Here is a 1,153,433-nt window from a genome sequence, read left to right on the forward strand (position 1 = left end):
GGGTGCACATTGGGGGTACCTATGGTACCCCCCTGCCTTTTTGCGTGCACGAAGCAGCAGGCACCGCGCGGTGCCTGCCGCTTTGTGCATGCAAATGCACTGCTTTCATTTTTAACTTTGCGGCGGGTGCTGCTTCAAGCAGCACCTGCCGCAATGTTAAAAATACAGGATGTGACCGCCAAGGTGGCGGTCATATCCTAATTTGCACGGAGGGACCGCCGCTGCCCCTGCGGACGGTCCCTCCTACTCTGGGGTGTACAGGTGCATTCAAAATTAATGGTTTGACTTCCATGCAGCGCTTCTTGTCCCCGCTTAATTAGGTTATTGAGTTCTGATAGTTTTTTGTCGATCCCCAACGTGAAATCGGCAAATGTCTGGAGGACCGTAAGCTGTAGGTCCATTTTGTGTGCTTGATATTGTAAATCTATAGTAGTTGCATTGAGTTTAGAATTGCCGCCCAAATCGATTCAATGGGCGTAGTATTACTGTGGTTGCTTCTTTCCTGCATTGGTGTATTAATTGGTACAGAAGATATGTTATTTTGAGCAAGTTTTAGATTGTATGAAGTGACAAACTCCTCTCATTCCTGTGAGGTCAGGAAGGACAAGTCCGGGCTTGATATATGTGAGTCTTCATAGGGAGGTATCGGGTGGCAATATGGTGTTTTACCGGCCAAGAAGATATGGGAGACCGTCAGATAGTCTGGTGCACCCGATACCCCTGACTTTAATTCTTGCAGCTGGTTTGAGGAACTGTTTTTTGGAGGTTCTGATGGTTTACTGGCCAAGAAGTCGTGGGAGACCGCCAGATAATCTGGTGCACCCGATTTGCCTGACTTTAATTCTTGTTGCTGGGGTGGGGAACTGTTTTTTGGAGGCATTCCTAGACTATCTGTAGGCTGGTTCTGGACTGGTTGATGAAAAGTTAATTCTCCCATTCTTGGCTTTGCACTGATGTCATCGCCAGTAGCGGGAGAGTTTGTGCCAGGGCTGGAGCAGGTAGACCCCGTGACTGGGTTACTTTCTGTGCTTTCCATGCTTTTTATTTGTGAATACTGACCCCAGTCGTGGGCCACTTGACTCTTTTATACTCGCTTTTGCTTTACCTTGTTTTTTTTGGGACTTGGGCATGGATCTCATGACTGGCTCTATAGACTGTATCTGGTATAACTCATAATATGTAATAATTGGACTCTACTGAACAGGAGGGAGTTCTGGGTGGATGCTGCACCAAAGGAAGAGAGAGTGGCTGCCGATGTCCCAGTTACTGGAGGTTCCAGACCTAGATATGGCAGATGCGCTCCTCATACACTTCCATGCACCTGGGGGTGCCTGCCGCAGGGGTGGGGGACCGGCTGCTGCTTGCACTCCTCTCTTCCCTTCTCACTGCTCTCTAGGCGACCCCAAGTGCCCCAAATAGTGGTCCAGCAGACCAGCAAGGGGGACCTTAGCCTTGACTTCGCCTCAGCGCACTCCCCCCTAATGTCGCACAGTTGGCTGTACTCCACTGCACTCCAGACCGGGGGAGCCGAGAGGTTGATTTGGGGGCTGCTGAAATGACCGGTGGCTAAACTGCAACAGCCGCCACCGCTGCCACCTCCGCCGCTCCAACTCCCTACAACATGGGTGGTAGGTGGTGAGAGTAGAGGATAGAGGCAGTTGTCAAAGGTGGCAAGACGGCAGATGGCAATGTGATATTTGTCAGTTTCAGTCAGTTTCAGGCGGTGATGACAGGGGGACACAACAGGCAGCGATGGCTCGAGGGAACCGGTGACAAACAGCACAGCAGGCAAGCAGAAGCAAACTGGAGCAAGTCGGCCCATACAGAGGCGGCTGATAGCTGCACCGGCCTCACTGGCCTGCACAGGGGCAGAGGGGCAAAGGACAGGATAGAGAGCCAGGTGCGCTGGAAGCTGGACTGGCTGCTGCTGGTGATCCCGCTTATCCTCTGCCTCCTGCCACGGTGGCAGCCGTAGTCCACAATCCTCAGTCCCCGAGAGGGGCAGGAAACAAGGTAGCATGCCGGCCGGCTGGCCAGGCGCTATGACTGGCTTGAGGGTTTGTCGATCTGCTGTCTGTGCGGCACTCAGGACTCGGCACTAGGAGCGATGGGCAAGTAGCGGGGGTGGCCGGGTGAGGCAAACAGATTCTGATGTCCTCTCCTCTGCTCATGTCCTCCTGCTCACGCTTGCGCTCGCACCCTCCTTGTTCCTTTTTCCGCCTTTGCTGCGGTAATAGTAAAACTGTAGCGTGGATCAGGAAGACAAGTTTGAGCAAAGGATTCCAAACATGTGATGAGGCATCGAGTACGCCGATCACCAAGTCCAGGATTTTTGTGTTTGCAAGAGGAGATCTGCAGCTACTCAGGACCCCACGCAACCTACTGTTGAGGATCGGCCACATGGTGAGGTTTGATCAGATCAATTGAGACAAATCTCTTTTCTTTTTTGCCGGCAAGAGGCGGAAGAAGCACTGTTCTTGTTCCTACAACCGTCAAGACAGGTACAGGTGCTCTGTAAGATGGCCCAAACTCTCTTCTGTCCATGATCTTTTCTCTGACAAGGTCCCCAATCTGCGGGACCCAGGCAGGTGATCCGGAACTGGTTTCAGTTCCCCAGTGGGTGTAACGCCAGGAATTCATTGAGTTCCTGTAAAACAGCTAAACAGTCATTCAATTCAAATGGTTTTGCATCTGCCACTGTGCTGGCACAATCGAGATCAGGTACCCACATTCTTGCCCCAAACAGGATTTCATAAGGGGTACGGCCTCCCAAGGATTTTCTTGGCATGTTGTTCAGTGCCCTCTGGACCTCATATAGGCGATTGACCCAACTACCACCCGCATCTAATACCCTCACTGTCAAGGATTGCTTTAAGTCTCGGTTTTTCCTATCCGCCACTGAATTTCCCTCGGGATGGTAGGGGGAGGAGTACCACAAGGCCACACCCATACTTCCCATGGCTTCCTTGTAAGCCCAAGAGCTAAACACAGGTCCACAGTTGGAATGTAATGTGTCAATTGCGCATATCCTGATGAAGACTCACAAATCCTTTATAACAGTTCAGGCATCAGCCGAGCGCTGGGGCCAAACGCATAGGAATCTAGAACATAAATCCACTGCCACCAAGATGTACTTATAAGCCCCGTCAGAATTTAAGGGGCCGCAGTGGTCCAAGTAGACACATGCGAGTGGTCTGTCTGAAATCAGTAGTGGTGTTTGTGGTGGCCTTTGACTGGTGGAACCTTTCATCTGTTGGCACTGCACTACATAGTCCTTTGTTTGTTTTGTCAACCCTGACCACCAGTAACGGTGCTTCAATAATGAAATTGTTGCAGTTACTCCTACATGTGTTAAGCCCAGACCCTCATGTGCAGCTAGAATTTAACCTAATCTGCGATCTTTGTTAGGTATTGCTCTATCCCACACTCCTGGAATTTTAGTATACGGAAGATTTTGTGCAGCTAACTTGTAGGAGTATTTGAGTGGAAAGCCTCTTGGCAACACAGCAGAGCCATTCTTTGAGGTATTGATAGCTACCAGATTATCTCCGTCTATTCTATCAGCCCTCCTTCAAATGATCAAGTGGATAATATTGACCTGGCAGCAACTTCTTTTGAGGAAGAAATAACACATGCCTTAAATAAAGTTGCCCCTTTATCTAGGGTCAAAATTAAACCTAGAATAGCCCCCTGTTCACTGAGAAATTGAAAATAGCAAAGCTCTATTGTAGAGCATCGGAACGGAAATGGAGAAAGAGCAAAAGCCTGACAGATCGTGAAAAATATTAATATAACCATCGCAGTTATATGGAGAATATCAGACAATCCAAAAAACTGGTCCTATTAAACCAAGGTGAAAATGCGGCAAACTCCAATAAGGAGCTCTATAAAATCTTAAAATAATTTACGGCGCCTCCAACTCAGACAGAGGCCCCAATCACACAGGATTGGACAGACTCTCTCTCTAAATTCTTTAAGGATAACATTATTGCAATTCACAGCTCTTTCCCATCCCAAGAAGTTCCAAATAACCTAGGAATTGACTCCACCATTCAAACGGGCCCTCCCCCATCTTGGAAGAATTTTCTCAGTGTAATACTGAGGAAGTGGCCAGTGCCATGCTAAAAAACAATTCTGGTTCACCTGTGGATCCTGTGCTACCGCGCTTCCTGCCAATTGCCCCAGTGTTTCTTGACCGCCTCACAGATTTATTCAATAATTCATTGTCACAAGCAGCGGTTCAAAAATATATGGAAGGCTGCCAGAGTCAGGCCCATCCTCAACAAAAACACAGCTGACCCTAAACTTCCAATCAACTATCGCCCTATCTCGTTACTCCCCTACTTCGGGAAGTTACTTGAATCATTGGTCAACCAACAGCTCGTTTTCCATCTTGAGAGCAACTGCTTACTGAACCCTTCAAAGTCTGGTTTTAGGGCTGCCCATAGCACCGAAACAGCACTGGTAGAGGTAACAGACAACACCAGGCTAGCACTAGATAGAGGACAATCATCTATTCTCATCCTGCTAGACCTGTCGGCAGCTTTTGACACCATCTCCCACAGCATTTTGGAACAACTGCTCTGGGAGATTGGTGTCAGAGGGAAGGCCCTAGAATGGCTCAGGAGCTATTTGACAGATCGAGTTACTACCAGACAGATTGGCGATACTGTTTCTTGCAGTAGGCCAGTTAGGATGGGAGTGCCGCAGGGCTCTATTTTGAGCCCAACACGCTTTAATCTTTACGTGACCCCACTGGCCAGGGTAATCAGATCTTATGGCTTTGACGTAATGTCATATGCTGATGACACTCAAATTTTGATCACCCTTGGCCCAGATCCAACAGATACCAAGTCACGTTTCAAAGACTGTATGATCCACATCAACAGGTGGATGAATGTAAATCATCTACAATTAAACAGAGGTAAAACTGAGATAGTTCTTTTCGGCAGGGCTCATGAGCACTGGTCCAATGACTGATGGCCTTCACATCTTGGCCCTTGACCAATGCCCTGACAGTCAGTCCGAAACTTAGGAATACAAATTGACGATCAGTTATCCATGAAAATTCAAGTGAATTGCATAATAGGTTCCTGTTTTGGCGTCCGATGGAAGCCAGGAAACCACTGGTCCAGGGACTGATTATAAGCCATATGGACTATGGAAATACCTTACGGTCCTCAATAAATGAAGACCTTTTAACTAGACTACAGGTCCTACAGAACACCGCAGCCAGGCCAGTCCTGAAGCTCCTGTCTGGTTCTTCTTATGCTTGCAACTTGAGACTTCTTCATTGGCTTCCTGTCAGGAAGCGAACTCATTTTAAGATCCTCTGCCTGATGCATAAAAATATGTACTGCAGAGGCCCGAACTATTGGGCAAACAAACTCAGCTTGTACCAGCCTTTTAGGACCTTGAGATCCAGCAATAGGTTTCTCCTTTCTTCCATCAGAACCTGTGCCATTAGAAATGCAGGAAGATCCTTTTCTTTTCTGGCACCCACTCTCTGGAATAAACTGCCTTTGCATTTACGTGCCACCACTGACCACAACCATTTTCGTAGGGAGCTGGAAACATGGCTGTTTGACAACTGACCGAGTCTCTCTTCCTAATCGACCTGTCTGCTCGCGTCAAAGAGGCTTACGAGTAACCCTGGGCGAAGCACTACGCTACGCTTGTGGAGTTTGCGAAGTTTGCGCAACTTCGCACTACGTGAGCTGCACGTAGCACAGTGTGAACACGCATAGTGCAGCGCTCATTTTTTGCTTGTTCGCGGTCCTGAAACGTCATGTTCGCGACCGCGAGCAAGCAAAATGACATCCCGGCGAGATTCTCAACGCGGGGAGGTACGGTTTCTCATTGTGAGTGGTTGCGCATGCTCGCGGCCGCTCTCAATGAGAAACTACCAGTTCGCGTTGAGAAAGCTGCCGCTCGAGTAATAATCTACTCGAGCAGCAGAAAACTACAGCTCGCACTGTGCAAGATGCCGTTTTCAATGATTGCACAGTGCCGGATGCTTGTCCTCACTGTGCAATCATTGAAAACGCATCTTGCACAGTGCAAACATGCTACTACGCAGCTCGCGTAGTGCTACGTGAAGTTCGCGTAGTGCGAAGTGCACTTCGCGTAGCTTCGCGAAGCGCTACTTCGCGAACTACGCCCACCCTTACTTACGAGTGATTTGTGTGCTTAATAAATGTTCCTGATTTGATTTGATTTGATTCTTGTGGGTGAACGAGTGATTGCAGCAATGGCAGCAGTTCGAAATTGGTGCCTTGGCGGCTTCATCAGCTAGTGAATTCCCTTCAACGTGTATGCCAACACGCTGATGACTCAGGGTGTGAATAAGTTGAGCCTGTGGCAGGTGTGCTTTCAGCTTTGCCACTTGTTCCCATAACATTTTGTGTTTTATCGTGAAACCTTTGGAATCTTTAAATCAATTCTGGCCCCAGTAATGAAGATGTTCATTGTAAGATTGCACACAGTAAAACGAATCGCACACAATAAGTGTGGGGAATTCCCGATGCGTATACTGTAGTGCAAGTATCAGGACTTTTAGCTCTGCCAGCTGCGCTGTGCAACCTCCTAGAGATTGTGTGGTTGTAATGCTGGGACAGGACAGCCATCCGGCATAAGGCCATTCACTATAGCAAATGCAATGCTATGCTGCTGTTTACTTCCAATGGCCGACTGAGCAGAGCCGTCAGTGTAAATGATGTAAGTGTGAGTAGATTACCCAGGCAAATTTTGGAACCAACTAGCACATGAAAAATAACACAATACACATTAAAAAATGATAATACACTATTACATGTACATATAAAGATACAGATTTAATAACATGCTAGTCAATAAAATTGGTACATAATTATACACAAAGGATAAAAAGATTTATAGCATTTAAACATATGCATATTTTCAATCATATAAGTAGTTCATTGGTATAAAAGATTAGATGGTTTCCTGTTTTATGTCTACGCGTTTCGACACTTATGTGCCTTCCTCAGGACTGTACCATCACACTATTATAAGCAAAGAACCGGATTGATGTAAGGGATCAATCAATCAATCAATCAAAGACATTTATAGAGCGCACTACCTACCCATAGGGTCTCAAGGCGCTTAAAGATCAATGTGCCATCTAGGTCAGTATAAGTATTGGTCAAAGCCATGTCTGATTCTAGGATGATGCTCAGATTGACAAAGTTTTCAGTTAAATGGTTCGGATGTTCTCCTATATACAGTGTGCTACTTCATATCACAGCACAGGATTAATTTAGTAACGTAGAATAAAAATGCCACATATGTTTCTATAAATTCCTAGTTATCGTCGGTTTGTAAGCCGTGTTCAGAATATTTCTTCTAACGATATGACTGGCTACAGTCGCCCATTTCAGATAATAACTTCAGATGTTTTCGGCGGTTAAGCGGTTCTTGCAATCAGGTTAGTCTTTCGTACTTCAAAACCTGCTTCAATAATGACTGCGAGCAGTTGCAGCGGTTGGGCGGTTCCTGCAGTCTGTGTTTGTATTAGACCTTTAATTTTTCTTGAGATGTCCCCTCTATTTGGAGTGTAATTTTTTGTAAATGATGTGGGACACTGTTGAACCCGGCCTCGTGGCGTGGTCCGACCCCTCCCGCATGGCGGGTCCCGGACTACCGCTACCCCTGTTCCCCGGACAAGAGCCACACCTTCCGTCCCTCCGAGCCACCCCTCGGCTCTTCCCCGACGGAACTCAGACTCATATCCGCAACCTTCTCGGCTGGCCCGGGCCCTTTTCCGAACCACCGTCTCCGGCCCAGCCGCCATCGTGGACCCTCCACGACCAGGCCTCGTGGCCTCGGGTCGACCTCAGCCCCCGGCCCAGTCAAGCCCCGACATCGAGGCACTACCATCCACCCAGGGGATAAAGAGACCACTTGGCGAGTCAATGGGAGAAAGAGTTTCGATGGGCCCCCATCCGCCTGGTTTCGATCGCCCCCGGCCTCCCTGGGCGCTGGCTCCACCCCCCCGCTGGGTGTCTGGACTCCCTCATCCCGGACCCCCGACCTCCAAGTGCGAGGGTCCGGACATCAAAGGGTGCCAGACCTATAACTGGGGCAGCTCCTGAGCAGGAAGTCAGTTGTATCCTGGAGTCGAGAGACACCGAGACAAACTCATCCTTGGAGGCCTGCTGGCGCTGCCGCGGCCCCTCTTTGCGAACTATCCTTGAAGGCCTGCTGGCGCTGCCGCAGCTCATCTTCGTGAACCATCCTTAAAGGCCTGCTGGCGCTGCCCCGGCCCATCTCCGTGAAGCATCCTTTGGAGTCCTGCTGGCGCTGCCGCGGCTCATCGTCGTGAACTATCCTTGAAGGCCTGCTGGCGCTGCCGCGGCTCATCTTCGTGAACCATCCTTGAAGGCCTGCTGGCGCTGCCGCGGCCCATCTCCGTGAAACATCCTTTGGAGTCCTGCTGGCGCTGCCGCGGCTCATCTTCGTGAACCATCCTTGAAGGCCTGCTGGCGCTGCCGCGGCCCCTACCAGAGAACCATCCAGCTCGAGGATTGAGAGCTGTACGCCAGATATCCCCGTACCAGACCGGTACCGAGACTGTCCCGCTACCCCCTTCCCACAGAGACTAGAATTGAAGGGATCCCAATATCCTGTTCCCTTCTGTATCGTTAAGAGTAACCTGCCTAAGAATACCTATAAAAGTGTTAAGAACCTATCTTTGTGTGGCGTCCATCTGTGGGGGGGTAGTTGCTCGTCCGTACGATCTGAGGAGAGGACCCTCGCCAGGAGGCCTCTCCCCCTTGCTCGGCCGACCCTCAGGTTCCCCGTCTAACAGACACTAACTCTTGCATCCAAAGTGGTATACAGTCATAATATCGAATAAAAAATATCGAATGGGCAAAATATTGAGTCAAAAATATAGAATGTACACAATATCGAATGGACACAATATAGACTACAAAAATATCGAATAGAATAGCAAACTATCGTTTAGAATAGCATTAATATCGAATCCAAAATGTAGAATGGACAAAATATCGAATGGATAGAATATAGACAACAAAAATATCGAATCTGAGGTAAGTAAGTTAATATCGATTTTTTGAAGTGTTTTTTATGTTACTATATGTGTGAAAAGTGTATATTTATTTTATAATTCATTTTAATTAATTAATGTAATTGTATTTAACTTTTGTGTAATATAATTCTGTAGCGGGTTGTGGGTTTATAGGGGAATAGGGTGGAAAGTAATTTAAATATAATTAATTAAATATGTTAATTTATTTATTGGTATTTATGATGAATTAATTGGTAATTAATTATTAATCGGTAATTAATTAAAATATAATTGGTAATTCATTTTAATTGATAGATGAATTGATAATGATGTTAATTAAATTAATGTATTTTCTGTAGCGGGTTGTGGGTTTATAGGGGAATAGGGAGGGAAGTAATTTAAATATAATTAATTAAATATGTTAATTTATTTATTGGTATTTATTTTGTATTAATTGGTAAATAATTAAAATATAAGTGGTCATTATTTTTAATTAATTGATTAATTGATAATTATGTTAATTTTATTAATTTCTTTTCAGTAGTGGGTTGTGCGTTTATAGGGGAATAGTGTGGGAAGTAATTGAATTATAAATAATTACATTTTAAAATTTATTTATTGCTTATTTTTGTTGTAATATTTAATTATTTATTAATTGTTAATGAATTTAGTGTTAATTGGTAAATATTTTGTATTAGTAGGTAATTTTTTAAATAATTACATTTAATTTGTAATTTTAATTGATTAATTAATATATTATATAACATTGTAATTATTTTATATTATTTGTAATTGGTATTAATATTTTTTTTTATTTTATTCATTTATGAAGTATTTACTTTCCCTACTGTTGCACTCACTGGAGTGGGAATAGTAATTTTTACCCCTACACTATCCAACGCTTTCCCTACTGTTGCACTCTCTGGAGTGGGAATATTAATTTTTACCCCTACGTTATCCAACGCTTTCCCTACTGTTGCACTCACTGGAGTGGGAATAGTAATTTGTACCTCTACGCTATGCAACGCTTTCCCTACTGTTGCACTCTCTGGAGTGGGAATAGAAACTTTTTACCCTCCCGCTATCCAACGCTTTCCCTACTGTTGCACTCACCGGAGTGGTAATAGTAATTTTTACCCCTACGCTATCCAACGCTTTCCCTACTGTTGCACTCTCTGGAGTGGGAATAGTAATTTTTACCTCTACGCTATCCAATGCTTTCCCTACTGTTGCACTCTCTGGAGTGGGAATAGTAATTTTTACCCTCCCGCTATCCAATGCTTTCCCTACTGTTGCACTCACTGGAGTGGGAATAGTACATTTTATGCCTACGCTATCCAACGCTTTCCCTACTGTTGCACTCTCTGGAGTGGGAATAGTAATTTTTACCTCTACGCTTTCCAATGCTTTCCCTACTGTTGCACTCACTGGAGTGGGAATAGTACATTTTAATCTCCCGTTCTATCCAACGCTGTCCCTACTGTTGCACTCACTGGAGTGGGAATAGTAATTTTTACCCCTACGCTATCCAATGCTTTCCCTACTGTTGCATTCTCTGGAGTGGGAATAGTAATTTTTACCTCTACGCTATCCAATGCTTTCCCTACTGTTGCACTCTCTGGAGTGGGAATAGTAATTTTTACCCCTACGCTATCCAACGCTTTCCCTACTGTTGCACTCTCTGGAGTGGGAATAGTAATTTTTACCCCTACGCTATCCAACGCTTTCCCTACTGTTGCACTCTCTGGAGTGGGAATAGTAATTTTTACTCCTACGCTATCCAATGTTTTCTCTACTGTTGCACTCACTGGAGTGGTAATAGGAAATGTATCCCTCTTGCTATCCTACGGTAAAAATATTGTATATGTTTTGTTAATATTATGTATTTATATATATATACATGTATTACAATTATTATTATTATTTTTTTTTAAGTTACATTAATTATTTATTAATTTTAAGTTTATTCAAGTATTTTAAGTATGTTTAAATTAATTATATTTATTATTATATTAATTTTAAATTACTTTTAAGACATTTAATAAATTCGATATTTTGACTGTCTATATGTTTTACAACGATATTTTGGATTCAATATTTTTGTACTTACCTGTTTGTAGATAGGAATTCGATATTCTGGCATTCTATATTTTCTCCACGATATTTTGGCAGGTCGATATTTTGCTCCTCGATATTCTGTCAGTGATCCATCTATAGTTTCTACTGTGATGTGTTCATTCAATACTGCTGTCACCAGAAATTCCTTTAGGTTCTGGCAAGCTATTGTTACTTCTGCCACGCTGTCTAGCATCGTCAGAGCCCATTGCCTGTTCGGAAACTGAGTTCTTAGTAGTCTGGGCATGTCTTATTTTTAATCCAGATAATTTCTTCTTTTTAAATTAAGGCTTTGCTTTAGGTTGTTCTTCCTGTTTGATAATATAATCTGCATTGCAATGTGTTTCCCTTTTTCCCTTTGGTCGATCTTCTGTCTTTTTTTCTGACCGTCCTTCCCTCCCTGAGTTATTTTATGAACCCTGAAAGGAACGAGAAGAACGTGTATCAGCATCCTGATACCTGTCAGGTTGTCTAATGTTATCACAAATTCTAAGGTTATACCTCTTTTCAGAGGACACTAATTGGGGAGACCCATCCCTTGATTGTGAATTTTTCCCTTTATTCTTATTGTTAGATTGATTGTTATCCCACTTCTTTTTAGAAGAAGCATGTGAGAAGTTGGCCTGAAGTATGATGTTCACTATTCTAGTAAGCACCTTGTATCAGTCCAAACAACCCTTATGGTGGTGGTTGTAAGTCAACCTTATAGACAAGCTATCCTAGGGGTAGCATAGGCCTAAGCAGTCTTAGGCTAAACTCAAGAGGGCATGTGAAGCCAGCTGTTTTACCATATGCAATCCTGTAATATCAAATGAAAGGACACCACACAAGTTATATATTATAAAAATATATGTATTTATTACTAGAATAATCCTCTGTACTCTTTATGAGGACAGAGGCACAAGCGTTTAAACAAAAGCACAGTTAAACATACAAAAGTTGCACAGTTATGGATAGGCCCGGTGGCCACTTAAACCATATACTAAATAAGTGGTATAAGAATCACTTTACGAACAATGGTAAGGCCTAGGGCCTTGGGAATCGCTGGGACTACACTGGAGTAAATGTGGTTAGGACAGGAGTAGCCCACGGGATTCATGTGCAGCGCTAAAAGCACACGCATGCACCAATGAAAAGTCAATGGTGCGTGAAAGTTACTGTTTTAGAAGTCTTCCGACTGGACTAGAACTTAGCAACTTAAAACTAGGACACTAGAGGTGTAAACCACTACAGGAGCACCGGTGTTTGATTGTTACCTCACCCACAGGAAGCGGGTGCATAGGTGTCAAAGTGTGTCGGGTTTCGTCATGGAGTTCTATGGAGCCTGGAGATGAAGATTCTGCAGGCGACCAGGAGAGAAGAGTCCGGTTAGATCCAGGGTGAATCGAAGATGTAGAGTACCTGAAAGCAGAGGGGACAGAGTCTGGGTCACTAGCCAGTGACCAGGATGGAACCAGGAAGGAACCAGGCGATGTTGGGCGCAATCAGGTGGTTGTCGAGAAGCTTGTCTCCGCTGCCACGTGGACTCGGGGGCATCGACGATGACCAGGAGTGGAACACGGACTGTCCCACAAAGGCTCTTGCTGTCGGCGGTGTTGGCTTCCGGATCGGAGTTAACAGGCATTGGAAAATGCAACCCATGCAGGATTTGAAGATCACTTCTTACTCGGACCAGCAAGGTCAGAGGGACTGCTCCTTTTAAGGGGAGCGAGGGCCAGTCTTGAGCAACCAGACCAGCAGAGTAGTTTTAAAGATTCGTTGTCGTAGTGACCACTAGCCAATGGGCAAGTGACCGGACAGACGCATTGAGTGGGAAAATGCAAAAGGGCCCCACACAGCACTCGATGAGTGTGGAGGGGTGATCTTCGGTGCACGAGTTGCTCGGGGCTGCGGCTTCTCAAACCCTAATGCACAGCTTCGAGGGTGCCTCGAGAGCTGCACTGTCAGCACTTTGCAGTCTTTTCAAGATAGCCGGTCCCCCGTCTCACGTCGCCTCCACGGGTCTCAGCATTGCTGTGGCTGTGGATCGGGCTGTTGGATGCCTGGGAATCTGGTTTTGGTTGATCTCTGTTGCTAGAGCTCTGGCAGGAGCTGCAACAAAGAAAACTGTTGGGCGCTGGATGGTGCCTGTTTGCACAGGGTGGTCACTCCTTGACCACAAGGGAGATTCTGCAGTCTTCGCCGTCGAGTGGGAGGTCGAAGGGTCCAGAGTTTTATTTCCAAGTTTCAGTCAGGATTATCTAAAGTCTATGGGCACAGCTCCTACCTTTATTCCAAATCAAGGGGCTGGATTACCTGCTAGGTCCTTCCTATGGGTGGAACCCAGGAAGGGGGTGGTTACACCCCTTTCCCTTTGTCCAGTTTCGCGCCAGAGCTGGGGCTGGCGTGCCCCAGCACTGGTTTGAACTGGGCTATGAATGGGGAGACTTGTGCGCCCCATGCAGTGTCTAGTTTCACTCGCCCTGCCTGCCTCAATCCACTATCTCCTGTCTGGGGTGGTGTAACACCTCCCTGTGACAGAATACCATTTGTCCAGGCCTCCCCTGCCAGAGTTTCGGTCATCAGCAGGAGGCCAGACTTGTGTCTGTGGCAGCAGCATCCATTTTGTGATGCTGAGGTTCTGGTTACATTTAACAGCGTTTAAGTAAAGTAACATGTTTTCTCCTTCTAGAAGGGTGGAATGCTACCCCCGTCGCCAGAACTGGTCATGGGGTAGTATTCCAAAGTGTATGACACCTTACACGACATGTTTTGATAAAGCCAAACCAAAGTTAGCAATAACTGCGAGGATTATAATGCACTTAAGAGTATATGGTATGGCAATACCCTGGAACAGCTATAAGGAAAGCTGCAGACAGGCTCAGCTCATGCTAGAGCACCATCTCACATAAAACCAATCACTCTGCCTTCAGGATTGTTAAGGCCTGCTATAGGAGTGACTTATAGGTGTATATGTGTCCAGATAAAGGTTTAGACATAGATATACTATATGTAAGCAAGGGGTGATTACACGACCTTGCCCCAGCTGAGTGATCAGCCAGTTGTGTCTGTTTGGATGGCCAGCCAGGGGTGGCAAAAGATGTGCTGCATGGATGTACCATGTTACAACGCATACCGTTACAACTACCTACCATTACAACGCGACCATTACAACGCATACCATTACAACGCATAGCGCTTTGGGGCGCTGGATAGTGGTAAGTATAATTTTCTATTCCAACACCAGTCCCCGTGGACACTAGGGAAGGTGTTGGATAGAAAATTAAACTTATTCCCTATCCTAGAGCGCCCCCCAGCGCAATGCGTTGTAATGGTATGCGGTGTAAAAGTTGTGTTGTAATGGTAGTGCGTTGTAACAAATGCGTTGTAACAGGTGTATACCTGCTGCAGCCCCTGGTAGGCCTGTGATGCACCTATGCCCTGGGTACTTCTAGTACACTGCACAGGGGCTCATAAGGTGATCCAATACCCAATTGGTGATGTACCTAAAGTACATGTATGTGAATTTAGAGAGAGAACAGGGGGCTGTGGGTCTGATTAGCAGGCTCACAGCCACATTAAGTCAAAAACCAGTGAAGCAAAAAGCAAAAATTGGGGTGACCATAGGAAAGCAGACCCTACTCTCCTACAAGGCGGGTTCTTGCTTTGAGTTATCCTTATCAGAATTACTCTCTATTTGAGGTTTCCCGGGTTTGACTCCCAAACTATCTCTACCCCATGATGCATAGGTTTCTTCAATAATTTTTGGTAATTCACACTCCTGATTCCCAGCAGCTGTTTCCCTTGAGCGTTGGCGTATAGCCACAGCTGCTGCTTCCCCTTTTATGTTACTCAGCATAATGGCTAAATCTTGGTCAAAGTTACCCATCAGTTTCAATCCCAAGTCCAGGGTAGGTCCTGGCCAGTACTCATTCTGTATGTGTTTCAATACATCTAGAATCACTGCTATGGAAGGGGTACCATGTATTCTAAGGGAAACTGCAGCAAAGATTGTTCCCCAAGTGGTACAATCCTCAATTGATGGAACCATTCCCATTTGCAAGTAAATTGTTAACATTCTGTGTTTCTCCTGCGGGCCCGCATGGGGGAACACTGCTTCCATTTGTGCACTTTTCTGTGCAATCTAGAATGGCACTTGTTCTCTTTTTGATAGGAACACACCCATTATTGCTTTTAATGTTTGTGGGCTGAGTGTAGGTGTGGTCTGGTGTGGACCAGCTGGAGCAGCTGGAGCAGGTTGTATTGTGAGTGTTCGCATGACAAACTGGACAATGTGTCTGTATAGCCTGACTACTTCTTTGTATAGTTTTCGCACTTCCCCTATTGAAAGTAAGTAAGTAAGTAATTTTTATTGTTTTAGGTTAATTAAAACCATTACAAAAATACATTGATAGCTCATACCTTCGGATAAAAGATTGTAAGAAAAATATATTATTTTTAAAACAAGAGAACTTTGATAAACACAGTTTGGTGCAGGTGTGAGGTCCAAGTGTGGTGTCTTGGCCAATATTCAACTAATCTGGTCTGGTGCCATCTTCCAGATTTTTTAGTTTCAGTTCCAGACATTTCAGGAATTTGACCAACTTCCCATTTAATGGGGGAAGGCCTGGGTTGAAACAAGCAAGAACCGCTTTTCTGCGTGTGCGGATTTTTAGTTCATTGAAGGCAGTTTTTAACAGGGCTACTCTTTCCTCTTCCAGCCTTGGGTAGGTGCATAGTAGATGTTCGAAATCTTCATACTCTGCCCCGCACAGCCTGCATTTTGTCCCCCAGTCCCTTCTCAGCCATGGTTGCAGATGCGGAATACAGGGTAGAATTCCTAGCCTGTGTTTTAAGAAGGCTTCTTTTGATTTCCTGCCGTACCCCAGTCCAAAGTATCCTTGTAACCCAGGCGATTTGTATGTGGACAAAGTCATCCATGCGTGTCGCCTTTGTGAAAAGGTCGCTTTATCTTCCAAGTGCGATTGACTTTTTATGCTCTTGTTTACGACACGCTTAAATTGCACATGCGGAAGCGGAGTTTCCCATAGTTCTTTTAGACCTGTGACAGTCAGGGATTCCTCTAGAAAAGTTTTTGCCGGCAGTTCAAGAGAGCTGCTTAGGTCTAGCCATAGCAGATGGTTCAGTGAATTTTCTGGCGAGTTCTTTATTTTCTGTCAGCACTTTATGTATGAACCTCTTCTTGCAAGCTTTTGGGAGGTCAGTCCAAACTCTAACCGGATCTGGGCTTGTGAGGTGTAGGTTGGCAGATTAAAGAGAAGTCGGTAGGCCTTTGCAATGGTTGTGTCCAGCAGTTTCTGATCTATGCCTTTTAGGGCCTCACTGCCGTATGTAATTGATGACTCTAGCTTAACTTGTGCCACACGAAGTAGTGGGAGAAGAGTGGGACCATTCAGATTGGACTTTAGTTGTTTAAGCGTAGTAGCTATCAGCATCACTTTCCTCTTGATTGCCTCTAGTTGGTTCGAGAAGCGACCTCCTTTATCGAACAATATTCCAAGGTATTTGTACTCTGAACAATTTGCGACAACCTTTGTTCCAAGGAACCAAGTGTGCAGCTTTTTGTTCCCATTTATAGACAGAACTTTGGTCTTGTCAATATTTATTTCTAACAGGTTCGCTTCGGCATATCCATGCAGTGCATTAATGAGATTTTGGAGACCTACTTTAGAGTGGCTGACCAGAGCCACGTCGTCTGCGTAGGATAAGCTAGGCAGCGCTTTGCCCCCCAAGCGTGGAGCATGCACGTTACAGGTTTCTAGGGCAGGTGGTAAGTCGGCTGTAAATAGGTTGAAAAGGGTCGGTGCTAAGATGCACCGTTGCTTTAGGCCGTTGGTGGTCGGAATGCGCCTGGAAAGGTGTGTGCCGCTGCCGAGCTTTACCTGGACCCACGTGCAGTTCGATCAAAAGGTTTAATAGGGGATCGGGGATCCCCCAGGAGGCCAATTTTCTCCAGAGGTAGCCCCGGTTGACGTTATAAAACGCCGCCTTGAAGTCGACAAAGCAAAGGTGGAGAGCCTGTTTAGTCACCCTTGCTTTGTCGATAAGTTGCGAAATTGCCTGCAAGTTTGTCGTTGTTCCCGTTTCTCTGCTGAAACCAGTTTGGCTCGGCGGAATTATATATTGCCCATTCGCACAGGTGGGTCAGTAGGAGCCCCGCAAAGTATTTAGCCTCGATGTCCAGGAGTGCTATCAGCCGATAATTTTTTGGCAGCGTTCTATCCCCCGCCTTGTAAATTGGTGAAATAATTGAGCCCCTCCATGAGGCAGGAAGAATCCTGGATCGGCTCACAGACGTGAAAAGAGGGGTCAGCGTTTCTGCCCAGTATTCTGGCTCAAGTTTGAACAGGGCCGGAGGAATCCCGTTTGGTCCTGCTGCACCATCCTTCCTTCCCTTCGCAATGAGTTTAAGCAGAACCGCGGAGATTTCAGATTTGGATTCTAGCCAAGTTGTTGTTGTTTGTTGCGGTTGGCCCTCTGGGGCTTCCTGGGACTTACTTATAGTGGCGACCTGCTGGTTAAAGTGCGAGTCTTATTTATTTATTTATTTATTTATTTAAAACATTTATAGAGCGCAACTGTCGCCTGGCAGGCATCCTGGCGCTAGAGTAGCTTACTCCTAAGATAGAAAAACAGTGGGAGAAAGATAACTGGTGAGGGGGGAAGCTAGGGGAAAAGCCAAGTTTTTATTAGTTTTCGAAACGGAAGGAGCTGTGAAGTGTGGCGAATGTCAGCAGGCAGACTATTCCAGAGCTTTGCAGCCGCCACTCGGAATGATCTTCCTCCAATCCTGGCTCTCTTGAATCTGGGCACTATTACAAGTCGAGCGGTAGCGGATCGAAGGGCTCTGGTAGGGGTGTACCAGCTGAACAGCCGTTGTAAGGGGATAGGTCCTAGCCCGTGGAGTGCCTTAAAGACCAGACACAGAGACTTGAAGGCAATTCGTTGCTTCAGGGGAAGCCAGTGCAGCTCGGCTAGGGCAGCAGTGGTTGAGGATCTCCTAGACCATCCAAGTGCCAGTTTCGCTGCTGCTGATTGGACCCGTTGGAGACGGTCCAGCAGTACCAAGGGGGAGTCCAGCAAGAGAGCATTGCAATAGTCGATACGACTCAGGATGGTGCACCTGACTATCTGTGCTCTGGCGGAAAGTGGAAGTAGTGGCAGAATTTTACGCAGTGATCTCAAAAGAGCAGAGCAGGTGGCAACTGTTCTCGAGACCTGTGTTTCCATGCTCAGCTTATTATTCAGCATGACGCCCAAATTCCGCACACTGGCCACAGGTGACGGGTTGTCCGAATTTTCCGGAAGCCAGAAATCCGCAGGCAGGGGACGAGGTATGCGGCTGGCTGGGCAGAACAGAACCTCGGTCTTAGAGGAGTTAAATTGGAGGGAGTTGTGGTGTAACCAGCCGGCAGTGTCTCTCAGACAGTTGTGGAATGCCTCTAAAGTTATAGAGTCTTCACCCTCCCAGGAAACAATAAGCTGGGTGTCGTCTGCGTAATTCACTGTGGTCATGTTATGTGATTTAATGAGAGAAACCAGTGGTAGTAAATATACATTAAAGAGAATCGGACTAATAGAGGAACCCTGGGGTACACCGTGAGGGACTAGGGAAAAGGCAGATTGATAAGGGGGAAGGGATATAGCCTGTTTCCTGTCGCTGAGAAAAGAGTGGAACCAGAGCAGGGCAGAACCATCAACACCCGCCGCTCTCAACCTTTCCAGCAGGATCACGTGGTTGACAGTATCGAATGCGGCAGACAGGTCCAGCAGGATCAAGGCCGCTGCCTGGCCCCTGTCTGCCCGCACTCGAAGTTCTTCCATGGCCGTAAGTACAGCTGTTTCCGTGCCGTGGGCTGGACGAAAACCAAATTGGAAAGCGTCCAGAACATGATTCTGCTCGAGGTAAGATGATAGGCAGGTGCTGACCCATCGCTCCACCACTTTCGCCGGAAAAGGCAGAAGCGATATGGGACGAAAATTAGAAAGGCATTCTGGATTCAGGGATGGTTTTTTCAGCAGCGGGGTGATTAATGCTTGCTTCCAGGGGTTAGGAACCACTCCACTGCGAAGAGATTGGTTACAGATCCTTCGCAGAGTGTGGAATAGCTCGTGCCCATAAGCTTTCCAGATTTTTGGGGGGAGTGGGTCAAGCGGGGACCCAGAGGTGATGCTCAGTGCCAGTCGTTCAAAGTCTGCTTCGGGAATCTGGGGGAGAGCCAGAAGACTTTCCCTGGCCAAGCCGACTGGACTGGGGGTGTAATATGCAGGGCTGGTAGCATGAGAGGTAGGCGGGTGTTGGGATAGAGAGGATCCCAGGTTATTGATGATTTTCCTAATTTTATCCAGAAAAAACTCTGCGAGGTTATCACAGAGCGTCTGGGATGGAGGAATAGTTTTTTTCGTACAGTCCGGATGTAGGAGATTCTCAAAAATTTGAAATATGTTTTTTGAACTGTTAGCTGCATTGACAATAGTAGAGCAGTAATATTCCGATTTACTCACTCTAATGGCCGCTTTGTATTCGAAAAGTTTGTTTTTCCACAGGGTTTTGTTGGTGTCACAGTAGCCGTGTCTCCACTTCCTCTCGGCCTGTTTACAGGCTGACTTGAGGGTTTTAAGGGAGTCGGTAAACCAGGGAGCGGATCTTCGTCCTTTAGAAGTGCCTTGTTTCAAAGGAACGATAGAGTCCGTAATAGCTGTTATCCTGCTACTGAAGGTGCTATAGTTGTTTTCCACCGAGCTAGTGGGGGAGATACTGTCATCTACATTAAAGACTGGGGTGGCAGAGCCGGGCTTTCCAAGAGCTTTCCAGTTCCGGTAAGTAAGTTCAGCTGAACGACAGTTTTTGGGCTTGTAGGCGGTAGTGCTAGTGATATATATTTTGATGAGTGCATGGTCAGTCCAACTCATAGGCAGAATGTTGCCCACTTGTGTTAGACCTGCGCTCGAGAAAACAAGGTCTAGCCGATTACCAGCAGAGTGGGTTGGTTGCCGGATTAGTTGGTGAAGCCCCACACTGTCACAGGAAACCAAAAGGTTATGAAGTGCAGTGTCAAGGTTACCGTTAGGCCAAAGATTAAAATCTCCCACAATGGTTAGTTTATTATGGGAGGTTGCCATATTGGTAAAAATTGTAAGTAGTGCTTGTTGTTGCGAAGTGGAAAAGGCTCCAGGGGGCCGGTAGCAGATTATGACCGTAAAAATATCTCCCAAGTGGCAGTTAATGGCCAGACCAAGGAGCTCGACCCCAGGCACAGGGTCAATGTTTATAGTGTCGACCATCCAGGAGGCACGGAATATAATCCCGACTCCGCCCCCACGGCCCTTAGGTCTAGGGAGGTGCAAGATGTTAAAGTTGGGTGGGCAGGCGGATGCAAGATCAATATTACAATCGGCCTGCGTCCAAGTCTCGGTTAGAAACAGGACATCAAGATGGTGTGTTTCTATAAGGAGACTGATCTCCGTCGCGTGTTTAGGTAAAGATCGGACGTTCAGTAAGCCTCCAGTGATCAGGCCCGTATGGGCGAAGTCAGTCAGGGGAAACGCAGTGTCCTCAAAAGAGAGCGTACCTTCAGATGCGGAACCATGTAATTCAAGCAGTGTGTCTCGGGAATAGCGTGGGGGCAGCGAGTCAATGTGGCTAGAGGTGGAGGCGCAGGTCGCGGTCTCGTCGCGGACGAGCGCAGACGAGCTTGCCTTTAGCGCGCCTTCGGCGCGCAACCGGCGCGCCCGCTGCGCTCGTCCGCTGCGCTTCCGATATTGACACATGACTTATAGTGACAACTGATGACGTTAGAGGGGGCGTGGCCAGCAGATGTGGGCGTGGCTACACTCTCCCTCGGCGTCCCAATGGCGCCCAGAAAGCAGCGTTGTGGGGGCCAAGCAGTACCAGCTATTTGTCAGCTGTACTGCGGAATCAAGGTCAGTGCAAAATTACGGCAGTGCAAGTTTTCCAATTTTAAAAAACACAGCAATACAACAAAAAGATTAAAATGGGCTCAGCAAAGCTCCCGGCTTTCCGCCTCAGGAGTAACACGTTAGTAGCGAGACGCTCGTTTTCAGCGCGCTATAAGTGATGCGAAGGCGGGGGGCGTGGCCAGCAGATGTGGGCGTGGCTACACTCTCCCTCGGCGTCCCAATGGCGCCCAGAAAGCAGCGTTGTGGGGGCCAAGCAGTACCAGCTATTTGTCAGCTGTACTGCGGAATCAAGGTCAGTGCAAAATTACGGCAGTGCAAGTTTTCCAATTTTAAAAAACACAGCAATACAACAAAAAGATTAAAATGGGCTCAGCAAAGCTCCCGGCTTTCCGCCTCAGGAGTAACACGTTAGTAGCGAGACGCTCGTTTTCAGCGCGCTATAAGTGATGCGAAGGCGGGGGGCGTGGCCAGCAGATGTGGGCGTGGCTACACTCTCCCTCGGCGTCCCAATGGCGCCCAGAAAGCAGCGTTGTGGGGGCCAAGCAGTACCAGCTATTCTAAGTCTAAGAAGTCTAAGAAGGATTCCCAAGAAGATTTGGTAATGTTGGACGTTATTCCGCAGTTTTTTGGATTTATGATTTTGTTTATTGTAGACCAAAACTGGGCGCTGTTATTACCCTTTAAGTCGTAATGTAGTTTTGCCCAGAGGTCGTCATCATTGGATCTTTTGACTGACCATTTCAGTTTTTTTAGGTCCGACCGATCCTTCTGAAGTTTGGCAAGAAGGACCCTGTCCCCCGGGCTTTTTCTCAGCATTCTTAACAGTCGGTTGATCTCTTTTTTGTGGGTATTTAGGTCTGATTTCTGGGATCTTGATATCTTCCTTAGGGCACCAGAGCCAGCAGATGAACTGTGCCGTACGATAGATGAATATTGATTTAAAAAATCAGCCGTAAATTGTTCCCAACCTGCTACTGGATTGCTTGAGGGGTAGTTTAAGTTGTTTAGTTGATATTTAGCAGCTTGTAATACCTCCGGCGTGGGAGTGTGTCTTTCTCAGTATGTGGATTGTATGTCGCTAAGACTGGCTATGTCACTCCTCCTGTGCTGAGCAGACCCAGTCTTACGAATGAAGTTGTATGCTTGGAGGCACCTTTAAACCAGTTTCTGTGTTGCAGGTAAGTTAACAGGACTTCAATGTCTTCGTATGGAATGTATTCTACCGGTGGATCCACTTCGATGTATTTGTGGAATAACAGTGTCTCTGGATCTGCAGGTGGGAATTTTACCCAGGAATAGAATACCTCTAATCCGAACACCTCATGAGCCTCAATCACGAAAGTAACATAGCTACCTGTTGCAGGTATGCCATGTTCTAACATTTTCAGAGTTACTGCTTGTTAAGAGCGTTAGCAAATTCATCTCCTTCCGAACTTCCCCAGGTACTTGTAGCTTCAGTCATTTTCTTAAATTTGTAGAAAGAAAGAGTGTAAGAAAACGTTTAAGAGATAGGGATTTGCACAATGTGGGAACTTTTTATCCTTACAAACTTCTCTAAACCTGCTGCCAATACACAGGGTATGACTGCTCAGCTGAGGTGGATATCCCTTCCCACTTCAGATGTCTCTGAACAGAGTAGGGCATTCTGAGAAAGCACGACTGCACTACTCATATTTTAGCTGTTAATATAGGAACCAAACAAACGTTGGTGGTGCGCGTGTTGTGTAGTTCCTAGGACCTCCCAGGACCTGTGCATTTTGGATGACCTAAACTGGGGGCTTGGTGTATAGACAGACTCTAAACACACCCACAGGATGAGTCAGCTGTTAGACCAGCTAGCTCTACAGGGCCACTAACACCACCCTGTATTCTACAGCGGTGTAGGTAGCTTCGGGCAACCACTGAACATGACAACCCTGATTCCTCAGGTATCATGGAAAACAGTACAGTACTTTTCGCTCATTCACTTGTGCTTACTTTTCTCAGAATACACATAGAATGACAATTGATACGGTTTCAATAATTATTTATTGGTCAAGCATCAATCTAGTGTAAAACATATTTACTGCGACAATCAGAAGACAGGAGCAGACAAAAGTGATCTCAAGCACCACTATCGTAAACAGTAGATACATTTCTACCATAGTGCTAAAAAGATGAACATAAGCCGATTATATAAAACAATTGCATTGGCGTACTCCTATAATATGCTGCCTATCTATTTTGCCTACATGTACCTAGCCTGGATATATAGATGAAACATGCATATGTGCATTTATGTGTGTGCTAAATGTAACCCAATGTAGCCAATAATCCTCCAGGGAATTTCCAACCCCTCCCCTGATGGTAAAGATCAAAGGACCCCGCCTCTGCTCCGAGGATGACACCCCGCAAGGGATGTCGGGTCTCTGCCTGTCAAAGGATCAGCCTGCAGAACCTCGGTCCAGCCTGGAAGGAATTCTGCACTATGATTTCTAAGGGGGAGAGGGGTCTTTTAAACTAAAGTGGTCACTCCGGGGGTTCTTCTAGAATCCATATGTTTTCAAAACAACCATGGATGCTTTGAAAACATTCACTAATCCTTTTCTAAAAACAGTGATCATGCACAGCTGGCTGTTGGTCAAAGATGAAAAAGTGGTGAGCCTTATACGGAATAAATGTACCGTGCCTTGGGGCATGTGTATGTACGTACTTCAGGTAGAGGGATTATGATAGGGTGCCAAGAACCTGGTGTCAAAAAGACAGGAGTGAGCTACTAGGTAAAAGGTCACCTGTTTAGAATCGTTATAGTAGTGTGGATGGGACAAATGTATGTGTCAGGGACTGTCCGGGACTATGTCAGGAACACAGTCAGGGATTTGAGCAAGGACTGGGGACTGGGTAGAAAACGTACTGTGCACAGAACGAGTAGTACAGCATTGCCCAGGATCACACAAGGAGTCAGAGGAGAAAAAGGGATCCAAAGGGTAAGCCTGTACAAGATGGCTAAGACTAAGGAAGGATGGGCACTCACAAGGCAATATAGCATTCAGACTAACTATACCCAGGACAGACGTGCAAGGCATATATATAATACAACATTAACAATAAAGGGAATGTGGGATAAAGCACACAGGAGCTCCACACAGTCAGACTGAAGCTCAGTAAGTTCCTCAACCACAATTGCTGTTACAGATAATGACTGCAAATTCCCACATATAGGATACACCTGCAAAGGCAGGGTCTATGGAGATTATACCTATGGTGATGTTATAACTGTAACTCAAAGACAATACTCACAGTGACCAAGAAACACCACCTAGGTAGTCAGCTTTGCCCATGGATCCTGGCGATCAAACAGGAACACGCAATGCAGTAACAGCAAAGGGGTAGAACTAAACACAAGCCCAATAGACAAGGAACTAGCAAGGAGGAGTGCTTAACAGGAAAGGAAGGAAGTCACAAGGCACACTAGGCAGAAAGCAGGTAACAAACATGCAACGTAACAGAAGCAAGACAGCAGAATAGAAAGAACGCAAACTAGAAATGGAACCAAGGAAATGGGAAGCAAGATAGGGACTGGAAAAGGATATACAGAAGGAGAGGCTACATGGGTATACTGGAATAGTGCAGGTTCAGGAATCAAAAAAACAAAGTAGCATAGAAGGCAGTGCTGGGGCAAGAACAAGAATTGAGCTAAGGCTCAGGAGTCAAGGTAGCACTGCAGGCAGTGCTAGTTCAGGAACAGGGAATACTAAAGCTTCAGGAGTCAAGGTAGCGGTGCAGGCATTGCTAGTTCTGGATCAGGGAATTACTAAAGCTTCAGGAGTCAAGGTAGTGCTGCAGGCAGTACTGGTTCAAGGAAACAGGAATTAGCTACAACTCAGGAAACAGGGAGTCAAGAGAGCACTGCAAGCAGTGCAAATCAGGAACAAGAAATAGCTGAAGCCCAGGACCAGGAACAAAGAATAAATAAAGCTCAGGAACTCAGGAAACAAGGTAGCACTGCAGGCAGTGCTAATTCAGGTACAAGGAATAGCTATAGCTCAGGAATCAAGGAATATCAAAAGCTCAGAAAACATGGATCGGTCTCACCGGAAAACAGCTACAATGACCAACACTGGGCTGAAGGGAATGTAGTAGTGAGCCTCAGCAAGGCATACCAGTGCTAGGGGTTCTCCCTTCTCTGCACAGAGTCCTCAGACCAACAGAAAAAAGTTAGCACAGAAACTGGAATAGAATAGACAAAGTTTATTAAACCTCATGAGGTGGAACTACATTCACACAACACCCTTCGGTAGTGTATGAGGTAGCACACTGACTGTTAGGAGCTTGGTCCTTTTATACCCACACAGGGGCTCAAATGAAGGCGGTACACGGTACAGAATGCTGGTTTCAAATACATACAAGGTCATACAGAGAGTGTGCTAGCAACAAGTGGGAGGGACTGAAAGTTGGCTAATTCTGGTGGACACATCTTGACTGTTACAAGTTGGAGACAGCTGTAAGCTGAACTGGGCATGTGTAAAGCAGAAGAGGATAAATATATCTTGTCTCTAGGCAGATTTCAAGAGCAGTTAACAGGAAGGTAGGACAGAGCACATGGCAAACAAAATGCCCGACAGAAATACAAAATGGATTCCGTAAAACGGACAAGATAGTCTCTAAATACAAGATGTCTGCTGCTAATGCTTAACCTAATTATTGCTGATGCTTAAAAGAGCTCACAGTACTCATGCGCATCAGGTATGAGCAGGCTAGCAGCAGCCAGCCACAGGTGAGCTGAATTCCTCCACCCATCCATAGCCTACAGGGGTTGAGACAAAGCAGTGAGCAGGGAATTCTGGGTAATGGAGTTTCAGGCATGAGCAGGATGACTTCCACAAAACCTGGCATGGATTGGGAATGGATGTCAATTCCCAAATAGTGTCCAAATGGCTGGAATCAGTATGTACATGAAGTGGAGGGTCTGGAAGCTTGTTATGACACTGGAGAGTCCCACAGTTCAGCCCCCTGGCGGTGGATACGAAAACGCAGGGAGCAAGTCGTGACAGTATGTAAACGGCATGTACATGATGGGACTATCCTAAAGGACATAACAGAACCTCTGCATCTCCTTTGATGCTGACGCAGTTGCTGCTCAATGACATCGCTTTGATGGACTGCACAGTTCAACAGCGAAAGACTGCACAGCCTGACGCCGCATCGCCGTCATTGCAAAGTGGTTCGTCGCTGACAGCGGGTATTGGAATGGACCCATTGTCTCCATCTTTGGGTTTGACGACGAGGCACCGCCTGCTCTGCTCTTTGTATTGCATCTTTGACATTGACGCTTCCTCCATCCAAGGTACTTTTTCAGCTGGGCCTGCATGAGTCTTGTAGCTGGCCTGCGCTTCATCACAGTTGGCCTGCACTTGGATTTGCCCTGGTGTATTGTGACCAGATGTCCCCGGTTGGCGCTTGATGATGCTAAACGGTGTATTTTGATTGAATCTTTAAAAATTCATTACTTCAGTTCTACCAATAGGATATTTGTCGCTTTGGTCTTGTTTTACTCATACAAATATAATCTATTTTTCTGTCTATATGTGGAGTATTTTTCTGGTATTTTCATTATGTTACTCTGTGTGTGTTGCACAAATACTTTACACATTGCCTCTTTAGATAAGCCTGACTGCTCTGTGCCAAGCTGCCAGAGGGTGAGCACAGGTTATCTTTTAGTATGGATCTGACTTATCCTGACTAGAGGGGTGGGCCCTACTTTGACAGGGTACATACCTCTGCCAACTAGAGACCCCAATTTCTAACACAAACAAATTGATGCTTTCAGACATTCCTGTTTGGTGTTATGATGTATAAATGCAATTTTCCTAGTGGACCACGATACCCATAACCTTTGGAATATGGCCTTCAAGATTATACTCTCAGTCTCTGAGTATCTTAGAGCCTCTCTTGCTCAGACTATACATGATAGACTGAATGCGACAAAATATGTTACCTGCACAAGTTAAGACACTACTAACTATCTTGCCAGGGCCGTTGGCACAAGCGTTGGTTTTCTGAGGCGTGCTGCTTGTGATCCAGACGTTTTTCGCTGATGTACAAGCATCACAAATTCTCCTCTTTGGAGAGAAGACAGACTACACTTTGGAACACTTCAAAGACTCCAGCTTGTTCATTGGAGCTGTTGAGTCCTGTTTGGCAGTTCCCACATCAATACAGGAAGTTCAGTGGCTATTCCATGGGGCTGTCTTATAACCAGTTCACATGATGAATGTTATTTGTAAACCAACAACTGTCACACAAAAGAGACCATCCTGGCGCTGTGCTTGGAGTACTATGGATCCCTGAGAGTCATCCAGATAGAGTTTGATTAGTGAGATGCAGAGGAGTCAGGACCCAAAATAGCCAAGTTTTAAGTTCTTTTTTAAACGCTGCATCATATCCGATGGTTTGCATATTACTAGGAAGGAGGTTCCAAACTTTAGAGCAAAAAAACGCATAAGACTTTCCGCCTTGTGATTTTAAACAAAACACTGGAGGTTTCAAAGATTCTTAGAGGACGATCTTTGAGTTAATTGAGGCAAATAGTGGCAGAACTGGTCATTGGGGTATTTTGGGCCGGAACGATTGAAGGGTCTATAAACAAACAAAAGTAATTTAAAAGGGACCCTCTTATGGATTGGGAGCCGGTGCAATTTCTTGAGTGCGGCTGATGCAGACCGTCTCCTTGGCAGTTGTAGAACCAGTCCAGGGGCTGATTTATGTACTATCTGAAGTTTTTTCGATGATACGTTGTGTGCAGCCGGCATAGAGACTGTTGCAATAGTCCAATCTTGGCGAGGTGAGTGCAAAGGCAACATTTTTCCTGGCAGCCAGAGGCAGGAGATTGAAGGATTTTAATGATTTCATGAGATTAAAGCACAGGCCGGCAACGGCTGATGCTTGCAGAAGAAAGGATAGATCAAAGTCCAATTTTACCCGAAGATTTTTCACGGCCTTTGCCAAGGCAGGGAGGGAGGGGGTGCAGAAACTGGCACCATTTCATAGGGGAAAAACTGTTGGATTTTCCAAAGAGGAGTATTTCCGTCTTAACAGAATTGCATTTGAGGTGGATATCTTGCATCCACTGAATGTTGTCAGTCAAACAGTTTCGAAAATTGGTTTCTGACTTGAATTAGCTTTTGTCCAACGACAGGATCAGTTGGGTTGTAGAAATGAAGGAGACCAGGGAGTCATATAGATATTAAGCAGTAAGTGAACCGCCGGATACATATCGTGGACACGTCCTCCAGTGAAAGAGTGGAAGTAATATTTGATTACATTAGTGTAAGCGGTTAGGGCGGCAGCGCCTTGTGCTTTGTGGACTCTCTTGCATTTATAGAGCCTTATGTTTTGTATGTAACGCAGGATCTGACCATAGTTCTATAGCACATCCGTGCTGTAACCGGTGGGAGTATCTAATACCACTCAGTATGAGTAAGCGGAAGGTGAATCCTGGGGTAAGGGGCGGGGTTAAGGTGACCCTTGATGCATTTCTTCAAAGAGCAGAATCACTGCTAGTCCACGAAATTCAGCTCAGAGAAAAATTATTGTCGCTAGATACACTGCTAGAACATAAGCGATCATCAATGGACCCATAGCAAGGTCTAAAACACCAAGTAAAAGTATCCTCCAAGGTCCATCAAAGCAGGATAGAGGCAGCATCACTAGTGCTATGGTTCATGTTCCCCATATGACACAGGAGGGTGGCTCCATAGCAAGGTCTAAAACACCAAGTAAAAGTATCCCCCAAGGTCCATCAAAGCAGGATAGAGGCAGCATCACTAGTGCTATGGCTCATGTTCCCCATATGACACAGGAGGGTGGCTCCATAGCAAGGTCTAAAACACCAAGTAAAAGTATCCCCCAAGGTCAATCAAAGCAGGATAGAGGCAGCATCACTAGTGCTATGGTTCATGTTCCCCATATGACACAGGAGGGTGGCTCCATAGCAAGGTCTAAAACACCAAGTAAAAGTATCCCCCAAGGTCCATCAAAGCAGGATAGAGGCAGCATCACTAGTGCTATGGCTCATGTTCACCATATGACACAGGAGGGTGGCTCCATAACAAGGTCTAAAACACCAAGTAAAAGTATCCCCCAAGGTCCATCAAAGCAGGATAGAGGCAGCATCACTAGTGCTATGGCTCATGTTCCCCATATGACACAGGAGGGTGGCTCCATAGCAAGGTCTAAAACACCAAGTAAAAGTATCCTCCAAGGTCCATCAAAGCATGATAGAGGCAGCATCACTAGTGCTATGGTTCATGTTCCCATATGACACAGGAGGGTGGCTCCATAGCAAGGTCTAAAACACCAAGTAAATGTATCCTCCAAGGTCAATCAAAGCAGGATAGGGGCAGCATCACTAGTGCTATGGTTCATGTCCCCCATATGACACAGGAGGGCGGCTCCATAGCAAGGTCTAAAACACCAAGTAAAAGTATCCCCAAGGTCAATCAAAGCAGGAGAGTGGCAGCATCACTAGTGCTATGGCTCATGTTCCCCATATGACACAGGAGGGTGGCTCCATAGCAAGGTCTAAAACACCAAGTAAAAGTATCCCCCAAGGTCAATCAAAGCAGGATAGAGGCAGCATCACTAGTGCTATGGCTCATGTTCCCCATATGACAAAGGAGGGTGGCTCCATAACAAGGTCTAAAACACCAAGTAAAAGTATCCCCCAAGGTCCATCAAAGCAGGATAGAGGCAGCATCACTAGTGCTATGGCTCATGTTCACCATATGACACAGGAGGGTGGCTCCATAACAAGGTCTAAAACACCAAGTAAAAGTATCCCCCAAGGTCCATCAAAGCAGGATAGAGGCAGCATCACTAGTGCTATGGCTCATGTTCCCCATATGACACAGGAGGGTGGCTCCATAGCAAGGTCTAAAACACCAAGTAAAAGTATCCCCCAAGGTCCATCAAAGCAGGATAGGGGCAGCATCACTAGTGCTATGGTTCATGTTCCCCATATGACACAGGAGGGTGGCTCCATAGCAAGGTCTAAAACACCAAGTAAAAGTATCCTCCAAGGTCAATCAAAGCACGATAGAGGCAGCATCACTAGTGCTATGGTTCATGTTCCCCATATGACACTGGAGGGTGGCTCCATAGCAAGGTCTAAAACACCAAGTAAAAATATCCTCCAAGGTCAATCAAAGCAGGATAGGGGCAGCATCACTAGTGCTATGGCTCATGGTCCCCATATGACACAGGAGGGTGGCTCCATAGCAAGGTCTAAAACACCAAGTAAAAGTATCCCCCAAGGTCCATCAAAGCAGGATAGGGGCAGCATCACTAGTGCTATGGCTCATGGTCCCCATATGACACAGGAGGGTGGCTCCATAGCAAGGTCTAAAACACCAAGTAAAAGTATCCCCCAAGGTCAATCAAAGCAGGATAGAGGCAGCATCACTAGTGCTATGGTTCATGGTCCCCATATGACACTGGAGGGTGGCTCCATAGCAAGGTCTAAAACACCAAGTAAAAGTATCCTCCAAGGTCAATCAAAGCAGGATAGAGGCAGCATCACTAGTGCTATGGTTCATGTTCCCCATATGACACAGGAGGGTGGCTCCATAGCAAGGTCTAAAACACCAAGTAAAAGTATCCCCCAAGGTCCATCAAAGCAGGATAGAGGCAGCATCACTAGTGCTATGGTTCATGTTCCCCATATGACACAGGAGGGTGGCTCCATAGCAAGGTCTAAAACACCAAGTAAAAGTATCCTCCAAGGTCCATCAAAGCAGGATAGAGGCAGCATCACTAGTGCTATGGCTCATGTTCCCCATATGACACAGGAGGGTGGCTCCATAGCAAGGTCTAAAACACCAAGTAAAAGTATCCTCCAAGGTCAATAAAAGCAGGATAGAGGCAGCATCACTAGTGCTATGGCTCATGTTCCCCATATGACACTGGAGGGTGGCTCCATAGCAAGGTCTAAAACACCAAGTAAAAGTATCCCCCAAGGTCCATCAAAGCAGGATAGGGGCAGCATCACTAGTGCTATGGTTCATGTTCCCCATATGACACTGGAGGGTGGCTCCATAGCAAGGTCTAAAACACCAAGTAAAAGTATCCTCCAAGGTCAATCAAAGCAGGATAGAGGCAGCATCACTAGTGCTATGGCTCATGTTCCCCATATGACACAGGAGGGTGGCTCCATAGCAAGGTCTAAAACACCAAGTAAAAGTATCCCCCAAGGTCCATCAAAGCAGGATAGTGGCAGCATCACTAGTGCTATGGTTCATGTTCCCCATATGACACTGGAGGGTGGCTCCATAGCAAGGTCTAAAACACCAAGTAAAAGTATCCCCCAAGGTCCATCAAAGCAGGATAGGGGCAGCATCACTAGTGCTATGGCTCATGGTCCCCATATGACACAGGAGGGTGGCTCCATAGCAAGGTCTAAAACACCAAGTAAAAGTATCCTCCAAGGTCCATCAAAGCAGGATAGAGGCAGCATCAAGAGTGCTATGGTTCATGTTCCCCATATGACACAGGAGGGTGGCTCCATAGCAAGGTCTAAAACACCAAGTAAAAGTATCCGCCAAGGTCCATCAAAGCAGGATAGAGGCAGCATCACTAGTGCTATGGCTCATGGTCCCCATATGACACAGGAGGGTGGCTCCATAGCAAGGTCTAAAACACCAAGTAAAAGTATCCCCCAAGGTCAATCAAAGCAGGATAGAGGTAGCATCACTAGTGCTATGGCTCATGTTCCCCATATGACACTGGAGGGTGGCTCCATAGCAAGGTCTAAAACACCAAGTAAAAGTATCCCCCAAGGTCCATCAAAGCAGGATAGAGGCAGCATCAAGAGTGCTATGGTTCATGTTCCCCATATGACACAGGAGGGTGGCTACATAGCAAGGTCTAAAACACCAAGTAAAAGTATCCCCCAAGGTCCATCAAAGCAGGATAGAGGCAGCATCACTAGCGCTATGGCTCATGTTCCCCATATGACACAGGAGGGTGGCTCCATAGCAAGGTCTAAAACACCAAGTAAAAGTATCCTCCAAGGTCCATCAAAGCATGATAGAGGCAGCATCACTAGTGCTATGGTTCATGTTCCCATATGACACAGGAGGGTGGCTCCATAGCAAGGTCTAAAACACCAAGTAAAAGTATCCCCCAAGGTCAATCAAAGCAGGATAGAGGCAGCATCACTAGTGCTATGGTTCATGTTCCCCATATGACACAGGAGGGTGGCTCCATAGCAAGGTCTAAAACACCAAGTAAAAGTATCCCCCAAGGTCCATCAAAGCAGGATAGAGGCAGCATCACTAGTGCTATGGCTCATGGTCCCCATATGACACTGGAGGGTGGCTCCATAGCAAGGTCTAAAACACCAAGTAAAAGTATCCTCCAAGGTCAATCAAAGCAGGATAGTGGCAGCATCACTAGTGCTATGGCTCATGTTCCCCATATGACACAGGAGGGTGGCTCCATAGCAAGGTCTAAAACACCAAGTAAAAGTATCCCCCAAGGTCAATCAAAGCAGGATAGAGGCAGCATCACTAGTGCTATGGTTCATGTTCCCATATGACACAGGAGGGTGGCTCCATAGCAAGGTCTAAAACACCAAGTAAAAGTATCCTCCAAGGTCCATCAAAGCAGGATAGAGGCAGCATCACTAGTGCTATGGCTCATGTTCCCCATATGACACTGGAGGGTGGCTCCATAGCAAGGTCTAAAACACCAAGTAAAAGTATCCCCCAAGGTCCATCAAAGCAGGATAGGGGCAGCATCACTAGTGCTATGGTTCATGTTCCCCATATGACACTGGAGGGTGGCTCCATAGCAAGGTCTAAAACACCAAGTAAAAGTATCCCCCAAGGTCCATCAAAGCAGGATAGGGGCAGCATCACTAGTGCTATGGTTCATGTTCCCCATATGACACTGGAGGGTGGCTCCATAGCAAGGTCTAAAACACCAAGTAAAAGTATCCTCCAAGGTCAATCAAAGCAGGATAGAGGCAGCATCACTAGTGCTATGGCTCATGTTCCCCATATGACACAGGAGGGTGGCTCCATAGCAAGGTCTAAAACACCAAGTAAAAGTATCCCCCAAGGTCCATCAAAGCAGGATAGGGGCAGCATCACTAGTGCTATGGTTCATGTTCCCCATATGACACTGGAGGGTGGCTCCATAGCAAGGTCTAAAACACCAAGTAAAAGTATCCCCCAAGGTCCATCAAAGCAGGATAGGGGCAGCATCACTAGTGCTATGGCTCATGGTCCCCATATGACACAGGAGGGTGGCTCCATAGCAAGGTCTAAAACACCAAGTAAAAGTATCCTCCAAGGTCCATCAAAGCAGGATAGAGGCAGCATCACTAGTGCTATGGCTCATGGTCCCCATATGACACAGGAGGGTGGCTCCATAGCAAGGTCTAAAACACCAAGTAAAAGTATCCTCCAAGGTCCATCAAAGCAGGATAGTGGCAGCATCACTAGTGCTATGGTTCATGTTCCCCATATGACACAGGAGGGTGGCTCCATAGCAAGGTCTAAAACACCAAGTAAAAGTATCCTCCAAGGTCAATCAAAGCAGGATAGAGGCAGCATCACTAGTGCTATGGCTCATGTTCCCCATATGACACTGGAGGGTGGCTCCATAGCAAGGTCTAAAACACCAAGTAAAAGTATCCCCCAAGGTCCATCAAAGCAGGATAGAGGCAGCATCAAGAGTGCTATGGTTCATGTTCCCCATATGACACAGGAGGGTGGCTACATAGCAAGGTCTAAAACACCAAGTAAAAGTATCCCCCAAGGTCCATCAAAGCAGGATAGAGGCAGCATCACTAGCGCTATGGTTCATGTTCCCCATATGACACTGGAGGGTGGCTCCATAGCAAGGTCTAAAACACCAAGTAAAAGTATCCCCCAAGGTCCATCAAAGCAGGATAGGGGCAGCATCACTAGTGCTATGGCTCATGTTCCCCATATGACACTGGAGGGTGGCTCCATAGCAAGGTCTAAAACACCAAGTAAAAGTATCCCCCAAGGTCCATCAAAGCAGGATAGTGGCAGCATCACTAGTGCTATGGCTCATGTTCCCCATATGACACTGGAGGGTGGCTCCATAGCAAGGTCTAAAACACCAAGTAAAAGTATCCCCCAAGGTCCATCAAAGCAGGATAGTGGCAGCATCACTAGTGCTATGGCTCATGTTCCCCATATGACACTGGAGGGTGGCTCCATAGCAAGGTCTAAAACACCAAGTAAAAGTATCCTCCAAGGTCCATCAAAGCAAGATAGAGGCAGCATCACTAGTGCTATGGCTCATGTTCCCCATATGACACTGGAGGGTGGCTCCATAGCAAGGTCTAAAACACCAAGTAAAAGTATCCCCCAAGGTCAATCAAAGCAGGATAGAGGCAGCATCACTAGTGCTATGGTTCATGTTCCCCATATGACACAGGAGGGTGGCTCCATAGCAAGGTCTAAAACACCAAGTAAAAGTATCCCCCAAGGTCCATCAAAGCAGGATAGGGGCAGCATCACTAGTGCTATGGTTCATGTTCCCCATATGACACTGGAGGGTGGCTCCATAGCAAGGTCTAAAACACCAAGTAAAAGTATCCTCCAAGGTCAATCAAAGCAGGATAGTGGCAGCATCACTAGTGCTATGGCTCATGTTCCCCATATGACACAGGAGGGTGGCCCCATAGCAAGGTCTAAAACACCAAGTAAAAGTATCCCCCAAGGTCCATCAAAGCAGGATAGGGGCAGCATCACTAGTGCTATGGTTCATGTTCCCCATATGACACTGGAGGGTGGCTCCATAGCAAGGTCTAAAACACCAAGTAAAAGTATCCTCCAAGGTCAATCAAAGCAGGATAGTGGCAGCATCACTAGTGCTATGGCTCATGTTCCCCATATGACACAGGAGGGTGGCTCCATAGCAAGGTCTAAAACACCAAGTAAAAGTATCCTCCAAGGTCCATCAAAGCAGGATAGAGGCAGCATCACTAGTGCTATGGCTCATGTTCCCCATATGACACTGGAGGGTGGCTCCATAGCAAGGTCTAAAACACCAAGTAAAAGTATCCTCCAAGGTCAATCAAAGCAGGATAGAGGCAGCATCACTAGTGCTATGGTTCATGTTCCCCATATGACACTGGAGGGTGGCTCCATAGCAAGGTCTAAAACACCAAGTAAAAGTATCCTCCAAGGTCAATCAAAGCAGGATAGAGGCAGCATCACTAGTGCTATGGCTCATGTTCCCCATATGACACAGGAGGGTGGCTCCATAGCAAGGTCTAAAACACCAAGTAAAAGTATCCCCCAAGGTCAATCAAAGCAGGATAGAGGCAGCATCACTAGTGCTATGGCTCATGTTCCCCATATGACACAGGAGGGTGGCTCCATAGCAAGGTCTAAAACACCAAGTAAAAGTATCCTCCAAGGTCAATCAAAGCAGGATCGAGGCAGCATCACTAGTGCTATGGCTCATGTTCCCCATATGACACTGGAGGGTGGCTCCATAGCAAGGTCTAAAACACCAAGTAAAAGTATCCCCCAAGGTCAATCAAAGCAGGATAGAGGCAGCATCACTAGTGCTATGGTTCATGTCCCCATATGACACAGGAGGGTGGCTCCATAGCAAGGTCTAAAACACCAAGTAAAAGTATCCTCCAAGGTCCATCAAAGCAGGATAGAGGCAGCATCACTAGTGCTATGGTTCATGTTCCTCATATGACACAGGAGGGTGGCTCACCTATGTACCCTGATGACCCACTTATAACAGATTCTGACCCTGACCGGTCTCACATTAGTATTGAAGAGGTGGAGAAGAATTCCAGCGCGTCCACTCCAGTGATTGACAGGCCAGAACCAGGGTCATCAGAGTTGGTAGCCGCTAGGGCCAATTTAGGTATAGGAACCATAGTAAGGGGGGGCGGAGAAGTGATCACAAGATCAAAAGATGCAATAAAAGACACATGCACTATGCAGTTGGTATCACCTATAGCTGACACAAGGACCAGGGGCACACGATCGGGGGTGAGGGGGCCGATTGTGTCAAAGCAAAAATTAAAACAGAAGGCTGCCGTTAAGATCAGCAGAGTGAACACTGCCGTGGGACCCATTTGTAGCACGCAATGCTCAAACTGTGGGAAGATGGGGAGTGGACAAGGAATGGAAGATTTATTAACACCTTCCATGCTGATGACGAGCTCAGCTCGTCATCAGTGTTACCTGCCGTACGCGGATGACGAGCTGAGCTCGTCATGTATCGCGGTAATTTAAAAAATGCCGCACACAGCGGGAAAAGCCGCTGCACGCATGCGGATAAGGTCAAACTTAGAGCTCCTTTTTTCCACATATCTGGGTCCGGTGTTGGAGAGAATTAAGGTTATTGAGGAAAAACTATCTCGGCTATGCGATCACAAGAATAGTGTGCCCGGTAGAATTAGGGGACCTGAGGAGGGGGGAGCAGAAGCCTCATCACATTCAATGCCCACAACCAGTTATGAGGGTCAAGGAGGGGGGCACCGCGAAGGCGGGCAGTTGGGCAAAGACAGTGAGGGCACCAACAAGGGTGCCTTGGCGGTTAAAACGAACGGGACTAACCGAAGCATAAATAGAATGGGGCCACTTAACACGGTTGGTCCTGACACAGCCCAGAGGGCCTCAGAGGGAAGAAGGGCAATAGTTAGTGATGAGGAGTTAACAATAGCGGACGCTGTGAAGAGCCCTAAGGGTTTACCGACATTGGATCTCCCCCCAGACTCAAGACCCTACACAGTGGTTCTTGTAGGGGTTTCTACTAATGGGGACGATAGGGAGGAATCCCCGTGCACTTTAATCAACAAGACAGCACATTGGATAGTCAAAAACACGGGTTTCAATATCACACAACACCGACATATTCTGAGGGCAAGGAGGGTGGCCTGGATCGGAAGTAGCAGAAGGAGCTTTGCTGGTGATTGCGTGATTTTGAATTTCAGATATCCAGAGTTAGTCAATGAGCTCCACCACAGTCAATCCAGGAGTCAATACCAAGGGGATGGAGGGTCCAGTATTGGACTGCTCCCCTTGGCTTTTTTTCTATAGGGATACGGCCAATAGGAATATACAGGGTGACCATAGGAGGAATAGGATTGCAGCAGATGGGGGGGGGGGCAGCTAGTTCCACTCAGCAACTGATTTGCACCTCTCGGCTTCAGCCCTAAATGAAAATGATTGACTGGTGGGGGGGGTTGAAAGAGGAGAATAAAGCGAGGTGGGGGTCACCCAAAATAGGAGACAATGAAGGTCTAGGGCGCACACAGTCAGATGATTCTAATGCCAATGTGAGAGCTATAGAGCCCGGTGGGAGAAGTGTGGAGAAAGACGCAGGGAATTTGGGTGAAGTTCCTGTAACGCACACGAACCCTACAACTGTCACTGCAGGCAGTCAAATAGTGGGAGCGACTAAGATCATATCCTGGAATGTAGCGGGTTTAGCCTCAAAAATTAAAAATCACAACTGGCTAACTTATATTAAGAAACATCAAATAATCCTCCTACAAGAAACATGGGAGGTACATAGTAACACCCAGGCAGTAGAAGGCTACAAAATGTTTTCGTCCCAGCACGCAAATCAGCGCCGGGGAGGGCAAAGGGGGGTCTGACTATTTACGTCGATCTCAGACTCCCAGGAAGATGGAGTGAACTAAGATGGGCCTCGGACTGCACACTGGGACTCACATATCCTAAAAAGGGTTTTAATTTAACTGTTGTAAATATCTATAATACATTACTCCAGGACAAACTCTCCAAAGTTTAAATGAACTTGGGGCTCGGCTGGCAGGCATGGAGGAGCGAGGGGCACTGTGCTCCCAGCTAGTATTAGCGGTTGATTTCAATTGTCACCCATGCCCCTTCTTAAGAATGAATGAGGGGAACTGGTCGGCTTGCCCGGTTGTAGAGGGGTGGCACCTGAATCACACAAGGGAAGGAGGAGCGCTGAATACGATCATGGGCAGGCATGCCCTAACATATACCATGGATTTGATTGGTGGGGAGGGAAATAGCACGGTGCCCCTACTTTCAAAGGCAGGGCGAAGGGCGCTATAATAGATTTTATTTTTGTTACACCCATGTTAAAGTGTCAGGTTATAAGGTTTAAGATAGAGGTTAATTGTATAGGGCCTGGCCCCTAATGGCTGCCAGAACTCAAAAGCGCACTACTTGCAATAAACAATTACTCCTTTTTAACGTTTCAGTTATATTTAAACCATTGATATTCAGTTCATTTCACAATCAACATTTATCTTTGCATATTTTTCATAACATGATTACAATAAAATCAATGTCAACAAAATAGTAACATAATCAAATCATATTCAGTACATAAACCCAATGCATTTCGGGGCTAGAAAGCCCCTTCGTCGGGGTCTGTTGAGGAAAAAAGGAAATCGTATTACTCTTGGATCTTATCAGGTTCACAGTTGCTACTTTTGTTTGGCATAATTCATTTAATTAAACTGTTTTAATCTTACCTCAAACTTTGAGGGGAAACTTAATGTTTTTCACGAGTATGATTCCTGATATTATATTTTAATCTGTATAAAAAAGGTGATTTATTCTATGACGCATCCTTTAGTTGGAAGAATTTCGTTGTTTAAATAGAAAGTTGTTATGTTTACCTGTTTCTTGATTTAAGTTAATCTGAAATAAATGTGAATTATTTTATTTTAGTACCTTATGCGTTGTTTTTGTTGCATAAAACACACTCATGTCACATAAAAGGCTTTATTAACGCTCAACTGTTGGAATCATTGATGACGTTTCTATCGGTGGTGTCCTCCCTATTTAATTTCCAAGCTTGCATATCTATTAATTATAAATTGAATGAGTTACCTGCGAGCCTAAGCTGTGTAGCGTTGGTCTCGCTTGCTGGGACAGTGTTATCTGGTGCTAGAAAACATAATGAAAGCTAAGTTTTAAACGGGGTTTATTGCTTTACCATCAAATGAAAGCATTAAATAGTGGCTGTTATTTACCTTCAGAGACAAAGCTCGAAGACTTCACTCTCGTCAGCTTCGTGCTTTTAACAGTGACCTATAAAGGGTTTAAAAAAGTGGATTTTCAATGCCTGTCGTTTATTCACAATAGTGTATGATGCCCGCATCTTTAACGCACACAAGTTAATTACCTGCGGGCCTACGTTGTGAGGCTTCGGTTCCGCGGTATCTGTATTATTGCAGCCGACTGTAGAGTTCAGTCAAGAAGAGAAAAAGGAGAAGGAAATGTTTTTAATTTAGCGTTTAGACGCTACTACAAAGCTAGTGTTGCTTAAGCGCAGTAACGCGCTGCGCTTGTTCTATCTTACCGAATTATCTTAGCTTGTTCGTCGTAACGACCAGTCCTCCTTGTTGCCAATGCTTCTGATGAGAATTGTAAGTCCCTTCTCTATTGTCGCTAGTTATTCTTCCCTATCAGTGATATAGTAAAAGGACTGAGGCTTTTTAAGACGGCGGCCATTATTAAGTAGTATATTTGGGCAATGTTATGAAAGGGTTTTACTAGAAAATTAGGTGAACATTGTGAAATAATATTAAGAAGCACCATTATATATTGAGATTACCACAGAAAACTATACATTACGTGATCAACAGGACATGATGCGTGTTGTGTATAATCAGATGAAGATCTTCTTCAACCTGCATTATCATTTGTATGTATTTCCACTAGACATACATTAGTTTCTCTTTACAAAGTATTTGTTTCTTCCTGCCTATTTACAATCTGAATTTTCAGTACGTTTTATAAATTGATAATATATTTACTTTTTTGTTTTTGTTAACTATGTGAGTGTGTTGGCTATGTTGCTGTTAATGAATGCATTTTGTGTATCGCGGGTCTGAAATTCGAGCGCTTAGATCAGGCTATCTTTCTTTCTGCTTATAAAAAGCAGTTCATCTCCATTTTGTCATTTAATCCACAAGGGACTAACGTCTGCAATCTCCGTATCCAGCAGGCTTCCCTCTGGAGAAGGGTCTTGGCGTTGTCAAAACCTAACTTCTGCGAAACTTGTTCTACTATTTGAAACCTTAACTGTGCTATGGAATGTCGCAATTCTATCCAGTGCTGTGCCAGTGGCGATGTTGCACTTTTGTTTCTTATTCGACTCTTATGTTCGGACAGTCGTACTTTTAATTTCCTGTCCGTTTTTCCTACGTATAGGAGCCCACATGGGCACTTGATGGTATATACAACATGCTCTGAATTACAATTCACATTGTGCTTAAGCGGAATTTTTTCACCTGTTCTTGGGTGTAGTATTACATTCCCGGGTATTATGTTATTACAGTTCTTGCAATTGTAACATTTTGTTGTCCCTTTGTAGGTTCCTGATTCGTCTGTATTACCTGTAAATTTATTAGGTTTGTTCAATAACTCTTTCAAATTTTGGGCCCTTTTATAGGTAAACAAAGGTTGATCATGAAATAATGAACCAAAGTCCTTTTCAATTTGAAGAATTTCCCATCTTTTTTTGATTATCCTCTTTATATCCCAGGATGCTGTGGAATATTTGGACACAAACACCATTCTTTTATTCATTTTCTTAGGCTTTTTTTGTAAGAGTTCACTCCTAGGGATAGTCTTGATTTTCTCAATGTGTGCCTCAAGTAATTTTTTGGGGTATCCTCTGTCCAAGTATTTTTGTTTTTGTTCTTCCAAAGTTCTTTCACAACTGACTGGATCCGATGAGATTCTCTTCATTTGCATGAATTGGGACACTGGAAGGTTATTGATCAGGTTTGTGGGATGGAAGCTTCCATACAGCAATGCGGCATTCTTGTCTGTTGGTTTTTTGTATACACTGGTGTGAATGAACTTGTCTTTGATTTCTACCATTACATCTAGGAATGGTAAAGCTTCAGTGTGTATATTGTACATGAATTGAATTCGAGGATTGGCCATATTAAGACTTTTGATATTTTGGACTAGTGCTGTCGGTGATTTTTTCCAGATTAGGAAGATGTCGTCTATGTACCGTTTGTAGTACAAGATACCTTCTTGCCATGTTGGATCTTGCAAGATGTAATCTAATTCGAACTTGGCCATGAAAATATTAGCATAGATGCAAGCTCCGGGAAATCCCATCGCTGTTCCGTTTAGTTGAATATAGAATTCATTTTGCCATGTAAAATAACTGTTTTCTAAGCAAAATTCTAATAGTTGGATTATCATGCATTTGACTTCTTCTGGTTTATCTCCACTCATCAATGCCCATTCCATTGCTTCAAGCCCTTGTCTGTACGGTATGGATGTGTACAAAGATGTAACATCAATTGTACAGATTGTCCAATCGGAAATTGACTCCATATTGATGGTTGTCAAGCTTCTTAGAAAGTCGGACGTGTCTTCCAAATATGTGGGCCATTGGTGTATGAATGACAGCATGTGGCTGTCTATGAATATACCAAGGTTTTCAAAAATTGAAGAACACCCAGACACTATCGGTCTGAACGATGGATTTCTAAGGTCTTTATGGATCTTTGGTAAGAAATATATTCTTGGCCTTCTAGGATATATTTGCCTCAGGTAGCGTTTAGTTGTGGAATTAATCAAGTTTAGTTCTTCCGCTTTGTCCAAAATTTTATCCAAAGTCTGGGTGATTTCTAATGTTGGGTCTCTGTCCAATTTTGCATATGTATTTTCATCATTGACATGCCCTGTACCTTTTCGTAAATAAAAAGTAGAATCCATTATCGTTAGGCCCCCTCCTTTATCCGCCTTTTGGATTACAATTGATGAATTTTTTGCTAACGATTGTAATGCACTGTATTCAGCTCTTGTTAAGTTACTCAATTTTCTTTTGAATTCGATTTTACTCAGGTCCGCCTTGACCAAAGTTTCAAATGTATCTAAAGTTTTATGTGAGACTGGAGCTAAGAACGTACTCTTTGGTTTGAATTTAATATCCACACTTTCCTCTGTCTGGACTGGGTTCACGATTGTGAAGAAGTGCTTGAGCCTTAGCAACCGCATGAATTTGAAGAATGCCACTTCTGTCTCAAGTTCATTAGTTTGATAAGTATTCACAAACGTTGTTCCTTTGTGCAGTAGGCGCTCCTCATATTTTGTTAGAGGGTTCTCCGAGATATTGATCATGAGGTTTTTGTCTGGCTCCGAAGGCCTGTTTTCCTTTCCCTTTCCTTTTCCTTTTCCTCTTCGTGTTTTTTGTCTATTTGCTGTGTTGTAGATTGATCCGGTGGTTTGTTGGGCAGTTGGCCCTTCTCTAAAAAAGGATTAGGAGTTGATGCCAATGTTGTTTCTGCTTCAGTTGAGGTTGATTGGCCTGAAGGAAGAGTCTGTTTTTTACCCATAGGTTGCCTCGAGATGTTAGTATCACTGTTGGATACTCCACTTTCCTCTGATGATGTAGGTTGTTGCTTTTTGCTCGTATACCTCCTTTTGGCGTTGACTTCTGCCCAAGTATAGGCTTCGTTGAGCTTGTAATCGATCGTATCGCATTTAAATTTACGTAATTTCGTTTCTTGTAGCTCTTTGCCATATTTGTCAAGCTTCATTTCTAGGTCCTCTAAAAATTGATTCCATGGTTCTTCTTCCAGTCTAGTTGATAAATCCTTTTTAACATTAAATATTTCCTCCTCCAATTCTTTAATGGTTTTTGAAAGTTCTTCAATTAATAGCAATATCAAATCGAGTGAGCACTTATTCAAACTGCAGAACCATTTCTCCATAAATTGTGGATTATTGTTCAGTCTATATAGCATGGGTCGGATAGCTAGTCTGAGACCTCTCGGAATTCGTCTGACGCGATGATATTGTATTAACGTTGAAGCGTGTAATCGTTGGTTTAGTTCTCTTTTCGTTAAATATTCAAGTTGCTTCAGTTGTTGTGCAACTGATCCGCCTTTTGCATCAAAATTTTTAGTTTCCTTTATAAGATTGTATATTTGATCAGCCTCCTCATTAGTGTAAATTTTGATGTTAGCTCTGTTGTCCGTGATTCCCGATATTGAGTCGAAAAACATTTTGCTCTTTGGTGCTAGTTCCCACTGTTTGCAGTGTGTATAAATCAATGAATGTATGTGGGTGCTGCACACTTTTATCTAGCTGATTCGTTTGTACGATTTGTGTGCTGCCTTTGATTGGTGCCTGCTGTCACCATTAAATAATTGTATAGGGCCTGGCCCCTAATGGCTGCCAGAACTCAAAAGCGCACTACTTGCAATAAACAATTACTCCTTTTTAACGTTTCAGTTATATTTAAACCATTGATATTCAGTTCATTTCACAATCAACATTTATCTTTGCATATTTTTCATAACATGATTACAATAAAATCAATGTCAACAAAATAGTAACATAATCAAATCATATTCAATACATAAACCCAATGCATTTCGGGGCTAGAAAGCCCCTTCGTCGGGGGTCTGTTGAGGAAAAAAGGAAATCGTATTACTCTTGGTGCTTATCAGGTTCACAGTTGCTACTTCTGTTTGGCATAATTCATTTAATTAAACTGTTTTAATCTTACCTCAAACTTTGAGGGGAAACTTAATGTTTTTCACGAGTCTGATTCCTGATATTATATTGTAATCTGTATAAAAAAAGGTAATTTATTCTATGACGCATCCTTTAGTTGGAAGAATTTCGTTGTTTAAATAGAAAGTTGTTATGTTTACCTGTTTCTTGATTTAAGTTAATCTGAAATAAATGTGAATTCTTTTATTTTAGTATCTTATGCGTTGTTTTTTTTGCATAAAACACACTCATGTCACATAAAAGACTTTATTAACGCTCACCTGTTGGTATCATTGATGTCGTTTCTATCGGTGGTGTCCTCCCTATTTATGACAATAAAGTTTTATTGAAAAAACTTTCAAATTTCCAAGATTGCATATCTATTTAATTATAAATTAAATGAGTTACCTGCGAGCCTAAGCTGTGTAGCGTTGGTCTCGCTTGCTGGGACAGTGTTATCTGGTGCTAGAAAACATAATGAAAGCTAAGTTTTAAACAGGGTTTATTGCTTTACCATCAAATGAAAGCATTGAATAGTGGTTGTTATTTACCTTCCGAGACAAAGCTCGAAGACTTCACTCTCGTCAGCTTCGTGCTTTTAACAGTGACCTATAAAGGGGTTAGAAAAGTGGATTTTCAATGCCTGCCGTTTATTTACAATAGTGTATGATGCCCGCATCTTTAACGCAAACGAGTTAATTACCTGCGGTCCTACGCTGTGAGGCTTCGGTTCCGCGGTATCTGTATTATTGCAGCCGACTGTAGAATTCAGTCAAGAAGAGAAAAGGGAGAAGGAAATGTTTTTAATTTAGCGTTTAGACGCTACTACAAAGCTAGTGTTGCTTAAGCGCAGTAACGCGCTGCGCTTGTTCTATCTTACCGAATTATCTTAGCTTGTTTGTCGTAATGACGAGTCCTCCTTGTTGCCAGTGCTTCTGATGAGAATTGTAAGTCCCTTCTCTATTGTCGCTAGTTATTCTTCCCTATCAGTGATATAGTAAAAGGACTGAGGCTTTTTAAGTTGGCGGCCATTATTAAGGAGTATATTTGGACAATATTATGAATGGGTTTTACTTGAAAATTAGGTGAACATTGTGAAATAATATTAAGAAGCACCATTATATATTGAGATTACCACAGAAAACTATACATTACTTGATCAACAGGACATGATGCGTGTTGTGTATAATCAGATGAACATCTTCTTCAACCTGCATTATCATTTGTATGTATTTCCACTAGACATACATTAGTTTCTCTTTACAAAGTATTTGTTTCTTCCTGCCTATTTACAATCTGAATTTTCAGTACGTTTTATAAATTGATAATATATATACTTTTTTGTTTTTGTTAACTATGTGAGTGTGTTGGCTATGTTGCTGTTAATGAATGCATTTTGTGTATCGCGGGTCTGAAATTCGAGTGCTTAGATCAGGCTATCTTTCTTTCTGCTTATAAAAAGCAGATCTGAAATTCGAGGGCTAATGACAAAATGGAGATTATCTGCTTTTTATAAGCAGAAAGAAAGATAGCCTGATCTAAGCACTCAAATTTCAGACCCGCAATACACAAAATGCATTCATTAACAGCAACATAGCCAACACACTCACATAGTTAACAAAAACAAAAAAGTATATATATTATCAATTTATAAAACGTACTGAAAATTCAGATTGTAAATAGGCAGGAAGAAACAAATACTTTGTAAAGAGAAACTAATGTATGTCTAGTGGAAATACATACAAATGATAATGCAGGTTGAAGAAGATGTTCATCTGATTATATACAACACGCATCATGTCCTGTTGATCAAGTAATGTATAGTTTTCTGTGGTAATCTCAACATATAATGGTGCTTCCTAATATTATTTCACAATGTTCACCTAATTTTCTAGTAAAACCCATTCATAACATTGCCCAAATACACTCCTTAATAATGGCCGCCGTCTTAAAAAGCCTCAGTCCTTTTACTATATCACTGATAGGGAAGAATAACTAGCGACAATAGAGAAGGGACTTACAATTCTCATCAGAAGCATTGGCAACAAGGAGGACTCGTCGTTACGACGAACAAGCTAAGATAATTCGGTAAGATAGAACAAGCGCAGCGCGTTACTGCGCTTAAGCAACACTAGCTTTGTAGTAGCGTCTAAACGCTAAATTAAAAACATTTCCTTCTCCTTTTTCTCTTCTTGACTGAACTCTACAGTCGGCTGCAATAATACAGATACCGCGGAACCGAAGCCTCACAGCGTAGGACCGCAGGTAATTAACTCGTGTGCGTTAAAGATGCGGGCATCATACACTATTGTAAATAAACGACAGGCATTGAAAATCCACTTTTCTAACCCCTTTATAGGTAACTGTGAAAAGCACGAAGCTGACGAGAGTGAAGTCTTCGAGCTTTGTCTCGGAAGGCAAATAACAGCCACTATTCAATGCTTTCATTTGATGGTAAAGCAATAAACCCCGTTTAAAACTTAGCTTTCATTATGTTTTCTAGCACCAGATAACACTGTCCCAGCAAGCGAGACCAACGCTACACAGCATAGGCTCGCAGGTAACTCATTCAATTTATAATTAAATAGATATGCAAGCTTGGAAATTTGAAAGTTTTCTCAATAAAACTTTATTGTCATAAATAGGGAGGACACCACCGATAGAAACGACATCAATGATACCAACAGGTGAGCGTTAATAAAGCCTTTTATGTGACATGAGTGTGTTTTATGCAACAAAAACAACGCATAAGATACTAAAATAAAAGAATTCACATTTATTTCAGATTAACTCAAATCAAGAAACAGGTAAACATAACAACTTTCTATTTAAACAACGAAATTCTTCCAACTAAAGGATGCGTCATAGAATAAATTACCTTTTTTTATACAGTTTACAATATAATATCAGGAATCAGACTCGTGAAAAACATTAAGTTTCCCCTCAAAGTTTGAGGTAAGATTAAAACAGTTTAATTAAATGAATTATGCCAAACAGAAGTAGCAACTGTGATTCTGATAAGCACCAAGAGTAATACGATTTCCTTTTTTCCTCAACAGACCCCCGGGGCTTTCTAGCCCCGAAATGCATTGGGTTTATGTATTGAATATGATTTGATTATGTTACTATTTTGTTGACATTGATTTTATTGTAATCATGTTATGAAAAATATGCAAAGATAAATGTTGATTGTGAAATGAACTGAATATCAATGGTTTAAATATAACTGAAACGTTAAAAAGGAGTAATTGTTTATTGCAAGTAGTGCGCTTTTGAGTTCTGGCAGCCATTAGGGGCCAGGCCCTATACAATTCTTTAATGGTGACAGCAGGCACCAATCAAAGGCAGCACACAAATCGTACAAACGAATCAGCTAGATAAAAGTTTGCAGCACCCACATACATTCATTGATTTAAGATAGAGGTTGGCATTTTCAGCGACCATAACCCGCTTCTTCTGTGCATCAGAGATCCAAATGCGGTACTTCTATCTCATCATAGGGGGGCTGGAGGTTTGATTAAAGCCACTGACCAAGGTAGGACACAAAGGTGGGCCAACATGGACAGTGAAGCACTTTACAGAATCTTACTGACACAGGCCGAGTCCAACGTTTGGAAGTGTCTGAACTTGGAGGTTGAGGGGGCAGACCTGATCAAGGCATTTGAGGGAGCGGCCAAACAAATTTATGGCTTACTTAGGGGCAGGAAGACCAATAAGGAACACCTTGAGGGATCTGAAATCGGCTCTGAAATGTGTACCTAGGGACAGAGGGAAGGTATCAAACTGTAGGGCTAGGTACAATAAAACACTAAGATCCCGCAGAACCGTATCACAGAACCAGGTATGGGAAAACTTGAGAGAAGCGGTCGAGACAAAGGACTCAACTGCTTTTTGGAGAGTTATTAATGAACTAGGCTTCCAGGATTCAAATAAACCTAAGCTGGCCTGTCACATCCTCCGAGAAACCTGATTGGAGCATTACAAGGGCCTGTACAACCATTGTAGCATTGATGATTCGGCTACAGCAGAAATGGAAAGTGTGAACCTACCCCAGATTACCTTTTCCGTAGGAGAAATAAAGGCGGGGATTGAGGGGCTAACACGTAATAAGGCGCCAGGACCTGATGGGATCCCACCAGATCTCTTCCTCAGCCAGAAAGAACTCTGGGTGCCCATACTCACCAGAGTAATAAATACTGCAGTGCAAACAACAATGCCAATATCCTGGTCTACGGCCACAATAGTCCCCATATTTAATGAAGGGGACAGAAATAACCCTCAATGCTACAGGCCCATTTCATTAATTGATGTTACCGTGGAAGTTCTAGGTAGGGCCATTCTTAACCGATTGCTTGATTGGGCGGAGGAACATGAGATCATTACGGATACCCAGTATGGGTTTAGGTTCGGTCGCTCCACCACAGATCAATGCCTTAATTTATATCTCCTGGCAGCCAAGTACACCGTAGCCAGTGAGGGGACGGTGTACTTGGCTTTTATGGACCTCACCGCGGCATTTGATTGAGTAAATCAGAAGAAATTGTGGGGACTATTGGGGGCCTTGGGAGTTGACCCTGGTCTGGTAAATATATTACGGATAATGCATCAGAATACTTCTGCCCAGGTCACATATGACGAGGAGGGAAATGTCACAGACCACTTCCAATGCTCAAGGGGAGTGAGGCAGGGATGTAAATGTAAATGTACATGAATTTATATAGCACAAATCACCACTGGTTTCTAAGCGCTTGCTTAGGGAACCCGTCCTGGTATTCCCCTGTGAGATAACCCCGGCAGGGTATCCGCAAGGTGAAAGCCAGGCATCCCGCCGCGAGGGGCCGTTGTGGAGATTAAGCAAGCTATTGCCCAGAGTCGCAGAGTGTGAACCCATTAATCGAGTAGGCACCGGAGCGAGAATTGTCGAGTCCATGGACATATTAGGACTCAAGACCCCGCCGAGCCGGGAATTGAACCCTGGTCCTGGGCTGACCTCTGCTTCCAGGTCTGCCTCCTCTATCCAGTGAGCCACACTTCTCCACATGCATTTTGGCCCCCTTCCTTTTCACTTTATATATAAAAGGTTTGACCGAGGCACTGGTAGCTCTAGGGGTTGACTGCCCACAGATAGGTAGGAGAGGGATACCGATGTTACTGTACGCATATGACGCAGTACTCTTGGCCCGCACTGCGCGCCGACTGCAGCGCCTCATAGATGGCTTTGTCCATTTCATTGATAGCTTAGATTTGTCACCGAACCTCACAAAATCATATGTTATGGAGGTAGAGAAAGGACCATCCAGCAAAACTAAGTATACAATAGGCACACAGGGACTGGAAAAGGTCAAGTCATTTTCATATCTGGGGATCATGTTTAACAGTCGCCTTAGCTTCAAAGCCCTTGTGGAGGAGAAAAGCAATAAACTAATTAACTCAACAGGGGCAACTATGAAGTTTGCAAAGAGGCTAGGCCGATGGGCTCCGGAACAAATCCTGAACCTCTACAGTCCTGGAAGTTGTGCCAAAGTTTTATATGGTAGTGAGGTCTGGGGCTTTATAGACCCGCTTAAGTTACAAACAGAAGACAACAAATATTTGAGGAGGGTACTGAAAGTCCCACAAAGCATTTCCTCCTACGTGTTTCATGAGGGACTCGGTACAATCCATGTGTGCGACAGGCTCCAATGGAAGCCCCTCGCATGCTGGATCAAAGTATGGACAAATCCAGAGGCGGCGCTAAGTCAACAAATAATATCAGACTGCATTGCACGGGCACAGGGTCATAACATTCCTTGGCTTAGATAATTCAAGGAAAACCTGTTAGCCATGGGTTGTGTTGAATATTTTACTCACCCGACAAAATTGCTATCTAAGGATAAGGGCCGTATTAAGTTAGATTTTTTAAACAGAGCCAAGTCAAATAGGGAAGCAAGAGAGCTGACTAGGCCCTCAGTAAGAAGTCATCAGTTAACAAAGTCGTGCCTGGGCGTGGAACCTTATTTGTGTCTTATTTACAATCCTCAAGACTGATTTCTCATGATTCGTTTCAGGATAAATTTGTTACACAACACTTTGGCAGTTCCAGCAGGGTACACAATGGCATTTGGAGAGTAAGGGCCCCTGTGGCTGCGACCAACGGTCTCCCCAGGATACGCTCCATTTGGTCCTACTAGGCCCATTTTACGATTACCCTAGGCGACTATTTTTAAAAGGTATTTTAAGGAAGGCCAAGTTCAAACAAGCTAAGGTGGTCCTACTGTTTCTGAAATTGTCAGTAGAACCTTTAACACTTTTCTGCGTAGTAAATTATTTAAGATTAGCGATGAAACTCAGAACCAGTAGAGGGGAGGAACTTGAGCTGAGATCAACAAAGAGCCTTGCGGAACTCCCATAGTGGCTTGAGCTGGACTCAGCAAAGAGCCCTGTGGTACTCCCATAGTGACTTGAGCTGGACTCAGCAAAGAGCCCTGTGGTACTCCCATAGTGGCTTGAGCTGAACTCAGCAAAGAGCCCTGTGGTACTCCCATAGTGACTTGAGCTGGGCTCAACAAAGAGCCCTGTGGTACTCCCATAGTGGCTTGAGCTGGACTCAGCAAAGAGCCCTGTGGTACTCCCATAGTGACTTGAGCTGGGCTCAACAAAGAGCCCTGTGGTACTCCCATAGTGACTTGAGCTGGACTCAGCAAAGAGCCCTGTGGTACTCCCATAGTGGCTTGAGCTGAACTCAGCAAAGAGCCCTGTGGTACTCCCATAGTGACTTGAGCTGGGCTCAACAAAGAGCCCTGTGGTACTCCCATAGTGGCTTGAGCTGGACTCAGCAAAGAGCCCTGTGGTACTCCCATAGTGACTTGAGCTGGGCTCAACAAAGAGCCCTGTGGTACTCCCATAGTGACTTGAGCTGGGCTCAACAAAGAGCCCTGTGGTACTCCCATAGTGACTTGAGCTGGACTCAGCAAAGAGCCCTGTGGTACTCCCATAGTGACTTGAGCTGGGCTCAACAAAGAGCCCTGTGGTACTCCCATAGTGACTTGAGCTGGACTTAGCAAAGAGCCCTGTGGTACTCCCATAGTGACTTGAGCTGGGCTCAACAAAGAGCCCTGTGGTACTCCCATAGTGACTTGAGCTGGACTCAGCAAAGAGCCCTGTGGTACTCCCATAGTGGCTTGAGCTGAACTCAGCAAAGAGCCCTGTGGTACTCCCATAGTGAATTGAGCTGGGCTCAACAAAGAGCCCTGTGGTACTCCCATAGTGGCTTGAGCTGGACTCAGCAAAGAGCCCTGTGGTACTCCCATAGTGACTTGAGCTGGGCTCAACAAAGAGCCCTGTGGTACTCCCATAGTGACTTGAGCTGAGATCAACAAAGAGCCTTGCGGAACTCCCATAGTGGCTTGAGCTGGACTCAGCAAAGAGCCCTGTGGTACTCCCATAGTGACTTGAGCTGGGCTCAACAAAGAGCCCTGTGGTACTCCCATAGTGACTTGAGCTGGACTCAGCAAAGAGCCCTGTGGTACTCCCATAGTGACTTGAGCTGGACTCAGCAAAGAGCCCTGTGGTACTCCCATAGTGACTTGAGCTGGACTTAGCAAAGAGCCCTGTGGTACTCCCATAGTGACTTGAGCTGGGCTCAACAAAGAGCCCTGTGGTACCCACATAGTACTCCCATAGTGACTTGAGCTGGGCTCAAAAAAGAGTCCTGTGGTACTCCCATAGTGACTTGAGCTGGGCTCAACAAAGAGCCCTGTGGTACTCCCATAGTGACTTGAGCTGGGCTCAACAAAGAGCCCTGTGGTACTCCCATAGTGACTTGAGCTGGGCTCAACAAAGAGCCCTGTGGTATTCCCATAGTGACTTGAGCTGGGCTCAACAAAGAGCCCTCTGGTACTCCCATAGTGACTTGAGCTGGGCTCAACAAAGAGCCCTCTGGTACTCCCATAGTGACTTGATCTGGGCTCAACAAAGAGCCCTGTGGTACTCCCATAGTGACTTGAGCTGGGCTCAACAAAGAGCCTTGTGGTACTCCCATAGTGACTTGAGCTGGGCTCAACAAAGAGCCCTGTGGTACTCCCATAGTGACTTGAGCTGGGCTCAACAAAGAGCCCTGTGGTACTCCCATAGTGACTTGAGCTGGACTCAGCAAAGAGCCCTGTGGTACTCCCATAGTGACTTGAGCTGGACTCAGCAAAGAGCCCTGTGGTACTCCCATAGTGACTTGAGCTGGACTTAGCAAAGAGCCCTGTGGTACTCCCATAGTGACTTGAGCTGGGCTCAACAAAGAGCCCTGTGGTACCCACATAGTACTCCCATAGTGACTTGAGCTGGGCTCAAAAAAGAGTCCTGTGGTACTCCCATAGTGACTTGAGCTGGGCTCAACAAAGAGCCCTGTGGTACTCCCATAGTGACTTGAGCTGGGCTCAACAAAGAGCCCTGTGGTACTTCCATAGTGACTTGAGCTGGGCTCAACAAAGAGCCCTGTGGTATTCCCATAGTGACTTGAGCTGGGCTCAACAAAGAGCCCTCTGGTACTCCCATAGTGACTTGAGCTGGGCTCAACAAAGAGCCCTCTGGTACTCCCATAGTGACTTGATCTGGGCTCAACAAAGAGCCCTGTGGTACTCCCATAGTGACTTGAGCTGGGCTCAACAAAGAGCCTTGTGGTACTCCCATAGTGACTTGAGCTGGGCTCAACAAAGAGCCCTGTGGTACTCCCATAGTGACTTGAGCTGGGCTCAACAAAGAGCCCTGTGGTACTCCCATAGTGACTTGAGCTGGGCTCAACAAAGAGCCCTGTGGTACTCCCATAGTGACTTGAGCTGGGCAAAACAAAGAGCCCTGTGGTACTCCCATAGTGACTTGATCTGGGCTCAACAAAGAGCCCTGTGGTACTCCCATAGTGACTTGAGCTGGGCTCAACAAAGAGCCCTGTGGTACTCCCATAGTGACTTGATCTGGGCTCAACAAAGAGCCCTGTGGTTCTCCCATAGTGACTTGAGCTGTGCTCAGCACAGAGCCCTGTTGTACTTCCATCGTGACTTTTCTTTCTGGTGATACAAATTGTCCAAGGGCGACCATTTCCCTTATGTTGGTCAGAATAGTGTTTAGCCAAGCAAGGGCATTGGGCGAGATTCTGATGTTCTGATTCCACTCCATTAGAATTGCGCCGGAGATGGTATCAAATGTAACCGATATGTCCAATAGAGTCTGCACCGCACTATTCACTGAGTCTAGGGTCATTTTAATTGTTTCTCAGTCTTCAAGGCGTGCTGATTCTGTGGAATGTTTAGGCGTAAAACCAAATTGCCGGGAGTAGAGTAGATCTGAATTCTCAAGAACGGTCATCAGTTGTTGGATGACAATTTTTTCCAAGATCTTGCTAAGCATTGGCAGGAGGAAAATAGGTCGTAAGTTGGACCGGATGGCAGGAGCTGCTACAGGTTTCTTCTGTAATGGCTTTAAAATTGTCAGTTTCCACTCGGCGGGGACTGTCGCTCTTCCAGTGAGGTGTTTATGATGTGGTTGGTGATAGGATTTACCACATCAATGGCGGCGTGAAGTATCGATGGAGGACAGGGGTCGAATGGAGATCCTGATGCAGGTCAAGATAGCTTGACGAGTGAGTGCTAAGGAGACCTTCTGAAACTGAGACAGCACCGCCTTCGGGATAGTGTTACCGACGGGTACAGCAGGTCATTTGCTAAAGTGTTGCTTAGAATTAGACAGAAACCCTCCTGGATGATGGAAATGTTATCTTTAAACAAAACTGAGATTTGATTGCAAAGAGCCTGAGAGGGAGGAATTTCCTGAATGAGAGCTTTTGCTGGAAGAAATAGTTCATCCGCGTTGAAAATCACTTTTGCATCAGACCGAGCTTTGTGGTATGCCTTTTGGGCAGTCCTGTGTTTGTCAAAATCATGTTGTTTGTAGGGTCTACGCCATTGACGTCCTAGTTTTTTGCCTGTCCTTGATACCTGCCAGTCTGAGCCGTGGGTATCGCTTCATACATTCACAAGGTACTACTGGCTGGATGGCCGGCCCCGGCAGGTGGACACTTAGGCCCCAGCTTTGTTCTACAAGACGTTTTGTCTTGAGTCCACTACACAGACCCTCCACCTTTCGGAGTTACTGCTTTGATGTCTATTCCAAGCTGAAGAAACTGCTGTTAAAAGTATACATTAGAAGAACAAGCAACTTAGGGCCCGATTACGATTTGGCGGTGCTGTGCCGGCTCTCTGCCGACACAGCACCGCCAAAGCCGTGCAAGGACCGCCTGCCTTATTACAAATTGAACTCGTGTAAGGCAGACGGTCCTTTGCCTTTTCTATGGCGGTGCAATTGGAACAGCAAAAAAAGTTCCATCAAGGTATGGACGGTGACGTCCATGCTATGTTGGGAACTTTGGGGTATGCAGACATACCCCAAATGTCTGCATACCCCCTGAATGTATCCCCATGGGGGGAGGGCGGGCATAGGGGCCCTGTAGGGCCCCCTTGGCTCCTGCTCCTGCCATGAAATCCCTAGCAGTGCAGGAACTCTTAATATGTAAGTAAAGTATGTACATTTTATTGCACAGTTAATTAAAACTCACAATTTAAAATGCATACAAATTGGTAATCAAACATTTAAATCTTAATATGTTCAGCAGGACTGCGCATTTTACATTGTTGCGCAGTTCCTCCACCGCTAGGGAACGGCAGTTCTCCACCACCACGACTTTTAAAGTTTTGCCGCTGCTCCATCACTTCTGGGGCGGTATGAATCCCGCCATGAGCGGTACGATGCAAACTAGCTATGACAAGTCTCCAGGTCTGATCTGGCGCCGGGGAGGGTTCAGAGATGAGGAGTCTGCGGTTAGATAGAGTGTCCACCAGAAAGAGCGTTACCGAAGGTGAGTAAACTGTGCAGATGTTTGTCATCTGTCTCTTGCAGCTGTTGTTAATTGTAAAGGGTTTGTTTTTGGATGGGCCGCACGTTAACTGGGATTCTGATGCTGACTCGGATGTGTGTGATCTTGCAGTCTGTGTTTGTTCATTCCATTCATGTGTTTGTGAAGAGCAAGGATTGTGTCTGTCATCTTATCTAGCAGTGGGTATGAAAATGTGGGGGTGATCACTAGACAATGGCTTTAATTATGAGTTTAAGGTTCAAATCCGATCCCTCACAAACAGGAGTTTTATGCATGGCCTGGAGTATCGGAATGTAATCCCTTGATGCTGACCCTGTGCTTTCTGTCCGGCCTTCTCAATACAGTGAAACTGGAGGGGGTGAAAGTCGACCAGGCCTGGATCATGGAAATACTAAAGCAAGAAAGAACTGACCTCACCAGTCGCACCATGGACGTATTCCACTGTGTGTACGAGACCCAAGATGACAAGTTTGGGAAAAAGGGCCCGGACTTTGTGAAACACTTGAGTATAACACGCAGTGCGATGGCGCGAGAGATGAGTGCCGTGGATTTCAGAGCCCTCGCGTTCTGTTTAAAGCGCTCAGAAGTCGAGAGCGTTGAGCTGCGGGATGTTACAGTGAGTCGTGAGGACGTCCGAGCGCTGCAGCCGCTTTTAATGAAATGTTCCACACTTACGTAAGTCTCTCCATTTCACATATTTCAACATCTCTGTGTCTTAGAGTAAAGATTTTAAAAAATGGTAGCATGGGACTTCCTGTCAGGGATGCGCTGCATAAAACACAGGAAATCACATTGTACCTTTGGCGGAGCATTGGGTTTGAGGCTGTGCTTGGCGTTATCTTGTATTGCACTTCGCTGCGCCACGCTCGGCACTTTGTTTCGTGGCACTTCCGTGGCTGCAGTGACTGTCCCCCCCTATGCTGCTGTGAGGGGGGCGCGGCTCACCTTCTGTGGAGCGAATTCATATTTCGCAAACTGCCTCGTCGAGGCCCCGTAGTCCCGATAGAAGTTTAGAGGAACCCCATAAAGAAAGTTGTAGTGTCCAGATTCAGGACTAGGGGGGCCATTTCCCCATGGAATTCCTGTTATCATGAGTTAATCCCCATGGAGTAGGGATTACAGTGCGGACTGGAATTACATGGGGCATTCCCAGTTTTGTCTGACATAATGCGTACATTTACCATTTGCTCTAAGCGTGCGTTAAACGTGAGAGGTAGGAGGACGCAGCAGGGGGGGGGGCAGCAGGGGGGAGACAGCTGAAAGCGTAGTGGAAAGAAATACAACTCAAGTTATGATAGGATTTTGTGAATTGTCAAAAAGTAGTAAACTTACTCAGAAGTGTAAATTACTCAAAAGTGTAAATTACTCAAAAGTGTGAATCACCTTTGTGAATCAGGACCTTACTTTTTTATTCCTCGCATCAGGACAGCCACGTTTGGTGGCCGGACGTTTGTCTACTTCACATCGTCTGTCTGGAATGCCGTACCCAGGTGCCCATGTGACTGTCTGTAGGAGGCTGGCTCACTATATAGTGCACTAAAATGAAGTACACTGTGCAGAGAGTCCAGTGGTTCTCTTATTGGCTGATAAAGGCAAAAATGATAACACTAAAGGCTCTCTGTTGTGGAAGCGTGGGTGAACAGTTTAGGCTTATCAGAGGGTTGTGCTAAGCATTTGTTGTACTCACAGAGGCATTCAATTAGACACACACTCAAAAATAAATTTGAGACCAATTTAGAAAAATAAGTCATATTTTAATTTTTTATAAAAATGTTGATACAAAGTAAGTACGTTTTGAGATATAGATTTTCAGAGGTAAGTAGAATGTTCTCTTAAATGCGTCTTTACACGTAATGCTTTCTGATGAGAGAAAAAGACATATACGGTATACAGGTACTTGCAGTAGGTTTCGGGGGTCCCCTTCAGGTCTTAAGGTGGTGGGCAGTAAGGTCAAAAGTACTGCCAGCAGTTAGAGTGCACCTGCCCTGGGGAGTCGGGGTGCAGAGGTGCTGGTCGGGTTGGTAACCTTACGCGCTACACTGAAGGAGAGAGGTGGAGCACCTAAAACTAGCTGCATAGAGGGTCTTGGGGACAAGTCCAGGAACTCCCAATGGGGGCTCAGTTCACAAGGGTCCGGGGAGCAAGGCAGCACAGTCAGTTCTCGAGTACCCGTAATGGGCCGCTCGGGTGCAGAGGGGTTAGATCGGCTGGGCTGGTGCATTGTAGGTCCTTGCTGTTGTCAGTCGCACCAGTTGAGGGTGCAAAAATCAGGACAGCTGGGCCACTCTGGAAGACGGTCTCTGTGGTGCTGATGTCCCTCAATGGGTGCTTTGTCTCCGTGTTGTTGGTGTCCTGATTGGACTCAAACAGGCTTTGATTGCTGCAAGGGGTCCGGTACTCTGGGTATTTTGGAGCTGCGCGACTCTGAATTGTCCTGGCATTCTCTCACTTGGTAGGGAAATGGGTCTGACCTCCAGGAGCCTTGTGACCTCTTCATTGGGGTCTGCTGTGTCAGTGCGACTGGGGAGCAGCCGCACGGTAAACCGGACTCTGCTCTTTCGGTGCCTGTGGACTTCCATGGTGTAGCTGCTCTACTCCAAGGGAGGTTGTTGGCAATTTGCGAAGGGCTGGCAGTCTATTGGGGTTCTTGGTAGATGCTCAGCTGCAGGACGAGTCGGTTTCTTCATGATTGATGAGACTGGTGCAGTCAGGCAAGGTTTGGCACGAAAAAGTCCACAGCAAGTTTTCAGTTCTTGTTTATGCAGTTCTTCTTCATCCTCTTCTTCTGGGTCTGTCTAATCTGATTTCCTGGCATGAAGGGTGCCCCCTAAATACTCAATTATGGGGTGTAAAGGGGAGTGACAGGTAGTAGCAATGGGCTGGTCACCTTTGGGGTGACTCTACCCCCTATATGACTACTTAGTGTGGGAAGGTATGCACCTGTTACAACGCAATTTTTACAACGCACTACCACTACAACGCAGGCATTACTCCGCATACCATTACAACGCATTGCGCTGGGGGGCGCTCTAGGATAAGAGGTAAGTTTAATTTACTATCCAACACCTTCCCTAGGGTCCACGGGGACTGGAGTTAGAATAGTAAATTATACTTACCACTATCCAGCACCCCAAAGCGCTATGCGTTGTAACGGTATGCGTTGTAAATACCGCGTTGTAATGGTATGCGGAGTAAAAGTATGCGTTGTAACGTCATACATCCGTGTGGGAAGTGGGCATAACCCGACCCAGAGAACCTAATTCCACCAAAAACCAAGGTAGTCCAACTAACTAGCTAATTTTTCCACCTGTACTTGTGCCAAATGGGCCCTTGGCAGGGGATGGCATTTTCCCTGTTTTAGGGAAGCCAGGGGTCGCATATCAAAGGCAGCAGAGGCAGGCTTTGTTTCTCCTCTGAGAGAGTGCGGGCTCTCACCTGCACAGGGTCAGAAACCTGTCTGTGGTAGCAGGCTGGTCTTCACCAGTCAGCCAGCATACTAGAGGTTGGTAGGTTTTCAGGGAGCAATTCTAAGGTGCCCTCTGTGTGCATGTATTAACACCTTGTCTGCTGGAGCTATTCCCCTGCTGTGCTGGGCCATAATAAAAACGGGTGTGGTCATGACGAGCTCAGCTCGTCATGAGCACCTGAGAGATATATGCCATGACGAGCTGAGCTCGTCATGAGCACCGAAGGGGTTAACAGATCCACCACTGGAATCAGTGTGGGTTTAATAATACGAGATGTTTGATACTAGACATCTCTGGTTTCAGTGAAGCCATCATGTAGCTGGTGAACTCGTAATCCCCAGTGCCTAGTACATTTGCTCAAGATGGCTTCCCTGTTCACTGGAAGTGTCCAGGAATTGACTTGTACACCCAAGGGCACATCTGCTCATGCAAATATGTCTTCCCATGTAATATAATGCAACCTGACTTAGGGCTGTAAGGTCTGATGTAGGTGTGACTTACATCTATTGTAGTGTAGTTCCTATGGGCCCGATTCACAGAACTAACTTAAGACAAAATCCTAAACTTACTACTTTTGGTATTCACAGAAGTTAGGATTTTGTCTTAAGTTTGTCTTAAGACAGACTTAAGACAGACTTAAGACAAAATCCTAACTTCTGTGAAAATCAAAAGTAGTAAGTTTAAGATTTTGTCTTAAGTTAGTTCTGTGAATCGGCCCCTATATTCCCAATAGGCTCTGCGTATTGGAATAATATAAACAGCAGTGTAGACGTAGGACTGAGGTCGACTAGGTCTCTACTGACTATATTAGACTTAGTTAGTTTTGCCAGCTAGCTCAGAGGTCACTAGAAACTTTCTCGAATGTTCAGGAAAGAGTTAATTCTCCTGATTTAGACAAGAAGGGATTAGTTTCTGACAACCGCATAAACATGACAACTTTGCTCCCTCAGAATAAAGAGTGTATCTCTAGAGTTGTGTGAAAACAATAGACGGTTATTTCACTCAGTCAATCGTGCATACTTAGTTTCACCAGAGTGCAGAGAAATAGAGAGACGGACGTTTTAAAAAAAAGGTGTTATTTATTGAGCAGTCTTCTTTCTCATGCAAGAGAAATGAATTGCCACAATTGCAATACTTATCATGAAGTAAAGTGCGTACAGTAAAAGGAGTATTATAAAATAATACTGTAAAAGCATTGATATGGTTTCTTAGCCATATGATACTTTAAAAATGGATAAAATATATACATACATAAAAACATTGACTGACGTACTCAACTGGTGCTTCTAAGATACGCCTACCCCGTTGTACCTGACCTAAGCTTAATACGTGGGAAGGAGTAAGTAAGTTGCAGTTTTAAGTTAAGTTGGTTTTTTGCCAAGGAATCTGAATCAAGAATTCTCTTAAGGATTTAGTCGGCTCCGTACCTTGGTAATAGAATGTAGGAGGCCTTGTATCTCTCTCTCAGGACTCGATCTCCCAGCAACCCGCGAGGGTGACTGGAAACACCGGAGCTGGATTTTCTCGGCTGGAGAAAAAGACAGCGTCTTTCTCAGTGCGTCAAAAGGGAGGGGCGGCTTCCTTCGGCTCTCGCATCAGCTGGGCTTCGGGCAAGTAGATAGCCGCTCTGCTCCAAATCACGGTGTCTTTGCTTAAGGCAACGTTGGTATATTTATACCTGAAAGGTGCCGGGTTTGATGTAAGGTTGGACATAAGACGTCACTAAGAACTAACAGTTCTTTCTGGACTCTAGGAGTTCTATTGCAAATCAAAACAAGAGCAGGGGGATTTCCCGGGCTGCTGGAGGCTTGGTTTGTTTAAAGAACGCGTTGTACTTTCTAGGTGTCTAGGGGAGTAGCCTTGCCGTATTTGGACTGCATGGGCTATTACTAAATATGGATATAATTCTTATGCCTTTATAAGGATATTATTTATTATAACCACATAAGGGCATAAATTGGGAATATATCGAATTAGGGTCCTAGATAGAAACACAACACCCACTCCAGGTACTAATGTCCATCATTACTAAAAAACTAAGCAATATTAAACATATAACGATGCATGTGTGTTTTTCAACCCACCCAAAAATACATAATTAGCATTTAAAATGGTATATGGTAAATACACAAAAATGAGTATTGGTGCTGTACGCTTTTCAAGCAGTGCTATCATTCAGTTAAATGCATATATATATATATCAGCTGAATGAATTGCGAAAATTACACATGAAATGGCTCTAAATGCAGAAAAGAAGGTCGAGACCATTTCATCACATATTTATACAAATGCTGTACATGTGCTAGAGGCTGAGGTAAAATATTGTCTCTAGAGTTCCTAAAATAGAAGCTCTGTTCTCTAAGAATAGTTCTACTTTAAGCAGAGTACTATGTGCCAGAAAAAAGGGTAAATATTTTGGAAGTGAAAAAAAATTAATTTCGCTTTCAGGGTAAAAAATAGTTCCAAATGTTTTCAGTAGCTTTTGTTTATCAAAACTGAAGGCCGAATTCAGAGTTCAGGGAACGCTGTATGCTTGTTGTTTTTAAAAGTTATTCTCGTTGTTCAGGGGAGAACGTCATATCAGACAGACTTGCAAAAAATTGGTCTACAACATCAGGTGAGTTCGACCAAGTTCAAAAATGCTGAAATTGTGCATATGTGAGAATGATTGCTATCATCGATGTCAGGATCAGCTATGCTCACAGAAGGTTGTACCTGTGTGGTGCTGCTTTCATCTCGTACTCCACCGCCACCTACTCGTAGTGGTGAAGTCTCAACGAATGCCGTCATCAGAATAGGTAGCCGCTGGGGACAACACGATGTATGAGTCGTTACTGGACCTAGCAGGGTATCTATATCCATTGGTACTGCTGATGGTATGTAAGGCAAACGTCCAACACACATTCTTCTCCGCATAGCATACATCGAAGCACAGGTAAGATGCAATCTTGCCAGATTGGTCTGAATGAAAGAAACCAAGTTGTACTTAGATGTCTTAGCCGGGCAAATCCGAGGACTTTAGTGATGCGGTCCCGGTAGCGTATAGCTAGGATTGTTTCTACCATCGTTGCTGGAGTCTTGTCTGTGGCTTGGCTTGCCATTTCGAAGCACAAGGATCAAAAATAAAATTCCTGCTACGAGTCCCAAAAAAAGAGGCAGGCTGCCGAAAAATGAATGAACAAAATTCGGGAAAATGCCCAGAACTGTTTCAAAGGGTGCTAACAGTCCCGGAAAAATCATCTTAAATACATGTGTGATGCCACTGGTATCAGACATGTTTAAGATTTGGAAAAACTGAATAAATGATGGACCCTACCTGAAGTAAGCACCTGACTACCTTTCCCTCGTGAGGTATCTTAACCCTTAAGTTTAAATAAGGGGGTTGTGTGCACACTGAATGGCACCCATCAACACCGTGCCTATTCCCTAGGGAATTCTAATTCAGAACAAACAGCAGCAAAGGTACACCACAAAACATAAAACAGTGAGTATAAACGACGTTTAAGCAACAATAAGAAGATATTCCTCGGAGATGTTTAGAGTTCTTCTTTGAATCTTTATTTTCAATCGGTAAAAAAGCACATACAGCCGACGCGTTTCGTCACAAACTGGGACTTCTTCAGGGCTGTCGGTAAAAAGACATATATACATACAATCAATCTTTATGTACAAAAACCTCGACTTACAATTAAAAGTACATTAACAATGACGAAACATATTAAAAAACATTACTAACAAAAACGTGGAGCTTATACATGCATTTAATATTGGGGCTTTGGCCCTTCATCAATCATTTGCAGGGAAATGCGGGATGGCCTAAGACTATCTACATTATTTACAATTCAAGTATATCAAGTTACAATACAAGTCTGCATCGTCGGAGATTCGGGATGGCCTGTGAATATCTACAATATTTACAAGTCAAAATATGTAAAGTTACATTACAAATCTACATCGTCGGAGATTCCTTATACATCTTGCAGGGTTTCAAAGGAAGGAGGCGGAAGTGTATGCAAGCATACGACCCATGTAAATGGCCATAATACCAAGTGGATGGTAGAATGGAAAAAGGGGAAACCGGAGTGAGTTTAATATGTATATAATCTGAATCTGAGGGGAAACAAGGGAATACAGAGCAGGCAGCCCAAATTAAGGAAAAGGTGAATCCATAGGGGCAGAATGGTGTTATGGAAAAGGCTAGCCCAAAGTATGTCTTATGTTATAAGATGAGGGACCAAGCAAAGTCTAATCACCTAATTTTAACTGAGAAAACATCCCCATGGTCCAATGCCCTTTTACCTTTTAAAGTCAGTTGGACGTCGCATGTGTGAAAGAACATGTGAGGCAGCGGGGTCCAGGGGTCACCTTCCCGGCTAGTGTGATCCTGTTCTATAGTAGATCTCTCAGAGGCTGATTATATAAAATGAGTTCGTGGCTGGGGTACGAAAAGAGATGGAATATTTATTTATTTAACAACACCATACAATGTTAGTGTGTTAGTTAGACAACAAGTTGACAAAGTATAATGATCCTAATAATATCAGCCCGGCTAGGGAAATTGTGCTCCCTATCACCAGTCCAGTTCAAATAAGAGAAATAACTACTTACTATAGGTTTATTAGTGGTTAACAGTGGAAGAAGTGTCTTTGGAGTACTTGGGTGGTGTGGAAATTCATGTCACCTCGCTCAAAATGAGTGCTCAGTCCATTTGCTAAAAAGGATATAAAAGCGTGAAGAGCCAATTTGTAGCCTGTCCTAGGAATGGTGACATTACTGTACACACAAACTGTAGATCAAGTATTCAAAGATCACCTGCAAGAAAGTAAGTAACTTCCCCAATAATAGTTACCTGAGTCAAAGAAAGAACTGGTGTAGGACTGGAGGTCCTGTTAGTCCATTGGAAGAGGGAGTGGGCACTGTGTCCCAGTAGGCCTGTTAGATGAAAAGTGAATAAAATTCTGCTTAGAAAAAGAGTGTCTGACTCCAAGATTGAGAGTGTACAAAGTTCTGTAATGATTTCTATTAGTTGGTTCTATAAGTAGATAGAACCAGTCAGAGCATGGTCCCAAATATCCACTGCCCCGGGTTTGTGTAGATAACTATTAATAGGTTCTATGAGTTGGTAAGCCTAGTAAAAGCATGGTCCCAAATTTCTACTGCCCCAGGTTTGGAGTCTAGGATACATGTGCCCCCAACTAGACTTGACATGCTTTATTGCGCTATTGAAAGACAAAAGTATCTAAGCTGAAAAGACATCCTGAGTGGAAATTGCCAATAGTTTAAAAAAACGCTATCACTCAAAAAAAGGCAAAAAGGCCCTATCCCTAACCTAATCTGTGGGACATTAGCAATTCTGGCATGCCAGAAGTGGTCCACTGGCTACTTGCAGGCTAAAGTACTCACCGTTCTTGATAAAACGGCCGGCACCCATCCACCGCCCTCGACCCGATGACACACCCGTGGCGACGTCGTGTTCAAGTATTATGAGCCATTGCTGCTCATTATATAGCTAGAGTTAAAGGGTCTACACCTGTCAAAATTCCCGCCGGCGCGAACGAGCGCTGTACCTAGGGACAGAGGTTAAACGCGATACCATCTTGTGTAAGACGGGCGGCCATCTTGGAACGTCTAAGAAACGCATTGGTCTCCCTGATCGTCTTAGCCCGCCGTCTGTGGTGCTATCGTATTCCTATCCTATATATCAATCACTGTGATTTATTTAAGTAATATAAACTTCCTAAGATTTATGACCGCATTGGTTAAAGGACCCAGTGGTGTCGGAGATAAGTGTTAATATTCGTCAAGCGTGCACTCCGGTCCTTCGTATGGTGTAGAAACGGATCAGAAACCCGTTTTTTTGTATTTTTATATATTATTAAACAAAACAAATCCATCGTCAAGTGTGGAACCGAAGGCTTCCAATTCTGGTGCTGGGTCTGTCTATGCAAAGAGATGGCAGCCATATTGTAGTGTGCAAGACGGGTGCGTTATTCGAGCCATTGAACCCGATTTTAGAACAGATAAGTGACATACCCAGTATCCCCAATGTCATACTGGATAATCCGGTAAGCCATAATTAATATGTTCATCAAAAACGTTAGCAAACAACATCGGAGGCGGTGCTTGGAAAGAATTACAATTAAACGCACAATAAGTCGGACAATTGTCCTATTGGTTTCTAAAATGTCCGGCGGTTTGAGCCAAGAAAGAAACCCGAAAGGGGAACTATCAGTAGTCTATATGGTGCGTATGGTCTAGCTCATGTAAGATGTACCACAAAAACGTGAAGAACGGATTGTAAAAGCGGCGGCCATTTCTGTCAGGGGAAAATATGTTCCAGAAAAAGGGTGAAGGTGAATGGTCAAGCGGAACCAGGGTTTATAGTCCCTCATGGGCATCAGTAACATGCGTTTACGGACTCTCAATGTAATTTTAGGGGTAAAGTTATTTCCAAAATCTCATCATTATTTTGATCGGGGGGACGGGCTTGTGTGCTGAAACTTGGTTTACATATAAGCAAACTACAGTCTAGCAGACAAGCGGGTGTAGAGACGTGTATTATTCAATATAGTTCTAGTGTTAGGTAGGGCAGGGGAAGGGGTCAGTGAGGTACCATCGTGTTCAATACCTATAGGGCATCTGCAAGTTGCGTTCAAATTCTCCAGATGAAGATACAATGTATTGTGTAATTACCATAAACAATCATACAGATAATTCAAGGGAGGACATACATAAATGCAACATTACAGTTTAAACATATGCAAACCATAATTTTCTTGTGAAAGACACATCAAGATAGGTCAAGCTGAGCAAGAGATTAATCTCAGACCTGTCTATAATCTGGAATGGTCTGTGAGTTGAAACCAGAGCAGCATAAGGCTTAGGGTGAACGATTACAGCAGGTTACTCTAGGAAATAGTGTAACTCAACTTCGGTGTTATGGCCGAGTTCTATACAGCGTAGCCTGCATATCCAGCCCGCCTCCCGTTGCCTTAACGCCAGTTCTCTATTTCCTCCCCTTGGGTGTATAGGTTGGTGATCAATGCCCAAGAACCATAAGTTGTCTGTCTCTTTATGGTGTTCCTGCATATGGAAAGTCAGAGGATGTCTCATATCTCCATTCCGTCTTGCACGGACATGTTCCTGAATGCGGGTTTTCAAGGCTCTCTTGGTACTCCCAACATAGATCTTGTTGCAATCGCAACCCAAAATGTACACAACATATTTTGTGTTGCAGTTGATCAAGTGATCTATTGTGTAGGTTTTATTGGTATTGTATCGGAATTCTTTGGTTCTGTTTTTGCCCAGTGCGCACATGTTGCAATCGCTGCATGTGAAGAAGCCTTTAGTGGGGGCGGTTAGCCAATTGGTCCGTTTTTTGGACTCCACATAGCTAGGGCAGAGAATATTCCGAAGGTTTCTTCCTCTTCTATAGCATACTTTGGGTGTCCTAGTAACCGAATCCTGGAGGCTCGGTATCTCCGCAATCAGATGCCAATGCTTTCTTATGATGTTAAAAATAGTGCTGCTTTGGTCGGAGTATTGTGTGGTGAATGATAAGGGTCTGCTAGTATTTGAGGGCCTGACTTTAGGGATCAAGGTGCTTGTTCTAGACACATTTTGGACCTTTTTGTTGGCTTTCTCAAGGGTTTTTCTTGGATAGCCCCTTTCAAGAAAGCGTTTTTCCGTTTCCTGTATGTTATGTTGAAAGGAGGCATCCGTGCTGCAATTCCTGCGCATGCGGATCATTTCTCCATATGGAATATTCTCGACAACGTGTCGGGGATGGGCGCTCTCATAATGTAGGATGCTATTGCAGGCTGTCGCCTTGCGATGGGTACAACTCTGAATTTTATTGTTTTCTACAAAGAGATTAACATCCAGAAAGTCAATTGCTTTCTGGTCGTGTGTCATGGTAAAGCGAACATTAAACGGGTTTTCATTTAGGTAACCAAAGTAATCCAAAAGGTCCAGGGTAGGTCCATCCCAGATCATGATCACATCATCGATGTACCTACCCCAGAAGATGATGTTATTCATCCAAGCGGCCGCATGGCGACCCCATGCATGCTCCCGCTCGAACCAGCCCATGAAAAGGCCGGCGTAAGCGGGAGCAAACTTGGAGCCCATGGCTGTCCCCTGTATTTGGTGATACCACACAGAATCATGTAGGAAGTAATTTTTAGACAGTATAATTTCTGTAATCTCAAGGAGGACACCATTGTGCGACAAGTGGTCTGCTGTACGTTTGTCTAGAAAGGTTTCCAGGGCTCTTAATCCAAACTCTTTTTTAATGCAGGTGTAAAGCCCTACTACATCCAGGGTGACCAGGTGTAGGGTGTCTGTCCAGGAGAAGCCCTCCAGTTTGCCCAAAATACACTTAGTGTCTCTTATATAGGCAGGGAGGTTCTGCACCATAGGCTGGATGAAAGTATCTACATATTCAGAAAGCCTTTCCGTGGGTGAGTTAACTCCTGAAATAATGGGGCGGCCAGGTGGAAAGGGGCCTCCCTTGTGGATCTTGGGGAGTATATATATGCAGGGGTAGGAGGGGGTTGTTACTGTTAAGTATTGGCACTCCTCAGCACTTAGTAAGCCTATTTCACGCCATTCTGTGAGCTTCATATTTATATGGGATGTAAGAGTTTCAATGGGGTTGTGGCCAAGTTTGGTGTAGCAAGTGGTATCAGAGAGCTGGCGGGAAATTTCATTCATGTAGTCAACCTTATTCATAATAACTACATTCCCCCCCTTATCTGCCTCTCGGATGACAATTTTTTCCTCTGACTGGAGTCTTTTCAGGGCTTCCGATTCTAACCGGGTGAGATTGTATTTAGGCGGGGGAGCACGTTTAGGATTATCAAGCATTTGATGGAAAGCGAGGCTGACCTTTTCTCGGAAGATATCTATGTTTGGATGGGTGCCAGTGGGGGTGAATTTGGATCTTGGTTTCAAACCACTTTCGATGTGTACATCCTCAAAAACATCCAATTCATTCCTTACACTTTCAATGTCAACAGACGTGTCAAGTTCAACAGAGATCATTGCTTGTAAAGTATTTATTTCATTAACAGTATAATCAATAACAGTGTTAACATTGTTCTGATTGACATGATTCGAGGGGTTGCGTGCAAAATGATCTTTGAGTTTTACAAGTCGAACAAATTTCATCAAATCAACAAATAAATTGACATCTCCACCCATTTGGTTGGGGCAAAATCCTAAACCCTTAAGTACAGAAATTTCATCCTGATCTAGAGCTCTTTCTGATAGATTAACCACAATGGATTTCACTGTGTTGTCACTCTCCAAGCTAGCTATTGTGGAGGATTCCCCTTCTTTTTGGACCTTGTTACTCTCTCCACTGATTCTGGGTTTGGTTTCTTTGCATTTCTGTTTACGTTTCTGCCAGTTCCTCCCTCCCCGTCTTGTCTTTGGGGTTCTTTGTGAACCAGTCGTGCCCCTAACCTCCACCTTTCCATCTCCAATAAAAAATTATTGGGCCTTATATCGGTCATGTTGGAACTTATTGGTTCAGTCATGGAGGCTGAGCTTGCCGCAGATGAGAGTGATGTGATACTGCTCGCCGAACTTAATTCGGGGGTCTCAGATCTCAGCCTTTTGCCTTCTCCTGGGACTTTCACCTTATCATATTTTTTGGAAAAGGTGTAAACCCTCCCATCACTATAATCTTTATCGTCCCTCCTGATTTTCCTCAGTTTCTTGTCTCTAAGATAGATCTGGTGTTTTTCTAGCACCCCGTCTAAAATGGCGTAGTTTTTCTTTATCACATCTTTTAGTTCGGATTGTGCTATCTCTTTTTCAAGTTCTTCTATCTCTTGCTGGGCCTTGGCTCCCTTTTTTTCAGCATTCTTGATCAGGATCCGCATCATTGTGAATGATGCGTTCCGTAAATTGTTTTCCCAATCCTCTAGTTGGTCTGTGTCTAGGTCTTCAAACGTGGGGAAAATAAGTATTCTCAACCCACGTGGAATTTTCTCATTCTCTAGATATTTGCCCAATGTTGTACCATCCCACCAACGGGACATCTCATTCATTTTCACTTTCTGGATGTTAATCTCTTTGTAGAAAACAATAAAATTCAGAGTTGTACCCATCGCAAGGCGACAGCCTGCAATAGCATCCTACATTATGAGAGCGCCCATCCCCGACACGTTGTCGAGAATATTCCATATGGAGAAATGATCCGCATGCGCAGGAATTGCAGCACGGATGCCTCCTTTCAACATAACATACAGGAAACGGAAAAACGCTTTCTTGAAAGGGGCTATCCAAGAAAAACCCTTGAGAAAGCCAACAAAAAGGTCCAAAATGTGTCTAGAACAAGCACCTTGATCCCTAAAGTCAGGCCCTCAAATACTAGCAGACCCTTATCATTCACCACACAATACTCCGACCAAAGCAGCACTATTTTTAACATCATAAGAAAGCATTGGCATCTGATTGCGGAGATACCGAGCCTCCAGGATTCGGTTACTAGGACACCCAAAGTATGCTATAGAAGAGGAAGAAACCTTCGGAATATTCTCTGCCCTAGCTATGTGGAGTCCAAAAAACCGACCAATTGGCTAACCGCCCCCACTAAAGGCTTCTTCACATGCAGCGATTGCAACATGTGCGCACTGGGCAAAAACAGAACCAAAGAATTCCGATACAATACCAATAAAACCTACACAATAGATCACTTGATCAACTGCAACACAAAATATGTTGTGTACATTTTGGGTTGCGATTGCAACAAGATCTATGTTGGGAGTACCAAGAGAGCCTTGAAAACCCGCATTCAGGAACATGTCCGTGCAAGACGGAATGGAGATATGAGACATCCTCTGACTTTCCATATGCAGGAACACCATAAAGAGACAGACAACTTATGGTTCTTGGGCATTGATCACCAACCTATACACCCAAGGGGAGGAAATAGAGAACTGGCGTTAAGGCAACGGGAGGCGGGCTGGATATGCAGGCTATGCTGTATAGAACTCGGCCATAACACCGAAGATGAGTTACACTATTTCCTAGAGTAACCTGCTGTAATCGTTCACCCTAAGCCTTATGCTGCTCTGGTTTCAACTCACAGACCATTCCAGATTATAGACAGGTCTGAGATTAATCTCTTGCTCAGCTTGACCTATCTTGATGTGTCTTTCACAAGAAAATTATGGTTTGCATATGTTTAAACTGTAATGTTGCATTTATGTATGTCCTCCCTTGAATTATCTGTATGATTGTTTATGGTAATTACACAATACATTGTATCTTCATCTGGAGAATTTGAACGCAACTTGCAGATGCCCTATAGGTATTGAACACGATGGTACCTCACTGACCCCTTCCCCTGCCCTACCTAACACTAGAACTATATTGAATAATACACGTCTCTACACCCGCTTGTCTGCTAGACTGTAGTTTGCTTATATGTAAACCAAGTTTCAGCACACAAGCCAGTCCCCCCGATCAAAATAATGATGAGATTTTGGAAATAACTTTACCCCTAAAATTACATTGAGAGTCCGTAAACGCATGTTACTGATGCCCATGAGGGACTATAAACCCTGGTTCCGCTTGACCATTCACCTTCACCCTTTTTCTGGAACATATTTTCCCCTGACAGAAATGGCCGCCGCTTTTACAATCCGTTCTTCACGTTTTTGTGGTACATCTTACATGAGCTAGACCATACGCACCATATAGACTACTGATAGTTCCCCTTTCGGGTTTCTTTCTTGGCTCAAACCGCCGGACATTTTAGAAACCAATAGGACAATTGTCCGACTTATTGTGCGTTTAATTGTAATTCTTTCCAAGCACCGCCTCCGATGTTGTTTGCTAACGTTTTTGATGAACATATTAATTATGGTTTACCGGATTATCCAGTATGACATTGGGGATACTGGGTATGTCACTTATCTGTTCTAAAATCGGGTTCAATGGCTCGAATAACGCACCCGTCTTGCACACTACAATATGGCTGCCATCTCTTTGCATAGACAGACCCAGCACCAGAATTGGAAGCCTTCGGTTCCACACTTGACGATGGATTTGTTTTGTTTAATAATATATAAAAATACAAAAAACCGGGTTTCTGATCCGTTTCTACACCATACGAAGGACCGGAGTGCACGCTCGACGAATATTAACACTTATCTCCGACACCACTGGGTCCTTTAACCAATGCGGTCATAAATCTTAGGAAGTTTATATTACTTAAATAAATCACAGTGATCGATATATAGGATAGGAATACGATAGCACCACAGACGGCGGGCTAAGACGATCAGGGAGACCAATGCGTTTCTTAGACGTTCCAAGATGGCCGCCCGTCTTACACAAGATGGTATCGCGTTTAACCTCTGTCCCTAGGTACAGCGCTCGTTCGCGCCGGCGGGAATTTTGACAGGTGTAGACCCTTTAACTCTAGCTATATAATGAGCAGCAATGGCTCATAATACTTGAACACGACGTCGCCACGGATGTGTCATCGGGTCGAGGGCGGTGGATGGGTGCCGGCCGTTTTATCAAGAACGGTGAGTACTTTAGCCTGCAAGTAGCCAGTGGACCACTTCTGGCATGCCAGAATTGCTAATGTCCCACAGATTAGGTTAGGGATAGGGCCTTTTTGCCTTTTTTTGAGTGATAGCGTTTTTTTAAACTATTGGCAATTTCCACTCAGGATGTCTTTTCAGCTTAGATACTTTTGTCTTTCAATAGCGCAATAAAGCATGTCAAGTCTAGTTGGGGGCACATGTATCCTAGACTCCAAACCTGGGGCAGTAGAAATTTGGGACCATGCTTTTACTAGGCTTACCAACTCATAGAACCTATTAATAGTTATCTACACAAACCCGGGGCAGTGGATATTTGGGACCATGCTCTGACTGGTTCTATCTACTTATAGAACCAACTAATAGAAATCATTACAGAACTTTGTACACTCTCAATCTTGGAGTCAGACACTCTTTTTCTAAGCAGAATTTTATTCACTTTTCATCTAACAGGCCTACTGGGACACAGTGCCCACTCCCTCTTCCAATGGACTAACAGGACCTCCAGTCCTACACCAGTTCTTTCTTTGACTCAGGTAACTATTATTGGGGAAGTTACTTACTTTCTTGCAGGTGATCTTTGAATACTTGATCTACAGTTTGTGTGTACAGTAATGTCACCATTCCTAGGACAGGCTACAAATTGGCTCTTCGCGCTTTTATATCCTTTTTAGCAAATGGACTGAGCACTCATTTTGAGCGAGGTGACATGAATTTCCACACCACCCAAGTACTCCAAAGACACTTCTTCCACTGTTAACCACTAATAAACCTATAGTAAGTAGTTATTTCTCTTATTTGAACTGGACTGGTGATAGGGAGCACAATTTCCCTAGCCGGGCTGATATTATTAGGATCATTATACTTTGTCAACTTGTTGTCTAACTAACACACTAACATTGTATGGTGTTGTTAAATAAATAAATATTCCATCTCTTTTCGTACCCCAGCCACGAACTCATTTTATATAATCAGCCTCTGAGAGATCTACTATAGAACAGGATCACACTAGCCGGGAAGGTGACCCCTGGACCCCGCTGCCTCACATGTTCTTTCACACATGCGACGTCCAACTGACTTTAAAAGGTAAAAGGGCATTGGACCATGGGGATGTTTTCTCAGTTAAAATTAGGTGATTAGACTTTGCTTGGTCCCTCATCTTATAACATAAGACATACTTTGGGCTAGCCTTTTCCATAACACCATTCTGCCCCTATGGATTCACCTTTTCCTTAATTTGGGCTGCCTGCTCTGTATTCCCTTGTTTCCCCTCAGATTCAGATTATATACATATTAAACTCACTCCGGTTTCCCCTTTTTCCATTCTACCATCCACTTGGTATTATGGCCATTTACATGGGTCGTATGCTTGCATACACTTCCGCCTCCTTCCTTTGAAACCCTGCAAGATGTATAAGGAATCTCCGACGATGTAGATTTGTAATGTAACTTTACATATTTTGACTTGTAAATATTGTAGATATTCACAGGCCATCCCGAATCTCCGACGATGCAGACTTGTATTGTAACTTGATATACTTGAATTGTAAATAATGTAGATAGTCTTAGGCCATCCCGCATTTCCCTGCAAATGATTGATGAAGGGCCAAAGCCCCAATATTAAATGCATGTATAAGCTCCACGTTTTTGTTAGTAATGTTTTTTAATATGTTTCGTCATTGTTAATGTACTTTTAATTGTAAGTCGAGGTTTTTGTACATAAAGATTGATTGTATGTATATATGTCTTTTTACCGACAGCCCTGAAGAAGTCCCAGTTTGGGACGAAACGCGTCGGCTGTATGTGCTTTTTTACCGATTGAAAATAAAGATTCAAAGAAGAACTCTAAACATCTCCGAGGAATATCTTCTTATTGTTGCTTAAACGTCGTTTATACTCACTGTTTTATGTTTTGTGGTGCACCTTTGCTGCTGTTTGTTCTGAATTAGAATTCCCTAGGGAATAGGCACGGTGTTGATGGGTGCCATTCAGTGTGCACACAACCCCCTTATTTAAACTTAAGGGTTAAGATACCTCACGGGGGAAAGGTAGTCAGGTGCTTACTTCAGGTAGGGTCCATCATTTATTCAGTTTTTCCTTTAAAATTCACCCTCTATAGCACTGACACACCCCATATTAAGATCGTAATTTTAGATTGTTTCATTAGGGAGACTTTCTTAAAAAGATTGTCTCAAACATGACTAGCTTCAAAGATAGACGCCAGGAGCTGGCTCAGGACCTATTCACATCTGGGGCTAAAACAACAGGTACTTCAATCCCCAAGGAAGATGGCCTAAAAGTAAAATTCAAAAAACTGGAAAAATTAAAAATGAATGAGATGTCCCGTTGGTGGGATGGTACAACATTGGGCAAATATCTAGAGAATGAGAAAATTCCACGTGGGTTGAGAATACTTATTTTCCCCACGTTTGAAGACCTAGACACAGACCAACTAGAGGATTGGGAAAACAATTTACGGAACGCATCATTCACAATGATGCGGATCCTGATCAAGAATGCTGAAAAAAAGGGAGCCAAGGCCCAGCAAGAGATAGAAGAACTTGAAAAAGAGATAGCACAATCCGAACTAAAAGATGTGATAAAGAAAAACTACGCCATTTTAGACGGGGTGCTAGAAAAACACCAGATCTATCTTAGAGACAAGAAACTGAGGAAAATCAGGAGGGACGATAAAGATTATAGTGATGGGAGGGTTTACACCTTTTCCAAAAAATATGATAAGGTGAAAGTCCCAGGAGAAGGCAAAAGGCTGAGATCTGAGACCCCCGAATTAAGTACGGCGAGCAGTATCACATCACTCTCATCTGCGGCAAGCTCAGCCTCCACGACTGAACCAATAAGTTCCAACATGACCGATATAAGGCCCAATAATTTTTTATTGGAGATGGAAAGGTGGAGGTTAGGGGCACGACCGGTTCACAAAGAACCCCAAAGACAAGACGGGGAGGGAGGAACTGGCAGAAACGTAAACAGAAATGCAAAGAAACCAAACCCAGAATCAGTGGAGAGAGTAACAAGGTCCAAAAAGAAGGGGAATCCTCCACAATAGCTAGCTTGGAGAGTGACAACACAGTGAAATCCATTGTGGTTAATCTATCAGAAAGAGCTCTAGATCAGGATGAAATTTCTGTACTTAACAAGGGTTTAGGATTTTGCCCCAACCAAATGGGTGGAGATGTCAATTTATTTGTTGATTTGATGAAATTTGTTCGACTTGTAAAACTCAAAGATCATTTTGCACGCAACCCCTCGAATCATGTCAATCAGAACAATGTTAACACTGTTATTGATTATACTGTTAATGAAATAAATACTTTACAAGCAATGATCTCTGTTGAACTTGACACGTCTGTTGACATTGAAAGTGTAAGGAATGAATTGGATGTTTTTGAGGATGTACACATCGAAAGTGGTTTGAAACCAAGATCCAAATTCACCCCCACTGGCACCCATCCAAACATAGATATCTTCCGAGAAAAGGTCAGCCTCGCTTTCCATCAAATGCTTGATAATCCTAAACGTGCTCCCCCGCCTAAATACAATCTCACCCGGTTAGAATCGGAAGCCCTGAAAAGACTCCAGTCAGAGGAAAAAATTGTCATCCGAGAGGCAGATAAGGGGGGGAATGTAGTTATTATGAATAAGGTTGACTACATGAATGAAATTTCCCGCCAGCTCTCTGATACCACTTGCTACACCAAACTTGGCCACAACCCCATTGAAACTCTTACATCCCATATAAATATGAAGCTCACAGAATGGCGTGAAATAGGCTTACTAAGTGCTGAGGAGTGCCAATACTTAACAGTAACAACCCCCTCCTACCCCTGCATATATATACTCCCCAAGATCCACAAGGGAGGCCCCTTTCCACCTGGCCGCCCCATTATTTCAGGAGTTAACTCACCCACGGAAAGGCTTTCTGAATATGTAGATACTTTCATCCAGCCTATGGTGCAGAACCTCCCTGCCTATATAAGAGACACTAAGGATATATTTGGCAAACTGGAGGGCTTCTCCTGGACAGACACCCTACACCTGGTCACCCTGGATGTAGTAGGGCTTTACACCTGCATTAAAAAAGAGTTTGGATTAAGAGCCCTGGAAACCTTTCTAGACAAACGTACAGCAGACCACTTGTCGCACAATGGTGTCCTCCTTGAGATGACAGAAATTATACTGTCTAAAAATTACTTCCTACATGATTCTGTGTGGTATCACCAAATACAGGGGACAGCCATGGGCTCCAAGTTTGCTCCCGCTTACGCCGGCCTTTTCATGGGCTGGTTCGAGCGGGAGCATGCATGGGGTCGCCATGCGGCCGCTTGGATGAATAACATCATCTTCTGGGGTAGGTACATCGATGATGTGATCATGATCTGGGATGGACCTACCCTGGACCTTTTGGATTACTTTGGTTACCTAAATGAAAACCCGTTTAATGTTCGCTTTACCATGACACACGACCAGAAAGCAATTGACTTTCTGGATGTTAATCTCTTTGTAGAAAACAATAAAATTCAGAGTTGTACCCATCGCAAGGCGACAGCCTGCAATAGCATCCTACATTATGAGAGCGCCCATCCCCGACACGTTGTCGAGAATATTCCATATGGAGAAATGATCCGCATGCGCAGGAATTGCAGCACGGATGCCTCCTTTCAACATAACATACAGGAAACGGAAAAACGCTTTCTTGAAAGGGGCTATCCAAGAAAAACCCTTGAGAAAGCCAACAAAAAGGTCCAAAATGTGTCTAGAACAAGCACCTTGATCCCTAAAGTCAGGCCCTCAAATACTAGCAGACCCTTATCATTCACCACACAATACTCCGACCAAAGCAGCACTATTTTTAACATCATAAGAAAGCATTGGCATCTGATTGCGGAGATACCGAGCCTCCAGGATTCGGTTACTAGGACACCCAAAGTATGCTATAGAAGAGGAAGAAACCTTCAGAATATTCTCTGCCCTAGCTATGTGGAGTCCAAAAAACGGACCAATTGGCTAACTGCCCCCACTAAAGGCTTCTTCACATGCAGCGATTGCAACATGTGCGCACTGGGCAAAAACAGAACCAAAGAATTCCGATACAATACCAATAAAACCTACACAATAGATCACTTGATCAACTGCAACACAAAATATGTTGTGTACATTTTGGGTTGCGATTGCAACAAGATCTATGTTGGGAGTACCAAGAGAGCCTTGAAAACCCGCATTCAGGAACATGTCCGTGCAAGACGGAATGGAGATATGAGACATCCTCTGACTTTCCATATGCAGGAACACCATAAAGAGACAGACAACTTATGGTTCTTGGGCATTGATCACCAACCTATACACCCAAGGGGAGGAAATAGAGAACTGGCGTTAAGGCAACGGGAGGCGGGCTGGATATGCAGGCTACGCTGTATAGAACTCGGCCATAACACCGAAGATGAGTTACACTATTTCCTAGAGTAACCTGCTGTAATCGTTCACCCTAAGCCTTATGCTGCTCTGGTTTCAACTCACAGACCATTCCAGATTATAGACAGGTCTGAGATTAATCTCTTGCTCAGCTTGACCTATCTTGATGTGTCTTTCACAAGAAAATTATGGTTTGCATATGTTTAAACTGTAATGTTGCATTTATGTATGTCCTCCCTTGAATTATCTGTATGATTGTTTATGGTAATTACACAATACATTGTATCTTCATCTGGAGAATTTGAACGCAACTTGCAGATGCCCTATAGGTATTGAACACGATGGTACCTCACTGACCCCTTCCCCTGCCCTACCTAACACTAGAACTATATTGAATAATACACGTCTCTACACCCGCTTGTCTGCTAGACTGTAGTTTGCTTATATGTAAACCAAGTTTCAGCACACAAGCCCGTCCCCCCGATCAAAATAATGATGAGATTTTGGAAATAACTTTACCCCTAAAATTACATTGAGAGTCCGTAAACGCATGTTACTGATGCCCATGAGGGACTATAAACCCTGGTTCCGCTTGACCATTCACCTTCACCCTTTTTCTGGAACATATTTTCCCCTGACAGAAATGGCCGCCGCTTTTACAATCCGTTCTTCACGTTTTTGTGGTACATCTTACATGAGCTAGACCATACGCACCATATAGACTACTGATAGTTCCCCTTTCGGGTTTCTTTCTTGGCTCAAACCGCCGGACATTTTAGAAACCAATAGGACAATTGTCCGACTTATTGTGCGTTTAATTGTAATTCTTTCCAAGCACCGCCTCCGATGTTGTTTGCTAACGTTTTTGATGAACATATTAATTATGGTTTACCGGATTATCCAGTATGACATTGGGGATACTGGGTATGTCACTTATCTGTTCTAAAATCGGGTTCAATGGCTCGAATAACGCACCCGTCTTGCACACTACAATATGGCTGCCATCTCTTTGCATAGACAGACCCAGCACCAGAATTGGAAGCCTTCGGTTCCACACTTGACGATGGATTTGTTTTGTTTAATAATATATAAAAATACAAAAAACCGGGTTTCTGATCCGTTTCTACACCATACGAAGGACCGGAGTGCACGCTCGACGAATATTAACACTTATCTCCGACACCACTGGGTCCTTTAACCAATGCGGTCATAAATCTTAGGAAGTTTATATTACTTAAATAAATCACAGTGATCGATATATAGGATAGGAATACGATAGCACCACAGACGGCGGGCTAAGACGATCAGGGAGACCAATGCGTTTCTTAGACGTTCCAAGATGGCCGCCCGTCTTACACAAGATGGTATCGCGTTTAACCTCTGTCCCTAGGTACAGCGCTCGTTCGCGCCGGCGGGAATTTTGACAGGTGTAGACCCTTTAACTCTAGCTATATAATGAGCAGCAATGGCTCATAATACTTGAACACGACGTCGCCACGGGTGTGTCATCGGGTCGAGGGCGGTGGATGGGTGCCGGCCGTTTTATCAAGAACGGTGAGTACTTTAGCCTGCAAGTAGCCAGTGGACCACTTCTGGCATGCCAGAATTGCTAATGTCCCACAGATTAGGTTAGGGATAGGGCCTTTTTGCCTTTTTTTGAGTGATAGCGTTTTTTTAAACTATTGGCAATTTCCACTCAGGATGTCTTTTCAGCTTAGATACTTTTGTCTTTCAATAGCGCAATAAAGCATGTCAAGTCTAGTTGGGGGCACATGTATCCTAGACTCCAAACCTGGGGCAGTGGAAATTTGGGACCATGCTTTTACTAGGCTTACCAACTCATAGAACCTATTAATAGTTATCTACACAAACCCGGGGCAGTGGATATTTGGGACCATGCTCTGACTGGTTCTATCTACTTATAGAACCAACTAATAGAAATCATTACAGAACTTTGTACACTCTCAATCTTGGAGTCAGACACTCTTTTTCTAAGCAGAATTTTATTCACTTTTCATCTAACAGGCCTACTGGGACACAGTGCCCACTCCCTCTTCCAATGGACTAACAGGACCTCCAGTCCTACACCAGTTCTTTCTTTGACTCAGGTAACTATTATTGGGGAAGTTACTTACTTTCTTGCAGGTGATCTTTGAATACTTGATCTACAGTTTGTGTGTACAGTAATGTCACCATTCCTAGGACAGGCTACAAATTGGCTCTTCGCGCTTTTATATCCTTTTTAGCAAATGGACTGAGCACTCATTTTGAGCGAGGTGACATGAATTTCCACACCACCCAAGTACTCCAAAGACACTTCTTCCACTGTTAACCACTAATAAACCTATAGTAAGTAGTTATTTCTCTTATTTGAACTGGACTGGTGATAGGGAGCACAATTTCCCTAGCCGGGCTGATATTATTAGGATCATTATACTTTGTCAACTTGTTGTCTAACTAACACACTAACATTGTATGGTGTTGTTAAATAAATAAATATTCCATCTCTTTTCGTACCCCAGCCACGAACTCATTTTATATAATCAGCCTCTGAGAGATCTACTATAGAACAGGATCACACTAGCCGGGAAGGTGACCCCTGGACCCCGCTGCCTCACATGTTCTTTCACACATGCGACGTCCAACTGACTTTAAAAGGTAAAAGGGCATTGGACCATGGGGATGTTTTCTCAGTTAAAATTAGGTGATTAGACTTTGCTTGGTCCCTCATCTTATAACATAAGACATACTTTGGGCTAGCCTTTTCCATAACACCATTCTGCCCCTATGGATTCACCTTTTCCTTAATTTGGGCTGCCTGCTCTGTATTCCCTTGTTTCCCCTCAGATTCAGATTATATACATATTAAACTCACTCCGGTTTCCCCTTTTTCCATTCTACCATCCACTTGGTATTATGGCCATTTACATGGGTCGTATGCTTGCATACACTTCCGCCTCCTTCCTTTGAAACCCTGCAAGATGTATAAGGAATCTCCGACGATGTAGATTTGTAATGTAACTTTACATATTTTGACTTGTAAATATTGTAGATATTCACAGGCCATCCCGAATCTCCGACGATGCAGACTTGTATTGTAACTTGATATACTTGAATTGTAAATAATGTAGATAGTCTTAGGCCATCCCGCATTTCCCTGCAAATGATTGATGAAGGGCCAAAGCCCCAATATTAAATGCATGTATAAGCTCCACGTTTTTGTTAGTAATGTTTTTTAATATGTTTCGTCATTGTTAATGTACTTTTAATTGTAAGTCGAGGTTTTTGTACATAAAGATTGATTGTATGTATATATGTCTTTTTACCGACAGCCCTGAAGAAGTCCCAGTTTGGGACGAAACGCGTCGGCTGTATGTGCTTTTTTACCGATTGAAAATAAAGATTCAAAGAAGAACTCTAAACATCTCCGAGGAATATCTTCTTATTGTTGCTTAAACGTCGTTTATACTCACTGTTTTATGTTTTGTGGTGCACCTTTGCTGCTGTTTGTTCATGTTTAAGATTTGGCTTAACATTTCTACGAAATGCATGGGCAATTTGTTGATAATAGGGAATGTATCTGTGCAGCTGTCTTTGTAACTTGCAGATCATACGTCTCTTTGGACGAGGTTAAAGGCACAGTTGTCTGTAAAAGAATTGACTTCATTCTGCTTAAAGTATCAATTCGAATAGAAGAGATATACAAAGAAGGCCATATTGCCGCCTCCATGTCTGGAATGCTGTTTGGATACAATACTTGCATACAGAAAATGCCCTGGAAGTGACGGTTACGAGATAGGCTTTTCCTGGCACCATGCCACAACAGCTGTGGTCACTTATTAGAACATATCTGCCGTTGGAAAGCTGTCTGAAAAATGGCTCTATCTGTTTTGCAGGAGTGCCATGCAGGTGACATGAAAGGTTGTTTGAAGACGCTTCGCAGGCTCCATGCAAGTTAATACCTTGACACAGAAGTGTACCACTTAGTGATTTTTTACAATTGTTACCACTAAGGAATACTTCCTTTTTTCCTTCACTATAACATTTGTGTGTGTAAGGTAAATCCCAGGTTGATTTTATGTATCCTTTACCCAGCCTTTCATACTGGCCTGCTGGTATATACTCTTGGCAATATTTAAACTGGAAAGTTGTTATCAGAATTGTAATTTTTCTGTGTATTATCCATTCAATGACAGGTCTCTCTGACATTGTCAAGGGTAATCTCTCAAGTTTTTCAATGCTCAGAATCGTATAGTCTGCTCCTTTTTGTGCCAAACTGATTTGTTTATCAGTAAGGTTAAAGATAGAGAATAATGACGTTGTGTTGATTAAACGCGATGGCACGTAGCCTGAACGCAGATTTTGCAATGTCCAGCCAAGTTGTACAATAGAACGCAATTGGGACTGACTATGTTGTAACATTAGCAAGTCCTGCTCTATTATATCAATAGCAGATGATACAATGCTGTCCAGTGAATATATTCTGGAGGACAGAGTCATTAACCCATTGTCCACTACAGAAAGTGATTTTTCCAAATTAATACGATCAATTTCTCGAATTTGTTCATCAGTTTCAATTTGTGTTACTTTCCAAGCTTCGTTGTATGCACCGTATATACCGGCCGCTATAAAACGTTTTTAATGCTGTTTGCGTGGTCCCAGTATGAAATCACGCAAGTCAGCACCATCTTTAAGTAAAATCAAGTGTTGCTTAATTTCAGCCAGTGTGGATTTCTGTAGCCACTCACGGCATAGTTTCCCTACACTGTATGTTGTAACTATCCATGGATGTTGTCTCTGGGAATATCTTGGGTCTGGCCTGTTCTGTTTTAACCCCTGTATTTTGTTTAGGAATCTATCTTGACAGTTATTAGTGTCTGTGGGCCAGATCAACCATTTTTCAAATCAGGATTTGTTCTGTTTTGGTGTAAAATATGGGATATGTCTATCTCCACATCTGTAGTGCTATTACTATCAGGTATGGGCTTCGGAATAGACGGTTTGTTTAAGTCCTTTATCTTGGCTAAACCAAGACAGGTTGTTTGCTGAATTGTGTCATTCAGGAATATTATCTGTTCTGGGATCATGCAGGCTCTAAATAATGCTTCTAGACCTTGTACCTGCCAGTCATTTGAACCCCAGATGGTTTTTGTTTCAATGTTGTTTTTCCAAAATTCAAAACCACATGTAGAAATCTTGTCATAAAACTTTTCAGAATAAATCAATTTAGTATTTGTCAACATTGTTTTCATTCCTGTCTTATTTAACATTTTAAAATAAAACGTTTCCCGCTCACTATTGTTAAACCCTGAGAAGTATTAGAATTTCTCATAAAATGTTTTCGAACTGCCTTTTGGTGGAGTTGGACAATGTTCCCATTGATTATAAGTAAAAACATTTCTAGGTTGAGCAGATTTATGCAAATAGTGATGACCAAAATGATTATAACAATATAACTCTTCATAATTTGATGAACCCTGTAAATAATCATGTTCTGTGAATTTAGCTGACATTCCTAAATCTGACATCATATTATTAATGTTCTCAAAGTCCCAATCATCAGAGAAAGTACTTGGTGTCATAAAGTCACTTAAGGAAACCTTAAACTGGTGTGGATATTTCAAGAGCTCAATCGGGCCATAGATTTCATAATCCGCTTTGTCCCATGCTACCCCACCGGGTATTGGATTGGCTGTGATGTTCACTGATGACAGTTCTCTTTTCTCGATGTGAGAGGATGTGTGAGGCTTTAGGACCAAGTTGATGTTCTGACTTGCTGTGTCCATTGTACTATATTTTCCATCAATGAATCTACCCAAACATAAAACCATGATGAGCCAAAGCAGGAGGAAAAGTACACCTAACACAATCCAAAATTCAATCCATGGTGAAATCAGATATGTTTCTTTTAGTTGGTGAAAAAGTTCAGTTACTTTGTCTTTGAAAGTTTTTGTTGCTGGCGTTTCTTCATGTTCGCTTGGATCTTCAGAAAAGTCATCCAAATTGATGAAGTAGCCAGATGCAGTTCTATCAATTGTTGGAATTGCTTCATGATTTTCAATTGTCTTTGGATCTTTCTTTGTTTCATTAGCATAGTCTGAGGCTACATCGTTGTAGACAGGTGTTTCTTGATGAACTGTTGCAATTTGGGTTTCAAGAGGCACAAGTTCCATGGCTTTATTGCATAGTCCTTTTTTATTCACTGCAGGTTTATCAAATGTGATTAGTCTTTCAGTTTGAACCTCTTGGATTGTAGCAAAATTTGGTCTTCTGCTATTTCTTGGGAGTCCACTGGGCCTACTACTTATGATTGGCCACATGATTGTGGTTTTACCAGGTCGATGGATAAAACTCGGTTCTCCTTTTTACCAGCAAGGGGCGGTAGTACTACCGATCTTGTTCCGCTGACAGCTAAGACAGGTACTGCTTTTCTGTAAGAAGGCCCAAATTCCTTCTTCACCGCGATCTTCTCTCTGACTAGATCCCCAATCTTTGGAATCCAGACAGGCCTTGCTGGGACAGGTGGTTTTTCTTCAGTGGCTGTGGCTTTAACTTTATATTACTCAGACTTCTTCTTGTTTCATTTAAGTCCTGTAAAACAGCCAAACGGTCTTTGATATCAAAGGCTTTTTCTTCTACCACTGAAGTGTGACTATCTAAGTCCTGAATATGCATTCTAGTACCGAACAATAGTTTGTAGGGAGTGAAACCTTTTATAGAATTTCTTGGCAGATTGTTAAGACTATGTTGGGCACTTGTTAAATGTTGGACCCACCCATCACCCGAACCTAATACCCTCACCGTTATAGATTGCTTTATGTCCCGGTTTTTTCTTTCCACTACCGCATTTCCCTCAGGATGGAAGGGAGAAGAGTACCGCAATGCAATGCCCATGCTGGCCATGGCCTCCTTGTAAGCCCGAGAGCTAAACGCAGGACCCTGGTCAGAATGTGGCATGCCAATTGCGTATGTGCCGATAAAGACTCGCAAATCTTTGTATAACAGTTCTGGCGTCAGCCGAGCGCTGGTGTCTACATTTTTAAGTGAATCTAGTCTTAATAATTATGGAAACGCATTTCTCCGGCTGGATTTTTGCGTGTAGATATCCTGATGCTTTCTAATAACGGTGTCCTGGCAGTGGTCTGGTCCGGTTCACGGCTGCGATCTCTGTTGCAGTCTGGACAATCCTTTGCAAATTTGTAATTTTGCAGGCTCATCCCCGGCCACCAGTATTCTGATTGTAATTCTTTTAGAGATTTCACGATTTCTTGGTGCCTTAGACCTTCTCCCATGTGTGAGTCTGCTATCAATAAGACTCTCCGGTTCGTGTTTGGAATTACTCTATCCCCCACTCCAGGGATTTGAGCAAAAGTAACGGAGTTTGCATCTATTATGTATGTATTATTGAGTGGATAGCCGAGAGGTAATGCTGCATAGTCGCCTTTAATGAGGCTTTTACCGCCAGCATAGTTTCTCCATCTCTGTGTTTTTTAGAACGCTTTTTTGTGGCTACGGAATCCGGTTGAACCACTTCCGCTGTGGCTCTGTTAGCCAATGAATTCCCTGCAACGTGAACGCCATCACATTGATGACTCAGTGTATGTATCACGTGAGTCTTTCGTAGTTCTTTCTGCAAAAGAACTACTTGTTCCCAGAGCTTTTTATGCTTCATTGTGGCTCCTGTGTCATCTTTGTAACCGTTTTTGATCCATGTCTGCATGTCATTATTGTAAGACTTGACGCAGTAATGCGAATCGCACACTATTAGTGTGGGGAATTCGCGATCGGCATTTTCAAGCGCCATCTTTAAAGATCTTATTTCAGCTCGCTGAGCAGTTTCTGAGTGATTCAGTTTTGGTGATTATTGGTCTGAATTTAACAAAGCACCAGCGACCTTTAACAATCACGCACGCTGCGTTGTAGGATTTTTTATCCACATCGTAGTGTTGTGCAAATCTGTCCCTGTAGATTACACATGTGTACTGTTCGAGAGGCAGAATTTCGATTGGCAGAGGATATTCTTGTGCATATTCTAGATCTTCTAGTTTTTTCATTTTCGGGTCAAAATAGTACTTCACGTCTTCTGCAGCAAGAGAATTTTCCCATTGTATCCATTTTGGATCTAATGCCTCAGCATTCAAATTGCGTGGGCTTGTTAATGCCTCAAGGGCAGATTCTGCTGTTAAAACAGTTATCTTCCTGCCTTGGGCTTGGGCTCTTTCTTTTGCTACAGCAGTTTGAACCGCTATTAGAATTTTTTTAGTAGAACTGAATTTCATTTCAGCTTGTGAATACAAGTGTGATTTGTAAGCTATTGGTACCGTTTCTCCCTCATAAGAGGTCAGGTACGTGAATCCGCATCTTCCTGGGATAACTCGGATTACAAGGTTGCGTACGTTTTCGCGAGTTTGTAATTTTGTTTTAGCTAACATGTCTGTTTGCAAAGATCTTACAATTTCTGTGTGTTTCTGAGTCCAATTTATTGGTTTGAAATCAGGTTTTATTAATTCATAGAGAGGTTTAACCCTTTCTGCATAATTTAGAATGTATGTTCTTCCGAAATTCAGGAAACCTAGTATTGATTGTAAATTCTTCAGCGTTTTTGGTGCTTGGAGTACAGCACACTTCTCTAAGAAGTTGTCTGCTAGGCTCTTGCCTTCACTTGATAATTCATATCCTAAAAACAGGACAGTTAGGTGAGCAATTCGTGACTTTTTAAAGTTGAATTTATACCCTTCAGCTGCGAACCCAAGTATTATGGTGTTCACTCTTTTCAAGTGTGTCTCCAGGTCATAATCTGTGAGATAGATGTCATCGACATAAGATAATGCCTCATCATCATATATTTGTAGTAACTCTGTTACCCTTGCTGAGAATAATCCTGGGATGTTCTTGAATCCCTGTTGGAGTCGACAGAATTGTTTTTGCGACCCCATTATTGAGAAAGCGGTCAAATACCTGCTTTCAGGTGCAATGTTTTGACAAAAGAATCCATTAGAGATATCTAATGTTGTTTTATTTTTTTGCGCACAATGTTATTCATTAGTGCTGCACTGTGTGAGTTTTGTACTGCAAATGTATTGCAACAGGAGTGTAGGTGCCTGTAGTCCAAAACTAGATGATATGAATCGTCTGGCTTGGAGACAGGAAACAAAGGATAGTTCATTTGGTAGGTGCATGTTTCAATCACCCCTTGATATTCAAGTTGATCTAAGATCTCCCTGACTTGCTTTTTAACTTCTTGTTGTTTGTGCAGTCGGTTGATTTCTTAACTGGATTTTGTGAGGAGGAGAATCCTCATCCCATCCTACATGATTTTTATATAATGCAGGAGCTTGGGCTACTGCCCATTTTCTTGCAAATGTGTATTTTTTATGAATTGGAATATGATTCGAGAAGGCAGGCATACTCATTTCTTCGCCATGAGGGCACACCCTGACAAACTCTGGTGGCCAGTCTTTCTCAGCTAACAGGATGTCATAGCCTTTAGATAAGTTATCCCAAAAGAGACCCCTTACTTTCCTAGTTTTGTCCCCCTCTATACGCAATGTTATATCGTATAATTTATGGGGTTTGCTAACTCTGGTGTCTGCAGTTTCCACCTGAATGTATTCATTCATGTCCACTGTCTCCAGAAGATTCATCAGGATCTTGCGATCTATGGTCACTTCTGCTGCGCTGTCTAGCATTGTCTGGGCCCACTCTCCATTTTTCAGTTGTTTCCTCAGTAACCTCTGCATGTTTTATTTTAATACTGGCTACCTTCTTTCTTGGAAATTGTAATTTTTTACTTTGATGAGCAGGTTCCTTGTCTTTGGCCTTGACGTGCTCTTCCTTGTGTTCTGACCGTCCTCTTCTTTCGGATTTCTGTGAGGTAGTCTGAAAAGATCTAGAGGGACGTGTATCAATATCTTGATATCTATCAGGTTTTCTCAATTTATCCCTATCTCTAAGGTTTTATCTTTTCGCAGAGGGTTCCCTTTGGGGAGACTTGCCTCCTCGGTCTGGAGATCTATCTTTCCGCTGAGGAGACCTTCCTCTGGACTGAAAACGTTTTTTCTCTGGGAGTGGATTGTTTGTTACCATCCCAACTATTTTTTTGGAGTGTTTAAATTATTTTTAATAAATGTTTTTTCAGGATTTTCAGTTAGTTGGGGTTTTATTGGTTTCTCACCCAAACTATCTTTACCTAGTTCTTCATAGGATTTTTCTATGATTCTGGCAAGTTCAATTGGTTGTTCTGCTATATCTGTTTCTTTCAATTTCTGGCGATATGTTATATCGTTCATTGCCAATTGAACTAATTCTCTATATGCCTTTGTTAATTCTTTTAGTTTAACTAAGAGTTCTTCGCTTAACATTTTTTCAATGTCGGATTCTTGTGTGTAGCTGGCTAGAACCGGCCACGTGGCTCCTGGTCTACCTAATGGACCTAGCCTGGTGATGTGATTTTGATGTTTTAGGGCGCCTTTAAACCAGAGCATGTGCTCTTGGTAAGTTAGCGGGATTTCAACATCCTCGAAAGGAGCGTATTCATCCGGAGGTTCCTCTATTTTGTAATAGTGGAATTCGTGTGTCACAGCGTGTGCCGCTGGAAAATGTATCCATGAATAGAATACCTCTGTCTGCCGATATTCATGGGCCTCTACCACGAATATGACTGTACCACCTCGTGATGATACTCCATTTATTATAAGTTTTTAGTTATAGTTCTTCTTACATTTACTTGAATGATTATAGCATTCGGGTCATTCTGTTGGAGAGTCGTGTCATCTAACAACAGTGGAGACGCTAAAGCATCTCTTTCTTCATCACCTTCCGCCATCTTACTGACTGAAAGGTTTTTGTTGCAGATCAAGTTTCAAGGAAACAAAGATTAGGTGCACAATATTTTGGAACACTGTATCCTTCAACGTTGACTAAACCAAAAACTAATACATAGGAATCTCTTCCTACTAAGTTCCGGCGGATTTTAACCTTTTACCCACTCCAGACGTCTATTGGAGTTTTTACGGGAAAAGGGTCTGTGTGAAAAAGCACGACTGAGTTACTCTAATGTCTTGCGTTAGATTATCGCCTTACCAAACGTTGGGTGCCATGTACTGTAGTTCCTATATTCCCAAAAGGCTTTGCGCATTGGAATAATATAAACAGCAGTGTAGACGTAGGACTGAGGTCGACTAGGTCTCTACTGACTATATTAGACTTAATTAGTTTTGCCAGCAAGCTCAGAGGTCACTAGAAACGTTCTTGAATGTCCAGGAAAGAGTTAACTCTCCTGATTTAGACAAGAAGGGATTAGTTTCTGACAACCGCATAAACATGACAACTTTGCTCCCTCAGAATAAAGAGTGTATCTCTAGAGTCGTGTGAAAACAATAGACGGTTATGTCACTCAGTCAATCGTGCATACTTAGTTTCACCAGAGTGCAGAGAAATAGAGAGACAGGCGTTTTCAATAAAAGGTGTTATTTATTGAGCATTCTTCTTTCTCATACAAGAGAAATGAATTGCCACAATTGCAATACTTATCATGAAGTAAAGTGCGTACAGTAAAAGGAGTATTATAAAATAATACTGTAAAAGCATTGATATGGTTTCTTAGCCATATGATACTTTAAAAATGGATAAAATATATACATACATAAAAACATTGACTAACGTACTCAACTGGTGCTTCTAAGATACGCCTACCCCGGTGTACCTGACCTAAGCCTAATACGTGGGAAGGAGTAAGTAAGTTGCAGTTTTAAGTTAAGTTGTTTTTTTGCCAAGGAATCTGAATCAAGAATTCTCTTAAGGATTTAGTCAGCTCCGTACATTGGAAATAGAATGTAGGATGTCTTGTATCTCTCTCTCAGGACTCGATCTCCCAACAACTCGCTAGGGTGACTGGAAACACCGGAGCTGGATTTTCTCAGTGCGTCAAAAGGGAGGGGCGGCTTCCTTCGGCTCTCGCATCAGCTGGGCTTCGGGCAAGTAGATAGCCGCTCTGCTCCAAACCACTGTGTCTTTGCTTAAGGCAACGTTGGTATATTTATACCTGAAAGGTGCCGGGTTTGACGTAAGGTTGGACATAAGACGTCACTAAGAACTAACAGTTCTTTCTGGACTCTAGGAGTTCTTGTGCAAATCAAAACAAGAGCAGGGGGATTTCCCGGGCTGCTGGAGGCTTGGTTTGTTTAAAGAACGCGTTGTACTTTCTAGGAGTCTAGGGGAGTAGCCTTGCCATATTTGGACTACATGGGCTATTACTAAATATAGATATGATTCTCATGCCTTTATAAGGATATTATTTATTATAACCACATAAGGGCATAAATCGGGAATATCGAATTAGGGTCCTCGATAGAAACACAACACTATTACATGCAGTGTCTGCAGACATGTCAAACAGGGGGTATGCCATTTTGTGTCTCCACTTTTGTCTGCACCATGTCACGCAGCTTGCAATGGCATTCTGCATGAGTTTGGGGGAGGGGTTCCTTAGGGTGGCAAAATACATGCTGCACCCCTTAGTAGCCATGCCCTAGGCACCAGGGGACTTACAGGGGTGCTAAAGTTATTGCCAATTGTGGGAACACTTGTGCAGTTTTAAGGAACAAGACCTGGCACTGGGGACCTGGATAGCAGGAATCCAGTGCACTTCTTTCAAAATTGCATCATAGACCAGGCAAAAATGATAGGGGTGACCATGCCCAAAATGGGCACTTTCCTACACTGCCCATCTCTTAGGGGCCTATTAATGAAGGTGAACTTACACATGAGTAAATCTACATGTGGAACTTTACTCTTGTTCTTTGTAGTAAATATACTATTTTAGGCTTCTCACCATTTCCGAGTGCAAAAGATTTCTAAATAAAAAATCCATTCCAAAAACAGCACCCTGGTTCTCCGCTGAACTAAGGGAGCTCAAACAATCTTGTAGGAAATTAGAAAGGAGCTGGAGAGCAAACCCAATAGAAGAGAGGAAAACAGCCTATAGAAAGGCAATTAGGACCTGCAAGTCAGAAATTAAAATGGCCCAGTCCTCCTTCTACGAGGAGATGATCAGTGCAGCCGCAGACTCTCCAAAAGAGATTTTCCTTATTGCCAAATCCTTGGTCACCATACATCGAAAATTCCCAACCCAGAGGATGCGCCCGCTCGATGCAACCACCTAGCAGAATATTTCCACCAAAAAATCCACCTGATTGGACAGTCCTTTTCTCCCTCTGAGACCGATGCTATTGAATTTCACACCACAAGCTCTTCCCCTTCCCCTCTATGCTCTGTAGTAGAGTTCCCTTTGCTAGATGAGGTTTCCCTAAAAACACTTATTCCAAAAATGATCTCGGACTCTCCTTTAGACCCGCCCCCCGCGACACCTCTCCTTAGTTGCTGATGCTATATGCCCAGTAATCTTGGATATTTTAAATGCCTCCATCACCTCGAGCACGGTTCCCCTTGCTTGGAAATGTGCACAGGTAAGGGCCTTCCTGAAACAACCTAGTCTGGACCCTTCTAACCTGGCCAATTATCGTCCCATCTCTCTCCTCCCCTGATTAAGCAAGCTGATCGAGAGACACATAATTTCCATACTAGGACAATATCTGGAATCTAACAACCTGCTACATGTCTCACAAACAGGCTTTTGCCCTCGATTAGGGACAGAGACGGCCCTTCTGGCAGTAACCGAAGAGGAACGGAGGCTTTTAGATCAGGGCAGTTTAGCGGCTATTATTCTTTTAGATCACAGTGCCGCTTTTGACACTGTTGATCATAACATCCTACTGAAGCGACTAAAAAATCTGGGAGTGACCTATTCGGCACTCTCCTGGCTACAGTCCTTCCTCAAAGACCGTTTTTTCAGGTCTTTGAGGGCACCGCCTCGTCCAACTGTTGGCCGCTCAGCTGTGGGGTTCCTCAAGGATCTTCCCTGATCCCCACACTTTTTAACACCTATATGGCGCCTTTAGCAGAGGTGTTCCTTCCATTTGGTATACAGATTATAACCTATGCAGATGACACCCAATTGGTGGTGTCTCTGAACCATCCACAGGGTTCATCCAGCTCTCTTGGCAGTTGTCTTGAAGAAGTAGCCGAGTGGATAAATCTATCTCATATTAAACTGAACGGCGACAAGACTGAGCTGATGTTTCTGGGAAAACCGCCATCTCCCCTACCGGCTCATCCATGGCCAACCTGCCTCAGCCCTATGCCTGCTCCAAAGCAGCAGATTAAGAGCCTCGGCATGTGGCTGGACAGTTCTCTCTGTTTTGGCTTTCAAACCGTCAAGTTCGCCGCCGCCTGCTTTGGTTTGCTGAGGATGTTAAAAAAGGTTCTCCCCCTGCTTCCCTTCAAGGCGAGAAGGATTATGGTGCAAGCTCTAATACTCTCCCGCCTTGATCACGGGAATGCGCTGAACCTGGGTGCCCCGCAGGCAACCATGCAAAAACTTCAAGTAATCCAGAACTGCGCGGCCTGTCTACTGCTCCGCATACCCCGGAGACAATCTTCAAAATCCGCACTGAGAACTCTGCACTGGCTCCCTATCCGAGCCAGGATCCAGTTCAAGGCCATGTGTATGGCTCATAGAGCCATGTGGAAGTCGGATCCGGCCATCTTACATTCCCTGGTTACCCCTTACCATCCCTCCAGAAATCTTCGTTCCAGCTCAGCCTTCCTCGCCATGACCAGGAAAGTCCGTCGCTCCAAGTGGGGGGGACGCTCTTTCTCCCTGAATGCCTCAAACCTCTGGAACTCTCTCCCCTCCACTCTGCATGGCGAACCTAACATACTGGCCTTTCGCAAGCTTCTGAAAACTCACCTGTTCAGCAATGTGTTCTAAACTGATGTGCTTTCTCTGTGCGGTCCATAAGCGCTACGAGGCCTCAGGGTAGCTACGCGCGATATAAATATAATTTCCTTCATTCATTTACTAGAATGTGTAGACGTACACATCGCCATTTAGGTGGTGAATTCTGAATAAACATAATTTAAAGGCATAAAGGCGCAAACAGCAACTTTACAAGCATATTTTATGTTCCCTGCTCTTGGACGATATGTCTGCAACTGTGGTGAAGATGTCTGCAAGGAATTACATATGCCTAAACTAAATCACACACCTGACTCACATTCCCTTCCCATAACATTCATCGTGCCTCCACCATAGGATATGCTGTTTTCCTTTTGTATTTTAGGTCCTGCAACCACCATACTCTACATGAAGGATGCAGACTCCACTTCTGAAAAGGAAGATACATTTCCCTGAAGAGGATATAGACCTTGTAGTTAAATGTGTGATACACCATTACTAAAAACTACACTGGCTGCCTCCATTCACCCTCAGTAGACCACAGAAGGCAGCCCATTGGCAGGAGGTGACACACTAGCTGCACTCTGAGCAGAGATCTATGCACAGGAGATGACACACTCGCTGCACTCTGGGCAGAGATCTACACACAGGAGGTGACACACTCACTGCACTCTTGGCAGAGATCTATGCACAGGAGGTGACACACTCGCTGCACTCTGGGCAGAGTTCTACACACAGGAGGTGACACACTCGCTGCTCTGGCAGTGATCTACACACAGGAGGTGACACATTCGATGCACTTTGAGCAGAGGTCTACGCACAGGAGGTGACACACTCGATGCACTATGGGCAGAGATCTACGCACAGGAGGTGACACACACGCTGCACTCTGGGCAGAGATCTACGCACAGGAGGTGACACACTCACTGCACTCTGGGCAGAGATCTATGCAGAGGAGGTGACACACTCACTGCACTCTGGGCAGAGATCTACACACAGGAGGTTACACAAGCTGCACTCTGGGCAGAGATCTATGCACAGGAGGTGAAACACTTGCTGCACTCTGGGCAGAGATCTACACAAAGGAGGTGACACACTCGATGCTCTTGGCAGTGATCTACACACAGGAGGTGACACACTCGCTGCACTCTGGGCAGAGTTCTACACACAGGAGGTGACACACTCACTGCTTTGGCAGTGATCTACACACAGGAGGTGACACATTCGATGAACTTTGAGCAGAGGTCTAGGCACAGGAGGTGACACACTCGATGCTCTATGGGCAGAGATCTATGCACAGGAGGTGACATACTAGCTGCGCCCTGGGCTGAGATCTACACACAGGAGGTGACACACTCACTGCACTCTGGGCAGAGATCTACACACAGGAGGTGACACACGCTGCACTCTGGGCAGAGATCTACGCACAGGAGGTGACACACTCACTGCGCTCTGGGCAGAGATCTATGCACAGGAGGTGACATACTTGCTGCGCTCTGGTCAGAGATCTACACACAGGAGGAGACACACTCAAATAACTCTGGGCAGAGATCTACACACAGGAAGTGACACACTCGCTGCACTCTGGGCAGAGATCGGCACACAGGAGGTGATACACTTGCTGCACTCTGGACAGAGATCTACGCACAGGATGTGACACATTCGCTGCACTCTGGACAGAGATCTACGCACAGGATGTGATACACTCGCTGCACTCTGGGCAGAGATCTATACACAGGAAGTGACACACACGCTGCCCTCTGGGCAGAGATCTATGCACAGGAGGTGACACACTTGCTGCGCTTTGAGCAGATGTTGGACAGGCCACATGAAGGGCCGCTCTCCCCCGGCCCGACCCGGCCCGAGCCCGGTCACGCAGGTACCCCACACCACCATTGCACGTCCTCCGTCCCCTCAGGGACCCCTGCCTTCGAACATAGCGACCTCGTGGACCCGATCCACTGCTGGCCCGCGCGCCCCTCCTGGGCGCCATCTTGGACACCCCACCACGAGGCCGCCTGGCCCCCGATCGACCTCAACCCTGGGCCTGGCCAGGCCTCAGACATCCCGGCACCACCATCCACCCAGGAGGTGAGCGGGCTACTTGGCAAGTCAATGGGAGAAAGAGGTGTCGATGGCTCTCCCCGCCAAGTGCCGCTCGCCCATCGCCTCCCCGGGCGCTGGCCCCACCCCCCTGCTGGGTGTCTGGACTCCCCCATCCCGGACCTCCCGACCTCCAAGTGCGAGGGTCCGGACATCAAAGAACACCAGCCCTATAACTGGGGCAGCTCCAGAGCAGGAAGGCAGTTGTATCTTGGAGTCGAGAGACGCAAAGAAGAACTCATCCTTGACGGACTACTGGCGCTGCCGTAGCTCTGCCTTGTGCACCTTCGCCCTGCCTGCTGGCGCTGCCGCAACTTCGTAACCTTCGTAATCCTTCATCGTCGTCGGGACCTGCTGGCGTGGCCGCGGACCGTTTGCAACCACCATCTTCATCGGGACCTGCTGGCTCCGCCGCGGACCGTCGCTTCCTTCGTCCATCTCGGGACCTGCTGGCTCCGCCGCGGCCCGATCATCTAGAACGCCGAGCTCGAGGATTGAGAGCTATTTCCATCTTTTGGTAACCAAGACTGTCCCGCTACCCTTTCCCCAAACCAGAGACCAGAATCGAGGGGACCCCTGAGTCCAGACCTCCTTGTACCATTTTATCGTACCTTAAGAATCACCTATAAAATCTCGTTGAACCTTACCCTTGTGTGGTGTCCGTCTGTGGGGGGGAAGTTACTTGTCTGTACAGTCACTGGAGTCGGCTCTCCCTGGAGACCGCTCCCCTTATTCTCGGCCGACCCTCCCGGTCCGTCTAACATTGGTGGCCAGCGGCGCGATCCGAATCACCGCATAATCGTACAGACAGTAGCTCACCCCACGACGAAATCAAGATGACAACTAAAGAAAGCGGATCCACCGAGAAACTCCAGATGGAGAAATTGGACGAGTACAACCATCGTGAACTAAAACAATTCTGCATCGAACTAGGTATCGCTACCACCGGACTAAGTACCAAAGACGATTTCAAGCATGCCCTAGAGTCTTGGGCAGAGACCGGGGTTGCCGGAAACCCCGATCGAAGCATCGCAGCAAAAACCACCATGGCTCCTGAAGAGCAAAGAACGGGTCTCTCGCAAGACGAGATCCAGGAACGAGAAAAAACCCGACTACACGAGCTAGAAATGGCTCGGCTCAAAATGGACGTTGAACTTAAGTTGGCCGAACAGAAAATAAACTTAGAGCACCTGCGTCTCCGAGAAGAAAGAGAGGAGAAACAGAGACAAAGGGAGCTCGAGGAAAAGAAACTGGCATATGAACACGAGCGACGACTAGCTGAGATTGATTTACGCAAGCAGAATAAAGAAATAGGGGTGTCCGAGCAACCCCACACCCCAGGGACAACGGAGAAAAAGGTACACATCCCCAAGGATGTCGTTCGAGAATACTTCCGAGAGGACGACATCCAGCAATGGTTTAAGGCCTACGAAATCGCTATGACTGCACACCGGATCGATAGAAACGACTGGGGAGCCGGCCTATGGGAGAGATTCCTCAATGAGGGCCGCGACACCCTGCTACAGCTCCCGGACCACCAGATGTCCTCCTATGACCATATGAAAGCTGCCCTCCTCACCCGCTATGGCCTCACACCCGAAATGTACCGTCAGAGGTTCCGAGACTGCACCCGCATCCCGGGTACCACTTGGGTGGACTATGTAACCTACTTTAGCCGAGCCTTCGAGGGCTGGATCAAAGGAAGCAAGGTTACAACCTACGAACAACTGTTCAATCTCATGGTATGGGAGCACCTATCGAACAATTGCTTTATTGAACTCCGCCAGCACCTCCTCGACAGCAAGTTAACCGATCCCCGGCAGCTCGCAGCCGAAGCTGACCGATGGGAAATCACCAGAGTGGGCCGGAATGGGTCCTACGAACAGAACCGGAACAACAATGGTCAGCACCGTCCCCGAGGAGGAGGAGGAGGCCAAGGACGCGGAAGAGACAACGCTCCGGTCGCCCCCACGACCAGCACCACCCCCCCGGCCAACCGGGGCAGCGCCCCAGCGCGACCGGGATACCGAGCCAATGTTACGTGCCATCGATGCCAACGAGTCGGCCACTATGCCAACGACCCAAATTGCCCACAGTACCAGAGCCCAAGACCCCGCCAGGTGGCTGCTGCTGCCCTGGGGGAAGAACAGATCTCCGAGGAGCAAGAAGAATATGAGCAAGAGCACCAGGAATGGGAGCCAGCCGCCATGGCTCTAGCCTGCTTAGGGGGGAAAGACATGGTCCCGCGGGTCCCCCTACCCGCTAACACCCAGAAGTACAGCCAATGGGTGAGCGTCAATGGACGCCGGGCCGAAGCCCTTCGTGACACTGGGGCCAGTGTAACAGCCGTCCGCTGTCACCTGGTGACCCCGGAACAGTATCTACCAAACATTCTCTGCCCTGTACGTTCAGCCGATAACTCGGAAAGTCTGTGTCGGATGGCCTGCGTCCCTTTCGAATGGGGGGGGGTCTCCGGCATGCTGAAAGTCACGGTCCGAGACGATGCCCCCGTAGACTGCCTCCTGGGGAATGACCTTGAAAGCTCCCCGTGGGCAGCCGTAGAACGAAGAGAACACCTGGGGATGTTAGGCGTCCCGGACTGGGCGTGCGTCACCACCCGGTCCATGGCCGCCCGTGCCAACCCCCGCCCAGAGGAACCCGAATGGCCGGCGCCACCGCCTCCGGTCGCCCCAGCCGAAACCACCGACCGTGACGTCCCCCCAGACCTCGCTAACCTCGACCAGTGGCCTCAAGAGGGGGGGCCCACGCAAGAACAATTTCGCCAAGAACAGAAGACCTGTCCCTCCCTCGAGGGACTCCGCCAGCAAGCGCTCGCCCAGAGCGCAGGGGATACCTCCGGCACTCACTGGGTCTACTGGGACAACGACCTGCTGTACAGTGAGCAAAGAATCGCGGAGCTGGGGGCCAGCCGAGTACTGGTGGTGCCCCTCCGTTTTAGAGACTTTCTGCTAAATCTGGCCCACGATGTCCCCCTGGCGGGACACCTGGGTCAAGATAAAACCTACAGTCGTCTGGTGACCCACTTCTTCTGGCCCAAAATGAGGAACGATGTACACCAGCATTGCCGATCTTGCCCCACGTGCCAAGCCAGTGGAAAGAGCGGCCGCAAACTAAAAGCCCCCCTGCAACCTTTTCCTGTGGTCACCACCCCGTTCGAGAGGGTCGGGATAGACATCGTGGGGCCCCTGGACCCGCGCACAAAACAAGGTCATCGATTCATCCTGGTGCTAGTGGACCACGCCACCCGCTACCCCGAGGCTGTTCCCCTGCGAACTGTGACAGCCCCGGTAGTCGGCCGGGCTCTAATGGGGATCTTCTCCCGTGTGGGCTTCCCCCGAGAAGTCGTCAGCGACAGAGGCACGAACTTTATTTCTAAATATATGAAGTCCCTCTGGCAACAGTGCGGGGTTACCTACCGATTCACGACCCCCTATCACCCTCAAGGAAACGGACTCGTTGAGCGGTTCAACCGCACACTCAAAGGGATGATCGGGGGGTTGGAAGAGCCCCTCCGTCGCCAGTGGGTTGTGCTGCTACCGTGCCTCCTCTTCGCATATCGAGAGGTCCCCCAGAAGTCCCTGGGCTTCAGCCCGTTTGAACTGCTGTATGGACACCCAGTACGGGGGCCGCTCAGCCTAGTCAAGGAAGGCTGGGAGATGCCCCCTCTCAAGAACCCACCAGATGTCTTTCGGTACCTCCTAACCCTCCGCAACCAGACCCGGCGGTTCAGAGAGCTGGCAAAAGCCAACCTAGAGGCCAGTCAAGAGGACATGAAAAAGTGGTATGACCGGAATGCCTCCTCCATCGAATTTGAACCTGGGCAACAGGTATGGGTGATGTCTCCCACCGAACCCTGCGCCCTGCAAGACAAGTGGGCGGGGCCCTTCAAAGTAGTCGAGCGTAAGGGTCCTGCCACCTATCTCATCGACATGGAATCTTCCCGGAACCCCCTCCTGGTCCTCCACGCTAACAGACTGAAGCCCCACTTTGTGCGTTCAAAACTCAGCCTCCTGATGGCCACAGACAACGGGGCTGAAGAGGACTCCGAGCCCCTCCCTGACCTCCTACGGACTCGGGAGAAAGACGGCTCCATAGATGGGGTCCGACTCTCAGAGGCCCTCTCCCGAGAGCAACGCCAGGAGTGTCGAGTCCTCCTGTCACAGTTCGCCAGCCTGTTCTCCCTCACCCCAGGTGTCACTTCCTGGTGTGTGCACGATGTGGACACAGGGGACAGCCCCCCTATCCGCCACCGGGCCTACCGCGTGCCAGATCGGGTACGGGCCTGCATCCAGGAAGAGGTAGCAAAAATGCTCACACTCGGAGTCATCGAGCCCTCGGACAGCCCCTGGGCCAGCCCTGTAGTACTGGTTCCCAAAGCGGCCGCCCCCGGCACCACACCGGAACTCCGGTTCTGCGTCGACTACCGGGGCTTGAATGCGGTCACCAGAACAGACGCACATCCCATTCCCCGGGCAGATGAACTAATTGACCGCATGGGGGCTGCCCGCTACCTCAGTATTTTCGACCTGACGGCGGGCTACTGGCAAATCGGCCTCACCCCCCGGGCCCAAGAACGTTCTGCCTTTTCCACTCCCGATGGGCATTACCATTTCAAGGTCATGCCCTTCGGCATGAAAAATGCCCCAGCAACATTTCAGCGGCTCGTCAATCAGGTCCTGGCAGGGCTCGAAGGGTTCAGTGCCGCCTACCTAGACGACATCGCTGTATACAGCCACCATTGGTCCGAGCACCTCCACCACCTCCGAGCAGTGCTACAAGCCCTTCAACATGCTGGCCTCACGATCAAGGCCAGCAAATGTCAAATTGGGCAAGGATCTGTGACCTACCTCGGGCACCAGGTGGGAAGCGGCCTGGTGGCCCCTCTGCAGCTCAAAATTGCCGCCATCCAGTCCTGGCAGCCACCCATCACCCAGACCGAGGTACGAGCCTTCCTGGGCCTCACGGGCTATTACAGAAGGTTCGTGAAAGACTATGGTACTATCGTGGGGCCCCTCACAGAACTCACGTCAAAAAATCAACCCAAGAAAGTCAACTGGACCCCAGAGTGTCAAACAGCATTCGAACAATTGAAAGCCGCCATGTGTTCCGCCCCTGTGCTCCAGGCCCCCGACTACAGCCGGGAGTTCGTCGTCCAGACGGATGCCTCCGACCATGGCGTTGGGGCAGTCCTGTCTCAGGTGAACACCGAAGGCCTTGATCAGCCAGTGGCCTTCATCAGCAGGCGCCTCCTACCACGGGAACAACGCTGGAGCACCATAGAGAGGGAGGCCTTCGCTGTGGTATGGGCCCTCAAGAAGCTCCGGCCCTACCTCTTTGGCACACACTTTCGGGTGCAGACCGATCACCGACCCCTGCAGTGGCTGATGCAGATGCGGGGGGAAAACCCGAAGTTACTACGTTGGTCCATCTCCCTACAAGGGATGGACTTCACAGTTGAACACCGGCCTGGGCCGGATCACGCCAACGCAGATGGCCTGTCCCGGTTCTTCCGCCTCGACGAGGAGAGTCCCCAAGAGGATGGGTAACTCTCCCCGCCTTCAGCTGGGGGGGACGCATGTTGGACAGGCCACATGAAGGGCCGCTCTCCCCCGGCCCGACCCGGCCCGAGCCCGGTCACGCAGGTACCCCACACCACCATTGCACGTCCTCCGTCCCCTCAGGGACCCCTGCCTTCGAACATAGCGACCTCGTGGACCCGATCCACTGCTGGCCCGCGCGCCCCTCCTGGGCGCCATCTTGGACACCCCACCACGAGGCCGCCTGGCCCCCGATCGACCTCAACCCTGGGCCTGGCCAGGCCTCAGACATCCCGGCACCACCATCCACCCAGGAGGTGAGCGGGCTACTTGGCAAGTCAATGGGAGAAAGAGGTGTCGATGGCTCTCCCCGCCAAGTGCCGCTCGCCCATCGCCTCCCCGGGCGCTGGCCCCACCCCCCTGCTGGGTGTCTGGACTCCCCCATCCCGGACCTCCCGACCTCCAAGTGCGAGGGTCCGGACATCAAAGAACACCAGCCCTATAACTGGGGCAGCTCCAGAGCAGGAAGGCAGTTGTATCTTGGAGTCGAGAGACGCAAAGAAGAACTCATCCTTGACGGACTACTGGCGCTGCCGTAGCTCTGCCTTGTGCACCTTCGCCCTGCCTGCTGGCGCTGCCGCAACTTCGTAACCTTCGTAATCCTTCATCGTCGTCGGGACCTGCTGGCGTGGTCGCGGACCGTTTGCAACCACCATCTTCATCGGGACCTGCTGGCTCCGCCGCGGACCGTCGCTTCCTTCGTCCATCTCGGGACCTGCTGGCTCCGCCGCGGCCCGATCATCTAGAACGCCGAGCTCGAGGATTGAGAGCTATTTCCATCTTTTGGTAACCAAGACTGTCCCGCTACCCTTTCCCCAAACCAGAGACCAGAATCGAGGGGACCCCTGAGTCCAGACCTCCTTGTACCATTTTATCGTACCTTAAGAATCACCTATAAAATCTCGTTGAACCTTACCCTTGTGTGGTGTCCGTCTGTGGGGGGGAAGTTACTTGTCTGTACAGTCACTGGAGTCGGCTCTCCCTGGAGACCGCTCCCCTTATTCTCGGCCGACCCTCCCGGTCCGTCTAACAGCAGAGATCTACACACAGGAGGTGACACACACGCTGCACTCTGGGCAGAGATCTACGCACAGGAGGTGATACACTCGCTGCACTCCGAGCGAGATCCACACACAGGAGGTGACACACTCGATGCACTCTGGGCAGAGATCTACGCACAGGAGGTGACACACTCACTGCACTCTGGGCAGAGATCTACGCACAGGAGGTGACACACTCACTGCACTCTGGGCAGAGATCTACGCACAGGAGGTGACACACACGCTGTACTCTGGGCAGAGATCTACGCACAGGAGGTGACACACTCACTGCACTCTGGGCAGAGATCTATGCAGAGGAGGTGACACACTCGCTGCACTCTGGGCAGAGATCTATGCAGAGGAGATAACACACTTGCTGCGCTGTGGTCAGAGATATAGGCACAGGAGGTGAAACAATAACTGCACTCTGGGCAGAGATCTACGCACAGGAGGTGACACACTCACTGCACTCTAGGCAGAGATATATGTTTAGAAGTTGATACACTCAGTGCACTCTAGGCAGAAATCTATGCACAGGATTTGACATACTTGCTGCACTCTGGGCAGAGATCTACGCACAGGATGTGACACACTCGCTGCACTCTGGGCAGAGATCTACACACAGGAGGTGACACACACGCTGCACTCTGGGCAGAGATCTACGCACAGGAGGTGACACACTCGCTGCACTCTGGGAAGAGATCTGTGCAGAGGAGGTGACACACTCCCTGCACTCTAGGCAGGAATCTACGCACAGGAGGTAAGACACTCGCTGCACTCTGGGCAAAGATCTAGGCACAAGAGGTGACACACTTGATGCACTCTGGACAGACATCTACGCACAGGAGGTGACACACTCACTGCACTCTGGGCAGAGATCTATGCAGAGGAGGTGACACACTTGCTGCACTCTGGGCAGAGATCTATGCAGAGGAGGTGACACACTTGCTGTACTCCGGGCAGAGATCTATGCACAGGAGGTGACACACTTGCTGCGCTGGGGGCAAGATATACGCACGGGAGCTGACACACTCACTGTACTCTGCGCAGAGATCTATGCACAGGAGGTGACATTCTCACTGCACTCTAGGCAGAGATCTACGTACAGAAGGTGACAAACTTGCTGCACTCTTGGCGGAGATCTACGTGCAGAGGGGACACACTCGCTGCACTCTTGGCAGAGATCTACATACAGGAAGTGACACACTCGCTGCACTCTGAGCAGAGATCTATGCACAGGAGATGACACACTCACTGCACTGTGGGTAGAGATCTATGCACAGGAGGTGATACACTCACTGCACTCTTTGCAGAGATCCACGCACAGGAGGTGACACACTTGCTGCACTCTGGGCAGAGATCTACCTGCAGGAGGTGACACACTCGCTGCGCTCTGGGCAGAGATCTATGCACAGGAGGTGACACACTCGCTGCACTCTGGGTAGAGATCTGTGCACAGGAGGTGACACACTCTCTGCACTCTGGGCAGAGATCTACCTGCAGGATGTGACACACTCGCTGCACTCTGGTCAGAGATCTACACGTAGGAGGTGACACACTCAGTGAACTCTGGACAGAGATCTACGCACATGAGGTTAAACAATCGCTGCACTCTTGGCAGAGATCTACGTACAAGAGGTGACACACCCGCTGAGCTCTGAGCAGAGATCTGTGCACAGGAGGTGAAACACTCGCTGCACTCTGGGCATAGATCTACGTACAGGAGGTGACACACTCGCTGAGCTCTGTGCAGAGATCTGTGCACAGGACGTGACACAGTCGCTGCACTGTGGGCAGAGATCTATGCACAGGAGGTGACACACTCACTGCGCTCTTGGCAGAAATCTATGCACAGGAGGTGACAAACTCGCTGAACTCTGAGCAGAGATCTACGCACAGGAGGTGAAACACTCACTGCACTCTGGGCATTGATCTACACACAGGAGGTGTGTTGGACAGGCCTCGTGAAGGGGCCGCGTCCTCCCCGCATAATGAGATCCGAGCACCGGCTCTCCCGGTGCCACCAGAAGAAACCACCCCGGCAACCCACAGAAGCACCACGCCACCCGTCACCAACGGGGCGCCTGTCCCCGAACACCACAACATCGGCCGGCCCGGGCCACCATCAGCCGCGTTGCCCCGGCCTAGCCGCCATCTTGGACACTGCACCACGAGGCCGCGTGGCCTCAGCTCGACCCCAACCCTGGGCCCGGCCAGGCCCCGACATCGAGGCACCACCCTCCACCCAGGAGGTGAACGGACCACTTGGCAGGTCAATGGGAGAGAGGAGCGTCGATGGCTCTCCCCCGCCAAGGGCCGATCGCCCCCAGCCTCCCTGGGCGCTGGCTCCACCCCCCTGCTGGGTGTCTGGACTCCCTCATCCCGGACCTCCCGACCTCCAAGAGCGAGGGTCCGGACATCAAATAGAGGCCAGACCTATAACTGGGGCAGCTCCAGAGCAGGAAGGCAGTTGTATCCTGGAGTCGAGAGACACCTAGAAGAACTCACCCTTGACGGACTGCTGGCGCTGCCGCAGCCCTGCCTTGTGAATCATCGTCCTGCCTGCTGGCGCTGCCGCGGCTTCTGCAACCTACATCTTCGTCGGGACCTGCTGGCACTGCCGCGGCCCTCTGCAACCTACATCTTCGTCGGGACCTGCTGGCGCTGCTGCGGCCCTCTGCAACCTACATCTTCGTCTGGACCTGCTGGCGCTGCCGCGGCCCTCTGCAACCTACATCCTCGTCGGGACCTGCTGGCGCTGCCGCGGCCCTCTGCAACCTACATCTTCGTCGGGACCTGCTGCCGCTGCCACGGCCCATCCTTGTGTGAACCATCGTCCTTGCCGGCTGGCGCTGCCACGGCCCTTCTCAAGTGAGACTTATCATCCGAGCCGGCTGGCGCTGCCGCGGCCCGACCTTCCAGAACTCCGAGCTCGAGGATTGTGAGCTATCCATCGTACCATCTCAGTACCAGACCGGTACCAAGACTGTCCCGCTACCCCCTTCCCTTCCAGAGACTAGAATCGAGTGGACCCCCGTGTCCCGATCTCACTGTATCGCTGATATCCTTGCTTCAAGAATCATATATAAAGAGTGTTGACCTTATCCTTTTGTGGTGTCCATCTGTGGGGGGGAAGTTACTTGTCTGTACGATCGCTGGAGACGGCCCTCTCCGGAGGCCTCTCCCCTTGTCCTCGGCCGATTCTCCAGGTCCCCGTCTAACATTGGTGGCCAGCGGCGCGATCCGAACCAATGCGTAATCGTACAGAGAGTAACTCACCTCACGACTCAACCACAATGACAACAAAAGAGAGCGGATCCACAGAGAAATTCCAGATGGAGAAACAACCACCGAGAGTTAAAGCAATTTTGCATAGAACTAGGCATTGCTACCACTGGACTGAGCACGAAAGAGGACTTCAAGCACGCCCTAGAATCTTGGGCAGAAACGGGTACAGCCATACCCCAAAACCAAAACACCGAGGCGCCAGAAACAAACACCCCTCCGACAGAAGGAAGGAGAGCGGGTCTCTCCATGGAGGAGATCCAAGAACGAGAGAAAAGCAGACTCCATGAATTAGAGTTGGCACGGCTTCGGTTAGACGGAGAGCTGAAATTGGCGGAACAAAAGATCACGTTAGAACACTTGCGGCTCCGAGAGGAGCGGGAAGAGAAACAAAGGCAGAGGGAGTTCGAAGAGAAAAAACTGGCCTACGAACATGAGCGCAAGCTAGCAGAAATAGAGATTCGGAAACAGAATAAAGATCTCGGGGTGCCCGAGCGCCCGAACACTCCGGGCACTGCAGAACCAAAAGTCCACATCCCCAAGGATGTCGTCAGAGAATACTATCGGAACGACGATATCCAGCAGTGGTTCAAGGCCTACGAAATAGCCATGACCTCCCACCGGATTGATCGAAGTGACTGGGGAGCCGGGTTATGGGGAAGGTTCGTTAATGAGGGGCGCGACGCCCTGCTGCAGCTCCCGGACCATCAGATGACATCCTATGACCACATGAAGGCCGCCCTCCTCACTCGATACGGACTCACGCCCGAGATGTACTGCCAGCGGTTCCGTGACTGCAAACGGATCCCGGGTACAACTTGGGTGGAGTACGTGAACTATTTCAGCCGAGCCTTCGAGGGGTGGATCAAGGGCAACCACGTAACCACCTACGAGCAACTCTTTAACCTCATTGTGTGGGAACACCTCTCCAACAATTGCTTCGTCGAGCTCAGGCAACACCTCCTCGACAGTAAACTGACTGAACCTCGGCAGCTCGCCGCCGAAGCTGACCGATGGGAAAGCACTCGAGTTGCCCGAGTCGGGACCAGTGAGCCAAACAGAACCAACCAAGGTCCCCATCGCCCCCGAGGAGGAGGAGGCCAGGGTCGGGGCAGAGACGCCGTCCCGGCAGCTCCCGCCAGCAACACCCCGCCCCCGGCCGGTAGGGGAAACCCCCCGATGCATCCAGGGTTCCGAGCTAACGTTACTTGCCACCGGTGCCAGCGGACCGGCCACTATGCCAACGATCCTAACTGCCCGAAGAACCAGAGTCCTATACCACGCCAGGTCGCTACCGCCGCCCTGGGAGAAGAGCAAGCACCCGAAGAGTACGAAGAGTACGACCAGGAACAGCCCGAGTGGGAACCCGCCGCCATGTCCCTGGTCTGCCTAGGGGAAAGAGACATGATTCCGCGGGCTCCCCTACCCGCCAACACGAGGAAATACAGCCAGTGGGTGAACATCAATGGGCGCAAGGCCGAAGCCCTGCGTGACACCGGGGCCAGTGTGACGGCAGTACGCTGTCATCTGGTAACCCCGGAACAGATCTTGCCAAACGTTCTTTGCCCCGTCCGATCAGCTGACAATTCAGAGAGCCTGTGTCGGATGGCCTGCGTCCCCTTCGAATGGGGAGGAGTGTCCGGTATGCTGAAGGTGACTGTCCGCGATGACGCCCCGGTGGACTGCCTCCTGGGAAACGACCTCGAAAGTTCCCCCTGGGCAGCCGTTGAGAGAAGAGAGCACCTGGGGATGTTGGGCCTCCCTGACTGGGCCTGCGTAACGACCCGGTCCATGGCCGCCCGAGCCATTCCCCGTCCCGAAGAACCCGAATGGCCAGCACCTCCTCCCCCGGTCATCTCGGAGAGAGACGCCCTCAGTACTGATCCCCCAGAGCCAAACCACGAAGGGCCCGCTCAGCTCCAGGACCTCCCAGAACTGGCCCAGTGGTGTCAAGAGGGGGGACCCGCCCAGGAACAATTCCGGCAAGAACAGAAGACTTGTCCCTCCCTCGAGGGACTCCGGCAGCAAGCCCTCGCCCAGAGCGCGGGAGACACCGCAGGGGCACACTGGATCTATTGGGACAATGACCTACTCTACAGCGAGCAAAGAATTGCGGAATTGGGGGCCAGCCGGGTGCTGCTGGTGCCCCTCCGTTTTAGAGACTTCCTTTTGAACTTAGCACACGATGTCCCCCTTGCTGGACACTTGGGACAAGACAAAACATACAACCGCCTGGTAACACACTTTTACTGGCCCAAAATGCGAAATGATGTCTCCAACCACTGCCGGGCCTGCCCCACCTGCCAGGCCAGCGGGAAGAGCGGCCGAAAAATCAAAGCACTCTTGCAACCGTTCCCCGTCGTCACCACCCCGTTCGAATGGGTAGGAATAGACATTGTGGGGCCCCTGGACCCCCGAACAGCACAGGGGCACCGGTTCATCCTGGTCCTGGTGGACCACGCCACCCGCTATCCCGAGGCCATCCCTCTCCGGACCGTCACAGCCCCAGTGGTAGGCCGAGCCTTGATGGGGATCTTCTCTCGAGTGGGCTTCCCCCGGGAAGTCGTCAGCGACAGGGGCACGAACTTTATTTCCAAATACATGAAATCTCTCTGGCAGCAGTGCGGGGTTACCTACCGGTTCATGACCCCCTATCACCCGCAAGGAAACGGACTGGTCGAGCGGTTTAACCGCACTCTCAAGGGAATGATCATGGGCCTGGAGGAGCCCCTGCGTCGCCAATGGGACGTGCTACTCCCGTGCCTCCTCTTCGCCTACCGAGAGGTTCCCCAGAAATCCCTCGGTTTCAGCCCCTTCGAGCTCCTGTACGGACACCCTGTCCGGGGGCCCCTCAGCCTGGTCAAAGAAGAATGGGAGATGGCCCCCCAGAAGACCCCTCCGGACGTGTATAAGTACCTCCTGACCCTCCGCAACCAGACCCGGCGATTCAGGGAACTCGCCAAAGCCAATCTTGAGGCCAGTCAGGAGGACATGAAGAAATGGTACGATCAACATGCCTCTTCCATTGAGTTTGAGCCCGGTCAGCAAGTATGGGTGATGTCTCCAGTCTAACCTTGTGCTCTGCAGGACAAATGGACAGGGCCCTTCAAGGTGATTGAGCGCAAGGGTCCTGTCACCTACCTAATAGACATGGAGTCCCCCCGGAACCCCCTCCGGGTCCTCCACGCCAACAGACTCAAACCACACTTCGTACGCTCGGAGCTCAGCCTACTGATGGCCACAGATAGTGGGACGGAAGAAGACTCCGAGCCCCTCCCTGACCTACTGAGGACTCGTGAAAAAGATGGCTCGGTGGAAGGGGTCCGACTCTCCGATGCCTTGTCCCCAGAACAACGCCAAGACTGTCGGGCTCTCCTACTGCAATTGGTAAACCTGTTCTCACTCACCCCGGGGGTCACCCCCTGGTGCCTCCACGACGTGGACACGGGGGATAGTCCCCCTATTCGACACAGGGCGTACCGAGTGCCGGATCGGGTGCGCACCTGCATCCAGGATGAAGTCTCTAAAATGCTTGCACTAGGAGTGATCGAGCCATCCGACAGCCCCTGGGCCAGCCCAGTCGTACTGGTCCCCAAAGCGGCCGCCCCAGGCGCCATCCCCGAACTCCGATTCTGTGTAGACTATCGGGGCCTGAACGCTGTCACCCGAACCGACGCTCACCCCATTCCACGGGCAGATGAACTGGTTGACCGTATGGGGGCTGCCCGCTACCTGAGCATCTTCGATCTGACAGCGGGCTACTGGCAGATCGGCCTCACCCCCAGAGCCCAGGAACGATCCGCCTTCTCTACCCCAGATGGCCACTACCATTTCAAAGTGATGCCATTCGGCATGAAAAACGCTCCAGCTACGTTCCAACGACTCGTGAACCAGGTATTGGCGGGCCTCGAAGAATTCAGTGCGGCTTACCTGGACGATATCGCTGTGTACAGTCGCCACTGGGCCGACCACCTTCACCACCTCCGAGAGGTCCTGCACGCCCTCCTGCAGGCCGGCCTTACCATCAAGGCCAGCAAATGCCAGATCGGCCAGGGGTCCGTGACCTACCTCGGACACCAAGTGGGGAGGGGTCTGGTGGCCCCCCTTCAGCTCAAGATCGCTGCCATCCAGTCCTGGCAGCCACCCGTCCCCCAAACCGAGGTCCGAGCCTTCCTGGGGCTCACCGGATACTACCGACGGTTTGTGAAGGACTATGGCAGCATCGTGGGGCCCCTCACAGAACTCACCTCCAAGAAAAACCCCACAACCGTCAACTGGACTCCAGACTGTCAAGCGGCCTTCGAGAAGTTGAAGGCCGCCATGTGCACCGCCCCCGTGCTCCAGGCCCCCGACTACAGCCGGGAATTCATCGTCCAGACGGACGCCTCAGATCACGGCATTGGGGCAGTACTCTCTCAACTCAACACCGAGGGAGTCGATCAACCAGTGGCCTTCATCAGCCGACGCCTGCTGGCCCGAGAGCAGCGCTGGAGCACCATCGAGTGGGAGGCCTTCGCAGTAGTATGGGCCCTCAAGAAACTCCGGCCCTACCTCTTCGGCACCCATTTCAGGGTACAAACAGATCATAGACCCCTGCGATGGTTGATGCAGATGCGGGGGGAAAATCCAAAACTGTTGCGTTGGTCAATCTCCCTGCAGGGGATGGACTTCACTGTGGAGCATCGCCCTGGCCAAGACCACGCCAACGCGGACGGCCTGTCACGCTTTTTCCGCCTCGACAAGGAGAATACCCAAGAAGATGGGTGACTCTCCCCGCCTTCAGCTGGGGGGGACGCATGTTGGACAGGCCTCGTGAAGGGGCCGCGTCCTCCCCGCATAATGAGATCCGAGCACCGGCTCTCCCGGTGCCACCAGAAGAAACCACCCCGGCAACCCACAGAAGCACCACGCCACCCGTCACCAACGGGGCGCCTGTCCCCGAACACCACAACATCGGCCGGCCCGGGCCACCATCAGCCGCGTTGCCCCAGCCTAGCCGCCATCTTGGACACTGCACCACGAGGCCGCGTGGCCTCAGCTCGACCCCAACCCTGGGCCCGGCCAGGCCCCGACATCGAGGCACCACCCTCCACCCAGGAGGTGAACGGACCACTTGGCAGGTCAATGGGAGAGAGGAGCGTCGATGGCTCTCCCCCGCCAAGGGCCGATCGCCCCCAGCCTCCCCGGGCGCTGGCTCCACCCCCCTGCTGGGTGTCTGGACTCCCTCATCCCGGACCTCCCGACCTCCAAGAGCGAGGGTCCGGACATCAAAGGAGGCCAGACCTATAACTGGGGCAGCTCCAAAGCAGGAAGGCAGTTGTATCCAGGAGTCGAGAGACACCTAGAAGAACTCACCCTTGACGGACTGCTGGCGCTGCCGCAGCCCTGCCTTGTGAATCATCGTCCTGCCTGCTGGCGCTGCAGCGGCTTCTGCAACCTACATCTTCGTCGGGACCTGCTGGCGCTGCCGCGGCCCTCTGCAACCTACATCTTCGTCGGGACCTGCTGGCGCTGCCTCGGCCCTCTGCAACCTACATCCTCGTCGGGACCTGCTGGCGCTGCCGCGGCCCTCTGCAACCTACATCTTCGTCGGGACCTGCTGGCGCTGCCGCGGCCCATCCTTGTGTGAACCATCATCCTTGCCGGCTGGCGCTGCCACGGCCCTTCTCAAGTGAGACTTATCATCCGAGCCGGCTGGCGCTGCCGCGGCCCGACCTTCCAGAACTCCGAGCTCGAGGATTGTGAGCTATCCATCGTACCACCTCAGTACCAGACCGGTACCAAGACTGTCCCGCTACCCCCTTCCCTTCCAGAGACTAGAATCGAGTGGACCCTTGTGTCCCGATCTCACTGTATCGCTGATATCCTTGCTTCAAGAATCATATATAAAGAGTGTTGACCTTATCCTTGTGTGGTGTCCATCTGTGGGGGGGAAGTTACTTGTCTGTACGATCGCTGGAGACGGCCCTCTCCGGAGGCCTCTCCCCTTGTCCTCGGCCGACCCTCCAGGTCCCCGTCTAACAAGGTGACACACTCGCTGCTCTCTGGGCAGAAATCTACGCAGAGGAGGTGACACATTCACTGCGCTCTGGGCAGAGATCTACGCACAGGAGGTGACACACTCACTGCACTCCGGGCAGAGATCTACGTGCAGGAGTTGACACACTCAGTGCACTCTGGGCAGAGATCTACGCACCGGAGGTGACACACTCACTGCACTCTGGGCAGAGATCTACACACAGGAGGTGACACACTCACTGCACTCTGGGCAGAGATCTACGTGCAGGAGTTGACACACTCAGTGCACTCTGGTCAGAGATCTACACACAGGAGGTGACATACTCGCAGAGCTCTGGGCAGAGATCTACGCACCGAACGTGACACACTCGCTGCACTCTGGGCAGAGATGTACAGACAGAAGGTGACACAGTCAGTGCACTCTGGGCAGAGATGTACAGACAGAAGGTGACACAGTCAGTGCACTCTGGGCAGAGATCTATGCACAGGAGTTGACACACTCGCTGCGCTCTGGGCAGAGATCTACGTACAGGAGGTGACACACTTGCTGATTTCTGAGCAGAGATCTATGCACAGGAGGTGACGCACTCACTGCACTCTGGGCAGAGATCAATGCACAGGAGGTGACACACTCACTGCACTCTGGGCAGAGATCTACGTGCAGGAGTTGACACACTCAGTGCACTCTGGTCAGAGATCTACACACAGGAGGTGACATACTCGCAGAGCTCTGGGCAGAGATCTACGCACCGAACGTGACACACTCGCTGCACTCTGGGCAGAGATGTACAGACAGAAGGTGACACAGTCAGTGCACTCTGGGCAGAGATGTACAGACAGAAGGTGACACAGTCAGTGCACTCTGGGCAGAGATCTATGCACAGGAGTTGACACACTCGCTGCGCTCTGGGCAGAGATCTACGTACAGGAGGTGACACACTTGCTGATTTCTGAGCAGAGATCTATGCACAGGAGGTGACGCACTCGCTGCACTCTTGGCGGAGATCTACGCATAGGAGGTGACACACTCAGTTCACTCGGGAAAGAGATCTATGCACAGGAGGTGACACTTGATGTACTCTGGGCTGAGATCTACGCACAGGAGGTGACACACTCGTTGTACTCTGGCATAGATCTATGCACAGGAGGTGACACACTCGCTGAGCTCTGAGCAGAGATCTACGCACAGGAGGTGACACACTAGCTGCGCCCCGGGCAGATATCTACGCACCCGAGGTGACACGCTCGCTGCACTCTTGGCAGAGATCTACGTACAGGAGGTGACACACTCGCTGAACTCTAAGCAGAGATCTACGCACAGCAGGTGACACAATCACTGCACTCTGGGCAGGGATCTATGCACAGGAGGTGAGACACTCGCTCCACTCAGGGCAGAGATCAACACACAGGAGGTGACACACTCACTGTACTCTGGGCATTGATCTACACACAGGAGGTGACACACTCGCTCCTCTCTGGGCAGAGATTTACGCAGAGGAGGGGACACATTCACTGCGCTCTGGGCAGAGATCTACGCACAGGAGGTGACACACTCACTGCACTCCGGGCAGAGATCTACGTGCAGGAGTTGACACACTCAGTGCAATCTGGGCAGAGATCTACGCACCGGAGGTGGCACACTCACTGCACTCTGGGCAGAGATCTAAACACAGGAGGTGACACACTCACTGCACTCTGGGCAGAGATCTATGCACAGGAGGTGACACACTCACTGCACTCTGGGCAGAGATCTACGTGCAGGAGTTGACACACTCAGTGCACTCTGGTCAGAGATCTACGCACAGGAGGTGACATACTCTTTGAGCTCTGGGCAGAGATCTACGCACCGAATGTGACACACTCGCTGCACTCTGGGCAGAGATGTACATAGAGAAGGTGACACAGTCAGTGCACTCTGGGCAGAGATCTACGCACAGGAGGTGACACACTTACTGCACTCTGGGCAGAGATCTATGCACAGGAGGTGACAAACTCGCTGCACTCTGGGCAGAGATCTACACACAGGAGGTGACACACTCGCTGCTCTCTGGGCAGAGATCTACGCACAGGAGGTGACACATTCACTGCGCTCTGGGCAGAGATCTACGCACAGGAGGTGACACACTCACTACACTCTGGGCAGAGATCTACATGCAGGAGTTGACACACTCAGTGCACTCTGGGCAGAGATCTACGCACAGGAGGTTACACAATCGCTGCACTGGGCAGAGATCTACGTACAAGAGGAGACACACCCGCTGAGCTCTGAGCAGAGATCTGTGCACAGGAGGTGAAACACTCGCTGCACTCTGAGAATAGATCTACGTACAGGAGGTGACACACTCGCTGAGCTCTGAGCAGAGATCTGTGCACAGGAGGTGAAACACTCACTGCGCTCTGGGCAGAAATCTATGCACAGGAGGTGACACACTCGCTGCGCTCTGAGCAGAGATCTATGCACAGGAGTTGACACACTCGCTGCGCTCTGGGCAGAGATCTATGTACAGGAGGTGACACACTTGCTGATTTCTGAGCAGAGATCTATGCACAGGAGGTGACGCACTCGCTGCACTCTTGGCGGAGATCTACGCATAGGAGGTGACACACTCAGTTCACTCGGGAAAGAGGTCTATGCACAGGAGGTGACACTTGATGTACTCTGGGCTGAGATCTTCGCACAGAAGGTGACACACTCGCTGTACTCTGGCATAGATCTATGCACAGGAGGTGACACACTCGCTGAGCTCTGAGCAGAGATCTACCCACAGGAGGTGACACACTAGCTGCGCCCCGGGCAGATATCTACGCACCCGAGGTGACACGCTCGCTGCACTCTTGGCAGAGATCTATGTACAGGAGGCGACACACTCGCTGAACTCAGAGCAGAGATCTACGCACAGGAGGTGACACACTCACTGCACTCTGGGCAGAGATCTACGCACAGGAGGTGAGACACTCGCTCCACTCAGGGCAGAGATCAACACACAGGAGGTGACACACTCACTGCACTCTGGGCATTGATCTACACACAGGAGGTGACACACTCGCTGCTCTCTGGGCAGAGATCTACGCAGAGGAGGTGACACATTCACTGCGCTCTGGGCAGAGATCTACGCACAGGAGGTGACACACTCACTGCACTCCGGGCAGAGATCTACGTGCAGGAGTTGACACACTGAGTGCACTCTGGGCAGAGATCTACACACAGGAGGTGACACACTCACTGCACTCTGGGCAGAGATCTATGCACAGGAGGTGACACACTCACTGCACTCTGGGCAGAGATCTACGTGCAGGAGTTGACACACTCAGTGCACTCTGGTCAGAGATCTATGCCCAGGAGGTGACATACTCGCTGAGCTCTGGTCAGAGATCTACGCACCGAACGTGACACACTCGCTGCACTCTGGGCAGAGATGTACAGACAGAAGGTGACACAGTCAGTGCACTCTGGGCAGAGATCTACGCACAGAAGGTGACACACTTAATGCCCTCTGGGCAGAGATCTACGCACAGGAGGTGACACACTCGCTGCACTCTGGGCAGAGATATACACACAGGAGGTGACACACTCGCTGCTCTCTGGGCAGAGATCTACGCACAGGAGGTGACACATTCACTGCGCTCTGGGTAGAGATCTACGCACAGAAGGTGACACACTCACTACACTCTGGGCAGAGATCTACATGCAGGAGTTGACACACTCAGTGCACTCTGGGCAGAGATCTACGCACAGGAGGTGACACACTCACTGCACTCTGGGCAGAGATCTACACACAGGCGGTGACGCACTCACTGCACTCTGGGCAGAGATCTACGTGCAGGAGTTGACACACTCAGTGCACTCTGGGCAGAGATCTAAACACAGAATGTGACACATTCCCAGCACTCTGGTCAGAGATCTACGCACAGGAGGTGATATACTCGCTGAGTTCTGGGCAGAGATCTACGCACAGAACGTGACACACTCGCTGCACTCTGGGCAGAGATGTACAGACAGCAGGTGACACAGTCAGTGGGATGTATGACATTACAACGCATACTTTTACCACGCATACCTTTACAACGCGGTATTTACAACGAATACCGTTACAATGCATAGCGCTTAGAGGTGCTGGATAGTGGTAAGTATAATTTTCTATTCCAACTTCAGTCTCCGTGGACACTAGGGAAGGTGTTGGATAGAAAATTAAACTTATTCCCTATCCTAGAGCGCCCCCCAGCGCAATGCGTTGTAATGGTATGCGTGGTAATGCCTGCGTTGTAATGGTAGTGCGTTGTAAAAACTTTGTTGTAAACGTTGCATACCCAGTCAGTGCACTCTGGGCAGAGATCTATGCACAGGAGGTGACACACTCGCTACACTCTGGGCAGATATCTATGCAAAGGAGGTGACACACTCGCTGCACTCTGGGTAGAGATCTGTGCACAGGAGGTGATACACTCTCTGCACTCTGGGCAGAGATCTACCTGCAGGATGTGACACACTCGTTGCACTCTGGGCAGAGATCTACACGTAGGAGGTGACACACTCAGTGCACTCTGGACAGAGTTCTACGTACATGAGGTAACACACTCGCTGCACTCTTGGCAGAGATCTACGTACAAGAGGTGACACACCCGCTGAGCTCTGAGCAGAGATCTGTGCACAGGAGGTGAAACACTCGCTGCACTCTAGGCATAGATCTACGTACAGGAGGTGACACACTCGCTGAGCTCTGAGCAGGGATCTGTGCACAGGACGTGACACAGTCGCTGCACTCTGGGCAGAGATCTATGCACAGGAGGTGACACACTCACTGCGCTCTGGGCAGAAATCTATGCACAGGAGGTGACACACTCGCTGCGCTCTGAGCAGAGATCTATGCACAGGAGTTGACACACTCGCTGAGCTCTGGGCAGAGATCTACGTACAGGAGGTGACACACTTGCTGATTTCTGAGCAGAGATCTATGCACAGGAGGTGACGCACTCACTGCACTCTTGGCGGAGATCTACGCATAGGAGGTGACACACTCAGTTCACTCTGGAAAGAGATCTATGCACAGGAGGTGACACTTGATGTACTCTGGGCTGAGATCTACGCACAGGAGGTGACACACTCGCTGTACTCTGGCATAGATCTATGCACAGGAGGTGACACACTCGCTGAGCTCTGAGCAGAGATCTACGCACAGGAGGTGACACACTTGCTGCGCCCCGGGCAGATATCTACGCACAGGAGGTGACACGCTCGCTGCACTCTTGGCAGAGATCTACGTACAGGAGGTGACACACTCGCTGAACTCTGAGCAGAGATCTACGCACAGGAGGTGACACACTCACTGCACTCTGGGCAGAGATCTACGCACAAGAGGTGACACACTCGCTCCACTCAGGGCAGAGATCAACTTACAGGAGATGACACACTCACTGCACTCTGGGCCAAGATCTACACACAGGAGGTGACACACTCGCTGCTCTCTGGGCAGAGATCTACGCAAAGGAGGTGACACATTCACTGTGCTCTGGGCAGAGATCCACGCACAGGAGGTGACACACTCACTGCACTCTGGGCAGAGATCTACGTGCAGGAGTTGACACACTCAGTGCACTCTGGGCAGAGATCTACGCACAGGAGGTGACACACTCACTGCACTCTGGGCAGAGATCTATGCACAGGAGGTGACACACTCACTGCACTCTGGGCAGAGATCTACGTGCAGGAGTTGACACACTCAGTGCACTCTGGTCAGAGATCTACGCACAGGAGGTGACATACTCGCTGAGCTCTGGGCAGAGATCTACGCACAGAACGTGACACACTCGCTGCACTCTGGGCAGAGATGTACAGACAGCAGGTGACACAGTCAGTGCACTCTGGGCAGAGATCTACCCACAGGAGGTGACATACTCGCTGAGCTCTGGGCAGAGATCTACGCACAGAACGTGACACACTCGCTGCACTCTGGGCAGAGATGTACAGACAGCAGGTGACACAGTCACTGCACTCTGGGCGGAGATCTACCCACAGGAGGTGACACACTTACTGCACTCTGGGCAGGGATCTACGCACAGGAGGTGACACACTCGCTGCACTCAGGGCAGAGATCAACACACAGGAGGTGACACACTCACTGCACTCTGGGCAGAGATCTACACACAGGAGGTGACACACTCGCTGCTCTCTGGGCAGAGATCTACGCACAGGAGGTGACACATTCACTGCGCTCTGGGCAGAGATCTACGCACAGGAGGTGACCCACTCACTGCACTCTGGGCAGAGATCTACGTGCAGGAGTTGACACACTCAGTGCACTCTGGGCAGAGATCTAAACACAGAACGTGACACACTCCCAGCACTCTGGGCAGAGATCTACGCACAGAAGGTAAAACACTCGCTGCACTCTGGGCAGAGATCTACGTGCAGGAGTTGACACACTCAGTGCACTCTGGTCAGAGATCTACGGACAGGAGGTGACACACTCGCTGCACTCTGGGCATAGATGTACAAACAGCAGATGACACAGTCAGTGCACTCTGGGCAGAGATCTACGCACAGGAGGTGACACACTCGCTGCACTCAGGGCAGAGATCAACACACAGGAGGTGACACAGTCAGTGCACTCTGGGCAGAGATCTACGCACAGGAGGTGACACACTCACTGCACTCTGGGCAGAGATCTACGCACAGGAGGTGACGCACTTGCTGCACTCAGGGCAGAGATCTACACACAGGAGGTGACACACTTGCTGCACTCAGGGCAGAGATCAACACACAGGAGGTGACACACTCACTGCACTCTGGGCAGAGATCTACACACAGGAGGTGACACACTCGCTGCTCTCTGGGCAGAGATGTACGCACAGTAGGTGACACATTCACTGCGCTCTGGGCAGAGATCTACGCACAGGAGGTGACACACTAACTGCACTCTGGGAAGAGATCTACGTGCAGGAGTTGACACACTCAGTGCACTCTGGTCAGAGATCTACGCACAGGAGGTGACACACTCAGTGCACTCTGGGCAGAGATCTACGCACAGGAGGTGACACACTCACTGTACCCTGGGCAGAGATCTACACACAGGAGGTGACAAACTCACTGCACTCTGGGCAGAGATCTACGTGCAGGAGTTGACACACTTGCTGCACTCAGGGCAGATATCTATGCAAAGGAGGTGACACACTCGCTGCACTCTGGGTAGAGATCTGTGCACAGGAGGTGATACACTCTCTGCACTCTGGGCAGAGATCTACCTGCAGGATGTGACACACTCGTTGCACTCTGGGCAGAGATCTACTCGTAGGAGGTGACACACTCAGTGCACTCTGGACAGAGTTCTACGTACATGAGGTAACACACTCGCTGCACTCTTGGCAGAGATCTACGTACAAGAGGTGACACACCCGCTGAGCTCTGAGCAGAGATCTGTGCACAGGAGGTGAAACACTCACTGCACTCTAGGCATAGATCTACGTACAGGAGGTGACACACTCGCTGAGCTCTGAGCAGGGATCTGTGCACAGGACGTGACACAGTCGCTGCACTCTGGGCAGAGATCTATGCACAGGAGGTGACACACTCACTGCGCTCTGGGCAGAAATCTATGCACAGGAGGCGACACACTCGCTGCGCTCTGAGCAGAGATCTATGCACAGGAGTTGACACACTCGCTGAGCTCTGGGCAGAGATCTACGTACAGGAGGTGACACACTTGCTGATTTCTGAGCAGAGATCTATGCACAGGAGGTGACGCACTCACTGCACTCTTGGCGGAGATCTACGCATAGGAGTTGACACACTCAGTTCACTCTGGAAAGAGATCTATGCACAGGAGGTGACACTTGATGTACTCTGGGCTGAGATCTACGCACAGGAGGTGACACACTCGCTGTACTCTGGCATAGATCTATGCACAGGAGGTGACACACTCGCTGAGCTCTGAGCAGAGATCTACTCACAGGAGGTGACACACTTGCTGCGCCCCAGGCAGATATCTACGCACAGGAGGTGACACGCTCGCTGCACTCTTGGCAGAGATCTACGTACAGGAGGTGACACACTCACTGAACTCTGAGCAGGGATCTACGCACAGGAGGTGACACACTCACTGCACTCTGGGCAGAGATCTACGCACAGGAGGTGACACACTCGCTCCACTCAGGGCAGAGATCAACTCACAGGAGATGACACACTCACTGCACTCTGGGCCGAGATCTACACACAGGAGGTGACACACTTGCTGCTCTCTGGGCAGAGATCTACGCAAAGGAGGTGACACATTCACTGCGCTCTGGGCAGAGATCTACGCACAGGAGGTGACACACTCACTGCACTCTGGGCAGAGATCTACGTGCAGGAGTTGACACACTCAGTGCACTCTGGGCAGAGATCTACGCACAGGAGGTGACACACTCACTGCACTCTGGGCAGAGATCTATGCACAGGAGGTGACACACTCACTGCACTCTGGGCAGAGATCTACGTGCAGGAGTTGACACACTCAGTGCACTCTGGTCAGAGATCTACGCACAGGAGGTGACATACTCGCTGAGCTCTGGGCAGAGATCTACGCACAGAACGTGACACACTCGCTGCACTCTGGGCAGAGATGTACAGACAGCAGGTGACACAGTCAGTGCACTCTGGGCAGAGATCTACCCACAGGAGGCGACATACTCGCTGAGCTCTGGGCAGAGATCTACGCACAGAACGTGACACACTTGCTGCACTCTGGGCAGAGATGTACAGACAGCAGGTGACACAGTCAGTGCACTCTGGGCGGAGATCTACCCACAGGAGGTGACACACTTACTGCACTCTGGGCAGGGATCTACGCACAGGAGGTGACACACTCGCTGCACTCAGGGCAGAGATCAACACACAGGAGGTGACACACTCACTGCACTCTGGGCAGAGATCTACACACAGGAGGTGACACACTCGCTGCTCTCTGGGCAGAGATCTACGCACAGGAGGTGACACATTCACTGCGCTCTGGGCAGAGATCTACGCACAGGAGGTGACACACTCACTGCACTCTGGGCAGAGATCTACATGCAGGAGTTGACACACTCAGTGCACTCTGGGCAGAGATCTAAACACAGAACGTGACACACTCCCAGCACTCTGGGAAGAGATCTACGCACAGAAGGTAAAACACTCGCTGCACTCTGGGCAGAGATCTACGTGCAGGAGTTGACACACTCAGTGCACTCTGGTCAGAGATCTACGCACAGGAGGTGACACACTCGCTGCACTCTGGGCATAGATGTACAAACAGCAGATGACACAGTCAGTGAACTCTGGGCAGAGATCTACGCACAGGAGGTGACACACTCGCTGCACTCAGGGCAGAGATCAACACACAGGAGGTGACACAGTCAGTGCACTCTGGGCAGAGATCTACGCACAGGAGGTGACACACTCACTGCACTCTGGGCAGAGATCTACACACAGGAGGTGACACACTCGCTGCTCTCTGGGCAGAGATGTACGCACAGTAGGTGACACATTCACTACGCTCTGGGCAGAGATCTACGCACAGGAGGTGACACACTAACTGCACTCTAGGAAGAGATCTACGTGCAGGAGTTGACACACTCAGTGCACTCTGGTCAGAGATCTACGCACAGGAGGTGACACACTCAGTGCACTCTGGGCAGAGATCTACGCACAGGAGGTGACACACTCACTGTACCCTGGGCAGAGATCTACACACAGGAGGTGACAAACTCACTGCACTCTGGGCAGAGATCTACGTGCAGGAGTTGACACACTTGCTGCACTCAGGGCAGAGATCAACACACAGGAGGTGACACACTCACTGCACTCTGGGCCGAGATCTACACACAGGAGGTGACACACTCGCTGCTCTCTGGGCAGAGATCTACGCAAAGGAGGTGACACATTCACTGCGCTCTGGGCAGAGATCTACGCACAGGAGGTGACACACTAACTGCACTCTGGGAAGAGATCTACGTGCAGGAGTTGACACACTCAGTGCACTCTGGGCAGAGATCTACGCACAGGAGGTGACACACTCAGTGCACTCTGGGCAGAGATCTACGCACAGGAGGTGACACACTCACTGTACCCTGGGCAGAGATCTACACACAGGAGGTGACAAACTCACTGCACTCTGGGCAGAGATCTATGTGCAGGAGTTGACACACTCAGTGAACTCTTGGCAGAGATCTAAACACAGAACGTGACACACTTGCAGCACTCTGGGCAGAGATCTACGCACAGAAGGTGAAACACTCGCTGCACTCTGGGCAGAGATCTACGCGCAGGAGTTGACACACTCAGTGCACTCTGGTCAGAGATCTACGCACAAGAGGTGACATACTCCTGTGCTCTGGGCAGAGATCTATGCACAGAACGTGACACACTCGCTGCACTCTGGGCAGAGATGTACAGACAGCAGGTGACACAGTCAGTGCACTCTGGGCAGAAATCTACGCACAGGAGGTGACACACTCACTGCACTCTGGGAAGAGATCTACGAACAAGAGGTGACACACTCACTGCGCTCTGGGCAGAGATCTACGCACAGGAGGTGACACATTTGCTGCATTCTGGGTAGAGATCTATGCACAGGAGGTGACACACTGGCTTCACACTGGGCAGAGATCTACGCACAGGAGGTGATACATTCGCTGCACTCTGGGCAGAGATCTACACACAGGAGGTGACGCACTCGCTGTGCTCAGGGCAGAGATCTATGCACAGGAGGTGACACACTCGCTGCACTCTGGGCAGTGATCTACGCACAGGAGGTGATACATTTGCTGCACTCTGGGTAGAGATCTACTCACAGGAGGTGACACACTTGCTGCACTCTGGGCAGAGATCTACAAACAGGAGGTGACGCACTCGCTGCGCTCTGGGCAGAAATCTACACATAGGAGGTGACACACTCGCTGCGCTCAGGGTAGAGATCTATGCACAGGAGGTGACACACTCACTTCACTCTAGGCAGAGATCTACGCACAGGAGGTCATACATTCGCTGCACTCTGGGCAGAGATCTACACACAGGAGGTGACGCACTTGCTGCGCTCTGGGCAGAAATCTACGCACAGGAGGTGACGCACTCGCTGCGCTCTGGGCAGAAATCTACACACAGGAGGTGACATACTCCTGTGCTCTGGGCAGAGATCTGTGCACAGAACGGGACACACTCGCTGCACTCTGGGCAGAGATGTACAGACAGCAGGTGACACAGTCAGTGCACTCTGGGCAGAGATCTACGCACAGGAGGTGACACACTCACTGCACTCTGGGAAGAGATCTACGAACAAGAGGTGACACACTCACTGCGCTCTGGGCAGAGATCTACGCACAGGAGGTGACACATTTGCTGCATTCTGGGTAGAGATCTATGCACAGGAGGTGGCACACTGGCTTCACACTGGGCAGAGATCTACGCACAGGAGGTGATACATTCGCTGCACTCTGGGCAGAGATCTACACACAGGAGGTGACGCACTCGCTGCGCTCAGGGCAGAGATCTATGCACAGGAGGTGACACACTCGCTGCACTCTTGGCAGTGATCTACGCACAGGAGGTGATACATTTGCTGCACTCTGGGTAGAGATCTACTAACAGGAGGTGACACACTTGCTGCACTCTGGGCAGAGATCTACACACAGGAGGTGACGCACTCGCTGCGCTCTGGGCAGAAATTTACACATAGGAGGTGACACACTCGCTGCGCTCAGGGTAGAGATCTATGCACAGGAGGTGACACACTCACTTCACTCTAGGCAGAGATCTACGCACAGGAGGTCATACATTCGCTGCACTCTGGGCAGAGATCTACACACAGGAGGTGACGCACTCGCTGCGCTCTGGGCAGAAATCTACGCACAGGAGGTGACGCACTCGCTGCGCTCTGGGCAGAAATCTACGCACAGGAGGTGACATACTCCTGTGCTCTGGGCAGAGATCTGTGCACAGAACGTGACACACTCGCTGCACTCTGGGCAGAGATGTACAGACAGCAGGTGACACAGTCAGTGCACTCTGGGCAGAGATCTACGCACAGGAGGTGACACACTCACTGCACTCTGGGAAGAGATTACGAACAAGAGGTGACACACTCACTGCGCTCTGGGCAGAGATCTACGCACAGGAGGTGACACATTTGCTGCATTCTGGGTAGAGATCTATGCACAGGAGGTGGCACACTGGCTTCACACTGGGCAGAGATCTACGCACAGGAGGTGATACATTCGCTGCACTCTGGGCAGAGATCTACACACAGGAGGTGACGCACTCGCTGCGCTCAGGGCAGAGATCTATGCACAGGAGGTGACACACTCGCTGCACTTCTGGCAGTGATCTACGCACAGGAGGTGATACATTTGCTGCACTCTGGGTAGAGATCTACTCACAGGAGGTGACACACTTGCTGCACTCTGGGCAGAGATCTACACACAGGAGGTGACGCACTCGCTGCGCTCTGGGCAGAAATCTACACATAGGAGGTGACACACTCGCTGCGCTCAGGGTAGAGATCTATGCACAGGAGGTGACACACTCACTTCACTCTAGGCAGAGATCTACGCACAGGAGGTTATACATTCGCTGCACTCTGGGCAGAAATCTACGCACAGGAGGTGACGCACTCGCTGCGCTCTGGGCAGAAATCTACGCACAGGAGGTGACGCACTCGCTGCGCTCTGGGCAGAAATCTACACACAGGAGGTGACATACTCCTGTGCTCTGGGCAGAGATCTGTGCACAGAACGTGACACACTCGCTGCACTCTGGGCAGAGATGTACAGACAGCAGGTGACACAGTCAGTGCACTCTGGGCAGAGATCTACGCACAGGAGGTGACACACTCACTGCACTCTGGGAAGAGATCTACGAACAAGAGGTGACACACTCACTGCGCTCTGGGCAGAGATCTACGCACAGGAGGTGACACATTTGCTGCATTCTGGGTAGAGATCTATGCACAGGAGGTGGCACACTGGCTTCACACTGGGCAGAGATCTACGCACAGGAGGTGATACATTCGCTGCACTCTGGGCAGAGATCTACACACAGGAGGTGACGCACTCGCTGCGCTCAGGGCAGAGATCTATGCACAGGAGGTGACACACTCGCTGCACTCTTGGCAGTGATCTACGCACAGGAGGTGATACATTTGCTGCACTCTGGGTAGAGATCTACTCACAGGAGGTGACACACTTGCTGCACTCTGGGCAGAGATCTACACACAGGAGATCACGCACTCGCTGCGCTCTGGGCAGAAATCTACACATAGGAGGTGACACACTCGCTGCACTCAGGGTAGAGATCTATGCACAGGAGGTGACACACTCACTTCACTCTAGGCAGAGATCTTCGCACAGGAGGTCATACATTTGCTGCGCTCGGTACACAGACAAAATATCGAGTTTTAAATTTTGATATACAATTATATCGAAGTTTAAATATCGATGGGACAAAATATCGAAGGTAAGTAATATCGACAGTCTTAATATCGATATTAGTATGATATCAGTAATATCGAAGTTTTAAATATCGATGTCAATAATATCGAAATAAATAACTTCGATGTTACTAATATCAATTTTTAAATAAATTTAGTGTATATTATATTGTATTTATTATGTTTTATTATTTATTTTTAATGTAATTTAATTAAATATTGTCTTTTACTACTGTAGCGGGTTGTGGGTTTATAGGGGAAAAGGGTGGGAAGTAATTTAATTATGTTAAATTAATTATTAATTAGTAGGAATTATTAATTTATTAATTGAGAATTAATTTTAAATTAATTTTAATTAATTGATTGATTGATAAATATGTTCTGTAGCGGGTTATGGGTTTATAGGGGAATAGGGTGGGAAGTAATTTAATAATAATAATTAATTAATTAATATATGTTCGTACATATTTTAATTAATAATTAATTGGTAATTAATTTATATTAATTAGTTAATTAATTAATATAATTTTGTACATATTTTTAATTATTAATTAGTTGGTAATTAATTAATATTAATTAGTTAATTACATTAATTAGAGTAATTTTTTTATATATAATTTTTTGTTATTCTTAATTAATTAATTGGGAAAAATAATATTAAATATTAAATTAAATTAATTACAGCTAATGGGCTAATGTATTTACTTTATTGTTATTTTTAATTAATAAATAATTGGTAATTAAATAATATTAATTAATTTTGGGTAAAGGAGTATTTTTAGGGTTCAGGGTCAGTTTTCAGTTTTTGGGTAAAGGGGTATTTTTAGGGTTCAGGGTCAGTTTTCAGTTCTTGGGTAAAGGGGTATTTTTAGGGTTCAGGGTCAGTTTTCAGTTTTTGGGTAAAGGGGTATTTTTAGGGTTCAGGGTCAGTTTTCAGTTTTTGGGTAAAGGGGTATTTTTTGGGTTCAGGGTCAGTTTTCAGTTCTTGGGTAAAGGGGTATTTTTAGGGTTCAGGGTCAGTTTTCAGTTTTTGGGTAATGGGGTATTTTTAGGGTTCAGGGTCAGTTTTCAGTTTTTGGGTAAAGGGGTATTTTTAGGGTTCAGGGTCAGTTTTGGGTTTTTAGGGGTACAGGGATATTTTTAGGGTTCAGGGTCAGTTTTGGGTTTTTGGGGTACAGGGATATTTTTAGGGTTCAGGGTCAGTTTTGGGTTTTTGGGGTACAGGCGTACAGGGTAAAAATAAAAAAAAAGTACATTAAATCAATTAAATGAAATTTAAAAAAAAAAAATTACATTAAATTATTAAGGGCCCGATGTAGGTAAATCTACATTTACCACTTCATAAATACCGAATCATACCGAATCGGTATTTATGAAGTGGTAAATTAGAGGGGGGGAGATGTAGGTATTTCAGATTCGGTAAATACCGAATCTGTAAGATTCGGTATTTACCGATTCTGTAAATACCGATTCAGTATCCCCCATTGCTTCCTATGGGCCTTGAAGCCCATAGGAATCAATGGGCATTACCGAATCAGTAATTACCGATTCGGTAATTACCGATTTGTGCAAGGGTGCAGGGGGTGTCACTTTGACACCCTCCAGCACCCCAAAAAAAGGCATGTGAGCCATGTGGCACACAGACATGCCCTAAGGGCATGTCTGTCTGTCACATGGCATAGGTGTGCATGCACACATGTGCATGCACACCTGGATTCGGTATTTTAACACCCAATTGGATTGGGTGTTAAAATACCGAATCTGAAGGGCCTGTGGGACTGAAAGTAGTCCCACCTACATCCCAAATTTAAAAAATTGGTAAAATTACCGATTCGGTATTTTTGCGATTCGGTAATTTTACCGAATCGGTAAAATACCGAATCGGACAAAAAAAGGTCCCCTACATCTCAGTAGGCCAAATACCGGTCGGAAACGGCCGAAATCGGCCGTTTCCGACCGGTATTTGGTACCTACATCGGGCCCTAAGTGTTTTATTTATTTTAAATGTATATGTCTTAGTTTTAATTTTGTTTTAATATTTTTATTTAATATTTGTAAAATTATATGTATTTTAAAATTATTTTTACATTATTATTAATACATTTAAAAAACGATATTTTTAATTTCGATATTCTTGTACTATGATATTATTTTTTCGATATGTTTGTACTTACCTTTATGAAGATATGACTCCGATATTTTTGATGTCGATATTTTTGTGCCGATATTTTTGTATTTCGATATTCGGTCTGTCGATATTATGTCAGACATTCGCTGCGCTCAGGGCAGAGATCTATGCACAGGAGGTGACACACTCGCTGCACTCTGGGCAGTGATCTACGCACAGGAGGTGATACATTTGCTGCACTCTGGGCAGTGATCTACGCACAGGAGGTGATACATTTGCTGCACTCTGGGTAGAGATCTACTCACAGGAGGTGACACACTTGCTGCACTCTGGGCAGAGATCTACTCACAGGAGGTGACACACTTGCTGCACTCTGGGCAGAGATCTACACACAGGAGGTGACGCACTGGCTGCGCTCTGTGCAGAAATCTATACATAGGAGGTGACACACTCGCTGCGCTCAGGGTAGAGATCTATGCACAGGAGGTGACACACTCACTTCACTCTAGGCAGAGATCTACGCACAGGAGGTCATACATTCGCTGCGCTCAGGGCAGAGATCTATGCACAGGAGGTGACACAATCGCTGCGCTCTGGGCAGAGATCCACCCACAGAAAAGAGAGAGATAGCGGTTTAGGCGAGGCCTTTGCACGTAGGTTTGTGAATAGCATTTTGGAGTATGTGAGTATTACTAATAAACCTACAATGAAATACTACAAGCTACCCTTCAACAATGTCCCGATACTTTATAATTCCAGCTTCATTTTTGGAATTAGAGGCTCAGGCTTCATAACATGGTTGGGGAACGCCAGTATCCTTCGGAACGCTTTATCAGAAGAGTTACCCTATACCAGCATCTTTATGTACATAAAAATGGAGGAGAGATCACCCAGATCCATATAGGCATAATCCAACAAATCAATGGGCGACTCAGATAGACAAGAATCCAACATCTACTAGAGAAGTAACAACTATTGAAACTTTATTAACAAACTGGCTACAAAGGAAGGAATAAGTAGGTGTTGTAGACACTTACATACTCTACAAGAAAGACCTAAACATACATACTCAGTAAAAAGGGAAACAGAACTGGGAATGGAAACAAACAATAACAGATGTTTAAATGTTTGGCTGAGAGAAGCCACTGCATCCATGATGATATTTAATGCCAATAGGTTTACAAGCCATGTTCGGACCCTCTGACACGTGGGAGAGGTTGTGGCAAGATAGGGACATTGGCGCATCTGTGGAGGGACAATGGTGCATCTGTGGAGGGACAATGGTGCATCTGTGGAGGGACAATGGTGCATCTGTGGAGGGACATCGGCGCATCTGTGGAGGGACATTGGCGTATCTGTGGAGGGACAATGGTGCATCTGTGGAAGGACAATGGTGCATCTGTGGAGGGACAACATCGCATCTGTGGAGGGACACTGGTGCATCTGTGGAGGGACAATGGTGCATCTGTGGAGGGACAATGGTGCATCTGTGGAGGGACATCGGCGCATCTGTGGAGGGACATTGGCGTATCTGTGGAGGGACAATGGTGCATCTGTGGAAGGACAATGGTGCATCTGTGGAGGGACAACATCGCATCTGTGGAGGGACACTGGTGCATCTGTGGAGGGACAATGGTGCATCTGTGGAGGGACAATGGTGCATCTGTGGAGGGACATCGGCGCATCTGTGGAGGGACATTGGCGTATCTGTGGAGGGACAATGGTGCATCTGTGGAAGGACAATGGTGCATCTGTGGAGGGACAATGGTGCATCTGTGGAGGGACATCGGCGCATCTGTGGAGGGACATTGGCGTATCTGTGGAGGGACAATGGTGCATCTGTGGAAGGACAATGGTGCATCTGTGGAGGGACAACATCGCATCTGTGGAGGGACACTGGTGCATCTGTGGAGGGACAATGGTGCATCTGTGGAGGGACAATGGTGCATCTGTGGAGGGACAATGGTGCATCTGTGGAGGGACAATGGTGCATCTGTGGAGGGACAACGGCGCATCTGTGGAGGGACAATGGTGCATCTGTGGAGGGACATCGGCGCATCTGTGGAGGGACATTGGCGTATCTGTGGAGGGACAATGGTGCATCTGTGGAAGGACAATGGTGCATCTGTGGAGGGACAACATCGCATCTGTGGAGGGACACTGGTGCATCTGTGGAGGGACAATGGTGCATCTGTGGAGGGACAATGGTGCATCTGTGGAGGGACAATGGTGCATCTGTGGAGGGACATCGGCGCATCTGTGGAGGGACATTGGCGTATCTGTGGAGGGACAATGGTGCATCTGTGGAAGGACAATGGTGCATCTGTGGAGGGACAACATCGCATCTGTGGAGGGACACTGGTGCATCTGTGGAGGGACAATGGTGCATCTGTGGAGGGACAATGGTGCATCTGTGGAGGGACAATGGTGCATCTGTGGAGGGACAATGGTGCATCTGTGGAGGGACAACGGCGCATCTGTGGAGGGACAATGGTGCATCTGTGGAGGGACATCGGCGCATCTGTGGAGGGACATTGGCGTATCTGTGGAGGGACAATGGTGCATCTGTGGAAGGACAATGGTGCATCTGTGGAGGGACAACATCGCATCTGTGGAGGGACACTGGTGCATCTGTGGAGGGACAATGGTGCATCTGTGGAGGGACAATGGTGCATCTGTGGAGGGACAATGGTGCATCTGTGGAGGGACATCGGCGCATCTGTGGAGGGACATTGGCGTATCTGTGGAGGGACAATGGTGCATCTGTGGAAGGACAATGGTGCATCTGTGGAGGGACAACATCGCATCTGTGGAGGGACACTGGTGCATCTGTGGAGGGACAATGGTGCATCTGTGGAGGGACAATGGTGCATCTGTGGAGGGACAATGGTGCATCTGTGGAGGGACAATGGTGCATCTGTGGAGGGACAACGGCGCATCTGTGGAGGGACATTGGCGCATCTGTGGAGGGACAATGGTGCATCTGTGGAGGGACAATGGTGCATCTGTGGAGGGACAATGGTGCATCTGTGGAGGGACAATGGTGCATCTGTGGAGGGACATCGGCGCATCTGTGGAGGGACATTGGCGCATCTGTGGAGGGACAATGGTGCATCTGTGGAGGGACAATGGTGCATCTGTGGAGGGACAATGGTGCATCTGTGGAGGGACATCGGCGCATCTGTGGAGGGACATTGGCGTATCTGTGGAGGGACAATGGTGCATCTGTGGAAGGACAATGGTGCATCTGTGGAGGGACAACATCGCATCTGTGGAGGGACACTGGTGCATCTGTGGAGGGACAATGGTGCATCTGTGGAGGGACAATGGTGCATCTGTGGAGGGACATCGGCGCATCTGTGGAGGGACATTGGCGTATCTGTGGAGGGACAATGGTGCATCTGTGGAAGGACAATGGTGCATCTGTGGAGGGACAACATCGCATCTGTGGAGGGACACTGGTGCATCTGTGGAGGGACAATGGTGCATCTGTGGAGGGACAATGGTGCATCTGTGGAGGGACATCGGCGCATCTGTGGAGGGACATTGGCGTATCTGTGGAGGGACAATGGTGCATCTGTGGAAGGACAATGGTGCATCTGTGGAGGGACAATGGTGCATCTGTGGAGGGACATCGGCGCATCTGTGGAGGGACATTGGCGTATCTGTGGAGGGACAATGGTGCATCTGTGGAAGGACAATGGTGCATCTGTGGAGGGACAACATCGCATCTGTGGAGGGACACTGGTGCATCTGTGGAGGGACAATGGTGCATCTGTGGAGGGACAATGGTGCATCTGTGGAGGGACAATGGTGCATCTGTGGAGGGACAATGGTGCATCTGTGGAGGGACAACGGCGCATCTGTGGAGGGACAATGGTGCATCTGTGGAGGGACATCGGCGCATCTGTGGAGGGACATTGGCGTATCTGTGGAGGGACAATGGTGCATCTGTGGAAGGACAATGGTGCATCTGTGGAGGGACAACATCGCATCTGTGGAGGGACACTGGTGCATCTGTGGAGGGACAATGGTGCATCTGTGGAGGGACAATGGTGCATCTGTGGAGGGACAATGGTGCATCTGTGGAGGGACATCGGCGCATCTGTGGAGGGACATTGGCGTATCTGTGGAGGGACAATGGTGCATCTGTGGAAGGACAATGGTGCATCTGTGGAGGGACAACATCGCATCTGTGGAGGGACACTGGTGCATCTGTGGAGGGACAATGGTGCATCTGTGGAGGGACAATGGTGCATCTGTGGAGGGACAATGGTGCATCTGTGGAGGGACAATGGTGCATCTGTGGAGGGACAACGGCGCATCTGTGGAGGGACAATGGTGCATCTGTGGAGGGACATCGGCGCATCTGTGGAGGGACATTGGCGTATCTGTGGAGGGACAATGGTGCATCTGTGGAAGGACAATGGTGCATCTGTGGAGGGACAACATCGCATCTGTGGAGGGACACTGGTGCATCTGTGGAGGGACAATGGTGCATCTGTGGAGGGACAATGGTGCATCTGTGGAGGGACAATGGTGCATCTGTGGAGGGACATCGGCGCATCTGTGGAGGGACATTGGCGTATCTGTGGAGGGACAATGGTGCATCTGTGGAAGGACAATGGTGCATCTGTGGAGGGACAACATCGCATCTGTGGAGGGACACTGGTGCATCTGTGGAGGGACAATGGTGCATCTGTGGAGGGACAATGGTGCATCTGTGGAGGGACAATGGTGCATCTGTGGAGGGACAATGGTGCATCTGTGGAGGGACAACGGCGCATCTGTGGAGGGACATCGGCGCATCTGTGGAGGGACAATGGTGCATCTGTGTTGGACCTGAAAAGAAATAGAAACATTTTGGAAGGAGATCATAATCCAACAGACATTGAAATGAAACGTAATCTACTTACCTTATTCCTGGAAGACACGGGCGATGACTCAGAAACTATCTCACTGCCATATCAGGCAAACGATTAACACACTTGGTACTAGCGACAAGAACCCCCACTGCTCACTGTCGGGAATGACCTGCCACTCTTGGTTGACCATATGCTCGTCTCGGTATTGGTCATCATTGCAATGGAGATTGCGAGCAGTTGTCCATGACAGAATGAGTACATTTCTGGATCCCCCTTTCAAATAATATAAGCAAGAGTGCCACATAATAGGTCCATGACACATGTCAGCCGTACAGCAGAGACCTGTGTTATCCAACCCATGTGCAGTTTAGGAACGTTTGATATCAGAAAGAAACTAATAGTTAATATTAGGTTAAGAAGAGACTGGTAAACATAACATTGCATGTTAAAGCAATCTTTTAGAATAATGTGGAGAAGAAGTGTAATGGTATTGTGTCCTATGATAAATACTGATTAATTTAATGAAAGAAATAATGTATTCATTGTTAGAAACAAACTCAATGTCTCATTTATATTGATCTGAAAAAAGGTTAAAGAAAGGTTGTTTTTTTAGAGCATCACAGGGAAGGAGAATCCATTACAAACCACAATAGGGCATATGTACAAGGAAATGCTGCACCACAGCACGCAATATAGCAGCACTACGGCATTTAAAAAAATGCAGGGATGTGCCGTAATTACAGCAATACAGTGCACCCCTGTGTTTTCCCTTGCACTGGCGCTTAAACAGCTGCCTAGCACAGTGCAGGCCCCCTTGGGCCAAGGTGCAAGAGTGCCTGCATTGCAGGGAATGATTATTTATGAGCAGGAAGGGACACCTTCCTGCTCATAAACAATCAGTGATGTTTCGCCGTTGTCTAGTTGGCGTCTGGTGTGGTCTCTGGCGGCGATGAGGGCTGTCTCGGTGCTGTGGTTCCGTCTGAAACCGGACTGGGATGGGTCTAAGATGTTGTTGTCCTTCAAGATGGCGGGTTAGTTGCATGTTGGTGATTTTCTCGATAACCTTTGCCGGGAAAGGGAGCTGGGAGATGGGCCGGAAGTTCTTGAGGTCCTTGGGGTCCGCCTTGGGCTTCTTGAGAAGGGCGTTGATTTTGGCGTTGTTAGAATTGGAGGTCTCTGGTTGGCGCAGTGCAGCACTGGCGACAAGCAGGGACCCTCTCCTCTAAGTCAGGGCAAAGGATTACTCCCAGAAATAACCCCTGCTCACCCTCTAGTTAGTGTGGCGCAAGCAGTCTAGGCTAAACTTTGGCGTACATAGGGTTAACCATTTGCAGTATCACACACAACAACCATCAACCCCCCTACACAATGACACAAGACTGTAACTCTTGCAAAAATATTCTCTCTATATATATTTTTAAAGCAGGCTTGTTAATACGGTCTTTGTACAAAAAAAGGGTTCCAGTTACTTGTAATTAGGTTCCCACAGTTCTTTGTTCAGTGTTTCAAAATAGTCTTAAAAGGTATTCTTGGGGTCTTCTGCCCAGTTTCCCCAAAGTACAATGTCCCCTAGCGCTTCTGTGCTCTTCCCAGCGCCTCTGTGCACTTCTAGCGAGAAGATCGGGCCCGGCCTGCCAAAGCTCACGCTTCTCGCGTGAGCGGCGAAAGGCACGACCGGGTCTGGCTCCTAATACGAGTCGCGCTGCTGTGTGCGACTTGATGCGGAGGGGGCGCCGGCCACAGAGAGTGTTAGGGGGGGCCAGGAGCGGTGCGAGCCTCTCTGGATAGGGGAGGCTCGTGCCGAGGTGCAGACTGCAACTGCGGGGCTCCGGGGCACGGAAGGTCACAGAGGGCGGTGCGAGCTTGGAATGCAGGATGCTCGCACCGCGGGGGCACAGTACCTTATCGTTAACTTGGTGATTCTTGAAGCGGCCGGCTGGAAGGCTGTCCTACGTCACGTTGCTTCCCTCAAGGGTGCGGCGAGCTGCGGCTCGAGGCGGGGCAGGTCACGGGTCACCCAGGGCGACGGTGCTTAGTGGGGGCAAGGTCCTTCCTTCGGTATCCGCTTCAACCCTGAAGGAGGCGGCTGTGTGGGGCGACAATGGCAGTACGTTCCCCAAGTGCGGGACGTACCCAGCCAAAGTGCCGATCGCAGTTGTGCACTTACAGCGGGGCTGTCTGGCAGGACGCCGATCAGAGGGGGATGGCACAGGGCGGTAGTCCGTCTTTGCTGGCGAATCTACGGCGCGAGGCTCAGTAGATTTCGGGGCTTGGACCGGACGGGTCTTCCTTCGCTTTGTTCCCTTGGGCTCAAGTGCAGGTGCAGTCACGGTGCTCGGGCCAGCGGCGGGCTGGTCCTCACGTTGTTAATGCGATCCGCTTAGTCCACGGTCACGGTGCTCGGGGAATGCAGATGTCCTGGGTCACGAGGAGCGCGGCAGGGATGCACGACGCTCTCGGTCTCCTCGATCAGCGCTGCAGCGATAAGCAGCACACACAGCAATTCCTTGATCAGGGGGGTTAGCGCCCATTGTTCCTGGGGCGCAGTTCAGGGGGCAAGTTCCACAGCAAGCCCTTGGAGATCTTTTGTAGAAGTTTGGAACAAAGTTCAATTAAAGTAAAAATCTCTTTCAGTCTTTCCTTTCTCTCCTTCTGCAGCAAGGCACCCAACACAGGCCAGAGACAGCACTCCTCCTTGTCTTTCCAGGTCCTTCTCTTCGGGCAGAGTTTCTTCTGTAGCGCAAACAGGATCTGATTTACAAGGAGCAGGGCTCCTTCTTTTATACCACATTTTCTTTGTTCTTGCAGGCCAGGGGGGCCTCTGCATAACTCCTTTCAGTCTCTGAGCACTATGTTGGTGTGTTCTGGCTTCTTCTTTCAGTGTGAGGGGCAGGCACATCAGACGCTCAGCTGGAGGTTGAGCCAGCATTGTGTGGACAGGAGCAGCCAGGAGTACCTTGTTGACAGTGCTTCACCCTTCCTGGGCCAGGTGCAGGCTGAGTCATCAGTCGCTCCCCAGGGGGGCGGAGCCAGCATTGTGGTGGCAGAGCACAGACCCATCAAGAGTCCAGGGGCACTCCTACCTCCCACTAAGGTGTAATCCTTGCATTCACCACCTGTCATCCCCCCAGCCCTGTCACTCACATATCCCAGACAGCCAGATACACATCCTAGCAGAGGCAGGCTGAAATGGTTCGGCAAGCAAATGCTAACTTTCTAAAAGTAGCATTTGCAAACACAGGATATTAAAATAAACTTTACTAAAAGAAGTATTTTATTATTCTGAGTTCAGGCATACTAAACATTATTTTCTACCATGTTCCCTGAGCCTGCTGGGATTATAGAGTGTAATAATTCTAGAAGCCCATCTGGCCTAAAGAGAACTGGTAGCCTTACAATAGTGAAAAACGAATTTGGCTGTAATTCACTATTAGGACATGCCAAACACATCAGAGCATGTCCTACCTTACACTTACAATGCACCCTGCCCTTGGGCCTACCATAGGGGTAACTAATATGAAGCTAAGGGAAGGTTTAGGGGCTGGCAAGTTTGTGCACTTGCCCAGCCAGCATGACAGTACCAGACTGCACGCAGGTTCTGTAATGGCAGACCCTAGACACATTTTGCTACGCCGCTTCTGTTGGTGGCACAACCAGTGCTGCAAGCCCACTTGCGGCATTTGTATTTACAAGCCCTGGCACCCCTGGTGCACTCGACTAGGGACTGACAGTAAACCAAATAAGCCAAACATGGACACCAATCAATGTAACAATTTACAACAGGGAGAGTATATGCACTTTAGCACGAGTCAGCAGTGTTAAAGTGCCCAGAGTCCTAAACCAACAAAAATGGTTCAGAGGAAATATAGGAGGAAAAAGGCAAAAAGTTTAGGGATGACTCAGCAGGAAGGGCCAAGTCCAACAGGCGTGCTTCCAGCTTTCCGGGAACGTCGCTGTCTCGAAGGAGATGATGACCTTCCATAGTTGGGGTACGATGGTTGTGTCTGCTTTGTTGAATACGTGGTGTGGGCAGGGGTCTGATGGTGATCCTGAGTGGATGGAGTTCATTACCTTGCGTGTCTCGTCATTGTTGACGTGGGACCAGGTGGTCAGCTGGTTGGTGCAGGTGGTGTTCGGGGTGGGGCTGCCGTAGTCGGGGGCGGTCGAGGTGTTGAAGCTGTCATGGATGTCAGTGATCTTGCGATGGAAGAAGTGAAGGACTGGGTTATTTAAGACCTAGCGGTGCCAGGGATAACACCTGAAACCTTCGTGGGTTACCTGTTCCGGCGTACAAATGACAGAGACACGGGACACTTCCTTCGGCGTCAAAGATTCGAAGTTTATTTACTGCAGGGAACACAGAAGTCACGAGAAGTACATAACGTAGGTTCACGGAGCCTGATTCGAATTGCTACTGTGGGTCGCTCTTTTTATACACATTTCTCTCATAGATTAACATGATACACAAAGGTTTACAACTTGGTTCCCATCGTAATCACCAAGAGGGGTTGCTTTCATGTATTCAAGGCCCGGAACATAAGTACAGAAACATTTGGTGGTTCCCAACTGTAAAAACCCATCTTCCCACCATTAGTACATTCCAATCAGTAATAAACAGATTGAAGGAGGAACAGGAACAGGTGTAGAGGAAGGCAGAAACAGTGGGGAGATCGGAAAGGGTGTAAAAGGGGTGGTATCGGGAAACACGAGCTGCAGGCATCAAAGGGACGTGCCTAATGAGATGCACGGCTAAGACAATAGACCGGCACGGCAAGATGAGCCTCGAGCGGAGCCAGCTGCCTCGCAGTGTCATCCCCCTCATCATAAAGACACTTTCAAAGGAAACGTGTCTTCCGCAACAGTTTGGGAATCCCAGGGTCGCGAAGCGGACAGCGTCCGTTCGCTGGCTACTTGAGGGCAAGAGAAAAAATGGATGCCGCATCTAAGATGGAACCCGTGGGCACAGACGTAGAAACCCACGAAACAGACGAACGGTTTAGGTTAGCACAACGAAAATGCGTATACCCACTAAACTCGTCATTTGCGGTTCATAGATACCAGACTCGACCATATTCGTGCGAGTCGAAAACACCACTTACAATCGTCACGGAACCTCAGATGCTTCTTTTGCCCTCATGTAGGCAAGCACTAGTCAGAATCATACTCGATATTCATCAGACCATCTAAGTACTGCTGCAACATTATTCTATCCATCAGAGTTCCTTTGGTAACAGGTGGCTGTCTCATACACGTCGTAGCACAAAGGCCACATAAGGCAGGACCACACTGCACACAAAGGCAACACGTGAACAGGAATGCTACAACAACTCCGATGATCATCAGAATCTTCCAACCCCACGTCGACATCAGGCCCCAAAACCATCCAAGTAGCGTCCAATCCCCTACGTCCACGTGTATGGACTCAGAGATTTTATGCAACTTTGAGATGGCTTGATAGACAGTCGGAGCGTTATCTGGAATGAAAATACAGCAGCTCGAATGGATCGCCTTACATACTCCACCTCGATCTGCTAAAACAACGTCTAAAACCATACGGTTTTGTAACGTCATGAGCCTATCCGCCTGAAGTTCTGCTGTGATGTTACCAAGGGCACTGGCAGTGATATTAGCTGTCGATTCCACCACTCGAGTCAACGGTCTCAGGTTCCTACTATTGACCATAGGTCCCCAAAACGGAAAGAAACCCTTGAAAAAGTCTCCTGCCTCTTGACCGGCAGTGTCCTCTTCGCTAATCACGCCCCTCACAATTCTAGTCTTGTGGTAGTCTGCATCAACGGTAAACGTCGGAGGCAACAGATTTGCAATGTAACATGAGCCCACAAAGTCAGAGGGCAACCACGTGTACGCACGATCATGACAGACGAAGTACGTACCCTTGGCAGTCAGAAACACAGGGGAAGAGAGCATCGGTAGGACATAAGTCTCGGAGCAAGCACTCTCTCCAAGATGAGCTCTCGGGCTTCGGCCACGACCTTTTAGACAGAAATTACCAAGGTGGGGTACGATCCATATCGGAGACGAGCTTCTAAGCTGTCTTTCACCCACGAGCGCACTATACTCAACCTCACTCAGATCCCTATAGGCTCGCACCTCTTCGTCTGGGATAAGCGATGGTTCATAGATATCCCTATCTAGATCGGCAATCGCTATGGCCAAAGACTTATGGTACGGACCAGGACCAAAGTGGGGAGGACGTGGCTGTCGATTAGGGTAGGAATCTAGTGCACTTCGAAACATTGTTTGCAATGCTCGAGCTGAACCCTGGGAACTATAAGGAAGAACCAAATATGGAATTCCCTTATCCGTGGTATGTGGCATTAACCCACACACCCAACAATTGGTAGTGTTTACGACCAACTGATGCTGATGAAGGAGCTGAATGAAGGAATTGTTTCTGAACTCCGCACGTCTAGCCTGCTCGTGTTGTGGTAAGATGTGAAAGGAGTGAGGGGAAACAGTGGAGATAGTTTTAGGTTCAGGAGAAGAGGTGGGTGAGGCAGTAGGCAAAAACGTCAGTATCAAGTAATACACCCCACCCGCCAATAACGAAGAAACAGTTAAGAATAAAAGGAATACTTGAAACATGAAGCATTTTGTACGAGTAATTCGCTGCAGCTCGAATCTTTGCGCCTGAGCTTTTTCCAAGTCCACCAGCTTTGAAAAGGCCATCCTCTAAAACCGTCCGCAACGTTTCTTGACGCACTTCGTTCTGTGTAGCAGTAGTCAATCCCCAGGAGTTCCCAGGAATCGACGGCCTTCGACCTAGTGTCAAGACCTACTAACCAGAAGGAAGTACACGCGCGGCCCTACGGTACACCTGGATGCAAGGTATCTTAATTCACAAGTATGTACAAAGTCTCTCAGCTGTGGAAGCAAGAACACAGATGTGGAAAAAACTCAATATTTACAAAATCACAGTTGTACGAGTGTTTAGACTGATCGTGGCAATGGGATAACGTAGATGTCGAGGGACAAAACAAAACTTTTATTTGTCCTTGGTATTAGATCGCAAAAAGTATCGGCTTTTCCCAGGACGTGTCTGTTCGTCAAACAATGGATCCGATGAAGGAACAGAGTTCTGTTGATCAGTCAATTGTTCAGATCTTGAATCTTGTGGTGACAAGTGTTCGACAATGTCGTTCTGCTGCACTGAGGATTCTCCGACAGGCTGGGCGTCGCTAAAGGGTACGAAGGTCTGCAATCTTTCGGTTTCAGATGAAGCAATGCCCTTCCTCACCCACGAGTCCGCTGGTAAAGGTATGGGTACCTTCTTGGTATGGGTGGCATGCACCCAATTCTTCCGGCCTTCCAAACGGACAGCAGTTCTTGTGGCAAGGAGGACTTGGTAGGGTCCAGTAAAGCGGGGCTCAAGATTTCTTTTGCGTCCGAAGTTCCGCGTCACCACCCAGTCTCCAGGCTGGAGCTGGTGGCCTGGACCCTCCGTCTGCGTCGGCAGTGCTTCAAAGACCTGTTGGTGAATTAACCTCAGTTTAGCAGTCAGATCATGAAGATAATCAATCAACATTGGGTACTCAAGATCAGAAAACACACTCGGTCTAGGAACCCCCCAAACATTCGCAGGACGGCCGAACACTATTTCATAGGGACTGAGCCCTACTCGGGAGTGTACAGTCGCCCTTGTTGACAACAGAGCTAGAGGCAAAGCGTCAGGCCACGAGAGACCAGTTGTAGCCTGAATCTTCGCTAGTTTTAGTTTAAGGGTGCCATTATACCCTTCAACCAAACCTGCAGACTGGGGATGATTGGCGCTATGGAATTTCTGAGTAATTCCAAGGCCCCTACACACACTCTTCATCACACTCCCCACAAACTCACTTCCGTTATCAGACCATACAATTTGTGGCATTCCATACCGAGGAAAGTATTCCTTCAGTAGGATTTTCGCAGTGGACAAAGCAGTGTTATCCTTAAGAGGGTAGGCTTCGATCCATCGGGAGAATGCGCAAACCACAACTAAAACGTATTTCAGGTTATTGCATCTCTCCATATGGATGAAGTCTAGCTGGATCACTTCAAAGGGACATGAAGGTGGAGCAAAATGGCCAGGAGGTGTAGGGGTTCCTTTTCCAGGGTTGTACATCATGCATATCATACAATTCTTCACCAACCTCTCAGCACACTTCGTGATACCATCATTCTTCCACACAGGGGACAACAACTTGCAGATACCTTTCGCACTGATATGTGCTAACCCGTGTGCCATCGTCACAACAGCTAGCACATACGCATCTGGCAACATCCATCTCTTATGCTCCGACAAATCAATCCAGCAACCATTCGCATCCAGCTTTCCCGTACTCTCTTTTCACTTCGTCTTTTCAGTCTCGGTGGCCTCATTCTGTATCGCTTTCACACTCTCAATAGTATCCTCACACATACTAGTCTCTGTAGGCCACCTAACTGAACTCGTCACATACATTCTAGTGCTAAGGTTCCGGGCAGTCTCCTTAGCAGTCTCATCAGCGAACGCATTCCCACGACCAACATCATCTGTTACCTTACGGTGTGCACTACATTTAACAATCGCCACCTGCTTAGGTAATGTAAGTGTATCCAAAAGATCATTCACAAGCTGTCCATGCTGAATCTTAGTGCCATGCGACGTCATAAAACCTCTCTCTCTCCACAAACGTCCAAAGCTATGCGCTAGGCCAAATGCGTACTGACTATCGGTAAACACATTCACCCGTTTCCCTTTCGACAGCAAACACGCTCTAGTCAAAGCGATCAGTTCTGCAGCCTGGGCAGAATTCTGATTCAATCGCGCAGCTTCCACAACGGTATTTAATGTCATCACAGCGTAAGCAGTTGTTACATCACCATTTGGCAATTTAAAACATGAACCATCCACATACAAGGTCCCATCGGGATCTTCCAAAGGAGTGTTTTTAAGGTCCACACGACCTTTTGTTTCCTCTTCTGTCCGTAAGTAGCAATCATGCGGTGCCACTTCATCTGATTCCATACTAATTGGCAATAAAGTCGCCGGGTTCAGGACATTTTTTTTTTTTTTAATTATATTTTTATTGCAGAGTTATAAACCACAGGATACAATTATTCAGCCAGTACACATGTGGGATCCCCCCGTCCAACAAGAATTCCCAGTCGTACACAGCCATTCAGCCCGCATCCCGGAGGCCGGGCGGCATATTATATCGCTCAAGAGGAACACAGCACAGTGCACGTCCCATAGGGACCCTGGTTGAACGATCGTTTTGCGTATCTGCTTTTACCCCCCCCACCTACAACAACATTCCCGTCAGCCATCCCAATGATAGTCAGTGATGTCGCCCTTGTCGGGACCTGCCCTAGGCGCTATGGGTCGTCACACCTGGCCGCCCTACCCAGCCATTCCACCCTCCACATAGTACCCACCGTCCCAGTAGATCCAAGGCCCTAATAAACGATCAACTAATGGCTTCCGGCCCTCCCCAAACACCCTACAACCAACCCCCCAAAACCCCCCCTCCCCTGGCAACTGCTGAGGTGTGTGCATCGTTCTGTCGAATTGGATGGGTCCACTACAGTGCGTGGTACTATACTTCTGTGTTTGCCCCGCGGTGTCCAGCGGCTTAGTCCTCTCCGTCCTCATCCTCTACCAAAGATTCACGCAAAGCCTGTACCACTAACTCCCATGCACGCGCCGCATCCAATGCCTTCTCATTCCCCAACTTCACCGCTTGCTTCATCCGGAGCACACTCTCGCAGTCAGACCACCGCAGCAACTCATTCTTCCATCTACGCAATGAGGGTCCCCCCCTGGACTTCCAATGCCACGATATTTCCCTCTGTGCCAATATCAGGCCCAGATCTATGAATTTGCTTGTCACCCTGGTGTGCTTAGTATGCGGGAACCAGAGCAATAGGCACGCCGCCATGTCGAATTCCACCTCCCTGTCAGTCACTTCATTCAGAAGTTCCCCTATCTCCGCCCAATAGGTCCCCAGTTGTGGGCACCCCCAGAACAAGTGGTCCATGTCCGCTCCCGGGGACGAGCACCGCGGGCAACAGGCATCCGGCACCCGAAAGTTCCGCTGTAATTTCTCAGGAGTTAAATAGGCCCTATGGAGCACATAGAAATGCACCTGCTGAAAACGCGCGTTTCTAGTGCCCTTCCACGTGCGTCGCAGGATGTGACCCCATGCCGGATCCGGTATGGGCCGGCCGATGCTCACCTCCCATTTAGCCTTGAGCCCTTGGAGTGGTTCCAGCCCCTCGTTCAGCATCCTATTATGGAGGCACGTCACAGCTTGGAACGTACCAGCCGCCATCACCACATATTGGCACGCCATAGTCGTCGTGGGTTCCAGGAGCCCCTCTTTCCAATGCTTTTGTATGGCAGCCACTACTGCTGCGTGTAGGAGGAAGCCCCCCGCAGGCAGCCCGAACTGGTCCCGGAGCACTTCGAACGGCGCCAAAGCCCCATCTATGTACAAATCGCCCACCACCTGCAGTCCCGCCTCCTCCCAATCCAGCAACGGGGACCGATCTCCTCCGTGCGGCAATGCCGTCAACATCCCGATCGGGATCTCCGGGGCATAAGGCCTCGATACCCTCGCTCTCCGAAGGCTCCTTTGCCAGCACAGCCGGAGCGTCCGCTCTTCCATGGTGAGGGCCCGTAACTCGAGCCGCTGCTGCATGATGATGTAGGACAGCACGTGGCGTTGTATTCCCCGATCCCGGTCCTCCTCCGGGCCCCGGAACACCCTGGCCACATTCTGTGTAAGGACCTGCAACTGCGCTGCAAGATAGTACAGCTCGAGGTCGGGCACAGCCATTCCCCCTTCCAGCTTGGGGCGAAGTAGCGTGTTCAGGGCTACTCTGCGGCGGCCGTGCCCCCATAGAAAGCCAATTATCATTGACCGCAGTTCTCTAAACACCCCCTGGGGAATCCAGACAGGCAGCATTCGGAAATAATAGAGGAAGCGGGGGAGCGCCACCATTTTCAACAGTGCTATCCTGCCCAGGACTGTCAGCGGGAGGGTTGACCAGAAAGACAAGCTGCCCCGCAGCGCTCGGACACAGCGGCCAATGTTGCCCTCCAATAGGTCCGCAGCCGCATGGTAAATGCGGACCCCCAAATAGGTGAAACAAGAGGGTTCCCATACCACACCCAAATCGCTGCTAGGGGCTGGCGATCCCGCTCGCAGCGGGAACACACAAGTCTTCGCCCAGTTGACCTTAAGGCCCGACAGCCGGCCGAACTCAGATAACAGATCCATCGCTCCAACCAATGCCCCCGAGGTGTCAGCTAGGTACAGGAGCAAGTCATCCGCGTAAAGCGATATATAATGCCACTGCCCGCCACTAACTATCCCCGCGTATCGGTCACCTGACCTCGCGTGGACCGCCAAGGGTTCCATCGCCAAGGCAACCAATAGGGGGGAGAGAGAACATCCCTGTCGTGTTCCCCTGCCCACCGGGTACGCCGCAGACACCAGGCCGCCCAATCGTACTCTCGCCGTCGCCGAGGTATATAAGACCCTCGTCCACCTCCGAAACCCCTCGCCCATGCCAAACCTCTCTAGCACTCCATCCAGGAAAGGCCATTCTCGATGTCCACAGACAAAACCGCCGGTGCTCCCACCCCGTCCAAGATGGCGTCCATTAGTCCCACCAGGCGGCGGATATTCAGCGCCGTGCTCCTCGTGGGTATAAACCCGGCCTGGTCCCTGTGTACCAGGCCCGTCATATGCGGGGCCAGCCTGGTGGCCAGTATTCGGCTCAGGATCTTATAATCCACCGTCAGCATGGACAGCGGGCGATAAGACCTCACATCCGCGGCATCCCGGCCAGGTTTGAGGAGCGGTACAATCAAGGCCTCCCGCATGGACCCAGGCAATGCCCCCGTTTCGAAGGCTTCCGTATACACCACCAGCAGCCTGGGCGCCAAGCTGTCCACATATTGTTGATAGAATTCAATTGGCAGCCCGTCCACCCCGGGCGTCTTGTTGCGGGCCATATGTTTGATGGCCACCCGTATTTCCGTGAGCGTGATCGGGCTACCCAACTCCCTCACGTCGTCCTCGTCCAGGACCGGAAGCTGCCTCTCCCCCAGGTATTCCGCGATGTCCTGACCCCCCACTCCCAGCTGACTCCGGTATAGTTCTTCATAATACCCCCTAAATCGTTCCAATACCGCTGCCTGGGAGTACACCATCTCTCCCTGCGCGTTACTAATGCCGAGAATCGGGCAGCCCCTTAGTTCCGGGTTAGCTAGTCTGGCCAAGAGGGTACCCACCTTGTCCCTGTCTGCGTGTGCCCTGATGATGTACTGCCTATAGTCATAGCACCTCAAACGTTCCGTCTCGGTGGCAACCACTTCCTTCGCCTCCAACAACTGGGCCTGTAGACCTGGCCTAGCCGGCCTGCGGCGCTCCAAGTCCCTCAAAGTTTCTTCCGCTTTCATTAGGTCATTCAGCACAGTCGTACGAGCATTTGAGAGCCTACCCAAACACACCCCTCTCACCACCACTTTCATTGCATCCCATTCAGTAGACCTACTCGCAGCCGTGCCCTCATTCACTCCGAAATAACTATCAATGCCTTGCCGAACCGCATCGCTGAACACAGAATCCTCTAGTGTCTCCGGCCGAAGCCGCCATGTTGGTATCACTGAGCGCTCCCTCTGCCACTGAATGTGCACCAACAGGGGGTTATGATCGGATATAGTCCTAGCCAGGTACTCCGCATGGGTAATCAATGGGGCTAGGGATCCTCCGCAAAGCACCGAATCGATCCTGACATGTAGATCATGGAGAGCGGAATAAAAGGAATAATCCCTGGCTCCCCTGTGCCGCTCCCTCCAGACATCCAGCAACCCCCATCGTTCCTGCCAGTCCTTCCTGTGCGCGGCCAGCCTGCGCACCGGAGAGTCTACAAGGGGGGGATGGGACCTATCCAGAGTAACATCCGTAATCGAGTTAAAGTCCCCCCCTAACACTATCGGACCCGCCAGGAGAGAGGCCAAGGACCCCGAGAGACCATCAAAGTATCGGCCTTGGTCAGTGTTCGGTGCATAGAGACAGCAGAAAACCACATCCCGTCCATATAACCTCCCCTCCACCGCCACAAACCTGCCATCCGGATCTACCACTTGGTTCAGCACTTGAAAGGGTATCCCCGCCCTCACCCAGATCAACACCCCCCTGGCATACGCTGAATAAGTGGTGCCAAACACCTGGCCCCGCCATCTTTTCTGCAGGGCAGCGCACTCTTTTTTGGTGAGATGAGTCTCCTGGAGCATAGCAATCTGAACCCCCCTGCGTACCAGATATGCATGGACTTTGTGACGTTTCACCATGGTCCGCAGCCCCCGGACATTCCACGTTAGGCATTTCAAGTTAGGTAATGTCCCCATTCCAACCTCGTACAGTCCAAATCAAATAACAAAGGTCCATGGCCCCCCCATTGCAGTTGCCCCCCCCCGAACATTCCCAAAACTGAAACACTTCCCAAACCCCACTCCCCAGGACAGAGCACACAAACCCAATGGCCGCCCCCATCCAAACCTTGAACCAACTTCCCACACTCTTACCCTGTGGTCTCCACCACAGTCGACCTTAAGGGCCCAAGGGGGGTGAGTCGCCGCCGACCCCAGCTAGCGGAGCCCGCACCCCGCACCTTCATCCCCTCCAAAGCACACAGCTCCCCCTCCCGGCAACCCGCCCTCCATCAACAGGATATCACCCTACCATGAAGTCCCGATCTAGTCCCATTCAATCTCAGCCGCAGAAAATACCATCCGATGTCTGTGGGGTTACTATCGGCCCCTTCGAGCTTTCCGCCTCTGAAAGTTCCTCTCCTGTTCTGCTGTCTTCCCCTCCCGAGTCCGTTCCTGCTCGTTCACTGTCCTGTTGCGACCCTGTAATGGCCGCCGTCGCTGCGAGCGCATCCCTCTTCTCCGCCGCCATTTGAGCCTCCCGTTTCTCCCGTTGACGCCTGTTGCGGGATCTGATGCGTTGTGACTGCCGCACCCGGGGCTGCTTGGGTTGGTCTCGCCTACTCTGGTGTGATCTGTCCGTCCCCGCTCTATATAACTCGAGCCATTGCCAAACTTCGTCCGGAGTCTGGAAAAAGTGCGTAGTACCGTCCATAATGATCCGCAGCTTGGCTGGGTAGAGCAAGGAGTACTGTATGCCTTCCTCCCTGAGCTCCTTCTTCACAGCGAGGAACGATGCCCTGTTCTTCTGGACCGCTTGAGTATAGTCCGGAAAGATCGTTACCTTACTGTTCTCCACCTCATACGGGCCCGACATCCTGGCCCGCTGGATGAGAAGATCCCGGTCCTTGTAGTGGAGGAGCCGCACCACCATCGGTCGGGGGGGGCGGCCAAGCCCCGGCGGGCGAGCAGGCACCCGGTGGGCTCGCTCCAGAGTGAAAAAAGGAGTAAGCCCCTCCGGTGCCACCACAGTGCGGAACCAGTTCTCCATGTAGGCCACCGCATCCTCCCCCTCAATCCGTTCCGGCAGGCCTACGACCCGCACGTTGTTCCGCCTATTGCGGCCTTCGGCATCCTCCGCCCTCCGCTCCAGTGAGTCCAGTCGGGCCAAAATGTCCGTGATCCTGTGCTCCGCGGTCACCACCGATGGCTTCAGGTCCAGCAACAGCTGGTCATGGTCCTTGACCCTGTCTGCCAGCTTCGCGTGATCCGTGCGTAGCAGCCCCAGGCCCGTGGCCACTTGGGCAATGTCATTGTGCAATGCTTCCTTAGTGGAGGTGATCGCATCAAGGATGGCATCCAAACGCCGGTTCAGCCGCTGTTCCTGGTCAGGCTCCGGGGAGGGACTCTCACTCAGCCGAGTCGATGTCGCTGAATCCCCCTCGCGACTCCCGGGCATCGGCCCTCCGATCGCCGCCATGCCAGGGTGCTGCGTCACAAGTCCAGTCGCCCGTTTAGCGATCACGCCCGTGGACCCGTGCCGGTCTCCGGGCACCGGGCAGCGCGATGTCCCCGCCGACGCTCTCAGGAACAATGGCCAGGTGGACGGGCTCCGTTCTGTCACCCCCCTCAGGCCTGAGGGGGGAAGGATGAGTCTCAGGGCGGTGGCCAACGAGGGTCCCCGAGCTCCTGGGTAAATCAAGTCAGCGTCCCCTGGTCTCAGGACACAGCACCGCCAATCCTAGTGCCTCGGGAAGCCGAGTGCAGGATCTCTTGCCACTCGGCGAAAACTTGGCTCAGGGCTGAAGTTCGGGACCGTCCGACCTCCTCGCCGCCATTTTCTTCTCACCCTCGGCAACACCTCGGCCGCCTCCTCTCTCGATCTTCTCGGGGCCAGCAGTCCCCCAGCGACTCTCCGATTGCGCCCAGCTGTCCCCTTACACTTCAGAGGGCAGGAACGTCGTCTTCGGGTCGCCTAGGGTCCCGAAAACAGGAGAATTAGCGGGATTCCGCGCGGAGCTACGAGCTCACGCCGCCATCCCGATCGGCGTCCAAGCCACGCCCCGCCGGGTTCAGGACATTACAACGTTTTATCTGAATGTGACTTGCCAACAGCGTCAACTCGTACCCAGACAACCTTGCACTCGTCAAGTGTTGCGTTTTCGTACGATTTAAAAGAGTGTCAACTGCGTGCGGGACCATCACCGTAAGCATATTATCCATGACCAATCCTGACGATTGTCGGATGGACACCGCAGCTGCCGCTGTTGCTCTCAGACAACTCGGCAATGCTCTAGCTACTGGGTCTAAGGTCGAGGAAAAATATGCACATGGACGCTGCTTACCACCAAAAGGTTGCGTCAGGACACTCAACGCACAACCTTCTCTCTCGTGAACGTACAGTGTAAACGGCTTACTGTAGTCAGGGGTCCCTAACACAGGAGCCGAACACAATGCGTCACGCAGTTCAGAAAAACTTTTCTGACATTCTTCCGTCCATGATAAAGGAGTTGGAACATCCTTGCACGTAAGAGCCACCAATGGTTTCGCTAACAATGAAAAATTTGGAATCCACTGTCTGCAGTATGACGTGATACCTAAAAAGGCACGCACATCTCTTTGAGTCGTTGGCACAGTCATTTGCGCAATCGCTGCAATTCTCTCTGGGGTCAACCTTCTTCCCTCCTTTGACAATAAGTGACTTAGATAGGTTACTTCTTGACAACAATATTGAAGTTTAGAAGGCGACACCTTGTGATGTAAGTCACAGAGATGCTGCAACAACGATACTGTTGCGAGTTTACAAACGTCCTGAGTATCTGCAGCCACCAATAAGTCGTCAACATATTGGATCAATGCTGCACCGGCCGGCAACACAAACGCATCTAGCTGGCCCTTCAAGGCTTGACTGTATATGGATGGACTTTCACAGTAGCCCTGAGGAGCGCGTTTGAACCTAAAACTGCGACCTCCGAGACAGAAACCGAAAAGGTCCCTGCTTTCCTCGGCAATCGGAATGCTGAAGAACGCATTCTTCAGATCGATCACCGAAAACCAAGACGCAGAGGCTGGAATCAGAGTTAGTAGCGCCGTGATGTTAGGCACAACAGGGAACTGAGGAATCACAATTTTATTTACCTCCCGTAAATCGATAACAAAACGATAAACAGGTGGTTTTGATGGATCTGTGCGTTTCAGGATGGGCAGTACAGGGCTGTTGCACACGTTTCCCCGAGTCTCCTCGATAACATCTTTTTCGATCAAATCGTAAATGATCGCTAACAGCGCTCGCTCACCATCAAGGGAAATATGATACTGGGGAATACGTGGTAATCGCACATTAGATTTCAAGTGAACAACATAAGGGGAGATGTCAAGCAGACCCACGTCATTGGGACCTGTTGCCCACAAAGATGCAGGAAGAGAACTCAATTCCGGTGGAAGCTTATCGAGAGACAAATACATTGGAGAGATAACTCTCTCACCCAAAGTAAGCTTTACTCCCGCAGGAGAACAATACAAAGTCGCATACAGACGTTTTAGCAAATCCAGACCCAAAAGATTTTCACCACAACCAGTGGTCAAAATCAGCGGAGCTTTCAGCTCACGTGGCCCAATCGTAAGAGGCAAAGGGCACGAAACCGGATTGCTAACAGGGGCGCCAGAGAATCCCACGGAAACATTTGTTAAGCCAGACAAAGGTGCGCCAGGGAGTTTCGAATGCATTATGGAACTTTTCGCTGCACCAGTGTCCAACAGAAAAGGCTCAACGACGCCCGAGGTGGCAACTGCGACGTAAGGCCCTCTCTGATCAACCGGAACTGATACTACTCCCTCTCCTTGTCTGTGGCTGTCCTAGTAATTACCGTCGTCAGCATCCTGATCGACGTAATAATCATCCACATTGTACTGAGCAGATCGCCCTTGCGATGATCCGCGCTGGTCAAAACAATTATTAGAGTCAGAAGTATTAGTGGAACGATCGTTTTGAGCACTGCGACCTCTACAACGTGATGTCTGTTGAGAACCACCACGACCTCCTCTAGACGAATTACCACTATTACGCTCATTGAGAACTGGACAATCGAATTTTAAATGACCCTCATTCCTACAATAGGCACACTGATTGTACCCTAACGAAGATCTCTGCGAAGAAGAATCATTCCGTGATTGTGACCTATTTGACTGAGGTTGTGATCTGTTCCGCTGTTGCGAGTCATTCTGATTCGAACGCGGAGGATACGCCTGCTGCAACAACACTTTAGTTTTGAGTTCTTTCGTTTTTTTATCGGCACGATCATTTTCTTCTTTCTCTCTATTCTCATAATACTGTGCTGTAGCCAATATTTGAGCAGAGGTAGAGACAGCCCACGCACTCTCAGAATTTCTCAATTTGTTGCTCAAGTCAGGCAACAAGTTAGAGACAAATTTGTCCACGAACAACCTCTGACCACCCTCGGTACCCATATCCTGACCACTATGATCGATGAATGCCTCCTCGAATCTCGTAAAGAAATCAGAGACACTCTCGTCCTTCTTCTGTTTGCAAGCGGACAACTTATCCCAATTCACCTTCATGGCTGGCATAAGTGTTTTCATTAACGCAATTATTCTCTGAGGGAGATTAGCAATTAACTGTTCAGGTTTAGCACCACCTACTTGCAAACCGTCAGCCGTTATAATAGCAGCGCAATCACCACCTAATTCGTTTGCATGATTTTCTTGACGAATCTTTGCCCATACCGGTTGCGGTACGACATTGCCAAACAGCATATCGATATCGGCAAGATTCATTATCGTAGCATCTACGAGCTGCGATAATTCCTTATAATACACTGCAGGATTTTTGCGAGGGTCAGGCAAAGATTGCTTTACCTGCAAAACTTCTGATCGTTTCCATGGAAGATGGATCCACACCCTCCGGAAGTGTGGCAGGATTGCAGGATTTTGAGTAGCATCACCTGGCATCCACACTGGTGGAACTTCACGCATGGGATACTGACCAGGTGCTTCTAACGGCCCCTCAATGTCTTCTACAAACAACGCTCGAGGCATTATAGAGGGACGAAAAGATAACAACTGCTCAACAGCGCGTCGAACATTAGAATCTACTATCATTCCACTCGAAAACTGGAGCTGTAGATTAGTCAAAGCAGTCATTACGTCGTCAGATGCATCAGCCGATATTTGATCACGTAAAACCTTGCACATTTCTTCAAAAACGTATCTTTGCGTCGGTATATTGAATTGACAAAACGTATTCAATACCGAACGTGGAGGATTCCTAATGGGGTATTTCATCCAAGCCATCGCCATATTATATAGTGCGGCACGTTCCCTATTACCGGGAAGCTGACTACGTCTTTGAGGACCGTCCGAACCAGCGGACTCAAGAATAGGTCCAAGAGAATTAAAGAAGTTAGCAGCAACAGAGGGAGTACGACGTCGGGTAGATGGAGAAGTATAACTTAGGGGACTAACAAGAGAAGAATCAGGAACAGAAGAAACAGCAGAAGTAAGTAGAACAGGAGCAGCAGCGGGAGCAGGAGTATGAGGAAGTACAAGTGGAGGAGCAGTAGGAACAGAAGTAGGCAAGGGTGCAGGAACGGTCGGAAGAATGGGAACAGGTTGAGGAACAGGTACAGGAGCAGGTACAGGAGGAAGTACAGGAGGAACCACAGGAGCTGTGGTACCCTGCGCGTACGGAGGTGGTGACTTCAAAAGATAAGATAGTACTGGGTCCTCAACTAATTCCTCTTTCTTATCCGCACCCGTTGGTAAAACGGGATAACATTTATCTACAGACATGCGCTGAAGTCTATCGAAAACTTCCTTTTCCTTATCCTCCTTATCTCGCTGGAACTGCTCTGCTTTTCTTACCGTGGTAGCAACTCCATCTCTCTGATTTCGTTTGAACAGTCTGATTTCTTTTTGTTTGGATTCTTTACGCCACAACCGAAAGGCATCGAACATGGCCGGCCTTGATTTTTTCTTAAACAATTTAGCCTCAAGGTTATCTAAAATCGGGGTCTCGAAACTACCATGAGGTGGCCAACTAAGGACACCATCCTTTTTAGTATAGCGAATCCAATATTCATTAAAGGTAATCGGACCTAACCCGTGCTTACTATAGAGCTCATAAGTTGGAGTCCCAACCGGAGGTATCGGACACGAGTCCTCCAGTCGGGAATCCGCACCACAACGTCTAAAACAACTGAACAAAGTACTATGGCCAGGCATCTTGCACACTAGCTGAGTTTCACAAACTTCAAGGGTTATAGGATTAAAAAAATCCCTGCAAAGAGCAAAAACCCTTGGTTTTTGGCGACTGCAGACGTCAAATATCACAACAAAGAACGAAGTACTAAGAACCACAAATGCAATGGAACCATGCAACTAGGCATGGGCAGAAAATCCGTTCCGCTCGCGGATTTTGCGGATTTTCGGGAAATCCGCAATCCGCGAGATTCGCGAATCTCCCGCAAAATCCGCAAATCCGCGAGCAGCGGATTTTGCTCGCACTGCTCGCACTGTTCGCGTGAGTTCGCGCCCCGCGAATAAGTGCAAAATTGCAGAAATACGATCTTAGCAAAACTGAAAGTAACTACTTACCAGGTTCAAAAGTTCAGGCTCATCATTAGTAGCCATTTCCTGTAGTGCTTCCTGAGGGGCCCCTCCAGAGTTCAGTTGCCAGTTGAAACTATTATGTGACCCTGCTCTGAACCTCAGAATAGTTACACATATGCCACAAAGGTCCTGAATTACAGCTAAGGGAGACAAGCAGGAGCCAGGCTGGAAGTTAAAATCCATTAATCAGCCCCTAATTCATTATTGTCAGTTGGGGCAGGGCAGGTGTTGTAACTAATTTTGCAACAATGAAAGCACTTAGCAAGTGCAAAAGATCACTAATCAGGGCGCACTAAGGAAGCAGGTGCCAGCTAAAAAAATATTCTGTGACACATTAATCAGCCCCAAATTAATTCAGGTCACTTGAGGCAGGGAAGGTGTGCTTTGCTTTGCCGAAAATAATGTACACTGGACAACCAGAGGGTGTGGTGATGAAACAGAGGGTGGCATGGGTGGGCCAGAGGGTGGCATGAGTAGTCAGAGAGTGGCAGTGGTGACAGAGAGTGGCAGTGATGAAGAAGAGTGTCCCAAACAGGCTGGACACGTAGAAACAACAAGTTCGCAAAACTTGCGACCCGACAGGTAAGTTCGCAAATTGCGAAATTGTAAAAACCCTCGCGAACTGGCAGAAACACGGGCGAACACAAAAAAAAAAAAAATCCGCAAATTCGCGGGAATTCGCGGATTTTGCGGATTGTGAATCCGCAAATCCGCAAAATTCGCGAACGCGAGATCCGCAAAATTCGCTCATGCTTACATCCAACAACTAAGCACCCACAACTAAGGACTCTGGGAGCGACCCACAAATACTTAACTCAAAGATCGATGGCGTCACCAGGAAGGCCCGTCAATCGTCTCGCTGTACCAAGGTCTACGCCAGGCGCCAAAACAGGTCTACAGTCAGGGCAGCAGTCCGTCGCAGCCGTCAGGAGGCGGGAATCTTCACGGGAAAAGTCGTCGGGCCACTTGTTTCGACAACAGGATCGATGAAGCGGGGTGCACCTTCCCTCGGAGATTTCACATGAAGTTCCTCACGATCGTCGGGCTTGGACCAGTACCACTGATGCAGCCCCACATTGGGCGCCAACTGAAGGACTGGGTTATTTAAGACCCAGCGGTGCCAGTGATAACACCTGAAACCTTCGTGGGTTACCTGTTCCGGCGTACAAATGACAGAGACACGGGACACTTCCTTCGGCGTCAAAGATTCGAAGTTTATTTACTGCAGGGAACACAGAAGTCACGAGAAGTACATAACGTAGGTTCACGGAGCCTGATTCGAATTGCTACTGTGGGTCGCTCTTTTTATACACATTTCTCTCATAGATTAACATGATACACAAAGGTTTACAACTTGGTTCCCATCGTAATCACCAAGAGGGGTTGCTTTCATGTATTCAAGGCCAGGAACATAAGCCTGGCTTCTGGTGTTACTCTTAAGCTGCCGGGGTCATCTTGTGCAGCCTCTTCGCCACAAGCCAGCAGAACACCCTCCTGCCTACCCTCCCCAAGCCCCATGGCCTTCTGGCCATCTTTCAGAGCTGTGGGGTGGGGGGCAGTGAAGTTCAGGTCTTCCACCAATTGATCCTCAGGGAGCATAAAGGGGCCAGCACCCCTGGCCCTTGAGAGTCCTAGTCCTTAAGGCCAGTTAATAACTACGCCTTTAGTCCAGCTTGGCGTTACAACAGGTTGCTTTATTTTCAGATGACCATTCCTGTGCTGTTGTCATCTGCCAGTTCCAGTGCCTTGTCCATTTTCTCTCCATTTTGCAGGTACTTTTAAGTGGGAACTGAAAGTACTAGACGCAAGGCACCCATGGCCATCCTAGGATGCCATATCATCCCACCACCCCTGTCCCAACCCTCTTCCAAAGCATTTTGGGACAGTCCGAAATAGTACTCTCAAGTTTTTTCTTTAATTTTGCCTCAACTCCGCCCCTAGCTGCCATCGCTGTCAGAACCCTTCCCAACAAAACCTCCAAAGGTGAGCCCCTACTGCGTTGGCTCTAGAGGCCTAGCCTTCCTCTTTTGTTCTAGTGGGTCCGGCCTCTCCCAACCCAGGTGCAGTATGGCAAGCTAATTATCAGATGCAGATTTCCCTCAAGTGCTTTCCTCTCCCAGGTCAATCACTTTTGTCTGAGGAAACCTTTGTTCCCTCTTCTGAGGAGCAGAATAATTAACTTTTCCCAGTAGGCGGAACTAAGACCTGGAATCTGATTATGACTGAAATCAAGAAATATGGCAATTCTTGACGTCCCATAAGATGTGGATTTAGTGTTAGGAGCTGCAAAATTGTATTGTATTTTGAATTTGTATAGCGCTCTGTCACCCAACAGGTATCCTGGCGCTGAGACTACCCTACATCGACGCCTGCTTCCGGCGCCCCAGCCGCCGCAGGGCCGCCAGAGAAGCCCGCACCCGGTTTTCCCGCCACCGCTGCCTGCCTGCAGACCCGCCCCCCGCCAGCCGATTGGCTAAGACGCTCCCGCCCCCAGCTGACCCTCCCTCACGGCTCCCTTCTTAAGGGGACCCTCTACTCCCGCTCAGGAGCTACCACTGCGCCCTTACCGGCCTGGTCGCCCCACAATCCCCGCTCCTGCTCCTGTGCCCTCCTGCTGCCTGTGACGCCCGATCTCCTTCAACGCCTGCTCCCGGCGCACCAGCCGCCGCGGGCCGCCAGAGAAGCCTGCACCCGGTTTTCCCGCCGCCGCTGCCTGCCTGCAGACCCGCCCCCCTGCCAGCTGATTGGCTAAGACGCTCCCGCCCCCAGCTGACCCTCCCTCACGGCTCCCTTCTTAAGGGGACCCTCTACTCCCGCTCAGGAGCTACCACTGCGCCCTTACCGGCCTGGTCGCCCCACGATCCCCGTTCCTGCTCCTGTGCCCTCCTGCTGCCTGTGAAGCCCGATCTCCATCGACGCCTGCTCCCGGCGCCCCAGCCGCCGCAGGGCCGCCAGAGAAGCCCGCACCCGGTTTTCCCGCCGCCGCTGCCTGCCTGCAGACCCGCCCCCGCCAGCCGATTGGCTAAGACGCTCCCGCCACCAGCTGACCCTCCCTCACGGCTCCCTTCGTATGATGCCCCCAGAGCGACCGAGCAGCGGATGCGCGCAGCGGGAGCACCGATTGAGCGCCGAAGGTGCGCCAAAGGTAAGCCCGTCTGCGCCCGTCCGCGCCTGGACTGCGCCCAGGGCCAGGACCCCTGGCCCCCGCAGACACCAGCCCACCCGCCGGACCTACGACGCTGCCACCCTCAACGCACTCAACACCGGCCGAATCCCGGGATGCTACCGAGCCACCCCGAGACGAACCCACGGACCCTTCAGCTGCCACGCCTGCAAGTTCACCTGCATCCGGACCTGTCCCGCACCAACACCCGCCAAGCCGAACACCAGCAGCAACCACCTGAAGTGCATCCTCCTCAACACCCGCTCCGTCCACAGACACGCCATCGAACTCTGGAACCTCCTCGACACCACAGCCCCTGACGTCGCCTTCCTCACGGAAACCTGGATGAACGACTCCTCAGCGCCCGACATCGCCATCGCCATCCCAGAGGGCTACAAGATCACCCGAAGAGACCGCATCAACAACACAGGAGGAGGCATCGCCATCATCTACAGGGACACCATCCGCATCACGACCAACACCGACGACACCCTGACAACCGCCGAACACCTGCACTTCCAGATCCACATGAACCCCAAAACCACCCTCAGAGGCACCCTGATCTACTGACCCCCGGGACCACACACTCAATTCGGCGAGGACATCGCCGACTTCATCAGCCCGCATGCCCTCCCCTCCGCTCACTACATCCTCCTGGGAGACATCAACTTCCAGCTGGAGAACAACAACGACCGCAACACCATCACCCTGCTCGACAACCTCGCCAACCTTGGTCTCAAGCAGCTGGTGTCCACCCCCACCCACCTCGCCGGACACACACTCGATGCCGTCTTCTCATCCAGCAAAGACATCGCCTTCTGCCACGCCACCGGACTCCACTGGACGGACCACAGCTGCGTCCACTTCACCTTCAAAAGAACGACGATCCACCACCACCAGCAACAGGTTGCTCGAAGAAGCTGAAACAAGATCACAGCCGACCAGCTCGCCGCTTCCCTGAGCCAGCACCCTCCCGCCAGCTCAGCGAACCCCAGCCAGGCCGCTGACAACCTCACAAAGTGGATCAGCAACTGCGCGGACGAACTCGCCCCACTGAGGACCCCGCCCAGCAGACCCGGTAGCAAGAAGGCCCCATGGTTCACCGACGAACTCAAGAGCTCCAAGAAGAACTGCCGAGCCCTCGAGAAAGCCTGGAGAAGGGAACCAACACCGGACAACATGACCACCCTCAAGCTTGCCACCCGGAAGCACCACCAACTGATCCGTGCCACCAAGAAAACTGCATTCAAGGACCGGCTGGACAACAACGCACACAACTGCAAGGAACTCTTCAACATCGTGAAAGAGCTCTCCAACCCCAACGCCAGAAACAACGACATCACCCCATCGCAAGACCTCTGCAACTCCCTCGCCTCCTACTTCCACAACAAGATCGCGGACATACACAAGAGCTTCAGCACTCAACCGACGCACGCCACGACCGAACCACCGCCCCCCACCACCACCCTCCGCGCCTGGACTCCGATCAGCACCGAAGACACCGTCCGGGGGATGAACTCCATCCACTCCGGATCTCCAACCGACCCCTGCCCTCACCACGTCTTCAACAAAGCCGACGCTGTCATCGCACCCTACCTGCGGGACATCACCAACACATCCTTCGACACCGCCACCTTCCCGGAGAGCTGGAAACACGCCGAACTCAGCGCCCTACTCAAGAAACCTACAGCGGACCCCACCAAACTCAAGAATTACCGCCCCATCTCGCTCCTCCCATTTCCAGCCAAAGTCATCGAGAAGACCGTCAACAAACAGCTGGCCGCCTTCCTCGAGACGAATGGATCCCTCAACCCCTCACAGTCTGGCTTCCGAGCCAACCACAGCACCGAGACCGCCCTCATCGCTGCCACCGATGACATCCGAGCCCTGATGGACAACGGAGAAACAGCGGCCCTCATCCTCCTAAACCTCTCCGCGGCATTCGACACTGTCTGCCACCACACCGTAGTGCAGCGCCTCAGCAACGTCGGAATCCAAGAGAAGGCACTGGAATGGATCATCTCCTTCCTCGACGGAAGAACACAGAGAGTCCGTCTACCACCGTACAAGTCAGAGGCCACCGAAGTCATCTGCGGCGTCCCTCAAGGATCCTCGCTGAGCCCCACCCTCTTCAACGTCTACATGAGCCCCCTCGCGGCCATCGCACGCCAACACAACCTCAACATCATCTCCTACGCTGACGACACCCAGCTGATCCTCTCCCTGACCAACGACCCCGCCGCCGCCAACCTTCACGAAGGGATGAAAGACGTAGCCGAGTGGATGGCGACCAGTCTCCTGAAACTGAACTCAGACAAGACTGAAGTCCTCATCCTGGGCTCCTCGCCCTCCGCCTGGGACGACTCCTGGTGGCCCCCCGCCCTGGGCACCGCACCCAAACCGACAGACCATGCACGCAACCTGGGCTTCATCCTGGACTCCTCCCTCTCCATGACCAGACAAGTCAACGCCGTCTCCGTGTCCTGTTTTAACATCCTGCGCATGCTACGGAAGATCTTCCGGTGGATCCCCACCGAGACCAGGAAGACGGTCACCCAGGCCCTCGTCACCAGCCGTCTGGACTACGGCAACGCCCTCTACGCCGGAACCACCGCCAAGCTCCAGAAGAGACTCCAGCGGATCCAGAACACCTCAGCCAGACTCATCCTCGACATCCCCCGACGCAGCCACATCTCCGGACATCTGAGAGACCTGCACTGGCTCCCCGTCAACAAGAGAATCAGCTTCCGTCTCCTCACCCACGCACACAAAGCCCTACACGACCAAGGCCCGAGCTACCTCAACAACCGCCTCAACTTCTACGCTCCCAAACGCCACCTCCGATCGACCAACCACGCCCTCGCCGCCGTCCCCCGTATCCGAAGAGCGACAACAGGAGGAAGGTCCTTCTCCTACCTGGCCACCAAGACCTGGAACTCCCTCCCTCCCGACCTGCACCTGACCCAAGACCACCTCTCCTTCAGGAAGAAGCTCAAGACCTGGCTGTTCGAGCAGTAGCAGCACCCCCCCCCCATCCCCCCTCCAAGCGCCTTGAGACCCTCCGGGTAAGTAGTGCGCTCTACAAATGTCTTTGATTGATTGATTGATTGATACATGCTGTACATGCCTGCAGAAAAAAACGGAATATAAATAACTGGGCAACATTAGTCCCTCATAAAGAGCAATGTGTTTAGCTTCTTTCTGAAGGTCAGCAGATTCTCAGTTTGTCTGAGATCAAATGGTAATTTGTTCCACAGACGCGAGGCTGCAGAGCTAAAAGATCTGCCTCTCATTCAGGTTTTCTTACATTTGGCTCTGCGCACCAGTTTTGCAAATGATGAGCGGAGATTTCTGGCTGGGGTTTACCAGAAGAATTTGCTCTGCAGCTGCAGTGGTCTGGGTCCCATTGTGTGTACTGCTTTGTGAACAATGAAGAGCGATTTAATTTGTACTCTCTGCAAAATCGGCAGCCAGTGGAGATCCTTCAATGGGGAGGACGCAGAGGACCTACATTGTCTCTTTAAAGTTAGCTTAGCTGCTAATGTTTGGATTCTCTGCAATGTTTTGATCAGAAACAGTGGTGCTTCCAGTAGTATGGCATTGCAGTAGTCCAGCCTACTCATAACGACACTCCTCACCACCTGTGCCCTGGTGGAGGGTGGCAGCAGCGGAATCATTTTCCATAGGGCTCTAATCAAGGACATGCAGGTGCCGATTGTTCTATTAACTTGCGAGTCTAATTGTCGACAACTCAAATAAAACCCCGAAGTTGCGTACTGTCTTAGATGGGATCAGTGGGTTGCCTGTTGAGAGAGGCCAGAAATCAGCAGGGAGGGGGCGAGGTATCTTGTTCACTGTACAGTATACAATTTCTGTTATTCCTCCATTAAATTGTAGAGAATTATCCTTTAGCCATTTTGAGGTTTTTGGCATACAATCATGGAATCGTTCCATAGATATTGCTTTAGAGCCTTCTAGTGAGAAGATAAGCTGTGTATCATCAGCATAATTCACTACTTCAATTCCAAAAGATTTAATAATTGAGATAAGAGGGTGCAGGTAGATGTTAAATAGGGTCAGGCTTATTGCTGACCCCTGAGGGACTTGGTACTTTATAGAGTCATTTCTGGAGACGAACGGTGCAATAGCCACTGCCTGCTGTCTGTATGACAAGTACGACTGAAACCAATTGAGCGCCATCTCTCTGATTCCAAAATCCCTACGCCTTTCGAGTAAAATCTTATGATTTATCGTATCGAATGTGGCTGACATGTCCTCCAGTAGTACTAGTATAACCACTTGGCCGGTGTCAACACGCATTCTCTTGCTGAAACCCGAATTGGACTTCATATAATAGATGGTTTTCTTCTAAACATTGTGAGAGAGCCTTGCTAACTAGTCGTTCCAGGATCTTTAGTGGATAAGGCAGCAGAGAGATTGCTCTGTAGTTGGCTGGGCAGAGGGAGTCACCACCATCTTCTTCCAACATCCATGGACCATATCACTGCTCAGTGAGTGACAGCAGATTTGATAAAGCTGAGGAAATAGTTCAAGATTAAACTCTTTCCACAGCCTATGTGGAAGGGGGTCCAGTGGCGATCCAGAGGAGACACTTAGAGCTGTTTTATTACATTCTTCCTGTGTAGGGACCTGAACGGATCCAGAATTGCCTGCATATCTTTGTCTATTCCCTCATTCTGCTTCTCTATTGTCACTGATTCCGATAAACCACGTGTATTGTTTATCCCAACATCCTTGCTATGTTCTAGGCCATCAATAATTTTGTTAACTTTCTCCTCAAAAAACACAGCCAGGCCATCACATAGCTCTTGTGTGGCTACAATTATATTTTTCGAGCTGTCGGGTTTGGATAGATCCTTCACTATGTTAAAAATGGTTCTAACCCTATCAGGTGCCTGTAAGACGATCTTCCCGTAATACTCGGCTTTAGCCTTAGCAATTGTTGCTTTATAAGTGTTCAATTCTTTTCTTAAGGCTATTTTGTCCTTTTCCTGGTAAAGTTTCCGCCATTTTCTCTCTGCCTGTTTACAAATGTTCCTTTGCACTTTTAGTGCTTCATTGTACCATGAGGCTGATTGTTTACCCTTAATTTTTTGATTTTTCATTAGTACCAACTGGTCAAGCGTGTGATTAATCTGACCGCGGAAAATCAAACTCGGCATGCATGCTCTATCTCAGTTTGAGACCTTTCTGGACTGTATAGGTCTAAGTGGAGCGAAACTGCATTTTAAGGCAGATTTTGCCTAGATGAATAACACAATGAGAGCACGCCATACTGACTGACCTACCTATGAATGCCCACTAATAATATAGGGGCATATTACCTAGAAGTGCGTTAGAAAACGCACATCGCACATCTTCATATCGCCGGCTTTCGCCGGATTTTTTCACCGTGATAGAGCGCAATTATCAATGCGCTTCACGTAGGCGAAATGAAATCCGGCGATAGTCGGCGATATGGCACATTAGCACATGAAAACAAACGTTGTTTTCATGCGCTAATGTGTGCATTGATAATATGGGGGGGTGGATTCAGCTTTATGATCCACACCCCCATGTTATCAATGCCCTAACACCTGGTCAGAGCAGGCGTTGGTAGACCTGCGATAAACGAGTTTATCTCAGGTCTGCCTCTCCCAACGCCTGCCTTGGTAATAGGGTGTTCCCACCTCCAACCACATTTTACATGTGGTTGGACGTGGGAACGCCCACTTTGCATGTCATTAGCGATGTTTGTCGCCGACATGCAAAGTGGGCTTGAGGCAGGCGTTCAAATGCCCTTGTGGATAGGGCTCTAGAAGTATCGCCTCTTTCTCGGCACAATTCGCCGAAAAAGCGGCGATACTTTCCCTTGCTAATATGCCCCATAAAGTCTAACCCAGGTCATCACCAATTCCTGCTGAGTCCCTTCTGGGTCAGGCTAGCTATGTGTAGTTACTGAGCTGCACATAAGAACAGTCTCACCTGCACAGCCCACACATATGTGCACACGCATATGCTCACATGTTGATGTGTAACCAGCCTAGTGTCCCGTACCCTAGCTGTGCAGCAGCTGCCTTATCGTAAAAGGAGGACAGTGAGGGTAGAGATGCTCAGTCCAATTACCATGAGTTTACTGTGAGAGGCTCAGCTAGTGCGGCTTACCCACAGCAAAGGCACAGAAACTAGGCAGTCATTAGCAAAAAATCATGGTGGACTAAATGGGCAGAACCTAGCTGCTACAGGGTTTCAAGATTTCTTAAAAGTGAAAACTAATATTTGGAAGGCCTGATTTATGTTTTTACAGAAAAGATTTTTCTTCTGGACGACTGAGTTTGTTTGTCCAAAATGGAAAGTGTGTTTGGTGTTTGCATTTATTTGTTTGATATTGTGCCAACAAGGCAACACAAACATTACACAGGAATACACCAAACAATGAAAAGCCTTCGAAATTCATTACATACATTTCAATACATAAAACACATTCTATAAAAAGCGGTAATTCACTCCACCAATATAGAAAAACCAAATTATCACATAAAACAATTCACTAATAATCGAGAAATAACAAAACAGTTATCAAATATTATGTTTCTTAAATGTAGCCCATTCAAGGTCATAAAAAACAATTAAAACAGTTGGATATTCTTTTTTATAAAAATATATCAGTCAATTTATTTAATAGTTCTGGTACAATAGATACAAATTTCCCTATACTATAACATAATCTTATATTATGGCAAGATTATGTTCGAGGCATATGAGCTGCAGATCGTACACTTAGCATTAAATCGCCACCTGGTGTTGGGCTCGGATGATTGCAGGTTATTGTCTTCTTTGAGAAGTCTTTGTAGTCACGATATAGGTGACTCCTCCCTTGGACAATACTGCGCATGGGCATCGGCTTCATCCATAGATTGTTTTTTTCCGCCACTCGGTTCGGATGAAAGTTTCTCTGCTCCGGCTAGAAAAACTTTTCCAGCAACTTCGAAGCGAAAAACTTCCACAAACTTCAAGAAACTACCTTCGACATCGAAGACAAGGCTTTTTGACGACATAACTTCCCTTCCGGTCATTGAAGTGGGCCATTAGGCCTATCAACGCCATGTGGCCTACACCACATGGAAAGAACTCCGTTCAAGAAATGCCCGAAATGCCAGGCAAAATTCCCACATAGCGATCATCACGAGGTTTGCAAACTCTGTCTATCGCCGGATCACAACGAGTCGACCTGCAGAGCTTGTGCGTCCTTCCGATCGAAGAAGACCATCCGGGATCGGAGGGCCCGTCGACACGAAATGAGAAGGTCAGTGCCGGACAATATCTTCTACGACGAGGTTTCGCTCATTCCAGAAGAAGATGATTCGCCGGATCTCCAGATCATATCGGAGGCTGAGGACTCAGACGACTCGATTCCATCACATCAACCCGTGAGTACCTCTGCCCCTGCACCTCATACACTGCCCAAGCCTAAGGTGAAGGTCAGCACTCCGCCCAAGGGGCCCAGTCAAGACCAAGCTCTCCCTCTTAAAGCCCAGACTTCGAGCTCGGCTCCGAGGGCGACAACTACGCCTTCAGGTGCTTCGGCATCGAGGAAACCACAAGTGCCGATCCCACCACTTCCAACGGCACCGAGGCCAAAAGACTCTTCGGCACCAAAACTAAAAGACTCTTCGGCATCAAAACCGAAAGACTCTTCGGCACCGAAACCGAAAGACTCTTCGGCACCGAAACGGAAAGACTCTTCGACACCGAAACCGAAAGATTCTTCGACGCCGAAAGAGAAAGACCCTTCGGTACCAAAATCAAAAGAAGCTTCGGCTCCAAAGCCGTTGACTTCCAAAGATAAATATGGAAAGTCAGCTTCCACTCCGAAGACAGCCATTCCGGTGACAACACCTGCAAGGCCGGATCCCGAGGTTCCGAAGCCCTCGGACACGCCTGTCAAACCGAAAGTAACACCTTCAGCACCAAGAACTTTGCCACAGGACACTGTAACACCTCCCAAGGCAAAACGACAAAAACAACCTCTGTCGGAACCGAAAAAATCGACGCCGTAGAAGGTTGTAGAGAATGAAGAGGAAGAATTGTTTAGACCAGACCCTAAACAAAAGAAAATCTACATAAACCCAAAGACTGGACATGTGGGTGCTATACCTCATAAGAAGAGACCAGCAGAAACGCCACCTACACCTGTGTTTCCTGCCAAAAAGAAGGACTGTGCAACTTCCCCTATGCACCCTCCCTCTCCTGTATATCCTTCCTCTCCTATCCCTCCTTACATTTTACCTCAAATCTCTCCTGTAGCCTCTCCTGCATCCTCACGTTCACCACAAACTGATGAGGAGTATGACCTAGGTGGTGGGGAGGATCCGAATACAGACCCAAATACATGTCCTTTAGATGAGGATGTCTATACTTTTCCACCTCATAATGTGCCTGATATTCCGGATCCACAGTTATACCCATAAAATCGGTCTCCTCCAGAGGACAGCATTGGCTTAAATCACCTCTTACACAGAGCTCATATCTACCACAATGTTACAATGCACTCTGATGACAATGAGGAGGATTTTCTGTTAGATACCTTTGAGCCATCACACAGATCCACTCACATTCTTCCCATGATCAAAGGAGTCATTAAGCACGCTCCAGAAATATTTAAAGATCCTGTGCGTGCTAGGGTACTCAATCCAAGGATAGACAAGTAATATAGGCCTGCACCCTCTGACCCAACCTATATTAAGGGACATCCTCCTCTAGACTCATTGGTGGTGTCAAATGCAAGAAAAAGAGCGAATTCACAGACTTCTGGTGAAACGCCCCCACCTGAAAAGGAATCCAAAGTCATTGATGGGTCAGGTAAAAGGATTGCTGCACAAGCTACAAATATATGGCGCATTGCCAATACACAAGCCCTTCTCTCACGTTATGACAGGGCTCATTACGACCAATTAGAAACACTAATACAGCACCTTCCAGATCAGTATAAGGATCAGGCAACTGAGATTATTCAAGAAGGCAAATTAATATCAAATGCCTCAATAGAATGTGCCCTAGATGTCGCAGACACAGCTGCTGGAGCTGTAAATACGATTCAGAAAAGGGGGTGATGATGAACAGAGTGTCTGAATTAAGCAGACCACTCTTACCCAGTCCAAAGATCAGGGCTTGATCCATCACCGTTATTTATCTCACTGCACCATCCCAGCTCAGAACCTGGCTATATGCAAATCAGTCTGTCCCTGGCCCAGTACATCATGGGAACAGGGCAGACTAAACTACCAAGCCAATTCTTCACCAGAAAGGAGACAAGCTACCGGGGACCGGTTTCTGGCATTTCAGCCTTCTTCGGCCCGGCTTGCTTGAATCCTGATGGTGCAGTGAGAAAGGGACTCATGTCTGAGTATACCCTGCCACACCTATAGTGGCCAAAAACGAATCAGAAAAGGGGGTGGTGATGAACAGAGGGTCTGAATTAAGCAGACCACTCTTACCCAGTCCAAAGATCAGGGCTTGATCCATCATCGTTATGTATCTCACTGCACCATCCCAGCTCAGAACCTGGCTATATGCAAATCAGTCTGTCCCTGGCCCAGTGCATCATGGGAACAGGGCAGACTAAACTACCAAGCCAATTCTTCACCAGAAAGGAGACAAGCTACTGGGGACCGGTTTCTGGCATTTCAGCCTTCTTCGGCCTGGCTTGCTTGAATCCTGATGGTGCAGTGAGAAAGGGACTCATGTGTGAGTATACCCTGCCACACCTATAGTGGCCAAAAACGATTCAGAAAAGGGGGTGGTGATGAACAGAGTGTCTGAATTAAGCAGACCACTCTTACCCAGTCCAAAGATCAGGGCTTGATCCATCACTGTTATTTATCTCACTGCACCATCCCAGCTCAGAACCTGGCTATATGCAAATCAGCCTGTCCCTGGCCCAGTGCATCATGGGAACAGGGCAGACTAAACTACCAAGCCAATTCTTCACCAGAAAGGAGACAAGCTACCGGGGACCGGTTTCAGGCATTTCAGCCTTCTTCGGCCCGGCTTGCTTGCATCCTGATGGTGCAGTGAGAAAGGGACTCATGTCTGAGTATACCCTGCCACACCTATAGTGGCCAAAAACGATTCAGAAAAGGGGGTGGTGATGAACAGAGTGTCTGAATTAAGCAGACCACTCTTACCCAGTCCAAATATCAGGGCTTGATCCATCACCGTTATTTATCTCACTGCACCATCCCAGCTCAGAACCTGGCTATATGCAAATCAGTCTGTCCCTGGCCCAGTGCATCATGGGAACAGGGCAGACTAAACTACCAAGCCAATTCTTCACCAGAAAGGAGACAAGCTACCGGGGACCGGTTTCTGGCATTTCAGCCTTCTTCGGCCCGGCTGGCTTGAATCCTGATGGTGCAGTGAGAAAGGGACTCATGTCTGAGTATACCCTGCCACACCTATAGTGGCAAAAAACGATTCAGAAAAGAGTGATCTGCTTTATTCAGACACTCTGTTCATCACCACCCCCCTTTCTGAATCATTTTTGTCCACCATAAGCGTGGAAGGGTATACTCAGATGTGAGTCCCTAGCTCATTGCACCATCAGGATTCAAGCAAGCCGGGCCGAAGACGGCTGAAATGCCAGAAACCGGTCCCTGGTAGCTTGTTTCCTTCCCAGTATAAGAATTGGCTTGGTAGTTTGGTATGCCCTGTTCCGATGATGCACTGGGCCAGGGTCAGACTAATTTGCATATAGCCAAGTTCTGAGCTGGGATGGTGCAGTGAGCTCAAAAACGGTGATGGATCAAGCCCTGATCTTTGGACTGGGTAAGAGTGGTCTGCTTAATTCAGACACTCTGTTCCTCACCACCCCCTTTGCTGTAAATACTAACGTGATACTCAGGAGACATGCATGGCTGCGCATTTCTGGGTTCAAACAAGAGGTGCAAACCACAATTTTGAACCAGCCCTTTAACCAAAACCAGTTATTCGGTCCAGAATTAGACACTACAATGGAGAAAATGAAAAAAGACACGGATACGGCAAAGTCAATGGGAGCTCTACAATCCACACAGACTAGAGGTTCTTTTCGTCGCTCCTTTTATAGAGGAGGCTCCAAGCAGACTAGAGCAGACACTGCGACATCTTTCAAAACACATACACAAATATCCTCTAACAAAGGATATTTTAGAGGAGGTTACAGGGGCAATAATAACAAAGGAAGAGGACGCGGTAACAACAGCAATCGCTCCTTCTCCACAACTAAACAGTGACTTCCCTCTGCTCCCCCAACAGCATTCCACTCCTGTGGGGGGCAGATTAACACAGTTACGGCCTGTCTGGAACTCCATCACAACTGACAGGTGGGTGAGACAGATTATCCAACATGGCTACTGCCTAGAACTTACAGCAACACCCCCAAACATACCACCCAGGCAGCGTCCTATGTCTTCAGATCACCTGACTCTGCGTCAACAAGAAGTCCTAGCACTTCTACAAAAAGATGCTATTCAACTAGTCCCATTAGAGGAACAGGGGATGGGGGTTTACTCGCTGTATTTTATAATTCCCAAAAAGGACGGGACACTGAGACCAATTCTCGACCTCAGGCCCCTCAACCATTACATACAATCAGATCATTTTCATATGAACACTCTGCAACAAGTGCTCCCACTGTTGCAACAAGGCGATTTCCTTTCAACACTAGACTTAAAGGACGCCTACTTTCACATTCCAATACATCCTGTTCACAGGAAGTACCTACGGTTTGTAATTCAAGGACAGCACTATCAGTTCAAAGTCCTTCCATTTGGTGTCACAACAGCTCCACGAGTGTTCACGAAGTGCTTAGCAGTAGTGGCAGCACATCTCAGAAGACAACAAATAGACATCTTCCCTTACCTGGACGATTGACTCATAAAATCCAAATCATTCCACCAATGTGTACAACACACTCAGCTGACAATTCAACTGTTGCACGACTTAGGGTTTACGATCAACTACACAAAGTTGCACCTAGAACCTTCGCACGTGCATCAGTATCTAGGAGCTACCATAAACACATCTACAGCTCTAGGGTATCCCAGTCCAGCCAGGATACAAGGCATTCAAGCCTTAGTCTCAACTTTTCAACACCAACAGTCTCTCCAAGCAAGAGTGTTCATGAGACTAATGGGCATGATGGCTTCTTGCATCTTCATATTGCCACATGCAAGACTGCAAATGCGTCCATTACAAGAGTGTCTAGCACGACAGTGGAATCAGGCTCAAGGTCAACTAACAGACCTGGTATTGGTAGACAGCCGTCGCATCACTCTCAGCAATGGTGGAACACCAAAAACTTGACAAGAGGACGGCCGTTCCTCGATCCTGTGCCACAAATAGTGCTCACAACAGACGTATCCCTCACAGGATGGGGAGCCCATCTCTTACACCACACGACTCAAGGTCGATGGAACAACCAACAAAAGCTGTTGCATATCAACCATCTAGAGTTGCTAGCAATATTCTTAGCACTCAAAACCTTTCAACTCCAAGTACAGAACAAAGCTGCCTTAATCCGGACGGACAATATGACATCAATGTACAAAAACAGGGGGGATACACTCTCTGCAACTGTCCCAGCTCGCACAGAACATTTGGAGATGGGCCGTTCCTCAAAACATATATCTGTTAGCGGAACACCTTGTAGGAGAGTAGGGTCTGCAATCCTATGATCACCCCGATTTTTTGCTTTTGTTTCACTGGTTTACGACTTTCTCTGGCTGTGGGCCTGCCAATCAGACCCACAGCCTGGCTGTTCTCGCTCTAAATTACAACATGTACCCTAGGTGCATTTACCAATTGGAACTGGGCCACCTTATCAGACCCTGTAACTCAGGGCATAGGTGTACCCAGGGCCTACCAGGGGCTGAAGCATGTATTATGCCACCCCTGGCTGCCTCCTAAATCTGACACAACTGTCTGCATGACAGCTGGGGCAAAGTCGTGTAATCACCCTTTGCTGTAGATATAGTATCCCTATATCTAACCCTAAAAATGGACACACAGATTCCTATCAGTCACTCCTATGGCAGGCCTTGACAATCCTGAAGGCAGAGTGCTTGGAATCGTGTGAAATGGTGCTCTGGCATGAGCTGAGCCCGTTTGCAGCTTGCGGAACCAAGTCCTAATAGCTGTTCCATGATATCGCATACCATATACTCTTAAGTGCATTATAATCCTCGCGGTTAAATGCTATCTTTGGTATTGCTTTATCAAAACATGTCGAGTAAGGTGTCAAACGAATTGGAATACTAACCCCTCGCCAATTCTGGTGACGGGGTTAGCATTCCACCCTTCTAGAGGGACACGACATGTATGTAACTGTGAACCCCGGTTAAAGTTCAACGAAGCCTTGTGAGAAGTTGGCCCGATATGCAGCGTTCGCTATTCTAGCGACCGCTATGTATCGTTCCAAACGACCCTTATGGTGATTGGTTGTAAGTCAACCTATAGACCAGCTATCCTAGTAGCGTGGATACGAGCAGTCTAAGGCTAAAGACTCGAGAGGGCGCGTTAAGCCAGCTGTTTACCACACCTGTACCCCTTGAACACCAAGTGAAAGGACACCACACAAGTGTTATGAAAATAAACAGTATATTTATTAAGAATCACAACAGCCCTGTACTCTTTATGAGGACAGGGTACTAAGCACAAACCAAATCTCTTAGGAAAATACTTCAAGTGCACAATTAAAACAAGTGTCCGAGGACACGGAAAGTTTAAGGTCTCGGGCGGACCCGATAAGGCAAGTCGGAAGCGAGGGACTCGGGACCCTAGAGTAAAGAGGCTATGCAGGCACCGAAATGCCGAGTTACCTAGCCGCGAGGGCTGCGGCTGCACAAGTCTTACAGGCGTCGGGGTCTTCGCTGACGAGCCAGGAGCCGGAAGAAAAGGAGTTGCTGGCCGGCGACCAGTGATGAATAGTTCGTAGAGATCCAAGCCTGGATCAGAGATTGATGATACCTGAAAGCAGAGGGGACCAAGTTCGTACTACTAGCCAGTAGTCAGAGGGTACCAGGAAGGCACCGGTTGGCCGTCACCTCGGCCAGGTGAGTGGGCGACGCTAGGCTCTGCAGTCTCACGGACCAGGAGGCGTTGTCGGCGACCAGGATAGAGGTGCGAGCTGTCCCACGAAGGATGATGCTGTCGGCGTCGCTGGGCCCAGGATGGGGCAACAAGCCTTGGCAGGTCTCAGGGCCACGTGGTGGGCCTAAGATGGCGTCGTGAGTGGACCAGGAGGGTCCGGGGTGCTTCTCGCAAAGATGGAAGCAAGGGCCAGTCTGGAGCAACCAGACCAGCGGTGTTGATTGTCGGATGTCGTCACAGAAGGGCACAAGCCAGCGGCTAGTGACCAGACAACGTGCTGAGCAGCGAGCAGAAGGGCCCCACGCAGATCGTGGAGATGCTGGGAGACTGCACTTCGGTGCTGGAGCGGCTCAGGGTCGGGGCTTCTTGGACCCCAGAGCACTCACCAGAGAATTGCTTCGATGGTCGTGCTGGTTAAGAGCGTGCAGGTTCTGATGATGGCTGGTCCCTCGAGGTCTCGTCGCACCCACAGATCACAGCTGAGCTGATGACGTGGGTAGAGGTCAGAGGTGCCAGGGAAGCCGGTTCTCGTCGAGCTGGGCCGTCGGATTCCTTGAGGAAGGACTTACAGCAAACCGCAGAGTTCTTAGATGGTGCCTGCTGATGCAGGGTGACTACTCCTTAGTCACAAGGGAGAAATCTTGAGAAGAGTCTCGAAGTCCTTTCGTAGAAAGTATTCTTGATTCAAAGATGATCTAATTTGGAAGGGTCCCCGCTCCGGCCTTTATCCTAAAGAAAGGGGTGGGTACATGACTAGGTCCTGCCCTAAGGGTGGGACCAGGAAGGGGGGTAGTTACACCCCTCTCCCCTGCCGGACTTTCCCCAGGCCAGGGCTGGTGCCCCTGGAACTGGTTCTAACCGGCAGATGCGTAGTGAGCACCGGGGTGCCACTCCGCAGTCACCTTCTCGCAAAAGCCCTACCTACCCAGAATACACAAACCCTGTCTGGGACGGTGCGAACACCGCCCTCGACAGGAAACCCTTTGTCCAAGCTCTCCTCGCTGGAAGGACTCCCAGCAGCAGGAGGTCAGACTCGTGTCTGTGGTGGCAGCATCCATTTTGTGGAGCTGAGGCTTTAGTTAACTTTAACCGGGGTTCACAGTTACGTACATGTCGTGTCCCTCTAGAAGGGCGGAATGCTAACCTCGTCGCCAGAGTTGGTGAGAGGGCAGCATCCCGATTCGTATGACACCTTACTCGACATGTCTTGATAACGCGACACCGAAGTTACCGATGTGGTACGCGTTATCATGGAACAGCCATTGGGTCTTGATTCCGCAAGCTGCAACCGGGCTCGGCTCGGGCCAGAACCTAGTTCACACGAGCCCACGCACTCTGCCTTCAGGATTGTCTAGGCCTGCCATAGGAGTGACTGATAGGAACTCGGGTGTCCATTGTATGGTTAGATATAGAGCTACTATACCTAAAGCAAAGGGTGATTACACGACTTTGCCCCAGCTGTCATGCAGCCAGTTGTGTCAAATTTAGGAGGCCAGCCAGGGGTGGCATAATACATGCTGCAGCCCCTGGCAGCCCTGGGTACACCTATGCCCTGAGTTACAGGGTCTGATAAGGGTGGCCCAGTACCAATTGGAAATGTACCTAGGGTACATGGAATCCATTTTAAAGAGAGAGCAGTAGGCCTGGGGTCCTGATTGGCAGGGTCCCAGGTCGACTATGTCCAAAACAAGCTAAAACACAGGGCAAAAAGTTGGGGGCAACCATAGTCAGGATGTACCTTCCTACACAACCCCCCCCCCAAATGAAAGGAGATAAGGCTATCCTTGTCCAGGTAAGCCTCTATTACCTAAGTGGCCATATAAGGAAGGACCAGCTCTGGCTTGGTTTCCCCCTGTGTCATGGTCCACTAGGCAACCCCTCACCCTAAGGGTATCTGAGGGTCTCCACCATAGGGAATCTCTGTCTCTGGTGTGTCTTGGGAAAGAAGAAGGCTGATGCTGGGATGGAGTACTGAAGTGAGGCTCTTCTACCTTTGGGCTCAACTTCCTCCAATCACCATCCATCATGTGTGCCTTTCTTTCTTTAGCTGAGATGCACTGAGCTCTCAGGGTCAGCCTCTGGCTACCTAAAGCTGGAGGCTGAGTCCCTCTGTTTGGCTTACTGGAGGGACAGGTCAGGTCTGGGGTTTTTAGGCCCCATGTTTGGCTGTGCCCAACAGTGTCCAGCTGTGGGAGTTCCCTAACTACTTTTAAGGGGGATCCCTCAGGAGTCTGTTCTATTTTCACTTGGCTAGGTTTACCAGCTTCAGTGATCCTAATCTGCTGATTAAGGGGTTCTTTTGGACAGGGGGCCCTTTTGGGTCCACCACTGGCCTCCCTGATCTCTTCAGCCCTGGGCTGACTGAGGCAGGGTAGAGAGGTGCAGGTTACCTGCTCCAGACTGGGTCCCACCTGGGAAGGGTCCACGGCCATCAGGGGCTCTGCCAGGCTAGGCCTGACTACCTCTGGGGCAGTTCCTTCAACAGGGGTAGAGTCAGTTCCCTGAGGAGGCTGGCTCTCACCTAGTGTCTGGGAGGGGGAAGACTCTTCTTCCTCCTCAATGCTCTCTGTTTGAGTGGAGTGATCCATTGTTTCAGGCTTCACAACCTCACTATCTGTTTGAGTAGAGGCTGAGACCATTTCAACCTTGCCAACCTTTTCAGGAGGGCACTCAGTCTGTGTTTGGGCTGTGACTGTCACAGCCCTCCTATCCTGTTCTGGAAAGTCTGTCTGAGCCTGGGCAGTGGCTACCACTGCCCTTCCAACCTTTTCAGGGAGGAATGGTGCTTGGACTGGGGCTGTAGCTATTACTGCCCCACTAACCTGTCTGGATAGGCCTATCATTCTGGAGTGAGTTTCTTGCTCCACCTCAGCCCATGCTGAGAGTTCCAGGTCGTTCCCCAGTAAGCAATCTACAGGTAGGTTATCTGTCACTGCCACTCTCATGGGCCCTGTGACATTACCCCAACTGAGCTTGACTACTGCCATGGGATGCCTTCTCTTCACTCCATGAATGTCTGTCACCTGATAAGTAAAACCAGGGGTCAGTTGAGCAGAGGGGACCAGATGGTCCATCACCATGGTGATGCTGGCCCCTGTGTCTCTGAATGCCTCAACTTTCTGACCATTCACTATGACCTCTTGTCTATACTTTCCCAAAATGTGGGGTCCAGTAGTGAAGTTGGCAAACCCCATGCCAGTCTCACAGACAAGAGTGTGGTCAGGGGACCTGGCTAGGCCATAGTCCTCCTGATGGCCCAAAGTAATGCCCACCACATTCTTGGGGGCACTCCCACCACCTGGGGGATTACCACTAGTGGTAACAGGAGGTCTGGGAGTGTTACTTGGGGGTATGTTTTCCTTATTGCTATTTTTAGGGCACTTGGCATCACTTTTGTAATGGCCCACCTGTTTACAGGTATGGCAATAAGGTTTCTTCTGTTCTGAAGGAGTGTTCTGGGACCCACCACCCTTGTTGGAGTTTTGGGGCCCTTGGGAAGTCTTCTCTGTGGATTTATCCCCACCCTTCTCTTGAGGCTTGGTTGATTCCTTTTTCTGGTCACCACCCTGGTTTTTAGGCCTAACCCTGGTTCTGACCCATTTGTCTGCCCTCTTACCCAATTCCTGTGGAGAGGTCAGATCAGAGTCTACCAGGTGCTGGTGTAATAACTGGTTCTGACAATTATTTAAGATTTGCTCCCTTATAATTAGATTATACAATCCTTTAAAATCAGTAACCTTACTACCCAGTAGCCATCCTTCAAAAGCCTTAGTGGCACAATCAACAAAGTCAGACCAATCTTGAGACTGCGTTTTCTGGGTATCCCTGAACAGCACCCTGTACTGCTCAGTGGTTAGGCCAAACCCTTCAACCAGTGTATTCTTCAAGACTTGGTAATTGTTAGCCTCCTCTACCCTTGTGGTGAGGAGCTTGTCTCTACCTTTACCTTCAAAGGAGAGCCACAAGATAGCTGCCCACTGACTCTGGGGAACACCTTGCACAGTGCAGGCCCTCTCCAAAGCAGTAATCCATTTGTGGATGTCGTCCCCTTGTTTAAAGGGGGGCACTATCTTACCAAGGTGTTTTGTATCAAAACTCCTTTCCCTATTGCTAGGTATAATGCTGCCACCAGTGGGGACTGCCCCACTTAACTGTTGCTCTCTAGCAAAGGCAAGCTTCTCTTTGGCCAGGGCAAGTTCTTCCCTTTCAATCCTCAGATTAGCTGCCCTTTCCTTAGCTTCGTACACTCTCCTCTGAGGGGACGTCATCCCTCTTTGAGAAGAGCTGTGAGAGCCATTGGTTTGAAGGGATCTGCCAGAGTCTCTTGACAGAGATCGGGCTCGTCCATTCCCAATGTTAAGCTGACCTGATAGTGGCCCGGGGGTCCCCCAGTACCACTGTCATGCTTGCTTAAGTTGGACCTGCTTAGTCTAACGACTTCTACCTGTCCCTTATCTGCCTCATCCCCAGAGGGATCCTCATCCTCATCATCCTCCACATCTTCGTTCTCAGTTGCGAGGTGGATGAGGTCAGGATCGTCTCTGGTTCCCTCGAGGGGAGGCATGTCTCCTTCTGGATTAGAAGAGCTGGGAAGGGTCTCAGCTTTTCTGGCATCATAAGTCTCCAAGAGACCAATCAGAAAGGACGTTGTGGGGTTAGACCCCTGCTTGATCTTCCTGGAGTGACACACTTGTCTTAACTCCTTGAAGCTCAGCACAGTATATCTTGAAGGGATGACCTGTGGAGGGTCAACTGACACAAGGGGAGACTCAGAGTTTCCTCCTTTGTCCGACATACTGTTTCTAGTGTGGTGTAAGTGATGCACCTACCTACACTATGTGTTTACCTACTGTTCCCTTGCTAAGAGTTGCAGCCAAGGTGTGCTAAGCCTTGAGGAGCTGCAACAGCTGGTTCAGTAGAACTCAGAGTATTCTAAGCTTTAGTTATATGTACTAACAGTACTTATGTGATCTTTCAACAAGATATTCTTAGGATACGTGTGGTAAAACAACAGCAAGCTCAAATCCCAACCGCTGCTCACCAATGTGAGAAGTTGGCCCGATATGCAGCGTTCGCTATTCTAGCGACCGCTATGTATCGTTCCAAACGACCCTTATGGTGATTGGTTGTAAGTCAACCTATAGACCAGCTATCCTAGTAGCGTGGATACGAGCAGTCTAAGGCTAAAGACTCGAGAGGGCGCGTTAAGCCAGCTGTTTACCACACCTGTACCCCTTGAACACCAAGTGAAAGGACACCACACAAGTGTTATGAAAATAAACAGTATATTTATTAAGAATCACAACAGCCCTGTACTCTTTATGAGGACAGGGTACTAAGCACAAACCAAATCTCTTAGGAAAATACTTCAAGTGCACAATTAAAACAAGTGTCCGAGGACACGGAAAGTTTAAGGTCTCGGGCGGACCCGATAAGGCAAGTCGGAAGCGAGGGACTCGGGACCCTAGAGTAAAGAGGCTATGCAGGCACCGAAATGCCGAGTTACCTAGCCGCGAGGGCTGCGGCTGCACAAGTCTTACAGGCGTCGGGGTCTTCGCTGACGAGCCAGGAGCCGGAAGAAAAGGAGTTGCTGGCCGGCGACCAGTGATGAATAGTTCGTAGAGATCCAAGCCTGGATCAGAGATTGATGATACCTGAAAGCAGAGGGGACCAAGTTCGTACTACTAGCCAGTAGTCAGAGGGTACCAGGAAGGCACCGGTTGGCCGTCACCTCGGCCAGGTGAGTGGGCGACGCTAGGCTCTGCAGTCTCACGGACCAGGAGGCGTTGTCGGTGACCAGGATGGAGGTGCGAGCTGTCCCACGAAGGATGATGCTGTCGGCGTCGCTGGGCCCACGAGGTTAGCATTCCGCCCTTCTAGAGGGACACGACATGTACGTAACTGTGAACCCCGGTTAAAGTTAACTAAAGCCTCAGCTCCACAAAATGGATGCTGCCACCACAGACACGAGTCTGACCTCCTGCTGCTGGGAGTCCTTCCAGCGAGGAGAGCTTGGACAAAGGGTTTCCTGTCCGGGGCGGTGCTAGCACCATCCCAGACAGGGTTTTGTGTATCCTGGGTAGGCAGGGCTTTACAGGAAGGTGACTGCTGAGTGGCACCCCGGTGCTCACTACGCATAGGCCGGTCAGAACCAGTTCCAGGGGCACACCAGCCCCTGGCCTGGGGAAAGTCCGGCATGGGAGAGGGGTGTAACCACCCCCCTTCCTAGTCCCACCCATAGGCAGGACCTAGTCACCGGGTCAGCCCCTTTTCTTAGTATAAAGATAGGAGCGGGCCCCCTGTTCAAATTAGATCATCTTTGGAATCAAGACACGACTTTCTGCGAAAGGACTTCAAGATTTCTTCTTCAAGATTCTCCCTTGTGACTAAGGAGTAGTCACCCTGCATCAGTGGGCACCTTCTTAAGAAACACTGCGGTCTGCTGTAAGTCCTTCCTCCGGAATCCGACTGCCCAGCTCGACGAGAACCGGCTTCCCTGGCACCTCTGACCTCTACTCATCTCTACAGCCAAGCTGAGAATCGTGAGTGCGACGAGACCACGAGGGACCGGCCATCTTCAAGACTGCATGACATCTTTCCAGCACGACCGCCGAGGGATCCTCTGGTGAGTGCTTTGGGGTCCGAGAAGCCCCGACCCTGAGCAGCTCCAGCACCGAAGTTCAGCCTCCCAGCATAACCACGATCTGCGTGGGGCCCTTCTGCTTTTTGCTGCTCACCGCGTTGTTTGGCTACTAGCCCGCTGGCTTGTGGCCTTCTTAACGACGCCAGACGACATCACTGCTGCTGGTCTGGTTGCTCCAGACTGGCCTTTGCTCCCTTCCAAAAGAGGAGCACCCCGGACCCTCCTGGTCCACTCAAGAGACCCTCCTGGTCCACTCAAGACGCCATTTTAGGTCCACCACGTGAGCTTGAATTTGCCAAGGCTTTGTTGCCCAATCCTGGGTCCAGCGACGCCGACAGCTTCATCCATCGTGGGACAGCTCGCTCCTCCATCCTGGTCGCCGACAACGCCTCCTGGTCCGTGAGATCTGCAGAGCCCAGCGTCGCCCACTCACCTAGTCGAGGTGACTACCATCCGGTGCCCTCCTGGTGCCACCTGACTACTGGCTAGTAGTCACGAACTTGGTCCCCTCTGCTTTCAGGTATCGTCCATCTTCAAGATCCAGGCTTGGATCACTCCGAACTCTCTTCACTGGTCGCCTGCCAGCATCTTTCTTCCAGGCTCCTGGTCCGTCTACGAGGATTCCCGACGTCTTTTGAGACCTATGCAGCTGCAGCCCCTGGGCTAGGTAACTTTGGCATTTCGGTGCCCCAGCATAGCCTCACTATCCAAGGGTCAGAATCAACTTTCGTTTTCCTCCTACCAGGTCGGGTTCGCCCGAGAACACTAACTCTGTGAAATCTAGCTACCATAGACTTTGTCCCGCATCACGCGTGAGAGTGCACACTCTGCACCCGAGTCCCCTGGGCCGCCTAGAAGTAATTTAAAGATTCTATAGTCAAGTCCTAGCGATTCCAAAGCCTATTAGTACTGTACTTACCTGCTAGTAATTTCGCATTCCACTTTCAGAGTATATGGTTTTCAGTGCCCCTCGGGCATTTGTATATACTGTGCTAACTTAAGTATTTTCGTAAGAGTTTTGTTTTGTGCTTAGTACCCTGTCCTCATAAAGAGTACAGGGCTGTTGTGATTCTAATAAATACACTGTTTATTTTCATAACACTTGTGTGGTGTCCTTTCACTTGATGTTCAAGGGGTATATGTGATGGTATAACAGCTGGCTTAACACGCCCTCTCGAGTCTTTAGCCTTAGACTGCTCGTATCCATGCTACTAGGATAGCTGGTCTATAAGGTTGACTTACAACCAATCATCAATAAGGGTTGTTGGACTGATACATAGTGTTCACTAGAATAGTGAGCACTGCATATCAGGCCACCTTCTCACACACCTTCCAGGAGTTCACAATCAGATAGCAGATCTGTTAAGTCGGCAGTCACAACAGATTCACGAATGGGAACTACATCCACAAGTTCTTCAACCATTCTTCCAATAGTGGGGGCACCCACATATAGACCTGTTTGCCACCCAAGAAAATGCAAAATGCCCAGCCTTTGCTGCCAGGTTCCCACACCCAAGGTCAATGCAATATGGATGAACTGGTCAGGCAGATTTGCGTACGCTTTTCCACCTCTCCCCCTCATTCCACTAGTGGTGCGCAAGCTCAAACAACAGTCTCTCAAGCTCATTCTAGTAGCTCCCACAGAGGCACGCCAACCGTGGTTCACCACGCTACTAGATCTCTCTCTGGTTCCACATCAAAAGTTACATCTCACACCCTCGATGTTAACACAGAACCATAGAAAAATCAGACACCCAGACCCGAACCAACTGAATTTGGCGATCTGGCTCCTGAAGTCTTATAGTTTGGTTATCTTAACCTACCACCAGACTGCATGAATATCATTAAAGAGGCGAGAAAACCCTCTACTAGAGCGTGTTATGCCGCCAAATGGAAAAGATTTGCAATATATTGCAAACATAATCACATTGATCCACTGGATCCTTCCATCCAAAATGTCATTTGTTACCTGTTACATCTACAAAGGTCTAATTTGGCATACTCTTCCATACGTCTACATCTTGTGGCAATTGCAGCCTATTTACAAAACAGACAACACGTGTTTCTTTTTAGGGTACCTGCAATCAAAGCATTTATGGAAGGATTAAAAAGAATAATCCCTCCCAGGCTGCCACGTTCTCCAGTATGGAACCTAAATTTGGTCTTTATGAGGCTCATGGGACCCCCTTTTGAGCCTCTGCATAAATGTGAACTGCAATTTCTCACATGGAAAACTGCTTTCCTGGTTGCCATCCCCTCTATCAGAAGAGTAAGTGAAATACAATTGTTCGCTATACATGAACCATTTTTTCAAATACATACAAATAAAGTGGTTCTCAGATCTAATCCAAAATTTCTTCCAAAGGTTATCACACCTTTTCATTTAAACCAATCTGTAGAGTTACCTGTGTTTTTCCAAAACCCAGACTCGGTAGCAGAAAGGGCCATACACACGTTAGATGTTAAAAGAGCTCTGCTATACTACCTATATAGAACCAAATCCTTTAGAAAGACAAAACAATTGTTTGTATCTTTCTCTCCTCCACACAAAGGCAACCCTATCTCTAAGGGTGGGATTGCCAGGTGGATTGTTAAGTGCATACAGATATGCTATCAGAAAGCTAAACGCACGCTAACAGTTCCTCCTAGACCACACTCCACTCGCAAGTTGGAACCTCTACGGCCTTCTTAGGAAATATACCATTAGAGGACATATACAAGGCAGCAACATGGTCTACACCACACACCTTCACTAAACACTATTGTGTTGATGTGCAAGCCAAGCAGCAAGCTGCAGTAGGCCAGACTGTCCTTAGAACATTATTTCAGACTACTGCAATGGATACAGGTGACCACTGCTAGGGGAGACACTGCTGTACAATCGATACTAAGTGTACAATCTGCAGCTCATATGCCTAGAACGGAAAATGCTACTTACCAATATGCATCTGTTCTTGGCATGTAGAGCTACAGATTCGTACACGCCCTCCCGCCTCCCCCGACCTGTATCCATTCCAGTTCTCATCTTACTTAGATGCACACGCATGGACATCCTCTTTTTCTTACTGTATCTTTACTAACTCCATCATTTCCCATCATGGCAAAAAACAATCTAAGGATGGAGCCGATGCCCATGCGCAGTATTGGCCAAGGGAGGAGTGACCTATATCGTGACTACAAAGACTTCTCCAAGAAGACAACAACCTGCAATTATCCGAGCCCAACACCAGGTGGCCATCTAATGCTAAGTGTACGAATCAGCAGCTCTACATGCCAAGAACAGATGCATACTGGTAAGTAGCATTTTCCTTTTAAAACATCATCAACGGCCTGTTCCATTAAAGCTCCAAAAATTGGGAGTAAGAAACGTTTACTGTCTCTGACGACAAAGGTTACACAAAAAACTAATGAGTGAGCGAGTGTCAATGGGACTGTTTGCTAAGACTTCAATGGTGGTGTGATTTATGCTGCGGTGAACACTGTTTGTTCGTGTCGCCGTGCCACCCGAAGGATTGAGAAAGAACGTGTGATTTAAGCCACGCCTGTTCCACATTATCCTTATCTGAGTGGACTCATTGCATATATACGGTATAATTTCCTGTACTGGGCTTAGAAAGCGATTCCCGCCCCACCCCCCTGTGGGTGGTTACATGTACTAGCCGTCGACATCGGCCCGAGAATTTGCCAGGGCCTGAAGAATTGAGTACCCATGTCCTGATGAAGCCTATATCATCTGGCTGAAACGCGACCGCGACTGCGTCGACACCTTTTGTTTCGAATGGAGTCCCCTGTTACAATTTAAGAAAGATTTGATTTTTTTCTGATGTGCACCAATACAAATATAGACTGGGTTGATGTTCTAACCCCCTGGTGCTTTGCTTTTGGGACTACCACTTTGTAGTGCACTCCATTGTAAATTAAGAGGAGGCATTTACTTGAATTGGTGTATATATATTCTTATATATTTCTTGTGTTTAGGGTACAGATAAGCGTTTGTTGATATTGTAAATGTTGTGTATATTTGTATATGATATATATGTGATGTTTTGTATATAGACTGTTGGTTGTCGTGCCTCCCTTGATGTACGCTCATATGTGTGTAGATGAATTAACATATATATTTTCTCAGTGTTTAATTCGTTATTCACAAGGTAATTAATTGTCTCTTGTTTGAAAATAAAAATTGGATTGATCCCTTCGGTACCCTTTGTTGCTACTTTCTAATCCTTGGATGTCTCCTGCTCAGGTACGGGAGGGTTAAGTGGGCAGAACCCCTAACCATATTTTGCTAGTGTTTGCTAAGAGGGCAGTGTGAGGTTCCGTGACAATTGTAAGTGGTGTTTTCGACTCGCCCGAATATGGTCGAGTCTGGTATCTATGAACCGCAAATGACGAGTTTAGTGGGTGTACGCGTTTTCACTGTGCTAGCCTAAACCGTTCGTTTGTTTCGTGGGTTTCTTCGTCTGAACCCACGGGTTCCATTTTAGATATGGCATCCATTTTGTTTCTTGCCCTCAAGTAGCCAGCGAACGGACGCTGTCCGCTTCGTGACCCTGGGATTCCCAAACTATTGCGGAAGACACGTGTTCCTTTGAGGGTGTCTTCATGATGAGGGGGATGACACTGTAAAGCAGATGGCCCCGCTCAAGGCTCATCTTGCCGTGCCGGTCTATTGTCTCAGTTGTGCATTCATTAGGCACGTTCTCCTTTGATCCCTGCAATCGTGTTTCCTGATACCACCCCTTTTACACTCTTTTCGATCTGTTCGCTATCCTCGCATTCCTCTGCACCTGTTTCTGACTCTTCCTTGATTCGTTTACAGCCGAACGGAATGCACTAATGGTGGGAAGATGTACTTTTACAGTTGGGAACTGCCAAATGCTACTGTAATTATGTTCCGGGCCCTGAATACATGAAAGCGACCCCCTATGATATTTACTGTGGGAACCGGGTTGTAACCTTTTGTCTGTCATGTTATCCTATGACGAAAAACTGTATAAAAAGAGCGATCCACAGATACAATTCGAATCAGACTCCGTGAACCTACATGTTATGTACTTCTCGTGACTTCTGTGTTCCCTGCAGTAAATAAACCTCGAATCTTTGATGCCGAAGGAAGTGTCCCGAGTCTCTGTCATTTGTATGCCGGAACAGGTAACCCACGAAGGTTTCAGGTGTTATCCCTGGCACCGCTGGGTCTTAGAAAAACCCAGTCCTTCAGTTGGCGCCCAACGTAGGGCTGCATCAGTGGTACCGGTCCAAAGCCCGACGATCGCGATGAACTTCGTGTGAAATCTCCGAGGGAAGGTGCACCCCGCTTCATCGATCCTGTTGTCGAAACAAGTGGCCCGACGACTTTTCCCGCGAAGATCCCCGCCCCCTGATGGCTGCGACGGACTGATGCCCTGACTGTAGACCTGTTTTGGCGCCTGGCGTAGACCTTGGTACAGCGAGACGATTGACGGGCCTTCCTGGTGACGCCATTGATCTTTGAGTTAAGTATTTGTGGGTCGCTCCCTAAGTCCTTTGTTGTTGTGGGTGCTTAGTTGTTGCATGGTTCCATTGCATTTGTGGTTCTTGGTATTTTGTTCTTCGTTGTTCTATTTGACGTCTGCAGTCGCCAAAAACCGAGGGTTTTTGCACTTTTGCAGGGACATTGTAATCCTAACACCCTTGACGTTTGTGAAACTCGGTTAGTGTGCACGATGCCTGGCTGTAGTACTTTGCACAGTTGCTTTAGAGGTTGTGGTGTGGATTCCCGGTTGGAGGACTCGTGTCCGATACCTCCGGTCGGAACTCCAACTTACGAATTATATAGTCGACATGGTTTGGGTCCTATCACATTTAATGATTGCTGGGTTCGCTACACCAAAGATGACGGTGTCCTTAGTTGGCCACCTCATGGTAGTTTTGAGACCCCGATTTTAGATAATCTTGAAGCTAAATTGTTCCAAAGAAAAGCAAGGCCGGCCATGTTTGATTCCTTTCGGTTATGGCGTAAGGAAGCCAAGCAGAAAGAAATCAAGCAGCTTAAACGTAATAAGAGAGAAGGTATCGTTACAACGATGAGAAATACAGAGCAGTTTCAGCGAGACAAAGAAGAGAAGGAAAAGTAAATTTTTGATAGATTGCAACGCAAGACAGTGGATAAATGTTACCCCGCTTTACCAACGGGTACGGATAAGAAGGGAGAGGAAGCAGTAGAGGACCCTTTGTTGTCTTATCTACTGAAGTCGCCACCTCCCTATGCACAGGATACCGCAGTTCCCGTGGTTCCTCCGGTTCCTCAACCTGCTGTTCCGGCAGCTGTTCCTCTTGTTCCTGTTCCTCTACCTGCTCCTGTTCCTACTGCTCCACCGGCTATACCTTCTCAAACTACTGTTCCCGCTACTTCCACCCTAGTGGCTACTCCTGCTGCTCCTCCTGTTTTTGCCTCTTCTATTGTTTCCCCTTTGCTTCTTTCTTCTTCTCCGTCTGTTCGACGTTGTGTTCCTACTGTTGCTGCCAACTTCTACACTCCTTTTGGACCGATTCTTGGGTCTACTGATTCTGATGCTCCCCAACGACGAAGTCAGCTTCCTGATGGTAGGGAGCGTGACACGTTAATTAGGATGGCGCGTAATTGGATTAGGTACCCCATTAAAAATCCCCCGCGCATAATTTTAGAGACGTTCTCTCAATTCAATGAGCCAACACAGAGATTTGTGTTTAATGAAATGTGCAAATTTCTACGTGAAGCGATATCCAATGATGAAGTAAACGAAGTACCGATCGATGTAACTGAACTTCAGCTTCAGTTTTCAAGTGGTATACTTGTTGGTAGCAATGCTCGACGTGCTGTCGAGCATCTACTGTCTTTTCGTCCCACTATCATACCTCGAGCATTGCTTAAAGATGATACTGAGGAATGGATGGCAACACCTGGTCAGTTTCCCATGCGAGAAGTTCCACCAGTGTGGATGCCAGGTAATCCTGCTGCTAATCCTGCTATTTTGCCGCACTTCCAGAGAGTATGGATACACCTTCCATGGAAACGATCGGAAGTTTTGCAGGTTAAGCAGACCTTGCCCGACCCTCGCACAAATCCTGCAGGGTACTATAAAGAATTGTCTCAGTTAGTGGATGCTGCGATAATGAATCTTGCCGACATTGATATGCTGTTCGGAAATGTCGTACCGCAACCGGTATGGGCGAAAATTCGTCAGGAAAACCATATAGCCGAGTTTGGCGGTGACTGGCCTGCTCTTGTGGTGACTGATGCAAGACAAGTTGGTGGGGCTAAGCCTGAGCAGCTCATCTCCGATCTTCCTCAGAGAATAATTACCCTTATGAAAACGCTTATGCCAGCTATGAAAGTTAACTGGGACAAACTGTCCGCTTGTAAGCAAAAGAAGGACGAGAGTGTCTCAGATTTCTTCACGAGATTTGAGGAGGCATTCATCGATCACAGTGGTCAAGATATGGGCACTGAGGGAGGTCAGAGACTGTTTGTAGACAAATTTGTGTCGAATTTGTTGCCGGACCTAAGCAACAAATTGAGAAATTCGGAGAGTGCGTGGGCTGTTTCCACCTCTGCTCAGATATTGGCTACGGCCCAATATTATGAAAATAGAGAGAGAGAGGAAAATGATCGTGCGGACAAAAAGACGAAAGAGCTAAAAACGAAAGTGTTGTTGCAACAAGCGTATCCTCCGCGCTCGAATCAGAATGATTCCCAGCAGCGGAATAGATCGTAATCTCAGTCATCTAGGTCACAATCGCGAAATGACTCTTCTTCGCAGAGATCTATGCTTGGGTACAATCAGTGTGCCTATTGTAGGGGTGAGGGTCATTTGAAATTTGATTGCCCGGTTCTGCGTGATCGAAATAGTGGAAATTCATCTAGAGGAGGCCGTAGTGGTCCTCAACAGGCTTCACGAGGTAGAGGTCGTGGTGTTACGCAAAATCAAAATGATCGTTCTAATAATTCCTCTGATTCTAATAATTGTTTTGATCAGCGTGGATCATCATCAGGTAGATCCGCACAATACAATGTGGATGATTATTACGTTGATCAGGGTGCTGACGACGGTAATTACTAGGACAGCCATAGACAAGGAGAGGGAGTAGTATCAGTTCCGGTTGATCAGAGAGGGCCTTACTTCGCAGTTGCCACCTCGGGCGTAGTTGAGCCTTTTCTGTTGGACACTGGTGAAGCGAAAAGTTCCATCATGCATTCGAAACTCCCTGGCGCACCTTTGTCTGGCTTAACAAATGTTTCCGTTGGATTCTCTGGCGCCCCTGTTAGCAATCTGGTTTCTCGTCCTTTGCCCCTCACAATTGGGCCACGTGAGCTGAAAGCTCCTTTGATTTTGACTACTGGTTGTGGTGAAAATCTTTTGGGCTTGGATTTGCTGAAACGACTGTATGGGACTTTGTATTGTTCTCCTGCGAGAGTAAAGCTTACATTGGGCGAGAGAGTTATCTCTCCTATGTACTTGTCCATCGATAAGCTCCCACCGGAATTGAGTTCTCTTCCTGCATCTTTGTGGGCAACAGGTCCCAATGACGTGGGCCTGCTTGACATCTCCCCTTATGTTGTTCAATTGAAATCAAATGTGCGATTACCACGTATTCCCCAGTATCGTATCTCTCTTGATGGTGAGCGAGCGTTGTTAGCGATCATCTACGATTTGATCGAAAAAGATGTTATCGAGGAGACTCGGGGAAACGTGTGTAATAGCCCTGTGTTACCCATCTTGAAACGCACTGATCCATCTAAGCCTCCTGTGTATCGTTTTGTCATTGATTTACGGGAGGTGAACAAAATTGTGGTTCCTCAGTTCCCTGTGGTGCTTGACATTACGGCTTTACTGACTCTGATTCCAGCATCTGCGTCCTGGTTCTCAGTGATCGATCTGAAGAATGCTTTCTTTAGCATCCCGATTGCTGAGGAGAGCAGGGACCTTTTCGGTTTCTCTTTAGGTGGCCGCAGCTTTAGGTTTAAACGCGCTCCTCAGGGCTACTGTGAGAGTCCATCGATATACAGCCAAGCCCTGAAAAGCCAACTTGATGCGTTTGTATTGCCGGCTGGTGCGGCCTTGATCCAATATGTCAATGACTTATTGGTGGCTGTGGTCACACAGGACATTTGCAAAATTGCTACGGTGTCGTTGTTGCAGCATCTCTGTGACTTACATCACAAGGTGTCACCTTCTAAACTACAATATTGTTGCCAAGAAGTAACCTATTTAGATCACTTATTGTCAAAGGAGGGAAGAAGGTTGACCCCAGAGAGAATTGCAGCGATCGCTCGAATGACTGTGCCAACAACTCAGAGAGATGTGCGTGCCTTTTTAGGTATCACGTCATACTGCAGGCAATGGATTCCGAATTTTTCATTGCTAGCGAAACCATTGGTGGCTCTTACGTGCAAGGATGTTCCAACTCCTTTGCCATGGACGGAAGAGTGTCAGACAAGTTTTTCTGAACTACGGGATGCGTTGTGTTCGGCCCCTGTGTTAGGTACTCCTGACTACAGTAAGCCGTTTACACTATACGTTCATGAGAGGGAAGGTTGTGCGTTGAGTGTTTTGACGCAACAATTTGGTGGTAAGCAGCGTCCATGTGCATATTTTTCCTCGACCTTGGACCCGGTAGCTAGAGCATTGCCGAGTTGCTTGAGAGCAACAGCGGCAGCTGCGGTGTCCATCCGGCAATCTGCAGGATTGGTCATGGATAATATGCTTACGGTGATGGTTCCGCATGCAGTTGACACTCTCTTGAATCGTACGAAAACTCAACATTTGACGAGCGCAAGGTTGTCTGGTTATGAGTTGACGCTCTTGGCAAGTCACATTCAAATAAAGCGCTGCAATGTCCTAAACCCGGCGACTTTGTTGCCAACCAATATGGAATCAGATGAGGTAGCCCCACACGATTGCTACTTACGAACTGAGGAGGAAACAAAGGGTCGTGTTGACCTAAAAAACACTCCATTGGAAGACCCCGATGGTACTTTGTATGTGGATGGTTCGTGTTTTAAGTTGCTGAATGGTGATGTGATGACTGCGTATGCTGTGGTGACGTTGAGTACTGTTGTGGAGACTGCGAGATTGAATCAGAACTCTGCACAGGCGGCGGAGCTAATTGCCTTAACCAGAGCGTGTGTTTTGTCGAAAGGGAAACGGGTGAATGTGTTTACGGATAGTCAGTATGCGTTCGGTGTTGCGCATAGCTTTGGACGATTGTGGAGAGAGAGAGGTTTTATGACATCGCATGGTACGAAGATCCAGCATGGACAGCTTGTGAATGATCTTTTGGATGCACTTACATTGCCCAAGCAGGTGGCGATTATTAAATGTAGTGCACACCGTAAGGTGACGGATGATGTTGGTCGTGGCAATGCGTTCGCTGATGAGATTGGTAAGGAGACTGCAAGAAACCTTACAACTAGGATGTATGTGACGAGTTCGGTAAGGTGGCCTGTAGAAGCTGGTATGTGTGAAGACACTATTGAGAGTGTGAAAGCGATTCAGAATGAGGCCACCGAGACTGAAAAGACCAAGTGGAAAGAGAGTACGGGAAAGCTGGATGCGAATGGCTGTTGGATTGATTTGTCGGAGAATAAAAGGTGGATGTTGCCGGATGCGTATGTGCTAGCTGTTGTGACTATGGCACACGGCTTGTCACATATTAGTGCGAAAGGTATTTGCAAGTTGTTGTCTCCCGTATGGAAGAATGATGGTATCGCTCAGTGTGCTGAGAGATTGGTCAAGAATTGCATGATATGTATGATGTACAACCCTGGCAAGGGAACTCCTACACCCCCTGGCCACTTTGCACCTCCTTCATGTCCCTTTGAGGGGATTCAGTTGGACTTCATCCATATGGAGCGATGCAATAACCTAAAATATGTTTTGGTTGTGGTTTGCGCATTCTCCCGATGGATCGAAGCCTACCCTCTTAAAGACAATACTGCCCTGTCCACAGCGAAAGTCCTACTGAAGGAATACTTTCCTCGGTATGGAATGCCACGGATTGTATGGTCTGATAACGGAAGTGAGTTTGTGGGGAGTGTGATAAAGAGTGAGTGTAAGGGCTGGAGTTCTGGACTTTTTGGTTCCGTCCAGAGGTGTCAGGGATAACACCCGAAGACCCCGGAGTTCTACCTGTCTCGGTGCACAAATAAACAGAAACACGGGCTTCTCGATGGTGGCGTCAAAGACCAAAGGTTTATTACTGCAGGGACACAGAAGTCACAGAAACTACACACGGGCATTATCTAGGAGCCTGTTCGATTTGTACAAAGAGGGTTGCTCCTTATATACTAAATATTAGGCTTCGGGCAAATTCTTTACATGTTAGTACATTCCCAAACCTTTGTGTCCTAAACAATAAATATTTGGCGTTGCACAGGAATCGTCAACAATATCTGATGTCAAAACATTACGAACGAGGGGTTCCCACTTTTCCATCATAATCCCATGTCAACTTTTCATTCAAGAGCCGGACCGCCTCATCGTAAATTTCGTTACCTCCCCCTAATAAAAGCCCAGAAGGAAAGGAGCAGAGCCAGGTGCAGAAGATAGAAAAGCAGGATAAGAGATGTTTGTGGGTCGTAAATGGGCACGGCTACCAGCTTCGGCCGCCTAATCATGATCAGGCCAACGAACACGAGAACCATTATAGCAAGACTGGCCTCAGGCAGAGGAGGCAGTTTCTGTCGAGTCATGCAACCATGGCGTTTTCTGTCTTAAGGTGCACGTGTCACTAGAGAGGTGAATCGCCGGCCAAAGCCTACGTGTCCTTAATCGAAATGAAGTAATCAGAGGTCATTGCGTGTCCATTGACTATGTGAGGGCAAGAAATACAAAATGGCTGCTGCAATCTAAGATGGATGCCATGGGTAGATCAGAAATGTGTTTGTAACAGGAGTGCTCTTGCTCGTAGCATAGCGAAAACACCAGGATATGCTAAATGGATCATTTGCGGTTCACTGATACCAAAATTATGTATTTACGACAATGTTGAAAACACGGGTTCAAATCGTCACGGAACCTCAGACCCTCCTTTTGCCCTTACATAGGCAATTACTCAGTCTATGTCAGAGTCTAACTCTATGCTCATCAGGTCAGTGACATGTTGCTGTATCATCATCCTTTCTCGCGCCTTTTCTCCAAACGCAGGTGGTTTTCTGAAACAGGTTGCAGCACAGAGACTACACAAAGCGGGACCACACTGGATAATCAGGCAGCACGAGAACAGGAATACTAGGGTGACACCAATGACCATCAGAACCTTCCATCCCCACGCTGATAGCAGAGTCCAAAACCACTCCATTAAGGACCAGTTTCCCTTGTCTACGTGTATAGAGTCGGAAATCTTGTGTAGTTTAGAGATCGCTTCATAGACAGTCGGAGCATTATTGGGAATAAAAACACAGCAGCTCGATTGGATCATTCTGCATACCCCACGTCGATCTGCAAGTATTACGTCTAGAACCATACGGTTCTGCAACGTCATGAGACGATCCGCCTGAAGCTCAGCTGTTAGGTTACTAAGGGCACCAGCAGTTTCCGTAATAGTAGATTCAACTACCCGTGTTAGCTGACGTAGATTTCTACTATTGGCCATAGGCCCCCAGAACGGAAGGAAACCTTTGAAGAAGTCTCCAGCTTCCTGACCAGCGGTATCTTCCTTGCTGAAGACACCTCTTGCTACTCTGATCTTGTGATAATCTGAAGAAGCAGTGTACGTTGGAGGCAACAGTCGAGCAATATAACATGAACCTGAAAAGTTAGAAGGGAACCATGTATACGCTCTGTCTTGACAGATGAAGTAGGTACCCCTAGCAGTAAGAAAGGCAGGGGAAGAGTTGGACGGAAACACGTAAGTCTCAACGCACTCACTCTTCCCTAGCTGAGCTCTCGGATTCCTCCCATTTCCCTGCAAACAGACTTGACCTCGGTGAGGTACGACCCAGACTGGAGTGGAGCTTTTACGCTTGCTTTCTCCCAAACTAAGGCGATACTCTGTAGAATTCCAACTCAAATATACCCGTAATTCATCTTTAGGGTAAGATGGAGTATTATTGATGTCTTTAATCATGTCAATAATTCCCTGGACTAAAGCTTTGTTGACAGAGTTGTATTTATTGGAACGTGGTGGACGCGGAGGATAGGTCTCAAGGGCATAGGCAAAAATGGTCTGAAAGGCCTGAAATGATCCATTATAGCTAAAAGGCAAAACTAGATAGGGAATGCCTTTATCCATAGTGTGGGGTATCAAGCCACACACCCAGAAGTCTGTAGTGTTAACTACCAGTTGGTGTTGGTGCAAGAGCTGTACAAATGTGTTGTTAATGAATTCTGAGCGTCGAGCTTGTTCGTGTTCAGGAAACGAGTGAAAAGAATGCATAGAGGCAGCAGTAGAAGAAACAGGATCAAGGGGAGGTACTGTAGTTGTTACCGGTGTAAAAATTAAATGCACACCAAAGACGATTCCACCCACCAACGTTATCAAAACAATCAAAAATGTAATGGCACATTGCATCAGAAAGCATTTGCTGTGAAGAATTTTGTAAAGTCTATTCCTGGGAACATAAATTACATTCTCTCGTTGCAGCTCAGGAAGCTCCATCTTCTACAATCCGCTCGCGACCACTGATGATGTGTACGTAGATGAAAATGCCTCTATCAGCCCTGGGAGTTCCCAGAACTAACAGAAAGATCGACCTAGTGTCTGACCCCCGCAGATTCAACTAGGCACACAGCCACGACCCTACGGCTACCCAGACGGCAAGGCAATTTTAAAACAACAAAACAATACAAAGTGTTAGCAAACTTCCTGGCTGGAGGCAATGTATCAAAATTCAAATGTATAAAATAGGCAGTTTCCTGCTTTATTTGTCCATATTGCGAGACCGTTAATTGTATCTCAGTTTTGCAGGAGCTGTTTGATCTGGAAACAGTGTATTTTCAGCAGGTGTTGCAATGTTCAAGTTCGCAGATGGCAAATGTTCTTTTGTCGCAGGTGTCAAATGTTCAGAGTTCAAAAGAGCAGTTTCAGGAGGAGAGCCAGAGTTCAATGTGTCAGTGATTAGTTCTGCATCGCTGAAAGGGATAAACCTGGGAATTTGTTCAGATTCAGAGGCACCGATTCCCGTCTTCACCCAGTTGTCGTAAGGAAGTGGCAGGGGCACACGTTTGACGTGCATCGTATGGATCCAGTTCTTCCGTCCGGCCACACGAATAGCAGTTCTCGTCGCCAATAACACCTGGAAGGGGCCAATGAATCTGGGCTGAAGATTTTTCGTCCGGGCAAAATTACGAATGACTACGTGGTCCCCTGGTTTCAGCTGATGACCTGGACTCTCCGGTGGTTTTGGCAATGCATCGAAAACCTGTTGATGAATAAGACTCAATTTAGCAGTCAAGTCGAAAAGGTAATCAATTAACATTGGATATTCCAGCTGTCTAAATTCCTTTGGCCTAGGTACCCCCCAAACATTGGCGGGACGACCGAACACTATTTCATATGGACTGAGCCCTACTCTAGAATGTACAGTCGCTCTCGTGGATAACAGAGCCAAAGGTAGTGCATCTGGCCAGGACAAACCCGTGGATGCTTGTATCTTAGCAAGTTTCAGTTTGAGGGTGCCATTGTAACCCTCAACTAAACCAGCAGACTGGGGATGGTTCGCACTGTGGAACTTTTGTTTGATCCCTAAACCGGCACACACACTCTGCATAACTTTCCCTACGAACTCACTTCTATTATCTGACCATACAATCCGTGGCATGCCATACCTGGGGAAGTATTCTTTGAGAAGAATTTTGGCAGTGGACAAAGCAGTGTTGTCCTTTAGTGGATATGCTTCGATCCATCTGGAAAAAGCACAAACTACCACTAGGACGTACTTTAGATTGTTGCAACGATCCATGTGAATGAAGTCTAACTGAATCACTTCAAAGGGGCAAGAAGGAGGAGCGAAGTGACCAGCCGGTGTGGGGATTCCCTTGCCAGGATTATGCATCAGGCATACCATACAATTTTTCACCACTCTCTCTGCACACTTACTAATTCCATCATTTTTCCAGACTGGAGCCAACATCTTACAAATCCCTTTAGAACTGATGTGCGCTGCTCCATGCGCCATCGTTACTACTGCAAGCACGTACGCATCTGGCAACATCCAACGCTGTTGTTCCGACAAATCAATCCAACACCCACTCGAGTCCAATTTACCCGTATTCTCTTTCCATGCAAGCTTTTCCTCCTCAGTCGCCTCTTTCTGAATTTCTTTCACACTTTCCACTGTGTCCTCACATATTCCAGACTCAGAAATCCATCTTGCAGACGTTGCAACATACATTCTACTCATCATATTCCTAGCTGTCTGTTTAGCGGTCTCATCAGCAAAAGCATTCCCACGACCAACATCATCCGTGATTGCTTTATGAGCACTGCATTTCACAATCGCAACTTCAGTCGGCAAGGTTAGAGATTCCAACAAGTCGTTAACTAGCTGACCATGTTGAATCTTAGTCCCATGGGACGTAATGAAACCTCTCTCTTTCCACAAACGGCCAAAACTATGGGCCACGCCGAACGCGTACTGACTATCTGTGAACACATTCACTCTCTTTCCCTTAGCTAAAACACACGCTCTCGTTAGTGCAATCAATTCCGCAGCTTGGGCAGAATTCTGACTCACTCTTGCAGTCTCCACAATCGTACTCAAAGTCGTTACTGCGTAAGCGGCAGTCACGTCACCATTCTCCAATTTAAAGCACGACCCATCAACATACAACGTGCCATCTGGATCTGACAACGGAGTGTCTTTTAAATCAATTCGTCCTTTTGTCTCTTCCTCGGTTCTGAAACAGCAATCATGGGGTTCAGAATCACTCGACTCCTGATTAGTCGGCAACAATGTTGCTGGATTCAATACATTGCATCTTTTGATCTGAATATGACTCGCTAACAGTGTCAGCTCATAGCCTGATAATCTAGCACTGGTAAGGTGTTGTGTCTTGGTTCGGTTCATGAGTGTATCCACAGCATGAGGAACCATAACCACTAGCATGTTGTTCATCACCAAACCAGCAGATTGTCGAATGGAAGCTGCAGCTGCCGCTGTAGCTCTCAAACAACTAGGCAACGCTCTAGCCACCGGATCTAATGTTGATGAAAAATACTCACAAGGGCGTTGTTTATCACCAAATCTCTGTGTCAGAACACTCAACGCGCAACCTTCTCTCTCGTGAACATAGAGCGTGAATGGCTTACTGTAATCGGGTGTACCCAATACAGGAGCTGAACATAATGCATTTCGTAACTCAGAAAAACTCTCCTGACATTCAGCAGACCATGGCACCGGACTCGGAACGCCTTTCCCAGTCAAAGCTACTAATGGTTTTGCCAAAAGAGAAAAATTTGGGATCCACTGCCTACAGTACGAGGTAATACCTAAAAAGGCACATACTTCTCTCTGTGTGCGGGGAACATTCATCTGCGTAATTGCTTTTATTCTCTCTGGGGTCAACTTCCTTCCTTCCTTTGACAAGAGATGACCTAGGTAGGTCACTTCTTGGCAACAGTATTGCATTTTCGAAGGTGACACCTTGTGATTCAAACTAGACAAATGATGCAATAAGGAAATTGTAGCTGCTTTGCAAGTTTCCTTGTCATCGGCAGCCACCAGAAGATCATCTACATATTGCACTAGGGCAGAACCAGGAGGAAGTACAAAGGAATCTAACTGACTTTTTAATGCCTGACTGTAGATGGACGGACTCTCACAATAGCCTTGTGGAGCACGTTTAAACCTGAAGCTTCGACCTCCTAGAGAAAAACCGAAAATATCTCTGCTTTCTTCGGCTATCGGAATGCTGAAAAAGGCATTCTTCAAGTCGATAACTGAAAACCATGTGGCTGTAGCAGGAATCAACGTTAACAATGCAGTAATGTCTGGAACCACAGGAAACTGCGGAACCACAATTTTATTAACCTCCCTAAGATCGATTACAAACCTATACACTGGAGGCTTTGAAGGATCAGGAACGTTTCAAAATTGGTAATACAGGACTGTTACAGACATTTCCTCTAGTTTCTTCAACCACGCCTTTCTTTATCAAATCTTGCACAATCAATAAAAGTGCACGTTCACCTTCACTAGAAATCTTGTATTGAGGAATTCGTGGAAATTTGACATTTGCTTTCAAAGTGACTACATATGGTGGAATTTCTAAAATGCCTACATCGTTAGGACCAGTCGCCCAAAGAGTATCAGGGAGTGAACGCAGCTCTGGCGGGAGTGCATCCATTGACAAGTACATCGGAGAGGTGATTCTTTTACCCAATGTAAGCTGTACTCCTGACAGAGAACAGTACAATGTCGCATATAGGCGTTTTAACAAGTCTAAACCAAGCAGATTTTCATTACAACCGGTTGTCAAAATCAAGGGTGCTTTCAATTGACGCGGTCCAACAGAAATAGACAAAGGACCGGATACGGGGTTGTAAACAGGGGCGCCTGAAAAACCTACTGAAATATTTGTTAAGCCAGACAAAGGTGCGCCAGGGAGTTTCGCATGAATGATAGAACTTTTTGCTGCACCAGTATCCAACAGAAACGGTTCGACTACACCTGATGTAGCTACTGCGACATAAGGCCCACTCTGATCCACTGGAACTGATACTACTCCCTCTCTTTGTCCATGGCTGTCCTAGTATTCAGTTTGTTGAAATCCCTCATCAACTTCACAATAGTCTTCAACATGATACTGTTGAGATCTATTTTGTTGGGCAGACTGTCCATTTCGCTGATCAAAATGATTAGAAGGGCGATCACTCGTTTGTGGAGGCATAGCACCTCGTCCTCGACCTCTAGAATTCTGCATGGAACCACCACGACCTCTCTGAGCTGCTGCAGCATTATTCTGCGCTAAGATTGGACAGTCATTCTTATAATGACCTTCTTTTTTACAGTACGCACATTGGTTCCACTGATAGTGAGGCCTCGGCGAACTATAATCTGTCCTTGGATATGACCCTTGCTGTGTATTAGTCTGATTCGTGCGAGGCGAATATGCTTGCTGTAAAAGAACTTTGGTTTTTAAATCTTTCGTCTTCTTTTCTGACTTTTCCTTCTCCTCTTTATCCCTATTTTCATAATACTGTGCAGTTGCAAGTATTTGCGCAGTTGTAGAGACAGCCCACGCACTCTTGGAATCTTTCAATTTATTACTGAGCTCTGGCAGCAGATTGTGTACAAATTTATCAACAAACAGTCTCTGTCCTCCTTCTGTGCTCATATCCTGACCACTGTGATCTACAAAAGTCTCTTCGAACCTTGTGAAAAATTTGGAGGCACTTTCGTCTTTCTTCTGCCTGCATGCGGACAACTTGTCCCAGTTAACACGCAATGCTGGCATTAGAGTCTTCATTAAGTCAATTATTCTCCCAGGAAGATTAGCAATTAGAGGTTCAGGTTTGGAACCACCTATTTGCTGACCATCTGCCGCAATTATAGCTGCCCAATCACCACCTAGGGCAACGGGATGATTCTCTTTACGAATTTTAGCCCAAATTGGCTGCGGAACTACATTCCCAAATAACATGTCAATGTCCGCTAAATTCATCACGCAAGCCTCAACTGTCTGCGCTAACTCCTTATAATATCCGGCTGGATTTTTACGCAGATCTGGCAAGGCCTGTTTCACTGCTAACACTTCAGCTCGCTTCCACGGAATGTGTATCCACACTCTCTGGAATTGCGCCGGAGCGGCTGCAATACCACGGACCGCATCAGCTTGCACAGCTTCGCGCCAAATTGGAGGAACCTCCCTCATTGGATATTGGCGATTCTGTTTCGTACTATGTTTCTCTAACTCTCTCGGTGAACGAAGGGATGGGTCATTCCTATAGCTGAAAATCAGTTCCATTGCTTCCTTTATATCCTGACCAACTATCATACCTGCAGCAAACTCTTTCTGAACATTAATTAATTCTTCTAGATTTGATTCAGAGTCATCTTCTTCTAATTCCTCACGTAAAAGGGAGCACATCTCGTCGAACACATATCGTTGTGTCGGTTCTTTCCATTGCATAAATGTATCTAATACATCGCTAGTACTGTATCTCCTACTTTTTGAAATCCATCTTAGAGCTGTGGAATCTAATATTCCCCGTTCTTCAGTACTTGGAAGCTGACTACGTCTCTGTACAGAGTCAGAGGTAGGCGTCTTAATTAAAGTTTTATAGAAGGGAGACAGAATATTAGAGACAGAATCAGTGATTCTCCAAGGAACAGAAAGTGGAGTCATAATACTAGCAGAAGTAGAAAACACAGTAGCAGTTGGAACAGATAGAACAGGAACAGTAGGAGTAGCAGGCAAAGTAGCTTGTGAAACAGCAGGTATAAGTGATACAGGTATAGGTAAAGAAGCCGGTAACCCTGGAAGAGGGGGTGCCGAAGGAACATTAACATTGACCACAGGAGGTACAGGAGCTTGATTCAAGGGGACAGGAGCAGGAATACCAGGTTGTCCAGCAACCGGTAATTGAACATTCGGTAAAGGTGGAGCCGTAGCACCCTGTGCATACGGTGGGGGTGACCTTAACAGGTAAGACAACAGAGGATCATTTTCGGGGTCCTCTACTATCTTAGCTGTACTCGATGGCAAGGCAGGGTAGCACTTGTCTATCGCTAAATTACGCTCTCTGGTAGCCAAGCCACCTCCATTGCTTTCTCAGACTCGTTGAGTTGCAGCTGCTTAGCAGCCTGTTCTAAAGTCAACTCTTGCTCTTTCTGTTCTTTCTTCAACCTTTTAATTTCTCTCTGTTTAGATTCTTTTCGCCAGTAACGGAAAGAATCAAACATTGCCGGCCGGGCTTTCTTCTTAAACAATTTCACTTCTAAATTATCAAGGATTTCGGGTTCAAAACTACCATGCAGTGGCCAACTAAGGACACCGTCTTTCTCCGTATATCGGACCCGTACCTCATTATAAGATATAGGACCCACACCGTGCTTACAATAAAGATCATATAGAGGAGTTCCGATCGGAGGAACCAGACATGAGTCCTCCAACCGGGAATCACTGTTGCAACCAAAACACGACAACATACAATTTTTCCGACTTACCATTTTATAATCCGGAACACAGAACGAACAAAAACACAAACAAAAATGTGCACTCGAACCAAGAACTTAGGCCTACCAAAAGCGAACAAATGTATCGATACCCAAACTAAACCAAAAGATTATTGTAACCAGAACAACCAGTGATAATCTTACGAAACCAAACCAAACCAAAAACTAAAAAGGATTATCCAAACAGGAGCAACCCTTACGAAGTAACCAACTAGCAACCACTTAATACTTAACTGAGGTACTGATGACGTCACCAAGGAGAAACCCGTCACGTCTCGCCGTACTAAGGACTGCACCTCGGGTCCAAGACAGGGCGACGGTCAAGGCAACGGACCACTGCAGCCGTCCTGAACGGGAACCCTCGTGGAAGAGAACGTCGGGCCACTTTTGCGATATGCCGGGATCGATGAAGTGGGGCGTCTCCCTCAGGAATCTTCACACGAAGCTTCTCGAACTCTTCAGGCTTTTGGACCGGTACCGAATGAAGTCGCCCCACGTTGGGCGCCAATTGGAGTTCTGGACTTTTTGGTTCCGTCCAGAGGTGTCAGGGATAACACCCGAAGACCCCGGAGTTCTACCTGTCTCGGTGCACAAATAAACAGAAACACGGGCTTCTCGATGGTGGCGTCAAAGACCAAAGGTTTATTACTGCAGGGACACAGAAGTCACAGAAACTACACACGGGCAGTATCTAGGAGCCTGTTCGATTTGTACAAAGAGGGTTGCTCCTTATATACTAAATATTAGGCTTCGGGCAAATTCTTTACATGTTAGTACATTCCCAAACCTTTGTGTCCTAAACAATAAATATTTGGCGTTGCACAGGAATCGTCAACAATATCTGATGTCAAAACATTACGAACGAGGGGTTCCCACTTTTCCATCATAATCCCATGTCAACTTTTCATTCAAGAGCCGGACCGCCTCATCGTAAATTTCGTTACCTCCCCCTAATAAAAGCCCAGAAGGAAAGGAGCAGAGCCAGGTGCAGAAGATAGAAAAGCAGGATAAGAGATGTTTGTGGGTCGTAAATGGGCAAGGCTACCAGCTTCAGCCGCCTAATCATGATCAGGCCAACGAACACGAGAACCAGTATAGCAAGACTGGCCTCAGGCAGAGGAGGCAGTTTCTGTCGAGTCATGCAACCATGGCGTTTTCTGTCTTAAGGTGCACGTGTCACTAGAGAGGTGAATCGCCGGCCAAAGCCTACGTGTCCTTAATCGAAATGAAGTAATCAGAGGTCATTGCGTGTCCATTGACTATGTGAGGGCAAGAAATACAAAATGGCTGCTGCAATCTAAGATGGATGCCATGGGTAGATCAGAAATGTGTTTGTAACAGGAGTGCTCTTGCTCGTAGCATAGCAAAAACACCAGAATATGCTAAATGGATCATTTGCGGTTCACTGATACCAAAATTATGTATTTACGACAATGTTGAAAACACGGGTTCAAATCGTCACAGAGCCTCAGGGCCTTGGAATTACACAAAAATTCCACAGCGCCAACCATCCCCAGTCAGCGGGTTTGGTTGAGGGGTACAATGGAACTCTCAAACTAAAACTCGCAAAGATTCAGGCTACGACTGGTCTCTCGTGGCCTGACGCTTTGCCCGTAGCTCTTCTGTCAACTAGGGCGACTGTACACTCTCGAGTAGGGCTCAGCCCATATGAGATTGTGTTCGGCCGTCCTGCCAATGTTTGGGGGGTCCCTAGACCCAGTGTGTTCGCTGATCTTGAGTACCCAATGTTGATCGATTATCTTCATGATCTGACTGCTAAACTGAGGTTACTTCACCAACAGGTTTTTGAAGCACTGCCGACGCAGACGGAGGGTCCAGGCCACCAGCTCCAGCCCGGAGACTGGGTGGTTACGAGGAACTTTGGCCGAAAACGAAATCTTGAGCCGAGGTTCATCGGGCCCTACCAGGTGCTCCTTGCCACGAGAACTGCTGTTCGTTTGGAGGGCCGCAAGCATTGGGTGCACGCCACCCACACCAAGAAGGTACCGATCCCTTTGCCAGCGGACTCGTGGGTGAGGAAGGGCATCGCCTCGTCTGAAGCTGAGGTTTTGCCGAACTTTGTTCCATTCAGTGACGCTCAGCCTGTGGGAGATACCTCAGTGCAGCCGGACGATACTGTTGAACATTTGTCATCGGAGAACTCAAGATCTGAACTATTGTCTGGTCGACAGGATTCTGTTTCACCATCTGACCAACTGTTTGAAGATCAGACTCGTCCTGGGAGAAGCAGATATTTTCTCCGTTCCAACACTAGAGACTAATAAAAAATATTTTTGCTTTCTCCCCTGACATTCACGTTACCCCATTATCACTCTGAACATTTTTTTTGAATAATTGCAATCTTCGTAAATTCTGAGTCCTTTTCTACATATGTGTGTTTGTTTCCACAGCTAGGAGATTTTGTATATATTGTTAAATTAAAAAGTACCTTGCATCCGGGTGGACCGTAGGGCCGTGCGGGTACTTCCTTCTGTTTAGTAGGTCCTGACACTAGGTTGGAGACCGTCGATTCCTAGGAACTCCTGGGGATTGACTATTGCTACACAGAACGAAGTGTGTCAAGAAAGTTGCGGACGGTTTTAGAGGATGGCTTTCTCGAAGCTGTCGGAATTGGATAAGACTCAATCTCAAAGATTCGAACTGCATAGGATTGTACGTACTAAATGCTTCATGTTTCAGGTGTTCCTTCTATTCCTAACTGTTTCTTCGTTATTGGTGGGTGGAGTTTATTACATGATACAGTCATTATTGCCTTCTGTTTCACCTACCCCTTCTTCTGAACCTAAACCTACTTCCACTGTTTCCCCTCATTCCTTCCACATCTTACCACAACACGAGCAGGTTAGAATTGCGGAATTCATGAACAATTCCTTCATTCAGCTCCTTCATCAGCATCAGTTGGTAATGAACACTACCAATTGTTGGGTGTGTGGGTTAATGCCACATACCACCGATAGGGGAATTCTGTACTTGGTCCTTCCTTACAGTTCCCAGGGTTCAGCTCGAGCATTCCAAACAATGTTTCGTAGCGCACTAGGTTCTTACCCCCATCGAGAGCCACGCACTGCAGATCATGGTCCTGGCCCGTACCACAAGCCTTTGGCAAGAGCGATTGCTGATTTAGATAGTGATATCTTCGACGCATCGCTTATCCCAGAGGAAGAGGTGCGAGCATACCGAGATCTGAGTGAGGCTGAGTATAGCATGTCAGTGGGTGATCGGCAGCTTAAAAGCTTGTCTCCGATTTGGATCGTACCCCATCTCGGAAATTTCTGTCTGAAAGGCCTAGGCCGAAGCCCGCGAGCTCAGCTCGGGAGGAGTGCCTGTACCGAAACTTATGTTTTGCCGACAACCTCTTCCCCTGTTTTTCTGACTGCCAAGGGTACTTACTTTGTTTGTTACGACCGCGCATATACATGGTTGCCTCGTGACTTTTCCGGCACATGTTATATTGCGAATTTGTTGCCGCCGACCTTTACTGTTGGGTCGGATTATCACAAGACCAGAGTTGTGAGAGGCGTAATTAGCGAAGAGGACACTGCCGGTCAAGAAGCAGGAGACTTCTTTAAGGGTTTCTTGCCGTTTTGGGGACCTATGATCAATAGTAGGAACCTGAGACAGTTGACTCGAGTGGTGGAATCGACCGCTAATATCACTGCGAGCGCCCTTGGCAACATCACAGCAGAGCTTCAGGCGGACAGGCTTATGACGTTACAAAATCGCATGGTTTTAGACGTTGTCCTAGCAGATAGAGGTGGAGTATGTAAGGTGATCCATTCGAGTTGCTGCATTTTCATTCCTGACAACGCTCCAACTGTCTATCAAGCCATCTCGAAGTTGCATAAGATCTCTGAGTCCATACACGTGGACGTAGGGGATTGGACGCTACTCGGGTGGTTTTGGGGCCTGATGTCGACGTGGGGTTGGAAAATTCTGATGATCATTGGGGTCGTTGTAGCATTTCTGTTCACGTGTTGTCTTTGTGTGCAGTGTGGTCCTGACTTATGTAGCCTCTGTGCTACGACGTGTATAAGGCGGCCGCCTGTTACCAAGGAAGCGCTGATGGATAGAATAATGTTGCAGCAACATCTGGATGGTCTGATGAATATCGAAATCGATTCTGATTCCGACTAGTGCTTGCCTACATGAGGGCAAAAGGAGCGTCTGAGGTTCCGTGACAATTGTAAGTGGTGTTTTCGACTGGCCCGAATATGGTCGAGTCTGGTATCTATAAACCGCAAATGACGAGTTTAGTGGGTGTACGCGTTTTCGCTGTGCTAGCCTAAACCGTTCGTTTGTTTTGTGGGTTTCTTCGTCTGAACCCACGGGTTCCATTTTAGATATGGCATCCATTTTGTTTCTTGCCCTCAAGTAGCCAGCGAACGGACGCTGTCCGCTTCGTGACCCTGGGATTCCCAAACTATTGCGGAAGACACGTGTTCCTTTGAGGGTGTCTTCATGATGAGGGGGATGACACTGTAAGGCAGATGGCCCCGCTCGAGGCTCATCTTGCCGTGCCGGTCTATTGTCTCAGTTGTGCATTCATTAGGCACGTTCTCCTTTGATCCCTGCAATCGTGTTTCCTGATACCACCCCTTTTACACTCTTTTCGATCTGTTCGCTATCCTCGCATTCCTCTGCACCTGTTTCTGACTCTTCCTTGATTCGTTTACAGCCGAACGGAATGCACTAATGGTGGGAAGATGTGCTTTTACAGTTGGGAACTGCCAAATGCTACTGTAATTATGTTCCGGGCCCTGAATACATGAAAGCGACCCCCTATGATATTTACTGTGGGAACCGGGTTGTAACCTTTTGTCTGTCATGTTATCCTATGACGAAAAACTGTATAAAAAGAGCGATCCACAGATACAATTCGAATCAGACTCCGTGAACCTACATGTTATGTACTTCTCGTGACTTCTGTGTTCCCTGCAGTAAATAAACCTTGAATCTTTGACGCCGAAGGAAGTGTCCCGTGTCTCTGTCATTTGTACGCCGGAACAGGTAACCCACGAAGGTTTCAGGTGTTATCCCTGGCACCGCTGGGTCTTAGAAAAACCCAGTCCTTCAAGTGAGGGATGCTTTCTCTTTCATGTTGAGTCCTCCTCCTCTGTGTAAAGGCCGCACCGGTCTCAGCCCAACCTGCAGTGACCCTCTCTAGCACAGGCGCTCTTTACATCACACAGACAAGTTGGGGAGCGCCCCTATAATCGCGCTCAACTAAGTGGAGCAACTTATATCTTTTGCCCACTTCTTCTAGATCACAATTCCTAGATTTGTGTCTAACCACACATTTTATCACCCTCTTTCACTGGACCGCAGATATGCAGTGGATATCAAATGATAGCAGGATATTTCGTCTATCCTTGGTATTGTGCAAATGCGTGCTCCATGGAGCTGCGATATGTAATCTTTACTTCACTGCCTCAGCGATCCATCAGCTGCTTTAGTAAGACAGGCCCAGTAATTAAGGATTCTTTGCTGATACTTAAATAACATATTAGTCAAGCCATGCTCAAGCCTCAGTGCACTTTTAACAGCACCATTGGAAGGCGATATTTTAGAGCACAGTATGTGTATTTTCAGAAACTGATATCCTGATGAAGGCCAAAGGTTGTAATGCCGAAACACATTTAAAGCTGAGAGTTGAAAGATAATTCAAGCAGAGTTGGGGAGACTTAGTGCTGTGGTTCTGTCATTTATGCCAGAGGGAGTGTGAAGCTTTGGCTTTTAGTTTATCAGTTAGGTGGAGGCTTTAAATATCCATTCGTTTTATCCTGTTTCTGCTGGTGACCTCCCGTGAAGTGCGTTGATGGTCATTACTGATAATAGTGCTTAGGGTGTTCATTGTGGAATGCTGAGATGTGTGGGTACAGCAGTGGTAGAAGTGGGCGGGAACGGAAGGGCACGGCGTGCCCCTACTTCTAAAAAATATTCCAGTCCGTTCACCTACTCCTTACTTTAAAAAAAGCAACCTGGGACTGCAAGAATAGTCCCACTTAAACACAAAAACTGTTTTTCATTCAGATTCCAGGGGCGGCTCGCTCATCTCTGCTGAACTCAAGGCTGCATCAGCCCCTCCCTGAGCTCTCACAGACTAAGGGTAGAACCTGCAGCAGCCCCTCCCTAGCTCTCACAGACTGTGGGCAGCCCTGCAGCAGCCCCCCCTGAGCTCTCACAGACTGAGGGTAGACCCTGCAGTAGCCCCCCCTGAGCTCGCACAGACAGAGGGCAGACCCTGCAGCAGCCCCTCCCTGTGTCTTAATTTAGCAGCGATTAGATTAAGCATTAGCAGAAGACATCCTGTATTTAGAGACTATCTTGTCTTTTTATGGAATCCATTTGGTATTTGGCAGCCATTTTAGATGGCCATGTGCTCACCATGTACTCAGTCCTATCTTGCTGTTCCCTGCTCGGTATATTTAGCCTTTTCCTCCTACTTTGCACATGCTCAGTTGTGCTTGCAGCTGCTAATATTCTGTAACTGTCAGGATGTGCTTGCTAGCATTGGCAAAACTGTTAGCTCCTCCTACTTGTCGACTGTGCATTTTCTGTATGACCATCTATGTGTGTAACTCTTCTGCCCGTTTTTAGACCCTGTGAGGGTATATAAGAGATACTGTGGCCTTCAGTCCTCAGACCACCTCATACAGAGTGCTGCAGCTTCTGTGTGACATGGCGTCACTTGTTGTAATTGAATAAATATGTTTCTCTTACTACAGATTTTGTGCGAACTTTTTCATGCTGCTTTAAAGGATCAGGTGTTAGTGCAAACCCCTGAGATGGGATTTTTGATTTCCCTCACCTGCGCTCTCACAGACTAAGGGTAGAGCCTGCAGCAGCCCCTCCCTAGCTCTCACAGACTGTGGGCAGCCCTGCAGCAGCCCCCCCTGAGCTCTCACAGACTGAGGGTAGACCCTGCAGCAGCCCCTCCCTGCGCTCTCACAGACTAAGGGTAGAACCTGCAGCAGCCCCTCCCTAGCTCTCACAGACTGTGGGCAGCCCTGCAGCAGCCCCCCCTGAGCTATCACAGACTGAGGGTAGACCCTGCAGTAGCCCCCCCTGAGCTCACACAGACAGAGGGGAGACCCATTGACATTCCGATTGAGGCCGATTATCCCCTTTCGAATGACAATGCGCCACCCTCTGCCTTTAGCATATCAAGTGCCAGTGAGATCGGAGTTGGTGATTAAAAAGGAGCTTTCCCCAGACAGAGTACTGTGGTGAACTTGACACCTTCTGTAATTTGTCAATGTTGTTGAGGGAGTGAACTGGCAGGAGCAGTGACCGGACAGAAGAGGTGACAGGAAAGGAGTGGTACTGGGGCATGAGAGGTGACCGGGCAGGAGAAGTAGCGGGCAGGAGAAGTGACAGGGCAGGAGAAGTGACAGGCAGGAGAAATGACAGGCAGGAGAGTTGACGTGTAAGGAGCAGTGACGGGACAGGAGAGGTGACAGGAAAGGAGAGGAGACGGGGCAGGAGAAGTGATGGGGTAGGAGAAGTGAAGGGGCAGGAGCGGTAACCGGCAGGAGGAGTGAACAGATAGGGGAAGTGAACTGATAAGATCAGTGAACGGGGTAGGAGAAGTGATGGGACAGGAGAAGTGATGGGGCTGGAGAGGTGATCGGACAGGAGTGCTGACCGGACAGGAGCAGTGAACGGGCAGGAGCAGTGAATGGGCATGAGCGGTGACGGGGTAGGAAAAGTGACGGGATAGGAAATGTGACGAGGCAGGAAAAGTGACGGGCCAGGAGCAGTGTTACACCTGGCACCTTGGCGTGAGTCTCCCTTCCACTTTTTGCTGATGTGCCTCATGTGTTTTGCTGGTGTTAGCTGCTCAGGGCACTGTGCCACTGCCAATCAGTGCCACAGTGCAAGTGCTCCCTATGAAAAATATATATGTGATTGGTTTCCATGATTGACTTATTTGGTTTACTCTTAGTCCCCAGTAAAATGCACCAGGAGTGCCAGGGCTTGTAAATCCAAATGCTGCTAGCGGGCTTGCAGCACTGGTTGTGCCACCCACAGAAGCAGCCTTGTAAAATGTGTCTAGGGTCTGCCATTGCAGAACCTGCGTGCATTCTGGTACTGTCATGCTGGCTGGGCAAGTGCATCCACTTGCCAGACCCTAAAACTCCCCTTTACTTCATGTGAGTCACCCCTATGGTAGGCCCCAGGGCAGGGTGCATTGTAAGCATAAGGTAGGACAAGCCCTAATGTGTGTGGCATGTCCTAATAGTGAATTACAGCCATTTTCGTTTTTCACTATTGGAAAGCTACCTGTTCTCATAGGCCAGAATGGCCTGCTGGAATTGTTACACTCTATAATCCCAGCAGGATCAGGAAACATGGTAGAAAGTCAAGTTTAGTATGCCTGAACTCAGAATAATAAAATACATCTTTTAGTGAAGGTTATTTTACTATCCTGTGTTTGCAAACACCACTTTTAGAAAGTTGGTGTTTGCTTGCCTAACCATTTCAGCACGCCTCTGCTTTGATGTGTATCTGCTGTCTGGTTTCTGTGTGTGACAGGGCTGGGGAATTCCAGGAGACAGTCTGGGCTGCCAGGTGGTGAATAGAGAGATTACACCAGGATGGGTGGGAGGAGTGCCCCTTGACTCTGAATAGGGCTGTGCTCTGCCACCTCAATGCTGGCTCCACCTCCTGTGGAGCGTCTGATGTCTCTGCCCTGCACACAGAAAGAAGAAGCCAGAGTCTCCAAAACAAAGTGCTCCAAAACCGTGTTGAACTAGGCACAGGCCCCCTGGCCTGCAAGAACAAAATAATTGCTGTATAAATGAAGGAGCCCGGCTCCCAAGAAATCAGATCCTGTTTAAGCCAAGAAATACCTCTGCCCGACGAGAAGGACCTGGAAAAGCTGCATGGAGGACTACTGTATCTGACCTGGGAGACTAGCCTGTCGTGGGTGCCTTGCTGCAAGAAGGAGAGGAGAAAGACTGAAGTGACTTTTGATTCAACTTGTGCATTCTGTTACACAATCTTAAAGGGCTTGCGTGTGAGCCTGCCCCCTGAACTGAGCCCCCGGATCATTGGGCTCTAACCCCCTGAAGAAGAAGCTGCTGAGTGTGGTGCCTTTCCCCGCAGCGCTGACAGAGGAAAGCTGAATGCCCCACGAAAATACGTTCCACACTCTAAAGAGCCATGCACCCTTGTCCTGCCGAGCACCGCGACTTCTGCCGGGCCGAGCCGTAGCTCGCATCGTAAGGACCAGCCCCGCTGGCCCAAACACCGTGACTGCTGCCAACCCGAGCTGTAGCTCGCAACGCAAGAGAGGACCCGTCCGGTCCAAGCACCGCGATTATATGGCCCGAGCCATAGCTCGCACCGCAAAGACGGACTTCGCCTTGTGTTCACTTTCCCCAGTGCCACGTCCTGCTGAAAGCGCCCCGCTGCTGTTTGTGAACAGCTGCGGCGCGTAGTGCGGCTGGGTACGTCTCGTACCTTTGGATCGTACCGCCGCTTCGCACCGCACTCAGGCGCTTCCCCTCTCCAGGGTCAATGCGTACGCTGTAAAGAAGAGCCTGTCCTCACAACAAATCGCCCCCTCCACGTACGGGACTATCGAGCCTTCGAGCCGTAGCTCACACCACCCGAGGAGAGCACCGCGACGTGGGACGTCTGGATGGACACCGCATCGTCCGCCTCAAACTCTTTAAAAACTAAGGTACTGTGTATGCTTCGTACTGTGCGCTGCGTCTCGGACTGAAGTATCTGTGAGGCGCCTGAGACTCTGACAAGCATATCTTTTCGACCCGCACGAGTCGCACAAGAGCCCTACGACTCGCACAGCCTTTTAAACAAGCATTGCTGAAGAACTGATTACTACTAGCTATGATTGTGGAACTATTTTAAATGTTATTGAGACTTTTGGTAAACCTGATATAAAGAAGAGTATATTTTTACATAAAGCAAGACTTGTGTTCATTTGTAGTGTATCAGCTGATTACTGTATATTGTTACAAATGCTTAAGCCATAACGCTCTGGGGATTAGCCTTGTCTGCTCGTGCCACGCCGCCTAGAGGGTGAACTGGGGTTATTTTCAAGAGTAAGTCCCTTGCCCTGACTAGAGGAGAGGGTCCCTGCTTTTCACAAGTCCACACCTGTGCCAACCAGAGACCCCCAAGTCTAACAAGCAGTGACAGGGCAGGAGAGGCAACAGGAAAGGAGAGGTTACTGGGCAGGAGAGGTAACTGTGCAGAAGAGGTGACTTGGCAGGAGAGGTGACTGGGCAGTAGAGGTGACTGGGCAGGAGAAGTGACGGGGCAGGAGAAGTGACGGGCAGGAGAGGTGACGGGGCAGGAGAGATGACGGGGCAGGGGAGGTGACGGGCAGGAGAGGTGACGGGGCAGGAGAGGTGACGGGGCATGAGCTAGAGCTGTAACCGGTCGGGAGCGGTGAAAGGACAGGAGCGGTGAAAGGACAGGAGCGGTGAACGGGACAAGAGCAGTGAGCAGGGCAGGAGCAGTGAACGGGGCAGGAGCAGTGAATGGGGCAAGAGCATTGACGGGGCAGGAGAAGTGATAGGGCAGGAGAGGCGCCAGGGCAGGAAAGGTGATGTGGAAGGAGAGGCAACAGGGCAGGAGAGGTGACAGGGCACAAGAAGTGACGGGCAGGTGACATGACAAGCAGGTGATGTGATGGGCAGGAGAGGTGATGGGCAGGAGAGGTGACGGGGCAGGAGAGGTGACGGAGCAGGAGAAGTGATGAATCAGTAGAAGTAATGGGGCAGGAGTGGTGATTAGGCATGAGCAGGAGTGGTAACCGGGCAGGAGCAGTGAACAGGGCAGGAGCAGTGAACGGGGCAGGAGCAGTGAATGGGGCAGGAGTAGTGAATGGAGCAGGAGCAGCAACGGTGCAGAAGTGACAGTGCAGGAAAAGTGACAGGACAGGAGAAGTGACGGGACAGGAGAAGTGACAGGACAGGAGAAGTGACGGGACAGGAGAAGTGACTGGGAAGGAGAAGTGACGGGGAAGGAGAAGTGACAGGGAAGGAGAGGCAACAGGGCAGGAGAGGTGATGGGGCAGGAGAAGCGACCAGGCAGGAGAAGTGACAGGCAGGAGAAAAGACCGGGCAGAAGAAGTGGACGGGCAGGTGACGTGACGGGCAGGTGACATGACGGGCAGGTGACATGATGGGCAGGTGACGTGACAGGGCAGGAGAGGAAATGTGACCGGGCAGGAGAAGTGATGGACAGGTGACGTGATGGGGCCGGAGAGGTGACGGGCAGGAGAGGGGATGGGGCAGGAGAGGTGACGGGGCAGGAGAGGTGACGGGGCATGAGCTAGAGCTGTAACCGGTCGGGAGCGGTGAAAGGACAGGAGCGGTGAAAGGACAGGAGCGGTGAACGGGACAAGAGCAGTGAGCAGGGCAGGAGCAGTGAACGGGGCAGGAGCAGTGAATGGGGCAAGAGCATTGACGGGGCAGGAGAAGTGATAGGGCAGGAGAGGCGCCAGGGCAGGAAAGGTGATGTGGAAGGAGAGGCAACAGGGCAGGAGAGGTGACAGGGCACAAGAAGTGACGGGCAGGTGACATGACAAGCAGGTGATGTGATGGGCAGGAGAGGTGATGGGCAGGAGAGGTGACGGGGCAGGAGAGGTGACGGAGCAGGAGAAGTGATGAATCAGTAGAAGTAATGGGGCAGGAGTGGTGATTAGGCATGAGCAGGAGTGGTAACCGGGCAGGAGCAGTGAACAGGGCAGGAGCAGTGAACGGGGCAGGAGCAGTGAAGGGGGCAGGAGTAGTGAATGGAGCAGGAGCAGCAACGGTGCAGAAGTGACAGTGCAGGAAAAGTGACAGGACAGGAGAAGTGACGGGACAGGAGAAGTGACAGGACAGGAGAAGTGACGGGACAGGAGAAGTGACTGGGAAGGAGAAGTGACGGGGAAGGAGAAGTGACAGGGAAGGAGAGGCAACAGGGTAGGAGAGGTGATGGGGCAGGAGAAGCGACCAGGCAGGAGAAGTGACAGGCAGGAGAAAAGACCGGGCAGAAGAAGTGGACGGGCAGGTGACGTGACGGGCAGGTGACATGACGGGCAGGTGACATGATGGGCAGGTGACGTGACAGGGCAGGAGAGGAAATGTGACCGGGCAGGAGAAGTGATGGACAGGTGACGTGATGGGGCCGGAGAGGTGACAGGGCAGGAGAGGGGATGGGGCAGGAGAGGTGATGGGGCAGGAGAGGTGATGGGCAGGAGAGGTGATGTGGCAGGAGAGGTGAGGGGGTAGGAGAAATGACGTAGCAGGAGAAGTGATGGGGCAGGAGCTGTGATTAGGCATAAGCAAGAGCGGTAACCGGGCAGGAGCGGTGAACTGACAGGAGCAGTGAACGGGGCAGGAGTAGTGAATGAGGCAGGAGTAGTGAATGGGGCAGGAGTAGTGAATGGGGCATGAGAAGTGAATGGGGCAGAAGGGGTGGGGCAGGAGCAGTGAACGGGGCAGAAGTGACGGGGCAGGAGAAGCGACAGGGTGGGAGAGGCGACAGGGCAGGGGAGGTGCCAGGGCAGGAGAGTTGACCAGGAAGGTGAGGTAACCAGGAAGGAGAGGTGACTGGGCAGGAGAAGTGATGGGCAGGAGAAGTGATGGGGCCAAATAGGTTATGGGGTAGGAGAGGTGACAGGGCAGGAGAGGTGACGGTGCAGAAGCAGTGATTTGGCATGAGCAGGAGCAGTGACCGGGCAGGAGCGGGGAATGGACAGGAGTGGTGAATGGACAGGAGCGGTGAACAGGGCAGGAGCGGTGGGCAGGGTAGGAGCGGTGAACAGGGCAGGAGCAGTGAACAGGGCAGGAGCAGTGAACAGGGCAGGAGCAGTGAACAGGGCAGGAGAAGTGACGGGCCAGGAGAAGTGACAGGCCAGAAGAAGGGAGGGGGCAGGGGAATTGACGAAGCAGGAGTGTTGATCGAGCATGAGCAGGAGTACTGACTGGACAGGAGCAGTGAAAGGGCAGGAGCAGGCGTTTCCCAGGACAACTTGAAGGGTAGGGGGCCAGTTTAGTTCGGGGGGACCAGTTTTGTACAAGTGCAGGAGTTTTAAAAACACTGCAAAGTTCTTTGCATATTCAGCAGGTTTCGGTCAACAATACAAGTGCCAAGTTAACTTTGGTGATCAGTGTACGGCACACAGGACATGAGGCATCTTTGTAAGTGGGGTCATTAGCAGACCTGTGATCACTCACGGTTCTGCTACCTAACAGGAGTAAAACAGGGCAGGCACATGTATGTCCATGTACCAACGAGAGTGCAGGGGGGGCCGCAGGTGCCCTCTGCAGGGGTCCCTCACAGTCTCTGCCAGACCCTTCTTTCCCAACTCCACAACACACTCCTTTACAGTGTCGACCCCCGATAGGACTAGGAAAGGAAGGATCTCTAGGTGGGCGGAACCAAAATGTGAATGACATTTTAAGAGACCAATGGATGAAGACCCCTTCCCAAACCTGCTCTATGTATGGATAACAACCTGTGTATTAATAGACAGGCCGCTGAAGGAACTGCTACAGTTATCTGTGGACTATTCACACCACAGCAGAGGGTCTCCAGCATTAAACATGCATTATTATATTTATAAATATGTCCATTTAGCTCCGCCTCTGCTAGTCTGAGAAATCCTCTCATGAGATTCCTATTTAAACAGGGCGTTGTTGGATTTTTGACCTGGGTATGTGTCACTAGAGGGAATAAGTCAAGGACAGAAGAGAAATAAAGATAAAACTAACTTTTACATCCCTTCTGTTCTCTGCCTTATTCCTCTCCATATCTCTTCTGTCCTGCAGGTTGATTGGCTGCTCCCTCACCCCTTCATGCTGTGAAGACCTCGCCTCTGTCCTGGAAATGAACACATCTCTCACAGAGCTCGACATGTGTGAAAATAATCTGGGAGACACTGGAGCGAAGAAGTTGTGTGAAGGCCTAAAACATCCTGGCTGCAAACTACAGACACTCAGGTACAGAGCTGTCTGTTTCTTAAGACATTATAAATTACTGTATTTTTTCTGTTTGTTTTGAGAAGGGTACAGCCTTTCTCGTGCACGAGTGATGCTTATGAAGTGCGAGTGCCAGAGTCCAAGGGCCATATGTATCAAAAACGATCTTTGCGATTCTCAAATTGCGATTATTAGCAAATCACAATTAGAGAATTGCAAAATGCAATGTAGATAGGATTTGCTAAATATTTTGCAAATCCTACATATTCCTTATTGTGAATCTCAAATTGAGATTCCCAATTAAGGACTACCTTCTTATTCATTCCTATGGGCTAGGAGGCCCATAGGAATGAATGGGAAGACAATCTCAATTTGCGATTCTTAATTAGAGAATCGCAAATTGAGAATGCAATTTCAAGGTTGCAAGGGTGCCAAAAGAACACCCTGTTTCACCCCTGAAATGTGCATGTGTGAAAATGTGGCGCACATGCATGTCCTGAGGGCATGTGTGTGCCACCTTGCACTTTGAAAAAAGAAAAAAAGTGCTTTTGTAAAGGAAATCGCAAATTACCACAACTTAAAGTTGGTGGTAATTTGCGATTCCTTAAGACAATATCACATTTTGCGATGCCTACTAGCACAGCATTTAGGGAATCGCAAATTGCGATTCTCTAAATGCTTGCGCACAATAAGGAATCATACGTTTTGCGATTCCTTATTTTGCGAGTAGGTATTTGCCTACCTACATAGCACAAAGCTAAATTGCGATCGCAAACGCAAAAATTCTGCGTGTTTCTGAGGTTGCGATCGCATTTCAGCTTCATACATATGGCCCAAATCCGGAGTCATGATCCACGTCCCTCTGATGGAGTTGAATGGAGCGTTCTAAACACTGTTTCTCAAGTACTTGGGGTAAAATGTGATAGGCCTTAACAAGAGATCGGATCCGCACCTAACTCAATCACATCTATAGATTAATGTATCTTAATGCCCCGTGATTGAAACAAATGCCTTTGAGTAAGAGGTCTTTACCAAGAGAGTCCTGAAGTGACTGCTCCAGTTATTGTGTTGAGATATCAAATTCGAAGTGAGATCGAGATTCAGAATCAAAGACCTGAGCAAGATGGAAAGTGAAAACTCAACATAAAGGCAGAAGATAGTGACACGGTAGGAGGGGGGTGTTGGTGCTGCAGTACTTTGGCGAGCCCTACATGTAAATTCACTGCCTCCCTGACTCCCAGGTGTGCTTGTGGCCCGGGGAGGTGTACCCGCAGGCCCCCTGTACTTTACCTGTCTTTTCTCTGTACCTCACAGCCAAACACCAAACTTCAGAATAAAAACCCAAACACACCAGGCTGCCTATTGAGGGGTTACACGAGGGCCTTTGAGGCTCTGAGGAGACGGTAGCAGTCCATGAGGCACAGTTAAAAACCTACAGACAAGGAATCCAACACCAGCCCTGCTCCAACCCCCCAAGAGGCAGCGCCTGCACCTGCAGATGATAAAGCCCCTCAGTAAGACCAAGGGAAGGGAGTCTGCAAACACCTTTACATCTCGCTATAGCTTCACAGACCCCTTCTCTGACACTATTTGAAGGAGGGTTCAGCAGAGAGAGCTGAGAGGCAGAGCGTTAAGGTAGGACTCATCTCTCACCGTTGGTACCTATGGGCCCACAGTGCAGTATTATCTCTTACCATTGCTGCACAGCACCCACAGTGTGGTGCTACCTCTTACCGATGCTGCTCAGAATCCACAGTACGGTGCTACCTCTTACCGATGCTGCGCAGAATCCACAGCACGGTGATACCTCTTACCAATGCTGCACAGCACCCACAGTGCAGTGCTACCTCTTACCGATGCTGCACAGCATCCACCGTGCGGTGCTACCTCTTACCGATGCTATGCAGCACCCACAGTGCGGTGCTGCCTCTTACCGATGCTGCACATTATCCACAGTGCGGTGCTACCTCTTATCGATGCTGCACAGCACCCACAGTGTGGTGCTACCTCTTACCGATGCTGCTCAGAATCCACAGTACGGTGCTACCTCTTACCGATGCTGCGCAGAATCCACAGTACGGTGATACCTCTTACCAATGCTGCACAGCACCCACAGTGCAGTGCTACCTCTTACCGATGCTGCACAGCATCCACCGTGCGGTGCTACCTCTTACCAATGCTGCACAGCATCCACCGTGCGGTGCTACCTCTTACCGATGCTGAAGAAGGCTGAAATGCCAGAAACCGGTCCCCGGTAGCTTGTCTCCTTTCTGGTGAAGAATTGGCTTGGTAGTTTAGTCTGCCCTGTTCCCATGATGCACTGGGCCAGGGACAGACTGATTTGCATATAGCCAGGTTCTAAGCTGGGATGGGGCAGTGAGCTAAATAACGGTGATGGATCAAGCCCTGATCTTTGGACTGGGTAAGAGTGGTCTGTTTAACTCAGACACTCTGTTCATCACCACCCCCTTTTCTGAATCGTTTTTGGCCACTATAGGTGTGGCAGGGTATACTCAGACATGAGTCCCTTTCTCACTGCTCCATCAGGATTCAAGCAAGCCGGGCCGAAGAAGGCTGAAATGCCAGAAACCGGTCCCTGGTAGCTTGTCTCCTTTCTGGTGAAGAATTGGCTTGGTAGTTTAGTCTGCCCTGTTCCCATGATGCACTGGGCCAGGGACAGACTGATTTGCATATAGCCAGGTTCTGAGCTGGGATGGTGCAGTGAGATAAATAACGGTGATGGATCAAGCCCTGATCTTTGGACTGGGTAAGAGTGGTCTGCTTAATTTGGACACTCTGTTCATCACCACCCCCTTTTCTGAATCGTTTTTGGCCACTATAGGTGTGGCAGGGTATACTCAGACATGAGTCCCTTTCTCACTGCACCATCAGGATTCAAGCAAGCCGGGCCGAAGAAGGCTGAAATGCCAGAAACCGGTCCCCGGTAGCTTGTCTCCTTTCTGGTGAAGAATTGGCTTGGTAGTTTAGTCTGCCCTGTTCCCATGATGCACTGGGCCAGGGACAGACTGATTTGCATATAGCCAGGTTCTGAGCTGGGATGGGGCAGTGAGATAAATAACGGTGATGGATCAAGCCCTGATCTTTGGACTGGGTAAGAGTGGTCTGTTTAACTCAGACACTCTGTTCATCACCACCCCCTTTTCTGAATCGTTTTTGGCCACTATAGGTGTGGCAGGGTATACTCAGACATGAGTCCCTTTCTCACTGCACCATCAGGATTCAAGCAAGCCGGGCCGAAGAAGGCTGAAATGCCAGAAACCGGTCCCCGGTAGCTTGTCTCCTTTCTGGTGAAGAATTGGCTTGGTAGTTTAGTCTGTCCTGTTCCCATGATGCACTGGGCCAGGGACAGACTGATTTGCATATAGCCAGGTTCTGAGCTGGGATGGGGCAGTGAGATAAATAACGGTGATGGATCAAGCCCTGATCTTTGGACTGGGTAAGAGTGGTCTGTTTAACTCAGACACTCTGTTCATCACCACCCCCTTTTTGTAAATCGTTTTTGGCCACTATAGGTGTGGCAGGGTATACTCAGACATGAGTCCCTTTCTCACTGCTCCATCAGGATTCAAGCAAGCCGGGCCGAAGAAGGCTGAAATGCCAGAAACCGGTCCCCGGTAGCTTGTCTCCTTTCTGGTGAAGAATTGGCTTGGTAGTTTAGTCTGCCCTGTTCCCATGATGCACTGGGCCAGGGACAGACTGATTTGCATATAGCCAGGTTCTGAGCTGGGATGGGGCAGTGAGATAAATAACGGTGATGGATCAAACCCTGATCTTTGGACTGGGTAAGAGTGGTCTGTTTAACTCAGACACTCTGTTCATCACCACCCCCTTTTCTGAATCGTTTTTGGCCACTATAGGTGTGGCAGGGTATACTCAGACATGAGTCCCTTTCTCACTGCTCCATCAGGATTCAAGCAAGCCGGGCCGAAGAAGGCTGAAATGCCAGAAACCGGTCCCCGGTAGCTTGTCTCCTTTCTGGTGAAGAATTGGCTTGGTAGTTTAGTCTGCCCTGTTCCCATGATGCACTGGGCCAGGGACAGACTGATTTGCATATAGCCAGGTTCTGAGCTGGGATGGGGCAGTGAGATAAATAACGGTGATGGATCTAGCCCTGATCTTTGGACTGGGTAAGAGTGGTCTGCTTAATTCAGACACTCTGTTCATCACCACCCCCTTTTCTGAACCTCTTACCGATGCTGCGCAGAATCCACAGTGTGGTGCTACCTCTTATGAATGCTGCACAGCACCCACAGTGTGGTGCTACCTCTTATGGATGCTGCACAGCTCCCACAGTGCGGTGTCACCTCTTACCAATGCTGCACAGCTCCCACAGTGCGGTGCTACCTCTTACCAATGCTGCACAGCTCCCACAGTGCGGTGCTACCTCTTACCAATGCTGCACAGCACCCACAGTGTGGTGCTACCTCTTATGGATGCTGCACAGCTCCCACAGTGCGGTGCTACCTCTTACCAATGCTGCACAGCTCCCACAGTGCGGTGCTACCTCTTACCAATGCTGCACAGCTCCCACAGTGCGGTGCTACCTCTTACCAATGCTGCACAGCTCCCACAGTGCGGTGCTACCTCTTACCAATGCTGCACAGCTCCCACAGTGAGGTGCTACCTCTTACCAATGCTGCACAGCTCCCACAGTGCGGTGCTACCTCTTACCAATGCTGCACAGCTCCCACAGTGCGGTGCTACCTCTTACCAATGCTGCACAGCTCCCACAGTGCAGTATTATCTCTTACCGATGCTGCACAGCTCCCATAGTGTGGTGCTACCTCTTACTGATGCTGCACAGCTCCCACCGTGCAGTGCTACCTTTTACAGATGGTGCACAGCTCCCACCGTGCAGTGCTACCTTTTACAGATGCTGCAGAGCACCCACAGTGCTGTGCTACCTCTTATGGAAGCTGCACAGCATCCACCGTGCGGTGCTACCTCTTACCAATGCTGCACAGCACCCACAGTGTGGTGCTACCTCTTACTGATGCTGCACAGCTCCCACCGTGCAGTGCTACCTTTTACAGATGGTGCACAGCTCCCACCGTGCAGTGCTACCTTTTACAGATGCTGCACAGCACCCACAGTGCTGTGCTACCTCTTATGGAAGCTGCACAGCATCCACCGTGCGGTGCTACCTCTTACCAATGCTGCACAGCACCCACAGTGTGGTGCTACCTCTTATGGATGCTGCACAGCTCCCACAGTGCGGTGCTACCTCTTACCAATGCTGCACAGCTCCCACAGTGCGGTGCTACCTCTTACCAATGCTGCACAGCTCCCACAGTGCGGTGCTACCTCTTACCAATGCTGCACAGCTCCCACAGTGCGGTGCTACCTCTTACCAATGCTGCACAGCTCCCACAGTGCAGTATTATCTCTTACCGATGCTGCACAGCTCCCATAGTGTGGTGCTACCTCTTACTGATGCTGCACAGCTCCCACCGTGCAGTGCTACCTTTTACAGATGGTGCACAGCTCCCACCGTGCAGTGCTACCTTTTACAGATGCTGCAGAGCACCCACAGTGCTGTGCTACCTCTTATGGAAGCTGCACAGCATCCACCGTGCGGTGCTACCTCTTACAGATGCTGCACAGCTCCCACAGTGCGGTGCTACCTCTTACCAATTTTTTTTGTAAATATCTTTTTATTGCAGCAAAATCAGAGAGGCATACAGTATATTCAATCCATTCCCCTTGGCACTCAATTGAAGCGCCGCTCCCTCACCCCTGTATCACACAGCCATTCAGCTCACACCCCGGAGGTTGAGCGGCAATATCACGGGGGAAAAAGAAACTGCGCTGGAGCATTCTGTATAGGTCTATAGCCACCAGGTGGGTGGGGAATGGCAGAGCTGCTTTTCGGTCCTAGCGCTCCCTCTTCCATGCCCCAAGTCCAGTTGAACCAAGAGTCACTTTTCGCCCTCCTTGAACAAACCCCCTCCCCTCCCCCGCAACACCCTCATCCCCACCTACCCCTCCACCCTCGTCCAGAACCACCCCTAACCGCCCTCCCGCCCCCGCTCAGTCCCCCACCCCCCCAGGCGTGCCAGAGTATCACCTAACCGAGTTCTCAACCCTTCCAACAAGACCAGATCCGAAGCATAGCACCAGGATTTATCAGCAACCATCCGTAAGTCCTCACATTGGAACGCAAAGGTAGGGAAGCAGCAAAGTGGGCCTAAGCCGTCCCCCCATCAGGCGGGCGCTCCGCCGGAGCCGGACTATGCACCGGGGAGTCCTCCTCTTCCATGTCCAGGAGCGTGAGATCTAGGACCAGCCCCTCCCACGCCCTGGCTCTCTCCAGTGCCATGTCATTGTCTATCCTGAGCGCGGCCTGCAGGCGAAGCTCACCCTCACATCTAGCCCATTTATGCAGCTCAGCCTTCCAGCGCTCTACCAGGGGGCCCCTGGACGCCTTCCATTGGGACGTAATGGCCCGCTTCGCCAGGAGGAGCCCCAAGTCCAGAAACTTGCTAGTGACTTTGTTTTTTGATGTGTGTGGGAACCAGTGTAGTATGCAATGCGCCATGGTGAGTTGCAGATCCCTCTCCGTCACCTCCCTCAGAACCTCCACTACTTCCTTCCAAAAGGGCCCCAGCTCAGGACAGGACCAGAACATGAGCTGGAAATCGGCGGGGTCTGCCGGGCAACGCTAGCAGGACGCCGGGTGGGCCGGGAAGTACTTATGCAATTTGTCAGGGGTCAGGTAGGCCCTATGTAGGACATAAAACTGCACCAGCTGGAACCTCGCGTTGCGCGTGCCATTCCGGGCCCCCTCCAGTATGCCATTCCATGCCTCCTCGGGGATCTCAGTCGCCAAATCAGCTTCCCATTTCGCCTTCAAGGCCAGTAGTGGAGCGACGGATTCCGAGACCATGCGTCGAGATAGGCACGTGACAGCCTTGACCGTCCCCGCCATCATCACGACGTACTGGCAGCCCAGGGACAAGGGCGGCTCCGACATGCCCGCCCCCCAGTGTTTGCGGATTGCCGCCGTTAAAGCCGCGTGAAGGAGGAAGTCCCCACCCGCCAGCTCAAAGCGGTCCTGCAGGATGTCGAATGGCAACATCGCCCCGTTTTCGTACAGATCACCCATGGATGACAGCCCCTGCTGATCCCAACCAACCAGTCCGCGCCACGAGCCCCCGTGCGGAAGTGCCTTGCAGAGTCTAAGCGGGATCTCAGGTGCGTACGGAATCGTAATACCGCATCTCCGGCGATACCTGTTCCAGCATTTTCGGGCCGTCGCAAACTCCTGAGTGAGGTGGAAATCCCCCATCGGAAGTCCCAGGACAATTCGGGACAACACCTGGACCGGACCCGCCGGCTCTCCCGATCCGTCCGCCCCTCTCCTGGCCCGCGCTACCCACTGTGTCAGCCATTGCAGCTGCGCCGCCAAGTAGTAGAGCTCGTAGTCCGGCACTGCTAGTCCTCCATCCGCCCGAGGGCGGAGAAGTGTGGCATGGGCCACCCTGCGCCTGCCCGCCCCCCACAGAAAGCCGATGACCATCGATCGCAGCCGTCAAAAGTAGCTCGCCGGGATCCAGATCGGGAGGGTCCCGAAGAAGTAAAGCAGCCGCGGCAGGGTCACCATCTTGAGTAGCGCCACCCTCCCCATGAGTGATAATGGGAGCGTGCCCCAAAAGTCGAAGTTCCCTTTAGTGTGCCTGATTGCCGACCCGATATTCCCCTCAAGGATATCGGCCCTGTCATGGAAGATCGAGGTGCCAAGGTATCGTAGGCTTCTCTCCTCCCAAGTCACGCCCTCCGTAGTTTGCGGGCATGCTCTCCGTGGGCGGGCCGGGAATAGGTGGGACTTCGCCCAGTTCACTCAGAGGCCCGAGATTCTACTCAGCGATTGCAGGAGAGTCTTAGCTCCACGCAGGGAGTCCGCCGAGTCCGCCAGGAACATCAGCAGATCATCTGCGTATAATGCGATGTGGTGTACTTGGCCATAGACGTCCAGGCCCTGATACGCCTGGCCCATCCGGGCTCGCGCTGCAAGGGGTTCGACGGCCAAGGCAAACAGCAAGGGGGAAAGAGGGCATCCCTGACGGGTGCCCCTGCCCACCCTGCACATCTCAGAGATAACCCTCCCTGTTCTGACTCTCGCCGTCGCGTTCTGGTAGAGCAGCCTCGTCCAATCTACGAAGCCTTCGCCAAGGCCCAGCGTTCGTAGAACATGAAAGAGATAAGGCCATTCCAGGCTGTCAAAGGCCTTCTCCATATCGACAGCAAACACCACTGCCTCGTCGCCGTCATAGGTGTCAGCCTCTAGAATATGCAGGAGTCGCCGTAAATTAAGCGCCGTATTGCGGGCCGGGATGAAACCCGACTGGTCCGCATGTACCAGCATGGGCATGTGAGGGAGCAATCGCGTCGCCAAGATCTTGCTCAGAATCTTGTAGTCCAGGTTAAGCATGGACAGTGGGCGGTACGCCGTTCTGTCCCATGGTTGCTTACCCGGCTTTAGTAGGGGGACAATCAGCGCCTCCCTCGTAGTCGCAGGGAGACAGCCCAGCCGCTTCGACACGTTGTACAGCCACGTCAGCCGGGGCGCAAGGAGATCCGCGTAGGTGAGATAGAATTCCGTGGGGAATCCGTCGGTGCCCGGCGTCTTATTCCTCGCCATGCTCTTGATGGCGACCCGCACCTCTCTCTCCTCGATCTTGTCCCCGAGTCGTTTCGCGTCCTCCTCTCCCAGTTCCGGCAGATCAAGACCCTCCATAAAGGTCTGGAATTCCTCCAACGAAGGGAGGACCCTGCTGCGGTAGAGTTCCGTGTAGTAGTCGTAGAACAACGCGTTGATCCCCTGCTGATCAAATCTCGCCGCCCCCGCGTGGTCTCTGAGCTCAAGGATGACCGAGCTCCGACGGGCCGGGTTGGCCAGCCAGGCCAGGAGAGCCCCCGATTTGTCGCGTTCCGAGTGCGCTCGAGTGAGGTAGGCCTTGTAGTCAAAGCACCGGAGGCGCTCCACCGTCGCCGCCACCGTCTCTCGCGCCCCCAGCAGGGCCTCGTGAGTGTCCGGCCGTTCAGGCCTCGCCCTCTCCAGCCTCCGCAGGGTCTCATCCTCTTTCTCAATTTCCTCCAGTAACGTTCTCCGCACCCCCGATGACGTCGCAATGCACTGGCCCCGTAGCACAGATTTGAAGGCGTCCCATTCCGTTGCGGCCGAACCCGCCGTGCCCGCGTTCACCTGGAAATACGCTTCGATGCCCGAGGCAATTGTGGTACGGAAGAGCTGATCGTCTAGTGTCTCAGGGCGGAGTGTCCTAGCCGGAATCCTCGGGCGGATTTGCGACCAGCGCAGCCGCACGAGAAGCGGGTTGTGGTCAGAGATCGAGCGCGTGAGATACTCACTGTGGCACACTTCTGCGTGCACGTCCTGTGACCACAGGAAGGCATCAATGCGGACGTGTAGTTCGTGGAGAGCGGAGAAGAATGAGTAGTCCCTGTCCGATGGGTGGTTAGCCCTCCAGGAGTCGACCAGCCCCCACTGGCGTTGCCAGGCGGAGCGCGCGAGTGCAAGCCTACCAGCTGGTGCATTCGGTAGGGGGGGGTGTGATCTGTCCAGGGCAACGTCGGCCACACTGTTAAAGTCGCCGCCCAGGAGCAAGGGCTCCACTAAGAACTGGGCTAGTTTATTGGACAGTAGTGAGAGGAATGCAGGTTGGTCCACATTCGGGGCGTACAAGCAACCCAGGTTAAGGTCCCTCCCATCCAGCTTGCCTCGCACCATTATGTATCTCCCCTCTGGGTCAATTACCTGTTGTGTACACTGGAAGGGTACCCCCGCCCGTATCCAGATGGCCACCCCCCTAGCATAAGCAGAGTAGCCAGTGTGAAAGATCTGCCCCCTCCAGCGCCGCTGCAGTGCCTTCCCTTCCTTATCCAGCAGATGTGTTTCCTGAAGGAAGGCGATGTGTATGCCCCGCCTGACCAGATAGGAGTGGATCTTATGACGCCTATGCATCGAGTGCATCCCCCTTACGTTCCATGTGAGACATTTGTAGCCTAAGTCGGATCCCATGGTAGAGTCCACGATGTCCTATCCACCCTCTCAGCAACCCCCCCAGCACGCCCAGGCCCCACCCTCGTCCCCCCCCCAACTTGCATAATCAAACTACCCCAACTCCCACACCCCCGGACAGACAACCAACGTGGAAACCCCATCCAAACTCAAGTATCAAAAAGCGTATCACTACAAAATAGGGCTGGAGTGGCAGCGATGCCAGCCCTAGACAGGCTCGAAGCCCCCCGCCCCACCTCCCCCAACAACAAACAGGAGAGGTCCCCCGACTCACCCCATCCCCAAGATCTCAGTAAGAAGTCCCGGGGGGCATCCGCACCTCACTGCATAGCGTCCGGAAGCGGCCCCCCTCCGCCCGCGTACCCCAGTACCTTACTTATGTGGCCAGTGTCCCACGAACCGTCTCAGCCAAGGATATCATCCGCTGTCTGGAGAGTCACCACCGGCAGGTCTGTCTCTGATAGCTCGTGCCCACTGCTGAAGCTAGGGCTGGGAGCACTGGCCTTCGACTGCTCCGACGCGCTACTGGAGGGGCTGGCATCTCCCTGGCTGATGGCCACCACTGCCTGCACCGCCTTGGCTTGTTCCTGCTGCCAGCCCGATGGGGAGCCAGATCGTCGTGTCGGCGTCGTTTCCGTGGAGTGTCTCCTGGGAGGGGTCTGTGGCGTGGGGTCCGTGCCCGGCTCCCCCCTTGCATCCAACCAGCTCCAAGCCTCCTGTGGTGTTAGAAAAAAGTGGGTGCGCTCCTCAGCGACCACCCGGAGCCGCGCCGGGAACAGCATAGCGAAGGGCAGTTGCAGCGATCTCAATTTCCGCTTGACCGCCAGGAAATAGGCCCGTTGCTTCTGCACATCCCTGGTGAAGTCCGGAAAGACCATGACCCTGCTGTTGTCGATTCTCAGGTCCGGGATGTCTCTCACCCTCCGTAGTATATGGTCTCTGTCTCTGAAGTGCAGGAGACGCAGTACAATCAGGCGCGGAGGCGTCCCCGGCTTGGGGGGACGCGCAGGGACCCTGTGTGCACGTTCAATGGCAAAGAACGTCACAGCTCCAAGCCTCCTGTGGTGTTAGGAAAAAGTGGGTGCGCTCCTCAGCGACCACCCGGAGCCGCGCCGGGAACAGCATAGCGTAGGGCAGTTGCAGCGATCTCAATTTCCGCTTGACCGCCAGGAAGGAGGCCCGTTGCTTCTGCACATCCCTGGTGAAGTCCGGAAAGACCATGACCCTGCTGTTGTCGATTCTCAGATCCAGGATGTCTCTCACCCTCCACAGTATATGGTCTCTGTCTCTGAAGTGCAGGAGACGCAGTACAATCGGGCGCGGAGGCGCCCCCGGCTTGGGGGGACGCGCAGGGACCCTGTGTGCACGTTCAATGGCAAAGAACGTCGAAAGTCCTTCCGGGGCCACCTCAGATCGCAGCCAGCCCTCCAGGTAGGTGACCACGTCCCGCCCCTCCGTGTTTTCGGGGACCCCCACGAGGCGGAGGTTATTGCGCCGAGAGCGCCCTTCACTGTCCTCAGCTCGGAGCTCTAGCACCCATACCTTCTGCGCCATTTCCGCCAGTGTTGTCCTTAGCTCCGCCACGTCCCCTGGCAGACTTTTCAGGGTAACCTCGGAGGTCGCCACCCGCTCCTTCAGCTTCCTGTGGTCATCCTTCAGTAGGGTCAGGTCCGACCCAATGGTGTCTATGCGCTTCTCAAGAGCCTCCGCGACGCTACAATCGCCTGCATTATGTCCCCCAGGGAGGGGTCCCGCGGGTGGGTCGAGCTCCCGGCCCCCGCCCCTGGTGGGACGTCGTCGACGAGGTGCCCCGGGTCGTCCAGCCTCAGGGCCTCGAAGCCCTTCTTCCTGCTGCCACGTACCATTATGGCGGGCAGCTAGCGTTGCGTGCCCCTGCGGCGGTCGCCGATGTTCCCGCTCTCTGCCCCTGGTCCGCCTCAGGCTCGTCGTCCACTCTTGTCTCTGGGCCCGCGCCTCGTGGGGTCCAGTTTGTGAAGCTGTCCAAGGGCCAGGGCTCGCTCCACCAGGGTCGCGGGGCACCAGTGCCCCGGGTCTGGGCACCTAGCGAGGCTCCCGCGTCTAGACGGCTCAGGCAGGGTGCGCGCCTATGAGCACCAGTCCCAATGTGGCACGCTGTTCTCGGGCGTCCCCGGCCAGGTAGGCGCCTCTTCCCGCCTGCAAATTCAGTGCCTCGTGGGGGTGGGTAGCCAGCACCTCATCCCCTGCTCACCTCGTTGTCTTCGCTCGTGCGCCACCAACCCACCTGTGGCGCAGGCTCCCTGGCAATTCCACCACCAGGAGGGCGGGTCGGGTGCTTCACGCAGACCCAGTGCTCCACGCAGTCCCAGCGGCTCCGCAAACGGCCGCCAAGGTGGTCACAGGGTCTCAAATGGCACCATTTTAGGGTCAGGCAGGCTGGCCGTCCCCCGTCCTCTGGTTCCGCTTGCGAGGGTGCCAGCCAGTACCCCTCACCTTTGCCTGCTCTCCGGGAGTCTCCGCCGGCAAGCGGTCAGCCGCCACAGCGTCAGGGGGCTCCTCTGCACCTACCGAGCTCCGTCGCCAGGCGCGTCAGAGCAGGACGGCCGCCGCCATTTTGGGCGCTCTCTTCCCCGGGTGCCGCGCTCGCCGCTCAAAGTACAGCGGGGGCAGTTACAGGGGCCCCCAGTCCTCCAAATTCTCCCTGCGTGTCCCCGATGCCCTCCTGGGCACTTTTGTGGGGTCAGAATATGAGTCGGGGCGCAGGATATGTGGTGGTGCGAGGTGGGCACGGAGGAGCTCCTTAGTCCCGCTTCCACCTACATCGGCGCCTTAGCCACGCCCCCGTGCTACCTCTTACCAATGCTGCACAGCTCCCACAGTGCGGTGCTACCTCTTACCAATGCTGCACAGCTCCCACAGTGAGGTGCTACCTCTTACCAATGCTGCACAGCTCCCACCGTGCAGTGCTACCTCTTACCGATGCTGCACAGCTCCCACAGTGCGGTGCTACCTCTTACCGATGCTGCACAGCTCCCACCGTGTGGTGCTACCTCTTACGGACGCTGTGCAGAATCCACAGTGCGGTGCTTCCTCTTACAGATGCTGCACAGCACCCACAGTGTGGTGCTACCTCTTACAGACACTGCATCGCACCCACAGTGTAGTGCTACCTCTTACGGAAGCTGCACAGCATCCACCGTGCGGTGCTACCTCTTACAGATGCTGCACAGCTCCCACAGTGCGGTGCTACCTCTTACCAATGCTGCACAGCATCCACCGTGCGGTGCTACCTCTTACGGATGCTGCACAGCTCCCACAGTGCGGTGCTACCTCTTACCAATGCTGCACAGCTCCCACAGTGCGGTGCTACCTCTTACCAATGCTGCACAGCTCCCACAGTGCGGTGCTACCTCTTACAGATGCTGCACAGCTCCCACAGTGCGGTGCTACCTCTTACCAATGCTGCACAGCATCCACTGTGCGGTGCTACCTCTTACGGACGCTGTGCAGAATCCACAGTGCGGTGCTACCTCTTACCGATGATGCATATCATCCACTGTACTGTGCTACCTCTTACAGACACTGCATCGCACCCACAGTGTAGTGCTACCTCTTACGGAAGCTGCACAGCATCCACCGTGCGGTGCTACCTCTTACAGATGCTGCACAGCTCCCACCGTGCGGTGCTACCTCTTACGGATGCTGCACAGCATCCACCGTGCGGTGCTACCTCTTACAGATGCTGCACAGCTCCCACCGTGCGGTGCTACCTCTTACAGATGCTGCACAGCTCCCACCGTGCGGTGCTACCTCTTACAGATGCTTCACAGCACCCACAGTGTGTAAGTATAAATGTATTGTTTTTGATTAATTAAAACCATTACAAAAATACATTCAAGTATAACATTAAAAAAAAATTACTTTTCGGTCAATGCTCTCTTCAAAGGTTTTTAAGTGACGATGCACACGTGCGTAAGTTAAAAGTACAGAGTGTCCAGAGTAATTTTGCTAGGAGCTTGTGAACACTTATACGCTAGTTGTGGTACCAAGCATCTTTTGCTTGGATGCTGCTAAAAATAAGAACTTGACAAGCTTCCCATTCAGTTGTGGATCCAGTGGGTTGAAACATGCGAGTACGGCTTGTCTCCAGGTGCATATGCCTCGTTGGTTAAAATGAGTTTCTAGCAGGCCAACCCTTTCCTTATTAAGCTTTACGCAGGAGCATATTATGTGTTCAATGTCCTCCTTTCCACCTCCACATAGCAGGCATGTGTTCCAGTAGTTCTTTCTCAGCCATGTTGGAAGATGAGGTATGGCTGGCAGGATTCCAAGCCAGTACTTTAGAAAAACTTCTTTAGACTTCCTTGAATACCCTAGTTCAAAGTATGCCTGTGATCCAAATGATTTATAATTGAATAGAGTCATCCATGTGTGGCTCCTGTGTGCAAATGCAGCTTTGTCTTCTATAAAGGAAAGTTTCTTACCAACCTTATTAGTGATGCGTTTATAGTTCAAATGCGTTGTTGGGATTTCCCATAGGTCAGCTAGTCCCGTTATGGCGAGCGATTCCTCCAAGTAGGCTTTGGCTGGCGAGGCAGGTTTGCTGCACAGTTCCTGCCAGAGCTGGTGATTCATTGTGCTTGTGGCAGAGTTCTTAATTTTATCTCAGCACTTGATGTACGAGCCTCGCCTTGTGAGGAGTTGCTTTGTTAGACCAAGCTTGAGCCGAATCTGTGCTGGCGACGTATCAGGCAGTAAGTTTAACATTACTCTGTATGCTTTTGCCTTAGTGGTGTCCAGCAGTAGAGCATCCCTGACTCACAAAACCTCACTGCCATATGTAACTGATGATGTATTTTTTGCTTCTGCGACGGGGAGAAGTGGGGCGAATGTTGGCCCTGCCAGTTTTGTTTTAAGTTGTCTTAGCGTGGTTGCAATTGCCATTCCTTTCATCTTAAGGGCTTTGAGATGATTCGTGGAGTTACACACCTTGTCGATCATAACACCTAGCTACTTATACACATCATCGCAGTTGGTATTTGCAGCTTTACCTAGTAACCAAGAGTGGGACCGTTTTTTCCCCATTTATTGTCAGTGTTTTGGTTTTGTCGATGTTGACTTCCAGATAATTCTCGCCGACGTACCTATGCGGTGTGTTGAGTAACCGTTATAGACCAACTTGAGTATGGCTAGTTAAAATGACATAGTCCGCATAAGACATGCTTGAAATGGTTAATCTTCCTATTCGGGGGGCGTGCCCATTGCAGGCAGTGAATGCTGTTGTCAGGTCTGCTGTTTAAAGGTTAAAGAGAGAGGGTACGAGAACGCACCCCTGTTTATGGCATTTAGTTGTTTGTATAAGCCTTGACAGATGAGCACCGTTGCCGAGCTTGACCTGTATCCACGTATTGGATTTAAGCCATATGAGAGATTCAGGGGAGGCTAAACCGTCAGGTTGAGCAGGCCACTATTGCACACGCGCAAGGCTTCGTGCCATGGAACGCTTACTAACTTTAAAAATGAGCCCAAAAATACATCAGTATATAGCGTGGCACCCAAAGTGTTGGCAAAAAAAATGCTGTTTAAAGTGAACATAAAAATAATTAAAATAAAAAAACCTTAAATCAATGTTGCCACTGAGAAGAAAGGATCGATTTTTAGGAGGAAGTAAAAAATGTGCAGAAGCTCTGTCCAGTCACTCATAATGAAGGGAGCCAATGCGTAAAGGAGGCTGGTACGTGCCCCCAGGCTATAGGCTGTGGTGAGTAGAAGCACAATGTGAATGACAATTTAACAGACCAATGGATGAAGACCTAGGCGTGGGCGGAGTTCATGGAGTTTCACTCCACGGAATTCCGGAGTCACTGAAAAGCTCCGCCAAGTTCTGCGTGCCACCTGAGCTAAAATACTCTGAAGATGTGAGCTGTCATTCAGACACCCAAGCGCTTTGTGGCAAATTACAATCCTGCCAGCGCTAGAGGTCTGAAGCATGTGATGAGAGACGACCTGAAACTGGCCCCGCCAGGGCTACCAAGCCAGACACAGCAAAACCATGCGGCTTCTGGGCCTTGTCAGAGCAACAGCGGCCCGAGCAGGAAGGAAAGGACCCCCCTTACGGGACTAAGCGCAAACTAATAATAGTGCACCTCGTGCTGAAGTCTGCACTATGCCTTGTGCCTGTGAGGGGGAGCATGCACGGAATGATAACACATGTGCTCTTGTCACTCCAGATCTCTGGGACAGTCTTGTGTCACACACGGGGTGACGATATTATCTATACGTGCGTGACACCAGGTCTGGTAACCGTGAAGCCCCCCTGCAGCTCTGACAGAGTGACAGCCGCACTCCCTAGCAGCGGGAATATCCTGCAACACTGCGTCGGCTTTAACGACCCGTGGGCGGAAACACTCAAAAGTAAAAACCTTAAAAGGGTGAATATGTTTTTAATCTGGGATTGCGATGAAACAACACCTATGGCAGCAAGGGATCCGGGAACCCAAATGAAAAAAAGCATTGGAAATGCAATAGGTCTTGCAGCAGTTTAAGTTAGAGCCTTTGGCTTTGCTAATGGTATTGTATTTTAGCCATCTGTTATTTAGTGTTTCTATGTGAGAAAACATAATACTAAGCGCACATTCGCAACTAAAAAGAACAACCTCTATCTAAATATATTTTTAAAGAGTGGCTTTTTTCTATTTAAGGCTTTTGTTTATGCTGGGAAATGTTGAATTATTGTGTGAGAGAGTGAGAGTGGTTTGAGAGAGTATGAGAGGGAGAGAGAGAGAAGTGGGAGGGGTATGGGGGAGAGAATTCTCTACATAAAGAAGAACTTGTGTTTTTTAGAAGATTGGGCAGCTTTCAGTCCACTGGGCAAGGTATAGACACAAGATGCCAACATTTACTGCGTTAAAGTGCTGGATGAGAAGAAAAAAAAGAGGTTCATTGATAGAGAATGCACAGCACAATAATACAGCATATGCACTCCATTAATGGGAGTGAGACAGATATTAGAGTGATACGATCATACGATTCCATTCTTGCCACGCGCTCTTTATTAATATCAAAAACAGGGAGAGGGGGTGACGGGCGGGGGAGTGAGATGGGTAACTGCATTTGTATTCTGCTAAATAGTTCATTCAGCTCCTCTGTTGTGTCGAAGCGCTGTGACTAACAGATGTCACTGTTAAGTAATATAAGATGATTAATTAACCGGCCATGGAACTAAATTTAAACCAGTGTACTTTGCTGAAATTTGAACTTATGTTCTTCAAGTTATCGCATATTTAAGCAATAAGTGATTTCCTCACTGAGCCAGCCGCAATATTTTCGAGTCTAGCCATCAGCTCAACATCCTCTCATTCTGGGCAAATCACTTAGGAGCATATTTACAAGGGCTTTATCTCCACTTTTTTTGTTTAAAAAGCCAAAAAAGCGGATATAAAATGATCACCCTATTTACAAGAGGGTGCTAACATGCATAATCGCATTCTAGCACCCTTTTTCCCAACGCCTCCCATTGCATCTCTAATGAGATGCAAGGTGGGTGTCACTGGGCGTACCCCGGATGGACTACCATGCAAATATTGCTGATGTTCACATCGCGATATTTACAAGGCTGCAAAAACGAATGTCTGCTAAAATGCAGACTTACCTATGCTTTACATAGGGGGTAGAGTATGCTGATACGACCCTGTGGTCGTATCAGCAAGTTTATCGTCATTTTGCAGGGAACATCGCTAGAAAACCAGGGATGGTCACTGAAAAAACGGCAATAACCTCGCTATCGCTGGAATTTCTATCACCCTGGAGTAACGCGTTGTTAATTACGCACTACCGGGGCGAAAATTCCAGAGATAGCTTGCAATAATATAATTATAGCTAAGCACGTATTGCTGGCCATTGATAATATGCCCCGTGATCTTCCCGTGCCTACACCTAACTGTGAGGGTAGGGGGGCAGTTCTCTTGCTTGCATTAAGGCCCCTGGAAGCCTTCATATTTGCTGCACTTCCTTCCTGTCTTCTTGAGTTCTGCAAGAAGCAAATAGCAAGCTTTTCAAATTCACCCCGAGCCACCCGGCCAGTCTCGTTATGCACGCCTGCCCGGCCAAGACAACCTTTACACATATATGGTCCTGGTCATCGGTTTCCAGCGCCTTAACATTGGGGCGGAGTACACTTAGGGAGGTAAATAATACAATGTTCCAATCTCTGGACCAGAAAAATGGACAAACGCGACGCGTTAATAATTCAGCAAATTCCACGTCTTTGTGTGCTTGTGGCTGGGAGCCTGTTTGTAATCCACCTCTACCTGCTTTGCCCCTGACCCGTGGGCCTCGGTAAACAGCCATGTTTACTGGTTGCTTTATAGCCGCCTCTGAAATGTTCATCCGCCTTTTATTCTGCAGGTGAATACAGTGCATGTGGCAGAAGCAGGCCCAGGCCATTGATGGCTAGGCGCAGAGCTGGACACGGGTATTGATTGGCAGGTGAATAGTTAATCTAGAGAGGCTCATGGTCCACCGCTTCCCAGGGAAGATTGAAAACATAGATCAGAGTGTTTACATAGAGACATGGGGCCATAGACATATGGGGCCAACACAGCATGCCCTCCAGTCTAGGGTGACCAGATTCTCAAAACAACAAGCATTTGCAATGCAATAGGTCTCGCATTTACACAAGTTTGAGCTATTGACATTGCAAATAAAAATGCTGTTGTTTTAAAAACATAAATAAAAGGCATTGTCATTTACAATGCCAATAGCTAAAACCCGCGTAAATACGAGACCTATTGCATTGCAAATGCTTGTTATATTTACTATATCATTACATGAGACCCGAGACGGTGGGGTCAACTTTGAAGAAACCCAGAGCACTTTTATGAGCCGTGTCCCAATAAGGTGCTCCTTCAAGCCATCTCTATGCACAGGACCAAAGCCACGCCAGTCTGGCGGCACAACCTTGTCTACACGGGCCACCGTACATGTCGGTCGCTGGTGCAAAATTAGCGACCGGCACTTTTTGGACCAACGTAACGGATGGATCTTGTTGACCCAATTGTTTTATTTCAGTCCTTGAAACTTACGGTTATACTTCTGTTAATTTGTGAATAATGTAGGAATGGCATTTACAGAGTGCTCCATCAGAGGCTTCTAGGCATTTTGGGCGGGTACGGGTGGTGGATGCACTTAGAGCATGGAGGGATAGGCAAAGGCACGGGGCACCAAATGTATAAGGTTGCCCTTATGCCGTCACCGGGCCGCCGTCTCCCCGCAGACACAGTTTCATACATCGTCCCCGTCTTAAAGTTAGCAGGAGTTGCGCCTCGTTTTGCGGCGCTGCCTGCAGGCGCTTGAGAGAGTGCACACACATTTATGCTAATCCGACGATGCCGCCACGGACTCTTAAATCAATATGAAATGTTTTGTACCGGCTGTTTTTGTGCATCTTGTATTGTTATGTGCAATATACAAAATAATGTGTCTAACTATGCCATTAATGCCTCTGAAAGAAAAAGCTAATTACCAACAGGATGGCATTTGCATGCAAGTGTGTCAGCTTTCAAGCCTTTTTCAAATGCACCCATCTGTCATTTACAACTCACTGAAAGCACTTTATGAATCTGCAAAGAAAATGTACTTATCTTCCCCTGCCAGTGTCCCAGCTGTTTCGAAATTGCTTTTGTCCTAATACTTACAAGGCAATTTTAGCATCAGTTAATAATGTTATGGGATAGATAACTCCTAAAGCATTTTAAAATTTCAGACATTAAACAATGGCAACTTAGCATTTTTTGTAACAGTTCATGACAGCTTAAAAACTAAAGTGACGTTAATCTAGAGCCCAGGCAGGCTCGGCTTCTCCTTGACAATTTCTTTAGAAGGAATAAAATACAGGGAAAAACTTTTTTAAACCTTGGGAGAAAGAATAAAACAGATTTACCTCAGCGCGAGATCCCGTATACATCTCAATTAGAAATAATGTCTTGGATCTTCCCGCACAAATCACGGGTGACAAGAAAGTGAATTTATTTAGGCACCAAAAAAATGATGCTATCGTTTAATAGCAGGGTGGCACAAAATAAACAAGCATCGATCTCTTGTCTTTATGGGGCGATGTGTTTCTTATTAGAAACACATGGCCCCATACAGATAAGAAAGTGCTTCTCGACAGAAGGAAAGCAGGCGAGCCAGTCCGGGTGGGCGGGAATAAAAAGTTAAAGGGAGGCAACCCAAAAGCTCATTTCCAATGGCAGGCCACCGTCTAGCATAAGCGGTGAGGCCAGCCAATGGAAATGAGGGGCGGGGCTTCAAGCCCTCTTCTGAAAGTACTCATTAACAATAGATCTCGCAGTGCGAACAGCGCATGAGCTGCAACGCTAGGCAAGACCTAAAAACGGGGCAGGTCATAGACATAGAAGTAGGACTATGGTTTGCAGTAAAAATCAACATAAAAGTAGGACTATTTGACAGCTGTCATAGACATAGATAAAGTACTACATTGACAGCTAATTGTGCCTGCAACCGCATTCTGTGCCCTTGACTGTGCCAGCAGTTGTTTGTCTTGTGCCCACGACCTCCCAGCATTGTTGTTGTGCCTTTAGCCCGTCCATGCCGCTGCTGCTCCCCCGCGGCCCCACCCCGCTCCCTCCAGCTCTTACTGACCATCCTACCCCACCCCCCGCCTCCCAGCTGCCCCTCCCTCCCACAAACATACCTTAAACTGATAGCGCAAGACTAGGAGCTGTGTCCAGCCTGACTCCGGTCAGAACTGGTCGCTCCTCTCGCAGCTCGCCCCAGCCATTTGTGCCAGCGACCTGCATCCTGCCCTGCCATCTGTGCCAGCGACCCGCTTTGTACCCTGCCATAGTGTCTGGTATCGTTGCCTGTATTGACATCTATTGCGCCAGCTGATTGTGTCTGCGACCGCATTTTATTTTGTGCCAGCTAATTGTGCCTGCGACCGCATTCTGTGCCCTTGACTGTGCCAGCGATTGTTTGTCTTGTGCCCACGACCTCCCAGCATTGTTGTTGTGCCTTTAGCCCGTCCACGCCGCCGCTGCTCCCCCGCGGCCCCACCGCCGCTCCCTCCAGCTCCTACTGACCATCCTACCCCGCCCCCCGCCTCCCAGCTGCCCCTCCCTCGCTCCGCCCCCCTCCACTATCCATTTATGACAGATGGACCTTCGCGCAGCGTCCACGCGCAGCGGATGCGCCCCATGCGTGCCGAAGGTGCGCCAAAGGTAAGCCCGTCTACGCCCGTCCGCGCCTGGACCGCGCCCAGCGCCAGACCTCCTGGTCCTCGCAAACCCATCACCTCCCGCATCACGTACGACGCTGCAACCCTCTCAGCCCTCAACCCCGGCCGTCCACCAAATTGCCACCAAGCCACCCCAGGACACACCCATGGACCATTCACCTACCACTCCTGCAAGTTCGACTGCCTCAATACCCTCAGATTCCAAACAGAGCTCTGACACTAACCACCTGAAGTGCATCCTGCTCAACACCCGCACGGTCCACAGTCACGCCACTGAACTATGGTGTAGGAAGGTACATCCTGACTATGGTTGCCCCCAACTTTTTGCCCTGTGTTTTAGCTGGTTTTTGGACATAGTCGACCTGGGACCCTGCCAATCAGGACCCCAGGCCTACTGCTCTCTCTTTAAAATGGATTCCATGTACCCTAGGTACATTTCCAATTGGTACTGGGCCACCCTATCAGACCCTGTAACTCAGGGCATGGGTGTACCCAGGGCTGCCAGGGGCTGAAGCATGTATTATGCCACCCCTGGCTGGCCTCCTAAATTTGACACAACTGGCTGCATGACAGCTGGGGCAAAGTCGTGTAATCACCCTTTGCTGTAGGTGTAGTATACCTATACCTAACCCTAAAATGGACACACAGATTCCTATCAGTCACTCCTATGGCAGGCCTTGACAATCCTGAAGGCAGAGTGCTTGGAATCGTGTGAGATGGTGCTCTGGCATGAGCTGAGCCTGTCTGCAGCTTGCGGAACCAAGTCCTAATAGCTGTTCCATGATATCGCATACCATATACTCTTAAGTGCATTGTAATCCTCGCGGTTAAATGCTAACTTTGGTATTGCTGTATCAAAACATGTCGAGTAAGGTGTCATACGAATTGGAATACTAACCCCTCGCCAATTCTGGCGACGGGGTTAGCATTCCACCCTTCTAGAGGGACACAACATGTACGTAACTGTGAACCCCGGTTAAAGTTAACTGAAGCCTCAGCTCCACAAAATGGATGCTGCCACCACAGACACGAGTCTGACCCCCTACAGCTGGGAGTCCTTCCAGCGAGGGGAGCCTGGACAAAGGGTTTCCTGTCAGGGGCGGTGCTAGCACCGTCCCAGACATGGTTTTGTGTATCCTGGGTAGGCAGGGCTTTACAGGAAGGTGACTGCTGAGTGGCACCCCGGTGCTCACTACGCATAGGCCGGTCAGAACCAGTTCCAGGGGCACACCAGCCCCTGGCCTGGGGAAAGTCCGGCATGGCTGAGGGGTGTAACCACCCCCCACCTAGTCCCACCCATAGGCAGGACCTAGTCACCGGGTCAGCCCCTTTTTTTAGTATAAAGTTAGGAGCGGGCCCCCTGTTCAAATTAGATCATCTTTGGAATCAAGACACAACTTTCTGCGAAAGGACTTCAAGATTTCTTCCTCAAGATTCTCCCTTGTGGCTAAGGAGTAGTCACCCTGCATCCGCAGGCACCATCCTAAGAACACTGCGGTCTGCTGCAAGTCCTTCATCACGAATCCGTCGACCCAGCTCGACGAGACCCGGCTTCCCTGGCACCTCTGACCTCTACTCACCTCTACAGCAAAGCTGAGAACCGTGAGTGCGACGAGACCTCGAGGGACCGACGATCGCCAAGACTGCACGACATCTTTACTGCAAGCCCACCGTGTCCTCCACGAGTGAGTGCTTTGGGGTCCGAGAAGCCCCGACCCTGCGCAGCTCCAGCACCCAAGGTCAGCCTCCCTGCATCTCCACGATCTGCGTGGGGCCCTTCTGCTGTTTGCTGTGCACCGCGTTGTTTGGCTACTAGCCGGCTGGCTTGTGGCCTTCTGAACGACGCCCGACGACATCTCTTCTGCTGGTCTGGTTGCTCCAGGCTGGCCCTTGCTTCCTTTTTCAAGAGAGGCACCCCGGACCCTCCTGGTCCACTCCAGACGCCATTTTAGGTCCACCGCGTGGGCTTGAATTTGCCAAGGCTTTGTTGCCCAATCCTGGGTCCAGCGACGCTGACAGCTTCCATCTTCGTGGGACAGCTCGATCCTCCATCCTGGTCGCCGACAACGCCTCCTGGTCCGTGAGATCTCCGAGCACAGCGTCACCCACTCACCTAGTCGAGGTGGCTACCATCCGGTGCCCTCCTGGTGCCCACTGACTACTGGCTAGTAGTCTCGAACTTGGTCCCCTCTGCTTTCAGGTGTCATCCCTCTTCAAGATCCAGGCTTGGATCCGACTGAACTTTCTTCACTGGTCACCGGCCAGCATCTTTTCTTCCGGCTCCTGGTCCGTCTACGAGGATTCCCGACGTCTTTTCAGACCTATGCAGCTGCAGCCCCTGGGCTAGGTAACTTCGGCATTTCGGTGCCCCAGCATAGCCTCACTATCTAAGGGTCAGGATCCACTTTCGTTTTCCTCCTACCAGGTCGGGTTCGCCCGAGAACACTAACTTTGCAATTCCTAGCTACCATAGACTTTGTCCCGCATCTCGCGTGAGAGTGCACACACTGCACCCGAGTCCCCTGGGTCTCCTAGACGTAATCTAACGATTCCCTAGTCAAGTCCTAGCGATTCCAAAGGCTATTAGTACTGTACTTACCTGCTAGTAATTTCGCATTCCACTTTTCAAGTATATGGTTTTCCGTGCCCCTCGGGCATTTGTATATACTGTGCTAACTTAAGTATTTTTGTAAGAGTTTTGATTTGTGCTTAGTACCCTGTCCTCATAAAGAGTACAGGGCTGTTGTGATCTTTAATAAATAACTGTTTATTTTCATAACACTTGTGTGGTGTCCTTTCACTGGGTATTCAAGGGGTATATGTGTGGTAAACAGCTGGCTTAACACGCCCTCTCGAGTCTTTAGCCTTAGACTGCTCGTATCCACGCTACTAGGATAGCTGGTCTATAAGGTTGACTTACAACCAATCATCAATAAGGGTTGCTGGACTGATACATAGTGTTCACTAGAATAGTGAGCACTGCATATCAGGCCACCATCTCACATTGGTGGCAGCGGTGGGGATTTGAGCTTGCTGTTGTTTTACCACACGTATCCTAAGAATATCTTGTTGAAAGATCACATAAGTACTGTTAGTACATATAATCAAGCTTAGAATACTCTGAGTTCTACTGAACCAGCTGTTGCAGCTCCTCAAGGCTTAGCACACCTTGGCTGCAACTCTTAGCAAGGGATCAGTAGGCAAACACATAGTGTAGGTAGGTGCATCACTTACACCACACTAGAAACAGTATGTCGGACAAAGGAGGAAACTCTGGGTCTCCCCTTGTGTCAGTTGACCCTCCACAGGTCATCCCTTCAGGATATACTGTGCTGAGCTTCAAGGAGTTAAGACAGCTGTGTCACTCCAGGAAGATCAAGCAGGGGTCTAACCCCACAACGTCCTTTCTGATTGGTCTCTTGGAGACTTATGATGCCAGGAAAGCTGAGAAACTTCTTAGCTCTTCTCATCCAGATGGGAGTCTGCCCTCCTTACAGGGACCCTTTGATAGCAATGACCATCCCCTCCAAGAAGCAGATGATGCTGAGGATGAGGATGAGGATCTGTTGTCAGGGGATGAGGCAGATAAGGGACAGGTAGAAGTCAATAGACTAACCAGGTCCAACTTAAGCAGACATGAGATTGGTACTGGGGGACCCCTGGGCCCACTCTCAGGTCAGCTTAACATTGGGAATGGACGAGTTAGGTCTCTATCAAGAGGCTCTAACAGATCCTTTCGAACCAATGGCTCTCTCAACTCTTCTCACAGAGGGATGTCTTCCCCTAAGAGGAGAGTGTATGAAGCTGAAGAAAGGGCAATCAAACTGAGGATTGAAAGGGAAGAACTTGCCCTGGCCAAAGAGAGACTTGCCCTTGCTAGAGAGCAAGAATTATGTGGGCTACAGCCCACTGGTGGCAGCAATAAACCTAGCAATAGGGAAAGGAGTTTTGATACAAAGCACCTGAATAAGATAGTGCCCCCCTTTAAAGAAGGGGATGACATCCACAAATGGATTACTGCTTTGGAGAGAGCCTGCACTGTGCAGGGTGTTCCCCAAAGTAAGTGGGCAGCTATCTTGTGGCTCTCCTTTGATGGTAAAGGTAGAGATAAGCTCCTCACCACAAGGGTGGAGGATGCTAACAATTACAAAATCTTGAAGAATACACTGGTTGATGGGTTTGGTTTAACCACTGAACAATACAGGATGCTGTTCAGAGACACCCAGAAAACTCAGTCTCAAGATTGGACTGACTTTGTTGATTGTGCCACTAAGGCTTTTGAAGGCTGGCTACTGGGTAGTAAGGTTACTGATTTTAAAGGATTGTATAATCTGATTATGAGGGAGCAAATCTTAAATAATTGTCAGAACCAGCTATTACATCAGCACCTGGTAGACTCTGAGTTGACCTCTCCACAGGAATTGGGTAAGAGGGCAGACAAATGGGTCAGAACAAGGGTTAGGCCTAAAAACCAGGGTGGTGACCAGAAAAAGGAATCAACCAAGCCTCAAGAGAAGGGTGGGGATAAATCCACAGAGAAGACTTCCCAAGGGCCCCAAAACTCCAACAAGGGTGGTGGGTCCCAGAACACTCCTTCAGAACAGAAGAAACCTTATTGCCATACCTGTAAACAGGTGGGCCATTACAAAAGTGATGCCAGGTGCCCTAAAAATAGCAATAAGGAAAACATACCCCCAAGTAACACTCCCAGACCTCCTGTTACCACTAGTGGTAATCCCCCAGGTGGTGGGAGTGCCCCCAAGAATGTGGTGGGCATTACTTTGGGCAATCAGGAGGACTATGGCCTAGCCAGGTTCCCTGACCACACTCTTGTCTGTGAGACTGGCATGGGGTTTGCCAACTTCACTACTGGACCCCACATTTTGGGAAAGTATAGACAAGAAGTTTTAGTGAATGGTCAGAAAGTTGAGGCATTCAGAGACACAGGGGCCAGCCTCACCATGGTGAGTGACCATCTGGTCCCCTCTGCTCAACTGACCCCTGGTTTTACTTATCAGGTGACAGACATTCATGGAGTGAAGAGAAGGCATCCCATGGCAGTAGTCAAGCTCAGTTGGGGTAATGTCACAGGGCCCCTGAGGGTGGCAGTGACAGATAACCTACCTGTAGATTGTTTACTGGGGAATGAGCTGGAACTCTCAGCATGGGCTGAGGTGGAGCAAGAAACTCACTCCAGAATGATAGGCCTATCCAGACAGGTTAGTGGGGCAGTAATAGCTACAGCCCCAGTCCAAGCACCATTCCTCCCTAAAAAGGTTGGAAGGGCAGTGGTAGCCACTGCCCAGGCTCAGACAGACTTTCCAGAACAGGATAGGAGGGCTGTGACAGTCACAGCCCAAACACAAACTGAGTGCCCGCCTGAAAAGGTTGGCAAGGTTGAAATGGTCTCAGCCTCTACTCAGACAGATAGTGAGGTTGTGAAGCCTGAAACAATGGATCACTCCACTCAAACAGAGAGCATTGAGGAGGAAGAAGAGTATTCCCCCTCCCAGACACTAGGTGAGAGCCAGCCTCCTCAGGGAACTGACTCTACCCCTGTTGAAGAAACTGCCCCAGAGGTAGTCAGGCCTAGCCTGGCAGAGCCCCTGATGGCAGTGGACCCTTCCCAGGTGGGACCCAGTCTGGAGCAGGTAACTTGCACCTCTCTACCCTGCCTCAGTCAGCCCAGGGCTGAAGAGATCAGGGAGGCCAGTGGTGGACCCCAAAGGGCCCCCTGTCCAAAAGAACCACTTAATCAACAGATTAGGGTCACTGAAGCTGGTAAACCTAGCCAAGTGAAAATAAGTCAGACTCCTGAGGGATCCCCCTTAAAAGTAGTTCGGGAACTCCCACAGCTGGACACTGTTGGGCACAGCCAAACATGGGGCCTAAAAACCCCAGACCTGACCTGTCCCTCCAGTAAGCCAAACAGAGGGACTCAGCCTCCAGCTTTAGGTAGCCAGAGGCTGACCCTGAGAGCTCAGTGCATCTCAGCTAAAGAAAGAAAGGCACACATGATGAATGGTGATTGGAGGAAGTTGAGCCCAAAGGTAGAGGAGCCTCACTTCAGTACTCCATCCCAGCATCAGCCTTCTTGTTTCCTAAGACACACCAGAGACAGAGATTCCCTATGGTGGAGACCCTCAGATACCCTTAGGGTGAGGGGTTGCCTAGTGGACCATGGCACAGGGGGAAACCAAGCCAGAGCTGGTCCTTCCTTATATGGCCACTTAGGTAATAGAGGCTTACCTGGACAAGGATAGCCTTATCTCCTTTCGTTTGGGGGGGGGTTGTGTAGGAAGGTACATCCTGACTATGGTTGCCCCCAACTTTTTGCCCTGTGTTTTAGCTGGTTTTTGGACATAGTCGACCTGGGACCCTGCCAATCAGGACCCCAGGCCTACTGCTCTCTCTTTAAAATGGATTCCATGTACCCTAGGTACATTTCCAATTGGTACTGGGCCACCCTATCAGACCCTGTAACTCAGGGCATGGGTGTACCCAGGGCTGCCAGGGGCTGAAGCATGTATTATGCCACCCCTGGCTGGCCTCCTAAATTTGACACAACTGGCTGCATGACAGCTGGGGCAAAGTCGTGTAATCACCCTTTGCTGTAGGTGTAGTATACCTATACCTAACCCTAAAATGGACACACAGATTCCTATCAGTCACTCCTATGGCAGGCCTTGACAATCCTGAAGGCAGAGTGCTTGGAATCGTGTGAGATGGTGCTCTGGCATGAGCTGAGCCTGTCTGCAGCTTGCGGAACCAAGTCCTAATAGCTGTTCCATGATATCGCATACCATATACTCTTAAGTGCATTATAATCCTCGCGGTTAAATGCTAACTTTGGTATTGCTTTATCAAAACATGTCGAGTAAGGTGTCATACGAATTGGAATACTAACCCCTCGCCAATTCTGGCGACGGGGTTAGCATTCCACCCTTCTAGAGGGACACGACATGTACGTAACTGTGAACCCCGGTTAAAGTTAACTGAAGCCTCAGCTCCACAAAATGGATGCTGCCACCACAGACACGAGTCTGACCCCCTACAGCTGGGAGTCCTTCCAGCGAGGGGAGCCTGGACAAAGGGTTTCCTGTCAGGGGCGGTGCTAGCACCGTCCCAGACATGGTTTTGTGTATCCTGGGTAGGCAGGGCTTTACAGGAAGGTGACTGCTGAGTGGCACCCCGGTGCTCACTACGCATAGGCCGGTCAGAACCAGTTCCAGGGGCACACCAGCCCCTGGCCTGGGGAAAGTCCGGCATGGCTGAGGGGTGTAACCACCCCCCACCTAGTCCCACCCATAGGCAGGACCTAGTCACCGGGTCAGCCCCTTTTTTTAGTATAAAGTTAGGAGCGGGCCCCCTGATCAAATTAGATCATCTTTGGAATCAAGACACAACTTTCTGCGAAAGGACTTCAAGATTTCTTCCTCAAGATTCTCCCTTGTGGCTAAGGAGTAGTCACCCTGCATCCGCAGGCACCATCCTAAGAACACTGCGGTCTGCTGCAAGTCCTTCATCACGAATCCGACGACCCAGCTCGACGAGACCCGGCTTCCCTGGCACCTCTGACCTCTACAGCAAAGCTGAGAACCGTGAGTGCGACGAAACCTCGAGGGACCGACGATCGCCAAGACTGCACGACATCTTTACTGCAAGCCCACCGTGTCCTCCACGAGTGAGTGCTTTGGGGTCCGAGAAGCCCCGACCCTGCGCAGCTCCAGCACCCAAGGTCAGCCTCCCTGCATCTCCACGATCTGCGTGGGGCCCTTCTGCTGTTTGCTGTGCACCGCGTTGTTTGGCTACTAGCCGGCTGGCTTGTGGCCTTCTGAACGACGCCCGACGACATCTCTTCTGCTGGTCTGGTTGCTCCAGGCTGGCCCTTGCTTCCTTTTTCAAGAGAGGCACCCCGGACCCTCCTGGTCCACTCCAGACGCCATTTTAGGTCCACTGCGTGGGCTTGAATTTGCCAAGGCTTTGTTGCCCAATCCTGGGTCCAGCGACGCCGACAGCTTCCATCTTCGTGGGACAGCTCGATCCTCCATCCTGGTCGCCGACAACGCCTCCTGGTCCGTGAGATCTCCGAGCACAGCGTCACCCACTCACCTAGTCGAGGTGGCTACCATCCGGTGCCCTCCTGGTGCCCACTGACTACTGGCTAGTAGTCTCGAACTTGGTCCCCTCTGCTTTCAGGTGTCATCCCTCTTCAAGATCCAGGCTTGGATCCGACTGAACTTTCTTCACTGGTCACCGGCCAGCATCTTTTCTTCCGGCTCCTGGTCCGTCTACGAGGATTCCCGACGTCTTTTCAGACCTATGCAGCTGCAGCCCCTGGGCTAGGTAACTTCGGCATTTCGGTGCCCCAGCATAGCCTCACTATCTAAGGGTCAGGATCCACTTTCGTTTTCCTCCTACCAGGTCGGGTTCGCCCGAGAACACTAACTTTGCAATTCCTAGCTACCATAGACTTTGTCCCGCATCTCGCGTGAGAGTGCACACACTGCACCCGAGTCCCCTGGGTCTCCTAGACGTAATCTAACGATTCCCTAGTCAAGTCCTAGCGATTCCAAAGGCTATTAGTACTGTACTTACCTGCTAGTAATTTCGCATTCCACTTTTCAAGTATATGGTTTTCCGTGCCCCTCGGGCATTTGTATATACTGTGCTAACTTAAGTATTTTTGTAAGAGTTTTGATTTGTGCTTAGTACCCTGTCCTCATAAAGAGTACAGGGCTGTTGTGATCTTTAATAAATAACTGTTTATTTTCATAACACTTGTGTGGTGTCCTTTCACTGGGTATTCAAGGGGTATATGTGTGGTAAACAGCTGGCTTAACACGCCCTCTCGAGTCTTTAGCCTTAGACTGCTCGTATCCACGCTACTAGGATAGCTGGTCTATAAGGTTGACTTACAACCAATCATCAATAAGGGTTGCTGGACTGATACATAGTGTTCACTAGAATAGTGAGCACTGCATATCAGGCCACCTTCTCACATATGGAACCTACTCGACACCACATCGCCGGACGTCGCCTTTCTCACAGAAACCTGGATGAACATATCTTCAGCACCCGACATCGCCATAGCCATTTCGGACAGATACAAGATCATCCGAAAAGACTGCACCAAGCAAACAGGAGGAGGCATCGCCATCGCCCATAAGAACACCATCCGCATCACGACCAGTTCCGACGATCACCTCGCTGCCGCCGAACACCTTCACTTCCAGATCCACACCGACCCCAAGACCCCACTCAGAGGCACGCTCATCTAAAGACCACCAGGACCTCGCGCACAATTCAGCGAAGACTTCGCTGACTTCATCAGCCCTCACGCCCTCCCCTCCGAAGACTACATTCTACTGGGAGACCTCAACTTCCACCTGGAAAAGAACAACGACAGCAACACCACCACCCTTCTCGACAACCTCGCCAATCTCGGACTCAAACAACTTGTTAACACCCCCACCCACTATGCCGGACACACGCTCGATCCAATCTTCACCTCCAGCAAGCACATCACCTTCAATCACACCACAGCTCTCCAGTGGACAGACCACAGCTGCATTCACTTCAGCTACAGAAATACTACAACCCACAACCTCCCACAACCAATTCCCCGCAGAAACTGGAACAACATTACAACCGACCAACTCTTCACATCACTGCACCAAAACCCCCCTGCAAAATCTTCGGACCCAAACCTTGCAGCCAACAACCTCCCACAATGGATCACCCACAGCGCTGACGAATTAGCACCCTTGAAAAAACGTAAAATCAAACAAGATAACAAAAGAGCCCCCTGGTTCAATGAGGACTTCAAGAAATCCAAGAAGATCTGTCGCACTCACGAGAAAGCCTGGCGAAAAAAACGAACCACTGACAACCTGGCCACCTTTAAGAACGCCATCCGCAAACACCACCAACTGATTCGATCCACCAGGAAATCAGCATTCAAGGACCGACTCGACAACAACGCCCACAACAGCTAGGAACTATTCAACATTGTCAAAGAATTCACCAACCCCATCGCCGGCACGAACGACATCACTCTCTCCCAAGACCTTTGCGACTCCCTAGCCTCATTCTTCCACAACAAAATCGCAGACATACATAACAGCTTCGTAAACCATGCCGGTGTCCAGTCCACCCCACCCACATCCGAACCAAAACACCCCTCTAACAACCTTTGCGCCTGGAACCCAATCTCCACTGAAGAGACCATCCGCCTGATGAACTCCATCCACTCAGGATCACCTACCGATCCATGCCCCCACCACATTTTCAACAAAGCAGGCTCCATTATCGCACCCCATCTCCGAGATGTCATCAACTGCTTCCTCAACTCCGCTACCTTCCCGGAAAGCTGGAAACATGCCGAACTCAGCGCCCTCCTGAAGAAACCCACAGCAGACCCCACTGAACTTAAGAACTACCGCCCCATATCGCTCCTCCCATTCCCGGCTAAAGTCATTGAAAAAGCCGTCAACAGTCAACTCGCCACCTTCCTCGAATCCAACAAATCCCTGGACCCTTCACAGTCCAGCTTCCGGGCCAAACACAGCACTTAGACCGCCCTCATCGCAGCAACAGACGACATTCAATCAATCAATCAATGGCATTTATAAAGCGCACTACATACCCGTAGGGTCTCAAGGCGCTGGGGGTGGGGGGGGGAGGGGTGCCGCTACTGCTCGAACAGCCAGGTCTTCAGCTTCTTCCTGAAGGAGAGGTGGTCTTGGGTCAGGCGCAGGTCGGTCGGGAGGGAGTTCCAGGTCTTGGCGGCCAGGTAGGAGAAGGACCTTCCTCCTGTAGTCGCTCTTCGGATGCGGGGGACGGCGGCGAGGGCGTGGTTGGCTGATCGGAGGTGGCGTTTGGGAGCGTAGAAGTTGATTCGGCTGTTGAGGTAGCTCGGGCCTTGGTCGTGTAGGGCTTTGTGTGCGTGGGTGAGGAGGCGGAAGGTGATTCTTTTGTTGACGGGGAGCCAGTGAAGGTCTTTCAGATGTCCGGAGATGTGGCTGGTTCGTGGGATGTCGAGGATGAGTCTGGCTGAGGCGTTCTGGATCCGCTGGAGTCTCTTCTGGAGCTTGGCGGTGGTACCGGCGTAGAGGGCATTGCCGTAGTCCAGTCGGCTAGTGACGAGGGCCTGGGTGACGGTCTTCCTGGTCTCGGTGGGGATCCACCAGAAGATCTTCCGTAGCATGCGTAGGATGTTGAAGCACGCCGAGGAAACGTTGATGACTTGCCTGGTCATGGAGAGGGAGGAGTCCAGGATGAAGCCCAGGTTGCGTGCATGGTCTGTCGGTTTGGGTGCGGTGCCCAGGGCGGGAGGCCACCAGGAGTCGTCCCAGGCGGAGGGTGAGGAGCCCAGGATGAGGACCTCCGTCTTGTCCGAGTTCAGTTTCAGGCGGCTGGTCGTCATCCACTCGGCTACCTCTTTCATCCCTTCGTGCAGGTTGGCTCTGGCGGCGGCGGGGTCGTTGGTCAGGGAGAGGATCAGCTGGGTGTCGTCGGCGTAGGAGATTATGTTGAGGTTGTGTAGGCGTGCGATGGCCGCGAGGGGGCTCATGTAGACGTTGAAGAGGGTGGGGCTCAGAGAGGATCCTTGAGGGACGCCGCAGATGACTTTGGTGGCTTCTGACTTGTACGGTGGTAGGCGGACTCTCTGTGTTCTTCCGTTGAGGAAGGAGATGACCCATTCCAGCGCCTTGTCCTGGATTCCGACGTTGCTGAGGCGCTGTACTAGGGTGCGGTGGCAGACAGTGTCGAATGCCGCGGAGAGGTCTAGGAGGATGAGGGCCGCTGTTTCTCCGTTGTCCATCAGGGCTCGGATGTCATCGGTGGCGGCGATGAGGGCGGTCTCGGTGCTGTGATTGGCTCGGAAGCCGGACTGTGAGGGGTCGAGGGATCCATTCGACTCGAGGAAGGCGGCCATCTGCTTGTTGACGGTCTTCTCGATGACTTTGGCTGGAAACGGGAGGAGCGAGATGGGGCGGTAGTTCTTGAGTTCGGTGGGGTCTGCTGTGGGTTTCTTGAGTAGAGCGCTGAGTTCGGCGTGCTTCCAGCTCTCAGGGAAGGTGGCGGTGTCGAAGGATGTGTTGATGATGTCTCGCAGGTGGGGTGCGATGACAGCGTCAGCCTTGTTGAAGACGTGGTGAGGGCAGGGGTCGGTCGGTGATCCGGAGTGGATGGAGTTCATCGTGCGGATGGTGTCTTCGGTGCTGATCGGGGTCCAGGCGTGGAGGGTGGTGGTGGGGGGTGGTTGTTCGGTCTTGGTGTGAGTTGGTTGGTTGTTGAAGCTGTTGTGTATGTCCGCGATCTTGTTGTGGAAGTATGAAGCGAGGGAGTTGCAGAGGTCTTGCGATGGGGTGATGTCGTTGTTTCCTGCGCTGGGGTTGGATAGCTCTTTCACGATGTTGAAGAGTTCCTTGCAGTTGTGTGCGTTGTTGTCCAGCCGGTCCTTGAATGCAGTTTTCTTGGCGGCGCGGATCAGCTGGTGGTGCTTCCGGGTGGCCATCTTGAAGGTGGTCCTGTTGTCTGGTGTAGGTTCCCTTCTCCAGACTTTCTCGAGGGCTCGGCAGTTCTTCTTGGAGCTCTTGAGTTCGTCGGTGAACCACGGGGCTTTCTTGCTGCCGGGTCTGCTGGGCGGGGTCCTCAGCGGGGCGAGTTCGTCCGCGCAGTTGCTGATCCACTTCGTGAGGTTGTCGGCGGCCTGGCTGGGGTTCGCTGAGCTGGTAGGAGGGTGCTGGCTCAGGGAGGTGGCGAGCTGGTCTGCTGTGATCTTGTTCCAGCTTCTGCGGGCGGCCTGTTGCTGGTGGTGGTGGGTCGTCGTTCTCTTGAAGGTGAAGTGGACGCAGCTGTGGTCCGTCCATTGAAGCTCTGTGGCGTGGCTGTAGTCGATGTCTGTGCTGGAAGAGAAGACTGCGTCGAGTGTGTGTCTGGCGAGGTGGGTGGGGGTGGACACCAGCTGCTTGAGTCCAAGATTGGCGAGGTTGTCGAGCAGGGTGCTGGTGTTGCGGTCGTTGTTGTTCTCCAGGTGGAAGTTGAGGAGGAGGATGTAGTCGGAAGTCGGCGATGTCCTCGCTGAATTGTGTGCGTGGTCCCGGGGGTCGGTAGATCAGGGTGCCTCTGAGGGTGGTGTTCGGGTTGGTGTGGATCTGGAAATGCAGGTGTTCGGCGGTGGTCAGGGTGTTGTCGGTGCTGGTCGTGAGACGGATGGTGTCGCCCTGGACAACGGAGAAACTGTCGCCCTCATCCTACTTGACCTCTCCGCAGCCTTCGACACAGTCTGTCACAGCACCCTTATACAACGCCTAAGCAACATCAGAATACAAGGAAAAGCACTGGAATGGATCATCTCGTACCTCTCCGGAAGAACCCAGAGAGTCCGCCTCCCCCAATTTAGATCAGAGGCCTCGGAAGTCATCTGCGGCGTACCACAAGGATCCTCACTCAGTCCCACCCTCTTCAACGTATACATGAGTCCCCTTGCATCCATCGCGCGCCAACACAACCTCAACATCATCTCCTATGCAGACGACACACAGCTTATCCTCTCCCTCACCAAAGACCCAAACACCGCCAAAACTAACCTACACGAGAGGATGAAAGAAGTAGCCGAATGGATGAAGAACAGCCGTCTAAAACTGAACTCGGACAAAACGGAAGTCCTCATCTTAGGCTCATTCCCCTCTGCCTGGGATGACTCATGGTGGCCACCGGCCCTGGGAAGCGCACCCATACCTACGTACCACGCACGTAACCTGGGCTTCATTCTCGACTCCTCCCACTCGATGACCAGACAAGACAACGCCGTCTCATCATCATGCTTCAACATCCTACGCATGCTGAAAAAAATCTTCCGTTGGATCCCCACCGAAACAAGAAAGACCGTCACCCACGCACTGGTCACAAGCCGACTGGACTACAGAAATACCCTCTACGCCGGAACCACAGCCAAACTACAGAAAAAACTCCAACGAATCCAAAACGCCTCAGCCAGACTCATACTAGACATCCCCCGTCAAGCGCACATCTCCGGTCACCTGAGAGACCTCCACTGGCTCCCCGTCAACAAGAGAATAACATTCCGTCTCCTCACCCACGCACATAAAGCCCTCTACGACCTAGGACCCAAATGCCTCAACACGCGCCTGTCCTTTTACACCCCCACCCGCCAACTGCGTTCATCCACTCAAGCCCTCGCCGCAATTCCACGCATCCACAAATCCACCATGGGGGGAAGATCCTTCCCCTACTTAGCGGCCATAACCTGGAATTCTCTCCCTACCCACCTCCGCCTTACACAGAACCACCCCTCCTTCAGAAAACAACTGAAAACTTGGATATTCGATAAGTAAAGTACCCCCCTCCCTCAAGCGCCTTGAGACCCTCTGGGTATATAAGGCGCTATACAAAACTTAAACTTAAATTTAAACTTAAACAGCTCCCTCCACAGAGGTCTTTTATTGGTTCTAAAGCCAGGAGGAGGGAGAGTAGTGGAAACCTCTGTCTAGTAACATGGAGCAAGCCGCAAAGTCTGCTGCAGTGAATTTGTTATGCTGATTTTAGAAGAGGCCATCACACTTGGGGGATAAAAGACCGACCAAGGCCAAACCTGTCCACTACCTCCAAAAGCTAACGCCACGCCTCACAATCAAATATGTTTACAGCAGCGAGGGATATGGGTGTGCCTCCTTCCTCCAAGTCTGAAGTATCCCACAATAGATGGCCTATTGTCCTCAGGTGACTCCTAGACGAGTCCCTTAGGACAAAGCCTAACTGACAGGTGTGGATGAGAGATGGTGTCACCTTGTGCAGTCTGGTAGATACCATTTTAGCTAGGATCTTGATATCCACATTAAGTGATTCTGTTGTATTATTTTCACAATTTGGTTGATTCTTTCCTCCTGTGGGTAAAAGCATTATAATTGGATTATTGGAAATTAGACTTGGGGCCCTTTAATTTCTGCTTCCGCAATTCTCCTCAGGCGACTTACACGTGGAAAGACTGCTGTGACTTAAGGAATTTTGTTATGGAAATCTGTCCCTCTAGAAACTGTGGACCTTCATTTATAAGGGAGGAGTGCTAATAGAGTCTAAGGGGCATATTATCAAGGGTGTAATCACTGCTTTTTCGGCACAAAGCACCAAAAAGGCACGATTTTTGTATCACTCTATCAACCAGGACATGCTAACTTGCGTTAGCCCGTGATTCCTTGCTACTTTGCATGTCAGCAATCAATATCGCTAATGACCTGCAAAGTAGGCGTTCCCGCCCATAACTCCATGTCAATTCACGCTGGCAAGGCTTCGCGCTATTTATAACCCTGCACGGGACCCCCGAAGCGATAAAAAAAAACACGCTAACTGCGGTTATCGCTGAATTTTAACGTCCGCTTTTTATTTGACTTAGCTATACTAATAATGGGAGGTGGATTGATTGCTTAGGACCAAACTCCCCTATCAGCAAGCATCTCCATAGCGCTGTGAAATCATCGCTGGATTTCACACGCTATTTCTCATTTTTGTCCTCTGTTGCTCTAATTACATCACCACTTACCACAGAGTTGTTAATACGTCGCTAATACGGCGTTGTAATCAGATGATAGACAGCGGTAAACAAAAGCGCGTTAAGTGCGCTTAGCGGTGTTTATCAGTATTCGTTGATGATATGCCCCTAAGAACTCATACTCTGCATCTGAGAATTCACCAGATGAAGCCCTGTATAATGCCTTCAATTAAGAGAGAAATGTCTCTGATGTCCTATTGGTGAGTTGAATTTGCCCTCATTGTTCCGGATAGCAGGGATGGCCAGTTTTGCCCAGTCATTGCAGCTGGAGTACCAGCATACTCCCTGCCTTTTCATGTCTCCACTTGAGCTTCAACAGAGCCTTTTCAGCCACCTTTGGTATAGTGTGAATTAGGTGTCCATTTCCCTGTCTCTAGTTGTTGTTGTAGTTAGGGTGTTGGGCAGGTTCTGCCATTATGGTGGCTATATGGCCAACCAGCCTCGTTTGTTCCATCGAGGCCTTTTTCTTGGCCTGGGCAGAGTCCTTCATGAGGAGGCCTCCCCGCGCCACCTTATTTGCTGCCCATAATGTTTGTGGTGAGGTGACTGATTGTTCATTTTCAGCCCTGTCTAAACAAACATGCAAGCTCAATATGCATTTCTCCTCTGGGAGGCTGTACAAAGAAGCCTGCATTCTCCACATCAAGGGTGAAGGAAGGGGTTGGTGGCCCAGGTAAATGCCTAAAACAACACTAGCCTATTCAGAGAGGCCCTTTGGTAGAAGGTTCAGTTGGGGACAGGAGCTGTAGTAACACTCTATGCTCCATGAAAACATTTTTTTCATGATGAAGTGTAATAAACCTGTGAAGAAAGTGCATTTCTTGTCAGCAGAGTGTTCTGTGCACCAGACATCTACCAGTGAGGGATCATTCATGATGTCTCTTAGCAATGCCCTTTCATTTGAAATATATTTTTCTATGGGCCCAATACTGTCCACAATAAGGTCAATGCAAGGTTCAAATATCCTTCCACAATAACCTTTGTCTAGCAAAAGCAGTCAGTAGTCTGGATCACTCTGACAGAAAGGAAGACTTGCCATTATCGGGGGTCTCTAGAGAGCCCACTTACATTGTCTGATCAGCCAGTTTCAGGAAAAGGTCATTGCCATCTATATCTAGATATACAGTTTCCATCACCAAGTGTGGTCCTAACCCGTCGGTGGCGCTGCGCTGTACATCCGAAACACCAATAAAAAACACGGGACATTTCTATGTTTAACCCGGACACTGTTTAAAAACCCAGACATTTCATTAACTTGGAGAAAAGTGTTGGGACACCGGGACACTTCTCCAAAAAAGGGGACCGTCCGGGGAAACCAGGGATGTCTGGTCACCCTACTCCAGTCCCTCCTTCCCCTCCATGGATGGGAGAGATTGGGAAATGAGCAGCGCCCAAGAAGGGTGAATCCGCAGCGTGCGAGGAAGCCCCTCCGGCCTCCTTTCAATGCAGAATTTAAACAAGCATTGGCATAGCCAATAGGTCTCGCCTTTGGGACCTTATAAGTATTAAATTATGCAGCACAATAGCCTTACTGCAACAACATCAACCGTTGCACGGCTAAACACTTATAATGTCCCAAAGGCGAGACCTATTGGCTATGCCAATGCTTGCGATCTGTCTTACTGAAGTGACGGCCTGGATGCAGGCCCACTGTCAAAAACTTAATGGGGAGAAACAAGATCTTACTATTCGGGAAGGCTTATAGTGCCTGGAACGACTTGTGTTGGCCTACTCTGGACCCAGCTCCAAAGTCTAAAAGAGCAGCTAAGAAGTTAGACCTTCTGATGGACGACTCACTCTCTAGGAAGGACCAAGTCAACACTGTGTGCAGGAGCTGCTTGGGTTTGTCTATGATATCTTTGGAGGACTTTCCAGTGCATCCCCACAGTGTGGATTTATTGAAGTGGTTCTTAGATCAGGACTGTTGTATAGCTCCGAGATTACCTTTTGGGGGTGAATATGCACTGTTTAAATGCCATAAAATATAAATGTGGAAGGAAGAAACTTAATTTTTTTTATTTTTATTTATAAAACAAAAAACCACAGCCAATCATAGTTGAAAAGGGCCAGAAGAATGAGCACCTGCACTGGATCACACGAGAGCAGAGAAGCTCTGGAACTTGAGGAACGGGGACAGATAATACTCTTCAGAAATCAGAAAGGATTATGGTCCACTCACCAAGGTAGACAAACCACCTAAACACAAATCTACTGGAAACGATCAAACCACTCTACTAATGGTGAGACCCCCAAGCAACAGAATACACCTCCAGAAAAAGCCCTGGTGTGTCAGAAGATCCACACTTCAATACACCCGCAGGGAACACCCCAACACTTCATCTTTTCACAGACTTAGGTTGTAGGCCGCAAAGTCAACCCCACGACCCCCCGGACATTTATCTAGCGCCTACCACCCCTGAAGAGGCATTGACCCCACATGCATGGGGGAGGGTCTACTCTACACATAAACCAGAGCATGCCTATGAGCACCCGTCAAGGAGCTCGTAGCACTTTGGGACACGCTCTCCCCCAAAGTGCTATGGGTCAAATTAACTGCAAAGTATGCACGCTACCAAAACGTGTTATGTTATAATCACAAAGCAGGAAAGCACTCTGCATAATGGGATCTGAAGGCCACACGTAATTTAAATCGACAAACAACAAGTTCCAGTATGCACAGTGCTACCCAAATAAAATGCTAGAATTGAAGAGAACTGGACCTGTTAACATCGGTTACTAGGCATATTATCGAAAAAAATATAGAATGAACAGAATATCGAATTCAAAATATAGAATGGACATAATATAGTGGTTAATAATATAAAAATGCAGGTAAGTAACATCGACTGTCAAAATATCAAAGTACATAACATAGGCTTTAAAATATATCGAATTTTTTATAATATCGATTATTTTAAAGTATTTTGTATGTTACTATATGTGTTAAAAGTGTATATTATTTTTGCAATGTATGTCTAATTTTTTTTAAATTTACAAAATGTATGTAAAATCATTTTTGTATATTTTACTTCTGTAGCGGGTTGTGGGTTTATAGGGGAATAGGGTGGGAAGTAATTTAATTATAGTAAATTAATTTTTTTTTAGGAATTATTAATTATTTTTTATTTAAATTTACGTTTTAGGTCTGTAGCGGGTTGTGAGTTTATAGGGGAATAGGGTGGGAAGTAATTTAATTGTAATTAAGTAATATTTAAATTTATTTATTGGAATAAAAATTACTTTATTGTTAATTAATTATTAATTGGTAATACATTTTTATTAATTGATAATTACATTAATTGTATTAATTTATTATACGGAGCGGGTTGTGGGTTTATAGGGGAATTGGGTGGGAAGTATTTTAATTGTAATTTATTAATTACTGAAATTATTTGTATTGAGAAATAATTTACTGTTAAATAATTATTAATTGGCATTTTTTTTATTTCTTATTAATATTTAGTAGTGAAAATTAATTTGTTGTTAATTAATTATTAATAGGTAATTCATTTTTAATACATATATTTTATAGGTATTCATAATTAATTGATTATTAAATATTTTGTAATTGGTAATTAATTTTTATTTATTTTCTATTGGTATTGATAATTAATTTATTTTTATTTAAATATTAAATTATTACTTTCCCTACTGTTGCACTCTCTGGAGTTGGAATAGTCATTTTTACCCCTACGCTATCCAACACTTTCCCTACTGCTGCACTCTTTGGAGTGGGAATAGTAATTTGTACCCCTACGCTAGCCAACACTTTTCCTACTGCTGCACTCTTTGGAGTGGGAATAGTAATTTGTACCCCTACGCTAGCCAACACTTTTCCTACTGTTGCACTCACTGGAGTGGGAATAGTAATTTTTACCCTCCCGCTATCCAAGGCTTTCCCTACTGTTGCACTCACTGGAGTGGGAATAGTAATTTTTACCCTCCTGCTATCCAACGCATTCCCTACTGTTCCACTCGCTGGAGTGGGAATAAAAATGTTTATCTCTCGCTATCCAACGCTTTCCCTACTGTTCCACTCACTGGAGTGGGAATAGTAGATTTTACCCTCTCTTTATCCATCGCTGATGTAAAAAAAAAATGTATACTACAAATATTATTTAATAATTTTTACATTTTTTAATTCCTTATAAGTATGTTATAATTAATTATATTGATTATTTAATTAAGTTAATATTACTTTTAACATATTTAAAATATTCGATATTTTTTACAAACGATATTTTAAACAACCATATTTTGTTTTCTATATTATTGTATTTACCTGTTTGAAGATAGGCAGACGATATTTTGTCCATCGATATTTTGGCAACAATATTCTGTCCAGACAAAATTCTGGTTATCGATATTATTATTCATTAACATTATCACACAGGTGCACAAGCCAGAACTTTTTTTAAATAGCTTCGCCTCTTAAAAGGAAAAAAGCTTTTAACAAAACTAACACGGAGGTTAACAAACCCATTCGTTTAAATCGGGCGTGGTAATGTGATAAGCCAGCCCAACAAAAAACAATCTTAGTTTGTTCAGCAGGAATGATACCTTTATTACCTGACAATATGGAGATCATCAAAGAGCTTCCCTTGAATATTAGGGGGAACCCTCAGGGGTAGAGAAAGTCTTGGAGTACAACATGCTGCTTTCATTGAAAGAGAGACAATGCCCTCGTTACATTCTAAACAATAAGGGCTGTCTGAGATGGCCCCGTTTCTGCAAGTCACGCGTCACTTGGACACCCACAGCTTCCTTACGCAACATTCCTATATTTAAGAAGACAGTACATGAAGAACTTACATAAGCGCTACTTCCCCAGGTCACTCAGTGTACCCGCTTCTTCAACAATTCACTCTTTACAGTAAAGCATTGCACCCCCTTGGCCCCTGGCACGGATACAGTGGCGTGACTGAAGAAAGAGCATAAAGCCAAAGAGAAAACAAAAATAATCATTCGGCACAGACAGAGGGGGTCATTAGGATGACGGGCAGACTTAGTCTGCCCGCCATCCCATCGGGGGAAGGAACAGCCCGCCATGAGGGCAGGGGTCCCATGGAGGGTATTAGGATGCGCCCGTCACAGTGGCGGGTGCATCATGCATGCTTAACATTGTGGCGGGTGGTGCTCTCAGCGGTGCTCTCAGCTAAAAATGATTGTGATGCATTTGCATACACAAAGTGGCAGGCACCGCGCGGTGCCTGCCACATTGTGTATGCAAATGCAGGGGGGTACCACAAGTACCCCCCATGTGCACCCCCCACCTCGCCTTCACCATGGGGGCCCACAGGGGGCCCCCATAGCATAGACCGCATGCTTTTCTGTGGCAGTGTTGCCGCCATGGAAAAGCATCTTCAAAGGCCCATCGTAATATGGCTGGCAGTGTCTGATAGACACCGCCACCATATAAACCCTTTTCCACCCCAGCAGCAAGGCGACCGGGGCGGAAAAGCGGCGGACGGTCTTTCCATCTGCCGCGGACCCCCCAGTCATACTAATATGGCGGGGGTCATTCCGGAGCAGATGGTGGGAGGATTGCCCCCGCAAGGCCGGCGGTGACCATCGCTGGCTTGGCGGGGGCAATCCGCCCACCATCCTAAAGGGCCCCAGAATGTCACAAACAGTCCAGAAAAATCGCGGCCGCAGCGCGCAGGGCGCCATCTGTTTCGAATTAGCGTGGTGAAAGCGACCACGCTAATTGGAAACAGATGGCACCCTGCGCGCTCTCGCAAGCTGTAGTCCGTGCGAGGAAACCTTTGCCAAAATGTGGGACATCCACACACCTTTGGCCAATTGCGTGCTTTCAAAATTAAAAGCCAGACACAAAGGCCAATAGCGTGTGAGCACCACGCACAAGAGCTTGCACAGAATTTCTAAGGGGTCATTTTCCTAGGGTAGAGCATGCACGCTGCGCTAGGTTTGACCTAAAAACTTGGGAAATGAGCTGCGCACATGAAGGGTGAATCAGCAGCGTTCAAGGAAGCCCCCCCGGACTCCTTTAAATGCAAAGTTTTCAAAAATCAGGAAAATAGCATCGCCCAAGAAGGGTGAATCAGCAGCATGCGAGGAAGCTCCCCGGCCTCTTTTGATTGCAAAGCTAAAAAAACGCTGGAAATGAGCAGCACCCAAGAAGGGTAATTCCGCAGCGTACGAGGAAGCCCCCCGGCCTCCTTTGAATGCAAGTTAAAAAACTCGGGAAATGAGCAGCGCCCAAGAAGGATGGATCCGCAGCGTGCAAGGAAGCCCCCCTGCCTCAGTAAAAAACAAACAGAGTGCGGTGTCCCTGAAGTGGACGCCGCAAAAATATAAATAAATAAAGTGAGCGCGGTGTCCCTAGCGGGCACCGCGTTCATTACAGTAAGAAGAAACAAACATACAATTTAGAGCATTAAAAATGCAATAGGTCTCACAATTGTTCCAGTTAGAGCTATTGCCATTGTAAATGACAATGTCTTTTACCCATGTGTTAACAGTAACATTTTGAGAAACTGAGGGGATACTTAGAGGAAAATTTGGCAGAGAAATTTACAAGATGCTTCCTTAGAAACTAAAGTAAGAAAAGAAGCTTTGGTACAATCATCAAAATGATGTATTCTGAGCTATAAATCAGAACTCCGGGGGACGTGGTCTGGCCACGGACAATGATGGCCGCCTAACTTACGAGCTCCGCTGTGAGGGGGGCTTCAAATGGAGTAGGCATCTAATTTATGCATGACCTGTGGCATAATTTCGGTGTCGCAGGTTTTGCGGTGAATCCGGGGAGAGAATGAGCCATTTCTTTGAAGAACGGGCGGTGCGGTTCTCTGTGCATTATGAAAGACTCTGGGCCTGGGAGTCTGCTTACAGCCTTGAGTATGGAGTTCTACAGCCTTCCGCCCTCAACGTTCCATTGCTCGTAATTGAGCTCCCGGCTTCTATGTGATGCATCTGGGTCTGTGTGCTGCATAACGTTACTGGTCGACGATAGTGCTGTTGCTCGATGGTCCCATGCAGCATGAATATTGCAGAGGCATTCATATTGATGGAGCAGGGGAGAAACAAAAACATTTTGTACCCCCTATGATGTTGTTCCCTGATAACTTTAATTGTATTAATGTGTGATGCATGTAAACTAATCAACGGAAATAAGCAATAAATAAAAAGACACTACTAGTGGGAAAACTAACTGCTATTTGAATGTTTTTTATTTACTAATGGAATATGAGTCTGACTAACATAGAGCAATAAATGACGTAAATATAAGAAAATAAACGCATGTATTTATGCTTTGTAGTAAAAAGTTGTTGTGGCAGATTAAATACAAATGGTAAGTAAAACCGCTTATATGTGGCTTAGCTAGTTAACAACTAACCGGGGAAACATTTTGAAAGGTGGGAGTTAAACAGAAGGGTTTATTTTGTTTTGTCTAATTTCTGTTATGTTTGTTTTCATAATAGTTCCCATTTGGCCGAGAGCCGAGAGGCCGAGAGGCCAAGTCTGAAAAGTGGCTGCCGAAACGCAAATGGTGGACAGGAGACATGAAAGATGGCCCCCATGCATGCGTAATGAGAATGAAAGAGTAGTCACAAGTGAAAATGGCTTATGCCCAGAGCGAGAGATGTCAAGGCCAGCATGGCCTACAGATGGAAGGTGTGCCAAATTGAGCTGGACTTAATCGCCATCAACTAATTCTTACTAGTTGGTCTATCGACCGAATAGCGGAGTGCCTTGATGTTGTTCTCTATAACTATCAAGTGTCTTACCACTGACGAGTAAAATAAGTTGTTCCTGTTTTAGTGATATAGATAGAGGGATATATGTTAGACTGCGCTGCAACAGTTTTCCTGGTAGCAGTGTTATGGTTTCTATAGGTCAGTTTGGAGATTATTAATTATTGATGTTGTACGTTTAACACTACATCTTGATTTGCATTGCGTTATATGTAGTTGGAATTGTGAAGCTTCCGGGAAGTAGGAAGTGGATATATGTGACAAGAGAAGTAACATGGAATTGTGCATTGTCTGATTTCAATTTGGTGATAAAACAGGACTGTGTGTTATGTTAGGGAAATTCCTGTGTGTCTGTGCTGAGTGAAATAGTGATAGGTATTCTTGTGAAACTCTGGCCTTAATTCTCAGTAGCAGTATAGTTTCCACATGTGTTTTATCCCCAGAGAAACAGATTTGACTCTTGCTTGTTAGAAGTATAAAGTAGAGGGAAGTGCTACTTTATCGGCGAAACGTAATTCTGTGGTAAGGTGGAGGAAAGCGCTGCCTACTGGAAATATAGAATTCTTGTATGTCTGGGTAAACTATCTCTTTTGGTTTAGAGAAACAGGCAATATAAGGGGCCCATTAGGATGGCAGGCAGATTGCCCCCGCAAGGCCGGCGGTAGCCACCGCCGGCCTGGCGGGTGCAATCTGCCCGCCATCCGTCCCGGAACGACCCCCCACCATATTAGTATGGCCGGGGGGTTCCGCCCATTTACAAGGCGACCGCGACGGAAAAGGTTTAATATGGTGGCGGTGTCTATCAGACACCACCAGCCATATTAGCATGGGCATTTTTCAATGCTTTTCCGTGGCGGCAATGCTGCCACGGAAAGGCATGCGGAGACACCCTGCGGGGGCCCGTTGCAGGCGCCAAGGGACTCCGGGGGGTGCACATGGGGGGTACCTATGGTACCCCCCAGCATTACAAAGTACAACATGGCAGGCACCGCGCGGTGCCTGTCACGTTGCGCTTTGTAATGCACAACATGTATCTTTAGCATTGTGGCGGGTGGTACTTTCTGTACCGCCCGCCGCAATGCTAAAGATACAGGATGCGCCCGCCACTGTGCCGGGCGCATCCTAATACCCCCAACGGGACCCCGGCCCTTATGACGGGGGTCCCTACACACGACAGGACTTTGTCTGCCCGCCATCCTAATGGGCCTCTAAGTGTTTATGTGTTGTAACTAATCGATTTTGCAAATAAAAAGATCAGAAATACAGTGCCAATACATTTTGTAAAGGAGGGGTTACAAGAAGAAGGAGTAGAATTGACATAAGCAGGAACCGCTCTGAGATTGGTTAGATGCGGAAGGCATGAACAATCCTGATTGGTGCATTAATGTATTTCGTGCTGGGATAGGTCTGTGAGAGTGTGACGTGAGTTATCCTGATTGGTGTGTTAGTGTGTTTTGCGCTGGAATAGGACGAAAATATCAGTGAAGATTGAAAGGAGGTGTACAACGTGGTAGTGGAGTGATAATTTTGAGGGAATTGGTTTAATAGTACAAGCAAGAAAAAGAGAAAGCTTCATGGTTTAAGAAAATCAAGAATTTTTTCAAGAAGGACAAAGAGATAATGATTAGAGCGGGAAAAGTGCGTATTCGGCCGAAAACGCCTGCATCACATATGATGACGAAATATGGCTATCATACTTGCATATGGTTAGAAAATAAGATGAAATATACAAAGGATGATGGAGTTTAGGCAATTTCAGAAGTAGGTTCATTTAGCACAGCAGTAATACGGTATTTGAGAGAGAAAATGATGAAACTTGAACCGAGACCTAGAACAACACAGTTTTAGGCTTTAATGGAATGGGAAGATGAGATGTATGAGAGAGACAGAGAAAGATTTCAAGTTTCCAGAGAAGACAAATATGATACAAGAGGATTATGGGGATGGACTCATGAGAGTAGAATGAAAAATTGGAGGTGTGCTAATATGTGGGATGGTATGTATCCTGTCAGGATAGTAGATGAGATGGTCGGAAGAAAGTGTACAGAGAAGAAAAAGCATGGAATATCAGGAAAGAGTGGATATGGAATCAGTGATACAGAAGATGAAGTGTTGGAGGATATTTTAAATAGGAGACCCCCTCCTTATCAACAGACTTCTGCAGTGGTGACATCAACTGCACCGCCAATGGAGACTGAAATGAATAAAACCCCAAGCAGATATATTGAATTAAAAAGGCAATTTGAACCACAGGAGATAACGCAAACTATAAAACCTAGTACTTCTGAGTTAGAAAAATCTACAAATGAATTAGCTGAGAAAATAAAAGAATTAACGAGAAATGTAGAAGCTGTAACTGTACCCTTAACTATAGGTCCCATAATACCAGTATTTGAGAATCAGAAAATAGATGAGCACTCGTTAACAATTCCTTTGAATTCAAACATGAAAAAAGTATGAGAAAAAATGTATTCTGACCCGATTGAGACAAAGAGCACAATTAGGAACAACTCCACCTGTTCATTTAACAATAAATCAAAGCCCAAAGGGATCTCAATCGGCAACTGAAATCCCAAAAAGAAGTGTGAATAAAATAGATGTATCTAAAACTCCAGTAGGAACAACAGCAGAAGAATTAAATGATTGGGTAAAAACTTTACAAAAGAAAGATCCTGAACCACAGCTTTTGGATGTGGTTAGATTAAAAATAGATATGGAAGAGCTAATCATTGGAACGATAGGTACTGATAGATTAAAATCATTTCAAGATGACAAGGTTATGTTTAAGTGTAAAAGTATAACTTGTAGAGAAAAAAATGTGCACAACAAATTAGAAGAGACAGCAAATGAATTAGGAGTAGAATTAGCAAAAATGTAAATGTTGCAGAAACCCTACAGGATAGATTTTACTGAAAAAGATATAGAAAATTTGAATACATCAGGACGATTGATCCAGAAGAAAGAATTAATTGTATTGCTGAGATAATGGGGAGATGTAGATCGATGGAGAAGTAGGTGGGCAAAGAAAAAGGAAGAAACCATTGAAAAGGCGTAGTTAGCTTTCCCTGTCAAAGAAAAGGAACCAGTAGTAGCAGGATATCCAATGAGAGAAATACCAGGAGGAGGTTATGTGCATGTGCCATGGAATAGACAGGACATATTGTCATTTACTAATGATTTCCCCAGATTACGAGAGAAACCTGTTGAATGGTATAGACAAGTAGACAGGTTTGTGAAAGTTTCAAAGGTGCTATGGTAAGATTTAAAGGGATTGTTTGACATAGTCGTACGTGTAGATTTGTGGACAGAATGTAAAATGACTGTTGACTGGCCGAAAGGAGGAATACCCAAGAGATGCAAAAACGGGGGTTCCAGGTCCGGAAGTAATGAGAAAATATGAAGAGGTCATAACATTTATGAAAAATAATATTCCTCCAAAGGAGACAGATTGGGTAGAAATAGATAGCACTATTCAAGAAGCTAAATAATCTGTACATGCTGATTATGAGAGACTACTGCTAGTTTTCAAACAGTATAGTTGATATGAAACCTTGAGTAAAAAGGATATGAGTCACTTTGTTTATAGGTTTGTATTTGGATTAAGACCTGAAATAGGTGATATGATAAAACAGCATATGATGTGTTGGCAGTCTAGTACAGTTGATGATGTATTGAGGTATGCAAAATATTGTAGTGATGACATTGAAGCAAGATAGCGTAAATTAAAAGAAAAAGCTATGTGGCACAAGTGAAAGGTCAAATGAACATAGATGAGGCTAAAAAGAAGTGGCCTTGTCAAGGAAAGGTAGGGCATTGGAAGAACGAGTGTAAGTTACCTCCAAAAATTAATACAGAAAATAAATCATTGAATCCACAGGTGCAAAATTAGATGAATCAGCAATCACCGCTACAACAACAGAAAGTTACTCAGCAGAGTCAGGTGCCACAACCACCTCTTCCACAGAGTGTAAATCCTCAAACACACAGTGCAAAGACAGGATTCTACGGAGGAGAGCAGGTAAAAAGATTGCCGTGTGCAAATGTTTCCCAGTTTTGGTTGGGACCGGATGGAAATGAATCAGATGAGAGTTTTTGAGGGTGCCTAGGAGAGGAAGTGCAGTGCGTGCTTTGCGCAACTCTAGAGGTAGATCAATCTGGTCCCTTTGTGGATGGAAAAGTGAATGGTGCAAATGTTACCTTCCTAGTGGACACTGGTGCTACCCGTTCTACAGTTAGATCAGTAGAAATTCCAAACCTTCCTCTCTCTGGATAACCACATCCAAGTAGTAGGAGTAATGAATAGGCAGATTCAAACTCCTCTCACACAACCAGTGGAGGTGGAAATAGCTTATTTTAAAGAAATGCATCGCTTTGCGGTGTGCAATAGTAATCCTGTAAATTTGCTTGGACGCGATATACTTTGTAAGATGAATTGTGCCATTTACTGTACCCCAGATGGCTTTGCTTTTCAGACAGCAGATAATGACCTTTTGTATAAAATGACCTTGTCCATAATTGACTCGGAAAGAGTGAAACTTTTCCTGTGTTTGACAAAGAGAAGATTCCCGATGAATTGAAAGGAACAGTTAAAAGTGAGGTGTGGGATTTTACAGGAGAAGAGATAGGTCTAATGAAAGGGGTTAATCCTGTTAAAATTACTATAAAGAAGAAGCAGTTTATCCAAATACTCCACAGTAAAAATTAACACCAGAAATAATTGTGGTAGTTACTCCGGTAATTAACTAAATGATCGAACAAGGAATTTTAAAAGAAATTATGAGCGGCCCATGTAATTCACCTATAATGGGACTGAAAAAGCCAAATGGAAGCGTCACGTTTGAAGGGAATACGTTCAGCCCAAGTTGCTGAGTTGATTGCTTTGATTCGGGCTTGTAAATTGGGAAAGGGTGTTCGAATTACCGTAGTGACTGATAGTCAGTACAGGTTTGGGGTTGTGCATGATTTCGGACAGATCTGGTCCCAGAGAGGATATTTAACCTCTTCAGGATCTCCAATAAGGAATGGCGAGTTTGTGAAAATGTTGCTTGAGGCAATACAGCTGCCTAAGATGATTGCGGTTGTGAAGTGTGCTGCTCATCAGAATGGAGATGATTACCTCACTGAAGGAAACAAGTTTGCAGACGCCATAGCTCAATATTGTGCTAGGCACGTGACTTTGATGAACAGGGAAACAGAAAAAGAACATGTTTCTTGTCCTTCAATGCTTACTAACATAGTAGAAACCTGGCAGGAAGTGAGACAATTGCAGGAAGAAGCTAGCGATGAGGAAAAAGACCGATGGATAAAAGCAGGTTGTAGACAAAGAGAGGAAGATGAAGTTTGGGTTTGCAGGGATGACAGACCAGTCATGCCAGATAGCATGATCTCTAACATGGCACGGATGTACCATGGACAAGCACACACTGGAAGAGATGCAACGATTAGACTTTTCAAACAGACCTCGTATAATCCTAAGTTTCGCACTATTGCTGAAAGACTCTGTCAGAGATGTCTTGTATGCCAACAATTGAACCCAGGAAGAAAAACAATTGTAAGTCTGGGATCCATAGGACAGGAGGGAGGTCCTTTTACCAGAATGCAATTAGATTTTATTGAAATGCCACAATGTAAAACTGCGTTGCTTTCTAGTGTTTGTTTGTTTGTTTTCTCATTGAGTGGAAGCTTACCCCACCAGGAGAAATGATGGAGTTACAGCAGCAAAACTGGTCCTAAGATAATTCATTCCTAGGTATGACTTTCCAGTGACAATTGAAACAGACAGAGGAAGTCACTTCCAAAATGCAATAATTCAATTGATATGTGAGGCATTGGACATTCAGCAAAAAGAGCCTTCAGACCAGAGGCTTCTGGAGTGGTTGAACAAGTGAATGGAACAATAAAAAAACAGAGTTGCAAAAAATGTGTTTAGCCACAGGACTGAAATGGCCAGAGGCTTTACCTCTTGTCTTAATGACCCTGAGAAGCATACCTGACAGAAAAACAGGTTTAAGTCTTCATGACTTAAAGTCCCCCTCCCCTGGATAGGGCCCTGGGCTGCTCATGGCCCGCATCTTTTCTGTAGGAGCAGGGCCGGACTGACTACCGGGCAGTTTGGAATCCTGCTGAGCTGGGGGCTGATTTCACTGCTGTGGGGGCTGATTTCGTTCATGGAAACCTGCGTGTGCTGCAAAATAATTAAAGCAAAACGAATTTCGTTTAGCACATGCAGGTCTCCATGAAGGAAATCAGCCCCAGCTCAGCAGCATTCCAAACTGCCCGGTAGCCAGTCTGGCCCTGTGTAAGAGAGCATGGCATAGCCCCGCAGTAGGGATGGACGGATGTGCGCAAGAGCATGCAGCCGTCAGGGGAAGCACTGGGAATAATTCTGCGTTCATTCTCCTCTGCCTTTCGGGCCCCTCCCACGGCTGCAGGGCCACTGAAAACACACAGCATTCAAATGAATGGCTGTAGGTTACCCAAAGAACTCGGACACGTGCATTAATCAACTGAGATACCTCACATTGGGCCCGATTCACTGAACTAACTTAAGACAAAATCCTAAACGTACTACTTTTGGTAATCACAGAGTAAGCCACAAGCTCTGCCTCCGGGCCGCAAGCTCCGCCCCCAAGCCGGAAGCTACGCCTCCGGGCCAGAATTTCCGTCCCGAGTGCAGACGTAAAGTTAGTAGTCATAAATCCATTTGGTGAATAAAATAGTACTAAGTGTATTCTGTGAATACCAAAAGTAGTAAGTGCATTCTGTGAATACCAAAAGTAGTAAGTTTAGGATTTTGTCTTAAGTTAATTCTGTGAATCGGGCCCAGAGTTTCTGTCCTGAATGTTGCACTTGGAACTCAGCAGCAGGTGGGAACAGTTTGCACCCGCACTTCCTGGAAATGTCACAGGTGACCATGAGCCAGGGTCACACTGAATGGTTGTGTGCATGTCTGCATCACCCCAGAGGGGGATCTGTGTGTGATCAAGGATTGTAACTTCATAAACTCATGACAACATAGGCCTCTTTCACCACACCCCCTGTTTAACACGATCACGGCTTGTAGGAGGGAAGTAAATGACAACTTCCGGGACACAGGGTTCACTGCTGGGCACAACTTGTGACTTCAAGCTCAATTAGCTATATCTTGGCCGTGAAAAGATAATGTGTAAATCAGGAAGTTAATGGCTGTAAAATGAAAAGCTGTGGAAGGCTCGAGGCTGCCATCTTATGTTCAGAGAAGAACTGCAGGACAAATGCCAACATCCTTGGAGGGCACAGTGCTCTTCTCTATGAACACTGCAGAGTAAACACCTCGTCCCACAGGGACCTCTGACGTAAATATCTCTCTGTGCAGGCACGCAATGCCTATTGGGCTTGAGCCCCCCCCCCCGTCCTGTGTGTCAGCCCGGGCTAAGACAGCTTCCCGGGTGTACACAATGACGCACTTCTCAGGTCTTTACCAGACCATTCATTTGCTAACAAGGCTTTGTTGTGTTTTCACCCCTTCTTAGAGCCCCTGCGTCTCCACTCTGCATTTTGCTGGAAGAATCAGCCCCACCCCAAAAAAGTTTAGTAGTCCCCCCGAAATGTGGCTCTAGTTGTGCCTCTGTCTCTGTGTGCATCACAACCCATGTAAATATACAACTAGCTGCAACAACCGCTAAAGTTGTGACTTCGCCATTCACACTGCAACAGAGGGTGTCCAGTATTAAAGTATAAAACATGTATTATTATATTTATAAATATGTACATTTAGCTCCGCCTCTGCTAGTCTGAGAGCCACCCTCATGAGGTTCCTTTATAAGCAGGGCGTGGTTGTATGTGTAAGGTGCGCATACGTCACTAGAGGGGAGTAAATCAAGGAGGGGAAGGAAATGAAGATTAAACTGAAGTTGTGATGCCCCTGTCTGTGCTCTGCTTTATTCCTCTCCATATCTCTTCTGTCCTGCAGGTTGAATCGCTGCTCCCTCACTGGTTCATGCTGCAAAGACCTCGCCTCGGTCCTTAAAACAAAGACATCTCTCACAGTGCTCCACATCAGCGGCAATAAACTGGAAGACACTGGGGTGAAGAAGTTGTGTGAAGGCCTAAAACATCCTGGTTGCAAACTACAGAAACTTGGGTATGGAGCTGTGTGTTTCTTATCATGTCATTGATTTAAAAAAAATATACATTGTAGATGCGGCTTACACATATATTTTATAATATGGGAAAGGCACATCTATTCCACGACAATAAAATGTGTGCAATCAGCGAGGTTTGTGAAGTGGGGGTACCCAAGTCTGAAAAGTGAGTTTGGAACAAGCCCCCCTACTGGCGCAGAAGGATGTACTTTAAAGCTTGTTTTTCATGTATTTGGACTAAAATGTCAACAACAGGGCAGATCTGCCCATAACTGCCCTGGGGACCTTCTCCAACTAGACGCTGCGCCCATTAACAGATCTGCTGCTGGCCTTAAACTTCCATAGTAAAGATGGACATGGACAGAACAATTAGGAAAGTACATCTGGCCGTATATATAGTCAGGGGCGTAACGTCAAGGGGTGTGCAGGGGGTAGAACCCCCTTAATAAAAGTCGGGTCTCAGCCTTTTAACAGCCCAATAACAGGTGGTTGTCACTGTCATATGACATCACTGCTGGAAGTGTGAAAAATCCCCTAGTGTGTGTGTGTCTGTGTGTGTATGTGTGTGTGGCTGTGTGTGTTACTGCGTGTGTGTTGTCTGTGGCATGTAGGCAGCAAACACAGCAGTCGCAGGCCCCTGACAGTCATACACAATGCTTGCCTGGATGACCCCAGTGAACCGACAAGCAAATGAAGAAATTGCAATGTTCCAAGCGGTGTTGTGGACCCAAATTACAACCTCGCCCAAACATCCACCCTCTACATGCGTAAGCAGATGTTGGTGTTGAATGCTTTTAGTTTCAATCAGACCAGGGGTCTTCAACGTTCTCTGGCGTGAGAGCTACTTCTAATCTGGGAAAATCATTGTGAGCTACTAAAGGCGAAGCAACTCGTGCATTGTTACCAGACACCCCCACGCCCGGCCTCACTGGCTCTGAGCCTAATGTCCAGAGAAGCAGATACTACTGTTTGAACAAAATACTTATCTCAGGGCTGCCACATGTGTCAATGAGAGCGTGGTCTGTGGAGATGTATGAACATGTGTGTGTATGAATGAGATATGTGTGTGGGTGACTGAGAGGCTGCGTCATATGTACTTGTGGAACAGGACTTACTTTTCACCATATGGGGCACTTTTACATGTATAACTCAAACGTGCAACTATTTTAATTCATTTGCAAACATTTTGAGGCAGAAAAGACTTTCACAATATGGAACATTTTTGTGCATTTTACATTTCTCCCAAATTGCTATATATTTCAGATATAAATATGTCATGTCCACCAGCCACTGAGAGCAAGAGGGCTGCTGTGTATAAATGCAACACTTTGAAATGGGAGAACATTAAAATGAAGATTTAACTCAATCATTAAGTTAACAGCTCTATTTAATTTTCTCCCATCAAAAGCATTCAGAAACATTTTCTTCTTGCGCTCCACTCTGTTACTGAGCTGACATCAACTTTTATTTGAGTTCAATCCATCAGTCCTTCATCTCTTCCCCTCTGTGCCCCAGCCGGGGTCATACATCAGAGTTGGGCACTGGCCATCACCAGGCCTTGCTGTCTGCAGCTGAAGAGGCCTGTCTGAAATAGGAACAGGCTCCATTCAGTGTAAATGGAAGATGCAACACTTCATTGACCCAGCCTTATTTACACATGAACTCAAGGCTTGAGCTACTCTCAAGGTGCATAAACCAGAGTTTGAGCCCCTAACCATGAAGGGACCTGGGAGCCTGGTCAGGCCTGCTGCACGCAACAGGATTATAGTGATGTTATCAAATCTGCATGGGGCACTATCACCCCGGAGGGTATCCTGGCGCTACCTGTGGCGCACTATCACCCCGGAGGGTATCCTGGCGCTACCTGTGGCGCACTATCCCCCCGGAGGGTATCCTGGCGCTACCTGTGGCGCACTATCACCCCGGAGGGTATCCTGGCGCTACCTGTGGCGCACTATCCCCCCGGAGGGTATCCTGGCGCTACCTGTGGCGCACTATCACCCCGGAGGGTATCCTGGCGCTACCTGTGGCGCACTATGAAGAACAGCAGGTACTAGTGGTGGGTAACCTGGGGGGTTAATGCTGGTATTACTCACCGGTAATGTTCATTACTCTGATTCTTTCTGACTCTGCCTACTACTTCACTGAGTAATGTGACATCATCACTGCCCTCACCCCACCCATTCCAAAGCTTTCTTCACTTTTCATGACCACCTAGAGATATCCCCTAAAGCCCGTCTCACCCCAACTCATTTCCTGTTTGTAGCAAGCCCTCAAATAGGCTGACGAGGAACAAGGGAAGAGGGGAGGGTCATAGGTACTGGGCAAGTGAGGAACAATTGGAGTAATGAAGATTACTAGGAATGGGGGCGTGGCTAGGCGCCGAACATGGCGGCCGCATTGTAGTGGAGCTCCTGGCCGGGACTTTGTTCACCCTGCCTTTCTGCCAACCCTGGGCACTATCCTACAGAGAAAGCTGACCGCCTGACTGGGGAATCCACCGGGATTACACGCCTGTGACAACGGGGCTGTGGGCCCCCTGAACGGCTGGAATCCTCGACCTTGAGCGTCCTCGGCGCTCTGCGGCTCTCAGTCATCGGTAGGGAGGGCAGCTGGAGGCCCGTGCCCAGGGACCAGCTGCTGACGTATGGCTGGAGATGGCTGAGTCGGTGCGTGACTGGCGCCGCATTACCGAGGTGAGGGAGGCGAACCACTGCTAGACCAGGAGCTCGGGGAAGGAGAGCCCTGGCTCCTACATCGGCTTTTGTGCGGAGGCCTACCACCTTGCGGAGTGCTGCCTGCCCCACTGCGAATCTTCTGAGAGGGAGTGGGCGGCGCGGAGTGCCTTGCTACGCGGCCCCGTGCCTGTCCTCCTTGGGGTGCAGTGTCCTGTGTTCCCGGCTGTCGGCCGGCCGCTCGTGCGGCTGCAGCGCTGAAATTAGCTGTGCTGTTGGGGTTGTTGCAGCGCCCGCCCTGGAGTTGCTGATGATGCCCTGCTGATGCCCCCGTGACTGAGTGACTGGAGCCACTTCAGAGTGAGTCAGGAGCACCCCTGTGACCCTGAGTGACGAGGAGGCCCACCGACTCGAGGCGGACCGAGGGTGCAGTGGACGGGCCTTGTGGTCCTGTGGCCCTGACTGAGATTTGAGCCCCCTGCTTGTCCCCTGGAGTGGCTATGGACCCATAGCTTGAAACTGATCACAGTACTGCCCGCACTCTCCCAGACATCTTCTCCTGCCCCTGGCGGGAATATCCTCCTCCCCTGCCTGCGGCCTACAGACTGTTTCCATGTGAACGGCTTCTGCCCGGTGGTGTGTGGCCCTGAAGGTGTGCTGGGGGCAACTGCTGCTGCGGGCAACTAGTGGCCCTTCCATTTCCACCATGGGGCACGGCGGGGGAAGCAACCGGAGGGACATGGCATCGAGGATCCATCTCGGGGGATGGCGGTGTCGGCCTCCCAGGCCTTTTGATGAGCTGCGTCCTGCCAACTGCTCTGTCGCCCCTTGATAAATTGGACCTGATTCTACAGAAGATACAGGACTCGCGCCAAGCTATCGAACACCAGATGGCCATGCTTACTACTGGCCTTAACCTCCTGTGAGCAGATCATGGCAACTTTGCAGCTACTGTCAAGGACCACACCCACACACTGTCTGACCTGGTGCCGCAACAAAAACATCATGCCGCCCAACTGGTGCACTTGAATGAACAAATGACGTCTTGCTGGACAGGGCCGATGATGCGGAACCGATGGCGCCACGAAATAAGATCCACATTATTGGGCTGCTGTAGCGCTCCGAAGGTGCTGACTCAATGCAGTTTGCTGAGCTGTGGTTTAGAGAGAAGGTGGCCCGGAGGGTCTTTCTGCCTTCTTCCGCGTGGAATGAGCGCACCGTATCCCTATGGGTAGGCCGACTGCCGGCCGGCCGCCCAGACCACTTATTGCTCGCATTCTCAATTACAGAGACCGTGATCTCCTCTTGCAGAAAGCATGGGAAAATGCCCAGATATTGTTCGAAAATGCCTGAATTTCACTGTATCCGGATCATACTGTGTAGGTACAGCACCAGAGGGCCTTCTACCAGCCGCTCAAGAAGAAGCACCAAGGGATCTGTGCATAAGCGACATCGCATTTATGCTCAATTGAACAGGCGCAAGGCCCACATAGCCTTTCTCCAGGAAATGCACATGACTGACTCGGAGGTTGCTAAACGCAGCGGAAATGGAAAGAGCAAATATATATATAATACATCCTAAGCTGCCTTTGCACGTGGGTCGCTTATTTGGGTGAGGAATGGGGTGCCATTTGAGTTGCTGGAACAGAGGGTGGACACTGCAGGGCTCTATGTTCTCCTGCGGGGCAGGCTGGACGGAACCCCAATTGTTTTGAGCAGCCTGTACACCCTGAACTATGAACAGACTGCTTATCTGACTGGCCTCAATGCGGTTTTAATGGACTGGGTACAGTGCCCCAAGGTTCTTGGGGGGATTTTAATTCTGTTCTAGACGTGCAATTAGACTGCTCTCATCCCCCAGTGCAGGGCGCAGTTCCTACTAAGATAGTGGAGTTCCTACATGCCTGGGCGGTGGGTTGGGAGATCACTGACATATGGCGCACACAACACCTGTCCGACTACAAATATTAATTTTACTCCCCCTCGCACCAATTGCACACACGAATAGACAGGATTTTCTGCTTCCTGTCCCTATCATCTCAGGTGCTTGAATCCACGTACCTCAGGAAAACGTTATCCGACCACAATCCACTGGAGGTGCTGCTGGAATGGGGGAGGGCCCTCCCCCCAGTCCCGACTTGGAGAATATGGTCGCTCACACTAGAAGATGGGGTGTTCAGGGACACTCTGGGTCCCGCTATCGCCAATTACTTCACAGAAAATACAGGTTTGGCATCCTCCTGTCAAGTTGAATGGGATGCGTTTAAGTCAGTCATTAGGGGGGTGGCCATAGGGACCAGTGTTGGGGCTCTGCACGAGCTACATCAGTGGCTCATCTCCGTGGAGGACTCCCTGAACACACTGGAAACGGAGGCTCTTGCTGACCCTACCCGATAGGCGCCACTGCAAGACGCCAGGATTCAATGTGCAGAGCTCCTTGAACGACTCTGTAAAGTAAAGCTTTATTCAAACAGTATTGTTAGATTTCGAGTTAGTGAAGCCTTTACCTGCTGAAGTCGAGAGTTGTGGATTGAGCCTGTCTGTCTCCTAGCAGATTCTGAACAGGAGCAAGCAGCTGCCCAGACCCCACCCCCAGGCCAGCAGACTATTGGCTATTCAGCTACCAGGCAAGTCTGAGCCCTCCTCTCACACCTGCCCAGGCCCCTGAAGGCCTTGCTGGGTGCACCCCAAATCATTCTCCTCCATCTTGTGAGTTGCAGCCCACATGTGCCCCAGATTGCTTTGAGCAGAGTCCAGGAAGTGGTAAGGAGACAGACTGGTGCTGTCTTTTCCCAAGACAAAAAGTTGTTTAAAAAACGATTTTCACTTTCTGTGTTTACTGTCTATGCCTGTGGTTGTTACAGTTAAAAATTGTAGTTTTAGCCTGAATGTAATTGCATATTTTATCACCTGTGTTGCGTTTTAAATGTGTGGTTTTCCCTGCCCATGATTGCCTTCATTTAGTGTGTTGAATTGTGGGATTTGCAGTCCAACTTCTGTAGTTTGTCCCTCTCATTCCTTGGTGACAAATCTGTTTTCCCTCCAAATTTCTCCTTTGCTCTGTGCTTAGGCCTGTGTGCTGAAACAGTGCACCCCCAGCCACCATTTTGTGTTCACAAGCCAGTGAGGCCAGCCCCCCTGCCCCCCCCACCCACCCCCAGCAACAGGGATTTTCTACATCAGAGAGTGCTGCTGTGAGCTGTTGAAACTGTATTTACTGGGGCCTGTGCACTTCGTTTTTTGGCCAGCAGGGGGAGTAAAGCTTTATTCAAACAGTATTGTTAGATTTCGAGTTAGTGAAGCCTTTACCTGCTGAAGTCCAATGTTGTGGATTGAGCCTGTATGTCTCCTAGGAGATTCTGAACAGGAGCAAGCAGCTGCCCAGACCCCACCCCCAGGCCAGCAGACCATTGGCTATTCAGCTACGAGGCAAGTCTGGGCCCTCCTCTCACACCTGCCCAGGCCCCTGAAGGCCTTGCTGGGTGCACCCCAAATCATTCTCCTCCATCTTGTGAGTTGCAGCCCACATGTGCCCCAGATTGCTTTGAGCAGAGTCCAGGAAGTGGTAAGGAGACAGACTAGTGCTGTCTTTTCCCAAGACAAAAAGTTGTTTAAAAAACGATTTTCACTTTCTGTGTTTACTGTCTATGCCTGTGGTTGTTACAGTTAAAAATTGTAGTTTTAGCCTGCCTGTAATTGCATATTTTATCACCTGTGTTGTGTTTTAAATGTGTGGTTTTCCCTGCCCATGATTGCCTTCATTTAGTGTGTTGAATTGTGGGATTTGCAGTCCAACTTCTGTAGTTTGTCCCTCTCATTCCTTGGTGACAAATCTGTTTTCCCTCCAAATTTCTCCTTTGCTCTGTGCTTAGGCCTGTGTGCTGAAACAGTGCACCCCCAGCCACCATTTTGTGTTCACAAGCCAGTGAGGCCAGCCCCCCTGCCCCCCCCCACCCCCAGCAACAGGGATTTTCTACATCAGAGGGTGCTTCTGTGAGCTGTTGAAACTGTATTTACTGGGGCCTGTGCACTTCGTTTTTTGGCCAGCAGGGGGAGTAAAGCTTTATTCAAACAGTATTGTTAGATTTCGAGTTAGTGAAGCCTTTACCTGCTGAAGTCCAAAGTTGTGGATTGAGCCTGTCTGTCTCCTAGGAGATTCTGAACAGGAGCAAGCAGCTTCCAACTCCCTGGCCAGCAAACCTTGTCTGAGGTTGCTGGGACCTTATATGATGTGCTGATGGTTGGCACATGTGTACACTGATTGGTGGTTGTATCTGGTGTTTCTACTGGGTTAGGGTTAATGTCCTCATTGGTTGGATATTTGAGGGTTCTGATTGGTTTCTCGGTCTGTGATTCAATCATTGCAGGGTTGGGACTAGGGCTAGGGTTCGGATTTCTATAGGAAGTAGGGACTAGGGCTTCCTATGTTATTGGTTGTTGGGAGTAGGGTGGGACTAGGGCTAGGGTTAGACCTTTAATTGGAAGTAGCTATTTAGTGCTTCTGGTGTGATTGGTTGTTGGACCAGTTGTGGGACTAAGAGTAGGGTTAGGCTTTCTATTGGAAGGAGGGACTAGGGCTACCTGTACCATTGGCTGCTTGGACTTGGGTTGGGACTAGTGGTAGGACTAAGACCTTTATTGGATGTCGAGATTAGGGTCTTTGAACTGATTGGGTGCTTGGACTAGGGTTAAGATTGGCTGCAAGGTCCTGGTCTCCTATTGGTTCTAGATGTTAGGGCTAGTTTTGTGATTGGATAGTGTTAGGGCTAGGGTTCCCATTGGCTGAAGGGGTCACCTGATTACTAGGGCTACAAAAAGGGCCAGGCTTAGGGCGTCTCAGCCCGGGCGTCGAGGCTAAGTGTGGAGAGGACAAGGGTAGTTGCCTGTTTGGGCCTGTTCGAGACTGGTCGGGAATAGGGCCAGAAATGCTGCCCTTTTTCGAAATCCTTCACTCTTTTATCCCTCCACTATCCTTTTTCTATCAAAATTAACAGACTAACATGTTCACTTCTCAAATTCCATGTTCCATATTCAACTATACTAATATACTGCCCAAATAACTGAATAACATATCTACTACTCAAATTACTTCATATTTATACTATACTAATTTTCAACACTAATCCTTTATGGGTTCCGGAGTGGCATGCTACTCGCCAAAAAAGCGCTTCAACACCCATCAGGGGTAACAAGTGCTATATGAATGCAAACCTTTCTTCCCCTTTTATCCATCCGCTATCCTTCTCACTCCAAGTAACAGACTAATATCTACCACTGAAATTACCTCATATTTCACCATATTAATTCACCACTAATCCTTTATAGGCTCCCTGAATAGCATGCGTCAACAAGCGAGCGATAAACAAATACAAACCTTTGTCCTACTCTATCCTTCTGCTATCATTCCAAATCCAAATAACTGACTAACCTATCCACCACTTAAAATGTACTTGCATGTTTCACTATACTAATTCAAAACTAATCCTCTGTGGGTCCCGGGGTAGCGTGCTACCCGCCGAAAAAGCGCTTTGACGCCTCGTCAGGGGTAGTAAGCGCTATATAAATGCAATTACAATACAATACAATACAATAGATTACAGTACGTACACCCAATATAGTCATAAAGAGTCTGACAAATCAGGGACTCTTCTGGACCATCTCATCCACAATACCCCCGCCCGCACCCTATATTGGAGGTATTCCTCCCGGATGGCACTGTGGCTAATACCCAGGCTGATATTAACATGGCATTTTGCAGCTATTATAAGTCCCTCTACGCTGCCCCACCCGCTATGTCCCAGGATCTCCTGACTAATTTCCTGGATGATCTCACCTTCCCCAAACTGACGGCAGATTCTTGATCAGACTTGGAGGCCCCTATCACTAGAGCAGAAATATTAGGAGCCCTTAAGAGCCTCCCTAAGAATAATACACCAGGGCAGGACGGACTCCCAGTGGAGTTTTATTTGACTTATGCTGAACAAATCAATCCACACCTGTTGACTCTTACAAGATGGCACTAGAAAAATGCACACTTCTTGTAACAACTATGCAAGCACTGGTTGTTTCCCTCCCCAAGCCCAACAGAGACCCTCGAGACATATCGGGAACTGCCCTCTCTCTGCCGAGTATAAAATACTCAGTAAAATACTAGCGCAGGGTCAGCTTCCTTATCTCCCCAGACTTATTCACATGAACCAGTGCGGTTTCGTCCCAGGCCGTAGCACTTCTCTCAATATCAGGCGCCTCCACTATCTGATGGAACCCACTGCCACTCACTCCGACACTGCCGGGTGCATCTCTCTAGATATGCGACAAGCATTTGACACCCTGGACTGGACATATATGTTGTCCTTACTTAAGAGATTTGGCATCCCACGGGGGTACCGGTGATGGGTCAAACTACTGAACTCCTCTCCCATGGCCCGGGCTCAGACAGGCACATCCATCTTGGCTGCTTACCCAGTGGCCGGGGGGATGCGGGAAGGCTGCCTCCTGTCACCAATATTATTTGTCCTGGCGCTGGAACGCCTTCTTCTCAAGATCCGAAAGGAGGCTTGGGGACTGCGGATACCCGTGTCTAACATGACACATATTGCGTCTGCATACGCCAACGGCATTATCCTCTATTTTAAAGACCTCACGGCCAGTCTGGAACCTGTCCCGACTCTACTTAAGAATTTTGGACTGATATCGGGTTTGACGACTAATGTCCAGAAATCCCATGCTCTCTTTATGCGACATAGGGAGTCCCCTGACCCGATACCCTTGGGCGATCTCCTGTTGACGACCGCCCCAGACACTTTCAAATACCTAGGTATTCAAATTTATCAAACTCCCCAGGATCTGATTGAGGGTAATCTACAGAAGACAATACGGTCTCTCCAGAGCCAGATCTCCTTCTGAACTTCATTGTCACTGTCTGTGATGGACAGGATAGCAATCTCCAAAATGGTGATGCTCCCCCGCCTTTTATATTTTTTTACCAACATACCAGTTGTATCCCGCCCAGCATATTCAAGATGTTGGACTCCCTATTGTTAGACCTTATTTGGGGAAAGGGACGCAGAAGAGTGGGACTGGCAAAGTTGCAGCTTAGACCTGCTGAGGGAGGCCTGGGGGAGCCAGACTTTCGGGCACACTGTATGGCCGGTCAACTAAAGTGGTTGTCCTATTGGCTGGCAGGAAAGCACACTCATGAGATTGGGTAAACCAATCGCCTCCTTGCTCAGGGTACATTACATGCTTCACTTCTGCAGCGGGCTAAAATCCCGCCAACGCCCCCCCCTTGCTTAGAACTGCGCTGGCATACTGGAAGAAGTCCCTTAACTACACACAATGAACCCTCCCTTACTCTCCGAACATTCCCTTCCTTGGGAACCCTGGTGCATATGGCTTAATAACAAAGCGGATTGTGTCTTCTTGGGAGCAGGAAGGTGTATCTACTGTTGGAGCGCTGTTTGTAGACGGCACTCTGACCGACCATGACAACTTCACCCGTGCACAGGGGTCCCTTTGACACTGTTCCTCCTCCATGCCACCATTACTCACTACATCAAGCGCCACCGGTCCCCTGATGGGATAGAACACCAAAAACATGAACTTGTGTACGCTACATACTTGATGTGTGCTGATCGACATCTAACCCGATGGCTTTATAGGGGGATCCGCGCTCTCTCAGGGACGTCTCTGGCTCTGCTCCGGGCGAAATGGGAGGCGGGACTGGGATAAGAACTCACGGACAGGGACTGGGCAACTATATTGGAGTTCTCCAAGAAAGTCTCCCGGAACGCAAAATTTAAATATATACAACACATGATCTTACACAGGGCCTATCTGACCACACACCGACTGAACTGTATCTACCCAGACGCCCACATTTCCTGCCCTAGATGTCAAGAAGTGGATGCTGATCTCATCCACATGCTGTGGTCTTGTCCATGCTTGCAAACTTATTGGCAAACAATGGCTTACAGGGTCCAAGAGGTCATGGGCACGGCCGACTGGACGGCTGTAGATAGCCGGCTACTAGGTCTGCATAAACGCCCCAAGACATTTAAAGTGCAATATAAATTTGCAGACCTGCCCGTGCTCCTTGCGAAACGGGCCATCACCATGAGGTGGAAATCTGCCCACCCCTCTACAGCAGTGGCCAGGGAGGCGGATTTGATCATGTGGGGCGCCTCAGAAAGATCTATCATTAGACAGGAAGAATATCGAGGCCACTGCAAAACCCCCATTGCTATGAATTGGGATCAAATGCTAGAGGCGCTTAAGGCCCCTGTCTCACTCACCCCCCCACCCGGTGTTGCCGCCTGAGCCCATATCATCATCTGTACCCCCCTCCCCTGTGACTGAATCGCTTGACACTGCGTAGTAATTTATTATAATTTATTGCTGATGCCCAGGAATGCATGTTATTGCCTGTTCCACCTGTTCGAGTTTGATTGCCATTTTAAACTCCTTTTATATTTGCGACAGTGTACACAACCCCCCCATTTTTTCCTTTTCCTAAACCATATTGTATTGTGAGGACTAATGGACCAGGGTGGGGAGGGGAGTGTTTTTGTGTGGGGTTTCCCTTTTGTTGCTTTTTTTCTATGTTATGTGGTTCACTTATAAAGAAAACCTGAGTTTCGCTTCTTGCCTTGATGGCCCTGTGTGGGCAGGGACAGATATACCTGTTTGTCAAGGTGTACCGAGATGTTACAATGCCATGTACTCGATAACTTACTGAATGTGTACGCATATAAGATTACTAGGAAGTAATCCAGCCATTGCCTACTCTTCGCCTCACTCATGCCTTTCCTGACTTCATTGGGGTGGATTCAAGCTATCGTTCCTCATCAGTAAGAAATCAAATGAACGTACACCCAGATATACGAGAAAGATACCAACATTGTAAGCATTTACCAACCTTTCCATATCTCTCTGCAAGAATACAGAAAACTTAAACAAGAAACAACCAAAAAAGAACAGAAAGGGTAACTATTCCCTGCTACTGCCCCCTTATGACTAATGTACCTAAAGCTTAACTCAGACTGCTACCCCACTCCTAGTCTGTAATGAGAAATGAACTCAAGAAGGCTCAGCCATTAACTACACTGAATGGTTAGAGTCAAATGTTGCTATGCTTACTCCCACCATAGTAATAAATAAAATCAGGAAAGTTCCGTCTGCCCCTTAGTTCTCTGAGGCTCTTCGACTAGATAAGCAAGCTTGCAGAAGACAAGAAAGAAGATGGAGGAAATGTTATGATGAAGCAGAGATGGAAATATATAAAGTCACATTGGCTGACTATAAGAAAAAATTAATTAGGGAAAAAAGTCAGTATTATACGACACAAATTGAAGGGGCGGGCTCTTCTTGCAAGGAACTCTTTAAAATTATAAAGAACCTTACCTCAGCACCTAAAGATGACGCTGATAGTTCCACCCAAGATTTTTGCAATACTCTTGCCCGCGACTTCAAGTCCAAGGTAGATCAAATATATGATCTTTTCTCCAAATATAGATCTGTTTCTAATAACATAGCACAAGTACAACCGGGCATAGCGACTCTCACAGATTCTCTGGTCTGTTCTGAACAAGTAGCGTGTTTGCTTCTTTCTACTAAATCTGGTTCACCGGACGATCCATGTCCCCCTAGGATTCTCAAAAATATCAGCCATAATATTAGCCCAGTATTAACCAACCCGTTTAACCAAATGCTATTACAAGGACACTTTCCTACAATTTTGGAAACAGGCCTGCATCCTGCCACTTCTAAAAAAAGACAACCATGATAATACGGACCCAGCCAACTATCGTCCTATTGCCAGACTTCCTATTCCCGCCAAAATCTTTGAGAAACAGTTAAATACTGAACTTTCCAACTTTATTGCAGGGAATGAAATCCTGGATCAGAGTCAGTTTGGATTCAGAGCTGGTTATAGTACAGAGACAGCTCTTATAAAAACCACGGAGGAGATCCGAAAAACACTAGATGGTGGAGGGTCGGCCGCCCTTGTTCTCCTTGACTTGTCCTCGGCGTTTGATACCGTGGACCATATGAGCCTAATTAATCGCCTACAATCCATCGGGATAGGAGGAAGGGCCCTCTCCCTCCAAACATCTTTCCTTTCGGATCGAACACAGACAGTGCAATTGGGCAAATTTAAATCTGCACCTTTTATCCTCCCATTTGGGGTGCCACATGGGTCTTCTCTGAGCCCCACATTGGTTAATATTTGCGTCTCGAAATTAGCCCCTCTGTTTACCAGTTTTAACCTATGTCCAATGTCTTATGCTGATGATACCCAGTTGGTTATTGCAGCTGTGGATAAGGATATTAACTATTCAACCAAACTCCACGATTGCATGGTCTCCTTGAGCGACTGGATGGGGAGACATTGCCTCAAGCTGAACTCAGGAAAAACTGAAGTGGTGCTGTTTGGCAGTCTCTCCGCTCAGTGGTCTCCAGTCTGGTGGCCAGATATACTGGGCACTATTCCTACACCAGTGGATAAGGCTAAAAATCTGGGGGTCATTATAGATGAGAAACTTAACATGAAGGGCCAAGTTTCTAAGGTGATCTCTTCCTCTTTTCTTACTATTAAAATGGTACGGAAAATTCTGCTGTTTATTCCTACAAGCTCTAGAAAGACTGTTATGACCTCCCTGGTGTTATCTAAATTGGATTGCTGTAATGGACTCTATATCAATCTACAGTCCAATTTACTTAGAAGGCTGCAGGCTGTACAGAACGCGGCAGCCAGACTGGTCCTGGATGTCCCTAAGTATCAGTTCATCAGTGCAGGTATTAGGGATTTACACTGGCTACCAGTCGGACAGCGGATTAAGTTCAAGGCTCTCTGCATAGCCTTTAAGGCTTTACATGGATATGGACCTCGTTTCCTGAAAGATTTGTTTGGCTGGTACTCTCCCAACAGAGCGCTGCGCTCAGCCAATGCATTCCTGATGCTCATCCCCAGAATTCAAAGATCTAATTGGGGAGGAAGGAGTTTCAGTTATAATACGATCAAGGAGTGGAACGCTCTCCCACTCCCTCTTAGGAAATCCCCCTCCCTGCTTGAGTTCAGGAAGCCGCTTAAAACCTGGCTTTTCAGATACTAGTTCTTCTTTTCAGTTCTCTTGGAGACTGCGAGCGCCTAGACTCCTTCGGGTAGTAGTGCGCACAATAAATTGTTATAACATAACATAACATAACATAAAAAGTCGTAGCCCAAGTAGCTGCCTTACATATGCCAGCTATGGAGACCCCTATACTCTATGCGCAAGATGTGCCAGTCGTCTAGTGGAATGTGCCTTAATAGAACCAGGAACCTCCCTAGCACTGCCCTAGTAAGCTGTGCCTATAGCTGCCCTAAAACATCTGGACGAGGTGTAAGAGAATGGTTCTTCTCCTCCTCCAGAAGGACCAACATTAAAAATAATATTGTCTGATTTTCTGTATTGAGTGGATCTCTTTATGGACACTGTTACTGTCATGCCGATGTCTAAGGGTGATACAGCGAGGGGAGCATCTTTTACAATGCAGTAATGACACCGCAGTGCCATTACAACGCGGGTTTCACAACGCAAGTCGTTACCACGACTTGCGCTGGAGGACTCTCTAGGCTAAGGAATAGTAGATTTACTATTCCAGCACCTTCCCTACTGTACGTAGGCTGGTGTTGGAATAGTAAATCTTATATTCCTAAGTCCAGCGCCCTACAGCGCAAGTCATGGTAACGACTTGCATTGTAAAACCTGTGTTGTGATGGTCTGCAGTGTTTTTTACCGCGTTGTACTGTCATACAACCATACGGCGAAGCCTAATCATCTGTATTCAGTGGATCTCTTCATGAACACTGCTATTGTCCTGACGAGGTCTAAGGGTGATACAGCGAAGCCTGATCATCTGCATTCGCCTTTAAGGCTGGAAGGGTTATCTCTTGCTTTCTGTTGAATTTAGTGTTCACCTTTGCAGGAATTTAGGATCTGAGAATAAATCTATTCTGCCCTCAAATACCTTCAGGTAAGGGTGGCGAAAAACTAGAGCCCTGCACTTCCAATTCTCCTAGCGGTAGTGACTGCTACAAGGTAAAGTACTTTGAGGTAGTCTCACAAATTGAGTCCAGGGCCTCAAAAGGTGAAGCCTGAAGGTTTGAGAACACCAAGGATAGATCCAAAGATGGAAAACCATCCCATATCCCAGGCTGTCAGACAGAAAATCCTTCAAAGAACTTTGACACTAAGTGGCAGATAAATCAAAATGTCATGCAACGCAGGGCCCCAAAAAACCTTGCTGCACTGCGTTGTGTGACAGGGGAGGGCAAGAATGCAGTGTATTTACCATTATATCCTAGGCTCTCCCTGCGCTGGCGCACTATGTGCTACCTGGCGCCAACGCAGGCACCCTTGCTCCATGGTGCAACATTGCAGTCAGGATTATTTTTGTGCAGGAAGGGACACTGTCCTGCACAAAAACAATAATCTGAGGCTTTTTCCTCTTTGTATGTGTGCAGCAGACTAAGAAAGAGGAAAAGACGAGGAGAAATAAACACATTTCCCCTCATTACACCTCCGCTGGGAAGGCGTGTAATTCTGAAGCATTCGCAGGTCTACCAGTGTTGGTAAATCTAGGGACGCTCATGGATACATTGGTGGATGCGGGGAGCGGTCCCAGGTCTACCAGTGTTGATAAATCTAGGGACGCTCATGGATACATTGGTGGATGCGAGGGAGCGGTCCCAGGTCTACCAGTGTTGGTAAATCTAGGGACGCTCATGGATACATGGGTGGATGCAGGGGAGCGGTCCCAGGTCTACCAGTGTTGGCAAATCTAGGGACGCTCATGGATACATGGGTGGATGCGGGGGAGCGGTCCCGGGTCTACCAGTGTTGGTAAATCTAGGGACGCTCATGGATACATGGGTGGATGCGGGGGAGCGGTCCCAGGTCTACCAGTGTTGGTAAATCTAGGGACGCTCATGGATACATGGGTGGATGCGGGGTAGCGGTCCCAGGTCTACCAGTGTTGGTAAATCTAGGGACGCTCGTGGATACATGGGTGGATGCGGGGGAGCGGACCCAGGTCTACCAGTGTTGGTAAATCTAGGGACGCTCATGGATACATGGCTGGATGCGGGGGAGCGTCCCAGGTCTACCAGTGTTGGTAAATCTAGGGACGCTTATGGATACATTGGTGGATGCGGGGGAGTGGTCCCAGGTCTACCAGTGTTGGTAAATCTAGGGACGCTCATGGATACATGGGTGGATGCGGGGGAGCGGTCCCAGGTCTACCAGTGTTGGTAAATCTAGGGACGCTCATGGATACATTGGTGGATGCGGGGGAGCGGTCCCAGGTCTACCAGTGTTGGTTAATCTAGGGACGCTCATGGATACATGGGTGGATGCGGGGGAGCGGTCCCAGGTCTACCAGTGTTGGTAAATCTAGGGACGCTCATGGATACATGGGTGGATGCGAGGGAGCGGTCCCAGGTCTACCAGTGTTGGTAAATCTAGGGACGCTCATGGATAAATGGGTGGATGCGGGGGAGCGTCCCAGGTCTCCCAGTGTTGGTAAATCTAGGGACGCTTATGGATACATTGGTGGATGCATGGGAGCGGTCCCAGGTCTACCAGTGTTGGCAAATCTAGGGACGCTCATGGATACATGGGTGGATGCGGGGGAGCGGTACCAGGTCTACCAGTGTTGGTAAATCTAGGGATGCTCATGGATACATGGGTGGATGCGGGGGAGCGGTCCCAGGTCTACCGTTGTTGGTAAATCTAGGGACGCTCATGGATACATGGGTGGATGCGGGGGAGCGTCCCAGGTCTACCAGTATTGGTAAATCTACGGATGCTTATGGATACATTGGTGGATGCGAGGGAGCGGTCCCAGGTCTACCAGTGTTGGTAAATCTAGGGACGCTCGTGGATACATAGGTGGATGCGGGGGAGCGTCCCAGGTCTACCAGTAAATCTAGGGACGCTCATGGATACATGGGTGGATGCGGGGGAGCGGTCACAGGTCTACTAGTGTTGGTAAATCTAGGGACGCTCATGGATACATGGGTGGATGCGGGGGAGCGGTCCCAGGTCTACCAGTGTTGGTAAATCTAGGGACGCTCATGGATAAATGGGTGGATGGGGGGGAGCGTCCCAGGTCTCCCAGTGTTGGTAAATCTAGGGACGCTTATGGATACATTGGTGGATGCATGGGAGCGGTCCCAGGTCTACCAGTGTTGGCAAATCTAGGGACGCTCATGGATACATGGGTGGATGCGGGGGAGCAGTACCAGGTCTACCAGTGTTGGTAAATCTAGGGACGCTCATGGATACATGGGTGGATGCAGGGGAGCGGTCCCAGGTCTACCAGAGTTGGTAAATCTAGGGACGCTCATGGATACATGGGTGGATGCGGGGGAGCGTCCCAGGTCTACCAGTGTTGGTAAATCTAGGGACGCTTATGGATACATTGGTGGATGCGGGGGAGTGGTCCCAGGTCTACCAGTGTTGGTAAATCTAGGGACGCTCATAGATACATGGGTGGATGCGGGGGAGCGGTCCCAGGTCTACCAGTGTTGGTAAATCTAGGGACGCTCATGGATACATTGGTGGAAGCGGGGGAGCGGTCCCAGGTCTACCAGTGTTGGTAAATCTAGGGACGCTCATGGATACATGGGTGGATGCGGGGGAGCGGTCCCAGGTCTACCAGTGTTGGTAAATCTAGGGACGCTCATGGATACATGGATGGATGCGGGGGAGCGGTCCCAGGTCTACCAGTGTTGGTAAATCTAGGGACGCTCATGGATACATTGGTGGATGCGAGGGAGCGGTCCCAGGTCTACCAGTGTTGATAAATCTAGGGACGCTCATGGATACATTGGTGGATGCATGGGAGCGGTCCCAGGTCTACCAGTGTTGGCAAATCTAGGGACGCTCATGGATACATGGGTGGATGCGGGGGAGCGGTCCCAGGTCTACCAGTGTTGGTAAATCTAGGGACGCTCATGGATACATTGGTGAATGCGGGGGAGCGTCCCAGGTCTACCAGTGTTGGCAAATCTAGGGACGCTCATGGATACATGGGTGGATGCGGGGGAGCGGTCCCAGGTCTACCAGTGTTGGTAAATCTAGGGATGCTCATGGATACATTGGTGGATGAGGGGGAGTGGTCCCAGGTCTACCAGTGTTGGTAAATCAAGGGACGCTCATGGATACATGGGTGGATGCGGGGGAGCGGGGGAGCGGTCCCAGGTCTACCAGTGTTGGTAAATCTAGGGACGCTCATGGATACATGGGTGGATGCGGGGAGCTGTCCCAGGTCTACCAGTGTTGGTAAATCTAGGGACGCTCATCGATACATGGGTGGATGCGGAGGAGCGTCCCAGGTCTACCAGTGTTGGTAAATCTAGGGACGCTTATGGATACATTGGTGGATGCATGGGAGCTGTCCCAGGTCTACCAGTGTTGGCAAATCTAGGGACGCTCATGGATACATGGGTGGATGCTGGGGAGCGGTCCCAGGTCTACCAGTGTTGGTAAATCTAGGGACGCTCATGGATACATGGGTGGATGCGGGGGAGCGGTCCCAGGTCTACCAGTGTTGGTAAATCTAAAGACGCTCATTGATACATGGCTGGATGCGGGGGAGCGTCCCAGGTCTACCAGTGTTGGTAAATCTAGGGACGCTTATGGATACATTGGTGGATGCGGGGGAGTGGTCCCAGGTCTACCAGTGTTGGTAAATCTAGGGACACTCATGGATACATGGGTGGATGCGGGGGAGCAGTCCCAGGTCTACCAGTGTTGGTAAATCTAGGGATGCTCATGGATACATTGGTGGACGCATGGGAGCGGTCCCAGGTCTACCAGTGTTGGCAAATCTAGGGACGCTCATGGATACATGGGTGGATGCGGGGGAGCGGTCCCAGGTCTACCAGTGTTGATAAATCTAGGGACGCTCATGGATACATGGGTGGATGCGGGGGAGCGTCCCAGGTCTACCAGTAAATCTAGGGACACTCATGGATACATGGGTGGATGCGGGGGAGCGGTCCCAGGTCTACCAGTGTTGGTAAATCTAGGGACGCTCATGGATACATGGGTGGATGCGAGGGAGCGGTCCCAGGTCTACCAGTGTTGGTAAATCTAGGGACGCTCATGGATAAATGGGTGGATGCGGGGGAGCGTCCCAGGTCTCCCAGTGTTGGTAAATCTAGGGACGCTTATGGATACATTGGTGGATGCATGGGAGCGGTCCCAGGTCTACCAGTGTTGGCAAATCTAGGGACGCTCATGGATACATGGGTGGATGCGGGGGAGCGGTACCAGGTCTACCAGTGTTGGTAAATCTAGGGATGCTCATGGATACATGGGTGGATGCGGGGGAGCGGTCCCAGGTCTACCAGTGTTGGTAAATCTAGGGACGCTCATGGATACATGGGTGGATGCGGGGGAGCGTCCCAGGTCTACCAGTGTTGGTAAATCTAGGGACGCTTATGGATACATTGGTGGATGCGGGGGAGTGGTCCCAGGTCTACCAGTGTTGGTAAATCTAGGGACGCTCATGGATACATGGGTGGATGCGGGGGAGCGGTCCCAGGTCTACCAGTGTTGGTAAATCTAGGGACGGTCATGGATACATTGGTGGATGCGGGGGAGCGGTCCCAGGTCTACCGTTGTTGGTAAATCTAGGGACGCTCATGGATACATGGGTGGATGCGGGGGAGCGGTCCCAGGTCTACCAGTGTTGGTAAATCTAGGGACGCTCATGGATACATGGGTGGATGCGGGGGAGCGGTCCCAGGTCTACCAGTGTTGGTAAATCTAGGGACGCTCATGGATACATTGGTGGATGCGAGGGAGCGGTCCCAGGTCTACCAGTGTTGATAAATCTAGGGACGCTCATGGATACATTGGTGGATGCATGGGAGCGGTCCCAGGTCTACCAGTGTTGGCAAATCTAGGGACGCTCATGGATACATGGGTGGATGCGGGGGAGCGGTCCCAGGTCTACCAGTGTTGGTAAATCTAGGGACGCTCATGGATACATTGGTGAATGCATGGAAGCTGTCCCAGGTCTACCAGAGTTGGCAAATCTAGGGACGCTCATGGATACATGGGTGGATGCGGGGGAGCGGTCCCAGGTGTACCAGTGTTGGTAAATCTAGGGACGCTCATGGATACATGGGTGGATGCGGGGGAGCGGTCCCAGGTCTACCAGTGTTGGTAAATCTAAAGACGCTCATGGATACATGGCTGGATGCGGGGGAGCGTCCCAGGTCTACCAGTGTTGGTAAATCTAGGGATGTTTATAGATACATTGGTGGATGCGGGGGAGTGGTCCCAGGTCTACCAGTGTTGGTAAATCTAGGGACGCTCATGGATACATGGGTGGATGCGGGGGAGCGGTCTCAGGTCTACCAGTGTTGGTAAATCTAGGGACGCTCATGGATACATTGGTGGATGCGGGGGAGCAGTCCCAGGTCTACCAGTGTTGGTAAATCTAGGGACGCTCATGGATACATGGGTGGATGTGGGGGAGCGGTCCCAGGTCTACCAGTGTTGGTAAATATAAGGACGCTCATGGATACATTGGTGGATGCGAGGGAGCGGTCCCAGGTCTACCAGTGTTGGTAAATCTAGGGACGCTTATGGATACATTGGTGGATGCATGGGAGCGGTCCCAGGTCTACCAGTGTTGGTAAATCTAGGGACGCTTATGGATACATTGGTGGATGCGGGGGAGTGGTCCCAGGTCTACCAGTGTTGGTAAATCTAGGGACGCTCATGGATACATGGGTGGATGCGGGGGAGCGGTCCCAGGTCTACCAGTGTTGGTAAATCTAGGGACGCTCATGGATACATGGGTGGATGCGGGGGAGCGCTCCCAGGTCTACCAGTGTTGGTAAATCTAGGGACGCTCATTGATACATGGGTGGATGCGGGGGAGCGGTCCCAGGTCTACCAGTGTTGGTAAATCTAGGGACGCTCATGGATACATTGGTGGATGCGAGCGAGTGGTCCCAGGTCTACCAGTGTTGATAAATCTAGGGACGCTCATGGATACATTGGTGGATGCATGGGAGCGGTCCCAGGTCTACCAGTGTTGGTAAATCTAGGGACGCTCATGGATACATTGGTGGATGCGAGGGAGCGGTCCCAGGTCTACCAGTGTTGGTAAATCTAGGGACGCTTATGGATACATTGGTGGATGCATGGGAGCGGTCCCAGGTCTACCAGTGTTGGCAAATCTAGGGACGCTCATGGATACATGGGTGGATGCGGGGGAGCAGTCCCAGGTCTACCAGTGTTGGTAAATCTAGGGACGCTCATGGATACATTGGTGGATGCGGGGGAGCGTCCCAGGTCTCCCAGTGTTGGCAAATCTAGGGATGCTCATGGATACATGGGTGGATGCGGGGGAGCGGTCCCAGGTCTACCAGTGTGGTAAATCTAGGGACGCTCATGGATACATGGGTGGATGCGGGGGAGCGGTCCCAGGTCTACCAGTGTTGGTAAATCTAGGGACGCTCATGGATACATTGGTGGATTCAAGGGAATACTAATGCTCTACCCTTGAAATGCCCCCTCCATGCAGGGTGATGCAAGGCAGTGACTCGCGCTTCACTGCGTTACTCCAGATTCACCAAGTTATACAGCGCCGGCCGGCCTTGCGTGACTTGGTGAATTTCGTTCTCGGTTTTGCTTCACCTTGCATCTTCTTGCGTGGCGCCAGGGCGATTGAAAACCTTAATACATTTGGGCCTAAGGGTTGAATGCTACAAAGGTCACCCCAGGGCTCTCTGAAAGATCTTTGCTGTCCACTGAAATCGAATCGTAGGTTTTGCAAGCATCTTTTCACAGCCATCCTGTATAAGTTGCAATATGGCTGGAGCCGAAGCTGTTGCTGCAGAAATGGATCGTGAGGGACAACAAGAACTAAAGTACGACCGGTGGCGATTGTACGCCTTGTTTCTTCATGTTCTTCTGGAAGCCTGTAAGGACTCTGAGAGAACTCCCTCCCGCTCAACCTCCAGAGCGAGAGCTTAGGCCACAAGAGGGACTCATTTGTAAGAGGGGGATGAGACAGGGAGGGGGGACACAGGAAGTATCCAAGTGTTATATTCCATAGGTTACGCCTAACGTGTATGCTAACCTTTGAATTGTATGATGGCATTTCTGATTTTGACACCATGTTTTGTCACCAGCATTATGGTCACCATTATTGGCACAAAGCAATTATAGAAGTTTGCTTATTTTTCTGGGTTTAACACTTCAGACCCGGTCTCATATTACTATAGGCTTGCACCTACACCTGCAAAGAAAAATATGTTAATAGACACTAAGCTGATATATTCTGCATCCTTTATCTCCCAATGGTCTGTACAGGGTTTCGCCTTTTTGAAGGATAATATTGACACAAAATCTGTCGGGGGGACTAAAGATTGGCAAGTTCAGGGAACTGAGGAAATATTTATAGCATGCCTCATACCACACCAGATGATTTTCCAGAACAGAATTGTGCAACAGACTACCTGTCTTGGGTTAGCCAAGATAAAGGACCTAAAAACACCACATATTCCCTAACCTACACACCTTGAGAGTGGGCAAGATGACACACTGACCAGTGAGCCCATACTACAAAATAGTACATACAGTTCATCAGACGCCAATTAGAAGGGATGGTTGGTTTGGCCTATCGACACAAATAAGTGTCAGCCAAGGTTCAGAGGTACCTTCAATGGGTTTAGTATCTATAGCCCCAATTACACTTAGTCCTAACAGAAATGACAATCCAAGGGTTTTCAATAACCTTCTCAAATCCCTTGAGTGTGATTATTTACACTACTCTGATTTCTCATAGTGTATCCTAAACTACTTTCTTTAAAACAACACAAATAACCATCCAGGCTGAATTCCACCTACTATCAAAAATGTGAGGGGAGAGAGAGAGTGCCTCACGGTAGCACCACCAGAGGGGTTGCTGACTAATACTCGCCAGTTTACCCACTTCTCATCATCGGCAACTCTCTCTCTTAGTGTGAAAGAAAAAGAAAAAGAAACAGAGTGTGTTCTCCTTTTAAAGAGCCCTAACATAAATATTGTGAAGAGGTGCTAGTAAGACAAACTGACCGTGCTTACTATTAAGTGTACATGCCCGTTGAACCCCTATGAGAATCAGTGAACATAATTCTCACCGTTAAAAAACGGTAAGGCTTGCTGGCCAACCAACTTTTTTAATCCAAGCTGCAAGCCTTCCCAATTAAAAAGGGGTCCAATCAAACCATATTCAATCTGCTAATGCCAACATGTTTCGTTGCTACGTCTTCACGCAACTTCATCAGGGCTAATAGGGGTTCACGTTTTCAATCTTCACTTAGGATTCACTTCAAACCTGTGATGGTATAAAAAAACACACAATATCGAGCCAGTTGTAAATATCCATCTGCCTTCTGCAGGGACATATTGAATTCCAATGTTGTAACGGCACACAGTTCACTAGAAACATTAAAAACAGTGTGCAAATTCTTTACCTGACCGTTGCGCCGTCACAGCATACCTGCAACCGTCCTCAAGTGGACCCCGGTGTCTATAGATCACGTGTCCTCAGGAGGACTATCCAAAGTCTAGCCTCCTGTAAAGATATATAAAAAACTGCAACGAAAAGCATCACAAGTCAGTGAAAGTAGTTTAGGATACACGGTGACAAATCAGAGTAGTGTAAATAATCACACTCAAGGGAATTGAGAAGGCTATTGAAAACCCTTGGATTGTCACTCCTGTTAGGACTAAGTGTAATTGGAGAGAGGCTTCTGTTGTTTATAATGTTGTGAGTGGGGGGGGGGGGCGGCCTCTCCTCGGTGTTTCCCCCTCTGACTCCCAGTGGATTGATTTAGTATCCATAGGCCTGACTCACGCTATATACACTCAGAAGACCCGGGGGTGGTGACATCCTACAGTGTTGGGAAGTTATGCCTAGAGTGGCTAAGAACCTCAACGCTGTCCCAAGTGAAACAAACGTGCCCCTTCTCTCTGACGATATGGATCTAGGGATATTTTGCTAGGTCCCAAGAAGCCATAAAAGAATCGCTATCTGTACACTATTTACAACGAGCTATGGAAAATCTCCCAACAGTAAGCTGCGGAGAGACTTCGTAAGATAGATGAGTTTAACATTGAAAAGGCTTTGGCTGGGGTCGACAATAGCATGACCACACTTACATCCAGAATTTTTTCACTGGGAAACATGGTATCCTCGGCAATAGATATAATGGAGCAGGATTTGTCTATTTTACAACACAGACAATCTCAGTTACGCTCCATTATGCCACTAAGCTGGATGCTACAATCCTTGCGTTCTGGCCACGTGCCCTGGCGTTATATCAACAGCGCAGCTCTGTTCTCTATATACAATCTAATGGAAAGACAGATGGTTATGGCATGCAGAGATGCAAAATATACCATGTTGCCCATTGAAAAATTGGACCAATTACATTTCACAGTGACTGAGTCACCTTACACAGAATGGCTAATTCATGGCTATATTACACTGCCAATCACGACATGCCAATTTCAATACTGTTTCTGTATATGGGCTTATACACCTGCACCCTCACCACTGGTATAGTGCACCCATCTAGAAGGGTAACAGATCGATGCCAGGGCAGTGGATTGTAGGCATAGCACACAGGGATGCATGCCATGTTGACTCTTCACTTTTCTCTGCACCAAAACACTCAGCCTGCAATGGCAGTGAGTGGGTGTTAAGGTACAGGACCTCTAAGGGTAGCACAATTAGTGCTGCAGCCCTAGAGGGGGAAACATCCTTTACAACGCAACTTTTACCACGCAGTGCCTTTACGACGCAACTTTTACAACACAAACCATTACAACGCATTGCGCTGGGGGGCGCTCTAGGCAAGGGAATAGATTTAATTTACTATCCAACACCTTCCCTACTATCCACGGGGACTGGAGTTGGAATAGTAAATTAAACTATTCACTATCCAGCGCCCCAAAGCACTATGCGTTGTAAAGGTATTCGTTGTAAATACCGCTTGTAAAAGCATGCGTTGTAATGTCATACATCCCCTAGAGGCCTTCTCTGGTCACAGATCCCCTAGTACCTAGGCTACCTTTTACAAGAGACTTACATGTGGCCAGAGAGGTGCCAATTTGGGGGTACACAGTACAGTTTTAGGGAAAGCACATAGACCCTAGGTACCTGGTTGGCAGGAACCTTCCTCGAACGGAGAGCCCTGCACCTAATGAGATCTTGCCCCCGGACTTGGACCCCCAGCTTAACGCCTTTCACCCAATCTCCGAGGAGACCCTCCTAAAAACCTTATCCACCATCAAAAGCGGCTCCCCCAGCGACCCAGTCCCGATGCGATTCCTGAAACAGATAGCTACCTTTATTGTCACCCCGGCTACTGAACTCATTAACCTTTCTCTCTCCCAGGGCATTGTACCACCTAGCTGGAAAGGAGCCATTGTCAAAGCTCTTCTCAAAAAAACCCATCTCGACCCGCTGGAGCTTGCCAACATTAGACCCATCTCCCTGCTCCCTGGACTTAGCAAGATCGCAGAAAAAGTGGTGAACCACCAACTTTCCCACTTTCTGGAGTCCAATAACAGGTTGCGGAAATCTCAAACCGGATTCCGCCCAGGCTAGGGCACCGACACCGCCCTCCTCTCCGTCATCGAGGAGGCAAGACGCATTCAGGACTCGGGAGGATCAGTGGCAGTGATCCTCCTGGACCTGAGTGCGGCCTTTGACACGGTAAATCACCGTGTCCTGATCCAGCGCCTGGCTGAAGCAGGAATACGAGGGTCCGCGCTAACCTGGCTAACATCCTTTCTTTCCAACCGCACCTTTCAGGTTTGGGAAGGCAACTCTCGATCCGCCCTAATACCCCTCCAGTGAGCCCCACATTGTTTAATGTGTATATGGCCCCCCTGGAGGACGTGGCCGCCCCTTTCAGGATCAAAATAGTAAGCTACGCCGATGACACCCAACTGGTGGCTTCACTGTCCCAGCTCGACCAATGTCCTGACAACTTCCATCAGTGTCTGACAAAGATCCATGCTTGGATGTGCGACTCTTCACTCAAGCTAAATGGGTCGAAAACTGAGATCATGATGTTGGGCCACAAGTCGGCCCCTATGCCTTTCTCCATCTGGCCGGCCTGTCTAGGGGACCCACCCACCCCAAAAAAGGAAATCAAAAGCCTAGGGGTCTGGCTTGAGCAGGACCTTCCGCTCAAGACACATGCGAAAAAACAGCGGGCACCTGCTTCGGTCTACTCCGGTTCGCCCGTAAAGTCCTTCCCCTCCTTCCTCTTCAATCCAGGAGGCTACTGATTCAAGGGCTAGTCCTTTCCAGACTAGACTTCAGTAATGAAGCCACAATCAGCAAGCTTCAACAAACCCAAAACGCTGCTGCCAGGCTTTTAACGGGTACCCCCCTCAGATAGTCAGCTAAACCAGCTCTCAAAGCCCTCCACTGGCTCCCCGTGCGAGAAAGAATCCTTTTTAAATCCCTATGTATCACCCACAAAATCCTACAAGGCAAAGGACCCCCAATCCTGAGAAGCCTGGTCACTCCCTACAAACCCAATAGACCCCTGCGCTCAGAAAATGGATTTCTGGCCACCGTGCCCAGAGTCAAGAAGACACGCACCGGAGGTCGCTGCTTTTCGGTTAATGCGGCTTCACATTGGAACTCTCTCCCACTGAAACTCCGTGCGGAATCCGGCCATCTTCCCTTCCGAAAAGCTTTAAAAATGTACCTCTTTCCTAAATGATTCTGTTCCTCCTCCCGCTCCCTCTCCCAAAGTGTGAATCTATTCTAGCGCTGGGATGCCTTCTGGTAACCATGCGCTTTACAAAAACGCCATACAATACAATACAATACAACCCAGGCCACACTCAGCAAAGAGCATCAACATCAGGCAAAAAGTTGGGGGCAACCATGCAAACAGGGGCACTTTCCTACACAACCGCCCCCCAAAACGAAAGAGGACGAGACTAACCTTTCCCAAGAGAGTCTTTATTGTCTAAGTGGAAGAACCTGGAAAGTCCATCTGCATTGGCATGGGCAGTCCCAGCTCTATGTTCCACTGTAAAGTCCATTCCCTGTAGGGAGAAGGACCACCTCAAAAGTTTGGGATTTTCACCTTACATTTGCAGAATCCATTTGAGAGGTCTGTGGTCAGTTTGAACTGCGAAGTGAGTACCAAACAAGTATGGTCTCAATTTTTTCAGGGATGAAACCACAGAAAAGGCCTCCCTCTCAATGGCACTCCAACGCTTCTACCTGGGGAGTGACCTCCTGCTTATAAAAACAACATGCTGTTCTTGGCCATCATCATTGGTCTGGGATAAGAACACTCCTATCCCTAGCTCAGAGGCATCCGTCTGCATAATGAACTGCTTGGTGTAATCTGTAGCTTTGAGAATTGGTGCTGAGCACATTGCCTCTTTCAGGGTGTCAACAGCTAACTGTCCAGTTTACCTTTTTATGCATCTTCTTGGGGGTGGGTTCTGTGAGGGGAGTCACAATGGACCCATAACCCTTCACAAACCTCCTGTGGTACCCAGTAAAGCCAAGGAATGCCTTGACTTGAGTCTGGGTGGTTGGAGCTGCCCAGTCCATAATGGACTGGATCTTGGGTTGTAAGGGCTGTACCTGGCCTCCACCAACAAGGTGGCCCAAGTACACCACAGTGCCCTGCCCTTTCTGGCATTTGGATGCCTTGATAGTTAGACCTGCAGTTTGCAGGGCATTTAAAACCTTCCCAAGATGGATCAGGTGATCCTGCCAGGTGGAGCTAAAGACAGCAACATCATCAAGATAAGCTGCACTAAAGGATTCCAACCCGGCAAGGACTTGATTCACCAACCCTTGGAAGGTGGCAGGGGCATTCTATAAACCAAAGGGGATAACAGTAGACTGATAATGCCCATCAGGTGTGGAGAATGCTGTTTTCTCTTTGACTCCTGAGGCCATGCCAATCTGCCAGTGCCCTGCAGTTAAGTCAAAGGTACTGATGTATTTGGCGGCACCCAATTTATTTATCAACTCATCAGCCCTTGGTATGGGGTGAGCCTCCATCTTGGTGACAGAGTTGAGACCTCTGTAGTCCACACAGAACCTAATTTCTCTCTCTCCGCCCTGTGGATGAGGTTTGGGGACTAGAAGCACTGGGCTGCCCAGGGGCTCTCAAAGGGTTCACCAGTGTCCACATCATGGATACACCAGTGTGTCTGACCAGGAGTCAAGGAGAAAAGCTTAGCATATTGCTGCACGACCTGCTTGCTGTCAGCCTACTGTTGGGCAGAGAGGGTGTCTGAAAAGACAACTCCTTCCACTCACCCATATTTGAGGTTATAAGAGAGGAGGTCAGGGAGAGGCTCACTCTCTGTCTCCAGATCCTCATCAGTAACCATCAGCATGGCTATGTCAGCCCTGTCATGGAAAATCTTTAGGCGATTCACATGGATCACCCTGCTTGTGCCCAGGTCCACCAAATAGATGACCTCACTTTTATTTTCTAAGATGGGGTAAGGGCCACTCCATTTGTCCTGGAGGGCCCTTGGTGCCACAGGCTCCAAAACCCACATCTTTTGCCCTGGTTGGAATTCCACCAGTGCCATTTTTTGGTCATACCAGTGCTTCTGGAGCTCCTGGCTGGCCTCAATATTTTTGGAAGCTTTTTCCATGTACCCTGCCATTATGGAACTCAGGCATAGTACATAATCCACAATATCCTGTTTGGGTTCTTGGAGAGGCTTCTCCCAACCCTCTTTAACAAGGCAGAGTGGTCCCCTATCAGGATGGCCAAACAGAAGTTCAAAGGGGGAAAACCCTACTACCTTCTGAGGCACCTCCCTGTAGGCTAAACGCAAGCATGGTAACAGGACATCCCACCTCCTTTTGAGTTTTTCAGGGAGCCCCATGACAATGCCTTTCAATGTCTTGTTAAACCTTTCCACAAGACCATTGGTTTGTGGATGGTAGGGTGTAGTAACCTTGTACTGCACCCCACGCTCCTTCCACATGTGTTTGAGGTTTGCAGACATGAAGTTTGAACCTCTGTCTGATACCACCTCCTTAGGAAAGCCAACCCTGGTGAAGACACCAATGACGGCCTTGGCTACTGCAGGAGCAGTAGTAGTCCTAAGGGGAATTGCTGCAGGATACCCAGTAGCTTTATCCACTACCACCAGTATAAACTTGTTTCCTGAGGCTGTAAGATGTTCAAGTTGACCCACTATGTCCCCACCTACCCTTTCAAAGGGAACCCCAACCACTGGTAGTGAAATTAAGGAGGCCTTTGGGTGTCCTCATGTTTTGTCACTGACTTGCCAAGTCGAACAGGAGCTGACAAACTCCTTTACTTTCTGGGACATCTGGGGCCAGTAGAAATGGCTGACAAGCCGTTTCCAAGGTTTGGTCTGGCCCAGGTGCCCAGCTAGTGGAATAACATGAGCCAATGTGAGTAAACACTCCCTGTATATCTGAGGCACTATCACCCTCCCAGTAGCTCCAGGGTTGGGGTCTCTGCCCTCAGTATACAGGAGTCCCTCTTCCCAATAAACTCTGTGGATTCCACTGACATCCCCCTTTTCCTGTGCTGCAGCTTGCTGCCTCAGCCCTTCAAGAGTTGGACAGGTCTGCTGGCCAAGGCACAGCTGTTCCCTTGTTGGTCCCCCTGGGCCTAAGAGCTCAACCAGGTAAGGGTCAAGTTCCATGGGTTCCGGTTCCTCTGAGGCTGACAAGTTCTCTCCCTGAGGAGAGGAGTCCTGAATCTATTGCTATCCGGAAGCTGATTCCCCAGTCTTCTTGTCTTTCCTCTTGGAAGGTTGGGTCATTCTTTCAGGTTCCAACACTTCTTTTTCACCCTATGCTCGGCCCTGTGATCTAGTCTTGACACACTATCTCAGGGATATCCAGCATTGCTGCATGGGTTTTCAATTCTACCTCAGCTCATTCTGAGGTTTCCAGGTTGTTTTCAAGCAGACAGGCAGCTGGAAGCTTTTGAGAGACCACTACCCTTCTGAGGCCAGTATCACCCCCAACCTAATGTTACCATAGCCATGGCATGGTTAGTTGTAACACTGTCAGCATTTGTGACTGGATATGATTATCCAATCAGGTATTGCTCTGGGGAAACCAGTGTGTCTCTCACCATGGTGACACTGGCAACTGTATCCCTCAGGGCTCCTATCCTAGTCCCATTTATCCAGGAGTCTTGCAAAAACGTCTTTAAGATAGGAGGCCGGACAGCTAAAGTGACAAACTCAACTTCACCCTCAGTGACTAGAACTGCTTCAGTGTGAACCCTGATTTGCTCTGGACACCCTGTCGATCCCATCTGGAGATTGGCTACACCAGTACTAACTGGAGGAGGACTAGGGGGCTTCTTGTTAGGACAAGTAGCATCTCCAGTTAAGTGTCCCAAATTCTTACAGTTGAAACACCAGGCCTTCTGGGGATCAAAGTTCTTCCCTTTGTACCTACCATTGGACTGGGAAGAGTTTTGGGACCCACCACCCTGAGCAGGTTTTTTGGGGCCCTTTGAAGACTCTTTGTTTTTGTCTTTGGGGTACTCACCCCCTTTCCCCCTGGGGAGGTTTTGTAACCCCTTTCTTTTGGGCACCCCCAGTGGCTATTTGTGTTACCCTGGTCTTGACCCAGTGGTCTGCCTTCTTTCCCAATTCTTTGGGAGAAATTAGACCTAGGTCTACCAGATGTTGATGCAACTTTTCATTAAGTCTGGCCGGTGAACTCCACTCTGCTCGCTGAGTTTGTGGAGTTTTTGCACTCTGCATTACACGGAGCTCCGGAAAACTCCGCTCCGTGTGGCGGTGCAGAGATTTTTCCGCGCTCGCGCTCATCAACATCAAGTTGGCGAGTGCGCACGAGGAAAATCCACCTCCCGGTGAGATTGTTCCTCGTTCACGATTGTCAATGTCAAGTTGGCGAGCACGAGCATAGAAAATCAACCTCCTGGCGATATTTCTCAATGCGGGTGGTCGGATTTCTCATTGCGAGTGGTTGCGAATGCTTGCGACCGCTCGCTTTGAGAAACCGTTCGTTCACGTTGAGAAAGCTGCAGCTCGTGTAAAAATCTATTTGAGCAGCAGTAAGGAAAGCAGCGCGAACAGCATTTATCTAATGCACTCCACCTCTTGCAGAGCTCCAAGTAGTGCGGCAGAGTTTTTTTGCAATTTGCGACGGAACTCCGTGAAATCATGCACATAATTGCCTCTTTCCGCACCCTCAGACAAGTTTGAGGCACTGTATTTTTCTATTAATTTTCTCCCTTCTGCTTCTTTTTCGGGTATTCTTTGCTACAGACCGCCAGGCCCCAGAACGACCTTTGCTCATGATATTTTTAAACTGGTAGAGCCCTATGTTGATAAGCCTCAATTTAGCATTCTGGGCGATTTTAATTTCCATTTAGAGGCCATAGAAACCAAGGATACGCTAGCACTTGTAGATGGCTTAGCAACATGTGGATTGGGTCAACTGGTCAATGGCCCTACACATCTGGCCGGCCATACGTTGGATGGCATCTTTTCAAATGATGCTAGACTTCTGACTGGCACTCCCATTCCTCTTTCTTGGTCCGACCATCTGGCAGTCCCCTTCCACTTTAAAGTCAACTCCTCTCTATTTAATAAACCCAAGAGTAGTGCATGGGAAACCAGAAGGAATTATAATGCAATCAATGATGACACAGTGTCACCTTTCCTGAATGCCCTCAGCTGCCCTCCCCTGGGTGATCCCAATAGGGCTGCCTATGACCTCTCAAATGCCCTAGCCAGTGCTATAGACTCTCTGGCTCCGGCAAAACGTTACTACTCAGCCCGCAAGAGCCATTCTCAACCCTGGTTCTCTGACCGTTCAAGATCTATGCGTCAGCAATGCAGTCAATGCAGGCAACAAGAGAGGTCCTGGACTGCTCATCCTGATCTACGGGGGAAAGCCCTGCATAAATCTCTGCTCAGAGATTATAAGAAGGCAATTATGGAGGAAAACAGGTGCTACTTCACTAACCTTACAACTTCTCTTAAATCCCCTAGAGTTCTTTTCAACATACTCGACTCTCTGTCAACACCTAGATCAGCCAATCCTACCATTGAAACTCAGGAACTGTGTAACAACATAGCAAGTTTCTTTCATTCTAAGATTGCGGATATTTACAGCGCTCTTAAAATCAGCAATCAAGAACTTGATGCCAATGCAGCAGGATCTTCCTTTTCAACCCCCTGTATTGTTGAGAAGGTCGATGCCCTGCCTAAACCGCAGCTTATAGGCTTTCCCCTCCTGTCCTTGGAAGATCTCAATCTCCTTCTCGATGCCACTAAGTCTTGTTCGCCCCTTGACCCATGTCCTTTAAGAACTCTGAAGACCTGCAGAAGGTCTGTTCGTCCTCCTCTATTAGAGGTTATGAACTTGACGATTCGTGAGGGATCTTTCCCTGCCCCTGTAAGACTGCCATTGTTAGACCTTCGCTGAAAAAGCCCTCCTTGGACCCAGGAATATTAAAAAATTATTGCCCTATCTCCCTGCTTCCGGCCCCAGCCCCAGCCAAGATCCTGGAGTCCCACATAAATCGTAACCTGTCTGTATTCATTGAGAGTTCCAACTTGTTAGACATCTCCCAGCATGGGTTTCGATCAGCTCACTGTACTGAGTCTGCTCTCACGGTCGTGATTAATAGAATCCGATCTGAGGTTGACAGGGGACACTCCTCGCTGCTAGTTTTATTAGATCTCACAGCAGCGTTTGACACCTTGTCCCCGTCAATACTGATCTCTAGGCTCAAGGATATTGGAGTAGGGGGCTCTGCCCTTAGTCTACTCTCCTCCTTTCTCCATCATAGGGAGCAGAGAGTTAAAATGGGTAACTTCCTCTCCAATTCTCAAGAAGTGCAATGTGGGGCTCCTCAGGGCTCTTCATTGAGTCCTTTATTATTCAACATCTATGTTACCCCACTTGCCAAGGTGATAAGATCCTTTGGTCTAGATGTGCTATCGTACGCCGATGACACTCAGATCCTGGTATCTATCACTCAGCCGGCCAGTGAGATTGCCCCTAAGTTTAGAGCCTGTATGGAAGCAGTCTCCAAATGGATGGTGCGTAATTGTTTTAAACTAAACTGCGAAAAGACCGAAATTATGGTCTTTGGAGGGAGCCAGGATCTTTGGTCTAAGGACTGTTGGCCTCCGTCCCTGGGAGAATGTCCTCGTCCTACTCTTGCTGCCAGGAACCTTGGTGTCTTAATCAACCCTGCCTTATCTTTTGACTCTCAGGTAAACAGGACGGTGTCAACCTGTTGCGGCATTATTAGAATTCTTAGGAAGATTGCCCCCTACCTGTCCCCGGCAGCTCGGAAACAAGCAACAGTTGCCTTGGTATTATCGAGGCTAGACTATTGCAATGCCCTTTATGGTGGCATTAGCAAAGCCTCCATCTACCGTCTCCAAATGGTACAGAATGCCGTGGCCAGAATGGTCTTAATTCTCCCTAGGCGAGCTTCTGTAACAATGGCCAGAAAGGACCTCCACTGGCTTCCGATTCCCTCTAGGATTTCTTTTAAACTTCTCTGCCTAGCTCACGGTGCTATTCACGGTTCAGGATCAGAAGGTATTAGGGCTCTTCTGTGTGTGTATACTCCCAGCAGAACCCTCCGGTCATCATCAAAGAACATGCTTGTGGTTCCCAGGTTTGCGAAGGTAAGGTGGGGAGGCAGAGCCTTTTCTGTCTTGGCTCCTAAACTTTGGAACTCCCTCCCTTTGGAGCTCACTAGTCAATCTTCCCTGGTGGTCTTCAGGAAACACCTGAAGACCTGGCTTTTCTCTCAGGCATATTAGGGGCTGCGCTCCTAGTGGCTTCAGTTATCTGGTATTTTGGACTTCTATGTTTGTTTGTTCTGCGCCTTGATGCCCATTGGGGCTAAGTTTGCACAGTATAAAAATGCTATTCATTCATAATTTCCAGTCAACCATCCATCTAGTGTCTTAACTGAGTAGTCTATGAAGTCGACCCAGGATTGGTGTTGGGTTTTGTGTGACCCCTCTGAATCTAATCCTATATTCCTCAGTTGTGAGCCCAAAGCCCTCAATCAGAGTGTTCTTCATGAGGTCATAAGACTCAGCTTCTGCCGCAGTAAGGGTCAGGAGTCTGTCCCTGCAGTTACCAATGAACAGTTCCAAAAGGAGAGCCCCCAGTGCGACTTCTTCACTTTTCTCATTTCACAGGCCCTCTCAAAGGCTGTGAACCATTTGGTGATATAATCACCTTCCTCAAATTTAGGGACAATCCCTTTGGGGATTTTGGGATGATAAGATTGCTCTCTGTCCCAAGTTATTAAGATGCTGCCACCAGTGATGGGAGCTAGACCCTTCTCAGCTCTTTCCCGCTCTAGAGCCAGGAGTCTGGTCATCCTGGCTAGCAGGATGTCCTTTTCATTGAGGTTGTCCTCAATGATTCCCTCCAGACCTGTCCCACCTGTGTGGGATCTAGGCGCTGTGGTTACTATCCTTGGAGTCAGTGGCACAGGGACCCTGGTCTCCCTATTTAGTGCGAGACGTGGGGGGTTATCCTCTCCACATCACTAACATCTTCTTCTAAGTGGAGATCTTCCCCCTCAGAAGAGTGGTCCTTGCCACATCCTGCCAAGAGCTCCTTTAATTTAGTCTTGGTAGGATGGGACCCCATAGAAATCTTTTTGAGTTTACATAGAGACCGTAACTCACCTATCCCTAGATGGAGGTAAGGGGTGAGGTCGAGCTCCTCAACCGTGTTCTCTATGTCATTGTTTATATTTTCATTAGTAGCTGGGTTCTTGTTAAGAGACATTCTTCAAAAAAGAATCTAAACCCTCTTACCCCTAACTATAATGAGTTTTCATTTTTCTAAAAAATACTAAAGATACTTAACCAAGGCCCTAACAGACTTTTAGAAATTTGGAAAGAAAATTGTCAATTCAAAAACTCAGAATTCTAAAGACAATTTAGGAGTTCTGTTGTGTGATCAGGTGTTGACCAAGTCAGTCCAAAAAATGCAAAGTTGTATATCCCACCTCTAATCCACCAATGTAGGAAGCTGGCTCTGTATATACTATACCAAAGTAAGGTATAGTGTGTACAGAGTCCAGTGGATCCCCAAAGGTAGGCAGAGGTAAAAGTAGATTATACCTTACTCTGTATGTGTTAGTGTGGGCGAGCAGTAAGGCTTTATCAGATGGTAATGCTAAGTATTTATTGTGCACACTTAGGCAAGAAATGATTACACACACTCAAAGACTGAATCAGGTCAATTTTATTTGTTTAAGAATATTTATTTTTGTGGTATTTATTGCTAGAACCAAATCATAAGCAGAATGGTACTTTCAAAGGCAAGGCATCACAATTATGCATTCGACATTAAGTTGGTTTTGGTACAGATTTGTAAACGGTGGCAAAACGGTCAAAATTACTTTACAGTTACTTTTCTTACTCAGTTAGGTACCCCTAGATATCACGCTGGTGCATTTCCTAAGAGATAGGAAAGAGGTCATGCGTTTTGAAATACATTTACAGTTTTGCAGTATTACTCTCGAAACACTCTTACGGACTGATTGCGGGCAGATCGCCCCCGCTGGCTGGCAGTGGTCACCGCATGCCGGCAGGGGTGATCTGCCCTCCATTGTGACTGCAAAAGCCCCCGCCACATTATGATGACTTGGGTGTCCGCGGCGGACGGAAAGACCGTCTCGTCGACCGGCAGAAAACGTGTTTCATATGGTGGTGGAGTCTGGAAGACACCGCCATCCATATTATGATGGCTGGGGTGTCCGTGGCGGACGGAAAGACCGTCTCGTCGACCGGCGGAAAACGTGTTTCATATGGTGGTAGAGTCTGGAAAACACCGCCATCCATATTATGATGCAGGCCGTGAGCAGCCTTTCCATGGCTGCATTGCCGCCGTGGAAAGGCTGGCAGTTCCTGCTGTTGGGGGCCCGTTGCGGGCCCCCATGGTGTTGGGCGGCTGGGGGGTGCACATGGGGGGTACCTATGGTACCCCCCTGTGTTTGCATTTACAATATGGCAGGCACCGAGCGGTGCCTGTCACATTGTGCTTGTAACAGCACAGCATGTATATTTTACATTGCGGTGGGTGCCGCTTGCAGCACTGCCCACCGCAATGTAAAATATACAGGATGCACCCGCCAGTGTTGCGGGCGCATCATAATTTGTATAGTGGGACCACTGCAACTATGGCGGGCGGTCCCTTCCGTAGCTGCGATGGAGGGCAGACTTTGTCCGCCCGCCATCGTAATTGGCCCCTTAGTTCTGTGAGAACAGAAATGAGGTTACGGGTCCGTGAGTAGTGCTCGGTCAGATGGGCATTCGGGTCACACCGCCAGAGGCACAGAGGGGGCCGGGTGCAGAGTGCAGGGATCGTATGTTAGCCAACGGACTAAGTGAAGTTGTTGGTTTGGGACTGCGGACCAGCAGGCCACCTGGTTGGTTAGACAAAAAGCTCCTGGGGTTGAGGTCAGCACTGAAGGGCCCAATGGCCAGCACAAGAACTACACCGCCAGTGGCACAGAGACGGCTAGGTGCAGGATGTGGTCATCGGCGATCCCAGTGTTTCTCAGTGGAGACCTTTGGTCTTGGTCCGAGCTGTAAATTCGGTTGGGGATTCCTGGGAGGTGGTCAACGACTGAAGAGGCGAAAGGAGTCTTTGGGAGTTGAAGACGTGTGACTGCAAGCGGTCGCAGACAGAGTCGGTCGACCAGTCCGGGTCAGACTTCTTGGACCGCTTCGGTCAGAGAGATGGTCAGGGTACCGCCTTCGGTCTTGGTCTGGGGGGGCTTTCAAGATAATAGCTGCAGGCGCAGGTTAGAAGCTTGTGGGTGTTGAGGGATCACAGGATTCCAAGTTAGGATTGCCGGGGGCACCTCTTTAGGGTATTGGGACACTAGGGCTCGGGCACCGGGTGCTGAGTGGTGCTGACTCGCGGAGTCAGCACCAGTTGCTTTTGAGCCAGTGCTTACAGGAGGCAGTCTTTTGCTTGCGAAGGCAGGGCAGGTTCTTGAGGGCTGCTGGCTGCAGGACACACCAGGGTTTTGCTGCTGGGGACAAAGGTCGGGACAGGCTGGTAGGGCAGGGGCCAAGTCAGTTGGTGGCCTCCTCTTCTTCTCACAGCGTGGCTGTTCGGTCCTTCTTCTTTTTGTTTCTTCTTGTCTGCTCTGGTCTGAGGAGGCAAGGTTCGGGGGTGCCCTTAAATACAAAATGTAGGGGCATTTCAGGTAGGTACAGGTCGGGACCAATGGGTCTTTTCCTTGGGGTGGGTACACCCCCTAGTATGCCACACTCTGGTGGTAAGGGGGCATAAGTCTCACTCTGGTTGGTTGGGTGCCCCCATCTTCAGGATGTGGTAAGTAATAACGGGGTAACCCCTTGATACTAACCGACCTGGGTCATAGTGTTAATGCAGAGAAGTGGTCGGCGTTTCAACATATCATATAAATTACTTTACAATGTATAATTGATGTGGTACACAAATAAAGGAAAATAAAGAACTGAATCTTAATTCAGCTGTATGCAATATTGTTAATTTCATTCACATATGATATATCTCTCATTTCATCACATACAGTGTAATTTCTACCATGATTCATATAGTAATCACATATTATAGTGCTCAGTAGGTGCAAAAGAAAGGGGTTCAAAAAGGTAGGGTAGGGTGTGATTGGAATAGGTTAATGGACAAAGAAAAGGAATTGTGTCCTGTAAACAATTCAAAATCAATCTAAGAACTTTTCATTCTCAAATAGATCACAAGGTTCCCTATAAAACATTACACGTGGACCATCTATGGCTATTTGTAATTTTGGCGTGTATGTTGGAGAAAGAACTGTCGACGTTTCGACCCCCGTGGTAAGGGCAAGTTATTCCTCAATCTGGGGTCTTCATCAGGACTGTGAGGGTTGTGAGCACCTTTGGGAATAGATACGGATATCACTTAGTTGTTTGTTAAACGAAGGGTGCCAGTGAATGTCCCACATCCATGTGTACCTACTTTGGTTATGGCGCTGCTATCGTCCCAGTTAGGTTGGAGACTTGCGCCGCTATCTTGATTCTGTGGGTAAAAATGCCCATTAGGAAGGATAATGTAGGACATCCTATTATTAGCGAGTGTCTGGTGTGGCAAGGACACTTACTTCGTGTCCTCCTCCGTGAGGAACTAGAGGTCCGGGTCGTGCTTGGTAGCGACGCCTTGGATCAATGGTTGTCGGTGTAGATCAGTCACACCATCTGAAAACAATAGGAGAGGTGAATGGGACCTACTAAATAGTGCCCTAGTGTTACTCCCTAATTAAGCGGAGCCCTTGGGATTGGAGGGGGTTGGTGAAAGACAAATCTAGCAGCAAACCTGCTATCCATGGAATCGATTGTGCACGGTGGAGATTGGCAGGGACTGAGAGTTGTGCTTCACCTCACCTCCCCCACCTGAGGGGTGGGGTTGGTCAAGGTGGGCACACCTCTCTTCCTATCTTGGTTTTCGCTCTGATTCTCCTGCTAAAAGTGGGGTCAGAACTGGTGAGGACCAGTTGCTGGGAGCAGAAAATGGTTGAGTCAGCTCACAAGGGCGGCAAGACTTTGAAGATTCTCCTTTGAGGACCCTTCCCATCCTGGGGGAGGAGGCTTGGCACCTCTCCCCTGGTTGTGCTTTGTTTCAGGACCCCGAGAGTGGGAGGCTCTCCACCCGGGGTCCAGAAACATGTCTGGGGTGGCGACAGGCAAGCAGCCAGTCAGCCAAGAAACTTGTGTTACGTCATTTTTTAGGGGGCATCTCTAACATGCCCTCTGAGTGCATTTTCCTTTAAATCCCATCCTGGCATCAATGTGGGTTTAATGTCCTGGGAAGTTTGATATTTCAGCAAAAGCATTATGGAGCTGTGGAGTTCATAATGACAAACTCCCAGACCATATACTCTTTATGTCTTTACTGCACTTACAATGTCCAAGAATGGACTGTAGGGGTACAGGGCTCATGCACCTTTACCCGCACCACTTGTATAGTGCACACAACTAGTGGGGTGACTTACCTATGCTAGGGCAGTGGATTGTAGGCATGGCACACAGGGATGTGTGTCATTACGACTCTTCACTTTTCCCTGCACTAAAACACTCAGCCTGCAATGGCAGTGTGTGGGTGTTAAGGTACAGGAACTCTAAGGGTGGCACAATAAGTGTTGCAGCCCTTAGAGGCCTTCTCTGGTCACAAGGCCCTTGGTACCTAGGGTACCTTTTACAGGGGGCTTACATGTGGACATATAGGTGCCAATTTGGGGGTAGACAGTACAGTTTTAAGGAAAGAATATAGGCCCTGGGTACCTGGTTGGCAGGAACCCAGGGAACACTCAGTCAAAGAGCATCAACATCAGGCAAATGGTGGGGGGCAACCTGTAGGAAAGTAGGATCTGCTTCCTATGGTTACCCCACTTTTTTTCTGATGTCTCACTGTTTTTGACTAGTCTGACTGGGATCCTGTAATTCAGGACCCCAGTCTATCTGCTTTCTCCCTTAAATTGATATGCCTGTACATTAGGTACCCTCCAGATTAGATTCTGGGGTACCCTTATCAGTCCCTAGTATATGGTACACAGGTACCAAGGGCATAGGTACCCCAGAGGCCTCCCATGGACTGCAGCATGTATTATGCCACCCATGAGAGGCCATTCAAACTAACACAACAGGTCTGCTACCGCAACCTGTGTAAGATGGTGCTTGCACCTCCTACTTAGATATAGGTTCCCTATATCTAGACATATACAACTACACTTAAAACCTATCAGTCACCCCTATGGCAGGTCTTATCAATCATGAAGGCAGGGTGCTGGGTTTTACGTTAGAGGGTGCTCCTGCATTAGTAGGGCCCCTCTGCAGCCTTCAGAGACCAATCTCCCGGGCTGTATGTGGTGCAGCTGGACATATAGATCAAGGTGCATTATAACCTTGCGGTAAATGCTATCTTTAAAATGGCTGACCGGAAATATGTCGGGTTTGGTGTCAAACACCTTGGAATCATACCTCCACCCCAGTACTGGAGTGGGAGGTATGATTCCTCCCTGCTGGAGCACGCTTCAGTGGGTCACCGGTCTCACTAGTACCAGCTTTCACAAACCTAGGCCGCACAAAATGAATGCTGCAAGCCACAGACATGCATCTGCCCTCCTGCTGCTGAGCCAAGCTCGAGCAGATTAAGTAATGACAATAGGTGTCCTGTCACAGGGTGGTGTGGACACATTTGAGACAGGCTTAAGTTTATTGGGGCTGGGTGGGCGCACTCTGAGAGTGCCAGAAAGTCCGCACTGGGCACATTTGGTATCCCTGTGCTTAGTTCTGCTAGAACCAGTTCTGGGAGCCATTGGCTGCTGTCCTAACGCAAAACTGGACAAAGGACATGGGTGTAGCCACCCCTCTGTCCTACCCCTCCCATAGGAGTGAACCCTGAATCTGTCCTGCCCCTTATTTGGGTATAAGAGGGTTTCCCTGGGGACGGGACTTTAGATTTTACCTGGACAAGATTCTACAAAGAAAAAACCAAGTACTTTGACGATCATCACAACGCTGGATGACTGAAGAAGCTCCCTTGGAGTAAAGGAGTTACTCCCCTGCAAACGCAAGCACCTAAGCGCAACTGACCGGGTTGCATCTCCTGAGCTCCTGCAGTCTCCGAAGATTTCTGCAACACAGGAGGTGGGTTCCTGAAGGTCTCTGAGGTTGATCTGCCGTTCCAGCGAAGCTGAGACCAGTATCCCTCGTGGAGACCACGCAACCCGAACCACTGTGCACCATGTACATTTGCATTTGCACCAGCTTGTTGTTGTTTCCTGAGCTTGTGCATTAGAATCCAAGTAGTCCCGACCCAGAGTATTATTTCCACTGAAGATCTCCGGCCTACTTGCACCATGTGCTCCGTGTGCCTGTTCTTCGTAATCCTGCTTAAGGTATCCTCTTGATCCATGGTCCGTTGGCCTGTGGGTCCTAGTGAGGGTCACCTTGTTTGTTGTTGAGCTTACCTGCTTGCTTGTCTCGCATATTCACATATTCTAGATTTTGCAGGGTATTCTTCAAGACAATAATTGTTTAGAATAAGTTTCTAGCTATAACTTCTTCACACGAGCTTACCTGCTTGCTCCAGATGTGCCCTGACTCTCCATTGCTTGCAGAGTCCCCTGGACCTTGCTGGTCCACACCGTACCCTGTTTCCTCTATCTGCATGGGTTGCATGTGCCAAGACTTGTTGGTGCTCCAGCCGGACACCTACCCCTTAGCACTCGACATCCTTCATTGGACATCTCACCTCCAGCTCCTGGTCATCCTCAACGCATCCTGGTCCTTGTGGCTGAAGAGTTAAGCATCCGACATCGGTGGGCATTCAACTGCCAAGTCCCTGGTCACATGAAGGGACTCAGACTCTGTCACCTCTGCCTTCATGTTCCTCTCAGCTCCAATCTGGGCTTGGATTGCACAGCACACTTTCCACTTCCACGGCAGAAGTACTTCTTCTCGGCACACCATTGAAAACGACAGAGGTTTCCCACACCACTTGAACCCTATGCACCCGGCTCCTCTGGGATAGGTAACTTGGGTACCTTGGTATCCACGGGTGGGTTGGCCTTAGAACATCTTAATTCTCAAAGGTCTTGCTTGAAGTCCTCTCCTAAGTGCCCTTAAACTGTAAAACTTTAACCGCAACTTTGCCATAGAATGGTACGGAACCCGCGCTCGTGTTTACACACTGCACCCGTCCTCCGTGGGTGTCCCTATCTACTCATCTGGGGTGGTTTCTTGGGATACCAGCGATTCTACGTGCTGTAGGCACTTTGGGCCCGATGTAGGTAAATCCCATTTACCGATTTAGAAATACAGAATCTTACCGATTCGGTATTTCAAAATCGGTAAATGGGATGTAGGTCCCAACATCTGGATTCGTTACCGAATCCTGAACAATTCTTTAATTACTGATTTGGTAAATACCGAATCGGTAATGCCCATTCATTCCTATGGGCTTTGAAGCCCATAGGAATGATTAGGCATTACCGATTCGGGATTTACCGAATCGGTAATTAAAGAACTCACAAGGGTGCAGGGGGTGCCACTTTGACACCCTCTAGCACCCCCAAAACGGGCATGTGTGCAATGTGGCACACAGACATGCCCTAAGGGCACGTCTGTCTGTCACATGACACATGTGTACATGCACAAATGTGCATGTACACAGGAATCGGTATTTTACCATGGATTTGTATTCCATGGTAAAATACCGATTCTGTAAGCCATGTGCCAAAGGTAAATTTTCTACCTACATTGCTTTTTCGGTAATTTTAACGAATCGGTAAATATTACCGAATCGGTAATTATTTTACCGATTCGGTAATGATACCGATTCGGTAAAATTACCGAAAATGTGCCCCTACATCTCGGTAGCCCTTTACCGATCGGAAACGGCCGAAAATCGGTATTATCGGCCGATTCGGATCGGTAAAGGGCTACCTACATCGGGCCCTTTGTCTATTGAAGTCGTGATTGTTATACCATTTTTTTAGCCTATCGTTCAGTCTCCCCCTGGAGCCCGCTGTGTATTGTGCTACTTACAACTGTTCTATTGATATTGTTTTGTATGCTTTATGTTTTATTCTCGTGTCGAGAATAGTAGAGTGTTTTAGAAATAAATACATATTTTTATACAAACACTTTGTGGGTCTCCTTTCATTTAGTCATTCAGGAGGTGATATTCTGGTAAAACAATAAGCGTTACATTCCTTCAAGATTAAGCCTGAAGGCTGCTCTCCACAGCTACCACTAGGATAGCTTTCAAAAAAGGTTGTCATTGACCTCATACATCAGAAGGGTCGTTTGGACTGGTGCAAGATGCCCACTTTAATTAGTGGACAGCATATACCAGGCCAACTTCTCACACAACCATGCAAAAAGGAGCACTTTCCTACAATCACCTTTGCTCAATTGACCTGATAAATGAGGTGCTGGAGGGACTGTAGTCTGCGAATGCGAGCAACAGTGATGGTGTGTCTTCCACACAGGACACATAAACAATTTGGCTCTCCGTGTGATGGGAACGATTGGGCCTTTTCCAAAACAAGACGCATTAGAATGCTAACATCAATAATTTTTCGTTTTTCTTCCTTTTCTCTTTGCTCTCACTGAACACTATGCTTTCGATGTGCTCAGTTGAATCTAAACTATATATAGTGGGCCTCATTTATTAGAAGTGACGCAACGCTGCGTGAAAGCAGCGATGCGTCACTTTTCATTGCGCCTCCTTGCGACATGATTGATGCGTCATATACACTGTAAGACGCATCATGTCGCAAGGAGTTACAGCAACTCCAGCAAAATGTCCTTTCACATGGGGCAAGCCCCATGTGAAAGGGCCTGCGTCAGTCTTACGCCTGCTGTGAGGCAGGCGTAAGAAATTGACGCATTTGCGTCATAGAAGTGACGCAGTGAAATCTTATAGATTTCACTGCGTCACTTCTCTGACCCTTACTTGCCTCAGAACGCCTCCCCTGCATACATTATACCTGGTGCAGGTATAATGTGGTGCAGAGGTTTACAAAGTGCCGCATCTACCTAGATATGGTGCAACAAGCCACATTTTTTACGCCGCTGGTGCGTCACAAAAAGTGACGCACCGGTGGCGTAAAAGTGACGCACAGCCTCATAAATGAGGCCCATTGACTTTTATTTGACTTTTTAGAGCTTTTTAGAGAATTTTAATAGATACCATGGGCCCGATTCACAAAAGTAATCTGAGATAAAATCCTAACTTTACAACTTTAGGTATTTACAAATGAGTAGTAAAGTTAGAACTTCTGTTTTCTCTGAGTTGAGTTTCAGGCAGCTGTCCTTCTAGGTGGCAACGGCGTTCATCCCTTCTTGGAAGTTGTGCCTGGTGATGGGTTCCTTGGTGAGGGAGTGGATGAGCTGGGTGTCGTCAGCGTAGGAGATGATGTTGAGCATATGGTTTCTGACGATGGTCGCGAGGGGAGCCATGTAGATGATGAAGAGGGTGAGGCTGAGGAGGATCCCTGGGGTATTCCACATCTGGTCTTTGTTGGTTCTGAGAGGTAGGGTGGGAGTCTGACTCGCTGGGTTCTGCCTGTGAGAAATGAGCGTATCCATTTGAGGGCCTTTCCTCGGATGCCGGCGTTGTGGAGTCTGGTTGTTTGTGTTGGTGGGAGACGGTGTCGAAGGCAGCTGAGAGGTCCAGGAGGATGAGGGCTGCCATTTGGCCCTGGTCAAGGAGGGCGTGGATGTCGTTGGTGGCAGCGAGTAGGGCCGTCTTGGTGCTGTGGTTGCTTTGGAATCCGAATAGGGAGATGTCCAGGACGTTGTTGGTTTCAATGAAGTTTGCTAGCTGGGTGTTGATGGCCTTTTCGATGACCTTGGCTGCGAATGGAAGCAGTGAGATGGGCCTGAAATTCTTGAGGTCCATCAGGTCTGTGGAGGGTTTGTTCAGGAGGAGGTTGGCTTCGGCGTGTTTCCAGTCATCAGGGAATGTGGCGCTCTCGAGGGAGCAGTTGATGGTCCGGCGTAGTTCGGTTGAGATGATCGTGATGGCTCTGTGCAAGATGTTGGGGGGACATGAGTCTGAGGGTGTTCCGAAGTGGATGCTCTTCATGGTCTTTAAGGTGTCTTATGTCATGAGCGGGGTCCAACAGGGTCTGTTGGGTGGAGTCACTGGGAATGGGTGCTGAAGTGATGCAGAGGTCCTGGTTGTCGAAGTTGTTGTAGAGTATCTTAATCTTGAGGTGGGAAAAGGTGCTGAGTCTGTTGCAGAGGTCTTGGGAGGGAGGGACATCTGTGGTTTTGCTGCTGTGTTTGGCAAATTCCTGCATGATGGAGAAAAGTTCTTTGGAGTTGTGGGTGTTGGTGAGGATTCTGTCTTGGAGTAAGTTCTTCTTTGTGGATTTGATGAGTTGGTGGTGTGCTGTGGTGGCTGTTCTGTAGGTGGTGCATGTTTCTGGGGTTTTGCTGTTCCTCAATGTCTTTTTGAGTCATCAGCAGGATTGCTTGGATTCTTGGAGTGCAGCAGTGAATCAGCTTGCTTACTTGATATGTCGTCCTGTAGCTTTCTTGAGGGAAGTGAGTGCGTCTGCGCAGTTAGTGATCTAGTGGTGGAGGTTGTGCACCACGGTGTTAGCATCTGGCGTCATAGGAGGTGGGGTGCTGGAACGCTTACTAACTTTAAAAATTAGCCCGGAAATACATCAGTATATAGCGTGGCATTCAAAGTGTTGCCAAAAAAAAATGCTGTTTAAAGTGAACATAAAAATAATTAAAATTAAAAAACCTTAAATCAATGTTGCCACTGAGAAGAAAGGATCGATTTTTAGGAGGAAGTAAAAAATGTGCAGAAGCTCTGTCCAGTCATCATAATGAAGGGAGCCAATGCGTAAAGGAGGCTGGCACGTGCCCCTAGGCTATAGGCTGTGGTGAGTAGAAGCAAAATGTGAATGACAATTTAACAGACCAATGGATGAAGACCTAGGCGTGGGCGGAGCTCATGGAGTTTCACTCCACGGAATTCCAGAATTACTGAAGAGCTCCGCCAAGTTCTGCGTGTCACCTGAGCTAAAATACTCTGAAGATGTGAGCTGTCATTCGGACGCCCAAGCGCTTTGTGGGAAAATTGCAATCCCGCCAGCGCTAGAGGTCTGAAGCATGTGATGAGAGACGACCTGGAACTGGCCCCGCCAGGGCTACCAAGCCAGACACAGCAAAACCATGCGGCTTCTGGGCCTTGTCAGAGCAACAGCGGCCCGAGCAGGACGGAAAGGAACCCCCTTATGGGTAGGGTGACCAGATGTTCTGTTTTTCCCCAGACCGGTCCCGGTTTTTGGAGCAGTGTCCCGGTGTCCCGACACTTTGCTTCAAATTAAAGAAATGTCCCAGTTTTTGCTTAGTGCCCGGGTTATATAGAAAAAACTCCGCTTTTTTAAATAGTGTCTTGGTGCGCCTGCTTTACTTCTCACAGGTGCTCAGATGGGTGTTTATTGGGCACTCCATTTTTATCCTCGCGGAGAAAAAAAAAAGCTTACTGCTGCAGTAGTACCACCCTTCACTGCTGTAACGCAGCCGGCACCCCCGTCACCTGCCAGTGGATCCCGGCTTTGTAGGCCCTGCGCGGTCTTCCTAAGTACTGCGGCGGCCCTGTCCTGGATCCGGGGGCTGCCGCGGGGGACGGAGGCTGCATCGGGGTCTTCGCGAGTGGTGCGCCGGGGGCCGCAGGGGTGACGATAGGCCCCCATGCGCCTCTCAAGCGGCAGTGCTGCACCCTGGGCTTACCCCCACGTGGCGCCGGGCCCCAGCGATGAGCGCCACAGAGCGTGGTCTGACCACAGTGCAGGACAGGGACCGTCAGCAGCGGCGAAGGACGACAGCGCCCAGATGGCAGGAATGCAGGCCGCAGCGCTAGTGGTAACACAGGTAAACCCGGGCTGCGGCGGTGAATCATGGATACAGTGCTTCCAGCGGCAGAGGGGCGCTTGGCCAATATAGCTCTCAGAGTTGTACAGCGCTTTGGGGCACAACAGTTTCCAGAGCCACAGTGCTCGGAGGGGCACATCAGGAGAGCGCTTTGGAGATAGCATTTCGAGCAGCCCAGGGCAAGGGAGCTTCGGCAGGACAGCGCAGAGGGGCACAGTTCAGTCAGGGGAGCGCTAGGATGGTGCAGCGCTAATACCTGGTCGATCCCCCAGCAGTCCTCCTTGTAAGTAGATGTTCCCTTGCGGCGCTGGATGGTTTCTGCGCCCTTCTTATGTAGATTCTTGGGGTAGGTAGGAAGGGGGGGTTGAGTTGGTGGCTCAGAGTCAGGATGGTTCCCTCAGCTCACTGTAGGTGGTTCCCTGGGTTCCCCAACGCTGAGCCAGATCAGTGGGTTTGGTAGAGTCCCTAACTCAACTTAGAAGGCAGTGCCTAGGCCCAGTCAGTCACTTCCACTCGTGTAGGTTCCTCCCCTAGGCCCTACTGCCTAAACTCCTGCAGAGGTTCCCCCAGGTCCAGTGATGCCCCAACTGACAAGCAGGTTTGCCTCCTTTCCCTAAATACCCCTAGGTCAGGTGACCACTCTCTCAAGGTGGCAAAGTGTAACCCCTCCACTATTCCGGAAGGTTCCAGGAGCTTTCACATTCTAGGCTATGGGCAGAAAAGGCGGGATGGGATTGCTACAGTATCCTAATGTCCCAGCCAGCTCCTGACTACTAGTATGTTACTAAAAAGACCACTCCGCAGTAGCAGGGGCCTGTGGCAGCCAAGTTGGTTGGAGAGAGCACCTCCACCTTAGCACTGATTGGCAGTGGTAAGGCGCCCAGAGACTTAGGTCCAATGAAAAAGAGGATAGAAAAATCAAGGCAAGGGCGAAAAAAAACAGGGTAAGACCACCCTAGGGCTGATAGGTCTAACATGCGTCACCCCCAGGCAAAAGTGCGGCGAGCTACCCAACCTCTAGGGAGTTTTCGTCACTAAGGCAGAAAAACCGGGAGAGACCGTCAGCATTGGCGTGGTCAACTCCAGGCCGATGTTCCACCCGAAAGTCCATACCCTTTAGGGAAATAGACCATGTTAGCAACTTTGAATTTTCGCCTCTCATTTTCATGAGCCAGTCGGTCTGAATGAGGAAGTGAGAACCAAAGAGGTATGGCCTCCACTTCTTCAGGGCCCAGACCGCAGCGGAGGCTTCACGCTCTATTGTACTCCACCGTTGTTCCCTGGTAAAGGCCACAGGATGGTCTTGGCCGTCGTCGTTCAATTGAGAGAGCACAGCTCCTATGCCATGCTCAGAGGCGTCTGTCTGCACAATGAATTCCTTGGAGAAATCTGGTGTTGCCAACACCCGAGCGGTGCACATCGCGTGCTTCAAGCTGTCAAATGCCTCTTGACAAGCAGCCGTCCAGATGACTTTTTGGGGCTGCTTTTTGGACGTCAATTCAGTCAGGGGGGCTACGATGGTACCATACCCCTTGACAAACCGGCGGTAATATCCAGTGAGGCCGAGGAAAGCTTGGACCTCTGTTTGGGTTTTGGGTGGCTCCCAGGCCATGATGGTCTAAATTTTGGCCTGGAGGGGTTGCACCTTACCCCCGCCCACCAGGTGTCCCAGGTAGACGACAGATCCATGTCCAATATGGCACTTGCTAGCCTTGATGGTTAGGCCAGCACGTTGCAGAGCCTGTAGCACCTCCTGGAGATGCTGCAGATGGTCCTCCCAGCTGCTGCTGAAGACAGCTATTTCGTCCAGGTAGGCAGCTGAGAAGGACTCTAGTCCAGAATGCACCTGGTTAACCAACCGCTGGAAAGTGGCCGGAGCATTCTTGAGCCTGAAGGGCATCACCCAAAATTGAAAGTGGCCCTCGGGGGTGGAGAACGCGGTTTTCTCCTTTGCTCCATCCGCCATGGCAATCTGCCAGTATCATGACGTCAGATTGATGGTACCGAGATACCGGGCTGCTCCCAGCCAGTCAATCAGCTCATCTGCCCGAGGGATCGGGTGAGCATCTGTTTTGATCACAGAGTTGAGGCCACGATAATCCACACAGAACCGAAGTTCTGGTGTGGATCTCGGTGGGGCCGCCTTCGGCATCAACACTACCGGACTAGCCCAAGGGCTACTGGAAGGCTCGATCACCCCCAGCTCCAACATTTTGACCACCTCACCCTGGATGCTGCTCTTGATCTTGTCGGACAGCCGGTAAGACTTGGTTTGCATGGGTGGGCTGTCCCCTGTGTCCACGTCATGGGTACACAGATGCGTGATTTCAGGCGTAAGGGAGAACAACTAGGCATACTGCTCCAACACCTAGCGGCAGTCTCTCTGTTGCTCCAGAGTTAAGGACAGGGAGAAGACCACTCCCTCCACCGATCCATCCTTCTCTTGGGCCACCAGAAGGTCGGGAATAGGCTCGCTCTCTTCCTCCTTGCTCCCATCCGTCACCATGAGGAGAGCAAGCTCAGATCGCTCATAGTGTGGCTTCAGGCGGTTGATGTGGAACACCCTATGGGGTTGTCGGGGGGTCTTCAGATCGACCACATAGGTGGTCATGCCTCGTCTCTCCACAACCTCGTAGGGCCCAGTCCACCGGTACTGGAGGGCGCTAAGCTCTCCGGGCTCCATGACCCACACCTCCTGTCCGGCATCCAACTTGACCGTCCGAGCGTTGCGGTCATACCACTCCTTGATGAAGGCTTGGCTTGCCTCCAGGTTGTCTGAGGCTTCCTTCCACAGTTGGCCATCTGGCTGCGGAATGCCAGCATGTAGCTGATCATGTCACGGGTAAGATTCTTCGAAGTCTCCTCCCACCCCTCCTTCACAAGGCTGAGGGGCCCCCTAACGGGGTGGCCATAGAGCAGCTCAAAGGGGCTGAACCCAACTCCCTTCTGTGGTACGTCGCGGTACGAAAACAGCAGGCAAGGAAGGAGGATGTCCCACTTCCGCCTCAAGTCCTCTGGCAGGCTCTGGATCATCCCCTTCAGGGTCTTATTGAAGCGCTCTACGAGCCCATTAGTCTGTGGGTGGTAAGGAGTGGAGAACCGGTAGGTCACTCTGCACTCCTTCCACATGGCCTGCATGTAGGCCGACATGAAATTCGTGCCCCTATCTGACACCACGACCTTAGGGAATCCCACTCAGGTAAAAGTCCCAATCAGGGCCCGCGCCACCACAGGTGCAGTGATGGTCCTCCGAGGAATGGCCTCTGGGTTCCGGGTGGCGTGGTCCACCAACACCAAAATGAACCGGTGTCTCTAAGAAGTCGGAGGGTCCATTGGCCCGACAATATCAATACCGACCCGCTCAAAAGGAGTCCCGACAACCGGGAGCGGTTCCAAAGGGACCCTTTAACTTAGTCCCAGTCTTAATCAATGAAAGGACTACAGCACTCCAAAGAAATATACCAATGGTGTAATCAACAAATTTATAAAGATAATCCAGGTGTGGGGACGTCGAGATGTTCGCCTCCTGACTATGGGGCGCTGCAATTTACAAAAGTCAAAAGGTCTCACACAGTGTGAGATGAATCTTGAATTCTCCCAAAACGCTGAAAGCGTGTTGAATGAAGTAAAGTCAAATAAACAACCGATGTTTATCGTGAAGTTAATGGTTTAATTTGAACCAATCTTCAAAAGCTTAAGAAAGCTTAAATGAACGGTGAAAGAGTCAAAATAAAGTTATTGAATAATTTGCAATGTTCTTGAACAGTTCAATATGTACACGTCAATTCATAAATGCATCCCCTATGCATTTTGAGTGGTGCTCTTCGCCAGGGGGAATGTCTGTAACAGATAAGAAAGATACAGGGGTTGTAGCGCAAAAGGAGGGCTAGCAAAATCAATGAGTGTAAGTGAAAATTGCATGCTAATCTGAAGTAAAGAGAAACTGTGCAGAGATGGTACAATCATGTTGCTACCTAAGTCAGTTAATAACGTGCGACAAATAATACAGTGAACTAACCCCATATTTATACTGCGTGCCAAAATTCGATATGTGCTCATAAAGTAAAATCACAACTGTGAATAGAAAATCGCTGAAGAGTGGCCGCGACCAAATCGTGAAACACAACGTGGCTTTGGGACAAGATAAGAATGCAAGTCACTGGTGCGAGCGTTAGAAAGTGAAACAGATAGTTAAATAAAATTGACGGTGAAAAGAGCCAGTCGGCTGTCCACGCCAGTTAGTAGCGGAAAAGTTAGACAAGGTGCAGAGAAGCTTACCGCAAACATGAAAGTGGCATACTGAGATGACAAACGCAAGTAAAGCAATGATGTCTGCCATGCGTGGAAGCGGCATTACGGGGGTAATAAACACAAAAAATGGTGCAAAACCAATGTGATAGAGAGCGGACTGTGCAAAATAGATGTTCAGTCCAACTTAGGAAAATAAAGTTATAGAAAGAAAAAGAAGGAAGGAGCAGAACAAAGGCATGTGTAAAGGAATCAGGAAAACAAACGGTAATCGGAACACAACCTTAAAAACGAGGAATACGAGGAAAAATCGGTAATCAAACACTGTAAATCAACAGCAAAAATAAGATGATACATGAACAATAACATAAAATAGCAGGATATGTGTGCGAGGTAAAATAAAACGTATAACATGAAAAAAAGAATTTCTGAAAAAAAGGTAAAAAAGACAAACTGAAGGTGTTAACAGATTTGGGATGAAAGACAGTGGAACTGATAAGAGTGGCGTAGGGCCGGGAAAGGGAGAAAAAGGTAAATGATAGTTGTGCGCATCAGTGACCATAGCCCAAAGAAAGGGAGTAGATAGATAACCATGGGATCACAAAAAAGGTAATATCTTAATTCTCAGCGTTAATGAGGGTGTGTAGGAGGAAAAAATGAACTAGAACCAAGATAAGAATGAGATACACAACGAACATACAGAAGTGAACTGAGGTAACAGAGGGGTCACAGCACAGTGGTCTCAATGAGTACATCTGTAAATGTAAATGTACATGTATTTATATTGCGCAAATCACCGACCCGGTATCTAAGCGCTTGCTTAGGGAACCCATCCTGGTATTCCCCTGTGAGATAACCCCGGCAGGGTATCCACAAGGTGAAAGCCAGGCATCCCATCGCGAGGGGCCGTTGTGGAGATTAAGCAAGCTATTGCCCCTGAGCCACACTTCTCTACAAACAAGAACTGAACTACTGACATCTGGGCATCTTATAAGTAACAACTGTATTCTAGCCTTTCATTGAGGCCCTTTGGGGGAATGGAATGTAATTTGTGCATCCAATAAAGTTCTCTTTGAAGAAGGAATTTCTTATTGTCTCTGCCTGCGACTTTGTTCACGACTTCCAGAATCAAGAAACGCAGCTGGCTGACGTTATGAGAATGGTTGATGAAGTGTGCCGCTACGCAGGACTTTACATTCTTAGTTCGAATATTGCTGCGATGTTCATTGAGTCTGGCCTTGATTTTGCACTGAATTTTCCCTACATAGGGTAAGCCACATGGGCATTTAAGAAGGTATACCACATTGGTGGTGTCGCATGTGGCGTTTACTTTAAGTTGGATGGAAGTGCCCTGTTTGGGAAGTTGTATAACAGTTCCTTTGATAATACTGGTACAGTTTCCACAATTCAGGCACTGTTTAGTGCCTTTGTAGTTGACATCTGTGACCTGTTTCTTCGCTTTCAGCAGTTGCTGAATATTCTTAGTGCGTTGGTAGGCAAAGAAAGGTTGAGATTTGAAAATGTTGTTAAAATCAGGTTCCTGTTGTAGTAGCTGCCAATGTTTCTTGATAGAGGCTTTGATTTGGGTGCTAGTGGTGGAACACTTAGACACAAAACAAGGACGCCCCACTTTGTTTTCTGTACGTTGTTTGACAGTCAGTAGTTCAGTTCTTGTTTTCTTGGATACTCGTGATTCAGCAGCTTTTATAATGTTCTCTGGATATCCTCTTTGATAAAACTTGTTGACGATGGTCAAACTGTCATCTTTAAGTGAATCCGTGGTAGATGCGTTTAGCTCTAAGAAGTTGTGAATAAGGTAAATGTGTTTTCAAACTCATTTGCTGAAAACTGGTAAAATGTAAATAATTGTTCCGAACAGTGGGCTTCGTGTAGATGGATGTGAGAAGCTGATTGTTCACTATCTGGATTTTAACGTCCAAGAATGACATTTCGGTGCGGTTGATTGTGTAAGTTAACTGCAAGCGAATATCAATCTGATAAGGTTGTTAATGGCTTTTGTCAATTGAAGTTCAGAACCTTTCCACATCAAGAAGATGTCTCGATAATAACAGCTTAGGTGGTTACTCAATCATGTTTGCTTGTGATATGTTCTGATTTAAATTGGTGCATGAACAAAATTGCATATGATGGTGCAGCGCAATTGCCCATGGCTACGCCAGATAGTTGCATGTAAAATTTCTCAAGACAGGTGAAGTAACTGTGATGCAAGGTAAACTGAATGAGTTCCATGAGAAACACTTGAAGGTCCAGAGGTTCGTCTGTGGCTAGTAATACAGCTTCCATTGCTTGTAATCCTAGGTCATGGGCAATAGAAGTGTATAGTGAACACACGTCGATGGTGCATAGGTAAATAGATTCATCTGAATTTAAAATGATGTTATTAAGTTTGTTTAAGAAATCCGTTGTATCCTGGATATAGCTAGACATTTTTCTCACACTCAGTTGAATATGTCTGTCTATGTACACTCCAATGGGTTCGTGTATGGAGTTGCGTGTGCTGACTATGGGTCGGAACGGAGGTCTTGTGTCGTGTTTATGGACCTTAGGTACCATATACAGGTATGGCACTTGACGATGATCCTTCTACAAAAAATGTTTGTCTCTTTCTGGAGGGCATGAACAAAGGCGCAGGCAGAGACAATAAGAAATTCCTTCTTCAAAGAGAACTTTATTGGATGCACAAAAATTAAATTCCATTCACCCAAAGGGCCTCAACGAAAGGCTAGAATACAGTTGTTACTTATAAGATACCCAGATGTACTCATTGAGACCACTATGCTTTGAGCCCTCTGTTACCTCAGTTCACTTCTGTATGTTCGTTGTGTATCTCATTCTTATCTTGGTTCTAGTTCATTTTTTCCTCCTACACACCCTCATTAACGCTGAGAATTAAGGGGCATATTACCTAGAAGTGCGTTAGAAAATGAACAACACATATTTCCATATCGCCGGCTATCGCCGGATTTCTTCGCCGTGATAGCGCGCAATTATCTATGCACATCACGTAGGCCAAATTAAATCCGGCGATATGGCACATTAGCGCATGAAAACAAGCGTTGTTGTCACGCGCTAATGTGTTCCTTGATAATATGGGGGGGTGGATTCAGCTTTATGATCCACACCCCCATGTTAACAATGCTTAACACCTGGTCAGAGCAGGCGTTAGGAGACCTGCGATAAACGAGTTTATCGCTGGTCTCCTTCTCCCAACGCCTGCCTTGGTAATAGGGTGTTACCACCTCCAACCACATTTTACATGTGGTTGGATGTGAGAACGCCCACTTTGCATGTCATTAGCGATGTTTGTCGCCGACATGCTAAGTGGGCTCGAGGCAGGCGTTAGCATGCCCTTGTTAATAGGGAGCTAGAAGTATCGCCGCTTTCTCAGCACAAATCGGCGAAAAAGCGTTGATAATTCCCCTTGCTAATATGCCCCTAAGTTATTACCTTTTTTGTGATCCCATGGTTATCTGCTACTCCCTTTCTTTGGGCTATGGTCACTGATACGCACAACTATCATTTACTTTTTTCTCCCTTTCTCGGCCCTACGCCACTCTTATCAGTTCCACTGTCTTTCATCCCAAATCTGTTAACACCTTCGGTTTGTCTTTTTTACCTTTTTTCAGATATTCTTTTTTTCATGTTGTAAGTTTTATTTTACCTCGCACACATATCCTGCTATTTTATGTTATTGTTCATATATCACTTTATTTTTGCTGTTGAATTACAGTGTTTGATTACCGATTTTTTCTCGTATTCCTCGTTTTTAAGGTTGTGTTCCGATTAGCGTTTGTTTTCCTGATTCCTTTACACATGCCTTTGTTCTGCTCCTTCCGTCTTTTTCTTTCTATAACTTTATTTTCCTAAGTTGGGCTGAACATCTATTTTGCACAGTCCGCTCTCTATCACATTGGTTTGGCACCATTTTTTGTGTTTATTACCCTCGTAATGCCGCTTCCACGCATGGCAGACATCATTGCTTTACTTGCGTTTGTTATCTCAGCACGCCACTTTCATGTTTGCGGTAAGCTTCTCTGCACCTTGTCTAACTTTTCCTCTACTAAATGGGGTGCACAGCCGACTGGCTCTTTTCACCGTCAATTTTATTTAACCGTATGTTTCACTTTCTCACGCTCGCACCGCTGACTTGCATTCTTATCTTGTTCCAAAGCCACTTTGTGTTTCACGATTTGGTCGTGGCCACTCTTCAGCGATTTTCTATTCACAGTTGTGATTTTACTTTATGAGCACACATCGAATTTTGGCACGCAGTATAAATATGGGGTTAGTTCACTGTATTATTTGTCGCACGTTATTAACTGACTTAGGTAGCAACATGATTGTACCATCTCTGCAGAGGTTCTCTTTACTTCAGATTAGCATGCAATTTTCACTTACACTCATTGACATTGCTAGTCCTCCTTTTGCGCTACAACCCCTGTATCTTTCTTATCTGTTACAGACATTACCCCTGACGAAGAGCACCGCTCGAAATGCATAGGGGATGCATTTATGAATTGACGTGTACATATTGAACTGTTCAAGAACATTGCAAATTATGCAGTAACTTTATTTTGACTCTTTCGCCGTTCATTTAAGCTTTCTTAAGCTTTTGCAGATTGGTTCAAATTAAACCATTAACTTCACTATAAATTCAGCATTTTGGGAGGATTCGAGATTCATCTCACACTGTGTGAGACCTTTTGAGTTTAGTCCCAGTCTTGCCACTCGCCTGGCAAGTCTTACAGGTCTTTCAATAGGTGTCAGAGGCAACTCGCATTCTGGGCCAGTAGAAATGTGGGACCAACCGTGCAAAGGTTTTGTCCTGACCCATGTGTCCAGCTAGTGTTATTTTGTGTGCCAATTCTAGCAGGAAGGCCCGGTAGCATTGGGGGACCACTAGGGCCCTTGAAGATCCATGCACCGGAGCCTTAGGCTCACTGTAGAGGAGGCCAATGTTCTGTGAAGGTCTGCGGGATGTGGCTAACTGGATGAATTCCAACTGTCTCCAGTTAAACACCAAGAAGACAGAGATTATGGTGGTTGGTAAACAGGTGGCTTTGTGGGATGACAAATGGTGGCCTTCGGAGTTGGGTGTGACTCCCCTCCCAGCGGCAGAGATAAAAAACCTGGGGGTGTGGCTTGATCCTTCTCTGAGTTTCATCTGTCATACCAAGAAGGTGGCGGCTTCTTGCTATGGCACCATCAGAGGACTTCGACCCATCCTCAAATTCTTTGATGCACCCACAAGACAGCTGGTGGTCCAAGCATCAGTGCTGTCCAGGCTGGACTATGCCAGCTCCCTACTGGCGGGGGTTAACCAGTCAGAATTTCTGCGGCTCCAGCGGGTTCAAAACGCTGCGGCCCGACTGGTGACAGGTCTGCCTAGGCGGTGCTCGGTGTCCAATGCCCTGCGCTCTCTCTACTGGCTCCCTGTGCAGCAGAGGATTAGATTCAAGGTTCTCTGACTTGCATTTAAAATCCTCAAGGGTACTTCCCCACAAATCTTGGAGAAACTGCTGATCCCCTATGTCCCCTCTCGCACTCTTAGATCGCTAGGCCAGAACTTAGCAGTGGTCCCGCGTTTTAAGTTGAGCAGAATTGGTGGCCGCTCCTTTCGAGTCCTGGCAGCGAGCTGGTGGAATTCTCTTCCTCCACAAATCCGGGCCATCGATGAGCTCCTTCAGTTTAGACGGGCTATCAAGACCTTTTTATTTGTTTAGCTCATCTGTTGTGTCTCTTCTCCTTTCTGCCCGCTTTTAATGCTGTGTTGTGTTTACCTTCTCAAAGCGCCAGGACGCCCCTTTGCTGGGGCAGCTGTGCGCGGTACAAATAAAAATAACATAACATAACATAACAATACACCCAGTACACATTGTAATTGCCGGTCTCCTGGTTGGTCGCTTGGGATTCGGCCAGCCGCCGCATGCCTTGTAGCATGGGGCACTCTCTATGTGCCCGACAGAATTCCTCCCGGGTAGGCCCTCCTTCCACCTGCGACTCGGCAGGGGTTGGAAAGTCCCCCGCGGGAACAACATCCACCGCAGCGGAGTTCAGGGTTACCTCCGCGGGCTCCCTATCGATCACACGGGGCGTGTCCTCCACAACATCCTCATCGTTTTTTTTTTTTTGTCCTCATATATGCCACCAGATGTTATGACTCTAGATAGGATCTCTCAGAGTCGCTAGCACAAATCAATATTATGAGCCCTGGGATTTTTTGCATAGCGGTATAAGATCACCCAGAGGTAGGCTGTCTACTAGTCCAACTCCCGTTCTCGATGTGGGTGAACCTTGCCCCTTGGGAGGACCAGACCACAAACCCCTGGCATAATCAATGGACTTTTCATAGTTTATCTGTCCGACCATTTTACCAACGGAGCCCATATCTTAGCAGCGCCCTCTCCACTGCACAACAAATCTGATTTACTTATAGCCATGATGTTCCTAAGACAGTCGGCAAACCTGGGCGGGGGGGGCACTGATTTCCATTCTCTGCACACCTCCCTCCTCGCGATAACAATAACATAAAATATGAACTGAACAATACTGTCTCTGATATCATATCCATGTGGCAGACCAAAAAGAATCAATCTTTACTGCAGATTACTGATCTCAACAGTACGTCCTCTAAAAAACTGCAAACCTGCTGCCAAAAGCTTTTAATTTCTGGGCAGTCCACAAAAATATGTAAGTCGTCTGCTGCTAAAAGCTTGCATCTTGGACAGTAATAAGATTCTCCGGAGATTTTTGTCAACTTTGAAGGAGTCCAATAAACCCTGGGCCTCATTTATGAGGCTGTGTGTCACTTTTACACCGCCGGTGCGTCACTTTTTGTGACGCACCAGTGGCGTAAAAAATGTGCCTTGTTGCGCCATATTTACAAAGTGACGCATCTAGGTAGATGCGTCACTTTGTAAACCCCTGCGCCACATTATACCTGCGCCAAGTATAATGTATGCAAGGGGGGCATATTGACGCATGGAAGTGTCGTAGAAGTGACGCAGTGAAATCTATGAGATTTCACTGCGTCACTTTTAGGACGCTGTTGCGTCAAAATCTTGCGCCTGCCTCACAGCAGGCGTAAGACTGATGCAGGGCCTTTCACATGGGGCTTGCCCCATGTGAAAGGACGCATTGCTGGAGTTGCGTCACTTTTGTGACACACTCCAGCAATGCGTCACTTTTGCACTTACAGATACGTCAGAAATACTGACGTATCTGTAACTCCTTGCGACATGTGACGTAAATAATTAATTTACTCTCTTAATTTCTATGCAGGTAAGTACTTAATCAATAATAACTCAGATCGGAAAGAAAAAAACCAGAGTCCGTGGTGTTAGAGTTCTTAGGGGTTTTATTCCTTAAAAAGGAATGGTCATGACCAGGATATCGGATTCTGACCACCACAGGGGTGTCAGAAGGGATAGAGCGCTACATTTTATTGACAATACATAGCTTATATACTTAATTCATATCATAAGCAACAGTGCAAGAGGCGTAACAGCTGAGAGAAGACAAGATAACAGTATACACGTGGTACTAGTACGTAATCAAGAGGCGTGAACTGGAGGTGTGTGCTAGAAACATCACTGATAGGTGTCACAGGTGGGTGGCACTAAGCAGAAATGTGGCAATGTCAGCAGAAATCGGAAGCTTGGATGCGCGCGCAGCTGCATGACGTGTGATTGGAGGGGTGCAGGGGACTTGACATTTACACTGACGGAAAGAGACAGAAGTCTGGCATGTCAGATCAACTTGTACTTCTATCATATCTGATATCTGATGTTTAGGAACCATATTATCTGGGCGGAAAGGTCTCTAGGGCAGAAACTATTCTATGCTAACTGTGGATGCGTGTATAAGCGCCTAAGTGTCTGCATGAGAAGCGTGGGGGCACGGGGCTTTCCATGGAAGCATGGTAACAGAGGCTATGAATTACTTGCATTGGGACGGGTCGGCCCTTTGGCTCTGCAGCTGGGGAGGATGTTTACTGAAGCTAGTAGGCAGGAATGCATTCTCGAGGAGCGGAACAGATAACTCGAAGGTTATAGTCAGTCTTGGCAGAAAGCAGGCTGAGCTGAGCGCGAGGGGCCGCGCTGGAAGTAAGTCAGAGTTCACGGGTACAGAGGCAGCCTGGGCAGAGGCTGTCAGAGTCAAAAGCCAGAAAAGAGGCTCGATGGCAGAAATTCAGGGCCTACTTTGCCAGAGCAGAAAAACATGTAAAGTACACTACAAAAAGACGGTGGCATAGCATACTTAGGAACGGACTATATAATCCATTCAGGGTGGATCTGAAAGAGGACAAGTTAACGTTGGACGCAAATGTATTTGCGTCTTCATAGCTGACACAGGAGGGAAGTTACATGCACTTTAAGCTGGTACATGGAATCGGTGGGGTACGCGCTAGGGAACATAACATGACCAAAAATTTATATTTCCTCATTCCCTCCTTGTTCCCTACGGACCCTTCATGAAATCTCGATCCTCATGAATCGATCAGTTTGTTCTTGTAACATCATTTGTTCTTCTTTCTTTCGTTTACGTTTTGAGAGAAAACTGGAATGTTCAATACAAGAGGTGGCACATAGTCCACAAATCGCTGGCCCACACTGCAGGCACAGGCAGCAACTGAATACTAGGACTAGGCCAATGCCTAGGAAGGATAGGATCTTCCATCCCCAAGCTGTTAACGTTGTCCAGAACCAACCGGACCAAGTCCAGGTGCCTGGATTCTGATGTATCTGATTTGCAATTTTATGGAGACGTGTGATAGCTTGATATACAGATGGTGCGTTTTGTGGTATGAAAACACAGCAACTTGACCCGATGACCTTACAAGCTCCACCTCTATCTGCCAAGATGACGTCAATAACAAGACGGTTCTGAAGGACAACAACCCGCATGGCGGACTGCTCTTCTGTTAAGTTACCTAAGGCGGAGGCAGTTTCATTCACTACTGCTTCAAGCGTTCTAGTTAATCTACGTATTAATTTACTATTCTGAACAGGTCCTAAAAAGAAAAAGAATCCTTTATTAAAATCGGTGTACTGTTCCCATGCCGTTTCTGTGTAGTCGACAAGTGGGATATCTCTTCTGGGTCTATTCTTTACTAGATTGGTATTTCTATGGTAATCAGGGGGAGCTAGGAAAACAGGGGGCAGAAGGAATGCAATGTAACAGGTACCATCCCAATCTGGAGGTAGACGTATGTATGCGGTATGACCACAAACAAAGTAAGAATGACGAATAGCTTTAAAAGACGATTTACCTTGATCACTGAATTCGACCACAGTAGTGCATTTACTATGACCTAAGTGTACTGAACCTTTCTTCCTGATACATAATTCGCCAGTGACTGGCAATACTGACATAGTGGGTATAACAGGTGCGGCTTCGGATTCAACAGTAAGAATCATAAGGCTAATTGTATAGTTACCTAATCCATACACTTCATTTTCTAGATCAGTTCCTATTCTAGTGGGGAGTCCCTCCTTATCAGGGTAACAGACGTCGAGCAGGACTAAGTTCAGGTTTCCCCAAACCCAGCCCCCATCGAAAACAGCAATATCAGGATCTAAAGAATTAATTATTTTAAACCATGCTCCGCAAGAGCCATTGTGAGTGAATGGGTACGGAAAGAGGGGCAGAGCTCCCTTGTAATTCTGGTAGGGAGGGAGTCGGCCACATATCCAGCAATCTGTAGCATTGTTAGTTTGATGGGAATGGTGTAGCATACTAATAAATGTGTTGTTGCGCAGCGCAAGTCTGTAGGAAAGTTCGTGTGGAGGTAACTCACTAAAAGTGTGTTCAGCAGATACATTGTAAACAGATTGTTCACGCTTGAAAATAGGACAATAGATAGGTAGAAGGACGCTAGCAACAATAATTAAAATACTCAGAATAAACATGATTAATAGTGTCACTATACAGTGACTACGAAGTGATTTACAGTATGTACGTTTCTTGGCTTCTCTCTCTCTCTCTCTATCTCGATCTAGGGGATACATGTCAGAAACTATTTAACCGATTCACCTAGGGGAGGACTTAAACAATTAAACTGTCTGACTTGCTAGATCGGAGTTTCATACGATACTCCTCTTGGGGAGTTTTTTCTCGTTCAGATTCTGTAAAGTCTTTTGGCTCGACACAGTCTTTGGCGGGGGTGGACGAGTCTCGATCAGGTTTCAGTCCAAAAAATTTTTTCACATGACTCGTGTGAACCCACCCCTTTCTCCCTTCGATCTTCACGGCGGTCCTCGTGGTGAGAAGGACGGTCTTCGGCGATTTCCAGCGGGGCTCCAACGGACTCTTTCTATCAAAATTGCGCACTAATACGATGTCCCCAGGACGGACGTCGTGTGGCTTTACATCAGTGTTGTCAGGGAAGGCTGCGGCAACCTGTGAACGACATGATTGGAGTGCAGACATCAAGGAGGCAAGGTAATCTGTCAACATGTTACAATCAACATCAGTAATCTTTTTCGGAATGGGCGTCCCCCACATATTCGGTGGTCTTCCAAAGACCACCTCGTACGGGGATAGCCCTGATCTCGAATGGGCAACCATTCTCATGTAGAATAGTACCACTGGCAGGGCGACTATCCAGTCGACCCCTTTCTCCTGACATATTTTTGCAAGGCGTATCTTTAGTGTCTGGTTATGCCTTTCTACCAGGCCTGCGGCTTCAGGATGTCGGACACAATGGAATTTCCACTGGTATCCCAGTAATAAAGAAACTTCTTTCATTAATGCAGATGAGAATGGCTGACCGTTATCTGAGTACACGACACGAGGCAAGCCGTATCGTGGGAAGAATTCACGAACCAGCTGTTTGGCAGTGGTCGGAGCAGTGTAATCTGGGACTGGGTATGCTTCGGTCCAGCGGGACAGAGCACAGACAACTACGAGAACATATTTAAATCCTCGACAACGGTCCATCTGGATATAATCCATCTGGAGGACTTCAAAAGGGTGATCGGGAGGATGAAATCCACCTTGCTCTACAGGGACGCTTTTACCTGGATTGAACTGACAACAGATCATGCAAGTACGCACTTTCTGTTTCGCTGCTGCTCGTAAGTGTTTATTGTTCCAAAGATTTTGTAAACTGTCTAACATCGCTTTCTCTCCTAGGTGTGCTGGGCTATGTGCTGTATTTATCATGACTTGAACCATAGAGTCAGGGAGAAACCATGTAGATTTTCCCTTCGTCACCCAACCTTGATCTGTTTGGATCCCTCCTTGTTCAATCCATTTCTGTATTTCTTCTGGAGTAGCATGTGTCTGAATGTCGATAACATCTAGTGTGGGATCCCTGACTGTCATACAGTGTGTCGGTCCTGTTGTCTTTGTTATATCAGTTGTCTGAGTGTGAGTCAGTGCTGTATGTTTTGCTGTCTGGTCTGCCAGGTCGTTACCCTGGGAAACAGAATCTGTGACTTTAGTATGTGCTTTACACTTCATGACGGATATGCCTGAAGGCAGATGTATTGCTTCTAACAGTGCTTGAATGAGGGGGCCATGTTGGATCTTGGCACCATGAGAGGTCAGGAAACCTCGTTCTTGCCATAACATGCCGAAGTCGTGTACAACTCCGAACGCATAACGGGAATCAGTGTATATGTTGACATTTCTGTTCTTGGCTAGAATACAGGCTCGGGTCAGAGCGATGAGCTCTGCCGCTTGAGCAGACAGTGTATCAATACGATGTGTTTCTTTAACTTCAGTTTCAGTGGTCACGGCATACGCGGCCACTAATTCTCCTGTACTTGTTCTCATACATGAACCATCCACATAAAGTGTCAGGTCAGGATTTGTCAATGGAACATCTGTTAAGTCTCGTCGGGGCTTTGTTACTGCATTAATGATCTCTATGCAATCATGCGGGGCTGGATCTGTCATAATGGTAGGTAACAGTGTTGCTGGGTTCAGGATGCTGCAGCGTCTGATTTCTATGTGTGGCTGGAATAGTGTTAATTCGTAACCTGTCAGTCGTGCTATAGTCAGGTGCTGAGTTTGGGTTCTGTTTAAAAGAACCTCTACAGAGTGTGGTACTTGAACTGTTAACTGATGTCCTAAAACAATTGAATCGCTTTGTCTTATTGCTAACGCTGTTGCTGCTACTGACTTTAAGCATGCAGGGAGTGCCTGTGCTACGGAATCCAATGTACTTGAAAAATAAGCGCAAGGCTTATGTGAACCTGCCTGATCTTGAGTGAGGACAGACAATGCTGTACCGTCACGTTCTGTAACAAAAAGTGTAAACGGTTTGTTGTAACATGGTGTCGCTAAAACTGGTGCTTGGCATAATGCTTTCTTTAATTCCTCAAAGGCTTGTGTGTGTTCCTGAGTCCAAGGGAGGGCAATCGAAGTTGCTGCCTCCTGCGTCGTTAACTGGATGAGTGGTTTAGCTAGAAATGCATATTGAGGAATCCATTGTCTGCAGTACGAGGTGAGGCCTATAAAGGCCCGCACTTCCTTTTGTGTCTGGGGTCGTGGCATGTTTACAATTAACTGAATGCGATCGGGAGTGAGCTGTCTCCCCACTTTGGACAGCAAGTGACCCAAGTATACAACTTGCTGAACACAGAATTGTAGCTTCGAAGGAGACACCTTGTGTCCCTTGTCGGCCAGGAAATGTAAAACTGTCAGTGATGCTTGTTCACATTCGGGTTCACTTCGTGCGGTGATCAGTAGATCATCGACGTATTGCAGTAAAGCGGTGTTAGCTGGCATTTGAATACAATCTAGTTGTCTTTTCAGTGCTTGACTATAGATGCTGGGGCTTTCTGTGAATCCTTGAGGTGCGCGGGAAAATTTGAAGCTTCGTCCATTTAAACTGAATCCGAAGAGATATTGGCTCTCCGGATCAATAGGTACACTGAAGAAAGCGTTCTTGAGATCAATTACAGTAAAGAACGTTGCTTCTGAATCAATAGCAGTCAATAGGGAAGAGATATCGGGGACCACAGGGTACTGTGGTACAATACATTTATTCAGTTCTCGAAGATCAATCACCAGCCGATATACTGGCGGTGCATTGGGGTCTGTACGTTTAAGAATTGGAATGATGGGTGAATTACAGATATTGGAGTCGGTCTCTACGACCACTCCCTGGGCAATGAGCTCTTCAATGATTTTCAGTAAAGCCACTACAGCATCGGGTGGTAACTTGTATTGTCTGATTCTGGGTAGAACAACTCCTGTCTTGAGTGTAACACGGTATGGAGTGATATGCATACAACCTACGTCAGCTGGGCCTTTTGCCCATAGGTGATCTGGTACATTTTTCAATCTGACATCAAATTCTCGTAAAACATAATGACCCTTGAAATCCCGTAGAAAGAGTCTAACTGGAACAGCATATTATAGCTCCTAGAGCCTTCAGAGTTTTAATTCCTAGCAAGTTTTCTGGGCATGAGTTCGTAAGTAACAAATCTGTAACTCGTGACAATGGACCCACAGCCAAGGGTACTGGTTTCGATACTTCATTTACAATAGGCTGTCCTGAAAAACCAAGGGAAACATTCTGTGAGCCTGAGAGGGGTGCCCCTGGGACTTCATTATGACTGATTGTGGTGCGGCTTGCCCCTGTGTCAATTAAAAACTTTCTGTCTTTTCCCAATACGTGACTGTGTACATAAGGACCTTCTTGATCTACAGGAATTTCAATAAGAGGCAAACCACCTTCCCTCTCTAGGCTGTTTCATGTATATCGGGGGTAATCTGGATATGCAGATTGGGCATACTGGTACATCTGTTGTGAAACTTGCTGAGTCGCGGCAATGGGCTGTGGTCCTGCTACTGTCTGTGCTGTATGAGATGGAGCATGCATAGGCTGTGTATTCTGCATTGGCTGTACATTTTGTGAGGTCTGTTGCTGGACCTGATCTTGTCTAGGCGGATGAGGTCTTTCTTTAGTTTTACCTGTTGAAATGTTATGTTTCAGGACTGGGCATTCATGTACGTAATGACCTGGCTGTTTGCAGTAATTACATGTCCCTTTAACGGGAGCTGTAGTGTGACTTGTCTGGGTCCCACCTTTTCTCTGGCCGTCGGCTGGGACCGTCTGAGCTACTAACATTTTCATCTTGGTGTCTTTCATACGTTTCTGTTCCTGATCTTGTTCTTCTCTAATTCTGTTCTGATGATATTGTAACATTTGTAACATCTGGGATGGCGTATTTGCCTGCCAAGTACTTTCAACTTTGTACACTCTGTTTTTAACTAATGGTAGGGAGTTCTCGACTAGTTTTGATACAAAAAGGTGTGGATATGACTCGCTGCTTGGTTGTAGGCCACTATTTATAATGAAACATTTCTCAAATCTGGAATAGAAGTCACTAGTATCTTCATCATGTTTCTGTTTACAGGACAAGATGGCGTCCCAATCTTCCTTTCTAGTTGTCAATAATCTTGGCAGAACCTGTACTATTAATCCGGGTAATGCTTTAGTCTTGTCCCCAAGGCCTACCCCTGGGACCCGTTTGCTTTCTTCGTCTTCTATTTCTGCCCATGCAATCTTTGTGTCCTCCACCTCCCATTCTTTTTCCTTTAATTTCTCGTAAATGCCCGTGGGCAACAGCACCTTCAACATTTTCATAATATCATCATACGTGTAATCCCCCATTAGTAACATGTCTTTAAGCTCTCTGTGAAAACCTGCAGGGTCTTTATCATGACACGGAACTAGTTTCTTCATTTCTAACAGTTCTAACTTAGTCAGTGGCGTGTGCACATATACACGTTTCAAGGTGTGATCCGTACCCATAACTGGGTGTACTTCTCGTAAGGGGTTCTGACTTTCAATGCCACTCCCGCATTGCATGTGGTACGTTTTCCTTTCTGGAGGTGGGGCGGGAACATATTCAGAGCTTATGAAGGTGTTATATTTATGTCGTTGTTCTAGAATTATTTGTATTAACTTGGTACTGAAACCTCTCCATCTATCCATGAGTAGTGCATCTAATGTTTCGTGTAAGGGACCTGGATCGGAATGTTGATTTCTGTATTTCGTGAGGAGGTGCTGAATCATGTATACACCTGCTAATTTCTGTTCGTCTGGGGAAAGGTTTAGAAACGTCTGTGCTAAGGTATCATCATTATATATGTCTGGATTTTCGGCCCATAAGATGGCTGACCGGGCTAGTTCTTGTTCATCCATCGAATTGAGTACATGGTACCCCATTCTTTCTCGTAGTCTTTTATCGGTCTCCTGGAACTGGTGTTCAGAAGAATTCGGGTTTGTTAAAGCAGAGAGAAAAACTCTCTTGTTTTCCGGACGGATGCCCTTCCTAAGGTAAGTTCCCTTACCTACATATGCTATAGTATCTGTAGTCCTTTCTGGTTCTTCAAGTTCTTCTTCCTCCTCGGAGGAAGCTTTGTCTTTCCCTTTCTGGTGTACCGTTATTACTGCTTTTCTAATTTTCTTATACATACTGGCTATGCAAGTCCCCTTGTCATGTTTTCCTTCGGCTATATTTTGACCCCACTTGTTCAGTGCATCTAATTCACTCTGATCTGTCCCAGGCCTGTCTCGTTCTCTTATTAGACAATTTATGAAAAATCGTAGTATCTGTGCTTGAATGTCAACCTTCTGTTTCTCCATGGCATCCTTGATACTGTCAGGGTCTTTACCTGTCTGAACAAATTCATATATTCTATCTAGACGGTCCTTCATTCCTACATAGCATAGCAAGATATCAGTAGCAGATCTCAACCGTAGTGATGCCAATATCATTAGCTGGTCTTTACCGGGTACTGGATCATATCTACAAACGGAAATATTTTCTCTGAGTGCGTCAAGACGAGGAGACTTGAACGTGAGAGGACTCTGCGTATCCCTGATATTGAATCTGCGTGTTAATGGCAGGGTCCGAAGACCCGCGGTCGCACCTCCTGAAGCGGATGCTTGGGCATTATCTCCCTGTGGAGTCTGGATCTGAACTTGAATTTGTCGTTTAGTAGGATCAGGTAGACCTTGCTTCGGTAGGTCAATTTTGGGTGCGGGAAGTGGCGGAGCTGGCGGAGCGGGGGAGGTCTGTCGCGGTACCGGCGGAACATGATCTGGGGGCGGAGTGCCACCCCCTTCCCTGTCAGGAGGCAGGGCACGAACAGGCAAATTGGTGTAAGCTGGTGCTACATCCTCTAGATAAGAATTTAGGAATATGTCTTTAGTAGTCTTATGCATTACTTTAGTTGGAACTAATGGTGGCGGTAGGTTTTTCGGTATTTCTGATAGGGCTTCAGATGTGCCCTCGGCCGCGAGATACATACCGTTTACGAGATTGTTTCGGGCACGGTCTATTTGTTCTGTTTTTACTCGGATCCCTTCAATAACTAATTCGTTTTCTTGGGCTTTTTCTGATTCTTTAAGTCTGTCTTCTCTACGGAGTGCTTTCTCAGCACGCTTATGGGATTCTTTACGCCAAAATTCTATGGCGTCTTTCTGAGATTGTCTAGCTTTCTTTTTCCATAATGCTTCTTCTACCTTCATGATGCACTCGGCATCCCATGTTCCGGTAGTGGGCCATCTGTGTCTTTCGTCTAGATGCTTGGTATAATCGGCCCATAAGTCTAGATACAATATGGCATCTATGCCATGTTTATGGTACATAAAGTTACCTGGAGTGTCCCTAGGGGGAATAGGAATTTCTTCCTCCAGTATCCCTTTCCTAGTTCCTATCTGCTTTAACTTGTTGAAAAACGGCATTTTGCTTACTTATTACTGAATACTCAATCCTTACTCCTTAATACTGGTTACAGCTAGTTTATACGAGAAACACAATAATGCACATTAAACGGTCACATTCATACCACGACATTAATCACATAAGAAGACATTTGAGACATAGATGACTACCCCCTATACTGGATGTACTGCTCAACAGTACAGATACACTGGTGTAACAGTGCAGAAATTCAGAATACTAGATATACTGCTAAACAGTACAGATACACTGCCTAAAAACAGTGCAGACCGGACTTGTGTACCCAAACCCGTCTAGATACGTCCCAGCAATGGTACTCACCGGGAAGCACGGAAACAGAAGGCCTCGGAAAACTCGACTGGACTCAACTCGACACTTCGGAAAACTTCGGAAAATTTCGGAAAACTTCGGAAACCTGGTGGGCCTCTTGACACCTCGGACCTTGCTTCTTTCGGCTAGGCTCTGGTCGGGATCCTCCGCACTCCTCACCGCCTCGTCTGGGCACTGATCGCAGTCTTCGTCACCTCCGTGGGTCAGAGGGAGATGCAGGAAATCCTGCCGGTACGCGTAGGTTCCATCTAACTGATGGCAGGGGACAGAGCTTGCAATGCGCCAACCGGCACGTGAGGTGGGGGAGGGGTCCCTATTCGGGCGCCAAATGACGTAAATAATTAATTTACTCTCTTAATTTCTATGCAGGTAAGTACTTAATCAATAATAACTCAGATCGGAAAGAAAAAAACCAGAGTCCGTGGTGTTAGAGTTCTTAGGGGTTTTATTCCTTAAAAAGGAATGGTCATGACCAGGATATCGGATTCTGACCACCACAGGGGTGTCAGAAGGGATAGAGCGCTACATTTTATTGACAATACATAGCTTATATACTTAATTCATATCATAAGCAACAGTGCAAGAGGCGTAACAGCTGAGAGAAGACAAGATAACAGTATACACGTGGTACTAGTACGTAATCAAGAGGCGTGAACTGGAGGTGCGTGCTAGAAACGTCACTGATAGGTGTCACAGGTGGGTGGCACTAAGCAGAAATGTGGCAATGTCAGCAGAAATCGGAAGCTTGGATGCGCGCGCAGCTGCATGACGTGTGATTGGAGGGGTGCAGGGGACTTGACATTTACACTGACGGAAAGAGACCGAAGTCTGGCATGTCAGATCAACTTGTACTTCTATCATATCTGATATCTGATGTTTAGGAGCCATATTATCTGGGCGGAAAGGTCTCTAGGGCAGAAACTATTCTATGCTAACTGTGGATGCGTGTATAAGCGCCTAAGTGTCTGCATGAGAAGCGTGGGGGCACGGGGCTTTCCATGGAAGCATGGTAACAGAGGCTATGAATTACTTGCATTGGGACGGGTCGGCCCTTTGGCTCTGCAGCTGGGGAGGATGTTTACTGAAGCTAGTAGGCAGGAATGCATTCTCGAGGAGCGGAACAGATAACTCGAAGGTTATAGTCAGTCTTGGCAGAAAGCAGGCTGAGCTGAGCACGAGGGGCCGCGCTGGAAGTAAGTCAGAGTTCACGGGTACAGAGGCAGCCTGGGCAGAGGCTGTCAGAGTCAAAAGCCAGAAAAGAGGCTCGATGGCAGAAATTCAGGGCCTACTTTGCCAGAGCAGAAAAACATGTAAAGTACACTACAAAAAGACGGTGGCATAGCATACTTAGGAACAGACTATATAATCCATTCAGGGTGGATCTGAAAGAGGACAAGTTAACGTTGGACGCAAATGTATTTGCGTCTTCATAGCTGACACAGGAGGGAAGTTACATGCACTTTAAGCTGGTACATGGAATCGGTGGGGTACGCGCTAGGGAACATAACATGACCAAAAATTTATATTTCCTCACATGATGCGTCATACATTAAATATGATGCATCATTGGTGTCGCAAGGAGTGCGCACTGAGAAGTGGCGCATCACTGCTTTCACGCAGCGATGCGTCATTTCTCATAAATGAGGCCCCCTGTGTGCTGTGTAAAGATGGTCCCTTCTGAGATTGTCAGGCTTTATTGTCTTTTAAGATGTTATAAATGAATCTTTCCAAACCTCCAACTTCCCTACTCAACTATCTGCAAGGAGGTCACCCCAGAGTTTGGAAATGTCTGCCTCCTGCTTATCCTTTGCCCCCACTAGTAAAGTGTACCATGCAGAGACCTCCCCCTTCCAGCCTTCCTGTCTACTGGCTAGTTCCAGAAAGCCATTTCCCACTTCCTCCAGCTCCCAATGTTGGCTTCCCACCAAGATGATAATTAAGTTTGCTGGCTTCCCACCTATCATGGATCAGCTTATCTGCCTTAGCTTTAATATTTGCTTGTAGCTCCATGAGCTCCTTTTCAAGTACTGAGATCTTATCTCTGGCTCCCAAAGCTGCGAACTGTAATTCCTGCTCCTTCCTCTTCATAGAGTCCAGGTCTTTAGCTTCTCTTTCTTTTAGATTTTTTCTTTTTTGTCTCATCTGGTACCCCAAAAAGCCTCTTATAAAAGCCTTAAACGACTCCCAAACAATTTGTTCTGTAGTCGATCCCACATTAAATAAAAAGAACTCCAATACACTGTTCTTAATTTTGACTCCAATGCCTTCCTCCAAAAGAATAGTTCTATCAAGAGTCCATCTGCGTTCACATACGTGGGTTGCAAAGTTAATAATTAATTTTACAACTGAGTGGTCTGAGAGGCCCACTGGGGTATGGGAAACTGAGATCAAAACCGACTTAAGTATATGGTCTACCAGAAACAAATCTAATCTTGAGAATTTCATGTACCTTTTAATGTAGAAAGAGTGCTCTCTTAAATCCCCATTCTTAGATCTCCAGGCATCCAGCAAGTTGAAGTCTCTTATTATATTCTTGAGAGCTAAAAGAGACCTCTTAGGTGGGACATACTTTGCTCTGGAGGTACGATCCAGTTGACAGTCAAAAACAAGATTAAAATCGCCCCCCAGAATAACAGGTGCTGTACCCAAGATTAAGATCTTCTCTAAATTTCGAAGAAAAATGTCATTATCCTCATTTTGGCCGTAATATACTGCAAATGTATAGGGTGAGCTAGCAATCAAAAGGACCGCCACCAACCACCTCCCTGACTGATCAGTGTCCCAGCTTTGTATCCTTATTCCCTTATTTGCCCTAACGATTATTGCTACCCCCCTAGAGATTCCCTTCTGTCTAGAGCATAGCACATCCTGTACCTAATGTTGTTTCCCAAAAACCTTCCTGCACGCTTCTGCCTCAAGGTGAGTCTCCTGCAGCAGGTATACACTGGCCTCCGAGTTCCTTAAAAATGTGCATACCCTCTGCTGTTTCTTCCGACTCCTTATACAGTATGCAACCGTTACCACGCAACTTTTACCACGCATACTGTTACAACGCACACCATTACAACGCAGGATCCTATACAACGCATACCTTTACAACGCATGACATTACATCGCAGATACTATTACAATGCATGCCATTACAACGTAAGTATAGGTAGGTATATCATTTTATTTAACCTTTTTTTAAATTACCAAAATATTAAAAATAAATTAAATAATTTAAATAAAGTCATTTTATATATACTTTGGGTTTTGGGGTTGTAATGGCTGGATTTTCTGTTTAGATGGGATCAGCCCCCAGGGGCCCCTGTGACCCAGCCAAAACGTACTCACCTTCCCTTCTTAGATTGTATTCACAATGGGTAGCTATACAGATAAATATACAAATTGCACCTAAGAATGGGGAATGACAATATACATATATGGATTTTCTACAATATCTTATTCACATCAGTTGGTCTCGCGGTCACCCCAACCCAGACCGTTCTACCCTAGGGCAGATCTGACACACAATCCGGTGTGTCTACACACGGGCCTGCAGAACCCAATGCTCCCTTTTCCAAATTGTTCGCGATCCTGCGAAACTCCACGTCAGTGTCCCTCCTAACGCTCTCACTTATTTTAAGCCACAATCTGGTGGATTTACACACCGGTCTCCCTCCCGGTGTTCTCATTAACGCCGCATATCAACGACGACCACATTCCTATGAACCATTATTGGGACGATATCTCGGCAATCTACTTGGGACAAAACTAAAATAATAACTTTGAATATGGGTCCAAATTGTATAGTGTACTTCTTGCTTCTGATATCAAAGGTCCACTCACTCCCTCTTTATTCGATTACCACTTATTTGATCGGGATTTCTCATCCGTTCACCTAAATAGTGCTCGACTAGGACTATCATTTACCCAGATTGAATAGAAGCACCAGGTACACAATAATTCTATATGAATTAGGATATTTATTAACAATAGACATAAATCACATTACTATGCAACATTACATTTGCAAAGGGAATAAAAGATAAAGGTTAGGGTGCACATACTATAAGAATAGGGCGGACATCACCTGGTTAATGGGAAATCGGGACTCGGCAGTCATCTAGGCTCCTATCTCGTCTCTGGGTCCTGGCTCGCCTTGCAGTCACCCTCAGCCGTCACAAGTACACGTCTGCACCGCTAGGCTCAACCTCGTCTGCTCTCCCTCAGGACCTCGGAACCTTGCTGTTTATTAACTACCGTCTCTCTCTCTCTCTCTCTGTATTAGTGCGCTCCGCGCCACTTCTCGTTCAGTCTATCTCAGAGAGTTTCGGTCTTAAATCTTTCTCCGACTTCAAAGATGGCGACTTGTCCACCATGAAAGTGAATAATGGCAGAGATGCTAACGTCTAGATGCCGCCTACGGACTGACTGACTGAAAGACTAACACCTTCGCTAATATCAAAGCCCGTTCCTTCATGGAAATTCACGGCCAGTAACCTGCCGCCCACCAAATTCTTGTACCTCCCCGTACCAAGGACACTTTCCCAGCCGGCCGGCCTGAAGTTGTGTCTTCGGAGTGGAGAAAAATACATTCCTTCGATAAGGGTCAGCCTGAACCGGTTCTCTCCAAGCGAACAACAGCTTGAAACTAAAACATTACACTTAACCTAGAAAGTCTTCTCGAACTACCAGGCAGAAAGCAAAATGGAGTCTGTCTCGTTTAAGGCCTACGGAGCCCATAATATGCATAGCTCCATGAAAAACAGATCGGCATGTTAGCAAATGAGTGAATCATGACTAATACTTATATATCTAACCCCTCACTTAAATTCATAAGCCTTACTCTAGGGAAAATAACACGCAAATGCCTTTATGTATATAAGACAGGGTCCCTGTCTATCGGCCTAATCCCTATGCTATGGGGGTGATAGGCTGGAGTCACTCTCCATCATTCTTCTTCTCCAGAGAGCTGGCAGAAAGACAGCCATAACATTACACCCCTTGACTCCAGTCAATTAACCACAAACTAAATGGAACTAACGTCAGTAGACGAATAATATGAAACAAAACTAACTGATCTATGAGCCTTAGTAAGTCTAAAATATTGTAGCAGGGAAGGAATACACTGAATAAAGCAACAAAGTGCCATAAGGATACAGATAGCAAGAATAACCCCTCCCAAAATTTGTCGTAAAAAATGCATGTCAGGGAGCCAGTTAAAAAGCCAGTCAAAGAAACCCTGATCTATATGTTCTCTAATTTTTGCAGTCAAGTCGTGGAGTTTATTAATGTGGGATTGGATATCTTTAGAATGGTCAGATAAATTAAAACAACATAGACCTTCAAATTCAGAGCACTCATGCCCGTGTTTCAACAACAAATAATCGATCGCAGCACGGTTTTGCAAAATAGCTCTACGTTCACCTTGGGAATCTAACAATAAATCTGATAAAACAGTAGATGTTTGGTTGATCGATTTCACCATCCAGCAGGCCATTTTACTGATTGTTTTAGCATTATAAACGGCCAATGCCGGAACACCAATAATAGAAAAAGCTAAACCAAGATATTCTGATCTAGAAAAAAGATGAACAGAGGAATCGCAGTCTTCATGTAATGACATAGAATCTCGAACAATACGAGAATGGGAAGGGGGATGTGAAGAAAACATTAGCAAACTTAATCTAGAGATGGCACATGGACCACCAGAAATATTCGCAGGAATATAGGGCCAAGATGAATTCCCGCAGGAAAAGAGCCATCCAGCTGGTAATAACATTGAACGATAATGGCTAGTGGCTACAACTAAACTTTTACAGGTCATATTGTTTTTCACTGAAAGACATGAGTTAGGAAGTCTTTTTAAACATAGCAAACGTTGATGGAATGAAAAAGTAGTAGCGGCTTGGAGTTTCAACCGCAGGCATTCAGAGATGGCCTTAGGATTACAAGTCATTATGAAACAAAGGTCACCAGGGGTAATATTAAAGGTAGTAATTCTGGAATTAATAGGGACATCGAGGTCTGAAAGAAGAGTACATGAGGGACAAAATTCATGGGCCGCGAAATCGCCCAGAATAATATTAGGTCGGGCATTGGATACATTGAATACATGGTGCAGAGTTTCAGTAGATGCAGGGACAGCAACCAAACAGGTCGATAAAATGTCAGTGACAGACTTCATGGGGGTAAGGCAAAAATGCGGAGAGTTCGTCACTCGCTTAGCGAGTGTGATCCAGAAATTTGAAGATTTCTGCCACGCAGATCGCGCGGCTCTTGTTATCCCATCACTCGGCGTCGGTAGATCCTCTCCTCTCCCGGCGTAGCAGGCCAAAAGGAGTCCAACGCCGACACATCCTGCAGCAGCAGTCCAAAGAATGATCTGAAAAAATACAAACACAGGCCTTAATCATTCTCGTAAGTAACATTTATCAGCTGGGACAGCTTCCCAGCCATCTTTCCCTGGCTTCATCACCAAAACGGTGTTGTCATGACCGGTCGCAATAATGTCAGCCTGTTCAGGAGGATTTTTAGGCGATTGCACCCATATTTTAGCTCCAGGAAGATCAGATGATCCGAAGCCTTTTTGTCCTCGCACAGTCAGCAACGTTGGGGCAGAGCCTTTTTTGATTTCACCACTGAAGACAGGCATAATCAGTAACTGAGCAACACGGTCAGACTTTTTGATAAACAAATCCGTCTCACTGCTATTAAGCAAGAGAACCTTAATCTCTCCCTGATAATCACTATCGATCACTCCTCCGAGTACTTGAACACCTTTCAGGGCCAGGCCAGATCTAGGGGCAATTAATCCAAAACTACCGGCAGGTATAGAGACACCGATGCCAGTTTCAACAATAATTCGATCCTTTCCTGGGAAGTGTGCATCATTTAATGCATGCAGGTCGAGGCCTGCGGAACCTGGGGTTGCTCTACATGGAGCCAAAGCACCGGGGGTAATTTCCCAATACATGACAGTGTTCGCCATAGAGTTAGGTTTTGCATCAACATTTGGAGGAAACAAACGCATTAAAGGAGATTCAGCATGTAACAAAGGACGATTATTTAAAATCAATAAAGCTTGAAGTAGGACATCTCTCCACTGGCTGTAACGATCATCAGTCAACTTGCGCAACTGTTCTTTCAACAAGCCATTCATTCTCTCAATCAGTCCTGAAGCTTGTGGATAATATGGAACATGAAACACCCAATCTATATTATTCTCTATACAGAATTCCTGCACCAATCTTCCACGAAAGTGGGATGCATTATCTGATTGAATTTGGAATGGGACACCATAATACAAAATAATTAGCTCCAGGGTTTTAATTGTATTCACTTGGGTAGCATTCTTGCAAGGGAAAGCGACCAAAAGGCCACTATAAGTATCAACCACTGTACAAATGTATTGACAATTTCTGCTCATGGGAAGCGGACCAATATAATCAATCTGCCAAATTTGGGCGGGCAATTCGATGTAAGTGGCCTCGAACAATTTGAGGCACCTCTTTCTTTCTAGAATGCTGGCAAATGGGACAATGTAGAATGGCATCTTTAATTAAAGAAAAGGGAATATGAATTCCTCTATCAGCAGCCCACCTGTTAGTGGCTTTCTCTCCAAAATGTCCTGCTTTCTGATGGGCCCATTTCGCCAATCCCGCCAAATCAGAATCTTGCATGTCAACCACTGCCTCAGAAACTTTAGACTGTTCATCTGCAATGTTATGGAAAAATTTGTCAAGGGAGTCGATTGGAGTATGAGCATCCACGTGAAAGATTGTTACAGTACTCTGCGGAAGCAGTTCCCAAATATCTTGCCACAATTCTTTACCCCACAACTCTTTGGAATGCAATTCCCAATTATGCGAGTGCCATGTAGGCAGCCACACTGCTAGGCCATTTGCAGTGGACCAAGAATCAGTGAAAATATGACATGTACCTGGTAACTCCTGTTTCAAAACTTGGTAAACTGCATAGAGTTCAGCATACTGACTACTCTTACCATCTCCAGTTGTGCTCAATAATTTCTGTGTAATTGGGTTATAGGAGACAGCTTTCCAATGTCTCTTGTCACCAATGAACTTCGCAGAACCATCCGTAAACCACACGTGTTTTCTATCCTCCGCGGACAGATCATCAAATGATTTACCCCACTTCACGGGAGACTCCTGCACTACGGGAACCGAACACTCACTTTCAACCTCATTGGAGGGCGCCTGCGCCACTCGCTCATGTAAAACCGCCACACCTTTCGGACCCACACGTGCCCTGTCCTGAATGTACCATTTCCATTTAATCACACTAGCCTCCTGAGCATGTCCAATTCGATGGGACTTCGGTGAACTCAAAACCCACTGCATGATGGGAATCTCAGGCCTCAAAATCACAGCATGGCCTAAAGTCAATTGCTCGGTATCCACCAGAGCCCAGTAACAAGCAAGCAACTGTTTCTCAAAAGGTGAGTAACGCTCACCAGCCTCAGGTAACTTTTTGGTCCAAAAACCTAGTGGCACTTTTTGTCTGCCCTGCTTTTGCCACAAACTCCAATTGGCATACAGACCTTCCACGGACACATTCAAATCCACATCACCTTCACTCACGGGCCACAAATCCAAAGCATACTGAATAGCTTCTTTAGCCAAATTAAAAGCAGTCTGTTGAGGTTCACCCCATTCAAACGCATTCTTTTTACGAGTGACTCGATACAGTGGAGCCAAGATCTGACTCAAATGGGGAATATGCTGACGCCAAAATCCAAACAATCCAATAAAGCATTGAGCTTCTTTCCTGTTTCTGGGAACAGCAAAATCAAGAATTTTTCGTTTAACCTGTGGAATCACCTCTCTGTGACCCTCATGCCAATTAATTCCTAGAAATTTCACAGCTTGGGATGGAGTTTGTAATTTGTCAGGATTAATTTCCCAACCTTTTGCTCGCAAACAGTCAATGATTTGATCTAAATGAGACTGTACTTGGTCTTGCGTTTCACCTTGAATCAAAATGTCGTCAATATAATGACAAATCTGAACTTGTGGAATCGTGGGCACTTCAGATAAATGTTCCGCCACCAGCCGGTGACAGATCGTAGGACTATGTACATAGCCTTGAGGAAGACTCCGGAACGTCATTTGACGTCCATTCCATGTAAAACTGAATTGTTCCTGGCATTCGGGGGCAATCGGAATTGAAAAGAATGCATTAGCAATATCAATAGAAGCATACCACGTACCTGGATGCTTTTGAATTCTCTCAATCAGTGTAACAATGTCAGGCACTGCAACAGTCAATTTAGGTGTATGTTTGTTCAATTCTCGATAATCAACAGTCATGCGCCAAGAGTTGTCACTTTTGCGCACGGGCCAAACAGGATTATTCCAAGCAGATGTGACCGGAGTAATGACTCCCGCGTCAACCAAATCCTGAATCGTAGCTGTAATTTCCTCATGACCACCTGGGATGCGATATTGTTTCTGAGAAATCACTTTTGTCGCTAAAGGGATCTTAATAGGTGGCATGCGTAAACGGCCAACCCGTACGGGTCTGGTCGAAATGTACTGTCTAGTACCAAATTGATAGTAACCATCATCCAGATGCAAAGTCATACCTTTCAAGATGTCAATTCCAATAATGTATTCCAAAAGTGGCACAACCAACACAGAGTATTCTCTACGAGGAATTCTACCAATTTTAATTTCAAGTGCAGTTTGAACTGCGGGTGTTTCCTTACCACCCAGCCCGGTAATTGTGAAAGACTGTCCATGAAATTTTCTTGACTTACCATGAATTAAAGTGGCCTCCGCCCCAGTATCAACTAACGCTCGGGCCCTTTGGATATTACGATGTTTCCAAAAAATCTCAATATCTACATAGGGTCTGTAATCTCTGTGGGCCCACCTGCGTACCGGAGCTTGACCTATTTCCTAGTCATTTTTCCTGCGTTCCGTCAACCAAGACAGATCAGGGTAAATGTTTTCAGTTTTCTTGGGTATCAGAATTTCTTGTTCATATCCGTCTCCAGTACGAAACGGATTAGTGTCAGGTTCAAAAAGTTGTGAGTTACGATCAGAGAGTCTGTTACGATCCTCCCTCTTTCTTATGTCAGGGGAAAAACTCCTTGCATCTCTACGTCTGCTAGAACCACGATCATCTCTTCCCCTCTCACGATCATCCTCTCTCCCCCTCCCATCAGTACGACGGGGGGAACCACCGCGTTCATAGCGCCGATCATCACTATCAGTATTCACACGTCGTCTCTCATCACCACTGTCATCCGAACCACGATCATACTCATTCTTTCGCACACGACGGGCACCCTCCTTTCGATCCAAACCACGCTTACGAAACATATCCCATAGGATATTATTAGGTTCGCCATCAATTTCTTCCCTTTTGACACCATCAGCAATGAGAGCAAGAAACATGTCACGTCTAGAGAACTTATAGTCCCCACCAGTACGACCCTCAGGTCGAGATTGTCTTTCAGGTTTAAACCATTCACCCAGCTCACCAAGCTGACGAACAGACTCGAGCACAGCAGACAAAGGATTGCCAGTTTGATTAATCAATAATGTCATCATGACCTGCTTGTAAGCAACAGGAGAAGTACGTATAATGCGGTTACGCACAGAAGATGTTAAAAGACCATCCAATAACCTGTCAGCAGTACTAAGGAAGATACACGTTTTCATGACTTCTTCCTTTAAACGTTGCGACGCATCGCGCAGAGTATACCACGGCTTTTCATCAGAGGGCCAATCAGACTCTGTTGGATATTTATGATTACAGCCATCAGACGCAAGCTGGAGCAAAGAAGTTTGGACATTACCATTAAAATTCCGAAAATGGTCCTGAATAGTAGAATCAGAACTCAAAGAGCAAAATCGTAAGCAATCAACAGCATCGAGCATAATACCGGAAGCGCCAAGCTCATAAAGACGCACCATCCAGGTAAGCAAGGCCTCACCAGGCCGTTGTTTAAATCGTTGCAGGATGTCACTAATCTCCTGCTGAGTAAAATCTTCAATACAGTCAAGAGGGATACCACCCGGATTACCAGGGGCTTGTTGTAATTTCCGTCGAAAGATCGGGTGAGCAGAAACTGCGGGAAGAGCTTCCGAGGAAGCCCGCATCTTAGATTTAACAGAACAATCAGGGCAAGCTACGTCATCCGCACGGGAAGAACGAGCACGGTCACCATCGGTAGTCAAATCAATGCATGAAGCAGATTTACAATCACGTCCGGAGCGAGAAGACTCGCGCTTGTCACCCTCCTCTGCTGAGGAGTCAGAAGTATGAGAATCCCAGATATTACCGTCCCACTCATCGGGGTTCCAATCCATTCCAGCTTTTGCTTCAACCATACGCACTTTGCGTGAAGACACACGTCCACGACGATGTTTATACTTATATCGTGCAATACGGACCGCAGCCCTTTCGGCAATGGTCTGATATGTTTCAAGTTTGTCGGCAAGCAATTTATTTTGACAGCGCAACAAAGTGTGCGCATTTTGCAACTCGACACACTGTCCTTCCGAATCTTTAAATTGTTTCTGTAGTTGCACAAACCTCTCATGCAATATTTTGTATGCATTAAGAATAATCCACCCTCTGCGTCCTAAAATAGGAAGCTCATCACCCTTCACTACTGGCGCTTTCTGTAGGCACGACACCACATCAGCAGGCTCCGCCTGCTCCAAGAATGAAGACCAATTTTCACTCAAACCAGTAGAATCAGCCCACTCACGGGCCAAAGCCTCGTAAGGCGTAGACTCCCAGCCGGGAATCTGGATCGGTAATTTAAAAACCGACTGTGATTTTTTCGCAAACATAATGACACGCAAAAAATTATATACACAATTATAAACAAAATTTTATACGTACAAGCCGAGCGCAAACCAACAAGATGAAAACAACACAATGCACACAGGCTTCGTAAACAGTTCGTGACGCCAGATGTAATGGCTGGATTTTCTGTTTAGATGGGATCAGCCCCCAGGGGCCCCTGTGACCCAGCCAAAACGTACTCACCTTCCCTTCTTAGATTGTATTCACAATGGGTAGCTATACAGATAAATATACAAATTGCACCTAAGAATGGGGAATGACAATATACATATATGGATTTTCTACAATATCTTATTCACATCAGTTGGTCTCGCGGTCACCCCAACCCAGACCGTTCTACCCTAGGGCAGATCTGACACACAATCCGGTGTGTCTACACACGGGCCTGCAGAACCCAATGCTCCCTTTTCCAAATTGTTCGCGATCCTGCGAAACTCCACGTCAGTGTCCCTCCTAACGCTCTCACTTATTTTAAGCCACAATCTGGTGGATTTACACACCGGTCTCCCTCCCGGTGTTCTCATTAACGCCGCATATCAACGACGACCACATTCCTATGAACCATTATTGGGACGATATCTCGGCAATCTACTTGGGACAAAACTAAAATAATAACTTTGAATATGGGTCCAAATTGTATAGTGTACTTCTTGCTTCTGATATCAAAGGTCCACTCACTCCCTCTTTATTCGATTACCACTTATTTGATCGGGATTTCTCATCCGTTCACCTAAATAGTGCTCGACTAGGACTATCATTTACCCAGATTGAATAGAAGCACCAGGTACACAATAATTCTATATGAATTAGGATATTTATTAACAATAGACATAAATCACATTACTATGCAACATTACATTTGCAAAGGGAATAAAAGATAAAGGTTAGGGTGCACATACTATAAGAATAGGGCGGACATCACCTGGTTAATGGGAAATCGGGACTCGGCAGTCATCTAGGCTCCTATCTCGTCTCTGGGTCCTGGCTCGCCTTGCAGTCACCCTCAGCCGTCACAAGTACACGTCTGCACCGCTAGGCTCAACCTCGTCTGCTCTCCCTCAGGACCTCGGAACCTTGCTGTTTATTAACTACCGTCTCTCTCTCTCTCTCTCTGTATTAGTGCGCTCCGCGCCACTTCTCGTTCAGTCTATCTCAGAGAGTTTCGGTCTTAAATCTTTCTCCGACTTCAAAGATGGCGACTTGTCCACCATGAAAGTGAATAATGGCAGAGATGCTAACGGCTAGATGCCGCCTACGGACTGACTGACTGAAAGACTAACACCTTCGCTAATATCAAAGCCCGTTCCTTCATGGAAATTCACGGCCAGTAACCTGCCGCCCACCAAATTCTTGTACCTCCCCGTACCAAGGACACTTTCCCAGCCGGCCGGCCTGAAGTTGTGTCTTCGGAGTGGAGAAAAATACATTCCTTCGATAAGGGTCAGCCTGAACCGGTTCTCTCCAAGCGAACAACAGCTTGAAACTAAAACATTACACTTAACCTAGAAAGTCTTCTCGAACTACCAGGCAGAAAGCAAAATGGAGTCTGTCTCGTTTAAGGCCTACGGAGCCCATAATATGCATAGCTCCATGAAAAACAGATCGGCATGTTAGCAAATGAGTGAATCATGACTAATACTTATATATCTAACCCCTCACTTAAATTCATAAGCCTTACTCTAGGGAAAATAACACGCAAATGCCTTTATGTATATAAGACAGGGTCCCTGTCTATCGGCCTAATCCCTATGCTATGGGGGTGATAGGCTGGAGTCACTCTCCATCATTCTTCTTCTCCAGAGAGCTGGCAGAAAGACAGCCATAACAGGGGTACAGGGGTATTTTAAGGGTTCAGGGTTAGGTTTGGGTTTTGGGGTACAGGGGTATTTTTAGGGTTCAGGGCTGAGTTTGGGTTTTGGGGTACAGGGGTATTTTTAGGGTTCAGGGTTGGGTTTGGGTTTTAGGGTACAGGGGTATTTTTAGGGTTCAGGGCTGGGTTTGGGGTACAGGGGTATTTTTAGGGTTCAGAGCTGGGTTTGGGTTTTGGGGTACAGGGGTATTTTTAGGGTTCAGGGTTGGGTTTGGGTTTTGGGGTACAGGGGTATTTTTAGGGTTCTGGGCTGGGTTTGGGTTTTGGGGTACAGGGGTATTTTTAGGGTTCAGGGCTGGGTTTGGGTTTTAGGGTACAGGGGTATTTTTAGGGTTCAGGGCTGGGTTTGGGTTTTGGGGTACAGGGGTATTTTTAGGGTTCAGGGTTGGGTTTCGGTTTTGGGGTACAGGGGTATTTTTAGGGTTCAGGGCTGGGTTTGGGTTCTGGGGTACAGGGGTATTTTTAGGGTTCAGGGTTGGGTTTGGGTTTTGGGGTCCAGGGGTATTTTTAGGGTTCAGGGCTGGGTTTGGGTTTTGGGGTACAGGGGTATTTTTAGGGTTCAGGGTTGGGTTTGGGTTTTGGGGTACAGGGGTATTTTCAGGGTTCAGGGCTGGGTTTGGGTTTTGGGGTTCAGGGGTATTTTTAGGGTTCAGGGCTAGGTTTGGGTTATGGGGTACAGGGGTATTTTTAGGGTTCAGGGCTAGGTTTGGGTAATGGGGTAGAGGGGTATTTTAAGGGTTCAGTGTTATAAAAATACTTAAATTAAATTAAATAAATTTCTTTTAGTAATTTTAATATTTATTAAAAAAGTATATATATATATATATATATATATATAATTTTAAAATTACAGTGACATTAATTAAAAATGTATTTAATAAATAAAATCAATTAAATTTGTATTAATTATTTTTTTATAAAAATAGTATAATAATATAAAAAAATAATATACTTACCTATACTTACGTTGTAATGGCATGCGTTGTAATAGTATCTACGATGTAATGTCATGCGTTGTAAAGGTATTCGTTGTAAAAGATCCTGCGTTGTAAATATTGCGTTGTAATGGTATGCGTGGTAAAAGTATGCGTTTTAACGTCATACATCCCCCCTATACCATTGCGGTTCCAGGAGATGATGTTGCTACTAGAATACAGGTTAGCAGCCATAGCAAGTGTTACCCAACCAACAGCCCCCCTGAGTGACTGTAACATCTGAGTCAACATACATTGCATTTTTACAACCAAAGAGGACTTTTTATTCTTCCACCCCCCCTCCCCGACCCACACACACCCTCCCCTGAGGAACCCTCCCTTCAGCTCAGGCGTTGTCTAGCCCCTATGGAGCTCCCCGCCTTCCAGCACCGTGTCTAAACTTTCCCCTTCTATCTATTATATCTACTGTATGTGATGTGGTGGGGTTTTTTTTGTTTCTTTTTTCCCCTCTTCCCCCTTTTTTAATTTTATTAATCTCTTTTTTTTTAGTTTTTCCACACCACTCTAAAAAAAAAACTTATTTTTTAACTAAATATTATGCCACCTAACAATAGGTGCAAGGAAGAAAAAAAACCTTCCAAGTATCATTAGCAAGTATCACTTGCAAGCAATATTCATGTAAACAGTACAGTGAGCAATGGCAGTGACTACATATAGCCAAACCAAACTACTTCCTCATACTCATTAGTAACTCACCCACCTCATCTGGCTGGTTACATGTGTGCATTTTGTTATTCCACATGATTTTTAAAATGGCAGGGAACTTCATCTGCACCCGTGCCCCCAATGATCAAAGTTCGGGCATTCTTGAACCCAGCTCCCATTGCCTTTGAGCTGTTCGTCCTCCTATGACGGACCTGATTTGATATGGATTAGCCCGATAATGAAGTGAGGCACTCGTTAGGGACCTGCTGAGTATTAACTCCTTGACACTATATGTCTGGAAGTATACTAAAATCTTCCTAGGTGCCTTACGGTCTGGATGAAGTGTGAAAGGATCTCTGTGTACCCTCTGTATCTCTGCCTCTAAATCTATATCTAATCGATCTTTCAACACGCCCTCCCTAAATAGCCTGCAAACAAAGGCTTTAATCTCCTCCACTTCCTCGCCTTCGGGTATTTTCAGTATGCGAAGGTTGTTCCACTGTGAGTAGGTCTCCAGATGTTCCATATCCATCATTAAAGCCCGATTTTGCTTTCTTAGGGTGCAAAGGTCAGTGGAGCTTACTGCAATAGTGACCGAGAGGGTGGAGACCTTATTTTCCAGTGTGGTAGTCCGAGTCTCTATACCTTCCAGTTTGGTTTTCAGGAGATCGAACCTATTGTGTAATTTCTTTTGATTGGCCTCAGAGATTTCAAACTTCTCAAGTAAATCCCCTCACAATGATTGGAATAAGAGCCCTATTTTGTCAAGTTCAGGGTCAGTGGCAGGGGCAGAAGGTATATCCGTTTCGGGTCCGGCCAAAGACTGAGAAGTTAAGCTGCTTGTGATGTCAGACGGATAAGGTTCTGAAGTCATTCGTGAAACAAACTGGGTGCTTTCCTAATGAGGAGTGAGATGGCCTTACGCCTTCTATTGTCAAAATGTTAGTAGAGTTTTTAGGTCCCAGGCCCCCTAAAAGGACTTGGGATGGTGCTGATGTAGGAGCTTGTTGAACTGGGGCTCTCTCCGCCACGCTAGGACTGCCACTTGCCCGTATATCTGTGTCCGGGTTAGTCGGATCAGCTAGCTCATCTAGTGCCTCATTAGCTAGTGCCTCATTATCTTGCATCGCCGCAATAGGGGAGTACCTGTTCTCCAAGACCAGGGTGGGTTCACTAGTGGTCTGGGTTAACTGTGAATCAGGTTCCGCTCCTGCCCCCTCCTTCAAGGAATTCAAATTCTCCATAACTTTAAAGTAGCTTTTGAGAGAGGGTGTACTTTTTTTGTGACTGAACCTGCTGGGGGGTTTTATTACTGCCCCCTTTCTTGGCGCACCACTTCCTCTTGCTCCTATGTGGTGTAAGTGGCGTGGGTCTCACTTTCTCGCCTGATTCTACTAAGTCCCAAATCCCCTGCTGCCTCAGATCTTGTTTAGACCTCAGTTGGTACCTGTTTCTTACCACCTCCCCCCTGCTTTTAAACTCCTTAATCTCTGTGAATTCCCTCTCTCTGGGCCCTAAAGACACAGTTGCGAGGTTTGTGTTCGCAGGAGTTGCGATAATAAGGCCTCTCCCTGCTCCTGCTGGGCTGACTTGACACTGGCTTAATAATGCTGCTGCTCCTGTTAACAGGTCTGCCTCCATGCAAACACTCCCTTTGGCTGAGGCTAAATATTTTGTGGCCGAAAAATGCCCCCAGCACACAGGGCCTCTAAAGTGGTGTAGAAGTGCTCCCCTTGAATGCTGCCACACTTCCCATTTCCAATCGGCGTAACCTGAAGCTCTAACCCCAGCCCCCAAACTTATCTCAGTTAGTCTGTTTTCTTGATCCAGGGAAACCGCCACAAGCGCCTCTGCCTCTCCCTCTGCTCCCACGTCAGATGCAGCGTTTCTCCAAGTGAAGGCCAGCTCCTCCCCAGCCTCCAGGTGCAAACACGACTCCACCATTACACCTCCAGATCCTAGTGCCGCCGCCGCAGCCGCCACTGACAGCACACTCGTAGTGCCGAAGAGTACGGGGAAAAAAGCCAAACAAGAGAAAGCTTATTTTTGACGCGCTAAATTTTTCCGCAACACCATGTATTCCGCTCTCACTGTAAAACTGGGGATCTCATCCTGAACTCCACTCTCGGTGCCTCCAAGCGGGGAGCTCGCGACAGCCGTTAGCCTGCCACCGCCATGTTCCTCCCATCGATTCCGTCAACATCCTCTTCTTGACCAGCATTGGGTTGGGCCGTAATTCCAGGCTCCAACCCGGGTTGAGTTCCTTACTGGGCAGCCATGGACCTCGTGACTACGCAAGTCCATCCTGGTAACCCCAGCATTTCAGTGTGGGCTTGGAATTCCACTTCCTTCCAGACGGTATACTCCAGATTGTTTCTGAGCAGACCCTCAACTGGCAAGGCAGGGCTTACAGCAACTATCAATGGGCCCTTGACTCCTCCCCACTCAAAGGGAACCTGAGCCACAAGATAGTGACTCACACTGCCGTCAGCCAACACGGCCGGATGGAATACGTCAGGGTTCACTTGCTCGGGGAACACCAGCCATCTCAGCACCATAGTCATGCTGGCGCCCGTGTCCCTTAGATCCTCTACCTCCTTTGGGTTAACCTGCACCCTCTGCCGGTATTTGGTAGTGTTCGATGGCAAGGGCGTCACTGGGACCCTCTCACTGTCCCCAAGTGAGACCAGGATCAGGCCTGTCCACTCCCCTCCCTTATCTAGGGGCAAATCCTCCCCAGTGCTACACTAGCCACCCTGGGGCTCTTACCTCCTGTGGGGGCTGGGGACCTCTTGCAACACTGCGGATCCTCCTTGTAATGTCCAATCTCCCCACACTCGTAGCACCGGACAGTTCTTGGCTGCTGACTCTTGTCAGGGTAACTGGGTTTCTGGGATCCAGATTGAGGTGGGGAACCTACTCCTTTCCCAGGCTGTCTATTTTGTGGGCCTCGAGAAAACTCCTTCCTTTTATCTCCCCCTCTCTCTTCTGGGGAAAACCCTGTCCTCCCTTCGGGCCGTCTCCCCCGGATCCCTTGTGGGACACCCGAGTGCTAACCCAGGTATCCGCCTCCTCCGCAAGTTCACGAGGGTCGGTCAGCTTGCGGGCCACCAGATGTTGGCACAGCTCCAGAAAACATTTATCCAGAAGGTGCTCTCTTAAAAACAAGTTGCACAGCCCTTCATAACCGCTCACTTCTCTACCACACACCCAACCATCTAAAGCCTTCTGGGCATAGTCAAAGAAATCCACCCAGTTCTGCGTATGCAGCTGTTGCAGAACCTCTGGCGATACCTCTCTGGGGTGAGGCCAAAATTCCTAAGCAGAGCCTCCTTCATGACAAGTTAGTTGACTTGGCCAGCTTTTTTTAAGGTCAGGAGTGTGTCCCTTACCACGGGAGGTATGTATCGGTATAGGCCACCCCCCAGTAACTCTTGGGCATCCCATGGGCTACCAAGGACACCTCATACGCCTCCAACCACTTGTCAATGTCATCCCCCACATTGTAGCTAGCTATCACCTCCTTTGGTAGATAGAACTTAGGCTCTCGTGGAACCTCTGGTACGCTGCCACCATTCAGATTACCTTGCGCACCTATCTGCATTGCTCGCAGCTCCAACTCTTTTAGGCTAAGCTCGTGCGCACGCTTCCTCTCTTCCATAGCTTTCCTTTTTTCCTCTCTCTCCTTCTCCATCTTAGCAAGCTCCCATCTCATTTGCCTCTCCTCCCTCCTGTCCTTATACTCCTCTGGCAATGCACTCCTCCTAGACACACTACTGCCTGCCCCAGAATCTCTTCCTGGCAAAACATTTTCACTAATGTCAATATTCAGTAGGTCTAGCTCTCCAGGAGCGCCCACCTCCTCTTGTGCTCCCTGCCCCTCCTGTCCCCCATCCCCTTTCCCCTCCGGGTGGGCCATTACCCATGCCCTCAAGGCTTTCCGAAGCTCCTCCTTCTTGGTGCTTCGCCCGATAGACACCCCATCCCCTGACAGAAGTCCCTCAGCTGCGCCACCGTATACACTTCAAGGTTGGCCAGCTCAAACTCCATCTTGACTGGTGGGGACCCAGGCAATTTAAGGTAAAGACACTAGGACGTAGGTAACAGGTTAAAACAGTAATCTGCACAATCAATTAGACAGTGGAGGTCAATTTGCTAGGCTTGCATGCAACAGGTGTCCAATTTTGGCGCGCACTGACTAACTGGAGGGTGCTGCACAACCACAGGTCCTTATCCCACCGCTGAATAAAATTGTGAGAACTGGGGTCACCAATTCCATGGGGGTAGCTTGGCTCGAGCGGGAAGGCACCCGAAAGCTAGGTGTTGGACTTGGTCCTTCTGGCAGGTTCACCCCTGAACTTTTTGCTGTTAATGGTGACTTGGTGTTAGTGATTTTTGGCTTCTGCGCACTTTACCACTGTGTCCCAGGTTAAAGTGCGTGCATGTAGTGAGGTTGCATGGGGAATGTAAGGAATGCATGGGGAATGTATGTGTCCATGGTAGTCCCTGATGAGTGGGGAGTACAGGGTCGAGTTTGGTATGTGCGGACTCGTGTTATTAAATGCTGCGCGATGATGTATGCAGCGTTATTGTGTCTAGTGTGGAAGTTATTAACAACAAAAGAGAGCCTACAATTGTGAATTGTTAAACGACAGTATGTCTAAGTGAGGAACAACACAGTGAATTAATTAAATTAAATTAAGTGGTCAAAAAACAAGAAGAAGGAGAAAAGACTATTCTCTAAAAGAACCCTCACTCACCCTAGTGGTGACATGCTTCATCATGGGGTTCATTCACAGGGGGGGCCGACTGTCCCCACCTGTGTGCTTCGACGCCTGCAAATGCAGCGGAGCGGGTTTTTGTGAAGAGAAGTGATGTGTGTGATCAGTGACAGAAAAATAGTGTGGTAAAAGATCACAGCTGTACCCCAACAAACTTTATGGAGGGCCAGTTGTTCACAATAAAAACAGTGAAGTCACTTGGAGATTTGTAATAGAACTCCAGTGACCTGGTGTGGGTGGTCGACATGTTTCTGCTGGGTAATGCCATTAAAGCTCAGCTTTCATCAGGACCAATATATAATAGAAAAGAAACCGTCCTACGGGGGTCCACGCGCGCTAAGGCGTGCCCACACCGTTAGGACAGAAGAGAAAAGACAAGGAATTTATACTCTCCTCTATGCACTCACGGTTTTACCCTTCGTCAATGTTCCTGCTAATCGTCAGGATATACTCTGTAAAATAATCAGAGAACATATATACATATTAGATGTATCTTTTATAGTTAATTGACCTGTTAAGTAAAACTTATTTCAGATAGTGGTTATTTGCTCATTATAATATTTTTAAATGTACATCAGTAGTGGCGGGATGCACACCTTTGTATATATCCAGATTACTATGCTCCATATTTTTATGCTCAATAGTTTCAAACTTCTATTGGCGTGCACGCTTGTTTCGCGCTTTGTCCTGTTGCGCCACAATGAACAATAAACACGCAGGGACCACATCTGGCCCCCCTCAAGCTGCACAGCCACGTCTGTCCCAAATGAATCCAATAAATCAAGATTCTATTTCATTTTCCTCTTATTCCATATTTTCTCCGTAATTTTTCACCTTTGGCTTTTCATTGTTATCAATTCATTTTACTCATTCTTAACGTATTTCAAGTTTGTTCATCAAAGACACAGGAGCGACAAATGTTTCCACGTGTCACGATTTTATTTTAAAATCACCCAATGCATTTCGGGATGTACCCTTCATCAGGGGTATCTAAAATACAAACAAATAAATAAACAACCATCAGCTTAGTTGTGTATTACACTAAATTAACTCAAAAACGTAATTTTTCTTACCAATTCATAAAGATAGGTAACACTGTAGGATTGTATTTCAGCTGCTTTTTACTTAAAACAGTCGTTTAGAAAACCTATACCTTCTGTATAACAGTCCTATTCTCCAAGCCATAACAAATAACAAATATCTCATCCACCCTCCCATGTGTCCCAAATATTCCCAACACCGTGTTCACACTAAGGAATAAAATTACTTCAAGGACGTAACGGACGGTATTGTCAACGTGCTTACCGTGACATGTTTTCCTCCACTGATTAAATCAAAGAGCCATGCTCATTTTCGACTGGTTTCTGCAGCTATATTTCAAATTGCTCTCATAGTGTGCCCATGCACTTCTCTCCCTCTCAGTAATAACTGCCTGAATGCATTATAATATTTTGACAAATATAGACGCTATTATAAACCTGAATAGCATCAAAACTCCAGTGGAGGCAAGTATCTCTTAGATTCCAAATACATGTCTAAAATACCAGCTGTGCATGCCATAAAAATCTAGTCCTCGTAGCCGACTATCGAAGGCCTCAGGGGCCGGATAACAAACAGAAGTAGAAAGAACTTAGTCATTTCTAATGCACTTACGGTGCTCGAGAAATCAGCATGCCTCATGGGCTAACAGTGTTCGGCATTTCTTCACGCCCCGCTCCGTCTGATAAAGACCAAACAGAATGTGTAAAAATGAGCGAGTCATTACTTCTATGGTTTTGTATTCGTGCTATGGAGATTGCCCTGCCGTGAAGTAAGGCGCACCCTCCCAGGAAATTCGCGCACTGACTTACTTTGTGCCGGACGCCTCGCCGCCCGAAGCCTGGTGTTCTGTCCACTGTAGCCCGGATCTTACCCTACAGGCGTTCTTCCGGGTTTTTAGAGTTCCGTGTTTGGCGCGCAAACGCGTCATCGGTCACGTGATCGGGACATTGTCACGTGATCGGGATATTGTTTTTCACAATTTTTCATGAGCCAGGTTTTAAAGAATCGATTATTTAATTTATCCAGATCAGCCGATCTGTTAGTATTACCATTTGTCTGTTATGAACACTGAAATAGATGTTATATTTTTGTCATACCCTTTACGGCGAGAATACACTTCCGGTATCTTCAGATTGGAAGTCTAGACCGCTAACCCTTACCAGTAGAGAATCCGGATATCAGTGATTCCTACGAGATGTTTAATGAGTGCCACGTTGTCAAAAAGTTATTGTCTCTATAAATTGATAACAATGACACAAATATGAATGGATTAAATCCAGATAATTTAATTTTCAGGGATAAAGGGATATGATGGTCAGAAGAGACAGAGGGGTGTATTAATAGGAGTTATTTAAGTACACTTCCCCACGGGATATCATCATTTAGTCCCACCTGGTGAGATGCTAAGTGATAAACCCATCTCTGTTCCTGTTCAAATAGTCTTTGCTCGTTCCCATTTTGTAAGTGTTCAATCACTGTCCAGTGGAAATTATCGGGGGAATGTTTATGATCTAGAAAGTGTGTGGTCATCTTGGTGTTACTCTTGCCACATCGTATATTACTCCTATGTTCGCATATACGGAGTTTGACCATCCTCTTTGTCATGCCCACGTATTTTAAACCTCAAGGACAGGTTATTAAATAAACAACGTTCGTTGTGTTACAATTAGTGTGGCTCCTTTGCTCCCAGGTCTTATTGGGTTCCAAGTTCAGTGTTTTGGAGCTGCTTGTAAAAGGACAAACACTACAGCTGCCACACGGGTAGTGACCCACTACTGGTGGTAGACCCCACGCATTTAGAACACTTCTAATCGGTTCTTGTGTCTTGCGAGGGCGTGTGTGGACCAAAGCATCTTTGAGACTTTTTGCTCTCTTGTACGAGAACAAAGGTTTGTCCCAATTGCAGGTGTTGGATGTGAGGATCCTCCAATGTTTATTGATACTGCGGGCCACCACATTCTAAGCTGTATTGAATGTGGTTACGCAGGTAAGTGGTGCCTCACTTTCCTCAGCTAGGGGCTTATCTTCCAAAAGGGAATCTCGATTCTGATTATGAGCCCTTTTGTAGCTTTTTGTCAAGAGATGTTCTGGGTACCCCCGAAGTTGCATCTTCCCAGTGAGATCTTTAGCTTGTACCTTGTAGTCTTGAACATCAGAGCAGTTTCTCCGAATGCGGAGGTACAGCCCAAATGGTAGATTCTCCCTCAGTGGTCGGGGATGGAAACTGGTGTAATGCAACAGGTTATTTTTATTGGTGGGTTTATAGTAGGTTTTGGTTTTCAGCTCGTTGGCAACCCTTGTTATGGTAACATCCAAAAACACTACTGCGGACTCATTGTATTCATGTGTGAATTTTAGGTTTGAATCACGGTCATTGATCCATGTGAAAAAAGAAACCAAAGCTTCTTCACTCCCTCTCCAAATCAAAAGCACATCATCTATGTACCTTTGCCATAGAATGATGTTTTCACAGAACGGGTTGTCAGGAGGTAAAATGTGCAGTTTTTCAAAATTAAATACATACAAACCGGCCACACTTGGGGCAAAAGTGCTGGCCATAGAGGTACCAGTAGCTTGTAAATATAGCGGGTCCTCACACTGAAAGAAATTTCTTTTAAGGGCCAAAGAAGCACACTCAACCACAAAGGATTTTGATGTATTATAATCCCACACACTGGTTTCTAATGTGTGGGCAATTACCTCAATGGTCGCATCTTGCGGAATGCAAGTATAAAGGCTTTCAATGTCTAGTGTAGCCAAAAAACATTGTCTCTCAGGCAAAGTAACAGTTTCCAACATAGCTAGTAAGCTTTTGGTATCCTTGATATAAGTACTAGTGGTTTCAACTATGGGTCTTAGGAAGAAATAACAGTACTTAGACAAGGGTCCAAGCAAGGAGCCCAACCCCGAGACAATAGGTCTCCCTGGTGGTGGTAGAATCCCTTTGTGTGTTTTTGGGAGGGGTTATACAAATATGGAATTTTACCCTCTGATATTGTTAGAAAGTCAGCTTCCTGTCTGGTAATCAAGCCTTCATGCTCTGCTGACATTACAAGTTCTACTATTTCAGATTTTAAACTTTCAGACGGATCCTCTCTTAGTGGAACGTAGTTGGTCTCATTACTCAACAAACGTCTGCATTATTGGTCATATGCATTCCTGTGTTGGATGACAACACCTCCCCCTTTGTCTGCGCTCTTTATTACTATGTCAGCATTTCGCTGCAGTGTTTGTATGGCTTTAAATTCACCCGCTGTTAGATTCTTGTAGGGACTAGGAGTCTCCATAGATTCAATTACCTTGACCACGGCTTGTTCAAAAGCCAATATTTCTGGTGGAACACTGTGTGGGGGAGGGTTGAAAGTAGACTTTAGTCTAAAATTCGTATCCCCCTGTGTCCTCTGCATGGAATCTGTCGTTTGTTTTTAAAAAAAACTCTTGAGTCATAATTTTCGAAAAAAAATCAGTTAGTTCACAACGTAGTCTAAAGATATCAAGGCCTGGGGTTAGGACAAACCCAAGACCCTTTTCCAGAATTCTCTTCTCGTCCTATGGTTGCTTGGGCCTGCTCTCTGGTCCGCGGTCTTGCTCCTCGTGTTGTCGCCCACTGAGTCCGTCTGATCCCAATGGACCTGATTGGGCCCTTTTCTCTTTCCCCTTGTGCCCCGACCCCTCCCTAAAAAAGGAGGTTGGAACATTGGGGGCTGATAGAAGGGAGGCTGCATGTGGCCAAAAGGCTGATTCCAACCCATCATTAGAGGGAAAGGAGTCTGAGGGGGAAATGCATTTTGAAAACGGGGTCCATTTTGTTGGTATGGCTGCCAATTTGGGTTGAACATACCTCTACCCCTACCTCTTCCTTTATTCTTCCTACTGGCACTCCCGTTGCTAGAGCCGCTCGATTGAGAATCATCAGAAGTGTCAGAATTATAACCAGTTTTTATTGGTGGAGTATAATCAGCTACCAAGTAAGGATATACCTTCTCGTATGCCCATTTTTTAAGGGCTTTCTGAAAATTCTGCCCCTTTGACTGTGCTAAATTTTCTTTATAGTCATTCAACTCTTTATTCAAATCAGCCGATCTTTTCTTGTAACCCATCAGGGTTGCTTTAAAGTGAGCTTCGGTGGTTTGTATTTCTAATTGGATGGCCTCAGAGAGTCGTAGAGCAGTTTTAATTATAAGGATCCCCCAGTCTCGGGTGCAGTGCCAGGCTATTTGTGCCCATTCCTTTCGGAAAACTGCATCCTCTAGAAAAATTCTTGGAGCGTTTGTTACCAATAATCCTTTGGGAGCTGTATTTTTCAATAAATATTGTTTTAGCATCGTACCATGTAGGATTGCTCTGATACGGCTTCTTTTCAATTCGCCCAATTTGTTCCACTCCGTTGTTTGGGAGATAGTTTGAGATATAGAGGGGTCTGCAAATAAATTTGCATCTCCTAAGAGCGCATCGACCTCTTCTCTACTGTAGGAAAGACCTAAGTCCTCCATGTCCGTCTGTATGGTATGCTCCGGTATTACAACTTAATAACTCCAGCAGCTGTGCGCTGCCTATAATGAATGAACAACAAGAGAGGAAGGGAATAACTGGCTACTCTCCTACCCCTAGACTTCGAATTATTAACAACAAAATAGAGCCTACAATTGTGAATTGTTAAACAACAGTATGTCTAAGTGAGGAACAACACAGTGAATCAATTAAATTAAATTAAGTGGTCAAAAAACAAGAAGAAGGAGAAAAGACTATTCTCTAAAAGAACCCTCACTCACCCTAGTGGTGACATGCTTCATCATGGGGTTCATTCACTGTGTCCCAGGGTAAAGTGCGTGCGTGTAGTGAGGTTGCATGGGGAATGTAAGGAATGCATGGGGAATGTATGTGTCCATGGTAGTCCCTGATGTGTGGGGAGTACAGGGTCGAGTTTGGTATGTGCGGACTCGTGTTATTAAATGCTGCGCGATGATGTATGCAGCGTTATTGTGTCTAGTGTGGAAGTGCCACTTCTAGAAGTTGTCATGTCTGTGTAATTTATGTGAATTGACTGTCTGGCTTGGGATTGGCTGGAACTGGCTGGTGAGCCTGGCTCCAGGAGTCAGGATGGGTTTGCCCCGGTGGTGAGTGGAGAGATCTGCATGAGTGATGTGAGGGAGGAGTGCACCTCTGACCTGAATAGGGCTGGGCTTTCCGCACACAATGCTGGCTCCGCCCCCTGTGGTGGGACTGATGACCCTAGCCTGGCCAGTGAATGGTGAGAGGGGCTGAGCATAACAGAGTGCTCCAAAACCAGCTGCGACTGGATTTTCCCCCACCCTGCACCCTCAGACAAAGGAAATGTGTATATAAAAAGGGGCTGTGACCCCATACAAAATGTTCTTCCTGATCCTGATCTGAGGGGGGCCTGCTGCTGCTGCTGGGTGCCAGGAGGAACCGTCACTGGTGACTGCCTCCTGCCTGGAGGGCCCTGTGAGCTGGCCCCTAGGCCCAGCCTTTGACCCCCCCTTTTACTTCCTAAGGATCTTGTTTCTGAACCTTTGCCTACAGCGCCTGGGAAGCGCTGAATTTCATTTTTTATCCTGTGAGCGCTTTAATTTTCCTGAGGAGCACTTCTCCTTCTCCTGGTAGCCCTGCACCGTGCCCCGTTGCTGCGTGGTGTTCGCTGTTTAATTATCCCGCTGCGTCTTTATGAGCTGTTTATAATTTAATACGGGTGCCAACCCCCTTTTTATTCTTCGTTTGCCGGGTGCTTACCCCGGATTGCTGCCGTGAGTTGCTTATCCCCCCTGCCGGGCCGCCGCACTGCCTGCGACGACCCGGAAGTGCCCGCCAGAGACCCGGAAGTGCAGGCAAGCCAAAGGAACAGGAAGCGGACGGGAGTCCACTTCGCGCTCCTGTCCCCGGAAGAAGAGTGCCTGCCGCCTAACCGCTTGGTGCCTCGGAGGCTCCACAGAGAAGCTGCCGCCCAAGCAGTCGCAGCCTCCGTCTCCGCCGTCAGCAGAAGGAGCCCGGAGAAGCTGGTGAGTGACGGGCGCAGGCTTGGGGATAGCTAGGGGAAGCTCTGGGCATGATCAATAGTGCTGGGGGGAGGCACTGTTGTATTTAAAGCCCACAAGGGTTCTGGGGGCCATTGTCTTTCGAGTCCCCCGAGCGGGACTCCAATGAAGGGGGCATTTTGTTTTCCGAGTCCCCAGAGGGGGGACCCCAACGTGGGGGACACTTCTTTTTGTTGCAGAGCGGCCCCGGCTGGCAGTATTTTCTTTTGAGCCCACAAGGCTCCTGAGGCCCCAGTTATTGATACAGAGCCCACGAGGCTCCGGAGGGCACAGCTAATTGTTCAGAGCCCACGAGGCTCCAGGGGGCATTTTCTTTATCGAGCCTGCAAGGCTCCCACGTGTGTAGAGCACAAGCTGTGCCAGAGCCCAGGAGGCTTCCACATTGTAAGAAGAGCCTGGAGGCACGCTGGTGCCAGGCTCAGTCCTACAGCTGCCCAGCACTTAGTGGGCAGCTGCTTCATTTAGGCTTTGCACAATCTTCTGGGGCTGCCTGCGCACCCTCCCTGACTTTGCTGGACACAGGGCGTTCCAGTCCCTGAGAGGCCAAGTTGGCCTGGGGACAGTTCATGTGTTGTGCCCTTGCGTGGGGTACGTGTTTATGCCCTATGCGATATTTTGACACAATTGTGATTACCTGCCTAATGTGATTTCTGCATCATGTGTAATGCCTTTTTACCTACACCTCTGAATGTCTGTTTATGCTTAGGAGGTTGTTTTACCTAGTATAGGTGATGCTAGTGAGTTCATGGTTCCCTGCGTGATATTTTCAAACGGTGTTTAGGATTGCGTAAGTAGTATTTACCTTTTACCAGTGGTTACTGGTTGTGTGCTACATTTGCTATTTGGTGCTACAGTTATTACATGTGCTATGTGCTAAGCTGTATTACTACAAAGTGCTAATTCTACCAAGTGTTTGTCCTAAAAGTGCTTATTCCTGACAGTGGCCCAGTGGCCCACGTGGCGCTGTACCATGTACATAATCCCCTGTAAATTCTGCCGTGCCTATGGCACATTGTAAAGTGTGTGTTTATTATCTAATGTGTTTGGTATAATACAAAGGCTATTTTTATATATAACCTTGTGTGGAGTTCCTTTTGTGGGGGGCCTGGGATGTTGTGGCTAGTGGGTGCGTGCGCAAATACTTAACTCACATTGCCTCCGGGATAAGCCTTACTGCTCGTGTCACATTGCCTAGAGGGTGAGCAGGGGTTATCTTTGTCGTGTAATTCCCTTGCCCTGACTAGAGTGGTGGTTTCTGCTTGGCTTTGGCGCAAGCCTTAGCCAACCGGAAATCCCATTGCTAACACTAGGTGTATAGTAGAAGTGCAGCACACACTCACGCTGAGACAGAGAACGCACACAATAAATGACTCCACACCAGCTAGTCTTTTAAAATCAAGGGGCCCAATTCACAGAATTAACTTAAGACAAAATCCTAAACTTACTACTTTTGCTATTCACAGAATGCACTTACTACTTTTGGTATTCACAGAATGTACTTACTACTCCTGGTATTCACAGAATGGATTTACGACTACTAACTTTACGTCTGCACTTGTGCCGGAAATCCCAGCCCGGAGGCGGAGCTTCCGGCCCAGAGGCAGAGCTTCCGGCCCAGAGGCGGAGCTTCTAGCCAAGAGGTGGGTTTCTGGCCGGTGGCAGAGATTTAGCCATGGCCAAAATCTCCACCTCCGTTCCGGAAACTCCGCCTCCGAGCCAGAAGCTCCGACTCGAACCCGGAAGTTCCGCCCCAGGACGGAATTTCCGGCCCGAGTGCGGACGTAAAGTTAGTAGTCGTAAATCCATTCTGTGAATACCAAAAGTAGTAACTGCATTCTGTGAATACCAAAAGTAGTAAGTGCATTCTGTGAATACCAAAAGTAGTAAGTTTATGATTTTGTCTTATTAGCTCTGTGAATCGGGCCCAAGATGCTTTTATCTAGCTCAAGCTCAAGACTGGGAAGTAATTTGTTGCAATCAATTTAGCATCAACTCATTAGGCAACATTTCATTGTTTAGATCTAGGTAAAACCATTCCTTTGAAACTCAGGTAAGACTTCTTTAGATAAACATACGCAATAATATTCCTTTAGAAATCAATCTACATTTCATTATGTGGGCATAGCATCAGCATTGGCCTAAGCAGGGCCAATAAAAACAGTATTGCATAGGACACTTCAGCACAGAACATTTCCTAGGACACTCAAAGGTACCACAGTCCCTGAGCATGAGGATCATTCAGACACTTGTACCCCTACTTATATGGCACCTCAAAGACAGGGACCCAGTTGGCAGGAAACATTACCCAAACCAGGGGTCACTGTGAGCCCAACACAGTCAGCATTTACCGTTAATGCCCAGTTCAGGGGCCTTAGTTCTTTTTAGGCCTTCCTCAGCTTAACAGTGGCCAACGGGGCCCAACAACAGTCTCCTAGGGGGAGGGGTGGTCACGGGCCGTCCCCCTCCGGGGTATTACCTCCTTCTTCGGCCCTCCTGGGGCCCTTGCGGCGTCAGGCAGGCTGGTGGTGTGCGAGTTTCAAATAGGCAGGGGCTCGCACTCCCTCGGGAGCCCCCTCGCCAGGGTTGCAGCCCTCCTCGAGGTGGCTCGATCGCCCGGGCCTGGTGCCGGCTAGCAGGAGGGGCTCTCCTCCTCTACGGAGCCCCGCGCTGGTATTGGACCGGTCCCGGGTTTTCTGGGATGTTCCCCAACCTCAGGGCCAACCCGGGAGCAGTGTTGTAGGGGCTCGCCAGCAGCCGCCTATCCCAGCGCGGCCTTTGGGGGTGGGACAGCCAAAACCAATGGCTGTGCGGTTGGCAGGGGTGTGGCCTGTGATGTGGCAGGCGCCCCGTCACGTGCCAGTGGGTCCCGGCTTCGTAGGCCCTGCGCGGCCTTCCTAAGTACTGCGGCGGCCCTCTCCAGGCTCCGGGGGCTGCCGCGGGGGTGGAGCCTGTGTCGGCGTCTTCGAGAGTGGAGCGCCGGGGGCCGCTGGGGTGACGACAGGCCCCCAGGCACCTCTCAAGCAGCAGCGCTGCACCCTGGGCTTCCCCCCACGTGGCGCCGGCCCCCAGCGATGAGCTCCACGCAGCGCGGTCCGACCACAGGAATGGGACCGGCAGCAGCGGCGAAGGGCGACAGCGCCCAGATGGCAGGAATGCAGGCCGCAGCTCCAGCTGTGACACAGGTAAAACCAGGGCTGCAGCGGTGAATCAGGTATGCAGCTGATACAGCGGATAAATTGGATATAATGGATACAGTGGATACAATGGATACAATGGATACAGCGCTTCCAGCGGCAGAGGGGCGATTGGCCAATATAGCGCTCAGGGTTGCACATCGCTTTGGGGCACAACAGTTTCCACAGCCACAGCGCTCGGAGGGGCACAGCAGCAGGGCGCTTTGGAGATAGCAGTTCGAGCAGTCCAGGGCAAGGGAGCTTCGGCAGGACAGCGCAGAGGGGCCCAGTTCAATCAGGGGAGCACTTGGATGGTGCAGCGTTAATACCTGGTCGATCCCCCAGCAGTCCTCCTTGTAAGTAGATGTTCCCTTGTGGCATTAGATGGTTTCTGCGCCCTTCTTATGTGGATTCTTGGGGGGTAGGTAGGAAAGGGGGGTTGAGTTGGTGGCTCAGAGTCAGGATGGTTCCCTCAGCTCACTTTAGGTGGTTCCCTGGGTTCCCCAGCGCTGGGCCAGATCAGTGGGTTTGGTAGAGTCCCTCACTCAACTTAGAAGGCAGTGCCTAGGCCCAGTCACTTCCACTGGTGTAGGTTCCTCCCCTAGACCCTACCGCCTAAACTCCTACAGAGGTTCCCCCAGGTCCAGTGATGCCCCAACTGACAAGCAGGTTTCCCTCCTTTCCCTAAATACCCCTGGGTCAGGTGACCACTCTCTCAAGGTGGCAAAGTGTAACCCCTCCCCTATTCCGGAAGGTTCCAGGAGCTTCCACAGTCTAGGCTATGGGCAGAAAAGGCGGGATGGCATTGCTACAATATCCTAATGTCCCAGCCAGCTCCTGACTACTAGTATGTTACTAAAAAGACCACTCAGCAGTAGCAGGGGCCTGTGGCAGCCATGTTGGTAGGATAGAGCACCTGCACCTTAGCACTGATTGTCAGTGGTAAGGCGCCCAGAGACCTAGGTCCAACGAAAAAGAGGATGAAAAAAACAAGGCAAGGGCGAAAAAAACGGGGTAAGACCACCCTAGGGCTGACAGGTCTAACACATTCTGTGTTTGAAAATACCACTTTTAGAAAGTAGGTATTTTCTTGCCTAAGCCTTCCAGTGTGCTCTGTTGTTATGTGTATTGGCTGTCTGGGTTTAGAGGGACCAAGGCAGGCTGAGTCAGACTTGGGTTGAATAGAGAGATATTATTGGACTTGGCCCTTCTGGCAGGTTCACCCCTAAACCTTTTGCTTTGTGTTTGTGACCCAGTGGTAGTGATTTTTGGTTTCTGTGCACTTTCACTGTGTCCCAGTGGAAAGTGCGTGCGCACTCTGAGTGCGTGGAGTGAGGTTGGCCTGCCCTCCCATAGGAATGCATGGGGAATGTCCCTGGGTCCATCCGCCTGAAGGTACGAGTCGCACAGGCTTAGTACGACTCGTACCCCTTGTCTGGACCGGCTGCGGTGTACGCATCTCACGCGAGATGCGTGAGATTTGGTAGGGCACATTGCCGGTAATTGTACGGAGCGCACAGGAGCGTTCCGAAGGGCCCAGGCTTTGAAAACACAGTACCTGGGCCCTAAATATAGTGCCAAAACATCAGAGAAGGGGTCATTGCCTTTTTGAGTCCCCAGGAGGGGGACTCCAGCAAAGAGGCTCACAGCAGCAGTTGTTTTAGAGCCCAGAGAGGCTCAGGGGGGCATTTCTCTGTTCTTGAGCCCGGAGAGGCTCCATCCAGGCGGCATTGTCCCCAGTGGTAGAGCGGCCCCGGAAGGCAGCGGGCCGCTCCCACTTTGCCCCTGAGTTGTTTGTGAGCCCAGGGAGGCTCACAGGGCCACAAGTGTTCCTGGCCAGAGCCTGCGAGGCTCCAACTTGTTTTTGCTCATTGACTACAGTAGCCCAGCACTTCGTGGGCAGCTGCCACGTTTAGTACCCTGACTCTGGGACACAGGGCGTCCTAGCCCCCACAAGGCCAGTTGGCCTAGGGACTGCCACAGGTGGTGGCTGATGTGAATTTCTGCTCAATTGTTCTTGTTCTACACCGCTGAATGTTTTTATGCATCATGTGTTATCTGCACCTCTGAATGTGTTTAGGCGTCATGTGTTTTATCCTACACCTCTGAATGTATGTTATGCATCATGTGTTATGTGCTTATACCCCTACAGGTATTGTGATACTTAGGTGGTTGTTCTTGCTAGTACAGGTGGTGCTAGTGAGGTCCTAGCTCCCTGCGTGACCTGTTCCTAAGGTGGTTAGGATTGCGTAGGTGGTACTTAACCTTTACCAGTGATTACTGGTTGTGTGCTTTATGTTCTATTTTGTGCTACAGTGATTTATATTCTATGTTCTAAGTGCTAATTCTACCTAGTGCTAAGTTCTAAAAGTGGTGATTCCTGACAGTGGTCCATGTGGCCCTGTCTTGTACATATCCCCTGTAAATTCTGCCCGTGCCTGTTGGCACCTTGTAAAGTGTGTGTTTTATCTAATGTGTTTTGGTATAATACAAAGGCTATTTTTAGATATACCTAAAAACAAAGGGTGGAGGGGGGGCCCTAGGCGAAAAAATATTTATAGACCTACTTGTATCTTGTCCCCCAACTAGACAAAAAACCACACGAGAGATACCAAGGGTCTTTCTGATTGTGTTCGTGATTAGGACCTGTTGGTGTCCCAGACCACCTATACCAAGAGGTTAATCATAAGATATACGCAGGAGAAGAGAAGGAAATATAGTGTAGTAAGAGGAAAAAGTGTACCCATCAGCCCACACAATAGTGGAACTTCGTCATCTGGGGTTTTCTTAAACAGTTGGTGTCTAGTAGGCTCTTCCACAGGAGCACTCCTGAGGCTAGCCAAACTTAGACCCACAGGTTGTACCATCAACTGGAACCGATGAGAGTTTCAAAGGCTGAAAGGGCAAGTTGCAGTGCTCAAAAGTTGTGAAAAAATAAATGAAAGGAAAGAATGATCTTAGTGATTAAAAATACCTGTCTTCATGTCTCTAAGAAACTTTATTAGGTGCGCCCATCAAGACGGTATGATTAAAAACAGAGTGCAAATAGTATGGAAGAAATTACTATTTACCATGAGTGATATTTGGTCAACATGTTTCAGTCCCCCTGGGCTTTCGTCAGGACCTATGGTGTACACTACTGCAACACTTACCACATGCTGTGATAGATAATTTTCATAGTGTAGACATATCCATTATTACAGTTGTATGTCTGTGTTTATCAACCTTCTCCTGTGAAGAAATGGAGTGAAAGACACACAGAAAGACACAATACATAAATCTAGTCTCAATCCAACATATGAATTGTATTGATACTCTGTGTGTCTGAATAATTTCACCTTCCAACTTACCCAATATTGTAGGGAGGAACAGCCTCACCTCACCTGGCGCTTGCTCAGGACAAAGGAGGCAACGCACTGAAATTTTCAAAATGATATAAGATTATTACTATAATCTGGACGTATGTACCAAAACCTTGTTGTGTGACAGACTGCAGATAGAGGGGTTAAAAGGCTCTACACGAATGCGGCCACTATATAAGTGACAAAAGGCCATATCATCTTCAAGTATGTAGAAAGAAGAAAAGAATTTACTCTGGGCCAATTCACTAGTGCATGAATTTTTTTTTAATATAATGCAAGTCTCCCTGTTTTCAGGGGATGATATCTGTAAACAAGTCAAATAGAAATCAAACTGGTATTGGGTGATATCTTCGTAATAGAAAGTAATCTAAATCTACCTCAGTTTGAATGCTGACTCTAGTAGCTAGATATAGTTAGTCTAAGTTCAAATATTAGTCTCAGTTCAGAAGAACCTAAGTTGTCAGAACTTCCTTCCCACAACACAAAGCAAACACTCACCTCTCCGTCGTTACCTCGGTCTGGCAGCTGAGCCGAGGGGGAGGTGGTGTTGCTGTGTGGAGCTGAGGCCTATTAAGATATCGGCGGACCTGAGGGGAAACTATGTTTAATTAGTGCAAGCTTCTGATACGTTCGTTGTAACCATTCAGAAACGCCCGAAAAGGCGACTCATTTGATAGGCTGTGTTCCAGAGGCTGATACGTCTCTTCATTGGTGCTATGTCTGTATTTGAGCAACGCCCCCGACAACGCGTTCAGGTTGGCGTGTCTGGATCCGAGACAAACAGGGTTGCAGAAGCGCATACGTGATACAAAGCCGTCTATGCGGACCACCGTGGAACCGTGTGGAGAAACAAGCCTTGGTTGATAATTTGGCCATCAGCACGGAACCGGAAATAATCCGGGTGTGTATCTAGTGCATGTTAATATAAATACAACATAATCGTGTTTATAAAGGGAAAACCCTTTCTCCAGATGAACTAACTAATAAACGGTATGTTTCGCGTAGCGTTATTAGTGCGATTATTTACAAATAGACGCCGCCCCTGTCACCTGGACCTAGGCCCGACATACATAAATGGGCATGCGTGAAAGATAGTCGTTCCTTTGCGGCCTGATCAGGTATGCGTGTCAGGATCTGGAAGAAATTGTTGCAGAAGCGCATGTGTGGAAAAACGCCGCCTATGCGGACCACAGTGAAGCCGTGTATAGAAGAAAGCCTCAGTTGATGATTGGGCCAACAGACCGGAACCGGAAATAATCCGAATGTGTATATGATACTTGTTGATTTAAGTACATCATAATCGTATTAGTAAAGGGTACAGGCCCTTCCTCCAGAGCAAGTAAATGTTAAACGGTATGTTTCGCATTCCGTTTCTGATGCGAAAGTTTTAAAAAAACGATGGTTTCCAAAAAACGCCGCCCCTATAACCTAGACCGGACCAGACATCCACAACTGGGCATGCGTGGTAGATAATCATTTTGGCGGCCCGAGGTGCCTCTGCGAAATGGCCAAACAAGATAACCAAACAAGATGAAAAAAAGAGATGATAAAAAACAAGGGGGAAACGGCCATGTGAGCCGAAACCGGAAGTCATCCATGTGTCTGTTCGTCTTGATTCTTATGTCTGGAAAAAGTGTTCCCGAAGGAATTACTAAATAAGGCACTACCTTCAAATTACTACAATATTGGTGGCAAAAAGACAAAGTTGGATAGAAAGACATTGCACAATGTAAGCAATGGCGGCAAGACTTGGACAAAAAGTGCTCAGGAAGTATCTGTATTAGATAATATATCCACGTAGAGTAATATCAAAAGCGGCAGTTTTTCATGGCATCACAAACTGTAGTTTGATATCGAATAAGCCGTGTTGGGTTGGTACGAACTCGTTCAAGGAGTTCCATAACATTACAAAAAGGCTCTGAAACTCAGACCTCAAATTTGATGTCATCTAAACGCGGGAAACCAGAGACTAATGCGTGTCTCATGTCCCTCATAGAATGTTATGGAACGGTACATTATTTTGGAATAGAGAGACTACAAGAGAAAGGTCCTGAACAGACATAGTTGGTGTTTACAGCTGCATCCACGGGATGTCATCATTCAAACCTTCAGTATCACATTTCAGTTTGTAAATCCATTTTTCTTCTTTCCTCAATAAAAATTGGGAAATGTCACAGACGTGTTGGGGTATGAAGGGTTGTTCCAAGATGACCCACTGTAGATCATCTGCAAGATGTTTCATTGTGAGAAAGTGAGATGTCAGCCGGGTCGCTTGCTTGTTGCGCCTGATTGTGCTTTTATGCTCCTGTATGCGTAGTTTAATCTTTCTAGTTGTCATTCCTATATATATCAGCATACATGGACAAGTGATCTGGTAAATGACTTTCTCGCTGTTGCAGTTGGTATGTCGTTTCAACAACCAAGGTCGAGTGGTGCCAATATCGACTGATAGAGTCTTTTTGGTCTGGGGGCACACCGAGCAATTCCCACAGGGATGATGCCGCTGGACTGGAGGGAGATTCCACAATGTCGGTATGGGTTCTTCGATGGTCTGTCGGGGTCTAGTATGGACCAGTTCATCTCTTAAGTTGGTACTTCTCTTAAATGAGAAGAGTGGCAAAGGGATGTTGTCACCTGTGCTGTTCAGAATGCGCCATTTTTGTCTGATAATTTTTTGAATTTTAGAAGAAGCAGTGCTGAAGGTAGTAACGCACGCCAGTTGATTAAGGGGAGGTTTTTCAACTTGGGGTTCTAATAATGCCTCGCGATGGTTATTCGCGGCTCGTTTGTAAGACTTAGTGATCAGTGGGCCAGGATAGAGGCGTTGTTTCAGTTTCTGAGACAAATCTTTAGCCTGGGATTGAAATTCCACCTTGTCCGAGCAATTCCTCCGAACCCTGAGGAACTGCCCAAATGGAAGGTTCTCTCGTAGGGACCGTGGATGGTGGCTATCAAATCTCAGCAGGGAATTGCGTGACATGGTTTTCTGATATAAAGTGCTTGCAAGATGTCCTTCTTGTGGGAAAATTAGCAAGTCTAAAAACGGGAGTTTGATTTTGCTGTAGTCTAAAGGGAATCTTAAAAAAGGATTCTGACTATTCAACCAAGTCTGAAAGGCCAGTAAAGAATCGTTGTCTCCACGCCAGACCACTAAAATGTCATCAATGTACCTCTTCCACAACATCGTTTGGTGGAAATACGGATTGTTGTGGTTGAGGACATGATGACTCTCAAAATGGTGGACATATAAATTGGCCAGACTAGGTGCAAATTTACTACCCATTGATGTCCCTGATATCTGTAGATACAGAGAATCCTCAAAAGAAAAGAAATTCTCCGTCATAGCTCTTCTTGCTAGATCCATTATGAAGTGAATCGGTGTTATACTGTCTGGAGAGGAGGCTTCTAAAAGTTCTTGTACTGTCTGTAAAGTTTCCACTTGTGGTATGCATGTATAAAGCGATTCCACATCCAGACTGGCCAGTATGTCAGAGTCGCTATTAAACTCAACCTCTGGTAACAATCGCAAGACATCCTTCGTGTCTTGGAGGTATGATGGCATGGTTTTGACAAGTGGGCTAAGGAACACATCCACAAATGTAGACAAGGGTTCTAGGAGAGAGCCTATGCCTGAAATTATTGGGCGACCCGGAGAGGGTCTCGATGGTTTATGAATTTTGGGCAAAGTGTAGAAATACGGAGTGATTGGAGATGTTTTGACCAAGAAAGTGGCCTCTTGTGACGTGATCCAACCCTCCGTACTGGCTTCTTCTACTAGATGTTTAATTTCACTGGTGAGTCTCACAGTGGGGTCTTCATCTAGAAGTGTGTAGGAGTGAGTATTGCCTAGCTGTCTCAGGCATTCAGTCTGATAAGAGGTGGTATCTTGGATAACTATTGCTCCACCCTTATCGGCTGCTTTTATCACTATATTGGTGTCTTTTGACAGTGTTTCTAGTGCCTGCCTCTCCATCTTAGATAAGTTTTGGTAATCCCCATGTCAAGAGAAATCAAGAGATTCCATCTCATGTAGTAATGCTGCCTCAAAAGTGCCTACTTTAGATGGTACCTGTTGGAGCAGGGGCATAAAAGTGGATTTGGTTTTCAACCCTGTATTGGTATCTGTGATCGGTAGGTTTTGGTCTTTGTCTTTGAAAAAGAAGTGTAGTCTTATTGTTCTGAAAAATCTTTGAATTTCCCCTCGTAGTTGAAAAGGGTCACCACTGTTGAGTCCAGTGGTGGCAGCTATATAGAGCCCAGTGCGAGCAGTCCCATTCCCAGTTCCCTGAGTATGGTACCTGTTTTCCAAGAAGAGGAGTATAGGTTGAAGTTCAGGAGACTTAGGAAACTGTCTCACCAGTCTTGGGAGGAGTTTGTGGATGAATGTGAAGAAGCACTGGACAGTTGGAGAAAGCTTGACCCAAGAAAGGATTTGCTTGATATGGTTCTCAAAGAGCAGTTGCTCAGTGTTGTTTGTCCAGAGTTGCGCCAGCACCTGTTGAGGTGTGGTTCCTTTTGTCCTTGGGATCTTGCGGAAGAAGCAGAGCGCTGGGAAAGTGCAAGCGGTTCTCTAGAGTCATTGGAAAGTGACTCCAAAAGTAGTGGTTCAGGTATCCTCCAGCCCAGCGTGGTGGAGGAGGCTCAGTGTAGCCCAGCTAGGTCCCAGGATAGCGAGGAGGGTGTAGGGGCTCACTGCCTGGCTCAGTGGAGCAGGAGTGAGTGGGTGACCGAGGGTCCACAGGTGCCCGAAGCCCTGCCTCAGGACTTGGATGGTAGGGAACACTAGGTTGGGGACCTAGGCTGTCCTGTTAGTCCATTTGAGGAGGATCTCCTAGTGAGTAGAGGACCTGAAACATCTGTAACCAGAGCTCCTGTGGTTCTAGAGTCTGGCAGTACCGCTCCGGTAGGGAGGGTACAGGAGTCCAGCATGAGGAGTGATTGGGGTATGAGTTCCCCAGTGGAGGAACCAGTGGGTCAGGGACTACCCAGTTGGGCTAGGATCCCGTGTAGTGACCATGGTGACACCACTTCTGGTCTGGGGGATCTTCGCGCACTGTCAGGTGGACAGGGGATGGGAGATCTGCGCCAGACAGACAGTCACACAACATATGTGTCATTTGTTAGCCTCAGGGGGATGGTGTGTGAATCCCCAGAAGTCCTGGAGTGCCGGGCAACTATTCCACCAAAGGTTTTAGACCAGAGGTTGGGAGGCCAGGTTCAGCCTGACCTGAAGGGTAGGACGACTGTAACCAGTGTCATTACCGGTTCTTCTTCCAGAGGAACCTCTCCAGTTGAGAGAGGGCAGACCTGTGGAAGGGGGTGCAGAGGGTGGGAGAGCCCACCTCTGACCCCGGTGCAACCTGAGGGGTTAAACCCTGGGTTGGAGTGGCGTTGTAAGGGTACCCCTCGCAGGAGGAGGAGGAACCCTAGAAGAAGAGGTAGGGGGAGGAGAGCCTTCCCTGAGACTCCTGGTCCGCCTGAGGTTGTAGACCCTAGGCTGGAGAACCAGTGGCAGTCTAGTCCTGTCTTGCAGACAGGAAGAGTGGAGAATGGCTACTATGTACCAGGGGTTACTACCCCCCACTCTGTGAATAGGCAAGGACCGGTGGCACCTGGGTGGCCCAGGGCCTGGTCCTGGCCGCGGACAGCTCGGGAGTACCAGTGGGGTAGCCAAGTTGGTCCAGACAGGGTTTTGAGAAGGAATCCCATGGGTTCACCGTGGCGTAGAACAGGAGGGTGTCCCTGCAGTTGCGGGCCCGCGTCTGTGTTCTATCGCCCCAAGCAGGGAAGTCCATCACGGTGGTGATTGGTCTGCCCTGCGTTTTGGCTGGAAGGGGGTTGTGTTGGACTTGGCCCTTCTGGCAGGTTCACCCCTACACTTTTTGCTTTGTGTTTGTGACCCAGTGGTAGTGATTTCTGGTTTCTGTGCACTTTCACTGTGTCCCAGTGGAAAGTACGTGCGCACTCTGAGTGCGTGGAGTGAGGTTGGCCTGCCCTCCCATAGGAATGCAGGGGGAATGTCCCTGGGTCCATCCGCCTGAAGGTACGAGTTGCACAGGCTTAGTACGACTCGTACCCCTTGTCTGGACCGGCTGCGGTGTACGCATCTCACGCGAGATGCGTGAGATTTGGTAGGGCACATTGCCGGTAATCGTACGGAGCGCACAGGAGCGTTCCGGAGGGCCCAGGCTTTGAAAACACAGTACCTGGGCCCTAAATATAGTGCCTAAAACATCAGAGAAGGGGTCATTGCCTTTTTGAGTCCCCAGGAGGGGGACTCCAGCAAAGAAGCTCACAGCAGCAGTTGTTTTCAGGGCCCTGAGAGGCTCCCCCAACGTGAGTCATTGTTGTTTTAGAGCCCAGAGAGGCTCAGGGGGGCATTTCTCTGTTCTTGAGCCCGGAGAGGCTCCATCCAGGCGGCATTGTCCCCAGTGGTAGAGCGGCCCCGGAAGGCAGCAGGCCGCTCCCACCTTGCCCCTGAGTTGTTCGTGAGCCCAGGGAGGCTCACAGGGCCACAAGTGTTCCTGGCCAGAGCCTGCGAGGCTCCAACTTGTTTTTGCTCATTGACTACAGCTGCCCAGCACTTCGTGGGCAGCTGCCACGTTTAGTACCCTGACTCAGGGACACAGGGCGTCCTAGCTCCCACAAGGCCAGTTGGCCTAGGGACTGCCACAGGTGGTGGCTGATGTGAATTTCTGCGCAATTGTTCTTGTTCTACACCGCTGAATGTTTTTATGCATCATGTGCCTTGCTCTTACACTGCTGAATGTATTTTATGCATCATGTGTTATATGCACCTCTGAATGTGTTTAGGCGTCATGTGTTTTCTCCTACACCTCTGAATGTATGTTATGCATCATGTGTTATGTGCTACAGGTATTGTGATACTTAGGTGGTTGTTCTTGCTAGTACAGTTGGTGCTAGTGAGGTACTAGCTCCCTGCGTGACCTGTTCCTAAGGTGGTTAGGATTTTTGTAGGTGGTACTTAACCTTTACCAGTGATTACTGGTTGTGTGCTTTATGTTCTATTTTGTGCTACAGTGATTTATATTCTATGTTCTAAGTGCTACTTCTACCTAGTGCTAAGTTCTAAAAGTGCTGATTCCTGACAGTGGTCCATGTGGCCCTGTCTTGTACATATCCCCTGTAAATTCTTTCCGTGCCTGTTGGCACCTTTTAAAGTGTGTGTTTTATCTAATGTGTTTTGGTATAATACAAAGGCTATTTTTATATATAACCTTTTGTGGAGTTTCCTTTGTGGTGGGCCTTGAGTGTTGTTGCTGGGGTGCGTGCGTAAATACTTAACTCACATCGCCTTCAAGTTTAGCCTTGCTGCTCACGCCACGTTACCTAGAGGGTGAGCAGGGGTTATCTTGGCCTGTAACTCCCTTGCCCTGACTTAGGAGTGGTGGTCTCTGACTGACTTTGGCGCAAGCCCTGGCCAGCCAGGGATCCCATTTCCAACAGATATGCATTGGAGTATTTGGGAGGGGTGGTTCCCTGACCTGAAAAGGGCTGTGCCTGGCAAGGAGAAGGCTGGCTCCACCTCCTACTGTGTGTCTGATGGCAGACCCCCTCATTCTGAAAGGAAGGATGCAGCCTGGTAATCAAAGTGCTCCAGGACTGGGCAGAATTGGTTTTGGCTGGTTCAGTGACTAGTGACTTTTTAGAACAAAGACTTTGGGGGTATAAATATCTGTGCTCAAACCCCTTCAATTGGTATTGCTCCTGGATATCAAGAATAACCTCTGTCCGTGTAACTGAAGGAATCTTCAGGAGAGGACTGTCCTTGTGCTTTTGTGCTTTTTCTTGGATTGGCCTGCAGTAGTTCCCCTTGGACTTGGAAGTAGAGGGAAAAGGACTTTTGAGAGACTTTAATTTCAACTTGCTAAAGCAATCACCCAAGGGCTAGAAGAGAGCTAGCCTCCTGCTGGAGTCTCAGGCACATCAGACTCCACCAACAGCCTCCTGATTCCTCCCAGAGAGGATTTTTTATCTGCATGAGGTAATCAAAATTTTTTGGTCAAGTATGTCCCCTAACGTGTACCCCAACGTCTCCATGTATGTGCTTCAAGTACATGTAATTCCCCTCCATGACCGAATATGAAGACGCAAATACATTTGCGTCCAACGTTAACATGTCCTCTTTCAGATCCACCATGAATGGATCGAAAATTCAGTTCCTAACTATGCCATGCCAACGTCTTTACATGGTACACTTTTACGTTTTTCCTGGCTCTGCCGAGCTAGGCCCTGATTTCTGTCTCCGAGCCCTTTCTGCCTCCTGCCTCTGAAAGCTGCAGCATGGACGCGTATCCCTGACCTCTGCCTTACTTCCTGCCAAGCGAAGCGGTGCCTGGCTCAACCTGGCCTGCCTGCCAAAACCGTATTTTTGCCTTCAAGTTATCTGTCCAGCCTCCTCGAAAATACATTCCTGTCTAGTGATTTAGGTAAACATCTCCCCGGCTGCAGAGCAAAGAGCAAGCCTTCCTGTCTCCATGCAAGCAATTTACAGTTCCCGTTGCCATAGTAGGGCCATGGCCCCTGCACGTAGACACGTAGACACATATGCTCGCACTAGCATTCAGTATAGAATAGCATCTGCCCGAGAGACCTTTTACTCAAGATAATACATCCTCCAAACATAAGATACCAGATATGTTATAGGTCCAGGTCGTTCTGACATCCCAGACTTCTGTCTCCTCTACTAGTGTTAAAGTTCTCCCCAGTTACACGTTTATGTCACGTCATGCCAGCTGCGCGCGCATCCGCATTTTCTGCTGATTCTGCAACTTTCTCTATGCACCCACCCACATGTGACGATTCTTGTGACGTTTCTCTATAATGTACAGTGCACGCCTCCGTGTTTGCCTATTACACGCCTTCTTTCACGCCTCCTGTTACGCACATGTGTTCTTATCTCGTTCTTTTCCACCTGTTACGCCTACTGTATTGGATTCAATTATGTTACTTTACTATATATAATGTGTAATGCTAATAAAACGTTGACTGTCCCTTCCCGAACCCTAGTGGTGACGGAACATGATCTCCAACCTCGAGGTTTTTCCATTAAAACCCGTATGACTCAGATACCACGGACTCTGCCTCTCATTTGAATGAGCTGTCTTGTAATGATAATTATACAGAAAAATTGACTAGGTAAATTTATTTACCACATGCAGGTGAGGCTCCTCTGAGTTCCAGGGCCTCTAGTTCTACTTCAGAGAAGAGAGTGCTGAAATCGCCGCTAACGCCTGTTTGCGAGCCGCCGCAGCTGAATAGCGTAAGGAAAATCATCGCACCGCTGCCGCCGAGAGCTCGCAAACCAAAAATCATCACATTGCATGCTTGCGGGCCACAAAGTGCTCGCTAAACACCCAAAGATCATTGCGTCGCATGTTTGCGGGCTGTTGAGTGCTCGCTAACCCTGTATTATCGCATCACGACATCGCAGTGCGGGCACCGTGCGCCCGCCATTTTCATCGCATCACACCCGGATCATCACTCCCTCGCGGAGCGCCATTTCTTCTTATTGCAACAGGGTCGCACATGCACCAAATACGGCGCATCATCCTCTCTTGCGACAAGGATTCAACCCATCGGCGGCTTAGCGTGGAGAAGTTTGTTGCTTTGTCCCGTACCCATCTGCTGATCAGCGCATCATCCTCCCTAGCGGTAAGGATTCAACACATCTCTGGTCTCGCGTGAGGAAAATCATCACAACAACTTGTTTGCGACATTTTGGTTGATTTGCTACGAAATACAGGTACTTTGTTAGTAAAATGGTCGCAGAGACCACTGCTTTGAACTGAACTCCTATTTGTACAATTTGAACTATTTTTACAGCATTTCAAGAGTAATCCTATTTTTCAGTATTGTTTTTTTTATTGTTATTGGTCCTGTGAGTTCCAGGGCCTCTAGTTCCAGGGCCTCTAGTTCTACTCCAGAGAAGATAGTGCTGAAATCGCCACTAACGCCCGTTTGCGAGCCGCTGCAACTGAATAGTGTAAGGAAAATCATCGCACCGCTGCTGCCGAGAGCTCGCAAACCAAAAATCATCACATTGCACACTTGCGGGCCACAAAGTGCTCGCTAAACACCCAAAGATCATTGTAAGTCCACATGAGGTCGCACACTGCTCGTCCCATCAGCGTGTGACCCCGGAGCATGATGGTCGATGTAGTCAGGTATAAGCGGGTGTGCCTTTACCCGGGTCTTGAGTCTTCAAGGTATTCACTTGGTGTGCTTGCCATCCCTGGACACGTGTTTCGCATTCATTAACGCTCATCAGCAGGGATTAGGCGGGTGCACGGTGTTGCTGTATGGGCTGCCGAAAGTGTTCATAGGTCCATATACCTTTTGAGGCACGCAGATGCGTTATCTCGAGGTCGTCACCTCACACCGGCTCAAGGGAGCCTGTATAAATAGTAAGTCCACATGAGGTCGCACACTGCTCGTCCCATCAGGGTGTGACCCCGCAGCATGATTGTCGATGTAGTCAGGTATCAGCGGGTGCGCTTTTACCCGGGTCTTGAGTCTTCAAGGTATTCACTTGGTGTGCTTGCCATCCCTGGACACGTGTTTCGCGTTCATTAACGCTCATCAGCAGGGATTAGGCGTGTGCATGGGGTCTGTGCATGGGGTTGCTGCATGGGCTGACGAAAGTGTTCATAGGTCCAGATACCTTTTGAGGCACGCAGATGCGTTATCTCGAGGTCGTCACCTCACACCGGCTCAAGGGAGCCTGTATAAATAGTAAGTCCACATGAGGTCGCACACTGCTCGTCCCATCAGCGTGTGCCCCGGAGCATGATGGTCGATGTAGTCAGGTATCAGCGGGTGCGCTTTTACCCGGGTCTTAAGTCTTCAAGGTATTCACTTGGTGTGCTTGCCATCCCTGGACACGTGTTTCGCGTTCATTAACGCTCAGCAGCAGGGATTAGGCGTGTGCACGGGGTTGCTGCATGGGCTGCCGAAAGTGTTCATAGGTCCAGATACCTTTTGAGGAGCGAAGATGCGTTATCTCGAGGTCGTCACCTCACACCGGCTCAAGGGAGCCTGTATAAATAGTAAGTCCACATGAGGTCGCACACTGCTCGTCCCATCAGCGTGTGACCCCGGAGCATGATGGTCGATGTAGTCAGGTATCAGCGGGTGCGCTTTTACCCGGGTCTTGAGTCTTCAAGGTATTCACTTGGTGTGCTTGCCATCCCTGGACACGTGTTTCGTGTTCATTAACGCTCATCAGCAGGGATGAGGCGTGTGCACGGGGTTGCTGCATGGGCTGCCGAAAGTGTTCATAGGTCCAGATACCTTTTGAGGCGCGCAGATGCGTTATCTCGAGTTCGTCACCTCACACCGGCTCAAGGGAGCCTGTATAAATAGTAAGTCCACATGAGGTCGCAGACTGCTCGTCCCATCAGCGTGTGACCCCGGAGCATGATGGTCGATGTAGTCAGGTATCAGCGGGTGCACTTTTACCCGGGTCTTGAGTCTTCAAGGTATTCACTTGGTGTGCTTTCCATCCCTGGACACGTGTTTCGCCTTCATTAACGCTCATCAGCAGGGATTAGGCGTGTGTACGGGGATGCTGCATGGGCTGCCAAAAGTGTTCATAGGTCCAGATACCTTTTGAGGCGCGCAGATGCGTTATCTTGAGGTCGTCACCTCACACTGGCTCAAGGGAGCCTGTATAAATAGTAAGTCCACATGAGGTCGCACACTGCTCGTCCCATCAGCGTGTGACCCCGGAGCATGATGGTCGATGTAGTCAGGTATCAGCGGGTGCGCTTTTACCCGGGTCTTGAGTCTTCAAGGTATTCACTTGGTGTGCTTGCCATCCCTGGACACGTGTTTCGCGTTCATTAACGGTCATCAGCAGGGATTAGGCGTGTGCACGGGGTTGCTGCATGGGCTGCCGAAAGTGTTCATAGGTTCAGATACCTTTTGAGGCACGCAGATGCGTTATCTCGAGGTCATCACCTCACACCAGCTCAAGGGAGCCTGTATAAATAGTAAGTCCACATGAGGTCGCACACTGCTCGTCCCATCAGCGTGTGACCCCGGAGCATGATGGTCGATGTAGTCAGGTATCAGCGGGTGTGCTTTTTCCCGGGTCTTGAGTCTTCAAGGTATTCACTTGGTGTGCTTGCCATCCCTGGACACGTGTTTCGCGTTCATTAGCGCTCATCAGTAGGGATTAGGCGTGTGCACGGGGCTGCTGCATGGGCTGCCGAAAGTGTTCATAGGTCCAGATACCTTTTGAGGCGCGCAGATGCGTTATCTCAAGGTCGTCACCTCACACCGGCTCAAGGGAGCCTGTATAAATAGTAAATCCACATGAGGTTGCGCACTGCTCGTCCCATCAGCGTGTGACCCCGGAGCATGATGGTCGATGTAGTCAGGTATCAGCGGGTGCGCTTTTACCCGTGTCTTGAGTCTTCAAGGTATTCACTTGGTGTGCTTGCCATCCCTGGACACGTGTTTCGCGTTCATTAACTCTCATCAGCAGGGATTAGGCGTGTGCACGGGGTTGCTGCATGGGCTGCTGAAAGTGTTCATAGGTCCAGATACCTTTTGAGGCGTGCAGATGCGTTATCTCGAGGTCGTCACCTCACACCGGCTCAAGGGAGCCTGTATAAATAGTAAGTCCACATGAGGTCACACACTGTTCGTCCCATCAGCGTGTGACCCCGGAGCATGATGGTCGATGTAGTCAGGTATCAGCGGGTGCGCTTTTACCCGGGTCTTGAGTCTTCTAGGTATTTACTTGGTGTGCTTGCCATCCCTGGACACATGTTTCGCGTTCATTAACGCTCATCAGCAGGGATTAGGCGTGTGCACGGGGTTGCTGCATGGGCTGCCGAAAGTGTTCATAGGTCCAGATACCTTTTTGAGACGCGCAGATGTGTTATCTCGAGGTCGTCACCTCACACCGGCTCAAGGGAGCCTGTATAAATAGTAAGTCCACATGAGGTCGCACACTGCTCGTCCCATCAGCGTGTGACCCCGGAGCATGATGGTCAATGTAGGCAGGTATCAGCGGGTGCGCTTTTACCCGGGTCTTGAGTCTTCAAGGTATTCACTTGGTGTGGTTGCCATCCCTGGACACGTGTTTCGCGTTCATTAACGCTCATCAGCAGGGATTAGGCGTGTGATACCGACTACATTGACCATCATGCTCCGGGGTCACACGCTGATGGGACGAGCGGTGTGCGACCTCATTCGGACATACTATTTATACAGGCTCCCTTGAGCCGGTGGAGGTGACGACCTCGAGATAACGCATCCGCGCGCCTTAAGAAGTATCTGGACCTACGAATATTTTCGGCAGCCCACGCAGCAACCCCGTGAACACGCCTAATCCCTGCTGATGAGCGTTAATGAACGCGAAACACGTGTCCAGGGATGTCAAGCACACCAAGTGAATTCCTTGAAGACTCAAGACCCGGGTATAAGTGCACCCGCTGATACCGACTACATTGACCATCATGCTCCGGGGTCACACGCTGATGAGACAAGCGGTGTGCGACCTCATTCGGACATACTATTTATACAGGCTCCCTTGAGCAGGTGGAGGTGACAACCTCGAGATAACGCATCCGCGCGCCTTAAGAGGTATCTGGACCTACGAATATTTTTGGCAGCCCACGCAGCAACCCCGTGCACACGCCTAATCCCTGCTGATGAGTGTTAATGAATGCGAAACACGTGTCCAGGGATGGCAAGCACACCAAGTGAATACATTGAAGACTCAAGACCCGGGTAGAAGCGCACCCGCTGACACCGACTACATTGACCATCATGCTCCGTGGTCACACGCTGATGGGACGAGCGGTGTGCGACCTCATTCGGACATACTATTTATACAGGCTCCCTTGAGCCGGTGGAGGTGACGACCTCGAGATAACGCATCCGCGCGCCATAAGAGGTATCTGGACTTACGAATATTTTCGGCAGCCCACGCAGCAACCCCGTGCACACGCCTAATCCCTGCTGATGAGCGTTAATGAACACGAAACACGTGTCCAGGGATGGAAAGCACACCAAGTGAATACCTTGATGACTCAAGACCCGGGTAGAAGCGCACCCGCTGATACCGACTACTTTGACCACATTGCTCCGGGGTCACACACTGATGGGACGAGCGGTGTGCGACCTCATTCGGACAAACCCAAAGATCGATGCATCGCATGTTTGCGGGTTGTTGAGTGCTCGCTATCCCCGGATCATCGCATCACGACATCGCAGTGCGGGCACCCTGCGCCCGCCATTTTCATCGCATCACACCCGGATCATCACTCCCTCGCGGAGCACCATTTCTTCTTATCGCAACAGGGTCGCACATGCACCAAATTGGGCGCATCACTCTCCCTTGCGGAAAGGATTCAACCCATCGGCGGCTTAGCGTGGAGAAGTTTGTTGCTTTGTCCCGTACGCATCTGCTGATCAGCGCATGATCCTCCCTAGCGGCAAGGATTCAACACATCGCTGGTCTCGCGTGAGGAAAATCATCGCAACAACTTGTTTGCAACATTTTGGTTGATTTGCTACGAAATACAGGTACTTTGTAAGTAAAAGGGTAGCAGAGACCACTGCTTTGAACTGAACTCCTATTTGTACAATTTGAACTATTTTTACAGCATTTCAAGATTAATCCTATTTTTCAGTATTGTGTTTTTTTATCGTTATCGATCTTGTGTTAAGTCTATAGAAAAAGCTACTTTTTTTTATAACTACTTGTGTGGTGTCCCTTTGTAGTGTTTTTCACTGTGTTACTGTGTATGATCATAAATGCTTCACACACTGCGTCTGAGATAAGCCTAGCTGCTCCTCCTACGTTACCACAGGGTTGAGCAGGGGTTAGCAAAGTTACCAATACCGAAGGTTTTTGGATCAGTTGCGCTCCAGGTGCACTGCCCGTATGTACGCACACAGTACAGAATTACTTTTATTCAGATGCAAACTCGGCGAGTGGAGAACCCTAAAACCACTCCAATAGAGTAGAGAAAACTACCACTAATTTGACAGACTGGGTTGCCGATGCACTCCACATGGTACACAATGTTCAGTAACAATTGGAAAACGAACAGTAATAAATGACAGAAGTATTAGAACAGAAACTCTCATGAGGGGTAAGTCTTGGAGTCTTTAACACAGTATGCAGCCAGCCGACATGTGTTTCATCGCATTCGCGATTCCTCAGGGCTGAAATGAACAAAAAAGTTGACAATGGAGCAAGTCTCTTGTAAGAGTATTGTTACAAAAAAAGACCCATTTCACTGGCCTTTACAAATTCAGTTTGTGCCTCTACTTTCGTGAGTGTGCATTGATATAAATCCACTTTCTGAGTGCTACCCCAATACATCCGTGTTGGAAGTGTGAGAATTACCACTCTTAGTACTTATCGTGAGGGTGAATGGTGACCTTGTGTGTATATATCAGAGAAAAACGGATAAATCTCAAGAGAGACAGAGTCTCAGACGAAGCCAGTGATCTATTTGTGTGCGGCCCAATCATACAACATGCTAAGTGATGTGAGGCTCTGACCCTTTGCGTCAAGAACGTAACATACCTCGATGGCTGTGTCCAGGTCAGAATAAGGTCTGTGCAATTAAAAAGGAAAAAGAACAAAAACGAAAACAGGATACATCTCATCACTAACGGTCCAACTTTCTGTTACAAGGCAAACAATTCCCAGTAATGGGACTGTGAGAATAATAATAGCGATAAAATAGCTCACCGCTCAGCTGGTGATATTTCCGACCCAGCCGGGCCCTTGACCGTGAGAATACTCGGTATGAGTATATATGCAGAAGAGTGCGAATCTGTAACCAGATTATGTAATCTGTGTTAGTTGAAACCCAATGGAATTTCATATTACCATGTCTAAAACCATTTCATATACTTGGTTTTACAGTGAAGCATCACGATATACGACTCGAGATATCAATTTGCCAATAGCGCTTTTAGACCACTTATCTAGTCGACCAGAAATCACGTGGATAAGCCCTACCTTCTGGGCCTATATGTAGCAAAGGAAAACTATACATAGAGACACTTACATAGGTAGATTTTGAGCTTAAATCCTCAATCTCTGAGGTCCTATGGATTGTAATTTAAGCCGTTCTTAAAGGTGTCTGTCGCCCAAATAGAACAGGGTATTGTTCTGAAAAAATTGAGCGCCCAAATCAATCATATGCGCAAAATAAATATTCAATCTGCGCTGAGGTTTCTTAAGCGCCACAATACTGGTGCTTACCTATCAGGCGGGGAATAACTCACGTGTGCCGTTGAAGTTATCTTCATCGTCCCTAAATTTAAGAAGGCTCGTACCGGCGGCCGCCGCTTCTCGGTCAAAGCCTCGTCAGGGTGGAACGCATTGCCTCGCCACTTGCGACTGGAACCCTCCCACGCCATCTTCCGAAAAAAACTTAAGACTTTCTTATTCCCTAAATAGTCGTCTGGTCCCCCCCCCCCTCCTCTTGGATATCGCATTTCTACAGCGCGGGGATGCCTCCGGGTCACCAGGCGCTTTACAAATTTATAAATAAATAAATAAATAAATAAATAAATAAATAAGTTGTAACTTCAAAGTACGTTCCAGGCTGAAAACGAACAAAGATAGGGTTGGAATCCTGTCCCTACATTGCAGAGTGATCGGTCCCATAGAACGTGTGCATTCTTAGTTATATCATGTTCGCTTACCTGTGTGCAGCGACGGAGCGGCGTGTAATGGATTCAGACCCCCGAGCCGTGTTCCTGTTTGGACACGTGATCGGGCCTCAGGAGACGTTATATGCGTCTACCACATAACGTAAATGGAACACTAGACCAGTAAGTGTCTCAGAAAAGTCTCCATGTTGGAGTCCCTGTGTGTTCATGAAATTCGCCGAATATAATTATAATCATTTACCGGGCGATTGGAAATCAAAGTATGCTGGTCAAAGAATAACACTCGGCACCAGTGATAAAATGACTTGGGAATTCACCGACCATAATTATGATCTAATACCGGGCGGAAGAAAATTGAAAGTATGCTGGCCCTGCAATTGAATAGCGCTCGGCACCAATAATGGAAGTGGAAGATAGACTATTAAAAATAGCAGAATATATATATGAGTGCCGACTATGTGATCGGTCAAGCGCTGATTGCAGTAGTACGGAAACGGCGATTAAAGTTGAAATCTCGTTCCTCGGCGCAAAATTGACGGCGTACAGTTCGGGGAAATATGTAATTTAATCCCCAAGGTGAGCTACAAAGTGAGCACCGTGAATAAACATAAGCAGACTGACGGTGCATGTCCCATTCACACGTGGATTACAACATTGTAACATAGTTCACTTCATTGTGTTCAAAGTCTCTAGCATATAAACCTAAATGTAACAATAGGTTGCCACATGTGAAAAAATCCAAAATTACAATTATAGTGACAGTCCCACAAACAGGAGAGTTGTACTAGCATGAAGGAATAGTCACAGTGTGTTGACAATTACATAGCTCATACAATACTGAGAGTACTGGTAGATTCTCATAACATAATATTAGTCACAGTACCACAGTATCAAAGAAATTGCTGGGCTTTATGCAGTTCAGGTACCCAGGAAGTATTGCATCTCCTGATCATAATTAAGACCCCGTTCCACAGTTTTAAGACGCATAATCCAAGTTGCCTCTGTGCGTCTAAGCCTCAATTCGCGGTTGCCACCTCTAACGTCTTGAGGGACTGTGTCTATGCCAAAGAATTTGACCACTTTGTTGGTCCTATCTCTCTGGCAGGACGCAATATGCAAGGCCACCGGATACTTCGGATCACAATTTACTATGGCCCTCATATGTTCCATCATTCTCTCTTTCAGTGATCTGATGGTACTTCCTACGTAAAATTTACCACACTCACATTCTATAACATAAATTACAAATTTGGTGGTACAGTTGATATTGCTCTTAATAACGAAGGAAAAGCCATCTGGTCCCATGAAACTGGTTGTGCCATGCTTAGCCCATTTACACATGCTGCAAAATCCGCATTTATAAAATCCTAGGCTGTGTTGTGTCATCCATGTCGTTTGTTTGGTATCTCTGGGTACTGTGGGACTCAATTTATTTCTTAATGTATTGCCTCTTCTAAAAGAGATTTGTGGTCTCTCAGTAATACAATCGGTGAGGGCTTTTTCTGATCTTAATAAGCCCCAATGTTTGGTCAAACTCTTCCTTAAAGCACCGTGAAATGAGTTGAAGTCAGTTACCATTCTAATTTGTTCCCTACTAGAACTGGTAGGTTTACGTGCGCTTGTAAGAGTGTGTATTCTCTTAACTTTTTGGGCTCTTTTTTCAGCTTTCAAAATAGTATTCTTGCTGTAACCCCTGTTGTAAAATCTTTCTTTCATGCTAGTCAAACATCTCCCGAACTCACAGTCCTCACTACAGTTCCTTTTCGCCCTAAGAAACTCGCCATAAGGTATGGCCTTTATTTGGTGTGAAGGATGAGAGCTCGAGGCATGCAAGACTGCATTGCATGCAGTGGATTTCCTGAAGAGTCTACTATGCAGACAGTTGGATGATACATAGAACTCAATATCCAAAAATTCAATATTCGTTCTGCTCCAATTCATCGTGAATTGGATTTTCCAAGTATTATCATTCAAAAATCTGAAAAAGTCATTCAATAGCTCCTCAGAGCCAGACCAGATTAGGATGCAATCATCAATATATCGACCCCAAAATATTATGGAGTCGATATATTGAGCACCCTTTTTGCTCCAAATAAGATCAGATTCCAGTGCGCCCATGAAAAGGTTGGCAAACGAGGGTGATATTTTTGAGCCCATGGCCACTCCCTTCTTCTGACAGTACCAGTTTCTGTCAAAAATAAAAAAGTTGTTTTTCAGTATTAGTTCTATCATAGTAGACAGCATAACCGTGTGTTGCCACCGCGTGGCCGGTCGGTTGTGCAAAAAATTGTTCACTGCCTGTATGCCTAGATCCAAATCTATACTGGTGTACAGTGAAACTACATCTAATGTGACAAGTAGAGATCCCTCTTGCCACTGGATGTCTGCTAGGGTACTCAAAATATGTTTGCTGTCCTGTATGTAGGAGGGTAGGTTTCTGACAAGGGGACCTAAAAAGAGATCCACATATTCCGCCATCCTTTCGGTAGGACCCCCAATGCCAGAAACAATTGGTCTCCCTGGTGGAAAAGGGAGCTTCTTGTGAACTTTGGGGAGAGTATATAGCCATGGATAGGTTGGTCTAAACACTTTAAGATACAGGAACTCTTCCTCGTTTAGTAACCCAGACTGTTTCCATTTCAAGAGCTGTGCATTAATCTCTATTGTTAAAGGACCCATGGGGTTATATGAGAGACCACCAATCTCTTTTAGAAGAGGCAATACATTAAGAAATAAATTGAGTCCCACAGTACCCAGAGATACCAAACAAACAACATGGATGACACAACACAGCCTAGGATTTTATAAATGCGGATTTTGCAGCATGTGTAAATGGGCTAAGCATGGCACAACCAGTTTCATGGGACCAGATGGCTTTTCCTTCGTTATTAAGAGCAATATCAACTGTACCACCAAATTTGTAATTTATGTTATAGAATGTGAGTGTGGTAAATTTTACGTAGGAAGTACCATCAGATCACTGAAAGAGAGAATGATGGAACATATGAGGGCCATAGTAAATTGTGATCCGAAGTATCCGGTGGCCTTGCATATTGCGTCCTGCCAGAGAGATAGGACCAACAAAGTGGTCAAATTCTTTGGCATAGACACAGTCCCTCAAGACGTTAGAGGTGGCAACCGCAAATTGAGGCTTAGACGCACAGAGGCAACTTGGATTATGCGTCTTAAAACTGTGGAACGGGGTCTTAATTATGATCAGGAGATGCAATACTTCCTGGGTACCTGAACTGCATAAAGCCCAGCAATTTCTTTGATACTGTGGTACTGTGACTAATATTATGTTATGAGAATCTACCAGTACTCTCAGTATTGTATGAGCTATGTAATTGTCAACACACTGTGACTATTCCTTCATGCTAGTACAACTCTCCTGTTTGTGGGACTGTCACTATAATTGTAATTTTGGATTTTTTCACATGTGGCAACCTATTGTTACATTTAGGTTTATATGCTAGAGACTTTGAACACAATGAAGTGAACTATGTTACAATGTTGTAATCCACGTGTGAATGGGACATGCACCGTCAGTCTGCTTATGTTTATTCACGGTGCTCACTTTGTAGCTCACCTTGGGGATTAAATTACATATTTCCCCGAACTGTACGCCGTCAATTTTGCGCCGAGGAACGAGATTTCAACTTTAATCGCCGTTTCCGTACTACTGCAATCAGCGCTTGACCGATCACATAGTCGGCACTCATATATATATTGTGCTATTTTTAATAGTCTATCTTCCACTTCTATTATTGGTGCCGAGCGCTATTCAATTGCAGGGCCGGCATACTTTCAATTTTCTTTCGCCCGGTATTAGATCATAATTATGGTCGGTGAATTCCCAAGTCATTTTATCACTGGTGCCGAGTGTTACTCTTTGACCAGCATACTTTGATTTCCAATCGCCCGGTAAATGAATATAATTATATTCGGCGAATTTCATGAACACACAGGGACTCCAACATGGAGGCTTTTCTGAGACACTTACTGGTCTAGTGTTCCATTTACGTTATGTGGTAGACGCATATAACGTCTCCTGAGGCCCGATCACGTGTCCAAACAGGAACACGGCTCGGGGGTCTGAATCCATTACACGCCGCTCCGTCGCTGCACACAGGTAAGCGAACATGATATAACTAAGAATGCACACGTTCTATGGGACCGATCACTCTGCAATGTAGGGACAGGATTCCAACCCTATCTTTGTTCGTTTTCAGCCTGGAACGTACTTTGAAGTTACAACTTCAACGGCACACGTGAGTGATTCCCCGCCTGATAGGTAAGCACCAGTATTGTGGCGCTTAAGAAACCTCAGCGCAGATTGAATATTTATTTTGCGCATATGATTGATTTGGGCGCTCAATTTTTTCAGAACAATACCCTGTTCTATTTGGGCGACAGACACCTTTAAGAACGGCTTAAACTACAATCCATAGGACCTCCGAGATTGAGGATTTAAGCTCAAGATCTACCTATGTAAGTGTCTCTATGTATAGTTTTCCTTTGCTACATATAGGCCCAGAAGGTAGGGCTTATCCACGTGATTTCTGGTCGACTAGATAAGTGGTCTAAAAGCGCTATTGGCAAATTGATATCTTGAGTCATATATCGTGATGCTTCACTGTAAAACCAAGTATATGAAATGGTTTTAGACATGGTAATATGAAATGCCATTGGGTTTCAACTAACACAGATTACATAATCTGGTTACAGATTCGCACTCTTCTGCATATATACTCATACCGAGTATTCTCACGGTCAAGGGCCCGGCTGGGTCGGAAATATCACCAGCTGAGCGGTGAGCTATTTTATCGCTATTATTATTCTCACAGTCCCATTACTGGGAATTGTTTGCCTTGTAACAGAAAGTTGGACCGTTAGTGATGAGATGTATCCTGTTTTCGTTTTTGTTCTTTTTCCTTTTTAATTGCACAGACCTTATTCTGACCTGGACACAGCCATCGAGGTATGTTACGTTCTTGACGCAAAGGGTCAGAGCCTCACATCACTTAGCATGTTGTATGATTGGGCCGCACACAAATAGATCACTGGCTTCGTCTGAGACTCTGTCTCTCTTGAGATTTATCCGTTTTTCTCTGATATATCCACACAAGGTCACCATTCACCCTCACGATAAGTACTAAGAGTGGTAATTCTCGCACTTCCAACACGGATGTATTGGGGTAGCACTCAGAAAGTGGATTTATATCAATGTACACTCACGAAAGTAGAGGCACAAACTGAATTTGTAAAGGCCAGTGAAATGGGTCTTTTTTGTAACAATACTCTTACAAGAGACTTGCTCCATTGTCAACTTTTTTGTTCATTTCAGCCCTGAGGAATCGCGAATGCGATGAAACACGTGTCGGCTGGCTGCATACTGTGTTAAAGACTCCAAGACTTACCCCTCATGAGAGTTTCTGTTCTAATACTTCTGTCATTTATTACTGTTCGTTTTCCAATTGTTACTGAACATTGTGTACCATGTGGAGTGCATCGGCAACCCAGTCTGTCAAATCAGGGGTTAGCAAAGGTTGTAGCCTCCTTACTGTGACTTAGGTAGAAGGGTCCCTACTAGGACAGTGGCTAGCCATTGCCAACTAGAGACCCCCATTTCTAACAGGATTCTACAAAGAAAGCAGCAGAATTTGCAATAATCTTTTATGAAAAGGTCAAATCACTGGTGGTTCAGGTCACCCACTCCCATTGAGGAGCGAAAATCCTTAGTCACTTGTCAGAACTTTGCCGTCATCTCGGAAGATGACCTCCTCAAATGCATCCTCGAAACTAAACCCTCCAATCATTCTTCTGAACCCATCCCTAGTGACATCGCCATTGATTTCTACACCCATACTCTCTCTTACTGGACCAGTCTGGTTGATTTCTTCCTCAGTCAAGGCTCCCTCCCTGTTGCCCTCAAAACAGGTCAGGTTACCCCTCTTCTAAAAAAAACCTCAGCTGATGCGAACGACCTCAACAACTTCCGCCCCATCACCAACCTCCCTTTTCGTTCTAAAATCACAGAAAAATGTGTTGCGAAACAAATTTCCCTACATAATATGGACAACAATCTACTTGACGTTTTTTGGTCTGGCTTTATTCAAAACTGCAGCACTGAAACAGCCCTGCTGCAAGAGATTTATGATGCGCTGCATGTACTTGATTCTGGGGAATCGTGTCTTCTGATTCTTCTAGACCTCTCTGCAGCCGTTGACACTGTTAATCACAACACCCTCATTAACACTCTTCAACAGAGAAGGGGCTTGCAAGGCACAGTGCTTAAAGGGCTTGCCTCTTTCCTCTCTGACAGATCCCAAATGATCAAGATAGCGAACAGTCTTTCATCGCCATTCACGGTAGGTCAAGGCGTCCCTCAGGTTCTATCCTGGCACCCACTTTGTTTAATCTCTACCTGGAACCATTAGGGGACCTCCTAAGCAAATCTGGGATCCATTACCAACTCTATGCGGTTGACACTCAAATCTACCTCAAGGCGTCTTCCGCACAAGATCTCTCACTATTCAACTCTACTCTCAACTCTATTCACAACTGGATGTTAGCTCACCGACTCATTCTAAACCCCTCCAGAACGGAATTTCTCCTCCAATTTACCTCTCTCTCAGCTCCTCCTCTTCAATCTTGGATGGATCAGCTTAATTTACTTAACCCCTTTGATGCTCATGACGGAATCATGCCATCATGAGTCACGGTGAGCCTGTGCTCATGACGGCATGGTTCCGTCATGACCTCACCCGCGATTGGAAAGTCCAGCACTGGGCTGGAATTCCTGCCGCAGGCAAGCGGTTACCAATAAACCCATCATTGTCAACAGCGCTGAATCCCTAGGTGTCATACTTGACATGAGACTCAACCTAATCTCCCACATCAACTCTATTGCTGAGAATGCACGTTACCAGCTGTGCCTTCTCTGGGTGATTTGTCGGTTCTTCCCGGAGAAAGACCTAAAAACCGTGGTCCAATCACTGGTTCACTCTAGACTGGATTATTCAAATTCTCTTCTGACTGGCCTTCCCAAATCCCACCTCTCCCCTCTCAAATCCATCCTCCATTCAGCAGCTCGCTTTATTTCGGCATCAAAACGAAATGACCATATCACGCCGATCGTGCCCTTTCTTTGATTACTTCCCATCGAAGCAAGTTCTATGTACAAACTGCCTGCATCACCCACAAAGCCTTGCACACTTCCTCCCCTCGTTACCTGGTGAATAAACTGAAAATGCCTGGAGGCTCTAGACCTTCTTGGAATGCGGAAAAGTTTCTGCTTGAGCCCCCCTCCTTTAAAAGGGAAAGATCGATGGCTCAATCCTTCTCAGGTAATGCAGTAAGAATCGGGAACTTGCTTCCTCCATTGCTCCGTGCCACCACCTCTATCCGGCTTTTCAAAGCTGACCTCAAATCTCTTCTCTTCCAAAGAAACTTTCAGAACTAATACTTTTATTCTCAGGCCCCGCAAGGAAGTTCTTTCATCATTGTAAATTTGTATTATTTTCTTGCACATTCCTCACCCTTGCTTGCTGTGTTTGATATTGTGTTTTTGCCTTCTATGGTTTTACCCTACCTTTTCTAGTCTCCTGTTTATTTTTGTAACGTTCTAATTTGTAACATTTTCCTCATGTAACGTAACTGGTTCTATTGTACAGGGCTCTGACACCTTCGGGTAAAGTCTGCGCTATGTAAAAATGCATTAAATAAATGTGTAAATTAGGAATGTAATGGCTGTAACAGGAAAAGCTGTGGAAGGCTCAAGGCTGCCCTCTTGTGTTCAGAGAAGAACTACAGGACAAACGACACCAACCTTGGAGGGCGCAGCGCTCTTCTGTATGAACCCCGCAGAGTTAATACCTCATCCCACAGGGACCTCTGACGAAAAGATCTCTGTGTGCATCACACCCGTGCAAATATACAACTAGCTTCAACAACTGCTAAAATTGTGACTACAGCATTCACATTTCAGCAGAGGGTCTCCAGCATAAAGCACATATTAATATATTTATAAATATGTACATTTAGCTCCACCTCTGCTAGTCTGAGAACTCCCCTCATGAGGTTCCTATATAAACAGGGCGAGGTTGGATGTGTAAGGTGCGGATGTGTCACTAGAGGGGGTTGTATGACACTACAATGCGGGCTATTACCACGCGTGCCATTACAATGCTGTTTTTACAACGCAAGTTGTTACAACGACTTGCGCTGTAAGCGCTGGATAGTGGAATAGTTTAATTTTCTATTCCAACTCCAGCCCACGTTACAGTAGGGAAGGTGTTGGAATAGAAAATTAAATTATTCCCTATCCAACAGCGCCCTCCAGCGCAAGTCGTTGTAACGACTTGCGTTGTAAAAGCAGCGTAGTAATGGCAGCGCATGGTAATGCCCGCGTTGTAAAGGCTGCTCCCCCTAGAGGGGAGTAAATCAAGGAGAGGAAGGAAATAAAGATAAAACTGAAGCTGTGACGCCCCTGTCTGTGCTCTGCTTTACTCCTCTCCATATCTCTTCTCTCCTCCAGGTTGTGGGAGTGCTCCCTCACAGATTCATGCTGTGAAGACCTCGCCTCTGTCCTGGAAACAAACACATCTCTCAAAGAGCTCGACCTGAACTACAATTATGATCTGAGAGACACTGGAGTGAGGAAGTTGTGTGAAGGCCTAAAACATCCAAACTGCAAACTACAGAAGCTATGGTACAGAGCTGTGCAGTTCTTATCACGTCATTGATTTCTAAAATATACATCGTATGTGGGGGCTCACATATACATTTTATAAACTTGTGGAGAATGGCACATCTATTCCTTGACAATGAAATGTGTGCAATAAGTGAGGTTTGTGAAGGGGAGGTGCCCATGTCCAAGAATTGAGTTTCAAATAAGCCCCTCTAATGGCGCAGGAGGGCAGACTTTAAAGCTTCTTTTTCAGGTATTTGGACTAAAATTTCAACAACGGCGCAGATCTGTCCATAACTCCCCTGGGGACCTTCTCCAACTAGAGGCTCCGCACATTAACAGATCTGCTGCTGGCCTTAAACTTCCATATTAAAGATGGACATGGGAATAATGAGGAAAGTACACCTGACTGTGTACAGTCGGGGGCGTAACTTGAAGGGGGTGCAGGAGGTGGAACACCCCCTAATAATTTCTCAAAGTTAGGTCTCAGCCTCTTGACAGCCCAATGACAGGAGGTAGTCACTGTCATATGACATCACTGCTGGAAGTGTGAGATTTCCCCTAGCATGTGTGTGTGGGTGCATGAACCATTGTCTGTGTGTGTGTGTCTGCTGCTGTGTCTGTGTGGCTGTGTGTGGCTGTGAGTTTGTGTGTGTGTGTGGCTGTGTTAACCTGTATGTGTGTCTGTGTACCTGCGTGTTTGTGAGAGGGTGGCATGTGGGCAGCAAGCACAGAGGTAGGAACATTTAGATTTTTCACATCCTGGGAGACAGAAAATCTGGATTTTATTAAAGACAGGAGTCTAAGATTATGGAAATCTCCTTTACTGCCAGATCACTGCAGCAACAATTGAAGAATATAGAACTTCAAGTAATATTCTAACACACTATAAAGTCCATCTACGCATGGCCATCTTCCTTCTTTCCAGAAGCTGCAAACAAGATAACTTGTAGGCGAAAAAAATGTAAACTTCGATGAAAAGTTGTTGTTCAACTCTACCAAGCCCCCCCAGAGGGCACTTCTTAATCTGAAAAAAAACAGAGTAGATAACATTTTTATCATCCGAGTGGAGGGTCATAGTAACATGGTAAGGGACAATCTTAGCGCCTGTGTCTTTAATAAAATCAAGATTTTCTGCCCACCAGGCTGTGAAAAATCTAAATGTTATGGCATGACACGGAGGCTAACATTATGCAAGTTTAAATTGTACTTAAAACATTGTCAATCATGTTTGTTATTGGTCTGAAATACCAATTTTAAAACGTATTTTCATTTGACCAGCCTGCAGCCCTGAGAATATCTTGGCGGCCTCCACCCAATATAAAAGCTTTGGAAGCTGATGCACCCCTAAGGGAGTGTGCTCAGAAAATAGAAACATCGACGCCACTTTCGCTCATAAACTTCTTTCACCCATCTCACCAGTGTAGGAGAAGAAACTGCTTTATGTGGCCGTTTGTGAGAAACTAGTAATTGAGTTGCATCTCGTCTCAAGGTTACAGTTCTCTTTTCATACTCTTTCAGGCATTTCACAACGCATTCTGTGGGAAAAAAGGTTAAAAGATAGAAGATAACATAGCTTTAGTTCTCTGTTTGAGATAGAAGCAAACTCCTTCAGGTTGATACACTCTGCTGGTGAAGTCTAAGGCCCTCATGTCTCAAGTCGCCTGAAAGACACCAGGCAGAGTAGTACTCTAAGTTTATAGGATATATGTTTAAGCGACAGGTTTGAGTTGTCACCCCAGGAAATTACAACCCGTAGAACGTTTTTAACGTCCCACAGGGCAGTATACTTTGCAGTTGGAGGGTTTAGTGCCCGCATACTTCTCATTACTTTCTTGGTCAGTATGTTTTGACCCAGAGAGATGCTGTCAACTAAGTTGTGTCCTGCAGCTATGGCTGATCTGTAAACATTGACTGTTCTGTAGCTCAGGCCTGATGTGAATAGTTCTTAAAGGAAATTTACCACATGTACTAGATCAGTTGAAAGGGGATCCAAGTGTCATTAAAAACACCAGCGAACCCATTTGTTCCAAGCCAGCTGATGTGCTTTTCTTGTTCCAGAGGCCCATGATTCAGATATGAGTCGAAAATCATCTGGCGAAAGCCCTGGGATTTGGCATTGTCTTCTGAAATCTTCCAGACCCTCAGTAGTAGTCCTTCTTCCACGAGAGGGTGCAATTCTCCCTCTGGGCCTAAGAGTATTTCCCTGAAAGACTGTATTAGGGTGGGGAAGTCTATGCTCATTTCTAGGATGATTTGGAACCAGGCCTGTGATCTCCAAAGGGGAGTTACTACTACCAGACTCTCTGCGCATCGTTGTGCATGCAGGAGTAGTCGCGGTAGCATGAGAAATGGAGGGAAAGCCTAGGGCCTTAAACCCTTCCAGTGTTGTAACAAAGCGGCTACACCTGACCTTGAGGGTCCGGTCTCCAGCTGAAGAAGTTCTTCAACTGTGTGTTTAGTATGTCCGCAAAGAGGTCTTTCCCGAAGGGACCCCAATTGGCTTGGATAGTCAGGAATATCCCCCTCTCTAGTCTCCAATTGCTGGAGTCCTTGAAATTCCTGGAGAACCCGTCCGCCTCATCATTGCTTAAACCAGGAATGTGTTCTGCTATGACTGAAAGTCCTTTGTTCGAGCAATATCCCCAGAAACCTTTCGCTAGATCGGTAAGGCCTTTGGAGTGAGGTCACCCCATTTTTTTGACATACCTCATTACTGACACATTGTCCATGTGTAGCATCACACAGCATTTGATAAAATTCTGGGTGAAGCAACAAACTGCAAATGAACCTGCTAGTAATTCCAAGCAGTTGATGTGCAGTTCCTTCTCTTGATCTGTCCAGCGACCTCCTGTTAGTGGGTTGCCACATCTTGCACCCCATCCTTTTAAACTCGCATCTGATTCTATTATTAACTCTGGTTCCTCCCCAAAGATGGTTCTGCCATTCCACGCTTCCGCATGTTTCAGCCACCACAGTAATTCCTTCCTTGAGTCTTGGGCTAAGGATGTCACTTGGGAATCTGATTGCGCTGCTTTCAGTGTCCGTGCTTTGAGTCTCTGTGGAGCTCAATAGTGTAAGGGGCCTGGGACAATAGCTCGAGTCGTTGAGGATAGGAGACCCAGGATTCTCGCTAGAAACCTCAAAGGGAATTCCTTTTAAGCTAATATCTTCCTGAGTTCTTTGCAGAGTTTCCTTACCTTTTCCCCTGCAGTTTTAAATCTGTTCCTATTGTATTTACAACAAAACCTGGGAATTGTGTTTCTTGGTTCGGGTATTAAACATGATTTCTTTGTGTTTGTAATGAAACCTAGGTGTTCTAGTAAGTGTATGACGTAGAGCTCTGTGTGACGGGTAACTACCAGCTTGGACTGAGCCATTAGTAGGATATCGTCCAGGTATATTATCAATCTTACCCTCTTTCCCTGAGCCAGGCCTCTACAGGAAGTTGGATTCTAATGAAGCACCAAAGGGCCAATGATAGACCGAAGAGAAGAGTGCAGAACTCCCAAAGTTTTCCTTCCCGTGTGAAGTGTAGAATTTTTGAAGTGGGGGCCAAATAGGGACGGTGAGGTGGGCATCTTTTAGGTCCAGTCTTGTTAACCAGTCCCCTTTTTCTCAGAACGTCCCTTATAAGGTGGCTCCATTCCATTTTGAAGTGGTGGTATGCCACCCATTCGTTTAGGTCCTTTAAGTTTATTACAGGTCTCAACCCTTTGTCCTTCTGCTCCACGAGGAAGACAGTGGTGACAAACCCCATCTCTGAGCTCTCTCTTATTGCCCCTTTTGATACTAAATCCGTTATCTCTTGGACACTAGTTTCTTGTCTTCATGTGAGAAAGACATTTCCTGTGGTCTCTTCACTTGGGTGGGGGTATTCAGGAATTCTATCTTGTATCCCCTGACTGTACTTAGGACCCAGGGGCCTTGTGTCACTAGGTTCAAATTCCCAGAGAAGAGGGCCAGCCTTCCTCCCACCTTTGTAAGGGTATCTGAAGGGTCTTTCAAGATACCTATCTATGGTAAAAGCTCTCTGTCTTCGTTCACTCCTAAAACCTCTTCCGCGGGTTCGCTGTCTTTGTGGGTAAAAGGTTGGTGGGAAGTAAAGGTTGAAAACCTGGAGCCACGGTCCAGGAAGGGTCTTGTTGTCATTTGGTCACGGCCAGAGAACCGACTCTGCATTCTCCCGGCCCTGCCAAACACCCTGTCTTTTTCCCTTTGGGATTTCGGGATGGAGCTAAGTGCTCCAACGTACTTAGCCATTTCTCTTATGAAATCTTCTTCAAAGAGGAGTCCTTAGAAGTTGGGTCCTCCATCCTTATTTGCCATTTCTACTAGTTTGGGGCCTATTTTTAGTAGGACACTCTTCCTTCTTTCAGTGGAGATTGCAGTGTGTGCGTTACCTAGGAGACAGATGCTGTGTTGGACCCATCGAGGCCAGTAGTTTTTGGGACCGATTGGTGTTTCGCCAATATAAGCATTTTTCGCCATTTTGAAATTTTTTGTTATGTCTATGACGCGGTCTTTGCAGGATCTTAGACCTTTATCGATTTTCTTTATGGGGTCTTTGCGCCCTTAGCTATAAAGGTTACCACTTTAGGGTCCAGCTCAAGTGTCATGGCTACCTTGTCAGGGAGGGACGGGCGTGGACATTCAGATCGTGAACTGGACCTTACTTTCTTGGGGATTTCCTTTCTCGGCAGGAAGGAGAGGTCATCCGTGGCGTGCAGTGAGGGTGCCCACTCTGGTGATAAGGGGTGTTTAATTAGGAGGGGCTCAAACATGTCTTCCCTAAATGGGTCCACAATGCCCATCCTAGATCCTGAGGCCTTACCTGCCTCGTCAGAGCTTCCCAATCTTTTAATCTCCGATTCCTCGATATCAGTATCGAATTCAGAGGAGTATGAAAAGTCGATTTCTGCTTTAACTGCCTCATCACTATCAATGGGGATAGGGAGCTCGGGCCTGTTTCTTGCCCATCTGCGATGCCTGGGGCATCAATCTTTTCATTGCCTGGAAAAGATGAGGGGCCCGCTTGTGTTTTCTTTGTCTTTTTCGCCCTTTTTTGAAGGGGTCCAGCTGCGGCCCTTTTTCTTGGGGCCTTGGTTGCCCCATGTGATCCCTCTGCATGATGCGAGTCTGTATTGGGCCAACTCTTAGAGATGTTTTCTAGTTTTTTATAGATGGTGTCATTTTTTATTTATTTATTTATTTATAGGTTTGTACCGCGCTAGGAATCGACTCCCGGAGGAGTATCTCTGCGCCTGTGACCTAGAGAGCGTTTACTGCGAGTCCAGAGGAAATGTTTTATGCTTGAAACAAGAAGGTCTTAAGTTGTTTCCTGAAACTCAGGTGTTCTGTACATTTCCTAAGTGCCAGAGGTAATCCATTCCACAAGGTCGGGCCGGCTACGGATAGAGCCCTGCCACCCTGCCTTACTTTTTTAACAGCTGGCACTGTTAGAAGCAGCTGGTTACTGGATCTGAGAGATCGCGCCGGAATGTACGGTACAAATTTGTCTGCCCAATGTGTTGGCCCTAATTCATTTAAACTCTTGTGGATAAGGCAAAAGATTTTAAATATCACCCTTTTCCGAATGGGGAGCCAGTGTAATTTAGCCAGGAGTGGTTTAGATGGCGTTCTTGGAGGGGCATTTAGAACCAGCCTTGCTGCTGTGTTCTGCACAACCTGGAGTTTAGCTTTGACTCCCTTGTTGGCTGACAGCAGGAGCCCATTACAATAGTCTAAACGCCTAAGGATCAGGGCCTGCACTAAAGTTTTTCTGGTGACATCCGTAGTAAGGGAAAAACTTTACGTAGAAGGCCGATCACATGAAAACAAGTGCCCACCACTGAGTTGGCATGTTGCTTCAAGGAGAGATCTCGATCCAGGCGCACCCCCAAGTTTTTCACGACCAGTTTGGGATCAGGTACTGGCCCAAGATCCTGCGGCCACCAATCTGGGGTCCATAAGATCTTAGCTTCTCCAAGCAACAGGACCTCAGTCTTCCCCGCATTGCATTGAAGGCAGTTTGATGACATCCATTTGGCTACTGCCTTCATGCCTTTGGAGAAAGAGACCGTCATTTCGTTCGTGAGATGCTTGAAAGGATATAGTAGCTGGGTATCATCCGCGTAAGAAACGGGGATGAAACCAAACTCTCGCAGGATGTTTGCCAGGGGGGCCACGTAGATGTTAAAAAGAGTCGGGCTCAAACATGAGCCCTGTGGCACCCCCTTGGCAATCTCCATTTCAGCTGAACGAAACGTACCCATGCTAACCGTCTGGGTCCGGTTGGATAGAAATCTTTTTAGCCATGCTAAAGCCGTGTTCTTCAGCCCAATTGCAGCAGATCGTTCGAGTAAGATACTGTGAGAGACAGTATCGAACGCTGCTGACAGATCTAGCAGCACCAGAACAACGGAAAAGCCTCTATCTTGATATCTATGAAGATACTGATAGTAACACGGTCTCCGTGCCATGTTTAGGCCTGAAGCCAAACTGGGAGTGATCCAAGCAGTTGGTCTGCTCCAGAAAATTAGATAAGTGCCTATTTACGTGTTTTTCAGCTAATTTTCCCATAAAAGGGAGTAGAGATATCGGTCTTAGATTAGAGAGATCTGTCCATGGAATGGTAGAATTTTTCCTGATCGGTCTGATCGATGCTCTCTTCCATTCTCTAGGCACCTGACCATTTGTCAGTGAAAGATTCACAATTCTCTGGATGCCTGGGCCCAGTATATTCCCAACAATTGGCATCATTCTTGCTGGAATTATGTCCAATGGGCTTCCACTTTTAATTTGATTAATGTAGCCATCTACCTCATCTAAAGAGATTGGAGGGAATGTGCTAAGGAAGCTTGAGGGGGAGTTAGTTGGGATGTGTGGCATTTCCACTCCTCCTGTGGCGGATAGATTAGCATTAGTAATGTTATTATAGATCCTGTCGATCTTGCTGGTGAAAAACTGTGCTACTTCGTCACATAATTGCTGTGACGTCAGCTCAGGACTTTCACAGGCTGCTGGCTTAACAAATGACTGTAGGACTTGGTACAGCACTCTAGGGGCATTTCCTGCAGATGATAGGAGGGACGCAATGTGAGTCTTGCGTGCCAATCGAATAGCTTTATGGTAAATAGAAAGAGCCAACCAGTAAAGATTCCTGTCATCTTCTTTGTGAGATGTTCTCCATACCTTTTCCAATTTCCTTGCTGCCCGTTTTAAAGAATGTAAATGCTCCGAAAACCACACTTCCTGCTTCTGAGCTTGACGAGTTTTGAAGGTTTTCATTGGGGCAATTTTATCCACTGCTGTCTGCATAGCTTGGTCAAATTTGGCTAGGACATTGTCCACTCCATCCGTGGAGCATACAGCTGACTCAATGAACCCTTGCCGGAAGGTATCCGAGTTAATCTTGTGCCATGGTCTCCGTGTGATGGGTAGTGTCATTATTGGTTTTTGGGGTTTCTCTGGCCTAGAGGTATGAAATTCCATAATGTAGTGATCTGTCCAGCTCACTTGTATGGGGGGAGAGCAGTTAATAGCATGTGGTGTAGTCGAAAAGATAAGGTCCAGGGTATGCCCTGCCAAATGCGTTGGTCCGCTATTAATCTGTGTAAGACCCAATAGCGCCAAGTCAGACAGCAGGGATTGTGCCTCGACACATTCTGTGATTTCACTGTGGACATTAAAATCGCCAAGGAGTAAAAAATTACTTCCAGGGTTAACATGGCTGGCCAGCACTTCCAGCAATGTGGTTGAGAAGTTGGCACATGAGCCAGGAGGGTGATAGACTAGTGCCCCTTTCCGACTCATAGTACGTGAAGTTGCAATCGTAAAAATTAATATTTCCAGCTCAGGAGTACTCCGTTCCTCTAGAATGGATAGTCGTATCTCATTTTTATATACAATAACGATGCCTCCACCCGTTTTAACTGGGCGATCTAATCTGACTATACGATAGTCCTGTGGGATCCCTAAGGTGATGGCTGGGACCGTGTGAGGCTTTAGCCATGTTTCGGTAAGAAAACATAGGTCTGGTTGTGTTGATGAGATAAGCTCCCAAACTTCCACATGGTGTTTGGGCAATGATCTAATATTACACAGTATATTCCTGTAACCTAGTCTTGGTTCAGGCTCTGTCTTCCCTACAATAGAAAGACCATGTCCGTGGTCTTTGTCCTCAACATTGGCCTGAAATTGGAAAGTGCGACAGGAAAACGGGCCTGCTGGGGGATATCCCACCTCCCCTGAACATCCCAACTGTGCGGGCGTCCACATGCTAAATAATTCTCGTGATGAGTAGCTTACCCGGTGGATGGTGGGCGAATCATGAATACCGCTTATAAGGGGCATGGCCCCTGGTCCTGTCGCGGACGGGCGCAAACGGGCTACTCTTTGGCTCCTCTTAGGCGCCTTCTTAGGCACACCCCTGCGCGCGACCGCTGCGCGCTCGATGGGGGTGGAGGGCTTTATAGCCCTTACTGTTGTGGGAGCTAGAGCGCTAACCGCTCGTGAGGCGGAAGTGTCTCTGGCTCAGCCTGTCCGCCCTCCCCTCAACGGTGTTAATCACCGAGTCGGACCGAGGCGTGCAGGCGAGTGATCGAGCACAGAGCGTCCCTGAGGGTCAGTGTAAACAAAGGTATTAAATCGCCTTAAAAACGCATTAAACCTACAATTTTACTATTGGTAAAAGATATCCGTTTTATAAAATCTTAAATGTCGCTTTACAGTAAGTTAAAATATTTCCTTGAGATTTTACTGAAACAAACGCTGGCTAACATCAAAGCGAGTCCGGGGAAGACTCTGCCACCGTCCACCCCTTACCGGCAAGCGCCGCTGCTCCTCGCTGCCTAGGGACCCAATGACTTTATCTAGTGCCTTATTAACTAAAAGTTCCAATTATCCCTCTAGGTATAGTTCGGGTGTTGACATTGACATGGTCAGACAGACAAGGGGGTAATGGATTGTTATTAAACATTTTCCCCTTTCTATCTTAATTACATTGGCAGATGAATATGGTTATTCTTTTCCTGATAAATTAACCTAAAGAGATTTTAACAGCTGACCGTTTCTCCTGCGTCATGTGGAAGGAGTTGTCAGGTAGTAACGGTCCCCGTTGCTAAGCAACAGAGACCAATGATGTAAAATGGCCCCCTTGTTGATTTGGCTTATGTAATCCCAATTGGAGAAGATGGGAGTCATGCACATAATTGTCATGCGTGACTCCTGTTGTGTGCTTTCCTCTAAGGGCTCGTCTTGCTCTTGTTAACCCCCTTTTTTTGTTATTTAGTTAGCGGTGATGCAGATGTTACCTATCGCATTGTCATGGGAGGGAGTCTGGAGGAAGCCCATACAGTTATGAGCGATTTGAGCAGCTGGAGGTGTTGCGGAACCGCTCCCAGTCAGAGTCGGATCCTGCTGAGAGAATACGCCAGAGCCGTTAGCCAGAGTTTGTCGGGCAAAGCTTGCAGCGGGGACGCGTTACCAGGTAACGTGCAGGCAGATTTTGAATGTAAAGCCGATCCGATTAATTTTGAAATTAAAGTTAGTGGTTGGGGTGTGGCGGGGGTGTGGGGGAGAGGGAGGTTGGAAGAAATCCTGAGGGGGTGAGAAAAACCCCGGGGGAGAGTGGGTTAGTGTAGTGTCTTTCTTTCTCATCCTCCGCTGTCACCACGTGGAATGTTGGTATCCATGATAATACATTAGAATGTTGGTTCCTAGCTCTGTGAGTTCAGTTGGGAGCTTGGGACTGAGCTGAAAGGAGTCAGCTCCTGGTGGGGTTTTATTCTTAGTAATATCTTTATATTTATGACTTACCGCCTTGTTCCATCTTACTGAATAAATACCTATTCTTACAAGAACCTACGTGGACTTGATCATCATTTACTTCACCACAGATTTGGCGATGATTTGTGCACATCTGCTTACTACAAGATTGGACTTTTGAACTTCAAGGTAAATAACTTTCTCTTATTACTTTTACTCTTAATCATACTGGCACGTTAAAAAAACCAACAACAAAAAACAGTGACCATTCCACTCTACTGGTCGTCCTCATCTCAACAGGCCAGTCATTGCTGTACAGTCCTGTTACCTAAATCCTACAAAGTCCAGTTTCTCACAGCATTTTTCAGTTTTTCTCTGCTGTGCTCTTTTTTTGTAACCAATTTACAAAAAGGGGGTGGTGATGAACAGAGTGTCTGAGTTAAACAGACCACTCTTACCCAGTCCAAAGATCAGGGCTTGATCCATCACCGTTATTTATCTCACTGCCCCATCCCAGCTCAGAACCTGGCTATATGCAAATCAGTCTGTCCCTGGCCCAGTGCATCATGGGAACAGGGCAGACTAAACTACCAAGCCAATTCTTCACCAGAAAGGAGACAAGCTACCGGGGACCGGTTTCTGGCATTTCAGCTGTCTTCGGCCCGGCTTGCTTGAATCCTGATGGAGCAGTGAGAAAGGGACTCATGTCTGAGTATACCCTGCCACACCTATAGCGGACAAAAACGATTCAGAAAAGGGGGTGGTGATGAACAGAGTGTCTGAATTAAGCAGACCACTCTTACCCAGTCCAAAGATCAGGGCTTGATCCATCACCGTTATTTATCTCACTGCCCCATCCCAGCTCAGAACCTGGCTATATGCAAATCAGTCTGTCCCTGGCCCAGTGCATCATGGGAACAGGGCAGACTAAACTACCAAGCCAATTCTTCACCAGAAAGGAGACAAGCTACCGGGGACCGGTTTCTGGCATTTCAGCCTTCTTCGGCCCGGCTTGCTTGAATTCTGATGGAGCAGTGAGAAAGGGACTCATGTCTGAGTATACCCTGCCACACCTATAGTGGCCTCACCACCCCTTGTTGTAAATATTTTTGTCCACCCTAAGCGTGGAAGGGTATACTCAGATGTGAGTCCCTTGCTCATTGCACCATCAGGATTCAAGCAAGCCGGGCCGAAGACGGCTGAAATGCCAGAAACCGGTCCCCGGTAGCTTGTTTCCTTCCCAGTGTAAGAATTGGCTTTTGTAGTTTGGTTGGCCCTGTTCCCATCATGCACTGGGACAGGAACAGACTAATTTGCATACAGCCAGGTTCTGAAACTGGGATGGTGCAGTGAGCTAAAAACGGTGTTGGATCTAGCCCTGATCTCTTGACTGGGTGAGAGTATTCTGTTTAATTCAGAGACTCTGTCCCTCACCACCCCTTGTTGTAAATATTTTTGTCCACCCTAAGCGTGGAAGGGTATACTCAGATGTGAGTCCCTTGCTCATTGCACCATCAGGATTCAAGCAAGCCGGGCCGAAGACGGCTGAAATGCCAGAAACCGGTCCCCGGTAGCTTGTTTCCTTCCCAGTGTAAGAATTGGCTTTTGTAGTTTGGTTTGCCCTGTTCCCATCATGCACTGGGACAGGAACAGACTAATTTGCATACAGCCAGGTTCTGAAACTGGGATGGTGCAGTGAGCTAAAAAACGGTGTTGGATCTAGCCCTGATCTCTTGACTGGGTGAGAGTATTCTGTTTAATTCAGAGACTCTGTCCCTCACCACCCCTTGTTGTAAATATTTTTGTCCACCCTAAGCGTGGAAGGGTATACTCAGATGTGAGTCCCTTGCTCATTGCACCATCAGGATTCAAGCAAGCCGGGCCGAAGACGGCTGAAATGCCAGAAACCGGTCCCCGGTAGCTTGTTTCCTTCCCAGTGTAAGAATTGGCTTTTGTAGTTTGGTTTGCCCTGTTCCCATCATGCACTGGGACAGGAACAGACTAATTTGCATACAGCCAGGTTCTGAAACTGGGATGGTGCAGTGAGCTAAAAAACGGTGTTGGATCTAGCCCTGATCTCTTGACTGGGTGAGAGTATTCTGTTTAATTCAGAGACTCTGTCCCTCACCACCCCTTGTTGTATATATTTTTGTCCACCCTAAGCGTGGAAGGGTATACTCAGATGTGAGTCCCTTGCTCATTGCACCATCAGGATTCAAGCAAGCCGGGCCGAAGACGGCTGAAATGCCAGAAACCGGTCCCCGGTAGCTTGTTTCCTTCCCAGTGTAAGAATTGGCTTTTGTAGTTTGGTTTGCCCTGTTCCCATCATGCACTGGGACAGGAACAGACTAATTTGCATACAGCCAGGTTCTGAAACTGGGATGGTGCAGTGAGCTAAAAAACGGTGTTGGATCTAGCCCTGATCTCTTGACTGGGTGAGAGTATTCTGTTTAATTCAGAGACTCTGTCCCTCACCACCCCTTGTTGTATATATTTTTGTCCACCCTAAGCGTGGAAGGGTATACTCAGATGTGAGTCCCTTGCTCATTGCACCATCAGGATTCAAGCAAGCCGGGCCGAAGACGGCTGAAATGCCAGAAACCGGTCCCCGGTAGCTTGTTTCCTTCCCAGTGTAAGAATTGGCTTTTGTAGTTTGGTTTGCCCTGTTCCCATCATGCACTGGGACAGGAACAGACTAATTTGCATACAGCCAGGTTCTGAAACTGGGATGGTGCAGTGAGCTAAAAAACGGTGTTGGATCTAGCCCTGACCTCTTGACTGGGTGAGAGTATTCTGTTTAATTCAGAGACTCTGTCCCTCACCACCCCTTGTTGTAAATATTTTTGTCCACCCTAAGCGTGGAAGGGTATACTCAGATGTGAGTCCCTTGCTCATTGCACCATCAGGATTCAAGCAAGCCGGGCCGAAGACGGCTGAAATGCCAGAAACCGGTCCCCGGTAGCTTGTTTCCTTCCCAGTATAAGAATTGGCTTTTGTAGTTTGGTTTGCCCTGTTCCCATCATGCACTGGGACAGGAACAGACTAATTTGCATACAGCCAGGTTCTGAAACTGGGATGGTGCAGTGAGCTAAAAAACGGTGTTGGATCTAGCCCTGATCTCTTGACTGGGTGAGAGTATTCTGTTTAATTCAGAGACTCTGTCCCTCACCACCCCTTGTTGTAAATCTTTTTTTGTAACCAAACACAAGAGAAAAAGAAAATTATTTAAGAAAAAAAAATAATAATTACGAACTTCACTTCTCTTCAGCAGGTTCTTCCTTCTTCATAGTGCACATCAGGTAGGAACTTCAATTTCTTTTTGCCCCCCCAAAAAAATGTATATTTCTTCACTTCACTTAAATGGACAATTGGTCAAACTGCACTTCTTTTCGTTCTCTTCTTAAACAACTTGCCTCGATCCAATATAATACTCTTCACAATGATATCCGAGTGAAAGTATTATAACAGAGCGCACTTCCGCAAAATGCGTGTAAACGAGCGTGCGTGTCACAACGAGATACGTGTGACGAAAGAGGAAACGTGACGGCTCTTCAGCGCAAGGCCGCAACTGAACGCCATGGAATCCGATTAGACGCGCATGCACAGCTCGCGCAGACTTTCAAAACACGCACTTTTAAGAAGGTAGGCACTTCTGCGAAATACTTCAATAAAGTTAAACACTTCCACAATGTACTTGCCGGATGTGACAACGCCACTTCGCAGATCAGGTCAGATCCTCGAAAGCACTTGAAAAAGGGTCCAAAATAAATAATGAAATTGCTTCTGCACCGCAGTGGCCCTCGAAATCCTTTTCTCTCACAGTTCCTCAAATTCAAATCACGCAGGGTTCTTCATCGCCTGTTGGGCTCATCGTCGCCAGTAATGTAATGATTCACACTTCTCCCAGTGATAATTACGTAGTTTAATTACACCCAACAGGGAGGCAAGTCGTTCAGTCCCAGGTCCAAGTTACAACTGTCCAACCCTCACAACATCACATTCCAACCCATGACATAGTTACATTCCTAGCAAGGAATGTACACCATTAAAGGTAAAGATACAACAGATACAACAGAATCTATCACCATCTCCCAGTTGCGTTGCATCCTTGCACCCTAAGGGTCAGTCCTGCCTGGGTCGTGGGTGTGTGACTTCAAGACATCGTTCACTTTTGGGGGACACAGCCCCATGGAAGGTGCATTGTCTGCACGAAGCAGAGCTCAGTAATGTACAAGGGGGGGGGGGGGGGTGAGAGGCCGGGGTTTGCAGCCACTGTGTGCCCAGGGGCCGGTGAGCATTACTGAGTCCACGGTGGCCCTAATCAATGGATATTCAAGGAGAGACAAAACTGAGCTTATAAATACAATCCAAAGACATGTCTGTTTAGAGTCGCCTTCTAAGGGGCCGTAGGACCCCAGCTGTGGACTCTCCCCCAACTGAATGGACTTTGCTTTTACTTAAAGAATGAAAGATCATTCTTTCCCTTGTTGTGCTTTGCAGTAACAGCAGCAGAACAGAAATGTTGCAAATAAATAAATACAATAAAGATTCTCATCTTCAGATAGTTGTGTTCATAGATGTGTTTCAGTTCAGCCTTGTTTTGAGTGCCCACAAGTTTGTCAGAGGGGAATTAAAGGGAGTGTGAGGCGGAGCGGAGAGGGATGTGTCCAGAATCACACAACTTGTTGAAAGGGGTGAGGGGGTGGGTCTAGGGCCCCTGCTCGAGAGGCTGCTGTCACAAAACTACAGAGAGACACTAGGATCAACCAATGGACAGAATCAATGACACAGCAGCATTGAATAATTATGCGGCAAGAAAAGGCTAATTATGCGGTGTAAAGCAGCACACTTTGTGATAGTATCACTTCATGTTATGTTTACTCATCGAACAAATGTCTGGGAAAAGATTTCATGTCATTCGTACCATTAAACACCCAAATACAGCATTAAGCAAAATGAAAGGCGACACGTCAACCTTTTGAAGGGTCTTCCATGTAACTTTTGATCTGTTTAAGATAGAATTTTTTTTGTTAAAATCGCCCGATTTTGTATCCGAGGACAGATTATGTGGTACATGCGACAAATCATAATTAAGTGGAAACACTGTAGCTGCAACCTTGTGTCATTCCAGGGCCCCTGAATATAGGGATGTATGTGTGTATTTTTCTGTGTTTTGTGGCTCTCAAGCTAGGCTGCAGTGGTATTTCCAGTGTGTGTTGGTTACCAGTGCCTCAGTTCAATCGATCACCGTGTGTAGACACATGAAAACACGACTTGTGCGATTTCCAACATATTTAGACTTTCATTTGTAGAGGAAAGCAGTGCAATTGGTTGAATAAATGGTTATAGATTCACATAACACGGAGTGCCCTGTCAAAGCCTGTACAGAAGGATCCATGCAGCAGACCCTCTCTGTCCTCTGCTGAGTGGGATCAAGACAGAGCTGGTCTGACGGACACACGGCCAGTTATCCGGCAGGTGGCTGCCTTCGGGGCTGGAAGTGTGCCATGATCCAATGTATACAGTGCTTAGCTCATGTGTTTTAATGACTCTGCTGGTTGCGCGCTCCACACCCATTGCTTCAACTCTTTGGGAGAGAACACCTCCCACCCACACAGAGCCCCGTGGAGAGAGGCCTTCAGGGTTGGAAGCGTGCCGTGATCCAATGTATACAGTGCTTAGCTCATGTGCTGGTTTGCGCGCTCCACACCCATTGCTTCAACTCTTTGGGAGAGAACACCTCCCACCCACACAGAGCCCCGTGGAGAGAGGCCTTCAGGGCTGGAAGCGTGCCGTGATCCAATGTATACAGTGCTTAGCTCATGGGTTTGAATGACTCTGCTGGTTTGCGCGCTCCACACCCATTGCTTCAACTCTTTGGGAGAGAACACCTCCCACCCACACAGAGCCCCGTGGAGAGAGGCCTTCAGGGCTGGAAGCGTGCCGTGATCCAATGTATACAGTGCTTAGCTCATGGGATTGAATGACTCTGCTGGTTGCGCGCTCCACACCCATTGCTTCAACTCTTTGGGAGAGAACACCTCCCACCCACACAGAGCCCCGTGGAGAGAGGCCTTCAGGGCTGGAAGCGTGCAGTGATCCAATGTATACAGTGCTTAGCTCATGTGCTGGTTTGCGCGCTCCACACCCATTGCTTCAACTCTTTGGGAGAGAACACCTCCCACCCACACAGAGCCCCGTGGAGAGAGGCCTTCAGGGCTGGAAGCGTGCCGTGATCCAATGTATACAGTGCTTAGCTCATGGGTTTGAATGACTCTGCTGGTTGCGCGCTCCACACCCATTGCTTCAACTCTTGGTGAGAGGACACCTCCCACCCACACAGAGCCCCGTGGAGAGAGGCCTTCAGGGCTGGAAGCGTGCCGTGATCCAATGTATAAAGTGCTTAGCTCGTGTGTTTTAATGACTCTGCTGGTTGCGCGCTCCACACCCATTGCTTCAACTCTTTGGGAGAGAACACCTCCCACCCACACAGAGCCCCGTGGAGAGAGGCCTTCAGGGCTGGAAGCGTGCTGTGATCCAATGTATACAGTGCTTAGCTCATGGGTTTGAATGACTCTGCTGGTTGCGCGCTCCACTCCCATTGCTTCAACTCTTTGGGAGAGAACACCTCCCACCCACACAGAGCCCCGTGGAGAGAGGCCTTCAGGGCTGGAAGCGTGCCGTGATCCAATGTATACAGTGCTTAGCTCATGTGCTGGTTTGCGCGCTCCACACCCATTGCTTCAACTCTTTGGGAGAGAACACCTCCCACCCACACAGAGCCCCGTGGAGAGAGGCCTTCAGGGCTGGAAGCGTGCCGTGATCCAATGTATACAGTGCTTAGCTCATGGGTTTGAATGACTCTGCTGGTTGCGCGCTCCACACCCATTGCTTCAACTCTTTGGGAGAGAACACCTCCCACCCACACAGAGCTCCGTGGAGAGAGGCCTTCAGGGCTGGAAGCGTGCCGTGATCCAATGTATACAGTGCTTAGCTCGTGTGTTTTAATGACTCTGCTGGTTGCGCGCTCCACACCCATTGCTTCAACTCTTTGGGAGAGAACACCTCCCACCCACACAGAGCCCCGTGGAGAGAGGCCTTCAGGGCTGGAAGCGTGCAGTGATCCAATGTATACAGTGCTTAGCTCATGTGCTGGTTTGCGCGCTCCACACCCATTGCTTCAACTCTTTGGGAGAGAACACCTCCCACCCACACAGAGCCCCGTGGAGAGAGGCCTTCAGGGCTGGAAGCGTGCCGTGATCCAATGTATACAGTGCTTAGCTCATGGGTTTGAATGACTCTGCTGGTTGCGCGCTCCACTCCCATTGCTTCAACTCTTTGGGAGAGAACACCTCCCACCCACACAGAGCCCCGTGGAGAGAGGCCTTCAGGGCTGGAAGCGTGCCGTGATCCAATGTATACAGTGCTTAGCTCGTGGGTTTGAATGACTCTGCTGGTTGCGCGCTCCACACACATTGCTTCAATTCTTTGGGAGAGAACACCTCCCACCCACACAGAGCCCCGTGGAGAGAGGCCTTCAGGGCTGGAAGCGTGCCGTGATCCAATGTATACAGTGCTTAGCTCATGTGCTGGTTCGCGCTCCACACCCATTGCTTCAACTCTTGGTGAGAGGACACCTCCCACCCACACAGAGCCCCGTGGAGAGCGGCCTTCAGGGCTGGAAGCGTGCCGTGATCCAATGTATACAGTGCTTAGCTCATGTGCTGGTTTGCGCGCTCCACACCCATTGCTTCAACTCTTTGGGAGAGAACACCTCCCACCCACACAGAGCCCCGTGGAGAGAGGCCTTCAGGGCTGGAAGCGTGCTGTGATCCAAGGTATACAGTGCTTAGCTCATGTGCTGGTTTGCGCGCTCCACACCCATTGCTTCAACTCTTTGGGAGAGAACACCTCCCACCCACACAGAGCCCCGTGGAGAGAGGCCTTCAGGGCTGGAAGCGTGCCGTGATCCAATGTATACAGTGATTAGCTCATGGGTTTGAATGACTCTGCTGGTTGCGCGCTCCACACCCATTGCTTCAACTCTTGGTGAGAGGACACCTCCCACCCACACAGAGCCCCGTGGAGAGCGGCCTTCAGGGCTGGAAGCGTGCCGTGATCCAATGTATACAGTGCTTAGCTCATAGGTTTGAATGACTCTGCTGGTTGCGCGCTCCACACCCATTGCTTCAACTCTTTGGGAGAGAACACCTCCCAGACACACAGAGCCCCGTGGAGAGAGGCCTTCAGGGCTGGAAGCGTGCCGTGATCCAATGTATACAGTGCTTAGCTCATGGGTTTGAATGACTCTGCTGGTTGCGCGCTCCACACCCATTGCTTCAACTCTTTGGGAGAGAACACCTCCCACCCACACAGAGCCCCGTGGAGAGAGGCCTTCAGGGCTGGAAGCGTGCCGTGATCCAATGTATACAGTGCTTAGCTCATGGGATTGAATGACTCTGCTGGTTTGCGCGCTCCACACCCATTGCTTCAACTCTTTGGGAGAGAACACCTCCCAGACACACAGAGCCCCGTGGAGAGAGGCCTTCAGGGCTGGAAGCGTGCCGTGATCCAATGTATACAGTGCTTAGCTCATGGGATTGAATGACTCTGCTGGTTGCGCGCTCCACACCCATTGCTTCAACTCTTTGGGAGAGAACACCTCCCAGACATACAGAGCCCCGTGGAGAGAGGCCTTCAGGGCTGGAAGCGTGCCGTGATCCAATGTATACAGTGCTTAGCTCATGGGATTGAATGACTCTGCTGGTTGCGCGCTCCACACCCATTGCTTCAACTCTTTGGGAGAGAACACCTCCCAGACACACAGAGCCCCGTGGAGAGAGGCCTTCAGGGCTGGAAGCGTGCCGTGATCCAATGTATACAGTGCTTAGCTCATGGGTTTGAATGACTCTGCTGGTTGCGCGCTCCACACCCATTGCTTCAACTCTTTGGGAGAGAACACCTCCCACCCACACAGAGCCCCGTGGAGAGAGGCCTTCAGGGCTGGAAGTGTGCCGTGATCCAATGTATACAGTGCTTAGCTCATGGGTTTGAATGACTCTGCTGGTTTGCGCGCTCCACACCCATTGCTTCAACTCTTTGGGAGAGAACACCTCCCACCCACACAGAGCCCCATGGAGAGAGGCCTTCAGGGCTGGAAGCGTGCCGTGATCCAATGTATACAGTGCTTAGCTCATGGGTTTGAATGACTCTGCTGGTTGCGCGCTCCACACCCATTGCTTCAACTCTTTGGGAGAGAACACCTCCCAGACACACAGAGCCCCGTGGAGAGAGGCCTTCAGGGCTGGAAGCGTGCCGTGATCCAATGTATACAGTGCTTAGCTCATGGGTTTGAATGACTCTGCTGGTTGCGCGCTCCACACCCATTGCTTCAACTCTTTGGGAGAGAACACCTCCCACCCACACAGAGCCCCGTGGAGAGAGGTCTTCAGGGCTGGAAGCGTGCCGTGATCCAATGTATACAGTGCTTAGCTCATGTGCTGGTTCGCGCTCCACACCCATTGCTTCAACTCTTGGTGAGAGGACACCTCCCACCCACACAGAGCCCCGTGGAGAGCGGCCTTCAGGGCTGGAAGCGTGCCGTGATCCAATGTATACAGTGCTTAGCTCATGGGTTTGAATGACTCTGCTGGTTGCGCGCTCCACACCCATTGCTTCAACTCTTTGGGAGAGAACACCTCCCACCCACACAGAGCCCCGTGGAGAGAGGCCTTCAGGGCTGGAAGCGTGCAGTGATCCAATGTATACAGTGCTTAGCTCATGGGTTTGAATGACTCTGCTGGTTGCGCGCTCCACTCCCATTGCTTCAACTCTTTGGGAGAGAACACCTCCCACCCACACAGAGCCCCGTGGAGAGCGGCCTTCAGGGCTGGAAGCGTGCTGTGATCCAATGTATACAGTGCTTAGCTCATGTGCTGGTTCGCGCGCTCCACACCAATTGCTTCAACTCTTTGGGAGAGAACACCTCCCACCCACACAGAGCCCCGTGGAGAGAGGCCTTCAGGGCTGGAAGCGTGCCGTGATCCAATGTATACAGTGCTTAGCTCATGGGTTTGAATGACTCTGCTGGTTGCGCGCTCCACTCCCATTGCTTCAACTCTTTGGGAGAGAACACCTCCCACCCACACAGAGCCCCGTGGAGAGAGGCCTTCAGGGCTGGAAGCGTGCCGTGATCCAATGTATACAGTGCTTAGCTCGTGGGTTTGAATGACTCTGCTGGTTGCGCGCTCCACACACATTGCTTCAACTCTTTGGGAGAGAACACCTCCCACCCACACAGAGCCCCGTGGAGAGAGGCCTTCAGGGCTGGAAGCGTGCCGTGATCCAATTTATACAGTGCTTAGCTCATGTGCTGGTTCGCGCTCCACACCCATTGCTTCAACTCTTGGTGAGAGGACACCTCCCACCCACACAGAGCCCCGTGGAGAGCGGCCTTCAGGGCTGGAAGCGTGCCGTGATCCAATGTATACAGTGCTTAGCTCATGTGCTGGTTTGCGCGCTCCACACCCATTGCTTCAACTCTTTGGGAGAGAACACCTCCCACCCACACAGAGCCCCGTGGAGAGAGGCCTTCAGGGCTGGAAGCGTGCTGTGATCCAATGTATACAGTGCTTAGCTCATGTGCTGGTTTGCGCGCTCCACACCCATTGCTTCAACTCTTTGGGAGAGAACACCTCCCACCCACACAGAGCCCCGTGGAGAGAGGCCTTCAGGGCTGGAAGCGTGCCGTGATCCAATGTATACAGTGATTAGCTCATGGGTTTGAATGACTCTGCTGGTTGCGCGCTGCACACCCATTGCTTCAACTCTTGGTGAGAGGACACCTCCCACCCACACAGAGCCCCGTGGAGAGCGGCCTTCAGGGCTGGAAGCGTGCCGTGATCCAATGTATACAGTGCTTAGCTCATAGGTTTGAATGACTCTGCTGGTTGCGCGCTCCACACCCATTGCTTCAACTCTTTGGGAGAGAACACCTCCCAGACACACAGAGCCCCGTGGAGAGAGGCCTTCAGGGCTGGAAGCGTGCCGTGATCCAATGTATACAGTGCTTAGCTCATGGGTTTGAATGACTCTGCTGGTTGCGCGCTCCACACCCATTGCTTCAACTCTTTGGGAGAGAACACCTCCCAGACACACAGAGCCCCGTGGAGAGAGGCCTTCAGGGCTGGAAGCGTGCCGTGATTCAATGTATACAGTGCTTAGCTCATGGGTTTGAATGACTCTGCTGGTTGCGCGCTCCACACCCATTGCTTCAACTCTTTGGGAGAGAACACCTCCCACCCACACAGAGCCCCGTGGAGAGAGGTCTTCAGGGCTGGAAGCGTGCCGTGATCCAATGTATACAGTGCTTAGCTCATGTGCTGGTTCGCGCTCCACACCCATTGCTTCAACTCTTGGTGAGAGGACACCTCCCACCCACACAGAGCCCCGTGGAGAGCGGCCTTCAGGGCTGGAAGCGTGCCGTGATCCAATGTATACAGTGCTTAGCTCATGGGTTTGAATGACTCTGCTGGTTGCGCGCTCCACACCCATTGCTTCAACTCTTTGGGAGAGAACACCTCCCACCCACACAGAGCCCCGTGGAGAGAGGCCTTCAGGGCTGGAAGCGTGCAGTGATCTAATGTATACAGTGCTTAGCTCATGGGTTTGAATGACTCTGCTGGTTGCGCGCTCCACTCCCATTGCTTCAACTCTTTGGGAGAGAACACCTCCCACCCACACAGAGCCTCGTGGAGAGCGGCCTTCAGGGCTGGAAGCGTGCTGTGATCCAATGTATACAGTGCTTAGCTCATGTGCTGGTTCGCGCGCTCCACACCCATTGCTTCAACTCTTTGGGAGAGAACACCTCCCACCCACACAGAGCCCCGTGGAGAGAGGCCTTCAGGGCTGGAAGCGTGCAGTGATCTAATGTATACAGTGCTTAGCTCATGGGTTTGAATGACTCTGCTGGTTGCGCGCTCCACTCCCATTGCTTCAACTCTTTGGGAGAGAACACCTCCCACCCACACAGAGCCTCGTGGAGAGAGGCCTTCAGGGCTGGAAGCGTGCAGTGATCTAATGTATACAGTGCTTAGCTCATGGGTTTGAATGACTCTGCTGGTTGCGCGCTCCACTCCCATTGCTTCAACTCTTTGGGAGAGAACACCTCCCACCCACACAGAGCCTCGTGGAGAGCGGCCTTCAGGGCTGGAAGCGTGCTGTGATCCAATGTATACAGTGCTTAGCTCATGTGCTGGTTCGCGCGCTCCACACCCATTGCTTCAACTCTTTGGGAGAGAACACCTCCCACCCACACAGAGCCCCGTGGAGAGAGGCCTTCAGGGCTGGAAGCGTGCCGTGATCCAATGTATACTGTGCTTAGCTCATGGGTTTGAATGACTCTGCTGGTTGCGCGCTCCACACCCATTGCTTCAACTCTTGGTGAGAGGACACCTCCCACCCACACAGAGCCCCATGGAGAGAGGCCTTCAGGGCTGGAAGCGTGCCGTGATCCAATGTATACAGTGCTTAGCTCATAGGTTTGAATGACTCTGCTGGTTGCGCGCTCCACACCCATTGCTTCAACTCTTTGGGAGATAACACCTCCCAGACACACAGAGCCCCGTGGAGAGAGGCCTTCAGGGCTGGAAGCGTGCCGTGATCCAATGTATACAGTGCTTAGCTCATGGGTTTGAATGACTCTGCTGGTTGCGCGCTCCACACCCATTGCTTCAACTCTTTGGGAGAGAACACCTCCCAGACACACAGAGCCCCGTGGAGAGAGGCCTTCAGGGCTGGAAGCGTGCCGTGATCCAATGTATACAGTGCTTAGCTCATGGGTTTGAATGACTCTGCTGGTTGCGCGCTCCACACCCATTGCTTCAACTCTTTGGGAGAGAACACCTCCCACCCACACAGAGCCCCGTGGAGAGAGGTCTTCAGGGCTGGAAGCGTGCCGTGATCCAATGTATACAGTGCTTAGCTCATGTGCTGGTTCGCGCTCCACACCCATTGCTTCAACTCTTGGTGAGAGGACACCTCCCACCCACACAGAGCCCCGTGGAGAGCGGCCTTCAGGGCTGGAAGCGTGCCGTGATCCAATGTATACAGTGCTTAGCTCATGGGTTTGAATGACTCTGCTGGTTGCGCGCTCCACACCCATTGCTTCAACTCTTTGGGAGAGAACACCTCCCACCCACACAGAGCCCCGTGGAGAGAGGCCTTCAGGGCTGGAAGCGTGCAGTGATCCAATGTATACAGTGCTTAGCTCATGGGTTTGAATGACTCTGCTGGTTGCGCGCTCCACTCCCATTGCTTCAACTCTTTGGGAGAGAACACCTCCCACCCACACAGAGCCCCGTGGAGAGCGGCCTTCAGGGCTGGAAGCGTGCTGTGATCCAATGTATACAGTGCTTAGCTCATGTGCTGGTTCGCGCGCTCCACACCCATTGCTTCAACTCTTTGGGAGAGAACACCTCCCACCCACACAGAGCCCCATGGAGAGAGGCCTTCAGGGCTGGAAGCGTGCCGTGATCCAATGTATACAGTGCTTAGCTCATGGGTTTGAATGACTCTGCTGGTTGCGCGCTCCACACCCATTGCTTCAACTCTTGGTGAGAGGACACCTCCCACCCACACAGAGCCCCGTGGAGAGAGGCCTTCAGGGCTGGAAGCGTGCCGTGATCCAATGTATACAGTGCTCAGCTCATGGGTTTCAATGACCCTGCTGGTTTGCGCGCTCCACACCCACTGTTTCAACTCTTTGGGTGAGAACACCTCCCAGACACACAGAGCCCCGTGGAGAGAGGCCTTCAGGGCTGGAAGCGTGCCATGATCCAATGTATACAGTGCTCAGCTCATGGGTTTCAATGACCCTGCTGGTTTGCGCGCTCCACACCCACTGTTTCAACTCTTTGGGAGAGAACACCTCCCACCCACACAGAGCCCCGTGGAGAGCGGCCTTCAGGGCTGGAAGCGTGCCATGATCCAATGTATACAGTGCTTAGCTCATGTGCTGGTTTGCGCGCTCCACACCCATTGCTTCAACTCTTTGGGAGAGAACACCTCCCACCCACACAGAGCCCCATGGAGAGAGGCCTTCAGGGCTGGAAGCGTGCCGTGATCCAATGTATACAGTGCTCAGCTCATGGGTTTGAATGACCCTGCTGGTTTGCGCGCTCCACACCCATTGCTTCAACTCTTTGGGAGAGGACACCTCCCACCCACACAGAGCCCCGTGGAGAGAGGCCTTTAGGGCTGGAAGCGTGCCGTGATGCAATGTATAAAGTGCTTAGCTCGTGTGTTTTAATGACTCTGCTGGTTGCGCGCTCCACACCCATTGCTTCAACTCTTTGGGAGAGAACACCTCCCAGACACACAGAGCCCCGTGGAGAGAGGCCTTCAGGGCTGGAAGCGTGCAGTGATCCAATGTATACAGTGCTTAGCTCATGGGTTTGAATGACCCTGCTGGTTTGCGCGCTCCACACCCATTGCTTCAACTCTTTGGGAGAGAACACCTCCCACCCACACAGAGCCCCGTGGAGAGAGGCCTTCATGGCTGGAAGCGTGCCATGATCCAATGTATACAGTGCTCAGCTCATGGGTTTGAATGACTCTGCTGGTTTGCGCGCTCCACACCCACTGTTTCAACTCTTGGTGAGAGGACACCTCCCACACACACAGAGCCCCGTGGAGAGCGGCCTTCAGGGCTGGAAGCGTGCCATGATCCAATGTATACAGTGCTTAGCTCATGTGCTGGTTTGCGCGCTCCACACCCATTGCTTCAACTCTTTGGGAGAGAACACCTCCCACCCACACAGAGCCCCGTGGAGAGAGGCCTTCAGGGCTGGAAGCGTGCCGTGATCCAATGTATACAGTGCTCAGCTCATGGGTTTGAATGACCCTGCTGGTTTGCGCGCTCCACACCCATTGCTTCAACTCTTTGGGAGAGGACACCTCCCACCCACACAGAGCCCCGTGGAGAGAGGCCTTCAGGGCTGGAAGCGTGCCGTGATCCAATGTATAAACTGCTTAGCTCGTGTGTTTTAATGACTCTGCTGGTTGCGCGCTCCACACCCATTGCTTTAACTCTTTGGGAGAGAACACCTCCCAGACACACAGAGCCCCGTGGAGAGAGGCCTTCAGGGCTGGAAGCGTGCAGTGATCCAATGTATACAGTGCTTAGCTCATGGGTTTGAATGACCCTGCTGGTTTGCGCGCTCCACACCCATTGCTTCAACTCTTTGGGAGAGGACACCTCCCACCCACACAGAGCCCCGTGGAGAGCGGCCTTCAGGGCTGGAAGCGTGCCGTGATCCAATGTATACAGTGCTTAGCTCGTGTGTTTTAATGACTCTGCTGGTTGCGCGCTCCACACCCATTGCTTCAACTCTTTGGGAGAGAACACCTCCCACCCACACAGAGCCCCGTGGAGAGAGGCCTTCAGGGCTGGAAGCGTGCCGTGATCCAATGTATACAGTGCTTAGCTCATGGGTTTGAATGACTCTGCTGGTTGCGCGCTCCACACCCATTGCTTCAACTCTTTGGGAGAGAACACCTTCCACCCACACAGAGCCCCGTGGAGAGAGGCCTTCAGGGCTGGAAGCGTGCCGTGATCCAATGTATACAGTGCTTAGCTCGTGGGTTTGAATGACTCTGCTGGTTGCGCGCTCCACACCCATTGCTTCAACTCTTTGGGAGAGAACACCTCCCACCCACACAGAGCCCCGTGGAGAGAGGCCTTCAGGGCTGGAAGCGTGCAGTGATCCAATGTATACAGTGCTTAGCTCATGGGTTTGAATGACTCTGCTGGTTGCGCGCTCCACTCCCATTGCTTCAACTCTTTGGGAGAGAACACCTCCCACCCACACAGAGCCCCGTGGAGAGAGGCCTTCAGGGCTGGAAGCGTGCCGTGATCCAATGTATACAGTGCTTAGCTCATGTGCTGGTTTGCGCGCTCCACACCCATTGCTTCAACTCTTTGGGAGAGAACACCTCCCACCCACACAGAGCCCCGTGGAGAGAGGCCTTCAGGGCTGGAAGCGTGCCGTGATCCAATGTATACAGTGCTTAGCTCATGGGTTTGAATGACTCTGCTGGTTGCGCGCTCCACACCCATTGCTTCAACTCTTTGGGAGAGAACACCTCCCACCCACACAGAGCCCCGTGGAGAGAGGCCTTCAGGGCTGGAAGCGTGCCGTGATCCAATGTATACAGTGCTTAGCTCGTGTGTTTTAATGACTCTGCTGGTTGCGCGCTCCACACCCATTGCTTCAACTCTTTGGGAGAGAACTCCTCCCACCCACACAGAGCCCCGTGGAGAGAGGCCTTCAGGGCTGGAAGCGTGCAGTGATCCAATGTATACAGTGCTTAGCTCATGTGCTGGTTTGCGCGCTCCACACCCATTGCTTCAACTCTTTGGGAGAGAACACCTCCCACCCACACAGAGCCCCGTGGAGAGAGGCCTTCAGGGCTGGAAGCGTGCCGTGATCCAATGTATACAGTGCTTAGCTCATGGGTTTGAATGACTCTGCTGGTTGCGCGCTCCACACCCATTGCTTCAACTCTTTGGGAGAGAACACCTCCCACCCACACAGAGCCCCGTGGAGAGAGGCCTTCAGGGCTGGAAGCGTGCCGTGATCCAATGTATACAGTGCTTAGCTCATGGGTTTGAATGACTCTGCTGGTTGCGCGCTCCACTCCCATTGCTTCAACTCTTTGGGAGAGAACACCTCCCACCCACACAGAGCCCCGTGGAGAGAGGCCTTCAGGGCTGGAAGCGTGCCGTGATCCAATGTATACAGTGCTTAGCTCGTGGGTTTGAATGACTCTGCTGGTTGCGCGCTCCACACCCATTGCTTCAACTCTTTGGGAGAGAACACCTCCCACCCACACAGAGCCCCGTGGAGAGAGGCCTTCAGGGCTGGAAGCGTGCCGTGATCCAATGTATACAGTGCTTAGCTCATGTGCTGGTTCGCGCTCCACACCCTTTGCTCAACTCTTGGTGAGAGGACACCTCCCACCCACACAGAGCCCCGTGGAGAGCGGCCTTCAGGGCTGGAAGCGTGCCGTGATCAAATGTATACAGTGCTTAGCTCATGTGCTGGTTTGCGCGCTCCACACCCATTGCTTCAACTCTTTGGGAGAGAACACCTCCCACCCACACAGAGCCCCGTGGAGAGAGGCCTTCAGGGCTGGAAGCGTGCTGTGATCCAATGTATACAGTGCTTAGCTCATGTGCTGGTTTGCGCGCTCCACACCCATTGCTTCAACTCTTTGGGAGAGAACACCTCCCACCCACACAGAGCCCCGTGGAGAGAGGCCTTCAGGGCTGGAAGCGTGCCGTGATCCAATGTATACAGTGCTTAGCTCATGGGTTTGAATGACTCTGCTGGTTGCGCGCTCCACACCCATTGCTTCAACTCTTGGTGAGAGGACACCTCCCACCCACACAGAGCCCCGTGGAGAGCGGCCTGGAGGGCTGGAAGCGTGCCGTGATCCAATGTATACAGTGCTTAGCTCATGGGTTTGAATGACTCTGCTGGTTGCGCGCTCCACACCCATTGCTTCAACTCTTTGGGAGAGAACACCTCCCAGACACACAGAGCCCCGTGGAGAGAGGCCTTCAGGGCTGGAAGCGTGCCGTGATCCAATGTATACAGTGCTTAGCTCATGGGTTTGAATGACTTTGCTGGTTGCGCGCTCCACACCCATTGCTTCAACTCTTTGGGAGAGAACACCTCCCAGACACACAGAGCCCCGTGGAGAGAGGCCTTCAGGGCTGGAAGCGTGCCGTGATCCAATGTATACAGTGCTTAGCTCATGGGTTTGAATGACTCTGCTGGTTGCGCGCTCCACACCCATTGCTTCAACTCTTTGGGAGAGAACACCTCCCACCCACACAGAGCCCCGTGGAGAGAGGTCTTCAGGGCTGGAAGCGTGCCGTGATCCAATGTATACAGTGCTTAGCTCATGTGCTGGTTCGCGCTCCACACCCATTGCTTCAACTCTTGGTGAGAGGACACCTCCCACCCACACAGAGCCCCGTGGAGAGCGGCCTTCAGGGCTGGAAGCGTGCCGTGATCCAATGTATACAGTGCTTAGCTCATGGGTTTGAATGACTCTGCTGGTTGCGCGCTCCACACCCATTGCTTCAACTCTTTGGGAGAGAACACCTCCCACCCACACAGAGCCCCGTGGAGAGAGGCCTTCAGGGCTGGAAGCGTGCCGTGATCCAATGTATACAGTGCTTAGCTCGTGGGTTTGAATGACTCTGCTGGTTGCGTGCTCCACACCCATTGCTTCAACTCTTTGGGAGAGAACACCTCCCACCCACACAGAGCCCCGTGGAGAGAGGTCTTCAGGGCTGGAAGCGTGCCGTGATCCAATGTATACAGTGCTTAGCTCATGTGCTGGTTCGCGCTCCACACCCATTGCTTCAACTCTTGGTGAGAGGACACCTCCCACCCACACAGAGCCCCGTGGAGAGCGGCCTTCAGGGCTGGAAGCGTGCCGTGATCCAATGTATACAGTGCTCAGCTCATGGGTTTGAATGACCCTGCTGGTTTGCGCGCTCCACACCCATTGCTTCAACTCTTTGGGAGAGAACACCTCCCACCCACACAGAGCCCCGTGGAGAGAGGTCTTCAGGGCTGGAAGCGTGCCGTGATCCAATGTATACAGTGCTTAGCTCATGTGCTGGTTCGCGCTCCACACCCATTGCTTCAACTCTTGGTGAGAGGACACCTCCCACCCACACAGAGCCCCGTGGAGAGCGGCCTTCAGGGCTGGAAGCGTGCCGTGATCCAATGTATACAGTGCTTAGCTCATGTGCTGATCGCGCTCCACACCCATTGCTTCAACTCTTTGGGAGATGTTAGACGGACCGGGAGGGTCGGCCGAGGATAAGGGGAGAGGTCTCCGGGGAGAGCCGTCTCCAGCGATCGTACAGACAAGTAACTTCCCCCCCACAGACGTACACCACACCAGGATAAGGTTCAACGATATTTTATAAGCAATTCTTCAAGTACGGTAAAATGATACAAGGAGGTCTGGACTCAGGGGTCCCCTCGATTCTGGTCTCTGGATTGGGAAAAGGGTAGCGGGACAGTCTTGTTACCAATAGATGAAATAGCTCTCAATCCTCGAGCTCGGCGTTCTAGATGGTCGGGCCGCGGCGGAGCCAGCAGGTCCCGAGATGGATGACGGAAGCGACGGTCCGCGGCGGAGCCAGCAGGTCCCGATGAAGATGGTAGTTACAAACGGTCCGCGGCCACGCCAGCAGGTCCCGACGACGATGAAGGTTTACGAAGGTTGCGGCAGCGCCAGCAGGCAGGACGATAGTTCGCAAGGCAGAGCTACGGCAGCGCCAGTAGTCCGTCAAGGATGAGTTCTTCTCTGCGTCTCTCGACTCCAGGATTCAACTGCCGTCCTGCTCTGGAGCTGCCTCAGTTATAGGGCTGGTGCCCTTTGATGTCCGGACCCTCGCACTTGGAGGTCGGGGGGTCCGGGATGAGGGAGTCCAGACACCCAGCAGGGGGGTGGAGCCAGCGCCCGGGGAGGTTGTGGGCGAGCGGTACCTGGCGGGGGAGAGCCATCGACACTCCTTCCTCCCATTGACCTGCCAAGTAGTCCGCTCACCTCCTGGGTGGATGGTGGTGCCGGGATGTCTGAGGCCTGGCCAGGCCCAGGGTTAGGGTCGATCGGAGGCCACGCGGCCTCGTGGTGTAGTGTCCAAGATGCCGCCCAGGTTGGGCGCCCGGGCCAGTAGTGGATCGGGCCCACGAGGTCGATATGTTCAGAGGCAGGGGTCCCGGAGGGGACGGAAAACGTGAAGTGGTGGGGTGTGACACTGGAGGGACCGGGCTCGGGCCTGGTCGGGCAGAGGGGGAGCAGGCCCTTCATGTGGCCTGTCCAACATGCGTCCCCCCCAGCTGAAGGCGGGGAGAGTCACCCATCCTCTTGGGGACTCTCCTCGTCGAGGCGGAAAAAGCGTGACAGGCCATCCGCGTTGGCGTGATCTGGCCCAGGCCGATGTTCCACAGTGAAATCCATCCCTTGTAGGGAGATGGACCAACGTAGTAGTTTTGGGTTCTCCCCCCGCATCTGCATCAGCCACTGCAGGGGTCGATGGTCGGTCTGTACCCGGAAGTGTGTGCCGAAGAGATAGGGCCGGAGCTTTTTGAGGGCCCATACCACGGCGAAGGCCTCCCTCTCGATGGTGCTCCAGCGTTGTTCTCGGGGTAGGAGTCGCCTGCTGATGAAGGCCACTGGCTGATCAAGGCCTTCGGGGTTCAATTGAGACAGGACCGCCCCAATGCCGTGGTCGGAGGCATCCGTCTGGACGACGAATTCCCGGCTGTAGTCGGGGGCCTGGAGCACAGGGGCGGAGCACATGGCGGCCCTCAGTTGTTCGAAGGCTGTTTGACAATCTGGGGTCCAGTCGACCTTCTTTGGTTGATTTTTGGACGTGAGTTCTGTGAGGGGCCCCACTATGGTACCATAGTCCTTCACGAACCGTCGGTAATAGCCCGTGAGTCCCAGAAAGGCGCGTACCTCGGTCTGGGTGATGGGGGGCTGCCAGGACTGGATGGCGGCAATCTTGAGCTGCAGAGGGGCCACCAGGCCGCTTCCCACCTGGTGTCCGAGGTAGGTTACGGACCCCTGACCAATTTGGCATTTGCTGGCCTTGATCGTGAGGCCAGCTCGCTGAAGGGCCTGTAGCACCGCTCGGAGGTGGTGGAGGTGGTCGGACCAATGGTGGCTGTATACAGCGATGTCGTCTAGGTAGGCGGCGCTGAATCCTTCGAGCCCGGCCAAGACCTGATTAACGAGTCGTTGAAACGTTGCTGGGGCATTCTTCATGCCGAAGGGCATGACCTTGAAATGATAATGGCCGTCAGGAGTGGAAAATGCAGATCGTTCTTGGGCCCGGGGTGTGAGGCCTATCTGCCAGTTGGTTACTTCTTCCTGGATGCAGGCCCGTACCCGATCTGGTACGCGGTAGGCCCGGTGGCGGATAGGGGGGCTGTCCCCCGTGTCCACGTCGTGCACACACCAGGAAGTGACACCTGGGGTGAGGGAAAACAGGCTGGCGAACTGCAACAGAAGGTCTCGACATTCTTGGCGTTGTTCCAGGGTGAGGGCCTCCGAGAGTCGGACCCCGTCCACGGAGCCGTCTTTCTCCCGAGTCCTTAGGAGGTCAGGGAGGGGTTCGGAGTCTTCTTCGGCTCCATTGTCTGTGGCCATCAGGAGGCTGAGTTCTGAACGCACGAAATGGGGTTTCAGCCTATTAGCGTGGAGGACCCGGAGGGGGTTCCGTGAAGATTCCATGTCGATGAGATAGGTGACAGGACCCTTGCGCTCGACTACTTTGAAGGGCCCCGTCCACTTGTCTTGCAGGGCGCAGGGTTCGGTGGGGGACATCACCCATACTTGTTGTCCGGGTTCAAATTCGATGGAGGAGGCATTTTGGTCATACCACTTTTTCATGTCCTCTTGACTGGCCTCCAAGTTTGCTTTGGCCAGCTCTCTGAACCGTCGGGTCTGGTTGCGGAGGGTTAGGAGGTATTTGAAGACATCTGGAGGGTTCTTTAGAGGGGGCATCTCCCAGCCTTCCTTGACTAGACTGAGCGGCCCCCGTACGGGGTGTCCATACAATAATTCAAACGGGCTGAAGCCGAGGGACTTCTGGGGGACCTCTCGATATGCGAAGAGGAGGCACGGCAGCAGCACATCCCACTGGCGACGGAGGGGCTCTTCCAACCCCCCAATCATCCCTTTGAGCGTGCGGTTGAACCGCTCAACGAGTCCGTTTCCTTGAGGGTGATAGGGGGTCGTGAATCGGTAGGTGACCCCACACTGTTGCCAGAGGGACTTCATATATTTGGAAATAAAGTTCGTGCCTCTGTCACTGACGACTTCTCGGGGGAAGCCCACACGGGAGAAGATCCCCATCAGGGCCCGGCCGACTACCGGGGCTGTCACAGTTCGCAGGGGAACAGCCTCGGGGTAGCGGGTGGCGTGGTCCACCAGTACCAGGATGAACCGATGTCCTTGCGTTGTACGGGGGTCCAGGGGCCCCACAATGTCTATCCCGACCCTCTCGAACGGGGTGGTGACCACTGGGAATGGTTGCAGGGGGACTTTTAGTTTGCGGCCGCTCTTTCCACTGGCTTGGCACGTGGGGCAAGATCGGCAAAGCTGGAGTACATCATTCCTCATTTTAGGCCAGAAGAAGTGGGTCACTAGGCGGCTGTAAGTTTTATCCTGACCCAGGTGTCCAGCCAGGGGGACATCGTGGGCCAGGTTTATCAAGAAGTCTCTAAAACGGAGGGGCACCACTAGCACTCGGCTGGCCCCCAACTCCGCGATCCTTTGTTCACTGTATAGCAGATCATTGTCCCAATAGATCCAATGTGTTCCGGAGGTATCCCCTGCGCTCTGGGCTAGGGCTTGTTGGCGTAGTCCCTCGAGGGAGGGACAGGTCTTCTGCTCTTGGCGAAACTGCTCCTGTGTGGGCCCCCCCTCTTGATGCCACTGGTCGAGGCCAGCGAGGTCCGGAGGTTGAGCTGGTTCTGGGGGGACGGCACGGTCGGTGTCTTCGACTGGAGCGACCGGGGGAGGAGGCGCCGGCCATTCGGGTTCCTCGGGTCGGGGATTGGCCCGGGCGGCCATGGACCGGGTGGTGACGCACGCCCAGTCCGGGATGCCTAACATCCCCAGGTGTTCTCTTCGTTCTACGGCTGCCCACGGAGAGCTTTCAAGGTCATTTCCCAGGAGGCAGTCTACGGGGGCATCATCTCGGACCGTCACCTTCAACATGCCGGAGACCCCTCCCCATTCGAAAGGGACGCAGGCCATCCGACACAGACTCTCCGAGTTATCGGCTGAACGGACAGGGCAGAGAATGTTTGGTAGGAACTGTTCTGGGGTCACCAGGTGACAGCGGACGGCTGTTACACTGGCCCCGGTGTCACGGAGGGCTTCGGCCTGGCGTCCATTGATGCTCACCCATTGGCTGTACTTCCGGGTGTTAGCGGGTAGGGGGACCCGCGGGACCATGTCTTTCCCCCCTAAGCATGCTAGAGCCATGGCGGCTGGCTCCCATTCTTGATGCTCTTGCTCATATTCTTCCTGCTCCTCGGAGATCTGTTCTTCCCCCAGGGCAGCAGCAGCCACCTGGCGGGGTCTTGGGCTCTGGTACTGTGGGCAATTTGGGTCGTTTGCATAGTGGCCGACTCGTTGGCATCGGTGACACGTGACATTGGCTCTGTATCCCGGTCGTGCCGGGGTGCTGCCCCGGTTGGCCGGGGGGGTGGTGCTGGTAGCGGGGGCGGCCGGAGCGTTGTCTCTTCCTCGTCCTTGGCCCCCTCCTCCTCCTCGGGGACGGTGCTGACCGTGGTTGTTCCGGTTCTGTTCACAGGATCCATTTCGGCCCACTCTGGTGATTTCCCACCGGTCAGCCTCGGCGGCGAGCTGCCGTGTATCAGTCAATTTGCTGTCGAGGAGGTGCTGCCGGAGCTCAATGAAGCAATTGTTTGATAGATGCTCCCATACCATGAGATTGAAGAGTTGTTCGTAAGTGGTGACATTGCTTCCTTTGATCCAGCCCTCGAAGGCTCGGCTGAAATAGTTCACGTAGTCCACCCAAGTTGTACCCGGGATGCGGGTGCAGTCTCGGAACCTCTGACGGTACATCTCGGGTGTGAGCCCATAGCGGGTGAGGAGGGCAGCTTTCATGTGGTCATAGGAGGTCATCAGATGGTCCGGGAGTTGTAGCAGGGCATCGCGGCCCTCATTGAGGAATCTCCCCCATAGACCGGCTCCCCAGTCGCTTCGATCGATCCGGTGGGCGGTCATAGCGATTTCGTAGGCCTTGAACCATTGCTGGATGTCGTCCTCTCGGAAGTATTCTCGAACGACATCCTTGGGGATGTGTACCTTCTTATCTGTTGTCCCTGGGGTGCGGGGTTGCTCGGGCACCCCTAATTCTTTGTTCTGCTTGCGTAAGTCTATCTCAGCTAATTTGCGCTCGTGTTCATATGCCAGTCTTTTTTCCTCAAGCTCCCTTTGTCTCTGTTTTTCCTCTCTTTCTTCTCGGAGACGCAGATGCTCTAAGCTCAGTTTTTGTTCGGCCAACTTAAGTTCACCATCCATTTTGAGCCGGGCCATTTCTAGTTCATGTAGTCGTGTTCTTTCTCGTTCCTGGATCTCGTCTTGCAAGAGACCCGTTCTTCGCTCCTCGGGGGCCGTGATGTCTTTTTCTACTGCTGCGATATTTTGGTCGGGGGGTCTGACGGCCCCGGTTTCTGCCCAGGACTCTAGGGCATGCTTGAAATCGTCTTTGGTACTTAGACCGGTGGTAGCGATACCTAGTTCGATGCAGAATTGTTTTAATTCACGATGGCTGTATTCTTCCAATTTCTCCATCTGAAATTTCTCGGTGGATCCGCTTTCTTTGGTTGACATCGTGATTTCGTCGTGGGGTGAGCTACTCTCTGTACGATTATGCGGTGATTCGGATCGCGCCGCTGGCCACCAATGTTAGACGGACCGGGAGGGTCGGCCGAGGATAAGGGGAGAGGTCTCCGGGGAGAGCCGTCTCCAGCGATCGTACAGACAAGTAACTTCCCCCCCACAGACGTACACCACACCAGGATAAGGTTCAACGATATTTTATAAGCAATTCTTCAAGTACGGTAAAATGATACAAGGAGGTCTGGACTCAGGGGTCCCCTCGATTCTGGTCTCTGGATTGGGAAAAGGGTAGCGGGACAGTCTTGTTACCAATAGATGAAATAGCTCTCAATCCTCGAGCTCGGCGTTCTAGATGGTCGGGCCGCGGCGGAGCCAGCAGGTCCCGAGATGGATGACGGAAGCGACGGTCCGCGGCGGAGCCAGCAGGTCCCGATGAAGATGGTAGTTACAAACGGTCCGCGGCCACGCCAGCAGGTCCCGACGACGATGAAGGTTTACGAAGGTTGCGGCAGCGCCAGCAGGCAGGACGATAGTTCGCAAGGCAGAGCTACGGCAGCGCCAGTAGTCCGTCAAGGATGAGTTCTTCTCTGCGTCTCTCGACTCCAGGATACAACTGCCGTCCTGCTCTGGAGCTGCCTCAGTTATAGGGCTGGTGCCCTTTGATGTCCGGACCCTCGCACTTGGAGGTCGGGGGGTCCGGGATGAGGGAGTCCAGACACCCAGCAGGGGGGTGGAGCCAGCGCCCGGGGAGGTTGTGGGCGAGCGGTACCTGGCGGGGGAGAGCCATCGACACTCCTTCCTCCCATTGACCTGCCAAGTAGTCCGCTCACCTCCTGGGTGGATGGTGGTGCCGGGATGTCTGAGGCCTGGCCAGGCCCAGGGTTAGGGTCGATCGGAGGCCACGCGGCCTCGTGGTGTAGTGTCCAAGATGGCGCCCAGGTTGGGCGCGCGGGCCAGTAGTGGATCGGGCCCACGAGGTCGATATGTTCAGAGGCAGGGGTCCCGGAGGGGACGGAAAACGTGAAGTGGTGGGGTGTGACACTGGAGGGACCGGGCTCGGGCCTGTCGGGCAGAGGGGGAGCGGGCCCTTCATGTGGCCTGTCCAACAGGAGAGAACACCTCCCAGACACACAGAGCCCCGTGGAGAGAGGCCTTCAGGGCTGGAAGCGTGCCGTGATCCAATGTATACAGTGCTTTGCTCATGGGTTTGAATGACTCTGCTGGTTGCGCGCTCCACACCCATTGCTTCAACTCTTTGGGAGAGAACACCTCCCACCCACACAGAGCCCCGTGGAGAGAGGTCTTCAGGGCTGGAAGCGTGCCGTGATCCAATGTATACAGTGCTTAGCTCATGTGCTGGTTCGCGCTCCACACCCATTGCTTCAACTCTTGGTGAGAGGACACCTCCCACCCACACAGAGCCCCGTGGAGAGCGGCCTTCAGGGCTGGAAGCGTGCCGTGATCCAATGTATACAGTGCTTAGCTCGTGTGCTGGTTCGCGCTCCACACCCATTGCTTCAACTCTTGGTGAGAGAACACCTCCCAGACACACAGAGCCCCGTGGAGAGAGGTCTTCAGGGCTGGAAGCGTGCCGTGATCCAATGTATACAGTGCTTAGCTCATGTGCTGGTTCGCGCTCCACACCCATTGCTTCAACTCTTGGTGAGAGGACACCTCCCACCCACACAGAGCCCCGTGGAGAGCGGCCTTCAGGGCTGGAAGCGTGCCGTGATCCAATGTATACAGTGCTTAGCTCATGGGTTTGAATGACCCTGCTGGTTTGCACGCTCCACACCCATTGCTTCAACTCTTTGGGAGAGAACACCTCCCACCCACACAGAGCCCCGTGGAGAGAGGCCTTCACCTGCACAGTCGGGGCGACTGTGACTCTGACTCGATTATCACATACTCACGGATTTGCCGCATTTTCCACAGAACCCGCCCCCTGCTGCGCACTCTGCAGATTTTAACTAAAAGATGATAACTGCCGCTCAAATGGAACAAAAGTTACAAAAAGTCTGGCGCCTCTGGATCCCGCACACCGGAAGTCAACTGGTCATCTTTCGGTTTCTAATTTCGGTGTTTTGGTGTTACATTGGTACTAATTATGGTGAACTCTTTTCTCAGACAGTGTTAACAGGTGTAACAAGCATTGGCATAGCCAACAGGTCTCGCCTTTGGGACCTTACAAGTGTTTAGCCATGCAGCACATTATCCCAGCTGCTCTGGCGCCAGGGATTGAAGAGGTATACAATTACTACACAGCGGGCCACGCAGTCTGATTCGAGGTATTCACTACATAAATAGTGCATAGATGCACACATTTTGAGGAGGGTGGATCAGCCAAAACGATAGTGACATTGTGTGTGGTGGAGACAGCATCTTTTGAAACAATGCATGTATGTTTGTGAGTCAGAAGTAGGGGGGTGAATGGACAAATGGTGCGAGAACTCATGAGCTTTTTGCGTAGTGCCTGGGTTATATATTTATTTTTTATTTTTATTTTTGAAGTTTTCTATAGCGCTGGCCAGACCCGAGGGTATCGGAGCGCTTTACATTGGGAGTGACAAGTGTGAAATGGTACAGTAAATATTTTTTTTTTCACAGGATTCATACAAGTTCAGTGTTTAACAAAGTGTTCTTCCGCCTGAGGGGCGGTTGTGCGGTAGTGTTTTTGAGGTAGTCATGGTTTTCGGATGTGCAATAGAGGTAGAGTTCGGGAACGCAAGGTTGAGGTAGAGTGTTTTTAGACGGTTCTTGAATTCGGGAAAAGACGGGGTGGTTCTGATGTTCACTGGGATACAGTTCCAGATTTTTGGGGCGTTGCCGGCGAATGAGCGGCAGGCAGTTTTTTGTTTCCTCGTTTTCAAGGGGATCAGTAGTAGGGAGTTTGAGCTTCTGAGGTTTCTGGATTGACCCACTTTTTTGAGCTTGGAGGCTAGATATTCTGGTTTCCCTGTGTGTAGGGCTTTGTGTGTAAGGCAGGCCGTTCTGAATTTTGCGCGCATTTCCACTGGTAGCCACTTAAGATCTTTGAGTGCGGGGGATATGTGGTCAAATTTCCTAGCGCCTGAGACCGTTCTGGCTGTTGCATTGAGGGTGGTTTTCAGTGGCGCTAAGTGGGATATGGCTGTGCCAGTTAGGGTTGCGATCCCGTAATCCAGTCTGGACAGGACCAGTGCTTGGGTGGCTTGTTGGAGATCCTTTTGTGGGATGTGTGGTTTGATTTTGTTGAGGAGCTTCAGGTTGAGCAAGGCGCTTTTTGCGGAGTTCTTGATGTGGTTAGACATAGTTAGTTTGTGATCCAGGGTGATTCCAAGTGATTTTACTGTGTTGGTCAGGGTGAGATTTCCTTTGAGAGCGTCAATGGCTTTCACCCATTCAGTTATTTGGGGGTTGTCATCTTTATTGGAGATGAGGAGGATCTCGGTTTTTCCTTGATTGAGTCAAGGTGATTCGTCCCTAGCCAGTCATGGATTTCTTTTAGTGTGTTATTGAGTCTTAGAATGTCATTGTAGGAAGTGGTTTCTATGTAGATTTGTGTGTCGTGTCGATGGAAAGGGATGTTGGCTTTCTTCAGTATGATGGTGAGGGGAACCATGTAGATGTTGAACAGAAGAGGGGAAAGAACAGATCCTTGGGGGACCCCTCTGGTCACGGGGAGAGGATCGGATGTGAAGGATTTTATTTTTACTTTTTGGAAGCGGTTCTGAAAGAAGGAGTCAAACCATTTCAGGACCACGTCATCCGCACCTACTCGTTCTCTGAGGGCCTTGATGAGGAGCCTATGGTCAACCGTGTCAAACGCTGCTGACAGGTCTAGGAGGATGAGTAGGCAACATTGATCCGAGTCAAGGGAGTTGCGGATGTCATCTACTATGTTCAGGATTGCGCTTTCGGTGCTGTAGCCTCTTCTGAAGCCTGATTGGTTTTGGTCTAGGAGGTTGATGTTGTCGAGCTGGGTGTTGAGTTGGCGAAGTACGCATTTTTCCAAGATTTTGGCTAGGAAGGGGAGACTTGAGACTGGTCTGAAATTGTTTAGGTCGTTAGAGTCTAGACCTGGTTTCTTCAGGAGGGGAGTGACCTGGCCAACTTTAAGGCAGTCCAGAACGATGCCAGTTTTTAGGGAGCTGTTGATGATTTTACACCAGAGTGGGGCAAGGGAGAGTTTGAGGTCTTTTGCCATTTGGGCGGGGATGGGATCAAGGTTATGGGAGGAGGTTTGGAGGTTGAGATTAGATTGCGGATCTCGGCTTCGTGGATTGGGTCGAAAGAGGACCAGGCAATGGAGGGTGAGTCTCCATAAATGGTTAGTGTTGAGGTTGTATTGATGTTGATGATCGGCACTGGGCTGATGTCTAGGGATAGTTCGATCTTGGATATTTTTTCGTTGAAGAAGGAGACGAAGTTGTCGCATAGGGTTTTGGAGGGTTGGGCATGGACATTGGATGGTTTGGAGGTTTGTTTTTTGATGATGTCAGAGTTCTCTTGGTCTGTTTTTTTGCCTTTGTTAGCGCATTGCAGAAGAAGTTTGTTTTTTCATTGTTGATGTGATTGAAAAATGTCCCGTTTTTTTTAAATAGTGTCTCAGTGCGCCTGCTTTACTTATCACAGGTGCTGAGATGGGTCTTTATTGGGCACTCCATTTTCACCCTCGTGGAGAAAAAAAAGCTTACTGCTGCAGTAGTACCACCCTTCACTGCTTTCAAAGAGACCCGTTATAGTTCTTTCACAATCTCTTCATTCCATAACTGAGGCATTTTCAAAATTATGTGCAGCGAAGCCAAAGTTGCTGCTTATTTGTCTTATGCAGCTAACAACCATTGGCAAAGCCAATAGTCCAGGCTTGTTCTAGCAGGTGTGATGTTACTCTTTATATTATTCAGGGCTGGACTGGCCGTTGCGGGCATCAGGCAATCCCCTAGCTGCAAAATCGGCCCTATAACAAAACCGGCCGAAAACCAGCCCTGGCAAAGAGCTCGGTTGCACCATCAAACCCCCCGGGGGGAGGAGAGGGAGGCCGGATGAACACTTTGCCAGGGCCGGTTTTGGTTCCCAGTCCGGCCCATTATTTATTAGGATACAATGACAGAAGCAGCACATTTTTCTGGCAGGACGCTATGCTAATCACAGATTCTTTTAGCTTATGTGTTTTAAGCCACGTCCTTAATTTATTTTTATTTATTTACGTAATTTATAAAGCGCCTGTATCACCCCAAATGGGGTATCACCCCCCCCCGCTTTTCCATCCCACTTAAACCCATGGGTACTTCTGTCAGTCCTACTTCTATGTCTATGACACCTGTCACGGTTTTTAGGTCGAGCCTAGAGCAGCGCATGCGCTGCTGTTTGACTTTTAGTAAGGGGCTTTTCAAAGTGCTACCCACAAGCTTTTCCTGGCATAAAGCTTGCGTGTAAGCTCGCGTGCACGCCGCCATGTGCCTTTCTTATCTCTTCCTCCTCATCGCTGGCCTAATTACTTTCACTTTTGCGGCCATTGCTTGTTTAACTTCATATATGAAGTACTTCTCAGCATTCTTAAGTTACTGAGTCAAAAATGGGTAATATAAAAAGATTTCCCTTGTAAACATGTATTTGTGTCTGCCTGAGGATAGGACAGAGACTGCCCCGGGCAGTGCTTATCGGGGCATATTAGCAATGCTTTGCGATAACTATCACAAAGCGTGCTTAGCGTTCCTTTTCTTAACTCCCGCTATCATAGGTTTTTATCGTGGAGATATCGCGTTATTAGCAACACGTATCTCCAAGGCGATAAAAATTCCTGCGATAGTGGGGAAATCACTGTTTTGTAGGGAACATTGCTAGTTTTCCAGCCATGTTCCCCGCAAAATGGCGATAACCTTGCTGATACGACCCTGTGGTTGTATCAGCAGAATCCACCCCCTATGTTAGGGGTGGCTAAGTCTTGATTTTAGCAGACGTTAGTTTTTGGAGAAAACAACAGTTTTCTCCAAAAACGAACTTCTGCTAAAATGCTGGGGCATGCTTGCTGATAGTGCGAAGCCGTGTTATTGATGTTCTGAGATGTAGTGAATGTCAGGAGCGTCCTCTTTGCATCTCATTAGAGATGCAAAGGTAGGTGTAGTGAAAAAGGGTGCTAACATGCGAATATGCATGTCAGCACCCTCTTGCTGATAGGGATAAAGCCCTTGCTGATAAGCCCCATTGCTGTTTGCTCGGCCTCTCCCTTCTGTTGACCCACTGCGGCCGCGAGAACACACAGAAAGAACTCCCGGAAAGTAAATATGTCGGCTCTGAAAGGGCACGCGCCCGCCGTGGCAGGTGAGGTCACAAGCAGACGCATTATTAAATAATGCAGCCGAGGTGACCCTCGGTAACAGAGCATCCTTGGCAACCAGCCACTCGGTGGTGCAGTCTCCCGTCAGACATTCCTGCTGCAAGCTTCCGACCCGGGTCAGTCTCCATGCCGGGGCACAAGAAACTTAAGAAAACCTCCGGTATCTATGCTGTCCCCCTCCGCCTTTCGCTACCCATCACCCCCCGTCACAGGATCCTCTTCACGGGTAAGAAGCCGGGTATAATGAGCAGACAAGGGCAGCATAGCAGCGGCCTTACTGTCCCAGGCTGTCCTGGGCCGGCTACCCCTGATGAGAGAGAGAGACCCCATCACTACAGGGGACTTTCCTAAACACGCAGCACCTTCTTGCAGCTCGTTTCATGCAACATCTAGCAGGGACACTCTCCTTTACGAGTTCTAGCTTGCTAAATAATGCACAAGTGGTAATCTAAGCAGATAGGCAAACTGAATATGTAGAAAATCATGATTTCCCCCTGGAGTTCCATATGGTTGCAGTATCCGTATTTATATAAAGACTAGAAAAACATCCACAGTAAGCATTCTTTTTGCTGAAGCCTCCCTCACACGGACCAAGGCAAAACAAAGCAAGTGAGTAACACACATTAACCCCTTGCCTGCTTCACAGAAATACTAACACGTGTGTGTTGTAGGGCTCTCCTCTTCTAGGTCTGGTTTGACAATACTTCTGTGTATGATGATCGCCAGAAAAACAAGCATTGGCATAGCCAAAAGGTCTCGCCTTTGGGACCTTATAAGTATGTAACTATGCAACAGTTCATGTTGTTGCACTAAGGATATTGTGCTGCATAACTAATACTTATAAGGTCCCAAAAGCGTGACCTATTAGCTATGCCAATGTTTGTTTGCTTTGAGAAGCTGGTCACCCTACTTACAGGGCAAAGTGCAAAATAATAGTAGCGCACCCCGTGCTGAAGTCTGCACTATATCTTGTGACTGTGAGGGGGAGCATGCACGGAATGATAACACATGTGCTCTTGTCACTCCAGATCTCCCGGACTGTCTTGTGTCACACACGGGGTGACGATGTTATCTATACGTGCATGACACTAAGTCTGGTGAACCGTGAAGCCCCCCTGCTACTCTGACAGAGTGACAGCCGCACTCCCTAGTAGCGGGAATATCCTGCAATGCAGCGTTGGCTTTAACGACCCGTGGGCGGAAACACTCAAAAGTAAAAACCTTAAAAGGGTGAATATGTTTACAAACCGGGATTGCGATGAAACAACATCTATGGCACCAAGGGATCCTAGAACCCAAATTAAAATATAGTTTCAAAGTCCAGGGACACAAGCGTTTTGCATGTATTTTTGGAAGACGGAATATATCGCTAACAGACATATTTTATTTCTTAGGACACATCTTCACATGCAGGGGGGATTAGGAATATACTTTCAGCATTCGAGCAGGATATTTCCATGGTCACATCCTATGCCCTTGGAAAGCAAGATGTTCTACAGAGGCACCCTAGTCTATTCTACAATTCACCAGCAGCCATCAATGCCATAACAGCCGCACTGCGTCTATTCCCGGAAGTGCACCATACCAGTGTATCTGCATTACTACACACAGCCAACAGTCATTGTTTTTGTGGTGGTTGTTGGCCGCAGTGTTATTTTACTTTACATACGTCATATTTAAACAATTCCCCTGGGCACCTTCTCGGGCCGGGGGATGGGCTGCGAGTGCCGTCTCCGTTTGCTACCCCGATTTTTTGTCAGGTGCACTCACCCAGCCGTAAGGCATCCCAGAGTGAGCGGCCCTCCTTCTACACATCGCTCTGTCAGTGTGTTTCCATCACCAAACCAATACACCTCTTGTTTCTGCGATGCCACCAGGGAGGCTTCAGTCTCCCTGCGGCTCCCCCTACCCTGTGTTGTCTCTTTGCGCCTCCATTGCTCTTTGTGGGCCTGCCCATGCTGCTGTACCACTCGTAAATACCAAAAAAGGGCCTTGCTCTTAAGCAGCAAGGCTGAGCACTCTTAAGCAAACACCAAAACCGATTGCCAATACTGCTACTGTTCACTGTTGTGAACATTACCAGTATTGCCAATCGGGTTTGGTCTTTGCTGTACCACTCATACGCTAGGATACCCACCTCTAGCTGTGTATCCAGGAGGCTGACGTCTGGTAAGGTCTGACGGCAATCTTCCCCACAAACACCATGGTGTGCTCCGCTCCGCTCCGCTCTTGCCCTCATGTGGTGGCACGCTTGTGTCCTGTTCAGAGTCTTATGGCACTGTGTTCTCTCGCCATGGGTCACACATGAAATCAAACAAAATTGGGAGATAGTCAGATACTGCCTGTGGATATGTGATACCCATTACTTTCATAAATACCATCCTCTCCCTCACTCATTCTCCTGGGAGGCTCCCCCCGGTAAGCGCCTCTGCGAGACCAGTACCCAGGTTGTCCCCCCCTGGACTGTGTTATTACCAGCAAGATGCAGTTGTTATGCTCAACTGGTTTACCGCTAACCCTTCCTTCTTCCCACATTTTGTATTGGACCGTTTTATCTTAAACTTCGTATGCGCGCCCAATGAAATGCAATGTTTTCACAACCTTCGTATATTCGTAATGGAGTCACCGTAAATCCTTCCCCTCTTATCAGAATTTGCCTCTGCAAATTGTTAGTTTAGGCTTCGTAAGCGCGCCCCACTCATATTTCGTACTGCAATACTGATACTCGGAGGAGCAAAGATTACAGTACATACTCGTGATCCCACCAGGACCCTTTGCTTCTTCCTCTGGTGGTCCCGGTTGGCACATCTTCACCTGGTGCCTAGTTCCCTCATGCCACCTCGAACCATGGACATGGGAAGGTGCAGCGCTGCAGCTATGGCTGCCCCTTCCTGCACCGACCTCTTCACCGTCAGAAACAGCCCTCCCTTCTCCTTCTCTGCTGGGGGATTAGGGGGGGTCATCCTTGCGCCACTCGAAGATCGTTGGCACCGCATAATAGAGTTTTTTTGTCAGCCATCTCACTGAGAGTCGTGTTATCGACCCCAGCCGGGTGATGGGCTGAGCGGTCCTACTGGGTTTTAAGCAGTGGCCTTGCGGTTGAACAAAGGCCCCTGGAGCGGATGCATTTACCCAGTGAACACCGCCCAGCTGTGCCAACATTGTACAGGGACAGATGAGCCCTCCCCTCCGTGACTGCCCCCTCTCTTCCCCTTGGAATTATCTGAGGCATGCCCCGAAAAACACACGATCCCAGGACCCGCTGCCTCCGTCTTGGGTGGTCTCCATGATCACCGCAGCTACAACCTACCAGTTGTGCGCAATCTTGATCCTGGCATCGAGGCTCGAGGGCACCTTCATTCCTCTCGGGTCTGCCTCACTGACGCCATCCGCCCCAGCTCCAGTTGTCTTGCTCCCGGATGGCTGCTCCCCATGGGCACCGCCGTTCTGGCTCCAGTGTTGCTTTTGGTGTTGCACATCGCCTGCTGCTTGGCACCATCCTGGTTGAGATGGCGGGTCCTTCCTTAAAAAATCTTGGTACAATCGCTGGTTCTCTCAAGACTGGATTATTGTAATTCTCTTCTGACTGGCCTACCTAAATCTCACCTCTCACCCCTCAAATCCATCCTCCATTCAGCAGCTCACTTCATTTCAGGGTCTAAATGAAGTGACCACATCATTCCTATCCTGTCCTCTCTTCGATGGCTTCCGATCGAAGCAAGATTTATCTACAAAACTGCCTGCATCACGCATAAAGCCTTGCACACGTCCTCCACTCGTTACTTGGCAAACAAACTGAAATTGTCCGGAGGCTCGAGACCCTTGTGCAATGCGGAAAAGCTTCTGCTTGAGCCCCACGTCTTCGGAAAAGATCGATGGCACAATCCTTCTCAGGCAATGTGGTGAGAATGTGGACCTCTCTTCCCCCATTGCTCAGTGCCATCACCTCTATCCGGATCTTCAAAGCTGATCTCAAATTGCTCCTCTTTCAAATACACTTTCATAACTAATACTGTCATGCTCAGGCCCCTCTTGGAAGTTCACTCATTGTAAATTTGTATATATATTTTTTTTCCTGTACATTCCTCTCTCCTGCGTGCTTTGTTGGATTTTGTGTTTATGTAACCTTCATTTTTAGGTCTCAGCCTGCGTAGGCTGCGCTTCCGCAGTACCACCGGCAAGATCTTATGTTTCTCAGTGTGGGGCATGAACCCGCCCCTCTTCTCCATTGGCTGGCTTCCTAAACGGAGGCCAGCCATTGGAGGAGAAGGGCGTCTGTCCATTTAAGCCCCGTCTTTTTGGGATTCGGGGTGTGTTTTTTAGTTTCTTTCCCTCCTCTTCCCATTGGCTGGAATTTAACATTCCAGACAATGGGAAGAGGAGAGAAAGAAAAACACGCCCCCAAATCCGAAAATGATGGTGCGTTTCTCGGAGGCATTTCTGCTTGATCTCGGAGAAACATGGTGGTGTCATGGCGTGGTCCGCTTTCCAGTCGGAGCTCGCTTGTATCAATTGTGCTAAATGCCTTATCTGGATTGATTCATTAAATGGGAGGTGTTGTAACATAGTAGTTTAGAACATAATTTATTTGCACTCTTTATAACAGCCATTGTTCATCGAAGGCCGCCCCTCTCTCTCTCCCTACTGGTATCTGGTTCGCATCGGGCTGCCTCCCCCACCGCCGCCGCCGCTCTCGCCTCAAAAACAGAGCACTGCTGAGGGCGAGCTCTGCTGTTTATGGACTGTGTCTGCGCCAGCTCCGCTGCGTCACTTTCGCCCAGCCGGGCCTCGCTGTGGATCTGCGGCTCTGATCGCGGGAGGAGTGCAGCCGCCGCGGGCGGTATATACAGGTAGGCGACGAGGGTTGTGCGGCCTCTGCGGGGCACGACAGACCTGGGGCGGGCACGGGACTGGGAGGGCCCAGCCCACGGGCAGTGTTGGGAGGTTCAACCGCTCCGGATCAGCCCAGGCTCCTCTTCCTTAAAGTCCACAGATAAGGTCCGCCAGGGGGCCACGGTTGTTCTCCAGGCCTGTCCTGCCACTGAGTCCCCTCTGCTTAATCTGGGCTCACCATGGCGATACCGGTAGCCAGGCACCGTGCTCTAGCGGGGGAGGTGGGGAAGTTTGAGTACCAAGCACAGGACAGGGTTCGAGCTCTTTCTGGCAGTAGAGGCAGATCCAGGGGTCCGTGCAAACGTCTATCTCAAACCCGGCGAGCGTATTGCATGACACTATGCGAATTAGAAGACGCTGTCACCATCCCTGAAACGGTTGCTTCTCGACCACTTTCGCTATTGTTATTTTGGTACCATAAACATGAGCGGGTGTGACCTGGACCATTGAGTGGGAGACTCATTTCTTCTGTCTGAACGTGTCAAATACGTCATACAATGTAGTTTTTAATGTCATATCATGTGATCTATTTCTGTTACATTATGTAGTGTTAACATACTGTGATTTCTAAGCATAGCCCGCGCTATGTGGGAGTTATCCAAGTTGTGGGTTTTCTCCGTTGTGTATCGACTTTGAGATTTAGGTTTTACGATTTTTCGCATGACCTATGGCGACTGCTCCCCGGGACACTACAAGGTCATTAAGGGGGTGTTCGGGGTTCGCAGGCTGCCAAGCGCCGCAGATCACACCTGGCGGCTGCTGGAGGCGCATGTTTACATGAAATAGGTATATTTGGGGGAGGGCTGGAGATCACATTTGAGGTGAGGGGAGACTGCTGGATCCGCATGTTTACCTGAAATAAGTATATGTGGGGAGGGCTGGAGATCACACCTGGGGCGGGGCTGCTGGAGATTTATGTATCACATAAATTAAGTATATCTGGGGGAGTGCTGCTGGAGCCATGTGGTTTACATTAGTCAAAGATGGCTGGAGGTGTGTCTAGGATCACACGTGGTGTCGTTGTAGTATCTGGTGTGTAGGTACACCCATCTCTGCCGTGAGACGGCATGAGCCAGCAGGATAAGGGGCTGTCATCCAACATGAACGTATCAGCGTAGGGACCGAGATCTGTAATAACCTAGATAAGCCAGATAAAATGGGCACCCTTCCTACCCCGGTATCACAAATGTGCAACCTAGGCATACTCCTAGACGATACTTTAAGTATGCATGCTCAATCAGTAAAAGTCACAGCCACTTGTTTCTCCATCATTAAATGGCTGAGGAAAATATGCTGGATGCTGCTAGATACAACAACAAAAAACTGTAGTCAAGGTCTTAATTACTTCCCGGCTTGACTATGGAAATGTCCTCTATGTGGGCTCAAACAAACCGATTCTCCACAGACTACAGATGGCCCAAAATGAGGCAGTTAGGCTCTTATGTAAGGTACCAAAAAGAGAATCGATCTCCGTATTTCAACGGAAATTACATTGGCTAAACATTGAAAATCGAATGAAGTTCAAAACACTCACCTACATGCACAAAATCAAAGCCAATATAGCCCCCAATTACCTCTGCACTTTTGTCAAACCATACATTCCATCTAGAAATCGAAGATCAGCCTCACACGGCCTTTTTGTGGTCCCTAAATACAAACTAGCGCGAATTGGGGGGAAATCCTTCACATACCTAGGACCATCGTAATGGAACTCCCTCCCAATCTCACTTAGAAATTAAACTAACTACTCCAGTTTCCGCAAGTTGCTAAAAACCTGGCTGTTTGACAAATAAGATGCCCAAGCTCCACCCTGTCAAGGCTTCTATCTGCGTCGGGAAACCCTTTTTGGGTAGCTGTCGCGCAATACAAATTCTAATAATAAATAAATAAAAATAAAAAAAATAACCTACATCCCTTAACTTATAGGCTCTATTGGGGGGGCCGACTTAGTTGCGTTTCTTTATTCTGACCCTCTAGATGCTTTGTTTAAGATCCCATAATGTGTGCAAAACATGGTGGTGCTTCTGAACCGCGTGTGTATTCTTTTAATAGAGGTGTTTGGAGGCGTGTCTACGATAACACATTGTTAGTGGCAGATACACCCTCCCTACGATCTGCAGGGAGATAATCACAAATGCATGTTGTTGGACTTGGCCCGCAGGGCAGGTTCACCCCTAGACTTTTTGCCTTATTTGTGACCCTGTGTCAGTGATTTTTGGGTCTCTGCGCACTTTCCCCTGAGTCCCAGAGTGAAAGTGCGTGCGTGTAGCATGGCTGGCCTGCCCTCCCATAGGAATGCATGGGGAATGTGTGTGTACCTGGTAGTTCCTGATGCGTGGGGAGTGCAGGCTCGAGTTTAGTATGTGTAAACTCGTGAGAGTGAATGCTGCGAGATGGTGTCTGCGGCATGTATGTGTCTAGAAGGGAAGTGCTACTTCTGGACATTGAGATATGTGTGCCGTGAGGGTGCTGGAGCGTGATTGGCTGGAGCTGGCTGGCATGCCAGGCTCCAGGAAGTCTGGATGGGTCTGCCCGGTGGTGAGTGGGAGATTAGCATGAGTGATGTGTGGGAGGAGTGTACCTGTGTCCTGGAGGCGCTTTGGAGCACCTGCCCGTCGCTGCTAGCGCTGCTAGCGCTTGGTGTGCACAGCCGGTGCCCACCCGGCATCCGATCGCCCCGTGTGGCGAGTTGGCGGCGCGGGTGCCACCCCGCTCATTGCCGCGTTGTTGTGGCCCGATTTATTGATCTACGAGGGAGCCCACTCCTCGGATCATCTGGGAAGCCGCCTGCCTGCCTAGAAGCGAGCCGCCGCGCTGCCCGCGGCGACCCGGAAGTGATTGTGAGTCCGTCCAATCACCGCGCGGCCCAGGAGAGTCAACCCGGAAGTCCCGCCCCCGCAGCCGAGCCGAGAAGCAGCCTGCCGAGGCTCCCCGAGTGGAGAGAGGAGCCCCGGGAGAAGGAGCCGGGAGACCCGAGGAGCGGCCGCCAGAACCCGGTGAGTGCAGGTGCCTGCAGAGGAGAGGGGGGGCATCGGGACACATTGCCGGTGTCCGCCCCGCCCCCTCTCTGTAGCGCGACCTCGCGCCCACGTGTTAGAGCCTTAGAGAGGCTCCAACGAGAGAGAGCATCTCTGCGTTCTGGAGCAGCGAGGTGCCCCGGGGGCACCCGTCGAGTTAGAGCCCAGTGAGGCTCTTGGCAAGCATCATTGCTTTGGGTCCCCAGAGCGAGGGACCCCACAGCCCAGCGAGGCTGCACCTTTTTGTTGCTGGAGCCCTGAGAGGCTCAGCAGCCCCCCCTTACTGGTGTAAGAGAGCCTGAGAGAGGCTCACCAGTGCCACAGTGGTGGTTCTTTGAGCCCAGAGAGGCTCCAACATTGCCCTAACTTTCCCTGCTCCAGTTGCCCAGCACTTTGTGGGCAACTGCCACGTTTAGGCCCTGACATTGGGACACCGGGACAGTCACAGGTGGTGACTTGTGAGTTTGGCGCAATTGTTATTGATTCTGCACCTCTGAATGTATTGTTTATGCGTCATGTGCCTTTACACCTCTGAATGTTACGGCATCATGTGTTTTGCTTTTACACCCCTACAGGTAGTGTGACGTGTAGGTGGTTGTCTTCTCCCTAGTACAGGTGGTGCTAGTGAGGCCCTGTTACCAGTGACTACTGGTTGTATGCTCTACTTTTATATTGTGCTATTACTGAAGGTATTGCTTTATTACTGAAGGTATTGCTAAAGTGCTATTACGGAAGGTATTGCTTTATTACTGAAAGTATTGCTTTATTACTGAAGGTATTGCCTTATTTCTGAAAGTATTATTTCTAAAAGTGCTGATACCCTTGACAGGGGTCCAGGTGGCCCTGTCCTGTACAAATGTCCCTTGTAAATTCCGCCCGTGCCTGTTGGCACAGTGTAACAAGATGTGTGTTTTATCTGATGTATATTTATTATAATACAAAGGCTATTTCATATAACCTTGTGTGGAGTTTTCCTTTGTGATGGGCCTTTGGTTGTTGTTGCTGGGGTGCGTGCGCAAATGCTTAACCTACATCGCCTCCAAGTTTAGCCTTGACTGCTCGCGCCACGTTACCTAGAGGGCGAGTGGGGGTTGCCTTGGTGTGTGACTCCCTTGCCCTGACCCTTAGAAAGGGCGATCCCTGACTGACCTCGACGCGAGTCTTGGCCGGCCAGGGTCCCGTTTCTAACATTGGCGGCAAGCGGTGGGATAAGGATTTGTGTTTGCGTTGTACCACAGTGGCAACTGGCCACTACAAAGCTCTGCATTTTAGATGACCACATTTTAGGGGATATTGTGTTTTTGGTAGAATTCCATTGTTTCTTCTCCTGAAAGGTATCATTGTGCAATTGTGTCCAGTACATTTGTTCCCCTGCCCCGCGCCCAGAGTTTGGTACCTGTGTCACGTGTGGTCAGGTTGAGGAATCAGGGGTGGTAGAAACTGCCTTACCAGTCCGAGGGGGGGGTTGTGTGTGAATGAATGGTGTGTGGCACTAGGCAAGTGAGTGTGAGTTCTCTGAGAGAGGGAACTTGCTGAACCTTTGTGAATTGTGTACTCCTGTGTAAGCTCAGACCCCTAGGTAATCTTTTCTCTAGAGCGTCCGCCAGAATGGAGCCTGCTTTTGATTTCCGTGATCTGTTTGGATACAGTATGGGAGAGTTGGTAAGGTTCTGTGGAGAGAGAGGCATAGGAGTGGATGAGTCAGATACTCAGTCTGAACTTAGGAGCAGCCTGATCCTATGGCAAAAGGGTCAGTGGGATCTTGCGCGCAGTGAGGAAAGGGCCCGGGTCTCACGCCATGAGGGTGGTGGGTCTGTGGGGAGCCCTGAAGATTCAGAGGAGGAGGAAGAAGATGACAGCACAGGGACGCCAGCAGATAGTGAGGACCCCATAGATAGGGAGTCCCTTGCTGGGTCCAGTGTCAGATGTAGCACCCCATCCCTTTCCCTATCCCCAGAGGAGTGGGTGGATAGGAGAGAAGAGAGGGAGCACCAGCTGGCCACGGAGAAGCTCAGGTTAGAGTATGCCAGAGAGATGGCGCAGCTGGGTATGAATGAGCGGATTGCAGAGGCTGAGAGGGCCTTGGCCAGGGAGAAGATAGCCCTAGAGTGTAGGTTATCCCCTGACCACAGTCTTAATTTTCTGGATCCCCCAGGGAGGGTGGAGTCCAGTGGTGGCAGCTATGTAGAGCCCAGTGCGAGCAGTCCCACTCCCAGTTCCCCCAGTCTGGTACCTGTTTCCCCAGAGGAAGAGTTAAGGTTGAAATTCAGGGGCAGTAGGAAGCTGTCTCACCAGTCGTGGGAGGAGTTTGAGGATGAATGTTGTGGGACACTGTTTGATTGGGTAAAGGTTCACACGAAAGATGATTTTGATGTCTTGTTTGACCTGATTGTCAAGGAGCACCTGCTCAGTTGTTGTTCTCGAGGGTTGCGCACACACCTGTTGGGGTGTGGATTGTCTGACGCATGTGAGCTTGCAGATGAAGCAGACCGCTGGGAGAGGGCCAGAGGTTCTGTACAGTCATTGGAGAGTGAGTCCAACAGCAGTGGTACAGGGAGCTTCCAGCCCAGCGTGGTGGAAGAGGCTCAGTGTAGCCCAGCTAGGTCCCAGTATAGTGAGAAGGGTGGAGGGGCTGACTGCCTGGCTCAGTGGAGCAGGAGTCAGTGGGTGGCTGAGAGCCCCCAGAGGCCCGAAGCCCTGTCTCAGAACTTGGGTGGTTTCTTGAGGGAACACCAGGTTAGGGACCTAGGCTGTCCTGTTAGTACACTTGAGGAGGATCTCCTAGTGTCTAGGGAACCTGGAGCGTCTGTAACTAGAGCTCCAGGGGTTCCAGTGTCCGGCAGTGTCGCTCCAGTTGGGAGGGCACAGAAGTCCGAAGCGAGGAGTGATTGGGGGATGAGTTTCCCAGTGGATGCACCAGTGGACCAGAGACTAGCCAGTGGGGCTAGGTCTTCTTGGGTGGACCCGGGTGGCTCCACTTCTGTGCTGGGGGATCTTTGCGCACTGTCAGGTGGACAGGAGGCGGGAGATCTGCGCCAGGCAGACAGTCACACGACACATGGGTCATGTGACAGCCTCAGGGGGATTGCGTGTGAATCCCCAGAAGTCCTGGAGTGCCAGGCAATTATTCCACCAAAGGTTTTAGACCGGAGGGTGGGAGGCCAGGTTCAGGTTCGGCCTGACCTGAAGGGTAGGACGACTGTAACCAGTGTCCTGACCGGTTCTTCCAGAGGAACTTCGCCAGTTGGGAGAGGGCAGACCTCTGGAAGGGGGTGCAGAGGGTGGGAAAGCCCACCTCTGACCCCGGCGCAACCTGAGGGGTTAAACCCTGGGTTGGAGTGGCGTTGTAAGGGTACCCCTTGCAGGAGGAGGAGGAACCCTGGAAGAAGAGGTAAGGGGAGGAGAGCCTTCCCTGAGACTCCTGGTCCGCCTGAGGTTGTAGACCAAAGGCTGGTGAACCAGTGGCAGTCTAGTCCTGTCTTGCAGACAGGGAGAGTGGAGAATGGACACTATGTGCCAGGGGTTACTACCCCCCGCTCTGCGAATTGGCAAGGACCGGTGGCACCTGGGTGGCCCAGGGCCTGGTCCTGGCCGCGGACAGCTGAGGAGTACCAGTGGGGTAGCCCAGTTGGTCCTTACAGTAGCTTCAGAAGGAACCCTAGGGGTTCACTGTGGCATAGAACAGGAGGGTGTCCCGGCAGTGGCGGGCCTGCGTGTTCTATCGCCCCAAGCAGGGAAGTCCATCACGGTGGTGATTGTTCTCCCCTGCGTTTTGGCTGGAAGGGGGTTGTGTTGGACTTGGCCCGCAGGGCAGGTTCACCCCTAGACTTTTTGCCTTATTTGTGACCCTGTGTCAGTGATTTTTGGGTCTCTGCGCACTTTCCCCTGAGTCCCAGAGTGAAAGTGCGTGCGTGTAGCATGGCTGGCCTGCCCTCCCATAGGAATGCATGGGGAATGTGTGTGTCCCTGGTAGTTCCTGATGCGTGGGGAGTGCAGGCTCGAATTTAGTATAAGTAAACTCGTGAGAGTGAATGCTGCGAGATGGTGTCTGCGGCATGTATGTGTCTAGAAGGGAAGTGCTACTTCTGGACATTGAGATATGTGTGCAGTGAGGGTGCTGGAGCGTGATTGGCTGGAGCTGGCTGGCATGCCAGGCTCCAGGAAGTCTGGATGGGTCTGCCCGGTGATGAGTGGGAGATTAGAATGAGTGATGTGTGGGAGGAGTGTACCTGTGTCCTGGATGGGCTGGGTTTTCCCCCCACAATGCTGGCTCCGCCCCCCTGTAGTGTGTCTAACGATCCTAGCCTCCCCAGTGAATGAAATGGGTGGTTGGGCCATCAAGAGTGCTCCAGAACCAGCTGCGACTGGTTTCTCCCCCACCCTGCACCCTTAAACAAAGGATTTACAGTATAAGAAGGGGCTGTGTCCCCACTGAAAAGGTTCTACTTTTGAATCCTGCCAGAGGGGGCTTGTGCCGCTGCTGGGGCCAGAAGGACCGCCACTTGGGGAGTCTCCCTGCCTGGAGACCCAGTGTGCTGGCTCTGGCCCAGCCTTGCCCCCCCCTGCCTGCCTCCAGCCCTGCTGGAGCCCTGTCCTGCCCTCCAGTGCTGGGGAGCACTGAGGACTTCTTGCCTGCAGCCTGAGAGCGCTGCTCTCTGCCCTTCAGCGCTGGGAGCGCTGAAATCGCCTGCCTAGCGCTTGGAAGCGCTGGATTTTGCCATTAGCGCTGTGAGCGCTGTACTGTGTCCTGGAGGCGCTTTGGAGCACCTGCCCGTCGCTGCTAGCGCTGCTAGCGCTTGGTGTGCACAGCCGGTGCCCACCCGGCATCCGATCGCCCCGTGTGGCGAGTTGGCGGCGCGGGTGCCATCCCGCTCATTGCCGCGTTGTTGTGGCCCGATTTATTGATCTACGAGGGAGCCCACTCCTCGGATCATCTGGGAAGCCGCCTGCCTGCCTAGAAGCGAGCCGCCGCGCTGCCCGCGGCGACCCGGAAGTGATTGTGAGTCCGTCCAATCACCGCGCGGCCCGGGAGAGTCAACCCGGAAGTCCCGCCCCCGCAGCCGAGCCGAGAAGCAGCCTGCCGAGGCTCCCCGAGTGGAGAGAGGAGCCCCGGCAGAAGGAGCCGGGAGACCCGAGGAGGGGCCGCCAGAACCCGGTGAGTGCAGGTGCCTGCAGAGGAGAGGGGGGGCATCGGGACACATTGCCGGTGTCCGCCCCGCCCCCTCTCTGTAGCGCGACCTCGCGCCCACGTGTTAGAGCCTAAGAGAGGCTCCAACGAGAGAGAGCATCTCCGCGTTCTGGAGCAGCGAGGTGCCCCGGGGGCACCCGTCGAGTTAGAGCCCAGTGAGGCTCTTGGCAAGCATCATTGCTTTGGGTCCCCAGAGCGAGGGACCCCACAGCCCAGCGAGGCTGCACCTTTTTGTTGCTGGAGCCCTGAGAGGCTCAGCAGCCCCCCCTTACTGGTGTAAGAGAGCCTGAGAGAGGCTCACCAGTGCCACAGTGGTGGTTCTTTGAGCCCAGAGAGGCTCCAACATTGCCCTAACTTTCCCTGCTCCAGTTGCCCAGCACTTTGTGGGCAACTGCCACGTTTAGGTCCTGACATTGGGACACCGGGACAGTCACAGGTGGTGACTTGTGAGTTTGGCGCAATTGTTATTGATTCTGCACCTCTGAATGTATTGTTTATGCGTCATGTGCCTTTACACCTCTGAATGTTACGGCATCATGTGTTTTGCTTTTACACCCCTACAGGTAGTGTGACGTGTAGGTGGTTGTCTTCTCCCTAGTACAGGTGGTGCTAGTGAGGCCCTGTTACCAGTGATTACTGGTTGTATGCTCTACTTTTATATTGTGCTATTACTGAAGGTATTGCTTTATTACTGAAGGTATTGCTAAAGTGCTATTACGGAAGGTATTGCTTTATTACTGAAAGTATTGCTTTATTACTGAAGGTATTGCCTTATTTCTGAAAGTATTATTTCTAAAAGTGCTGATACCCTTGACAGGGGTCCAGGTGGCCCTGTCCTGTACAAATGTCCCTTGTAAATTCCGCCCGTGCCTGTTGGCACAGTGTAACAAGATGTGTGTTTTATCTGATGTATATTTATTATAATACAAAGGCTATTTTCATATAACCTTGTGTGGAGTTTTCCTTTGTGGTGGGCCTTTGGTTGTTGTTGCTGGGGTGCGTGCGCAAATGCTTAACCTACATCGCCTCCAAGTTTAGCCTTGACTGCTCGCGCCACGTTACCTAGAGGGCGAGTGGGGGTTGCCTTGGTGTGTGACCCCCTTGCCCTGACCCTTAGAAAGGGCGATCCCTGACTGACCTCGACGCGAGTCTTGGCCGGCCAGGGTCCCGTTTCTAACACATGTGTGTCCACCTTCGGGTAATGTTCGCACTATAGAAAATTGTATTAAATAAAATAAAATACATAGAGGGTGTCTTTCCATCATCAGAAACTTCACCTACTCGCCACCGGTGTCCCGAAGCCCACTCCGAAGCCCACTCTTGATTCGCACATCTGCTGTGCAGCCCAAACTTTGCCCGAGATCCCTGGAAGTCTTGGAGCACCGAGGATGCGCCTGTGCCCTACATCAGTGAGCACCCTCAACAGTCTACAACTTCTTCTGTCTCCCACTACTGCTCCCCTATATCCTCAGCACACCAGCAGTACTGTTCTCCTGACACCACTGCATCCACAGTCTCCCCCAACCAACACCCTGTCAGCACAGCTGCACTACATCTGTATGAACCCTCTGCACACTACAACTTCTTCTGTCTCCCACCACTGCTCCCCTGCATCAGCAGCACCCTTTCCGGTACTGTTCTCCTGACTCCACATCACCCGTAGTATTGCTCAACAACCTGTCAGCATAGCTGCCATACATCTGCAGGCTCCCTCAGCACCCTGTCGCACAGCTGCCCTACATCTCCCAGGGTTCCCCCAGCACACTACAACTTCTGCTATCTGACCCACAGCTCCCCTGCATCCGCAGCACAGCACCAGCACTGTCCTCCTGCCCCCTGCATCCAAAGTCTCCCCCAGCACCCTGTGAGCACATCTGCCCTCCATCTGCGGGCGCCCCTTCCCTGCACACGAGAACTTCTACTGTCTGCCACCCCTTCTTCCTTGCGCAAGAGCACCCAGCCATCGGGGAAGTGCTGGTAATAGTTCAGTTTTCATATGCCTCTGCCTTTTGGGCACCTCCCACGGCTGCGTGGCCACTGAAAACACACAGCATTTATAGTGCCTACATAGGCAACCCTTCCCACCCTTGCAGAACTTAGAATGCAATTGGAATAAATCATCACGCAACACAATATTGTTGGGAAAAGTGCTGTAGGTTTACGCCATAAAAAGTAAGCCAACGTGGTGGGCAGGCAGTGGTGACTGACTTAAACTGCCCTGCACCTTGGCCAATCCAATCGGTGCTACCAGTTATGAGAAGATTCCCCCCTTGAATACTGTGGACCACCGGTCCACGACTTTGCTCAGGCCCTTTTAGGGCGGAGCTTTGCAAGGCAAGCTGCCGGTTGCTCGGGCTTACAACCGCCCAAAGGACTAGCAGGGCGCCGGCGATTTTTCCTCCATGGTCCAGGCGTAAAGACTCCTTGGGTTTGGCACTGGCACCCCTATTGGGTTCCTGAAGAGGTACCCTTCTGTACCCTTCCACTTCCGGATCACCCTGTAACTCTGACAATGCTCTGGATGGGGCCACTGTCGCCTCCAGAGCCCACCCACCAAGGACAGCAGTTTACTTCACTTTCAACCAGCTGTTTCCAGCGCCTCTCCCAGATCTAACAAGAACAGATACATGCCCACCTTAGACAGGTGCTCCCCCTCCGCCTCAAAATACACTTTGGTGTTAGCATGTATTAGCCCATGTCTGATGAAGCCAAAACCCCTCTGCTCCATGAAACTGCTCATGGCGTTGTTTACCCTTCTTCAGGAATGGTCGATAGCCTCCCCCTACCTGCCACCTTGCCAGAATCTACGCGGGACTATCTCTGACCAACAAAGCTCAACATTGTCCGATGTATTTGCTAATTTCACCCAATATCAGCCTTCATTGCCTATAACAATGCCCCTCTGCCCATAACTGTGATGTCGTTGCCTCCGAGGTGGATGACCAAAATGTTCGGGGGGACTCCCCTCAAGCTAGTCTCTGCTGCAGTTTGTTGAGCAAGCTGTGCCATCACATGCCAGGGTACCCCAACCAGTCTATCTGTGTCTGGGAGAACCCATGCTTTCAAGTTCTGTTTTCGGCCCATTGCTCCATCCTGGTGATGTACGAGTGGCCGATTACCCACACATTGAACCCTGGTGAAAATAAAGGGATGCAAATTTGCACACACTATTTAATATTGTTTACATATTACACATGCCAAACTCGAGTATACACCCTATAACACTGCAAACAACACTGCAAAATATACAAAACAGTGCAATGACACTAATTAAAAGCACAACTGGTTCACCTTGCTATCCCCCCATGTTCCGTTAAAACCATCACGGGCGAATGTAGCGCTCATAAGACCATGAGTCCCCATGACCCACCTTTTTGATGCGCTCAGCTGGGATGCCAACCTTGAAAGCCAAGGTGGCCGCTCTTATTTGAAATGAATGACTCGAATGACTCAAAAAGTGTTTACCTGGGCCAGCGTGTCCTGATAACATCTGGCAAGACCTCATAATCCGTTCCTCCTGGAATTTGCTGAGGGGGACCTGGTCTGCATGCATTAAGAAATACCCTGCATAGCTAGGGCGGATGGCTAAATAATCGCTGGCCAGCTCAACTGGGCAATACCTTCTGTCCCCCAGGGGCTGTAACACTACTTCTTTCCCTCACCCCACCTGGCCAGTTTTGGATCTTCTGATGTGTATCCTTAGAGAGTTACTTATCAACTAGACATCCTGGCTGCATAAAGCGTCCTCTGACCCATCCTTTTTCGACCTAGATACCAGTTCACTGATTCTGAAGGCCCCAAAAAATGCCAGGCTGGTTACAGCCACAAAGAGACTGGCCGCGAAAGGTGAATATGTGGCCTTGTGAATAGCGTCTATCACGCCCTGCAATGTGTGGGATTCAATTGGTGACCTGGAGTCTGGTACCTTTATCTCCTCTCTAGCCCATCCCTTAAGTGCAGCCCGAATGAGGAAAGTCTTGGCTGGATCCTGTAACCCTGTGAGTTTTGCGTGATGACTCACAGCGGCTAAGTGGCTTGTGGTCCAAGAATGGCTATTACCCTGATCCTTAGCCCATAGGATGAATCCTTGTAACCTATGCTCCAGCGAGGTCGTGTCCTGACCCCGCACCCCAGAGACCTTCCAGAAAGTGGCGACACAAGACATGTACCGCCTCCTGGTCCCCAGTGCGAGGGAAAGTTCACCCACTTTCTTTAATCGCTGTTCCACTGGAGAAGATGCCAGAGGTGTGCAGGGTAAAGGGTCATAACCGCTCTAGCTCGCGGCCATGCCTCCCAGAAATGGAGCCACTGAAAAAGAGAGAGAGAGTCAGCGGCCACATTCTTGACTCTCTGAATGTGCCTCGCCTGGAACCCAACATTGTTGTGCAGACAGGCCCTCACTAGCTCCCTTAGTAAGCAAAGTACCAGAGGGAACTTCGCAGCTTGCCCATTGATGGCCTGCACCACTGCCATGTTATCTGACCAAAACAGAACATTCTTGGATACTAAAGCCTCAGGCCATAGGTGAAGGCTGCCACTATGGGAAATAGTTCCAGTACCGTGACATTTGCAGTGATTCTCTTTCTCCGCCAAGCGATCGGCCATTTCTCAGCACACGTCTCACTCCTCATTATGGCACCAGAGCCCTTCCTGCCTGACGCATCTGTAAATACGCACAGATCAGGGCTGCCCTCCCACTGTGATCTCCATATCACAGTGCCATTGAAATCCACCAAGAATCCAAGAATTCTGCCTACCTTTTGATGTCCTCTTTCAAACCTTTGCTCAGTCTGACCATGTGATGTTTCTTCTTTACTTTGGGTGTGACCCTGGCTAGCCTTCTAGCACAAACCCTGCCCGCTGGGCTCACTCTGGCTGCAAAATTTAGTTTGCCTAAGAGGGTCTGAATTGCCCCCAAGGAGGCTTTGTCATTTGCCAGGATGGCCTGGATGTCCTGGTATAATGTCTGTACCTTAAGTGTAAAGAGTACAGCGCCCCCTGCTACTAATGAGAAGTTCCACCAGGCAGGGAAATAATGCATACTCTAAAAATCCTAGGGCAACTTCAAAATCTATTTTTGTTATAAACCATCAAATAAACATTTGGAGAGACAAAAGTGATAAGAAAGTACAAAAAATGATTGTTTATTGACAACCTTGATAATTTTAAACACAATATAAAATACTGACAGACCTCATACACACCACATTCATCTATTCATACATCCTGCTCATTTATAATTGTCTACATTTAATTACTGACAAATACATAAAAGTACATAAACAATTGATTCAAGACTGTTTTGTCTTCAAAAGTGGGCCATGATAATAGGCTTCAATTAAACAGCGTGCATCTGTGTCTTGAAGTGAAAGTGAATCCCGGGTGGTTTCTACGTGCGTTTTAGCCTACCAAAAGGCCTTCTTCAGGAAAAGCCACCTCAGATAAAGGTACTATCTGAAAACAATACATGTACACCAATGTATACCGTCTCTCCTATTTGATGGCAAAAATTCAGTATTCAAAAATACCATATTGGCAAGAAATACAAACAGACTCCGTATCTGAAAGACCCTTCACCTAGGGGGGTGATAACTGTTGAAATGTTGTGAGAATTTCGCCTGGTATATGCTGTCCACTAATTAAAGTGGGCACCTTGCCCCAGTAAAATCGACCCTTATTGCTGATAGGTTAAAGACAACCTTATGTGAAAGCTATCCTAGTAGTAGCTATGGAGAGCAGCCTTCAGGCTAAGTCTTGAAGGAATGTAAAGCAGCTTGTTTTACCAGTCTATAATCTCTTGAATGACCAAATGAAAAGACACCACACAAGATATATATATATATATAAAATATATGTATTTATTACTAAACACTCTCTACTAATCTCTTTATGAGATTAGAAGTCAAAGCACATCAAAAACAATCAAGTAAGCACAGTAAATTAGCACCATATACAATAGGTTACAGGGGCGGACCAAACCGTATATTAAGTAAGTGGTATAAGAACCACAACTGAGATATACACAGTTCCTAGAGCATGTAGAATTGCTAGGACCCTTTGGAACCACCCGAGGTAGTGACTCAGGAGTCCCACGGGGGAAGTGTGCAGTGTGTGAACACAGGCACGAACCGCGTACAATGCTCTGCGAAAGCCGCACTTGTCGTTTTAAAGATTAAGGACACTTCGGTGAGTTCTTTGAGCAAACCCCGTTAGACTTAAGGGATTCCAGGGCCAACAGCCATGGAGGCACCGGAGTACTCGAGTAACCTCACCCAGGGAAGCCGGGTGCATAGGTGTCAAATGGTGTCGGGCCTCGTCGTCGTTTTCAATGGCGATCTGATGCAAAGTGCTGATGCTGTGGAAAGGAGAAGTGTCCGTGGCGATCCAAGCCTGGATAGAAGATGTGAAGAACCTGAAAGCAGAGGGGACAGAGTCTAACTCACTAGCCAGTGACCAGGGGCACGAAAGGCGAATGCTCAACGCTGTCGGGTGCTTCAGGTGTGAAGAAGTGAAGCTTGACTCCGCTGCCACGTGGACCAGGAGCCTCAAGGATGGTCAGGATCTTTAGGCGAGCTGTCCCATGCAGGAAGGTCAAGTGCTGGCCATGGATTGGAGCAAACAAGCCTTGGCCACTGCAAGTCACACAGTTAGGAGAAAAGTGGCTTTGGTGTAGACCCGCAAGGTCCAAGGGACTCCTTCTTTGGAGTCAGGGCAGGCCTGGAGCAACCAGGGAAGCCCATTGAAATCAAAGTTGCCCTTTGTAGGGACCCGCAAGTCAAGAGACAATGGATCAAGAAGGGACCTCAAGAGCAATTACAAAAAACAGGCCCACAGAACACTCATGGAGTGTAGGCCCACAATCTTTAGTGCAAAATCTGCTCGGGGTCAGGGCTACAAGTAACCCAAAGCACAGCCTCGGGGAATGCCAGAAAGCTGACGCAGCTGCAAATCATCAAGGTACCCAGGGGATACGGTTGCACAGTCTCGGCAAGGGATACGGGCCTCAGACTTCCTGTGGGCACTAATCAACTTCCGAGATCTTGGGAACCCACCTCCTCAGTGCTGTTTTCTTCGGAGTCCTATGGAGCTTCGGAGATGCAAACTGTGAAGATGCGGCTTAGGTGCCTGCTTAGCAGGGAAGTCACTCCTTGACTCCAAGGGAGATTCTTCTGTCCTCTAATCTTGTAGTAGAGCGTCAAAGGTCCAGGATTATGTTTCAGAGTTTCATCCAGGTAAATCTAAAGTCCTGTTGGCAGGGGTTCCTACTTTGTACCCAAGGAAGGGGTGGGACAAACTCTGGGGACCCACATATGGGAGGGTCAGGGAAGAGGAATGGCTACACCCACTCCCTTTGTCCAGTTCCACATCAGAGCAGGGGCAGGCAGCCCATGTAACCGGTTTGAACTGGGAAATGCAAAGGGACAACAAATGTGCCCGGAGTTTCAGACTTTCAGGCACCTGGAGAGTGCATCCACCCAGCCCCAATACACTAAAGCCTGTCTGGGAGGTGGTCACAACTCCCTAAGACAGGAAACCTATTGTCCAGGCCTCCCCTGCCGGAGTTACGGTCAGCAGCAGGAGGCCAGACTCGTGTCTTTGTCAGCAGCATCCATTTTGTGATGCCAGGTGTTAGACCTGGCACTATTGATGTGGGTCTCCCTTCCATTTTTGCTGTTGCCTCATGTATTTTGGCTGGTGTTAGATGCTTTGGGCACTGCGCCACTGCTATTCAGTCCCACAGTGCATGTGCTCCCTATTGTGAATTGATGTATTAATCAGTGGTTCCATGTTTGGCTATTTGGTTTACTTGTCAGAGCCTAGTCTAGTGCACTGAGTGTTCCAGGGCGTGTAAGTCCAAATGCTGCTGGTGGGCCGGCAGCACTGGATGTGCCACCCACAGAAGCAGCCTTGTAAAATGTGTCTAAGGTCTGCCATTGCAGAACCTGCGTGAAGTCTGGTACTGTCATGCTGACTGGGCAAGTGCACCCACTTCCCAGTCTCTGAACCTTCCCTTTTCTTCATATCAGTCACCCCTATGGTAGGCCCAAGGGCAGGGTGCATTGTAAGCATAAGTTAGGACAAGCCCTGATGTGTGTGGCATGTCCTAGTAGTGAATTGCAACCATTTTCGTTTTTCACTATTGCAAGGCTACCTGTTCTCCATAGGCCAGAATAGGCTGTTAGAATTGTTACATTTTATAATCCTAACAGGCTCAGCGAACATGGTAGAAATTTGAGTTTAGTATGCCTGAACTCAGAATAATAAAATACATCTTTTAGTAAAGTTTATTTTAATATTCTGTGTTTGCAAATACCACTTTTAGAAAGTAGGTATTTGCTTGTCTAACCATTCAAACCTGCCTCTGCTAGGTTGTGTATTCCTATGTCTGGTTCTTGAGAGTGATAGGGCTGGGGAATTCCAGGAGACAGGCTGAGTCACCCAGTGGTGAATAGAGAGATCTGCAACTTGATGGGAGGGAGGAGTGCACCTGAACTCTAAATAGGGCTGTGCCTGCCTTCCAAAATGCTTGCTCCACCCCATGGGGAGTGGCTGATGTCTCTGCCCTGCACACTGAAAGAAGAGAAGGAAGACTGTCAACAGAGTACTCCAGGACTGTATTTGCCTTCCACAATGCTGGCTCCACCTCCTGTGGGGCGTCTGATGTTTCTGCCCTGCACTGTGAAAGGAAAGGAGAAGTCTGGTAAACAGAGTGCTTCAGAACTGGTTTGGACTGGGCAAAGGCCCCTCTCCCCTCAGAGAACAAAGGAATTCTGGGTATAAATATTGGGACCCTGCTCTCATGAAAGTAGATCACTCTGAACAACAAGAAGAAACCTTGACTGAGGAGAGGAACCTGAAGAAACTGAGGAGAGACTATTCCCAAGCTGAAGTGCTACTTGGGGGATTGGCCTGCAGTGGTTGCCTTACTGCCGAAGGAAGGAGAAAGGAACTTTTGAGTAACTTTGCTTTCAACTTGAGATGGATCTCCAAGGGCTTGGAAAAGAGCTTGCCTCCTGCTGAAGTCTCAGGGACAACAGACTTCACCCCCCCCATCTCCCCAGAGATCTTGTGGATGTGCCTGCTGCTGATTTGGGCCTTCTGAGGAACTGCATGTCGCAAGGAGCTGGAAGCGTGACTCAACGAGAAGAAGTGTGTCGCTGTCGCTGTGCCTGCCGTCACAACTCCGGAGAAAGGAGGGTGTCGCCACTGGAACTGTCGTACTGCCCCGCATCGGAGAGAAGCGTGCCACAACCAAGAGGAAGCGTGTCGCCGTTGGAGCTGCTGCCATTGCAACTCCGAAGAAGGAGGGTGTTGCCTCTGTGGTTGTCGCACTGCACCGCATCAGGAGAAGAATCTCGCAACGAGGTCAGAGCGTGTTGCCGTCGCTCTGCCTGCCGTCGCATCTCCGAAGAAGGTGTTGCGTCCTAATCTAGGATCCTGATCGATACTGTGACCTTATGCCCCTATACGGCTATAATCCATTTATTCCCCTATATTGGCATACCGTTCAAGTACAATATTCAGAAACTCATCTCTGGCCTCACACGAACAGAGCCACATTTCAGAATAGTTTTCTCTGCCACTTCCTTTGCAACCAATTAGTGCAATGACATAGCAGAAGTCACTATCTGAGATTCCTAGATTAACACTCCGAGTTCTTCAACAAGATAAAAACTCAGCAAACCTGGAAATCCCTGCTTGCTGTGTTTTGATTAGTAATAGAACTCTAATGAGCAACTGATAGGCGATCACTTCCTAGTGACATATTTATTGACGTCTTATGTCCAGCAAACTTACGTCAACCAAGGCGCCTTTCAGGTATAAATACTACCAACGCTGCCTTAAGCAATAGCTGTTGCACGTCGCCTGAAGCTGCTGTTATGCTGATGATACCATAGCTGCTATCGCTACTGCTATTGCTGCTAACTAGCGAACGATGGTGTGGTGAACTTAGGAGCTGAACAGCCGTCCCCTGCAAGAGCCCAGCAGATGCAAGCTGCCCGCGGACGCTGTCCCCCCTCCTCCTCCTAGACGCGCTGAAGAGAGACGCTGTCTTTCTCCTGCAGAGAAATCCAGCTCCAGCGTTTCTAGTCTACCCTTGCGGGTGACTGGGATATCGACCCCTGAAGGAGATACCAGACCTCCATCATTCTATTCCAGAGGTATGGTGTTGACTAAACCCTTAGAAGAGAATTCTTGAAGCAAACCTTGGCAAAACCAACTTAAACTAAAGCTACTTACTTACTCCCCTCCCAAGTATTAGGCTTAGGTCAGGTACACTGGGATAGGCGTAGTTAGAAGCACTAGTTTAGTATTTTAGCCTAATGTATATATGACTGTATATATGTTTTATTCATTTTAAACCATTGTATGGCTAAGAAACCATATCAATGCTTTTACAGTATTATTTCGCAATACTTATCTTACTGTACGTACTTTTTATAATAACAAGTCTTGCAATTGTGGCAATTCATTTCTCTTGTTTGAGAAGAAAGACTGTTCAATAAATGTTAACCCTTTATTGACAAACGCCCGTCTCTCTATTCTCTACATATTGTGAAAGTAATCTGCACTAACCTGACTGAGTAAAATAAGTGTCTATTGTTTCACACGACCCTAGAGATCGACTCTTGATCTGAGGAGCAAAGTTGTCATGTTGCACGGTTGTTGGAAAACTGAATCCCTTCTTGTCTGTACCAGGGAAGCTGATCACTTCCTATTCAGAGAAGAAAGTTTCCAGTGACCTCTGAGCTAGTTGGTAACAAACCCAATTAAGTTTAGCATAGTCAGTAGAGGCCTGGAAGATCCGCACTTCTACGTCGATACTACTGTTTATGTTATTCCAATGCGCAGGGCCTATTGGGAAAATAGGAACTACACTACATGGCGCCCTACGTTTGGTAAGGCGATAAACTAACGCAAGACGTTAGAGTAACTCAGTCGTGCATATTTCACACAGACCCCTTTCTCCCGTAAATACTCCAATAGACGTCTGGAGTGGGTGAAAGGTTAAAATCCGCCCAACCTTAGTAGGAAGAGATTCCTATGTAAAGCTCTGGTTTATTCAACGTTGAAGGATACAGTGTTCCAAAATATTGTGCACCTAATCTTTGTCTCCTTGGAGACCAACTCTGCAAACCTTGCATTTTAACAATGCCAGGAGAAAACGGAACCACTGGGGCCGCAGCAGATGCCGGATGCTATCGACATCCCGGTCCACTTAAGAAAATCTATAACGTTAAAACTTATAGAAAACGGACTGACATCACAAGGTGGTACAGTAGTCTTCGTGATAGAGGCACACAAATATCGGCAGACAGAGGTATTCTATTCATGGATAAACTTTCCAGCGGCAAACGCTAGAACAAAAGAGTTTCACTATTACAAAATAGAGAAACCACCGGAAGAGTACGCTCCTTTCGAGGAGACTGAAATCCCACTAAAATTCCAAGAGCACCTGCTCTGGTTTAATGGCGCCCTAAAACATAATGATCATATTACCAGGCTCGGTCCACTAGGTAGACCAGGAGCAACGTGGCCGGTTCTAGCCGGCTACACACCACAACCGGACATTGGAAAAATGTCAAGGGAAGACCTCTTAGTTAACATAAGAGAATTAACAAAGGCTTATAGAGAGTTAGTAAAATTATTTATTAAAAATAATTTAAACACTCCTAAAAAGAGCTGGGATGGAAATAAACAATCCACTCCCAAGGAAAAAGTTTTCCAGTCCAGAGGAAGGTCTCCTCGACGGAGGGAAAGAACTCCGACTCGAGAACACCAGTCTCCCCAGCGGGAGCCCTCTGAGAAAAGATATAACCTTAGAAATAGGGATAATTTGAAAAAACCTGATAGATATCAAAGTATTGATACACGTCCCTCTCGATCTTTTTCGCAGAAAACGGAAAGAAGAGGACGGTCAGACCCAGGAGAGCACACCAAGTCCAAAGACAAGGAACCTGCTCAGAGTAAAAAATCTCAATTTCCGAAAAAGAAGGTAGCCAGTATTAGAGTAATCGAACATGCTGAGAATACTGAGGACACAGTTGAAAAACGGGGAGTGGGCACAGACAATGTTAGACAGTGCAGCAGAAATCAGTATAGCCCGCAAGATCTTGATGAGTCATCTGGAGACAGTGGACACGAATGAATACATTCAGGTTGAAACTGCCGACACCAGACTTAGCGAGCCCCATAAGATATATACGAAATAACATTGCGTATAGAGGGTGATAAGACTAGGAAAATAAAGGGTCTATTTTGGGATAAACTCTCAAAAGGCTATGATATTCTGTTAGCTGAAAAAGATTGGCCCCCAGAGTTTGTCAGGGAGTGCCCTCGTGGCGAAGAAATGATTATGCCTGCCTTCTCGAATCACATTCCGATTCACAAAAAATATACATATGCAAGGAAATGGGCAGTAGCCCAGGTACCAGCATTATATAAAAATCATGTAGGATGGGATGAGGACTCACCTCCTCACAAAATCCAATTAAAAAGTGAACCAACTGCCCAACGGCAGTATCCCATTAAGCAAGAAGCTAAAAAACAAGTCAGGGAGATTTTAGATCAACTTGAATATCAGGGGGTGATTGAAACATGCACCTCTCAAATGAACAATCCTTTGTTTCCTGTCTCCAAGCCAGACAATTCATATCGTCTAGTTTTGGACTACAGACACCTTAATGCATGTTGCAAAACTTTTGCAGTACAAAACTCGCATAGTGCAGCCCTAATGAATAACATAGTTAGGAAAAAATATAAAACGACATTAGACATTTCTAATGGTTTCTTTTGTCAAAACATTGCACCAGAAAGCAGGTACTTGACCGCTTTCTCAGCATTTGGGTCGCAGAAAAATTTCTGTCGACTCCCACAGGGGTTCAAGAACAGCCCAGGACTATTCTCAGCTAGAGTAACAGAGTTACTACAAATATATGATGATGAGGCATTATCTTACGTAGATGACATCTATCTCACAGATGACGACTTGGATACTCACTTGAAAAGAGTGAACACCATTATACATGGGTTCGCAGCAGAGGGTTACAAATTCAACTTTAAAAAGTCTCGAATTGCCCATCTGACAGTATTATTTTTAGGATACGAATTATCAAGTGAAGGAAAAAGCCTAGCGGACAACTTCTTAGAGAAGTGCGCTGTACTCCAAGCTCCAAAAACGCTGAAGAATTTACAATCGATTCTAGGTTTTCTGAATTTCGGAAGAACTTACATTCTAAATTTCGCAGAGAGAGTTAAACCTCTCTACGAACTAATTAAACCTGATTTTAAACAAATCACCTGGACTCAAAAACACACAGAAATTTTGAGGTCACTGCAAACAGACATGTTAGCAAAAACAAAATTAGATACACGTGACAACACACGCAATCTTGTAATCCGAGTCATCCCAGGAAGATGCGGATTCACGTACCTAACCTCTAATGAGGGAGAAACAGTACCAATAGCTTACAAATCTCACTTGTACACGCAAGCAGAAAAAACAGTCAGTCACACAGAAAGAACTGTGAAAGCAGTGCAAAGTGCATTAGCAAATGAACGAGAATTAGCATATGGTAAAAGTATTAATATCCTCACAGCGGAATCCGCCTTCGAGGCGCTATTCAGCCCAGTAAACTTGCCTACAGTGTTACTGGATCCGAAATGGATACAGTGCGTAGATTCTCTAGGAGCGGACCATGTGAAATACTATTTTGCCCCGCAATTCGAAGAACTGAATGATTTAGAATATGAAGAAGAATATCCTCTGCCAATCGAACTTCTGCCGCTCCCACAATACGCATGTATAATCTATACAGATAGCTTTGTACAGCATTTTAACGTAGAGAACAAATCCTACGATGCAGCCTGTGCGATTATTAAAGGTCGTTGGCTGTGCGGTAAATTCAGACCGAAAGTAACAAAAACTGAATCTGTAAGAAACTGTTCGGTTCAGAGAACTGAAATCAGATGTTTAAAGATTGGCGCTTGAAAATGCAGAACGTGAATTCCCGACACTAATCGTGTGCGATTCTCATTTTTTGCGTCAACTCTTACAATAATAAATTGCAGAGCTGGATTGAAAACGATTACAAAGATGACACAGGTGCCACAATAAAGCATAAATTGCTATGGAAACAGGTAGCTCTTTTACAGAAAGAACTACAAAAGACTCACGTGATACACGCACAGAGTCTTCAACGTGATGGCGTTCACGTTGCAGGGAATTCATTGGCTAATACAGCCATAGGGGAAGCAACTAAACCGGCTTCCGTAGCCACAAAAAAGCGTTCAGAAAAATACATAGATGGGGAAACCATGCTGGCAGTAAAAACGACCGTAAAAGGCGACTGTGCAGCTCTACCCGTGAACTATCCACTCAATTATGCATACGTAATCGATGCAAACTCCGTTCCTTTTGCTCGAATCCCTGGAGTGGGGGATAGAGTGATTCCAAACACGAACAGGAGAAAATTGTTAATAGCAGACGCACATATGGGTGAAGGTCCAAGGCACATTCAGATGAGGGAATCTCTGACTGAATTACAATCAGTATACTGGTGGCCGGGGATGAGCGTGCAACATCAGATATATGTAAAGAACTGTCCCGACTGTGACAGGGATCGCAGTAATGAACCGGTCCTGCCTGTTGCCCAGTTACCTTTTATAGAAAGGGTAATGCTGTCCGCAAGCCATCCTGCGTCCTATTAATCATTAAGACTAAAATCCACTTAAAAAATTGTGGCCCCCAGCGCTCGGCTGACGCTAGAACTGTTATAAAAGATTTGCGAGTCTTTATCGGCACATACGCAATTACCACGTTCCATTCTGACCAGGGTCCTGCTTTTAGCTCTCAAGCTTATAAGGAGGCCATGGCCAGCATGGGAATTGGGTTGCGGTATTCTTGTCCGTCGCACCCCGAACGGAATAGTATGGTAGAAAGAAAAAACCGAGACATAAAGCGATCTATAACAGCGAAGGTATTCGGTTCAGGCGCTGGGTGGGTCAAACATTTAATAAGTGTCCAGACCAGTCTTAACAATTTGCCAAGAAAATCTCTAAAAGGTTTCAGCCCATACGAACTATTGTTCGGAATTAGAATGACAATTCAGGACCTCGATAGTCAGGTGTCAGTGGTACAAGAAAAAACAACAGACTTTGATGTAAAAGATCGTTTGGCTGTTTTACAGGAACTGAATGAAACAAGAAAATCCTTAAGCAACATAAAGTTAAAGCAACAGCCATCTACCACTGACAAGGCACCACAAGGAACAGCCCCAGCAAGGCCTGTCTGGATTCCAAAGATTGGGGATCTAGTCAGAGAAAAAATAGCGGTGAAGAAGGAATTTTGGCCTTCTTACAGAAAAGCAGAACCTGTCTTGGCAGTCACCGGAACAAGATCAGTAGTACTACCGCCCCTTGCTGGTAAAAAGGAGAACAGGGTTGTATCCATCGACCTGGTAAAACCACAAGCATGTGGCCTATAATCAACAGTAGGCCCAGTGGACTCCCGAGAAACAACAGAATACCCAAACTTGCAACAATCCAAGAGGTTCAAACTGAAAGACTAATCACATTCGATCAGCCTGCAGTGCACAGAGAAGGACTATGCAATAATGCCATGGAACTCGTGCCTCTTGAGACACAGATTGAAACAGTTCGTCAAGAAACACCAGTCTACAATAATGTGGCATCAGAAAATGCCACCGAGAGACAAATTGAAAATCCAATTCCAACAATTGACAGATCTGCCTCTGGTTATTTCATCAACTTCGACAACTTCTCTGAAGATCTAAGTAACCCCGAAGTGATGCCAGAAACAAAAAAGACTTTTAAAGAAAAAGCAACAGAACTCTTTCATCAACTGAAGGAAATTTACCTTGTTTCCCCTTGGTTAGAGTTCTGGTTCGGTCTAGGTGTATTTTTCCTCCTGCTTTGGCTCATCATGGTACTTTGTTTGGGAAAATTCATTGAGGGAAAATACAGTACAATGGACACAGCAAGTCAGAACATCAACTTAGTCCTCAAACCACACAGATCATCCCACGTAAAGAAAAGAGAACTGTCAACAGTAAATGTCACAGCCATTCCAATACCCGGTGGGGTAGTATGGGAGAAACCTGACTATGAGATCTATGGTCCGGTCGAGATCCTGAAGTATCCTCATCAACTGAAGGTTTCCTTAAGTGACTTTGTAAAACATAGTACATTCTCTGATGATTGGGACTTTGAAAGTATTAATAATATGATGTCTGATTTAGTAATGTCAGCTAGATTCACAGATCATGATTATTTACAGGGTTCATCTAGTTATGAGCAAACATTCTGCTACACACATTATGGTGATCATTATTTGCATAAATCTGCACAGCCTAGAAATGTTTTTAAGTATAATCAATGGGAACATTGTGCAACACCACCTATAAGCAGTTCTAAAACATTCTTTGAGAAATTCAAGTACTTCTCAGGGTTTAACACCAGTGATGCAGAAACGTTTTATTATAAACTGTTAGATAAAACAGGAATGAAAACAATGCTGACAAATTCTAAATTGATATATTCAGAAGCATTTTATGAAAAAATGATGACATTTGGTTTTGATTATTGGAAAAATAACATTGAAACACAAACGATTTGGGGTACAAAAGATTGGCAGGTACAAGGCCTAGAAGCACTATTCAGAACCTGCATGATACCAGAACAAATGATGTTTTTAAATGACACAATTCACCAAACATCCTGTCTTGGCCTAGCTAAGATCAAAGACCTAAACAAACCGTCTATTCCAAAACCAATACCTGAAAATACAACTACAGATATTGAGTTAGACGTGAGACAAATTTTACATTTTAACAGAACACATCCTGATTGGTAAAAGTGGTTAATCTGGCCTAGTGACACAAACAACTGTCAAGATAGATTCCTGAACAAAACACAGGGGTTAAAAATGACCAGACAAGACCCTAGATATTCCCAGAGACAACATCCAGGGATTGTAACAACATACAGTGTAGGGAAGCTCTGCCTTGAATGGCTAGGATCATCCACACTGGCTGAAATTAAGCAACACTTGTCTTTACTTAAAGATGGTGCTGATTTGCGCGATTTCATTCTTGGACCACACAAACAGCGTCAAAAGCGTTACATAGCGACCAGTATCTATGCTGCGTACAACGAGGCTTGGAAAGTCACACAAATTGAAACAGCTGAAAAAATACGAGAAATTGATCGTATTCATTTGGAAAAATCACTTTCTGTAGTGGACAATGGGTTAATGACTCTGTTCTCCAGAATATATTCGTTGGACAATATTGTATCTTCTGCCTTTGACATAATAGACAGAGACTTGCTAATGTTACAACATGGCCAGTCACAATTACGTTCTATTGTACAATGAGGCTGGACGCTGCAAAATCTTCGTTCAGGCTATGTGCCTTGGCGTTTAATCAACACAACGTCATTGTTTTCCATTTTTAACCTTACTGATAAACAAATCAGTTTGGCACAGAAAGGAGCAGACTATACAATCCTGAGCATCAAAAAACTTGAGAGATTACCATTGACAATGTCAGAGAGTCCTGTCATTGAATGGATAATACACGGAATTATCACTATTCCGATAACAACTTTCCGATTTAAAAAGTGCCTTGAGTACATACCTACTGGCCAGTAAGAACGATTGGGTAAAGGATATGTAAAATCAGCATGGAAATTACCATACACACATTCATGCTACAGTGACAGCGACAAAAATGTATTTCTTAGTGGTGAAAACTGTAAACGGTCACTAAGCGGTATACTTTTGTGCCAAGGTATTAATTTACACGGAGCTTGTGATGGAAATACTAACAACCTTTCATGCCACCAGCTTGTCACACCTGCAACTCAGATAGAGCCCTTCTTTATGCAACTCGCAAATGGGAGTTACATTCTAAGAACGGATCACAGATGTTGTGGCCTTGTTCCAGGGAAAAGTTATCTAGTAAGCGTTACTTCCATGGTCAAATGCTGTATGCAAGCATTGTTCCCGAGCGGGCCTGGAGACCCAGAGACTCCCATCTGGCCTCGTCTGAATCTCTATTCTATACGAATTGATACTTTAAGCAAAATGAAGTCTGTGCTTTTACAGACAACAGTGCCCATAACGTCATCAAAAGAGACGTATGATCTCCTAGTTGCAAGGACAGTTACGGAGGTTCATGACCTTTTATCAACAAATTGCCCCGTGCATTTCGTAGAAATGTTGAGCCAACTCCTTAACATGTCTAGTGCCACAGGCATCCCAGGCATATTTAAGATGATTTTTACGGGACTGCTAACACCATTTCAAGCAATTCTGGGAATCGTTCCAAATTTTGTCCACTCTGTTTTTGGCGGCATACCCTTATTTTTGGGACTCGTAGCAGGGATTTTATTTTTGACCCTCCTGCTTCGTTATGGCAAGCCACAGCTCAGACATGACTCCTATGGGAATGGAAGAGACAATCCTAGTAATACGCTACCGGGACAGAATAACTAACGTCCTTGGATTGGCCAGGCTGAGAGATCTAAACATGACCTGGTTCCTTTCATTCAGACCTATATGGCAGAACTGTATCTTACCGGTACTTCGATGTATGCTATGCGGAGATGAATGCGTGTTGGACATCTGTCTTGCACTCCCATCAGCAGTACCAATGGATGTTGATACTTTGCTCAGTCCGATAAAGGCTCACGCATTGTGTTGTTCCCAGCGGCTACCAATCCTGATGACAGCATTCGTTGAGACTCCTGTGCTACGAGGTGGTAACAGTGGAGTGAGTGACAAAAGCAACATCACCCAGGTACGACCTTCTGTGAGCATTGCTGATCCTGACTACGATGACAGCAATCACTCTCACACCTGCCGAGTTACAGCACTATCGGATTTGGTTGAACTGTCACCTGATTTTGTAGACCAATTCTTTGAGAGCCTGTCTGATATGATGTTCACACCCGAGCAGAAACAATAACTTTTGAGAAACATTCCGACACACAGCGTTCCCATGAACTCTGAATTCGGCCTTCAGTTTTGAACAACAAAAACTGCTAAAAGCGTTGGAACTCTATTTTCCCCGTTCAAGCAATAATTCTTTTGAATTGAACACTTTTTAATATTCACCTTTTTTATGGCACAAAAAATTCTTTGCTTAAAGTAAAAACTATTCTTAGAGAACAGAAGCTTCAACTTCTATTTCTACACACATCTAGAGACATAGCAACTTTGCACCAGCCTCTAGCACATGTTATTGCAATGCATTTATATGTGATGATTTATCTCGCCCTTCTTCTGTTTCAGAGATATTTCATGTGTAATTATTTTTGCATAATCGTTCATTGATTTCATATGCTATAATTTTTGAATGATTCCTATGCTTTAAAAAACGTACAGTACCTAAATTTTCACGTATTACAAATACGCCTATTTCGAATGCATATATGTATTTTGGGGTGGGCAATGTTACACATGCATCTTATTGCTCTAGTTTTAGTAAATTGATGGACATGAATTCATGGAGTGGGTGTTGCGTCCTAATCTAGGATCCTGATTGATACTGTGACCTTATGCCCCTATACGGCTATAATCCATTTATTCCCCTATATTGGCATAACCGTTCAAGTACAATATTCAGAAACTCATCTCTGGCCTCACACGAACAGAGCCACATTTCAGAATAGTTTTCTCTGCCACTTCCTTTGCAACCAATTAGTGCAATGACAGAGCAGCAGTTACTATCTAAGATTCCTAGATTAACACTCCGAGTTCTTCAACAAGATAAAAACTCAGCAAACCTGGAAATCCCTGCTTGCTGTGTTTTGATTAGTAATAGAACTCTAATGAGCAACTGATAGGCGATCACTTCCTAGTGACATATTTATTGACGTCTTATGTCCAGCAAACTTACGTCAACCAAGGCACCTTTCAGGTATAAATACTACCAACGCTGCCTTAATCAATAGCTGTTGCACGTCGCCTGAAGCTGCTGTTATGCTGATGATACCATAGCTGCTATCGCTACTGCTATCGCTGCTAACTAGCGAACGATGGTGTGGTGAACTTAGGAGCTGAACAGCCGTCCCCTGCAAGAGCCCAGCAGATGCAAGCTGCCCGCGGACGCTGTCCCCCCTCCTCCTCCTCGACGCGCTGAAGAGAGACGCTGTCTTTCTCCTGCAGAGAAATCCAGCTCCAGCGTTTCTAGTCTACCCTTGCGGGTGACTGGGATATCGACCCCCTGAAGGAAATACCAGACCTCCATCATTCTATTCCAGAGGTATGGTGTTGACTAAACCCTTAGAAGAGAATTCTTGAAGCAAACCTTGGCAAAACCAACTTAAACTAAAGCTACTTACTTACTCCCCTCCCAAGTATTAGGCTTAGGTCAGGTACACTGGGGTAGGCGTAGTTAGAAGCACCAGTTGAGTATTTTAGCCTAATGTATATATGACTGTATATATGTTTTATTCATTTTAAACCATTGTATGGCTAAGAAACCATATCAATGCTTTTACAGTATTATTTCGCAATACTTATCTTACTGTACGTACTTTTTATAATAGCAAGTCTTGCAATTGTGGCAATTCATTTCTCTTGTATGAGAAGAAAGACTGTTCAATAAATGTTAACCCTTTATTGACAAACGCCCGTCTCTCTATTCTCTACATATTGTGAAAGTAATCTGCACTAACCTGACTGAGTAAAATAACTATCTATTGTTTCACACGACCCTAGAGATCGACTCTTGATCTGAGGAGCAAAGTTGTCATGTTGCACGGTTGTTGGAAAACGGAATCCCTTCTTGTCTGTACCAGGGAAGCTCATCACTTCCTATTCAGAGAAGAAAGTTTCCAGTGACCTCTGAGCTAGTTGGTAACAAACCCAATTAAGTTTAGCATAGTCAGTAGAGGCCTGGAAGATCCGCACTTCTATGTCGATACTACTGTTTATGTTATTCCAATGCGCAGGGCCTATTGGGAAAATAGGAACTACACTAGCTGTGTCGCCGCTGGAATTGTCGCATTGCACCTCATCGACCAAGAGCACCTCGCATCCCCGAGAAGCGCCGCCGTTGGAGCTGCTGCCGTCACATCTTGAATGTCGCCACTGTAGTTGTCACATTGAGTGGAAGCTTCACGCATCGTGGGAGAAGAGCGTCACCGCTGGAGCTGCTGCTGTCGCATCTTGGATGTCGCCGCTGTAGTCCACGCATTGAACTGAGAAGCTTCTCGCATCCCCGAGAAGCGCACTACATCTGGAAGATCTTCACGTCTTTATTTCTTTGTATCTGAACTTTGCAGCATTTCCCATTGCTGCGACATTGCTTGTCGTGGAAGCGCAACGCAACTTAAGTTACATTGAAGCAGAGTGTCGCATCTAAGAACTGAACTGAACTAAGCTTAACTCTACCATCTTAAAGTAATCATAGTGTGTATTTTTGTCGTTTAATTGCCTTGTGGTACCTCTATATAAAGTCTACTTATTTTTTATATAAAACCTGTGTGGTGTCCATTTGTAGTGTTGTCACTGGGTTACTGTGTGTGGTCAAAAATGCTGAACTTACAACGGCTCTGAAGTAAAGCCTTGGCTGCTCTCGCCGCGCTACCTTGAGGGTGAGCAGGGGTTATTTTAGGGTGTAATCCCCCTTGTCCTGACTAGAGGAGAGGGTCCCTGCTTGTCACAAGTACCCACCTGTACCAACCAGAGACCCCAAAATCTAACATTGGAATTCAAGCGGAAAGGATTCTGGATTTGCATTTGTGACTCATGTACAGTGACTGGTGAACACTACTTAGTGAGTGCAGACCATAACGATACTGCATACTTTTTGGTAGATTCCTTTTTGAGATTTTCTATTTTTGAAAGATGCCTAACTTAGTAGAGAGAGTAGAATCCATAGTCTCTCTTGATCTTGAATGGGAAGAGGAGAAGCTAGAAAGCTACAAAGTAACGCAGCTGAAGTACTTTTGCAAAAAGTTCAATGCTTCCACTTCTGGATTTAAAGTGAAGGAAAAATTCTATAAGGCGCTGAGGGCCTGGGTAGAAGCAAGGAAAACTCCTGAGATTGAGGAGGATTATGATGCAGAAGCACAACAGAAAGAGCAATTGGGCCCAGGAGGAAGGAAGGCACCTTCCGCTGCAAGTAGCCATGCTTCTAACAAAAGTCTGTCTCCAGAAGAGTTGGAGGACAGAGAGAGATTAAGAAGGCATGAATTGGTATTGACCAGGTTCAAGGTTGATAGGCAACTAGAAATAGAAAATAGAAAGTTGGATCTTGAGGAAAAGAGAATGCAGCTTGAGCATGAAAAAGTTTTGAGGGAGTTGGAGTTTAAAACCAAGAGTTTAGAAGCTACTCCCTCTGGAGGCAGTGCGCCATCAGTACATACAGAAAGTAGAGTGTACATTCCCAAGGATGTGGTGAAAGAGTTTTACAAAAATGAAGATATTGGTCAGTGATTCAGAGCCTCTGAGGTAGCCATGTCTTCCCACCGGGTCCCTGAGAGAGATTGGGGAGTGGGGTTGTGGGGAAGGTTCCTTAGTGAGGGGCGGGATACATTGTTAGACCTGCCTTCTGAAGTCCACAATTCATACAGCCACATGAAAGAAGCATTGATGTCTAGATATGGTTTGACACGTGAGCTCTATAGGCAGAGGTTCAGGAAATGCAAAAAGTAAGAAAACAGTGCTTGGGTTGAATATGTCACTTTCTTTTGCAGAGCATTGGATGGTTGGGTAAAGGGCAGCAAGGTTAATGATTTTCAAGGTCTCTTTGATTTGATTGCATGAGAGCACTTGTCTGATACTTGTTTTCCAGAGCTGCGCCAGCATCTGATAGATAGCAAGCTGACTAACCCTAGGAAGCTTGCTGAGGAGGCGGACCGCTGGGTCAGTACCAGGGACCACAAGGGTCACATGGGAGACTTAGACAAAGGTAAGCAGGGTCCCCAGCAGAAGAGTGGGGAGGACAAGGGTAAACAGAAGAAGTTCTGCAAAGGGCTCCAAAGGAGTCCCCAAGGGAACCCTGTGAAAGGTTCCCAGCCTCCCCCTGAGAGAAAGCAAGGGGCCTGACAGGTAGTCCTGTTCCCCAGGGGCCCCTCAAATAATACAAGTGTGGTGACCTGGGTCATAAGGTGAATGATACCAGGTGCAGCCTGTTTGGTAAACAAGCACCCACTGGTGCTTCGCCCCGGCAGATGGCTAGTGTAGCCTTGGGGGAGGAGATGGATGTCCAAGGTGGGTGGGGTCCCGCACAGATGACCCTTGTATCTTTAGGAGACTGTGAGACAGTCTCAAAAGCTCAGCTACCCAGAAACAGGTTCTCAAGAGGACCTGGAGCGTGAGAGGGAGGCCCAGGAACCTGCCTTAGAGGGCCCAGGAGGAGGGAGACCCTATGGGGGATGCTCTGGAGCCTACCGGGGAGCAGATAGCTGAACTGGGAGCCCTGCCTGAGCTGACCCATTGGCAGCAAGAAGGAGGCCCCTCCAGGGAAGAATTTTGCAAGGAGCAGAAAAAATGCCCTTCTCTCGTGGGTTAGCGGCAACAGGCTGTAAGCCAGGCATCAGGCGATCAGTCAGGATCACATTGGATTTATTGGGAGAATGGTCTCCTGTATAGTGAGCCTAAGGTTGCTGAACCCGGGTCAGCCGGTGTGCTGGTGGTACCTGGGGCTGGCTCATGATGTGCCGGTAGCAGGACATTTGGGGCAAACCAAGAACTTTGAGAGCCTTGCCTCCCACTTTTATTGGCCCCAAATGCGCAAGAGATGTGATACTCATTGCAGGACTTGTCAGACTTGCCAGGCAAGTGGAAAGAGTGGGAGGAAGCACAAGGGTCCTCTCCAGCCATTCCCTGTGGTCAGTACCCCCTTTGAGTGGGTGAGGATTGACATTGTGTTTTCACTGGACCCCAAGACAGCCATGGGCAACAGGTTCATACTGGTCTTGGTGGCCAATTGCTCCCGGTAACCGGAAGCCATACCTCTGAGGACAGTGATGGCCCCCGTGGTGGGATGAGCACTGATGGGAATTTTCTCCCGAGTGGGATTCCCTCGCGAGGTAATGTCTGATCGGGGAAACAAATTAATTTCCAAGTATATGAAGTGCCTGTGGCAGTAGTGCGGTGTAACCTACAAGTTCATCACTCCTTACCACCCCCAAGGAAATGGGTTGGTTGAAAGGTTCAACCGGACCCTGAAGGGAATGATTATGGGTCTTGAGGAACCCATGAGGCGTAAGTGGGACATCCTCTTGCCATGCCTACTCTTTGCATACCGTGAGGTGCCACAGAAATCTCTAGGGTTCAGTCCCTTTGAGTTGCTCTACGGACACCCAGTCAGAGGACCTCTGAGTCTGGTTAAAGAAGGCTGGGAGCAATCTCCCAGGAAACCTCACCAGGATGTATATAGCTACATGCTGGCCTTAAGAAACCAGACCAGGCACTTCAGTAAACTCGCTCAGGCGAATCTGGAGGCCAGCCAGGAGGAGATGAAGTGCTGGTATGACCAGAATGCCACTCTGGTGGAGCTTCAGCCTGGACAGAAGGTGTGGGTCATGGGCCCAGTGGAGACCTGTGCGCTCCAAGATAAGTGGACCGGACCATATGAGGTTGTGGAGCGCAAGAGTCCAGTTACCTACTTGGTGGACTTGCGGTCTCCTAGGAACCCCTTGAGGGTCCTACATGTCAACCGCCTTAAGCACCACTTAGAGAGGTCTGAAGTGGGCATGCTCTTGGCAACATATGCTGGGATGGAGGAGGAGACTGAGCCTCTTCCTGACCTCCTGTCAGCCTCAGAGCAAGATGGGTCAGTGGATGGTGTGAACCTTTCCCCCACCCTGACCCCTGAGCAACAGGATGACTGCCGCCAGTTGCTGGAAGAGTTTCCTGATCTGTTCTCCCTGGTTCCTGGTGTCACAGAGTGGTGCGTCCATGATGTGGACACAGGAGACAGCTTACCTGTGAAGCACAAGTCTTACAGGGTAACTGACAGGGTCAGAGCTTGCATTAAAGAGGAGGTCTCAAAGATGCTTGCACTTGGGGTGATTGAGTCATCTAGCAGTCCTTGGGCCAGCCCAGTAGTCTTGGTCCCGAAGGCTGCAGCGTCGGGTGCCACACCCGAACTCCGGTTCTGTGTGGACTACATAGGGCTCAATTCAGTCACGAAGACTGACGCGCACCCCATCCCCAGAGCTGATGAGCTCATAGATCGGCTAGGGGCTGCACGGAACCTCCGCACATTTGATTTAATGTCTGGGTATTGACAGATCGCCTTACCTGATGGGGCAAAGGAGAGGTCAGCATTCTCCACTCCAGATGGGCATTTCCAGTTCCGTGTTATGCCCTTTGGGATGAAGAATGCCCCTGCCACCTTTCAGAGGTTGGTCAACCAGGTGTTGGTTGGACTGGATGAGTTCAGTGCCGCCTACCTGGATGACATCGTAGTGTTCATTGCCAGTTGGGAGGAACATCTGCGCCAACTCTGGGAAGTGTTGTTGGCTCTGCGCAAGGCAGGCCTCACGATCAAGGCGAGTAAGTGCCAGATCGGGCAGGGTTCTGTGGTGTACTTGGGACACCAAGTTGGGAGCGGCCAGGTGGCGCCCCTACAACCCAAGATTGAAACCGTCCTAGCTTGGGAGCCACCCAAAACCCAGACAGAGGTGAGAGCCTTCCTAGGTCTCACAGGGTATTACAGGAGGTTTGTCAAGGGGTATGGCAACATTGTTGCACCCTTGACAGAGCTGATTTCTAAGAAACAGCCCAAGAAAGTGATTTGGACTGACACCTGTCAGAAACCCTTTGAGGCCCTGAAAGCTGCCATGTGCACGGCGCCCGTGCTCCTGGCACCCAACTTTTCAAGTGAGTTCATTGTCCAGACAGATGCTTCAGAGCATGGTGTGGGGGCTGTTCTGTCACAGATGAATGAGGAGGTTCTAGATCAACCTGTAGCCTTTATCAGTAGGAGGTTACTTCCACGGGAACAGAGGTGGAGTGCTATTGAGCGTGAGGGATTTGCTGGGGTCTGGGCACTGAAGAAGCTGAGACCATACCTGTTTGGGACACACTTCTGGCTTCAGACAGACCATAGACCCCTCAGATGGCTGATGCAGATGAGGAGTGAGAATCCAAAGTTGTTGAGGTGGTCCATCTCCCTACAGGGTATGGACTTTACGGTGGAACACCGCCCTGGTACAGAACACGCCAACGCTGATGGTCTGTCCAGATTTTTCCGCCTTAGTGAAGAGAACTCCCAGGAGTTAGGGTAGTTCTCCCCACTTTTCAGCTGGAGGGGACACGTGTTAAACCTGGCACCATTGGAATGGGTCTCCCTTCCATTTTTGCTGTTGCCTCATGTATTTTTGCTGGTGTTAGAAGCTTTGGGCACTGTGCCGCTGCTATTCAGTGCCACATTGCAAGTGCTCCCTATTGTAAATTTATGTATTAATCAGTGGTTCCTCTTGGACTTGGCCCTTCTGGCAGGTTCACCCCTAAACTTTTTGCTTTTAATGGTGACCTGGTGATGGTGATTTTTGGTTTCTGTGCACTTTCACTGTGTCCCAGTGGAAAGTGCTTGCGCACTCTGAGTGCATGTGGTGAGATAGGCCTGCCCTCCCATAGGAATGCATGGGGAATGTATGTGTCCCTGGTAGTTCCTGATGCGTGGGGTGTGCAGGCTCGAGTATGGTATGAGCGGACTCGTGTGATTGAATTCTGTGCAATGATGCATGCGGCGTGTATGTGTCTAGTATGGAAGTGCCACTTCTAGAAGTGTGCCTGTCTGTGCAGTGAATGTGCTGGCGTGTGATTGGCTGGAGCTGGCTGGGGTGCCAGGCTCCATGAGTCATGATGGGTCTGTCCGGTGGTGAGTGTTGAGATTAGCATGTGTGATGTGAGGGAGTGGTGCACCTGGGACCTGAATAGGGCTGGGCTTTCCCCACACAATGCTGGCTCCGCCCCCTGTGGTGCGACTGATGACCCTAGCCTGCCTGGTGAATGGAAACGGTGGCTGGTGAAAACAAAGTACTCCAAAACCAGCAGCGACTGGTTTCTCCCCCACCCTGCACCCTGAGACAAAGGGAGTTAATGTATAAAAAGGGGCTGTGTCCCCTTGCAAGTTGTAATCTTCCAGGATCCTATCTGAGGGGGGGCTGCTGCTGCTGGGCGCCAGGAGGACCGCCACTTGGACTGCCTCCCTGCCTGGAGGCCCAGTGAGCTGGCTCTGGGCCCAGCCTTGCCCCCCCCCCCAATCTTGCTACAGTCCTAGGAGGACTTTGTTCTGGACTTGTGAATCTTTATTTGTGCCTAGCGCTGGGAGCGCTTTACATTCACCTCGAGGGCCTGGGATCGCTTTTGTTTGGCACTAGCACTTGGAAGCGCTGTGAGTTTCCCTCTAGCGCCTTGGGAACGCTCTCTGTGCCAAGCCGGTGCCCACCCGGCATCTCCCCCACTAGTTGCGGCATCGCGAGAGCCCACCTCGCATCTGTGCTGCTGGATGACATATTGAAAGTCACCGGAGCCCACCCGGCAGGGTTGCCGCTTTGTTTAATTTTTTAGATCCCGAGGGTGCTTACCCCTCACTTTGCCCCGTATTTGGCGCCTCGAGAAAACCTTCACCGCCGCCGGCCCGGGGGACACTCGGGCAGAGGACTGTGCCCGCCTCCATCCCATGCTGGGATTAGTCCCCCAGCCTTGAGGATTGCGGTTGTGTCATCCCAGGGATGCGAAGGATTGGTCTATCTTCACGGGCTTCCCCGCGTGCACCCAGGAAGCAGGAGAGCCCCGCAGAGCAGTGGCAGAGGCGCGGCTGCCGGCGAGGTCCCAGAGGAGGGGAGCCCCGCCCGCGGCACCAGTGGAGACGTCCAGCAAAGACCCCAAGGAAGAGAAGCCCCGCGCCAAGTCCCGGTGAGTGCAGCGACCCGGACGGGGGCCTCGCAGTCTGAAGGTAGAGCGGTCCCAGCAGACAGCAGGCCACTCCCCTATCTCAAGGCGGCATTTGGTGATTGGAGCCCCGAGGCTCCTGGGAGCAATTGCAAGTTCAGAGTCCCCAGTGGGGGACTACACCGTAAAGGCTGCATTGCCATCGAGCCCGGAGAGGCTCAGGGGCAGTCATTAGCCTAGAGGCCCACGAGGGGCCGGGGGCCTTTTTCTAGAGTCAGAGCCCACGAGGCTCCTGGCCATTGCTAATTCAAACCTAAGAGAGGCTCTAGGGGGCATTTCTTTTGTTTAAAGCCCGAGGGGCTCAGGGGACCGTCAGTTGGTTCAGAGCCTGGAAGGCTCCAGCGTTGGCCCCATAATTGTCTTCACAGCTGCCCAGCACTTAGTGGGCCATTACTGGAATGGGGTAACCCAATACGGTTCAAGGACCTGGGTAGTCAATGCTATAAGGAAACAGTGGTCCAAACCGAATTAATTTTACATCAACAAACAAAGTATACACATAGTTGATTACTTTAGTGAGCTTCTTGAATTGAACTGCTCTGTTGAATCAATCAGTGATGCTTCTTCCAGCATCAAACACAAAATACCTGACACAAAACCCAACGGATTATTTGAAAAAAGTGGGGGAGTTTAATAAATTACTCCATTAGGCTTGATGTTTATATACATTTATACATTTATATACATTTTTCTTACTAACGGTAAAAAGAAGAGCAATCTGAATTCGGACAACATCGGAATTGTTTACATTTCTCTCACTTGTCACAATTTTTCTTGAGGCTTACACCCCTTCTCCACAATCACTACCTTGCCTTTTCTTTTTCTTGCACTTCTTTAGAAGCAGATTGCTCTTCTTTTTACCGTTAGTAAGAAAAATGTATATAAATGTATAAATGTATATAAACATCAAGCCTAAATGGAGTAATCTATTAAACTCCCACTTTTTTCAAATAATCCGTTGGGTTTTGTGTCAGGTATTTTGTGTTTGATGCTGGAAGAAGCATCACTGATTGATTCAACAGAGCAGTTCAATTCAAGAAGCTCACTAAAGTAATCAACTATGTGTATACTTTGTTTGTTGATGTAAAATTAATTCGGTTTGGGCCACTGTTTCCTTATAGCAGCACTTAGTGGGCAGCTGCTCCGTTTAGGCCCCTGACTTTGGGACACAGGGCGTCCTAGCCCCAACAAGGCCAGTTGGCCTAGGGACTGCCACAGGTGGTGGCTTATGTAAGTTTTGCGCTATTGTGTTTTCCTGCACCTCTGAATGTGTTTTCATGCATAATGTGCCTGGCTCTTACACCCCTGAATGTATGTTTATGCATCATGTGTTTTCCTTCCCTACACCTCTGAATGTTGTGTTGCATCATGTGTAATATGTTCATGCTTATACCCCTACAGGTATTGTGATACTTAGGTGGTTGTTCTTGCTAGTACAGGTGGTGCTAGTGAGGTCCTGGTTCCCTGCGTAACATTTTCCTGAGGTGGTTAGGGTTGTGTAGGTGGTACTTACCTGTTACCAGTAGTTACTGGTTGTGTGGTAAATTTAAATTACCTATACTTAATTTATGCGGTAAAGTTCAATAAGAATAACTCAGAAAAAATAAGAGGCAGAATCCGTGATATTTGAGGTTTTAAAAGGGGTTTTATTCCTTAAAAAGGAATTGGTTGGTTCGAACCAAGGGATTATATTCCGTCACCACGAAGGTTCAGGAAGGGAATCACAATACTTTATTGACAGATTATCATATATATAGTCAATGCATTACAGTAGCAATAGATGCAGGAGGCGTAACAGCTGAGAGGAGAGATAAGAATACACATACGTAATAAAAAGGCGTTACAATAGGCGTGCATAAGGGCGTGTACTAGAAACGTCATTATGAGATGTCACAGGTGGGTGGATCCATAGGAGAATCCTGCAGTGTCAGCAGAAATACACGGCAGAGATGCGCGCGCAGCAGCATGACGTGTAACTGACTTGAAACTGGAGGGTAAAGGGAACTTGACATTTAGCCTTACATGAGGAGACAGAAGTCTGGGATGTCAGAACAACCTAATCCCAAATCGTATCTAATATCTTGTGTTTAAGGAACTGTATTATCTGGAGGAAAAGGTCTCTCGGGCAGAGGCTATTCTATACTGACTGTTAGTGCGTGAATGTGAGACTACGTGTATACATGAGATGCGAGGGGGCATGGGCCTACCATGGTAACAGGAGCTATGAATTACTTGCACGGAGACAGAAAGGCCGGGCCCTTTGCTCTGCAGCTGGAAGGATGTTTACCTAAACTACTGGACAGGAATGTATTTTTCGAGGAGCGGAGCAGATAACTTGAAGGCAAAATACAGTCTTGGCAGGCAAGCAGGCCGAGCCAGGCACCGCTAGCCGCGCAGGGAGTAAGACAAAGTTCACGGATACAGATGCAGGTCCAGGCTGTAGCTTTCAGAGGCAGAAGGCAGGAAAAGGCTCGATGGCAGAATTCAGGGCCTAACTCGCCAGAGCTGAAAAACGTGAAAGGTGCACCATATAAAGACGGTGGCAAGGCATACTTAGGAACGGAATATTCGACCCATTCATGGTGGATCTGAAAGAGGACATGTTAACGTTGGACGCAAATGTATTTGCGCCTGCATAGCTGGAAGTGGAGGTAACATACATGTACTTGTAGCACATACATGGAGCCGTTGGGGTCTAAGATAGGGGACACAATTGATCATAAAAATTCATATTTCCTCATTCCCTCCTTGTCCCCTACGGACCCTTCATGATATATCGATCCTCATGAATCTATCAATCTGTTCACGTAACATCATTTGCTCTTCTTTCTTCTTACGGGATTTTGAATGAGGACTTGAATGTGGAATACATGATGTGGCACACAGGCCGCAAATCGCTGGCCCACATTGTAGACATAGGCAGCAACTGAATACTATGAGAAAGGCAATACCTAGGAAGGATAGGACCTTCCATCCTCAGGCTGACAACACGCTCCAGAACCAACCGGACCAAGTCCAGGTGCCTGGATTCTGGTGTATCTGACTTGCAATCTTATGAAGACGGGTTATGGCTTTATATACTGATGGCGCGTTTTCTGGAATGAAAACACAGCAGCTCGATCCGATGACTCTACAGGCTCCGCCCCTGTCGGCCAGGATGACGTCAAGGACAAGACGATTTTGGAGAACAACAATCCGCATCGCAGACTGCTCCTCCGTTAAGTTGCCTAGGGCAGAAGTAGTTTCATTCACTACTGCTTCAAGGGTTCTGGTTAGTTTACATATCAGTTTACTATTAAAGACAGCACCTATGTAGGGAAAGAAACCTTTATTGAAGTCTGTGTATTGCTCCCATGCCGTTTCAGTGTAGTCGACAATCGGGAGATCTCTCTGGGGTCTATTGTGTACTAGATGGGTATTCCTATGATAATCAGGAGGGGCTAGGAAAACAGGTGGCAGAAGGAATGCAATGTAACAGGTGCCATCCCAATCTAGAGGTAAACATATATATGCGGTATGACCACAAATGAAGTAGGAATGACGGGAAGCTCTAAATGTAGACTTGCCTTGATCACTGAATTCGACCACAGTAGTACATTTACTATGACCCAGGTGTACTGAACCATTCTTTCTAACACATAATTCACCTTTGACTGGTAATACTGACATAGCAGGCAAGACTGGTGCAGCTTCGGATTCAACATTCAGAATCATGAGGTTAAGTGTAAAGTTACCTAATCCATATACTTCATTTTCTAGATCAGTTCCTGTCCTTTTGGGAAGTCCCTCCTTGTTAGGGTAGCAGGCTTTAAGCAAAACTAGGTTCAGGTTTCCCCATACCCAGTTGCCCTGGTAAACTACGGTATTTGAATCTAAAGAATTAATCAAACTAAACCATGCACCACAGGAACCATTGTGTGTGAACGGGTACGGAAAGAGGGGCAGAACTCCCTTGTATTTCTGGTAGGGAGGGAGTCGGCCACATATCCAACAATTTGTAGCGTTGTTGGTCTGATGGGAGTGATGTAACATACTAATGAATGTATTGTTACGCAGCGCAAGTCTGTAGGACAACTCATGCGGAGGTAATTCGCTAAAAGAGTGTTCGGCAGTAACATTGAAAGCAGAATGTGCACGCTTGAAAATAGGGTAGTATATGTGCAACAGTATACTTGCAGCAATAATAAGAAGACTTAGAAAAAACATAATCAATAATGTCACTATACAGTGACTACGAAGTGATTTACAATATTCACGTTTCTTGAGATGTTTCTGTCTATCTCTCTCTCTATTTCGGTCTAGGGGATACATGTCAGAAACTAATTTAACCGATTCACCTAGGGGAGGACTTAAACAATTAAACTGTCTGACTTGCTAGACCTTAATTTCAATTTATATTCCTGGGAAGCAGTTTTCTCGACCAGGGGGAGTTTTGAGTCAGTCTGTGGAGGAGGGTAGGGCTGAGAGTTCAAATCAGAAGGCAGTCCGTGAAATTTTTTGATATGGCTCGAGTGAAGCCAGCCCTTGCGGCCCTCGACTTTCACTGCGGTCCTTGTGGTCAAAAGTACTATCTTCGGCGTTTGCCAACGGGGCTCCAACGGGCTCCTCCTGTCGAAATTTCTGATGAACACGTAATCGCCGGGAACCACTTCATGGGGCTTCACCTCGGTGTTGTCGGGAAAGGCTGCAGCTACCTGTGAACGACAAGATTGTAGTGCAGACATCAAGGAGGCAAGGTAATCTGTCAGCATATTACAATCAATATCTGTGATTTTACGAGGTATAGGCGCCCCCCACATATTCGGTGGCCTACCGAAGACCACCTCGTACAGGGATAGCCCTGTTCGAGAATGTGCTACCATTCTAATGTAAAAGAGCGCAACTGGTAAAGCTACTATCCAGTCGACGCCTTTCTCTCTGCAGATTTTAGCAAGTCGAATTATCAGAGTCTGATTATGACGCTCCACGAGACCTGCTGCCTCGGGATGTCGGACACAGTGGAATTTCCACTGATAGCCTAACAGGAGTGTAATTTGTTTCACAAGCTCGGATGAGAACGGCTGACCGTTATCTGAGTACACGATACGGGGCAAACCATACCGTGGGAAAAATTCACGAACCAGCTGCTTGGCAGTGGTCGGAGCAGTGTAATCTGGGACTGGATATGCTTCTGTCCATCGGGAAAGTGCACATACAACTACGAGGACATATTTGAATCCTCGACAACGTTCCATCTGGATATAATCCATCTGGAGGACTTCAAAAGGGTGATCGGGAGGATGAAATCCACCTTGCTCTACAGGAATGCTTTTACCTGGGTTGAACTGACAACAAATCATGCAAGTACGCACTTTCTGTTTGGCTGCTGCTCGTAAATGTTTATTGAACCAAATGTTTTGAATACTGTCTAGCATAGCTTTTTCTCCTAGATGCGCTGGACTATGTACTGTGTTAATGATGACTTGAACCATAGAATCGGGGAGAAACCATGTAGATTTTCCCTTCGTCATCCATCCCTGATCTGTTTGGATCCCTCCTAGTTCAGTCCATTTCTTGATTTCATCTGGTGTAGCATGTGTCTGTATATCAATTACATCAAGGGCGGGATCCCTAACTGTCATGCAGTGTGTCGGTGTCGGAACTATTGTCTTTGTCAAGTCAGTTGCATGAGTCTGATTCTGAGCTGTCTGCTTAGCTGTTCGGTCTGCCAGGTCGTTACCCTGGGAAACGATATCGGTGACTTTTGTATGTGCCTTGCACTTCATGATAGATATAGCAGTAGGCAGATGTATTGCATCTAACAGAGCTTGAATGAGTGGACCGTGTTGAATGTTGGCACCGTGAGAAGTCAAATAACCTCTCTCTCGCCAGAGGACTCCGAAGTCGTGTACAACTCCGAACGCATAACGTGAATCTGTGTATATATTAACTCTCTTATTTTTGGCTTGAATACAGGCTTGTGTCAGAGCGATGAGCTCTGCTGCTTGAGCTGACAGGGTATCGATACAATTTGTTTCTATAACTTCGGTGTCTGTCGTGACTGCGTAGGCGGCCACTAACTCTCCTGTACTTGTTCTCATGCATGAACCATCCACAAAAAGTGTCAGGTCTGGATCTGGTAATGGAGTGTCTGTCAAGTCTTGTCTGGGTTTCGTCGTAATAGTAATGACTTCAATACAATCATGTGCCAATGGGTCTGTTCCACTTAATGGCAAAAGTGTGGCAGGATTCAATGTACTACAGCGTCTGATTTCTATGTGTGGCTGGAACAATGTCAATTCATAACCTGTCAGTCGTGCTATAGTCAAGTGTTGGGTCTGTGTTCGGTTTAAAAGAACTTCCACGGAATGTGGAACTTGCACTGTCAATTGATATCCTAATACTATGGAATCGCTTTGTCTGATTGCTAAAGCTGTCGCTGCTACGGATTTCAAGCACGCAGGCAGAGCCTGGGCTACTGGATCTAATGTACTAGAAAAGTAAGCACACGGTTTGTGTGAACCTGCTTGTTCCTGAGTGAGTACTGACAAGGCAGTACCTTCGCGTTCTGTGACAAAAAGTGTAAAAGGCTTACTGTAACATGGTGTTGCTAAAACAGGTGCTTGACATAAGGCTTTCTTTAAGTCTTCAAAAGCTTGTGTATGTTCCTGGGTCCAAGGGAGGACAGTCGATGTCGCTGCCTCCTGGGTTGTCAACTGAATGACTGGCTTTGCTAGAAATGCATATTGGGGAATCCATTGTCTGCAGTACGAAGTGAGGCCTATGAAGGCCCGCACCTCCTTTTGTGTCTTGGGTGGTGACATGTTTACAATTAACTGGATGCGGTCAGGTGTGAGCTGTCTCCCCCCTTTGGACAGCAAGTGCCCAAGGTACACAACTTGCTGAACACAGAATTGCAGCTTCGAAGGGGACACCTTGTGCCCCTTGTCGGCCAGAAAATGCAAAACCGTCAGTGATGCTCGTTCACATTCAGGTTCGCTTCGGGCGGTGATCAGCAGATCATCGACATACTGAAGCAGGGCAGTGTTAACAGGCATGTGAATACTGTCAAGTTGTCTTTTCAGTGCTTGGCTATAGATGCTGGGGCTTTCTGTGAATCCTTGAGGTGCGCGTGCAAATTTGAAGCTTCGTCCATTTAAACAGAATCCGAACAAATATTGGCTTTCCGGATCAATTGGGACGCTAAAGAAGGCGTTCTTGAGGTCAATTACAGTAAAGAACGTTGCTTCTGAATCAATAGCTGTCAATAATGAAGAGATATCTGGAACCACGGGATACTGTGGTACAATGCATTTATTCAATTCGCGCAAGTCAATAACTAATCGATAAACTGGAGGTGCATTAGGATCGGTACGTTTAAGAATTGGAATGATAGGGGAATTACACACATTGGAGTCGGTTTCCACGACCACTCCTTGTGCAATGAGCTCGTCAATGATTTGCAGTAAAGCCACTACAGCATCTGGGGGTAACTTGTATTGTCGAATTCGTGGTAATACCACTCCTGCCTTGAGTGTGACTCGATATGGTGTAATGTGCATACAACCTACATCAGTGGGGCCTTGTGCCCATAAATGTGCAGGGACATTCTGTAACCGGTGGTCCATGTCTCTCAATACATAGTGACCTTTAAAGTCACGTAAAAATAGTCGTACTCCTTCCGGAGAACAGCATATTACAGCTCCTAGGGCTTTCAGTGTCTTTATACCTAACAAGTTTTCTGGGCATGATTTTGTAAGCAACAAATCTGTAGTACGTGTCAATGGACCAACTGCAAGAGGAAGAGGTTGCGATACTTCGTTAACAATAGGCTTTCCTGAAAATCCAAGGGAAACATTCTGTGAGCCTGAGAGGGGTGCCCCTGGAACCTCGTTGTGACTTATAGTTGTTCTGCTTGCCCCTGTATCAATTAAAAACTTTCTGTCTTTCCCTAATACTTGACTATGTACATAAGGACCCTCTTGATCTACAGGAACCTCAATAAGAGGCAAGCCAACCTCCCTCTCTAGGCTGTTTCATGTGTAACGTTGATAATCGGGGTAGTCATTTTGTGCATACTGGTACATCTGTTGTGTCGTGTTTTGTGTTGCGGCAATGGGCTGTGGCTGTGGTACTGCTACGGTCTGTTGTGAAGCTTGCATAGGCTGTACATTCTGGGGTACTTGTTGTTGGATCTGATCTTGTCTAGGTGGACGCGGTCTCTCTTTGGTTTTACCCGTAGAGATATTGTGTTTCAGAACTGCACAATCATTTATATAATGACCTGGCTGTTTACAATAGTTGCATATCCCTTTAACAGGAGCCGCTGAATTACTGGGCTGTGTCATACCCTTCTTATGACCGTCAGCTGGGACTGACTGAGCAACTAGCATTTTCATTTTCGTGTCTTTCATACGTCTTTGTTCGTGTTCTTGTTCTTCTCTAATTCTATTCTGGTGATACTGTAACATTTGTAACATTTTTGAAGGGGTATTAGCTTGCCATGTGCTCTCTACCTTCAGTACTCTGTTCTTAACCTGGGGCAGGGAATTCTCCACTAATTTTGTTACAAAAAGATGTGGATATGAATCGCTACTTGCTTTCAGGCCACTATTAATACCAAAGCATTTTTCAAATCGGGAATAAAAATCACTAGTGTCTTCATCGGGTTTCTGTTTGCAGGCTGAGATTGAACCCCAGTCTTCCTTTTTCGTAGTTAATAAACGTGGCAGTACTTGTACTAACAATCCTGGTAACGCTTTAGTTTTGTCCCCAAGCCCTAGGCCTGGAGTTCGAGTGTTTTCTTCGTTTTCTAATGCAGCCCAATCAATCTTTTGCTCTCCCACCTCCCATTCTTTTTCTTTGAGTTTCTCGTAAATACCGGCAGGCAATAATACTTTTAATATTTTCATAATGTCAGGGTATGTATAATCACCCATGAGTAACATGTCTTTTATTTCACGGTGAAAACCTGCTGGATCTTTGTCATGGCTGGGCACTAATTTCTTCATTTCCAATAGTTCTATTTTAGTTATAGGCGTGTACACAAACACGCGTCTAAAAGTATTATCATCATTCTTGACTGGGTGCACTTCTCGTAAGGGATTCTGTCTGTCTATGTAATACGATTTTCTTTCCATGGATGGAGCTGGATCAAACTGTGGACACAGGAAGGCACTGTATCTGTGCCGATGTTCTAGAATTACTTTAATTAGATCGGTACCTAGACCTCTCCATTTCTTCATGAGTAGTTCTATTAATATATCAGGTAGGGGACCTGGATCGGAGTGTTGGCTTTTATACAATATAAGGAGGTGTTGTATCATGTACATACCAGCTAAACGCTGTTCATCTGGAGAAAGATTCAAAAACGTTTGCGCTAACGCGTCATCACTATATTTATCAGGACAGTCAGCCCATTGTACTGCTGACCTGGCTAATTCTTGTTCATCCATAGAATCGAGTACATGGTACCCCATTCGTTCTTGAAGTATTTTATCAGTAGCCTGAAATAAATGTTCAGGGGTCTTTGGATTTGACATGGCTGCTTGAAAAAGTCTCTTACTTTCCGGACGTACCGGACGCATTGAATTATTAAAGGATCTACCCTTACCTACATAAGCTATCATTTCTCTAGCTGGTAACTGCAATGGTCCTGTTGTCGGTTCTGGTTGATCCTCATCCCCTGAGGATTCAATCTTGTCTGAATCTACTTCTCTTTCAGGCTGTCTTCTTTCATGTATTTGTTCTACTGCTTTTCGGATCCTTCGGTACATGTTTTCTATACTACTCTGTTTATCATGTTTTCCGTCTGCTATATTCTGACCCCATTTGTTAAGTGCTTTCATTTCTTCCGGGTCTACACCCGGCCTATCTTGGTTTCTAATCAAGCAGTTTATGAAAAAACGTAGTATCATCTTTTGAGTGTGAACTTTCTGGTATGCCATGGCGTTGCCAATACTTTCAGGACCTTCCCCCGTTTGGACAAAGTGGTATATTCTGTCTAGATGATCAATCATCTCTGGTAGTATCATTAAATAATTTGCAACTCGTCTTAGTCGTACTGATGCTAGCATCATTCTGTCTTCTTTACCGGGTACTGGATCGTATCTACAGTCTGTAAGAGGCTCATTGAGTATGTTGTAATTCGCTGATTGAGGTGTACGTTGTTGTGCTAAATCCCTATAAGTCAATCGATGTGCTGGTGGTGGCGTATGAAAACCTCCTGTCGCACCTCCTGAGGTGCCAGGTAAAAAAGGGTTATGTGGGTTATAGCCAGGAAGAATAGGTGCCGGAAGAGTAGGTGCAGGAAGCAGTGGAGGAACAGGTGGAAGATGTGGAGCGGGAGGAGTTTGATGTTGCAAAAGTGGTTGTTGATTATCCTGAGGTGGAGTGCCGTCAACGGGTGGTGTGCGGGCACGTGGATTTGTATATGCGGGAGCTACATCGTCTAAATAGGAAGAAAGGAAAATGTCTTCTGTGGTTTTGTGACGTACTTTAGTCGGAAGCAATGGAGGTGGCAAATCTTTCGGTACTTCCGGGGTCGCCTTGGGCAGGCCCTGGGCCAAAAGAGGGTACATGCCATTCACAATAGTGTTTCGTTGTCTGTCTACTTGTTCTGCTTTTACTCGTATACCTTCCTCAACTAATACATTTTCTCGGGCTTTGTCTGAATCCTCTCTACTTTTCTCTTCTTTTCTGAGTGCTTTCTCTGTGCGTCTATGCGATTCTTTACGCCATAATTCAATGGCATCTTTCTGTGACTGTCTGGCTTTCTTTTTCCATAGTGCTTCTTCTACTCTCATGATGAAATCTGCATCCCATGTCCCCGTAGCGGGCCATCTCAGATTCTCTGCTAAATCCTTGGTGTAGTCCACCCACAAGTCAAGGAATAATACGGCATCTAGGCCATGTTTATGGTACATAAAATATCCGGGAGTGTCCCTAGGTGGGATGGGAACGGCTTCCTCGAGTATCCCTTTTCTAGTTTTTATCTGTCTTAGTTTAGAGAATAACGGCATCTTAAACCTTGCTACTTGATTCTTACTCGAACTTGAACACAGTTAATACAATAAACACAGTAATGAAGATCGAACAATCACTCATACCACGACATTTAAAAAACACATTAAAACATTTTAAAACGAACAACAATAATTAGAATAAAACTAGCTAACTGCATAATACTGGATATACTGCTAAACAGTACAGATACACCGCTGAAACAGTGCAGACCGGATATACTGCTAAACAGTACAGATACACCGCTAAACAGTGCAGACCGGGTCTGTGTACCCAAACCCGTCTTGACCGGCACAAATTAATGCGCTCGTCTAGATGCGTCCCCAGCAACGGTACTCACCGGGAAGCACGGAACGGAAGGCCTCGGAAACTCTGGACTGGACTCGACTCGACTCGTGACGTAGGTACTTCGGAACTTCGGAACCTGGTGGGCCTCTGAATACCTCGGATCTTGCTCTCTCAGCTAGGCTCTGGTCGGGATCCTCCGCACTCCTCACCGCCTCGTCTGGGTGTCGATCGCAGCCTCAGTCACCTCCGTTGGCCTGAGGGAGGTACAGGAAATCCTGCGGGTACGCGTTGGTGTCCGTCACGGCTGTGGCAGGGGACCGGGCCTGCAACGCACCGCCGGCGCGTAAGGTGGGGGAGGTGTCCCTATTCGGGCACCAATTATGTGGTAAATTTAAATTACCTATATTTAATTTATGCGGTAAAGTTCAATAAGAATAACTAAGAGGCAGAATCTGTGATATTTGAGGTTTTAAAAGGGGTTTTATTCCTTAAAAAGGAATTGGTTGGTTCGAACCAAGGGATTATATTCCGTCACCACGAAGGTTCAGGAAGGGAATCACAATACTTTATTGACAGATTATCATATATATAGTCAATGCATTACAGTAGCAATAGATGCAGGAGGCGTAACAGCTGAGAGGAGAGATAAGAATACACATACGTAATAAAAAGGCGTTACAATAGGCGTGCATAAGGGCGTGTACTAGAAACGTCATTATGAGATGTCACAGGTGGGTGGATCCATAGGAGAATCCTGCAGTGTCAGCAGAAATACATGGCAGAGATGCGCGCGCAGCAGCATGACGTGTAACTGACGTGAAACTGGAGGATAAAGGGAACTTGACATTTAGCCTTACATGAGGAGACAGAAGTCTGGGATGTCAGAACAACCTAATCCCAAATCGTATCTAATATCTTGTGTTTAAGGAACTATATTATCTGGAGGAAAAGGTCTCTCGGGCAGAGGCTATTCTATACTGACTGTTAGTGCGTGAATGTGAGACTACGTGTCTACATGAGATGCGAGGGGGCATGGGCCTACCATGGTAACAGGAGCTATGAATTACTTGCACGGAGACAGAAAGGCCGGGCCCTTTGCTCTGCAGCTGGAAGGATGTTTACCTAAACTACTAGACAGGAATGTATTTTTCGAGGAGCGGAGCAGATAACTTGAAGGCAAAATACAGTCTTGGCAGGCAAGCAGGCCGAGCCAGGCACCGCTAGCCGCGCAGGGAGTAAGACAAAGTTCACGGATACAGATGCAGGTCCAGGCTGTAGCTTTCAGAGGCAGAAGGCAGGAAAAGGCTCGATGGCAGAATTCAGGGCCTAACTCGCCAGAGCTGAAAAACGTGAAAGGTGCACCATATAAAGACGGTGGCAAGGCATACTTAGGAACGGAATATTCGACCCCTTCATGGTGGATCTGAAAGAGGACATGTTAACGTTGGACGCAAATGTATTTGCGTCTTCATAGCTGGAAGTGGAGGGAACATACATGTACTTGTAGCACATACATGGAGCCGTTGGGGTCTAAGATAGGGGACACAATTGATCATAAAAATTCATATTTCCTCAGTTGGGTGCTAATTTGTGCTACAGTGATTTTATATTCTATGTTCTAAGTGCTAATTCTACCAAGTGCTAAGTTCTAAAAGTGCATATTCCTGACAGTGGTCCAGGTGGCCCTGTCTTGTACATATCCCCTGTAAATTCTTCCCGTGCCTGTTGGCACATTGTAAAGTGTGTGCTTTCATCTAATGTGTTTTGGTGTAATACAAAGGCTATTTTTATACATAACCTTGTGTGGAGTTTCCTTTGTGGTGGGCCTTGGGTGTTGTTGCTGGGGGAGCATGCGCAAACACTTAACTCACATGGCCTCCAAGTTTATCCTTACTGCTCGTGCTCCGTTACCAAGGGGGTGAGCAGGGGTTATCTTGGCGTGTAACTCCCTTGCCCTGACATGGAAGTGGTGGTCTCTGACTGACTTTAGCGCAAGCCCTGGCCAGCCAGGGATCCCATTTCTACCAGTTCCATGTTTGGCTATATGGTTTACTTGTCAGACCCTAGTCTAGTGCACTGAGTGTGCCAGGGCGTGTAAGTCCAAATGCTGCTGGTGGGCCTGCAGCACTGGTTGTGCCACCCACAGAAGCAGCCTTGTAAAGTGTGTCTAAGGTCTGCCATTGCAGACCCTGCGTGCAGTCTGCTACTGTCATGCTGACTGGGCAAGTGCACCCACTTCCCAGTCCCTGAACCTTCCATTTTCTTCATATCAGTCACCCCTATGGTAGGCCCAAGGGCAGGGTGCATTGTAAGCTTAAGGTAGGACAAGCCCTGATGTGCGTGACATGTCCTAATAGTGAATTACAGCCATTTTCTTTTTTCACTATTGAAAGGCTACCTGTTCTCCATAGGCCAGAATGGGCTGTTAGAATTGTTAGATTTTATAATCCTAACAGGCTCGGAGAAAATGGTAGAAATTCGAGTTTAGTATGCCTGAACTCAGAATAATAAAATACATCTTTTAGTAAAGTTTATTTTAATATTCTGTGTTTGCAAATACCACTTTTAGAAAGTAGGTATTTGCTTGTCTAACCATTCAAACCTGCCTCTGCTAGGTTGTGTATTCCTATGTCTGGTTCTTGAGAGTGACAGGGCTGGGGAATTCCAGGAGACAGGCTGAGTCACCCAGTGGTGAATAGAGAGATCTGCATCTTGATGGGAGGGAGGAGTGCACCTGAACTCTGAATAGGGCTGTGCCTGCCTTCCAAAATGCTGGCTCCACCCCATGGGGAGCGGCTGATGTCTCTGCCCTGCACACTGAAAGAAGGGAAGGTAGACTGTCAACAGAGTACTCCAGGACTGTACTTGCCTTCCACAATGCTGGCTCCACCTCCTGTAGGGCTTCTGATGTTTTTGCCCTGCACTGTGAAAGGAGTGGAGAAGTCTGGTAAACAGAATGCTTCAGAACTGGTTTGGACTAGGGTAAAGGCCCCTCTCCCCTCAGAGAACAAAGGATTTCTGGGTATAAATATTGGGACCCTGATCCCATGAAATTCGAAGACTCTGGACAACAACAAGAAACCTTTACTGAGGAGAGGAACCTGAAGAAACTGGGGAGTGACTATTCCCAAGCTGAAGTGCTGCTTGGGGGATTGACCTGCAGTGGTTGCCTTACTGCCGAAGGAAGGAGAAAGGAACTTTTGAGTAACTTTGCTTTCAACTTGTGAAGGATCTCCAAGGGCTTGGAAAAGAGCTTGCCTCCTGTTGAAGTCTCAGGGACAACAGACTTTACCCCCCAGCTCCCCAGAGTTCTTGTGGAAGTCCCTGCTGGTGTTTTGGGCCTTCTGAGGAACTGCGTGTCGCAGGGATCTGGAAGCGCGACTCAACAAGAAGAAGCGTGTCGCTGTCGCTGTGCCTGCCGTCGCAACTCCGGAGAAAGGAGGGTGTTGCCGCTGGAACTGTCACACTGCACCGCATCGAAGAGAAGTGTGCTGCAATGAAGAGGAAGCGTGTCGCCGTCGGAGCTGCTGCCGTCGCATCTTGAATGTCGCCGCTGTAGTTGTCACATCGAGCGGAAGCTTCACGCATCGTGGGAAAAGAGCGTCGCCGCTGGAGCTGCTGCCGTCACATCTTGGATGTCACCGCTGTAGTCCACGCATCGAACCGAGAAGCTTCTCGCATCCCCGAGAAGCGTGCCGCATCAGGAAGATCTTCACATCTTTATTTCTTTGTATCTGAACTTTGCCGCATTTCCCATCGCTGCGACATTGCTTGTCGTGGAAGCGCAATGCAACTTAAGGTACATTGACGCAGAGTGTTGCATCTAAGAACTGAACTGAACTAAGCTTAACTCTACCATCTTAAAGTAATCATAGTGTGTATTTTTGTCATTTAATGGTCTTGTGGTAACTCTATATAAAGTCTACTTATTTTTTATATAAAACCTGTGTGGTGTCCATTTGTAGTGTTGTCACTGGGTTACTGTTTGTGGTCACAAATGCTTAACTTACAACACCTATGAAGTAAAGCCTTAGCTGCTCTCACGACCCTACCTTGAGGGTGAGCAGGCGTTATTTTAAGGTGTAATCCCCCTTGTCCTGACTAGAGGAGAGGGTCCCTGCTTGTCACAAGTACCCACCTGTGCCAACCAGAGACCCCCAAATCTAACAACAGGGTTAAAGAGTGCTGGTACCGGGTATACCGGTAGCCCACGCATGTCTTCGTGGAAGGGAGGAATCATGCCACCCCACCCCAGTGCTGGGGTGGAGGCATGATTCCAAGGTGTTCAACACCAAACACGACATGTTTTGGAGCATCCAGTCCAAAGTTGCCTATTACCTCGAGGATATAATGCGTTGAAAAGTATATGGTGGCTGTATCACAGAACGACCACAGAGAATAGGTTCCGAAGGCCACAGAGGGGCACTGTTCTTGCAGGAGCACCCTCTTACGCAAAACCCAGCACACTGCCTTCAGGAGTGATAAGGCCTGCTATAGGGGTGACTGATAGGTTTATATGTGTAGTGATTTAAGTAGTTTTATAGGTATACTATATTACAGTAAGTGGTGCAATAACCAGCTTACCCAATGTGCAGTAGCACACTGGTGGTATCAGTTTGTACAGCTTCCCAGGGGTGGCACGATACATGCTGCAGCGCCTGGTAGGCCTCTGAGGTACCTATGACCTTGGTACATAATATACCATTCACTAGGGACTTATAAGGGCACCCCAGAATCCAATCTGGAGTGTACCTAAGGTACTTGGAATCCATTTAGAGAGAAAGTAGCTAGGCTGGGGTTCTGGATAGCAGGGCCCCAGCCAGACGAAAGTCGAAAACCAGCAAAACACCAGAAAAAAAGTGGGGGAAACCATATAGTCAGATTCCACCTTCCTACAAATGTAACAAGGTGTTTCTTGCCGTGGGCTTTACATAAAGATCTACTTCCAGTTTTGACTCACTCTCTGAATTATATGTTCAAGAAATCTGTGTTGTGATTTCCTACATTAGCTGTAAAACTAAGATTTATGTCGCACAAGTTAATCCACTCTAGGAATTCCGTGAGAGCTTCTGGTTCCCCACTCCATACAAAGAAGATGTTGTTGATGTATTGCAACCAATATCTGATGGATTCGTAGAAAGGGGCAACTTCGTTATATATGAAATAATGTTCAAAAGGGACATATAAATATTAGCCACTGTCGATGCGCAAGAGGCCCCCATGCTTACCCCTTCACTTGTTTGAACAGGTTGCTATTGAATTCGATGGTGTTCTCCTCAAGAACTATGCGTAAGATGAAGGAGCCTCTACAGCTAGGAGGAGGGGAGGTTCTTGACTTCAGTATCACTATTTCCCCACATGCTCCACTGGGTGAGACTTTGGTCTGTAGGCAACCTGTGCCTCCTTGCCCTTTCTTGAAAAAGCTACCTGATGTCATTATTTCACTGGGCTTGCGGTTTACTCACTAGTTATTTTTGGGGGACCTCAACATCCATCTGGATAAAGAAGACGCCGGGGAAGTAAGAGACTTTGCGGATTTGCTCGCCCTTGTCCAACTTACACAATGGATCAGGGTTCCTACCCATCAAGGGGGCCATACCCTTGCACCTATTTGCTCAAATGTTCCTATCTCGGTGGAGGACCCCTTGCCAGTGACAAAGGGCCCAACATTTCCTGTCTTATTTCTCCTGGATTTCCGGCTGCAATATTCCGCCTAGCCAGTCAGGTCAGGGCCTAACCTTTGCAAAAATTGACCTCAGTTATTTTAAGGATGCTCTACTTAAGTCCAGACATGCTGCCTCCAATAATCTGATAGCGGAGCTTGTTAACTTCACTGGCTGGATCAAGAAAGCAATTGACCAGGTCGCTCCACCGGCACCCTCTAAGCTAGCTAGGGACACTCCTTCTAAGCCTTGGTTCTCGCCTGAGCTTATGCTCCAGAAACGGTATTGTAAAAAATTAGAACTCGTATGGTGGTTAGCTTATTGTCATGTGGCGAAGCTCAGTCTGCGAAAAGCACAGAAGTGCTACTATTATGCCATTACCCAGGCCAAGAGCCACTATTATGCTGACCGCATTGAGTCAGCTAGGAATAACTCGAAAGAGATTTTTTCAATTGTTCAAAGATTTATGGCTCTTAGAGCTCAAGTCTCATAACTCCCTGTATCTAAAGCATGGTATGAGGATGTCGACAACTATTTTACTTCCAAAAGCCGCATCATTCAAGATTCTTTTGATCTCAGGAATTCACCCTTGATCCGTCCTCTGCCTTTAAAGGTGCCTCACGCTGAGTCTCCTTCTCTATCTGCTTTTCTATCCATTGACTTACCAGAGTCTTTGCGGGTTCTTAAAGCCTTGAACTTCCGGACATCGCCTGATCCCTGTGCCGCGAGACTACTGACCTCAGTTGCTGAATTTGTCAACCCAGAAGTCAACAGACTTATCAACTTGTCTCTACATGAGGCCCACATTCCCATAGCCTGGAGGCAGGCTAAAATACTGACCCTATTAAAAAAAACCTTCACTGGACCCTCTTAACCCAGCCAACTGTCGCCCCATTTATCTTCTCCCCATATTGTCCAAAACTAGCGAAAAAATAGTCAATAAACAACTCACATACCATGTGGAAAGGGCTGGCCTCCTTCATCCTGCCCAGTCTGGGTTTAGAACTACATATAGTACCGAGTCGGCTTTATTTGAAGTCTCTGAAGTCATTCAGGAGTCTTTGTAAGTGTGTGGGAGAGCGGCTCTTATCTTGCTCGACCTTACAGATGCCTTTGATACGGTCCCCCACATGCTGCTGCTCACGCAGCTTGCAGATTGCGGGATCTCTGGCTCTGCCCTGGGTTGGTTGAAATCTTTTTTGGGAGAGCGCACCCAACAGGTCTGGCTTACCCCATTTTCCTCATCTGCCCAGGTGGTCTGAACTGGAGTGCCCCAGGGGTCCTCCCTGAGCCCCCTGCTCTTCAATCTTTCTGTAACCCCCTTGATATATCTGGCAAAGGAGTTGGGAGCCAAGATCATTGCATACGCCGACGATACCCAACTCCTATTCACCTGGGGTAAATCAGAAAATTCTACATCTCAGGCTAGGAAATACTTGTCGGACGTTTTTAAATGAGTTTCTGCCGCACAAATGAAGTGCAATGAAGGAAAGTCCGAAATTCTCGTCTACGGAAGGTTTTTCTCGACCAGTTGAGGGAAGCACTTTGGCCAACAGAATTCCCTATGCCGACCTTTTTGGGACAGCCGGCAAAAAACTTGGGAATATGGTTCGAGGAGGATCTTTCCTTCTCCACCCAGATCAAGAAGTTGGCAGGAAAATGTTTTGGGATTTTGAAATCTCTCCAGAGGTTTCTTCCACTCCTTCCCAGAACAGCTAAGGAGACTGTTACCTGGGCATTGATACTCTCCCGGATCGACTACGCTAACACTTTGTATGCCAGTCTGCCAGGGGATCAACTAAACGGATCACTGACAAAATATCGAAGGTCCAAAAATCAACCTACAAAAATATCGGAGCAAGAATATCGATGTCAAGAATATTGACATCCTATCTGCAACATCATAAGTACAAAAATATCGAGAGAAAAAAATATCGATGTCAAAAATATTGTTATTTTTAGTTAAACAAATATGTAAGATAAACAAAATAATACTTTTAAATAAAATAAAGTTACAAATATTTTATAATGTTTAAAATGAATAAGTAATACATATATATTATTAAAGCATGAATTAAAAATATAAATATAATATATATTATATATACTTACTTAGGGGCCGATTCCGATTCGGTAAAATCCCCTATGAATAGCCGTACGGAGAATATTTCCCGTACGAATCGTACAGCTTCAACGTCCCCGTACGTACGATGAAGTACGATCCGAACCCAAAGCAGATCTCCGTACGAATCATACGAAGGACCATACAACTTAAATATCCATACGAATCTCATTCGGAATACGCAGTACACGACGTCCGTACGGATTGAAGCAGCTATTTCCGACCCAACAAGTATGATTCGTCACGTCAACACTCCGTACAACTCTTTTTCTATGGGAGCTGAAAACGTCCGTAAAAGCGATTTTGATTCGTACCGTGTACGAAACGGACGCCCCCGGGTACGCGAGTACACCCCATGATTGCCGGGGTACGGTGCATAGGGGTACGGTGCATAGGTGTACGGTGCATACCCCCATGATTGTAGGGGTATGGTGCGTAGGGGGATGGTGCATAGGGGTACGGTGCGTACCTCTATGATTGCAGGGGTACGGTGCGTAGGGGAACGGTGCATAGGGGTACGGTGCGTACCCCCATGATTGCAGTGGTACGGTGCGTAGGGGTACGGTGTATAGGGGTACGGTGCGTACCCCCATGATTGCAGGGGAACGCTGGGTATGTGAATGTGTGGCTATCCGTACGAATTGCTCATATGACGTTTTCCGTACGAATCGCGTTCTAGTTCCCCGGTCCGGATCGTACTTGTCGGGTCGTACAGCATGTTTATGGTTCATACGGTTCACCGTGAGGGTCTGTATCGTACAGATTTTCCCTTGCTTTTCGTGTGGTTCGCAAAGATTCAGACATATTATTTTCCTACAGATCGTACTACGCGATTCGGACGGATTTGTACAATTCGTACGGAAAGGGCTACGAATTGCAATCGTCGTACGGATTAGTTTCCTGAATCGGAATCGACCAATTATTAATCAGTTTAAATAATTATTTTAATGACTTATAAATTATTAAAAAATATTATAAATTGCAAATACATCTATACACATAAAACAATAACATAAATAAAAATATAATAATTATTTATAACAAATTAAAAAAATTTAATTTACTTTGAATATTTTTAAAATAATTATATACTACATTAGCTAAAATAATTCAAAAAATATTAAATAGCGGAGGAAATGAAGCTACTATTCCAACTCCAAAAAAAACAACATTAAGGAAAATGTTGGATAGCGTAGGGATTACATTTACTATTCCCACTCCAGAGAATGCAACAGTAGGGAAAGTGTTGGATACTGTAGGGGTAAAATTTACAAATCTAACTCCAGAGAGTGCAGCAGTAGGGAAAGTGTTGGATAGCGTAGTAGTAAAAAATAACATACTTATAAATAAAAACAATGTACAAATAATTATCAATTTAATTTTTAAATAACTCTAAATTATTGACAAATACCAATAAATAATCATTAAAAACATAATTACCAATGAATAATTAATTAATAATAAATTAATAATAAATGCCAATTCATAATCAATAAATATTAATTACCACATAATAAATATTGAACAATAAAATATTTTTAATACCAAAAACATATTAATTATTACAAAAGTAATTGCCAATTAAAAAATATTGGGCAATTAAATAATTTTTTATACGGAAAAATAATTATTATTAAACATGAATTACCAATTAATAATTACTTTTTAATGTATTAATTAAAGATATCAATAAATAGTATTTACTTACCAACTAATGATTAATCAACAATAAATTAATTTTCATGAACAGAAAATTATAATTTAAAATATTTACCAATTAATAATGAATGTCCTATAAATGAATTATCAATACCCAACAATACATTTAATAATTACTTAATTAGATTTCAATTACTTCCAACACTATTCCCCTATAAACGCACAACACACTCCAATAATAAAATACACTTAACATAATTATCAATTAATCAATTAATAACAATTAATTACCAATTAATAACAATTAATTACCAATTAAAAATGTATTAACAATAATATAATTATCAATACCAATAAATGAAAATAAATTCTACTTAATTACAATTAACTTACTTCCCACCCTATTCCCGTATAAACCCACAACCCGCTACAGAACTTAAACACAAACATTAATTAAAATTAATTTATGATTCCTAAAAATTAACAATTAATTTAGTATAATGAAATTACTTCCCACCCTATTCGCCTATAAACCCACAACCTGCTACGGTACGAAAACACAAAAATTAACTTTAAAGTACATTATTAACATATAAAAATTGTATACATAATCAATCAATCAAACAAGAAATTTATATAGCGCGCTACTCACCCGGAGGGTCTCAAGGCGCTTAGGGAAGGGGGGTCTGCTACTGCTCGAACAGCCAGGTCTTGAGTTTCTTCCTGAAGGAGAGGTGGTCTTGGGTCTGACGGAGGAGGATGGGGAGGGAGTTCCATGTCTTGGTTGCCAGGTAGGAGAAGGATCTTCCTCCCATGGTGGCTCTTCGGATGCGTGGAACGGCGGCAAGGGCGTGGCTGGTCGAACGAAGTTGGCGGGTGGGAGTGTAGAAGGTCAGGCGGTTGTTGAGGTACCTGGGGCCCAGGTCGTGGAGGGCCTTGTGTGCATGGGTGAGGAGTTGGAAAGTGATTCTCTTGTTGACGGGGAGCCAGTGCAGGTCTCTCAGGTGTCCGGAGATGTGGCTGTGACAGGGGATGTCCAGGATGAGTCGTGCGGAGGCATTCTGGATGCGTTGGAGTCTCTTCTGTAGTTTGGCTGTGGTTCCGGTGTAGAGGGTGTTTCCGTAGTCCAGTCGGCTGGCGAGTGCCTGAGTGACCGTCTTCCTGGTTTCGGTGGGGATCCATCGGAAGATCTTCCGGAGCATGCGTAGGATGTTGAAGCACGAGGATGAGACGGCGTTGACTTGTCTGGTCATCGAGAGGGAGGAGTCCAGGATGAAGCCCAGGTTGCCTGCGTGGTCCGTTGGTTTGGGTGCGCTGCCCAGGGCAGGGGGCCACCAGGAGTCGTCCCAGGCGGAGGAAGATGGTCCCAGGATGAGGACTTCCGTCTTGTCTGAGTTGAGTTTCAAACGGCTGTTCTTCATCCACTCGGCAACTTCTTTCATCCCTTCGTGAAGGTTGGGTCTGGCGGTGGCTGGGTCGTTGGTGAGGGAGAGGATCAGCTGAGTGTCGTCGGCGTAGGAGATGATATGGGGTTGTGTTGGCGTGCGATGGCCGCGAGGGGGCTCATGTAGATATTGAAGAGGGTGGGGCTGAGTGTTGATCCTTGTGGTACGCCCCAGATGACTTCAGTGGCCTCGGATCTGAACGGGGGTAGCGGACTCTCTGGGTTCTTCCGGTGAGGAACGAGATGATCCACTCCAGTGCCTTCTCTTGGATTCCGATGTTGCTGAGGCGTTGAACTAGGGTGCGGTGGCAGACAGTGTCGAACGCTGCGGAGAGGTCCAGGAGGATGAGGGCCACTGTTTCCCCGTTGTCGAGCAGGGCTCGGATGTCGTCAGTGGCTGCGATGAGGGTGGTCTCGATGCTGTGGTTGGCTCGGAAGCCGGACTGCGAGGGATCCGTTCATTTCGAGGAAGTCGGCAATCTGTCGGTTGACGGTCATCTCGATGACTTTAGCAGGAAACAGGAGGAGCGAGATGGGGCGGTAGTTCTTGAGGTCGGTGGGGTCTGCTGATGGTTTTTTCAGGAGGGCGCTGAGTTCGGCATGTTTCCAGCTCTCCGGGAAGGTGGCGGTGTTGAAGGAGCAGTTGATGACGTCTCGGAGTTGGGGTACGATGACGGAGGCGGCCTTGTTGAAGACGTGGTGGGGGCATGGGTCTGTTGGTGATCCGGCGTGGATGGTGCTCATTGTGTGGATGGTGTCTTCGGTGCTGACCGGGGTCCAGGCACGGAGGGTGGTGGGGGGGCGTCAGTTCGGTGGTTGGGTGCGTGGGCTGTGTGCCGAAGCTGTTGTGTATGTCGGCGATCTTGCTGTGGAAGAACGAGGCAAGTGAGTCGCAGAGTTCTTGCGAGGGGGTGTCGTCGTTGGTTCCGGCGCTGGGGTTCGAGAGCTCTTTGACGATGCTGAAAAGTTATTTGCTGTTGTGTGCATTGTAGTCTAGTCGCTCCTTGAATGCTGTCTTCTTGGTGGCGTGGATCAGCTGGTGGTGTTTGCGGGTGGCGTGCTTGAGGGCAGTCATGTTGTCTGTAGTCGGGTCTTTGCGCCAGGCTTTCTCGAGGGTGCGGCAGTTCTTTTGGAGTTCATGAGATCGTCGGTGAACCAGGAGGCCTTCTTACTGCCGGGTCTGCTGGGATGGTTTTTCAGGGGTGCGAGGTCGTCAGCGCAGTTGGTGATCCACTGTGTGAGCTTGTTGGCTGCCTGGTTGGGGTCCGTTGAACTGGCGGGAGGATTCAGGTTCAGGATGAGGAGAGCTGGTTGGAGGTGATCTTGTTCCAGCTCCTACGGGGAACCTGTTGTGGGTGGTGGTAGGTCGTGGTCCTTCTGAAGCTGAAGTGGACGCAGCTGTGGTCTGTCCAGTGGAGTCCGGTGGAGTGACTGAAGGAGACGTCCTTGCTGGAGGAGAAGACGGGGTCAAGCGTGTGTCCGGCGTAGTGGGTGGGGGTGTTCACCAGTTGCTTGAGTCCAAGGTTGGTGAGGTTGTCCAGCAGGGTGGTGGTGTTGCTGTCCTTGTTGTTCTCTAGGTGGTAGTTGAGGTCCCCTAGGAGGATGTAGTCAGCGGAGGAGAGGGCGTGCGGGCTGATGAAGTCTGCAATGTCTTCGCTGAATTGTGTGCGAGATCCTGGGGGTCTGGAGATGAGGGTGCCTCTGAGTGTGGTCTTGGGGTCGGTGTTTATCTGGAAGTGGAGATGTTCGGCGGCTGTGAGGGTGTCGTCGGAGTTGGTCGTGATGCGGATGGTGTTCTTGTGGACTATGGCGATGCCTCCTCCTGTCTGGTTGACACGGTCCCTCCGGGTGATCTTGTATCCGTCCGATGTCGGGCGCTGAGGAGGTGTTCATCCATGTTTATGTGAGGAAGGCAACGTCTGGAGATGTGGTGTCGAGCAGGTTCCAGAGTTCCACGGCGTGTCTGTGGATGGAGCGGGTGTTGAGCAGGATGCACTTCAAGTGGTTGCTGCTGGTGCTCGGCTTGGCGGGTGTGGTGCAGGTCCGGATGCAGGAAAAGTTGCAGGATCGGCAGCGGAAGGGTCCGTGGGTGCGTCGCGGGGTGGCTCGGTAGCATCCGGGGATCCGGCCGGTGTTGAGTGCGTTGAGTGTGGCGGCGTCGTACGTCTGGCGGGTGGGCTGGCATCTGCGGGGACCAGGGGTTCTGTCGCTGGGCGCTGGCCAGGTGCGGACGGGCGTAGACGGGCTTGCCTTTGGCGCGCCTTCGGCGCACAATCGGCACTCCCGCTGCACGTGAACGCTGCACGTGCATGGGGGCGACATAAGAAGGTAGCCGGGAGGGAGGGTCAGCTGGGTGGCGGGAGCGGGGCGGCCAATGGGCTGGCGGGGGGGCGGGCCGCAGGGAGGCAGCAGCGGGAAAGTCTGGTGCAGGCGGCTCAGCGGCAGCTGGGTCACCCTAGGCAAAGAATCAGGCAGGCAGTAGGAGGAGCGTGGGGGCGACCAGACCTGTGCAAGGCTCAGCGGTCGCTCCCTAGGAGAAGGAGAGGTCTCCTTAAAAAGGTAGCCGGGAGGGAGGGTCAGCTGGGTGGCGGGAGCAGGGCGGCCAATGGGCTGGCGGGGCCTCAGGGAGGCAGCGGCGGGGAAGTCTGGTGCGGGCGGCTCAGCGGCGGCTGGGTCGCCATAGGCAAAGAATCAGGCAGGCAGCAGGAGGAGTGTGGGGGCGACCAGGCCTGTGCATGGCTCAGCGGTCTGGTTTTAAAACCAGTAGAACACTTAACAAAAAACATATAACACATACATATTAAATACATAATAAAATATATAACAATAATATAAATATCGATATTAGTAACATCGATATATTTGATATCGATATTACTTACTTCGATATTACTTACATCGATATAAAAAAATCGATATTACTTACCTTAGGGTCGATATTCATGTTGTCAAAGAATGCCTTGTTCCAATGCCCTTTTTATGAAACTTAAGATTGTTCTCTGGACTCTAGCAGTGGGGTGTATTTTAAATGGGAGATAGTGGACTGTATTACTGAGAAAAATTTGCATATTGGTAATATACGTCTCAGTATCTATTACCAAATACCTCCCCCTTCATCACAGTTTTTCACTCTGAGGTCTTTGGTCTTTTTTAATTCGACATGGGCAGAAAGTTCTTCCTTCTGGAGGTTGGGAACAGGAAGTAGGTTATATTTCGTGGTACTTTGAGTTTGGCCATTTCTGCAGATTCAAATATGGCCACTTCTGGGCCCACTTGATCCAGGGTAGGTGTGAATGTCGGTCCAAGGCGTAATCCTGACCTGTTTCAGCTACCTCTCTGCTAAGAGAGTTTTCAAAGAATTTTTTAAGGTGTATTTTGCGGAAAACGTAACAATGTCCTGGAATATTTCAAATGTATCAGCTCCTGTGTGGGGTACAAATGAAAGGCCTTTTGATAGTAACGCAGTTGTGATAGTGTCTATTTTTTTTTGGGATAGATTGAAAATCGGTATTTCCCCAATATTCTCCAGTACTGGGGATTGCTCTGAAAGTCTTTGTGATTGAATTTGCCCCGAAACCTCGGTTGGTATCTTAGTTTCGATGGGCTTCTGTGTGGTCCTCGTTTCCCTAAAAAACGCTGGCCGGTTTGGGGGTTGTATTGATGCGCTGGTCTGTCACCATCCTGGCTAAAGTGCTGTGGACTCTGTTCATGCTCAGAGTCTGATGTGTCAAAAAAGGTGAACCTTTTCTGCCTATGCTGTGCCTGGCCAAAGTTCTCCGACTCTGTGAACTCACTCTGGGTATAGAGTTCCTTCAAATATGGATATGTTTCTCTTTTGAGTAGAACCGTATGTCCTTTTTTAGCTTCTCTGATTTTCTTTTGTTAAATAATCTGAATATGATGTTACTTCTATATTAATTTCTTCCAGTTTCTTTTTTGCTTCCTCTACCGCATTACATTGTTTGATTTTGTCTTCTAGTGTGGTCCTCTCCACCACAAGAGCCTGAACTAATTCTCTGTCTGTCTCTACCATTAGAATAATTAGGTCATGAAAATACCGGTTAGCGATTAGGGACCATTTTTCTAAAAACTGTTTTATTTGGACAAAAAGGCCTGGGATGTGACAAACTCTTAGGGGCTGATTACTATGGCGGGTGGATCGCCCCTGCTGGGCCAGTGGTGGTCACCGCCGGCCTGGCGGGGGTCATACGCCCACCATCCTGACAGCACCGACCCCCGCCATATTATGATGGCTGGGGGGGGGGTCCGTGGTGGACGGAAAGACTGTCTGCCGCTTTCCCGCCAGTCGACTCGTCCACCGGCGGAAAACGTATTTAATATGGTGGCGATGTCTGGAAGACACCACCATCCATATTTCGATGCAGGCTGAGATCAGCCTTTCCATGGCTGCATTGCCACCATGGAAAGGATGGCGGTTCCTGCTGCTGGGGGCCCTTTGGTGGACCCCATGGTGTTGGGGGTGTGGGGGGTGCATGTTGGGGGGTACCTATGGTACGCCCCTGCATTTGCATGTACAATGTGGCAGGCACCGCACAGTGCCTGTCTCGTTGTGCATGTAATGGCAAAACGATAATTTTACAGTGCGGCGGGTGCTGCTTGCAGCGCAGCCCACCACAATGTAAAATATACGGTATGCGCTCGCCAGTGTGGTGGGCGCATCACAATACGTATGGCGGGACCACCGCACCTATGGCGGGGGGTCCCTTTTGCAGCTGCGATATCCGCCCGCCATCATATTCAGCCCCATAGTCCTTGGGGGATGACCTCTGCCTTCAAGTATTCAAGCTTGTAGAATCTATGCATTTCAATTCTTTTAACTTTCTTTTTCAAAGTTATCAGTTTGATAATGTCTTCATTGTTAGCATACAAATTACTAGTAGTCTGTGCTTGTTGGTCAAAGTTACTTTGGTTGCCCGCTAGAAGAGCAAATTGCTCATCTGTGAATCCAAAGGTACGTAAAGGTTCCATGATGTGATCTAACAGTAGTGGTAAGTGTTATGCTGAGGAGAGTTTACTCAAGAATACAGAGCTTAGGCAAGAAGGAAGAAAGTGCAAGTGAAGGGAAAGATTCAAATTACGGAGCAACGATACATCAACAATAAACACACAAATAACCCCACGCTGACAGGCTGCGGGAAAATTAAGTGTAAAGAGTACAGGGCCCCCTACTACTAATGAGAAGTACCACCAGGCAGGGAAATATTATGTACTGTAAAAATCCTAGGGCAACTTCAAAATCTGTTTTTGTTATAAACCATCAGATAAACATTGGGAGAGACAAAAGTGATAAGAAAGTACAAAATGTATTGTTTATTGATAACCTTGATAATTTTAAACACAATATAAAATATTGACAGACCTCTGGCTGGACCTTGTGTATTTTAGGTACTCTTTGTCAAAATAGACTTTGACCGTTTTTAGCATGCACTTGATATAATCTTTTACCTTATTTCCTTCTTAAATCCTTTTTTCTTCTGTTTTCAAATCCACATGCTAGCAGCATGATTGGCTTAAGGTATCACTTTGGGGTCATATGGTTCTAGTCTCCTTTTCAATCTCTTCTTTCAACTCTATTTAGATGATTTGGTTCTTTGTCTTTACCATCATTTTATTCCACGTCTGTTAGCTACTCGCACATCCTTATATCTAGGTGAAGGCTCTTTCAGATATGGAGTGTGTTTGTATTTCTTGCCAATATGGTATTTTTGAATACTGAATTGTTGCCATCAAATAGAAGAGGCGGTATACATTGTTGTAGATTTATTGTTTTCAGATAGTACCTGCATCTGAGGTGGCTTATCCTGAAGAAGGCCTTTTGGTAGGCTAAAACGCATGTAGAAACCACCCGGGATTTGCTTTCACTTCAAGACACAGATGCACGCTGTTTAATAGAAGCCTATTTTCATGGCCCGCTTTTGAAGACCAAACAGTCTTGAATCAATCAATGTTTTATGTACTTTTATGTGTTTGTCAGTAATTAAATGTAGACAATTATAAATGAGCAGGATCTATGAATAGATTAATGTGGTGTGTATGAGGTCGGTCAATATTTTATATTGTGTTTAAAATTATCAAGGTTATCAACAAACAATATTTTTTGTACTTTCTCATCGCTTTTGTCTCTCCCAATGTTTATTTGATGGTTTATAACAAAAATAGATTTTGAAGTTGCCCCAGGATTTTTACAGTATGTATAATGTCTGTAACTTGCCTGCCGGAAGTCTAGACGCCATCAACTGTGTCTAGCTCGATGCACCGGAAAGTGAGAACCTGAGCCGGACCCTCGGTCTTACCTAGCGCCAAGGGAATCCCCTAGGTGATTCCTCAGCCCTTGGAAGCACTGTAGTTCTTCACTGCAATCCTGTGTCCCCACTCCACCAATGAATAGGAAGTGAAGAACCGGGATAACCCACTTACTGGGTCACGGCGGCGGGGGAACCGCCCAATATTCCATACCTTCCATACTTAGTAAAAGGAGACACAGGAACCTTCGTCTGCAGGAGGAACCCAGATTTATTTCAATAGCCCGGGCTATGGAACAGAGCTAGTCAGAGACAAAACTCAGGAGGCTGCTACTTCACTCTGTAGCTTACAAGCCTTTCACACATTTTTCATCCCAGTCTTTTGGTTGTTAGTCCATTGTTCAATCAGGGAAGTGTTTGCAGTTGATAACCAGATCAAGACGATGTTTTTAGTTGATGACCTGATCAAGGCTTGGTACACAGATCATTGTTCACGCAGCTTGATCAAAGCCATTCTTTCAATTCATTGTTTAATCAGCCAGATCAGGGCCCAACAGTCAGACCATTGTCCAGATAACCTGATCACGATGTTTACCAGGCTGGGAGCAGGAGATGGATACAAGTTTGTTTACACAGGACGTGGGTATCTCATGGCTTTCTTTTGAACTGAAAATAACAGGGGGTTGGGTGTGCGACAGAAATGCAGGCTGCAAGATGGTCTTTGTCATGTCAGTTTAGATTTTTCTCAGGCATCAGCAGAAACAACCAGGTGGGTCGTGTGGAAGTGTTTGACACCAGATGGCAATGAATAAAACAATGGAGTCCCGCTACAAATGATGCCGATCAGAAAAACACTTTTCCTAGGACCCTCCTTTTGCCATTGAGTGGCAAATACTTTAAGAAATGTCAATGTTCATAAGACCATCTGTTTCTTGTTGAAGCATCATCATCATATTGGTGTTGTGAATGTTTGAGGGTAGAGGCTTGATGGTCTGGACACACATTGTACAGAGCACTGGCAGGCACTGAAAGCACAAACCGCAGGAGACCAGGACAGTTACTCCCAAGGCAAGGAAGATGAGGGAGACAAACAGCGTCACCACGGTCATCAAGAAGCATCTACTATGTCGGAGGAAGACATCTTGTTTCTGAATTCGGGTGTTTTGGACGGCGGCCATTGTGCTAAGCCAGAGACCTCTAGTGGCTGTCTGTGATTGGTGGTTGCTTCACTGGGCGCAGGTGCCAAGGAGCACTATGGCATACCTTAGTCTGACACCCCAGCACTACTCTCATCTGAGAAGATCACAGCCCTACAGCGTATAGGTACTTGGCAAAGTCAAGGGCAAGCCTTCCCTCTGGGGCGCAAGTTATATTGGTTGGAAGTAGTATGGTCGGGAAACAATTGTTCTTAGTGTTGAGCAGAGTTAAGGGAGGGTTCCATCCTTCCTTTCAGCATGCTGTCACTCTCTGCTTCCGTAGATGTAGAATGCAGTCTGGCATCGCTGAACGGGACAAACGTCGGGAATGTTTGTTTCTGGGTCTCCTTGTCTTTCCCTTACCCACTGATCATAGGGGAGGGGCAGAGGCACACTCCTGCAATGCGACGCATGCACCCAATTCTTCCGACCTTCTACTTTCACGGCGATGCGTGGCCAGCAACACCTGAGGGGGCTGTGTCCAGCGGGGCTTGAGGCTCTTGGTCCGTTGAAAATGTCTTATTAGACATATACTCCAGGTTGGATAACGTGTCCTGGGCCCTCTCTTTTGTCCGGTATGGCCTCGTGCACCTGGTGTTAAAGAGTATGAAAGGTATTAGTTAGACTGTACAGATAATCAGTTAATACAGGGTATTCAACATCAGTCAGTTTCTTAGGCTGTGGGACACCCCTTATATTGGCAGGCCTACCGAACATGATCTTGTGGGGGGATATCCCTATCCTGGTGTGTTCTGGTCCACAGTAGGGCTAAGGGCAGAGCATCAACTCAAGTGACACCTGTCTCGGCTACTATTTTGGCCATTTTAGTTTTTAGAATGCCATTGTAGACCTCTACTAGACCTGCTGACTGGGGGTGTTTAGCTGCATGAAATTTTTGTTTTATACCCAATGCTGTACAGACATATTCCATAATTTGAGCCGTTAAGTGTGTCCCGTTGTCACTCCAGACCAAGCGGGGCAAACCAAATTGTGGGAGGTACTCCTTTAATAGTACTTTGGCGGTAGTGATAGCGGTGCATCTTTGACAGGGTAGGCCTCTACCCATCGGCTGAAGGTACAGACCACCACTAGGACATATTTTAGATTGTTACATCTGTCCATCTGGATGTAATCCATTTGTAGGACTTCAAAAGGGAAGGTAGGAGGAGAGAATCCTCCCTTAGGAGTAACTGTGCCTTTTCCTGGGTTATACATTAGGCAAATCATGCATGTTAACCAGCTTGTCAGCATATGCTGGTATTTTAGATTTTTTCCTTGTAGGTTCCAACAGTTTACAAATCCCTTTTGCACTGATATGAGCAGGACCATGGGCCATCGTAACTACTGGTAGCACGTGACTGTCAGGTAACATCCATTGTCGTTCCATAGTCGTACAGACCCAGCAACCATCAATTCCCTCCTTGGCGCTTTTTCGCAAAGGATTGAAAACTTTGTTCTTTTCTGAGGCCTACTCGTAGATTTGTACCCAGTGATTTTAGACTATTTGATCTGTTTGGCGCCTTGATGCCCTTGGGCTAAGTTGCGCGGAATAAATCCTCCCTCACTCACTCACTCATTCTTTGCTAATTGCTCCTTCCTTACCTTCGTTCCTCAGGAGTAGTATGGGACTGAATATCAATCACACTCTGTACTGTGTTTTCAACCATGCCCTCGTCTGCCACCTAGCGGGACCTCCTACATACATTCCTTCCCTCTTCCTAAGAGCTGTTTGTCTGGCCGTCTGGTCAGCCAGAGCATTGCCTTTCCCAACATCATCTGTCACTTTCTTATGAGCCTTACATTTTATAATGGCCAGCTTTCTGGGGAGTGTCAGGGAGCCTAACAGTTGGTGAATTAGTGGGCCATGTTGAGTCTTGGTCCCATGTGAAGTAAGGAAATTCCTTTCTTTCCACAACCTCCCGAAGTTGTGGGCCACCCCAATGGCATACTGTCAGTATAGATATTTACTGTTTTTCCCTTGCTTCTCTCACAGGCTCTAGTGAGGGCCACTAATTCTGCTGCCTGAGCAGAGCACTGTGGAATCTGGGCTGTTGTTACCATCTGGCCCTCTGAAACATGATCCGTCCACATATAGTGTACCTTCTGGTTCTGCAATCGGGGTGTCCAGTAAGTCAACCTGTCCCTTCGTCTCCTCCTCTGTCCTCAATATACAGTCATGTGGGTCTAAGCGGGCATCCTGAGTATCAAGTAGGAGTAATGTGGCGGGGTTTAGTGCAGTGCATCTTTTGATGTTAATGTGGCTGGCAAACAGTGTCAGTTCATATCCTGTAAGTCGTGCGCTGTTGAGGTACTGTGTCTTGGTGTTATTAAGGAGGGTATCTACAAAATGGGGGACCATCAGAGTCAGGGGGAGTTCATGATGATTCCCGCAATCTGAGGGACCATGAGGGCTGCCACAGCTGTCGCCCATAGGCATCCTGGGAGAACCCTTGCAACAGGATCTAAGGTGGCTGAAAAATAGGCACACAGGACTGGTTACAGGTGTTCCTGCAAAACCCACGGAGACATTCATATTACCTGAAAGGGGTGCCTCCGGGACTGACAGACGTGCAATAGAAGACCTAGTGGCCCCAGTATCCATAAGAAAATTCTTATTGTTCCCTAAAACTGACATTTGAACATATGGGCCCCTTTGATCCACTGTAATTTGCACTTTGGTAATACCCCTTTCCTGGCTGTCCTATGCTTGGTAGGACCCTGTCTCATCAACTTCGTCATAATTATCATTGTAATAAGTGCGTGTTGCTTCATACCCATCAAACCTATTGGCCGAGCGCGGCTGGACAGGAGCGTCATGCCTGGGCCTACGTTCTTTATCCTGTGGATGGGGCGGAGCACGAGGCAGAGTCTTCCCTGTTATGTTTTCAGCTAACACAGGACACTCATCTATCCAATGGCCATACCCCTTACAATAAGCGCACTGATCTGTTTGGAGGGCTCCAGTACATTGAGGGCTGGAGGGGGTAGACTGGCGAGCCCTCGGAGGGGGTTGAGGTTGGGGTCTAAAATTCCCACGGGCATTGGGACCTCGGGCAGGTTAAGCCTGCTCCAGAAGTGCCTTAGTCTTAAGATTCCTAACATTCTTACTTTCCCTGTCTCTATCTTCATTCTCCCTATTCTCGTGATATTGTGCCATTTAAGATACCAGTCATAATTTGGGCAGACCACGCACTTTCAACTTTCTTACGCCTGGCGGAGATCTCAGGAAGCAAGTTGCTGACAAACTTATCGGCAAATACTGGGCCAGAACCTGGGGTCCGGGGATCCAAACCACTGTGTCCCTTGTATTCTGTCTCAAAACAAGTAAAGAAGTCAGCCACATTCTCATCTTTTCGCTGCCTACAGGCGTTTATTTTATCCCAGTTAATGACAGTTTCCGGCAAAAGTGTTTTCATAAACTTCATTATTTTACCGGGCAAAGTCAGGATGGTAGCTTCTGGTTTAGTCCCTCCTACCCTTGCTTCTTCCATAGCCTCTAGGTCAGCCCATTTACCTCCCAATGCCACTTCATGGTCAGTATGTAGAATCTTGTTCCAAATTTCAGTGGGGACAACCATACCAAAAAGTAAATCTATATCCTCAAGAACGAGAGTACCTGCAGATATAATCTGACCCAATTCTCTGCAAAAAGCAGCCGGATTCTTCCGGGGATCTGGTAATTGTCCTTTTAACTGCATTACTTCTGACCTTTTCCAAGGAACATGAACCCAAAGCCTGTGTCAGTGTGCTTCAACAGCCCCTCGGCCATTATTTTGGGCATCAGTAAGTGCGGTACCAAAGACGGGGGCCGCCTCCCTCATTGGTATAGCTGTTTCCAGAGGGGTGTTGAGAAAAGCTGTCATATCACGGTAAGCCATTACAGTAGACATAGCTCCAAACATCCCCTCTCCCTGAACATCGCCTTTTTTTATTTGTGACCTAAGGTCCATTAATCCGGAGGGTACCTGTTTAAGCACATTCTCAAATCATTGCATGACCAAAGTACACATATATTCAGCCCAGGTGGTCTCCATAATCCATAATCGTCCACTGAGAAAAGGTGGACCATATTTCTTTAAAGGTATAAATATTCCCGTTATTTATCCAACATTCACACTGTTGCCTTTGTAGGTCATTTTCTCGAAGGGAAGAAAAGCTGACTGCAGAGCCCAGGAATTCAACAATTTATATAAATCCCGCTTAACTGTAGACCACGGGGAAGTAGGAAAAAGGTGGGTAGGTGTAAGGCCGCAGGGGTTGGGCGGATGGAGACTTGTTGTCATTCCTCCAGCGAGGACAGGGGTAACGGGCGTGGTTGGTGTCATAGGAAAAGTCGGGAGGGTCGGTGTGACAGGGAGAATAGTAGGAGGGGCAGTGGGGGCAGGAGTGGGTGGTGGCGGGGGGGGCATGCGGGTGTGATGCGTCAGGGCAGGGTACATTGGGGCATGTGCAGAAGGGCTTTCTAGCATGGCATCAAGCAAGTAATAACCTTCTCCCCCTTCCATATGGCCCTTTCCTTTCTCCTCACGAGCTGGATAACATTTTTGTACCCGTGCCAGATGCTCCCTATTGGCCATTTCTACTGATTTTGTCATTTGATTTTGTAAATTTTCTCTGGAGTGGTCGGGCATTGACATACGTTCCTGTTTTCTTTCTTGAGCCTTCTGTTTTCTAGCTCTCTGCTCTATCTCTTTCCTCCAAAATCGGACAGATTCAAACAGAGACACGCACGTTTTTCTTTTCATTCATTGTTCCTCTAAGTTGTCCAGAACTTGGGAATTAAAGGAGCCATAAAGTGGCCACTGTAATTCCGCGTTACTTTTTTTTGTATATTTTACCTAGAATGATGAAAACATTATGGCAAAAGGGCCATGTTTAGCGTATGTAACAAGGACCCCCTGAAATATAAATTCTTTAAATTCCTAGGTCAGGGATAAAATAGTATATGAAAAATAACAACCTAGGCAATTTATAATGACTTGCCTGTGCAATGACAAGGGAGAGAGGTAACACTTAAACAATTCAGGTTTTGCTTTTTATTAACATAATTACATAGAAAGTACATGTTGCATTAAAAGATTTGTATCCAAACGTTATTCAGACCAAATCACATCAATGTTATAAAACAATATCACAAACTTATAAAAGAAATATAAAAAGTGGCACAAGAATACATTTGACGCGTGTTTCGGCAACAAGCGCCTTCTTCAGGAATAGCCACGTATACCTAGAAAGAGTATACAATAAATACTTTTTATTAAAAACTTACAAAGAACTTATTTAATATTCTACATAACAGATCAAGTTACATTAAATGTACTTCTTAACTAGACAATCCACAAAACCTAGAGTTCAATAACATATAATATATAATGTAGTTATAACATCTCATTTTGATATTTAGACAAGAAAAGACATGCAATCAATATAGTCTATTTTAAATGTTTATTTCATTGCTCATATTAATCAGAAACCAGAGAAGGGGGGGGGACATGGAAAGATGGGAACATATGGGATCTGCATATGGAGGCCTAGTAGTTTCAGAAAAGGCATGGAAAGTAAGCATGGGCAGAAAATTAGTTCCGCTCGTGGAATTTGCGGATGTTCCGTGATTTCGCAATCCGCGAATCTCGCGAAATCGCAGTAAAATCCACAAATCAGCGGGGACGAATTTTCAGCCAAGCACTTACAGGGTTACAGCAGCAGGTGCAAAAGTTGAAGCTAATTTTTTGTAACCTTTTACACAAGGGTTACAAAGAAATTAACTTCAACTTGGGCACCTGCTGCTGTAAGCCTGTAAGTGCTTCCTGGCGCCTCGTTGCCTCCTTGCAACTATTCTCTGACCCTGCTCTGACCCTTGAAGCAGGGTCAGAAAATAGTTACAAGTAGGCAATGAGGCGCCTGTCACGAAAATTAAACCTCAACAGGAAGCACTGACAGATATGAAAACAAGCATTTGCAATGCAATAGGTCCCGCATTAGGAAAGTTTGAGCTATTGGTCTTGTAAATGACAATTTTTTTTATTTATGTGTTGGTTTTGAAAATAGCTAAATTAAAAGCTTTGTCATTTACAATGCCAATAGTTATAACTTTCGCAAATGTGACACCTATAGCATTTGTAATGCAACATGTTTTGTATTTACGTGACTTAGATGTATTGATATTACAAATTACAATGGCTTTTAATTTTTTTAAATAATCAATACTTAAATAAAAGTGATTTTAATTTATAATGGCAATAGCTTAAACTTTTGTAAATAACTTTTGTGAAGATTATGTTCAGTGTATTTTATTGTGACGAAAATCCAAGAACAGAAGTGAAATATTAACATCATTTTGTGACATTTGTAATAAAGCTTGAAACATTGGGAGAATATATTTGAACCATTTGTTGTTGAATGGTTACGCAGATTGATGCTCGGGTGGCGCTGAGTGGTGCTGTGGTGGTGCTGAGTGGTGCTGTGGTGGTGCTGAGTGGTGCTGTGGTGGTGCTGAGTGATAATGTGGTGGTGCTGAGTGATGCTGTGGTGGTGCTGAGTGATGCTGTGGTGGCACTGAGTAGTGCTGTGGTGGTGCTAATTGGTGCTGTGGTGGTGCTGAGTGATGCTGTGGTGGTGCTGTTTGGTGTGTTGTGGTAGTGCTGAGTGGTGCTGTGGTGGTGCTGAGTGATAATGTGGTGGCGCTGAGTGATGCTGTGGTGGCGCTGAGTGATGCTGTGGTGGCGCTGAGTGGTGCTGTGGTGGTGCTGAGTGGTACAGTGGTGGTGCTGAGTGATGCTGTGGTGGTGCTGAGTGATGCTGTGGTGGTGCTGAGTGGTGCTGTGGTGGTGCTGAGTGATAATGTGGTGGTGCTGAGTGATAATGTGGTGCTGAGTGATAATGTGGTGGTGCTGAGTGATGCTGGGGTAGCGCTGAGTGATGATGTAGTGATGCAGAGGGCAGAAAGACACAAAAAGCAGTGTAACAAAGGGCAGAAGGGCAGAAAAACAAAAGAAAAGCGAGTCTAACAGAGGACAGGAGGGCAGAAAAACAAGGGAAAAGCGAGTCTAACAGAGGGCAGAAGGGCACAAAAAACGAGTCTAACAGGGGGCAGAAAGGCACAAAAATGAGTCTAACAGAGGGCAGAAGGGCACAAAAAACGAGTCTAACAGAGGGCAGAAGGGCACAAAAACAAGGGAATAACAGAGGGCAGAAGGGCACAAAAAACGAGTCTAACAGAGGGCAGAGGGCAGAAAAACAAGGGAAAATTAGTCTAACAGAGGGCAGAAGGGCAGAAAAAACGAGTCTAACAGGGGGCAGAAGGGCAGAAAAACAAGGGAAAAACGAATCTAACAGAGGGCAGAAGGGCACAAAAAACGAGTCTAACAGGGGGCAGAATGAATCCCGCCCTGCGTGTTTGTCCACGAAGATGCCACCTTTTTGTGCAATACCTTGACTCAACTGGAGTACTTTCTACTGTCTAATCAGTAAGTGCTCCCTCGTTGGCTAAATGGGAAACATCACTTACAACGCAACTTTTACCACGCAGTGTCTTTACGACGAAACTTTTACAACGCAAACCATTACAACGCATTGCGCTGGGGGGCGCTCTAGGATAGGGAATAGGTTTAATTTACTGTCCAACACCTTCCCTACTATCCACGGGGACTGGAGTTGGAATAGTAAATTAAACTATTCACTATCCAGCGCCCCAAAGCACTATGCGTTGTAATGGTATGCGTTGTAAAAACCGCGTTGTAAAGGCATGCGATGTAAAAGCATGCGTTGTAATGTCATACATCCTGGCTAAATGTATAGGGGCAGATTAACAATAACTGGGGACACTCGTTACTGTGTGGACAGCGCACTTCAAGGACGCGCTCACCGTTCTAGGAGAGAGACTACCCCGGACCTCGCCGCACCCGCTCCGCGGGTGCCGCATCGCTGTTGGACGCTGCAAGGGGCATCCGCCCAAGTCCTTGCTCGAAGCTTGCTGGTCAGTGGTAGAGGGCTGCAGGGCTGCGAGCGTCAGGGACTCCATCACCCAGGAGTCCCTGCCAGACCGGTATCAACTTCCGGTCCGCTCTCCCTGGCGGCCGCCCACTGAAAGACCTTAAAATCGTCAATTTCCCCCAGCACCAGTGGGACACTCGTTACTGTGTGGACAGCGCACTTCAAGGACGCGCTCACCGTTCTAGGAGAGAGACTACCCCGGACCTCGCCGCACCCGCTCCGCGGGTGCCGCATCGCTGTTGGACGCTGCAAGGGGCATCCGCCCAAGTCCTTGCTCGAAGCTTGCTGGTCAGTGGTAGAGGGCTGCAGGGCTGCGAGCGTCAGGGACTCCATCACCCAGGAGTCCCTGCCAGACCGGTATCAACTTCCGGTCCGCTCTCCCTGGCGGCCGCCCACTGAAAGACCTTAAAATCGTCAATTTCCCCCAGCACCAGTGGGACACTCGTTACTGTGTGGACAGCGCACTTCAAGGACGCGCTCACCGTTCTAGGAGAGAGACTACCCCGGACCTCGCCGCACCCGCTCCGCGGGTGCCGCATCGCTGTTGGACGCTGCAAGGGGCATCCGCCCAAGTCCTTGCTCGAAGCTTGCTGGTCAGTGGTAGAGGGCTGCAGGGCTGCGAGCGTCAGGGACTCCATCACCCAGGAGTCCCTGCCAGACCGGTATCAACTTCCGGTCCGCTCTCCCTGGCGGCCGCCCACTGAAAGACCTTAAAATCGTCAATTTCCCCCAGCACCAGTGGGACACTCGTTACTGTGTGGACAGCGCACTTCAAGGACGCGCTCACCGTTCTAGGAGAGAGACTACCCCGGACCTCGCCGCACCCGCTCCGCGGGTGCCGCATCGCTGTTGGACGCTGCAAGGGGCATCCGCCCAAGTCCTTGCTCGAAGCTTGCTGGTCAGTGGTAGAGGGCTGCAGGGCTGCGAGCGTCAGGGACTCCATCACCCAGGAGTCCCTGCCAGACCGGTATCAACTTCCGGTCCGCTCTCCCTGGCGGCCGCCCACTGAAAGACCTTAAAATCGTCAATTTCCCCCAGCACCAGTGGGACACTCGTTACTGTGTGGACAGCGCACTTCAAGGACGCGCTCACCGTTCTAGGAGAGAGACTACCCCGGACCTCGCCGCACCCGCTCCGCGGGTGCCGCATCGCTGTTGGACGCTGCAAGGGGCATCCGCCCAAGTCCTTGCTCGAAGCTTGCTGGTCAGTGGTAGAGGGCTGCAGGGCTGCGAGCGTCAGGGACTCCATCACCCAGGAGTCCCTGCCAGACCGGTATCAACTTCCGGTCCGCTCTCCCTGGCGGCCGCCCACTGAAAGACCTTAAAATCGTCAATTTCCCCCAGCACCAGTGGGACACTCGTTACTGTGTGGACAGCGCACTTCAAGGACGCGCTCACCGTTCTAGGAGAGAGACTACCCCGGACCTCGCCGCACCCGCTCCGCGGGTGCCGCATCGCTGTTGGACGCTGCAAGGGGCATCCGCCCAAGTCCTTGCTCGAAGCTTGCTGGTCAGTGGTAGAGGGCTGCAGGGCTGCGAGCGTCAGGGACTCCATCACCCAGGAGTCCCTGCCAGACCGGTATCAACTTCCGGTCCGCTCTCCCTGGCGGCCGCCCACTGAAAGACCTTAAAATCGTCAATTTCCCCCAGCACCAGTGGGACACTCGTTACTGTGTGGACAGCGCACTTCAAGGACGCGCTCACCGTTCTAGGAGAGAGACTACCCCGGACCTCGCCGCACCCGCTCCGCGGGTGCCGCATCGCTGTTGGACGCTGCAAGGGGCATCCGCCCAAGTCCTTGCTCGAAGCTTGCTGGTCAGTGGTAGAGGGCTGCAGGGCTGCGAGCGTCAGGGACTCCATCACCCAGGAGTCCCTGCCAGACCGGTATCAACTTCCGGTCCGCTCTCCCTGGCGGCCGCCCACTGAAAGACCTTAAAATCGTCAATTTCCCCCAGCACCAGTGGGACACTCGTTACTGTGTGGACAGCGCACTTCAAGGACGCGCTCACCGTTCTAGGAGAGAGACTACCCCGGACCTCGCCGCACCCGCTCCGCGGGTGCCGCATCGCTGTTGGACGCTGCAAGGGGCATCCGCCCAAGTCCTTGCTCGAAGCTTGCTGGTCAGTGGTAGAGGGCTGCAGGGCTGCGAGCGTCAGGGACTCCATCACCCAGGAGTCCCTGCCAGACCGGTATCAACTTCCGGTCCGCTCTCCCTGGCGGCCGCCCACTGAAAGACCTTAAAATCGCTAATTTCCCCCAGCACCAGTGGGACACTCGTTACTGTGTGGACAGCGCACTTCAAGGACGCGCTCACCGTTCTAGGAGAGAGACTACCCCGGACCTCGCCGCACCCGCTCCGCGGGTGCCGCATCGCTGTTGGACGCTGCAAGGGGCATCCGCCCAAGTCCTTGCTCGAAGCTTGCTGGTCAGTGGTAGAGGGCTGCAGGGCTGCGAGCGTCAGGGACTCCATCACCCAGGAGTCCCTGCCAGACCGGTATCAACTTCCGGTCCGCTCTCCCTGGCGGCCGCCCACTGAAAGACCTTAAAATCGTCAATTTCCCCCAGCACCAGTGGGACACTCGTTACTGTGTGGACAGCGCACTTCAAGGACGCGCTCACCGTTCTAGGAGAGAGACTACCCCGGACCTCGCCGCACCCGCTCCGCGGGTGCCGCATCGCTGTTGGACGCTGCAAGGGGCATCCGCCCAAGTCCTTGCTCGAAGCTTGCTGGTCAGTGGTAGAGGGCTGCAGGGCTGCGAGCGTCAGGGACTCCATCACCCAGGAGTCCCTGCCAGACCGGTATCAACTTCCGGTCCGCTCTCCCTGGCGGCCGCCCACTGAAAGACCTTAAAATCGTCAATTTCCCCCAGCACCAGTGGGACACTCGTTACTGTGTGGACAGCGCACTTCAAGGACGCGCTCACCGTTCTAGGAGAGAGACTACCCCGGACCTCGCCGCACCCGCTCCGCGGGTGCCGCATCGCTGTTGGACGCTGCAAGGGGCATCCGCCCAAGTCCTTGCTCGAAGCTTGCTGGTCAGTGGTAGAGGGCTGCAGGGCTGCGAGCGTCAGGGACTCCATCACCCAGGAGTCCCTGCCAGACCGGTATCAACTTCCGGTCCGCTCTCCCTGGCGGCCGCCCACTGAAAGACCTTAAAATCGTCAATTTCCCCCAGCACCAGTGGGACACTCGTTACTGTGTGGACAGCACACTTCAAGGACGCGCTCACCGTTCTAGGAGAGAGACTACCCCGGACCTCGCCGCACCCGCTCCGCGGGTGCCGCATCGCTGTTGGACGCTGCAAGGGGCATCCGCCCAAGTCCTTGCTTGAAGCTTGCTGGTCAGTGGTAGAGGGCTGCAGGGCTGCGAGCGTCAGGGACTCCATCACCCAGGAGTCCCTGCCAGACCGGTATCAACTTCCGGTCCGCTCTCCCTGGCGGCCGCCCACTGAAAGACCTTAAAATCGTCAATTTCCCCCAGCACCAGTGGGACACTCGTTACTGTGTGGACAGCGCACTTCAAGGACGCGCTCACCGTTCTAGGAGAGAGACTACCCCGGACCTCGCCGCACCCGCTCCGCGGGTGCCGCATCGCTGTTGGACGCTGCAAGGGGCATCCGCCCAAGTCCTTGCTCGAAGCTTGCTGGTCAGTGGTAGAGGGCTGCAGGGCTGCGAGCGTCAGGGACTCCATCACCCAGGAGTCCCTGCCAGACCGGTATCAACTTCCGGTCCGCTCTCCCTGGCGGCCGCCCACTGAAAGACCTTAAAATCGTCAATTTCCCCCAGCACCAGTGGGACACTCGTTACTGTGTGGACAGCGCACTTCAAGGACGCGCTCACCGTTCTAGGAGAGAGACTACCCCGGACCTCGCCGCACCCGCTCCGCGGGTGCCGCATCGCTGTTGGACGCTGCAAGGGGCATCCGCCCAAGTCCTTGCTCGAAGCTTGCTGGTCAGTGGTAGAGGGCTGCAGGGCTGCGAGCGTCAGGGACTCCATCACCCAGGAGTCCCTGCCAGACCGGTATCAACTTCCGGTCCGCTCTCCCTGGCGGCCGCCCACTGAAAGACCTTAAAATCGTCAATTTCCCCCAGCACCAGTGGGACACTCGTTACTGTGTGGACAGCGCACTTCAAGGACGCGCTCACCGTTCTAGGAGAGAGACTACCCCGGACCTCGCCGCACCCGCTCCGCGGGTGCCGCATCGCTGTTGGACGCTGCAAGGGGCATCCGCCCAAGTCCTTGCTCGAAGCTTGCTGGTCAGTGGTAGAGGGCTGCAGGGCTGCGAGCGTCAGGGACTCCATCACCCAGGAGTCCCTGCCAGACCGGTATCAACTTCCGGTCCGCTCTCCCTGGCGGCCGCCCACTGAAAGACCTTAAAATCGTCAATTTCCCCCAGCACCAGTGGGACACTCGTTACTGTGTGGACAGCGCACTTCAAGGACGCGCTCACCGTTCTAGGAGAGAGACTACCCCGGACCTCGCCGCACCCGCTCCGCGGGTGCCGCATCGCTGTTGGACGCTGCAAGGGGCATCCGCCCAAGTCCTTGCTCGAAGCTTGCTGGTCAGTGGTAGAGGGCTGCAGGGCTGCGAGCGTCAGGGACTCCATCACCCAGGAGTCCCTGCCAGACCGGTATCAACTTCCGGTCCGCTCTCCCTGGCGGCCCGCCCACTTCCCTGTACACGGGTATAACTTCGCCCAACCTTCCCGCAGCGCGGGACGCAGCCCGGAGCAAAGACCGGGCTAAGAGCGGGCCGTTTGAGGCCGTTCGAGGACGGCAGCGGACGGCCCCGGCCCCAAACCCCTGGACTGCCGTGCTACAAGTAAGATAGGCATACTTGTGTCTGGGCTCCCGAATAATCGTCCAGTCTTCTGGGCGGATTTTCTAGCGACAATTTCAGTTATATAAAGTGTGTACTTAGGTCCGACTATTGTAGTTGGTGTTAGCCCGGAAATCATGGCTTTGAGATCTGGTAAAACTCGTAATGTCCAAATTCAAACACCCACAGGAGTGGTATCAGGCCCATTAGACGCTTTTATCACACGAGCCACGGGTATCCTTGAAAAGGAAATTGCAATGGTGGAAAAGCGTCTTTCCTTAGATTTGGTCAGTGGCAAACGTTCTTCGTTAGGTAGGTTGGCCAAGATCCCCAGCCCCGTGTCATCTGCACAAGCACACGCAGCTTTTAACTGTATACACCAAGACACCACGGAAGCTATTGTTCACTTGGATAGCGAGGAGATAGATCCACCCGCTCACACTACACACTTTCCCAAACATCCCCTGGACGACCATGAAGTATCAGGAGATCTTGGAACCCAGGATAGTCATTACATCAAACAAAGCTCCGATTCTGTCGACTTATCCCCTGACCCTCCCAAAGTAGATTCCGACGCCCCAGTCCACACGGATTCTACAGGTATAGACAAGGGTTCAAGGAAAAGAAAACAAGACTCCAGTTCCAAGGGAGGGAGAGAATCTAAGATGCCGAAATTAAAAGACCCCGCTGGCAATCCCACACTAGGGCTAGACCATCCAAGCGGAAATCAATGCACAAATGCTCTGACTAACACCTTATGCCCCTCCCTTATTTCCCTAGGCTCCTCAAACCCATGTCCAACATGTTTAAGCAGTGATGATTCTTTGCTGGCAAAGATGGAGGCTTTAATAAAAAAACCTCCTTTCACCTGTTTTGGAGAGGACCAGACTAATGACACTGCAAATAAACTCTCTGGAGGCCGTAGTAAATGCGAACTCCGCTATATTATTGTCTTTGTCAGACATAGATTCCGGGTCAGCTAAATCTTCCCTACCATCTTTAGCCTCAAATACAACCAACATTCCATTTAGTCTCGCTGTTAACAATCATAATCCACCAGGGCCAGTAGTAGACAATCCCAACACCAATAAAGGGGGAGCTCACAAAAATTCCCCAAATAAGGTATCAAAGGCTGTGCCCCAACGTTCACACACGACAAAACCTACGATGAATAAAACCCCCGCTAGACGCCAATCTACCAAACCACCCCCCCAGGTAAAACCTAATACTGTTTCCCAGAGTGTCCCTACCAATAGGCACCCAGCGAACCATGGAAATAATTTAAATCCCCCGGCAAAGAAGCAACCCAGGCATACTACGCCGCGGGTTGATATCCCTATTGAGGCAACACCGTATACCATGGTGCTGACTGGTGTTGCCCCACTACCATCTGGCAAAAGGGAGACCCATGATGACCTGCGTAACAAGGTTATCTTTTGGCTGAATAAATATAGACCCCTGCCTCCATCCTCGCCAACAGAAATACTATTCGTAAGGAGGGTTGACTGGGTGGGTCAGAGCACCAAGGATTTGGAGGGTGATTGTATTTTAATATCGTTCAGGGACTCCTGGGTAGTGGACACAATCTGTCGTGAAGCTAGGTTTGCCAGACAGGGGGATGTTCAAACGTTAGACCTCTCCTATTTCTATCCTCAAAGACAGGCTCACTCACAAAGGGCCCCCAAACAGGGTCGTACCATCACTAAGAACTACCCTATGACACCGCACCTACCAATCTTCCCACCTTTATTTAACCGCTTCGGTCCACTGTCTGATTTGGAGGCCATTGATTGACTCCACAAATCACCCCTAACATTCGATCCCGCTGAAATGGTCCCCTCTGAGGTTGGAGACAAGAGACAGGGTAAGGTGCCCATCCAACTTACAGTCATGGCAGAGGAGTGCAAAAGGGTCCCAGTTCCAACAGAGAGGGATACACCATCTCTAAGGGACGGGGGAACCCCTTGGCTGTTGGTTGATCATAGTCTCTTGGGGGGACCTGAAAATGGACTGGAAGCCGGGATAGGACAGGACAGGCTTGTAGCTTCCGAGGTGGTGACCTTCCCTATGGTACCCACACCGGAGACTCTTGCGTTAGTGTCCTGGAACATTGCTGGGATCAAAAGTCGTATCCATTCTGGTGACTGGCTTGAGTTCACGGACAAATACCATGTCATTTTACTCCAGGAAACCTGGGCTGCCGACCCGTATTTTAAGCAGGGATATGTAAACTTTTACAAAGCAGCCACTCGTAATGTTATTGGGAACCCCAAAGGGCGAGCCTCCGGGGGGTTACTGATCTGGGTGAGACAATCCCTGGGTTATTGCATTTCGGAGATAAGTGTACCAAACCCGGATCTGCTTATTGTTAGGCTGAGAAAGTCTGGCCATCGGGACTTGATTTTGCTAAACATATATGCTCGAGGTCTGCCAGGTGGCCGTACGCCACCATTGTTGGAGGTATTAGAATCTGCTCTGGCCACCCTTGATTGTACCAATGTTTGCCTGCTTGCTGGGGACCTAAATTGTTGTTTTGAACCCCTGTTAGACCCTGGGGATTGTTGGGGTTCTGTGGAGGATGCAGTCTGGGGCATACCTGAGTTGTTGATTTCTAAACCAGTACCTGCCACTGAGGCAGCGGTGAATTGGACGGCCTTTTGTCTAAATAGTGGCTTTCGGGCCTGTAATGGCCGAACCAAATCAGACCAGGGAGCCAACTGTACTTTTGACAACGGGCTAAGAAAAAGCCGTATTGATTACATCTTGCTGAAAGTGGAAGATTGGTCTCTGATGCTGGACATGGAGGTAACCCCCCGCCCAGAAAGCGACCACAATCCCTTGAGTTTGCAATTAAAGATGCCAGGTCTAGCAAGATTAGAAGAACCTGGTATCACTCAGACAGGGGACACCCTCCTAACTAATGATAGGAAGAGGGTAAAATGGTCCAAAATTGTGGGGGATGAGCTATTGAGTAACGAGATTACCAGTGTGGTTAACAATACTCTTAATAAAATGCTGACCCACGCTGTGTTGGGGGATAATACCAGAGAAGCTGACCCTATCCTCAGTCTCCACAATCGTTGCTTTGAGGACTTAAAAATCCTGCTCTCACAACCTTGCAGACAGGGAAACAATACAGTACCTACCCGTCCCCACAAATGGTATAACAAAAACTGCAGGGAAGCTCATACTGCCCTAGTTAAAGCAGTTAAGTCCCGGAATGCTAGCTTTGTAAAAGCTGCTAGATCATCCTACAGGAAAATACAAGGGGAAGCCAAAAGAGAGTGGGAGGACAAATATTGGTCCGACCTCTTGGTAGCCTCCACGTCTAATAACCCCATCAAATTTTGGGAAATAGTCAAATGGGGGAAGGATCCGGACGGACGTATCCCCACAAACCATGTGCCCCCCGATGAATGGGTGACCTTCTATGCATCTCAGTTCTGTGCAGTCAACCCTATCCCTTCTAGTACATCAGAAGAGACACCCCACCCTACAACCCAAAGTGAGATCGTCATCTTCACAGAAGGAGAGGTTGAGCTTGCACTAAATTGTACCACGCGGGGGAAAGCGCCAGGTATGGACCTTATACCTGCTGACTTGTTCAAAGCTAACCCTACCCTGTGGATACCATACATTGTCATGGTGGCAAACTCCATAGCCGCAGGTGCAGGCATACCCAAATCTTGGAAGGGGGCGGAGATACTCCCGATCTATAAAAAGGGCAATAGGTCTGATCCGGGTAATTATCGCCCGATTAGTCTTATTGACTCTATCCAAAAACTCATTGCTCGCATGGTCTTGGGCAGGGTCCAGGGATGGATTGAGTTGGAGAACATCTTATCCCCAATGCAGGCGGGCTTCAGATCGGGAACCAGCACCATCGACCAGGTGTTCAGATTTTGTCTGATCTACTGGAAGGTGGTGCTGCTTGGCGGTGGTACCATCTACGCAGCGTTCATCGATCTGAAGTCCGCCTTCGATCTCGTACCGAGGGAGAAAATGTGGGGAGTATTGAAGACTTTAGGGATGCCAACAGAACTGCTTGACCTGATAATTAAATTGCATAAGGACAACTTTGCCAGGGTAAGATGGGGTGGACAGGGCCAGGTAACAGAACCCTTCCCAGTCACCCGTGGCGTCCGCCAGGGCTGTGTTTTGGCACCTACTCTTTTCCTGTTGTTCATTGATCAAGTCGTAAAATTTTTTGAAATGACCCCAACTGACGCCCCCATGCTGGCTGGACAGCGATTCCCGATGCTCATCTTTGCTGATGACACTCTACTCCTCTCCAGAACACGCAGCGGATTACAGCGGGCCTTGGACCGCTTCGAGGAGTTCTGTGTCATCAGCGACCTTAAGGTGAATGTTGGGAAAACCAAATTCATGGTGCTAACCAAGAACCACCCTGTCCGGAGTACAGTTAGTATGGGCGGAGTTAAATTGGACCAAGTAGAGAACATGACATATTTGGGGGTTATGCTAGATAGTCGCCTGAAATGGAAATCACAAGTTGATGCTCAACATCTTAAACTTGCTCGACTTACTGGCTGCCTACTCAGCGAGCAAAGGAAATCTATTACAAAGCGAGTCACACCAGTCCTTAAAATTTACGACGCAAAAATCAACCCTGCAATTCTATATGGTGCAGATCTGTGGGGCCACAAGGATCTGACGGGTCTGTTTAAAATACAGTGCAAGTTCCTCCGCAACCTTGTTGGCTTGCCGCAGTCGTCCCCCTCTATCCCCCTTTGCTTGGACTTGGGATGCCGTCCAATTAATGAGTTGGCCAGATTTCGACTGGTTGCCTTTTGGAGGCGCCTTTGGACCTCGCCTGATCTTACCCTTTTTGCAAATGGGGTGGTAGAAGTAAGGGCAATTAGTGGTTCGGAAAAAATTCCCTGGTTCCGAATGGTTAAAACCATCCTGACGGATATGGGTTTAGAGCACCTTTGGTTATCCCCAGCAGCTAATGTTTTTCCAACTAAACTGGCATTCAAAGAATTGTACTGGGCCACGCTTCGCTTAAACAGAATAAATGCCTCCAGTTCTACTAGTCTTACTGGCAGGTTTCTCTGTTTCAAGCTGGATCCCATACGTGAACATTATTGGGACACGATTACCAAATCCTTAGACAGGAAACTTTTCCACCAGTTCCGTGTGGGCACATTGCCGTTGAATACATTCACGAAAAATTGGTCCTCTAACACCTTGGACCAATGTAAATGGTGCCCAGGCCAGAAGGAAACCGAGGGCCATTTTCTGTTTGCTTGTCCCAAATATCATGAACCAAGGGCCAAATGGCTAAAACCTCTCTTTCAGAGCCTGGCCATAAGGAAATCAGCAGAGGCTATCCATGTACTAAAAACTAACACACTGGAAATCATCACAGTCTGTACTGCTAAATATCTGGGCTGGGCGTGGATACTCAGGGCAAAATAATAGCTTATATCCGGACAGAATGAATTTATTTGATATTTATCTGCATTTTTATTACCCTTTGGGGAATTTGTTGTTTCAGGATTGTCTATAACCATTTAATTCCTTTTATGTATGTGTATTTATTGTTCATTAATTATTGCTGTAATATTGTCTTTTATGATTTTTTATCAATCGAAATAAAGACTTTAAAACCTGAACCTGAACAATAACTGGCGCATCCCCAGGGATGCGCCAGTTATTGTGCGCCGCAGCTCCGCCACCCATGGTGCGCCGCATTTACAATGCGGCGCACTATGTGGCAAAAACGGCACAGATGCGTCACACATCTGTGCCGTAAAAGCAGCGCATTGCTGGAGCTGCGTCGCAAGCGCGACGCAGCTCCAGCAATGTTCTGGGGGGGCCCTATCTCCCCAATGCTGCGTCAAGCCTTGCGCGCACTCAGACTTAATTAAGTAGTAGTACATACTAGAAGTGTGCCATATAGATTGTGGTAGCAATTTATTTTAACATTTCAGGTCAATTGATGATACGACTTTATGCTATTTAATCACTTAGGCGCTTGGATCATCAGTTTGGTGATATACATGAGATTTGGATAAGCACAGGCTGTGCCTCACAAAGGAATTTTCTCCTCGTTTTCCCTGGAACAATTTATTTCCGGTACAAAGATTATAACCTTTGGTCATCCTAGCTGATATTGGCTTGGAAGAGTTGCGTAACTTTTGCTGCGGTATGTAAAAACTTCATGGCCAGTTTAGTTGTTTCATTTGGTATGTGCAGCATGTCATTGGTGGTGGATGCACGGTATAGAAGGAGCTTTGCTATTGAATGTGCGCATAAATGGGTAGAACCACGTGGTGATGGTTTGACTACGAACACATTTCCCTTTTCGGTGTGTAAATACTATATGATACCAGAACCTTGAGGTTACTTCTCTCCTTATAGTGGTAGTGGCACCCTTGGGTGCCTGTGTCCGTGTAAATGACAGTCGTGTTTTTCACTTTATACTTCAGAAAGATGTATTTATTGATAATGGTATTTCATTTTTTCTAGGTTTACTGTTATGATTTTTGTTGCCCATTGTCCTGATGAGGCCTGAAACTGTTTGACAGGCCGAAATGCGTTGACAGTTATTACCAATTTCGACACCTCTTGGATTTGGAAATTGATTGGATATAATCCCTAGGAGCATTACTGTGGTTAGAAGCCATAAAGACATTGATCATTGCTTCTTATGCTCCTTGTTACTTTGGTGTTCGAAAAGGAAATTAGGCTAAGAAAAGACATTGCCAGTATTTTCCTGGATTAGAAATTATTGGGCTTCTTACATAACCCAGGAATTAAGGATTAACAAGAAAATATTTTGTTTCTTGGATTTTGAACTGTATTTCCACACAAGATCAAATATTGTGCGATGAGTTTATTTGTAATTATGATGAAATAATGAAAAAAGGACTTCTAATAAGAAAACTATAAATCAGAATTAATGTTTGTGTGTTTTCTTTTTTTCAGTTGGTGTTAATAGCCACTAGATGATTGTTATAATATGATGATATACTGATACAGTACAATTTATAATGTGATGAGATGGATAATTAGTAGTATCTGTCCCTGCAAATAACCTTTCTTTAAAAAATACCGTTGGCATCTTTTTGTCTTTAGTTAGTTGTATTCACCCAGATGCCTATTGGTTTACCGGGTACCCCATGCTGTTAATATTGATTTAATTGCACTTTGTTAAGTGTGAGGGCTTTTGTTTGGATTTTCATCCTGGGTCCAGAGAGTTGGATCAAAAGAAGGTTTATGTACCAGATTCATCTAGGGCTATTATTATTGTTTGTAATTTGCCGTTTAATTTGTTTGTTCATGTATTTAGACAATTTAGATCACAATTGTTTCACGTAGATACACCTCTGCTGTGAGAGAGAAGCTGATTTATTTTTTATAAGATATTTCAGAACCAATTACGGTCACATATAGTGCAGATGAGATAAATGCATTAGTATCTAAAACACCTTCGCTCCTTAGTGGAGATAAAGGAGAGGCCGTAATTGCTAATGTAGACAAAATTGAAAAATTTAAACAACTTAAGAAGAAAAATATACGTACACAATTACACGCTCAGGTACTTTCGGAACATCTCAAGAACCATACGATTCCTGTTGGCTTGCAGGTAAAAAATATTTCTGTGATATTTATAACAGACAAAACTTATCTTAATAGATTTGGCGGTGTGGGCACTAAATGTTCCGTAGACTGGATGGCCCTCTCTGTTGAGACGGCATTGAGATTGAATGAGGAGGAACTCAAAGCAATTGAGGAATTGGAAAAAGAGATTCTAGGGGATAGCACGATAAAAGATGCAAAAAAACTACTAGAAGCAGCTGAAAAAACTATTGCAGATTTTGCTATACATAATACCAACCTGAAGATCTCTAAGGTAGCAAGGGACATAAAAAACTTTAAGACCGAAGATATATACCCTTACTTGAAGGACGATTTTTTCACCACCAACAATCCTAATACACTGAATTTGCAATATCGTGGTAGGTCCAGAAACAAATTCATAACTTTTTCAGACACTTCATCGGATTCCAGCCAAGGGTCAAATAGCGGCTATCATCCCTATCAACAATATCAAAGATCCAGACCTCCTTTTTTCAACAGAGGAAGGTTCAGACCATGGGGAGGGGGACCGAGATGGAGGGGATACAATTATTAAGGGGATGTATATCCCCCACAGATGGTCTTCCAATCAGGAGACCAATATCAGACTCAGGAACCAGAACTTTTTCGAACCAGGAATAGGACATACAGACGATAACAATTCAGACACAGGATAGTATACAGAGAGATATAATTCCAATCTATAATCTTTCTCATCACACCCTTTCTGAACAGCAGATATCTATTTTATCCAAGGGTTTAACATTTGTCCCGACGAGATTACAAAATCCCATTGAGACTAAAATGGAAGTCTTGGCTTTCCTGAGAAAAATAAGGTTGAAAGCCTTCTTTCTAGAAAAGGAAAGTCTCACAGTACTTAACGTAAGTAGACTTAAAAATAAATCTAAATTCATACCGGATAGTGTCTTACTACCCCCAGAAATATTAGTTTTTGAAAACCAGGTGCTAAGAGACTTAGATCTACTCCAAAATAAGAAATGCTTTTATAAACCCAATTGCAGTAAATTGGAAATGCTTGCGCTTAAAAATCTATCTCAAAATTCTAACATAACTGTAAAGCCTGCAGACAAAGGCGGGGGAATTGTGTTGTGGGACACTGCCAAGTATGAGCAGGAGATTACCAATCAACTAGCTAACCAAATGTTCTACAGGGCGCTAGATACGAACCCCACCCAACGTCTAAAAGAACAAATTAGGAATGTCACACAAGAAGGTCTGGACTGCGGTTGGTTATGTAAGAGTGAGTTTGAATTTTTGAATAGTGAGCAGAACAAAATTCCAAACATATATGTTCTGCCGAAAATACATAAATCATTGACGAATCCTCCAGGGAGACCCATTGTGGCAGCGTGTGGATCCCTGTTGGAACCACTGGCCCAATATGTGGACATATTTTTATTTCCATTGGTAAAGGAAATACCAGCATATACTAGAGATACCATGCATTTCATATCGAAGGTGGAGGGGTTAGAATTCGATCCGAATAAACAATTACTCTCCACCTTCGATATCGAATCACTGTATACAAATATACCTCAGGAGGATGCCCTAAGTGTGTGTGAATTTGTTTTGGACTCTAGGCCACGCCCACACCAAGTACCGACTAAATATATTTTCCAATTGGCCCGGATATGTTTAAAGAACAACTTTTTTAATTTTAAAGATAAGCTGTACCTCCAGGTCTCAGGAGTGGCCATGGGGTGCAGTTTTTTGCCAGAAATTGCCAATTTGGTAATGGGGCAATTCGAACAGAGATGGATATATAGCGACACCAACCCATTTTTACACCTTGTGGGCTTTTGGTGTCGCTATATAGATGATATCTTTATGATCTGGAATGGGGATTCTGGACAATTGACCGAATTCCACACCTGGCTTAACCACAGAACCCAAGAGCTTAACTTTACGGTATCAAGTGACCCCTTTAAAATCAATTTCTTAGATGTGTACATTGAGCATGAGGATGGGAAATTGGCTGTTAGTTTATATACTAAGCCCACAGACTGAAACACACTACTACACTTTAATAGTGGCCACCCGAGGTCTTTGAAAGAAAATTTACCCCATGGCCAGTTCCTCCGTATTCGGAGGAACTGTAGTAGCAAGGAACAATACTTTTTACATGCCAATCATCTTAAAGAAAAACTGACTTCACGAGGATACCCTAAGACATTGATTAAAGTGGCACTGAAAAGAGCATGGTATACGCCGAGAGAGACTCTGTTGGTACCTAAAGATAAAGACACAAGCGATACACCGTTGACATGTGTATTAACCTATGATCCGAGAGCCAATAAGGTAATAAAACTGATTCAAAAAAATTGGAAACTGTTGGGTGAAATCGACATTCCGAAACCACTATTTGAATTTAAAAAGGGTTGCAATATTCGTAGCCAACTAGTAAGAGCTAAGACCAACTTGTCAAAACAGGTACCTAAAAATACGAGGGATTTATTGGGATTACCCCCGGTGGTTAGCCATTTCAGATGCCACAATTGTGTGGCATGTGAGATGACGAAGGACTCCAAAGAAATTGACATTAATGGAAATTTACACACCCAAAGATCATTCATCAACTGTAATTCAAAAAATCTTGTATATTGTATCATGTGTCCATGTAATCGATTCTATATTGGACAGACAACCCAGACTGTGAAAACAAGGGTCCTACAACACAAAACGCGTATTAAATGTATGACCATAGGGGCCCCTTTGGTTAGTCATTATGAGAAATGTAATCACTCATTCAGCGACATATACTGGACAGTATTATGCGTGGGATCTAATAAAAATAAAGGAGACACTGAGATTAAATTAAACCATTTGGAAGCTAGATTAATTGAAAATATCAGACCTCCAAAACTGGACTTAATGACAGGGATGAGGTATGGTCCCTAATTTGCTGAAATGTGTAACTGGTCCAGGCCATTATACAGACCTATAACTGGATGCTTTCATGATATGTATCGTATTTTGGGTGTGTTGTTGTGTATCTGTATATTATGCAAAAAATTCTTTATATATTGATTGTTTGTTTTTATCATGTATGTAACAAATGGTTTTAGAATGGAAGAGGGGTAAGGTATCACACGTGGTAATGGGTTAAGCTTTTCCTTTTTCCCTTGTTTTTTGTTAGACTTTGGTTGATTCACTGTGAGATGGGTTATTAGTAGAGAATTGATTTGGTTGTAATTTGAATTTTCTAATGCTTCCTCCTTTCCCCCCCCAACCACTCTTCCTCCCTCCTTGTTTTCTTTTATTTTTAGAATAATTGGTGTAAATGCACGAGGGAATGTTGAAATGAGTGGTGCTGTGAATGCACTTGGATGGCAGCCATTTTAGTTGAGGCCGATAGAATGGTTATAAGTCCGCTTTCTATGTTCCTCGTTATGGCATCCGGTAAGGCGGATCCACTGCCTTTAATTGTCCTAGTCCGGCACCGGTTTCCAGGAAGCGGGTATGAGCGCCGAGTAGTAGAAGACTCAGGCGCTGGTTTGAAATCGTGTGTTGGTCGTAATCTTCCAGCGGGCGCAGTTAGAATTGTGAGAAACCTTGCAAGCGTGCAGCAAGGTAAAGTTAGAACGCTTTTACCTTTTTACCTATACTCGGTTAGCGAGTAAGGCTTACGACAGAGGCACTCGAGAGCCTCGGGGATAAGCAAGTTACACTTCATTCCCCTTGCAGAGGGCGCACTCAGACTTAATTAAGTAGTAGTACATACTAGAAGTGTGCCATATAGATTGTGGTAGAAATGTATTTTAACATTTCAGGTCAATTGATGATACGACTTTATGCTATTTAATCACTTAGGCGCTTGGATCATCAGTTTGGTGATATACATGAGATTTGGATAAGCACAGGCTGTGCCTCACAAAGGAATTCCCTCCTCGTTTTCCCTGGAACAATGTATTTCCGGTACAAAGATTATAACCTTTGGTCATTCTAGCGGATATTGGCTTGGAAGAGTTGTGTAACTTTTGCTGCGGTATGTAAAAACTTCATGGCCAGTTTAGTTGTTTCATTTGGTATGTGCAGCATGTCATTGGTGGTGGATGCACGGTATAGAAGGAGCTTTGCTATTGAATGTGCACATAAATGGGTAGAACCACGTGGTGATGGTTTGACTACGAACACATTTCCCTTTTCGGTGTGTAAATACTATATGATACCAGAACCTTGAGGTTACTTCTCTCCTTATAGTGGTAGTGGCACCCTTGGGTGCCTGTGTCCGTGTAAATGACAGTCGTGTTTTTCACTTTATACTTCAGAAAGATGTATTTATTGATAATGGTATTTCATTTTTTCTAGGTTTACTGTTATGATTTTTGTTGCCCATTGTCCTGATGAGGCCTGAAACTGTTTGACAGGCCGAAACGCGTCGACAGTTATTACCAATTTCGACACCTCTTGGATTTGGAAATTGATTGGATATAATCCCTAGGAGCATTACTGTGGTTAGAAGCCATAAAGACATTGATCATTGCTTCTTATGCTCCTTGTTACTTTGGTGTTCGAAAAGGAAATTAGGCTAAGAAAAGACATTGCCAGTATTTTCCTGGATTAGAAATTATTGGGCTTCTTACATAACCCAGGAATTTAGGGTTAACAAAAAAATATTTTGTTTCTTGGATTTTGAACTGTATTTCCACACAAGATCAAATATTTATGCAATGAGTTTATTTGTAATTATGATGAAATAATGAAAAAAGGACTTCTAAGAAAACTATAAATCAGAATTAATGTTTGTGTGTTTTCTTTTTTTCAGTTGGTGTTAATAGCCACTGGATGAATGTTATAATATGATGATATACTGATACAGTACAATTTATAATGTGATGAGATGGATAATTAGTAGTATCTGTCTCTGCAAATAACCTTTCTTTAAAAAATACCGTTGGCATCTTTTTGTCTTTAGTTAGTTGCACCTGCTTTAAGCAGGTGCAGGGTTTTGACTGAGTGAAATCTTGTAGATTTCACTCAACCACTTTTAGGAGGCGTTCCTGCGCAGGAATGCCCTCCCCTGCACCGGAACGCCTCCTGATGGCGCAGGGCTTTACAACGTGACGCATCTCTCAGATGCGTCACGTTGTTAATACCCAGCACCATGGCGCATCTTTTGTGCTGCCGCTGCGTCACAAAAGTGACGCAACTGCGGCGCAAAAGAGGCGCAAGCGGCTTGTAAATCTGCCCCATAGTGCTTTTACTACACTGTAGCTGCGAAAAGGGCCGGAAGATGTGTCTCCAAGGACCATGTGTGCCTGTGCCTGTGTTACAGGCACACATGGTCACTGGAGACACATCTTCTTGCCCTTTACGCAGCTGCAGTGTAGTAAAAGCACTATACATTTACCCAATGAGGGAGCACTTACTGGATTAGCCAGTAGAAAGTACTCCAGGGCAAATCGCAAAAAAATCCACGATTTCGCGGGAACATTCGCAGATTATTTTTTACGATTCGCAAATTTCGCCCATGCTTAATGAAAAGTATAGTCTATTCAGATACTAATAATCTGTGCCATGTCGTATATTTTTTATATCCATGTATAAAAGACCATAGTAGAACTTTCACAGGATCTCTTTTCTTTAAGGTTTAATAATATTTAGTTGAATACTTACTAGTTGAGTAGATTCTAATGGAACCGGTAGCGAGGATACAACTTTTATGTTGATAGAATGTAATAAAATATCTGTAAAAAGTCAAAAATATTGAATGTAGGTGATACACATATATGGTATTCTAAGACACCTTATCTACTCCTTGATAATAGAATTAGAATGCTACTTTATAGTTGTATACTAGGTATAACACTCACCTTTATATGATAATTTAGTCGTTCATATTCTGGATATGGCGGATTATCTCTCAATCATTAGAGAAGCTCAGTAATAGTTGACTGACTCGCTATTTTTTCTTCTGACGTTAGTACATTTGTAACTCAAGACTCTTTTAAAAAAGTAGCGTTCCTTCCTTATGTTGATACAACGTTTTCTAATGCACTAAATGTAAAGAAACCCGAATATAGAATATGAACAGCAAATTTCATAACCGCAAAATAAATTGCGGATTTTAATTCAAGCTTCATATTTCAGGAAGAGACAGGGGACTGATCAAAACAATACCTGTTATTGACTTAACTGAAGCTCTTCAAACGATATTGAAGCCTTTCTATGTATGTGAGTCACCAGAGGAAACCGATAAAACATGAAGCTGAAAATTCAGATGGAGCATTTTTTACAATTGTTAGGAATATATATTTTTTTTGATTATAAAGAAAATCTCAGGGAACTAAATTAGCTTCCTAAAGTTTATAGAAAGATAATCAAAGTACGACTCCCGGTACAAATGATGCCGATCAGAAAAACACTTTTCCTCAGAAGTCATCTAAGTAGTGAGCCTCCCCTTCTACGCCCTCGGACCACATGAATTGCTCCTGCAGGAAACAGCTGTATGCCTCAAAGTAAGCACAGGGTAACGCACAACCTATCGGCATACACTTGTCATATTACAACTGTCCCTGCCTCTTGAAACCCAGCAGGTGATGACTCTCTGGGTGAACCGGCAACAAGCAGAACACAGATTCAATGTCCGCCTTCGCTAACCAGGCCCCTTTCCCCGCTCTCCACACCATGTCCACCGCCACCACGAATGAGCAGTAGGAGACCGAACAGGTTCCGTCCTCCAACCAGTGGTTCACTGAATTGCCCTTGGGGTGTGACAGATGGTGGATCAATATGAAACTCCCTGGTTCTTTTTTAAAGACCACTCCCAAAGGGGAAACCACAGTTATCCAGAGGGGGGGTTGAGAGAAAGGCCCAGCCACCCTTCCCCAAGATGCTTCCTTTGTAACCTACTCCTGTACTACCCTTGGGAGTTCTATAGCTGACCTGAGGTTAATCCGCATCCCTGAATCCCAGATGGCCTAGATAAGGGATTCTGAAAACTTCAATAAAGCCATTAGCCAAGAGCAAGCTGTCCTTAGTGTTGGGGTAAGCCCTGAGCAAAGGGAGGAGGTTGTCCAAAATTAGCGGCAAGGGGCCCTTAGCTGCACTGCCGCTGGCTGGAAAGGTGCACGGGCGGTGGGCTGGTCTCAAGCCAGAGCTGTTGGCAACTGGTGTGCAGAAGGGGGTACGGGGTGGGCGTGGGCGGGGGGGATTCAGCTTCCTGATGCTGGCTAACTGTCCTGTCTGGTGGTGGATGTGGAGGGGGTCTCCCTCCTTCTGTTGCAGGCCACTGCTGGGTGAGGAGCCCCACTATTGTTGCAACTGTGGGAGAATTTGCACGCCTTACCCCCAAGAGCAGGACCCTACGTTGAACAGCCTGCAAGTGCCAACGTTAAAACGTCCCCCCGCCTCTGGCCAGCTCCTCCCTGTGCCCCTCGAAAGGGCTGCTTGAAGAGGCGCCTCCCTGTCTGGCCCTGTACTTTGAAAGGTGCTGGCCCTTTCTGGCTTTTGCTAAAGGCATCCTTTTGATGCGGAGTGAACTTACCCATATGCTCCATCTAGAGATGGACTTCCTTCTGATCCCAACTCAGCTCTGGACACATGGCCATCTTCTTCCAAAACTTCCTGTCGAAGTTGTACCACCTAATGCCACCCAACTTTATGGCCTCATCATGGATAGAACGGGAATACTGAAAAAGCCAGGGGTCCTGATCTGGATATTTCTCCATCACCACAGCTGATAGTATGGAGAAAGCCTCTAACCAGTTCTCGATGGTCTTCTCAGGCCACGCCTGGTATTTCACTTTTTTATCATCGTCCTTCGCGCCCATCTTCCTCGTGTCTAGCCCATCTAACTCATGCATCAAGAGCATAAATATGTCTACAAATTCCCGCTGCCAGATCCTCTCCTTGGCCGCCAATGGCACCTGCATGCCAGGGAGCATAGGCCCGATACCAAGGGGGCAACTGTAACCAACTGCAGCCACTCTGCCACCATGGAAGTTGCTTTAGCTGCCTCGCACACCGTGGTGGGGGACCTGACATCATGGAAATTGACAAGTAGGTACAGTATCACATATTGCACGCTGGGCCGTTGAGTGCCTGCCGGGAGGACAGGGGGGATGGGTACTAGTGTAGGTTGACCAATCAATGCTGGGGTACTGCTGCTTGCTGGGGTGTACTAGAGGCCTGAGCATGTGTTGCCTGATACTGATTCTCAGGCTGTGCTGCTGGAGAGACCTCAGAGGAGGGGTGCAAAATGGACTCTGTGTATGCTTGGCACTGGCATGCTCACCCCATACCTTCGCAATTGCTTGTGCTCCTTCCCCCACAGAAGCTGTGTCCAAGTAAGTGAGCTGTGGTCCTGAGTTAACAAAACTGGATTTGATGTCCGCCATAATGCTCAACTTGGAGTCCATCAGCTTACCCATTTTGTCAAAGTTTTCGCTGCTAACTGAGGTTGTATCAACATTGCTTGGTGGCACAGCCGTAGTCTCTGCCTCAAGCTGTGGCGCTGTGCTCTAACTTTCGGTGTGGGGGCTCTGCAGGGAGTTCCTTGTTCATAGGCCGGCTGACCCGTTTTGGCCTCATAGGCCCAGCCTCAGTTGGTTCTGGCTGGGCTGCGCCTGGCATGTCCAATACAACCCCGGAGCCTTCTGGATCTCGCATGTGGAGGATGCCCCTTGCCCTCTCCAGTCCTTTCGCCATCGTCGTTTCCATGAAACTATCCCAAACTGCATCCTGCGATGTGATAGGCTGGGAGTCCCCGACAGTGGTCATCTGCGAAAACAGAGGGGGTGATACCTGGCTATCCATGCCCTTGCCCTGGAGTGCTAGAAACCACATGGAAAGTCCTGCAAGGATAGAGAAATGTGATAGAGGTTGGTCCCCGCACCCTCATTGAACGCTGATCGGAGCAGATCCGGTAGGCTTATGCTGCCCCAGCGTTTGCTCATTGTGCCCCCAACTATGCCATACTTACTTTACCACTTTGTTTCAAGAAAAACAATGACCTTCTGTAGCGTAGTCTGATGAGTCTGAGGTGTGAGAGATAAGCACTGGTTATCATTCTACGCCAAGCTCGCATTCACTAATCTGGGCCCCAACACCTGGGTCCATCCCCAAGCCTTCTAGCCCCAAACGACCCCACTTACCCTGTGCATCACAGTCCCTATTGGCTGCTGTTAGGGCAATGACCTGTGCGCTATCTTGACTGGAACAGAGAGAGGGGGGAGGGGTTTGGCATGGTTAACAAGCTTATTAGTACTCTGGTCGAGCATTGCACTGTTGGCGAGCGGTGGCCTCATTGAGGTGGGCGGATAAAGGGGGCACATAACAACATAAGACCATAATTACGTATATCACTGTGCACTAGGCACTAGTCTTAAAAATGCATACATTTTAAGCCATCATCACTTTGCCATAAGGCGACTGCCATACTACAGGCAGGGCATCTAACTGGTACTGGTAAGGCTGCACACTTCTTGAAACACAGTCATAACACCTTACGCCATCACGTACAGCGCACATATTGCACCGGTTGCACAGATCATGAGTACACTTATCACAAAATGGTTTGGCCGCTGTCCTACATTTTGCATCCCAGGCAGCTAACTAGGATGATTCCCCTCGTCACGTAATACATAGCAGTTGCCCGCAAACCCGCACAGCAGCTGTTGACTGCTGGGATACTCAGGACCCCCAAAACAAGGCCAGGAAATGGTGCCGGGAGAAAATTTCCTGCTGAGGCTACGCAGGCCGGTATAGAGCTACTGGCAGGGGAACCAAGGAGGGGGCGGTGCCGTGCCTCATCTCGGGCACCCTTGCTGCAGGCTCCCGCTGCAGTCCACTACTGGAGTGCCGGCCCATACTCTCTTGAACCAACTCTCTCTGGTGGTCGCTTGCGTCTCCAGCGGACCCACTCATGGCCGGTATATTCGGACCAGCCGCCGGGTGTGACACCTAGCACCAATCACAACTTTGAGCCGCTCTACTCTTGTCTAGCTGCTCCAGCAATGCACAGCCATGCCTGAAGCAAAACGAGAGGGTCCGGTCCATCTCGGCCCCCTCGCGCCTGACCTTCAGTCAGGTTCAAACTGCGCACCCAATCAATTATGACTGCCGCAGCAGCATTGCCACAAGTAGATGGGGCGTGCTTGGCCATGACCAGGGCCCAGAGAGAGGCCCCGACTAATCCCGCAACCATCCAAGGTGCATATTAACAATGGACAGCGATAATTATTGCTGACCGTGCTTAGCGATAATTATATTATCGCAGGCTATCTCTGGAATTTATCGCCTTGGCAGCGTGGTATTACCAACACGTTTTTCCAGGACGGTAAACATTCCAGAGATAGCAAGGTTATTGCTGTTTTGCAGGGAACATCGCTGGTTTTCCAGCGATGTTCCCTGCAAAACGGCGATAACCTTGCTGATACGACCCACAGGGTTGTATCAGCATAATCCACCCCAATGTTACAGATAGGTAAGTGTGCATTTTAGCAGACGTTAGTTTTTGGGAAAACAGCGGTTTTCTCCAAAAATGAACATGTGCTAAAATGCTGAGGCAGCCTTGTAAATATCGCAATGTGAACATCAGCTATATTTGCAAGGTTGTTCATCCAGGGTACGCCCAGTGACACCCACTTTGCATCTCATTTGAGATGCAAAGGGAGGAGTTGTGGAAAAAGAGTGCTAACATACTATTACGCATGTTAGCACCCTCTTGTAAATAGGGTGATAGTTTTATCTCCACTTTTTGGGATTTTTAAGCTAAACAAGCAGAGATAAAGCCCTTGTAAATATGCCCCCAAGTCTTGTTGTGCAGGGCAGCCTCACCCCTTGAGCGTTGAAGCCTCTGATGCGAGCCCAAGGCAGCATCACCCCTCAGGCTGGTGCAGCGCGCTAGCAGGTCGACACATGGCTCCCCCTTGCCGGACCAGGAAAGGACGTCCCCTGCAGCTACACCCCACGGTAGACAGTCAAAATATCGAGTTGTAAATATCGACTTACCATAATATCGAGTCTGTAATATCGAAGGAGCATAATATCGAAGGCAAGAATATCGTAGGACAGAATATCGACCCAAGGTAAGTAATATCGAAATACTTAATATCGATGTAAGTAATATCGAAGTTAGTAATATCGATAGCATATATATCGATGTTAATAATTTCGATGACACTAATATCGATATTTGTATTATTTTATAGTTTTTTATTATGTATGTGTTATATGTTTAATTTAAGTATTTAAAATAATTACTATTATATGTGTATACATTTTCTATAATAATATAGAAATTTATAAGTAAATTTGATGTTTTAGTACCGGAGCGGGTTGTGGGTTTATAGGGGAATAGGGTGGGAAGTAATTTAATTATGGTAAGTTGATTAATAATTAGTAGGATTAATTAATTAATTATAATTATTTGCTAATTAATATTGATTAATTGGGAAATAATTAATTGATTAATTGATATATATTTTCTGTAGCGGGATGTGGGTTTATAGGGGAATAGGGTGGGGAGTAATTTAATAATAATTAATTAATTAATATATGTTTTTAAATATTTATAAGTAATTAATTGGCAAATAATTAATATTAATTAGTTAATTAATTAATATAATTTGGTACATATTTTAAATTAGTAATTAATTGGTAATTAAATAATATTAGTTAGTTAATTACATTATTAGAGTAATTTATTTATATATAATTTTTAGTTACTGTTAATTAATTAATTGGGGAAAAATGATAATAATTGTTAAATTATATTAATTACAGCTTATGTGCTAATATATTTACTTTATTGTTATTGTTAATTAATTATTAATTGCTAATTAAATAATATTATTTAACTTTGGGTTAAGGAGTATTTTTAGGGTTCAGGGTCATTTTGGGGTTTTTGGGTAAAGGGGTATTTTGAGTGTTTAGGGGCAGTTTTCAGTTTTTGGGTAAAGGGGTGTTTTTAGGGTTCAGGGTCAGTTTTCAGTTTTTGGGTAAAGGGGTATTTTTAGGGTTCAGGGTCAGTTTTCAGTTCATGGGTAAAGGGGTATTTTTAGTGTTCAGGGTCAGTTTTCAGTTCATGGGTAAAGGGGTATTTTTAGGGTTCAGGGTCAGTTTTCAGTTTTTGGGTAAAGGGGTATTTTTAGGGTTCAGGGTCAGTTTTCAGTTCATGGGTAAAGGGGTATTTTTAGTGTTCAGGGTCAGTTTTCAGTTCATGGGTAAAGGGGTATTTTTAGGGTTCAGGGTCAGTTTTCTGTTTTTGGGTAAAGGGGTATTTTTAGGGTTCAGGGTCAGTTTTCAGTTCATGGGTAAATGGGTATTTTTAGTGTTCAGGGTCAGTTTTCAGTTCATGGATAAAGGGGTATTTTTAGGGTTCAGGGTCAGTTTTCAGTTCATGGGTAAAGGGGTATTTTTAGGGTTCAGGGTCAGTTTTCAGTTTTTGGGTAAAGGGGTATTTTTAGGGTTCAGGGTCAGTTTTCAGTTCATGGGTAAAGGGGTATTTTTAGGGTTCAGGGTCAGTTTTCAGTTCATGGGTAAAGGGGTATTTTTAGGGTTCAGGGTCAGTTTTCAGTTCATGGGTAAAGGGGTATTTTTAGGGTTCAGGGTCAGTTTTCAGTTCATGGGTAAAGGGGTATTTTTAGGGTTCAGGGTCAGTTTTCAGTTTTTGGGTAAAGGGGTATTTTTAGGGTTCAGGGTCAGTTTTCAGTTCTTGGGTAAAGGGGTATTTTTAGGGTTCAGGGTCAGTTTTCAGTTCTTGGGTAAAGGGGTATTTTTAGGGTTCAGGGTCAGTTTTCAGTTTTTGGGTAAAGGGGTATTTTTAGTAAATTAATTATTAATACTTATTGTTTAGTACATATATATTATATCTTTACTGTATATATTTTTATTTATTAATTTTAAACATTATTAGATACTTTTAAATATGTTTATTTTATTTATTAGTGTTATATACTTACTTTTACATTTATATATATTAAAAAAAAATCGATATTTTTAACATCGATATTTTTTACAACGATATTATTTTTTCGATATTTTTGTACTTACCATGTTGTAGATAGGATGTCGATATTTTTGCCCTCGATATTGTTGACTCGATATTCTTGTAGGTCGATATTTTTGTAGTCGATATTCTGTCATAGATCCACACCCCACCCAACCGGGCCCCTAAGCGAGCCAATTCCCTAAACACAGCACCTTAGACCCCAGTTTTGACCCTTTCAGGAATCGAACCCACGTCCTAGGCATTCTGAGCAATTAAGCTAACCAGCCGTGCTACTCCACAAACGCTGCCTGAGGGCCTGAGACACACAGGTGTATGGCCTGGAAGACAGGGGGGGGAGGGCAAGCACGCGGACTCCACAGAAGCGACCCAGTGAGCTCAACAATAAAACCACCCCTAGAGCTGGCTCGACCCAGGAGAATACCTCCTGGGAGGATGTCGTGCAGATGAGACTTGCCAGGAGGAGCTGGTGTAAAGCCCCCTTGCCATGCGGCAGAAGATTATGGCCGGGCAAATCTCTCCCCCTTCCCCAGCCCCGTCACATAACGCCACCCAGCGGACCATTCTCGCATTTCGTGGCGGGTATCCAGAGAGGCCGGGGAAAGGGGAATGTATTGGAGAGAATTACAATTTAAATTCAGGAGATTGGAATTGTGGCCACCCCCGTATCAACTGCCCCGACCCGATCCACGGTGCCGCTCCCTCACATCTCATGTGCATGCAACCGCTGCAGAGCTGTGGCTGGAGGGCCTGTCTGCAAGATACTGGGAACACAAAGAAAGTAGGGGGGCAGAGGCCGACACACCACCAGCTTTCAGTCCTGACTCCACCAGAAACTCCTGCCTGGAAATGCACGATGCGACCCCCGAACGATGGCGTGTCCAGAGCCAAAGAGGGCGCTGGATGGTATAAATACCTCGACCCTACTATCCGTGGACCGGAACTGACGTGGCAGGTGTGCAGGGCTTGGGGACCACTCCCCAAGGTCCCCTCAGCTCGAAGGGCGACGGCGAGCATAATGAGGGACTAAGGTGGACGCCCTTCTGAGGTGGCCCACTGCGTGAGCCATGGGCAGCCTAAAAGGATTGGCTGCAGGTTACCCAAAGAACTCGGGCATACGCACAGGGGCAGCCAGCTTGGCCCGTGTGTGGGGGGGCGGGCACAGAGGTCATGAGGGAGGGCCGCAAGGGGGTGTCGCAGAGTGTCGCAAGGGGGGATGGGGAGTGTTGGACCCGGCCTCGTGGCGTGGGCCCACTCCTCCCGCATGGCAGGCCCCGGACGACCTCGAACCCTGTTCCCCGGCCGAGAGCAGCACCTTTCACCCTACACGAGAGCCGCCCCTCCGGGCAGCCATCAGCTCTCCCCCGGTGGAACTCGGCCAACCCACCTCAACCCCCTCGGCTGGTCCAAACCCTATCCCGGATCACCATCTCGAACCCAGGCTCCATCTTGGGGCCTCCACGACCAGGCCTCGTGGCCTCGACCCGACCCCAACCGCAGACCGAGCAAAGCCCCGACATCGAGGCACCACGATCCGACCAGGGGGCAAAGAGGCCACTTGACGGATCAATGGGGGAAAGAGTTTCGATGGTCCTCCAGCCGTCCCCCGACGCCTGGTTTCGATCGCCCCCAACCTCCCTGGGTGATGGCTCCACCCCCCTGCTGGGTGTCTGGACACGCACATCCCGGCCCCTCCGACCTCCCGGTGCGAGGGCCCGGACATCAAAGGACACCAGACTTATAACTGGGGCCGCTCCGGAGCCGGTCGGCAGTTGATTCCTGGAGTCGAGAGACCCCGAGACGAACTCATCCGCGTGGAACCTGTAACTACTTTGGAGCCCTGCTGGCGCTGCCACGGCCCACCTTCGTGAAACCATCTTTGGAGCACTGCTGGCGCTGCCGCGGCCCACCTTCGTGAAACCACCTTTGGAGCCCTGCTGGCGCTGCCGCGGCCCACCCTCGTGAAACCATCTTGGGAGCCCTGCTGGCGCTGCCGCGGCCCACCTTCGTGAAACCACCTTTGGAGCCCTGCTGGCGCTGCCGTGGCTCATCTTCGTGAAACCATCTTTGGAGCCCTGCTGGCGCTGCCGCGGCCCATACCGAAGGACCCCCCAGCTCGAGGATTGAGAGCTGAGCGCAGGGTATCCCCGTACCAGGCTGGTACCAAGACTGTCCTGCTACTCCCTTCACTCAGAGACTAAAACTGAAAGGACCCCTGGATCCAGTTACACCTGTATCGTTACGATAACCTACCTTAAAGTATTGATAAAAACCTTGAGAACCTATCTTTGTGTGGTATCTATCTGTAGGGGGGTGATTGCTCGTCTGTACGATCCTAGGAGGGGAACCTCGCCAGGAGGCCTCTCGACTTCGCTCGGCCAGCCCTAAGATACCCTTTCCAACATTGGTGGCAGGCGGTGCGATCCGAGCCAACGCAGATCGTACAGAGAGTAACTCGCCCCACTACGAACAGAAACACACGACAACCATGAGGACTAAAGAAAACGGACCAACCTCTGAGTTCCAGATGGAACGACTAGAAGAATATAATCACGAAGAATTGAAACAATTCTGCAAAGACTTGGGTATCGCTACCACAGGACTAAGCACCAAAGACGATCTCAAGCAAGTTCTGCAGACATGGGTGGAGACAGGAGCGACGCCACCCCAGAACAAAGGCATCACAGTCCCAGAGAACGTCACAGTCCCAGAGAACATCGCAACCCCAGCGGAGGAGAGAAACACGGGCCTCTCCCACGAGGATGCCCGAGAACAAGAAAGGAGCCGACTCCACGAATTAGACCTGGCTAGCCTCCGCTTAGATGGGGAACTGCAACTGGCCAAAAAGAAGATAGCCCTTGAACAACTACAGCTACAGGGGGACCTGGAAGAGAAAAGAAGGCAGAGGGATTTGGAAGAGAAGAAGCTCGCGTACGAGCACGAGCGCGGTTTGAAAGAGCTGGAGATTAAGGCGAAAAACGGGGACACCGGCGTCTCCGGGAACCGGAGCCCCCCTCCCTCCACAGACACCAAGGTCCACATCCCCAAAGATGTCGTCCGAGAGTACTATAAAAACGACGACATCCAGCAATGGTTTAAAGCCTATGAGGTAGCCATGACCTCACACCGAGTACCACAAAAAGACTGGGGTGCCGGGTTGTGGGGGAGGTTCGTCAACGAGGGGAGAGACGCCCTGCTACAGCTCCCCGACGCCGAGATGACCTCGTACGAACACATGAAAGCCGCCCTTCTCACTCGGTATGGGCTCACCCCCGAGATGTACCGTCAGCGATTCCGAGACTGCAAGAAGATTCCCGATACCACCTGGGTGGAATATGTGAACTTCTATAGTAGAGCCTTAGAGGGGTGGATCAAGGGCAGCCAAGTCACCACCTACGAACAATTGTTCAACCTCATTGTATGGGAACACCTCTCCAACAATTGTTTCATCGAGCTCAGGCAGCATCTCCTCGACAGCAAACTGACCGAGCCCCGTAAACTTGCTGTCGAAGCAGATCGCTGGGAGAGCACCCGGGTCCCCCGGAACTGGATGGGAGACCAAGGCCGAGTTCCCCAGCGATCCCGCCATCAGCGAGGAGGAGGAGGGGGCCAGGGCCGGGGCAGGGACACCGCCACGGTGCCCCCCGCCAACACTTCCCCCTCCCCTGGCCGGAAGAGGAGCCCCCCCTGCACGGCTGGGGCCCCGCTCGAACGTTATCTGCCACAAATGCCAGCGACCCGGTCATTACGCCAATGACCCCAACTGTCCCCGAAACCAGCCCTCCAACCCCACGGGTCCGCAAAACCGCCAGATCGCCGCCGCCTCCCTGGGGGAGGAGCAAGGCAAAGAAGAAGAAGAAGACTATGAACAATCTCAGACCGAGTGGGAGCCCGCAGCCATGTCCCTGGTATTGAGGAAATATAAATTTTATGGTCAAGTTGTGTTCCCTACCGTGTACCCCACCGTCTCCATGTACCAGCTTAAAGTGCATGTAACTTCCCTCCTGTGCCAGCTATGAAGACGCAAATACTTTTGCGTCCAACGTTAACATGTCCTCTTTCAGACCCACCCTGAATGGGTTGAATGCTCCGTTCCTAAGTATGCTATGCCAACGTCTTTTTGTGGTGTACTTTACACGTTTTTCAGCTCTGGCGAAGTAGGCCCTGAATTCTGCCATCGAGCCTTTTTCCTGCTTTCTGACTCCGAAAACTTCAGCCCAGGCTGTCTCTGTACCCGTGACCTCTGCCTTACTCCCTGTGCGGCTCATGGCGCTTAGCTCAGCCTGCTGCCTGCCAAGACTGACTTCAACCTTCGAATTATCTGTTCCGCTCCTCGAAAATGCATTCCTGCCTACTAGTTTAAGTAAACATCCCCCCAGCTGCAGAGCAAAGGGCCCGGCCTCACTGTCTCCGTGCAAGTAATTCATAGCCTCTGTTACCATGGTAGGCCCATGCCCCTCGCATTCTCATGTAGACACTTAGGCGCTTATACACGCACTCACAGTCAGTATAGAATAGCTTCTGCCCCAGAGACCTTTTCCGTTTAGATAATATGGTTCCCAAACATCAGATATCAGATATGATAGAAGTACAAGTTGATCTGACATGCCAGACTTCTGTCTCTTTCCGTCAGTGTAAATGTCAAGTCCCCTGCACCCTCCAGTTTCACGTCAATCACACGTCATGCAGCTGCGCGCGCATCCAAGCCTCAGATTTCTGCTGACATTGCAACATTTCTGTTTTGTGCCACCCACTTGTGACACCTACCTGTGACGTTTCTAGCACACACCTCTATGTTCACGCCTAGTTCACGCCTAGTTCACGCCTTCTAATTACGTATCACTACCACGTGGATGCTGTTATCTTGTTTTCTCTCAGCTGTTACGCCTACTGTATGGGTTTCTATAATGTAACTTAAGTATATAAGCTATGTATTGTCAATAAAATATTGCTCTATCCCTTCCTGAACCCCTGTGGTTGCAGGAACATGATATCCAGTTCTAGAACCATTCCTTTTTAAGGAATAAAACCCCAAAGAACTCTAACACCACGGACTCTGCCTCTTTCTTTCCGATTGAGTTATTATTGATTAAGTACTTACCTGCATAGAAATTAGGACGGTAAATCAAATATTTACCACATTATTCTGGCGCCCGAATAGGGACCCCTCCCCCACCCCACGCGCCGGTTGGTGCGTTGCAAGCTCTGTCCCCTGCCATCAGTTAGACGGAAACTACGCGTACTGGCAGGATTTCCTGTATCTCCCTCTGGCCCACGGAGGTGACGAAGACTGCGATCAGCACCCAGACGAGGCGGTGAGGAGTGCGGAGGATCCCGACCAGAGCCTAGCCGAAAGAAGCAAGGTCCGAGGTGTCAAGAGGCCCACCAGTTTCCGAAGTATCCACGTGTCGAGTCGAGTCGAGTCCAGTCCGGTCCAGTCGAGTTTTTCCGAGGCCTTCTGTTTCCGTGCTTCCCGGTGAGTACCATTGCTGGGACGTATCAAGACGGGTTTGGGTACACAAATTCGGTCTGCACTGTTTTAGACAGTGTATCTGTACTGTTTAGCAGTATATCAGTTATTTCAAGTTCTTGCACTGTTCTTAGCAGTGTATCTGTGCTGTTTAGCAGTACATCCGGTATAGGGGGTAGTCATATATGTCTCAAATGTCTTTCATGTGATTAATGTCGTGGTATGAGTGTGACTGTTTTTAATGTGCATTATTGTGTTCTTGTGTAACTAGCTGTATTCAGAATTAAGTAGCAAGGATTGAGCATTCAGTATTAAGTAAACAAGATGCCGTTTTTCAATAAGTTAAAGCAGATAGGAACTAGGAAAGGGATACTAGAGGAAGAAATTCCTATCCCCCCTAGGGACACTCCTGGAAATTTTATGTACCACAAGCATGGCTTAGATGCCATATTGTATCTAGATTTATGGGCCGATTATACTAAGCATCTAGACGAGAGACATAGATGGCCTGTTACCGGAACATGGGATGCTGAGTGCATCATGAAGGTAGAAGAAGCACTATGGAAAAAGAAAGCCAGACAATCTCAGAAGGACGCCATAGAATTTTGGCGTAAGGAATCACATAAGCGTGCTGAAAAAGCACTCCGTAGAGAAGACAGACTTAAAGAATCAGATAAAGCCCAAGAAAACGAATTAGTTACTGAAGGGATCCGAGTAAAATCAGAGCAAATAGACCGCGCACGAAACAATCTCGTAAATGGCATGTATCTCGTGGCCGAGGGTTCGCCTGAGGCCACTTCAGAAATACCGAAAAATCTGCCGCCACTATTGGTTCCAACTAAAGTAACTCACAGGACCACTAAAGACCTATTCCTGAATTCCTATTTAGAGGATGTAGCACCCGCTTACACCAATCTGCCTGTCCGCGTCCCGCCTACTGACGGTGACGGGGGTGGCAACCCGCCTCCAGACCATATCCCGCCATTACCGCAACCAGGTTTCCCCGTTCGACAGCCCATCGTTCCTCCACCTCCACCACTTCCCGCACCTAAGATTGATATACCAAAACCGCTTCTACCTGATCCTACTAAAAGACAAGTTCAAGTACAGATACAGACTCCACAGAGAGATAATGTCCAAGCTTCCGCCTCAGGAGGTGCGACCGGGGGTTACCGGACCCCGCCACCAACACACAGATTACACCTTAGGGATATGCAGAACCCTTTTTCGCTCCAATCACCCCGCCTCGACATACTCAAAGAACCGCTTTCAGTTTGCAGATATGATCCAGTACCCGGCAAAGACGATAGAATGATAATAGCATCACTACGCTTACGACATGCTACAGATTACCTACTGTTTTTCTCAGGAATGAAAGAGCACCTAGATAGAATATATCATTTTGTCCAGACCGGGGAAGACCCTGACAGTATTAAGGATGCCATGGCGCATCAGAAAGTTGACACTCAAGCATATATACTACGCTTTTTTATAAATTGCCTAATAAGAGAACGAGACAGGCCTGATACAGAACAGGAGGAATTAGATGGACTCAACAAGTGGGGTCAAAATATATCTGAAGGAAAACATGATAAAGGGGGTTGCATAGCCAGTATGTACAAGAGAATAAGAAAAGCAGTGATAGAAATACACAAAAAAGAGAAAGAAAGAGCTTCCTCCGAGGAGGAGGAAGAACCTGAAGAACAAGAAAAGACTACAGACACGATAGCGTATGTAGGTAAGGGAACTTACCTTAGGAAAGGCATTCGTCCGGAAAGCAAGAGAGTTTTTCTCTCTGGCATAACAAAACCGAATTCTCCTGAACATCAGTTCCAAGAGACTGATAAAAGGCTTCGAGAACGAATAGGGTACCATGTACTCAATTCTATGGATGAACAAGAACTAGCCCGGTCAGCAGTATTATGGGCTGACAATCCGAACATATACAATGATGACACAGTAGCGCAGACATTTCTGAACCTTTCCCCAGACGAGCAGAAATTAGCAGGTGTATACATGATTCAGCACCTCCTCACGTTATACAGAAACCAACATTCTGATCCAGGTCCCTTACACGATACATTAGAAGCACTACTCATGGATAGATGGAAAGGCCTAAGTACCAAGTTAATACAAATAATTCTAGAACAACGACATAGATACAACACTTTCTTAAGTGCCGAATATGTTCCCGCTCCACCCCCAGAAAGAAAAATGTATCATATGGAGCGTCTGCATGGCATTGAAAGTCAGAACCCCTTACGAGAAGTACATCCAGTTATGGGTACCGATAATAACTTGAAACGTGTGTATGTACACACGCCTCTGACCAAGTTGGAACTGTTAGAAATGAAGAAACTAGTACCCTGTCATGATAAGGACCCTGCAGGTTTTCACAGAGAACTTAAAGACATGTTACTGATGGGAGATTACACATATGAAGATATCATGAAAATGTTAAAGGTATTGCTGCCCACGGGCATCTACGAGAAACTCAAGGAAAAAGAATGGGAGGTGGGAGACAAAAAGATTGTATGGGCAGAAATAGAAGACGAGGAGGAAAAACGTACACCAGGGCTAGGCCTTGGGGAGAAAACTAAAGCATTACCAGGTTTGATAGTACAGGTTCTGCCAAGATTACTGACAACTAGAAAGGAAGATTGGGACGCAATTTCGGCCTGTAAACAGAAGCAAGATGAAGATACTAGTGACTTCTATTCAAGATTCGAGAAATGTTTCATTATTAATAGTGGTCTTAAACCAAGTAGCGAGTCGTACCCGCATCTTTTTGTATCGAAGTTAGTCGAGAATTCCCTGTTAGCAGTTAAAAACCGTGTATACAAGGTTGAGAGTACATGGCAAGCAAATACGCCATCACAGATGTTACAAATGTTACAATATCATCAGAACAGAATTAGAGAAGAACAGGATCATGAACAGAAACGTATGAAAGACACGAAAATGAAAATGTTAGTGGCCCAATCGGTTCCAGCCGACGGCCAGAGAAAGGGTACGACCCAGACAGGTCACGCCGCAGCTCCCGTTAAAGGGACATGCAACTATTGCAAGCAGCCAGGTCACTACGTACATGAATGTCCAGTTCTGAAACATAACATAGCAACAGGTAAAACTAAGGAAAGACCGCATCCGCCAAGACAAGACCAGGCCCAGCAACAGACTTCACAGAATGTACAGCCCATGCAGAATACACAGCCTATGCATGCTTCGCCACATGCAGCACAGACAGTAGCGGTATCACAGCCACAGCCCATTGCCGCGACTCAGCAAGTTTCCCAACAGATGTACCAGTATGCCCAATCTGCTTACCCCGATTATCCACGATACACATGAAACAGCCTAGAGAGGGAGGTTGGCTTGCCTCTTATTGAGATTCCTGTAGATCAAGAGGGTCCTTATGTACACAGTCAAGTATTGGGAAAAGACCGAAAGTTTTTAATTGACACAGGGGCAAGTCGCACTACAATCAGCCATGATGAAGTCCCAGGGGCACCCCTCTCAGGCTCACAGAATGTTTCCCTTGGTTTTTCAGGACAGCCTATTGTAAATGAGGTATCAGAACCAGTTCCTCTGGCTGTGGGTCCGTTATCAAGTGTTACAGACTTGTTACTTACGAAATCATGTCCAGAAAATCTGTTAGGTATCAAAACATTGAAGGCTCTAGGAGCTGTGATATGTTGTTCCCCGGAGGGAGTTAGACTCTTTCTGCGAGATTTCAAGGGTCACTATGTATTACGAGAGTTTGATGTCAGATTGAAAAATGTACCAGATCACTTGTGGGCACAAGGCCCAACTGATGTAGGCTGTATGCATATCACACCATACCGTGTTACACTCAAGCCAGGAGTTGTTTTACCCCGAATCAGACAATACAAGTTACCACCCGATGCTGTAGTGGCTTTACTGGAAATCATTGAAGAGCTCATTGCCCAAGGAGTGGTCGTAGAGACCGACTCCAATATCTGTAATTCCCCTATCATTCCGATTCTTAAACGTACTGATCCCAATGCACCGCCAGTATATCGGCTGGTGATTGATTTACGAGAACTGAATAAATGCATTGTACCACAGTACCCTGTGGTCCCCGACATCTCTTCCCTATTGACTGCTATTGATTCAGAAGCAACGTTCTTTACTGTAATTGACCTCAAGAACGCCTTCTTTAGTGTACCCATTGATCCAGAGAGCCAATACCTCTTCGGATTCAGTTTAAATGGACGAACTTTCAAATTTTCCCGCGCACCTCAAGGATTCACAGAAAGCCCCAGCATCTATAGTCAAGCACTGAAAAGACAACTAGATTGTATTCAAATGCCAGTTAACACCGCTTTACTGCAATACGTCGATGATCTGCTGATCACCGCACGAAGTGAGCCCGAATGTGAACAAGCATCACTGACAGTGTTACATTTTCTGGCCGACAAGGGACACAAGGTGTCTCCTTCGAAGCTACAATTCTGTGTTCAGCAAGTTGTGTACCTCGTACTACAGACAATGGATTCCTCAGTATGCATTTCTAGCTAAACCACTCATTCAGTTAACGACACAGGAGGCAGCGACTTCGACTGTCCTTCCTTGGACTCAGGAACATACACAAGCCTTTGAAGAATTAAAGAAAGCTTTATGCCAAGCACCAGTTTTAGCGACACCATGTTACAGCAAACCTTTTACACTTTTTGTTACAGAACGTGATGGTACAGCGTTGTCTGTCCTCACTCAAGATCAAGCAGGTTCACATAAGCCTTGCGCTTATTTTTCAAGTACATTGGATTCAGTAGCCCAGGCACTCCCTGCGTGCTTAAAGTCAGTAGCAGCAACAGCATTAGCAATCAGACAGAGCGACTCAATTGTTTTAGGACATCAATTAACAGTACAAGTTCCACATTCTGTAGAGGTTCTTTTAAACAGAACTCAGACTCAACACTTGACTATAGCACGACTGACAGGTTATGAATTAACACTATTCCAGCCACACATAGAAATCAGACGCTGCAGCATTCTGAACCCCGCTACATTGTTACCTTCCATTATGACAGATCCAGCCCCGCATGATTGTATAGAGATCATTAATGCAGTAACAAAGCCTCGACGAGACTTAACAGATGTTCCATTGACAAATCCAGACCTCACACTTTATGTGGATGGTTCATGTATGAGAACAAGTACAGGAGAATTAGTGGCCGCGTATGCAGTGACCACTGAAACTGAAGTTAAAGAAACACATCGTATTGACACACTGTCCGCTCAAGCGGCGGAGCTCATCGCTCTGACCCGAGCCTGTATACTAGCCAAGAACAGAAATGTTAACATATACACTGATTCCCGTTATGCGTTCGGAGTTGTACACGACTTCGGAATGTTATGGCAAGAACGAGGTTTTTTGACCTCTCACGGTGCCAAGATCCAACACGGTCCCCTCATTCAAGCACTGTTAGAAGCAATACATCTGCCTTCAGGCATATCCGTCATGAAGTGTAAAGCACATACTAAAGTTACAGATTCTGTTTCCCAGGGTAACGACCTGGCAGACCAGACAGCAAAGCATACAGCACTGACTCACACTCAGACAACTGACGTGACAAAGACAATAGTACCGACACATTGTATGACAGTCAGGGATCCCACACTAGATGTAATCGATATTCAGACACATGCTACTACAGATGAAATAAAGAAATGGACCGAACTAGCAGGGATCCAGACAGATCAAGGTTGGATGACGAAGGGAAAATCTACATGGTTTCTCCCCGACTCTATGGTTCAAGTCATAATCAATACAGCACATAGTCCAGCACATCTAGGAGAGAAAGCGATGTTAGACAGTTTACAGAATCTCTGGTATAACAAACACTTACGAGCAGCAGCAAAACAGAAAGTGCGTACTTGCATGATCTGTTGTCAGTTCAATCCAGGTAAAAGCGTCCCTTTAGAGCAAGGTGGATTTCATCCTCCCGATCACCCTTTTGAAGTACTCCAGATGGATTATATCCAGATGGACCGTTGTCGAGGATTCAAATATGTCCTCGTAATTGTTTGTGCACTTTCCCGCTGGACCGAAGCATATCCAGTCCCAGATTACACTGCTCCGACCACTGCCAGGCAGCTGGTTCGAGAATTTTTCCCACGGTACGGCTTGCCTCGTGTCGTGTACTCAGATAACGGACAGCCATTCTCATCCAAATTAATGAAACAAGTTTCCTTGTTGCTAGGATATCAGTGGAGATTCCATTGTGTCCGACATCCCGAAGCCGCTGGCCTTGTAGAGAGGCATAATCAGACACTAAAGACCCGCCTTGGTAAAATATGTAAAGAGAAAGGGGTCGACTGGATAGTCGCCCTGCCAGTTGCATTGTTCTATATGAGGATGGTCGCCCACTCGAGATCAGGACTATCCCCGTATGAAGTGGTCTTTGGAAGACCACCGAATATGTGGGGGACGCCCATTCCTAAGAAAATTACCGATGTTGATTGTAATATGTTGACAGATTACCTTGCCTCCTTGATGTCTGCACTCCAATCATGTTGTTCACAGGTTGCCGCAGCTTTCCCTGACAACACTGATGTAAAGCCGCATGATGTCCGTCCCGGGGACACGGTCCTAATTAGGAACTTCGACAGGAAAAGTCCGCTGGAGCCCCGCTGGAAAGAGCCGAAGACCGTCCTTCTTACAACGAGGACCGCCATCAAAGTTGAAGGCAGAAAGGGGTGGATCCATACAAGCCATATAAAAAAGTGTAACGAACTGATGCCAGAAAAAGACTCGTCCACCCCTTCCAAAGACTGTATCGAACCTAGTGACTTTAAAGTTCCGAAACAAGAGAAAACTCCCCAAGAAGAGTACCGCCTGAAACTCCGATCTAGCAAGTCAGACAGTTTAATTGTTTAAGTCCTCCCCTAGGTGAATCGGTTAAATAGTTTCTGACATGTATCCCCTAGATCGAGATAGAGAGAGAGAGAGACAACTCAAGAAACGTACATATTGCAAATCACTCCGTAGTCACTGTATAGTGACATTATTGATTATGTTTTTTCTAAGTCTTCTGATTATTGTTGCTAGTATATTGCTTCCTATATACTACCCTATTTTCAAGCATGAACAATCTGCTTACAATGTTTCTGCTGAACATTCTTTTAGTGAACTACCTCCCCACGAACTTTCTTACAGACTCGCGCTGCGCAACAACACATTCATTAGTATGTTACATCACTCCCATCAGACCAACAACGCTACCAACTGCTGGATATGTGGCCGACTCCCTCCCTACCAGAAATACAAGGGAGTTCTGCCCCTCTTTCCGTACCCGTTCACTCACAATGGCTCCTGTGGTGCATGGTTTAGAATAATTAATTCCTTAGATCCTGATGTCGCTGTTTTCAAAGGAAGCTGGGTTTGGGGAAACTTGAACTTAGTTCTGCTTAATGTCTGTTACCCTGACAAGAAGGGACTCCCCACTAGAATAGGAACTGATCTAGAAAATGAAGTATATGGATTAGGTAATTATACAATTAACCTTATGATTCTTACTGTTGAATCCAAAGCTGCACCAGTTCTCCCTGCTATGTCAGTATTACCAGTCACTGGTGATTTATGTGTCAGTAAGAAAGGTTCAGTACACTTAGGTCATAGCAAATGTACTACTGTGGTCGAATTCAGTGACCAAGGCAAATCTTCCTTTAGAGCTACCCGTCATTCCTACTTTGTTTGTGGCCACACCGCATACATACGCTTGCCTCCAGATTGGGATGGTACCTGTTATATTGCATTCCTTCTGCCCCCTGTTTTTCTAGCTCCTCCCGATTATCACACACGAAGAGATCTCCCGATTGTCGACTACACTGAAACGGCATGGGAGCAATATACAGATTTTAATAAGGGATTCTTTTTCTTCACAGGCCCCGTCCAAAATAGTAAACTAATACGCAGATTAACTAGAACACTTGAAGCAGTAGTGAATGAAACTGCCTCCGCCCTAGGTAACTTAACAGAGGAGCAGTCCGCCATGCGGGTTGTTGTTCTTCAGAATCGTCTTGTTATTGACGTCATCTTGGCAGATAGAGGCGGAGCTTGTAAGGTCATCGGGTCAAGTTGCTGTGTTTTCATTCCAGAAAACGCGCCAACGGTATATCAAGCTATTACACGTCTTCATAAAATTGCAAATCAGATACATCAGAATCCAGGCACCTGGACTTGGTCCGGTTGGTTCTGGACAACGTTAACCGCTTGGGGATGGAAGATCCTATCCTTCCTGGGCATTGGCCTAGTCATAGTATTCAGTTGCTGCCTGTGCCTACAGTGTGGGCCAGCGATTTGTGGACTGTGCGCCACATCATGTATTGAACATTCCAGTTTTCTCTCAAAACGTGAAAGAAAGAAAGAAGAACAAATGATGTTACAAGAACAGACTGATCGATTCATGAGGATCGATATATCATGAAGGGTCCGTAGGGAACAAGGAGGGAATGAGGAAATATAAATTTTATGGTCAAGTTGTGTTCCCTACCGTGTACCCCACCGTCTCCATGTACCAGCTTAAAGTGCATGTAACTTCCCTCCTGTGCCAGCTATGAAGACGCAAATACATTTGCGTCCAACGTTAACATGTCCTCTTTCAGACCCACCCTGAATGGGTTGAATGCTCCGTTCCTAAGTATGCTATGCCAACGTCTTTTTGTGGTGTACTTTACACGTTTTTCAGCTCTGGCGAAGTAGGCCCTGAATTCTGCCATCGAGCCTTTTTCCTGCTTTCTGACTCCGAAAACTTCAGCCCAGGCTGTCTCTGTACCCGTGACCTCTGCCTTACTCCCTGTGCGGCTCATGGCGCTTAGCTCAGCCTGCTGCCTGCCAAGACTGACTTCAACCTTCGAATTATCTGTTCCGCTCCTCGAAAATGCATTCCTGCCTACTAGTTTAAGTAAACATCCCCCCAGCTGCAGAGCAAAGGGCCCGGCCTCACTGTCTCCGTGCAAGTAATTCATAGCCTCTGTTACCATGGTAGGCCCATGCCCCTCGCATTCTCATGTAGACACTTAGGCGCTTATACACGCACTCACAGTCAGTATAGAATAGCTTCTGCCCCAGAGACCTTTTCCGTTTAGATAATATGGTTCCCAAACATCATATATCAGATATGATAGAAGTACAAGTTGATCTGACATGCCAGACTTCTGTCTCTTTCCGTCAGTGTAAATGTCAAGTCCCCTGCACCCTCCAGTTTCACGTCAATCACACGTCATGCAGCTGCGCGCGCATCCAAGCCTCAGATTTCTGCTGACATTGCAACATTTCTGCTTTGTGCCACCCACTTGTGACACCTACCTGTGACGTTTCTAGCACACACCTCTATGTTCACGCCTAGTTCACGCCTAGTTCACACCTTCTAATTACGTATCACTACCACGTGGATGCTGTTATCTTGTTTTCTCTCAGCTGTTACGCCTACTGTATTGGTTTCTATAATGTAACTTAAGTATATAAGCTATGTATTGTCAATAAAATATTGCTCTATCCCTTCCTGAACCCCTGTGGTTGCAGGAACATGATATCCAGTTCTAGAACCATTCCTTTTTAAGGAATAAAACCCCAAAGAACTCTAACACCACGGACTCTGCCTCTTTCTTTCCGATTGAGTTATTATTGATTAAGTACTTACCTGCATAGAAATTAGGACGGTAAATCAAATATTTACCACAGTATGTCTGGGCAAAAGAGACATGGTACCCCGGGCCCCGATCCCGGCCAACACCCAGAAGTACAGCCAGTGGGTTACCATTAATGGACACCGGGCCGAAGCCCTCCGCGACACAGGAGCCAGCGTGACGGCCGTCCGTTGCCATCTGGTGACCCCAGATCAAATTTTGCCCAACGTACTGTGCCCAGTACGGTCTGCAGACAATTCCGAGAGCCTGTGCCAGATGGCCCGCGTCCCCTTTGAGTGGGGAGGAGTGTCATGTATGCTGAAAGGGACTGTCCGAGACGATGCCCCCGTAGACTGCCTCCTCGGGAACGACCTCGAGAGCTCCCCCTGGGCTGACGTCGAGCGGAGGGAGCACCTGGGGATACTTGGGCTCCCTGAATGGGTCTGTGCGACAACCCGATCCATGGCTGCCCGAGCCCTCACCTCCACCGAAGAACCAGAGTGGCCCGAGCCTCCACCGCCCGTCGTCGTCGAAGACACCGATCCTGAACCCAGTCCACTGGGGCCCAACGGCGAAGAAGTTGCCCCGCTCAGCGGCCTTCCGGAACTGGCCCAGTGGCGCCAAGAATGTGGACCCACTCGAGAACAGTTCCGTCGGGAACAAAAAACGTGTCCCTCCCTCGAGGGGATCCGAGAACAAGCCGCAGCCCAGAGCACAGGGGATGCCTCGGGGGCCCACTGGGTCTATTGGGACCATGAACTCCTCTACAGTGAGCAGAAGTTTGCCGAACTTGGGGCCAGCCGGGTACTGGTGGTCCCGCTCCGATTCAGGGACTTCCTCCTGAACCTGGCACACGATGTGCCCCTCGCCGGGCACCTGGGGCAGGACAAAACTTACAGCCGCCTGGTGACCCACTTTTACTGGCCAAAGATGAGGAATGATGTGATTAACCACTGCCGGGCTTGCCCCACCTGCCAAGCCTGCGGGAAGAGCGGCAGAAAAATAAAAGTCCCCCTGCAACCTTTTCCAGTCGTAAACACCCCCTTCGAGCGGGTGGGAATCGACATCGTGGGGCCCCTGGAGCCCCGAACATCCCAAGGTCACCGGTTCATCCTCGTCCTGGTGGACCATGCCACCCGCTATCCCGAAGCTATCCCTCTCCGAACTGTGACGGCTCCCGTGGTGGGCAGGGCCCTGATGGGGATCTTCTCCCGGGTGGGCTTCCCCCGAGAAGTCGTCAGTGATTGGGGCACAAACTTCATCTCATGCTACATGAAGTCCCTATGGCAGCAATGCGGGGTCACGTACAAATTCACGACCCCCTACCACCCCCAAGGGAACGGACTGGTGGAGCGCTTCAATCGCACCCGCAAAGGGATGATCATGGGCCTAGAGGAGCCCTTACGACGCCAATGGGACGTGTTGCTGCCCTGCCTCCTCTTCGCCTATCGGGAGGTCCCCCAGAAGTCCCTGGGATTCAGCCCCTTCGAACTTTTGTACGGGCACCCGGTCCGGGGTCCCCTAAGCTTGGTCAAAGAAGGATGGGAGGTGACCGCCCAAAGCGCTCCCCCCAACGTGTACCGGTACCTCCTAACCCTCCGGAACCAGACTCGGCGGTTCCGGGAACTTGCCAAGGCCAACCTCGAAGCCAGTCAAGAAGACATGAAACGCTGGTATGATCAAAACGCCTCGTCTATCGAGTTCGAGCCGGGACAACAGGTCTGGGTCATGTCCCCGATCGAACTATGTGCCCTCCAGGACAAATGGACCGGGCCCTTCAAGGTGGTGGAACGCAAGAGCCCAGTCACCTACCTAGTGGACATGGAGTCCCCCAGGAACCCCCTCCGGGTCCTCCACGCCAACAGACTCAAGCCTCACTTTGTCCGCTCAGAACTTAGCCTCCTAATGGCCACCGACGGCGGGGCTGAAAATGACTCCGAGCCCCTACCAGACCTCCTGAATGCCCTCGAAAAAGACGGCTCCGTAGAGGTAGTTAACCTCTCTTCCACCCTGACCCCCGAACAACGCCGAGATTCCCAAGAACTATTGGGACAGTTTGCCGGTCTATTCTCTCTTACCCCCGGGGTCACCACATGGTGCGTCCACGATGTCGGCACCGGGGATAGCCCACCTGTGCGACACCGGGCCTACAGAGTTCCCGACCGAGTGCGAGCCTGCATCCAGTCAGAAGTGTCCAAAATGCTGGCTCTGGGGGTGGTCCAGCCCTCCGACAGTCCATGGGCCAGTCCCGTTGTCCTGGTCCCCAAAGCCGCCACCCCTGGCGTCGCCCCCGAACTCAGGTTTTGTGTGGATTACCGGAGTCTGAACGCCGTCACCCGAACAGACGCTCACCCCATCCCCCGGGCTGATGAACTGATCGACCGCCTGGGGGGGGCCCGTTACCTGAGCACCTTCGACCTGACCGCAGGCTACTGGCAGATCGGACTCAAGCCAGGCGCCCAGGAGCGATCCGCTTTCTCCACCCCCGATGGCCACTACCACTTCATGGTAATGCCCTTCGGAATGAAAAACGCCCCCGCCATGTTCCAGAGACTGGTGAATAAGGTGCTGGCGGGGCTCGAGGAGTTCAGCGCCGCCTACCTGGATGATATCGCGGCGTACAGCCTCCGCTGGGGTGAGCACCTCCAACACCTCCAGGAAGTCTTGGCCGCCATCCGCCGGGCCGGATTAACCATAAAAGCCAGCACATGCCAGATCGGCCAAAGTTCCGTGACCTACCTGGGGCACCAAGTGGGAAGCGGCCAGGTGGCCCCCCTCCAACCCAAGATCGACGCCATCATGGCCTGGGAGCCCCCGATCACCCAGACAGTGGTCCGAGCCTTCCTGGGGCTCACAGGGTGTTATCGGCGCTTCATAAAAGACTATGGCAGTATTGTGGGCCCCCTCACGGAACTCACTTCCAAAAGACGACCACAGAAGGTGCACTGGACACCCGAGTGTCAGACCGCCTTTGAGACACTCAAGACAGCGATGTGCACTGCTCCCGTGCTCCAAGCCCCCGATTACAGCCGAGAATTCATAGTGCTAATGGACGCCTCCAAGCACGGCGTCGGGCGGTTCTCTCACAAGTCAACCCCGAGGGAATTGACCAGCCAGTGGCCTTCATTAGCAGACGTCTGCTGGCTGGAGAACAGCGCTGGAGCACCATTGAGTGGGAAGCCTTCGCCGTGGTGTGGGCCCTCAAGAAGCTCCGGCCCTATCTCTTCGGCACCCACTTCCGGGTACAGACCGACCACCGACCTCTACAGTGGCTGATGCAGATGCGAGGGGAGAACCCAAAGTTGCTGCGTTGGTCCATCTCCCTACAAGGGATGGACTTCACTGTAGAGCATCGCCCAGGCAACGACCACGCCAACGCAGACGGCCTGTCCCGCTTCTTCCGCCTCGGCGAGGAGAATACCCAAGAAGATGGGTGACTCTCCCTGCCTTCAGCTGGGGGGGGGACGTGTGTTGGACCCGGCCTCGTGGCGTGGTCCCCCTCCTCCCGCATGGCGGGCCCCGGACGACCTCGAACCCTGTTCCCCGGCCCGAGAGCAGCACCTTTCACCCTACACGAGAGCCGCCCCTCCGGGCAGCCACCAGCTCTCCCCCGGTGGAACTCGGCCAACCCACCTCAACCCCCTCGGCTGGTCCGAACCCTATCCCGGACCACCATCTTGAACCCAGGCTCCATCTTGGGGCCTCCGCGACCAGGCCTCGTGGCCTCGGCCCGACCCCAGCCGCAGACCCAGCAAAGCCCCGACATCGAGGCACCACGATCCGACCAGGGGGCAAAGAGGCCACTTGACGGATCAATGGGGGAAAGAGTTTCGATGGTCCTCCAGCCGTCCCCCGATGCCTGGTTTCGATCACCCCCAACCTCCCTGGGTGTTGGCTCCACCCCCCTGCTGGGTGTCTGGATACGCACATGCCGGCCCCTCCGACCTCCCGGTGCGAGGGCCCGGACATCAAAGGACACCAGACCTATAACTGGGGCCGCTCCGGAGCCGGTCGGCAGTTGTATCCTGGAGTCGAGAGACCCCGAGACGAACTCATCCGCGTGGAACCTGTAACTACTTTGGAGCCCTGCTGGCGGTGCCGCGGCCCACCTTCGTGAAACCATCTTTGGAGCCCTGCTGGCGCTGCCGCGGCCCACCTTCGTGAAACCATCTTTGGAGCCCTGCTGGCGCTGCCGCGGCCCACCTTCGTGAAACCACCTTTGGTGCCCTGCTGGCGCTGCCGCGGCCCACCCTCGTGAAACCATCTTGGGAGCCCTGCTGGCGCTGCCGCGGCCCACCTTCGTGAAACCATCTTTGGAGCCCTGCTGGCGCTGCCGCGGCCCATACCAAAGGACCCCCCAGCTCGAGGATTGAGAGCTGAGCGCAGGGTATCTCCGTACCAGGCTGGTACCAAGACTGTCCCGCTACCCCCTTCCCTCAGAGACTAAAACTGAAAGGATCCCGGGATTCAGTTACACCTGTATCGTTACGATAACCTACCTTAAAGTATTGATAAAAACCTTGAGAACCTATCTTTGTGTGGTATCCATCTGTAGGGGGGGTATACAACGTTTAGCACGCATTTTTTACCAAGCACTACCATTACAACGCAGGCATTATCACCCATACCATTACAACGCATTGCGCTGGGGGGCGCTCTAGGATAGGGAATAAGTTTAATTTTATATCCAACACCTTCCCTAGTGTCCACGGGGACTGGAGTTGGAATATAAAATTATACTTACCACTATCCAGCACCTCAAAGCGCTATGCTTTGTAACGGTATTCGTTGTAAATACCGCGTTGTAAAGGTATGCGTGGTAATAGTATGCGTGCTAACGTCATACATCCGTAGGGGGGTGATTGCTCGTCTGTACGATCCTAGGAGGGGAACCTCGCCAGGAGGCCTCTCGACTTCACTCGGCCAGCCCTAAGATCCCCTTTCCAACAGGGAGGAATACAAAAAATTAAACTTACCTTCAGGCCTGGTCCCGCGTCTCTGCTCCTGCTCTCCTGTCTCTGATCCTGGAAACGGAAGCAGGCATCCAGGTTGCCTCCCCTAAGCCAATCACAATGCTGCAAAGTGGCATTGTGATTAGTCTGAGCGTTGTGACACGGCACTCAGCCAGGGCCTAGCGGGATGGGCATGTTCTCCACAAGGCTGTAATGCAGCCTGCATGGAGAACAGGGAACTGCGCATGACTGGTTATGGAGGCCCAAGAGTGCTGACCAAACAGTCATTGCACACTTAGGAGTGGGCAAACCACTCCTCCCATGCTTCCAGCACAGAGCAGCACTGGCCACCCGCCCGCAATGCAGACGGACACGGACCATAAAATGATAATACCTGAGTTATCATCATTTTATGTTTTTAAAGTTGACACTGCTGTGAAGCTGTGGAGCGACGCTTATAGCGGAGGAGCCGCCACTGCTTGTGCATTAACCCGCTAAGCTGCCTCACATTGTTTCTGTCCTGAATGTTGCATTTGGCTCGAAGCAGTAAGCAGTGGGTTTGCACCCGCACTTCCTGGAAATGTCACAGGTGCCATGTGCCAGGGTCGCACTGAAGGGTTGTGCGCATGTCTGTGACACCTCCCAGAGGCGGATCTGAGTGCAGGGCCTTGTCAAGGATTGTTGCTTCATAAACTCAGGACACCAGAGGCCTCTTTCACCACAACCCCCGTTTAACACCATCAGGGCTTGTAGGAGGGAAGTAAAGGACAACTTCCGGGACACAGGGTGCACTGCTGGGCAAAACTTGCGACTTCAAGATTAATGAGCTGTATCTTGGCAGCGAAAAGAAAATGTGTAAATTAGGAATTTAATGGCTGTAAATTGGAAAGCAGTGGGAGGCTCAACGCTGCCATCTTGTGTTCAGAGAAGAACTGCAGAACAAACCAACACCATCCTTGAAGGGGGCAGCGCTCTTCTTTCTGTATGAACACTGCAAAGTAAACACTTCAACCCACAGGGACCTCTGACGAAAAGATTTCTGTGTTTATCATACCCGTGTAATTATACAACAATCTGCAACAACTGCTAAAGTTGTGAGTTGACCATTCACACGACAGGAGAGGGTCTCCAGCAAAAAACATGTATTAATATATTTATAAATATGTACATTTAATTGTGCCTCTGTTAGTCTGAGTACTCCCCTCTTGACATTCCTTTTTTTTAATTTTTCAATTCAATTAAATTTTTATTCATTATGATTTGGAATTCCGAAGAATTCCACATAAAAATACATCTTAAAAACAACATTACATTCCATAAAAATTACCAATCTAAATGAATTGTATAATTTCATAAAATCACTAATGAACATATCAGTAGCAGCTGCCAGAGGGGATGAACCATGAACAGTCAGATTACTGTGCATGAATACTTACAGCTTTATACGGAGTTATAATCTAATATTATCATAGAACATTCAGAATTTAAACTTATTGTAAAGTGCAAAAATTTTAAATTCGCTATACAGTACTAGATCTTGAACAGAATAACCATATAATGAAAAACAATAATTTTTCTACTCAAATACTGTACTGTATGATCCGCAGCATAATGACAGTGCAAGAATAGTTCAATACTGTAGACTCACATTTTTCAGCGTGAAGTACACGTTAGTTAGCAACAAAACAAGGATGTAATAAGGTGCCCGAGATCATACAGAATGTATAATTAGCAGCAAAAAAAGTTTGTAAAAGTTCACGTGCTTGGTTACAAACATAGTAAATCAGCCTTAAATAACGAAGGGTCGAGAAAGTGCAAGTGCTCAGTGCATACATATTAAATAGAAGCTTACTGCTTTAGTATATACTTAAAAATTGTTTAAAAAAACAAAACATTTTAAAACACATTAGTTCAGATGGGGGAGACAGCTGACATTTCCTGGCCTCTTCTGCCGTGGCGATATTATATTTAAAAAAAAAAAATCCTTAAGTATCTACGACATGTCGATTGTTTTTTTTTTTTATTATTAAATACCTGGTGCAATCAACAATCCATACATTTTATAAATACTTCAATTAGAAAAACATTGTACACAAATTATTTGTAGCAATAAGAATCAAACAGTATATAAACTAAAATCAGACTTTTCACTACTAGAAAACTTAATATATATACACAACATCACTACACATGTATCAAGGTCAGGGAGCAAATGCTAAAAAGACATAGTATTTATTTGCATAGGGCCGATTTAGAGGTGGCAATACCTCCAACCCTTGAGGGAGGCCCAGATGTTCTTCCCCATATCCCTCATTCTCCTGCCTCTCCGGGTATAGAGGGAGGATTCGATGTTATGAATCCCCAAGACTCTAGAAGCCACATCTGGAAGGAGGGGGCCGTAGTGTCCTTCCAGCCTGCAGCCAGCAATATCCGAAGAACTGCCACACATGTAAAAACAAAGGCTTCCTCCTCCTTATTCAGACCCAAGTTACAATCGGTTCCTATTATCCTTAGGATAGGGGATAAGTTAATCTTAACACCTAGCAGCCCCTCCCAAAATGTTTTAATCTCAGCACAAATTTCGCTTAGTTTTTTTCAGTGATAAAACATGCACCATATTAGCAGGCCCTTCTTGACACCTTGGGCATTTATCGTCGTCCCTTTTACCCCAATCAAAGAGCTTGGCTGGTGTGAAGTATAAGTTAAACAAAGTTTTATAGTGTTGAGCTCTCAGATTCGTGGAGCAGAACAGTTTCCCAGCCAATTGCAGCGCCTTATCTAAGTCAACATCGAATCCCCTAGTTTCAATATCCAAGAGGCCTCAACCTTATCCATATTGTCTTGTATTGTTGAGATTAGTGACCAGTAAATCATATTAATTTTAATACCTCCTCCCAAAAGATACACTACCATATTGATTTTACCTCCTGGGAAAATCAGCGGCCTAATACTCGTGAATGTTTGATACATTTGTAAGAACTTAAAGCCTTGATTGGCAGGGATTTCAAATTTTGTTGAATATCGTCAAAAGTCATCAAATTATTCCCTTCAAATAGATCCCCTACTCTTCTAATTCCTTGATGCTCCCACGATCTCCACAGCCTATCATTGCTAAGGTGTGGAAAGATACTGGAGTTCCAGAGGGGTGTGTAAAGTTAAATTTCAGAATTGCCATCGATTTCTGAACTACTTTCCAGACCCCCCAGACGCTGTCTAGCACCTTATATCTCTTTTTGTTATAATAGCGTCTGTCTGTCTTACGCAGCAGGAACCCCACAACTTCTCTACCTAAGAGCAATTCAAAGATAGATGGGGGATTTACTTTCCCAAACGGGGAGTCAGACAAGTTTGTAGCACAGTCTAATAATATTGCCATCTGACTAAAAAGACAGGCCACATGATAAAATCTTATATTGGAAACAGCGAGCCCTCCCTTATCTTGCGGCAGAGACAGATATTTCATAGGTCTAGTTTTCCCATACTGTCAGATAAAATTCACAAAAACTGCCTCTATAGATTTTAACACTCCATCCCCCAGCGAAAAAGATACAGTAATTTAGGGAGCATGGTCATCTTGAGCACATTCGCTCTCACTATTATAGACATATGTCTGGAGTCTATTCTTTTTAACTCTGCCGCCATTGAGGTAGCAAGTGGGATAAAATTCTCTATAATAATTGTATCCATTACAGGGCTAATCCTAACCCCAAAATAAACTGCTAAATCCATGTATCTTCCATCCTGCTTTATAATATTACTCGAACAGATTATCTGGGTCTTACTTTCATTGAGAAGGTACCCTGAACAATGACCAACTTCCGTAGTTATCCCTATAAGAGCAGTCAAAGCTGTATCGGGTTCTGTAGTTGTTATAGCCAAATCATCGGTATAAGCCAGCAGCTTGGTTTCAAACCTGTTACAAACCACTGGCTTAATACTCTCACACCCTAGTATCCTCCGTACCAGTGGATCAATGTACAGGGCAAATAGGATTGGCGAGCAGGGGCACCCTTGTCTAGTCCCCCATGAGATATACATTTCATCTGAGCTGCTTCCCATTAGTTGAATTCTGGCTATAGGACCAGCATACATAGCTTTTATAGCACTCATTATTTTAGGGCCAAAGCCCCTCCATTCCAATATCCCCCACGTGATGCGATCAAAGGCCTTTTCCGCGTCCAGAAGGATCATGGCAATTCGTCCACCTGTGACAGGCTGCACATCAAACAACGTGATGGGCCGCCTGATATTGTCAGTTGTCCCTCGACCCGGGATAAACCCATGCTGCCACGGGGAAACCAGACCGCCAATGACCCCTCCCAGTCTTTTAGCCAAGACCTTAGCATAGATTTTAGTATCCGTATTTATGAGGGATATTTGACGATACGAACCAGGATCCTCCTTAGGCTTGCCCTTTTTTTGGAAGACAATGATATTCGTTTCTTTCCAGGAATCTGGAATTTTCCCAGGAAAAGATTATGCCATTAAACAAGTCCAACAGCAGGGGAGCTATCACAACCTGTAAACATTTGTATAATTCAAGCAGGATACTATCTGGCCCTGTAGCCTTCCCTGCTGATAAATCCTGGAGTGCTTCTTCCACTTCACTTAGTGCCAGATCATTATCCAACGCCGCTCTATCCTGCTCGGCCATATTAGGGGCGAAATCTTCAAACGCCAAACTAGCAAAATCTGCCCTGTCCTCTTCCTTATATAATTTTTGATACAAATTCTTCAAAAACGTGCGATATCCTCTGGCTCAGCATACTCCTGGTTTCCTTCATGTATTTTCGTTATTATATTTCTGCTATAGCCCTGCCTATTCCTTAATGCTAGGAGTTTACCCGCCTGCTCTCCAGTCTCATACATCCTACCCCTGTATGTCTGCTACTCATTGGCGTTTTTCTGAGCTATCCACTTATGTAATTCTGCCTTGATAGCTAGTTTCTTCTGCTGACTGCCATCGGCCTCATTTCCATGTGATATATCCCTTATATGCTGCTCTTCTGCCTCTGCCAGCTGACCCACCAATTTCTCATGCTCCTCTCGGACCTCTTTCCTCAGCCTAGCAGAGAAGCTGATCATCTCACCTTTGTTTGCTGCCTTAAATGAGTCCCATACACTATTTTGGATGCATTGTACCGATTTATATCAAAGAAGTTTTGGGCCCGGTTCTTTAAATGTTCTACGAATTTGGGATCCACAAGCAATCTCCTCGCAAAAGTCCATCTGGATTGAAAGTTATTAACCTTATCTATTTCATATAGTGAAATTAGTGGTCTATGATCGGAGATCACTTTTGGTAATTTTTTAATGCCTGCTCTCCGCGCCTCCGTAGAAGAAATAAGAAAATAGTCCAGCTTAGTATACTTCCTAAAAGGGCATGAAAAATAGGTGAACACTGGATTTTGAGGTTCCTTATCCCCCCACACATCCATAAAAGTATGTGATTTAATTTAGGAGCTCAGAGCTCTAAATACCTTGGGCTTACGGCCGGCATACTTTACATTATTGTCGATATCTACAAGATCTGCAGAGATATTAAAGTCCCCACACACTACAAGGGGCATGGCCAGTTCAATAATTCAACCTCCCGTTGATCGAAAACCTCCGGTTCATCCGGATTTGAGCCGTAGATTGTACAAGGTGTAAACACCACCTCAAGTTCCACAATTGCCCACCTGCCCAAGGTATCTGCCAAGCAGCGTCTAGCACCACCCAAACTGGATTCAGCCAGTATTGACACCCCTCTAAACAGTAGATGTCTGTGTGGAGCATGCCAACAGATCAAACCCTTTAATACTTAAAAAATGTGTTTTTGGCCCAGGGTAGATGAGTCTGCTGTAAGCAAATCATGTCTAACTGATTCGATCTAAAAATTTCCCCGAGCCTCTGTCTCTTACTCCAATCATTCAGGCTCCCTATATTAATTGAGCAGATCTTAAGCTTTCCCATTGTTCTCTACTGAGTTATCGCCTGACCATCGTCTCAGCTGAAACCGATGATTTACAGAAAACGCTTTAAACCAAACAAAAACAGCATAGCAACAGGGGATTTCCTTTTGTTTTCTTTTTATCCCTCCCTTCCTAGTGAAGTGCAACCCACCACCCCCCCTTATCCCACGGATATATGTCTCCTAGTGTCTGACCCTTCTAAGCCCTCCTGAACCCCCAGCACTCTGAGTTTTTTTTCTCCTTTGTCTACTTTCAAACTCTTCTAGTTTCCAGTGAATGTCTTTGATTTGAGCGCCTTGGGCCTCCACCAGGGTTATAACACTTGTTGCATCTGCTTTCGTAGCCACGATTCTCTCTTCAAAATTCGCCACTCTCTCTCCCATATTTGAGAAAGCTTTAGAGAGCTTCCTAACAACCCCCTGCATTTTGCTCATCCCTGCCTGAGGTTTCCGGCTATCCTGTTGTGTTTCCTCTCTGTGTGCCAGGATAGCTTGGTGTATTTGTGGTAAATAAAATTTACAGGGCTATTTTTCAATACATTAAATGATAGCTCAATCTCAATAAAAATTAGAGGCAGAGTCCGTGGTATCTGAGTCATACGGGCTTTAATTCATTGGCTCGAGCCAAGGGACATCGGGTTCCATCACCACTAAGGTTCAGGAAGGGATATTCAACATTTTATTGACAGCACACAATATATATAGTAAAACGGTATAATTGCATTGAATACAGGAGGCGTAACAAGTGAAAAGAAGAAGATAAGAACTTATGGGCGTGAAAAGAAGGCGTGTAATAGGCATACACGGAGGTGTGTGATGTGGACGTCACAGAAAGTGTCATAGGTGGGTGGATGCATAGAGGAAATCTGCAGATTCAGCAGGAACTTTGGCATAGATGTACAGATGCGTAGATGCGCACGCAACTAGTATGACGTGAGATTGTCGTGTAACTGGGGAGAACTGGGGCTTGACTTTAGTACTAGTAGAGGAGACAGAAGTCTGGGATGTCAGAACGACCTGGACCTATAACATATCTGATATCTAGTGTTTGGAGGATGTATTATCTGGAGTAAAAGGTCTCTCGGACAGAGGCTATTCATCACTGAATGCTAGTGGGTGCATATGTGTCTTGGTGCAATGCGCGGGGCCATGGGCCTACTATGGCAACGGGAGCAGTAAATTACTTGCATGGAGACAGGAAGGCCGGGCCCTTTGCTCTGTAGCCGGGAATATGTTTACCTATATCACTAGACTGGAATGTGTTTTCGAGGAGGCTGGACAGATAACTGTAGGCAAAATACTGTCTTGGCAGGCAGGCCAGGCTGAGCCAGGCACCGCTTCGCTTGGCAGGAAGTAAGGCAGAGGTCAGGGATGCATACCTAAACGGCAGCTTTTCAGAGGCAGAAGTGGTTCGGAAACAGAAATCAGGGCCTAGCTCGGCTAAGCCAGGAAAACGTGCATTTCTCGATGCTAAAAGGATACCATGTAAAGACGTTGGCATGGCATGTTTAAAGACTGAATTATCGATCCATTCATGGTGGATCTGGTAGATGACATGTTGACGTTGGACGCAAATGCATATGCGTCTTCATTCTCGGCCATGGAGGGGAATGCATGGGGTTCATGCACATACATGGAACGTTGGGGTACACGATAGGGGACATACTAGGCCATATAAAATTCAATTTTCCTCATTCCCTCCTTGTCCCCTACGTTCCCTTCAGGATATATCTATCTTCATGAGTCCATCTATCTGTTCGTATAACATCATTTGCTTGTCTCTTTTCATTCGGGCACGAGAACGAGAACTTGGACTGGGAATACAATCTGTGGCGCACAAGACGCAAACCGCTGGCCCACATTGCAGACAGAGACAACAACTGAATACTATGAGCAGTATTATTCCTAGGAATGACAGTACTTTCCATCCCCAGGCTGATATCACGTTCCAGAGCCAGCCGGACCAAGTCCAGGTGCCTGGATTCTGGTGTAGCTGATTAGCTATTTTATGAAGCCGTGTTATGGCTCTGTATACTGACGGTGCATTATTTGGAATGAAAATGCAACAACTGGATCCGATCACTCTACAAGCTCCACCCCTATCTGCCAGGATGACGTCAAGGACAAGGCAATTTTGAAGAACGACAAGTCTCATAGCAGACTGCTCTTCTGTTAAGTTACCTAGGGCAAAAGTAGTTTCATTCACTACTGCTTCAAGGGTTCTGGTCAACCTATGTATCACTTTGCTGTTTTGTACGGGACCTATGAACCAGAAATATCCTTTAATGTAATCTTTGTACTGGTCCCATGCTGATTCAGAATAGTCGATAACTGGGGGAAGATCTCTCTTATCTCTGACGTGCACTAGATGGGCATTTCTGTAATAACCGGGTGGGGCTAGAAAAACTGGTGGCAGTAGGAATGCAATATAACATGTTCCATCCCAATTGATGGGCAAACGTACATAAGCTGTCTGACCACAAATGAAATAGGAATGACGGGAGGCTTTGAATGTAGACTTGCCTTTATCACTGAATTCGACTACTGTATTACAATCACTGTGTCCTAGGTGTACTGAACCATTCTTTATAACACATAATTCACCTTTCACTGGTAAAACTGAAATAGAGGGTAAGTTCGAACTAGTCTCAGACTGGACATTCAAAATCATGAGGTTAAGAGAAAAATTACCCAAATCATACACTTCATTTTCTAGATCAGTACCTGTCATTTGGGGAAGACCCTCCTTGTCTGGGAAACATGCCTTATTCATAAATGTATTCAAGTTTCCCCATATCCAATTGCCTTGGGAAACTTTGGACTTACTGTCTAATGAGGACAATAACGCAAACCATGCACCACACGAACCATTGTGTGTAAACGGATAAGGAAAGAGAGGCAGAGCTCCCTTCATTTTCTGGTAAGGGGGGAGTCGGCCACATACCCAACAATTAGTGGCATTGCTGGTCTGGTGAGAATGGTGTAACATACGGATAAAAGAATTGTTGCGCAGTGCAAGGCGATAGGATAACTCGTGTGGGGGCAGGTCACTAAAAGTGTGCTCTACAGTGTCATTAGAAGAGGAATGTACATGCGAACCAAGAGAAGGAAAAAATACATGTAACATCCAACTTATGCATATGATCGTAAGACTCAGAAAAAACATAAAAAGTAACGTAATAATGCAACGACTTCGGAGATTTTTACAATACTCCTTTTTCTTGATCTCCTGTCTATCTCTCTCACTATGTGGGTCTATCTTATACATGTCAGAAACCTGTCTAACCGCTTCACCCGAGGGGGACTTAAACAATTAAACGCTGTCTGACTTACTAGACCTCAACTTAGATTTATACTCCTGCGGCGGAGTTTTCTCTAACAGGGGGAGTTTAGAGTCTGTGTCTGGGCAGTCCTTGAAAGTTACAGTTTTTGGAGGCAGTCCATGAAATCGCTTCACGTGGCTGGAGTGGAGCCACCCCTTCCGCCCTTCGAGTTTCACCGCGGTCCTTGTGGTCATCAGAACGACTTTTGGCTCCTTCCAACGGGGCTCCAGAGGGCTTGATCGGTCAAAATTTCGTACCACTACGATATCACCGGGTACGATTTCATGCGGTTTCACCTCGGTGTTGTCTGGGAAGGCAGCCGCGACCTGTGAACGACAAGATTGTAGTGCAGACATCAAGGAAGCCAAGTAATCTGTCAGCATGTTACTATCGACATCAGTGATTTTGCGAGGCATAGGTGTACCCCACATGTTTGGGGGACGACCAAAAACTATTTCATACAGTGACAAACCAGTTCTGGAATGGGCTACCATACGCATGTAAAAGAGGGCAACTGGAAGGGCTACTATCCAATCTACACCTTTTTCTGCACAGACCTTTGCTAAACATGTTTTCAGAGTCTGATTGTGTCGCTCGACAAGACCTGCTGCTTCGGGATGTCGGACGCAGTGGAACTTCCACTGGTACCCTAACAAGAGGGAAACCTGTTTCATAAGCTCGGACGAGAATGGCTGTCCATTATCTGAATACAAGACACGGGGCAAACCGTATTGAGGGAAAAACTCGCGAACCAACTGCCTGGCAGTGGTCACGGCAGTATAATCTGGGACTGGATATGCTTCTGTCCATCTGGAAAGGGCACATACAACTACGAGGACGTACTTGAATCCTCGACAGCGATCCATCTGGATATAATCCATCTGGAGGACTTCAAAAGGGTGATCAGGAGGATGAAATCCACCTTGTTCTACGGGAATGCCTTTGCCTGGATTGAACTGACAACAGATCATGCAAGTACGCACTTTCTGTTTTGCTGCTGCTCGTAAATGCTTGTTGAACCAAAGGTTTTGAATGCTGTCTAACATGGCTTTTTCTCCTAAGTGTGCTGGACTATGTGCTGTATTAATGATAACTTGAACCATGGAGTCGGGGAGAAACCATGTGGCTTTCCCCTTTGTCATCCATCCCTGGTCAGTCTGGACACCTCCTTGTTCAGTCCATTTCTTGATTTCGTCTGGAATAGCATGTGTCTGTATGTCTAGTACATCTTGTGTGGGATCCCTGACTGTCATGCAATGCGTCAGTGATGGAACTACTGTCTTTGTCGTGTCAGCTGGAATGTCTGTATATGTCTGAGCTGTAAGCTTGGCTGTTCGATCTGCCAGGTCGTTACCCTGGGAAATGACGTCGGTGACTTTCGTATGTGCTTTGCACTTCATGATGGCTATGGCTGTAGGCAAGTGTATTGCTTCTAACAGAGCTTGAATGAGGGGACCATGCTGTATCTTGGCACCGTGGGAGGTCATGAAACCTCGTTCTTGCCAGAGGACTCCGAAGTCGTGAACGACTCCGAATGCATAACGTGAATCTGTGTATATGTTAACTTTCAGGTTCTTAGCTCGAATGCAGGCTTGGGTCAGAGCGATGAGCTCTGCTGCTTGGGCAGACAGGGTGTCAATATGATGTGTTTCTATGACTTCAGTTTCAGTGGTTACTGCATATGCGGCCACTAACTCTCCTGTACTTGTTCTCATACATGAACCATCTACATAAAGTGTCAGGTCTGGGTCTAGTAATGCAATGTCTGTCAAGTCTTGTCTTGGCTTCGTCATAGTGTTAATGACTTCCACACAGTCATGTGGTGTAGGGTCTGCTGTAATCGAGGGTAACAGTGTAGCAGGGTTTAAAATATTGCAACGTCTGATTTCTATGTGTGGCTGAAATAGTGTCAGTTCATAACCTGTCAATCGTGCTATGGTCAAGTGCTGAGTCTGTGTTCGGTTTAAAAGAACTTCCACGGAGTGTGGAACCTGTACTGTCAGGGGATGTCCTAATACTATGGAATCGCTTTGTCTGATTGCTAGAGCTGTTGCTGCAACTGACTTGAGGCACGCAGGCAAAGCCTGGGCTACTGGATCTAATGTACTAGAAAAATAAGCACATGGCTTGTCTGAACCTGCCTGATCTTGTGTGAGTACAGATAATGCTGTACCTTCGCGTTCAGTGACAAAAAGTGTAAAAGGTTTGCTGTAACATGGTGTCGCTAAAACAGGTGCTTGACATAGGGCTTTCTTCAATGCGTCAAAAGCAAGTGTATGTTCCTGAGTCCAAGGGAGGACAGTCGATGTCGCTGCCTCCTGTGTTGTCAACTGTATGAGTGGCTTGGCTAGATATGCGTACTGAGGAATCCATTGTCTACAGTAAGAGGTGAGGCCTATGAAGACCCGTACTTCCTTCTGTGTCTTGGGCTGTGGCAGATGTGCAATTAACTGGATGCGGTCAGGTGTTAGCTGTCTACCCCACTTGGACAGCAAGTGACAAGGTAAACAACTTGCTGGACACAGAATTGTAGCTTCGAAGGGGAAACCTTATGCCCCTTTTCTGCTAGAAAATACAGGACTGTCAGTGATGCACGTTCACAGTCACGTTCTGTTCGGGCAGTGATCAATGGGTCATCGACATATTGGAGCAGAGCAGTGTCAGTAGGCATGTGAATACTGTCTAGTTGTCGTTTCAGGGCTTGACTGTAAATACTAGGACTTTCCGTGAACCCTTGAGGTGCACGTGCAAATTTGAAGCTTCGGCCATTTAAACAGAATCCGAAAAGGTACTGGCTTTCCGGATGAATGGGGACACTAAAGAAGGCATTCTTGAGGTCAATTACAGTAAAGAACGCTGCTTCGGAATCAATAGCAGTCAATAGGGAAGAAATATCTGGGACCACTGGGTACCGGGGTATGATACATTTGTTAAGTTCTCGAAGGTCGATCACCAGTCTGTACACTGGAGGTGCATTTGGGTCTGTTCGTTTAAGAATCGGAATGATAGGAGAATTACATACATTGGAGTCAGTTTCTACAACCACTTCTTGAGCAATGAGCTCGTCAATAATTTTCAGTAAGGCTGCTACAGCCTCAGGTGGCAACTTGTATTGTCGGATTCGGGGCAGTACAATTCCTTGTTTCAGAGTGACACGATATGGTGTAATATGCATACAACCTACATCAGTTGGGCCTTGCGCCCATAAATGCTGTGGTACATTCTGCAATCGTGGATCAAAATCTCTTAACACATAGTGTCCTTTAAAGTCACGTAGAAACAATCTCACTCCTTCTGGAGAACAACAAATAACTGCTCCTAGTTCTTTCAATGTCTTGATACCAAGTAAGTTTTCGGGACATGATTTCGTAAGTAATAAGTCTGTAGTACGAGACAATGGACCAACTTCTAGGGAAACTGGCTTTGACACTTCGTTAACAATAGGCTTTCCTGAAAAACCCAGGGAAACGTTTCTTGAGCCTGAGAGGGGAGCCCCTGGAACCTCGTCATGACTGATAGTAGTTCTACTTGCCCCTGTGTCAATCAAAAATTTTCTGTTTTTCCCTAATACCTGACTGTGTACATAGGGACCCTCTTGATCTACAGGAACCTCGATAAGAGGCAAACCAACTTCCCTCTCTAGGCTGTTTCATGAATACTGTTGATAGTCTGGATAATCTGACTGTGCATACTGGTACATTTGCTGTGTAACATGTTGTGTGGCAGCTATAGGCTGGGGTACGGCTACTGTCTGTTGTGCATTCTGGGGATGTTGCGTGTTCTGCGGAACATGTTCCTGTCTAGAAGGACGCGGTCTTTCTTTCGTCTTGCCTGTAGCTATGTTGTGTTTCAGAACTGCACATTCATTCACATAATGACCTGGCTGTTTACAGTAATTGCATGTCCCTTTAACAGGAGCTGCAGAATGACTGGTCTGTGTAGTACCCCTCTTCTGGCTGTCAGCTGGAACAGATTGTGCAACTAGCACTTTCATTTTCGTGTCTTTCATGCGTCTTTTCTCGTGTTCTTGCTCTTCTCTAATTCGGTTCTGGTGGTACTGTAACATTTGTAACATCTGTGAAGGGGTGTTAGCTTGCCAAGTACTTTCGACTTTCAGTACTCTATTCTTAACTTGTGGTAAAGAATTCTCTACTAGTTTGGTCACAAAAAGATGTGGATATGATTCACTACTTGTTTTCAGGCCACTGTTAATAATGAAACATTTCTTGAATCTGGAATAAAAATCACTAGTGTCTTCATCCTGTTTCTGTTTGCAGGCTGAGATGGCATCCCAGTCTTCCTTTTTCGTGGTTAGTAATCTTGGCAAAACCTGAACTAATAACTCGGGCATGCTTTGGCTTTATCACCGAGACCAGTACCTGGAATTCGTGTATTTTCTTCGTTTTCTAATACTGCCCAGTCTATCTTTTTCTCTCCCACCTCCCAATCTTTTTCTTTAAGTTTTTCGTAAATACCCGCAGGCAACAGGACTTTTAACATTTTAAGTATATTGGGATACGTGTACTCTCCCATGCGGAGCATGTCTTTTAATTCACGGTGAAACCCAGCTGGGTCTTTATCATGACAAGGCACTAACTTTTTCATTTCCAATAGTTCTATTTTCGTCAAGGGGGTGTAAACAAATACTCGTTGGAGCGCACCTCCCGCTGTCTGAACGGGATGCACTTCTCGTAAGGGATTCTGTCTGTCTATGTAAAAACCTTTTCTGACTGGGGGTGGAACAGGAACGAGATGTGGAGTCAAGAACGTTCTGTACTTGTGTCGTTGTTCTAGAATGACATTAATCAAATCGGTACCTAGGCCTCTCCATCTATTCAGGAGTAACTCTTCTAATACATTCTGTAGGGGACCTGGATCAGAATGCTGACTTTTATACAGTGTAATGAGGTGCTGGATCATGTACATACCGACTAGCCGCTGTTCGTCTGGGGAAAGATTCAAAAACGTCTGTGCCACTACGTCGTCTGGATATATACTAGAATTACCAGCCCATTGGACTGCTGATCGGGCTAATTCCTGTTCATGCATGGTACTAAGTTCACTATAACCTAGTCGTAATTTCAGTACTTTATCGGTGGCTTGGAATAAATGTTCAAGAGAACATTGTTCTGGTATGGGAGGAAGAAAAGATTTCTTGCATTCTAGTCGTATGGGTCTGTCAAAGGGTCTTGCCCTACCTACGTACGCTATTCTGTCTGTGTCTTCAGTGTCTAGATTACCGTCATCTGAGACGTCATCATCCTCTTTCTCGGCTTCTCTCGTTACTCTTTCCCTTTCATGAATGCTTATTATTTCTTTACGAATCTTTCTGTACATGGATTCTATGCAAGCTTGTTTACTATGCTTTCCATCAGCTATGTTATCACTCCATTTTATCAAAGCTTTCATCTCGTCTTTGTCGTAACCTGGCCGATCTTATTCCCTTATCAAACAATTTATCAAAAACTGTAAAATCATACTTTGAGTCTCCACTTTCCTGTGTGCCATGGCCTCGTGTATACTTTCCGATCTTTCCCCCGTTCTGATAAAATCATATATGTTGTCTAAATGTTCCTTCATGTCTGGAAAAAGGGTCAGATAGTTTGTAACACGTCTTAGACGTATGGAAAATAATATCATATTGTCTTTGCCTGGTACTGGATCATATCTGCAATCAGTAAGGAACTGTTTAAGGGCTGCATAGGTAGTTACTTTAGGCATACGTTGCAATGCTGCTTCTCTGAGCGTGGTTCGCTTAACTTGAGGCGGGGTGACAGGAATACCTCCTACTGCCCCTCCTGAAACGTGATCGTCAGCTAATACTGGGTGCGATGTCGTTGGCGGTGTCGTGACTGGCAAAGTAGGTACAGGTGAAGTAAGCTGGACCTGGGGCTGAACCTGGGGAACGGGCTGGGTGAACGGATTGCCAGGGCCCGTGACAGGGGAAACAGTAACAGGGGGAACAGTGACAGGAATCGTATTATCGACAGGTTGAGCAGGTTGAGCAGGCGGGGGAGGATGATTTGTATTTACATATGCTGGGACAGTATCGTCTAAGTAGGAAGAAAGGAAAATGTCAGCTGCGGTCGGTTTATGACGTAGCTTAGTCGGGACCAATGGTGGCGGCAAATTACAGGGTACTTCCGGGGTCGCCGTAGGCAGGCCCTCGGCGAGAAGGGGATACATGCCTTTAATAAGGGCATTTCTTTGTCGATCTAACTGTTCTGCTCTGACTCGTTCACCTTCTTCTAGTAATTCTTTTTCTTGGGCTTTTTCTGAAGCTTCCCTACTTTTCTCTGCTTTCCTAAATTCTTTCTCTGTTCTTTTATGCGCTTCTTTACGCCATAATTCTATGGCATCTTTCTGGGATTGTCTGGCTTTCTTTTTCCATAATGCTTCCTCTACTCTCATGATGCACTCAGCATCCCATGTTCCTGAAACAGGCCATCTATATTTCTCGTCCAGATTCTTGGTGTAGTCCACCCATAAGTCTAAGTACAGTATGGCATCTAAGCAGTGCTTGTGGTACATAAAATGTCCTGGAGTGTCCCTAGGCGGGACAGGAACTGCTTCCTCGAGTATCCCTTTCCTAGTTCCTATCTGACGTAATTTCGAGAACAGAGGCATGATTACTTTTACTTGAACGTGAACACAATAAACACAGTAATGAATTGCAAACAATCATTCATACCACGACATCAAACACATTAAAACATTTCAAACAGATACTGTCTAGTACATTGAAAAACACAATACTGGAAATCTCGAGAAACAATACTAGAATACTTGAAATACTAGATGCACTGCTTAAACAGTACAGAACATACCGGTCCCATAAAGAGACACCTCATACCGTATTCACCGAAGTGAACACGTCTCGACCGGGTCTGTGTACCCAGACCCGTCTTGACCGGGCACAAATTAATGAACCCGTCTTGATGCGTGCCCAGCAACGGTACTCACCGGGAAGCAAAACTTGAAGGCCTCGGAAACTTGATACTGGACTGGACTGGACTGCTACGACGTCTGGTTACTGCTACGCACTACGCATGCGCTTCGGAATAGGTGGGCCTCTGGATACCTCGGACCTTGCTCTCTCGGCTTGGGCTCTGGTCGGGACTCTCCGCATTCCTCACCGCCTCGTCTGGATGCCGGACCACAATCTCCGTCTCCTCCGTCGGCCTGAGGGAGATAGCAGGAAAACCCGCAGGTGCGCGCAGACGTCCGTCACAGCCGCAGAAGGGGTCAGGGGCCTGCGTACATCGGCGGCGCATGGGGAAGGGGAGGGGTCCCTATTCGGGCGCCAGATTATGTGGTAAATAAAATTTACCGGACTATTTTTCTATACATTAAATGATAGCTCAATCTCAATAAAAATTAGAGGCAGAGTCCGTGGTATCTGAGTCATACGGGCTTTAATTCATTGGCTCGAGCCAAGGGACATCGGGTTCCATCACCACTAAGGTTCAGGAAGGGATATTCAACATTTTATTGACAGCACACAATATATATAGTAAAACGGTATAATTGCATTGAATACAGGAGGCGTAACAAGTGAAAAGAAGAAGATAAGAACTTATGGGCGTGAAAAGAAGGCGTGTAATAGGCGTACACGGAGGTGTGTGATGTGGACGTCACAGAAAGTGTCATAGGTGGGTGGATGCATAGAGGAAATCTGCAGATTCAGCAGGAACTTTGGCATAGATGTACAGATGCGTAGATGCGCACGCAACTAGTATGACGTGAGATTTTCGTGTAACTGGGGAGAACTGGGGCTTGACTTTAGTACTAGTAGAGGAGACAGAAGTCTGGGATGTCAGAACGACCTGGACCTATAACATATCTGATATCTAGTGTTTGGAGGATGTATTATCTGGAGTAAAAGGTCTCTCGGACAGAGGCTATTCATCACTGAATGCTAGTGGGTGCATACGTGTCTTGGTGCAATGCGCGGGGCCATGGGCCTACTATGGCAACGGGAGCAGTAAATTACTTGCATGGAGACAGGAAGGCCGGGCCCTTTGCTCTGTAGCCGGGAATATGTTTACCTATATCACTAGACTGGAATGTGTTTTCGAGGAGGCTGGACAGATAACTGTAGGCAAAATACTGTCTTGGCAGGCAGGCCAGGCTGAGCCAGGCACCGCTTCGCTTGGCAGGAAGTAAGGCAGAGGTCAGGGATGCATACCTAAACGGCAGCTTTTCAGAGGCAGAAGTGGTTCGGAAACAGAAATCAGGGCCTAGCTCGGCTAAGCCAGGAAAACGTGCATTTCTCGATGCTAAAAGGATACCATGTAAAGACGTTGGCATGGCATGTTTAAAGACTGAATTATCGATCCATTCATGGTGGATCTGGTAGATGACATGTTGACGTTGGACGCAAATGCATATGCGTCTTCATTCTCGGCCATGGAGGGGAATGCATGGGGTTCATGCACATACATGGAACGTTGGGTACACGATAGGGGACATACTAGGCCATATAAAATTCAATTTTCCTCATATTATATCCTGCATCGGGGGGGTTCCATCAGTCACCACCGGTAATTTACTTGAGGAAGTACATGAAAGTGGAGTGGCCGAAGAATAGTCCCATTTCAGGTCTTTCCTCCCTCTGTTCTGCGTACCACTTTGCACCAAGGATTTTTTGGATGTTATGGGGCGGTCCTCCTCACTATCCTCGGGGTCCGAATCTAATATTCATAATATTTATTACTTTCTGGCACAGAGATCATGGGCCACCTTCTGCTCTGATTCTCCTCTTCCTCCTCCTGATCCCAGAATGGTCCGACCATTTGCTTATCAGTAGTCCCATTCCCTTTGCTGCCAATATTGCCCTTATTGCCAGTATCACAGTCCTCTGTTTCCGCTACAGTATCCGAATGCTCAGGGGGGTCTAATGAAGCAATGCCTGTTAGAGCGGCAGTACTTTCATCCGAGAGTACTACACTGACCATTTTGTTTCCCTTATCTCCAGCGCCGTGACTCGGATTGCTGTCCTCTGTGCTCAGTCCATCGGGGTCACCCTGTGTCTCCACCCGGGTAGTTACCGGACTCGACTCCTTATCGCGGGTCCGGACCCCGACTTTCCCAGTACTATTCTTGATGATTACAACCAATGCTCCTGCCTCTAAACCCACAGACGGTTTCTTAGTCCGTTGCAGCAGCTCCGCTACTGAGGGACCAGATGGGCGGTTCTTGGAGGTTACTCTGCCTCTTCCTCTCCTGAGCGCCGGCAGGTCTGGCGAGAGCATCTGATGCGGACGGCCACGGGAGCTTTCTGGAGCCGCCGGGTCCATCGCGGTCTCACAATGAGCCTTGGGAGCGGCCGCTGCTGCCTTAGTCACCGCTGCACTCGTCGCCACCTTCGGAGCCAACACCAGACTCCCTCTCGCAAGCCGTTGAAGCAGCCGCACCAGGTAATCTTCAATGCAATGCCTGATTATTTGCGGCACTGCTCTGGCTCGATGTCCACAGAGGTTTACAGGAGTACAGCATCAGAGGCAGGGGCGGGGTCCCGTGGAATCCTAAATAGAGAAGTTCTTCATCCGTAAACGGGTCTTATACAAAATAAACAGCCCACCACTGCCAGCTAGTACTGCTGTCAGACTCCTAAGCGGCCGCCATCTTGCCCTAACTAGGAAACCGCTTACCGTATCCCCTCTTGACATTCCTATATAAACAGGGCATGGTTGGATGTGTAAGGTGGGGATGTGTCACTAGAGGGGAGTAAGTAAAGGATGGGGAGGAAATGAAGGTAAAACTGAAGTTGTGACACCCCTGTCTGTGCTCTGCTTTATTCCTCTCCATATCTCTTCTGTCCTGCAGGTTGGAGCAATGCTCCCTCACCAGTTCATGCTGCGAAGACCTCATCTCTGTCCTGAAAACAAACACATGTCTCATAGAGCTCAGCCTGGCTGGCAATAGAGATTTGGGAGACGCTGGAATGAAGAAGTTGTGTGCAGGCCTAAAACATCCTGGCTGCAAACTACAGACACTCAGGTACAAAGCGGTGCAGCTCTTATCAAGTCATTGATTTCTACAATAAGCATTAAGCATAAGAATATCTATGGGTCTGTGAGAAATATTGTGTGCATGTCAGTGATAGAATGTGGGGGGGTCTATGAGACAGAATGTGTGCATGTCTGTAAGACTGAATGCGAGCATATCTGTAAGGCAGAATGTGTGTAGGTCAGTGAAACAGAATTCATGTAGGTCTATGAGACATAATGTGAGTACATGTGTTAGACACTATGTTTGTAGGTCTGTGAGGCAAAATGTGTGTAGGTCTGTGGGACAGACTGTGTAGGTCTGTGAGACAGAATGTATGCAGTTCTATTAGACGGAATGTGTGCATGTCTCTGAGACAGAATGTGTGGGGGTCTGTGATACAGATTGTGTGCATGTCTTTTATAGAATGTGGAGGTGTCTGTGAGACAGAATGTGTGCAGGTCTGTTAGACAGAATGTTTGTAGGTCTGTTAGACAGAATGTTTGTAGGTCTGTGAGGCAAAATGTGGGTAGGTCTGTGAGACAGAATGCGAATAGGTCTGTGAGGCAGAATGCGTGTAGGTCTGTTAGACAGAATGTTTGTAGGTCTGTTAGACAGAATGTTTGTAGGTCTGTGAGGCAAAATGTGGGTAGGTCTGTGAGGCAGGATGTGGGTAGGTCTGTTAGACAATGTGGGTAGGTCTGTGAAACAGAATGTGGGTAGGTCTATGAAACAGAATGTGGGTATGTCTGTGAGACAGAACATAGGGGGGGTCTGTGAGACAGAATGTTTGGGGGTCCATGAGACAGAATTTCTGTGGGTTTGTGAGAGTTTGTGAGCATGTCAATGAGAGAATATGGGTGGGTCTGTGAAACAGAAGGTGAGTAAACCTGTGAGATAGGATGTGTGTAGGTCTGTGACACAGAATGCAAGTAGGTCTGTTAGACAGAATGCCTGTAGGTCTGTGAGGAAAAATGTGTATAGGTCTGTGAGACAGAATGTTGAGTAGGTCTGTGAGATAAAATGCATGTAGATCTGTGTTACAGAATGTATAGGTATATGAAACGGACTGTGTATAGTTCTATGAGACAGAATGTGGATAAGTCTGTGACAAAATATATGTAGGTATTTGAGACAAATTGTAGGTCTGTGAGACCGGATGTGGGTAGGTCTGTGAGAGTGAATGTGTGTAGGTCTGTGAGACAGAAAGTAGGTATGTCTGTGAGAAAGAATCTGTGTAGGTATAGGATACAAATTGTGTGTAGGTCTGTGAGACAGCATGTGGGTAGCTCTGTGAGACCAAATGTGTGTAGGTCTGTGAGACCGAATGTGTGTAAAGTCTGCAAAACAGACTGTGGGTATGTATGTGAGACAGAATGTGTGTGGCCTGTGAGACAGAATGTGGGTATGTTTGTGACAGAACTTGTGCGGGATTTTTAGAACGAATGTGTGCATTTCTGTGATGAGGAACATGTGAGGAGTCTGTGAGACATATGTGCATGGGTCTGTAAGACAGAATTCCTATGTGTCTGTGAGACAGATTTTTTGCATGTCAGTGATACAGATTGTGAGTGGGTCTCTGAAACAGAATGTGTGCATGTCTGTGAGACAGATTGTGGGTGGGTCTGTGAGGCAGAATGTGAGTAGGTCTGTGACACAGAAGGTGAGTATGTCTGTTAGATAGAATATGTGTACATCTGTGAGACAGATTGTGTGTAGGTCTATGAGACAGAATGTTGGTATGTCTGTGAGAAATAATGTGGGTCTGTGAGACAGATTGTGTGCATGTCAGTGAGAAAGAATGTGGGGGGGTCTGTGAGATAGAATGAGTAGGGCAGAATGCGAGTAGGTCTGTGATGCAGAATATGAGTAGGTCTGTGATGCAGAATGTGCGTAGGTCTTTGAGACAGAATGTGTTTAGGTCTGTGAGACTGAATGTGAGTAGGTCTGTGAGACAGAATGAGTGCATGTCTGTGAGGCAGAATGCGAGAAGATCTGTGAGACAGAATGTGTGTAGGTCAGTGAGATAGAATGCAAGTAGGTCTGTTAGACAGAATGTGTGTAGCTTTGTGAGGCAAAACGTGGGTAGGTCTATGAGACAGATTGTGAGTAGGCCTGTGAGATAGGATGTGTGTAGGCCTGTGAAACAGACTGTGTGCAGGTATGTTTGTCAGACAGAATACGTGTAGGTCTGTGAGGCAAAATGTGTGTAAGTCTGTGAGAGAGAATGTGGGGAGGTCTGTGAGACAGAGTGGGTAGGTCTCTGAGACCGAATGCATAAAGGTCTGAGACCGAATGCATGCAGGTCTGTGAGACCGAATGCATGCAGGTCTGTGAGACTAAATGCATGCAGGTCTGTGAGACTGAATGCATGCAGGTCTGTGAGACCGAATGCATGTAGGTAGGATTGTGCGACAGAATGTGTGTAGGTCTGTGAGACAGAATATAAGGGCTGTGAAATAGAATGTGTGCATGCCAGTGAGACAGAATGTGGGTAGGTCTTTGAGGCACAATGTGAGTAGGTCTGAACGGCAGAATGTGAGTAGGTATGTGAGATAGAATATGTCTAGTTCTGTGGGACAGAATGTATGTAGGTCTGTGAAACAATATTGGTATGTCTATGAGATAGAATAAGTGCATGTCTGTGAGGCAAAAAGTGAGTAGGTCTGTTAGACAGAATGCATGTAGGTCTGAGACAGAATACAAGTAGATCTGTTAGACAGAATGTGTATAGCTCTGTGAGGCAAAATGTGAGTAGGTCTGTGAGACAGAATGTGAGTAGGTCTGTGAGACAGTATGTGAGTATGTCTGTGAGACAGAATGTGAGTAGGTCTGTGAGACAGAATGTGAGTAGGTCTGTGAGACAGAATGTGAGTAGGTCTGTGAGGCAAAATGTGTGTAGGTCTCTGAGATCATCATCATCATCAAACTTTATTTCGGTCAGTGTGACCTCTAAAGTACAGTCAAAATACGTACACGTGAATTTTTAGAACGAGAGAAAAAAAGAAGGAAAAAGTGAAATAATAGTAAAATACCCTCATAATACATTTGCACATTGATATAAAAAATGAGGATTAAATGCATATCGATATATACATTAATATCATACAATAAAAATACAAAAGTTCACATGCCTATTTCGGTGTTCTATGTCCTAAAATGGAGGACAACTAATCATATCTCATAGGGTTGTACTGAGCTGTAAACAAGAATTCATCTACGGAAAGTGCATAGCGCAAGTAATAAATAAATAAATCTATTCTAAAAAAGTTCATAAAAAGATGACCACAATCTTATATTACAAATGTCGGCACAGTCCTCACGTTAAATTTTGTCCCTCAAAACAGATAAATTAAAACTAAAAATTTAAGGGTACCAATGGATAACCATGGAAAGATAAACTACCCCACTTATTAAAGAATGGAGTAGTTAAGTTTCTATTGTGGGGGTTTCTATCGCCTGTTGTGAAGATTTAAGAAAAAGCCTGCGGGTGCACCACATGGAAAATATAAAGCCTGCAACTGAAAAAACAATAGGGATACGTGTGTCTCGCTTAAGAATTCTGAACGCCTCCATACAATGTCTAGTTCTGAGATTCCCGCAAATCTGCACCCGCCAACGTTTCCTTGCTTTGTAGTAACCAGGGCAGCTGAAGAACACGTGGAGTGCTGTCTCATCAGGGTTATCACAAGCCGGACAATTCGAGGCTTGGGAACCCTTCCATTTATGAGTGAAACAGCGGAGTGGCAACACCCCATACCTATGCTGAAGCTAAAGTTTTCCAACGGCAGCTGGTTTAATAACATCTAGGGCCGGCTCAAATAAGTACCTGTCTTTTACCTCTAGGAATACTGAGGTTAACTTGCCTATTTGTGGGCAGCTATGAAGCTGGGCCAGTTTGTGCTCCTCAAAGTGGATATTTAGTTGTTTCCTAGATACTGAGGAGCAGGCAAGCTCGGGGTCAGCCCAGAATTCCCTTAGCCCCATGCTAATAAACGTACTTTTGATGTAGACTAGCCACGGCTAATTTGCAGCCCCCCGGAGATTCATTACCTCTAAAAGTTCTTCTCTATAAGATGAAAGTTCTGGAGTTACCCACAAATGGCGCCAATACATTAAAGGTTTAAGATTCAGAACTTCTGATATTGCCATAAGCCCCAAGTCTAATCGAAGGGGAGTTAACGGGGTACTCTGTGGGAGATTCAACAAATGCCTTAAGAAGTTGTTCTCTACCTGTGGTAAGTTCATGGGACCAGAATGGCCCTATAATTCAGCCCCGTATAGTACCCTTCCCCGGGCTTTCACCTTATAGATTTCTATAGCTGGGCTAATTGGTTTCAGGTTGGACCTTCATGATCCCACCTGATGATTGAGCCAGTGTTAGGGATAATTTTTTAATGTGTGCCTCCCAATCCATTTTGTCTAATGGTAATCCCCAGGAAAATAAAGGAAGAAACTCTTTCAAAGGGGTTGCCATATATTAGTGGATTGGGGCGTGTTCTCTTAGAACTATTAAATGCCATGAATTTGGTTTTCTGCAGGTTAATTTCTAACCCTCTTTCTCTGCAGAAAACTTCAAACTTATTTAGAATTCTCTGAAGCCCCATGGGTGTTTTAGATACTAGTAAAGTATCATCGGCAAACATCATTGCCGAAATCAGAGGAGAGGCTAACTTGGGTGCATCTAGGTCTTTTTCAACCAGGAGACAATCTACGAGGCCATTGATATATAAACTAAAAAGAGTGGGGGCAAGGACACATCCCTGGCAGACACCGCGCTGAATCGGGATGGGAGCAGGAAGCACTCCATCCTTGCCAAACCTAATTTGCGCGAAATTGTCCTCATGAAGCCGTTCGATGAGATGGGTTAAATATTCAGGAACCCCCAGCTCATGGAGGACTGTCCACAGTTTTTCTCTTGGAACCAGATCGAAAGCTGACGTCAGGTCCAAGAATACTAGGAAGAGACTGCCACCCTCCAGACACACGGTTTTCCAGTACAGCAGCTGTAATCTGAGTACTTGATCCAAGGTGGATAGTTTTTCCCTGAATCCGGCCTGTAAGGGGCACAGGATCTTCTGTTCTTCCATCCAATTTTGTAGCCTGAGCAGCAGGATGCGCGCAAAGATTTTTGGGGAAATATCGATCAGGCTGATTGGCCTATAATTGGTTGGCAGGAGTGGTGAGCCTTTTTTAAAGATTGGAATTATTTCTGCACCCAGCCAGCTAGAGGGAATCCTCATACCCTGCAATATAGCATTAAATAGAAGTATGGGGCCCAGACAGCTGGCTCGCTGCGGAAAAGTTCCCCGGGGATCTTATCCAGACCTTGTGCTTTGCCTGGGGCTATTTTTGCTAGGGCTCCCTTTATTTCAGTTAGACTTATACCAATACTGGAGCTACTGTCATAGGGATGATCAATGGGGTCAGGGTGAAGGGGAGAGTCAACCCCCGAATGACATCCTGCTGGTGGCGCACAAGACGATACAGTAAAGGGGGTGGTGATGGACAGAGTATTCCGAATTAATGCAGAACACTCCTACCCAGTCAAGAGATCAGGGCTTGATCCATCACCGTTTTTTAGCTCACTGCACCATCCCAGTTCAGAACCTGGCTATATGCAAATTAGTCTGTCCCTGGCCCAGTGCATCATGGGAACAGGGCAGACCAAACTACCAAGCCAATTCTTTTACCGGAAAGGAAACAAGCTTCCGGGGACCGGTTTCTGGCATTACAGCCGTCTTCGGCCCGGCTTGCTTGAATCCTGATGGTGCAGTGAGCAAGGGACTCGCATTCGAGTATACCCTTCCACGCTTATGGTGGCCAAAACGATACAGTAAAGGGGGTGGTGATGGACAGAGTATTCCGAATTAATGCAGAACACTCCTACCCAGTCAAGAGATCAGGGCTTGATCCATCACCGTTTTTTAGCTCACTGCACCATCCCAGTTCAGAACCTGGCTATATGCAAATTAGTCTGTCCCTGGCCCAGTGCATCATGGTAACAGGGCAGACCAAACTACCAAGCCAATTCTTTCACCGGAAAGGAAACAAGCTTCCGGGGACCGGTTTCTGGCATTACAGCCGTCTTCGGCCCGGCTTGCTTGAATCCTGATGGTGCAGTGAGCAAGGGACTCGCATCCGAGTATACCCTTCCACGCTTATGGTGGCCAAAACGATACAGTAAAGGGGGTGGTGATGGACAGAGTATTCCGAATTGATGCAGAACACTCCTACCCAGTCAAGAGATCAGGGCTTGTTCCATCACCGTTTTTTAGCTCACTGCAACATCCCAGTTCAGAACCTGGCTATATGCAAATAAGTCTGTCCCTGGCCCAGTGCATCATGGGAACAGGGCAGACCAAACTACCAAGCCAATTCTTTCACCGGAAAGGAAACAAGCTACCGGGGACCGGTTTCTGGCATTACAGCCGTCTTCGGCCCGGCTTGCTTGAATCCTGATGGTGCAGTGAGCAAGGGACTCGCATCCGAGTATACCCTTCCACACTTATGGTGGCCAAAACGATACAGTAAAGGGGGTGGTGATGGACAGAGTATTCCGAATTAATGCAGAACACTCCTACCCAGTCAAGAGATCAGGGCTTGATCCATCACCGTTTTTTAGCTCACTGCACCATTCCAGTTCAGAACCTGGCTATATGCAAATTAGTCTGTCCCTGGCCCAGGGCATCATGGGAACAGGGCAGACCAAACTACCAAGCCAATTCTTTCACCGGAAAGGAAACAAGCTTCCGGGGACCGGTTTCTGGCATTACAGCCGTCTTCGGCCCGGCTTGCTTGAATCCTGATGGTGCAGTGAGCAAGGGACTCGCATCCGAGTATACCCTTCCACGCTTATGGTGGCCAAAACGATACAGTAAAGGGGGTGGTGATGGACAGAGTATTCCGAATTAATGCAGAACATTCCTACCCAGTCAAGAGATCAGGGCTTGATCCATCACCGTTTTTTAGCTCACTGCACCATCCCAGTTCAGAACCTGGCTATATAGGCAAATTAGTCTGTCCCTGGCCCAGTGCATCATGGGAACAGGGCAGACCAAACTACCAAGCCAATTCTTTCACCGGAAAGGAAACAAGCTTCCGGGGACCTTTTTCTGGCATTACAGCCGTCTTCGGTCCAGCTTGCTTGAATCGTATTGTAGTGTAGTTCCTAGTTTCCCACTAGGCCCTGCGCATTGGAATAACATAAACAGTAGTATCGACGTGGAACTGCGGATATTCCAGGCCTCCACTGACTATGCTAAACTTAATTGGGTGTGTTACCAACTAGCTCAGAGGTCACTGGAAACTTTCTTCTCTGCATAGGAAGTGATCAGCTTCCCTGGCGCAGATAAGAAGGGATTCAGCTTTCCAACAACCGTGCAACATGACAACTTTGCTCCTCAGATCAAGAGTCGATCTCTAGGGTCGTGTGAAACAATAGACAGGTATTTCACTCAGTCAGGTTAGTGCAGTTTACTTTCACGATATGTAGAGAACAGAGAGACGGGCGTTTGTCAATAAAGGGTTAACATTTATTGAACAGTCTTTCTTCTCATACAAGAGAAATGAATTGCCACAATTGCAAGACTAAGTAAAAAGTACGTACAGTAAGATAAGTATTGCTAGATAATACTGTAAAAGCATTGATATGGTTTCTTAGCCATACAATGGTTTAAAAGTAATAAAACATATATACAGTCATATATACATTAGGCTAACATACTCAACTGGTGTTTCTAACTAAGCCTACCCCAGTGTGCCTGACCTAAGCCTAACACGTGGAAGGGGAGTAAGTAAGTAGCTTTAAGTTAAGTTGGTTTTGCCAAGGTTTGCTTCAAGAATTCTCAATAAGGGTTTAGTCAACACCATACCTCTGAATAGAATGATGGAGGTCTGGTATCTCCTTCAGGGGGAACTCGGTATCCCAGTCACCCGCGAGTGTAGACCGGAAACGCTGGAGCTGGATTTCCCTGCAGGAGAAAGGCAGCGTCTCTTCTCAGCGCGTCGAGGAAGAGGAGGGGGGACAGCGTCCGCGGGCAGCTGGCATCTGCTGGGCTCTTCGCAGAGGGACGGCTGTTCAGCTCCTAAGCTCACCACACCATCGTTCGCGCTTTAGCAGCGATAATGGTATCAGTAGCTTCACCACCGGGACAGCAGCAGCATCAGCGTACTGCATACAGCATACAACAGCAATGGGACACCAGCAATTGCTTAAGGCAACGTTGGTAGTATTTATACCTGAAAGGTGCCTGGTTTGACGCAAGTTTGCTGGACATAAGACGTCAATTAAAGATGTCACTAGGAAGTGATAGCTATCAGTTGCTCATTAGAGTTCTATTACTAATCAAAACACAGCAAGGGGGATTTCCAGGTTTGCTGAGTTTTTATCTTGTTGAAGAACTCGGAGTGTTAATCTAGGAATATCAGATAGTGACTTCTGCTCTGTCATTGCACTAATTGGTTGCAAAGGAAGTGGCAGAGAACTATTTTGGAATGTGGCTCTGTTCGTGTGAGGCCAGAGATGACTTTCTGAATATCGCACTTGAACGGTTATGCCAATATAGGGAATAAATGGATTTATAGCCGAATAGGGGAATAAGGTCACAGTATCGATCAGGAACCTAGATAAACACACAACACCCACTCCACGGGTTCGTGTCCATCAAATTACTAAAACTAGAGCAATAAGATGCATGTGTAACATTGCCCACCCCAAAATACATAAATGCATTCGAAATAGGCGTATTTGTCATACGTGAAACTTAGGTACTGTACGTTTTTGAAGCATAGAAATCATTCAAAATTTATAGCATATGAAATCAATGAACGATTATGCAAAAAGAATTCCACATGAAATATCTCTAAAACAGAAGAAGGGTGAGATAAATCATCACATATAAATGCATTGCAATAAATGTGCTAGAGGCTGATGTAAGTTATTATGTCTCTAGATGTGTGTAGGACTAGAAGTTTGAACTTCTGTTCTTTAAGAATAGATTTTTACTTTAAGCAAAGAATTGTTCGTGCCAAAAAAGGGTCAATGTTAAAAAAATGTTCAATTCAAAAGAATAAATGCTTGAACGGGGAAAATAGAGTTCCAACGCTTTTAGCAGTTTTTGTTGTTCAAAACTGAAGCCCGAATGCAGAGTTCATGGGAACGCTGTGTGTCGGAATGCTTCTCTAAAGTTATTGTTTCTGTTCGGGTGAGAACATCATATCAGACAGGCTCTCAAAGAATTGGTCTACAAATTCAGGTGACAGTTCAACCAAATCCGATAGCGCTGTAACTTGGCAGGTGTGAGAATGATTGCTGTCATCGTAGTCAGGATCAGCAATGCTCACAGATGGTCGTACCTGGGTGATGTTGCTTTTGTCACTCGCTCCACTGTTACCACCTACTCGTAGCACAGGAGTCTCGACGAATGCTGTCATCAGGATTGGTAGCCGCTGGGAACAACACAATGCGTGAGCCTTTATCGGACTTAGCAAAGTATCGACGTCCATTGGTACTGCTGATGGAAGTGCAAGACAGATGTCCAACACGCATTCATCTCCGCATAGCATACATCTTAGTACCGGTAAGATACAGTTCTGCCATTTAGGTCTGAATGAAAGGAACCAGGTCATGTTTAGATCTCTCAGCCTGGCCAATCCAAGGACGTTAGTTATCCTGTCCCGGTAGCGCATTGCTAGGATTGTCTCTTCCATTCCCATGGGAGCTATGTCTGAGTTTCGGCTTGCCATAACGAAGCAGTAGGGTCAAAAATAAAATGCCTGCTACAAGTCCCAAAAATAAGGGTATGCCGCCAAAAACAGAGTGGACAAAATTAGGAATGATTCCCAAGATTGCTTGAAAGGGTGTTAGCAGTCCCGTAAAAATCGTCTTAAATATACCTGGGATGCCTGTGGCACTAGACATGTTAAGGAGTTGGCTTAGCATTTGTACGAAATGCACGGGGCAATTTGTTGATAAAAGTTCATGAACTTCAGTAGCTGTCCTTGCAACTAGAAGATCATACGTCTCTTTTGATGACGTTATAGGCACTGTTGTCTTCAAAAGCACAGACTTCATTTTGCTTAAAGTATCAATTCGTATAGAATAGAGATTCAGACGAGGCCAGATGGGAGTCTCAGTGTCTCCAGGCCCGCTCGGGAACAATGCCTGCATACAGCATTTGACCATGGATGTTACGCTTACTAGATAACTTTTCCCTGGAACAAGGCCACAACATCTGTGATCCGTTCTTAGAATGTAACTCCCGTTTGCAAGTTGCATAAAGAAGGGCTCTATCTGAGTTGCAGGTGTGACAAGCTGGTGGCATGAAAGGTTGTTAGAATTTCCATCACAAGCTCCGTGTAAATTAATACCCTGGCACAAAAGTATACCGCTTAGTGAACGTTTACAGTTTTCACCACTAAGAAATACATTTCTGTCGCTGTCACTGTAGCAAGAATGTGTGTATGGTAATTTCCATTCTGATTTTACATATCCTTTACCTAATTGTTCATACTGGCCAGTAGGTATGTACTCAAGGCACTTTTTAAATCGGAAAGTTGTTATCGGAATAGTGATAATCCCGTGTATTATCCATTCAATGACAGGACTTTCTGACATTGTCAATGGTAATCTCTCAAGTTTTTCGATGCTCAGGATTGTATAGTCTGCTCCTTTCTGTGCCAAACTGATTTGTTTATCAGTAAGGTTAAAAACGGAAAACAATGACGTTGTGTTGATTAAACGCCAAGGCACATAGCCTGAACGAAGATTTTGCAGCGTCCAGCCTAATTCTATAATAGAACGTAATTGAGATTGGCCATGTTGTAACATTAGCAAGTCTCTGTCTATCACATCAAAGGCAGAGGATACAATATTGTCCAACGAATATATTCTGGAGGACAGAGTCATTAACCCATTGTCCACTACAGAAAGTGATTTTTCCAAATTAATACGATCAATTTCTCGTATTTTTTCAGCTGTTTCAATTTGTGTGACTTTCCAAGCCTCGTTATATGCAGCATAGATACTGGTCGCTATGAAACGCTTTTGACGCTGTTTGCGTGGTCCAAGAATGAAATTGCGCAAATCAGCACCATCTTTTAGTAAAGACAAGTGTTGCTTAATTTCAGCCAGTGTGGATGATCCTAGCCATTCAAGGCAGAGTTTCCCTACACTGTATGTTGTTATTATCCCTGGATGTTGTCTCTGGGAATATCTCGGGTCTAGTCTGGTCATTTTCAACCCCTGTGTTTTATTCAGGAATCTATCTTGACAGTTGTTTGTGTCAGTAGGCCAGATTAACCACTTTTTCCAATCAGGATGTGTTCTGTTAAAATGTAAAATATGTGAGACGTCTAACTCAATATCTGCGGTTGTATTTTCAGGTATTGGCTTTGGAATAGACGGTTTGTTTAGGTCTTTGATCTTAGCTAGGCCAAGACAGGATGTTTGGTGAATTGTGTCATTTAAAAACATCATTTGTTCTGGTATCATGCAGGTTCTGAATAGTGCTTAAAGGCCTTGTACCTGCCAATCTTTTGTACCCCAAATCGTTTTTGTTTCAATGTTATTTTTCCAATAATCAAAACCAAATGTCATCATTTTTTCATAAAATGCTTCTGAATATATCAATTTAGAATTTGTCAGCATTGTTTTCATTCCTGTTTTGTCTAACAGTTTATAATAAAACGTTTCTGCATTACTGGTGTTAAACCCTGAGAAGTACTTGAATTTCTCAAAGAATGTCTTAGAACTGCTTTTAGGTGGTGTAGCACAATGTTCCCATTGATTATACATAAAAACATTCTAGGCTGCGCAGATTTATGCAAGTAATGGTCGCCATAATGGGTAAAACAAAACATTTGTTCATAACTAGACGAACCTTGTAAATAATCATGATCTGTGAATCTAGCTGACATTACTAAATCAGACACCATGCCATTAATACTGTTAAAGTCCCAATCATCAGAGAATGTACTGTGTTTTACAAAGTCACTTAAGGAAACCTTCAGTTGATGAGGATACTTCAGGATCTCGACCGGACCATATATTTCATAGTCAGTTTTCTCCCATACTACCCCACCAGGTATTGGAATGGCTGTGACATTTACTGTTGACAGTTCTCTTTTCTTCATGTGGGATGATCTATGTGGTTTGAGGACTAAGTTGATGTTCTGACTTGCTGTGTCCATTGTACTATATTTTCCCTCAATGAATTTTCCCAAACAAAGTACCATGATGAGCCAAAGCAGGAGGAAAAATACACCTAGACCGAACCAGAACTCTAACCAAGGGGAAACAAGGTAGATTTCCTTCAGCTGATGAAAGAGTTCTGTTGCTTTTTCTTTAAAAGTCTTTTTTATTTCTGGCATCACTTCGGGGTCACTTAGATCTTCAGAGAAGTTGTCGAAGTTGATGAAATAGCCAGAGGCAGTTCTGTCAATTGTTGGGACTGAATTTTCAATTTGTCTCTCGGTAGCAGTTTCTGATGCCACATTATTGTAGACAGGTGTTTCATGACGAACTGTTTCAATCTGTGTTTCAAGAGGCACGAGTTCCATGGGATTATTGCATAGTCCTTCTCTGTGCACTGCAGGCTAATCGAATGTGATTAGTCTTTCAGTTTGAACCTCTTGGATTGTTGCAAGTTTGGGTATTCTGTTGTTTCTTGGGAGTCCACTGGGCCTACTGTTGATTATAGGCCACATGCTTGTGGTTTTACCAGGTCGATGGACACGACTCTGTTCTCCTTTTTACCAGCAAGGGGCGGTAGCACAACTGATCTTGTTCCGGTGACTGCCAAGACAGGTACTGCTTTTCTGTAAGAAGGCCCAAATTCCTTCTTCACCGCGATCTTTTCTCGGACTAGATCCCCAATCTTTGGAATCCAGACAGGCCTAGCTGGGGCTGTTGCTGGTGGTGCCTCGTCAGTGGTATCTGGCTGTTGCTTTAACTTTATGTTGCTTAAGGATTTTCTTGTTTCATTCAGTTCCTGTAAAACAGCCAAACGATCCTTTACATCAAAGTCTGTTGTTTTTTCTTGTACCACTGACATCTGACTATCGAGGTCCTGAACGTTCATTCTAATTCCGAACAATAGTTCGTATGGGCTGAAACCTTTTAGAGAATTTCTTGGCAAGTTGTTAAGACTGGACTGGACACTTATTAAATGTTTGACCCACCCAGCGCCTGAACCTAATACCTTCGCTGTTATAGATCGCTTTATGTCTCGGTTTTTTCTTTCAACCACACTATTCCCTTTCGGGGTACGGCGGACAAGAATACCGCAACCCAATTCCCATGCTAGCCATGGCCTCCTTATAAGCTCGAGAGCTGAAAGCAGGACCCTGGTCAGAATGGAACGTGGTAATTGCGTATGTGCCGATAAAGACTCGCAAATCTTTTATAACCGTTCTGGCGTCGGCCGAGCGCTGGGGCCTCATTTTTTAAGTGCGTTTAGCCTTAATGGTGTACAATGGGACGAGCTTCTCTTCTTTGATTGCGCAGATAGACCGCCTTATGCTGTCTATCAGGGTTCCTGAAACTACACTGGCCGGTTCATTACTGCGATCTCTGTTGCAGTTTTCACAATTTTGAGCAAAACATTGAATGTCTATGCTCATTCCTGGCCACCAGTACTCTGATTGTAATTCTTTCAGAGAATCTTTAATTGTTTGATGTCTCAGACCCAACCCCATGTGTGCTTCCAGTAAGAGGAAGCCCCTCCTGCTCCTGTTTGGAATTACTCTATCCCCCACTCCATGGATTCGAGCAAAAGGAACGGAGTTTGCATCGATTATGTACGCATAATTGAGTGGATAGTTCACGGGCAGTGCTGCACAGTCGCCTTTTACGGACGTTTTTACTGCCAGCATGGTTTCCCCGTCAATGTATTTTCTTGCACGCTTTTTTGTGGCTACGGAAGCCGGTTTAGTTGCTTCCGATGTGGCTGTGTTAGCCAATGAATTCCCTGCAACGTGAACGCCATCACGTTGAAGACTCTGTGCGTGTATCACGTGAGTCTTTTGTAGTTCTTTCTGTAAAAGAGCTACCTCGTTCCAGAGCAATTTATGCTTTTTTGTGGCACCTGTGTCATCTTTGAAATCGTTATCAATCCAGCTCTGCAGTTTATTATTGTAAGAGTTGACGCAAAAATGAGAATCGCACACGATAAGTGTCGGGAATTCACGTTCTGCATTTTCGAGCGCCATCTTTAAAGATCTGATTTCAGTTCTCTGAACCGAACAGTTTCTTACAGATTCAGTTTTTGTTACTTTCGGTCTGAATTTACCGCACAGCCAACAACCTTTAATGATCCCACATGCTGCATTGTAGGTTTTACTCTCTACGTTGAAATGCTGTACAAAGCTATCTGTATAGATTATACAGGCATACTGTGGGAGAGGCAGAAGTTCGATTGGCAGAGGATATTCTTATTCATATTCTAAATCATTCAGTTCATTTAGGAGCGGTCCGTGATAGAATTTCACGTCCTCTGCTGCAAGAGAATCTACGTACTGTATACATTTCGGATCCAGTGACACTGTAGGCAGGTTTACTGGGCTGAATAGCGCTTCGAAGGCGGATTCCGCTGTGAGGATAATAATCCTTTTGCCGTGTGCTAGTTCTCGTTCATTTGCTAATGCGATTTGCACTGCTTTCACAGTTCTTTCTGTGGGACTGAATGTTTCTGCTGCTTGTGTGTACAAGTGAGATTTAATTGAAATTGGTACCTTTTCTCCCTCATTAGAGGTCAGGTATGTGAATCCGCATCTTCCTGGGATTACTCGGATTACAAGATCGCGTGTGTTGTCACGTGTATCTAATTTAGTTTTTGCTAACATGTCTGTTTGCAGTGATCTCAAAATTTCTGTGTGTTTTTGAGTCCAATTGATTTGTTTAAAATCAGGTTTAATTAGTTCGTAGAGAGGTTTAACCCTCTCTGCGTAATTTAGAATGTAAGTTCTTCCGAAATTCAGAAAACCTAGAATTGATTGTAGATTTTTCAGCGTTTTTGGAGCTTGGAGTACAGCGCACTTCTCTAAGAAGTTGTCCGCTAGGCTTTTTCCTTCACTTGATAATTCGTACCCTAAGAACAGTACTGTCAGATGGGCAATTCGAGACTTTTTAAAGTTGAATTTGTAACCCTCTGCTGCGAACCCAAGTATAATGGTGTTCACTCTTTTCAAGTGAGTATCCAGGTCGTTGTCTGTGAGATAGATATCATCAACGTAAGATAATGCCTCATCATCATATATTTGTAGTAACTCTGTTACTCTAGCTGAGAATAGTCCTGGGCTGTTCTTGAACCCCTGTGGGAGTCGACAGAATTTTTTCTGCGACCCAAATGCTGAGAAAGCGGTCAAATATCTGCTTTCTGGAGCAATGTTTTGACAAAAGAAACCATTTGAAATGTCTAATGTCGTTTTATATTTTTTCCTAACTATGTTATTCATTAGGGCTGCACTATGCGAGTTTTGTACTGCAAATGTTTTGCAACATGAATTAAGGTGTCTGTAGTCCAAAACTAGACGATATGAATTGTCTGGCTTGGAGACAGGAAACAAAGGATTGTTCATTTGAGAGGTGCATGTTTCAATCACCCCCTGATATTCAAGTTGATCTAAGATCTCCCTGACTTGTTTTTTAGCTTCTTGCTTAACTGGGTACTGCCTCTGTGCAGTAGGTTGATTTTTTAACTGGATTTTGTGAGGAGGAGAGTCCTCATCCCATCCAACATGATTCTTATACAACGCAGGTGCTTGAGCAACTGCCCATTTCCTTGCATAAGTATATCTTTTGTGAATCGGAATGTGATTCGAGAAGGCAGGCATAATCATTTCTTCGCCACGAGGGCACTCCCTGACAAACTCTGGGGGCCAATCTTTTTCAGCTAACAGGATATCATAGCCTTTTGAGAGTTTATCCCAAAATAGACCCTTTATTTTCCTAGTCTTATCACCCTCTATACGCAATGTTATTTCGTATATTTTATGGGGCTCGCTAAGTCTGGTGTCGGCAGTTTCAACCTGAATGTATTCATTCGTGTCCACTGTCTCCAGATGACTCATCAAGATCTTGCGGGCTATACTGATTTCTGCTGCATTGTCTAACATTGTCTGTGCCCACTCCCCGTTTTTCAACTGTGTCCTCAGTATTCTCGGCATGTTCGATTACTCTAATACTGGCTACCTTCTTTTTCTGAAATTGAGATTTATTACTCTGAGCAAGTTCCTTGTCTTTGGACTTGGTGTGCTCTCCTGGGTCTGACCGTCCTCTTCTTTCCGTTTTCTGCGAAAAAGATCGAGAGGGACGTGTATCAATACTTTGATATCTATCAGGTTTTTTCAGATTATCCCTATTTCTAAGGTTATATCTTTTCTCAGAGGGCTCCCTCTGGGGAGACTGGTGTTCTCGAGTCGGAGTTCTTTCCCTCCGTCGAGGAGACCTTCCTCTGGACTGGAAAACTTTTTCCTTGGGAGTGGATTGTTTATTTCCATCCCAACTCTTTTTAGGAGTGTTTAAATTATTTTTAATAAATAATTTTTCAGGATTTTCGAGCAGTTGGGGTTTTACCGGTTTCCCACCCAAGCTGTCTCTACCTAATTCTTCATAGCATTTTTCTATTATTCTGGCAAGCTCAATTGGCTGTCCTGTTATATCTGTTTCCCTCAACTTCTGGCGGATCGCCACAGATGCTGCTTCTCCCTTTATGTTGGCTAGTAATATAGCCGAGACCTGCTTGAAGTCTTTCAGTAATTTCATACCAAGATTTAAAGCGGGCTCTGGACCGTATTCATTTTGAATCTGTTTTAGCACTTCTGGTATTACCGCCATAGACGGAACACCATGTGTTTTTGTGTAAATGGAAGCAAAGACTGTACCCCAAGTGTCACAGTCCTCCACGTGTGGTGCGATTCCCATTGGAAGGCAGATTGTCAAGATTCTGTGTTTCTCAATAGGGGTAGTATCAGGAAATACTGCCTCTATTTGAGTGATTTTTTGTGCTAACCAGAAAGGAATTTGTTCCCGTTTTATGGGTGTTTTTCCAAGACATGATTGCATGTTCTGTGCTGTAATTTTATTTGTGTTCCCCTGATGAGGGGTCAGCTGTGGTATATTAGCAGCTGGTTGGACTGTTGCAGTCCGCATTACATATTGGACTAATTGCCTATGTATTTTTATTAGTGTTTTTAGCTGTGCTAACAGCTCTTCTCTAGACATTTTTTCAATGTCCGGATGTGGTGTGTAGCTGGCTAGAACCGGCCACGTTGCTCCTTGTCTACTTAGTGGACCGAGCCTGGTTATGTGATCATTATGTTTTAGGGCGCCATTAAACCAGAGCAGGTGCTCTTGAAATTTAAGAGGAATTTCTATCTCCTCGAAAGGAGCGTACTCTTCCGGTGGATCCTCTACTGTATAGTAGTGGAACTCTTGTGTTGCGGCGTTTGCCGCTGGAAATTTTATCCATGAATAGAATACCTCTGTCTGCCGATATTCGTGAGCCTCTATCACGAAGACTACTGTACCACCCTGTGGTGTCAGTCCATTTTCTATAAGTTTTAAAGTTATAGATTTTCTTAAATGTACCGGAATGATAATTGCATTTGGTTCATTATGTAGGATACTTGCGTCGTCCATCATTAGTTGTACTGCTAATATGGTCGCATCCCATTCATCATCACTTTCTAGCATTTACTGCCTGAAAAATATTTTTTGCAGAGTTGGTCTACAAGGAGACAAAGATTAGGTGCACAATATTTTGGAACACTGTATCCTTCAACGTTGAATAAACCAGAGCTTTACATAGGAATCTCTTCCTACTAAGGTCGGGCGGATTTTAACCTTTCACCCACTCCAGACGTCTATTGGAGTATTTACGGGAGAAAGGGGTCTGTGTGAAATATGCACCACTGAGTTACTCTAACGTCTTGCGTTAGTTTATCGCCTTACCAAACGTTTGGGCGCCATGTAGTGTAGTTCCTAGTTTCCCACTAGGCCCTGGGCATTGGAATAACATAAACAGTAGTATCGACGTGGAACTGCGGATATTCCAGGCCTCCACTGACTATGCTAAACTTAATTGGGTGTGTTACCAACTAGCTCAGAGGTCACTGGAAACGTTCTTCTCTGCATAGGAAGTGATCAGCTTCCCTGGCGCAGATAAGAAGGGATTCAGCTTTCCAACAACCGTGCAACATGACAACTTTGCTCCTCAGATCAAGAGTCGATCTCTAGGGTCGTGTGAAACAATAGACAGGTATTTCACTCAGTCAGGTTAGTGCAGTTTACTTTCACGATATGTAGAGAACAGAGAGACGGGCGTTTGTCAATAAAGGGTTAACATTTATTGAACAGTCTTTCTTCTCATACAAGAGAAATGAATTGCCACAATTGCAAGACTTGTTATTATAAAAAGTACGTAAAGTAAGATAAGTATTGCTAGATAATACTGTAAAAGCATTGATATGGTTTCTTAGCCATACAATGGTTTAAAAGTAATAAAACATATATACAGTCATATATACATTAGGCTAACATACTCAACTGGTGTTTCTAACTAAGCCTACCCCAGTGTGCCTGACCTAAGCCTAACACGTGAAAAGGGGAGTAAGTAAGTAGCTTTAAGTTAAGTTGGTTTTGCCAAGGTTTGCTTCAAGAATTCTCAATAAGGGTTTAGTCAACACCATACCTCTGAATAGAATGATGGAGGTCTGGTATCTCCTTCAGGGAGAACTCGGTATCCCAGTCACCCGCGAGGGTAGACCGGAAATGCTGGAGCTGGATTTCTCTGCAGGAGAAAGGCAGCGTCTCTTCTCAGCGCGTCGAGGAAGAGGAGGGGGGACAGCGTCCGCGGGCAGCTGGCATCTGCTGGGCTCTTCGCCGAGGGACGACTGTTCAGCTCCTAAGCTCACCACACCATCGTTTATTTATTTTATTTATTTATTTTATGCTCTTGTATAGCGCAAGAATCGACCCCTTACGAGGTATCTCCGCGCTTTGCTCGCAGGATGGAGTAGCTGCCATAGAACAGAGAATGAGGATGTGAGCTGATGTTTGGAAACATTTATTCTTCCTGGAATAGGACGGTTTTTAGTTGCTTCCTGAAAGAGGAGTGATTATGGGTTTGTCTGAGGTCAGTTGGAAGATTATTCCAGAGCTTGGGCCCTACCACAGAAAATGCTCTGCCCCCTTGTCTGGTTTTTTTGACAAGAGGGGTTTTAAGTAGCAATTGGTTGCTTGACCGTAAGGCTCTGTCAGGTTTATAGAAAGGTAACTTTTGGGATAGGTAGTCAGGGCCTTTCCCGAACAGGCACTTGTGGACAATGCAACAGATCTTGAACTTGGTCCGTTGTCTTATAGGCAGCCAATGCAGTTCACGCAGCAGGGGTTTGGAAGGGGTTCTGGGGGGGGCATTCAGGACCAATCTTGCTGCTGTGTTTTGGACTACTTGGAGGCGATTGATAGCACTCTCATTAGCTTGAATAAGGAGTCCGTTGCAGTAGTCAATTTTGCTGATCACCATAGTCTGCACTAGGGTCTTTCTATAGCTGTCAGAAAGGTAGGGGAAGACTCTTCTTAACAGACCGATGGTGTGAAAGCATGCCCCAGCGACTGCATTCACATGTTCCTTCATGGTAAGGTCCCGATCCAGCTTCACCCCCAGATTTTTTACTGTAAGTTTAGGGGTGGGTACTGGTCCCAAGTCAAGGGGCCACCAGTCGGGGGACCACAGTAAGGACGCTTTTCCAAAAAGCATTAGCTCCGTTTTTCCAACGTTGCATTGGAGGCGGTTGGCAGCCATCCAATTGGAGATGGCCCTCATTCCTTCTGCAAAGTTGTCCCTAACGTTGGAGTTGAAGTAATGGAAAGGATAAAGAAGCTGGGTGTCGTCGGCGTAGGACACCGGGGTGAATCCATATTTTCTCACAATCTCAGCGAGGGGGGCCACGTACACATTAAACAATGTGGGGCTTAGGCATGAGCCCTGTGGCACCCCCTTCGTGAGCATCCTGGAAGGGGAGCGATATGATCCCAGGCTGACCGATTGTGAGCGCCCGGACAGAAAACTCTCCAGCCAAGAGAGGGCTTGACCTCCTATGCCCACTCCCTGTAAACGGCTCATGAGGATCTTATGGGACACAGTATCGAATGCGGCCGACAGGTCTAACAGCACCAGAATCATTGAGCCTCCTCTATCCTGTGACATCTTGATGTTATCGGTCACGGTGAGGAGAGCAGATTCGGTGCTGTAGTTGGGCCTGAACCCAGATTGGGAGTGGTCCAGGCCCCCTGTCGCCTCAATGAACCTGGACAAATGGATGTTAACATGTTTTTCGGCCAGTTTACTCAGGAGGGGCAACAAAGAGATGGGACGAAGGTTAGAGAGTTCTGTCCATGGGGAGGTGGCATTTTTACGAATAGGATTCACCACTGCCTCTTTCCATTGCTGGGGGAGTTTACCTTCTGTATAGGAGAGGTTCAAAACTCTTTGGATAGAGGGACAGAGGTCAGTGCAGAGCATATTCATCACTCTGGGGGGAAGAAGGTCGAGAGGGGACCCTGTTTTTGTGGTATTTAGTAAGGATTTTATCTCGTCCTTAGAAATTTCCGGAATCTTAATGAAAGTTTCAGCATTGGTTTGTGAACAGAGCACGTCAGGCGTCTCGGTGTTGTTGGGGTGTTTGGCCAATATTTTTTTATAGATGATATCAATTTTTTCCTCAAAATATAGAGATATTTTGTCACACAGATCCTGCGAAAAAGTGTCAGGACTTTCGCAGGCTGTGGGATTAGTGAAGCTTCTTAGGATTTTATAAAGTTCTCTGGTAGAGTTGTCTGCTTCGTCTATTTGGGACTGTAAGCTAGTTTTCCTTGCCTTTTTTATGTTGTTGTAGTAGGAGGAGGCGCTTTAGCAGCGATAATGGTATCAGTAGCTTCACCACCGGGACAGCAGCAGCATCAGCGTACTGCATACAGCATACAACAGCAATGGGACACCAGCAATTGCTTAAGGAAACGTTGGTAGTATTTATACCTGAAAGGTGCCTGGTTTGACGCAAGTTTGCTGGACATAAGACGTCAATTAAAGATGTCACTAGGAAGTGATAGCTATCAGTTGCTCATTAGAGTTCTATTACTAATCAAAACACAGCAAGGGGGATTTCCAGGTTTGCTGAGTTTTTATCTTGTTGAAGAACTCGGAGTGTTAATCTAGGAATATCAGATAGTGACTTCTGCTCTGTCATTGCACTAATTGGTTGCAAAGGAAGTGGCAGAGAACTATTCTGGAATGTGGCTCTGTTCGTGTGAGGCCAGAGATGACTTTCTGAATATCGCACTTGAACGGTTATGCCAATATAGGGAATAAATGGATTTATAGCCGAATAGGGGCATAAGGTCACAGTATCGATCAGGAACCTAGATAAACACACAACACTGATGGTGCAGTGAGCAAGGGACTCCCATCCGAGTATTCCCTTCCACGCTTATGGTGGCCAAAACGATACAGTAAAGGGGGTGGTGATGGACAGAGTATTCCGAATTAATGCAGAATACTCCTACCTAGTCAAGAGATCAGGGCTTGATCCATCACCGTTTTTTAGCTCACTGCACCATCCCAGTTCAGAACCTGGCTATATGCAAATTAGTCTGACACTGGCCCAGTGCATCATGGGAACAGGGCCGACCAAACTACCATCACCACCCCCTTTCTGTATCGTTTTTGGCCACTACAGGTGTGGCAGGGTATGCTCAGACATGAGTCCCTTGCTCACTGCACCACCAGGATTCAAGCAAGCCGGGCCGACGACGGCTGAAATGCCAGAAACCGGTCCCCGGAAGCTTGTCTCCTTTCCAGTGAAGAATTGGCTTGGTAGTTTGGTCTGCCCTGTTCCCATGAGGCACGGGGTCAGACTAATTTGCATATAGCCAGGTTCTAAACTGGGGTGATGCAGTGAGCTAAAAAACGGTGATAGATCAAGCCCTGATCTCTTGACTGGGTATGAGTGTTCTGATTAACTCAGATGCTCTGTCCATCACCACCCCCTTTCTGTATCGTTTTTGGCCACTACAGGTGTGGCAGGGTATGTTCAGACATGAGTCCCTTGCTCACTGCACCACCAGGATTCAAGCAAGCTGGGCCGACGACGGCTGAAATGCCAGAAACCGGTCCCCGGAAGCTTGTCTCCTTTCCAGTGAAGAATTGGCTTGGTAGTTTGGTCTGCCCTGCTTCCATGAGGCACGGGGTCAGACTAATTTGCATATAGCCAGGTTCTGAACTGGGGTGATGCAGTGAGCTAAAAAACGGTGATGGATCATGCCCTGATCTCTTGACTGGGTATGAGTGTTCTGATTAACTCAGATGCTCTGTCCATCACCACCCCCTTTCTGTATCGTTTTTGGCCACTACAGGTGTGGCAGGGTATGCTCAGACATGAGTCCCTTGCTCACTGCACCACCAGGATTCAAGCAAGCCGGGCCGACGACGGCTGAAATGCCAGAAACCGGTCCCCGGAAGCTTGTCTCCTTTCCAGTGATGAATTGGCTTGGTAGTTTGGTCTGCCCTGTTCCCATGAGGCACAGGGTCAGACTAATTTGCATATAGCCAGGTTCTGAACTGGGGTGATGCAATGAGTGAAAAAACGGTGATGGATCAAGCCCTGATCTCTTGACTGGGTAGGAGTGTTCTGATTAACTCAGATGCTCTGTCCATCACCACCCCCTTTCTGTATCGTTTTTGGCCACTACAGGTGTGGCAGGGTATGCTCAGACATGAGTCCCTTGCTCACTGCACCACCAGGATTCAAGCAAGCCGGGCCGACGACGGCTGAAATGCCAGAAACCGGTCCCCGGAAGCTTGTCTCCTTTTCAGTGAAGAATTGGCTTGGTAGTTTGGTCTGCCCTGTTCCCATGAGGCACGGGGTCAGACTAATTTGCATATAGCCAGGTTCTGAACTGGGGTGATGCAGTGAGCTAAAAAACGGTGATGGATCAAGCCCTGATCTCTTGACTGGGTATGAGTGTTCTGATTAACTCAGATGCTCTGTCCATCACCACCCCCTTTCTGTATCGTTAGTGGCGCACAAGACAGCATGACTTCCTTGGAGTAAAGGGATTCAAAATGTTCCGGCCAAACCTCTTCATCCAAGTTCGGGTCTACCGATGTCTGGGGTCCAGAACGTTTCTAGCCCTTGTTGCTGCCAGAGGTTTCTGTGCGTCACGAACCCTTACCCGACCTCCTGATCCCATCGCAGACCCGCCCGCCTGTCTCCCGCTGTCCGGCCGCTCTTTTGCCATCCAGAGCGGGGCCGCCGAGAGAAGACCGGCGAGGAGCGGACTACATTACCCAGCAGCCCTTGCGGGGATCCGCGTCACCTGTAAGCGCCAGGAGGCGCTTAAAAACATCACCAGCCCCATCGAGTGGGGGAACTTTTCTAGCCCTTGTTGCTGCCAGAGGTTTCTCTGCGTCACAAACCCTTACCCGACCTCCTGATCCCATCGCAGACCCGCCCGCCTGTCTCCCGCTGCCCGGCCGCTCTTTTGCCATCCAGAGCGGGGCCGCCGAGAGGAGACCGGCGAGGGGCGGACTACATTACCCAGCAGCCCTTGCGGGGATCCACGTCACCTGTAAGCGCCAGGAGGCGCTTAAAAATGTCACCAGACCCGTCTCGCGGGACGCGAGCGGGAAGCCGGGCGAAGCCCGGGCCAAGGGCGGGCCCGTCCTATTCCCTCACAGACCGGAATAGACTGGACTGGGCTCTCCCTCTAACAGCCCATACAAGATAACTCCCTTATACTGCCTGGGTTATTGATATTGTTATTATATCCATCTTGCTTAGACAGGCAACCATTATAACCTACAACACACAAGATCAAAGTTGGCCATCCACCGCCTTTCAATTACTGCTGGATCACCTTGTCCCACAATAAATGTCGCCGAGAGGTACTAGAAGCAAAACACTTCAAAATATGGCTAAAAGCGTTGGTCCAATTGATCAATTCATCACCAAAGCCAATCAAACTATTGATCAGGGTATAATACTACTAGATCGCCGAGTATCATACGATCTGGCACAAGCAAGACGATCGTCGTTGGAACCCCTGATACTAGCGCAAACACCTCTAAGTCAACCGGAGAAGGTAGCTGCTCCGGATATACGCGCGGACATCCATGGTATCCCAAGCCTGGTTGACTTGTCCGCGTCTCTGTCATTGTTGGACTCGCAATTGACCCAGGCGCTTGGAAAAACGGCCGATCTTTTTTCGAGTCCCCCTTCACAGGACCACGACCTTGACCAGAATGAACAAAGGGGACTAAGGGGGGGGGGAGCAATTTCGAAACAGAAAAGTACAAGTAAAAAAAATCAGAAAGACATTAAAACTCCTAAAATAAGTAAGTTACAACACACGCCAGGTCCCAAGAATCAGAGAGTGGGAAATAAAACTGAAGAGCAAAGGCAGAAAAACAATATCTCTAACGAGCCCAAAGTAGACAACAGTGCAATTAATTCCCATCTTACTGTTGTGGATCTTAGCGCGAATGATAGCAATGATGACACAAGGAAGACCTAGGCCCTGACTTGGATGAAGGCTGTAAAACATGCGAAACAGATCAGCATCTGATGGCTCGGATAGCTGAACTAATAAAACATCAGTTACAGCCCATCCAAAGAAGCCTGGCAGTCATAGAGAAGCAAATAGCAGTACTAGCCGCCACTCTAAAAAATCCAACAAATGTAAAGAACCTAGGGCTGACAAATATGGGAGGACCAAAAAATAAAACAGTGAACATCATGCCAGGACAACCTTCCAAAAATGTCACTAATGCAAGTAATACTCCTACTACTAAGACAGGAGAAATGGCCAAAAACTCAACTAAGGGCCCTACAACTCCAATAATCAAGTCCCCCCAAAAGCTTCCCGAGAAAGTCTCAGATTTACAGAAAAACCCACCCCCAAACACACGTTCCTCCGAAGTCACTCCCAACAAATACTCCACACCATGAACATCTACAGAGACATAGCACTCAGGGAGACCGGACAAAGAAAGGATGGACCAAGCCTATAAATCTCCCCCCTGAAGCAACCCTGTTCATAGTTATTTTGACAGGGGTGCCTGAACTGAGTTATGACACAGAGGAACCAACCTGGTCCCTACTAAACAAAGTTCGGCATTGGTTGAATGTCAACAGACCAAACCCGCAAAACTATGTTATCCGGATTCATTACAGCACGAAGGGCTCCATGATTAGGACATCAACAAAAAACAATACCAGGTGATTGTGTTATTGTTAATTTCGAAAACCCATGGGCAGTGGACCATATTTGCTCCTGGGATGCACTGGACAAGAATGGAGGTATAAACACCAAACGTCTATCCTTTTTTTACCCCCCGATATGCCACTATCTTGAAGGCTCAAATTGGTCCTGGAATCAGCCAGATAACGGACAAAGGGGTTGGAACAAGGGAGGATGGGGGCATGAAAGTAGGGATTGGGCTGATTGGAAAAATAATGGCAGGAGAGCTCAATCACAAAGGGAACCTTGGGGTGGAATATCAACCTTTAACAGCTACAGCTGTCTAGAGATGGTCGATTGACCACCATCACAAAGGGATCATAAAATGTTTAGCCTAATAAATACTGGAGATACAATAATAAACACACCAGAAAGCCCTATAAATAATTGTTTGCATGAGGGATGCTGTACACCAGCTAAAAGATCAATTGGATCAAATAACTCAACTGCTCACCCAACCATGGCAGACCTAACACACAAGCTCTGCACCTCTCCTGAGGATTCCACTGGTATTGTTCTTCCAACAGAAAGTAACCTACAGGTGCTGGGAAGTACTCTAAAATGAAAATGTGAAGTACAGCTAAGTTACCCTGGAGAAAATAGCACCCAGAGTAGGGCAATAATCGCCACAAGCTCCAACTCTGAATTAAGCTTACTATTTTGGAATATGGCGGGTTTAGCCTCCAAACACTCGGAAAATAGTTTCCTTTACTTGGCAAATTTAAGTAATCTCGTTTGCCTCCAGGAAACTTGGCTTAATGACCCTATTCATCTCCTGGGCTACAAAACATACTTTTCCGCAGCTATAAGATCTAATGCAGGTAGGAGCAAGGGAGGGCTAGTAACATATGTTTCGAACCTCTGGCCCTGTTGCGAAATAATCCCCCTAAAGCTAGAGCGGAGCTACCAGCTTATTATTTTTCGTAGAAGCAGACAAGTGGTCTATACGATCATCAATTTTTATAACAACTTGACTCTATCTGAGTTAACCATGGTTCTAAGCGAGATTTCCCATCTGGTACACGATCTTGCAATAAAATATGCAAAAGAATCCCACACAGTAGTTTGGGGAGGCGAGTTTAATCTGCACTTATGCGACAAGATCGATACCCCTAACTGTGGGATCATTGATGAAGATGGAAATTGTTTAACCCACTTCACACATACACCTGAGGGTAATAACATGCAGACGATGATGGTCGATCTGGATATGGGGTTCGCCAATAAATTAAAAACACCTGTAACTGAATTTATGCCAACCTTTCATGGCAGGGGCCTTAAAAGCCTGATAGACTATGTTCTAGTGTCCACCAACAAAGCTGCAAGTATTAAGACCTTTGAAGTACAATCAATCAATCAATCAAGACATTTGTATCGCGCACTACTCACCCGGAAGGTCTCAAGGCGCTTGGGGGGGGTCCGCTACTGCTCGAACAGCCAGGTCTTGAGCTGCTTCCTGAAGGCGAGGTGGTCTTGGGTCAAGCGGAGGTGGGTCGGGAGGGAGTTCCAGGTCTTGGCGGCCAGGTGGGAGAAGGACCTTCCTCCTGTTGTGGCTCTTCGGATGCGGGGGACGGCAGCGAGGGCGTGGCTGGTCGATCGGAGCTGGCGTGTGGGAGCCTAGAAGTTGAGGCGGCTGTTGAGGTAACTCGGGCCTTGGTTGTGAAGGGCTTTGTGTGCGTGGGTGAGGAGGCGGAAGGTGATTCTCTTGTTGACCGGGAGCCAGTGCAGGTCTCTCAGGTGTCCGGAGATGTGGCTGTGTCGGGGGAGGTCGAGGATGAGTCTCGCTGAGGCGTTCTGGATTCGCTGGAGTCTCTTCTGGAGTTTGGCGGTTGTTCCGGCATAGAGGGCGTTGCCGTAGTCCAGCCGGCTGGTGACGAGGGCCTGGGTGACCGTCTTCCTGGTCTCGGTGGGGATCCACCGGAAGATCTTGCGTAGCATGCGCAGGATGTTGAAACAGGACGAGGAGACGGCGTTGACTTGTCTGGTCATGGAGAGGGAGGAGTCCAGGATGAAGCCCAGGGTGCGTGCGTGGTCTGTTGGTTTGGGTGCGGTGCCCAGGGCGGGGGGCCACCAGGAGTCGTCCCAGGCGGAGGGTGAGGAGCCCAGGATGAGGACTTCCATCTTGTCTGAGTTCAGTTTCTGTCGGCTGGTCGTCATCCATTCGGCTACGTCTTTCATCCCTTCGTGTAGATTGGCTCTGGCGGTGGCGGGGTCGTTGGTGAGGGAGAGGATCAGCTGTGTGTCGTCGGCGTAGGAGATGATGTTGAGGTTGTTTTGGCGTGCGATGGCCGCGAGGGGGCTCATGTAGACATTGAAGAGGGTGGGGCTGAGCGAGGAGCCCTGGGGAACGCCGCAGATGACTTCGGTGGCTTCTGACCTGAACGGGGGTAGGCGGACTCTCTGTGTCCTTCCAGCGAGGAAGGAGATGATCCACTCTAGTGCCTTCTCCTGGATTCCGACGTTGCAGAGGCGCTGCACAAGGGTGCGGTTGCAGGCAGTGTCGAATGCTGCGGAGAGGTCTAGGAGGATGAGGGCCGCTGTTTCTCCGTTGTCGAGCAGGGCTCGGATGTCATCGGTGGCAGCGATGAGGGCGGTCTCGGTGCTGTGGTTGGCCCTGAAGCCCGACTGTGAGGGGTCGAGGGATCCATTTGTCTCGAGGAAGGCGGCCAGTTGCTTGTTGACTGTCTTCTCGATGACTTTGGCTGGAAACAGGAGGAGCGAGATGGGGCGGTAGTTCTTGAGTTCGGTGGGGTCCGCTGTTGGTTTCTTTAGTAGAGCGCTGAGTTCGGCGTGCTTCCAGCTCTCAGGGAAGGTGGCGGTGTCGAAGGAGGTGTTAATGATGTCCCGTAGGTGGGGTGCGATGACGGCGTCGGCCTTGTTGTACTTAACAACGTACTTAGTGACCACTCCCCCATTAGTATGACACTCCAGGAACCTAAATCACAGAATAGAGGAGATATGGCCCAGTTAAGCTTGCTACATCAACAGACATTAACATTGGATAGGGTAAACGGTTTTAAATTAAAATGGGCCAAATTAGATCAGGAAGCCATAATCACTAAAATAGTAAAATCAAGTAGAAATGCGATGGAAAGCTGTCTAGATCCCTCTACAACCTCAATTGAGATTTTGGCCAGTTATAGTGACATTGTCGAAAACATTGGAAAAGAACTAACCAGAGATTGTAAGCAAAATAAGAGCACTAGAAAGGGATGGTTTAGTACAAAATGTACGAAAGCTCATACCAACTTAAAGAAGGCTCTAGCCAAAGTAGAAAGAGACAGAGAGGAGATCATAGAACTAAGGAAGGTCTATGCGCTCGCATTGCGAAACAGGAAAAAGGAATTACAAGCTAACTTCTGGGTTCAACTACAGAAAAGCAGTATCCTAAAGGATAGCACAGCCTTCTGGCAGATAGTGAAATCTCCTTTCCTAACAGATAAAGCAGATGCACCATCTCTAGACGTCGCTATCGATGCAGGAGAATGGGTGCAATACTTCTCTGAGGTTTTTAGCGGGAAAGAAGTCCCTGAATCAGAACATCTAGAATCTTTGATTCCAGTAAAATATCCACTAGCCCTCCACTTCACACTAAATGAGATAGAGAAGGCAATAAAAACTGCTAAATCCGGAAAAGCACCAGGACCGGATTCGGTCCCTGTGGACCTTTTCAAACATAATCCAGACTTGTGGTCGCCGTTACTCACTAACGTATTGAATGCGGCCAAAGAGGTTGGCTTGATCGATTCTCGGTCGTCCTCGATACTGGTTCCCATTTTCAAAAAGGGAGACAGAGACAGTCCTGCCTGTTATCGTCCCATCTCTCTCCTGGATTTGCTCGGGAAGATGGTTGGGTGCATTCTTCTCGACCGTCTCCAGGAGTGGACGAATGACCACGAGGCAATCTCTGATCTGCAATACGGGTTCAGGGCAGGATTGAGCACGGTGGATCAGGCCCTAAATTTGACACTATTGGCCAGAAAGTATGTAGAGGCAAAAGGTACTTCTCTACATATGGTATATGTGGATTTAACAGCGGCGTTTGACTGCGTTGTCCACTCAAGTTTGTGGAAAATTATGCTGCAAATGGTAATTGACCCTCCAATAGTCAATTTCCTTCGAGAACTATACTCAGGGGCAACTGGAAGAGTGAGATTTGGGACTGGAAGCCAATAAACTGATAGCTTTCTGATAGAGAAGGGGGGTCAGACAAGGGTGTGTGCTGGCCCCTTTCCTATTTACCCTGTATACAAATGGGTTAGAGGTTACTATGCTAGAGGGTGCAGAAGATCTTCCAGCAGCCGGTCGTCGGCAGATACCAGCCTTACTATACGCCGACGACGCAGTGATCCTTGCCAGAACCCTTGTCCAGCTCCAACGGGTTTTGAACAAGTATTGCTCGTTTATGGCCAGCTTGAATCTTAGAGTAAATATAAAAAAGACGTATGTGATGCATGCTGGCATAAAGCGTAAAAAACCCAAGACAATTTATGTGGACAAATCCCCCCTAGAAAGAACGGAAACATATCCCTGTCTAGGGATTTTAATTGACGAGGCCTTTAAATGGAGGGAAGCCGTTAATTCCTGTAAATTGGCTTTTTTAAGGGCCGTTGGTGCACTGAAGGCTTTTGCAATCCGCTTGGGCAAGAGACCCCCGCCAGAAATGCTCAAAATATATAATGCAAAATGTCTTAGTATTGCGATTTATGGAGCAGGGGTCTGGGGCGGGGCGAACGTAGATCAGCTCCAAAAAATTGAAAACACATTTTTAAGGTTTTTGTTGGCAGTCCCAAAAAGTACCACAACATATGGTTGTCATCTTGAACTTGGTTTGGACTATTTTTCAGACATCATTGAAATCCAACCAGTCATGCTGTGGCGAAGGATTTGGGCAACGGAACAATGTCACCTCACGAGAACAATTGTCCAAGACTGCATGAAACTTGATAATATGGGGAAGATCAGGTGGCTGGTTTATGTCAAATCATTCCTTACTGACATTGGATTTGCAAGATTCTTTTACGACCCCCCCATCAGTAGTGGACCTTTAAAAAAAAGATCTAAAAACAGTATGTTTGTCGCACCTGTCCCAAATGCGCTTGTTAAACGAAATAGGGAAACCTTCTGTACAGCAATGTTTGCTAATACAACTTGTTCCTACTATCCAGCCATACCTGCAGTACAATTTAAATCAATATGGTAAATTTTTGTTGACCCGTTTTAGGTTCAACGTGTTTCATCTTATGATTTCCTTCCCTTCCCAAAATGATTGGTCCACAAATCTCTCCCCCTGCCCCTGTGATTCTATTTCTTTACAATCCACTATACATGTATTATTTTTCTGTAAATTTTATGTTTCACCACGCAGGCGGTGGATAGTAACACTTCTGAAGGTCCTGAGGTTGCGTCAGTGTCGTCCAGCTTATCTGGCCCTACAGTTTCTGAAAACTGAACTTATGACAAAATCCATAGTGCACTTTCTTAAATTTTGCATCAGACATCGTACCAATCTATGATAAGTGGCTCAAATTGTTTTACGTTTAAATGAACATTGGCAAAAAAAATAAAAAATGTATTTCTGAAACTCAAAATGTGAATTTTTTTAATGCTTTTAAATGGGCTTTTTTTATATGAATATGAAATTGATGTATTTTACGAACGTTTATGGTATTTCAAAAACAATGGAAAACAGAATAAAGATAATTTGATTTGATTTGATTGACAATACCCCAGAAGGTCCTCATATCCCTATCCCCAAGAGCAATTTTCAATGCATCCCACCTCTCCATTTCCCACTCCTTTTTAGCTCCATAAATAGCCACCTTGTATGCCTTCCTTGCTGTTATGATTTTCAGGCGATCCCTGTCCTTGATTGAAGCTACTGGCGTTCTTTTAGCCGTGCGACACCGGTCATTAAACCATGAGTGGGGCTTCCTGCCTGGGTGATTTCTTTTTTTCCTTTTTTTGGGTAGAAGGTCAGTGCAACTTCTTCTAATTTGGTGTGATTTTTTTCCACCTTCTCCATATCAGGACCATCCCCATTCATGGCTATTGAATTTGATGCCGCCAAAAGAACAGGGATTAGCTCTTCATACAGGGTGCTCATTTTGTCTTTGGAGTGGCAGAAATGGGGCCATCTCACTCTTCTCCTACAACTGGAGAGAGCTAGTTTTGGATCGCTAGGTTCAACCGGGGGAGGGGGGGAGCTTTCCCAAGATTGAATGGTTGAGTTCCAGTACACATGCGCGGTGGTCGCTATCCAACCATGGAACAATTTTAAAATCAATCAGCCTGTCCCAGGATTTTAAATCAATTATAATGTAATCTAGTAGAGAGACATGGTCTTTTCTATAGAAAGTATAACTATTGGAAGTATCGGACAGTGATCTACCATTGCAGGCTCTTAACGAATACTTAAGAACAAGACAGTTCATCTGGATCGCCAGGTGGGACCATTTTTTTTAACTGGAGGGCATTTCGTCTCCGGGATTGCCCAGAATTTGTCCTCATCGGTGAGGCTATCCGGTAGAATGCCCTCCAGGGGCTCAAAATGACAGTTAAAGTCCCCTCCTAGTATCACCATATGGTTAGCAGCAATGGTGCCTAAAAATACCGTTAGTACTTCCAATGTGACTGATTCTCTACCCAATACCATGGGTCTGGAATATACATTAATAAGGGCTACAGAAGGCTTAGATGGAAATTGGAGTATTACACACAGAATGTCATTAGAGCCTGTGTCGATCTGGTTAGTCTTACAGCCTAAATGGACTCCTACCCAAGTGCTTAAGCCACCAGACGGTCTCCCTTTGCCACCAGTTTATGCAAGTATGTTAAAAATAGCAAAGCCCTGCGTAGGAACCTCCGCTCTTTCCCATGTTTTTTGAAATATGCAAATCTCGAATTGGCTGGTAAATGAATCCCACTCCGGGTCATCTATCTTATTCATCAATCCAGCAATGTTCCATACTAGGACCCTTGTTTTGTGGCAGGAAGAGGGATTCTATTTCTGGGGGGCCAAAATGGGAAGGTGGAGAGGAGTTCTTAATAATCCACTAGCAACCCCAGAGTTAAAACCTCCTTGTGTGTAAACCCTGGGATTGTCGATCGGCGGCGAGTCACCACATGGGTGGGTACAGCCAGGGGAGCCGCTGATGCTCCCGCCAGAGGAACCCCCCCCCCCACCGGGCGACCAGTCACCTTAACGACAACCTGTAGCTGACTTTTTAGTCAATCTACTCCATCAATGCAGCTAAACCTATTGCCGTTAGGAATTTTAAAACTTGATTGCTTTAGCCAGTGTTGAAATGGGCGAGGAAACGTACCTTTAGAATGAACCGGTCTCCACTGCAACTCTTGGTGCCATACAACATGAGGGGGGCCAAGTGGGGGATAAAAATAACCTAAGGGGAGTAATAAAATTCCACCCTTGTCCCTCCCCCCCCAATCCTCTCTTTCTAAAACCCTTTGGGTTACCTGTGGATTTCTAAAATTGATTACTATGCAGTCGCCATGTATGTCCTTCTGCCGTCTGCCAATCCAACCCACCCTGCGTGTCGATAAAATCATGTCCACTTTCTCATAACTGAAAGGGGTATGATTTACAAGCCAATGAACACATTTGTTTTTTAACTCTTGGTGTTATTCAAAATGGCCCCTTTTAAGTTCAGGAGTGCCTGCAAGGATGAGGACATATGGGGTTGAGGCAGGGGGTAAGTTTATAACTGGGGGGCAAGGAAATTAGTATCATCTATGTTTTCTGGCACATCGACCCCCACCTGCTTGTTATTTGGTTTTAATCCTCCTGGTTTTTTTTCTCGTTGTTGGCATGGGAGTTACTAGATTGGCGATGCCCCTAGTTGAGCTTTCCCCACTACCTCTATTTGCCTCCAGTACCAAACTACCCCCGTTGGGTTTTGGGGACAGGGCTTGCTCTATTGTGACTGCCAATAAACAGAATGTCCTTTTTTGCAGGTTTTTTTTTTAAATTAACCTGCCTCAGAATAGGGGCAGGCACATGGGCGCAGATATACACAGCTCAATTGGCAGCTCAATCCGCCAGCTGTCTGCTCCCCCTCACCTGCTGGAGCTGCGAGCCCGTCCAAGCCCAGGCAGTGAGGCAGGAGCTCTCCGGGGGAGGTGCACGCACTTGTGTCAGCACTGGTGTCAGCAATCTTCCTCTCCGGCCAAACTGTAGCAAAAAGCCTGGGAGCCCTCCCCGACAGGAACAAGAGCACAAAGCTCCGTCAATAAATGCCGTCCAGAGTGGGAGGGGGGGGGGGGCAAGAAGTACACCGCAGCAGTCAGGGCCGTTTCTAGGTGTTTTGCCACCCTAGGCAAGAACTAAAAAAATGCCGCCCGCTCCCTTTTACTACCACCTCCCCCCAAAAACGTGTTGGAATTATGAAGGTTCAACCAGTGTTCTACCTAAAGGTATTTCACAGATAACCATTACACAAGAGAATATGTTGTTAATTGGATATCTTCTCAGGCACTACAGTGTTCAATTCATCACACATTCCCATAATGTAACATAACAAGTCAATGTGTTCAAGAATTATTTGTATCATTTACCCCACTGTCAAAGATTTTGAAAACAATATTTCTGATGTCCTATATATGAGCAGATGAGGTAATGAATGAGAGGATAGGTTAGTGTGTGAGTGAGTATGAATTGCTTTCTGATAATCTCGATTAACCTTAGTCGTCCTTGCCCCAGTTAATACTAGAGAGGTGAGTCCCAACTCGAGACGGGAAAATCCAGAAGCATGTTGAAAATGCAAACCAGGTCCACCTTCCTCAGCGCCATAAATAGGTAGCCATTCACAGCATTTTCTTGACATACCCAACTATAATGAAGGCCAGGCAAGCCAAGTGGAGGGCAGGAGTGATGTTATGATTAGGATGAGGACACGTAGGTCTAAGGATAAAGATGATTACCTGAACACATTACCTCTACATCATTCACAACCATCCAATCATCACTAATGAAAAATACTATTATCCCATTGTAGACTTTAGAAAAAACACATGCAAAGCAACCAATCCTGCAAGTAACAAAGCAGAGAAATCCACAACACACACAGTCACCACTGCCAATATACAGAAAACAATGCTGCCTAAACAGTAGGCAGGTGTACAAGCAGCCCTTGTATGTCAGCTGCCATGCACACGCATGGCCAACGGCCATGATCCTGCAAGGCAGCCAATACTGCTACAGCACCATGAGGAGCTCCAAGAAGCATGTGGAGGCACAGGACTCACTGGAGTGCACAGAGTTGGGACTGGCCACAGAAGTAGAACCTCCACATTGGAAACATCCCATCAACAATGACAGACTGGTACAACTTCCCCAGCTCCTGGCAAGGCAAGGCTCCTATCTACATTCCTCCGCTTGCAGCTCCTAAAGGCTGCGAACACCCCCCATCTCTACTGATCCAGGGAACCAATGGTCTCAATAATATTGATCCGAGCGGTTATATATTTCCTATAGGTGTCCTAATATAGGCATAATCGTAACTTGCCCTAATATTGACCTAATTCGCGTTGCTCTTATTGAGGCATGATTCAAGCTATCCTAATATAGGCATGAATCATGCAACCCTAATATAGGCATTCTCCTTCACCTACATTAGCCCACAACACTACGCAATAAAGTGCTCTTAGAAATTAACCTTATCTACCTTCAGCCCTGGATACAGGAGGTGTTTTCCCTAACACAAGTCTTTCAGTGTACATCTCCAACAGGGCTCATAAATTATGCATGAATCATTATCTACACACAAGGTCCATCTCTTATGTCTTCCTCTGTCCGACAAAATGTCAGCACTAACCACACATAGTAACAGTGGACACTCTTGGGGTATAAATATACCACATCTTGCCCAAGTAAATTAGAGGAGATCGTGACTTCCTTGCTGACACACTGACCAGAAATACTGTAATTCCTGCATGCAGAAGCTCCAGCTAGCAGTGGTCTAAACATCCCATGCGGGGTGTCCAACTCAAGACCAGGACGGGGTTCTACATTCTCTCATTCTAAAGGTAACAGGGTTGACTAGAACCTAGAGCGACTCTTGGCGAAATACCTACACAACACCTACATAGATGTTAGGCACATATAGTTAGGGGACACATCCTAGGAGTACGCATATTTATCATGTGTTTTATATCTATGTATGTATTCAAGATTATTGCACCATGATAGAGCTTTACTATTTCTTCATTCTTGTAGTGCTGCTAATCATATTTCTCTGTTACTGTTTAATGGTTGTTACAGGGCATATCATTTACTCTATAAATACTTATTGTAACACGCCCAGCTGTTTCTTCTGTGTAACTCTCCGAGAAGCAAATAAGTGAGCATGAGTGACTGAGCGAAAAGTAGTACATTGTTTCCACGATCCTGAGGGATAAGGGTTGTTCATGTTCGATAGCTGTTGGAAGGAGTTTCTAGTGGCACTGTGAGCTAGCTGGTAAAAGGTAAACAAGTTAGCATACCCAATAGGGGTGTACAGAATCAGTCTGACACCAAACCTATAGTGTATGTTGACCAAACGCGCAGAACCTATATAGGGATATAGGAACTACGTGACAGAGCTTGTTGAGAAGCTCATAGTTTATAAACTCCCCATCTCAGAGAAGCAGGGCGAAAAAACAAGAGGATGCTGGTAATCCCTGTAAATGTATGTCTGTTGGATGGGGGCACCATGCTTTTTCACCATTCTTCTACATTTTCCAGCCTCAAGGTGGGATTCACCTCATTAGTAATGAATGAGATGAGGGCTAGGGACATAAAGATAACACGTTAGTTCAGTTCGATTACCCCACTATACAGATACATTCACCTTTGTGCTATTGAGGATAGAAGAAGTACAAGATACGTATTTTAGGGAACACATACCACACACAGATGTCAAGTGGCCTGAGGTGAAAGAGAAGCGTTGTTGAAAGCATTTCATATGACAGAAAGAATGAAGCTAGTAAAAACACTGTTTCCAAACTTTTAGCAGAGTTCCCTATCTGCGTCACTCTAAAGGCACCCATTGGAACATCCCCTACCTCCATTAGATTGTGACTAGGAAAGGGATTTAATTCAACAAGGCACTTAGAAAGCGTGGTGGGGCAAGGCAAGCGGGAGACTGACAGCCTAAAGCAGCTGTGAGAAGAGCACGCTTTCATCAAAACCTATAAACACAAACAGTAATACATGTTGACACAAGGGTAATTGATGTCATTAGGTGTGAGCCTCCCGCAGGCAATTAGATACACATTTAGTGCCATGAGGTAGGATCCAATGTAAAGCACAGTTAACACTGATAACCACTGCTATAAGGAAATTATAGCATACTTGAAAGGAAAACGCTGTTTTATAAAGGCACCAAGCTGTCCATTTTGCTCCGCCATACTGCGGTTTCATTGTTTCTAATACAGCAATGTGTTGAGAAGTGGCCTGTCAGGAAGACAAAAGTGCACTTGATGGCGCACTGTACTTTCCTATTGACTGATGTTTCAGCTGTCTGTTTTTCATTGCTCCGAGGGTCGGGATTAGCCTAAACTATACTGCACTGTAATTGGTTATTTCAATCTACTTTCATTGTGTAGTTCGGCTGTATTTCCCGAAACTTAAGAGCAACAGAATTATTTTAAGCCTTCAATTCAACGCATTCAAGATTAACCTTCTGCTCACCTTTTACAGTTTTCCGACTCATTATTTTGCCGCCCTCCCCCTTTTGCCGCCCTAGGCAGCCGCCTAGTCTTGCCTAATGGTAGAAACGGCCCAGGCAGCAGTTCCGAAGGCAGAGCCGCGATCGACCTGCTCGGTCTGATCGCAATCCCCCGTTGGCGTACTTGCATACGCTCAACAGAGACACGAGGAACGCCGGCCTGCCTCACGGACACAATCCGCCATTGCTGAGGGTGGGGCAGGAATCACCTAGAACCGTAATTACTTCAGTCTTCCAAATGGGAGCAAAACACCTTCCTGGTCAGCGAGCGGGAGCAATTCAATCCCGCGTGCTGGTACCTTTACCTCGGAGTGATAGTCTCTGAGACAGAATGTGTGTAGGTCTGATAGACAGAATGTGTGTTGGTCTGTGAGATAGAATGGAGAGGTTCTGTGATATAGAATGTGTGTAGGTCTGTGAGACAGACTTTTTGTATGTCTGTACGATAGAATGCAAGTAGGTCTGTTAGACAGAAAGTGAGTAGGTCTGTGAGGCAAAATGTGTGTAGGTCTATGAGACAGAATGTGTAGAGCTGTGAGACAGACTGTTTGTAGGTCTGTGAGACAGAATGCAAGTAAGTCTGTTAGGCTGAATACGTGTAGGTCTGTGAGGCAAAATGGGGTGTAGGTCTGTGAGAAAGAATGTGAGTAGGTCTGTGAGATAAAATTGTGTAGATCTGTGTTACAGAATGTGTAGGTATGTGAAACAGACTATGTATAGGTCTCAGACAGAATGTGTGTAAGTCTGTGACAAAATGTGTGTAGGTATTTGAGAACAATTGTTTGTAGGTCTGTGAGACACGATGTGGGTAGGTCTGTAAGACAGGATGTGGGTAGATCTGTGAGACAGAGTGTGTAGGTCTGTGAGACAGGATGCATGTAGGTCTGTGAGACCGAATGTGTATAAGTCTGTGAGACGGAATGTGGGTAAGTCTGTGAGACAGAATGTGGGTAGGTCTGTGAGACAGAATGTGTGTAGGTCTGTGGGACAGTTCTGTTAGACAGCATGTGTGCATGTCTCTGAGATAGAATTTGTAGGGGTCTGTGAGACAGAATGTGTATCTGTTTGTGAGACAGAATGTCTGTGGGTCTGTGATACAGATTGTGTGCACTTCTTTGATAGAATGTGGGGGTGTCTGTGAGACAGACTGTGGGTAAGTCTGTGAGGCAGAATGTGAGTAGGTGTGTGAGACAGAATGTGAGTAGATCTGTTGGATAGAATACGTGTAGGTCTGTGAGACAAAATGTGTGTAGATATATTATACAAATTGTGTGTAGGTCTGTGAGACAAAATGTAAGTAGGTCTGTTTGATAGAATATGTGTAGATCTGTGAGACAGAATGTTGGTAAGTCTGCGAGAAAGAATGTGTGCAGGTCTGTGAGGCAGAATGCGAATAGGTCTGTGAGGCAGAATGTGTGTAGGTCGGTGACACAGAATGCGTGTAGGTCTGTGAGAAAGAATGTTAGTAGGTCTGTTAGACAGAATGTTTGTAGGTCTGTGAGGCAAAATGTGTGTAGGTCTGTGAAACAGAATGTGAGAAGGTCTCTGAGATAGGATGTGGGTAGGTCTGTGAGATAGAATGTGGGTAGGTCTGTGATACAGAATGTGTGTAGGTCAGTGAGACCGGATGTGGGTAGGTCTATGAGAGAGAATGTGAGTAGGTCTGTGAGTGAATGTGTGTAGGTCTGTGAGATAGAATGTGGGTATGTCTGTGAGACAGAATAAGTGCAGGTTTGTTACACAGAATGTGTGCATGTCTGTGAGACAGAACGTGTAGAGGTCTGTGAGACAGAATGTCTGTAGGTCTGTGAGACAGATTGTGTGCATGTCTGTGAGACAGAATATGGGGGGCTGTGAGGTAGAATGTGTGCATTTCAGTGAGACAGAATGTGGGTAGGTCTGTGAGGCACAATGTGAGTAGGTCTGAAAGGCAGAATATGAGTAGTTATGTGAGATACAATATGTCTAGTTCTGTGAGACAGAATGTGTGTAGGTCTGTGGAACCGAATATTGGTATGTCTGTGAGATATAATAAGTGTATGTCTGTGAAGCAGAAAGTGAGTAGGTACGTTAGACAGAATGCATGTAGGTCTTTGAGACAGAATACAAGTAGATCTGTTAGACAGAATGTGTGTAGGTCTGTAAGGCAAAATGAATGTAGGTCTGTGAGACAGAATTTGAGTAGGTCTATGAGATAGAATATGTGTAGGTCAGTGAGACAGAATGTGTGTAGGTCTGTGAGACAAAATACGAGTAGGTCTGATAGACAGAATGTGTATAGGTCTGTGAGGCAAAATGTATCTAGGTCTGTGAGACCGAATGTGAGTAGATCTGTGATATAGAATGTGTATAGGTCTTTGAGACAGACTGTGTGTATGTCTGTAAGAAAGAATGCAAGTAGGTCTGTTAGACAGAATCTGAGTAGGTCTGTGAGGCAAAATGTGTGTAGGTCTGTGAGACAATGTGAGTAGACCTGAGAGATAGAATGTGTGTAGGTCTGTGAGACAGACTGTATGTAGGGCTGTGAGACAGACTGTGTATAGGTCTGTGAGACAGAAAGTGGGTATGTCTGTGAGACAGAATATGTTTTGGTCTGTGAGACAGAACGCAAGTAGGTCTGTTAGACAGAAAGTGGGTAGCTTTGTGAGGCAAAATGTGTGTAGGTCTATGAGACAGAATGTGAGTAGGTCTGTGAGATATGTGTGTAGGTCTGTTAGACAAAGTGTGTAGGTCTGAGAGACAGACTGTGTGTAAGTCTGTGATACCGAATGCAAGTAGATTTGTCAGACAGAATGCATGTAGGTCTGTGAGGCAAAATGTGTGTAGGTCTGTGAGAGAATGTAAGTAGGTTTGTGAGATAAAATGTGTGTGGATCAGTGATACAGAATGTGTAGGTATGTGAGACAGGCTGTGTGTAGGTCTGTGAAACAGGCTGTGTGTAGGTCTGTGAGACAGGCTTTGTGTAGATCTGTGAGACAGGCTGTATGTAGGTCTGTGAGACAGGCTGTGTGTAGGTCTGTGAGACAGAATGTGGGTAAGACTGCGAGATAAAATGTGTGTAGGTATTTGAGACAAATTGTGTGTAGGTCTGTGAGACAGGATGTGGGTAGGTCTGTGAGACAGGATGTGGGTATGTCTGTGAAACAGGATGTGGGTAGGTCTGTGAGACAGATTGTGTGTAGGTCTATGGGAAAGTGTGTGTATAGGTCTGTGAGACAGAATGTAGGTAGGTTTGTGAGACAGAATGAAGGTAGTTTGTGAGGCAGAATGTATGTATGTCTGCGAGACTGAATGTGTGTAGTTAAATTATCCAAACTGTGTGTAGGTCTGTGAGACAGGATGTGGGTAGGTCTGTGAGACAGAATTTGGGCATATCTGGGAAACAGAATGTGGGTAGGGCTGTAAATCAGAATGTGGGTATGTCTGTGAGACATAATGTGCGCAGGTCTGTTAAACGGAATGTGTGCATTTCTCTGAGACAGATGTGTGGGGGTCTATGAGAGAGTGTGTGTGTGGGTCTGTGAGACAGATTGTGTGCATGTTTGTGAGACAGAATGCGAATAGGTCTGTGGGGTAGAATGTGTGTAGGTCAGATCAGAGTCCACTAGGCACTGATTTAGCAGCTGATTTTGACAGTTGTTAAGGATCTGCTCTTTCATGATTAAATTATACAATCCCTTGAAATCAAATACCTTGCTGCCAAATAAGCATTTATGATCTTTATCCAGTAAAGTTCAGTGGTTAGGCCAAACCTGTATGCAACGTTTACAACGAAGTTTTTACAACGCACTACCATTACAACGCAGGCATTACCACGCATACCATTACAACGCATTGCGCTGGGGGGCGCTCTAGGATAGGGAATACGTTTAATTTTCTATCCAACACCTTCCCTAGTGTCCACGGGGACTGGAGTTGGAATAGAAAATTATACTTACCACTATACAGCACCTCAAAGCGCTATGCGTTGTAACGGTATTCGTTGTAAATACCGCGTTGTAAAGGTATGCGTGGTAAAAGTATGCGTTGTAACGTCATACATCCGGCCAAACCCATCAATCAGGGCACTCTTCAAGACTTGCTAGTCATCCGCATCCTCTTCTCTTACATTAGCTTGTCTCTACCTTTGTCTGCAAAGGAGAGGCATATGATTGCTGCCCACTGACTCTGGGGTACCCTCTGTACTTTACAGGCCCTCTCAAGTGCAGTTATCCACTTGTGGGTGTCATCCCCATTCTGATAGGGAGAGACTATCTTATTCAGGTTCCTATGGTTATGAGTATGATCTCTACCTCTAGGGACACAGTAGCAGCCACCATGGGGCTGTAGCAGCTCTTTTTGAAGCTCTCAATCAATCAATCAGGTCATTTGTAGAGCGCGCTACTCACCCGAGAGGGTCTCAAGGCGCTGGAGGAGGAGGGGGGCTACTGCTGCTTGAAGAGCCAGGTCCTGAGGCGTTTCCTGAAGGCGAGATGGTCCTGGGTAGTTCTGAGGTGTGCGGGGAGGGGTTCCACGTTTTGGCCGCCAAGTAGGAGAAAGATCTTCCTCCGGCGGTGGTTCTGTGGATCTGTGGGACGGTGGCGAGGGCGAGGCTGGCTGAGCGGAGTTGACAGGCGGGCCTGTAGAACGAGAGGCGGCTGTTGAGGTATTCGGGGCCCCTGTTGTGGAGTGCTTTGTGTGCGTGGGTGAGGAGCCTGAAGGTGATCCTCTTGTTGATGGGGAGCCAGCGCAGGTGTTTCAGGTGGGCGGATATGTGACTGTGGCGAGGAATGTCGAGGATGAGGCGTGCGGAGGCGTTCTGAATGCGTTGTAGTCGTTTCTGGAGTTTGGCGGTGGTTCCTGCGTATTTGGAAGTGGTTCCAGGAATCTCTGGAGCTCCAGGGATTCCTGGTCTAAGGCCAGCTGCTGGGTTCTAATCCTAAGCCTAGCTTCCTCATACTTAAGCATTGTGTCCCTCAGAGGAGGACTCTCTTCTGTGAGGATGAGAGATCCTGCGAGAGACAGAGGGCCCTACAGATATACCAGACGGGAGAGATTCCCTAGAGGAGGGTCTGTCCCTTCTGTATACTCTGTCAATTCTCCTTGGCAGGATGAAGAAGGGAACCCCAGCGGTCTCCTCTTCATTACCAGAAAGAACTGGATTGTCCAGCTCAGTCATTGCGACCCTGCTGGCCAGCATTGGAGTCTTGGTCATCATGGTTTTCACCACTTGGCCCTTCCTCTGGTGCTGGCCCACCCACTCTGTCTGTCCCATCAGCTCCTAGAGCCTGCCTGAGATCATCCTGTAAAAACAACTGTATGAGCTGTTGTGTTGTTGGTCTTTTCTCTGTCTTTATTTTCCTTGCAGTACACATGGCCCTCAATTCCTGAAAGGCCATGTTCTCATACTGAGGCTGGAGGATCCACTGGTTTCTTATTTAAATACATTTCTAGTGAGGAGTGGTGTGTGCACCTACCTACACTAGTGAGGGCTACAGAACTCTCTTGAGTTGTAGAGAGGGTGTGCTAAGCCCTATACACACAACTATAAGTTCAGTAGAACTTATTGTATTCTAATCTTGATTTATATGTACCTCAAAGTACCTATAGTAGTTTTCAGTTAGTCACTCAATTGAGATTATCTGGTAAGAGAATAGCAAGCTTGAATCTCACACGCTGCGCAGCAATGTGAGAAGTTGGCCTGGCATATGCTGTCCACTAGTTTTAGTGGGAACCTTGCACCAGTCCAATCGACTTTATTGATGATAGGTTAAAGACAACCTTATGTGAAAGCTATCCTGGTGGTAGCTGTGGAGAGCAGTCTTCAGGCCAAGTCTTGACGGAATGTAAAGCAGCTTGTTTTGTGATCTCATGAGTGACCAAATGAAAGGAGAACCACACCAGGTATATATACAAAATATATGTATTTACAACTAAACACTCCCTTCTAATCTCTTTATGAGATTGGAAGTCAAAGCACATCAATTATAATCAAGAAAGTACAGTAAATTAACACAATATACAATAGGCCGCTGGGGCGGACCAAACCATATACTAAATAAGTGGTATAAGAACCACGGCTAGACTTGACATGGTGCCTAGAGCACATAGAATTGCAAGGACTCTTCGGAACCACACAATGTAGTGACACAGGAGACCCACGGGGATGAGTCCAGTGTGAGAACAAAGGTACTAGCCCCATTCAATGCTATGCGAAAGTCGTGTTTGCAGTTTTAAAGATTTAGGACACTTAGAATCGTTCTTTGAGCAAACCCCTTAAGACTTAAGGGTTTCGAGGGCCAACACCCACGGGAGCACCGGAGTACTCGAGTTACCTCACCCTTGGGAAGCCGGGTGCATAGGTGTCTTTTGGTGTCGGGTCGCGCTGTCGTTTTCAATGGTGATCTGCTACAAAGCTCTGCTACCGTGAAGAGGCACAGTGTCTGAAGAGATCCAAGCCTGGATTGAGGATGTCAAGAACCTGAAAGCAGATGGCACAGAGTCTAGGGGCCCGATTCACAGAACTAACTTAAGAGAAAATCCTAAACTCATCATTTTCGTATTCACAGAAGGCACTTACTCATTTTGGTATTCACAGAAGACACTTACTCATTTCGGTATTCACAGAAGTTAGGACTCCTAACTTTAGTATTCCTAAATGCCTTCTGTGAATACCGAAAGTCCTAAAGTTAGGATTTTTCTCAGTTTCGGAGTAGTAAAGTTAGGACTCCTAACTTTAGGATTCCTTAATGCCTTTTGTGAATACCGAAAGTCTTAAAATTAGGATTTTTCTCAGTTTAGTAGTAGTAAAGTTGAGAAAAATCCTAATGATAAGACTTTCGGTATTCTCAGAAGGCATGTAGGAGTCCTAAAGTTAGGAGCCCTAACATTACTACTACTAAATTGAGAAAAATCCTAATTTTAAGACTTTCGGTATTCACAGAAGGCATTTAGGAGTCCTAAAGTTAGGACTCCTAACTTCTGTGAATACCGAAACAAGTAAGTGCCTTCTGTGAATACCAACATGAGTAAGTGCCTTCTGTGAATACCAAAATGGTAGTAAGTTTAGGATTTTGTCTTAAGTTAGTTCTGTGAATCGGGCCCTAGGCCACTAGCCAGTGACCAGGGGCACGATAGGTGAAGGCCTACCGATGTCGGGTGCTTCAGGCGTTAAGAGGTGAAGCTTGACTCCGCTGCCACGAGGACCAGGAGTGTCAAAGATGGTCAGGAGCTACAGGCGAGGTGGCCCACGAAGGAAGGTCGAGTGCTGAAGTGTAAGCTCATGAATTGGAGCCAACAAGCCTTGGCAACCACAACCCACGCGGTTAGGAGAAAAAGGCTTCGAAGTGGACAGCAAGGTCTAGGGGACTCCTTCTACGAGAGGGAGTCAGGGCATGCCTGGAGGAACCAGGGAAGTCCACTGTAAATTCAAATGTCCTTCACAGGACCCACCAGTCGACGGACCAGGGATCGTGAAGGGACCTCAGGAGCAATTACGAAAAGCAGGCCTACTGAACACTCGTGGAGTGTAGGCCCACAATCTTCGGTGCAAATGTTGCTTAGGGTCAGGGCTACAAATAACCCAAAGCACAGCCTCGGGGAAGGCCGGGAAGCAAATGCAGCTGCCAATCATCGTGGTGTCCAGGGGTTAAGGTTGCACAGTCTCGGCGAGGGATTCGGGACTCAGACTTGCTGTGGGCACTGACCCACCTCCTGTGTTGCAGGGTGCTTCAGAGTCCTCAGTAGCTTTGGAGCTGAAAACTGTTGAGATGCGTTATTGGTGTCTGACAAGCAGGTGAGCCACTCCTTGACTCCAAGAAAGATTCTTCCATCCTCTAGTCTTTAGTAGAGCGTCGAAGTTCCAGGATTCAGTTTCAGAGTTTCGTCCAGGTGTGATCTAAAGTCCTGTTGCCAGGAATCCTACTTTATACCCAAGGAAGGGGTGGGACTAACTCTGGGGACCCACCTATGGGAGGGTCTGGAAAGAGGGGTGGCTACACCTATTCCCTTTGTCCAGTTTCGTGCCAGAGATGGGGCTGGTAGCCCCTGCAACCGGTTTGAACTGGGCTATGCACATGGACACCAAATATGCACCCAGTGCAGACTTTCTGGTACACTGAGAGGGCCCCACCCAGCCCCAATACACTAAAGCATGTCTGGGAGCTGATTACACTTCCCTACAACAGGAAACCTATTGTCCAGGCCTCCCCTGCCGGAGTTTCGGTTAGCAGCAGGAGGCCAGACTTGTGTCTGAAGTGGCAGCATCCATTTTGTGATGCCAGGGCTAAGGAAAGCTGGTACCAGGTATACTGGTGGCCCATGCATGTAACCGTGGAAGGGAGGAATCATGCCTCCCACCCCAGTCCTGGGGTGGAGGCATGATTCGAAGGTGTTTGACACCAAACACAACATGTTTTGGAGCAGCCATTCGAAAGTTGCATTTTACAGCGAGGATAATAGGCGTTTGAAAGTATATTGTCTGGCTGTATCACTAACAACCCCGGAGGATAGATTCCGTAGGTTGCAGGGGTGCTCTGCTCATGCATGGGCACCCTCTCACGCAAAACCCAGCCCCCTTCCTTCAGGATTGATAAGGTCTGCTATAGGGGTGACGGATAGGTTTGTATGTGTAGTAATTTAAGTGAGATATAGTGATACTATATCTCTGTAAGTGGTGCAAGCACCATCTTACACAGTGGGCAGTAGCACACTGTTGGTATCAGTTTAGATGACCTCTCAGGGGTGGCACAATACGTGCTGCAGCCCCTAAGAGCCAATCGGGGTACCTATGCCTTTGGTACCTAATCCAATCTGGAGTGTACCTAAAGTACAGGCAATACATTTAGAGAGAACGTAGCTAGGATGGGGTTCTGAATAGCAGGGCCCCAGCCAGACTAAAGTTGAAAACCAGTGAAACATCAGCAAAAAAGTGGGGGTAACTACAAAAGGCAGATCTTACTCTACTACATGGACCACTGACGAAATAGCTTCATATAAGGCGTTTCTCTCTGAAATATTGAAATCTTGTGCACTCAATACTATACCTCAGCTCTGTCATCTACAAAATGGCTGGTAACCGCAGGGTAAGATAGTTGGTGGAATGATCCAGTGTCCTACACCCATTGACTAAGGTTGTTCTAAAAAAATCATATTGTGCCTAAATTGCGGGCTAGGTTCAAGTGAATACCTCAGAGTAGAGTCTTACCTCAAAGTATTTGGAGCATAACCCTTCACCTCACTTTGAGATATCCCTAGTGAAATGTGTTCACCTTTAGCAAAGACATTGCACATGAGACTTCGGTATGGAGAACTTCACATGAAGAGTTTTACATCTAGATGGTCACTTCCACATTCCTCTAATATACATTTTCCATTTTGTCATTGCCTGGCATTTGAGAATATAGAACATCTCCTTTTTGCCTGCATATTTAACAGTGAGGGCGACGTGGATTTTTCCTATTGGCCTTCACCTGGATTCCCGCTAGTATCTGCCCACTTTAGGGATTATACAGAACAATACTTCCTGGACGATTGTGTTTGCTGTGGGCAGATACCTCTACTGTGTGTAGTTAACCAGAAGGCTTGAGGCCAGCTGCTATAGATGGATGTTAAAATTCTGCTTAGATTCATTAATTTCCCATCACGTTGAGAACCCTAAGGTTGCCCGCATGTTTTCTTAGTAAAAGGAGTTTTATTGATGCACAGAATTGTAATGGTATGGACAGTTTTAGAAGTTCCAAACATGTTTATCTAGGTGAATGGTGCATTTTATAGCTTGATTCCACTTGTAATGTTTTTAGGCCACTTTGATTGATTACTTGGGCAACAAGAGATAATGGTAGAATATTTAAGACAGCAGATATACAACTAATTGATATGGAATCTATTAATATATCTTGATGGACAATGTGTTGGGTTTTGAGTTGGATCCAAACAATCCTGTGAACGGAGCAGACCATTACTTAGGTTTCTGTTGTCAGTTACAAGTTGTGTAACCTCCTGAGATAGCAACTATCCCAATGTTCCTATATTAGGTGCTTAAATTAGCTTTTGTGTCATCAGCTTTGTTTTGCACAGTGCACTGTACATGGCTTTTATAAATATGTTATGAATTTTAGGAATGTTTATATGCACTTTGAGGGTCAAGATTGACTGAAAAAAGATTTGATGATGATGAATTCCAGATGATGAAAATCAGCCATAGCTAAAAAATGTGGAGACGGTTTTGGGTGCATTCAGAGAAATACATATTTTTAAAATAGTACAAAATAAAATGTATTTTGCTATGGATATCAGATGTTTCTTATACTCTTGCTCTCCCACCATGTAATTGTAACTTGTTTCTAACACTCTTGCTCTCCCACCATGTAATTGTAACTTGTTTCTTACACTCTTGCTCTCCCACCATGTAATTGTAATTTGTTGCTTACACTCTTACTCTCCCACCATGTAATTGTAACTTGTTTCCTACACTCTTGCACTCCCACCATGTAATTGTAGCTTGTTTCTTACACTCTTGCTCTCCCACCGTGTAATTGTTACTTGTTTCTTACACTCTTGCTCTCCCACCGTGTAATTGTAAGTTGTTTCTTACACTCTTGCTCTCCCACCGCATAATTGTAACTTGTTTCTTGCACTCTTGCTCTCCCACCGTGTAATTGTTACTTGTTTCTTACACTCTTGCTCTCCCACCGTGTAATTGTAAGTTGTTTCTTACTCTCTTGCTCTCCCACCGCGTAATTGTAACTTGTTTCTTGCACTCTTGCTCTCCCACCGTGTAATTGTAACTTGTTTCTTACACTCTTGCTTTCCCACCGTGTAATTGTAACTTGTTTCTTACACTCTTGCTCTCCCACCGCGTAATTGTAGCTTGTTTCTTACACTCTTGCTTTCCCACCGTGTAATTGTAACTTGTTTCTAACACTCTTGCTCTCCCACCATGTAATTGTAACTTGTTTCTTACACTCTTGCTCTCCCACCATGTAATTGTAATTTGTTGCTTACACTCTTACTCTCCCACCATGTAATTGTAACTTGTTTCCTACACTCTTGCACTCCCAACATGTAATTGTAGCTTGTTTCTTACACTCTTGCTCTCCCACCGTGTAATTGTTACTTGTTTCTTACACTCTTGATCTCCCACCGTGTAATTGTAAGTTGTTTCTTACACTCTTGCTCTCCCACCGCATAATTGTAACTTGTTTCTTGCACTCTTGCTCTCCCACCGTGTAATTGTTACTTGTTTCTTACACTCTTGCTCTCCCACCGTGTAATTGTAAGTTGTTTCTTACTCTCTTGCTCTCCCACCGCGTAATTGTAACTTGTTTCCTACACTCTTGCACTCCCACCGTGTAATTGTAACTTGTTTCTTACACTCTTGCTTTCCCACCGTGTAATTGTAACTTGTTTCTTACACTCTTGCTCTCCCTCCGTGTAATTGCAACTTGTTTTTCTTTCAGACTTGAGTGACGAATCAGATGAGCTGCAAACTTACAGATATCAACTCAACGTTTAAACACATTTATTTTGCTTTACTGGTGGTTTGGGTGATTTCACTTAATCAATTTATTGGATGGTAATTGTGATGCTTATATTGATGTCAGGGGCATAATTAACAAAAAGTCATACAACACAGTGCAACAAGGCAATTTGTTGCGCTGCATGACAGGGACAGAGCAGAAATGCACTGTATCCACCACTATATGACGCATTCCTGCTCTCTCTCCCTGCGCTGTCGCACTAAACGCTGCCTAGTGCCAACACAGGTAACCCTGTGCCATAGTGAGGGGTGACTGAGTTGTAGGTATGATTGCTTTTGTGTAGGGGACACCTTATTGCACAAAAACAATCCTTAAACGCATTGTCCTCTTTCAACGTGTGCCGCAGAATGAATTACACACAGAAAGAGGAAATAACGAGGAGAATAACGATATTTCTCCTTGTTACACCTGTCCAGTGGGCTCACTATTTTGATGCATTCCCAAGTTTACAAGTCTTTGTATATCTGGGAATGCACCAAAATCCATGAGTGGATGCACAGGATCGCCAATGTTCCACCCATGGAACGCCTTCCCAATGGAGAGTAACACAAGGCAGCAATTTATGATCCCTTGCGTCACTCTGGATTTACTAAGCCAGGCACGGTGGCTTTCCATGTCTTAGTAAATCTCACTTAGGTCCTTATACTGTCTTGCGTTGCCGGCTGTACTTGACACAAGGGCAACTCAAGGGCTTAGTAAATCTGCCCCTTATTAGTTAATACATGGCTATTTGTGTATGATTCATTTTTTAATTTTTTTTACGCCGATCACTATCTTATGTGTTATTGATTTCTTGGGAGTTTTTGTAAAGTGCGTATGAAAGCCAAAAGTATCGAAGCATTTCACAGAGGATTCTGTACAAAGCAGAATAAGTTAGATGGTTTCATAATCACTGACTTCACTTGCGTAGTTACATTTCGGCGTGGAAACCGACACAGACGTGTGGCCGTGGAAAAGAGATTAGAATATGCAGCAAAACACTTGTAGAAAATAGAATTCACCAATAAAAAATGTACATTTAAGATGAAGACATTCAAATATGGCAACTGTTTGATCATTTAAATACCAATAAAATCAAAAGGAATGAAAGCAGGGTGACGCCTCTCCTCACCTGGGAAACTTTTATTGTTTTTAAAAGGACTCTCGCTCACTAGAGTACTACAGTGGCATGCGTCATCATCGAGCCCTCAAGGGCCTGAGTCACAAAGGTGTAAGTTTTCCCCTGTTTGCTATTCACACAGGGATTTACAAGTAGTATCTTTGTGAGTGTGGAGCCTTTTAGTGTGTTTGCGTTCGTTGCAGCGGTGTGGCATTCCGGTATCGTAATGTCTAGGACATATTATTTGGGATCAAGGATAACAAGTTTTCATGTTCAGTTTGTCTACCGAACAAGACAGCACAGCCCAATATATATTTGTGTATATAGTATTTCTATAGCGCAAACGTAGCCTAAAGACAAGCTACCGCTGTGAAAGGTCAAAGACAAGCCTAAAGTCAATGAGTGAAGGGTGAGGTAGCTGGGTTGTGGATGGTTATTGCATTGTGATGTAAGGTGCTTTAAAGAGTGTTGTCTTCCCAAGGTGTGATCAAGGACCAGCTGATATAATACACATGTTTGCTGAGTGTGACAAACTGCTGGCTCTCATGGCGGGTATTGAACAGTTTCTCTGTCAAAATTTGGGGCGGGTAGTAACCCTGACGTCAACACTGTTAATATTGGGATTTGATTAAAGATTACAGCTAAACCTCACTCCAGGATATCTATGTTATATGGCTGCAGCTTTGTTCCGCATTTTGATAGCTACTATGTGGAAGGATACAATGCCACCAACATATCAAGCTTGGTATGCAAGACTACATCATGTATTCAATCTGGAGATGGCTTTGTATAAGTGTAAAGGTCTAAGGGGGAAGATCCGGGACCGACAGGTATGGGGTTTGTTGATGGAAAAATAGGGGAAAGATAGGGGTAACGCTGTGCCCGGCAGCTTTCCTTGAGTTATATGAGCTAATGTCCCTTCTGTGTTTTTTTGTTTTTACTGTCTGGGAGATCCCATGGATGATTTGATCGGCTCTTCGATTGCAGTTTGTGCTTCTTTAGTTTTTACCTTCATGTTCTCTGGGGGCCTCCCTAATTCTGTGTTGTTTTTCCTTTCTTTGTTTTATGCATTAAAAACTGTCCAATTATTGCTTACTGGAAAAAAAAAGAAGAAGAAAAAAAGAAAAAAGAGTTTTGTCTCCAGCTCTTTTCTAAATCGGAGCAGCGTTGAGACGGTCCGGATGGATACAGGGTCCAGATCCTGGGTGCATAGATTGAAAAGGTCTGATGTCTTGTTTTCCCTTTGGACACGTCTTCGTCTGCAGTCTGGTGGTTTCCTGGCTGTGGGTGTGCTGAGGACCACCAGATGTGGTGAGCTTGTCTACTAGATAATCCTGGTTGTATCTCTGGAGCTTCTCTTTAGCCCATCTAACACCCACAGAACTCTCCAGGTAACTTTCCATGGTTCTGCTCCCCCACGAAATTCTAAAAACCAGCACACCTTGTTAATCCCAATATCTGCCCCCCTATTCAGAGCACCAGCTTTCATTCCAAATGAGCTAGCTCGTATAAGCTCATCAGTTTCAGATGCACTACAGTCGAAGCTCTAACTCCTGGCTAATGTGTGTGCTGATAAATGCCAGGTCAGACGACACTCATCCAAAAAGCTTCATGGATACAGATTCACCCGCATTAAGAGACAGCATGAGGAACGCACCCACACTCAGAACCAGATTCACCTTCAAGTTATTACACAATACTTTATTTATAAAGCGCATCAGCTACCTAAAGCAGAGGTGTCCGGGCACTAGCGTAGTCCAGCAAGACATGGGAGGTGAGGGGTAAACAAGGAAGAAATGGTTTCAAACTAACCACTGCTAAAGAGCCATGTCTCTAAAGCTTTCCTGAACTCCCCTTCCGATGGTATAAACCGGAGTCTGTCAGGAAGGGAGTTCCATAATCTAGTTGATACTACTGAGAAGGCCTTGCCTCCGATGAGAGATTTTGCAAATTGGGGAATGCACAGCAAATTCTGTCAGTTAGAACGTAGAGCACACATTTGCTGATAGGGGCGGATGCGTTTTTTAATGTAGTTGGGGCAGCTATCTCTCTAAGCCTTGAACACAATTATCAAGGCTCTTGCAGGTTATCATGCCATTACGCAGGACCATCTAGCGCTTCAGATTTTACAACTGGTACTCCTAATTTGGATGCTCCTTCACAGACAAGATATCATTAGCTTGCTTTTACTATTCATGTTCAACTGTGGATATCAACAGCACCCTGATGTTAATATTTTATCGACTTATTCGTTAAAGGCTGATATTTGCCTCTTAGAGGTTGTCTACACATATCTTCCTCTTGGCAACTGCATTAAATCCAACTATTTTGTTAGATTTTTCTTGGAGTCCTGACGAAGTTCCCTAGGGGGACGAAACATGTTGGCTGTTGGCCAGTTTTAAAGATTCAATCCAATAAGGTTGTAATTTTGGAACATATTTGGTTGGATTGACTTACTTCACATCAAGTGCACCTTCCTTCTTCTTCTGTAGCAATCATCAAGGCTTTAAATTCTATCCAATTCACAACCGGAAGCCAATGGAGCTGTTTGATGTGCGGAGAGATATGTTGTCTAAACGGCACTCTTCTAATCAATCTCGCAGCCGCATTCTGCACCATCTGCAGTCTCTTTATCAGATATGCCGGAAGACTAAGATACAGACTGTTGGCATAGTCAAGCCTTGAGGTCACTGTGGCATGAACAACTAATTTTCGACAATATCAGGAAGTAAATATAGAAATTTCCTCAGACTCTTCAGAATTCCAAAGCAGGTGGATGTAATGGACCGTATTTGGGATGCAAATGTCATATCAGAGTCCCCTTTTACGGACACATTTTTTGCCATAGAAGTCGGACAGGGTGAGGAGCCCATTTCCTCCGGCCACCATATACCAGGCGTCGGTGGGGGATCCTTGCCAAAAAACAAGACCTCTGTGTTCTCTGCGTTCAGTTTTAGCTTATTATTATGCACCCAGCTGGAAACGTCACACAGGCAGCCCCTAAACCTCTCAAAAGAGTTTGCCGTATGGTCCTTAAAAGAAAACACAAACTGTGTGTCGTCTGCATAGGAGATGGTTTTTATTCCCATTTCAAAATAATCACACATAATTGAGCCAAATAGATATTAAAAGGTAGAGGGCTTAGTGCCAAGCCCTGCGGTACACCACACCAGAGGGGTTTCACTTCCGATTTAAAAGGGTGTAATATGACTCTTTGCCGGCGATCGCTGAGTTAGGACTTTATGCAGGTGAGTGCCATCCCCTTCAATTAAAATATGTGCTATTGCTTAAAATGAAATCTGGCAAAAATATAGTAATAGGGAGTTCAGTCTTGACTTCGGCAATGCCAAGTATAAATCTTGTGCCATGCTAGATAATTTAGAATTGATTCAATATTTACAACAGCCTCCCTCCCATCCTAGACGCACCAAAGGCAACATTTTCAATCTCATCTTTGCCAATCTGGGCCTCATCATATGTTTGTCCCACATTGTAATGACCAGTTGATCCACTTCCCAGTCTTACATCCACATCAGCCTTGACCCACAATATCTATGTCAGGAACACTTGGAAGACCTCATCGCTCCAGTGTGTGCGTGAACAGGTACTTGTAGACCATGAACTTAGTTAGAGATCAGTGGAGCTTTGAGCAAACGTGGGTACCCAAAGTTAATATTACATTTTACAGTATATACCACTGCAACCCAATAAAAAATAAAAAAAATAAGAATTTTCACTCATTGTTTCAAACTTACTTTCCTGGTCCAAGTATCAAAAGAATGAGTTAAGAAAGCTTTTGGTGACTCCAAACGACCTCCACATATGTTCACTCTTCTGGGGACCTAACATGGTCAGAGCAGACGCTTTGAACTGGGAGCAGCGCTGGGCGTGAATTGCTCTCACTCACCTGCCTGACTCCAAAATGGCCCTCACACGTGTTCACTGTGATGGGGGCCTCAATCAGTCAGGGTTATGTGCAAGAATTCTAACTTGTTTCAGTTGTCTCTCTTCTGTTTTCATTGGTGACCCGGGCTCCGCTCATTGCTGCTTCATAAGCCCATTAGGGTCTGCCGGATAAGGCTTGGAAAGGAGACCAATTGCTGTATGACAGGGTAGACAGCTTTCTCCTTTGCAGACACAGCCTCTTGCTGTCACCACATTTTGTATTAAGGCCTGCTCTTCTTGAAACTGTAACTCTCTTTTTCGGTCATGAATAGAGAGTTTCAGCTGAAGACCTATTGAGTAGAATATAATAAATTAAGTGATCTTTGGATCGACCCGTGGTCTTGAGTGTATTGATTTCTGGTCTATTTATCTTCCCTGATTCTGGTTTGATGGCTTTCCTCCCTTTACTTTGGTTTGTTCTGCCCAATGAGCCTTTCAGTCTTGCAGTGTTTTGATTGGTTGAGTTGTAGTCTTCTGCTGCTATTGTCCTGTAACTACTTTTCCTTTTGCGTCTCACTGGATCCCTTTGGTTTTCCTTATTCTGGCAGCAGATTTCAGCACTGTTTGTCTTTCCCCCTCCCCCCTTGATCTTGTCCATCTTTCTTTGCTGCAGCTGTTCTCACTCCTCCGGCTCTCCCTCTTTCCTGTAGTTTCTCCCCCTCATCTGTCCCTTACCCTGACCCCTCCCTGTCCATCCTCCCAGGCCTCCACTCACTCAGTTCATCAGTCCTACTCGCCTGTTCCCTCGCTATCACTCCTCAGAAGCCTCAACGATGAATCAGTGAGACTATGTAAGTTGCTCTTCAAGCACACTAGTTCCACATAAACATGTGAGACATTTATAAAAAAACACATAAATCATTATTATCAGGGCCCAAGTCTGGGGTTATGCTGGGAGTGGGAGTGAAGGAGGCTGCCTACGTTCATCCTTTCACACTTGAAAGATCTAAAACTGTGACTCCTTTTCTAAATGTAGGTTTATCGAATAAAGGGAAAGCTGGCTGGGGAGAGCTGGACAATGGTAAAATAGAAGGTGCATCGACTGCACTAAAGACTCTGTAATGCTCTGTTATTTGTACTTACTGGAACATTCTAATAAACAAACCTTTAAAAACAAAATGTAGCCTCATGTATTACAAAAATACTAACAATTGATTTACAGGCAGCACACAAACATGAATTATTTGTACTGTATTGGTATTTCTATAGCGCTTTTCAATGCCCTGCAAGGCTAAGAATGCTTTCTGGACGGTCCAAATGTATTTAAATAGCACTTCATGCCTCTGAGGAAGTCATGAAGTGCTACAATTATCTTCAAGTTCCTAGAAGCCCTTTGGAGCTCATTGTTGTAAGGTTGCTTTTTGTGATTTGTCCAACATGGGACGTGTTTGTGAGATACATTATGTTTGACTGTAGTGGAAGCATGGCAGATTGAACAATTGATATGTTCTCGACCCTCTACAACCCAGCCCAGAAATAGACTTTCCAGACCCCCTGGTAATGAGGACTTTGTCACTGTAACAACACGAGAAAGAAACCCACTTGGACTGCGACCCCCTGGAACCCACTGAACAGCACCGGGGTGAGATGTGTTTCAAGTAACATTCAATTCAATAAAAAATCACAGGGCTAATTACAGGAATCCAAACCCTCGTTCTTATTAGAAAGACAAACTCAAGAACACTAGGAAACAATGGGTCTTTTTTGGCAATTTATTTTAAAGTCCTAATCCTGTCCAAGTGCACACAATGGGCCCGATTCACAGAATGAACTTAAGACTAAATCCTAAACTTACTACTATTTGGTATTCACAGAATAGATTTAAGACTACTAACTTTACGTCCGCACTCGGGCCGGAAACTCCGCCTCCGGGCCGGAATACCCGGCCCGAGTGCGCACGTAAAGTTAGTAGTCTTAAATCTATTCTGTGAATCCCGAAAGTAGTAAGTTCACTCTGTGAATCCCGAAAGTAGTAAGTGCATTCTGTGAATACCAAATAGTAGTAAGTTTAGGATTTAGTCTTAAGTTCATTCTGTGAATCGGGCCCAATGAGTGTAGTAACTTTTATAAACAGAATAGGAGCTGCACAATTTACCAGTGATGTGAATTTCAGAAAATGATGCAACCTATTGACTGTGTAACTTTATAACAAACCAACCCTCATCTCTTTGGCTTGCTATCCAGTAGGACGTGCACTAGTAAGGTGATGTGTCTTCGTCTTATTCAAAAGCGTATCTAAAGCATGGGGTACCTTCACTGTGAGGTCAGTAGCAAGGACGAGCCCTGCCGATTGCCTGATAGAAACCGCCGCTGCCGCAGCAGCTCTCAGACAGCTCAGGAGAGCTCTGGCAACGTTATCGAGCATGGCAGAAAAGTAAGCGCAGGGTCTCTGCTTACCACCGAAACCCTGTGTTAGAACAGAAAGCGCCCAACCATTCATCTCATGCATGTAAAGCACAAAAGGCTTTTCATAATCAGGGGTGCCAAGCACAGGAGCAGAGCAAAGCGTAACTTTTAATTGTTCAAAAGCTTGCTGGCATGCAGATGTCCAGGGTAGGGATTCATACACCTCTTTGGTGGTCAGGTAAAGAAGGGGTTTTGTTAGTAGGGAATAGTTAAGAATCCAGTGCCAACAATACGATGTTACCCCAATAAATGCGCATACCTCACATTTGGTCTAGGGAACATCCATGTTAGTTATAGCAGCTATGCGTTCAGGTGTTAGTCTGCGAACCTCCTTCGACAGTAGGTGACCTAAGTAGGTGACCTCCTGTCCACAATATTGGAATTTCGAAAGGAACACCTTGTGTTCGTGATGTGCCAAATGTAGTAGTAATTTAACTGTGGCCTCTTTGTAACCGTCCTCAGTGTCTGAGGCCACTAGAAGGTCATCAACATACTGCAGCAGCACATTACCAGGGGAAAACTCCAGGGAATCCAATTGGGCTTTCAGGGCTTGACTGTAAATACTTGGGGCCTCATTTATGTGAAATGACGCATCGCTGCGTGAAAGCAGCGATGCGTCACTTCTCAGTGCGCACTCCTTGCGACATTCCTGATGAGTCATATTTAATGTATGACGCATCATGTCGCAAGGAGTTACAGATACGTCAGTATTTCTGACGTATCTGTAAGCGCAAAAGTGACGCATTGCTGGAGTGTGTCACAAAAGTGACGCAACTCCAGCAATGCGTCCTTTCACATGGGGCAAGCCCCATGTGAAAGGGCCTGCGTCAGTCTTACGCCTGCTGTGAGGCAGGCGCAAGATTTTGACGCAACGGCGTCCTAGAAGTGATGCAGTGAAATCACATAGATTTCACTGCGTCACTTCTACGAGGCTTTTTGCGGGGGAACGCCCCCTCTGCATACATTATACCTGACGCAGGTATAATGTAGCGCAGGGGTTTACAAAGTGACGCATCTGCTTAGATGCGTCACTTTGTGGAGAAGTGTGGCTCACTGGTTAGAGCAGGCAGACCCTGAAGCAGAGGTCAGACCCGGGACTAGGGTTCAATTCCCGACGCGGCAGGGTCTTGAGCTCAAATGTCCATGGACTCGATAATTCTCGCTTCGGTGCCTGACCTAATCATGGGTTCACACTCTGCAACCCTGGGCATTAAGCTTGCTTAATCTCCACAACGCCCCCCCCCCGCGGCGGGATGCCTGGCTTTCACCTTGGGGATGCCCTATAGGGGCTATCTCACAGGGAAAAGCCAGGACGGGTTCCCAAGGCAAGCGCGGAGATACCCCTTCGGGGGTCGATTCAGGCGCTATATAAGAAACATAATAATAATAATAATAATAACTTTGTAAATAGTGAGCAACAGGAGGCATGTATTACGCCGACGATGCATCACAAAAAGTGACGCATCAGCAGCGCAAAACTGACGCAAGGCCTCATAAATGAGGCCCCAGGGTTTCTGTATAGCCTTGTGGAGCACAAGAGAATATAAAACTCCAACCATCTATTGCAAATCCAAAAAGCGACCTGCTGTTTGCATGTATTGGTATGCTGAAGAAAGCATTCTTTAAATCAATGACAGAAAAGAATTTTGCCATTGGGGGAATCATTGTCAAAGTCGCAGTAATGTCTGGAACCACAGGGTATTGAGGAATCACAATCTTATTGACCTCTCTCAGGTCAATCACAAAAAGGTATACGTCTGGATGATATCAGAAGAGTCCAAGGGGGCCTCTTTAAGGATAGGAAGAATAGGACTATTGCATACATTAGACACTGTCTCTTCAACCACACCTGTTTTAATCAAATCCTTTATAGTTTGCAGTAGGGCCTTCTTCCCTGCTTGGGAGATCTTATACTGGGGAATGTGTGGTAATTGAACATTGTCTTTGATACGGATGGAGACCTGTGGGATCTGGAGCAACCCCACGTCTGTGTCGCCTGTTGCCCACAAAGTATGTGGTACATCTTTAAATTCTGCCGGGAGGGGTAAGTCCTTTGAAAGGCATTGTCTTACATGGGCCACCTTCGGCCCAATTGTCATAAAAACACTGTCAAGGGAGCAATATATCGTTGCATGCAGTATTTTTATCAAATCCAGTCCCATTGAATTTTCCCCACAATTTGTCGTCTATAAGAATGGTGAGTCAACTGTAAAGGGGCCAACAGTCAAAGTAATATGTTTAGAAATGGGGCTAACAACTGGCTCACCTGAGAAACCAGGGAATTGGAAACAGAGCTATTCGTAGCCCCCGTATCAAGTAGGAATTTCTTAGTGGTGCCATGCAAATCAGCCATGACGAATGTTCCACACTGATCAAAATGCACCGGAACTGGTTCCTCACCCTGCCCCTGGCTGTCCTAGCTGTGAGACAGCCCTGTCACCTCGTCCATGTCGTAGTTCTCATGGCAATACTGCCTGCTCTGTGGGTCAGCAAAATAGTTCCCACTCTGTCTATTCAGTGAGACATCCTCTAACTGCATCCCCCCAGACTCATTCCGCCAGTGCCCCTCCTTTTTACAATGCGCACATTGGTTGTACCCAACTGGTGCGTCAGAACCCCCACCCCTACCGGACCCATCCCTGTTCAAGTGAGGTAGTCTCTGGGTTGGTCCCGTGCCCCTCCCTCTGCCCCTCGCAACCTGCTGCAACAACACCCTCGTCTTCAAATCTTTCGCCTTTTCTCCGCCTTCTCTTTTGCAATCTCGGGAAGCAAATTAGTGACAAACCTGTTAATAAACAAATGACACCACCGTCTAAAGACAAGTCCTGACCACTAAAATCTATAAACACCCCCTCAAATCTAGTAAAGAAATCCGATACGCTCTCATCCTTTTTCTGGTAACAATCAGTCAACTTATCCCTATCCACTTTCTTCGGCGGGATAAGGGAGTGCATGTATGTTATAATACGGCCTGGTAATGCTAACAACTCTGTCTTTGGCTTGTCGTCAGCTTGCGCACCTTATCCCATGTTCTTATCCCCTCCCATGTGCCCCCCAGCTCCAGCGCATGGTCCTGTGTATGCACCTGTTGCCAGGTGTCTACCGGCACCAACAGGCTAGAAAAATAACTCTATCAGCTAGCATCATGACTGTGGAGGAGGCCGCCTCCGTCAACTCCTTGTAACATGCAGTGGGGTTCTTCCTGGGGTCCGGCAGCAGGTTTTTCAGGAACAGGACCTCACTCCTTTTCCAAGGAGTATAGACCCACTGTTCCTGAAACCGAGCAGCCACCCGTTGTCTAATTACTGTGTCTGTGGAGTTGTGCAGTTCTGGGATTTCGGGATGGTATATGGGATGAACTTCCCTCATAGGGTGCTGTGCCCCCACCGTCGGAATCTTTTGGAGCAGTCTGCCTTGATAATCCTCTAATGCCATCACATTGTTAAAAACTTAATTTGGAGCCATACCTGCAGCATACACTCTGTCTCGTATGTTATAGATAACCTGCAGTGCAACACTCCGAAAGCACTGTTCCTACAATGCTGTCAATGTGGCTGACATGTGCTTAAGAGCAAGCTGCTGCAAAAAGGGCTCATAATCTTTCATCACACCCAACACATCTTCCACAGTATAAATCGCATTTTGACCCCACTGGGCCACTTGATTCGCCACCATCGTCTTTTCTTCAGTACCCACAGCAGAGCGCACCAATACTTTCTCCATGTGGTCTTGCGCTGCTGCCCAATTCCCTCGCGCAGGCGTATCCACATTTAACAATGTCTGGGGTATCACATTCAAAGAGGAAAGAGCAGATGCAGAGACAGGTACCATTGCGTGGGGAGATAGCGTTGCAGGGGTGAAAGGGAGGGTAGCGGCTGAAGCAGAATCACTAGACAAGACAGGGGAGAGTACAAGAGAGCTGACCGCTCCCGCACCGGCTGCCTGAATGTGCGGGCGCAGGGCAAGCGCACCCAGGGCAGAAGCAATAGAGCTAGATACAGGATCGCCGGAGGGGGCGGCATCAGAGGCCGCGGACTGGGATGTCGGGACTGAAGGATATATCCGTTCAGGGGCATAAGGGTGTGGTGGGCAAGAATCCAATACCTCGTCAAGAAAATCATAGCTTCCTACCCTGGTAACATAGCATTTCTCCGCCTGTAACCGAAACTTTCTGTCTGCACATTCTATTCCTTTCTCTATCTTCTCTCTCTCATATGCCACTGCTTTCTGTGTAATTATTTGTCTGTCTCTTCTGAGCCTCCTTTTTTGCTCTCATACGCTGTTGTTTTGCTTCCTTTTGCTACACCCTCAGAGATTCAAAGACCGATTGCCTGCTTCTTTCAGCGAAAAATTTGTCTTGCAAGAAACCCATTTTTGTTCATTAAATGAGCCAATAGGTGTCCGTTGCAGGTCAGTATTGTCCCTCGTATACTTATGCCACAGCGTGCTAAACATAATAGGGCCAATGCCATGCTTGACATATACATTGAAATTTGGGGTACCCTCCGGAGGTGCAGGCTGTTTCTCCTCCAATCGAGCATCGGTAGAACAACATCGACATCCAAAACACATACATATACTTCAACAAGGTATCTTAACATAAGACACATACACTGTCCCCAAAGGACGGATAAAACCCCAACCAACCTACTGTCTGAAATTCAAACCGAAGCAGTCCGAAGACCGCACTCTACTGTCCGGGGACTGTACAAAGTTCAAGAACACAGGCTCTAGTCTCACACTTTTTCAAGCATAGACCGAATTTCCAGTTGGCCTGGCAGATTGTCTACAAGCAGCCCCAGACCTTTTCGAGCACAGGCCAAATTTCCAGTTGGCCTTGCCAGCTGTTCACAAAATTCTGTGTCTTTTCCAAGATAGTCCAAAGACTAAACCAAGACACAGCCCATCGACTACTGTCATTAAAGCAAGGCAGTTCGCAAACTGCACCCAAGACAGCCCGAAGACTATACCGATACAAGAGGCCAGGCCTCAGCCCTAGACCTTTTAGAAAACAAATCCAATTACCAGTTGGTCTGGCAGATTACCTGTGAACAGTCCCGGAGCTTTTCAAGAACAAAGCCAATTACCAGTTGGCCCGGTAGACCGCTCGCAAGCACTCTGTGTCCCTCAAGGATCCGCAGACCCACCAAGTCCATGACAAGACAGCCCGGAGACTGTTACAAGACACACAGCCCGTCAGCTTGTGCCGTTCAAATTACAAGACACACAGCCTGTCAGCTTGTGCCGTTCAAGTTACAAGACACACAGCCTGTCAGCTTGTGCCGTTCAAGTTACAAGACACACATCCTGTCGGTTTGTGCCGTTCAAGTTACAAGACACACAGTCCGTCAGCTTGTGCCGTTCTAGTTACAAGACAGTCAGAGACTGTATCAAGACGCGCCTGCAAGCCTGTGCCGTTCAAGAATGTGCCATTTTCCCAAAAATCGAATCACTCACCTGGTGCACTCAGGTTAAGTCAAATTATTCTCCACTGCAGACTCTCCGGACCAAACAGTCAAATCCAGGGTTTCGCCTTCTCACGACCCCAGCCGAGGTGTCCACTAGACGAGGAGCCGCCCGATCAGACAGGCAGGCAGCTGCGAGTGCAAGACTCTATCGTGCAGGTTACCCATCCGACCCGACGCAACTCCGTCCCACTGAGTATCCACCTGGGGACGGGTGGATACTCAGACACCCAATGGTGGAGTACCTGTTCGGGTGCCAACTGAAGGGCAGGGCTCTCTAGGGCCCCGCGGGTTCTATACACAACCACCTACTATGCCTTCCCAAGAGAAGAGTTGATCAGACAGTGGAGAATCCAAACTTACTTTATTAGTATATCTCTGGAGAGAGAGCCCAGTCTGACCCACACCCTGTGGTGTTCACTGAGGGACTGGCTCCCCAACGGTCAGTAATACATAATTTTCCTTCCAATATTCCCCCAAACACGCCACAGTGGAAAACTACGTGGCCTTCAGTAGAAAAAGGCGAAGTGCTTCTTCATGGCTGGTCTCAGTCTCTCGACACAAAGTTGTTGTCTAGCCGTTCATGTTCTCTTTCTAACTTATAAACCATTATCGGGTAATCTATTAATCTTTCACTATAAACAATCAGCAGAAGGCAGTCCTGATGCTTTGCTTATTGTCTCTCTGTGTTTCTCTGCCCTTCACATGATGATAACAAATGAGAAATGAAATTATCAACTTCTATGAAGTTGTTTTCACAACTAAGAAACAATGATTTAGAGCAGAGAATTCAATTATGATTAAATACTGAAAATATATTCTAGCCGGCTTGATTAGCACACTCCACAGAATAATTTAATTTAATGTATTAATGTGTATTCCATATTTACAGCTTCTAAATAAATGATTAACCTGTGAAGATGGGATACCTAGAAGGGAAGGAATATGATAATGATAACATGTTGCTGCACAGAGGTGTTTACATACAGAGGGTAAACTCAGTAAGTTTCATAATCTGGGCTTAAGTTTATATATGTATCGTAAGACTAATTGGATACAATGAATTAATATTGGAGAAGAGTCTAAACTTAGACCTCATAGTGCCCAGAAAGAAAAGAAAGGTAAGAAAGGCACATCATTTTAAATGACAAACAATCTATTTTCATAAACGGTACATATATATCACACAAGGGTGTCCCTAAGGATGAGCTATGCTGCACAGTGCTCGTGAAGGTGATGTGATATGATACAGACAAATATTAAATGAGCAGGAAAACTACAAAAGCTTATTGATAAATGGTGCACAATAAATATCCATAGGCCAACAGTTAACTCAACGTTAAGGCCCATTTGTAATTGTAATAAATCAAAGATTTGATCGTGTAGACATCGATGTTTCAACCCAGATGGATATGAGTTGTGGTTGGGTCTTCATAACGGCAAGCGAAGGGGATTAGACCCTCACAAGTCTGGAGATAAATATTCGTGGCCTGAGCATGTTTTGACAGGAGCTAACAAGCATTGGCATAGCCAATAGGTCTTGCCTTTGGGACCTTATAAGTGTTGAGCCATGCAACAGTTGATGTTGTTGCTGTAAGGATATGGTGCTGCATAACTAAACACTTATAAGGTCCCAAAGGCGAGACCTATTGGCTATGCCAATGCCTGTTCTTTGTTGTTGTACATTCTGCAAAATACAAAATAAATTGAATTAAAAAAAATGATGAAAATGTCACATGAGCAATCTGAAAGCTTGTGCACTACCGCTCTGCCTTTCCTTATTGGCACACTGAGTGCTGGCCTTTTGCCAAGCCCCAGCATCACAATATCTTCCTTAGAATGTTGTTGCCTTGCCTTGCCCAGCATGTTTGGGCTCCTGCTTTTTAAAACTGACAGCAGTAGCAGCATGTTATGTTAGCGTTTTAGATCTTCGTGTTATGTCACATTCAGAGAAAGACAAGTAGAGACAGATATCGCCATGGAAAGCAAAACATAAACAATTCAGCGAATGTCAGGCGTCACTACAATGCCATTTACGAGGATGTCCTAGTGACGCTGTGACCTGACCCTGAAATGGACGCCATTAAATGGCCCTGCATTGTACTATTCTTTGTAATACATGGCTGACACTTCCCGGTGTTTCTATGCTTATTAAAATGCTTACTTTTTAACGGTGGATATTTTTTACATAGTTTTATAATTTGAGGCTTTTTTGTTTGCAAATCAACTTGCTTGGTGCCTTCTGCTCTGACAATGAGGTGCTTTGCGCTTTTGTAGTCTTCTTTCTACCCCCTCATTAACTACACGTCATCTAACTGCGCCTGATTTGCTCAGGTTACTGCACCATGCTGTTTTCCCAGGAGTGTGTTTGGAGTGGTTGTGTAAGGGAAGGGATTCAAGATTGTAGGCACAGAAGGGCGCTTGGAAGGGAAGAGTGGTAAGGAAGGAAGGGAGAAAGCGGAGCGTGAGGGGGCAATATATAGACTAGGAAGATATAAAGTCAGAGAGAAAGAAGGGGTGTGTAGCGACGCAAAGAAGGAATACAAAAGTGGTAGTGAAGGAGGATAAAGTGAAAAAAATGAACAGGCGGCAATCAAGAGGGCAAAGAAGCACGAAGAAAGGGTGTCGGGCAGACAAGGAAGAAAGAGGCAAGCAAAAGCGGAAAAATCTCAAAGTTTAAAAAAACAAGCATTGACTGCGCAGCTGTGAAAGAGACACGTCCGTGGCCGTGAAAGTAAAAGCGCGGCCGCGAGACGCGCTCTGTGGAGGGGGAGGGGCGAGCAATAAAAAGGCAGATGGCGGCTGTGAATGCGCGCGTTCACGCGCACATGCATGCAAGCTTTACGCCGGGGTAGCACTTCCAAAAGGCCCCTTACTAAATGTCGAGCAACAGCGCATGCGCTGCTGTAGGCTCGACCTAAAAAAGGGCTTTATCAATGAAAGGAAAGAGATGGAGGCTGTTTTTGAAGTGGAAAAAGCAAAACATTTACGCAGTTGAAAGGGGAGCAGGAACATCTCAGCGGAAATCTGAAAGAAAAAAGGTAGGAAACGTTTTACATCAGAAATCAATGTCATTAAAATACAGATGAGAAGTTAATTCTCATATAAGCCAAGAACTAAATACACAATGCTGTAAGTAAAGAACATGATGCCTTCATACTAAGCGCAGATATACAGTGCAATTTGGGACCAAAAAGTGCAAGTGCTTCTAAACTTCAGAAGAGGAAAGGCATGGCGGCCCTAACAGCGTTTGTCTACACAGTATTTTACAGATTAGAATTTACAATCTGTGTCAGACATCACGTTTGTGTATCTGCCTTCAAAGAACTCTGGCACAAACGCTTGATTCTACCAACGGGTCGCTTCTCCCATCATTTACAGGTTGTGCAGAGCAGCTTTAAGGAGCTGTGAGTAACATCCGACATAAAAGGCCAAAATTCATTATTCACATAGTGATCCACAAAAGTTGTATAATATAAAAGGCACAAAGAGCCGTGGTTAAGGTTGCTGTCATCAGCATAGCCCGTACGAAGCCAGCACGTAACCATTTCCCAGACAGCTATTACTTGGCAATACTTACTTCACCAGATCCATCCTGACAGTAGTAATTTGCGAGGCCTCAGGGTAGTTACGCGCTATATAAATTTAATTTTCAATTCATCACGAAGTATCCCTTTTTTGAAGACAGAATATCCATACCTGACACATGGTTGTTAGAGGGAGACGGATGGACAGGCTCCAAACTTCAGTAAGATGACTGAGAAGCAAGTGAATACTCACCTATCAAATTACATCGAGGCAACAGAGGGCCTGGACCATTCACAATCTGGATTCAGGCCCAACCACAGCACCGAATGAGCCCTCCTAGCAGTGACCAACAACATCAGGATGACACTTGATGGAGGGGGATCGATGATTCTGGTGCTGTTGGATTTATCCGCTGCCTTTGATACGGTGTCACATGAAGTGCTTCTCGGTCGTCTGAGGGATGCGGGATTAGGAGGCGTAGCACTGTCCTGCATGGAGAGTTTTCTCTCTGGCCGTTCACAAGAAGTCAGGTTGGGCTCTCATAAATCCATCTCTAGAGAGCTCACCAGGGGAGTGCCACAGGGCTCATGCCTAAGCCCCACATTATTTAATGTGTATGTGGCCCCCCTTGCTGACTTAGTGAGATCCTTTGGGTTCACCCCGGTATCTTATGCCAATGACACCCAACTTCTGTTCCCTTTTAAAACCTTCACACCTGCTCTAATAAAATCATTTGCAGATGGAATGAGGGCAGTGTCAGAGTGGATGGCCAAAAATTGCCTACAGTGCAACGTAGGCAAAACGGAAGTTCTGTTATTTGGGGAAGCAGTGACACTGTGGTCCCCCGAATGGTGGCTCCTGGAACTTGGACCTGTTCCTAATCCCAAACAGACCGTGAAGAACCTGGGAGTGCTATTAGATCAAGCCCTTACATTTAAAGATCATGTAAACCAGGTTGCCGGTACATGTTTTAGGACCATTGGGCTGCTGAGTGCTGGTGTTCCCATATCTACCCGACAGACATAGGAAGACCTTGGTCCAGGCATTAGTCACTAGCAGACTGGACTATTGCAATGGCCTTCTTCAATCAACTAACGAAGAACAGCTTAACAAACTGCAAATAGTCCAGAACACTGCGGCAAGGCTAGTCCTAAATGTTCCATCTAGGACTCCCTCCCGCCCTCTACTGGCTAAATTACACTGGCTCCCAGTGCGGCAACGCACCAAGTTTAAAATCTTATGTGTCAGCCACAAATGCCTGTTAGGTACTGGCCTAAAGTATCTTACAAAAATCTTCTCGCCTTATATTCCAGGACGTTCCTTACGTTCCAGCTACCTCCAGTTACTGCAGGTTCCCAGAATTAAAAAATCTAGGCAGGGAGGCCGTGCCCTAGCCTACACTGGACCAGCTCTCTGGAATTCCCTGCCCCAGTCATTAAAACAGATCACTCATCATCTGACCTTCCGTAAAACTCTTAAAACCCATCTTTTCATAAACAGTTAAAATACCAATCCATACTCATTCTATCACTTTGAATTCAGATCAGCATAAAGTGTGTTCTCTTCATCAGCAAAAGCGCGGAGATACCCCTTCGGGAGTTTATTCAGGCGCTCTATAAGAACATAAATAAATAAATAAATAAACGTACCCATTAGCCATATACAAGCCATTCTGAATGTTATAAGGCTCTGGCGCTCTTGCTACAAGACGAGAGTTAATAGCAGTCAGTTTCTTTTAGCTCAAATACTAAATTGCTTGATTCACTGCGCTTAATATGTTCATTATCCAAAGGCGGCTGAGGCTGAGCCACACTGGACCTGGCCGCTGCTTCTTGCATACACATTGCTTCAGCGAGTGACCCTCTGCTGGAGTTGAACACAGAGTCCCAGCTTGCTTTGCACTCTCCTGGTGCACACTGAAGCGACTTTCCAGACATCTGTATTGTCTTTATCTGACAGGGCATCTTGTGGATGTCTCCACAGGGTTCTCTCCCGCTCTCTTTTGACCTTCGTCGGTTCCCTTGTGTATAAAGATCTACCCTTCATCAGGGCATCTCTGCATTAGCTATGGCAGCCATGACAAGCTTAGATAGGAATTTCATGCATGGTGTGTTATATCATTCCACTTATTAAATTCAATTTTCCCCAGCTCTTCTCTCATTGGATAAAGATCCTCTAATCGAAGTACGGAGCAATACATGCTTATCCTGTAATACCACTGATCGAGTTCCAGGAGAGAGATCGATTAACTTATCCACGACCTCATTAGCCTTCTTTAGGACTCTCTCCAGAGCACAAGGATGTCCAACAACCAAGGACCAGCTGATAACGTTACCACTGTTAGAAAATGAAACATCCCCCAAATCCGGGCGGCAAACCCTCAGAAGTTTTAATGCCATGCTACCACCAGGAAAGAGCTGCATCTGAGAGTGTGTGAATGTATAAATGCTGCGTAGAAATGGGACTTAGCAATGTTGCCTCAAAGTAAAATGAACACGTTGACAAAATAAAAGCTGCACGTTCTGATTTAAGTGATGCCACGTATTTGCAGGTGCGTGGGCAAGCTACTTAAAGAACTTAGAAGGGGGAGGAATGTTTAAGCTTGCTGCCTAGGCGAGACAAAAAGTCCAGACAGTACTTTGCAATGCTTATAATTTAAAACAACATTTACCATAACTAAAACTATGGTTGGCAAAAAAGCCAGCATTGGCTAGACTTGTCAACTGAAACCACTTGCAAAGCAACACTAACTGTTTTATGTGCACCAACCGCCCCACAACTCGAAACATTCTTATTAAAACGCCAAACATGCAAAACCCCAAACTACTTTTTACCCAAAGCTTGCTTTATATATTGTGGGAGGTTGAAAGTGTTTGTTCACACGCTAATAAAGTTGGATAAAAACCAAACAAAATAAGCTCCGGCGGAAGAGACGTAACAGGCGGTCTGGCACTTGTACCATGTAGACTTCCGTTCCCAATCGCCATGGCTCCATGATGTCTAGTCTCTCCTTCCAGCTGCTATTTCTGCCCACGTCATGAGCAGTGGGAGGGCGGCCGGGTTTCGAGGTGTCCTAGAGGAGGTGGCGTACCTTCACAAGTGTGGGTACTTCCTACTGACCCCACCCCAGACCTAAACCACAGGAGCCACTTGCAATCCAACCTGGACCACACAGAGACGGAAGCAGCGAGGGCGAGAAAACAAATACAATCCATCCTCCAGCTTTCCTCTGGCAGGACCCATGACCAACCGAGACTGGGAAAGTTAGCGTACCGCTCCCTTCCGAGCTCCTAAGATCAATGCGGAATGCCACACTGCAAATAAAGCCACAAGAGTTGAGTTAGGCAAGCCTTGAGCAACAAAAGTAAATATGCGCGCTCACCATTGATAAAGATCAAGCTGCAAATGGGAAAAAAACGTTGAGTTGGGTGAGCCCACAAACAGAAATACGCGCGGCCACCATTATTAAAGAATCGTGGCGAGCTACCACTTTATAACTGGAGAACTAGTGCTTACGTAAAGTGCTGCAATAGACTCTTATCGGGTTTGCGCTACAACTGCAAAACACGCGGTTGCAGGAGATAGGGTCCTGACTGCAAGAGCAGATAGGAACCAGTGACAGGCAAAACGAAGATTTACGAACGTACAGGGACTTCGGTAATATTCAAAGTAGGTCGAACAGCTGAGCGTGAGGAGAGCCTTCCCACGCTAATTAATAACAAGAGACTCTGGGCTGATGAGCAGTCCTGCAGTTCTCCCGGGGCAAAAGCATGCATCCACTTCTGTCAGGACAGCTGATCTTAGCAAAAAGACAGAAGTGGATGCCTACTTGTGCCTGGGGGAAATGACAGCAAAAAAAAAAAGCTCTTGCGGCAGCAGGAGGAGGCACGGCAACAGGGGGAGTCGGAGGGCCTTCACTTGCGGGAGCGATAATTGCTGCCATTTGGTGGGCCGCCCTCCCGCAAGTAGATCGCCTCACATGCACGCGTTGCCATTGATGGCATGGGAACGCATGCACGTTTTTGGCTGAAAAGCCATGGCGATGGGAAAAGGTCTCGGCACACAATCGGCCACGACCGCCTGCTAGCCAGGGCCAGCGTGAGCATCGATGACACCATCAAGACAATGAGGACAATCTCACCGTCAGAACCCTTCCCGCACCACGTCCTCAACAAAGCAAGCAGCTCCATCCCACTTCACCTGCACAACGTCATCAATCTCTCCCTCGAGACCGTAACCTTTGCAGAGAGCTGGAAACACTCTGAGATCAGTGCCCTACTGTAAAAACCCAAGGCTGACCTAAGAGACCTCAAGAACTTCCGGTCCATCTCTCTGCTCCCCTTCCCGGCCAAGGTCATCGAGAAAATGGTCAACAAACAGCTAACCCGATACCTCAAAGAAAACAGAATCCTGGACCCTTCCCAGTCAGGGTTGCACAGCAACCACAGCACCGAGACCACCCTCTTTGCCGGTACAGACAACATCAAGACCCTGCTGAACAACAGCAAGACCGCAGCACTAATCCTCCTAGACCTCTCTGCCACCTTCGACATCGTCTGTCACTTCACACTACGCGCACGCCTCCAAGCCACAGGGATCCAAGACAAGGCTCTGGAATGGACCACCTCCTTCCTCTCTGGCAGAACCCAGAGCGTCCGCCTCCCCCATTCTGGTCCGAAGCCTCCGAGATCATCTGCGGGGTACCCCAGGGATCCTCCCTGAGCCAGACACTGTTCAACATTTACATGGCCCCACTCGCACACGTCACTCGACAGCACGACCTCAACATAATCTCCTACGCCGACGACAGTCAACGGATCCTCTCCTTCACCAAGGACCCCATCACCGCCAAATCTAACCTCCACAAAGAAATGAAGGCCATCGCCGACTGGGTGAAGACCAGCTGTCTGAAGCTGAAATCGGACAAGACGGAGGTCCTCATCCTCAGCTCCAACCCTTCAGCCTGGGATGACTCCTGGTGGCGATGACACTGGAAGCAGCCCGACACCCATTGTCCACGCACGCAACCTGGGAATCATCCTCGACTCAATGCTCTCAATGACCAAGCAGGTCAACGCCGTCTCCTCCTCCTGCTTCAACACCCTCTGCATGCTCCGCAATATCTACAGATGGATCCCGACAGATACAAGAAAGGCAGTCATCCAGGTCCTCGTCAGCAGCAGACTCGACTATGGAAACGCCCTCTATGTGGGAGTCCGGACCAAGCTGATCAAACAACTACAACGCATCCAGATTGCCTCGGCACGACTGATCCTCAACGTACCATGCCACGGCCACATCACGCCCCGTCTGAGGGATCTGGACTGGCTCCCCGTCAACAAGAGGATATCCTTCAAGCTCCTCATCCACGCACACAAGGCACTCCACAAGATCAGCCCAGCCTACCGCAACAGCCGGCTCTCCTACATCCCCAACCGCCAGCTACGCTCCGCCGACCTCTCACTCGCCACCGTCCCATGCATCTGAAGAACAACCACCGGCAGGAGATCCTTCTCCCACCTTGCCGCAAAGACATGGAACACCCTCCCACTGAGCCTACGACAGACCCACGACCTGCTGACTTTCAGGAGGATGCTCAAGGCCTGGTTGTTCGATCAGTATCGGACCCCCCCAGCGCCTTGAGGCCCTCGCGGGTATGTAGTGCGCTTTACAAATGACCGATTGATTGATTGATTGATTGATTGAATACTAATAATTGCATTACACTTCATTTTACATAATATAGGGGTAGCTTGCCAATGTGTTTTTACTAACAAGTAATCCGAGTGGCTTAAAATGGCTGCCGAAAACGCAGGAATCTTCTGCATATGCATCTACTGCATCTACGTAGTATGACGTTTTTCCCTTTGGTGGAACATCTTTGCAGCTGCGCAGTAGTATTTAAAATGGCCGCTTGAACCTCACATGCTAATGCACATGCTATGCTTAAACTAAACCATGCAAGTCTTACTAAACTGCTAATGCAATAGTTAAAATAAATTCAAGGGATTAGAGTAGGAATAAGTGGTATACAGTGCATTCATTTATTTTCATATTCTAACATTTTTTTTCTCTAACTTTGTTATTAGTTCATATTTAAGCATGGAGGGTGACTGAAATCTCCATCTTGCATGGTTATACGCAAGCGCACCGGACTCTGTCAAACTCCGCAGTGTGACATTGAAACCCACCAAAGGACACTTTAACAAGCGAAGCGCCTGGGAACACCACCTTTTTACCCGGAGAGGGGAAGGAGAAGAAGTCAAAATGTGTATACATTGTAGACGAATTAAATATGAAATGTGGTTGGGAAATAAAGCATGGGAAAGTAAAATTAAGAGGCGGGAATATTAAACAATGAACCAAAAGAAGTACCTTACATTAGTATGGTTTGATGACCTCTCCCCATCCCATTGTCCAATCAGAAGTAGGGGATTCACGAATATTGAAACATTGGGGGGTGGTACAAACACTTAGAATAGTATAATTGAGGTAGGCTAAGTCAGTTAGATATTCAGACTTGTCACCGACCTGTCACAGACCCAACACCGAAGCAGATGACGGCGGACACCACGGAGGTCAGAGACGTTGCTCGAGCACTCTGAAAGAAGAATTGAGAGAAGAGAGACGGAGAGAGAGAAGAGCTTGCTGAAGAAGAACCTTTTGCTAATAACTATTGTAAATTGTTTTAAAACCGCCGATTCTGTTGTTCCCTCGCCACTCAGCTGACTGCTTGCTGACGTGGACAAGGTCTTTCCAGCTGCCGCGACGTGATTGGCCTGTTGCCAGGACACGCCCACTAGCGAAGCCACGCCCCCTTTCACACAAAACGCGCGCTGACTACGAGCGCAGCGTTTTGCTAGCTTTAGCTCCTGAGGCACAGCCGGGAGCAGGGACAAACAGCTAATTTTACCTATTGCTAATAACTATTGTAAATTGTTTTAAAACCGCCGATTCTGTTGTTCCCTCGCCACTCAGCTGACTGCTTGCTGACGTGGACAAGGTCTTTCCAGCTGCCGCGACGTGATTGGCCTGTTGCCAGGACACGCCCACTAGCGAAGCCACGCCCCCTTTCACACAAAACGCGCGCTGACTACGAGCGCAGCGTTTTGCTAGCTTTAGCTCCTGAGGCACAGCCGGGAGCAGGGACAAACAGCTAATTTTACCTATTGCTAATAACTATTGTAAATTGTTTTAAAACCGCCGATTCTGTTGTTCCCTCGCCACTCAGCTGACTGCTTGCTGACGTGGACAAGGTCTTTCCAGCTGCCGCGACGTGATTGGCCTGTTGCCAGGACACGCCCACTAGCGAAGCCACGCCCCCTTTCAACCCCTCCCCTCCTCCGCCACAAAGCATGTGCCCCCACCGGAAGCGCAGCGGACGAGCGCAGCGGGCGCGACGATTGCGCGACGATTGCGCGCCGAAGGCGCGCCTAAGGCAAGCCCGTCTGCGCCCGTCCGCGACCAGACGGGGCCAGGGGCCATAAACCCTGATCCCCACACTCATCTGGTCAAGACCTATTCCTCGGCGGCCCTTCGTAGCATAGGCAGTGGAGTCGGTGCTCACTGTACCCATATCTACGCCCCTACAGAGCTTCCCACTCAATGCCCATTCTGTAAATATTCCTTCCGCCATCCCTATAAGTCTATTTTGGCACAAACATATCGCATGTTTGCCCTAAATTGCCGCTCCCTACCCAAACATAGCACGCAAATTGCTATGCTGCTAGAGGAACAAAAACCAGACGTCCTTTTCCTGACGGAGACATGGCTTAAGGCGCACTCCGAGCCAGACGTAGTATCAGCTCTACCTACAGGGTATCATATTGTCCAGCTAGACAGATCGGAAGGGAGAGGGGGAGGTCTGGCGATCGTATTGAAGACCCAGTACCAATGCCGCACCTCAACAGAAACCATTCCCGAGTGTGAGAGCATGGCTTTCTGCATCGAGATGAATGCTAATAGCTCTTTCTCCGGCACCCTGATTTATCGCCCCCCAGAACAACCTAAAATGTTCCACAGATCTCTTCCAGAGATTATAGCAGAAAGAACCATGGCTGCGGCCAACCACACGGTTCTAGGGGACCTTAATTTCCACTTTAACTCCCCCTCAGACCAATTCGCTAAGGAAATAACAGAGGACCTTGGAGCTCTTCAAATGTCCCAGCTGGTGTCAGCTCCAACTCACGAAAAGGGCAATTTGCTGGACCCCATATTCAGCAACTGCCCGGGTCTGACGGTCGATTTACCTATTCCCATCCCATGGTCGGACCACTTTCTGGTCCCGTTTACTTGGACCACACAAAAAGTCCCCCAGTTACCACCCCAATCCACGACCAGAAGAAATTGGAAAAAGCTCCCTTTGGATGCCTGGGTACACATTCTGGACGCTACTCGTCCACTACCCTGCCCAGACCCTAATGTGGCAAACAGTAATTTTGTAGACTGGATTACAAATTCATTGGACCCGATCCTCCCTCTTCGCAGATCTTCCTCAAAGAAAATACACAAATCTGCACCCTGGTTCTCCGACTCCCTGAGGGAACTAAAACGCCGCTGCAGGCAACAAGAGAGAGCCTGGCGACTAGATTTCCTTCCGGACAAAAAGGCCGCCTATAAAGAGGCGATTAAAACTTATAAAACAGGAATCAGGCTCGCCCAAGCAACCTACTACTCAGACAAAATTCTTGAAGCTAAATCTAAGCCGAAGGAAATCTTTAGTATAATAAAACTATGCACCAGCCCCAACACAGCAACCCCGCCCAATAAAACCCAGGACCAATGTAATGAGCTTGCTAACTTTTTTCATGACAAAGTTGTAAAAATCTACTCTACATTCCCATCAGTAGCTACAAACCGGGACGCGACTGCCTCACCTCTTCCTAGATCGCACCTTCATCCCGAGCAGCCCTCCCTTGAGCACTTCCCTCTTCTGGATCTCGACACCTTAGATAAGGTGGCACGCCAAGTTAAATCAGGCTCCCCATGTGACCCCGCCCCCCCAGATGTCCTGCTGCAGGCATCTAAAACTACCTTGCCAATAATGCTGGAACTTCTCAACTCGTCCATCTCTGCATGCGTAGTCCCCACGACATGGAAGCAAGCCATGGTGCGGGCGCTGCTAAAAAAACCTAGCCTAGATCCCGATGATAACGCTAGCTATCGCCCCATCTCACTTCTCCCTTGGGTCAGTAAGGTCCTGGAGAAGTTTGTAAACGCCCAACTCGTTCAGTTCCTGGAGAACCATTCTCTGCTACATACATCGCAGACAGGCTTTAGACCAAAGCACGGGACTGAAACCGCCTTGCTAGCAGTCACAGAAGAATCTCGAAGGGTACTGGATCAGGGGGGATCAGTGGCAGTGATCCTCCTTGATCTAAGTGCCGCATTCGATACGGTCAGCCATAACACCTTGCTGAACCGTCTCCATGACATCGGAGTATCTGGCGACGCACTAAGGTGGTTTGAGTCTTTCCTGTCGGAGAGATCCTTTCGGATCTTTGATGGCGAGACAATGTCCTCCAGGAAAACCCTCAGCTGCGGAGTTCCACAGGGCTCTTCCCTGAGCCCTGTGCTGTTCAACGTATACATGAGGCCGCTGGCGAGTGTCGTCGAACCGTATGGCATCAAAATTGTGTCATACGCCGACGACACTCAACTAGTGGTCTCATTGGCCGCTAGCAACAACAGGCAATGCCCGGCAGATCTGCTAAAATGCTTAGAGGATGTCAAGGGATGGATGACATCCTCCTCCCTAAAACTGAATGGGGACAAGACGGAGCTAATGCTCCTAGGCCCAACCCCCCCAGTACCTTTCACCTCTCTATGGCCCTGTACTCTGGGTCCCCCCCCCACCCCCAAGGAAAGTGTGAAGAGCCTAGGTGTGTGGCTGGATAACAAACTCTCGTTTACCACCCAGGCCACGAAGTTGTCCGCCACATGCTTTGGCCTACTAAGAATTCTCAGAAAGATCCTTCCACTTCTACCGTTAGAAGCTAGAAAGGTGGCGGTACAAGGCCTCATTCAGTCTCGTCTGGACTCGAATAATGCCCTGTATGTTGGGGCTCCTGAAATGACCCTCCGGAAATTACAGATCGTGCAAAACTGTGCAGCTCGCACCCTGCTACAGATTCCACGATCCCAGTCAGCCAGACCTGCTCTGAAGAGTCTCCACTGGCTGCCAGTGAGGCAGAGAGTAGCATTCAAGGCGTTATGCATGGCACATCACGCCTTTTGGAAAACAGGCCCACCCATTAACAACGACCTTGTAACCCCCTATCACCCAAACAGGAACCTCAGGTCGATGGAAGCCTTTCTTGCTGTTGTTCCCAGAGTGAAGAGAGCCAGGTCGGGTGGTAGGCTGTTCTCTCTAAACGCTGCCAAACTCTGGAACGCCCTTCCCCTCTCACTCCGATCGAATCCAAATCTGCTTTCATTCCGGAAAAACTTGAAGACACTACTGTTCGCTAAATCCTTTGTGTCTTAATTCCTCCGTCCCTGGTCTCTCCGCCTCAGCACAACTTAGCGCTTGGACGCCCCCGGGCAGCAATCGCGCTCAATACATTTATTTTCATTTCATTTCATTCATTTTCATTTCAAGAAGAATCTGTCCATCCAGAAGGTGGAAGAATTGAGGAGAATAGTACCAGAGAGGGTTGCGACCCTGGTGTTGCACTTAGAAGAGGTCACCTATCCTGTCCTGAACCTGTCCTGAACTGTTGGCTACTGACTATTGGAATTCCCTTTTCCAGCTCCTTGGCCAGGTGTTGGTCCTCACACCATTCTAGGTAAATATAATTCTGTGTGGCATGTCCTTGTACTGTTTCCTTTTCCACCCTTATCAGGTACCAACGTCATGAGATTTTACTAAGTTTTATGTTTTATTATTTGATCATTTTCCTTAAGAAAGTTGGTGTTTGACATGTATTGGAATCTGACTCACAAAATTATTGCATAGATAAAGCTTTTAAAACTCTCCCGAGTCTGTGGTTATTCAATGAAATAAAGGTAAATGTCATTTCTACCTATTCTAATAACAACCTGATCTACTGACCAGAGGAATTTAAGAACCAAGTTGATAAGGGTTGGTAAGAAATGGTGTAAAGGTAAAATGTATCACAAGGTAAATATAAAGTCCAGATCATCAGCGGTGATTATCAGCTTATGTGTGAATGTTTTTATGGGCCTAGGTGAGTATGGTAGTTTTATGAATAACCTAAGCTGATAATCTCGCTGCATCAGTTTTTCTTGGTAACAGAGCTATGGTTAGGTTTTAGTTATGTTAGGTAGAGAATTGAGTATTGAAATTGATTTATGTATTAACCAAAACCCATATGTATTGTTTTATGTTGTCCAGAAATTTCCCGGAATATTGAATAGCGGGTGGTAAATGGAAGCCACACTGCAGTGAGGTTACTTGCCTTGATGAAGAAAGTGTGGAAAGCTAGGTAGAACTTGAAGCACTGGTTAGAGATTATTTTCTTCTATAAAAGAGAGACGACACAAGATAACTCTTTCCTGACGACACGTACAGCAGATCATGCAGATCATAACGAAATGCTTATTGAAATGATTGATTTCATTTTGTCACATAACTTTTTTCTACATGACGGAACTTGGTTCCATCAGATTCAGGAGACCGCAATGGGGAGCAAATTTGCTCCCTCGTACCCAGGCCTTTTTTATGGGCTAGTGTGAAAGGGACCACGCCTCAGGAAGATATACCTCCCCCTGGATGGACAGTATTGTCTTCTAGGGGAGGTATATTGACAACATTTTTATGTTATGGAAAGGTACTCCTAGTCAGCTTTTGGAGTTCCATGCTTCTTTAAATGACAATCCCCACGATGTACATCTCACTTTAAAATACAGTCAGAGCAGTATTGAATTTTTGGATATTCTATTCTATATCGATAATGCCAAAATACATAGCACTATCTTTCGTAAAAGTACGTCATGCAATAGCACACTGCATGCATCGAGTTGTCATCCCAAATCAGTTATAAGGAACATTCAGTTTGGAGAAATGGTATGTGTTCGCCGTAACTGCAACTCGGATGAGACATTTGGGGCTAATATCAGGGATTTAAAAACAAGGTTCAGACAGCGAGGAAATGATGAAGACACCTTGAGATAAGCAAATTTGAGAATCAATAAAGTTTCGAGGGCAAGCACATTGCAGAAAAAAAATTGGCAAAAACAGCAAAAAGGGTCAAGGGTCATGTTTGGCTTTTATTACACAATACACAAACAATAGTGCCAATCTCTTCGATATACTCAAACACCATTGGGGACTTCTATATGAGACTCCAAGCTTGAGGGAACCAGTTACGGCAACACTAAAAGTAACATTCCAAAGAGCTAAAACACTTTGTAATTTGCTATGTCCAAGCTATCCCCGAAGTTCGACACCTTAAACACACTGAAGAAGTATGACATAAGGCGTTTTATAAACTGCAAAACAAGCCATGTTGTATATGTTATTGGTTGTGAATGCAACAAGATATATGTGGCAGTACGGTGCGATCACTAAAATCACTCATACAGGAACATGTACGAGCTTTTAAAAACTATGACTTGAAATATCCCATACAATCCAAACAATGGTTCTTGAATAATATAATCAAAAGGGGAAACTCAAAATCAACCCAAAAAGTGAAATGAAAAATTAATTAAAAAGGAAAAAGAAGAAAAAAATATTTAATAAAGTCAAATGAAAACAAGGGCGCTCAAAACAATTACACTCACAGTTACTACAAAGAAACAGACACATCAAAAATCCAAAAAACAATGGCAAAGAAAACAGATCACAATAAACACAATACACAGTAGACAAATAGTGTCATCTCTGATTTATGCCAAGGACAGTGCATCGACGGCGTTTCAACCCAAGATTTCTTTAGGGGTCATCAGCAGGACAATAATAATTTCATGAGCGGAAGCGACCACATGGCAAATTTTCTTAGCGGTCTTTCTACACGCAGAAGAATTCTTCAGCTGTTGTATCAATTAAATTCCAACAGCAACCTGGCAGAAATGTAAAGTTGCCCCAAATTGGCAGACATTCAACATTAGTAATTTCAAGAAGTGTTCAGCACGGTCACCAAACGATTGTGTGGACCAGCCCCAAATGAGCAGAAAATTCAAGGATTTTTAGGTCCAACGATCGAATCTTGCACCAAAAACGCCGGCGCTGGGGCTGGTCCAAACCGTGTCTTATGAATCCTGCCAAAAAGACACGCAGCACTCGCAGGGTCAAAAAGCTTCGAACGCCAAACTTTATTCAGACAAACGCGTTTCGGGAAAGACTCCCTTCATCAGTGTCATAGAGAATGCATTTTGCGGCACCATTTTTAAAGCACGAAAGTTGTCAGGAATTGACACAAACAAGGGACCAAACCTCGTATTCTCATACGGGCGCCATTTTAGAACATGTTTATCTAACACAGTTACATACTGCACTGTTATAAAATTCAAAGGGTATGTGGCAACAATGTTACACATAATTCCCAAATACTAAAATCTCGCCGTGGATCGGCAATTGCAACACTCAATCGTGTTGCCTCCTGTCCCAGTTTATAGACGTGTCTTCCTGATCACATAGTACTACATAGTATATTGGAGTGGTAAAGTTACAATAGTGACACAAACCTAATAATAAGTGTGTTAAGGAATTGTGTTCGATCATCTTCACATTTATGTGTCGAGTTGGACCATTTTCTTCTATTTAAAGGCCATAGTTCATATTTTCAGAACGAAACGCGTTGGCTGTGATTCATAAAATAAAAAGAAGAATACAAAAACCCAAAAAGGAGGAATTGCATTTATTAGATGGACTGTATACAATTGTGCTTGACAAATATATAAACCTTGAGGTGGTGCAACTTTAATATAAGTTTTAAAAGAGAGAATGATTGGTAGCAAAGGAGTTCGCTGGGGAAACTTTGGCCTTATATCACCTAGAAAGGGTAATACTGAAGGAGTAGCAGGTTCTTTGTTGCTTGAGTGAAGAGTAAGCGGAAGAGATTTTACTCATAGTGTGTGAGGGGTAAAAGGAAAAGTTTTACTCGCAGTGGAAGAAAAATGCTTTTCTTTGAATTTAGTCAATCAGGCACAGTAGCAAATATTATTATGTTGTTAATTAATGAAATGTGTAAGTAAAGTTGAAAATAATTGAGTTTCGCATTACCTTGCAAAGGAGGGGTCAGTTGCGGGTGCTGCACTGACGTCACTCAGAGCCGCGCTGGGATTGGTTCAGACAGCTGGTGTGTAGCGGAGGTAAAATTGTAAAGGAGCAGTGAGTAAAAGGAGTGCAACTGACGTCACAAAAAATTTGTGCAAGCATTGGTTAAGGTGAACAAGCAAAAAAAAAGTTGATTCGTCACCAGAAATAAAAGACGTGCTGGTATTGGGAAAGAATTACAATAAAACCGATCATTAGATTAGTTACCAAAATAGAATTCTGGGTAATAATAGACAGTGGGATTTGTATGTGGAGACACAATCAAACTATAATAGGGACTCGTCCAGACTGAAGATTTTTAGGATTTGCCCACAAACAGTATATTAGAGGGAATCCAAGTAAAATGTACGGAGAAAAAAAGAAAAATGTCATTTATGCAGAAAATTAAAAAATATTTTAAAAAGGATAAACCCAATAAAACTAGAGGAATTATTATTCATGATGATAGAGAGAGGCTATCACACCTGTGTATGGCTAGAAAATTGGATAGAATACACAAAAGATGATGGAGTATTATCATTTCCTGAGTACGGACCATTTAATGGGAGAATTTTACACAATTTCCGAACTTGCATGAATGAGTTAGAACCAAGACCTAGATTGACCCAGTATGAAGCTTTAGAAGAATGGGAGACTGAGACCTTTGAGCGAGACTGATCACAAAGTAGCAGTAACATGAGTACATTTTATCCAAAATTTTCTCGAGAAACTCGAGATAGTCAGATGAAACAATGGAGTCAAACCATGATAGGGGAAGGATTATATCCTGTATTAACCTCAGAAGAATCAACAGGAAGTAAATGTACAGAGAAAACAAAACCTTTGGTGAGTGGCAGTTGACATTTAGAAGATGATTATTTTGAAGATATTTTAATAAAAATCCTCCACCATATCAAGAAGAATTAAATAGAATTACCCCTAGTGCACCGATTCTGAAAACACCTTTAGTCCCGCAGGTTGTACATGAAACTACAATGGAAAGGGTACTTCAAGAAAAAGAAAGCGAAGCAATAATTAAAAATAGAAGTGAGTTAATTCAGAAAATAACACAGCTGAACACAAATCCTGAAGCACTAACGATACCTGTGACTATAAGTCCCATTGTTCCCTTATATGGGGATAAGCAAATTTGTCCTAAACACCTGTCCTGACTACATCAATTATACAGCCAAGAAAGAAAATATAGTAATTGATGATCAGGCAAGTGAGTGCGAGTCGATAATTTCCTTAATGGATTTATCAATAAGAGAGCCAATAATTGATTCATTCAGAAAAGTCACACCAGGATGCTCAAAATAGGTACAAATTGAAACATCTACAGGGACGAAGAGTGCTACTGTATTAACCCCAGAAGAAATGGAAAGGTGGACACGAGAAATAAAAAAGCCAAAATCTCAGCCAAAGGTATTGGATATAATTAAATTAAGAGTAGAATAGGAAGACATTATAGCTGGAAATGTAGGAGGAGGAAGATTAAATACGTTTAGCGAAGAAGAGTTTTTATTTATATGCAGAAGCATTACCTGAAATACAAAAATATTTCATGAGAAATTAATGAATTTGGCTTCAGAAATGGGCAACGACATAGGGAAATCCAAAGTATTGCAGAAACCATATAGAGCAGAATTTTCTGATAAAGATTTACAGAACATGAATGTGTCAGGACGGAAATTACAGATAAAAGAATTGTTAACATTGTTGCAAAAATGGCGAGATTTGGATAAATGGAACACTAGGTGGACAAAGGAAAAGGCAGAAACACAGGCAAATCGAACGACATCTGAGTATTTAATGAAAGAGACAGAAAAGGTTGAAAGGTTGTGCCCAAGGAGAGAAGTTCCGGGAGGAGGTTACATACATGTCCCATAGACCTGACAGGATATTATATCTTTCACCAATGATTTCACAAAGCTTAGAGAAAAAACAGTAGAATGGTAGATGTAAGTCGAAAGGTTTGTGAAGGTTTCAAAAGTTTTGTTGAAAGATTTAGATGGATTGTTTGACATAGTTGTTCCTGCTGATTTATGGGCAGAATGTAAAATTACGATAGATTGGCCTAATGATGAGTACCCAATAGATGCAAAGACAGGAACCCCGTCAGCTGAAGTATTGAACAAATATAATTAAGTAATTACTTCCCTGAAAGGAATGATTCCCCCAAAAGAAAGTGATTGGATAAATATAGACAGAACAGCTCAAGAAAATGATGAGACAGTACATGCATATTAGGAACGTCTTTTACAGGTGTTCATGCAGTACAGTGGGTTTGAGAATATTGAAAACAAGGACATGACACATTTTGTGTATCGTTTTGTGTCTGGGTTAAGGTTGGCAATATCAAAAATGATTAAACAGCACATGTTATGCTGGCAAGCAAAACTTATAGATGAAATCCTCAAGTATTCAAAGTATTGTGGGGATGAAATCGACAACAGACGAAAGAATATAGAAGAAAAGGTAATGTGGGCCCAAGTTAAATTAGCGGAGCAACAAGAACTTCAGCTAAATAATCAGGCAGAAAACCAAGGAAAAGGGCAAGGCCAAGGTGAAAAAAGTGGGGACAAACCAAGAAGGGGAATGAGCAGAGAAGAGGCAAAGAAAAAGTTTCCGTGCCACTAGTGCGGAAAAATGGGGCATTGAAAAAACGAGTGTAATCTTTTACAGAATAATAATACCAAAATCAAAATGTAAATCCGCAGACCCAGAATGAGGTGTTATTGAAGCAACCACAGCAGTTTGTAAATCTACAGAGTCAATTGCCACCTGCCCCTATGCCAAATTTTGTGAGTCAAGCCAAGTACAGTGTGGACACTGGATTCCAGGAGGGAAGTGGGAAGAAAAATTCTGTAACCCCACAGTTTCTTTTGCAGGATTAGTTTTAAAAAAATGATATATAATGGCAGTGCCTGAGAGGGGAGGAGGAGGAGTGCGTACTTGCCGCATCCTTTCTGGTAGATCAGTCAGGTCCACATTTAGATGGTAAAGTTGAAGGACATTACATCACCTTTTTACTGGATTCTGGTACCCGTTCTACTGTGAGAACAGCAGACATTCCAAACATACCCCTCTTGGGAGTAGCGATCTAAGTAGTGGGCATTTCTAATAAACATATTAGGACCCCAAATACAAAATCAATGGAGGTATGTATTGGCAATTTTAGAGCGATGCACAAGTTTGTGGTGTGCGACTCAAGTACTGTGAACTTGCTAGCAAAGGATCTATTGTGCAAACTGAACTGCACTATATTTTGCACTCCAAATGGTGTTGCAATTCACACCCCTGATGAAGACAGAGTATACAAGATCATGTTAGCTAAACAGGGAACATAAGTAAATGAATTGTTTTCCATAATGACACCTAACGAGTTACCATATGAGGTCCAAACTACTGTAAATCCTGAAGTGTGGGATTTTACCGGAAAGGAAGTAGGATTAATGGCAAATGTAGACCCAGTAAAAGTTACAATGATGGAAGGTGCAGTTTATCCAAATACTCGACAATACAAAATGAGCCCGGAAATTAAAGCTGGTGTTGCAGCAGAAATTGATCGATTGGTTGAGCAAGGTATTCTAAAAGAAATAATGAGCAGTCCTTGTAATTCACCCATAATTGGTATAAAGAAACCTAATGGAAAATATAGGGTGGTCCAATTTGTGGAAAATTAACAAGATCGTCATATCATGTTGTCCGATAGTGGCAAATCCAGCAGTAATTCTATACCAGATACCATGGACAGCAGGATGGTTTACTGTAATTGATTTATGCCATGCCTTTTTCACCATTCCATTGCATCCTGATAGTCAATTTTTATTTTCTTTCAAATTTGATTAGCATGTTTATGTTTGGAATCGTGTTCCACAAGGGTACCCTGAAAGTCCTCCCATTTTTAACCAAATTTTGAAAATATTTCTCGAATCTCTGGTTTTGCTCAGTTTTGGTGCAATACATTGGCGACTTATCATTCGCATCAAAAACTCGAAGTGACTGTGTTACTGATTCAATTGCATTACTAAATCATCTGGCTAAAGGTGGACATAAAGTGTCCTCAGAAACATTACAATTTTGCAAACATTCGGTCAAATATTTGGTACACCAAATAGAAAGAGGGGTCAGAAAAGTGACTTCAGAAAGAATAAAAATAATAAGACACATGCAGTTACCATAGACCCAAAATTAAATAAGGATGTTTCCTGGAGTTATAGGTTATTGCAGGCAGTGGATTGTGGGATTTGTAGTACTGGCTAAACCTTTGATACAGATGACCAATAAATGAGCAAAAGATCCAGTAGAGTGGGATGATGAAAGTAAGGCAGCTTTTGTAAAATTACGAAATCTGTGTGAAGCACCTGCTCTTGGTATGACAGATTATTCAAAGGAATTTGCGTTATTCTGTGATGAGAGAGATAATTGTGCACTTTCAGTTCTAACACAGAGACATGGCCTAATGCGACGTCCTGTGGCATATTTTTCTGCTACTTTGGACCCAATGGCATCTACATTGCCAGGGTGTCTAAAAGCTGTAGCTGCCACGTGCACGAGAAGTCTGGAACAAAGAGAATCAATTGTGGTGGGACATCCTGTAAAGGTGTACGTCCCACATTCAGTTGTAATTCTGTTGACAAGAACACAAACTCAGTACCTTACTCCTAGTCGACTGACTAAATATGAGCGAGTCATATTAGGGGCTGAGAATGACACGATAGTCAGATGTACTGTCCTAAACCCAGCAACCTTGTTGCCAGATCCATATCATGAAGAAGTAAAAGATGAAATCGATCATGATTGTCTCAACGTCACTGAACTAAGTGCCAAAGCCCGTCCAGACATACAGGATGAACCCTTAAAGAATGCAGAACATGAGCTGTTTGTAGATGGCTCGTGTATGTGTCATGTGGAATTAATTATACATTTTTGAGCTTGTAAAGCGCACTGCTACCCGTAGGTTTCCTGGTGCTGTATAACGCTGGGGAACCCGTCCTGGCTTTCCCTGTGAGATGGTCCCTATTGGGCACCCCCAAGGTGAAACCAGGCATCCCCGGCATTGATGCGGCCGTTTGTGGAGATTAAGCAAGCTATTGCCCAGACTTGCTGAGTGGAACCCATGGTTAGAGTGGCACCGAAGGCGAGATTTATCAAGCCCGCTGAAATTGGCCCAACACCCTGCCGCGTCGGGAATTGAACCCTGGTCCCAGGCCGACCTCTGCTTCTGGGTCTGCCACCTCTAACCACTACTCCACTCCTTTCATGTGGAAGCAGGATTGAGTGCTGTTTACGCTGTGTGCACATTGACTGGAACAGTCAAAGCATCCTATAATCAGGAGTCAAGTCTGCACAAGTAGCTGAAATGATAGCTTTAATTAAAGCTTGTAAAATTGGGAAAAATTGTAGAGTATCCATTTACACTGACAGTCAGTATGGTTGTGGGGTTGTGCATGACTTTGTCCAGGTTTGCATGCAGAGGGATTTCATGAATTCTTCAGGAACCACTTTTAAAAATGGAAATGTTGTAAAATAATTGATTGAAGCAATTCAATTGCCAAAAAAAGTGGCCTTGGTCAAATGTGTAGAGCACCAATCAGGAAATGATCCTGTGACAGCTGGTAATCGTTATGCTGACCAAGTGGCCCAACATTATGCTGAGTACAAAATAGCAGTAAACAAGAAAATTGAAACATGTGTAATCAGCTGCCAACTTATACTACTTGGGGGCGTAGGAACATGGGAGGAAGTGAAAGACTTACAAGATGAAGCAGATATAAAAAAAGGAGGTTCTCTGAGAAGGGCTGATGATGGTATGTGGATTTAACTGGATGGAAGGCCTGTGTTACCAGACTGTATGCCTGCACCCATGGCTAGAATGTATCATGGAGACACTCACATAGGACATATGACAGTGGCAAAACTCCTATTACGTGAACTCATTCCTAGATTCGGTTTTCCAGTAACTATTGAATCAGAAAGAGGGTCTCATTTTAATAAAAAAATAATTCGAATAATTTGTGAAGTATTTAAAATTGAACAAAAACTGCACTGTGCATACCGCCCACAGGCTTCTGAAGTGGTAGAGCAAATTAATGGCACAATCAAGTCAAGACTGGGAAAAGTGTGTGCATCCACCCACTGGAGTGGCCTGATGCTTTACCTCTTGTCCTGATGGGACTCAGAATTATCCCCGTCAAAAATACAGGTTTGAGTCCACATGAAATATTCATGGAAAGGGTAATGAGGCAAACATGTATTCCAGGACACAAGCTGTTGAATATATCTGATGATTTGGTACTGGAGTATTGCAAAGAGTTGGCTGATCAAGTGTGTTCTGCCTCTCACAAGGTTGGGGAAGATGCTGTTGCCAGTCAGCCGAACCAAGCTCGTGATCTGAATCCCGGTGACTGGGTAGTTGTGAAAAATCATACTTGAGATTCGTGCCTAACACCAAGGTGGGAAAAGCCACATCAGTTTATATTGGTTACAACAACAGGTGTAAAATGTGCAGGCTTACCTAATTGGATTCATGCAAGCCATACAAAGAGAGTGGCAGCATCTGACGAAGTAGAACCACAACAAACTCAAGCAGTTGAGGCGGCAAATGGTTGTACAGCTGAAGGATCACAAGTAACAGATCCTGAAGTAGCTGAACAAGAACAACCTATCACTATCCAGGATGACTGGATCCCAGTAGTGGACATGCCTGAAATTACTGTGAAAACAAGAAGTCAAACTCCTTTAGACAGGATGAGAGTGAGGACGAGTCAGGAATAGAAGAACACGCTCAGATTACAGAAAATCAAGCTAATATCGAACATGAGCAGAACCAGATAAGGAAAGAACAATTTACTCAGACAGAAGAAAATAAAATTAAAATCCAAAAGTCTGAGGAGGGACAGATAGGCACTAGAGAAAATGCCCAGGCAAAAGAAAATCGAGAAATGTTAAGACCTGAGCAGGATCATTTAGGAAAAGAAAAACAAGTTCAGGAAGCAGAAGAAGAAGACCAAATCAAACAAAATCCTGAACAGGGTCAGATTAGAAAAGAAGAATACACCCAGGCAGAAACGGCTAAGCTAATAAGCCCTGGACAAGGTCAGATAGAGCGGAATTCAGAAGATGGAAATAATCAAGTTGTGCCACAAATCAATGAAAACAAGAGCTCTTGCAGAAACGGAAAGCACGGTGCAAGCTAAAAGAGTCAGAAAAGGTGATAATTGGCCTAGTATTATCAAGAGACGGAAATATCGCCTTAAGACAATAAGTGAAGAACCTGACCAAGTAAATGAAGTAAGCATCCAATCTGGACCATCCACAGAAAAGCCAAGCAGGAGAAGTCAATGATTGAAAAGACTGAATAATAAATTCAAGGGTCCTGAATGGACATATGTGATTTTTGAAAATTTTGAGAATCTGGAAAAGAGTGAAGACAGTGATGAAGAATTAAATGCTGATCGAATTGACGAGGAAGTGGGACCAACTTGAAGAAAAAATTCCCCAGGTTGTATTCTGTACAAAATTTCAAAATAGGGGAGAAATCGTCTTAGTCTAAAATGGCTGACAACAGAGCTGCTGGAAAATGCTGTCCTTCAGTAACTTGGTTCATTTAAAACCTTTTGTATTCTGTATTCTTGTTCTGATGAAAGAACTTGAAGAAGCCTTTTTGACAAACACAGCCATTGAAAACGCAAAGGATCTACTCGCTAGACTTGAGAAGGAAGACGCGAGCGTTAAAAAAAATACAGACGATTTTAAACAAACCGAGCCACAGAAGGACATCCTGAATTTCAGTGAAGCAAAGGACCTATCCGTACCTAGATAAGGACTATTATAAGCAACAAGGCAATGCCAGCATCCTTAGGACCTGCGGCGGGAGAAGTAGAAAACAATTTACTACCTTTTCAGATGAATCATCCTATTGAGATAATACAAGCGACGCAGAACCCTCTACGAGCTCAAAAGGAAACCAACAAGGACCACAGCCGTTTCTAGGATGGGGAAACGCCTGACTGAGAAGGAGAAACAGAAGCGTGAAATGGTACAATCCGAATTCCAATCCAATTCAGTACCAGGGCGAAAAAACAACTCGCAGGAACACAAACCATTGGTGAAAAGTAATGGAAGTTTAATTTACAATCTAACAAAATTTGATCTAAACACTACAGAAATACAGGTACTCACTAAAGGACTATCATTTATACCATCTAAAACACCAGACATAAGTGAGACCAAAAAGGAAGTAATCCAACGTTTTCGGAAGATGCGATTAAAAGCATTCTTTGCAGATAAACCTTACAATCCAGAGAGGAGTTACTCTGGCCTAAAAGACCCATCGCTCTTTTTTCCACCAACAGGAGGCATACCATTTGAACTACAAGTGTTTGAAAAGAACGTACTAAAATATCTAGACATTCTTGATAACAAACGAAAACACATCAGATGGAATATGAGTAAAGAAGAAACAAAAGCATTGGAAGACCTGAAAAACAATCAAGAACTTATAATCAAGCCAGCCGATAAAGGTGGAGGGATTGTTCTGATAGAAAGAGAGAAATACAAAGCTGAATTCACACACAACTGCCAAATGAAGAACGTTATCGCAAAACGGATCAGGATTTTAACAAACTCGAAATATTGATTCGAACAGGAGTAGAGAATGGATGAATATCAAAACATGAATCAAAATTCCTCTTTAATCCAAGGACGCCACTGATGTATATACTCCCTAAAATTTACAAAGATGCTGTGAACCCTCCAGGGAGACTAATAATTTCAGGAGTAAACTCGATCCTTGAAAGACAAGCCAAATACATTGACACCTTTTTAAAACCATTAGCAAGCTTGATCATCAGCTATATAAAAGATACGATGCAAGCAATAACATTTTTGGAGGGACAAAGTTTTGACTATGATAACGAACTTCTAGTCACCGTAGACATCGTTAGTCTCTACACTAACATACCACAAGAAGAGGGACTAGAAGCAATGCATTACTTTCTAGACAAACATACAAGACCACATGCTGTCCGACTTAATTCTTGGTGGAGCTGGTGAAAATATCAACTAATCAAAAGCGGAAGGATCACTTGTCACTGGTGAAAATATGCCTCAATTACAATTTTTTTTAATTTAATGAAGAGCAGTATTTGCAGACCAAAGGTACTGCAATGAGGTGTCCCTTCACCCCAGAAATGGCTGTCATGTTTATGGCACTCTCTGAAGAACGCTGGATCTATAATAACAATCCAATTGAAGACCATATAAAAATATGGCGATGATATATTGACGATGTTGTCATGCTTTGGAGGGGAATGTCCCAACAATTAGAACAGTTTAGTGTATGGTTAAACCAAAGGAACCCCAACATCCAGTTCACTCTCAACTCGAGCAACGTGGAAATCAACTTACTTGACCTAATGGTGAAACATGATGAAGAAAAAATCTACACTTCCCTATATACCAAAGAAACTGACAGAAATACGCTGTTACACTTCTCTTGCTTTTACCAAAGAAATCTGAAAGATAACCTTCCCTTCAGTCAGTTCTTAAGAATAAGAAGAAACTGTTCAAAGAAGGAAGATTACTTCTTCAATGCAAAAATCCTCTTGGAAAAGCTGGTAGAACACAATTATCCTAGAAAGTAGACAAAAAGAGCCATGAAACGGGCGTGGTACACACCGAGAGAATCCCTGTTAACTTCGAGAGAAAAAGTAAACAAAATGCCTTTAGTATGTGTGACAACTTTCTCTGGCTAATGTAATGTAATGTAATGTATGTGTCTTGTAAAGCGCACTGCTGCCCTGAGGCGTCGTGGCGCTTTAGACCGCTGGGGAACCCATCCTGGCTATCCCTGTGAGATGGTCCCTACTGGGTATCTCCAAGGTGAAACCAGGCATTCCGAGTGAATGTGGGGGGCCGTTGTAGAGATGAGGCAAGCTAATGCCCAGAGTTGCCAAGTGTGATCCCTGGTTAGAGTAGGCACCGAGGCGAGAATTATCGAGTCCACTGACCCTGGTCTTCGACCCTGCCGCGTCGGGAATTGAACCCTGTTCCCGGGACGTTCTCTGCTTCCGGGTCTGCCGCCTCTAACCAGTGAGCCACACCACTATACAAATGAGATTTAAAAAATCATGAAAAGAAACTGGCAAAGTGTGAAAAGGTTCGAACTCGTCAAGGAACCACCGATTTTTGCTCTAAAAAAACAGAAGCATCAAAGATCACCTGGTACGTGCTAATCCAAAAAAGAAGAAGCCCCAATTGACATTACAGTTGATGTTATCACTACCCCCAGTCAAAGGACACCAACGGTGCGGCAGCTGTTATTCATGCAACAAAACAATTGAAGGCAGTGTATTTAACTAATGTAATAAAAGTATCAGACATAAAGAATTCACAAATTGCAACACCATGAATGTAGTGTATTGTGTAAATTAGCCTTGCCAACTAGCATACGGAGGCAAAATCACTCAAGCAATGAAAACTCGATTAACACAACACAAGTCGAGTATTAAGTGCAAATCAATGATTGAACCAATGGTAAAACACTGCATAGACAAAAACCATGCGCCACACGAGCTGAAGTGGACAGTGTTAAAACACATAAAAGGTTGAATGATATACACTGTTCTGGCTAATTTTGAAGCAAAGTACATCTTGAAATTAGGTACCAGGGACAATGGACTTAATGAGATCTACGTGATTACGCATTGTGTGTAATTCTGTTAATTTAAAACATTAGACCAGGAAGAAGGATGTGCCAGTGGAGCCTGCGTTTAACCATTGAACAACCAAAGCAGTGCCTTTTAATAAATAAGGTTCTCTCACATTTTTTAAATTCAGCCAAAGCCTAACCACTCCATGTGTATAGCGTTGTTATTAAAAACATTGTCCTATTCAGCAAGTTTAATGAAGTTCCAACCAAAAAAGAAAAAGATCCGCTTTCCAGGAGGTACCCATGACAACCAGAATCTTGGAAGTCAGGCACAGAAACTGCCCCAAGGGAGATATTGAGAAGCGATTGGACGGTGTGACGTCAAGAACATGAAGACAACCTCCATAAGACTCCAAAGGGGACCCAGGGGGACGGTGGCGTGAGCCGGTGTCCCCCTGGGGCTGTTCGCGTGGGGGAACGATCCACATATTGCGTGGCGATTTTCTGTCAGGGAAAGGGGCGGGGCTTGGGGAGTATTCTATGCAGGTAATGGTTGACGGGAAGGTTATTGCGCTGAGGAGAATTAAAAATTTGCAAACATTCGTGACAAGAATTTTCAATTCTATTGAGGACACGGAGGCGAGGATTATGCTTTTTCGATTTCTTTACTACAAACAGCAGCCAATAGTAACACAGTAAAGAAACGAAAAACTACAAATCCCATGAGCACTTAGGCAACCATAGAGACCACATCCCTATATAAGCAACCATAGAGGGCAAGACTTCCTCTTTCTTTGTCCAATAAAGTTAATCAGGTTAGAGTCAATTCAAGTAGAACTGAAGAACAGCCTGGAGGAAACATCCGAAGGCAACAGGAGACATCCCAAGGAACCAAGGAGCAGGAGACTGGAGCAGGCAAAACTCAACAGATCCAGAATACGAAAGGCTAGAACCAAGGCAGGAGAGTACTGAAGAATCTCACTTCTGGTCAGAACCTGAAAGAAAATCAGAGCCGTAATACACCATCCCAGTACCATGGAAGGTAAAAGTACAAAGGGTAGGGAAATAGTGCAAGAAACATGTCATAACAATGCCACAGCAATGAGAATATACATGAGAAAAATGCAGTAAAATACATTTGGGTGGGATAATCCTCGCCTCCGTGTCCTTAATAGAATTGAAAATTCTTGTCACGAATGTTTGCAAATTTTTAATTCTATGACAGGACAGGAGGCTCCGATTATGCTTGTTCAAAGCTGAGCCACCACAACAGAAGCAATATGGCTTGAAATAAAACGTTTTAAACACAGTATCGGAAGACCAATCAGCGGCCTTCATGATGCCCGTCAAACTCACACCAACAGTAAAAGCCTTAGAGGCCATTGCTCCCCGAGCGGAATGGGCTCCGAAAATGGAGACATCAATTCCAGCCTCAGACATAAGCCAACGCACCCAACGTGCCAGGGTAGCCGGCGCCACAGGCTTAAAAGGCTTTTGCAAAGCAATCAGCAACTGACCAGACAAATCTTGTCGAAAAGGAGCAGTACTTACCTCATAATCTTTTATGCATTGAACCACACATAACTGTGGATTCTGAGGAAAAGCTGGATACGTCACAGAAGACATATTACATTTGGTGCACTGGGAAATTGTAAAAGTGACCCCATCCGGAGAAAACGAACGCCCTGCGAGATCTAACGCCCGCACATCCAAAATGCGTTTACAAGACACCAAACAAAGTAACATCGTCAACTTTGCTGAGAGTTGCTTACGAGACAAGGAGGAGTTGGGCGGCCAAGCTTCCAGAAAACGTAAAACAACGGAGACATCCCAAAGAGCAACATACTTTGGACAAGGCGGTTTTACCAGCCGAATGCCACAAAGTAATTTAGAAATCAAGGGATGCTCTCCAACAGGCTTCCCGTCAACAAAATCGTGGCCCGCAGAAATCGCGGAGCGAAAGGAATTGACTGTCCTATAAGCAGAACCAGAAGAAGCAATGGAAGCTAGAAAATTAACCAATAAAGGAACATCCGCTGAAGCGGGATCCAAGTTCCGTTCAGAACACCAACCACACCTTCGTCGCCAAGCTGATGCATAACGCTTGTGCGTGTTGGGGGCCCAAGCTTCACCGATACATCGTGTAGCGTCTCCAGATAAGCCAGGGACTTTCCAGCGTTCCCCGAAATTCGCCAAGCAACCAGCCGAAGCTGACCCGACAGAATCAGAGGATGCGGGTTGAGCAGAGTATCCAACAAGTTCCACTTCTGTGGAAGAAGGAACGGCGTCGAGCAACTCATCTCCAGAAGATCCGGAAACCATGCCTGAGCCCTCCAAAGAGGAGCTATCAGAATGACCTCCGACTGGAAGTGCTTTGTTCGAGCCAAGACTCGCGGGACCATCGCGAACGGGGGAAACGCATAGCAGAGATGAGGGGGCCAAATCTGAAGAAATGCATCCGTGGCCAGAGCCTCCGGATCCGGACGTCAGCTGTAAAACCTGGGCAATTGGGAATTGAGGCGAGAGGCAAACAGATCGATCCAAGGCCGACCCCAGAGGCGAGACAGGTTCCGAAACACCCTGGGATGAAGCCGCCGATGGCGAGAGTTCCAATCGGCTACCTGATTCTGGCGACCCGGGAGATACTCTGCAATAAGAGTGATCTTCCTCTGAAGGCAGAAGTGCCAGAAGTCCTTCGCAATTTCAGCCAAAAGCTTTGACCTCTTCCCTCCCAGTTTGTTCACATACCGCACCGCAGAGATGTTGTCCATGCGGAGGAGTATGCAACAGCTGGTGGCCTGAGGAGCAAGACTGCGAATCGCAAACGATCCCGCCAGGAGCTCCAGACAATTGATGTGAAGACTCAGTTCATCCTGCGACCAACGGCCGCCCGTCGTCACAGACCCGCACTGGGCTCCCCAGCCCCAAAGACTTGCATCCGATTCCAGCACCACATCCGGGGTAGATCCGAACAGGGCTTTCCCGTTCCAAGCCTCCATGTGGTCCAGCCACCACACCATCTCCGACTTCGCTTCGGGTGACAGAGGAACAAGATCGGAATAGCGAAGACCTTTCTGCAAGTGTCTGATCTTCAGTCGCTGCAGGGCCCGATAGTGTAAGGGACCCGGAAAGATCGCTTGAATGGACGAAGCCAACAGTCCGACAATCTGAGCGATCGATCGTAAGGACACACTCTGTTTGGACAACAGTAATGTCAACTCCCTCTTGATAGACCTGATCTTCTGGGAGGGCAAGAGTAGTTGACAAGAGATCGAGTCGACTAGGAAACCCAAGAACTTGATCGACTGAGAGGGATGTAAAAGAGATTTTTGAGGATTCACTAGAAATCCTAGAGATTGCAAGAGCTTGATCGTCCAAGCCAAATAGGTCTGTAGTTGGATAGGACACTGAGCCATCAACAATATGTCGTCTAGATACACTATCAGACGAACCCCGTGTGCCCTCAGCGATTCCATGACCGGTCACAGAAGCTTCATGAAACACCACGGAGCGGACGAGAGACCGAACGGGAGAACCGTGTACTCGAACCATGTCCCCAACCATTGGAATTGGAGGAAACGGCAATGAGGCGGGAAGATCGGGATGGACAAGTAAGCGTCCTTCAAATCCAGGCGAACCATCCAGTCGCCTTTGCGAAGGAGATCCCTGAGTAGATGGATGCCCTCCATCTTGAAGTGGCGATAGACCACTCCGTTGTTGAATTCCTTGAGGTTGAGCATCAGGCGAGAGCCTCCCCCTTTCTTCTCCACCAGGAACACATTGCTGACGAACCCCTGAGGATGCAGGGAAGTCCGCACAATGGCCCCTTTTACCAGAAGGGACTCGATTTCCTTGGTGATGACGCCCTGATCTAGTTGGGAAAAAACAAGGGGAGAAGGGACGAGAGTTTGATGGGGAGGATGGTAAAACTCTATCTGGTAACCTTGAACAGTCTGTAACCCCCATGCATCGCTGGAGATTGTACGCCAATTGTGAAGGAAAATTTGCACTCTGCCCCCCAGGACAACTGTATCGTAAGGAATTAAGCTCACCTGTGTTGGCAAAATCCTGACGTCCTCCCTGTTGTCCACCATAACCGCCTTTAGCGGCCTGCCCACGACCTTTGCAGGAGGGGTAGAAATTGGATTTGGATCTGGAATAGGAAGACTGTTGACCTTCTCCCTGCTGGGACTGATTGCCACGCTGCTGGCCAGATCCGCGGCCGAACGAACGTCCCTTGGATCGTCCGGCCCTTCCAAAAACCAGGCAGAACGCCCTGCGGAGAGAGGATTGCGCCTTATCCAGGCCACTGAAAGTTGCGACAGATTTCATCAACTCCTTCAGGAAAGGTTGACCAAAAAGGAGGCCCTGAGCAAGGGGCCCGACTCTGAAGAAGCCAATTCCGTCAATTGTGGGTCCATTTTCAGTAAAAATGGAACGGCGACGCCCAGTGGAAAGAGCACAATTCGCATTTCCTAACTGGCAAATAGCCTGCTGGGCCCAACAATTAGCTCGTCAGGGTCGATGCCAGAAGCGGACCCTTGAGCCTGGTAACCCAAGTCCAGAATCTTGGTAAGCGGGCCAAGGAGATCTAACAATTTATCTTCGCACAGACGCCAAGATCTATCAATGCCCTTCTTGGGGTCCTTCGTAAATTTCTTAAGGTAGGTAAGAATAGTGGGATCTACCTCAGGAGTCTCAGAGAGTTTGTCCGGGCGAGGACACTCGGAACGAAGACGAGAGCGCACTTCTTGATCAAATGGTTCACGAATGTGGGCCTGAACATACTCCGCGACCTCAGGAGCAGGGAGCCAGGAGTTTGAATTCGGGTGGACTATGTCCGAGGGCTCAAAGGTAAGCACCCGGGATGAGAAGATGCGTCAACAAAATGCTCCTTTCTAGACTTCTTAGCAGGAGGACCAGAAGGACCAGAAGAGGAGGACGAAGAGGAGGTATCCTCAGTATCCGGGGAAGATGGTTTAGCCTTCTTGGAACCACCGGAGGCAGACAGGGATTTAGCTAACTTGACAAAGTCAGATTTGTGAGGGTTTTTGGGTGATTTAGAGGAGTGTTTGGCAGAAGAAGAAGAAGGTATCCAACCTTGTTGGTGGGCATAGTCAGTCAAATGACGTTTCAATGGTCCAATGGCACGGACCAGCGCGGAAAGACTCCTCAGGCTCCTCGCCATATAAGTAGTCGTCATCCTCCTCATAGCCAGCCATGTACGCCACAATAAGGCTGAAATGTGGAGACAGAAAAAAGACCACACAGGAAGAACTATCAGGACACAGACGGGCCCCAGTCAGGGGGAGTGACAACCCCTCAGCAAGCCAGACAGGTAGAGCCACACGCTCCCCAGAGAAACAGCTAAAAAGTGGAGGGACAGGCTTGCAAGAAAAAACACTCTAGGCAATGCCTCTAATAATTTTACAACCCCAACCCTGACAGAGGAAAGGGTGTCAAGTGGGAACTCTCCGGCAGGCAGTGGGCACAGGCTGTTAATAAAACGCCGCCTCAAGCGTGTCAGGAATCCGTGAGAGACACAGAATGTAAACAAGGGCTGTCGCGCATGCGCAGAAGCCCGCCTGAAAAGCCCAGAAATAGAGCGACGCGCGACTACAGCGCGCGACCGCTCGCGTCCCCGGTCCCACTCCACAGGAATACGAGGGCACAAAGCACCCGAGTACAAAGAGAGGCGACCTGCGCTCTCACAGCACAACACCGCAAACCGAGAAGCCGAAAGAAACAACGAGCACAGAAGCTGCAGGCAAGACGCCGAAAACGGCGAAACCAGAAGCGCTGCAATTAGTCTAGCGCAAGGAAGAAGCACAAGTCAAGCAATACATGCAATATAACATTAGTCACGAAATAAGCAAAAAATTACTTAACTGGCTGCGAAGCAGCAAAGAAAGAGGAAGTCTTGCCCTCTATGGTTGTTTATATAGGGATGTGGTCTCTATGGTTGCCTAAGTGCTCCTGGGATTTGTAGTTTTTCGTTTCTTTACTGTGTTACTATTGGCTGCTGTTTGTAGTAAAGAAATCTAGAAAGCATAATCTGAGCCTCCTGTCCTGCCATAGAATTGGATCCTATTCTGAAGTGATCTGCAGCCTTGGTATTTTCTCCTCATAGTTCCTGTCAAGTTTTTCTTTGTTGTAATGGCAGAGTTGTCATCAGTTAAAGATGCGCTACGTGTCATTTACGAAGCGGGCCGGGAGGATCTTTTGATCCCAAATGTGCCCGTGGTGCTGGCTGCGGCGTGGAGACGCCTGAAGGGCGTTGCAGTGTAGGGGGTCTCAGAGGCTGTGGCGACGTGCCTACCTTCACGTTGCCGATCCCAGACGGAGAATGATTGGGCTGACTCAGTGCCGCAGCGTCTCCCTCACAGAGGCCGTTCTACGCGTCGTGCTTGTGGTAGAAGGCTCCAGTCTTTACGCCGCCTTTCGCTTTCAGACGGGGGATCAGGTCAGTTAAGGGCGCTCTCTGCATCGCGTGTGGGATGCCACGTGAGGCGTGTAAGAAGAAGTGGTGGAGCTGCCTCAGTGAGCCTTCCAGCTTCCCTGACTCAACTAAGCAGTGGGAGAGGGAGGGGTTATGTTAAAGGGGATGAGGACGTTTTTCTGTTACCGGCTTCTCATAACACTGGGAAAAGAGCACTGTTAAGTGGCATAGTGCCTACAAGGAAGGCTCTATTCAATGAAAGTACACATGGTAATAATATTGCGCCTCAGTTTTCTCAGGATGGATGCTCTGCTGCTCTTGTTGATTACTCCAGTGACAGTGGGGAGGAAAACATTGATTTACAAGTTATGTCACACGATGTCAGCAGCGTTTCTGGTAATAACAGTGGTCAGGTTGTGGGTTCAGAAGTGGATAGTCACGTGATTTTGTCGACAGAGCCTAGAGGCCCTCCTGGAACTAATAATAGTTTATATTTACAAGACTCTATGGCCACTGGACAAGGTGATTTCATTGAGACAGTCATGGGGGATTATGTTCAAGAGTTCCAAAATAATGTTGACTTTCCGTCTCACAATGCACGTTCTTCTTTACAAACAGATCCTACTGCTTATTCTTCAAGGTTTGAATCTCTCTTTCCGGAATCTCTCTCTCCTCCTCATTGCTCACCATTTTCGTTTGACTCTGCGTTAGGGCCTTAACGCGGTCAATGGGTTTGGGTGGAGCAGTCCACTCATTCCTCATCAGCCGCTCCTCGCTCAGCCCAGGTGTCGGATTTGGGTAAGTTGGTATCGCCTTCGGGCACGAGCGGCTTGAAGTCTACAGTATCCACAGTTCCTGATATGGCACCTGGGGTTTCCAGGTTTATGAATGCGGAGCAGTTTGCAGCTTTGGGTGAGGTTGTTGGCAAGCAAGGCTGATCAAGTGTTGATTTTTCGGTTATGGCCAGCGACCTGTGAGCAATAGGGATTTCTATGATGGTGGGAAATGCTGAGTAGTAGCCATACTTTTTTGAATTTCATGTTCATGTTATGGTAACATAGAATATAGATGCAGAGTTTCTTGATGATACTTCAAATGTTGTTTCAAGAGCTATGGGTCAGGGCTTTGTCAGAAAGGGTTTCGGGGTCAAACGATTCTTATAGTTTTTTACAGAAGTCTAGAGCGGAAAATTCGGCGGGGCAAGAACGACTTCATGGTCAAGAAAGTCATGACGATCCAAGGGAGTTCCAAAAGCGTGCTGCTCAATTAACATCAGGTAGGCCTCAGTGGTGGTCATCTTGGCCACAACCTTTAGCGGGCAAGCACAATACACGTTCTGTGGGGGTTGGAGATGCATCTGTCAATGACGTTACAGGTTTGGGAGCAGGGGAGGTGGGGACGAAAGCATCAGATTTGGTACAAGTTGGTATGGTTTTAGCCGAATGCAATATAGTGTCAAATACTGATAAACAGGTTCCTGAGGTACCTAAATCAAATTTGGGTCAGTATTCGGTGGCCATTGGTTCCAGTCATAAGAAACTACCTTACATCGGTTTGGCTATGCCTCTGGGGACACATCTGGCTGAAAAACCAAAGAGGAGTATTTGGGATCACAAATTTGCTGACATTTTCAAACTCCTACATAGGGACATTCAAGCTAAGGAAGGGTCCAAAGAGGAAGAATGAGAGCTTGCTAGACGTCCCAGAGTCCCAAAGAATATTGAAAACTGGACAGCTGCATTTTTAATCTATGCCAGTGTTTACTGTGAGAGACATCAAGACAAGGCCGTGGCCATGTTTAAATACATGGATATTATTTGCAAAGTTCACTTACAATTCGGTGGTTTTGCATGGCTCAGCAATGATGAGGAATTCAGGGCTAGAGTCAGTATATTTCACGACAAACCTTGGGGGTAGGGGGACCCGGAACTTTGGCTTCAGTAAATGTCCTCTACCCAACCGCCTGCAACGACGCATACCGCAAGTGGTCTTCCAATTACTTACCGGCCCTTTCTTCCTCGCCCCTCCCAGGTTGGGGCGGGGGGCTTGGGTAGAGGACAACTACCAATTACAGGATTATTGGAACTTTAATCGGGGATCATGCATCAGGCAGTTTTGTTGGTTCAAACACAAATGTTCACAATGTGGAGGGAAACATGCCATCATCCAATGTTTTGCCAATCAGAGGTTCGGTGACCAAGGGAAATCACCGAGAGGCAGGGGTTCTTTTCCACAGTTTATACCAAAGGGCTCATACGCCAATTAAGTTATCCGCCACTATACCATGGTTAGAAGGGTACCCTGATTCAGACTTTGCCAAAAAAAATGTATTGGGGTTTTAAGGAGGGTTTTAAGTTAGGATACCAAGGTCCACGTCACAATAGATGGTCTGACAGATTGAAATCTGCCAAAGAATTGCCGCAAGTGGTTCAGGAAAAGCTAGATGTGGAGTTGAAAGCGGGCAGAATAGCAGGTCCTGTTGGGCAGTGTCCCCTGCAGACATTGATAGTATTCCCGTTGGGTTTAGTTCCTAAAAACGTGGCTGGTGAATTTAGATTTATTCATCATTTGTCGTGGCCAGATGGCTATTCTATTAATGATTTCATTTCCCCTTCAGATTCTAATGTGTCGTATACGTCGTTTGATTATGGTATGTGGGGTTGGGTATGGTGCTCAGCTGGAAAAATGTGACATTCAGTCAGCTTTTCGCTTACTACCCATCCATCCATAGGACTTTGAGCTTCTAGGCATGTTTTTCAATGATGCTTTTTACATCGACAGAGTTCTTCCAATGGGTTGTTCAGTGTCCTGTGCTCTGTTTGAACTGTTTAGTACTTTTTTGCAATGGTGCTTTTCAGAGAGAAATGGTCACAAGCAGGTGTGTCACTATTTAGACGATTTCCTTTTCATTGGTAAGGCACATTCAGACCAGTGTCATAGGGCTCGATTCACAGAACTAACTTAAGACAAAATCCTAAACTTACTACCATTTTGGTATTCACAGAAGGCACTTACTCATTTTGGTATTCACAGAAGTTAGGACTCCTAACCTTAGGACTCCTAAACGCCTTCTGTGAATACCGAAAGTCTTAAAATTAGGATTTTTCTCAGTTTAGAAGTAGGAAATTTAGGACTCCCAACTTTAGGACTTCTAAATGCCTTCTGTGAATACCTAAGACAAAGGCGGTAGCCGAAACGCGTCTGGTTCTCTGAGGGTTGCAATAAAGAATCTGAACCCTCCTCCCGTGAGTGCTGTGTCTTCTTCAAAGGTGAGGGAGAGGAAAGCTTCGATATATATATATATAAAGAAAGAAAACGTCACCTTAGGTCAGGTAACATCGGTTTCTTTTTTTTATTAGTGTTTCATTATTTAGGCAGTTTCTTGGGGGTTTGGATGGTCTGAGCGGGCTTTTCCTTACCTCTGGGTGTGGGAGGGGAGTTGGAAAGCTTGATTGTGATCGTACATTTCATGGGATTTTTTTGCTGAAAAAGTATTGTTGGGAAGTTTTGGGTTTTCTATCAAACGTTTAATGCTTAATGACAATGTGGTGAATTATTCAACAATGTTTATTTCTAGGGGAAACTATTTTTCTGTTACCTGGCTTCATAAAGTGACCTTTTATGCTAAGTAAATTATTGGTGTGTGGTTTGTTCTTATTGCGCGATTGGCCCCCAATTAACACGTGATTAACACGGAAGCCGGAGAGAAAATAGTGCGCTGAAGATTAGAACGCCACATTCCGGAATGAAAATATAGGAGCGCGAACTTCGGAATTTATAGACCGACTAGAGTTGCAAAATAAAGGTAAAGAAAAAATCCTCTTTACCACTTTAACTCATGAGGAAGGCTTGCATGAGAGCCACACAGCATTAGAGCAAACACGTTGGACCGACGAAGCTGCATGGATGAAAGGGCATTAATTCAGAGTACACGCGCAGGTTAATTTCAACAATATTTGCGTTGTAATTAATTTTGGTTCTTTCTTCTAACAACCAGCATGCACAATCTAAAGCATGATAAATAATGTAACAGCATGCCGCAAAGAAAGATTTCAAGACACCACAGAGGAATGAAGTGAGAGCGCCATTCCAGCACACAAACGTTAGTTCCCTGGCCGTAATTTTATCCCACCAAACACTGTAACATGCATGACTGAGAGCATTTAAAGTACACTAATTGCCTAATTTACTAGGTTTAGGGCAGAAAAATGACTCTATCCCTTCTTTATGCCCACAGTAAGAAAAGAAAATACACCAGCGACACGGGCATCCAGTTTGAGAGCTATCTTAGAGCTCAATTGAAAATAGATTTCAATAGACAGCAGGTATGAATAAAACATATGGCTGTTGAAAAAGTCTATTAATTGCCCGATTCCGCAGGCTTAGGGCAGATATATGATTCTATCCCCTCTCTATGTCGACAGCAGGAAAGCACACATAGCAGCACTATCGGCATCCAGATTGAGAGCTACTTCAGAGCCCAATAGATCTTAATTGACAGCAGGTATGAGTAAAGCATAAGGCTGTTGAACACTGTCACATTTCACTCGCGGTTGATTAGGCACAAGAGGAATGTCTGGGAATGAAAGTTGAACTACATTACCCAGAATGCTCAGGGGCAATGTCCTTTCTCTCTGTCCACTCTATTTCCATTCTTATACTCCTCCTATCCTTTAGTCCAGTGCTTGTCACCTGAACCGAGGAGTAAGCTGTAGTGTAACAGCTTAGATCACCGAAGACCAACGGAAGCCTGCCACATTGATATCCAACCCGTTTTCGGATGATTATTGTCTTGTGGACCCTGAACACTTCGTATTACGTCCTGATTGTTTCCGTGCGGCGCCTTTTCTTGATCGCGCATTGAACGCGCTGGGATCGGAAAGAGCGCGGCACGGCTTCGAACTGCAAGCCGAGACACTCATTAGTGAATACTCCCGTAGGAGGTAAGGCGCCCTTGGCGCGACCCGGTATTTTTGAACTTCAAAAAGAGAGCAGAAGCTCTGCTATTCATTGGATCAGGAAAAGGAATTCCACTCACGTATTTTTGATGGGGTCTTTTCTATGGCAACAGATTAACCCAGTCGCTATGATCATTGTATCTTAGGACTATTTTTGTATGTTACTTCATGATTCAGTTGTATGACAACCAATGCATCTGAGAGACAGGAGAAGTACCATATAATATTTACTTGCATTCTTTTTGACTTTCTGAGACAACCGCACAGAATTATAGTAATGTGCTATCATTTCCTGAATAATTTGGTCTATGTTCTAGAAAACTCTGATGCCAGTACCAGTGAATTCTTGTGACAATCTGTGCACTGTGTAGTATTGAGTGGCATACAGACTTCAAGAGTCCGCAAGTTGCTGTTACTTGAAAGAATATTGCTTTTCTTTTATGGTTTATTTTTCACTTTTTTCTGTTTTCGATGAGCTTATGTGGCAGCTTAAAATTGTAAGTTACATTACACACATAGGATATTGATCTATGCATATAGAAAACGTGTATGTTTGAATGATTCCCTCTCTCTCTTACTACAGGGTTCCCCGTCAGATACCAGTGAGGTTCATGCTTCCTACACGGATCCGAACGTACCTACTAGATCATTTGAGCTGCTGCAACCTTATTGTTTCCTTTGTCCCTTTTTTCCCCTTCCCTGGTGGGGTTACACTCTCTGGAGTTTCCTACATACTCGTAGGTTGTGTCATTGCTAGAGAATAGGGAGAACTAGCTTCATTCATCGCTCCCGCTGTACCCGGCTGAACAGGTTAGTGGTAACCTACATGAGATCACGACAGAGTGACAAGCCCACGGTACAGTACAGCCTGAGCGATGGATACAAACACTGTCCTTACCTCGGTACTGGAAACCCTGACTGCCTTGCGTATGGAGGTGGATGCTTTTAGGTGAGAAAACCTGGAACTAAGGAACGAGTTAGGCTCTTTGAGAAGAGAAGTAGCAGGTCTCTCTCGGGGTAGTCCTACAGGTACACGTGGGTCTTCCTACATAAAGAACTGGACTCTCCCACCTCCCTCTTTCCAAGCCACAACACAGGCACAAGCAGGAGGGTCTGGGCCTTCCACCATTCTGGTGATACAACCCCTACAACTCCACCTAGCCCCTCCTGAACGATACTTTGGTGATCCAAAAAAGTTTGGAATATTTTTGGGGCAATGCAAACTGCACTTCATGTGCAAACCTGCTGTGTTCCTTGATGATCAAGCAAAGACTGCTTTCGTCATGTCATACATGGGAGGGAATGCGGCTAGCTGGTCCTTCCCGTTAATAGAGAAGAACGACCCTGTGATACACAACTTTCATAACTTTTGTGAGGAGATGCGGAAGCTCTTCGATAGAAAGGCACACCAGCTGTCCCTAGATAGGGAACTCATAACGCTCAAGCAAGGTTCACAAGTTCTCCTGAATTACATCAACCCATTCAACAGGCTAGTCATAGAAACAGAATGGCCAGTGGAGAAGAGAATGTCTTTGTTCTATCAAGGTCTGAGAGGCGAACTAAAAGACGTATTGGCCCAAGTGGTGAACATGCCCTCTACCTGTGACGAATTGATAGAACTGACGGTCCAGTTAGATCACCGCCTCCAGGATAGGAAAGATGATAAACAAAGGTCAGACTCCAGGTTCCTGTTCACTAGAACTAAGCCTACATCAGAAGAGCGTCCCTCAGTGTTGGATGGAGCGGAACCCATGCAGGTGGGCGGAATAAGAGGTCCATTGAATTCTGAAGAAAGAAATCGCAGACGTACTCTACGGCTCTGTATGTACTGTGGGAAATCGGGTCACTTAATTAAAGATTGCAAATCCCGCGTCAGAACACCATATAAAGACCCTGAAGGATTAAAGAAGGCGTCTGTGGTTGAACACCAGTCAGACTCGTTGGAAAACTAACATGTGCAAACAAGAAGGAGACCCCTTGTTTGTTGCTGGATGTTACTGAGGTCTTCCCTACCTTGGCCAACACTGTGCAATCTTCTGTAGCACATATGAATGTGTGTGTGGCAATAGAAATCCAGGGTTCAGGACCCATCCTAGTCCATGCGTTATTGGATTCTGGTGCTACCGGAAACTTCATGGAGCAAAAGTACGCCTACGAGTTAGGCATCCAGTGCGCCAACAAACTTAAACCAGAGCCAGCCAAAGCGGTGGATGGAACTGCTTTGACATCCGGACCTGTGTGTTATCACACTCAGCCGTTGCCCATGCAAGTTGGGTCTACACATTTTGAAGTTATACAATTCGACCTCATTGACGCCCCCAACTTCAAGCTCATTTTGGGAATACCTTGGCTCACTTTACACGAGCCGCTGGTGAAATGGGCGGCTCGCACTATAGACTTGAATTCCTCCTTTTGTGCTGAGCATTGCACCCAAGAGATGAATTCTTCTGCCCGAATACAAGACAATCCTGCAGCTCTCCTAGCTTCTAGTTACAGCACCCCGTCAGTATGTCTTATCAGTTCCATACCTGAAGAATACATGGTGTATAAAGAGGTGTTCAATGAGCAAGAAGCTGGTAAATTGCCTCCCCATAGGGCGTATGATTGTGTCCTCGATCTGGAACCTGGAGCATCCATACCCTGCAGTCGGATTTACGCTCTTACAGAGGCTGAAAACACTTACCTGCAAACGTATCTGAAGACACTGTTGAGCTCAGGATTTATCCGCCCTTCTTCCTCCCCTGCGTCTTCGCCACTTTTGTTTATCCCTAAACGGTAAGGTGGCCTACGCGCGTGCATCGACTATAGAGCCATTAACAGGATCACCAAAAAGAACAGGTATCCATTGCCATTGATTCCTGTGTTACTCGACCAACTGAAAGGATCCACTATATTCACGAAACTGGACCTCAGGGGAGCTTACCACATGGTGCGAATGCGGCGAGGGGACGAATGGAAGACTGCCTTCCGCACAAAGTATGGATTATATGAACACCAAGTAATGGCCTTCGGTCTATGCAATGCCCCCGCCGCATTCCAATACTTTATGGACAATGTGTTGAGGGGATTGCTGTATGTCTGTTGCATTGTCTACATAGACGATATATTGATCTACTCCATTTCCCTGGATAAGCATGTGCAACATGTAGCAACAGTATTGGAAAGACTACAGAAGCACTGCTTGTAGGCCAAGTTGGAGAAGTGTCTTTTCAACATTAAAGAAGTCGAGTTCTTGGGGTATGTTATAGGGCCAGGAGGTCTCTGTATGGAGAGAAGAAGACTGATGCCATCGTACAGTTGGAGTCGCCCTCAAGTGTGAAGAGCCTCCAGAGCTTTTTAGGCTTCTCAAATTTCTATCGCAGATTCATCAGAGACTTCTTGAAAACCATCCAACCCATGACACATCTCCAAAGAAAGGGAGTCCAGTTCCGGTGGTCTGACGAGGCAGAACAAGCTTTCCAACATTTAAAGGAGTGTTTCACCAGTGCACCGATTCTGAGGCATCCTGATCCTAGCCAACCCTTTATCGTGGAGACAGATGCTTCTTACTATGCCATAGGAGGAATACTGTCTGAAAGGAATCTCGACACAGGCCAAGTGCATCCCATTGCCTACTTCTCCAAGAAGCTATCTCCATGTGAGACTAATTATAGTATCACCAACAAGGAGTTATTGGCGATAAAAAGGGTCTGAGAGGAATGGAGGTATCATTTGATGGGGGCAAGACATACAGTAGAAATATATACAGACCATCGCAATCTACTGTTCCTGAAGAGCGCCAGGGCACTAACACCTAGACAGCTTTGTTGGTCCCTGTTCTTCACAGACTTCGATTTTGTAATCAAATTCAGACCAGGACCCCAGAATGGTAAAGCAGACGCCCTGTCACGGCCTCCCTCCGGGGTGGAGACTATCACGGTAACAATGGAAGAAGCTCCTAGCATATTACAGAACACATCATTCCAATCTGTGATTCCTGCTGTGGCGACAGCTGACTATTTTCTTGATGAGGTAAAGAATCACTATAAGCAGTTGGACGAACAGGAGTGGTTGGATGGAGTTCCACAGCTTAGGTCGAAGTCGAATGCCTTGTTGTTCCACAATAAGAAGCTGTATATCCCTCATGTGTCTCTACAACATAAAGTACTACAATGGACTCATGATTCTCCTCTGGGTGGTCATTTGGGACTACAAAAGACTCTGCAAACCCTTTCTAGGTACTTCTGGTGGGACAATATGAGAAATGATACAGAGACTTAGGTCAAGAGTTGTTCTATTTGTGCTCAGTCGAAGGCCAGGCATCAGCCTTCTAGCGGTTTAGTAAGACCCATACCTGTACCTCCAGCACCTTGGCATACTGTCTCCATGGACTTTATTGTGGAAATGCCTCCTAGCTTAAAGTATGACACCATTTTAGTAGTTATAGACCACTTGACTAAAATGGGGCATTTTATAGCATTGCCCAAACTACCTACATCTGGGGAGTTGGCCATAACCTTTCTGCATCAGGTTGCAAGATTACACGGCCTTCCTTCTGTTTTAATCACTGACAGAGGAACCCAGTTCACCTCTAGGTTTTGGAAGGCGCTATGCACAGCAATGAATATTGATGCCAGGTTGTCGACTAGTTATCACCCTCAGACAGATGGCAAAACAGAGAGGTTAAATCAAACATTGGAACAGTACCTTAGATGTTTCACCTTACAGCACTGCGAGGAATGGAGTACGATTCTCTGGACAGCTGAATTCGCGTACAATAATGCTGACCATTCCTCCTTAGGATGCTCTCCTTTCTATTGTCTCAATGGATTTCATCCTCACATGATGCCATTTGAGCAGCCCGTTACATCCACGCATCCAACCATTCAAGAGCATCACACGAATCTTCAGGCAGTGTTGCAAGAGGCTAGACAACACCTAGAAACATCTAGAGCTAGGGACACGCGCCAGGCAGACAAGAAAAGAACACCTGAACCTCTGTATAAGGTAGGAGATAAGGTGTGGCTAGACACTAAACATTTACGGTTCAAAGGTAACACTAGGCTGAAGCCTAAATTCGTAGGACCTTATCCAATCCACAGCATCATCAATCCAGTGGCCATGAACCTCACTCTTCCCTCATCCTGGCACATTCACCCTGTATTCCATGTTTCCCTCTTGAAACCTTGCCCCCTTCACACTAGATTGCCAACTAAGCCTTCTCCAGTGTTAGTGGAGGGAGAAGACGAGTACGTGGTACAGGCCATCCTAGATTCCAAGTGTGTGAGAGGAAGGGTACTGTACCTCATTGATTGGAAAGGGTATGGCCCTGAGGAGCGATCTTGGGAGCCTCGTGCCAATTTAAGTTGCCCTGCCCTTCTGCGGCGTTTCCACGCTCGTTTCCCTGCAAAGCCTGGTGGACCGCCGGGACGTCCGTCATGGAGAGGGGGTTCTGTCACATTTCACTCGCGGTTAATTAGGCACAAGAGAAATGTCTGGGAATGAAAGTTGAACTACATCGCCCAGAATGCTCAGGGGCGATGTCCTTTCTCTCTGTCCACTCTATTTCCATTCTTATACTCCTCCTATCCTTTAGTCCGGTGATTGTCACCTGAACCGAGGAGTAAGCTGTAGTGTAACAGCTTAGATCACCGAAGACCAGCGGAAGCCTGCCACATTGATATCCAACCCGTTTTCGGATGATTATTGTCTTGTGGACCCTGAACACTTTGTATTACGCCCTGATTGTTTCCGTGCGGCGCCTTTCCTTGATCGCGCATTGAACGCGCTGGGATCGGAAAGAGCGTGGCACGGCTTCGAACTGCAAGCCGAGACACTCATTAGTGAATACTCCCGTAGGAGGTAAGGCGCCCTTGGTGGGACCCGGTATTTTTGAACTTCAAAAAGAGAGCAGAAGCTCTGCTATTCATTGAATCAGGATAAGGAATTCCACTCACGTATTTTTGATGGGGTCTATTCTATAGCAACAGTTTAACCCACTCGCTATGATCGTTGTATCTTAGGACTATTTTTGTATGTTACTTCATGATTCAGTTGTATGACAACCAATGCATCTGAGAGACAGGAGAAGTACCATATACTATTTACTTGCATTCTTTTTGACTTTCTGAGACAACCGCACAGAATTACAGTGATGTGCTATCATTTCCTGAAATACTTTGGTCTATGTTCTAGAAAAATCTGATGCCAGTACCAGTGGATTCTTGTGTGAATCTGTGCCATGTGTAGTATTGAGTGGCATACAGACTTCAAGAGTCCGCGAGTTGCTGTTACTTGAAGGAATATTGCTTTTCTTTTATGGTTTATTTTTCACTTTTTTCTGTTTTCGATGGAGCTTATGTGGCAGCTTAAAATTGTAAGTTACATTACACACATAGGATATTGATCTATGCATATAGAAAACTTGTATGTGTGAATGATTCCCTCTCTCTCCTACTACAGGGTCCCCCGTCAAATACCAGTGAGGTTCATACTTCCTACACATATCCGAACGTACCTACCAGATCATTTGAGCTGCTGCAACCTTATTGTTTCCTTTGTCCCTTTTTTCGCCTTCCCTGGTGGGGTTACACTCTCTGGAGTTTCCTACATACTCGTAGGTTGTGTCATTGCTAGAGGATAGGGAGAATTAGCTTCATTCATCGCTCCCGCTGTACCCGGCTGAACAGGTTAGTGGTAACCTACATGAGATCACAACAAACATATAGTGTTCCTTTCAGTATTTATTTTACAACACAGGTTTAATTTTCCTTTACATTATTTTACCCATAGTGTCCTACAGATAGAAATATCCCAGCCCTAAGGAGGACCTTCATTAAATCCTCCTGGTCCCCCCACAAAGGTTGAAACGCGTCGCCACACCCTTCATTCACTCCATCATTTCACAAGGCCAAGGGAATCGCCATACTCAAATTGAAAAGAACTTTAAGAACTGACTAGTTTATCCAACAAACAGTGGTGTAAACATTGATAAAAAGCACAGAGGCGTTCTCTGACCTTTTCCCTTTCTTTGGACCATGTATAGATTCAGTATCGAGGACAAGTAGACAATATTCCGATATATGAGTACGATGTAGTAGGACCCGTTGTTTTTTTTATATATACTGTTTATATATAAGTGATTTGATTTATGCACTGTATATAGTTATTGCACTCTTTCTATGTATGAATAAGTATAAATGCATGTTTTTCAATTGACACATACAAAAAAAACATAGAAAAATGAAATAATGAAGTAAAAATTATTTTTCAATAAAATGTTTAAATTGAATATTGATTATCCTTCAAATTGAATCTATTTTGATTTGCTTTGTTTACCCACACAATAGAGGAATCCAGTTCATTAGTTGAACAAGGAGGATAACCCGCAAATCATTGAATGGCTGAAAGCTATCAATGCCCTCAACGGAAATCTCACCCTGACTAATTCGGTAAAATCACTTGGAATCACCATTGACCACAAACTATCAATGACGAACCACATCAAGAACTCCGCTAAGAGCGCCTTCCTGAATCTGAAGCTCCTCAACAAAATCAAACTGCACATTCCGCAGAGAGATCTCAAACAAGCCACCCAATCACTGGTGCTGTCCAGAGTGGACTATGGGATCGCAACCTTCTCAGGCACAGCTCTATCCCACCTAGCACCACTCAAAACTACCCTCAATGCAGCTGCCAGAATGGTCTCTGGTACAAAGAAATTCACCCACATATCTCCCGCACTCAGAGTTCTAAAATGGCTACCAGTGGAAATGCGCGCTAGCTTCAGAACGGCCTGCCTTACACACAAAGCCTTGCACACAGGGAAACCAGAATACTTAGCCTCTAAGCTCAAGAAAGCTGGTCAATCCAGAAGTCTCAGAAGTTCAAACTCCCTCCTACTCATCCTCCTGAAAACCCGGAAGCAATAAACTGCAGCCCGCTCTTTTGCAGGCAACGCTCCTAAAATCTGGAACTCCATCCCTGTGGACATCAGAACTACCCCTTCCTTTCCAGAATTCAAGAGCCGACTAAAAATCCTCTACCTCAACCGTGCATTCACGAACTAAATTACGTAACCAACACGCCTCTGCCTGGCAGTGACCTCTCAACACGTACCCAAGCCCTCACACGTCGCTAAGAAAGAAGTCCAATATTAACTTTGACTATACATCAAGAATACTATGAATCAAAAACGCCTCCGGACTGCTCTACCTGAACAGCACACCCTGAACCTCTGACTACCTCAAAGTCGCTACCTCAATGGCGCCCCTCAGGCACCAGACACATTTTTAATCTGTGAACATGTATGAATCTATTTTTTGCTTTATTGTTCTATACCTGTCTTCTCCACTTCCACTGTAAAGCGCTCCGATACCCTCGGGTCTGGCCAGCGATAGAGAAAACTTCTAAAATAAATAAAAATAAAAATAAAATAAATAAATAACAGCAAAGTAGGAAAGAGGTTCTTCCTACTTTTGGAAGAAGTTGTTTTGAATTTATGGTTGTAGAGGCACTTTATTATATTTAATGACCTGGAGGTGTAGTGTAGTTCCTATATTCCCAATAGGCTCTGCGCGTTGGAATAATATATACTATAGAATTGACGTAGGACTTATGTCGACTAGGTCTCTATCGAATATATTAGACTTAATAGTGAGTGCCAGCTAGCTCAGAGGTCACTAGAAACTTTCTTGAATTCTCAATAAGGGTTTAGTTTCTGAGAACCGCATAAACATGACAACTTTGTTTCCCCAAGATAAAACTGATCTTCAGAGTCATGGAAACAATAGATAGATATTTCACTCAGTCAATCGTGCATCCTTCAATTCACCAGAGGTGCAGAGAAATAGAGAGACGGGCGTTTTCAATCAAAAGTATTTATTGAACAGTCTTCTTTTTCATGCAGAATAAATGAATTGCTACAATCGTAATACTGGCTGCAAAGTATAAAGCGTACAGCGAGAAGAGTATTATGAAATAATACTGTAAAAGCATGGTATGGTTTCGAAGATATAAAATACATACATTAATAAATAAAGACTAAAAGTACTCAACTGGTGCTTCTAAAATACGTCTACCCCGATGTAGCTAACAAAGGTCTAGTGCGAGGGAAGAAGTAAGTGTGCTATAGCATATGTTTAGTATTCTTTTGCCAAGAATCGATCCAAGATTTCTCTTAAGGTCAAATCTGCTCCGTACCTTGGTTTAGAATGAAGGAGGTCTGGTATCTCTCTGTCTCAGGACTCGATTTCCCAACACCCAGGAAGGGGAGCTTGGAAACACTGGAGCTAGATTCTCGCCGAGAGCAAGGCAGCCTCTCTGTCAGTGTGTCAGCTGGAGGGTCGACGTCCTTCGGCACTTGCTGTAGCGAGCAGCGTCGGGCAAGTAAATAGTCGAACTGCTCCGAACCACTGTGTCTTGCTAGAGCAAGTGAAGGCATATTTATACCTTGAAGGTGCCTAGTTTGACGTAAAGTCGGACATAATAACGATATCAAAGAAGCCCAAGGGAATGGTATTTCTTTCAAAACTCCATGAGTTCTTGGAAAAATCAATATTCAAGAAAGGGGAGGTTCCCTAGCAGCTTAAGCCAATTTTCCAAGAAATCGTTGTGGCTTTTCAGAACTGGTGGAAGTAGCCATGCCTGTTTTTGGACTGCATTGGCTATGTCTAAATATGGGTACGATTTCTATGCCTATATTAGGGCAATGTGAATTGTACCTAGATAAGGGCATGAATCGGGAAATTTACACCTGGGTCGTAAAAAGCTACACAACAGGGTGGGATACACTGTAAGACTTGCCTTCTGAAGTCCTTAATTCTTATAAAAGGGGGTGGTGATGGACGGAGCATCTGAATCAATCAATCACTCACACCCAGTCAAAAGATCTGGGTTTAATCCATCACAGTTCTTTAGCCCACTCTGCCACCCCAGTTCAGACATGGCTATATGCAAATCAGTCTGACCCTGTGCCTCATAGGAACAGTCCAGCCCGAACTGCCAAGCCATGTCTTCCCTGGACCGGAAACAAGCTTCCGAGGACCGGTTTCTGGCATTCCAGCCGTCTTCAGCCCGGCTTGCTTGAATCCAGTGGCAAAGTGAGCAAGGGACTCACGTCTGAGCATACCCTGCCACACCTATGGCGGCCAAAAGCGGTACAAAAGGGGGTGGTGATGGACGGAACATCTGAATTAATCAAACACTCACACCCAGCCAAAAGATCTGCGTTTAATCCATCACCGTTCTTTAGCCCACTCTGCCACCCCAGTTCAGACATGGCTACATGCAAATCAGTCTGACCCTGTGCCTCATGGGAACAGTCCAGCCCGAACTGCCAAGACATGTCTTCCCTGGACAGGAATCAATCAAACACTCACACCCAGTCAAAAGATCTGGGTTTAATCCATCACCGTTCTTGACATCTTGCAGCACCTGCTTCCCGGGTGCCGCTGCGCGGCGAGGGGTGGAGGCTGACAGGGCTTCTGTGTTTCCTGGTTCGTGGAGGGAGCTGTGAAAGCCGGCCCAGGGAGCGCGCCTGCAGGGACTCACAATACCAGGAGTCCCTGCGCTGCACAGGTGTGCACGGCCGCGCCCCCACCGAGACACGCCCCCCCGCCTGCAACGCCCTCTACATAAACAACGGCCTGTCGCTCAGCGGGACGCGAGCGGGACGCCGAGCAAAGCCCGAGCAAAGGGCGGGCAGTCTGTGGCAGTCAGGGGCTGACAGTGGCTGGGCTGGGCCACGTTTCTTACATCCAGCGCCGAGCACAGGTGGGCCGTGTGTGACTCCCTAGGGTTTACCCCCAAACATGTCTACCCGTTCTGGCAAATTGCTTAGGAGTGAGGGCGAAAGGGGAGTTGCTGGTGGGAGCCCAGTGATCGGAACTATGGACCGTTTCATTACCAGAGTGGCGGCAGTCATAGAAAAGGAGATTGCTATGTCCGAACGCCGTCTATCCGAGGTCTATCTCCCTTCCAGACGCTCATCTCTGGGGGCCGTTGCACAGGCCTTGACTCCGGCTTGTGAGCGAGACCAATCTGCCCCCCTCGTCGGTGTCCCGGGCTGCTCTACAGACCCCCCCATTTGCTAGAAATAGGGCAAAACATAGACAGGTTGGAACATCTGGCCGCGCTTCTTCCTAGTGGCATTGAGGAAGAGGGTGGCCCTAGCATTTCACCTCTACCTGCATTACGTACGCCCCTAAATAAAGCTACAACTCAGTCACCATTGCCAATATCGCCCACCCCCATCACAGTAAACCCAGATGGGGTGCCTTCGGTAATTGTTGCAAGTAGGCAGAATAAAAGGGCTAAAAGCAAAACAGCAGGTAACCAAAATAAGGGAAGGCTGGTGAGACAGGCCGCGCTTTATAGACGAACAAGAAAGGCTTTCGGCCAAGGCGGGAAAGACGCAAAGGGCCTGCTCCCAGAGGATAAGGCTGAGGAGGAGGGGGATGCTGTGGTCTCACACATGGGTTTAAAAAACTGCCCACCCACTAGTAATAGCACTGATAATGTCCCCAAACTTATCGATCCCATGACTATTGATACCATTTTGGAGAGGGTAAATAGCCTCTTGATGCCCTTGCTGACTCAGGTTAAGAGCCTGGGGGCTAGAATAGATAAACTAGAACAATCAACCCTCGATGGGTTTTACTCACTTAAAACTACATTTAAACAGCTAAAAAGAGTGAGCGACAATCAGGACATGGGACCAAAGGGGAGTGTGCCCCCAGTTGCTTCCTTACCACCACAAGTAGATTCTAATCCTCCAAACAGGCCAAACAAGGCTGAAACTAGCAGAGTGCAAGCTCCAGTACCTAAAATTCCTTCCCCACCTAAAGTAGGGCCTCAACCCAAGGTAATGTCAACACCCACAGAGGTTGCCAAAACTACACCCAAGCCACATCCACAAGTGCAGCCCCTGGCAAGTAGAGGGAAAGCTAAAGCTAGCCAAACACCTGGCATACAAGATAAAGTCAAGGGAACAGCGACAGGAATGGTCACCAAAACTGCTCCCCAATCTATAACCCCAGCTGTTACCACAGTGGCCCCTCAAAATTTCGCACGGCGGATCCCCCCTGTAAACCTTCCACCAGATTGCCAACCATTTGTCGCCGTATTAGTAAATGTTCCCCCTCTGAAGGAAGGCCAGCTGGAGAACCACCAATCTCTTAAGAATAAGTGCATCCACTGGCTAAAGTCAAACAAGCCAATTCCGACTTGTGTGGATGGGCTTATTCTAAGTGTTCGCAGAGTAGGGTGGGTAGGGCAAGGAAAAAAAACACAGGAGGGGGACTGTCTAATAATAAACTTCCAAGATCCCAGTGTAGTGAGCTCCATCTGTAGTCCTATAAAAAGCATGGATTCAGTAGGGGTTAAAGTAGTGGACTTATCCTTTTTCTATCCAAGGCAAAATATTATGTCGCCATGGGAGGGTTATAGTACCCTTGGTTTTTGTCAAAACTGGGACACACGCTGGGTTGGGAGCCTTGGGCAAAATGGGCTGAACCCCTCGTGGGTGCCAGGGAGTTGCTGACTGGAGGAGGGCGACACGAGGGAAATTACAGCTGCAGATACGGCAACTGTTAATAGAATAGGCCCAATGGTAGCATCACCACCCCGAACAGCCTCACCCTCAACTGCAAGAGCCGGTGGGTTGGTGGCCTCTCTGCCCAGTACCTTAGATTGTTATTTGCATGTTCCTCCTGTGAGGTCTGCGGATAGTAGTGCTCTCGCGACCTGCGACACTTCAGCTGTGACGGACCGAGTCTTTAAGGTTTTCAGCTGGAATGTCGCAGGGATCGCAAGAAAGTTGGCCCTCCCAGACTGGAATGCCTTGGTTGATGAGCACTCCTTATGCATCTTCCAAGAGACCTGGAGTTTGGAGTCGGTACATAGGGTGGGATTCTCCTCCTACTCTGTGCCTGCGCTAACCTCGGAAACAGGGAGAGGACGCCCCTCGGGCGGCCTGCTCATATGGGTAGCAGCCTCCCTAGACTGCAGAATAGAGGAGCCACAGACAGGTTGTCCGGATATCCAAAATATTATTTTAAGAGACCCAAGGGGACGAATAATACTAAATGTCTATAATGTGTACGCCAGAGGGACTAAGGGCGGGAGGAAGTCCTCTGTATTATCTCTCCTAGAGACCCTTTTGAATACAACTCCACACAAGTCATGTATCCTGGTCGCGGGTGACATGAACTGTACGTTCGAGCCCCTGGGCTCGGACGTTGCCCTAGATCAGGACGAGTAGGACACTAGGATAGGGATCCCTGTTCTAGAGATTCCACCAATTAGGAGATGGTCAGAGGTGGCGCTACAGCTATACTCCCTGAGCCTTGAACTAAACCTAAGGGCAGTGAATGGAAGGACAACTTCAGATAGGGGGGGGGCCCATACATATAATAGACCAGGACACACCTCTAGAATAGACTATATCTTATTAGATGTATGTCTCTGGACCCAAGTGAGGGATATGGTTGTGGTCCCAACGATTGAAAGTGACCACAACCCACTTTCCTTAACCATGGCCCAGTGGTGGTGTCTTCCTAAAAAGGATCCCATTAACCCCGTAGTAGCTCCCCCTGATGAGACTGTAGTCTCTCTCTGTGGAAGGCGCCTAAAATGGGTTAAATTGGTCCTTTCAGAGGAAAGGGTTGGAGAAATCTCAACCCTCTTAAACCAAGCAGTGTCACACCTGGGGTCTCTCCCGGAAGGGGTGGGTAGGGCAAGTGGGGTCTTTGTCTCTTTAGTAGAGGCTCTGACAAACGTTTTTACCATCCCCTCTAGTAAGCCAGGAAATAAAAGAGGTGTAAAGCAGGGTAATGGTTGGTACACACAAACATGTAGGGTACACAAAACAAGTCTTGTAGAGGCAGTGAAGCACAAATCCCATAGCGATATACTGGAAGCAAGGAAGGCCTACAATAGATCCCTCAAAATTGCTAGGATGGAGTGGGAAGAGAAATTTTGGGAGGACCTACTCCTTGCTAGCAAAAGTAAAGATTCAAGGGGCTTTTGGAACCTTGTAGGCTCCCGGAACAGGCCCGAGGAAACTATGCGACCCTGTAATATTCCCCCACAAAGATGGGTAAAACACTTTGGGGCTTTATACCTCCCGGCGGATGGGGAACTAAATGTTAGGGTGACCTCCCCACTGGTATCCGAACCTCATACCTATAATCTCTTTACACCTTTAGAGATCGAAAAGGTAATTGGGTGGGTAGCCCCCCGCAAGGCAGCAGGGCCAGATGGTCTACCGGGGGATCTCATGCGGGCACATCCAGTGGTGTGGGGAAGGGTTATTGCAGCTCTCCTTAATGACATTATGATGGGAGGGCCAGTGCCCGATTCCTGGAAGGGGGCGGTGGTGGTCCCGATCTATAAAAAAGGATGCAGAGAAATTCCGGGGAACTACCGCCCCATAAGCCTGATAGACTCCACCCAAAAGATAGCAGGAAAAGCTATACTTGGTAGGATTCTCCATTGGGTGGAGGAAAATAAAATATTATCAGACTTCCAGGCAGGCTTTCGGGCAGGAATGGGGACGATAGAGCAGGTGTTTAGGTTGGCACTTCTTGGGTGGAAGGTTGTGGAGCTAGGCAAGGGCAGTCTATACCTGGCCTTTATAGACCTGAGGACTGCCTTTGACCTAGTTCCCCGGGAGGAGTTATGGAGGGTGCTTTATGGGCTGGGATTGCCTCCTTACATCTTGTCCCTCCTTATTAGCCTTCACGCCCACACCTTTGCCCAGGTCCGCTGGGGAAGAAATGGAGAGCTAACAGAGAAAATATCTGTGTCCAGGGGTGTGAGACAGGGATGCGTTCTGGCACCCACCCTTTTCTCATTATATGTGAATGGGGTGGTGGAATATCTCCAGCAAGAACCAGCCGACGCCCCCTGTCTCGGAGGAGTGCGGATCCCCACCCTGCTTTTTGCGGATGACACGCTCTTGATTTCTAAGACTCCGCAAGGCCTCCAGAAACTGTTAACCCGTTTCCAGAACTTCTGTGTTGCAAAGGGTCTAGTAATCAATGTGGACAAAACTAAGTTCTTAGTCTTAAATCCTCCAAGGAAACTGGGACGCCCCCCTATTCTCAATTCTGTTGCCTTGGAGAAAGTATCCGAATTTGACTACCTCGGAATTCGGATCACGGACAACATGAACTGGTCACCTCACATTGCTAAAATGATCCTGAATCATAAGAGAGTAGGAGGTGCCCTCTTGAGGGAATTCCGGGCATCATCGAGGAGGTCGCTTGCCCCAGTAATTGACATCTACAAGGCTAAGGTAGTAACATCAGCCTTGTATGGGGCTGAACTGTGGGGGCATTGCTGTCTGGACTCCTTGGCATCAGCAGAGAGCAAGTTCCTGAAATCCTTAATCGCCCTCCCTCCGAGCACTCCAACAGTACCTGTGCTGCTGGACACAGGATGCAAGAACATTAAAGACCAAGCCCGGCTTCGCCCCCTCCTCTTATTGACACGTATCTGGAGGGGTGAAGAGTTAAAATCGTATGCTGAAGGGTTGGCGGAGATAATGAGGTTGGGCGGTTGGGCAAAAATAAGGTGGTTGAGAGATACCAAAAAACTTTTGGAGGAAATTGGACTGGGGGACTGTTGGTTATCAAGATCAGCTCCACCAAAAGAGGTTCTGAAGAGACTATACTGGAATTGGGTTGCGGAACAGCTAGCTACAAATTCTGAACATTGTAAATCTACAGCTGCCTTTTTAACAGTAAAGGATGCAGTAGTCTATGAGCCTTATCTGGACCTAATTACTCTTCCAGTTGATCGAGCTCTGTATTTTAAATTTAGAGTGGGCTCCCTCCCAGTTGGGGCTCTGGTGTCAAAGTGGGAATCTGGTGCTCACACGTCCCCTTTTTGTGCATGCTGTCCAACTAGGATAGAGTCCATCACGCATATCCTATTTGAATGTCAGGACTATGCAAAGCCCAGGAGTTTTTGGCTTAAACCCCTCTGCCGCAATATGGGCACACGTAGTTATTTAGTAGCCCTGCGCATTTTAATGACGGACACTTCCCCCCCTATTGTTTGTGGTATTGCCAAATTTTTAAAACAGTTCTGGTTGATCCGATGCAAGAGATTGTCAATAGCAGTTTAATTCCCTTTTAGCTAATTTATTCTGGCGTTACATGTCCTTTTATCTTTTTAAATGTGCATTTAATATTGCTTTTTAAATAATGTTTTTTTCTAGTTTTGTAAATGGCTGTATTCTGTGTACGCTTACAAGATATCTTGCATATCGAATAAAAGCTTCAATCAACAATAAAAGGCATGATTATGGGTCTTGAGGAACCTATGAGGCGTAAGTGGGACGTCCTCTTACCATGCCTGCTGTTTGCATACCATGAGGTGCCACAGAAATCTCTAGAGTTCAGTCCCTGTGAGCTTCTCTATAGTCACCCAGTGAGAGGACCTCTGAGTTTGGTCAAGGAAGGCTGGGAGCAATCTCCCAGGAAACCTCCCCAGGATGTATGTAGATACATGCTGGCCTTCAGGAACCAGACTAGCATTTCAGGCAACTCACTGAGGGGAATCTGGAAGCCAGCCAGGAGGAGATGAAGCAGTGGTACGACTAGAATGCCACTCTGATAGAGCTTCAGCCGGGTCAGAAAGTGTGGGTCATGGCCCAAGTGGAGCCCTGCGCACTCCAGGATAAGTGTACCCGACCATTTTAGGTGGTGGAGCGCAAAAGTCCTGATACCTACTTGGTGGACTTGCGGTCTCCCAGAAACCCCTTGCGGTTTGTGAATGCCAACCTCCTGAAGCCCCACTCGGAAAGGTCCGAGGTAGACATGCTCTTAGCGACAGATGCTGGAATGGAGGAGGAAACTGAGCCTCTTCCTGACCTCCTGTCGGCGACAGAGCAAGATGGATCAGTGGATGGTGTAAATCTCTCTTCTAACCAGACCCCTGAGCAACAGAATGACTGCTGCCAGTTGCTGGGACAGTTTCAGATCTGTTCTCCCTGATTCCCAGTGTCACTGATTGGTGCATCCATGATGTGGACACTGAAGACAGTCTTCCTGTGAATCACAAAAATTACAGGGTGACTGACAGGATGAGAGCTTGCATCAAGGAGCGGGTCTCCAAAATGCTTGTGTTAGGGGTGATTGAGTCCTCTAACAGCCCTTGGGCCAGCCCAGTGCTCAGGTTCCCAAAGGCTGCCGCACAGGGTGCCACACCAGAACTCCGGTTCTGTCTGGACTACCGAGGGCTCAATTCAGTCATCAGGACTGAAGTGCATCCCGTCCGCAGAGCTGATGAGGTCATCGATCGGTTAGGGGCTGCCCGGTACCTCAGCACGTTTGATCTAACATACTGACAGATCGCCTTGATTTATGGGGCAAGAAAGCGGTCAACATTCTCCATACCAGATGGGCACTACCAGTTCCGGGTTATGCCCTTTGGATGAAGAATTCCCCGCCACCTTTCAGATGTTGGTCAACCAGGTGTTGGCTGGACTGGAAGAGATCAGTGCCGCCTACATGGATGACATTGCAGTGTTCAGCGCCAGTTGGGAAGAACATCTGTGCCACCTCAGGGAAATGTTGCTGGCGCTGCGGAGGGCAGGCCTCACGATCAAGGCGAGTAAGTGCCAGATCGGGCAGGGTTCCGTGGTGTACTTTGAACACCAGGTTGGGAGTGACAGGTGGCACCCCTACAGCCCAAGATTGAAACTATCCTGGCTTGGGAACCCCCCAAAACCGAGACAGAGGTGAGAGCCTTTTCAGGGATTACTTGGTATTACAGGAGGTATGTCAAGGGGTATGGCAGCATTGTGGCACCCTTGACAGAGCTGACTTCCAAGAAGCAGCCCAAGAAAGCTTTTGAGGCCCTAAAAACTGCCATGTGCATGGCACCCATGCTCCTGGCACCCAACTTCTCCAGAGAATTAATCGTTCAGACAGATGGTGTGGGTGTTGTTTTGTCAGGCCTAGATCAACCCGTAGCCTTCATCAGTAGGAGGTTACTTCCACTGGAACAGAGGTGGAGTGCGATTGAGCGTGAGGCATTTGCTGTGGTCTGGGCCCTGAAGAAGCTGACACCAAACCCGTTTTTGGACTCACTGCTGGATTCAGACAGACCACAGGGACCTCAGATGGTTGATGCAGATGAGGGGTGAGAATCCAAAGCTGTTGAGGTGGTCCATTTCCCTACAGGGGATGGATTTCACAGTGGAACACCCTCCTGGTATGAAACAAGCCAATGCTGCTGGTCTGTCCAGATTTTTCCGCATTAGTGATGAGAACTCCCAGGAAGTAGGGTAGTTCTCCCCGGATTTCAGCTGGAGGCGACACGTTTTAGACCTGGCACCTTGGCGTGGGTCTCCCTTCCATTTTTTTGTTGTTGACTCATGTGTTTTTGCTGGTTATAGATGCTTTGGGCAAAGTGCCACAGTCCAAGTGCTCCCTATTGTAAATTGATGTATGGATTAGTGACTCCATGATTGGCTGATTTGGTTTACTTGTCAGACCCTAGTACAGTGCACCAGGAGTGCCCAGGGCTAGTAATCCAAATGCTGCTGGTGGGCTTGCAGCACTCGTTGTGCCATCAACAGAAACAGCTGTTAAAATGTGTCTAAGGCATGTCATTGCAAAAAAGTGCAGTCTGATACTGTCATGCTGACTGGGCAAATGCACATACTTGCCAGTCCCTAAGCCTTCCCCTTTTTTCATATCAGACACCCCTATTGTAGGCCCAAGGGCAGGGTACATTGTAAGTATAATGTAGGACATGCCCTGGTGTGTGTGGCATGTCCTAATAGTGAATTACAACCATTTTCGTTGTTCACTATTGCAAGGCTACTGTGGGAGGGTGGGTTTGAAAAACAGGGGAGGAGGCTGAATATATTTCCCAAAAGTACGTTGTTTATTATCAGAAAGTGATTTATCAATTGGTGCAGAATATATTTGCTCTTGTTCTTCTCCAGATTCACTCTGGGTTGAGCTGGACGGGGTTACCGGGGTAGATGTTCCGGGCTCCTCCTCAGTGTTGATGGTGTCTCCCCGGAGGCTCATAGAATTGGAGATAAAAGGGAGCCGTCAGCTACTCTGTTTAATCAGGGGTTTTCGGTCACCACACCTGGGAGTGATTAGAGGTCGATTGAGAGGGAGTGCCCAGGGATAGCTTCAATGAATAGTGATTTTAAAGAGGGGGAAAGGAAAACGTGCCTTAAAGCTCTGAGGTTGGACACATGCTAGAAAATGAAAAGAGAAATGTGGAAAACTTTAGTGCTTACGGCCGGTGCCAGTACATGGAAGTGCCCCGTTTTAAGGAAATAAAAATGTTGCGCTACGCACCAGAACTTCTGTATCACGCAGTTCTACAATCCGGTACCTGTGCCCTTCCCTAGATATAACTCCCACCTCCTGCTCAACCTCCCCCATGTCCCCTGAGATGCTATGACTCACCGGCTCCGCCGCGGCTCAGCTGAGTTGCGGCCGCTCTCCAGCCTCCTCCGGTGGACACCACCACTCCTCGGTCCACCGCTCATCAGGATCCCCCTCTCCTTTCAGGATTTCCTGGGTCTCCGCGTCTTCCTGGGTCTCCGCGACGTCCTCGTGGGTCTCTTGCAGTCTTCGTCCTCTTCCTCCTTCACTCGTGCTGCTTCACTGCCATTGGTCCAAGACAACTCCTTCCTGTTTCGCTCTTCTTTCACTGGGATGGGAGAATCACTTCCGAGTTCATCTCCGCCCACTTCTGGTTTGCTCTCGTAATCTCTCCGTGAAGAGACCGCATATGGGAATGATGATTGTTGTCAGCTTGGTTCGTCCTTCAAATCTCAGGGTGTATTCTGCTGACCCAGGATGCTGGAGTGTTCTTTCCAGGATGACCCGAAGGTAGGCCCAGCGTCCTCCTCCTCACATCCCCTTTTCCTTGCTTTCTTTCTACTGGGGTTCTGTATTTAAGGAAACCTAGACAGGAAATCCACATTTCCCTTTTTGCTTCCGTTCCGATGTTTGGTTTGGAACCAATAGGGTTGTAGTGACAAAAACCACCTCAGTACTATCTCATTATTGCCTTTATTCCTGGCTAGCCATTCTAGAGGGGCATGGTCTGTGTATAAGGTAAATTCACAACCCTCAAGATAATATTGCAGTGTGTCTATGGCCCACTTGATGGCTAAAGCTTCTTTCTCTATGGTGGCATAATTTTTCTCTCTGGGAAAAAGCTTACGGCTTATGTATAGGATAGGTCTTTCACCCTGGGGTGTTTCTTGCAACAAGACGGCTCCTATTCCCTGATCAGATGCGTCGGTTTGAAGGACAAAGGGTAGAGAATAGTCAGGACTAACAAAAACAGTTTCAGATGTGAGAGACGCTTTCAAAGACTCAAAGGCCAGTACATTGTACATAGTAGGGTGTCTTTATATTTCCTCGGTCTTGACAGTTTTTTGGAGTAGGTTAGCCAAAGGTGCCGGCAATTTGGGAGAATCTCAGAATAAACCAACGATAGTAATTCCAGGAAAGCCCAGAGATCTTTCTTGGTTTGGGGTAAAGATATCTGTGAAATGGCAGCTAGTTTAGAGGTTTGGGGTCTTATCACTCCCTCTCCTAACAGATATCCGAGATATCGAACGGTTTGGGCTGCTAGATGGCTCTTAGCAGGATTGATTTTGAGGCCATATCGCCCTAAGGTTTGTATGACCTGGAAGAGATGTACCAAATGTTGTTCCAAGGTATCACTATAAATGATTATTTCATCAATATATGCCCCAGCGTATCTCTGAGGAGGCTGCAGTATTACATTCATAGCTCTCTGAAATGTGGCTGGCGCCCGTCCAATCCAAAGGATAGCACATTGAACTGGTATAGTTCATCTAGAGTAGAGAATAACCCTGGGCGAAGCACTACGCTACGCTCGCGTAGTTTGCGAAGTTTGCGCAACTTCACACTACGCGAACAGCACGTAGCACAGTGCGAACATGCATAGCGTAGTGCAGCGGTCATTTTTGGCTTGCTTGTGGTCCTCTTCCTCAAGTTGGCGAACGTGAGTAAGCAAAATGACATCCTGGCGAGACTTTTTCCTTGTTTGCAATCAGCAACATCAAGTTGCCGATCGCGAGCGTGCAAAATAAACCTCCCGGCGAGATTCTCAACGCCGGGAGGTCAGGTTTCTCATTGCAGTGGTCGCGTATGCTCGCGACCGCTTGCGATGAGAAACTACCAGTCTGCACTGAGAAAGCTGCCGCTCGAGTAAAAATCTACTCGAGCTGCAGAAAACTACAGCGCGCACTGTGCAAGATGCCGTTTTTAATGATTGCACAGTGCCGGATGCTTGTCCACACTGTGCAATCATAGAAAACGGCATCTTGCACAGTGCGAACATGCTTCTACGCAGTTCGCGTAGTGCTACACGTAGCTCGCGTAGTGCAAAGTGCACTTTGCGTAGCTACGCGTAGCGCTACTTTGCGAACTACGCCCAGCCCTAGTAGAGAAGGCTGTCTTCTCTCTGTCTCGTTCTCTGAGGGGTATCTGCCAATTCCCTTTATAAAAATCCAGGGTACTGATGTACTTGGCCTTCCCTATTCTCTCAACCATTTCATCCACTCTGGGAAGGGGATATGTGTCAAATTCAAAGTTCTTGTTGACTTCAAGCTCATTTTGGGAATACCTTGGCTCACTTTACACGAGCCGCTGGTGAAATGGGCGGCTCGCACTATAGACTTGAATTCCTCCTTTTGTGCTGAGCATTGCACCCAAGAGATGAATTCTTCTGCCCGAATACAAGACAATCCTGCGGCTCTCCTAGCTTCTAGTTACAGCACCCCGTCAGTATGTCTTATCAGTTCCATACCTGAAGAATACATGGTGTATAAAGAGGTGTTCAATGAGCAAGAAGCTGGTAAATTGCCTCCCCATAGGGCGTATGATTGTGTCCTCGATCTGGAACCTGGAGCATCCATACCCTGCAGTCGGATTTACGCTCTTACAGAGGCTGAAAACACTTACCTGCAAACGTATCTGAAGACACTGTTGAGCTCAGGATTTATCCGCCCTTCTTCCTCCCCTGCGTCTTCGCCACTTTTGTTTATCCCTAAACGGTAAGGTGGCCTACGCGCGTGCATCGACTATAGAGCCATCAACAGGATCACCAAAAAGAACAGGTATCCATTGCCATTGATTCCTGTGTTACTCGACCAACTGAAAGGATCCACTATATTCACGAAACTGGACCTCAGGGGAGCTTACCACATGGTGCGAATGCGGCGAGGGGACGAATGGAAGACTGCCTTCCGCACAAAGTATGGATTATATGAACACCAAGTAATGGCCTTCGGTCTATGCAATGCCCCCGCCGCATTCCAATACTTTATGGACAATGTGTTGAGGGGATTGCTGTATGTCTGTTGCATTGTCTACATAGACAATATATTGATCTACTCCATTTCCCTGGATAAGCATGTGCAACATGTAGCAACAGTATTGGAAAGACTACAGAAGCACTGCTTGTAGGCCAAGTTGGAGAAGTGTCTTTTCAACATTAAAGAAGTCGAGTTCTTGGGGTATGTTATAGGGCCAGGAGGTCTCTGTATGGAGAGAAGAAGACTGATGCCATCGTACAGTTGGAGTCGCCCTCAAGTGTGAAGAGCCTCCAGAGCTTTTTAGGCTTCTCAAATTTCTATCGCAGATTCATCAGAGACTTCTCGAAAACCATCCAACCCATGACACATCTCCAAAGAAAGGGAGTCCAGTTCCGGTGGTCTGACGAGGCAGAACAAGCTTTCCAACATTTAAAGGAGTGTTTCACCAGTGCACCGATTCTGAGGCATCCTGATCCTAGCCAACCCTTTATCGTGGAGACAGATGCTTCTTACTATGCCATAGGAGGAATACTGTCTGAAAGGAATCTCGACACAGGCCAAGTGCATCCCGTTTCCTACTTCTCCAAGAAGCTATCTCCATGTGAGACTAATTATAGTGTCACCAACAAGGAGTTATTGGCGATAAAAAGGGTCTGCGAGGAATGGAGGTATCATTTGATGGGGGCAAGACATACAGTAGAAATATATACAGACCATCGCAATCTACTGTTCCTGAAGAGCGCCAGGGCACTAACACCTAGACAGCTTTGTTGGTCCCTGTTCTTCACAGACTTCGATTTTGTAATCAAATTCAGACCAGGACCCCAGAATGGTAAAGCAGACGCCCTGTCACGGCCTCCCTCCGGGGTGGAGACTATCACGGTAACAATGGAAGAAGCTCCTAGCATATTACAGAACACATCATTCCAATCTGTGATTCCGGCTGTGACGACAGCTGACTATTTTCTTGATGAGGTAAAGAATCACTATAAGCAGTTGGACGAACAGGAGTGGTTGGATGGAGTTCCACAGCTTAGGTCGAAGTCGAATGCCTTGTTGTTCCACAATAAGAAGCTGTATATCCCTCATGTGTCTGTACAACATAAAGTACTACAATGGACTCATGATTCTCCTCTGGGTGGTCATTTGGGACTACAAAAGACTCTGCAAACCCTTTCTAGGTACTTCTGGTGGGACAATATGAGAAATGATACAGAGACTTAGGTCAAGAGTTGTTCTATTTGTGCTCAGTCCAAGGCCAGGCATCAGCCTTCTAGCGGTTTAGTAAGACCCATACCTGTACCTCCAGCACCTTGGCATACTGTCTCCATGGACTTTATTGTGGAAATGCCTCCTAGCTTAAAGTATGACACCATTTTAGTAGTTATAGACCACTTGACTAAAATGGGGCATTTTATAGCATTGCCCAAACTACCTACATCTGGGGAGTTGGCCATAACCTTTCTGCATCAGGTTGTAAGATTACACGGCCTTCCTTCTGTTTTAATCAGTGACAGAGGAACCCAGTTCACCTCTAGGTTTTGGAAGGTGCTATGCACAGCAATGAATATTGATGCCAGGTTGTCGACTAGTTATCACCCTCAGACAGATGGCAAAACAGAGAGGTTAAATCAAACATTGGAACAGTACCTTAGATGTTTCACCTTACAGCACTGCGAGGAATGGAGTACGATTCTCTGGACAGCTGAATTTGCGTACAATAATGCTGACCATTCCTCCTTAGGATGCTCTCCTTTCTATTGTCTCAATGGATTTCATCCTCACATGATGCCATTTGAGCAGACCGTTACATCCACGCATCCAACCATTCAAGAGCATCACACGAATCTTCAGGCAGTGTTGCAAGAGGCTAGACAACACCTAGAAACATCTAGAGCTAGGGACACGCGCCAGGCAGACAAGAAAAGAACACCTGAACCTCTGTATAAGGTAGGAGATAAGGTGTGGCTAGACACTAAACATTTACGGTTCAAAGGTAACACTAGGCTGAAGCCTAAATTCGTAGGACCTTATCCAATACACAGCATCATTAATCCAGTGGCCATGAACCTCACTCTTCCCTCATCCTGGCACATTCACCCTGTATTCCATGTTTCCCTCTTGAAACCTTGCCCCCTTCACACTAGATTGCCAACTAAGCCTTCTCCAGTGTTAGTGGAGGGAGAAGACGAGTACGTGGTACAGGCCATCCTAGATTCCAAGTGTGTGAGAGGAAGGGTACTGTACCTCATTGATTGGAAAGGGTATGGCCCTGAGGAGCGATCTTGGGAGCCTCGGGCCAATTTACGTTGCCCTGCCCTTCTGCGGCGTTTCCACGCTCGTTTCCCTGCGAAGCCTGGTGGACCGCCGGGACGTCCGTCATGGAGAGGGGGTTCTGTCACATTTCACTCGCGGTTAATTAGGCACAAGAGAAATGTCTGGGATTGAAAGTTGAACTACATCGCCCAGAATGCTCAGGGGCGATGTCCTTTCTCTCTGTCCACTCTATTTCCATTCTTATACTCCTCCTATCCTTTAGTCCGGTGATTGTCACCTGAACCGAGGAGTAAGCTGTAGTGTAACAGCTTAGATCACCGAAGACCAGCGGAAGCCTGCCACATTGATATCCAACCCGTTTTCGGATGATTATTGTCTTGTGGACCCTGAACACTTTGTATTACGCCCTGATTGTTTCCGTGCGGCGCCTTTCCTTGATCGCGCATTGAACGCGCTGGGATCGGAAAGAGCGTGGCACGGCTTCGAACTGCAAGCCGAGACACTCATTAGTGAATACTCCCGTAGGAGGTAAGGCGCCCTTGGTGGGACCCGGTATTTTTGAACTTCAAAAAGAGAGCAGAAGCTCTGCTATTCATTGAATCAGGATAAGGAATTCGACTCACGTATTTTTGATGGGGTCTTTTCTATAGCAACAGTTTAACCCACTCGCTATGATCGTTGTATCTTAGGACTATTTTTGTATGTTACTTCATGATTCAGTTGTATGACAACCAATGCATCTGTGAGACAGGAGAAGTACCATATACTATTTACTTGCATTCTTTTTGACTTTCTGAGACAACCGCACAGAATTACAGTGATGTGCTATCATTTCCTGAAATACTTTGGTCTATGTTCTAGAAAAATCTGATGCCAGTACCAGTGGATTCTTGTGTGAATCTGTGCCATGTGTAGTATTGAGTGGCATACAGACTTCAAGAGTCCGCGAGTTGCTGTTACTTGAAGGAATATTGCTTTTCTTTTATGGTTTATTTTTCAATTTTTCTGTTTTCGATGGAGCTTATGTGGCAGCTTAAAATTGTAAGTTACATTACACACATAGGATATTGATCTATGCATATAGAAAACTTGTATGTGTGAATGATTCCCTCTCTCTCCTACTACAGGGTCCCCCGTCAAATACCAGTGAGGTTCATACTTCCTACACATATCCGAACGTACCTACCAGATCATTTGAGCTGCTGCAACCTTATTGTTTCCTTTGTCCCTTTTTTCGCCTTCCCTGGTGGGGTTACACTCTCTGGAGTTTCCTACATACTCGTAGGTTGTGTCATTGCTAGAGGATAGGGAGAATTAGCTTCATTCATCGCTCCCGCTGTACCCGGCTGAACAGGTTAGTGGTAACCTACATGAGATCACAACAAACACATAGTGTTCCTTTCAGTATTTATTTTACAACACAGGTTTAATTTTCCTTTAAATTATTTTACCCATAGTGTCCTACAGATAGAAATATCCCAGCCCTAAGGAGGACCTTCATTAAATCCTCCTGGTCCCCCCACAAAGGTTGAAACGCGTCGCCACACCCTTCATTCACTCCATCATTTCACAAGGCCAAGGGAATCGCCATACTCAAATTGAAAAGAACTTTAAGAACTGACTAGTTTATCCAACAAACAGTGGTGTAAACATTGATAAAAAGCACAGAGGCGTTCTCTGACCTTTTCCCTTTCTTTGGACCATGTATAGATTTAGTATCGAGGACAAGTAGACAATATTCCGATATATGAGTACGATGTAGTAGGACCCGTTGTTTTTTTTATATATACTGTTTATATATAAGTGATTTGATTTATGCACTGTATATAGTTATTGCACTCTTTCTATGTATGAATAAGTATAAATGCATGTTTTTCAATTGACACATACAAAATAAACATAGAAAAATGAAATAATGAAGTAAAAATGATTTTTCAATAAAATGTTTAAATTGAATATTGATTATCCATCAAATTGAATCTATTTTGATTTGCTTTGTTTACCCACACAATAGAGGAATCCAGTTCATTAGTTGAACAAGGAGGATAACCCGCAAATCATTGAATGGCTGAAAGCTATCGATGCCCTCAACAGAAATCTCACCCTGACTAATTCGGTAAAATCACTTGGAATCACCATTGACCACAAACTATCAATGACGAACCACATCAAGAACTCCGCTAAGAGCGCCTTCCTGAATCTGAAGCTCCTCAACAAAATCAAACTGCACATTCCGCAGAGAGATCTCAAACAAGCCACCCAATCACTGGTGCTGTCCAGAGTGGACTATGGGATCGCAACCTTCTCAGGCACAGCTCTATCCCACCTAGCACCACTCAAAACTACCCTCAATGCAGCTGCCAGAATGGTCTCTGGTACAAAGAAATTCACCCACATATCTCCCGCACTCAGAGTTCTAAAATGGCTACCAGTGGAAATGCGCGCTAGCTTCAGAACGGCCTGCCTTACACACAAAGCCTTGCACACAGGGAAACCAGAATACTTAGCCTCTAAGCTCAAGAAAGCTGGTCAATCCAGAAGTCTCAGAAGTTCAAACTCCCTCCTACTCATCCTCCTGAAAACCCGGAAGCAATAAACTGCAGCCCGCTCTTTTGCAGGCAACGCTCCTAAAATCTGGAACTCCATCCCTGTGGACATCAGAACTACCCCTTCCTTTCCAGAATTCAAGAGCCGACTAAAAATCCTCTACCTCAACCGTGCATTCACGAACTAAATTACGTAACCAACACGCCTCTGCCTGGCAGTGACCTCTCAACACGTACCCAAGCCCTCACACGTCGCTAAGAAAGAAGTCCAATAATAACTTTGACTATACATCAAGAATACTATGAATCAAAAACGCCTCCGGACTGCTCTACCTGAACAGCACACACTGAACCTCTGACTACCTCAAAGTCGCTACCTCAAAGGCGCCCCTCAGGCACCAGACACATTTTTAATCTGTGAACATGTATGAATCTATTTTTTGCTTTATTGTTCTATACCTGTCTTCTCCACTTCCACTGTAAAGCGCTCCGATACCCTCGGGTCTGGCCAGCGATAGAGAAAACTTCTAAAATAAATAAAAATAAAAATAAAATAAATAAATAACAGCAAAGTAGGAAAGAGGTTCTTCCTACTTTTGGAAGAAGTTGTTTTGAATTTATGGTTGTAGAGGCACTTTATTATATTTAATGACCTGGAGGTGTAGTGTAATTCCTATATTCCCAATAGGCTCTGCGCGTTGGAATAATATATACTATAGAATTGACGTAGGACTTATGTCGACTAGGTCTCTATCGAATATATTAGACTTAATAGTGAGTGCCAGCTAGCTCAGAGGTCACTAGAAACTTTCTTGAATTCTCAATAAGGGTTTAGTTTCTGAGAACCGCATAAACATGACAACTTTGTTTCCCCAAGATAAAACTGATCTTCAGAGTCATGGAAACAATAGATAGATATTTCACTCAGTCAATCGTGCATCCTTCAATTCACCAGAGGTGCAGAGAAATAGAGAGACGGGCGTTTTCAATAAAAAGTATTTATTGAGCAGTCTTCTTTCTCATGCAGAATAAATGAATTGCTACAATCGTAATACTGGCTGCAAAGTATAAAGCGTACAGCGAGAAGAGTATTATGAAATAATACTGTAAAAGCATGGTATGGTTTCGAAGATATAAAATACATACATTAATAAATAAAGACTAAAAGTACTCAACTGGTGCTTCTAAAATACGTCTACCCCGATGTAGCTAACAAAGGTCTAGTACGAGGGAAGAAGTAAGTGTGCTATAGCATAGGTTTAGTATTATTTTGCCAAGAATCGATCCAAGATTTCTCTTAAGGTCAAATCTGCTCCGTACCTTGGTTTAGAATGAAGGAGGTCTGGTATCTCTCTGTCTCAGGACTCGATTTCCCAACACCCAGGAAGGGGAGCTTGGAAACACTGGAGCTAGATTCTCGCCGAGAGCAAGGCAGCCTCTCTGTCAGTGTGTCAGCTGGAGGGTCGACGTCCTTCGGCACTTGCTGTAGCGAGCAGCGTCGGGCAAGTAAATAGTCGAACTGCTCCGAACCACTGTGTCTTGCTAGAGCAAGTGAAGGCATATTTATACCTTAAAGGTGCCTAGTTTGACGTAAAGTCGGACATAATAACGATATCAAAGAAGCCCAAGGGAATGGTATTTCTTTCAAAACTCCATGAGTTCTTGGAAAAATCAATATTCAAGAAAGGGGAGGTTCCCTAGCAGCTTAAGCCAATTTTCCAAGAAATCGTTGTGGCTTTTCAGAACTGGTGGAAGTAGCCATGCCTGTTTTTGGACTGCATTGGCTATGTCTAAATATGGGTACGATTTCTATGCCTATATTAGGGCAATGTGAATTGTACCTAGATAAGGGCATGAATCGGGAAATTTACACCTGGGTCGTACAAAGCTACACAACAGGGTGGGATACACTGTAAGACTTGCCTTCTGAAGTCCTTAATTCTTATAAAAGGGGGTGGTGATGGACGGAGCATCTGAATCAATCAATCACTCACACCCAGTCAAAAGATCTGGGTTTAATCCATCACAGTTCTTTAGCCCACTCTGCCACCCCAGTTCAGACATGGCTATATGCAAATCAGTCTGACCCTGTGCCTCATAGGAACAGTCCAGCCCGAACTGCCAAGCCATGTCTTCCCTGGACCGGAAACAAGCTTCCGAGGACCGGTTTCTGGCATTCCAGCCGTCTTCAGCCCGGCTTGCTTGAATCCAGTGGCAAAGTGAGCAAGGGACTCACATCTGAGCATACCCTGCCACACTTATGGCGGCCAAAAGCGGTACAAAAGGGGGTGGTGATGGACGGAACATCTGAATTAATCAAACACTCACACCCAGCCAAAAGATCTGCGTTTAATCCATCACCGTTCTTTAGCCCACTCTGCCACCCCAGTTCAGACATGGCTACATGCAAATCAGTCTGACCCTGTGCCTCATGGGAACAGTCCAGCCCGAACTGCCAAGACATGTCTTCCCTGGACAGGAATCAATCAAACACTCACACCCAGTCAAAAGATCTGGGTTTAATCCATCACCGTTCTTGACATCTTGCAGCACCCGCTTCCCGGGTGCCGCTGCGCGGCGAGGGGTAGAGGCTGACAGGGCTTCTGTGTTTCCTGGTTCGTGGAGGGAGCTGTGAAAGCCGGCCCAGGGAGCGCGCCTGCAGGGACTCACAATACCAGGAGTCCCTGCGCTGCACAGGTGTGCACGGCCGCGCCCCCACCGAGACACGCCCCCCGCCTGCAACGCCCTCTACATAAACAACGGCCTGTCGCTCAGCGGGACGCGAGCGGGACGCCGAGCAAAGCCCGAGCAAAGGGCGGGCAGTCTGTGGCAGTCAGGGGCTGACAGTGGCTGGGCTGGGCCACGTTTCTTACTTCCAGCGCCGAGCACAGGTGGGCCGTGTGTGACTCCCTAGGGTTTACCCCCAAACATGTCTACCCGTTCTGGCAAATTGCTTAGGAGTGAGGGCGAAAGGGGAGTTGCTGGTGGGAGCCCAGTGATCGGAACTATGGACCGTTTCATTACCAGAGTGGCGGCAGTCATAGAAAAGGAGATTGCTATGTCCGAACGCCGTCTATCCGAGGTCTATCTCCCTTCCAGACGCTCATCTCTGGGGGCCGTTGCACAGGCCTTGACTCCGGCTTGTGAGCGAGACCAATCTGCCCCCCTCGTCGGTGTCCCGGGCTGCTCTACAGACCCCCCCCAGTTGCTAGAAATAGGGCAAAACATAGACAGGTTGGAACATCTGGCCGCGCTTCTTCCTAGTGGCATTGAGGAAGAGGGTGGCCCTAGCATTTCACCTCTACCTGCATTACGTACGCCCCTAAATAAAGCTACAACTCAGTCACCATTGCCAATATCGCCCACCCCCATCACAGTAAACCCAGATGGGGTGCCTTCGGTAATTGATGCAAGTAGGCAGAATAAAAGGGCTAAAAGCAAAACAGCAGGTAACCAAAATAAGGGAAGGCTGGTGAGACAGGCCGCGCTTTATAGACGAACAAGAAAGGCTTTCGGCCAAGGCGGGAAAGACGCAAAGGGCCTGCTCCCAGAGGATAAGGCTGAGGAGGAGGGGGATGCTGTGGTCTCACACATGGGTTTAAAAAACTGCCCACCCACTAGTAATAGCACTGATAATGTCCCCAAACTTATCGATCCCATGACTATTGATACCATTTTGGAGAGGGTAAATAGCCTCTTGATGCCCTTGCTGACTCAGGTTAAGGGCCTGGGGGCTAGAATAGATAAACTAGAACAATCAACCCTCGATGGGTTTTACTCACTTAAAACTACATTTAAACAGCTAAAAAGAGTGAGCGACAATCAGGACATGGGACCAAAGGGGAGTGTGCCCCCAGTTGCTTCCTTACCACCACAAGTAGATTCTAATCCTCCAAACAGGCCAAACAAGGCTGAAACTAGCAGAGTGCAAGCTCCAGCACCTAAAATTCCTTCCCCACCTAAAGTAGGGCCTCAACCCAAGGGAATGTCAACACCCACAGAGGTTGCCAAAACTACACCCAAGCCACATCCACAAGTGCAGCCCCTGGCAAGTAGAGGGAAAGCTAAAGCTAGCCAAACACCTGGCATACAAGATAAAGTCAAGGGAACAGCGACAGGAATGGTCACCAAAACTGCTCCCCAATCTATAACCCCAGCTGTTACCACAGTGGCCCCTCAAAATTTCGCACGGCGGATCCCCCCTGTAAACCTTCCACCAGATTGCCAACCATTTGTCGCCGTATTAGTAAATGTTCCCCCTCTGAAGGAAGGCCAGCTGGAGAACCACCAATCTCTTAAGAATAAGTGCATCCACTGGCTAAAGTCAAACAAGCCAATTCCGACTGGTGTGGATGGGCTTATTCTAAGTGTTCGCAGAGTAGGGTGGGTAGGGCAAGGAAAAAAAACACAGGAGGGGGACTGTCTAATAATAAACTTCCAAGATCCCAGTGTAGTGAGCTCCATCTGTAGTCCTATAAAAAGCATGGATTCAGTAGGGGTTAAAGTAGTGGACTTATCCTTTTTCTATCCAAGGCAAAATACTATGTCGCCATGGGAGGGTTATAGTACCCTTGGTTTTTGTCAAAACTGGGACACACGCTGGGTTGGGAGCCTTGGGCAAAATGGGCTGAACCCCTCGTGGGTGCCAGGGAGTTGCTGACTGGAGGAGGGCGACACGAGGGAAATTACAGCTGCAGATACGGCAACTGTTAATAGAATAGGCCCAATGGTAGCATCACCACCCCGAACAGCCTCACCCTCAACTGCAAGAGCCGGTGGGTTGGTGGCCTCTCTGCCCAGTACCTTAGATTGTTATTTGCATGTTCCTCCTGTGAGGTCTGCGGATAGTAGTGCTCTTGCGACCTGCGACACTTCAACTGTGACGGACCGAGTCTTTAAGGTTTTCAGCTGGAATGTCGCAGGGATCGCAAGAAAGTTGGCCCTCCCAGACTGGAATGCCTTGGTTGATGAGCACTCCTTATGCATCTTCCAAGAGACCTGGAGTTTGGAGTCGGTACATAGGGTGGGATTCTCCTCCTACTCTGTGCCTGCGCTAACCTCGGAAACAAGGAGAGGACGCCCCTCGGGCGGCCTGCTCATATGGGTAGCAGCCTCCCTAGACTGCAGAATAGAGGAGCCACAGACAGGTTGTCCGGATATCCAAAATATTATTTTAAGAGACCCAAGGGGACGAATAATACTAAATGTCTATAATGTGTACGCCAGAGGGACTAAGGGCGGGAGGAAGTCCTCTGTATTATCTCTCCTAGAGACCCTTTTGAATACAACTCCACACAAGTCATGTATCCTGGTCGCGGGTGACATGAACTGTACGTTCGAGCCCCTGGGCTCGGACGTTGCCCTAGATCAGGACGAGTAGGACACTAGGATAGGGATCCCTGTTCTAGAGATTCCACCAATTAGGAGATGGTCAGAGGTGGCGCTACAGCTATACTCCCTGAGCCTTTTACTAAACCTAAGGGCAGTGAATGGAAGGACAACTTCAGATAGGGGGGGGGCCATACATATAATAGACCAGGACACACCTCTAGAATAGACTATATCTTATTAGATGTATGTCTCTGGACCCAAGTGAGGGATATGGTTGTGGTCCCAACGATTGAAAGTGACCACAACCCACTTTCCTTAACCATGGCCCAGTGGTGGTGTCTTCCTAAAAAGGGTCCCATTAACCCCGTAGTAGCTGCCCCTGATGAGACTGTAGTCTCTCTCTGTGGAAGGCGCCTAAAATGGGCTAAATTGGTCCTTTCAGAGGAAAGGGTTGGAGAAATCTCAACCCTCTTAAACCAAGCAGTGTCAAACCTGGGGTCTCTCCCGGAAGGGGTGGGTAGGGCAAGTGGGGTCTTTGTCTCTTTAGTAGAGGCTCTGACAAACGTTTTTACCATCCCCTCTAGTAAGCCAGGAAATAAAAGAGGTGTAAAGCAGGGTAATGGTTGGTACACACAAACATGTAGGGTACACAAAACAAGTCTTGTAGAGGCAGTGAAGCACAAATCCCATAGCGATATACTGGAAGCAAGGAAGGCCTACAATAGATCCCTCAAAATTGCTAGGATGGAGTGGGAAGAGAAATTTTGGGAGGACCTACTCCTTGCTAGCAAAAGTAAAGATTCAAGGGGCTTTTGGAACCTTGTAGGCTCCCGGAACAGGCCCGAGGAAACTATGCGACCCTGTAATATTCCCCCACAAAGCTGGGTAAAACACTTTGGGGCTTTATACCTCCCGGCGGATGGGGAACTAAATGTTAGGGTGACCTCCCCACTGGTATCCGAACCTCATACCTATAATCTCTTTACACCTTTAGAGATCGAAAAGGTAATTGGGTGGGTAGCCCCCCGCAAGGCAGCAGGGCCAGATGGTCTACCGGGGTATCTCATGCGGGCACATCCAGTGGTGTGGGGAAGGGTTATTGCAGCTCTCCTTAATGACATTATGATGGGAGGGCCAGTGCCCGATTCCTGGAAGGGGGCGGTGGTGGTCCCGATCTATAAAAAAGGATGCAGAGAAATTCCGGGGAACTACCGCCCCATAAGCCTGATAGACTCCACCCAAAAGATAGCAGGAAAAGCTATACTTGGTAGGATTCTCCATTGGGTGGAGGAAAATAAAATATTATCAGACTTCCAGGCAGGCTTTCGGGCAGGAATGGGGACGATAGAGCAGGTGTTTAGGTTGGCACTTCTTGGGTGGAAGGTTGTGGAGCTAGGCAAGGGCAGTCTATACCTAGCCTTTATAGACCTGAGGACTGCCTTTGACCTAGTTCCCCGGGAGGAGTTATGGAGGGTGCTTTATGGGCTGGGATTGCCTCCTTACATCTTGTCCCTCCTTATTAGCCTTCATGCCCACACCTTTGCCCAGGTCCGCTGGGGAAGAAATGGAGAGCTAACAGAGAAAATATCTGTGTCCAGGGGTGTGAGACAGGGATGCGTTCTGGCACCCACCCTTTTCTCATTATATGTGAATGGGGTGGTGGAATATCTCCAGCAAGAACCAGCCGACGCCCCCTGTCTCGGAGGAGTGCGGATCCCCACCCTGCTTTTTGCGGATGACACGCTCTTGATTTCTAAGACTCCGCAAGGCCTCCAGAAACTGTTAACCCATTTCCAGAACTTCTGTGTTGCAAAGGGTCTAGTAATCAATGTGGACAAAACTAAGTTCTTAGTCTTAAATCCTCCAAGGAAACTGGGACGCCCCCCTATTCTCAATTCTGTTGCCTTAGAGAAAGTATCCGAATTTGACTACCTCGGAATTCGGATCACGGACAACATGAACTGGTCACCTCACATTGCTAAAATGATCCTGAATCATAAGAGAGTAGGAGGTTCCCTCTTGAGGGAATTCCGGGCATCATCGAGGAGGTCGCTTGCCCCAGTAATTGACATCTACAAGGCTAAGGTAGTAACATCAGCCTTGTATGGGGCTGAACTGTGGGGGCATTGCTGTCTGGACTCCTTGGCATCAGCAGAGAGCAAGTTCCTGAAATCCTTAATCGCCCTCCCTCCGAGCACTCCAACAGTACCTGTGCTGCTGGACACAGGATGCAAGAACATTAAAGACCAAGCCCGGCTTCGCCCCCTCCTCTTATTGACACGTATCTGGAGGGGTGAAGAGTTAAAATCGTATGCTGAAGGGTTGGCGGAGATAATGAGGTTGGGCGGTTGGGCAAAAATAAGGTGGTTGAGAGATACCAAAAAACTTTTGGAGGAAATTGGACTGGGGGACTGTTGGTTATCAAGATCAGCTCCACCAAAAGAGGTTCTGAAGAGACTATACTGGAATTGGGTTGCGGAACAGCTAGCTACAAATTCTGAACATTGTAAATCTACAGCTGCCTTTTTAACAGTAAAGGATGCAGTAGTCTATGAGCCTTATCTGGACCTAATTACTCTTCCAGTTGATCGAGCTCTGTATTTTAAATTTAGAGTGGGCTCCCTCCCAGTTGGGGCTCTGGTGTCAAAGTGGGAATCTGGTGCTCACACGTCCCCTTTTTGTGCATGCTGTCCAACTAGGATAGAGTCCATCACGCATATCCTATTTGAATGTCAGGACTATGCAAAGCCCAGGAGTTTTTGGCTTAAACCCCTCTGCCGCAATATGGGCACACGTAGTTATTTAGTAGCCCTGCGCATTTTAATGACGGACACTTCCCCCCCTATTGTTTGTGGTATTGCCAAATTTTTAAAACAGTTCTGGTTGATCCGATGCAAGAGATTGTCAATAGCAGTTTAATTCCCTTTTAGCTAATTTATTCTGGCGTTACATGTCCTTTTATCTTTTTAAATGTGCATTTAATATTGCTTTTTAAATAATGTTTTTTTCTAGTTTTGTAAATGGCTGTATTCTGTGTACGCTTACAAGATATCTTGCATATCGAATAAAAGCTTCAATCAACAATAAAAGGCATGATTATGGGTCTTGAGGAACCTATGAGGAGTAAGTGGGACGTCCTCTTACCATGCCTGCTGTTTGCATACCATGAGGTGCCACAGAAATCTCTAGAGTTCAGTCCCTGTGAGCTTCTCTATAGTCACCCAGTGAGAGGACCTCTGAGTTTGGTCAAGGAAGGCTGGGAGCAATCTCCCAGGAAACCTCCCCAGGATGTATGTAGATACATGCTGGCCTTCAGGAACCAGACTAGCATTTCAGGCAACTCACTGAGGGGAATCTGGAAGCCAGCCAGGAGGAGATGAAGCAGTGGTACGACCAGAATGCCACTCTGATAGAGCTTCAGCCGGGTCAGAAAGTGTGGGTCATGGCCCAAGTGGAGCCCTGCGCACTCCAGGATAAGTGGACCCGACCATTTTAGGTGGTGGAGCGCAAAAGTCCTGATACCTACTTGGTGGACTTGCGGTCTCCCAGAAACCCCTTGCGGTTTGTGAATGCCAACCTCCTGAAGCCCCACTCGGAAAGGTCCGAGGTGGACATGCTCTTAGCGACAGATGCTGGAATGGAGGAGGAAACTGAGCCTCTTCCTGACCTCCTGTCGGCGACAGAGCAAGATGGATCAGTGGATGGTGTAAATCTCTCTTCTAACCAGACCCCTGAGCAACAGAATGACTGCTGCCAGTTGCTGGGACAGTTTCAGATCTGTTCTCCCTGATTCCCAGTGTCACTGATTGGTGCATCCATGATGTGGACACTGAAGACAGTCTTCCTGTGAATCACAAAAATTACAGGGTGACTGACAGGATGAGAGCTTGCATCAAGGAGCGGGTCTCCAAAATGCTTGTGTTAGGGGTGATTGAGTCCTCTAACAGCCCTTGGGCCAGCCCAGTGCTCAGGTTCCCAAAGGCTGCCGCACAGGGTGCCACACCAGAACTCCGGTTCTGTCTGGACTACCGAGGGCTCAATTCAGTCATCAGGACTGAAGTGCATCCCGTCCGCAGAGCTGATGAGGTCATCGATCGGTTAGGGGCTGCCCGGTACCTCAGCACGTTTGATCTAACATACTGACAGATCGCCTTGATTTATGGGGCAAGAGAGCGGTCAACATTCTCCATACCAGATGGGCACTACCAGTTCCGGGTTATGCCCTTTGGATGAAGAATTCCCCGCCACCTTTCAGATGTTGGTCAACCAGGTGTTGGCTGGACTGGAAGAGATCAGTGCCGCCTACCTGGATGACATTGCAGTGTTCAGCGCCAGTTGGGAAGAACATCTGTGCCACCTCAGGGAAGTGTTGCTGGCGCTGCGGAGGGCAGGCCTCACGATCAAGGTGAGTAAGTGCCAGATCGGGCAGGGTTCCGTGGTGTACTTTGAACACCAGGTTGGGAGTGACAGGTGGCACCCCTACAGCCCAAGATTGAAACTATCCTGGCTTGGGAACCCCCCAAAACCGAGACAGAGGTGAGAGCCTTTTCAGTGATCACTTGGTATTACAGGAGGTATGTCAAGGGGTATGGCAGCATTGTGGCACCCTTGACAGAGCTGACTTCCAAGAAGCAGCCCAGGAAAGCTTTTGAGGCCCTAAAAACTGCCATGTGCATGGCACCCATGCTCCTGGCACCCAACTTCTCCAGAGAATTAATCGTTCAGACAGATGGTGTGGGTGTTGTTTTGTCAGGCCTAGATCAACCCGTAGCCTTCATCAGTAGGAGGTTACTTCCACTGGAACAGAGGTGGAGTGCGATTGAGCGTGAGGCATTTGCTGTGGTCTGGGCCCTGAAGAAGCTGACACCAAACCCGTTTGGGACTCACTGCTTGATTCAGACAGACCACAGGGACCTCAGATGGTTGATGCAGATGAGGGGTGAGAATCCAAAGCTGTTGAGGTGGTCCATTTCCCTACAGGGGATGGATTTCACAGTGGAACACCCTCCTGGTATGAAACAAGCCAATGCTGCTGGTCTGTCCAGATTTTTCCGCCTTAGTGATGAGAACTCCCAGGAAGTAGGGTAGTTCTCCCCGCATTTCAGCTGGAGGCGACACGTTTTAGACCTGGCACCTTGGCGTGGGTCTCCCTTCCATTTTTTTGTTGTTGACTCATGTGTTTTTGCTGGTTATAGATGCTTTGGGCAAAGTGCCACAGTCCAAGTGCTCCCTATTGTAAATTGATGTATGGATTAGTGACTCCATGATTGGCTGATTTGGTTTACTTGTCAGACCCTAGTACAGTGCACCAGGAGTGCCCAGGGCTAGTAATCCAAATGCTGCTGGTGGGCTTGCAGCACTCGTTGTGCCATCCACAGAAACAGCTGTTAAAATGTGTCTAAGGTATGTCATTGCAAAAAAGTGCAGTCTGATACTGTCATGCTGACTGGGCAAATGCACATACTTGCCAGTCCCTAAGCCTTCCCCTTTTTTCATATCAGACGCCCCTATTGTAGGCCCAAGGGCAGGGTGCATTGTAAGTATAATGTAGGACATGCCCTGGTGTGTGTGGCATGTCCTAATAGTGAATTACAACCATTTTCGTTGTTCACTATTGCAAGGCTACTGTGGGAGGGTGGGTTTGAAAAACAGGGGAGGAGGCTGAATATATTTCCCAAAAGTACGTTGTTTATTATCAGAAAGTGATTTATCAATTGGTGCAGAATATATTTGCTCTTGTTCTTCTCCAGATTCACTCTGGGTTGAGCTGGACGGGGTTACCGGGGTAGATGTTCCGGGCTCCTCCTCAGTGTTGATGGTGTCTCCCCGGAGGCTCATAGAATTGGAGATAAAAGGGAGCCGTCAGCTACTCTGTTTAATCAGGGGTTTTCGGTCACCACACCTGGGAGTGAGTAGAGGTCGATTGAGAGGGAGTGCCCAGGGATAGCTTCAATGAATAGTGATTTTAAAGAGGGGGAAAGGAAAACGTGTCTTAAAGCTCTGAGGTTGGACACATGCTAGAAAATGAAAAGAGAAATGTGGAAAACTTTAGTGCTTACGGCCGGTGCCAGTACATGGAAGTGCCCCGTTTTAAGGAAATAAAAATGTTGCGCTACGCACCAGAACTTCTGTATCACGCAGTTCTACAATCCGGTACCTGTGCCCTTCCCTAGATATAACTCCCACCTCCCGCTCAACCTCCCCCATGTCCCCTGAGATGCTATGACTCACCGGCTCCGCCGCGGCTCAGCTGAGTTGCGGCCGCTCTCCAGCCTCCTCCGGTGGACACCACCACTCCTCGGTCCACCGCTCATCAGGATCCTCCTCTCCTTTCTGGATTTCCTGGGTCTCCGCGTCTTCCTGGGTCTCCGCGACGTCCTCGTGGGTCTCTTGCAGTCTTCGTCCTCTTCCTCCTTAACTCGTGCTGCTTCACTGCCATTGGTCCAAGACAACTCCTTCCTGTTTCGCTCTTCTTTCACTGGGATGGGAGAATCACTTCCGAGTTCATCTCCGCCCACTTCTGGTTTGCTCTCGTAATCTCTCCCTGAAGAGACCGCATATGGGAATGATGATTGTTGTCAGCTTGGTTCGTCCTTCAAATCTCAGGGTGTATTCTGCTGACCCAGGATGCCGGAGTGTTCTTTCCAGGATGACCCGAAGGTAGGCCCAGCGTCCTCCTCCTCACATCCCCTTTTCCTTGCTTTCTTTCTACTGGGGTTCTGTATTTAAGGAAACCTAGACAGGAAATCCACATTTCCCTTTTTGCTTCCGTTCCGATGTTTGGTTTGGAACCAATAGGGTTGTAGTGACAAAAACCACCTCAGTACTATCTCATTATTGCCTTTATTCCTGGCTAGCCATTCTAGAGGGGCATGGTCTGTGTATAAGGTAAATTCACGACCCTCAAGATAATATTGCAGTGTGTCTATGGCCCACTTGATGGCTAAAGCTTCTTTCTCTATGGTGGCATAATTTTTCTCTCTGGGAAAAAGCTTACGGCTTATGTATAGGATAGGTCTTTCACCCTGGGGTGTTTCTTGCAACAAGACGGCTCCTATTCCCTGATCAGATGCGTCGGTTTGAAGGACAAAGGGTAGAGAATAGTCAGGACTAACAAAAACAGTTTCAGATGTGAGAGACGCTTTCAAAGACTCAAAGGCCTGTACATTGTACATAGTAGGGTGTCTTGGTATTTCCTCGGTCTTGACAGTTTTTTGGAGTAGGTTAGCCAAAGGTGCCGGCAATTTGGGAGAATCTCAGAATAAACCGACGATAGTAATTCCAGGAAAGCCCAGAGATCTTTCTTGGTTTGGGGTAAAGATATCTGTGAAATGGCAGCTAGTTTAGAGGTTTGGGGTCTTATCACTCCCTCTCCTAACAGATATCCGAGATATCGAACGGTTTGGGCTGCTAGATGGCTCTTAGCAGGATTGATTTTGAGGCCATATCGCCCTAAGGTTTGTATGACCTGGAAGAGATGTACCAAATGTTGTTCCCAGGTATCACTATAAATGATTATTTCATCAATATATGCCCCAGCGTATCTCTGAGGAGGCTGCAGTTTTACATTCATAGCTCTCTGAAATGTGGCTGGCACCCGTGCAATCCAAAGGATAGCACATTGAACTGGTATAGTTCATCTAGAGTAGAGAATAACCCTGGGCGAAGCACTACGCTACGCTCGCGTAGTTTGCGAAGTTTGCGCAACTTCACACTACGCGAACAGCACGTAGCACAGTGCGAACATGCATAGCGTAGTGCAGCGGTCATTTTTGGCTTGCTTGTGGTCCTCTTCCTCAAGTTGGCGAACGTGAGTAAGCAAAATGACATCCTGGCGAGACTTTTTCCTTGTTTGCAATCAGCAACATCAAGTTGCCGATCGCGAGCGTGCAAAATAAACCTCCCGGCGAGATTCTCAATGCCAGGAGGTCAGGTTTCTCATTGCAGTGGTCGCGTATGCTCGCGACCGCTTGCGATGAGAAACTACCAGTCTGCACTGAGAAAGCTGCCGCTCGAGTAAAAATCTACTCGAGCTGCAGAAAACTACAGTGCGCACTGTGCAAGATGCCGTTTTTAATGAATGCACAGTGCCGGATGCTTGTCCACACTGTGCAATCATTGAAAACGGCATCTTGCACAGTGCGAACATGCTACTACGCAGTTCGCGTAGTGCTACACGTAGCTCGCGTAGTGCAAAGTGCACTTTGCGTAGCTACGCGTAGCGCTACTTTGCGAACTACGCCCAGCCCTAGTAGAGAAGGCTGTCTTCTCTCTGTCTCGTTCTCTGAGGGGTATCTGCCAATTCCCTTTATAAAAATCCAGGGTACTGATGTACTTGGCCTTCCCTATTCTCTCAACCATTTCATCCACTCTGGGAAGGGGATATGTGTCAAATTCAAAGTTCTTGTTGACTTCTCTGAAGTCAATACAAAAACGTACCGAGCCATCTGGCTTCGGCACAAGGACAATGGGTGAGTTCAATTCACTTATAGAGGGCTCAATTATGTCTATTTGCAACATCTTTTGTAGTTCATCTTTAATGGTTTGGTGATGAGCCTCAGGGATACGGTAGGGCCTAAGGTGTACCTGTATCCCAGGAGGTGTTTTTATAGAATGTTCTAAGAGTGTGGTCCTACCAGGGGAAGAAGAGAACGTATCCTGTATTGGACGTAGTAATTTTAACAGACTACCTAAATGTTCAGGTGGGAGACTAGTATCTATAAAATGGTGAAATTAAGGAGTCTGTGCTTCCGCCGTGTTTACATCTGCAGGTACAGGGCCCTCCCATTTCTTTAGCAAATTCACATGATACATCTGAGCTATATGTCTAGCTGGATCGGTCTCAACCCGATAGGTTACAGGAGTGACTTTTTCAGTGATAGTATAGAGGACCCTGCCACTGCCCCAATAATTTATGATCTGAGGAAGCCATTATTAGTAACACTGAGTCCCCTATTTCAAAAGTCCTGACCTTAGCCCCCTTGTCGTATTGTCCTTTCTGTGCTGTCTGAGCTTCCTCTAAGTTGTTCCTTACAACTGCCCAGATTTGTCCTAGGTGGGTACGTAAATTAGAAACATATTCTGTCAGTGGCTTTGCATCATTAGGTTCTGTTTCCCAACTCTCTTGGGCCATCTCTAGAAAGGTACGTGGTTTGTGCCATATAACAGTGCAAAGGGGGTGTGTTCCATGTACTCTTTTGTTCTTTGCCCCTGATGGCGAATAAAGCTAAAGGCAACATATCCTCCCATTTTCTGGACTCTAGGGCTAGGAGCTTCGTGACTTTAATAGTGGCATTGTACCTTTCAACTAACCCATCTGTTTGAGGATGATGGGCAGCAGTCCTAATTTGCTTCACCCTTAACAGTACACAGACTTGTTTCATTAAACAAGACACAAAGGTAGTCCCTTGATCAGTCAGAAGCTCATTTGGAAATCCCACCCTGGAAAACACTGTTATCATGGTTTTAGCTATGTAAGAGGCATCAGGTCTACGTGAAGGTATGGCTTCTGGAAACCGGGTAGCGTAATCTGCCATTACAAGAACATAACGGCATCCACTGCGGGATGGTAACAAAGGTCCCATTATGTCCATACCTATCCTACTGAAAGGCTCACTCATAATGGGAAGGGGTTCAAGGGGTACTCTGGGAGGATGGTATCTGTTCTTTCTTTGGCACCCTGGGCAATATTTCTTTACATGCTGATATATGCCAGGCCAATAAAACTGTTCCATAATCTGTTTTTCAGTTTTGTCTACCCCAGAATGTCCTCCCAATAAGTGACTGTGGGCTAGATACAACACTTTATCTCTGAATGGACCGGGGATTAATAACTGGGGTTTCTGGGTAGGGTTCCCTTTCCTGTATAATAGTCCTTTCTTCTTAAAGAAATATGGACCTACGTGGTGGGGGTCTTCGTCCTCTAGGATCTTGTTCCATGCTTCTTGTAGCACTGGATCTTCTTGTTGTGGCACATGGAAATTTCTGTCGGTTTCCCATGGATTCTCATCTAGTATGATTGGCAGAACCAACGGACTCTTGCCTTTCTCTGCCCTTCTTTGTTTTCTACTCTTCTTGATTTTTGACAGTGGCCAGTCCTTATCTGTATGCTGTGAAAAAGGTTCTGTGGCCCACCATTCTTCTTCTTCTGGTATGTTGCCATGTAACAACTAAGTTAACTTCGGGTAATCGTTTCCAAGTATAGCTTGCTCTGGTAATCGGAGTATGAGTCCCACAGTTAAAGTGGTTCCTGGATCATGAGTGTGTTGTATCTGTACCTGTGCGGTGGGATATGGTTTGGTATCACCATGAACACACTTTATGGCTACAGTTCCATCAATTGGGCCGAGGCATGACCCCAGGTCTTGAGGTCGAACCACACTGTGGAGGCAACCTGTATCTGCCAGGGCAGTTACGGTATGTCCATTAACGTATACGGTACAACGATAGGATGTGAGCTTTTTTTCTGAGGGGGAGCAATAGTAGTTTTGAGCCACGCTGATTCCATGTGTTCTTCCTTTTGAGGACAGAACCGGGCAATATGTCCCATCCCTCCACATTAGAAACATTGAGGACCCATAGTAGGTGGTCTGAATATCGGGACCCCCGGAATTATGGTAACTGGTTCAGGCTTCTTCACTAGAGGCGGACGGGGATGACGATGGACTCCTGTGCCTCCCATCTTTCCCGTGGACTCCTCTCGCCCCTTTTGAATCTCTTGGGCTCTGTTGTTAGCACTGCCGGTTTCTACTGCAGTCACAAGGGTCAAATTAGCTTGGTGTCATACCCACCTCTGAATGGGCGGATAAAGTGAGGACAAATATTGCTCCAAATAAATTTTCGCCATGCTCCCATCTTTATCTGTAGTGGCTGGTTTTAACCAGCGATCGGCCATATCTTTGACCCTAAAATACAAGGCTCTAAGGGTCTCCTGGGGTCCTTCCTTCATCTGCCGTAGCTTCAGTCGGTAGGTCTCGTTGTCTACCCCCAACCTCTCCATGATAAACCTCTTTATGTCTGCATATGGTACCACCCCTTGAACTGTGGCTGACTGGTATGCTGCTTGCAAGTCCCCAGACAGGAGAGGTCCCAAATATTGGCCCCATTCATCAGGTGGTGATGATGCGGCCATGGCCATCCTTTTGAAATTATTGAAAAAATAATCCGGGTCTTCTCGGCTTACGTATGGTTGTAGGACTACAGAGGGAAGGGTGGTGGGTCCTCTCTGATGTCCCAGAGCCTCGGTAATCTTATCCATAGCTGCTCCATGGGTATGACTCTGTCCTGTGAGCACTTGTTGCAGCTTACCCCGATCTTCTGCGACTACTGTCGGGAAGCGTTCCATCACCTTTCCCAAGTATTCCTGGATTTCCGCCATTTTAGCTAATGCAGCCTCCATGTTGCCTTTCAATCCCACTTCTGACACCACTTGTGGGAGTGCAGGTTTGATAAACAGGCGAGGAGGCAGAATATATTTTCCAAAAGTACGTTGTTTATTATCAGAAAGTAATTTATCAATTGGTGCAGAATATATTTTCTCTTGTTCTTCTCCAGATTTACTCTGGGTTGAGCTGGATGGGGTTTCCGGGGTAGATGATCTGGGCTCCTCCTCGGTCTTGATGGTGTCTCCCCAGAGGCTCATAGAAGAGGAGATAAAAGGGAGCCATCAGGTACTCTGTTTAATCAGGGGTTTTCAGTCTCTACCAGTCACCACACCAGGGAGTGATTAGAGGTCCGTTGAGAGGGAGTGCCCAGGGACAGCTTCAATGAATAGTGGTTTTAAAGAGGGGAAAAGGAAAACGTGTCTTAAAGCTCCGAGGTTGGACACATGCTGGAAAATAAAAGGAGAAATGGGGAAAACTATAGTGCTTACAGCCTGTGCCAGTACATAGAAGTGCCCCATTTTAAGGAAATAAAAATGTTGCGCTACATACCAGAACTTCGGTATCACGCAGTTCTACAATGCGCTACCCATGCCCTTCCCTAGATACACCTCCCGCCTCCCGCTCACCCTCTCCGTGTCCCCTGAGATGCTATGACTCACCGGCTCCGCCACAACTCTCCTGAGTTGTGGCAGCTCCCCAGCCTCCTCCGGCGGGCACCACCACTCCTCGGTCCACGGCTCGTCAGGGTCCTTGTCTCCTTCCCGGTCCTCCTGGGTCTACGCGTCTTCCTGGGTCTCCGAGTCGTCCTCGCCGGGTCTCCTGCAGTCTCCGTCCTCTTCCTCCTTCACTCGTGCTGCTTCACCACCATTGGTCCAAGACAAGTCCTTTCTGTTTTGCCCTCTGAGGTTCCGTGACGATTTGAACCCGTGTTTTCAATATTGTCGGAAATATATAATATTGGTATCAGCAAACCGCAAATGATCCATATAGCATATCCTGGTGTTTTCGCTACGCTACGAGCAAGAGTACTCCTGTAACCAACACATTTCTGATCTACCCATGGCATCCATCTTAGATCATGGCAGCCATTTTGTGTTTCTTGCCCTCACATACGCAATAACCTTTGATTACTTCATTTCGATTAAGGACACGTAGCTTTAGCCGGCGATTCACCTCTCTAGTGACACGTGCACTTTAGACCAGATCACGCTGTAGCTGCATGACTCGACAAAGGCTGCTTCCTCTACCCGAGGCCAGCCCTGCTGAACTGGTTCTCGTGTCCGTTGGCCTGATCATGATTAGGCGGCCGAAGCTGGTAGCCTTGCCCATTTACAACCCACAAACATCTCTTATCCTGCTTTTCTATCTTCTGCACCTGGCTCTGCTCCTTTCCTTCTGGGCCTTTATTAGGGGGAGGTAACGAAATTTACGATGAGGCGGTCCGGGTCCTGAATGAAAAGTTGACATGAGATTATGATGGAAAAGTGGGAACCTCTCATTCGTAATGTTGTGTCATCAGATATTGTCGACGATTCCTGTGCAACGCCAAATATTTATTGTTTAGGACACAAAGGTTTGGGAATGTACTAACATGTGAAGAATTTGCCCGAAGCCCAATTTTCAGTATATAAGGAGCAACCCTCTTTGTACAAATGGAACAGGCTCCTAGATACTGCCCATGCGTAGTTTCTGTGACTTCTGTGTCCCTGCAGTAATAAACCTTTGGTCTTTGACGCCACCATCGAGAAGCCCGTGTTTCTGTTTATTTGTGCACCAAGACAGGTGGAACTCCGGGGTCTTCGGGTGTTGTTCCCTGACACCTCTGGACGGAACCAAAAAGTCCAGAACTCCAATTGGCCCCCAATGTGGGGCGACGTCATTCGGTACCGGTCCAAAAGCCTGAAGAGTTCGAGAAGCTTCGTGTGAAGATTCCTGAGGGAGGCGCCCCACTTCATCGATCCCGGCATATCGCAAAAGTGGCCCGAAGTTCTCTTCCACGAGGGTTCCCGTTCAGGACGGCTGCAGTGGGCCGTTGCCTTGACCGTCGCCCTGTCTTGGACCCGAGGTGCAGTCCTTAGTACGGCGAAACGTGACGGGTTTCTCCTTGGTGACGTCTTCAGTGCCTCAGTTAAGTATTTAGTGGTTGCTAGTTGGTTACTTCGTGAGGGTTGTTAAAATCCTTTTTGGTTCTTGGTTTGGTTTGGTTTCATAAGATTATCACTGGTTGTTCTGGTTACGATAATCTATTTGGTTTAGTTTGGGTATCGATACATCAGTTCGCTTTTGGTAGGCCTAAGTTCTTGGTTCAGGTGCACATATCTGTTTCTTGTTTTGTTTGTTCTGTATTCCGGATTGCAAAATGGTAAGTCGGAGAAATTGTATGTTGTCTTGTTTTGGTTGCAACAGTGATTCACGATTGGAGGACTCATGTCTGGTTCCTCCGATTGGGACTCCCTTATATGATCTGTACTGTAAGCATGGTGTGTGTCCTATATCTTATAATAAGGTATGGGTCCGCTATACGGAAAAGGATGGTGTCCTTAGTTGGCCACTACATGGTAGTTTTGAACCCGAAATCCTCGATAATTTAGAAGCGAAATTGTTTAGGAAGAAAGCCCGGCCGGCAATGTTTGATTCTTTCCGTTACTGGCGAAAAGAATCTAAACAGAGAGAAATTAAAAGGTTGAAGAAAGAACAGAAAGAGCAAGAAGAGTTGACTTTAGAACAAGCGGCTAAACAGCTGCAAGTTAACGAGTCTGAGAAGGCCATAGAGGTGGCCATTAGAGAGCATAATTTAGCGATTGACAAGTGCTATCCTGCCTTGCCATCGAAAACAGCTAAGATACTGGAGGACCCCGAAAACGATCCTCTGTTGTCTTATTTGTTACGGTCACCTCCACCGTATGCACAAGGTGCTACGGCTCCACCTGTACCGAATGTTCAATTGCCGGTTGCTGGACAACCTGGTATTCCTGCTCCTGCCCCTCAGAATCAAGCTCCTGTACCCCCTGTGGTCAATGTGAATGTTCCTACGGCACCTCCTCTTCCTGGGTTGCCGACTTCTATACCTGTACCTGTATCGCTTACACCTACTGTTCCACAAGCTATCTTCCTCGATACTCCTACTGTTCCGCTATCTATTCCAACTGCTACTGTGTTCTCTGCATCTGCCAGTATGTTGACTCCGCTTTCTGTTCGTCGAAGAATCACTGATTCTGTCTCTAGCATTCTGTCTCCTCTCTATAAAACTTTAATTAAGACTCCTACTTCTGACTCTGTACAAAGACGTAGTCAGCTTCCGAGTACTGAGGAACGGGGAATATTAGATTCCACGGCTCTCAGATGGATTTCGAGGAGTAGGAGATATAGCACGAGAGATGTACTAGATACATTTATGCAGTGGAATGAACCAACGCAACGATATGCTTTTGACGAGATGTGCTCCCTTTTACGTGAGGAACTAGAAGAAGATGACTCTGAATCAAATTTAGAAGACTTAATTAAGGTTCAGAAAGAGTTTGCTGCAGGAATGATAGTAGGTCAAAATATAAAAGAAGCAATGGAACTGATTTTAAGTTATAGAAATGATCCATCACTTCGTTCACCGAGAGACTTAGAGAAAGGTAGTACGAAGCAGACTCGCCAATATCCAATGAGGGAGGTTCCTCCGATTTGGCGCGAAGCTGTGCAAGCTGATGCTATTAATGGTATTCCAGCCGCTCCGGCGCAATTCCAGAGAGTGTGGATACACATTCCGTGGAAGCGAGCTGAAGTGTTAGCAGTAAAGCAGGCCTTGCCAGATCCGCGTAAGAATCCTGCTGGGTACTATAAGGAACTAGCGCAAACAGTTGAGGCTTGTGTAATGAACTTAGCGGACATCGACATGTTATTTGGGAATGTAGTTCCGCAACCAATTTGGGCTAAAATTCGTAAAGAGAATCATCCAGTTGCCCTAGGTGGTGATTGGGCAGCTATCATTGCAGCGGATGGTCAGCAAATAGGTGGTTCCAAACCCGAACCTCTAATTGCTAATCTTCCAGGTAGGATAATCGACTTAATGAAGACTCTGATGCCCGCATTGCGCGTTAATTGGGACAAGTTGTCCGCATGCAGGCAGAAGAAAGACGAAAGTGTCTCCGACTTTTTCACGAGGTTCGAAGAGACTTTTGTAGATCATAGTGGTCAGGATATGAGCACAGAAGGAGGACAGAGACTGTTTGTCGATAAATTTGTACATAATTTGTTACCTGAGTTATGCAATAAATTAAAAGATTCCGAGAGTGCGTGGGCTGTCTCTACAACTGCGCAAATACTTGCAACTGCACAGTATTATGAAAATAGGGAGAAAGAGGAGAAAGAGAAATCAGATAAGAAAATGAAAGACTTAAAGACTAAAGTTCTCTTGCAACAGGCGTATCCGCCTCGCATGAATCAGACTAATACGCAGCAAGGGTCATATCAAAGGACAGATTATAGTTCACCGAGACCTCAATATCAGTGGAACCAGTGTGCGTACTGTAAGAAAGAGGGTCACTACAAGAATGAGTGTCCAGTCTTAGCGCAAAATAACGCAGCAGCAGCTCAGAGAAGTCGTGGTGGTTTTGTGCAGAATTCTAGAGGTCGAGGACGAGGTGCTATGCCTCCACAGACGAATGATCGCCCTTCCAATCACTTTGATCAACGAAATGGACAGTCTGCCCAGCAAAATAGATCTCAACAGTATCTTGTTGAAGACTATTGTGAAGTGGATGAGGGATTTCAGCAAAATGGGTACTAGGACAGCCATGGACAGAGAGAGGGAGTAGTATCAGTTCCAGTGGATCAGAGTGGGCCTTATGTCGCAGTAGCAACATCAGGTGTAGTCGAACCGTTTCTGTTGGATACTGGTGCAGCAAAAAGTTCTATCATTCATGCGAAACTCCCTGGCGCACCTTTGTCCGGCTCAACAAATGTTTCTGTAGGTTTTTCAGGCGCCCCTGTTTACAACCCCATATCTGGTCCTTTGTCTATTTCTGTTGGACCGTGTCAATTGAAAGCACCCCTGATTTTGACTACAGGTTGTAATGAAAATCTGCTTGGTTTAGACTTGTTAAAACGACTATATGCGACACTGTACTGTTCTCCGGAAGGAGTACAGCTTACATTGGGCAAAAGAATCACCTCTCCGATGTACTTGTCAATGGATGCACTCCCGCCAGAGCTGCGTTCACTCCCTGATACTCTTTGGGCGACTGGTCCTAACGATGTAGGCCTTTAGGAAATACCACCATATGTAGTCACTTTGAAAGCAAATGTAAAATTTCCACGAATTCCTCAATACAAAATATCTAGTGATGGTGAACGAGCACTTTTATTGATTGTACAAGATTTGATTAAGAAAGGTGTGGTTGAAGAAACTAGAGGAAATGTCTGTAACAGTCCTGTATTACCGATTTTGAAACGAACTGATCCTACAAAGCCTCCAGTGTATAGGTTTGTCATTGACCTCAGAGAAGTTAATAAGATTGTGGTCCCGCAGTTCCCTGTAGTTCCAGATATTACTGCCTTGTTAACATTGATTCCTGCTACAGCCACATGGTTTTCAGTCATCGACTTGAAGAATGCCTTTTTCAGCATTCCGATAGCCGAAGAAAGCAGAGATATTTTCGGCTTCTGTCTAGGAGGTCGAAGCTTCAGGTTTAAACGCGCTCCACAAGGCTATTGTGAGAGCCCATCCATTTACAGTCAGGCATTAAAAAGTCAGTTAGATTCTTTTGTACTTCCTCAAGGTTCGGCTCTAGTGCAGTATGTAGACGATCTTCTAGTGGCTGCTGATGACAAGGAAACTTGCAAAGCAGCTACGATTTCGTTATTGCATCATTTGTCTAATTTGAATCACAAGGTGTCACCTTCGAAAATGCAATACTGCTGCCAAGAAGTGACCTACCTAGGTCATCTCTTGTCAAAGGAGGGAAGGAAGTTGACCCCAGAGAGAATAAAAGCAATTACGCAAATGAGTGTTCCTCGCACGCAGAGAGAAGTGCGTGCCTTTTTAGGTATTACCTCTTACTGTAGGCAGTGGATCCCAAATTTTTCTCTTTTAGCAAAACCATTGGTAGCTTTGACTGGGAAAAATGTTCCGAGTCCGATGCCATGGTCTGATGAATGTCAGGAGAGTTTTTCTGAGTTACGAAAAGCATTGTGTTCAGCTCCTGTATTGGGTACACCTGATTACAGCAAGCCATTCACGCTCTATGTTCACGAGAGAGAAGGTTGCGCGTTGAGTGTTCTGACACAGAAATTTGGTGATAAACAACGCCCTTGTGCGTATTTTTCATCAACATTAGATCCGGTAGCCAGAGCGTTACCTAGTTGTTTGAGAGCTACAGCGGCAGCTGTGGCTTCCATTCGACAATCTGCTGGTTTGGTGATGAACAACATGCTAGTGGTCATGGTTCCTCATGCAGTGGATACACTCATGAACCGAACCAAGACGCAACACCTTACCAGTGCGAGATTATCTGGCTATGAGCTGACACTGCTAGCAAGTCATATTCAGATTAAAAGATGCAATGTATTGAATCCAGCAACATTGTTGCCGACTAATCAAGAGTCGAGTGATTCCGAGCCCCATGATTGCTGTTTTAGAACCGAGGAAGAGACAAAAGGACGAATTGATTTAAAAGACACTCCGTTGTCAGATCCAGATGGCACGTTGTATGTTGATGGGTCATGCTTTAAATTGGAGAATGGTGATGTGACTGCTGCCTATGCGGTAACGACTTTAAGAACGATTGTGGAGACTGCAAGAGTGAGTCAGAATTCTGCCCAAGCTGCAGAATTAATAGCTCTAACAAGAGCGTGTGTTTTAGCTAAGGGAAAGAGAGTGAATGTGTTTACAGATAGTCAGTACGCGTTTGGTGTGGCCCATAGTTTTGGCCGTTTGTGGAAAGAAAGAGGTTTCATTACGTCCCATGGGACTAAGATTCAACATGGTCAGCTAGTTAAGGACCTGTTGGAATCTCTAACCTTGCCAACTGAAGTTGCGATTGTGAAGTGCAGTGCTCATAAAGCAATCACGGATGATGTTGGTCGTGGGAATGCTTTTGCTGATGAGACCGCTAAACAAACAGCTAGAGATACGATGAGTTGAATGTATGTTGCTACGTCTGCAAGAAGGATTTCCGAGTCTGGAATGTGTGAGGATACAGTGGAAAGTGTGAAAGAGATTCAGAAAGAGGCAACTGAGGAGGAAAAACGTGCATGGAAAGAAAGTTCGGGCAAGTTGGATTCGAGTGGGTGTTGGATTGATTTGTCGGAACAACAGCGTTGGATGTTGCCTGATGCGTATGTGCTTGCAGTGGTGACAATGGCGCATGGAGTAGCGCATATAAGTTCTAAAGGAATCTGTAAGATGTTGGCTCCGGTCTGGAAGAATGATGGGATCAGTAAATGTGCAGAGAGAGTGGTGAAAAATTGTATGGTATGCCTGATGCATAATCCTGGCAAGGGAACCCCAACTCCTGCTGGTCACTTCGCTCCTCCTTCCTGCCCCTTTGAAGTGATTCAGCTAGATTTCATACACATGGATCGCTGTAATAATTTAAAATACGTCCTGGTGGTAGTCTGTGCATTTTCCAGATGGATCGAAGCATATCCACTAAAGGACAATACTGCCCTATCAACTGCCAAAATTCTTCTCAAAGAATATTTCCCTAGGTATGGAATGCCACGGATTGTATGGTCAGATAACGGAAGTGAGTTTATAGGGAAAGTTATGCAGAGTGTGTGTGCCGGTTTGGGCATTAAACAGAAATTTCATAGTGCAAACCATCCCCAGTCTGCTGGTTTAGTTGAGGGTTACAATGGCACCCTCAAACTAAAACTAGCTAAAATACAGGCATCCACAGGTTTATCCTGGCCAGACGCACTACCCTTGGCTTTGTTATCAACGAGAGCAACTGTACATTCTAGAGTAGGGCTTAGTCCTTATGAAATTGTTTTTGGCCGTCCGGCAAATGTGTGGGGAGTGCCTAGGCCAAAGGAGTTTTGTTCTCTAGAATATCCTATGTTGATCGATTACCTTTACGACTTGACTGCTAAATTGAGTCTTATTCACCAACAGGTTTTCGATGCATTGCCAAAGCCTCCGGAGAGTCCAGGGCATCAGCTGAAACCCGGCGACCACGTTGTGGTCCGAAATTTCGCGAGGACAAAGAACCTTCAGCCCAAGTTTGTCGGACCTTTCCAGGTGCTGCTTGCAACGAGAACTGCCGTTCGTGTGGCTGGACGTAAGCACTGGATACACGCAACTCATGTCAAACGTGTACCTTTGCCACTTCCTTACGACGACTGGGTGAAGAAGGGAATTGGTGCCTCCGAATTTGAACAAACGCCAAAGTTCATCCCTTTCAGTGATGCCGAATTGATTACCGACACTCCGAACTCTGACTCTCCTCCTGAAAAGACTCCTTTGAACTCTGAACATTTGTCCTCTGCATCAGAAAAAACTCTGTCATCTGCGAACCTGAACACTGCAACAGCTACTAGTGATACGTTATTTGCCGATCAAACAGTTCCTGCAAAACAAAGATACAACTTACGACCTTGTAATATGGACAAATAAAGCAGGCAACTGCCTATTGTGATATTTTGAAATTTTGAACTTTTGCCTTCAGCCAGGAAGTTTGCTATTGTTTTATTGTTTTTAAAATTGCCTTGCCGTCTGGGTAGCCATAGGGTCGTGGCTGTGTGCCTAGTTGAATCTGCGGGGGTCTGACACAAGGTCGATCTTTCTGTTGGTTCTGGGAACTCCCAGGGCTGATAGAGGCATTTTCATCTACGTACACATCATCAGTGGTCGCGAGCGGATTGTAGAAGATGGAGCTTCCTGCGCTGCAACGAGAAAATGTGATTTATGTTCGCAGAAACAGACTTTACAGAATTCTTCACAGCAAATGCTTTTTGATACAATGTGCCATTACATTTTTGATTGTTTTGATAACGTTGGTGGGTGGAATCGTCTTTGGTATGGGTTTGATTTTTGTACCAGTAACTACAGTACCTCCCCTTGATCCTGCTACTTCTACTGTTTCTTCCATACACTCTTTTCACTCGTTTCCTGAACATGAGCAAGCTCGACGCTCTGAATTCATCAATAACACTTTTGTACAGCTCTAGCACCAACACCAACTGGTAGTTAACACTACAGACTGCTGGGTGTGTGGCTTGATACCCCACACTATGGATAAAGGCATTCCCTATCTGGTTTTGCCTTTTAGCTATAATGGATCATTTCAGGCCCTTCAAACCATCTTTGCTTATGCCCTTGAAACCTATCCTCCACGTCCACCACGTTCCACTAAATATAACTCTGCCAACAAAGCTTTAGTCCAGGGAATTATAGACATGATCAAGGACATCAAGGACGTCAATAATACTCCATCTTACCCTAGAGACGAATTGCGAGTATATTTGAGTTGGAATTCTTCAGAGTATCGCCTTAGTTTGGGAGAAAGCAAGCGTAAAAGTCCAACTCCAATCTGGGTCGTACCTCACCGAGGTCAAGTCTATTTGCAAGGTAACGGGAGAAATCCGAGAGCTCAACTAGGGAGGAGTGAGTGCGTAGAGACTTACGTGTTTCCGTCTAACTCTTCCCCTGCTTTTCTTACTGCTAGGGGTACTTACTTCATCTGTCGAGACAGAGCGTATACATGGTTGCCTGCCGACTTTTCAGGATCATGTTATATTGCTCGATTATTGCCTCCAACATACACTGCATCATCTGACTACCACAAGACCAGAGTAGCAAGAGGTGTCTTCAGCAAGGAAGATACCGCTGGTCAGGAAGCTGGAGACTTCTTCAAAGGTTTCCTTCCGTTCTGGGGGCCTATGGCCAATAGTAGAAACATACGTCAGCTAACACGGGTAGTTGAATCTACTATTACCGAAACTGCTGGTGCCCTTAGCAATTTGACAGCTGAGCTTCAGGCGGATAGACTCATGACGTTGCAGAACCGTATGGTTCTAGACGTAATACTTGCAGATCGAGGTGGGGTATGCAGAATGATCCAATCGAGCTGCTGTGTCTTTATTCCCAATAATGCTCCAACAGTCTATGAGGCGATCTCTAAGCTACACAAGATTTCCGACTCTATACACGTAGACAAGGGAAACTGGTCCTTCATGGAGTGGTTTTGGACTCTGATCTCAGCGTGGGGATGGAAGGTTCTGATGGTCATTGGTGTCATCTTAGTATTCCTATTCTCATGCTGCCTGATTATCCAGTGTGGTCCTGCTTTGTGTAGTCTCTGTGCTGCAACCTGTTTTAGAAAACCATCTGCGTTTGGAGAAAAGGCGCGAGAAAGGATGATGATACAACAACATGTCACTGACCTGATGAGCATAGAATTAGACTCTGACATAGACTGAGTAATTGCCTATGTAAGGGCAAAAGGAGGGTCTGAGGTTCCGTGACGATTTGAACCCGTGTTTTCAATATTGTCGGAAATACATAATATTGGTATCAGCGAACCGCAAATGATCCATATAGCATATCCTGGTGTTTTCGCTACGCTACGAGCAAGAGTACTCCTGTAACCAACACATTTCTGATCTACCCATGGCATCCATCTTAGATCATGGCAGCCATTTTGTGTTTCTTGCCCTCACATACGCAATAACCTTTGATTACTTCATTTCGATTAAGGACACGTAGCTTTAGCCGGCGATTCACCTCTCTAGTGACACGTGCACTTTAGACCAGATCACGCTGTAGCTGCATGACTCGACAAAGGCTGCCTCCTCTGCCCGAGGCCAGCCCTGCTGAACTGGTTCTCGTGTCCGTTGGCCTGATCATGATTAGGCGGCCGAAGCTGGTAGCCTTGCCCATTTACAACCCACAAACATCTCTTATCCTGCTTTTCTATCTTCTGCACCTGGCTCTGCTCCTTTCCTTCTGGGCCTTTATTAGGGGGAGGTAACGAAATTTACGATGAGGCGGTCCGGGTCCTGAATGAAAAGTTGACATGAGATTATGATGGAAAAGTGGGAACCTCTCATTTGTAATGTTGTGTCATCAGATATTGTCGACGATTCCTGTGCAACGCCAAATATTTATTGTTTAGGACACAAAGGTTTGGGAATGTACTAACATGTGAAGAATTTGCCCGAAGCCCAATTTTCAGTATATAAGGAGCAACCCTCTTTGTACAAATGGAACAGGCTCCTAGATACTGCCCATGCGTAGTTTCTGTGACTTCTGTGTCCCTGCAGTAATAAACCTTTGGTCTTTGACGCCACCATCGAGAAGCCCGTGTTTCTGTTTATTTGTGCACCAAGACAGGTGGAACTCCGGGGTCTTTGAGTGTTGTTCCCTGACACCTCTGGACGGAACCAAAAAGTCCAGAACTCCACCTCCTTTCAATGGGACGGGAGAATCACTTCCGAGTTATCTCCGCCCACTTCCGGTTTGCTCTCGTAGTCTCTCTGTGAAGATACAGCATACGGGAATGCTGATAGTTGTAGGCTCAGTTCATCCTTCAAATCAGCATTCTGCTGACCCAGGGCGCCGGAGTGTTCTTTGCAGGATGACCCGACGGTAAACCCGCGTCCTCCTCCTCACAGCTACCTGTTCCCCATAGGCCAGAATGGACAGTTTGATTAGAACAGCTTATAATCCTAACTGACTCGGGGAACATGGTAGAAATTCTCAGAATGATAAAATACATCTTTTAGTGAAGTTGGTTTCAACATTCTGTGTCTGAAAATACCACTTTTAGACAGTAGGTATTTTCTTGCCTAACTATCCAAGGCTGCCTCTGCTAAGTTGTGTATTCCTTGTCTGGAGTTTGAGTGGCAGGGGTTGGGGATTCCAGGAGACAGGGTGAGTTAGCACAGGGCTGAATAGAGAGATCTGCATGTAGATGGGTAGGAGGAGTTTCACCTGGGACCTGAAAAGGGCTGTGCCTTACCTCCACAATGCTGGCTCCACCTCTGATGGTGCATCTGATGTCCCTGGCCTACCCTGTGAAAGGAAAGTAGGAGTCTCGTTAACAAAGTTCTCCAGGACTGACCAGAAGTGGTTTGGACCAGGCAAAGGCCTATCTGCCTTCAGAGAACAAAGAGAAACTGTGCATAAAAAGGGGGGGATCCAGACCCCAGAACTTTAGATCACTTTTAGGAAACAAGTAGAAACCTTTGCTGAGGAGAGGAACCAGAGAGACTGAGGAGAGACTATCCCTAAACTGAAGTGCTGCTTGGGCGATTGGCCTGCAGTGGTTGCCTGACTGCCAAATAAAGGTGAGAGGAACTTTGTGTGTACTTTCATCAACTTGTGAAGGATCTCAAAGGGCTTGAAAGGGAGCTTGCCTCCTGTTGAAGTCTCAGGGACAACATGCTTTTCCAACCAGCTCCTCAAGAGTATTTTGGAAGTGCCTGCTGCTGTACGAGGCTTTCTGAGGGACTGTGCGTCGCAAGGAGCTGGAAGCGCGACTCACAAAGAAGAAGCGTGTCGCCAATGCAGCCGCTATCATCGCATCACCGAAGAAGAGGATTGACGTTGCATCTGATACCGTCGCATCAACAGAGAAGTGTGTAGTCGCCGCTGCAGCTGTTGCATCATTGCCGAAGCACCTCACGTCACCGGAGAAGAGGATCGACGTTTCATCAGACCTCACCGCATCACTGGTAAGGGCCTGTAACGGCTCAGAAAAATTGTTGAGTCACCACAGGGCCGTTGCATTGGTGCCGCAGAGTCTCGCATCACCGAAGAAAAGGATCAACATCGCATCAGAAGCCGCCGCATCACCGAGAAGCATGTCGTAGAGCCGGTCGCGGCTCGCATCGTGTCACATCAAGAAGAAGACGCCATATTTGTTTCAGTGCACCGGATCTTCATCGCATCACGGCCTTGCAGGTCGCACTGCCACGGAAGACCAGTAAGGAACTGATGCATCACCACCCCTCGCAGAGAAGAACCGACGCATCCCCTACGCATCAGTAGGGACCGACGCATCACCGTTCTTGCGTGTAAGGAACCGACGCATCGCCTTCACTGCAACACTTTCCTTGCATAGCGTTACGCATCGTTAGGTACATTGAACTTAAAGTGACGCATTTACCATCTTAAGAGAACTAAGCTATTTCCACCATTTTCAAAGTATTGTGGACTTTTGTCGTTTGTGGTCTTGTGTTAAATCTATATAAAGAATACCTACTTTTAATATAAAACATGTGTGGTGTTCATCTGTTGTGTTGTCACTTGCTTACTGTATGTGTTCACAAATGCTTTGCACACTGCCTCGGAGATAAGCCTGTCTGCTTGTGCCAAGCTACCAAGGGGGTGAGGAGGGGTCATTTTAGGAGTGTACCCTCTTACCCTGACTAGACGCAAGAGTGCCAACTAGAGACCCCCAAATCTAACACATATGTTCTCTCTGACTCCAAGTCAGACTACCTGGTGCACTCATGAAATATACATTGGGGACAGTGTGCCTATTAAAAATGAGATTTATAGGCAACCTGACCATGTCAGGGACTGTATCAGGACTGAAGTCCAGAAGATGTTGGATCTGGGAGCTATTGAACCCTCAGATAGCCCTTGGGCTAGTCCAGTTGTCTTGGTACCTGAACCTCCCACCCAGGGTGGTAAGAGAGAGAGGAGTTTTGTGTTGACTACAGGGGTCTCAATGCAGTCACTAGGACTGATGCCCTTCCAAACCCAAGAGCAGATGAGCTTATAGACACTTTGGCCTCAGCTAAGTTTCTGAGCACATTTGATCTGACAGCTGGCTACTGGCAAATCAGATTAGCTGATAATGCAAAGCCCAAGACAGCATTTTTACCCCTAGTGGGCACTCTCATTTTGTGGTAATGCCCTTTGGTTTGAAAAATGCACCTGCCACTTTTCAAAGGTTGGTGAACAAAGTCCTAACAGGCCTGCAATACTTTAGTGCAGCATATCTAGATGATATTGCTGTCTTTAGTTCCTCCTGGGAGGATCACCTGGTCCACCTGAGAAATATTTTGGAGGCCCTGCAGAAGGCTAGTGACCCAGACTCTGTCCTCTCTGCTTTCAGTTTCCTCACATCTTCGATCCAGGCTTGGATCACACCGGACACTTTTCCTCTCGATGGCAGCAGCACTTTGCAGCAGATCGCTATTGAAATCAACGACGGTTACCGACACAAAAAGACACCTATGCACCTGGCTTCCCTGGGTGAGGTAACACGAGTACTACGGTGCTCCCGTGGGTGTTGGCCCTTAACCCCTTAAGTCTAAAGGCGTTTGCTCAAAGTCCTCTCCTAAGTGTCCTTAATCTTTAAATTTCCAACCGCGACTTTCCCCATAGAAGCTAACTGCGTCTCGCGGCTGTGTTCTCACACTGCACATGTCCCCCGTGGTTCCCCTGTGTCACTACCTTGGGTGGTTCTGTTTTTTCCCAGCGATTCTACAGGCTCTAGGCCTTGTCTAGTCAAGTCATAGTTCTTATACCACTTTCTTAATATATGGTTTGGTACGCCCCTAGGGCTCAATGCATATATTGCTAATTTACTGAGATATATTAAGTGTAACATATGTGCTTTGATCTCTAGCCTCATAAAGAGACTAGTAGGGTGTGTCTAGAATAATTACATATATTTTATACATATACCTGGTGTGGTTCTCCTTTCATTTGGTCATTCAATAGATTATAGACTGGTAAAACAAGCTGCTTTACATTCCTTCAAGACTTAGCCTGCAGGCTGCTCTCCACAGCTACCACTAAGATAGCTTTCAAATAAGGTTGTCTTTAACCTATCACCTCCAAGGGGTTGTTTGGACTGGTGCCAAGTGCCCACTATAATTAGTGGACAGCATATGCCAGGCCATCTTCTCACACAGCCTTCTAAGGTCTAGCATGGGAATGTTCTCCCTCAGGAGAGTGGTCTGGGGGACTGGTCATGAAGGCTGAACCTGGATATAAAGACCTGGAGGCGACTCATTTCAAATTACACACTGGACAAGAGCAATATGCTGCCTGAAAATAAAAGTAACATCCTGGACAAAGTAAGCACTCATAGGGATTGCTAAATTATGTAAATCATGTGAAATGTAAGAAGGTACAACATGGTTATCTTAATGCTTGTATATACTCGCTATTCAGAAATCAATTAGTGATTTTTTCTGAATAGTTAAGGACATGACTACAGGGCCCGGAAGGGAACCGTTTTAATGTCCATTGCTTTTATCCTTACAGAACGTGAGCAGTATTGTTTATAAAGACCACATCCCAGAACACATTCACCAGGAATTGTAGTACCTCCAGGAATGGTTCACTTACCCACCTGGGGAAAACAATGTTGTTCAAAGAAAGACAAGAAAACGAAAGTAGCGCTTCACTATCAAACTCTATAAAGTGGCGCTAATGTGTTTAGGTGCGAAGAAGAAAACCAATCTGGCTATTTTGTGACAACTTCGTCTTGCTTTATTTATTTTTCCGATTTTTAACCTTTTATTTCTTTCCATCCAGAGACTTTGGAATGGAAAAATGTCAGAAAAAGATTACCTTTCCAGCAAAAGTGTTTTCCTTTTTTGGATCCATTTCACAGGGGAACAAGTGAACGAGCAGAGGACAGAGAGGGTGAGCAGGGAGCTTGAAGTCACGGTCTTCAGTAAGTGGGGAGGAGCGAGACAGAAAGAGAGGGAATAGGAGGAAGAGGGGGGCAGCTGACAGCGGCAAAGCAGAAGTGGACACTGTCCTTGTCTTCTCTGGGCATGAAGGAAAAGCCAGAGTCCTTTTCCTTCTCTGCTCATCCGCCCCATATTTTAAAAAAAGTAGTAGGGGTACGGAATCGATTGAATTTAAGAAGTAGAGGCACACCGTACCCTGCCGATCCCGCCCACTTCGATCACTGGTGGAGGCAGAGAAAGAAAGATTCAATCAATACGTGTTGTATTCAGATTGCGTTTTGCGCATGTGCAGTTTGGCTCATGAATGCTGAAGCAAAGTTAAGGCTTTAAGAGATTAAGGAGTGTTAGGTTTCAGTTTGTGGCAGGAGGTGGCAAAGGTAATATGGGACTCGAGGGTTGCGGCAGCGGAGGGTGAACAGCGGAAGTAACATCTTCCCACTGATATCCATTGAATCTTCCCACTGATATCCATTGAATCTTCCCACTGATATCCATTAAATCTTCCCACCGATATTCAAATTTGTAATGCACGCACAGAGTTCACCCACCACAAATGTCCTTGTTCCTGCTCTGCTTTGATCTTCGCCAAGTTGTTATGGCACAACCACATGAGTTGAGGAGAAGTTGACTTCTTGGTGCAAGGAGTTGTGGCCGCCCCAGGTCAGGCACCAAAACCCTCCGGACGCCAGACCCAAAGTCTGCGCTCTCATAGAGCCATTATTGGCAACTTCCCACAGTCTGAGACTGATGAATAAAGAAATACACAAGACAACTTTTGTTATGGGAAATATTGCTGCATGTTTATTCCATACAAAAGTATGAAATATGGTGTGTTATCTTACGGGCGACCCAAGGGCAGGCCGCTCTACCAACCTATGCTGCCCCCACCCGCCTGATAAGCCAGCACTGTGGGCCACCCAGTCAGTGCTACACCTTTTGGTGATCCTCCTCCGGATCACGTGACACATTGGTCTCTTTAACTCACACCCTTTTCAGGGCGGAGCGTAGAAGGGCAAACCCCCGGTTGATCAGGCCGCCAACCGCCCGAAGGACTAACGGGGTGCCGTCACGGTTTTCCAGGAACCTGCCCTGATGCTCCTGGTCTTTGGCTCTGGCACCCCTATTGTGCTGCGCAGAGGTACCCTCACTGTACCTGTCTGCTTCCAGATCACCCTGTAACTCCGCCTGCAACCAAAAAAAAACATTCTGAGTACTTTGTCAACCAATCCTGTCCGCTGCGTAAGAGGTGGGGTGGGAGACAGCACGGCTGGTGCAACAGAGGACACCAGGTGGGGCAGGGGAGGCAAATGTACCCTCCTCCACCTCGGCGCACCAGATGTGATGCCCATATGACGCCCTGGCAAGCGGAGTCCTACAGGAGCCCAACCACTAGAGAGGGGTGAGCTGGTGCTCAAATGGCTCTAAAGGGCCGCCCATTTGGAATGATCCCCTGCGCGGGCCCCGCACAGCCGCATTCCAGAGGTGAACACTTGTGCAGCCATGATGTCCGGTTAAGGAGAGCTGTAACAGTGTGATAGTATTGTGGGACCAAGGATTGTGTTGGCCACATTCCTTTCAGGCAGCTCCAGTCAACTCTGTTTTTCTTTAGGTGATAGTTATTAGGATTATAGCAGTTTTATATCATCCTGTGTGCTGCGTTTCCGAGAGTTTCTTAGCACACTAATGAAGGGACACTGTTGGGTGGTATGACGAGCCCCATTGAGGATCTCAGCCAGATTTAAGGGTCCTCTCACTTTATGGGTTCAGTCATAGTGCCCGACTATCCCTGCTGCCACTGTAGGATTAAAGAGTTTAGGTAGGGGTCTGCCAGGAGCACCTGGAAGGCCTTACAGAGTGGCAGGAGCCCGTCTGAGCCCACAGCTTTATTAAGAGCCCGGTCTGGGATTGCGCTAAATGTCTTGTGATGTCAGAGGTCTCCAGTCCCTCTGCCTTATCTTCTGCTGCTAGTAGAGTCGCAGCTTGCGAGGTTTGAGTCCTGGAGACTCTCGTCTGGTTCTTCCTTTTATAGAGAGGGGCTGTAAACTCAAACTATGACCAGCACTGACGTTGAAGGTTCCTAGTTCATCTCATATTTTTCTCATATGCTTACATATTTGGGCAGCTTTTAATTTGTAGACCAGGATACGATTTGCTTTGCCCCCTTTCTCATAGTATTTTTGCTGATAAATATAGCATTTTCCTCACGTCTCACCACCAGGAGGCTCCCGCTCGCTTCTCACGCTGCACAAGACAATGCTATGCTTCAGGGTCGCTTCTACTTGCGCCGTAAGATCCAATTTAACTGTAGATTCAAGCTCTACTTTCTTTGTCGTGCTCCGCCTCTTGTAGGAACAAGTGTGGACAGTAACTCCCCTCGCAATTCATATAAACTGCAATTGCTGCAGAATGCCGCAGCCAGGCATCTCACTAGTATCCTAAAATTCCCATCAGTAACAAAATAAACCAAAAAGCTTCACTGGCTGCCAGGAAGGCAACAGTGAGGGTTATATCCCTTCGTACGGCCTTCAAAGCCCCTCAGGGAGTGTCGTGCAGGCCTCAGCCAGACCCGCTTGTGCAAGGGGTTTGCCCTTCTCTGCACGAAGTCCTCAGACCAGATTGGAAGAAGTTGGCACAGGGTCACCGCTACTTGCGCAGTAAGATCCAATTCAACTGTAGACAAAGAAAGTAGAGCTTGAAGTGTGCTCTGGTCCTCCCTGAGGGACTCTGAAGGCCGTACGAAGGGATATAACCCTAACCGTAGCCAGTGAAGCTTTCTGGTTTATTTTGTTATTGATGGGAATTTTAGAATACCAGTGAGCAGCCTGGCTGCGGCATTCTGCAGCAAATACAGTTTATTCATGAGTTGCGAGGGGAGTTACTGTCCACACTTGCTCCTACATGAGGGTAGATCCCTTCGTACTGCCTTCAGAGCCCCTCAGGGAGGACCGGAGCACCAGAGGCTTTGTTTTAGCCGGTATGTCCCAAAGAGACCTCTCCTCTCATTGGAAGCAAAGAGGATGACTTCACACATCCCTTTAAAAAAGTCGACTAGGGAGGTAGAAACTTTGTTACCGGCACCTTCAGGGCCTGGAACGAGCTCCCATGCCTCCATTCTCTGGATCTACCTGCCCTCCATTCTTCGCAGGGAACCCAACCTACAGACCTTCCGCCGACTTCTCAAAACTCATCTCTTCACTAACCCCCACTAACCTGTCATGCCTTTGCCCCTGCTCTGTCTGGTCCTAAGCGCTACGAGGCCTCAGGGTAGCAACGCGCTTTATAAAACTTAGGGGCATATTATCAAGGACCGGTGTTAACATTATCACCACTTTATCGGAGGGAAACTGCCGATAAAACGGCGATAATGGGCTTGATAATATGCCCTTGTTAATTCCCATAGAAGCCCATGTTCTCACCAGAACATGGGCTTCTATGGGAATTAACAAGGGCGTATTATCAAGCCCATTATCGCCGTTTTATCTGTAGTTTCCTGATGATAATCTGGTGATAATTTTAACACCGGTCCTTGATAATATGCCCTCTATTTCTTTTATTCATTCATTCATCCATTCCCTAGTAGAGCCTCCCCCGACTTGATGTCAGTCAGGAAGGCATTCAAAACATGTTTTTTAGTTTTTAGTAATTTGGGACTGCACACCTTCCTGCGATTCGATTGTTTAAGCTTAAGCGCCAGGACATCCCAGGGTAACCGCTGGGCTCTACAAATGCATATAACATAACAAGACAACTTTTGTTGAATACCGAACTATACTACAAGAAATCTATTCTCTTCAAAGTGATGACAGGAGACCTCTTGAACAGCCCTTTGTAATGGAATGTGCCTCTCTTGTTAAAGGCCCACTGTTTTTTGTAATGGGATTTTCTGCCTTCCTTGCTAGTGAGACAGTGACCGGGGAGGGGTCAGAATAGGCCCCGGAAAATATTTTGCTATCCTGGACAACTGAAAGAATTTCCCTGGATAATGGGGGGAAATTAATTCTACAGTGTAAATGTGAATATTTCTTGTAGTCCCTCTCTTAGGGATGTTGCATCTGCCAGATGTTCAAAGCTATTGACGTCTTCCACCAGCACTGCTGAGCCTCCTGCAAAATCTGTGACCTTGGGGAATAGAGAAGCATAGAATGCATTTCTACCGTCACTAAGGATATATATATAACGTCTGATCTCCCTCGGTGGCCCTTTTTCTTTACTGTTCTCCCCGGTCTATTTCTCGATGTTGAGTCATGATTAAAGGGAAACCAGAGTCTCAAAGGACTGACAGTGTGTAGTATTCGGATGTCATACCTTTTCTCCTATGTTACCTTGTCCCTAGAGACTCAGCCTGTGTGAGTGTGCTGGGTGGAATGCTTGAGTCACTGGATTAGGAGTGAAAGTTTGTGAGAGGGGCTGAGCAGCTAGCAGGCTGCTCCCGGTGTTGTAATTTGGCAGCGATTGGGGTTGCATTAGCAGAAGCCATCTTGTATTTAGAAGCTATCTTGTCCGTTTTGTGGAATTCATTTTGTATTTCTGTCCGCCATTTTTTATGCCATGTGCTACCACGCGCTCGCCATGTGCTCTGTCCTACCTTTCTGTTCCCTGCTCTTGTATTCTGCCTAGCGACAAGGCATATTTAGCCTTTCCTGTCTCGCACATGCCCAGTTGAGCTTGCAGCTGTCTTTGCAGCTGTTCCCAGTTTGTAACTGTCAGGATGTGTTTACCAGATTTAGCAACTGTTAGCTCCACCCACTTGTTGACTGTAGGTTTTCTAAATGACCATGTATGTACCTAAAACCTGTATTTTGTACTTGTACTTGTACTTGTACCGCCTTCTTCTGAGCCCCTGTGTGGGTATAAAAGGACCATGCTCCTTCAATTCAGTGTGCTACTTCATACACTTCCGAAGGGTGTTGTGTAAATGTAGTTCCACCTCATGAGGTTTAACCCCTTGCATGCTGATGACGGCCCCCAGCCGTCATGCACTACGGCGCTCGTGTGCTGATGACGGCTGGGGGGGCGTCATGAACCTGCCCACTTGAGATTTTGCCGCCCAGGCGCAGAATCGCGGCCGCATGCAAGGGGTTATTATACTCTGTATTTTCCATTCCAATTCCTGTGCCAAATTCTTCCTATTGGTCTGAGGACTTGTGCAGAGAAGGGCGAACCCCTTGCACTGGTAGGCCTTGCTGAGGCTCACCACCACAAATTGGCATTCGAACGTGGGGCTCATCAGCAACTCGGATGCCCAAAGGAGTGGTTGAAACAAAGGATTGGAATCTTGCTACGGACGATCATTGCCCGAGGAGACCCGCGTCTTGGTAAACCATGGAGTTTTTCCTCTCTTTCTGATCTGACCATCCAGGTGGTACCAGTCCTCGACTGAGATCTCTTCTGTTTATTTGCCGTGCAGTGACCATTTGGTTGATTTGAGAACTTGGCATTTGGAACCTGGACGCCAACACTTGGTAAGAGTCATTAAACTGCGCTTGCTGTTGGTTTTGATGCCTGGGATTGGTAAGGTAGTTTAGTATTGCTTACTGTGGCTTTGGAATTGTGTTGGCCAACTTTGAATTTGTATGGAATTAATATATAAATTGCAATTTATATAGGCAGGTAATGAGGAAAATGTTCTCTATTTTGAATTGATTTGTACTGCGCACTGTACCTAGCGTACTTTAAGCGCTACTTTGAATATAATGCTGCATATTCTGCACTATTTTTAGCATGCCTGTTTCTAGCACACTTCGAAGGATGTGTTGCTTTTGTAGTGGTACCAATTTGAGAATCGATGAAGCACAACCGGCTCCCCCGGAAGGGACGCCTACTAGGGATATGTATATTAAATATGGTATTTCTTCTATAATGTACAGCACGTTATGGAATAAATATACTAGTAAGGATCCTGAGTTGCGTTGGCCTATGCATGGGTCATTTGATTTGCGAAAGATTCAGTATGTGGAACAACGAATGTTTAAACAAAAGGCTAGACAAGATATGTTTGACTGTATGCGAATGTGGGAGAAAGAAGTGCGTGACCGAATGAAGCGTGAGCAAGCCTTGATTGAAAAAGAACAACTTAAGAGCATTCATACGAAAGCATTAGAAATTAAAAATAAAGAAATTAAAGAGAGGGAAGATAGAGAGCGTCATTTACAGTTAAATGGCCAATACACTGTTTGTAGACCTCTTATCCTATTCTTAATAAACCCCAAGATGATTCTCTCTTATTAAATCGTTCTCCACCTCCGTATACTCTTCCTTCTGCTCCTTATGAATCGGATGAGGACTCTTCCTCAAAGCAAGACAAAGTCTGAGTAACTCGCTCTATGTTATCCGCTGAGCGTGCGTCTGACATTAGAGCTGCTGCTCATAAAATAGTTTGTAGTACTGCTCCTGCTTCTGAACTTCTAGATAGCATGAAAGATTGGCAAGAAAGGGAGCAAATATATTTTACTGAGGTTTTTGCTGCTGAAGTTCTTGAGCGGCTTAGGAAATATTCGGACGAATTGGAGCCCGATAATGTAGCAAATGATTGTAAGCAAATTTTTGAAGGTCTTTTTGTCTTCTTCCAGGTGGCTGACACGATCAGATGTTTGGTTAAACTGCGTGATAATTCGGTCCGTTTGTGAGAGGAGAAAAAGGCAGCAGAAGCAGCTGCACAAACATCCCAGATCAGCATAGCACGAGCTTCTACTCCTGAAACATAAGAAAGTTGTATTTCATGTGAGACCTATGCGGGAAGCCGCACCTTTGTATGTCCCTCCTAAAGGAGCGGGTACGGATGATGATAAGACTTCTACTGATACAAAGGGTTATTCTATTTATAATTGGGTTTACACTCCTTGGAATAGAGCGGATGTTATGGCTCTTTTATTTGCATTACCTGATCCGCGAAAGAATCCAGCAGCCTTTTATGAGGAAGTTGAGAGTGAAATAGCTCTTGTACTATGACTTTGCCTGATATTGATTTATTTTTTGGACTAATATTACCACCTGATATGTGGAGAACTGTGCGTTAAGTTGATGATTGTGTGACATTTGGAGCATTGTGGAAAGATTTAGAGCAGTTAGATGAAGATAGAGAACCTGCACAGAAACCGTGTCAGTTAATTTTAAATCTTCCGGCAGCTGTTATAGTTAAGTTAAAGACGATTATTACCCCTAAAAAAATAGATTGGACAGTGTTAGCGTCTTGCAAGCAAAAAGCAGATGAATCGGTTTCTGACTTCTTCACACGCTTTGAGAAGGCATTCCAGGATTTTAGTGGCCAGTCATTGACAGATGACATGAGCAGGCATCTGTTTGTCGATAAATATGTCACCAACCTTTTGCCAGGAATAGCTAGTCGCCTAAAGGCCAGCGAGATCTCATGGACTACCTCTTCTCTGGTTTCTCTTTTAACTATGGTTCAATATTATGAACGACAGGAATTGGAAGCTAAAGGTAATGAGAATAAAAAGACTAAAGAAGTAAAAACGAAGGTTATGTTGGCTCAGGCTGATGGTCTGCCTTCAAGAGGTAATAATAGAGCTGGACGAGGATCTTATGGTCCGTATTTTCCTTCTTGTACTAGTTCGAATTTGTCTGTTGATCAGTGTGCGTACTGCAAGAAATGTGGACATTGGGCTAATGAGTGTCCAGCATTGCGTGCTCAGCAGTATCCACGTGGTCGGGGACAAATGGGAAATCGTTCAGGATATTCAGGGCCTAGAGAAAGCACAGATGATCGTGCTAGGTATGATGCTAATACACGTGGACAAGATGGGTTTAACGCTTTTGATAGACGGAATGAGTATCAAATGTCTAATTATATGCCTTCTGATTTTAACGATTCTGCTTATGAATAGGATTGCCTAGGATGGGGAAAGGAATCAGTTGAAGTTCCAGTAGATCAGAAGTGTCCCTATGTTACAGCACATGTATTGGGTTCTACTGATCCGTTTCTGGTTGATACAGGAGCAACTCGTAGTGCCTTATCTAAACACTTGCTTCCTAGGGCTGCCCTGTCTGGCTTAACTATTACATCGATAGGATTCGATGGAACACCTTCCCTTAGCCCACTATCACAACCACTGGAATTCCATGTTGATAAGTTTACTGCTCCATGTCCGTTTTTGCTCTCTCCAAACACACCAGACAATATTGTGGGTCTTGATATGCTCAAATATTTCAGGGCTACGATACGATGTTCTCCGGAAGGAGTATGGGTTATTTTGAATGATAACTACCCAGTGATTGAGAGATCTTGAATTATTAAAGAGGATATTGTATTAGCTTCACTACCTAGTACCTTGTGGGCTACTTCAGACACCAATGTAGGGCAAATGGTTATTCCGCCAGTACATATTAGTGTCAAGGAGGGTGCTTCATTGCCAAGACTGCCTCAATTTAAAATTTCTCGAGAAGGAGAAGAAGCACTTACACGCATTATTCATGATTTGATTAAAGTGGGGGTTGCGGAAGAAGTTCCTTACAATGTTTGCAATAGTCCGATTCTTCCCATTTTGAAAAAAGATACTGACACTAGGATTTACAGATTCATCATTGATTTGAGAGACGTTAACAAGATTGTAGTACCGCAGTACCCTGTGGTTTCTGATATAACAACATTGCTTACCTTAGTCTCTCCAAGAGCAACTACATTTTCTGTAATCGATTTGAAGAATGCTTTCTTCTCGATTCCTATTCATCCTGATGGCCGATATTTGTTCGGTTTCACTTTGAATAATCAATCGTACAGATTTTTTTTAGTTCCTCAAGGGTACACTAAAAGTCCAAGCATTTATAGTCAAGCCTTAAAACGACAACTTGATTCCTTTACTTTGTCTGAAGGAGTGGCTCTCATACAATATGTTGACGACATCTTGTTGGCAGCAGATATGCCTGAGCAGTGTGAAGAATGTACTTTGTCTCTACTTTCTTTTCTTGCTGCGCACAACCATAAAGTATCACGAAAGAAATTGCAATATTGTAGACTGAAGTTAACCTCCTTAGGTTATCTTCTGTCTAAGGAGAGTTGTGCACTTACACCAGATCGCATACAAGCAATTTCAGACACACCAGTACCTTCCACCCAGAAAGATGTCCGTGCATTTATTGGTTTGACTTCGTTCTGCAGGCAATGGATATTGGGTTTTTCATACATTGTTAAACCCCTGCTAGCGCTTTTGACTAAAAACACTCCGATGCTCCTTCAATGGACAGATGAATGCCAAAATGCTTTTCGTCGGTTAAGACAAGCTCTTTGCTCTGCACCAGTGTTAGGCACACCAGACTACACGAAGGCTTTTACACTCTATGTACACGAGAAAGATAGGTGTGCATTGTCAGTTTTCGTACAGACACACGGTGACAAGCAGCGCCCCTGTGCGTATTTTTCGGCAGATCTTGATCCTGTTGCTCGAGCATTGCCTGGGTGCTTCGTTCAGTTGCAGCGACAGCTGTGTCCATACGCCAGAGTGAAGGGATAGTTTTGTGCCACATAAACTGTTGGTGATAGTACCCCATGCGGTTGATGCCCTCTTAGATCAGACTAAGACGCAGCATTTAACTAGTGCTCGTTTGACAGGATACGAATTGACACTGTTAGCCCCTCACATTACACTAAAGGTGTGCAACACTCAACCCAGCTACTTTGTTGCCATATCATGTGACTGAGTCTCAATGAAAATAGCCTCATGATTGTATATTCCTCACTAAGGAACAGACAAAGGGGGCGCGTCAAAATGCAAAATACGCCCCTTTCGGATGTAGATGGGAACTGTGGGTTAATGGGTCCTGTTTGAAGTTACCAGATGGCACGACCTCAGCTGCATATGCAAACACGACACTTGAGACAGTAGTGGAAACAGCTCAAATACCACAGACGTTGGCTCAAGCAGCTAAACTAATAGCTTGGACACGAGCGTGGGAACTTAGCACTGACTTGTGTGTGAACATCTACACGGATAGCCGCTATGCTTTTGGAATGGTTCATGACTTTGGCCCACTCTGGAAGGAAAGAGACTTTCTTACATCCCACGGGATGCGGATAATGCACGAAGAATTAGTGCATAATCTCTTGACTGCACTTACATACCCAAAGAAAATTGCTATTGTGAAGTGTAGCGCACACAAGAAAGTTATTGACAAAATAGGACAAGGCAACGCCTTTGCAGACCGCGTAGTTCATGAGATTGCGATGCCACAAAGGACTACATCCATGTACATAGTGAAATCACAAGCTGAGCGTTGGCATGATGTTAGAGAGGAAGTATCGGATATACAGAGATCTGCCTCTGTGAAAGAACTTGAGCAATGGTCTAAAGAAGGAATGTTAGACGATGAGGGCTGATGGTGTAACAAATAAATGAATAAGTGGAAATTGCCTGCTGCTTATTTACAGCCTATGGTTCAAACGGCACATGGGCCGGCACATGTTGGAGCTCTAGCAATAACGAAATTGCTTACACAAGTTTGGGAGCATCCAGAGATTGCCGGTACAGCGAAAAGAATAGTACAATCTTGTTTGATTTGTTGGCAGTATAATCCTGGAAAAGGGACACGAACTCCAACAGGAGGGTTTGCTACACCGACTGCACCTTTTGAAGTTTTGCAGATGGATTACATCCAACTTGAACGCTGCAACAATCTAAAATATATCCTAGTGGTGGTATGGGCCTTCAGCAAATGGCTAGAGGCATACCCTACAAAAGATAATAAAGCTCTCACTACAGCGAAGGTGCTTTTAAAGGAGTTTTTCCCTAGATATGGTGTTTGTAAACTTTTATTGAGTGACAACGGACCTCATTTTATTGGGCAAGTTGTTTAGTATGTCTTGAAGGGATTAGGGATCAAGCAGAAATTCCATGCAGTCTTCCACCCACAATCAGCAGGATTCGTGGAGAGGTACAACGCTACTTTGAAATTGAAATTAGCAAAAATACTTGATTCCACGTCTCTGAAACGGGCAGATGCACTGCCATTGGCATTGTTGTCCATAAGATTGGTGCCACATTCACGATCTGGCCTTACCTCATATGAAAACGTATTTGGAAGACAAATGAACATTTGGGGAGTTCCTAAACCATGCCCCGTACATGATATACCTTGTGTTATGATGAAGGATTATTTGGCACAGTTAACCGACAGTTTGATCTCTATTCATCAACAGGTTCGAGAAGCTCTTCCTGACAGATCTACAGGTGAGGCACACAAACTCCATCCTGGAGACCATGTGATGATCAAGGTCTTTGAGAGGTCGAACAGTTTGGAACCGAGTCGGCGTGGACCGGAGCAGGTGCTCCTAGCAACAAGGACAGCAGTTCGAGTTCGAACAGGAAGAACTGGGTCCATAGCACACACTGCAAACATGTGTTGCCTGCCTTGGTGGAATCTGCTGTGGTGACTGATCATCGAGAGAACTTGGAGACAGAGAAGGGCCATGCTATCTCACCTGATGAATCTGAGGGAGTCTTCCCGGACCACACGATTCCTGGAGCATTTCGATACCAATTGAGACCGAGGAAAGAATCTGTAGTACTGAAAAAGACTGGTTGAGCTACCGCCCTGGGTTGGTGAAGCGGAGTGCTGATGTGGCAAGGGGGGGGGGGGATCAGTCCTGCAAAGTGACACCAGTCTTGGCCCTCGGTGAAGAAATCAACAGCTGCCCAGGGATAAGAGCTCCAACGATTGTTTTAAACGACAAAGTGATCATGGCTACAGGAAGATCAACTGTTGCTAAGATCTGTAATAAGAAGATCATTTGTGTGACAGGGTTTGTTGTTGCTAAGGTGGCTTTGGCAGCAATACCTTGGGTTGTTGAGAAAGTGGCTCCTGCTTAACAATTGCTGATTGCCACTACTCCAGTACCGGTTGAGCACCACTACTTTACGCTTCCCTACCATGAGCAGAAGCATCGACAATCCTAACTAAATAATACATTCATCCAGATATTGCATCATACACACAATGCCACGAATACTACCAACTGTTGGGTGTGTGGGATGATACCTGCACATCAAAAGAAAGTGGGAACACCTTTTATTCCTCTACCGTTTTCTCATAATGGTTCATGTCAAGCTTGGTATGCACTTTTGTTTGCTTCCGGAAAGCTTTCAGTAGGTGGGATTAACTTTCATCTCAATAAAGTATGCTATCAAGATAAAGATGGTTATCCTCAGGCTAAAGGGACTAAATGGGAATGGGAAGAGTATCAACTTGACAATATTTCGACGCCATATGTCTTCACTAATATGAGAACTATTAAGAACAATGGACCTTTTGTGATTTCTGTGACCAGAGCTAAAGCAGATTTGTGTATAAGCAGTGTTAGAAGAATTCCAATGGGACAGAGTGAATGTATTTTGACATTGACTATTGAAGGAGCTAATAATAGTAGTTTCACATTGTCGCACAACACTAATTTTGTCTGCGGTAATAAAGGATACTATCAATTACCTGTTGGGTGGTCTGGGATATGTTACATATCATTTTTGTTGCCACCTGTGTTCGTGGCCCCTCCATCGTATCACCGAGATTTAAAACTGTACAACGATATCTCCAAGAACAGATACAAACGAACAATAAGTACAGATGAGGTTGATCAGATGGCCACCACTTTACAACAATATGTCGATTTTAATTTGGGTTGGTTTTCTTTGTGGGTGCTGCATTAAACAGTAGAAAAATAAGGAGATTAACATGTGTTGTGGAAGCTGTTACCAATCAGACAGCAATGGCACTTGGGAACATTACAGAAGAACTGCAAATTGTAAGGATTGTAGCACTCCAGAACAGAATGGTGCTTGATGTGATTTTGGCTGATCGAGGTGGTGCATGTTGCATCATCGGTAGCAGCTGCTGCGTGTTCATAACAGATCACTCACCTTCAGTATACGATGCAATATCAAAACTGCATAAGATTGCTGCAGAGATTCACCCAGAGACTGGTACATGGACTTTTTCGAACGGGTTCTAGACACTATTTGCTACTTGGGGCTGGAAACTACTGACTATTTCATGCATAGTGTTGGCGATATTATTTACATGACGTGCCTGTATTCAATGTGGTCCTATGCTTTGCTCCATATGCATCACTGCTTGTACACCTGCCAAGAGAAATATTGCAGAAATGAAAGCCCAACAAATGCTAAATAAAGAGGTCACTGAGATGATGAGCATCAATGTACAGGATACATTTCTAGATTACCCCAGATAAATGAATGTCTTCAGCTAATGCTAAAAGGGTCATCTGTTGTAATTTGGCAGCGATTGGGTTAGAATTAGCAGAAGCCATCTTGTATTTAGAAGCTATCTTGTCTGTTTCGTAGAATCTATTTTGTATTTTGTATGCCATGTGCTACCACGTGCTTGCCATGTGCTCTGTCCTACCTTTCGGTTCCCTGCTCTTGTATTCTGCCTAGCAACAAGGTATATTTAGCCTTTCCTGTTTCGCACATGCCCAGTTGAGCTTGCAGCTGTCTTTGCAGCTGTTCCCAGTTTGTAACTGTCAGGATGTGTTTACTAGAATTAGCCACTGTTAGCTCCACCCACGTGTTGACTGTAGGTTTTCTATATGACCATATATGTACCTAAAACCTGTATTTTGTACTTGTACCGCCTTCTTCTGAGCCCCTGTGTGGGTATAAAAGGACCCTGCTCCTTCAGTTCAGTCTGCTACTTCATACACTACCGAAGGGTGCTGTGTGAATGTAGTTCCACCTCATGAGGTTTAATAAACTCTGTATTTTCTATTCCAGTTTCTGTGCCAACTTCTTCCTATTGCTCTGAGGACTTGTGCAGAGAAGGGCAAACCCCTTGTACTGGTAGGTATTGCTGAGGTTCACCACCACAAAGGTGGAGCTGCTGTTGATAAACATTTACACTTGTTGAATGTGAGAAGTTGGCCTGGCATATGATGCCCACTATTCTAGTGGGCACCTTGCACCAGTCCAAACGACCCTTATTGATGGTAGGTTTAAAGTCAACCTTATAGAAAGCTATCCTAGTGGTGGCTGTGGAGAGCAGTCTTCAGGCTAAGACTTGGAGGTGAGTTAAGCAGGTTGTTTTACCAGTCTATGATCTCTTGAATGATCATCAAATGAAAGTACACCACACAAGGTATATTTATTTATTCTAAACACAACCCATCTAGTCTCTTTTTGAGGCTAGAGGTCTAAGCACAATACAAGGAATGTAATTAGCATACAATAAATTGCACAGTATACGTTTTGCCCTAGGAGACTCACAAACCATATACTAAAATAGTGGTAAAAGAGACCACGTGAGGGATAGAAATCAGGCTAGGGCCTGTTGAACCGCTGGGGTAACCAGGAACCACCCAAGGTAGGGATGCAGAAGACCCACGGGGGACGCGTGCAGTGTCTAAACACAGCTGTGAATCCCCATTAACTTTCTATGGAGAATAAGCAAGTTATGATTTTAAAGATTAAGGACACTTAGGGATGAACTACGATGGAGCCCCTTTAGACTTAGACACTTAGAGAGTTAAGACCCACCGTAGCACCGGAGTACTCGTGTTACCTCACCCAGGGAAGCCGGGTGCATAGGTGTCTTTTCATATCGGGTGTCGTCGTCGATTCCAATTGAGAGCTGCATAGAAATGCTGCAGGGTAGATCCAAGGGTGGATTGGAGATGTGAAGAACCTGAAAGCAGAGGGGACAGAGTCTGGGTCCCTTGCCAGTGACCAGGATGGAGACAGGAAGATGCCAGCCGATGTTGGGTGCTTTAAGGTGAAAGAGGTGAAGCTTGACTCTTCAGCCACGAGGTCCAGGACAGGAGGTGTTGACGACAAACAGGAGCTGCATTCAAGCTGTCCCACGAAGGATGTCGAGTGCTGCAGCGTTGGTATCCGGATTGGACCTTACAAGCCTTGGCAACAGCAAACCCACACAAGTTGATAAGATTAGCTTTGGTGCAAACCAGCAAGATCTGAGGGACTCACCCTTTAGAGGGGAGTCAGAGCACATCTGGAGTAACCAGGAAAGCTCAAGAAACAAAGGATTGTCCTTTGTGGGGACCCACTAGCCAACGGACTAGAGATTGCGAAGGAGCCTCGAGCGGAAATGCACAAAGAGAGCTTACGGAATACCCCAATGCACAACTTTAGGAAACTTCGGGAAGTAGGTGCAATTCTGAATTGCAGGATGTTCAGAAGTTCCAGTCCCACGACTCTCGTGATAGCTACAGGTCGCAGCTTTGCTGGGTACTCGCCTCAGCCTTGGAAATGTCTGGAAGTCCATGTCCTGTGTTGTAGACTCTTCAGGATCCGGCAGGAGCCTCAAAAAAGCTGACCGGCAAGATGCTTCTTTGGTGCCTGTTTGAACAGGGAGGTCACTCCTTGGCCTCAAGGGAGATTCTTCAGTCTTTCAGTCGAAATGAAATGTCAAACGTCCAAGATTTCTTCTTCAGAGTTTCGTCCTAGTGACTGGGTTCCTACACTTATACTAAGTTTAGGGGTTGGACTAACTCTAAGGTCCCACCTATGGGAGGACCTGGGGAGTGTGTGGTTACACCCCTTCCCCTTTGTCCAGTTTTGTGCCAGAGCTGGGGCTTAGTGCCCCAGCAACCGGTATGAACTGTGAAATGCATGGAGCACCTTGTGTGTCCCAGGCAGTGTCTGAAAAGCATTCACTGAATGCACCCACCCGGCCCCAATACACTAAAGCCTGTCTGGGGAGGTGGTTACTCCTCCCTGGGCAGGAAACCTTTTGTCCAGGCCTCCCCTTCCGGAGTTGCATCCAGCAGCAGGAGGTCAGACTCGTGTCTGTGGCAGCAGCATCCATTTTGTGATGCTGAGGCTCTTTAAAAAGGTTACCAGGTGTACCAGTGTGTGCATGTCTTCTACCTCTAGAAGGGCGAAATGCTACCCCCGCCACCAGAACTGGCGGGGGGTAGTTATTCGAAAGTGTTTGACAGCAAACACGACATGTTTTGATAAAGCCAAACCAAAGTTAGCATTAGCGCAAGGATTATAATGCACTTAAGAGTATATGGTATGGCTATATCATAGAACAGCTATAAGGAGAAGGTTCTGAAAGCTGCAGAGGGGCTCAGCTCATGCTAGGGCACCCTCTCACATAAAACCAAGCACTCTGCCTTTAGGATTGTCAAGGCCTGCCATAGGAGTGACTTATGGGTTACTATGTATCTATATATTTATATAAAGGTAGATATAGGTATACTATATCTAAGTAAGGGGTGCTTACACTACCTTACCCAGGCTGTGTGAACAGCCTGTGGTGTCATTTTGGAAGGCTAACCAGGGGTGGCACAATACAAGCTGCAGCCCCTGGTAGCCCTCTGCGGTACCTATGCCCTGGATACCTAAGGTACCATATACAGGGACTCACATGGTTAGCCCAGTAACCAATCTGGTATGTACCTAAAGTACATGCATTCAATTTAGAGAGAGAACAGCTAGGCTGTGGACCTGATTAGCAGGGCCACAGCCAGACTACAGTCGAAAAACCAGTGAAACACAGCAAAAAGTGGGGGTAACCACAGAAAGGAGATCCTACTCTCCTACATTGATGAGGACTTTACTACATGTTTACCTACCTGTCTTCAATCTAAATAAATGTACGTGTTACTCTTAACACCAGTGTGGTCCGTCATTACTAGACAGTGCCCTTGTTTTGAATTTCTCTAGGGTACCAATATGACCTGAGCTATCTAGCATCCTTTTCCAATAGGTGAGTTTCTTGTAAGAAGGCTTCACCGATTTCATTATTATGCAGCCATTTCAGTATTGCTCACCTCTTTACGGGGGAATTTAAACTTCGTACATTTGAAGAGACCAGGAAGAAACCTGCCCTTGCAGGATCATACAAAGTGTCCACTGGGGGACATGAGTGTATCAGACCCGGCTCCATATCAAACTTCAATAGCCGTGGGGCTCAATAGAGCATCTCAGAGTTGCCCACCACCTCCCTTAGTAACGAAGTCTTTGCTCTGAGTGACCACTGTAAAGTTTGAGCAGAGTTTGCATTGCAAAATTTACTAATATCCCAAACAAGTGTACAACCATAAGCACAAAGTAGGGTAGCAGCCGGATCCTACCGGAAGACCAAACCCCTCTACTAGTAAATGAGCAAGGGCACACATGGCTAACTAGAGCAAATAATATCTGTATGTGACAGCCTTAAGTAAACGTCTCTTTGACACCAGGAGCATATCATCTAGAAGTCATAATCAGACTCTGGACATAAATCTTGTTCAGCCCTTGCCCCGATCACGCCCTCCAGAGTCCTACTTTCAATTTCTGATTCTGCAGCCAGCACAGCTATCTCCAGCTGTACTCCGCAGCAAGGTGCATTGGAGGGTGAGCCTCTTATGAGGGAAATGGGCAGAATCTCCAGAAGTGTTGTCAGGATGACAAAACTTAGGGATCATGGTTTGGGGGGATCAGAGGATATGTCTGATCATCTCAGGCATATACTCCACTTCCAGGCACCAGTTGCCTGCTTCTTCTCAGTTCTCTTGGTTGGTTTCACCTGTGAATGCCATAGATGTGTTTAATCAATTCTCATGTGTCTCTGCCCATCACCAGATCTTTGTTTCTTCTGGGCCCTATTATGTTACCTACAGTAAATCTTCCCCTCAGACTAGCAGGTATCAGTGGAGCACCAGAGCTCTGAATGAAAGGGATCACAAATCCCACCTTGGTGGCTTCTGCTTCTGATGCAGTGGTCGGGACACCCCCTGCCCCCTTTTCTCTGCAGCAGCCATGCTTCTCAGCTCCTGTGTCTCCCACCGTATGACTTGGTCCTTCCGTCAATGGTTGTCTCAGTCATATAAAGTTTTCAAATTTAGTTCCTATCTTTCACCCGCCAACCTCAGTATGTTATCTTACAGAGACGGCTCATCAAATGGCTTCCCCTGCTTAGAAATTCAATCTCAATTCTGTTCATGTTCCGCTCCTGGTTAAGATGCATCAGCTTCTGGCCTCATATCTTCTCACCTTCATGATGGGGTGCTCCAGTTATTGTGTCGCCCTCTCACCTTCCTCCCCTGAAGGAGTGCTCAGGTGCTCTTTGTCCTAATAAATATCTCTCAACCCAAGATACGCACAAGCATCAAGGGTATCTGAGTTTTAAAAGGTTGAATCAACACATTCTTTTTCCTTCACACTGTTTCACTCACTCATTCAGCATGCTGCATTTACCTCCAGAGGGTATTCTAGAATCCAGATGGCACCCTTGTTCCGCATTCATCACTGGGGCTGCAGGGCGGCTATCTTAGGCTCTCTGTGTCCAGTATGGCAAGAAGGAAGATGAGAGTATCAACTTTGTCCACAGCTTTAAAGCTCCATATAAAACCCATCGTCCCATTGAGAGTGAGGGTTAAAATCCTCATTGGTCACCGACTGCGAAGAATTTGCCTTCTGAATATTTTAAAGGACCTTCTTGTCCACAGCTCAGCTGCCGCCGCAGAGATATATCAGCTGCTTGATACAGTTTGGCCGAAACCCTGGAGATCTTAAAATTGCCCACAACAAACCTATTCTACAGGCTACGACCCAACATACCATCTGCACATGGACCAATGTGCGATGGTGCTCTCCTTGTAAAGTAGATTGAAAGAGATATGTATGAACAACAGATATGGCTACACTTAGGAGAATAATTACTTGACAACCCCCCCAAACAGGCCTTCCCCAGGCAGAAGCACAGGATCTGCACTCATCGTTACATTGGGCACATCAAAACTACTGTGGACCGTGGACTTTGCTCCATAGACTCAAATCAATTGGGATCCTTTTTTTACTGCGCTGGATCCATTGTAACTGGCCCCCATTCAGCCTCTCCATCCTTTCTGTCCAACTATTTTTTTTTTTTATTCAATCAATAACATGATCATACACAAGACAGAAAAACTCAAAACATGCATAATAATTTCATCGATACAAAATACATACAAACTGTTCAAAATTAAACACAATTCAAACAGTCATGTGTGACATCCAAAAGTAGGATTACAAATTTAGCACATGTTCATGAATTATAAAGATTTGCGTTAAAAAAAATATAAAATAAATACAAATCAATTTAAAAGAAGGGTGTAGGAATGTGGAATCTGACTACATGGTAGCCCCCACATTTTTCCTGTTGTTTTGATGGTTTTTGACTTAGTTTGGCCGGGGCCCTGCTATCCAGGACCCAAGCCTATCTGTTTTCTCTCTAAATTGATTGCATATACTTTAGGTACACTCCAGTTTGGTTACTGGGGTACCTTGTGAGTCCCTAGTATATGGTACCTTAGGTATGTAGGACATAGGTATCCCAGAAGCCTACCAGGGGCTGAAGCATGTATTGTGTCACCCATGGTTAGCCTTCCAAAATGACACCACAGGTCTGCTACTGCAGCCTGGGTAAGGTGATGCATGCACCCCTTACTAAGATATAGGTTACCTATATCTACCTTTAATAACAGACACATACAAACCAATCAGTCACTTCTATAGCAGGCCTTCTTGATCCTGAAGGCAGAGTGCTTGATTTTATGTGAGAGGGTGCCCATGCAATAGAAGGACCCCTCTGCAGCTTTTGGAATCTATCCACTGAGGCTGTTCTGTGATGCAGCCAGACCATATACTCGTAAGTGCATTATAACCTCGCGGTAAATGCTAACTTTGAAATGGCGCAAAGCCAAAGGGGATGATGGACGGAGTGGTGAACATTGCAAGCACTCACCCCAAGTCACCTGATCTGGGTTTAATCCATCATAATTCTTTAGCTCACTCCGCCACCCCAGTTCAGACATGGCCATATGCAAATCAGTCTGACCCTGTGCCTCATTGGAACAGTCCAGCCTGAACTGCCAAGTCATGTCTTCCCTGGACCGGAAACAAGCATCCTGGGACCGGTGTCTGGCTAATCAGCAGTCATAAGCCAGGCTAGCTTAAATCCAGTGGCAAAGTGAGCAAGGGACCCACGTCTGGGCATACCCTGCCAACTTAGGGCGAACAAAGCAAAACCAAAGGGGATGATGGACAGAGTGTTGAACATTGCAAGCACATACCCACAGTCAACTGATCTGGGTTTAAACTTCGGAATGGCTCCATCAAAACATCTAAACATGTCGTGTTTGGTGTCAAACACTTTGGAATCTTACCCCCCGCCATTTTTAATTTAACTGGATGTTCCTCCTCATTTCTCTAGGCAAGCACCGAGATGCCACACAGTGAGTCGCGCGCTATAGAAATAATATTAACATAACATCCATCTAGACAGAGTAGGAAAAACTGGAGGTGGCATTGCTATAGCCTTCAAGAACCATCTTAAGGCGCAATGGATCTCCACCTTGGGTAATGACAGGTTGGAATTAGGTATCTTCAAAATTACCATGTCTCACACAGAGAGCTGGAATGGAGCACTAATTTACCGGCCTCCGGGTTGGAGAGCTTATTTCTCCACCTATCTGATCGAACAAATAGTCATGCAGGTCCTTGCCTCCAGCAAATTTATTTTGCTGTGAGACTTTAACTTCCATGGCGTAGATCTCACCAAGCCTGAAGTAAATAAGCTCATAACCAGCCTTAGCTTAATCGGTCTTTCCCAAAGGGTGCAGGGCTCCACTCATCGGGCTGGCCACGCCCTCGATTTAATTATCACTCCTATGGATCATCTCAGCATTTTACCCCATACCCATTAACTTGGACTGACCACTTTAAGGTCATGTTCACCCATCAATCTCCATCTACTCTGACTCCAATCTGAAAAAGGGAACAGAATCAGAAGGCATTGCGCAGGTCTTGGCACAAATTATCTTTGGAATCCATCAAGGAGGTTTTCCATCGTCGCCCACAAGAGTGTGGTTCCGACGACCCTGACGTCTCTGAAATGTTAGGAAGCTTCAATTTAGATTTAGTGACGGCTCTGGACCGCACCATTCCCCAAATGAAAAATAGCTCAGTCCAGTGGCGGCAATCTGCCCCTTGGTACACAGTCGAGCTAAAAACTGACAAATCAAAATGTAAGACTTTGGAGAGACGATGGAGATGTAGAAAAGACCCACTGGATAGACAAGCTTACAAACTAGCTCTATCCGGCTACTATCAGAATATAAAAATGGCCAGACGTATCTATATCATGGACCAAATTGATCAGGCTAGTAATGCTTCCAAAGCCCTTTTCAATATAGTTATTTAAAGACTTTGTATCACCCCAAGCCTGTACACAAATCTCAGATGAATCACAAGTACTCAGTGATGTACTAGCTCGTTGCTTCCAGCAAAACATCATGTTGATTTATGCAAATTTTGCAACTTCTAATTCTTTGAAGTCAACTCTCTTAATCTGACAAGATGAACTCAAATCTCCATTAGTGAATACTCTGGACCAGTTTGAAATAACCACGCTCGACAAAATTTCTAATTCATTACTGTCGGCTAAATGAGGCTCACCTGGCGACCTATGTCCTCCAAAAACTATGGCCCTTTTATCGCCCAGTTGTGCCCCAGAAATGCTCAAAATTTTGAACAACTCGATTCCATCTGGCACCATCCCTACCGCTTGGAAAAAGGTGTATGTAAGACCAATCTTGAAGAAACCTACAGCTGACCTTCAGGTGCTTAGCAGTTACAGACCAATATCTCTCCTACCCCTGTTGGCTAAGCAATTGGAAACCATCATAAACAGGCAGCTAAGCGTATATCTCGAGTCCAACAAAATCTTAGTCCCCTCTCAGTCTGTATTTCGGCCAGGTTTCAGTACTGAGGCGGCCATCCTGGCAGTAACTGACTCTCTGAGGCAGGTAATGGATGCTGGGGATTAGTGATTCTGATCCTCCTAGATCTCTCTGCGGCATTTGATACCATCTCTCAATCTTTGCTTGTGGAGAGACTTTATTTATGTGGCATCTGGGGTACAGCCTTGAAATGGCTGAAAAACGTCTTGTCTGATAGATGGCAAAGGATAATATTAGGACCTTATCTCTCCCAGAAATCCTGTTTGGACAAGGGTGTCCCCCAGGGCTCTTGTCTAAGTCTTGCATTATTTAATATTTATATGGCCCCCTTTGCAAAAATTGTTGAACTGTTTGGATTTTAAATAATCTCCTACGCTCATGATACTCAGCTGATGTTTCCAAACGGCTCTAACTTGGAAGATGAGAACATTCGATTTGAAGTCGGTATGCTTGCAATCTCAAACTGGATGACAGATAACTGTCTCCAGCTGAATCCTAGTAAAACCAAGATTATGCTTATTTTTAAAGCTTCTACCATCTGGACACAAGAGTGGTGGCCTGGTCAGCTGGGAATGGCTCCCATTCCAACCTAAACTGTGAAAAATCTGGGATTAAAATTGGACCCAAGAGTAACCATGAAGGTTCAGGTTGTGGCCACTATTGGCTCCGGCTTCTACAACCTACGCCTCTTACGCAGGATACTTCCCTATTTGCCTATCAAACATCAGAGAGCCTTGGTCCAGGCCATGGTGATGAGTCACCTAGACTATGGGAATGCGTTGTTGGCAGAAGTGGGAGAGACATTGCTTGCTAAATTGCAGGTGATCCAAAACACTGCAGCAAGGATGATTTTAAATCGACCTCCAGGCTCGTCATCAGCGCCCTTGTTAAGAGAGCTCCACTGGCTACCGATTGAGAAGCAATCCTTTTTTAAGATCTGCTGTCTTACTTTTAATGCCGTGAATGGTAAAGGCCCCCTTTACCTCCAGAAGAAATGTATAAACCAGGTTTTGGGTTGCAACCTTAGATCCAACTCCTTGGCTCTTTTAAAGGTTCCCGAATCCATCTAAGGCGCACGGGGGCAAAGCCTTTTCGTACATTACCCTGCGGTACTGGAATCAGCTTCCGATTGCCCTGCAAAAATGTACCTCATACATCTCCTTCAGGAAACAACTAAAAACTTTTCTGTTTTAACACACTCATTTAATGCTACCAGTTTTCCACCCTCATTTCGCTAGGTAAGCGCCGAGATGTCTCCTGGTGAGTCGTGCGCCATAGAAGACCAATTAACATTAACATTAACATCTGCTCCCAGCCTCACACCCACTGGCCCCGCGCAGTGACAGCACTGTCTGCGCGCCCTGCTATTTTAGGCTAGATGAATGGCACGCAGGTCGCCGGAGGGCTAAGGACAAACCCTAGCTCGACGGGGTCTAAACCTGACAGCTGTAAGAGCGGTTGTGCATTCCTATGAACGGTCTTCATTTTAAGGGCAGCGTTGCTCACCCCCCTTCTGCTTACCAAATTTATGTCCAGAAACACTCGAAAAGCACGTGCTGATGGAAGGACTGCGCTGTGGGTGTAAATCTAAACATGTGAGAGTGCTCTGCATGTTTGACACTGGACTCTGGTGCGCATTTGTGATAGGCTTCTTGAAGTGACTCAATATACACTCAAATGGTTGGTCAGATGTACTTTATTGACTATCAGTACCAACAGCTCCGAGGAAGCTGTCGAACTAGAGCACACAGAGAATATTCCTACATAAACATTCTGTAACCATGGTAAGAGGATGACAATATGGGAGCATGCACCATAATGAACATAGAAGATAGATTACTACAATATCTCCCTTCTTTGATACAATTAAATAATTAAAACCAAACATATATATACCTAAATACTATAAACTGATGCATAAAAATAACAATAAACCGAAAAAGGGATAAAATAAAAACATAAACAATTAAAATAAATTCATTTCATAAATACATATCCTACAATGCCACCTAATGAAGACATTGAAAATGGACAAAACCCAAAACAATAATTCATAAATTCAACCGTTTAGGTAAAACTCGGATCCTACTGCTCCTCCTATTCTAACTTACAATTACCCTTCAAACTTTCCTTGTCATCAATTCCACTTTTCAGTTGACTGATACCCATATGTGAAACAGCCTTCTCTGGCAATTTATAAATGCATTAAAGATTCCACCAATTCTTCCCATTTACCCTAACTGCACTCTTTTCCTCAGCATCTACTTTCACCGGAGGGCTGAACTTGGATAAGCCTTTGGGTACATTATGGGGTGATTTGATTTTGACCCAATCACCCACTTTGATTTTGGAATCAAACATCTGCACCTTATTGAACTTAAACTGATTATCACCATCATTTTTCCCATTAGGTCCTTCCCTTCTACAATCAGATTCAGACTGAGTAATTGATTCAGCTCTCTTCATGTTAAGGACTGAACCCAATGTTTTCATCCATGCCGGACATAAATGGAAAGATGCTTCCCGTCCTCTCAATAATTTGAATGGGCTTGAACTAGTTATATTGCTTGGTGTAGTGCGATGAGCCCACAACTTGCTTTGTACTGCTTCTCTGATACCAATTTTGGATGCAACTGCCCACTGAATACACTCCACCAAAATACGGTTAGTCCTCTCAATAAAACCGTTTGCCTGTGGGTGATAAAGTGCCACCATTCTATGATTAATTCCTGATTGTGATAAAAAATTCACCATCTCTCTAGAAGTAAATTGAACACCGATGTCTGACACAATTTGCAAATAGACTTTGAAAAAATTTGATAACTTCAATGGATTTAGGATCAGGCATAAAGTGTACTTCCCACCATTTACTAAAGTATTCAGCAACCACCAAAACAAATTTATATTTACTCGGCAAAATGTTAAATGGTCCCACAAAATCCACCGCCAATTTTAACCATGGTACATCTGGCCTAGGAACCTCTTGTGTAGGGGGAGACACAATTTTTACCACCTTATCACTAGCGTTACAAGTCAAACAGTCTTTGACTAAAGCATTAATGTGCCGATCCATAGATGGCCACCAGTAAAAATTTCTAATCCTCTTCTTGGTGTTAGTCTGGCCCAAATGTCCCTCATGTCCAAATCTGATTTTACAATCTCTCAACTTCTCAGGTGGAACAAACTTATTACCTCTCATAACCATACCACCTTCCTCCACAGTAAGTTCATCAGCAATCTTAGAAAACGGATGTAAGTCTTTGTCTAAGTGTTTCTCTTTAGGCCAACCCTCAACAATATAATGTTTTACTTGTTTAAGAGTGGAGTCTACTTCAACGGCTGAAAACCATTCATGTTCTGTAAAACAACCTACCGAACAAGCATCAATAGCTGCAATAAGACAGTCCTCGTCCATATCTTTATTTAACTAATGAGCAGAAATAGGAATTGGAAATCTAGATTAAAAATCTGCCTGCGTGTTCTTGCCACCAGAAATATGCGCCACCTTAATACTATATTGTAGTAATTTTGCACTGAGCCCCGCGATTCGTGGAGTGTGTTCCTTTATCACTTTCCCTTGTAAAATTGGAATCAGAGGCTTATGATCAGTCAATAGGCCAAAACCTCTCCCCCATAAAAAACACTTAAATCTTTCAATGGCCCAGCAACATGCAAGCAATTCACGCTCTATAACAGAATAATTCTTTACACTTGGACGTAAAGCTCTTGACGCAAATCCCACCGTTTGTTCCTTCCCCATATTAAACTGAGTAATTATTCCTCCCAATCCATACATACTTGCATCAACTGAAACCGTACATTTTAGATCAGGATCAAAAGGTGTGAGCATTTTACAAGATCCCAGATCTTTTTTTAAATCAATAAACTCTTTTTCACAAATGTCATTCCATCTGAAAATTGCTCTTTTCTTGAGTAATTGTCTCATATTTACAGTCTTCATTGAAAAGTTCTGAATGAATTTAGAATAGAGTTCACACATTCCTAAAAATGATGAAAGTATATCCTTAGTAGTGGGACTAGGAGCATCCACATCGCTTGAACGAAACCTTCCCTAGGCATGATACCTTCACTTGAAATCTGATGCCCCAGATATTCAATAGACTGTACCCCAAAAGTACATTTTTGTTTGTTCGCCACAATACCATTCTGTTCTAACCTCGTCAAAACAGCTGACAAATTACTATTATGTATTTCTTCATTGTTACCTGCTACCAAAATGTCATCTTGGTAAACCACTGTATTGTCAACACCATCCAAAACCTTCTCCATTACCCGTTGGAAAACGGATGCCGCCGAAGCTAAGCCAAACAGCATCCTTCTAAATTGAAATGTGCCAATCGGTGAGACAAAAGCAGTAACATGTTTGCATGATGGATCTAATTGAATTTGATGATATGCCAAGGCCAAATTGATTTTAGAGAAAACCTTTGCCCCAGCAAACTTTGATAATATATCATCAATCCTTGGGAGAGGATGTGAATCCACCCAGATTTCCTCATTAACACTGTGAAGGTCAATGCAGACCCTAAGACTGCCATTCTGTTTGCGTCTAACCACCAAAGGAGACAACCAAAGAGAAGATTCAATCAGTTCAATTACTCCTGATACACACATTTTCTTAAGTTCCATTGCTAAATCCTCTCTCACACTAAATGGAACCTTACGCAATTTATGCTTAACAGGGACTGCACTCTCCTTTACTTTAATCAAATGTTTAAAACCTGAAACACAACCTAGTTGATTCCCAAAGACCTTAAGAAATTTCATAAACCATGATACAGATGAATCCTCCATCATTAAATCTTCCACCATGGAAACCTGCTCTTTAGCACCTGGTCTTAATGTCATTCCAAACAATCATTGGTGATACCATCCTAATATATTGAGGCCTTTTCTTGCTACATACACCTTACCTTGAATGTGTACATTTTTAAAAACCAACGAAGTTTCAAACACTCCAGATAACTCAATTCTTCTACCCTCATATGAAACTGGACTTCTATTTGGTGGATCAAGTGGTTTATTTTCCCAATTTTTCTCAAACAGCTCGTCTGTTATCATTGTGATGCGTGCCCCTGAATCAGCTAACAAATCAAGTGGTTTATTGTCTACCAAAATTTCCGCTATAGGATCAATACAGTCTTCTGATTCATCTTTTACTACAACTACTAAATCTGTTAAAGAACTTACAACTTCCGACTCACTCTCGCTTTGCTCATCATAAGCCACACCTACATTACTCTTGTAATTACACACTCAAGCAAAATGCCCTTGTTTCCCACACTTATGACAAGTTGCATTTTTTGCTGGACAAACATTTGAAAAATAAGCTGAAAACCCACATTTCCTGCACAAACTCTTTGATACAAAATTCTTTTTTTCAGGTTTTTCAAGTGCTTTTTTATATGCACTTTCAGACTCTTCTACATATCTCCGGCAAGACGTTCTTTGGAGATAACACGGTGTGGTATTCGACATATTCAGGCGTTAATTTTGGAAGCCTTTTTGATAGCGTACTAGCCCTGACGAAGTTCCCGTGGCACGAAGGAACGAAACGCGTTGGCTGTGTGCCTCTGTTTGTCATAAGAAATTTAATAAAAGAAGAACTTTCAAAGAAGACATAACCTCTCGATATGTTTATGTAGTGCACCTTCCTTTTTTTCTAATCTGTACAATCATTAAGCATCATTTGGCAGCTGGTGCTGGAAGTTGCTGCACTCAAAGTTTATTTTCAGAAACTATACAGTTGTGAATGTGCTTGACCTGGGTCTGCTTCTGTGTTCTGTTGTTGCTCTAGTTATTCAAATCTGCTAAGTATAGATTTAATAGACATGGTGAGAGGGCACAGCCTTGTTTTAAGCCATCAGTCATTTTTATCTTTGATGATATTTTGTTGCCGTCTCCAAGCTTCACCCTGGCCCATGTTTCGCTGAATAGAGATATTATTGTATTTATCAATTTCTGGAGTAATCCCCATTCTTTCAATTTCAGCCAAAGACAGTCTCTCGGCACTCTGTCAAAAGCAGATTTCAAGTCAATATATAAACTGCTAATAGACCTGTTTTTTTAATTGCAGCTGTTTCAATTAAGATCGCCAATGCTGCCAGATGTAATGGTGCCCATGCCCTGCCTGAAACCTGTTTGAAATTTTGGGATTATTATTTTCTCCGTCCACTCCTGTAAATATTGTAAAACGCATGATGAAAACAGTTTTGACATCAATAAGGGAAATGAGCCTAGAGTTCACAGGTTCTGTTCGGCTGCCATTTTTATAAATTGGATGAAGTAAACTTTCTCTCCAGGAAGATGGCATCTTATTCTCAGAATGTAGCTGGTTAAAAAGTGGAGCAAGGTAATTGACCCAAAATTCCAGATCTTGTTTGAAAAGGGCATTTGGAAGGCCGTTTGGCCGTTTGACCTTGCTGCGCCAGTGGACTTCAACTTTTTTATCACTACCTTCAGTTGTTTTGTTGTTGTAAAAGGTGTTAGGTCTTGCGTTACAGATTGCCCTTTTTCAAAAATGGGACTACCTACTGAGGTTGATTTCAGATTCAATTCCTCTGGTTCGTCTGGGTTTGTGACTACCCTGCAAACTGTGTGTTTTGCTAAACAGTTTTTCTGGAGGCATTTGAAGTTATTCTCATGACCCCAGTGCCCTATTCCTTGGCGCAGAGGGTAGACCGAAGATTCTCCATACAGTGTAAAAAAAAAATCATAAACAAACAATAACAAACTCTCACCACAGTCCCTTCTTGTGTTCTGTTGAAGGACAGCCAGAGCTGAATGGCGGGATGAGGCTTATCCGATGACTCACGCTTTCCCGCACAATATGTGTTTCATTAGTTCATTCGGGGTTTAATAAAGATAAAAATAATTCAGCATTAATCCTGGGTTTGTTATATTTCCAATTTTCCGAGATATGATATTTGCACCACTGCACAATTATTACGTGTGTCTCATTTATTTTTCAAGCACACTTGGACCACCAGAAGTCTGCTTGTGCTTACCAGGGCATTTTATGGTTCAGAAAATCTCTGTGCCACATATAGATTTCTAAGTAGTGCGACAAATAGACATAGTGTAACTTGTAGCTTAGCAACACAGATGCCTTAGAAGGCTGAACATAGCAGTGTATTCTTTTATTCCCCTTAAAATGTCTTCATTTTTAGGTCTAGAGTTTGACAGCACAACCTTCTCTGTTTGCTTCTACTGGCTCCCTGTCTAGTATCTTTCCACTGTGCAAAGGCGCATGCGTTAACCTGTTATTTCCTGACCTATTGACTTTGCCAAATTTTTTCAGATCTGAACAGTGCTTTAAATGGCAAAAAATAAGTGCAGGTACTCACCAAAAGGAGCGGGGTACTGGGGGGTGGAATGTGGGGCGGGACTAGGGGTGCAGCTAGTGGCGGGGCTAGGTTTTCAACCTTACCAAATTTTCTATGCAAGAAATCCAAGTGGAAAATAAAAAAATCAGAAGTATCTGTCCTATGGTTATGGCCCTAATAAAGCATTTACTGATAAGGGTATGTTTAAAACCATCTCTGAATTTTGCCATCAAAGCTTTGCATGCTGGAATTTTAAGAAACCCTTACTTATGAAGAGAAAGGAGAACTACGAGTTCCAGCATGCAAATGCATTAACCAGCAAAATCTAGAACTGTCTGAAAGTCTAAAGCATTCCATGGAGCTGCCTGGCGCATTTCGGTTAAACATGGTTTCCCATATGAAACAAGCAGTTTTAATGCACCAAACGAAAAAAATTGTGTTGCCTTTAAAGTGTTTTTTTGTTTGAGGTTAATCATAAAATTGGTGGCAAGGGTGGGGATTCACATTCAAGTAAAATGCCTAATTTAAATTACTGATGAACACTCATTTACAGTATTTTAAAACAAAGGCATGCTAAAAAGCTGTACTGCCCTGAAGAATGCGCCCCACGCCCTCCTCTATTCGTTGTATGGTGGTCTCTCATCTCCTACTGAGCAGGATCAAAGGGTAAACAAAAGACCCTACCACCCCACAGCAGAGAAGCAGGACAAGAGCTGCTGCTCTGGCACTCCTGGGCGACCTCAGCTCAGGACTGCAGAATCAGAGCGGCTCGTGTGAAAAGTGCTGCCGAGGCTCGAGAAAATGAGGAGCACCTCCTGTATCTAGGCAAGGTCCCATTGAGTACCGGTACTCTCCTTGACCTAGGAAAATTTCCGGTACTCAAGGGGAAAACATTAAAAAGTACCGATACTCGGTACCGGTGAGTACCGGCCCATTTAAAGCACTGGGTCTTGAACAGCAAGAATTATCTTTTTATTGCATGGCCTCACGGATGAAACATTACCTGCTCATCCACTTTTTTATCCTAATGAACATGAGGCTTAGCGCCAGGACACCTCCGGGTAACAGTGCGCTCTAGAAATGTAAAAAAATAAATAAATAAACCCGCTGTCAAACTTGCAAAAAAACTGCTTGATTTCTCCTCGCCGAAGATTATGGGGCATCTGAGTAGCCTCTTCCATGGATGACACCCAACAGGCACTGGGGCCAAACACATTTGAGCGGTGACTCGATTGCCTTCTCACGTAGCTCAGAGTATGTATCGAATCGACTCTAGGCACATCTGGAATCTATAGCCCGATCCCACCGCACCGGATTTGGGACCAGCCGATACTGACATGAAATGTGAGCAGAAAACCGGATGGGCTTCCTGGAGTTGTTGACCTAGACAAGTGCATCCGAGGAGCACAGTACATGCACCAGTGGGCATTGTAATTAAGCAAGGGCGTAAAATCCGTTTCGCGGGCGAATTTGCGGATTTTTTACAATTTCGCGGTCCACAAATCGCGTGAATTTGTAAACAATGCCAAACACGTAGATGCGGCGCGCAGCTGACATCCGGCAGGAGATTTAAACAGCTCGCTTTCCCGAAATTGCAAAAATTGCAATTCTGCGCAAGAAATCCACCGCAGGCAGCATAAACCTTCTGAAAATCATGATTTTTATCATGAGATTTGGCTGGAATTTTTTGTGGAAGGAGTCCATTTGTGGGGGGGGGTGGGAGGAAGGAAGTGCCCCAGAGTCTCCAACTTCCTGTTCCTGTCCAGCAGGCTCCTCCCAGTGTTTTGTCAATCTCCTGGTCACTTTTCATTTGGATCTGGAGCTGGAAGGTTTATTTTTTTTGGCTGCAGCTGGATATTTGTATTTAAGGACTTTTTGGTCTTCACTTTTGGATTTGAGATTTTACAAGTAAGTTGGTGTTGTTTGTTTGGGGCATTGCAGTTGCTGCAACTACAATTTTAAAACTTTTTCACAACTTTAAAAAAAATATATTGTGGGTAGCCACAGTATCCAGTAGGCCCAGGGTTAGTCATGGGTGCATGATACAACTGTTTCTGTAAGTTTGTTGAACTTAAATCTCATTTATGTCATTGAATTTTAGCTCACTATATGTGGATTTTTATTTTTTATTTTGGGCTGCCTGTAAAGCCACACTGGTCAGTAGGCCCAGTGGTAGTGAGTGGTGCATGGGCCAAGTCTTTCTGTGGGGTGTCTTGAATTTAAACATCATTGAAGGCAGGGGTGGCATTGGATTGTGGTGATTTGTGTGTGTTTTTCGACTTTTTGGGGTGGTGTTAGAGCCTGGCCATGTGGGTGGGGGCCATTTTGAGGCCTGGTCCAGGCAGGTCCTCGCCATGTGGTGGGGGTCAAGGGGCCATTTTGAAGCTAGGCAGTGTGCTCAGGCCTGCATCCAGTTTGCCTTGCTTTCTTCCATTAGGCCCAGGGGTAGTGAGTGGTGCATGGATCAAGTCTTTATGTGGGGTGTCTTGAATTTAAACATCATTGAGGGCATGGATGGCATTGGATTGTGGTGATTTTTGTGTGTTTTTCGACTTTTTGGGGTGGTGTTGGGGCCGGGCCATGTGGGAGGGGGCCATTTTGAGGCCTGGTCAAGGCAGGGCCTGGCCATGTGGTGGGGGTCAAGGGGCCATTTTGAAGCCAGGCAGTGTGCTCAGGCCTGCACCCAGTTTGCCTTGCTTTCTTCCATTAAGCCCCGGGGTAGTGAGTGGTGCATGGACCAAGTCTTTCTGTGGGGTGTCTTGAATTTAAACATCATTGAGGGCATGGATGGCATTGGATTGTGGTGATTTTTGTGTGTTTTTTGACTTTTTGGGGTGTTTAACTGAAGTTCCTCTGGCTTCCATTGCTTTTAGGTGCTCAAGAGAACCACCAGTGCCAGGAAAAAGTCCTGCAGCGGTGTGTGCAGCACAACGTCACGTGACGTCACGTGTGGCCACAGACAAGACAGCTCTGCAATTCGTGCAACTGCGGCCTGCTGTTCTGACATCTGAAGAAGATGGCCCCAAAGAAAGGTGGCCATAGCGCCTCAGCGAAAAAAGTTGCCAGTGCCACTGCCAGTAAGAAGGAGCAGAAGAAGCAAGTGGCACCACCTACCAAGGAGACTGGTGTGCCCACCAACACCTTTTTTGGGAAAAAAAACTATGCCTGCAGCAGCAGCGGTGTCCGCCGGGGACCAAGCTGGAAGCAGCACCTCCGCTTCATTGGGCTCAGTGCCACCACGCCAAGTTAGGTCCAAGACCATGAGTGCTGCTGCGGCAGCCACTTTGGTTGTTCAATCACCATCGACCAGTGATGTTGGCTCATCACAAGAAAGTACCATCCAATCAACGCCGGGTGTAACACAGCTGACGAGTGTTCAACAACCACAGCCGCAACGACAACCACAGGTGCAACTAGTACAAGCGCAAGTTCATGGCAAGGAGAGGTGCAAGGAGTGGCGCAAGGAGAGGCGCAAGGAGAGGCGCAAGGAGAGGCACAAGGAGAGGCGCATGGAGAGGTGCAACTAGAGGTTCATGGAGCGGCACAACTGCCTACAACGCTTGTTCCTCCAGAAGTAGGGGCACATCAGGAAATTGATATTGAAGCAGAGGTATCATCCAAGGAGCCACTCCTCCTCATGTTGATCCATTGTCTTCCAGATCCCCAGCAAGAAAAAGGTCAAGGAGGGCTACTACTACTACAAGTTCTTCTTCAAGCCCCTTCATTCTGATGACCTTGATCCTGATTGGAACCTAAAATGTAGTCTGAGAGAGAGGCACGCCATGAGCCGACAAAGGTAGCTAAGCCTAAAAGGAAGGTTCTCGCAAGGCTTCGACTTATGGGTGATGAAGACGAACAAGAAGTGGTGTCTTCTGCTGCTGATGAACAGTCTGACGATGACCCAGTCATCACAGACGTCACTCCAGCCCTAGCGGGCATGCAGGAGACAAACATTTTCACCTTAGCCTGAATGGCTGCTGAGCCGGATGTGGGCGGCGTGGCAGTGGTACCACCACCTACGCAGTTAACTACAACACCAAAACGACCTACAGCTTCCATATTTTCTCGTCAGAAGGGCCGGCAGGGACCTCCATCCAGCTCGACCTCCATTACCTCAAGTAGTGGTGCTGTAAGTGAACAACAGAAACAAATTCAGCCATGCCCATCCTCCACTTCATCTGGCATTGAAAGTCAAAGTAGCACCTCCACCACCAGCAGACATCTCCAGTCCCCAGTTTGGGACTTCTTTACTGTTAGCCAAAAGGCAGAAAACATGGCCATTTGTTTGATTTGTAAAGTATCAGCTAGTCGGGGTAAGCTTGGTACCAACTATAGTACCGGAGGCCAGGAAGGTCATCTCAAAAAACACCACCCTATCCAGTGGTATGAGCACCTAAGTTAGATCGAGGATGTCCAAAGTAGAACTGATCCAAATGTATCCATTGACATTGCATCTGATGCTGATGAGGGGCTGATTGTGCAGGAGGGAAGTCAAGAACCGACCAACATTTTTTCTGGTACACCCAGTACCCCTGGCAGCAGCACTGCAGTGGTAGTGCCCACGCCCTCTACCCCTGCAACATGTATGAGGCACACTAAGAGTCTGGGACAGACACCAATGCAAAAAACTAAATCAATGAGCCTAACTGGTGTGAAGCCTGCATCATCATCATCATCACGTAAAACGGTCCTGCCCACCATTAGCAGCATATTTTGTTCGGCTGCGCCATTTGAACGCAACCACCCAATGGTACGTCGGTATAACTCAAAGCTGACTAAAATGCTAGCACTGGATCTTCTCCCTTTCTCTTTCGTGGAAGGGGTGGGTTTTCTTGAATTTGTGGCAACAGTCTGCCCTAAATGGAAGGTTCCTAGCCGGTCCTATTTTGCCAGGGTTGCTGTTCAATCAATCAATCAATCAAGACATTTGTAGAGCGCACTACCTACCCGTAGGGTCTCAAGGCGCTTGGGGGGGGGGGGGGGTGCCGCTAATGCTCGAACAGCCAGGTCTTGAGCTTCTTCCTGAAGGAGAGGTGGTCTTGGGTCAGGCGCAGGTCGGCCGGGAGGGAGTTCCAGGTCTTGGCGGCCAAGTAGGAGAAGGAACTTCCTCCTGTGGTGGCTCTACGGATGCGTGGGACGGCGGCGAGGGCGTGGCTGGCAGATCGGAGGTGGCGTTTGGGAGCGTAGAAGTTGATGCGGTCGTTGAGGTAGCTCGGGCCTTGATGGTGGAGAGCTTTGTGAGCGTGGGTAAGGAGGCGGAAGGTGATTCTCTTGTTGACCGGGAGCCAGTGCAGGTCTCTTAGGTGTCCGGAGATGTGGCTGTGTCGTGGGACGTCGAGGATGAGTCTGGCTGAGGCGTTCTGGATGCGCTGGAGTCTCTTCTGGATCTTGGCGGTGGTTCCGGCGTAGAGTGCGTTGCCGTAGTCCAGTCGGCTGGTGACGAGGGCCTGGGTGACGGTCTTCCTGGTCTCTGTGGGGATCCACCAGAAGATCTTCCGAAGCATGCGCAGGATGTTGAAGCACGACGAGGAGACGGCATTGACTTGCCTGGTCATGGAGAGGGAGGAGTCCAGGATGAAGCCCAGGTTGCGTGCGTGGTTCGTCGGTTTGGGTGCGGTGCCCAGGGCGGGGGGCCACCAGGAGTCGTCCCAGGCGGAGGGCGAGGAGCCCAGGATGAGGACCTCCGTCTTATCTGAGTTCAGTTTCAGGCGGCTCGTCGTCATCCACTCGGCTACCTCTTTCATCCCTTCGTGCAGGTTGGCTCTGGCGGCGGCGGGGTCGTTGGTCAGGGAGAGGATCAGCTGGGTGTCGTCGGCGTAGGAGATTATGTTGAGGTTGTGTTGGCGTGCGATGGCCGCGAGGGGGCTCATGTAGACGTTGAAGAGAGTAGGGCTCAGCGAGGATCCTTGAGGGACGCCGCAGATGACTTCGGTGGCCTCTGACTTGTACGGTGGTAGGCGGACTCTCTGTGTTCTTCCGTCGAGGAAGGAGACGATCCATTCCAGTGCCTTCTCCTGGATTCCGACATTGCTGAGGCGCTGCACTAGGGTGCGGTGGCAGACCGTGTCAAAGGCCGCGGAGAGGTCCAGGAGGATGAGGGCCGCTGTTTCTCCGTTGTCCATCAGGGCTCGGATGTCGTCGGTGGCGGCGATGAGGGCGGTCTCGGTGCTGTGGTTGGCACGGAATCCGGACTGCGATGGGTCGAGGGATCCATTCGTCTCGAGGAAGGCGGCCAGCTGTTTGTTGATGGTCTTCTCGATGACTTTGGCTGGGAACGGGAGTAGAGAGATGGGGCGGTAATTCTTGAGTTCGGTGGGGTCTGCTGTAGGTTTTCCTGTTCCAGCATTACATCAAGATGTGCTGGAGGTGATTGGCGCAGCTATTCTGAAGAGTGCTGTTCACACTATCCACATGACAACAGACATGTGGACCAGTTGCCAAGCCCTTGATTACATGTGCATCACTGCACACTGGGTCTCTTTTGCAGGGGTCGCACAACAGTTAAAACACGCAGGTGTTGACACGGAGAAAGTTTTTTAAGCTACTCGCAAACATGCAACAGTAGGCATGTTTGCCATGGGGAAATCTCACACTGCAGCTGACCTTTGGGAGGAGGAAGGTCAAAGAATGGCTGCTTCCAAGAAATCGCATAGTTGGTTATGTTTCAACAGATAATGGCAGTAATATAGTTAGGGCCATGACTGATGGTGAATATTTCAGAGTGCCGTGTTTGGTGCACAGTATTAACATCGTGGTGCAAGAATTCTTGAAAAAAGAAGACAGTCATCAAATTACTGACCATCTGCCGAAGAATCTGCACACATTTCGGCCATTCTTTTAAGGCAAGGAAGCAGCTGAGGAGCATTCAACATGAACGTAACGTGCCAGTCAAAGGACTAATCCAGGAGGTGGCAACACGTTGGAACTCAACCTTTTACATACTTGAGCGTCTGTCTGAGCAGTGGGAGGTAATAAATGAGTATGTCTATAAACTTGGTTCTACTCAGAAAGAGATGAGACTAGAGTTGGAGGAATGGAAGCTAATTGCAAGCCTGACAGACATGCTTCGTCCTTTTTGAGATCTTCACACATGAAGTCAGCAGGGAGTACTGTTCTTTGGGCAAAGCTATCCCATTGTTGCGCATGCTAGAGCACCAACTGAAGGACGTGTCTTCAACGTTCAGAGATGATGGTGAAAAGCGAGAAGCATATGATTTGGCGGAGAAGTTATTAAGGTGCTACTTCACAATGAAAGGCTTAAAAACATACATACAGAACAACATTACGTTTGTGCCACTATTCTGGATCCACGGTACAAAAAGGCAGTGGCTAGCAAAGCATTCATTCCTTTTGATGAAGCAGATGTTTCAAAGTACAAACATTGGCTAGCTGTGTCAGCTACTCGGTTCGAAAAAGAGCGCATAACCTTCAAGGAGGCAGCACAAGTACAACTGAATCAGCAGGCCATCCGGTGTCAAGTTCCACTTCTGAATCCATGGCCGAAGGGAGTCACTTTCACTCACAGCCGTTAATGACACAAGCAACCATATCATCATCCTCACCTGCACCAGGCCCAAGAAAAATATTGTCGGAAGCGGATTGGCTAACTCAGCAAGGGTTTGCTCGGTCAACTGCTGCAAAGGACACAGATGGTACGCAAAGTGGAGCAACCCTGGAGAACCTTGAGTCAGTGGTGCAGGCCTATCTGGATGACCCAACAGAGGTCTGTCTTAATGAGCACCTATTGGTGTATTGGTATAGGAAAAGCTCTGTGTGGTGACTGATCACCAACCTGGCTCTAAATTATTTGTCTTGCCCAATCACAAGTGTGTCTTCTGAATGTGTTTTCAGTGCTGCTGGTGTCATTGTAACTTCAAAAAGGACCCGCCTCTTGCCCAAAAATGTGGAGAGGTTAACAATAATCAAGATGAATCAGCACTTCATACCACCCAATTACAAAATACGTGAATGCATGCAGGAAGAAGAGGACACCGACTTAGGTGACGCCGGCGGAAGTTCTTCTCTGTCACCTGACCTACTCCCGTCTCAATTCATAGACTTTGAGGATGAGCTCTACTTCCCTGACACCGAGGCCTGAAAATTACTTCCTTTTTTTTCGTCCTTATTCACTTTTATTCCTGTGTGTCTTTCTTTGTTTTGCAACTTTTACCACAACAAAACTCTAATCACCTAATCACAAGTCCATCATCAGCACTGTCTTCCTCTTATTTTCCTTATTGATTTGAAGGTGCCGCAGTCTGCATTCCTGATGTTCACAAGTTCACAACTCAATCATGCTCCTCTATCCTCCTCCTCCAGACTCCCCCTATCCATTTCCTCAAGGGAGATGGATGGATTATGGAGAATAAATAAACTTTGTCTTCGTAGACGGGTCCCCTCAAATGGGACTGAAATTACTGACTGCTTGCTGATTGTTGACAGACTTACTTCTGAAATTGACAGGAGAGGCTGCTCTGTGGGCCCTCACTTTCCAAATAAGATGCGGACAAAAAGTAGAACAGGTAATGAATAATGAGAAGATGGCATGCAGTGACAGCAATGGCTGTCTGTCTCTGTTGAAACCAATTGCTGTTTGTTTTTTGTGAACAGTGCAATTTTACCATGTTTTGAATATACCAGTATTGCAGGTTTTTGGGGTTTCTTTGGGGGTGTTCTAGATTTGCGGTGCTGGGTCGGGGGGTCTTGTAGCACTGCTGGGAGGGTCTAATTTGGATTGCAAGTGGTTTGAAGAAAATCCATAGTGGAAAAGGGGGGTTATGGCCTAGCTGCAGAGCGTGTTTGGACAGAATTGAAGGAAGGCCGAAAATATTCTAAGTATGATATTTTCCATTTTTGCTTTTTGCCTGTTTGGGGGGGTTCTGCTTTTTGGCGGGTGGGTTGGCGGGTCTTGGGTCATTGCTGGGAGAATCTAATATCGGAATCAAGTGGTTTGGACAAAATCCATGGTGAAAAAGTTTTTCTGTTTTTGCTCACTTGCCTGTTTTGGGGGGCTGTTTGGGGGGTTCCTGGTATTTGGAGGGGTTTGGGGGGTCTTGGAACAAAGCTGGGCATGCCTAATTTTGGTTGCAAGTGGTTTCGCAAAAATCCATGGTGGAAAAGGGGAGTTAGGGCCTAGCTGCTGAGCGCGCATGGAGTGATTTGGGTACTAGGCCTACATTTTTCTAAGTCCCCGTTTTTGAATTTTTGATTTTTGCCTGTTTGGGGAGGTTCTGCTTTTTTGCGGGTGGGTTGGCGGGACTTGGGGCATTGCTGGGAAGGTCTAATATCGGAATCAAGTGGTTTGGACAAAATCCATGGTGCAAAAGTGTTTCAGTTTTTGCTCACTTGCCTGTTTTCGGGGGGCTGTTTGGGGGTGTTCCTGGTATTTGGGGGGGGGTTGGGGGGTCTTGGAACAATGCTGGGCATGCCTAATTTTGGTTGCAAGTGGTTTCGCAAAAATCCATGGTGGATAAGGGGAGTTAGGGCCTAGCTGCAGAGCGCGCATGGAGTGATTTGGGAATTAGGCCTACATTTTTCTAAGTCCCCGTTTTTGAATTTTTGCTTTTTGCCTGTTTGGGGGGGTTCTGCTTTTTTGCGGGTGGGTTGGCGGGTCTTGGGGCATTGCTCGGAAGGTCTAATATCGGAATCAAGTGGTTTGGACAAAATTCATGGTGAAAAAGTTTTTCCGTTTTTGCTCACTTGCCTGTTTTCGGGGGGGTGGTTGGGGGGTTCCCGGTGTTTGGGACGGGGTTGGGGGGTCTTGGACCAATGCTGGGCATGCCTAATTTTGGTTGCAAGTGGTTTGAAGAAAATCCATGGTTGGAAAGGGAAGTTAGGGCCTAGCTGCAGAGCGCACATGGAGTGATTTTGGAACTAGGCCTAGATTTGTCCAAGTCCCCGTTTTTGTATTTTTGCTTTTTGCCTGTTTGGGGGTCTTCTACTTTTGGTGGGTTGGCGGGTCTTGGGGCATTGCTGGGAAGGTCAAATATCGGAATCAAGTGGTTTGGACAAAATGGATGGTGAAAAAGTGTTTCAGTTTTTGCTCACTTGCCTGTTTTCGGAGTGCTGTTTGGGGGGGTTCATGGTGTTTGGAGGTGGGTTTTGGGGTCTTGGAGCACTGCTGGGAAGGTCTAATTTTGATTGCATTGTTTTTAAGGAAATCCATGGTGGAAAAGGGGAGTTATGGCCTAGCTGCAGAGCGTGTTTGGACAGAATTGAAGACAGGTCGGAAATATTCTAAGTATGAGATTTTCCATTTTTGCTTTTTGCCTGTTTGGGGGGTTCTGCTTTTTTGTAGGTGGGTTGGTGGGTCTTGGGGCATTGCTGGGAAGGTCTAATATCGGAATCAAGTGGTTTGGACTGAATCCATGGTGAAAAAGGGGGGTTAGGGCCTAGGGTTAGAGTTAGGGTTAGGGTTCTGGAATCGCTGTTTACACTTTATACATAGCTTGAAGGGAAAGACCTGCAAATTTTGCCCAAACTTATTTATCCTTGAAAAGGAGACTCAAAGTATTCACTTTGGAAATGATGCTTTTATGTTTTGTAATACTGTCGACTCTGAAACTGAAAGTGTTATTTTTGCACTACACAGCGTAACTTATATTTTTTTCTCCTTGGTGTTTTAATATCACTTCCTCTGTTCCCATCAACAATTAAAGGCCGGATTTTACCCTGTGCAATGTCAAAAAGGATGACCTCAGGCTTAGCGACCCGCAATAGAGCATCCGCCAGGCAGGCAGTGGACAAGGTGTCTTCTGGTCCCCAACATTAAACGGCGGAGCGTCAGATGGAATGGAGGAGTACCGCGAAAGAGGAATGGCTGGATGTTATGTTGTGTTATGTTATGTTAGTAGTTTTTATAAGGCGCGCAGCTGCCCCAGCCAAGGGGCGTCCCGGCGCCTGATCAGGTACCACAACACAACAAATCGATGCTGGGAAGGAGAGGAAGGAATCAGTCAGCGATTGAGAACAAAAAAGTTTTTATGGCGCGCCTAAAGGAAGTAAGGCTGTTCAAGGCTCGAATATGGACAGGGAGAGAATTCCATAATCCTGCCACTAATACTCGAAAGGAGCGACCTCCCATCCTACTCAGTCTAAACCGTGTATTGACCGCCAGATGGAGGGATTCCGATCTAAGAGACCGCGTAGGAACATAGGAGGAAACAAGCTTAGCGAGGGCTGGAGGAGAGGAAAGCTTCAAGATTTTAAATGTCAGGCAGAGAGCCTTAAATTTAATTCTCTGTCTGACCGGCAGCCAGTGGAGAGAGGTCAAAACTGCAGAGACAGAGCACTGTCTAGGAAGGCCAACGATGGCTCGCGCTGCGGCATTCTGCACCCTTTGCAATCTAGTAGCCTCTGCCTGATTCACTCCGAGCAGCAGCGCACTCCCATAGTCCAGCCGAGAAAGAATGGGGATTGGATGCATGCAACTTCCCAAATTCAACAGGACAACTACAACAACATACAGTTACAGTATCCATCTTCATTTTGACTTCTCTTTTAAGTAATGTTATTGCTGTGAACTACTGTGAGTGTGACACTTTGCATTTGTTTGCTCTCTGCTTCAATTCATACCTCCAGCCATTGTATACTTTTTTCTTTCCTATTTTTTAAACTAATTTAATGTACGAAGTGGTTCTTCTCTCTGAGGGCAGATAGGCAACTGAAATTGCGTAATTACTGCAGCCCTGTACTGTCACATTCTTGTTTCTTCATAGTACATTGTAGAAAGTACTACTTACTTTACAAAAACCTATCCATTTAGCAAACAACTTCATGCATGCAGTAGTGCATGCACATCCTTTATGTCCCTTAAAAGATTTATGAATAGCTTTGTATCTAAAGATTTGTTTATCTTCATTTGTTGTTTGTCCATGCTGTGTTTTTTTCCTCTCTCCACAAAACTTTACCCACAAACCCCATTCCCATCCAGGTTTCAAACCCTAACCCTCTTCCCCCGGGCTGTGTGGTTTTCATTGAGGTGTGAGTAAATTACAACAATAATTCCACACACTTGCTGGGGAGGATAAGGTGCAAGCAACCTCCTCAACTCAATTTTAAGGCAGCTAGATAAATCCTAGGATATTGTAATTCTGGGTAAAAAAACAACAATGAGTATTTTAAAATAAATTCTGAATTTCATGCCCACCATCGATTGGATCCATTGTCAGCATCATCCTCCTATATGTCAAGAAGACTTGTTGTGTTACCCTGCTGTGTCACTGTTCTTGTTGTAGCCATAATCATCCATGCAATTCTTTTTTCCCCATACTTATCTTCAGCGTTGCTTAGGCTACTGTTCCTTCTAATACTCCTCTTAGGCCACTCAATGTCTCATTTTTTTACTATGTTTTTCATATGCTGCTATTGCTAGTGTGGTACCACTCCTACTACTAACACCACAACAACAGAATTTCGGTCCGGGATGGTGTAATCGCCATTTGCCATGCAGCCAGCGCTGTGCCTAGCTCTATTCTCAAACACGAATCACAGGTAAGATAAGCATTTTGGGGAGGTAGAAAGATGGGCTAGGATGCCGAGGAGATACTGATAGTAGTACAAGCAAAGTACTAGTAGGCCAATTGAATTCACTAACTCTGTTAGCGGCACTTTTGAACATTTTTGGACATTTTAGATAATTCATGCTGGTAAGTTTGAGAAAAACTAAACGTGCCGTAACTCCCGCCCACCACCTCACAAAATAAGATCAAAGGGTACACTATGTTGAAGTATTTAAAATGAATAATGTATTTCCCCTAACAAAAATAGACTAGTCCCACCCCTCCCTAACCCAAACAATTGTCCATTTCAAGTAGCCCAAAAATAAATAATCCCCAACTCCTGATTCCCACCCCCCCAACAGTCTTTCAAAAAGGGGCAATCAATCAATCAATCAATGACATTTATAGAGCGCGCTACATACCCGTAGGGTCTCAAGGCGCTGGGGGTGGGGGGGGGTGCTGCTACTGCTCGAACAGCCAGGTCTTCAGCTTCTTCCTCACAGTCACTTCTGGCATTGTTTGGGCAGGCGGTCCTTGCGGAGTTCCCAGAGCTGCTTTTCAAGGTCGTCCACCTTGCGCTCCAGGTAGTCCACTCTTAGGCTTAGGCGGCGCATGCGTGCCTTCCAGGCTCTGAGGGGGCCAGCTGCTGATGGTCTTGCAGCTGAGCGGCGGTGGGGGGCTGTCTGAGCACGGCGCTGCGATGGAGGCTGCTGGCTGGTGGACACGGTGGCAGTGCTGGAGGAGGTTGTTGATGTTCTCTCCTCGTTTTCCCGAGCCCACAGCCGGCAATATTCAACTCGAATGGCCTCCATCTTCCCGGCCCATGCACGGACAGCCATCTCTCCTCTGGTGAGCTTTTTGGGAGCATCTATATGAAGAAAGAAAGAAAAAAAATGTAACCAATACTCTTTAACAATAACACAAAATAATTCAACAGAAAGTTGTCTCACAGTAACACTAGCAATTTGCAAGCACAGTATAACATTTTGGCAAGTATCTTTCCGCCATCTTTGTAGGCCTGTAACAGTGGGAGTTTCAGGAATTCTACTACCAGGCAGCACTATGGACTCAATACATAGTCAGAGAATACACCAGTATTCGTCTTTTTTTCTCTACTTTTGCGAAAGAAATTACTTGTACGTGAACTTGTGGTAGCCGGCATAATGCCAGCTCAGTCAGCTTGCACCCAAGAAAAACAGACACAAGCCATGTTGACGCAGACTTGCATGCATTACTTTAAGCAGTATATGCAGGTGGGGATAGGGAAGCTCTTACTTTTGTATAAGGGTGGCACTGGCCTTACTCAGTTACATCAAGGGCTACTGCTCAATGTAATTTATATTTCGCACTGCCCCCCACTGGGCCTTCAATACTACAAAAGGAAAATGAAGATTATTCATTTCTGATCATGTCTCCAGCCGATCACATGATCTCTTTGCTTATGTGATGCATGACTTTAGGTGCTTTATTCTGATAGATTGAGTGAACAACAGCGATAGTCCACCCATTATTAATAAAGCAGAAAGAAAATTATGAACATAGGGAGTGAGTATGGGAACCATAATTGCCGGAGGAAGGGACTTGACTTGATATCATTGTCAGCTATACAATACATACACAATGTATGCTGTGCTTGCAAAGTAAACTACTGTACTGTTACTTTAGGCAAGGGAGAGTTTCAGAACAATCACAACTTGTAGTATTTGAATTTCCTCTGCTTTGCTACTCTGGCATGGACATGCTGTTCGAACAAAGTAACACTCTTCATGCACTGAGCGTCTGCTCTACATACACCTCTGCTATGTATGAGGAAGAAGATACCATCCAGGCTTCCAAAGTAAACGTCTATCATTCTTCTTAATGTCTCAACTGCAACAACTTTACTTTTTCTCAACAACCAACTTCTTGACTTGCATTTGAGTTTCACCCAAATAATATATTGCAATGCACACCACACATGAATTTTCTGATTGACCCACACAGGCAGTCATTTTTTCTTTCTCCTCCAACCATCCTTGCTTCAAGCAGCCATGCATCTGATTCCTTCCTATCAGCTACCTCTGCCTGCATTCAAAAACACGTATCATTCTTTAGTCATAAATGTTACGACTCGCTTGTCCTTCCATTGACCCTACGTTCTTTCCCTTTTTGTTCATCACATCCCTCAAGTTCATCTGATATGACTTGGCTTCACTATAAAAGTTTCCCAGCTGATTTGAAGTCAAATAGAGTGGGCCATTGCTTACTCGAGAACTACCACCGCTAATGCTATTGCTAAGTCAAGGGTGACTGTCTTCTCCGTGATTGGCTAAATAAAATGTAATTCTAAATCAGTAACTGTTCTTAACAGTACAGTGTGCTTGTAGTAGTGTACTTTCTACTGTACAGTACATCATACACTCCTTTGCGAGCCTACTCTAAAATATCAATAAGTAAGGAGTATAATAATAACTTACCACCGTCTGCCGCTTCTGAGCCATCCCCCTCAGCTCCTCCTGGTGGCGCCGCCGCTTGAGTGGACCCCTCTGCGCTGCTGGCCCTGGCACAGGTGGTGGCAAGTACTGCATCCGATGTTATGATGCTAGAAAAAACATGTCATATTTTTAGATGCCATACACCACCCCCTACTTCGTCTCGTAATGGAAGAGAAAATGTTTAACAATTTTTAATTATTGGGAGTGAAAAGTTTTGGGGAGGGTGTTAACTTATATGCTTAGCCATAACATGCAACTCTTTTTGGCACAACTGATGAATGCTTGCTCTTTAACGTGCAACATTTTTATAATTACAGACAGAACCAACTACTCCTCATCACCACCAGGAGGACTTGAAGTTCCAACAAGGTGAGGGTTCCGGAGTCCTGCACAGTTACTTCTGACTGAGGTATGTGGAAAGTTGAACTGCACCTATCATCAGCCATGTCCTATTTCTCTTGTCCATACTTCTGTATGTGCATAATAGTCCCTCTATACAGGTACAATGCTGACCACAGTGATTTAACTGAGAGTACTAAAATAGCTGTACAATAATTTAAAATAACCCTGGGATGTATCTATTCATATCAACAGGTACGAAGAGTGGAAATTAAGTCCCCAATGAGAGATATATAAATAAAAGTAACTAAACCCTAGAGGAAATTGAATTCACTCCTCTGATACTAGGTATGTAATATTGAGATTTTCTTCCACCTAGTGTATTGCTTGTGACTGTTAGTAACTACAAGTCACATACATCTTTCATGTCTTCATTTAGAGACAACACACTTTGCATATAACTACCAGCAATTTGTGATTTGCCAACGGTCCGTATTGAAAAAGGACTCTGTATTTAAGCAACGGTTTCTTTCCACGTGGGCAATAATTCCATCTGGAACAATAAGGTACGCATGGATGGTATGAGACATCATGCTTCTTTTAGTGGTGGTATTATGGGGACTCCTTTAACAGTAAATATATTTCCTAGGAAAAGGCAAATAAAGTGTTTAATAATGTGGAAGTGATAATTGTAAATATCATAGGAATGTAAACACGATACACAGGTATAGAACATGACTTGAATCATGCACCTAAATTGCCAATGGTGATAAAAAATGAGCAATTTTGTGTACCAAGATGTAAAACAGCAGATTAACTAAATCGGGTAAATGAAATGTGTTAACATACAGATGCAAAAGATTGTATCCAATCAATATTGTTTGGTAACTTTGTGTTTTTAATTGTCTAGAATCAGTCCTGAGGAAGGTGTACATAAGAAAGCCGAAACGCCGCATCGACCTTTGATTCTTTTCTTTTACATGTATTTTATAAAAAACTATTATGATTAACGTGTTGTTTTAAATGATGTATTTAACATAAAATTGCGTATTGATAAAGTGTAATAAAATTTAATAATGTTACCAAACAGTTGTGGTGATAAGTCTTAATTAAATTCGTAATTTTTGTGGAAAATGTTTTAAGTAACTGTATAGAAACTGTCATTACCCGTAATCATCCCAGATACTATAGTGCGTAACTACTGTGTATGGACAACTAATTACATAATATTGTGTTTTTGCCTTTCCCGCGGAGTTCACGATATGCCCATTTTTGACATAAATTATTTTATAATATTGCACCCATATCACCAACACTAAAATAGGACGCAATCCCTTTTGTCCAACGACTTGGGACTTTGTTAACTTTTAATTCAGAATAGTCCCTGAAACACTAGCGGTATGGCATGTGCTACTATCAAATCAAAAAGACAACTACTAGCTTATTCTTGGTGGACATTGACATTTTGTTGTTGGAAATTGTCAAAGCACTAACATTAAGAAGACTGGAATAGACAGCAAGGGCAACCCAGAGGACTGCACTGAGTGCCTCTAGAGCTATTGCTGGATCAGAGTTTTGTTTAACACCGTTTGCCGACTAGGCAAGCTTAGCTACCTACACAGACCGACTCATAAATAATAGTAAATAGTAGTAGCACAGAGAGTGATGGTAGAGAGGCAGGAAAAGAATGTAGAAACAGTGTACAAGGAGATCAAAGACTTTTTTGTAAAAAATAGAGTAAGGGAAGTATAATTATATTAACAACAGAACTACTTACTGGGGCCAGCAGAAGAGCCTGCAGTGGACCGTTCCTCCTGCCCACTCTGTTCCGCCGGAGTCTGGGGTGGTGCTGTCCTCTTGCCCCTGGGAAGTGCTGATGATCATGAAATAAACACAAACATAGATGATTGTTTTTTGGAAATATTTGATTTCTTTGACCACAATCCTAAATTATTTCGGGGAAACAAATTAGCAAGAATTGCACTACATGTATTGACCTATCTGATCTGGTCAACTAGGAGGATACTAGTACAGTATTGCTGGATTCGCAGACCGTCTACTTGGAAAGTTATGTAAATCACTAACTAAACCAACAACAAAAAGGTTCTACTACGACTGCCAGCACTCAGCAGCACGCGACGTGACAGGCACAGTCCGTCAAGATGATTGCAGACCACTAAAAAATGTCTTACTACTAAATAACAAGTCATAATATACTCAACCTATCAATCCACCACTATCTCTTCTTAGTGGCAGCAGGAGTACAAAGGAAGTACTAGACTTGATCTCTAGTCTCTCTAGCACTACGCAGTTCTGCTCAAATGAACACAAAGTTGCAAACAAGTAAGCAAAGTAGCAACGCCACTGAGCAGGAGAGCACCTGCAATCACAGAAGCTATTTAAACGTTATTTTACCTGCAATATAATCGAATTGGCAGCATTCTTGCTCTTCGGGAAAAACATATATTAGCAATATAACACAGAGCAGAAGAAAACAAAGTAGTTATTAAATAGCTACTCACCAAGGCCAGGGATCTCCACACCGAGCAGGTGGAGCAGGTCCTGCTCGCAGGTCATGGAGATCCGACCACCGGTGCGTCGCTTGCTGGTAGGTGCGACGGACCCCTGACTCCCTCCGCATGGCCCGGCACATCTTTTCCCACAGCTGGCGACGCTCCCGGAGGCCATACCCTGCCTTGATCCTGCCCCCTGCTGCCACGGTTTTGGGGAGGTGGTGCTGCACATAAAAGATCACTGCGGCCACCTCCACCGCGCTGGATGTCTCCCTGGCCATCACTTCCTCCCCTCATAACCGCCCGCAAGGGAGCCGGGTACGGGGTGCGGGTCCCTTCCCTTTCCCCTCCCCGGCTCCCTTTGCCATGGTCCTGTACAGCAGAAAGAAAAAAAAAGGAAAGAATAGGGAAACAGTAAAGAAAAAAAAAGTTTAAAAAAGTAGCTTTAAAAGTAACGAAAAGTTGAAAAAAACACAAAATATAGATCTAGAAAAAAAGAGGGATAGATATAGAGTAGAAAAGATAAAAAAAAGTCCAAAGAAACAAAGGATTGCACAGATGAAAGGAGGATTAGAAAGCATGCACAGAACCATAGCAATGAATGAAAAACAAGATGGCCGCACCCATTGAGGACCGCGTGGGTAAGTTTGCGCGATATTTCTTCGCGAGTACGCAAAAACACGCTTAAACTCGTAATAGTGCGCCGCACACAACGCGACATTGCCAATAGCGCCCGGAAAGGGAAATACGCAACGCACGCAAGATGGCCGCGCCCATGTACGACCGAATGGGCAATCTCGCGGTCAGTGCGCTGCAAGCGGTCCGCGAATAAGAAAAAAACCCCGCGAACACGCAAAAAAAAAGAAATCCGCATATTCGCACGAATTCGCAAGTTCGCTTTCATGCGATTTCTCGGACCGCGAATTTGCAAATTTCGCCCATACTTAATTGTAATATTGGGTTGCTTGTTGATGTTATCAGCAAGGGGACAGAAGGAATTGTTGTAACCTACCTCATTGGACTCTCCCTTCCCCCCTATGTCCCCCTCATCCACACTGCCCTTTGGTTCAGCCCTAGAACCTTCAGGTTAAGGCAGCCTTGGAATGTTGGCACTCCCGTTTTGACTAGGGCTCTGACAAGCTGGGGGCACCTTATGTTCTTAATATACAATAAAAAAAGTGAATCATCTTACCTTGTGTGGTGTTTTACAACACTTCTTGGCGATGAGGACGGGATGCTGTGTCAGGGACAGCGTGGGGCCCTCCCATGAAGTTTTATCTTTATCGCTTGGTGTGAAGCAGAAAGTGCGGAGCATCAGGACAACTTCCCGGGCCATTTGAGGAGATTTCGAGCACGATCTTCACCGTGTGAAATGCTGACACCCTGTTGTGCTTCAGCGGTGAGGAGCATGACTGGCGGGGATCACTCCGTGGTTTAAGAAGACTTCGGCCCGGTATTACATACGACACGCCTGGTGTTTGTCTGCGCTGAGGACCCAGTCGTATCCAGGAAGGAAGCGCTGTGAGATTTGTCAGCATTGAGGGACCATTTCGCCCTATTTCAGGTGCGGGGGACCGCTAGTGGCTGCGGGTGCACAAAGGTTGCTGCGGGGGAGCCCGTGCTGACGGAGGAACTTCCCTGGCGGCCTCCCTGGAGGAAAAAATCCCCTCAGGGCTTACTCGGCTTTGCCCGTTCAGGAAGAAGAGCGGTGAGTTCACGGCAGCCCACCAAAGGAGCTCAAGAGGTGCAGCGGCTCGTTTGGGAGCAGAAGCCAAATCCTTTGCTTGTGTAAAGTTGTGGTGGTGACTGACTGTTTTGATGGCCTCGCGGGACATCTTTGGTTATAATAATCCACCCAAGTCTTCAGTCTCGTCGACGACCGAGGACAGCTTCCCGTGTTCAATGAGGACAATTCTTTTGACTGAAACTCCACCTCACAGGAAGTTCCAGCCTCCTGAACTTTGTGTACTTTTACTCACTCTAAGGAGGGGGAACCAGCAAAACAGAAATAGGACTGTGTACTCATATCCTTTCATAGTGGTTACTTTTGGAGAACATCTGCAGATTACCTTTTAACCCCTCCATTGTCTATGCTCCACTCTATAGCGCTTTTAATATTGTAATATTTGTTATTCTCCATCAGGTCATTTTTGAGATTTTTAATTCTCCTCCTCCCAAACTCCTTTCAGGGGGACAAGATAAGAGTGTATGTGTACTGGTTTACTCATTTACATTGTTAGAAATTATTAAAACATCATGTCCGGCGCAGGAATGAGCCAGCCCACACCATATCTTAATCAACTAGGAGAGCCAGATATTCCATGGAGGAGGTGGGAAGGTATTTTTAAATCCTACCTGATAGCAATTGGGGGAGGTAACTTCTCTAATGTGAGTAAGCAACATATTCTATTGCACAATTTAGGTATTCAGGGCAGGAAGATCTTTGAAGACATAACAGGGAGGTTAATTGAGGATTATCCTGAGGAAGAAATAGAAGGGACAAATGTGTATGAATGTAGGCTGAGGAAATTGGAAGCTCACTTTAGAGTTAAACCTAATGTAGTTCTGGAAAGGCACACATTTTTTTAAAAGAGTACAAAAGAAAGACGAGAAAGTAACCGCTTATGTGGCTGTGTTAAGGGGACTATCTGCTACTTGCAAATTTGGGGTACTCACTGGCTCATTAAATTCGGGACCAACTAGTGAGATGCACTAATGATCCCAAGATTCAAGAGGAATTACTTACTAGGAACCCAGACCTGGAAGAAGCGTTAAGCATAGCGAAGGAGTTAGAACATACAGCTATGTGCATGAGAGAGATGAAAATTAATCAAGGGGTAAAGAAGGAAAAGAGTGGGAGTAAGAATTCTTCCAATGAAGAGACAGGTAGCGGAGTCAGAGAACCACAATGTACCAAGACAAAAGGGTTACAGTGTAACAGATGCGGAAGTCCTAATCACATGGCTAACAATTGGAGGTGCTCCGCTAGAAATGTAATGTGCAGAAAATGTAACAGGAGGGAGCGTTTTTCAAAAGTATGTAAAGTGTACAGTCCCAACATACATGTCATTGAAAATGTTGAGAGAGACGAAAAAGGTGAGAAAACATATTTTTCAGATTGATGATGAAAATGTGAATGAAGACACTAACTATCCTAAATGTGAAATTGCGCTAGATGGTGAAAAATTTCAGGTGTATGCAGATTCATGTTCTCCCTTTACTCTGATTGATAAAAAAAAAAATTTGAAGAGAAGTTTTCCAAACACAGTATAAAGTTAGAAAAAGCTGATATATGTTCCTCAGGATACAACAGGGAGATTATTCCTTTAGAAGGGATGGCCAGAATCAAAATTTCATTTAAGAACAGGCACACAGTGGGAAAAAAAGGTTCACCACAAGGGGTTCAAGTCTTCTGGGGTGGAAACATCAGAAGGAGTTAGGGAACACCATAGACCCTAATAACAGAGAAATAGTTTTACTGGTTGAACCCTCTAGGGTAGGTGATGAACTTACTTCTGAGTTTCGGGAAGTGTTCAATGAAAAACTGAGTGTGCTAAAGAACTACTTGCACAAGATTAACCTAAAAGAAGGGGCCGTACCAGTGGTGCACAAAACTCGTTCAATTCCTCTGCTTATGAGGGAACCATTGAAACTTGAACTAGAGAAACTGGTCAGCCAAGGTGTCATCAAGGAAATTGAAAGTTCGGCATGGTTGGCCCCAGTGGTTATCACAACTAAAGATTCTGAGAGGAACATAAGACTATGTATGGACTTGAGAGACTTAAATGCCAACATCCTAGTAGATATATACTGTCTACCTAGGATTAATGAGATGCTGAGTACGATTCAGGGAGCAAAATATTTTAGCGTCCTTGATCTCTCTTCGGCCTACTACCAAATACAACTCCATCCCGAGTCCCAGCCATTTACAGAATTCACAACACCTTTTGGAAACTTTTAATTTTTGCGGATGCCATTTAGGTTGGCGTCCGCAGCTGCAGCATTCCAACGAGTGATGCAACATGTGCTTAAAGACTGTAGTAAAACAATGTGCTTCCAGGACGATATTCTAATTTATGGATCGAACGAAACTGAACATAATGACAACGCAAGAGTAGTCCTGGGGAAACTCAGGGAGGTTGGTTTCACCATAAAGGTGAGCAAGGTAGTCAACCGAGCCTACTCCTAGCTTGCACTTGCAAGCTAGGAGTAGGCTCGGTTGACTACCTGGGTCATATCATCTCAGAGGAGGGCATCAAGCAAAAGTTCAACTTAGTTAATGCAGTGAGAGATGCACCCACTCCCTCAAACAAAGATGGGATTTTGTCATTTCTTGGTCTGGTGGAGTACATGGCGAAATTTATCAAGAACTTTGCCACGATGTCACATCCCCTCAGAGAGTTGGTCAAAAAGGACAACACTTTTGTCTGGGGAAAAGAACAAGAGATGGCGTTGACCAACATAAAAAAAGCAATCATCGAAGCACTATTCATAGGAAACTTTAACCCAGAAAAGGACACCATAATAACATCAGATGCCAGCAATAAAGGAATTGGAGCCACCCTAGCACAATGGATAGATAACAAGGTGAAGGTGGTAGCCTTTGCTTCCGGGACACTCATAGGACCTGAGGCCAACTACTCTACAGTTGAGAAAGAGGCTCTAGCTGTCTATTGGGCCATTAAGCATTTTAAGTTCTATGTGTGGGGAGTTCCATTCGAAGTGCACACAGACCACAAGCCTATTATGTCGCTGTTCGCGTAAAAAGACATGGAGAACATGACCCAGAGAATTGCCAAATGGGTACTAGGTCTCCAAGGATTCAACTTCAGGACAGCATATATACCAGGGCAACAAAATACAGTAGCGGACTTCTTATCCAGAGCTCCGGTGGAAGGATAAAGGGAAGAAATGAAGAAAGAAGATACACTATTGGAAGTGAGGCTTGCAACGGTTGCAAAAGACCAATGGAATGCACATAAGTGGTAAGATGAACATTTAGAGAAAGTCAAATCTAACATCGTTAAGGGTTGGCCAAGTAAGTGCAAAGACCTGGATCCCGACATTCAACCCTATTGGAACGTGAGGGATGACATTTCGGTGGAGGGAAGATTTCTCCTCAAATCAAGGAAGTTGATACCTCCGGAAGGTCTAAGGATCCAAGTGATTGACCTTGGCCATGAAGGTCATTTGGGTCGTAGCCTTAGTAAAGCAAGATTAAGATCGGAGTATTGGTTCCCGGCCATGGATAGTGATATGGAGGACAAAGTACGGGACTGCTATGCATGCGGTCTAAGCGACAAGTCAAAAGTTGCAAGGCACGCCCCTTTAATACCAGTGGAAGTACCAAGAGCTCCATGGGAAAAACTTGGGTTCGACATAGCAGGCCCTATTCATACGAGGAGTCCTCAGGAGTGGTACCTTTTGGTGCTTATCGATTACTACTCAAATTGGTTTACTCACAGGTTTGTCCACAACATCAACACTAAATCATTGATCTCATTCTTAAGTGATGTATTCTCAAGAGAAGGCATTCCCACTACGATGATCACTGATAACGGCGTACAACTGGTATCAGAGGAAATGAAAGAGGTTTTAAAGGACAGTTCAATCATACACCTACGCACACCCTTGATTGTCCAAAGGCAAATAGGAAAGTGGAAAGAGCGAATCGCATGTTGAAAGAAAAAACGTGGAGGAAGCGATCAGGGACATGCTATGGTCGTACCATACCACGCCGAACTTGACCACAGAGCACTCACCATTTGAGCTGTTGAGAGGAAGAAAGGCAGGGTCCAAGTTATCTCCCAATTGGATGGGACGGAAGGAAATGGTAGAGATTGATCAGGATGAGACCAATAAGAAAATTGAATACAAACAAAACAAATACAAAGAGTGGTATGACAGGAAGTGGGGGACCAAGGAGAGGAACTTTAGACAGGGGCAAAGTGTCTACATCAAGAAACCGGTAAAGCTAGGCAGAAGTGGAGACAAGTTCTATGCCCCTGGTAAAATCAGGGAGGTCAAAAAGAACGTGGACATCCTGGAAGATGGCAAAATGTTGAGTCAGGACTAAGTGACACCAGTAAGAGATAGAGTTACCAACCAAGTGAAGGCACATCGGCTGACCAGGGTTCAAGGGAAAAAGTGTGTCAGGTTAGGAGAGGGAATAGACTAAGAAGCTCACCTTACTGACACAACCAGTATAGCATGATGTGATGGCTTGTCTTTCTTTCCGTTGTACCAATGCTTTGGCTTTTGGTCTTCTGCGTAAGACCTCGTATTTACAGGTTGGTTTCTCGTCCCTGTTTGTCCCCTACCTCTCTCTCTCCTTCATCTCCCCCCCCCCCATTTTCCTCCCCGACTTTTCCTTGTTCTTCCTAGGAAGGATGATGTGTTGTAACCTACCTCATTGGACTCTCCCTTCCCCCCCATGTCCCCCTCGTCCACACTGCCCTTTGGTTCAGCCCTAGAACCTTCAGGTGAAGGCAGCCTTGGAATGTTGTCACTCCCGTTTTGACTAGAGCTCTGACAAGCTGGGGGCACCTTACGATCTTGTTATACAATAAAAGAAGTGAATCATCTAACTTGTGTGGTGTTTTACAATAGGAATGCTGGGGTGCATTCACTTTGAGGGTGCAGCCTGTGCAGACTGTGTCTGCCGGGGTTATGGAGAGGTCTTTAAATTGAGGCTTTGAGCGAGTAGCCTTCATTTTGGAGAGATTTCTGTTCATGTTTCGGCGCCTGGGAGGTGAGTGCCGAGTTTCCATGGCTTCCTTTATGCCATTAGCAGATGAAACAAAGGCGAGCGCGTGGATTGTGTCAGCCCTGAGGGGCCCCAGGGGTCGGAGCACCTGCTTACTGGCAGCACTCGTTAATCTGCCAAGTCATCGCAGTAAAGGTCGCTTGTTGGGTTAATGCACTTGCTGCGGCGGCGCGCTTAGCTGCAGTTTGTATAGACTTGTAACTTCCAGCGTGAGATTTCCTCCTCTGTATCTGAGCGACCCCTGTGTTCTTGCGCAAAATCGAGTCCCGACAGCACCTTCAGGCTTGTTAAAGAGTTTGCAGCGTGAGATTAAGATAATTACGCAGCATAACACAATTCTTTGTTCGCCCGCTCACAATACGTCGCTGACAGCAAGTTGTGCCAGGTCAGAGAAACACACCTAACCCCCAGTGTTCATCCTGCATTTCGAGCTGATTTGAAACATTTGTGGGAATAATTAATACTTTCGGGAGTACTACTGGGAATCTACACCAGTCCTACACTTACAACTGTGCTCTACTGATTAAAAATGATGGAAAGAATGTTGGATTTGACCCACATCTCTTGACTGGGGGTGAATGTTTTGATTTGTTCTACATTCCGTCCATGTGTGTATTTTGGGATTGTTTAATCATCATCTCTCCGCTGCCACCACCCCAATACGTTGGAGAGAGCACAAAGAACAAGCCTTTGCAATGCAATAGGTCTCGCATTATTAAAGTTTGAGCTATTGGCAATGCTAATAATAATGCAACACCAATAGCTCAAACATTCAGTAATGAGAGACCTATTGCATTGCAAATACTTGTTTGAATATTGGGATTATGTTGGCACCCTTCCAGGTTGCCGGAATATCTCCTCCATGTGCAATTGCATCAAAAACTGAGTGAAGCAAGGGGCTCCATAGTTTAGGTTCAGATTTATATCAACCTCCCGGTAGTCTATCTAGCCCAGGGGGTTTCCGGGTTTGAAGTGAGCTCATTGCATTCATAACCTCCATTAGGGAGGAACTAACTACCTCTTTAGCGTTGAGCGCTTCATTGCTGACTCCGGCTGGCTCCAGTACGCCACCCGCAAGCTCACAATCCTTCTCAGAGTATAATGCCAGAAAATACTCTTCCCAAATATGTGGCTTAATGTAAACATTTTCTTCACTAACCTGGTGAGTTACCCCTTCAGAGAAAAGATGCCAGAATAACCGACAAGCATTTTGCCTAAATGCCTCCACTGGGTTACGACGGTTTGCTATTTCCCAGCTCCGTTTGGCCTCCACTTGTATGCTCCTCTATAGCCTCCTTTTAATATTTATGTCAAGCCAAAACTGTACTTTTACTGCCACCATTAGTTCTAGTCTTGCTTGCCTGCATTCCTCATTGCACCATGGGGCATTATTACGTTTGGATGAAAGTGACCTTCCCTGACTGGTAAAATAAGGCGAGATGTCGTTCGACAAATCTTGATAGCTGGCCAGAAAAATATCATCATTTATATTAGGATTGTTCATGTTCACTAAAGTCTGAGCCACCTCTTTGTAGATTTTAGGGAGGAACTTGCCATCAGTAACTGCATTTGCCCATTTGAATCTCCTGTTGTTGTTGGTTGTTACCACAGGCCCCTTCACTTACTTTGCCTGGGGCTGTAAAACAGGGAGCTCACAAACACTTAAGAGCAAGTCATTATGGACACTATCCTCACGATTGACGATAATCATATCAATAACTTGTGGCCAAAGATCAAGCTCTACCATGATAAAATCCATTCTGCTTTTGACGTTCCCCCTCTTAAAGGTGTAATCTGCGTTAGCATCTGAGTGTGTCCTCCCGTTACATGCACGCACCCAATAAGAAAGAGTGAACGACAGAACTTGCTGCCCAACGCTGGTACATCTTTTAAGGGTTGGGATCTGAAGTCTTTTGATACCTCTAGCTTCTTCATCCTCCTGAACTATTTCTTGAACATACTCTACAGGCTCATATGTTGTGTTAAAGTCTCCTGATATAATAAGGGGGTGCTCCTTTTTAGCGGTTTCAAGGAAGTTTATGAGCGTTGTCAAAGTGTCAGAGGGCTTATGGGGGCTTTTGAATCGACATATATATTAATTATCCTAACATTGATATACTCTTTAAACGAGACCAAATCAATACCAAGGATCTCCTGTGAGTCTATGTCTAGGCGCTTAATTTTACAAGCAAGAGTCGTCTTGACCCAGATCAGCATCTCGCCCGCCAGATGATGACTGTCTTGCTTCTAAACTAAACGTGACAAAACCCACCATGTGGGTCCGTTCTGTTGACCATGTTTCTTGAAACAGACAGATGTGTCAGTTATCCACTAATTTGCCCCACTCCGGATCATTAAGTTTAGACTGTAACACTGCAATATTCGAGGTTATGATACTCCACTGAGAATCAGCGATTGAGCTTCCCTGCGGTGGGTATCTTGTTTGGAGGCTATCACTTGGTTGGTCTATGGTAGAGGCATTATTCTCAGGTGGGCTAGCCAGGATGACATTCACTAATCCTTTGGGGCTGAGAGATGTTTGATCCTCCACAGGATTGCCGGACTGAGGTGTACCTTGGGCTGCCAAAGAAACAACATTACTAGGCTTTAGTCAATTCAGTTCATCCAATTCTGTTAAAGCTTCATATCTATTGCTAGTTACAAAGGGGTATTACTCCTTCTTCATCCGCTCATACCGTGTTACTCGGACATTTTGTGAAATGACTGGGCCACCGTGATTAAAGTGTTTCTGTAGAAGAAACCTCGCGGCATTATGCCTATCCCATATTCAGGGCCCCATCTGAATTGATTTCTCACACTCCTGATTAAAGACTCCGCAAGATCAGGGTTTCGTCAATTTATCACAATGCAATCTTCTACAGTGGACTTACATAGGGAATAAACCCAGCTTACTCTTCTCACCAAAAGAATGTCATGATAACTGGAATGTCTGTACTCTGTAATTTGGGATAGCCAATAACATACCTTATTTTTCAGTTGGCCTGTGGTTTCTTGCAAACTGCCCTCAAGCGGGGGAACATTGGTTAAGATTGTGACATATGGACAGCATTCAGGTGGAATACCCAGTCTTACCTCATTTAACGGATTATATGGATAAGGCACATCTTTAGTCTGACAAAAAAGCTGTTTTGATGGTCCATTGCCCTTTGCATTAGTTTTATAGCTCTGAGTTTTAGACCTATATCTACCACCGGCCTGCTTGCTCCCAACTGATGTGTAAGTTTGCTTCAGTGCTCCATTTATAGATTGATCTTCCCCAAAAGCAGACCCAGGGACCCCTATGTTGTCTACAGGAGCGAATTGTCGGCTTTTGGTTATGGTGGTTCCCCCTCCTATTATTGAAACTTTCAGAACCATATGTTCCACCCAGGGTGGGGAAATCCGGGTGTGATGCTCTGTCTTTTCCTACCCCATCCAAAAGACATGCAACAGATTAAATTAAATATCCCACATTGTCCTTAAGCTTGCCAAGACTATACAATATAGGTTAAAGGTTATTAGATAATAATTTTACAGACCTAACAAATAAAGAGTCTAGGTCTTGAAGAGATGGAGCTAAGGTGGCTGCTAAAGCAGATTCAGGTTCTTGCACGATGGCTAGTACTGGATGAGTACTATTAGTCTCCTGTGGGGGTTCCTACAGCTTTTTCTTTGACCTAGTCTTTGCACCCACTAAGGGCTCCAAGTGTTTTGACAAAGAGACTTGATGTTGCGGGAAAAGACTTCACGGTGGGTAGTGGTGGTTCAGATGGTATGTGTGTGCTTTCAGAGTTAATGGGATCAGTGTCCATAAACACCCCACTGTGTACTATATCTTGATTCATAGTGAGGGAGCTACCCCCAAGGGATAGCTGGCTTTTGATTGCCATAATTTCCTTGTCTATAGCTGTAGCAGCCTTTGTCAGAAAGCAATCAAGTGAGGAGTTTTGGAGGACCTTGGGTGTCCCCTCAAGATTCCCCTCTTGCTTCCCTATAGCCACTTTACAGGTTTCATTTATTTAAAAATTAAAGAGTCACAGCCACAAGTAGGAAAGAAAACTTACTATACAGAGAAGACTCTGTTAATCTTCTAAGGATCAGATCACATTACCAGGAGGCTCGCACATAGACCATAAGACAGAGGGTAGGCCTAGCCCAGCCTCTTCCTGGCTCTGATGGGCGCAGATAGTCCCACCCTTGGACCGGGCTCGCCCGCCCCGCCAGCCCGAGCACTCTTTATGCACCTCTGGGCACGGTCAGGGATCTTTGGCGACAGTTCCAGCTGCAAGGCAGGCTGGGGCTTGAAATCCCCTGGGCAGCGAGGTTTTCTGTGGTGCGATGACAGGCTCCCACATCGCAGGAGCCCCGAGCACACTCTATGCACCTCTGGGCGCAGTCAGGGGGCGTTGGCTGCGGTTCCAACAGCAAGGCAGAACGGGACTTGAAGTCCCATGGGCAGCGAGGCTTTCTGTGGCGCGATGATGAGCATGCTTTTTTTCAAAATCTCTCACTTTCTTGAGTTAAATTGTCGGCATGTATGTGATGCATCTATTGGGGAGGCTGCTGAGGTGTCTGAGAGAAGTGATGGAGAGGCCGCTGAACCCAAGGAGTCTGAGATACCTCCAGGAGAGAAGGCCGTTTACCCGCGCCTCTGTGGCACTCCGAGTAATGAGTGGAGCAAGGAGCACCGGAGTGGGGAAGCACTCACTATCTGTCCAACTAGTTTCCCTTCGCTGCTGGAGATTCCCAAGGATTCACTATCTCCCCTTCGACATATACCTCAGACCACTAAAGGAGCTGATCACCTGTTTCAAACTCAACTTCTACATCTAGGTGAATGACAGAGGGATTACACTAAAGGTGAAACCCAACCAATTTATAGTTATATGCCATTGGCCAATGCCTTGCAGCCAGAGCTGTGGATGCGAAGAAATGACCTCAAACCAAAACATCAAAAACTTAGATACTAGCGTGCATTAACACCCTCCTGGACACTGTTCAAACAGCCCCACCCACTATCTTGTCAAATTAGCCCAATTCCTAACCCGACACTCTACGTAAGGATTTTAGGTGCAACACTGAATATTAGCCTCCTGCTGGCACTTCGATTGAACCAGGTTACAAAGGGATCAATTTACAGGATGAGATGTCTATGTTGAATAGTCTTGTATTGAAAATTCCATCAAAAGTGCCAATCGACCACCAGCCTAGGGCTCTCCCTATTAGATAACATGAAAGATATAAAGCTTTGAGCGGCTCACCTAGTAATTATGAAGATACAGAACCCAGAACGCAGCTGCAAAACTATTCCAGGTCATACTTCTCTTCCGCCCTCTAAGCTCTATAATGGTTACCAGAGGCCTAAAGCTTCCTCCTCAAGCGAAGGCTACAGCGTTTCTTGCTGTTCTTGCTGTTTCTTGCTCAAGGCCCACCTCCTTTGACAAAAACTCTATATTACAATCCACCTTCAGCACGTCATTCCAGGCTAGCTCTACTTGTTTGTGTTACACCCTGCAAAAAATCAAAAACCAGAGGACAAGTGGGGCAGCCCAAGTGGCTCAGTGATTGAACTCACTTTCTGCAGGAAATAAGAGTAGGTACACAGCTCTCAACTCATGCTATGGCTGCTTGGTTCTTCAATCCACCTCCTACCAGTCAAGCAAAGAAGTTTTTAAGGTAGTTCAGTCTTTTTTTAAACCAAGAGCAATTGAGTCGGAAGTGACTTCAACTCCAGCTCTGTGTGAAGAGACTCCAAACATTTTTAATAATAAAATAAAAAAGGTGTATGATACATTCTCTGTCTCTGTCATGACAGAGAAGTCAGATTCCTCTTTGAGCACTGCATGGGCTCAGTCGCTTCCCTGCTTTCGACCAATCGTGCAGCAGGAGGCGGTAGCCGAGATAGATAAATGTAAATCAGGAGTACCCGATGACCCATGCCCTCCCAAACTGTGGAAAATGATTTCTCCTTTTGTGATAGACACTCTCACTCATATCTGGAACACCTCTCTGGAGACCAGAATTTTCCCTGACTGTTGGAAACATGCTACAGTGCTTCCGCTGAAAAAGAAACCAAATGGAGCCACAGATGATCTTAGCAACCTCAGGTCAATTTCGCTCTTACCCGCACCGGGGAAAATACTAGAGAAGCTAGTACAACGTCAACTGAATTGCTTTATTGAAAGCAATACGATATTGCATGAAACACAGTCAGGCTTTCAGCCTGGCTTCAGCACCGAGATCGCCCTTATAGAGGTGGCGTAATCAATTAGGTGGGCACTAGATTCAGGGGCATCAGCAATGCTGGTGCTCCTGGATTTATCTGCGGCTTTCAACACGGTCTATCATGTTAGATTGCTTCAAAGACTTTAAAATGTTAGTCTGGGTGAGAATGTGTGTGCCTGCGTGCAGTCCTATATGAGCGCCTGATCGCAGAAAGTCGCCCTACGCCCGTTTTCATCCAAACCTATACCTCTTTGGTGTGAGGTTCCCCAGGCCTCTGCTCTAAGCCCCCTGCTTTTTAATGTGTATTTAGACCCTCTTTTTACTTTAATAGCCAACTGGGGTATCAAAGCGATTTCATACGTGAACTACACACAGTTGGTCTTTTCCTACCAAGAGCTGACAGTGGAGGCCTTCAGTAACTTTAAGGGCTGTCTTTGTGACATTGCCATCTGGATGAACTCGAATACATTGAAATTAAATGCAGGGAAAACGGAAGTGATCTTTTTCGGAAAGGGGCCTGTGCCCTCGTCTTATCTTTGGTGGCTCACCGAAATGGGGCCCGCCCCTTCTAGCACTAGTGCCAAAAACCTGGGGGTGAGATGGGATGCTGACCTCTCCTTCTCTGCTCATATCCAACAGGTAGCGGCGGGTTGCTTTACAAAACTTAGAAACCTTCGAAAGTTCTTGGATCTTTTGCCGCAAGATTGTCGTAAATTAGTAGTCCATGCCACTGTAACATCTAGGCTGGACTACGCTAATGGACTCTATCTTGGTTTGCCTAAGTATGTGACTCAGCAATTACAGATAATGCGGAATGTGGCGGCAAGGCTGATTAAACATATTCCTTTTAGACATCATATCTCCCCGCATCTGCGCAGTCTTCACTGGTTGCCTGTGGCATCCAGGATTGATTTTAAAGCCCTGACATAGGCCTTTCGGGCTCTGCAGGGCAAGTGCCCAAACTATCTTAATTCTAGATTCCCCAGCTATAGGCAGGTACGGTCTCTACATTCGAATGCCCTGAACTTGATCTCTGTCCCCCGTTTCGCTAAGGCTCACCTCGTAGTTAGAGCTTTTTCGTCGAGAACTGCTAAATTGTGGAACACCCTTCCACTTTTTATTCGCAATGCAATTTCTGAGCCCCTTTTCAGGAAACAGCTAAAGACATGGCTTTTTAATCAGTAATCAGCGTTTAAGCTGCCCTGCTACTACTCAGTTTATTGTGATGCTTACAAAGCGCCGGGACACCTCCTTGTGAGGTAGCTGTTCGCGCTATATACACTTTAGTCTTATTATTATTATTATTATTATGAAGCTGTTCTAATGCAGTGCACAAGGGAATGTTTTATAGCAAAAAGCAGACCCAACAATCACACTTTATGTCAAATTCAGTTTTTTTACTCTGCATGCACTGTGTACAAAAAGCAATAATTTTTTCACAGCTAGACATTTTGTTTCAATGATGGGAAAAATAAAATACATTTCAAAGCATAGCAAAGGAGACTTTCTTTGTGGTGTTTCCATTTAAAGAACCAACCTTTGATATCTAGCAACCAAGTTACAACACATATGGCTTCTCCCCTGCAGGTGGGGCTTTGCTAAATACAAATTCAGTGCAATTGAAGACTTTTTTGATATTCCTAGTATTTCTGGCTTATAAAATCGATCCCATACATATTAGCTTTGGCAGTGGTTGTTTATATAGCATTTTATATTGCAGTTTTTCTCTGTGAAGAACTATTAATGCAAGTAATATTAGTGCACAATTTATAAATCAGATGGATCGAGGGCTAAGGCTATCCTGCCAGAGTACGACACTGTGATCTGCAGCTCACATACGGATCTTGGTATTTTGACATAGTTAATTTCCTGTGTGTCACCTGGTGTCTATGCAATGACACTGGCCTACTAAAACTCTTGTCATACTCAGTACAATTATATGGTTTTTCACCAGTATGCCTCAATTGGTGTATCTGAAATGATTCTTTCAATCTGAAAGCCTTCCCACTTTCTGAACATGTGTGTGGTTTCGCCCCTGTGTGAATGTGTTGGTGTTTCTGAAAAGAGCCTTTTAATCTGAATGTCTTCCCACATTCTGAACATTTGTACAGTGTCTCGCTTGTGTGCATTTGTTGGTGTTTCCGGAAAGAGTCCTTTAACCTGAAAGACTTCCCACAGTCTGAACATGCAAACAGTTTTACACCTTTGTGAATTTTCAGGTGTTGCTGGAATGATCTTTGAAATCTGAACATGTTTCTGCACTCAATACACGTATATGCAGTTTCACCAGTGTGTCTCCACTGGTGATGCTGCAATGATACTTTCAATCTGAATGCTTTCCCACATTCTGAACATACATAAGATTATTTTTCACCTGTGTGTATTTGTTGGTGTTGCATAAAACATGCTTTCAATCTAAAAGCTTTCCCATAATCGGAACAGGAGTTTGGTTTTTCACCTGTGTGAATTTGGTTATGTTGTTGAAAAAAGTCTTTAATCTGAAAGCCTTCCCACACTCACTGCAGTGAAATGGCTTTTCACCTGTGTGTATTAATTGGTGATTATACAGTGATGGCAGATCACTCAAACCTTTCCCACACTCTGTACATTTATATGGTTTTTCACCAGTAGGTTTCCCCTGATGTCACTGCGATGTTGCTTTTAATCGGAAAGCCTTCCCACACTCTGTACAAGCAAATGGGGTCTCACCGGTGTGTATACTCTGGTGCGTGTACAAAGATGATAGTTCCCTAATACCTTTCCAGCACCCGGTGCACTCGAATGGTCTCTCACCAGTGTGTGTCCGCTGGTGACGACCCAATGATGTTAAGGAGTTAAAACTCTTTCGACATTCACTGCATTTGTAGAGCTTCTCACCAGTGTGTCTTCGTTCATGTTGAGTTAGTAATGAAAGGTGAGTGAAGCACCTTCCACCCTCCTTACATGAATATGGCTTTATCTCCAGTGTGTATTCGTTAATGTGTATCAAATGACCATCGGGCCCTAAAACTCTTCCCACACTCAGAACATGTATATGGTTTCTCTCCAGTGTGAATTTGAAAGTGCTGAATTAATGCTTCTGGGAACGTGAAAGTCTTTCCACATTCTGAGCACAGCTTTGCTTTTTCACCCATGTGTTTTTTAGAGACAATCATTTTTATTATTCGGAAATCAGAATCATAGTACAGAGCTTCCTACCTACATCCTAAGGCCGGCAGAGCAAAAATGAATACCAAAGTATTGCTATAAGACAAACAACGTGTAGGATTCACACAGTAACGACCAACGAGTAGGACTGTCATACTGATTTCCTATTTATGGACATCGGTAAGAACAAAACAGCAAATCAAAGTAGAAGACAATCTAACTAAACATCCCCCCCACCTCCCAATCCCTCTCCCCATCCACCTCTGCACCAGTTCCATCAATAGATAAAGACCTTCCTCCCGAGGCACCACTCCATCATTTATATTGTTATCTGCATGATCCACCTAAGATTGAATGGGGCCCAACGGCTCCAGGGGGACAAGCTTGAGGATCTGTAAATATTTCAGGCATGTCCCTTCTCTCATGTCTTGAGTGAGGAGATGCAAGAAAGGTGACCAGAGTTTCGCAAAATATTTACCCTTCCCATCCACACTTAGTGGCATTCAGCCTTATTCATGAAGCCGAAATCAGCTCGCAAAGGGCCAGATTCTAAGAATCTGACCCTTTGCGAGTGCGATTTTTGCATTTGGGATTTATCATCCCAAATGCAAAAATCGCTAATTGCGATCTCGCAATTTTGCGAGGGATTACATTTAAGGAATCTCTATTTGAGATTCCTTAAATGTAATTCATCATCCAATTTTGTTTTGCGAATTCGCAATTTCTGGCCGCAATTTACCGCGAGGTCAGACCTCGTGGTAAATTGCAAAAACTCAGAAAAATGCTTTTAAATGCATTTTCTGAGTTGCATGTTACACACACACATGTCCTTTGGACATGTGTGTATGCAACACCTGTGTAATATTTCATTTGAGGGGTGCTACAGGGTGTCCTTTGGACACCCCTGGCACCCTTCAAATCGCTATCTTATTTGCGGTTAGCTAATTGCTAATCGCAAATAAGGAATACTCCCCATTCATTCCTATGGGCCTTTTGGCCCATAGGAATGAATGGCGAGTTATTCCTTATTTGCGATTAGCAATTTGCTAATCGCAAATAAGGATTATGTAGGAATCGCATTTCTTTATGCAATTTCTACATGAATCCCGTTTTGCGAGTCCTTAATAGCGAATCGCTATGAATCGCTATTAGGGGCTCGCAAAACAGGAGAATGATGAATCAGGCTGATACTCCCCATAGCCAGGAGATGCCACAGGTGATGCACCCACGAGTTTTTGTGTGTGTCGGGTTAATATTATTTTTTGACTAAATATCATTCCGAATTCATCACATGAATATGATTTCTTACCTTTGTGTATTTGCTGATGCCTATACTGTAACGATGGGAAACTAAAACTTTTCTCACACTTAGAACATGTATGTGGTTTATTACCTGTGTGTTTTTGCTGGTGCCTATACATTAATGATGGGTACCTGAAACATTTCCCACATTCAGTGCATGCATAAGTTTTCTCATCAGTGTGTTTTTTCTGGGACATACTCATTGCTGATAGTTCACTGGAACCAGTTCCATACTTGAGTGTATAGTTTCTCAATAGGGTGTGCCCATTGACTCGTTTCAATTTGATATGAAAAAATTAAACATTTGTGTACACTTTTAGTTCATTCTTGATTTGTGTTATTTGCGGATAGATTCTGCTGGCTGCAAACCGGGTATTTCTTTATGTTTTGCTTTGCAATGTTTTCTGCTCAGTGCAATTGGTGCCAAAGTCATTTGAAAGCACCTCAGATGGTACCAGTGGAGTCTGAATGTCCGTTTCATTACTTGATGTCCATGCCCTGTAGAATAGAGATACCACAAATTACTTCAGGATGTTATGCTGAATACATTGTCTTTTCAGAGCAATGGTAACCATGTAGGCTCGGAAAGGACAAGTCCCAGACAGATTCTCGGGATAACCACTGATTTGACATTTAAGTTTCATTTAGATTAAGTGGATGCAAATGCATCTGATGTGGACATCCTGAAAATATGTATTCTGGGTCTACTTTGGCTCCCTCTGATTTAGAGATATAGATGCACGCGCACAGACATTGAAGGCACTCCAAGTCAGGCCCCAACTACCTGAACGGCCTGCACACACACACACACACACACACACACACACACACATGCACACACACACACTCAAGGTACTCTATAGCTCAGCCCCCACCAACCTGAACAGTTGCATCTTCTTCCACCAACCATCCTGACACTTCAGCTCTGCAGGACTCCTACTTGCAACCATACCCACACATAGAAGGAACCAGATCAGGAGGATGAGCATTATCTTACATTGCTCCTTAATGCTTGGAACAACCTACCTCTCCACGTCAGAGCCTCCTCCTCTCTTCTTGAATTCCACAAGAAGCTAAATAACTGGCTTTTTAATTACCCAAAGTACCGTAGGTAGGTCTATACACACACGCCTATTCAGTGCCTGGATCTCTCGCAGGTGACAGTGTGCTTTACGAATACACTTACCATAACATGTTACAGGAAACCAGCACTACTTTTAAAATCTGCTCATTCTCTAAAGTCCATTTTAGGAGATTATTAGACTAAACACTGAAAGATCCACAATGCCAGAAACAACATATTGTGTACAATTTTGAGTGACAAAACTGTGAATTTTAACACATACAAATAAGCATGTGATATTGAGCAGTGGATCAAACACATAAAAAGTAAACTCCGATGCCACTCAAGAAAATCTTATCTAATATACAAACCCCAACCTGGTTAACACTGTTGACATTCCAAGGTCAGGTTCAAGGTCACCGGGAGCTTGAAACATATTTTGGATGTTTTAGAGTTCACATTTATCAACAGGCCGGATAAAAGAGAAAAGACATGTTCTCACTAAGCGGTTTAATCACAACTTAAGACTCTTCTCGTGGAATATCCTTGGTCTGAAGGAGAAGATCAGTGACAAGAGTCACAGAGTTATTTCCACACATTCTCAAACAAAGAGCTCCAGGAAACATGGGTATCAGAATCAATATCAATTCTGGTATTTATTAATGCCAGGATTTACTCACGCCTCGATCCCGGCCACCTAAAAACCTAAATTTAGCGGATGGAAAGGTGGCTTAGGAGTACATTTTTCAACAGCTCGTAAAGTGAGGAGCAAGATCACACAACAGAACACAACAGACTCCAGATACTGCATCGGACTCTTGTAACTAAGGGAAGGAACAGGGCCTCATGCTGATAAACATATACATGCCACCAGCACAGAAAGATCACAGCGAGCTATAAAAAAAGCCGATAGAACACATCATCAGACTTGAAGGATGTCATCCAGGCACCCCACTAACAGTGACAGGGGACTTCAAAATGAAGCTGCTAGGACACTCCATCAGTAGTGAAGACACTGAGGCTCACGAGTGGAGTTTCCCTAAACAAACCCAAATCAGCACAACGATCGGATGGGTGTAACCCTGGTCAGGATTTGGGGCTGCGTGTTCTTAATGGTCGCACCAACAGCGACACTTCCTCAGTCTTCTTGTTTCACTTTCAATCGGGAAGCTCACTAATAGACTACACATTGGTATTTCATCCCCTACTACACTCAGTTCTCTCATTTAAAATGGGCTCTAAGCCCAAAAGTGATAATCTACCCCAGGAGCTAGAATTTGCCATAAGTTCCACGGAGAATAAGTGCACAGCACAAGTAGTAGGGTCCATTTTTTCAATCAATTTAAAAATAATTAAATGGGCCTCTGAACCAATAGAGAGTCTGGTACAGGAGGCATTGCGCCATCTGAACAATTTTCAACAACTCCACGGCACAGCCAAAGATGAATGGGAGGCATTTGCAGACACGCACATAAACTAGTTCTCCACAAAGGTAAATCCAGCAAAGGAGCAGTACGGACACATCATATTGAATGCTCAAAAGCTATACAAGAAGTGCACAAACAACTGAAATGGAAAGTTCATATAGCCCGAGAGCAGTCCGACGCTTCCCACTCAACGAACCAAATGCGATTAAAGGCAGCCAAACAGGACTTTAGGAAAGAAATATGGGCCATCAAGAGGCAAAATACAGAGACCCTCTGGGCAAATCTCATCTGGGACTTTAAGCACAACAACTCAAATAGGTTCTGGCACACAGTGAATGCTTTGAAAAACCCACTCACAGGAAGCTATGTTCAGACATCCCGGAAGTCTCCTGAGCCACTTTCCTGCACGCCCACTTTAATCCACAAGCTGCTCCTGTTATATCATTACAACTCGGTGTCTGATCACCCAGGACCGGACCTCAGAGTGGACGTGCAGTGGGTCCGGACACCTGCGGGATTTTCACAATCACACCTGATGTGGTGCAGCAGCAGATAACCAGGTGGTGGAATACTGGGGCCCCTGGTCCAAACAGCATTCCCCAGGCAATATATAAAACAGACCAACAAAATAGGCCGAGCTATGGTGGCACTTTTCAATCCCTCGCGAACCCTCAGAGGATCCACAATTTCACCCATCTTTAAAGGAGGAAATAAACTTGAACCTGGAACCACAGGCTGATAGCCTTGATTGATAACGAGGCAAAATACTACACCGGGTCCCACTTGAGCACCTGAGCGACCTGGCAAATTTAAATCCCATCATCCCTTCCTACCAAACTGGTTCACCAGGAAATCAGGCACCACAATAAACATGATGCCCAACCATTCTCTTATATTCAACTCCTCCACAATCTCAAAGCTCCCCCTTTATCTCTGCTACATTCATTACAAGCCGCCTTCAACAGAGTGGACCGTAACAAGCTCTGGGAAAAACTGAATAACTGGAAAGTCCCCCCACACCTCCTGAAAGCAATAGAGCACCTATACTCTAACACCTGTGTCAGTATCAAATTGGGGAATGGAGGCAACCTTTCAAGGGCCATTACAACAACAAGCAGTTTAAAACAGGGGTGCGTGCTGGAACCAATGCTAATCAATGTATTTCTTGCAGACTTCCCGCCCAACCCTCTCCTCCATCAACTGGCATGTCCCTAAGCTAGGGTTGAGATAGCTGTCCATTTGTCTGTACACTTATGATCTGGTGTTACTCAGCAAAACTCGGGCTGGGATGCAGGGCCTTCTGGGAGTGACCAAGTCCTACGCCGAAGCGTATAGGCTGAAAATAAACAGTAATAAAACAAAATTATGATCTGTGCTGCAATGTGGTAATAACCCCGGCCTACGTCAGCGAGGTACTTCAAGGCAGAGACATACTGGTTTTGGAGAAGACAGTAGTCCGTATATATAGGCACATCTTACAGGTCCCCCAAAACCCCTCAACAGCACAGATCTGGCTTGAGTTGAGGCTAATGAAGCAGCTCAAAGCCAGATGCGCAGCCTTTGTCATCTTTTTCCAGAAGCTCAAAAACTCAGAGGAAAACTCCATCAACCATTACATCTGGGAGGAGATCACAAGAAACCACACTCAGTGGCTCGTGAACATCTCTACAAAACTATCAACTTGCTAGGACTGGCTGAACTTTGGTCAGCTGTAGTAAGCCGCCATCAATTAAAAAAACAGTAGCAAAATCCAAGAACATATCAGCCTCTGTTAGAATTGGGTGTCTTTAGTTGGCACAGGTAGGTACTTGTGAAAATAGGGACCCTCTCCTATAGTCAGGGTAAGGGGATACACTCGTAAAATAACCCATGCTCACCCCCTTGGTAGCTTGGCATGAGCAGACAGGCTTATCTCAGAGGCAGTGTGTAAAGCATTTGTGAACACATACAGTAACCCAGTGACAACACTACAAATGGAAACCACACAAGGTTTTATATCAAAAATAAGTATTCTTTTATATAGAGTTACCACAAGACCAATAAACGACAAAAATAATCCACAATTCTATACAAGATCCAGAGTTCTGGTTAAAAAGGCTGAAATAAAGGTTCTGGGCGAGTCGGTAGCCCTGTCCGTCTACAGCGTTGCTGAAATAACACAGAGTCTAACAAATCCAGCAGACCGCATGGATAAGGGCCCACTCAAAGGTCGACAGACTCAGACACAGTACCTTTTACTTGATGCGGCTGGCACGGTGTTCGTCGCGGTGCAGAAAGGAAACGTTGCAGGTCGCGTTGTCCCTCAATGCGGTGTAGGCAACGGCCCATTGACGGAGTCGGTGGGTCCGAGGCTTGCATTGCAGGGCGAGACGTTGTGCGCTGGGATGCTTGCAGCTTGCGGTGTGGTGACAGAGCGGAGTTGGGGAGCTGTGGAGTACCGGGTTTTTATGGGCCCGGCGGAGCCAGGGAGTACACCTGAAAACTCCTGAGTCCTTCCTGTTTCAGACTACAGAAACACAGAGTCTTCTAGGTGAAGTCAAAGATCGTATTTATTGGCTGCATCCAGTAACAGATATCCTAGAAGTACAACAGCATGAAGCACATGTATGTTCTCAGGAGACTGCTCTCTTTTACGAAGACAGCCTTCTTCTTTTATACCAAATAATGTGCTTTAGGCAAACATTCCTTATTTTACAGTTGACCATACAAATATTTTTACTACAAAGGAAAAGCAAAGTCATGATGACAAGCCCACATTTCTGTTCGCCCAGCTCATAATTGATTACCCGGCGAGGTCCAGTATTTCCATCAGATATCGACAGACCCCCAATAAAATCGGGCACCTCCTCCTCGTAAAGCAAGTCATAAAGCAAGAAACAGGGACAGGTATGTGTAAGATTAGGCATGGCTTGTATGCGATGAAAGGTTTATGACATGTTGTGCCTTGATTCTGATCTTGCCCGGCCACTGGGAAAAGAACTGCCCGAACAGGTTTGGCTTCAGGCAGTGGAGTTAGCTTGCCCAGGTCACAGCGGAGTCAGCAAAGGTGTACGTGTCCTTCAGGTCGGTTTTGGCCTTTAGTCATTGCCTTATGTGAGGGCAATCCCAAAATGGCTGCTGATCACTCGAACCTGACGGAAATGCTTGTGCATAGTATTCGAACCATTATCGGTCTGCTGATACCAAAATCGTCATGATACGACCATGTATCTGACACGGGTCCAGAATTTGAAGTACCATAGACCCTCCTTTTGCCCTTACATAGGCAATAACCTATACTCATGCTAATCTGAGTCCAGGTCAGTATTCGCAAAGTCATTGAAATGTTGCTGTAGCATCATCCTACTACTTAGTTTGTTTCTTGAGGTATGTTTCCTTACACATGATGTAGCACAGAGGCCACATATTGCAGGAGCACAGTGTATACACAGACAGGACAGAAAAAGAATGGCTAAGATCATCCCAATGACTATCAGAATCTCCCATCCCCAGGCAGATATCAGTTCCCAGAACCACCCCATCAAAGAGCAGTCTCCCTTATCCACGTGAATGGATTCGGAGATTTTATGCAGTTTGGAGATGGCCTGGTATACTGTCGGAGCGTCATCTGGGATGAAAATGCAGCAACTTGATTGGATCACCTTACATACCCGACCTCGGTCTGCAAGTATGACGTCTAAGGCGACCCTGTTCTGAAGAGTCATAAGGCGATCCGACTGGAGCTCAGCAGTCAAATTACTAAGGGCACCGGCAGTTTCGACTATGGTAGATTCAACTACCCTCGTCAATTGGCGAATGTTCCTGCTGTTCACCATAGGACCCCAGAACGGCAGAAAACCTTTTACGAAGTCTCCAAATTCTTGTCCCGTAGTGTCGTCTTTACTCACGACACCTCTAACTGTCCTTGTCCTATGGTAATCTGCCGCGGCGGTGTAGGTGGGAGGCAACAGGAACAAAATGAAACATGTGCCCGAGAAGTCGGGGGGTAGCCATGTATATGCCCTATCATGGCAGATGAAGTAGGTGCCCTTAGCTGCTAGGAATGAAGGGGAGGTCTGAGATGAAAAGACATACGTTTTAGTGCAGCCACTCTTCCCTAACTGAGCTCCGGGATTCCTGCCATTGCCTTGCAGACATAGGTGACCCTTATGGGGTACAATACAAATCGGGGATGATCTCTTTGCTTGTTTGTTCTCATTCAGAGCAACTCTATATCCGGTCATGTTCCATCTAGTGTATGCTTGCAACTCATCTTCAGGAATGGTTCTATACGAGTTAATGTATCTACTCATATTCGTGATTCCTACCACTAATGCCTTGTTGCTCGAGTTACTTCTCGTGGGACGTGGGGGGTATGGTTCAATGGCAAATAGGAACATCATCTGAAACGCCCACAAAGAACCATAGTAGCTGAACGGCAGGACAAAATATGGGATGCCTTTATCTGTCGTGTGTGGCATAAGACCGCACACCCAACAATTAGTCGTGTTCATTACTAACTGGTGTTGGTGTAAAAGCTGAACAAAAGAGTTATTTGCAAATTCCGATCTTCTAGCGGTCTCGTGTTCAGGCAGAGGGGGGAAGAAATGTGAGGAAACAGTAGGAGGAGGTATGGGCTGTGTAGTGGGTGTAAATGTCACTTGAAAAGTGAATAAAACATAGCCTACAAAAAATGTCATCACACTAAGCAACATACAAATACATAATATCAGAAATCGTGTTCTTGTCATTAATGTACACATTCTGGCTTTAAAGTTCATTCGTCTGGCAGGTCTCTCCATCTTAGAAAACTCCATCCTTTCTAAGTTGCTGCCCGTGGTGGTAGGGTGTTTCTGCTAAAGAGTGCTTCTGTCAGTCCAGGGTGACTCCCTTGAACCAACAGAACTGTTGACCTAACATCTTCAGCTGCACTCCAGAGACTTGGGCAACCGCGACCCTAGCAGCAGAACCGGATGGCGGTTCGAAAAACAAAAATGAGCAAGTTTCTCAGATGAGAGAGCTGCACAATCAAAAATAATCAAAAAGTTAATTTATTTGTCCATAGTCATAGCTCTTGGTCTCAAATTGTAGCGTGTTTTTCCAGGGATTGTCTGGTTTTCGAACAACAGTTCAGGTTCTGTAATGTTCTATCGCATCGACGGTGGCACAGATCCTTGCAGAATGTCATCACTCTCACGTACAGAGTTTGCTCCTTTTACCTGTGCATCACTGAAAAGCAGGAAGCGAGGCAAAGTTTCAGTCTCAGAATCAGCAATCCCCTCCTGGACCCACCGGTCATGAGGCAGGGGTAGAGGGACCCTTTTGCAATGGGCCCCGTGGATCCAGTATTTCTTTCCTTCTACGCGAACAGCCGATCTCGTGGAGCGAAGCACTAGGTGGGGACCGGTCCAGCGGGGCTCATCATTCTTTAACCGCCGGAAATTCTTCACGAGTACATAGGTTCCAGGGTCAATAGGATGTCCTGGAGCTTCAGTAGCTTGAGGTAGAGTATCATGTACCTGTTGGTGTAAAACACGCACTTTAGCCGTCAATTCGTACAAGTAATCAAGTAGTACAGGGTGTTCTAAGTCTCTGAATCTGGCTGGCCTTGGTACTCCCCATATGTTGGCCGGACGGCCGAACATTATTTCGTAGGGACTAAGTCCCACCCTCGAGTGCACAGTCATTCTTGTGGATAGGAGTGCCAAGGGCAGTGCGTCAGGCCAAGTAAGACCAGAACTCGATTGAATTTTGGCCAATTTTAGTTTTAGCGTGCCGTTATAGCACTCTACTAATCCAGCTGATTGGGGGTGATTTGCAGCATGGAATTTTTGATGAATGCCTAGCCCTACACACACTTTCTTCATCACTCGACCCACAAATTCACTCCCATTATCACTCCAAACCATTCTTGGCATTCCAAATCTGGGGAATAACTCCTTGATAAGGGCTTTAGCTGTTGATAAGGCACTATTGTCTTTCAGGGGGTATGCTTCTATCCATCTTGAAAAGGCGCAAACAACAACGAGTACGTATTTCAGATTGTTGCACCTCTCCATGTGGATGAAATCTAGCTGCAAAACCTCAAACGGGTACGTAGGAGGAGCGAAATGACCAGCTGGAGTTGGGGTTCCCCTACCAGGATTGTATTTCAGACACACCATACAGTTCTTGACTATATTCTCCGCATACTTAGGGATTCTGGTGTTCTGCCATACTGGAGCTGGTAACTTGCAAATTCCTTTCACACTGATGTGCGCCATTCCATGCGCCATTGTAACCACTGCAGGCACATACGCATTGGGTAGCATCCAACGCTGATGCTCCGACAATTCAACCCAACAACCATTCGCGTCCAGTTTACCCGTGCTTTCTCTCCATACCTTCAGTTCTCTCTCTGTAGCTTCAGCTTGGATGGACTTCACACTCTCAAACGTATCTTCACACATACCAACGTCACCCACCCATCATGCAGGGCCTGCAACATACATTCGACTCATTATATTCCTTGCGGTTTCTTTCGCAACCTCATCCCCAAACGCATTTCCTCGACCAACATCATCTGTAATCTTTTTGTGTGCACTGCATTTCACAATCGCCACTTGCAACGGCAAAGTCAGTGACTCAAGAAGCTCATTCACCAACTGACCGTGCTGGATCTTAGCACCATGCGAAGTCAAGAAACCTCGTTCACGCCACAAACGTCCAAAACTATGGGCAACACCAAAGGCATACTGACTGTCAGTGTACACATTCACTCGTTTTCCTTTTGCCAACACACACGCTTTTGTTAATGCAATCAATTCTGCTGCTTGCGCTGAGTTATGTGAGACGCGTGCAGTTTCAACAATCGTATGCAAGGTCGTAACAGCATATGCCGCAGTCGTATCGCCATTCGGCAACTTGAAACATGAACCATCAACCCACAAAGTGCCATCACATTCTGCTAGGGGAGTGTCCCTAAGGTCTATTCTCCCATTCGTTTCCTCCTCAGTTCTGAGGAAACAGTCATGTGACTCTTCAGCATTCTCTGTCTCGACTGGGATCGGCAACAACGTAGCTGGGTTCAATGTATTACACCTTTTGATGTGCACATGACTCGCTAGGAGTGTCAATTCATAACCTGACAATCGAGCACTAGTTAAGTGCTGTGTCTTGGTTCTGTTTAACAAAGTGTCCACTGCATGCGGGGCCATCACGATTAACATGTTATTCATTACTAACCCAGCAGACTGTCGAATAGAAACGGCTGCTGCGGCTGTGGCCCTTAAACAACTTGGCAGCGCTTTAGCTACCGATCCAAAGTCGACGAGAAATACGAGCATGGAAGTTGCTTGTCCCCAAAAGACTGTGTCAACACTGAAAATGCACAACCTTATTTCTCATGGACGTACAATGTAAAAGGCTTACTGTAGTCGGGGGTACCCAATACAGGAGCCGAACACAATGCATCCCGCAATTCTGAGAAACTTTTCTGACACTCTTTGGACCATGGGATGGGATTCGGTGTATCTTTACAAGTTAATGCCACCAAAGGTTTGGCCAATAAGGAAAAATTCGGTATCCATTGCCTACAATAGGATGTAATACGTAAGAAAGCACTCACTTCTCTCTGTATTCTTGGCACATTCAACTTTGCAATTGCCTGGATTCTTTCTGGGGTCAGTTTCCTTCCCTCCTTCGATAAGAGGTGACCTAGGTAGGTCACTTCTTTTCGGCAATATTGCAGCTTTGAGAGAGACACTTTGTGATGCAAATCAGACAAATGACGCAACAACGACAATGTGGCTTCTTTGCAACTCTCCTCAGTATCTGCGGCAACCAACAAATCATCGACGTACTGAATAAGGGTAGCGCCAGCAGGTAAAGCAATCGTATCGAGCTGTGTTTTCAAAGCCTGACTGTATATTGACGGGCTTTCGCAGTAGCCTTGAGGAGCATGCTTGAAGCGGAAGCTTCGGCCTCCTAAACTGAAGCCAAAAATATCCCTGCTCTCCTCGGCAATTGGGATGCTGAAGAAAGCGTTCTTCAAGTCAATCACTGAGAACCAAGCCGCTGAAGCTGGAATCATAGTCAATAGGGCAGTTATATCTGAAACTGTTGTACAACGATCTTATTAACCTCTCTAAGATCAATCACGAACCTGTAAACAGGTGGATGGGAGGGATCAGTGTGTTTCAGAACAGGCAGAACAGGACTATTACAAACATTGCCTTTAGTCTCTTCAATTACATCTTTATTAATCAGGTCATATATGATTGCTAACAATGCTTTTTCACCTTCGCTAGAGATTTTGTACTGGGGAATGCACGGCATTCTAACATTGGATTTCAATGTCACAACATATGGTGATATTTCCAAAAGACCCACATCATTAGGACCAGTAGCCCAAAGAATATCCGGGAGAGAAGACAATTCTGCTTGGAGTTTATCCTTCGACAAATACATCGCGGAAACCACTTTCTTACCCAGTGTAAGTTGTACTCCCAAAGGAGAACAGTACAAAGTCGCATACAATCTTTTCAACAGGTCCAATCCCAACAAATTTTCACCACAGCCTGTCGTCGGGTGAGGGGTGCTTCCAATTCACAAGGTCCAATAGAAAGTGACATAGGACTAGAAATGGGGTTCCTAACCGGGGCGCCAGAAAAACGATCTTATTAACCTCTCTAAGATCAATCACGAACCTGTAAACAGGTGGATGGGAGGGATCAGTGTGTTTCAGAACAGGCAGAACAGGACTATTACAAACATTGCCTTTAGTCTCTTCAATTACATCTTTATTAATCAGGTCATATATGATTGCTAACAATGCTTTTTCACCTTCGCTAGAGATTTTGTACTGGGGAATGCACGGCATTCTAACATTGGCTTTCAATGTCACAACATATGGTGATATTTCCAAAAGACCCACATCATTAGGACCAGTAGCCCAAAGAATATCCGGGAGAGAAGACAATTCTGCTGGGAGTTTATCCTTCGACAAATACATCGCGGAAACCACTTTCTTACCCAGTGTAAGTTGTACTCCCGGGAGAATATATGATTGATATTTGATTGATTGTGTCTGAGTGTTGGGATTACTTGTCTGTGACTTTAAAAATATTACACGCATGACCTGTGCCTTATACCAGCTTAGGCCAGAAAAATTCGAAAGAATAATATAATTAACACCATACATAGAGGAGCGACCTTTCCTTGACTGATCCTTAGTTATCATTCTGGCTCCTTTGAGCCCTATACTTATCCTTCCTCCCTAAAAAAACAGAATGGACACCATAAAAACATTCGGCTTCACGGATGATGACTTTGCTAAAATGTTGGGCCTCCCAACTGATGGCAACCAAGATTTTACTGTACCCAAGGGACTAAATGGAGATTGGACCAAATTATTAAACCTTCGGAAAAAATCGAAGAGAACAGAACTACATGCCAAGTTCATGTTAGACTATCTAAGAGCAGGTACCATCCCAATTGGACTCAGGGTCCGGAACATCCCAGGAATGTTCATCGAAATCAGACAGTTCCTGGAGCGATGGGCCCTTATTTCAAACCGTTGCTCCAGGGACTGGATGATGTTGATTGTGGAAACAGCACGAACCGTGATGGAGATTTTGGAGAAAGAAATCAAGGAGTTGGAAGATAAGTTAAAGGAGGGAGACCCAGTGGATGAGGGAAAAAGGAAACTTGAAGAAATTCAATTCGAACTAGAATCTTTCTCGGATTACCTCTTAAAAAGGAAAACAGAAAAGTTAAGGAAGGATGTCCGAATGTTCTCACAAGAACGAGCCTATCCTTACCTGGGGACTAATTTTTACACCAATCAGGAAGAGAGTGCTCCCCGAGGACAGGCCCCAAGGTGGGGACAGGGAAGAAAAGTCACCACTTTCTCTGAGACCACTGACTCTGAGGGGGACACCCCAGAGGAATATGATCCAAGCTATGAACAAGGACACAACCCCAATCAGGGACACAACTCCAACAGAGGGAATAGGAATACAGGATATGACCGTAACTACCAACCGAACCGTTTTTTAGGGAACCGCCGGGGGAATTCCCGTCCCCCGCCGAGAACCCCCCAAACGAGGAGTTACCATCAGGGTCGCGGGCAGCCGCAGATGTACGTACAGACTCGCCAACAGCAGTATTGGAGAACATAAGGGGGCTCCCTATATTCAATCTGTCTAATGAAATCATAGACTCCGAGGCTACTAGACTTTTATCTAGAGGCCTCTCTTTTGTGCCATCCGCCAATTTCAATAAATTTGAACTCAACAAAGATCTACAACTATTCTTTAGGAAAATACGCCTCCAGAAGTTTTTCCTGGAAGCACCGCCCACCAGAAGTGAAAACAACAAATCTGGGTGTAAACCTCCATCGTCATTTACACCCTCTTTGGAGATGGTTGGACCTGAGGTCAACATATTCGAAAAAACTGTAATGCAGAAGATCAATAAGGTGATCAAATATGTGCCCCTCCCTAAACCCAACCTATCCCTCAAAGAAAAGAAAGCCCTAAAGGATCTGGAGACAAATAAAAATATCACGATCAAACCTTGTGATAAAGGTGGCGGGATAACTGTCTTGGACACTACTGACTACAAAAGGAAGATGAATGACCTATTATCTTCCTCGGGCCACTACATACGTGTCACCAGAAACCCCGAGAATGCCCTTAAGAAACGGATATTAAATATGGTCCAAAAGGCAGTGAATGAGGATCAGCTTTGTGAAACCGAGGCCGAATTTTTGACTCCATCTAACACCAAAATACCCATTATATATGGTCTGCCAAAAACACATAAAAACAGTGCAGATCCCCCCATGCGACCAATAGTCTCTACCATTGGTTCTGCCACCGAGCCCCTATCGAAGTACATCGATAAGTTTCTAAACCCCATGGTGACAGAGCTCGAATCATTTGTAAGAGATACTGGGCACTTTATCCAACAAGTAGAAGGGATGCCATTTCTCGAAAACTCAGAAATAATGGTCACGCTGGATGTGGAGTCCCTGTACTCAAACATACCGCAACAAGGAGCCTATGATGTAATTGAGACCATATTATCCAGAAACAATGATATAACCAATTCTGAATTCATACTGCAATGCTTGAAAATGGTACTATTCGAAAATTACTTTGAATTCGAGAACACCATATACAGACAGGCATCTGGTGTCAGCATGGGAGCCAGCTGTGCCCCCAGTATTGCCTGTCTGTATATGGGGGAATTCGAAAGGATGAACATCTTCAATGAAATTGCCCCCTTCTTCGAGAACGTCGTGAACTGGAAACGGTTCATTGACGACATCTTTTTTATCTGGAAGGGGGCAGAAGAACAACTGACGGAATTCATTGACTGGCTCAATTTGGCAGACTCCAACCTGAGATTCACCAGCCATACCAGCAGGTCTAGAATTGAATTTTTAGACATCTGGATCGAACACCGAAATAATACCATCACAGTATCGCTATATACGAAACCCACAGCACGAAACACCTTGCTCCAATATGGAAGCTTCCATCCGCGCAGTCAGAGGGACAGCATTCCCTATAGTCAGTTCCTTCGGATTAGAAGGAACTGTACGGATCTACAAGATTTTCTGTCTCAAGCGGACATACTCCAAGAAAAATTAAAGTTCAGGGGATACCCCCCGAGATTGATCAGAGAGTCATTCAAAAGAGCCAGATACACAAACAGGGAAGCTATGTTTGTGGAAAACAAATCGGAGAAATTGAACCAACTGGTGTGCGTCACCCGTCATTCGGAATTAAATCACAAGATCAGGCAGGCAGTTAACTCCAGCTGGCACATTCTAAACGTGGAGGATGATAAACCACACCTCCAACGACCCATCTTTGCCTTTAAGAAAAATCGGAACCTAAGAAGCCACCTAGTAAAAGGAAAAATACAGGAACCCTCTGTGAACAAACAAACCTCACTAACAGGAATGGAGCCTATACATGGCAACCACAAATGTGGAACATGCCACATTTGCCCACAGGCGATAGTGGGTGACACAGTCATTACCAACACACGGACCGTCTCTGTCAGCAGGAATGCCACGCTAACCAATTGTCGCACCAACAACATCATTTACCTTATTCTGTGCCCGTGCAATCTCCCATATGTTGGAGAAACTGGTCGAGAATGCCGGGTACGTATAGGTGAGCATAAGTCAAATATAAGGAACAAAAAGACGGCAGCTCCCATTGTGACCCATTGGCTAGAGGAAAACCATACAGATACGGAAATCCGCTGGTTTATCCTGGAAAAGATAAAGGCCAACTCTGGAATAGACCCCACATGTCTCCGAAAGAAACGGGAGGTCTTTTGGATCTTTTATCTGGATTCTGTCAAAAAAGGCCTGAATGAGGAGTGCCCCTGGCATCAGGCATTTCTCTAATAAATGCAGATTAGTGATTGCATAGCCCCACCCATATGATCTAACAACTGACCTTCTTAGGTTATGCAATCTAATCACTGAAATTACCCTCTATTGGGTCTAGATGGAACTATACATCTGATATATAGCCTGAGTTTACAACAGTTCTGGAAAAAAACTACATTTTTTGATTACCGAAAGGGATTCTCAAATTTACATGTTATTATATGTGAATCCCTATGAAGTCGATCTGCGGGCGTGCCTTCAGCATAGAACAGCACTAAAAACAAGTAATAGCGCCAGGGACTATTTCCGCCCCTTACAATATCAGACGTTACGGGGGACTTTCTCAGCCATGCTTAATACTAGGTACTGCGACTTATGGGAATATCAGTTTGTGCTGTGAGACTTGCCGCATCTTCCCAGCTCCATTCTATATTACATTCGTCTACAAATCCCATATGCCGACCTTGATACCTAGGCAGTGAGAACAATAGAATGAATAACATATTAATATGTCACCAATAGTAAGGACACCACGGACTATAAATATCACGTCAGTCATTTTGATGACTATTATATTATATATATTTTCTGTTCTCCGATCTGGTATCTATTTACAATAGAGAATTGGTTTTACTTTGATGGCCGCCACCAACCCTCTGTCTATTTTTAACGTGCCCACCGCCAGTTTACACAACATGGCGACTTAAGGCACAATAACATCGGGAGTCCATCCTTTGTTTCGACCGTGTTTAATCCGAGCCAGCTGAGGAGGTACACCCATCAAGCACGGATACTTAAACAGGACAACGAAAATGCGAGAGAACTGGCTTCTCCCAAATCGGTCGACGGACTAAGTCGGCGGAACCCCTCCGTGAGGAAACAGATGTCTGGAAACAAGGTAAGTTCTTTGCAGAAGCTCCGTGGCTTTTTAACAATTACCAGGGAGAACTCCCCTCTCAAAAAAACTTTCCCATTTATTCCCGGATAGGTGCGCTAACAGTCGGCGCGTATTGAAAACGGCCGTGTAAACAACAGGGAATTTGAACCAGAACGAGCCCGGCACCAAGACGCCCTCCCGCCTATATAGAGGTAAAAACATTAGCCTTAACTGCAAACGAGTGTAGATAGGATACGAGGGATATCAACTGCCCGTAATTATTGTTCCTACCCACAGGCATATAGGCAGCTATTGGATCCATATACCCTTACGCCCACTCTGAATATCTGTGATATCCAAGAGTTTCTACGTCGCCAAAAGTCTGAAAGGTAAATATAATTGGAGAAGGACAAAAATAATTAACGTAGACAACACAAGGGATGGGTTGAGTAAGTCCCGGATCACCATAGACTCAAAATCGATAGGCATTAAATGTATATTCCAGCTAGATTAAATCTTCTTAACAGGGGAAGCTGTGTTGGACTGTGCTAACACTTGTATTCTAATGAGAACTGTCCTTTGATTTGATAGGCCCTTTTGTGTGATCAAACTGCTATCGTGACCTATCAGCTACCAGGTGGAAGACCACAATATATACGAATAGGTAGGTGATGAGTCTAACAGGGTGCACCTCCTAGAGTGTCATGAAAAATGAATTGGTTCCATTACAAGGAGGAGTATACAATAGTAGTCCTTTCTGAACTAATAAAAGGAATGAGAGAAAGACCCGCATCTAAAAGTCCACATAACGCTAAACTTAGAATGATCTAGGTTCTAGACAAATACTCTAACTATGATCTAGTTCAGAAATAAAATAGTTTTTCCATCTACTTCCTACAGGAACATAACCACATATTTTCAGCCATATTCAGTTCCATGAAACTACCACAGCGGAGACGCTGATGTACCTGACGGGGCCTTTTGACGCCCGCTTCCCCTAAACAGCAGAACTGAATAAAGAACTAGGTAAATAATTGTAACCTTGTACGTTCCATGGTAGAAGAATTACACAATAAGTATACTCTGACCACAAAGATTGAAACCACTAAGACTGTCGCTTATCCATTTGGATGAGCCAATGATAGGAACTCCAGTGTCATGCGTGTACTAGAAATTATAACGGAAATATATTTTAACTAAATGAATGTGTATAAATAGGTGTATGGAAGTGAAGATGTTCTGTTCTATGTTAAAATGTGCTCTATGGTCCATACAGTTAAGGCCATCTTTATGCCTTCCTGATTTCACTTATTAGGGAATCTGCTCTAGGGAGTGTCTCAAGAGGGTTGACATAGCTTGGCAATCACTGGCCGAATGTAGGAGTTCCTACTATCTAAAATGGAAAATATAATTGATGAGAGTATGGGATCTATGTCTACCTAAATAGTTGAAAAGTGTTACTATCATGTTGGATGAAAAATTGTTTAATGTCTTCCTTAAAATGATCAGCCTTTTTTAGTAAAAATGTATTTTGTTCTGCTCTCTATTACAGAGTGTTTTACCTTTGTGCCCGCCCCAGTATACTGCCCCTTGCCCTGACGAAGGTGCGGCCTCACTGGCCGGTCACCGAAACGCGCGTCGGCGTATGTCCCCTGGAATACAGCTATTGCCCGCATAACACCAGGACTTGTAGCTAAAAACCAACTACCCGGATGAACATCCCGACATGATCACCTATGTGTTATAATTGCAGGGGAAAGTAGAATGAATGAGAGAGTGATTGGTGTTTGCAACTAAAAGTGGGAGTGTAAGTAGGGTTGAAATGAATGAGTATGTGCCTGTGAATTGAGGCTGTTACTGGGTAGGATGAATTGTTGTGAAAGTTTTGCCTTCAAGTTTATCTGTTTTTATATGCACCTGTGATAGACCATGCCTAATATCTATTTTTCCCCACAATAAGAGTAATTTTTGTACTATAAAACAATAATAAAAATAAAAAATATATTTTCATAAAATGAAGTTGTTGAGTTCTCTTGATTCGACCATGTGATTCTGCTATGTGCCGTCAACCCCTTGGTTAATCACCCCTCCATATATATCAGTTTGGACCCCATAGCTAGGGCCTATATATCTTGAGGCAGGGTTTGCTCCCTTTCTATAATTGGTACTCCCAAAGGAGAACAGTACAAAGTCGCATAAAATCTTTTCAACAGGTCCAATCCCAACACATTTTCACCACAGCCTGTCGTCGGGTGAGGGGTGCTTCCAATTCACAAGGTCCAATAGAAAGTGACATAGGACTAGAAATGGGGTTCCTAACCGGGGCGCCAGAAAAACCTACAGAAACATTCATTTCACCAGACAAAGGTGCGCCAGGGAGTTTTGAGTGCATAATAGAACTCTTTGTAGCACCAGTATCCAACAGAAAAGGCTCTGACACACCTGATGTAATCACCTCAACATAAGGTCCACTCTGATCTATTGGAACTGAAACAACTCCCCCTCTCTGTCCATGGCGGTCCTAGCAACCATTACCTACCATATTCTCATCTTCTGCATAGTAGTCATCAGCATAGTACTGAGCTGTTCTACCAGACGCGTTATTCTGCTGGTCAAAACTATTCATTGAATTCTGTGGTGGAAACGAACGTGCATTTTGTGAGAACGCACCGCGTCCCCTACCTCTAGGCGTTTGTTGAACACCACGACCTCGTACACCAGAAGCGCCACTCGTACGTTGCAACAAGACCGGACAACTACTTTTAAAATGACCTTCCTCTTTACAATACGCACACTGATTGGGTCCATACTGTAAACGTTGTTGAGGAAACTTGTTTCTTTGCGAATTCCTCGAATATTGCTGAGGCTGCTGATAATCGCGCTGATTATTAGTACGGGGTGGACACGCCTGTTGCATCAGAATTTTAGTTTTTAATTCTTTAGTCTTTTTGTCCGCTTTCTCTAACTCATCTTTGCGCCTATTTTCGTAGTAGTGGGCTGTGGCTAAGATCTGTGTTGACGTGGAGACAGCCCAAGCACTCTCGGAATCCATCAACTTAGCACACAACTCCGGAAGTAAGTTATGCACAAATTTGTCGACGAACAATCTCTGGCCACCAACGGTTGCCATATCCTGACCGCTATGATCTATAAAAGTCTCTTCGAATCGCGTGAAAAGGTCAGACACAGTCTCGTCCGTCTTCTGCTTACACGCAGACAACTTGTCCCAGTTTATACGTAATTCTGGAATTAGAGTATTTATATAGGTTATTATTCTACCAGGGAGTTCCGCAATTAAAGGTTCGGGTTTAGCACCACCAATTTGTCTGCTATCTACAGCAGCAATATTGACCCATGTGTCACCTAACTCTTGATCACGATCGGCGTGGCAAATCTTTCCCCATAAAGGCTGTGGAACCACGTTCCCAAACAACATGTCTATATCGGCTAAGTTCATAATGCATGATCTTACAGTCTGTGATAACTCCTTATAATACCCTGCAGGATTTTTACGGGGGTCAGGTAATGTCTGTTTGAGGGCCAAAACTTCAGATCTTTTCCAAGGAACATGTACCCATACACGCTGAAAATGCGGCGGAATGGCTGGGTTGGCATTTGCGTCCCCTTCCCTCCATACCGGCGGAACCTCTCTCATGGGATTTTGTCGCGCCTTTTTCCTACCGGGTGTGTCACACTCAGATAGTGATCGAGAAGTGCCCCCTTTACACCGATATGACAACAATGTCGCAACTGCTCTTTCAACATCGGCGCCTACGATCATGCCCTCCGATAACTCGAACCGCACACGGTATAATTCAGGCATATCGTGTTCCGGATCATTTCCCTCCAAATCTTCACAGAGAAATACACACATTTGCTCAAAAACATATCTTTGCTTTGATGCTTCCCATTGACGGAAGACCTCCACTACAGACTGTACATCATATCTCACAGTATCCATAACCCATTTACGTGCTAACCGATTCAGTAATTCTCTCTCTTGATAGTCAGGCAGTTGACTCCGCAACTGTCTTCGTTCCATGCTAGGGGTCGCATTAGGAGACCCAAAGAAAGGTGAGAAAAGACCAGCAACAGTGTTGCCCATTCTCTGTCGAACAGAAGGAGAAACTGACGGAAGGACAGAAACACCAGGAGAGACGCATTGGGGTGAAGCAGAGGTGAAAGCAGTGGCAGAGGTAGTATTAGGATAAGTAGTCGGAACAGTAGGCGAAGTCGTAGGGAACATAGATGGAGTAGGTAGCAAAAGCGGCGACCCTTGAGGGGGCTGCGCCGGAGGAGTAGGAGCCAGCTGAAGAGGAGCTGGTGATTGCGGCAGAACCTGTGGTCCAACAATGGGGGGTTGCACAATCAAAGGTTGCTGAGGTACTGTAGCATTTCACGCATAAGGAGGTGGTGAATTCAGTAAATGAGACAGTAAAGGATCTTTATCAAGTCTTTCCTCGGATTCTTGTCTTTTGCGTGGCAAAACTGGGTAGCACTTATCTACTGCTAACTTCCTACTTCTTAGAATTTGTTCACTCTCTCGCTCTTCCTCATTATCTCGGAACGCAACGGCAGCTTGTACCATTGACATACCTCGTTCATTTTTCTTCGCTAATTTCATTTCTTTCTGCTTTGCTTCTTTGCGCCATAGGCGAAAAGAGTCAAACATTGCCGGCCGGGTTTTCTTCTTAAAATTTTTACCTCTAGATTATCTAAAACCTCTGTGTCAAAACTACCATATTGGGGCCATTTTAGAACACCATAGTTTCTGGTGTATCGGATCCATACTTCATTATATGTGATGGGGCCTACGCCGTGTTTCACATAGAGCTCATATGTAGGAGTTCCAATCGGAGGAACCGAACACGAATCCTCCAACCTGGAATCCCTATTACAACCAAGGCAAAACAAATTTCCAAGTCTGCTAAGATCAGGCATCTTCGCTCTCTAGTCAAGCTTCAAACTTCGAAGGATTATCGAATACTATAGCCTTGTGAATACACGAGTCCTTCTGTTTTGGCACTTGCAAGTTCCAAACAAAACCGTCCCGAAGGATACCCAAAAACTAAGAACAAAACTAAGGACTGGGAGACGCTCCACTTATACTTAACTGAGGTATCGATGACGTCACCAGAAGACTCGTTTATCGTTTCGCTCTACAAATCATCAAGGGTCCAAAACAGGGCGAAAGTCAGGGCAGCAGTCCTTCGAAGCCGTCGGGACGCGGGGAACCTCGCAGCAAAGACCTTCGGACCACGTCGACATGCAGGGGTCGCTGAAGTGGTTGGCCGTCCTCTGGAATTTTCACACGAAGCTCCTCACGAACCTCTGGCTTGGACCGGTACCGCTGATACCGCCCCACGTTGGGCGCCAAGTGGAGTACCAGGTTTTTCTGGGCCCGGCGGTGCCAGGGAGTACACCTGAAAACTCCTGAGTCCTTCCTGTTTCAGACTACAGAAACACAGAGTCTTCTAGGTAAAGTCAAAGATCGTATTTATTGGCTGCAGCCAGTAACAGATATCCTAGAAGTACAACAGCATGAAGCACATGTATGTTCTCAGGGGACTGCTCTCTTTTACGAAGCCAGCCTTCTTCTTTTATACCAAATAATGTGCTTTAGGCAAACATTCCTTATTTTACAGTTGACCATACAAATATTTTTACTACAAAGGAAAAGCAAAGTCATGATGACAAGCCCACATTTCTGTTCGCCCAGCTCATAATTGATTACCCGGCGAGGTCCAGTATTTCCATCAGATATCGACGGACCCCCAATAAAATCGGGCACCTCCTCCTCGTAAAGCAAGTCATAAAGCAAGAAACAGGGACTGGTATGTGTAAGATTAGGCATGGCTTGTATGCAATGAAAGGTTTATGACATGTTGTGCCTTGATTCTGATCTTGCCCGGCCACTGGGAAAAGAACTGCCCGAACAGGTTTGGCTTCAGGCAGTGGAGTTAGCTTGCCCAGGTCACAGCGGAGTCAGCAAAGGTGTACGTGTCCTTCAGGTCGGTTTCGGCCTTTAGTCATTGCCTTATGTGTGGGCAATCACAAAATGGCTGCCGATCACAAAATGGAACCCGTGGGTTCCGGACGAGAAATCCGATTTCAGGGCGATTCCATCACTCGAACATGACGGAAATGCTTGTGCATAGTATTTGAACCATTACCGGTCTGCTGATACCAAAATCGTCATGATACGACCATGTATCTGACACTGGTCCAGAATTTGAAGTACCACAGCTGGTGTCGATCAGTCCGGACAGCGGTGCGAGTCGGGCGGTGCTTCGCGAATCATGCGAGGCAGTGTCCAACTCAGGTGCGTTCACAGGACTCGAAGTCAGCAGTGACCGCGTCTGTCAGACCAGTACGAGTCGGTGTAGCGAGGCGTTGCACGTCGCGGTGTCCACCAGTCGCAGTGCAGGCAATGGCTTGGTGACGGTGTCGAGACGGAGTCGGTGGGCTCAGACCTTGCGTTGTTCGAGGCGGACGTTGTTCGATGCGGTGCCTACAGGACACCGGGCTGGTCCTGAGAGTCGTTCACAGCTCCCTGCCTCTGTAGCCACTGAAACAGCATTTCCAGCAGAAATCCACAAAGGCTGGTGAAGTCTACTAGTCCTGAGACTTCGGTCAGGGGGCAACCTCTCTTCCAAGCCCTTGGAGATCCTTCACAAGTTAAAAGCGAAGTACACAAAGCTCTTTCTCCTTCCTGTGGCAGTCAGGCAACCACTACAGGCCAATCCCCCAAGCAGCACTTAAGCTCGGGAATAGTCTCTCCCCAGTTTCTTCAGGTTCCTCTCCTCAGCAAAGGTTTCTTCTTGTAGTCCAAAGATGATCTAATTTCTTGAGATCAGGGTCCCAGTATTTATACCCCAAAATCCATTGTTCTCTGAGGGGAGAGGGGCCTGTGCCCAGTCCAAACCAGTTCTGAAGCACTCTGTTTACTAGACTTCTCCTTTCCTTTCAGAGTGCAGGGTGGAAATATCAGATGCCGCACAGGAGGTGGAGCCAGCATTGTGGTAGGTAAGTACAGCCCTGGAGCACTTTGTTGACAGGATTCCTCCTCTTCTTTCAGTGTACAGGGCAGACACATCAGACACACCACAGGGGGTAGAGACAGCAGTGTGGGGGGCAGGCATTTCTTATTCAGGTCCCAGGTGCAACTCCTCCCTCCCATCTAGATGCAGATCTCTCTATTCACCACTGGGCAGACCCACCCTGTCTCCTGGAATCCCCCAGCCCTGTCACTCAAACTCCAGACAAGGAATACACAACCTAGCAGAGGCAGGCTTTAGGATTAGGCAAGAAAATACCTACTTTCTAAAAGTGGTATTTGCAAACACAGAATGTTAAAACCAACTTCATTAAAAGATGCATTTTAACATTCTGAGTCCAGGCATAGTAAACTCGAATTTTTACCATGTTCTCTGAGTCAGTTAGGATTATAAAATGTAATAATCTATCTGCCCATTCTGGCTTATGGAGAACAGGTTGCCTTGCAATAGTGAAAACGAAAATGGCTGTAATTCACTACTAGGACATGCCACACACCACAGGGCTTGTCCTACCTTATACTTACAATGCACCCTGCCCTTGGGCCTACCATAGGGGTGACTAATATGAAGAAAAGGGAAGGTTTAGGGACTAGCAAGTGGGTGCACTTGCCCAGTCAGCTTGACAGTACTAGACTGCACGCAGGCTCTGCAATGGCAGACCTTAGACACATTTTACAAGGCTGTTTCTGTGGGTGGCACAACCAGTGCTGCAAGCCCACTAGCAGCATTTGGACTTATACGCCCTGGGGACTCCTGGTGCTCTGTACTAGGGTCTGACAAGTAAACTTAATAGTCAATCATGGAATCACCAATTAATATATTCATTTACAATAGGGAGAGCATATGCACTTTAGCACTGAACTGCAGTGGTAAAGTGCCCAGAGTCATTAAACATCCAACAACAGGTCAGAAAAAATAGAGGAGGAAGGATAAAGTTCAGGGATGACCCTGCAAAAAGGGCCAAGTCCAACAGCCTCGCTAGAAGACAGGGCATCACTAGCAAACCGCTCTCACGCTTTGGTCACACTAAACAGCTCTAAGACCTTGGGACCCCAGCAGTACCCAGGCGAAGCTTTAAACCCTAGGATGAAAAGCTCATTTCTGTCATGCCACTAGGGCAATTTACTGTCGCAACCGCACAACGGACCCTGGTTGAAATCAGAAGGTGACGCGACCTGTCGGCTATGTGGCGTCACAACTGAAAACATGGTCCACACCATCTGCCTATGCGAGACCACCCTAGACATACGGCACAAATTACTGTGCCCGCAATAGAACCTGCAAGGGGTGCGCACCTGCAGAGAAGCCATTCTGTCTGCTTTAATTCCTCAGATCAGAGATCAATTTCTCAAACTGTTAAGTACATCCAGGGCATAGAGAGGACCCTCAGAAAGGCAGCAGGCACAGAAACATCTCCGGACACAAACCAACCCTACTAGGTGTCAGTGGAGCATGCTGGGACAGTGCGTCCTGTTACTGACCACGCATTGCCTTCAGGGCAGAGGTGAACTCACTCTGCCCCTGGGCAGGGCATTTGCAGAAAAGAGCTGGTCTGCCTGCCACAGTGCATGTGGCATTGGGCCTGCACTTACAAGGGGGACAGAGATGCCCATGCTGGTGTGTCCAATGAGTGACTGAATGGAGCCGCTGCAGCTGTGTAGCCGCAGAGGAGCAAGCCACGAGACGGGAGCCGCGGAGTGAGCAGAGTAAGGAGTAAAGCGCGGAGCCACCGAGCCACGGCTGCTGAGTTGCAGCTGCAGTACCCCCCCGGGTCAGACGGAGTTATCAAAGGTCCGGAAGCTGCCAGGCAGCCGTCAACCAGCAACACTAGCGCCGACCTCAGCGCCTACTCTAGCGGCGGCGGCGGGGTCCCACTGGGACTGCTTTTGCTCAGAGGCGCCAGAGATTTAATCACGGAGCCGGCGCAGGCGGGAGCAAGGTAGGAAATCCACGACTGTAGGTGAGCATAGGCAACGGAGGAGTGAGGCGGAAGAAATTGAGTAGCCGGTTTTTACATTGACATTGACACACCCTGGCCTCAGCCTTAGCCTTGCCTCAGCCTTGCCTCAACCTTGCTTTACTTCAGCCATACCCCCCCACACCCTCTCAAAACTTTCAGTCATAGACCCACTTAACGCCTGAATGACCTAGTAACTGGGGGAGCATTTCTTACTTGAGAGCCAGCAGTGCCATGAGGGGAACGGCTTGTCATACAGGAACCTAGAGGCTGCCAGAACTCTGCCGTGAGGGAAACGGCGCAAGGATTACCGGCGCAGCCGCGCACACAACATCGCCGCTGCGAGGGCAGGGAACTACAACTCCCAGGTGCCCCGGCGGCTGTGACGCCAGCAGAGTGCCCGGAGGCGCGGTAAAAGGGTGGAACGCCTCTCGCCCCGCAAGTCGCGCGCGGGAGCGCCCGGGTGAAGCACGAGCAAAGGGCGGGCCCTCTGTGGCCCTCAGAGGCACGAAAAGGCCAGGCAAGGCCATTTCCCTGATATCTCCATCTTCGAGCAGCTAAGGTACTGTACTACACGTGGAAAATATCGTGGATTATTGCTGTACATCTTTACTGAACTTTCTTCGGCCTGTATTATCAGCCATTCTTACCCTCCTTTCTTTCGCCGGTTACCAGACGGGGGTCAGTAGGAAGACGTTTCTGATCCGTTACTGAATCGCCCAGGAACCCGGATTAGTAGGAGGGGTTACTGTTAAAGTTAAAGATGAGGATTTGATCTACCTTATATGAACTTAAGTAGGACTTTGCTGAAAAGTAACCCTGTTATGCAGGCGACCTAACTGAGGTGAATACGATCTTAGTGTTGGTCGCTTTGAACAGGTTATCTCATACTGAGTTGGACCCTAGCTGCCGTTTGTATTTGGACTTTGAACTGATTGGAGCAGGAATCTCCCTATCGTCGTATGATAGTGTTTCCCCCCGTTTTGTTAGTATTAGTATTGTTAATATTGTGTATTTTATATAGTATTGTGTATTGCTCCTATAGTTAATTATTTGAGTGCCGTTTTTGACTTCTGATAGCATCTTTATTCTGCTGTAAATATGCCTAGAAAATTGGCATCTGTAGCTACAGAGTCACTTAACACCTTAGATTCTTTCTTAGTACAAGTGGTCAAAAAAATAAATAATGAAAGAAGGCAATCCCTAGGTCTGAGCCAATCACCAATTTTGCCCCCAACGAGCCCTTCCCCTAATGCACCAATGTCTGATACACCATCACAAGACCCCATAACATATATACCTGACCTTAATTCTCAAGACATCGGCAATGATGATGAAAACTCAGATTTGCTAGTTGACTTGTGTTAAATTCAGTAAAATAAAGATGATGGGTCCTTGTTGTAATGTTCATGTAGTATATTTATTCTTGAGATTAGATAGAAGGTACAGCATTCAGGTAGGAATGTAATATGGTAAGAAACCCCACCGGGAGCAGATAACTTCCTGCTCAGTCTCCAGGTAACTGATAAATCCCTTGAACAGCAACAGGTAGAATCCTGGATGACATCACAGAGACATGACATAGACAAGCAGACACTAACACTAAGGAGGGACAAAGAGAGAGGAAGAGCAGGATATAACACACCTCCCTCCTTTAATTGAAAAAATGAATAAGATGAAACAGAAGATGGCAGAAGCAGAAAGGCAGAAAAAAGAACATATATGCACACCCTCTTCAACGTAATGGAAAGAAGAGGTAACATCAAAGGGGCGCAGGTACAAAGGTTGTACACGCACCGTAAGCTAACAAAAAGATGTAAGCTTAAATGAAATGAAAACTGAACATCTCAATACAAATGGCTCAGTACCGTAGATAGAAAATGAAATATCAATTCCTCAAATTCGAATATTTTCGATTCCTCCAAAATAAAGTACAATAAAATGAGCCCAACTCCTCAAAGTAAATACATGAACTCCTCTAAACATAGAGCACAGTAAAAGTGGTTCATGACAAAACGGCTCTTCACAGAAAATCACAACTTCTCTATCAATAGAATAAAACTGAGCCCTCACAGTAAGTAACATAAAATCAGCAATAAAACTGAGCCCTGAGGCTCCTGACAGTAAATAGATGAACTCCTCTAACCATAGAGCACTATAAGTGGTTCATCTGAAATGACAAAAGAATTGAGCCCCTACGGCTCCTAATAGCAAGCACATGAACACCTCTAACAATAGAGCACTATAAAGTGGTTCATAACAGAAATAAACATCAAAATTGAGCATCACTCTATCTCATCATCACTAAGAATGAAAACAAACTGGAGCACCTCAACATAGTTGAGCACATAAATGACCCCGATAAGCATAACGCCTACAAATCATCACCAAAATGAAAGCAAATGAGCACCTCAACAAAGGTTGAGCACAAACGTGGCTCCAGTAAAGTAGGCAATAATAGAATAAATTATTTCAAAATGTATCACTTGCAAATCCACACAGAAAAGAACATGTAACAGCATACATACATAACCTAGAAACAGAATTCTAAGTATTGAGCATATAAATCGATATTTAGCACGCCACAGTACTTAGAAGAAATGCACTCAAGGGTAAATTACAGCGCTAACTACACATTGCATAAATTAGGAAATATGCAAAATTGTTCACAACATCTTAAACATAACAAATCAAAATAATAAAATAATAAAATAAAATAATAATAATAAAAGTAGTCACCGTTGTCATTTGAATGAAGGGAGACACAAAAAGCTCTGTAAAAATCTCCATGGAAAAATGTAAAGAAAATCAAACAGTACCTTGTTGGAGAACACCCTTTTTTTCCCCCAAGGAAAATAAATAAATAAATAAATAAATAAATAAATCATGAAACAACGAACTCCGGTGAGCGATCTCTCACCCGGGTTGTAGATCCAAACATAGTGTAATGTCAGAAATTAATGGTGTGCAGATCAAGTTCCAATTCTCGAAGTCAGGAATGTAGACAGACTCCCAAATGGTGTAGAACCAAGCGCTGGCATGTGAATTCCAGCACAGTTTGCAGAGTATGCTCAGGACGTGGTTGGCAGAAACAGCAGATTCCAGAAATACCACAGGCACACTTTCATTTAAACAGGAGGTTGCAGAAGTAGCACAGGCACACCGAGGACAGTCAGCAGCAGCAACGTTACTCGCGTAAAACGCTGACTCACTAGATGAAAACAGGTGTAGTAATCTGGGTTCCCAAGGCCTACATGCTCCGAAGATAACCCACTTACACTCAAGAACTGTTGGCACGGAAACTGTAAAAGTCAAAGAACAAGTTTATTAAGACCCCATGGGGTGGTGGTACACTCATACAGCACCCTTTGGTAATGCAAGAGGTATCACACCGAACACCGGTGTGACCCCGATTTATATACAGTTTTGGGGCAATAAAAGATAGGCGGTACAAGTTAGAACACATTTATGTACATATATGGTCATGTTTTGGAACACAGCCAGCTCATTGGAGGGGGCACAACTCCGCTGGTCAGTTTGGTGCACATTCCTGAAGGGTAACTGGTCAGTGGGGACTGCGCATGTGCGAGCTGACCAGTACTAATAATAGACTGTTGCTGGGCAGACTGAAGTGGTCAGTGGTACGGACAAAGGACTAAAGGGCACGCCGGCCACGAGGCCGCTTATGGTCTAAGATGGCCGCCGCAACATTCAAAATGGCGTTTTCATATATGGCCAAGTTAAGGAGGAAAACGTGTAGTTTCAGCTAATCGCTAACGCGGCCATGCCAATTACGACAGACGACCCTTTTAGCGTTTAGCTGAATCTACCTCATAGTGAACATAATCAGGATGTTCGTCCTCGATGTCTATTAAAATTATTTGTGTTACTTCTTTATGAAGCATCATTTTGTCATGGGCAAGAGCTCGTCTTGATGGTATGCAAGCTGATAGGCACATGGAACATAGAGCTGGGCCACATTGGATACATAGGCAAACAAAAAACAGTGCCCCCACAATTATACATAAAATCGTTAACAGTTTCCAGCCCCAAGTAGTAAGCATTGACCAGAACCATCCTGAAAGTGTCCAAGTACCATTGTCCGGATGTATCTCAGCTGCAATTTTATGGAGCTTTGATATGGCATCATAAACAGATGGAGAATTGTCAGGTATGTATACACAGCAGCTACTTCCGATAATTCTGCATGCCCCCCCCCGGTCGGCCAAAACTACATCTAACACCATCCTATTTTGGAGTGTAACTATTCTAGAAATCTGTAGTTCCTCAGTGATGTTTCCTAGGGCAATGGCAGTGTCATTCGCTACAGCCTCGACAACACGTGTCAAGTGTCTTATTTTCCGGCTGTTCAAAGCGGCCCCCACGAAGGAAAATAGTCCCAAATTGAAGTCCACATTCTGTATGTCATCCAGAACAACGGTCCGCTTGACTCTATTCAGGACAAAGTCATGATACAGGATATAGTCATTGTGATACATTGGTGGGGCAATGAATACAGGAGGCAGTACAAACGATACATAGCACGTGCCCAACCATCCCAATGGAAGCTGATGATAACCCTTCGTTCCACAGATAAAATACGTGTTTCGAGATGCTACAAATGAGATGCCATTCGGGCTATCAAAAGTGAGTGTAGTGTTGCATTCACTTTTCCCTACCGCAATCAAACCTTTATTTCTAATGCACAAATCGGCTTTAGTAGCAATGACATTGATGACATGTGAGCTGGATACATTGACATTTCTTTGATTGCTATACACACGCGGGGCAGAGACGTTGTCGGGCCTGTACTCTTCCCATTCAAATCGAGTACCCTCGGCCCGCGGAAACCCATCCTTGTCATGGGAGCATATTTTATTCAAACGGAAAAGCACCCCCCCTTTTGTTGGCCATCTCAAAGTAAAGAGGAGGGTGTACCATGCATTGCATGATCCATTATGCGAAAACGGGAGTGGAATGAGTGGGGTGCCCCCTCTCTTCTGGTGCCCCGGTAACATCCCACACACCCAACAGTTAGAAGTATTGGTCATATTGTGCGTGTGATGAAGAATCTGAATAAAACTGTTGTTCAGATAAGTTTGCCGATGTCGTTCTTCATGGTAGGGTAAGGTAAAGTGAAAATGTTCAGATGGAGCCGGGGTAGTTGGCAGCAAATGTTCACGTGCAGGTACCACAAGTTCAACTACCCAGGCTATTACAGCTATCACCACAATAGTCAGAACAAAAAGAATGGCACCCAAGATTCGCTTATCACGTGATGCTGGTGATGCCATAATTCGGAAAAGTTCTTGCAGAGTCTCAAATAGTTCAAATTGTTCACAAAGTCTTCTAATACACATGCGTGTATACCTAAAAAAAAAAAGAAAAAATATGGTGCTGAACTCCGAGGTAGCCGTTGTTTTCTTCTCCGGGCCAAGACGGGTGTCGCTACAGTGGCAGAACTGATCCCCCCCCCTTGGAATTCCCGGTTTCCGTTTCACAAACCTGGAGCGGTAACCAACCAGTCATATACAAAAAAAAAAAAAAATCTTCTTATCGGGGACGCAGGTTGTAGTGCTCTCGTCCGGCAACAGCGTGGTCCGGGAAGGCTCCCTCAACTTCGGCCGACGTCGCAGCTGGGCTTTTTTCTTTCTCCAGAATCTCTTTGTAGTCAGTCAGCACAGCAGGAGTCACCAGATCCGGAGAGACACGGCGACAGTGTGTCGAGTGCACCCACCGCTTTCTGTTGGTCACTCGTACAGCGGTCCGGGTCGCAAGGAGGACCTGTTCGGGGCCCTTCCACCTTGGCTCCAAACTGCTCGCTCTCTCAAACGATCGGACCATCACATGATCGCCGGGGCGAAGATCATGGCCTTCTCCAGTAGAGTTGTCAGGGAGCGCTTCTCAAACCTGTTGATGAATAGAAAGCAAATCATTTGTTAATCGTGCCAAATAGTCGTTCATCATAACACAAGGCACATCATGTATTAGTCGCGGCTTGGGCACCCCCCAGATATTCATAGGGCGACCAAACACCACCTCATATGGTGTGAGGCCAGTTCGTGAATGGGGTACTGATCTAAGAGAGAGCAGTGCTAACGGCAAAGCATCAGGCCACTTCAACGACGTAGATGCCACAATCTTGGCCAATTTAAGCTTTAACGTAGCATTGTACCGTTCAACCAGACCTGCCGACTGAGGGTGGAACACAGCGTGGAACTTCTGCTGAATCCCTAACCCCTTCAGTACATACTCCACAATCTTCCCAACAAAATGAGGCCCATTATCGCTCCACAAAAATTTGCAAACTCCAAAGCGAGGAAAGAATTCCTTAAGCAACACCTTAGCCGTTGTCAGGGCTGTGTTGTCTTTCGTGGGGAAGGCCTCAACCCATTTGCTAAAGGCACATACCACCACTAGGACATACTTCAGGTTGTTGCAGCGCTCGAGTTGTATGTAATCCATTTGGAGTACCTCAAATGGTGCAGATGGTGGAACGAACTCTCCTTTCGGAGTATGGGTCCCCTTTCCAGGATTGTGTTGCAAACATACCAGGCAGGTCTGCACTACTCTCTTGGCTGTATTAGCAATCTCGGGATGCTCCCAAACTCGTGTTAACAGTCGAGTGATTGCAAGGGCTCCGACATGTGCCAATCCATGTGTCATCTGGACCATCGCCTGCAAGTAAGCCGCAGGCAATTTCCATTTCTCCATGTCTTTGCTTCTCCAACAACCCTCATCATCTAGTACCCCATCTGTTGCCCATGCCGCAAGTTCTGATTCAGTAGCCGATTTTTGAATATCCAATATTTCTGCTCTAGCATCGCTCCATCGCTCAGCCTGCGATTGGGTCACATACATGGGGGAGCTAGTCCGGGACATAGCCGTTTGTCTCGCTATGCTGTCTGCAAAGGCATTTCCTTGGCCCACTTTATCCGTGATCTTTTTGTGGGCACTGCATTTTACTATCGCTACTTTCTTTGGACCAAGCAACGCATTTAGGAGATCACGCACTAGTTCTCCGTGCATAATGTGTTCTCCGTGAGATGTCAGAAACCCACGCTCTCTCCAGAGTAGCCCGAAGTCATGTGCTACTCCGAAGGCGTACCGGCTGTCTGTGTATATGTTCACACATAGGCCAGCACTCAATTCGCAGGCTCTTGTTAAGGCTATCAGCTCTGCTGCCTGAGCCGATTTCTGTGGTATCCTAGCTGTTTCTACCACTGTCTTAAGTGTCGTGATCGCATAAGCTGCGGAAGTCGTACCATCTGGCAGCCTTAAACACGATCCATCAACCCACAGTTCCCCATCCACATCTGGAAGTGGCATATCCTGTAAGTCAACACGACCCTTTGTCTGTTCCTCGGTCAGGAAAACACAGTCGTGATGTTTTTCTTCCTGACCCTCCTCAACCGGATAGGGCAATAAAGTGGCAGGGTTCAGAGTAGCGCATCTTTTCAGTGTAATATGTGGCGCCAAAAGTGTCAGCTCATATCCTGTTAGTCGCGCACTCGTAAGGTATTGGGTCTTTGTTTGGTTTAGCAGAGCATCTACTGCGTGAGGAACTAACACCAACAGTTTATGCGATAACACTATTCCCTCACTCTGCCGTATGGCTACTGCCGTTGCTGCTACCGCTCGAAAACACCCAGGCAACCCTCGTGCTACAGGATCAAGAATGGCAGAGAAGTATGCACATGGTCTCTGATTATCCCCGTGTACTTGTACTAACACTGACAACGCGCACCCATCATTCTCGTGCACGTACAATGTGAAAGGCTTCGTGTAGTCTGGTGTGCCTAACACGGGTGCGGAACAAAGGGCCTGTCTCAACTGTTCAAAGGCCTTCTGACATTCATCTGTCCATTCAAGGGGCATTGGTGTAGCTTTGGACAATAACGATAACAGAGGTTTTATAATATGCGAAAAACCCATGATCCACTGCCTACAAAAGGACGTCAACCCTATGAAGGCACGTACATCTCTCTGCGTGCGGGGAACAGGTGTGTCTAAAATTGCTTGAATTCGATCAGATGTTAATGCACGCCCCTCCTTAGACAACAGATGACCGAGGTAGGTCACCTGGGGTCTACAGTATTGGAGCTTTTTCTTCGAAACCTTATGATTGTTTTGCGCCAAAAAGGAAAGCAACGCAATTGTACTTTCTTCACATTGTGCATAAGAGTCTGCGGCAAGCAGAAGGTCATCCACATACTGGATGAGGACCACGCCAGTCTGCAACTCAAAGGAATCTAACTGTCTTTTCAAAGCCTGACTATAGATGCTAGGGCTTTCAGTATAACCTTGGGGAACACGACAAAATCTATACGATTTATTATTTAACGTGAAGCCAAACAAATATCTGCTATCAGGATGGACAGGGATGGAAAAGAACGCGTTTTTCAAATCAATAACACTAAATGTTGTGGCCGTTGGTGGCACCAATGTAAGCAAGGTCGTAATATCGGACACCACCGGGTATTGGGGAATGACAATTTTGTTGATCTCTCGCAAGTCAATAATAAAGCGATAGACTTTGTCATCAGTATCTCTTTTAAGGATCGGAAGAATAGGACTATTGCAAACATTATAAGGGACCTCCTCCACCACTCCTGCAGAGATCAAATCCTGAACAATATGTGTCAATGCAATTTCACCTTCTCTCGAAATCTTATACTGTGGTAGAGGGGCCCCCTCCTTAACAGTGATGTGTATTGGTGGAATACGCATCTCTCCCACATCCGTATCTGAGGTCGCCCATAACGTGTGCGGTAGAGAGGCCAAAGCTGGAATGTCTAAGATAGCGTAAAACCTATCTGGGTCAGGATAATTGTCATTCAGAATAACCCGCACTCCCTCAGGAGCGCACCGTATTGTTGCTCGAAAATATTTAAGCAAATCAATGCCCAGGATATTGTCTGGTGTATGGGGTGATAACAAAAATTGACCAAAACTGAAAAATTTGTCAAGACATAATGCAAGGGGCTTTGACAATGGGCTAGGGGAGGGTGTGCCATCGAACCCTACACAGGTAATCATTTCGCCAGACAGGGGAGCCCTCGGAACCAAGTGTTTCGACAAAGCGCTACGAGTAGCTCCTGTGTCGACTAGAAATTGATCAGTAGAACCCAGAATACCCGCTGTTACATATGGACCCTGCTGATCTACCGGCACTTCAACTGATTCCTTACCCCATCCTACTCAGTCCTATGCATGCACATAATCCTGGTGCTCCACATTCTCACCCTCCGATATCTGATATTGATTCCGTCTATCAAACGCGTTTCGTTCATCCTGGCCACGGCCCCTCTCCTCAACCCTTCCACGATCACTTCCGCCACCTCTCACTCCCGTATAACCTCCTCTCGACCTACCACCTCCTCGACCACGCTGACTACGCTGCTCACGAAGTACCGGACAATCTTCAGCCCAATGCCCAAACTCCTTACAGTAGGCACATTGATCCTCCGCTATATCCGTACGACCATACGACGTATTCCCTCCACCTCGTCTACCTCTATCATTCCCTCTACCCTGTGGTCCCCGAACCTGCGCCAACATCACCTTCGTTTTCAATTCTTTCGCCTTTTTATCAACACTTTCTTTAGCCTCCAATTCCTGCCGCTCATAATACTGAGCCATAGTTAACAAAGACGCAGGGGTCGCCGTGGCCCAGGAACTTTCACTCAACTTCAATCGTTTTGCAATCTCCGGTAGGAGATTAGCCACATACTTATCTACAAACAAATGCCGGCCCGTATCGTCTGTTAAAGATTGACCACTGTAATCATGGAATGCCTCCTCGAAGCGTGTAAAGAAATCTGAAACTGTTTCATCGGGTTTTTGTTTGCACGAAGTTAACATAGTCCAATCAATCTTTTTAGGAGGAACAAGCGTTTTTAATTTGACCAAGATAGCCGCCGGAAGGTCTAAAATCAACTGACAAGGCTTACATGCCGGTTCCCTATCTAAATCGGCAGCATTTATTTCTTTCCATGTCCCCCCCAGTATTGTTTCATCATTATTTTTACGAATTTGCCTCCACATATCGGGTGGAAGAATTAGCCCGAAAAACAAATCTATGTCAACAAGAGTCATCACACAAGACGAAATAGCCCCTTCCACCCCTTCATAGAATGCCGCCGGATTTTTCCGAAGATCAGGTAGCGAATTTTTCAATGCCATAACATCTGCTCTATTCCAAGGCGTATATACCCAGTTATATACAAAATATCCTTTCGCATCCTTTGACAATTTATCATCATCCGTACCTTCCCCTTTAGGTGGAACATACAAGGGCGCGGCTTCATGCATAGGCATAACATGCAATGCAGAACTCTTATCTGAACCCCGGAGAGAACACTCCTTAATCTGCTCGCTATTCTCCAATTTGGACTCCTTTTGCCTCCTTTTCCGTTCCTCCCGCAATCTGGTTGTCTCATCTCGCAGCTGGATCAGTTGCTTGAATAGGCCGTCAACATCTGCAAGATCAAATAAACCTTTATCCAAATTCTCACGATGCACTGACAAAGCTTTAGGTTCTAACGTATCTGAAAGGTCACGATACGCGGCAACAACTTCATCCGCCAAACTAGACAAAAAATACATTAATTCAAGATCCGACCATTTACTCCTCTCCGCAATCACCTCATCCTGAGAAACACATTTCCTATTCACTTTACGAGCCCAACTACGTAAATGTGCGGACCTCTCCGCAGTAAACCTGAGAGCGGATACACCCTTCTTTTCCGACTTATCCTGCCCGTCATCTCCCGAATCTTCAGCTGGAGCCGTTGGCGAAACGTACGGAGGCGGTGACCGATCTAGCAATGAAAAATCATCAATTTCATTATTAAGGACAGGATAAAGCGGTCGACGAATAGGAAATTGACCAGTCGTTTGCAATTTACGTTCCCGTTCCTCCCTCTCTCTTTTCTCCTGAGCCTCTTTCTCCTCAAGCTGTAAAGCCTTATCCCGAGCAGCCTTGCGCTGCTCTTTGTCCGCCAAGGCAACTTCACGTTTCATTCGCTCGCGCACCGCTTTCTCCCACATTCGCACACAATCAAACATGTTTTGTCTAGACCTGCGTTGAAACAAACATTGCTCCACAAACTGTACTTTACGTAAATCGAACGACCCATGTAGAGGCCATTGCAATTCAGGATCTGTTTTCGTGTACTTATGCCATAATTTGCTGTACATAATAGGGGGAAGGCCAAATTTAATATACATCTCACGGTTTGGTGTTCCTTCTGGGGGAGCCGGCTGTGCTTCTGCTAACCTAATTGTGGTACCATTTCCAAGACAGCACATTCCTCGGAGTGTGCTGAAAACAGGCATGTTCAAAGAGTATCACGAAAGCATGACACCGTAAAAATGGCACTTACAGTACTTCACACAAATGTGCCGCTCAGAGGAAAGAAACAAAGTTAGAGAAACATCTCTACATGCCTGCCTATGTGAAGTGCACTACACATATAAGCTCAAAGATCACAAATTCACAAACGTTAGCTAACTCAAATCAAATCATAGATCATAGAACTCCAGCAAGCGTCCGAGGACTACCTTACCGATCACAAATCATAGAACTTCAGCAAGCGTCCGAAGACTACCTTGCCGAACACAAATCGTAGAACTTCAGCAAGCGTCCGAAGACTACCTTGCCGAACACAAATCTTACCCAAAATCTCAAATGTCCAGATTCCAACTGCCAAGGTCTTGTGATCGAATCAGCCAAACGGCACTTTCCCAGCAACACAGACACTCAAAAACTCAGTCGGAGACCGGCGCCACCTGGAAGGTCAGATCGGAAGGAAAGGAAGAAACACCGTGGGAGCCAAGACTCGGGTCACTCAGTGGCAGTGCGCGTCCATGGCGAGTTTCCAAGCCTTTGTCACGACCTCTCCTTCGGGCATCCGAGTCGCCGATGAGTCCCTGGTCGTGGTCGCCAATTTGTAGTAATCTGGGTTCCCAAGGCCTACATGCTCCGAAGATAACCCACTTACACTCAAGAGCTGTTGGCACGGAAACTGTAAAAGTCAAAGAACAAGTTTATTAAGACCCCATGGGGTGGTGGTACACTCATACAGCACCCTTCGGTAATGCAAGAGGTATCACACCGAACACCGGTGTGACCCCGATTTATATACAGTTTTGGGGCAATAAAAGATAGGCGGCACAAGTTAGAACACATTTATGTACATATATGGTAATGTTTTGGAACACAGCCAGCTCATTGGAGGGGGCACAACTCCGCTGGTCAGTTTGGTGCACATTCCTGAAGGGTAACTGGTCAGTGGGGACTGCGCATGTGCGAGCTGACCAGTACTAATAATAGACTGTTGCTGGGCAGACTGAAGTGGTCAGTGGTACGGACAAAGGACTAAAGGGCACGCCGGCCACGAGGCCGCTTATGGTCTAAGATGGCCGCCTCAACATTCAAAATGGCGTTTTCATATATGGCCAAGTTAAGGAGGAAAACGTGTAGTTTCAGCTAATCGCTAACGCGGCCATGCCATTTACGACACAGGGAGTCCTTTAAGTTTGCTCTAGTGCCAGATGATTTAGTAGTAGTATTACTTCAGCAAAGGTTATTCCAATGCTTTGGGTTGAGGCTGTCGGTTGGATTCAGACACCGGTGGGGTACCCAGAAGCAGGAAAGTAACTTTAAACGTTTCTCTTCTTATCTTTGGTTGCAATGATGACCTCTTTAAATTCACTGAAGTCCCTTTTCTTTTAAATGGGTCCTTTTTTACCTTGTCGCCAGTGTTAAATTCAGTAAAATAAAGATGATGGGTCCTCGTTGTAAGGTTCATGTGGTATATTTATTCTTGAGATTAGATAGAAGGTACAGCATTCAGGTAGGAATGTAATATGGTAAGAAACCCCACCGGGAGCAGATAACTTCCTGCTCAGTCTCCAGGTAACTGATAAATCCCTTGAACAGCAACAGGTAGAATCCTGGATGACATCCCAGAGACATGACATAGACAAGCAGACACTAACACTAAGGAGGGACAAAGAGAGAGGAAGAGCAGGATATAACAACTTGTCAACAAATGCAGTGTCTGACCCTGATCAACAGCAAACTATTGTAGTGGAAGTTCCCTCATCCCCGTTGCCCGTAATACGGCCTGTGAGAACCTGTAGAAAATCTCAGTCTAAGCGTGGGGGGAAACAGTCAGGAAGAAAAAAGCTCACTACACCGCCTAGGCGCAAAGGGAAAAATGTGGAGTGTGATGATGATGATGAGTTAAGACATATCATTGACGACGACCTATTCAATAGGATCTCAGATATGATAGACATGAAAATCAGGACCATCATTAAGCCATTGATTGGGAAGATAGACAAATTAACTGCCGAGGTGAAAAAGATGGGTGGGTCGCAAAGTAAGTTGGCTGACGAATTGGGGAATCTAGTTACCCATGTCATTAAATCAGTAGCTATAGCTGAGGAGGAGACTGGTGCGGACATAGGCCCTACGGAAGGCCAACTACAGTCTATCCCGCCAGGGCAGCTACCACCACCTGCGCCTAGCCAGGAAGCAGTAAGAGAGTCCCCCACTTTTCCACCTGTTGCGCCAGCACCACTGCATCTAGGGGATGATTCATCACAATTCATCATGGAAGCTTCACCAGTAGTTCTGGTATTGGCCAACGTCCCTACTTTATCACATGGCCAAATAGAATCTACTCAAGGACTAAAAGATAAAGCTTTACATTGGCTCACTAATAATATGCAAATGGCATATCAGGGGACTGGCCAGCTAGCAGGGGAAATTGTAATGACAAGGAGGGTATCATGGATTGGGAACAAGCCAAAGAAGTTTAAGGGGGACTGCTTAGTATTAAACTTTGCTAACACAGAGGTACTCCCAAATGTCCTGGCCAACATCTTCCCACCTCAACAGAGAAGTGGTTCCATAATCCCCCTTACTCTGAAATTCTTTTATAGTGAGAATCAGATCGCGACCTCCTCTAACATCCCTAGACCTAGAAGGAATACAAGAGTCACTAACTGGGGAGGGGATACTCGACCCAGATATAACAACAACTGTTTCCATCCTATGATTAGTCATGGGACAGGGCAATGTAACTATCCAACTGGGCTAACTGCCAGAACACCTAGGTTAAATTGGCCCATTATAAACAGGTGGGGACCAAGCACCCCGGGATATGAACACAGAGGTCAGGGAAATGGGTTCATAGTCCAGACGGGAAATGAACAGCTCTCGATGCGTCCAAATACCCCACGACCCATGTGGAACACGACAGCAAGCGGATGGGGTCAGGCGGCTACCCCTTTTGATTGGGGATTTGGAACGGGAAATAGGTTTGGAGTCTTATCCAATTTAAATGACTGCGATTGACATCTGGAGGATACTAATTTGGTAAAAGATGCCTTAGATCAGCAACTAGATCAGAGCACTCAAATTATTAATGGCTCAGATCCCAGTGAGTTCATCTCCCAGATAGGGCAAGAAGACCAAGTCACATCAAAACATGAACATCTCCACACTTTAAATTTAAACTTGCTTGAGCACTGTGCGAATCAGAGCCTTGCCAGTGATAACCTGCAGAGCTTTTCGAAAGTGGGATCTAATGAAGGGACCCAACTGCCACGAGCAGCTGAAGGGGCATTGGCGCGTTACTCAGAGCCTAAGACACCCACAGATTCTTGCAAGATGATAAGCTGGAACATAGCAGGGCTAAATGCAAAATGACAGGATAAGGCATGGTCAAGCTTTGTCTTAGGCCTCCATATTATTGCCCTCCAGGAAACCTGGGACACCTCCGCCAATCTTTGGTGTGATGGGTTTACCAGTTTTACTAAAGCAGCTGTCCCCAGTCGCATGGAGAGAGCTAAGGGAGGCCTTGTTATTCTGTTTTCCATAGATCTGAAGGGAACTTGCAGGCAGATTAGCACTGATTCCCATAAAATCTTAATGGTAGAAAGAGTGACTAATAATACTAGCAGGACTATATATATAAACTTTTATAATTCTGGGAACAGCGACCATAGAGGATGTAACATTGTTAACCTAGATAGTATTTTAAAATTAGCCAGCCAGAATACCAAGTATGATTTAGAGTATATTTTATTAGGCGATTTTAACATTCACCCATGTAACCTAGTCTGTAGGAGAAGTAGTGATGATGGGAACGAAGGATCAGAGGGACCCCACTTTGAACATACTACAGAGGGAGAGGAGTTAGAAGATTTTCTTGCCAACTTTGATTTGCGCGAACCAGATGGTGGCCCTAGATTGCCAACTTTTACCGGTGTCCATCAAGGTACAATAATAGATTATATCTTTGTAACCCAAGGTATTTTAAACCGGGTTATTGCCTATCGTACGGTACAAACACATTTTAGCGATCATAACCCGGTAGTACTTGAAGTGGCTTGGGGAGTCCACATGGGGTTACCCCCAATGTTAGCAAGGCCCGCTCACCCCCTGAAGACTTCTGAACAAGGCAGGCGCGTGAAATGGGCAAAGGTGGTCCCGGGAGAATTCTATGCAGAAAATTTCCTAAAGATTAAGGACCTGGTTGAGATTTGTAAAAATCCTCGTGCCCAGGGCAAAGAAATTGTAGAGGCATTTGAGGCAATATGTGGGCAGGTGTCACAGGATCTCTTAGTTAAGACAAAAAAAGGAACCCCAGGAAATAAGCGTTGGTTTGACTCAGCATGTTCTAAAGCCCATAGATTACTGCTGGCAGCCCTTAAAAATACCCCCAGGGAAAAAGATGAGATCACCAGACTAAGGAAAACTTACAAACTAGCCGTAAAAAAACAAAAGGAAACCATTAAACATGAAGCGTGGGATAACCTTCTTTCGATAGCAGTCCTGAAGGATAGTAGGAAATTTTGGGAGATTATTAAACAGCCCTTTTTCTCAGATGATAATAATGAATCCATGGACTGTGTCATCCCTGACGAAAAATGGTTGTCTCACTTTAAAAATGTATACGGGGATACTGACGAAGTAATTAAATGTGTTCCGTCGGTAACCTTAGCCGCCTGCCCCATATTTTTCAACCATCAAGAAGTGGAAAAAGCTATCTTGGCTACCACAAAGCATAAGGCACCCGGCCCCGATGGGGTCCCCGCTGACTTTTTCATGTATTCACCAAAATTGTGGGCAGAGGTTTTGGCAAACGTGTTCAATGCAGTCAATGGCAACCCAGCACCTGCCTCATGGGACACCTCTACCATCGTCCCTATTTTTAAAAAAGGCCAGCGGAATGATCCCGGCTGTTATAGGCCTATATCCCTCCTGGATTCATCTGTAAAAATCTTAGGTAGAGTCCTTTTATCTAGGTTAAGGGAAAATGTTGAGAGCTGTGGTGGGTTGTCTGAGATCCAATATGGTTTTAGGGAAAGAAAAGGGACCATTGAACAGTGCGCCAACTTACACTTGCTCATCTCCAAATATACCGTGGCCAAGGAGGGTTCCGTGTTCCTAGCTTTCATGGATCTCTCCTCGGCTTTTGATCTGGTCAATAGGACAAAGTTGTGGGCCATTTTGTTGGAGATGGGTATTGACGAGGCATTGGTTACCTTTATGGCCACTCTGCACCAAGAGCTCTTTGCAGCCGTACGTGTAACGAATGAGGGTAGGTGTACCCTCCTCTTTAAATCATTAAAGGGGGTACGGCAAGGCTGCATATTAGCCCCCTTACTCTTCACCATCTATATCAACGGCTTGGGCGCGCACCTAGGGGAGCAGGAACCCAAGTCCCACAGGCAGGAGCCGTTAAAATCCCGGCGCTCCTATATGCGGATGACGCCGTACTAATCGCTCGCACGGGTGTCGGCCTCCAGCGCCTCTTGAATGCCTTTGGTTCGTTTATGGAGCGATTGGATCTTAAGGTAAACGTAACCAAGTCACATACAATGGTGGTGGGCCGTGAGTGTAGTAAGAAGAGAAGCAAAACATTCACATGTCGGGGGGGACACGGTTTCAAGGGTATCTACATTTCCCTATTTAGGCGTACTGTTTGATCAGAAAGGGACCTGGGGCCCGCAGGTAAGAGCCAAGAGGTTGGCTGTCATTAGATCATCATCAGCACTCTTGGGTTTTGCTGGTAGGCTAGGGGCTAGGCCTATGGAAGCTCTGTTAAAAATCTATAAGAGTAAACCTGTGGCCATTGCATTATATGGTTCCGCATTGTGGGGTTATGTAAACTTGGAACCAATTCAGAGAGCAGAGAATAGATTCATTAGAACCCTGCTTTCTGTACCACAGTCGACCCCAACCTACTCCATTCACAAAGAAGTGGGCCTAAACTTTTTGTCTGACATGCTGAGCATGGCCCCTCTGATCTTTTGGTTAAAAACATGGATGAATGAAGAACTCCCATTAAACCATAAGATCATGTCTGATGTTCTGTCTCTGGACAAATCTAATAAGATTCCCTGGCTGGCATATCTGGCTAGGGCATTCTCAGACCTGGGACGTCCGGAGCTTTTTTCCTCCCCTGAGAACATCAAGGTACATGATATCGATTTTGTAAAAAAGTCCTTCATGGGAAGAAGGGAAGCGTGCCGTGAAGAATGTGAACTGGCAAAACCGTCAGTGAGGGAACATTGCCTCCTTGTTAACTCATTTTCACTAGCACCTTATCTTGGTTTTGTGACAATTCCTTTCCATAGGTTCCTCTTAACTAAGTTCAGATTTAATTTGTTACATTTCTATTTAGGTTCTTTTAAAAATTGTCAGAAGCCGGAATTAGCCTTGCCTTGTAGCTGCGACCAGTTCTCTGTACAAGATACAATGCATTTTGTCATGTTTTGCGGGCTGTATCTAGAGCCAAGAAAAAAATACTTGTTGCCTATCCTTAAAGAGGCTGGCTTCACTCAAGTGAGACCGGCCCTGCTCTTTTTACAATTATTACCCAATCCCTACATCACTTTTTGTATAGCTAACTTTCTGGTAGCCGCTTCAAGGGTGAAAACTGCCTGCCTAGATTCGCCTTAAAGCAAATGTTTTATTATCTATACTCATTTTTGAATGTAATACTTTTAATAGTCTGTAAATACTTTTTAAATTGTCTGTCTGTATTTACTGTTTTTAAGAAAATATCTTGTATGAAATGTTTTTATCTTTTTCTCCTCTTTGTATTGCTTTTAAATAAGCCAAATAAAGATATTCTGACACAAACCAACCCACCGCCCCAGCAACTCGACCCTCAGCCCTCCTCCACACGAAAACACTCTCTCCTAATTGGGGTTAGTACTAGCAAAGATCCCAAATCTATATTGCTCCACCCACACTTGCACTTTTGGCTCCCGACCCTTTAATTTATGTTTCATTATGCACTAAATTTTGATTCTGATCTCTTGCACATTGCTCTGGTTTTTACTGAAGCACCGTCATTTTACTATGACCCCTGCATATTGTAATTCATCTAACAATAAATACTATTTAATATTAAGTGGTTTAATGAAAATCAGTGAACAATCTGACCACCAAAGACAATGAAAATTATGTAGGTGCATTGCACAGCTTGAGGGCAAAAACTGTTTCAAGAAGGCACCTTGCATTGTGGCGTGAAGGGTCACCATAGACCTTGACACTATCTCATCCCACGTTGTAATATTTGACCATTTTAAGGCAACTGTCCAAGATTTTGATTGGTTGGGGCAACTCTCAAGTCTAGACAGCGAGAGTTGAATTCCCCACAGGTAAATTGAGTCAGCAGGAATGTGTGTGTGTGTGTGTGTGTGTGTGTTTTGCATGCCTGCCAGGCTCCTACCAACTTCCTTTCATGGATGGAGAGGGGTTCAATCTCATTGTGCTGCTCCATTCATACTCGCTGCAGGGCATAAAGGGTACCTAGGGAACAGCGCGGGGTCTTTCAGAAGGCGGACTACATGCAGCAGCCTAGAACCTAACTACAGAGGGAGAAGGTGTGATGGGGCCAGCAGCTCCAGGAAGGAAGGCTGGGCCCACCTGCCTCGGCATGCTAATGACATGTGACCAAAGGTCTGGAGAAAAAGCAGTAAAGAATAGAGAGAGCAGCAGAGAAGGCAGTAAGCAATCGTTGCAGTCAACAGAATGCTGCAGGAAGGGACGGTGAAGGCGATGGGAAGTGAGGAGCTGGAGAGGACAAGCAAGACAGGGAGGAATTTCAAGATTGGGTATGAGGTCCCTCAAGAGAAGGTGAGAGGATGCGAACAGCAGCAGAAAGGTGGGATAGGGATAGGGGCAAAAGGTTGGCATGAATGCCGAAGAAATGGAGCTGGATATGAACCAGGATCCAAATATTTTGCAAAATCGAAGGGAACAGATGGGATCAAAAGAGGAGAGAAGAGGAAGAAGGGGAAGAGCCAGTGTCACTAGAGGGAAGAGGAGGATTGAAGGGAGAAGATGGGATCAAAAGAGGAGAGAAGAGGATGGAGGGGAAGAGCCAGGGTCACTGGAGGGAAGAGGAGGATTCAAGGGGCCCAAAGATGGTAGAACGTTGGGCTGGGAGCGCCTGCGTAAAGGCAGGGTTCAGCAGCGCTCAATGTGCGATTCAAAAGCAGGGAGATGATTAGGAACTAAGGAGAAGGTGATTGAGGGGAATTGAGGAGGATGAGGTAGAAGATGATGGACAAAAGGGACATAAAATAGAAAAGGTCCTCCGAGGGATATTAATGGAAAAGCTTTGAGAGTTTGGAGAAGGGAAGCATGGAGAGGCCAAGCTGGGAAAACAACAAGAGAATGGGATTAAGGGCAAAGGAAGGGGGCTCAAGAAAAAAGGGGTGGGGGAGGTCAGAGGAAGGACCGGCAGCGAGGTACAAGGGACAGCAGCTGATGAACATAAATTAGTGACCATGAAGGAAGCTTTGCTGGTGTTTTGTATCATCCAGGGAGATACAGAGAGAGTTAAGGCCAGCAAAAGAGATGCAACAATGGTGGACAAAAATTGTGTGGTAAGTAAACAAGGTATGGTCATGTTGTGATTCCTTCTAATTTTGGGGGCACACCAATTTAGACTTCCTGAGCCTCAAGAGAAAGTATCTGTAACACCCTGTAGGACCTGGGGTCTCCAATCCCACAGGGGGTAGCTTGGCGCGAGCAGTTAGGCACTCGAAAGCTTAGGTGTAAAGTGACCATACAGCACACACATCCACTGAGCCAGTAAACGCACGCAATAACTGACACCACACCAGTTAGGTTGATTAAAATCAATAAGCTTTATCTAGAATCAAAATCACAGCTGGAAAATCATTCAGGGAAGTTTCAATATTCAAGGTATCAATATCTCAATAGTACATTTCATAAGGGGAGGAAAGGGAGCAATTCAATAATCAATATTGCATGTCTCAATAACCATTGCATTAAAGGAGCATGAGTTACTTGTGGGCATTTCCTCAACCTTGCATTATGCAGGAGTCAACATTTCATTAGGGTGAAACCAAACATTTAATTAGGCAAAACCACACATTTCCTGATGCAGGACTGGACATTGCATTATCTCCGTCAAGCAAGCATGAACATTTCATGAGACCGGGGTGAAACCTTTCTATGTAAAAGAACTGGGCAACATTTCTGTAAACAGGCCTCACTGGCAAGTATCCTGAGCGAGGTCGCCAAATCAGCAGGACACATCCATGATGTCCACTCTGCTCCTGTAGTCTGGAAATAACAATCCCCTAGTCAGGGGTTAACTCTAGCAACTATCAGCCCCGAGGGCCTAACTAAGGTCCGGGCCCGGTTCAGAGGACTCTTCCCCCACATCGGAGGCCAACGGGGCCCCAACAACAGTCTCCCCCAGGGGAGGGGCGAGCTCAGGACCTCCTCGAGTCCTCCGCCCTCCCCCAGGCATTACCTGATGACTTCGGCTCCAGCGGGAGCCCTTGCGGCGTGTTCCTCATTGGGGCATGGATCTCGTTCTGTTCAGAGCCCTCTGGTGGTGTTGGCTGCAGTTCCCGAGCCTTCCGTGTCCTCCGCGGCCCGGGAACCAATCAGATAGCTGGTAATGAGGGGCATGGCCACAGAAACCAATAGCGAGGCTGCCTCGAGGGGGCGAGTCAGCCTAGCCAATGGCTGCACGGCGTTTGGTGGGGCAGAGTCCGTGACGACGCCCCGTCACATGACAGTGGTGATGGCGGCTTCGGGCCTAGGTCGGCCCACTTTACACTCCGGCGGCCCTCTCCGGCAAGGAGGCTGCCACAACGATGTGCACCCGTGGGGGCCTCCCTAGGCAAGCGCCGGGCAGCGGAAGGGGAAACGAGGCCTAGGCTGCCTTGCAACGACACGGGAGCCGCCCCAGCAATCCTCGGGCCGCTGCAGGTAAGGAGACAGCTTGTGACTTGGCGCCCGGGGGGTGGCAGTGACTCACGGCCCCAGCGGAACTCCCAACAGCGCAGGGCGGCACCGGTAGCCTCGGGCTGCAGTGGAAGGGCGATAGCGCTCTATGGGCACAGCGCTAGGATGCGCAACAGCAGTTATTGGGGGCCCCAGCTCTAGGAAGGGAGAGCGCTTGAAAGGCAGCTCAGTTCAGTTCAGTTTTAGTCAGTCCAGAACCACGCAGCTGTGGGGGGGACAAGCACAGTCCAGGCAGGGCAGCAAGGGGGATGAGGCAGGACAGCCCTGGATGCCCAGGTTGAGGCAAGGGGCACAGCAGTGACACAGCCCCGTACCTGGTTGATCCCCAGTAGTCCTTGTGAGCACAGGTAGGTAGTTCCTCTCGGCTCTAGATGGTTCCTGCGCCCTTGGTAGGCAGCTTCTTGAAGGGGGGGTTTGAGTTGGAGGCTGGAGGCAGAATAGTCTCAGCAGGTCACTGCAGGTGGTCCCTGGGTTCCCCTCATGCCGGGCCAGATCAGTGGGCTAGATCAGTGTTCCTCACTCAGCTTGGAAGGCAGCACCTAAGCCCTGTCACTCCCAGTGGTATAGGTCCCTGTCTAGGCCCTACCGCCTAAGTCTCGTGCGCAGGATCCCCCAGGTCAGCGTTACCCCAACTAACCAAAATGTTTCCCTCCTTTCCTTATATATGCCCAGGTCCGGTGACCACACTCTAAGGCGGCAAAAGCAGACTCCTCCCCTGTTCTGGAAGGTTCCAGGAGCTTCCCTCGGCTAGCTATGGGAGAAAAAGGTGGGCTGGTGTTACAACAATGTTTAAGGGTCCCAGCCAGCTCCTGGCAACTAGGGTGCTATTAAAAAGACCACTCTGCAGTAGCAGGGGCCTGTGGCAGCCATGTTGGAAGAAGAGAGCACCTGCACCTTAGCATTGATTAGCAATGGGAAGGCGCTCGAAGACCTAAGGCCAACGAAAAAGAGGGTGGGAAAAAATGAGGCAAGGGCGAAAAAACAGGGAAAGACCACCCTAGGGCTGACAGCTCTAACACACCCCATTGAATGAGCAACAGGGTGTCTGCTTGACCGCCGCACTAGCTGCTCCCTCAGACTCAAGTCCTAACGGCTGAAAGATGGTGAAATAACTGACCTGTCAGTTAGGGGAAGAAGAGGGGGTGATATGGTGGAAGAGACATATCTTTCTGGTTTTGGAGTGGCCTCTCGCTCCAAGGGCCACAAGTTGCTGTGGCAGCGGCATTGCATCTGGTTGGATCCGTGGTCCGTGCTTTGCGCAGGAGGCCCTGGCAGCGTCTTCTACAAAAAATGCCTCTGAAACCCAGCATTGCAGGGAAGTACTCTCGTGCTACAGGACGGGCTTCAGTCCAGCCCTGTCGTGGTGTGCTGGCAAGCAAGCAGAGGACGCTGCTGCTCCAGTGAAGGAAGGGACTCGAGAACGAAACTGAAAAGAGGCAACCGGCATGGAAAGCCAGCACTAACGGTGGGTCTAAGCAGCCCATAATAGTGGAGGTCTTATCGTCAGCTGCCGTGGTACCGAGGCCACACTCTAGTGACTCGAAAGCAGACAGAACTCCCACGGCTCTCGGAAAAGCTTGATTGGCGGGTGGGGTGCAAATCAGTGCTCTCTCTGCGGCAGAGTACAATGAAACAATATTGCAGCCTGGAGAAGGTAAGCCAGCTGGAGCTGGTACAGGTATGCTTGTGCAGAGCAATCCGGTGGGAGAAGGGTCCAAGAGAAGGCCTCTGGGCTTGAGATCACTGGAAAAAGGGAAGAACACAGGGGCATATTATCAAGGGGGTTTATCTCCGCTTTTTTGGCTTTAAAAGACAAGAAAGCGGAGATAAAATTATCTCCCTATTACCTAGCTGTTGCTAACACCAGTTAGCGACAGCTAGTAGGAGATAGCGACCATCTTGGGCCCCGCTTTGCATGTCAGTGATATTTATCACTAATGACATGCAAAGTGGGCGTGCCAAGATGTTAGCGACTGGAAACAGTCGCTAACATCGCTATCTCCTATTACCAACTTTTGGAGATATTCGCGCTAAGCGCGAATATCTCCAAAAGCTAACACCTGCCCTGAGCAGTTCTTAGCCATGTTATCCAATGGGAGGTGGAGAACATGGCTAAGAGCATTTGCTCGGTAATGCATGAATATCGCTGACTTTTCAGCGATATTCATGGATTTCGGCCGATTTTTATCGCTTAGGAGATAAACCTTGATAATATCAAGGCTCCTAAGCGATATAAATCGTCGCTACACGGCGATAAAATTATTGCCGCTAAGCCAACCTAGCGATAATTATCGCTAGTTGTTGGTAATATGCCCCACAGTCTTTCAAAACTGTAGCTGTAAACCTTGTACTTTTTGCTCTACCTATATTACCTATATTGCTGGAAGCCAATATCAAGAAGGAACTGGGATCCCCAGAGCTTGGGGAAACATTTTTCTGTTTCACGGATGAGACTGAGTTGTTGGTGTCAAGTATCCGTTTAACTGGAGGACTCTGGAACTGGGGCCTCAGTGGGCAGTCCCGGGGTAGTCATGGTAAACCTTCTACCCAGAATTTTTTTTATTTATTTATTTTTGAGATTTATACAGCGCGTACAATTGCCTGTAGGAGTCTCGGCGCTAGAAACTTTGAATGTATTCCCGAGGTTAGGCCGGTAACTATTCTTGATCAAACAGCCAGGTCTTTATCTTTCTGCGGAAATGCATCAGGGATGGGCTGTATTTGATGGAAGCTGGCAGGGAGTTCCATAACCTGGGAGCTGCCAGAAGGAAGCGCCTATCGCTCCAGTTAACTGTTTTTGTTCGTGGTATTTGAAGGATTTTAAGGTTGTTAGATCGGAGCGATCTTATGGAGGACTGGTATCTGAGATGGGATTTCAGGAAATGTGGACCACAGTTGTGCAGTGCTTTATAGAGTATGCACAGCGCTTTAAACTTGATCCTGTTTCGAATCTTGAGCCAATGCAGGTCTCTTATAGTCTCAGAGATTGGTGAGAACTTTGGGATTCCAGACAAGAGGCGGGCTGCAGCATTCTGGATGGTCTGCATTTTGTTGGTCACTCTTGCTTGGGCGTTGATGAATAAGCCGTTACAATAGTCAAGAGATGACAGCACGAGGGCGCTTACCAGCGTCTTACCTGCTGAGGTTGGTAGAAACGGCATGATTTTCTTGATCAGCCTAAGTTTGTGATGGGCTGTTGCAGCTATTTTATTTGAGTGGGCCATGAAATTTAATTTATCGTCAAAAATCACCCCCAGATTTCTGACGGTGATGGCTGGTGTAGGTGGTGTTCCGTGCGTAGGGGGCCACCAGGTGTTTGACCATCCGGGGGAGAGATGTCCAAATATGACGACCTCCGTTTTTTCAGCATTTAACTTTAGGCAGTTAGAGGCCATCCACTCACCGATCGCCCGCATGCCCTCTTGGAAGTTTTCAGCGACCTTGTCTCCATTCCCGTTGATGGCCAACACAAGCTGGGTGTCATCCGCGTACGAGGTAAGGCTCATCCCATAGGCCTTGATGACAGAGGCCAAGTCCGACACGTAGATATTAAATAGTGTCGGACTAAGGGATGAGCCTTGGGGAACCCCACACGGTAGTGACAGCTTGTGCGATTGGAAGGGTCCCAGTGTGACCACCTGTGATCTACCGGCCAAGAAGGAGGAAAGTAGATTTCTAGCCATGTGGCAGATGCCCAGGTTTTCGGCACGGTCGACCAGGATCTTGTGGTCGACCGTGTCGAAGGCCGCCGACAGATCGAGCAGTACGTGTATTGCTGTACCTCCCTGGTCCCGGATCACTCTTATGTCCTCTGTAGCTTTTATTAAGGCAGTTTCGGTTCCGTGGAACTTGCGGAAACCAAATTGGGTGTTGTCCAGAAGTTGATGTTTTTCGATGAACTCTGAGAGTTGTGAGTTCATAGCCTTTTCCACTACCTTGGCTAAAAAGGGGAGACTGGCTATGGGGCGGTAGTTTTTTGGTGGGTCCTTGTCCAGATTAGCTTTCTTAAGTAGGGGTTTGACCAAGGTGTTTTTAAGGGAGTCTGGGTATAGCCCAGTTCTGAACATTGTGTTGCAGATTGATACAATGTCAGGGGAGAGATAGTCCATGATCGGACGAATGACTTTTAGAGGGCAAGGATCTAATGCTGAGCCTGATTTGATTGTGGTCGTTATTTCCTTGATTTGTGTTTCTCCAAGGTCTAAGAACTGAGAAAGTTCGATATTGTTAGTCCCGTTGTTAGATGTGGGGGGGCTGATTACTGTTTTTGTGGAGAATGCTTGATATATATCATTCACCTTTGTGAAAAAGAAATCAGCCAGAGAATCACAAAAGACTTGGGATTGTGGAGGATTCAGGTCCGGTGCGTTTCCCGCTAAAACCTTAGTTATCTCAAAAAGTTTTTTACTTGAGTTTTTAGCAGAATTGATTTGTTCAGTGAAATAGGATTTTTTTGTCTCAACTATAAGGGCTTTGTATTGTCCGAGTGCTTCCTTATAGCTAGTCTTGCTTTCAGCGCTGTAGGATCTGCGCCAATGTCTCTCCCTGTTTCTACAGAATTGCCTCTTAATACGGAGCTCCTCTGTAAACCATGGGGCTGATGGCGTTGCTCTATTTCTAGAGAATTTTTTAGTTGGGGCTAAGGAGTGGGTGGCGGTACCTATCCACTCCTGAAATTGTCGTGTGGCCAAGTTTGGATCAAATGTTGAGTCAGGACGAGTTTTTCAAGTAGGCTCGTTAGCTCAGCGTGATCGATGTCCTTCCAAACTTTAATGGTTTGTGGTTTCGGTACAGAGTGGGGTCTGAGTCTATTTAATGTGACTGATATTTTTATTAAAATGGCGAAGTGGTCGGTCCATGGCATTGGTAAGGTATATATTATATTACCGCCTTGCATATTAGTAAAAATGCCATCTAGCGTGTGACCGGCTATATGGGTGGAGGTGGTTACCAGTTGCCGAAGACTCATGGTGTGCATATCTGATATCAAGAGATGGGCATCTTTGTCAGCTGCATTCTCAAGATGGAAGTTCAAGTCGCCCAATAATGTAAATGAGTCTTCCAGCGCTGGAGCTTCTAGTATTGCACCCAGATTTGCTAGAAAGTTGGTGGTCGATATAGGAGGATGCCTTTAAAATGAAACGATGGGGTAAGTTTAAGATCGAAAAGAAGGGCTTCGCAGGAGGTGGAGTGGATGTGAGATATTCTGACCGTTATGTGGTCGCTGGTGATGATGGCTAGTCCTCCTCCGCGCTGCCCCACTCTATCTAGGCGATAGGCGTTATAGGCTGGGGGGGTCGCAACTGCTATGTCAGGATTGGATGCTCCATCCGTCCATGTGTCCGTGAGAAAGAGACAATCAAGGTTGTTGTTGATAATAAGATCGTGTATTTCTTGCCGGTGCTTGACAAGGGATCAGGCATTGATTAGTGCAGCGGTGATTTCGGAAGACATAGATGCAGTGACAGCATGCGTTTTGATTTTTTCATTCGTTATCTGTAGCTTCACGTTGCAGTGAGGACATGTAAATTTTGTGGTATCTGACCATAAGTGTGGATTATATTGAGCGCAGGCGGTGTTAGGCGTGCGCAGTGCCATCAATGTGGATTTGAGGTAGATGTGGGGAGCCTGTCGCGGAGATTGATCAGAGGTTCTGGCCCTTGGCCCGGTCTCGGCATGGACGAGCACCAACGAGCTTGCCTTATGCGTGCCTTCGGCGCGCATTCGTAGCGCCCGCTGCGCTTCCGGAACATGCACATATTTGTAGGGAAGGAGCAATGCAAGAGGCGTGGCCTCGAAGTGGGCGTGTCCCAGTCAGGGAGAGGGGAATGAAGTTGGCGGGAAAACGGCGATTTTGCCCTTACCAGTGCTCGTTTTTCAGCAGGAAAGCGTGCCTGCACACTGCAGTGATGTGACGGGGAAGGTGAGTGATTTTAAAAGCAAAGTGAAATTTTACAGTTTTAAAACAAAGTTATGCTCAGTTTTCCTTGCTACTCCCAGCTGTGCCTCAGGAGGGTTCAAAAGTTATCTAAAGCGCTAGTAGTCAGTGCGTCTTTTATAACTTTGAAGAGGGGGGGCGTGACCTCAAAGTGGGCGTGTCCCAGTCAGGGAGAGGGGAATGATGTTGGAGGGAAAACGGCGATTTTGCCCTTACCAGTGCTCGTTTTTCAGCAGGAAAGGGTGCCTGCACACTGCAGTGATGTGACAGGGAAGGTGAGTGATTTTAAAAGCAAAGTGAAATTTTACAGTTTTAAAACAAAGTTATGCTCAGTTTTCCTCGCTACTCCCGGCTGTGCCTCAGGAGGGTTCAAAAGTTATCTAAAGCGCTAGTAGTCAGTGCGTCTTTTATAACTTTGAAGAGGGGGGGCGTGGCCTCAAAGTGGGCGTGTCCCAGTCAGGGAGAGGGGAATGAAGTTGGAGGGAAAACAGCGATTTTGCCCTTACCAGTGCTCGTTTTTCAGCAGGAAAGGGTGCCTGCACACTGCAGTGATGTGACAGGGAAGGTGAGTGATTTTAAAAGCAAAGTGAAATTTTACAGTTTTAAAACAAAGTAATGCTCAGTTTTCCTTGCTACTCCCGGCTGTGCCTCAGGAGGGTTCAAAAGTTATGAAATGGAGAAAGAAAAACAGGGCAAGCGGAACCGGTCAAGCCACTGATACTAGCACTGCCCGTAAGTTGAAGTGGGATTACTTTGCCACTAGGCAGGTCTACAATGAAGATGGATGACAAAGTGCACACTCTATGCTGGGCTCTGCAATATCTCAGGCTCTGCAGATATCCCCTCTATCACGTTAATTTATTCTACCCTAAAACAAATGCAAGGGGAAGCATGGCTGGAGAATCGTAGGGGCCATCAGGCCACTAAGAACCTGCAGGTGTCAATTCGGAAAATTAGTAAGGCTTGCTCGAAAATTGAGGAAAAAGTAACCTTCGTGGACGGGCTGGAGTGGTAGTTCAAGTTCAGTAATTTGTATAGCGCGCTGCTCACCCAGAGGGTCTCAAGGCGCTAGAGGGAGGGGTACGTTATTTGTCGAAAAGCCAGGTTTTCAGTTCTTTTCTGAAGGAAATGTGATTCTGATTAAGGCGGAGGTGGGTAGGGAGTGAGTTCCAGGTCTTGGCAGCCAGGAAGGAGAAGGATCTGCCACCCATGGTGGATTTTCAGATGCGCGGGACTGCGGCGAGGGCTTGATTGGATGAACTTAGTTGGCGGGTGGGATTGTAGAAGGACAGTCGAGTGTTGAGGCATTCGGGTCCTAGATTATAAAGGGCCTTGTGTGCGTGGGTGAGAAGGCGGAATGTAATTCTTTTGTTGACGGTAAGCCAGTGGAGGTCTTTTAGGTGTCCGGTGATGTGCTCTTGACGCGGGATGTCTAATATGAGTCTCGCTGACGCGTTTTGGATGCGCTGGAGTTTTTTCTGTAATTTTGTTGTAATTCCGGCGTAGAGTGTGTTGCCATAATCTAGTCGACTCGTGACCAGTGCATGGGTGACAGTCTTTCTTGTCTCGGGGGGGATCCAGCGGAAGATCTTTTTGAGAATGCGAAGGACGTTGAAGCAGGAGGATGAGACGGCGTTGACTTGTCTGGACATTGAGAGAGAGGAGTCTAGAATGAAGCCAAGGTTACGTGCATGGTCTGTGGGTGTGGGTGCTGTGCCCAGAGCGGAAGGCCACCAGGAGTCGTCCCAAGCTGAGGGGGATGATCCTAGGATGAGCACCTCCGTTTTGTCTGAGTTGAGTTTTAGGCGGCTCTGTTTCATCCATTTGGCTACTTCTTTCATGCCTTCGTGAAGATTGTTTTTGGTGGTGTTGGGGTCTTTGGTGAGGCAGAGGATTAGCTGGGTGTCGTCGGCGTAAGAGATGATGTTGAGGTTGTGTTGACGCGCGATAGAAGCGAGAGGGCTCATGTAGACGTTGAAGAGGGTGGGACTGAGTGAGGATCCTTGAGGAACGCCGCAGATGACTTCGGTGGCCTCTGAGTAGAATGGGGGAAGTCGGACTCTCTGAGTTCTCCCAGCTAGGAACGAGATGATCCAGTCCAAGGCTTTTCCTTGTATGCTGATGTTGCCGAGGCGTTGTATAAGGGTGCTGTGGCAGACTGTGTCGAAAGCAGCGGATAGGTCGAGTAGGATGAGGGCCACTGTTTCTCCGTTGTCCAGGAGTGTTCGGATGTCGTCGGTCACTGCAATGAGGGCGGTTTCGGTGCTGTGTTTGGCCCGAAATCCGGATTGGGATGGATCAAAGGAGTTGTTGGATTCAAGGAAGGTGGCGAGTTGGCTGTTGACGGCTTTCTCGATGACTTTGGCCGGGAAAGGGAGGAGGGATATGGGTCGGTAGTTTTTCAGTTCTGAGGGGTCTGCTGTGGGTTTTTTCAGAAGAACGCTGAGTTCGGCGTGTTTCCAGATTTCTGGAAAGGTGGCAGAGTTGAAAGAGCAGTTGATGACATCACGGAGTTGGGGTGCGATGATGGAGTTAGCTTTGTTGAAGATGTGGTGGGGGCAGGGGTCGGAGGGCGAGCCAGAGTGGATTGAGTTCATGAGGCGAGTGGTGTCTTCGGTGGTGATTGGGTTCCAGGCGCTGAGGATGTTGGTTGGAGGAGTGGGATCTGAAGGGGGTGGGGCGGGTTGATCACTGGGAGTATTCTTGAAGCTGTTGTGGATGTCGGCAATTTTGTTGCAGACGAAGGAGGATAGCGCATCGCAGAGGTCTTGGGAGGGAGTGATGTCGTTGGATGCTGCGGTGGGGTTAGTGAGTTCTTTGACGATATTGAAGAGTTCCTTGCTGTTATGAGAATTGTTGTCAAGACGATCCTTGAATGCTGATTTCTTGGCAGATCGATTCAGTTGGTGGTGTTTGCGGGTGGCTGTCTTGAGGGAGGCCATGTTGTCTGAGGTTGGGTTTTTTCTCCAATTCTTCTCCATGGTGCAGCATAGCTTCTTGGATTTTTTAAGTTCATCATTGAACCAGGGAGCCTTTTTGTTGGCTGATTTCAACTGGGGCTTTTTCAGGGGAGCTAATTCGTCCGCACTGTGAGTAATCCATTGCCTGAGGTTGGTGGCCGCTTGGTTTGGGTCCGTTGCTAGGGTGGGAGGGTTTTGGTTGAGTGATGTGAGGAGTTGGTCGGTGGTGATTTTGTTCCAGTTTCTTCAGGGAATGGGTTGTGGACAGTTGTGGGTCAGGGTGGTTTTGTAGCTGAAGTGAACACAGCTGTGATCCTTCCAGTGGAGAGCTGTAGTGCGATCGAAGGAGATGTGCTTGCTGGAGGTGAAGATAGGGTCAAGTGTGTGTCCGGCTGTGTGAGTGGGGGTGTCAACAAGTTGTTTGAGTCCGAGGTTGGCCAGGTTGTCCAGAAGGGTGGTGGTGTTGCTGTCGAGTGTGTTTTCAAGGTGGTAGTTGAGGTTTCCAAGAAGAATGTAGTTCTCGGAGGCGAGGGCATGTGGGCTGACGAAGTCCGTGATGTCATCGCTGAATTTAGTGCGGGTACCTGGAGGCTTGTAGATGAGGGTGCCTCTAAGGGTGGTCCTGGGGTCGGTGTGGATCTGAAAGTGGAGATGTTCGGCGTTTGCAAGATTGTCCTCGGAGCTGGTTGAGATTTTGATGGTATTTCTGTGGACGATGGCGATGTCTCCTCCAGTTTGATTGGTGCGGTCTTTTCGAATAATCTTGTAAGCGTCCGGTATGGCGATGGCGATGTCGGGAGCAGAGGAAGCGTTCATTCATGTTTCAGTGAGGAAGGCGATGTCAGGTGACGCAGTGTCGATTAGGTCCCAGAGTTCTGTTGCATGTCTGTGGACCGAGCGGGTGTTTAGTAGGATGCAGTTCAGACGGTTGGGTTCGGAGCTGTGAGAGGAGGAAGTGGGTTTGGTGAGGGTCCTGAAGCAGTTGAACTTGCAGGAGAGGCAGGCAAAAGGGCCGTGGGTACATCCTGGGGTGGCTGCGCAGCATTGTGGTGCCCGTCCGGGGTTGAGGGCGAGGAGAGTAGTGGCATCATAAGTGACTCTAGAGGATAGGGAGCCGCGGAGACCAGGGGGTCTGGCGCTGGGCGCGGTCCAGGCGCGGACGGGCGTAGACGGGCTTACCTTTGGCGCGCCTTTGGCACGCATGGGGCGCGATCGCTGCGCGCAAAAGCAACTGTCATAAATGGGTGGAGGGGGAGGGCCGAGGGAGGCTCAGCTGGGAGGCGGGGCGGGCTCTACAGGATGGGCTTGCAGGGAAAACAACAACAAGAAAAAGGCAGCGGATGGTAAAGCTGTTTCAACAGAGCGCAGAGATGAAAGCAACGAAGGCACAGTGAAAGTCAAAGCGCTACAGTAAAATGTATGCTCATAGAATGAGGCAGACTGCAATAGTTAGCGGAGCAACAGTCACAATGCAAATATCGCGCTAGATATTTAAATGGCAATTCACAGGCTCAGTACACCGAAAGCGTGATAGCAGTCACAATGCAAATATCGCGCTAGATATTTAAATGGCAATTCACAGGCTCAGCACAACAATACCTCAGGCAGGGAGTCTGGGGAGCGACCGCTCACAGCAGCGATGAGACGGTAGAGGCAGAAATTGAAAAACGGCAAAACCACAAGGAGGCACAGGAATCAGCAATGATGCATGTGATGTGGAAGCTCAAGGAATTTAAGAATCTCCAGCGCCAAAACAACTTAAGGTTCCTAGGACTAGCAGAAAACATTGAGGGGAATGACATTAGATCTTTCATGGTGGATCTCCTTAAGGGAGCTTTACCTGATCTCCCTCAGTGGGACTGGAAGGTTCGGGTGCCATGTGCCCATCGCTTTCAAATGATGCTCAGGAAAAATCAAGCTAAGAACAACCTGAAAGGCCCTGGGCAATCTCGGTCTTTTTTTAGCAATTTCCTCCTTTGAAAATCTATATTTGACAAGGCAAGACCAGAAGCCAAGCGTACCTTTGAGGGCCATACCTTCTTCGTCTGTCCAGAGTTTTGCCATACCACTGTGGAAAGGTGGTGGCGGCTGCACCAGCTGATCTTACCTTTTCAGGGACTCGGCTGTGAGGTATTTCTATTGAATCCGGCCTGGCTCAAGGTTATCTCTAAATGAAGGTGCGGATCTTCACATTTAAAATCAAAGCCCAGGTGAAGGAGATCAAAGGAGAGTCGGGATCGTCGGACTAAAATGGAAACTTGTATGCCTTTATCTCTGGGAGAACTGCTGTAGTCTGCAGCCCAAGGACACTGAGATGGGGCGTTTCTTCCTCGACTCTGCACTCCTTAAACTAAATCTCTCTATTCTTTACTTTCTCTCTTATGTCTTTTACATGTGGGCAGGAGCCCGGGTGCACCTCGGGGAGGAGCGGCAGTGGGTGGCATCAATAGGGTCATGTTTCACCTACTTGCCTGATTGTGGTGGGTGGGGGCTGTAGGGTGGGTTGGGGGCAGGGCTGGGGGGTTTGGATACACAAGTAGACAGGGAAATTTATGTACAAAGTAGATGTGGTAAGGCAGGATATAGTATACCAGGTGGAATACTGGCTTCTTTTCTACACACTAAGGATGAGTAATTTGTGGACTGCAACAATTAACATATGTGGTTTTAATAACCCGATCAAGAAACGTAGGGTGGCCATAGATATACAATATCTCCAAGCAGACATTATTTGCTTGCAGGAGATGTGCATCGAGTGGTCGAGGAAAAAGGGTCTGGACTCATTGGGATATCAGGTGATATGCTGTGCTTCCCTGGCGCACGCACACACGGGTGGCAATTTTGGCTTGGAAGGTGGGGGTACTTTCCCTCACATTCAGGAGCATAAGTAAAGCCGATGGGCTATTACGGAGTGCCCAGAGGGGGGATTACGCTTTGTTCAGAATACGGGTCAGTCCCTGATGACCCAATAGTATTTGAGTGGCTAAACTTTGAGCTGGTCTTAAGGCCACTTCGGCTTAAGTGTGGGGATTTCAATATTAATCTGAAGATGGATCTGTTGGACACGGGGACTAAACTGTACAAAGGTCGTAAACCCAAGGTTATTAGATCTTTATTGGACATAAGGTTAGCTCATGCTTTGAGGGAGTTTAAAGGGAGAAATGTCCCTTTGATCCTGGCTTTACATATTTTTCAGCTCCACATCAAGTGTATGCGAGGTTGGATTACTTTCTTATCGCCCAAGAACTGCTACAGCATAGTTACATTGAGAAATATCCAATGGCCTGTCGGCTCATAATCCGCTGGTTCTGGAAGCTCCTTTATCAGATAGTCCTGTCAACTACGGTCCGCGTCTTTTCAACAGGCTCTTTGTTGGATGAGGAATATCTCAGGAGGATGCAGGAGTGGAGTCCCGTCTTTATGTTCGAAAATCTGGGCAGCGCTCCCGCTGGGATCATTTGGGACTCTCTCAAGGCAGGGGTTCAGGGGGTATAGCTGAGCCCATTAAAAAAAAAGGGAAGCTATGCCTGGGGGATTTGTACAAAAGGCTGTCACTTGCAGAGACTAAGTTGGTAGATGCACAGATATTCAGATGGCACAAATAAAGGTGATCGCTGCAAAAGCAGCAATAGTGAGTATTTCGACACAGCTGCAGATAAATTTGTGGCACAGAAACATAAATTCTACCAATACAGTGAGAGGATGGGTTATTTTCTGGCAGCTCAGACTAGGCAGCAAACAGTTCAGTCTCAATCAACGGAAATTCGGGATCCCTTAGTGGGATTGGCTTATCAGAAGTACAGATCAAGTATCCCTCTGATGGGGGGGCAGTCGGAATTGATAATGATACAATGGGGTACAACACAGGGATGTCCTGGTCCCCCTCTGCTATTTGCCCTGTATATCGATCCTTTCTTAAGGAGGATAGAAAATAACAAATTAATACTTCCTGGTAGAGCTCAAGATTGGAAAACAAAAATCTTGGCTTACGCTGATGACTTAGTGCCAGTTACTCCAGCTCCGGGGATGGCACTAAGAGAAATAGAGGACGGCAAATGTTCAGGTTTCCTGTTAAACCAGGACAAAACTCAAATTATAAAGAATGGAGAGGTGGAGTTGGAGGATAGGCTCGTGGTGGAAGGGGCTATCGACTTGGAGATAAATATACTATCCGAAGTAGACTAAATTATGGAGATGAATCTGGATCCAATAATTTGAGAACTAAAGTGAATTTTGGAAGAATAAATAACCTACATTTGTCTTTGATAGGAAGAACTAATGTGGTGAAGATGGTTTGCCTCTAGATTTTTGTGCTTGGTCGAGAAGGGGGCTCAAATATTTGACTCTCTGAGATAGCCTGGGGGGCTAGCGGTATCTCATATTGCACTTTACTACTGGGCCACTGCCTTGAAATGGATGGCTTCTTTGTTTGGAATAAAAGGGGAGGTCAATGGAACTGTCCTACTCCGTATGAGCTCCTGGTTGGGGATGAGGTAGGGGGGGGTTCACTGGCAACAACTTGAGTATGGGTACTATAAAAGAGTGAGATTCAAGACACTCCGCTGATCTTTTCAAATTTGGGCAGCGGTCTGGTAGAAAGTAGGTTATTGGACGGCTTCATTTTTATACCCCGTTACACAAGAACCCTAATCTTCCGGAAATGTTCTGGGATTCTCACATGAATTGATGGGAAGTGAGTAGCCCAAACAAGCTAGGGGGTTTTATTTCAGGAGGGGGGAAACAATCACGTTTGAGACCCTACAGCTCACTTTTAATCTAGGGCATATGAATTCAGATTCAGAATTTCTTGTGAAAAAAAAACAGGAGGACCCGAAGGGTTTATCAGGACTGAGCTGGTCGAAAGGGCCCTGATAATGAAAAACCCTATTGGATGTTTTATCAGCTGTTGAACCTGTTAATGCCAGACGGTATAGACAAGAAGGAAAAGTGGTGGCAGGAGAAGGTCCAGGCAGGAAAAGATGTCCTCTCTGAGTCTCGGAACCTCGCCTAGTCAATTTTAATCTCAATAAATTTGCAAGTTCCGCACTTTAAAACCAGTTATGTGTTATACCACACCCCGGGGAAAATAGCGAAATATGGCAGGACTAAAAATGTGCAGTGTCCCCGATGTCACTTATATGGTGTAGATTCGGTACCCATGTTTTCAAGCTGTTCTGCCATGGGGGACTGATAGGGGACATCACTGAGTTACTGGAGGGAAGACTGGGTCTAGATATAGAACTAAACCTGCAACTTGTACTACTTGGGGTTAGTAATGAAGCAGTCCCAAGTCATGCGCAGGCATTTGTGTTAATCGCAATGACGGTTTTAAGACTGTGCCTGGCGATGGCTTGGCTGTATTTCTCCCACAATCGAGTCAACAATGGTGTTACAAAACAGTCCAACATTCAGTACATTTTGAAGTAGATTTATTCTCAGCACAGCAATGTAAGTCCATCCATAAACAGCTCCAGATGCAACTCTGCAACAGACAAGGGGGCATTTTAGCAAGAACCTTGTTAAAATGATCGCCGTTTTAGCGGCAGGAAACTGCCGCTAAAATGGCAATAATGGGCTTGCTAATATGCGTTACAGAATTCCAATCGAAGCCCCGGTTGGACTAGAATTCTATGACGCATATTAGCAAGCCCATTATCGCCGTTTTAGTGGCAGTTTCCTGCCACTAAAATGGCGATCATTTTAATGAGGTTCTTGCTAATATGCCCCAAGATTCCAGTATAAAACAAACCATGGGAATCTGGATTGTGAATGGAAAGTAAACATAGTGCATGCCAGGGCTGGCAAGGAACCAGATGATGTAACAAAGGAGGAAGGATGGGGAAGGAAGGAAAAATAAGTGAAGGAAGTATGTAACAAATGGTTTGCCCACATTATGACTATGTATCACAACGAGATGTCAGTTTATGCACAAAAAGGCAAGGGCACTAGGAAAACAAGCATTTGCAATGCAATAGGTCTCGCATTATGAAAGTTTGAGCTATTGGTCTTGTAAATTACATTTTTTTTATTTATGTGTTGGTTTTGAAAATAGCTAAATTAATAGCTTTGTCATTTACAATGTCAATAGTTATAACTTTCGCAAATGTGACACCTATAGCATTTGTAATGCAACATGTTTTGTATTTACGTGACTTAGATGCATTGATATTACAAATTAAAGTGGCTTTTAATTTTTTTAAATAATTAATACTTACATAAAAGTGATTGTAATTTATAATGGCAATAGCTTAAACTTTTGTAAATAACTTTTGTGAAGATTATGTTCAGTGTATTTTATTGTGATGAAAATCCAAGAACAGAAGTGAAATATTAACATCTTTTTGTGACATTTGTAATAAAGCTTGAAACATTGAGAGAACATATGAGACCCAGTTGTTGTTGAATAGTTGCAGAGATTGATGCTGTGATGGCGCGGAGTGATGCTGGGGTTGCGCTGAGTGATGCAGGGGTTGTGCTGAGTGATGCAGGGGTTGCGCTGAGTGCTGCAGGGGTTGTACTGAGTGATGATGGGGTTGCGCTGAGTGAGGCAGGGGTTGCGCTGAGTGATGGAGGGGTTGCGCTGAGTGATGCTGGGGTTGCGCTGAGTGATGCTGGGGTTGGGCTGAGTGATACAGGAGTTGCGCTGAGTGATGCAGGGGTTGCGCTGAGTGATGTTGGGGTTGCGCTGAGTGATGCTGTGGTTGCGCTGAGTGATGCAGGGGTTGCGCTGAGTGATGCTGGGGTTGCGTTGAGTGATGCTGGGGTTGCGCTGAGTGATGCTGGGGTTGCAAGGGAAAAACGAGTCTAACAGAGGGCAGAAGGGCACAAAAAGCAATTAGGGTGGAGGAGAAGTGAGGCCGAGCGTGCACTGCCCACGCTGGGGAAGCAACAGATGCCTGTGGGAGGGAGGCTGATGGCTTTGATGTGGTCGCGCTTTCCGCTCGAGTGCACCACATGAACTGTTCGAAATCCACGATGGTTTCAGAGCTTGGATTGCCCACAATACTCTTGTCTATTTATTCCTTGCGGAATATAATAGACGAGACCTAAAAAGGGCTACGGTGTGATCTCCTTTCTTGGCAGGATCTCGGCAATGGTTGAGGGATAGGAGCGATTTTTTTTTCTTCTCCAGGACAGGGCAATAGGTGGTAGGGGGGTTATTTTACAGGTTTTCTTTCTTATTTTTTTGGGGCACTCTTCATGGGATGAATGTAATTGTGTGTAAACAGGTAAATTTAACTCCACTATGCTTATTGGATATGAATTGATTGTAAGATAATTTGTCTTCTTGGGTTGGGTGGCATGGCGGGGGCTTTAAGAAATTTAAAGAAAATGTTTTAATTAAAAAAACCACCCTATCTTTTGAGAAAAGAAGAACAACAGGTGTCTCCCAGTCCTCTCCCAAATGGGAGTGTCAGAGAAACCTGTCAGAAACTCTCGCATCTACAGTGGGTGTATCCTTGGCGCCGCCCTGAACCCTGGACACAACGTACACACAATAATTGGTATTTTACAATATGCAATATTTATTATGCTTCATTCGTCTACTAATTATGTGTATCGGAATAATGATAATTACTGTGAAAACCTTAACAGTGTTTTTAAAAACTAAAGCAAGACTTGAAATTGCCTGTTGCCATTTTTATTGCACAAACCTACTCTCCTAGCCTGATCTCTTCATTTTGCATAAAAGCTCTCAGCCTTAAAACTACTCAGTCGTGTTTGGTTACCTCAACAAGCATTGGCATAGCCAATAAGTCTCGCCTTTGGGACCTTATAAGTGTTTAGTTATGCACCATAATACCCTTGGTGCAGCAACATCAACCATTGCATGGCTAAACACTTATAAGGTCCCAAATGCGAAACCTTTTTTTGTATGCACTCTATACAGTTTTGACACCAAGACCAAGCGTAGTGGTACCCCTTCACATGGATGGACCGTACCATGACATACACTGCAATGCAATAGGTCTCGCATTTGCGGGAGTTGAAGCTATTGCTTTTGTAAAGGACCATGCCTTTTATTTATGTGTTGACAAATCCTGCAAGCATGCTTGCACTGCCAGGCTCCATAGAGGCAGCCATGACTTCAGAGAGTAAACAGGTCCCAGTGCTGCTGAGGGGCAGAAAGGTACCAGTGACAAGCAAGGACACAAAGAAAGCCACACTCTGTGGTCCCCATCACTCTGAGAAATCTTGAGCACTTCAGGTGCGGCATCTCTTCTTTCGGTTTCCCAGGATTCCAGCGCTACCATTAGTGTCCTGGATGACAAGGTTTGCAGGTGGCACCAAAAAGGTAAATGATGCCAAGTCACGAAGAAAAGTGTCCCTCAAAAGCTGGATGCAAGTGAGCGAGCAGGCTCAAATATTGGGTCAGTGCTGCACAATAAGTGACCCTTGGTGATGCTCTGCTCAAGATGGCACAGGGAGTAATGACCAGGACCCTTCATAGTGCGGGGAATATTTGCTGCTCATCCTCAGCAGTGCCAGACCTGCAAGGCCTGATTCAAGGAAGGGAGCCTTGTCAATGATCTGGTCACATGTCCTTGAAGCAGGGATGTCCCAGCGAGGTACTCCGGCAGCCTTCGGCGCGGGGGCCGCACCATCCTCAGCAGTGCGAGGCTCTCTGGAGCACCTTCCTCAGCAGTGCCAGGCTCTCTGGAGCACCATCCTCAGCAGCGCAAGGCTCTCTGGAGCCCCATCCTCAGCAGTGCCAAGCTCTCTGGAGCACCATACTCAGCAGCGCGAGGCTCTCTGGAGCCCCATCCTCAGCAGTGCGAGGCTCTCTGGAGCACCATCCTCAGCAGCGCGAGGCTCTCTGGAGCACCATCCTCAGCAGCGCGAGGCTCTCTGGAGCACCATCCTCAGCAGCGCGAGGCTCTCTGGAGCATCATCCTCAGCAGCGCAAGGCTCTCTGGAGCACCACCCTCAGCAGCGCGAGGCTCTCCGGAGCACCAACCTCAGCAGCGCAAGGCTCTCTGGAGCATCATCCTCAGCAGCGCGAGGCTCTCTGGAGCACCACCCTCAGCAGCGCGAGGCTCTCTGGAGCCCCATCCTCAGCAGGGCGAGGCTCTCTGGAGCACCATCCTCAGCAGTGCAAGGCTCTCCGGAGCACCATCCTCAGCAGCGCAAGGCTCTCTGGAGCACCATCCTCAGCAGGGCGATTCCTTAGATGCTATGTATCAAGCACCCAAGTTGCGCGATTTCCTTGTAAGAAATTGCAAATTACCACCAACTTCAAGTTGGTGGTAATTTGCAATTTCATGCACAAATGCACTTTTTTGCATTTGTGAAGGTGCCATGTGGTGCACATACATGCCCTTAGGGCATGTATGTGCGCCATATGAGCACACATGTTCATTTCAGGGGTGCATCAGGGTGTCCTTATGACACCCTTACACCCTTGAAATTATTCTCAATTTGCGATTCTCACATTGCGAATCGGAAATTGAGAATGACTTCACATTCATTCCTATGGGCCTCCTGGCCCATAGAAATAAATGGGAAAGTATTCCTTAATTGTGATTTCACAATTTGTGAATCGCAATTAAGGAAAACTAAGAAATTGCTAAAAAAATGTGATTTTCTACATACATCCCTTTTTGCAATTCTCAAATACCTATTCTCAAAAAATCGCTATTTGAGAATCGCAAACAGGGATTTTCATACATATCACAACAAGAAAACCTCTGCACCAGAGATCAGGAGCCTAGCTATATTTGTGTAATGATATTCACATGCGTTACCCCTTTATATATATTCATACTTTGTTACACACGCAACACAATATGTAATACATATAGTGTAAACGTCTTTGTTCTTGAAAGCCCGATGGCGTGAAGGTATAAAAACGCTTTTTAAAGAAAAACGTGGTTAGCAACTCGTGACACATCATGCATACTTCACACATACAAAAAACAGTAGTTCTATTTACATACATGTCAAGGGACCTAACTGTGCCCCATGGGTACATTGGTATCCCTTCTATCTGGTGGTTAAAGAGAATAAATGGCAGAAATGCTGAGTTAGTGGTCCGTCATGCCATGAATTGGCACACGGTGGATGCAGCGGTTCGCTGTCAATCTGCACCTGTTGGTTTAAAAAGCGCACTTACTTAGAATTAGGATACTCAGGCCGAATCACCTACACTCGCACCTCCGGACCGAATGTTAGAGACCTGGGGTCCGGTGGTTGCTTAAGTATTCCCATTTCCGCGTTGTCATTGTGGGATCATTGCGAGACACTAGACCGTGTCTGGGTATTCTTCAGCTCTGGCTCTGTGGCGGCCATCTTAGGTGCACCGCTTCTGTTTTAAAGAGTAGTGGTCACGTATTGAGATATTATATTTACTTTGAAGTAGTGATTTAGAGACATAATGCAAAGCTAGCCTTACTGTGATAATTAGATGTTATTTCCAAGTTTTTAGATCGGCATATTAACATGATAGAAAAAAGGTGTTCAATGGTGGTGGCCAGGTTTGTAGTTTTTTGGACTCCGCGAAACCCAAAATATAGATTGGAATATGAATATGACTAATGGGCATATCCCACAAAACCACTGTTATACTTTTGGAAGGTGCCACATACTGGTGTGTGTTTACAATTGTTGATAATGGGCCACTCCTTACACAATCCGTTTTTTAGGATTGTTTTACTGCCAAAATATTGTCAGCCATTTTGGTAGTTTTTTGTGGGCAAAATTCCAAGAAAGATTTTATAGTTTGTAGGACAGTTAAAAACTCCACGAAACCCAAAATATGAATTTAATTCGGAGGGCATATCACACGACACGCTTGTTATGCTTTTCGAAGGTGCCACAGACTGGTGTGTGCTTAAGATTATTCTTAATAAACCACATTTTTGTTGGATTGTGGTACTGCCAAATATCGTCATCCATTTTAGTAGTTTTTGTGGGCAGAATTCTATGACGACTTTTAAATGCACATAAACATTCAATAAAGATGCATGAAAAACAAATGCCGGTTTTAAATATTCTTTAAGCTCCTTTTATATGAACCAAGGTCATACCCATTATTCTTGATCAGTGTGTGTGTGTGGAGTCACTGGTCCTGTGAATGAGTGGTTCCCGGTCATATTCTAATGAGTACATATGGTAATACCTCTCTACAAAAGGCTTTGAAAATGATGATATTTATACTGGAGTTGTGTATTGTACCATTATTTAATATAATCACAGGAAAAACATTAGAGTGAAAGGAGATTCATTATGAAAGTTATGAAAACTGCCCCCATGGAATGTAATCATTCAGGCCATAGGTATCTGAACGCAATTTAAAAACCCAGCGTTGTTCTCTTTCAAACAATTTTTTCTCCATATGTGTGTGGTTTTGGATTGGTTTCAAGGACCACCCACCGCATGTCATTAGGGGTATGGCATTTTTCCAGAAAATGTGTGGTCATTTTTGTGTTGGAACGCGTACACCTAATGCTGCTTCTGTGCTTAGCTATCCGTGTGCTGACCTTCCTTGTGGTCATCCCCACATAGTGTAGATTGCATGTGCAGGTTATCATGTGGACTACAGCTGTCGTATTGCAGTTCGAAAAAGTTCTCAGGTCCCAGGTGACGTAGGTACTAATGTAATCTTAATCTTAATCTTGCAGCATTATTTATTATTTATTTTTCTTTCAAAAAGCTCACTTGAGCACTATTAGGAGTGGCAAACACAGGTCAGATCCCTGTGTAGTCCTGAGGAAGAGCTTGGGGAATGCTCGAAACATGTTGACAGGGGTACACCTAAACTCATTATTCTTTAGGCACCTTAGTATTCAACTCCGTTTTTAATTTACCCCCTAGGAGAAATAAATCATTTGTAGCTTACTAGGAAGGTAGTTTTAACTCACTTACACATAATCCAGTCCACGCACCACACATAGTCTATCACTTAAAGTGCTCCTACGTATTTCGCAAGTTGCAGCACGCCCCAGTCCGTAGAGGGCTAGGGTGGCCCCATGGATTGAAGCATGTCGCAGTGGGGCAACCCTGGTGAGTGAGGGGACACTAAGAAAAAGAACAATGTTCCTTCTTTTTCTCAAAAAACACAGCAATATTCCAACTCCAATGAGTGTTGTGAATATCATTACACAAATATAGCTAGGCTCTTTGTTGTAAAGATAAAAGTACTTTATAATGTAAGTAGATCCAATAGTCATAGGTATTCTTGAATAGGTGTTTATTAGTTAAAAGAAGGTAAAAAGGAAGGCCCCACCGGGAGCAGCATCCAGCTGCTCAGCCCAACTCATTCAAACTGATCACACATTCAAACCATGCATATACGAACATTCTAATGACATCACACACACAGGCTGAGCAGCAGGGAAAGAGATTACCAGAATGTAACACATCTCCCTCTTTTAAAACAATGAACACAAAATAAAGCAAGAGAAAATAAATACAGTATGCCCTGACGATGACAAGGTCAGGATTTAAAATAAGCAGTCAACACAAATAAATGAATGACTGCAAATAAAAATTATGAAATAGCAATATAGCATAATATAAGAATTGTTGCATAAAACACGAGAAGAGGAATAACATCCTCTTGCACAAACCAATGCAAAATGAGGAATAATATCCTCTCGCACAAAACCAAAGCAAAATCACATAACCACCATCCCCCATTACAAACCAAACCCAAAATATCACAAAACATGCCAGTTGGCCGGACTGTCACGAATAGCAATAAACAGGGAACCAAACTAAATAAAATGCACGAGGTATATGACTTCCCAACGGCACTCTGTATAAATGAACACCTCTTAATGAATAGAGCACTTACGTGGGTCAACAAAAAAAATCATGTAAAAAACTGAGCATTAACAGAACTGAGGACTCTGCAGTCCCATATAATTCAATCTGAAACAGATGGAGCACCTCAAACAATGATCACCTATGTGGCTCCGCAAAATATGCATACTAAAAATCAAACTGGAGAACTAATCTTCGGAAAATACACACTAGAATTGAACACCTCAAAACATTTGAGCACCTAAAGTGGTTCAAAACAATAAAAGGAAAATGTAATCCTTGCACGACTCCTCACAGTAAAAATGTGAACCCCCTCTATTAGAATAGAGCACTCAGAAAAAGTGGTTCATCAAAACATACAGCATAAATAAATCTCATCACTTACCAAAAGTAGTTCCAAACATATATCAGTATCACACGCTCCAATTAATAAATTGAGCATCGCATCTCAAATTGGGCACTTAAATGGCTCAACCAATTAAAGCAAATACAATAAAGAATTAACACCTCAAAATGAATTGAGCACGTATGTGGGTCATTACCATAAAAGAAAATCTAACACTTCCACAACTCAGCAATGTAAAACATGACCACTAAAAATCAACACTTAAAGAAATTAAATGAGCACCTGAACAAAGGTTTCAGTACATAAGTAGCTCAATTCAGTAAACGTAAATTAATCCATTAAAATGACAATAAAGGAGCACTTGAATAAACATCTCAGCACATAAACAGTTCCACGCAGTAAAAGTAAACTAAATCAGTCACTCCGAACACAAACATGTAAACTACCATAAACATATTATCACCAATACACATGTGATTAGCAAATAATTCAAAATAAGAAACTAAAACAATAAAAGTAGTCACCGTTGTCACGATAATGTTGTAAGACCAGAGCTTTGCAAAATAATAAAATGAAATAATAAATGTAGTCACCGTTGACTCAATGCGCAGCTCCACTTCTCAAAATCTGTGTAATTACTTCTCCACAAAGCATCGCTGCATGCTGATACCGAGAGTGAGTTACGATGTTTTCTTAGGACACTTCACAGTTCCGGGTAGATGTCAGATACACGTAATCACGCAGTGCGTCTCTTTTGGTTTACGACTCTCCTGTCATCACTGCGTGATGACTCATCACTCACAGCTTGCTCACACTGGAATGCGGGGACTATTGCTCTGACACAACAAAGCTGAAAGATTCCTTCCAGAGGATGTCGGCTGGCACTCAGAAGATTAACATCACAGGTAATCATTTTTAAATCCAAACAAAATGAAAATGTGCCGTTGCCGACGATCACACATGGGCTCCACACACAGTATTAAATCCTTTCCAGTGTAAAATAAAACACCACATGAAACTGTTTGAAAAAGAGGCTCTTGAGGCACAGTAAAAGTGAAATGAAAATGCGATCCCAGAGAGACAAATACATTCCGATTAAAATATCCAGGTCTCTTCTTGTTTGAAAGCAGCGATGCAGTGCAAGCAGGCAGGTTTAAGTAGCAAAGTAATTCCAAACATTCAGAATAAATAGTGTGTAGGCAGGCAGGTTTCAAGCCATTCGCTCCACACACATGTTTTCTAGGCATAAACTTTACCGTTTTAAAAATCCAGAAACAGAAATATGCACAGATGGTCAGAGAAAAGGCTTAACAATTGCTCTCACAGTGAAGAGGTTCAAAACTACGTGAAACATCAACGTAACATCATCAATCCTTGTTCTTGAATTTGACACAGCATATTTATGCAAGTAAAAACGTCGAAAGAAAGTTGCTCATCCACAATGAAAGCATATTTAACGGATGACAGAAGAAATGTTCAAAACATCCCAAAATTGGTCGTAGTAGCAGGTTTCAGGTCTCAAACTCCAGCTCACAAAATACTCAAAATAACTATTTGTAGACAGGTAGATTTAAAGCAATACGAGTCATACACTGTCCAACGCCCAAAACATACCTTTAGAAAAGATGTATTCAGTAGGCTGTCAGATGTATCATGACACCGGTGGGGCATCAAAAAGCGTTGCTTGTCTTCTTTTAAAAGCTTTTCTTCACATCTTGTAGTTCCATGTTTCAAATATAGTTCCTGCACGTGTAGTTCTTTCTCCATCGTCGCCATTGTTGTAAAGATAAAAGTACTTTATAATGTAAGTAGATCCAATAGTCATAGGTATTCTTGAATAGGTGTTTATTAGTTAAAAGAAGGTAAAAAGGAAGGCCCCACCAGGAGCAGCATCCAGCTGCTCAGCCCAACTCATTCAAACTGACCACACATTCAAACCATGCATACACGAACATTCTAATGACATCACACACACACAGGCTGAGCAGCAGGGAAAGAGATGACCAGAATGTAACACTCCTGATCTCTAGTCCAGAGGTTTTCTTGTTGTGATTCATTTTTGGAGGGTGAGCCTTAGCTTTTTCCCTCTATCTCCCTTTTGTTTTGAATTTTCATACATGCCTCTAAACCATTGTCATCACAACCAGTAGGTATGGGGTAATGCTCGTGAATTTCAGGAAATCATCTTGAAGATTCAGCCATGTTAGAAATTGTTCGGAATTCCTTTCATCTCCATCCCAGATGATAAGCATATCATCGATGTATCGTTTCCACAACTTGATGTTCGATCTGAAGGGGTTGTTGGGATTCAGTATTTTGGTCACCTCTAGATGGTGCACATAGAGTCCAGCTATGCTGGGAGCAAATGTGCTCCCCATGCTGGTACCGTGTTTTTGTAAGTATAGGGTGCCTTTATGTTCAAAAAAGTTCTCTTTTAATGCCAGAGAGCAGCAGTCCATCACCACATTGCGCGGTGTCTGATATTCCCAAAAGTCTTCAAAGAGTACATCTTCGATGATCTCCAAGGTTGCATGGTGTGGCAGGCTAGTATTGAGACTCTCCACGTCACAGCTGAATAGCAGCTGAGTGTTTGGGTCGAAGGTAACCTCTTCGAGCAGATTCAATACATCTTTGGTATCTCTAAGATACGTAGATGTTTTTTGAACCATGGGCCTGAGGAAGGCGTCCGCAAATCTTGAGACTGGTTCTAAAATAGACCCGATTCCAGAGACGATGGGTCGTCCTGGGGGATTCTGCAGGTCTTTGTGAATCTTGGGTAGGGTGTATAGGTATGGGATTTTAGGATTCTTTTGACAGAGAAATTCCCCTTCTTTTTTAGTGATCCATTCGTGAGCTAATGCCTCCTCCACCATCGTGCCGATCTTGGTTTTTATTCTTTCGGTGGGGTCCATGTGAAGGACTTCATAGTTTCTTCTGTCCTGTAGCAGTCTCATGCATTCATTGTCATATTTTTCTGTATTTTGTTTGACAGTAGCACCTCCCTTGTCGGCTGGCTTAATTATGACTTCCTTGTTGTTGCTCAAATCTCGCAATGCTTTTCGTTCTTCGTTGGTGATATTTTGGAAGACGCGTTTGTCTAGAGGGTTAATCTCTTCAAGTTCCCTCATTACCGCTTTTTCAAAAGTTCGTAGTTCAATTGGAAGAGTGTTGTCCTTCAGAGTGAACCTGGATTTTGGTCTTAGGTTGGTATATCCATGTTCCGTTTCATCCTTCTTGTCTTTAAAAAAGACTTGCAACTTCAGGCGTCGCATAAATTCTTGTATCTCTTTGCAGAGATGTAACTTATCCATGTTGGCTGTGGGCACGTATCCTAGCCCCTTCTCCAGAACTCTTTTCTGTGGGTCTGTCAGTTCAGTATAGGAGAGGTTCACCACCAGACTCACATCTGGTTCCTTGTGGTGCCTGTCATACTCCTTGTTGATACCCGTGGGGTTTCTTCCTCTCCGGTATTCCAATGTACCGTGGTGCCCCTCCGGTTTCTCCCCTTTGTCCGTCCTTGGCACGCCCCTAAAAAAGGCGTTGATTGATCAAAGTAGCCATAGTCTTGCTGTTGGTATCCCCAGGTTGGAAAAGGCCCCTGCGGGTGTTGAAAGGGGGCTGGGCCATATTGTTGTTGTGGGGGATACATCATGTGGGGATGAAAATTGTTCAATCCTCTTGTGCCACGGTAATTGGGTCTGCGAAAGTTCCTTCTATTACCCTGGTATCTTGGACTTTTATTACGACTGGAATTCGAGCTATTAGATCCTGAGTCAGATGATTCATCATCAGTGGTATTTTCATTGGTTGATTTGTAATCAGCCTTGATATAGGGGTAGATTTTCTCCTTTGTCCACCGATTGGTGTCTTTTTTCAGTTTCTCATATTTACTCTCTTTAAGAGTGGTTTCAAACTCATTCAATGATTTGTTCATTTCATCCAAATATTTTTTGATGTCAGCGGGAGATTCATAACTCTTTAGACGTATTTCTATTGTTTGTATCTCTACCTTGAGTTCGCTAGCCAACCTGCTTGCAGTCTTTATAATGAGCACAATCCAGTATCGGGTGCATCGCCACGAGATTTTGGACCAGTCGATTTTGAAAGTCTTGTCATGTAAGAAAATAAATGGTTCATTGCGGACTATGAGACCTGATGGTGCAGTGGTTACTTTGAGGTATTTGGACATGAGTAGGCCATGGATTGCAGTTTTTATCTGGGTTCTCCTTAGTTCTTACAATTCATCCCAATCATTATTTCTTGTTGAGGGGCCTGCGGTGTTCAAACCCTCAAAAGTCCCCAGGGTTGACATTAGATTGGAAATCTCATCTTCAGATAATGCTAGGCCTAGATCAGCCATTTTTAATTGCGAAAGATGTTATTTTAGAGGGGTCCCTCGATCTACCAAGCGCTTGCCGTTGGGTGCAGAATCACTTTTGTAGTAGTTGAGAGCAAAGTTACAAGTTTCCGGTGGGCCTCCGCAGCTGTGCACTGCTAATAATTCCAAAACAAGAGAGGAAGCATAGAGGTGCTTATAGAATCACCCTCCTAGCAGAAATGTATAAACAATGGGATTCTATCAATGTGAACAGGTAATAATTTTTATGATGTTTTATTCTTATGGGGTCTGGTGAGATTCTCGGCTCTCTCTTAGGTCTAGAAAGATGAGAGCCCTGTGTGCTTGTTAAAATACCCCTCACACACTAAAAAGTCCTTTAGTGTCATGCTTCATCATAGGGGTCTTCCCGTCCCTATAACGAGGCGGGGCGTGCTGCGACCAAACGAACTACGCGGGAGCACTTAAGTTGTGACAGAGGCTATGTGTAGGTGTAGGGGTGTCAGTGAAAGTGTAGGGACCTAACAAGTGAGTGCATGAAAAGATACAAAAAAGGTTTAAAATTCCCTGACTTAGTAGAAAAAATATATTTTATTCACTTCTCTAGCTGGGAACATTAAAAAGGGGATTGTGAGGTAGAGCAATAGCTTGCTACCTAGTCGACATGTTTCGTAAGCAGTCCCCTACTGCTTACTCATCAGGACCATATAGTGATCCCTTCTACTGATAGTTCAGTTCTACAGAAGTATGCCTACTGTCCTACAAACAATGCAGCAAAAATCGGCTGACTGTTTGGGCTTCAGGGCATGAGCTGGCCCTAGTGAAGCTTGGTCATTAACATTGAATACCAAAAATATTGACCTGTTGCGGTCTCTGTAAATGAAAAGGAGAAAAAAGAGAGAGGGAAAAAAACACCGCACAATGTGGTGATGGATAGAAAGTGATTTTAGACATTGCTCATAAGATGCTATGAAGTGTCTCATAAGAAACTATTTTTTTTGGCCTGGGATTGATAGGATGGCAGATCGAAAGGTTAGAGAATGTGAAGTGTGATGGGTAGTGAAAAGATGTTGAGAGTAAATGTTCCTCCTTTAAAAACTTCTGTTTGGCCGAATGAACCGTGGAAGAAACTTGCGTTTGACATTTCTGGTCCTTTTATGTGTCTTCCGCTAGATTCTCGTTATGCTCTTGTTTTGCTCGACTACCATTCTAAATGGCCGGAGGTCAAGTTTGTTTCCTCAGTTTCCACTAATGTTGTGATAGAGTTCTTCAAAGAAGTTTTTTCTAGAGAAGGGTGTCCTTCTGTGCTTGTAACGGATAATGGGGTGCAACTTACCTCTTTGGAAATGGAACATTTTCTCAAATTACAGAAATGTTAAGCATTGTACAGTTTCTGTTTATGAACCTCATGAAAACGGTTTAGTTGAACGTTTCAACATGGTTTTGAAGGGTTTTGTTGCTGATGTTTTCAAGATGGGTTCTGGATGGAGGAATTTGTTGAGAGAGAAACTTTGGTTGTACAGGATAACTCCACATTCTACAACAGAAGTTAGTCCTTTCCGTTTACTAAAGGGGCGTGATCCAGCCTCTACCATTTGTCCATGGTGGTTTAAGGACAAATGTTCCAACAAATCCTTTTCTGATGATCTCATTAAAGATGTTGTAGAAAGAGTGGAATGCAAACAAGCTAAAGTTAAGGAATGGTATGATAACAAGTGGAAGGTGAAAAACCCCAATTTTGCTGTTGGTGATTTGGTCAGGATTAGGAAACCTGGTTTTGTCACCAAATGTTCTAACAAGTTTGGTAAACCTTTGAAAGTGATAAAGGTTTTTAGAAATAGTCTACTTACTCAGGATGGTAAGTTATGGAACATTAGACGTGTTGCTAAGTGTCCCTCTTTACATCATCCTAAGTATTCCTCATTGCTTAATTCCACCGCTCCTGATGTTCTGCTTACTCCCAATGGTAATGTTGCTTCAAGAGTTAAAATGTCTGCTCGCTCTAGATCTCAACCGCTTAAGTTTGCTGATTATGTAACTTAAACTTTTGTTGTTTCCTAGATTAATTATTTTCTCTCTTGTTCTTTTCTTTTTGTTTATTTATAGGAGGGAGATGTGTTACATTTTTACTGTATATATTTACTTGGTAAATGTTCCTTTAAACCATGTGCATCATTCAGTTCTTCTTTGGTTCTTCTTAGAACCTCCACTGCTGCTAGGCACCAGGTCAGTTGCACTGTTCCTGTCTGCCAGCCTGATGCTGTACGTTGCTGTGCCACTATCTTTGGATTAAAGACTTAATTTAATATATGTTTCAGTGCAATCTGTAACAGTTTCCTTCCCTCCACAGCAGCGGGATCCCATCTGCTTAAGGTGAAATAGTACTTACTAAGAAAAGCATGGATGAGTAAAACTGTCACTTATTAATGGTTACAATCAAGTTATTGTTCAGCCAGTGATTGAACATTGTTCTAAAATGCCTTCCTTATCCTCGACTAATATTAGTTTTGTAGAAAGACTAGTGAACAACTCTTTGCTAACACATAAAGGAAGCAAGACTTTGAACCCACCTATGTTTTGCTTCCGGTTCTCGGGGCCTTTCTCTGCAAAGTCCCTGCTCTTGAAGTGGCCACGTTTTTGTTAATGAGCCTTTCTGTGTACTACATTTTAAGTTCGCATTTAACACAACAACCTGCTCTGCATCTTTTATGTTATGTGGTAACACTGGGCTCAGGACGTGCTTTCTGCTTCCGGAGCACAGGGAGGGAAGGGTTAAATCCCAAGAGGGAAGACACGCAGTTCACATTCACTGTCACCATGGGATCAGCCCTGGTGATCGTGTGAACCTTTTTATGCATCTTGCATTTATCTACGATGAACAGATAAGACAGCAGGGTGGGTTCCCGGCTTCCTGCAGAGATCTGCCTGTCACCTGCTGCTCATGCGTTCAGCAACGAGACGACTCAGCATTTCATCCTTCTGAAGCGAGCCCCATTGACTTCGTTGATATTGATTCCCATCCACTATTTACAGCTATAGTTGGCAACAAAAGTGCCAGTAATGGTGTGCCTATGCCTTGAATGGGAATGGCAAGTTACGGGCCATATTCAAATATCACGCGGGCAGTATATGAGAACCCCGTTTCACATTTTGAAGCAAGTGTATTGAAGGTATCACTTTCTCTGGTGGTGAACACTACGTGTAATGTCTCAAAAAGATCCCCCGAAAGGACAGAAAACGAATGAACAATCAACAGCACCATCTAGTGCCAGTTTGGGCGTCCAGGCGATGCTTCTCTCGGAGGGTGGGCTTTACAGCTAATATTTGCGGGCTGTTAAAGGGGTACTAAGTACGGTTCTAACACATCTTGCGATGACCAAAAGGCTGGTGGGTTTATTGACAAGAGGTGTAAGATGTAGATTGTCGGGGGGAATGGATTTGTGTGCTTTATATTTATTAATCAATATGAATGTATAATGTGGTTAAAAAACAAGCGCGCGCCAAGTTTAAAAAACAAAAAAAGATAGGAGGCGTGTGGTGCGCACGCGACGGCAAAAGGAAACAGGCTGGCGAGTGGTGTGCGATGTGCGTGCACCATGATGAGAGAGGAAAGACAAATGGCACCTCTGCTCGTCATTGTGCACGTAACCGCGAGCTCTAGGCCACAGTGGTAGCATTTTCTGAAGCTCTTACTTAATGTCTCGCAGGGCAGCGCCTGTGCTGGCTCAGCAAGACCTAAAAAGCAACCAGTCCTTATATGTGCGTCCTCTCCATAACTCTAGCATCCATCTATACCACTCCCCAATGATTCCCTATGGAGGGGGAGGGGCCCACCTGCATAGGTCTTCTGTGGTCCCTCCCTGATTCTAGCATCCATCTGTACCACACTCCAATGATTCCCTATGGAGAGGGAGGGGCCTCCTGCATAGGGATGTGTAGCCCTCCCTAACTCTAGCCTCCATCTATACCACAGTCTCAATGATTCCCTCTGGAGAGAGGGGGGGCTCCTGCATAGGTCTGGGTGGCCCCTCCTTGATTCTAGCGTCCATCTATACCGCTCTCCAATGATTCTCCTGCATAGGTCTGTGTGGCCCCTCCCTGATGCTAGCGTCCATCTCTACCACTCTCCAATGATTCTCCTGCATAGGTCTGTGTGGCCCCTCCCTAACTCTAGCGTCCATCTATACCACTCTCCAATGATTCTCCTGCATCGGTCTGTGTGGCCTCTCCCTAATTCTAGCGTCCATCTATACCACAGTCTCAATGATTCCCTCTGCAGCGGGAGGGGCTCTGTGTGGCCCCTTCAAAACATGGGCATTGCTCTTTCTGCACAAGTGGAGGAAGGTTAGCAAATATCTCCCTTCTTGCTTCATCCAAGTCGGCTCTGTACAAGACAGGATAGCGTTATACTGTGAACACTGCACGGAGCCCGGAGCTTCAAGGGAGCAGAGACAGTCAGTTCTCTGCTTCGTTAATAAGACATTGCCCAGAGTCTTAAATAAAATATGGAAACCACACACACATTTGTTAGCGTTACTTTTCATCTTCATGTAGATCCTCCTCTGTCTGAACAGACTCCACTCTACAAATAGACCCATCTCTATGGGCAGACTTCTCTTTCTTAACAGACTCCTCCCTAAGGAAAGACTCCTCTTTATGATCAGACTATTAGCTATGGATAAACACCTCCTTTCTATGAACAGCTACCTCTCTACGGACAGACCCCTTTACATGGACATACTCCTCAATTCGGCCAGACTTCATCCTATGGAAAGGCTTTCCCTATGTACCCTCTCATCTCGACGAACAGTCACCTCTCTATGGAAAGACTCCTTTCTACGGACAGACCCCTGTCTAGGATCAGACTCTTTCCTACAGACAGATCCCTCCCTACTGTAAGACCCCTCTCAATGGATAGACGGCGCTCTATGGACAGGCTCCTTTTTATAAGCACACTCCTTTATTTGGAAAGACTCCTCTTTCAGACTCCTAACTATGGACAGACACCTCTCTATCGACCAACTCCTCCCTACAGACAAACCCTTCTATGGAGAATCTCCTTTCTATGGACAGACTTCTTACTACGGGCAAAGACCTCTCTATGCACAGTGCTCTCTACGAACAGACACCACTCTACGGACAGACTCATCTCTATGGATAGACTTCTGTCTGCGAACAAACCCTCTCTACGGAGAGACCTCTCTCTATGGACAGACTCCACTCTATAAACACTCCTCTCTAAGGAGAGGCTCCTCTCTAGGATCAGACTCCTGTCTATGAACAACCTTCTCGCTATGGACAGACTTCTTGCTATGGATGAACTCTGCTTTATGAGAAGACTCCTATCTACGATCAGACCCCTCTCTAAGGACAGAGTACACAGTTTTGAAACCAAGCTACTCACAATCTCTGTAATTTAATATATTTAAGTGTAATTTAAAAACATTTATTTTGAGGGGTGAGTAGAACATAGGAATGCCATGTATCAGTGTTTTATGAATTCCTTTATTGTTGATTTTCCTCTGGGTCTGAAGTGAACTGTAAACACATGAGAAACCCTTCCCAGGACAGATATAGGAATCTCACCTTTGTGTGCCGTTGTAGAGACCTCAGTAATTGAATCGTCTTAATCTGAGTAGAGTTTGAGCTCCCCCCATGACAGCTTCTCCAGAAGAGCTTCTCCCAGGTCTGCAGAGCACTCATGTGAGAGGTGAACATCACCCAGGCTGTGGAGTAAAAGCAGGTGCATCAGTCAGACCCGGGGTAACTCACCCAGGGGGATTTCATACAAACTCCAAACCCCGCCATCCCCGAGGGCCACCTCTGGGCACACACACGCCCTGCAGAGGAGCCCCTGTGTCCGTCTGTCATGTCCAGACTCCACCTGGGACAATATACTTATCTAGTTATCACATTAATTTAGCAAACATGGAAAAGATTGTGTCCCAGAACAATAACCTAAGAAACAATGTGTCAATAAATTGTGTCAAATAACAAAGTTAATTCAGAACAACGTGTCGACGCAGCGTTTTGGTGTATATTTTTATTTTCTTGCCACCTTCTTCAGGACCATTCATAATTCACATCCCTTTCATATAATTCATAACAATCAGACAATACATCTAAAAGCAGAGGATAAAGTACAATTAACATTTCTTTTTAAAGAATTTTTTGTAAACATAGACTCTATTGGTTCAGTTTCTCTCACGTTAGGATAAAATTATTTAATATTCAGTGGAGCAAAGTCTCATAATCAATTGGAAAATCTAAGTCACTATCAGGCACATGCATCAAGGTAGGATTTTGAGAGACCTTAATTGCGATAATTAAGGAATTGCAATTAAGGACTCACAAAAACCTATTGATGTAGGAATCACTGTAAAAATAGCGATTCCTACACATTCATTATTTGCGAGTCGAAAATTGCGAGTCGCAAATAAGGAATGGCTTCCCATTCATTCCTATGGGCATACAGGCCCATAGGAATGAATGGGAGATTGTATGCGCAATTTGGGAGTACCAATAGGTCATCGCAAATTGCGCATGGAACAGGGTGCAAGGGTGTCAAAAGGACACCCTGTTGCACCCCTGAAATTGATCTGTGCACATATGTTTCACACACACATACCCTAAGGGCATGGGTGTGTGCAATACAAAACTTTAAAAGATGCAAAAAAGTGCATTTTTCAACGTTTTTGCAAATTACCATCAAGTTAAACTTCATGGTAATTTTGTGGTAATTTGCACCACCTATTAGCGAAAATGCTAATTTTTTTAACTTTAATGCATTAGATTTAAGGAATCTCAATTTGCGATTCCTTAAATGCAATCGCAATTAAAGTAATCGCAATTTAGAGATTACTTAAATTGCGATTTTTGCATTTGGGATGATGCCTCCCAAATGCAAAAATACTGGTCGCAATCTGCCCGTTTGCGTCCGGTTTTTCTTTTGATGCATGTGCATGTTAATTTCTGCTTTTAATTAGAAAGTAAAAAGTTTGTGGAGACCAGGTGGAAAGGCACTTAGAGAACCTTGGTCTATATATTTACTTTTAGTTCAATCTAAAGGAAGTAAAACACATGGAATCTCCCCAAAATGTATTTTAACACAGAAATTCCAGGTGTGCAGACACCTTAGAGTGCTGAGGAATGCATAAAACAGGAATATCCTTAAGGCTATGGCAGACTTTTTCAAAACTCAGTTGAACCAAGCCATAAACCGCCCTAAGAAACTTTTTGAAATAGTCAAAGAACAAGTGCGTAATACGCCTAAAGCTGTGGAAGTAAAGAATCTGGCTATTCCTAACTGCGATCAGCTTGCCAAGTTCTTCGTTGAAAAAACAAAATCCATTGAACTTGACATCCATGCTCAGGACACTACATTTTACGGTCAGGTTGTGGCCCATTCTGGTACTCTGATGGAAACCCACAAAAACAATGCCTCTAGGCGCTCCTTCTTGCAAATCCCTGAACAGGAAATCTACAACACTCTTCTAGAGATTAACCCCTGCAATCATTTCTCCGACCCTCTACCTCCTTCTCTATTCAAAATGATCAAAACCTCTATCATACCCCTATGGAAGAACATTGTAAACACCTCTCTGAGTCAAGGCTCCGTACCGCCCTAACCCCCTTATGGTGCAGGGATGTCTGTGTTACAGGGAATCATCCCTGCAACTTTGGCCTACTTGAGCTATGGCGCATGGGTGTCTGCGTTACAGAGAATCATCCCTGCAACGTTGGCCTCCCTGACCACGGCCCAAGGGTGTCTGCGTAACAGGGAATCATCGCTGCAACTTTGGCCTCCTTGAGCTATGGCGCAAGGGTGTCTGCGTTACAGGGAATCATCCCTGCAATGTTGGCCTCCTTGACCACGGTGCAAGGGTGTCTGCATTACAGGGAATCATCCCTGCACTGTTGGCATCCTTGCACCACGGCGCAACGGTGTCTGCGTTACAGGGAATCATCCCTGCAACGTTGGCATCCTTGCACCACGGCGTAGGGGTGTCTGCGTTACAGGGAATCATCCCTACAACGTTGGCCTCCTTGCACCGTGGAGCAAGGGTGTCTGGGATACAGGGAACAATCCCTGCAACCGTGTTGCGTTACAGGGAATCATCCCTGCAAAGTTGGCCTCCTTGCACCACGGAGCAGGGGTGTCTGCGTTACAGGGAATCATCCCTGCAACGTAGGCATCCTTGCACCACGGCGCAAGTGTGTTTGCGTTACAGGGAATCATCCCTGCAACTTTGGCCTCCTTGCACCACGGTGCAAGGGTGTCTGTGTTACAGGGAATCATCCCTGCAACGTTGGCCTCCTTGCGCCAGGGCTCAAGGGTGTCTGCGTTACAGGTAATCATCCCTCAACGTTGGCCTCCTTGCTCCACGGCGCAGGGGTGTCTGCATTACAGGGAATCAACTCTGCAACGTTGGCATCCTTGCACCATGGGGCAGGGGTGTCTGCATTACAGGGAATCAACCCTGCAACGTTGGCATCCTTGCACCACAGCGCAAGGGTGTCTGCGTTACAGGGAATCATTCCTGCAACGTTGGCATCCTGGCACCATGGAGCAAGGGTGTCTGTGTTACAAGAATCATCCTTGCAACGTTGGCCTCATTGCACCACAACGCAAGGGTGTCTGCATTACAGGGAATCAACCCTGCAATGTTGGCACCCTCGCACCGTGGGGCAAGGGTGTCTGCGTTACAAGGAATCATCCCTGCAACATTGCCATCCTGGAACCATGGAGCAAGGGTGTCTGTGTTACAAGAATCATCCCTGCAACGTTGGCCTCATTGCTCCACGGCGCAAGGGTGTCTGTGTAACAGGGAATCATCCCTGCAACGGTGGCCTCCTTGCACCACGGCGCAAGGGTGTCTGCGTTACAGGGAATCATCCATGCAACGTTGGCATCCTTGCTCCACGGCGCAAGGGTGTCTGCGTTACAGGGAATCATCCCTGCAACCTTGGCATCCTTGCGCCATGGTGCAAGGGTTTCTGCGTTACAGGGAATCATCCCTGCAACGTTGGCCTCCTTGCACGACGGCGCAAGGGTGTCTGCGTTACAGGGAATCACCCCTGCAATGTTGGCATCCTTGCACCACGGTGCAAGGGTTTCTGCGTTACAGGGAATCACCCCTGCAACGTTGGCATCCTTGCACCACGGCGCAACGGTGTCTGCGTTACAGGGAATCATCCCTGCAACGTTGGCATCCTTGCGCCACGGTGCAAGGGTGTCTGCGTTACAGGGAATCATCCCTGCAACGTTGGCCTCATTGCTCCACGGCACAAGCGTGTCTGCGTTACAGGGAATCATCCCTGCAACGTTGGCATCCTTGCGCCACTGCGCAAGGGTGTCTGCGTTACAGGGAATCATCCCTCAACATTGGCCTCCTTGCGCTATGGCACAAGGGTGTCTGAGTTACAGGGAATCATCCCTCAACGTTGGCATCCTTGCGCCGTGGCACAAGGGTGTCTGAGTTACAGGGAAACATCCCTCAATGTTGGCATCCTTGCACCACGGCGTAAGGGTGTCTGTGTTACAGGGAATCATCCCCGCACCGTTGACATCCTTGCACCACGGCGTTAGGGTGTCTGTGTTACAGGCATTCGTCCCTGCACCGTTGGCATCCTTGCGCTTTGGCGCAAGGGTGTCTGCATTACCGGGAATCATCCCTGCAACGTTGGCATCCTTTCACCACGGCGCAAGGGTGTCTGCGTTACAGGGAATCATCCCTGCAACGTTAGCATCCTTGCACCACGGCGCAAGGGTGTCTGCGTTACGGGGAATCATCCCTGCAACGTTAGCATCCTTGCACCACGGCGCAAGGGTGTCTGCGTTACAGGGAATCATCCCTGCAGCGTTGGCCTCCTTGCGCCACGGTGCAGGGGTGTCTGCGTTACATGGAATCAACCCTGCAACGTTGGCCTCCTTGCGCCACGGTGCAAGGGTGTCTGCATTACAGGGAATCATCCCTGCAACGTTGGCATCCTGGCACCATGGAGCAAGGGTGTCTGTGTTACAAGAATCATCCCTGCAACGTTGGCCTCATTGCTCCATGGCGCAAGGGTGTCTGCGTTACAGGGAATCATGCCTGCAATGTTGGCATCCTTGCACCGCGGCGTAAGGGTGTCTGCGTTACAGGGATTAATCCCTGCAACGTTGGCATCCTTGTACCACGGCGTAGGGGTGTCTGCGTTACAGGGAATCATCCCTGCAAAGTTGGCATCCTTGCACCACGGCGTAGGGGTGTCTGCGTTACAGGGAATCATCCCTACAACGTTGGCCTCCTTGCACCGTGGAGCAAGGGTGTCTGGGATACAGGGAACAATCCCTGCAACCGTGTTGCGTTACAGGGAATCATCCCTGCAAAGTTGGCCTCCTTGCACCACGGAGCAGGGGTGTCTGCGTTACAGGGAATCATCCCTGCAACGTAGGCATCCTTGCACCACGGCGCAAGTGTGTTTGCGTTACAGGGAATCATCCCTGCAACTTTGGCCTCCTTGCACCACGGTGCAAGGGTGTCTGTGTTACAGGGAATCATCCCTGCAACGTTGGCCTCCTTGCGCCAGGGCTCAAGGGTGTCTGCGTTACAGGGAATCATCCCTCAACATTGGCCTCCTTGCTCCACGGCGCAGGGGTGTCTGCGTTACAGGGAATCATCCCTGCAACGTTGGCCTCCTTGCGCCAGGGCTCAAGGGTGTCTGCTTTACAGGGAATCATCCCTGCAATGTTGGCATCCTTGCACCATGGCGCAGGGGTGTCTGCATTACAGGGAATCAACCCTGCAACGTTGGCATCCTTGCACCACAGCGCAAGGGTGTCTGCGTTACAGGGAATCATTCCTGCAACGTTGGCATCCTGGCACCATGGAGCAAGGGTGTCTGTGTTACAAGAATCATCCTTGCAACGTTGGCCTCATTGCACCACAACGCAAGGGTGTCTGCGTTACAGGGAATCAACCCTGCAATGTTGGCACCCTCGCACCGTGGGGCAAGGGTGTCTGCGTTACAAGGAATCATCCCTGCAACGTTGCCATCCTGGCACCATGGAGCAAGGGTGTCTGTGTTACAAGAATCATCCCTGCAACGTTGGCCTCCTTGCACCGCGGCGCAAGGGTGTCTGTGTTACAGGGAATCATCCCTGCAACGGTGGCCTCCTTGCACCACGGCGCAAGGGTGTCTGCATTACAGGGAATCATCCATGCAACGTTGGCATCCTTGCTCCACGGCGCAAGGGTGTCTGCGTTACAGGGATTCATCCCTGCAACGTTGGCATCCTTGCGCCATGGTGCAAGGGTGTCTGCGTTACAGGGAATCATCCATGCAACGTTGGCATCCTTGCACCACGGCGCAACGGTGTCTGCGTTACAGGGAATCATCCCTGCAACGTTGGCATCCTTGCGCCACAGTGCAAGGGTGTCTGCGTTACAGGGAATCATCCCTGCAGCGTTGGCATCCTTGCACCACTGCGCAAGGGTGTCTGCGTTACAGGGAATCATCCCTCAACATTGGCCTCCTTGCGCCACGGTGCAAGGGTGTCTGCGTTACAGGGAATCATCCCTCAACGTTGGCATCCTTGCACCACGGCGCAACGGTGTCTGCGTTACAGGGAATCATCCCTGCAGCGTTGGCATCCTTGCGCTTTGGCGCAAGGGTGTCTGCATTACCGGAATCATCCCTGCAACGTTGGCATCCTTTCACCACGGCGCAAGGGTGTCTGCGTTACGGGGAATCATCCCTGCAACGTTAGCATCCTTTCACCACGGCGCAAGGGTGTCTGCGTTACGGGGAATCATCCCTGCAACGTTAGCATCCTTGCACCACGGCGCAAGGGTGTCTGCGTAACGGGGAATCATCCCTGCAACGTTAGCATCCTTGCACCACGGCGCAAGGGTGTCTGCGTTACAGGGAATCATCCCTGCAGCGTTGGCCTCCTTGCGCCACGGTGCAGGGGTGTCTGCATTACAGGGAATCATCCCTGCAACGTTGGCATCCTGGCACCATGGAGCAAGGGTGTCTGTGTTACAAGAATCATCCCTGCAACGTTGGCATCCTGGCACCATGGAGCAAGGGTGTCTGTGTTACAAGAATCATCCCTGCAACGTTGGCATCCTGGCACCATGGACCAAGGGTGTCTGTGTTACAAGAATCATCCCTGCAACATTGGCATCCTTGCACCACGGTGCAAGGGTGTTTGCATTACAGGAAATCAACACTGCAATGTTGGCACCCTCGCACTGCGGCGCAAGGGTGTCTGCGTTACAAGGAATCATCCCTCAATGTTGGCATCCTGGCACCACGGTGCAAGGGTGTCTGCGTTACAGGGAATCATCCCTACAACGTTGGCCTCATTGCTCCACGGCGCAAGGGTGTCTGCGTTACAGGGAATCATCCCTGCAACGTTGGCACCCTTGCACCACGGCGCAAGGGTGTCTGGATTAAAAGGAATCATCCCTGCAACGTTGGCATCCTGGCACCATGGAGCAAGGGTGACTGTGTTACAAGAATCATCCCTGCAACGTTGGCCTCATTGCTCCACGGCGCAAGGGTGTCTGCGTTACAGGGAATCCTGCCTGCAATGTTGGCATCCTTGCACCGCGGCGTAAGGGTGTCTGCGTTACAGGGAATCATCCCTGCAACGTTCGCCTCCTTGCACCACGGCGCAAGGGAGTCTGCATTACAGGGAATCATCCCTGCAACGTTGGCCTCCTTGCACCACGGTGCAAGGGTGTCTGCATTACAGGGAATCATCCCTGCAACGTTGGCACCCTTGCACCACGGTGCAAGGGTGTCTGCATGACAAGGAATCATCCCTGCAACGTTGGCCTCCTTGCACCGCGGCGAAAGGGTGTCTGCATTACAGGGAATCATCCCTGCAACGTTGGCACCCTTGCACCACGGTGCAAGGGTGTCTGCATGACAAGGAATCATCCCTGCAACGTTGGCCTCCTTGCACCACGGTGCAAGGGTGTCTGCATTACAGGGAATCATCCCTGCAACGTTGGCACCCTTGCACCACGGTGCAAGGGTGTCTGCATGACAAGGAATCATCCCTGCAACGTTGGCCTCCTTGCACCGCGGCGCAAGGGTGTCTGCATTACAGGGAATCATCCCTGCAATGTTGGCACCCTTGCACCACGGTGCAAGGGTGTCTGCATGACAAGGAATCATCCCTGCAACGTTGGCCTCCTTGCACCACGGTGCAAGGGTGTCTGCGTTACAGGGAATCATCCCTGCAACGTTGGCATCCTTGCACCACGGCACAAGGGAGTCTGCGTTACAGGGAATCATCCCTGCAACGTTGGCATCCTTGCACCACGGCACAAGGGAGTCTGCATTACAGGGAATCATCCCTGCAACGTTGGCACCCTTGCACCACGGCACAAGGGAGTCTGCGTTACAGGGAATCATCCCTGCAACGTTGGCCTCCTTGCACCACGGTGCAAGGGTGTCTGCATTACAGGGAATCATCCCTGCAACGTTGGCACCCTTGCACCACGGTGCAAGGGTGTCTGCATGACAAGGAATCATCCCTGCAACGTTGGCCTCCTTGCACCACGGTGCAAGGGTGTCTGCGTTACAGGGAATCATCCCTGCAACGTTGGCACCCTTGCACGACGGCACAAGGGTGTCTGCATTACAGGGAATCATCCCTGCAACGTTGGCACCCTTGCACCACGGTGCAAGGGTGTCTGCATTACAGGGAATCATCCCTGCAACGTTGGCACCCATGCACCATGGAGAAAGGGTGTCTGTGTTACAAGAATCATCCCTGCAACGTTGGCCTCATTGCACCATGATGCAAGGGTGTCTGCATTACAGGAAATCAACACTGCAACATTGGCATCCTGGCACCACGGTGCAAGGGTGTCTGTGTTACAAGAATCATCCCTGCAACGTTGGCATCCTGGCACCATGGAGCAAGGGTGTCTGTGTTACAAGAATCATCCCTGCAACGTTGGCATCCTGGCACCACGGCGCAAGGGTGTCTGTGTTACAAGAAACATCCCTGCAATGTTGGCATCCTTGCATCACGGCGCAAGGGTGTCTGTATTACAGGGAATCATCCCTGCAACGTTGGCATCCTTGCACCACGGCGCAACAGTGTCTGCGTTACAGGGAATCATCCCTGCAACGTTCGCCTCCTTGCACCACGGCGCAAGGGTGTCTGCGTTACAGGGAATCATCCCTGCAACGTTCGCCTCCTTGCACCACGGCGCAAGGGTGTCTGCATTACAGGGAATCATCCCTGCAACGTTGGTATCCTTGCACCACGGCGCAAGGGTGTCTGCGTTACAGGGAATCATCCCTCAACGTTGGCCTCCTTGCTCCACAGTGCAAGGGTGTCTGTGTTACAGGGAATCATTGTAGGAGAGTAGGGTCTGCTATCCTATGGTCACCCCAAATTTTTGCTTTTTGCTTCACTGGTTTCTGACTTAATGTGGCTGTGGGCCTGCTAATCAGACCCACAGCCTGCTGTTCTCTCTCTAAATTACTGCCAATGCACTCTAGGTGCATTACGAATTGGAACTGGTTCACCTTATGAGCCCCTGTATTAGTGCACCCTAGGTGCCCAGGGCATAGGTGTATCCAAGGCCTACCAGGGGCTGCAGCATGTATTATGCCACCCCTGGCCTGGCCTCCATATTTGACACAACTGGCTGATCACTCAGCTGGGGTAAGTCGGTGTAACCACCTCTTACTTAGGTACAGTATATCTGTGCCTAACCCTAAACTGGACACATATATTCCTATCAGCCACTCCTATGGAAGGCCTTATCAATCCTGGAGGCAGAGTGCGTAGAAATATGTGAGATGGTGCTCTAGCATGAGCTGAGCCTGTCTGCAGCTGTCGGGAACCACTCCCTAAGCTGTTCCAGGATATTGCCATACCATATACTCTTAAGTGCATTATAATCCTCGCGGTTATTTGCTATCTTCGGTTTGGCTTTATCAAAACATGTCGAGTAAAGTGTCATACGAATTGGAATACTATCCCCTCGCCAATTCTGGCGACGGGGATAGCATTCCACCCTTCTAAAGGGACACGACATGCGTGTAGCCTTAACCCCGGTTAAAGTTAAACAGAGCCTCAGCATCACAAAATGGATGCTGCCACCACAGACACGAGTCTGGCCTCCTGCTGCTGACCGAAACTCGGCAGATGGTGGCCTGGACAAAGGGTTTCCTGCCTTGGGAGGTGTGAGCACCACCCCAGACAGGGTTTTGTGTATTGGATAGGACAGGGCTGAATAGAATCAGACATGCCCGGGGCACACAAGGTGTCCCCGTGCATAGGCTAGTCCAAACCGGTCCTGGGACTTTCCAGACCCAGGCTTGGCGCGGAACTGGACAAAGGAAAGGGGGTGTAACTGCCCCCCTTCCTGGCTCCTCCCAGAGGAGGGACCTAGTAGGTGATCCACCCCTCAGATTGGGAATAAGAGTGGGAGCAGTGCCATTGCACAGCAGATCATCCTGAATCAACTTTACACGAAGAAGAAGACTGGACTTCGACATTCTGCTGCACAGAAGACTGAAGAGAATCTCCCTTGTGGCCTAGGAGTGGCCACCCTGTGAACACAGGTACCAACCAGCAACTCGACGTCTGCTTTGCCGCCGCCTCCCGCCGGAGCCCGAGCCCAGAGCCCGACAAGAACCAGACTCCCAGACCTCTCAGAGCCCGATCCACAGTCCCTGCAAAGAAGGGACCCGTGGAGGCACCGAGTGACGTGGGACCGGACCTCTTGGAAGACACTCGAAAAGCTGACTGCGCAGCTTCTGGGGCATCCTTGACGTTGTGCTTTGGGGACTGAGAACCCCCACCACCGAGCAGCCCTTGCACCGAAGATCAGCCCTCCAGCATCTCCACGATCTGCGTGGGGCCCTTTTGCATTGTGCCACTCGACGCGCCATCCCGGCCACTAGCCACGTGGTCAGCGGCCATCTTGGCGACGAAACCGACGATTTACACAGCAGGTCTGGTTGCTCCAGACCTACCCAAGCTCCTGTAAAAAGGAGCACCCGCTCTGACCTTGCTGGTCCGAGTGTTAAGCATCTTTCAACTTCTGCCTGGCTTGCCTTTGCCAAGGCCTGTTTGCTCCGATCAAGTTGCCGACACCGCCAACAGCGAGAAGCCTGCGTGGGACAGCTCGTGACCGACTCCTGGACGTCCTCGACCCCGGGTATCCACGTGGCTGTAGAAAGAAGCTACCCGACAACGCCTGTTTGCACCCGACATCGCCTGGTTCCAATCTGGTTCCACGGTAGTCACTGGCTAGTGACTTTGAACACTGTCCTCTCTGCTTTCAGGTCTTCACATCTTCAGATCCACCCTTGGATCCACCGGAACTCTTCACACCGAGCCGCCTGCAGCATCTTCAGCTCCAAGCACCATCGACCAGCGTGACGAAACCCGACACTACTTCGACCCTGTGCACCCGCTTCCTGTGGGTGAGGTAACTCAGCTCCGCCAGTGCTCCTGCACTGGTACACATCTCAAGGGCCTGTGTCTTAAGTTTCAGCTCCGTAGGTCACTCGGAAGGTTCCTAACTTTCTAACTTTGTACTTTTTACGCACCATAGACTTTGCATTGGAAAGTGCGTGCACTTTGAACACTGCACCCGAGTCCCGTGGGCCTCTCCCGACTTAGTCACTGCTAGTCTCGAATAGCTCCAGCGATTCCCAAGGCCCTAGGCCTCTTCACTTTCCCACTGGTATCTCTTATACCACTTTCTTAGTATATGGTTTAGGTGGCCCCTAGGGCTCATCCATATTGTGCAACTTTTGTGTATTTTAAACTGTCTTGTGATTTAACGCTTGTGCTTCTGTGCTCATAAAGAGTCCAGGGGATTTTATAGTTAATAAATCAATATATATTTTCAATATATATCTGTGTGGTGTCCCTTTCATTTGGTATTCAAGGGGGTTGTGTATGGTATAACAGCTGGATTCACATGCCTTTCAGAGTTTAGCCTAAGACTGCTTTGTCCACGTTACCACTAGGATAACTGGTCTACAAGGTTGAATTACAACCATCATCATAAGGGTTGCTTGGCATGGTACAAAGTGATCACTAAGAATTAGTGAGCATTATATACCAGGCCAACTTCTCACATTGGTGAGCAGTGGATTGGGATCTGAGCTTGCTGTTGTTTTACCATTACAATCTTTGAGATTATCATTTGAAAGATCATACAGGTACCTGCTAGGTACATATAAAACAAGACTAGTATACTTAAGTTCTACTGAACTTAGTTGTTGTAGAGCAAAGGGAGTAGCACACCCTAGCTACAACTACTAGATAGGTTTAGTAGGTAAACACCAGTGTAGGTAGATTGCAACACATCCACCCACACTAGAGCAATGTCTGGAGCAGAGGGGTCCAGTGGACTTACTCCTGTTGAGAGTGACCCTCCAAGGGCACCATCCAAATTTGCTATTTTTTCCTTTAAGGAATTAAGACAGCTTTGTGTCTTAAGGGGTCTGAAGACAGGGCCTTCCCCTACTACAGACCACCTAAGAGAGCTCTTAGACCAGTCTGAGACTCTAAAGCCCTCTAAGGCAAACCCCACAGGGAATTCTGAAGGAGGCCATCCTTCAGAGGATGACACTGTAGACACCCCTGCCCCTATCATCCTGGTAGATGAGGAAGCCTCCACCACTGGAGCTCCTCAGGTAGATGAGGAGGAAGAGGAAGAGGAAGAGGAGGAGGAGGTGGAAAGCAGTGAGTCAGATGATGACAGAGATAGTCAGGTGCTGGTCAGTAGACTGAACCAGGCTAACTTAAGCCAACTTGGGAATGAATCTGGTAACAACCCATTCAGACCCCCAGGTGGACTTAACCAGGGGCATAGGAGGAGGAGGAATCACTCATGTGAATCCAATACCTCCCATGTCTCTAGAGGCTCTCATGGTCACTCCAGAAGGGAGATGACTAGCCCTCAGAGAAGGGAACATGAGGCCAAAATGAGAGAGGCTGAGCTTAGGATCCAGAAGCGAGAACTAGAGGTTGCCCTGGTCCAAGAGAGACTTGCTAGAGCAAGACAGCCTAGAGAGAGTGGGGTAATAAAACCCACTGGTGGCAGCAATATCCACAAGGATAAAGACAGGTCTTTTGATAACAGAAACCTGAGTAAGATTGTGCCCCCCTACAAAGCTGGGGATGATATCCATAAATGGATTACTGCAATGGAGAGAGCCTGCAGAGTACAGCAGATCCCTCAGGAGCAGTGGGCAGCAATCTTGTGGCTCTCCTTTGAAGGTAGAGGCTGAGACAGACTCCTCACAGTTAGTGATGGGGATTCTAGAAACTACCTGGTCCTGAAGAGTGCTCTGATTGACGGGTTAGGCTTAACCACTGAACAGTACAGGTTAATGTTCAGAGATACCCAGAAGACACAGACTCAGGACTGGTCTGAATTTGTTGAGTGTGCCACTAAGGCTCTGGAGGGATGGTTGCTGGGAAGCAAGGTTACAGACTATGAAGGATTGTATAATTTGCTGATGAGAGAACAAATTTTAAACAATTGTCAGAACCAGCAGTTGCATCAACATTTGGTTGACTCAGATTTGACCTCTCCCCAAGAATTGGGAAAGAGGGCAGATAAATGGGTAAGAACCAGAGTTAAGCAAAAGAACCAGAACCAGGGTGGTGACCAGAAGAAAACAGACCAGAAGGGTGGGGAGCAGAAAGCTAAAGACCAGAAGTCTTCAACAGGGCCCCAAACTGAGACAGAGGGTGGGTCCCAAACTTCCAAGAAGAAGAAGAAAGAAGGTCAGAAGAAACCCTGGTGTAAAACTTGTAAGAACACCTCTCACTGGACAAGTGAGTGTAAAAAGGGTGGAGCCCCCAGCACTGCAGCCCCTAAGGCACCTGCACCCACTAGTACAGTTAGCAGTGCTGGTCCTCAAACCAAGGGATTAGTGGGTATCACTTTGGGAACTGAAGGAGATTCTGACCTAGTCAGAACCCTTACACAGGCTGTTCTGGTTTGTGAAGGGGACATAGATTTGACCCCTGACATAAGTCCCAGTAACCTGGGCAAATACAGACAGACACCTTTGATCAACAATAAAGTGGCTCAAGCTTACAGGGACACATGTGCCAGTGTCACTATGGTGACACCTAACTTTGTGGACCCTGGACAATACATGCCAGGCGATGATTACCTGGTGACCAATGCCAGCAATGTCACTACTACCCATAGTGTGGCACTTGTTAACTTTTCCTGGGGAGGGGTAACTGGCCTAAAGAAAGTTGTGGTTAGTGCTGATCTCCCAGTAGAATGTTTGTTGGGCAATGACCTGGAGAACTCTCTATGGTCAGAAGTTGAGTACAGGACTCATGCAGAGATGTTAGGGATATCATCACATGTCCTTGCTGTGACCAGGTCACAGGCCAAAAAGTGCCTCTCTGAACCTCAGGTCTTGGATCCTGGAACAATGGACCAAGTACCTTTCAAGAAGAAGAACAGGAGGGTTAAGGCTGCGCCTTCCCAACTGCCTACAAGTGAGGATCAGGCTTCACAGGAAACTGATCTTGAGACCCCTGAAGGAACTGTCTCTGAAGAACTTGAACCTGATCAGGTTGAGTTTCTGGGGACAGGGGGACCTTCTAGGGCAGACTTGGGGCAGGCTCAGTTAACCTGTCCTTCTCTTGAACCCCTCAGACAGCAGGCTGCTGCTGAGGCTGCTGGGAATGCTGAAGGTGCCCATAAAGTTTATTGGGATGAAGGACTCCTTTACACAGAGGGTAGAGACCCCAAGCCTGGTGCAACCAGGAGGTTGGTTATACCTCTGCAATTTAGGGGTTTCCTTCTCACCTTAGCCCATGATATTCCTCTAGCAGGACACCTAGGCCAGAACAAGACCTGGGACAGGCTTGTCCCTCACTTTCACTGGCCTCACATGTCTGAAGACACCAAGGAGTTTTGTCGCTCCTGTGAAACCTGCCAAGCCAGTGGTAAAGCAGGTGGAACAACAAAGGCCCCCCTGATACCACTACCTGTGGTGGGGGTTCCCTTTGAAAGAGTGGGGATTGATATTGTTGGTCCAATGGATCCCCCTACAGCATCTGGGCACAGATTCATACTGATGGTGGTGGATCATGCCACCAGGTACCCAGAGGCAATTCCACTTAGGACCACAACAGCTCCTGTTGTGGCCAGGGCCTTACTTGGAGTTTTCTCCAGAGTGGGGTTTCCTAAGGAGGTAATATCTGATAGAGGTGCCAACTTCATGTCAGGATATTTGACAGCTATGTGGAAGGAATGTGGTGTCAACTACAAGTTCACCACTCCTTATCATCCACAATGCAATGGGCTTGTTGAGAGATTTAACAAGACCCTAAAGGGCATGATTAAAGGATTACCTGAAAAGCTCAGGCGAAGATGGGACATCCTACTGCCCTGCCTTTTGTTTGCTTACAGAGAGGTCCCTCAAAAGGGGGTTGGCTTCAGCCCCTTTGAATTGTTGTTTGGGCACCCTGTAAGAGGACCCCTATGTCTAGTGAAGGAAGGATGGGAGTTACCTCTCAAAAAGCCTAAGCAAGACATAGTGGACTATGTACTTGGTCTCCGCTCTAGGATGGCAGAGTACATGGAAAAGGCATCCAAAAACCTTGAGGCTAGCCAAGAATTACAAAAAGCTTGGCATGACCAAAAGGCTGTCCTTGTTGAATTTCAGCCTGGACAGAAGGTATGGGTGTTGGAGCCAGTGGCCCCAGCAGCACTCCAAGACAAATGGTCTGGACCCCATACAATTCTGGAGAAGAAGGGAGAGGTTACCTACTTGGTGGACCTAGGAACTCCAGGAGCCCCCACAGGGTGCTCCATGTGAACAGATTGAAGGCATATGTCAGCAGGGCAGACATGGGCTTGCTCATGGCTACAGATGAGGGACAGGAGGAAGAGAGTGACCCTCTCTCAGACCTGCTCACTCAGAACCCTGAGGATGGCTCAGTTGATGGTGTGGCCTTAGGTGGCAGCCTCACTGAACATCAGCAACATGACTGCAGACAAGTTCTACAGGCATACAGGCATATGTTCTCATTGACACCCAGTTAGACTAACTGGTGTACACATGTGGTGGACACTGGTGACAGTCTTCCTGTAAAGAGCAAGATTTACAGGCAACCTGACCACGTCAGGGACTGTATAAAGACTGACGTGCAAAAGATGCTGGAATTAGGTGTAATTGAGCCTTCAGAGAGCCCCTGGGCTAGCCCAGTAGTTCTGGTCCCCAAACCTCACACCAAAGATGGCAAGAGAGAGATGAGGTTCTGTGTGGATTACAGAGGACTCAATGCTGTCACCAGGACAGATGCACACCCTATTCCAAGGGCAGATGAGCTCATTGACAAGTTGGCTTCTGCCAAATATTTGAGCACATTTGACTTGACAGCTGGCTACTGGCAAATCAGGTTAGCTGAGGAGTCTAAAGCCAAAACAGCATTTTCTACCCATAGTGGGCATTATCAGTTTGTGGTGATGCCCTTTGGTTTGAAGAATGCACCTGCCACCTTCCAAAGGTTGGTGAATCAAGTCCTCACTGGGTTGGATGACTTTTGTGCAGCTTATCTGGATGATATTGCTGTCTTTAGCTCCACCTGGGAGGATCACCTGGTCCACCTGAAGGAAGTGCTTGAGGCTCTGCAGAAGGCAGGCCTCACTATCAAGGCAACAAAGTGCCAGATAGGGCAGAGTAAGGTTGTATACCTGGGCCACCTTGTAGGTGGAGGCCAAGTTCAACCACTGGAGAGTAAGATCCAGACCATCAAGGACTGGTCCCCTACAACCACCCAGACTCAGGTCAGAGCTTTCTTGGGCCTGACTGGGTACTACAGGAAGTTTGTTAAGAACTATGGGTCCATTGTGACCCCTCTTAATGATCTGACATCTAAGAAGATGCCCAAAAAGGTTCAGTGGACAGAAATCTGTCAAAAGGCATTTGATGACCTGAAGAAGGCCATGTGCTCTGCACCTATCCTGAAGAGTCCTGACTACTCAAGAGAGTTCATTGTCCAAACAGATGCTTCTGAGTTGGGAGTGGGAGCAGTGCTTTCACAGCTTAATGTAGATGGCCAGGACCAGCCCATTGCTTTCATTAGCAGAAGGCTGACCTCCAGAGAGAAACGTTGGTCAGCTATAGAGAGGGAGGCCTTTGCTGTGGTGTGGGCCCTGAAGAAGTTGAGGCCATACTTGTTTGGTACTCACTTCAAGATTCAGACCGACCATAAGCCCCTCTTATGGCTTAATCAGATGAAGGGTGAAAACCCCAAACTACTCAGGTGGTCCATTTCCCTACAGGGGATGGACTTTACAGTGGAGCACCGCCCAGGGACTGACCATGGCAACGCAGATGGTCTCTCCAGGTACTTCCACTTAGAACATGAAGACACAACTGGTCAAGGTTAGTCTAATGTCCCTGCGTTTGGGGGGGGTTATGTAGGAGAGTAGGGTCTGCTATCCTATGGTCACCCCAAATTTTTGCTTTTTGCTTCACTGGTTTCTGACTTAATGTGGCTGTGGGCCTGCTAATCAGACCCACAGCCTGCTGTTCTCTCTCTAAATTACTGCCAATGCACTCTAGGTGCATTACGAATTGGAACTGGTTCACCTTATGAGCCCCTGTATTAGTGCACCCTAGGTGCCCAGGGCATAGGTGTATCCAAGGCCTACCAGGGGCTGCAGCATGTATTATGCCACCCCTGGCTTGGCCTCCATATTTGACACAACTGGCTGATCACTCAGCTGGGGTAAGTCGGTGTAACCACCTCTTACTTAGGTACAGTATGTCTGTGCCTAACCCTAAACTGGACACATATATTCCTATCAGCCACTCCTATGGAAGGCCTCATCAATCCTGGAGGCAGAGTGCGTGGAAATATGTGAGATGGTGCTCTAGCATGAGCTGAGCCTGTCTGCAGCTGTCGGGAACCTCTCCCTAAGCTGTTCCGGGATATTGCCATACCATATACTCTTAAGTGCATTATAATCCTCGCGGTTATTTGCTATCTTTGGTTTGGCTTTATCAAAACATGTCGAGTAAGGTGTCATACGAATTGGAATACTATCCCCTCGCCAATTCTGGTGACGGGGATAGCATTCCACCCTTCTAAAGGGACACGACATGTTTGTAGCCTTAACCCCGGTTAAAGTTAAACAGAGCCTCAGCATCACAAAATGGATGCTGCCACCACAGACGCGAGTCTGGCCTCCTGCTGCTGACCGAAACTCGGCAGATGGTGGCCTGGACAAAGGGTTTCCTGCCTTGGGAGGTGCGAGCACCACCCCAGACAGGGTTTTGTGTATTGGGAAGGACAGGGCTGAATAGAATCAGATATGCCCGGGGCACACAAGGTGTCCCCGTGCATAGGCCAGTCCAAACCGGTCCTGGGACGTTCCAGACCCAGGCTTGGCGCGGAACTGGACAAAGGAAAGGGGGTGTAACCGCCCCCCTTCCTGGTTCCTCCCAGAGGAGGGACCTAGTAGGTGATCCACCCCTCAGATTGGGAATAAGAGTGGGAGCAGTGCCATTGCACAGCAGATCATCCTGAATCAACTTTACACGAAGAAGAAGACTGGACTTTGACATTCTGCTGCACAGAAGACTGAAGAGAATCTCCCTTGTGGCCTAGGAGTGGCCACCCTGTGAACACAGGTACCAACCAGCAACTCGACGTCTGCTTTGCCGCCGCCTCCCGCCGGAGCCCGAGCCCAGAGCCCAACAAGAACCAGACTCCCAGACCTCTCAGAGCCCGATCCACAGTCCCTGCAAAGAAGGGACCCGTGGAGGCACCGAGTGACGTGGGACCGGACCTCTTGGAAGACACTCGAAAAGCTGACTGCGCAGCTTCTGAGGCATCCTCGATGTTGTGCTTTGGGGACTGAGAACCCCCACCACCGAGCAGCCCTTGCACCGAAGATCAGCCCTCCAGCATCTCCACGATCTGCGTGGGGCCCTTTTGCATTGTGCCACTCGACGCGCCATCCCGGCCACTAGCCACGTGGTCAGCGGCCATCTTGGCGACGAAACCGACGATTTACACAGCAGGTCTGGTTGCTCCAGACCTACCCAAGCTCCTGTAAAAAGGAGCACCCGCTCTGACCTTGCTGGTCCGAGTGTTAAGCATCTTTCAACTTCTGCCTGGCTTGCCTTTGCCAAGGCCTGTTTGCTCCGATCAAGTTGCCGACACCGCCAACAGCGAAAAGCCTGCGTGGGACAGCTCGTGACCGACTCCTGGACGTCCTCGACCCCGGGTATCCACGTGGCTGTAGAAAGAAGCTACCCGACAACGCCTGTTTGCACCCGACATCGCCTGGTTCCAATCTGGTTCCACGGTAGTCACTGGCTAGTGACTTTGAACACTGTCCTCTCTGCTTTCAGGTCTTCACATCTTCAGATCCACCCTTGGATCCACCGGAACTCTTCACACCGAGCCGCCTGCAGCATCTTCAGCTCCAAGCACCATCGACCAGCGTGACGAAACCCGACACTACTTCGACCCTGTGCACCCGCTTCCTGTGGGTGAGGTAACTCAGCTCCGCCGGTGCTCCTGCACTGGTACACATCTCAAGGGCCTGTGTCTTAAGTTTCAGCTCCGTAGGTCACTCGGAAGGTTCCTAACTTTCTAACTTTGTACTTTTTACGCACCATAGACTTTGCATTGGAAAGTGCGTGCACTTTGAACACTGCACCCGAGTCCCGTGGGCCTCTCTCGACTTAGTCACTGCTAGTCTCGAATAGCTCCAGCGATTCCCAAGGCCCTAGGCCTCTTCACTTTCCCACTGGTATCTCTTATACCACTTTCTTAGTATATGGTTTAGGTGGCCCCTAGGGCTCATCCATATTGTGCAACTTTTGTGTATTTTAAACTGTCTTGTGATTTAACGCTTGTGCTTCTGTGCTCATAAAGAGTCCAGGGGATTTTATAGTTAATAAATCAATATATATTTTCAATATATATCTGTGTGGTGTCCCTTTCATTTGGTATTCAAGGGGGTTGTGTATGGTATAACAGCTGGCTTCACATGCCTTTCAGAGTTTAGCCTAAGACTGCTTTGTCCACGTTACCACTAGGATAACTGGTCTACAAGGTTGAATTACAACCATCATCATAAGGGTTGCTTGGCATGGTACAAAGTGATCACTAAGAATTAGTGAGCATTATATACCAGGCCAACTTCTCACAATCATCCCTCAACGTTGGCCTCCTTGCACCACGGCGCAAGGGTGTCTGTGTTACAAGAATCATCCCTGCAACGTTGGCATCCTTGCACCACGGCGCAACGGTGTCTGCGTTACAGGGAATCATCCCTGCAATGCTGTCCTTCTTCCGCCACGGCGCAAGGGTGTCTGCGTTACAGGGAATCATCCCTGCAACGTTGGCCTCATTGCTCCACGGTGCAAGGGTGTCTGCGTTACAGGGAATCATACCTGCAACGTTGGCACCCTTGCACCACGGCGCAAGGGTGTCTGGATTAAAAGGAATCATCCCTGCAACGTTGGCATCCTGGCACCATGGAGCAAGGGTGACTGTGTTACAAGAATCATCCCTGCAACGTTGGCATCCTGGCACCATGGCGCAAGGGTGTCTGTATTACAAGGAATCATCCCTGCAGCGTTGGCATCCTTGCGCCACGGTGCAAGGGTGTCTGTGTTACAAGAATCCTCCCTGCAACGTTGGCCTCCTTGCTCCACGGCGCAAGGGTGTCTGCGTTACAAGGAATCATCCCTGCAACATTGGCATCCTTGCTCCACGGCGCAAGGGTGTCTGCGTTACAGGGAATCATCCCTGCAACGCTGGAATCCTTGCACCACGGCGCGAGGGTGTCTGCGTTACAGGGAATCATCCCTGCAACGCTGGAATCCTTGCACCACGGCGCGAGGGTGTCTGCGTTACAGGGAATCATCCCTGCAACGTTGGCCTCCTTGCGCCACGGCGCAAGGGTGTCTGCGTTACAGGGAATCATCCCTGCAACGCTGGAATCCTTGCACCACGGCGCGAGGGTGTCTGCGTTACAGGGAATAATACCTTCAACGTTGGACTCATTGCACGGCGGCGCAAGGGTGTCTGCGTTACAGGGAATCATCCCTGCAACGCTGGAATCCTTGCACCACGGCGCGAGGGTGTCTGCGTTACAGGGAATAATACCTTCAACGTTGGACTCCTTGCACGGCGGCGCAAGGGTGTCTGCGTTACATGGAATCATCCCTGCAACGTGGGCATCCTTGCACCATGGAGCACGGGTGTCTGTGTTACAGGGAATCATCCCTGCAACGTTGGCATCCTTGTGTCACAGTGCAAGGGTGTCTGCGTTACAGGGAATCATCCCTGCAACGTGGGCATCCTTGCACCACAGCGCAAGGGTGTCTGCGTTACAGGGAATCATCCCTGAAACGTTGGCACCCTTGCACCATGGAGCAAGGGTGTCTGCGTTACAAGAATCATCCCTGCAACGTGGGCATCCTTGCACCACGGCGCAAGGGTGTCTGCGTTACAGGGAATCATCCCTGCAACGCTGGAATCCTTGCACCACGGCGCGAGGGTGTCTGCGTTACAGGGAATAATACCTTCAACGTTGGACTCCTTGCACCGCGGCGCAAGGGTGTCTGCGTTACAGGGAATCATCCCTGCAACGTTGGAATCCTTGCGCCATGGTGCAAGGGTGTCTGCATGACAAGGAATCATCCCTGCAACGTTGGAATCCTTGCTCCGCGGCGCAGGTGTGTCTGCGTTACAGGGAATCATCCCTGCAGTGTTGGCCTCCTTGCGCCACGGTGCAGGGGTGTCTGCGTTACAGGGAATCCTCCCTGCATTGTTTGCATCCTGGCACCATGGAGCAAGGGTGTCTGCGTTACAGGGAATCATCCCTGCAGCGTTGGCCTCCTTGCGCCACGGTGCAGGGGTGTCTGTGTTACAGGGAATCATCCCTGCAACGTTGGCCTCCTTGCACCACGGTGCAAGGGTGTATGTGATACAGGGAATCATCCCTGCAACGTTGGAATCCTTGCTCCACGGTGCAAGGGTGTCTGTGATACAGGGAATCATCCCTGCAACGTTGGCCTCCTTGCACCACGGCGCAAGGGTGTCTGCGTTACAGGGAATCATCCCTGCAACGTTGGCCTCCTTGCACCACGGCGCAAGGGTGTCTGTGTTACAGGGAATCATCCCTCAACGTTGGACTCCTTGCACCGCGGCGTAAGGGTGTCTGCATTACAGGGAATCATCCCTGCAACGTTGGCATCCTGGCACCATGGAGCAAGGGTGTCTGCGTTACGGGGAATCATCCCTGCAGTGTTGGCATCCTTGCACCATGGAGCACGGGTGTCTGTGTTACAGGGAATCATCCCTGCAATGTTGGCCTCCTTGCTCCATGGCGCAAGGGTGTCTGCGTTACAGGGAATCATCCCTGCAACGTTGGCCTCCTTGCACCACGGTGCAAGGGTGTCTGCGTTACAGGGAATCATCCCTGCAACGTTGGCCTCCTTGCACCACGGTGCAAGGGTGTCTGCGTTACAGGGAATCATCCCTGCAGTGTTGGCATCCTTGCACCACGGCGCAAGGGTGTCTGCGTTACAGGGAATCATCCCTGCACCGTTGGCCTCCTTGCACCACGGTGCAAGGGTGTCTGCGTTACAGGGAATCATCCCTGCAACGTTGGCCTCCTTGCACCACGGTGCAAGGGTAACTGCGTTACAGGGAATCATCCCTGCAGCGTTGGCCTCCTTGCACCACGGCGCAAGGGTGTCTGCGTTACAGGGAATCATCCCTGCAGTGTTGGCATCCTTGTGTCACAGTGCAAGGGTGTCTGCGTTACAGGGAATCATCCCTGCAGCGTTGGCCTCCTTGCACCACGGCGCAAGGGTGTCTGCGATACAGGGAATCATCCCTGCAACGTTGGCATCCTTGTGTCACAGTGCAAGGGTGTCTGCGTTACAGGGAATCATCCCTGCAACGTGGGCATCCTTGCACCATGGAGCAAGGGTGTCTGCGTTACAAGAATCATCCCTGCAACGTGGGCATCCTTGCACCACGGCGCAAGGGTGTCTGCGTTACAGGGAATCATCCCTGCAACGCTGGAATCCTTGCACCACGGCGCGAGGGTGTCTGCGTTACAGGGAATAATACCTTCAACGTTGGACTCCTTGCACCGCGGCGCAAGGGTGTCTGCGTTACAGGGAATCATCCCTGCAACGTTGGAATCCTTGCTCCGCGGCGCAAGGGTGTCTGCGTTACAGGGAATCATCCCTGCAGTGTTGGCCTCCTTGCGCCACGGTGCAGGGGTGTCTGCGTTACAGGGAATCCTCCCTGCATTGTTTGCATCCTGGCACCATGGAGCAAGGGTGTCTGCTTTACAGGGAATCATCCCTGCAGCGTTGGCCTCCTTGCGCCACGGTGCAGGGGTGTCTGTGTTACAGGGAATCATCCCTGCAACGTTGGCCTCCTTGCGCCACGGCGCAGGGGTGTCTGCGTTACAGGGAATCATCCCTGCAACGTTGGCACCCTTGCACCACGGTGCAAGGGTGTCTGCATTACAGGGAATCATCCCTGCAACGTTGGCATCCTGGCACCATGGAGCAAGGGTGTCTGCGTTACGGGGAATCATCCCTGCAGTGTTGGCATCCTTGCACCGCGGCGCAAGGGTGTCTGCGTTACAGGGAATCCTCCCTGCATTGTTTGCATCCTTGCACCATGGAGCACGGGTGTCTGTGTTACAGGGAATCATCCCTGCAACGTTGGCCTCCTTGCTCCATGGCGCAAGGGTGTCTGCGTTACAGGGAATCATCCCTGCAGCGTTGGCATCCTTGCACCAAGGTGCAAGGGTGTCTGCGTTACAGGGAATCATCCCTGCAGTGTTGGCATCCTTGCACCACGGCGCAAGGGTGTCTGCGTTACAGGGAATCATCCCTGCAGTGTTGGCATCCTTGCACCGCGGCGCAAGGGTGTCTGCGTTAAAGGGAATCATCCCTGCAGTGTTGGCATCATTGCACCACGGTGCAAGGGTGTCTGCGTTACAGGGAATCATCCCTGCAGTGTTGGCATCCTTGCACCACGGTGCAAGGGTGTCTGCGTTACAGGGAATCATCCCTGCAACGTTGGCCTCCTTGCACCGCGGCGCAAGGGTGTCTGTGTTACAGGGAATCATCCCTGCATTGTTTGCATCCTTGCACCATAGAGCACGGGTGTCTGCGTTACAGGGAATCATCCCTGCAGTGTTGGCATCCTTGCACCACGGTGCAAGGGTTTCTGCGTTACAGGGAATCATCCCTGCAACGTTGGCCTCCTTGCACCGCGGCGCAAGGGTGTCTGTGTTACAGGGAATCATCCCTGCATTGTTTGCATCCTTGCACCATGGAGCACGGGTGTCTGCGTTACAGGGAATCATCCCTGCATTGTTTGCATCCTTGCACCATGGAGCACGGGTGTCTGTGTTACAGGGAATCATCCCTGCAACGTTGGCATCCTTGCACCACGGCGCAACGGTGTCTGCGTTACAGGGAATCATTCCTGCAACGTTGGCATCCTTGCACCACGGCGCAAGGGTGTCTGCGTTACAGGGAATCATCCCTGCAACGTTGGCCTCCTTGTACCACGGCGCAAGGGTGTCTGCGTTACAGGGAATCATCCCTGGAGCGTTGGCCTCCTTGCACCACGGCGCAAGGGTGTCTGCGTTACAGGGAATTATCCCTGCAACGTTGTCATCCTTGCACCACGGCGCAAGGGTGTCTGCGTTACAGGGAATCATCCCTGCAACGTTGGCCTCCTTGCACCACGGCGCAAGGTTGTCTGCGTTACAGGGAATCATCCCTGCAACGTTGGCATCCTTGTGTCACAGTGCAAGGGTGTCTGCGTTACAAGAATCATCCCTGCAACGTGGGCATCCTTGCACCGCGGCGCAAGGGTGTCTGCGTTACAGGGAATCATCCCTGCAACGTTGGCATCCTTGCGCCACTGCGCAAGGGTGTCAGCGTTACAGAGAATCATCCCTGCAACATTGGCCTCCTTGCACCACTGCGCAAGGGTGTCTGCGTTACAGGGAATCATCCCTGCAACGTGGGCATCCTTGCACCACGGCGCAAGGGTGTCTGCGTTACAGGGAATCATCCCTGCAGCGTTGGCCTCTTTGCACCGCGGCGCAAGGGTGTCTGCGTTACAGGGAATCATCCCTGCAACGTTGGAATCCTTGCTCCGCGGCGCAAGGGTGTCTGCGTTACAGGGATTCATCCCTGCAACGTTGGCATCCTTGCGCCATGGTGCAAGGGTGTCTGCGTTACGGGGAATCATCCCTGCAACCTTGGCATCCTTGCACCACTGCGCAAGGGTGTCTGCGTTACAGGGAATCATCCCTGCAACGTGGGCATCCTGGCACCGCGGCGCAAGGGTGTCTGCGTTACAGGGAATCATCCCTGCAACGTTGGAATCCTTGCTCCGCGGCGCAAGGGTGTCTGCGTTACAGGGAATCATCCCTGCAGTGTTGGCCTCCTTGCGCCACGGTGCAGGGGTGTCTGCGTTACAGGGAATCCTCCCTGCATTGTTTGCATCCTGGCACCATGGAGCAAGGGTGTCTGCGTTACAGGGAATCATCCCTGCAGCGTTGGCCTCCTTGCGCCACGGTGCAGGGGTGTCTGTGTTACAGGGAATCATCCCTGCAACGTTGGCCTCCTTGCGCCACGGCGCAGGGGTGTCTGCGTTACAGGGAATCATCCCTGCAACGTTGGCACCCTTGCACCACGGTGCAAGGGTGTCTGCATTACAGGGAATCATCCCTGCAACGTTGGCATCCTGGCACCATGGAGCAAGGGTGTCTGCGTTACGGGGAATCATCCCTGCAGTGTTGGCATCCTTGCACCGCGGCGCAAGGGTGTCTGCGTTACAGGGAATCCTCCCTGCATTGTTTGCATCCTTGCACCATGGAGCACGGGTGTCTGTGTTACAGGGAATCATCCCTGCAACGTTGGCCTCCTTGCTCCATGGCGCAAGGGTGTCTGCGTTACAGGGAATCATCCCTGCAGCGTTGGCATCCTTGCACCAAGGTGCAAGGGTGTCTGCGTTACAGGGAATCATCCCTGCAGTGTTGGCATCCTTGCACCACGGCGCAAGGGTGTCTGCGTTACAGGGAATCATCCCTGCAGTGTTGGCATCCTTGCACCGCGGCGCAAGGGTGTCTGCGTTAAAGGGAATCATCCCTGCAGTGTTGGCATCCTTGCACCTTGGTGCAAGGGTGTCTGCGTTACAGGGAATCATCCCTGCAGTGTTGGCATCCTTGCACCACGGTGCAAGGGTGTCTGCGTTACAGGGAATCATCCCTGCAACGTTGGCCTCCTTGCACCGCGGCGCAAGGGTGTCTGTGTTACAGGGAATCATCCCTGCATTGTTTGCATCCTTGCACCATGGAGCACGGGTGTCTGCGTTACAGGGAATCATCCCTGCAGTGTTGGCATCCTTGCACCACGGTGCAAGGGTTTCTGCGTTACAGGGAATCATCCCTGCAACGTTGGCCTCCTTGCACCGCGGCGCAAGGGTGTCTGTGTTACAGGGAATCATCCCTGCATTGTTTGCATCCTTGCACCATGGAGCACGGGTGTCTGCGTTACAGGGAATCATCCCTGCATTGTTTGCATCCTTGCACCATGGAGCACGGGTGTCTGTGTTACAGGGAATCATCCCTGCAACGTTGGCATCCTTGCACCACGGCGCAACGGTGTCTGCGTTACAGGGAATCATTCCTGCAACGTTGGCATCCTTGCACCACGGCGCAAGGGTGTCTGCGTTACAGGGAATCATCCCTGCAACGTTGGCCTCCTTGTACCACGGCGCAAGGGTGTCTGCGTTACAGGGAATCATCCCTGCAGCGTTGGCCTCCTTGCACCACGGCGCAAGGGTGTCTGCGTTACAGGGAATTATCCCTGCAACGTTGTCATCCTTGCACCACGGCGCAAGGGTGTCTGCGTTACAGGGAATCATCCCTGCAACGTTGGCCTCCTTGCACCACGGCGCAAGGTTGTCTGCGTTACAGGGAATCATCCCTGCAACGTTGGCATCCTTGTGTCACAGTGCAAGGGTGTCTGCGTTACAAGAATCATCCCTGCAACGTGGGCATCCTTGCACCGCGGCGCAAGGGTGTCTGCGTTACAGGGAATCATCCCTGCAACGTTGGCATCCTTGCGCCACTGCGCAAGGGTGTCTGCGTTACAGGGAATCATCCCTGCAACATTGGCCTCCTTGCACCACTGCGCAAGGGTGTCTGCGTTACAGGGAATCATCCCTGCAACGTGGGCATCCTTGCACCACGGCGCAAGGGTGTCTGCGTTACAGGGAATCATCCCTGCAGCGTTGGCCTCCTTGCACCGCGGCGCAAGGGTGTCTGCGTTACAGGGAATCATCCCTGCAACGTTGGAATCCTTGCTCCGCGGCGCAAGGGTGTCTGCCTTACAGGGATTCATCCCTGCAACGTTGGCATCCTTGCGCCATGGTGCAAGGGTGTCTGCGTTACGGGGAATCATCCCTGCAACCTTGGCATCCTTGCACCACTGCGCAAGGGTGTCTGCGTTACAGGGAATCATCCCTGCAACGTGGGCATCCTGGCTCCGCGGTGCAGGGGTGTCTGCGTTACAGGGATTCATCCCTGCAACCTTGGCATCCTTGCACCACGGCGCAAGGGTGTCTGCGTTACGGGGAATCATCCCTGCAGCGTTGGCATCCTTGCACCACGGCGCAAGGGTGTCTGCGTTACAGGGAATCATCCCTGCAACGTGGGCATCCTTGCACCACGGCGCAAGGGTGTCTGCGTTACAGGGAATAATACCTTCAACGTTGGACTCCTTGCACCGCGGCGCAAGGGTGTCTGCGTTACAGGGATTCATCCCTGCAGTGTTGGCCTCCTTGCGCCACAGTGCAAGGGTGTCTGTGTTACAGGGAATCATCCCTGCAACGTTGGCATCCTTGCACCACGGCGCAAGGGTGTCTGCGTTACAGGGATTCATCCCTGCAACGTTGGCATCCTTCCGCCATGGTGCAGGGGTGTCTGCGTTACATGGAATCAACCCTGCAACGTTGGCATCCTTGCTCCACGGCGCAAGGGTGTCTGTGTTACAGGGAATCATCCCTGCAACGTTGGCCTCCTTGCACCACGGCGCAAGGGTGTCTGTGTTACAGGGAATCATCCCTGCAACGTTGGCCTCCTTGCACCACGGCGCAAGGGTGTCTGTGTTACAGGGAATCATCCCTGCAACGTTGGCCTCCTTGCACCGCGGCGCAAGGGTGTCTGCGTTACAGGGAATCATCCCTGCAACGTTGGCATCCTTGCACCGCGGCGCAAGGGTGTCTGCGTTACAGGGAATCATCCCTGCAACGTTGGCCTCCTTGCACCACGGCGCAAGGGTGTCTGCGTTACAGGGAATCATCCCTGCAACGTTGGCCTCCTTGCACCACAGCGCAAGGGTGTCTGTGTTACAGGGAATCATCCCTCAACGTTGGACTCCTTGCACCGCGGCGTAAGGGTGTCTGCATTACAGGGAATCATCCCTACAACGTTTGCATCCTTGCACCACGGCGCAAGGGTGTCTGCGTTACAGGGAATCATCCCTGCAACGTGGGCATCCTTGCACCACGGCGCAAGGGTTTCTGCGTTACAGGGAATCATCCCTGCAACGTGGGCATCCTTGCACCACGGCGCAAGGGTGTCTGCGTTACAGGGAATCATCCCTGCAACGTTGGCATCCTTGTGTCACAGTGCAGGGGTGTCTGCGTTACAGGGAATCCTCCCTGCATTGTTTGCATCCTGGCACCATGGAGCAAGGGTGTCTGCGTTACAGGGAATCATCCCTGCAACGTGGGCATCCTTGCACCACGGCGCAAGGGTGTCTGCGTTACAGGGAATCATCCCTGCAACGTTGGCCTCCTTGCACCACGGCGCAAGGGTGTCTGTGTTACAGGGAATCATCCCTGCAACGCTGGAATCCTTGCACCACGGCGCGAGGGTGTCTGCGTTACAAGAATCATCCCTGCAAAGTTGGCCTCCTTGCGCCACGGCGCAAGGGTGTCTGCGTTACAGGGAATCATCCCTGCAACGTTGGCCTCCTTGCACCACGGCGCAAGGGTGTCTGCGTTACAGGGAATCATCCCTGCAACGTTGGCATCCTTGTGTCACAGTGCAAGGGTGTCTGCGTTACAGGGAATCATCCCTGCAACGTGGGCATCCTTGCGCCACGGTGCAAGGGTGTCTGCGTTACGGGGAATCATCCCTGCAGCGTGGGCCTCCTTGCACCACGGCTCAAGGGAGTCTGCGTTACAGGGAATCATCCCTGAAACGTTGGCACCCTTGCACCATGGAGCAAGGGTGTCTGCGTTACAAGAATCATCCCTGCAACGTGGGCATCCTTGCACCACAGCGCAAGGGTGTCTGTGTTACAGGGAATCATCCCTGCAACGTTGGCCTCCTTGCACCGCGGCGCAAGGGTGTCTGCGTTACAGGGAGTCATCCCCGCAACGTTGGCATCCTGGCTCCGCGGTGCAAGGGTGTCTGTGTTGGCACTTGGCAGCCTTTTTTTAGCGCCAATGTAAGGAAAAACACAGGGGTGCACTGTATTCTTGTTAATACGATGCATCCCTGCGTTTTTTAAATGAAACACCATGGCGGTGCTAAATTGCGTGCAGCACCACGCTGCGCAATTTCCTTGTAAATATCCCCCACATTGCCTTAAATTCTGAAAATGTGATTAACAGGATTCACTCACATGTTTAAATGGCAGAAATATACAAAACCCTTAAGCACCTTTTCTAAAAACCTCTCAAAAACTACTGAGCATGATTATACCAAGAATAAAAGCTAACTTTCTGAATAAATGTCCACTTTCATATGAAGTTTAGTGTAAATCTGTTGAGTTGTTCGGGTTGCGGATACCAGGACATTTTCCTACAGGAGCTAAAGTAGGAATTCACTCTTTTTTCAACAGCCCATAAGTCCCCGAATTAGCTGACTGAACACCTCACTGATCTGCAAAATGAATGAAATCCACTCGTGAGGTCTTTTTTAATTGAAAATGTTGCTTACAAAATGAAAAACAATGAGAAAAAATATATAAATATAGTTTTCTTGAATGTATCTATGTTACGTAGCTCAGAGATTTCCATTTTTCTCCGCTGTAAGAGCATCATCTACTGGTCTCAACCCCAATAGTATGGATGAGGGGAGGAAAGGGTCATGTGACTCTCCCTGAATCTACTTTTTCAAGACTCCACAAGTTCCAATACTGCATGTTTACCCTGAATGTGCACTGCAAAATCCCAAATTCAAACAGATACATATGAATTCAACTCGGGTTTTCACCCTTGCTGGGTTAAAAAAATAGGTATATTTGAAAGAGTTCCCACTGCTAAAACTTCTTAATTTGGGTGAAAAAAAAGTTACCAGGCATATTTCATATACTGCCTGATCCAAGCGGAAAGAAATGTCCTTTTCATCGGTCGGTAAAATGAATGTCAGAAAATTTTAAAAAATGGTTTAGTCAGAGCCATTAGCATCTGTATTTCTGAAAAGGGTCAGCTACGAAGAATGAGGAACTATAATGAGCGCTTTCACAAATTCCCTACTTGGCACTATAAACATAAATAAATACCCAAGATTGTCTCGCTTTTTAGGTATCGGACTAGGGTCAGAAAGATGCTGTATACAGTATAGTGGGGGAAGCTCCGCCCAGTTTCTGTCCATGTTTTTCAATGGCTTTAATCAGAAAAGCTGCATTCTGATTTATTTCTGGCTGATGTGTTCCTCCTCCTGATGGCCATGTCGTCATTTTAATCCTTTCATGGCTGTCAGCCCCTTTACTTTGCAAACTCTTTTGTTCCTCTGCTCCACCCCCTTCCCTCCCACATTCTGTAACTTCTCTTCCCACTACTCCCGATCATGCCGTCTTGGAGTCACGTACTTTTGTTTATAATGCAATAGAGCTTGCGTCCTATTATATTTAGAAATGCTTGTTTTCTCGTCTGATTGGCTGGCTGAGTTGCGCACTTTATTTTGCCTGACCAGTCCAGTCGGCTAGATTGCTCATGTGTCGTTCAGCAGATGCTAAACAGAGGCTCCTGCGCATGAAGCATTATTTTTTCTCGCTCCCTCGGCGCAAGACGGAACACGCACGCAGACTAGGTAAGTTTTCAGAGTCCTCTTTAAAAAGTATTAACCCTCTGCCTCTTTAAGGTGTCAGCGCGCCCGGGTTGGATGGCCATGCCTGTGTTTTAACGTGTGGTTAGAGGGAGCCAAGCTTGCACAAGGGGGCTTGCGTACACCTCAACAGAACTGTGCTACATCCATGGAACACTCGCAGGAGCCACGCTCAGCGTTTTGACCTCTGTCAGGAGGCATACTGCAGTATGTTACGTCTGTCAGGAGTCCTACTGCTGGCCGTGTCACATGTCAGGGGCCACTCTACAGGTCATGTCACCTGTAAGGACTCCTCATGCAGGCTCTCACCCCTGCCAGGAATCATGCTGCGGGCCTTGACAAATGTCCACGGCGCAAGGGTGTCTGCGTTACAGGGAATCATCCCTGCAACGTTGGCATCCTTGCAACACGGCGTAAGGGTGTCTGCGTTACAGGGAATCATCCCTGCAACGTTGGCATCCTTGCACCACGGCGCAACGGTGTCTGCGTTACAGGGAATCATCCCTGCAACGTTGGCATCCTTGCACCACGGCGCAAGGGTGTCTGCGTTGCTGGGAATCATCCCTGCAACGTTGGCATCCTTGCACCACGGCGTAAGGGTGTCTGCGTTACAGGGAATCATCCCTGCAACGTTGGCATCCTTGCACCACGGCGTAAGGGTGTCTGCGTTACAGGGAATCATCCCTGCAACGTTGGCATCCTTGCACCACGGCGTAAGGGTGTCTGCGTTACAGGGAATCATCCCTGCAACGTTGGCATCCTTGCACCACGGCGCAACGGTGTCTGCGTTACAGGGAATCATCCCTGCAACGTTGGCATCCTTGCACCACGGCGCAAGGGTGTCTGCGTTACAGGAAATCATCCCTGCAACGTTGGCATCCTTGCACCACGGCGCAACGGTGTCTGCGTTACAGGGAATCATCCCTGCAACGTTGGCATCCTAGCACCACGGCGTAAGGTTGTCTGCGTTACAGGGAATCATCCCTGCAACGTTGGCATCCTTGCACCACGGCGCAACGGTGTCTGCGTTACAGGGAATCATCCCTGCAACGTTGGCATCCTTGCACCACGGCGCAGGGGTGTCTGCGTTACAGGGAATCATCCCTGCAACGTTGGCATCCTTGCACCACGGCGTAAGGGTGCCTGCGTTACAGGGAATCATCCCTGCAACGTTGGCATCCTTGCACCACGGCGCAACGGTGTCTGCGTTACAGGGAATCATCCCTGCAACGTTGGCATCCTTGCACCACGGCGTAAGGGTGTCTGCGTTACAGGGAATCATCCCTGTAACGTTGGCATCCTTGCACCACGGCGCAACGGTGTCTGCGTTACAGGGAATCATCCCTGCAACGTTGGCATCCTTGCACCACGGCGCAACGGTGTCTGCGTTACAGGGAATCATCCCTGCAATGTTGGCACCCTTGCACCACGGCACAAGGGAGTCTGCGTTACAGGGAATCATCCCTGCAACGTTGGCCTCCTTGCACCACGGCACAAGGGAGTCTGCGTTACAGGGAATCATCCCTGCAACGTTGGCCTCCTTGCACCACGGCGCAGGGGTGTCTGCGTTACAGGGAATCATCCCTGCAATGTTGGCACCCTTGCACCACGGCACAAGGGAGTCTGCGTTACAGGGAATCATCCCTGCAACGATGGCCTCCTTGCACCACGGTGCAAGGGTGTCTGTGTTACAGGGAATCATCCCTGCAACATTGGTATCCTTGCACCGTGGCGCAGGGGTTTCTGCGTTACAGGGAATCATCCCTGCAACGTTGGCATCCTTGCACCACGGCGCAAGGGTGTCTGCGTTACAGGGAATCATCCCTGCAACGTTGGTATCCTTGCACCGCGGCGTAGGGGTGTCTGCGTTACTGTAGGAAGGGGGAGTCTCTAGTTGGCGCAGTGCAGCACTAGCGACAAGCAGGGACTCTCTCTTCCTCGTCAGGGCTGAGGGTTACCTTCAAGACAACCTCTGCTTACCCTCTAGGTAGTGTGGCTTAAGCAGTCTTAGGCTAATCTCTGGGGCACATAGGGTTAAACATTTGCAATATTACACCATCACAACCAACCCACCACACAATGACACCAAACTGTATTTGTAAAAATATATATTCTTTATATACTTTCAAAGCAGGCTTGTAAATACAGTCTTTCAAACTTTAAATAGCGGTTCCAGTTTACTTGGGTTTAAGTTGCCACAGTTCTTTTTTAGCAATAAGCAATCTTTGTTTAGCGTTGTAAATAACAGTTCTAGTTCTTATTCAGCTTTTCGTTATTTCCTCAAAAAGGGGGTTCCAGGCTCTTCACTGTGCTTTTCTTTGTCCTGCTAATCAACCAGGATTCCCCCGGCTGTCCGCGGGCCTCTCTGCGCCCCTCGGCTCCTCTGCGATGGAAAACGGGCCCGGTCTGCCCCCTCTCACGCTTCTGGCGGGAGCGGCGGCCGGGGAGTCAGCGCCTGCCTCTCCGTGCGAGCCGCACGGCTGTGCGCGGCTGACAGGGGGAGAGAGCGGGGGCCCTGGGAGCGCTCCACACGCAGCTCCGAGGGCTGGGCGAGGCAGAGGGTAGGAAACAGTACCTTTTTAGTGAAGAAGCTGGGCGCAGGTCAGCGCGGTAGTCCGCGTCGCGTTGTCTTCCTTCCGATGTTGGAGCGAGCGGCGGCTCGGCTCTGGCTCGGGGGTTGGCATTGCGGCGCGGGCCGGGTTGCGCTGGGAAAGCGCCTCGAGACTTCCTGACACAGGAGGGCGCACGCAGAAGGCAGCGATCCTCGGTGCAGGCCTCTATCAATCCAGGCGACGTTCAGGCACCCCACGCAACAGCTGTTTCTCGGACAGCGGCGGCGCGTTCAGGGGCACAAGACACGAAGGGGTGCAAGCAGGCACCGGGCGCCACCTTTCTTCACGTTGCGAGCTGCGGCTCGGGGCCAGTCACGGTGCTCGGATCAGCTGGGCTGGTCTTCACGATGCTTCTGAGCCAGGCAGGCGGCAGTCACTTTGATCAGAGGGAGGGCAGCTCCCAGAGCGTTGCTGAAGAGCGCGATGGTCACAGCGCGCTCCGCTTTTCCTGGAGAGGCTTGCAGAAGGAAAACAGCGTCTTCCAGTGGTTCCTTTGTCAGGGGGTAGCGCCCACTGTTCCTGGAGCGCTGGTCAGGGGGCAAGTTCACAGGCAAGCCCTTGGAGATCTTTCAGCAGAGTTTGGCACAAAGTTCAATAAAAGCAAAAGTCTCTTGTAGTCTCTTCTTATCCTCTCGCTGCTGCCAATGTTAGAAATGGTATCCCTGGCTGGCCAGGGCTTTCGCCAAAGTCAGTCAGAGACCACCACTCCCAAGTCAGGGCAAGGGAGTTACACGCCAAGATAACCCCTACTCGCCCTCTAGGTAACGTGGCGCGAGCAGCAAGGCTAAACTTGGAGGCGATATGAGTTAAGTATTTGCGCACGCACCCCAGCAACAACATCCACCACAAAGGAAACTCCACACAAGGTTATATATAAAAATAGCCTTTGTATTACACCAAAACACATTAGATAAAAACACACACTTTACAATGTGCCAGAGGCACGGGCAGAATTTACAAGGGATATGTACAAGACAGGGCCACCTTGACCACTGTCAGGAATCAGCACTTTTAGAACTTAGAATACAATTCTGAGGTTCCGTGACGATTTGAACCCGTGTTTTCAATATTGTCGGAAATACATAATATTGGTATCAGCGAACCGCAAATGATCCATTTAGCATATCCTGGTGTTTTCGCTACGCTACGAGCAAGAGCACTCCTTTTATAAACACATTTCTGATCTACCCACGGCATCCATCTTAGATCATGGCCGCCATTTTGTGTTTCTTGCCCTCACATACGCAATAACCTCTGATCACTTCATTTCGATTAAGGACACGTAGCCTTAGCCGGAGATTCACCTCTTTCATGACACGTGCACCTTAAACCAGATCACGCTGTAGCTGCATGACTCGACAAAGGCTGCCTCCTCTGCCCGAGGCCAGTCCTGCTAAACTGGTCTTCGTGTCCATTGTCCTGATCACGATTAGGCGGCCGAAGCCGGTAGCCTTGCCCATTTACAACCCACAAACATCCCTTATCCTGCTTTTCTATCTTCTGCACCTGGCTCTGCTCCTTTCCTTCTGGGCCTTTATTAGGGGGAGGTAACGAAATTTACGATGAGGCGGTCCGGCTCTTGAATGAAAAGTTGACATGGGATTATGATGGAATAGTGGGAACCCCTCGTTCGTAATGTTTTGCCATCAGATATTGTTGACGATTCCTGTGCAACGCCAAATATTTATTGTTTAGGACACAAAGGTTTAGAAATGTACTAGCATGTAAAGAATTTGCCCCAAGCCTAAAATTTAGTATATAAGGAGCAACCCACTTTGTACAAATCGAACAGGCTCCTAGTTACTGCCCATGCGTAGTTTCTGTGACTTCTGTGTCCCTGCAGTAATAAACCTTTGGTCTTTGACGCCACCATCGAGAAGCCCGTGTTTCTGTTCATTTGTGCACCAAGGCAGGTGGAACTCCGGGGTCTTTGGGTGTTGTTCCCTGACACCTCTGGACGGAACCAAAAAGTCCAGAACTCCAATTGGCGCCCAACGTGGGGCGACGTCATTCGGTACCGGTCCAAAAGCCTGAAGAGTTCGAGAAGCTTCGTGTGAAGATTCCTGAGGGAGGCGCCCCACTTCATCGATCCCGGCATATCGCAAAAGTGGCCCGACGTTCTCTTCCACGAGGGTTCCCGTTCAGGACGGCTGCAGTGGGCCGTTGCCTTGACCGTCGCCCTGTCTTGGACCCGAGGTGCAGTCCTTAGTACAGCGAAACGTGACGGGTTTCTCCGTGGTGACGTCTTCAGTGCCTCAGTTAAGTATTTAGTGATAGCTAGCTGGTTACTTTGTAAGGGTTGTTAAAATCCTTTTTGGTTCTTGGTTTTGTTTGGTCTCGTAAGATTATCACTGGTTGTTCTAGTTACGATAATCTATTTGGTTTAGTTTGGGTATCGATACATCAGTTCGTTTTGGTAGGCCTAAGTTCTTGGTTCGAGTGCACATATCTGTTTCGTGTTTTGTTTGTTTTGTGTTCCGGACTGAAAATGGTAAGTCGGAAAAACTGTATGTTGTCCTGTTTTAGTTGCAACAGTGACTCACGATTGGAGGACTCATGTCTGGTTCCTCCGATTGGGACTCCCCTGTATGACTTGTATTGTAAATATGGTGTGGGTCCTATATCTTATAATGAGGTGTGGGTCCGGTACACTAAGAAGGATGGTGTCCTTAGTTGGCCACTGCATGGTAGTTTTGAACCCGAAATTCTCGACAATTTAGAAGCGAAATTGTTTAGGAAGAAAGCCCGGCCGGCAATGTTTGATTCTTTCCGTTACTGGCGAAAAGAATCCAAACAGAGAGAAATGAAAAGGTTAAAGAAAGAACAAAAAGAGCAAGAAGAGTTGACCCTAGAACAAGCAACTAAGCAGTTGCAGGCTAACAAGTGTGAGAAAGCCATAGAGGTGGCCATTAGAGAGCACAATTTAGCGATTGACAAGTGCTATCCTGCCTTTGCCATCGAAAACAACTAAGATACTGGAGGATTCCGAAAATGGTCCTCTGTTATCTTATTTGTTACGGTCACCTCCACCGTATGCACAAGGTGCTACGGCTCCACCTTTACCGAATGTTCAATTGCCGGTTGCTGGACAACCTGGTATTCCTGCTCCTGTCCCTCAGAATGAGGTCCCTGTACCTCCTATGGTCAATGTAAATGTTCCTACGGCTTCTCCTCCTCCTCCTGGATTGCCGACTTCTATACCTGTATCTGTCTCGCTTACACATACTGTTCCACAAACTATCTTCCTTGATACTTCTACTGTTCCGTTATCTGTTCCTACCTCTACTGTGTTTTCTGCATCTGCGAGTGTGTTGACTCCACTTTCTGTTCGTCGGAGAATCACTGATTCTGTGTCTAACATGCTGTCTCCTTTCTATAAAACCTTAATTAAGACTCCTACTTCCGACTCTGTTCAGAGACGTAGTCAGCTTCCGAGTACTGAGGAACGGGGAATTTTAGATTCCACGGCTCTCAGATGGATTTCGAAGAGTAGGAGATATAGTACGAGAGATGTGCTAGACACGTTTATGCAGTGGAAAGAACCAACGCAATGGTATGTCTTTGACGAGATGTGCTCGTTGTTACGTGAGGAGATAGAAGAAGACGATGTTGAATCAAATTTAGAAGACTTAATTAAGGTTCAGAAAGAGTTTGCTGCAGGAATGATAGTGGGTGATAATATAGAAAAAGCGATGGAACTGATTTTAAGTTATAGGAATGATCCATCACTTCGTTCACCGAGAGATTTAGAGAAAAGCAAGACGAAATTAAGTCGCCAATATCCAATGAGGGAGGTTCCTCCAATTTGGCGCGAAGCTGTGCAAGCCGATCATAATAATGGTATTGTAGCCGCTCCAGCCCAATTCCAAAGAGTATGGATACACATTCCGTGGAAGCGAGCTGAAGTGTTAGCAGTGAAGCAGGCCTTGCCAGATCCACGTAAGAATCCTGCTGGATATTACAAGGAATTAACACAGACAGTTGAGGCTTGTATAATGAACTTAGCAGACATCGATATGTTATTTGGCAACGTAGTTCCGCAACCAGTGTGGGCTAAAATTCGTAGAGAGGATCATCAAGTTGCCTTAGGTGGTGACTGGGCAGCTATCACTGCAGCGGATGGTCAGCAAGTAGGTGGTGCAAAACCCGAACCCCTAATTGCTAATCTTCCAGGTAGAATAATTGATTTAATGAAGACTCTGATGCCCGCATTGCGTGTTAATTGGGACAAGTTATCAGCATGCAGGCAGAAGAAAGACGAAAGTGTCTCCGACTTCTTCACGAGGTTTGAAGAGACTTTTGTAGATCATAGTGGTCAGGACATGAGCACAGAAGGAGGGCAAAGACTGTTTGTCGATAAATTTGTGCATAATTTGTTACCTGAATTATGCAATAAATTAAAAGATTCAGAGAGTGCGTGGGCTGTGTCCACAACTGCGCAAATACTTGCGACTGCACAGTACTACGAAAACAGGGATAAAGAGGAAAAGGAGAAATCAGAAAAGAAAACGAAGGATTTAAAGACTAAAGTTCTTTTGCAGCAGGCGTATCCGCCTCGCACGAATCAGACTAATATGCAACAGGGTTCGTATCAAAGAACAGATTATAGTACATCAAGACCTCAATATCAGTGGAACCAATGTGCGTACTGTAAGAAAGAGGGTCACTACAAAAATGAATGTCCGATCTTAGCGCAAAATAATGCAGCAGCAGCTCAGAGAGGTCGTGGTGGTTTTGTGCAAAATTCTAGAGGTCGAGGGCGAGGTGCTATGCCTCCACAAACGAATGATCGCCCTTCAAATCACTTTGATCAACGAAATGGACAGTCTACTCAGCAAAATAGATCTCAACAATATCTTGTTGAAGACTATTGTGAAGTGGATGAGGGATTTCAGCAAAATGGGTACTAGGACAGCCATGGACAAAGAGAGGGAGTAGTATCAGTTCCAGTGGATCAGAGTGGGCCTTATGTCGCAGTAGCAACATCAGGTGTAGTCGAACCGTTTCTGTTGGATACTGGTGCCGCAAAAAGTTCTATCATTCATGCGAAACTCCCTGGCGCACCTTTGTCCGGCTCAACAAATGTTTCTGTAGGTTTTTCAGGCGCCCCTGTTTACAACCCGATATCTGGTCCTTTGTCTATTTCTGTTGGACCATGTCACTTGAAAGCACCTCTGATTTTGACAACAGGTTGTAATGAAAATCTGCTTGGTTTAGATTTGTTAAAACGACTATATGCGACATTGTACTGTTCTCCGGAAGGAGTACAGCTTACGTTGGGTAAAAATATCACTTCTCCGATGTACTTGTCAATGGATGCACTCCCGCCAGAGCTACGCTCACTCCCTGATTCTCTTTGGGCGACTGGTCCTAATGATGTAGGCCTTTTAGAAATACCACCATATGTAGTAACTTTAAAAGCGAATGTAAAATTTCCAAGAATTCCTCAATATAAAATATCTAGTGAAGGTGAGCGTGCACTTTTATTGATTGTGCAAGATTTGATTAAGAAAGGTGTGGTTGAAGAAACGAGAGGAAATGTCTGTAACAGTCCTGTACTACCGATTTTGAAACGAACTGATCCTACCAAGCCTCCAGTTTATAGGTTTGTTATCAACCTTAGAGAGGTTAATAAAATTGTGGTCCCGCAGTTTCCTGTAGTGCCAGACATTACTGCCTTGTTAACACTGATTCCTGCTACAGCTACTTGGTTCTCAGTCATCGACTTGAAGAATGCCTTTTTCAGCATTCCGATAGCCAAAGAAAGCAGAGATATTTTCGGCTTCTGTCTAGGAGGTCGCAGTTTCAGATTTAAACGCGCTCCACAAGGCTATTGTGAGAGCCCATCTATTTACAGTCAAGCATTAAAAAGCCAGTTAGATTCCTTTGTCCTTCCTCCAGGTTCCGCTCTAGTACAGTATGTAGACGATCTTCTAGTGGCTGCCGATGACAAGGAAACTTGCAAAGCAGCTACGATTTCGTTATTGCATCATTTGTCTAATTTGAATCACAAGGTGTCACCTTCGAAAATGCAATACTGCTGCCAAGAAGTGACCTACCTAGGTCATCTCTTGTCAAAGGAGGGAAGGAAGTTGACCCCAGAGAGAATAAAAGCAATTACGCAGATGAGTGTTCCTCGCACGCAGAGAGAAGTACGTGCCTTTTTAGGCATTACCTCTTACTGTAGGCAGTGGATCCCAAATTTTTCTCTTTTAGCAAAACCGTTGGTAGCTTTGACTGGGAAAAATGTTCCGAGTCCGGTGCCATGGTCTGATGAATGTCAAGAAAGTTTTACTGAATTACGAAAAGCATTGTGTTCAGCTCCTGTATTGGGTACACCTGATTACAGTAAGCCATTCACGCTCTATGTTCATGAGAGGGAAGGTTGCGCGTTGAGTGTTCTGACACAGAAGTTCGGTGATAAACAACACCCTTGTGCGTATTTTTCATCAACATTAGATCCGGTAGCTAGAGCGTTGCCTAGTTGTTTGAGAGCTACAGCGGCAGCTGCGGCTTCCATTCGACAATCTGCTGGTTTGGTAATGAACAACATGCTAGTAGTCATGGTTCCTCATGCAGTGGATACACTCATGAATCGAACGAAGACACAACACCTTACCAGTGCGAGACTATCTGGTTACGAGCTGACATTACTAGCGAGTCATATTCAGATCAAAAGATGTAATGTATTGAATCCAGCAACGCTGTTGCCGACTGATCAAGAGTCGAGTGATTCCGAGCCACATGATTGTTGTTTTAAAACGGAGGAAGAGACAAAAGGACGCATCGACTTAAAGGATACTCCGTTATCCGATCCAGATGGTACGCTGTATGTGGACGGGTCATGTTTTAAATTGGAGAATGGTGATGTGACTGCTGCTTACGCAGTAACGACTTTGAAGACGATTGTGGAGACTGCAAGAGTGAGTCAGAATTCTGCCCAAGCTGCAGAATTAATAGCTCTAACAAGAGCGTGTGTTTTAGCTAAGGGAAAGAGAGTGAATGTCTTTACAGATAGTCAGTACGCATTTGGCGTGGCCCATAGTTTTGGCCGTTTGTGGAGAGAAAGAGGTTTCATTACGTCCCACGGGACTAAGATCCAACATGGTCAGCTAGTTAACGACTTGTTGGAATCTCTAACCTTGCCGACTGAAGTTGCGATTGTAAAGTGCAGTGCTCATAAAGCAATCACGGATGATGTTGGTCGTGGGAATGCTTTTGCTGATGAAATTGCTAAACAGACAGCTAGAGACACGATGAGCAGAATGTATGTTGCTACGTCTGCAAGATGGATTGCTGACTCTGGAATGTGTGAGGATACTATGGAAAGTGTGAAAGAGATTCAGAAAGAAGCAACTGAGGAAGAAAAACGTGTATGGAGAGAAAGTATGGGCAAGTTGGATTCGAATGGATGTTGGATTGATTTGACAGAACAGCAGCGTTGGATGCTGCCTGACGCGTATGTGCTTGCAGTGGTGACAATGGCGCATGGAGTAGCGCACATAAGTTCTAAAGGAATTTGTAAGATGTTGGCTCCAGTCTGGAAGAATGATGGGATCAGTAAGTGTGCAGAGAGAGTGGTGAAAAATTGTATGGTATGCCTGATGCATAATCCTGGCAAGGGAACTCCAACTCCAGCTGGTCATTTCGCTCCTCCTTCCTGCCCCTTTGAAGTGATTCAGTTAGACTTCATTCACATGGATCGCTGTAATAATTTGAAATATGTCCTGGTGGTAGTTTGTGCTTTTTCCAGGTGGATCGAAGCATATCCACTAAAGGACAATACTGCCCTATCAACTGCCAAGATTCTTCTCAAAGAATATTTCCCTAGGTATGGAATGCCACGGATTGTATGGTCAGATAACGGAAGTGAGTTTATAGGGAAAGTTATGCAGAGTGTGTGTGCCGGTCTAGGGCTGAAACAAAAATTCCACAGTGCGAACCATCCCCAGTCTGCTGGTTTAGTGGAGGGTTATAATGGCACCCTTAAGCTAAAACTAGCTAAAATACAAGCATCCACAGGTTTAGCCTGGCCAGACGCACTTCCTTTGGCTTTGTTATCAACGAGAGCAACTGTACATTCTAGAGTGGGGCTTAGCCCCTACGAAATAGTTTTTGGCCGCCCGGCAAATATTTGGGGTGTGCCAAGGCCTAAAAAGTTTTGTTCTCTAGAATATCCTATGTTGATAGACTACCTTTACGACTTGACTGCTAAATTGAGTCTTATTCACCAACAGGTTTTCGATGCTTTGCCAAAGCCTCCGGAGAGTCCAGGGCATCAGCTGAAACCAGGCGAGTTTGTGGTTATCAGAAATTTCGCGAGGACGAAGAACCTTCAGCCGAGATTTGTCGGCCCCTTCCAAATCCTACTTGCAACGAGAACAGCGGTTCGTGTGGCTGGACGCAAGCACTGGGTGCATGCATCCCATGTAAAGCGTGTGCCTTTGCCACTTCCTTACGACGACTGGGTGAAGAAGGGAATTGGTTCCTCCGAATTTGAAAGCACGCCAGAATTCCTCCCTTTCAGCGATGCCGAATTGATCACTGACACTCCAAGCTCTGACTCTCCTCCAGAAAAGACTCTTTTGAACACTGAACATTTGTCCCCTGCATCAGAAAGAACTCTGTCATCTGCGAACTTGAACACTGCAACAGCTACCAGTGAAACGTTATTTGCTGATCAGACAGTACCTGCGAAGCAGAGATATAACTTACGAAACCGTAAAACGGACAAATAAAGCAGGCAACTGCCTATTGCGATATTTTGAAATTTTTGAACTTTTGCCTTCAGCCAGGAAGTTTGCTATTGTTTTGTTGTTTTTAAAATTGCCTTGCCGTCTGGGTAGCCGTAGGGTCGTGGCTGTGTGCCTAGTTGAATCTGCAGGGGTCTGACACAAGGTCGATCTTTCTGTTGGTTCTGGGAACTCCCAGGGCTGATAGAGGCATTTTCATCTACGTACACATCATCAGTGGTCGCGAGCGGATTGTAGAAGATGGAGCTTCCTGCGCTGCAATGAGAAAATGTGATTTATGTTCGCAGAAACAGACTTTATAGAATTCTTCATAGCAAATGCTTTTTGATGCAATGTGCCATTACATTCTTGATTATTTTGATAACGTTGGTGGGTGGAATCGTCTTCAGTATAAATTTAATTTTTGTGCCAGTTACTACAGTACCTCCCCGTGATCCTGTTACTTCTACTGTTTCTTCTATACACTCTTTTCATTCGTTTCCTGAACATGAGCAAGCCCGACGCTCAGAGTTCATTAACAACACTTTTGTACAGCTCTTGCATCAACACCAACTGGTAGTTAACACTACAGACTGCTGGGTGTGTGGCTTGATACCCCACACTATGGATAAAGGTATTCCTTATCTGGTTTTGCCTTTCAGCTACAATGGATCATTTCAGGCCCTTCAAACCATCTTTGCTTATGCCCTCGAGACCTATCCTCCACGTCCACCACGTTCCACTAAATATAACTCTGCCAACAAAGCTTTAGTCCAGGGAATTATTGACATGATCAAGGACGTCAATAATACTCCATCATACCCTAGAGACGAATTGCGAGTGTATTTAAGTTGGAATACTTCAGAGTATCGCCTTAGTTTAGGAGAAAGCAAGCGTAAAAGCTCAACTCCAATCTGGGTCGTACCTCACCGAGGTCAGGTCTGTTTGCAAGGGAATGGGAGAAATCCGAGAGCTCAGCTAGGGAGGAGTGAGTGCGTAGAGACTTATGTGTTTTCGGCTAACTCTTCCCCTGCCTTTCTTACTGCTAGGGGTACCTACTTCATCTGTCGAGATAGAGCTTATACATGGTTGCCTGCCGACTTTTCAGGATCATGCTATATTGCTCGATTGTTGCCTCCGACATACACTGCTTCATCTGATTACCACAGAACCAGAGTAGCGAGAGGTGTCTTCAGCAAGGAATATACTGCTGGTCAGGAAGCTGGAGACTTCTTCAAAGGCTTCCTTCCGTTCTGGGGGCCTATGGCCAATAGTAGAAACATACGTCAGCTAACACGGGTAGTTGAATCTACTATTACCGAAACTGCTGGTGCCCTTAGCAATTTGACAGCTGAGCTTCAGGCGGATAGACTCATGACGTTGCAGAACCGTATGGTTCTAGACGTTATCCTTGCAGATCGAGGTGGGGTATGCAGAATGATCCAATCGAGCTGCTGTGTCTTTATCCCTAATAATGCTCCAACAGTCTATGAGGCGATCTCTAAGCTACACAAGATTTCCGACTCTATTCATGTAGACAAGGGAAACTGGTCCTTCATGGAGTGGTTTTGGACTCTGAGCTCAGCGTGGGGATGGAAGGTTCTAATGGTCATTGGTGTCATCTTAGTATTCCTGTTCTCATGTTGCCTGATTATCCAGTGTGGTCCTGCTCTGTGTAGTCTTTGTGCTACAACTTGTTTTAGAAAACCATCTGCGTTTGGAGAAAAGGCACGAGAAAGGATGATGATACAACAGCATGTCACTGACCTGATGAGCATAGAATTAGACTCTGACATAGACTGAGTAATTGCCTATGTAAGGGCAAAAGGAGGGTCTGAGGTTCCGTGACGATTTGAACCCGTGTTTTCAATATTGTCGGAAATACATAATATTGGTATCAGCGAACCGCAAATGATCCATTTAGCATATCCTGGTGTTTTCGCTACGCTACGAGCAAGAGCACTCCTTTTATAAACACATTTCTGATCTACCCACGGCATCCATATTAGATCATGGCCGCCATTTTGTGTTTCTTGCCCTCACATACGCAATAACCTCTGATCACTTCATTTCGATTAAGGACACGTAGCCTTAGCCGGAGATTCACCTCTTTCATGACACGTGCACCTTAAACCAGATCACGCTGTAGCTGCATGACTCGACAAAGGCTGCCTCCTCTGCCCGAGGCCAGTCCTGCTAAACTGGTCTTCGTGTCCATTGTCCTGATCACGATTAGGCGGCCGAAGCCGGTAGCCTTGCCCATTTACAACCCACAAACATCCCTTATCCTGCTTTTCTATCTTCTGCACCTGGCTCTGCTCCTTTCCTTCTGGGCCTTTATTAGGGGGAGGTAACGAAATTTACGATGAGGCGGTCCAGCTCTTGAATGAAAAGTTGACATGGGATTATGATGGAATAGTGGGAACCCCTCGTTCGTAATGTTTTGCCATCAGATATTGTTGACGATTCCTGTGCAATGCCAAATATTTATTGTTTAGGACACAAAGGTTTAGAAATGTACTAGCATGTAAAGAATTTGCCCCAAGCCTAAAATTTAGTATATAAGGAGCAACCCACTTTGTACAAATCGAACAGGCTCCTAGTTACTGCCCATGCGTAGTTTCTGTGACTTCTGTGTCCCTGCAGTAATAAACCTTTGGTCTTTGACGCCACCATCGAGAAGCCCGTGTTTCTGTTCATTTGTGCACCAAGGCAGGTGGAACTCCGGGGTCTTTGGGTGTTGTTCCCTGACCCCTCTGGACGGAACCAAAAAGTCCAGAACTCCAATACTTGTAGGCCTAGAACTTAGAACATAGAGCCTAACGGACAGTACCTCCCAACCTGGTTGCAGGGATAATGCGAGTGACCTCCTTAGTAAACTTGAGCGGGCGGCCCAGCGAAGTGGCATGACTCAGGGGAGAGTGGTGCGGCTCGAGGCTTGAGCGGGCCACCGGCAAGGTACAAGCGTTTCTCTGGGGCGACCAATGTGTGCGGCTCAGAAGAGGAGGGGAAGGCAGGATGCGGGCGGCCCAGGGAAGCGGCGCGGCTCAGGGGAGAGCGGTGCTGCTCGAGGCTTGGACGGGCTGCCGTGCACGAGCTGCCGAGGGGAATGAGCGAGGCACATTTCAGCGAGGCCCCAGGGGCCCAAGAGAGATCAGACAAGTCCCAGCAATTTGTCAGGGCAGGCACAATAGAGTCCACTGGTCCTGGGACTCTGGTCAGGGGGCAAGCTCAGTATCAAGCCCTTGGAATATCACTAGCACATAACAGAAAATCACTGTAGCACAAAACAAGTAACTACTGGTAATCAGGTAAGTACTTCCTACGCAATCCTAACCACCTTAGGAACAGGTCACGCAGGGAACCAGGACCTCACTAGCACCACCTGTACTAGCAAGAACAACCAACTAAATATCACCATACATTTAGGGGTATAGACCTGGGGACAAAACACATGACGCCTAAACACATTCAGAGGTGCAGATAACACATGATGCACAAAATACATTCAGCGGTGTAAGAGCAAGACACATGATGCATAAAAACATTCAGCGGTGTAGAACAAGGCACATGATGCAAAAACACACATTCAGAGGTGCAGGGGAGGAACGCACATGATGCATCAACAATACATTCAGAGGTGTAGGGAAGGAAAACACATAGCACAAAATCCACATTAGCCACCACCTGTGGCGGTCCCTGTGTCCCAATGTCAGGGCCTAAACGTGGCAGTTGCCCACAAAGTGCTGGGCAACTGGTGCAACATCAAAAATGGGCCAACGCTGGAGCCTCGCAGGCTCTGCCCAACTGACTGTCTCTCAAGAGCCTCACTGGGCTCTGAATACAACTGTGGCCCCTTTTTGGTGGGAGTCCCCCCTCTGGGGGACTCGAGAACAATGGGCGCCCAGAGCCTCTCAGGGCTCTAAATAGAGATATGCCCCTTGGGCCCTTCGTGGGCTCTTTGCAACAAAGAATGGCCCTTCGTTGGAGCCTCCGTGGGCTCAGGATCAACACTACCCCCGGAGCCTCTCGGGGCTCTTGAAGCAAGTAATGCCCCAGGTAGTCGGGGCGGCCCTCTGCCAACCGGGGCCGCCCAAAGTGTTCTAACTCCGTTGGAGTACCTCTCGGGGGACTCTGAACACCAAGCGCTGCCCTGCTGGGGCAGCAGAAAGGGAGGACATGGCCCAGGTCACGGGGGCGGCACCGAAAGCGTGCCCGACACACACCCCCAACCGCCTCGATCAGAGCCCCACTCACCGGTCTCTTTCCTCTGGTGGGGGCTCCTCCGGACAGCAGCATCTTTTTCACCGGCGGCTGGCAGAGGTCCGGGGCTCTCCTCTCACTCGGGAGCCTCGGCAGGACGTGCAGGCTGCTTCCTGCTTCTCCGCCTGGCCCCGTCACGCTGCAGCTTGCCTGGCTTCCTGCCTCGGGTGTCCGCCAATGACAGCGCGGCCCCGAGCAGGGAGGCGGGCACTTCCGGGTCGCACTTGGCAGCGGCCCGGCAACGTTTTCAAAACACTCCGGGCTGCGGCGGTGAACCTTCTATTTTAAATATAAGGCGAGGTGGGCTCTCGCTATGGCCATGACAATAGCGGCACGGTCCCTGGCGAGGTGGGCACTCGCCAGGGGCTTCGAAATCGGCAAATCAGACGGGCAAATGCCGGGTGGGCACCGGCTGTGCAAAAAGCGCTCCCAAGCGCTACCATGGCAAATACAGCGCTCCCAGCGCTAGAGGGGCAACAAAGCGCTCCCAAGCGCTACAGGGGAAATCCAAAGCGCTCCCAGGTGCCCTCAGCAGGACAGAGTTCCAGCAAGTCCTTGTGGGGTCCATCAGCAAGCCAGGGGCTGGGCAGGACCCAGGGGGGGGCAAGCCTTCCCCTGGGCCCAAGCAGCAGCATGCCCCTGGTAGATCCAAGTCAGAAACAAGAACATTTTCATGGGGTCACAGCCCCTCTTTTATACACCTTTTCCCTTTGTCTTTAGGTGCAGGGTGGGGGGAGAACCAGTCACAGCTGGTTTTGGAGTACCCTTGATGGCTCAACCACCCCTTTCATTCAACAGGCAGGCTAGGGTCATCAGTCGCACCACAGGGGGCGGAGCCAGCATTGTGTGGAGGAAACCCAGCCTCATTCAGGACACAGGCGCAGCCCCTCCCTCACATCAGCATGCTAATCTCTCCATTCACCACTGGGGCAGACCCACACAGACTCCTGGAGCCTGGCATCCCAGCCAGCTCCAGCCAATCACACGCCAGGCATATTTTACACTAATATGCCAACTCCTAGAAGTGGCGCTTCCGCACAAGACACATACACGCTGCACATACCGTTGCGCAGCATTCACTCTCACGAGTTCGCACATACCAAACTTGAGCATGCACGCCTCACGCATCAGGAACTACCAGGGACACAGACATTCCCCATGCATTCCTATGGGAGAGCAGGCCAATCTCACACACGCACTCAGGGAGAGCACGCACTTTACACTGCCCCACAGTGTCAAAGTGCGCAAAGACCAGAAATCACTAGGCAAAAAGTTCAGGGGTGAACCTGCCAGAAGGCCCAAGTCCAACAGTTACAGGAAATCATCCCTGCAACATTGGTATCCTTGCACCGCGGCGCAGGGGTGTCTGCGTTACAGGGAATCATCCCTGCATTGTTTGCATCCTTGCACCACGGCATAAGGGTGTCTGCGTTACAGGGAATCATCCCTGCAACGTTGGCATCCTTGCACCACGGTGCAAGGGTGTCTGCATTACAGGGAATCATCCCTCAACGTTGGCCTCCTTGCTCCACGGTGCAAGGGTGTCTGTGTTACAAGGAATCATCCCTGCAACGTTGGCATCCTTGCACAGCGGCGCAAGGGTGTCTGCGTTACAGGGAATCATCCCTCAACGTTGGCCTCCTTGCTCCACGGTGCAAGGGTGTCTGTGTTACAAGGAATCATCCCTGCAACATTGGCATCCTTGCACCACGGCACAAGGGTGTCTGTGTTACAGGGAATCATCCCTGCAACGTTGGCATCCTTGCACCGCGGCGCAAGGGTGTCTGTGTTACAGGGAATCATCCCTGCAACGTTGGCATCCTTGCGCCACGGTGCAAGGGTGTCAGCGTTACAGGGAATCATCCCTGCAACGTTGGCCTGCTTGCACCACGGTGCAAGGGTGTCAGCGTTACAGGGAATCAACTCTGCAACGATGGCATCCTGGCACCATGGAGCAAGGGTGTCTGTGTTACAAGAATCATCCCTGCAACGTTGACATCCTGGCACCATGGAGCAAGGGTGTCTGTGTTACAAGAATCATCCCTGCAACGTTGGCATCCTGGCACCATGGAGCAAGGGTGTCTGTGTTACAAGAATCATCCCTGCAACGTTGACCTCATTGCTCCACGGCGCAAGGGAGTCTGCGTTACAGGGAATAATACCTTCAACGTTGGACTCCTTGCACCGCGGCGCAAGGGTGTCTGCATTACAGGAAATCATCGCTGCAACGTGGGAATCCTGGCTCCGTGTGCAAGGGTGTCTGTGTTACAGGGAATCATCCCTGCAACGTTGGAATCCTTGCTCCACGGCGCAAGGGTGTCTGCGTTACAGGGAATCATCCCTGCAACGTTGGCCTCCTTGCTTCACAGTGCAAGGGTGTCTGCGTTACAGGGAATCATCCCTCAACGTTGGACTCCTTGCACCGCGGCGTAAGGGTGTCTGCATTACAGGGAATCATCCCTACAACGTTTGCATCCTTGCACCACGGCGCAAGGGTGTCTGCGTTACAAGAATCATCCCTGCAACGTGGGCATCCTTGCACCATGGAGCAAGGGTGTCTGCGTTACAGGGAATCATCCCTGAAACGTTGGCACCCTTGCACCATGGAGCAAGGGTGTCTGCGTTACAAGAATCATCCCTGCAACGTGGGCATCCTTGCACCACGGCGCAAGGGTGTCTGTGTTACAGGGAATCATCCCTGCAACGTTGGCCTCCTTGCACCATGGCGCACGGGTGTCTGCGTTACAGGGAATCATCCCTCAACGTTGGACTCCTTGCACCGCGGCGTAAGGGTGTCTGCATTACAGGGAATCATCCCTACAACGTTTGCATCCTTGCACCACGGCGCAAGGGTGTCTGCGTTACAAGAATCATCCCTGCAACGTGGGCATCCTTGCACCATGGAGCAAGGGTGTCTGCGTTACAGGGAATCATCCCTGAAACGTTGGCACCCTTGCACCATGGAGCAAGGGTGTCTGCGTTACAAGAATCATCCCTGCAACGTGGGCATCCTTGCACCACGGCGCAAGGGTGTCTGCGTTGCAGGGAATCATCCCTGCAACGTTGGCCTCCTTGCACCATGGCGCACGGGTGTCTGCGTTACAGGGAGTCATCCCCGCAACGTTGGCATCCTGGCTCCGCGGTGCAAGGGTGTCTGTGTTGGCACTTGGCAGCCTTTTTTTAGCGCCAATGTAAGGAAAAACACAGGGGTGCGCTGTATTCTTGTTAATACGATGCATCCCTGCGTTTTTTAAATGAAACACCATGGCGGTGCTAAATTGCGTGCAGCACCACGCTGCGCAATTTCCTTGTAAATATCCCCCACATTGCCTTAAATTCTGAAAATGTGATTAACAGGATTCACTCACATGTTTAAATGGCAGAAATATACAAAACCCTAAAGCACCTTTTCTAAAAACCTCTAAAAAACTACTGAGCATGATTATACCAAGAATAAAAGCTAACTTTCTGAATAAATGTCCACTTTCATATGAAGTTTAGTGTAAATCTGTTGAGTTGTTCGGGTTGCGGATACCAGGACATTTTCCTACAGGAGCTAAAGTAGGAATTCACTCTTTTTTCAACAGCCCATAAGTCCCCGAATTAGCTGACTGAACACCTCACTGATCTGCAAAATGAATGAAATCCACTCGTGAGGTCTTTTTTAATTGAAAATGTTGCTTACAAAATGAAAAACAATGAGAAAAAATATATAAATATAGTTTTCTTGAATGTATCTATGTTACGTAGCTCAGAGATTTCCATTTTTCTCCGCTGTAAGAGCATCATCTACTGGTCTCAACCCCAATAGTATGGATGAGGGGAGGAAAGGGTCATGTGACTCTCCCTGAATCTACTTTTTCAAGACTCCACAAGTTCCAATTCTGCATGTTTACCCTGAATGTGCACTGCAAAATCCCAAATTCAAACAGATACATATGAATTCAACTCGGGTTTTCACCCTTGCTGGGTTAAAAAATAGGTATATTTGAAAGAGTTCCCACTGCTAAAACTTCTTAATTTGGGTGAAAAAAAAGTTACCAGGCATATTTCATATACTGCCTGATCCAAGCGGAAAGAAATGTCCTTTTCATCGGTCGGTAAAATGAATGTCAGAAAATTTTAAAAAATGGTTTAGTCAGAGCCATTAGCATCTGTATTTCTGAAAAGGGTCAGCTACGAAGAATGAGGAACTATAATGAGCGCTTTCACAAATTCCCTACTTGGCACTATAAACATAAATAAATACCCAAGATTGTCTCGCTTTTTAGGTATCGGACTAGGGTCAGAAAGATGCTGTATACAGTATAGTGGGGGAAGCTCCGCCCAGTTTCTGTCCATGTTTTTCAATGGCTTTAATCAGAAAAGCTGCATTCTGATTTATTTCTGGCTGATGTGTTCCTCCTCCTGATGGCCATGTCGTCATTTTAATCCTTTCATGGCTGTCAGCCCCTTTACTTTGCAAACTCTTTTGTTCCTCTGCTCCACCCCCTTCCCTCCCACATTCTGTAACTTCTCTTCCCACTACTCCCGATCATGCCGTCTTGGAGTCACGTACTTTTGTTTATAATGCAATAGAGCTTGCGTCCTATTATATTTAGAAATGCTTGTTTTCTCGTCTGATTGGCTGGCTGAGTTGCGCACTTTATTTTGCCTGACCAGTCCAGTCGGCTAGATTGCTCATGTGTCGTTCAGCAGATGCTAAACAGAGGCTCCTGCGCATGAAGCATTATTTTTTCTCGCTCCCTCGGCGCAAGACGGAACACGCACGCAGACTAGGTAAGTTTTCAGAGTCCTCTTTAAAAAGTATTAACCCTCTGCCTCTTTAAGGTGTCAGCGCGCCCGGGTTGGATGGCCATGCCTGTGTTTTAACGTGTGGTTAGAGGGAGCCAAGCTTGCACAAGGGGGCTTGCGTACACCTCAACAGAACTGTGCTACATCCATGGAACACTCGCAGGAGCCACGCTCAGCGTTTTGACCTCTGTCAGGAGGCATACTGCAGTATGTTACGTCTGTCAGGAGTCCTACTGCTGGCCGTGTCACATGTCAGGGGCCACTCTACAGGTCATGTCACCTGTAAGGACTCCTCATGCAGGCTCTCACCCCTGCCAGGAATCATGCTGCGGGACCTGACAAATGTCAGTTGTCACGCTAGAGGCTGTTACACGTGCCTGGGGCTCTGCTGCAGGCAGGCCCTCACAGCTGGCAGGAAGGAGTCCTGCTGCAGGCCCATTCAGTAGGCAAGATCACCAGGCCACACAGCAAACTGCCTCCTCTAAGGAGCCACGCTACAGGTTGTGATACTTTGCCTGGAAATTTTGAGATGCTGGTTTCCTAGCTGTCTGCTGTGTGACTTCAAGCTTTGCAAAATGGATGGACGCCATTTCTGGAATTCAAAATAGAGGTACGGTGCTTCATTCTCTTTCATGTGCCACTGCTAACTTTTAATTTGCAGTTGTTTGTCTTAAGCATTGAAATATAGGAGATTCAATTCATTTACTTTTTTTGTTTTGTTATCCACAGATATAGTTGTTTTATTTTTAGAACCAACAGTTATAAAAATATACTTTTCTGGTTATGAGAACTCTCACATAAATACATAATGCATATTTGAAGCAATCACAGTAGCAGGTCTGAAGTCGTAAGGAGTTAACTTGCAAAGTTTAGTCAGATATCGTCCATGAAGGTACATGTATTAAGCGTCACCAGTCGGTAATGAAGTAACTCACCACAAAAGTAGATATCAGATAGTATACAGTAGTATCAACAATATCATGAGAGTGGAGCACAGGTTCACATATCTAGCAATACACCGCTAAACCCGCGATACCCAGCGGTGTCAGCTCAGCCTAGTTGTGTAGGGGCGGTAAAAGAAGCTAAGGGGGTTTATGGGTGAACACATTTATGGGTTAATCAAGGAAACCAGAGCTTTCAGCCCACAAATAAGCACAGCAAATCAGTTGCTGAAACAACTTGAATACATCAGTAAACGAGAAATAAATCAGCGTTTACACGCAACAACCTTGATACATTACCATAGAAACAAAAGAATCCCGAGGGGATTAAGGATTGCTTTAAAGCCTATGTTATGCAGGAACAATAAAGCTTTTCTAAACAGATGGTACCAGATTTTGAACGAATGCAGTTTGGATCTGATTCTTTTGATCGTGGAAGAGCTCTCTAAAGAATTAAAACTAGTGGAAGAGGAACTTAACGGCATCAAACAAGAATTAAATCAACATGAAGATTTGACGGAACTACTAGAGGATACAAATAAAAGAGAAGAGATGCCGTCAGGGCCTGGTGCTTTATTGCTTTTGAGGGTCCTAATGGAGGCAGAAATTTGCTGTATGGTGTAGGGGGAATTTAGCTTGGAGTTATCTTCTTCATTAAGTTTTGGGAGGCCTAGAGAGCTCAGATAATTAGTGCATGCCTGGGGGGTCAAAGTCTAATTTATTTATAGAGGTCTTCGTAGAATGATTTAAAGGTTTGTAGAATGTGGTGTTGCTTGGTTTGGACAGTGTTATTCTGATCTTTAATGGAGGCTATGTTGAATTGCTTTTTCTTATGCTAGAGATAGGTTGCCAGTAATTTCCCTGCTTTGTTGCTCTCACACAGTCTCAATGCTTTAAATGTATTAATCCATACCCCAGCCCTTCTGCTAAGTATTGCGTTGTAATCGTATTTCTTTTTAGTGAGGTCATTCAGAATTGGTTTGTTTTGTAGATCGGCTGCATGTGAGATTTCCAAAGCTTTAATGCCTGGGAAACTCCTGCCCCCAGACTCCTGCTCAGCCCCAGACTCCTGTTCAGCCCCCAGACTCCTGATCAGCCCCCAGACTCCTTCTCAACCCCCAGACTCCTGCTCAGCCTCCAGACTCCTGCACCCAGACTCCTGCACCCAGACTCCTGCTCAGCCCCCAGACTCCTGCTCAGCCCCAGACTCCTGCTCAGCCCCCAGATTCCTGCTCAGCTCCTGACTCCTGCTCAGCCCCCAGAATCCTGCTCAGCCCCAGACTCCTGCTCAGCCCCCAGACTCCTGCTCAGCCCCCAGAATCCTGCTCAGCCCCCAGACTCCTGCTCAGCTCCAGACTCCTGCTCTGCCCCCAGACTCCTGCTCAGCCCCCAGAATCCTGCTCAGCCCAATACTCCTGCTCAGCCCCCAGACTCCTGCTCAGCCCCCAGAATCCTGCTCAGCCCCCAGACTCCTGCTCAGCTCCCAGATTCCAGTTCAGCCCCCAGACTCCTGCTCAGCCCCCAGAATCCTGCTCAGCCCCAGACTCCTGCTCTGCCCCAAGACTCCTGATCAGCTCTCAGACTCCTGAAGGACTGGGTTCTTTTGGACCCAGCGGTGCCAGGGCACAACACCTGAAACCTTCGTGGGTAACCTGCTCCGGCGTACAAGTCACAGAGACACGGGACACTTCCTTCGGCGTCAAAGAGTCAAGGTTTATTTACTGCAGGGAACACAGAAGTCACAGGAAGTACATCGAGTGTAGTTCGGGGAGACTGCTTCAAATTGTATTTGTGGATCGCTCCTTTTATACAGTTCTTACCCATAGGATAACATGATACACAATAGTTTACAACCTGGTTCCCACAAGTCGCTCTCAGAGGGGTCGCTTAGATCACTTTGAAACACACAAGGTCCGGAACATAAGTGCGGAAACATTTGGCGGTTCCCAACTGTAAAAACCCATCTTCCCACCATTAGCAAATTCCAATCAGCAGTAAAGTAGATCGAAATAGGAACGAAGACAGGTGCAGAGGAAGGCAGAGACAGTGGGGAGATCGGAAAGGGTGTAAAAGGGGAGTGTCGAGAAGCACGAGATACAGGCATCAAAGGGACGTGCCTAATGAGATGCACGGCTGAGACAATAAGCCCGTGCGGCAAGATGAGCCTCAAGCGGCGCCATCTGCCTTACAGTAGCAACCCCCTCGTCATAAAGACACCTACAAAGGACATGTGTCTTCCGCCATATCTTGGAAGTCCCAGGGTCGCGAAGCGGACAGCGTCCGTTCGCTGGCTACTTGAGGGCAAGAGACAAAATGGATGCCGTATCTAAGATGGAACCCGTGGGTACAGATGAAAAACCCACATAACAAACGAACGGTTTAAGTTAGCACAGCGAAACTGCGCACACTTACTAAACTCGCCATTTGCGGTTCATAGATACTAGACTTGACCATATTCGTGCGAGTCGAAAACACCACTTACAATTGTCACGGAACCTCAGACGCTCCTTTTGCCCTCATGTAGGCAAGCACTAGTCGGAATCATATTCGATATTCATCAGACCATCAAGATGTCGTTGTAGCATAGCTCTGTCCAACCGAGTCCCCTTGGTAACAGATGGTTGTCTCATACACGTTGTAGCACAGAGGCCACATAAGGCAGGACCACACTGCACACAAAGGCAACACGTGAACAGGAACACTACCACGACCCCGATGATCATCAGAATCTTCCAACCCCAAGTCGACACCAGGCCCCAAAACCATCCAAGTAGTGTCCAATCCCCTACATCCACGTGTATGGATTCGGAGATCTTATGCAACTTCGAGATGGCTTGATAGACAGTAGGAGCATTATCTGGAATGAAAATGCAACAGCTCGAATGGATCACCTTACATACCCCACCGCGATCTGCCAAGACAACATCTAAAACCATACGGTTTTGTAATGTCATAAGTCTCTCCGCCTGAAGTTCTGTGGTGATATTACCAAGGGCACTGGCAGTAACATTAGCTGTCGATTCTACCACTCGAGTCAAATGTCTCAGGTTCCTACTATTAACCATAGGTCCCCAAAACGGGAGGAAACCCTTGAAAAAGTCTCCTGCCTCTTGACCGGCAGTATCCTCTTCGCTAATTACGCCTCGTACTACTCTAGTCTTATGATAATCGGCATCTACAGTGAACGTCGGAGGCAACAGATTTGCAACGAAACATGAGCCCATGAAGTCTGCGGGCAACCATGTGTATGCACGATCATGACAGATAAAGTATGTACCCTTGGCAGCCAGAAACACAGGAGTCGGGGACATTGGCAGAACGTAACTTTCAGTGCAAGCACTTACTCCAAGTGAGGCTTGCGAGCCACGACCCACAAGACAAAGATTACCAGTGTGGGGTACGACCCATATTGGAAGCGAGCTTTTAAGCTGCTTTTCATTACTGAACATACTATATTCCCCTCTACTTAGGACCCTATAGGCTTGTACCTCTTCTTTAGGGATGAGAAAAGCATCATGGATCTCATCTTCCATGTCCGCTATTGCCATCGATAGCACCCACTGATACGAGGTAGGACCAGTGTTGGGGGAACGTTGTTCTGGAGTGGGGTGGAAACCCAGTGCGCTTCGAAGCATTGTTTGAAATGCTCGAGCTGACCCTTGGGAACTATACGGTAACACCAGATATGGAATTCCCTTACCCGTAGTATGTGGCATCAACCCACACACCCAACAATTAGTGGTGTTAACCACTAACTGATGCTGATGGAGGAGCTGGATAAAGGAATTGTTGCGGAATTCTACACGTCTAGCCTGTTCGTGTTCCGGTAGCATGTGAAAAGAATGGGGAGAAGCAGTAGAAGTAAGGTTAGGGTAAGGAGTAGGAGTAGGGGTAGGGAGTAAGAAGTAAGACATAGTGTAATACACCCCACCCGCCAAAAATGCAGAAGCAGTCAAAAACAATACAAACAATTGAAATACAAAACATTTAGTACGACTAAGTTTCTGCAGCTTGACTCTATATGCCTGAGCTCCTTCCAAATCATTCAGCTTCGAAAATGCCATTTCCCTACGACCGTCCGCAACGTTTCTTGACGCACTTCGTTCTGTGCAGCAATAGTCAATCCCCAGGAGTTCCTAGGAACCGACGGTCTTTAACCTAGCGTCAAGACCTACTATCCAGAAGGGAGTACGCGCGCGGCCCTACGGCCTTCAATACACAATATGTATTTATTTAGCACAATATTTCTCAGCTGTGGAAGGAAAAAGATACAAGGAAGAGAACTCAATATATGTACAAAAACAATTTTCAATGATACGATTGTTCAAAATTGATCATGGGAAACGAGGATATTGCAGTTGTCAATTCCAGCAAAGCAAGCAAATTTTATTTGTCCTTAGTGTGAGATCTCAAAGAATATCGATGTTTCCCGGGACGTGTCTGCTCGTCGAACAAAGGATCCGTTGAAGAGACAGCGTCCTGCTGATCAGTTCGTTGGTCTGGTCTTGAGTCTTTTGCTGACAAATGTTCAACAGTGGCTTTCTGCTGCGCTGAGGGTTCTCCAACAAGCTGTGCGTCGCTAAAAGGTACAAACGCCGGCAATGTTTCTGTTTCTGTTGACGCAATGCCTTTCCTCACCCACGGGTCTGCCGACAAAGAAATAGGGACTCGCTTACAATGGGTAGCATGTACCCAATTCTTCCGCCCCTCAAGACGAACGGCAGTCCTCGTGGCCAGGAGCACCTGGTAAGGTCCGGTGAAGCGGGGGTCCAGATTGTTTTTGCGTGAAAAATTACGGGTAACTACCCAATCTCCAGGCTGGAGCTGGTGGCCTGGACCCTCCGTCTGCGTCGGCAAGGCGTCGTAAACCTGTTGATGAATTAACCTCAGTTTAGCAGTCAAGTCATGTAAGTAGTCAATCAACATCGGATACTCAAGATCAGAGAATACACCTGGCCTAGGAACCCCCCACACATTCGCAGGACGGCCGAACACTATTTCATAGGGACTAAGCCCTATTCGGGAGTGTACAGTCGCCCTAGTTGACAGTAATGCTAACGGCAAAGCATCAGGCCACGAAAGTCCAGTCGTAGCTTGAATCTTCGCTAGCTTTAGTTTAAGGGTGCCATTGTACCCTTCAACCAATCCAGCTGACTGGGGATGATTGGCGCTATGGAATTTCTGATTAATTCCAAGGCCCTTACACACACTCTTCATCACACTTCCAACAAACTCACTTCCGTTATCTGACCACACGACTCTAGGCATTCCGTACCGAGGAAAGTATTCCTTCAGTAGGATTTTCGCAGTAGACAAAGCAGTATTGTCTTTGAGGGGATAGGCCTCGATCCATCGGGAGAATGCGCAAACCACAACCAAAACGTATTTCAGGTTATTGCATCGCTCCATATGGATGAAGTCCAATTGGATCACCTCAAAGGGATACGAAGGAGGAGCAAAACTGCCAGGAGGAGTTGGGGTTCCTTTGCCAGGATTGTACATTATACACACCATACAATTCTTCACCAAACGTTCAGCACACTTAGTAATTCCATCATTCTTCCACACATCAGCCAACAACTTGCAAATACCTTTCGCACTAATATGTGCTAACCCATGTGCCATTTGCACAACGGCCAGTACATACGCATCAGGCAACATCCATCTTTTCTGATCCGACAAATCAATCCAGCAACCATTCACATCCAACCTTCCCGTACTTTCTTTCCACTTCATCTTTTCAGTGTCGGTGGCCTCATTCTGAATTGCTTTCACACTCTCTATGGTATTTTCACACATACTCGATTCTGCAGGCCACCTAACCGAACTCGTCACATACATTCGAGTGCTAAGGTTCCGGGCAGTCTCCTTAGCAATCTCGTCTGCAAACGCATTACCGCGACCAACATCATCCGTCACTTTACGATGCGCACTACACTTAACAATTGCAACTTGAGCAGGCAAAGTCAATGCATCCAAAAGATCGTTCACAAGCTGGCCATGCTGTATTTTCGTGCCATGTGACGTCAAGAAACCACGTTCTCGCCACAATCGTCCAAAACTATGCGCTACACCGAAAGCATACTGACTATCGGTGTACACATTCACACATTTACCTTTTGCTAATACACATGCTCTAGTAAGAGCAATCAGCTCTGCAGCCTGGGCAGAATTCTGATTCAATCTTGCAGTCTCAACAACAGTATTCAATGTCACCACAGCATAAGCAGTAGTCACATCGCCATTCGGCAATTTAAAACATGACCCATCCACATACAGGATGCCATCCGGGTCTTCCAATGGGGTGTTTTTAAGGTCCACTCGACCTTTTGTTTCCTCCTCTGTCCGCAAGTAACAGTCATGTTCTGTTACTGCATCTGACTCTGCACTAATTGGTAACAAAGTTGCCGGATTTAGGACATTACAACGTTTTATCTGAATATGGCTTGCCAAGAGCGTCAATTCGTACCCAGATAACCTCGCACTCGTCAAGTGCTGAGTTTTCGTACGATTCAACAGAGTATCGACTGCATGCGGAACCATCACCGTAAGCATATTATCCATGACCAATCCTGCTGATTGTCGGATAGAAACCGCAGCTGCCGCAGTTGCTCTCAAACAACTCGGCAATGCTCTAGCTACTGGGTCTAAGGTCGAGGAAAAATATGCACATGGACGTTGCTTACCACCAAAAGGTTGCGTTAAAACACTCAACGCACAACCTTCCCTCTCGTGTACATATAAAGTGAACGGCTTACTGTAATCAGGGGTACCTAACACAGGAGCCGAACACAATGAATCACGCAGTGCAGAAAAACTTTTCTGACATTCTTCCGTCCATGGTAAAGGAGTTGAAACATCCTTGCACGTAAGAGCCACCAATGGTTTCGCTAGCAATGAAAAATTAGGAATCCACTGCCTACAGTACGATGTGATACCTAGAAAGGCACGCACATCTCTTTGGGTTTGTGGCACAGCCATGCGCGCAATCGCTGCAATTCTCTCTGGGGTCAATCTCCTTCCCTCCTTTGACAATAAGTGACCTAGATAGGTTACTTCTTGACAACAATATTGGAGTTTAGAAGGTGACACCTTGTGATTTAACTCACAGAGATGTTGCAGCAACGACACCGTAGCAATTTTGCAAATGTCCTGAGTATCAGCAGCCACCAATAAGTCGTCGACGTATTGGATTAAAGCCGCACCAACCGGCAACTTAAATGCATCTAGTTGACCCTTCAAAGCTTGACTGTAAATCGATGGACTTTCACAGTAGCCCTGAGGAGCGCGTTTGAACCGGAAGCTACGTCCACCAAGAGAGAAACCGAAAAGGTCCCTGCTCTCTTCGGCAATCGGGATGCTGAAAAATGCATTTTTCAAATCAATCACCGAAAACCATGAAGCAGTAGCTGGAATCAGAGTCAGTAGCGCCGTGATGTCAGGCACAACAGGGAATTGAGGAACCACAATTTTATTTACCTCCCGTAAATCGATAACAAAACGATAAACAGGTGGTTTGGTAGGATCAGTACGTTTAAGAATGGGCAGTACAGGGCTATTGCACACGTTTCCCCGTGTCTCTTCAATGACATCTTTCTCGATCAAATCATAGATGATCGCTAACAAAGCTCGTTCACCATCAAGGGAGATACGGTATTGGGGAATACGTGGCAATCGCACATTAAATTTCAACTGAACAACATAAGGGGAGATATCAAGTAGGCCCACATCATTTGGACCCGTCGCCCACAAAGACGCAGGAAGAGAATCCAATTCCGGTGGAAGCTTGTCAAGAGACAAGTACATGGGAGAGACTACTCTCTCTCCTAACGTAAGCTTTACACCTGCAGGGGAACAATACAAAGTTGCATACAAACGTTTAAGCAGATCCAGACCCAAAAGATTTTCACCACAACCAGTGGTCAAAATTAATGGAGCTTCGAGCTCACGAGGCCCAATTTTAAGGGGCAAAGGGCGTGAAACTGGATTGCTAACGGGGGCGCCAGAGAATCCAACGGAAACATTTGTTAAGCCAGACAAAGGTGCGCCAGGGAGTTTCGAATGCATGATAGAACTTTTCGCTGCACCAGTGTCCAACAGAAAAGGCTCAACGACGCCCGATGTAGCAACTGCGACATAAGGCCCTCTCTGATCAACCGGAACTGATACCACTCCCTCTCCTTGTCTTTGGCTGTCCTAGTAATTACTATCGTCAGTTCCCTGATCGACGTAATAATCGTCTACATTGTACTGCGCAGATCGTCCTTGCGATGATCCACGTTGATCGAAACAGTTATCAGAATTTGATGAATGGTCAGAACGGTCGTTCTGAGCACCACGACCTCTACCACGTGATGCGTTCTGCGAACCACCACGACCTCCTCTAGACGAATTACCACTAGTACGGTCATTCAAAGCAGGACAATTGAATTTAATGTGTCCCTCCTGTCTACAATAAGCACATTGATTGTACCCTAACGAAGATCTCTGAAAAGATGAATCATTACGCGACTGCGATCGATTCGATTGCGACTGCGATCTATTCTGTTGAGGCGCATTCTGATTAGAACGCGGCGGATACGCTTGTTGCAACAACACTTTAGTTTTCAGTTCTTTCGTCTTTTTATCAGCACGGTCAGTTTCCTCTTTTTCTCTATTCTCATAATATTGAGCCGTAGCCAATATCTGAGCAGAGGTAGAAACAGCCCACGCACTTTCTGAATTCTTTAATTTATTGCACAAGTCGGGCAATAAGTTCGATACGAATTTATCCACAAACAACCTCTGTCCACCCTCAGTACCCATATCCTGTCCACTATGATCGACGAATGTTTCCTCAAACCTCGTAAAGAAGTCTGATACACTCTCATCTTTCTTTTGTTTACAGGCTGACAACTTGTCCCAATTTACCCTCATAGCTGGCATAAGTGTTTTCATTAATGTAATGATTCGCTGGGGAAGAAGTTCAATCAACTGATCGGGTTTAGTAGCAGCCACTTGTCCAGCGTCTGCCGCTGTAATAGCAGCCCAATCACCACCTAATTCATTTGCGTGATCTTGGTGACGAATCTTGGCCCATACCGGTTGCGGTACGACATTGCCAAACAACATGTCGATATCGGCCAGATTCATTATCGTAGCGTCTACGAGCTGCGACAATTCCTTGTAATACCCAGCAGGATTTTTGCGAGGATCAGGCAAAGTTTGTTTCACCTGAAGCACTTCCGATCGTTTCCATGGGAGGTGTATCCACACTCTCTGGAAATGCGCCGCCACTGGAGCATTAGCATTAGTATTATCAGCGGGTATCCAAACTGGCGGAACTTCACGCATAGGATATTGGCCAGACCCATCTCCTTTCTCAATGTCCTCAACGAACAATGCATGAGGAATGGGAGCGGGACGAAGAGATAGCAACCGCTCAATAGCGCGTCGGACATTAGTGTCGACTATCAGTCCATTTGCGAACTGAAGCCGAAGTTCAGACAGGGCGGACAGCACCTCGTCAGGCGCAACGGCCACTATCTGATCATGTAAGAACTTGCACATTTCATCAAACACATATCTCTGAGTTGGTATGTTGAATTGATCAAACGTTTCGAGGACAACACGTGGTGGATTTCTAACAGGGTTTATCATCCAACCCATCGCCATATTATATAGCGCAACACGTTCTCTATTACCAGGAAGCTGACTACGTCTCTGAGGACCATCAGAACCAGCAGACCCAAAAACAGGTCCGAGCGACTGAAAGAAGTTTGTCGCAAGGGGAGAATCACGATTACGAGTAGAGGGAGAAGAGTAAGATACAGGACTAACAAGAGAAGGAGTAGAGACATTAGCAACAACAGGGGTTAACAACACAGGAGCAGTAGCGTGAGCAGTAGCGGGAACAGGAGTATGTGGAAGCGGAGGAGCAGTAGGAATAGAACCAGGCAAAGGAGCAGGAACAGTCGGAAGAGCGGGTGCAGGTTGAGGAACTGGTGGAGGAATAACAGGTGGAAGAACAGGTACGGCAGGGACCACAGGAGCTGCGATACCCTGTACGTACGGAGGTGGCGACTTCATAAGATAGGACATTAAAGAATCCTCAACTGCCTCTTCCTTCTTATCCGACTCCGTAGGCAAAGCAGGATAGCATTTGTCTATGGTCATACGCTGTAATCTCTCAAACACTTCCTTATCCTTATCCTCCTTATCACGCTGAAACTGCTCAGCTTTCTTCACTATGGTAGCAACATTATCTCGCTCACTACGTTTATTTTGTCTGATTTCTTTCTGTCGGGCTTCTTTGCGCCACAACCGAAAGGCATCAAACATGGCCGGCCTAGATTTGCGTTCGAACAACTTTATTTCCAAATTATCTAAAATCGACGCTTCGAAGCTACCGTGAGGTGGCCAACGAAGATCGCCGTCTTTCTTTGTATATTTTATCCAATAATCGTTAAAAGCAATCGGGCCTAGCCCATGTTTGCTATATAAATCATAAGTAGGAGTTCCAACCGGAGGTATCGGACACGAGTCCTCCAGCAGGGAATCCGCACCACAAGGTCTAAAGCAACTGAACAAAGTACTGCGACCAGGCATCTTGCACACTAGCCGAGTTTCACAAACTTCAAGGGTTACGGGATTTCGGGATTTACCAAGTCCCAGCAAGAACAAAACCCTCGGTCTTTGGCGGCTGCAGTCGTCAAACAAATACAACAACAACAAAGTACGCTAGCAAAGTGTCACCGACAAAAACACTCACACAGCGTGTACAACAAAAACAACACTAGTGTTTACAACAAAGACACTCGCTAAAGTGTCTACAACCAAGAACTCTGGGAGCGACCCACAAATACTTAACTCAAAGAACAATGGCGTCCTCAGGAAGGCCCGTCAATCGTCTCGCTATACCAAGGTCTACGCCAGGCGCCAAAACAGGTCTACAGTCAGGGCAGCAGTCCGTCGCAGCCGTTAGGAGGCGGGAATCTTCGCGGGAAAAGTCTTCGGGCCACTTATTTCGACAACAGGATCGATGAAGCGGGGTGCACCTTCCCTCGGAGATTTCACACGAAGTTCCTCACGATCGTCGGGCTTGGACCGGTACCACTGATGCAGCCCCACGTTGGGCGCCAACTGAAGGACTGGGTTCTTTTGGACCCAGCGGTGCCAGGGCACAACACCTGAAACCTTCGTGGGTAACCTGCTCCGGCGTACAAGTCACAGAGACACGGGACACTTCCTTCGGCGTCAAAGAGTCAAGGTTTATTTACTGCAGGGAACACAGAAGTCACAGGAAGTACATCGAGTGTAGTTCGGGGAGACTGCTTCAAATTGTATTTGTGGATCGCTCCTTTTATACAGTTCTTACCCATAGGATAACATGATACACAATAGTTTACAACCTGGTTCCCACAAGTCGCTCTCAGAGGGGTCGCTTAGATCACTTTGAAACACACAAGGTCCGGAACATAAGTGCGGAAACATTTGGCGGTTCCCAACTGTAAAAACCCATCTTCCCACCATTAGCAAATTCCAATCAGCAGTAAAGTAGATCGAAATAGGAACGAAGACAGGTGCAGAGGAAGGCAGAGACAGTGGGGAGATCGGAAAGGGTGTAAAAGGGGAGTGTCGAGAAGCACGAGATACAGGCATCAAAGGGACGTGCCTAATGAGATGCACGGCTGAGACAATAAGCCCGTGCGGCAAGATGAGCCTCAAGCGGCGCCATCTGCCTTACAGTAGCAACCCCCTCGTCATAAAGACACCTACAAAGGACATGTGTCTTCCGCCATATCTTGGAAGTCCCAGGGTCGCGAAGCGGACAGCGTCCGTTCGCTGGCTACTTGAGGGCAAGAGACAAAATGGATGCCGTATCTAAGATGGAACCCGTGGGTACAGATGAAAAACCCACATAACAAACGAACGGTTTAAGTTAGCACAGCGAAACTGCGCACACTTACTAAACTCGCCATTTGCGGTTCATAGATACTAGACTTGACCATATTCGTGCGAGTCGAAAACACCACTTACAATTGTCACGGAACCTCACTCCTGCTCAGCCCACAGACTCCTGCACAGCTCCGAGGCTCATGCTCAGCCCCAGACTCCTGCCCCAAGACTCCTGCTCAGCCCCAGACTCCTGCTCAGCCCCCAGACTCCCGCTCAGCCCCCAGGCTCCCGCTCAGCCCCCAGACTCCTCCTCAGCCCCCAGACTCCTGCTCAGGCCCCAGACTCCTGCACAGCCCCCAGACTCCTGCCCTCAGACTATTGTTCAGCCCCCAGACTCCTGCTCAGCCCCCAGACTCCTGCTCAGCCCCCAGACTCCTTCTCAGCCCCCAGACTCCTGCTTACCCCCAGACTCCAGCTCAGCCCCCAGACTCCTGCTCATCCCCCAGATTCCTGCTCAGCCCCAGACTCCTGCTCATCCCCCAGACTCCTGCTCAGCCCCCAGGCTACCGCTCAGCCCCCAGACTCCTCCTCAGCCCCCAGACTCCTCCTCAGCAAACAGACTCCAGCTCAGGCCCCAGACTCCTGCACAGCTCCCAGACTCCTGCCCCCAGACTCCTGATCAGCCCCCAGAATCCTGCTCAGCCCTCAGACTCCTGCTCAGCCCCAGACTCCTGCTCAGCCCCCAGACTCCTGTTCAGCCACCAGACTCCGCCTCAGTCGCCAGAATCCTGCTTAGCCCCCAGACTCCTGCTAAGCCCCCAGACTCCTGATCAGCCCTCAGACTCCTGCTCAGCCCCCAGGCTCCCGCTTAGCCCCCAGACTCCTGCTCAGCCGCCAGACTCCTCCTCAGCCCCCAGGCTCCTTCTCAGGCCCCAGACTCCTGCACAGCTCCCAGACTCATGCTCAGCCCCAGGCTCCTGCCCCCAGACTCCTGCTCAGTCCCAGACTCCTACTCAGCACCCAGACTACTGCTCAGCCCCAGACTCCTCCTCAGCCCCCAGACTCCTCCTCTGCCCCAGACTCCTCCTCTGCCCCAGACTCCTCCTCAGCACCCAGATTCCTCCTCAGCCCCCAAACTCCTGCTCAGCCCCCAGACACCTGCTCAGCCCCCAGACTCCTGCTCAGCCAAAGACTCCTGCTCGTCAGCCCCCAGACTCCTGCTCAGCCCAAGACTCCTGCTCAGCCCCTAGACTCCTGCTCATCCCCCAGACTCCAGCACACAAACTCCTGCTCAGACCCCAGACTCCTGCTCAGCCCCAGACTCCTGCTCAGGCCCAGACTCCTGCTAAGACCCCAGACTCCTGCTCAGCCCCAGACTCCTGCTCAGCCCCCAGACTCCTGTTCAGCCCCCAGACTCCTGCTCAGCCCCTATACTCCTGCTCAGACCCCAGACTCCTGCTGTGCCCCAGACTCCTTCTCAGCCCCCAGACTCCTTCTCAGCCCCCAGACTCCTGATCAGCCCCTAGACTCCTGCTCAGACCCCAGACTCCTGCTCTGCCCCAGACTCCTTCTCAGCCCCCAGACTCCTTCTCAGCCCCCAGACTCCTGATCAGCCCCCAGACTCCTGCTAACCCCCAGACTCCTGCTCAGCCCCCAGACTGCAGCACCCAGACTCCTGCTTAGCCCCTAGATTCCTGCTCAGCCCCAGACTCCTGCTCATCCCCAAGACTCATGCTCAGCCCCCAGACTCCTCCTTTGCCACCAGACTCCTCCTCAGCCCCCCGACTCTGGCTTAGGCCCCAGACTCCTGCACAGCTCACAGACTCCTGCCCCCAGACTCCAGCTCAGCCCCCAGACTCCTGCTCAGCCCCCAGACTCCTGCTCAGCCCCTAGAATCCTGCTCAGCCCTCAGACTCATACTCAGCTCCGAGACTCCTGCTCAGCCCCAGACTCCTGCTCAGCCCCCAGACTCCTGTACAGCTCCCAGACTCATGCTCAGCCCTAGGCTCCTGCCCCCAGACTCCTGTTCAGCCCCAAACTCCTGCTCAGCCCCCAGACTCCTGCTCAGCCCCCAGACTCCTGCTCAGCCCCCAGAATCCTGCTCAGCCCCCAGACTCCTGCTCAGCTCCCAGACTCCAGTTCAGCCCCCAGACTCCTGCTCAGCCCCCAGAATCCTACTCAGCCCCAGACTCCTGCTCTGCCCCCAGACTCCTGATCAGCCCTCAGACTCCTGCTCAGCCCCCAGACTCCCGCTCAGCCCCCAGACTCCTGCTCAGCCGCCAGACTCCTCCTCGGCCCCCAGGCTCCTTCTCAGGCCCCAGACTCCTGCACAGCTCCCAGACTCATGCTCAGCCCCAGGCTCCTGCCCCCAGACTCCTGTTCAGCCCCAAACTCCTGCTCAGCCCCCAAACTCCTCCTCAGCCCCCAGACTCCTACTCAGCCCCCAGACTCCTCCTCAGCCCCCAGACTCCTCCTCAGCCCCCAGACTCCTCCTCAGCCCCCAGACTTCTGCTCAGCCCCCAGACTCCTGCTCAGCCCCAGACTCCTGCTCAGCCACGAGGCTCCCGCTCAGCCCCCAGACTCCTGCTCAGCCGCCAGACTCCTCCTCAGCCCCCAGGCTCCTTCTCAGGCCCCGGACTCCTGCACAGCTCCCAGACTTATGCTCAGCCCCAGGCTCCTGCCCACAGACCCCTGTTCAGCCCCAAACTCCTGCTCAGCCCCCAAACTTCTCCTCAGCCCCCAGACTCCTCCTTGAGGTTCCGTGACGATTTGAACCCGTGTTTTCAACATTGTCGTAAATACATAATTTTGGTATCAGTGAACCGCAAATGATCCATTTAGCATATCCTGGTGTTTTCGCTATGCTACGAGCAAGAGCACTCCTGTTACAAACACATTTCTGATCTACCCATGGCATCCATCTTAGATTACGGCAGCCATTTTGTATTTCTTGCCCTCACATAGTCAATGGACACGCAATGACCTCTGATTACTTCATTTCAATTAAGGACACGTAGGCTTTGGCCGGCGATGCACCTCCCTAGTGACACGTGCACCTTAAGACAGAAAACGCCATGGTTACATGACTCGACAGAAACTGCCTCCTCTGCCTAAGGCCAGTCCTGCTATACTGGTTCTCGTGTTCGTTGGCCTGATCATGATTAGGCGTCCGAAGCTGGTAGCCTTGCCCATTTACGACCCACAAACATCTCTTATCCTGCTTTTCTATCTTCTGCACCTGGCTCTGCTCCTTTCCTTCTGGGCCTTTATTAGGGGGAGGTAACGAAATTTACGATGAGGCGGTCCGGCTCTTGAATGAAAAGTTGACATGAGATTATGATGGAATAGTGGGAACCCCTCGTTCGTAATGTTTTGGCATCAGATATTGTTGACGATTCCTGTGCAACGCCAAATATTTATTGTTTAGAACACAAAGGTTTAGGAATGTACTAACATGTAAAGAATTTGCCCGAAGCCTAATATTTAGTATATAAGGAGCAACCCTCTTTGTACAAATCGAACAGGCTCCTAGATACTGCCCGTGTGTAGTTTCTGTGACTTCTGTGTCCCTGCAGTAATAAACCTTTGGTCTTTGACGCCACCATCGAGAAGCCCGTGTTTCTGTTTATTTGTGCACCGAGACAGGTAGAAATCCGGGGTCTTCGGGTGTTATCCCTGACACCTCTGGACGGAACCAAAAAGTCCAGAACTCCAATTGGCGCCCAACGTGGGGCGACGTCATTCGGTACCGGTCCAAAAGCCTGAAGAGTTCGAGAAGCTTCGTGTGAAGATTCCTGAGGGAGGCGCCCCACTTCATCGATCCCGGCATATCGCAAAAGTGGCCCGACGTTCTCTTCCACGAGGGTTCCCGTTCGGACGGCTGCAGTGGTCCGTTGCCTTGACCGTCGCCCTGTCTTGGACCCGAGGTGCAGTCCTTAGTACGGCGAGACATGACGGGTTTCTCCTTGGTGACGTCTTCAGTGCCTCAGTTAAGTATTAAGTGGTTGCTAGTTGGTTACTTCGTAAGGGTTGCTCCTGTTTGGATAATCCTTTTTAGTTCTTGGTTTGGTTTGGTTTCGTAAGATTATCACTGGTTGTTCTGGTTACGATAATCTTTTGGTTTAGTTTGGGTATCGATACATTTGTTCGCTTTGGTAGGCCTAAGTTCTTGGTTCGAGTGCACATTTTTGTTTGTGTTTTCGTTTGTTCTGTGTTCCGGATTATAAAATGGTAAGTCGGAAAAATTGTATGTTGTCGTGTTTTGGTTGCAACAGTGATTCCCGGTTGGAGGACTCATGTCTGGTTCCTCCGATTGGAACCCCTCTTTATGATTTGTATTGTAAGTTTGGTGTGGGTCCTATATCTTATAATGAGATGTGGATCCGATATACGGAGAAAGACGGTGTCCTTAGTTGGCCATTGCATGGTAGTTTTGAACCCGAAGTTCTTGATAATTTGGAAGTGAAATTGTTTAAGAAGAAAGCCCGGCCGGCATAGTTTGATTCTTTCCGTTATTGGCGAAAAGAATCTAAACAGAGAGAAATTAAAAAGTTGAAGAAAGAACAGAAAGAGCAAGAGTTGACTTTAGAACAGTCTGCTAAGCAGCTGCAACTCAACGAGTCTGAGAGAGCAATGGAGGTGGCTAATAGAGAGCGTAATTTAGCGATAGACAAGTGCTACCCTGCCTTGCCATCGAGTACAGTTAAGATAGTAGAGGACCCCGAAAATGATCCTCTGTTGTCTTACTTGTTGAGGTCACCCCCACCGTATGCACAGGGTGCTACGGCTCCACCTTTACTGAATGTTCAATTGCCGGTTGCTGGACAACCTGGTATTCCTGCTCCTGCCCCCTTGAATCAAGCACCTGTACCTCCTGTAGTCAATGTTAATGTTCCTCCGGCACCCCCTCTTCCAGGGTTGCCGGCTTCTTTACCTATACCTGCATCACTTACGCCTGCTGTTTCACAAACTACCTTGCCTGCTACTCCTACTGTTCCTGTTCTATCTGTTCCAACTGCTACTCTGTTTTCTGCTTCTGCTAGTGTTATGACTCCACTTTCTGTTCGTCGGAGAATCACTGATTCTGTCTCTAATATTCTATCTGCCTTCTATAAAACTTTAATTAAGACTCCTGCCTCTGACTCTGTGCAGAGACGTAGTCAGCTTCCCAGTACTGAAGAACGGGGAATATTAGATTCCACAGCTCTTAGATGGATTTCAAAAAGTGGAAGATATAGTACTAGAGATGTATTAGATACATTTATGCAATGGAATGAACCGACACAACGATATGTGTTCGATGAAATGTGCTCCCTTTTACGTGAGGAATTGGAAGAAGATGACTCTGAATCAAATCTAGAAGAATTAATTAATGTTCAGAAAGAGTTTGCTGCTGGTAAGATAGTTGGTCAGAATATAAAGGAAGCGATGGAACTAATTTTAAGCTATAGGAATGATCCATCCCTTCGTTCACCGAGAGAGTTAGAGAAACGTAGTACGAAGCAGAATCGCCAATATCCAATGAGGGAGGTTCCTCCAATTTGGCGCGAAGCTGTGCAAGCTGATGCAGTCCGTGGTATTGCTGCCGCTCCGGCGCAATTCCAGAGAGTGTGGATACACATTCCGTGGAAGCGAGCCGAAGTGTTAGCAGTGAAACAGGCCTTGCCAGATCCGCGTAAGAATCCTGCCGGATACTATAAAGAGTTAGCGCAGACAGTTGAAGCTTGCGTGATGAATTTAGCGGACATTGACATGTTATTTGGGAATGTAGTTCCGCAACCAATTTGGGCTAAAATTCGTAAAGAGAATCATCCAGTTGGCCTCGGTGGTGATTGGGCAGCTATCATTGCGGCAGATGGTCAACAAATAGGTGGTTCGAAACCAGAACCTCTAATTGCTAATTTACCAGGTAGAATAATTGAATTAATGAAGACTCTGATGCCAGCATTGCGCGTTAACTGGGACAAGTTGTCCGCATGCAGGCAGAAGAAAGACGAAAGTGTCTCCGACTTTTTCACAAGGTTCGAAGAGACATTTGTAGATCACAGTGGTCAGGATATGAGCACAGAAGGAGGACAGAGACTGTTTGTCGATAAATTTGTACACAACCTGTTACCAGAACTTAGTAATAAATTGAAAGATTCCGAGAGTGCGTGGGCTGTCTCTACAACTGCGCAAATACTTGCAACTGCACAGTATTATGAAAATAGGGATAAAGAGGAGAAGGAAAAGTCAGAAAAGAAGACAAAAGACTTAAAAACTAAAGTTCTTCTACAGCAAGCTTATCCGCCTCGCACGAATCAGACTAATACACAGCAAGGGTCATATCAAAGGACAGATTATGGTTCGCCGAGGCCGCAATATCAGTGGAACCAGTGCGCGTACTGTAAAAAAGAAGGTCATTATAAGAATGACTGTCCAGTCTTAGCGCAGAATAATGCTGCAGCAGCTCAGAGAGGTCGTGGTGGTTCCATGCAAAATTCTAGAGGTCGAGGACGAGGTGCTATGCCTCCACAAACGAATGATCGCCCTTCTAATCATTTTGATCAGCGAAATGGACAGTCTGCCCAACAAAATAGATCTCAACAGTATCATGTTGAAGACTATTGTGAAGTTGATGAGGGATTTCAACAAAGTGAGTACTAGGACAGCCATGGACAAAGAGAGGGAGTAGTATCAGTTCCAGTGGATCAGAGTGGGCCTTATGTCGCAGTAGCAACATCAGGTGTAGTCGAACCGTTTCTGTTGGATACTGGTGCAGCAAAAAGTTCTATCATTCATGCGAAACTCCCTGGCGCACCTTTGTCTGGCTTAACAAATGTTTCAGTAGGTTTTTCAGGCGCCCCTGTTTACAACCCCGTATCTGGTCCTTTGTCTATTTCTGTTGGACCGCGTCAATTGAAAGCACCCTTGATTTTGACGACCGGTTGTAATGAAAATCTGCTTGGTTTAGACTTGTTAAAACGCCTGTACGCGACATTGTACTGTTCTCCTTCAGGAGTACAGCTTACATTGGGTAAAAGAATAACCTCTCCGATGTACTTGTCAATGGATGCACTCCCGCCAGAGCTGCGTTCACTCCCTGATACTCTTTGGGCAACTGGTCCTAACGATGTAGGCCTTTTGGAAATCCCACCTTATGTAGTCACTTTGAAAGCAAATGTCAAATTTCCACGAATTCCACAATACAAGATTTCTAGTGAAGGTGAACGTACACTTTTATTGATTGTGCAAGATTTGATTAAGAAAGGCGTGGTTGAAGAAACTAGAGGAAATGTCTACAACAGTCCCGTATTGCCAATTTTGAAACGTACTGATCCTTCAAAGCCTCCAGTGTATAGGTTTGTAATCGATCTTAGAGAGGTTAATAAAATTGTGGTTCCGCAGTTTCCTGTGGTTCCAGACATTACTGCATTGTTAACGTTGATTCCTGCTACAGCCACATGGTTTTCAGTTATCGACTTGAAGAATGCCTTTTTCAGCATTCCGATAGCCGAAGAAAGCAGAGATATTTTCGGCTTCTCCCTAGGAGGTCGAAGCTTCATTTTTTTTTTTTTTTTTAAATGTTTTTATTGATTTTTACATATTTATCCCCCCCCCCGGACAGGCAGACTTTCTGTTCATTAACATCATGAACTTTTCGTTGTGTTTGACAAAAATATACATTATAGAGAATTTACAAAATAAAATATATTCCCAGCATCACGAAAAAACCAATTAAAACAGTAGCATGAATACATTACAGTATCGATAATAAATCAGTTTTGTAGAGCTCGCCAGTGTGTGAGAGGAGTCCAGATTTTCATACCCCTTTCACGTCGCCGTCTGCCTTTACGCTTATAAATAGCTGTCTCGATATTATGCACAGCTAAGAGCCTAGCTAGCCACTGTTGGAAAGTAGGTGGTAGCGGGTCTAGCCAAGCCGAGGCTAGGCATAGCCGCCAAACAGCCATAGCAACAAATATAAAATCGTGGCCGCTCTCAAGATTATCTGGATCCTCCACCCCAAGTACCATTACCTCTGGTGACAAGGCAACCTTTCTGTGAAGAACTGAAGTTAGAAACCTCTCTATACTTTGTATCAAAGGTATTAACACCGGGCAAGAGGCAAAGATATGGATGGAATCTGCCTTAAATAGATTGCATCTCGGGCAGCAAGTCCCATTACTGGTTCCCCATTTTGCAATTTTATCGGGTGTATAGTAAAGAAAAAAACAGGTTTTATAAAATTGTGCCTGGAGTCTAGTCGAAATAAGAATAGTTTGAGCTAGCTGATAGGAGTACAAAAATCCTTCTTTAGAAATCTCGAGTTTGCCTTGCCACCTCATTGCCGTTTTATCTAGATCATCCGGGAACCTGTCCAGCAATGACACATACACTCCACCTATTGACTGTTTCCTTGAATGTATAATTGTCTCCACTACAGTAGATTGTTCCCAGAGTGTCCTTGCTCCAGATTTGTGAGTTAGGAAGTCCCTAATTTGGAGATATTTAAAAAAATCCCGCCAGTCTAAACCAAATTCTCCCTTCAGAACTTCAAACGATTTAATCCCCTGATTGGTATAAAAATCCCCAAGTTGTGTAATTCCTAAATTATACCATTTATTAATGCAATTATCTTTAAAGATTATTGGTGGAAGAGTTGGGTTGTTTAGTACCGGAGTGTAATATGAGAATCGTCCTATGCCTAGTACTTTTTTTACCGCCTTCCATACCTTAAAACAGCTATAGAGAGTCTTGAATTTGAACTTTTTGTGGTAATTGTCATGTATGTGTCTCCAAAAGTAGCCATAGCAGGAATTCCCCACCAATAGCTGAAAGATTGAAGCGGTATGTAGCTCTGTGTTGTTCCCCCCTTGCAATAATTCCTTACTGTAAAGTAATACACATGACCAGTAATATCTCCTTAAATTGGGAAGTGCTAACCCACCTCTGTCCTTAGGAAGGGTAAGATATTTATATGCTCGACGGGGTTGAGCGTATGACCATATAAATCTAGAAAAGGTACGTTCCATTGTTGTAAACCACTGATTAGAGAACTCTAGGCAAATTGCCCTGAATAAGTATAATATTTTAGGAAAGTACACCATTTTAATTGCATTTGCTCTTCCAATGATGGACAGGTGAAGATTGTCTAACCGTCGTAGATCCTTTTGTATCGTGGTCAGCATTGGCTTAAGATTTATGTCCACTACTTCCTCTAGCTTTGAAGAGATTGTGACACCCAGGTATGTCGCTCCCTTCACCACCCTAGGGTCATCCATCCCAATTTTTTGATTTAAAACAATTTGTGTCTTTCCTTGATTTAGCGCGTAGCCAGAGACAAGACCAAATTTCCTAGCCTCGGCTTCAATGATCAACATTGCTACTATGGGGTCAGCGGTAACTATAGCAATATCATCGGCGTATGCTAATGTTTTTGTTGTATACCCCTGTGATATAATGGGGGTTATATGATTATTTTTCTCCAAATAACGAATAAAGGAATCTATATATATTGCAAAGAGCAATGGCGAGCAAGGGCACCCCTGACGTGTTCCCCTGGAGATGGCGATTTCCTTAGTAAGACTTCCATTGATAGATACGACAGCCCTAGGATTATTATACATTTTTTGTATCGCCTGAATAAACTTGTTTCGAAATCCCATCATCGCCATTGCTTTCCAGAGAAACTGCCAGGAGACCCTATCAAAGGCCTTCTCTGCATCCAAAAGGATCAGGGCCATAGGGTCTCCTGTAGTTTCTGTTCCATCAAAAAGTGTTATTACCCTCTGGATATGATTGATCGTTGACCTTCCAGGGACAAAACCGTGCTGGCTTTTGACGATTACATTGTGTATTATAGGGGCAATTCGATTTGCCAAGATTTTGGAATATATTTTAGAATCAGCATTTATAAGGGTTATGGGGCGATATGATCCTAAATGTTCTGGGGGTTTCCCCTTTTTAGCGAAAATCACAATTTTGGCGTTGGACCAGGAGCTGGGAGGTTCCCCCCCGGAGAAAATATGGATAATCAAGTCTCTAAATATGTGTTTGATTTCGTCTATAAATGTGCTATAGAACTCTGAGGGGATACTGTCCAGACCTGTTGCCTTTCCTTTAGGGAGGCTATTAACTGCGGTCAATACCTCTTCCATATTCGGAGTTTCCTCTAGAGCCAGCTGAGTATTTACCTCAAGCTTTACGATATCACAATTCTCTAAGTACCTTTCTATTTCTGTAATATCTTCATTGCCCTTATCCGTATATAGTTCTTTATATAACCTCCAAAATGCTTGTTTAATCAGCTCTGAGTCTTTTAACTGGCCTTCCACTGGGTCTATAATTTCCCTTATTAGATTAGCATTGACCTGTTGTCGCAATCGCACCGCCAATTGATGACCCACTTGCTCATTGACTTCATATATTAATTCTTTTCGTGCCGTGGCTTTCCGGATTGCCTTATCTGAAAAGATATTGGTAATTGCTGCCTTGGCAACTGCTACTTGGGCTAAGGTGCTAGAGATGTCCCCAGTTGAGTCTCTATTGCTGGTGACACGGATGAGCCCTACTTCAGCTAGCATAAGCTCATCCTGCAGCCTCTGCATCTCCTCTTTCTCTCGCCTGTTTGCTCTGAGGGAATATGACATAGTCTCACCCCGGACCCCTGCTTTCAATGTGTCCCAAACAACCTCTATTGACGTACTATTAATGTTTTCTGCTAGGAACTTGGGTATCCAGTCTTTCATGTGAATACAATACTGAAGGTCGTTCAGTAGTGCTTTTTCAAATGACCACAGAGTAGGCTCTGATTTAGCTAGCCTAATAGTCAGTGTACAGAGAAGGGGGTTATGGTCAGATAGTACCCGGGGCAATTTAACAATTTGGGAATTCCTGAGTAGTGAATTTGAGAGTAAAATATAGTCAATTCTGGTGTGCGTGTGGTGTGGATTTGAACAAAAGGTATATCCAAGGTCCCCGGTGTTAGTATTTGACGTCTGCCAGCTATCTACAAGTCCATGCACAAGACACAAATCCTTAAGGGAGCGAAATACTTTAGGTTTGTGTCCTTTATAGACCCATTCATCGTTTAAGGACCAGTTAGCCGGGAGGTTAATATTAAAATCCCCACAGACCAACACTGGAAGAGGCCAGTGTGAAAGTTCATTAGAGACCTCATCGAAAACCCTGGGGTCATCTGTATTGCTCCCATAAATAGCACAAATTGTGATTTTTTGCCCTGTTTGATAGCTGCATTCAGTAATAGCCCAGCGGCCAAACTTATCAGCTTTAGATTTGTTAAACACCAATCCACTCCCTTTAGCCAGAATGGCAACCCCCCGAATTTTAGCACCTTGTGAGGTAGCACACACCAGTTTATACCCTAGTGTATTTAACAACTGGCTCTGGGACCCTTCAATATGCGTCTCCTGCATACATACAACGTTGGCTCCCCAATTTTGTAGACCAATTGCCACCATTTGCCTTTTCTTAAGATCGTTCAGACCACAAATATTCAGAGATAATATTTTTATCCCAGCCATGTTCCTAATAAAAGAGTGCCATATCTTATATCACAGACAATCTGGTTTCCTGTGATCCCTATAGGTATTTCCATAGTTCTTATTGACATAGATTTACTTCCCTTTATGTCTAACCTGTCCGGCCTCCCCCCCTCCCCTTTCCCCCCCCCCCACCCACCACCACCTTTGAAGGTTACCTGGGCCTGTCTGGACCAGGGGTGCGACATCCGCGCAAGCAGGCTCTGCGAACTAGGCTAGTTTGTTAGTATAAGTTGTATGCTTATTTTTTAAAGTTGACCCTGAGCCTAAAGTTTTAAATAATTTTTCAGACTTAATTTCCCCAAATCGTTCAGCCATTCCACTAACAGTCCACGCTTTCCCAATATATACCTTCTACTTGATATACATTGCAATAGTTCCTTCATCTTATATATTCCTTTTACAACAAGTCTTTAAGTCTACAAGTCTATAAATCTGATTTAGATTATTTCCCTGGATTTCGAGAGGTTATCTCTGAAATTTCTCGAAGATAGTCCTCCGCCTGTATTTCGCTGTTGAAGCTTCTTGTTGTACCTTTAAATATAATTTTCAGGCGTGCCGGATTTTGCAAGAATACTTTTGCTCCAACTTTTTCAAAGGGTCCAAATAGCTGACGCATTTTCCATCTTCGCTCCACGGTGGCGTGAGCGAAGTCCGGTCTAACAAAAAATTTGAACCCCTTATGCTCTCTTTGGGTGGTAGGTCTTGCAAGGTCGTAGATTTTTTCACGGAGGAGAAAATTCCCAAAGCAGACCAGCATTGCCCTGGGATATTGATTTTGCTTGTTAGAGTTTTTTGATAGCATTAGAGGAAAACGATGGGCCCGCTGGACTTCCCTTTCCATATCCCAGGCTTCCAATTCCGGAAACGATGTTTTGAGTATGTTAACCATTGCCCCTCTAGCATCGCTTACCTCAAAATTCTCCGGAATTCCGAGAAACCTTAGATTATTCCTTCTGGATCTGTTTTCATGATCTTCCACTTTGGCCATAAGATCCCTTATTGTTCCATCTTGTTCTGTTTCCCTTTTTTGAAGCGTTGCAACATCGGTTTCAAGATTCTCAGTACGGGTTTCCATCATGACCATTCTTTCCGAGATCTCGGAGCAAATACTGCCCACTTTCCTCACTGCTCCTTGTAATTTTTCAATGGCCATGCGGTTCTTTTGACTGTCTTTTTTCACATCCTCATGGAAGTTTTTTATTGAGCTGAGCACCTGGCTCAACGAGGGCTCCGTAGTTTTTTGGTGTCTATCTTTTTTTTCATGTACCCTCAGGGTTTGGCATGGTGTTTCCCCTGTTGATTTAGTTTCTGGGCTTCTTCGGGGGGGATTAGGTCTACTTTTGACATAGTCCGTGTTATTACCAGGGTCTGTGGTTTCCTCATTCAACACGTTTCGTTCTCTTTTGTGTTTTGACCTTTTTTTCCCCCCACTCCTTTTTTTCCTGGTGTTGATTTCGATAGATAATCTTGAATCATTGGAGCCAGAGAGCTCCAGAGATACGGCGCCCCTTCGAGCGCTTGGACTTGATTCTCTTGAATTGCTCAGTTGGCTTAGGTCACTAGAGGTCGAAGCTTCAGGTTTAAACGTGCTCCACAAGGCTATTGTGAGAGCCCGTCCATTTACAGTCAGGCATTAAAAAGTCAGTTAGATTCCTTTGTACTTCCTCCTGGTTCTGCTCTAGTGCAATATGTCGATGATCTTCTAGTGGCTGCCGATGACAAGGAAACTTGCAAAACAGCTACAATTTCCTTATTGCATCATTTGTCTAGTTTGAATCACAAGGTGTCACCTTCAAAAATGCAATACTGTTGCCAAGAAGTGACCTACCTAGGTCATCTCTTGTCAAAGGAGGGAAGGAAGTTGACCCCAGAGAGAACAAAAACAATTATGCAGATGAATGTTCCCAGCACACAGAGAGAAGTACGTGCCTTTTTAGGTATTACTTCATACTGTAGGCAGTGGATCCCAAATTTTTCCCTTTTGGCAAAACCATTGGTAGCTTTGACTGGGAAAGGTGTTCCGAGTCTGGTGCCATGGTCTGCTGAATGTCAGCAGAGTTTTTCTGAGTTACGAAACGCACCGTGTTCAGCTCCTGTGTTGGGTACACCCGACTACAGTAAGCCATTCACGCTCTATGTTCACGAGAGAGAAGGTTGCGCGTTGAGTGTTCTGACACAGAGATTTGGTGATAAACAACGCCCTTGTGCGTATTTTTCATCAACATTAGATCCGGTAGCTAGAGCGTTGCCTAGTTGTTTGAGAGCTACAGCGGCAGCTGCAGCTTCCATTCGACAGTCTGCTGGTTTAGTGATGAACAACATGCTAGTGGTCATGGTTCCACATGCCGTGGATACACTCATGAACCGAACCAAGACGCAACACCTTACCAGTGCTAGATTATCAGGCTACGAGCTGACACTGTTAGCAAGTCATATTCAGATCAAAAGATGCAATGTATTGAATCCAGCAACATTGTTGCCGACTAATCAGGAGTCGAGTGATTCTGAACCACATGATTGCTGTTTCAGAACCGAGGAAGAGACAAAAGGACGAATTGATTTAAAAGACACTCCGTTGTCAGATCCAGATGGCACGTTGTATGTTGATGGGTCGTGTTTTAAATTGGAGAATTGTGATGTGACTGCTGCTTATGCAGTAACGACTTTAAGTACGATTGTGGAGACTGCGAGAGTGAGTCAGAATTCTGCCCAAGCTGCGGAATTAATTGCACTAACGAGAGCGTGTGTTTTAGCTAAGGGAAAGAGAGTGAATGTGTTCACAGATAGTCAGTACGCGTTCGGCGTGGCCCATAGTTTTGGCCGTTTGTGGAAAGAGAGAGGTTTCATTACGTCCCATGGGACTAAGATTCAACATGGTCAGCTAGTTAACGACTTGTTGGAATCTCTAACCTTGCCGACTGAAGTTGCGATTGTGAAATGCAGTGCTCATAAAGCAATCACGGATGATGTTGGTCGTGGGAATGCTTTTGCTGATGAGACCGCTAAACAGACAGCTAGAAATATGATGAGTAGAATGTATGTTGCAACGTCTGCAAGATGGATTTCTGAATCTGGAATGTGTGAGGACACAGTGGAAAGTGTGAAAGAAATTCAGAAAGAAGCGACTGAGGAGGAAAAACTCGTATGGAAAGAAAGCACGGGTAAATTGGACTCGAGTGGGTGTTGGATTGATCTGTCAGAACAACAGCGTTGGATGTTGCCTGATGCGTACGTGCTTGCAGTAGTAACGATGGCGCATGGAGCAGCGCACATGAGTTCTAAAGGGATTTGTAAGATGTTGGCTCCAGTCTGGAAGAATGATGGGATTAGTAAGTGTGCAGAGAGAGTGGTGAAAAATTGTATGGTATGCCTGATGCATAATCCTGGCAAGGGAATCCCCACACCCGCTGGTCACTTCGCTCCTCCTTCCTGCCCCTTTGAAGTGATCCAGTTAGACTTCATTCACATGGATCGTTGCAACAATCTAAAGTACGTCCTAGTGGTAGTTTGTGCTTTTTCCAGATGGATCGAAGCATATCCACTAAAGGACAACACTGCTTTGTCCACTGCCAAAATTCTTCTCAAAGAATACTTCCCCAGGTATGGCATGCCACGGATTGTATGGTCAGATAATGGAAGTGAGTTCGTAGGGAAAGTTATGCAGAGTGTGTGTGCGGGCTTAGGGATCAAACAGAAGTTCCACAGTGCGAATCATCCCCAGTCTGCTGGTTTAGTTGAGGGTTACAATGGCACCCTCAAACTGAAACTTGCTAAGATACAAGCATCCACGGGTTTGTCCTGGCCAGATGCACTACCTTTGGCTCTGTTATCCACAAGAGCGACAGTGCATTCTAGAGTAGGGCTTAGTCCATACGAAATAGTATTTGGTCGTCCTGCCAATGTTTGGGGAGTACCTAGACCGAAGGAATTTAGACAGTTGGAATATCCAATGTTAATTGATTATCTTTTCGACTTGACTGCTAAATTGAGTCTTATTCACCAACAGGTTTTCGATGCATTGCCAAAGCCACCGGAGAGTCCAGGCCATCAGCTGAAACCAGGTGATCAAGTGGTCATCCGAAATTTTGCCCGGACGAAAAATCTCCAACCCAGATTCGTTGGCCCCTTCCAGGTGTTGTTGGCGACGAGAACTGCTATTCGTGTGGCTGGACGAAAGAACTGGATTCATACAACACACGTCAAGCGTGTGCCTCTGCCGCTTCCTTATGATGACTGGGTGAAGAAAGGAATCGGTGCCTCTGAATCTGAACAAATCCCCAGGTTTATCCCTTTCAGCGATGCAGAACTAATCACTGACACATCGAACTTTGACTCCCCTTCTGAAACTGCTCCTTTGAATTCTGAACATTTACCTTCTGCATCAAAAGAACATTTGTCATCTGCGAACTTGAACATTGCAACCCCTGCTGAAAATACACTGTTTCCAGATCAAACAGCTCCTGCAAAATTGAGATACAATTTACGATCTCGCAATATGGAAAAATAAAGCAGGAAACTGCCTATTTTACACATTTGAATTTTGATACATTGCCTCCAGCCAGGAAGTTTACTAATACTTTGTATTGTTTTGTTGTTTTAAAATTGCCTTGCCGTCTGGGTAGCCGTAGGGTCGTGGCTGTGTGCCTAGTTGAATCTGCGGGGGTCAGACACTAGGTCGATCTTTCTGTTAGTTCTGGGAACTCCCAGGGCTGATAGAGGCATTTTCATCTACGTACACATCATCAGTGGTCGCGAGCGGATTGTAGAAGATGGAGCTTCCTGAGCTGCAACGAGAGAATGTAATTTATGTTCGCAGAAATAGACTTTACAAAATTCTTCACAGCAAATGCTTTCTAATGCAATGTGCCGTTACGTTTTTGATTGTTTTAATAACGTTGGTGGGTGGAATCGTCTTTGGTGTGCATTTAATTCTTACACCGGTAACAACTACAGTACCTCCCCTTGATCCTGTGTCTTCTACTGTTGCTTCTATGCATTCTTTTCACTCGTTTCCTGAACACGAACAAGCTTGACGCTCAGAATTCATTAATAACACATTTGTACAGTTCTTGCATCAACACCAACTGGTAGTTAACACTACAGACTGCTGGGTGTGTGGCTTGATACCCCACACTATGGATAAAGGCATTCCCTATCTAGTCTTGCCTTTTAGCTATAATGGATCATTTCAGGCCTTTCAGACCATTTTTGCTTATGCCCTTGAGACCTATCCTCCGCGTCCACCACGTTCCACTAAATACAACTCTGCCAACAAAGCTTTAGTCCAGGGAATTATTGACATGATTAAAGACGTCAATAATACTCCATCTTACCCTAGAGATGAATTACGGGTATATTTGAGTTGGAATTCTACAGAGTATCGCCTTAGTTTGGGAGAGAGCAAGCGTAAGAGCTCCACTCCAGTCTGGGTCGTACCTCACCGAGGTCAAGTCTGTTTGCAGGGAAATGGGAGGAATCCGAGAGCTCAGCTAGGGAAGAGTGAGTGCGTTGAGACTTACGTGTTTCCGTCTAACTCTTCCCCTGCCTTTCTTACTGCTAGGGGTACCCACTTCATCTGTCAAGACAGAGCGTATACATGGTTACCTGCTGACTTTTCAGGTTCATGTTATATTGCTCGACTGTTGCCTCCAACGTACACTGCTTCTTCAGATTATCACAAGACCAGAATAGCAAGAGGTGTCTTCAGCAAGGAAGATACCGCTGGTCAGGAAGCCGGAGACTTCTTCAAAGGTTTCCTTCCGTTCTGGGGGCCTATGGCCAGTAGTAGAAATATACGTCAGCTAACACGGGTAGTTGAATCTACTATTACCGAAACTGCTGGTGCCCTTAGTAACTTGACAAAATAGGAGGATTGTAGGAGCACTCCGAATTAATCTGAATTTTACTATTTTGTACACTGGTGCTGCGATTGTAAAAGGGTTGTCAGTCCTGGTTCTGAAAGATCGTTATGGTGGTGTTGAGTTACCACCCAATCGCGCACTGTTCACGTGGCGTTGTGGCGCCTTGTATAGTCTTATAGATACAAACTGTATTTTAACCACTCTCGTGTTTTATTTCATTCTTTTATTTCATTTATTTCTTCTCTAACTCATATTATTTTTCATATAAGTTTTGATTGCATTGTTTTACATTACATACACATTGCTTTTCATCACTGACATTTTTCACAGGACATTTTCATTTCATGTTTGTCAGCATATATCTGGCACATATAATATAATGCATTCAATCAACATTTTTGTGAATGAGCCCAATGCATTTCGGCACTCGTGTGAGCCTTCATCAGGGGAAGTATCTACAAAAGGAAATTGAAAAAACATGGTGTAAGTATCTGTTTGTGGTGGGGGGTTCTGTCAATATATAACTGTGATGCGTGCATACCTGATAGTTCTGGTGGTAAATGAACTGAATCCTGTCTCTCAGTCTCTGTACAAAACATAAGTACAAGCCACTCTGTGATAAATACATCTACACATATGTTATAACTCACAACTTGCCATTAGTTGTCCTACATACCTTGTGCTACTATGTCTCGGATGTCTGGGAAAAAATAATAAGCAACCAGGTTCTAGCTATTTATATATGTGCACTCAAAACATCTTCCTGCATTTCCAATTCTCAACATACCTTATTAGAATGTGCCTCAGGATTCTGAAAAATATGAATCAGATCTACATCTTAGTTGCTATTGACGGTCAATAAACTGCTGAAAAACGGCTCGCGGTAGCTTGCCGTATTTACCTTGTCTTGATCTTTATCTTCCCGATCTAAAAAGCCGAGATACAACAAAGTAAGCACCCTCGCGGTAATGTCGAAGAATCTACCACTGCTCTAATGTAAACACTGAGGCCATACCTGTATTCAAAGTCACTGCCGCTCTAAACGATGCCCGCGATCCGCTTCAACTACCGATGGCACCGATGCCTGCCTGTTAGTAACTCCGTTGAACTCCGCGTCAGTTTCGCGGAGTTAACAACTGACGACGGACTGATCAACATGATCTAAGGGATTCTAGGTCTTCGTAGCGGCCATCTTGGACTGGTTGCTTAAGTGTATAAGTTTAAAGCAATGGCTCACTAGTAGCTATTTTTAATGTTGCTATATAGTGAAATCCTGTATACTAGGTGAACCCTATCTGGATTCATGGTCTGTACTATTATTGTCAACATAATGACGAAATCAATGTTGTTACTGTGGAGTTGTCCTGCAGTTGCAAACACGTGGTGTGAATTGGATAATATGTTTTGCTGGGTCTCGTGTGAGTAGTATTATGTGTTGTTGACAACTGGCTCATGATATGTGTACTTTAAATCTAGGATGAATTGTATATGTCACAGACTTTTGTGGAGCGTGCTTGTTCAGTCAGGTGAGATATCATTTAAAGACTGTGTTGGAATTTTGTGTTTTGAGTGTCATATCATCATTATATACAATATATGGAAACTTAATGTAAGTAACACTCCCCAATTACTGATAGGTTTCACTACAATAGTATCACATTTGTGTCATAAAACAACGAGTTACATCTCCCTAATATTCAAAACATTATTATTCTCTGTAAACGTGGAAGCCTCACTGGTGGATTATAATGAATGTCTCTTTTTAAACATGAGATCTTATTAATACTAGTGCCTACAGGAAACATGCTAAATCGTACTTGTCATTGAGACCAGTAGGTGTCATGGTGTTTAGATATTTTATCCAAAAGAGTTCACGTTGTAATAGTTTCCGGTGATTGTTTATGCCTTGTTTCAATGGTACTTGTTCTAGGATTTGAAATCTCAATTGGGATATGCTGTGTTTCTCTGCAATCCAATGTTGTACCAGTGGTGAGGTCAGGGTGTTGTTCCGAATTCGACTTTTATGTTCAGATATTCGCACTTTTATTTTTCTCTCGGTCTTCCCTATGTACATCCTTCCACATGGACATTTGATTCCATACACCACATTTTGCGTGTTGCAATCGCTTGTATGTCTTAAACGTATCGGTTTGCCTGTTGTAGGGTGAATACATGTATCCCCTATTATTGCATTGTTGCAGTTGATGCAATTGTGACATCGAATGGTTCCTCTATTGGTGGAAATGTCTTCTGGTTGATGTTTGAGTTTTAATTTTTCCTTAAGATTCAATCCTCGAGTGTACGCATGTAGTGGCAATTCTTTGAACAAGCCTTTGAAATCAGGTTCCAGGGACAGTAATTCCCATCTCTTATTAATGATGTTTTTGATTTTGTGTGATTGGGTGGTGTATTTTGTAACAAATACCATCCTGTCCTGTTGTTTTTTTGGTCGCGATTGCAATAATGTCATTCTGTCCATTGTGGATACTTTTACTATCTGTTCTTGCAGTATATCGTTTGGATATCCTCTTTCCTCATATTTCCGTACTTGTCTTTCCAAGGTCTTGTCGCATGTCTGCATGTTTGAGCATATACGCTTGATTCGGATGAATTGGGATAGTGGTAAATTTTTAATCAAGCTTCTGGGATGAAAGCTCGTATAATTGAGGGCACTGTTCCGATCCGTGGGTTTTGTATATAATTCAGTGTAGGACAACTAATGGCAAGTTGTGAGTTATAACATATGTGTAGATGTATTTATCACAGAGTGGCTTGTACTTATGTTTTGTACAGAGACTGAGAGACAGGATTCAGTTCATTTACCACCAGAACTATCAGGTATGCACGCATCACAGTTATATATTGACAGAACCCCCCACCACAAACAGATACTTACACCATGTTTTTTCAATTTCCTTTTGTAGATACTGCCCCTGATGAAGGCACACACGAGTGCCGAAATGCATTGGGCTCATTCACAAAAATGTTGATTGAATGCATTATATTATATGTGCCAGATATATGCTGACAAACATGAAATGAAAATGTCCTGTGAAAAATGTCAGTGATGAAAAGCAATGTGTATGTAATGTAAAACAATGCAATCAAAACTTATATGAAAAATAATATGAGTTAGAGAAGAAATAAATGAAATAAAAGAATGAAATAAAACACGAGAGTGGTTAAAATACAGTTTGTATCTATAAGACTATACAAGGCGCCACAGCGCCACGTGAACAGTGCGCGATTGGGTGGTAACTCAACACCACCATAACGATCTTAGTAACTTGACAGCTGAGCTTCAGGCGGATCGTCTCATGACGTTGCAGAACCGTATGGTTCTAGACGTAATACTTGCAGATCGAGGTGGGGTATGCAGAATGATCCAATCGAGCTGCTGTGTTTTTATTCCCAATAATGCTCCGACTGTCTATGAAGCGATCTCTAAACTACACAAGATTTCCGACTCTATACACGTAGAAAAGGGAAACTGGTCCTTAATGGAGTGGTTTTGGACTCTGCTATCAGCGTGGGGATGGAAGGTTCTGATGGTCATCGGTGTCATCCTAGTATTCCTGTTCTCGTGCTGCCTTATTATACAATGTGGTCCCGCTTTGTGTAGTCTCTGTGCTGCAACCTGTTTCAGAAAACCACCTGCGTTTGGAGAAAAGGCGCGAGAAAGGATGATGATACAACAACATGTCACTGACCTGATGAGCATAGAGTTAGACTCTGACATAGACTGAGTAATTGCCTATGTAAGGGCAAAAGGAGGGTCTGAGGTTCCGTGACGATTTGAACCCGTGTTTTCAACATTGTCGTAAATACATAATTTTGGTATCAGTGAACCGCAAATGATCCATTTAGCATATCCTGGTGTTTTCGCTATGCTACGAGCAAGAGCACTCCTGTTACAAACACATTTCTGATCTACCCATGGCATCCATCTTAGATTACGGCAGCCATTTTGTATTTCTTGCCCTCACATAGTCAATGGACACGCAATGACCTCTGATTACTTCATTTCAATTAAGGACACGTAGGCTTTGGCCGGCGATTCACCTCCCTAGTTACACGTGCACCTTAAGACAGAAAACGCCATGGTTACATGACTCGACAGAAACTGCCTCCTCTGCCTAAGGCCAGTCCTGCTATACTGGTTCTCGTGTTCGTTGGCCTGATCATGATTAGGCGGCCGAAGCTGGTAGCCTTGCCCATTTACGACCCACAAACATCTCTTATCCTGCTTTTCTATCTTCTGCACCTGGCTCTGCTCCTTTCCTTCTGGGCCTTTATTAGGGGGAGGTAACGAAATTTACGATGAGGCGGTCCGGCTCTTGAATGAAAAGTTGACATGAGATTATGATGGAATAGTGGGAACCCCTCGTTCGTAATGTTTTGACATCAGATATTGTTGACGATTCCTGTGCAACGCCAAATATTTATTGTTTAGAACACAAAGGTTTAGGAATGTACTAACATGTAAAGAATTTGCCCGAAGCCTAATATTTAGTATATAAGAAGCAACCCTCTTTGTACAAATCGAACAGTCTCCTAGATACTGCCCGTGTGTAGTTTCTGTGACTTCTGTGTCCCTGCAGTAATAAACCTTTGGTCTTTGACGCCACCATCGAGAAGCCCGTGTTTCTGTTTATTTGTGCACCGAGACAGGTAGAACTCCGGGGTCTTCGGGTGTTATCCCTGACACCTCTGGACGGAACCAAAAAGTCCAGAACTCCATCCTCAGCCCCCGGACTCCTGCTCAGCCCCCAGACTCCTGCTCAGCCCCCAGACTCCTGCTCAGCCCCCAGACTCCTGCTCAGCCCCAGACTCCTGCTCAGCCCAAATACTCCTGCTCAGCCCCAGACTCCTGCTCAGCCCCAGACTCCTGCTCAGCCCCCAGACCCCAGCACCAAGACTCCTGCCCAGCCCCCAGAATCATGCTCAGCCCCAGACAACTGCCCACAGACTCCTGCTCAGCCCTCAGACTCCTGCTCAGCCCCAGACTCCTGCTCAGCCCCCAGTCTCCCGCTCAGCCCCCAGACTCCTCCTCAGCCCCCAGACTCCTGCTCTGCCCCAGACTCCTGCTCTGCCCCCAGACTCCTGCACAGCTCACAGACTCATGCTCAGACTCCAGACTCCTGCTCAGCCCCCAGACTCCTGCCCCCAGACTCCCGCTCAGCCCCCAGACTCCCGCTCAGCCCCAGACTCCTGCTCAGCGCCCGGACACCAGCACCCAGACTCCTGCTCAGCCCCCAGACTCCAGCTCAACCCCCAGATTCCTGCAGACTCCTGTTCAGCCCCCAGACTCCTGCTCAGCCCTGAGACTCCTGCTCAGACTCAGCCCCCAGACTCCTGCTCAGCTCCCAAGCTCCCGCTCAGCCCCCGGGCTCCCGCTCAGCCCCCAGGCTCCCGCTCAGCCCCCAGGCTCCTGCTCAGCCCACAGACTCCTGCTCAGCCCCCAGACTCCTCCTCAGCCCCCAGACTCCTGCTCAGGCCCCAGACTCCTTCACAGCTCTCAGACTCATGCTCAGTCCCCAGACTCCTGCTCAGCCCCCAGACTCCTGCTCAGCCCCCAGACTCCCGCTCAGCCCCCAGACTCCAGCTCAGCCCCCAGACTTCTGCTCAGCCCCCAGACTCCTGCTCAGCCCCACACTCCTGCTCAGCCCCTAGACTCCAGCACCCAGACTCCTGCTCAGCCCCCAGACTCCTGCTCAGTCCCCAGACTCCTGCTCAGCTCCAGACTCCTGCTCAGCCCCCAGACTCCTGCTCAGCCCCCAGAATGCTGCTCAGCCCCACACTCCTGCTCAGCCCCCAGACTCCTGCTAAGCCTCCAGAATCCTGCTCAGCCCCCAGACTCCTGCTCAGCTCCCAGACTCCAGCTCAGCCCCCAGACTCCTGCTCAGCCCCCAGAATCCTGCTCAGCCCCAGACTCCTGCTCTGCCCCCAGACTCCTGATCAGCCCTCAGACTCCTGCTCAGACCCCAGGCTCCCGCTCAGCCCCCAGACTCCCGCTCAGCCACCAGGCTACTCCTCAGCCCCGGGCTCCTTCTCAGGCCCCGGACTCCTGCAAAGCTCCCAGACTCATGCTCAGCCCCAGACTCCTGCCTCAAGACTCCTGCTCAGCCCCAGACTCCTGCTCAGCCCCCAGACTCCTGCTCAGCCCCCAGACTCCTGCTCAGCCCCCAGACTCCTGCTCACCCCCAGACTCCAGCTCAGCCCCCAGACTGCAGCACCCAGACTCCTGCTCAGCCCCCAGATTCTTGCTCAGCCCTAGACTCCTGCTCAGCCCCCAGGCTCCCGCTCAGCCCCCAGACTCCTGCTCAGCCGCCAGACTCCTCCTCAGCCCCCAGGCTCCTTCTCAGGCCCCAGACTCCTGCACAGCTCCGAGACTCATGCTCAGCCCCAGGCTCCTGCCCCCAGACTCCTGCTCAGTCCCAGACTCCTGCTCAGCCCCCAGACTACTGCTCAGCCCCAGACTCCTCCTCAGCCCCCAGACTCCTCCTCAGCCCCCAGACTCCTCCTCAGCACCCAGATTTCTCCTCAGCCCCCAGACTCCTGCTCAGCCCCCAGACACCTGCTCAGCCCCCAGACTCCTGCTCAGCCAACAGACTACTCCTCAGCCCCGGGCTCCTTCTCAGGCCCCAGACTCCTGCACAGCTCCCAGACTCATGCTCAGCGCCAGACTCCTGCCCCAAGACTCCTGCTCAGCCCCAGACTCCTGCTCAGCCCCCAGACTCCTGCTCAGTCCCCAGACTCCTGCTCAGCTCCAGACTCCTGCTCAGCCCCCAGACTCCTGCTCAGCCCCCAGACTCCTGCTCAGCCCCCAGAATGCTGCTCAGCCCCAGACTCCTGCTCAGCCCCCAGACTCCTGCTCAGCCTCCAGAATCCTGCTCAGCCCCCAAACTCCTGCTCAGCTCCCAGACTCCAGCTCAGCCCCCAGACTCCTGCTCAGCCCCCAGAATTCTGCTCAGCCCCAGACTCCTGCTCTGCCCCCAGACTCCTGATCAGCCCTCAGACTCCTGATCAGCCCTCAGACTCCTGCTCAGACCCCAGGCTCCCGATCAGCCCCCAGACTCCTGCTCAGCCACCAGACTACTCCTCAGCCCCGGGCTCCTTCTCAGGCCCCAGACTCCTGCACAGCTCCCAGACTCATGCTCAGCCCCAGACTCCTGCCCCAAGACTCCTGCTCAGCCCCAGACTCCTGCTCAGCCCCCGGACTCCTGCTCAGCCCCCAGACTCCTGCTCAGCCCCCAGACTCCTGCTCACCCCCAGACTCCAGCTCAGCCCCGAGACTGCAGCACCCAGACTCCTGCTCAGCCCCCAGATTCCTGCTCAGCCCCAGACTCCTGCTCAGCCCCCAGGCTCCCGCTCAGCCCCTAGACTCCTGCTCAGCCGCCAGACTCCTCCTCAGCCCCCAGGCTCCTTCTCAGGCCCCAGACTCCTGCACAGCTCCGAGACTCATGCTCAGCCCCAGGCTCCTGCCCCCAGACTCCTGCTCAGTCCCAGACTCCTGCTCAGCCCCCAGACTACTGCTCAGCCCCGACTCCTCCTCAGCCCCCGACTCCTCCTCAGCCCCCAGACTCCTCCTCAGCCCCCAGACACCTGCTCAGCCCCCAGACTCCTACTCAGCCACCAGACTACTCCTCAGCCCCGGGCTCCTTCTCAGGCCCCAGACTCCTGCACAGCTCCCAGACTCCTGCTCAGCCCCCAGACTACTGCTCAGCCCCGACTCCTCCTCAGCCCCCGACTCCTCCTCAGCACCCAGATTTCTCCTCAGCCCCCAGACTCCTGCTCAGCCCCCAGACACCTGCTCAGCCCCCAGACTCCTACTCAGCCACCAGACTACTCCTCAGCCCCGGGCTCCTTCTCAGGCCCCAGACTCCTGCACAGCTCCCAGACTCATGCTCAGCCCCAGACTCCTGCCCCAAGACTCCTGCTCAGTCCCAGACTCCTGCTCAGCCCCCAGACTCCTGCTCAGCCCCCAGACTTCTGCTCAGCCCCCAGACTCCTGCTCACCCCCAGACTCCAGCTCAGCCACCAGACTGCAGCACCCAGACTCCTGCTCAGCCCCCAGATTCCTGCTCAGCCCTAGACTCCTGCTCAGCCCCCGGCTCCCGCTCAGCCCCCAGACTCCTGCTCAGCCGCCAGACTCCTCCTCAGCCCCAAGGCTCCTTTTCAGGCCCCAGACTCCTGCACAGCTCCGAGTCTCGTGCTCAGCCCCAGGCTCCTGCCCCTAGACTCCTGCTCATCCCCCAGACTACTGCTCAGCCCCAGACTCCTCCTCAGCCCCCAGACTCCTCCTCAGCCCCCAGACTCCTCCTCAGCACCCAGATTTCTCCTCAGCCCCCAGACTCCTCCTCAGCCCCCAGACTCCTGCTCAGCCCCAGGACTCCTGCTCAGCCCCCAGACTCCTGCTCAGCCCCCAGACTCCAGCTCAGCCCCCAGACTCCTGCTCAGCCTCCAGACTCCTCCTCAGCCCCCAGACTCCTCCTCAGCACCCAGATTTCTCCTCAGCCCCCAGACTCCTGCTCAGCCCCCAGACACCTGCTCAGCCCCCAGACTCCTGCTCAGCCAAAGACTCTTGCTTGTCAGCCCCCAGACTCCTGCTCAGCCCAAGACTCCTGCTCAGCCCCTAGACTCCTGCTCATCCCCCAGACTCTAGCACACAGACTCCTGCTCAGCCCCCAGACTCCTGCTCAGCCCCAGACTCCTGCTCAGGCCCAGACTCCTGCTAAGCCCCCAGACTCCTGCTCAGCCCCAGACTCCTGCTAAGCCCCCAGACTCCTGCTAAGCCCCCAGACTCCTGCTCAGCCCCCAGACTCCTGTTCAGCCCCCAGACTCCTGCTCTGCCCCCAGACTCCTGCTCAGCCCTGAGACTCCTGCTCAGACTCAGCCCCCAGACTCCTGCTCAGCTCCCAAGCTCCCGCTCAGCCCCCAGGCTCCCGCTCAGCCCCCAGGCTCCCGCTCAGCCCACAGACTCCTGCTTAGCCCCCAGACCCCTCCTCAGCCCCCAGACTCCTGCTCAGCCCCCAGACTCCTGCTCAGCCCCCAGACTCCTGCTCAGCCCCCAGACTCCAGCTCAGCCCCCAGACTCCTGCTCAGCCTCCAGACTCCTGCTCAGCCCCAGACTCCTGCTCAGCCCCCAGACTCCAGCACCTAGACTCCTGCTCAGCCCCCAGACTCCTGCTCAGTCCCCGGACTCCTGCTCAGCTCCAGACTCCTGCTCAGCCCCCAGACTCCTGCTCAGCCCCCAGACTACTGCTCAGCCCCCAGAATGCTGCTCAGCCCCAGACTCCTGCTCAGCCCCGAGACTCCTGCTCAGCCTCCAGAATCCTGCTCAGCCCCCAGACTCCTGCTCAGCTCCCAGACTCCAGCTCAGCCCCCAGACTCCTGCTCAGCCCCCAGAATCCTGCTCAGCCCCAGACTCCTGCTCTGCCCCCAGACTCCTGATCAGCCCTCAGACTCCAGCTCAGACCCCAGGCTCCCGCTCAGCCCCCAGACTCCTGCTCAGCCACCAGACTACTCCTCAGCCCCGGGCTCCTTCTCAGGCCCCAGACTCCTGCACAGCTCCCAGACTCATGCTCAGCCCCAGACTCCTGCCCCAAGACTCCTGCTCAGCCCCAGACTCCTGCTCAGCCCCAAGGCTCCTGCTCAGCCCCCAGACTCCTGCTCACCCCCAGACTCCAGCTCAGCCCCAGACTGCAGCACCCAGACTCCTGCTCAGCCCCCAGATTGCTGCTCAGCCCCAGACTCCTGCTCAGCCCCCAGGCTCCCGCTCAGCCCCCAGACTCCTGCTCTGCCCCAGACCCCTGCTAAGCCCCCAGACTCCTGCTCAGCCCGCAGACTCCTGTTCAGCCCCCAGACTCCTGCTCAGCCCCCAGACTCCTGCTCAGCCCTGAGACTCCTGCTCAGACTCAGCCCCTAGACTCCTGCTCAGCTTCCAGACTCCCGCTCAGCCCCCAGGCTCCCGCTCAGCCCACAGACTCCTGCTTAGCCCCCAGACTCCTCCTCAGCCCCCAGACTCCTGCTCAGCCCCCAGACTCCTGCTCAGCCCCCAGACTCCTGCTCACCCCCCAGACTCCAGCTCAGCCCCCAGACTCCTGCTCAGCCCCCAGACTCCTGCTCAGCCCCAGACTCCTGCTCAGCCCCCAGACTCCAGCACCCAGACTCCTGCTCAGCCCCCAGACTCCTGCTCAGCTCCAGACTCCTGCTCAGCCCCCAGACTCCTGCTCAGCCCCCAGACTACTGCTCAGCCCCCAGAATGCTGCTCAGCCCCAGACTCCTGCTCAGCCCCGAGACTCCTGCTCAGCCTCCAGAATCCTGCTCAGCCCCCAGGCTCCTGCTCAGCTCCCAGACTCCAGCTCAGCCCCCAGACTCCTGCTCAGCCCCCAGAATCCTGCTCAGCCCCAGACTCCTGCTCTGCCCCCAGACTCCTGATCAGCCCTCACACTCCTGCTCAGACCCCAGGCTCCCGCTCAGCCCCCAGACTCCTGCTCAGCCAGCAGACTACTCCTCAGTCCCCGGCTCCTTCTCAGGCCCCAGACTCCTGCACAGCTCCCAGACTCATGCTCAGCCCCAGACTCCTGCCCAAAGACTCCTGCTCAGCCCCAGACTCTTGCTCAGCCCCCAGACTCCTGCTCAGCCATCAGACTCCTGCTCAGCCCCCAGACTCCTGCTCACCCCCAGACTCCAGCTCAGCCCCCAGACTGCAGCACCCAGACTCCTGCTCAGCCCCCAGATTCCTGCTCAGCCCAAGACTCCTGCTCAGCCCCCAGGCTCCCGCTCAGCCCCCAGACTCCTGCTCAGCCGCCAGACTCCTCCTCAGCCCCCAGGCTCCTTCTCAGGCCCCAGACTCCTGCACAGCTCCGAGACTCATGCTCAGCCCCAGGATCCTGCCCCCAGACTCCTGCTCAGTCCCAGACTCCTACTCAGCCCCCAGACTACTGCTCAGCCCCAGACTCCTCCTCAGCCCCCAGACTCCTCCTCAGCCCCCAGACTCCTCCTCAGCACCCAGATTTCTCCTCAGCCCCCAGACTCCTGCTCGTCATCCCCCAGACTCCTGCTCAGCCCAAGACTCCTGCTCAGCCTCTAGACTCCTGCTCCTCTCCCGGACTCCAGCACACAGACTCCTGCTCAGCCCCAGACTCCTGCTCAGCCCCAGACTCCAGCTCAGGCCCAGACTCCTGCTAAGCCCCCAGACTCCAGCTCAGCCCCAGACTCCTGCTAAGCCCTCTGACTCCTGCTCAGCCCCAAGACTCCTGTTCAGCCCCCAGACTCCTGCTCAGCCCCCAGACTCCTGCTCAGCCCTGAGACTCCTGCTCAGCTCCCAAAATCCCGCTCAGCCCCCAGGCTCCCGCTCAACCCCCAGGCTCCCGCTCAGCCCACAGACTCCTGCTCAGCCCCCAGACTCCTCCTCAGCCCCCAGACTCCTGCTCAGGCCCCAGACTCCTTCACAGCTCTCAGACTCATGCTCAGTCCCCAGACTCCTGCTCAGCCCCCAGACTCCTGCTGAGCCCCCAGACTCCTGCTCAGCCCCCAGACTCCAGCTCAGCCCCCAGACTCCTGCTCAGCCCCCAGACTCCGGCTCAGCCCCAGACTCCTGCTCAGCCCTGAGGTTCCGTGACGGTTCCGTGACGACTTGAACCCGTGTTTTCAAGTTTGTCGGAAATACATAATATGGGTATCAGTGAACCGCAAATGGTCCATTTAGTATATCCTGGTGTTTTCGCTACGCTACGAGCAAGAGCACTCCTTTTATAAACACATTTCTGATCTACCCATGGCATCCATCTTAGATCATGGCCGCCATTTTGTGATTCTTGCCCTCACATATGCAATAGCCTCTGATCACTTCATTTCGATTAAGGACACGTAACCTTAGCCGGAGATTCACCTCTTTTCATGACACGTGCACCTTAAACCAGATCACGCTGTAGCTGCATGACTCGACAAAGGCTACCTCCTCTGCCCGAGGCCAGTCCTGCCAAACTGGTCTTCGTGTCCATTGTACCTGATCATGATTAGGCGGCCGAAGCCGGTAGCCTTGCCCATTTACAACCCACAAACATCCCTTATCCCACTTTTCTATCTTCCACACCTGGCTCTGTTTCTTTCTTTCTGAATCTTTATTAGGGGGAGGTAACGAACTTTACGATGAGGCGGTCCGGGTCCTGAATGCAATATTGACAGGGAATTGTGACAGACTAGTGGGAACCCCTCTCTTCGCAATGTTTGGCCTCAGATATTATCGACGGTTCCTGTGTAACACCAAATATTTATTGTTTTAGACACAAAGGTTTTGGGAATGTATTACATGTAAAGAATTCGCCCCCAGCTTAAAATTTCGTATATAAGGAGCAACCCACTTTGTACAAATCGAACAGGCTCCTGATTACTGCCCGTGTGTAGTATCTGTGACTTCTGTGTCCCTGCAGTAATAAACCTTTGGTCTTTGACGCCACCATCGAGAAGCCCGTGTTTCTGTTCATTTGTGCACCAAGGCAGGTGGAACTCCGGGGTCTTTGGGTGTTGTACCCTGACACCTCTGGACGGAACCAAAAAGTCCAGAACTCCAATTGGCGCCCAACGTGGGGCGACGTCATTCGGTACCGGTCCAAAAGCCTGAAGAGTTCGAGAAGCTTCGTGTGAAGATTCCTGAGGGAGGCGCCCCACTTCATCGATCCCGGCATATCGCAAAAGTGGCCCGAAGTTCTCTTCCACGAGGGTTTCCCGTTCAGGACGGCTGCAGTGGGCCGTTGCCTTGACCGTCGCCCTGTCTTGGACCCGAAGTGGTGCAGTCCTTAGTACGGCGAAACGTGACGGGTTTCTTCTTGGTGACGTCTTCAGTGACTCAGTTAAGTATTTAGTGATAGCTAGCTGGTTACTTTGTGAGGATTGTTAAAAATCCTTGATCGGTTCTTGGTTTGGTTTGGTTTTGTCAGATTATCACTGGTTGTTCTAGTTACGATAATCTATTTTGGTTTAGTTTGGGTATCGATACATCAGTTCGTTTTGGTAGGCCTAAGTTCGTGGTTCGAGTGCACATATTTGTTCCGTGTTTGTTTGTTTTGTGTTCCTGACTGAAAATGGTAAGTCGGAAAATGTTGTCTTGTTTTAGTTGCAACAGTGACTCACAATTGGAGGACTCTTGTCTGGTTCCTCCGATTGGGACTCCCCTATATGATCTATATTGTAAACATGGCGTGGGTCCTATATCTTATAATGAGGTATGGGTCCGTTATTGTAAGAAGGATGGTGTCCTTAGTTGGCCACTGCATGGTAGTTTTGAACCAGAGATTCTCGACAACCTAGAAGCGAAATTGTTCAGGAAGAAAGCCCGGCCGGCAATGTTTGATTCTTTCCGTTACTGGCGAAAAGAATCCAAACAGAGAGAAATGAAAAGGTTGAAGAAAGAACAGAAAGAACAAGAAGAGTTAACTCTAGAGCAAGCGGCTAAACAGTTGCAAGCTAATGAGTGTGAAAAGGCCATAGACGTAGCCATTAGAGAGCATAACTTAGCGATTGACAAGTGCTATCCTGCCTTGCCATCGAAAATGGCTAAGATACTGGAGGATTCCGAAAACGATCCGCTGTTATCTTATCTGTTACGATCACCTCCACCGTATGCACAAGGTGCTACGGCTCCGCCTGTCCCGAATGTTCAATTGCCGGTTGCTGGACAACCTGGTGTTCCTGCTCCTATCCCTCAGAATCAAGTTCCTGTACCTCCTGTGATGAATGTGAATGTTCCTACAGCTCCTCCTCTTCCTACACTGCCAGCTCCTGTACCTACTGCTCCAGAAACTATTTTCCTCGATACTCCTACTGTTTCGTCATCTATTCCTACCTCTACTGCATTCTCTATGTCTGCGAGTGTGCTAACTCCACTTTCTGTTCGTCGAAGAATCACTGATTCTGTTACTAATATGCTGTCTCCTGTATATAAAACTTTAATTAAGACTCCTACTACTGACTCTGTTCAGAGACGTAGTCAGCTTCCAAGTACTGAGGAACGGGGAATTTTAGATTCCACGGCTCTCAGATGGATTTCAAAGAGTAGAAGATATAGTACGAGAGATGTGCTAGACACATTTATGCAGTGGGGGGAACCAACGCAACGGTACGTCTTTGATGAGATGTGCTCGTTGTTACGTGAAGAGATAGAAGAAGACGATGTCGAATCAGATTTGGAAGATTTAATTAGGGTTCAAAAGGAGTTCGCTGCTGGAATGATAGTGGGTGAGAATATAAAGGAAGCGATGGAACTTATTTTAAGTTTTAGGAATGATCCATCTCTTCGTTCACCGAGAGATTTAGAAAAAGGTAAAATGAAGCTAAGTCGCCAATATCCGATGAGGGAAGTTCCTCCGATTTGGCGCGAAGCTATTCAAGCTGATGCGGTTGCTGGTATTGCGGCCGCTCCAGCGCAGTTCCAACGAGTGTGGATACACATTCCATGGAAGCGAGCTGAAGTGTTAGCGGTGAAACAGGCCTTGCCAGATCCACGTAAGAATCCAGCCGGATATTACAAGGAATTAACACAGACAGTTGAGGCTTGTATAATGAACTTAGCCGACATCGATATGTTGTTTGGTAATGTAGTTCCGCAACCAGTGTGGGCTAAAATTCGTAGGGAGGATCATCAAGCTGCCTTAGGTGGTGATTGGGCAGCTATCACTGCAGCAGATGGTCAGCAAATAGGTGGTGCGAAACCCGAACCTCTAATTGCTAATCTGCCAGGTAGAATAATTGATCTAATGAAGACTCTGATGCCAGCATTGCGTGTTAATTGGGACAAATTGTCAGCATGCAGGCAAAAGAAAGACGAAAGTGTCTCCGACTTCTTCACGAGGTTCGAAGAGACTTTTGTGGATCATAGTGGTCAGGACATGAGTACAGAAGGAGGGCAAAGACTGTTTGTAGATAAATTTGTGCATAATCTGTTACCTGAATTATGCAATAAATTAAAGGATTCAGAAAGTGCGTGGGCTGTATCTACGACAGCGCAAATACTTGCGACTGCACAGTACTACGAAAATAGAGATAAAGAGGAAAAGGAGAAATCAGAGAAGAAAACGAAAGATTTAAAAACTAAAGTTCTTTTGCAGCAGGCGTATCCGCCTCGCGCGAATCAGACTAATACGCAGCAAGGTTCATACCAAAGGACAGATTATGGTTCATCAAGACCTCAATATCAGTGGAATCAGTGTGCGTACTGCAAGAAAGAGGGTCACTATAAAAACGAATGTCCGATCTTAGCGCAAAATAATGCAGCAGCAGCTCAGAGAGGTCGTGGTGGTTTTGTGCAGAATTCTAGAGGACGAGGACGAGGCGCTATGCCTCCACAAACGAATGATCGTCCCTCCAATCACTTTGATCAGCGAAATGGACAATCTGCTCAGCAAAATAGATCTCAACAGTATCTTGTTGAAGACTATAATGAAGTAGATGAGGGTTTTCAGCAAAATGGGTACTAGGACAGCCATGGACAGAGAGAGGGAGTAGTATCAGTTCCAGTGGATCAGAGTGGGCCTTATGTCGCAGTAGCAACATCAGGTGTAGTCGAACCGTTTCTGTTGGATACTGGTGCCGCAAAAAGTTCTATCATTCATGCGAAACTCCCTGGCGCACCTTTGTCTGGCTCAACAAATGTTTCCGTAGGTTTTTCAGGCGCCCCTGTGTACAACCCGATATCTGGTCCTTTGTCCATTTCTGTTGGACCGTGCCAATTGAAAGCACCCCTGATTTTGACGACAGGTTGTAATGAAAATCTGCTTGGTTTAGATTTGTTAAAACGACTATATGCGACATTGTACTGTTCTCCGGAAGGAGTACAGCTTACGCTGGGTAAAAATATCATCTCTCCGATGTACTTGTCAATGGATGCACTCCCGCCGGAGCTACGTTCACTCCCTGATTCTCTTTGGGCGACTGGTCCTAACGATGTAGGTCTCCTAGAAATTCCACCGTATGTGGTAACTTTGAAAGCAAATGTGAAATTTCCAAGAATTCCCCAATATAAAATCTCGAGTGAAGGTGAGCGTGCACTTTTATTGATTGTGCAAGACTTGATTAAGAAGGGTGTGGTTGAGGAAACTAGAGGAAATGTCTGTAACAGTCCTGTCTTACCGATTCTGAAGCGAACTGATCCTACAAAACCTCCAGTATATAGGTTTGTCATAGACCTTAGAGAAGTTAATAAGATCGTAGTCCCACAGTTTCCTGTAGTGCCAGACATTACTGCCTTGTTAACATTGATTCCTGCCACAGCTACATGGTTCTCAGTCATTGACCTAAAGAATGCCTTTTTCAGCATTCCGATAGCCGAAGAAAGTAGGGATATTTTCGGCTTCTGTCTAGGAGGTCGCAGTTTCAGATTTAAACGCGCTCCACAAGGCTATTGTGAAAGTCCATCCATTTACAGTCAAGCATTAAAAAGCCAGTTAGATTCTTTTGTCCTTCCTCCAGGTTCTGCCCTTGTACAGTACGTAGACGATCTTCTAGTGGCTGCCGATGACAAGGAAACTTGCAAAGCAGCTACAATTTCCCTATTGCATCATTTGTCTAATTTGAATCATAAGGTGTCTCCTTCCAAGATGCAATACTGCTGCCAAGAAGTAACCTACCTAGGTCATCTCTTGTCAAAGGAGGGAAGGAAGTTGACCCCAGAAAGAATAAAAGCCATTACGCAGATGAGTGTTCCACGCACACAGAGAGAAGTACGTGCCTTCCTAGGTATTACCTCTTACTGTAGGCAGTGGATTCCAAATTTTTCTCTTTTAGCAAAACCATTGGTAGCTTTGACTGGGAAAAATGTTCCGAGTCTGGTGCCATGGTCTGATGAATGTCAAGAGAGTTTTACTGAATTACGAAAAGCATTGTGTTCAGCTCCTGTATTGGGTACACCTGATTACAGTAAGCCATTCACGCTCTACGTTCACGAAAGAGAAGGTTGCGCGTTGAGTGTTCTGACACAGAAATTTGGTGATAAACAACGCCCTTGTGCGTATTTCTCATCAACATTAGATCCGGTAGCTAGAGCGTTGCCTAGTTGTTTGAGAGCTACAGCGGCAGCTGCAGCTTCCATTCGACAATCTGCTGGTTTGGTGATGAACAATATGCTAGTGGTCATGGTTCCTCATGCAGTGGATACACTCATGAACCGAACGAAGACTCAACACCTGACTAGTGCGAGATTATCTGGTTACGAGCTGACATTACTAGCGAGTCATATTCAGATCAAAAGATGCAATGTATTGAATCCAGCAACATTGTTGCCGACTGATCAAGAGTCGAGTGATTCTGAGCCACATGACTGCTATTTCAAAACGGAGGAAGAGACAAAAGGACGCATCGATTTGAAGGATACTCCGCTATCAGATCCGGATGGTACGCTGTATGTGGACGGGTCATGTTTTAAATTGGAAAATGGTGATGTGACTGCTGCCTACGCAGTAACGACTTTGAAGACGATTGTGGAGACTGCAAGAGTAAGCCAGAATTCTGCCCAAGCTGCAGAATTAATAGCTCTAACGAGAGCGTGTGTTTTAGCTGAGGGAAAGAGAGTGAATGTGTTTACAGATAGTCAGTACGCATTTGGCGTGGCCCATAGTTTTGGCCGGTTGTGGAGAGAAAGAGGTTTCATTACGTCCCATGGGACTAAGATCCAACATGGTCAGCTAGTTAACGACTTGTTGGAATCTCTAACCTTGCCGACTGAAGTTGCGATTGTGAAGTGCAGTGCTCATAAAGCAATCACGGATGATGTTGGTCGTGGGAATGCTTTTGCTGACGAAATTGCTAAACAGACAGCTAGAGACACGATGAGTAGAATGTATGTTGCTACGTCTGCAAGGTGGATTGCTGAGTCTGGAATGTGTGAGGATACTATGGAAAGTGTGAAAGAGATTCAGAAAGAAGCGACTGAGGAAGAGAAACGTGTATGGAGAGAAAGTACGGGCAAGTTGGACTCGAATGGATGTTGGATTGATTTGACAGAACAGCAGCGTTGGATGTTGCCCGATGCATATGTGCTTGCAGTAGTGACGATGGCGCATGGAGTAGCGCATATAAGTTCTAAAGGGATATGTAAGATGTTGGCTCCGGTCTGGAAGAATGAGGGAATCAGTAAGTGTGCAGAGAGAGTGGTGAAAAATTGTATGGTGTGCTTGATGCATAATCCTGGCAAGGGAACTCCAACTCCAGCTGGTCATTTCGCTCCTCCTTCCTGCCCCTTTGAAGTGATTCAGTTAGACTTCATTCACATGGAACGCTGCAACAATCTAAAGTACGTCCTGGTGGTAGTTTGTGCTTTTTCCAGGTGGATAGAAGCATACCCACTAAAGGACAACACTGCCCTATCTACTGCCAAAATTCTTCTCAAGGAATTTTTCCCTAGGTATGGAATGCCACGGATTGTATGGTCAGATAACGGAAGTGAGTTTATAGGGAAAGTTATGCAGAGTGTGTGTGCCGGCCTAGGATTGAAACAGAAATTTCACAGTGCAAACCATCCCCAGTCTGCTGGTTTAGTCGAGGGTTATAATGGCACCCTCAAGCTAAAAATAGCCAAAATACAAGCATCCACAGGTTTAGCCTGGCCAGACGCACTTCCTTTGGCCTTGTTATCAACGAGAGCAACAGTACATTCTAGAATAGGGCTTAGTCCATACGAGATTGTGTTTGGCCGCCCGGCAAATATCTGGGGTGTGCCAAGGCCTAAACAATTTTGCTCCATTGAATATCCTATGTTGATAGACTACCTTTACGACTTGACTGCTAAATTGAGTCTTATTCATCAACAGGTTTTCGATGCCTTGCCAAAACCTCCGGAGAGTCCAGGGCACCAGCTGAAACCGGGTGATTTCATTGTAATCAAGAACTTCGCGAGGACGAAGAACCTTCAACCAAGATTTGTGGGACCTTTTCAGATCTTACTGGCGACGAGGACAGCAGTCCGTGTAGCTGGCCGCAAACACTGGATTCACGCTTCTCACGTAAAGCGTGTTCCGTTGCCGCTCCCTTACGACGACTGGGTGAAAAAGGGAATTGGTGCCTCCGAATCTGAAATCACACCGAAGTTCATCTCTTTCAGCGATGCCGAATTGATTACTGACACTTTGAAACCTGACTCTCCTCCTGAAAAGACTCCTTTGAACATTGAACATTTGTCTCCAGCATCAGAAGAAAATTTGTTATCTGCGAACTTAAACTCTGCAACAGCTGCTAGTGATACACTATTTTCCGATCAGACAGTACCAGCGAAGCAGAGATATAACCTAAGAAGCCATAAAACGGACAAATAAAGCAGGCAACTGCATATTGTGATTTTGACATATATATATATATTGAACTTTTGCCTTCAGCCAGGAAGTTTGCTATTGTTTATTGTTTTTTTTTTAAAAATTGCCTTGCCGTCTGGGTAGCCGTAGGGTCGTGGCTGTGTGCCTAGTTTGAATTTGCAGGGGTCTGACACAAGGTCGATCTTTCTGTTGGTTCTGGGAACTCCCAGGGCTGATAGAGGCATTTTCATCTACGTACACATCATCAGTGGTCGCGAGCGGATTGTAGAAGATGGAGCTTCCTGCGCTGCAACGAGAAAATGTGATTTATGTTCGCAGAAACAGACTTAATAGAATTCTTCATAGCAAATGTTTTCTGATGCAATGTGCCATTACATTTTTGATTGTTTTAGCAACATTGGTGGGTGGAATCGTCTTTAGCATAAATTTGATTTTTGTGCCAGTTTCTACAGTACCTCCCCTTGATCCTGCTATTTCTACTGTTTCTTCTATACACTCATTTCACTCATTTCCGGAACATGAGCAAGCCAGACGCTCAGAGTTCATCAACAACACTTTTGTACAGCTCTTGCACCAACACCAACTGGTAGTTAACACTACAGACTGCTGGGTGTGTGGCTTGATACCCCACACTATGGATAAAGGTATTCCCTATCTGGTTTTGCCTTACAGCTATAATGGATCATTTCAGGCCTTCCAAACCATCTTTGCTTATGCCCTTGAAACCTATCCTCCACGTCCACCGCGTTCCACTAAATATAACTCTGCTAACAAAGCCTTAGTCCAGGGAATTATTGACATGGTCAAGGACGTCAATAATACTCCATCTTACCCTAGAGACGAATTGCGAGTATATTTAAGTTGGAATACTTCAGAGTATCGCCTTAGTTTAGGAGAAAGCAAGCGTAAAAGCTCAACTCCAATCTGGGTCGTACCTCACCGAGGTCAGGTCTGTTTGCAAGGTAATGGGAGAAATCCGAGAGCTCAGCTAGGGAGGAGTGAGTGCGTAGAGACTTATGTGTTTCCGGCTAACTCTTCCCCTGCCTTTCTTACTGCTAGGGGTACCTACTTCATTTGTCGAGACAGAGCTTATACATGGTTGCCTGCCGACTTTTCAGGATCATGTTATATTGCTCGATTGTTACCTCCGACATACACTGCTTCATCTGATTACCACAGACCCAGAATAGCGAGAGGTGTCTTCAGCAAGGAAGATACCGCTGGTCAGGAAGCTGGAGACTTCTTCAAAGGCTTCCTTCCGTTCTGGGGACCTATGGCCAATAGTAGAAACATACGTCAGCTAACACGGGTAGTTGAATCTACTATTACCGAAACTGCTGGTGCCCTTAGCAATCTGACAGCTGAGCTTCAGGCGGATAGGCTCATGACGTTGCAGAACCGTATGGTTCTAGACGTTATACTTGCAGATCGAGGTGGGGTATGCAGAATGATCCAATCGAGCTGCTGTGTCTTTATTCCTAATAATGCTCCAACAGTCTATGAGGCGATCTCTAAGTTGCACAAGATTTCAGACTCCATACATGTAGACAAGGGAAACTGGTCCTTCATGGAGTGGTTTTGGACTCTGATATCAGCGTGGGGATGGAAGGTTCTAATGGTCATTGGTGTCATCTTAGTATTCCTATTCTCATGTTGTCTGATTATCCAGTGTGGTCCTGCTCTGTGTAGTCTTTGTGCTGCAACTTGTCTCAGAAAACCACCTGCGTTTGGAGAAAAGACACGAGAAAGGATGATGATACAACAGCATGTCACTGACCTGATGAGCATAGAACTAGATTCTGACATAGACTGAGTAATTGCCTATGTAAGGGCAAAAGGAGGGTCTGAGGTTCTGTGACGGTTCCGTGACGACTTGAACCCGTGTTTTCAAGTTTGTCGGAAATACATAATATGGGTATCAGTGAACCGCAAATGGTCCATTTAGTATATCCTGGTGTTTTCGCTACGCTACGAGCAAGAGCACTCCTTTTATAAACACATTTCTGATCTACCCATGGCATCCATCTTAGATCATGGCCGCCATTTTGTGATTCTTGCCCTCACATATGCAATAGCCTCTGATCACTTCATTTCGATTAAGGACACGTAACCTTAGCCGGAGATTCACCTCTTTTCATGACACGTGCACCTTAAACCAGATCACGCTGTAGCTGCATGACTCGACAAAGGCTACCTCCTCTGCCCGAGGCCAGTCCTGCCAAACTGGTCTTCGTGTCCATTGTACCTGATCATGATTAGGCGGCCGAAGCCGGTAGCCTTGCCCATTTACAACCCACAAACATCCCTTATCCCACTTTTCTATCTTCCACACCTGGCTCTGTTTCTTTCTTTCTGAATCTTTATTAGGGGGAGGTAACGAACTTTACGATGAGGCGGTCCGGGTCCTGAATGCAATATTGACAGGGAATTGTGACAGACTAGTGGGAACCCCTCTCTTCGCAATGTTTGGCCTCAGATATTATCGACGGTTCCTGTGTAACACCAAATATTTATTGTTTTAGACACAAAGGTTTTGGGAATGTATTACATGTAAAGAATTCGCCCCCAGCTTAAAATTTCGTATATAAGGAGCAACCCACTTTGTACAAATCGAACAGGCTCCTGATTACTGCCCGTGTGTAGTATCTGTGACTTCTGTGTCCCTGCAGTAATAAACCTTTGGTCTTTGACGCCACCATCGAGAAGCCCGTGTTTCTGTTCATTTGTGCACCAAGGCAGGTGGAACTCCGGGGTCTTTGGGTGTTGTACCCTGACACCTCTGGACGGAACCAAAAAGTCCAGAACTCCAGCCCCCAGACTCCAGCACCCAGACTCCTGCTCAGCCCCTAGACTCCTGCTCAGTCCCCAGACTCCTGCTCAGCTCCAGACTCCTGCTCAGCACCCAGACTCCTGCTCAGCCCCCAGACTCCTGCTCAGCCCCCAGAATGCTGCTCAGCCCCAGACTCCTGCTCAGCCCCCAGACTCCTGTTCAGCCCAAAACTCCTGCTCAGCCCCCAAACTCCTGCTCAGCCCCCAAACTCCTCCTCAACCCCCAGACTCCTCCTCAGCCCACAGACTCCTCCTCAGCCCCCAGACTCCTCCTCAGCCCCCAGACTCCTCCTCAGCCCCCAGACTCCTGCTCAGCCCCCAGACTCCTGCTCAGCCCCAGACTCCTGCTCAGCCACGAGGCTCCCGCTCAGCCCCCAGACTCCTGCTCAGCCGCCAGACTCCTCCTCAGCCCCCAGGCTCCTTCTCAGGACCCAGACTCCTGCACAGCTCCCAGACTTATGCTCAGCCCCAGGCTCCTGCCCACAGACCCCTGTTCAGCCCCCAAACTCCTGCTCAGCCCCCAAACTCCTCCTCAGCCCCCAGACTCCTCCTCAGCCCCCAGACTACTGCTCAGCCCCCAGACTTCTGCTCAGCCCCCAGACTCCTGCTCAGCCCCAGACTCCTGTTCACCCCCAGACTCCTGCTCAGCCCAAATACTCCTGCTCAGCCCCAGACTCCTGCTCAGCCCCAGACTCCTGCTCAGCCCCCGGACCCCTGCACCAAGACTCCTGCCCAGCCCCCAGAATCATGCTCAGCCCCAGACTACTGCCCACAGACTCCTGCTCAGCCCCCAGACTCATCCTCAGCCCCCAGACTCCTCCTCAGCCCCCAGACTCCTGCTCTGCCCCCAGACTCCTGCTCTGCCCCCAGACTCCTGCACAGCTCACAGACTCATGCTCAGACTCCAGACTCCTGCTCAGCCCCCAGGCTCCTGCCCCTAGACTCCCGCTCAGCCCCCGACTCCTGCTCAGCCCCAGACTCCTGCTCAGCGCCAGGACACCAGCACCCAGACTCCTGCTCAGCCCCCAGACTCCAGCTCAACCCCCAGATTCCTGCAGACTCCTGTTCAGCCCCCAGACTCCTGCTCAGCCCTGAGACTCCTGGTCAGACTCAGCCCCCAGACTCCTGCTCAGCTCCCAAGCTCCCGCTCAGCCCCCAGGCTCCCGCTCAGCCCCCAGGCTCCTGCTCAGCCCACAGACTCCTGCCCAGCCCCCAGACTCCTCCTCAGCCCCCAGACTCCTGCTCAGGCCCCAGACTCCTTCACAGCTCTCAGACTCATGCTCAGTCCCCAGACTCCTGCTCAGCCCCCAGACTCCTGCTCAGCCCCCAGACTCCTGCTCAGCCCCCAGACTCCAGCTCAGCCCCCAGACTCCTGCTCAGCCCCCAGACTCCTGCTCAGCCCCACACTCCTGCTCAGCCCCCAGACTCCAGCACCCAGACTCCTGCTAAGCCCCCAGACTCCTGCTCAGTCCCCAGACTCCTGCTCAGCTCCAGACTCCTGCTCAGCCCCCAGACTCCTGCTCAGCCCCCAGACTCCTGCTCAGCCCCCAGAATCCTGCTCAGCCCCAGACTCCTGCTCAGCCCCCAGACTCCTGCTCGGCCTCCAGAATCCTGCTCAGCCCCCAGACTCTTGCTCAGCTCCCAGACTCCAGCTCAGCCCCCAGACTCCTGCTCAGCCCCCAGAATCCTGCTCAGCCCCAGACTCCTGCTCTGCCCCCAGACTCCTGATCAGCACTCAGACTCCTGCTCAGACCCCAGGCTCCCGCTCAGCCCCCAGACTCCTGCTCAGCCACCAGACTACTCCTCAGCCCGGGCTCCTTCTCAGGCCCCAGACTCCTGCACAGCTCCCAGACTCATGCTCAGCCCCAGACTCCTGCCCCAAGACTCCTGCTCAGCCCCAGACTCCTGCTCAGGCCCAGACTCCTGCTAAGCCCCCAGACTCCTGCTCAGCCCCAGACTCCTGCTAAGCCCCCAGACTCCTGCTCAGCCCCCAGACTCCTGCTCAGCCCCCAGACTCCTGCTCAGCTCCCAAGCTCCCGCTCAGCCCCCAGGCTCCCGCTCAGCCCCCAGGCTCCCGCTCAGCCCACAGACTCCTGCTTAGCCCCCAGACTCCTCCTCAGCCCCCAGACTCCTGCTCAGCCCCCAGACTCCTGCTCAGCCCCCAGACTACTGCTCAGCCCCCAGACTCCAGCTCAGCCCCCAGACTCCTGCTCAGCCTCCAGACTCCTCCTCAGCCCCCAGACTCCTCCTCAGCACCCAGATTTCTCCTCAGCCCCCAGACTCCTGCTCAGCCCCCAGACACCTGCTCAGCCCCCAGACTCCTGCTCAGCCAAAGACTCTTGCTCGTCAGCCCCCAGACTCCTGCTCAGCCCAAGACTCCTGCTCAGCCCCTAGACTCCTGCTCATCCCCCAGACTCTAGCACACAGACTCCTGCTCAGCCCCCAGACTCCTGCTCAGCCCCAGACTCCTGCTCAGGCCCAGACTCCTGCTAAGCCCCCAGACTCCTGCTCAGCCCCAGACTCCTGCTAAGCCCCCAGACTCCTGCTCAGCCCTGAGACTCCTGCTCAGACTCAGCCCCCAGACTCCTGCTCAGCTCCCAAGCTCCCGCTCAGCCCCCAGGCTCCCGCTCAGCCCCCAGGCTCCCGCTCAGCCCACAGACTCCTGCTTAGCCCCCAGACCCCTCAACAGCCCCCAGACTCCTGCTCAACCCCAGACTCCTGCTCAGCCCCCAGACTCCTGCTCAGCCCCCAGACTCCAGCTCAGCCCCCAGACTCCTGCTCAGCCTCCAGACTCCTGCTCAGCCCCAGACTCCTGCTCAGCCCCCAGACTCCAGCACCTAGACTCCTGCTCAGCCCCCAGACTCCTGCTCAGTCCCCAGACTCCTGCTCAGCTCCAGACTCCTGCTCAGCCCCCAGACTCCTGCTCAGCCCCCAGACTACTGCTCAGCCCCCAGAATGCTGCTCAGCCCCAGACTCCTGCTCAGCCCCGAGACTCCTGCTCAGCCTCCAGAATCCTGCTCAGCCCCCAGACTCCTGCTCAGCTCCCAGACTCCAGCTCAGCCCCCAGACTCCTGCTCAGCCCCCAGAATCCTGCTCAGCCCCAGACTCCTGCTCTGCCCCCAGACTCCTGATCAGCCCTCAGACTCCTGCTCAGACCCCAGGCTCCCGCTCAGCCCCCAGACTCCTGCTCAGCCACCAGACTACTCCTCAGCCCCAGGCTCCTTCTCAGGCCCCAGACTCCTGCACAGCTCCCAGACTCATGCTCAGCCCCAGACTCCTGCCCCAAGACTCCTGCTCAGCCCCAGACTCCTGCTCAGCCCCCAGACTCCTGCTCAGCCCCCAGACTCCTGCTCACCCCCAGACTCCAGCTCAGCCCCCAGACTGCAGCACCCAGACTCCTGCTCAGCCCCCAGATTTCTGCTCAGCCCCAGACTCCTGCTCAGCCCCCAGGCTCCCGCTCAACCCCCAGACTCCTGCTCTGCCCCAGACTCCTGCTAAGCCCCCAGACTCCTGCTCAGCCCGCAGACTCCTGTTCAGCCCCCAGACTCCTGCTCAGCCCCCAGACTCCTGCTCAGCCCTGAGACTCCTGCTCAGACTCAGCCCCTAGACTCCTGCTCAGCTTCCAGACTCCCGCTCAGCCCCCAGGCTCCCGCTCAGCCCACAGACTCCTGCTTAGCCCCCAGACTCCTCCTCAGCCCCCAGACTCCTGCTCAGCCCCCAGACTCCAGCACCCAGACTCCTGCTCAGCCCCCAGACTCCTGCTCAGTCCCCAGACTCCTGCTCAGCTCCAGACTCCTGCTCAGCCCCCAGACTCCTGCTCAGCCCCCAGACTACTGCTCAGCCCCCAGAATGCTGCTCAGCCCCAGACTCCTGCTCAGCCCAGAGACTCCTGCTCAGCCTCCAGAATCCTGCTCAGCCCCCAGACTCCTGCTCAGCTCCCAGACTCCAGCTCAGCCCCCAGACTCCTGCTCAGCCCCCAGAATCCTGCTCAGCCCCAGACTCCTGCTCTGCCCCCAGACTCCTGATCAGCCCTCACACTCCTGCTCAGACCCCAGGCTCCCGCTCAGCCCCCAGACTCCTGCTCAGCCAGCAGACTACTCCTCAGTCCCCGGCTCCTTCTCAGGCCCCAGACTCCTGCACAGCTCCCAGACTCATGCTCAGCCCCAGACTCCTGCCCAAAGACTCCTGCTCAGCCCCAGACTCCTGCTCAGCCCCCAGACTCCTGCTCAGCCATCAGACTCCTGCTCAGCCCCCAGACTCCTGCTCACCCCCAGACTCCAGCTCAGCCCCCAGACTGCAGCACCCAGACTCCTGCTCAGCCCCCAGATTCCTGCTCAGCCCAAGACTCCTGCTCAGCCCCCAGGCTCCCGCTCAGCCCCCAGACTCCTGCTCAGCCGCCAGACTCCTCCTCAGCCCCCAGGCTCCTTCTCAGGCCCCAGACTCCTGCACAGCTCCGAGACTCATGCTCAGCCCCAGGATCCTGCCCCCAGACTCCTGCTCAGTCCCAGACTCCTACTCAGCCCCCAGACTACTGCTCAGCCCCAGACTCCTCCTCAGCCCCCAGACTCCTCCTCAGCCCCCAGACTCCTCCTCAGCCCCCAGACTCCTCCTCAGCACCCAGATTTCTCCTCAGCCCCCAGACTCCTGCTTGTCATCCCCCAGACTCCTGCTCAGCCCAAGACTCCTGCTCAGCCTCTAGACTCCTGCTCATCTCCCGGACTCCAGCACACAGACTCCTGCTCAGCCCCCAGACTCCTGCTCAGCCCCAGACTCCAGCTCAGGCCCAGACTCCTGCTAAGCCCCCAGACTCCTGCTCAGCCCCAGACTCCTGCTAAGCCCTCTGACTCCTGCTCAGCCCCAAGACTCCTGTTCAGCCCCCAGACTCCTGCTCAGCCCCCAGACTCCTGCTCAGCCCTGAGACTCCTGCTCAGCTCCCAAAATCCTGCTCAGCCCCCAGGCTCCCGCTCAACCCCCAGGCTCCCGCTCAGCCCACAGACTCCTGCTCAGCCCCCAGACTCCTCCTCAGCCCCCAGACTCCTGCTCAGGCCCCAGACTCCTTCACAGCTCTCAGACTCATGCTCAGTCCCCAGACTCCTGCTCAGCCCCCAGACTCCTGCTGAGCCCCCAGACTCCTGCTCAGCCCCCAGACTCCAGCTCAGCCCCCAGACTCCTGCTCAGCCCCCAGACTCCTGCTCAGCCCCAGACTCCTGCTCAGCCCCCAGACTCCAGCACCCAGACTCCTGCTCAGCCCCTAGACTCCTGCTCAGTCCCCAGACTCCTGCTCAGCTCCAGACTCCTGCTCAGCCCCCAGACTCCTGCTCAGCCCCCAGAATGCTGCTCAGCCCCAGACTCCTGCTCAGCCCCCAGACTCCTGTTCAGCCCCAAACTCCTGCTCAGCCCCCAAACTCCTCCTCAACCCCCAGACTCCTCCTCAGCCCACAGACTCCTCCTCAGCCCCCAGACTCCTCCTCAGCCCCCAGACTCCTCCTCAGCCCCCAGACTCCTGCTCAGCCCCCAGACTCCTGCTCAGCCCCAGACTCCTGCTCAGCCACGAGGCTCCCGCTCAGCCCCCAGACTCCTGCTCAGCCGCCAGACTCCTCCTCAGCCCCCAGGCTCCGTCTCAGGACCCAGACTCCTGCACAGCTCCCAGACTTATGCTCAGCCCCAGGCTCCTGCCCACAGACCCCTGTTTAGCCCCAAACTCCTGCTCAGCCCCCAAACTCCTCCTCAGCCCCCAGACTCCTCCTCATCCCCCAGACTACTGCTCAGCCCCCAGACTTCTGCTCAGCCCCCAGACTCCTGCTCAGCCCCAGACTCCTGTTCACCCCCAGACTCCTGCTCAGCCCAAATACTCCTGCTCAGCCCCAGACTCCTGCTCAGCCCCAGACTCCTGCTCAGCCCCCGGACCCCTGCACCAAGACTCCTGCCCAGCCCCCAGAATCATGCTCAGCCCCAGACTACTGCCCACAGACTCCTGCTCAGCCCCCAGACTCATCCTCAGCCCCCAGACTCCTCCTCAGCCCCCAGACTCCTGCTCTGCCCCCAGACTCCTGCTCTGCCCCCAGACTCCTGCTCTGCCCCCAGACTCCTGCACAGCTCACAGACTCATGCTCAGACTCCAGACTCCTGCTCAGCCCCCAGGCTCCTGCCCCTAGACTCCCGCTCAGCCCCCAGACTCCTGCTCAGCCCCAGACTCCTGCTCAGCGCCAGGACACCAGCACCCAGACTCCTGCTCAGCCCCCAGACTCCAGCTCAACCCCCAGATTCCTGTAGACTCCTGTTCAGCCCCCAGACTCCTGCTCAGCCCTGAGACTCCTGGTCAGACTCAGCCCCCAGACTCCTGCTCAGCTCCCAAGCTCCCGCTCAGCCCCCAGGCTCCCGCTCAGCCCCCAGGCTCCTGCTCAGCCCACAGACTCTTGCCCAGCCCCCAGACTCCTCCTCAGCCCCCAGACTCCTGCTCAGGCCCCAGACTCCTTCACAGCTCTCAGACTCATGCTCAGTCCCCAGACTCCTGCTCAGCCCCCAGACTCCTGCTCAGCCCCCAGACTCCTGCTCAGCCCCCAGACTCCAGCTCAGCCCCCAGACTCCTGCTCAGCCCCCAGACTCCTGCTCAGCCCCACACTCCTGCTCAGCCCCCAGACTCCAGCACCCAGACTCCTGCTCAGCCCCCAGACTCCTGCTCAGTCCCCAGACTCCTGCTCAGCCCCCAGACTCCTGCTCAGCCCCCAGACTCCTGCTCAGCCCCCAGACTCCTGCTCAGCCCCCAGAATCCTGCTCAGCCCCAGACTCCTGCTCAGCCCCCAGACTCCTGCTCAGCCTCCAGAATCCTGCTCAGCCCCCAGACTCTTGCTCAGCTCCCAGACTCCAGCTCAGCCCCCAGACTCCTGCTCAGCCCCCAGAATCCTGCTCAGCCCCAGACTCCTGCTCTGCCCCCAGACTCCTGATCAGCCCTCAGACTCCTGCTCAGACCCCAGGCTCCCGCTCAGCCCCCAGACTCCTGCTCAGCCACCAGACTACTCCTCAGCCCCAGGCTCCTTCTCAGGCCCCAGACTCCTGCACAGCTCCCAGACTCATGCTCAGCCCCAGACTCCTGCCCCAAGACTCCTGCTCAGCCCCAGACTCCTGCTCAGCCCCCAGACTCCTGCTCAGCCCCCAGACTCCTGCTCAGCCCTTGGACTCCTGCTCAGCCCTCGGACTCCTGCTCACCCCCAGACTCCAGCTCAGACCCCAGACTGCAGCAACCAGACTCCTGCTCAGCCCCCAGATTCCTGCTTAGCCCCAGACTCCTGCTCAGCCCCCAGACTCCTGCTCATCCGCCAGACTCCTCCTCAGCCCCCAGGCTCCTTCTCAGGCCCCAGACTCCTGCACAGCTCCGAGACTCATGCTCAACCCCAGGCTCCTTCCCCCAGACTCCTGCTCAGTCCCAGACTCCTGCTCAGCCCCCAGACTACTGCTCAGCCCCAGACTCCTCCTCAGCCCCCAGACTCCTCCTCAGCCCCCAGACTCCTCCTCAGCACCCAGATTTCTCCTCAGCCCCCAGACTCCTGCTCAGCCCCCAGACACCTGCTCAGCCCCCAGACTCCTACTCAGCCAAAGACTCCTGCTCGTCAGCCCCCAGACTCCTGCTCAGCCCAAGACTCCTGCTCAGCCCCTAGACTCCTGCTCATCCCCCAGACTCCAGCACACAGATTCCTGCTCAGCCCCCAGACTCCTGCTCAGCCCCAGACTCCTGCTCAGGCCCAGACTCCTGCTAAGCCCCCAGACTCCTGCTAAGCCCCCAGACTCCTGCTCAGCCCCAGACTCCTGCTCAGGCCCAGACTCCTGCTAAGCCCCCAGACTCCTGCTCAGCCCCAGACTCCTGCTAAGCCCCCAGACTCCTGCTCAGCCCCAAGACTCCTGTTCAGCCCCCAGACTCCTGCTTAGCCCCCAGACTCCTGCTCAGTCCCCAGACTCCTGCTCAGCTCCAGACTCCTGCTCAGCCCCCAGACTCCTGCTCAGCCCCCAGACTCCTGCTCAGCCCCCAGAATGCTGCTCAGCCCCAGACTCCTGCTCAGCCCCCAGACTCCTGCTCAGCCTCTAGAATCCTGCTCAGCCCCCAGACTCCTGCTTAGCCCCTATACTCCTGCTCAGCTCCCAAAATCCCGCTCAGCCCCCAGGCTCCCGCTCAGCCCCCAGGCTCCCGCTCAGCCCCCAGGCTCCCGCTCAGCCCACAGACTCCTGCTCAGCCCCCAGACTCCTCCTCAGCTACCCAGACTCCTGCTTAGGCCCCAGACTCCTTCACAGCTCTCAGACTCATGCTCAGTCCCCAGACTCCTGCTCAGCCCCCAGACTCCTGCTCAGCCCCCAGACTCCAGCTCAGCCCCCAGACTCCTGCTCAGCCCCCAGACTCCTGCTCAGCCCCAGACTCCTGCTCAGCCCCCAGATTCCAGCACCCAGACTCCTGCTCAGCCCCCAGACTCCTGCTCAGTCCCCAGACTCCTGCTCAGTCCCCAGACTCCTGCTCAGCTCCAGACTCCTGCTCAGCCCCCAGACTCCTGCTCAGCCCCCAGACTCCTGCTCAGCCCCCAGAATGCTGCTCAGCCCCAGACTCCTGCTCAGCCCCCAGACTCCTGCTCAGCCTCCAGAATCCTGCTCAGCCCCCAGACTCCTGCTCAGCTCCCAGACTCCAGCTCAGCCCCCAGACTCCTGCTCAGCCCCCAGAATCCTGCTCAGCCCCAGACTCCTGCTCTGCCCCCAGAATCCTGATCAGCCCTCAGACTCCTGCCTAGACCCCAGGCTCCCGCTCAGCCCCCAGACTCCTGCTCAGCCACCAGACTACTCCTCAGTCCCGGGCTCCTTCTCAGGCCCCAGACTCCTGCACAGCTCCCAGACTCATGCTCAGCCCCAGACTCCTGCCCCAAGACTCCTGCTCAGCCCCAGACTCCTGCTCAGCCCCCAGACTCCTGCTCACCCCCAGACTCCTGCTCAGCCCCCAGACTCCTGCTCACCCCCAGACTCCAGCTCAGCCCCCAGACTGCAGCACCCAGACTCCTGCTCAGCCCCCAGATTCCTGCTCAGCCCTAGACTCCTGCTCAGCCCCCAGGCTCCCGCTCAGCCCCCAGACTCCTGCTCAGCCGCCAGACTCCTCCTCAGCCCCCAGGCTCCTTCTCAGGCCCCAGACTCCTGCACAGCTCCGAGACTCATGCTCAGCCCCAGGCTCCTGCCCCCAGACTCCTGCTCAGTCCCAGACTCCTGCTCAGCCCCCAGACTACTGCTCAGCCCCAGACTCCTCCTCAGCCCCCAGACTCCTCCTCAGCCCCCAGACTCCTCCTCAGCACCCAGATTTATCCTCAGCCCCCAGACTCCTGCTCAGCCCCCAGACACCTGCTCAGCCCCCAGACTCCTTCTCAGCCACCAGACTACTCCTCAGCCCCGGGCTCCTTCTCAGGCCCCAGACTCCTGCATAGCTCCCAGACTCATGCTCAGCCCCAGACTCCTGCCCCAAGACTCCTGCTCAGCCCCAGACTCCTGCTCAGCCCCCAGACTCCTGCTCAGCCCCCAGACTCCTGCTCAGCCCCCAGACTCCTGCTCACCCCCAGACTCCAGCTCAGCCCCCAGACTGCAGCACCCAGACTCCTGCTCAGCCCCCAGATTCCTGCTCAGCCCTAGACTCCTGCTCAGCCCCCGGCTCCCGCTCAGCCCCCAGACTCCTGCTCAGCCGCCAGACTCCTCCTCAGCCCCAAGGCTCCTTCTCCGGCCCCAGACTCCTGCACAGCTCCGAGACTCATGCTCAGCCCCAGGCTCCTGCCCCCAGACTCCTGCTCAGCCCCCAGACTACTGCTCAGCCCCAGACTCCTCCTCAGCCCCAGACTCCTCCTCAGCCCCCAGAATCCTGCTCAGCCCCAGACTCCTGCTCAGCCCCCAGACTCCTGATCAGCCCTCAGACTCCTGCTCAGACCCCAGGGTCCTGCTCAGCCCCCAGACTCCTGCTCAGCCACTAGACTACTCCTCAGCCCCGGGCTCCTTCTCAGGCCCCAGACTCCTGCACAGCTCCCAGACTCATGCTCAGCCCCAGACTCCTGCCCCAAGACTCCTGCTCAGCCCCAGACTCCTGCTCAGCCCCCAGACTCCTGCTCAGCCCCCAGACTCCTGCTCAGCCCCCAGACTCCTGCTCAGCCCCCAGACTCCTGCTCACCCCCAGACTCCAGCTCAGCCCCCAGACTGCAGCACCCAGACGCCTGCTCAGCCCCCAGATTCCTGCTCAGCCCCAGACTCCTGCTCAGCCCCCAGGCTCCCGCTCAGCCCCCAGACTCCAGCTCAGCCGCCAGACTCCTCCTCAGCCCCCAGGCTCCTTCTCAGGCCCCAAACTCCTGCACAGCTCCGAGACTCATGCTCAACCCCAGGCTCCTGCCCCCAGACTCCTGCTCAGTCCCAGACTCCTGCTCAGCCCCCAGACTACTGCTCAGCCCCAGACTCCTCCTCAGCCCCCAGACTCCTCCTCAGCCCCCAGACTCCTCCTCAGCACCCAGACTCCTGCTAAGCTCCAGACTCCTGCTCAGCACCCAGACTCCTGCTCAGCCCCCAGACTCCTGCTCAGCCCCCAGAATGCTGCTCAGCCCCAGACTCCTGCTCAGCCCCCAGGCTCCCGCTCAGCCCCCAGACTCCTGCTCAGCCGCCAGACTCCTCCTCAGCCCCCAGGCTCCTTCTCAGTCCCCAGACTCCTGCTCAGCTCCAGACTCCTGCTCAGCCCCCAGACTCCTGCTCAGCCCCCAGACTCCTGCTCAGCCCCCAGACTCCTGCTCAGCCCCCAGAATGCTGCTCAGTCCCAGACTCCTGCTCAGCCCCCAGACTCCTGCTCAGCCTCCAGAATCCTGCTCAGCCCCCAGACTCCTGCTCAGCTCCCAGACTCCAGCTCAGCCCCCAGACTCCTGCTCAGCCCCCAGAATCCTGCTCAGCCCCAGACTCCTGCTCTGCCCCCAGAATCCTGATCAGCCCTCAGACTCCTGCTCAGACCCCAGGCTCCCGCTCAGCCCCCAGACTCCTGCTCAGCCACCAGACTACTCCTCAGCTCCGGGCTCCTTCTCAGGCCCCAGACTCCTGCACAGCTCCCAGACTCCTGCTCAGCCCCAGACTCCTGCTCAGCCCCCAGACTCCTGCTCACCCCCAGACACCTGCTCAGCCCCCAGACTCCTGCTCACCCCCAGACTCCAGCTCAGCCCCCAGACTGCAGCACCCAGACTCCTGCTCAGCCCCCAGATTCCTGCTCAGCCCTAGACTCCTGCTCAGCCCCCAGGCTCCCGCTCAGCCCCCAGACTCCTGCTCAGCCGCCAGACTCCTCCTCAGCCCCCAGGCTCCTTCTCAGGCCCCAGACTCCTGCACAGCTCTGAGACTCATGCTCAGCCCCAGGCTCCTGCCCCCAGACTCCTGCTCAGTCCCAGACTCCTGCTCAGCCCCCAGACTACTGCTCAGCCCCAGACTCCTCCTCAGCCCCCAGACTCCTCCTCAGCCCCCAGACTCCTCCTCAGCACCCAGATTTCTCCTCAGCACCCAGACTCCTGCTCAGCCCCCAGACACCTGCTCAGCCCCCAGACTCCTGCTCAGCCACCAGACTACTCCTCAGCCCCGGGCTCCTTCTCAGGCCCCAGACTCCTGCATAACTCCCAGACTCATGCTCAGCCCCAGACTCCTGCCCCAAGACTCCTGCTCAGCCCCAGACTCCTGCTCAGCCCCCAGACTCCTGCTCAGCCCCCAGACTCCTGCTCAGCCCCCAGACTCCTGCTCACCCCCAGACTCCAGCTCAGCCCCCAGACTGCAGCACCCAGACTCCTGCTCAGCCCCCAGATTCCTGCTCAGCCCTAGACTCCTGCTCAGCCCACGGCTCCCGCTCAGCCCCCAGACTCCTGCTCAGCCGCCAGACTCCTCCTCAGCCCCAAGGCTCCTTCTCAGGCCCCAGACTCCTGCACAGCTCCGAGACTCATGCTCAGCCCCAGGCTCCTGCCCCCAGACTCCTGCTCAGCCCCCAGACTACTGCTCAGCCCCAGACTCCTCCTCAGCCCCCAGACTCCTCCTCAGCCCCCAGAATCCTGCTCAGCCCCAGACTCCTGCTCAGCCCCCAGACTCCTGATCAGCCCTCAGACTCCTGCTCAGACCCCAGGGTCCTGCTCAGCCCCCAGACTCCTGCTCAGCCACTAGACTACTCCTCAGCCCGGGCTCCTTCTCAGGCCCCAGACTCCTGCACAGCTCCCAGACTCATGCTCAGCCCCAGACTCCTGCCCCAAGACTCCTGCTCAGCCCCAGACTCCTGCTCAGCCCCCAGACTCCTGCTCAGCCCCCAGACTCCTGCTCAGCCCCCAGACTCCTGCTCACCCCCAGACTCCAGCTCAGCCCCCAGACTGCAGCACCCAGACGCCTGCTCAGCCCCCAGATTCCTGCTCAGCCCCCAGACTCCTCCTCAGCCCCCAGGCTCCTTCTCAGGCCCCAGACTCCTGCACAGCTCCGAGACTCATGCTCAACCCCAGGCTCCTGCCCCCAGACTCCTGCTCAGTCCCAGACTCCTGCTCAGCCCCCAGACTACTGCTCAGCCCCAGACTCCTCCTCAGCCCCCAGACTCCTCCTCAGCCCCCAGACTCCTCCTCAGCACCAGACTCCTGCTCAGCTCCAGACTCCTGCTCAGCACCCAGACTCCTCCTCAGCCCCAAGGCTCCTTCTCAGGCCCCAGACTCCTGCACAGCTCCGAGACTCATGCTCAGCCCCAGGCTCCTGCCCCCAGACTCCTGCTCAGCCCCCAGACTACTGCTCAGCCCCAGACTCCTCCTCAGCCCCCAGACTCCTCCTCAGCCCCCAGAATCCTGCTCAGCCCCAGACTCCTGCTCAGCCCCCAGACTCCTGATCAGCCCTCAGACTCCTGCTCAGACCCCAGGGTCCTGCTCAGCCCCCAGACTCCTGCTCAGCCACTAGACTACTCCTCAGCCCCGGGCTCCTTCTCAGGCCCCAGACTCCTGCACAGCTCCCAGACTCATGCTCAGCCCCAGACTCCTGCCCCAAGACTCCTGCTCAGCCCCAGACTCCTGCTCAGCCCCCAGACTCCTGCTCAGCCCCCAGACTCCTGCTCAGCCCCCAGACTCCTGCTCACCCCCAGACTCCAGCTCAGCCCCCAGACTGCAGCACCCAGACGCCTGCTCAGCCCACAGATTCCTGCTCAGCCCCCAGACTCCTCCTCAGCCCCCAGGCTCCTTCTCAGGCCCCAGACTCCTGCACAGCTCCGAGACTCATGCTCAACCCCAGGCTCCTGCCCCCAGACTCCTGCTCAGTCCCAGACTCCTGCTCAGCCCCCAGACTACTGCTCAGCCCCAGACTCCTCCTCAGCCCCCAGACTCCTCCTCAGCCCCCAGACTCCTCCTCAGCACCAGACTCCTGCTCAGCTCCAGACTCCTGCTCAGCACCCAGACTCCTGCTCAGCCCCCAGACTCCTGCTCAGCCCCCAGAATGCTGCTCAGTCCCAGACTCCTGCTCAGCCCCCAGGCTCCCGCTCAGCCCCCAGACTCCTGCTCAGCCACCAGACTCCTCCTCAGCCCCCAGGCTCCTTCTCAGGCCCCAGACTCCTGCACAGCTCCGAGACTCATGCTCAACCCCAGGCTCCTGCCCCCAGACTCCTGCCCAGTCCCAGACTCCTCCTCAGCCCCCAGACTCCTCCTCAGCCCCCAGACTCCTCCTCAGCCCCCAGACTCCTCCTCAGCCCCCAGACTCCTGCTCAGCCCCCAGACTCCTGCTCAGCCCCAGACTCCTGCTCAGCCACGAGGCTCCCGCTCAGCCCCCAGATTCCTGCTCAGCCGCCAGACTCCTCCTCAGCCCCCAGGCTCCTTCTCAGGCCCCAGACTCCTGCACAGCTCCCAGACTTATGCTCAGCCCCAGGCTCCTGCCCATAGACCCCTGTTCAGCCCCAAACTCCTGCTCAGCCCCCAAACTCCTCCTCAGCCCCCAGACTTCTCCTCAGCCCCCAGACTACTGCTCAGCCCCCAGACTTCTGCTCAGCCCCCAGACTCCTGCTCAGCCCCAGACTCATGTTCACCCCCAGACTCCTGCTCGGCCCAAATACTCCTGCTCAGCCCCAGACTCCTGCTCAGCCCCAGACTCCTGCTCAGCCCCCGGACCCCTGCACCAAGACTCCTGCCCAGCCCCCAGAATCATGCTCAGCCCTAGACTACTGCCCACAGACTCCTGCTCAGCCCTCAGACTCCTGCTCAGCCCCCAGACTCCTGCTCAGCCCCCAGTCTCCCGCTCAGCCCCCAGACTCATCCTCAGCCCCCAGACTCCTCCTCAGCCCCCAGACTCCTGCTCTGCCCCCAGACTCCTGCTCTGCCCCCAGACTCCTGCACAGCTCACAGACTCATGCTCAGACTCCAGACTCCTGCTCAGCCCCCAGGCTCCTGCCCCCAGACTCCCGCTCAGCCCCCAGACTCCTGCTCAGCGCCAGGACACCAGCACCCAGACTCCTGCTCAGCCCTGAGACTCCTGGTCAGACTCAGCCCCCAGACTCCTGCTCAGCTCCCAAGCTCCCGCTCAGCCCCCAGGCTCCCGCTCAGCCCCCAGGCTCCTGCTCAGCCCACAGACTCCTACTCAGCCCCCAGACTCCTCCTCAGCCCCCAGACTCATGCTCAGGCCCCAAACTCCTCCTCAACCCCCAGACTCCTCCTCAGCCCCCAGACTCTTCCTCAGCCCCCAAACTCCTCCTCAGCCCCCAGACTCCTCCTCAGCCCCCAGACTCCTGCTCAGCCCCCAGACTCCTGCTCAGCCCCAGACTCCTGCTCAGCCACGAGGCTCCCGCTCAGCCCCCAGATTCCTGCTCAGCCGCCAAACTCCTCCTCAGCCCCCAGGCTCCTTCTCAGGCCCCAGACTCCTGCACAGCTCCCAGACTTATGCTCAGCCCCAGGCTCCTGCCCATAGACCCCTGTTCAGCCCCAAACTCCTGCTCAGCCCACAAACTCCTCCTCAGCCCCCAGACTCCTCCTCAGCCCCCAGACTACTGCTCAGCCCCCAGACTACTGCTCAGCCCCCAGACTCCTGCTCAGCCCCAGACTCCTGTTCACCCCCAGACTCCTGCTCAGCCCAAATACTCCTGCTCAGCCCCAGACTCCTGCTCAGCCCCCGGACCCCTGCACCAAGACTCCTGCCCAGCCCCCAGAATCATGCTCAGCCCCAGACTACTGCCCACAGACTCCTGCTCAGCCCTCAGACTCCTGCTCAGCCCCCAGACTCCTGCTCAGCCCCCAGTCTCCCGCTCAGCCCCCAGACTCATCCTCAGCCCCCAGACTCCTCCTCAGCCCCCAGACTCCTGCTCTACCCCCAGACTCCTGCTCTGCCCCCAGACTCCTGCACAGCTCACAGACTCATGCTCAGACTCCAGACTCCTGCTCAGCCCCCAGGCTCCTGCCCCCAGACTCCCGCTCAGCCCCCAGACTCCTGCTCAGCGCCAGGACACCAGCACCCAGACTCCTGCTCAGCCCTGAGACTCCTGGTCAGACTCAGCCCCCAGACTCCTGCTCAGCTCCCAAGCTCCCGCTCAGCCCCCAGGCTCCCGCTCAGCCCCCAGGCTCCTGCTCAGCCCAAAGACTCCTGCTCAGCCCCCAGACTCCTCCTCAGCCCCCAGACTCCTCCTCAGCCCCCAGACTCCTGCTCAGGCCCCAGACTCCTTCACAGCTCTCAGACTTATGCTCAGTCCCCAGACTCCTGCTCAGCCCCCAGACTCCTGCTCAGCCCCCAGACTCCTGCTCAGCCCCCAGACTCCAGCTCAGCCCCCAGACTCCTGCTCAGCCCCCAGACTCCTGCTCAGCCCCACACTCCTGCTCAGCCCCCAGACTCCAGCACCCAGACTCCTGCTCAGCCCCCAGACTCCTGCTCAGTCCCCAGACTCCTGCTCAGCTCCAGACTCCTGCTCAGCCCCCAGACTCCTGCTCAGCCCCCAGACTCCTGCTCAGCCCCCAGAATCCTGCTCAGCCCCAGACTCCTGCTCAGCCCCCAGACTCCTGCTCAGCCTCCAGAATCCTGCTCAGCCCCCAGACTCTTGCTCAGCTCCCAGACTCCAGCTCAGCCCCCAGACTCCTGCTCAGCCCCCAGAATCCTGCTCAGCCCCAGACTCCTGCTCTGCCCCCAGACTCCTGATCAGCCCTCAGACTCCTGCTCAGACCCCAGGCTCCCGCTCAGCCCCCAGACTCCTGCTCAGCCACCAGACTACTCCTCAGCCCCGGGCTCCTTCTCAGGCCCCAGACTCCTGCACAGCTCCCAGACTCATGCTCAGCCCCAGACTCCTGCCCCAAGACTCCTGCTCAGCCCCAGACTCGTGCTCAGCCCCCAGACTCCTGCTCAGCCCCCAGACTCCTGCTCAGCCCCCAGACTCCTGCTCACCCCCAGACTCCAGCTCAGCCCCCAGACTGCAGCACCCAGACTCCTGCTCAGCCCCCAGATTCCTGCTCAGCCCCGGACTCCTGCTCAGCCCCCAGGCTCCCGCTCAGCCCCCAGACTCCTGCTCAGCCGCCAGACTCCTCCTCAGCCCCCAGGCTCCTTCTCAGGCCCCAGACTCCTGCACAGCTCCGAGACTCACGCTCAACCCCAGGCTCCTGCCCCCAGACTCCTGCTCAGTCCCAGACTCCTGCTCAGCCCCCAGACTACTGCTCAGCCCCAGACTCCTCCTCAGCCCCCAGACTCCTCCTCAGCCCCCAGACTCCTCCTCAGCACCCAGATTTCTCCTCAGCCCCCAGACTCCTGCTCAGCCCCCAGACACCTGCTCAGCCCCCAGACTCCTACTCAGCCAAAGACTCCTGCTCGTCAGCCCCCAGACTCCTGCTCAGCCCAAGACTCCTGCTCAGCCCCTAGACTCCTGCTCACCCCCCAGACTCCAGCACACAGATTCCTGCTCAGCCCCCAGACTCCTGCTCAGCCCCAGACTCCTGCTCAGGCCCAGACTCCTGCTAAGCCCCCAGACTGCTGCTCAGCCCCAGACTCCTACTAAGCCCCCAGACTCCTGCTCAGCCCCAAGACTCCTGTTCAGCCCCCAGACTCCTGCTCAGCCCCCAGACTCCTGCTCAGCCCTGAGACTCCTGCTCAGACTCAGCCCCCAGACTCCTGTTTAGCCCCTATACTCCTGCTCAGCTCCCAAAATCCCGCTCAGCCCCCAGGCTCCCGCTCAGCCCCCAGGCTCCCGCTCAGCCCACAGACTCCTGCTCAGCCCCCAGACTCCTCCTCAGCTACCCAGACTCCTGCTCAGGCCCCAGACTCCTTCACAGCTCTCAGACTCATTGTTAGACCTGGCACCTTGGCGTGAGTCTCCCTTCCACTTTTTGCTGATGTGCCTCCGATGTTTTGCTGGTTTTCCGATACTCAGGGCACTGCGCCACGGCTGATCCGTGCCGCAGTGCAAGTGCTCCCTACTGTAAATTGTAGATACGATTGGTATCCATGATTGGTGCATTGGATTTACTGTTAGTCCCTAGTAAAGCGCACGAGAGAGTGCCGGGGCTTGTAGATGCCAATACTGCTGGTGGGCCTGCAGCGCTGGTTGCGCCACCCACCGAAGCAGCCGTAAAGATGTGTCTGGGAACTGCGACCGCAGAACCCGCGTGCGGTCTCGTACTGTCACGCTAGCTGGGCAAGTGTCCCCACTTGCCAGCACCGACCCTTCCCTTGACTACATATTAGTCACCCCTATGGTAGGCCTACGGGCAGGGTGCGTTGTAGGTGCAAGGTAGGACAAGCCCTGATGTGCGTGGCATGTCCTAGTAGTGACTTACAACGAAGACCGTATTTTCACTACTGAAGGCTACCTGCTCCATTAGGCCAGACTGAGCTGCGAGGGTTATTACACCCCATAATCCCCGCAGGCTCAAGGAGCATGGTAGTGAGTCATGTTTAGTATGCCTGAACTCAGGATAAGGAGATATTTCTTGTAGTCAAGTTTATTTCAGTATCCTGGGTTTGCAAATGCTACTTTTAGAAAGTTAGCATTTGCTTGCTTAACCATTTCAGCCGCCTCTGCTGGTGTGTATCTGACTGTCTGGGATGTGTGAGTGACAGGGCTGGAGGGATGACAGGTGGTGAATGCGCAGATTACACCTTAGTGGGAGGTAGGAGTGCCTCTTGACTCGAGCTGTCACTGTGCTCGACCTCCACAATGCTGGCTCCACCCTCCTGGGGAGCGGCGGATGACTCTGCCGGCACCTGGCCCAGGAAGGGCGAAGCCCCCATCAACAAGGTACTCTGGCCACTCCTGTCCGGACAATGCTGGCTCCACCTCCTGTGGGGCGTCTGATGCGCCTGCCCCTCACACTGAAAGCAGAAGCCGGAGTACACCCGCGGGGGTACTCCAGAACTGAGAGTGGCTGCGCAAAGGCCCCCCTGGCCTGCGAGAACAAAAGAATTGGCCTATAAAAGACAGAGCCCTGCTCCTTGAAAATTAGATCCGGTTTGGGCCACAGAAAGACTCTGCCCTACGAGAAGGACCGTGAGAGACAAGGAAGGGTGCTGACTCTTGCCTGTGTCTGGTGCCTTGCTGCTGAAGGAGAGGAAGACAATAAGACTACGAAAAGACTTTTTGTGCTACTTGTGCAAAACTCTGCAAAGAGATCTCCAAGGGCTTGCAACTGAACTTGCCCCCTGACCAGCGTCCCAGGACCAGTGGACGCTACCCCCTTGGAAGAAAGCGACTGCGGGTGCTGACCATCGCCGCGGCACTGACGGAGGAATCTCCTCTAAGGCATCAATGACCTCCCGACCACCGTGACCGGGGCCCAAAGCAACAGCGGAAGCAAAGTGAGGACCAGCCGCCGCTGGCCCGAACACCGTGACCGCAACTGCACCGGGAGCCCGAGAGCAAAGCAAAGGAGGACCCGTCCGGTCCGAGCTATCGAGGTGACTGCATAGCGAGCAGTCACTCACCTGCAAGGACGGACAGTTGCCCTATGAGAATCCGCAAGGTCGGTAAGCCTGCCCGACAGCCCAGCTGTGAGCCCACAGCTGCACCGACATTTGGCTGGGTACGTCCTGCACTTGGGGACCGTACTGCCACTTGTCACCACCGCACAGCCGCCGCCTCCAGGGTCGGAGCGGACGACGAGGAAAGGACCCTGCCGCCACAGAACACCGCTGCCCCGGACGACCAGTGACCTGCTCGGCCGAAGAGCCGCAACGATCAGCGACCCCGGGAAGGCAACGCGACGTGGGACAGATCCCTTGGAAGCCGCCGGCTCCACAAGAACTTTGAATAACACCGGCCTACGGGCCTCAAGAGAACTTCCATAAGAACTGTGGTAACCCGAATTAAGTAACTTGCAACCGTCTTCATAAAGTTATTGACTGTATTCACAAGCCTGCTTAAAATCTATATAAAGATATATATTTTTACAAGAATACAGTCTGGTCTCGTTGTGTGGTGGGTTGGTTGTAAAGGTGTACTGTTGCAAGTGTTTAACCCTATGTGCCCCAAAGATTAGCCTACGACTGCTTAAGCCACACTACCTAGAGGGTAAGCAGAGGTTGTCTGGAAGGTAACCCTCAGCCCTGACGAGGAAGAGAGAGTCCCTGCTTGTCGCTAGTGCTGCACTGCGCCAACTAGAGCCTCCCCCTTCCTACATTGGACGCAGCGGTGAGGATTTCGAATTTACACTTGCGATAGTTATACCTGAGCCTCTGACCACTACACAAGGATTACGGTACAGTTACTAAACCACAGACTTTTCTTTTTGAAAGAAGATTCCGAGTGCAGAAACCATGCCTGGCACAAAGAGCCTGGATGGAGCGGAGTCCACGACCTCCGAGGTGTTGGAGATAGAATGGGACGCCGCAAAGCTGGACAAATACTCAAAGATGGAGCTGAAGTTTTTCTGTAGGAAACTAAAGGTTCCGCACGCTGGTTGCAAAAACAAGCCGGAGCTCTACAAGGCCCTGAAAGCCTGGGTGGAGTCCAGAAAGACCCCGGAAGAGCAAGACGTCCTCGCCGAGCAGAATACGACGGAGGAGCAGAATGCGCTTGGGGATCTGATCGATCTGGAAAGGCAAGACAGCGAGCACAGCTTGGGTAAAGGCCTGTCGCCAGAGGAGCTGGCGGACAGGAAGGAAACCCGGAATCACGAAAGAAAGTTGGCAGAATTGAAAATCCAGCTGGAGCTGGAAACCAAAAGAATGGCGCTGGAAGAGCGAAAGCACCAGATGGATTATGAAATCAAGATGAGGGAGATAAGTCTCAAGGAGAGAGACTTGGATCGGCCTCCCTCTGGTGGCAGCACATCGCCAGTGCAGGTAGAGTCAAGAGTGCACATCCCGAAGGACGTAGTTAAGGAGTTCTTTAAGGGGGATGACATAGGACAGTGGTTTAGGGCATACGAGGTAGCCATGTCCTCCCACCGGGTCCCTGACAAGGATTGGGGAGCGGGGTTGTGGGGAAGGTTCCTTAGCGAAGGGAGAGATACCTTGCTAGATTTGCCCGTTGAGAATCAGAGATCCTATGCCCACATGAAAGAAGCTTTATTAAACAGGTACGGGCTTACCCCTGAAATGTATAGACAGAAGTTTAGGGGATGTACTAAGCGGCCTGGGAATACGTATGTGGAGTATGTGACTTACTTTTGCAGAGCACTGGATGGTTGGGTGAAAGGTAACAAAGTGAATGATTTTCAAGGTCTCTTTGATTTAATTGCATGGGAGCACTTGTCTGATCACAGTTTTCCTGAGTTACGCCAACACCTGATCGATAGCAAGCTGTCCAACCCGAGGAAGCTTGCTGAGGAGGCGGACCGCTGGCTCAGCACCAGGGTCCACAAGGGTCCCGTGGGAGATTCCGCCAAGAGTGGGCAGGGTCCCCAGCAGAAGAGTGGGGGGGACAAAGGGGGAAAACAGAAAGGGTTCCAAAAAGACCCCCAAAGTAGTCCCCAAGGGAATCCGCAGCAGGGTTCTCAGCCTCCCCCACCCCCGAAGCAGAATGGGGCCCCGACAGGTAAACCTGTTCCAAAGGGGCCCTTCAATTGTTTCAAATGTGGCGAGCCTGGGCACATATCCAGTGACCCCAAGTGTCGCCTATTTGGAAAACCTGCACCCACTGGTGCTCCGCCCCGACAAGTGACTAGCGTTCACCTGGGAGAAGAAATGATGGTCCCGGGGGGTGGAGATCCCGTTCACATGACCCTGGTCTCGCTAGGAGACAGTGAGATGATCCCGACAAGCTACCTGCCCTCTAACACTAAGAAATATGGGCAGGTGGTGATCATCAATGGTAAGGAAGCTGAGGCTCTTAGAGACACAGGAGCCAGTGTGACTGCAGTGAGGCAGCACCTGGTGTCTCAAGAGCAGGTTGTACCCCATGCCTACTGTAGGGTTATCAACGCTGATAATTCTGAGAGTCAGTGTCCGATGGCTCAAGTTCCCTTCGAGTGGGGGGGGGTCTCTGGTACTCTGCAGGTCTGTGTGAGAAAAACCATGCCTGTTGACTGTTTACTAGGGAACGACTTGGAGCACTCCCCTTGGGAAAAGGTGGAGAAAGCGACTCACCTGCGGATGGTGGGCCTGCCTGACTGGGCGTGCGTGACCACCCGGTCGATGGCAGCCAGTAAGGGTGATCGAGAGGTCCTGGGGCTTGATGGAGAGGCCCAGGAACCGGCTTTAGGGAGAAGGCGCAGGGGGTGCGGGAAACCGGCCCCTGAACTTCCTACGGTCCAGGAGGAGGCAGACCTTGAGGGGGATGCCCTGGAGCCTACAGGGGAACAGATCGCCGAACTGGGGGACCTGCCTGAGCTGACCCATTGGCAGCAAGAAGGAGGACCCTCCAGGGAGGAATTCTGCAGGGAGCAGAAAGAATGCCCTTCTCTCGTGGGTATGCGGCAACAGGCTGCAGACCAGGCCAATGGTGTTCAGGCCAAAACACATTACGTGTACTGGGAGAACGACCTCCTGTATTCGGAGCCTAAGGCTGCTGAACCTGGGTCAGCCCGTGTGCTGGTGGTACCCCAGAAATTCAGAGCCTTCCTACTGGGTCTGGCTCATGATGTGCCTTTAGCAGGACATTTGGGGATGGACAAGACCTATGACCGGCTTGTCACCCACTTCTACTGGCCCCAAATGCATAAAAGCTCAGACGCTTATTGCAGAACCTGTCCGACTTGCCAGGCAAGTGGGAAGACGGGAGGGAAGAACAAGGCTCCCCTCCAACCCTTCCCTGTGGTCGGTACGCCATTCCAGCGAGTGGGTATTGACATCGTTGGGCCTCTGGACCCCAAGACCGCCATGGGCAACAGGTTCATCCTGGTCTTGGTGGACCATGCCACCCGGTACCCTGAAGCCATCCCTCTGAGGACAGTGACGGCTCCCGTGGTGGGGCGTGCACTGATGGGAATTTTCTCACGTGTAGGATTCCCTCTAGAGGTGGTGAGCGACAGGGGGACCAATTTCATATCGAAATATATGAAGTCCCTTTGGCAGGAGTGTGGCGTAACGTACAAGTTCACCACACCCTACCATCCCCAAGGTAACGGGTTGGTTGAAAGATTCAACCGAACCCTCAAAGGCATGATAATGGGCCTGGAAGGTCCGATGAGGCGTAAGTGGGACGTCCTCTTGCCATGCCTGCTGTTTGCATATCGCGAGGTACCACAGAAGTCCCTAGGGTTCAGCCCCTTTGAACTGCTGTACGGTCACCCCGTGAGAGGACCACTGAGTTTGGTAAAGGAAGGCTGGGAGCAATCTCCCAGGAAACCTCCCCAGAATGTATATAGCTACATGCTGGCCTTCAGAAACCAGACCAGACGCTTCAGACAACTTGCCGAGGCAAATCTGGAAGCGAGCCAGGAAGAAATGAAGCGGTGGTACGATCAGAATGCCACTCTGGTCGAGCTTCAGCCTGGACAGGAGGTGTATGTCTTGGCCCCAGTGGAGCCCTGTGCCCTTCAAGATAAGTGGACAGGACCATTTGAGGTTGTGGAGCGCAAGAGCCCTGTGACATACTTGGTGGACATGAAGACGCCTAGGAACCCTTTACGGGTCCTACATGTCAACCGCCTCAAGCCCCACTTGCGAAGGTCCGAAGTGGGCATGTTGTTGGCAACCGCTGATGGGATGGAGGAGGAGTCGGAGCCTCTTCCTGACCTCTTGGTGGCCTGTGAGAAGGATGGGTCAGTGGATGGAGTTAACCTCTCACCCTCCCTGACCGCCGAACAACAGGAGGACTGCCGCCAGTTGCTGGGACAGTTTCCAGACCTGTTCTCCCTGGTTCCGAGTGTCACAGATTGGTGCGTCCATGATGTGGACACTGGAGACAGCTTACCGGTGAAGCACAAGGCTTACCGGGTAACTGACAGGGTCCGGGCCTGCATTAAGGAGGAGGTCTCCAAGATGCTTGCCCTCGGGGTGGTTGAGTCTTCCAGCAGTCCTTGGTCCAGCCCCGTGGTCTTGGTTCCGAAGGCTGCTGCGCCGGGAGCCACACCCGAACTCCGGTTCTGTGTGGACTACAGAGGACTCAATTCAGTCACGAAGACTGACGCGCACCCCATCCCCAGAGCGGACGAGCTCATTGATCGGCTAGGGGCTGCCCGGTTTCTCAGCACGTTTGATTTGACGTCTGGGTACTGGCAGATCGCCTTGACCGATGGGGCAAAGGAGAGGTCGGCATTCTCTACACCAGATGGGCATTTCCAGTTCCGGGTTATGCCATTTGGAATGAAGAATGCCCCTGCCACCTTTCAGAGATTGGTCAACCAGGTGTTGGCTGGACTGGACGAGTTCAGTGCCGCCTACCTGGATGACATCGCGGTGTTCAGCGGCACCTGGCCCGAACACCTGCGACACCTCTGGGAAGTGTTGATGGCCCTGCGCAGAGCAGGCCTCACAATCAAGGCAAGCAAGTGCCAGATTGGGCAGGGTTCAGTGGTGTACTTGGGACACCAAGTTGGGAGTGGCAAGGTAGCCCCCTTGCAGCCCAAAATCGAAACCATCCTGGCTTGGGAACCCCCCAAGACCCAGACTGCAGTGAGAGCCTTCCTGGGGCTCACTGGGTATTACAGGAGGTTTGTCAAGGGCTATGGCACGATCGTGACCCCCTTGACAGAGCTGACTTCGAAAAAGCAGCCCAGGAATGTGATTTGGACTGACACCTGTCAGAAGGCTTTCGACACCCTGAAGACTGCCATGTGCACGGCGCCCGTGCTCCTGGCCCCAGATTTCTCCAAGGAGTTCATTGTGCAAACAGACGCTTCAGAGCATGGTGTAGGGGCTGTTCTTTTACAGATGACTGAGGAGGGCTTTGACCAACCCGTAGCCTTCATAAGTCGGAGGTTACTTCCACGGGAAAGTAGGTGGAGTGCAATAGAGCGTGAAGCGTTTGCTGTGGTCTGGGCGCTGAAGAAGCTAAGACCCTACTTGTTTGGGTCTCACTTCCGAGTTCAGACGGACCACAGGCCCCTCAGATGGTTGATGCAAATGAGGGGTGAGAACCCGAAACTGTTGAGGTGGTCCATTTCTCTACAGAGTATGGACTTTACGGTGGAACACCGCCCTGGCACCGATCACGCCAACGCTGACGGTCTGTCCAGATTTTTCCGCCTTAGTGATGTGGAACTCCCTGGGGAAGGGTAGTTCCCCCCACATTTCAGCTGGAGGGGACACATGTTAGACCTGGCACCTTGGCGTGAGTCTCCCTTCCACTTTTTGCTGATGTGCCTCCGATGTTTTGCTGGTTTTCCGATACTCAGGGCACTGCGCCACGGCTGATCCGTGCCGCAGTGCAAGTGCTCCCTACTGTAAATTGTACATACGATTGGTATCCATGATTGGTGCATTGGATTTACTGTTAGTCCCTAGTAAAGCGCACGAGAGAGTGCCGGGGCTTGTAGATGCCAATACTGCTGGTGGGCCTGCAGCGCTGGTTGCGCCACCCACCGAAGCAGCCGTAAAGATGTGTCTGGGAACTGCGACCGCAGAACCTGCGTGCGGTCTCGTACTGTCACGCTAGCTGGGCAAGTGTCCCCACTTGCCAGCACCGACCCTTCCCTTGACTACATATTAGTCACCCCTATGGTAGGCCCACGGGCAGGGTGCGTTGTAGGTGCAAGGTAGGACAAGCCCTGATGTGCGTGGCATGTCCTAGTAGTGACTTACAACGAAGACCGTATTTTCACTACTGAAGGCTACCTGCTCCATTAGGCCAGACTGAGCTGCGAGGGTTATTACACCCCATAATCCCCGCAGGCTCAAGGAGCATGGTAGTGAGTCATGTTTAGTATGCCTGAACTCAGGATAAGGAGATATTTCTTGTAGTCAAGTTTATTTCAGTATCCTGGGTTTGCAAATGCTACTTTTAGAAAGTTAGCATTTGCTTGCTTAACCATTTCAGCCGCCTCTGCTGGTGTGTATCTGACTGTCTGGGATGTGTGAGTGACAGGGCTGGAGGGATGACAGGTGGTGAATGCGCAGATTACACCTTAGTGGGAGGTAGGAGTGCCTCTTGACTCGAGCTGTCACTGTGCTCGACCTCCACAATGCTGGCTCCACCCTCCTGGGGAGCGGCGGATGACTCTGCCGGCACCTGGCCCAGGAAGGGCGAAGCCCCCATCAACAAGGTACTCTGGCCACTCCTGTCCGGACAATGCTGGCTCCACCTCCTGTGGGGCGTCTGATGCGCCTGCCCCTCACACTGAAAGCAGAAGCCGGAGTACACCCACGGGGGTACTCCAGAACTGAGAGTGGCTGCGCAAAGGCCCCCCTGGCCTGCGAGAACAAAAGAATTGGCCTATAAAAGACGGAGCCCTGCTCCTTGAAAATTAGATCCGGTTTGGGCCACAGAAAGACTCTGCCCTACGAGAAGGACCGTGAGAGACAAGGAAGGGTGCTGACTCTTGCCTGTGTCTGGTGCCTTGCTGCTGAAGGAGAGGAAGACAATAAGACTACGAAAAGACTTTTTGTGCTACTTGTGCCAAACTCTGCAAAGAGATCTCCAAGGGCTTGCAACTGAACTTGCCCCCTGACCAGCGTCCCAGGACCAGTGGACGCTACCCCCTTGGAAGAAAGCGACTGCGGGTGCTGACCATCGCCGCGGCACTGACGGAGGAATCTCCTCTAAGGCATCAACGACCTCCCGACCACCGTGACCGGGGCCCAAAGCAACAGCGGAAGCAAAGTGAGGACCAGCCGCCGCTGGCCCGAACACCGTGACCGCAACTGCACCGGGAGCCCGAGAGCAAAGCAAAGGAGGACCCGTCCGGTCCGAGCTATCGAGGTGACTGCATAGCGAGCAGTCACTCACCTGCAAGGACGGACAGTTGCCCTACGAGAATCCGCAAGGTCGGTAAGCCTGCCCGACAGCCCAGCTGTGAGCCCACAGCTGCACCGACATTTGGCTGGGTACGTCCTGCACTTGGGGACCGTACTGCCACTTGTCACCACCGCACAGCCGCCGCCTCCAGGGTCGGAGCGGACGACGAGGAAAGGACCCTGCCGCCACAGAACACCGCTGCCCCGGACGACCAGTGACCTGCTCGGCCGAAGAGCCGCAACGATCAGCGACGGTAAGAGGACGTCCCACTTACGCCTCATTGGACCTTCTAGGCCCATGATCATGCCTTTCAGGGTTCGGTTGAATCTCTCAACCAACCCGTTACCTTGGGGATGGTAAGGCGTGGTGAACTTGTACGTTACACCACACTCTTGCCAAAGGGACTTCATATACTTGGATATGAAGTTGGTCCCCCTGTCGCTCACCACCTCTAGAGGGAATCCTACTCGTGAGAAAATTCCCATCAGTGCACATTCCACCACGGGGGCCGTCACTGTCCTCAGAGGGATGGCTTCAGGGTACCGGGTGGCGTGGTCCACCAAGACCAGGATTAACCTGTTGCCCATGGCTGTCTTGGGGTCCAGAGGCCCAACAATGTCAATACCCACTCGCTGGAATGGCGTACCGACCACAGGGAAGGGTTGGAGGGGAGCCTTGTTCCTTCCTCCGCTCTTCCCACTTGCCTGGCAAGTCGGACAGGTCCTACAATGAGCATCTGAGCTCTTGTGCATTTGGGGCCAGTAAAAGTGGGTGACAAGCCTGTCATAGGTCTTGTCCATCCCCAAATGTCCTGCTAAAGGCACATCGTGAGCCAGACCCAGTAGGAAGGCTCTGAACTTCTGGGGTACCACCAGCACACGGGCTGACCCAGGTTCAGCAGCCTTAGGCTCTGAATACAGGAGGTCGTTCTCCCAGTACACATAATGTGTTTTGGCCTGAACACCATTGGCCTGGTCTGCAGCCTGCTGCTGCATACCCACGAGAGAAGGGCATTCTTTCTGCTCCTTGCAGAATTCCTCCCTGGAGGGTCCTCCTTCTTGCTGCCAATGGGTCAGCTCAGGCAGGTCCCCCAGCTCGGCAATCTGTTCCCCTGTAGACTCCAGGGCATCCCCCTCGAGGTCTGCTTCCTCCTGGACCGTGGGAACTTCAGGGGCCGGTTTCCCGCGCCCCCTGCGCCTTCTCCCTAAGGCCGGTTCCTGGGCCTCTCCGTCAAGCCCCAGGACCTCTTGATCACCCCTACTGGCTGCCATCGACCGGATGGTCACGCACGCCCAGTCAGGCAGACCCACCATCCGCAGGTGAGACGTCTTCTCCACCTTTTCCCAAGGGGAGTGCTCCAAGTCATTCCCTAGCAAACAGTCAACAGGCATGGTTTTCCTTACACAGACCTGCAGAGTACCAGAGACCCCCCCCCCCACTCGAAGGGAACTTGAGCCATCGGACACTGACTCTCTGAATTATCAGCATTGATAAACCTACAGTAGGCATGGGGTACAACCTGCTCTTGAGACACCAGGTGCTGCCTCACTGCAGTCACACTGGCTCCTGTATCTCTAAGAGCCTCAGCTTCCTTACCATTGATGATCACCACCTGCCCATATTTCTTAGTGTTAGAGGGCAGGTAGTTTGTAGGGATCATCTCACTGTCTCCGAGTGAGACTAGGGTCATGTGAACGGGATCTCCACCCCCCGGGACCATCACTTCTTCTCCTAAGTGAACACTAGTCACTTGACGGGGCGGAGCACCAGTGGGTGCGGGTTTTCCAAACAGGCGACACTTGGGGTCACTGGATATGTGCCCAGGCTCGCCACATTTGAAACAATTGAAGGGCCCCTTCGGAACAGGTTTACCTGTCGGGGCCCCATTCTGCTTTGGGGGTGGGGGAGGCTGAGAACCTTTCTGCTGGTCCCCTTGGGGATTACTTTGGGGGCCTTTTTGGAACCCTTTCTGTTTTCCCTTGTCCCCCCCACTCTTCTGCTGGGGACCCTGCCCACTCTTGGCGGAGTCTCCCACTGGACCCTTGTGGACCCTGGTGCTGAGCCAGCGGTCCGCCTCCTCAGCAAGCTTCCTCGGGTTGGACAGCTTGCTATCGATCAGTTGTTGGCGTAACTCAGGAAAACAGTGATCAGACAAGTGCTCCCATGCAATTAAATCAAAGAGACCTTGAAAATCATTCACTTTGCTACCCTTCACCCAACCATCCAGTGCTCTGCAAAAATAAGTCACATACTCCACATACGTATTTCCAGGCCGCTTAGTACACCCCCTAAACTTCTGTCTATACATTTCAGGGGTAAGCCCGTACCTGTTCATTAAAGCTTCTTTCATGTGGGAATAGGACCTCTGGTGTTCAACGGGCAAATCTAGCAGGGTATCTCGCCCTTCGCTAAGGAACCTTCCCCACAACCACGCTCCCCAATCCTTGTCAGGGACCCGGTGGGAGGACATGGCTACCTCGTATGCCCTAAACCATTGTCCTATGTCATCCCCCTTAAAGAACTCTTTAACTACGTCTTTAGGGATGTGCACTCTTGACTCTACCTGCACTGGTGTTGTGCTGCCACCAGAGGGAGGATGATCCAAATTTCTCTCCTTTAGACTCATCTCCCTCATTTTCAATTCGTAATCCATTTGGTGCTTTCGCTCTTCCAGCGCCATTCTTTTGGTTTCAAGCTCCAGTTGGATTTTTAATTCTGCCAGCTTTCTTTCATGATCCCTCGTTTCCTTCCTGTCCGCCAGCTCCTCTGGCGACAGGCCTTTACCAAAGCTGTGCACGCTGTCTTGCCTCTCGAGATCCACCAGATCCCCAGGTGCATTCTGCTCCTCAGTTGCATCTTGCTCCGCGAGGGCATCTTGATCCTCTGGGGCCTTTCTGGACTCTATCCAAGCTTTCAGGGCCTTGTAAAGTTCTGGCTTGTTCTTGCAACCAGCGTGCGGAACCTTGAGTTTCTTGCAGAAAAACTTCAGCTCATTCTTTGAGTATTTGTCCAGCTTTGCGCCGTCCCACTCCACCTCCAACATCTCAGAGGTCGTGGACTGCACTCCATCCAGGCTCTTCGTGCCCGGCATGGTTCTTTCGGTAGGGATCTTTTCTCGGCAAAATTGCAACAAAACCTGTGGCCAAGTAACTGGACTGTAATCACTGTGCAATGGTCAGAAGTTAAGGTATAAACACTGCAAATGTAAATTCGAAAATCCTCACCGCTGCGTCCAATGTAGGAAGGGGGAGTCTCTAGTTGGCGCAGTGCAACACTAGCGACAAGCAGGGACTCTCTCTTCCTCGTCAGGGCTGAGGGCTACCTTCAAGACAACCTCTGCTTACCCTCTAGGTAGTGTGGCTTAAGCAGTCTTAGGCTAATCTCTGGGGCACATAGGGTTAAACATTTGCAATATTACACCATCACAACCAACCCACCACACAATGACGCCAAACTGTATTTGTAAAAATATATGTATCTTTATATAAATTTCAAGCAGGCTTGTAAATACAGTTGTCAAACTTTCAATAACGGTTCCAGGTTACTTTAGTTCAGGTTGCCACAGTTCTCTTTCAGCAATAAGCGATCTTTTGGGCCTTCGGGCCAGGTTCGACAAGGTTCAGTGTCTCGTAGCGCCTCAATGCGCTCTCTGCGGGGGCCTCGAGGGCCAGGAGCAGTGCGAGCCTCGGTTTCAGAGGCGGCTCGCGTTGGGAGCAGAGGGCGCGGTGCGAGCTCGAGTTGCAGGACGCTCGCACCGGGAGGATACAACACAGTACCTTTCAAATTTCTTGTGGAGCGGGCGGCTTCCAGAGGAGCTGTCCCACGTCGCGTTGCTGCTCCTGGGTCGCTGTTCGTTGCGGCTCTCAGCCGGCAGGTCACGGGTCATCCGGGGCGGCGGTGCTCTGTGGCGGCAGGGTCCTTTCCTCGTCGTTCGCTCCGACCCTGGAGGCGGCGGCTGTGTGGTGGTGGCAAGTGGCAGTACGGTCCTCAAGTGCAGGACGTACCCAGCCAAGTTCCGGTTGCAGCTGTGCGCTCACAGCTGAGCTGTCGGGCAGGATACCGACCAGGGGGGATTCTCACAGGGCAACTGTCCGTCTTTGCAATTGGATTGACGGCTCGAAGCGCAGTCAATTCGGGAGCTTGGACCGGACAGGTCCTCCTTCACTTTGCTCTCGGGCTCCCGGTGCAGTTGCGGTCACGGTGTTCGGGCCAGCGGCGGCTGGACCTCACGTTGCTCTCGCTGTTGCTTTGGGCCCCGGTCACGGTGTTCGGGCGGATGTCGTTGCCTTGGAGGAGACTCCTCAGTCAGTACTGCAGCGATAAGCAGCACACACAGTCGCTTTCTTCAGGATGTAGCGCCCACTGGTCCTGGGGCGCTGGTCAGGGGGCAAGTTCACAGCAAGCCCTTGGAGATCTTTTAGCAGAGTTTGGCACAAAGTTTCTCAAAGCAAAAGTCTTCTTGTAGTCTTTCCTTTCTCCTTTCCTTCGGCAGCAAGGCACCAGACACAGGCAAGAGCCAGCACTCTTCCTTGTCCTTCCCGGTCCTTCTCGTCGGGCAGAGTTCCTTCTGTAGCACAAACAGGATCTAATTTACAAGGAGCAGGGCTCCTACTTTTATACTGCATTTCTTTTGTTCTCGCAGGCCAGGGGGGCCTTTGCATAGCCACTTTCAGTCCTTGGTGGGTGTAATCCGGCTTCTGCTTTCAGTGCGAGGGGCAGGCGCATCAGACGCCCCACAGGAGGTGGAGCCAGCATTGTGTGGACAGGGGCAGCCAGAAGTACCTTGTTGATGAGGCTTCGCCCTTCCTGGGCCAGGTGTCGGCTGAGTCATCAGTCGCTCCCCAGGAGGGTGGAGCCAGCATTGTGGTGGCAGAGCACAGCAAGATTCAGAGTCAAGAGCCACTCCTGCCTCCCACTAAGGTGTAATCTGCGCATTCACCACCTGTCATCCCCCAGCCCTGTCACTCACACATCCCAGACAGTCAGATACACATACCAGCAGAGGCGGGCTGAAATGGTTAGGCAAGCAAATGCTAACTTTCTAAAAGTAGCATTTGCAAACCCAGGATATTAAAATAAACTTCACTAAAAGAAATACTTTATCATCCTGAGTTCAGGCATACTAAACATGACTCGCTACCATGCTCCCTGGGCCTGTTGGGATTATAGGGTGTAATAATTCCAGCAGCCCATTCTGGCCTAACGGAAGCAGGTAGCCTTCAATAGTGAAATACGAATTTAGTTGTAATTCACTACTAGGACATGCCACACACATCAGGCTTGTCCTACCTTAAACCTACAATGCACCCTGCCCGTAGGCCTACCATAGGGGTGACTAATATGCAGTCAAGGGAAGGTTCAGGGGCTGGCAAGTGGGTGCACTTGCCCAGCTAGCGTGACAGTACGAGACTGCACGCGGGTTCTGCGGTGGCAGTCCCCAGACACATCTTACGGCTGCTTCTGTGGGTGGCGCAATCAGCGCTGCAGGCCCACTAGCAGTATTGGCATCTACAAGCCCTGGCACTCCTAGTGCACTTTACTAGGTACTAACAGTAAATCCAATGAACCAATCATGGATACCAATCACATGTACAATTTACAGTAGGGAGCACTTGCACTGCGGCACGGGTCGGCCGTGGCGCAGTGCCCTGAGTATCGGAAAACCAGCAAAACATCGGAGGCACATCAGCAACAAGTGGAAGGGAAACTCACGCCAAGGTGCCAGGTCTAACACTCCCGCTCAGCCCCCAGACTCCTGCTCAGCCGCCAGACTCCTCCTCAGCCCCCAGGCTCCTTCTCAGGCCCCAGACTCCTGCACAGCTCCCAGACTCATGCTCAGCCCCAGGCTCCTGCCCCCAGACTCCTGTTCAGCCCCTGACTCCAGCTCAGACCCCAGACTCCAGCTCAGCCCCCAGACTCCTGTTCAGCCCCCAGACTCCTGTTCAGCCCCCAGACACCAGCTCAGCCTCTAGACTCCTGCTCATCCCCCAGACTCCTGCTCATCACCCAGACTCCAGACTCCAGCCCCCAGACTCCTGCTCAGCCCCCAGACTCCCGCTCAGTCCCCAGACTCCTGCTTAGCACCCAGACTCCTGCTCAGCCCCCAGACTCCTGCTCAGCCCCCAGACTCCTGCTCAGCCCCCAGACTCCTGCTCAGACTCCAGACTTCTGCTCACCCCCCAGACTCCTGCTCAGCCCCCGACTCCAGTTCAGCCCCCAGACTCTTGCTCAGCCCCCAGACTCCTGCTCAGCCCCCAGACTACTGCTCAGCCCCCAGACTCCAGCTCAGCCCCCAGGCTCCTGATCCTCAGCCCCCAGGCTCCTTCTCAACCCCCAGACTCCTGCTCAACCCCCAGACTCCTGCTCAGACAGTCTCCTGCTCAGCCCCCCAGACTCCTACTCAGACCCCAGACTCCTGCTCAGACCCCAGACACCAGCTCAGCCTCCAGACTCCTGCTCATCCCCCGGTCTCCTGCTCATCACCCAGACTCCAGACTCCAGCCCCCAGACTCCTGCTCAGCCCTTAGACTCCTGCTCAGCCCCCAGACTCCTGCTTAGCACCCAGACTCCTGCTCCGCCCCCAGACTCCTGCTCAGCTCCCAGACTCCTGCTCAGCCCCCAGACTCCTGCTCAGACTCCAGACTCCTGCTCAGCCCCAGACTCCTGCTCAGCCCCCGACTCCAGTTCAGCCCCCAGTCTCTTGCTCAGCCCCCAGACTCCTGCTCAGACCCCAGATGCCAGCTCAGCCCCCAGACTCCTGCTCATCCCCCAGACTCCTGCTCAGCCCCCAGACTCCTGCTCAGCCCCCAGACTCCTGCCATCCCCAGACTCCTGTTCAGCCCCCAGACTCCTGCTCAATCCCCAGACTCTAGCTCAGCCCCCAGACTCCTGCTCCTCAGCCTCCAGACTCCTTCTCACCCTCCAGACTCCAGACTTCAGCCCCAGGCTCCTGCTCAACCCCCAGACACCTGCTCAGACAGACTCCTGCTCAGCCCCCAGACTCCTGCTCCTCAGCCTCCAGACTCCTTCTTTCCCTCCAGACTCCAGACTTCAGCCCCCAGGCTCCTGCTCAACCCCCAGACACCTGCTCAGACAGACTCCTGCTCAGCCCTCAGATTCCTGCTCTGCATCCAGACTCCAGCTCACCCCCCAGACTTCAGCTCAGCCCCCAGACTCCTGCTCAGCTACCAGACTCCAGCTCAGCCCCCAGACTCCTGCTCAGCCCCCAGACTCCTGCTCAACCCACAGACTCCTGCTCAGACGGTCTCCTGCTCAGCCCCCAGGCTCCTGCTCAACCCCCAGACTCCTGCTCAACCCCGAGACCACTGCTCAGCCCCAGATTACTGCTCCTCAGCCCCCCAGACTCCTGGTCAGCCCCGAGACTCCAGTTCAGCCCTCAGACTCCTTCTCCTCAGCTCCCAAACTCCTGCTCCTCAGCCCCCAGACTCCTGCTCCTCAGCCTGCAGACTCCTGCTCAGCCTTCAGACTCCTGCTCAGCCTCCAGACTCCTGCTCAGCCCCCAGACTCCTGCTCAGCACCAGACTCCTGCTCAGCCTCCAGCCTCCAGATTCCTGCTCAGCCCCACTACTCATGCTCAGCCCCCAGACTCCTGCTCCTCAGCCCCCAGACCCCTGCTCCTCAGCCCCCAGACTCCTGCTCAGCCCACAGACTCCTGCTCAGCCCCCAGACTCCTGATCCTCAGCCCTCAGGTTCCTGCTCAGCCCCCAGACTCCTGCTCAACCCACAGACTCCTGCTGAGACAGTCTCCTGCTCAGCCCCCAGGCTCCTGCTCAACCCCCAGACTCCTGCTCAACCCCCAGACTCCTGCTCAGACAGTCTCCTGCTCAGCCTCCAGACTCTTACTCAGACCCCAGACTCCTGCTCAGACCCCGGACTCCAGCTCAGACCCAGACTCCAGCTCAGCCCCCAGACTCCTGCTCAGCCCCCAGACTCCTGCTCAGCCCCCAGACTCCTGCTCAGCCCCCAGACACCAGCTCAGCCACCAGACTCCTGCTCATCCCCCAGACTCCTGCTCATCACCCAGACTTCAGACTCCAGCCCCAGACTCCTGCTCAGCCCGCAGACTTGCGCTCAGCCCCCAGACTCCTGCTTAGCACCCATTCTCCTGCTCAGCACCCGGACTCCTGCTCAGCCCCCAGACTCCTGCTCAGCCCCCAGACTCCTGCTCCGACTCCAGACTCCTGCTCAGCCCCCAGACTCCTGCTCAGCCCCCGACTCCAGTTCAGCCCCCAGACTCTTGCTCAGCCCCCAGACTCCTGCTCAGCCCCCAGACTACTGCTCAGCCCCCAGACTCCAGCTCAGCCCCCAGACTCCTGATCCTCAGCCCCCAGGCTCCTGCTCAACCCCAGACTCCTGCTCAGACAGTCTCCTGCTCAGCCCCCAGACTCCTGCTCAGCCCCCAGACTCCTGCTCAGCCCCAGACTCCTGCTCCTCAGCCCCCAGGCTCCTGCTCAACCCCAAGACTCCTGCTCAACCCCAGGCTCCTGCTCAGACAGTCTCCTGCTCAACCCCCAGACTCCTACTCAGACCACAGACTCCTGCTCAGACCCCAGACTCCAGCTCAGACCCCAGACTCCAGCTCAGACCCCAGACTCCAGCTCAGCCCCCAGACTCCAGCTCAGCCCCCAGACTCCTGCTCAGCCCCCAGACTCCTGCTCATCCCCCAGACACCAGCTCAGCCTCCAGACTCCTGCTCATACCCAGACTCCTGCTCAGCCCCCAGACTCCTGCTCAGCCCCCAGACTCCTGCTCAGCCCCCGACTCCAGTTCAGCCGCCAGACTCCTGCTCAGCCCCCAGACTCCAGCTCAGCCCCCAGACTCCAGCTCAGCCCCCAGACTCCTGATCCTCAGCCCCCAGGCTCCTGCTCAGCCCCCAGACTCCTGCCCAACCCCCAGACTCCTGCTCAGACAGTCTCCTGATCAGCCCCCAGACTCCTGCTCAGCCCCCAGACTCCTGTTCAGCCCCCAGCCTCCTGCTCCTCAGCCCGAGGCTCCTGCTCAAAACCCAGACTCCTGCTCAACCCCCAGACTCTGCTCAGACAGTCTCCTGCTCAGCCCCCAGACTCCTACTCAGACCCCAGACTCCTGCTCAGACCCCAGACTCCAGCTCAGACCCCAGACTCCAGCTCAGCCCCCAGACTCCTGCTCAGCCCCCAGGCTCCCGCTCAGCCCCCAGACTCCTGCTTAGCACCCAGACTCCTGCTCAGCCCCCAGACTCCTACTCAGCCCCCAGACTCCTGCTCAGCCACCAGACTCCTGCTCAGACTCCAGACTCCTGCTCACCCTCCAGACTCCTGCTCAGCCCCGACTCCAGTTCAGCCCCCAGTCTCTTGCTCAGCCCCCAGACTCCTGCTCAGACCCCAGACGCCAGCTCAGCCCCCAGACTCCTGCTCATCCCCCAGACTCCTGCTCAGCCCCCAGACTCCTGCTCAGCCCCCAGACTCCTGCCATCCCCAGACTCCTGCTCAGTCCCCAGACTCCAGCTCAGTCCCCAGACTCCTGCTCCTCACCCTCCAGACTCCTTCTCACCCTCCAGACTCCAGACTTCAGCCCCCAGGCTCCTGCTCAACCCCCAGACTCCTGCTCAGCCCTCAGATTCCTGCTCTGCCTCCAGACTCCATCTCAGCCCCCAGACTTCGGCTCAGCCCCCAGACTCCTGCTCAGCCCCCAGACTCCAGCTCAGCCCCCAGACTCCTGCTCAGCCCCAGACCCCTGCTCAGCCCCAGATTCCTGCTCCTCAGCCTCCCAGACTCCTGCTCATTCCCCAGACTCCTGCTCCTTAGCCTGCAGACTCCTGGTCAGCCTCCAGACTCCTGCTCAGCCACCAGACTCCTGCTCAGCCCCCAGACTCCTGCTCAGCACCCAGACTCCTGCTCAGCCTCCAGACTCCTGCTCAGCCCCACTACTCATGCTCTGCCCCCAGACTCATGCTCAGCCCCCATACTCCTGCTCAGCTCCCAGACTCCAGCTCAGCTCCCAGACTCCTGCTCCTCAGCCCCCAGACCCCTGCTCCTCAGCCCCAAGACTCCTGCTCAGCCCCCAGACTCCTGATCCTCAGCCCCCAGGCTCCTGCTCAGCCCCCAGACTCCTGCTCAACCCCCAGGCTCCAGCTCAGACAGTCTCCTGCTAAGCCCCCAGACTCCTGCTCAGACCCCAGACTCCTGCTCAGCCCCCAGCCTCCTGCTCTTCAGCCCCCATTCTCCTGCTCAACCCCCAGACTCCTGCTCAACCCCCAGACTCCTACTCAGACAGTCTCCTGCTCAGCCCCCAGACTCCTACTCAGACCCCAGACTCCTGCTCAGACCCCAGACCCCAGCTCAGACCCCAGACTCCAGCTCAGCCCCCAGACTCCTGTTCAGCCCCCAGACTACTGTTCAGCCCCCAGACACCAGCTCAGCCCCCAGACTCCTGCTCAGCCCCCAGACTCCTGCTCAGACTCCAGACTTCTGCTCACCCCCAGACTCCTGCTCAGCCCCCGACTCCAGTTCAGCCCCCAGACTCTTGCTCAGCCCCCAGACTCCTGCTCAGCCCCCAGACTCCAGCTCAGCCCCCAGGCTCCTGATCCTCAGCCCCCAGGCTCCTGCTCAACCCCCAGACTCCTGCCCAGACAGTCTCCTGCTCAGCCCCCAGACTCCTGCTCAGCCCCCAGCCTCCTGCTCCTCAGTCCCCAGGCTCCTGCTCAACCCCCAGACTCCTGCTCAACCCCCAGACTCCTGCTCAGACAGTCTCCTGCTCCTCAGCCCCCAGACTCCTACTCAGACCCCAGACTCCTGCTCAGACCCAAGACACCAGCTCAGCCTCCAGACTCCTGCTCATCCCCCAGTCTCCTGCTCATCACCCAGACTCCAGACTCCAGCCCCCAGACTCCTGTTCAGCCCTTAGACTCCTGCTCAGCCCCCAGACTCCTGCTTAGCACCCAGACTCCTGCTCAGCCCCCAGACTCCTGCTCAGCCCCCAAACTCCTGCTCAGCCCCCAGACTCCTGCTCAGACTCCAGACTCCTGCTCAGCCCCCAGACTCCTGCTCAGCCCCCTACTCCAGTTCAGCCCCCAGTCTCTTGCTCAGCCCCCAGACTCCTGCTCAGACCCCAGACACCAGCTCAGCCCCCAGACTCCTGGTCATCCCCCAAACTCCTGCTCAGCCCCCAGACTCCTGCTCAGCCCCCAGACTCCTGCCATCCCCAGACTCCTGTTCAGCCCCCAGACTCCTGCTCAATCCCCAGACTCCAGCTCAGCCCCCAGACTCCTGCTCCTCAGCCTCCAGACTCCTTCTCACCCTCCAGACTCCAGACTTCAGCCCCCAGGCTCCTGCTCAACCCCCAGACACCTGCTCAGACAGACTCCTGCTCAGCCCTCAGATTCCTGCTCTGCATCCAGACTCCAGCTCAGCCCCCAGACTTCAGCTCAGCCCCCAGACTCCTGCTCAGCTCCCAGACTCCAGCTCAGCCCCCAGACTCCTGCTCAGCCCCAGACCACTGCTCAGCCCCAGATTAATGCTCCTCAGCCCCCCAGACTCCTGCTCAGCCCCGAGACTCCAGTTCAGCCCTCAGACTCCTCTGCAGCTCCCAAACTCCTGCTCCTCAGCCCCCAGACTCCTGCTCCTCAGCCTGCAGACTCCTGCTCAGACCCCAGACGCCAGCTCAGCCCCCAGACTCCTGCTCATCCCCCAGACTCCTGCTCAGCCCCCAGACTCCTGCTCAGCCCCCAGACTCCTGCCATCCCCAGACTGCTGTTCAGCCCCCAGACTCCTGCTAAGTCCCCAGACTCCAGCTCAGCCCCCAGACTCCTGCTCCTCAGCCTCCAGACTCCTTCTCACCCTCCAGACTCCAGACTTCAGCCCCCAGGCTCCTGCTCAACCCCCAGACTCCTGCTCAGCCCTCAGATTCCTGCTCTGCCTCCAGACTCCATCTCAGCCCCCAGACTTCAGCTCAGCCCCCAGACTCCTGCTCAGCCCCCAGACTCCAGCTCAGCCCCCAGACTCCTGCTCAGCCCCAGACCCCTGCTCAGCCCCAGATTCCTGCTCCTCAGCCTCCCAGACTCCTGCTCATTCCCCAGACTCCTGCTCCTTAGCCTGCAGACTCCTGGTCAGCCTCCAGACTCCTGCTCAGCCCCCAGACTCCTGCTCAGCCCCACTACTCATGCTCTGCCCCCAGACTCATGCTCAGCCCCCATACTCCTGCTCAGCTCCCAGACTCCTGCTCAGCTCCCAGACTCCTGCTCCTCAGCCCCCAGACTCCTGCTCCTCAGCCCCCAGACTCCTGCTCAGCCCCCAGACTCCTGATCCTCAGCCCCCAGGCTCCTGCTCAGCCCCCAGACTCCTGCTCAACCCCCAGGCTCCTCCTCAGACAGTCTCCTGCTAAGCCCCCAGACTCCTGCTCAGACCCCAGACTCCTGCTCAGCCCCCAGCCTCCTGCTCCTCAGCCCCCATGCTCCTGCTCAACCCCCAGACTCCTGCTCAACCCCCAGACTCCTGCTCAGACAGTCTCCTGCTCAGCCCCCAGACTCCTACTCAGACCCCAGACTCCTGCTCAGACCCCAGACCAGACCCCAGACTCCAGCTCAGCCCCCAGACTCCTGTTCAGCCCCCAGACTACTGTTCAGCCCCCAGACACCAGCTCAGCCCCCAGACTCCTGCTCAGCCCCCAGACTCCTGTTCAGACTCCAGACTTCTGCTCACCCCCCAGACTCCTGCTCAGCCCCCGACTCCAGTTCAGCCCCCAGACTCTTGCTCAGCCCCCAGACTCCTGCTCAGCCCCCAGACTCCAGCTCAGCCCCCAGGCTCCTGATCCTCAGCCCCCAGGCTCCTGCTCAACCCCCAGACTCCTGCCCAGACAGTCTCCTGCTCAGCCCCCAGACTCCTGCTCAGCCCCCAGACTCCTGCTCAGCCCCCAGCCTCCTGCTCCTCAGCCCCCAGGCTCCTGCTCAACCCCCAGACTCCTGCTCAACCCCCAGACTCCTGCTCAGACAGTCTCCTGCTCCTCAGCCCCCAGACTCCTACTCAGACCCCAGACTCCTGCTCAGACCCAAGACACCAGCTCAGCCTCCAGACTCCTGCTCATCCCCCAGTCTCCTGCTTAGCACCCAGACTCCTGCTCAGCCCCCAGACTCCTGCTCAGCCCCCAAACTCCTGCTCAGCCCCCAGACTCCTGCCCAGACTCCAGACTCCTGCTCAGCCCCCAGACTCCTGCTCAGCCCCCGACTCCAGTTCAGCCCCCAGTCTCTTGCTCAGCCCCCAGACTCCTGCTCAGACCCCAGACACCAGCTCAGCCCCCAGACTCCTGCTCATCCCCCAAACTCCTGCTCAGCCCCCAGACTCCTGCTCAGCCCCCAGACTCCTGCCATCCCCAGACTCCTGTTCAGCCCCCAGACTCCTGCTCAATCCCCAGACTCCAGCTCAGCCCCCAGACTCCTGCTCCTCAGCCTCAAGACTCCTTCTCACCCTCCAGACTCCAGACTTCAGCCCCCAGGCTCCTGCTCAACCCCCAGACACCTGCTCAGACAGACTCCTGCTCAGCCCTCAGATTCCTGCTCTGCATCCAGACTCCTGCTCAGCCCCCAGACTTCAGCTCAGCCCCCAGACTCCTGCTCAGCTCCCAGACTCCAGCTCAGCCCCCAGACTCCTGCTCAGCCCCAGACCCCTGCTCAGCCCCAGATTACTGCTCCTCAGCCCCCCAGACTCCTGCTCAGCCCCGAGACTCCAGTTCAGCCCTCAGACTCCTCCGCAGCTCCCAAACTCCTGCTCCTCAGCCCCCAGACTCCTGCTCCTCAGCCTGCAGACTCCTGCTCAGCCTTCAGACTCCTGCTCAGCCTCCAGACTCCTGCTCAGCCCCCAGACTCCTGCTCAACACCAGACTCCTGCTCAGCCTCCAGACTCCTGCTCAGCCCGACTACTCATGCTCAGCCCCCAGGCTCATGCTCAGCCCCCATACTCCTGCTCAGCTCCCAGACTCCTGCTCAGCCCCCAGACTCCTGCTCCTCAGCCCCCAGACCCCTGCTCCTCAGCCCCCAGACTCCTGCTCAGCCCACAGACTCCTGCTCAGCCCACAGACTCCTGATCCTCAGCCCCCAGGTTCCTGCTCAGCCCCCAGACTCCTGCTCAACCCACAGACTCCTGCTCAGACAGTCTCCTGCTCAGCCCCCCGGCTCCTGCTCAACCCCCAGACTCCTGCTCAACCCCCAGACTCCTGCTCAGACAGTCTTCTGCTCAGCCCCCAGACTCTTACTCAGACCCCAGACTCCTGCTCAGACCCCAGACTCCAGCTCAGACCCCAGACTCCAGCTCAGCCCCCAGGCTACTGCTCAGCCCCCAGACTCCTGCTCAGCCCCCAGACACCAGCTCAGCCTCCAGACTCCTGCTCATCCACCAGAATCCTGCTCATCACCCAGACTCCAGACTCCAGCCCCCAGACTCCTGCTCAGCCCCCAGACTTGCGCTCAGCCCCCAGACTCCTGCTCAGCCCCCGGACTACTGCTCAGCCCCCAGACTCCAGCTTAGCCCCCAGACTCCTGATCCTCAGCCCCCAGGCTCCTGCTCAGCCCCAGACTCCTGCTCAACCCCCAGACTCCTGCTCAGACAGTCTCCTGCTCAGCCCCCAGACTCCTGCTCAGCCCCCAGACTCCTGCTCATCCCCCAGCCTCCTGCTCCTCAGCCCCCAGGCTCCTGCTCAACCCCAAGACTCCTGCTCAACCCCCAGACTCATGCTCAGACAGTCTCCTGCTCAGCCCCCAGACTCCTACTCAGACCCCAGACTCCAGCTCAGCCCCCAGACTCCTGATCCTCAGCCCCCAGGCTCCTGCTCAGCCCCAGACTCCTTCCTAACCCCCAGACTCCTGCTCAGACAGTCTCCTGATCAGCCCCCAGACTCCTGCTCAGCCCCTAGACTCCTGTTCAGCCCCCAGCCTCCTGCTCCTCAGCCCCGATGCTCCTGCTCAACCCCCAGACTCCTGCTCAGACAGTCTCCTGCTCAGCTCCCAGACTCCTACTCAGACCCCAGACTCCTGCTCAGCTCCCAGACTCCAGCTCAGCCCCCAGACTCCTGCTCAGCCCCAGACCCCTGCTCAGCCCCAGATTACTGCTCCTCAGCCCCCCAGACTCCAGTTCAGCCCTCAGACTCCTTCTCCTCAGCTCCCAAACTCCTGCTCCTCAGCCCCCAGACTCCTGCTCCGCAGCCTGCAGACTCCTGCTCAGCCTTCAGACTCCTGCTCAGCCTCCAGACTCCTGCTCAGCCCCCAGACTCCTTCTCAGCAACAGACTCCTGCTCAGCCTCCAGCCTCCAGACTCCTGCTCAGCCCCACTACTCATGCTCAGCCCCCAGACTCATGCTCAGCCCCCATACTCCTGCTCAGCTCCCAGACTCCTGCTCAGCCCCCAGACTCCTGCTCCTCAGCCCCCAGACCCCTGCTCCTCAGCCCCCAGACCCCTGCTCCTCAGCCCCCAGACCCCTGCTCCTCAGCCCCCAGACTCCTGCTCAGCCCACAGACTCCTGATCCTCAGCCCTCAGGTTCCTGCTCAGCCCCCAGACTCCTCCTCAACCCACAGACTCCTGCTCAGACAGTCTCCTGCTCAGCCCCCAGGCTCCTGCTCAACCCCCAGACTCCTGCTCAACCCCGAGACTCCTGCTCAGACATTCTCCTGCTCAGCCCCCAGACTCTTACTCAGACCCCAGACTCCTGCTCAGACCCCGGACTCCAGCTCAGACCCAGACTCCAGCTCAGCCCCCAGACTCCTGCTCAGCCCCCAGACTCCTGCTCAGCCCCCTGACACCAGCTTAGCCTCCAGACTCCTGCTCATCCCCCAGACTCCTGCTCATCACCCAGACTCCAGACTCCAGCCCCCAGACTCCTGCTCAGCCCCCAGACTTGCGCTCAGCTCCCAGACTCCTGCTTAGCACCCATTCTCCTGCTCAGCACCCGGACTCCTGCTCAGCCCCCAGACTCCTGCTCAGCCCCCAGACTCCTGCTCAGACTCCAGACTCCTGCTCAGACTCCAGACTCCTGCTCAGCCCCCAGACTTGCGCTTAGCCCCCAGACTCCTGCTTAGCACCCATTCTCCTGCTCAGCACCCAGACTCCGGCTCAGGCCCCAGACTCCTGCACAGCTCCCAGACTCCTGCCCCCAGACTCCTGCCCCCAGACTCCTGCACTTTACTAGGTACTAACAGTAAATCCAATGAACCAATCATGGATACCAATCACATGTACAATTTACAGTAGGGAGCACTTGCACTGCGGCACGGGTCGCAGTGCCCTGAGTATCGGAAAACCAGCAAAACATCGGAGGCACATCAGCAACAAGTGGAAGGGAAACTCACGCCAAGGTGCCAGGTCTAACACTCCCGCTCAGCCCCCAGACTCCTGCTCAGCCGCCAGACTCCTCCTCAGCCCCCAGGCTCCTTCTCAGGCCCCAGACTCCTGCACAGCTCCCAGACTCATGCTCAGCCCCAGGCTCCTGCCCCCAGACTCCTGTTCAGCCCCTGACTCCAGCTCAGACCCCGGACTCCAGCTCAGCCCCCAGACTCCTGTTCAGCCCCCAGACTCCTGTTCAGCCCCCAGACACCAGCTCAGCCTCTAGACTCCTGCTCATCCCCCAGACTCCTGCTCATCACCCAGACTCCAGACTCCAGCCCCCAGACTCCTGCTCAGCCCCCAGACTCCCGCTCAGTCCCCAGACTCCTGCTTAGCACCCAGACTCCTGCTCAGCCCCCAGACTCCTGCTCAGCCCCCAGACTCCTGCTCAGCCCCCAGACTCCTGCTCAGACTCCAGACTTCTGCTCACCCCCCAGACTCCTGCTCAGCCCCCGACTCCAGTTCAGCCCCCAGACTCTTGCTCAGCCCCCAGACTCCTGCTCAGCCCCCAGACTACTGCTCAGCCCCCAGACTCCAGCTCAGCCCCCAGGCTCCTGATCCTCAGCCCCCAGGCTCCTTCTCAACCCCCAGACTCCTGCTCAACCCCCAGACTCCTGCTCAGACAGTCTCCTGCTCAGCCCCCCAGACTCCTACTCAGACCCCAGACTCCTGCTCAGACCCCAGACACCAGCTCAGCCTCCAGACTCCTGCTCATCCCCCAGTCTCCTGCTCATCACCCAGACTCCAGCCCCCAGACTCCTGCTCAGCCCTTAGACTCCTGCTCAGCCCCCAGACTCCTGCTTAGCACCCAGACTCCTGCTCCGCCCCCAGACTCCTGCTCAGCCCCCAGACTCCTGCTCAGCCCCCAGACTCCTGCTCAGACTCCAGACTCCTGCTCAGCCCCAGACTCCTGCTCAGCCCCCGACTCCAGTTCAGCCCCCAGTCTCTTGCTCAGCCCCCAGACTCCTGCTCAGACCCCAGATGCCAGCTCAGCCCCCAGACTCCTGCTCATCCCCCAGACTCCTGCTCAGCCCCCAGACTCCTGCTCAGCCCCCAGACTCCTGCCATCCCCAGACTCCTGCCATCCCCAGACTCCTGTTCAGCCCCCAGACTCCTGCTCAATCCCCAGACTCTAGCTCAGCCCCCAGACTCCTTCTCCTCAGCCTCCAGACTCCTTCTCACCCTCCAGACTCCAGACTTCAGCCCCAGGCTCCTGCTCAACCCCCAGACACCTGCTCAGACAGACTCCTGCTCAGCCCCCAGACTCCTGCTCCTCAGCCTCCAGACTCCTTCTCTCCCTCCAGACTCCAGACTTCAGCCCCCAGGCTCCTGCTCAACCCCCAGACACCTGCTCAGACAGACTCCTGCTCAGCCCTCAGATTCCTGCTCTGCATCCAGACTCCAGCTCACCCCCCAGACTTCAGCTCAGCCCCCAGACTCCTGCTCAGCTCCCAGACTCCAGCTCAGCCCCCAGACTCCTGCTCAGCCCCCAGACTCCTGCTCAACCCACAGACTCCTGCTCAGACGGTCTCCTGCTCAGCCCCCAGGCTCCTGCTCAACCCCCAGACTCCTGCTCAACCCCGAGACCCCTGCTCAGCCCCAGATTACTGCTCCTCAGCCCCCCAGACTCCTGGTCAGCCCCGAGACTCCAGTTCAGCCCTCAGACTCCTTCTCCTCAGCTAGCAAACTCCTGCTCCTCAGCCCCCAGACTCCTGCTCCTCAGCCTGCAGACTCCTGCTCAGCCTTCAGACTCCTGCTCAGCCTCCAGACTCCTGCTCAGCCCCCAGACTCCTGCTCAGCACCAGACTCCTGCTCAGCCTCCAGCCTCCAGATTCCTGCTCAGCCCCACTACTCATGCTCAGCCCCCAGACTCCTGCTCCTCAGCCCCCAGACCCCTGCTCCTCAGCCCCCAGACTCCTGCTCAGCCCACAGACTCCTGCTCAGCCCCCAGACTCCTGATCCTCAGCCCTCAGGTTCCTGCTCAGCCCCCAGACTCCTGCTCAACCCACAGACTCCTGCTCAGACAGTCTCCTGCTCAGCCCCCAGGCTCCTGCTCAACCCCCAGACTCCTGCTCAACCCCGAGACTCCTGCTCAGACAGTCTCCTGCTCAGCCTCCAGACTCTTACTCAGACCCCAGACTCCTGCTCAGACCCCGGACTCCAGCTCAGACCCAGACTCCAGCTCAGCCCCCAGACTCCTGCTCAGCCCCCAGACTCCTGCTCAGCCCCCAGACACCAGCTCAGCCACCAGACTCCTGCTCATCCCCCAGACTCCTGCTCATCACCCAGACTTCAGACTCCAGCCCCAGACTCCTGCTCAGCCCCCAGACTTGCGCTCAGCCCCCAGACTCCTGCTTAGCACCCATTCTCCTGCTCAGCACCCGGACTCCTGCTCAGCCCCCAGACTCCTGCTCAGCCCCCAGACTCCTGCTCCGACTCCAGACTCCTGCTCAGCCCCCAGACTCCTGCTCAGCCCCCGACTTCAGTTCAGCCCCCAGACTCTTGCTCAGCCCCCAGACTCCTGCTCAGCCCCCAGACTACTGCTCAGCCCCCAGACTCCAGCTCAGCCCCCAGACTCCTGATCCTCAGCCCCCAGGCTCCTGCTCAACCCCAGACTCCTGCTCAGACAGTCTCCTGCTCAGCCCCCAGACTCCTGCTCAGCCCCCAGACTCCTGCTCAGCCCCAGACTCCTGCTCCTCAGCCCCCAGGCTCCTGCTCAACCCCAAGACTTCTGCTCAACCCCCAGACTCCTGCTCAGACAGTCTCCTGCTCAGCCCCCAGACTCCTACTCAGACCACAGACTCCTGCTCAGACCCCAGACTCCAGCTCAGACCCCAGACTCCAGCTCAGACCCCAGACTCCAGCTCAGCCCCCAGACTCCAGCTCAGCCCCCAGACTCCTGCTCAGCCCCCAGACTCCTGCTCATCCCCCAGACACCAGCTCAGCCTCCAGACTCCTGCTCATCCCCAGACTCCTGCTCAGACTACAGACTCCTGCTCAGCCCCCAGACTCCTGCTCAGCCCCCGACTCCAGTTCAGCCGCCAGACTCCTGCTCAGCCCCCACACTACTGCTCAGCCCCCAGACTCCAGCTCAGCCCCCAGACTCCTGATCCTCAGCCCCCAGGCTCCTGCTCAGCCCCCAGACTCCTGCCCAACCCCCAGACTCCTGCTCAGACAGTCTCCTGATCAGCCACCAGACTCCTGCTCAGCCCCCAGACTCCTGCTCAGCACCCAGACTCCTGCTCCTCAGCCCGAGGCTCCTGCTCAACACCCAGACTCCTGCTCAACCCCCAGACTTCTGCTCAGACAGTCTCCTGCTCAGCCCCCAGACTCCTACTCAGACCCCAGACTCCTGCTCAGACCCCAGACTCCAGCTCAGACCCCAGACTCCAGCTCAGCCCCCAGACTCCTGCTCAGCCCCCAGGCTCCCGCTCAGCCCCAAGACTCCTGCTTAGCACCCAGACTCCTGCTCAGCCCCCAGACTCCTACTCAGCCCCCAGACTCCTGCTCAGCCACCAGACTCCTGCTCAGACTCCAGACTCCTGCTCACCCTCCAGACTCCTGCTCAGCCCCGACTCCAGTTCAGCCCCCAGTCTCTTGCTCAGCCCCCAGACTCCTGCTCAGACCCCAGACGCCAGCTCAGCCCCCAGACTCCTGCTCATCCCCCAGACTCCTGCTCAGCCCCCAGACTCCTGCTCAGCCCCCAGACTCCTGCCATCCCCAGACTCCTGTTCAGCCCCCAGACTCCTGCTCAGTCCCCAGACTCCAGCTCAGTCCCCAGACTCCTGCTCCTCACCCTCCAGACTCCTTCTCACCCTCCAGACTCCAGACTTCAGCCCCCAGGCTCCTGCTCAACCCCCAGACTCCTGCTCAGCCCTCAGATTCCTGCTCTGCCTCCAGACTCCATCTCAGCCCCCAGACTTCGGCTCAGCCCCCAGACTCCTGCTCAGCCCCCAGACTCCAGCTCAGCCCCCAGACTCCTGCTCAGCCCCAGACCCCTGCTCAGCCCCAGATTCCTGCTCCTCAGCCTCCCAGACTCCTGCTCATTCCCCAGACTCCTGCTCCTTAGCCTGCAGACTCTTGGTCAGCCTCCAGACTCCTGCTCAGCCACCAGACTCCTGCTCAGCCCCCAGACTCCTGCTCAGCACCCAGACTCCTGCTCAGCCTCCAGACTCCTGCTCAGCCCCACTACTCATGCTCTGCCCCCAGACTCATGCTCAGCCCCCATACTCCTGCTCAGCTCCCAGACTCCTGCTCAGCTCCCAGACTCCTGCTCCTCAGCCCCCAGACCCCTGCTCCTCAGCCCCAAGACTCCTGCTCAGCCCCCAGACTCCTGATCCTCAGCCCCCAGGCTCCTGCTCAGCCCCCAGACTCCTGCTCAACCCCCAGGCTCCAGCTCAGACAGTCTCCTGCTAAGCCCCCAGACTCCTGCTCAGAACCCAGACTCCTGCTCAGCCCCCAGCCTCCTGCTCCTCAGCCCCCATTCTCCTGCTCAACCCCCAGACTCCTGCTCAACCCCCAGACTCCTACTCAGACAGTCTCCTGCTCAGCCCCCAGACTCCTACTCAGACCCCAGACTCCTGCTCAGACCCCAGGACCCCAGCTCAGACCCCAGACTCCAGCTCAGCCCCCAGACTCCTGTTCAGCCCCCAGACACCAGCTCAGCCCCCAGACACCAGCTCAGCCCCCAGACTCCTGCTCAGCCCCCAGACTCCTGCTCAGACTCCAGACTTCTGCTCACCCCCAGACTCCTGCTCAGCCCCCGACTCCAGTTCAGCCCCCAGACTCTTGCTCAGCCCCCAGACTCCTGCTCAGCCCCCAGACTACAGCTCAGCCCCCAGGCTCCTGATCCTCAGCCCCCAGGCTCCTGCTCAACCCCCAGACTCCTGCCCAGACAGTCTCCTGCTCAGCCCCCAGACTCCTGCTCAGCCCCCAGCCTCCTGCTCCTCAGTCCCCAGGCTCCTGCTCAACCCCCAGACTCCTGCTCAACCCCCAGACTCCTGCTCAGACAGTCTCCTGCTCCTCAGCCCCCAGACTCCTACTCAGACCCCAGACTCCTGCTCAGACCCAAGACACCAGCTCAGCCTCCAGACTCCTGCTCATCCCCCAGTCTCCTGCTCATCACCCAGACTCCAGACTCCAGTCCCCAGACTCCTGTTCAGCCCTTAGACTCCTGCTCAGCCCCCAGACTCCTGCTTAGCACCCAGACTCCTGCTCAGCCCCCAGACTCCTGCTCAGCCCCCAAACTCCTGCTCAGTCCCCAGACTCCTGCTCAGACTCCAGACTCCTGCTCAGCCCCCAGACTCCTGTTCAGCCCCCTACTCCAGTTCAGCCCCCAGTCTCTTGCTCAGCCCCCAGACTCCTGCTCAGACCCCAGACACCAGCTCAGCCCCCAGACTCCTGGTCATCCCCCAAACTCCTGCTCAGCCCCCAGACTCCTGCTCAGCCCCCAGACTCCTGCCATCCCCAGACTCCTGTTCAGCCCCCAGACTCTTGCTCAATCCCCAGACTCCAGCTCAGCCCCCAGACTCCTGCTCCTCAGCCTCCAGACTCCTTCTCACCCTCCAGACTCCAGACTTCAGCCCCCAGGCTCCTGCTCAACCCCCAGACACCTGCTCAGACAGACTCCTGCTCAGCCCTCAGATTCCTGCTCTGCATCCAGACTCCAGCTCAGCCCCCAGACTTCAGCTCAGCCCCCAGACTCCTGCTCAGCTCCCAGACTCCAGCTCAGCCCCCAGACTCCAGCTCAGCCCCCAGACCACTGCTCAGCCCCAGATTAATGCTCCTCAGCCCCCCAGACTCCTGCTCAGCCCCGAGACTCCAGTTCAGCCCTCAGACTCCTCCGCAGCTCCCAAACTCCTGCTCCTCAGCCCCCAGACTCCTGCTCCTCAGCCTGCAGACTCCTGCTCAGACCCCAGACGCCAGCTCAGCCCCCAGACTCCTGCTCATCCCCCAGACTCCTGCTCAGCCCCCAGACTCCTGCTCAGCCCCCAGACTCCTGCCATCCCCAGACTGCTGTTCAGCCCCCAGACTCCTGCTAAGTCCCCAGACTCCAGCTCAGCCCCCAGACTCCTGCTCGTCAGCCTCCAGACTCCTTCTCACCCTCCAGACTCCAGACTTCAGCCCCCAGGCTCCTGCTCAACCCCCAGACTCCTGCTCAGCCCTCAGATTCCTGCTCTGCCTCCAGACTCCATCTCAGCCCCCAGACTTCAGCTCAGCCCCCAGACTCCTGCTCAGCCCCCAGACTCCAGCTCAGCCCCCAGACTCCTGCTCAGCCCCAGACCCCTGCTCAGCCCCAGATTCCTGCTCCTCAGCCTCCCAGACTCCTGCTCATTCCCCAGACTCCTGCTCCTTAGCCTGCAGATTCCTGGTCAGCCTCCAGACTCCTGCTCAGCCACCAGACTCCTGCTCAGCCCCCAGACTCCTGCTCAGCACCCAGACTCCTGCTCAGCCTCCAGACTCCTGCTCAGCCCCACTACTCATGCTCTGCCCCCAGACTCATGCTCAGCCCCCATACTCCTGCTCAGCTCCCAGACTCCTGCTCAGCTCCCAGACTCCTGCTCCTCAGCCCCCAGACCCCTGCTCCTCAGCCCCAAGACTCCTGCTCAGCCCCCAGACTCCTGATCCTCAGCCCCCAGGCTCCTGCTCAGCCCCCAGACTCCTGCTCAACCCCCAGGCTCCAGCTCAGCCCCCAGCCTCCTGCTCCTCAGCCCCCATTCTCCTGCTCAACCCCCAGACTCCTGCTCAACCCCCAGACTCCTACTCAGACAGTCTCCTGCTCAGCCCCCAGACTCCTACTCAGACCCCAGACTCCTGCTCAGACCCCAGACCCCAGCTCAGACCCCAGACTCCAGCTCAGCCCCCAGACTCCTGTTCAGCCCCCAGACTACTGTTCAGCCCCCAGACACCAGCTCAGCCCCCAGACTCCTGCTCAGCCCCCAGACTCCTGCTCAGCCCCCAGACTCCTGCTCAGCCCCCAGACTCCTGCTCAGACTCCAGACTTCTGCTCACCCCCAGACTCCTGCTCAGCCCCCGACTCCAGTTCAGCCCCCAGACTCTTGCTCAGCCCCCAGACTCCTGCTCAGCCCCCAGACTCCAGCTCAGCCCCCAGGCTCCTGATCCTCAGCCCCCAGGCTCCTGCTCAACCCCCAGACTCCTGCCCAGACAGTCTCCTGCTCAGCCCCCAGACTCCTGCTCAGCCCCCAGCCTCCTGCTCCTCAGTCCCCAGGCTCCTGCTCAACCCCCAGACTCCTGCTCAACCCCCAGACTCCTGCTCAGACAGTCTCCTGCTCCTCAGCCCCCAGACTCCTACTCAGACCCCAGACTCCTGCTCAGACCCAAGACACCAGCTCAGCCTCCAGACTCCTGCTCATCCCCCAGTCTCCTGCTCATCACCCAGACTCCAGACTCCAGTCCCCAGACTCCTGTTCAGCCCTTAGACTCCTGCTCAGCCCCCAGACTCTTGCTTAGCACCCAGACTCCTGCTCAGCCCCCAGACTCCTGCTCAGCCCCCAAACTCCTGCTCAGCCCCCAGACTCCTGCTCAGACTCCAGACTCCTGCTCAGCCCCCAGACTCCTGCTCAGCCCCCTACTCCAGTTCAGCCCCCAGTCTCTTGCTCAGCCCCCAGACTCCTGCTCAGACCCCAGACACCAGCTCAGCCCCCAGACTCCTGGTCATCCCCCAAACTCCTGCTCAGCCCCCAGACTCCTGCTCAGCCCCCAGACTCCTGCCATCCCCAGACTCCTGTTCAGCCCCCAGACTCTTGCTCAATCCCCAGACTCCAGCTCAGCCCCCAGACTCCTGCTCCTCAGCCTCCAGACTCCTTCTCACCCTCCAGACTCCAGACTTCAGCCCCCAGGCTCCTGCTCAACCCCCAGACACCTGCTCAGACAGACTCCTGCTCAGCCCTCAGATTCCTGCTCTGCATCCAGACTCCAGCTCAGCCCCCAGACTTCAGCTCAGCCCCCAGACTCCTGCTCAGCTCCCAGACTCCAGCTCAGCCCCCAGACTCCAGCTCAGCCCCAGACCACTGCTCAGCCCCAGATTAATGCTCCTCAGCCCCCCAGACTCCTGCTCAGCCCCGAGACTCCAGTTCAGCCCTCAGACTCCTCCGCAGCTCCCAAACTCCTGCTCCTCAGCCCCCAGACTCCTGCTCCTCAGCCTGCAGACTCCTGCTCAGACCCCAGACGCCAGCTCAGCCCCCAGACTCCTGCTCATCCCCCAGACTCCTGCTCAGCCCCCAGACTCCTGCTCAGCCCCCAGACTCCTGCCATCCCCAGACTGCTGTTCAGCCCCCAGACTCCTGCTAAGTCCCCAGACTCCAGCTCAGCCCCCAGACTCCTGCTCGTCAGCCTCCAGACTCCTTCTCACCCTCCAGACTCCAGACTTCAGCCCCCAGGCTCCTGCTCAACCCCCAGACTCCTGCTCAGCCCTCAGATTCCTGCTCTGCCTCCAGACTCCATCTCAGCCCCCAGACTTCAGCTCAGCCCCCAGACTCCTGCTCAGCCCCCAGACTCCAGCTCAGCCCCCAGACTCCTGCTCAGCCCCAGACCCCTGCTCAGCCCCAGATTCCTGCTCCTCAGCCTCCCAGACTCCTGCTCATTCCCCAGACTCCTGCTCCTTAGCCTGCAGACTCCTGGTCAGCCTCCAGACTCCTGCTCAGCCACCAGACTCCTGCTCAGCCCCCAGACTCCTGCTCAGCACCCAGACTCCTGCTCAGCCTCCAGACTCCTGCTCAGCCCCACTACTCATGCTCTGCCCCCAGACTCATGCTCAGCCCCCATACTCCTGCTCAGCTCCCAGACTCCTGCTCAGCTCCCAGACTCCTGCTCCTCAGCCCCCAGACTCCTGCTCCTCAGCCCCCAGACTCCTGCTCCTCAGCCCCCAGACTCCTGATCCTCAGCCCCCAGGCTCCTGCTTAGCCCCCAGACTCCTGCTCAACCCCCAGGCTCCTGCTCAGACAGTCTCCTGCTAAGCCCCCAGACTCCTGCTCAGACCCCAGACTCCTGCTCAGCCCCCAGCCTCCTGCTCCTCAGCCCCCATGCTCCTGCTCAACCCCCAGACTCCTGCTCAACCCCCAGACTCCTGCTCAGACAGTCTCCTGCTCAGCCCCCAGACTCCTACTCAGACCCCAGACTCCTGCTCAGACCCCAGACCCCAGCTCAGACCCCAGACTCCAGCTCAGCCCCCAGACTCCTGTTCAGCCCCCAGACTACTGTTCAGCCCCCAGACACCAGCTCAGCCCCCAGACTCCTGCTCAGCCCCCAGACTCCTGTTCAGACTCCAGACTTCTGCTCACCCCCCAGACTCCTGCTCAGCCCCCGACTCCAGTTCAGCCCCCAGACTCTTGCTCAGCCCCCAGACTCCTGCTCAGCCCCCAGACTCCAGCTCAGCCCCCAGGCTCCTGATCCTCAGCCCCCAGGCTCCTGCTCAACCCCCAGACTCCTGCCCAGACAGTCTCCTTCTCAGCCCCCAGACTCCTGCTCAGCCCCCAGACTCCTGCTCAGCCCCCAGCCTCCTGCTCCTCAGCCCCCAGGCTCCTGCTCAACCCCCAGACTCCTGCTCAACCCCCAGACTCCTGCTCAGACAGTCTCCTGCTCCTCAGCCCCCAGACTCCTACTCAGACCCCAGACTCCTGCTCAGACCCAAGACACCAGCTCAGCCTCCAGACTCCTGCTCATCCCCCAGTCTCCTGCTTAGCACCCAGACTCCTGCTCAGCCCCCAGACTCCTGCTCAGCCCCCAAACTCCTGCTCAGCCCCCAGACTCCTGCCCAGACTCCAGACTCCTGCTCAGCCCCCAGACTCCTGCTCAGCCCCCGACTCCAGTTCAGCCCCCAGTCTCTTGCTCAGCCCCCAGACTCCTGCTCAGACCCCAGACACCAGCTCAGCCCCCAGACTCCTGCTCATCCCCCAGACTCCTGCTCAGCCCTCAGATTCCTGCTCTGCCTCCAGACTCCATCTCAGCCCCCAGACTTCGGCTCAGCCCCCAGACTCCTGCTCAGCCCCCAGACTCCAGCTCAGCCCCCAGACTCCTGCTCAGCCCCAGACCCCTGCTCAGCCCCAGATTCCTGCTCCTCAGCCTCCCAGACTCCTGCTCATTCCCCAGACTCCTGCTCCTTAGCCTGCAGACTCCTGGTCAGCCTCCAGACTCCTGCTCAGCCACCAGACTCCTGCTCAGCCCCCAGACTCCTGCTCAGCACCCAGACTCCTGCTCAGCCTCCAGACTCCTGCTCAGCCCCACTACTCATGCTCTGCCCCCAGACTCATGCTCAGCCCCCATACTCCTGCTCAGCTCCCAGACTCCTGCTCAGCTCCCAGACTCCTGCTCAGCTCCCAGACTCCTGCTCCTCAGCCCCCAGACCCCTGCTCCTCAGCCCCAAGACTCCTGCTCAGCCCCCAGACTCCTGATCCTCAGCCCCCAGGCTCCTGCTCAGCCCCCAGACTCCTGCTCAACCCCCAGGCTCCAGCTCAGACAGTCTCCTGCTAAGCCCCCAGACTCCTGCTCAGACCCCAGACTCCTGCTCAGCCCCCAGCCTCCTGCTCCTCAGCCCCCATTCTCCTGCTCAACCCCCAGACTCCTGCTCAACCCCCAGACTCCTACTCAGACAGTCTCCTGCTCAGCCCCCAGACTCCTACTCAGACCCCAGACTCCTGCTCAGACCCCAGACCCCAGCTCAGACCCCAGACTCCAGCTCAGCCCCCAGACTCCTGTTCAGCCCCCAGACTACTGTTCAGCCCCCAGACACCAGCTCAGCCCCCAGACTCCTGCTCAGCCCCCAGACTCCTGCTCAGACTCCAGACTTCTGCTCACCCCCAGACTCCTGCTCAGACAGTCTCCTGCTCAGCCCCCAGACTCCTGCTCAACCCCCAGACTCCTGCTCAGACAGTCTCCTGCTCAGCCCCCAGACTCCTACTCAGACCCCAGACTCCTGCTCAGACCCCAGACCCCAGCTCAGACCCCAGACTCCAGCTCAGCCCCTAGACTCCTGTTCAGCCCCCAGACTACTGTTCAGCCCCCAGACACCAGCTCAGCCCCCAGACTCCTGCTCAGCCCCCAGACTCCAGCTCAGCCCCCAGGCTCCTGATCCTCAGCCCCCAGGCTCCTGCTCAACCCCCAGACTCCTGCCCAGACAGTCTCCTGCTCAGCCCCCAGACTCCTGCTCAGCCCCCAGCCTCCTGCTCCTCAGTCCCCAGGCTCCTGCTCAACCCCCAGACTCCTGCTCAACCCCCAGACTCCTGCTCAGACAGTCTCCTGCTCCTCAGCCCCCAGACTCCTACTCAGACCCCAGACTCCTGCTCAGACCCAAGACACCAGCTCAGCCTCCAGACTCCTGCTCATCCCCCAGTCTCCTGCTCATCACCCAGACTCCAGACTCCAGTCCCCAGACTCCTGTTCAGCCCTTAGACTCCTGCTCAGCCCCCAGACTCCTGCTTAGCACCCAGACTCCTGCTCAGCCCCCAGACTCCTGCTCAGCCCCCAAACTCCTGCTCAGCCCCCAGACTCCTGCTCAGACTCCAGACTCCTGCTCAGCCCCCAGACTCCTGCTCAGCCCCCTACTCCAGTTCAGCCCCCAGTCTCTTGCTCAGCCCCCAGACTCCTGCTCAGACCCCAGACACCAGCTCAGCCCCCAGACTCCTGGTCATCCCCCAAACTCCTGCTCAGCCCCCAGACTCCTGCTCAGCCCCCAGACTCCTGCCATCCCCAGACTCCTGTTCAGCCCCCAGACTCTTGCTCAATCCCCAGACTCCAGCTCAGCCCCCAGACTCCTGCTCCTCAGCCTCCAGACTCCTTCTCACCCTCCAGACTCCAGACTTCAGCCCCCAGGCTCCTGCTCAACCCCCAGACACCTGCTCAGACAGACTCCTGCTCAGCCCTCAGATTCCTGCTCTGCATCCAGACTCCAGCTCAGCCCCCAGACTTCAGCTCAGCCCCCAGACTCCTGCTCAGCTCCCAGACTCCAGCTCAGCCCCCAGACTCCAGCTCAGCCCCAGACCACTGCTCAGCCCCAGATTAATGCTCCTCAGCCCCCCAGACTCCTGCTCAGCCCCGAGACTCCAGTTCAGCCCTCAGACTCCTCCGCAGCTCCCAAACTCCTGCTCCTCAGCCCCCAGACTCCTGCTCCTCAGCCTGCAGACTCCTGCTCAGACCCCAGACGCCAGCTCAGCCCCCAGACTCCTGCTCATCCCCCAGACTCCTGCTCAGCCCCCAGACTCCTGCTCAGCCCCCAGACTCCTGCCATCCCCAGACTGCTGTTCAGCCCCCAGACTCCTGCTAAGTCCCCAGACTCCAGCTCAGCCCCCAGACTCCTGCTCGTCAGCCTCCAGACTCCTTCTCACCCTCCAGACTCCAGACTTCAGCCCCCAGGCTCCTGCTCAACCCCCAGACTCCTGCTCAGCCCTCAGATTCCTGCTCTGCCTCCAGACTCCATCTCAGCCCCCAGACTTCAGCTCAGCCCCCAGACTCCTGCTCAGCCCCCAGACTCCAGCTCAGCCCCCAGACTCCTGCTCAGCCCCAGACCCCTGCTCAGCCCCAGATTCCTGCTCCTCAGCCTCCCAGACTCCTGCTCATTCCCCAGACTCCTGCTCCTTAGCCTGCAGATTCCTGGTCAGCCTCCAGACTCCTGCTCAGCCACCAGACTCCTGCTCAGCCCCCAGACTCCTGCTCAGCACCCAGACTCCTGCTCAGCCTCCAGACTCCTGCTCAGCCCCACTACTCATGCTCTGCCCCCAGACTCATGCTCAGCCCCCATACTCCTGCTCAGCTCCCAGACTCCTGCTCAGCTCCCAGACTCCTGCTCCTCAGCCCCCAGACTCCTGCTCCTCAGCCCCCAGACTCCTGCTCCTCAGCCCCCAGACTCCTGATCCTCAGCCCCCAGGCTCCTGCTTAGCCCCCAGACTCCTGCTCAACCCCCAGGCTCCTGCTCAGACAGTCTCCTGCTAAGCCCCCAGACTCCTGCTCAGACCCCAGACTCCTGCTCAGCCCCCAGCCTCCTGCTCCTCAGCCCCCATGCTCCTGCTCAACCCCCAGACTCCTGCTCAACCCCCAGACTCCTGCTCAGACAGTCTCCTGCTCAGCCCCCAGACTCCTACTCAGACCCCAGACTCCTGCTCAGACCCCAGACCCCAGCTCAGACCCCAGACTCCAGCTCAGCCCCCAGACTCCTGTTCAGCCCCCAGACTACTGTTCAGCCCCCAGACACCAGCTCAGCCCCCAGACTCCTGCTCAGCCCCCAGACTCCTGTTCAGACTCCAGACTTCTGCTCACCCCCCAGACTCCTGCTCAGCCCCCGACTCCAGTTCAGCCCCCAGACTCTTGCTCAGCCCCCAGACTCCTGCTCAGCCCCCAGACTCCAGCTCAGCCCCCAGGCTCCTGATCCTCAGCCCCCAGGCTCCTGCTCAACCCCCAGACTCCTGCCCAGACAGTCTCCTTCTCAGCCCCCAGACTCCTGCTCAGCCCCCAGACTCCTGCTCAGCCCCCAGCCTCCTGCTCCTCAGCCCCCAGGCTCCTGCTCAACCCCCAGACTCCTGCTCAACCCCCAGACTCCTGCTCAGACAGTCTCCTGCTCCTCAGCCCCCAGACTCCTACTCAGACCCCAGACTCCTGCTCAGACCCAAGACACCAGCTCAGCCTCCAGACTCCTGCTCATCCCCCAGTCTCCTGCTTAGCACCCAGACTCCTGCTCAGCCCCCAGACTCCTGCTCAGCCCCCAAACTCCTGCTCAGCCCCCAGACTCCTGCCCAGACTCCAGACTCCTGCTCAGCCCCCAGACTCCTGCTCAGCCCCCGACTCCAGTTCAGCCCCCAGTCTCTTGCTCAGCCCCCAGACTCCTGCTCAGACCCCAGACACCAGCTCAGCCCCCAGACTCCTGCTCATCCCCCAGACTCCTGCTCAGCCCTCAGATTCCTGCTCTGCCTCCAGACTCCATCTCAGCCCCCAGACTTCGGCTCAGCCCCCAGACTCCTGCTCAGCCCCCAGACTCCAGCTCAGCCCCCAGACTCCTGCTCAGCCCCAGACCCCTGCTCAGCCCCAGATTCCTGCTCCTCAGCCTCCCAGACTCCTGCTCATTCCCCAGACTCCTGCTCCTTAGCCTGCAGACTCCTGGTCAGCCTCCAGACTCCTGCTCAGCCACCAGACTCCTGCTCAGCCCCCAGACTCCTGCTCAGCACCCAGACTCCTGCTCAGCCTCCAGACTCCTGCTCAGCCCCACTACTCATGCTCTGCCCCCAGACTCATGCTCAGCCCCCATACTCCTGCTCAGCTCCCAGACTCCTGCTCAGCTCCCAGACTCCTGCTCAGCTCCCAGACTCCTGCTCCTCAGCCCCCAGACCCCTGCTCCTCAGCCCCAAGACTCCTGCTCAGCCCCCAGACTCCTGATCCTCAGCCCCCAGGCTCCTGCTCAGCCCCCAGACTCCTGCTCAACCCCCAGGCTCCAGCTCAGACAGTCTCCTGCTAAGCCCCCAGACTCCTGCTCAGACCCCAGACTCCTGCTCAGCCCCCAGCCTCCTGCTCCTCAGCCCCCATTCTCCTGCTCAACCCCCAGACTCCTGCTCAACCCCCAGACTCCTACTCAGACAGTCTCCTGCTCAGCCCCCAGACTCCTACTCAGACCCCAGACTCCTGCTCAGACCCCAGACCCCAGCTCAGACCCCAGACTCCAGCTCAGCCCCCAGACTCCTGTTCAGCCCCCAGACTACTGTTCAGCCCCCAGACACCAGCTCAGCCCCCAGACTCCTGCTCAGCCCCCAGACTCCTGCTCAGACTCCAGACTTCTGCTCACCCCCAGACTCCTGCTCAGCCCCCGACTCCAGTTCAGCCCCCAGACTCTTGCTCAGCCCCCAGACTCCTGCTCAGCCCCCAGACTCCAGCTCAGCCCCCAGGCTCCTGATCCTCAGCCCCCAGGCTCCTGCTCAACCCCCAGACTCCTGCCCAGACAGTCTCCTGCTCAGCCCCCAGACTCCTGCTCAGCCCCCAGCCTCCTGCTCCTCAGTCCCCAGGCTCCTGCTCAACCCCCAGACTCCTGCTCAACCCCCAGACTCCTGCTCAGACAGTCTCCTGCTCCTCAGCCCCCAGACTCCTACTCAGACCCCAGACTCCTGCTCAGACCCAAGACACCAGCTCAGCCTCCAGACTCCTGCTCATCCCCCAGTCTCCTGCTCATCACCCAGACTCCAGACTCCAGCCCCCAGACTCCTGTTCAGCCCTTAGACTCCTGCTCAGCCCCCAGACTCCTGCTTAGCACCCAGACTCCTGCTCAGCCCCCAGACTCCTGCTCAGCCCCCAAACTCCTGCTCAGCCCCCAGACTCCTGCTCAGACTCCAGACTCCTGCTCAGCCCCCAGACTCCTGCTCAGCCCCCTACTCCAGTTCAGCCCCCAGTCTCTTGCTCAGCCCCCAGACTCCTGCTCAGACCCCAGACACCAGCTCAGCCCCCAGACTCCTGGTCATCCCCCAAACTCCTGCTCAGCCCCCAGACTCCTGCTCAGCCCCCAGACTCCTGCCATCCCCAGACTCCTGTTCAGCCCCCAGACTCTTGCTCAATCCCCAGACTCCAGCTCAGCCCCCAGACTCCTGCTCCTCAGCCTCCAGACTCCTTCTCACCCTCCAGACTCCAGACTTCAGCCCCCAGGCTCCTGCTCAACCCCCAGACACCTGCTCAGACAGACTCCTGCTCAGCCCTCAGATTCCTGCTCTGCATCCAGACTCCAGCTCAGCCCCCAGACTTCAGCTCAGCCCCCAGACTCCTGCTCAGCTCCCAGACTCCAGCTCAGCCCCCAGACTCCTGCTCAGCCCCAGACCACTGCTCAGCCCCAGATTAATGCTCCTCAGCCCCCCAGACTCCTGCTCAGCCCCGAGACTCCAGTTCAGCCCTCAGACTCCTCCGCAGCTCCCAAACTCCTGCTCCTCAGCCCCCAGACTCCTGCTCCTCAGCCTGCAGACTCCTGCTCAGACCCCAGACGCCAGCTCAGCCCCCAGACTCCTGCTCATCCCCCAGACTCCTGCTCAGCCCCCAGACTCCTGCTCAGCCCCCAGACTCCTGCCATCCCCAGACTGCTGTTCAGCCCCCAGACTCCTGCTAAGTCCCCAGACTCCAGCTCAGCCCCCAGACTCCTGCTCGTCAGCCTCCAGACTCCTTCTCACCCTCCAGACTCCAGACTTCAGCCCCCAGGCTCCTGCTCAACCCCCAGACTCCTGCTCAGCCCTCAGATTCCTGCTCTGCCTCCAGACTCCATCTCAGCCCCCAGACTTACGCTCAGCCCCCAGACTCCTGCTCAGCCCCCAGACTCCAGCTCAGCCCCCAGACTCCTGCTCAGCCCCAGACCCCTGCTCAGCCCCAGATTCCTGCTCCTCAGCCTCCCAGACTCCTGCTCATTCCCCAGACTCCTGCTCCTTAGCCTGCAGACTCCTGGTCAGCCTCCAGACTCCTGCTCAGCCACCAGACTCCTGCTCAGCCCCCAGACTCCTGCTCAGCCCCCAGACTCCTGCTCAGCCCCCAGACTCCTGCTCAGCACCCAGACTCCTGCTCAGCCTCCAGACTCCTGCTCAGCCCCACTACTCATGCTCTGCCCCCAGACTCATGCTCAGCCCCCATACTCCTGCTCAGCTCCCAGACTCCTGCTCAGCTCCCAGACTCCTGCTCCTCAGCCCCCAGACTCCTGCTCCTCAGCCCCCAGACTCCTGCTCAGCCCCCAGACTCCTGATCCTCAGCCCCCAGGCTCCTGCTCAGCCCCCAGACTCCTGCTTAACCCCCAGGCTCCTGCTCAGACAGTCTCCTGCTAAGCCCCCAGACTCCTGCTCAGACCCCAGACTCCTGCTCAGCCCCCAGCCTCCTGCTCCTCAGCCCCCATGCTCCTGCTCAACCCCCAGACTCCTGCTCAACCCCCAGACTCCTGCTCAGACAGTCTCCTGCTCAGCCCCCAGACTCCTACTCAGACCCCAGACTCCTGCTCAGACCCCAGACCCCAGCTCAGACCCCAGACTCCAGCTCAGCCCCCAGACTCCTGTTCAGCCCCCAGACTACTGTTCAGCCCCCAGACACCAGCTCAGCCCCCAGACTCCTGCTCAGCCCCCAGACTCCTGTTCAGACTCCAGACTTCTGCTCACCCCCCAGACTCCTGCTCAGCCCCCGACTCCAGTTCAGCCCCCAGACTCTTGCTCAGCCCCCAGACTCCTGCTCAGCCCCCAGACTCCAGCTCAGCCCCCAGGCTCCTGATCCTCAGCCCCCAGGCTCCTGCTCAACCCCCAGACTCCTGCCCAGACAGTCTCCTGCTCAGCCCCCAGACTCCTGCTCAGCCCCCAGACTCCTGCTCAGCCCCCAGCCTCCTGCTCCTCAGCCCCCAGGCTCCTGCTCAACCCCCAGACTCCTGCTCAACCCCCAGACTCCTGCTCGGACAGTCTCCTGCTCCTCAGCCCCCAGACTCCTACTCAGACCCCAGACTCCTGCTCAGACCCAAGACACCAGCTCAGCCTCCAGACTCCTGCTCATCCCCCAGTCTCCTGCTTAGCACCCAGACTCCTGCTCAGCCCCCAGACTCCTGCTCAGCCCCCAAACTCCTGCTCAGCCCCCAGACTCCTGCCCAGACTCCAGACTCCTGCTCAGCCCCCAGACTCCTGCTCAGCCCCCGACTCCAGTTCAGCCCCCAGTCTCTTGCTCAGCCCCCAGACTCCTGCTCAGACCCCAGACACCAGCTCAGCCCCCAGACTCCTGCTCATCCCCCAAACTCCTGCTCAGCCCCCAGACTCCTGCTCAGCCCCCAGACTCCTGCCATCCCCAGACTCCTGTTCAGCCCCCAGACTCCTGCTCAATCCCCAGACTCCAGCTCAGCCCCCAGACTCCTGCTCCTCAGCCTCAAGACTCCTTCTCACCCTCCAGACTCCAGACTTCAGCCCCCAGGCTCCTGCTCAACCCCCAGACACCTGCTCAGACAGACTCCTGCTCAGCCCTCAGATTCCTGCTCTGCATCCAGACTCCAGCTCAGCCCCCAGACTTCAGCTCAGCCCCCAGACTCCTGCTCAGCTCCCAGACTCCAGCTCAGCCCCCAGACTCCTGCTCAGCCCCAGACCCCTGCTCAGCCCCAGATTACTGCTCCTCAGCCCCCCAGACTCCTGCTCAGCCCCGAGACTCCAGTTCAGCCCTCAGACTCCTCCGCAGCTCCCAAACTCCTGCTCCTCAGCCCCCAGACTCCTGCTCCTCAGCCTGCAGACTCCTGCTCAGCCTTCAGACTCCTGCTCAGCACCCAGACTCCTGCTCAGCACCCAGACTCCTGCTCAGCACCCAGACTCCTGCTCAGCACCAGACTCCTGCTCAGCCTCCAGACTCCTGCTCAGCCCGACTACTCATGCTCAGCCCCCAGTCTCATGCTCAGCCCCCATACTCCTGCTCAGCTCCCAGACTCCTGCTCAGCCCCCAGACTCCTGCTCCTCAGCCCCCAGACCCCTGCTCCTCAGCCCCCAGACTCCTGCTCAGCCCACAGACTCCTGCTCAGCCCCCAGACTCCTGATCCTCAGCCCCCCGGCTCCTGCTCAACCCCCAGACTCCTGCTCAACCCCCAGACTCCTGCTCAGACAGTCTTCTGCTCAGCCCCCAGACTCTTACTCAGACCCCAGACTCCTGCTCAGACCCCAGACTCCAGCTCAGCCCCCAGACTACTGCTCAGCCCCCAGACTACTGCTCAGCCCCCAGACTCCTGCTCAGCCCCCAGACACCAGCTCAGCCCCCAGACACCAGCTCAGCCTCCAGACTCCTGCTCATCCACCAGAATCCTGCTCATCACCCAGACTCCAGACTCCAGCCCCCAGACTCCTGCTCAGCCCCCAGACTTGCGCTCAGCCCCCAGACTCCTGCTCAGCCCCCGGACTACTGCTCAGCCCCCAGACTCCAGCTTAGCCCCCAGACTCCTGATCCTCAGCCCCCAGGCTCCTGCTCAGCCCCAGACTCCTGCTCAACCCCCAGACTCCTGCTCAGACAGTCTCCTGCTCAGCCCCCAGACTCCTGCTCAGCCCCCAGACTCCTGCTCATCCCCCAGCCTCCTGCTCCTCAGCCCCCAGGCTCCTGCTCAACCCCAAGACTCCTGCTCAACCCCCAGACTCATGCTCAGACAGTCTCCTGCTCAGCCCCCAGACTCCTACTCAGACCCCAGACTCCAGCTCAGCCCCCAGACTCCTGATCCTCAGCCCCCAGGCTCCTGCTCAGCCCCAGACTCCTTCCTAACCCCCAGACTCCTGCTCAGACAGTCTCCTGATCAGCCCCCAGACTCCTGCTCAGCCCCCAGACTCCTGTTCAGCCCCCAGCCTCCTGCTCCTCAGCCCCGATGCTCCTGCTCAACCCCCAGACTCCTGCTCAGACAGTCTCCTGCTCAGCTCCCAGACTCCTACTCAGACCCCAGACTCCTGCTCAGCTCCCAGACTCCAGCTCAGCCCCCAGACTCCTGCTCAGCCCCAGACCCCTGCTCAGCCCCAGATTACTGCTCCTCAGCCCCCCAGACTCCAGTTCAGCCCTCAGACTCCTTCTCCTCAGCTCCCAAACTCCTGCTCCTCAGCCCCCAGACTCCTGCTCCGCAGCCTGCAGACTCCTGCTCAGCCTTCAGACTCCTGCTCAGCCTCCAGACTCCTGCTCAGCCCCCAGACTCCTTCTCAGCAACAGACTCCTGCTCAGCCTCCAGCCTCCAGACTCCTGCTCAGCCCCACTACTCATGCTCAGCCCCCAGACTCATGCTCAGCCCCCATACTCCTGCTCAGCTCCCAGACTCCTGCTCAGCCCCCAGACTCCTGCTCCTCAGCCCCCAGACCCCTGCTCCTCAGCCCCCAGACCCCTGCTCCTCAGCCCCCAGACTCCTGCTCAGCCCACAGACTCCTGATCCTCAGCCCTCAGGTTCCTGCTCAGCCCCCAGACTCCTCCTCAACCCACAGACTCCTGCTCAGACAGTCTCCTGCTCAGCCCCCAGGCTCCTGCTCAACCCCCAGACTCCTGCTCAACCCTGAGACTCCTGCTCAGACATTCTCCTGCTCAGCCCCCAGACTCTTACTCAGACCCCAGACTCCTGCTCAGACCCCGGACTCCAGCTCAGACCCAGACTCCAGCTCAGCCCCCAGACTCCTGCTCAGCCCCCAGACTCCTGCTCAGCCCCCTGACACCAGCTTAGCCTCCAGACTCCTGCTCATCCCCCAGACTCCTGCTCATCACCCAGACTCCTGCTCATCACCCAGACTCCAGACTCCAGCCCCCAGACTCCTGCTCAGCCCCCAGACTTGCGCTCAGCTCCCAGACTCCTGCTTAGCACCCATTCTCCTGCTCAGCACCCGGACTCCTGCTCAGCCCCCAGACTCCTGCTCAGCCCCCAGACTCCTGCTCAGACTCCAGACTCCTGCTCAGCCCCCAGACTTGCGCTTAGCCCCCAGACTCCTGCTTAGCACCCATTCTCCTGCTCAGCACCCAGACTCCGGCTCAGGCCCCAGACTCCTGCACAGCTCCCAGACTCCTGCCCCCAGACTCCTGATCAGCCCCCAGAATCCTGCTCAGCCCTCAGACTCCTGCTCAGCCCCCAGACTCCTGCTCAGCCCCCAGACTCCTGCTCAGACTCCAGACTCCTGCTCAGCCCCCAGACTTGCGCTTAGCCCCCAGACTCCTGCTTAGCACCCATTCTCCTGCTCAGCACCCAGACTCCGGCTCAGGCCCCAGACTCCTGCACAGCTCCCAGACTCCTGCCCCCAGACTCCTGATCAGTCCCCAGAATCCTGCTCAGCCCTCAGACTCCTGCTCAGCCCCAGACTCCTGCTCATCCCCCAGACTCCTGCTCAGCCACCAGACTCCTTCTCAGTCCCCAGAATCCTGCTCAGCCCCCAGACTCCTGCTCAGCCCCCAGACTCCTCCTCAGCCCCCAGACTCCTGCTCAGCCCCCAGACTCCCGCTCAGCCCCCAGGCTCCCGCTCAGCCCCCAGACTCCTACTCAGCCCCCAGACTCCCGCTCAGGCCCCAGACTCCTGCACAGCCCCCAGACTCCTGCCCCAAGACTATTGCTCAGCCCCCAGACTCCTGCTCAGCCCCCAGACTCCTGCTCAGCCCCCAGACTCCTGCTCACCCCCAGACTCCAGCTCAGCCCCCTGACTGCAGCACCCAGACTCCTGTTCAGCCCCCGGATTCCTGCTCAGCCCCAGACTCCTGCTCATCCCCTAGACTCCTGCTCAGCCCCCAGGCTCCCACTTAGCCCCCAGACTCCTCCTCAGCCCCCAGACTCCTCCTCAGCACCCAGACTCCGGCTCAGGCCCCAGACTCCTGCACAGCTCCCAGACTCCTGCCCCCAGACTCCTGATCAGCCCCCAGAATCCTGCTCATCCCCCAGACTCCTGCTCAGTTACCAGACTCCTGCTCAGTCCCCAGAATCCTGCTCAGCCTCCAGACTCCTGCTCAGCCCCCAGACTCCTGATCAGCCCTCAGACTCCTACTCAGCCCACAGGCTCCCGCTCAGCCCCCAGACTCCTGCTCCGCCGCCAGACTCCTCCTCAGCCCCCAGGCTCCTTCTCAGGCCCCAGACTCCTGCACAGCTCCCTGACTCAAGCTCAGTCCCAGGCTCCTGCTCAGCCCCCAGACTCCTGCTCAGTCCCAGACTCCTGCTCAGCCCCCAGACTACTGCTCAGCCCCAGACTCCTCCTCAGCCCCCAGACTCCTCCTCAGCCCGCAGACTCCTTGTCAGGACCCAGATTCCTCCTCAGCCCCCATACTCCTGCTCAGCCCACAGACACCTGCTCAGCCCCCAGACTCCTGCTCAGCCAAAGAATCCTGCTCAGCCCCTAGACTCCTGCTCATCCCCCAGACTCCAGCACACAGACTCCTGCTTATCCCCCAGACTCCTGCTCAGCCCCAGACTCCTGCTCAGGCCCAGACTCCTGCTAAGCCCCCAGACTCCTGCTAAGCCCCCAGACTCCTGCTAAGCCCCCAGACTCCTTCTCAGCCCCCACACTATTGTTCAGCCCCCAGACTCCTGCTCAGCCCCCAGACTCCTGCTCAGCCCCCAGACTCCTGATCAGCCCTCACACTCCTGCTCAGCCCCCAGGCTCCCGCTCAGCCCCCAGACTCCTACTCAGCCCCCAGACTCCCGCTCAGGACCCAGACTCCTGCACAGCCCCCAGACTCCTGCCCCAAGACTATTGCTCAGTCCCAAGACTCCTGCTCAGCCCCCAGACTCCTGCTGAGCCCCCAGACTCCTGCTGAGCCCCCAGACTCCTGCTGAGCCCCCAGACTCCTGCTCACCCCCAGACTCCAGCTCAGCCCCCAGACTGCAGCACCCAGACTCCTGCTCAGCCCCCAGATTCCTGCTCAGCCCCAGACTCCTGCTCATCCCCCAGACTCCTGCTCAGCCCCCAGGCTCCCACTTAGCCCCCAGACTCCTCCTCAGCCCCCAGACTCCTCCTCAGAACCCAGACTCCGGCTCAGGCCCCAGACTCCTGCACAGCTCCCAGACTCCTGCCCCCAGACTCCTGATCAGCCCCCAGAATCCTGCTCAGCCCTCAGACTCCTGCTCAGCCCCAGACTCCTGCTCATCCCCCAGACTCCTGCTCAGCCACCAGACTCCTGCTCAGTCCCCAGAATCCTGCTCAGCCTCCAGACTACTGCTCAGCCCCCAGACTCCTGATCAGCCCTCAGACTCCTACTCAGCCCACAGGCTCCCGCTCAGCCCCCAGACTCCTGCTTTGCCGCCAGACTCCTCCTCAGCCCCCAGGCTCCTTCCCAGGCCCCAGACTCCTGCACAGCTCCCAGACTCATGCTCAGTCCCAGGCTCCTGCCCCCAGACTCCTGCTCAGTCCCAGACTCCTGCTCAGCCCCCAGACTAATGCTCAGCCCCCAGACTCCTCCTCAGCCCCCAGACTCCTCCTCAGCACCCAGATTCCTACTCAGCCCCCAGACTCCTGCTCAGCCCCCAGACACCTGCTCAGCCCCCAGACTCCTGCTCAGCCAAAGACTCCTGCTCATCAGCCCCCAGACTCCTGCTCAGCCCAAGAATCCTGCTCAGCCCCTAGACTCCTGCTCATCCCCCAGACTCCAGCACACAGACTCCTGCTCAGCCCCCAGACTCCTGCTCAGCCCCAGACTCCTGCTCAGGCCCAGACTCCTGCTAAGCACACAGACTCCTGCTCAGCCCCCACACTCATGCTCAGCCCCAGACTCCTGCTCAGGCCAGACTCCTGCTAAGCCCCCAGACTCCTGCTCAGCCCCAGACTCCTGCTAAGCCCCCAGACTCCCGCTCAGGCCCCAGACTCCTGCACAGCCCCCAGACTCCTGCCCCAAGACTATTGCTCAGTCCTTAGACTCCTGCTCAGCCCCCAGACTCCTGCTCAGCCCCCAGACTCCTGCTGAGCCTCCAGACTCCTGCTCACCCCCAGACTCCAGCTCAGCCCCCAGACTGCAGCACCCAGACTCCTGCTCATCCCCCAGATTCCTGCTCAGCCCCAGACTCCTGCTCATCCCCCAGACTCCTGCTCAGCCCCCAGGCTCCCACTTAGCCCCCAGACTCCTCCTCAGCCCCCAGACTCCTCCTCAGCACCCAGACTCCTGCTCAGCCCCCAGACTCCTGCTCAGCCCCCAGACTCCTGCTGAGCCCCCAGACTCCTGCTCACCCCCAGACTCCAGCTCAGCCCCCAGACTGCAGCACCCAGACTCCTGCTCAACCCCCCAGATTCCTGCTCAGCCCCAGACTCCTGCTCATCCCCCAGACTCCTGCTCAGCCCCCAGGCTCCCACTTAGCCCCCAGACTCCTCCTCAGCCCCCAGACTCCTCCTCAGAACCCAGACTCCGGCTCAGGCCCCAGACTCCTGCACAGCTCCCAGACTCCTGCCCCCAGACTCCTGATCAGCCCCCAGAATCCTGCTCAGCCCTCAGACTCCTGCTCAGCCCCAGACTCCTGCTAATCCCCCAGACTCCTGCTCAGCCACCAGACTCCTGCCCAGTCCCCAGAATCCTGCTCAGCCCCCAGACTACTGCTCAGCCCCCAGACTCCTGATCAGCCCTCAGACTCCTACTCAGCCCACAGGCTCCCGCTCAGCCCCCAGACTCCTGCTCTGCCGCCAGACTCCTCCTCAGCCCCCAGGCTCCTTCCCAGGCCCCAGACTCCTGCACAGCTCCCAGACTCATGCTCAGTCCCAGGCTCCTGCCCCCAGACTCCTGCTCAGTCCCAGACTCCTGCTCAGCCCCCAGACTAATGCTCAGCCCCCAGACTCCTCCTCAGCCCCCAGACTCCTCCTCAGCACCCAGATTCCTGCTCAGCCCCCAGACTCCTGCTCAGCCCCCAGACACCTGCTCAGCCCCCAGACTCCTGCTCAGCCAAAGACTCCTGCTCATCAGCCCCCAGACTCCTGCTCAGCCCAAGACTCCTGCTCAGCCCCTAGACTCCTGCTCATCCCCCAGACTCCAGCACACAGACTCCTGCTCAGCCCCCAGACTCCTGCTCAGCCCCAGACTCCTGCTCAGGCCCAGACTCCTGCTAAGCACACAGACTCCTGCTCAGCCCCCACACTCCTGCTCAGCCCCAGACTCCTGCTCAGGCCCAGACTCCTGCTAAGCCCCCAGACTCCTGCTCAGCCCCAGACTCCTGCTAAGCCCCCAGACTCCCGCTCAGGCCCCAGACTCCTGCACAGCCCCCAGACTCCTGCCCCAAGACTATTGCTCAGTCCTTAGACTCCTGCTCAGCCCCCAGACTCCTGCTCAGCCCCCAGACTCCTGCTGAGCCTCCAGACTCCTGCTCACCCCCAGACTCCAGCTCAGCCCCCAGACTGCAGCACCCAGACTCCTGCTCATCCCCCAGATTCCTGCTCAGCCCCAGACTCCTGCTCATCCCCCAGACTCCTGCTCAGCCCCCAGGCTCCCACTTAGCCCCCAGACTCCTCCTCAGCCCCCAGACTCCTCCTCAGCACCCAGACTCCGGCTCAGGCCCCAGACTCCTGCACAGCTCCCAGACTCCTGCCCCCAGACTCCTGATCAGCCCCCAGAATCCTGCTCAGCCCTCAGACTCCTGCTCAGCCCCAGACTCCTGCTCATCCCCCAGACTCCTGCTCAGCCACCAGAGTCCTGCTCAGTCCCCAGAATCCTGATCAGCCCCCAGACTCCTGCTCAGCCCCCAGACCCCTGATCAGCCCTCAGACTCCTACTCAGCCCACAGGCTCCCGCTCAGCCCCCAGACTCCTGCTCAGCCGCCAGACTCCTCCTCAGCCCCCAGGCTCCTTCTCAGGCCCCAGACTCCTGCACAGCTCCCAGACTCATGCTCAGTCCCAGGCTCCTGCCCCCAGACTCCTGCTCAGTCCCAGACTCCTGCTCAGCCCCCAGACTAATGCTCAGCCCCCAGACTCCTCCTCAGCCCCCAGACTCCTCCTCAGCACCCAGATTACTACTCAGCCCCCAGACTCCTGCTCAGCCCCCAGACACCTGCTCAGCCCCCAGACTCCTGCTCAGCCAAAGACTCCTGCTCATCAGCCCCCAGACTCCTGCTCAGCCCAAGAATCCTGCTCAGCCCCTAGACTCCTGCTCATCCCCCAGACTCCAGCACACAGACTCCTGCTCAGCCCCCAGACTCCTGCTCAGCCCCAGACTCCTGCTCAGGCCCAGACTCCTGCTAAGCACACAGACTCCTGCTCAGCCCCCACACTCATGCTCAGCCCCAGACTCCTGCTCAGGCCAGACTCCTGCTAAGCCCCCAGACTCCTGCTCAGCCCCAGACTCCTGCTAAGCCCCCAGACTCCCGCTCAGGCCCCAGACTCCTGCACAGCCCCCAGACTCCTGCCCCAAGACTATTGCTCAGTCCTTAGACTCCTGCTCAGCCCCCAGACTCCTGCTCAGCCCCCAGACTCCTGCTGAGCCTCCAGACTCCTGCTCACCCCCAGACTCCAGCTCAGCCCCCAGACTGCAGCACCCAGACTCCTGCTCATCCCCCAGATTCCTGCTCAGCCCCAGACTCCTGCTCATCCCCCAGACTCCTGCTCAGCCCCCAGGCTCCCACTTAGCCCCCAGACTCCTCCTCAGCCCCCAGACTCCTCCTCAGCACCCAGACTCCTGCTCAGCCCCCAGACTCCTGCTCAGCCCCCAGACTCCTGCTGAGCCCCCAGACTCCTGCTCACCCCCAGACTCCAGCTCAGCCCCCAGACTGCAGCACCCAGACTCCTGCTCAACCCCCCAGATTCCTGCTCAGCCCCAGACTCCTGCTCATCCCCCAGACTCCTGCTCAGCCCCCAGGCTCCCACTTAGCCCCCAGACTCCTCCTCAGCCCCCAGACTCCTCCTCAGAACCCAGACTCCGGCTCAGGCCCCAGACTCCTGCACAGCTCCCAGACTCCTGCCCCCAGACTCCTGATCAGCCCCCAGAATCCTGCTCAGCCCTCAGACTCCTGCTCAGCCCCAGACTCCTGCTAATCCCCCAGACTCCTGCTCAGCCACCAGACTCCTGCCCAGTCCCCAGAATCCTGCTCAGCCCCCAGACTACTGCTCAGCCCCCAGACTCCTGATCAGCCCTCAGACTCCTACTCAGCCCACAGGCTCCCGCTCAGCCCCCAGACTCCTGCTCTGCCGCCAGACTCCTCCTCAGCCCCCAGGCTCCTTCCCAGGCCCCAGACTCCTGCACAGCTCCCAGACTCATGCTCAGTCCCAGGCTCCTGCCCCCAGACTCCTGCTCAGTCCCAGACTCCTGCTCAGCCCCCAGACTAATGCTCAGCCCCCAGACTCCTCCTCAGCCCCCAGACTCCTCCTCAGCACCCAGATTCCTGCTCAGCCCCCAGACTCCTGCTCAGCCCCCAGACACCTGCTCAGCCCCCAGACTCCTGCTCAGCCAAAGACTCCTGCTCATCAGCCCCCAGACTCCTGCTCAGCCCAAGACTCCTGCTCAGCCCCTAGACTCCTGCTCATCCCCCAGACTCCAGCACACAGACTCCTGCTCAGCCCCCAGACTCCTGCTCAGCCCCAGACTCCTGCTCAGGCCCAGACTCCTGCTAAGCACACAGACTCCTGCTCAGCCCCCACACTCCTGCTCAGCCCCAGACTCCTGCTCAGGCCCAGACTCCTGCTAAGCCCCCAGACTCCTGCTCAGCCCCAGACTCCTGCTAAGCCCCCAGACTCCCGCTCAGGCCCCAGACTCCTGCACAGCCCCCAGACTCCTGCCCCAAGACTATTGCTCAGTCCTTAGACTCCTGCTCAGCCCCCAGACTCCTGCTCAGCCCCCCGACTCCTGCTGAGCCTCCAGACTCCTGCTCACCCCCAGACTCCAGCTCAGCCCCCAGACTGCAGCACCCAGACTCCTGCTCATCCCCCAGATTCCTGCTCAGCCCCAGACTCCTGCTCATCCCCCAGACTCCTGCTCAGCCCCCAGGCTCCCACTTAGCCCCCAGACTCCTCCTCAGCCCCCAGACTCCTCCTCAGCACCCAGACTCCGGCTCAGGCCCCAGACTCCTGCACAGCTCCCAGACTCCTGCCCCCAGACTCCTGATCAGCCCCCAGAATCCTGCTCAGCCCTCAGACTCCTGCTCAGCCCCAGACTCCTGCTCATCCCCCAGACTCCTGCTCAGCCACCAGAGTCCTGCTCAGTCCCCAGAATCCTGATCAGCCCCCAGACTCCTGCTCAGCCCCCAGACCCCTGATCAGCCCTCAGACTCCTACTCAGCCCACAGGCTCCCGCTCAGCCCCCAGACTCCTGCTCAGCCGCCAGACTCCTCCTCAGCCCCCAGGCTCCTTCTCAGGCCCCAGACTCCTGCACAGCTCCCAGACTCATGCTCAGTCCCAGGCTCCTGCCCCCAGACTCCTGCTCAGTCCCAGACTCCTGCTCAGCCCCCAGACTACTGCTCAGCCCCAGACTACTGCTCAGCCCCCAGACTCCTCCTCAGCCCCCAGACTCCTCCTCAGCACCCAGATTCCTCCTCAGCTCCAGACTCCTGCTCAGCCCCCAGACACCTGCTCAGCCCCCAGACTCCTGCTCAGCCAAAGACTCCTGCTCGTCAGCCCCCAGACTCCTGCTCAGCCCAAGACTCCTGCTCAGCCCCTAGACTCCTGCTCATCCCCCAGACTCCAGCACACAGACTCCTGCTCAGCCGCCAGACTCCTGCTCAGCCCCAGACTCCTGCTCAGGCCCAGACTCCTGCTAAGCCCCCAGACTCCTGCTCAGCCCCAGACTCCTGCTAGGCCCCCAGACTCCTGCTCAGCCCCAGACTCCTGCTAAGACCCCAGACTCCTGCTCAGCCCCCAGACTATTGTTCAGCCCCCAGACTCCTGCTCAGCCCCCAGACTCCTGCTCAGCCCCCAGACTCCTGATCAGCCCCCAGACTCCTGATCAGCCCCCAGACTCCTGATCAGCCCCCAGACTCATGCACAGCTCCCAGACTCATGCTCAGCCCCAGACTCCTGCCCCAAGACTCCTGCTCAGCCCCAGACTCCTTCTCAGCCCCAGGCTCCTTCTCAGGCCCCAGACTCCTGCACAGCTCACAGACTCATGCTCAGCCCCAGACTCCTGCCCCAAGACTCCTGCTCAGCCCCAGACTCCTGCTCAGCCCCAGACTCCTGCTCAGCCCCTAGACTCCTGCTCAGCCTCCAGGCTCCCGCTCAGCACCCAGACTCCTCTTCAGCCCCCAGACTCCCGCTCAGGCCCCAGACTCCTGCACAGCCCCCAGACTCCTGCCCCAAGACTATTGCTCAGCCCCCAGACTCCTGCTCAGCCCCCAGACTCCTGCACAGCTCCCAGACTCCTGCCCCCAGACTCCTGATCAGCCCCCAGAATCCTGCTCAGCCCTCAGACTCCTGCTCAGCCCCAGACTCCTGCTAATCCCCCAGACTCCTGCTCAGCCACCAGACTCCTGCCCAGTCCCCAGAATCCTGCTCAGCCCCCAGACTACTGCTCAGCCCCCAGACTCCTGATCAGCCCTCAGACTCCTACTCAGCCCACAGGCTCCCGCTCAGCCCCCAGACTCCTGCTCTGCCCCCAGACTCCTCCTCAGCCCCCAGGCTCCTTCCCAGGCCCCAGACTCCTGCACAGCTCCCAGACTCATGCTCAGTCCCAGGCTCCTGCCCCCAGACTCCTGCTCAGTCCCAGACTCCTGCTCAGCCCCCAGACTAATGCTCAGCCCCCAGACTCCTCCTCAGCCCCCAGACTCCTCCTCAGCACCCAGATTCCTACTCAGCCCCCAGACTCCTGCTCAGCCCCCAGACACCTGCTCAGCCCCCAGACTCCTGCTCAGCCAAAGACTCCTGCTCATCAGCCCCCAGACTCCTGCTCAGCCCAAGACTCCTGCTCAGCCCCTAGACTCCTGCTCATCCCCCAGACTCCAGCACACAGACTCCTGCTCAGCCCCCAGACTCCTGCTCAGCCCCAGACTCCTGCTCAGGCCCAGACTCCTGCTAAGCACACAGACTCCTGCTCAGCCCCCACACTCCTGCTCAGCCCCAGACTCCTGCTCAGGCCCAGACTCCTGCTAAGCCCCCAGACTCCTGCTCAGCCCCAGACTCCTGCTAAGCCCCCAGACTCCCGCTCAGGCCCCAGACTCCTGCACAGCCCCCAGACTCCTGCCCCAAGACTATTGCTCAGTCCTTAGACTCCTGCTCAGCCCCCAGACTCCTGCTCAGCCCCCAGACTCCTGCTCAGCCCCCAGACTCCTGCTCACCCCCAGACTCCAGCTCAGCCCCCAGACTGCAGCACCCAGACTCCTGCTCATCCCCCAGATTCCTGCTCAGCCCCAGACTCCTGCTCATCCCCCAGACTCCTGCTCAGCCCCCAGGCTCCCACTTAGCCCCCAGACTCCTCCTCAGCCCCCAGACTCCTCCTCAGCACCCAGACTCCGGCTCAGGCCCCAGACTCCTGCACAGCTCCCAGACTCCTGCCCCCAGACTCCTGATCAGCCCCCAGAATCCTGCTCAGCCCTCAGACTCCTGCTCAGCCCCAGACTCCTGCTCATCCCCCAGACTCCTGCTCAGCCACCAGAGTCCTGCTCAGTCCCCAGAATCCTGATCAGCCCCCGGACTCCTGCTCAGCCCCCAGACTCCTGATCAGCCCTCAGACTCCTACTCAGCCCACAGGCTCCCGCTCAGCCCCCAGACTCCTGCTCAGCCGCCAGACTCCTCCTCAGCCCCCAGGCTCCTTCTCAGGCCCCAGACTCCTGCACAGCTCCCAGACTCATGCTCAGTCCCAGGCTCCTGCCCCCAGACTCCTGCTCAGTCCCAGACTCCTGCTCAGCCCAGAGACTACTGCTCAGCCCCAGACTCCTCCTCAGCCCCCAGACTCCTCCTCAGCCCCCAGACTCCTCCTCAGTGTTGGACAGGCCACATGAAGGGCCGCTCTCCCCCGGCTCACCCGGGCCCGAGCCCAGCCACGCTAGAGACTACACACCCCCATTGCACGTCCTCCGTCCCCTCAGGGACCCCTGCCCTCGAACATGTTAACCTCGTGGGTCCGATCCACTGCCGGCCCACGCGCCCAGCCCGGGCCGCCATCTTGGACACTCCACCACGAGGCCGCCTGGCCCTCGATCGACCTCAACCCTGGGCCTGGCCGGCCTCAGACATTCCGGCACCACCCTCCACCCGGGAGGTGAGCGGGCTACTTGGCAAGTCAATGGGAGAAAGAGGTGCCGATGGCTCTCCCCCGCCCAGTGCCGCTCGCCCATCGCCTCCCCGGGCGCTGGCTCCACCCCCCTGCTGGGTGTCTGGACTCCCTCATCCCGGACCTCCCGACCTCCAAGTGCGAGGGTCCGGACATCAAAGCACACCAGCCCTATAACTGGGGCAGCTCCAGAGCAGGAAGGCAGTTGTATCTTGGAGTCGAGAGACGTAAAGAGGAACTCATCCTGGACGGACTACTGGCGCTGCCGTAGCTCTGTCTTGTGCACCATCGTCCTGCCTGTTGGCGCTGCCACAGCCGTCGTAACCTTCATCTTCGTCGTCACCGGGACCTGCAGGCTCCGCCGCGGACCGTCGTCCTTTCTTCATCCATCTCGGGACCTGCTTGGCTCCTCCACGGCCCGATCATCCACCACGCCGAGCTCGAGGATTGAGAACTATTTTGAACTTACTGGTAACTAAGACTGTCCCGCTACCCTTTTCCTCAGCCCAAGATCAGAACCGAGGGGACCCCTGAGTCCAGACCTCCTTGTATCATACTATCGTAACCTAAGAATTGCATATAAAGTCTCGTTAACCTTCAACCTTGTGTGGTGTCCGTCTGTGGGGGGGAAGTTACCTTTCTGTACAGTCGTCGGAGACGGCTCTCCCTGGAGACCTCTCCCCGTAATCTCGGCCGACCCTCCCGGTCCGTCTAACATTGGTGGCCAGCGGCGCGATCCGAATCACCGCATAACGTACAGAGAGTAGCTCACCCCACAACGAACCACAATGACAACTAAAGAAAGCGGATCAACTGAGAAGTTCCAAATGGAAAAACTAGAGGAGTACAGCCATCGTGAACTGAAGCAGTTCTGCATCGAACTAGGTATCGCTACCACCGGACTAAGCACCAAGGACGATTTTAAGCATGCCCTAGAATCTTGGGCAGAGACCGGGGATGTCGAAGCCCCCGAGCAAAGCACCGCGAAAAATACCAACACGGCCCCGGAAGGGCCAAGAACCAGTCTCTCGCAAGACGAGATCCAAGAAAGAGAAAAAACCCGACTACACGAACTAGAAATGGCCCGACTCAAGATGGACGTAGAACTCAAGTTGGCCGAACAAAAAATAAACTTAGAGCACCTGCGTCTCCGAGAAGAAAGAGAGGAGAAACAGAGGCAAAGGGAGCTCGAGGAAAAGAAACTGGCGTACGAGCACGAACGGAATCTAGCCGAGATCAACCTGCGCAAGCAAAATAAAGAGTTAGGGGTGCCCGACAGACCGCACACCCCAGGGACCACGGAGAAAAAAGTACACATCCCCAAGGATGTTGTCCGAGAATATTTTCGAGAAGACGACATCCAGCAATGGTTTAAGGCCTACGAAATCGCGATGACTGCGCACCGGATCGACAGAAACGATTGGGGAGCCGGCCTATGGGGCAAATTCCTCAATGAGGGTCGCGATACCCTGTTACAGCTCCCAGACCACCAGATGACATCCTACGACCATATGAAAGCGGCCCTCCTCACCCGCTATGGCCTCACGCCCGAAATGTACCGTCAGAGGTTCAGAGACTGCACACGCATCCCGGGTACAACTTGGGTGGACTATGTAACGTACTTTAGCCGAGCCTTCGAAGGCTGGATCAGAGGGAACAACGTCACGACCTACGAGCAGCTGTTCAATCTGATGGTATGGGAGCACCTGTCCAACAATTGCTTCATTGAACTACGCCAACACCTCCTCGACAGCAAGTTAACCGATCCCCGGCAGCTCGCAGCCGAAGCTGACAGGTGGGAGATCACCAGAGTGGGCCGGAATGGGTCCTACGAGCAGAACAGGAACAACAATGGTCACCACCGACCCAGAGGAGGAGGAGGGGGCCAAGGACGAGGAAGAGACAACACTCCGGCCGCCCCCGCTACCAGCACCACCCCCCCGGCCAACCGGGGCAGCACCCCGGCACGACCGGGGTATAGAGCCAATGTTACATGTCACCGATGCCAACGAGTCGGCCACTATGCGAACGACCCAAACTGCCCGCAGTATCAGAGTCCGAAGCCCCGCCATGTGGCCGCCGCGGCACTAGGGGAAGAACAGATCCCCGAGGAGCAAGAAACAGACGAGCAAGAGTATCAAGAGTGGGAGCCAGCCGCCATGACTCTCGCGTGCTTAGGGGGAAGAGACATGGTCCCGCGGGTCCCCCTACCCGCTAACACCCAGAAGTACAGCCAGTGGGTGAGCATCAATGGACAACGGGCTGAAGCCCTTCGGGACACCGGGGCCAGTGTGACAGCCGTCCGCTGTCATCTGGTGACCCCAGAACAATATCTGCCGAACATTCTCTGCCCTGTGCGATCAGCCGACAACTCAGAGAGTCTGTGTCGGATGGCCTGCGTCCCCTTTGAGTGGGGGGGGGTCTCCGGCATGTTGAAAGTGACGGTCCGAGACGACGCCCCCGTGGACTGCCTCCTCGGAAATGACCTGGAAAGCTCCCCGTGGGCCGCCGTGGAGCGAAAAGAACACTTGGGGATGTTGGGCGTCCCGGACTGGGCATGCGTCACCACCCGGTCCATGGCCGCCCGTGCCAACCATCACCCAGAAGAACCAGAATGGCCGGCGCCACCGCCTCCGGTCGCCCCAGCCGAGACCACCGACCATGACATCCCCCTCGAGCTTGCTCAACCCTCCGACCTCGCTAACCTTGACCAGTGGGCTCAAGAAGGGGGACCCACACAAGAACAATTTCGTCAGGAACAGAAGACCTGTCCCTCCCTCGAGGGACTCCGACAACAAGCGCTCGCCCAAAGCGCCGGGGATACCTCCGGAACGCATTGGGTATACTGGGACAATGACCTGTTGTACAGCGAGCAACGAATCGCCGAGCTGGGGGCCAACCGAGTACTAGTAGTACCCCTCCGCTTCAGAGACTTCCTGCTGAATCTGGCCCACGATGTCCCCCTGGCAGGGCACCTGGGACAAGATAAAACCTACAGCCGCCTGGTGACCCACTTCTTCTGGCCCAAAATGAGAAACGATGTGCACCAGCATTGCCGATCTTGCCCCACGTGCCAAGCTAGTGGGAAGAGCGGCCGCAAACTAAAGGCCCCCCTGCAACCCTTTCCAGTAGTCACGACCCCATTTGAGAGGGTCGGAATAGACATTGTGGGACCCCTGGACCCGCGTACAAGACAAGGTCATCGCTTCATCCTGGTACTAGTGGACCACGCCACCCGCTACCCTGAGGCTATCCCTCTCCGGACCGTGACAGCCCCAGTGGTCGGCCGGGCCCTGATGGGGATCTTCTCCCGTGTGGGGTTCCCCCGAGAAGTCGTCAGCGACAGAGGCACGAACTTTATCTCGAAATACATGAAGTCCCTCTGGCAACAGTGTGGGGTCACCTACCGCTTCACGACCCCCTATCACCCCCAAGGAAACGGACTTGTTGAGCGGTTCAATCGCACGCTAAAAGGGATGATCGGGGGATTGGAAGAACCCCTCCGTCGCCAGTGGGACGTGCTGCTGCCGTGCCTCCTCTTCGCCTACCGGGAAGTCCCACAGAAATCCCTAGGCTTCAGCCCTTTCGAACTACTATATGGGCACCCAGTGCGGGGGCCGCTCAGCCTGATCAAAGAAGGCTGGGAGATGCCTCCGGCCAAGAGTCCCCCAGATGTCTTCAGGTACCTCCTCACCCTCCGCAACCAGTCCCGGCGGTTCAGAGACCTAGCAAAAGCCAACCTAGAGGCCAGTCAAGAGGACATGAAGAAATGGTATGACCAAAACGCCTCATCAATTGAATTCGAGCCGGGGCAACAGGTATGGGTGATGTCCCCCACAGAGCCATGCGCTCTCCAAGACAAATGGACGGGACCCTTCAAAGTAATCGAGCGCAAGGGTCCTGCCACCTATCTGATCGATATGGAGTCCTCCCGGAATCCGCTCCGAGTCCTCCACACCAACCGGCTGAAGCCCCACTTTGCACGAACAGAACTCAGTCTACTGATGGCCACAGACAATGGGGTTGAAGACGACTCCGAGCCTCTCCCTGACCTCTTGCGGGCCCAAGAGCGAGACGGCTCCATGGATGGGGTCAGACTCTCGGAGACCCTCACCAGAGAACAACGCCAAGAGTGCCAAGCCCTCCTGTCACAGTTCGCCAGTCTGTTCTCCCTCACCCCAGGTGTCACTTCCTGGTGTGTGCACGATGTGGACACCGGAGACAGCCCTCCTATCCGCCACCGGGCCTACCGCGTACCTGATCGGGTACGGGCCTGCATCCAGGCGGAAGTAGCTAAGATGCTCACGCTCGGGGTCATCAAGCCCTCGGACAGTCCATGGGCCAGCCCGGTCGTACTGGTCCCCAAAGCAGCCGCCCCCGGAACCACACCAGAACTCCGGTTCTGCGTCGACTACCGGGGCCTGAATGAAGTCACCAAGACGGACGCACATCCCATCCCCCGGGCAGATGAACTGGTCGACCGAATGGGAGCTGCCCGCTACCTCAGCATCTTCGACCTGACGGCAGGTTATTGGCAGATCGGCCTCACACCCCGAGCACAAGAACGGTCTGCCTTTTCCACCCCCGATGGCCACTATCATTTTACGGTCATGCCCTTCGGCATGAAAAATGCACCAGCAACTTTCCAACGGCTCGTCAACCAGGTCCTGGCGGGGCTCGAAGAGTTCAGCGCCGCCTACCTGGACGACATCGCTGTGTACAGCCACCATTGGACCGAGCACCTCCACCACCTCCGAGCAGTACTGCAAGCCCTTCAGCGAGCTGGCCTTACGATCAAGGCCAGCAAATGCCAAATCGGACAAGGGTCTGTGACCTACCTCGGACACCAGGTGGGAAGCGGCCTAGTGGCCCCTCTACAGCTGAAAATTGCCGCCATCCAGAACTGGCAGCCCCCTATCACACAAACCGAGGTGCGAGCCTTCCTGGGCCTCACGGGCTACTACCGAAGGTTCGTGAAAGACTATGGTACAATAGTGGGGCCTCTCACCGAGCTCACATCGAAGAATTCGCCCAAGAAGGTGAACTGGACCCCAGAGTGTCAAGCAGCCTTTGAACAGCTGAAGGCCGCCATGTGTTCCGCTCCTGTGCTCCAGGCCCCAGACTACAGCCGGGAGTTCGTCGTCCAGACGGACGCCTCTGACCAGGGCATTGGGGCCGTGCTGTCTCAAGTGAACAGCGAAGGCCTTGATCAACCGGTGGCCTTCATCAGTCGGAGACTCCTACCACGAGAGCAACGCTGGAGCACCATCGAGAGGGAAGCCTTCGCTGTGGTATGGGCCCTCAAGAAACTCCGACCCTACCTTTTTGGTACCCACTTTCGGGTACAAACGGACCACCGACCCCTGCAGTGGTTGATGCATATGCGGGGGGAAAACCCAAAATTGCTACGCTGGTCCATCTCTTTGCAAGGTATGGACTTCACCGTCGAACACCGGCCTGGGTCAGACCACGCCAACGCAGATGGCCTGTCCCGGTTTTTCCGCCTCGACGAGGAGAGTCCCCAAGAGGATGGGTAACTCTCCCCGCCTTCAGCTGGGGGGGACGCATGTTGGACAGGCCACATGAAGGGCCGCTCTCCCCCGGCTCACCCGGGCCCGAGCCCAGCCACGCTAGAGACTACACACCCCCATTGCACGTCCTCCGTCCCCTCAGGGACCCCTGCCCTCGAACATGTTAACCTCGTGGGTCCGATCCACTGCCGGCCCACGCGCCCAGCCCGGGCCGCCATCTTGGACACTCCACCACGAGGCCGCCTGGCCCCCGATCGACCTCAACCCTGGGCCTGGCCGGCCTCAGACATTCCGGCACCACCCTCCACCCGGGAGGTGAGCGGGCTACTTGGCAAGTCAATGGGAGAAAGAGGTGCCGATGGCTCTCCCCCGCCCAGTGCCGCTCGCCCATCGCCTCCCCGGGCGCTGGCTCCACCCCCCTGCTGGGTGTCTGGACTCCCTCATCCCGGACCTCCCGACCTCCAAGTGCGAGGGTCCGGACATCAAAGCACACCAGCCCTATAACTGGGGCAGCTCCAGAGCAGGAAGGCAGTTGTATCTTGGAGTCGAGAGACGTAAAGAGGAACTCATCCTGGACGGACTACTGGCGCTGCCGTAGCTCTGTCTTGTGCACCATCGTCCTGCCTGTTGGCGCTGCCACAGCCGTCGTAACCTTCATCTTCGTCGTCACCGGGACCTGCAGGCTCCGCCGCGGACCGTCGTCCTTTCTTCATCCATCTCGGGACCTGCTTGGCTCCTCCACGGCCCGATCATCCACCACGCCGAGCTCGAGGATTGAGAGCTATTTTGAACTTACTGGTAACTAAGACTGTCCCGCTACCCTTTTCCTCAGCCCAAGATCAGAACCGAGGGGACCCCTGAGTCCAGACCTCCTTGTATCATACTATCGTAACCTAAGAATTGCATATAAAGTCTCGTTAACCTTCAACCTTGTGTGGTGTCCGTCTGTGGGGGGGAAGTTACCTTTCTGTACAGTCGTCGGAGACGGCTCTCCCTGGAGACCTCTCCCCGTAATCTCGGCCGACCCTCCCGGTCCGTCTAACACTCAGCACCCAGATTCCTCCTCAGCTCCAGACTCCTGCTCAGCCCCCAGACACCTGCTCAGCCCCCAGACTCCTGCTCAGCCAAAGACTCCTGCTCGTCAGCCCCCAGACTCCTGCTCAGCCCAAGACTCCTGCTCAGCCCCTAGACTCCTGCTCATCCCCCAGACTCCAGCACACAGACTCCTGCTCAGCCGCCAGACTCCTGCTCAGCCCCAGACTCCTGCTCAGGCCCAGACTCCTGCTAAGCCCCCAGACTCCTGCTCAGCCCCAGACTCCTGCTAGGCCCCCAGACTCCTGCTCAGCCCCAGACTCCTGCTAAGCCCCCAGACTCCTGCTCAGCCCCCAGACTATTGTTCAGCCCCCAGACTCCTGCTCAGCCCCCAGACTCCTGCTCAGCCCCCAGACTCCTGATCAGCCCCCAGACTCCTGATCAGCCCCCAGACTCCTGATCAGCCCCCAGACTCATGCACAGCTCCCAGACTCATGCTCAGCCCCAGACTCATGCCCCAAGACTCCTGCTCAGCCCCAGACTCCTTCTCAGCCCCAGGCTCCTTCTCAGGCCCCAGACTCCTGCACAGCTCACAGACTCATGCTCAGCCCCAGACTCCTGCCCCAAGACTCCTGCTCAGCCCCAGACTCCTGCTCAGCCCCAGACTCCTGCTCAGCCCCTAGACTCCTGCTCAGCCTCCAGGCTCCCGCTCAGCACCCAGACTCCTCTTCAGCCCCCAGACTCCCGCTCAGGCCCCAGACTCCTGCACAGCCCCCAGACTCCTGCCCCAAGACTATTGCTCAGCCCCCAGACTCCTGCTCAGCCCCCAGACTCCTGCTCAGCCCCCAGACTGCAGCACCCAGACTCCTGCTCATCCCCCAGATTCCTGCTCAGCCCCAGACTCCTGCTCATCCCCCAGACTCCTGCTCAGCCCCAGGCTACCGTTCAGCCCCCAGACTCCTCCTCAGCCCCTAGACTCCTCCTCAGCAAACAGACTCCGGCTCAAGCCCCAGACTCCTGCTCAGCCCCCAGACTCTTTCTCAGCCACCAGACTCCTGCTCAGTCCCCAGAATCCTGCTCAGCCCTCAGACTCCTGCTCAGCCCCGAGGCTCCCGCTTAGCCCCCAGACTCCTGCTCAGCCGCCAGACTCCTCCTCTGCCCCCAGGCTCCTTCTCAGGCCCCAGACTCCTGCACAGCTCCCAGACTCATGCTCAGCCCCAGGCTCCTGCCCCCAGACTCCTGCTCAGTCCCAGACTCCTGCTCTTCCCCCAGACTACTGCTCAGCCCCAGACTCCTCCTCAGCCCCCAGACCCCTCCTCAGCACCCAGATTTCTCCTCAGCCCCCAGACTCCTGCTCAGCCCCCAGACACCTGCTCAGCCCCCAGACTCCTACTCAGCCAAAGACTCCTGCTCGTCAGCCCCCAGACTCCTGCTCAGCCCAAGACTCCTGCTCAGCCCTAGACCCCTGCTCATCCCCCAGACTCCAGCACACAGATTCCTGCTCAGCCCCCAAACTCCTGCTCAGCCCCCAGACACCTGCTCAGCCCCCAGACTCCTGCTCAGCCAAAGACTCCAGCTCGTCAGCCTCCAGACTCCTGCTCAGCCCAAGACTCCTGCTCAGCCTCTAGACTCCTGCTCATCCCCCAGACTCCAGCACACAGACTCCTGCTCAGCCCCCAGACTCCTGCTCAGCCCCAGACTCCTGCTCAGGCCCAGACTCCTGCTAAGCCCCCAGACTCCTGCTCAGCCCCAGACTCCTGCTAAGCCCCCAGACTCCTGCTCAGTCCCCAGACTCCTGTTCCTCCACCAGACTCCTGCTCAGCCCCCAAACTCCTTCTCAGCCCCCAGACTCCTGCTCTGCCCCAGACTCCTTCTCAGCCCCCAGACTCCTTCTCAGCCCCTAGACTCCTGATCAGCCCCCAGACTCCTGCTCACCACCAGACTCCTGCTCAGCCCCCAGACAGCAGCACCCAGACCCAGATTCCTGCTCAGCCCTAGACTCCTGCTCATCCCCAAGACTCATGCTCATCCCCCAGACTCCTCCTTTGCCCCCAGACTCCTCCTCAGCCCCCCGACTCCAGCTCAGGCCCCAGACTCCTGCACAGCTCACAGACTCCTGCCCCAGACTCCTGCTCAGCCCCCAGACTCCTGCTTAGCCCCCAGACTCCTGCTCAGCCCCCAGAATCCTGCTCAGCCCCCAGACTCCTGCTCAGCCCCCAGACTCCTGATCAGCCCTCAGACTCCTGCTAAGCCCCCAGGCTCCCGCTCAGCCCCCAGACTCCTCCTCAGCACCCAGATTCCTCCTCAGCCCCCAGACTCCTGCTCAGCCCCCAGACACCTGCTCAGCCCCCAGACTCCTGCTCAGCCAAAGACTCCTGCTCATCAGCCCCCAGACTCCTGCTCAGCCCAAGACTCCTGCTCAGCCCCTAGACTCCTGCTCATCCCCCAGACTCCAGCACACAGACTCCTGCTCAGCCCCCAGACTCCTGCTCAGCCCCAGACTCCTGCTCAGGCCCAGACTCCTGCTAAGCACACAGACTCCTGCTCAGCCCCCAGACTCCTGCTCAGCCCCAGACTCCTGCTCAGGCCCAGACTCCTGCTAAGCCCCCAGACTCCTGCTCAGCCCCAGACTCCTGCTAAGCCCCCAGACTCCTGCTCAGGCCCCAGACTCCTGCACAGCCCCCAGACTCCTGCCCCAAGACTATTGCTCAGTCCTCAGACTCCTGCTCAGCCCCCAGACTCCTGCTCAGCCCCCAGACTCCTGCTGAGCCTCCAGACTCCTGCTCACCCCCAGACTCCAGCTCAGCCCCCAGACTGCAGCGCCCAGACTCCTGCTCATCCCCCAGATTCCTGCTCAGCCCCAGACTCCTGCTCATCCCCCACACTCCTGCTCAGCCCCCAGGCTCCCACTTAGCCCCCAGACTCCTCCTCAGCCCCCAGACTCCTCCTCAGCACCCAGACTCCGGCTCAGGCCCCAGACTCCTGCACAGCTCCCAGACTCCTGCCCCCGGACTCCTGATCAGCGCCCAGAATCCTGCTCAGCCCTCAGACTCCTGCTCAGCCCCAGACTCCTGCTCATCCCCCAGACTCCTGCTCCGCCACCAGACTCCTGCTCAGTCCCCAGAATCCTGCTCAGCCCCCAGACTCCTGCTCAGCCCCCAGACTCCTGATCAGCCCTCAGACTCCTACTCAGCCCACAGGCTCCCGCTCAGCCCCCAGACTCCTGCTCAGCCGCCAGACCCCTCCTCAGCCCCCAGGCTCCTTCTCAGGCCCCAGACTCCTGCACAGCTCCCAGACTCATGCTCAGTCCCAGGCTCCTGCCCCCAGACTCCTGCTCAGTCCCAGACTCCTGCTCAGCCCCCAGACTACTGCTCAGCCCCAGACTCCTCCTCAGCCCCCAGACTCCTCCTCAGCCCCCAGACTCCTCCTCAGCACCCAGATTCCTCCTCAGCCCCCAGAATCCTGCTCAGCCCCCAGACTCCTGCTCAGCCCCCAGACACCTGCTCAGCCCCCAGACTCCTGCTCAGCCAAAGACTCCTGCTTGTCAGCCCCCAGACTCCTGCTCAGCCCAAGACTCCTGCTCAGCCCATAGACTCCTGCTCATCCCCCAGACTCATGCTCATCCCCCAGACTCCTCCTTTGCCCCCAGACTCCTCCTCAGCCCCCCGACTCCAGCTCAGGCCCCAGACTCCTGCACAGCTCACAGACTCCTGCCCCAGACTCCTGCTCAGCCCCCAGACTCCTGCTTAGCCCCCAGACTCCTGCTCAGCCCCCAGAATCCTGCTCAGCCCCCAGACTCCTGCTCAGCCCCCAGACTCCTGCTCAGCCCCCAGACTCCTGATCAGCCCTCAGACTCCTGCTAAGCCCCCAGGCTCCCGCTCAGCCCCCAGACTCCTCCTCAGCACCCAGATTCCTCCTCAGCCCCCAGACTCCTGCTCAGCCCCCAGACACCTGCTCAGCCCCCAGACTCCTGCTCAGCCAAAGACTCCTGCTCATCAGCCCCCAGACTCCTGCTCAGCCCAAGACTCCTGCTCAGCCCCTAGACTCCTGCTCATCCCCCAGACTCCAGCACACAGACTCCTGCTCAGCCCCCAGACTCCTGCTCAGCCCCAGACTCCTGCTAAGCACACAGACTCCTGCTCAGCCCCCAGACTCCTGCTCAGCCCCAGACTCCTGCTCAGGCCCAGACTCCTGCTCAGGCCCAGACTCCTGCTAAGCCCCCAGACTCCTGCTCAGCCCCAGACTCCTGCTAAGCCCCCAGACTCCTGCTCAGTCCCCAGACTCCTGTTTAGTCCCCAGACTCCTGCTCAGCCCCCAGACTCCTGCTCAGCCCCCAGACTCCTGCTCTGCCCCAGACTCCTTCTCAGCCCCCAGACTCCTTCTCAGCCCCTAGACTCCTGATCAGCCCCCAGACTCCTGCTCACCACCAGACTCCTGCTCAGCCCCCAGACTGCAGCACCCAGACCCAGATTCCTGCTCAGCCCCAGACTCCTGCTCATCCCCAAGACTCATGCTCATCCCCCAGACTCCTCCTTTGCCCCCAGACTCCTCCTCAGCCCCCCGACTCCAGCTCAGGCCCCAGACTCCTGCACAGCTCACAGACTCCTGCCCCAGACTCCTGCTCAGCCCCCAGACTCCTGCTTAGCCCCCAGACTCCTGCTCAGCCCCCAGAATCCTGCTCAGCCCCCAGACTCCTGCTCAGCCCCCAGACTCCTGATCAGCCCTCAGACTCCTGCTAAGCCCCCAGGCTCCCGCTCAGCCCCCAGACTCCTCCTCAGCACCCAGATTCCTCCTCAGCCCCCAGACTCCTGCTCAGCCCCCAGACACCTGCTCATCCCCCAGACTCCTGCTCAGCCAAAGACTCCTGCTCATCAGCCCCCAGACTCCTGCTCAGCCCAAGACTCCTGCTCAGCCCCTAGACTCCTGCTCATCCCCCAGACTCCAGCACACAGACTCCTGCTCAGCCCCCAGACTCCTGCTCAGCCCCAGACTCCTGCTCAGGCCCAGACTCCTGCTAAGCACACAGACTCCTGCTCAGCCCTCAGACTCCTGCTCAGCCCCAGACTCCTGCTCAGGCCCAGACTCCTGCTAAGCCCCCAGACTCCTGCTCAGCCCCAGACTCCTGCTAAGCCCCCAGACTCCCGCTCAGGCCCCAGACTCCTGCACAGCCCCCAGACTCCTGCCCCAAGACTATTGCTCAGTCCTCAGACTCCTGCTCAGCCCCCAGACTCCTGCTCAGCCCCCAGACTCCTGCTGAGCCTCCAGACTCCTGCTCACCCCCAGACTCCAGCTCAGCCCCCAGACTGCAGCACCCAGACTCCTGCTCATCCCCCAGATTCCTGCTCAGCCCCAGACTCCTGCTCATCCCCCACACTCCTGCTCAGCCCCCAGGCTCCCACTCAGCCCCCAGACTCCTCCTCAGCCCCCAGACTCCTCCTCAGCACCCAGACTCCGGCTCAGGCCCCAGACTCCTGCACAGCTCCCAGACTCCTGCCCCCGGACTCCTGATCAGCGCCCAGAATCCTGCTCAGCCCTCAGACTCCTGCTCAGCCCCAGACTCCTGCTCATCCCCCAGACTCCTGCTCCGCCACCAGACTCCTGCTCAGTCCCCAGAATCCTGCTCAGCCCCCAGACTCCTGCTCAGCCCCCAGACTCCTGATCAGCCCTCAGACTCCTACTCAGCCCACAGGCTCCCGCTCAGCCCCCAGACTCCTGCTCAGCCGCCAGACCCCTCCTCAGCCCCCAGGCTCCTTCTCAGGCCCCAGACTCCTGCACAGCTCCCAGACTCATGCTCAGTCCCAGGCTCCTGCCCCCAGACTCCTGCTCAGTCCCAGACTCCTGCTCAGCCCCCAGACTACTGCTCAGCCCCAGACTCCTCCTCAGCCCCCAGACTCCTCCTCAGCCCCCAGACTCCTCCTCAGCACCCAGATTCCTGCTCAGCCCCCAGACTCCTGCTCAGCCCCCAGACTCCTGCTCAGCCCCCAGACACCTGCTCAGCCCCCAGACTCCTGCTCAGCCAAAGACTCCTGCTTGTCAGCCCCCAGACTCCGGCTCAGCCCAAGCCTCCTGCTCAGCCCATAGACTCCTGCTCATCCCCCAGACTCATGCTCATCCCCCAGACTCCTCCTTTGCCCCCAGACTCCTCCTCAGCCCCCCGACTCCAGCTCAGGCCCCAGACTCCTGCACAGCTCACAGACTCCTGCCCCAGACTCCTGCTCAGCCCCCAGACTCCTGCTTAGCCCCCAGACTCCTGCTCAGCCCCCAGAATCCTGCTCAGCCCCCAGACTCCTGATCAGCCCTCAGACTCCTGCTAAGCCCCCAGGCTCCCGCTCAGCCCCCAGACTCCTCCTCAGCACCCAGATTCCTCCTCAGCCCCCAGACTCCTGCTCAGCCCCCAGACACCTGCTCAGCCCCCAGACTCCTGCTCAGCCAAAGACTCCTGCTCATCAGCCCCCAGACTCCTGCTCAGCCCAAGACTCCTGCTCAGCCCCTAGACTCCTGCTCATCCCCCAGACTCCAGCACACAGACTCCTGCTCAGCCCCCAGACTCCTGCTCAGCCCCAGACTCCTGCTCAGGCCCAGACTCCTGCTAAGCACACAGACTCCTGCTCAGCCCCCAGACTCCTGCTCAGCCCCAGACTCCTGCTCAGGCCCAGACTCCTGCTAAGCCCCCAGACTCCTGCTCAGCCCCAGACTCCTGCTAAGCCCCCAGACTCCCGCTCAGGCCCCAGACTCCTGCACAGCCCCCAGACTCCTGCCCCAAGACTATTGCTCAGTCCTCAGACTCCTGCTCAGCCCCCAGACTCCTGCTGAGCCTCCAGACTCCTGCTCACCCCCAGACTCCAGCTCAGCCCCCAGACTGCAGCACCCAGACTCCTGCTCATCCCCCAGATTCCTGCTCAGCCCCAGACTCCTGCTCATCCCCCACACTCCTGCTCAGCCCCCAGGCTCCCACTTAGCCCCCAGACTCCTCCTCAGCCCCCAGACTCCTCCTCAGCACCCAGACTCCGGCTCAGGCCCCAGACTCCTGCACAGCTCCCAGACTCCTGCCCCCGGACTCCTGATCAGCGCCCAGAATCCTGCTCAGCCCTCAGACTCCTGCTCAGCCCCAGACTCCTGCTCATCCCCCAGACTCCTGGTCCGCCACCAGACTCCTGGTCCGCCACCAGAATCCTGCTCAGCCCCAGACTCCTGCTCAGCCCCCAGACTCCTGATCTGCCCTCAGACTCCTACTCAGCCCACAGGCTCCCGCTCAGCCCCCAGACTCCTGCTCAGCCGCCAGACCCCTCCTCAGCCCCCAGGCTCCTTCTCAGGCCCCAGACTCCTGCACAGCTCCCAGACTCATGCTCAGTCCTAGGCTCCTGCCCCCAGACTCCTGCTCAGTCCCAGACTCCTGCTCAGCCCCCAGACTACTGCTCAGCCCCAGACTCCTCCTCAGCCCCCAGACTCCTCCTCAGCACCCAGATTCCTCCTCAGCCCCCAGACTCCTGCTCAGCCCCCAGACACCTGCTCAGCCCCCAGACTCCTGCTCAGCCAAAGACTCCTGCTCGTCAGCCCGCAGACTCCTGCTCAGCCCAAGACTCCTGCTCAGCCCATAGACTCCTGCTCATCCCCCAGACTCCAGCACACAGACTCCTGCTCAGCCCCCAGACTCCTGCTCAGCCCCAGACTCCTGCTCAGGCCCAGACTCCTGCTAGGCCCCCAGACTCCTGCTCAGCCCCAGACTCCTGCTAAGCCCCCAGACTCGTGCTCAGCCCCCAGACTATTGTTCAGCCCCCAGACTCCTGCTCAGCCCCCAGACTCCTGCTCAGCCCCCAGACTCCTGCTCAGCCCCCAGACTCCTGATCAGCCCTCAGACTCCTGCTCAGCCCCCAGGCTCCCGCTCAGCCCCCAGACTCCTGATCAGCCCCCAGACTCATGCTCAGCCCCAGACTCCTGCCCTAAGACTCCTGCTCAGCCCCAGACTCCTTCTCAGCCCCAGGCTCCTTCTCAGGCCCCAGACTCCTGCACAGCTCCCAGACTCATGCTCAGCCCCAGACTCCTGCCCCAAGACTCCTGCTCAGCCCCAGACTCCTGCTCAGCCCCAGACTCCTGCTCAGCCCCTAGACTCCCGCTCAGCCCCCAGGCTCCCGCTCAGCCCCCAGACTCCTCTTCAGCCCCCAGACTCCCGCTCAGGCCCCAGACTCCTGCACAGCCCCCAGACTCCTGCCCCAAGACTATTGCTCAGCCCCCAGACTCCTGCTCAGCCCCCAGACTCCTGCTCAGCTCCCAGACTCCAGCTCAGCCCCCAGACTGCAGCACCCAGACTCCTGCTCATCCCCCAGATTCTTGTCCAGCCCCAGACTCCTGCTCATCACCCAGACTCCTGCTCAGCCCCCAGGCTACCACTCAGCCCCCAGACTCCTCCTCAGCAAACAGACTCCGGCTCAAGCCCCAGACTCCTGCACAGCTCCCAGACTCCTGCCCCCAGACTCCTGCTCAGCCCCCAGAATCCTGCTCAGCCCTCAGACTCCTGCTCAGCCCCAGACTCCTGCTCAGCCCCCAGACTCTTTCTCAGCCACCAGACTCCTGCTCAGTCCCCAGAATCCTGCTCAGCCCTCAGACTCCTGCTCAGCCCCCAGGCTCCCGCTTAGCCCCCAGACTCCTGCTCAGCCACCAGACTCCTCCTCTGCCCCCAGGCTCCTTCTCAGGCCCCAGACTCCTGCACAGCTCCCAGACTCATGCTCAGCCCCAGGCTCCTGCCCCCAGACTCCTGCTCAGTCCCAGACTCCTGCTCTTCCCCTAGACTCCTGCTCAGCCCCAGACTCCTCCTCAGCCCCCAGACTCCTCCTCAGCACCCAGATTTCTCCTCAGCCCCCAGACTCCTGCTCAGCCCCCAGACACCTGCTCAGCCCCTAGACTCCTGCTCATCCCCCAGACTCCAGCACACAGACTCCTGCTCAGCCCCCAAACTCCTGCTCATCCCCCAGACACCTGCTCAGCCCCCAGACTCCTGCTCAGCCAAAGACTCCAGCTCGTCAGCCCCCAGACTCCTGTTCAGCCCAAGACTCCTGCTCAGCCCCTAGACTCCTGCTCATCCCCCAGACTCCAGCACACAGACTCCTGCTCAGCCCCCAGACTCCTGCTCAGCCCCAGACTCCTGCTCAGGCCCAGACTCCGGCTAAGCCCCCAGACTCCGGCTAAGCCCCCAGACTCCTGCTAAGCCCCCAGACTCCTGCTCAGTCCCCAGACTCCTGTTCAGCCCCCAGACTCCTGCTCAGCCCCCAGACTCCTGCTCAGCCCCCAGACTCCTGCTCTGCCCCAGACTCCTTCTCAGCCCCCAGACTCCTTCTCAGCCCCCAGACTCCTTTTCACCACCCAGACTCCTGATCAGCCCCCAGACTCCTGCTCACCACCAGACTCCTGCTCAGCCCCCAGACTGCAGCACCCAGACCCAGATTCCTGCTCAGCCCCAGACTCCTGCTCATCCCCAAGACTCATGCTCATCCCCCAGACTCCTCCTTTGCCCCCAGACTCCTCCTCAGCCCCCCGACTCCAGCTCAGGCCCCAGACTCCTGCACAGCTCACAGACTCCTGCCCCCAGACTCCTAATCAGCCCCCAAACTCCTGCTTAGCCCCCAGACTCCTGCTCAGCCCCCAGAATCCTGCTCAGCCCCCAGACTCCTGCTCAGCCCCCAAACTCCTGATCAGCCCTCAGACTCCTGCTAAGCCCCCAGGCTCCCGCTCAGCCCCCAGACACCTGCTCAGCCGCCAGACTCCTCCTCAGCCCCCAGGCTCCTTCTCAGGCCCCAGACTCCTGCACAGATCCCAGACTCATGCTCAGCCCCAGGCTCCTGCCCCCAGACGCCTGTTCAGCCCCTGACTCCAGCTCAGACCCCAAACTCCAGCTCAGCCCCCAGACTCCTGTTCAGCCCCCAGACACCAGCTCAGCCTCCAGACTCCTGCTTGTCACCCAGACTCCAGACTCCAGCCCCCAGACTCCTGCTCAGCCCCCAGACTCCCGCTCAGTCCCCAGACTCCTGCTTAGTGCCCAGACTCCTGCTCAGCCCCCAGACTCCTGCTCAGCCCCCAGACTCCTGCTCAGCCCCCAGACTCCTGCTCAGACTCCAGATTTCTGCTCACCCCCCAGACTCCTGCTCAGCCCCCGACTCCAGTTCAGCCCCCAGACTCTTGCTCAGCCCCCAGACTCCTGCTCAGCCCCCAGACTCCTGCTCAGCCCCCAGACTCCTGTTCAGCACAAGACTCCTGCTCAGCCTCCAGCCTCCAGACTCCTGCTCAGCCCCACTACTCATGCTCAGCCCCCAGACTCATGCTCAGCCCCCATACTCCTGCTCAGCTCCCAGACTCCTGCTCAGCCCCCAGACTCCTGCTCTTCAGCCCCCAGACCCCTGCTCCTCAGCCCCCAGACTCCTGCTCAGCCCACAGACTCCTGCTCAGCCCCCAGACTCCTGATCCTCAGCCCTCAGGTTCCTGCTCAGTCCCCAGGCTCCTGCTCAACCCCCAGACTCCTGCTCAACCCCGAGACTCCTGCTCAGACAGTCTCCTGCTCAGCCCCCAGACTCTTACTCAGACCCCAGACTCCTGCTCAGACCCCGGACTCCAGCTCAGACCCAGACTCCAGCTCAGCCCCCAGACTCCTGCTCAGCCCCCAGACTCCTGCTCAGCCCCCAGACACCAGCTCAGCCTCCAGACTCCTGCTCATCCCCCAGACTCCTGCTCATCACCCAGACTCCAGCCCCCAGACTCCTGCTCAGCCCGCAGACTTGCGCTCAGCCCCCAGACTCCTGCTTAGCACCCATTCTCCTGCTCAGCACCCGGACTCCTGCTCAGCCCCCAGACTCCTGCTCAGCCCCCAGACTCCTGCTCAGACTCCAGACTCCTGCTCAGCCCCCAGACTCCTGCTCAGGCCCCGATTCCAGTTCAGCCCCCAGATTCCTCCTCTGCCCCCAGGCTCCTTCTCAGGCCCCAGACTCCTGCAAAGCTCCCAGACTCATGCTCAGCCCCAGGCTCCTGCCCCCAGACTCCTGCTCAGTCCCAGACTCCTGCTCTTCCCCCAGACTACTGCTCAGCCCCAGGCTCCTCCTCAGCCCCCAGACTTCTCCTCAGCACCCAGATTTCTCCTCAGCCCCCAGACTCCTGCTCAGCCCCCAGACACCTGCTCAGCCCCCCGACTCCTACTCAGCCAAAGACTCCTGCTCGTCAGCCCCCAGACTCCTGCTCAGCCCAAAACTCCTGCTCAGCCCCTAGACTCCTGCTCATCCCCCAGACTCCAGCACACAGACTCCTGCTCAGCCCCCAAACTCCTACTCAGCCCCCAGACACCTGCTCAGCCCCCAGACTCCTGCTCAGCCAAAGACTCCAGCTCGTCAGCCCCCAGACTCCTGCTCAGCCCAAGACTCCTGCTCAGCCCCTAGACTCCTGCTCATCCCCCAGACTCCAGCACACAGACTCCTGCTCAGCCCCCAGACTCCTGCTCAGCCCCAGACTCCTGCTCAGGTCCAGACTCCTGCTAAGCCCCCAGACTCCTGCTCAGCCCCAGACTCCTGCTAAGCCCCCAGACTCCTGCTCAGTCCCCAGACTCCTGTTCAGCCCCCAGACTCCTGACAAGCCCCCAGACTCCTGCTCAGCCCCCAGACTCCTGCTCTGCCCCAGACTCCTTCTCAGCCCCCAGACTCCTTCTCAGCCCCCAGACTCCTGATCAGCCCCCAGACTCCTGCTCACCACCAGACTCCTGCTCAGCCCCCAGACTGCAGCACCCAGACCCAGATTCCTGCTCAGCCCCAGACTCCTGCTCATCTCCAAGACTCATGCTCATCCCGCAGACTCCTCCTTTGCCCCCAGACTCCTCCTCAGCCCCCCGACTCGAGCTCAGGCCCCAGACTCCTGCACAGCTCACAGACTCCTGCCCCCAGACTCCTGCTCAGCCCCCAAACTCCTTCTTAGCCCCCAGACTCCTGCTCAGCCCCCAGAATCCTGCTCAGCCCCCAGACTCCTGCTCAGCCCCCAAACTCCTGATCAGCCCTCAGACTCCTGCTAAGCCCCCAGGCTCCCGCTCAGCCCCCAGACTCCTGCTCAGCCGCCAGACTCCTCCTCAGCCCCCAGGCTCCTTCTCAGGCCCCAGACTCCTGCACAGCTCCCAGACTCATGCTCAGCCCCAGGCTTCTGCCCCCAGACTCCTGTTCAGCCCCTGACTCCAGCTCAGACCCCAGACTCCAGCTCAGCCCCCAGACTCCTGTTCAGCCCCCAGACTCCTGTTCAGCCCCCAGACACCAGCTCAGCCTCCAGACTCCTGCTCAGACTCCAGACTTCTGCTCACCCCCCAGACTCCTGCTCAGCCCTGACTCCAGTTCAGCCCCCAGACTCTTGCTCAGCCCCCAGACTCCTGCTCAGCCCCCAGACTACTGCTCAGCCCCCAGACTCCTCCTCAGCACCCAGATTTCTCCTCAGCCCCCAGACTCCTGCTCAGCCCCCAGACACCTGCTCAGCCCCCCGACTCCTACTCAGCCAAAGACTCCTGCTCGTCAGCCCCCAGACTCCTGCTCAGCCCAAAACTCCTGCTCAGCCCCTAGACTCCTGCTCATCCCCCAGACTCCAGCACACAGACTCCTGCTCAGCCCCCAAACTCCTGCTCAGCCCCCAGACACCTGCTCAGCCCCCAGACTCCTGCTCAGCCAAAGACTCCAGCTCGTCAGCCCCCAGACTCCTGCTCAGCCCAAGACTCCTGCTCAGCCCCTAGACTCCTGCTCATCCCCCAGACTCCAGCACACAGACTCCTGCTCAGCCCCCAGACTCCTGCTCAGACCCAGACTCCTGCTCAGGCCCAGACTCCTGCTAAGCCCCCAGACTCCTGCTCAGCCCCAGACTCCTGCTAAGCCCCCAGACTCCTGCTCAGTCCCCAGACTCCTGTTCAGCCCCCAGACTCCTGCTCAGCCCCCAGACTCCTGCTCAGCCCCCAGACTCCTGCTCTGCCCCAGACTCCTTCTCAGCCCCCAGACTCCTTCTCAGCCCCCAGACTCCTGCTCATCCCCCAGACTCCAGCACACAGACTCCTGCTCAGCCCCCAAACTCCTGCTCAGCCCCCAGACACCTGCTCAGCCCCCAGACTCCTGCTCAGCCAAAGACTCCAGCTCGTCAGCCCCCAGACTCCTGCTCAGCCCAAGACTCCTGCTCAGCCCCTAGACTCCTGCTCATCCCCCAGACTCCAGCACACAGACTCCTGCTCAGCCCCCAGACTCCTGCTCAGCCCCAGACTCCTGCTCAGGTCCAGACTCCTGCTAAGCCCCCAGACTCCTGCTCAGCCCCAGACTCCTGCTAAGCCCCCAGACTCCTGCTCAGTCCCCAGACTCCTGTTCAGCCCCCAGACTCCTGACAAGCCCCCAGACTCCTGCTCAGCCCCCAGACTCCTGCTCTGCCCCAGACTCCTTCTCAGCCCCCAGACTCCTTCTCAGCCCCCAGACTCCTGATCAGCCCCCAGACTCCTGCTCACCACCAGACTCCTGCTCAGCCCCCAGACTGCAGCACCCAGACCCAGATTCCTGCTCAGCCCCAGACTCCTGCTCATCTCCAAGACTCATGCTCATCCCGCAGACTCCTCCTTTGCCCCCAGACTCCTCCTCAGCCCCCCGACTCGAGCTCAGGCCCCAGACTCCTGCACAGCTCACAGACTCCTGCCCCCAGACTCCTGCTCAGCCCCCAAACTCCTTCTTAGCCCCCAGACTCCTGCTCAGCCCCCAGAATCCTGCTCAGCCCCCAGACTCCTGCTCAGCCCCCAAACTCCTGATCAGCCCTCAGACTCCTGCTAAGCCCCCAGGCTCCCGCTCAGCCCCCAGACTCCTGCTCAGCCGCCAGACTCCTCCTCAGCCCCCAGGCTCCTTCTCAGGCCCCAGACTCCTGCACAGCTCCCAGACTCATGCTCAGCCCCAGGCTTCTGCCCCCAGACTCCTGTTCAGCCCCTGACTCCAGCTCAGACCCCAGACTCCAGCTCAGCCCCCAGACTCCTGTTCAGCCCCCAGACTCCTGTTCAGCCCCCAGACACCAGCTCAGCCTCCAGACTCCTGCTCAGACTCCAGACTTCTGCTCACCCCCCAGACTCCTGCTCAGCCCTGACTCCAGTTCAGCCCCCAGACTCTTGCTCAGCCCCCAGACTCCTGCTCAGCCCCCAGACTACTGCTCAGCCCCCAGACTCCTCCTCAGCACCCAGATTTCTCCTCAGCCCCCAGACTCCTGCTCAGCCCCCAGACACCTGCTCAGCCCCCCGACTCCTACTCAGCCAAAGACTCCTGCTCGTCAGCCCCCAGACTCCTGCTCAGCCCAAAACTCCTGCTCAGCCCCTAGACTCCTGCTCATCCCCCAGACTCCAGCACACAGACTCCTGCTCAGCCCCCAAACTCCTGCTCAGCCCCCAGACACCTGCTCAGCCCCCAGACTCCTGCTCAGCCAAAGACTCCAGCTCGTCAGCCCCCAGACTCCTGCTCAGCCCAAGACTCCTGCTCAGCCCCTAGACTCCTGCTCATCCCCCAGACTCCAGCACACAGACTCCTGCTCAGCCCCCAGACTCCTGCTCAGACCCAGACTCCTGCTCAGGCCCAGACTCCTGCTAAGCCCCCAGACTCCTGCTCAGCCCCAGACTCCTGCTAAGCCCCCAGACTCCTGCTCAGTCCCCAGACTCCTGTTCAGCCCCCAGACTCCTGCTCAGCCCCCAGACTCCTGCTCAGCCCCCAGACTCCTGCTCAGCCCCAGACTCCTTCTCAGCCCCCAGACTCCTTCTCAGCCCCCAGACTCCTGATCAGCCCCCAGACTCCTGCTCACCACCAGACTCCTGCTCAGCCCCCAGACTGCAGCACCCAGACCCAGATTCCTGCTCAGCCCCAGACTCCTGCTCATCTCCAAGACTCATGCTCATCCCCCAGACTCCTCCTTCGCCCCCAGACTCCTCCTCAGCCCCCCGACTCCAGCTCAGGCCCCAGACTCCTGCACAGCTCACAGACTCCTGCCCCCAGACTCCTGCTCAGCCCCCAAACTCCTTCTTAGCCCCCAGACTCCTGCTCAGCCCCCAGAATCCTGCTCAGCCCCCAGACTCCTGCTCAGCCCCCAAACTCCTGATCAGCCCTCAGACTCCTGCTAAGCCCCCAGGCTCCCGCTCAGCCCCCAGACTCCTGCTCAGCCGCCAGACTCCTCCTCAGCCCCCAGGCTCCTTCTCAGGCCCCAGACTCCTGCACAGCTCCCAGACTCATGCTCAGCCCCAGGCTCCTGCCCCCAGACTCCTGTTCAGCCCCTGACTCCAGCTCAGACCCCAGACTCCAGCTCAGCCCCCAGACTCCTGTTCAGCCCCCAGACTCCTGTTCAGCCCCCAGACACCAGCTCAGCCTCCAGACTCCTGCTCAGACTCCAGACTTCTGCTCACCCCCCAGACTCCTGCTCAGCCCCGACTCCAGTTCAGCCCCCAGACTCTTGCTCAGCCCCCAGACTCCTGCTCAGCCCCCAGACTACTGCTCAGCCCCCAGACTCCAGCTCAGCCCCCAGGCTCCTGATCCTCAGCCCCCAGGCTCCTGCTCAACCCCCAGACTCCTGCTCAACCCCCAGACTCCTGCTCAGACAGTCTCCTGCTCAGCCCCCAGACTCCTACTCAGACCCCAGACTCCTGCTCAGACCCCAGACACCAGCTCAGCCTCCAGACTCCTGCTCATCGCCCAGTCTCCTGCTCATCACCCAGACTCCAGACTCCAGCCCCCAGACTCCTGCTCAGCCCTTAGACTCCTGCTCAGCCCCCAGACTCCTGCTCAGCCCCCAGACTCCTGCTCAGCCCCCAGACTCCTGCTCAGCCCCCAGACTCCTGCCATCCCCAGACTCCTGTTCAGCCCCCAGACTCCTGCTCAATCCCCAGACTCAAGCTCAGCCTCCAGACTCCTGCTCCTCAGCCTCCAGACTCCTTCCCACCCTCCAGACTCCAGACTTCAGCCCCAGGCTCCTGCTCAACCCCCAGACACCTGCTCAGACAGACTCCTGCTCAGCCCCCAGACTCCTGCTCAGACAGACTCCTGCTCAGCCCTCAGATTCCTGCTCTGCATCCAGACTCCAGCTCACCCCCCAGACTTCAGCTCAGCCCCCAGACTCCTGCTCAGCTCCCAGACTCCAGCTCAGCCCCCAGACTCCTGCTCAGCCCCCAGACTCCTGCTCAACCCACAGACTCCTGCTCAGACAGTCTCCTGCTCAGCCCCCAGGCTCCTGCTCAACCTCCAGACTCCTGCTCAACCCCGAGACCCCTGCTCAGCCCCAGATTACTGCTCCTCAGCCCCCCAGACTCCTGCTCAGCCCCGAGACTCCAGTTCAGCCCTCAGACTCCTTCTCCTCAGCTCCCAAACTCCTGCTCCTCAGCCCCCAGACTCCTGCTCCTCAGCCTGCAGACTCCTGCTCAGCCTTCAGACTCCTGCTCAGCCTCCAGACTCCTGCTCAGCCCCCAGACTCCTGCACAGCTCACAGACTCCTGCCCCCAGACTCCTGCTCTGCCCCCAAACTCCTGCTTAGCCCCCAGACTCCTGCTCAGCCCCCAGAATCCTGCTCAGCCCCCAGACTCCTGCTTAGCCCCCAAACTCCTGATCAGCCCTCAGACTCCTGCTAAGCCCCCAGGCTCCCGCTCAGCCCCCAGACACCTGCTCAGCCGCCAGACTCCTCCTCAGCCCCCAGGCTCCTTCTCAGGCCCCAGACTCCTGCACAGATCCCAGACTCATGCTCAGCCCCAGGCTCCTGCCCCCCAGACTCCTGTTCAGCCCCTGACTCCAGCTCAGACCCCAGACTCCAGCTCAGCCCCCAGACTCCTGTTCAGCCCCCAGACACCAGCTCAGCCTCCAGACTCCTGCTCATCCCCCAGACTCCTGCTTGTCACCCAGACTCCAGACTCCAGCCCCCAGACTCCTGCTCAGCCCCCAGACTCCCGCTCAGTCCCCAGACTCCTGCTTAGTGCCCAGACTCCTGCTCAGCCCCCAGACTCCTGCTCAGCCCCCAGACTCCTGCTCAGCCCCCAGACTCCTGCTCAGACTCCAGACTTCTGCTCACCCCCAGACTCCTGCTCAGCCCCCGACTCCAGTTCAGCCCCCAGACTCTTGCTCAGCCCCGAGACTCCTGCTCAGCCCCCAGACTCCTGCTCAGCCCCCAGACTCCTGTTCAGCACCAGACTCCTGCTCAGCCTCCAGCCTCCAGACTCCTGCTCAGCCCCACTACTCATGCTCAGCCCCCAGACTCATGCTCAGCCCCCAGACTCCTGCTCAGCTCCCAGACTCCTGCTCAGCTCCCAGACTCCTGCTCAGCCCCCAGACTCCTGCTCTTCAGCCCCCAGACCCCTGCTCCTCAGCCCCCAGACTCCTGCTCAGCCCACAGACTCCTGCTCAGCCCCCAGACTCCTGATCCTCAGCCCTCAGGTTCCTGCTCAGCCCCCAGACTCCTGCTCAACCCACAGACTCCTGCTCAGACAGTCTCCTGCTCAGTCCCCAGGCTCCTGCTCAACCCCCAGACTCCTGCTCAACCCCGAGACTCCTGCTCAGACAGTCTCCTGCTCAGCCCCCAGACTCTTACTCAGACCCCAGACTCCTGCTCAGACCCCGGACTCCAGCTCAAACCCAGACTCCAGCTCAGCCCCCAGACTCCTGCTCAGCCCCCAGACTCCTGCTCAGCCCCCAGACACCAGCTCAGCCTCCAGACTCCTGCTCATCCCCCAGACTCCTGCTCATCACCCAGACTCCAGCCCCCAGACTCCTGCTCAGCCCGCAGACTTGCGCTCAGCCCCCAGATTCCTGCTTAGCACCCATTCTCCTGCTCAGCACCCGGACTCCTGCTCAGCCCCCAGACTCCTGCTCAGCCCCCAGACTCCTGCTCAGACTCCAGACTCCTGCTCAGCCCCCAGACTCCTGCTCAGCCCCCGATTCCAGTTCAGCCCCCAGATTCCTCCTCTGCCCCCATGCTCCTTCTCAGGCCCCAGACTCCTGCACAGCTCCCAGACTCATGCTCAGCCCCAGGCTCCTGCCCAAAGACTCCTGCTCAGTCCCAGAATCCTGCTCTTCCCCCAGACTACTGTTCAGCCCCAGACTCCTCCTCAGCCCCCAGACTCCTCCTCAGCACCCAGATTTCTCCTCAGCCCCCAGACTCCTGCTCAGCCCCCAGACACCTGCTCAGCCCCCCGACTCCTACTCAGCCAAAGACTCCTGCTCGTCAGCCCCCAGACTCCTGCTCAGCCCAAAACTCCTGCTCAGCCCCTAGACTCCTGCTCATCCCCCAGACTCCAGCACACAGACTCCTGCTCAGCCCCCAAACTCCTGCTCAGCCCCCAGACACCTGCTCAGCCCCCAGACTCCTGCTCAGCCAAAGACTCCAGCTCGTCAGCCCCCAGACTCCTGCTCAGCCCAAGACTCCTGCTCAGCCCCTAGACTCCTGCTCATCCCCCAGACTCCAGCACACAGACTCCTGCCCAGCCCCCAGACTCCTGCTCAGCCCCAGACTCCTGCTCAGGCCCAGACTCCTGCTAAGCCCCCAGAATCCTGCTCAGCCCCAGACTCCTGCTAAGCCTCCAGACTCCTGCTCAGTCCCCAGACTCCTGTTCAGCCCCCAGACTCCTGCTCAGCCCCCAGACTCCTGCTCAGCCCCCAGACTCCTGCTCTGCCCCAGACTCCTTCTCAGCCCCCAGACTCCTTCTCAGCCCCCAGACTCCTGATCAGCCCCCAGACTCCTGCTCACCACCAGACTCCTGCTCAGCCCCCAGACTGCAGCACCCAGACCCAGATTCCTGCTCAGCCACAGACTCCTGCTCATCTCCAAGACTCATGCTCATCCCCCAGACTCCTCCTTCGCCCCCAGACTCCTCCTCAGCCCCCCGACTCCAGCTCAGGCCCCAGACTCCTGCACAGCTCACAGACTCCTGCCCCCAGACTCCTGCTCAGCCCCCAAACTCCTGCTTAGCCCCCAGACTCCTGCTCAGCCCCCAGAATCCTGCTCAGCCCCCAGACTCCTGCTCAGCCCCCAAACTCTGATCAGCCCTCAGACTCCTGCTAAGCCCCCAGGCTCCCGCTCAGCCCCCAGACTCCTGCTCAGCCGCCAGACTCCTCCTCAGCCCCCAGGCTCCTTCTCAGGCCCCAGACTCCTGCACAGCTCCCAGACTCATGCTCAGCCCCAGGCTCCTGCCCCCAGACTCCTGTTCAGCCCCTGACTCCAGCTCAGACCCCAGACTCCAGCTCAGCCCCCAGACTCCTGTTCAGCCCCCAGACTCCTGTTCAGCCCCCAGACACCAGCTCAGCCTCCAGACTCCTGCTCATCCCCCAGACTCCTGCTCATCACCCAGACTCCAGACTCCAGCCCCCAGACTCCTGCTCAGCCCCCAGACTCCTGCTCAGCCCACAGACTCCTGCTCAGACTCCAGACTTCTGCTCACCCCCCAGACTCCTGCTCAGCCCCGACTCCAGTTCAGCCCCCAGACTCTTGCTCAGCCCCCAGACTCCTGCTCAGCCCCCAGACTACTGCTCAGCCCCCAGACTCCAGCTCAGCCCCCAGGCTCCTGATCCTCAGCCCCCAGGCTCCTGCTCAACCCCCAGACTCCTGCTCAACCCCCAGACTCCTGCTCAGACAGTCTCCTGCTCAGCCCCCAGACTCCTACTCAGACCCCAGACTCCTGCTCAGACCCCAGACACCAGCTCAGCCTCCAGACTCCTGCTCCTCGCCCAGTCTCCTGCTCATCACCCAGACTCCAGCCCCCAGCCCCCAGACTCCTGCTCAGCCCTTAGACTCCTGCTCAGCCCCCAGACTCCTGCTCAGCCCCCAGACTCCTGCTCAGCCCCCAGACTCCTGCCATCCCCAGACTCCTGTTCAGCCCCCAGACTCCTGCTCAATCCCCAGACTCAAGCTCAGCCTCCAGACTCCTGCTCCTCAGCCTCCAGACTCCTTCTCACCCTCCAGACTCCAGACTTCAGCCCCAGGCTCCTGCTCAACCCCCAGACACCTGCTCAGACAGACTCCTGCTCAGCCCCCAGACTCCTGCTCCTCAGCCTCCAGACTCCTTCTCACCCTCCAGACTCCAGACTTCAGCCCCCAGGCTCCTGCTCAACCCCCAGACACCTGCTCAGACAGACTCCTGCTCAGCCCTCAGATTCCTGCTCTGCATCCAGACTCCAGCTCACCCCCCAGACTTCAGCTCAGCCCCCAGACTCCTGCTCAGCTCCCAGACTCCAGCTCAGCCCCCAGACTCCTGCTCAGCCCCCAGACTCCTGCTCAACCCACAGACTCCTGCTCAGACAGTCTCCTGCTCAGCCCCCAGGCTCCTGCTCAACCTCCAGACTCCTGCTCAACCCCGAGACCCCTGCTCAGCCCCAGATTACTGCTCCTCAGCCCCCCAGACTCCTGCTCAGCCCCGAGACTCCAGTTCAGCCCTCAGACTCCTTCTCCTCAGCTCCCAAACTCCTGCTCCTCAGCCCCCAGACTCCTGCTCCTCAGCCTGCAGACTCCTGCTCAGCCTTCAGACTCCTGCTCAGCCTCCAGACTCCTGCTCAGCCCCCAGACTCCTGTTCAGCCCCCAGACTCCTGTTCAGCCCCCAGACACCAGCTCAGCCTCCAGACTCCTGCTCATCCCCCAGACTCCTGCTCATCACCCAGACTCCAGACTCCAGCCCCCAGACTCCTGCTCAGCCCCCAGACTCCTGCTCAGCCCACAGACTCCTGCTCAGACTCCAGACTTCTGCTCACCCCCCAGACTCCTGCTCAGCCCCGACTCCAGTTCAGCCCCCAGACTCTTGCTCAGCCCCCAGACTCCTGCTCAGCCCCCAGACTACTGCTCAGCCCCCAGACTCCAGCTCAGCCCCCAGGCTCCTGATCCTCAGCCCCCAGGCTCCTGCTCAACCCCCAGACTCCTGCTCAACCCCCAGACTCCTGCTCAGACAGTCTCCTGCTCAGCCCCCAGACTCCTACTCAGACCCCAGACTCCTGCTCAGACCCCAGACACCAGCTCAGCCTCCAGACTCCTGCTCCTCGCCCAGTCTCCTGCTCATCACCCAGACTCCAGCCCCCAGCCCCCAGACTCCTGCTCAGCCCTTAGACTCCTGCTCAGCCCCCAGACTCCTGCTCAGCCCCCAGACTCCTGCTCAGCCCCCAGACTCCTGCTCAGCCCCCAGACTCCTGCCATCCCCAGACTCCTGTTCAGCCCCCAGACTCCTGCTCAATCCCCAGACTCAAGCTCAGCCTCCAGACTCCTGCTCCTCAGCCTCCAGACTCCTTCTCACCCTCCAGACTCCAGACTTCAGCCCCAGGCTCCTGCTCAACACCCAGACACCTGCTCAGACAGACTCCTGCTCAGCCCCCAGACTCCTGCTCCTCAGCCTCCAGACTCCTTCTCACCCTCCAGACTCCAGACTTCAGCCCCCAGGCTCCTGCTCAACCCCCAGACACCTGCTCAGACAGACTCCTGCTCAGCCCTCAGATTCCTGCTCTGCATCCAGACTCCAGCTCACCCCCCAGACTTCAGCTCAGCCCCCAGACTCCTGCTCAGCTCCCAGACTCCAGCTCAGCCCCCAGACTCCTGCTCAGCCCCCAGACTCCTGCTCAACCCACAGACTCCTGCTCAGACAGTCTCCTGCTCAGCCCCCAGGCTCCTGCTCAACCTCCAGACTCCTGCTCAACCCCGAGACCCCTGCTCAGCCCCAGATTACTGCTCCTCAGCCCCCCAGACTCCTGCTCAGCCCCGAGACTCCAGTTCAGCCCTCAGACTCCTTCTCCTCAGCTCCCAAACTCCTGCTCCTCAGCCCCCAGACTCCTGCTCCTCAGCCTGCAGACTCCTGCTCAGCCTTCAGACTCCTGCTCAGCCTCCAGACTCCTGCTCAGCCCCCAGACTCCTGCTCAGCACCAGACTCCTGCTCAGCCTCCAGCCTCCAGACTCCTGCTCAGCCCCACTACTCATGCTCAGCCCCCAGACTCATGCTCAGCCCCCATACTCCTGCTCAGCTCCCAGACTCCTGCTCAGCCCCCAGACTCCTGCTCTTCAGCCCCCAGACCCCTGCTCCTCAGCCCCCAGACTCCTGCTCAGCCCACAGACTCCTGCTCAGCCCCCAGACTCCTGATCCTCAGCCCTCAGGTTCCTGCTCAGCCCCCAGACTCCTGCTCAACCCACAGACTCCTGCTCAGACAGTCTCCTGCTCAGTCCCCAGGCTCCTGCTCAACCCCCAGACTCCTGCTCAACCCCGAGACTCCTGCTCAGACAGTCTCCTGCTCAGCCCCCAGACTCTTACTCAGACCCCAGACTCCTGCTCAGACCCCGGACTCCAGCTCAGACCCAGACTCCAGCTCAGCCCCCAGACTCCTGCTCAGCCCCCAGACTCCTGCTCAGCCCCCAGACACCAGCTCAGCCTCCAGACTCCTGCTCATCCCCCAGACTCCTGCTCATCACCCAGACTCCAGACTCCAGCCCCCAGACTCCTGCTCAGCCCGCAGACTTGCGCTCAGCCCCCAGACTCCTGCTTAGCACCAATTCTCCTGCTCAGCACCCGGACTCCTGCTCAGCCCCCAGACTCCTGCTCAGCCCCCAGACTCCTGCTCAGACTCCAGACTCCGGCTCAGCCCCCAGACTCCGGCTCAGCCCCCAACTCCAGTTCAGCCCCCAGACTCTTGCTCAGCCCCCAGACTCCTGCTCTGCCCCCAGACTACTGCTCAGCCCCCAGACTCCAGCTCAGCCCCCAGACTCCTGATCCTCAGCCCCCAGGCTCCTGCTCAACCCCAGACTCCTGCTCAGACAGTCTCCTGCTCAGCCCCCAGACTCCTGCTCAGCCCCCAGACTCCTGCTCAGCCCCCAGACTCCTGCTCCTCAGCCCCCAGACTCCTGCTCCTCAGCCCCCAGGCTCCTGCTCAGCCCCCAGACTCCTGCCCAACCCCCAGACTCCTGCTCAGACAGTCTCCTGATCAGCCCCCAGACTCCTGCTCAGTCCCCAGACTCCTGTTCAGCCCCCAGCCTCCTGCTCCTCAGCCCCGAGGCTCCTGCTCAACACCCAGACTCCTGCTCAACCCCCAGACTCCTGCTCAGACAGTCTCCTGCTCAGCCCCCAGACTCCTACTCAGACCACAGACTCCTGCTCAGACCCCAGACTCCAGCTCAGACCCCAGACTCCAGCTCAGACCGCAGACTCCAGCTCAGCCCCCAGACTCCAGCTCAGCCCCCAGACTCCTACTCAGCCCCCAGACTCCTGCTCATCCCCCAGACACCAGCTCAGCCTCCAGACTCCTGCTCATCCCCCAGAGTCCTGCTCAGACTACAGACTCCTGCTCAGCCCCCAGACTCTTGCTCAGCCCCCGACTCCAGTTCAGCCCCCAGACTCCTGCTCAGCCCCCACACTACTGCTCAGCCCCCAGACTCCAGCTCAGCCCCCAGACTCCTGATCCTCAGCCCCCAGGCTCCTGCTCAGCCCCCAGACTCCTGCCCAACCCCCAGACTCCTGCTCAGACAGTCTCCTGATCAGCCCCCAGACTCCTGCTCAGTCCCCAGACTCCTGTTCAGCCCCCAGCCTCCTGCTCCTCAGCCCAGAGGCTCCTGCTCAACCCCCAGACTCCTGCTCAACCCCCAGACTCCTGCTCAGACAGTCTCCTGCTCAGCCCCCAGACTCCTACTCAGACCCCAGACTCCTGCTCAGACCCCAGACTCCAGCTCAGACCCCAGACTCCAGCTCAGCCCCCAGACTCCTGCTCAGCCCCAGACTCCTGCGCAGCCCCCAGACACCAGCTCAGCCTCCAGACTCCTGCTCATCCCCAGACTCCTGCTCATCACCCAGACTCCATACTCCAGCCCCCAGACTCCCGCTCAGCCCCCAGACTCCTGCTTAGCACCCAGACTCCTGCTCAGCCCCCAGACTCCTACTCAGCCCCAAGACTCCTGCTCAGCCACCAGACTCCTGCTCAGACTCCAGACTCCTGCTCACCCTCCAGACTCCTGCTCAGCCCCCGAATCCAGTTCAGCCCCCAGTCTCTTGCTCAGCCCCCAGACTCCTGCTCAGACCCCAGACGCCAGCTCAGCCCCCAGACTCCTGCTCATCCCCCAGACTCCTGCTCAGCCCCCAGACTCCTGCTCAGCCCCCAGACTCCTGCCATCCCCAGACTCCTGTTCAGCCCCCAGACTCCTGCTCAGTCCCCAGACTCCAGCTCAGCCCCCAGACTCCTGCTCCTCAGCCTCCAGACTCCTTCTCACCCTCCAGACTCCAGACTTCAGCCCCCAGGCTCCTGCTCAACCCCCAGACACCTGCTCAGACAGACTCCTGCTCAGCCCTCAGATTCCTGCTCTGCCTCCAGACTCCAGCTCAGCCCCCAGACTTCAGCTCAGCCCCCAGACTCCTGCTCAGCCCCCAGACTCCATCTCAGCCCCCAGACTCCTGCTCAGCCCCAGACCCCTGCTCAGCCCCAGACTCCTGCTCCTCAGCCTCCCAGACTCCTGCTCATTCCCCAGACTCCTGCTCCTTAGCCTGCAGACTCCTGGTCAGCCTCCAGACTCCTGCTCAGCCACCAGACTCATGGTCAGCCCCCATACTCCTGCTCAGCTCCCAGACTCCTGCTCAGCTCCCAGACTCCTGCTCCTCAGCCCCCAGACCCCTGCTCCTCAGCCCCCAGACTCCTGCTCAGCCCCCAGACTCCTGATCCTCAGCCCCCAGGCTCCTGCTCAGCCCCCAGACTCCTGCTCAACCCCCAGGCTCCTGCTCAGACAGTCTCCTGCTTAGCCCCCAGACTCCTGCTCAGACCCCAGACTCCTGCTCAGCACCAAGCCTCCTGCTCCTCAGCCCCCATGCTCCTGCTCAACCCCCAGACTCCTGCTCAACCCCCAGACTCCTGCTCAGACAGTCTCCTGCTCAGCCCCCAGACTCCTACTCAGACCCCAGACTCCTGCTCAGACCCCAGACCCCAGCTCAGACCCCAGACTCCAGCTCAGCCCCTAGACTCCTGTTCAGCCCCCAGACTACTGTTCAGCCCCCAGACACCAGCTCAGCCCCCAGACTCCTGCTCAGCCCCCAGACTCCTGCTCAGACTCCAGACTTCTGCTCACCCCCCAGACTCCTGCTCAGCCCCCGACTCCAGTTCAGCCTCCAGACTCTTGCTCAGCCCCCAGACTCCTGCTCAGCCCCCAGACTCCAGCTCAGCCCCCAGGCTCCTGATCCTCAGCCCCCAGGCTCCTGCTCAACCCCCAGACTCCTGCCCAGACAGTCTCCTGCTCAGCCCCCAGACTCCTGCTCAGCCCCCAGACTCCTGCTCAGCCCCCAGCCTCCTGCTCCTCAGCCCCCAGGCTCCTGCTCAACCCCCAGACTCCTGCTCAACCCCCAGACTCCTGCTCAGACAGTCTCCTGCTCCTCAGCCCCCAGACTCCTACTCAGACCCCAGACTCCTGCTCAGACCCTAAACACCAGCTCAGCCTCCAGACTCCTGCTCATCCCCCAGTCTCCTGCTCATCACCCAGACTCCAGACTCCAGCCCCCAGACTCCTGCTCAGCCCTTAGACTCCCGCTCAGCCCCCAGACTCCTGCTTAGCACCCAGACTCCTGCTCAGCCCCCAGACTCCTGCTCAGCCCCCAAACTCCTGCTCAGCCCCCAGACTCCTGCTCAGACTCCAGACTCCTGCTCAGCCCCCAGACTCCTGCTCAGCCCCCGACTCCAGTTCAGCCCCCAGTCTCTTGCTCAGCCCCCCGACTCCTGCTCAGACCCCAGACGCCAGCTCAGCCCCCAGACTCCTGCTCATCCCCCAAACTCCTGCTCAGCCCCCAGACTCCTGCTCAGCCCCCAGACTCCTGCCATCCCCAGACTCCTGTTCAGCCCCCAGACTCCTGCTCAATCCCCAGACTCCAGCTCAGCCCCAGACTCCTGCTCCTCAGCCTCCAGGCTCCTTCTCACCCTCCAGACTCCAGACTTCAGCCCCCAGGCTCCTGCTCAACCCCCAGACACCTGCTCAGACAGACTCCTGCTCAGCCCTCAGATTCCTGCTCTGCATCCAGACTCCAGCTCAGCCCCCAGACTTCAGCTCAGCCCCCAGACTCCTGCTCAGCTCCCAGACTCCAGCTCAGCCCCCAGACTCCTGCTCAGCCCCAGACCCATGCTCAGCCCCAGAATACTGCTCCTCAGCCCCCCAGACTCCTGCTCAGCCCCGAGACTCCAGTTCAGCCCTCAGACTCCTCCGCAGCTCCCAAACTCCTGCTCCTCAGCCCCCAGACTCCTGCTCCTCAGCCTGCAGACTCCTGCTCAGCCTTCAGACTTTTGCTCAGCCTCCAGACTTCTGCTCAGCCCCCAGACTCCTGCTCAGCACCAGACTCCTGCTCAGCCTCCAGCCTCCAGATTCCTGCTCAGCCCCACTACTCATGCTCAGCCCCCAGACTCATGCTCAGCCCCCATACTCCTGCTCAGCTCCCAGACTCCTGCTCAGCCCCCAGACTCCTGCTCCTCAGCCCCCAGACCCCTGCTTCTCAGCCCCCAGACTCCTGCTCAGCCCACAGACTCCTGCTCAGCCCCCAGACTCCTGATCCTCAGCCCCCAGGTTCCTGCTCAGCCCCAAGACTCCTGCTCAACCCACAGACTCCTGCTCAGACAGTCTCCTGCTCAGCCCCCAGGCTCCTGCTCAACCCCCAGACTCCTGCTCAACCCCAAGACTCCTGCTCAGACAGTCTTCTGCTCAGCCCCCAGACTCTTACTCAAACCCCAGACTCCTGCTCAGACCCCAGACTCCAGCTCAGACCCCAGACTCCAGCTCAGCCCCAGACTACTGCTCAGCCCCCAGACTCCTGCTCAGCCCCCAGACACCAGCTCAGCCTCCAGACTCCTGCTCATCCCCCAGACTCCTGCTCATCACCCAGACTCCAGACTCCAGCCCCCAGACTCCTGCTCAGCCCCCAGACTTGCGCTCAGCCCCCAGACTCCTGCTCAGACTCCAGACTCCTGCTCAGCCCCCAGACTCCTGCTCAGCCCCCAGACTCCTGCCCAGCACCAAGACTTCTTCTCAGACTCCAGACTCCTGCTCAGCCCCCAGACTCCTGCTCAGCCCCCAGACTCTTGCTCAGCCCCCAGACTCCTGCTCAGCCCCCAGACTACTGCTCATCCCCCAGACTCCAGCTTAGCCCCCAGACTCCTGATCCTCAGCCCCCAGGCTCCTGCTCAGCCCCCAGACTCCTGCTCAACCCCAAGACTCCTGCTCAGACAGTCTCCTGCTCAGCCCCCAGACTCCTGCTCAGCCCCCAGACTCCTGCTCATCCCCCAGCCTCCTGCTCCTCAGCCCCCAGGCTCCTGCTCAACCCCAAGACTCCTGCTCAACCCCCAGACTCCTGCTCAGACAGTCTCCTGCTCAGCCCCCAGACTCCTACTCAGACCCCAGACTGCAGCTCAGCCCCCAGACTCCTGATCCTCAGCCCCCAGGCTCCTGCTCAGCCCCCAGACTCCTTCCTAACCCCCAGACTCCTGCTCAGACAGTCTCCTGATCAGCCCCCAGACTCCTGCTCAGCCCCCAGACTCCTGCTCAGCCCCCAGACTCCTGTTCAGCCCCCAGCCTCCTGCTCCTCAGCCCCGATGCTCCTGCTCAACCCCCAGACTCCTGCTCAGTCTCCTGCTCAGCTCCCAGACTCCTACTCAGACCCCAGACTCCTGCTCAGACCCCAGACTCCAGCTCAGACCCCAGACTCCAGCTCAGACCCCAGACTCCAGCTCAGCCCCCAGACTCCTGCTCAGCCCCCAGACTCCTGCTCAGCCCCCAGACACCAGCTCAGCCTCCAGACTCCTGCTAATCCCCAGACTCCTGCTCATCACCCAGACTCCATACTCCAGCCCCCAGACTCCTGCTCAGCCCTCAGACTCCCACTCAGCCCCCAGACTCCTGCTTAGCACCCAGACTCCTGCTCAGCCCCCAGACTCCTGCTCAGCCCCCAGACTCCTGCTCAGCCACCAGACTTCTGCTCAGACTCCAGACTCCTGCTCACCCTCCAGACTCCTGCTCAGCCCCCGACTCCAGTTCAGCCCCCAGTCTCTTGCTCAGCCCCAAGACTCCTGCTCAGACCCCAGATGCCAGCTCAGCCCCCAGACTCCTGCTCATCCCCCAGACTCCTGCTCAGCCTGAGGTTCCGTGACGGTTCCGTGACGACTTGAACCCGTGTTTTCAAGTTTGTCGGAAATACATAATATTGGTATCAGTGAACCGCAAATGATCCATTTAGTATATCCTAGTGTTTTCGCTACGCTACGAGCAAGAGCACTCCTTCCATTGACATATTTCTGATATACCCACGGCATCCATCTTAGATCATGGCCGCCATTTTGTGTTTCCTTGCCCTCACATATGCAATAGCCTCTGATCACTTTATTCACTCCACTTTGATTAAGGACACGTAGCCTTAGCCGGAGATTCACCTCTTTCATGACACGTGCACCTTAAACCAGATCACGCTGTAGCTGCATGACTCGACAAAGGCTACTTCCTCTGCCCGAGGCCAGTCCTGCCAAACTGGTCTTCGTGTCCATTGTACCTGATCATGATTAGGCGGCCGAAGCCGGTAGCCTTGCCCATTTACAACCCACAAACATCCCTTATCCCACTTTTCTATCTTCCACACCTGGCTCTGTTTCTTTCTTTCTGAAACTTTATTAGGGGGAGGTAACGAACTTTACGATGAGGCGGTCCGGGTCCTGAATGCAATATTGACAGGGAATTGTGACAGACTAGTGGGAATCCCTCTCTTCGCAATGTTTGGCCTCAGATATTATCGACGGTTCCTGTGTAACACCAAATATTTATTGTTTTAGACACAAAGGTTTTGGGAATGTATTACATGTAAAGAATTTGCCCCTAGCATAAAAAACAGTATATAAGGAGCAGCCCTCTTTGTACAAATCGAACAGGCTCCTAGTCTCTGCCCGTGTGTAGATTCTGTGACTTCTGTGTCCCTGCAGTAATAAACCTTGGGTCTTTGACGCCACCATCGAGAAGCCCGTGTTTCTGTTCATTTGTGCACCAAGACAGGTGGAACTCCGGGGTCTTTGGGTGTTGTACCCTGACACCTCTGGACGGAACCAAAAAGTTCAGAACTCCAATTGGCGCCCAACGTGGGGCGACGTCATTCGGTACCGGTCCAAAAGCCTGAAGAGTTCGAGAAGCTTCGTGTGAAGATTCCTGAGGGAGGCGCCCCACTTCATCGATCCCGGCATATCGCAAAAGTGGCCCGAAGTTCTCTTCCACGAGGGTTTCCCGTTCAGGACGGCTGCAGTGGGCCGTTGCCTTGACCGTCGCCCTGTCTTGGACCCGAAGTGGTGCAGTCCTTAGTACGGCGAAACGTGACGGGTTTCTCCTTGGTGACGTCTTCAGTGACTCAGTTAAGTATTTAGTGATAGCTAGCTGGTTACTTTGTGAGGATTGTTAAAAATCCTTGATCGGTTCTTGGTTTGGTTTGGTTTTGTCAGATTATCACTGGTTGTTCTAGTTACGATAATCTATTTGGTTTAGTTTGGGTATCGATACATCAGTTCATTTTGGTAGGCCTAAGTTCTTGGTTCGAGTGCACATATTTGTTCCGTGTTTGTTTGTTTTGTGTTCCTGACTGAAAATGGTAAGTCGGAAAATGTTGTCTTGTTTTAGTTGCAACAGTGACTCACGATTGGAGGACTCTTGTCTGGTTCCTCCGATTGGGACTCCCCTATATGATTTATATTGCAAGTATGGCGTGGGTCCTATATCTTATAATGAGATATGGGTCCGTTATTGTAAGAAGGATGGTGTCCTTAGTTGGCCACTGCATGGTAGTTTTGAACCAGAGATTCTCGACAACCTAGAAGCGAAATTATTCAGGAAGAAAGCCCGGCCGGCAATGTTTGATTCTTTCCGTTACTGGCGAAAAGAATCCAAACAGAGAGAAATGAAAAGGTTAAAGAAAGAGCAGAAAGAACAAGAAGAGTTAACTCTAGAGCAAGCGGCTAAACAGTTGCAAGCTAATGAGTGTGAAAAGGCCATAGACGTAGCCATTAGAGAGCATAACTTAGCGATTGACAAGTGCTATCCTGCCTTGCCATCGAAAATGGCTAAGATACTGGAGGATTCCGAAAACGATCCTCTGCTATCTTATCTGTTAAGGTCACCTCCACCGTATGCACAAGGTGCTACGGCTCAGACTGTCCCGAATGTTCAATTGCCGGTTGCTGGACAACCTGGTGCTCCTGCTCCTGTTCCCCAGAATCAAGTTCCTGTACCTCCTGTGATGAATGTGAATGTTCCTACAGCTCCTCCTCTTCCTACACTGCCAGCTCCTGTACCTACTGCTCCAGAAACTATTTTCCTCGATACTCCTACTGTTTCGTCATCTATTCCTACCTCTACTGCATTCTCTATGTCTGCGAGTGTGCTAACTCCACTTTCTGTTCGTCGAAGAATCACTGATTCTGTTACTAATATGCTGTCTCCTATATATAAAACTTTGATTAAGACTCCTACTACTGACTCTGTTCAGAGACGGAGTCAGCTTCCAAGTACTGAGGAACGGGGAGTTTTAGATTCCACGGCTCTCAGATGGATTTCGAAGAGTAGAAGATATAGTACGAGAGATGTGTTAGACACATTTATGCAGTGGGGGGAACCAACACAACGATACGTCTTTGATGAGATGTGCTCGTTGTTACGTGAAGAGATAGAAGAAGACGATGTCGAATCAGATTTGGAAGATTTAATTAGGGTTCAAAAGGAGTTTGCTGCTGGAATGATAGTGGGTGAGAATATAAAGGAAGCGATGGAACTCATTTTAAGTTTTAGGAATGATCCATCTCTTCGTTCATCGAGAGATTTAGAAAAAGGTAAAGTGAAGCTAAGTCGCCAATATCCTATGAGGGAAGTTCCTCCGATTTGGCGCGAAGCTATTCAAGCTGACGCGGTTGCTGGTATTGCGGCTGCTCCAGCGCAGTTCCAACGAGTGTGGATACACATTCCATGGAAGCGAGCTGAAGTATTAGCGGTGAAACAGGCCTTGCCAGATCCACGTAAGAATCCAGCTGGATATTACAAGGAATTAACACAGACAGTTGAGGCTTGTATGATGAACTTAGCCGACATTGATATGTTGTTTGGTAACGTAGTTCCGCAACCAGTGTGGGCTAAAATTCGTAGAGAGGATCATCAGGCTGCTTTAGGTGGTGATTGGGCAGCTATCACTGCAGCAGATGGTCAACAAATAGGTGGTGCAAAACCCGAACCTCTGATTGCTAATCTGCCAGGTAGAATAATAGATCTAATGAAAACTCTGATGCCAGCATTACGTGTTAATTGGGACAAGTTGTCAGCATGTAGACAGAAGAAAGACGAAAGTGTCTCGGACTTCTTCACAAGGTTCGAAGAGACTTTTGTGGATCATAGTGGTCAGGACATGAGTACAGAAGGAGGGCAAAGACTGTTTGTAGATAAATTTGTGCATAATCTGTTACCTGAATTATGCAATAAACTAAAGGAGTCGGAAAGTGCGTGGGCTGTATCTACGACAGCGCAAATACTTGTGACTGCACAGTACTACGAAAATAGAGATAAAGAGGAAAAGGAGAAATCAGAGAAGAAAACGAAAGATTTAAAAACTAAAGTTCTTTTGCAGCAGGCGTATCCGCCTCGCGCGAATCAGACTAATACGCAGCAAGGTTTATACCAAAGGACAGATTATGGTTCATCAAGACCTCAATACCAGTGGAATCAGTGTGCGTACTGCAAGAAAGAGGGTCACTATAAAAACGAATGTCCGATCTTAGCGCAAAATAATGCAGCAGCAGCTCAGAGAGGTTGTGGTGGTTTTGTGCAGAATTCTAGAGGACGAGGACGAGGTGCTATGCCTCCACAAACGAATGATCGTCCCTCCAATCACTTTGATCAGCGAAATGGACAATCTGCTCAGCAAAATAGATCTCAACAGTATCTTGTTGAAGACTATAATGAAGTAGATGAGGGTTTTCAGCAAAATGGGTACTAGGACAGCCATGGACAGAGAGAGGGAGTAGTATCAGTTCCAGTGGATCAGAGTGGGCCTTATGTCGCAGTAGCAACATCAGGTGTAGTCGAACCGTTTCTGTTGGATACTGGTGCCGCAAAAAGTTCTATCATTCATGCGAAACTCCCTGGCGCACCTTTGTCTGGCTCAACAAATGTTTCCGTAGGTTTTTCAGGCGCCCCCGTTTACAACCCGATATCTGGTCCTTTGTCTATTTCTGTTGGACCGTGCCAATTGAAAGCACCCCTGATTTTGACGACAGGTTGTAATGAAAATCTGCTTGGTTTAGATTTGTTAAAACGACTATATGCGACATTGTACTGTTCTCCGGAAGGAGTACAGCTTACGTTGGGTAAAAATATCATCTCTCCGATGTACTTGTCAATGGATGCACTCCCGCCGGAGCTACGTTCACTCCCTGATTCTCTTTGGGCGACTGGTCCTAACGATGTAGGTCTCCTAGAAATTCCACCGTATGTAGTAACTTTGAAAGCGAATGTGAAATTTCCAAGAATTCCCCAATATAAAATCTCGAGTGAAGGTGAGCGTGCACTTTTATTGATTGTGCAAGACTTGATTAAGAAGGGTGTGGTTGAGGAAACTAGAGGAAATGTCTGTAACAGTCCTGTCTTACCGATTCTGAAACGAACTGATCCTACAAAACCTCCAGTATATAGGTTTGTCATAGACCTTAGAGAAGTTAATAAGATCGTAGTCCCACAGTTTCCTGTAGTGCCAGACATTACTGCCTTGTTAACATTGATTCCCGCCACAGCTACATGGTTCTCAGTCATTGACCTAAAGAATGCCTTTTTCAGCATTCCGATAGCCGAAGAAAGTAGGGATATTTTTGGCTTCTGTCTAGGAGGTCGCAGTTTCAGATTTAAACGCGCTCCACAAGGCTATTGTGAAAGTCCATCCATTTACAGTCAAGCATTAAAAAGCCAGTTAGACTCTTTTGTCCTTCCTCCAGGTTCTGCCCTTGTACAGTACGTAGACGATCTTTTAGTGGCTGCCGATGATAAGGAAACTTGCAAAGCAGCCACAATTTCCTTATTGCATCATTTGTCTAATTTGAATCATAAGGTGTCTCCTTCCAAAATGCAATACTGCTGCCAAGAAGTGACCTACCTAGGTCACCTCTTATCAAAGGAGGGAAGGAAGTTGACCCCAGAAAGAATAAAAGCCATTACGCAGATGAGTGTTCCACGCACACAGAGAGAAGTACGTGCCTTCCTAGGTATTACCTCTTACTGTAGGCAGTGGATTCCAAATTTTTCTCTTTTAGCAAAACCATTGGTAGCTTTGACTGGGAAAAATGTTCCGAGTCCGGTGCCATGGTCTGATGAATGTCAAGAGAGTTTTACTGAATTACGAAATGCATTGTGTTCAGCTCCTGTATTGGGTACACCTGATTACAGTAAGCCATTCACGCTCTACGTTCACGAAAGAGAAGGTTGCGCGTTGAGTGTTCTGACACAGAAATTTGGTGACAAACAACGCCCTTGTGCGTATTTCTCATCAACATTAGATCCGGTAGCTAGAGCGTTGCCTAGTTGTTTGAGAGCTACAGCAGCAGCTGCAGCTTCCATTCGACAATCTGCTGGTTTAGTGATGAACAATATGTTAGTGGTCATGGTTCCTCATGCAGTGGATACACTCATGAACCGAACAAAGACTCAACACCTGACTAGTGCGAGATTATCTGGTTACGAGCTGACATTACTAGCAAGTCATATTCAGATCAAAAGATGCAATGTATTGAATCCAGCAACATTGTTGCCGACTGATCAAGAGTCGAGTGATTCTGAGCCACATGACTGCTATTTTAAAACGGAGGAAGAGACAAAAGGACGTATCGATTTGAAGGATACTCCGCTATCAGATCCGGATGGTACGCTGTACGTGGACGGGTCATGTTTTAAATTGGAGAATGGTGATGTGACTGCTGCCTACGCAGTAACGACTTTGAAAACGATTGTGGAGACTGCAAGAGTAAGTCAGAATTCTGCCCAAGCTGCAGAATTAATAGCTCTAACGAGAGCGTGTGTTTTAGCTGAGGAAAAGAGAGTGAATGTGTTTACAGATAGTCAGTACGCATTTGGCGTGGCCCATAGTTTTGGCCGGTTGTGGAGAGAAAGAGGTTTCATTACGTCCCATGGGACTAAGATCCAACATGGTCAGCTGGTTAACGACTTGTTGGAATCTCTAACCTTGCCGACTGAAGTTGCGATTGTGAAGTGCAGTGCTCATAAAGCAATCACGGATGATGTTGGTCGTGGGAATGCTTTTGCTGACGAAATAGCTAAACAGACAGCTAGAGATACGATGAGCAGAATGTATGTTGCTACGTCTGCAAGGTGGATTGCTGAGTCTGGAATGTGTGAGGATACTATGGAAAGTGTGAAAGAGATTCAGAAAGAAGCGACTGAGGAAGAGAAACGTGTATGGAAAGAAAGTACGGGCAAGTTGGACTCGAATGGATGTTGGATTGATTTGACAGAACAGCAGCGTTGGATGTTGCCCGATGCGTATGTGCTTGCGGTAGTGACGATGGCGCATGGAGTAGCGCATATAAGTTCTAAAGGGATATGTAAGATGTTGGCTCCGGTCTGGAAAAATGAGGGAATCAGTAAGTGTGCAGAGAGAGTGGTGAAAAATTGTATGGTGTGCTTGATGCATAATCCTGGCAAGGGAACTCCAACTCCAGCTGGTCATTTCGCTCCTCCTTCCTGCCCCTTTGAAGTGATTCAGTTAGACTTCATTCACATGGAACGCTGCAACAATCTAAAGTACGTCCTGGTGGTAGTTTGTGCTTTTTCCAGGTGGATAGAAGCATACCCACTAAAGGACAACACTGCCCTATCTACTGCCAAAATTCTTCTCAAGGAATTTTTCCCTAGGTATGGAATGCCACGGATTGTATGGTCAGATAACGGAAGTGAGTTTATAGGGAAAGTTATGCAGAGTGTGTGTGCCGGCCTAGGATTGAAACAGAAATTTCACAGTGCAAACCATCCCCAGTCTGCTGGTTTAGTCGAGGGTTATAATGGCACCCTCAAGCTAAAAATAGCCAAAATACAAGCATCCACAGGTTTAGCCTGGCCAGACGCACTTCCTTTGGCCTTGTTATCAACGAGAGCAACAGTACATTCTAGAATAGGGCTTAGTCCATACGAGATTGTGTTTGGCCGCCCGGCAAATATCTGGGGTGTGCCAAGGCCTAAACAATTTTGCTCCATTGAATATCCTATGTTGATAGACTACCTTTACGACTTGACTGCTAAATTGAGTCTTATTCATCAACAGGTCTTCGATGCTTTGCCAAAACCTCCGGAGAGTCCAGGGCATCAACTGAAACCCGGCGACCACGTGGTGGTCAGAAACTTTGCGAGGACAAAGAATCTTCAGCCTCGCTACATCGGCCCCTTCCAGGTCCTGCTGGCAACGAGGACAGCCGTACGTGTCGCTGGCCGAAAACACTGGATTCACGCTTCTCACGTAAAGCGTGTTCCGTTGCCGCTCCCTTACGACGACTGGGTGAAAAAGGGAATTGGTGCCTCCGAATCTGAAATCACACCGAAATTTATCCCTTTCAGCGATGCCGATTTGATTACTGACACTTCAAAACCTGACTCTCCTCCTGAAAAAACTCCTTTGAACACTGAACATTTGTCTCCAGCATCAGAAGAAACTTTGTTATCTGCGAACTTAAACTCTGCAACAGCTGCTAGTGATACACTATTTTCCGATCAGACAGTACCAGCGAAGCAGAGATACAACCTTAGAAGCCATAAAAAGGACAAATAAAGCAGGCAACTGCATATTGTGATTTTTGATATATTGAACTTTTGCCTTCAGCCAGGAAGTTTGCTATTGTTTATTGATTTTTTGAAATTGCCTTGCCGTCTGGGTAGCCGTAGGGTCGTGGCTGTGTGCCTAGTTTGAATTTGCAGGGGTCTGACACAAGGTCGATCTTTCTGTTGGTTCTGGGAACTCCCAGGGCTGATAGAGGCATTTTCATCTACGTACACATCATCAGTGGTCGCGAGCGGATTGTAGAAGATGGAGCTTCCTGCGCTGCAACGAGAAAATGTGATTTACGTTCGCAGAAACAGACTTAATAGAATTCTTCACAGCAAATGTTTTCTGATGCAATGTGCCATTACATTTTTGATTGTTTTAGCAACATTGGTGGGTGGAATCGTCTTTAGCATAAATTTGATTTCTGTGCCAGTTTCTACAGTACCTCCCCTTGATCCTGCTATTTCTACTGTTTCTTCTATACACTCATTTCACTCATTTCCGGAACATGAGCAAGCCAGACGCTCAGAGTTCATCAACAACACTTTTGTACAGCTCTTGCACCAACATCAACTGGTAGTTAACACTACAGACTGCTGGGTGTGTGGCTTGATACCCCACACTATGGATAAAGGTATTCCCTATCTGGTTTTGCCTTACAGCTATAATGGATCATTTCAGGCCTTCCAAACCATCTTTGCTTATGCCCTTGAAACCTATCCTCCACGTCCACCTCGTTCCACTAAATATAACTCTGCTAACAAAGCCTTAGTCCAGGGAATTATTGACATGGTCAAGGACGTCAATAATACTCCATCTTACCCTAGAGACGAATTGCGAGTATATTTAAGTTGGAATACTTCAGAATATCGCCTTAGTTTAGGAGAAAGCAAGCGTAAAAGCTCAACTCCAATCTGGGTCGTACCTCACCGAGGTCAGGTCTGTTTGCAAGGTAATGGGAGAAATCCGAGAGCTCAGCTAGGGAGGAGTGAGTGCGTAGAGACTTATGTGTTTCCGGCTAACTCTTCCCCTGCCTTTCTTACTGCTAGGGGTACCTACTTCATTTGTCGAGACAGAGCTTATACATGGTTGCCTGCCGACTTCTCAGGATCATGTTATATTGCTCGATTGTTACCTCCGACATACACTGCTTCATCTGATTACCACAGACCCAGAATAGCGAGAGGTGTCTTCAGCAAGGAAGATACCGCTGGTCAGGAAGCTGGAGACTTCTTCAAAGGCTTCCTTCCGTTCTGGGGTCCTATGGCCAATAGTAGAAACATACGTCAGCTAACACGGGTAGTTGAATCTACTATTACCGAAACTGCTGGTGCCCTTAGCAATCTGACAGCTGAGCTTCAGGCGGATAGGCTCATGACGTTGCAGAACCGTATGGTTCTAGATGTTATACTTGCAGATCGAGGTGGGGTATGCAGAATGATCCAATCGAGCTGCTGTGTCTTTATTCCTAATAATGCTCCAACAGTCTATGAGGCGATCTCTAAGTTGCACAAGATTTCAGACTCCATACATGTAGACAAGGGAAACTGGTCCTTCATGGAGTGGTTTTGGACTCTGATATCAGCGTGGGGATGGAAGGTTCTAATGGTCATTGGTGTCATCTTAGTATTCCTATTCTCATGTTGTCTGATTATCCAGTGTGGTCCTACTCTGTGTAGTCTTTGTGCTGCAACTTGTCTCAGAAAACCACCTGCGTTTGGAGAAAAGACACGAGAAAGGATGATGATACAACAGCATGTCACTGACCTGATGAACATAGAACTAGATTCTGACATAGACTGAGTAATTGCCTATGTAAGGGCAAAAGGAGGGTCTGAGGTTCCGTGACGGTTCCGTGACGACTTGAACCCGTGTTTTCAAGTTTGTCGGAAATACATAATATTGGTATCAGTGAACCGCAAATGATCCATTTAGTATATCCTAGTGTTTTCACTACGCTACGAGCAAGAGCACTCCTTCCATTGACATATTTCTGATATACCCACGGCATCCATCTTAGATCATGGCCGCCATTTTGTGTTTCCTTGCCCTCACATATGCAATAGCCTCTGATCACTTTATTCACTCCACTTTGATTAAGGACACGTAGCCTTAGCCGGAGATTCACCTCTTTCATGACACGTGCACCTTAAACCAGATCACGCTGTAGCTGCATGACTCGACAAAGGCTACTTCCTCTGCCCGAGGCCAGTCCTGCCAAACTGGTCTTCGTGTCCATTGTACCTGATCATGATTAGGCGGCCGAAGCCGGTAGCCTTGCCCATTTACAACCCACAAACATCCCTTATCCCACTTTTCTATCTTCCACACCTGGCTCTGTTTCTTTCTTTCTGAAACTTTATTAGGGGGAGGTAACGAACTTTACGATGAGGCGGTCCGGGTCCTGAATGCAATATTGACAGGGAATTGTGACAGACTAGTGGGAATCCCTCTCTTCGCAATGTTTGGCCTCAGATATTATCGACGGTTCCTGTGTAACACCAAATATTTATTGTTTTAGACACAAAGGTTTTGGGAATGTATTACATGTAAAGAATTTGCCCCTAGCATAAAAAACAGTATATAAGGAGCAGCCCTCTTTGTACAAATCGAACAGGCTCCTAGTCTCTGCCCGTGTGTAGATTCTGTGACTTCTGTGTCCCTGCAGTAATAAACCTTGGGTCTTTGACGCCACCATCGAGAAGCCCGTGTTTCTGTTCATTTGTGCACCAAGACAGGTGGAACTCCGGGGTCTTTGGGTGTTGTACCCTGACACCTCTGGACGGAACCAAAAAGTCCAGAACTCCAAGCCCCCAGACTCCTGCCATCCCCCAGACTCCTGTTCAGCCCCCAGACTCCTGCTCAGTCCCCAGACTCCAGCAGAGCCCCCAGACTCCTGCTCCTGCTCCTCAGCCTCCAGACTCCTTCTCACCCTCCAGACTCCAGACTTCAGCCCCCAGGCTCCTGCTCAACACCCAGACACCTGCTCAGCCCTCAGACTTCAGCTCAGCCCCCAGACTCCTGCTCAGCCCCCAGAGTCCAGCTCAGCCCCCAGACTCCTGCTCAGCCCCAGACCCCTGCTCAGCCCCAGATTCCTGCTCCTCAGCCCCCCAGACTCCTGCTCAGCCACCAGACTCCTGCTCAGCCCCCAGACTACTGCTCCTCAGCCCCCAGACTCCTGCTCATCCCCCAGACTCCTGATCCCCAGCCCACAGGCTCCTGCTCAGCCCCCAGACTCCTGCTCAACCCCCAGACTCCTGCTCAGACAGTCTCCTGCTAAGCCCCCAGCCTCCTGCTCCTCAGCCCCCAGACTCCTGCTCAGCCCCCAGACTCCTGATCCTCAGCCCCCAGGCTCCTGCTCAGCCCCCAGACTCCTGCTCAACCCCCAGACTCCTGCTCAGACCCCAGACTCCTGCTCAGCCCCCAGCCTCCTGCTCCTCAGCCCCCAGGCTCCTGCTCAACCCCCAGACTCCTGCTCAACCCCCAGACTCCTGCTCAGACAGTCTCCTGCTAAGCCCCCAGACTCCTACTCAGACACCAGACTCCTGCTCAGACCCCAGACTCCAGCTCAGACCCCAGACTCCAGCTCAGCCCCCAGACTCCTGTTCAGCCCCCAGACTCCTGCTCAGCCCCCAGACACCAGCTCAGCCTTCAGACTCCTGCTCATCCCCCAGACTCCTGCTCATCACCCAGAATCCAGACTCTAGCCCCCAGACTCCTGCTCAGCCCCCAGACTCCCACTCAGTCCCCAGACTCCTGCTTAGCACCCAGACTCCTGCTCAGCCCCCAGACTACTGCTCAGCCCCCAGACTCCAGCTTAGCCCCCAGACTCCTGATCCTCACCCCCAGGCTCCTGCTCAGCCCCCAGACTCCTGCTCAACCCCCAGACTCCTGCTCAGACAGTCTCCTGCTCAGCCCCCAGACTCCTGCTCAGCCCCCAGACTCCTGCTCATCCCCCAGCCTCCTGCTCCTCAGCCCCCAGGCTCCTGCTCAACCCCAAGACTCCTGCTCAACCCCCAGACTCCTGCTCAGACAGTCTCCTGCTCAGCCCCCAGACTCCTACTCAGACCCCAGACTCCAGCTCAGCCCCCAGACTCCTGATCCTCAGCCCCCAGGCTCCTGCTCAGCCCCCAGACTCCTTCCTAACCCCCAGACTCCTGCTCAGACAGTCTCCTGATCAGCCCCCAGACTCCTGCTCAGCCCCCAGACTCCTGTTCAGTCCCCAGCCTCCTGCTCCTCAGCCCGGATGCTCCTGCTCAACCCCCAGACTCCTGCTCAGATAGTCTCCTGCTCAGCTCCCAGACTCCTACTCAGACCCCAGACTCCTGCTCAGACCCCAGACTCCAGCTCAGACCCCAGACTCCAGCTCAGCCCCCAGACTCCTGCTCAGCCCTCAGACTCCTGCTCAGCCCCCAGAACCCAGCTCAGCCTCCAGACTCCTGCTAATCCCCAGACTCCTGCTCATCACCCAGACTCCATACTCCAGCCCCCAGACTCCTGCTCAGCCCACAGACTCCCGCTCAGCCCCCAGACTCCTGCTTAGCACCCAGACTCCTGCTCAGCCCCCAGACTCCTGCTCAGCCCCCAGACTCCTGCTCAGCCACCAGACTCCTGCTCAGACTCCAGACTCCTGCTCACCCTCCAGGCTCCTGCTCAGCCCCGGACTCCAGTTCAGCCCCCAGTCTCTTGCTCAGCCCCAAGACTCCTGCTCAGACCCCAGATGCCAGCTCAGCCCCCAGACTCCTGCTCATCCCCCAGACTCCTGCTCAGCCCCCAGACTCCTGCCATCCCCCAGACTCCTGTTCAGCCCCCAGACTCCTGCTCAGTCCCCAGACTCCTGCTCAGTCCCCAGACTCCTGCTCCTCAGCCTCCAGACTCCTTCTCACCCTCCAGACTCCAGACTTCAGCCCCCAGGCTCCTGCTCAACACCCAGACACCTGCTCAGACAGACTCCTGCTCAGCCCTCAGACTTCAGCTCAGCCCCCAGACTCCTGCTTAGCCCCCAGACTCCAGCTCAGCCCCCAGACTCCTGCTCAGCCCCAGACCCCTGCTCAGCCCCAGATTCCTGCTCCTCAGCCCCCCAGACTCCTGCTCAGCCACCAGACTCCTGCTCAGACAGTCTCCTGCTAAGCCCCCAGCATCCTGATCAGCAGCCGGACTCCTGCTCAGCCTCCAGACTCCTGCTCAGCCCCACTACTCAAGCTCAGCCCCCATACTCCTGCTCAGCTCCCAGACTCCTGCTCAGCCCCCAGACTCCTGCTCCTCAGCCCCCAGACTCCTGCTCAGCCCCCAGACTCCTGATCCTCAGCCCCCAGGCTCCTGCTCAGCCCCCAGACTCCTGCTCAACCCCCAGACTCCTGCTCAGACAGTCTCCTGCTAAGCCCCCAGCCTCCTGCTCCTCAGCCCCCAGACTCCTGCTCAGCCCCCAGACTCCTGATCCTCAGCCCCCAGGCTCCTGCTCAGCCCCCAGACTCCTGCTCAACCCCCAGACTCCTGCTCAGACCCCAGACTCCTGCTCAGACCCCAGCCTCCTGCTCCTCAGCCCCCAGGCTCCTGCTCAACCCCCAGACTCCTGCTCAGACAGTCTCCTGCTCAGCCCCCAGACTCCTACTCAGACCCCAGACTCCAGCTCAGACCCCAGACTCCAGCTCAGACCCCAGACTCCAGCTCAGCCCCCAGACTCCTGCTCAACCCCCAGACTCCTGCTCAACCCCGAGACCCCTGCTCAGCCCCAGATTACTGCTCCTCAGCCCCCCAGACTCCTGCTCAGCCCCAAGACTCCAGTTCAGCCCTCAGACTCCTTCTCCTCAGCTCCCAAACTCCTGCTCCTCAGCCCCCAGACTCCTGCTCCTCAGCCTGCAGACTCCATCTCAGCCTTCAGACTCCTGCTCAGCCTCCAGACTCCTGCTCAGCCCCCAGACTCCTGCTCAGCACCAGACTCCTGCTCAGCCTCCAGCCTCCAGACTCCTGCTCAGCCCCACTACTCATGCTCAGCCCCCAGACTCATGCTCAGCCCCCAATGCTCCTGCTCAGCTCCCAGACTCCTGCTCAGCCCCCAGACTCCTGCTCCTCAACCCCCAGACCCCTGCTCCTCAGCCCCCAGACTCCTGCTCAGCCCACAGACTCCTGCTCAGCCCCCAGACTCCTGATTCTCAGCCCTCAGGTTCCTGCTCAGCCCTCAGACTCCTGCTCAACCCACAGACTCCTGCTCAGACAGTCTCCTGCTCAGCCCCCAGGCTCCTGCTCAACCCCCAGACTCCTGCTCAACCCCGAGACTCCTGCTCAGACAGTCTCCTGCTCAGCCCCCAGACTCTTACTCAGACCCCAGACTCCTGCTCAGACCCCGGACTCCAGCTCAGACCCAGACTCCAGCTCAGCCCCCAGACTCCTGCTCAGCCCCCAGACTCCTGCTCAGCCCCCAGACTCCTGCTCAGCCCCCAGACACCAGCTCAGTCTCCAGACTCCTGCTCATCCCCCAGACTCCTGCTCATCACCCAGACTCCAGACTCCAGCCCCCAGACTCCTGCTCAGCCCGCAGACTTGCGCTCAGCCTCCAGACTCCTGCTTAGCACCCATTCTCCTGCTCAGCACCCGGACTCCTGCTCAGCCCCCAGACTCCTGCTCAGCCCCCAGACGCCTGCTCAGACTCCAGACTCCTGCTCTGCCCCCAGACTCCTGCTCAGCCCCCGACTCCAGTTCAGCCCACAGACTCTTGCTCAGCCCCCAGACTCCTGCTCAGCCCCCAGACTACTGCTCAGCCCCCAGACTCCAGCTCAGCCCCCAGACTCCTGATCCTCAGCCCCCAGGCTCCTGCTCAACCCCAGACTCCTGCTCAGTCAGTCTCCTGCTCAGCCCCCAGACTCCTGCTCAGCCCCCAGACTCCTGCTCAGCCCCCAGACTCCTGCTCCTCAGCCCCCAGGCTCCTGCTCAACCCCAAGACTCCTGCTCAACCCCCAGACTCCTGCTCAGACAGTCTCCTGCTCAGCCCCCAGACTCCTACTCAGACCACAGACTCCTGCTCAGACCCCAGACTCCAGCTCAGACCCCAGACTCCAGCTCAGACCCCAGACTCCAGCTCAGCCCCCAGACTCCAGCTCAGCCCCCAGACTCCTGCTCAGCCCCCAGACTCCTGCTCAGCCCCCAGACACCAGCTCAGCCTCCAGACTCCTGCTCATCCTCCAGAGTCCTGCTCAGACTACAGACTCCTGCTCAGCCCCCAGACTCCTGCTCAGCCCCGACTCCAGTTCAGCCCCCAGACTCCTGCTCAGCCCCCACACTACTGCTCAGCCCCCAGACTCCAGCTCAGCCCCCAGACTCCTGATCCTCAGCCCCCAGGCTCCTGCTCAGCCCCCAGACTCCTGCCCAACCCCCAGACTCCTGCTCAGACAGTCTCCTCATCAGCCCCCAGACTCCTGCTCAGCCCCCAGACTCCAGTTCAGCCCCCAGCCTCCTGCTCCTCAGCCCCGAGGCTCCTGCTCAACACCCAGACTCCTGCTCAACCCCCAGACTCCTGCTCAGACAGTCTCCTGCTCAGCCCCCAGACTCCTACTCAGACCCCAGACTCCTGCTCAGACCCCAGACTCCAGCTCAGACCCCAGACTCCAGCTCAGCCCCCAGACTCCTGCTCAGCCCCCAGACTCCTGCGCAGCCCCCAGACACCAGCTCAGCCTCCAGACTCCTGCTCATCCCCAGACTCCTGCTCATCACCCAGACTCCATACTCCAGCCCCCAGACTCCAGCTCAGCCCCCAGACTCCTGCTCAGCCCCCAGACTCCTGCTCATCCCCCAGACACCAGCTCAGCCTCCAGACTCCTGCTCATCCTCCAGAGTCCTGCTCAGACTACAGACTCCTGCTCAGCCCCCAGACTCCTGCTCAGCCCCCGACTCCAGTTCAGCCCCCAGACTCCTGCTCAGCCCCCACACTACTGCTCAGCCCCCAGACTCCAGCTCAGCCCCCAGACTCCTGATCCTCAGCCCCCAGGCTCCTGCTCAGCCCCCAGACTCCTGCCCAACCCCCAGACTCCTGCTCAGACAGTCTCCTCATCAGCCCCCAGACTCCTGCTCAGCCCCCAGACTCCTGTTCAGCCCCCAGCCTCCTGCTCCTCAGCCCCGAGGCTCCTGCTCAACACCCAGACTCCTGCTCAACCCCCAGACTCCTGCTCAGACAGTCTCCTGCTCAGCCCCCAGACTCCTACTCAGACCCCAGACTCCTGCTCAGACCCCAGACTCCAGCTCAGACCCCAGACTCCAGCTCAGCCCCCAGACTCCTGCTCAGCCCCCAGACTCCTGCGCAGCCCCCAGACACCAGCTCAGCCTCCAGACTCCTGCTCATCCCCAGACTCCTGCTCATCACCCAGACTCCATACTCCAGCCCCCAGACTCCTGCTCAGCCCCCAGACTCCCGCTCAGCCCCCAGACTCCTGCTTAGCACCCAGACTCCTGCTCAGCCCCCAGACTCCTACTCAGCCCCCAGACTCCTGCTCAGCCACCAGACTCCTGCTCAGACTCCAGACTCCTGCTCACCCTCCAGACTCCTGCTCAGCCCCCGAATCCAGTTCAGCCCCCAGTCTCTTGCTCAGCCCCCAGACTCCTGCTCAGACCCCAGACGCCAGCTCAGCCCCCAGACTCCTGCTCATCCCCCAGACTCCTGCTCAGCCCCCAGACTCCTGCTCAGCCCCCAGACTCCTGCCATCCCCAGACTCCTGTTCAGCCCCCAGACTCCTGCTCAGTCCCCAGACTCCAGCTCAGCCCCCAGACTCCAGCTCAGCCCCCAGACTCCTGCTCCTCAGCCTCCAGACTCCTTCTCACCCTCCAGACTCCAGACTTCAGCCCCCAGGCTCCTGCTCAACCCCCAGACACCTGCTCAGACAGACTCCTGCTCAGCCCTCAGATTCCTGCTCTGTCTCCAGACTCCAGCTCAGCCCCCAGACTTCAGCTCAGCCCCCAGACTCCTGCTCATCCCCCAGACTCCAGCTCAGCCCCCAGACTCCTGCTCAGCCCCAGACCCCTGCTCAGCCCCAGATTCCTAATCCTCAGCCTCCCAGACTCCTGCTCATTCCCCAGACTCCTGCTCCTTAGCCTGCAGACTCCTGGTCAGCCTCCAGACTCCTGCTCAGCCACCAGACTCCTGCTCAGCCCCCAGACTCCTGCTCAGCACCCAGACTCCTGCTCAGCCTCCAGACTCCTGCTCAGCCCCACTACTCATGCTCAGCCCCCAGACTCATGCTCAGCCTCCATAGTCCTGCTCAGCTCCCAGACTCCTGCTCAGCTCCCAGACTCCTGCTCCTCAGCCCCCAGACCCCTGCTCCTCAGCCCCCAGACTCCTGCTCAGCCCCCAGACTCCTGATCCTCAGCCCCCAGGCTCCTGCTCAGCCCCCAGACTCCTGCTCAACCCCCAGGCTCCTGCTCAGACAGTCTCCTGCTAAGCCCCCAGACTCCTGCTCAGACCCCAGACTCCTGCTCAGCCCCCAGCCTCCTGCTCCTCCGCCCCCATGCTCCTGCTCAACCCCAAGACTCCTGCTCAACCCCCAGACTCCTGCTCAGACAGTCTCCTGCTCAGACCCCAGACTCCTACTCAGACCCCAGACTCTTGCTCAGACCCCAGACCCCAGCTCAGACCCCAGACTCCAGCTTAGCCCCCAGACTCCTGTTCAGCCCCCAAACTACTGTTCAGCCCCCAGACTCCTGCTCATCCCCCAGACACCAGCTCAGCCTCCAGACTCCTGCTCATCCTCCAGAGTCCTGCTCAGACTACAGACTCCTGCTCAGCCCCCAGACTCCTGCTCAGCCCCCGACTCCAGTTCAGCCCCCAGACTCCTGCTCAGCCCCCACACTACTGCTCAGCCCCCAGACTCCAGCTCAGCCCCCAGACTCCTGATCCTCAGCCCCCAGGCTCCTGCTCAGCCCCCAGACTCCTGCCCAACCCCCAGACTCCTGCTCAGACAGTCTCCTCATCAGCCCCCAGACTCCTGCTCAGCCCCCAGACTCCTGTTCAGCCCCCAGCCTCCTGCTCCTCAGCCCCGAGGCTCCTGCTCAACACCCAGACTCCTGCTCAACCCCCAGACTCCTGCTCAGACAGTCTCCTGCTCAGCCCCCAGACTCCTACTCAGACCCCAGACTCCTGCTCAGACCCCAGACTCCAGCTCAGACCCCAGACTCCAGCTCAGCCCCCAGACTCCAGCTCAGCCCCCAGACTCCTGTGCAGCCCCCAGACACCAGCTCAGCCTCCAGACTCCTGCTCATCCCCAGACTCCTGCTCATCACCCAGACTCCATACTCCAGCCCCCAGACTCCTGCTCAGCCCCCAGACTCCCGCTCAGCCCCCAGACTCCTGCTTAGCACCCAGACTCCTGCTCAGCCCCCAGACTCCTGCTCAGCCCCCAGACTCCTGCTCAGCCACCAGACTCCTGCTCAGACTCCAGACTCCTGCTCACCCTCCAGACTCCTGCTCAGCCCCCGAATCCAGTTCAGCCCCCAGTCTCTTGCTCAGCCCCCAGACTCCTGCTCAGACCCCAGACGCCAGCTCAGCCCCCAGACTCCTGCTCATCCCCCAGACTCCTGCTCAGCCCCCAGACTCCTGCTCAGCCCCCAGACTCCTGCCATCCCCAGACTCCTGTTCAGCCCCCAGACTCCTGCTCAGTCCCCAGACTCCAGCTCAGCCCCCAGACTCCTGCTCCTCAGCCTCCAGACTCCTTCTCACCCTCCAGACTCCAGACTTCAGCCCCCAGGCTCCTGCTCAACCCCCAGACACCTGCTCAGACAGACTCCTGCTCAGCCCTCAGATTCCTGCTCTGTCTCCAGACTCCAGCTCAGCCCCCAGACTTCAGCTCAGCCCCCAGACTCCTGCTCATCCCCCAGACTCCAGCTCAGCCCCCAGACTCCTGCTCAGCCCCAGACCCCTGCTCAGCCCCAGATTCCTGCTCCTCAGCCTCCCAAACTCCTGCTCATTCCCCAGACTCCTGCTCCTTAGCCTGCAGACTCCTGGTCAGCCTCCAGACTCCTGCTCAGCCACCAGACTCCTGCTCAGCCCCCAGACTCCTGCTCAGCACCCAGACTCCTGCTCAGCCTCCAGACTCCTGCTCAGCCCCACTACTCATGCTCAGCCCCCAGACTCATGCTCAGCCTCCATACTCCTGCTCAGCTCCCAGACTCCTGCTCAGCTCCCAGACTCCTGCTCCTCAGCCCCCAGACCCCTGCTCCTCAGCCCCCAGACTCCTGCTCAGCCCCCAGACTCCTGATCCTCAGCCCCCAGGCTCCTGCTCAGCCCCCAGACTCCTGCTCAACCCCCAGGCTCCTGCTCAGACAGTCTCCTGCTAAGCCCCCAGACTCCTGCTCAGACCCCAGACTCCTGCTCAGCCCCCAGCCTCCTGCTCCTCCGCCCCCATGCTCCTGCTCAACCCCAAGACTCCTGCTCAACCCCCAGACTCCTGCTCAGACAGTCTCCTGCTCAAACCCCAGACTCCTACTCAGACCCCAGACTCTTGCTCAGACCCCAGACCCCAGCTCAGACCCCAGACTCCAGCTCAGCCCCCAGACTCCTGTTCAGCCCCCAAACTACTGTTCAGCCCCCAGACACCAGCTCAGCCCCCAGACTCCTGCTCAGCCCCCAGACTCCTGCTCAGACTCCAGACTTCTGCTCACCCCCAGACTCCTGCTCAGTCCCCGACTCCAGTTCAGCCCCCAGACTCTTGCTCAGCCCCCAGAGTCTTGCTCAGTCCCCAGACTCCAGCTCAGCCCCCAGGCTCCTGATCCTCAGCCCCCAGGTGAGGTTCCGTGACAATTGTAAGTGGTGTTTTCGACTCGCACGAATATGGTCGAGTCTGGTATCTATGAACCGCAAATGACGAGTTTAGTAAGTGTGCGCAGTTTCGCTGTGCTAACTTAAACCGTTCGTTTGTTATGTGAATTTTTGATCTGTACCCACGGGTTCCATCTTAGATACGGCATCCATTTTGTCTCTTGCCCTCAAGTAGCCAGCGAACGGACGTTGTCCGCTTCGCGACCCTGGGACTTCCAAGATATTTGCGGAAGACACATGTTCTTTGTGAGTGTCTTTATGACGAGGGGGTTGCTACTGTAAGGCAGATGGCGCCGCTCGAGGCTCATCTTGCCGCACGGACTTATTGTCTCAGCCGTGCATCTCATTAGGCACGTCCCTTTGATGCCTGTATCTCGTGTTTCCCGTTACCTCCCCTTTTACACCCTTTCCGATCTCCCCACTGTCTCCGTCTTCCTTTGCACCTGTCTTTGTTCCTATTTCGATCTGTTTTACTGCTGATTGGAATTCGCTAATGGTGGGAAGATGATTTTTACAGTTGGGAACCGCCAAATGTTTCCGCACTTATGTTCCGGACCTCATGTGTTTCAAAGTGACCAAAGCGACCCCTCCGGGGGCTAATGATGGGAACCGGGTTGTAAACTTTTGTGTTCAATGTAACTCTATGGGTAAAAACTGTATAAAAGGAGCGGTCCACAGAACCAATTTGAAGCAGTCTCCCCAAGTTGCACGTGGTGTACTTGTCGTGATCTCTGTGTTCCCTGCAGCAAATAAACCTTGAATCTTTGACGTCGAAGGAAGTGTCCCGTGTCTCTGTGATTCGTACGCCGGAGCAGGTTACCCACGAAGGTTTCAGGTGTTGTGCCCTGGCACCGCTGGGTCTTAAAGAACCCAGTCCTTCAGTTGGCGCCCAACGTGGGGCTGCATCAGTGGTACCGGTCCAAGCCCGACGATCGTGAGGAACTTCGTGTGAAATCTCCGAGGGAAGGTGCACTCCGCTTCATCGATCCTGTTGTCGAAATAAGTGGCCCGAAGACTTTTCCCGCGAAGATTCCCGCCTCCGGACGGCTGCGACGGACTGCTGCCCTGACTGTAGACCTGTTTTGGCGCCTGGCGTAGACCTTGGTATAGCGAGACGATTGACGGGCCTTCCTGGTGACGCCATCGATCTTTGAGTTAAGTATTTGTGGGTCGCTCCCATAGTTCTTGGTTATTGACACTTTAGCGAGTGTTTTTGTTGTTAGCGCTGTGTGAGTGTTTTTGTCGGTGACACTTCGCTAGCGTACTTTGTTGTGTTGTTTGACGACTGCAGCCGCCAAAAACCGAGGGTTTTGTTCTTTGCTGGGACTTGGTAAATCCCGTAACCCTTGAAGTTTGTGAAACTCGGCTAGTGTGCAAGATGCCTGGTCGCAGTACTTTGTTTAGTTGTTTCAGACCTTGTGGTACGGATTCCCGACTGGAGGACTCATGTCCGATACCTCCGGTTGGAACTCCCACGTATGAGCTCTATAGTAAGCATGGGCTAGGCCCAGTTACCTTTAACGATTACTGGATTAAATATACGAAAAAGGACGGCGACCTTCGTTGGCCACCTCATGGTAGCTTCGAAGCTCCAATCTTAGATAATCTAGAGATTAAATTGTTCGAAAGAAAGTCAAGGCCGGCCATGTTTGATGCCTTTCGGTTGTGGCGCAAAGAAGCCCGACAGAAAGAAATCAGACAGACTAAACGTAATCAGCGAGATAATGTTGCTACCATAGTGAAGAAAGCAGAGCAATTCCAGCGAGATAAGGAGGTTAAGGATAAGGAAGTGTTTGACCGATTACAGCGTATGACTGTGGATAAATGTTACCCCGTTTTGCCTACGGAGTCGGGAAAAGAAGGAAGAGCCAGTTGAGGATCCCTTAATGTCTTATCTTATGAAGTCGCCACCTCCGTACGTACAGGGTACCGCAGCTCCTGTGGTCCCTGCCGTACCTATTCTTCCGCCTATTCCTCCTCCGCCTGTTCCTCAACCTGCACCCGTTCTTCCGACTGTTCCTGCTCCTTTGCCTGGTTCTATTCCTACTGCTCCTCCGCTTCCACACACTCCTGTTCCCGCTACTGCTCCTGCTACTGCTCCTGTTTTGTTAACTCCTGTTGTTGCTACTGTTTCTACTCCTTCTCTTGTTAGTCCTGTATCGTATGCTTCTCCCTCTACTCGTAGTCGCAATTCTCCTCTTGCGGCTAGCTTCTTTCATTCGCTCGGGCCTGTTCATGGGTCCGCTGGTTCCGATGGTCCTCAGAGACGTAGTCAGCTTCCTGGAAACAGAGAGCGCGTTGCGCTGTATAATATGGCGATGGGTTGGATGGTAAATCCTCAGAGAAGTCCACCCCGTGTTGTCCTCGAAACATTTTGTCAATTCAATATACCAACCCAGAGATATGTGTTTAACGAAATGTGTAAATTCCTTTATGATCAAATAGCGGCTGATGCGCCTGACGAGGTGCTGACCGCCCTGTCTGATCTTCAGCTTCAGTTCGCAAATGGACTGATAGTGGATACTAATGTTCGACGTGCTGTTGAACGATTGCTATCTCTTCGTCCGGCTCCAATCCCTCATGCATTGTTTGTTGAGGATATTGAAAAACAACCAGACGAGTCTGGCCAATATCCTATGCGTGAAGTTCCGCCGGTTTGGATACCAGCTAATCCGAACGCTCAACCTCCGACATTGGCGCACTTCCAGAGAATATGGATACACCTCCCATGGAAACGCTCGGAAGTGTTACAGGTGAAGCAATCTTTGCCTGATCCACGCAAGAATCCTACAGGGTATTACAAAGAATTATCACAGCTTGTAAATGCTACGGTAATGAATCTTGCCGATATCGATATGTTGTTTGGCAATGTCGTACCGCAACCGGTATGGGCAAAGATTCGACAGGAAAATCACCCGGCTGAATTAGGTGGTGCTTGGGCTGCTATTGTAGCGGCAGACGCCGGACAAGTAGCTGCTACTAAACCCGACCAGTTGATTCTTGACCTTCCTCAAAGAATTATTACGCTAATGAAAACTCTTATACCAGCTATGAAGGTGAACTGGGACAAGTTGTCAGCCTGTAAGCAGAAGAAAGATGAGAGTGTTTCCGACTTCTTTACGAGGTTCGAGGAAGCATTCATTGACCATAGTGGACAGGATATGGGTACTGAGGGCGGTCAGAGGTTGTTTGTGGATAAATTTGTTTCAAACTTACTGCCCGATTTGAGTAATAAATTAAGGAATTCGGAAAGTGCATGGGCCGTTTCTACGTCGGCTCAGATATTGGCTACGGCACAATACTATGAGAATAGAGAGAAAGAAGAGAACGACCGTGCTGATAAGAAGACGAAAGAGCTTAAAACTAAAGTGTTGTTGCAACAGGCGTATCCTCCACGTTCAAATCAGAATAATTCGCAACAGAATAGGTCACAGCCACAATCGAACAGATCCCAAACCCGTAATGACTCCTCCTCCCAAAGATCCTCGTTAGGGTACAATCAATGTGCTTATTGTAGACAGGAGGGACACATTAAATTCAATTGCCCTGTTTTAAACGAACGTAACAATGGTAACTCATCTAGAGGAGGTCGTGGTGGTTCGCAGCAAACATCACGTGGTAGAGGTCGTGGTGCTCAGAATGATCGTTCAGACAGCTCATCCAATTCTAATAATTGTTTCGATCAACGTGGATCATCGCAAGGACGATCTGCGCAGTATAATGTAGACGATTACTACGTCGATCAGGGAACCGACGACAGTAATTACTAGGACAGCCATAGACAAGGAGAGGGAGTGGTATCAGTTCCGGTTGATCAGAGAGGGCCTTACGTCGCAGTTGCTACATCGGGCGTCGTTGAGCCTTTTCTGTTGGACACTGGTGCAGCGAAAAGTTCTATCATGCATTCGAAACTCCCTGGCGCACCTTTGTCTGGCTTAACAAATGTTTCCGTTGGATTCTCTGGCGCCCCCGTTAGCAATCCAGTTTCTCGCCCTGTGCCCCTTAAAATTGGGCCACGTGAGCTAGAAGCTCCGTTGATTTTAACTACGGGTTGTGGTGAAAATCTTTTGGGCCTGGATTTGCTTAAACGTCTGTATGCGACTTTGTATTGTTCTCCTGCGGGTGTAAAGCTTACGTTAGGAGAGAGGGTTGTCTCTCCTATGTATTTGTCCCTCGATAAGCTCCCACCGGAATTGAGTTCTCTTCCTGCGTCTTTGTGGGCAACAGGTCCAAATGACGTGGGCCTGCTTGATATCTCCCCTTATGTTGTTCAGTTGAAATCTAATGTGCGATTGCCACGTATTCCCCAATATCGTATCTCCCTTGATGGTGAACGAGCACTGTTGGCGATCATCTATGATTTGATCGAGAAAGATGTTATTGAGGAGACGCGGGGAAACGTGTGCAACAGCCCTGTGCTGCCCATTCTTAAACGTACTGATCCTTCAAAACCGCCTGTTTATCGTTTTGTTATCGATTTACGGGAGGTGAACAAAATTGTGGTTCCTCAATTTCCTGTTGTGCCTGACATCACGGCATTACTGACTCTGATTCCAGCTTCTGCATCATGGTTTTCGGTGATTGACTTGAAAAATGCGTTTTTCAGCATCCCGATTGCCGAAGAGAGCAGGGACCTTTTCGGTTTCTCTCTCGGTGGACGTAGCTTCCGGTTCAAACGCGCTCCTCAGGGCTACTGTGAAAGTCCATCTATTTACAGCCAAGCCTTGAAGGGTCAACTGGATGCGTTTAGGTTGCCGGTTGGTGCGGCCTTGATCCAATACGTCGATGACTTATTGGTGGCTGCTGATACTCAGGACATTTGCAAAATTGCTACGGTGTCATTGCTGCAACATCTCTGTGAGTTAAATCACAAGGTGTCACCTTCTAAACTCCAATATTGTTGTCAAGAAGTAACCTATCTAGGTCACTTATTGTCAAAGGAGGGAAGGAGATTGACCCCAGAGAGAATTGCAGCGATTGCGCGAATGGCTGTGCCAAAAACCCAAAGAGATGTGCGTGCCTTTCTAGGTATCACGTCGTACTGCAGGCAATGGATTCCTAATTTTTCATTGCTAGCGAAACCATTGGTGGCTCTTACGTGTAAGGATGTTTCAACTCCTTTACCATGGACGGAAGAATGTCAGAAGAGTTTTTCTGAACTGCGTGATTCATTGTGTTCGGCTCCTGTGTTAGGTACTCCTGATTACAGTAAGCCGTTTACGTTATATGTTCACGAGAGGGAAGGTTGTGCTTTGAGTGTCTTAACGCAACCTTTTGGTGGTAAGCAACGTCCATGTGCATATTTTTCCTCGACCTTGGACCCAGTAGCTAGAGCATTGCCGAGTTGTTTACGAGCAACAGCGGCAGCTGCGGTCTCCATCCGACAATCAGCAGGATTGGTCATGGATAATATGCTTACGGTGATGGTTTCGCATGCAGTCGATACTCTTTTGAATCAAACGAAAACTCAGCACTTGACGAGTGCGAGGTTGTCTGGGTACGAATTGACGCTTTTGGCAAGCCACATTCAGATAAAACGTTGTAATGTTCTGAACCCGGCAACTTTGTTACCAATTAGTACAGAGTCAGATGAAGTAGCAGAACATGACTGCTACTTGAGGACTGAAGAGGAAACAAAAGGTCGAGTGGACCTTAAAAACACCCCATTGGAAGATCCGGATGGTACTTTGTATGTGGATGGGTCATGCTTTAAGTTGCCGAATGGCGATGTGACTACTGCTTATGCTGTTGTAACATTGAATACTGTTGTTGAGACTGCAAGGTTGAATCAGAATTCTGCCCAAGCTGCGGAGCTGATTGCTCTTACTAGAGCATGTGTGTTAGCGAAAGGGAAACGTGTGAATGTGTTTACCGACAGTCAATACGCGTTTGGTGTTGCTCACAGCTTTGGACGATTGTGGAGAGAGAGAGGTTTCTTGACGTCGCACGGTACGAAGATACAACATGGCCAGCTTGTGAATGATCTTTTGGATGCATTGACCTTGCCTACGCAAGTTGCGATTGTTAAATGTAGCGCGCATCGTAAGGTGACGGATGATGTTGGTCGTGGTAATGCGTTTGCGGATGAGACTGCTAAGGAGACTGCCCGGAACCTTAGCACCCGAATGTATGTGACGAGTTCGGTTAGGTGGCCTATAGAATCGAGTATGTGTGAGGACACTATCGAGAGTGTGAAAGCAATTCAGAATGAGGCCACCGAGACTGAAAAGACGAAGTGGAAAGAAAGTACGGGAAAGTTGGATGCGAATGGTTGTTGGATTGATTTGTCGGATCAGAGAAGATGGTTGTTGCCTGATGCGTATGTGCTGGCCGTTGTGACAATGGCACATGGGTTAGCACATATCAGCGCGAAAGGTATTTGCAAGTTGCTGGCTCCTGTGTGGAAGAATGACGGCATTACGAAATGTGCTGAACGCCTGGTGAAGAATTGTATGGTGTGTATTATGTACAATCCTGGCAAGGGAACCCCAACTCCTCCTGGCAGTTTTGCTCCCCCTTCGTATCCCTTTGAGGTGATTCAATTGGACTTCATCCATATGGAGCGATGCAATAACCTGAAATACGTTTTAGTTGTGGTTTGCGCATTCTCCCGATGGATCGAGGCCTATCCTCTCAAAGACAATACTGCTTTGTCTACTGCGAAAATCCTACTGAAGGAATACTTTCCTCGGTATGGAATGCCTAGAGTCGTGTGGTCAGATAACGGAAGTGAGTTTGTTGGAAGTGTGATGAAGAGTGTGTGTAAGGGCCTTGGAATTAATCAGAAATTCCACAGCGCCAATCATCCCCAGTCAGCTGGATTGGTTGAAGGGTACAATGGCACCCTTAAACTAAAATTGGCAAAGATTCAGGCTACGACTGGTCTTTCGTGGCCTGACGCTTTACCTTTGGCATTACTGTCAACTAGGGCGACTGTACACTCCCGAGTAGGGCTTAGCCCCTATGAAATAGTGTTCGGCCGTCCTGCGAATGTGTGGGGGGTTCCTAGGCCAGGAATGTTTTCTGATCTTGAGTACCCAATGTTGATTGATTATCTACATGACTTGACTGCTAAACTGAGGTTAATTCACCAACAGGTTTACGACGCATTGCCGACGCAGACAGAGGGTCCAGGCCACCAGCTCCAGCCCGGAGACTGGGTGGTGACAAGGAACTTTTCACGCAAAAATAATCTGGACCCGAGGTTCACCGGACCCTATCAAGTGCTCCTGGCCACGAGGACTGCCGTTCGTCTCGAGGGACGTAAGAATTGGGTGCATGCTACGCACACCAAACGAGTCCCCATCCCTTTGCCGGCAGACCCGTGGGTAAGGAGAGGCATTGCGTCATCTGAAACAGAAACATTGCCGGCGTTTGTGCCTTTTAGCGACGCACAGCTTGTTGGAGAATCCTCAGCGCAGCAGAAAGACACTGTTGAACAATTAGCATCAAAAGACTCAAGACCAGAACACTCAACTGATCAGCAGGACGCTGTCTCTTCAACGGATCCTTTGTTTGACGAGCAGACACGTCCTGGGAAAACCCGATACTTTTTGCGATCCCGCACTAAGGACAAATAAAAAGATCCTGCTTTTCTGTATTGACCACTGCATTATCCCGTTTTCCGTGATCAGTTTTGAATTTTCGTATTACTGTAATTATTTTTGTACATATATTGAGCTTCATTCCTTGCATTTTTGCCTTTACAGCTGAGAGACTTTGTTTTTGCATACGTATATATTGTGCATTGAAGGCCGTAGGGCCGCGCGCGTACTTCCTTCTGGACAGTAGGTCTTGACGCTAGGTTAAAGGCCGTCGGTTCCTGGGAACTCCTAGGGATTGACTATTGCTGCACAGAACGAAGTGCGTCAAGAAACGTTGCGGACGGTCGTAGGGAATGGCATTCTCGAAGCTGAATGATTTGGAGGGAGCTCAAGTCCACAGATTCAAGCTGCAGCAACTCAGTCGTACCAAATGTTTCATATTCCAACTGTTTGTACTGTTTTTGACTGCTTCTGCATTATTGGCGGGTGGGGTGTATTACACGATGTCTTACTTCTTACCTGCTACACCTACTCCTACTCCTTACCCTAATCTTACCTCTACTGCTTCTCCTCATTCCTTTCATATGTTACCGGAACACGAGCAGGCTAGACGTGTAGAATTCCGCAATAATTCCTTTATTCAGCTCCTCCATCAGCATCAGTTAGTGGTTAACACTACTAATTGTTGGGTGTGTGGGTTGATGCCACATACTACAGATAAGGGAATTCCATATCTGGTGTTACCGTATAGTTCCCAAGGGTCAGCTCGAGCATTTCAAACAATGTTTCGAAGCGCACTGGGTTTCCACCCCATTCGAGAGCCGCGTTCCCCCTACTCTGGTCCTACCTCGTATCAAAAACCTTTGTCGATAGCAATAGAGGATTTAGATAGTGATATCTATGATCCCTCGCTCATTCCCGAAGAAGAGGTACAAGCCTATAGAGTCCTAAGTAGAGGTGAATATAGTGTGTTCACTAGCGAAAAGCAGCTTAAAAGCTCGCCTCCGATATGGGTCGTACCCCACACTGGTAATTTTTGTCTTATGGGTCGTGGCCGAAGATCGCAAGCCCGACTTGGAGCAAGTGCTTGCACTGAAAATTACATTCTGCCGATGTCCTCGTCCCCTGTGTTTCTGGCTGCCAAGGGTACATACATTATCTGTTATGATCGTGCATATACATGGTTGCCCGCTGACTTCATGGGCTCATGTTTCATTGCAAATCTGTTGCCTCCGACGTTTACTGTAGATGCCGATTATCATAAGACTAGAGTTGTACGAGGCGTAATTAGCGAAGAGGATACTGCCGGTCAAGAGGCAGGAGACTTTTTCAAGGGTTTCCTCCCGTTTTGGGGACCTATGGTCAATAGTAGGAACCTGAGACAGTTGACTCGAGTGGTAGAATCGACAGCTAATATTACTGCCAGTGCCCTTGGTAATATCACCACAGAACTTCAGGCGGAGAGACTTATGACGTTACAAAACCGTATGGTTTTAGATGTCATCTTAGCAGATCGAGGTGGGGTATGTAAGGTGATCCATTCGAGCTGCTGCATTTTTATCCCAGATAATGCTCCTACTGTCTATCAAGCCATCTCGAGGTTGCATAAGATCTCCGAATCCATACACGTGGATGTAGGGGATTGGACGCTACTTGGATGGTTTTGGGGCCTGATGTCGACTTGGGGTTGGAAAATTCTGATGATCATCGGAGTCGTTGTAGTGTTCCTGTTCACGTGTTGCCTTTGTGTGCAGTGTGGTCCTGCCTTATGTGGCCTCTGTGCTACAACGTGTATGAGACAACCATCTGTTACCAAGGGGACTCGGTTGGACAGAGCTATGCTACAGCAACATCTCGATGGTCTGATGAATATTGAATATGATTCTGACTAGTGCTTGCCTACATGAGGGCAAAAGGAGCGTCTGAGGTTCCGTGACAATTGTAAGTGGTGTTTTCGACTCGCACGAATATGGTCGAGTCTGGTATCTATGAACCGCAAATGACGAGTTTAGTAAGTGTGCGCAGTTTCGCTGTGCTAACTTAAACCGTTCGTTTGTTATGTGAGTTTTTGATCTGTACCCACGGGTTCCATCTTAGATACGGCATCCATTTTGTCTCTTGCCCTCAAGTAGCCAGCGAACGGACGTTGTCCGCTTCGCGACCCTGGGACTTCCAAGATATTTGCGGAAGACACATGTTCTTTGTGAGTGTCTTTATGACGAGGGGGATGCTACTGTAAGGCAGATGGCGCCGCTCGAGGCTCATCTTGCCGCACGGACTTATTGTCTCAGCCGTGCATCTCATTAGGCACGTCCCTTTGATGCCTGTATCTCGTGTTTCCCGTTACCTCCCCTTTTACATTTAATTCCTGGAATAGTGGTAGTTTACTAGGTATTGGCGCCAATAGGGGATGTGCACCTGTCCAAGATTTGGATACTCAATTGTAATGGTTATACGGTGCTACAAGGAGAAGAGAACCACTACCCTCTTCTGGTTTAGGCAAAGCCACAAAATTGTTTGGAACTCCTTAGCACACGTTAAGTAAATTATGTTCAATCTTATACATGTGTTTTCACCATACAGTTCACATAAAATTAAATTCTCAATCCTTTTGTTCAGGTTTGTAGCTTTATTTTCAGGAGACGTCACAGCCAACACGTGTTTCGTCGGTATGGGGAATGTAACCCCCGACTTTCTCAAGGCTGTTAAAAAATAGGTAATGACGTTGTATTACTCACTGTTATTCATAACAGTTTTCAACAGTCTTTATAACATTCTTTTGTGACTAATAAAGGTATAGTGGTGGTGTGAAAGTCCATTCGAACTCTTAGTGCATATTATAAAAAACAAAGTATTTGCATTTTGTGGGAATTGTTGAATCATTAACAGTTAAAAAGTTATGAGCCCATTTAGTGAAATGGAGAGACCGGTGAGAGTGTGCTTAGCATTATCACGGGGACAGCATGCAAGTTATTTAAGGTTCATTTGTGAATGGTATCTGTGTTTTTATAGTAAAGGTAGTGGGTTCATGCATATTTAAGAACCATGCACTTGGTACCTATTCTCCACTCTTTCCGTAGATCTGGATGGAAAAAATGTTGAGGGGTGGGCTGTCAGAACCAGTTAGACTCAGTTGACACTGTATTTAGGATACTCTATTTAGTTCATGTAATAAAGATAGGCAGTACTCACATAATTTGAGGTGATAGTTCCAACCCTCAGTGGGGTTCTTGTAAAGATGAGGAAAATACAAAAGAATTTTCTTTCCAGCGTTGACCAAGATGTTGGTTCAATCTCGGATGAGCTGTGAATGATGTATTAATTTTTAGTGTCAGTAAAATTATGACACATTTACTAATTATGAACTATTTTAACTATTTGGACCTCTCTTATGCAATTTTTAAGCGTTTGTGTTCTATCAAGCTTAAGGGTATTTAACAGGACTATAGTTGCAATAGAGGGAATATTTAATTAGTGGTGCTCCCCATAATATGCCCTTGTGTCATATTTTTTATTGTTATTTCGATTTCAGGTTTATGTTTCAAGACTAAGGTTAGCCATACTATGCTGAACTATTTTTACAAAAGAGTGCTCCCCATATTATTCCCGTATTGTGCCCTTTAGTTAAAGCGGCATCATTCGTGCTGAAATTCGCCACCCTCTCCGTCGTTACTCGGAGTCTGCGTGTTCTACACGCAAAGTCGTTATGTTTTCTTACCTTGTTGCCGTGTTCTTGAGCGGGAGAAAATAAGTCCCGTCTGCTCCGTATATGTTGCAGTACTGGTCTGAATGTTTGGCGGCATATATTTAAATCGGAAAAGCAACCCTTCGGTCCGCCCCTTTCACTTCCGGGTCGTCTGTTGTTGTGTATCCGATCTGTCCCTCGGTTTCTTGTTAGTCACTCGGGCGGCCATATTGGACTACCCACTATGTATATTAAAGATGGCCCTTAGACTATATCTATTAACCGCCTCGAAGGATATTCGGTTTCTATTAGTTGAACTCATTAATCGTCAGCGTTTACGTATTTGAACTGCTGATAAATTGCTAATAATAGTAATCGAAAAATATTTTTTGGATTTTCCGAAAATTTAAAACCTTGCAATATGAGTGGATTCTTTGATGTTATTAGATAATTTATGGATTCGGATATTAATATGATCGGGAATATATTATGATCACAGTCAATTCTTGCCTATGACTACTACCCGTGATTTGTGTGTTTGTGGCTCTTCTTGTCATTGGTGAAATCTGTTGCACAGGTGTTTAGGGTTTCGAATTCATGATAATCGACTATATTATATAGTGCTCCCCATTGCATACGTGTTCTATGTTGATCCTGTGTTCACTATTAAGAAAATTAATTTAGGTTTGGGCCAGTCTCTATACTATCGCATTTCTCCATCCCAAATGAGCTCAGGACATTATTTTGGCCATTAAGTGGTCCATTTCCATTATCAAAATACAGGCATGCAATACAGTTTGATTCCTGCTCACATATATTACTGAAAACTCATCTTAATACATACAAGTTTTCCCTTTACTTTTTACATATATACAACTTTTCTCCATCATTACAGTCTGTATTCCTGTTCTACAGGTATATAGTCTTAATGTACCTATGTGCCTAAAAAATAATGTAGCTCATGGTCTATGTTGAGGCCTAGTTCCACACTCTGAAGTGTCATTATCCAGGTGGCCTCTCTCCTTCGTAGAGCTAATTCTCTATTTCCCCCTCTGGGGTGGACAGGTACATGTTCAATTCCAAAATACTGGAAAGAATGACTATGTGTCTGTGCAGGACAAATGGACATATGTGCTGCCACTGGGTAGCGCATGTCCCCTTGTTTCACCGCCCTGATATGTTCATTTATTCTGTCTTTCAATAGTCTCTTTGTACTTCCTATGTATCTTTTGCCGCATTTGCAATCTAGGGCGTATACCACATACTTGCTGCAATAGTTAATTGTGGTATAAATCTGATATTCTTTATTGTTTGGCCCCTTGAATCTCTTCATCTTTTTGTAAGCCCATTTACAAGCCACACATATTCCACAGCTAAAGAAGCCTGGGTCCGTCAACCAGGTTCTCCTTGTCTGCCTTTCAGGGTAGCTTGGGCTCAATATGTTTCTCAGTGTTTTCCCTTTCCTATAGGTAAGTGTTGCTCTGTCAGTTATGTGTTTACTCAATGTGTTGTCATTGGTGAGTAGATGCCAGTGTTTATTTAGACTTTTCCGTAAGACGGTTGCCCAGTTGTTATAACCCGTCACCAGTCTGATCTTCTCCTGTGTGTTAGTTTGTTTGGGCTTCTCTTTCAAGGTGTCTATTCTGGCTAGTTTGTTTATTCTATTCTCCGCTGTTAGTAGTTCTTTGTGTTTGTATCCTCTATTTGTGAATCTCTTAATTACTCCCCTTTTCTGTGTTTCAAACTCTGCATCTATGCTGCAATTGCGGCGTGTTCTGACTAGTTCCCCATAAGGGATTGCCTTCTTCTGATGTTCTGGGTGAGCGCTAGTCGCATGTAGTAAGGAGTTACAGGCTGTGCTTTTACGATAAAGTCTACTTTGGATTGTTTTATTCTCAATAAAGAATTCCACATCCAAAAATGGTAGTTTAACGTTACTGTGTTCCATGGTGAATCTGATGTTGTGATCATTGTCATTAAGGAATAAATAGAATTCTTGCAGTTTTTCTCTTGTTCCTGTCCAGATCATAAAACAATCGTCAATGTATCTTCCCCAATATAGGATTTCTTTGCTCCATTCTGAGGCCGGTGGACCCCAGATTCTCGTTTCCTCAAACCTTCCCATCACTAGGTTGGCATATGAGGGCGAAAACCTGGAGCCCATCGCCACTCCTTGCTTTTGCCTGTACCATTGGTCTTTAAAAAGGAATATGTTATTGTCCAAAATTGTTTCAATCATCTCTAAAATCATCTCCGTGTGTGACCATGCACTGGCAGGTCTTCTGTTAAGCATGTGTTTAACAGCTGTCAGTCCCGTGTCTCTTTTAATGCAGGTATATAAAGAGACTACATCCAAAGTCACCATTATCATATTTTCGTCCCATGGTAGGTCTGCCATGGTCCCTAGAATATGTTTGGTGTCTCTAATGTACGAAGGAAGATTTTGTACTAATGGCTTTAAAAACACGTCCACATATTCTGAAAGCCTTTCCGTTGGCCCCCCGATGCCCGATATGATCGGTCTACCTGGGGGGAAAGTGTGTGGTTTGTGTACCTTGGGTACTGTGTAAATACATGGGTATCTAGGTCTATCTATTCTTAAATAGGCGTGTTCATTATCATCTATTAGACCCTTTCCATGCCATTGTTTTAGTAGTCTGTTAATGTATTCCGTCAGTCTCCACATTGGATTGGCTCCTATTTGTTCATAACATTCTGTGTTTTCTAGTTGGGTAAGTATTTCTTGGTCATAATCCTTACTTAGCATTATCACCATATTTCCCCCCTTATCTGCTTCTCTGATTGTTAGTTCTTTATTTGAGCTCAGTTCTTTGAGTGCTTTCCTTTCCTCTTTGGTTAGGTTGTCTTTGTGTATATGTCTAACTGTATTCTTGATATTGTGTTGGTCTAGGTCAGCTATTACCGCTTTGTGAAACTGATCTATGTTGTTACCCGCTGTGAGTGTTGGTGTCCATTTTGATTTGTCTTTTAACCCACTAGTAATGTTATAGTCCATGTTTATATCAAAATCCCGCATAATCCTTTCTGTGAGTATGACTTCATCTTCACATTCTGTAATTGACAGTAATAATCTGGTGTCTAAAATATCTTGGATACAATAATTACCATTTGACATCATACCTAGATTTTGCTGCAATTCTTTATTTGTCGATTTAGTCATTTCAAAATGTTTTTTCAATTTCAGACGTCGGGTAAATTTAAACAAATCAATTTTTGTACTACATATATCCCCAACATTGTTAGGGCAGAAACTCATGCCCTTTTCTAACACAGATTTCATATCTTTTGTGAGGTCAAGGTCACTCAAATTCATAACTGTAACATTATTCATTTCCTCTGATTCTGATTCCAGGACCTGGTTCTCATTCCTTCTCTGCTTGGCCCTGGCGCCTGCTCTTTTGCCTCTCCTTGTTTTCCTTGTGGACCTGGTTTCTTGCTTTCCCTGTTCCCTTTCTTTATTCTGTTGATTTCCAATAAAAAACTATTATTGGGGTCAACTGCACTTGTAGCTCCCATTACTTCTATGCTATTCTCACTTGAGTTGATGGTATCTAGGGAGGTTGTGCTGGAGCCAACTGACACGGTTTCACTTGGAGTCTGAGTGGTATTTTTGGGGATGAGGTGATCGTATTTCTTGGCGAAGGTGAATACCCTCCCGCCCAGGTAGTCACGTTCATCCCTCTTAAGTTTCTTACTCTTTTTATATTTAATATCAGTGACATGTCGTTGTACTATGTCATTTAGGATCTGATAGTTCTTTGTGGTCACATCAGGGAGATTAAGATCTTTGATTTCTTGTTCAAGTTTGTCTATCTCTACTTGTAATTTGGCCACTTTTCTTTCACAATTCTCTATTAGTATCATTATCAGATTATTCGAATTACTGGTTAGTTCTTTCTCCCAGGCTAGTAAAAGATCTGGTTCAAGGTCCTCGTATGTTGGCATGATCTGCGATCTGAGGCCCCTTGGGATCCTTTTGACCTTTATATATTGTTTTAAAGTTGCTGCATCCCACCACCTTGATGACTCTGTGATCTTAAGTTTTTCTAATCTTACAAATTTTTCTTTGAGACCCTCATGTCTAGGGGGTTGTACTCCTTGACCTGAAGAGGTACTGGGTTGTTGCATACCCATGTTGCTAAATAAATCTTCAGCTTCTTTGTCTCTGTCTGCTCTATTATTAGTCATAGAATTCATGGTGTTCCCGTAGGCTGCCCCTAGTCGCAAATAGACGTTTAATTCCTGGAATAGTGGTAGTTTACTAGGTATTGGCGCCAATAGGGGATGTGCACCTGTCCAAGATTTGGATACTCAATTGTAATGGTTACACGGTGCTACAAGGAGAAGAGAACCACTACCCTCTTCTGGTTTAGGCAAAGCCACAAAATTGTTTGGAACTCCTTAGCACACGTTAAGTAAATTATGTTCAATCTTATACATGTGTTTTCACCATACAGTTCACGTAAAATTAAATTCTCAATCCTTTTGTTCAGGTTTGTAGCTTTATTTTCAGGAGACGTCACAGCCAACACGTGTTTCGTCGGTATGGGGAATGTAACCCCCGACTTTCTCAAGGCTGTTAAAAAATAGGTAATGACGTTGTATTACTCACTGTTATTCATAACAGTTTTCAACAGTCTTTATAACATTCTTTTGTGACTAATAAAGGTATAGTGGTGGTGTGAAAGTCCATTCGAACTCTTAGTGCATATTATAAAAAACAAAGTATTTGCATTTTGTGGGAATTGTTGAATCATTAACAGTTAAAAAGTTATGAGCCCATTTAGTGAAATGGAGAGACCGGTGAGAGTGTGCTTAGCATTATCACGGGGACAGCATGCAAGTTATTTAAGGTTCATTTGTGAATGGTATCTGTGTTTTTATAGTAAAGGTAGTGGGTTCATGCATATTTAAGAACCATGCACTTGGTACCTATTCTCCACTCTTTCCGTAGATCTGGATGGAAAAAATGTTGAGGGGTGGGCTGTCAGAACCAGTTAGACTCAGTTGACACTGTATTTAGGATACTCTATTTAGTTCATGTAATAAAGATAGGCAGTACTCACAAAATTTGAGGTGATAGTTCCAACCCTCAGTGGGGTTCTTGTAAAGATGAGGAAAATACAAAAGAATTTTCTTTCCAGCGTTGACCAAGATGTTGGTTCAATCTCGGATGAGCTGTGAATGATGTATTAATTTTTAGTGTCAGTAAAATTATGACACATTTACTAATTATGAACTATTTTAACTATTTGGACCTCTCTTATGCAATTTTTAAGCGTTTGTGTTCTATCAAGCTTAAGGGTATTTAACAGGACTATAGTTGCAATAGAGGGAATATTTAATTAGTGGTGCTCCCCATAATATGCCCTTGTGTCATATTTTTTATTGTTATTTCGATTTCAGGTTTATGTTTCAAGACTAAGGTTAGCCATACTATGCTGAACTATTTTTACAAAAGAGTGCTCCCCATATTATTCCCGTATTGTGCCCTTTAGTTAAAGCGGCATCATTCGTGCTGAAATTCGCCACCCTCTCCGTCGTTACTCGGAGTCTGCGTGTTCTACACGCAAAGTCGTTATGTTTTCTTACCTTGTTGCCGTGTTCTTGAGCGGGAGAAAATAAGTCCCGTCTGCTCCGTATATGTTGCAGTACTGGTCTGAATGTTTGGCGGCATATATTTAAATCGGAAAAGCAACCCTTCGGTCCGCCCCTTTCACTTCCGGGTCGTCTGTTGTTGTGTATCCGATCTGTCCCTCGGTTTCTTGTTAGTCACTCGGGCGGCCATATTGGACTACCCACTATGTATATTAAAGATGGCCCTTAGACTATATCTATGAACCGCCTCGAAGGATATTCGGTTTCTATTAGTTGAACTCATTAATCGTCAGCGTTTACGTATTTGAACTGCTGATAAATTGCTAATAATAGTAATCGAAAAATATTTTTTGGATTTTCCGAAAATTTAAAACCTTGCAATATGAGTGGATTCTTTGATGTTATTAGATAATTTATGGATTCGGATATTAATATGATCGGGAATATATTATGATCACAGTCAATTCTTGCCTATGACTACTACCCGTGATTTGTGTGTTTGTGGCTCTTCTTGTCATTGGTGAAATCTGTTGCACAGGTGTTTAGGGTTTCGAATTCATGATAATCGACTATATTATATAGTGCTCCCCATTGCATACGTGTTCTATGTTGATCCTGTGTTCACTATTAAGAAAATTAATTTAGGTTTGGGCCAGTCTCTATACTATCGCATTTCTCCATCCCAAATGAGCTCAGGACATTATTTTGGCCATTAAGTGGTCCATTTCCATTATCAAAATACAGGCATGCAATACAGTTTGATTCCTGCTCACTTATATTACTGAAAACTCATCTTAATACATACAAGTTTTCCCTTTACTTTTTACATATATACAACTTTTCTCCATCATTACAGTCTGTATTCCTGTTCTACAGGTATATAGTCTTAATGTACCTATGTGCCTAAAAAATAATGTAGCTCATGGTCTATGTTGAGGCCTAGTTCCACACTCTGAAGTGTCATTATCCAGGTGGCCTCTCTCCTTCGTAGAGCTAATTCTCTATTTCCCCCTCTGGGGTGGACAGGTACATGTTCAATTCCAAAATACTGGAAAGAATGACTATGTGTCTGTGCAGGACAAATGGACATATGTGCTGCCACTGGGTAGCGCATGTCCCCTTGTTTCACCGCCCTGATATGTTCATTTATTCTGTCTTTCAATAGTCTCTTTGTACTTCCTATGTATCTTTTGCCGCATTTGCAATCTAGGGCGTATACCACATACTTGCTGCAACAGTTAATTGTGGTATAAATCTGATATTCTTTATTGTTTGGCCCCTTGAATCTCTTCATCTTTTTGTAAGCCCATTTACAAGCCACACATATTCCACAGCTAAAGAAGCCTGGGTCCGTCAACCAGGTTCTCCTTGTCTGCCTTTCAGGGTAGCTTGGGCTCAATATGTTTCTCAGTGTTTTCCCTTTCCTATAGGTAAGTGTTGCTCTGTCAGTTATGTGTTTACTCAATGTGTTGTCATTGGGGAGTAGATGCCAGTGTTTATTTAGACTTTTCCGTAAGACGGTTGCCCAGTTGTTATAACCCGTCACCAGTCTGATCTTCTCCTGTGTGTTAGTTTGTTTGGGCTTCTCTTTCAAGGTGTCTATTCTGGCTAGTTTGTTTATTCTATTCTCCGCTGTTAGTAGTTCTTTGTGTTTGTATCCTCTATTTGTGAATCTCTTAATTACTCCCCTTTTCTGTGTTTCAAACTCTGCATCTATGCTGCAATTGCGGCGTGTTCTGACTAGTTCCCCATAAGGGATTGCCTTCTTCTGATGTTCTGGGTGAGCGCTAGTCGCATGTAGTAAGGAGTTACAGGCTGTGCTTTTACGATAAAGTCTACTTTGGATTGTTTTATTCTCAATAAAGAATTCAACATCCAAAAATGGTAGTTTAACGTTACTGTGTTCCATGGTGAATCTGATGTTGTGATCATTGTCATTAAGGAATAAATAGAATTCTTGCAGTTTTTCTCTTGTTCCTGTCCAGATCATAAAACAATCGTCAATGTATCTTCCCCAATATAGGATTTCTTTGCTCCATTCTGAGGCCGGTGGACCCCAGATTCTCGTTTCCTCAAACCTTCCCATCACTAGGTTGGCATATGAGGGCGAAAACCTGGAGCCCATCGCCACTCCTTGCTTTTGCCTGTACCATTGGTCTTTAAAAAGGAATATGTTATTGTCCAAAATTGTTTCAATCATCTCTAAAATCATCTCCGTGTGTGACCATGCACTGGCAGGTCTTCTGTTAAGCATGTGTTTAACAGCTGTCAGTCCCGTGTCTCTTTTAATGCAGGTATATAAAGAGACTACATCCAAAGTCACCATTATCATATTTTCGTCCCATGGTAGGTCTGCCATGGTCCCTAGAATATGTTTGGTGTCTCTAATGTACGAAGGAAGATTTTGTACTAATGGCTTTAAAAACACGTCCACATATTCTGAAAGCCTTTCCGTTGGCCCCCCGATGCCCGATATGATCGGTCTACCTGGGGGGAAAGTGTGTGGTTTGTGTACCTTGGGTACTGTGTAAATACATGGGTATCTAGGTCTATCTATTCTTAAATAGGCGTGTTCATTATCATCTATTAGACCCTTTCCATGCCATTGTTTTAGTAGTCTGTTAATGTATTCCGTCAGTCTCCACATTGGATTGGCTCCTATTTGTTCATAACATTCTGTGTTTTCTAGTTGGGTAAGTATTTCTTGGTCATAATCCTTACTTAGCATTATCACCATATTTCCCCCCTTATCTGCTTCTCTGATTGTTAGTTCTTTATTTGAGCTCAGTTCTTTGAGTGCTTTCCTTTCCTCTTTGGTTAGGTTGTCTTTGTGTATATGTCTAACTGTATTCTTGATATTGTGTTGGTCTAGGTCAGCTATTACCGCTTTGTGAAACTGATCTATGTTGTTACCCGCTGTGAGTGTTGGTGTCCATTTTGATTTGTCTTTTAACCCACTAGTAATGTTATAGTCCATGTTTATATCAAAATCCCGCATAATCCTTTCTGTGAGTATGACTTCATCTTCACATTCTGTAATTGACAGTAATAATCTGGTGTCTAAAATATCTTGGATACAATAATTACCATTTGACATCATACCTAGATTTTGCTGCAATTCTTTATTTGTCGATTTAGTCATTTCAAAATGTTTTTTCAATTTCAGACGTCGGGTAAATTTAAACAAATCAATTTTTGTACTACATATATCCCCAACATTGTTAGGGCAGAAACTCATGCCCTTTTCTAACACAGATTTCATATCTTTTGTGAGGTCAAGGTCACTCAAATTCATAACTGTAACATTATTCATTTCCTCTGATTCTGATTCCAGGACCTGGTTCTCATTCATTCTCTGCTTGGCCCTGGCGCCTGCTCTTTTGCCTCTCCTTGTTTTCCTTGTGGACCTGGTTTCTTGCTTTCCCTGTTCCCTTTCTTTATTCTGTTGATTTCCAATAAAAAACTATTATTGGGGTCAACTGCACTTGTAGCTCCCATTACTTCTATGCTATTCTCACTTGAGTTGATGGTATCTAGGGAGGTTGTGCTGGAGCCAACTGACACGGTTTCACTTGGAGTCTGAGTGGTATTTTTGGGGATGAGGTGATCGTAACATCGATAACATAATTTACTTAACGTGTGCTAAGGAGTTCCAAACAATTTTGTGGCTTTGCCTAAACCAGAAGAGGGTAGTGGTTCTCTTCTCCTTGTAGCACCGTATAACCATTACAATTGAGTATCCAAATCTTGGACAGGTGCACATCCCCTATTGGCGCCAATACCTAGTAAACTACCACTATTCCAGGAATTAAACGTCTATTTGCGACTAGGGGCAGCCTACGGGAACACCATGAATTCTATGACTAATAATAGAGCAGACAGAGACAAAGAAGCTGAAGATTTATTTAGCAACATGGGTATGCAACAACCCAGTACCTCTTCAGGTCAAGGAGTACAACCCCCTAGACATGAGGGTCTCAAAGAAAAATTTGTAAGATTAGAAAAACTTAAGATCACAGAGTCATCAAGGTGGTGGGATGCAGCAACTTTAAAACAATATATAAAGGTCAAAAGGATCCCAAGGGGCCTCAGATCGCAGATCATGCCAACATACGAGGACCTTGAACCAGATCTTTTACTAGCCTGGGAGAAAGAACTAACCAGTAATTCGAATAATCTGATAATGATACTAATAGAGAATTGTGAAAGAAAAGTGGCCAAATTACAAGTAGAGATAGACAAACTTGAACAAGAAATCAAAGATCTTAATCTCCCTGATGTGACCACAAAGAACTATCAGATCCTAAATGACATAGTACAACGACATGTCACTGATATTAAATATAAAAAGAGTAAGAAACTTAAGAGGGATGAACGTGACTACCTGGGCGGGAGGGTATTCACCTTCGCCAAGAAATACGATCACCTCATCCCCAAAAATACCACTCAGACTCCAAGTGAAACCGTGTCAGTTGGCTCCAGCACAACCTCCCTAGATACCATCAACTCAAGTGAGAATAGCATAGAAGTAATGGGAGCTACAAGTGCAGTTGACCCCAATAATAGTTTTTTATTGGAAATCAACAGAATAAAGAAAGGGAACAGGGAAAGCAAGAAACCAGGTCCACAAGGAAAACAAGGAGAGGCAAAAGAGCAGGCGCCAGGGCCAAGCAGAGAAGGAATGAGAACCAGGTCCTGGAATCAGAATCAGAGGAAATGAATAATGTTACAGTTATGAATTTGAGTGACCTTGACCTCACAAAAGATATGAAATCTGTGTTAGAAAAGGGCATGAGTTTCTGCCCTAACAATGTTGGGGATATATGTAGTACAAAAATTGATTTGTTTAAATTTACCCGACGTCTGAAATTGAAAAAACATTTTGAAATGACTAAATCGACAAATAAAGAATTGCAGCAAAATCTAGGTATGATGTCAAATGGTAATTATTGTATCCAAGATATTTTAGACACCAGATTATTACTGTCAATTACAGAATGTGAAGATGAAGTCATACTCACAGAAAGGATTATGCGGGATTTTGATATAAACATGGACTATAACATTACTAGTGGGTTAAAAGACAAATCAAAATGGACACCAACACTCACAGCGGGTAACAACATAGATCAGTTTCACAAAGCGGTAATAGCTGACCTAGACCAACACAATATCAAGAATACAGTTAGACATATACACAAAGACAACCTAACCAAAGAGGAAAGGAAAGCACTCAAAGAACTGAGCTCAAATAAAGAACTAACAATCAGAGAAGCAGATAAGGGGGGAAATATGGTGATAATGCTAAGTAAGGATTATGACCAAGAAATACTTACCCAACTAGAAAACACAGAATGTTATGAACAAATAGGAGCCAATCCAATGTGGAGACTGACGGAATACATTAACAGACTACTAAAACAATGGCATGGAAAGGGTCTAATAGATGATAATGAACACGCCTATTTAAGAATAGATAGACCTAGATACCCATGTATTTACACAGTACCCAAGGTACACAAACCACACACTTTCCCCCCAGGTAGACCGATCATATCGGGCATCGGGGGGCCAACGGAAAGGCTTTCAGAATATGTGGACGTGTTTTTAAAGCCATTAGTACAAAATCTTCCTTCGTACATTAGAGACACCAAACATATTCTAGGGACCATGGCAGACCTACCATGGGACGAAAATATGATAATGGTGACTTTGGATGTAGTCTCTTTATATACCTGCATTAAAAGAGACACGGGACTGACAGCTGTTAAACACATGCTTAACAGAAGACCTGCCAGTGCATGGTCACACACGGAGATGATTTTAGAGATGATTGAAACAATTTTGGACAATAACATATTCCTTTTTAAAGACCAATGGTACAGGCAAAAGCAAGGAGTGGCGATGGGCTCCAGGTTTTCGCCCTCATATGCCAACCTAGTGATGGGAAGGTTTGAGGAAACGAGAATCTGGGGTCCACCGGCCTCAGAATGGAGCAAAGAAATCCTATATTGGGGAAGATACATTGACGATTGTTTTATGATCTGGACAGGAACAAGAGAAAAACTGCAAGAATTCTATTTATTCCTTAATGACAATGATCACAACATCAGATTCACCATGGAACACAGTAACGTTAAACTACCATTTTTGGATGTTGAATTCTTTATTGAGAATAAAACAATCCAAAGTAGACTTTATCGTAAAAGCACAGCCTGTAACTCCTTACTACATGCGACTAGCGCTCACCCAGAACATCAGAAGAAGGCAATCCCTTATGGGGAACTAGTCAGAACACGCCGCAATTGCAGCATAGATGCAGAGTTTGAAACACAGAAAAGGGGAGTAATTAAGAGATTCACAAATAGAGGATACAAACACAAAGAACTACTAACAGCGGAGAATAGAATAAACAAACTAGCCAGAATAGACACCTTGAAAGAGAAGCCCAAACAAACTAACACACAGGAGAAGATCAGACTGGTGACGGGTTATAACAACTGGGCAACCGTCTTACGGAAAAGTCTAAATAAACACTGGCATCTACTCACCAATGACAACACATTGAGTAAACACATAACTGACAGAGCAACACTTACCTATAGGAAAGGGAAAACACTGAGAAACATATTGAGCCCAAGCTACCCTGAAAGGCAGACAAGGAGAACCTGGTTGACGGACCCAGGCTTCTTTAGCTGTGGAATATGTGTGGCTTGTAAATGGGCTTACAAAAAGATGAAGAGATTCAAGGGGCCAAACAATAAAGAATATCAGATTTATACCACAATTAACTATTGCAGCAAGTATGTGGTATACGCCCTAGATTGCAAATGCGGCAAAAGATACATAGGAAGTACAAAGAGACTATTGAAAGACAGAATAAATGAACATATCAGGGCGGTGAAACAAGGGGACATGCGCTACCCAGTGGCAGCACATATGTCCATTTGTCCTGCACAGACACATAGTCATTCTTTCCAGTATTTTGGAATTGAACATGTACCTGTCCACCCCAGAGGGGGAAATAGAGAATTAGCTCTACGAAGGAGAGAGGCCACCTGGATAATGACACTTCAGAGTGTGGAACTAGGCCTCAACATAGACCATGAGCTACATTATTTTTTAGGCACATAGGTACATTAAGACTATATACCTGTAGAACAGGAATACAGACTGTAATGATGGAGAAAAGTTGTATATATGTAAAAAGTAAAGGGAAAACTTGTATGTATTAAGATGAGTTTTCAGTAATATATGTGAGCAGGAATCAAACTGTATTGCATGCCTGTATTTTGATAATGGAAATGGACCACTTAATGGCCAAAATAATGTCCTGAGCTCATTTGGGATGGAGAAATGCGATAGTATAGAGACTGGCCCAAACCTAAATTAATTTTCTTAATAGTGAACACAGGATCAACATAGAACACGTATGCAATGGGGAGCACTATATAATATAGTCGATTATCATGAATTCGAAACCCTAAACACCTGTGCAACAGATTTCACCAATGACAAGAAGAGCCACAAACACACAAATCACGGGTAGTAGTCATAGGCAAGAATTGACTGTGATCATAATATATTCCCGATCATATTAATATCCGAATCCATAAATTATCTAATAACATCAAAGAATCCACTCATATTGCAAGGTTTTAAATTTTCGGAAAATCCAAAAAATATTTTTCGATTACTATTATTAGCAATTTATCAGCAGTTCAAATACGTAAACGCTGACGATTAATGAGTTCAACTAATAGAAACCGAATATCCTTCGAGGCGGTTCATAGATATAGTCTAAGGGCCATCTTTAATATACATAGTGGGTAGTCCAATATGGCCGCCCGAGTGACTAACAAGAAACCGAGGGACAGATCGGATACACAACAACAGACGACCCGGAAGTGAAAGGGGCGGACCGAAGGGTTGCTTTTCCGATTTAAATATATGCCGCCAAACATTCAGACCAGTACTGCAACATATACGGAGCAGACGGGACTTATTTTCTCCCGCTCAAGAACACGGCAACAAGGTAAGAAAACATAACGACTTTGCGTGTAGAACACGCAGACTCCGAGTAACGACGGAGAGGGTGGCGAATTTCAGCACGAATGATGCCGCTTTAACTAAAGGGCACAATACGGGAATAATATGGGGAGCACTCTTTTGTAAAAATAGTTCAGCATAGTATGGCTAACCTTAGTCTTGAAACATAAACCTGAAATCGAAATAACAATAAAAAATATGACACAAGGGCATATTATGGGGAGCACCACTAATTAAATATTCCCTCTATTGCAACTATAGTCCTGTTAAATACCCTTAAGCTTGATAGAACACAAACGCTTAAAAATTGCATAAGAGAGGTCCAAATAGTTAAAATAGTTCATAATTAGTAAATGTGTCATAATTTTACTGACACTAAAAATTAATACAGCATTCACAGCTCATCCGAGATTGAACCAACATCTTGGTCAATGCTGGAAAGAAAATTCTTTTGTATTTTCCTCATCTTTACAAGAACCCCACTGAGGGTTGGAACTATCACCTCAAATTATGTGAGTACTGCCTATCTTTATTACATGAACTAAATAGAGTATCCTAAATACAGTGTCAACTGAGTCTAACTGGTTCTGACAGCCCACCCCTCAACATTTTTTCCATCCAGATCTACGGAAAGAGTGGAGAATAGGTACCAAGTGCATGGTTCTTAAATATGCATGAACCCACTACCTTTACTATAAAAACACAGATACCATTCACAAATGAACCTTAAATAACTTGCATGCTGTCCCCGTGATAATGCTAAGCACACTCTCACCGGTCTCTCCATTTCACTAAATGGGCTCATAACTTTTTAACTGTTAATGATTCAACAATTCCCACAAAATGCAAATACTTTGTTTTTTATAATATGCACTAAGAGTTCGAATGGACTTTCACACCACCACTATACCTTTATTAGTCACAAAAGAATGTTATAAAGACTGTTGAAAACTGTTATGAATAACAGTGAGTAATACAACGTCATTACCTATTTTTTAACAGCCTTGAGAAAGTCGGGGGTTACATTCCCCATACCGACGAAACACGTGTTGGCTGTGACGCCTCCCCTTTTACACCCTTTCCGATCTCCCCACTGTCTCCGTCTTCCTTTGCACCTGTCTTTGTTCCTATTTCGATCTGTTTTACTGCTGATTGGAATTCGCTAATGGTGGGAAGATGATTTTTACAGTTGGGAACCGCCAAATGTTTCCGCACTTATGTTCCGGACCTCATGTGTTTCAAAGTGACCAAAGCGACCCCTCCGGGGGCTAATGATGGGAACCGGGTTGTAAACTTTTGTGTTCAATGTAACTCTATGGGTAAAAACTGTATAAAAGGAGCGGTCCACAGAACCAATTTGAAGCAGTCTCCCCAAGTTGCACGTGGTGTACTTGTCGTGATCTCTGTGTTCCCTGCAGCAAATAAACCTTGAATCTTTGACGTCGAAGGAAGTGTCCCGTGTCTCTGTGATTCGTACGCCGGAGCAGGTTACCCACGAAAGTTTCAGGTGTTGTGCCCTGGCACCGCTGGGTCTTAAAGAACCCAGTCCTTCACAGGCTCCTGCTCAACCCCCAGAATCCTGCCCAGACAGTCTCCTGCTCAGCCCCCAGACTCCTGCTCAGCCCCAGACTCCTGCTCAGCCCCCAGCCTCCTGCTCCTCAGCCCCCAGGCTCCTGCTCAACCCCCAGACTCCTGCTCAACCCCCAGACTCCTGCTCAGACAGTCTCCTGCTCCTCAGCCCCCAGACTCCTACTCAGACCCCAGACCCCTGCTCAGACCCAAGACACCAGCTCAGCCTCCAGACTCCTGCTCATCCCCCAGTCTCCTGCTCATCACCCAGACTCCAGCCCCCAGACTCCTGCTCAGCCCTTAGACTCCCGCTCAGCCCTCAGACTCCTGCTTAGCACCCAGACTCCTGCTCAGTCCCCAGACTCCTGCTCAGCCCCCAAACTCCTGCTCAGCCCCCAGACTCCTGCTCAGACTCCAGACTCCTGCTCAGCCCCCAGACTCCTGCTCAGCCCCCGACTCCAGTTCAGCCCCCAGTCTCTTGCTCAGCCCCCTGACTCCTGCTCAGACCCCAGACGCCAGCTCAGCCCCCAGACTCCTGCTCATCCCCCAAACTCCTGCTCAGCCCCCAGACTCCAGCTTGAGGTTCCGTGACGATTTGAGCCCGTGTTTTCAATATTGTCGGAAATACATAACATTGGTATCAGCGAACCGCAAATGATCCATTTAGCATATCCTGGTGTTTTCGCTACGCTACGAGCAAGAGTACTCCTGTAGGGAACGCATTTCTGATCTACCCATGGCATCCATCTTAGCTCATGGCAGCCATTTTGTGTTTCTTGCCCTCACATACGCAATAACCTTTGATCACTTCATTTCGATTAAGGGCACGTAGCCTTAGCCGATGATTCACCTCTTTAGTGACACGTGCACCTTGGAACAGAACACGCTGTAGCTGCATGACTCGACAAAGGCTGCCTCCTCTGCCCGAGGCCAGTCCTGCTATACTGGTTCTTGTGGTCGTTGGCCTGATCATGATTAGGCGGCCGAAGCTGGTAGCCTTGCCCATTTACGACCCACAAACATCCCTTATCCTGCTTTTCTATCTTCTGCACCTGGCTCTGCTCCTTTCCTTCTGGGCCTTTATTAGGGGGAGGTAACGAAATTTACGATGAGGCGGTCCGGGTCTTGAATAAAAAGTTGACATGAGATTATGATGGAAAAGTGGGAACCCCTCGTTCGTAATGTTTTGACATCAGATATTGTCGACGATTCCTGTGCAACGCCAAATATTTATTGTTTAGGACACAAAGGTTTGGGAATGTACTAACATGTGAAGAATTTGCCTGAAGCCCAATTTTTAGTATATAAGGAGCAACCCTCTTTGTACAAATCGAACAGGCTCCTAGACACTGCCCATGCGTAGTTTCTGTGACTTCTGTGTCCCTGCAGTAATAAACCTTTGGTCTTTGACGCCACCATCGAGAAGCCCGTGTTTCTGTTTATTTGTGCACCAAGACAGGTGGAACTCCGGGGTCTTCGGGTGTTGTTCCCTGACACCTCTGGACGGAACCAAAAAGTCCAGAACTCCAATTGGCGCCCACGTGGGGCGACGTCATTCGGTACCGGTCCAAAAGCCTGAAGAGTTCGAGAAGCTTTGTGTGAAGATTCCTGAGGGAGGCGCCCCACTTCATCGATCCCGGCATATCGCAAAAGTGGCCCGACGTTCTCTTCCACGAGGGTTCCCGTTCAGGACGGCTGCAGTGGTCCGTTGCCTTGACCGTATCCCTGTCTTGGACCCGAGGTGCAGTCCTTAGTACGGCGAAACGTGACAGGTTTCTCCTTGGTGACGTCTTCAGTGCCTCAGTTAAGTATTTAGTGATTGCTAGCTGGTTATTTCGTGAGGGTTGTTAAAATCCTTTTTGGTTCTTGGTTTGGTTTGGTTTCGTAAGATTATCACTGGTTGTTCTGGTTGCGATAATCTATTTGGTTTAGTTTTGGGTATCGATACATTTGTTCGCTTTTGGTAGGCCTAAGTTCTTGGTTCGAGTGCACATCCCTGTTTGTATTGTTTGTTCTGTGTTCCGGATTACAAAATGGTAAGTCGGAGAAATTGTATGTTGGCGTGTTTTGGTTGCAACAGTGATTCACGATTGGAGGACTCATGTCTGGTTCCTCCGATTGGGACTCCTCTATATGATCTTTACTGTAAGCATGGTGTGGGTCCTATATCGTATAATGAGGTATGGGTCCGCTACACTGAGAAAGACGGTGTCCTTAGTTGGCCACTACATGGTAGTTTTGAACCCGAAATCCTTGACAATTTAGAAGTGAAATTGTTTAAGAAGAAAGCCCGGCCGGCAATGTTTGATTCTTCCCGTTACTGGCGAAAGGAATCTAAACAGAGAGAGATTAAAAGGTTGAAAAAAGAACAGAAAGAGCAAGAGTTAACTTTAGAACAAGCGGCTAAGCAGCTGCAAGATAACGAGTCTGAGAAGGCAATGGAAATAGCTACTAGAGAGCGTAACTTAGCAATAGATAAGTGCTATCCTGCCTTGCCATCGAGTACGACTAAGATAGTAGAGGATCCCGAAAATGATCCTCTGTTGTCTTACTTGTTACGGTCACCACCACCGTATGCACAGGGTACTACGGCTCCACCTGTACCCAATGTTCAATTGCCGGTTGCTGGACAACCTGGTATTCCTGCTCCTGCCCCTCAGAATCAAGCTCCTATACCTCCTGTGGTTAATGTAAATGTTCCTACGGCACCTCCTCTTCCTGGGTTGCCGACTTTTTTGCCTATACCTGTATCGCTTACACCTACTGTTTCACAAGCTATTCTCTTCGATACTCCTACTGTCCCGCTATCTGTTCCAACTGCTACTGTGTTCTCTGCATCTGCCAGTATGTTGACTCCGCTTTCTGTTCGTCGAAGAATCACTGATTCTGTCTCTAACATTCTGTCTCCTTTCTATAAATCTTTAATCAAGACTCCTACTTCTGACTCCGTACAAAGACGTAGTCAACTCCCAAGTACTGAGGAACGGGGAATATTAGATTCCACGGCTCTCAGATGGATTTCGAAAAGTAGGAGATATAGTACGAGAGATGTACTAGATACATTTATGCAGTGGAATGAACCAACGCAACGATATGTCTTTGACGAGATGTGCTCTCTTTTACGTGAGGGACTAGAAGAAGATGACTCTGAATTGAATTTAGAAGACCTAATTAATGTTCAGAAAGAGTTTGCTGCAGGAATAATAGTAGGTCAAAATATAAAAGAAGCGATGGAACTGATTTTAAGTTATAGGAATGATCCATCACTTCGTTCACCGAGAGATTTAGAGAAAGGTAGTACGAAGCAGAATCGACAATATCCAATGAGGGAGGTTCCTCCAATTTGGCGCGACGCTGTACAAGCTGATGTTGCCAATGGTATTGTAGCCGCTCCGGCGCAATTCCAAAGAGTGTGGATACACATTCCGTGGAAGCGAGCTGAAGTGTTAGCAGTGAAGCAGGCCTTGCCAGACCCGCGTAAGAATCCTGCTGGGTACTATAAGGAATTAGCACAAACAGTTGAGGCCTGTGTAATGAATCTGGCGGACATTGACATGTTATTTGGGAATGTAGTTCCGCAACCAATTTGGGCTAAAATTCGTAAAGAGAATCATCCAGTTGCCCTAGGTGGTAATTGGGCAGATATCATTGCAGCAGATGGTCAGCAAATAGGTGGTTCCAAACCCGAACCTCTAATTGCTAATCTTCCAGGTAGAATAATCGATTTAATGAAGACTCTGATGCCGGCATTGCGTGTTAAGTGGGACAAGTTGTCCGCATGCAGGCAAAAGAAAGACGAAAGTGTCTCCGACTTTTTCACGAGGTTCGAAGAGACTTTTGTAGATCATAGTGGTCAGGATATGAGCACAGAAGGAGGACAGAGATTGTTTGTCGATAAATTCGTGCACAATTTGTTACCTGAACTATGCAATAAATTAAAAGATTCCGAGAGTGCGTGGGCTGTGTCTACAACTGCGCAAATACTTGCAACTGCACAGTATTATGAAAACAGGGATAAAGAGGAGAAAGAGAAATCAGATAAGAAAACGAAAGATTTAAAAACTAAAGTTCTTTTGCAACAGGCATATCCGCCTCGCATGAATCAAAATAACACGCAGCAAGGATCGTATCAAAGGACAGATTATGGTTCTCAGAGACCACAATATCAGTGGAATCAGTGTGCGTATTGTAAGAAAGAGGGTCATTATAAAAATGAGTGTCCAGCCTTAGCGCAAAATAACGCAGCAGCAGCTCAGAGAGGTCGTGGTGGTTTTGTGCAGAGTTCTAGAGGTCGAGGACGAGGTGCTATGCCTCCACAGACAAATGATCGCCCTTCCAATCACTTTGATCAACGAAATGGACAGTCTGCCCAACAAAATAGATCTCAACAGTATCATGTTGAAGACTATTGTGAAAATGATGAGGGATTTCAACAAAATGAGTACTAGGACAGCCATGGACAGAGAGAGGGAGTAGTATCAGTTCCAGTGGATCAGAGTGGGCCTTATGTCGCAGTAGCAACATCAGGTGTAGTCGAACCGTTTCTGTTGGATACTGGTGCCGCAAAAAGTTCGATCATTCATGCGAAACTCCCTGGCGCACCTTTGTCCGGCTTAACAAATGTTTCTGTAGGTTTTTCAGGCGCCCCCGTTTACAACCCGGTATCTGGTCCTTTGGCTATTTCTGTTGGACCGTGTCAATTAAAAGCACCCCTGATTTTGACGACAGGTTGTAATGAAAATCTGCTTGGTTTAGACTTGTTAAAACGCCTATATGCGACATTGTACTGTTCTCCGGAAGGAGTACAGCTTACGTTGGGTAAAAGAATCACCTCTCCGATGTACTTGTCAATGGATGCACTCCCGCCAGAGCTGCGTTCACTCCCTGATACTCTTTGGGCGACTGGTCCTAATGATGTAGGCCTTTTAGAAATACCACCATATGTAGTCACTTTAAAAGCAAATGTAAAATTTCCACGAATTCCTCAATACAAGATCTCTAATGAAGGTGAACGTGCACTTTTATTGATTGTGCAGGATTTGATTAAGAAAGGTGTGGTTGAAGAAACTAGAGGAAATGTCTGTAATAGTCCTGTATTACCGATTTTGAAACGAACTGATCCTACAAAGCCTCCAGTATATAGGTTTGTTATAGATCTCAGAGAGGTTAATAAAATTGTGGTTCCGCAGTTTCCTGTGGTTCCAGACATTACTGCCTTGTTAACATTGATTCCTGCTACAGCTACATGGTTTTCAGTCATCGACTTGAAAAACGCCTTTTTCAGCATTCCGATAGCCGAGGAAAGCAGAGATATTTTCGGCTTCTGTCTAGGAGGTCCAAGCTTCAGATTTAAACGCGCTCCACAAGGCTATTGTGAAAGCCCATCCATTTACAGTCAGGCATTAAAAAGTCAGTTAGATTCCTTTGTACTTCCTCCAGGTTCTGCTCTAGTGCAGTATGTAGATGACCTTCTAGTGGCTGCCGATGACAAGGAAACTTGCAAAGCAGCTACGATTTCGTTATTGCATCATTTGTCTAATTTGAATCACAAGGTGTCACCTTCCAAAATGCAATATTGCTGCCAAGAAGTGACCTACCTAGGTCATCTCTTGTCAAAGGAGGGAAGGAAGTTGACCCCAGAGAGAATAAAAGCAATTACGCAGATGAGTGTTCCTCGCACACAGAGAGAAGTGCGTGCCTTTCTAGGTATTACCTCTTACTGTAGGCAGTGGATCCCAAATTTTTCTCTTTTAGCAAAACCATTGGTAGCTTTGACTGGGAAAAATGTTCCGAGTCCGGTGCCATGGTCTGCTGAATGTCAGGAGAGTTTTTCTGAGTTACGAAATGCACTTTGTTCAGCTCCTGTATTGGGCACACCCGATTACAGCAAGCCATTCACGCTCTATGTTCACGAAAGAGAAGGTTGCGCGTTGAGTGTTCTGACACAGAAATTTGGTGATAAACAACGCCCTTGTGCGTACTTTTCATCAACATTAGATCCAGTAGCTAGAGCGTTACCTAGTTGTTTGAGAGCTACAGCAGCAGCTGCGGCTTCCATTCGACAATCTGCTGGTTTGGTGATGAATAATATGCTAGTGGTCATGGTTCCTCATGCTGTGGATACACTCATGAACAGAACTAAGACACAACACCTTACCAGTGCGAGATTATCTGGCTACGAGCTGACACTGCTAGCAAGTCATATTCAGATCAAAAGATGCAATGTATTGAATCCAGCAACACTGTTGCCGGCTAATCAAGAGTCGAGTGATTCCGAACCCCATGATTGTTGTTTCAGAACCGAGGAAGAGACAAAAGGACGAATTGATTTAAAAGACACCCCATTGTCAGATCCGGATGGCACGTTGTATGTTGATGGGTCATGTTTTAAATTGGAGAATGGTGATGTGACTGCTGCCTATGCAGTAACGACTTTGAGGACGATTGTGGAGACTGCAAGAGTGAGTCAGAATTCTGCCCAAGCTGCAGAGTTAATCGCTCTAACAAGAGCGTGTGTTCTAGCCAAGGGAAAGAGAGTGAATGTGTTCACAGATAGTCAGTACGCGTTTGGCGTGGCCCATAATTTTGGCCGTTTGTGGAAAGAAAGAGGTTTCATTACGTCCCATGGGACTAAGATTCAACATGGTCAGTTAGTTAACGACTTGTTGGAATCTCTAACCTTGCCGACTGAAGTTGCGATTGTGAAATGCAGTGCGCATAAAGCAATCACGGATGATGTTGGTCGTGGGAATGCTTTTGCTGATGAGACTGCTAAACAGACAGCTAGAAATATGATGAGTAGAATGTATGTTGCAACGTCTGCAAGATGGATTCCCGAGTCTGGAATGTGTGAGGATACAGTGGAAAGTGTGAAAGAGATTCAGAAAGAGGCAACTGAGGAGGAAAAACGTGCATGGAAAGAAAGTACGGGCAAGTTGGATTCGAGTGGGTGTTGGATTGACTTGTCGGAACAACAGCGTTGGATGTTGCCTGATGCGTATGTGCTTGCAGTGGTGACAATGGCACATGGAGTAGCGCACATAAGTTCTAAAGGAATCTGTAAAATGTTGGCTCCGGTCTGGAAGAATGATGGGATTAGTAAATGTGCAGAGAGAGTGGTGAAAAATTGTATGGTATGCCTGATGCATAATCCTGGCAAGGGAACTCCTACTCCTGCTGGTCATTTCGCTCCACCCACTTGCCCCTTTGAGGTAATTCAGCTAGATTTCATACACATGGATCGTTGTAATAATCTAAAATACGTCCTGGTGGTAGTCTGTGCATTTTCCAGATGGATCGAAGCATATCCACTGAAGGACAATACTGCCCTATCAACTGCCAAAATTCTTCTCAAAGAATATTTCCCTAGGTTTGGAATGCCACGGATTGTATGGTCAGATAACGGAAGTGAGTTTATAGGGAAAGTTATGCAGAGTGTGTGTGCCGGTTTAGGTATTAAACAAAAATTTCACAGTGCAAACCATCCCCAGTCTGCGGGTTTAGTTGAGGGTTACAATGGCACCCTCAAACTAAAACTTGCTAAAATTCAGGCATCCACGGGTTTATCCTGGCCAGACGCACTACCCTTGGCTTTGTTATCCACGAGAGCAACTGTGCATTCTAGAGTAGGGCTTAGTCCATACGAAATTGTTTTCGGCCGTCCCGCTAATGTTTGGGGAGTGCCTAGGCCAAAAGAATTTTGTTCTCTAGAATACCCAATGTTGATTGATTACCTTTACGACTTGACTGCTAAATTGAGTCTTATTCACCAACAGGTTTTCGATGCATTGCCAAAGCCTCCGGAGAGTCCAGGTCATCAGCTGAAACCCGGCGACCACGTTGTGGTACAAAATTTTACGAGGACAAAGAACGTTCAGCCCAAGTTTGTCGGCCCCTTCCAGGTGCTGCTTGCAACGAGAACTGCTGTTCGTGTGGCTGGACGCAAGCACTGGATACATGCAACTCATGTCAAACGTGTGCCCCTGCCACTTCCTTACGACAACTGGGTGAAGAAGGGAATTGGTGCCTCTGAATTCGAGCAAACACCCAAGTTTATCCCTTTCAGCGATGCCGAATTGATAACTGACTCTCCTCCTGAAACTACTTCTTTGACTCCTGAACACTTGCCCTCTGCATCAGAAGAAACTTTGCCATCTGCGAACTTGAACATTGCAAACTCTATTGACAACACACTGTTTCCTGATCAAACGGTTCCTGCGAAACTAAGATACAACTTACGATCTCGTAATTTGGACAAATAAAGCGGGAAACTGCCTATTGTGATATTTGAAATTTTGAACTTTTGCCTTCAGCCAGGAAGTTTGCTATTGTTTTATTGTTTTTTTTAATTGCCTTGCCGTCTGGGTAGCCGTAGGGTCGTGGCTGTGTGCCTAGTTGAATTTGCGGGGGTCAGACACAAGGTCGATCTTTCTGTTGGTTCTGGGAACTCCCAGGGCTGATAGAGGCATTTTCATCTACGTACACATCATCAGTGGTCGCGAGCGGATTGTAGAAGATGGAGCTTCCTGCGCTGCAACGAGAAAAAATGATTTATGTTCGCAGAAACAGACTTTACAGAATCCTTCATAGTAAATGTTTTCTGATGCAATGTGCTATTACATTTTTAATTGTTTTAATAACGTTGGTGGGTGGAATCGTCTTTGGTATAAATTTAATCTTTGTGCCAGTAACTACAGTACCTCCCCTTGATCCTGCTATTTCTACTGTTTCCTCTATGGATTCTTTTCACTCGTTTCCTGAACATGAGCAAGCTCGACGCTCAGAATTCATTAATAACACTTTTTTACAGCTCTTGCACCAACACCAACTGGTAGTTAACACTACAGACTGCTGGGTGTGTGGCTTGATACCCCACACTATGGATAAAGGTATTCCCTATCTGGTTTTGCCTTTTAGCTATAATGGATCATTTCAGGCCTTTCAAACCATCTTTGCTTATGCCCTTGAAACCTATCCTCCGCGTCCACCACGTTCCACTAAATATAACTCTGCCAACAAAGCTTTAGTCCAGGGAATTATTGACATGATCAAGGACGTCAATAATACTCCATCTTACCTTAGAGACGAATTGCGAGTATATTTGAGTTGGAATTCTTCAGAGTATCGCCTTAGTTTGGGAGAAAGCAAACGGAAAAGCTCCACTCCAATCTGGGTCGTACCTCACCGAGGTCAGGTCTGTTTGCAAGGTAATGGGAGAAATCCGAGAGCTCAGCTAGGGAGGAGTGAGTGCGTAGAGACTTACGTGTTTCCGTCCAACTCTTCCCCTGCTTTCCTTACTGCTAGGGGTACCTACTTCATCTGTCAAGACAGAGCGTATACATGGTTGCCTGCTGACTTTTCAGGTTCATGTTATATTGCTCGACTGTTGCCTTCAACATACACTGCTTCTTCTGACTACCACAAAATCAGAGTAGCAAGAGGTGTTTTCAGCAAGGAAGACACCGCTGGTCAGGAAGCTGGAGACTTCTTCAAAGGCTTCCTTCCGTTCTGGGGGCCTATGGCCAATAGTAGAAACATACGTCAGCTAACACGGGTAGTTGAATCTACTATTACCGAAACTGCTGGTGCCCTTAGCAATTTGACAGCTGAGCTTCAGGCGGATAGACTCATGACGTTGCAGAACCGTATGGTTCTAGACGTAATACTTGCAGATCGGGGTGGGGTATGCAGAATGATCCAATCGAGCTGCTGTGTCTTTATTCCCAATAATGCTCCAACAGTCTATGAGGCGATCTCTAAGCTACACAAGATTTCCGACTCTATACACGTAGACAAGGGAAACTGGTCCTTCATGGAGTGGTTTTGGACTCTGATATCAGCGTGGGGATGGAAGGTTCTGATGGTCATTGGTGTCATCTTAGTATTCCTGTTCTCGTGTTGCCTGATTATCCAGTGTGGTCCAGCTCTGTGTAGTCTCTGTGCTGCGACTTGTTTCAGTAAACCACCTGCGTTTGGAGAAAAGGCACGAGAAAGGATGATGATACAACAACATGTCATTGACCTGATGAGCATAGAATTAGACTCTGACATAGACTGAGTCATTTCCTATGTAAGGGCAAAAGGAGGGTCTGAGGTTCCGTGACGATTTGAACCCGTGTTTTCAATATTGTCGGAAATACATAATATTTGTATCAGCGAACCGCAAATGATCCATTTAGCATATCCTGGTGTTTTCGCTACGCTACGAGCAAGAGTACTCCTGTAGGGAACGCATTTCTGATCTACCCATGGCATCCATCTTAGATCATGGCAGCCATTTTGTGTTTCTTGCCCTCACATACGCAATAACCTTTGATCACTTCATTTTGATTAAGGACACGTAGCCTTAGCCGATGATTCACTTCTTTAGTGACACGTGCACCTTGGAACAGAACACACTGTAGCTGCATGACTCGACAAAGGCTGCCTCCTCTGCCCGAGGCCAGTCCTGCTATACTGGTTCTTGTGGTCGTTGGCCTGATCATGATTAGGCGGCCGAAGCTGGTAGCCTTGCCCATTTACGACCCACAAACATCCCTTATCCTGCTTTTCTATCTTCTGCACCTGGCTCTGCTCCTTTCCTTCTGGGCCTTTATTAGGGGGAGGTAACGAAATTTACGATGAGGCGGTCCGGGTCTTGAATGAAAAGTTGACATGAGATTATGATGGAAAAGTGGGAACCCCTCGTTCGTAATGTTTTGACATCAGATATTGTCGACGATTCCTGTGCAACGCCAAATATTTATTGTTTAGGACACAAAGGTTTGGGAATGTACTAACATGTGAAGAATTTGCCTGAAGCCCAATTTTTAGTATATAAGGAGCAACCCTCTTTGTACAAATCGAACAGGCTCCTAGACACTGCCCATGCGTAGTTTCTGTGACTTCTGTGTCCCTGCAGTAATAAACCTTTGGTCTTTGACGCCACCATCGAGAAGCCCGTGTTTCTGTTTATTTGTGCACCAAGACAGGTGGAACTCCGGGGTCTTCGGGTGTTGTTCCCTGACACCTCTGGACGGAACCAAAAAGTCCAGAACTCCAAGCTCAGCCCCCAGACTTCAGCCCCCAGGCTCCTGCTCAACCCCCAGACACCTGCTCAGACAGACTCCTGCTCAGCCCTCAGATTCCTGCTCTGCATCCAGACTCCAGCTCAGCCCCCAGACTTCAGCTCAGCCCCCAGACTCCTGCTCAGCTCCCAGACTCCAGCTCAGCCCCCAGACTCCTGCTCAGCCCCAGACCCCTGCTCAGCCCCAGATTACTGCTCCTCAGCCCCCCAGACTCCTGCTCAGCCCCGAGACTCCAGTTCAGCCCTCAGACTCCTCCGCAGCTCCCAAACTCCTGCTCCTCAGCCCCCAGACTCCTGCTCCTCAGCCTGCAGACTCCTGCTCAGCCTTCAGACTCCTGCTCAGCCTCCAGACTCCTGCTCAGCCCCCAGACTCCTGCTCAGCACCAGACTCCTGCTCAGCCTCCAGCCTCCAGACTCCTGCTCAGCCACACTACTCATGCTCAGCCCCCAGACTCATGCTCAGCCCCCATACTCCTGCTCAGCTCCCAGACTCCTGCTCAGCCCCCAGACTCCTGCTCCTCAGCCCCCAGACCCCTGCTCCTCAGCCCCCAGACTCCTGCTCATCCCACAGACTCCTGCTCAGCCCCCAGACTCCTGATCCTCAGCCCCCAGGTTCCTGCTCAGCCCCCAGACCCCTGCTCAACCCACAGACTCCTGCTCAGACAGTCTCCTGCTCAGCCCCCAGGCTCCTGCTCAACCCCCAGACTCCTGCTCAACCCCCAGACTCCTGCTCAGACAGTCTTCTGCTCAGCCCCCAGACTCTTACTCAGACCCCAGACTCCTGCTCAGACCCCAGACTCCAGCACAGACCCCAGACTCAAGCTCAGCCCCCAGACTACTGCTCAGCCCCCAGACTCCTGCTCAGCCCCCAGACACCAGCTCAGCCTCCAGACTCCTGCTCATCCCCCAGACTCCTGCTCATCCCCCAGACTCCTGCCCCCAGACTCCTGCTCAGCCCCCAGACTCCTGCTCAGCCCCCAGACTCCTGCTCAGCCCCCAAACTCCTGCTCAGCCCCCAGACTCCTGCTCAGACTCCATACTCCTGCTCAGCCCCCAGACTCCTGCTCAGCCCCCTACTCCAGTTCAGCCCCCAGGCTCTTGCTCAGCCCTCTGACTCCTGCTCAGACCTCAGATGCCAGCTCAGCCCCCAGACTCCTGCTCATCCCCCAAACTCCTGCTCAGCCCCCAGACTCCTGCTCAGCCCCCAGACTTCAGCCCCCAGGCTCCTGCTCAACCCCCAGACACCTGCTCAGACAGACTCCTGCTCAGCCCTCAGATTCCTGCTCTGCATCCAGACTCCAGCTCAGCCCCCAGACTTCAGCTCAGCCCCCAGACTCCTGCTCAGCTCCCAGACTCCTGCTCAGCTCCCAGACTCCAGCTCAGCCCCCAGACTCCTGCTCAGCCCCAGACCCCTGCTCAGCCCCAGATTACTGCTCCTCAGCCCCCCAGACTCCTGCTCAGCCCCGAGACTCCAGTTCAGCCCTCAGACTCCTCCGCAGCTCCCAAACTCCTGCTCCTCAGCCCCCAGACTCCTGCTCCTCAGCCTGCAGACTCCTGCTCAGCCTTCAGACTCCTGCTCAGCCTCCAGACTCCTGCTCAGCCCCCAGACTCCTGCTCAGCACCAGACTCCTGCTCAGCCTCCAGCCTCCAGACTCCTGCTCAGCCCCACTACTCATGCTCAGCCCCCAGACTCATGCTCAGCCCCCATACTCCTGCTCAGCTCCCAGACTCCTGCTCAGCCCCCAGACTCCTGCTCCTCAGCCCCCAGACCCCTGCTCCTCAGCCCCCAGACTCCTGCTCAGCCCACAGACTCCTGCTCAGCCCCCAGACTCCTGATCCTCAGCCCCCAGGTTCCTGCTCAGCCCCCAGACCCCTGCTCAACCCACAGACTCCTGCTCAGACAGTCTCCTGCTCAGCCCCCAGGCTCCTGCTCAACCCCCAGACTCCTGCTCAACCCCCAGACTCCTGCTCAGACAGTCTTCTGCTCAGCCCCCAGACTCTTACTCAGACCCCAGACTCCTGCTCAGACCCCAGACTCCAGCTCAGACCCCAGACTACTGCTCAGCCCCCAGACTACTGCTCAGCCCCCAGACTCCTGCTCAGCCCCCAGACTCCTGCTCAGCCCCCAGACACCAGCTCAGCCTCCAGACTCCTGCTCATCCCCCAGACTCCTGCTCATCACCCAGACTCCAGACTCCAGCCCCCAGACTCCTGCTCAGCCCCCAGACTTGCGCTCAGCCCCCAGACTCCTGCTCAGACTCCAGACACCTGCTCAGCCCCAGACTCCTGCTCAGCCCCCAGACTCCTCCTGTTCAGACTCCAGACTCCTGCTCAGCCCCCAGACTCCTGCTCAGCCCCCAGACTCCTGCTCAGCCCACGACTCCAGTTCAGCCCCCAGACTCTTGCTCAGCCCCCAGACTCCTGCTCAGCCCCCAGACTACTGCTCAGCCCCCAGACTCCAGCTTAGCCCCCAGACTCCAGCTTAGCCCCCAGACTCCTAATCCTCAGCCCCCAGGCTCCTGCTCAGCCCCCAGACTCCTGCTCAACCCCCAGACTCCTGCTCAGACAGTCTCCTGCTCAGCCCCCAGACTCCTGCTCAGCCCCCAGACTCCTGCTAATCCCCCAGCCTCCTGCTCCTCAGCCCCCAGGCTCCTGCTCAACCCCAAGACTCCTGCTCAACCCCCAGACTCCTGCTCAGACAGTCTCCTGCTCAGCCCCCAGACTCCTACTCAGACCCCAGACTCCAGCTCAGCCCCCAGACTCCTGATCCTCAGCCCCAGGCTCCTGCTCAGCCCCCAGACTCCTTCCTAACCCCCAGACTCCTGCTCAGACAGTCTCCTGATCAGCCCCCAGACTCCTGCTCAGCCCCCAGACTCCTGTTCAGCCCCCAGCCTCCTGCTCCTCAGCCCCGATGCTCCTGCTCAACCCCCAGACTCCTGCTCAGACAGTCTCCTGCTCAGCTCCCAGACTCCTACTCAGACCCCAGACTCCTGCTCAGACCCCAGACTCCAGCTCAGACCCCAGACTCCAGCTCAGCCCCCAGACTCCAGCTCAGCCCCCAGATTCCAGCTCAGCCCCCAGACTCCTGCTCAGCCCCAGACCCCTGCTCAGCCCCAGATTCCTGCTCCTCAGCCCCCCAGACTCCTGCTCAGCCACCAGACTCCTGCTCAGACAGTCTCCTGCTAAGCCCCCAGCCTCCTGATCAGCAGCCAGACTCCTGCTCAGCCTCCAGACTCCTGCTCTGCCCCACTACTCAAGCTCAGCCCCCATACTCCTGCTCAGCTCCCAGACTCCTGCTCAGCCCCCAGACTCCTGCTCCTCAGCCCCCAGACTCCTGCTCCTCAGCCCCCAGACTCCTGCTCAGCCCCCAGACTCCTGATCCTCAGCCCCCAGGCTCCTGCTCAGCCCCCAGACTCCTGCTCAACCCCCAGACTCCTGCTCAGACAGTCTCCTGCTAAGCCCCCAGCCTCCTGCTCGTCAGCCCCCAGACTCCTGCTCAGCCCCCAGACTCCTGATCCTCAGCCCCCAGGCTCCTGCTCAGCCCCCAGACTCCTGCTCAACCCCCAGACTCCTGCTCAGACCCCAGACTCCTGCTCAGCCCCCAGCCTCCTGCTCCTCAGCCCCCGGGCTCCTGCTCAACCCCCAGTCTCCTGCTCAGCTCCCAGACTCCTACTCAGACCCCAGACTCCTGCTCAGACCCCAGACTCCAGCTCAGACCCCAGACTCCAGCTCAGCCCCCAGACTCCAGCTCAGCCCCCAGACTCCAGCTCAGCCCCCAGACTCCTGCTCAGCCCCAGACCCCTGCTCAGCCCCAGATTCCTGCTCCTCAGCCCCCCAGACTCCTGCTCAGCCACCAGACTCCTGCTCAGACAGTCTCCTGCTAAGCCCCCAGCCTCCTGATCAGCAGCCAGACTCCTGCTCAGCCTCCAGACTCCTGCTCTGCCCCACTACTCAAGCTCAGCCCCCATACTCCTGCTCAGCTCCCAGACTCCTGCTCAGCCCCCAGACTCCTGCTCCTCAGCCCCCAGACTCCTGCTCCTCAGCCCCCAGACTCCTGCTCAGCCCCCAGACTCCTGATCCTCAGCCCCCAGGCTCCTGCTCAGCCCCCAGACTCCTGCTCAACCCCCAGACTCCTGCTCAGACAGTCTCCTGCTAAGCCCCCAGCCTCCTGCTCGTCAGCCCCCAGACTCCTGCTCAGCCCCCAGACTCCTGATCCTCAGCCCCCAGGCTCCTGCTCAGCCCCCAGACTCCTGCTCAACCCCCAGACTCCTGCTCAGACCCCAGACTCCTGCTCAGCCCCCAGCCTCCTGCTCCTCAGCCCCCGGGCTCCTGCTCAACCCCCAGACTCCTGCTCAACCCCTAGACTCCTGCTCAGACAGTCTCCTGCTCAGCCCCCAGACTCCTGCTCAGCCCCCAGCCTCCTGATCCTCAGCCCCCAGGCTCCACTTCAGCCCCCAGACTCCTGCTCCTCAGCCTGCAGACTCCTGCTCAGCCTTCAGACTCCTGCTCAGCCTCCAGACTCCTGCTCAGCCCCCAGACTCCTGCTCAGCACCAGACTCCTGCTCAGCCTCCAGCCTCCAGACTCCTGCTCAGCCCCACTACTCATGCTCAGACCCCAGACTCATGCTCAGCCCCCATACTCCTGCTCAGCTCCCAGACTCCTGCTCAGCCCCCAGACTCCTGCTCCTCAGCCCCCAGACCCCTGCTCCTCAGCCCCCAGACTCCTGCTCAGCCCACAGACTCCTGCTCAGCCCCCAGACTCCTGATCCTCAGCCCCCAGGTTCCTGCTCAGCCCCCAGACCCCTGCTCAACCCACAGACTCCTGCTCAGACAGTCTCCTGCTCAGCCCCCAGGCTCCTGCTCAACCCCCAGACTCCTGCTCAACCCCCAGACTCCTGCTCAGACAGTCTTCTGCTCAGCCCCCAGACTCTTACTCAGACCCCAGACTCCTGCTCAGACCCCAGACTCCAGCTCAGACCCCAGACTACTGCTCAGCCCCCAGACTACTGCTCAGCCCCCAGACTCCTGCTCAGCCCCCAGACTCCTGCTCAGCCCCCAGACACCAGCTCAGCCTCCAGACTCCTGCTCATCCCCCAGACTCCTGCTCATCACCCAGACTCCAGACTCCAGCCCCCAGACTCCTGCTCAGCCCCCAGACTTGCGCTCAGCCCCCAGACTCCTGCTCAGACTCCAGACACCTGCTCAGCCCCAGACTCCTGCTCAGCCCCCAGACTCCTGTTCAGACTCCAGACTCCTGCTCAGCCCCCAGACTCCTGCTCAGCCCCCAGACTCCTGCTCAGCCCACGACTCCAGTTCAGCCCCCAGACTCTTGCTCAGCCCCCAGACTCCTGCTCAGCCCCCAGACTACTGCTCAGCCCCAAGACTCCAGCTTAGCCCCCAGACTCCAGCTTAGCCCCCAGACTCCTAATCCTCAGCCCCCAGGCTCCTGCTCAGCCCCCAGACTCCTGCTCAACCCCCAGACTCCTGCTCAGACAGTCTCCTGCTCAGCCCCCAGACTCCTGCTCAGCCCCCAGACTCCTGCTAATCCCCCAGCCTCCTGCTCCTCAGCCCCCAGGCTCCTGCTCAACCCCAAGACTCCTGCTCAACCCCCAGACTCCTGCTCAGACAGTCTCCTGCTCAGCCCCCAGACTCCTACTCAGACCCCAGACTCCAGCTCAGCCCCCAGACTCCTGATCCTCAGCCCCAGGCTCCTGCTCAGCCCCCAGACTCCTTCCTAACCCCCAGACTCCTGCTCAGACAGTCTCCTGATCAGCCCCCAGACTCCTGCTCAGCCCCCAGACTCCTGTTCAGCCCCCAGCCTCCTGCTCCTCAGCCCCGATGCTCCTGCTCAACCCCCAGACTCCTGCTCAGACAGTCTCCTGCTCAGCTCCCAGACTCCTACTCAGACCCCAGACTCCTGCTCAGACCCCAGACTCCAGCTCAGACCCCAGACTCCAGCTCAGCCCCCAGACTCCAGCACAGCCCCCAGACTCCAGCTCAGCCCCCAGACTCCTGCTCAGCCCCAGACCCCTGCTCAGCCCCAGATTCCTGCTCCTCAGCCCCCCAGACTCCTGCTCAGCCACCAGACTCCTGCTCAGACAGTCTCCTGCTAAGCCCCCAGCCTCCTGATCAGCAGCCAGACTCCTGCTCAGCCTCCAGACTCCTGCTCTGCCCCACTACTCAAGCTCAGCCCCCATACTCCTGCTCAGCTCCCAGACTCCTGCTCAGCCCCCAGACTCCTGCTCCTCAGCCCCCAGACTCCTGCTCCTCAGCCCCCAGACTCCTGCTCAGCCCCCAGACTCCTGATCCTCAGCCCCCAGGCTCCTGCTCAGCCCCCAGACTCCTGCTCAACCCCCAGACTCCTGCTCAGACAGTCTCCTGCTAAGCCCCCAGCCTCCTGCTCGTCAGCCCCCAGACTCCTGCTCAGCCCCCAGACTCCTGATCCTCAGCCCCCAGGCTCCTGCTCAGCCCCCAGACTCCTGCTCAACCCCCAGACTCCTGCTCAGACCCCAGACTCCTGCTCAGCCCCCAGCCTCCTGCTCCTCAGCCCCCGGGCTCCTGCTCAACCCCCAGACTCCTGCTCAACCCCTAGACTCCTGCTCAGACAGTCTCCTGCTCAGCCCCCAGACTCCTACTCAGACCCCAGACTCCAGCTCAGACCCCAGACTCCAGCTCAGACCCCAGACTCCAGCTCAGACCCCAAACTCCTGCTCCTCAGCCTCCAGACTCCTTCTCACCCTCCAGACTCCAGACTTCAGCCCCCAGGCTCCTGCTCAACACCCAGACACCTGCTCAGACAGACTCCTGCTCAGCCCTCAGACTTCAGCTCAGCCCCCAGACTCCTGCTCAGCCCCCAGAGTCCAGCTCAGCCCCCAGACTCCTGCTCAGCCCCAGACCCCTGCTCAGCCCCAGATTCCTGCTCCTCAGCCCCCCAGACTCCTGCTCAGCCACCAGACTCCTGCTCAGCCCCCAGACTACTGCTCCTCAGCCCCCAGACTCCTGCTCATCCCCCAGACTCCTGATCCTCAGCCCACAGGCTCCTGCTCAGCCCCCAGTCTCCTGCTCAACCCCCAGACTCCTGCTCAGACAGTCTCCTGCTAAGCCCCCAGCCTCCTGCTCCTCAGCCCCCAGACTCCTGCTCAGCCCCCAGACTCCTGATCCTCAGCCCCCAGGCTCCTGCTCAGCCCCCAGACTCCTGCTCAGCCCCCAGACTCCTGCTCAGACCCCAGACTCCTGCTCAGCCCCCAGCCTCCTGCTCCTCAGCCCCCAGGCTCCTGCTCAACCCCCAGACTCCTGCTCAACCCCCAGACTCCTGCTCAGACAGTCTCCTGCTAAGCCCCCAGACTCCTACTCAGACCCCAGACTCCTGCTCAGACCCCAGACTCCAGCTCAGACCCCAGACTCCAGCTCAGTCCCCAGACTCCTGTTCAGCCCCCAGACTCCAGCTCAGCCCCCAGACACCAGCTCAGCCTTCAGACTCCTGCTCATCCCCCAGACTCCTGCTCATCACCCAGACTCCAGACTCTAGCCCCCAGACTCCTGCTCAGCCCCCAGACTCCCACTCAGTCCCCAGACTCCTGCTTAGCACCCAGACTCCTGATCCACACCCCCAGGCTCCTGCTCAGCCCCCAGACTCCTGCTCAACCCCCAGACTCCTGCTCAGACAGTCTCCTGATCATCCCCCAGACTCCTGCTCAGCCCCCAGACTCCTGTTCAGCCCCCAGCCTCCTGCTCCTCAGCCCCGATGCTCCTGCTCAACTCCTAGACTCCTGCTCAGACAGTCTCCTGCTCAGCTCCCAGACTCCTACTCAGACCCCAGACTCCTGCTCAGCCCCCAGACTCCTGCTCAGCCCCCAGAACCCAGCTCAGCCTCCAGACTCCTGCTAATCCCCAGACTCCTGCTCATCACCCAGACTCCATACTCCAGCCCCCAGACTCCTGCTCAGCCCCCAGACTCCCACTCAGCCCCCAGACTCCTGCTTAGCACCCAGACTCCGGCTCAGCCCCCAGACTCCTGCTCAGCCCCCAGACTCCTGCTCAGCCCCCAGACTCCTGCTCAGCCTCCAGACTCCTGCTCACCCTCCAGGCTCCTGCTCAGCCCCGGACTCCAGTTCAGCCCCCAGTCTCTTGCTCAGCCCCAAGACTCCTGCTCAGACCCCAGATGCCAGCTCAGCCCCCAGACTCCTGCTCATCCCCCAGACTCCTGCTCATCCCCCAGACTCCTGCTCAGCCCCCAGACTCCTGCCATCCCCCAGACTCCTGTTCAGCCCCCAGCCTCCTGCTCCTCAGCCCCGATGCTCCTGCTCAACTCCCAGACTCCTGCTCAGACAGTCTCCTGCTCAGCTCCCAGACTCCTACTCAGACCCCAGACTCCTGCTCAGCCCCCAGACTCCTGCTCCTGCTCAGCCCCCAGAACCCAGCTCAGCCTCCAGACTCCTGCTAATCCCCAGACTCCTGCTCATCACCCAGACTTCATACTCCAGCCCCCAGACTCCTGCTCAGCCCCCAGACTTCCACTCAGCCCCCAGACTCCTGCTTAGCACCCAGACTCCGGCTCAGCCCCCAGACTCCTGCTCAGCCCCCAGACTCCTGCTCAGCCACCAGACTCCTGCTCAGCCTCCAGACTCCTGCTCACCCTCCAGGCTCCTGCTCAGCCCCGGACTCCAGTTCAGCCCCCAGTCTCTTGCTCAGCCCCAAGACTCCTGCTCAGACCCCAGATGCCAGCTCAGCCCCCAGACTCCTGCTCATCCCCCAGACTCCTGCTCAGACCCCAGACTCCTGCTCAGCCCCCAGCCTCCTGCTCCTCAGCCCCCAGGCTCCTGCTCAACCCCCAGACTCCTGCTCAACCCCCAGACTCCTGCTCAGACAGTCTCCTGCTCAGCCCCCAGACTCCTACTCAGACCCCAGACTCCAGCTAAGACCCCAGACTCCAGCTCAGACCCCAGACTCCAGCTCAGCTCCCAGACTCCTGCTCAACCCCCAGACTCCTGCTCAACCCCGAGACCCCTGCTCAGCCCCAGATTACTGCTCCTCAGCCCCCAGACTCCTGCTCAGCCCACAGACTCCTGCTCAGCCCCCAGACTCCTGATCCTCAGCCCTCAGGTTCCTGCTCAGCCCTCAGACTCCTGCTCAACCCACAGACTCCTGCTCAGACAGTCTCCTGCTCAGCCCCCAGGCTCCTGCTCAACCCCCAGACTCCTGCTCAACCCCGAGACTCCTGCTCAGACAGTCTCCTGCTCAGCCCCCAGACTCTTACTCAGACCCCAGACTCCTGCTCAGACCCCGGACTCCAGCTCAGACCCAGACTCCAGCTCAGCCCCCAGACTCCTGCTCAGCCCCCAGACTCCTGCTCAGCCCCCAGACACCAGCTCAGCCTCCAGACTCCTGCTCATCCCCTAGACTCCTGCTCATCACCCAGACTCCAGACTCCAGCCCCCAGACTCCTGCTCAGCCCACAGACTTGCGCTCAGCCCCCAGACTCCTGCTTAGCACCCATTCTCCTGCTCAGCACCCGGACTCCTGCTCAGCCCCCAGACTCCTGCTCAGCCCCCAGACTCCTGCTCAGCCCCCAGACTCCTGCTCAGACTCCAGACTCCTGCTCAGCCGCCAGACTCCTGCTCAGCCCCCAGACTCCTGCTCAGACTCCAGACTCCTGCTCAGCCCCCAGACTCCTGCTCAGCCCCCGACTCCAGTTCAGCCCCCAGACTCTTGCTCAGCCCCCAGACTCCTGCTCAGCCCCCAGACTACTGCTCAGCCCCCAGACTCCAGCTCAGCCCCCAGACTCCTGATCCTCAGCCCCCAGGCTCCTGCTCAACCCCAGACTCCTGCTCAGACAGTCTCCTGCTCAGCCCCCAGACTCCTGCTCAGCCCCCAGACTCCTGCTCAGCCCCCAGACTCCTGCTACTCAGCCCCCAGGCTCCTGCTCAACCCCAAGACTCCTGCTCAACCCCCAGACTCCTGCTCAGACAGTCTCCTGCTCAGCCCCAAGACTCCTACTCAGACCACAGACTCCTGCTCAGACCCCAGACTCCAGCTCAGACCCCAGACTCCAGCTCAGACCCCAGACTCCAGCTCAGCCCCCAGACTCCAGCTCAGCCCCCAGACTCCTGCTCAGCCCCCAGACTCCTGCTCATCCCCTAGACACCAGCTCAGCCTCCAGACTCCTGCTCATCCCCCAGAGTCCTGCTCAGCCCCCAGACTCCTGCTCAGCCCCCGACTCCTGCTCAGCCCCCGACTCCAGTTCAGCCCCCAGACTCCTGCTCAGCCCCCACACTACTGCTCAGCCCCCAGACTCCAGCTCAGCCCCCAGACTCCTGATCCTCAGCCCCCAGGCTCCTGCTCAGCCCCCAGACTCCTGCCCAACCCCCAGACTCCTGCTCAGACAGTCTCCTGATCAGCCCCCAGACTCCTGCTCAGCCCCCAGACTCCTGTTCAGCCCCCAGCCTCCTGCTCCTCAGCCCCGAGGCTCCTGCTCAACACCCAGACTCCTGGTCAACCCCCAGACTCCTGCTCAGACAGTCTCCTGCTCAGCCCCCAGACTCCTACTCAGACCCCAGACTCCTGCTGCTCAGACCCCCGACTCCAGCTCAGACCCCAGACTCCAGCTCAGCCCCCAGACTCCTGCTCAGCCCCCAGACTCCTGCGCAGCCCCCAGACACCAGCTCAGCCTCCAGACTCCTGCTCATCCCCAGACTCCTGCTCATCACCCAGACTCCATACTCCAGCCCCCAGACTCCTGCTCAGCCCCCAGACTCCCGCTCAGCCCCCAGACTCCTGCTTAGCACCCAGACTCCTGCTCAGCCCCCAGACTACTACTCAGCCCCCAGACTCCTGCTCAGCCACCAGACTCCTGCTCAGACTCCAGACACCTGCTCACCCTCCAGACTCCTGCTCAGCCCCCGAATCCAGTTCAGCCCCCAGTCTCTTGCTCAGCCCCCAGACTCCTGCTCAGACCCCAGACGCCAGCTCAGCCCCCAGACTCCTGCTCATCCCCCAGACTCCTGCTCAGCCCCCAGACTCCTGCTCAGCCCCCAGACTCCTGCCATCCCCAGACTCCTGTTCAGCCCCCAGACTCCTGCTCAGTCCCCAGACTCCAGCTCAGCCCCCAGACTCCTGCTCCTCAGCCTCCAGACTCCTTCTCACCCTCCAGACTCCAGACTTCAGCCCCCAGGCTCCTGCTCAACCCCCAGACACCTGCTCAGACAGACTCCTGCTCAGCCCTCAGATTCCTGCTCTGTCTCCAGACTCCAGCTCAGCCCCCAAACTTCAGCTCAGCCCCCAGACTCCTGCTCATCCCCCAGACTCCAGCTCAGCCCCCAGACTCCTGCTCAGCCCCAGACCCCTGCTCAGCCCCAGATTCCTGCTCCTCAGCCTCCCAGACTCCTGCTCATTCCCCAGACTCCTGCTCCTTAGCCTGCAGACTCCTGGTCAGCCTCCAGACTCCTGCTCAGCCGCCAGACTCCTGCTCAGCCCCCAGACTCCTGCTCAGCACCCAGACTCCTGCTCAGCCT

At 49.0% G+C, this 1,153,433-nt stretch overlaps 1 protein-coding gene and 1 pseudogene across 1 annotated transcript; one reads left to right on the plus strand and one right to left on the minus strand.

The window, feature by feature from the left end:
• Positions 1 to 54,806: 54,806 nt before the first annotated feature.
• On the plus strand, positions 54,807 to 621,396 carry LOC147693216 (NACHT, LRR and PYD domains-containing protein 3-like). Its single transcript, XM_086933610.1, has 6 exons — positions 54,807 to 55,177; positions 207,196 to 207,366; positions 259,888 to 260,058; positions 386,534 to 386,707; positions 570,499 to 570,672; positions 619,125 to 621,396. The coding sequence occupies exons 1-6, from the start codon at positions 54,807 to 54,809 to the stop codon at positions 619,132 to 619,134; spliced, it is 1,071 nt and encodes a 356-aa protein (XP_086789736.1). The 3' UTR covers positions 619,135 to 621,396.
• Positions 621,397 to 793,077: 171,681 nt separating this feature from the next.
• On the minus strand, positions 793,078 to 795,933 carry LOC147693217 (uncharacterized; annotated as a pseudogene).
• Positions 795,934 to 1,153,433: the final 357,500 nt, after the last annotated feature.

Source organism: Lissotriton vulgaris, chromosome 8, assembly GCF_964263255.1.
Source record: "Lissotriton vulgaris chromosome 8, aLisVul1.2, whole genome shotgun sequence".
Classification (NCBI taxonomy): domain Eukaryota; kingdom Metazoa; phylum Chordata; class Amphibia; order Caudata; family Salamandridae; genus Lissotriton; species Lissotriton vulgaris.

Bases quoted from the DNA above. Each gene is read 5' to 3' on its own strand.
- LOC147693216 (XM_086933610.1), top strand. From the start codon at position 54,807: ATGCTGACCCTGTGCTTTCTGTCCGGCCTTCTCAATACAGTGAAACTG. The intron at 55,178-207,195 runs GTAAGTCTCTCC...TCTGTCCTGCAG, and splicing joins ATGAAATGTTCCACACTTAC to GTTGATTGGCTGCTCCCTCA. The intron at 386,708-570,498 runs GTACAGAGCTGT...TCTGTCCTGCAG, and splicing joins TGCAAACTACAGAAGCTATG to GTTGGAGCAATGCTCCCTCA.